At 31.3% G+C, this 1,153,433-nt stretch overlaps 1 protein-coding gene and 1 long non-coding RNA gene across 6 annotated transcripts; both read left to right on the top strand.

Annotated features, from left to right (window-relative positions):
• Positions 1-45,230: 45,230 nt before the first annotated feature.
• LOC142325841 (uncharacterized) lies at positions 45,231-60,841 on the top strand. Of its 2 annotated transcripts, none has more exons than XR_012756603.1 (3): positions 45,231-45,656; positions 51,206-51,322; positions 60,430-60,841. It is a non-coding gene; the product is annotated as an uncharacterized LOC142325841 (long non-coding RNA). The 2 variants fall into 2 exon arrangements; XR_012756602.1 differs by lacking the exon at positions 45,231-45,656 and adding an exon at positions 46,781-46,876.
• A 161,532-nt stretch (positions 60,842-222,373) lies between these two features.
• tinc (transmembrane protein tincar) lies at positions 222,374-1,129,896 on the top strand. 4 transcript variants are annotated; one of them, XM_075365746.1, is made up of 16 exons: positions 222,374-222,560; positions 336,783-336,818; positions 486,863-486,929; positions 887,996-888,060; positions 927,819-928,001; positions 937,241-937,576; positions 1,083,641-1,083,841; positions 1,088,560-1,088,750; positions 1,091,117-1,091,292; positions 1,092,902-1,093,169; positions 1,094,581-1,094,809; positions 1,096,869-1,097,040; positions 1,097,246-1,097,375; positions 1,115,996-1,116,205; positions 1,121,193-1,121,411; positions 1,128,934-1,129,896. In XM_075365746.1, exons 5-16 carry the CDS (start codon positions 927,824-927,826, stop codon positions 1,129,474-1,129,476), a joined length of 2,853 nt encoding a protein of 950 aa, XP_075221861.1. In that variant the 5' UTR covers positions 222,374-222,560; positions 336,783-336,818; positions 486,863-486,929; positions 887,996-888,060; positions 927,819-927,823; the 3' UTR covers positions 1,129,477-1,129,896. The 4 variants fall into 4 exon arrangements, with proteins under 4 accessions (XP_075221861.1, XP_075221860.1, XP_075221862.1 ...); XM_075365745.1 differs by lacking the exon at positions 336,783-336,818; XM_075365747.1 differs by lacking the exons at positions 222,374-222,560; positions 336,783-336,818 and adding an exon at positions 486,569-486,674.
• The last annotated feature ends 23,537 nt before the right edge of the window (positions 1,129,897-1,153,433 follow it).

The following is a 1,153,433-nucleotide window of genomic DNA, read 5'->3' as shown; positions in this document are numbered from 1 at the left end:
AATTGTGGAAGGGAGGTTCTTATTATATAAGGGGGAGATTGTAAGTTCGTAGAGTGGGGTTAGTTGTTTTGCCCAGGTGGCTAGCAAATTACCATAAAGGGGAAGTTTAGAGTTGTAGTCTATATTTTACTGTAACTTGGCACTCTGTTAATTCAGATGTAGATTTCTGTTTTTTTCTCATTTTATACTTGTTTATTATTAAGTCTTGAGCTAAGAATATTAGAAATTCAATTTCACTTTTATTCAAAACCCTGTAGTACTTAAATATTTTTCATTATAAAATTAATGCAGTAAATATGGGTAATAAGTTATTAAAGTCTTAAGTTTTTTGGGTGGGCTTAAGTTTCTTATTGTTAAAGAAAACAATTTTCCTTATTTTTATTTAGTAACTAGAAAAAGGGGGGCCTACAGCCCACCGCAAAAATGTTACATGGTTTATTATGATTCATTATTCAAGATTTTGGAAATTTTTTTGCCAATTGTAACTAAATAATGTTCATGAATTTAACTTACTAACAACAAAAAAACTTTTACCATGAAAAGCTTCTATAATTTAAAAAAAATTTCAACAGCAATGGAAAAATAATTAAAAGAATTGCAATAAATTTGCTTTATTTTTTCAACACAAAAATGGAGATTTCCAAAAAATATAGCAAGTAAATGCAGTTTTGCATCACAATGCTTCATTCTGAATGATTTGGAAACCTCGCTTTATTCAAAATAAAAATGTGAGCACATACAGCAAACAAACCAATGCCACCATCCTTCTTCATCTGGTTGATTTTCTAATGAATTATTATTACTATAGGTTTTCAGTACAACTATACATGATATGTGTATGAACCTCAATTACTAATGAAGTCTGGTGTATTAACCAACAGACTAGACATTTCATCTACATTCAAATCAGACATTAATTGATAATTTGCTTAAGATTCATAATGTAAAAATGAAGTTGTAAATACAGATTTTGATTGTACAATAATTTTCAATATGAATAATGGAATTGTAAATAAATAATCATTAAATAAAAAACAAAACATAAAAACAATCTTACGGCTATGCAAAGAATGTTTACCTATATTTTTTAAGTATATAAAAAGTGTAACCCATCTGTGATTAGACAAATCAGAAAAAAAAGTTAGTTTTTAATGTAAATTTCACCATTAAAACTCTTCAATCACCATTGCTCTCCTTCCTTTATTAGACTTAGCTTTTAAAATTTATCTCAAAATCCGGCAATAAATTACATAACTTTCCCAGCTACACCATTCAAGTTATGCAATTCATTTTATTGTTTAAAAAACTCAAATATAACTATAATTTTAAATAGGCAAAGTTGTAATTTTCTAGGAAGGGGGATGGACATTTTTGACTAATTTTTTTTCAAGAACTACTAAAGAGTAAAGCTAACAAGAAATTAAGATTTTACATTTTAAATGCAGTGGGGTAGCTTGTGAGATGAATTTAAATTAAAAATAAATTAAAAAAAAATTATTATTAATTAAAAAGTTATTTTTTACTACCAACCATTGGAGTAGGATGTGGGAAAAATTTTACAGTGTTTTGAAGAGTCTTATTGATGTAGAAAATATAAATGTAAAACACTTCCATCAACTGGAAACTTCCTTTTCTGAAGCAAGATAGCTAAAAAAAAATTGTCATTCTTTGAGGAGGGGTTGAAATATTAAAATAAAATATTTGATTGTTTTATATGATTAATAAAATCAAAGGTAGTAACTCGGGTGGTGAAAGGAGGCTGAATACACGCATCTTTCGCTGCAGAATCTGCCCTCTCATTACCAAGAATCCCAACGTGGCTAGGGATCCAGCAAAAACCTACCCTCTTGTTTCGTTTTTCTAACTCGGCGATTTTATCATAAATGCCAACGACGACAGGATGTCCGGAATAAAGGTTTTCCAACACCTGGAGAGCATTGTACGAGTCACTGCAAATAAGAATGTTCCTATATTTAGGGCCAACGATACTTAGAGCCCTATCCACAGGGAGTAGTTCCGCGGTGAACACACTCGTAACACCGGGTAGGCCAAACATATAAGTCTGTTCATTGAAAACAAAAGCACAACCAACGTTAACGTCATGCTTCGACCCATCAGTGTATACCACCACGTCTGGGTTCGACTTTGTGAGGAGAAACTGGAACACCTGCTGGTAAACAATAGGTGGCGTTGATTGTTTATCATACGTTGTAAGATCAAACGTAAAATTTACGTGGTTTATTCTCCACGGGGGATTCGAGCACGGACATGATGGAAAGAACGAGGGAGTGCCAACATTCAATTGCTGCAGCAGACGTCGTGTACGGACACCCACAGGCGCAGTACAACGTGGACGGTTCTCATACTTCCTCAAATTAGGATTCTTCATCTTCCTCAAAGTTGGGTAATTCGGCTGTCCGCTGAGACGGGCAAAATAAGATAACAAAAGCTGGTCTCGTCTATCCCAAAGTGATGGCTCGCCACTGTCTACAAGTAAGCTTGCGATAGGGCTCGATCTAAACGCACCTGTGGCAAGCCGAAGAAAAGAATGATGCACACCGTCCAGCATCTTAAGTACGGTTTGACGAGCTGAAGAATAGGCGACACAACCATAATCCAAACGGGAACGAACAAGGGAGTAGTAAAAACGTAACATACACGACCGATCGGTCCCCCAGTTGGTTATTTAGGACCCGCATCATAACCAAAAGTTTGGAACACTTTGTCCTCAAATCCCTCATATGTGTGATCCAAGTAAGACGTCTATCAAAAAGCAAACCCAGAAACCTGACGTAAGTAGAGACAGCAATAAGCTCCCTGTTCAGAAAACCCGCGGATTAGAAGGGTCCCGTAGCCGAGAAAAGACTACACATTTCGTCTTGTCGGGTGAAAATGTGAAACCAGTAGTCCCTGACCAAGCCTCAAGGCGAAATATAGTGTTCTGCATCAGTCGTTTCGCATTGGGTGTAGAGCGGCTCGCAACGTAAATAAAAAAATCATCAACGAAAAGACAACAAGAGACAGGAGCCTGTACACAATTGGTAACGCTGTTTATGGCCACAGAAAACAAGGTGGCACTTAATACACTACCTTGCGGTACCCCATTTTCTGACGACACTGTCTGAAAGTGAATCGTCTACACGAACACGAAACGTCCGGTGATTCAAGAATCCCCGGTTAAAAGCAAACATGTTGCCAGTGATCCCCACCTCCTAAGGGTGTTAAGAATGCCACGTCGCCAGGCCGTGTCGTACGCCTTTTTTATGTCGAAAAAGATAGCAACGAGGTGTTGGCGGTTCAGGAAGGCGTTTTGTATGGCTGTCTCCATCGACACCAAATGGTCAATGGAAGATCTCCCATGTCGGAAACCACACTGTTCCGAAGAAAGAAAGCCATGTTTCTCTAAGTACCACGCAAGCCTGTGGTTCACCATCCTCTCCATTACTTTACACAACACGCTTGTTAAAGAAATAGAGCGGTAGCTTAAGGGATCGGTTTTCTCTTTGCCAGGCTTTAGTACTGGTATAATAAATGCCTCCGACCAGTCGGGCGGAAAGACTTGTCCGGAGAATAAACCATTGTAAATACTCAAAAGATGTTGTAGTGCTGAGTCAGGAAGGTGCGAAAGCATACAAAGGCGAACATTATCCGGTCCAGGGGAAATGTCACGTGAGTTCCTAAGTGCGTGCAACAATTCTTTAAGTAAGAATGGAGTGTTCAATTCACCATCCGAAACACCAATATTGAACCCCAATACTTCCATCCGTGCTTTGTACCTCTGAAAGTCGTTACTATATGACGAGGTGAGAGACACCGAACGGAAAGATTTCGCTAAAGTATTTGCTACAGCCGAAGATGATGTAAGGAGTTCCCCTTCCCCCTCATCGACGAGACCTAGAATAGATTGCCCTGGCGACCTGAAAATTGCATGGATTTTTCTCCACACAGTAGATGTGGGAGTAGTAACGTGAGCTGGAGTTCACATACTTCGTCCATGAATTCCTCTTAGCGGTCAAGAAGACCCGACGGCACACCGCCCTAGCCCTGCGGTACATATCTAGATGTTCAGTTGTAGGTCTATTATTGAATTTGCGCAGTGCACGCCGTCGATTCCGAATAGCACACTTGCAATCATCATTCCACCACGGAACGGAAGGACGTTTAGGATTGCCCGATATTTGCGGGACATATCTGCTGGCAGTTTCAAAAAGTTGCTCAAGGGTGCTCGCACCGACGTCACACTGCGACACACTGAGGCTGTATGATATCCATCCCAATCCGCCTTTTCAACAATCCACCTCCTTGGCCTTCTCCGAATCTGTGGTCCACACCGAAACGAAGAACAATTGGTTTATGGTCGCTGCCATGAAAATCATCACAAACAGACCAACCAAAATGAGGGAGTAAAGCCAGCGAGCATATGGAGAGATCGATATTAGACGTAGTACCAGATGATGAAAACATGAATGTATGAGATCCATCATTCAGCAAACAAAGGTCCAAGTCCTGTCTTACATTGTGTACTATATTTCCCCGAGTGGAACAGAAAGTCGAGCCCCAAGAAACATGGTGGGCATTGAAGTCTCCTACTATTAATGATGGAGGCGGTATTTGTGCAAGGAGGTTTGAGATATCCAGAGCACTGAACTGAGTGTTCGGCGAGAGATATAGATTGCAGATATGCAACTTGAAGGGGATAGAGATCCTCACTGCAACAGCAGGAACGAGAGTAGTCAGCTGAATCCTTGTAGCTGATACCTCATCCCTCATCCCTCATGAAAATAGCTACTCCATCACTCTCTCTACCGTCCACCACACAGTCGATTCTCTCACAAAAGTATCCCCTGAGTGCGATTGGATCATATCGCAGAATATGAGTCTCCAGGAAACACATGACAATCGGATCATGTTGCTGCGCCAGTACTCCAATGTCTGCAATGCGGGACCGTACATCCCGAACATTCCACTGAATAATGTTCATAAAATTAGGAGAAAGTAAAAAATACAAGTATAATAACAATAAATAATAATAAATATAATAAATAATAAATATACTCAGGAAACCACATAGAATTCAGTTGTACGTGATTCTATTCTTCTTTTTTGTGTTCTTCAACTTAGATAACTCCGATGCCTTAGGGTCGGGAGGTTCCTTAACCATATCCTCCAGTATATGGGGTGACGGCGGAGGAGATTTATGAGAACGGGACGTCGCTACTGACATCCCAGAGGGGGCGGTCATGCGGGTTATTTTTATGGGGGCCTTGTTAGATGGCTTACCGCCGTCTGTGGTAGCCTCTGCCCTTACCGGCAGCACGCTGGAAGCAGGAACTGTTGTATGGACGACATTGTTGGATTCAGCTATTGCGACACAGGACTTTTCACTCACCCTCGTCAGCCCGGAAATAGTGGCTGTCGGCAGCACTTTGAGAGAAGGGGCTTTTGTACGGACCACACTGCTGGGTTCAGTTGTTGCAACACAGGACTTTTCACTCATCCTTGTCAGACCGGAAATAGTGGCCGTAAGCGAAGAAACCTGATCAGAAAGCATCTGAACGAGTTTCTTAAGTTCCGTGCAGGATCCGCACTGCGGAGTATGAACAGGTGAAGCAGTCTGTTTTGACGCAGCAGTGGCGAAGGACACATCAGGTTGAACGAGGTTCCGTGAGTTAACTATCTTCCTATACTTCCTGCGTGCAGCCGGGAAAGATAGTTTCTGTTCAGTACAGATCTTGAGAATCGCCTTCTCTTCCTTAAAGGTTGGGCAATCTCGGGAGCGAGCCGTATGCGAACCATTGCAGTTCGCACATTTTTCTCTTTCCTCGCAGTTAGCGTCACTGTTGCCTTCGGTAGCACATCGAGCACAGACCTCCGACCTCGAGCAAGATGTTGTAGTGTGACCGTACTTTTGGCACCTGAAACACCGCCGTGGGTTGGGAATGAACTGGCGCACCCGAACGGAGAGGTAACCCACTGTAATCCTCTCTGGTGGGACAGGAAGACTGAACGTCAGTATAAGGGACGGCGTCGGTTCTTCTGTCCCGTTTTGCCGTTTCATCATACGTTTCACCTCTTCAACACCTTGAGTACTAAGTTCATCAGCAATTTCCCTCAAATTCATTTCTAGGTCACGACAAAAAATCACTCCTGGGCTGGTATTCAGGGTCTTGTGGCATGCCGTACTTACAATTACGCCGCCCATATTGGTCAGACGTAACAAAGATCGACTCTGCTCGTCGTTATATGTCTCTACCAGTATTGTCCCGTCACGCAATTTTTTAATGTTCTTCGGAGAACTAATACATCCCGTGATGTATTTACTAATCAAGAAAGGTGAAACCTTTTGAAGGGAGCCACCCTCCTGATTATTCTTAACAACAACAAACCGAACATTCTTGCACCTAACACCACTTGTATCGGCTGTAGCAAAACTATCCTCGTCAGACGAAGCTGACCGAGGCTTTTTCACCAGACTCAAAGTAGTGGTTTTTTCAAATGGACCACCAACCATCATAGAATTGGTTGTAGGAACTGAAATTTTGGTCCCACGAGAACCGGCGATAAAGTAGACCACTCCAGCAGAGGGCACGCGTACTGGAGCTAGAGCTAAATACAACTGGGTTTGCTCTGGTGCCCAGAGGACATCGTTCGAGACTCACTACGTAGAGCCATTCACCCATCGGCACGATAGTTCCCACCTTGGGTTACGGTTGCATTTCGTACGATGTCGCAACACCACCAAGTGTAAGTGAAAGAGAAAATTGTGTCGGATGTTGATGTGTAGTCGAGTAAATGTATATGTTGTAATTCATGTAGTGTACCTGGTGTAGTATACGTGTATAGTGAAAGGTATTCTGCAGCTAAGTGTGTAGTGGGAAGAAAAGCTGCAGAGGCTAGGCGCGTGGGGACGCCAACCCCCAAAGTCTTAAAGAATAAAACTCTCCTTCGGGGAGTGGCTGGACGGCTGCCGTCGATAATAAACTTCGACGGATTAAGGATTCAGTGTTGCCGTGGGGCTCCTCTTGCAGGAACTCTCGTCGTGAGGAAGTGGTCCTCTGCCGGTTACGGTTGGGGGCAAACGAGGATCACACACGAATATCTAATGTCAGGAGGAGACCCACCCCTGTGCACACGATGCAACTGCCGCATGACTGTGCACCACATTCTCGTGGACTGCGTATGTCATGCGGCGTTGCGTCGTCAGTTTAATATACCCAGCAGCATTCGTGATGTCTTGGGCAATGATGGCAGGGTTTTGAAGCGAATGTTTCTCTTTTTGCATAGTACTGGGTTACTGCAAAGGATTTAATATACTCATATATGTTTTTCTGTAAGGAGAGTTTTTTAATAATTTTAACCTTTATTTTCGATTTGATTTTTTAGTTCTATGTGTTTAATTTTACTATCCGGGGGGGGGGGGGGGTTAGGCACAACCCATCAGAATTAGGTAAGTTTTTATACTTTCTTTATTCTATTATGTTATCTTTAATAATTTATCAACTTTGTCAGTGATATTAGTTTTGGGATTTATTTTGCCTTCTTGGCTTGTTTTAGTAGATTTTTATTATATGATTAATATTACATTTACACCTTGTATAGCTTATTATTTTGGAGTCATATTACCCTTTTAATAATAACTACCGGGCGATGATAATGCCCAGGCGTTTTTCGCCCACAAACAACAAAAAAAAAAAATATATATATATATATATTTGAAATATTAATTAAATAAAATATTTGATAATTTGTGATCTTAATAAGAAAAAAAGTTTCAACTTTTGTAAGAAAAATGTTTTGCTAAAATGTCCCAATAATGATTTAAAATTTTATTTTGGCAGTAACACCAATCCCTTATACTTTTTTCCAATTTTTGCAAAGATTTAATATATTCTTTCCCCCCTGAAGGTAGTATCTGTCTGCAAAGTTTGAAGAAAATTTATCAATGAGGGTCCAGAGTTATAAGACCGAATATAGGCCGAGATACCTACATGCATAAGCACAAATTTCCATCTGACCAAAATAGATTTTGGACTTGAGCATTGGATAAAAATTTTTTTTATAGATTATTTACAATATACATTTTTTTAATTAATAAATAGATTACATAATATATTTAAATTCTTTTTTTTTAATGTCTCATTAAGGCACAAAACTTTAAAAAAAGATAAATTTGTTTTAGACATTATTTTATTCAACTGATAACTATTTATTCAACTATATTCTTTTCCATTATTAACCAGGAAAGTAAAAATCCAGTCTGACGAACAGGCAAACTCTATTTCTTCTTGCTATTTTCAAAGTTTTTTTTTCATGAATATCTCATTTCTTTATTAATTGAAATGGCATAATGTTAAATGTTTATAGAATATTTTAATAAATTATGTAGGTAGATATAATTTGGTTTCCTCCTATAATTTAACAGTACATTTTCCTTATCACTGGTAATAAAACTGTATTATCAACTATCTAATCTTTGTCATTTTTTTATATTTCATAAATTTATTTTTAGACAACTCTCCAAATAATGTTGGGTAGTGGATGATTTCTCTGAGATTCTACGTACAGAATAAGCTGTATGTCATGGATATCAATTTCCTTGTAATATTCCAGGTCAAATGGCATTTGTTTTGTCCTGAAAATCATCATCTGAAGGTTTTCATATAGTATAAAAAGAATCTGTAACACATATATATCAATATACATAATTTCTTGATAAACATAAAATGTGATTTATTTTACAAATTAATAACAAAATAAAAAAATTATCTTCAACAAAAAAGACTATCGTCAGCTCTTTTGTTGAAAGTTATTCCATGTATGGATTCAAAGCACAGACTCTCTTCTGCAAGACTTAAAAATTGAATGAACATTATTTTGGAGAAATTGTCATCTGACTTATCTTAGCCAAAGTAAGAAATGGCGATATTCTAAAGAAGACAGACAGAAAATCATTTTTAGTGGTAAATTGGAAGAAAGGGAACCTAAGTAATTAAGTCCTGGAGTCCTGCTAGAAAGAAAAAGAAGAGGTTGGGTGAATGATGTTGTGACTGCTGTGGGGAAGTGAGGACTGTTAAAGACACAACAAAGGAAAGACACTGTACTACAAACTGCTAAAGAAAAAAAAAGGTAATATTTAATTATTCTTAATTCTATATGTAAACTAAATACTATATGTAATACTATGTGTATACTATATGTAATACTATATTCTATATGTAAACTACTACTGATAATTTTTTAAAAATTGAAATTTGCATTTTAGTTTTTTTTTTAAATTAATTTGAATGTTATTTAGAATATTTATAATTTTTATTGTGACTGTTTAAGCTGATTTTCTGTATGAATTGCGATTATTTAATCACTTTTAGTCTACTTTGAAATGCTGTGATTCTACCCAAGTGTAGAATGTATCATTTATCACAAGAATTCTATAAGTAGTTTTTGTTAAATGTAAGTTCATGCACCTAGCCAGCTTATCTCAGACTTCCCAGGATATCATTTGGATATCCTGGGTTCGAATCCTGGTCAAGCATGGCATTTTCACATACCTGCCATTACCTCTGAAGCAGTACATCATGATGGTCCTGGATGCTAGAAGAAAAAACTCATGCACCTAGATTTACCTGGGTTTTATGTCTTGTGAAATTCTATAATTGAACTTTAGTTTATTTTTATGTTCATCATCCTTTTAAAATTAAAAGATAAACAAAATTATACAAACCATTTCTTAGAAAGATCAGAGCACTCTCCCTGGAGGGATAAAAAATATGTATTCCAGTAGCCACAGTGAATAAATTATCTGTTTAAATTGTATTTATAAATATTTCAACATTTTTAAAATAAAATTGTGTTTTGTTCAAACTTGAATTCTCTCCATTGCACGAATGATTGTTACAATGGCAAAAGACTTTTGTTGACTGGTACTTACTGATCCATCTAAACATTAAGCTTTTTAACAGGAACTGTAGATAATTATTACCTAATAATGGCTTTTACGTTATGTTTATACATGTGGTTGGGTAAAGATACTACTACAACTTCTTTTGTGCGATTTTTTTATTTTAACAGGAGAGTATCTTATGATTGTTTTGCTAAATTTCCCTAAATTATGATTCCTATAAATATTGTATGTAGTACACAGAGAAATGTATTGAGCTTAACATATATTGTCTGTACTTGTTCTTCAAATTATGTTATGTTTTTCATCAGAGTAATGTTTCTACTTGATAACTTCCCATACTATGTTTTCACCTTGAGTTTCTGGAAAATAAGTATGATCACCTAATATTCTGACAAGAGCCTTCTTATATTTGCCAAGTAAATTTGGATATGTGATTTATGCTGGTGGTAATTTATATATATATAGGTGGTGGTTCAATTGTTTGTTATTTTGTATTCAGTAAGGGAACTTATATGTTCATTCTCCTTCAGGAAATCAGTTTAACCCACAACCATAGTTTTATAGCATTGTAAATGGGTACCATGATATTCTTGTATACTGGGACTCAGCAAATGCAATAAAAGGATTATTAGGCACATTTACTACACCTATTGAATTATTCTGGTTAAAATAGAGAGAAGTAAATAATATAATTTTTTTTTCAACTGTAAAAACAAAAATTACTCTCTCAAATATTTCATTTTTAAGGTTGCATAAAACTTAGACAATGCACAAAAAACTAGACTTTTTATTTTAAAAGATTAAGAATTAATGAAAATGAGAAATAAAAGAAGTATCCTTTTTATGTCAGAAAAAGTTGCAAAACAGTAAAAAAAATTAATCTCTCATTTAGTAAATTGGTTGTTAGATTAATTTATCTTTATTTTATGGTTTCAGAAAACTGCACTTTTTGGAGGCTGCCAATCAACTTGTTATACATTGTATTGCCTTGAAAGTCTTCAATGCAAGTTGTAATTATCAGAAAGATATCCTATATTTTTGGTGCTAAAAGTATGCTAGGTAACATGTGATCAGATAATGCTTAAGTATCCTCTGAAATTACTACCATCCTATAGTTAAACACATTATTTTTGGTGGTGAATTTTATTGTGATTTCAAATTTAAATTAGCATTCCGAATTTATGTTATTTAGATTACGTTATGGTTTTTAAATTGTAAGATGTTTAAATTTAGTTACTAACATTGAACTCTTTCGTTTCTTTTTTGTATTTCTTGCAAAATAAAATTTTTATACCCTAATCTGTGAAAGAACCAGGGAAGAATCCCCATTTTTTAAGTGAGTGTAGTCATCTCGCTCGCTCAAGTGACTAGCAACACCGTCTTTAGTTACCAAGTTGTCTTGTGATATAATTCTCTGTGTTTTATTTTGTGCTCGGATTTTTCAAGACAAATATTCAGTGAGAATTAATTCTTTCATATAAAGAGTTTAATATTGTCTAATAACACCTAAAGATTCAGTCGTCCAATTCACATTGACTCAAATAACCTCAATTCATTATTTTCTTTAAGTGTGTGCTGTGATTTGTGATTGTTAAATTATTGAACTTTGTTGAAATAAGTATGTAAACTTTAAATTAATGGTCTGCATGTTCAACTCTTCGTATACATACAACTATGTGAGTATTACAATTTTTATTTTTGTTTCTAACCTGCTAGTTAGAAATATTTACATTATACTATACGGTCAATTTTATAAGCAATAACCAATATCTTTGTATCTATACTAATTATATTAGGATATAGCAGTAATTCAATGTATAGTAAATCTGAATAGTGAATATTATAATCTGACTTTTATTCACAATTACATATTCATTTTTTTATAAAAAATAACTGGTCAGTTATGTAATTATATAATTTAAAACCACAAATTTGTTAATAGTTACGTAATTTTGAAAAGCCTAGTTTGTAGTGTAAATACAGTCACTGATTTACAATCAAGATTAATTATTCATTTATTTGCAGCTTTTGACTATCTACTGCTTTGCCCAAGCTTTACTTAATTAAAGTAAAGAACTCAGAAGAGGTAAAACTGAAGTAAATCAAAAGAGGTAAAAGAGGTAAGACTGTAAAATTTTTTCATTAATTTATAAAAAAATTAAAATAAGTAAAAAATAATATTGGTTAGGATACAAAGCAATACATGAAAAAGTATTTTAGCAGGAAATATATAACTTTATCGAGATGGTTTGTATCAATTAAATATTATATTATGTAACTATAAAATTTACAAATCGCCGGCCTCCGTGGCGCGATAGGTAGCGTCTCAGCCTTTTATTCCGGAGGTCACGGGTTCGAATCCCGGTCAGGCATGGCATTTTCATACACGCTAAAAATCATATATTTCATCCCCTGAAGGAATATCTAACGTGGTTCCAGAAATTAAACCAAAAAAAACTTTACAGATCATTTAATCGATTTATAAATCAATTGTTTTTGCGTTTATCAAAGTCTTGCTATTTAAATAAAAAATCTGATGTGGACACCACGTGACTTCCTTGTAAGCCTGTTAAATTACATATACATTTTTTTTTTTTTTTTTTTAATGAAAAGTACATCAAATTTCATTAATAACTTATGATATTTTTTTATTTATTGTTATTATTGAATTATTACTTATTGTACATTTTTTTTACAGTCAGAGGTTAATAATTATTAATAAATCAGTATATTTAAATTAAAAAGAAATTTAAAAAAAAGGAGATGAAGTCGGATTCGAACCGATGTGCCTTCCCCTTGTAAGATCCAAATATTTCATTAATTGAAGTTTTATTTGGATATAACTCTGGAACTAATGAAAATAAGTATGACTTATGACTTACCGTTGAAAAGTTCACAATGAGGGCTTATTACTGCAGTTAAAAAAAAATTCAAAATCCTGATCTTTTGGATTTTGGGCTTTTTTGGACACTTTTGGTCCAGTCGGTTGCAATCAAAAGGGGAAGTGCACAACTAGATATTACAACAGTTCTAAATCCAAAATTTCAATATCCTACGGCTAATCGTTTTTGAGTTATGCGAGATACATTCGTACGTACATACAGACGTCACGCCAAAACTAGTTTAAATGGGTTCAGGGATGGTCAAAATGGATATTCCGTTGAAATTTGAAAACTGAAATTTTTTACGATCACAATCTTCCTTTACTTCATACAAGGAGGTAAAAATGAGAGCGTTTTGCATTCCAATATTAATCAAAAATATTGTATTATAAATAAGAAAGATGTAGTTAAAAAATTTACAAACATCATACATGAATTAATGAACCAAAACTGGCTTGTATTGAAATCTTTGAAAAACTATAAGCTAAAGAAAAAAATAATGTATATTATAATAAAAAATTAGATTAGTAGAATAGAGTAAAAAAAAAAAGATAACGTGATAGTAGCGCGCGCGCGTGTGTGTTATTTACCGTTCTACCACTAGATTACATTTTACACAAATAGATTTGCATTTGTAATAGCAAAGCTAATTTCAATACTATATTAACAATAATGACATTAGAGGTTACATATTAATGAAATGTGTAAATATATTAAGTTACATAATATATACCTAACCTACAGAAACATCTTGTATTACAGATAAAAAATAATAATAATTTTACAAATAAATTTAAAAATAGTAATAATTTAAATTTTTACTGAGGCAAGTAACATACATAATGAAGGGTCACAAAGAAAAATTATGTATTAGTTTGGTAATTCATAATTCTGAAAATCAAATGGATTCATGATGATGATCTTTCATTTCTTTTTATTTTCTTTTGAAAGAATCAATTTTTATTGTATAAGTATGTTTTTGATAAAAAAGCCTTTGTTATCAATTGGTGTTAAATTCACACACTGTATTTTTTAAACAAAAGAAAATTGTGGAAAAATCGTTTAAGAGGACATGATATAGCAATATTTTTTTAATACAAAAATCTACGATAATCGATTAAAAAAATAATAATCGAGATAGTGGAAAAAATCGTTGATACCGGAATATTTTCTATAAAGACGTTACTAAAATTACGTCACGAAACCACATACTGTACTCATTCCAAGAATGTGGATTACACAGGTAATAAAAACAGGCGACCGCGGGTGATTATTTCGCGGAACAAATATTTTGTAGAATCCACAAACCTGTTGAAACGTCATATTACGTCGTTTAACTGAACACGTCGTTTCGTATTAGGTTAAAGAGTTAATTTCCTGGATTTGAGGTAACATTAGGGTTAACTTATTGAAAAGCAGCATATTTATGAGGAATAATAGTTTTTAGTATTTAAATTAATTGTACAAATTAATATTCAATTTTGACTGGTTACTGGTTATTAATTATAAAGGCACGTGCTTTAGTTTGTGTAATAATAAAAAATTAGAAAATCTATTTTTATGAAATAGATAATTCGTTTAAATTGTATTTAATATAATATTTATTTCTTGCTCTGACATTTGTATGTTAATAAAATTTGCCATTTTTTTTAAATAAAAAATGATTTCAATGCGTCTTCTGTCCATGCTTTTTCATGGCAACATTTTGGTTTTTATAAACTGAAAAGTCTAATAATTTTTAATTTGTTTAATGTATTGCTGTTCGCTCTTTAAGATAGATATGATTGATATTTTTTAAAAATAAAATGAATTCTTACAATTAATAAAATAAAAGATGATGCAATCAGTTGAAATTTCCTACAGCCTAAAATAGGTGAAGATTATGCAATATAGTCTATTGAAAAATAGCTCATTAATATTAATTTATTGGTAAAAAGTTTATCAATTTATTTATTAAATAACTGATAACAGAAAAATGCTGAGAGTGTCTGCTTGATGATGTTTATTAGTCTTCGGTCGGTCCAAAATTGTTTAAGAATGTCAAACAATTTTTTTTGATCAGTTGAATTATAGGCCATTTTAAAATCTACAAAGTTGATCACTATTCTCTTGTTTGCCACGGTGTATTTCTGATGACTGTTTTCAGGCAAAAAATCTGTTCTGTATTAGATCTCTCTTTCCTGAATCCACTTCTGTTCTTCCAATTTTTCAAGGATAACTTTAGAAAGAATTTTGTTTGTAATTGGCAGAAGAGATATTTCTTGACAATTGTTGACATCCATTATGTCCCCTTTTTTGTGAAGTGGATGAATTAGAGCCCCTCTGTGGTTCTTCTTTTTCCCAAATCCCTGTAAGCACTCTATGTAGCGAGCAGATTGTACTCTCCTCTTGGCATATTTCCACATTTCTGCTCTGATTGAGACTTCACTGACTCTGAGATCCATTGTTCTGGTTCTACTTCTGAGAATCTTTCCTCTATTTCTTCACAATTGAGTAATTTTCAAAATATTGCGCCAGAATTTCACTTAGTTTTTATTCTAGATTTAACTAATTCATTAATACAGTATTACTGACTCAGGACATAAATTCAATTTAAATATAATTTTTGATGGCATTCTTATCCAACAAGTGTTACATAAAAGTTTGTTTCTCTTAAGTAATTCTTTTGTCACATCTTAAATAACTATAATTTCAACTTATCTCTTTCTTTTTTATTATTATTATATGGCCAAATAAAGTAATAGATTTTTATTTTTCATGAATGTCATTTTTTTTTTAGTAATCCAGTTTTGTGTTTTATTGTACTATTTATTTGTACTTATAAGCCCTTCCTGTAAGTTAAATTTTACAAATTATAAGTAATTTAAAAATATTGCTTAATATTTTTATTGTCTTTTTCCACAATTAAATGTTAATTGCCTTCTATTTATAATTTTGGTTTGAACCAACATTCTCAGATTATGTAATTGACTATATATATATATATATATATATATATATATATATATATACACATTTATAAAATAATAATAATTTTAACCCCTCAATGGGATTAAATTTTTAACTTCTTTGGAGAAAAGTTGTTAACTGATATTTTCTCTGTGTTAATGTTTAAAACAATTTTCTTTGCTTAACTATGGTGACATTAATATATGCATAAAAAAAAATCTGTATCTTAACAGCTTAATCTGTCTCTTAACCTTATCTATGTCTCTTTTATCTGTCTTAATAACTAATCAATTAACCATTAACATTAACAATTACTTTGGGTACTATAATAGTTTATAAGCAAATTAACTGGTAGTGGATTTTTATGTATATTATTTATGTTGCTATAATATATTTAAATCTAGATCATTAAGTTTAAACATAACCGCTGGTGAATTTATATGTTGATCAACAAAGTATTCAAAGAATTAACTAAAATCTAATTGTTTAAGGTTAAGATAAATAGCTATTAATTATATGAGAAACAGCTTTAGGGGTGTTTTCTCTTTTCTCTTATTTGGATCATATTTTTTTATTTGTTCAAGACATTCGTAGTAGAATTCTTGTAAGAACAAGAAGATCTTGTTCTTAGTGACTGACTTCTTTATATATTCTTCTTTTATATTCTGACTTCTTTATATATTTAAATTTTTAAACTTTTTTGATTTTTCTATATTTTGAATCAAATTTTTGTTATTGGTCATGAATTCTGCCTTAGTGAAGGAAATTTTTAGCTCTACTTTATCTGTAATTTCTTTTATTTGGTTTACTTGTTCTGCTAGTGTGTGAGATTTTTCGAAAAAATTGCAGGGTCATTAGCAAAGGCTTGGCAGTTAATTCAAATAACTTTCAATTTCAGACCTAGTTTTATTTCATGGTGTACTCCAATTTTTTTCATCTTCTACTTCCATTCTCTTACTTTTTCTAAGACACAGTTAAAAAGAATTGGTGATAAACTATCCCTTTGTTTTACCCCTGTATTAATTTTTTAATTCTTTTGAGAATTCTCCCATGAACTTTTTTGTTATTATGATTCTATTTGTTATAATTTTATAAATTAAATGGTTGTATTTATTTCAGAATAATTATATGATATTTGAAACTATTTTGACCCAGTTCTTATTATTGAACGTGTTACATCGTATAGGAAAACAATTCTTTCAAATATATTGCTCAAGTACTCTAATCTACTAATATATTTCAATATATCTGGTGTTATCAACCCCCAATGCAACAGTATTCGTTTGTTTACTTCTATTCTGATAAGGTGAATGATTTATTTCTACTGATATTATTATAAAAATATTTTTGCTTCTGTTAATAAACTTTATTTTTTTGTCTTCATAATTAAATTGTGATTTAATATATGTTACTTTTCACTGAGAATCACCTTCAGCCTATTGTTGTAGCTCAAACGTTTTACCCTTCATTCCTTTTTACAGTCAATTTAATGTATTTATGTTCTGGAATTGATCGATTCCAAATCTTTAGGAAAGAGTTTTCCAAAAATGTTTCTCCTGTTTACATCATGTTGATTTGTTTTTTATTCAGAGTGTAAATTCGGTAATCTTTTATTATCTTTTAAAATATTTTCCTGTTTCATGCCATTTTATTACTACATTATCATTTACTGTTCCCCTTTTATCACAAATTGTGTATGGGTTTTATCTTTTTTTAGGTATTAAAATAATGACATTGAGCTACAACTGTTGTAACACAGTAAATTGACTGTCCGTGAAACATTATATTGCCCTTTATCTTTACTCACCTAATAATTTTCTGAAGAGAATATTCTTTCATTCTTATATTATTACAGTTTTCTTATCTTAGCTTATATAGATAAATTATGTTCTAATAAAAATTCAATTGTTCTTAAAATATAATGTTGAGATTTTTCTTTGATGACAGGGTTGAAATGGTTTGGGAAGTGAAGCATGAAGCAGTATGTGAAAGCTTCTAGAATGACTGGAAATGTTGAAACGTATAAACATAAATTTATTTTTGATTAGGAACTCTGTGTAATATATTCTTATGAGTGCCATATTTTCATAGTATAACATGTTACAATAATAATAAAAATAATAATATCTTCTTCTCTTTATTGTAATGAATTTGATAAATACTATGGCATTAAATTTAATTAACTTATTTATAACTCAGCATTTTTCAGTATGAAAGCATTCATTCATATCTTCCATATAAAAATGTAAATATTGTTCTGGTCTTATGCTCCAGTTAGAATAAGATTGCAATTCAGTGTTGCATTAACAGTAACCAGGATAAATTTTTGTTACTTGAGTATGTAACAAACATATTCACATGTATGTATGTATGTATATATCATGTATGTAACTTGTATGTATCTGTGCTCTGCTTTGCAGCGTACAGTGTATAATCTCAATGGATTTCCTTTGCTGGGAATAGTACATATCAGCAAAAACAAATGTGCTCTGATTACAGAATACAAATTAATTTCATCAGCTGATACGTAATAAGCATAAATATGCTGTAATATTTCAATAAGTGAGCGTGTTTTAAAATTAGCGTAATTAATGAAAATTATTTAATTTTTTTTATCTTTTACAATATAGTCATTAAGGTGGTGTAGTCTAACCTGGCCCTTATTTTCCTTTCAGCGATCTTCAGTCATCATCTACATACTTCTGTAACATTATTATGTGTTTTGTTTGAATCAGGGCAAGCTCAAAATTGGTGAATTAAATTTGTAAATAAGATATTAAAATGTATTTAATATGTATAAAAAATTTTTTTGTAATTTTCTTTTTCTTTAAATAAGATTATTATGAATATGAAATAATTTTAATTTAAAATTAATATATTTGGAATAAATCTGTAATGTTTTGTACATGTCTGTAATGTACATTTTTTTTTTTATTATAAAAATACTTTAGTGTTATCAATATTATTAAAAGTATTTATAAAAAAAAAAAATACTCAGAATATAAAGAACCAAATTAATTAATTTATTTAACAATTTGTCATAAACTATATTTATTCAGTGCGTTGTAATAAGACAATAGTTTTTATTTTTTTCTTTATGTGCCGCCAAATTTCGAAATCGTTTAAAATGTGCTGCAGCAGAAAAAAGGTTGAGAACCACTGCTCTATAGTGACGTGTTAGAACCTACTGTAAGTGAATCATCATGCAAATGCAGCTGTTGCCTTCATAATATTATATTTGTATCCACCCTCAATTAGAAAACATTTTTTAAATATTCTTTTATGTAGATAAGTGTCTAAAAAAAATACACAGATTTCCACTTAAAAATATGTAGAAATATATTTATAAGTACATAAAAAATATACTTCAAAAAATGTTATCACATATGGATGATGCAAAAATTCTGATTGCATTTTATTAATTCGGCATAAAAAGTTTAATCAGAAAAACAATAAAATTTTCATGTAATGAAAACTGTATTTATTAGTGTAATTAGATCATGATAAACTTAATGAAATATTTGATTTTTTTATTAATCATTCTGGCAAACCTTCTTAAACCATACAACTTGCTACTACATTACTGTATAAGTTGTCAACATATTTATCCTATGATGCACATCTCATACCTTCTGTATGGAGAGATATCATTAACCATATGCACCGCTCTGGCACATTATTTAATTCTAATCCACTTTTACTTGGAATTCATGGGCTGCTTATAAATCTCTCTGATAGTTCTTAGTGAGCAAATGTAAACTTTTATGTTAAAATTTACTCGCCAATTTTGCCAGTAAGTTAGTCCGAATTATTTATATAATGAATTTCTTGAACTGTTAAGTTACGTTTTAACTATTAGTTCTATTATAATGATTAACAGTGTTCTTTTTAATTACGTATTTTGGATAAATGGTCTTGTTTTCTTAGATCAATAAATAAGTAGATACAAAGGCTCTTTTATCTTTTATGTCATTCTTTTCCACTCTTTTAAATCATAAAATTGAATTATAACATTGTTATAGAATAGCTGTCAGTTAGATAGTATGGTTTTTCCTAATGCTACTAAATAAATTTTTGTTACCAACAGTACATATATGATACTAACATTGTTCTTTTTATCTTTTGTTGCAGGTATGACAACGATTACTTACATAGGTTAAGAGTGAACAGTGTTAATGTGGCTTAACTAATTAGTTTTATAATAATAATAATTAAAAGGAGGACTACTTACTTTGTAACTGGTGCTCCTTTTCCAGTAGGATTAAGTTTATTTTTCAGTTAATTATATATTTCTGTTTTGTTTTGTAAACATGTGCCAGTTACAGTAAATTAGCATGTTAGAAAAATCACGTTTCCCCACTAGGACCCTCAGTAGGTTGTAATTGTTTTTTTAAATATGTTATATGTGTGGTTTTTTTACAGGTTAATGATGTATTTTATGTTAGAATTACTTATGATAAGTCATGTTTGCATTCCATACCCCCATCCACAGTAGGCCTATCAGTAGGTTGTAATTGTTTTATAATTATGTAATATATTTTGTGTTTTTTACAGGTTCATTGTATTTTAAGTTAGAATTAATTATGTTAAGTTGCGTTTGTGTTCCATACCCATATTCTCATTAGGCCCAATTATGAATTTATATATTATTTTAAAAATGTTTTTTTTACATTTATTTAAGATTTGATTAAGTGCATGCTGTTAAGCCATGTTAACCTGATGGGAAATTTTCCTAAGTACTGTTTTGTCTATTATGTACTTAAATTGCAAGTACACAAAACTGTATTTATATCAATGCCTTTATATTTTTATTAATTTTGTTTCAGAATATTTAAGTTTGTTTCAGGTATAGATTGATGGTAATATTTCAACTAATCAATGATGAAAAAAATGGTATGATGAAGAATAAAAAAGGATAAATGGATGCCAAAAGAATTTAAATATTAATAACTTGTTAATTTGTATTAATTTATTTTACTATTTTTATACTAATTTCTCTCCAGAGTGTTTCAAGTTTGTTTCAGGTACAGAAAATTGCACTATTTTAATTAATTAATGCTGGAACAACACACTAAAGTGGTGCTTAGAAAATTGTACATGTGATGAGAATGTATAACAAAAAATAAGATGAAAAGGCCAATTTGAAAAGAGTGAAAATGATGATCAGTTTAAGATTAACACAATCAACATCTAGATGACATGAGTGAGTATCATTTTAAATTTAGATTATAGGAAAACAGTGTAAAACCTCATGATCAGATTTATTTTACAAAATAAGTGAAGAGTTTTTTTTGTAAAAGACAGTTTTAATTTTTGACATCATAAATGATGAAACATTTCATGGAATGCTGCATTTGAGTTTAAGTAGTTATAAGTAAAAATAAACAAGTATAATTAATTAGTCTGCATTTACTATAGACACATTATAAGCATTATAAATATGCATTTGCCGTAGTCTAGTATAAGTGTTATTTTACGTCGCATTAAATATGGGCTCTCTCTTTTTCTGTTTAGCTTACGGAACCACTGTAAGGTATTACTTCAGAAGATGAATGAGGATGATATGTATGAATGTGAATGAAATGTAGTCTTGTACAGTCTCATGTCGACCATTCCTGAGATGTGGGGTTAGTTGAGACCCAACCACCAAAGAACACCCGTATTCACAATCTAGTATTCAAATTTCCTAGGATTTGAACCTTAGAAGTTTTAACTTTGAAGTCAGCTGATTCGTGACGACAAGTTAACCACTAGACCAGCCCAGTGGGCTATTAAAGATGGGATCCTTTTCACCAACAGCATTTCTAACCTGGTAAGTTAATTTTTATTTAGCAAAGTCACTGGACCCCCTCTTGTATGTAATCGATCTCTGTTTACTTTATGTTACATGAGTTTTGTTTATATGGCATTAAAAATTGCTAATCTGAACAGAAGGCTGAGCAAATACTTTGGACACTGTAACAAATTTATATCAGTAGTTGTTAATGAGGTAAAGCAAAAAGAAAAATAACATTGGCCCCCTTGTTATTAATTTTTGATTGACATAATTTAAAATGAACTTAGGAAATCAAAAAATAAATGTGGGCTTTACAGAAAATTTTATACAATAATACAAAGAGTACACTGTAATATAGTTATTCTTTCATCTATACCGTTTGATATTCGAATGGTATAGGTGAAAAACAAAATCATTTCAATTTTTTGTTTGCAAAATATCTGTAGTTAAAAAAAAGATGTTATTCATTTCATTAATCTGCCATTGACATCAAGATCTGTGCTTCATGGACAGGGTACTTCTATTTCAAGACTTCAATCTGTGTTACCAGACAATAAAATTTCATCCCCCTAGCATATAGAAAAAGTTGATACAATTTCTTCACTGGCCATCAAAGATTAGAATCTATAGCGATCCAAAGATGAAGGATTTTGTTAACAATTTGGATGTTATTAAAGAAATTAATAAAGTTTTTAGGATCAATATTGAATGGAAAAATTTCTAGTTTCTGGATGAAATTTTACTGAATAGAGACAACAGAAAAAATTCTAATTGTTCACAGATCCTTGTCTTGATCTGTCAGTCATCTAGACATACATAACTTGTGATCAACACTCTATGTTTGTTTATTGACTAAAAGTAGTCTAAAAGATATTCTCTCGATGGAAACAGACTTATTTCAGTATCAACTGTGCATACAATATCCATTAATGAAATGTTTCTTAACTGTCTTATCCCACATTGACTTAGAAAATCTACCTGGTTGTTGAATTCCCCTGGCAATGTCAAAAATTAATTTTGTATTTTCCTCTCTCCCAAAATACATGAAGCAATTTTTTTTTACTAAATTAGTTCAAATTCGCTGAAACAAAATAATAATAATAATAATAATTAATAACAAACTTTGAATTTTACATTGATTATTTATTACTGTATTTATTTTTTTTAAAATAATCTAAATATATCTAAATATAAGTGTTCTTAGTTGAGGTCAGGTGGGATATATTGGCCGGTTCTTCAATGGGATCGTAGTCAGTGGATGGTTCGCATGTGACCAGTGGGTATTTTGCAGTGAAATGTCACAGGATGATGGCTTTAGGCCTCATACAAGCCTCTCTAGATCCCCCATTTGTGGTCAGGCATCAGTCACCAGCTGAGGAGGGTTCTCATTGAATCGGGAGTCAGCGCCTGGGGAAGAAGATGGTAGAGTCTATGGGGTATAGATCTGACACTGAGTTGAAGGCAGTCAGAGTGGTTGATGTGTGGGGGAGTGGCTACAAGATAGTGATAAGAAGTTTGTTCATTCCCTCCCCATTCTGCCAAGAGAGCGCCTGATGGATTGTTTGGAAAAACTATTCTCAAAGGCTGGTTGGGTGCATTGGCAGGAAATCACTCTGGAAGGTACAGTGTCTCTGTTTAACTGGGGTGAAATAACAGCTACCGCTACGCGCATTAGCCCAAGGAACAGCCTTGGACTGGATAGTATCGCTGGTGTTGCAGTGCAGCTCCTGGCCCACGTGGGTCGGTGAAACTGATATTGAGACCTCCACCAAAGCTAAGTACCTTGGTGTTTTGTTAGACAGGTGGAGTACTTTTCTTGAGCACATTCAAGAGGCGGTAAGCAAGGCTAGGAGGACAGTTGGTGCCCTAGCCAAGCTAATAAGGAATCATGGCAGCCCATCTACCAGCAAGAGGAGACTCCTCACCTCTGTGGCGTGGTTAGTCAGTCTGTACGGGGCTCTGGTATGGATTAGAGTTGTTAGCACCAGGCAAGCCAGGGAACTCTTAGATGAGCTGCAGAGAATGCTTGCCTTGTGAATTGCTTGTGTGTGCAGGACTGTATCCAGTGAGGCAGTGAGCATGGCAAATAAGCAGGCTATGAGACAGCAGGGTACAGTGGCCATGATTAGCATACATGGCTTATAAACCAGTGGCAGGAGAGATGGAGAGAGTCGAGAACAGGAGAATAGACCAGATCCCTCATCCCATAAATTAATGTCTGAATTAGGAGGAAGTTCAGAAACCTGTCTTATGAGCTGACACAGTTTTTGAATGACCATGTTGCTTTGGGGTATATCTTCATAGGATTGGGAAGAGGGCTTCTCCACTATGCCAGTATTGTGGGGTTGTTGACTTCCCAGAGCATTTTGTGCTGTGGTGTGGGTAATGGCATGATGTAAGGCAGCCGCCCAGCAGTGGATTAGTTTGGGGTGTTAGGGTCGGGAATGTAGTTCCTAAGATGCTTGCCTCAGAAGCAGCATGGCAGGGCATAACTGCCATGGTTGAAGCTATTATGCGTGGAAGAGAGACAGAGGATGGCGAGTAGGAGTACCTTGCAAGAGTCACAGTTGATGAAGTGCTCTTTTTTGGTTGGGGCTTGTGTTTTATTGTTGTGGATTTCATTATATTGTACGTATTGTATTGAATTTTATGTATATAGGTGATGTTGCATTGTTGGTATTTTGTGTATTTTATTATTCATGTCTTCATGTACTTTGTAGAGGAATATTAGGGTCAAGGCTTATTTGTATTGTGAATTTTATTGTTGCATATTATGTGTTTGTCATAGTAGTTTTCAATACTATTATGTACAATTTTCTAAAAGGGTATTTCTGGTCTTTTATGTAAGAAAATATATTTGGGCATAAGTTGTTATATTTAAAAAAAAAAAAACGTTTGTGTATGTGTACACACACACTACTTCAGTATATGAAATTGGACAGAGCCACTAATTGCTATTGTGTGGTCGATAATGTCAGTATGGCCATTTTGCGGATGTGGCAACCTCTTGCTGGGTGGGGACTGAGTAATGCTTCAAAAGTGGTCCTCAGTCAGTACATTTGCAAATAATAAAAAAAAAAGTAGGAAGCATCTGTATAAATGGTTAAATCTGTGAATAATAAATACTGTTTTATATGTATAAAACTCTCATAATTATTCAATATGTATTCTTGAAAAGTACATTTTAGAATAAAAAATTTAAAGAAACAAAAATGTTTTAAAGGGTGTAAAACCACCTATAATTTATTACCACCTTAATAATTAAGTAATAGAGTTATTAATCGTGCAAATTTTTACAAGCGAGTTTAACAGTTTGAAAGTGCCCAAAATTTTAATAATAAATATTTAAAGTTAGAAGTGGCTGAAAGAATGATCAATCAAAGTTTCAGCTGTAATTCTGGAATCATAAATTTATGAAATTATTCAAAGAGACAGACAAGTTGTAGAAAAATGTTTTGATGTTATTAGTAAGATAAGAGTACCAGCTGATGTTTAGAATAAAAATGGATCAAAAGAGTAATTTTTATTTGAGCGTAAAATAAAATGCAAAAATTCATTCAAGAATACATTGAACTACCATTGTAAAACACAAATGAGATTTCATTACAGATTACCAATAGACTTTAATAAACCAGATTTCATATATGGAGGGAAATTAAACAATACTATTCGATTGACAAAGGTTTATTATTTGTATTAATTTTATAATAAACAAAAGGAAAATTAGTCAAGATAGTATGAGCTAGATTAAAAAAATTAAAGTACTGAACCTTCAGTATTTTTAGTAGTCAACTGGTGATAGCAAGAGAGCTTGCTGCTTCACTGCTGTTGGTAGGCTTGACACAGATAATCTGCTGGAGATAATGTTGACCGGCGAAACATCATGATGATAAGTGGCCACCTAGGCAGAGGGTATCCTCGAACCAAGATTGCAGAGGAATTATTGCACAAGGGCTAACCTTCACATAGTGAGTGGTGAGAGGACAGCCTGTACAAGGAGGTTGTTGCAGGCCCCTTTGGGGTGATCACTACTGTTGAGGTGTGCAGGACTCTCCAACCCATCAGCTTGGGGCCGACGATGACCTCTGCTTGTTTCCAGTGGATCTGTAGCGTTGCTGATATTGGATGTAGACAGCAGCACCCCCCTCATTGTGGTGGTGTAGATCAAACCGCGGATCCCTACTGCACCAGTTACTCCATTGGTGAATAGACATAGAGAGGAAGAAGTTCCACTGTGAATGAAGGCTCCATCGACCATGTGTTTTGGCAGAGCATGGTGGTTGGGCGGGATAGGGATAGCCTACGCATGGAGGTGGTTAGTGGCCCTTGAGTTGCAGCCACAGGTGATATGTGTAGGCCTCCCAACACCGCCCCGTGTGTCCTGCAGGAGAAACAGCATGCCCTGATATTGCCAACAGGCGGGTATCAGGGCATGTTGTCTTAGTGGGAGGTTGTTTAGCGAGTCTTCATCTCTGATGGGAAAACTCACACAACCAGTGATGCGAGCTTGCTGCCTGTCACCACCACCATCACCACCACCACCACCACTACCACCAATGGGCAGCAAACGCACCCGGATCTTGTTCTTAGTCAGCCAAGCTAAGAAGAAAAATTAAGCATTAAGTTTCTCCAGGCTTCTAGATCTTCTGGGCATAGCATACTCTTACTTGAGATTAAAACAGTGAAATGTATAAAATTTTAAGAGAGGCAAGCTTCCCTAGATGGAATTTTAAAAAAGCTAAATGGGAGGAATACATACGACAATCTGATGTGGACATAACTGAGAAAGGTAGTGTGTAAACCGCATATATAAAAAAAATAAAAGACAAATTATCAGATGCGCCACAAAATTCATACCGAGAGGTCAAATCAAAAGGTATACCCCTTTCTGAACAGATGAACTTTAAAAACTTAGGGTGGAAAGAGATACTCTAAAAATTGCATAGCTCACTAATATTTAGAAATTATATCACGTATTTGAAATAAAAATCTGTTTAAAATTAAAAAAAACCCATGATAATTAAACAATCCTTTACTAGCCTTTATTATTTTATAATTAGTTGTGTTGTTTTTTTTTTTCGCTACTCTGATTAAGGTTTTACTATGGTTTTCCTTGATCCATCCAGGCATATTCTGGGACATTTTCTTTTTTTAATCCCTGTAATATTACATCTACCTATACATAATATGATCTATATATTATTACGTACTGAAGAGAATAATATTTTTTTTTAATATTAAGTATATTATTGTACTAGTGAGATCAATTGTTGTTTTTAGTTTTTTATCTTTAACTTAATATTTAATCTTAAAATTATTAAAATCTTTTTCTAAGTTCAATATTTATTTAGAAAAAAAAATTGAAGCATAAAAATGTGTGTGCGCGCGTGTGTGTGTGAGAAAAAGAATGATAATGAGAAGAATATATGGGTGGTATTATGTGTCACTATATATTTTCTTCATGTCAGGTTTTAAAATTGTGTCATTTGAATGGGAAATTTGTTGAAAATTTATTAAAATTTATGTGCATATTTTATGCGTATATACTACTATACTGGTGGTATATATTGTTTATGTTTTATTTACGTTGATGCTGAAATATTTCTTCTCTTCCTGTTGTTTTAAAACAGAATTCTTTCTTTTATATAATAAAGAAAAGGTACTGGATAAACATGTAAGATTAAACAATTTTATTATTGCGCTCGTAATTCTTTCTTTTGCGATTTAAATTTATCATTTTTAAAAAATCTTTTGAATAATATTTTTTCCTGTCATGAAAATAATATATGTATGTTTGTCATGAATATTTATACGTGCAGTTTTTATCTATAATACTGATATTTTGATAAATTAATAATCAATAACATACTCTTTCAGTATTAGGGCTAATCCGCACAATCGCGTTATAATATAAGGATTTACACAACCGGTTATTAAAATATACTTGCTAGCTATATTATTTAACTAATCGTGCAGTTAAGCAACCGTGAATTAATTTATTTTAATAGATAATATAAATCCCGGTGTAATTAGTGTTTGTGTATATTATCAAAAGCTAATTGAGAGATCAGTAGGGTATAATTCGTTCGCTTTGATTCAGGAAACTGTTTAGTGGCTATAATGATTCTTTATCTGTAATTTATTGAAGTTTGAAAAATACTATTTACATATATAATAATTTATTCATTATAGAGAATCTTCATAAAAGAATGGTGCGGTTTTTTTAACGTGGATTAAATGAAAACAAAATACTTACAGTTGATATTATTTATTTATCAAATTTGTCATCTCAAACAGTCTTTGCATAACAAACAAATTTCAATATGTCATACTCGGTTTCTGTCCATACCCGATTAACACATGTTCTGTTATGGGTTAAAATCGCTTCATTAATCCTTTCCTTTAAGCGACGTAGGTCGCGTATTTTTTGCTAATAAACCATGTTTTTATATAACACCCAAAAGAAAAAATCGCAAGGGGTCACGTCTGAACTCCTTGGAAGCCAAGGTGTAGGTCCCCTTGCCGGCCTATCCATCGATTCGGGGTGCGCTATCATGTTGGAAATAAATTCGTTGTATGTTTTTTAGTTGATCCAGTCTAAGAAAACAGTAATTTTTTAACATAACGAGATAAAAATTTCCATTAATACTCTTTTCAGGAAAGAAAATAAGCCCGATAACACGATTTTTCATCACACCGAACATTAATTTTAAGTGTATCGCGTCGTTTCTCAAAAATTATATGTGGGTTTTCAGTTCCCCATATTCGTGAATTTGTCTGTTAACACACCCATTAATATGAAATGTATCATCATACGTAAAAATTATATCTTCTAAAATTAATTCGTTTTAATTAATTTTGTGGAAATTTCAACAGCAAAATTGGAATGTTTTTCTCCATAACCAGGTTTCAATTCCTGCAGTAGCTGGATTTCACATGCGTGTAATTTCAATCTTTTGTGGTAACTTTGTAAACTGTTGCTTTTGAAATAACTAACTCGATGCTTCGACAAAAAATGTATTTGTTAGGACTCCTGATCGCAGGTTGTCTAATTCGTTCAATAGTTACGTCTGATACTCGTTATCTGGCGGTTGATTTTTCCTTGAAAACAGATCCGGTATCTTCAGACCGTTTGAATCAACGTTGTATATTATTTTCCTTCGTTGTATAAAACACTCCTTGCTTTTTCTTGAACAGAGAATAGTAACTAACGAAACACATCTCAGCAACAGTAAAAAACATCGGGTGGGGCTGTGTCGGGGCGCAAGTTCGTTGGTTTAACGTGAAACGTTACAGACCTTGGATGAAGTTCCTCCGAGCTACAGACCGACCAACTTATCTGTAGAGTTAAATTGGAGAGCCACCATCGTATTTTTTTTTAACAAAACTGAAAGTCTCCAGTGGAAAATTTTAGTTTCTTCATTTGGCCAACTCTACAGATAAATTGGTCTCTCTGTATGTCAGTAAATCACTTTTAGTGTATCGGATTGAAATAAAAACGAGACATTGACTGCGTACTAAATTAAATTTTAACATAAAACAGACACTAAATTGTACGTAATATATCAGTCGGCAATGTCAGGAAGTATGTTAAATTAAGGATGCAAGATTTTAAAGAAAATCAAGTAAAAACATTAAACAGTCGTCTTTCAATACCTTTTAAAATGATGTGTCACTTTCCATTAAAATCTTTGAGTTGCTCCTCCCCTATGGGGGCCTCTTGGATATTTAGTATGTGGCAGTCTCAGGCGGAAAAATAAATAGTTTTGAGTTAAAAACATTTGCTAAGTGTCTTTTTTCATCTTTTTTCCTAACCGTCGGAAGGTTATTTAATGGTTTCCATACTTTCTTAACACCCGATATATTACTTCTTCTTACATTCAGAAAACTTTGAAATCCTTCAAAATTTTCTGAAAACTGTGAAAAACTAAATAAAAGAAAAGTAATTTTTGATAATTTATCTTAATGTTTACAAAACGATAAGATTGTTTAACTGTGTAACAGAAGTTCTCTTAGTAATTTAAAGGATAGGTTTTTCTTAATTTTTATTAGTAACTCCGTGAAAAAATTCTAAAATAGTCACGGTACAATACACAAACTAAAAATTCAACGATGTCTAGTAATTTGTCACAAAGGCCCCTGATCCCACAAATAATAGAGCATTAAAAAATCCAGTTATACACGGCTATTAATAAAGTTAGATTGTTCTGCATTTCATTTTTTCTCCTTGATTATTTAGCTTATATTATTAAACTCTGGAAATCTTAATATTAGAGGAAAAAAGGAGTCGTAATTTTAATTGTGGAATTAAAAATATTTTAATTAGTTTAGAAACACGGAATAATTTATTATTTTAAAAATTATATAATTTACTGCTTTTCTTCTACGGTTAAATCTCTGTGCGGGTGTATAACTTCAGTCATAATAAAAAAAAAAGAAAAAAATGTAGACAGAATAAATTACCCTGCTTTAGTCGTTGGACGTACAAAAGTGTTGTGTTTTTATTATAAAAAGTAATTCATCACCTAAAATAAGTATTAAAAAAAAACTGGCTTATTAGCATAATTACATTTTTCTAAAGAAAGGGGAATAAAAGGGGAAAAACAATTTTACTTCGCAAAACCAACAGTACAACGAGTTTGCATTAAGGACAAAATAAAGGAAATATTTTAAAATTTACATTTCATTACACACATTTTTAATAGTATTTTAAATTTAAAAAGATTATTTTTGAATAATAGAAGTAGTTTATTTTATTTTTCATTTTTTTTTATTTATAATTACATCAACAATTTAAGTCATCAGCGATTTGTTAGTTTAATGTAACTGTACCGATAAATGTAGTCTTGAACAAACTCAGGCCGATCACTCCTGATACGTATGGTTAATTTAAATCCAGGTACTTTTTCATTTTACACCCCACCCCAATTTTTTTGCATTTTTACTTTCTTGTACGAAGTATTGTGATTGCGAAAAATTTCGGTTTTCAACGAAATAAAAATGAAATTTATATTTTAATATACATTATACGTTGAAATGTATATTTCAACGGAAATATACATTGTGATCATCCCTAAATCCATTTTGACTAATTTTGGGTGACGTATGTAACTAGCATAACTCAAAAACCATTAGCCTTAAGAGGTTGAAATGTTGGATTTACACTGTTGTAACATCTAATTGTGCACCTCCCTTTTTGATTGCAATCGATTGAACCAAAATCCCAGAACATTTGGAATTTGGAGTTTTTCTTAACTACAGTAATAAGCCCCCTCCGAGAGTTTTTCAACGGTATATCATAAATGGTAATTATTTTCATTGATTCCAGAGTTATAGCCAAACAAAATTTTAATTAATGAAATATTTGGATCGAATAAAGTCACATCGGATCGAATCAGATTTCATCTCCTTTTTTATAACTTTTTTAATTTATCTTTTTGACTTTTTTTAAAAATTTAAATGCATTGATTTATTACTTAACTAGTGTAAATGACGCTACGTTTTAAAATAATTTTATTGCATCATTCGGTAAGAAATTATCTATTCCATTTAGTTATATTTCTCCAGTTTGTTTGTTTACTAATGCATTTTATTACTTAATTTTGTTTTAAAATGATGGTTTAGGTAGTTCTAATTAACATAATTATATAACATAAGGTAAATCAATTTGATTTACGTATTTTAATTTATTGTTTTTATTCTTTAACATTTAAAAGGTACAAGAGAAAAAAGAATTTAGTCACATTTTATTAATTATGCAGGAAAGTTCTTTTTCTTATAAAATCTATAATTTATTTAGTTAGGTTATTATATACAATTAAGAACTCGCCTCCGATTTTGATGAAATTTCCAATATATCTTATGTAGGACTTAAGTTGTTATTACAATTAAAATTATTCGTTGGAAACGCCTTTCACTCGAGTTACGTCTTTCGTAAGTGAAAGTACAGTCATCAAAAAATTTATAATTCAGCTTTATACCAGTGTAATATACATTATTTTCGGACTAACATATGGTTATTGTATGTAATTATGGGATCAGCCTAATTGGCTAATTTAATATTTAAGGTTAATTAGGCACGTTAGTGTTAGGTTATGTTAGTTTATGTCGCGCCAACCACCGGATTGGCCTAGTGGTGAACGCGTCTTCCAAAATCAGCTGACTTGGAAGTCGAGAGTTCCAGCGTTCAAGTCCTACTAAAGTCAGTTATTTTTATACAGATTGAATACTAGATCATGGATACCGGTGTTCTTTGATGGCTGTGTTTCAATTAACCACACATCCAGGAATGGTCGAACTGGGACTGCACAAGACTACACTTCATTTACACTCATACATATCATCCTCATTTATCTTCTGAAGTATTATCTGAAAGGTAATTATCGGAGGCTAAACAAAAAAACAGAAAAAGTTATGACGCGCCACCCACCTGGTTGGTCTAGTGGTGAACGCATCTTCCCAAATCAGCTGATTTGGAATTCGAGAGTTCCAACATTCAATTCCTGATAAAGGCAAGTTGCTTTTATATGAATTTGAATACTAGCTCATGGATACCGGTATTCTTTGGTGGTTGGGTTTCGATTAACTACACATCTCAGGAATGGTCGAACTGAGACTATACAAGACTACACTTCATTTACTTTCATCTTTTTCATACACATCATCCTCATTCATCCTCCGAAGTAATACTTGATGGTGATTCCGGAGGCTAAACAGAAAAAGAAAGGTTATTTTGATATCGTACTAAGTTCAGTGTACGGAATCGTTAGTTACCTAACCTAACATTGATTTAGACCTAAACTAAATGTAACTAAGCGAAGTTTTTTACTCGATAATACTATATGTATTTACGGAGGTTTTGATGAAATTTGGAATATACCTTATTTAGGACCTAAGTTATTCGTTGCAACTGAAATTATTCTTCGGAGACACCTTTCACCCGAGTTACGTACCTCGTAAGTTACATTGTACCCTCACTAAAACTGGAATTCAACACTATATAAGTTTGATATTCGTTATGTTCGGACTAAATAGATTGGTTAAGGTTTATGTAAGTTAAGAATGAGATTAAATTTAGTTAAGACTAAATTAAGTTATGTTAGTCTGTGTAAGTTAGACTCCCCGCTCCTGTGTCCGATAGTGACCCATGAGTATACTATAATGTTCGATTGTCTATGAGATGTTTGTTTATGTGATTGGATGTGACTGGCTTTGATGTTATGTGGGGAGTGTGCGGCGAGAGGTATGTTTTCTGAGTGATGATTGGATGTTGTGGAGTGTGTGGTGAGATTTAGTCTGATGTTTGGTATCTTGTAGGTGTGAGGTCCGTGTCTGTTGACTGTGGTGGTCTGAATGTATGTGAGGGCGTATTTCCCCCTTATATGAAGTAATGCACACCAGCTGTATCAGGAAGGGTAGGTAGCCAGGACGGATGGGAGATCTAGTCGGTAGTGCGGAGGAATACATACGCATTTAATAATATCTTGCGGAACCTGTTAGCGAGCTCGACACTGCCTACGCGCCCGTAAATGTGGTTCCTCCACCTCTTGTGCAAGTTAGATGCAAGTGCAAGTGCAAGTTAGATTACGTTAAGTGAAATATATAATATACATACAGTATTTACGAAGTAAATAACTTTGTCTAAATTAAATTTGAGTTAGATCAAGATTAAGGTTAGGTTACGTAACTAACGATTCCGTGTACTAAACTTTATCAACGTAACCTTTTTTTTCTGTTTAGCCTCCGGAACCACCGTAAGGTATTAGTTCAGAGGATGAAATGTATGAATGTGAATGAAGTGTAGTCTTGCACAGTCTCAGGTCGATCACTCCTGAGAAGTGTGATTAATTGCAACCCAACCATCAAATAACACCGATATCTATGTTCTAGTATTCATTTCCGTACAACAGAGTTACTGTTGTACGGAGTTACTAGTAAAGGCAGTTAGTTGCCTTTACTAGGATTTGAACCTTAGAATCTCGACTTCGAAATCAGCTGATTTGTGTAGAGTTAACCACTAGACCATCCCGGTGGGCTTATCAACGTAATCTTTATTTTTTAACTTCTAGTATCACCCTTAGGTATTGCTTCAGAAGATGAGATGAATGATTTTTAGCGTGTGAAATGCCATGCCAGACCGGAATTCTCCGGATGAAAGGCCGAGACGTTACCACTTGCGCCACGGAGGCTGGCTAACAACGTAATCTTTTTTTTTTTAACTTCCGGGGCCATCGTTAGGTATTTACTTCAGATGATGAGATGAATAACAATTTTTGTAGCGTATGAAAATGTTTTGCCTGACCGGAATTCGAACCCGGACCTCCAGATGAAGGGCCGAGACGCTACCCAATACAACCGAACGTTCACTATTCTCGTCTGATTAACTTTAAATATTAAATTTGCCGATTAGTAGGCTGCATCCATAATTATTTACAATAACCAATTATTTAGTTCGAAAATAATAATAATATATAATACTCTTGTACAGTACTGAATTACGAAATTTTTGGTGACTGTATTTTGTAACTTAGAGGAACGTAGCTCGGGTCAAAGGCGTTTCCGACGAATAAATTGAATTGTAACGAATAACTTAAGCCTTAAACAAGGTCTATTCCTGAAAATCAGAGATGACTCCTTAATTGGTTATTGTACATTTTTTTTTAATGGGAACCTATTAATAAATAATCCTTTCTAAAAATATCATTCCGACAGAAATGTAAATCTGACATAAGAAATCTATATCTATTCTATTCTATTATATAATGAGGAAGAGGGTTTCTGTTTGTTCGGGATAAAAAAAAAACTACTCGACCAATCGCAACCAAATTTTTAACCATATTTCTTAGCATAACTGAGAAGATTTTTAGATATATTTCATTTCGAAAAAAAAAAATGAAATTTGCCGGTTGAAGCACAAACTTTAATGAATTGAATTAATGAACTGAAAAGTGTGAGTCTCTCACTGAATTTGAACTGAATGATTCGAATCAATGAAAATAATAATATTACACAAATAATAGAATTAAATTTACGTTAAATAAAATATTATTAAATAGAATTTTGAAAAAATTCTGTATAACAATGATAGGCTTCCCGTGGGAACGGCGTGTGAGACTAGAATGGTTAGGTATGCGAGCACCTGGTGAGAGGTTAACCCGATCACCATCAACTAAAGTTAATTAGACGAGGATAGTTGCTTCTTAGCTTGTACGAGGTTTTAGAGTACGTCTGCATATTTGTGAATGAACTAAGATTTCATTACAATAAATCATCAGGAGGATTGTGGATCATCATAAGATTTTTTTACGGTAGAGTAAAACGAAAATCAGAAAAAATGGACTTTCTCCCCGGTACTCTTTGTTTGTAATTCAGCAAATGTTTGTAAACTAGGTGGATGAATGGAATGATTAATTATTTATTTACGTTGTTATATAAATATTACTGATTATAACACAATTGTTTAAGCTTAACTTATTTTTTTTCTGGTGAGTCGGTGGAACCCCATTTACGGGCGAAGTGTCGGGCTCGCTAACAGGTTTCGCTAGATGTTATTAAGAGCGTATGTGTGCCTGCGCCCTACTGACTAAACCTCCTATCTCACCAACTCCACTCCCGAGGCTTGACTCGCAATTAAGCATTACTTAGCACCAGGAGGTGCCTTTGAGCTCAGGAGTTCCAGAGTTCCCGTGCATCATCACCGCCGCCTATCCACGCAAGCGCGGATTAACGACGGCTCCGCGGGGGGCTGTCCTTCATCTCCGCGCTCACCGATCATTTTCTTCACCTAGGCTATTCAATACTCTTGAAAGCCTAGATCTTCTTCTCGATTATCCAACAGTCCTCGTTTCTGCCTCTTTGTTGCTGATAATGTTGCAAATCAGAGCGGAAATAGTGTTCCATGTACTCTTGTCCTGTAATATCTTTGGAATGTTCTCTGGGGTCAGATTTCTAAGTGCCGATAGTTATTCCGCATAGTCTCCCATCTTGGACAGTGAAATATTACGTGTTTCACGTGGTCGGGTTTGCCGCAGTACGTGCAGGTATTAACCTCAGTTCTCCTGAACCGAAACAAGTACCAGTGAAAGCAGCAGTGGCCCGTCAGGAACTATGTGAGCTCGTAATTGAGCTCATCAAATCCCCTCATCACCCACGGCTTAATCTTTCTGATCATACGACGGTCCATGTTTAAGCTTAACTTCCCTTCTTTTTCCTGTTTAGCCTCCGGTAACTACCGTTTAGATAATTCTTAAGAGGATGAATGAGGATGATATGTATGAGTGTAAATGAAGTGTAGTCTTGTACATTCTCAGTTCGACCTTCCTGAGATGTGTGGTTAATTGAAACGCAACTACCAAAGAACACCGGTATCCATGATCTAGTATTCAAATCTGTGTAAAAATAAATGACTTTACTAGGACTTGAACGCTGCAACTCTCTACTTCCAAATCAGCTGATTTGGGAAGTCGCGTTCACCACTAGACCAACCCGGTGGGTTTAAGCTTAAATTGAATTTTCGTAACTACACGTTTACAGAATTTAGCCAAATTATGCGTTCTAAATCAGCTGATTTCAAAGTCGAAGAGTTCTCAGGTACAAATTCTAATAAAGTTAGTTGCTTGTATACGAATTTGAACACTAGATCGTGGATACCGATGTTCTTTGGTATTTAGGTTTCAGTTAACCACACGTCTCAGGAATGGTCGGCCTGAATTTGTTCAAAACTACACATTTAGTGGTAAAGTTACATTATACTGATAAGTCGCTAATGTCTTTAATCGTTGATGCGACTATAAATAAATAAAATGTATAAAAAAAAATATGCTATGTGAATACAAAATAGAACATTTTCTCAATATTCTATATATATATATAGAAGCCGCTCAGTGGCTGTTCAGTTTACGAAAAATTTGGATTATTGAGAGTTCAACTAAAAGGTAAGTATGGACTGGTCGAAGTGAGTTTTTGAAGTCGAAATAACTGTTGAAACTCTTTCTTTTAGTATAAAAGAAACGCTTTTATTACTGTATTGATATTTACATTCTAAATATGGATTTTATTATTGTTTCTTTAAAAAATTTGCAATTTTTGTCCGTTTCATTGAAATTAGTGATATTTTACTGCGGCTTTTCGTATTTGAGCTAATAGATGTAGTTGGAATGTTCTCTGTTGCCCACTGATTACAGATAATATTAAAACATTTTACTGTTTTTTCATGCTTTAGACTCTGCCACTACTTCAGTTTCATCGTCACTATTTTCAAAATTTTCATCTAACCCTTGTCGAACTGCTTCAATAATATCATCGTCGGATTTAAATCGGAAACATTCTTTTGCGTCTACGTTAATCCAGTTCGTAATATCTCATTTTGTTATTTTCGGTTTAAGGTTAACAGTTTTAGTCACTTCCACCATGATTTCTATTTGCTTATTTAGACTAGTGCCTATATTTTCATAGCCTTTAATCATAAAAGGTAAAAATTCCATGGTGCTCGAATTATCAATGGAATCCCAAGCAGCAGAAAAAGAAATCACAACATTTTTCAGATTTATTTTTTAAGCAAGCTGTACGTCATCATTTTGAGAAATGACCTGTAAAAGAAGGTCTTTTCTTTATTTAATTGATTTCTTACTTCCTTGTACGAAGTAAAGGAAGTATAGTAATCGCGAAAAATTTCGGTTTCCAGATTTCAATGGAAATATACATTTTGACCATCCCTGAATCCATCTACACTAGTTTCGGCGTCGATATGACGTTTTTACGTACGTATGTATGTATGTACGTACGTACTTATCTCGAATAAGTCAAAAACGATTAGCCGTAGGATGTTGAAATTTTGGATTCAGGACTGTTGTAACATCTAGTTGTGCACCTTCCCTTTTGATTGCAATCGACTGGGCCAAAAGTGTCCAAAAAAGCCCAAAATTCTTTGGATTTTGGACTTTTTTTAACTGCAGTAATAAGCTCTCATTGAGAGCTTTTCAACAATGTATCATAAGTGGTATTCATTTTCATTGGTTCCAGAGTTACAGCCAAATCAAATTTTAATTAATGAAATAATTGGATCTTACAAGAGGCAGGCACATCGGTTGGAATCTCGACTTCAACTCCTTTTTTAACATTTTTTCTTTTTTTTAATTTAAATATATTGATCTATTATTAAACACTGTAAAAAAAATTACAATAAATAATAATTCAATAACAACAAAAAAAAAGAAAAAATATCAGAGGTTATTACTTAAATTAAATTTCATATTCTTTTCATTTACAAAAGATGTGTATATCTAATTTAAGAGGCGTACAAGGAAGTCATGCGGTTCCACATCAGAACTTTTAATTCTATTAAAAAATCAATCTAGAGAGGGAGTGAAAAACACACGGCCAACTTACTGTTTCTTGTGGATTTAGAAAATACCAAATGTAAAATTAATTTTTTTACATTTTTTCGTTTTGAGTTCGGATTACCCGGTATTGGAAATTAGTCGGGGTTCGGATTATTCAGGCAGGGGCTTCTGTGTATATATTAGAAGTGTATTAATTTGATGGAGCAAATGATTGTTTTATTTATACAGTTATAAATAATTAATCTTAAAAAACTTTTTTAATGAATTGCTATCGTGTTTGTTATGATGCATTTAAATGAGAAAAACGTTTTATTTAGTTATATGAAGTGCGACTTCCTTTAAAAAAAGTGAAGTTGAACGTTTAAAAGTAACAATAAGGAAGTGTCTTGTTTGTTGTTAACTGCGGCATGTCCCTAAACAGCAGTAATGTTGTCGACACAGTAGTACTGGTTTTTTGTTGTATAAATGTATTTAACCTCGTTTATACATTTCACTTATTATTTTTTCCATTAATGTTTAAATTATGTACTTCATTCAGTTTTTTATTTGTAATTTGATACTCCTTGTTTGTTTGTTGGTTCTTTTGTCTTGTCATAATTATCACTATGTATATATTCAAATAAATGAAGACAGATATCATTCATACAGACGTATCGAATATCTTGTGTACATTGTATGTAATAATATATTGGATGATAATTTTTTTTGTAATTAAGAAAAGTAATGTAATCTTATTTCTTAATAGCCTTTATGATGATTGTTAACTTTAATAAAATCTCGCATTTATTTCTGTTTTGAACTTAATTAAAAAAAAAAAATGTATCCAAAAGATAATAAGTTTTTTATAAAAAAGGAAAAGAAGTACATTCCTTGTTCAACCGATATTTTATTTTCTTCATTAATTATTTTAGCTTTTATAATAAAAATATTAGAATATTTATATAAATTAAACAGTATTTTGAAGTTTGAATACTAGGCGGAAATGCACCAGTAGCGAAATAATTCTAAGCAGTTTTTTTGTTGGTGACTAAACAAAAGGGAAAAATACCGTAATTGTTATTAATTTGTACGTATTTTTACAAAATTGTTTTATTTTATTGTTTTTATTAAATGACTAATTGTGAATGTAACAAAAAAGGTATGTCGTCAATATAATAAATATACTGAATGATCAACTTAAAAACGAACGGCTACAGCTAAACAGAATTGTGACATGTAACGCTTTATAAATGAAATGAAATTTCAATGCCGATTAAAAATAGTAGTGTTAATACTTTTTAATATTATATTGTACCACCTTATGGTATTTAAATAGAACTGCTACGTGTTAAATTCTTACTTTGGCAGTCGTCTCTGTATTTGTCTATATACAACATTTGTTCCTAAACGAAACGATTGGTATTTTCAACCGCTACAATTTTTTTTTATCTCACCCTATTTTTGACTGATATAAACCACCATCGAGAATTGGCCTGATTAATAATAAAATAATTTGTATTCTTTAAGAAACTTAACGGCCGAATTTAATAAATTTTAACATTGTTAATATTGCTTACTTCAATCTTCCTGCTTACAATTACAGATTTATTTAATTTTGTCTCTTTAAATTTCTGAAATTATTAAACTATTTCGTGTACCTATATTTTATTTCCATATTATATTTTCACCTTTCGGTGAGTCTTTTCAAACATTATAGTAAATTTATATATATATATATATATATATATATATATATATATATATATATAAACTAATATATATATATATTATATAGAAGTAACTGTGAAATAATTTTAAATCTTAAATTATGAAAAAAATCTGAAGGTATGTGTATTTCTTCCAAAATCATCTTAATAAGAGTTTTTCGTTAACAAATTACTTGCTTTAATTATTATAACGGTTTACCTAAAATATAATCTCAGACAACAATATCAGCTAATAATGTGCAACAGTTTTGAAAAACAAGATTATCACCCCTGTTGAAAACATCTCTCAATTTTGTAATAGTAATAGAAGGTTGGAAAACCTAATAAATTAATTACGTTCCGGTTATAAAAAACAGAAATTACATACTAAAATCTGATGTTATTTCTCGATTATCATTGTCAACTAGATTTATCGTAGATGATATCATCTTGGAAATATCTTATGATAAACATTGTTTTAATTAAAATTTTTATTTAAGTGCTTTTACACATATATCTATTCTTTACTGAATATTAAGGTGTAATTATTTTTGGTAAATATTGTGCGAGTCAAGGTTTATTTCTAATAAAGGAGAAATTAATCAGAATTTATACACAAACGTTCTTTAAATCCTTAGAACTATGTTTCCAATCTCTTCAACTGCTGAAACTTTTATCAGTTTGTCGGAAAATCTTTAGTATTTTCTAAAAATACATCTGAATTTGTAAACGGAGAGACGTCTATAATTAATGACGAGAATTGTGTGAATAAGTTCATAAAATTAAAAGGTATGGTATTATTTTTTCTAACTTAGAAAGGCTTTTTTACAACACTGGGTTTGAAAGTTTATATAAATCGGTTACGACATCCTCTTAGGTTTAATGAGTTTCATATAGGTGAGAAGATGCTGTTGTTTTATTTGAAATGTAAAACGGTGTAAGTTTTTTATCGCTACTCCTGTTTCGCTCAAAAAAAAAAAATATATATATATATTTTGTAATTATACCAATTGATAGGACCTACTATGAATTTTTATCTCACGTGGTATTCCGGGGCAACAGTGATAAAAATAAAAGAATTTATTTATTCTTCACTCAGTATCTCTCTTTATTATCTATTCTTTGAAGTTCCATGGACAGCAAAAAAAAAAAACTCCAGAAGTTACTTTGAAAGATTCAGGTAAACGCTGGGAAAATCTTGACCGGAGTAGAATTACGAAATAAAAACGAGAAAGTTTAAATTTCATATTATTACTGAAAAATATCATACATCGTATGATCCTATGTGAGTATAAGTAAATAAATAAATTTGTCACTGGATAAAATAAAAATAATGAAGCCATCAATTATTTATATTGTTTAACGAGTTCAACAGCACTTTAAAACTAGCAGTCGGCAAATTCAGCTTAATTCGATTAGTATATTTATAAAAACGCTAAAAATATTTTATTAAAAGAAATAATTTTAAGAAAACAAATTTTATATGCGGCTGTTGTATAACGTAACGCAGTACATTAATATTATAAAGTTATGCTTAGTTAGGTACTTAATATAGATGGAGTATTACACTATTCTTAATAAAAATTACAAATATGTGTGTAAGAGTTTTGCGTGATTTATCGTGTCAAGAAACTATTATTAACGTACATGCAGAATGTCATTAGTAGGAAATAACCGACAAAAGATAGACTAAACAAGATATAAAGAAGTACGTTGTCTTTTACACTAAAACAAAAACGCTGCAGATAATAGTTATACATCTTTTCTTTTTTTTTTCTTATTGGAGCAGTTATCATCTATCCGCCTGAAAAAAAAAATTCGAAATCGAGTTCTTACATTATATAGAATAGAATAAAACAAGCCGATAATGCTTAAAATAAATTTCGGTTAACATAAGCAATATTTTATAAACTCGCGCAGTTTATTTTATAGTTACTGAAACAATAAATTGATACTGTACATACAGCAAATAATGGTTGATAAAATGTTAACTTTTTAACAAATTTTCAGAGTAGAATTTTTTTTTTAAATATATTTTATACTTTACCTTCTCGTTCATTTATTTTTTGTTACGTATATTAAATTAACTGGAAAGCTTTTATATGATAAATGATTTGTGATTATTTTATTATAATAATTAAGAAGTAATTTGATTTTCGATAAGTTTCTTTTTCATACAGTTTTTTTTTTAACGAATTTAAAACGTAATGAAATTAAGATTATGAACATAAACCAGCTAATAAATGACGCTAGTAAGCGATGTGTTAGTAATGAATGTTCATTTATCAGGAAGTTCCTGAGTTCGAGTTCAGTTACTTTTTTCATAACTGTAGAATTTTTATTCTACATTCCCACTTACAAGCTTCAAACTTTTATGTAAAATTAATCATTTAAAAAAAAAAAAAAATGAAAATAAAAAATATTTTGAAAGAACAAAAAGAAAGCTAAATTAAAGTTGGTAGGCGAATCTTTAGCAGGCCAAAGTCGAAGTAAGAAATAAATGACAGTCCGGTGGGGAAATGCACGATAATTTTAAATCGTTACACAACTGATCTAATTGTTTATTACTTATTATCAGGTTACTAAAATATAATAACTGCTAGGTATATTAAAAAGCACGGAATGATTTAAGCGTTGTCGGAAAAATGGGATAATACTTTTGTTGAAAGGTTTACTCCATCACCTGATTTTATCCGTTTATTATATATTATTTAAAAGAAAAATGTTCATGGAGGACCGTTTGTTGAAACGGGTATTTTACAGAATACGGATAATTCAATCTTCGGTTTGGGAAAATTATTGTTATTATTTAATTTCAGTCATTAAGGAGAGAACTTTGAAAATAATGCCTGCTAGCAATTTTGGTTAATTTAGAAGTGGAGGATTTGCATAAGAGATCGCGGTTGAATATTTCAGTATGTTCCCGCAGAAATATACAGGCTGTTTCTAAAACGGTCGGCTGGCTATACTTTTTTGGATTCTACTTATAAAACTAAACAAAACATTACCTTAGGAAAAATGGCAATTTCTTCTTCATTCTCTTCCCTTATTCCGTCATTTTGTTATTTTTATTTTAAAGTTTATATCTCAAGTTCGGATTAACAAATCACATTAATATTTGATAAACGTCATTGTAATAAAGTTTTAAAATTAGCAAAAAATCAGGACTTAAATACCTTTGCAAATTACAAAATTGCGCCCATGTTTATTTTTCTATTCGTTATATTTCCGTAAATATTAGTTTTATAAAAATTTATATTATTTTCTAAAATATTAACTCTTTTATTTTGAGCAAAATGACATTTTCTTTTTTTTAAATCGGTTAACAAATAGTGAGAGTTATAGAAAAAATTGATGTTGTAATTTTATGTCTGTTTTCATGTCCACCACTTTTTCGTTCAATTCAGTTAAATATTGTTTTTATTTACTGTTAATTCTAGCATTGTAAATTAGTATCAGATTAAGAAATTATTTTCTCAGAATAATAGAGCTAATAATTGACACAAAGTTACAATATAAATTTTCTGCCGTAATTTGATTATTTGTAAACCGATTTTAAAAACAAAAATGTCAGTTTGTTCAAAATAAAAGGCTTAATATTTTAGCAAATAACATAAATTTTGATAAAATTAATATTTTCGGAAATATAACGGATTGAAAAATTTGTAATTTGCGAAGGTATTTAAGTCCTGATTTTTTGCTAATTTTAAAACTTTATTACAAAGACGTTTATCAAATATTAATGTGATTTGTTAATCCGAACTTGAGATATAAACTTTAAAATAAAAATAACAAAATGATGGACGGGGAGAGAACGAAGGAGAAATTGCCATTTTTCCTAAGGATATTTTTTGTTTAGTTTTACAAGTAGAATCCGAAAAAGTATTAATTACAAAGGATAGTTTAATTTACCAGAAAGAAATGAATTTGTTATATTGATTATATTTTATGAGATGATAAATGGAACTCATACTCATACTTCAGCAATATTTCCATTGTTCTGCCTTATACGAATGAGTTTGAGTTACTAAATATTTTGATTTGATAAGATAGGAAGTGGTGGGGCTACTGCTGTCGATATATATTACTTCTTATCGATAGATAGATAGATTAGACCTTCTTCGGATTATAGACGGATCTTTTGTTACATCGCAACTTTCTATTTATCTGCAGGTGTGTATGCGTGACTGTATTTATTATAAAAGAATTCAGAGGCGATAATACTGAAACACTGCATAGAACTCTATCAATCTTTAGAATTTCAACTTTACGTCGATTTATTATATCTATATGTTACACGCCACAATCAAAAAGGTTGTAAGCGAACTGACATGAGATACAAGACACCCAGAACTGGAATAGCCGTTACAAAGATAACTATCATTCCATGCTTGGCTTACTACGAAAAATAATGAGTGAAGTGGTTTCCCGTTGCTTTCTCTACTGAGCTATATCGGCTTGCTAATACCTTTGAAATAAAAGGGATGTTCAGCTGTACAATAAACACTACTCGTTCATTAAAAAATTGAAGAACATAGTTACTTTCATAGAAAGCAATTCGACTCGTAGAAAGCAACTCAACTAATGGCTCTTTTCCTTTAGATGTTTTACATGCATCACAATCGTAAGAAAAACGCTGACAACACAGCTGCAGTTGTCGTGACGCGGCCTACACACAAAATTTAATTTAGCATGTCATTGCTACATGTGCCTAAGAAAAATAAGAACATAATTACACGAAATCTAGAGATACTTTGTTCTACAGCCTCACCTTCGTGACCTTTTAACTTCAAAATTTAACGGCATCAATGCCCCATACATAGAATTAATCTGACCAAGTTTTGTCAAAATCGGCTAAGTAGTTCTGAAGTTAGTATTTCTGAAGATAGGTGATTTAAAAGTGCGATACCGAACACACACACGTACATACGAAAATCAGGAAAATTTCCATCCGGCTTTTTTTGGATTCTTTACGTCAAAATGTCATCCGATGAAAACCGCCAATTTCCAAACTGGACTGATTTCAATACTTTCCCTTCTAAAGCTATATAGCTCTGCTGCAGCGTTAAACGGTAAAGTAAAATTGATATAGATAGTGCAAAGCGACAAATTAATGTCGACATACTATATACAAAATATTTTTTTTATATATAATACAATAATTTTTAAAGTAAATTAAACTATATTTTTAATTAGTTTACTTTCCAAAAGAGGTATGGATTTTATATATGCATCCATAATTTTTTGTGTTACCTCTAAGCGTACGCTCTGGTCAAACCCTTGTCTGTTTCTCTGTGTTAATATATATATTCAAATATATATATATATATATATATATATGTGTGTGTGTGTGTGTGTGTGTGTGTGTGTGTGTGTGTGTATGTGTGTGTGTGTGTGTGTGTGTGTGTGTGTATGTGTAAGAGTTATATGTTTGAAAGTGTGTGCTTGTGCGTAAGGGATGAAAAAGGCAAATCTACTATATTTTATTTAAAAAGTAGTTAAAAAAACAATAGCTAAAGAAATAAGTAAGTCATAACAGACTGAAACAAAAAATGCTCTTTAGTTAATTTTCAAGGACAAAAAGTATGTTATATAAGATGTACGTGCAATGAGTGATGAGGAGAAATGGAGTGAAGCGGTACATGATGAAATGAATAAAGAGATGGAAAGGGGTGGCAAGACGATATTGTTGTGTATTGAAGGTTTAACTTCTTTTAACTGTTTTAAAGTAGCAATTCTGCAACGATATAGAGTAGGACTTTTTATTACACAGTTTTAAAAGTTTAACACACACACACACACAATCCTTAAGAAAAAGTAACTATAACAATTTGTATATTTTATCAATGCATTTTTAAATATTATTAAGAATTCAAGATTAAGTTGTACGGATGACAGCGATTAAATTTTTTTAACCTAGAAAAACACATTGTTTTTATTAACATTGTTATTGAACTGCAATTTAGTGAGTGAAATTCAGAAATTTATTTTAATGAGTGAAATTCAGAAATTTATTTAACTTCATGATTATAAATCATAAATTTACACGTTCTTTTACCTATTACTGTACTACTAAATATTTGTTATATAACTGACCAAGCTGCAACAGATATCTACATAATGGTAAGTACATAGTCAATAATTAAAACTTGCACAAGTATTATTTAATGTTACCTTGATTGTATAAATTATGTTACCGTAATTCATGAGAACATATGCTATACTATACTGTTAATTTATTTTGGTACCCCCACTCTAGTCAAAATTTCTTACTAATAGTTTTTCTTTTCATTTAACATCGGTAAATTTTCTCGAAATTAAACATGAAATTTTAACTACTTACCATTTGTATTTTGTCTTTAGAAAAATATACTGTGATCAATATAATATGCTGTAATTACATTTAAAATATGATTAAAAAATAAAAATTTTGGTATAGTTGGGATCGTAATGGAAAACACTGTGAATATAAGAATAGTTTAACATCTAAAATCACAGTAACAATTGTGTTAAAACATGCATTAGTTCTAAACAAATGATATACATCAAAGCGATTGTTCGATATTATTATTCGTTTAAACATAATGAGATTTCCATTATTCAATGAACTGTCGGGTTTATTAAAATATATTGATAGAACGGCTCAACTTTTGGGTCGTAAAATTTGAAGCTATAAAAATGAAAACAATCCGTATTTTAAAAATGCATAGTCATACCGTATAAATAAAACAAGTGAAATAAAATTACCTCGTAAAATTAGTCTGTAGTAACATAGACGTACCTAGAAAATAGAGATAATTACCATAAATAGAACAAGTAACTTTACAGGTTAACTAAGTTTAAATAAAATATCTTTTACGCGCAAATTCAACGATATTTTTAATTAAATGACAACTAATACATTATTACTTATCGATCTTGTTTTTGTTTGATATTAATAAATTTTAGCTAACTTAAAATAATCTTAATTCAACGAATAATTTGTTGTAAACGCATCATAATTAAAAATTTATATAAATTTCTCAATCTGTTAATAAGATTTAGAAACCATTTTATTCTGTTTATTTATCAATTATCATAAATATTTTTTGAACAAACAGTGGAAAAACCTGTGTTTCAAGCTATATAATTTTTTTTATTACTATTAAATTTCTTATATGTAAAATGATGAATAATCTTTTTTTAAGTATTTAAATATAATGAATTATGACGCCATCGACCAATCTCAATTTCAGTTTTCTCGTTACCGTTATGGTGTGTGTACGTGGGCTTTACTGTTAAACCTTTTTTAGAGAATATTCTAGAAAAATAACTGTTGAACACAATTTAGGACATTATTTAAAGTAAGAAATTACTATATTACTCTTATATATATATATGCAAGATAGATTTGTTAAGTTTTGTAAGCTAATAATATTTAATTAAAGATGAGTTATTAAATTTTAGTTAAGTTGAAAATGTAATCGGGTAATTTTATAAAACTTATTATCAGGATTCTTAAAACGTTATATTTTGTAAGAATTACAGATAAGTAGGATGATTTTTATATTTTATTAAGGTCTATTCTAACATTTAGTTTTATTTAATAATAATTTTCAGACATACATTTTATTTAATATAAAAATGATGCAATTTTATATTAGTTTGAACAAAACAATATGGCGGCGTTATTTTTATAAAATTAATTAAATTCTATGTAGGAGTTGAAATGAGTTTTATTAGAACTAAAAACCAAAAGACTTTATTCTTTTAAATGACCCTATGAGAATTGTTTTTATTTTATGTTTTGTATCAATACATATATAATAGGTACTGAATAGCAAATCTGAATATTATATATTGACAAGAAAAAACTTGTCTAGACATATTTTGCCTACTTTTTAAAGGCTGCTCTACTAATGAAGCACAGAATACAGTTATGCTCTACTATACTATTTTATAGGCACTAAAATTGATGAATGTAAATGAAAATATTAATAATTATACTAAAACTATTTTCTGGTACAAAATTATAATGAAAAATTCTTCAATTTAATTTAACTTGAAAATTACAAATCCATATGCAAATACTTGAAAATTTCAATTTGATTATTTTTATGGCTGCTGAAATAAAATGTACTTTAGGAAACAATTGCATTCATAACTTTTTTATGAATTTAATTTAAAGTCTACATTGCATAGTACTTTATCAGAATTATTCTGAAAATGTACAATTAATTTCACCATAAGAAGAATGGTACTTAAATGAAAAAAAAAAAAATACTAAACCAGAGCAATAAGACCAGTGGAGAGTTGCCAGGTGAAGTTGCCATAAATTTCATTTATAAATGATTTTATTACATTAAACTTTTACATGCAGTTTTGTCTAATCTTTGGTTTTCATTCTGTATAATTGAGCATAAAACTGCAATCTTCCTTTCCAGATTAACACCCTTAATTTTGTAAATATCTTTATTACTTTTAAATTTGTAAATTTCATCTTCATAGTTTGATCCTTGAATTTTTCTTAAGATTTTTTTTTCTACTTTTACTATTTCTTGTTCTAAAAAAAATGCATACATTCTGCCCCATAGAGTGCTTCTAGTAGAACTGTAATTTTTTAGTGCCCCAATTTGCAGTTATATGACAGGGAATTTTCATGATAAATTTTCTTTATGAGATGATAGGCAGTTTCCAATTTTTGTACTCTATTCCTCATTCCACATTTTTCAAATATTTATGATTTTTCCAAATATTTACTTTTTTGAACTCTACTTACTTTTTTGATGTCGGAAATTTTAAGGATTTGACTTCTGTTTTCTTTGTCATTGGAAAACCAATTAGTTTTTTTTTCATAAGAAATTTGAAGACCAATTTTACTTGCAAATTTGCTTAGTTTTTGAATTCTTATTTTAGCGTGAATAGTTCTGAAAGTTCCCTTAAGAATTTCACTTTTGATTTTTTGTTTGTTACTGTTTTTTTACAATATTTATTGCCCTGAGATCTATTTTAAATTTAAGGATTTTAATTAGAGATTCCCTGAGGATGGAGTACATAGGCTTTCATAAAATCTTTAAAAATTGTAACTAATTTTGGGTTTTTAATTTCTTGGTGTTGTAAAATTTGTTTTAGATTACAGATTTTCTCTGCACAATTTCTTCCAGGTCTAAATTCACCTTAATATTCTATGATTCTTTTTCTATTGTTAGTGGTATTTTACTTGATAATATTTTAGACAAAACTTTGTACAGGGCAACATAATAAAAGTTACTTTTTTATTATATGATACAACAAAAATTTGCTATTCTGGTATGCTTAATTCACTGTTTAAACAACTCTTGAGTATTAATTTTATTGGGTATTAATTTTAGTGTAAAGTACATGAATTATATTAAATACGGTTTCCTATAAAATTTTTAGTTGCTTGATGATTTTTCAAATGTGATAGTGACACTGCATAGTTATTGAGTATTACATAAGTTTTTGTCAAACAACCAACAATATGATATGCTTTGACATATCGTATGAAAGGTGTAAAATTTTGATCTTTTCCAATCTCTAGGAAATATGATATGTTCTGACACAATGCAGTGTGTACTATATATCATATAAGAAGAATGTTTTTTGCTGACTAAGCAGCAAATATGACTGGTGTTCCTGACCAAATATAAATAATATTATTTTGGTTTCTACTGAACAAGCAGGAAATGTGATACTTAAGAGCTTGAGTTCTGTTTTCTTTGTCGTTGGAAAACCAGTTAGTTTTTCACAGTGCAGGGTTATTATGTAGGGTTTTATTAAACAAGTTACAAATGTCTTGTGGTCATTTTATATATCATGCAAAGTATATTACTAACATTTTTTGGTAACCAACATGTTATATTTTGACACAGTGGAAAGAAAAACTAAATAGTATTTAGTCTTTAGAAGTAGGAAGTATGGTATGGTCTGGTAAATTACAGGGTGTACTCTTTCAAATCTTGCAGTTCAATCAGCAAGTACTTTATTAATAAAAAGTACTTTATTTTCTGACATATTGCAGAGGGTATTATTTATATTTTTACAAAAAAAGTAAGAAATGTAATAAGCTTGCTTAGGCTTGGTACAGAGTATATTATTTATATGAGTTTTATTATGCAGGCCCATTGGTGTTGATATATAAATAATAGTTTCCACTTACCAACAAATTTTAATAGTAATGTTCCAGCGCTTTCAGATTATTAATCCATTCTCATGAACAATGATGTGTTATGGATTATAATTATTTACTTTACATGTCATTAATTATACTAAATTAAATGTTATAAATAAATATAAAAATTGATCGTCAAAAGGTAAAATAAAGTTAATGTTATCCTAGTATGAAGGTCTCAATTGTTATGTTTATTAGTATGAAGCAGTATTACCAACCTGAGAATTAAAATTATTGTTTAATATTTGTTTGAATAATATTATTCAAACAAATATTCAAAGTTTTATAAAATTCAATTTAGTATAATTAATGATATGTGAAGTAAATAATTATACTGTATAACACATCATTGTTCCTGAGGATGGATTAATAATCTGAAAGCGCTGGAACATTACTATTAAAATTTGTTGGTAAGTGGAAACTATTATTTATATATCAACACCAACGGGCCTGCTTAATAAAATTCATATAAATAAGCTTATTACATATATTCAGCTTATTCATATAAATAAGCTTATTACATTTCTTACTTTTTTTGTAAAAATATTACTTTTTTTGTAAAAATATAAAAAATACCCTCTGCAATAATGTGAAAGCGCTGGGACATTACTATTAAAGATTGTTGGTAAGTGGAAACTATTATGTAAATAATTTATATATTATTCATGTTTTGCCTGACCGAGAGAAAATGTTGTATTGCTCTCACGTAGTACAGGGTGTACTAACTACTTTTATTGATGAGACAGCAAATGCGATATACTTTGACACAGTTATGGGTGCATTATACTTTGACATAGTTATGGGTGCATTATACTTTGACACAGCTATGGGTGCATTATCAAGCTTCTTGTTGATTTAGCAGCATATCTTTTAAGCTATCATATTGCATGCTATATTTAATTTTTTGTTGAGCAAGTAGGATTTAGGCAAGGAATTGAGGAAGTAGTAATACATCCAGAATGTATTATTTATTTTTGCTGAAAAATTAGAAAATCTAATATGCTATGACATAGTGAAGGCTGTGTTATTCAGGTTTTTACTGAGCGATTAGGGAATATGATTATTAAGTACAGGGTATAAGTTAGAAATTAAATATGTTGTGACAGTGGAGAGCACATTGAAGGTACAGACATAGTGTGTAGGTTCTTGTTAAAATTTTGGTCAGTATGTTAGGTTAAGGCAATATTGTGAGGTATTATTATTATAATAAAACAGTTTACTATGCAACCAATGCAAATGTTTTAATAATTTAGTTTAAAATTTATAATATGTAAAAACTATTAAACTTACTTAGTATTTTAAAAAAAATTATCAATAAATATTGCTGAAAATTAATTGATGATAATGTGAGTGTGTAAATAAATTGTTTGTGTCAACTGTTTCATGTTACCATTATTATTTCCTCAATTTTATTAATCAGGATGTGATTGGGGATCTGTATTTAGTGAAAGTGCTTTATTTTTTATGTTTGATTTCATATTTTCTGTATTTTCTCTTTCAGATTATTACATCTCAACCAATGGCTGCAGACTCTTCTCTTCTTGGAAAATATTTTAATTAATTTTAGCAGTTTTTAGGGCACTTTAAACTAAACATTTTTAAGTTATATGAAAGATTAGTAAGAATTTTTGTCATTTTTTTAAAGTTATTTTGTTCATGTAATTTAATAAATTCTGAGTTATTCGTTTGATTTAATACTAATATGAGAAATAATATATTGTTCATAAATAGTTTTGGGAAGAATCATGATTTTTTTTTGATTGATATCACCACATAAGTTTTAGCTTTTGTGTGGGATGTGGAAATTGAATTTTGTAGCATATGAAAAATGTCATGCCTGATCAGGACTCAAACCTGGGATCTCCAGATGAAAGGTTGAGATGCTAGTACTTATGCCATGGAGTTATTTGAAGGCAGGATATTATAAATATAAAAATTTTGTTTACATTTTTTCATACAAAGTAAATTTTAAATATTTAAAAAAAATTCTATTTGTTATTTTATAATTTTTTTAAAACTATATTTTAATTAATAATTTTTCCTTCTATCTTTTAAATTGATAACCATAGTAGTACTTCTATTAACAATAAAATGTCAAACAGATCTTTTGTTAATTTGAACATAGGCACAGTTTTTTGTCAATTATTTAAAAATAATTTTAACTGACTGATTGTCTTATTCCTCTCACCACAGCTTTCAGCCTTAAGCTAAAAAGCTTCAGGCTAAGAAGATGCATGCTGCATGTTTATTTTAATTTATTTTATATCTGATCACGTGATTATAGAGAGATTCCATAAATGTTACTTATAAAGTTAATTTATTTTTATTAAAAAACATATCTTGTAGGCAACTTATTATATTTTTATTAATGAAACTATATAAGAAAGATTATATGATAAAGTGCATCTAGCATAACAAAAATTTCTTTAAAATTTGATAAGTTTATTGGAATGATAATTGACTATTTTGCCTTAAAAGTAAAAGGCAGAAGCTGATCCTGGTCAATTTTTGTAATATGCTATTTTTTCCAAATTTAGTTCAGCATTATTTTATCCGTATTTTCCTTTCTTCTTTTACTATTACTACTACAACTACAACCATTACTACTCATTGATCAGTTCTCTTTATAATTAAAAAACTGTTCAAATAACAAATTCCATGTTATTAAAAACCAATGTAAAAATATAAAAACTGCGTTGCTATAAAAGTGTAGTATTTATCTAACACAGTTGATGTGTACCTGTTTATTTTCAATTGCTCAATGTCTTTCCTCTTGGTATCTCATCTCTTATGCTGGTGTGACTTCATCATGGATATATCAGCATTACGGTAAAATTAAGGTACTACTTAGAGTACCTACCTTAGAGTACTTATCTTAGAGTTGGGGGAGGGGAGAGAGAGAGAGAGAGAGAGAGAGAGAGAGAGAGAGAGCTCTTCTGCAATGAAAGATTATGAAGTGTCTCATATTATACACCTGATGGGGGGTAGGTGTAGTCATTTTTTTTTTGTCTTCAGTGATTTGACTGGTTTGATGCAGGGCTCCAAGATTCCCTATATCGTGCTAGTCGTTTCATTTCAGTATACCCCCTACATCCTACGTCCCTAACAATTTGTTTTACATATTCCAAACGTAGCCTGCCTACACAATTTTTTCCTTCTACCTGTCCTTCCAATATTAAAGCGACTATTCCAGGATGCCTTAATATGTGGCCTATAAGTTTGTCTCTTCGTTTAGCTATATTTTTCCAAATGCTTCTTTCTTCATCTATTTGCCGCAACACCTCTTCATTTGTCACTTTATCCACCCATCTGATTTTTAACATTTTCCTATAGCACCACATTTCAAAAGCTTCTAATCTTTTCTTCTCAGATACCCCGATTGTCCAAGTTTTACTTCCATATAAAGCGACACTTCAAACATATACTTTCAAAAATCTTTTCCTGACATTTAAATTAATTTTTGATGTAAACAAATTATATTACTGACTGAAGGCTCGTTTCGCCTGTGCTATTCGGCATTTTATATCGCTCCTGCTTCGTCCATCTTTAGTAATTCAACTTCCCAAATAACAAAATTCTTCTACCTCCATAATCTTTTCTCCTTCTATTTTCACATTCAGTGGTCCATAATTGTTATTTCTACTACATTTCATTATTTTCGTTTTGTTCTTGTTTATTTTCATGCCATAGTTCTTGCATAGGACTTCATGCATGCCATTCATTGTTTCTCCTAAATCCTTTTTACTCTCAGCTAGAATTACTATATCATCAGCAAATCGTAGCATCTTTATCTTTTTCACCTTGTACTGTTGCTCCGAATCTAAATTGTTCTTTAACATCATTAACTGCTAGTTCCATGTAAAGATTAAAAAGTAAAGGGGATAGGCAACATCCTTGTCAGACTCCCTTTCTTATTATGGCTTCTTTCTTATGTTCTTCAATTATTACTGTTGCTGTTTGGTTCCTGTAAATGTTAGCAATTGTTCTTCTGTCTCTGTATTTGAACCCTAATTTTTTTAAAATGCTGAACATTTTATTCCAGTCTACATTATTGAATGCCTTTTGTAGGTCTATAAATGCCAAGTGTGTTGGTTTGTTTTTCTTTAATCTTCCTTCTACTATTAATCTGAGGCCTAAAATTGCTTCCCTTGTCCCTATACCTTTCCTGAAACCAAATTGGTCTTCTAACACTTCTTCCACTCTCTCCTCTGAATTCTTCTGTATAGAATTCTAGTTAAGATATTTAACATTCTCTCATTCTTCTTCTACATTTTCTACCTTATCTTTTATACTCAGACCTCTTGCGATGTCCTCCTCAAAAATCTTCTTTACCTCCTCTTCCTTAAGCTTCTCTAAATTCTACCGATTCATCTGACACCTTTTCTTCAAGTTTTTAAACCCCAATCTACATTTCATTATCACCAAATTATGGTCGCTATCAATATCTGCTCCAGGGTAAGTTTTGCAGTCAACGAGTTGATTTCTAAATCTTTGCTTAACCATGATATAATCTATCTGATACCTTGCAGTATCGCCTGGCTTTTTCCAAGTGTATATTCTTCTATTATGATTTTTAAATTGGGTGTTGGCAATTATTAAATTATATTTCGTGCAAAATTCTATAAGTTGGTCCCCTCTTTCATTCCTTTTGCCCAGTCCGTACTCACCCACTATATTTCTTTCCTTGCCTTTTCCAGTGCTTGCATTCCAATTTCCAACTATTATTAAATTGTCATCTCCTTTTACGTGTTTAATTGCTTCATCAATTTCTTCATATACACACTTTACCTCATCATCATCATGGGCACTTGTAGGCATATAGATGTTAACAATCATTGTTGGTTTAGGTTTTAATTTTATCCTTATTACAATGATTCTATCGCTATGCATTTTGAAATACTCTACGCTCTTCCCTATCTTATTGTTCATTACGAAACCTACTCCTGCCTGCCCATTATTTGAAGCAGAGTTAATTATACTAAAATCACCTGACCAAAAGTCGCCTTCCTCTTCCCACCGAACCTCACTAATTCCTACTACATCTACATTTATCCTATCCATTTCCCTTTTTAAATTTTCTAACCTACCAACCTTTTTTAAACTTCTAACATTCCACGCTCCAACTCGTAGAATGTTATAATTTTCTGGTGACCCCTTCCTTAGTAGTCTCCACCTGGAGGTCGGGTGGGGACTCCGGAATAGTAGTTTACCTTCGGAATATTTTACCAAGGAAGGCGCCTCCAACATAGCTATATGAAAATGCAGAGAGCTACATTTTCTTGGAAAAAAGCAGCTGTAGTTTTCCTGCTCTATTTGGTTAGTGTGCATTTGCATGTGTTGGAGAGTTTGGATGTATACTGTTTCGGTTCTAATTTGTCTGGGCTTCGTCTGGACCGCGCGAGAGTGTTGTGAGTAGCCTGAGCGCGTCCAATTGCATGATTGGAATATGTCAGAATTGGTATGCAGGCCAAGTGATTCTGATGAGACGGTGTAGTTGTGACGGACAGTGATGTGGACAGAGGATGAAGTGGAGGAAAAATTTGGGTGAATTGAGGCGGAAAGTGCTGCTGCTGGTTGTTCAGTTGCGCAGGATGGCCGCCACACTTGGATTGGCTAGCCGTTTCTCGAGGGTGGTTTTCTGCAGCTGACCGTTTTTTGTGCCAATAGCGGTGGGAGTCTTATATCCCTCAAACTGCTAATGCCGGTTGAGCGGGGAGGTGGCATCGGAAAGCTATAGCATGTTCCCACAGTGCGGCTCACGCCACGTTGACTCGCCGCTTGTGAGAGGCCGGTTTTCCTTTTGACCTCCGGGATGGATTGGGTTCTTCACCCCGGAGAGCTGGGCGGTCGAGTGGCGTGTGTTCGTTCGCCTGGACCTACCCGAGGACGTGCGGGTCGTCGGCTGCCGGGTGGGACCGTAGCAGGTATTGGTTCAAGTTCGCGTGGTTGGAGAGTGCTAAGGGTTCCCAATACCCTTGAAGGCAACCTGGAGGCGTGCCATCCCCCCAAGTTCTGTGTGTGTCTATACGGGGACCTACCCTTGCGGTCGTGAGCTGCGCGGCTAGCTGTTGGGGGAAGGTCGTCGGCGGCGTCCGGGTTGTGGCCCTTTCTGGGGTGTCAGTACCAGAGGTCCGTCGGGTGCCGGGTTCCGCAGCGGAGGACCGGGGGCGGAGCCTTGCGGGCTTCACCTGTTGACGGACGTTTCCACGGCCTGGTGCGCATCTCTGAGCAAAGCGGTGCGGTTGGTTACGCACTGCGGCCTGCGGGGCTGCAGGAGCATTGTGGCCTTCCAACTCATAGAGGATGTAACTACAACGCAGGGAGGTAAATGTTGCCTCTATGTCAGAAAAAGTTGCCAAACATATTTGCAGTCGGCGCCTTCCACCTCGGCATGAACTTTTGAGATACAATCCTCAGTGCTAGCTAACTCTTTTCATGAGGCCATGTGGCCTCAATTTGGAGGACGGTTCGTGTCGATGCATTTCCGGAGCTGTTCCACGGCCAGCCTCTCGGGCGGCTTGTCGATGGCTATTTGGAGGCTGATGGGCTAATGACTGTCGACCTAACTAGAGTCCTACCCTGGTTTTGGGAGCACCCTCTCCAAAGCCACCTTCCGGCAAGTCGGATAGCAGCCCTGGCTGGGGCGCCCTGAGGGCTGCCTGCCAAGCGGCTCTCTTGTGATGGGCGGCGGGTGGTGGAGGGTGTCCGGGTCACGTTGGTCAGTGCCCGGTCCTTTCTCGGTGCCATTCGGGAGGGCACTCTGTCTGCAGTCGCAAGATCCACGGCCCGCGCGCCGGGGATGGGGTCTCGCAAGCCCTGGCCCAGACTACTGCTTTATCCTCCGGAGTCTCTGGAGGCAGATTGTCCGGGAGCGCCTGGTGGGTCGCCACGGATGTTGGCGTGTGGTTACGAACGCCTGGCCTGCACCGAGGGCTGGACGGTGCGTGCAATGGCTTGAGCTTGGCGGCTGCGTAACAGGGGTTGGAATTGCGCATGGAGCATAGTGAGCAGGTGGAATTGATGGCTGAAAAATTCAGCTGGGCCATCAAGACTGGCTGCGATTGGGTCCTACGGCGGCCAAGGCCAATGGACGGACCCTTGAGTAGTGGTCAGTCCGCTGATCAGAGAGTGCCTGGAGCCGTCATGATCTCTGCTTTTTTTGGGAGGCCATCTGTTGATCGCAGACGGCGGCCCGGGAAAAGGTGGTGGTCCTCTGACCTGAGCGTGCTGGGCGCAAGGGTAGATCGTAGAATGCACAAGCGTTGCCCCCTAACGGGGATTATCGTTGATGACGTGCACGCTGAGAGCCTACGTATCTACCGGCGTGTCCGCAATGAATATGTACACGCCATCAAGGAAACCACACTTGTGTTTTGGCAAACTCCATGCGCGAGTTGCAGCGCAACCCCTGGCAGCTCGCGAAATCTTGTTACGGACCCAAGCCATTGCACATGCTGTCCGGTGTTCGGTGCGGGTTTGGTGGACGGAACCACTCGTTGACGTCTGTGGCGACTTCCTGGGCGTTTCTGGATGCTCTGTTTCCGGATGCTCGGGAGGATGAGGTGGTGGTCGGCGTCGGGGCAGGTGGGGCGCTGTCCCTGGTGTGCGAGCTGTGGATCCTGTGATTGTTGACCGAGTGTTTTCGCGAATGGTGCTGGGGGGGCCGGGTATTGGCTGGCCTGACCCGGATGTCTTTTGTCGCCTGCTGCCTGTCATGGGAGGGCCTCTTGGCGGGCGGTTCACGGGGTGCTTTGGTTGGGGTTTCTTTCCGCTTGTTGTGGGTGGCTTTGGTGAGGGTGCTGTTGGGGCCGGGATGGGATTCTGGTTCGGTCGGCGGTTGTCGGCCCGTCGGCCTCTTGATGGTTGTCGGCGGGTTGCTTGGGGGACTGTTTGTGGAGTGGCTCTGGGAATGTATCGATATGAGCTGTCTTTTGAGTCGAGGCCAGTATGGCTTCATGAAGGGTAGGCACCGAGGATTGCATCTTGAATGCACTTACCGAAGTGGAAGGCGTCGACTGTGGATGTGTTTGGCAGTTTTTATTGACACGGAGGCGGCATTTCCTTCTTTGTGTTGGAGTTCTATCCTCTATTGGTTGGAGCGCCGCAATGTTCCTGTGACCCTGCAGGCCGTAGTGCGAGACTATTTGTCTAACCGTGAGGCTCTGTTTGGAGATGCGCTCCTGGCTGTGAGGGGGTCCGTCACCGGTGGAAGCCCGCAGGGTTACGTTCTCGGTCCTCTGCTCTGTAGTCCGGTGTTTGACGGATTTCTGGGGCTGACATTCCCGGAAGAGATCGCGGCTCGAGCTTTAGTCGATGACTGTCTCCTGTTGGTTCGCTGCCGCGGCTGGGGGACCGGGCGCGAGCGGCTTTGTCGACCGCGGAGGGCTGGATGGATGTGCAGAATTTTGGGATTTCTGTGCCCAAAATGAAGTTTGTGCTTCTCGGATGCGCGGACGGCTTGTGCAGTCGTGGCCTCAACATTAAATGTAAGGGCTGTATGATCGGCTGAGCTGGGGATCATGGGTGCCTGGGTTTTTGTTTGACGGGAGGTTGTTATTTGGCAGCCACATTGGTCGGGTGGCGTCGGACGCCGTCTCTGTGGTGCGGAGGCTTGGGAGGGTTGCTCTGGTGATTTCGAGCTGTCAAGCCGTTGTTTGTGCTTGGTGTACCGGGGTGTCTTGTGCTTCGTCCATTTGGGCGCATATTTTGAGGGGCAATCGAGTGCTTGTTCGGAGTTTTGGAAGTGCCCGGCGCGGAGCCTCAATCGTATGCACTGGTGAGTGTGTTTAAACAACCTCTTACAAGGCTGCCGCCGTGTTGGGGGGGCTCTCCCGGTCAATTTGGTAGTGGGGTTTTCGGGCGGCCTTGAGCAAGTTCTGAGGTGAAGCGGAGGCCGACGGGATTGGGGCCGGCTTGTGCGGGATCGGATCGGTGATCAGAATGCGCTGGTTCTAGTTTTTTCGCAGGGTTATTATGTAGGGTTTTATTAAACAAGTTACAAATGTCTTGTGGTCATTTTATATATCATGCAAAGTATATTACTAACATTTTTTGGTAACCGACATGTTATATTTTGACACAGTGGAAAGAAAAACTAAATAGTATTTAGTCTTTAGAAGTAGGAAGTATGGTATGGTCTGGCAAATTATAGGGTGTACTCTTTCAAATCTTGCAGTTCAATCAGCAAGTACTTTATTAATAAAAAGTAATGTATTTTCTGACATATTGCAGAGGGTATTATTTATATTTTTACAAAAAAAGTAAGAAATGTAATAAGCTTGCTTAGGCTTGGTACAGAGTATATTATTTATATGAATTTTATTATGCAGGCCCGTTGGTGTTGATATATAAATAATAGTTTCCACTTACCAACAAATTTTAATAGTAATGTTCCAGCGCTTTCAGATTATTAATCCATTCTCATGAACAATGATGTGTTATGCATTATAATTATTTACTTTACATGTCATTAATTATACTAAATTAAATGTTATAAATAAATATAAAAATTGATCGTCAAAAGGTAAAATAAAGTTAATGTTATCCCAGTATGAAGGTCTCAATTGTTATGTTTATTAGTATGAAGCAGTATTACCAACCTGAGAATTAAAATTATTGTTTAATATTTGTTTGAATAATATTATTCAAACAAATATTCAAAGTTTTATAAAATTCAATTTAGTATAATTAATGGATATGTGAAGTAAATAATTATACTGTATAACACATCATTGTTCCTGAGGATGGATTAATAATCTGAAATCATTTCTTACTTTTTTGTAAAAATATAACTTTTTTTTGTAAAAATATAAAAAATACCCTCTGCAATAATGTGAAAGCACTGGGACATTACTATTAAAGATTGTTGGTAAGTGGAAACTATTATATAAATAATTTATATATTATTCATGTTTTGCCTGACCGAGAGAAAATGTTGTATTGCTCTCACGTAGTACAGGGTGTACTAACTACTTTTATTGATGAGACAGCAAATGCGATATACTTTGACACAGTTATGGGTGCATTATACTTTGACACAGTTATGGATGCATTATCAAGCTTCTTGTTGATTTAGCAGCATATCTTTTAAGCTATCATATTGCATGCTATATTTAATTTTTTGTTGAGCAAGTAGGATTTGGGCAAGGAATTGAGCAAGTAGTAATACATCCAGAATGTATTATTTATTTTTGCTGAAAAATTAGAAAATCTAATATGCTATGACATAGTGAAGTGTTATTCAGGTTTTTACTGAGCGATTAGGGAATATGATCCTCTGATGTAGTACAGGGTATATTATTAAGTACAGGGTATAAGTTAGAAATTAAATATGTTGTGACAGTGGAGAGCACATTGAAGGTACAGACATAGTGTAGGTTCTTGTTAAAACTTTGGTCAGTATGTTAGGTTAAGGCAATATTGTGAGGTATTATTATTATAATAAAACAGTTTACTATGCAACCAATGCAATAATTTAGTTTAAAATTTATAATATGTAAAAACTATTAAACTTATAGTATTTTTTAAAAAAATTATCAATAAATATTGCTGAAAATTAATTGATGATAATGTGAGTGTGTAAATAAATTGTTCGTGTCAACTGTTTCATGTTACCATTATTATTTCCTCAATTTTATTAATCAGGATGTGATTGGGGATCTGTATTTAGTGAAAGTGCTTTATTTTTTATGTTTGATTTCATATTTTCTGTATTTTCTCTTTCAGATTATCACATCTCAACCAATGGCTGCAGACTCTTCTCTTCTTGGAAAATATTTTAATTAATTTTAGCAGTTTTTAGGGCACTTTAAACTAAACATTTTTAAGTTATATGAAAGATTCGTAAGAATTTTTGTCATTTTTTTAAAGTTATTTTGTTCATGTAATTTAATAAATTCTGAGTTATTCGTTTGATTTAATACTAATATGAGAAATAATATATTGTTCATAAATAGTTTTGGGAAGAATCATGATTTTTTTTGGGTTGATATCACCAAATAAGATTTAGCTTTTGCGTGGGATGTGGAAATTGAATTTTGTAGCATATGAAAAATGTCATGCCTGATCAGGACTCAAACCTGGGATCTCCAGATGAAAGGTTGAGATGCTAGTACTTATGCCATGGAGTTATTTGAAGGCAGGATATTATAAATATAAAAATTTTGTTTACATTTTTTCATACAAAGTAAATTTTAAATATTTAAAAAAAATTCTATTTGTTATTTTATAATTTTTTTAAAACTATATTTTAATTAATAATTTTTCCTTCTATCTTTTAAATTGATAACCATAGTAGTACTTCTATTAACAATAAAATGTCAAACAGACCTTTTGTTAATTTGAACATAGGCACAGTTTTTTGTCAATTATTTAAAAATAATTTTAACTGACTGATTGTCTTATTCCTCTTACCACAGCTTTCAGCCTTAAGCTAAAAAGCTTCAGGCTAAGAAGATGCATGTTGCATGTTTATTTTAAATTATTTTATATCTGATCACGTGATTATAGAGAGATTCCATAAATGGCAACTTATTATATTTTTATTAATGAAACTATATAAGAAAGATTATATGATAAAGTGCATCTAGCATAACAAAAATTTCTTTAAAATTTGATAAGTTTATTGGAATGATAATTGACTATTTTGCCTTAAAAGTAAAAGGCAGAAGCTGATCCCGGTCAATTTTTGTAATATGCTATTTTTTCCAAATTTAGTTCAGCATTATTTTATTTGTATTTTCCTTTCTTCTTTTACTATTACTACTACAACTACAACCATTACTACTCATTGATCAGTTCTCTTTATAATTAAAAAACTGTTCAAAATAACAAATTCCATGTTATTAAAAACCAATGTAAAAATATAAAAACTGCGTTGCTATAAAAGTGTAGTATTTATCTAACACAGTTGATGTGTACCTGTTTATTTTCAGTTGCTCAATGTCTTTCCTCTTGGTATCTCATCTCTTATGCTGGTGTGACTTCATCATGGATATATCAGCATAATGGTAAAATTAAGGTACTACTTAGAGTACCTACCTTAGAGTACTTATCTTAGAGTTGGGGGAGGGGAGAGAGAGAGAGTGAGAGAGTGAGAGAGAGAGAGAGAGAGAGAGAGAGAGAGAACTCTTCTGGTTCCTCATCTGCAATGAAAGATTATGAAGTGTCTCATATTATACACCTGATGGGGGCTAGGTGTAGTTATTTTTTTTTTGTCTTCAGTGATTTGACTGGTTTGATGCAGGGCTCCAAGATTCCCTATATAGTGCTACTCGTTTCATTTCAGTATACCCCCTACATCCTACGTCCCTAACAATTTGTTTTACATATTCCAAACGTAGCCTGCCTACACAATTTTTTCCTTCTACCTGTCCTTCCAATATTAAAGCGACTATTCCAGGATGCCTTAATATGTGGCCTATAAGTTTGTCTCTTCGTTTAGCTATATTTTTCCAAATGCTTCTTTCTTCATCTATTTGCCGCAACACCTCTTCATTTGTCACTTTATCCACCCATCTGATTTTTAACATTTTCCTATAGGAAAATGTTAAAAATGTGGTGCTATGGCACCACATTTCAAAAGCTTCTAATCTTTTCTTCTCAGATACCCCGATTGTCCAAGTTTCACTTCCATATAAAGCGACACTTCAAACATATACTTTCAAAAATCTTTTCCTGACATTTAAATTAATTTTTGATGTAAACAAATTATATTACTGACTGAAGGCTCGTTTTGCCTGTGCTATTTGGCATTTTATATCGCTCCTGCTTCGTCCATCTTTAGTAATTCTACTTCCCAAATAACAAAATTCTTCTACCTCCATAATCTTTTCTCCTCCTATTTTCACATTCAGTGGTCCATAATTGTTATTTCTACTACATTTCATTATTTTCGTTTTGTTCTTGTTTATTTTCATGCCATAGTTCTTGCATAGGACTTCATGCATGCCATTCATTGTTTCTCCTAAATCCTTTTTACTCTCAGCTAGAATTACTATATCATCAGCAAATCGTAGCATCTTTATCTTTTTCACCTTGTACTGTTGCTCCGAATCTAAATTGTTCTTTAACATCATTAACTGCTAGTTCCATGTAAAGATTAAAAAGTAAAGGGGATAGGCAACATCCTTTTCGGACTCCCTTTCTTATTATGGCTTCTTTCTTATGTTCTTCAATTATTACTGTTGCTGTTTGGTTCCTGTAAATGTTAGCAATTGTTCTTCTATCTCTGTATTTGAACCCTAATTTTTTTAAAATGCTAAATATTTTATTCCAGTCTACGTTATCGAATGCCTTTTGTAGGTCTATAAATGCCAAGTGTGTTGGTTTGTTTTTCTTTAATCTTCCTTCTACTATTAATCTGAGGCCTAAAATTGCTTCCCTTGACCCTATACCTTTCCTGAAACCAAATTGGTCTTTTAACACTTCTTCCACTCTCCTCTCAATTCTTCTGTATAGAAATCTAGTTAAGATATTTAACATTCTCTCATTCTTCTTCTACATTTTCTACCTTATCTTTTATACTCAGACCTCTTGCGATGTCCTCCTCAAAAATCTTCTTTACCTCCTCTTCCTTAAGCTTCTCTAAATTCTACCGATTCATCTGACACTTTTTCTTCAAGTTTTTAAACCCCAATCTACATTTCATTATCACCAAATTATGGTCGCTATCAATGTCTGCTCCAGGGTAAGTTTTGCAGTCAGCGAGTTGATTTCTAAATCTTTGCTTAACCATGATATAATCTATCTGATACCTTGCAGTATCGCCTGGCTTTTTCCAAGTGTATATTGTTCTATTATGATTTTTAAATTGGGTTTTTTATTTTGTGCAAAATTCTATAAGTTGGTCCCCTCTTTCATTCCTTTTGCCCAGTCCGTACTCACCCACTACATATCTTTCCTTGACTTTTCCAGTGCTTGCATTCCAATTTCCAGCTATTATTAAATTGTCATCTCCTTTTACGTGTTTAATTGCTTCATCAATTTCTTCATATACACACTTTACCTCATCATCATCATGGGCACTTGTAGGCATATAGATGTTAACAATCATTGTTGGTTTTGGTTTTAATTTTATCCTTATTACAATGATTCTATCGCTATGCATTTTGAAATACTCTACGCTCTTCCCTATCTTCTTGTTCATTACGAAACCTACTCCTGCCTGCCCATTATTTGAAGCTGAGTTAATTATACTAAAATCACCTGACCAAAAGTCGCCTTCCTCTTCCCACCGAACCTTACTAATTCCTACTACATCTACATTTATCCTATCCATTTCCCTTTTTAAATTTTCTAACCTACCAACCTTTTTTAAACTTCTAACATTCCATGCTCCAACTCGTAGAATGTTATTTTTTAATTTTCTGGTGACCCCTTCCTTAGTAGTCTCCACCTGGAGGTCGGTTGGGGACTCCGGATTAGTAGTTTACCTTAGGAATATTTTACCAAGGAAGGCGCCTCCAACATAGCTATATGAAAATGCAGAGAGCTGCATTTTCTTGGAAAAAAGTAGCTGTAGTTTTCCATTGCTTTCAGCTGCGCAGTACTCAGAGGACTGAGTGATGTTGATATGGCCATTTAAGTCGTCCTGACTTACACCATTAACAACTACTGAAAGAGCTGCTGCCCTCTTTCAGGAATTATTCCTTAGTCTGGCTCTCATCAGATACCTCTCCGATATGGTTGCACCTTCGATCCAGTTACTCTGTGTCACTGAGCACTCAAGCCCCTTCACCAACGGCAAGGTCTCATGATTCATAGAGGGGGAGGTGTAGTTAATCTGAACAATATAATCAGTTATTACCAAGGGGAAAACATGATGTTTGCAAGAATGTTTTATTTTGTTAATGCACCAAGTATATTAGTTGGTAGTTTATGCTTCTAAATAAATAAATAACAAAAGTAGTTTCACAGAGAGTATCAAATTAGGTCTGAAAATAAATTTGGAAAGCATCAACGTAATGAAAAATAATTTTGTGGATAGTAGAAGTAAAAGATCAAGAATTCAAATACGTGGAAGGTTACTTAAAACAAAATACGGACCATTCAATACTTTTTTTCTCGGGGAGGGTGAAAGTAGATGCTGGGATATTGAGATACTTATGTTTGACAGATTTACATTATTTGCTATATTCTACTGCTTAGTGTACTCCCCTATAGAGTGTTAAAGTGAATAAGACAATTGACATTGCCATTGCTGATGCAATGTTAATTGCCAAAAAATGTGTACATTTTTTGACTTTAAAAAGTGATACCAGGTTAAAATTCATTGAAAACCGATTGCTGTGTGCAATGTTAATGTGATGAATAAAAAGATCAGTACAAGAATGTTGTGAAATGTTTCAGAATGATAGAAAAAATATTACCCAATACACAATCTTTACTTCAATCAATTGCATTCTGTATAAAAAGTTAAACGAGCTTATATATGTTGAACAAGAGATCAGAATAGATAAAAAGGCAATATTTTAAAGATAAAACTGAGATTATTTTCATTCCATAATATCTTTGTATTATTATTATTATAGTCGAAGTCGTGGTTGTAGCTACTAGATGTAATATTCAGCAGTAATGTTCATTTATTCTAAATAATATTGGGTGAAATTTTCTGTATTGTATGCTGTTTTATTGTTGTTCTACCCGTTTCATAGGATGTCTACAGTATGTTGATATTGAGGCTTAAAAAACTTAGAAATTCATAGATAACAATTCTCCGTCCAATCTATAACTTTCTTCATATTGAACAAGTTTCTAATGGGGTTAAAGTTATTCAATCCTGGACATACTTTGTTATGTTACTTTTATTGTTGAAATAAGTGCAGCCAGTGCCTTGTTTCAAAAATCTCTTTTCATTCATTATAATTCTTAAATTAATGTCTAACACTTCCATAGAATAAGATAGGTACATATACTGCTTTGAAATAGCTTATAAGATTTGTTGGATGCTTTATTTTTATATCGTCCTTCATATTATACAAATAATAAAATTTTCCTTATCTTATTTAATCCGCTTCAGCATTTGGAGTAATATTCCAAAGTGAAGGTAAAATTCAAATTCTTATATCATTATTTTTTCCTATGACTATTAATCTGAGGTATGGAAATTAATCGCTTACTGAAAAACTTCAAAGTTGCTTGAAACTTTACTGATTGGAAGCATAATGAAATGATTTGTAATCTACCAAAAGTTAGTCGTAAAGAAAACAAAATTTTAGGACTAGCCGTGCAATGAAATCTAATGATAAATGTTCATTTCTTAATAAACATTTTCAATCAGAAGTTACTTACACCTAATCATTACTATAAGAATGAAGTGAAAAAGAAGCAGAAACAACTTAGGAATTTCAGGAGTGAACAGCACCGTCAAGAACAGTGTAGATTACTTGTATTAGGAGAGGCCATGTCATTTAAGAGGTCAGAACATGCCGATTAAAACAAAGAAATTATTTATTTTAACTTATTATATAAAATGTATAATTAATTAACTGATCAACAAATGTTCTTTATTATTCAGGCAGGACTGCTTAAAAAAATGACTTTAAAAACTTTTACTTTACTGACTAGAGTTGCCACATTGTATATCAGGTTGTTGGGAGAGGTATGGGGGATTGTAGTAGGGTAAGTGTGTGCTTGCCGGGCCATTGCAAAGTGTGTGCCTTGAAACTTTGATTTTTTGTTTGAGTGTGAAAAAACTCAGAATTTACATCTAATTTTTCCCCGACGGGGAGTCTTATTCTTTAAGACTTTGGGGGTTGGCGTCTCCACGGGCCTAGCCTCTGCAGCTTTTCTTCCCACTATACAGTGAGCTGCAGAACACATTACTCAATACACATATACTACACCAAGAACACTACATAAATTACAACATACACACTTACACAACTACACAACAACATCCTACACTGATATTTCTTACATTTACACTCAGCGGTGTTGCGACATATTATGAAACACAACCGTAACCCAAGGTGGGAACAAATAGTGCCGATGGGTGAATGGCTCTACATAGTGAGTCTCGAACGATGTCCTCTGGGCACCTTGGCGGGGCCAGTTGTATTTAGCTCCATTACGCATGCGCTCTACTGGAGTGGTCCAATTTTCGCCGATACTCGTGGGACCAAAATTTCAGTACCAATAATAAATACTAATAAAAAAATAAAAACATCTAATTTTTGGAATGTATTCAGAAATCGCAAAATTGAAATACATAATATACACTTATATCGTGAAAGGACTAACTTCAAAATTTTGTGGTGGGGCAAATTAATGCACAAGTGATGAGTTTCTTGTTGGTCCATCTGGTAGAGTCCTTAGGTTCTTGTTGTGGAGTTGGTTGTTTTTACAGGTATAGGAAGTTGGATTGCCGATGTTGGTTTGAAAATTAAACCAATATTGTATTTTATCTTAATATGTTCTGAGTTAGAGACTTCTTTAGAATTACTACTTGTTTCATTGTTGCTTGTGGAAGGAGTGTTGTGAGAGATATTCATTGGGATATTTAAAAAGGGCATTTTGGGATCTTTTTACTCTTGACTGGTGATATAATGTCATTATGGTGGGTTTTCTGTATGGATTTTATTAAGCATGATTGGACCTGCACTGCTCGCACGGACTACAGTTGTGATCCGGTTGTTTTCTTTTGCACACGGTTGGGTCTTATTGGGGGGGTGTGGGCGGAGCATCAGTGCCTTCAAGCAATTTCCTGCTCTATTTGGTTAGTGTGCATTTGCATGTGTTGGAGAGTTTGGATGTATACTGTTTCGGTTCTAATTTGTCTGGGCTTCGTCTGGACCGCGCGAGAGTGTTGTGAGTAGCCTGAGCGCGTCCAATTGCATGATTGTAATATGTCAGAATTGGTATGCAGGCCAAGTGATTCTGATGAGACGGTGTAGTTGTGACGGACAGTGATGTGGACAGAGGATGAAGCGGAGGAAAAAATTTGGGTGAATTGAGGCGGAAAGTGCTGCTGCTGGTTGTTCAGTTGCGCAGGATGACCGCCACACTTGGATTGGCTAGCCGTTTCTTGAGGGTGGTTTTCTGCAGCTGACCGTTTTTTGCGCCAATAGCGGTGGGAGTCTTATATCCCTTAAACTGCTAATGCCGGTTGAGCGGGGAGGTGGCATCGGAAAGCTATAGCATGTTCACACAGTGCGGCTCACGCCACGTTGACTCGCCGCTTGTGAGAGGCCGGTTTTCCTTTTGACCTCCGGGATGGATTGGGTTCTTCACCCCGGAGAGCTGGGCGGTCGAGTGGCGTGTGTTCGTTCGCCTGGACCTACCCGAGGACGTGCGGGTCGTCGGCTGCCGGGTGGGACCGTAGCAGGTATTGGTTCAAGTTCGCGTGGTTGGAGAGTGCTAAGGGTTCCCAATACCCTTGAAGGCAACCTGGAGGCGTGCCATCCCCCCAAGTTCTGTGTGTGTCTATACGGGGACCTACCCTTGCGGTCGTGAGCTGCGCGGCTAGCTGTTGGGGGAAGGTCGTCGGCGGCGTCCGGGTTGTGGCCCTTTCTGGGGTGTCAGTACCAGAGGTCCGTCGGGTGCCGGGTTCCGCAGCGGAGGACCGGGGGCGGAGCCTTGCGGGCTTCACCTGTTGACGGACGTTTCCACGGCCTGGTGCGCATCTCTGAGCAAAGCGGTGCGGTTGGTTACGCACTGCGGCCTGCGGGGCTGCAGGAGCATTGTGGCTTTCCAACTCATAGAGGATGTAACTACAACGCAGGGAGGTAAATGTTGCCTCTATGTCAGAAAAAGTTGCCAAACATATTTGCAGTCGGCGCCTTCCACCTCGGCATGAACTTTTGAGATACAATCCTCAGTGCTAGCTAACTCTTTTCATGAGGCCATGTGGCCTCAATTTGGAGGACGGTTCGTGTCGATGCATTTCCGGAGCTGTTCCACGGCCAGCCTCTCGGGCGGCTTGTCGATGGCTATTTGGAGGCTGATGGGCTAATGACTGTCGACCTAACTAGAGTCCTACCCTGGTTTTGGGAGCACCCTCTCCAAAGCCACCTTCCGGCAAGTCGGATAGCAGCCCTGGCTGGGGCGCCCTGAGGGCTGCCTGCCAAGCGGCTCTCTTGTGATGGGCGGCGGGTGGTGGAGGGTGTCCGGGTCACGTTGGTCAGTGCCCGGTCCTTTCTCGGTGCCATTCGGGAGGGCACTCTGTCTGCAGTCGCAAGATCCACGGCCCGCGCGCCGGGGATGGGGTCTCGCAAGCCCTGGCCCAGACTACTGCTTTATCCTCCGGAGTCTCTGGAGGCAGATTGTCCGGGAGCGCCTGGTGGGTCGCCACGGATGTTGGCGTGTGGTTACGAACGTCTGGCCTGCACCGAGGGCTGGACGGTGCGTGCAATGGCTTGAGCTTGGCGGCTGCGTAACAGGGGTTGGAATTGCGCATGGAGCATAGTGAGCAGGTGGAATTGATGGCTGAAAAATTCAGCTGGGCCATCAAGACTGGCTGCGATTGGGTCCTACGGCGGCCAAGGCCAATGGACGGACCCTTGAGTAGTGGTCAGTCCGCTGATCAGAGAGTGCCTGGAGCCGTCATGATCTCTGCTTTTTTTGGGAGGCCATCTGTTGATCGCAGACGGCGGCCCGGGAAAAGGTGGTGGTCCTCTGACCTGAGCGTGCTGGGCGCAAGGGTAGATCGTAGAATGCACAAGCGTTGCCCCCTAACGGGGATTATCGTTGATGACGTGCACGCTGAGAGCCTACGTATCTACCGGCGTGTCCGCAATGAATATGTACACGCCATCAAGGAAACCACACTTGTGTTTTGGCAAACTCCATGCGCGAGTTGCAGCGCAACCCCTGGCAGCTCGCGAAATCTTGTTACGGACCCAAGCCATTGCACATGCTGTCCGGTGTTCGGTGCGGGTTTGGTGGACGGAACCACTCGTTGACGTCTGTGGCGACTTCCTGGGCGTTTCTGGATGCTCTGTTTCCGGATGCTCGGGAGGATGAGGTGGTGGTCGGCGTCGGGGCAGGTGGGGCGCTGTCCCTGGTGTGCGAGCTGTGGATCCTGTGATTGTTGACCGAGTGTTTTCGCGAATGGTGCTGGGGGGGCCGGGTATTGGCTGGCCTGACCCGGATGTCTTTTGTCGCCTGCTGCCTGTCATGGGAGGGCCTCTTGGCGGGCGGTTCACGGGGTGCTTTGGTTGGGGTTTCTTTCCGCTTGTTGTGGGTGGCTTTGGTGAGGGTGCTGTTGGGGCCGGGATGGGATTCTGGTTCGGTCGGCGGTTGTCGGCCCGTCGGCCTCTTGATGGTTGTCGGCGGGTTGCTTGGGGGACTGATTGTGGAGTGGCTCTGGGAATGTATCGATATGAGCTGTCTTTTGAGTCGAGGCCAGTATGGCTTCATGAAGGGTAGGCACCGAGGATTGCATCTTGAATGCACTTACCGAAGTGGAAGGCGTCGACTGTGGATGTGTTTGGCAGTTTTTATTGACACGGAGGCGGCATTTCCTTCTTTGTGTTGGAGTTCTATCCTCTATTGGTTGGAGCGCCGCAATGTTCCTGTGACCCTGCAGGCCGTAGTGCGAGACTATTTGTCTAACCGTGAGGCTCTGTTTGGAGATGCGCTCCTGGCTGTGAGGGGGTCCGTCACCGGTGGAAGCCCGCAGGGTTACGTTCTCGGTCCTCTGCTCTGTAGTCCGGTGTTTGACGGATTTCTGGGGCTGACATTCCCGGAAGAGATCGCGGCTCGAGCTTTAGTCGATGACTGTCTCCTGTTGGTTCGCTGCCGCGGCTGGGGGACCGGGCGCGAGCGGCTTTGTCGACCGCGGAGGGCTGGATGGATGTGCAGAATTTTGGGATTTCTGTGCCCAAAATGAAGTTTGTGCTTCTCGGATGCGCGGACGGCTTGTGCAGTCGTGGCCTCAACATTAAATGTAAGGGCTGTATGATCGGCTGAGCTGGGGATCATGGGTGCCTGGGTTTTTGTTTGACGGGAGGTTGTTATTTGGCAGCCACATTGGTCGGGTGGCGTCGGACGCCGTCTCTGTGGTGCGGAGGCTTGCTCTGGTGATTTCGAGCTGTCAAGCCGTTGTTTGTGCTTGGTGTACCGGGGTGTCTTGTGCTTCGTCCATTTGGGCGCATATTTTGAGGGGCAATCGAGTGCTTGTTCGGAGTTTTGGAAGTGCCCGGCGCGGAGCCTCAATCGTATGCACTGGTGAGTGTGTTTAAACAACCTCTTACAAGGCTGCCGCCGTGTTGGGGGGGCTCTCCCGGTCAATTTGGTAGTGGGGTTTTCGGGCGGCCTTGAGCAAGTTCTGAGGTGAAGCGGAGGCCGACGGGATTGGGGCCGGCTTGTGCGGGATCGGATCGGATCGGTGATCAGAATGCGCTGGTTCTAGTTTTTGGGCAGTTACCCATCACTCGTCTGAGGGGGAGGTTTTGCTGCCTCGAAATGGATGCATTGGGGCGAGGCTGACAAGCCTCTGGTGGGGGTGGGTCCTTTCTATGGATTTGTGCGGGATTTGGAGGTATGGTACGCCTCTGGCTTATTTGGGGGGCATTGGGGGCCAGAGTGCTCTCCAATCGCGTGAGTTTTGGCATGTGTTTTTTCCGGTCTCCCCTGGTGACTTGTGCATCTGTGGGGGTATCCGGTGGAGCGGGCACGTGCTTTTCGGCTGCCCGGCTCTTGGGGGGGCGGAGGCCGTACTGTCGGTACCGCTTGGAGGTCGGGAGGAGGATTGGCCGCTCGTGAGCGACGGGTCTGTGTGGCTTGGGTCGCGTTGTCGGGCCGTGTGTGAGTTCCTTGATGCCGTTGCTTTTTTCAACCGGCATTGGTAGTCTAGAGATATAGGGACTCCTACCGCTATTGGTATATAGGGCGGCTAGCGGTGCGGGGCTGCTCTCGAGAAATGGCTGGTCGTCGGTCAAGTGTGGCTTGTTTCATTGTTGGTTGTGGAAGGAGTGTTGTGAGAGACTTATTAATGCATTAGAATATATTGAAAGGGCATAAACTTTTTTGACTCTTGGCTGTTCGTATAGTGTCATTGGAGCTTTCTGAATGGATTTTATTAAGCGTGATTGGACCTGCACTGCTCGCGCGGGTTGGTGGTCGTTTTCTTTTGCACACGGTTGGGCCTTATTGTGGGGGTGTGGGCGGAGCTTCAGTGCCTTCAAGCAATTTCCTGCTTTATTTGGTTAGTGTGCATTTGCATGTCTTGGAGAGTTTGAGTGTATAGTGTTTCGGTTTTAATTTGTCTGGGCTTCGTCTCTGTACCGCGCCAGTGTGTTGTGAGTAGCCTGAGCGCGTCCGTTTGCATGATTGAAATATGTTAGAGATGTTGTGCAGCCATGTGGTACTGATGAGACGGTGTAGTTGTGTTGATGAGACGGACTGTGACGGTTGACAGAGGATGGAGTGGAGGAAAAAATTCGGGTGAATTTAGGCGGAAAGTGCTGCTGCTGGTTGTTCAGGTGCATAGGATGGGCGCCTCACTTGTCAGACGCTGGTGGCACTGATGATTCTCCATTAGCGAACATATTTTTTTCTGGACGGAAATCTTAGTGAAATGGAAGACATCTCTCCCTGGGCCTGCTGGCGTCCAAGCTGGATCGTGCAATGTTGTGGTGTGTGCCCGGGCCTAAAGGCCCGAAATATGGAAGCTGAGTTTTTTTTTATGAACCAATGTCGCTTGGAGGTATGTTCGATCGATGGCTTCCTGCCGCTGACCGTTTTTTGTGCCAATAGCGGTGGGAGTCTTATATCCCTTAAACTGCTAATGCCGGTTGAGCGGAGCGGCGGCATCGGGAAGCTATCGCATGTTCCGACACGATGACTCGCAGTTTTAGAGTGGCCGGTTTTCCATTTTACCTCGGAGTTTCGGGATTGAGGTGGTTCTGCCCCCCGGAGAGCTGGGCGGTCCAGCGGCGTGTGTTCGGCTGGACCTCCCCGCAGACGTGCGGGTCGTCGGCTGCAGGGTGGAACCGTAGCAGGTGTTGGTTCGAGTTCGCGTGGTTGGAGAGCGCTTGGGTTCCCAATACCCTTGAAGGCACGCTAGAGGCGTGCCATCCCCCCAAGTCCTGTGTGTGTCTATACGGGGACCTGCCCTTGCTTGAGGTGTGCTGCTCTCGTTGCCGTGCATCGGTCGCAAGGCATTGGGGCCTCTTACTGAGACGGGTGATGGGCGACTGTTCCGATGTTTGGAATCGGTGCTTTACGATCACCGTTCCGCTCGGGTGCGGACCCGGCTCGAGGCCTCATTTCGGGTACCTCGGCCTTCCTACCTCTTCGCAACTTCCGCGTATCCGCCACAGTTTTCATTACTGGATCGTTTAGGAGTGCCTTTCCCGGCGCGGTGGTGGCCTGGTGGGAGGTTGTTTTGAGCGCACCAGTGCATGCGATTAAGGATCTCCGCTGGGTACTCCTTGAAAAGGAGTTCTCCAGAAAAATCTGTATTTTTTCAATTTACAGATTTTGTATGTTTGTTCTAATCGATCTTATAATAGAAGAGATAAGCATGAAAAGAAATAAAATAGGCTTAGTTCATCATATTCGTGGAGAACCGCAGCACTGTTCTTTTGTTTGGCTATAGACAGAGATGGATATAAAATAACACAGTACAATCTGGGCTTAGTCCTTTTGAACAAAGCGACATTGCTTGTCAGTCTAAACAAGAAATCTTTTTCTCTTTAAATAAAGGTTTGCATTTTTTGTAACCTATAATTTCTTTCTGATTACACAGCAATAACAAATTAAAAATATTAGTTTGCATTACTTTATTCATAAATGAAATAAATTTAACCTGCAGTTAATAACAATTTTATTAAGTAAACGATTTCACTAAATCGTGTAGTGCACTCCAAGCTGTACTGTAGTTATCGTGTCGTCACCGAAATTCATAATGCAATCGCCGAGTTGAATCGTCACAACACACAACTGAATTTCTGCTGGATCCCTAGCCGTAAAATGTAAAAAAGGAACCAATACTAAAATTTACCTTTTTTGTTAATTTAATCGTATCAAAAATTAGTTATAATATAAGATCAAATACAGGGAGGTTTTAAGAAGTTTACCAAGACATCAGATTTTAAAAAATCCGATGTACTTTTATTTTTTAACAAACTTATAATGAATGCGATATGCGCAGTTAGAAAAATCTGATCATATTTATCATTCATTCTTCTAATAAGTATTTTCTTTTGCGCGAAGTAGGTTGTTTTTTAGTGTAAAAAGAAATTTAGTGTATCGCTATCAGAACTAAAGTTCAAAACTTTTAGATCAAGGAAGTAAGATGTGGAGAGCTTCTACATCTTATATATGTTTAAACTTTGAGACAAGTTGAATAAAACGCATCCACTTCTTAAAGAATCGCTCTTTTTTTTTACTTTTCTTTCAATACCTACAGCCGATCAAAATTGTAAATCTCTTTGAAAAAAATCTGTTGTAAAGTAAAAAAAAGAGAGATTCTTTAAGAAGTGGATGCGTTTTATTCATTTACAATTGTGATCGGCTGTAGGTATTTTATTCAACATGTCCATACAACCGGAATAATAAAAAGGAATTTAAAAGAAGGGATATAAAAAGGAACGATTGTAGAAATTTATAAGGAAGCTACTTAAATTGCTGGCTACCTTAATTATTGTTTTGTCCGTAACTTGATCGGAAGGACTGCTTCGCCAAAATGTTAATGTTAAATATATGCATTTATGGGTTGTCTTGACTTGATACACTAAAATTGCCAATTATTCTAAAGGGAATGGCATATAACTTATTATAGAAATAATTCTGGTATGGGTTGTCTTGATACACTAAAATTGCCAATTATTCTAAAGGGAATGGCATATAACTTATAGAAATAATTCTGGAAAACTGAAAAACCTTTTCTCCGATGACTTCTTCAGCCTTATGATTAAATGTTTCTTCAAATAAAAATTCACAAACGGTCAAATCTAATAAGTAATAAAATACGGACAGTCGATCAAAAGTGTAAAATCTATAAAAATAATTATATATGTATTGTAAGAATAGATTTATTTAAAGACTAGTTTTGTAACTACATTGATCCCGAGTTGTGCGGTATCAGAGAAGACTTGAAATAATTTTTGAGCACATATAATTTTTGAGCACATATTTCTCTATTCCACTCTATATAATTTCTTTTAATTACATTTCTCTATTCTACTCTATATAATTTCTTTTAATTACTTTTCAAGCTATGATATGAAACAACACTTAAAAATTTTATTACAAATTCTTTCGATCTTTCGAAATACGTACTACATTTTCTAATTTGTACATACTTCCAGTTGTTTCAGTTATTTATAAATAAAACATTCCTTAAAATTACTTTTTTTAAATGCAGTACGAAATTTTCTTGAAAATCCACACATTAATTTTTTAAATAATTTTGAAGTAAAAACTGGGTTAGGGTCAATAGGTGAGGGTTTCTTCTTTTCTTCTGCCGATATTGAGTCAAAAATAAAATTCCCAAATTTTATCACGATTCTGTGCATGTCTTCATCGTGATCGTACTTCTGCGCCGAAGACGTAAAATTCAACAAGCTTTTTGTCATGCACAGGACAATGCATGAGCCTCCATGCCTCCAGCATGGAGGCCCTTAGGGCGTTGTAAAAAGTGGGGTTGTAGCAGTAAAAAGTGGGGCAAATGACGTGACCTCGCACCTCAGCGTCCGGTGTCGCGGGGCTTGGCCACATTCTCATTCATATCCACAGCGGACGTTGTGATGCGAGGTCACGTCACGCCACGTATGTTTTTTTTTGTTATACGTAGTTTTTTGTTTTTGCCCCACTTTTTAGTGCTACCTCTTCAAACGCGCTAAGGGGCTATTTTTTATTGTTGGCTTTCGATGTTTACTGCGTGCATCAGGAAGACCTGCTTGCTTCAGCCGGGACGATATTCTTTCGCTAACGTTTTCGTATTGTCGCTTATTTTTACACGGTCGCCTAATTTGAAGTTCATCGTTGCAGCCGAACTTTTCAACTTACTGGAAATGTTCCTGTGACGAAGCGTGTTGCTTTTTTTTATGTCTTCGGCGCAGAACAATGTACGATCACGAGATAAAATCACAGAGATATGATCACCTTTGAACGTGACTCTAACCCGACCATGAATTTTAAAAAGTGATTATAATTTTTTTTTTTAATTTTATTGTTTTATTTTTTTTATTTTTTGTAAATCTTTTACTCCTATTTTACTATTATGGGGATAAAATTAATAATCATCAATATATTGTATACTACTTAACTACTTAAGATTATCCGAACGTTCAAATGATCAGTCATTAAAATAAAGACAATTTACATTCAAATTAGAAATTAATTATAAATTAAAAGCTTGCTTGTTCACTCGTTGAGGTATTGAATAAAGTTGGCTTTTTATTTGTATAGGAATACCACTGCAGTAACCTCTATTAACAGAAAAAAGAAGTTTATATTATTATAGTTTTACTATTATACATAAATATAACTAGTACCGATTTAAAAATAAAAATAATTTTGTGTTTTTCTAAGTAAACTTAGCAAATGTGCACATTTAGCAACTTAGCAAATGTGCAGAAGGAAATAGAGAATTTTAAAAATACGAGGTTAAGTCAATTATTATCCGCAATGCAGTTATACATTTTATTGCAATACAAATAGGAAACTTATATGTACATCATTTTTCAAAATAGTCCGCTTTCTGTTCAACGCACTTGGTTGCACAACTTGATGCCCTCATAAAATAAGGTCGGTTGAGCTGCGAGCCAGGAATGCATCGCTTCTTTCACTGTTTCGTCCGGGGTAAATCGACGGCCCCTTAATACCTCTTTGAGTGGACCAAACAAGTGGTAGTCAGAAGGGGCAAGATCAGGACTATACGGAGGATGAGCCGGTACTTCAAAGTTGAGTTTCTGTGGAGCGTTTCAGCAGTGTGGGCAGCAGTATGTGGACATTGTCGTGCAACAGCAGAACACCTTTCGACAACAGTCCTCGCGTTTGCTTGAATTGCAGGCTTCAGCTTGGCAGTAAGCATCTCACTGTAACGTGCACTGTTTATTGCCCTTTCCTCGCAATGTTCCAGTACTGGGCCTTGTGAGTCCCAAAAACCGTAAGCATCAGTTTTCCTGCGGACGGTTGGGTCTTGAACTTTTTTTGCTGGGCGTATTTGGATGTTTCCATTTCATACTCTGCCGTTTACTCTCCGGCTTGTAATGATGGATCCGTGTTTCGTCACCGGTGATGATTCTGTCTAAGAAGATGTTCGGTTCGTTATCATAGCGATCCAAATATTTTTGGCAGATATCCAAACGCGTTTGTTTATGCGACTGTTTTTGGGACCCATCTTGCATAGACTTTATGAAACCCAAGGTTCATCCACAACACGGTTCGTATGCAGAACCGTGACTAATTTGCAGACGATATGCCAGTTCATAGATAGTTACTAAGAAAACCATGTCAAGTGCACGCTCAATGTTTTCCTCATTTGTGGCGGTAAACGGTCGTCCGGCTCCTTCGTCGTGCGTAACACTTGTGCGACCGTTTTTGAATTTTTCACTCCGTTGCGGCAACACACTGTTCCCGTACTGTACCGAAAGTCTTCGATGAATTTCGGCCCCTGATACACCTTCCGACTACAAAAAAACGGATCGCTGAACGTTGCTCTTTCTTTGGTGCCAACAGAAAGTGGAGCAGCCATGGTAGGGCAGCGATAATGGAACTAACCTAGCAGCATCAAATCTGCACACAGACGTTACAACAATTAAACCACGCATTAAATCTACGCAACACGACAGTACTACCAAATATAACTAAATTGCGGGTAATAAGTGACTTGCCCTCGTAACTTCAATGTAAAGCAGCGTTGGGGTGTAAAAGAAAGGTTTTAGAAGCGAAAAAGCTAACCACCGAAAAACGTTCTCATATAAATAAAGTAAGTTGTTTTATTTTTGTTGCAATGCTTTATTTACAGTCCGTTTCTTTTGTTTGCATCCACAAGTAAATCGAATAATAATAATATCAATAATTATATCAATGAATAATAATAATAATAATAATAATAATAATAATAATATCAATGAGATATTATTCGAATAATATTCGAATAATATAATATTATCTGAATAATAATCAATGAGGACCTCGAAGGAACAACTGCATTAATACGCATTACATATCTCGAAAGTGTAATAGAATAAAATATAGATAAATAAATTAAAACAAAGTAATTGGAAAATCTGTCCCTTGTAGAGGAACATAACCGCTTTGTGACGATTCCAGTTGCCACAACCCCCTCCGTTCTTAGCCATGATGGGCTTTACCAGAAGTCGTCTTTTAGACACTCTAAAGCCTGATACCACTTCACAATCAGTTTTGCCCCTCTCAGGATGCCACCGTTGCAGAAAGCCCCCTCTGATATTTCCATCAGTGTATTTACACAACTTACTATCGATTTACAAATAGGTATATTTAGTAATAGATAACCATCAAATATTGTAAACGCATGAGGTTTTCAAAACTTTCAAATGATTAATCATTAAAATAAAAGATACAATTTAAATTCAATGGAAATTAATTATAAATTAAACGTGTACTTGTTCATTTTTTGAGATCTGAGTGAAGCAGACGTTTTTACAGCTTTTGGAATTCCACTGTGCAAACCTCTATTAGCATCTAATACCTGAAAAACAAGTTTATATTATTACAATTTTGCTATTTATACATTTCAACTACTAATACATAAATATAAATAATACCGACTTAAAAATAATATTGTGTTTTCCTAAGTAATCTTAGTTGAAGGAAGTGGAGAATTTTAACAATAATTTCAACGTAAAGCAGGATTGGGTGTAAAAGAGGGGTTTTAGATGCGTGTATTCAAAGCCAACCACAAATAAATGTTATCATATAAATAAAGGAAATCCATATTATTTTTATTGTAATGCTTTTTTTATAATCAGTTTCTCTTATGTTAAACCATAAGTAAATCGAATACCAAATAATAAACAATTACATAAAAGAGGTAAATCCTCGAGGTATATTCCTCGAAGGAACTCTTCATATGCATTATATCTCCAAAGTGTTTATATCTCATAAAGAATTAATGTATTAATAAATAAAATACAATAAATACGATAAAATAATTGGAAAATACATTCCGACCCCAGTAGGGAAAGAATCTGCATTTACAACTTCCTCCAACACCGAAGATTTCACACAGAAATTCTTCTGTTATCTACTTTCAATTAGACTATGCACTCAGGTCGTTACTTAATTTAGTCTTTTAAACACCAAAAATAATATTCTTGTATGAAGCAAACAATTCTTGATCGCAATAACAATTTTGTCCTACTATTCCATTAACTCTAAGACCTCATGATTTATTCAAAGATCAAGAAACACATTCACAATTTTAATAAGTTTATGATGAAAACATATCCTCACTCTCTGCTGTGGTCCAATTTGGAAAGCGAGGTCAGTGCCCACAACCTTCCACACCACAGCTCCATCACAGATCTTAACATATCCATTTAATCCTAACAGCGAATATCTCAGCTAACCTTGGCTTGATACCAAAACGTCTATCTTGGCAAGCGGGCCCCTTGCCACCTGGTTTGCTATTCTATTTACACATCCATATATCATCAGATCCCCCAGTAATCCTCCGCAGGTCTAAGAATCTCAGGAAATTAGCAACTGTATTCCATTCCCTTTTCAGTTTACAATTGGAAAATACAATACTAATGAATGAGCATACGCTTACTTACACATTTCGAGTTTTAGTCTTGTAATCTCCTCACGAGCTTATGGAATCACCAGATAGTCGTCGATTTCATTATTCATCACGAACCACAGTGATTGTGTTGTGGTCCGAAATTTGTTGTCCTGAACTGCTGAGATTGCATCCTTATTCAACCTTTTCTTTTTTCTGTTTAGCCTCCGGTAACTACCTTTCAGATAATACTTCGACGGATGATATGTATAAATGAAGTGTAGTCTTGTACAGTCTCAGTTCGACCATTTCTGAGGTGTGGTTAATTGAAACCCAACCACGAAAGAACACCGGTATTCACGATCTAGTATTCAAATCCGTGTTAAAATAACTGACTGGAATTCTCGACTTCCAAATCAGCTGATTTAGGAAGAAGCGTTCACCACTAGACCAACCCGGTGGAACTGCTGGATGTCCTCGATGTTACTATTACATGTTATACCTAACAGTTCAATGCCGTAGATCCATATCGGTTTCATACCTTATATAACATAACAATACTCTGATAAAGACAACTGAGATCCCCTGTCCAGGAACCAGTGCATCTACTTAATCCTAATGTTTGGTTGCTTTCTTCAGGAAACTTCTTTTTAAGTACATATCAAACTAGGATTACTGAAGAATCGTCAAGGCCATGGACAATACTCCTGGTTTCTTGTACTTAAAAAGAATATAGATACACAATGTAGATACACATTTTTAAGCAATGGGTCATTTCACATTTTTCTGTTCATGAGTGAATCACATTTAGGCCATTCTTTTCTAATGAAATGGTTTTTTCCGTCTCTACTATCCCATTCACACAAAAAACAACAGTACCTTGTGTAACCAAGCTGCAGACCAAGCATAAGTGCAATTACCTTCAAATCAACACAAATATTCTAATCATTCCCTTTTATTGAAGCTTTTTCAATGTAAATTTAAAGTTTTCATATTTTCTTTCATACTAATAGAGTGAGCCAAAGGTACTGTTGGGAATTTATTGCCATTATGAAGAAACACAGCTTTTAAACTAAGTTTATAGGAATCTATGAACAAACACCATTCTGTTGGGTTATGTTCATCACAAAGTGTCTTCGTAAGAGAAGAAATGTCATTACAACATTAAGCCATTTTCTTCAGAAAAATAATATTTAAATTCAGAATGACGATTACAATAACTACACATATTTGTATTTTTTTGAAGTAGATTCCATCCTTTAGCCGGGAAGCAAACATTTCAAACCGTTTTTTTTTTTTGGATAACTTAATCTCGTATGAATTCGTTAAGATTTTCTTCAGTCAGTCAATGAGGATCAGACGAACTGTTTTGTTCAAAAGTTGTATCCCCAGAATCTGTTTCTTTTTCTTCCGTACTTCCATCAGACTCTGAGCTCTCTTCATCTAATGTCACATGTTCTGCAGGATTTGGTATGGGCAATTCTTTGCAGTATAGAACTAATCTCATTGCAGATTGCAAGTTAGGGGTGCACCACTATATGTTTTGATTTTGATGTAATCACTTGTTTGTTAATGTTTGTTAAACAGAAGTAACAGTCAGAAGAGTGATCATTGGGTTCCCTCCAAATTATAGGGTTAGTAAATGGCATGTGGTGTGTGCCATTTTTCCATGCAGTGATAAGCCTAGAACACGATAATCAAAATATATGTGGGGCACAGGCCCTTGTTTGGTCTCCGACTTTACACCCAAAATAAAGTTCATAACACTTTGTTACTTATGGAATAAGGTTTCGCCTTTGGAACTTGAGCGTCACATCACATAACAAAAATTGTTAGGATGATTTAAACAAACTAGACATTTTGTAACTAACGACTAATTAAAAGAAATAAAGTTGTAAATATGTAATACACAATAATTCAGACACTCAAAGCACTCACAATTATTTGTTTACTGGTTTACTACTCTCTCACAACTATACACGTCTAAACCTGCACAACAGTAGCAACGCTACCCTTTGAGTTAGCTGATTTGGTTGCATCATATTTATAATCTAGGAGCTTTTACTTGACGATGGACAAATGGATGAAAAACTGTTTTAAAATATAACAAAAAAAAGCTGTGGGTGATTGAAACGTTGATGCTTTTTATGGAATCTGTAGAGTCATTCATCCCGATTGGGGGTTGAATTACCGTACCACGCGTGCCCATTACAAAGGTGTCAGTGAGGCTATTATTCTATATGTCTGGCTCACCGCTAGGCTTTTTAAGTATTACGCGGACATTTTGCTGCGGGCCCAACGATTCCGGCTGTTATAGACGGGTGATGGAGAAATTTTGAATACATATTTGAAAACAGGATAAAAAACTGCATTAAGTACACCTATTGGTACTCGTGAGACAAAAATCATGTTGACCAGTGTTATTACCGGATTTTACATCCGTGTTAAACCTGGAATTTATATTCGAACATCGAGATAAAGCAGCATTAGGCACGATGGCTGCATTTATCATCTCCTAAACCGAAGACCCGCCGGGTTATTCTAGTAGTTAAACTCGTCATTGCAGAGTCAGCTGATTTTCGAAGTCGAGAGTTCTAAGGTTCTAGTCCTTGTAAAGGGAATTGCTTTTATATGGATTTGAATACTAGACTGTGGATACCGGTGTTCTTTGGTCGTTGGGTTTCAATTAACCACATTGGGAAGGCAGTGACAAACCACCCGTAAAACTTGCTAAGGGTCGAACACGACTGAATGGCTAAATTTATTTATTTTTTCCGAAGATGTTTAAACAAGAATATTCGGTAAAGAAGTTTATGGCTACTGTATTTTGGGGGCAAAAAGGGTGTCCTGTGTTTCGAATTTTGTGATCGCGGAACTACTGTGAATGCCGATAGGTCTTCGAAACTGTAAAAAATTTAGAAAAGTTATTTTTAAAAAACACGTCGTGTGATGCTACCCCCGGAATTTTGTTTTTGCATGACAATGACCGGCCATACACACACAGACAGTTAGAAAATTAGAAAAAATTCCTTGATAATCTTTAATTATGAATTCTATACCTCTGACTTAGCTTCCAGCGATTTATTTTCTTTTCTTCATCGTAAACAGTAGCTTGTGTCACAAAGGTTTGACGATAACGATAAATTGAAGAATGGCATTAATGGGTGGTTTATGTCACTGGGAATTTCTTGAAGAGAGGGTTAAGAAACTGGTGAAATGCTATGAAAAATTTGTTAAAATTGTATAAAAGTAGTAATTTTATGCGTGCATAATTAAGATTGTTTATATTTCTCAGTTTTGTTTTTGTTTCAACAGACCTTTAAAAACATGCCTCGTAACTACAAAATAAATTTTTTCTCGAGAAAATAATTTTTTCCCCCAGTCGATTAAAAGTATATTTTAATATTATCTTTCATAAGATAATTTTGTATAATTGTTTCGTTTTTCGTAATTTGTTGAAAAAAATAAAGAAATGGGAAGGGTATGTTTTGAAGTCAGTAAATTATTTTTGACAAACATCTCTGTCGAAACGAAATTTCGAAATTTAATACATACTTAATCTTTGTCTTAAGACATTAAACTAATAAATTTTCTACCTCATAGAGTTGTTCGCCTTGTCTTCCTGTAATCGATAAGAAAATCCCGTCTTCTAAACCGGAGCTATAAATTTATACTTTACCGTATTCCGTTGCACTCGGTTATCGTGTAACAATATGAAGAAATTACAAACCGGAATTTTTGTTATATATTTTCAGTATTTATGAAAGTATTATTCGGTATGTTTTGTTGCTTAAACATTTTTTTTAACTGCATTTTTTGTATTGGACGTAATATTGTTTTTCATGAATTTATTGAATTATATTGTAGAAAAAAATTTCTTTGTTTTAAAGATTTATAAATATCTGTTTACAGATAGTATATACGTCTTTAACCTCTAATTTATGTTCTTTGTAAATATCTTATAAAAGAGTACAATCTTTTTTAAAATATTATAGCGTATACTAGATGGTTTATCCATGATTTTCTATCTATTCGGATGAGTTTAAAGGTTAGGAAAGTCTCATAAAATTGTAAAACATCGAGGTTTGTTGTATTTTCTTTCCTAGTCATTATGCTGTAAAAATTATGCAATTACATCTCATTATGCGATTTGTATTTTGCTGTAAAAATTATGCAATTACATCTCATTATGCGATTTGTATTTTTAAAAAATGTAAAGGAAAACTAAAAAAGAATTCTTAATTCTTACAACTTTTAACATAACTAATTTACACCCGTGTGAAATGCACAAATAATACCCAAAGCTGTATTCTATTAATTAATAGTATTGCACAGTACTACTAGACTGCTCTCTTGAGCTAATTTTGGTGTTTGTTTAGACACTGGCTTCATTATTTAAGTAAAAACTATTTCAATCAGGAATGATTATTTTTTTTAAATTAAAGAAGGTGGTGTACTAATATTGTTTAGTTGAGTAAGAAAACTGGTGTACGTATGAATATATATACAATTTTTTTTTAATAATCATGAACCTAAATAAATCAGCCGTTACTTAAAAATGATGGCCGATAACCGCAAAAAACCTGCTGGTAAAACCGTGTGTCATAACGTCAAGATCCGGTGAAAACCGCATATGCACAAATTGATTACAATACTTCCCTTCTAGAGAAGGGAAAGAATTGAGCTAAAGAATTCCCTTCTGTAGCTCTGCTACAGCGCTAGCTAGAGAGGTAAGTAAAAATAGAAGCCGTTAAAGTCTTTAGTTATAATTAATAACATAAGTACATAGTAGTATATGTCCACAGTAGTATAATATGTCCAAACACGGCATCAATTCGACCTTTGACCCCATCATCAGAAAGCTGGTACATTCAAGGGAGACCACTCCTCCACAATTGTTTCTTGTTTTTAGTTAAATTTTCACGCTGAAAGAGTGCATTTACAATTCATAGTAAAAAAAAACACGGGTTTGAGATGACCCCAAAAATTAAAACAAAGATCCAATAAATTTTGTCAAGGGGTCAAAAGTCAAAGTGATGTATGAATGTGGACGTATTTTTCACGGGTTTATTCGAATACATTAAATAACGGCTACTTTCAGTGATGAATGTGTATTTACGTTAAATTTACACGTTGAAAGAGTTGATCTACTGAAAAATTCATAGTAAAACATATATTTTAACTGCAAACAGCATGATTAATTTTAAATTTATGATGTAGGTCATCATTACTTTTTAGCGATATTGGTGTTATATCATTAATCATTATTTAATGTATACAATGATCATTATTTACTTAAAAACTAAACTTAAAAATCATTGTTGGTTTTTGTAATCTCTCTCTTTTCCCTGTTTAGCCTCCGGTAACTACCGTTTAGATAATTCTAAATGAGGATGATATGTATGAGTGTAAATGAAGTGTAGTCTTGTACATTCTCAGTTCGACCGTTCCTGAGGTGTGTGGTTAATTGAAACACAACCACCAAAGAACACCGGTATCCACGATCTAGTAGTATTCAAGTCCGTGTAAAAATAACTGGTTTTACTAGGACTTGAACGCTGGAACTCTCGGCTTCCAAATCAGCTGATTTGGGAAGACGCGTTCACCACTAGACCAACCCGGTGGGTTGGTTTTTGTAATCTAACAGCTACTCAGTTAACGCTGTAATTTTATAATAATGTTCTGCATCAATCAGTCATTACTTTTAGCGAAAGCGAGTTTTGTGGATTTTTAATTTTTTATAGATTTGATAGCTAATTATTGACAGCTGTTATTATTTTATTTATATTTTAGTAAGAAACGGGATTTTTCTGACATATCTTTAATTAAATAAAAAAAAGGCGTTTCTCATAAACGTTGCGCCCTTGGCGAATTCTGATGCGATTTTGAAAGGATTAACTGAAAGGATACTTTGCGATCAACCGGAACGATAGGTCCTAGTCTCATGCGTCTAGCGGCCACCGTTCTAGAGATACTAGCGCGAGCGAAATTCGCATATGTCAATTCACCTCAAACCTACTTTTCACTATTTTTATACAAAATTTAAAAAAAATTGGAGGTGGGTAATTTCGCCATTTAAAATTTTTTACTTTATGTATATCGGTTGTAGAAAATTGAACTTTAGTGAGGTAAAAGCACTTAAGTTATTTAACATTCCAAAGTTTAGGTCAATCGGATTAAGGAGCGGGGGATATTTAATATTACTTTTGCATATGTTTTGCCTCATACCTCGAAAAGTCAGTAACCGAAAAAGTGGAAATGACTGAATTTTAAGCAAATAATTTATTAATCCTCAAAAAATAAGAAAGCGGAATGGGATTCGTATTTAAAATATCAATTTTTTCAACTTTTAATTTTCATTATTGAAAATTCACCTACATCTAGGATTAATGTAGATGATATAGGATAGTAAGGTTTTTTAAAAGATGAAGGTTCCTGGGACCCGAACGTTTAAACTTTTTTAATTTTTTGTAATTTCTTATCCTTTATCTGTTTTCGGAAATTAATAACAACATTATTAATGTCAGAGGGTCAAATGGAATCCAAATTTTTTAACTAAAATTTATTATTTTTTAGCAATTTACTCTAAATACAACGTAATTTTGATGAAAAAACTTCATTTGGTTGACAGGATTAACTAGAATCAAATATTTTTTATTAAAAATTTAGATTTTTTGTCAATTATATTTTTATACAGTATAATTTTTGAGGTAAAAACTCACTTGATCAAGAAGGTTAAATCGATGAAAAATTTATTTACTAAACATGCAGATGTTTTTCGAAGTTAGTAATCTAATTGTTATATAATTAAGTCGATAATATTTAAAAACCCTATGGCGTACTTGAAATTAAAAAAAAAAATTCTATCAAGCTAAAGCCGAAAATATTACGAAGTCCTTTGCAACCTTTTTTAAATTTATTATTATCTAAAAAATCGTTTACCGATATATTTCTCTGAAAGAAGGTCTTTTAATTTTATTTTAAATAAATGTGTTGGAAGATCACTTAGGTGTATTGGTAATTTATCAAACATGTAAACCGAAGTGTTGTATTTTCTCCTTTCTGCTATTTATTTATCGTGTTGAATTAGAAGAAATCAGTTTCTTTGTTTTAACTGAGCCGGATGTTTTTTTTTTCTCAGCGCCAAACAACGATCTGACAACCAATTTTTGTGTGCTGAAAACCAGCTGATTTTGACTTTTTGAGAAATTTTAAAATTTAATAATTATTACGTTTATTTATTTTTTATTTATTGGTTATTTATTAGATATTTATATAATTAATTTTTTTACTTTTCAGTGCATTTTTATACTTGTTAATATATTGTATTTTTTGGTTTAAAATTCTCAATTTGATTTAATTCTTATTTTTTACTTTTTAGAGGGGTTTTCTAATTTGTTTCCTTTTTTTATTAATGTTAATATTAGTTAAATAAAAGCTTTTTTAAAAATAAATTTTTATATGTAATCAAATATATTTTTGTAATTTTTTTTTTAAGACTAATAAAAAGTAAAAATATTTATTTTTCACATCGTAGTTACATACGTGTACCAAATTTCAATAATTTTCATACGATAGTTCATGAGAAATGAAACTTTTCAACTAAACGCATGAATGTAGCACGGTGGCGCGGGGTGGGTCATATCAAATTCCGACACCGTAGTGCTGTATTGCCATCGAAGTTACATACGTGTACCAAATTTCATTGATTTTTATACGATAGATCAAAAGATATAGCAGTTGCAAGATTTGACTATTCCTAAAGCGAGTTAAATAAAAGCTTTTAATAAAATCGATTTAATCATCCTAGGATATTTCTTCATTTAACTATAAAACTTTTGCGTTATGATAAACAGAAATACTCTCGTTATCATAAATGAAATTTCCGTTCATACGATTAACAATGGGTGCAGTACCTGGGAAACAAAACACAATGCTCGGTTTTATTCATATTTAAGGTTAGGTGGTTACAATCCATCCAGGGACTAACTTTTTAAAATTCTAATTTATAATTTTCTAGTACACTAAAACAAAGTCTAGGTAATATTGTCGTATGTTTGCGGCTCGATATTCTGATCGAACCGCAAACGTATACTGAGAGACTAACAGTTAAAAATGTTTACATAGTACAATTTATTAGTTTAAGAATACAGAAAATAAGACAAATCAATAATAATAATGACAATAACAACAATAATAATAATCATAGTAAATTCAATAATAATCAATAAATTAGATAAAAATACAATTTCAAATAAGGACAGGATTTATTTAAAGGTAGTTAAATCATAAAAACCTGAATTCAAGCCAAGTGACAAACGTTATAATGACCACTAACATAACACCTTTAACAACTAGTATTATATTAACTACCAGATAATATTCGTCCAGTCAAAGGTTCATACAATTCCATTCCCTTCAGATACCTTTCCTGTTTAAAATAGTACTACCCTAACAATTTATGAATTAATTTATTACTTTATCTCTTTCACTAATTGTCTATCAGTAACTCACCGAACAACCTCCTGCACTCACCCCTGTCCACACTGGAATCCCTGTGACGTCACTAAGTATTGTTACTGCACGCCGTTTCACAATCGCGTCAAACGCACCTCACCGAGCAACTCTCGCTTATCCTCGCTTCATACTCCTCGCTTCATACTCCTCGCTTAATAATGAATTTATCCCTTCTCCGAGCAGTCTTATAAACCCTGACTTGCAGAACAGCCCACATTCCTTAGCTGTTGAAGCGTCAGAATTATCGTCCTCGCCCTTACATTTTCCCATAAATTCCAACTCTGATCCGGTAACCCTTCTCATCGAACAACAGCTGTTGGAGGTGTGCCACTGACCGTATTACAAAGAATGATTGTTAAACGGACTTGTTTTCCGGAGAAAAGAATCCTTTGTGGATTCCTTTGATTGTTATTTTCTCATATTTCTTCTTAATTGGCAGGAATCCGTTACCCAGGTTAGGTGTACTAACCCACCGGGTTGGTCTGGTGGTAAACGCGTCTTCCCAAATCAGCTGATTCGGAAGCCGAGAGTTCCAGCGTTCAAGTCCTAGTAAAGCCAGTTATTTTTACATGGATCGTGGATACCGGTGTTCTTTGGTGGTTGGGTTTCAATTAACCACACATCTCAGGAACGGTCGAACTGAGAATGTACAAGACTACACTTCATTTACACTCATACATATCATCCTCATTCATCCTCTGAAGGATTATCTAAACGGTAGTTACCGGAGGCTAAACGGGAAAAAAAAGAAAGAAAAGGTTCGTTGTACTGGTCTTGTTACAATGTATATAAGGCTTTATCGGAGTCTCTTCCTTAAAAAATATCTGATATTCCTAGGGTGTGTAAGTTTACTAAAACAAAGTATCAAATAACTATATTTATAATTATTTTTTTTAATAAGTTTATTTGATGTATTTGGTTGCCATATCTGGCCGACTCCCAACATATGTAACCTGTAAACAATAACGTCTTCGCAATATTTTATTCAAATAGTTTGAAGTGCCATTAATCGGGTTGATTTTATTTCGTTTAAAAAGTATTTTTAAAATAAGGATTTTTAGATTAAAAAACCGATAATAATAAAGTTAACTATACTATATAAACCATAAAAACAGTGTATGCGGTTAAGAATAGTGTTCTGCAATGAGTATGTGATATAAACATAAAATTAAATAACGTAAAATGAACAACTTCAAAGTCTTCTTAAGTTGTGTTTTCCTCCTAGCTACTTTGGTAGTTGTTTTCTGTTCAACGTAAAATCAAATGGAGCCATTTCTCTACAAGCACTTCTCTTTTAGCCGCTACACCAGGTGATTTACTCTTATTATCTGTAGGTAATCGCGGTTCCATTTCAAAGAACATTAGAAAAGCAACTACAAAGGTTAATACAGTAGCTCGAAGAATTACACGTGTTTAGATTAATTTTAATTTCAAGAACACGTGGCAGTAATTATATTTCTCGAAATCCCCAAAACTTAAAATAATTTTTTTTTAATTACTTAATTTTTAACTTTTGCCAAAGTTAGTAACAAATTTAAAAATACGATGTGAACACCATATGATTTATTTGTACGTCTATTAGAATACATATGCACATTTGTTTAAAATGAAAAGTACATAAAAGTTAACTTCATTAATAACTTCTGATATTTTTTCATAATTTTTTTTTTTATAGTTATTATTGAATTATTATTTATAGTAAAACCTTTTTTACAATCAAGAGGTTAATAATTATTATAATTATTAATAAATCAATATAATTAAATAAAAAATTAAAAAAGTTTAAAGAAAAAAGGAGATGAAGTCAAAACGATGTAAGGTCAAAATATTTCATTAATTAAACTTTCATTTGGTTATAACTCTAGAACCAATGAAAATAAGTACCACTTATGATATATTGTTTTAAAAAAGCTCTCAATGACGGCTTCTTACTATAGTTAAGAAAAATACTAAATCCAAATGTTCTGGAAGTTGATCTTTTTTGGACACTTTTGGTCCAGTCGATTGCAATCAAAAGGATAAGTTCACTAGATGTTACAACAGTCCAACATCAAAATTTAAACATCCTACGGCTAATCGTTTTTTGAGGTATGCGAAATATATATACAGACGTTACGCCTAAACTAGTCAATATGGATTCAGGGATGATCAAAATGGATATTTTCGTTGAAATCTGAAAACCGAAATTTTTCACCTTCGCAATACTTGCATTACTTCGTACAAGGAAGTAAAAACTGAACTTTTCGTTCTTCTTTAAATTTTGACAGCCTGAAATCTGTGTTAAATTAAAAGTCTTTAAGTTATTAATAATATTTTTCAGTTTGGCGTTAAAAAGTTGAAAATTAATGAAGAATTAAAAACGTATTACTTCTTTTGCTTTTTTCTATGTTTATTTAAATACGGTTTTATTATTTTTTAAAGCTAATTTATATATATATATATATATATATATACGAGATCTGTTCAGAAAAAGAATAGGAATTTATTTTCTTAATCTTATTAATTTTACAGATTTTTGGTTCTTGTCCCCTTCACATTACTTCTGCCCTCTATTCACACACATTTTACAGCGATGTTTCAATTTCGCAAAACAGTCCTGGATAACTTCATTTGAAATGGCTTTTAAGATCCGAGAAGAATTTGCTTTAACCATCTGACTATTTGCTGTCATCAATAGTCTCAAAACCGCGTCCTTTCATCACCGATTTTAATTTCGGAAATAAGAAAAAATCGCAAGAAGACAGGTATGACGAGCAAGGAGGCTGAGGGAGGACAGTCATATGATTTTTGGCACAAAACTGATGAATTGACAAAGCTGAGTGTGCGAGCGCATCGTCATGATGAAAGAACAATGAGTTTTCTCACCACTACTCTTGTCTCTTTTTACGAACTTTATCACGTAACCGTTGTACGCCTTGATAGTAAGCACAGTTTACTATTTCACTTGAAACAAGAATTTAAAATGCACAATTCTATTAAAATCGGAAAAAACAAAGAGCATCAGTTTGACATTGGATCCAGACTGACGTGCTTTCTTGGAGCATAGAGATCCTTTGTCAATCAATCCACTGTGATGATTGAATTTTTGTCTTGATGTCGTAGCCATAAACCCAGCTTTTAATATTTCATCGTCATCGGCTTGTTCAAGAAGTTGTCGACAAATGTCCACTCGATGTTCTTTCTGCTATTCGGTCATCAAACGAGGAACAAACTTAGCTGCAACTCGATGCGTGCTCAATTTTTCAGTCAAAATGTCACGGCAGATCCAGTCAAGATACTAACCCCTCTGCAAGTTTGCTGACAGTCAATCGGCGATTTGGATTCACCAGATCGTTGATTTTCTGAACACGGGTGTCATCAGTTGAAGTCGAAGGCCTTCCTGGTCGATGGTCATCTTCAATTGACGACCACTTTTAAATCGTGAAAACGATTCGTAATATTGCGTCCGACCCCGAGCATCATTTACGAAAGGTTGTTTCATAAGTTAAATCGTTTCTGTGAAATTTCCCCCCAGTTTTACGCAAAATTTTACGTTGTATCGTTGCTCCCAAAAATCGCTATTACACTTAATAAAAATAACAGAATTTAAATGAGATATCAAAAATCCAAAAGAATGTCGTTACAGAGGAGATTATAAGGAACGAATTCTGCCAACCGCATGTCATTAAATATCTCCGTTGCGGTTTAATTATAAATGTTCCGTTATTTTTTTGACAGACTTCGTAAATGTAATTAAGCTGTAATAATTCTACAGTAAAACAAATATGACGGCAATAAATAAGATATCTTCAAACCTTTCATGTAGATCGTTTAATTTTCTGTATAAAAATATCTGTAATTTAATTGGAATAGACTTAATTAACAGATCTACAGGAATTCCCCTGAAGAAATTAGTCTTCTAAATTGGTGCATTTGACTAATCAAATGTAAAGGAAAGCTTTAACAAATATATACACAAGATAAGGTTAAACTGAGAAGTTTTTTCTTAAGTTTGTTAAGTTTCTTAAGTTTGTTTCTTAATTTTTAAGTTTGTTAAAAATTAATGTGATTTCGTTTGTTTGTGTTTGATATTTATAAAAAAGAAATTCTAAAGCTTATAAAATAATTTATTATTAATTTTTAAACACATTCTAATGAAAATTTGTATATTAATTAGAAAGATAAAATTCTATTTAAAAATTAAAAAAAAAAAAAAACATATTCTAATGATTTTAGAGCAGTTAGTAAAATATATATTTATGTATTTTGTTCATATGTACAAGTTTTCTTAAAAAGCTTACAACAATTTGTAGAACCCTCTTTAGTTTTTGTTGAGGGTACTTCAGACTAATGTGAGGAAACATAGAAAGCCTGGACATTTTTTCCATAAGGGTGCGACTGTTAATTTGTCTACAACTTTTTTATACGTTCGTATGTTAAATTCCTGACATACTTTGTCTTCCCATTACTATTTAAAAGGAACAGTTGATTCTACGTTAAAGTTAGGTCTTTAGTTTATACATCTGTAAAAGAGAGAACAAAAGGAAGAAAGAGAACAAAAGGGAGTAAGAGAGACGTACTCTGGAACTCCCTTATTTTATACATTTCGTACTTCCTACTTAAAAGATAGAAACTCGCGTACGTACATACGAACTTATATACGTGCATTGTTATTATTTTGATTTGTTTTTTGTTTTGAGATCTATGATAGTTTTTGTTAAATATTGTGAAACGTTCAGTACTAAAGAACTAGTTTATTATTTCTGATTAAGATGTAATGAAAAAAATGTTTATTAAAATTAAAAAAAAAAAAAATATTAAATTCATGAAACAAATTTAAAATATTCAAAAAATTGACTTATTTCTTTTTGCTGCTCTTCCACCCTCAAAATTACCTCCCAAGAAAATGTTTAGATTTGTCTAAGTTTACTGTGTTAAATGGAAGAAACTAAGCAACAAAAAGATTCCACTAAAAAAAGATCAACCATAAAAAGTTCTCCAAATTTAATTTTTGGGGGTGGGGGTAAATTATTATTTTTTTGTCTTCAGTCATTTGACTGGTTTGATGCAGCTCTCCAAGATTCCCTATCTAGTGCTAGTCGTTTCATTTCAGTATACCTTCTAGATCCTACATCCCTAGCAATTTGTTTTACATATTCCAAACGTGGCCTGCCTACACAATTTTTCCCTTCTACCTGTCCTTCCAATATTAAAGCGACTATTCCAGGATGCCTTAGTATATGGCCTATAAGTCTGTCTCTTCTTTTAACTACATTTATCCAAATGCTTCTTTCTTCATCTATTTGCCGCAATACCTCTTCATTTGTCACTTTATCCACCCATCTGATTTTTAACATTCTCCTATAGCACCGCATTTCAAAAGCTTCTAATCTTTTCTTCTCAGATACTCCGATTGTCCAAGTTTCACTTCCATATAAAGCGACGCTCCAAACATACACTTTCAAAAATCTTACATTCCAACATTTCCTGACATTTAAATTAATTTTTGATGTAAACAAATTATATTTCTTACTGAAGGCTCGTTTCGCTTGTGCTATTCGGCATTTTATATCGCTCCTGCTTCGTCCATCTTTAGTAATTCTACTTCCCAAATAACAAAATTCTTCTATATCCAATAATCTTTTCTCCTCCTATTTTCACATTCAGTGGTCTATCTTTGTTATTTCTACTACATTTCATTACTTTTGTTTTGTTCTTGTTTATTTTCATGCGATAGTTCTTGCGTAGGACTTCATCTATGGCGTTCATTGTTTCTCCTAAATCCTTTTTACTCTCAGCTAGAATTACTATATCATCAGCAAATCGTAGCATCTTTATCTTTTCACCTTGTACTGTTACTCCGAATCTAAATTGTTCTTTAACATCATTAACTGCTAGTTCCATGTAAAGATTAAAAAGTAACGGAGATAGGGAACATCCTTGTCAGACTCCCTTTCTTATTACGGCTTCTTTCTTATGTTCTTCAATTGTTACTGTTGCTGTTTGGTTCCTGTACATGTTAGCAATTGTTCTTCTATCTCTGTATTTGAACCCTAATTTTTTTAAAATGCTGAATATTTTATTCCAGTCTACATTATTGAATGCCTTTTGTAGGTCTATAAATGCCAAGTGTGTTGGTTTTTTTTTCTTTAATTTTCCTTCTACTATTAATCTGAGGCCTAAAATTGCTTCCCTTGTTTCTATACTTTTCCTGAAACCAAATTGGCCTTCTCCTAACACTTCTTCCACTCTCCTCTCTTCTATTCTTCTGTATAGAATTCTAGTTAAGATTTTTGATGCATGACTAGTTAAACTAATTGTTCTGTATTCTTCACATTTATCTGCCCCTGCTTTCTTTGGTTTCATGACTATAACACTTTTTTTGAAATCTGACGGAAATTCTCCTTTTTTATAAATATTACACACCAGTTTGTATAATCTCTCAATCGCTTCCTCACCTGCACTGCGCAGTAATTCTACAGGTATTCCGTCTATTCCAGGAGCCTTTCTGCCATTTAAATCTTTTAATGCTCTCTTAAATTCAGATCTCAGTATTGTTTCTCCCATTTCATCCTCCTCAACTTCCTCTTCTTCCTCTATAACTTCATTTTCTAATTCATTTCCTTCGTATAACTCTTCAATATGTACCATCCATCTATCGACTTTACCTTTCGTATTATATATTGGTGTACCATCTTTGTTTAACACATTATTAGATTTTAATTTATGTACCCCAAAATTTTCCTTAACTTTCCTGTATGCTCCGTCTATTTTACCAATGTTCATTTCTCTTTCCACTTCTGAACACTTTTCTTTTATCCACTCTTCTTTCGCCAGTTTGCATTTCCTGTTTATAGCATTTCTTAATTGCCGATAGTTCCTTTTACTTTCTTCATCACTAATATAAGAATAAGCATTCTTATATTTTCTACGTTCATCCATCAGCTGCAATATATCGTCTGAAACCCAAGGTTTTCTACTAGTTCTCTTTATTCCGCCTAAGTTTGCTTCTGCAAGAATTTCCTTTTTAACATTCTCCCATTCTTCTTCTACATTTTCTACCTTATCTTTTTTACTCAGACCTCTTGCGATGTCCTCCTCAAAAATCTTCTTTACCTCCTCTTCCTCAAGCTTCTCTAAATTCAACCGATTCATCTGACACCTTTTCTTCAGGTTTTTAAACCCCAATCTACATTTCATTATCACCAAATTATGGTCGCTATCAATGTCTGCTCCAGGGTAAGTTTTGCAGTCAACGAGTTGATTTCTAAATCTTTGCTTAACCATGATATAATCTATCTGATACCTTGCAGTATCGCCTGGCTTTTTCCAAGTGTATATTGTTCTATTATGATTTTTAAATTGGGTGTTGGCAATTAATAAATTATACTTCGTGCAAAACTCTATAAGTTGGTCCCCTCTTTGATTCCTTTTGCCCAGCCCGCATTCACTTACTATATTTCCTTCCTTGCCTTTTCCAATGCTTGCATTCCAATCTCCAACTATTATTAATTTTTCATCTCCTTTTACGTGTTTAATTACTTCTTCAATCTCTTCGTATACACACTCTACCTCATCATCATCATGGGCGCTTGTAGGCATATAGACGTTAACAATCGTTGTCGGTTTAGGTTTTGATTTTATCCTTATTACAATGATTCTATCGCTATGCGTTTTGAAATACTCTACTCTCTTCTCTATCTTCTTGTTCATTATGAAACCTACTCCTGCCTGCTCATTACAGGGTAAATTATAATGAAATTCTAATATTATTATTAAAAGTTTAAATAAAGCAAAAAAGTTTTAAATTCAAAAAATTAAAATTAAAATTTATTCCAATAATAATTTAACAAATAGATATATACAAAGTTACATTTCTGGAATACTATTTTTTTAAGAGGTGGAGGAACCCATTTACGGGAGCCGAAGCAGTGTCGGATTCGCTAACAGGTTCCGCAAGATAGTAAAAAAAGGCGTGTGTATTCCTGCGCACTACCGACTAAACCTCCATCCCTGGCGACCCACCCCTAAATCTAAATCCTAAAAGCCTAATCTAAATATAATTAATCTAAAGTTTGTACATGGATTCTAGTTTATCTTACTAATCGTTACATATAAAGCGGTGTGCGGTTCAATTCAACAGTAGTACAAAACCTTGATCATATTGTAAATTTTGAACACTATTTTAATTTTATTCGTTCTATGTTATTTTATTCATTCTAATTTAGAAAACAAAACACGGTGTCCCGAATACTTTTTTCCTGTTTAGCCTCCGGTAATTATCTTTCAGATATACTTCTGAGGATGATATGTATGAGTGTAAATGAAGTGTAGTCTTGTACAGGTTCAGTTCGACCATTCCTGAGAGGTGCGGTTAATTTAAACTCAACCACCAAAAAACATCGGTATTTACGATCTAGTATTCAAATCCGTGTAAAAATAACTTACTTTACTAGGACTTGAATGCTGGAACGCTTGACTTCCAAATCAGCTGATTTGGGAAGACGCGTTCACTACTAGACCAATCCGGTGGGTTGGTGTCCTCAATACTAGCAATCCTTTTCTTCACCTCTTTAATGAAGATATTTTCAACAGTTATACGCTTTATACTATTGTCTAAACGTGTTATAAATATTAGATCCTAAATAGACAAATGATTTTCGAAACCGTTCTTTAAATAAGCCCGGATTTGTGTATTTTATAGAATCTTAATCAAGTAATATTAATTTCTAATTATTCTTTTATTTTGTCTATTCTTTACTTTTGTTTTTCAATTTTTGACTGTTATTATAAATCTTATTTGAGGTAGCTGTCGAGCAAGGATGCAACTAGGATCAAAAACCTTTTACAAAAAATTTTATTTTTTTTCTTTCTTATACTTTTAATATTGCATATATTTTTAAGTAAAAACGATATTTGATGAAATAGGTCAAATAGAACTTAATTTGTTTTATTCACATTTTGTTCCTTTTCATAATGTACTCTGCAGATTGCATAATTAAGTCATTACTACTAAATAAACTATGGCGTATTTGAAATATATATTTCTCTAAACATCCTAGAAAAGTTATAACCTTTTGATTACTGTTGAATATTTAAATTATTGTTGGGCAGAAATAAAAATTTTACGCCCCCCCATTATTTTCACATTGTTTCACATAAAAATTAAGTAATTTTTATATGATGTAGCATGTTTATAGTAACTGATGAATTAACATATTAACATATTTTGCATATAGTCAACGTTAGCGAGCGAAGCGAGGGTAGGTTAATGTCAATGAAGCAACAAAGGATTGGAATATGTGTCTGAGAGAAGTTTGTTAGATTTCATAAGAAAGCTATCTAGTGTAATGGGTACCATTACAATATGATTCAACTTCCCGAAAATTTCGACATATTTTCGCGTTTCACATCCTCCAGACCCCAAAACCACCGTCAGTTAAAAAATTTATATAACCATTTATGTGTATATATATATTACTTTACCATGGACACGATAAATGTCGTAATTTTGCGCCAATCAGTTTCAAATTGATACATAAAATATAACGACCAAAATCTCGGCCGAGTTCTTCAATAGGCAAAATCGGACCACAGGGGTGGAAAACGGGAGCTTTTTCGAAAAAGAAAATATCGCTATTACTTTCTGATTAAGTAAAATATCGAATTCGTTTAAATTTCGTACTATTCTTTGGATAAGGGCCTAAAACGTATCTAAGTAACGTTTTTTGATATCACCAACCGTTGGCCCACGGAGTGGAAAAAATAAAATTTCGAAAACAAAAATAATGTGTGCGACTAAATGACCTTGGCAAATTAACAGTAATGTTTTGATTATTTAAATAATAAATTCAGTAATTATTGCAATTATTTATTTAATTTTTACCTCCCTTAATAGACAGAGTAGCGAATCGATTTAAAGTGGTTGTTAGTCCTCTAAACATTACTTAAAAGTTTTGTCTGAAAATTTTTTTGATATGACCAACTCTTACAGCAAGGGGTAACCAAAATGTTGATGGAATTGTAAGAAGATGCAGCTTGTCATATGCTAAATATGTGAAACTTTTTTTCACATGCAGCCATTGTCGTATTGAGTAAAAATGAAGTTTATCTTAACTTTAAGGTGGAAATATTTCTTATCCCATACTTAGCACCGGTGAAATCTACCTCTAAGATGGGTGGTCCAGGAATGACGGTAAAAATAGGGGAGTCCTCATTTTCAAAGAGAAAATATAATAGATGCAGAATTCTTCCAAATCGGTGGGCATTTGTAGAGAAATGTATATATAATCTAACAACACTTAACTTCTTGCTAACCTTGGCAGATTAATAGTAATGTTTTGATTAGTTAAATAATAAATTCAATAATTATTGCAAATATTTATTTATTTTTTAATCTCCGGGACCACCGTTATGTATTGCTGCAGAGGAAGAGATGAATGGCAATTTTTGTAGCGTGTGAAAATACCATGCCTGACCGGGATTCGAATCCGGGACCTCTGGATGAAAGGCCGATTTATTTGTTGTTTAAATAATAAAAAAAGGACTGTTAATTAGTCCTTAGTTAACTAGTCCTAAGTTAGCGAGCGAAACGTACGTAGTTTAAATTTGGTTAGATTATATTTATAATTATACGCAATAATGTTTACATTTTTAGTATGTAAAATATGATAATATGGAGAATGTCTAAAATAACCAGTATAAAACAGCATGTTAATGTGTTTTCTCTAATGTATTATTGAGTTATTTTTACTGGGTTATAGGATTACTAATATTTCTGTAATGTTTTATTCATCAGTTATTCCTGTATGTACATACTTTGTCATTTTAGAAAATTAATTCATTCTTATCCTTCCGTTTTTAATAATTTTAAGCATCTATCTCATACCAAACGGTTAGAAGAAACTTATATTATCTTAAAAATGACAATGGTACATTCCTTGTTTTTAAAATATTATTATTTATGTATCTCTGATGTTCGTAGTCTCCTAGGAAACGTCGTTTCTTTGTCAATTTAGTTCCTTTACCTTAAACTTGAAGCAGCACAATGTTATAAGATCTTGTAATCGCGTTACTAACGTGCTTGTTTTGGATCATTTCTTTAAATTTCTTTGTTGTTTTACAATATATATGTATTTCTTTTTTTAAATATACTATTAATACTTTATTTACTTTACCAAGACACGCGAAAATTCTTAACTAAATTGATTCCGGTTCAGATATGGTAATGATTTTTTTTTAATATTAAATATCCTTTGTATATCTATAAAAAAAGTAGTAAATTTTGAAGACTGATTTACAAAAAGGAAGTAATTTTTTTATTTCCGTAATGTGTACGTTGCAATAATCTGTTCAACTAGTGAACAATAACCCCCTCCCACGGGCTCAATCAGATGAAATCTTTTACAGACTCAAGCCGACCATTCCTGAGATGTGAGGTTAATTGAACGATCCCCAACCACCGATGTACACTGGCATCAACTAGCTAGTATTCAAATCCGTATAAAAGCAACTAACTTTTATTAGGATTATAACTAATAGGAAGGTTATTTTACTTTAGAAATTAAGTAAAAATCAACAAATACATAATAAATTCTTTTAAAAAAAAATTACTGGAAGTCCAAAACAACAGTTACTAGCATTAAATGTAAGAGAAATTTTCCAAATGTTTGTACATAATAGTGTAAACAGAAGTGGATTGTAAAACCACCACAAAACAGTAAGATTAAAGTTAACTTAAAAATCCATCGCTCGGAAAATTTTAAAATAGATATTTAACTATTACTTGATCTACATTAAATCCAAAAGATGACTTGTTAAAGCCGATTATTCGACAAAACAGTTGTAAGACTTTCCTGTCACGCGGCTAGAGCCGCGTTTGAGCCTTACAACTGTGAGTTGTTTCTGATGCACGGCTTACACATACAACTTAATTTAAAATACTTGTAATTTTATTTAAATGTAATATTTTTTTCGTTTATTTAATTCAACGGTTCTAAGTAAAGCGGGCGCGCATACCGTACTTATTTCCCGCGGATGTGGCGGTACTAGCGGCGATGGTCGGAACTAACTAAACCAATGTAATTTCACAACTTACATAGAAAAAATTACGCTTGTATGGTCGGCAGACTGGTGTAGCAGCGAGTTTTAACGCACCAGGTACCCACTCGACCGGGCGATCGAGTTCAAGACCCAGTCAGATCAAGACTATTATTTTTTTACACTTTAGTTATTATTATGTTATTTATTCTCCTCTCATCTGTGACGTCAAAATATAGTAAACGATTACTACGGCATTTTTTGGGATAGGGGTGCGATTTTGCAAAACTTTTTTTGCAAATATTATTATTTTTTAATCCTTAACAAATGTGCCTAAGAAAAATATTGCCTGAACTAGACCAAATCTCGAGATGCTGAGGATGACCTTGCTCTACCTCAGCTCCTCACCACCTTACCCCCTTGACCTCTTAAGTCGAAACTTTAATGGCATCAATCATCAATCATATGTAGTATTAATCTGACCGTGTTTGGTAAAAATCGGTCCAGTAGTTCTGGAGATATTAGGTGATTTAGGTGAACATATTAGGATATTAGGTGAATACCGAACACATATATGTTCATATACATTAACATCCGGAAGTATTCCATCCGGTTTTATGGGCTTTTAGGTGTCAAAACTTCAAGATCCGATGGAAACCGCATATGCCCAAATTTGACCGACTATATTGCTTTCCCTTCTAGAGCTATAGCGCTGTTTAGACGGAAAAGCAAAAAGAAGATTATAAATAAAAATGTTTTTGAAAATTTACCTTAAAAGATTAAGGTAAAATAAATACATAATCTTGAAAGTACAGATTTTACGGTTCGAAAATTAAAAAAAAAACTTTAAATATAAATATACGAGTACTAGACTAATATAAGATTTATAAAATGTAGTTGTTATTAGAAGAGAAAGGGCAAAAAATTATTTTATGATGTAAAGTTTTAATAAACAAAAATTTTGTCATTTTAATGACAATCTAAATCGACAAACCTGAAACATAATTTTACATTATATTATTTATTGATTATTTGTTTTAAATACTGTTATTATTTATACTGTGAACAAGTTTATCTGTTAATACAGGTTTAATTTAACCCATGTTAAATTAACCTGGTTAAACTTCAGGTTTAACTCCGATTTATTTAGATTAAAATATAACTTAACATGATTTATCAAAATATGACGTCATCATTTCTTGCAGGACTGATTTTTATGCGGGTAAAATATTTTAGGATTCAAAATTTGAGGAGTATGATTTTGTTTAATTGTATATCCTACACGTAATTAATTCATTTGTATTTTATATCCATTCATGGAATTTTGACGCGTAGTATTACTTTGAATATAGAAAATGAAAACAAGTGTGAGTTTTCATTTGGAGAGTTGATAATGTATATGTCGTAATGTATAACGCTTCTGAAGTATATTTCTACATTGATTTCTTGTTATGTACAACGGTAAAATATCGGTCTTTATTTCAGGATAATTGGTAGGGATATTTTTTGGAAAAAACTTGGAAGTTGTGGTTATTGTACACAGCACCACAAAAAAATTCTCAACAAGTAATGATATCTGATATTTTAACATTTGAGATGTGAACCACATTCAATTCCATACAAAAATTACGTTTAGTAGAGAGATTGTTAAAAGAAATTATCTTAACGTTTTTGAAAATAATTTATTTTTTAACTTTTTTTAGTCATAAAAGGTAATTAAACAATTTTATTAGCATCTAAAATTCCGGAGTCTTTTCTGTTTATCTCCCCCACAATGTTTTTTTTTGCTTCCTTGTACGAAGTAAATGAAGTGTTGTGATCGCGAAAAATTTGGGTTTTCAGATATCAACAGAAATATACATTTTGACCAGCCCTGAAACCATTTTAACTAGTTTAGGCGTGACGTCTGTACGAACGTACGTACGTATCTTGCATAACTCAAGAACGGTTGCCGTAGGATGTTGAAATTTTGGATTTAGGATTGTTGTAACATCTAGCTATGCACTTCCCCTTTTGATTGCAATCAACTAAACCTAAAGTGTCCAAAAAACCCAAAATTAAAAAAAAAGATTTCGGACTTTTCCTTAACTGCAGTAATAAGACCTCATCGAGAGCTTTTTAACGATGTATCATAAGTGGTTCTTATTTTCATTGGTTTCAGAGTTATAGCCAAATAAAAGTTTAATTAATCAAATATTTGGATCTTACAAGGGGATGGTACATCGGTTCGAATTCGACTTCATTTCCTTTTTTTTTTTACTTATTTTCAATTTTAATATATTGATTTATTAATAATTATTAACCTTTTATTATAAAAACATTTTTGCAATAAATAATAACAATAAAAAAAATATAAGATTAATGAAATAAATAACAAATAATATTAAATATTAATATTAATGAAAAAAAATTTTCTGTACTTTTAAAAATATGTACGAGTATATGTAATTTAATAGGCATTATTACATATGTTTATATGTAATAGATTTGGTGAAACATGGTATTATTTTTGGGTTTTCTTTGTAAAATCTTCTAAAAATTGTACATTTATTTTTAAAAAAGTAATTTTATTTAATTATTTGACAGAAAAATAAAATTGGTACTATGTATCTTTGTACATTTTTGAATCGTATTCAATTTAAAGTGATTGTTGAAAATTTGTTTTCACTTGTGTGTAATGTACTTCTTAAAACTTGTTAAGACTCAGATTTCATTTCTTCCCTTAAATTTTATTAAAAAGAGGAAATTTAGATTTTATTAAAAGAACATTTAAATCTTTACTTACCGTTTATAAATTTTCATTTTTTTTATTACTCTCTTATTATATGAATCTTTCTAATATTATTTTTTTTTTTTTTTTTTTAGTTTAAATATACTGATTTATTAATAACTATTAACATCCAACTGTAAGAAAAAGTTTACAATAAATAATAACATTTACAATAATAACATTAAAAAAAAAATATTAGAAAAAATCAGAAGTTATCAGTGAAATAAAATTTTATGTACTTTTAAAAACGTATATATATAATTTAATAAGCGTACATACAGGGAAGTCATGTGATGTCCACATCAGTTTGTTTAAGAATAACTATTAAACTCATTAAGCAAATTATAACTGTTATCAATTTTTTCCATCTTCCTGTCCCTCCATTATCAAAGCGACTGTTCCAGGATGCTTTAAGATGTAGCCTATAAATCTGTCTCTTCCTTTAACTATATTTTTACAAATGGTTCTTTCTTCACCAGTTTGCCGCTACACCTCTTCATTTGTCACTTTATCCAACCATCTGATTTTTAACATTCTCCTACAACACTGCATTCAAAAGCTTCTAATCTTTTCTTCTCAGGTACTCCGATCGTCCAAGTTTCACTTCCATATGAAGCTACGCTCCAAACATATACTTTCAAAAATGCTTTCCTGTTGTTTAAATTAATTTTTGATGTAAGCAAATTATATTTCTGACTGAAAGCTCGTTTCGCTTATGGTATTCGCTATTCTATATCGCTCCTGCTTCATCATCTTTAGTAATTCTTCTTCCCAAATAACAAAATTCTTCAACCTCCATAGTTTTTTCTCGTCCTATTTTTATATTCAGTGGACGATCTACTTTATTTGTACTAAATTTTATTACTTTCATTTTGTTCTTGATTATTTTCATGCGGTAGTTCTTGCGAAGGACTTCATCCATGGCATTCATTGTTTCTTCTGAATTTTTCTACTCTCTGCTAGAATTCCTACATCAGCAAATCTTAGCATCTTTATCTTTTCACCTTGAACCGTTACTCCAGATCTAAATTGATCTTTAACAACATTAACTGCCAGTTCTATCTAAAGATTAAAAAGTAGCGGTGATGGAGAACATCTCCCTAGATGTAAATCTAGGGGGGGAGATTAGAAAAATCTCCTAATTGTATTGATAACTAGTGTAATATTTTTATTTAAGATCTCCGAAATGGAAGTTACTTCTTTTTAACACAATCATTTGACATTACTCGATTACATAATTCTATACTATTTAGGATTTTAAATTAGAATAAACACATTATAAAAATTTTAGTAAGATATAAGAAAAAAAAAGCAAAATTAAAATTAGAAATAGATTTGTGTTCTAGAAATATGAAAATGTATTTTTGTATGAATGGACAGTGTATTGATTTTATTCTTGTTAAATTGAATGAGGTATTTTTAAACGTGTTTATGCTACATGACGGAAGGGATACCGAAAGTAATTTATTTTTTAACATTAAATTTAGTTTAAAAAACAAGTAGAAATTAACTGGAACTAATTTAAGTAGTTTTTAAGTTTTAAAGGGAGGGAAACAAATTCCGTCAACCGCTAATAAATTTACGATCAATAAATCTAAGGAAAATAAGTAAACAATAACACATTATGTTTAGTTTATGGCTTTTTAAACTTTAAAAAATATAAATAGTGTAGCGGCATTAAAGAACGTAATAGCATGTAATCCTTTTAAGGGACAAGAACCTAAATGTAGAATAGGGAATACTGTAAAAGTCACGTACCAGACTATACAAAACAAGAACCGCATTTATAAACTCTTCCATCAACTGTAACTTATTGGAAAAGAATTAATGTTTCCTATTATTTTTGTATTTTTTGTCTCATATAATGTACCATTATTCATTTTCGGTTTATTTTACCACAAAGTATCTAAAATTTTATATGACTTTTTCTAGATTTAACCACGAAAAAAATAATAAAAAATTTAAATTGAAATCTAAAAGCAAAGTTTTATTTACAACCATCTCTATACTCGTTCTTCACTGCGGACCTCCCAACTCCAGAGGACATCACACACTTGCATCGTTTGCGGATAACACGGCGATCCTGGCTGTTGATGCTGACCTATCGTAGCTTCTGCTTAAACTGCAAATTATATTGGGTTAACATTAATTTCAGGGAGATGTACTGATTGTTAGGCAGGAGGTCGCAACTATCATTATCTTTCTTTCTTTTTCCGTTAACATCCGGAACCGCCGTAAGGTACTACTTCAGAGGATGAATGACGATATGTATGAATGATTAAATGAAGAGTAATGTGGTGTAGTCTGAGGTCGACCGTTTCTAACCTACCGGGTTGGTCTAGTGGTAAATTTGTCATCGCAAATCAGCTGATTTCAAAGTCGATAGTTCTAATGTTCTAATCCTAGTAAAGGCAGTTACTTTTATACGGAATTGAATACTAGATACCGGTGGTGGTTGGGTTTTATTTAACCGCACATCTCAGGAATGGTCGACCTGAGACTGTAGAAGAGTACACTTCATTTAAATTCATACAAACCATCCTTAATTATCCTCTATTGTTATACCTTACGGTGATTCGGTATGCTAAAAAGAAAAAATCGACGAGAGATCGACCGTTCCTGAGATGTGCGGTTAATTGAAACCCAACCACCAAAGAACAAACAATTTCTGAATATAACGGTCCTAAATCGATTTGCACTTATGGAAAAGTGAAAGTAATATCGAAGTCGTATGCCGAAAATACTGAATTACACGATTATCTGGGATTACTAATCGTTCAAGAGGAAATAAGAGTATTCGGTACAAGGTACAAAATGGGACTGAATAAACATGTGAACTGGTTCGCGGTTAACTTCCTGGATAAACTGAAGACGGTAGGCGCAAGTGACTGCATATATTAGATCTGTAAGTTCTCCAAGATTTGAGGTGAATGAACTACCCTAGGGTATTGTCATCGTCAAAATTCTTCATTTGTTTCGCCACTTGCTTTTGTTGGTTCTTTGATTTGTTTCACTGTTTCTTTGTTTGATTAGTTAATATTGTGCGATTGTTAAAATTGTTTTTTGTGTTTCCTATGCTTCTTATGTTCTGAAATAGATCAATGTTCCTTGGACTCATCTTTGTATGTACTTACTTATGTTTTATCATAATTAATAGAGATATTCAAACGAGTATTTATTTTTAAAAATTCACCACCTCAGAAGGTTTTACAGATACTTTTAACCTACGGATCGTCCTAACGAGATGCTAAGATGCTACCTACTCAGCCATGCAGGTCGGCCACCGGGCTGATCTGTTGGTAGATTCGTCATCGCAAATCACTTATTTAACAGCGCTGATTTTTCGAAGGCGAATGGTCTAAAGTTCAAATCCTAGTAAACGTTAGTTATGAATTTGAGTACTAGTCGGTGAATACCAACCCTCCGGATTAGTCTAGTAGTGGACTGGTCGTCGCAGATCAGCTGATTTCGAACTCAAGAGTTCTAACATTCAAATCCTTGTAAAGGCAGTTACTTTTATACGGATTTGAATACTAGATCGTGGATACCGGTGTTCTTTGGTGGTTGGGTTTCAATTAACCACATTCATCCTCTGAAGTAATGCATTACGGTGATTCTGGAGGCTAAACAGAAAAAAGAGAGACAACGGATACCGGTACACTGTGGAGATTTTCTTCTTTCTTTTCCTGTTAGCATCCGGGAATTACCGTTCAGGTATTACTTCAGAGGATGAATGAGGATAATATCTTGTACATTCTCAGTTCCATTCGTGAGATGTGTGGTTAATTGAAACCCACCACCAAAGAACACCGGTACGACGATCTAGTATTCAAATCCGTATAAAGTAACTGCCTTTACTAGGACTTGAACGGTGGAAATCTCGACTTCCAAATCAGCTGATTTGGGAAGACTAGACCAATTCGGTGGGTTGTACTGTGGAGGTTGGGTTCAATTAACCCATCACCTCAGGAATGGTCGGCCTGAGTTTGTACAAGACCACACCTCATTTACACGTCATACATATCATCCTCATCTCCTTGGTCCATGGGGGGCGGAGAGGGTAGAGCTTATTGTTTACTAGTTGAACAGATTGCAATATACACATTAGGAAAATGGTTCTTGCTTTTTAGGTATACGTAGGCAAAGGGAAACAAAATAAGCCGCTAAAAATGTGATTATGAAAAAAATTTAAATATTTGATGAAAATGTAAATTTTTCTTGTTATCAGCGTAAGAAAATATTGAATATCCATTTTTTTATAATATTATCTCATGAAGCCAGCCGCCTGTGGTTGTGGACCGTATTCTTTTGGTCTGCTGCAATAAAAAATAAAACGTTCCGGTACTGAAATATTTATGATCGAGCGCCTGAGAACGGCGTAATCATACGAAGAACATTTTTTTATAAATCATAAATATTTTAATTAGAATTAAAATAAAAAAAAATAAATAAAATAACTTAGAAGTAATAAAACTGATTCAAAAAAAAAATCTCCTTCAAAATCTTTTTTACTATGTATCTTTTCAATACGTGGGCAATGAGAAGCCTTATAAACATAGTTTCGATCTATTATTATTAATGAAGAAAAAAGAAAGAAACCTTCGTTCCCCCGAAGAAAGTTTACTAATTAGCAGCATTTTATCGTTAAATGCATGCAAAGATTCTATCGCTCAAGTACATTCTAATATAAATATTGATCAGACTGATTTTAAAACTTTTGAGTTTATCATTATTATAATATATTTTAGAAGCTGAGTATATAAGTATAAAATATGAACATGATAAAAATCGACTTGTTGGTCATTCAAAAATAAATTCTTGTTTGACCTATCACCTCCAGCGACAACATAATACTTTTATTTTCAGTCGTAAACAACAGCAAACAGCATTGTTCAACGAACAATGCTTATTTGAAGCTACTCTTCTTTGAATAACCTGTCAGAATATTGTCAACACACCCTCATCAGAGTCACCTATTTACATCTTATGAATTTTGTACAGACAGAGAAAAAAAGAAGTGGGAGAGAATGACAAGAGCTTATGTTCTTAACATTGACTTCTATCTGTTCTTATGTTGACAACTCTGTATCTTTTAAAGCAGGAAAATTTATTGTTTGTTTATTTGATATATCTGTATATGTAAAAGAATGTTCTGAATGTCTGTGTGTGTGACCACACACACACACACACACACACACACACACACACACACACACACACACACACACACACACACACACACACACACATATATATATATATATATATATATATATATATATATGCACACACACATACACATGCGCGCGCACGTACACGCACACACATGCACACACACACACACACACCGTATTCGCCAAACTTCAGGAACTGATTTAGGACACTAAAGTGAGCAAAAATGTCCATTTCCTTTCTTTTTTTTCTTCTAGACGCCATTTTGTGATTTTCAACAAAAAAGATTATTTCTTATGAACGGGTAAACCTACATTCATTAAATTTGGTTTATCTGAGACTAGTGTCTTATTCCAAAATAAAGAATTTTGAAAACGTCACCCCTTCAAAAATGTCAAAATTGCGGCCATAGTAATTCTTTTTAATCTTCAATATCTTTGTAATTATTTGTTTGATCAAATTTTTACTTATAACAAAATCTATTAAGCATTCTATTTTGAACTAAATGACACATTCATTTGTAAAAATCCGTAGACAAAGAATTGTGTTATTGTCGACAACTTATCCGGCAGTACGCTTGCGCACCGTAATGCAAGCTGATAATTTTTATTAATTTAATATTAATAGTTTTTATTACATTTAGTGGAGAAAGTAAAAACAGGCAAAAAATTATCAATTAAATAATTATAAACTTATTGAAGATTAAAAAATTAACATGGCCGCCAGTTTGAATTTTTTGAAGGTGACGATTTCAAAATTTTTTATTTTATAGCCTTAGAACTGCCTAATTTAATTAAAGTAGGTTTACCTGTACCTGAGAAATAATTTCTTTGTTATAAATCATAAAATGGCTTCCAGAAGGGAAACAAAGCAGAATAGAACTTATGTTGAAATAAACGTCTTTTTCTCATTTTGGTGTCCTGAATCAGGTCCGAAGTTCGGAGAATACGTCCTGGAACACTCTTTATATAACGTAAGTTGTCCTGACTTTCTTTTTTTTTCCTGTTTAGCCTACGGTAACCACCGTTTTAGATAATACTTCAGAGGATGAATGAGGATGATATGTATGAGTGTGAATGAAGTGTAGTCTTGTATATTCTCAGTTCGGCCATACCTGAGATGTGTGGTTAATTGAAACCCAACCACCAAAGAACACCGGTATCCACGATCTAGTATTCAAGTCCGTGTAAAAATAGCTGGCTTTACTAGGACTTGAACGCTGGAACTCTCGACTTCCAAATCAGCTGATTTGGGAAGACGCGTTCACCACTTGACCAACCCGGTGGGTTAAGTTGTCCTGACTGACTGACTGATTTATCAACGCCCAATAAAATTTAATGAAAATGAATTGATAAAAATATGTATTCATGTTGTTCTTCCGGTGTAAATGCAGAATAAAAGATTTTTTGAAAATCCGAGTTAAAACCGTTAAAATAATGAAATTTACTATTATTTTTTTATTTTTTTGGTAACAAATGAAGATGTCGTCTTGATTTTTGGTGTGTGTAATCTTCATATGAATTTCTAAAAAAATATTTTCTAGATTTCTAACATTTTTATAGGATAGAAGGATTTTTAATTTTTTATGAAATCCGGCTATTTTTGTTTTTTTAATTTCTTGGTAATAAATGAAGATAAAAATTGATTTTTGGCGTGTGTAATTTTCATGTAAATATCTAAAAATAAATTTCTAGATTTTTCGAAATTCTATCTTGAAAGGGGAGAAGAGAGGTAAACAAAATTTGAACAATTCTTGCAAATTTTCCTCATTTCTGACTACACTAAAGAAGATATTCACTAGATTAAGGCTTGCAATTATTCCTTAGATAAATGTCTAAAAACCATTTTCGTTTTTGCTTGAACGATGTAAAGGAAGTATTATGATCGCTAAAAATTTCGGTATTCAGATTTCAACGGAAATATCCATTTTTACCATCGTTGAATCCATTTTGAATAGTTTCGGCGCGAAGTCTATACGTACGTACGTATCTCACATAACTTAAAAAAGATTTGCTGTAGAATGTTGAAATTTTGGATTTAGGACTGTTATAACATCAAGTTGTGAACCTTCCCTTTTGATTACAATCAACTGAACTAAAAGTGTCCAAAGAAGCCCAAAATCCAAACAAATTTGGATTTTGAACTATTTCTTAACTAGCTTTTCAACGATATATCATAAGTGGTACTTTCATTGGTTCCAAAGTTATAGCAAAATAAAATTTAATTAATGTTATATTATGATCTTACAACGCGAAGGCATATTGGTTTGAATTCGTCTTCATTTCCTTTTTTTATACCTTTTTTTAATTTAAATATATTGATTTCTTAATAATTATTAACTTGTTTTTGTAAAAATATGTTGCAAAAACATTTTGTAAAAAAAGGTTTTATGTACTTTTATAAATGTGTATATCTAATTTAGTAGACTTACAAGGAAGTCATGTGGTATCCGCATCAGATTTTATTTTTAATTTTTAAGGAGTGCGACAGTGTACGGTGGTTCAGCCAATACAACCACTATTTCTGTATCTATGATGCGACTTGCTGAATCTGCCTCCGATTACTTGAGTAAAAAAAAATAAAATTCAAGCATTAAAAAAAAAAGAATGTGAATCGAAGTACGGTTACTTCCTAGTGGTATTTGTTGGGTAACGATCAGAACGGGGCTAAATACATTTTTACCCGTACACAAGAATGGTAACCAGTTATAACTAATATTTTTAATATGGAGACCAACTTTTATGAAACCTATATTCTTAGATCGCTCAGTTAAGTACTGGCCAAACTGTTGCTGTGAAGAAATTCAATACATTTTTTTTTTTTTTTTATAATTTCAAGAGGCTTTCTTATTTTATTATTATTTTCACAATCATGAGTTTAATGAACACAAAGGGGTTTTATTGTTTAATAAAACATAGAAATCCCCTGAACGCGACGGGAAACCAAGTAACCATATAGAGCAGGCGAAGCTGCGACATTTTTTGTAAATAATGGCACAAAAGAAATATGTTCTCAAAATTTCTTTTTAATTATTCCCATTATTTTCCAAAATATTGTGCGTAAGTAATAAAAGTTTAAAAAAATTGAGATGAAGTCGGATTTGAACCGATATGCCTTCCCCTTGCGGGATACAAATATTTCATTAATTAAACTTTTATTTGACTATAACTCTAGAACCAAGTGCAATTTGTGATATATTGTTGAGTCGCTCTCAATGAGGTCTTATTTATTACAGTAAAAAAAGTCCAAAATCCAAATTTTTTTTGGATTTTGGGCTCTTTTGAACATTTTTGGTCCAGTCGATTGCAATCAAAAGGGGAGATGCACAACTAGATGTTGCAACAGTCCTAAATAAAAGAGTTCAACAATCTACAAACACAAAATTTTTTTAATTACCTTAAAATGTATCAATATGAGCTTTGTTGGTCACTCTGCAAACATCCAGCCGATAATCGACTTCTGCCCAAGTCCGCTGGATCATCGCAGGCAATAACTGTGGCAATAGCAGTGGTGATCCGTTGTCTTAAATGTTGTAAATCTCTGATATTTTAACTCAGACAATGTTAAGTATCCCCATAGAAAACGGTCTTGGGATGTCAAATCTGAGCTACTCGAAGGCCAAAGTACGGCCCAAAATGAGTGACGAAGTAGTTCAGCATATACGTCAAAGTTGTTTAAGAAGTTCAAAAAAATTTATTTCTAGGCAACGATTACAGTTAGGAGTTACAAAAACAACTATTAAAAATATGTTGCACAAGCATAAACATCTTCAAGCTTACAACTTTCAGTTTAAACATCAAGTTAAACCTATGGATCATTCTAAACGTGTTGAATTCGCAAGTAAAATGTTTAATAACCTTGACGGTGAAGAAACATTTTTAAAACGTGTTATGCTTATCGAGTTTAAAAATCATAATAGAAGAATATACACTTGGAAAAAGCCAGGCGATACTGCAAGATATCAGATTATATCATGGTTAAGCAAAGATTTAGAAATCAACTCGTTGACAGCAAAACTTACCCTGAAGAAGAAGAATTGAGAGGAGAGTGGAAGAAGTGTTAGGAGAAGACCAATTTGGTTTCAGGAAAAGTATAGGGACAAGGGAAGAAATTTTAGGCCTCAGATTAATAGTAGAAAGAAGATTAAAGAAAAACAAACCAACATACTTGGCATTTATAGACCTAGAAAAGGCATCCGATAACAATAAAATATTCAGAATTTTTAAAAAATTAGGGTTCAAATACAGAGATAAAAGAACAATTGCTAACATTTACAGGAACCAAACAGTAACAGTAATAATTGAAGAACATAAGAAAGAAGCCGTAAGAAGAAAGGGAGTCCAACAAGGATGTTCCCTATCCCTGTTACTTTTTAATCTTTACATAGAACTAGCAGTTAATGATGTTAAAGGACAATTTAGATTCAGAGTAACAGTACAAGGTGAAAAGATAAAGATGGTACGATTTGATGATATAGTACTTCCAGCTGAGAGTAAAAATAATTTAGAAGAAACAATGAATAGCGTAGGATGAAGTCCTACGCAAGAACTATCGCATGAAAATAAACAAAAACAAAATGAAAGTAATAAAATGTAGTACAAATAAAGTAGATGGTCCACTGAATGTGAAAATAGGAGGAGAAAAGATTATGGAGGTAGAAATATTTTGTTATTTGGGAAGTAGAATTACTAAAGATGGACGAAGCAGGAGCGATATAAAATGCCGAATAGCACAGACGAAACGAGCCACAGTTACGCCTGCGACGATCCAGCGGACCTGGGCAGAAGTCGATTATCGGCTGAATGTTTGCACTCGACCTACGGAACCCATATTGAAACATTCTAAAGTATGTAATAAAAACTTTAAGTTAGTGAATTTTCTAAGAAAATTCTCGTTTGATTATCACTAGTTGTTCCTGAAATATGATTTTTTTAAATCGCTGGAACCTATTTCGATGACTGTTTTTTATATTTTATCTTATAATTACACGATCAATATAATGTAATATTATTTATCGATGGGAATAAAAAGTGTATTTATTTATTTTACTTATTAATATAAACAGAAGTTTTATTTTAGCAATTATCATAGTAAATTATTTACAGGTAAACTAATTTACTATTTAGGGAATATTTTACTTTTTATGGAAAAAAAGAAAAATATCCCCTTCCAGTAATGGTACAGCCTCAAGAAGAATTCATAGTTTAATAACCTTTTTTGATACGATTAATTTTTAAGATAAGTGAAATTTTATTTCAGATAAAATTTATTTATTTTTTAATTAAAATTTTTAAAACTTATTGTTAATATAAATACGCTTTCTAAAAAAAAAAATCGATGAATTATAAATCACAGTATCAGGTCATTTTGAAGTCGGTGGAGGAGATGTGGAACCAGTTTTATTAGTATAGATTTTTGAGAGGGGGGAAGAAGATATGCAAACGGCAGGTGCTATAAACCAGGTGGTCAACAGCTGCGGATGTTGAGCTTTCTGCTGTGATTTCACATCATTTTGTATACAACATTATATTTTCCCTCTCGGCATAATATAACCCTATTTTGCGTGTTTTAATATTATTAGTAGAATTTTAACGGTTTATACTTAATTCGTATGTACGTATTCCGTATGTATATAGAGTAAATTACAAATCTGTTGCATAAAAATATTTTTGTGCAAAACTTTTGGCACTGATGAACTGATCTAAACGATCTTTTACTCGTAGTATAATCTAAATTAGATTACGGTATTAACTTCTACTTACAGACGAAGTTAAATCTTTAAAAAATTCTGTTTTTTGATACAATTTCAGGTATCGATTTTGCATTTAAAACCATTAATTCACATAGATATGGGTATAAGAATACATTTCCGTAGTCTTGGTCGATCCACGACTACAAAATACGTATATGCTCGAAATTTAAGACAGCGTTACCAGATGATTCGCATTAAATGAACTGAACCATCCATAACTTTCTTAATCAGTTTATTTATTCGGTAAAATTTCATTCTTGTATTAATTTTCCTTTAAGTAAACTAATGAATAATTTTCTAACAGTAAAATTATTAATAACATAATTCAGCCGTGAAATACAATCATTTTAATACAATTTATTGATTCTTTTTTTACGAAAGAATGGTACAGATCATTGAAAAAGGTTGCATACAACAATTTAAAAAAATCTGATGTGGGCATTACATGACTTCCTTGTACACCTAATAAATTTTACATATACACACTTCTAAAAGTACATAAAATTTTATTTCATTAATAACTTCTGATATTTTTTTCATTTTTTTTATTGCTATTATTGAATTATTATTTATACTAAAACTTTTTTTTTTTACAATGAGAGGTTAATAATTATTAATAAATCAATAAATTTAAATTAAGAAAAGGAGATGAAGTCGGATTTGAACCCTTCTAAGATCCAAATATTTCATTAATTCATATTTCATTTGGCTATAACACTGGAACCAGTGAAAATAAGTACCGCTTATGATATATCGTTGAAAAGTTCTCAATCAGGGCTTATTGCTACAATTAAGAAAAAAGTTTAAGTTAAATTTGTTTTTGATTTTGGATTTTTTTTGACACTTTTGGTTCAGTCGACTGCAATCAAAAGGGAGGTGCGCAACTATTTGTTACAACAATCCTAAATCCAAAATTCCAACATCCTATGGCTAATCGTTTTTTAACGATAAAAAACGATAAAAAACGTTTTTTAACGTATGTATCTCGCTCTGCGAGCGAGATACATACGTACGTACGTACGTATGTACGTACTGTACGTACGTACAGACATCACTAGACATCAACTAGTCAAAATGGACTCAAGGATGGCTAAAATGGGTATTTCTGTTGAAATCTGAAGACCTAAATTTTTTGCGATCACAATACTTGCTTTACGTCGTACAAGGAAGAAACAAACAAAAAATCGAAATTTTTAACGAAAAATCGATAAAAAACCCTCATTAATCATAGAAATTTATTACCTTGTTTGATGCTAATTAGTAAAATATATTTTTTTATCATTAATGAGGTCTTAATAAAAAATAATCTTAATAATAATATAGTTTTATTAAGATCAAGCTGATTCAACGCAGTCTAAATACGGATAAGTTTTTTACGGGCTAAAGAAGAAAGAAAAGAGTTTTTAACTACGGATATGATTATTAAGAAAATGAGGTAATCTAAAATATTACATGTAACAAATAAGCCCTATTTTTGTACATACATATTACAACACCTGTTTCTAAAGGATGAATAATAACACTTTCATATAAGAGTATAACGGTTTAACTTTCGTTTTTCAAAACGAAACATTTTAAACTTCTTCACGCTCATTAAATGAGTTTTAATATTAACGTCAAGATAAAATATTTTATCGATTATATTAAACATAAATATTCATAAATCATTTTCTATAAACAACAAAAATTAATTACTCTACACGCTCAACAGTATATGAATTTTATTATTATTTAGATATTCATCTAGTAAATTAATATTTATTGAAAAGAGGATGGATATATTTGACTAAAGAACTTGTCTTCACAGATGAAATTCAATTTAACCTCAATGTAAATTTATATATAAATAATAATGTTCACATATCTGACGCTTATTGTCTACCGTGTAATTTTTAATAAAATTATTTTATACTACATATGTATATATCGATAGTATATCAAGAGTGTAATAGAAAACAATAGCAAGAATCATAAAAATGGCAGATTGATGAAGCACTTAGGAAAGAAAAAGTAAACAAAAAAACTAGAAAAAAAAATAAAATGAAAACAGAAAGAAAGGAAGGGAATGAAGGATTGATTACTGCACAACACTCAGCGGGTATAATTACTTTGTAGAATTACTAAGGTCCAATTAAGCGGTGTATCCGCTTAAGTCTTCTAACATCACCGCCATTGTCGAGGAGGTTTACGGCCAAGCGGTTAACGTGTTCATTCAGCCGAAGATCATCTTTCAAACTGAAACGTTATATTTCTTTCTTGATGTACCGGAAGCCCAAATATTCTTGGATTTCGCTTTTTTTAGCAAACCACAGCGCCTCAGCTATACACCCTCTAGATTGTTCTGAAACCCCTGTACGATCTTAACATTTGACTTGCTTGCCGTGTCCCATAGTTGGACGCAATACGTCCATATTGATTTCAGAATTGCTGAGTATAAAAGTAGCTTATTAAACAAAGATAACTCAGACCTCCTACCCAGTAATCAGTACATTTCCTTGAACTTAATGTTAAGTTGCTTTCTTCTCTCCGTCGCATGAATCTTCCACGATAAACGATGATCCAGGTGAAGACCCGCTTACCTTACCCTTTCATACCCTTTCAGTATGCGGTATTAAAATGCTATCGAGGTAGACCCGTGGGCAGTCTTCTCTCCTCGTTGCGAATTCACGCGGCTCGACTTAGCTTGACCTTATATATATATATTAATTTTTTACACATAAATATTGTCCAAAATACACTTATTATTTTAATCGATCTATCTCGAGACACTCTAAAAATAAACACACGAATCACCGCGCTATCACGTCTAAGTCGTGAGCGACACTGAATGGAAATGAGCGAGAGCGCCAGTTTTGGCCGATCTCCACTGTGCCCCTTCCCCGTCAACCTGCTCGCCTGTGACGCAAACTCAAAGTCGTATCGGCGAGCTCACCATGTAACTTATAAAATCAGACCGCATTTACGTCTCCTGAGACTAATAGTTAGGGAGTTATTAAGGCAGGACGATATAGTCCTTTTCGTTACGCTAACATTTCTGTTCATCTACCCGTAAGTTTCGGTGTGATTTTAAAGACGTTTCACGTCAAAAACCCTTAATTCTAAATAGGGACTATTTGTACAATTAATATCATTACTCTTAGTGAGATAAATCCTGGTTAATATTAATTTGTACCTTAACTGTTTATATATAAATGCTTTAATTATATCTAGGAAAATCTGAGACCAGAAAAGTAAAATAAATTTATGTACTAATTGCTTTTTATACAGATCTTTTACCCATTTATGGAAAGTTATAAATAATGAAAAAATGAAAATTCCTCATAATATTTGAAAGATTTTTTTAGAAAATCTTTTAATTTTGGCTCACCTCTTAAACTGTTTTTTTTTTTTTTTACATTTACTTATTTAGAGTAAATGCTTTAATAAAATCAGAGAGCAGTTACTGATCTCTATAAATGTGGAATAAATATTTTATCAGAAACTTAATTTTACAAAGATATAGGTTTTTTTTTTTTATTTACCAGCACTGGTTACATTTTAATATGTATGTGTTTCAATGTATAATAATTATCGACGGTCCTGTTATAAATTTATGATGCTATAAAATTTTACTTTACTACTAAACTGTACTACATATCATTGGATTATATCTATTCTTAAATTTAATATACTCTTAAGTTTTTATAGGGTGATACAGGCAGTGTCTGTAGCTGATATCAATAAAGTTTTTTAAAAATTTCAAATCTGTAGGATTTACGTCAACTTTATTTTCATATTATACGCTTTTATAAATCAAATGATAGATATTCAGTAATGATAAAAATTTTTTTTATAAAACTGTATTAAATGTCAGCTTATCAGTTTCAAAGAAAACCTTTAAAACTTACATTCTTTTACATCGATAGGAATCATTTAAGGAAATTTCCTTATAAAAATGGTTTGAGGTATTACTTTAATATTCTGGAAATTTATATAAACTGAGAACTTTTTCAACAGTCTTTTTTTTCATAGTTTTATAAGTATTAAATATAGTTTATCAAATATAAGATTCTATATTCCGGGTGCAGTGGCCGCTCGCAGCTAAAAATTAGTGGCGTGCTGCTCCAAAACATTTTTTCTGGGCCTTTTCAAGGCCATCGTTAAAGTTTTCTGTAAAATAAAAGAACCGGAAAAAATGAATCAAATAGAATAGCTGGAAGCAGGATAATAATCTAATTTTACACTTTCACATTCAAGAGTATGGTACACGGTTTGTAAGCACATTGTGCTTAAAGTACAAGTAAAGTTGTATTATTTATTTGGTTTAACCGAATAAATAATAACATGTCAATACAGATAATATTTTTTTAGTATTATTGGATAATAACTTAATAAAATGTCCGCTTAAAAACACTATAGTCCACCGGTGTTTAATTTAAATTTCTATGTACACAGAAACAAATAAATAATTAATTTTTGCTAATTATCATATCTTTCGCCCTTCCAGCGTGTTTTTGGACAGATTTGGCAATAAAAGAGCCCTTGCTTTCCGCCATCTTCTGATCGCTACCGAAAAAACAACTAAAATCGCTTTCATATTTCTTCCACCGACTAAACTAGAAAAGGGAACGAACAAGAAACGTTTTGATACACACGCGGAGTAAAAAAAAAAGACAACCTTCTTCCAGCACACCAGGGTCGGCACTGGAGGAGCGACACTGCTCTATTTCTCCCTCGCAGCCTCGCGTGCATTTTTCTATGTGCGCTTGCGCACAACAGCCAAACACCACGCTGCTGGAACTGTGAAGCGCACAGTTCTATACAAAAAGTTTTTGTTTTTCATAAACTGGGGGATGGCTACTGACATTAAGCTTAAGGATTATATGTTAAACAAGTATAAGGAAAGGATTAAATTAAAAAAAAAAATCATTATATTCAATGTTACCAATAATAGCAAGTGAAAATAGGGTGTGCTGCAATTCCACAGTGCCTATGCGCGAACCGCCATTGACCGGATGTCCAAAATCACTCGTCCATCTCTTTTAAAACGAAAAAACTGTTTTTTTTTTCGAAAAACTCATGGTCCATGTTAAGTAAATTGGATATGCACTATCGATTCTGATAATTAAAACTTCCGATTCCCACCGGAAGTGAGTTATCCATACCTGAAGTCAAGTTTTTTAAATAGTACATGCATATTATAACCACGGATTTTGATTCTATGTTAGAAAATACGTAAGTATTGTTTGAAACATTTTTTTATAAAAAATACGATATTTGGCCTCTAACTGACCTTTGAAATTGAGTTGGTCTTGTCAAAAATGAACTTCTGATATGGATAACCTATTTCCGTTAGGACCAGCAAGTTTAAAATATCGCTATTTGAAACAACGATTTTGCTTTAAGGTTAGACATCGTTGCTGTTATCCTAAATATTCGTTTTTAAAATTTGAAAGAACTTTTATAGTGACTTGGCATGAGGTTCACTTCAAAGGTCATTTAGAAATCAAAAATCGAATTTTGATAAAAATGATCAAACAAAACTTACTACCATAGAATTCAAATCCTGGTTATAATATGCATGTTCTGTTCCATATAAACAAATGAACTTCCGGTCTGGATAACCCACCATCCGGTGGGAATAGAAGGTGTAAATATAAGCAATCGATAGAGCATACCCAATTTACTTAAAATGAAGACATGATTTTTTCGAGAAAAAAATGTTTTAAAGATGGTGGACAGATGGTTTTGGATACCCAATATATTGTTTTATAAGGGAGGAATTTTAAACTGAGTAAAGTTTAAGTTTTAATTAAGTCTATAGTGACACTTAATAACCTTGTAATAGCCATGAGAAGGGATTTTGTTGTCGTCGATTGGCTTCGACGGCTCGTACTAATAACCTTGTGGTAGTCCTGATACCTCTACCAGGTAGTCCTGGTAGACCGGGCTTCCCCTCAGAAGCTGTTGGGTCCCCACTACAGCGTGGCAGTGGTGGCCCACAGAGCACCGCAGTGTCGGGTCGGCGTCGGTCGTCTTTCGCCGGCGCGGTTCTTCCCCAGTGATCCCACGTTGGGCCGGCTCCTGCTGCTGAGTCCACCGGCCAGGGCGATTGAAGCCTGGCGAGCTGGACCGGAAGGTAGCGTCCGCGTCTAGCGGCTCCCGCGGCAGGCCAGCCAGGTATGCTACTCCGGCGGGGATGTTGGCATCCGTCGGGAGGTTCCACGTGAGGTGGCCAGGAAACTTCTTCTGTCTTCTCCCATCTTTTTCTTCTTCTTGGTCTTCTTCAGGTGGTGGTCAATGAGGAATTAAAAATCCACTATCGTGCACGCTTTTTTATTGAAGCCTAAGAGTGGTGGGGCCACAGTGCCGCTATGGTGAGAGAACTGCGCTGTAATCAGCGCGGCGGGAGTGATGCTTGTACCAGCTGACACCTGAGCTGCTACCGTTGTCGTCCGCCGATATTAAATTAGACATATATGTGGTAACATTATAAATTTAAATTTATTAAAATTTTTAATTAGCCCACAGGACTGGTCAAGTGGTTAACTCATCGTCGTTAATCACTTGTTTAACAGCTGATTTTCGAAATCTAAGGTTCTAAGATTCAAATTGTAGTAAAGGTTAGTTGCTTTTATACGGATTTGAGTACTAGATACCACTGTAATTTTGTGGTTGGGGTTCAATTAACCACACGTATTAGGAATGGTCGGCCTGAATGTACAGAACTACACCTCACTTTCATGTCATACAAATCATCCTCACTTCAATAGTTCCATTTTCTTAGAAAAAACTGAAATCTTATATCTTTTTTAAGCATTTTCCCTTAGCATTATTCAATGTCTTCATGCATTTTCCTGATACCTTTGTTGCATTATTACTTTAAACCTTTTCTCGCTAAATTCCATCCCACGCATTCGAATTTCTTCATTAAACCGATTTAATTTATATTGACTCCCTCTTTTTCAGACAATTAATTAATTTATAAACAACAAACTACCTGTGATTATGTTTCTATTTTTATCTATTTCTGTATCCTACCCGTTGTAAAAATGAAAAAAATAACGGATAATAGCTTCTCCAATGAATCACCTTTTACCAACCAAACTATGATTTTCCAAACTTGTTTTGACACTGACTATCTTCATGAGTTCATTTACCATTTTGGTCACAGCTTGTCTTCTCTAATTGATGTATAGATTAAATATAAATAAATAGTTATAAAATATTTTTATATTTACAATAGTAGTATTATATTTTCATTAAAGCAGGATTATAAACGGAATTCAAACATGAGCCCTTTTATTTAAAAACTCTCTTAAGGTATCCACTCTTTTTTCATTTGCTTAGAATATATTCAAGAAAAGATCTTAATCAAAAGCTATAGGGCATATACTTTTTTAAGTTCTTTTCTTCCACGTGTTTGGTAAAGAAGGCGTCATGTACGAAAAATACTAAGTAAATACATAAACAAGATGCTAAATTAGAACAATTTATTTTTCGATAGCAAAAGTGGGCTAAAAATTTAAGAGTAAAGAATTTCATATTTCAGTGGTACAATTATATTTTTGAATTTAAAATTTGCAAATCAATAGATTTTACGCAAGGTTATATATATATATATATATATATATTTTTTTTTTTTTTTTTTGCTTAATATTACATCATTTAGAAGCAAATATGTATAGTATACTTTGAATAAAATATATGTATACACACCTAACAAAAGAACTGTCCAATTTTGTTCAGTTTTATAAATTCTAATCGAAATAAGAAAAGAATATAGAATAAATGAATAAAAAATCTATCCTTTCTCCTTGACAGTTTTTTTTTGCCCGGCAAAAAAAGGTTAGCCAAAAGTAAATGTTAGAAAAGGGGCGTTCTCCAGATAACTTATGCTGACGGTGATGGCCATAGCGGTAGGCGGAAATGACGAGGGAGGAAAAGAGAGAAAAAGATTGAATGTGAAGAAAAGCACAAATGAGAGAGTAATAGAAAAAAAAGGGCGCAATGCTACCTGGAATTTTTGGTTAAACAAATAATGAAAATCATGGTAAATGTAAATGTTATAATGAGTTGTATTAAGTATTTTTTTTTTTCACCCCATAATTTAAGTTCTTTTTCCTTTATAAATTATTCTTAGGAGGATTTTAACAAATATTTAACATTATTTAAAATAAGGAAATTTTTTCACTAATATTTAAAATATAACTCACCTTAGGTCTAGTGATTAACTTGTTCCAAATCAGTTTTTAACAGCGCAAAAAAAGGTTAGCCAAAAGTAAATGTTAGAAAAGGGGCGTTCTCCAGATAACTTATGCTGACGGTGATGGCCATAGCGGTAGGCGGAAATGACGAGGGAGGAAAAGAGAGAAAAAGATTGAATGAGAAGAAAAGCACAAATGAGAGAGTAATAGAAAAAAAAGGGCGCAATGCTACCTGGAATTTTTGGTTAAACAAATAATGAAAATCATGGTAAATGTAAATGTTATAATGAGTTGTATTAAGTATTTTTTTTTTTTCACCCCATAATTTAAGTTCTTTTTCCTTTATAAATTATTCTTAGGAGGATTTTAACAAATATTTAACATTATTTAAAATAAGGAAATTTTTTCACTAATATTTAAAATATAACTCACCTTAGGTCTAGTGATTAACTTGTTCCAAATCAGTTTTTAACAGCGGATTTTTAGTCAAAGATTCTGAGGTTCAAATCCTAGTAAAGTTTAGTTGTTTTTATACATACTGAATTCTAGAAGTGAATAACGGTGTACTTTGGTGGTAGTCTTTGGTCTTTAGGCTTTGGTGGTAGGCTTCAATTAATCATACGTCTCAGGAATGGTCAGCCTAAGTCTGTACAAGATTACATGTCATAAAGTTATCCTCATATCATTGGGTCGTGGGGGGTTGTTTGGGTGGATCGTGGTTGTTCACTAGTTGCACAGACTACAACGTACACAGGAAAAAATAAATTACTTAAAAAAAAAAAAACATTTTATCGAGAGCTGTACTTCTCTCTTACTGTGACTTTAAAAAAATTTCTCTTACTTCTAAATAAATCTATAACTTTCATTAAAATAATGCGAGTACAACATAAAAATTGTGTACATGTTTGTTCTCCTCTGAATTACGTAACTAAATACTTAAATTTTATAAAATAATGAGGCGTATTAATGAAGTTTATACGAGTAAAATTGTAACAAAATAATATTACGTAATTATTTCATTATCTTCTTCATTGTTATTCTTATGAATTTAAGTCGATAAAAAAACAAACAGAAAAACAGATAAAGCTGTGAAAGTTTTATTGATAAATTCGGACGTTTAAAAAATGTATTCACATTGCATGTTAAGTTCTGTACAAGTAACTATCACGTAGAATACTGCTATAAAATTTCTGCCAATAAATTGTATGTCTTTCCTAACTACGGCGATCAAGTCAAACAACACTTCAGGTTCTTCATAGTAAAACCTTTCCAGTGTCGCCGGAAAAAAAATTTCCAAATGTTTAAAAAATTTTGGTTCCCCGTATCAATGGGACTTTTTTTACTGATTAAAATGATTACCAAAAAAAATAGATTTAAACATCAAAATTTCCAAATTTCAAATAAAAATAATTTTGATTTTGAGGGCTCCCTTTCTTTATGGAGACAATTTAGTAAAATTTTTATATAAATTTGTAATATTTACTGTCAATTGAAAAATACGTATATAATTTTATTCAACATATTTATCCTTGACGCAGCTAGTATATAAACCTTGAGCGTTAGTCGCGAGTTCATATCAACATAACAGAGTGATTAATAAAAGAAATAATTAAAAATACAATATTTAACTAAATAAAAATACATGATACATAAATATAAAAAATAAATAAAAATTTAAAATGAAAAATTAAGTTAAATAAATTTGACTAAAAGAAAAAATACATAGAACCAGAACGTAAAATTATTTAAATTTACATTGAAATCAAATAAAATAAAATTCAATAAATTCATAATCTAAAAAATGAGGAAAAAAATTCGTAATGGAGAAAAAACAAAAAAATACCTAAGATAAGACAAAAAGAAATATTCATAAGATAAGACAACAGAATAATATTATGAATTTATAAATTTTTAGTATTCACTTAAACATTCATAGTTTTATATATGTAGATTTTTTAATGTTAAGTAGTATATTAATTTATTTTGTTGTATGCTATTTATAATATGTTAAATTTATTGTTATTAGTGTTATTTCCGTATTTCAATTTTGTAATTTAAAATATATTTTGTGTTTCACCCATTCATTTATTTATTTCATTAGATTATTATTTATTATTTGGACGTTAAAATGATTAGGGACTTTGTTAGAAAATAAACTGGAGTAACACGAAAATTGACGTTTGCAAACAGTTAATTTTAAAAAGAATGTGGTATAAGTGTTTGTTCCTGCTGAACGAGTATTGTACGGTGAATTTTTAAATTCAAAATCATTCATATATTTGTGTATGTGTACTATTACTTTCTTGACATATATTTGTCTTTATATTTGACATATATTTGTCATATATTAGATAGGTACTTTAAATTCTCCAAACTAGCGTGTACCGGGATATAACCTTGGTCTACCAAGAACTGCTCTAATTAAATATTTCTGGTGCATAAATATTTTATTAAGATGGATATCATATGTTCCTCCTCATATCTCGATTCCATATTGAAAAAGTGAATGAGCACATGCAAAATATTATTATTTTAAGATATTTAATTTTATTTTGTTTAAAGTATGAATAAGGTGTTTTATTTAGTCTTGATGTTAAATAATTTTCATGGAAATTCCACTTCATATGATCGTCCAATATTATAAACAAGTGATCTTTAACAAAAATAAATAAATTTGAAAAAAAGAATTGTTTAAAAATATTTTTTTAAGTAAATTTTTCTAAAAATCTAACACCTGTTCCAATAAAGTCTAAAACAAGGATGTAAAATTTTTCATGAAAATCAGTGTTTATGGTATCCAAGGTTTATAATTTTGGAAAATTATAGATATTTCTGATAGCCCTATATATGATGAACAAAATACCTAAAAAGATTTTTTTAAATATTAATAAAAGGGAAATAGAGCAAAAAAACCATATATTTTAATATTAAGGGGTGGGTATTGATTTTTTGAATTTTACTTTGATACATGCCATGTAGGAAAAAATTTGCCAAAGTTTTTTTCTAAGAAGCCTCTGAACAAAATCAAAATTGTTTTTTTCGCTATAACCCCCTGAATGAATTTTGAAAAAAAAAAGGTTAATATGATTGTGCTCCGTATATTTGAACCAAGAAAATCAATCCTGAAATTCATACTAATTAAAGCCAAAATCAGTGCGTCACACCTAAGTACATACGTATGTTTTATGTTCTAGATGAACTATTTTTATGACACTATTACGTAAAGATTTGCAAAAAACCTATTTCTCCATTTTTGAAGCGATCACCAAAATTTCGCCGGAAAGTAAAACCGAGAAATGTAAAATTACATTATTATTCCTATATCTTATATTTTAAAATAATAACCTGCTTTCACGTTTAGCAATTAATTTTTTGTTTAATTTATTCAAGAAATCGTTAAAATGTATGTATTAATATTGTGGTTAAGGTACATTTACTTACGCCAATAACAAACAACGATAATAAATGTAAAATTATTATTATTATGTAAAATATATTAAAAATTATATAATAAAAAATGGATTATTAACTTCGTTTTTATATGAAAAAAGGGTAATCTCTATTTATGAGAACATCATGAAAAGCAACAGTTGGAAAAATCCGATAATCTTCTAAACTTTACATTACAGCAAAATTGTTTGTAGTCTGAAAGCTTCATCACGTTCAAATCTAAAAAAAAATACACATAAAACAAAAAAAAAATCAGATGTGGACACCAGATGACTTACTTGTACGCCTATTAAATTACGTATACACATTTTTAAAAGGACATAAAATTTTAATTCACTAATAACTTCAGATTATATTTCATATCTGTTTTTTGTTCTGCTATTATTGAATTATTATTTATTGTAAAACTCTTTTCACAATCAGAGGTTAATAATTATTAATAAATCAATATATTTAGATCAAAAGAAAAAAAGGAGATGAAGTCTGATTCGAACCGAAGTGCCTTTCCTTGTAAAATTCAAATATTTCACTAATTAAAGTTTTATATAGCTGTAACCCTGGAACCAATGCAAATAAGTACCACTTATGATATATATTTGAAAAGCTCTCAATGAGGGCTTATTACTACAGGTAAGAAGACGTCCTTTTGAATTTTGGGCTTTTTTGAAGACTTTTGGTTCAGTCGATTGCAATCAAAAGGGAAGGTGCACAACTAGATGTTACGGCAGTCCTAAATCCAAAATTTCAAGATCTTACGGCAAATAGTTTTTGAGTTATGCGAAATACGTAAGTACGTATAAACATCAAGCAGAAATTACTCGAAATGGATTCAGGGATCATCAAAATGGATATCTCCGTTGAAATCTGAAAACCGAAATTTTTCGCGATCACAATACTTCCTACTTCGTACAAGGAAGTAAAATACAATAAAAATATATACAAGATAATAATAAGAGAAAAAAGTAAAATACTATGTACTTTTCACTGTTCATTATCACAGAGATGGGTACTAAAGTTTTAGATTCAAAATGGCTGAAGAATCCCCAAAACATCTTCTTTAAAGGATGCTTATAACTTGTTTGATGTGTTTTGGCGAAACCCGCTCATCATCGCTTCTTCGCACATGTGACACACTTACGCTCTGAATTAGAAAATAACTCTCGTCAGAGTAAAGGACTTTTTTCCAAGTCTTCAGTTAATTTTTTGGCCCAATGACGTCTTTTCTTCATCATGACAGCTATAAGAAGTTATTTTCTTATAGGTCTTCATGCTTTGCGACCGCTTTCCAGAAGTTTTCTGCGTACAATAGAATCGTGCATTTTCGTATCAGCTGATTTTAAGTCTTTTTATAACTCTTACTTAATTAATTTTACTTATTCTACGTAAAATAGTATCATCTTTTAAGGTGGTTTTACGTTTTCTTCCAAAGAAAAATTTTCGTTGGGATGAAGTTGTACCCGTCTTAATATTTTGTCTAATTACCTTATTAACTACACCTAAAACTAACCTTATACTCTGCTGCTATCTGTCTTTGAGAGATACGAATTTGTCCATTGAGTGTTATTATCTTGTTTTTTTTTCTTAAGAGTTAAATCCATATTCTTACTTTTCTAAATTAATTAACGAAATCACAAGATCACTTACACTAGAAGAAACGTACACATTAATTCTAAAACAAACAAGATATTTACAGGCAATACTTGAAATGGAGGAAAACAGCTGTACTAAATCTTGAATTAGTGATTCAACATAACTAACTAAAAAATTACCGATTCTTCACATTAATTTGCGCTAGACTGTAATTTGGGATAAATTCTAACTCCATAGAAAAAATAAAAAAATATATACTGCTCTTCATTCCGATATTAATTTGTGAAATAGAAACGTAAACAAATAAAAGAAAGATGAAGAATTAGAAACTGAAATAAAAAAATAAGAGCATTATTTTGAGAAAAACATACAAATAGGATAAGGAATAATCTAATAAGAGAAGGTTTTTATCAATAGAGAGCTCTGGTGGAGAGAATCGGCAACAAGACAGTCTGGTCATATAAACATATTATAGGGGAGAAATAATAAAATGTTACATTCAGAAAAAGAAGTTAGAAGACCAAGGTTCGAGTGAGATAAAATAGACGAGTGTACTGATGGAAGAAGGAAACGAAAAAAAAATGTTATTTGACTTTCACAAAATTTTAAATTTATATTTTTCTTCTTTTTGTTATAATGGATTTTCTTCAAGTAACCGCTTCATCCATCGATTATTTATGATGATGGAAACTGAAGAAGAGGTGCAATATGGGAGAACAGTGGATTGAAGATTGTTTAATGAACTAGAGTGAGAAAGAGTGTAGTAAAAGGTCGATCTGCGGAAGCTGGGAAAGGGAATCAGAAATTTATGATAAATGAATGAATAAATAGACTGTATTATTAATTTTATCCTGAAATGGTTGATAATATATATATATATATATATATGTATATATATATATATATATTTTTTTTTAATAGTTAATTAAAAAAAAAATTAAAAAAAGTTTTGGCTGGTTGGAAACTTTGTTGGGTATAGTACGAAGAGTTAGCATCTGTATATTGCCTATTAATAATTGTCTACTCGAGTAATCATTATTTAATTATTTGGACAATTTTTTACGTAGTTTGTTCAGTAAGAATTCGAGATTGTATTAATATAAAACTCTACCAATATTTCTAAAATGTTAGTAATTTGAGACAAAACAAATGTTTTTTATTTTTTAAATTCTTGACATATTTCTTAAACGTTGCCAAAAATGTATTATTTGTACGTAGAGTAAATTTTAAAAAAAATCTGACGACACAGTTACAGGAGGACTTTCCCGTCACGGGACTAAAGCCGCGTTCCGGGCTGTTTCTGTCGTTGTTTCTGATGCACGGCTTACATACACAACTTAATTAAAAATATTTATCATTTTACTTACATATAATATTTTTTTCGATTATTTAATTCAATGATTCTAACAAAAGTTCGCCCGCATACAGAATTTAATTCGCGCAGGTATGGTAGTGCTTGGCGAAAATTTTGAAAAATTATTTAATTGTGGAAAATTAAGCGAAATCTTTAAATAGTGAGGTGACCTTGCTCCTCAGCCTCATTTCCTTGACCTTTTAAGTTGAAAATTTAATGGCATCAATGCCCCATATATAGAAGTAATCTGATCAAGTTTGATCAAAATCGGTCCAGAAATTCTGGTGATTTAGAGGCCAACACCGAACACCTACACACACGTGCACGCGCGCGCCTACATATGAACATTAATATCCCGACAACTTCTATCCGGTGAAATCCGCATATGCCCAAATTGATTACAATACTTTCCCTTTTAGAGCTATAATTCTGCTACAGCGCTAGATAGGAGGGAAAGTAAACATGAATATATTTAAAATCAACTTTTTTTTTTGTTTTACAGTAAGTCTCTTTGGTAATTCGTTGTAAGTTTTTTCACATAACTAAGGCCGGAAAATATTTCAACGAAAGACCAATTTTCTACGGGCGATTTAAAAATAATATTCTTCATATAATTACCTGGAGTTCTGCCTGGCGGAAGGTCCCTTACGCCACCGCCGTCTCCATAAATTTCTGTCTCAAGCCTTCTTTGTTCCCTTTTAGCTCTTTCGAAATCCGAATGAGAAGCTATCTTAACTCCGAAACATTTAACAGAAGAATCCAGCGTCATAGCGTAATGCAAGGAATTATCACTAGAATCTTTAATACAGTCGTTTTCTGTTGTTTTCTGATGTCTTCTAACCGTTGACTTCCTGAAGTAGTTCCTTGGCTTTTTTGTCCCACACCCAAGTTCATAGAGTGTTCTGTATTCACTACTGCTTATCCGGTCTCTGAAGAAACCGTTAACACTTGTTATGTGGCGGGAAATTCTTATTCCGGAAGCAATAAAATGCATTCATTCGTTAAAATAAAATAAACCAAAATTTTATATGTACATAACAATTGATTATCATTGTATTAAAAGCATAGTAAGTTATACGTTAAAGTATAAACATGTCCTGACAGTAAAAGAATCTCAATTGTTTTAGTATTTTAAAATGAACCCACAGGGTTGGTCTAGTGGTTAACGCGTCTTCCCAAATCAGCTGATTTGGAAGTCGAAAGTTACAGCGTTCAAGTCCTAGTAAAGCCAGATATTTTTACATGGATTTGAATACTAGATCGTGGATACCGGTGTTCTTTGGTGGTTGGGTTTCAATTAACCACACATCTCAGGATTGGTCGAACTGAGAATGTACAAGACTAACACTTCATTTACACTCATACATATCATCCTCATTCATCCTCTGAAGAATTATCTAAACGGTAGTTACCGGAGGCTAAACAAGAAAAAGAAAGAAAGAAAGAGAGTATTTTAAAATGAAAACAGTTTGGTCAACCTAATAATCATTAATTATTGTTTATAATTTGTTTAAATGAATGACGTTTTCGAATTTAGTTTATTCGTTCATCAATTTGTTATTGTTTAAATAAATGTAAAATTTCTCTAAAATATAATTTTATAAAAATCAGTAATGTATTCTAATATATCAGTAAAATCGTTTGTAGTATAAATATATTTGTATTCAAAAATATGATTGGCGAATTAGAACGGTCTTTATTTTCTTTATTTATACAGTTAATATGTTCTTTGATTCTAACTGAAAATGATCGATTAATATACCAATATATTTTAATTCACAGTTTTCGCATTTTAAGCTATATATACTAGGTCCGGTCAATGTACGAGCTTCTGACGTCACGAGCAGACTGCATATTACTATTCGGCCTGAAAACACCAACCTCGCGTATGAAATCGAAGTATTACTTGTTATCATATTGTACGCTGTAATAACTATCATACTTACATTTAATAATTATAAACATTACGTAATTAATTTTTTTATTACCTTTATTTGTATTAAATTATTAATTTTTAATAATAAACAAAAGCTTACTTGAATTTTCTTTATGCATCTAATTCAAACTCAAGTTCCTCGCATGCGAGGAACTCAGGTTCCTCGCTAAACGAAACACTGTCACTTTCGCTATCACAGTCTACACGTATCATAACGTTCTATCATTTCATCTATCAGTCGTTTCAATTTTTCATAATCTTTTTCAATATTTTTTTATTTTTTCACAATAGGATTTTCAGTCATCTTCATTCATGGAATTAATTTTCTCTGCCGTTAATTTATCAACATTTCCGAAAGAAAATGTTATGTTATGACTCGCCACATGTCTTTTTATGGCTGACCATACCATCTCGATCGGATTCATATCAGGATGGTACGATGCGAGTCTAAGCACACGATGCCCATGTTTTTTCAAAAGTTCATCCAAGTGATATTTTTTTACTTTAATTTTATGTAACTTTATTAATTCATAGTTTCAGCATTTTTGAACTATACGGAATATGGGGTTTTTCCAGCTAATCGGTCATATCTTTTCTTCTGGAGTTAGAATTTGGGGCTTTATCAATCAATACCTGTATTGTGATAAGGGGCGTTATTAGTAACTACTACTGATATTGGTGGAAGATTTGGAATCAATTTTTCACGCGCCCATTTCATGAATTTTTTGTATTCATGCTGTCATGGTAGTCACCGCATTTTGAATTGGCTTTCCAAGTTAATAATGCGTTCGAAATAAAACCGATTTCTCCTTAGTTATTATTCTCTATATTACTATTCTCCGCTTAATTACTATTAAGCGGTCACCTTTATTAATCGGCACATGAAGTCCCTCAACAATACCATCAGACCACGATTTTGTCGAACAATGCGAACTTAAAACGTACGTTTCATCCAAATAAAAAATTGTAGCATTGCTTTGTCCTTACTTAACCATTGCCTGCAAATATTTAATTCTCTTCCACCTGATATCGAATTTCTCAATTAAACGTTTTATGTTATTTTCAGTTTTTCACCATTTGAAACCTAATTCTTTCAAAATAACAGCTCAAGTTGATTCACTGCCTTTAAAATCAATAGATGACTGAAGTTCTTGCCTTGTCTTTTTTAAAGTAGATCTGAAAGAACACAATTTTGGATGTTGATTTAAGAATCATATCTTTTTTTTCTCTTCTGAGTTTTTGAACGTGTGTTCTTGATATCCCACAAGCAGCAGCCGCACTTCTTTCTTCACATTTATGAATGCCAATTAGATGTTTGTCGTCAGTTAATTAATTTACCTACTTTTAGATCTTTTCTTTTTCATAAAATTATTGATAATTTCACGTGCTTAACTCCTAACTTATTTTCTTAACTTCGTATTTAAATTCTGCCATAACAAACCGCACTAATAACAAACGAACAAAAATAAAACAAAAAATAATATATTAAAAAAATTTGCTAAAAACAATGAGTAATTATAAAATAATATCACCGCACAAAAACGCTATCCGAATACCTTCACTGAACACGATATAAAGTGGATTAAAGTTTATTTCTTTATACACACACACTGTGTACTTCGAATGACGGATCTAAATATAATCGTGACGAAAGATATCATTTCTAACTTCATGTAAAAATTTTTATAGGCCTGTACATAATACCAGTCATAGCATTAGTCTCTGATTAAGGAATTGTTATTTTTTACAATATTGAGTCATTAAGCCTTTTTATACATGTAATCAACTAAAGTAGAAAGAACTGAACACACAACAACATAAATGTATGTTTGGGCGCGAAATAAAAAACGAAATAAAATAATAATTACACGGAAAAATGTTTTGGAAAACAATAATATAATGAGATGTCAGCACGTGACGTCACAAGCTCGTAGATTCGCTGGGCCAACTGTACTTCTTGTTTGTCTAGACTATATTTGTTATTATGTTTTATTGATTTAGAAGGATCTTTATTTTTTTATTTTATTTATTATTGGTTATATAAGATGTTTTTATTTCAAAGATTTAAATATTTTATTAAATTTTCTATAATTTATATTCTGTTCAATTTTAACATATTCTTTTCCAATAATATTATTTGTTAGTTTTATTTTATCTTTTATATATATTTTATTTTTTAGTTTGTTGTATAACTTGTTTACTAAATTTGCATTACATCCATTTGTTACAGCAACATATTTAATGTTATCTAATTCGTTATTTAGTTTTATAATATTATTATGTTTTAAACATTTTATTGCTGTATAAATTAAAGAATTAAAAGTTATTATTTTTTTATTCCAAGGATGAAAAAAATTAAAATGTATGATAGTATCTTGTTTAGTTGGTTTTCTGTATATATCTACGTCAAATTTATTATTATTAAAATTTTTATATCCGTGTAATAAATACTATTGTTATTGTTAATATTAAGTAAATTTAATATTATCATCTAAAGAGTTCATTTCTTTAATTACGGTATCCTCTTCATTATTAGGTTGCTGATAATAAATAATTAATATATCGTCTACATGTCTTTTGTATAATATAATTTGGTGTTTGTTAATTATATCAGATAGAATAGTGTTTTCTAATTCAACCATAAAGATGTTAGTCGTAATAGCAGAAAGGGGTGATCCCATAGCGAGAGCTTTTTCTTGTTGATAATATTTATTATTAAGTTTAAAATAATGTTTAATACATAATTTTAGTAAATTTATTATTTCATATATTATATTATTATTATCTATTTTTAAATTGGTCAAAGTATTAATTATATTTATAGTATTATTAGTTTCAATATTTTTATATATATATTTTATGTCAAATGTTATAAGTTTAGTTGTATTATTTATGTTCATATTATCAATTATATTTATTAATTCACAGCTATTTTTTATATTGTATTTGTTCTCAATTTTAATGTATTTTATAGGAATTTATTTAACTGATAATTGGGTGAGTCAATATAATTTATAAGTAGTCTTACGGGTATGTCTATTTTATAAATCTTAGATAGTGCTCTCAATACTGGGGCATTGGTATTAGTTTGAAACTTTGTTTAGTATATTCTTCCTTGAAAATATATTTACATTTTTACTTCCTTGTTCGAAGTAAAGGAAGTATTGTGATCCCAAAACAAATCGGTTTTCAGATTTCAACGAAAATATCAATTTTGATCATCCCTGAATTCATTTTGACTAGTTTCGGCGTGACGTTTGTATCGGTTGTTTCGGCGTACGTATGTATCTCGCATAACTCAAAAACGATTAGTCGTAGGATGTTGAAATTTTGGATGTAGGACTGTTGCAACATCTAGTTGTGCACCTCCCCTTTTTATTGCAATCAACTGGACCAAAAGTGTCCAAAAGAGCCCAAAATCCAAAACAAATTGGATTTTGTACTTTTTCTTAACTGCAGTAATAAGCCCTTATCGAGAGCTTTTTAACGATATTCGTAAGTAGTACTTATAATCATTGCTTCCAGAGTTATAGCCAAATAGAATTTTAATTGAGATATTTTGATTTTAGAAGGGCAAGGCACATTAGTTCGAATCCGACTTTTTTTTAATTTAAACATATTGATTTATTAATAATAATTAATTTCTGATTGTAAAAAAAAAATTACAATAAATAATAATTCAATAATAGCAACAACAAAAAATATGAAAAATATTCCAAAGTTATTAGTGGAAAAAAAATTTCTGTACTTTTAAAAATGTGGATTGTAATTTAATAGGCGTACGGTGTAGGTAAGTAAGTCCACATCAGATTTGGTGAAACATCTGATTATTCGTTTTTGTTGATGTTTGCTTCATATTAATTTAAAAAAAAAAACAGTATTAAATAGATATAAGATTTACATTTATTTAAAGAGTAATAAAGGAACTTTTACTCAATCCTAATATTTCAGGTAAAATTGTTGAATTAATAACTGATGTATAAATATTTGATGTTAATAAAAACTAATATTTTAGCAATTGTGTAACTGTCCACTTTTATTAAAGAATTGGAGGATCGTATCTAATTTTCAAATGAAATAAGTTTAAATGAAGTGCAGCAAAAATGTGTATGTAATTTAATAGACTTACAAGGAAGTCATGTGGTATCCATACCAGCTTTTTTACATTGGGCTACCTGTAACATGTGTATTAAAAATCTTACTAATGTTTGCATATAAAAAAAAAGAAACAACAAAAATAAATGAATTTTATTTGCTTTAAATATTTATTATTATTTATACAGTAGTTTCTTTTGTAGAATACAATAAATAATAATAATAATAATAATAACAGCAATACAATATTATTATTTGAAAACAGTTGTTTCTTGACTTCTAGCATTGTACTAGATGATCAGAAAGCAAATCCAGAGATCTTTTTTATCGGTAGGTTTTACTTAATCATTGAACGTAATATACAAAGTGGGAAACGGTGTTTTTATACGTATGTATAGATTTAAACTCGAGAGGAGAATCTCAGTTCAGCTGTCGGCAGAACACCTGCCGCAGATGTCTTAGACTTCATTCTATCTGGTTTTCGTTATTTCAATTCTTTTTTTTTATTATCTTTATTATTATTATTACAATCAGTTACTTAAAAACCGGAGTTATGCTGTTGTTTCTTTTTTTTGTTATCGCTTGTTTTCGTTAATATTCTTTAATATTGAACTTGACTATTCTTTTCAAGATCTCTTATTATTTATTCATCCCAGTTTTAATGTAGGTCTTATTTGTTCAAAGGTTACATTACAAAAAATAGATTAAATTATTTTCAATTGTAACTAACTTTATATAATATATATTTATGTAGAATTTATAAATTAATATAACTTAAAGATAAATTGTAATGAAATTTATTTTCATAAAGACATAATACTGATTTCATAAAAGAAATTGAAACTGAGAAAACGTGTGACGATATTAGTTTGTCGTTTATAACTTTTTATAATGAATTTTTCTTTAAAGAGAATTTTAAAATATAAATTTTTTACTTTCCTGTATAGAAAGTACTATAGGTGTAAAAGGGAAAGTATTGTAATCGGTCCATTTTGGGCATATGCAGTTTTCACCGGATCTTGTTGTTTTGACACCTAAGAAACTCAAAAATCCAAACAACAAAATGGATGGAAATTTTCCGGATGTTAATGTTCGTATATATACTTGTGTTTTCGGTGTTGGCCACTAAATCACTTTATATCTCCAAAACTACTGGACCGATTTTGACCAATTTTTTTCAGAATACTTCTATGTGTATAGGGCATTGATGACATTAAATTTTCAACTTAAAAGATCAAGGGGGTGAGGATGTAGAGCAAGGTCACCCTCAGTATCTGAAAATTTCACCTAATTAAGGTTTTATTTTCCTTAGGCAGATTTATTAACAATTAAAAAATAACAGTATTTACAAAAAATTGAAAAATCACACCCCCTCCCACTCCAAAAAAAATACTGTTGTAGTCGTCTGCTATGTTATGACGTGATAGGTAGAATTAAATAAATGAATAATATTTAAAGTGTATAAAAGCAACCTTAACTCGGTATGGCTGGGTCACGAACTCGATAGCTCGGTTGACTAGGTACTTTGTGCGTTAACCCTCGCGGCTGTACAGTTTGTCGATCGTACAAACCAAAATTTATTCTATCTATGTTATGAAATTACATTAGTTAGTGCCGACCGTCGCCGCTAGTATCTCCAAACCCGCGCAACATAAATACGGTATGCGCGCGCACGCTTTAGTTGCAATCATTGAATTATATAAATGAAAAAATATTTAAAAAAAATAAAAAAAAATATTTAAATAAAATGATAAATATTTTAAATTAAGTTGTGTGCGTAAGCCGTGCATCAGAAACAACCCGTCACGCGGCTAAAGCCGCGTTCTAATAAAGTCTTACAACGGTGTTGTCTGCTTTTTATAAAGATAAACCGAATCAGATTTTATAATAAAGTGTACGTTTTTAATGAGATATTTCAAAATATTTTTACTCATCTTTGCATCCATTTTTGGTGACTAGTGCTGTTGTCTTTTCTTAGTTTTGGTTGAAATTTCTGCTGGCAGGTTTTTTAAATATGTAAACACGTATTTACAATGTAATCATAAAATTAGTTGTATTTGATTTGTACGAGTACCGTTCAATAATTAAAAAGATAAAATGCTCTGCAGCTAAACGATTGATTTAATCAGTGTTACAATTTTTTCACTTTTCAATAAAATTTCCAGCAAGATTAATAAACTTATCCCATCTCCGAATCAGCGAATTTACACCTAATTTAAAAAATCTTTACCTTGTTGGGGGAGTCAATTTAGCACATTTTTTTTTGAAGTAATTAAACTTAAGTCATTAAACTTCTTACCGTGTAGCGCCTGCTCGATTGGATCAAACAAGTGAAAATCTGATAGGGTCAAGACAAGACAGTATGGGGATGTATTTATTTCACGATGGAAATTTTTCGATCGTTTTTCTCGAGTTATTTGAGCCGAATGAGGCCGGGCGTTATCGTGAAGGAGAATGAGGTCATTGCGCTGACTTCCACGGCGGTTTTTCAGCACTGGTGCTTCACGTTGTTGATAATGAATGTGTAATGCAAATTAAGACATTAATATACATAAACGCTCTATGGCGTATATAAAAAGAAAATTTGTCAAGGGCAAAGCTGGGAAAGTAATACTACCCAAAGCGGGTTTCTAAAATATTATTTTAATTGTAAACTACTAAATACAAGCCTTATTTTAATGAATCTAATATATATGTATGTTAGATGCCATAACTGTTTAAGATGATCTGTCGTGAATGTTATCCTGAAAATCTTTCATATGAATTCTCAAGAAAATCAGTATCCCATGTCAGACTTTAAAAGGAAAAATGAGGAGTGAAGTAGTTTACCGTTGCCTTCTTCACTAAGCTAAACATATTGTTGCAGATTAGCTTGATAAGCCCACCAAAATGCAAATGTTTAGGTTTACAAGAAATAAATGACACCTTAATTCTGTCCACTGGAAATAATTTTTCTAAGAAAAAGCAACTTTTGGCTTTGGTAACTTGTTACTGGCAATTTATTACTGAACAGTCCGGTAAACTGAAAAGATCGATTCCTCAAATTCGGGAAAGTTATTCAATTTACTTTTTTTATTTATTTATTTTTTTATTAAGATATAGAGGATTCTCATCTTTTATGTTTCTTTCGGTTTTATTTCATACAGGAAACGTTTTTCATTGGCCTACTCGTATTACTTTCCCGGAATATATAGCTATTCCATAGCTCGAATAGCTATATATTCAAGGTGAAAATATGGTGATCGAGTTAAAAACTGGGTATCGGGTTTTTTTTTATAAATCTTTACGTTTTAGGGTTAAACTAGTTACCTAGACCAAAAAACATATGTAGTGTGCACGTATGTGTGACGCACTGTCTTGGCCTTTTATCTGAGGATTGACCGAACTGATTTTCTTAAAATTTGCCTGATATATTTCTATACATAAAGCATTGATAATATTAATTTTTATTCAAAATTCGTTAAGTCGGTGGGAGGGATAACACGAAAAAAACAATTTCGATATTTTTCTTCAGAGCCATTTTAAAGAAAATTTTATTAAAGCAAATTTATTAGCTACATAGTGCGGGGGAAGCCCACAGGAAGTCGATTAGCTTTAAGTGATATTTCTCAAGAACCCCATTAGCTTTATATAATACTTTTAATGTGATCATAGACTAAATATCGTTGAAGGTGTTACTCCTGTCGCCTACGCATATGATTTGGCCTTGCTAGTGGTGGCGAAGACCGAGGAGGAAACTCGAACTCCGAACGTCGCCATTGCTGTGGTTGGTAAGTGGATGACGGAGGTCGGACTTCAGCTGTCGCGTGATAAATCCCTGTTCGTCCCAATGGCGGGGAGATGGCAGTTGACGCCCCTCCCAATTACGATAGAGGAAGTGGTGGTCCAGTCGCGGGAAACTGCCAGTTATCAAGGAATATAGCTGGACCACAGATGATCGTTCACTTATCATGTCTAGGAGATAAGAAAAGCTGTGAGGAACGATAAGAACCTGCTCAAATTGCTTACAAATTTCGGAGGACCTCGTGCATCTCAAAGGAAGCTATACGCACATGTGGTGAACTCGGCTCTCCTTTATGGCTTACCAGTGTGGAAGAGAGCCATAGCAGTGGGACGCAATAGGAAGCTCCTGGAAGGCAGCATTGTATGGCTCTCAAAGTAGTGTCAGCATATCCATAGCGTTGCGCACGATATTTGGAGCACCGTGGTTCGTCAGAAACGCCACTCTTCGCTACGGTGCGGGACTACACACCGTATCCGAGATGGGGGTGGCACAGACACGCAGACTGTTCGGGAGAGCGGCCGTGTCCGAACACGGCCATCTTCGGGACATCTGCCCAGAGGACCGTATTCCACAGGGTATAAGAAAACGGCCTCATGCCGTATTAAACGAACCACCGTGAAGAGGTACGAGAGTCAAAAAATGACAAACCAGGCTTAGGAGCCTCTATATCGCGTAACCTATAAATGGAAACCATACGAAATTTCCGGCCGCGAAAGTGACCGTTTTCCCAATTCAATTTTTTTTAACTATAAAAAGCTAGACAACACGCCACACCGTCCCACGAAGAGATCAAAATTTCATTTAATCAGAATATGCGACTCCCTCCGAAGAACGGGGCGCATTTCTCCCTTCAAATAACTAGAGCTCCAGTAGGCGCACTCCTACTAGCCCATAGGTGCTGGAACAGAAAGGACTTCAGCGGATGGACTGAAGGGGAATCACGCCGGGATTACTAGGCTTCTTTCTTTCTTTCTTTTTCCTGTTTAGCCTCCGGTAACTACCGTTTAGATAATACTTCAGAGGATGAATGAGAATGATATGTATGAGTGTGAATGAAGTGTTGTAGTCTTGTACATTCTCAGTTTGACCATACCTGAGATATGTGGTTAATTGAAACCCAACCACCAAAGAACGCCGGTATCCACGCATCTAGTATTCAAGTCCGTGTAAAAATAGCTGGCTTTACTAGGACTTGAACGGTGGAACTTTCGACTTCCAAATCAGCTGATTTGGGAAGACGCGTTCACCACTAGACCAACCCGGTGGGTTGGGATTACTAGGCTTAAAAGCTTAGTCTCTCACGGTCAGAATCAGTAAATAAATTTCACGATGGTCCATACGGATAAGAACGCAAATTACCAAATCCGTCCATAAATAAAACCTAAAATTTATAACAGACACTAAAAAAGCGATGAAATCCGCCGGATAATAGAAAGATACAGCAGCAAGGGACATTTTCCAGGCTCTGCGATCTATAGGGAGAAATATTGAAATTCCCGCCATTCTTGCGTTCCGTTCCGTTCAGCATATCCCTCGGTGTCGACAGATGTGTTGCTGGCGATAACAGGGATGCCACCTCTCCAGCAGTTGGCGACGGCTCGTACGTTGAGTTACCGGGAGGTATCCAAAGAGGACGCTAATGTGACTGTCTTCCGGGACTGGCAGGCCAGATGGAATGAGTCTACAGAGGGAAGGTGGACGCATCGTTTGATTATACACATCGAGCCGTGGGCCGGGAGGGGATTTGGAGAGCTGAGCATCTGCCTCACGTAATTTCTGACCTACCACAGAGTGGTAGGTCAGGAATTCCGTACTTACCTATGAAAGGGGGAAAGACGGGGACACCTACTGTCCGTACTGTCGTGACCTCGACACTTCGACACTCCAGAACACGTTGTATTCCTGTGCCGCGATGGGAAACGGTACGCTGTGGCTTTGCTGCTGTCACTGAGCACCTCAACATTGAAACCATCATAAATACAATGCTCGGAAGTCTGGTACATTTCGAAACTGCTGCAAGATTCGTAGCGGGGATCCTACAAACAAAAGATCGGATAGCGAGGGGGTGAGGTACATTCGTGTGGAGCTGCCATTTGTCCGTGCTACCGCGAGTGGGCGGTAATGATGAAGCGGAAGGACTTCCGAGCTTCAAAACTGAAAACACTTAGTCCCGGCGGGGACGCCTGTTTGGGAGTGTCTCTGTTAGAGGCGAGGCACAGAGGACTTAGTCCCGGTTGATGGATAGGAGTGGCTGGGAACGGCATAACCGGACCTGGCTGCTCCCATTTGGCGACTTGAGGCGCAGACACCTCCCGGAACCGTGTTGATGCTTAATTTCAGGTCCGGTTTCGGGATGGCCTGGTGGCGCTCTATCGCCATCAGGCGCAACAAATAGAGACTGGCGAGGACGCACAGGTGTGTGCTCCTAGGTGTTGTGTCCACATACAGGACAGTGTCCTATGCCGCCCTGTGCGTGTTATCGGGTACACCTCCTATTGACCTAATCGCAAAAAAGAGGGTGGAGAGGGCACAAGGCAAGCCAGAACAAGAGGTCAGGGATGCCGTTTATAATATCTGGCAGGAAAGATGGTCGCAGGAAGCTGTGGGTCGATGGACGAGAACCCTCATCCCCAACATCAAGCCGTGGTTGTCGAGAAGATTTGGTGAGGTTGATCATCACCTATCGCAGTTTTTACAGGACATGGTTCCTTCAATAACTACCTGCACAAAATAGGCAAGAGAGAAGAGCCAATTTGCAACGAGACAGATGATGCTGAGCACACCTTTTTTGAGTGCAATAGGTGAGACACACTTAGACATAGTAAGGCACTCACAGTTATAACTCCAGAGACAACAATAGACTACATGCTAAGAAGCGAGTCAAACTGGAATAATTTTGCTAGTTTTGTTAGACAAGTTGTTCTACAGAAATACTCCGATGAGAGAAGACAAGGTGTTGGCTAGAATAGGACTGGGTGGACAGCCTTGCTGGTGAGGTCCAGCATGCTGCGGTGTGTTGACACTGATGAGCCACCAAGGACTCCACGGGTAACAGTCAGGCAACAGCACACTGAATACTGAAGGGACCCGGCGCCGAGTCGCGGCGAACTAGGTCTGGCGTGGTGTATTAATATTGCCCTTTTGGGTCCCCAACGGGGCAATATTGATAAAGAACTCTCAAAAAGAGCTAACCCGTAGGCCGACCTGCCTTGCCGGTATATAGCCGGTAGGTAGGGAGGCCTATTTGAGTTTAAAGACACTCCCCTGGGCGGCGTAATACCAACAAGTCGGTCCGGCTCAGGGGAGCTGAGAGAAAAAAAAAAAGGTCCGGTTTCGGGAGGCAGGGGGAAAAATATCGTTGAATCCTGACTAAGTAAAACTTCTTAATTAGTAGATTTTGAAGATGTGATAATTTTTCAGTGACGTTTGATGATTGAATTTATCATTTTCCAGTAAATCATGATTATAAAATTGATAAAAGGAACTGGCTTCTAACCTTCCTTTGGCTTAGTACGAAAATTTACGTTCCTACAATATTTGAGTTTTCATCGCTGTCAGCTGCTTTTAACCGATTTTTAACCAACCTCATACCTGTTAACCGCTTATATATAATAAATAATTTGATAATAGGAAAAAAACGTCTAGTTGTAAATTGGGAAATTATTCAGTACTTTTTTAAAGTAAGTACAGATAATATACTGTTTGTTAGGTTAACAAATAAAATATTAAGTTCATTAAATACATTACATACCAGTTTCTTACAAGTAGATGACCTTGACCAATAAAACTTGGGCATTGTTTTATTTACACTCACATAATTGTATTTTACGCTATAAAACAAGACCTCACTGCCAACATAGGTGATTTTATTCAATGCTTTTCAACAATTCTTGCTTATTTTAAAAAATAGAATGTTTTAAACTTTTTATAGCCCAACAAAGCCTGAATAAAAAAAAAGAAGAAACAGTTTTCATAATAAAATTTTATTTTATTTATTTATTTTAATTTTAATTGATTTATTTAGCTTACTCGTCATACATAATAAAACATAAATAATTCAGCGTGAGTAAAAATTGAAACGTGATATCACAATTAAAATAACATATACTTAAGTGATACATCATATGAATTAAATATAATTCAAATAAAAATTATTAATCTGAGATCTTGAAGTATAAATCCACCGGCAAAATACAAAAACGCGAAACATGCACATACAAAGGGAAGTTGAGATAAAAAACAATTCTTACCATATAAAGAGTGAATTGCCTACCATTGTAGGTAATGAATTTACTTTTTCTATGTTTTAAATCTAATGTAACACAATATTTTTATTTAATCGTAACATAAAGGGAGAATTAAAACATTCAAAATAAATTACATTACGAATGATTTAATCTAGTTTTTTTACACGCAATGAGATAAATTATTGGTAACGCGTTTTTCACGAAAAAAGTTAACTTTTTTTAAAAAATAGATATTTTTAATTAAGAATGAATCAAAATGCTCTGATTTAGTAACGTTCCTTCCTCTTATCGTCTCGTTATAATTTTATTGCAATTGATATTAATAGAAAATTCCTTGATTTAAATATTTCTTCGTTTCTTAGAAAATTATTTTTTGTTTGTGTCTATTCCTATTTATTGGTAATCGATAACCAATCCATTAATTTATCGTTGATTCGCCAACCCATCAAATATTTTTCTATGATGAAACTTTTGATTACTATTAGACAGTATTTAAGCCTTTACCGAGCCGTAGACAAAATTTAAATTTGGGATCTCATTTATATAAGTTGTGGACACTTCAAAAAAAAAATTGAAGGGTAGTCGGGAAATTCCCTTTTTGGCATCAGAGAAGACAAAAAGATCGCCCTCTCATACTTTTGTATTAAAAAAAAAAAACAGAATTATTTTTTTACATTTCTTAAATTAGTCTGTTAACCTCCGAATTGTAACTGAAGTATAACGGGGGATAACACCCCCTATTAATCGCAGAACCTGGACAAAGGTCCCTTGTTGCTGGGTGTTTTTTGTTATCGGTCGGTATTTGTTTATTTAATGTCGTTATGTATTTGTTTTGTTTATAACAGAATTGTGGATTGCGTTCCGATCCTGACAGATCAAATTGTTGACCTCCAGAGGGCACTAATTCGATTTTATTATTTTTTAAATTATTTCGATGATTTTATTTCTATTATTTATAAATATTAACATAATATTCTATATTATTAAAGACAACATACAAAATATATATATATATTTTTTTAATCAATTATTTATTTTTTTGCACCCAAGTCAGGTTCCTTCGAATTATGGGCTCTATACATTTGTCTTATTTGTCTATTGGTTAATCCGGCCCGATGTTGTTTATTAGTACGGAATTTGGCCACCAGCGCTGTCACCAGTTTTGTTAAAAATAAACACGTTTAATGTCGCGGAAGGGGTTGCTGTGTGTATTGTTTGTGTGTGTGTGTGTGTGTGTGTGTGTGTGTGTGTGTGTGTGTGTGTGTGTGTGTGTGTGTGTGTGTGTGTGTGTGTGTGTGTGAGTGAGGGAGTGAGTGAGTGTGTGTGAATTTATATATAACACATAACTATATAATATTATATTAATTTCCAGGTAAATATAGTTTAGAATAGCTATATATAATGGGAAACTTCATGTAAAAAAATGGGGTATCAAGTTTTTTAAACCTTTATGTTTTAGGGTCCAACTAGTTCATCTAAACCATTGATTCCCAAAGTGGTCCAGGTGGACCCCCAGGGATCCAAGGGAGACTCGACGGGGGTCTACGTTGGCGTGACAAAAAAATGGTTACATATTTGAATAAATGCAACACAAAAAATATACTATTTTTCTTTTGCTTTTTACCACTCTGAATGGGAAGTTTTCTAAATAAAATACGTGAGAATTGATTGCTTTCTTGTGCTGTGAGTAGATGTCAAAAATGTTAAGTTGGATGGAAGCATTTTTTTTTTGATTGGCCAACTTTTTTGACATCCACTCACAGCACAGTCAATCAAAAATTAACCAATCAATTCTCACTTTTTCGGAAGCTGTTAGTTCGTGGAACGCAGCCGTAACGCAAATTTTCATAGTTAGATCTAATCTTCACATTTTCCGTCGACTGGAAATATGGTAGAAATGTAGCTGCAGGGGGACCACCGGAACCAGCAAAATTTTGAAAGTGGTCTATGAGAAAAATAAGTTTGGGAACCTCTGAAACCATAAAATCACATGTATGCGCGCGCGCGCGTGTGTGTGTCACACAGTTTTTGGTCTTATATCTCATACCGATTTTCTTCAAATTTGGCTTAATTATTTTTATATATGGAGCATTGATCAAATTAATTTTTTTTTTTCAAAATTCAATGAGGGTGTATGGCAAATAAACCAATTTCGATTTTCTTCAGAGGTATTTTAGAGAAAATTTTATTAAAGTAAATTTTTACCAATAGCGCATATGTAAATAATCCAAAAAACCAACCCCTACTTCTTAAAACAGAAATATATGTTTCTTGTTCTTTCGCTCAATCTCCCTTCGGTTTAAATGATTTCAAAAAATGTTTGATAGTTTATACTTCATACAAAAAACTATCAAGAAATGTTTATATGTTTTGTAAAATAAAAACCCCGCGTCTAAAATGTAGAAAAAAGATTTTACAATGAAAAAACTTTGCCAGATATTATATGACTTGACCAGCGTAGCAGGGAATGCCAACTGTTTTTAAACCCAAATAAAACAAAAAAAGCTGACAACTGTGGGTCGATTCTGATGCACGGCTTACACACACAGTCTAATTTAAAATATTTATCATTTTATTTAAATGTAATATTTTTTTGTTGTTTATTTAATTCAATGATTCTAACTAAAGAGCGCGCTCTTACCGTCTTTAATTCGCGTGGGTGTGGCGGTACCAGGGCGACAGTCGGCATTAACTAATGTAATTTCGCAACTTACATAGAACAAATTTCGCTTGTACGATCGATAGACTGATGCAGTAGCGAGGCATAACGCACCAGATTCCGAGGCAACCGGGCGCTCGAGTTCGAGACCCAGCCAGAGACCGAGTTCCTTTTTTAGATTTTAAATATTATTCATTTATTTAATTCTACCGCTCACCTGTGACGTCACAACATAGCAGTAGCTTAGAACATTTTTTGGGGATATTGCAAAAATGTGTTTTTGCAAATATTGTTATTTTTCAATCGATAACAAATGCGCCTAAGAAAAATATGACCTTAGGCGAAATCTTGTGATACTGAGGATGACCTTGCTCTGCAGCCTCACCCCCCTTGACTTTTTAAGTTGAAAATTTAATGGCATCAATGCCCTATATATAGGATTAATCTGACCACGTATTGTGAAAATCGGTCCAGTAGTTCTGGAGATATAAGAAGGGCAAGACCGAACACACATGCGTACATATGAACATTAACATCCTGAAAATTTCCATTCAGTTTTTAGGTATTCATGTTCCTTAGGTGTTAAAGTGTCAACATCCGGTTTTCACTAACCGTAACTCAATAGGATATGTTTGTATGAGATTTTTTCTAAGCTCTAGAATCAGTTACCAGATTATATCCCTTTCTTAATAAATCATCTGTAAGTAATCAAAGAGTAATATTCCACATTTACCCAATTAGTAATCAAAAGATAAAAAGTAAAATAATTAATATTTATTAGTAATTAATATTACAACAATAAAAATTATAAAGTTAGTTTTCATAGCAACCATGTTAAAAATTATATTTAAATTTATTAGGAAGGATAGAAGAAGTGTGACTTGACACGTATTTAAAGCTGACTATTTGGTTGACGAGGAAATTTATTTTATATAAATAAATATATATATCTATGTATATATATTAATTAAAAGGTATTTTTTTATTGTATAAATGTGTTTTAAATGACTTAATTTCTGTTAAGATAAGTTTAAGCTATTATTTAAATACTGAGTATAATTTAAAAGATACTGTTTGTAAATGATATGAAATATATCAATTTTATAAGTGAAACATAAAGTGTGATAACCATGAACTAAATACTTAATAATAGAATGACAAAATTGAAATCTAATAGAGGTATTAAAAATATAATATGTAAATTAAACTCTACATATAATTAAAATATAAATATGTATTATGTAAACATCCAAATATAATTTTTAATTTAAATATAAAAATTGTATAATATTTTTAACAATAAAAGTTAAATTTTTTTTGTGTATACTTCTTGCTAACTTCAGGCTATTTGTTTTCAGGATTTCTTTTCAGGTGTTATATTAAATGAAAATGAAAAGGTGTCTTTCCAGTACTAACTACACTGAGTACATTGCAAAGAAAGAGCTAGACGATATTAATTAATTATTGCTCAAAGTAATTGTACAAAACTTCAATTCGGTGACAATGAAAGTAATAAAAAATATAAACTGGTAAAGTTATTAAAAAAAGGTGAGAGTCCTCTTTTATATATAACATTAATAGTATAAAATTGTTTTCTAGTTAATAACAACTTACTTTCAGACATAAAGAATGAATATAATATCAAACAAATAACTAATTATTCTGTATAAAATAATTATTCAAAGTGATGGTAGGAGATTAAAAATGATTGCATAAGCTATATACAACTTATGTTTTTTAACAAAATCTATTATTTTCAGGGTATTAACAATTTTCTTTCAGGTATATGTAAAAATGAATATATCAAAATAAAAAATAAATTATTATTCATAATGATGGTAAGATCTTCAACAATATATTTGTATTAGCAATATAGGACTTATGTTTTTTAACAAAATGTAATATTTTCAGGGTATAATAATTTTATTTCAGGTATATGTAAAATGAATGTACTATCAAAATAAAAAAAAAATATTATTTATTATAAAATGATTATGATAAGATGTTCAACAATATATTTGTATTAGCAATATAGAACTTATGTTTTTTAAACAAAATGTATTCTTTTCAGGGCATTAACAATTTTCTTTCAGGTACAGATAAAATGAATATAATATCAAAATAAAAACTTAATTATTCATTATAGGATTATTATTTAAAATGATGGTAAAGGATTCAATATTTTATTTGTATTAGAAATATAGGACTCATTTTTTTTAACAAAATGTATCTATTTTTAGGGTACTAACAATTTTCTTTCAGGTTCATATCAAATGAATGTAATATGAAATAAAAACTAAATTATTCATTACAGAATTATTATTGAAAATGTTGGTAAGAGATTCAATATATTTTTTGTATTAACAATATAGGAAATATGTTTTTAACAAAATGTATTCTTTTCAGGGTACTAACAATTTTCATTCAGGAACATATAAAATGAATATAATATCAAAATAAAAACTAAATTGTTCATTATACAATTATTATTGAAAATGTTGGCAAGAGATTCAATATATTATTTGTATTAACAATATAGGAGTGATGTATTAAACAAAATGTATTCTTTTCAGGGTATTAACAATTTTCTTTCAGGTACATATATAATGAATATAATATAAAAATAAAAACAAAATTGTTCATTATAAAATTATTATTGAAAATGTTGGTAAGAGATTTAATATATTATTCAATATATTATTTAAACTAGCAATATAGGACATATATTTTTAACAAAATGTATTCTTTTCAGGGTATTAACAATTTTCTTTCAGGTACATATAAAATGAATATAATATCAAAATAAAAACTAAATTGTTCATTATAAAATTATTATTGAAAATGTTGGTAAGAGATTTAATATATTATTCAATATATTATTTAAACTAGCAATATAGGACATATATTTTTAACAAAATGTATTCTTTTCAGGGTATTAACAATTTTCTATCAGGTACATATAAAATGAATATAATATCAAAATAAGAACTAAATTGTTCATTATAAAATTATTATTGAAAATGTTGGTAAGAGATTTAATATATTATTCAATATATTATTTAAACTAGCAATATAGGACATATATTTTTAACAAAATGTATTCTTTTCAGGGTATTAACAATTTTCTTTCAGGTACATATAAAATGAATATAATATCAAAATAAAAACTAAATTGTTCATTATAAAATTATTATTGAAAATGTTGGTAAGAGATTTAATATATTATTCAATATATTATTTAAACTAGCAATATAGGACATATATTTTTAACAAAATGTATTCTTTTCAGGGTATTATAGAATTTTCTTTCAGGTACATATAAAATGAATATAATATCAAAATAAGAACTAAATTGTTCATTATAAAATTATTATTGAAAATGTTGGTAAGAGATTTAATATATTATTCAATATATTATTTAAACTAGCAATATAGGACATATATTTTTAACAAAATGTATTCTTTTCAGGGTATTAACAATTTTCTTTCAGGTACATATAAAATGAATATAATATCAAAATAAGAACTAAATTGTTCATTATAAAATTATTATTGAAAATGTTGGTAAGAGATTTAATATATTATTCAATATATTATTTAAACTAGCAATATAGGACATATATTTTTAACAAAATGTATTCTTTTCAGGGTATTAACAATTTTCTTTCAGGTACATATAAAATGAATATAATATCAAAATAAGAACTAAATTGTTCATTATAAAATTATTATTGAAAATGTTGGTAAGAGATTTAATATATTATTCAATATATTATTTAAACTAGCAATATAGGACATATATTTTTAACAAAATGTATTCTTTTCAGGGTATTAACAATTTTCTTTCAGGTACATATAAAATGAATATAATATCAAAATAAGAACTAAATTGTTCATTATAAAATTATTATAGAAAATGTTGGTAAGAGATTTAATATATTATTCAATATATTATTTAAACTAGCAATATAGGACATATATTTTTAACAAAATGTATTCTTTTCAGGGTATTAACAATTTTCTTTCAGGTACATATAAAATGAATATAATATCAAAATAAGAACTAAATTGTTCATTATAAAATTATTATTGAAAATGTTGGTAAGAGATTTAATATATTATTCAATATATTATTTAAACTAGCAATATAGGTCATATATTTTTAACAAAATGTATTCTTTTCAGGGTATTAACAATTTTCTTTCAGGTACATATAAAATGAATATAATATCAAAATAAAAACTAAATTGTTCATTATAAAATTGTTATTTCAAATGTTGGTAAGGGATTTAATATATTATTCAATATATTATTTGTACTAGCAATATAGGACATATATTTTTAACAAAATATATTCTTTTCAGGGTATTAACAATTTTCTTTCAGGTACATATAAAATGAGTATTTATCAAAATAAAAACTAAATTGTTAATTATAAAATTGTTATTTCAAATGTTGGTGAGAGATTTAATATATTATTCAACATATTATTTGTATTAGCAATATAGGATTTATATTTTTAACAAAATGTATTCTTTTCAGGGTATTAACAATTTTCTTTCAGGTACATATAAAATGAATATAATATCAAAATAAAAACTAAATTTTTCATTATAAAATTGTTATTTCAAATGTTGGTGAGAGATTTAATATATTATTCAATATATTATTTGTATTAGCAATATAGGATATATATTTTTAACAAAATGTATTCTTTTCAGGGTATTAACAATTTTCCTTCAGGTACATATAAAATGAATAAATTATCAAAATAAAAACTAAATTGTTCATTATAAAATTGTTATTGAAAATGTTGGTAAGAGATTTAATATATTGTTCAATATATTATTTTTACTAGCAATATAGGACATATATTTTTAACAAAATGTATTCTTTTCAGGGTATTAACAATTTTCTTTCAGGTTCATATAAAATGAATATAATATCAAAATAAAAACTAAATTGTTCATTATAAAATTATTGAAAATGTTGGTAAGAGATTTAATATATTATACAATATATTATTTGTATTAGCAATATAGGACATATATTTTTAACAAAATGTATTCTTTTCAGGGTATTAACCATTTTCTTTCAGGTACATATAAACTGAATATAATATCAAAATAAAAACTAAATTGTTCATTATAAAATTATTACTGAAAATGTTGGTAAGAGATTTAATATATTATTCAATATATTATTTGTATTAGCAATATAGGACATATATTTTTAACAAAATGTATTCTTTTCAGGGTATTAACAATTTTCTTTCAGGTACATATAAATTGAGTATAATATCAAAATAAAAACTAAATTGTTCATTATAAAATTATTATTGAAAATGTTGGTAACAGATTTAATATATTATTCAATATATTATTTGTACTAGCAATATAGGACATATATTTTTAACAAAATATATTCTTTTCAGGGTATTAACAATTTTCTTTCAGGTACATATAAAATGAATATAATATCAAAATAAAAACTAAATTGTTCATTATAAAATTGTTATTTCAAATGTTGGTAAGAGATTTAATATATTATTCAATATATTATTTGTATTAGCAATATAGGATATATATTTTTAACAAAATGTATTCTTTTCAGGGTATTAACAATTTTCTTTCAGGTACATATAAAATGAATATAATATCAAAATTAAACTAAATTGTTCATTATAAAATTGTTATTTCAAATGTTGGTAAGAGATTTAATATATTATTCAATATATTATTTGTATTAGCAATATAGGATATATATTTTTAACAAAATGTATTCTTTTCAGGGTATTAACAATTTTCTTTCAGGTACATATAAAATGAATATAATATCAAAATTAAACTAAATTGTTCATTATAAAATTGTTATTTCAAATGTTGGTAAGAGATTTAATATATTATTCAATATATTATTTGTATTAGCAATATAGGATATATATTTTTAACAAAATGTATTCTTTTCAGGGTATTAACAATTTTCTTTCAGGTACATATAAAATGAATATAATATCAAAATAAAAACTAAATTGTTCATTATAAAATTGTTATTTCAAATGTTGGTAAGGGATTTAATATATTATTCAATATATTATTTGTATTAGCAATATAGGACATATATTTTTAACAAAATGTATTCTTTTCAGGGTATTAACAATTTTCTTTCAGGTACATATAAAATGAATATAATATCAAAATAAATACTAAATTGTTCATTATAAAATTATTATTGAAAATGTTGGTAAGAGGACTTGTTGGTTCAAATGTTGGTTCAATATAGGACTTGTGTTTTTTAACAAAATGTATCTATTTTTAGGGTACCAACAATTTTCTTTCAGGTACTTATGTAATGAATATAATATCAGAATAATAATAATTATTTAGTTTAATATTATTATTCTAATTGATGGTAAGAGATTCTATACAGTATTTTTTTATTTATTTGGATTATAGCACCAAGAAAAACACCATCCACTTTGATCATCTAACAGTTTAATATAAGCTACTGATTCTGGACTCACCTGTTGTTTGTATATTGGTTTGATTTTCACATTACTTGTAAGTGGTTGTAGGTATGTTTCCTGATTTATCCAGGAAAGTCGCCCCACCATTCTGAGTTTGTCTTCTGTTTAACATTGACTAAGTGTTACGCGGGAAGTGGTGGTTTTGAAAAATACATGGAATCTTGTTTATTCTGCATTTAACTCCTTTCTTAATGCAAGGCGACACAAGTTTGAATTTTTTCTTTTCTGGCAGCAATTGCTGTTTTTTTTTTTTATAGATGGCTTCCTAAATCATAGGTGATCATGATTGGCATACTCAATGTCTTCATGTATTGGTGGGTTTTCACAGATTCTTCATTAGTATGTGGCCACTATGCTGGCAGCCATTCCAAAGGAGTAGATCTGATAACCCCGGCAATCATTCTCATAGCGTTATTAGGTTGAGCATCAATTCTATGAACATAAGGGCTGTTAACCCACATTGGGTCACAATATTCTGCTGCCAAGAAGACGAGGTTCAGACCCGATGTGTACAAAGTGTAAGGCAATGTTCAGCATGTTATTCCACAGATCTTATGTATAATATTGTTTCTTTTCTTCAATTTCTCAGAATTTTTATTCCTGTTCTCCTTAAATGAAAGCATTCTATTTAGTGTCATGCGTAGGTATTTTGATAACTTATGGTCTATGTGCTATCAAATACAATTTTAAGCTCCCTATTAGGAATCATATTATTTGGATGGAAGTATGAAACCCCTGGTTTACTAGCATCTAATTGAGATAGTAATTGTGAAATCATTAAAATAGATAACTTGATTAATTAATTAAATGAAAAGGATTATGATTTATATTAGGTTTTTACAATTTTTTCTGGTTAACAATTTAATTTCAGGTACATACGATATGAATAAAATAACTAATTACAGTAAAATGTTATTATTGAAAATTTTGATGTCAGATTCAGTATATTTGAGTAACCAATAAAAAAATTAACAAGATATACAAATAAAATCCAAGGTTAATGACAAATTAAATTAAAATTTTTAACAAGTTTCTTTCTTTCAGGGTAATAAATTTTTTTTTCAAATATATAAAATGAATATAATACCCAAATAATAACTAACTGTTCAGTATAAAAGTAATAGTCAAAGAGATTGTGAAATATTGGATATAGAATAAATGACAACTTGTATTAGGTTTAAAAACTTAATTTTTTCAGCGTATTAACATTTTTTTTTTTTCAGCTACATATGAAATGAATATAATATCAAAATAATTAAATCAGTATGCAATTATTATTCAAAGTAATAGTAAGAGATTCAGAATAGTATTTGTGTAGGCAATATAGTACTTTCATTATGCTTATTAACAAAATGCTTTCTTTGTAGGGCATTAACGATTCACTTTCACGTACATTTAAAATGAATATAATATCAGAATAAAAAGTAAATTGTTCATTATAAAATTATTATTGAAAATGTTGGTTAAGAGATTCAATATATTATTTGTATTAGCAATATAGGACATATGTTTTTAACAAAATGTATTATTTTCAGGGTATTAACAATTTTCTTTCGGGTACATATAAAATGAATATAATATCAAAATAAATCTAAATTGTTCATTATAAAATTATTATTGAAAATGTTGGTAAGAGATTCAATATATTATTTGTATTAGCAATATAGGACATATGTTTTTAACAAAATGTATTATTTTCAGGGTATTAACAATTTTCTTTCAGGTACATATAAAATGAATATAATATCAAAATAAATCTAAATTGTTCATTATAAAATTATTATTGAAAATGTTGGTAAGAGATTTAATATATTATTTGTATTAGGAATATAGGACATGTTTTTAACAAAATGTATTCTTTTTAGGGTATTAACAATTTTCTTTCAGGTACATATAAAATGAATATAATATCAAAATAAATCTAAATTGTTCATTATAAAATTATTATTGAAAATAGTGGTAAGAGATTTAATATATTATTTGTATTAGGAATATAGGACATATGTTTTTAACAAAATGTATTCTTTTCAGGGTATTAACAATTTTCTTTCAGGTACATATAAAATGAATGTAATATCAAAATAAATACTAAATTATTCATTATACAATTATTATTGAAAATGTTGGTAAGAGATTCAATATATTATTTGTATTAGCAATATAGGACATATGTTTTTAACAAAATGTATTCTTTTCTGGGTATTAACAATTTTCTTTCAGGTACATATAAAATGAATATAATATCAAAATAAATCTAAATTATTCATTGTAAAATTATTATTGAAAATAGTGGTAAGAGATTTAATATATTATTTGTATTAGGAATATAGGACATATGTTTTTAACAAAATGTATTCTTTTCAGGGTATTAACAATTTTCTTTCAGGTACATATAAAATGAATGTAATATCAAAATAAATACTAAATTATTCATTATACAATTATTATTGAAAATGTTGGTAAGAGATTCAATATATTATTTGTATTAGCAATATAGGACATATGTTTTTAACAAAATGTATTATTTTCAGGGTATTAACAATTTTCTTTCAGGTACATATAAAATGAATATAATATCAAAATAAATCTAAATTGTTCATTATAAAATTATTATTGAAAATGTTGGTAAGAGATTTAATATATTATTTGTATTAGGAATATAGGACATGTTTTTAACAAAATGTATTCTTTTTAGGGTATTAACAATTTTCTTTCAGGTACATATAAAATGAATATAATATCAAAATAAATCTAAATTGTTCATTATAAAATTATTATTGAAAATAGTGGTAAGAGATTTAATATATTATTTGTATTAGGAATATAGGACATATGTTTTTAACAAAATGTATTCTTTTCAGGGTATTAACAATTTTCTTTCAGGTACATATAAAATGAATGTAATATCAAAATAAATACTAAATTATTCATTATACAATTATTATTGAAAATGTTGGTAAGAGATTCAATATATTATTTGTATTAGCAATATAGGACATATGTTTTTAACAAAATGTATTCTTTTCTGGGTATTAACAATTTTCTTTCAGGTACATATAAAATGAATGTAATATCAAAGTAAATACTAAATTATTCATTATACAATTATTATTGAAAATGTTGGTAAGAGATTCAATATATTATTTGTATTAGCAATATAGGACATATGTTTTTAACAAAATGCATTCTTTTCAGGGTATTAACAATTTTCTTTCAGGTACATATTAAATGAATGTAATATCAAAATAAATACTAAATTATTCATTATACAATTATTATTGAAAATGTTGGTAAGAGATTCAATATATTATTTGAATTAGCAATATAGGACATATGTTTTTAACAAAATGTATTCTTTTCAGGGTATTAACAATTTTCTTTCAGGTACATATAAAATGTATGTAATATCAAAATAAATACTAAATTATTCATTATACAATTATTATTGAAAATGTTGTTAAGAGATTCAATATATTATTTGTATTAGCAATATAGGACATATGTTTTTAACAAAATGTATTATTTTCAGGGTATTAACAATTTTCTTTCAGGTACATATAAAATGAATGTAATATCAAAATAAATACTAAATTATTCATTATACAATTATTATTGAAAATGTTGGTAAGAGATTCAATATATTATTTGTATTAGCAATATAGGACATATATTTTTAACAAAATGTATTCTTTTTAGGGTATTAACAATTTTCTTTCAGGTACATATAAAATGAATGTAATATCAAAATAAAAAATTAATTGTTCTTTATAGAATTATTATTGAAAATGTTGGTAAGAAATTCAATATATTATTTGTATTAGCAATATAGGACATATATTTTTAACAAAATGTATTCTTTTCAGGGTATTAACAATTTTCTTTCAGGTACATATAAAATGAATATAATATAAAAATAAAAACTAAATTGTTCATTATAAAATTGTCATTGAAAATGTTGGTAAGAGATTTAATATATTATTTGTATTAGGAATATTGGACATGTTTTTAACAAAATGTATTCTTTTCAGGGTATTAACAATTTTCTTTCAGGTACATATAAAATGAATATAATATAAAAATAAAAACTAAATTGTTCTTTATAAAATTATTATTGAAAATGTTGGTAAGAGAATCAATATATTATTTATATTAGCAATGTAGGACATATGTTTTTAACAAAATTTATTCTTTTCAGGGTATTAACAATTTTCTTTCAGGTACATATAAAATGAATATAATATCAAAATAAAAACTAAATTGTTCATTATAAAATTATTATTGAAAATGTTGGTAAGAAATTAAATATATTATTTCTATTAGCAATATAGGCCATATGTTTTTAACAAAATGTTTTCTTTTCAGGATATTAACAATTTTCTTTCAGGTACATATAAAATGAATGAATATCAAAATAAAAAATTAATTGTTCTTTATAGAATTATTATTGAAAATGTTGGTGAGAGAATCATTATATTATTTATATTAGCAATATAGGATTTATGTTTTTTAACAAAATGTATTCTTTTTATGGTATTGACAATTTTCTTTCAGGTTCATATCAAATGAATATAATATCAAATTAGTAAATAATTTATTAGTATAAAATTATTATTTAAAATGTTGGTAAGGGATTCAATATAGTATTTGTTTAAGCAATATAGTATATGTATTATGTGTTTTAACAAAATGTATTCTTTTCATAGTATTAGAAACCTGTTAACATGAATAAAAGGAAGGATTCAGTACCGTATTTGTGAAAGCAAACAAATTATTAATTCTGTAGATGCCTTATATTTTTGCGTAAAGAAATTATTTATTTCAACATAACTTAACTTTTTTTCATGTTAACATTTTTCTTCCAGATATCCTATGAAACGTAAATTGTGAAATATTCTTATATTATTTTTATATTACTTTTTTTATAGCCTAAATTTTTATTGGCTTCTACTGCACTTCTTTAAGTACTTGGATCATCAAGAACCCAGAGATGTCTGATGAGTGCTGCCTTCATTACAATGTCTTCATTACAACGTCTTCATTACAACGTCTTCAATTTTCAATCTCCAATCAAAGAAGAGAGGATTGCTTACTCCTTATTTATACGCTGAGACGAATTCTCTTCTATTCCCATGGTGCCCCCAAGATAAGATATCTCCAGTTGCATCAAATTTGAGTGGGATCCCAAAAAAATAATGTAAGTGTATATGTTTCCTTGTATTTTATGTTTCTCATATATTGCAGATGTGTGCGCACGCGCGTGTGTGTGTGAACTACAAATATGTTATAATTCCACATTTTCATTCATGTTTGTATACATACTATGGAAATAAATAAAATGTGTTATATCATACATGTAAGCAGGAAGAAACATTAGAGCACAAATAAAAACAATAAACATATTTCAACTAATTATGTCTGGTTAAAAAATCAAGATTTATTATCGACCGACCACATATAACATGCAAATGAGAACTGCTTTGAATCTAGTTTTTTACAGTATTTTTGTACATACATTTTTGTACATGTATTTTTTACATTTCTCAATAATTTGTATGTTTCAAATTGCTAGAAAAGAATTCAATGCTGCAGAGGCCTACTACCATTTCCCAGAAATAAATCCTAACTGTACAAATATTTCATTTTGATGATCATCCAACTTTGTTATCCCATCGCTGATATTATTAGACATTCTAAACTTATTCTCTGAATATTTATTTTCAGGTTTAATATCGGTTACACCACTCTTATAAAGTACAGATTTTGTTCCTTTTGAGACTGATATAGATGCTGTATTTCAGTATAGATTTTAAGTAATATTTTAATATATCTATTGAGCTAGTAACTGGGTAAGTAGGTTACTAATTAGTAAATAGGCACTTGGAAATATAATCTAGGTTTCCCCACAAGCTCTTTTATATATTCAGTTTACAAATATCTTCTTTTGAAAAAAATAGAAAATAATATTCCATTCTTTAAAGTTAGTGTTTAAAGACGTGTTAAAGTTGAATAGTACTGGATTTGAATATACCAAAATTCTATCAATACATCAGGACAAATAACTGTGTTCTAAATAGTAATTTGTTGCAAAAATATGATATGTAATATCAACATAAACAACAATAACATAACTTTTTAATAGATTATATCATATAGACATACCAGGTTGGGCTAGTGTGAACTTATCACAAATCAGCGGGTTTCAAAGTCAAGGGTTCTGAGGTTAAAATCCTAATAAAGGCGCAGATACTTTTATACCAATTTAAATAATAGTTCATGGATACCAGTATTCTTTGGTGGTTCACTTACAATTAACCACACTTCTCAGGAATGATCGACCTGAGACTATACAAGACTACACTTCATTTATGAGTACAATTTATACATATCATCCTCACTCATACTCTGAAGTAATACCTTATGGTGGTTCCAGAGGTTAAAAGAGAAAAAGAAAGAAGGTTGTCATATAAAAATTATAGTATGGCTATATAAAACTTCTTACTTAGTTTTGATCATTCATCCAGGAAATATTTTCCTTCAAGAAGCTGTAAAAATTATAAAAATACGTTCTCTTTCTTTTATTTGGCTACCTGCTACCATGATACATAATTTTATCGGTTTGTGTAGTGCCATAAATCTTGAATAAATTTTCTTTTACGGTGTTTAGAACTCAAAATTACTTGATTTCTTTTCTAGTTTAAGAAGTGAAGTCAGCAGTAATAAGAAAATTTATTAAGTGCCAGATGATTAATTTACTTAACTAAATAGCAGGAAAATACAATTAAATACTGTTGTGTAGCTTCTAATAGCTAATAGTTGAAAAAAGCAATAATTTTTTTATATCAATAAACTTGTTTTATTTTTATAATGTAACACAAAAAATATCTTTTGTCAAAGTAGATTCACCAAATACATGAAGTTTTGATACATTCACCCAATTTATAAAAACATATTGCTTTTTTTTGTAACAAAAATTTAAAATTATTCTCCGATGTGAAAAGAAGTATACACTAAGATACCCTTTATTGCAATAAAAAAAAAGTGAAAATAGAATAAGACTTATACTAAGTATGAGCATATAATAGCAGAAGTAACCCTCAGTTAACAAAAAAATAAATAAAAGGCGATTAAAAATTGTTTATTAAACAGATTTGCAGCAAGAAATTCTTTAAACTAGATTAATAGTTAGTAACTGGAGATATGTGTAAATACTTAAATAGGAAATAAGGAAAAAAGCAGAGCTCTTACTTTTAGATGATTAACAGGAACAAAGGAAGAAAAGAGGAACTTGTAGGTTCTTGTTTATAGTAAAGAATTTACAATATTAAAAAAGGGCAACTACTATAACATGAAATTACTTGGAATGGATGGCAGAAGAAAGTCAGTGGTTTTATTTGTGTGAAGGGGGTGGTGTAGCAAATTGAAAATTAGAAGATAAAAATTATGAAAATCAAGGGAGAGAAATCACAATTATACTAATGAATAAAGAACAACATTGTATACTAACACTGATAAACACATTTTTTTATGTCTGCCAACCACCTCCATGTCAGTGGTAGAATCTTGGCCTTTCAACTGGAGTTCCTGGGTTCAAGTCCCAGTCTGGTATGGCATTTTTACACGATGCAAAATTCATCTAGTAATTATATCAGAGTGTAAAATCTGTTTATTTAAAATAAATAAATGTTATACTTGAAACCGATCTATTTTTGAAAGCTAAAAAAACCTGTTCAAGAAGTGAACAATAAGCAACCTCCTCTGTGGCCCATCGAGATGAGGATGATATGTATAACATGTAAATGTGTACTCTTGTACAGATTCAGGTCGAACATTCCTGAGACGTGGGGTTAATTGAATCCCAATCACCGAAGTAGACCGCTATTTTAGTAAAAGAAACTAACTAAAATTAGCTAAAATTTTATCTAAAATTCGTATAAAAGAAACTAACTTTTACTAGGATTTGAACCTCAGTATCATCAGCTTAAATTTTTTGGAAGAAAATGAATTTGAAATAAGAATTTTTCCATAACTCATGTTTTTGAAAATTATTATATGGTGCGTGATTATACATGCACGTTTTTTAATTTTATATGATTGTGCTCAGTATATATTTTTAACCCTATTAATCAGTTGTTAACCATGAAATAATAATTTAAGCCATATAACGTAGTTATGACATAATTCCATCTTAACTTAATATCAATCTAGGATTAAAAAAAAAGGCAGAAATTTCCAAAAGTAAAGCAAAGATTACAGGGATATTTGACTTATCAAGAAAATCTTTACATTTGTCTTCTAAGCAGTGAGTTCTACAACGTTCAACACAGTTGTACATTTCATCTCTGACCGGTTCCTTTATTTGTGTGTCAACAAATATCCCTGTAATCTTTGCTTTACTTTTGGAAATTTCTGCCTTTTTTTTTTAATCCTAGATTGATATTAAGTTAAGATGGAATTATGTCATAAGTCACAAAATTACGAGAATATTGTATTAGTAGATAGACTGTTAAACTGATATAGAACTATGCAATGTAATATGTACATAATGTTTCAATATTTCACTTAAAGTATGTTTTCTGTATTTCCATATAGATCTATTTGCGGAAAACCTTTCCACGAAGAAATTTCAGTATTTTAATTCGAGATGTACCTGAGGATACGTTCAAATGAACACCTAAGTTTTAATGTAAGTATATACATTTCGTTACATTAGTTATATTAAAATTTATATACCTTTAATGTGACATTTCTATTATAATGAAGGTAATAGAGATTCTATTTACAAATTTGTAATCTGTAAAAAAAATAAACAATGGAGAGAAAGGAATCACACGTATAAATAACCGGTTTTAAAAAAATCTGATCTTTTTGTATTTGAAAACTACTCTTCCATAATCATGTTTTGATAAAATTGGCATTTGGCACTTAATTACCTTGTCGGTAAGCGTTGAAATAATTATATAATTTGTTTATAACCGGTTATTTATACGTGTGATATATAATAAATAATTATATAATTATTTAAACGCGAACAGACAAGGTAATTAAATAACAATTTCATCAAAGCATGATTATGGGAGAGTAGTTTTCAAATATATAAAAAAAAGTCAGATTTTTTTGACAAAGAAATCAATAAAAAAAACAGAGTATTACTAGCTACTTGATTTTCTATTACGTATCTATAATCGATATCGGTGGGTGAGAATACAATGTAGTATACATTATTTATTACGTTAACGAAAAGTAATTATTTGAAAAAAAAAATTATTTTAAAAGTAATGAATTTCGACGTTCTACTGTGTAATACTTAAATTACTATAAATTTTAAAGTAACTTTTCTTTTATTTTGGGAGAAAACACCTAATTTCAGAATAACTAACATTACTATATATTAATATCTAAGAAATTTTTTCAGATTTTCCACTTCAGACTTATAATTTTAAGAAGAAGAAGGAAGAACAGGTTACCTTATAAAAAATTGACTTAAGTGGAAGATGATTAAATGAAATACTGTGTTTTTTAAAAATAAAAACTGTTATTTTTTCATTTTTATTCGTCATCATTTCTTAATATTGGATAATAATCGTAAAATAATGTTTAGCCTAAGACCATTTAATAAATATTCATAGTATTTTTCAAGAAAATTTACTTAGAAAACTTAAAGTAAAGAAATACATATTCCCGGAAAGGTCTTAGCCTATATTTAGTAATAATCTCTCTACATTCACTTTTCTTATTTTATCAAAATGCAGTTTTTAGATTAAAAGTTTGTAAACTGTTTTTTCGTGGTGTTTATTTGAAGCGTAAAAAAATGCTGAATAAAAAATTAAAAAAAAAAAAAAACAATTTAAATGAAATACAATAAATAAACTAAACGTTAAAATGTAAAGATTTTAATTTTTACTTTAATTTGCCAAGCTCCATGGCGGTGTAGTAGCATCTCTGTCTTTCATCCGGATCTTGTGAACTTTAGTCCTGGTCAGATATTATATTTTTTTCATACGCTACAAAAAACTTCATTACAAGTCGGCGCCAAGTCGAAATGAAAACAATATTTATAGGACCGTTTTTTATATCGTTTATATCATCGGTGGATTATCTTAAATAAAATAAATTTAATTTGAATTTTGTTTCCTTTTCTGCCAGTACTTTTTCATTTTTTTGAGTGACATATTTCGGTCCAAAATCACTTCTTTAATAATTTAATCAAAATTTTTTCGATTTCTTGAAACAGTTTGTTTTTAGTTTTTATTTAAAAAATTAATTTAATTTAAAAAAAAATTAAATTAGAAAATATTTTCTCAAATCTCTTGTACTCCATTCTTTTTAAGCATCAGGAAAAGGTTAAACTTCTTTTTCCTATAGTCCTTTGTTTTTTCAAATTTCCAGTAAATTTAACTTTATAAAGTTAAAGTATTTAAAGGACCGTATTTAAAGTTCTGTAAATATTGGGTCATTTATTATCAAAATATAATGTATAGTAAAAATTTCAGATTCGATTATTGTAAAAGTAAAAAAATAAAATTACTCTAAAATTTACTGTTATATTTTTATAAGTGGTCTTATGTAAACGTTAATTTCAAGATGTCAGATTAAACAAATGAAAAAATAACTAACAAAAATGAAATAAAAATTTTATACGTAGTCTGGTTGACTTGTTACTTGTTAACAGTGACAAAAAAAAAAAAATTGTAACAATTTTATCATAAATTCTATTCGGTATTTAGTTGTGGAAAAACCTGGAAATATTACTTAAACACAAAGCAAAGTTTTCATTTGTATGTTACATCAGTGTTATCAGCAATGACAGTAATAATAATAAAAATAATAATAATAAAATAAACAGATTGCAAATGCAAATAAAATAATTTAGTTTTAAATTTTTAATAAATTAGCTTAGTAAACATTCTCCTTGTAGGTGGGCTGGTACCAGCCAGCTATCGAACGTCACAACCATAAGAACAATAAGCATTTCATTTCAGGCTTACTATGGACAGAAGAGAATGTGAAATGGCATGATTACTCGTTACCTTTTTTCATTGATCTAAATATAAAATTACATATACCATTTTCTGTAGTGAAATAATAATGAAAGTTGAAAATTAGCTTAAATGATAATATTTTCTGTTAAAATTTTAAAATGTACTTTGCTACAGAAGTTGGCAGAAGAGCATGAATGTGGAATATGGAAATGGATTTGTTTTTAGCTATGAAAAATGCCGAGCATGGGATTCGAACCCGGGACTCCAAAATGAAAGAACGAGACGCTACCACTCCGCCACGGAGATCGGCAGTTAAAGAAATAAATTAAAAAGAAATTTCAAATTGTTAGGTTGGAAAATTAAAAAATAAATCTCACTTCTAAATAGGTATTTCGTTCGATATGTTGAAACAAGAAAAGTTCACGAAAGAAATTATAAATGCAGGGGTACTTAAACGGATTTAAATTACACGTTCACAAATTATATTATATTCTTGTATACAAACCTCCTTAAAAATAAGCACTCCCTCTAAATATCGTTCCATCTTTAAACAAACTTTTTAACTTTTTTTCAATCCACTTAACACTTAGATCACCTTGTAAGATTTTATGAATTAAGATAGATCCCGTTGACCGATTTTTTTCTACAGGTACTACTTTGGAAAAATTGGAAAAAGGAGGGAAGTTGTTTTGGCTGAAATAAAATTTAAAATCTTTACTGGTGCGCTTTAGCAAACAACCTTTCTTACAAAAGCTGAAGTATTTTTATAGAGATCACTACCAAAAACGGGATTTAATATTCTCTCCCCAAAAAAAAGGCTTATATATGGAAAAACTTTGTATAAATTCGTTTTCAGTAAATTACAGGTAAAGATTTACTTATCCAATCATTTATTTTCATGGAAAAGTGATGAAAATCGTCTCTATGGATGCACTAACAGTAGTCTGCAATCATGTTCACATTCCACCTTCCCTGATATTTGCCTTCTATTAACTTTATAGCTTGGTGAAATCTATCACCCTGTTTTTCACTTACAGCACCAAGATGTTAGGGAAAGTAGTCAATATGAAAATGCAACAAATGTACCTTCAAGCTCATCGAACAACCCAAGTCTTGGAATTTCATTAGCATGTTTTCCACTTTTCACTTAAAATTTGGGTCCTTATTATTCCCAAGAAACTTCTTTAAATGCTTTCCATGATTGTTTTTCAATATCCTCCATTTTGGTTTGAAAAACTTCATCTTTAAAACGTTTACAAATATCTGAACCAGTAAAATCACCTTCTTTCACTTTGCCTTCTTGTGGAAACTTATCGCATATATATTTAAAACTCTCTTCCTTTAGATAAGAACCTTTATAAACAATCCCAATTTGATGTGAAGTGGTTATAGGAGAATTTTTTGTGGATCAACCAAACTTTTCCGTATTACATTTTTGCTCCCAGGTTCTAATAATATCCTACGTGGTCCTTCTTTTCTGGTCCTTCTTGTCTTTCTTATAATAGTCTTTCTTCTTCCGGATGTCTTATTCACACAAGAAGCAGGGATATTTGGTGTATCTTAACTGCTGCCCAAGAAGCATAGAAATTACATTTAGGTCACCACATATTATCCATTCATGATCGCAGTATTTCAGTTTAGATAGAACTTAGATACACGGAGTGTCGTTCCGGCACTGAATCATGTTTATTGCCATTATGAAGAATAACAGCTTTGGGGCTTCTTTTGGGGGAATCAATAAACAGCCTCCATTCATTCACATCATACTTTATGTTCAACTATTCCATTACACCAGCAACATTGTTAGAATAAATTTATTAATCTTCCATCTGGAAGATTAATAAATTTATTCTTCAGAAAAGTACAAAGTAAATACTTTTTATCTGTTCAGATTAAAAGAAAAAACTTACAAAACAGATTTCAAGTTTTTTCTTTTAATCTGTATTCTAAAAGTTTTCCTTAATTTTTAGAATTAAATCTCTGACCAAGTTACTCAGTTCATGCTGTAAAAAAAGTTGTTCAGTTCTAGTTTACCTGGAACTGAAGGTATAGGTACACCAAGGCTGTAAGGTACAGAGCGTATTGCTGAGTAACAATTTGGATACACAATTTCTTTCTTATTTTTTAGATTGAACCTTTGTACATTACAAGAACAGAAGTGTAGAGCAATCATCACTGTGGTTCTCTCCCGGTCATTGGTACTCTAAACCAAAAAACGTTTTATTACCTTTTGTCCATTTGCTTAGCTCTTCCACATAAGTACAACAAACTGTATAGGGGACCATGTTTTATCTTGGTTACCAAGTTTTACCCCAAAATAGTTTGTAAAATTTCTAAGCTGTTTCTTCACCACAAACTCCCTACAAATGTAACAGAAGTTATTAAGTGAATAAATACAACCCCTTTAAGCCATTTTGAAATATAAAAACACCAGGGTAGCACAAATAAAATAACTTCAAAAAATGAAAGAAAACTAAAACACAGGTTTAGAAAACTATTTAACATTTCAATACAACTTTCTTCATTCATAGAATGAAGGAACGATGAATGAGCGAGTCATCAAATTAGCTAATAGCTTGACAAAAATGACTCATGAAGTCATTCTAATTAATTATATTACATCATCCTGGTAGTCACTCGTTTTTCTGTATCAAACCAAAATTATGAACACAACAGTATTTATTCTGTATAATCAAACTAACGATGAAGTATCAAAAAACTTAATATAGGCCTATTTTTTTATTCAACATTTTATAAATAAAATTACTGATTATAAATTTTTAGAATATTAAAACAATTGATTGAGTGAAAAAATGGTAGGTGATGGAATTTTTTGACTATTTTTCTTGAAACCAGCACACATAAATCTATAAGAATCAGTTATAACTTTTCAATTTTTGACCTTTTCAATTTAATCAAAAGGTTTTTAAGGGTAGGAATAATGAATTTTCAAAAAGAATTATTTTTATTACTATACGTAAAACATATAAAAGGGAATTGTTTTTTCATCTAGAAGTAATCTGAATTGCCTTAAAGGGGTTATTGAATAGATAACTGTTTGTAGGAATTTAAGTTAATCGTCTAAGTAAAAAATAATATAAAAAAAACTCTTCGTAACTCTTATAAGCTCTAAGTATAGAATAAAATAAAAGAGAAATCAAACTGAATCAGTGGAAAAGTTTTCCTCATTTTGTTTTATACATTTTTCATTACACTTTTCTTTTAAAATTGCATGATGGAAGCTAGAATGATACCACCGCTAATACATTTTTCTGATATTTCTTTTTGTAATTTAAAGTGTTATTTTTTTGTGTTAAACCTCTAATTATTTATATAGAAGAACGGAATTTACAATTGAGTAAAAATAAGAAAATAATGCTTTGTGTTTATTAACCTTACCTTGAGATTGTTTATATTTATTTGTTTGTTAAGACTGGATTTTTTTTTTAAATTAGCGAATCGTAGTTTTATTTTAGTCTATTAGAAATATATGCTGTTTAAGATGTTCACAACTATTTCAGGGTCGTCTTTTGGTTAAAACACAGTAATGTGCATACCAATGTTTCAGGTTAACATCACCACCGTCGTCGTCGCCATTGTCTCGCACCATATTATTGCTTTTATTAAATTTTTTCTTTGTTAGTTTTTTAGTTTACTTTTATCTGTTTTAAAACAACTTCTTTTCTTTTTTGTTCTATTTGAAGATTGAAAAAATAGTGTTAGAAAAACAGTAAAATATTTCGCTATTATTATCGATACTATTATACAGAGTGTCCCATATAAAACGCAACCCAACCTTATATTGGTAGGTATTGAAATAATAAAAAGGCAAGGTGTAAGTTTTCGTTTATTATAATGCACTAAAATATTAGTGCAACGTGTTTAAGTGTTAGTAGCGATTTTTGTAATGTGCGATTTTCGGTAGGAACTATACAACGCAAAATTTTGCATCAAACTAGGGAAAATTTTCATAGAAACGTTCAAGTTTTGAAACAAGCTTACGGAAATGATGCTCTGAGTCGTACGCAATGTTACGATTGGTTCAAACGATTTAAAAGTAGTCGTCGTCGATCGAAGATGACTCACGAGTAGAAAGTCCTTCGACTTCAACTGATAACACCCGCGTTCAGAGGTGCGTGCAAATCTCCAATCGACTGTCAGGAAACTTACAGAAGTGGTTAGCATCTTGATTAGATCATACCGTGACATTTCGACTTAAAATTTGAACGTGCATCGAGTTGCAGCTAAGTTTGTTAAAAGAACAAGTTGGCAAAAAGAACATCGAGTGGACGTTTGTCGGCAACTTCTTGAACAAGCCGATGACAATGAAATATTCATATAAAGGATCATAACGGGAGACGAAAACTGGGTTTACGATTACGACATCGAGTTCAGTGATGACTGAACTTTTTTCTTTGTAAATTTTTTTTTAAAATTAAAAGTACATAAAATTTTATTTCATTAATAACTTCTGATATTTTTTTATTGTTATTGAATTATTACTTATCGTACATTTTTTTTTACAATCCAAGGTTAATAATTATAAATAAATCAATATATTTAAATTTAAAAAAAAGTTAGAAAAAACAAAAGGTGAAGTCTGATTCGAACTCATGTGCCTTCCACCCCTAAGATCCAAATATTTAATTAATTAATATTTTATGTGGTCATAATTCTGGATACAATGAAAATAAGTACCACTGATGAAATATTGTTGAAAAGCTCTCAATGAGGGCTTATTACTACAGGTAAATAGTCCAAAAAATAGTCCTATATTAATATTTTTGGGATTTTGGGCTTTTTTTAGACACTTTTGGTTCAGTCGATTACAATCAAAAGGGGAGGTGCACAACTAGATGTTACTACAGTTCTAACTCCAAAATTTCAACATGTTACGGCTAATCGTTTTTCAGTTATGGGAGATAGGTACGTTCATACATGCAAAACATACGTGCGTACATCCCAACCCCGTAGGAGAAGACACTCGCCTTGTGATGCTTCAGGTCGCTACACCACCCCCGTTCCTAGCCCTGATAGGCTTTAACGGGAGCCTATCGTACGTACGTACTGTACATATTGTACGTACGTACGTACAGACGTCACGCTGTGAAACTAGTCAAAATGGATTCAGGGATAGTCAAAATGCATATTTCCGTTGATATCTGAAAACCTAAATTTTTCGCGATCACAATATTTCCTTTACTTCGTACAAATAAGTAAATTGACGACTTTCTTTAAATCTTTTTATCTCGGAATAATTTGGTTTTTATTAACATTCAAAATCGGATAGCCTGTTATTATCTGTCTGCGAGTTAATTTTGAGGTAGTGCCATTAATTGAAATTAATTAAAATACACCTGAAAAGTATTTAAATTATAATTAAAATTAATTAAATTTTTTTATTTAGATCTGAATTTGGGTCCTTCACTATCAGAAAAATTTTCTAGTTCCTTAGCGTAGTCATGGGGTCTCTGCCTAACATCCGGTTTGTGAATTCCGTGGTCGTTGAGGCTTATTATTTTTTAACATGTCAAAAATAAAAATGCAGTTTTTAACAAAAAAGAAAAGCCGGTAGATATAATTGGTCGCGAACCAAAAAAAAAAAACATTTTAAAGTAACATCGTTAACCATCAAATAAAAATGTTTTTCTTGTAATTTAAAACAAACTATATTACGAAAGTCGTGAAGAAAAAACTACATCTCTTTCTCTCTCAGTATCCTTTAGAAAGAACTTATTATTCGCAGCTGCATCTATTCGAAAGCATTTATCAATCAAGACCCTAATTTAAAAAAAATATCCCACTGAATTTTGAAATTGGAATATTTGATTTCTCTCAGTTTTTTTTTTACTGAATTTTTTCTCAACACAGCTGAATATTTTATGGTAGATACATTGCTATCAACTACACAACTCAAATTGTTTAAATTGTAAAGAATTCAAAAATGTTTTCAATATAAATACAGTAAAAATCGTTTATAGTGACCTCCAAGTGACCGACGATTTTAGGTCATTATAATCGATAGTCACAATAACTACCGACATTTAGGTAGCTTAGTGGTACTTCTTTAATATGTCATCTATACGGATATTGTAAGATAGTAAAAATACTAATAATTTATTTCCGAAATAATAAAAAAAAGCGCAATAATAAATACAAATACGGTAGAATAAAACCGGATAGAGAAAAATTCTAAAAATTACTTTTTCTGTAAAAAGTCGACTATTTTACTTTTTTCGACATTCTGTGTTGTAATACAGTCTTTGAAGGTTGTTTTTTAAATCAAAACAAACATTCTTTGACTATTCATTTTATTTTAGAAATTTCTCTTCAGTCTTTCTATTTCAGTTTTAGAAATTTCTGTAAAACTAAGAAACCTATGCCGAAGCGATGACCTTTCGCCATTCTCTAACCTCCTGATAATGTATGCTTTTTCCCTTCTATCGTGAATGTTTTAATTAAACCACTATTGAATGAAATTACACAGGATACGTAAAATAAAATACCGTACCTGCACGATATGATACGCTCACATAAAAGATTAATAACAACTGAATGTGACTGCTTCAGTTTACAATAATCTGGTACACAAAAAAGTTTAAAAAAAACTATAATACATATATAAGAAAAAAGGAAGCGTCAAAATATTTCTGTAGCTACAATGTACTTGTGCATCTTTCTATAATATCCTATTTAGCCTCAGGAATTACCGTTCAGGTATTACTTCAGAGGATGATGTATGAGTGTAAATAAAGTGTAGTCTTGTACAGTCTCAGTTCGACCGTTCCTGAAAGTTTAAAATTATTAAAAAGTCATTTTAAGTACGCTTTACTTAATTACTTAATAGGGTCATATGGCCTGGTCTCAGAATGGTCCTATTATCTGGAATCTGCTGTATTTCAATTTTGAAATCTTGAACAAAATAAAATAAAATATTTGTTGTATTTTGTTGAAAGTTTTACTGTATCCTTATTTTGTATACACGTATGTATTTGTAAAATCAATCGGTGTATTAAATCATTACTAAGTAAGAAATTACACATTAAGGTTAGTGTTGTATTACAATAGGGAATTAATAATAATTTCGTTTGTCATCACCGTTGAATTAATCATTAAATAATGAAGTCATCTATGAAGCTTATACTGTAATTATGATATATGAATTTATAGTTGATGTTGAATAAGCGTAGAACGTACTTTAAATTTTAATTAGTATCTGACAATATCCTACTCATCAACGAATATATATATTATTAATTTATTCATATATTTTGTCGCTTGTATACTAAATTAATAATGTTAATATTTCTTTTTAAAATTTTCATGCGATTGTTTTTTTTAAATATTTAACCGATGTTAATTTATATAGTGTACCTTCGATATAAATTGATTTTTGTTCATTATAATAGCTGCTAAGGCCTGTTTTATGAATGCAACTTTTTTTCTGTTCCCATTAAACAGAATTTTATCGTAGAGTTTATCAGGATATCGGATTGACTTGTTGCTTTTATGTACTACGACAATTTACCCCATTGTATTTTTTTTATCGTCATATTTTAGCTGGTTTTTTATCGTTTTGTAAATGATATTATAATATTTCATAGTACGATAAGGAAGATATTGTATTCATAAACCAAGTCTAAAAATTATAATGTTTCAACATCATTTTTTGTTCTAGGCACAATTCTTATTTCCGTACGGAAATTTTGTGATTTCGGATTTAATCTTTATCGTATCAGATCAAAAGAAATATTTTACTTAAAAAATTTGAGAAAACTACTAAATTAACTTTGAAAGCAAAAGATAAATGACATTAAAAATCAGTGAAGGCGTTATTAATTCCCTTTAAAGTTGTTCGAAGTGACCCACGTTTGTGTTTTACGTAAGATATCTTTAAAACTAATGGAGGTACACTTCTGAGACCCATTTTTTAAAATATTTTTTGATCAGAAACGATAATTTATCTTCCCAGAATTTTAGGAAGTTTCCATTTCTCGGGGGTATCTGTAATCCGACCGAAATCTTTCGCCAGCCGTATTTCGCTAACGAAGTGTTTTCGAGCCTATAGAATCACCCCAGTTTTATTCAACATTGACTTAGAAAAAGTAATTAGAGAATTGAATAAAAAAATGGTGAAACATCGAATCTCAGCATCTATATATTTAGGAATACGCAAAAAGAAAATTAGTCATTAATCATTTAGACTTTGCAGATGACGTAGTTATTCTAGCAACAGATATAGAAGAAGCAAAATTAAAAATACATCTATTGACAGAAAATATCAAAAAGAATAGTATAAAAAAAAAAGAAAATTAAAAATTGGTATTTTTAACCCATCGGGTTAGTCTAGTGGTAAACTGTAATGGTAAATCAGCTGATTTTAAAGTCGACAGTTTTCAGGTTCATATCCTAATAAAGATAGTTGCTTTTATTCGAATTTGAATAACTAGATCGTGAATACCGGTGTTCTTTGGTGGTCTTTCTTTTTTCCTGTTTAGTCTCCGGTAATTACCGATCAGATAATACTTCAAAGGATGAATGAGGATGATATGTATGATTGTAAATGAAGTGTAGTCTTGTATAGATTCAGTTCGACCATTCCTGAGATATGTGGTTAATTGAAATCCAAACACCAAAGAACACCGGTATCCACGATCTAGTATTCAAATCCGTGTAAAAATAACTGGCTTTACTAGGACTTGAACGCTGGAACTCTCGACTTCCAAATCAGCTGATTTGGGAAGACGCGTTCACCACTAGACCAACCCGGTGGATCATTCTTTGGTGGTTGGGTTTCAATTAACAACACGTCTCAGGTCTCAGGAATGGTCGATCTGTGTCTGTTCAAGACTATACGTTTACCGGTTAATTGTTAATGCGACTATAAATAAAAACATTAAAAAAAAGAAAATATTTTTATTCCGAATTTTAGAATAAATAATAAAAATTAAAAGCCAAAAAAAAGTTTAATACAAATAATTTTTTTGCTACTGGCAATTCCAATAGAAAGCATAAATTTAGTTAAAAAATCTGATGTGAGCAACACATGACTTCCTTGTACGTCATTTAAATTACATTAAATTTTTTTTTAAATGAGAGGTTAATAATTGTTAATAAATCAATAATATGGAATATATAATATGGAACGTATAAATTATATCGTCCAAAATGAATTCGTTTTCATTCAAAATTCATTCATTCATTCATTCAATTCATTGGAAATTTGAATGTTTTTCTCCATCAGGTTTCAATTCCTGCAGTAGCTGGATTTTACAGCGTGTAATTTCAATTTTTTGTGTAAAACTGTAAATTGTTGTTTTTGAAATATGTAACTCGATGCTTCGACAAGGATGGATTTGCTAGGACTTCTGATCTCAGATTGTCTCATTTTTTCAACCACTTCTTCTGATACTCATGGTCTACCGGTTGATTTTTCATTGAGAACAGAACCAGTTTCTTCGAACCGTTTGAACCAACGTCGTAATTATTTTAATGTGGTGGCTCTTTTCCATATTCACTCGAAATGCACGTTGAACTAAAATTACGGACTTTAATTCAGCCTGCCACAAAACACGCTTTGCATTTTCTTGAACAGTTAGAACATTTGGTGAACATACTACCAAACTTCAGCAACAGTACAAAAACTGGAATGATGTTTTGAACTGCTGTTACACAAACGATTAAGTTGGAGGCTATCATGGCTAGCAACATAACTTCTCAAAATTTTCCTACTGTTTGATCTTTTTTTTCCTTTTTTCTTCCCCCATGAGCCACACCCATAGGTAAGTGTAACTCAGCCTAGAGGAGTGTCCTTTAACTCCTGAGGGCATGGCCTTCCCGCCCACCAGCTGTACGTCCGGCAAGGCAGTTCGGCTCGCCGGTTGGTTTTTTTTTTGGTTTGCTTGGCATTTCTCCCGTCACCAACCCATTCGGTCGCCCTAAAGCATACGACCAAATGTCAGTGCCACAAACGGCTACTGAGCCTCGAACAGTTTAGCGACCAGTATCCTAAAAATCTCCTAGAGCTTACCTAACAGCGTGAGCGGACTAAGCGCGGTGCCATACGCCGCCGGCTTACATGTCCCAATCGTTCACTTGTCATATATTTGCTAAAATGGGTTGGCGTACCCCGTTAACTACTAAAAATATGTATGACATCCATAAATTAAAATTTATTTCGTCGAGACAGCAATTCGCTAACACGCCTAGGTCGCTGAATGCCAGCAAGTACCTGTCCACCACATAAAAGCGCTTGGAGCCTTGATTGGCTGGTGGTCAGCCAATTAAGGTGGCCCGCCTGTTGGATCGATTTAGCTCCTCATCATTCTTAGCTCAAAGCACCGTCCGGGAAAAGAAGCTGAACGCATCCCAACGAGCGCAGAAGCAATTATGTGAGTCAGTAAGGATGCAGTCGAGGTCACCAAACTTTCTTAAACACCACAGGCGCAGGATGAAGATGTGACATTATAGATCACATCCAGAATCAAGTCAGTCGATATTCCAGCATACCTGTCCTTCCTCTCCTTAAACAGTGGATCTACTGTTTGATTTGAAACCCCACCGTTCTTTTATGTAGACCCTTATATACTCTTAATTCCTACTGATTACGTACACATTTTAAATTAGTTTTCCGGCCCTAGTCTGCTGGACTACAACTTTTTTTTTTAATTTGTGATGTTTATAATATGTTGTATATTTGTGTATTTACTAGCAATCTTTAATATTCCAAGTTTAGTTCCATTTGTAGAAGACAATAAGTTACCATCATAGATAGTTATATTTAGATTTGAATACGCTACTTATTTAAGTACTTTTGTTATTAGTATTTAATTAAAAGCATTACTCGTATCAGTCTGAGTTTTCAGATCATTACATTTCAGAAAAGTGTGGTCTATGCCAATGGGTATTTTATGCAATCTATGATGAAGGCGGTGAAAATGAAAGAAAATTCCTTCTCCTAAGATCCAAATCCAGAAACCCAGAATCCAAAAAGTTTGAAAAATCGCATCCCCACCCCAAAAAATGCTGTTGTAGTCGTCTGCTATGTTGTGACGTCACACGTGAGCGGAAGAATTAAATAAATGAATAATATTTAAAGAGTAAAAAAATAACTCGGTATGGTTGGGTCTGGAACTCGATCGTCCGGTTGGCTTGGTACCTGGTGCATTAAGCCTCGCCGCTAAATCAGTCTGGCGACCGTACGAGCAAAATTTAAGTTGTGAAATCACACTAGTTATTGCCGAACGTCGCCCTTGTACCGCCACACCTACGTGAATTAAATACCATATGAGTGCGCGCTTTAGTAGAATTAAATAAACGGAAAAATATTATATTTAAAAAAACGATAAATATTTTTAATTAAGTTGTATGTAAGCCGTCCATCAGAAACAAGCCATAGTTGATTTTTGGGTTAGCAATACAATTGTGTTGTTAGCTTTTAATTCGTGTTTAATTTTTTAATTCTTGTTTCATAATTAATTAAATTATCCGGAGATCATGTGGTGATAGCAACAACCAAAAAAAAAAAAAAAAATAAATAAAATTTATAAGGTAGCTGAAATAAAAATCTGCAAACTAAACATATCTTCTTGTAAGTTAATCAGTTTATATTATACTTGTTTCATTCGTTTGTGAGAAACGTTCCAACCGAATTCAACCAAACAAAAGATCAAAAGACAAAATGCAATAAATATTTGAAATTTTAAAAATTTTCTTCCAAAATTAACAATGAGATAATATTGTATTCAATTTTACATTTGTTTTTTTTTTAATGTTTTACTATCTCATCTCTGATAGTGATACTTAACATGATTATTTCATTATGTTTCCTTTACAATGAGAACAAAAAAATTATAAAAGAAATGGGCTGTATATTTGTGCACGCACGTGTATGTGTTCAATATGAAATTCAATGTAATAGTTCTGTCATTTAAAATATAAATACAATAACCGTAAAACGATTTTTATAATTATCGTGAGATTTGGAAAATGTATCGTACTAGACGGCGACTTATTTGTTGTGTTATAACGTTTAGATTATTTTTAGTGTAATTTTTATTGAATTATTATACGTTGAAATTCTCATTCAGTATGCTGTCCGTGCGACGATAAACGTAAGTACTCGCGTGCATAATATGATTTCTCAAAAAGTCTGTATAGTAGACTATATTTTTACATGTTTTGTGCGCACTTTATTTTTTGTTTTAAATAGATGTAGCCCGTTTATTACTATTTTTTTTTAATTTAAGATTTTTTCACAATTACTACTATTACTTTAAATCAAAGCGGTATGAAATTAAGACAGTAAAATAAAGGGTTGTTTAGCGATAAAAATATTTTTGTCGTTTCTAACTAAATTATAATTAAGAATTTTTGTGCATATTTTGTTACAGTAAAGAGATGGGAGATAATTTTTTATTACTGCAATAAATGCAAACTCTGCATTAATTCTTCGAAAACGGTTGAACTCCTTCAGCTACTATTAGTTACCTTTTCACTTAAAGCTAATATATATACTAGATGAGTGTAAATCCCCGCTATGTTCGTTATCCCCATGATTGTAGGAATAATACTGATAAGTAGCAATTAATGCCTGAAAAGCATGTTTTCCTCTACTGACATAGAAGCTCTGATAAGCTTCTGCAGTAGACGAAGCTACATCTCAAGTCTGGGCCGAGGCGCTGTCGGTCAGCAGTGGCAAAGTGGGTATTGCCACTTGGAGCAGTGTTTTAGGGTGGGAATGTGATTTTGCAAAAAAAACTTTTTGGAATTTTATTATTTTTTAATTGTTAACAAATGTACCTAAGAAGAATGAGATCTTAATTAGGCGAATTATCGAGATACTGAGGGTGATATTGTTCTACAGCCTCATTCCCTTGACTTTTTAAGTTGAAAATGTAATGGAATCAATGCCTCATATATAGAAGTTTAGACAAAATCGTAGTAGTTCTAGAGATATAAGGTGATTTCGTATGCGACACCGAACACCCACACACGTACATACGAACATCCGGAAAATTTCCATCCGCTTTTTGGGTTCCTTAGGTGTCAAAACGTCAAGATCCGGTGAAAACTGCATACGCCCAAACTTGACAGATTATAGTATTTTACCATCTAAAGCTGAAGCTCTGCTATAGAACTACCCGGAAAAATAATAGCTATAAACAATGAAAATTGCACTGAAGTTTTCATAAGAACCTTTTCCGTTTAAGGGAAGATCTAATAGTTATAACGAAAAGAAACAGTTATTTCTGTCTACAAACAACTAAATACGTATCTAACTCAGTAAGACCTCCAGTTTAAAAAAAAAAAAAAAAAACACTTATATAAATAATTTCATACAATGTTTCTCCTGCTATGTTAAAGCAGTATAAATGAACTCATCGTTTTACAACAGTAGAAGTTGATATTAATGCACTATCTGTTTCACTCTTTGTTATGGGTATGACCCATGTAAAACACTTGAGGTATAAGAGGTACCAATCTGAGTTGCCGTCTCTGAAATTGATGATGTTTATTTAGCGATTAGTCCTTACGACAAACAGAGTCAAGGACTGAATACCACTTGCCTTTTCGGTTTACTTAGAATATTGATATACAATTTTATATTTAGGTTAGCAAAGAGATCAACAGGAAACCAGCTTATTATTTAATTTCTTTAATAAGATTGTTCTTTAATAATTGGATGTCCATTATTCTTGTAAATGTTGGTCTTTTTTAGGTGTGACACCTGGCTCACGTTGTTTAGGCCATTTGATGATGTGACATCTAACATACATCGTATGTTTGTATATTGTAAATTCAATATATATATTTTTCTTAAAGATTCAACAGAGAATTAATTTTTTTATATAGAATTCTAAACTACTTAAAAAAAATTCATCTGTTCGTATTTTAGTCATCATTATGTTGATTGGTGCTAAAGATACATTTTCATCATCTTTTTACGTTTTGAAAAGAATATTGGATCGGCTAATGATGTTGTTTTGTGCTTATCATAACAATTGTTTTTTTTTAAGATTTACAGATGTACCGTACAAAAAAATATTATATATTACACATAAAGAAATTATAATTTCGTTATTTTATTAATTTTGTCGTTTCTCTCATATTTGTTTTTGTTATCATAAAGTAAGGAGTAACTGTTCTTCATATCATGTTTAAATTAGTTATTATAGATAAGTTTTCAGTAAAAAAAAGCTTGTCATGCTGCTTTTATAATAGATATCCTTTTCTTATGTATACCGCATTTCGGTTTTATTTCGTTATCATACATATACACTCATCAAATGATTTTTTTTTGTTTTTTTTTTTGGGATGGGGGTGTGGAAACACCATGTAATTTCAAAGAATATATGTCGTACTATGTCATATAATCCAGATCCACCTGAAGATCAATTTATCTTGTTTTTTTTTTTTACAACAGATGGAAGTTTTAATTTAAAAAATGCAATAGTCTTACAAACCGTTATTTTCGTATTAAAACAAAAAGAAAAGAAAAGAAAAACATCTGTAATTCTAGTTTTTTATTTTAATGTACGTTTAACTTCTGTTGAATTATAAAGAAAGCTAATATATTAACTGTTATTAAAACAACAACGTAAATAGAAACCCTCAAAAACAGTTTGTCTTGTTTAACACTGTTTAAACAATTTTTTTTAGCCTTTCTCTTAAAATCTTTGTTGTAGCGTTTTACTTTATCAATAATCTAAATTCTGGTCGCTTAGTAAATTTATCTTACAATTAGGTTTAAAATGTTAATAAATTAAAAATTACTAAATAATCTAAGCTTTCTGAAGATAAACAAATCAAAGAAATAAAAACAAAAATATATAACTAATCCTATTCGTTTCTTATTCCATTCTATTAGGAAAAAAGGAAGAATAAGTCATTTTTTATTATTACATGCTTCTCTTTAATTTACAACGATTCAACCGTGTCCTCAAATGTTGTAACCTTAATCAAACTCATTTTCCGAGTTTATACAATGGTGAAATTTTATAGAGCGTCCTTGGGTGACAATACAATATTCAGTTATTATATTATATATATATATATATATATATATATATTTATTTATATAGAGTATTTCTAAAATGGTGGGCTGACTATACTTTTTCGGATTCTAATTGTAAAACTAAACAAAAAATATCCTTAGGAAAAATAGTAATTTTTTCTTCGTTCGCCCACTGTTGCCATTTTGTTATTTTTATATAAAAAACTACATCTCAAGTTTGGATAGAGAAATCACATTAATATTTGGTAAGAGTCTTTGTATAAAGTCTTAAAGCTAGCAAAAAATCAGAACTTAAATATCTTCACAAATAACAAAATGGTGGCCCTGTTTAATATTCAATCCGCTATATCTCCATAAACATAAGTTTTATAAAAATATATGTTTTTGCAAAATTATAGTGTTTTATTTTAAAGAAAATGAAATTTTATTTTTTTAAATTGGTTAACAAATAGCCGAGGTAGAAAATTGATGTAATTTTGTGTCTGTTTTTATGTCCTCCACTTTACGTTCAATTGTTCTATATATTGTTAATTGTGGTATTGTAAATTAGTATCAAATTAAGTAATAATTTTCTCACAATAACAAACCTAATAATTGAAAAAAATAAAACAACTACCAAAACTACAAAATCTACAAAAAATAAACAACTAATATGTCATTTAATAGGCGTATAAGGAAGTCATGTGGTGTCCACATCAGATTTTTATCTTATAATATTTGGTTTTACACTTATAATTTATCTCATAATGACGCGAAATAAATAATTTATTATTATATACTGATATATTTATTTATTTTTTAGAAGTAAAGAGTTGATTAAATAGCATTCAAAATGTATTATAATAGAATTCCATTATACAAATGTTATTTCACATAAAATATATTAATTTTTGTAAAAGTGAAAGTTTTAATTATTATTTTTTTCATTAGCTTCCCTTTCTTTGGTTTGGTAGGTTATCGATCTACTGTCATTAAAATAAACGTAAGACGTGTTATGTTAGTTATTAATAGAATTCAAGATACGGTCGGTTTTTAAATAATGTACACCTATTGATAATAATGGGCCAACCCGTTTATCTTGGAATATTGATTATACACAAAGAAAAATAAATCGTTTTGTTGTTTCTGGTTACTGGCATTTCGTCCTGTATAATATTATTTTTAGTCTTGTAAACATATTTAACTTATACTTTTTATTATATGACTATTTATTTATTTTTATTTATCATCGAATCAATAATTGAAGTCATTAATGAATAATCAATATTATATAACTGTACCGGTAAATGTAACAAATCTTGAACAAACACAGACCGAGTGGTTAATTGTAGACGTGTGTTTAATTGTAGTAACCCAACCACCAAAGAACTATCTAGTATTAATATCCGAATAAAAGAATAACCTTTATTAGGACTTGAACCTGAAAACTCTCTACTTTGAAATCAGCTGATTTATGACACCGAGTTAACCCGGATTAGCCCGACCCGAATGGTTAATTGTTTTTTTACATATAATTAATATGGACTACAATCTAAATCTTAAAAATGGAGAATAGATACGATTTTCTTTTAGGTTGTTAAATAAAATATTGTTGTGACATGTTCATTGATGTTTACTTCCTTGTACGAAGCAAAGGAAGTATTGTGATCGCGAAAAATTTCGGTTTTCAGATTTCAACGGTAATATCCATTTTGACCATCCTTGAATCCATTTTGACTAGTTTCGGCGCGACGTCTGTACGTACGTATGTATCTTGCATAACTCAAAAACGATTAGCCGTAGGATGTTGAAATTTTGGATTTAGGATTGTTGTATCATCTAGTTGTGTATCTCCTCTTTTATTTACAATTGACTGGACCAAAAGTGTCCAAAAAATCTCAAAATCCAATTCTTACCTGCAGTAATAAGCCCTCATTGAAAGCTTTTCGACGATATCATAAGTGGTACCTACGTTCATTGGTTCCAGAGTTATAGCAAAATAAAATGTTAATTTGGTTCTTAAAAGGGGAAGGTACATCGTTTCAAATCCGACTTCATCCTCTTTTTTTCTTTATTTTAACTTTTTTTTTAATTTAAATATATTGATTTATTAATCGGAGGTAATCAATCAGAGGTTTTAAAAACATTTTACAATAAATAATAATTCAATAATAACAATAAATATATATATATATATATACGAAAGAATATCAAAAGTTATTAATGAAATAAAGTTTTATATACTTTTCATTTAAAAAAAAATGTTTATATGTAATTTAATAGGCGTACAAGGAAGTCATGTGGTGTCCACATCAGATTTACATTGTTAAATAAAATATTTACGCAAAATTCATTGATTTTTTACTGTCTAATTTTCAAGCTGCTACACTAATTTAACACTGCACGTTTTCATTTAAATTCAGGATACATAAATTTATGTACAGTTCGGATAGTGGTACTTTTTCGTTTTACACCCCTCCACGTTTTACGCATTTTTTCACGTAAAAATTACTTAATGTACCTTATTTTATAATAATTGATAAATAAATATTAGACAAAATACATTACTGAGGACGGCGTAACATTACGCGGCCCGCAATGGCACTACACTACGCGGACAATGGCGCACATGTGTTCTATAGCGTGCAAATTGCGTGCGAGATAGACCGATAGGACGGGTGGAACAGTTAAGATTCTTTACGTAAACATCTCGTATAGCTTCGTGTATTTACATATTATGCATTGTCAGAATTGTTTAGAATAGTTAATAGCGCGGTAAGCCAGCCGTCGGCCTACGTGCATAACAATACGCCGCCCGCTGTAACATGCTATTTTACTCGTATATCGGTCATTTTAAACATAAAATATTAACATATTTTACATACTAGACAAGGTTACATTCAGTCAAGGTTGTCTGATCATTTATTAAAAACCCCCAAAAAAGTAGATGGTCCAGGAATTATGGTAGAAATAGACGAATCCTCAATTTCAAAAGGAAAGACAATAGAGCCAGAATTTCTTCCAAATTAGTGGTTACTTGGAGAGAAATTATAAATAAATTTAACCAAACTTAACCTACGCTGGCTTCTCGCTAGCGTTGATTAATTAATAGTAATGTATTGATTATTTAAATAATAAATTCAGTAATTATTGCCATTACTTAAATAATCAAAACGTTACTGTTAATTAGTCAAGGTTAGTGAACGTAGGTTTAAGTTTGGTTAGATTATATTTATATTTGATATTTAATTATTGTAAGCAGTAATGCTTATATTTTTAATTACGTAAAGTATGTTAATATAGAGAATATTTAAAATGACCGGTATAAAACAGCATTTTAGTGTTCTCTCTAATGTATTATTGGGTTATTTATATTGAGTTGTAGGGTTACGACAATATTTCTCTAATGTTTTATTCATAAATTATTATAAAAAAGGATCCCTTTCGGCACGCCGGAAGTAGATTTCACCTGTGCTAAGTAGGGGATAAAAAATATATCTACCTTACAGTTCAGAAAAACTTAAAATTTACTCAATACAAAAATGGTTGCAGGAAAATGAGGAAAAGTGTTTCACATATTTAGCAAATGACAAACCCCCATCTTGTTACAATTTCATCAATATTTTGGTATCCCTTGCGGTAAGGGTTGGTCATATCAAAACTTCTTTAAGACAAAAGTTTTAGGTAATATATAGAGGACTAACGACCACATTAAACCGATTTGATACTGTGTGTAAGAGTGTTATGATTTTTTGTCTTCAAAAACCCATTTTTCCTTATCCAAAGGCCCTTATCCAAAGAATAGTAGGAACTTAAACGAATTCGATATTTTCTTAATAAGAAAGTTATAGTGATATTTTGATTTTTCAAAAAATCCCCCGCCATTTCCAAACCCACGGTCCGATATTTCCCATTAACAAAAGCGACCGAGATTTTGGATCGTTATATTTTATGTATCAATCTGAAAGTGATTGGCGAAAAATTACGGTAGTTATCGTGTCCACAAGAAAGTGAAATATGTATATTGATATATTAATTATTTATACTTTAAGAAATACATTGTACACACAAGTATAAAAAAATAACACTGATCTCACCTTTAAGTGTTATAATCCTTTTTTTATTCAATAAGTCCTTTTCGGACCCTCTGGATTTATCATCATCAGTTGTTAGCATAAGTAATAAATATTAGGTAATCGGTCGCGAAGATAAACAATTAATTATGATTTGACACACGACTCAACGTGTTTAAAAAACTGATATAATATATATAATTTTATGTAAACTTTTGAATTAACTGTGGTTTTAGGGTCTGCGGGATGTGAAACGCGAAGATATGTCGAAATTTTCCGGAAGTCGAATCATGGCACCCATTACAATAGATAGCTCCTTATGAAATCTACCTAATACGTTATATTAATCTTCAAGCGTTCGCGTAGGTATCAGATTGGCAGCCTTTTAATACTTTTTTTAATTTTTTTAGTAAAAAGTTTTATAAGCCAGTTAAGCCTTTAGTTATTTTCAAATGAACTATTCAGAGACAACGTTCTATTATAATGTTGACTGTTGACCGTCTGAGGGAGTAAGAAATAAAGCTAAATTCCCAAGAGTCTGCGGGCGGCCAACCTGCCGCCTACGCAATCCCTTGTGTTATAAAACGAGTGGTCACTCTGACCAGTGTGGTTTCTTGTCTTCTATTGTGTGTTTGTTTGTTAAACTAAAATGTAAGTAAATATTTCTACTTTTTTTATTTTTTAATAATGTGTTCATAGTTTTATTTATTAATTTTTTTAAACATATTTGTTTTTTATTCTATTAGAACCAGGAAATTTTTAAATCAAAAATAGCTTTTCTGCTATTTTTAGGGAAAGATTCCATATACCAGAAAAAGTCTTTCAAGTTATCGATGACCTGGAAGTCGTTGAAAACGAAAACGAACCGTGTGATATTGACAGTGAGAGTGATGTATATTTTAGCTGCAAAATATCGAAATAGATGAACATGACAGTGTTTCTGAAATCAATTTGAACATTGACGATAATGAAGATGTCTACAAAACGTCTGACATTCGCTTCATCATAGGTAAAGACGGCTACTCATTATAGACCTCTGATCCTGTTGCAACAGTGTCAAAAAAAAAAAAAAAAATTAGTAACAGTTTTTCCTGGACCTAAACGACCTTATCGACAAAGTAAACAGAACTGGATTGTTTCTTTCGAATAGTGAACACTGATATGATTGATAATATTTTAAAATTCACAAAAATGTTAATGACAAAAAAATATCTATTTCTCATAGTCGCGAAAGAAACTATCAAAAAACTACAAGAAAAAACTAGCTGCAAATGTTACAATATTGTTGTTGGCTGTAAAACGAGGCGATCCAACTAACTTGTCATAATGTTACTGATAACGGTTAGGCTAACAAATCTTCGTGCAGACTTCAGTGAAATTCGTTTTCGATTTTTATCGAGAAAGCTCAGAGTCGATGATATAAGTACTAGAGTTCAACGGTCTAACACCGATAAACTAGTCCCAATTAGGAAGTGTTTTCATAATTTTATATCAAATTGTCAAATTTCATATAACTCAGGGGAATATGCTAACTCAGGACAAAATTCTAATTGGATTTCAAGTCTGTTTGTACAATGTATGACAAAGAAACCTGAAAAATATGCAGTAAACATATATGCTTTTGTGATTCTCACACATTTTACACACACAACATTTGTCTTGGTTGAAACATTGATTGGCTCAATCAGAAATACAAATAGAAATGTAACAGCTGATCATTTTTTTAGTAGTTGTCCGCTTGCAGATTACTACTTACTGGCATATGCTTTGAAATTTTAGTATTTCTAAATAAGAAGTTTGTCTAAAAAACTGTTGCTGAAAATATTCATTTGATTCCCTGAAAATACCAGTTTTTGTATCGAACAGACAAAACTTTGTTTTTTATAGTTATTAAAGAAACCATACTAGTTACATATTTACTAATCATTTCTATGGTTAGTAAAGAAAAAAAAGGTTGTGTTGGTTTCGTCAACAATGCGTGCTGTTGATGAAATAAATGTGTAAACTACGAAGCAGTTGCATGTAATGTATTATAATTCCACAAAACTAGGTGTGGATTCTATCGATCTAATGAGTTCAAGAAATACAACCACTAGAAGAACTCAACGGTGGCCGATGGCTAATTTTTTTCGCTTACTAATTATCGCCGGAATAAATTCGTTGGAAATTTTTCATGCAAACAACACTGATCAAAAAAACCTCTTAGAATAAAATAAAATTCAAATTGGAGATGAAACTAACGGAATGATACATGCAAGAAAGGGTAAGAATGATGACCAAAAAGTTATTCAGATTTTTTTATAAAAGTACAGCGAGAAACAAGAACAAATGTTAGTATCAAACTAACGACAAATTCGTTATATATGTGGATCGTAAAAACAATTGCAGTAAATTAGCTTGTCATAACTGCCCAAAATGTGTATAAAACACATTCTGTGCAACAAATTACTTTCTCAAATTGTAAACAGAAGTGCAGGAAATGTAAGTATGGCTTAGTTAGGTGGAAGAAACTTTACGAATTTTTTTTTTTTTTTTGGTAAACAGTTTTAATTGCCACTGTTTTATAAGGTTGATTTCATAAGTAAGCTACCTATTGTAATGGGTACCATGATTCGACTTCCGGAAAATTTCGACATATCTTCGCGTTTCACATCCCCAGATCCCAAAACCACCGTCAGTTCAAAATATAAATATGTTTCACTTTCTTGTACACATGATAACTACGCTAATCACTTTCAAATTGATACATAAAATATAACGACCCAATATCTCGCTCTAGTTTTTTTAATGGGCAAAATCCGATCATGGAGGTGGAAATGGGGGGCTTTAAAAAAAAAAAAAAATATCGCTATAAATTTCTTATTACATAAAATATCGAATTCATTTAAAGTTCTTACTATCTTTTGGATTAGTAAAACGTGGATTAGCCTAAAACGTATCTCAGTAAAGCTTTTTGATATCACTAATCATTGGCTCAGGGGATGGAAAAAATTGGGTTTCGAAGACAAAAAAAATCATACCTCCCTTAATAGGCACAGCATCCAATCTGTTTAAATTGGTCGTTATTCCTGTAAACAATACCTAAAATTTTGTCTTAAAGAATTTTTGATATGACCAACCCTTATGGCAAGGGATTACCAAAATGTTGCTGGAATTATAAAAAGATGGGGCTTGTCGTATACAAAACTTGTGAAACTTTTTTCAGATGCAACCATTGTCGTATTGAGTAAATTTGAAATTTTTCTTAGCTTTAAGGCGGAAATCTTTTTTATTCCCTACTTAGTCCTGGTAAAATCTATCTCCGCCTTCCGGCGTGCCAAAGGGAGTTTTTTTTATTACGTTTTACTGTATCTAGATTATTTCCTCATTTATGTGGCATTTATTATCTTTCATATGTTGCCATCATTTATTTAGGATTAATCATTTATTAGTTTGAAAACAAATATCATTGATCTATTTCTATTAAAGATTTTTAATTAAAATATTAGTGAATAAAGATTTTAATTTAAATTTCAGTTATTCATTATGAAAAAAATGTGTAAAACGTGAAATCTAAGCTGGAATTTGTGGGCAGCCAAATTGCCGCCACGCGAGCGCTTGGTGGTTAAGTCATTTTTATGTAAAAACCTCGGAAAAAGTGAAACTTGGGCGTAAAACGAAAAATTATCCGGAATGTTGCTCTGTACCGAATTATCGAATGTAATCGTGAACCTTTCTTAATTATTACTTTGTATTTTTATGTCATTATTTTATAGAAACGGATATTACAATAACTGAAATAGTTTTTAAAAGGGTTGAAAATGACCTCCTCCAACATCGATACAAGAGTGCACGCGTTTCAATCTGTATTTAAACACTTTAATAAACTGATGTATTGGAATGTCTCGAACGTATGTTGTTATTTCGGGTTTTAGTTTGTCAATCGCACGTGGTCTGTTGCGTTACACTGCTTGTTTTGCTGCCTCCCATAAAAAGTAATCTGGGGGAGTCAGATCGAACGATCGTCCAGGCCACAAACTACTCAAAATTACTAAAGATTTTTGTAAAAAAACCACAGCTTTATCTGGAGTAAGAAGTCGGATATCTTGCTGCTACGCTAACTTACGCGTTGACATTGATTTTCTTGTAACGGCATTGGCCGTTACATCAGGAATACCAAGCTTTTGTTTGTTTAGTTTTCGTGGTCTTCTACTTCGATCATTGTCTTTAACAGAGTCTGTTGCCTGAAATTTTTCGATAAGACTTCGAATTGCAGTACGGTGTTGAACAGAAGTATCTGGAAACTATTCAAAAAAAAATTGTGCTTAATAACTCAGTATACTTGTCACCTTCACGAAAGTCGTGTTCAAAGAGAAAAAAGCGTTCCTCTACCGAGAGAACCATTACGTTTCTTGCTACTGTTGATTCCAATAAACGAAACGAAGCACATTCAATCACAATTCAACAATTGGCGTCTTGGTTTGTTAGCGAGAAACGCCCAACGAACCCACAGGTCCTTCAACCTAACGCAGAAAGAACAGATCGCACCATGTACTTTTAAAGCATACTGCATAGTGATTTTCCAAACGTTTTAATTAATTTTTATATTCTTTTAAGAATCTTGTATTTTATTATTCGATTACTAATCAAGGGACCTCTTACTAGTAAAACGACTGTAATAGTTTTTAAAATAATTAAATGCGTATTATTTGATCCCAATTATTTTTACGTTTCCAAAAAAAAGGAATTATTGTAATAAAAATAATTGAATAAAATAATAATAATAATAATAATTAATAATAAATAATAATAATAATAGTATAAAATGTAATAAAAATAATTGTAAAAAATGTTATACAGTGTAATAAAAATGCATAATGATATTTCTTTATTGGTTGTTGTGTGTAAATATGCAAATCACCAGGTGTGAGATGTAGAATATTTTTAAAGTAGATTTTCGTTTAATTTATTTGACGATACAGAAAATATCCCCTATGGCAATACTAAAGCTGGTATTGAGAGAATGTTAAAACATTCTTGATTGTATCATCCCTATTAATACAATGTTGTTTAAAATTATTTTAAAAAAAGCAATATAATATTGAGATTAATTTTTTTTGAGGTTTGTAGATTATGTAGAATGGTATATATATTAAATTTCTACTTACCGATAATTTAAAAAAAGTGTAAATCCCAGTACTTTCGGAGTTACTACTCCATCTTCAGGGATTTTCAGGAATGTTAATTTAAATTCAGATCAATAATCGTTTTTAAATTAAACTGTTATGTTAATAATAGTCGGTCGTCAAGAGTAAAATAAATTTGTACGTCTCTAAGACAGTAACGTCATGTCTGTAAGATGTTTGAGAATATTATCTATAGAACTATTGATTCGACTATTATTATGTAGAATGGTAAAAATATTTTAATTTTTATAAGGCTCAGTTATAATCTTAGAATTAATGAAAATACAGTTGATAAATTAATTGTTTTTTTTTAATTTTTATTTATTTATTGTTATTACTTCCCCATCTAGGTAGCGCTGTAGCAGTTCTGTAGCTGTAGAAGGGAAAGTATTGTATCGACCCAATTTGATCATATACAGTTTTTACCGGTTCTTAACCTTTTGACACCTAAGGAACCCAAAAAATCGGATGGAAATTTTCCGAATGTTAATGTTCGTATGTAAGTGTCGTATAACGTTCGTATGTTCACGCTTACATACGAACATTAACAAATTCGGTGTTGGTCTTTAAATCACTTTATATCTCTAGAAATTTTTTTTTTGTCTTCAGTCATTTGACTGGTTTGATGCAGCTCTCCAAGATTCCCTATCTAGTGCTAGTCGTTTCATTTCAGTATACCCTCTATATCCTACATCCCTAAAAATTTGTTTTACATATTCCAAACGTGGCCTGCCTACACAATTTTTTCCTTCTACCTGTCCTTCCAATATTAAAGCGACTATTCCAGGATGCCTTAGTATATGGCCTATAAGACTGTCTCTTCTTTTAACTACATTTTTCCAAATGCTTCTTTCTTCATCTATTTGCCGCGATACCTCTTCATTTGTCACTTTATCCACCAGTCTGATTTTTAACATTCTCCTATAGCACTGCATTTCAAAAGCTTCTAATCTTTTCTTCTCAGATACTCCGATTGTCCAAGTTTCACTTCCATATAAAGCGACACTCCATCTTCGTCCATCTTTAGTAATTCTACTTCCCAAATAACAAAATTCTTCTACCTCCATAATCTTTTCTCCTCCTATTTTCACATTCAGTGGTCCATCTTTATTATTTCTACTACATTTCATTACTTTTGTTTTGTTCTTGTTTATTTGCATGCGATAGTTCTTGCGTAGGACTTCATCTATGCCGTTCATTATTTCTTCTAAATCCTTTTTACTCTCAGCTAGAATTACTATATCATCAGCAAATCGTAGCATCTTTATCTTTTCACCTTGTACTGTTACCCCGAATCTAAATTGTTCTTTAACATCATTAACTGTTAGTTCCATGTAAAGATTAAAAAGTAACGGAGACAGAGAATATCCTTGTCGGACTCCGTTTCTTATTACGGATTCTTTCTTATGTTCTTCAATTGTTACTATTGCTGTTTGGTTCCTGTACATGTTAGCAATTGTTCTTTTATCTCTGTATTGAACCCTGATTTTTTTAAACTGCTGAACATTTTATTCCGGTCTACGTTATCGAATGCCTTTTCTAGGTCTATAAACGCCAAGTATGTTGGTTTGTTTTTCTTTAATCTTCCTTCTACTATTAATCTGAGGCCTAAAATTGCTTCCTTGTCCCTATACTTTTCCTGAAACCAAACTGGTCTTCTCCTAGCACTTCCTCCACTCTCCTCTCAATTCTTCTGTATAGAATTCTAGTTAAGATTTTTGATGCATGACTAGTTAAACTAATTGTTCTGTATTCTTCTGCCCCTGCTTTCTTTGGTATCATGACTATAAAACTTTTTTTGAAGTCTGACGGAAATTTCTATTTTTCATAAATATTACACACCAGTTTGTATAATCTATCAAATCGCTTCCTCACCTGCACTGCGCAGTAATTCTACAGGTATTCCGTCTATTCCAGGAGCCTTTCTGCCATTTAAATCTTTTAATGCTCTCTTAAATTCAGATCTCAGTATTGTTTCTCCCATTTCATCCTCCTGAACTTCCTCTATAACATAATTTTCTAATTCATTTCCTCCGTATAACTCCTCAATATATTCCACCCATCTATCGACTTTACCTTTCGTATTATATATTGGTGTACCATCTTTGTTTAACACATTATTAGATTTTAATTTATGTACCCCAAAATTTTCCTTAACTTTCCTGTATGCTCCGTCTATTTTACCAATGTTCATTTCTCTTTCCACTTCTGAACACTTTTCTTTAATCCACTCTTCTTTCGCCAGTTTGCACTTCCTGTTTATAGCATTTCTTAATTGCCGATAGTTCCTTTTACTTTCTTCTTCACTAGCATTCTTATATTTTCTACGTTCATCCATCAGCTGCGATATATCGTCTGAAACCCAAGGTTTTCTACCAGTTCTCTTTATTCCGCCTTTATTCCTCTAGAATTACTCGACGAATTTTGACCAAACTTGGTCAGATTACTTCTATATATGGGGCATTGATGCCATTATATTTTCAACTTAAAAGGTCAAGGGGGTGAGGCTGTAGGACAAGATCACCTTTAGTATTTCGAGATTTCGTCTAATTAAAGTCTTATTTTTCTTAGGCACATTTGTCAACGATTAAACAATAACAATAATGGAAAAATAAGTTTTTATAAAATCGCATCCCCATCCCAAAAATTATTGTTGTAGTCTTCTACTATGTTTTGACGTCACAGGTGAGTGGTAGAATTAAATAAACCCACCGGGATGGTCTAGTGGTGATCGCGTCTTCCCAAATCAGCTGATTTGGAAGTCGAGAGCTCCAGCGTTCGTGTCCTAGTTATTTTTTCACAAATTTGAATACTAGATCGTAGATATCGGTGTTCTTTGATGGTTGAGTTTCAATTAACCGCACATGTCAGAAATGGTCGAACTGATACTGTACAAGACTACACTTCATTTATGCTCATACATACCATTCTCTAGTAATACCTGAACGATAATTCTCGAAGGCTAAACAGGAAAAAGAAAGAAAAGTTAGTTCCGACCGTTGCCGCTAGTACCGCCTCACCCGCGCGAATTAAATACGGTATGCGCTCGCGCTTTTGTGAGAATCATTGAATTAAATGAACGAAAAAGTATTATATTTAAATAAAATTATATATATTTTTAATTAAGTTTTGTGTGTGTGTGTGTGTGTGTGTGTGTGTGTGTGTATTCGTGCGTGCGTGCGTGAGTGCGCGAGGGCGAGCGAGCGCGTAAGCCGTGCATCAGAAACAACCCATAGGTATACGATTTTCCCGGAACGCAGCTTTATCCTCGTGACGGAAAAGTCCTAAAACTATGTTGTCAGCTTTTTTTTTATACAGAACTTCACGTATAACATTTATATTTACTACTAATACATGTGCATGCTTGCAGAGTAATTAAACATTTCATTTCTTTTGTTGCAGTATAAATTCGTCCTCGTTAACAGGTTTTCTTTCATTATTAAAAATTAATAATTAATAAAACATTGTAAGACTTTTTTCATTTATAATCCAGTATTTTTCTTCCTTACTTTGAATAAAGAATTGTTTAAGAAGAGTAAGTAATGATAAAGTTGACTCGGTTAATAACACAACAGTTGGCAGATACCGTGTATTATTTTTTGATAGTACAACCGGCGTTCATTTCCTTATACAGAGTTGGCTGCGTTCCATTTGTCTTATATATCTCATTAAAATTTGCGTCTGTAATAACTCTAGGTAGTTTTTGTTTTTACCGAATTTATACAGTTCAAATTTTAAAATTAATTAAAAATGCATATTTAAAAAAAGTAATAATAATACTAATACAGAGCAGGTGTTTATTGTTGTAACGGGACAATTGGAATATGTGGTACCTTGTAAAAAAGAATACTTAAGCAAAATGAGTCTAATTGTTATTAATTTAAACATGAATATTTATCCTTAGTTTTTAATTTTATGGTATAGATTTATGACGAGTGAGACGCTAGTTGCAGTAAGTTTTCATAAGTTTATAATATCCACAACTAATTTAAAAAGATTAAAAAGAATTAAGATGCTATTTATAACTTATAAATCAATTCAGCTTCACTCAAACTCTGGTTCAGTTATATATAAAGATGTGTCAGTCTCACACTCTACGTATATCTTATTCAGTTATCTTATAGAGTTTCAAGTAAACAAATGCGCGTATGAGTGTTCAGGCGGCCGATTCACAAACATCTATAACCCTGATACGTATAAAAGAAACAGCGCTACATTAATATTCAGTAACCACGCGATATTACATTTTAAGTTATTATATACATATATAAATTTTAAATTTAAATAAATTAAGATATTTTAGGTTTGAGTTTTTAAGAGTTATGAAATTGTCAATTGTCCACAAACAGTAAAATTTCACTAATATCTTAGATTAAATTTCTACGATAATAAACAAATAATAAATTCGGTTTTCGTCATCTGATTACGAGAAATTCGTAGTGCTGTTATTATTAAGATATACAACGGGAGGCTCAATTTTGTTTTCTGTTGTATTATCCAATTCCCAATAATTTGGTTCAATAATATCCGTTACATATTTTATACAGTTTTTCTATTCCTGCTGGCCCGTTTTACCAGGGGTTTTTAAGTATAACATTTTAAAATCAGATATTTTATAAAGTAGAATTTTCTTATACCACGTAATTTTTGATTTGTCACCAAATTAACTCAATCGGGTTAAGTACAAAATGATAGGGTGGTAATGGAAGCACGGTTTTGCCAATGGATTTTGTTAATTCATCAATTTTAAACACGTTAAAATGACTTTTAATACGCGAAACGTTTTGCAATAATTGGATCATCTCATTCTCTTCAAAAATCACTCCTTTTAAACTAAGCCTCTTTTGATTCTTTTTCCAAGGCACAGCTGGAATTCTTTCCTTTTTACATTAATGAAAAGGGACGTTGTAAAAGAGAATAACCGAATTATTTTCCGGAGAAGGTAAAACAACGCTAAACCATTTCACACAAAACCGTTGATTAGTAGTATGTTTATTTTCCATTGTAAAGATATTGCGATATCCCAAGAGATTTTGAATAGGATAAGCGGTCAATACCGGGTAAGACTGAGGTAACTTCATCGGGTGACGTAAACTGGAATAAAATGTTCAACATTTTAAAAAGTTAGGGTTCAAGTACAGAGGTAGAATAACGAGTGCTAACGTTTACCGGAACTAAACAGCAAAAGCAATAATTGAAGAACATAACAAAGAAGCCATAATAGAAATCGAGTCCGACAAGGATGTTCCCTATTCCCGTTACTTTTTAATCTTTACATAGAACTAGCAGTTAATGATGTTAAAGAACAATATAGATCCGGAGTAACAGTACAAGGTGAAAAGATAAAGATGCTACGACTTGCTGATGATATAATAATTCTAGCTGAGAGTATAAAAGATTTAGAAGAAACGATGAACGGCATGGATGAAGTCCTACGCAAAAACTACCGTGTGAAAATAAACAAGAACAAAACGAAAGTATTGAAATGTTGTAGAAATAACGAAGATAGACCACTGAATGTAAAAATAGGAAGAGAAAAGATTATGGAGGTAGAAGAATTTTATTATTTGGGAAGTAGAATTACTAGACGAAGAAAGAGCGATATAAAATGCCGAATAGCACAGGCGAAACGAGCCTTCAGTCAGAAATATAATTTATTTACATCAAAATTAATTTAAATGTCAGGAAAACATTTTTGAAAGTGTATCTTTCGAGCGTAGCTTTACATGGAATTGAAACTTGGACGATCGGAGTACCTGAGAAGAAAAGATTAGAAGCTTTTGAAATGCGGTGCTGTAGGAGAAGGTTAAAAATCAAATGTTTCAAATGAAGAGGTGACGCGGCAAATAGATGAAAGAAGCATTTGTAAAAATATAGTTAAAAGAAGAGACAGACTTACAGGCCTCATATTAAAGGATGCTGGAATAGTTGCTTTAATATTGGAGGGACAGGTAGAAGGGAAAAAGCGTTCAGGCAGGCAACGTTTGGAATATGTAAAACAAATTATTATTGTTGAATTTGGCAGATGAATGAAATGTTTGTCGAATATGGCATACGGCTGATTTAAAAGTTCGCAGAGAATTTAATTGTGAGAAATCACACTTTGCCAATTCAATTTTTGTGTTTTTTTTTTTATTAAAATTAAACTTCTCAAATTTGTGTTTAATTTTAATAGATGTTATTTATATTAATTCTCTCATAATTAAATTCTTTACAAATTTAACTAGACATTTCTGTTTGTTTATTGGTAAAGTAACACACTTTTATTAGACTGTTATTGGTAATACACTTTTCTAAAAAAGTGTATTTTTCGAGAATCGTGTTTTATCCCGTTATTCTTAAAACCTGAGAAAATTGGAGTTCTGGAATCACTTTTATTCAATTTCTTAAATCAAAATCTGCAAGGAATTACCAAATTTATCCCTCGGTTTGTGCCCCAAGAATTTTAGGACGGTTAAATTTTACATAGAGAGTAGAAAGTAGGGAAAAATATTTCGCAAGCCGAAATACGCTAACGAACAATTTTGTGACCTATGTTTATCTGTACTTTTCCTTATTTTTGGCTATAGAATTATCTCCCGAGAGATTACCGTGCAATTTGGAATCGGTTTATATAAATCACAAAATTAAAAATTACTTAATATTAAATGACTTAATTTTAAAATAATAGTAATTTCTTTCAAAAAGCGTTCGTGAAACTAAGTGATAGCAACTTAAGTTATTAACTCGCATCACATCTACTAGATATGATATGAGTTAATTTCTCTGTTTGTTTAAAAAGTTTATGAAACCGCTTAACTATATAACTGAATAATAAATTTGATCAATGAAACCCGACCACCAAAGAACACCGGTATCCACGATCTAGTATTCAAATCCGTGTAAAAATAGCTGGCTTTACTAGGACTTGAACGCTGGAACTCTCGACTTCCAAATCTGCTGATTTGGGAAGAATTTCGCGTTCACCACTAGACCAACCCGGTGGCTAGCTGTGGGCGGTCTGGCTCCATCCTGCGTGAACCACTCGTGTTCTAATCGAAACTCTTTTGCAAGAAGCCGAGGAACAAAATTATTAAGCAGCATGTTTAGATAACATTCACTGTCTGTTCAAAAAAGAATGGTCTTTTACCCCGTAACTTGAGATAGCGGCCCGTACCGTAATTCATAGAGCGTGATGCACCTCTTCATGAAGCACATGTAGATTTTCAGAAGACCAAAAACGCACATTTTATTTATTAATAACCCAGTCTAGGTGAAAATGTGCCTGATCTGAAAACCAAAGAAACAATACGTCTTGGTTCAGCGAATGCCATTCTTTGATGTTTGTTGTCAACTGTTAATTTTGGCATCACTGTTATTTTGTACAGATACAAATACAAATCGGTTTTTAAAATTCGCTGCACAGATCGCCTAAAAATCCCAAGTTGTGCTGCTGCTTTTCTTGTTGATTTGCCCGGGCTCCTCAGCAACGCTGCTCTGTCAGCTTCGACATTCTGTGGAGAACGAACGTCGGCAGGCCGTTCGCGCTTACTCTCAAACACTGAACCATCACTTTTACATTTTTCGTACAGTCTACGTATTGTTTTAAATGAGGACGACCACCGAGTTTCAAAATGTGCACGAAACCGTCTTTATGTAAGCATCACAGTTTTTGTTTATTAAAAAAATTGGATTTGGACACCACATGACTTCCTTGAACGCCTATTAAATAACATATACACATTTTTTAAATACGTAAAATTCTATTTCACTAATAACTTCTGATTTTTTAATTTTTTTTTTATTATTGAGTTATTTATTGTAAAAAATATTTTACAATCGCAGGTTAATAATTACTAATAAATCAATATATTTTAATTAAAAATAAAAGTTAGTAAAAAGAAAGGAAGTTGGTTGCCTTCCCCTTGTAAGATCCAAATATTTCATTTGTTAATATTTTATTTGGCTATAACTCTGGAAGTAATGAAAATAAGTACCACTTATGATATATCGTTGAAAAGCATTCAATGAGGGCTTATTACTGCAGTTAACAAAATTCCAAAATCCAAATTTTTCGGATTTTGGGCTTTTTTGAACACTTTTAGTCCAATCGATTGCAATCAAAAGGGGAGGTGCACAATTAGATGTGACAACAGTCCTAAATAAAATATTTTTCAACTTGCTACGGCTAATTGTTTTTGTTATGTATGATACATACGTGCGGACATACGTACGTACAGACGTCATGCCGAAACTAGTCAAAATGGATTAATGGATGTTCAAAATGGATATTTTTGTTGAAATCCGAAAACCGAAGTTTTTAGCAATTACAATACTTCCTTGTACGTATACAAGGAAGTAAAAACAACACGGTCTTTACGCGCTGTTCAACTGTCAGTCTTTCTCTGTCAGCCATCTTGGAACGATATACAAACAACGCACTCGGAAAGAGAAGAACTAATATTCATGAACTGTTGACACTTCTGCCATCATATAACACATTAATATTAACCTAAATATTTAATGCAAAAACAAACAATTGTTAGATCATTTCGTGCGCCACCCTGTAAATATGTTTTAAATTTATGTAAAATTTAAAAAAAATATATTTAAAAAAAATGTTTCCTTATGATATCCTGTTTACGGCAGACGGGTAGATTACATTTTTATTATTCATTGTTATCATGAAGTTTTATATGTAATTAACGTTGTCATTCGGTTTGTTTTGATCGATAGACTGTTTGCTGTATAGTTATACTTGTTAAACAATAATTATTATTTTTATTTTTTTTTTTTTTATTTGAAATGAATATTAGTAATTTTGTTTGAACAGTTATAATATTAAATTTATCTTCCGTTAAAATACGTTAGAAAAATTATACATTAATTATATCACTTGTTTTTGAGGACAAGACGTGACCGAATAATTCCAATAATATGGTTAATTAATTCAATAGAAATAGTTACTAACGTACATTTCGTATTAAAGAAAAAAAATAGTTGCCACCAATTTTCCTATTTAATTATTATGTAATCTTCTTTAAATAATTATTATACTTGGCATAAATTATACGTTGAATCAATAAAATGTTACGTTAATATATTCTATTACTATTCTTGTTTTACAATCCTTGCCAGCTATTGTTTGTTGGCTTAAATACAAAGACGGTCCTTGGAATGAGTCCCTTACTGGTAATAGGGGCAATGATTTCTCTGTGGTTTTTTTTTTACGAGACCATTCTAAACAATAAGTAAAATAATTATTTTTAAAATTAACCAAATTAAAAATTTCACTAACAAGCTAATAAAATTACTAGATTAAAAAATACTAGGGTGGTTTTGTATACTTTCTATGCTATAGCGATATCTGTTGCAACAGCACCTGTAGATATAATGAGAAAATCTACAGGTAAAAAAAAGGTTTTGATACATTTTTGAAGTTTTGTGCCTTAAGGAGACATTTAAAAAACTTGATTTTAATAAAAAATGCTGACAACTCATTTAAGGACTTTCCTAGAATGCAGCATCAGCCGCATTCATACAACTTAATTTAAAACATTTATCATTTCATTTAAATAAAATATTTTTTTCGTTTGTTTAATTCAATGATTCTAACTAAAGCGAGCGCGCGCATACAGTATTTAATTCGCGCTTATATGGCGGTACTAGCGGTAACGGTCGATACTAACTAAACTAATGTAATTTCTCAACTTTCATAGAACAGATTTCGGTTGTACGGTCAGCAGACTGGTGTAGCCGCGAAGCTTAACGCACCAGGAACCCAGTCGACCGGGCGATCGAGTTCGAAACCCAGCCAGACCGAGTAATTTTTTTAAACTTTTTAATATTGCTTGCTCATTTATTTAATTTTACCGTTCACCTATAACGTCAAAACATAGGAAACGACTATAACAGCTGTAAGTCAGTTCTATCAAGTTTTGAAATATAAAATAAATAAAATAAAATGAATAATTAATATTTAAGGTGTAAATTGGTTGGCAAACTTGTAGAATTTCAAATTTCCCGGTCCAAGGGGAGGAGGAAATGGAAATTTTCCACAGAGTAAAAGGGAAATTACAAGATGGAAGAATGCGAATCTACCTTTCCTTGTGGTGAAAGAAAGTACTATTGACGGAGTTCCACTTAGTCACTAATTTAGAGCATTTTTTGGAGTGGGGCTGCAATTTTACAAAAACCTTTTTTTGGAAATATTGTTATTTTTTAATTGTTAACAAATGCGCCGAAAAATATGACCTTAATCAGGGGAAATCTCGAGATACTGAGGCTTGCTCTACAGCCTCACCCGCTTGACCTTTTAAGTTGAAATTTAATGGCCTCAATGCCCTACATACAGAAGTAAAAAATTGATCCAGTAGTTCTGGAGATATAATGTGATTTAAATGCCAACACATACGAACAATAACAACCGGAAAATTTCCAACCCGTTTTTTGGTTCCTTAGGTGTCAAAACGTCAAGATTCGGTAAAAACTGAGTACAAAATTGGACCGATAACAACATTTTCCCTAGCTATAGCTCTACTATAGCGCTATCTAGACGGGAAAGTTGAAATAAATTAAAATTCATTGTAAATAATCAGTGAAAGAATTTATTCCGATGCTCTAAGTCCAAAAAATTTATTTTTGTCAGACGGACTTTCATGCGTGTGCGTATGTATGTTGGCTTGTACTTGATTTTCCAACTCTAGACCTCGTAGATCAATTTTCTTCTAACTTGGAAGACAAGTACTAGCTTCTAGGGAAAGAATGTTTTAATTTTTTAAAAATGGAAAAAGGAAGTAAAAAAGATTCATGTGGTCAATTTTGTATCTATTTTCACCTCCTTCACCAATTGAATTTCACAGTTAACAATTTGTCATTAACAATTTCAGTCAAATTTCCACGTTTTATTACCCGATTAACAACAACAACAACAAATAAATTGTTGTTCGCAATAAAAGGCTTTACATTATGTATAATAAAAAAATACGATACAACCAATAATATTAATAATTAAAAAATTTAAATGAGTCATTTTGGAATTCAGAAAGGTAAAATTATTATGTTTTGTTGGAGATTGTTGGGTGCATACGGAAGTCGTCTTTTAAGTTTTTACAAACGACCAATAGATAGTGCTATTGAGATGCGATATTATTGTTTTAAATTTTTTTGTTATCGTTACAACACTGGCAGCTCAGAAATCGGCCGAGTTGTTTATTTATAGTGAGCGATTAAAAAATGTAATATTTTTGTAAAAAAACGGAAATTTCACATAAAGGTTTTCGGTGGATGATTTTTTACGATTTTAGTAAGAACCTAACTCAACAATAACGCCTCGAATCCCTTCGTTCATCTTTTGCTAATAAATCATCGTATGAAAATACTATTTGCAATTGGTTTCCAGAATTTCTTTATGGTCGTGCTTCCTCAGCGATGAATTTTGTGAAGATCGATAAAATCGGTTGTTAAATGTAAAAATCCTTTTTAAAAATCGCGTTTAAATATACTGCTCGTTCTGTGATGTTAGAAATTTCCATTTTTATGGTATAAAATTTAGAAGAAACAGCTGACGAATGATTTTAATTTAACAGTTTAGGACATGTTTGGTACGTTTTTGTTTTATGCTACCCAAAATTCTTGCCCAAATCAACTCAACATCAGTCAAAAATAATTATTATGTAGAAAAAACATCACTTCCTTGTACACATATTAAATTGCATATACACATTTTTTTAATTTTTTTTATAAAAGTACATAAAGTTTCACTTCATTAATAACTTCTGATTTTTTCATTTTTTTATTTTAACTGTAATTGAATTATTATTTATTGTAAATTTTTTTTACAATCAGAGATTAATAATTATTTATAAATCAATGTATTTAAATTAAAATATAAAGGAGAAGAAGGAGGATTCGAACCGATGTTCTTTCCCCTTGTAAGATCCAAATATTTCATTAATTAAACTTTTATTTGGCTATAACTCTGGAACCAGTGAAAATAAGTACCACTTATGATATATTGTTGAAAAGGTCTCAATAAGAGCTTATTACAGAACTTAAGAAAAGGTCCAAAATCCAAATATTTTGGATTGCCGATTGCAATCAAAATGGGAGGTGGAGATGTTACAACAGTCCTAAATCCAAAATTTCAACATCCTACAGCTAATGGTTTTTTATTTATGCTGATCCGTTTGAGTTATACGGCTAATCGTTTTTAAGATACGTACGTACAGACGTCACGCCGAAACTAGAAAAAATGGATTCAGAGATGGTCCAAACGCCGGCCTCCGTGGCGTGAGTGGGGTGAAAGTCTCTGCCTTTCACCCGGAGGTCCTGGGTTTGAATCCCGGTCAGGCATGACATTTTTCACACACGCTACAAAACACTCATCTTATCCTCTGCGGGAAGAATTGCTTGACTGCGGACCCGGAGGTTAAAAAAAAAAAGGATGGTCAAAATTGGATATTTCCGTAGAAATCTGTAAACTGACATTTTTCGCGGACTCAGTACTTCATTTTTACTTCGTACAAGGAAGTAAAAAAAACAGTTTTTAGACAAGAAAAAAGGTAAACAAAATATTTTTGTTGAACAATAATGTTTTGAGTAATTAAATAATAAATTCAATAATTATTGCAATTATTTATTATTTAAATAATCAAAACATTACTATTAATTAGTCGAGGTTAGCGAGTGTAGGTTTTTGTTAATTTATATCTATATTTATAAGAAATAATGCTTATTGCATTATTTGCCAAAAACTTTTATTGACATTAATTAACAAAATTTTACCTACGCTACCTTTGCTCGCTAACCTTGACTAATAAACACAGTAATGTTTTGAGTAATTTTTTTACCTTTTTCTTGCCTATAAATTGTTTTATTCAACATAATAATTATTTTTGAGTTGATTTGGGCAATAAGTTTTGGGTGACATAACACGAAAAAGTACTCAGTTTTGTTGTTGATTTAATTAAATGATTTTACCAACAAAAATCAGATTTTTCGTACAATTTCTATCTAAGAAATTTATTTTTTACAGGTTCATAATTTTGAGTTTTTACTGCTTATAAAAGGTGTAAAAATGTGTATATTAATGCTGGTGCGTATAGAAGTTGTTTACAACATAGAAATATACATAAATATAATATTACATTTGTTTCAGTAATAATGGTGTAAAGATTATTTTCATTTTACACAATAATGTTGAAAGAAAACATGTTATTCCTACTTTAGTATAATGATACCATTAAATACGTGAATTACGTGCGATAGATTTTAGCATCTGGCTGCTACCCAAACATTCGGCGTTATTCTGGCAAGTCATCGGTTCATTGATCTTTGTATTAAATGTACAATCCTTTACGCATTCAAATTACAAACATTAGCAATTTACTTACTCAATCGTTATATAAAAACGTTTTTACAGCGTTTTTAAACGCAAAGCAATAAAATGCTTTAGAAACCTTTTTTAGTATTAGCTTACAATTTACATAATTGATACATGAAATTGTTGAATTAAAAGAATACGTTTTAAAATCTTATTCCTTTGTACATTAAATAATGATCGTTTTGCTAATGCGAGATATTTTATTTAAATGGTGGTTTCATATAAAGATTGAATTAAGACGTAAAACGTGTCCGGTTGCGTATTCGTCAATGTTTCGTTTTGGTCTATAGATGGAACATAGATACTTTCCGATACGAAATTCCACAAAATCTGCAAAAAGAAACAAAATAAGAAACTATTTTGGTAGGATTCCTCTAAAAATAGATATATTTATTATTTTTTTAATAAGCCTAGGGTATAGGTTGTTGCAGGCCTCCGTGGCGCGAATGGTAGCGTCTCGGTCTTTCATCTAGAGGTCCCGGGTTCGAATCCCAGTCAGGCATAGCATTTTTCACACGCTACAAAAATTTTCATTCATCTCATCCTCTGAAGCAGTACCTGAACGGTGCTCCGGAGGTTAAAAAAAATAAATAAATAAATAAGATTAGATTATATAGGTTGTGTGTCTGAATGAATTCCGCTACTTAATAGGAAACGTTTTACCTTTATTAGAAGTCTTTAGGAAAAATCTCACATGGTTTTTTTTTTCTGTAATTATGATAATATGCAGTTGTATCTTGAAGTTCTCCCGGGACTTTCGTAACCCATTCTACTTCTGAAAATAATGGAATAATATTACAAAAATTTTTCAAAATTTTTAAAAACTTGCTTTATTCTTTTTAATCATACTTTAATGAAATTATTATCGAACATTGCATGAGTTTAATTAGTAGGTTAATTTGAATTTCAAAAGATATCATATATTGAAATATGACTGACGACGAAATGTTGTCAAATTCGAAACCACAAAAACTCTCGAACCAATTTTTTTTTATTTTTTATGCAACGGCTATCGGATTTGTCATCTGCGACCCCAAAAACCCCGCATAGCCGTTGATTTTGCAAATTTTTTTACACACGCACCCTTAATTTACCTCCCGTACGGGGGGATATTTGTAAAAGTAATGGTTGTCACCTGACCTTAGTAACTGTGCAAAATTTCATCAATCGGCAATGTCAGGAAGTATGTTAAATTAAGAATGCAAGATTTGAAGACAATCATGAAAACAATCATTGTGAGTTAAATAAAAGCAAATAAAAAGTATATATAAGCATATGTCCCAAACCCTTCGTTTAGTTACGACTAGCGAAATATTTCGCTCAGATTTCAGTGATCCGGTGAAATTAAATCGTACTGAAATTTTAGGACGTTAATTAAGGTACATAATTAGTGGTTTCTTTGGTTTTTGACCTGAAAAATCGAATAAAATAAGTCCCAAAACTAAAATTGCATTAGTTTTTGAGAAATCTGGGATAAAAACCAATAAATTTTGATAAAAAACTTTTTTATATGTTTGACGTACAATAAATTTGTTTATTGGGTAATAAACATATAAATTTTTAAACAAAACTTGTAGAGAATTTAATTGTGAACAAATTGAAAACAAAAAAAAAAATTAGCAAAATTCTAATTTTTTTACATTAAATAAGAACTTTTCTGACAAATGTAGTAATGCACTATTTCTAAATAAAATTCTAATTTTTCTAACCTTTGTTTGCTTTATTCAGTTTATCACACACCATTTTGTTCAGCATTATAATCTCTACACTTTTGTTTGGTACTGAAACTCGGGTTCATAACTGTTTGGCCTGTGCAACTCAGAGTAAAGGCTTATAGCCTATGAATTCAAGTATATAATACAGCGCTATCCTGTGGATAATATGTAAACTAAAATTTAATTGTTGTCGTTTCAAGATTACTAATAAAACAATAATGAATCCGGCAAATAAAAAATATTCGAATTTGAAACCCCGGAGTCGTCCTTTCTCAGACACTCGGTAATGCATTTTATTAATGTCGCCTAAATTTTATCATATTTGTAAGAATCCAACCAGACTTTAAGGAAAAGATGTGTATTTAATTTTTTTTAACAACTTATGCATTTTGAAGTTTAATGAATTGAATTAAATTTTTAACCTTAAAAAATTTTGTTTCATCGAGTTAATTTTTGTTTTTTAACAAAACGAGAGTTACAATTTTTTTTTATTTGATAAATAAAATATGAACGTTTTTTGAAATTACTTAATTTATTTATTTGAGAAACTTTATAATCAATCAGTTGTAATTTCAAGTCAAAATTTACCTTAGTTTTAATAAATTATTCATTTATTATTAGTCTATAGTCTACTGATTTTTTTTGTTGAAATCTTTGGCAAGATATGGAGAATAGCGGCAAGATTAGTGTTTTTATAGAGACATAAAACTACGCCTTTTGTAAAAGCAGATGTCATTTTGTGGTAGGAAATTGCGTGAGTGCCAATTATTGAATGTGAGTGAGTGTTTTTTTATCTTTTATTTCGATTTTATGATGCTCGTTCAGTGACCTTTTAATTAAAATAGACTTAATGATGTTATTATTTTTTTTTTATTGTTTGAAAGTTTTTTTAATTTATTTTTTATTACTGTTTATTATAATTAAACTATCACTAAAAATAATTAAATGAAATGAATAGTAACAAATTTATAATAAATTTCGTAATTAAAATTTATTAAGAAGGGGGTCTTTCTTTTTCTAAACGTATTCTAAATCGTTGATTAATAATTTAAACCATAGTACCACGACTGATCTCAAGATCACAGGGGCAGAGTGGTAGCGCCTCGACCTTTCGTCTGGAGACCCCGTCTTAGAGTTTTCGGAATGCCCGGTCAGGCAAGACATTTTTTCATACGTTAAAATTTTCATATTTCTACGTACAACGTTCTTTGTAAGATTCTGTGGTGAATTAATTCATCACTTAAAAAAAATATTCTTTCTCCAAGCTGGCAGTGAATTAATTATCTATTGGAAATCTTTGTTATTTATATTTTTATTTTCCCGTCTAGATAGCGCTATAACTGTAAAAGGGAAAGTCTTGTTATCGGTCCAATTTGGACGTATGTTGTTTTCACCAGATCTTGACTTTTTGACAACTAAGGTACCCAAAAAAACGGATGGAAATGTTCCAGAATGTTCGTATATACGCGCGCGCGTATATATATATATATATGTGTGTGTGTGTGTGTGTGTGTGTGTGTGTGTGTGTGTGTGTGAAAGTGTTCGGTGTTGGCCTTTAAATCACCTTATATCTCCAGAACTACTCGATCGATTTTGATCAAACTTGGTCAAATTACTTCTATAAATGGGGCATTGATGCTATTAAATTTTCAACTTAAAAGATCGAAGGCGGTGAGGCTGTAGAGCAAGTTCACCCTAAGTATCTCGAGATTTCGCCTATGTGAGTCATACTTATCTTAAGCGCATTTGTTAACGATTAAAAAATTATAATATTTGCAAAAATACATTTTTCAAAATCACACCCCCACCCCAAAAATGCTATTGTCGTCGTCTGCTATGTTGTGACGTCACAGGTGAGCAGTAGAATAAAATAAATGAATACTATCTTAAGTGTAAAAACTTAACTTGGTCAAGATGGGTCTCGAACTCGATCGCCCGTTGAATCGGCACTTGGTACGTTAAGCCTCGCAGCTACACCAGTCTGCCGACCGTACAAACGAAATTTATTCTATGTAGGTTGTGAAATTACATTAGTTTAGTTAGTGTCGACCATCACCTCTAGTACCGCCACAACCGCGCGAATTATATACTGTATGCGCGCTCTTTAGTTAGAATCATTGAATTAAATAAACTAAAAAATGTTGTATTTAAATAAAATGATAAATATTTTAAATTTTGTGTGTAAGGCGTGCATCAGAAACAACCCACAGTTGTAGGATTTTTCCGGAACTCGACTTTAGCCGCGCTACGGGAAAGTCCAACAACTGTGTTGTCAGCTTTTTTTCAAAAAATAATTTTTTTAGAAATTGTAATAAATTTGAATTTAGTTCAATTAAATAACTTCTAAAAACGATTAAACCATTTAAAACGAAATTTTCTAAAACCAATTTACATTAGTCAAGTGAGCTACTATTTTTTTTTCTTTTTTTTTTCTCGAGTTTAATATTTCATGATTAACGTGGATCTGTCTAAAGGCAAGTTTCAGTAAACTGTCGACTTCATTTAAACTCGTCCTGAATCTCTTCCTTCATGTTAAATACATTCTTTTTTATTTTGGGGCTGTAAGCAAATCTCCTTTCTCTCTTTTCTTTCCCGATTATATTTTTCTTCAAAAACTACTTTCTGCAAACTGTTTTCTACTTTCCATATAAAAACAACCCGAAATCATCCATATTTTTTATAACATTTCAAAAATCACACTTCAATAACGTTTTGCAACAAAAATCTAAAAGTAAACGTCAAATGAAGACAATTTGGATAATCGATCATCCAAATAAAACAGCATTAATAGAATGGCCTACAACTGACGATATCTTTTATTTCTGCAATTAATTATTAAATCATAAAAAATAAAATTACACACAGTTGACATTTATTAATACATAATGAAGTAAAGTTTCTTTAATTTAAGTTACCAGGTTAGATAAATAGTCCACCGAGCTGGTCTAGTGGTTAACTCGTCGTCGTAAATCAGTTGTTTAACTGCTGATTTTTGAAGTCGAAGGTTCTGAGGTTCAAATCCCTACTAAAGGTTAGTTGCTTTTATACGAATTTGAGTACTAGACCGCGGATTCCGATGTAATTTTCAGGTTGGGATTCAATTAACTACGCGACTCAGAAATGGTCGGCCTGAATCTGTACAAGACTACACCTCATTTACGTCATACTTATCATCCTAACCTCATTGGGCTGTCGGGAGGTTGCTTATTCTTCAGTAGTTGAACAGATTGCAACTTACATATTAGGAAAAAATAAAAGCAAAGAAAGTTAGATAAATAATTAAATGAATATGATTAAATATGTGTAGCTTACATGAAAGTATTTATACACAGCAGTTATTTATCGTACGACAAAAAAAAATGTGCTTACATATTTGTCATCACATCGTATTTCGGTTATTTACTTTGTTAATATTCATTCCGGAGTTAAATTTTTATTAAAATATTATTTTAATAAAGAAAGTGATAAAATATAAAACATGAAAAAGATTTTCTTTTAAAATTAAGTATGAAATTTTAATTGTTGAATATAAAATTTCGATCTCTGTCATAACTAATGGATCCAGTTGTTTATAAGTCCCGTTGGAAAAACGAAGATTTTAATTAAAAGATTGAAGAATATATTTTATCTTAAAACAATAGGAAAAGGAAAGTACAGTGCAAATATTTAAAGAAATTGATAGGCCATGAACCAATAGATCAATAAAATCTCAGGAGCATAGATTACATACAGTTTTGTGCAAATTAATGTGAATAATAGTGTATTTTCAAAAAATAATTAAATTTATTACATATAGAATTACATTATTTTTTTACTATTTAATATGTCCTTCTCGCTGTTTAATAACCATTTCAATTCTTTTAGGCATTGAATTTGTAAGTTTTTCATATTTCTTTAATTTCTTGATCGTGAAACAACAACACAAATCATCTTCTCTTAGGTAGTGCAGTCCATTTTTCTCAGTCATTTCTTCACAATTGCTCACAAATTTTCAATCCGGTTCAGATCTGGTGAATTTCCAGGCCAGTTCAAACACTGAATCCCTTTTTGAGACATAAATAGATTAATTTTCTTTGATTAGTGGCATGGGACCAAAGCTTGTTGAAAAACAGCGTTTTCTACTCCAAGTAAATCTGCAAGTTTTTGAAGTTCTAGTATAGTCCTATTTTCCAAGGTTGGAATGTACTTTTCACTGTTTATCGATCCAGAGATGGGTACTAAAATTTTAGGTCTAAAGTAACTGAAGCGTCCCCAACATATCTTCTTTAAAGGATGCTTTACGACTTGTTTGATGTGTTTTGGCAAAACCCGCTTATCATCAGTTCTTCGCTCATATAGCCCTCTTACGCCCTGAACTAGAAAATGACGTCGTCAGAGAAAAGGTCATTTCTCTAAGTGTCACATTCCAGTTTTTGTATTTTTTTTTTTTGGCGAAAGAAGCCTTTTCTTCTTCTAAGCATCCGTAAGTAGTTGTTTTCTTATAGACTTTTGTGCCTTGCGACCACTTTACAGAAAGTCTTCTTCGTACAGTAGAATCGTGAATTTTCATACCAGCTGATTCTAAGTATTTTGACATTCAAAACAATTTTCTGAGGATTAATTTTACTTATTTTACGTAAAATAGCATCATCTTTTAAGGTGGATATACGTTTTCTTCCACAGCGACCTTTTCGTTGGGGTGAAATTCTACTCATCTCAAGATTTTGTCTAATTATCCTATTAATTATACCTTTTACTTTTTTCCTGTTTAGCCTCCGGGAATCACCATCAGATATTACTTCAGAGGATGAATGAGGATGATATATATGAATGTAAGTGAAGTGTAGCCTTGTACACTCTCAGGTCGATCATTTCTGAAATGTGTGGTTAATTGAAATCCAGCCACCAAAGAACAACGGTATTCAAATCCATATAAAAGTAACTACTATCTTTACTAGGATTTGAACGTTGGAACCCTCGACTTCGAAATCAGGTGATTTGCGAAGACGTGTTCACTAGACCAACACGGTGGATTGTATTAATTACATCTAGACTAATCTTACTCTTTTCGGCTATCTGACTTTGAGTCATACGAGTATCTTCATCGAGTATTATTATTGATGGATAAGTCTTATCAAATATAGCTTCCTAACTTTTCTTCACATTGCAACACATCAGCATGCAATCTGGCTGAAATTCCAGAAGATTGCTCTCCGGAAAGATAAAATAAAATAAAATATATAACTTTTATTATTTGGAATGTACAATAGTTTATAAATTAAATAAAATTAATTTTACGATGTTAACCGTATTATTAAATGATACTTTAATAAATCATTCTGTACTGCTAACGTTTGCGGAATTCTACTGAAGCGCGCAGAAAAACATATCTAACTGGTCACTGTTAGAATAGGTCAAGATTAATAAGTTATTGCTGCATAATAAGTAAATATATATATATAAAGAGTGTTTCTAAAATGGTGAGCTGCCTATACTTTTTCGGTTCTACCTGTAAAACTAAACAAAAAATATCCTTAGGAAAAATGCCAATTTCTCTGTCGTTCTCCCCCTGTCCGTCATTTTGTTATTTTCATATAAAAATCTATATCTCATGTACGGATAGAGCAATTACATTAATATTTGGTAAGCGTCTTGGTAATGAACTTTTAAAATTAGCATAAACTTAGGACTTAAATACCATCGCAAATTACAAAATGGCGGCCATATTTATTTTCCAATCCAATATTTATCTCCATAAATATTAGTTTTATAAAAATGCATGTTATTTGCTAATATTAAAACTATTATTTTGAACAAAATAGCATTTTATTTTTTTTAAATCTGTTAAAAAATAGCCGAGTTACGGCAAAAGATTGTTGTAATGTTGTGTCTGTTTTCATATCCTTTACTTTATGTTCAATTCCATTAAATATTAAATGTTTTTATTTATTGTTAATTGTAGTATTTAATTTAATATTAAATTTTATTGTGAGAAAATTATTACTTAATTTTGTAATTCTAATTTTAATTTTTGGAAATCTGTAGCTTATGAAAAATACCGTGTTTGATCTGGATTCGAACCCGGTACCTCCGGATGAAAGGTAGAGCCAGAATTATTTTATTTTTTTTTATTATTTATTTTGTTTTGCAGGCCTCTTCATTCTCTTCATCGGATGGCTACATCATTTCTTTCTCCATCTTCGTCGCTATCTTCCAGTGATTTTCGTTATCTTCTCTCATAGGATAGAGGTTCAGGATGAAACTACACACGCGCGCGCGCGCACAACACACATATATATATAAAGAAAAATAACATTTTAACTCAAACCCATTTTTTAATTCTAGCATTATATTTACGTCATGTTCACACAGAAGTGGAATACAGTAATAAAAAAAGGCTTTAATAACTGAAACATTTAAATTAGAAATAAAGAAGTTTAACTCCAAGTGGGTAATTTCATTTGTTTTCATTTTATAATTTTAAAATTACGAGAGCTTCATCCGGTAAAGAGTTTAGAAATAGCTTGTTGGAAATTGTTTGAATATTATAGACTAATAAGTGAAACTTTTTCAAGAACAATTTTTAAATTTTATAACTTGAGTCTCTTTGAAAACTTTTAATTGTATCTGAACAAAATTTCAAGAATTATAATTGAATGAATAAATTAGTACTTCACAAAATTAAAAAAAAAATGAAATGTATTTTTAACATTTCATTTAATTGTTTTTTTCCAACATTTTAATATTAACAATCAATCCAGTGTTTTATTTTTATTTTTTTAATAATAATTAGAAACATATGTATATATTACTTAATCTGGGATTTCAATTATTTATGAGAAAATATTAAGATCCAGTCTGCTATTAAAGTGAGTTAAAATACATATAATATTCCGTATAGTTTAGATTAAAAACTGTAACTTACGGAAATAAAAAAATATTTAGGGGAGAGGTTTTCAAAGATGTATCAAGTGGCGTCTATTTTCATTGGTTCCAGAGTTATAGGCAAATAAAATTTTAATTAAGGAAATATTTGGATCCTACAAGGGGAAGGCACATCGGTTCGAATCCGACTTCATTTCCTCCGTTTTTTTAACTTCTTTTTTTAATTTAAATATATTAATTTATTAATAATTATTAACCTCTGATTGTAAAAAAAGTTTACAATAAGTAAAAATTTCATAATAAAAACAAAAAAGAAAAAATAACAGAAGTTATTAATGAAATAAAATTTTATCTACTTTTCATTTTAAAAAAAATGTGTGTATGTAATTCAACAGGCGTACAAGGAAGTCACGTGGTGTCCACATCAAATTTGCTTCTTTAGCAAGTCAGTTGTTTAACAGCTGATTTTCAAATTCGAAGGTCCTGAAGTTCAAATCCTAATGAAAGTTAATTGCTTTTTTACATATTTGAATACTAGACAGTGGATACCAGTATGTACTTTAGTTGCTAGAGTTCAATTAACTACATGTCTCAGGACTACACCTCTCATTTTACTTGCAATACTTATCATCCTCATCTGAGTTGGCCGTGGGGGATGGTTGATTATTGTTCACTTGTTGAACAGATTGCAACGTATAGATTAGGAAAAAAGGTCTTTTTAAGACACAAAACTTAAAAAAGACCAAATTTTTTAGATTTTTTTGACCGATCTACGAGTATATACTATCCCGTTATAGCTGCACCGGCATATATCGGTATACCAGGTAAAGTAATAAATCGTTATTTGTTAACGAATTGGCCGATCACCGTGGTGAAGTGGTAGTACCTCTGCCTTTCATCCGGAAGTTCTGGGTTCGAGTCTCGATCAAACATGTTTTTGTTTTAAAGCTATAAGAAATTTATTTGATTATTATTCATCGGTAGCTGTTGCAGGATATCAGCTAGAATAAAAAGGAATATAGAAAATTTAATTGCTGTTAATCTTTCATTCCTTCCCTTCAATTGTAAACATTCAATACATATATTCATTGTTATATGAGAACAGATTGTACATATTTAGTTATATAAAAAAAAAGCTGATAACAGCTGTAGGACTTCCTGTCATGTAGGTTGTTTCTGATGCACGGCTTACACGCAAAACTGAATTTAAAATATTTATCATTTTATTTAAATATAATATTTTTTCGTTTATTTAATTCAATAATTCGACTTAAGTGCGCGCGTACATACCGTATTTAATTCACGCGGGTGTGGCGGTACTAGCGGCGACGGTGGACACTAACTAAACTAATGAAATTTCACAACCTACAAAGAACAAATTTCGCTTTTACGCTCGATAGACTGGTTAGCCGCGAGGCTTTAATCACCAGATACTGGGAGATCGATTTCGAGATCCAGCCAGACCAAAACTTTTTTACACTTTATATATTATACGTTTATTTAATTCTACCGCTCACTTGTGACGTCACAACATAGCAGATGACTACAGCAGAATGTTTTGGGGTGGTTGTGGGATTTTGCAAAATTTTTTTTTTTGCAAATATTGCTATTTGTAACTGTTCACAAATGTTCCTTAGAAAAAAAAGACCTTTATTAGGCGAAATCTCGAGATACTGCGAGTTACCTTGCTCTACAGCCTCACCCCCTTGACCTTTTAACTTGAAAATTTATCTGAACAAATTTGGTTTAGTAGTTCTGGAGATATAAGGTGATTTTTGGTCAATACCGAACACACACACGTACATACGAACGTTAACATCCGGAAAATTTCCATCCGGTTTTTCGGATTCCTTAGGTGTTCAAAACGTCAAGATCCGGTGTAAACCGCATATATTCAAATTGGCACGATTACAAAACTTTCCGTTCTAGAGCTATAGCTCTGCTATAACGCTTTCTAGACGATAAAGTTAAAATTATCGATTTGGATTAACTGGAAAGAAACTAATTTAGTATCTAGATACAGAGTAACGTTTAAACTCAAAACTTAACACCAGATATATTTGGGAATTTTTGCTATCTTTCTAGTAAAAATATGGAAAATTCCGATGTAATATGAGTTTACTCGAAATACAGCACATTTTGATGTACGCTATACACGCATATAAATGAATTTTAATGTGTTTAGCACTTTATTAACCGTTACTTTATTCGATGCTATCTCTAATCAGTTTAGAATTTTTTACGGTATTAACTCACGTATAATTCTTTCAGAACATTGAATTAATACATCTGATTTACTTTGTTAAAATATTTTTTTCGCATGTAAATGTGAATAACTGATATGATTCAACTGGTGATTACAATAAATTAATAAAAGTCAATTTAAAAAATTTGAATATCTTTATATTTGAACATTGCGTGCTTGAAAATAAATAGTTGTTTCAACCCTTCTATTGCGTGGTTTTATCAGTTCTAGTTCTTCCCTTATCTTAGATTGTTTTCCTTTTTTAAATCCAAAAACAGAATCCAATAAAAATTATTTGACTGAAAAAGAAAGGAACAAGTTAATAACTTAATAGTTAAAAAGAAAAAACAGATCTTTCAAAGTAATACAATTGAAACCTAATTATTACTTCTACCTAAACTAAATAAAAGTGAACTTTAATAAAACGATTTAGAAAGAAACATTGTTGTACAGAATAATTTTGTGTTATATAAAGTCTTAAGAATACAAGTTTAATTATTAAATAATAAAACTTGAATTTTTCTTAATAAATATCTTTCTTTTTTTCTTTTTATATATACAATTTATAAATAATTATATATGTATTTTATATATTATTATTTATTATTTATATCTTCTTTTATTTGAAGTAGATTGTTAAATCTGATGAGAAGAGGTTTTATAACTTTTTATTCGTTATTTTAATTTTTAAATGTCTTAAACTCTTTCATTAGTTCTAAATTAATATAAAAAAATTATTACAAATAAAATCATGGAAAAATTTTTTTTCTCGTCAATCCTTGATTTTTACTTTTATAATTCTTTATTCTTTATTTTATTGTACATATTTCAATTGATTTTTAAACATCTATCTTCAATCTAAAATGGGGAGGAGATGCGTATCTTAAGGGAACATCCTCCATCGAAGGGGGCCACCCCATACCGTATCTAGCCTTCTGGTAATAAAAATAGCAGACTGTTTTTTTGAAACATTTTATCTCCTTATAGTGTTAAGTCATGCAATAAATAGACTTTTCAACAAATAAACAAAATTAAATTTGAAATTAATGACTATAAATCAGAAAAAAACAGGAATGTATCCAGTAATGGTGACAACAGGATTAAAAATTGATGCAGGCAACAATAGAATAATAAAAATATATAAAAAAAACTTTTTAAAAACCACTCTTTATTAAATGTACTGAAAAGTAGAAAATAAAAAATATGTAAAAAAAAAATTAAAATGCTACTCTTAAATTAAACGCACTAAAAGGAAAAATAATTTTAGAACGGTACAAAATGGATTTGACAACAAGCTTTGATGGCAATATGTAAGATTATGTGAAAGTCATAGCTTCAAATTAAAAATTTGATGTTTTTGCCAATTTTTTCATATGAGTGATGAATGGCCTAAGGAGTGGGGAGCTCATGTCAAAGTACAAATCTTTGCTTCCCACTCTTTAGACCATATCACGCATATGAAAAAAATTGCCAAAAAACATCAAATTTTTAATTTGAAACTATGACTTTCAAATATTACATATCATTATCAAATCCATTCTGAGATACCGTTATAAAATTATTTTTTACCTTTTAGTGTGTTTAATTTAAGAATGGTGTTTTAAAACATATTTTTAGATATTTTTTATTTTCTACTTTTCCATTATTACTTATTTTTACCATTGGAAAAATGATAATCTTGTTGATCTGTAGCGGGCGCTAATGTAGTTATGTAAGATTTTCTGTCACCAAAAACGAAAATTTTGTTTATTAATAAATGCATTAATAATAATGCATTTATTAATGTATTAATAAATGCATTAAGATGAAAATAAGCTTCATCCGACAACCACAGTTTGTTTATTAAATCATGTCCTCATTTATTTTTACAATCATTATACGTTAACAGAACTGATGGCGCAATATGCGATCGTTTGGTTTCATTCCTAGACGATGTGTAACTAGTACTGATAGTAACTAAGCCCTGGAATAATATTCTTCAAACACTTGAATAATGCATGTAAAGGTGACAAATTGAACGGTTTGAGCTTATTTATGACAGCAGCTTGAACGTCTCGACATTGTCTGACGTATGAACTATACGCATACTGCCTGGACGTTTCTTCTTCATTGCTAAACCTGTTTCCTCAGAATTACGTATCCATGTTGTTAACTGCATATGATAACGTTACATGTTATATTATATTAATAATTAATTATATACATATAATTAATTATATACAATACTGCCACTATGTTCTGTGAGGATATCCACTACGGTGAAAGCTGGAAGAAAACCTGTTGATTCATGGGTAGAGTGTGGTTGTATGCTATAACGTTCGAAAAAACTCATACCACAATTTACTGTCACGTATGCCATATACGATCGAGTTCCACATTTATTGATAGTTTTACATCGCATATTGCTCATTTTTTACTCGGAAACCGAAAAAGCAGCGGAATATTCCACGGTTACTCAAGAAATTAGCTAAATGATATGTATGGAGTGTCTTGTTGTATGAAAGGGAAGTATGGACGATGATAAAGAGGTAGAGGAACTGGATTGAGGCGTTTGAGATGCGGGTATGGAGAAGGATGGAGAAAGGAAGATGAACGGATAAAGTAATGAATTAAGAAGTAATGAACAGATTAAAGAAGAAAGACTGCTAGTACGGGAAGTACACAAAAGAAAAGTAAACTGATTAGAGGAAATGAAATCTTGACAGTTGCATCTTAAGGGTCAATAGAAGAAGAAAGTAAACGAGGAAGAAGAATTAAGTTAATGGATGTGGTGAAGATTGAAAACTATAAGGGGATGAAAGAGAAACAAATATTTCTTGGGACAAGAAACAGATAGAGACAGCAGTGGTGTAAGGAATTTGCCACCAGGCAGTACACCAGATGATGATGATATTGTAGTTTGCAAACTTTGATGTACATTTCCATCCAAATTTTTGATAATATCTGAAAAATTGGTGGAATGAAGTGATTAGTAAATCACTTTATATAAGAGCAATATCCCATATTTATAATATTGGTGGATATCCCATAATATTGGTGGAATGAAGTGATTAGTAAATCACTTTATATAAGAGCAATATCCCATATTTTCTTCTATTATTTCTTGTAATATTTTGAGATCCACGCTTCTAAAGAAAAAAAAAATGATTGACAAAGAATTATGAATTGAAATAATATCGAAATTATTATTTGTTAATTATAAAATATTTTTTAAAAATTTTGCAACAACTTGACATCTCGTAAACTTATCTTTAAATTCCATTTGTTTATTTTTAAAAATAAATTTTTGGACTAAAATGTTTGAAATTCTATAAAAAGTTGAGGGATGCAATCTTCTAATTTAGTTATATATTTTTTTTAAATTGTAATTCTATTTTTTATAGTAAGAGTTTTTTTCTTTTTTTTGTACGAATAGAATTTTTTTTTAATATATTTCTTCTCATAATTTCTTCATCTGTTCTGATTTGGCCATTATTCTTCAGCCCATTTCCTACAAATCGACTGTATGTAATATTGAGTGTATATACTTTTTCCTCATGTATGTTCTAATTGTACAAGAACTTTCTAGAGTCATGTCTGAGTACAAGAAACTTCCCATAGTAAGATTGAATTTCTGTTTTAGAACTTATGGAATTTTTACATTTCTGTTTTCATTTGTTTTATGTAACTTTGACGGTTTTTCTACTTAAAACTTTTATCAGAAATTTATTTGTTCGATCTAGGTTCATTCATTTTCATTGTACATCCAAGAAATCTTAGTCATCTTTTTCTTAATTTATGAGTACTAAAAAAAAGGCCGGCCAACAGTCCGCTGCAAAAATGTTGCATGGTTTATGTTTCATTACACATGATTTTGTTAAATGTCTTGGCCAATTGTAGCTAAATATGAATTTAGTATTTATTATTAGTTCATAAATTTAGCGTATACAAAAACAAAATTTAACAACAAAAGCTTTTACAATGAAATATTGATAACAGGGAGTTGGCTTGGGGATGCCGTCTTCTTCGTTTAGTTTTGTGAGTGTTTGTATGAGGTTGTTTTAGTTGCCGGGTCAGCTGCCGCTTCTTGCTCTGCTGCTATTGGCGCAGAGAGTACATGTGGGGGCGGCTGCGCGTATCTGACACTCTCCCGCTCCCTGTGCTTCTTAGTTTTTCTTTCCCACAGTTCGTTTGACGTTCTTTTAAATAATCCATTAAATGAAGAATCCTTTTTTTTTACTGCTAAATATTAACTAGTAATTCCTTTCTTTTATTAATCACTTTGAAGAATAATCATAAAAATAATTAATTAAAATATTAATAAGAATTGTTAATGTTTGTTTTAAATTTAATAATAAATTATAAATAAATAAATAATCACCTAATAAATTTTAATTCATTCGGTATAAATAAAATAATAAATTTATTATAAATTAATTAAATAAATTTAATAAATAAATAAAAATACAAATATAAAATATAATTCAAAATATTTTATATTAGAAATTAAATTAATTTACAACGGATTGCTTCTAGCCTATAAAAATTAGCTATTTCTTGACTTTTGTTTTTTTATGAAACACTTCATTCAAAATAAAAGGCGCAGGGAGCGGGAGAGAGTCGGCTGCGCGCAGCCACCCGGCACACCATGCGGTCAGCTCTGCTCCAATATCTGCTAAAATAAAAATACGAGCACATACAGCTAACAAACAAACCACCGCACCATGCTTTTTTAATTATTGGAGAGATTTTGTTCCTTTTTAGATCCATGTATTTTTCAGAGGACTCCCCTTTTTATCTTTTAAAAAATTTTTAAATAAACTGATTCCGTATCATAATGAATAACAGGTTTAATTACTGTATTGTAATCTCTAATTTTGGCATTAATGTATCAGTTTTTTTATTATAAATATGTTTAGTTAAAAACGCTAGTTTATTTCATTTTTTCAGTTTACTTGTAAGAACTTTCTTCTATTCCATTATTGTTGATTATATTTCATAAACATTTAAAGGTTTTCGTTGTTTTTACATTTCCAAAGTTGGTATGGATTATTTTTTTTGTTGAAATTTGTAATGTTTGGCATAATTTCACTTTTGAAAAATAAATGACCATCTATCTATCTTAATTCCGTTTTGATTTGGAATGGTATGCTGGTTTCTCCCCAGAATTTAACTTCGGAGATTGCATCAGTAAGTTTAAAAAGATTAGCTGTCTTGATCAATTTACTATTCTTCTAAACCTTTTAATGAATGGTTTCTCTATCGACAGAGTAATATGCATTTTGAAAATTCCATAAATGAAATCTATATATTGGTTTGCTTTGTAACTTGTCAGTTTTAATTATTAATTTTAAACTGAGAATTAGTTCTTGTCATCGTCCTTGATATTTATAATGTAATATAATATTATTTTATTTATATTAACAATTTAAAAGGAAAAAGGGAAAAGCAGGATTCATTCAGGGAAAGGCTAATTTGGAATACTATTCCGGATTAGCCGTATCGGTGAGAATAACCTCTTTATTTTAAAGCTTAGTTTTAGCTTTATTCTATCTTAAATATTCATGCTTAAAGCTTGTAAGAAGGAATATTGTATGGAAACTAATATATAAAACAGGTCATGCCTAACCGTAATTTGACCACAGAATCTTCCAGTTGTAAATCAGTGATTCTATGTCGGCTACGAGGGGGGTTAGCTGAAAATTAAATCCATCTTTTAAATAAAGAATCAACATGATTTTCATCATTAAATCATATATATTCGATTCTTTTTCTTCCTGATAGTCAGTCATTTAATTTTTTTTTAAACTAAATAACATCACGTTTCCATATCTTTTTAATTTTTTAAAACATATATTCTTTTAAAAATTTATGAATATCGTTCTTATTTAATTGATAACATTCTTAATTAAAGATCATCATTAAATTAAGAAATACATGAGGTAAATTTGAATTTTTTATACAGTTAAATGAAATAGCTTGAATTTTAATTGAGGTTTTATACTGCACAAATACTTAAATTAAAAAAAAAATACATATATATATATATATATATATATATACAAAAAAAACCAGTAAACCTGCAAAGTTAGCTTAATAAGGAAAATTAAAAAAAAAAAAATGTTTGTGTGTGTGTGTGTGAGTGTGTACACGCGTGCGCGTGATAGAGAGAGAGCGCACGCGCGTGTGTGTTTGAGTGTCATACGCTTCACAAATATATACGTATGATACTTATGATACTGCTGGCAACGTAAGGATTCCCACACGGGGTCATACATCAAAATCGCTTCAGCCGTTGAACTACTACGGTGGAATAAACATAAACACACCCTAAATAATTTACATTAAACTCCTTTTTGGGCAGTCGTGTAATAAATTATTAGAGTATAAACCATAATGAGTATTTTTTAAAAGTAAATTAAAAATATTTTAATTTTATTAGTCCTAAATTTATTAGGTTCAAATTTATAAGATCTAAACTTATTGTAATAAAAATAGATATTTTTATTTTTTTTAAATTCATAACATTTTACTATCTCGTCTAGACAGCTATAGCTCAAGAAGGGAATGTGTTATAATCGGTCTAGTTTGGACATATTTGGTTTTAACCGGTTCTTTACACTAAAGGAACACAAAAAACCGGATTGAAATTTTCCGGATGTTAATGTTCGTATGTACGGTATTGACCTCTAAATCACTATATATCTCCAGAACTACTGAACCAATTTTGACCAGACTTGATCAGAGTACTTCATATATGAGGCATTGCTGGCGTTAAAAAAAAAGTAAAAGTCAAGGGTCTCGGTCGTTGTTTTTTTCCTTAAAGTAACTCCTCCCACTTCTTGTAATCCACAACCTTTGCTCGTGTGACCTCAGCCACGAATCTCTCTATTGTTAGCCATTCCGCTTTACTTCTCAACATATACTTTGTTGTTATCTCCGGGGCAATCTTTTGTATGTTATATCTTGGTTTTAGATCCTCCCAACGTGGACATTCAAAAAATATGCGGCAGGGAATGTCCTCTTGACCGCAGTACACACAATTTGAGAGCTCCCTTCTTCTAAACCTGTGTGAGTATACTCTCTGACCGAAGAGGAAATGTGACAGGTAGTCCCCCACGTCAACGTGTTTCCTTCCCAGCCACAGTCCTATCTCAGGAATAAGTTTCTTTGTCCACGACCCATTTGTAGCGGCGTTTCATTTCTTTTGCCATTCTTATAGCAAGAGATTAGTGGCATCTCCCCTGTCCATGCCCTAATAAATCCGTTTCATTTGGGTAGCTCGTATCTGGATCGGCGGTACCCCGGCCAGGACTCCCGCCGCATCCACTGATACCGTTCGATACGCTGCCACGATCCTTAAATTCATTCGCCTCTGCAGTGATGTCATCATTTTCATATTCCTCTTGCTTTTCAGTGCCGAGAAACAGGGAGTGCTGAAAACTACTGCTATGTTATGATGTCATAAGTAAATAGTAGAATTGAATAATATTTAAAGCGTAAAAAAGTAACTCGGTCTGGCTGGGCCTCAAACTCGATCGCCCGGCCAACTCGGTACCTGGTGCGTTAAGTCTCACAGCTACACCAGTCTTCCGATCGTAGAAACAAAATCTGTTGTATGTAAGTTGTTAAATTATATTAGTTAGTGCCGACCTTCGCCCCTAGTACCGCCACACCCGCGCGAATTAAATACAGCATGTGTGCTCGTTTTAGATAGAGTCATTGAATTAAATAAACGAAAAAATATTATATTTAAATAAAATGATAAATGTCTTAAATTAAGTTGTGCTTGTATATGTGTGTAATATGTGAATCAGATACAACCTACAGTTGTAGGACTTTCCCAGAAAGCGGGTTGCCTTCCGGGGTTGTCAACTTTTTTTGTTAGGTTTGTTACTAATAAAAGTTGATTTTTTTTTGTTTTCCATAGACTTTATTGAATCAATTTTCTCAGAATAAAATTTTATACACGTTTTGATTATAAAATTTGCGATTTATTAGTCATTTAACAATGTTATTTTACTTCAAACCTATAAAAGCTTTTCGTCATCGAATTTTTCAGTTTTACGTTGGATATCATGAAAAATACGGGAAATATAATTCTAAAACCTGTTTTATTAGATTTTTCAGGTCAAAAAACATACGAAACCATCAAGTTTACATCTGTTATACTAAAATTTCACTGGGGGAACTGAAATCCGTGCGAAGTGTTTCGCTAGCCGAAACTCGATAACAAAACGTTTTCGGACATATGTTTGAATGAACATTTTTCAGTATTTCAAGTTCTAAAATCAGTTTCCAGAATATTTCCCTTTCCTTTTGAATTATGTGCGTATATATGACACTCCCGGTGACGGAATGGATTCCAATGCGGGTTCATACATCTAAATCGGTTCAGCCATTGAGCTGCTACGTGGAAAAAATATATTACATATACCCTAAATAAATTACACTCGAATAGTCGAAAATTTAAATTCTCTGAAAGAATTTCAGAGAAAGTTTTATATTTATGTTATAAATAAGATTATCTGTTTGAAAAGTTTTTAAAATATCGATATTAGAAATTATATTTTAAGTGTAAAATAATAATAGAACTACTTTAATAATTTTACTTTTCTTCTTTTAATTAATAAATTATTTTTTATCTGACTGCAAATGAATGTAAATGACAATCTATTTGTATGTACATGTAGTGTATATGTTGTTGACAAGGAAACTCCATAACAGATGTACAGTTTTTGTTAATAGAATATTGAATTTTACAATTCAATTCTGTGATATTAGTACACGATATTAGAAAAGTAATTTTAATAAGTAATTATTTAAAAAAATTGTAATTATTTCTGGTTAAGAAAACTTCGTCATCAGAAATTATACTGATTACTGTTTCTTTTACTTTTATAGAATTACTATTTTATTTACTTTATTAATAAATGGAAATATTGTTAAGTGTTAAGCTATATTGGTTGTAGGTGACTTGACGTGACTCAAAAATCACTCATAATAATGCAGAATTATCAAATGAATTGTGCATGCGGATGATGTATCACTCTTAGCAATTAATCAGGAGGACTTACAAAATCAAGTAACTGAATGGGCCAGTACTTTTGAACAAAGCGGTCTAGAGATGGACCCTCAGGAGAGTAACGTAATGTGTGGGACGAAACCGAAGGGTAAACCGGGTTTAACTACAGGGAGGAACGGAATACATCTGGAACGGGTGAATAGTTTTGAATAACTAGGAATAGTGATTTCTTCAGACGGAAAAATTAAAAGTAAGGCTATTCTTTCTTTTGCTGTTTAACCTCCCGGAATTACCGTTCAAGTATTACTTCAGAGGATGAATAAGTATGATATGTATGAATGTAAATGAAGTGTAGTCTCATTTATGATTCATGAAGTGTAGAATCTCATTTCGACCATTCCTGAGATGTGTGGTTAATTGAAACCCAACCACCAAAGAATACCGGTATCCACATCTAATATTCAAATCCGTATAAAAGTAACTGCCTTTACTAGGAGTTGAATGCTGGAACTCTCGACTTCTAAATCATCTAATTTGGGAAGACGCGCTCACCACTAGACCAACTCTATGGGCGGCTAATTAAGTAAGGCTATCCAGGTATATTAAAACCGGCTGAGTAACACACTAGCAGGTAAAAGAAATTCAGCTGGGAAACCAAGATGAAAATTTACATCGCGATATTTTCCCTGGTTTTAATATTCTACAGAAATTCTACACTGCTGGAAAAACATAAGATTAGGGCAGACATTAGCGGAAGTTAAATATGTGAAGCAACAAGCTTCTCATGCTAGGATTTATAGGGTAAATGAGGATTGAATTTGCCTTCATTAAGCCAAATGTACTGTTGCGTAACAACATACCATACCAGTCGAATTGCAAATGATATTTATCGGACTTTACTAAAAAGACTCCAGACTGTAAACTAAAAGGGCTCTAAATTAGTGTGCTATATTAGAGTTTTGAACGAATCAAAATTTGAAATAAACTGATTGTGAGATTTCAGTCGTGAAAGCGTTTCATATTGAGGAGAAAAATTAACTGAACGTAATTTGTTTGCTTCATTTGCGTTCTTATTAACATGATTTTTACACGTCAAACCAGAATCAATTTAGACACCAATATATCTAATTATAATTTTTTTAATGAGATGTGCGGGCATCGACTGCTTTGATCATTTAGCCCGAATAGAAATTTGTAGCGTATGAGAGATACCATGTCTTTTTTTTTCTTTTTTGTGTGTGTTAAAGAGGTGGGGAATCCCATTTACGGACGCTTAAGCAGTGTGTTTGCTAACAGGTGCAGCAAGATGTTATTAATATGCGTATGGAAACCTGCGCACTACCGACTAAACCACCACCTCTGGCTACCACCCTTCCTGAAGCATTCCTTCTGGAAGGGAGGTTGTAGCCCCACTCGTACGTCATACGTCACACTCTCACATCCATCATAATAGGAATATCAACAAAAACAAATCAGTCACAGCAAACATGATACATCACCATACATCACGATACATAAAACGGATTATGAAACTACATACAAATAAGAATATCGCACAATATGTACAAATACAAGAGAAGAAAAACTCAAGAAAATAAGTCTCACAAGAATATAAACATCATACAAAAAAAAAAAAAATCATCTAAACCAACACATAAAAAAACAATTCCTGAAACGAGACATTCATTAATATTACACGATATGCATACCTCAGACATCAGTAAAAATCTGCAGTCAAACAACTAATCCTCACGGAATGCAGTAAATACAAAATACTACATAGTACAATAAGTCCCCAAGAAACAAGAGAATTAGCCCAAGATCAGATAGACATCGTAAAGACATAATATACATCAAAAGCAAAATACTCAAAAACATAAGTAAAGAAAAAAAAATTATAAATAAAAAACGTTACATCATAATATCCGTGCAGCAAACTTACATCAAAAACTAACGAGGTACACATACATATCCCTTATACTTACTACCTGCGGGCGTCATCAGATACGGAAGCGGAGTGAGATGCCATGCCTGACCGGGATTCGAACCCAGGACCTCCGTGTGAAAGGCGGAGACGCTACCACTCACGCCACGGAGGCCGGCAAAAATTAATAATAAATATAAGATTACTAATTACTCTCAATGTATAAAAATAGGATTTACCTGATTATTTTTAAACAAAAAATAATTCAAATTATTATTTAATATTAACTGATTTCAATTTAATTTAAAATAAATGTAAATTTAATTGGTTTGCGATAATTTGCAGTCGATTAGGAATATCTGATGTTTTATGTATAAATAAAATTTATTGTACGTGATAAAACGATAAGGTATGAGCAGGGAGGTCATTAGGAATAAAATCAGTTTTTACGTGAAAGAACGTTATGACACTTCTGATAGCGAATGTGCAACGGTCAAGCCGTGCGCTATGCTTGTTAATAATGAAGCGAGTTAAAACGGTAGACAGCGCTTCAGGCGTTGAATTCATCAACTATAATACGGCGCTGGTCTAGCGCCGCGTTTCTTTCATAGAGGGGAGACGGAGCTGGCAACCGCGTGTGACTCAGTCGGTCGCGTGCCGGTTGACTGTTTGTGATGTTTGTAGTGATTGTTACCGCCCGGCATTGTGTAATTTTTTAAGTTTTTGTAAATGTACCGTAATGAATTTTGTGACTGATTTAAAAGAGAATATAAGTATTTAATTTTATTGAAGAACTGTTTACATTGTCTATAAGGTAATATTTTTTGTTTGTCTTAAAAGAAAAAAAAAAACAAAACACATGACATGTTTTTAAATTTTGATGTTTGAGAGTTATTTATTAACGTAAGCGTTCAGAGTTTATGATGACGTTCCTAAGTTTAAACTTGTAGATCCACCGATCTCCGTGATAACGGTTAAATCATATGGTAGGTCTCGGGTTCGAATGCCGGTCAATCTTCCCATTTTTCTTAAGTTACTTAATAATTTTCCAAGCTTAATCACATCACACAATCCAAATATCTGTCATGAATAATATCTGTCACTAAAACAATAAAATTAAAAAAAAAATAATAATTATCAAAGTATCTGAAATCAGACGTTTGGTATAACCAAATATAAATTATAATAAGTAATCGATTTGCACTGAAAGCTATTTCAAATTTTTCTTCTCAACAGTCTGTTATCAAAGATAAAAAAGATAGTTTTTTTTGAAGTTGCTTTTCATTTGTATTTGATTTAATTAATGAGACGCGAACAGAATGATTCTTCAGTCCATATCATTATCGTGTTGTTTCACCAAATCCATTCAACTGTCATATCTGTAATAGATTACTTATGATCTTTCTGTTAAAATAATTTTAAAACTGGTATCATTCATAAATAAATGATTAGAAAAGATACAGATTTGTAAATCATTCAGTATTGTTAGCTACAAGAGAGGGAGATAAATAAAACAAACAAACAACAAACCTGTTATGTACATGGACAGATAGAAATGGAGAGAATTCACATTTTTATGTTTCATAGTTGTATCACATTGTTTATGATTTTTTTATTGTAAGCATTGAAACAGGTTGATAATACTACTCGTTTACGTGTAAATAAATTAGAACGATTTGAGTTAATAAAATGATCTGTAAAGGTCCTTCGAGACGATGTTAAGAATTTTATTCTTTGTTATTACAGATTTATTTATTTTAAAAAATGTATACGATACTATTCGGAAATATATTTTTAAAGAGCAGTCCTTTATAATTAGTGGCGCGTGTAGTCTAGTAATACTATTTTAAATACTGATCCTTTCATTCTTGTTTACTACACCAGTTCAGTTTGTTGTTTATTAACAGCGTAACTATACACATCTAATAGCATTTAGTATGTATTAATACGGTGTTACTGTACAGTTTCGTTTACATCGTACCGCAGTTAGGTTAGTGTTTTTTTTTGTGCGTGTGTACGCGCGCGCGCACGTATGAATTGAAACATTCACTATTAAAAGGTTAATAAATTAAATTAAGTAAACCTTAATTTTTTTTATTTCTTATAAAAATTCCATGAAAAGAATTTAAAACTTGTAACAAAAATACCGGAATACTGTAAATGTCAAACAAATTATTTAAAAGAAATAAACAATTTACAGGTTAATTTCATTTTAAAACTATGTTGGCTATGCTATATGAATGATGTAAAAACATCTCATCTTTCCTTTTTTTTTGTTGTTATCTAGTTAATTGTTATGGACAGAAACCTCTATATTTTTGTAGCAATTTAAAATTTTCACCTGAACAGTTCTGATAATTGTGTAATATAAATATCGAAAAAAATACTATAAAGTGTTTTTCCGTTTCACAGTTTTTTCACATAAATATTGCTTAATTTAGCGTGTTTTAATAATTTAGGAATAAAACATTAGAGAAAATGCACTAACATGCGTTTTCGCAGTAACCGGTCATTTTAAACATTTCCCATATTAACATATTTTACAAATTAAAAAAAGAAGTATCATTGCTTATAATTATAGATATAATGTAATCACCCTTAACGTACGCTCACCAACCTTGACTAATTAACTGTAATGTTTTGATTATTTAAATAATAAATAATTACTGAATTTATTATTTAAATAATAAAAACATTACTGTTAATTAGTCAAGGTTAGCGAGCGTAGATTATGTTTGCTTATTTATATTTATAATTTTTCTGCAAATACCTCCAAATGCCCATTGACTAGGAAAAAGAAATCTGCCTCTTTTGTAGTTTTTTTTTGAAAGACTCTTCTATTTCTACCGTAATTGCCGGATCTCCTACCATTTTAGGGTTTTTTAATAAATAATCAGCATACACACCTCTCTCAGATACATTTTCCAACCCACCGGGTTGGTCTAGTGGTTAACGCGTCTTCCCAAATCAGCTGATTTTGAAGTCGAGAGTTACAGCGTTCAAGCCCTAGTAAAGCCAGTTATTTTTACACGGATTTGAATACTAGATCGTGGATACCGGTGTTCTTTGGTGGTTGGGTTTCAATTAACCAACATCTTAGGTCGAACTGAGAATGTACAAGACTACACTTCATTTACACTCATACATATCATCCTCATTCATCCTCTGAAGAATTATCTAAACGGTAGTTACCGTAGGCTAAACAGGAAAATGAAAGAAAGATACATTTTCCAATCCGTTATTACTTCACATGACATTAATGTACGGTCGCTTCGCTCGATAACCTTGACTAACATGTTCATATGTAAAATAAGTTTAAAATGACCAGTATAAAACAGCATGTTAATGTGTTTTCTCTAATGTTTTATTCATCAATTATTATAGAACACCCTAAATTAAGCAATATTTATGTGAAAAAATGCGAAAAGGGGGTTGTAAAAAAGTACCTACTACAGATCTCAGAATAACAGTTTTATTCATTCTTGGACAGTATTTAGTTTTCTTATGATAAACTTTGTTTTTGTTGGAGCTTAATCTTAGCTATTTAAATGTGATTTATTTTTGTTAAATCAAAATATTTTTTAAGATTGTTTTCATTTCTGTTTTTATTTGGTACAAATTATAAATTCACTTTGCGTGGTTCGTTTTTTCGGGAACAATATTTATTAAAAAATAATGAGTTTACAGAATTCTAAAAGGTCCTATAACAATGAAATTTACTTACACTCATTTCATAAATAAACGTGTAATGTTTAATATTTTAATTACGAAGATGTACATTTGATATCATTATAATGTTTAAATATTTATCATTTACGGTTAATAGTTGTTAAAATAAGTTCAGGTTATAGTCATTTCACTCGTTTGGTTATATTTCATTGCTGTCAAGATGGATAACATCTGGTTTTTTGTGGTTTTCTTTCATATGTAGTGTTGAATTGTTATATAGTATTTCTTTGTGAATTATACGTTTGTAACTATGGATTTTAGATATGAACCAGAATAAGTTCGTAATGCATCAAAGTATTTTTTTTTTTTTTTATTAAATTTTCCTTAAAAAAATCTCAAATTAAAGTATTTCAATGTTGTTTGACTATCCAAGAGACTATATAGCATTTGTCCAGACGGGTTTAAGAATTATTTCTATCGAAATTTGTTATTCAGTGACGATTTTGATTTTTACTTCCTTGTACGAAATAAATGAAGTATTGTGATCAAGAAAAATTTCGGTTTTCAGATTTCATCGGAAATATACATTTTGACCATCCCTGAATCCATTATGACTAGTTTCGGCGTGACTTCGGTACGCGTACGTATGTATGTACGTACAAAATAAAATTCAGTTTATTTTTAAGCCACAGTTTAGTTTTTAAGTTGGTTTTATCTTTTAAACATAGTTTAATTAACAATTATTAATTCTACTTTTACTTAAAATGTGGAAAGACCAAAACATAAACGTTCTCTGTCGTGGTAAATCAGCTGATTTCGAAGTCGAAGTTCTCAGGTTCAAATCCTAATAAAAGTAGTTGATTCTATTGGGATTTGAATACCAGATTGTGGATACCGGTGTTCTTTGGTGGTTGGGTTTCAATTAACCACACGTCTGAGGAATGGTCGGCCTGAGCTTGTTTTTTTTTGTCTTCAGTCATTTGACTGGTTTGATGTAGCTCTCCAAAATTCCCTATCTAGTGCTAGTCGTTTCATTTTAGTATACCCCCTGCATCCTACATCCCTAACAATTTGTTTTACATATTCCAAACGTGGCATGCCTGACAATTTTTTCCTTCTACCTGACCCTCCAATATTAAAGCGACTATTCCAGGATGCCTAATATGTTGCCTATAAGTCTGTCTCTTCCTTTAACTATATTTTTCCGAATGCTTCTTTCTTCACCGATTTGCCGCAGCACCTCCTCATTTGTCCTTTTATCCACCCATCTGATTTTTAACATTCTCCTGTATCACAACATTTCAGAAGCTTCTAATCTTTCTTCTCAGGTACTCCGATCCACTTCCATATAAAGCTACGCTCCACACATGTACTTTCAAAAATGGTTTTCCTGACTTTTAAATTAATCTTTGATGTAAACAAATTAATTTCTGACTGAAGGCTCGTTTCGGTTGTGCTATTCGGCATTTCTAATCGCTCCTGCTTCGTCCATCTTTAGTAATTCTACTTCCCAAATAATAAAAATCTTCTACCTCCATATTCTTTTCTCTACCTATTTTTACATTCAGTGGTCAATCTTCGTTATTTGTTTGTTCAAGACTACACATTTACCTGTACAGTTACAATACACTGAAAGTCGCTAATGACTAATTGTTGATGCGACAACAAATATAAGCATTAAAAAAAAAGTTTAATAACTCTTTTAATTAAAATTTTTTCGCATTTTTACAATTATTGGTAGATTTTTTCTTTTAATTTTACGCCGACATCGGACCTTAAAATTTATTGAAGAACTTAAAAAATATTGTTATTTTTAGATTTTAGTATGGTTTTTATACTATAAAAACCTGTTCATTGTAGTATATAATATGTTATATATACGTAATAGGTCATTCAATTAATATTATTTAAGATTTTATCTATAATATTTAAATTTATTGATGAAATTAGATCGATTTGTATTTTTAATAAATTATTTTTTAATAATATAAACTTAAAATAGTAGTTAAAATATTATGTATGAATACATATTTAAAAATTTTAACTAGATGTAAGCAATCAAATCATTAATTAATAAAAGGTAATCAGTTTCAAAACATTATAAACGGCCATGAATTATAACTAGATTTATTATTGACAGTTTTTGTAATTGATTTTGTTTTAATGTCTTTAGTAATGAAATGTCAGTGTAAGTGATGAGTCACGTCGTCGTCTTATAACTATACTTTTTTTTCTTTCTTTTTCTAGACATGTATTTAGACAGAGACTGCACATGAAGATATATATATATATATATATATATATATATATATATATATATATATATATATATATATATGTACGCGTTGTATGTACACACTATTATTTCTTTTTTTGTATTCCGTTATTCTCTTTTTATATATATATATATATATCTCTTTATATATATATGTATATATATATATATATATATATATATATATCTTTATATATATACATGTATATATATATATATATATATATATCTCTTTATATATATATATGTATATATATATATATATATATATATATATATATATGTATATGCTTGGATAGGATTCTACTGGGAAACTCGATATAGTTATTGATTTTATAGAAACAAAATTAGGACGCTACACAACACCATACACCCAAATATAAGGGTGTAGGAGCGTCCATATGAATAGGAGGGGGGGCTATCAAAAGGGTTTTTGACCCTACCCCTAACGAATAAGTTTGGCTCCATCTGTATGTATAAATGAAAGGTTTATGTGGGTGAGTAAGTTAATGTATTTGTTTATTACTGTGCGTATATAACATATACATATTTTTCAGTAACTCTATCTTGTTTGTTTTTTTCACTTTCCCGCGTAGATAGCGCTATAGCTGTAGAAGTGAAAGTATTTTAATCGTACCAATTTGAACATATGCGGTTTTCACTGGATCTTGACGTGTTTTACACATAAGGAATCCAAAAAACCGGATGGAAATTTTCCGGCTGATAATGTTCGTATGTACGTGTTGTGTGTGTGTGTTCGGTGTTTGCCTTATATTTCCGCAACTGCTGGACCGATTTTGACCAAACTTGGTCAGATTACTTCTATATATGGAGCATTGATGCCATTAAATTTTGAACTTAAAAGGTCGTGGGGGTTAGGCTGTAGAGCAAAGTTACCCTCAGTATCTTGAGATTTCGCGTGATTAAGGTCATATTTTTCTTAGGCGCGTTTGTTAAAGATTAAAAAAAAATTTGTAAAATCGCATCCCGATCCTAAAATATGGTGTATAATACTGCTATGTTGTGACGTCACAGGTGAGCGGTAGAATTAAATACATTAATAATATTTAAAGTGTAAAACAGTAACTCGGTCTGGCTAGGTCTCGAACTCGAAAGAATCGGTACCTGGTGCGTTAAGGCTTGCTGGTTCACCTGTCTTCTGACCGTACAAGGGAAATTAGTTCTATGTAAGTTGTGAAATTACATTAGTTTAGTTAGTTCTGACCGTCGCTGCTAGTACCAAAACACCCGGGCGAATTAAATGCGATATGCGCGCGCGCGCTTTAGAATCACTGAATTAAATAAACAAAAAAAAATATTGTATTTAAAAAGATAAATATTTTGAATTAAGTTGTGTGTGTATGTGCATGTAAGCCGTAAAAGTAAAGCCGTAAAGCCGTAAAAGTTGACAAACAGATGTATTTGTCAACTTTTTTAACTTGGCAATGAAATCTTTCATATTTTAGTTTTTAATTTATTGTTTGTCATTACATAGTAATCATGTACAATTTTGAAAAAAAAGTGGATAGTAAAATATTAATTTAAAAAAGGTTGACTAAGTTATGAAATCTATGGCTTTTTTCTTTTCAAGTCTGCTTTGTTAAAAATCTGTGTTACGTTTTACTAATTTAATGAAACAGATTGGTCACAATTGAGTATTGTTTATTTTATCATTGTAGCTTAATTTTTGTGTTCATTGATTTTCTTATCAAAACAAATTTGTTTTATGTTTGCACTGTGTACATATTATATTGATAATAAACATTTTGAAGATGTTACTCTAAAATTAAGTAAAACGAAAATTGGAGTATTAAAAGATTAGACATTGGTACGGTGAAACCTGTATAGGTGATAATATGCGATTACGTTCTACTTTTTACTTTAAGGGAAGGAGGTTATAGTTCTTTGGTCTTTTAAAGGGGAAAAAGAAGGATAAGGATCTTTTTATTTTCATAGATTATTCTTTGTGGTATAATTTTGTTTGTGTTTATTACTTTATCTACGCGTCCTTTGTTTTGAATTTTCTCTTTATACATATCTAAATGAGTTTAGTTGATATAATTTTCAATAATCTACCGTCAAATCTCTAAAGTTTGTTTCTTTATATCTTAGTATTTTTAAAGTAAAATAAAATTCGATAAAAAATTTGTTTTTTAATTACATTTTTACTTTCCCTGCGAATATAACTTTTTTTTTCTTCCTGTTTAGCCTCCGGATCTACCGTTCAGAACTTCAGAGGATGAATGAAGATGATATGTATGATTGTAAATGAAGTGTAATCTTGTATAGTCTCAGGTCGACCACTCCCGAGATGTATGGTTAATTGAAACCCAACCACCAAAGAACACTAGTATCCACGTTCTAGGATTCAAATCCGTATAAAAGTAACTGCCTTTACTAGGATTTGAACGCTGGAACTCTCGACTTTCAAATCAGCTGATTTGGGAAGACGCGTTCACCACTAGACCAACCCGGTGGGTTCGGCCGAATATAACTAATATCTGTTTGCTTTACGTTGAGGTCTGAAGTAAACAAAACTGAAGCGGAAATGAAACATAATGCCTATCTAGGCACTATGATAAGTGCGCCTGGTTTAGTTTCTAATAGTATTTAGTTACCTAGTTAGTATTTAGTTTCTAATAGTTGCCTATTACTCAGTATATTCTAACATATTAATTTAATGTTTATTAAATTAAGAAAAGATTATAAATTGTTAAATATACTAAAGTTATCTTGGATCGTAATTTTGTTTTACGGTTACTTCAGTAGTTGTTTATGTAATAGAATATTTGTTATATTAAAGACAAAAGGATGTTATATTGAAAATCTTCATATTTTATGATCCAACTAGTTCATCTAGACCATTGATTCTCAAACTTCTTCGCCCTTCTCCCACATTGAAAATCAAACATTTTCTAGCGTCCCCAAAATTTTTAAACTTACCATCTGCTAAAAATAATAATTTCAACTGCTGTTTTTTAGATGTGCTCTTAAAACAGCAATTACAATTATTGTCTTTAAAAATGACATATCCTATTTTTGAGTTGAAACTTACATTTTAAATGAGAGCAATTTCTCACTAATGGTTTTTTTTAATTTGATGATTTTTTAAATCTGAAGTATACTGCCAAAAAGTAGAGTACTCAAGCTTTATTTTTTATTTTTTTTATTCGCCTCGTAATCTTTTGGTTGCAAAATTTAAAGTAGTTTGAATACAATCATTTTTTATCGTAAAATATTGTTCCTTTAATTTTTTGTACTAGTTATTAAATTTTAGTTAAATATCAGGAAAACATAACGTAAGGCGATCGTCTCCTAGACCGCCTGAACGCTCCCAATTTTTATGGGCCTTCTACCGCCCACTCCCACCCACTGAAAGCCTCCGGAGCCCATAAGGGAGCGTTATCGCCCACTTTGAGAACGAACGATATAGATAAAAAAATAAAATTTATGTATGTGTGTTCGTATGTACGTCTATATGTCGCACTGTGTTTGGCCTTCTATCTCGGGATTGACCAAACCAATTTTGTTCAAATTTAACTCAAATATTTCCATTTATGGGGGCATTGATTTTTTTTTTTAGTACATGCTAGAAAACACTTTATTAAATCAAAGTTTTTACCTATAAAGCGTATATAATAAATAATTATTTTTTCAAGAAATCAACTTCCACGTTTTAAATATGTTTTTCTGTTTTTTTTTATTTTTGCTCTATCTCCCTCCCGTTTAAGTATTTGGTACTTGTTAGTTTTACACCCACCACTTTTTTCGAAATTTTTCATACAAAATATTACTTAATATAGCATGTTTTATAATAATAGATGAATAAAACATTAAAGAAAACACTAACATGCTGTTTTATACCGCTCGATTTAAACATTTTCCTTAACACATTTTACAAATTAAAAATATAAGTACTATTGCTTATAATTATAAATTTATCAATATAATATAATCAAACTTAACTAAACAATCAAAAATTTTTTGATTATTTAGGAAATAAATTCAGTTATTTGCAATTATTTAATATATAAATTCAGTAATTATTGCGATTACTCATTATCTTTTCTTTTTCCTGTTTAGCCTCCGGTAACTACCGTTTAGATAATTCTTCAGAGGATGAATGAGGATGATATGTATGAGTGTAAATGAAGTGTAGTCTTGTACATTCTCAGTTCGACTATTCCTGAGATGTGTGGTTAATTGAAACCCAACCACCAAAGAACACCGGTATCCACGATCTAGTATTCAAGTCCGTGTAAAAATAGCTGGCTTTACTAGGACTTGAACGCTGTAACTCTCGACTTCCAAATCAGTTAATTTGGGAAGACGTGTTAACCACTAGACCAACCCGGTGGGTTGATTACTCATTATCTAAATAATCAAATATTACTGTTAATTAGTCAAGGTTAGCGAGCGTTAAGTTTGGTTAGATTATATTTAACCCACCGGGTTGGTCTAGTGGTAAACGCGTCTTCTCAAATCAGCTGATTTGGAAGTCGAGAGTTCCAGCGTTCAAGTCCTAGTAAAGTCAGTTATTTTTATACGGAATTGAATACTAGATCGTGGATACCGGTGTTCTTTGGTTGTTTTTTATTTTTTTGATCCCATCCCCCTAGGCCCGGACCCGCCGCAGAACCACACTCGGTCCTAGGGTTGCCATTGCCTCTAACCTTCCGGGTGACCATGCCGAAGCCGGATATTATGCCGTCCCCGGCACGGGGTACCACCCGGTCAGCCGGGATTATATCTTCTTAATTGCCTGCCTCAAATCAGGGGTCCCCCAAGGAGGTTCCCTAAACGGTCTCGGTCTTTATTTGCCTGCCTCAAATCAGAGGTACCCCACAGGGGACCTCCGATTGGGACTCGGTCTTTATACTTCCCTTCCTACTCACACCAGGAGTCCCCGCTCACTCATCGGAAGTGCAACACCTCAGCATCGCACTCCTCATGAACGGTGCTACCCAGCCACACCCTACACTACCCCACTAGGTACCATTCTCTTCCTCTTCAACTTCCTCCATCGCCTTCCTTTTCAAAATGTTGCTCACCATCCTACCAGTTAGTTTAAAGTTTCTAGGGCTATGCAACATTGCCTCTCTCACATTATCTGGTGTTGTGGCACTAACAATAGCCAGCAATTCTCTCCTAGCCTAATCCCATGTAAAACAGTTAAACACGTGTGTTCAACCGTATCGCATTACCTACAATACCTACACTCCGGCGACTTCCTCCTCTTCCTATCACAGAGGAACTTATTAAAACAGCCATGGCCAGTCAAGAATTGCATCAATTCATAGTTGACTTCACCATGTTTCCTGACCAGCCATGGCTTAACTTGCGGTATTAGCCTCTTCGTCCAGTTACCCATCTGACTCCTTGACCACCTCTGCTGCCACTTATCCAATATTTCCTCTTTCGCCTGACTCTTCGGTTGCCCTTCTGCTCTTTCCACCATTTCGTCCGCTACAAGATCCCACGGCGGCATCCCGGCTATCGCCAACGCTGCCTCGGTCGAGACTGTACGATACGCCTTAATTGCCCCAATAGCCAAGGGCTTCTGAAGGCTTAACAATTGGTTCCGGGCCTTCTACTTCTTCGATGCATGTTTCCATGCCGGAACCGCATACATGATGACGGACCGAGCCACCGATGGCAATAGCCTCCTTTTCGCCAAACTAGGTCCGCCAATCCTGCTCATTAGCGTACACACCGCAGCCACTGTTTGTTTACTTTTCTGTACAGCCTCGACCTCATGAGGCTGAAAAGATCTCTTATTATCGAGTCAGGCTCCAAGGTACTTTGCTTTGGCTACCGGCACTCTTTGATGGTTGGGTTTCAATTAACCGCACATCTCAGAAATGGTCGAACTGAGACTGTACAAGACTTCACTTCATTTACACTCATATATATCATCCTCTGAAGTATTATCTCAAAGGTAATTACCGGAAGCTAAACAGGAAAAAAGAAAGAAAGATTATATTTTTAATTTCTCTGCAAATACGCACTGTTTTGAACAATTTGCTTCATTACATACATACCTCTCTCAGTTACATTTTCTAATCCCTTATTGCATCATTTGACATTAACCTTGATTAATATGTTAAATATGTTTAAAACGACCGGTATAAAACAGCATTTTAATGTATTTTATCTAATATTTTATTCATCAATTATTATAAAATGTGCTATATTAAGAAATTTTTAAGTGAAAAAATGCGAAAATGTGGGGAGCATAAAACGAAAAAGTTCTAAATATGTTTCAAAAAATTTTTTTGAGTTGTAGAACTGTCTATAATTTTTAAATGTATAGAATTCGGAAATAAAATTCAGAAAATGTATTTTTGACTTGTTTTTCTTATTTTAGCCTTTATTAAAGGAGTTGTTACGTTAGATTTAAAGAAAAATTTTATTTAAGCAAATTTGTTAAGCTTAACTTATTTATGAGTATTTTCTGAAAAGATTTTCTTAAATTTTATTCCACTCTTCTAAAAAATATATATTGTCTGTTCATCATAATGAAAGATTTTTTGTAGGACAAAAAAATGCCATGTTTGACTGGGAATCGAACTCATAACCTCCAGAGGGAAAGTAGAGACGCTACTACTCCGCTACGGAGATGGACCATGTGTCATAGCATAGAACATTTTTTATTTAAATTAGATCATTCTAAATTTTGTTTGGAAGTCTTTGTCAGTTAATAGCGGTGCTGTTATTGCTTACGAATTCAGCTGAGATTATTGATTGTGATTATTTTTGTTGGAAGATATGTATTTAGGATTTATTTTAAAAAAAATTATAATGAAATCTAATCTGATGTCCACTTATCATACTTGTGCATTTTTGCGTTTCGTGTTGTTCAAGTGTAATTAGAATCTAGGTTGCTAATTTTATTGTTTCCTTTTGTTTTTTTTTTTTTTAATATGGTTGTTGAATGCCAAGTCTATGATATTGTGCAGTTCTTTTTTGTGTTCATTGTATCTTTGTTTGAAGCTGCGTTCTGTTTATTCAACGTATAACTTTGTGCTGTGAATATCTCAAATGTTCTTACATGTTCAATATTATACATAATATATTTTTTTTTAAATATCTGTCTCCATCCGGAGAAGCAAAAATAAAAATACATAAACAACATGAAACAGAAACTCAAAAATAGTATTATGCAATTTATAATTTTCTAAACAGAAAAAAAATAGATTTGTTATAAGTATGTACGCAATAAATTTCAAATTAGATCCATACGCGTGAAAATATTTTTTAAACGTAAAGGGATTTACATTCTACGATAAATTAATTAATATGTTGAATTTATTCAAGTATTAAATATGAATTATTTCTTGTTAAAAATTCTCTGAAATGAAATTATTGAGCAGCAAGTTCTTTTAAGAATCATTGAAAAAAAAAGCTGGCAACACAGGTGTAGGACTTTCTCGTCACATACATACACTCATTCTGACCCTACAGGGGAAAACACCCGCCACGTGACGGTTACGGTCGCAACGTCACCCCTTCCGTTCATAGCCCTGATGGGCTTCACTGGAGGTCAGCTTCAAAACCTTGGCAAAAGGATCTCTCAGCCTTTTTCATTCTTCAGTCAGGATGCCACCGAGTCGAATGCCACATGTGACATTCTCATCGGTGTACTACTATCTAAGGAACTCATAAAAACGAAACATCCCATCAAGTTTTTAACAAGACTGATTTGACAATACCCGAAGGAACTGACCTACTACCCGAGAGTACATATGGTGAGTTCAATACGCAACAATAAACTACTGAAAAAAAACAAAAACAAGAACAGAAACGTAGAACAAAACATAAAACGAAAATAAATAAAAAAAAAAACATAAAACAAAGAAATACTAAGACAACAGGGAAAACCCTGGCAAAACCCTTGATCCCTTCCGCAATCCACTCCTTTACCAAGTAAACAAGAACATTTTCCACGATCTCCCATTCAGCCATTTCCTTTCTTTTCCTGTTTAGCCTCCGGGAATTACCGTTCAGATATTACTTCAGAGGATGAATGAGTATGATATGTATGAATGTTTGACTGTATATGTAAATGTACAGTCTCGGTCCGACCAATCCGGAGATGTGTGGTTAATTGAAACCCAACCACCAAAGAATACTGGTATCCCTGATCTAGTATTGAAATTCGTATAAAAGTAACTTAACTGCCTTTACTACGATTTGAACGTTGCAACTCTCGACTTCCATACCCGAATCCACCTGGCCGAATCGCTGCAGTCTATCCTTGAAGAAACCATGCCCAGGAAAGAAATTGCGTCACATACTTGTTCGGGTTTATCCCAGAGACGCACCGCAAACCAACAACATCTGGAAAACGATCGTGTGTATAATGCCCACTTTCCGCCTCATCCCATCTAGCCTGTCATAAAGCACTGCCATGTTCAGTTTCCCGAACTTTATCTGATCTCAACTCTCCTGACCTGTTAGCAAGCAACATATAGTTGCCTCTCAGACGCAGTCAAATCAATATGATAATATTGGCCTTATATTACGAGTATCAGGTCAATATTATCATCAATTTTATAGCACTGTTTAAAGTTCGTTATTGTATGCATTATGAATATAAAATGCAATAAAATTGTTCATGCAGCACGTTTTACCTCGTTTTTATGTTAACGTGATTTTTCCGTAATTCCAACTTTGAATGCTTATAACTCTATAACGTAGACATAAACAAAAAACCGGATTTCACCGTTGTTTTTCTTGTAAAATTTTAAATCTAAATCACATATCATATATCCACCTTCCTATTTAAAAAAAATAAATTTGATTCTATATAGCGGATCCAAGATGGCGGACAAAAATTAAAAATCTACCATAATACAGGTTTTTTTAACGTATGTAGAACCCCGTTTCTTTCTGACTCCAAGTACTTCTCAGCTATGCCGTATATAGCTGTTTCCATTCTTAACTATCACTCTGTATATTTAGTTATTTAAAATTGTTTTAACTAGATATATACATATTTTTTTTATAGAAGATGACCACATAAGTTCAAAATAATAAAAAAATAAACAATTTGAAGTTTAGTGATTTGAAAAATTTGTGAACTTCCTATTTATTATTTAATTAAAACTATACTGTCACTATTATTGAGTGAAACGCAGTTCACCGTGTTATTTTCGGAACTACACATATTTTTTTTTTTTGTTTCACTCTATCGAAAACGAATGAGTAAAATTTACCATATGTGCGTTTACTTTTTTCTTTTTTTTTTTAATCAGTAAATGCGGTGAAAAAAGTTTTTTTTTCAGAGAAAAAAACTTTTTTTTTTCTTCTCTGAAAATACGTTTTACGTTTCCTGACTGCATATTGAAAAAGATTGTAGAATTGTGATAGTTTACATTTAAGGAGAGGGAAAGGGTAAGCCACGGAAGACCTTCGTTTGGCACTCTTCCCTTTTTTTTTATTATTACTATTTTTTTTTTTTTTTTTTTTTTTTTTTTTAACAAAATATACGACTGTTATTTGAAGCCGAGCGTATCACACATAATATATGTCAAGTTAACTTACGTTTGCCTTTTAAACAGACTGATATATATATGTTGAATTTTATGCATAAAGTAAATATCCTAATTTAATGGTTAATCCAATAGGTTAGAATATGTACTGCATATGATTAGTATTAAAAATTTCACTGCCGTACAAATTTGTTTAATACTAACCACTCATTTATCTGCCTTATTAAATATAAAAATTATGTATTCGAATAATTAAATGATTTATTTATGATGTACATTAATGGGTGTGTTGCTTTCAATCAAAAATTATATGTTTGTCGAATTTCTTGAAATTTTTTGGGTATTAACTTATTACAAAATGTTTTTCCTGTAAAAATAATTGATTTGTTTGATATTATATACAGATCTCATGTGCAATCTTGTTGGATAATCTGCATTTATTTGTCTCAAAAATTTATTTTATTTATTTAACCTACTTGAAAAGAAGGAGGAAATTCTGTGTGATTCAAATAGCTTTTTTAATGCTTCTTCAAATCCATTGGGTCCGTCTAGTGGTAAAATTGCTAAATTTTATCGTCGTTAAAATTCAGCTGTTTAACAGCTGATTTACGAAGTTGAAGGTTTTGAGATTCAAATCTAAGGAAAGTACCTTTGTACGGATTTGCTTAGTAGACAATGGATACCGGCGTACTTTGGTGGGTTAATTAACTATACATTTCAGGAATAGTCAATATGAGGCAGTATACAAGACCACATCTCACTAACATCATCCTCATCACGTTGTGTCATGGGGTGCAGCGTGTATACTTTAGTTACCATAATTACTACTATTTTGTCTTTTATAATTTTAGTTTTTTTTTCAACTTTCTATAAAGCCTGATTACTTTAATTGTTTTTTATTAGCATTATTTTCACTAGCATGAGGGTAACGATCCCTGCGGGAGTCCAGGGGGTGGAGTCCTCTGGCTAGACGGGAATGGCGAGAAAAACGAGCACTGCGATAGTCTAGGAGCCGAAACCCCTAGCAAGATGGTAATAGCGAGCAAGGAAAGCTTAGCAGTCCTTGGGCAAGCCTCATGAACCTGGAGAGCACCAGACGTTCGTGTAGTAGTGTATACTTACTGCTAGTAAGTATATTATATTCCTTTAAAGGTGAAACCAAACTCTAAAAAGTGATTCTACTTAATATACAGAAGAAAAAATATCCAGTAAACATAAAATTTGGTTTGCTTGGAATTTCTCCCGCCACCACTCCATTCGGTCGCCCTAAAGCATAAGACCGAATGTCTTAGCCACAAACGGCTATTGAGCCTCGAAAAGTTTAGAGACTATTGTCCTAATATGCTCCTAGAGCTAATCTAAAAGCGTAAGACTAGTGGTATCATATATCACTCGCTTGTGTGTCTCACCGCTCACTTGTCATATATCACAAAATGTGTAGGCTCACCCCGACAACTACTAAAACATATATGTCTATCAATAATTATATTTATCTCGTCAAAGACAGCAATTCTCTGCCATGCCTAGGCCGCTGAATGCCAGCAAGTACGTGTCCACCATTAAAGCGTGTGGAGCCTTAATCTCTAGCTGGTAGCCAGCCATATCTCTCGTTTAGCTTTCTACAGCAGCGCAGTAGGAGTCTTTTCCCTTAGGCAAACTACTGATGTCAGTTGAACAAAGCAACCACATCAAGGAACTCCCACACGGTCCGACAATGCGGCTCTCGCCACATTGACTCACCGTTTGTGAGTGGCCAATTTTTCCCTTGACCTTTAAGTTCTAGGGGGGCCTGATTTCTGGCCCCCCCTAAAAGCTGAGCAGTCGAACATCATGTGTTCGTTCGACTGGACCTTCCCGCTGAAGGTCAGTCCGCGGGAAGCTGTACCCCTGACAGCTCATCAGCTGCCAGGGGGACATGCCAATGAACTTAACTCCGAAAACGCATATTTTTCTTTCTATCTGTCATTTAGTGTTTTTTAATTAAAAAAATTATTTTTCAATAACGATTAGAGATTTTAATAACATTTTCTAATAGGGGGAAAAAATAACGATACTCTTCATTGATTTTTTCAATCTTAATTATCTTAGGAATTATTAAGGATTATCAAATCATGTTATAAAAACTATGAAGCATTTCTTTGTGAACAAAACTATACCTTACTCGTAAAAATCCGACAAAAAACAACAGAGTTTTTGTAAATAGTATGCCTATACCGATATGGCGGCTATCTTCATTATTTTATTATCATGACTCACTTGATAACTAAATCAAATTTTCTGATTAAAATTAATTTTAATCAGAAATAACGATAATAAAAAAAAAACAAGATATATATATATATATATTTATATATATCTTGTTTTATGCATTTGAGCTGCATAAAACCAGTCAAATGACTGAAATAACATATTATTCTCGCCAAATATTATATATATATATTTGTAGATTACAAACTGTGATAAACGATTAACTTTACACTTTTTTTTTATTAACTTTTTATTAACAACCCAACCACAATTTTTCTAATGCAGGCTATTAACATTTTTAAAACTTCCTTATTTCATATAAAGATGTTTTCTTACTTTAAAAAAAAGTTTTTTTTTAATGTTTATTATAAATAAGGTTCTATGAAAAAGTACGGCTAGAGACGCAGGATGTTTATTAATGTTTAAATTTGTCTGAATTAAAAGTTTATTTTTATTATAATATCTAAGAAATTGGAAAACAGCTGTATATATGCTCCTTAGCCTTCCTTTATTTGTATAAAGCTTAAAATTTAATCCTTGCCCTAAACATTTTAGTACTCTTATTGCGTTACTTATTTTCTTAATTAAAAAATTTCTCCTTTAATTTGATACTATGTTTTAAGATTATCATAAAATAAATAATTAGTTAAAAAAATGTATTACTTACATTTTTGAATATTTAAAAATTTTAAAACGTATAAAAATTTATTCTGTACCTTTATTTAATAAAAAATCTGATGACATCTACATTGACACCAAATGACTTCCTTGTACGCCTATTAAATTATATATATATATACACTTTTTGCTGTACTTCATTTAAACTTATTTCATTTGAAAGTGAGATACGATCCTCCAATTCTTTAATAAAGTGGACAGTTACACAGTTGCTAAAATATTAGTTTTTATTAAGATTAAATATTTATACAATTATTAATTCAGCAATCTTACCTGAAATATTAGGTTAGAGTAAAAGTCCCTTTATTACTCTTTAAATAATGTAAACTTTATATGTATCTTATACTATATTTTTTAAATTATGTTGTAACCATCAACAAAATGAAAACAAACACGAATAATCAGATATTTCACCAAATCTGATGTGGAAACTACATGACTTACTTGTACGTCTATTAAATTACATATACATATTTTTTTTAAATGAAAAGTACATAAAATTTTATTTAATTAATAATTTCTGACCTTTTTGTATTGTTATTATTGAATTATTATTTTCGTAAAAGTTTTTTACAATCAGAGGTAATATATAAATAAATCAATATATTTAAATTGAAAAAAAAGGAGATGAAGTCTAATTCGAGCCGTTGTGCCTTCCCCTTGTAAGATCCAAATATTTCATTAATTAAAATATTATTTGGCTATGAATTTGGAATTAATGGAAATATGAACTACTTATGACATATCATTGAAAAGCTGTCAATAAGAGCTTATTACTGCAGTTAAGAAAAAGTCCAAAATCCAAATCTTTTTGGATTTTGGGCTTTTTTTGGACACTTTTGGTTCAGTCGATTGCAACCAAAAGGGGAAGGTGCAGAACTAGGTATTACAACAGTCCTAAATCCAAAATTTCAACATCCTATGGCTAATCATTTTTGATTTATGCGCGATACATTCGTACGTACAGACTTCACGCCGAAACTAGTCAAAATAGATTCAGAAATGGTTAAATGGATATTTCCGTTGAAATCTGAATACCGAAATTTTTCGCGGTCTTCGTACAAGGAAGTAAAAAAAAACAAAAAACAATCTTCTACGTATAATTAAAGTACCTTTAAATATGTAAATACTTTGAGGACGGTTTGATTATTAATTTTAATTGGATGTCTTCTAAGAGAACTCTTTTCTAAAAAAAAAATCAAATTACTTGCATTGTACAAAAAATAGAATGAAATATAAAAGAAGTTAAGAAAAAAAAAGAGTCTATTGGTTACTTCTGATGAGAAGTAAAATTTACTTTTATTTGTTATCAGAAGGAGAAATCTTGTGTGCATTGAATCATTAAAGTTTGTTAGTAGTTGTTTACTTTTTTTTAATTGAATTTTCCCGATGTTACCAAACCAGCAAGTATTTTTATTACGGTTCATTGAATTTTTATTTTTCAACGTTTCACTCGTGAAACTTTCTTTACTAATCTAGGATAAAATAATTACGATAATTATCTCTCAAATCAAAAGAATAAAGTAAAAGATAGAGTGAAATTGCAGTTAATTACACAGAATAAAGGGAAGATACTTATTCGTTATACGGACACGCTCCATTCAGTTCTTTTTTTATCTGTTTGAAAGCAACGAAACTTCTTAAGGATATATTCTAATGTATACAGCCCTGAGTTGTAAATTTTCAAGTTGTATACTACGTGAGAGAATCCTTAACTTTATTTGTCAGATCCAGGAAAGAGAGAGGGAAAGTCAGGGCAAAATACGGATGTACTTACTAAAATACCTGTTAACTTGTTTTACGTATTTTTAAAATATTTTCTTTAGCATTACACTAATGTGTTATCTCTTTATCAGTTAATTTGAAACTTAATAATACGTGTCAAAATAATGGAAAAAATCTGATGTGGACGGTACATGAGTTCCTTGTTGACCTATTAAATTACCTAAAACATTTTTAAAACTACGTGTAAAATGCTTTTCATTACTAACTTCTGATATTTTTTATTTTATTTTTTACTGTATATTTATTTAGCGTATCGCATCAAGACACAAAATCAATTACAATAAAAAATTACAACCAAACATCTAACAAATTAATATAATTATTGATTCTGGAGTCGCCATCAGGAAATCTTCAGGAGTCCCTTCATAAACTGTTTTAGGGCAAACTTCAGTCATGTGTTTAACAGTTTGATTTTCACCACACTCACAAAGGGGGGCGTCGCTGGTTTACCCCATTTGTACAGGAAATGGCGCATTTTTATTGTTATTTTTGGGTTATTTTTATCGTAATTTTTTTTTACAGAGGTTAATAATTATTAATAAATCAATATATATTAATTAAAAAAAAGTTAAACAAAAAAAAAAAAAGGAAATGAAGTCTGATTTGAACCGATGTGCCTTCCCTTGTAAGATCCAAATATTTCATTAATTAAAATTTAATTTGGTTATAACTCTGGAACTAATAAAAATGAGTACCACTTATGATATATCGTTGAAAAGCTCTCAATAAGGGCTTATTACTGCAGTTAAGAAAAAGTCGCATCATAGATACAGAAATAGTGGTTGTATTGGCTGAACCGCCGTACACTGTCGCACTCCTTAAAAATTAAAAATAAAATCTGATGTGGATACCACATGACTTCCTTGTACGCCTACTAAATTAGATATACACATTTATAAAAGTACATAAAACCTTTTTTTACAAAATGTTTTTGCAACATTTTTTACAAAAACAAAATAAATTACAAAGACAAAATCCAAAATATTTTTGGAAGTTCTAAATCCAAAATTTTATGATTCTATCGTTTTTGAATTATGTGAGATACATACGTACGTACATCAACGTATTTCCGTTGAAATCTGAAAACCGAAATTTTTCGCGATCACAATATTTCCTTTATTTCGCACAAGGAAGTAAAAACTACAAGTATAAACGACCGTTTTTTAATTGTTAAATTATTTTTTCTTAATTTATGTGGTTTCATTTCATTCATGGAATTTCGCTGAAACAAGACTCCAGAAAACAAATCAAAATTATTTTATTTTGAAAACATTTAGGAGTCCAATAAAATCCAATTTAGCAGCCAATGCAAAATTGGCATTTTCACTCCACGGAAAACGTAAAATCATTTTTTACTTTCCAGGCGAATATAGCTAGAATTGCTATATTAAAGGGGAAAGTATGGTGATCATGTCAAAAATGAGGTATCAGGTATTTTGCAAATCTTTACCTTTAAGGGTCCAAATAATTCATCAAACCAAACAACGTATTTATTTGCATACAAATGTATGTGTGCCCGTACTGATTTTGGCCTTATATCTCTGGGTTAACGTAACCGATTTTCTTCAAATTTGGCTTATATATATATATGAGGTATTAATCGTATTAATTTTTTTTTCAAAATTCGTTAAGGGATTATAGAGATAACTCGAAAAAAAGCAATTTCTATTATCTTCAGAGGCGTTTTAGAGAAATCTTTATTAAAGCAAATTTGTTACCTACAGTGCGTACATAAAAAACACAAAAATCAACCGCCGCCTCTTAAAATTTAAATATATGTTTTTTGTTCTATATGATTTAGGTGATTAATAATTTACCGAGTTGCTCTAGTGGTGAACTCATCATCGCAAATCAGCTGATTTCGAAGTCGAAAGTTTAAAGTTCAAATCCTAGTAAAGGCAGTTACTTTTATACGGATTTGAATACTAGATCGTGGATACCTGTGTTTTTTGGTGGTTGGGTTTCAATTAACTGTACATCTCAGGAATGGTTGACCTGAGACTGTACAAGACTACACATTCATACATATCCTTATTAATCCTCTGAAGTAATACCTTATGGTGGTTTCGATGGCTATACTGAAAAAGATACTACTGTTCTGTCTTTGTTGTTTAGTTTAGTTTCTTTTTCAGGTATAAAAGATCTACATACTTTAATTATTATATGTCATTATTATTCTTATAACCATAACGATAACGAACACAATGGGGGTCCAGGGGAAGGAGTTCCTGGATAAACGGGAGGATTCGCTTAGCTTGCACTGACCAGCTCGTTGTTATATTTCGTCCACTTTTTTTTATCTTCAGTCCTTTGACTGGTTTGATGCAGATCCAAGATTCCCTATATCTAGTGTCAGTGGTTTTATTTCGGTATACTCCTTACATTTCTACATCCCTAACAATTTGTTTTACATATTCCAAACTTACCTGTCTGCACAATTTTTCCCATTTACCTGCCCCTCCAATATCAAAGCGACTATTCCAGGATGCCTTAATATGTGGCCTATAAGTCTGTCTCTTCTTTTAACTATACCTTCCCAAATGCTTCTTTCTTCACCAATTTGCCGCAATACCTCTTCATTTGTCACTTTATCCATGCATCTGATTTTTAACATTCTCCTATAGCACCGCATATCAAATGCTTTTAATCTCTTCTTCTCAGGTACTCCGATCGTCCAAGTCTCACTTCCATATAAAGCTAAGCTCCAAACATATACTTTCAAAAATGTTTCCGTGATGTTTAAATTCATTTTTAATGTAAGCAAATTATATTACTGACTGAAACATTTCGGCTGTTCTATTCAGAATTTTATATCGCTCCTGCTTCGTCCATCTTTACTTTCCAAATAACGAAATTCTTCCACCTTCATAATCTTTTCTCTTCCTACTTTTATATTCAGTGGTCCATTTAATTATTTCTACTACATTTCATTACTTTCGTTTTGTTCTTGTTTACTTTCATACGGTAGTTCTTGCGTAGGACTTCATCCATGCCGTTCATTGTTTCTTCCAAATCCTTTTTACTCTCAGCTAGAATTACTATATCATCAGCAAATCTTATCATCTTTATCTTTTCACCTTGCACTGATACTCCGGATCTAAATTGTTCTTTAACATCATTAACTGCTAGTTCTATACAAAAATTAAAAAGTAACGAGGATACGGAACATCCTTGTCGGACTCCCTTTCTTATTATGGCTTCTTTCTTATGCTCTTCGACTATTACTGTTGCAGTTTGGTTCCTGTAAATGTTAGCAGCTGTTCTTGTATCTCTATACTTGAACGGTAAATTTTTTCAAAATGCTGAACATTTTATTCCAGTGTACGTTATCAAATGTCTTTTCTAATTCTATAAATTTCATATATGTTGGTCTGTTTTTCTTTAATCTGAGCACTAAAATTGCTTCCCTTGTCTCTATCCCTTTCCTGAAACCAGACTGGTCTTCTCCTAAATCAACTCTCCCCTCAATTCTTCTTCAGAATTTCTTCAGAATTCTAGTTAAGATTTTTTATGCTTGAGTTCTAATTCTGTGCTCTTCACATTTATCTGCTTCTGCTTTCAGTATCTGGTCCTGCATGTACTAATTCGGTACATATTTTTAATTGTATCCTAAGCGATATGTACGTACATATATTTAAGATGTATTTGAAAATGAACACTTAAATTATCTTATTACCATTAGAAATAATCCCCCTTAGGATTAAAAATAATCAATAGTATTTTCAGTACATTTATGTAAACGTTTTGGTAAATTATCCACGTCTTTTCATGTCAAGTTAGGGCTTCTATCAAGCGACTCAAATTTTTTCCACGACGGCCTATCTATTCTGAAAAGTGAATGTGTAGCCTGTCCCGAACAGAAAGAGAAAGGTGTTGATATGAACTGTCCTGTTTAAGTATGAGCTCTGCATTATTATTCTATCGAGTAATGATAGGCAACATAACGTTTATCCAAGTAGAATTCACTGTTCATTACGTCGGTCGATATCATTCCCAATCACAGAATGACTGCATTATGGACATAACTGCATTTTTTTCATTTGTGGCATTTGGATTAGTATTACTTTAATAGTAACAGTTACGCTTTTTAATAAAATCACCTTTTTGGAAAATTGCTTCATCAGCCCATTAAATATTAAACAAATTATCTTCCTTCTTTTCTTACGTGATTTCTGATAAAAATCCATCCCCCCATTCGTCGGTCGCAGTTCTAAGTAAAGAGCTACTGAATGTAAATGAGGCATTATGGGATGGAAATTAAAATCTTTATTTAAAACTATGTGAAGCCTGATTTCTTTGAATGCCTGACGGATGGACTTTGTAGGGTTTCTTTCAAGTAGTTCGTATTTGAGTAACATTTTCTTAAAACCATAAAGGTCGACAAGAACATGGTAAATCCAATACAGAACCTATTGTAATTAATTTATGGTGGCAGATTCTAATAGTTTTTGGATTAAGTGTTACAGTTCTCAGCTTTCCACCAAAATTGGACTTGGAACTCGATTTCTATCCTTCTTACGTTACTGCGATATTTGTTCTTTTAACTTTGCTACATTCTCAGTTACCTGAAGCGTAAATAGTATGAAATAAGCTTGTTTTTTGTATGATACTTATTCTTAAAATAATAATCTAACATTATATATTATTATCTTAAAAATAGGCATTGACTTATCACATACACTACTTATAGTAAGGTAAAATGGTAGTTTACTACTAAAAAAGACAATTTAATATCAGTTTTTAGAGAACAAAATTATGCTCGTTTTCATATTTTTGGTGTAATTATGATTTTTTTTTAGGCGATTAACGTAACTGTGGAGTATTAACGTAATGCCATATTATAAATAAAAGATAATTTCTAAGTTTTTAACTATATTATTTTACTATTATCCGTATATTCAATTTAGTCTAAAGCATATAATTACTATCATATTTATATATACGTAATAAAGGAAAAATTTATTATTTTAAAAGTACGCTTATTTTACGATGTACGGATGTTTGTTTATCAGAATATTTATATGTTAATTGATTAAACCAACTATTTCATGTTCTGCGCGGCTTTTATTAAAGAAAGGATATGATTTAAAAAAATATAAAATTATGGTATTTTTATATCAGTATTAAAAATAATTATTCTCGGGCATAAAATTTTCAGTGGATGTTTAGTTTAATAAAACTTTACGTGTAATAAAGTTTCAAATAGATTTATATTTTAATTTTCTTCATGAAATCGTGAGTACGTGTATCTATGCATGTATGTTTGCTGAATAAAATCAATGAATTACTTTCTAAGTTACGAGTTATGTTTAGTTAAGTTACGTAATTATGTAACATTTGCTTACATAACGATAAGGTGTCCCGGGAGATGTTTGCTAAACTTGAGCGACTGATTCATCATAATAAACCAAAAATTTCATGTGAACAAATGCCCTATTCCGCTTCGTTTTCTCTCTATTCGTCATTTTCTTTTTCTGTGTTTTGGAGAGAAAAACGAAGATTCGTTTAGTTCAACATCACTAACACTAAGTTTAACAGAGATATCAACTAAATAACAGTAATATAAAAAATTATATTAACAGTCAAAACGCACAGTAACACAGGAAAAATATACAAAAACTAAAACACATTAAACACTAAAAAAACATGAAAATATTCGAATACGGATGCTCGGATTTAAGAAACAAAAATAAACGTTCGGTAACATCGTCATATTGTTTCCTTGAATATTTCGGATGTTAGTCCCTAATTTAAATGTCTGCGAAATGCCGCGTAACAGACACAGTTCACAAGGATGTTGTGTATCCTTAGTTGGCAGTTACAGCGAACACGAACGGGTACATTTGTCTGATTCAAGAGGTATCCATGTTAAGTTTAATGTGCCCTATTTGGTAACGACAAATAATAATCTCCTCTTGACGGCTATTCCTGCATGAAGAGCTCCACGGTGACGCAGAATTCTTAACTGTACGACATTTATTGTTGATGATAGCATTCAATTCGCTTTGCCACTCATCGCAAACCACTCTCTTTAGAAAACAGACAAGATCGTTTGATACAACGCGATTTGTGAAAGGAAGCTAATAACAAGCCTCTTTTGTCGCACTCTCAACGCACTCATTGCCTGAAATTCTAATATGGCTGGGGATCCAGCAGAAACTCGTACTTGTATTAGGTAATCATTTCGAAATAGGGTTCTGAAGTATATGTCTCTAATCGCCTATAAAGTTCTCATGGAATATGAACAGATACGTTTGTGTCGGAATATTTCATTTCGGCCTTATTAATTGCATCTATCTCTGCGATAAAGACGCTAGCGTTTCTGTGAATACCAAACATGTGTGTTCTGTTACCAACTAAAAAACCACAACCAACAGAATTATCGTGTTTAGAGACGTCTCTTAAATTATAACATCGGGATTCACGTAATTTACAATATTATAAAATCTTTCATTTTAAGATAAATGGATTCTATTACTTTTCATGATATTGACAAAGACTAAAGCCATAATTTACGAAAGAAGGCCGACAAGGAGGTAATAACATTAAGTAACAGGAGCAACTGGAGATAATTTTATATTTAGAGATAAAAAAAGGCGATGAGCTCTGATACCTAGCGGGACACTAGATTTTGGCCGTTCCTGATGTAGTTTAAGATGCTGGTTGGAGTACACCGCGTTTAAGGTCAGATAATTTGATTGCGTTTTAATTCGAACAGCATAGGAGTAGATAATTTAGTTTCATCTATACCGAAGAGATATCTCACCATTGTCTGCTAGTAGTTACTATGGGGCTTGAACGAAACGCACCTGTAGCAAGACGCATACATGAATGATGGGCTTAAGCGAGCATCCTAATAGCGGTGGTCCGTGCCGACGAATAAACCACGTAGCCGTAGCCCAAGCGGGAATGGACCTGATCTCGGTAGAAGCGCAAAACGCGTACTTGATCAGGTCCTCAACGAGTATTAGATAGAACTTTCAGTACATCTAAAATTTTTAACCATTTTACTTTCAGATTTAAAAGTATCATTCACGTTAGTCGTTAGTTGAACCGCAATTCTAAAAATTTTATCCGCGTGCAGTTGGTTCAACTGGTTTACCATGTAAAAACAGTTGAGGGTACATGTTCCTTCAAGCAAGCAAAGCAAAAGTATTTCGTTTTTTCTGGGAAAACGATGAAATTTATCGTCTTAAACAATGATTCTAAGCGGATACTGTATTTTATAGCAGCCTCTGACTAGTAGCTGAAGTTTTAGATACAAAGTAAATTGAAAAATAATTTACAAATATCGAACACATAACGGGGTTTCGCACGCAGTTTGTTATAGTATTTATGGCAAGGGCAAACAAAATAACACTAAGGGCACTTCCCTGTGGTATTCCATTTTCTAGTTTAAAAGTTTCGGATACCATAGTTCCCATTCGAACTCGAAATAACTACTGAGGAAACCTCTGATGAATGCAAGGAGATTTCCTTGTATACCCTATTCATGTAGTGTAGTGTATTCAGGATTCCTCTCCTCCAAGCCGTGTCGAACATCTTTTGCATATCAAAATATAAAGCGGCGAGGTGTTTGCGAAGTAGGAAGGCGTTTTAAATGAATGACAACTTCATGTTCTACGTGCATAATTTCAACAACCGCATTATTCTCCTTTTAGTTTTCCTTGCCGATTGTTTGCGTTGTTCTAAGTCGGTAACGAATGAAAAGAAGTTAGGAAATATTGTTGCAATTATAAATAAGAATTTATTTATTAATTTAGTTATTATCGTATTAATAAAAGCAATGGCGGCTCGTAGCTAAAATTAGTGGGGTGGTGTTCTAGAAAATCTTTTTCTAGGACTTTTCAAAGCCATAGTTAAAGTTTTCTGTAGAATAAAAGAACCGAAAAAAAATGAATCAAATAGAATACCTGGAAGGATGGAAGGAGGATAATAATCTAATTCTACACTTTATCACATTCAAGAATATGATACACAGTTTTTAAGCGCATTGTGCTTAAAATCCGTATTCGGTTTCACCGAATAAATAATAAAATGTTAATACAGATAATATTTTTTAGTATTATTAGATAACTTATAAAATGTTCGCATAAAAACACTATAGTCCAATGGTGCTTAATTTAAATTTCTATGTACACAAAACAAATACATTAATTAATTTTTACTAATTACCTTTTCTGTCACCCTTCCACCGTGTTTTTGGACAGATTTGGCAGTCAAAGAGTCCTTACCTTCCGCCATCTTGTGATTACTAGTGAAAAAACAACTAAACCATTTTGATACTCCTTTCACCGACTAAACTAGAAAAGGGAACGAATAAGTAACGTTCTGTACAAACGTGAAGTGAAAGTGAAAAAAAAGCACCTTTCACCAGCTCGCCAGGGTCGGCACTGCGGGAGCGACAGGGCTCTCTCTCCGTCGCAACCTCGCGTGCAGCTTCCTATGTACGCATACGCACAACATCCGAACAACACGCAGCTGGAACTGTGAAGCGCACAGTTCCATACAAAGATCTTTTCCATAAACTGGGGGATGGCTGTTGACATTAAGCTTAAGGATTATATATTGTAGAAGTAAAAAGGAAAAATTAAAGAAAAGAGTCATTACATTAAATTTTATCGATGATATCAAGTGGAAATAGGGGGAGCTGAAGTTCCACAGTGCCTATACGCGAGCCGCCACTGAATAGAGGTTAATATTTCCTTTTTGTATTGTAAGTAATTATTTCTGTTTAGCTTTTTCCAAATTTTGTTTTTTAAAATGTTGCCACTCCTGAGACGAAGTGTTGCGTCTAACATTCAAATCTATTTTATAGTATTGTAGGTGATTTGTATTCTTCAATAAAGACACTTTTTTACAAAACATCCAAGTCCCTTAGTATGAATTGTTTTTTTCTTTTTCTTTTTTTTTACGAAAGAGAAAAAGACATGAAAAACTTTAGAAACAACACAGACACAATAAATAATAGGACACTTTCTAGGCAGGTATTTCATAAAGCAGGTTTTCAGGAATGGAAAAAATTACCCACTGGAAGTAGTCATTAGAAGAGAAAGTACGACTTTCTCGAAGGATGAAAACCACTAAAAGGGATATTCGAAAAAATATACTTTAATTAATATTATTTTATTATTATCATTATACGTAATTCGGTTGTTAGAAATGTGAAGAATTTTTTTAAATCTGTTATTCTTATAAACTTAAAATTTACAACGCTTTTAATTTAAAAGCTATATCCACTAAAAAAAAAATTCTGATGTGGGCACCTCAAGAGTTCCTTCTACGCCTATTAAATTACATATACTCGTACACAATTTTAAAAGTACATGATTATTTTTCATATTTTTTTTTTTATTTGTACGAAATAAAGGAAGTATTGTGAGCATCGCGAAAAATTTCGGTTTTCAGATTTCAACGAAAGTATCCATTTTGACTAGTTTCGACGTGACCTCTGTACACATGTATCTCGCATAACTCAAAAAACGATAAGCCGTAGGATGTTGAAATTTTGGATTTAGGACTGTTGTAACATCTAGTTGTGCAGCTTCCCTTTTGATTGCAAACAACTGTAACCAAAAGTGTCTAAAAAGCCTAAAATCCAAACAATTTGGATTTTAGACATTTTCTAAGCTGCAGTAATAAGCCCTCATTGTGAGCTTTTCAACGATATATCATGAGTGGTGCTTATTTTCATTGGTTTTAGAGTTATAGCCAAATAAAATATTAATTAATGAAATATTTGGATCTTAAAAGGGGATGGCACATCGATTCGAATCAGACTTCAACTCATTTTTTTAACTTATTTTTATAATTTAAATATATTGATTGATTAATCATTATTCTCAGATTATAAAAGAATTTTTACAGTAAATAATAATTCAATAATAACAATAAAATATATATATATATATATATATATATATATATATATATGAAAAAATATCAGAAGTTATTAATGAAATAAAATTTTATGACCTTTTCATTTTATAAAAATGTGTATGTGTAATTTAATAGGCGTACAAGGAAGTCATATAGTGTCCACATCAGATTTTTTTTGTTAACATATACGTAAATCGGTTGTTAGAAATGTAAAGAATTCTTTTAAATATGTATTCTTATAAACTTGAAATTTACAAAGCTTTTTATTTAAAAGCAATATCCACTAAAAAAAATATAAGAATTTTTCTGAAAAACAACTCGGTTAAATATTGTTTCTGTTGATAAAAAATTTGTTTACTTAGATGGTATGATAATGTTTAAAATTTTACAAGATTTATTTTTAAGTTAAATCTGCTGCATAGAATTGTAAACGATTTTAATATTTTACCGTGTGCTTTTATTTTTATTTTTTTGTTTTAACGGTAACTTCTTTTTCTTTTCTCCTAACATTGGAAAAAAGATTTTCCATCTTATCTGATGAGACATTATATAATTTTTATATATTGATTGTTTTCATACAAACAGTTTGTGGGTAGTAGAATGCTAAGTCTGTTTCTTCAAGCAAACTTATTCGTAAGCAGAATTATTGTCCTTTTCTGAACATTGTAACCTTATACAGGTATGTATAACTTTAAAATTTATGGTTTTCATTTATAGATTTATTATATGTTTCCCCTTAAAGTTCTCTTTCCTGTTTTGACAACTGCGGTCGAAAATAAAGGAGGGGTTATGAACTCATTTTAACTGTAATAAGGGAGAAACAAATACGGATGGGGTTGGTAACAGATTTGTAGTTGTTGAGAGAGAACAGCTATCTCTTTTACATCCATTTGTTAAAAGTTTCCAATAACGTTCCTTTGTTACATATACTTTATGGGAGGGTGTTGTTAAACTAACAGCGTTAGAATGTAACATATTTCTTTTAGATGGTTTTTCAAGACTCACTGAATCTTGTGTCTTGATCAGTAACTATCTTCGTTACGCCCCTTCTGTTCTTTTCTCATTCATTTTCTTTTGACACGTAAAAAAACCTCGCTACGGACAGCTGACGCATCTTTCTCTTTCTTTGGTTTCAAACCTCAGGCGTTTTTCAACCCTTCTCATCATTTTCACAGATGTGAACGTTAATCTAGCGTGTTCCGCCTTCTTTACTACCCCTTCTGTTGTCTCGCTTTCCGATCCTATGTAATGTCCACATGAGAGATCTTTACGTGCATAATTTCAACAATGGATTGACTCATCTGTATGCGTTTCAAAGCTTTTAATCGGATTTGAAATATGGTTTTAATTAATTAAAAGTGTGCGAAAGTAATACTTCAGTTGTTTTTTTTTTTAAACTACTCCCATCAACGACTTAAATTATATAAAAGTTTTTTCTGTATTGTGTCAGAACTTTATTAACTTTATAATCGTATTACATTTTCATTAAAAAAACGTATTTTAAAGGGTTGATACAACTGATTATTAAAGATATCAGTAATACACAGTAACACTCAAATTCTGATATCACATTACTATCGTATAATTGCTAAATAGAAACGAAAATTTATTATTTTTTTTTTAAATGGCAGCGATTAATTTAATTTAAAAAAACCGTTTAATATTTTAATTCTTTATTATCTGATTCTTCTTTTATTTTCCCGATTAGATAACAATGTAACAGCTTAGCTCTAGAAAGTAAAGTTTTGTAATCGGTCCAATATGGACATACGGGTCTCTCACCGGCTCTTGACGCTTTAACACTTAAGGAACCCAAAAATCTGGTTGAAAATTTTCTAGATTTTAATATTCTTATATAAAGTATGTGTTCGGTGTTGGCCTACAAATCACCTTATATATCAAGAACTACTGGACCGATTATGATAAAACTTGCTCAGATTACTTCTTTATATGGGGAATGGATGCCATTAAATTTTCAAATTAAAATGACAAGAGAGTGAGGCTGTAGAGCAAGATCACTCTAATATCTCAAGATTTCCCCTAATTAGGGTTTACTTCGGAAAATTTGTTAACGATTAAAAAATAACGAATATTTCCAAAAAAAAAGGTGTTTGAAAAATTGCACCTCCACCTCTTGTAGTCGCCTGCTATGTTGTTACGTCACATGTGAGCGGTAGAATTAAATAAATGAATAGGTTTTAAAGTGTAAAAAAATAACTCGGTCTGGCTGGCGATCGAACTTAATCGCCCGGTTGATTCGTACCTGGTGGTGCGTTAAGCCTCCAGGCTACACCAGTTTTCCGACAGTACCAGTGAAATTTTTTCTATGTAAGTTGTGAAATTACATTAGTTTAGTTAGAGCCGACCGTCACCGCTAGTCCCGCCACAACCGAGCGAATTAAATACGCTATGTGCCCGTGCTTTAGTTAGAATCATTGAACTAAATAAACGAAAAAATATTATATTTAAATAAAATTATAAATATTTTTAATTAAGTTGTGTGTATGTGTTAATTACGCCGTGCATCAGAAACAACTCGTAGTTGTAGAGATTCCCGGAACGCGGCCTATAGCCGCAAGCTATCAGCTTTTTTTAAACTATAAATCTGTAACCAGCACCTTTTCTAATGCAATAAGATATAACAAAATCATGAAATTACGAGCTGTAAATTAATTCTTAAAAACATTATTGAGTTGGATGTAATTAAGAGAATTAAATATATACAATAATTATTAGTATACAATAATTAATTGCAATAATAATTTGTATCAATTATTAATTTATGATACATAATTTAAAAAATTAATGGCGAAATAAATTGTTAGTTATAATATGCGCGTGTGCGTGCGTGTGTCACGAGAGCTAAATTCATTCTATAGTCCACAAAGGAATATAATAAGATCCTTTTACAGAATTGAAATCCTTTTATTACCCGTGTCGTACAGGAAATCAATTATAGCTCAGGATTTATTACATATTACGTACGTATTTATTTACATTTAAAAATCAATAAATTGTATTAGAATTTCATTCTGGGTTAACTACTTTTTCTATTTAAAAATTAAACTTGTGTTCACATATGTCTTTTATTTTTTTAAATTTTATTAGTCGATTACTACTTGGAAAGTTTTATTTCATTGGACTAGAATGTAATTTTATTGTGTATTTTGTCCCAAATGTATTTAGAACGTATTTTATCATTCAGTTAGTGTATAGTTAATCAGTATTTGAACAATTGCAAGTCGCAATGCGACTGTCTGGTGCCAGGGACCTTGTTTTAACAGTATAGACTGTACATTGAGTTTAACTTGTTTTATGCTTCTGTTACATTCTATCTCAAAAATCTACAACGAAGATGAGCGCGCGCGCACACACACACACCATTCACATTTTTATTAACTAGCCAACTTATATTTCAGTCACTGAAATAATAAAATTTTTTACTTTGTAGTTCGTTTCCAAATTCGGAATTGTAGTTGCAGGTTAGACTGAAGAGGTACAATAATGTTTCCTTTTACAGCAACGTAAAAGTATTAATGTGGCTCAGGAAATAATCAAACCGTAAATTGTAAGACATTATTGATGCATTTATTCTTAGTTGTTATGGTAAGAGAATATTCATGTGTATAGCCTATTTGTCCTGAACGAATTAACAAATTTATAAAAAAATATTACTTAGATAATTTATGTTTAATATTTCGTATAAACTTCCCTAAACACGTTCGTGATTATAGTGTATTTAAAACGATCCAGGTAATCATATATACTCATCCTCTGTACAGTAATGCTTAACTGCGGCCCCGGAGGTAAAAAAAAAAAAAAAGGTAATCATATATACTTATATTTTTTTATTAATTTTCTTGTTTATTTACTTATTATGATTGTGATTATTAGTTTTTTTTTTTTTATTATTTTATTTATTCGCAAATGATATCGCAATATTTGCTAAATACATGGACGAGGCTGAAATTAAAGTAAGAAATTAAACAAATGTGCTAATAAAATAGGCTTACAAATTTCTATAAACAGTACATTTGACCAAAGTGGTCAAAAATTAATACGTACAGTTTATAATATATTTTAAAAATGGCTAAAATGGCCTGCCATTTCAACATATTTTTTGATCTAGTGTACTGTTTCTAAGTAAAATTTGAATTTTTGTAACTTATCTTATGCCATTTTGTTTATAATTGAATTATCTGCAAGTTTTGTTTAAAAGTTTTACGTCTTTATTACCATTTAACAAAGTTATTTCAAACATAAAAAACAGGTTTTTTTTACCCCAATTTATTGGTCTTCATCCTACATTTCTCAAAACCTACTGCAAATATGGTTTTGGGATCTATTTTATTCGATTCTTCAGTTTATAAATCATAAGAAATCGCTAATTCTGCCTCTTAATTAACGTCCTAAAAATTTCAGTACGACCTCATTTCACCGGGGTAGTTGAAGTACAAGCGAAATCTTTCACTGACCGTAACTCGTAAACGAAGCATTTTAGGACATATGTTTCCATGTGTTTTTACCATTATTTTCACGAGTAGAATAGGTTATGAAAGTCCCGGAAGAAGTAAGTGATACAGCCTGTATATGCATCATTTTTGTTGTGTTCTTATGAATGGTACAAATAATGTAGAATATTTTTTTAAATACGATCATTTATAAATATATTATTTTTTAAATAATACAAAAAGAAGACATTAAATGCCAAGAAACAAAGCATTAACTCTTTTCAATAGCGGGGATCGGTTTGGTTAAATTAGTCTAAACATTTTTTCCCTACCCCACGGTAGGGTGAAAAAAAATATTCTACAGTAAAAACTTGTCTTGTGTACAGGTTTTCCCAATTCGGTGGAAACAATAGTTCATGAATTTATCGTAGTTCACTGACGTCAAATAAATTACAAAATTTTAGATAATTTTTCAACATTATTTTGAAGCCGTTTTATTTTTGTTCAAAAAGGGTCTAACGAAATGACTGTAACAACGAAACTATTATAGGTGTCCTGTCACGAGGTGCAAGTCACATCTGATAATCGTATAGATATTTTTAAGGCATCTAATACCAAGCTTTCTAAATAAAATGTTGGTTGAAGTGATTTTCCTTTACTTTCTTCATTTAGCTGTAAAATATGTTTATTGCCCTACATCATACCAGAGAAATGATGCAGATCTTCAGCTAAACAAGTTCCTTCAGTCTTTTCACTGCATTTACTTACTAACCCACCGGGTTGGTGTAGTGGTGAACGCGTCTTCCCAATTCAGCTGAGTTAGAAGTCAAGAGTTCCAGCGTTCAAGTCGTATTACTTTTATACGGGTTTGAATACTAGATCGTGGATACCGGTGTTCTTTGGTAGTTGGGTTTCAATTAATTACACATCTCAGGAATGATCATCCTGAGACTGTACAAGACTACACTTCATTTACACTCATACATATCACCCTCATTCATTCTCTGAAGTAATACCTGAACGGTAATTCCTGAAGACTAAACAGGAAAAAGAAAGAAAAGAAAAGATAATATATGCATTTATTTACTATATAGTGAACATCATTATTCTAAAGAAAGCAACTTTGATTAGGTTTTTGACCTCAGGTTTTTTACATCTGTTCACAGCAATAAAAACGTACGGAACATATAATGCAAAGCAGCATTTCTCAACCTGGGAGTCGCTACCTCCAGATTGAGAAATATGGTGATATAAAAGGGAAGTCACGAAATTATGTTACTACTTTACTATTAAACAATAATGAAATAATTGTATGAGAAAAAATCATTTATTTTCTTCGTAAAGAAGACGCTCTCACAACGAATATTATGCAAGCAGACCAAATTACAAGGAGTTCTTACATCAAGTTGGAACCTGTAATGGTTGCTCACGTTTGTAAATTTCATCCATACATGTTCATATATGTCGGTATTAACGCAGCTAAATATTTTTAAGTAAGTGTCAATGGATTGGGGTTTGGGGGAGTCGCGAGATATTCAGTATATTTTATTTTTACTTCTTGGCGGTTGTGAAGCTAAAAAAGCTGAGAATCAGTGATGTAAACAGAATAATTTATTGTATACCTTCTGTCAGGAAATAATGCTTTATATATGTTGTCCATACTCATTAGAAAAGAAACAGTCTGAAACCTCGTTTCAGACTGTTTTGATAGTAATTTACGTAATTTTGAGAGATTTTTACAAACTATCAATTTCTTTTTTGGTCAGTCGTCCGGATCACTAAGGATCACCTTTGCATAATAGTTTAGAACTCCTTCTGTTTTCCCAATATTTTTTTATCGTGTTGTTTCTTTTCATTGGTCCTATACTTCCCTTATTTTTCCTCTCTAGAAACTTAGATTCTTTGATTAATTTTCTAAGTCGGTCTCTATTTAAACAGGTTTCTTTGGTAATTTTTAAAGTTTTACGATCGTTTTCTACTTCTTTAAACCGGCTAGTTTTAATAGTTCTACTATTATAATAGTTAAATATCTGTTTTGTTAATCTGTTTTTGCTTATTCTATATAAATTCCCAAAAATTGTAATTTTCTCCGAATGACATCTTCTATTTTATTTTTATTTTTATAAATTTCTGATGCATTTTTTAATTTATAAATCCCGTCCTAGTAATCGGGTCCATATATGTTACTTAAAATTCTTCTTTCCATTTTAAAAAACATCTTTATCCGAAACATTTTGCAAACAATCAGCGCCATATAACGCCTTCCGAAGAATACTTGTTTTGTAATGTCGGAGTTTATTATGATTATGCAAAATCGAATTTTTACTTCCTTGTACGAAGTATAAGGAGGTATTGCGATAGCGAAAAATTTCGGTTTTCAGATTTCAACGGAAATATCCATTTTGACCATCTCTGAACCCATTTTGACTAGTTTCGGCGTGACGTCTGTACGTACGTATGTATCTCGCAAAACTCAAAAACGATTAGCCATACGATGTTGAAATTTTAGAATAAGGACTGTTATAACATCTAGTTGTGCGCCTCCCATTTTGATTGTAATCGACCGGACCAAAAGTATCCAAACCAGTCTATTACAGGTACTTCTTAATTACAGTAATAAGATCTTATTAAGAGGTTTTCATCGGTATATCATAAGTGGTACTTATTTTCATCGGTTCCAGTGTTATAGCCAAATAATATTTTAATTAATGAACTATTTGGGTGTTACAAGGGGAAGACCCATCGGTTCAAATCCTACTTCATTTCTCTTTTTTAACAATTTTTTATTTATTTAAATATATTGATTTATTAATAATAATTAACCTCTGATTGTAAAAAATGTTACATTAAATAATAATAATAAATAATAAAAAAATGAAAAAATCGGAAGGTATTAGTGAAATAAAATTTTATGTACTTTTAAAAATATGCATATGTAATTTAATAGACTTACAAGGAAGTCATGTGGTGTCCACATCAGATTTACACTACTTAAATTTCGTGTTAAGTTGAACGCTAACGCCGTTTCTTATTACATATTTTTTCTTTTTTCCTGATGATTTGATTCCACACATAAGCTTTAAGCTTTTCCATATTGTAGCCTATGAAAAATGCCGTTTCTGACCGGGATTCGAACCCGGGACCTCCGGATCAAAGACCGAGACGCTGCCACTCCGCCATGGAAATCGGTAATTTTAAAATACATTTTTCAACAGCAATGTCATTATCAGTTTAAACAATATATATATATATTAAATTAAACATATAAATGATTAAAACAGTTATATTATTTAAACAGATAAATAATATTAAGTGTCAAGAAACAAATTATTTTACCTTTACTAGTGTGGTTGGTTTGGTTAAAAAAAATATATATTCTTCAGTGAAAACTTATTGTCTCGTGTACGGGTTTCCCGTACGGATTTAGCTAGAATTTCCTTATTTTTTCAAGCTATTATTTTAAATTTATTTCAGTTATATTATTCTTGTCTCTTTTTACCTTTATAGTTTGTTTTTTTGTATGCTTTTCTCCGTTTTTCATATTTCTGGGTATTTCTTTACGTTCATTAAATTGAAATAGAGCGGAAATAAGATTTTATAAAATTTCTTTTTACAAACGTACATTAATATTCTAAAAAACACGTACATTCCAGAAGGCGTTTGTGCGTACGTATTTATTTATTCTTTCCTGTAAGCATACCGTCTACTGGAGAGAACAATAATATTCCAAACGTTTCCTACATTATTACAGCTTCAATCTTTTGTCCCCTCCCCCCTTTTTCTTATTGAGCCGGTCACGTACGTACGATACTTATGTAGAAGGGCGCTGCTAGCTAACCTTCTTCTTCTTCTTCTTCGTTTTCTTATTATTCTTCGTTTAAAAGACGGGGGTGCTAAGATGAGAGAGAAAGATTGGAGATCTTCCGATCGAATGGTCAGGTGGGATTTCGATCTTTAAGTCGTCGTACGATAAAACATTTTGACTTCCATCCAATATCCGTTCCTCCGAATCGCTTTACGTTGTTGTATTGTTATTGCCTACTAGTAAGTTTACGTATTTTTTTCCTTCACTTTTAACTTGAAATATATCTTTAACAATGGACAGTACATTACTCTTTTTTGTTCTTTTTTATATCATAAAACGTATGAATGAAGTCTGTATTGCTTTTGTTTTTATAAAGCATTAAAACAAAGCCATATTTCCTGCGATTTTATGGCTATAAATATTTTAGTAATGTTTTAAAATTACCACTTACCGGGTTTTATTTTTATTGGATTTAACGGTTATTATTTAATAGATTCTACTGAAGTATTATAATAATAATAATAATATTTGTAATATGTCATTTATATTCATAATAGTATGAAAATATATCGATCTTTTTATATGATTCACCATTCATGATAAAAAATTATTTTCAAGGCGTTATTGTTAGCTTTTTCTATAAATTAATATCATCTACAAAACATTATCGTAAAATTGCATTTTTTTATTTTCTGGTAATGTTAAAGTTAGGTAATTTTTTTTAATGATTCGTACCAGTAGTTTAGCTACCAATCTTTTTTGTATTTATCTTAATATTATTGATGTAATTAATTTATTTATGAATTTTTTTAAAGAATTCGTGAACGAAAATTTTTTATTATGTCGAAATTATATTGTAACAAATTTTAAAACTATTAAAAAACATTAAACACAACCGCAAAAAGAAAATTAAAAAAAAATTAGGATGTCCGGCCAGTGCAGATAATTACACGACAGTGTAATGTAGAAGTGCGGCGCCTGTAAATTTCGGACCGTTGTTATTAGATCTATGAAGGCTTTATGCCAGTATGACTTTTTTTAAATATTTAACTTGGTTAAAATGCCCACGTATTATAAAGTTCCCGTTGCCTATATCATAGAAACGACATTGTTCAATAGTTAACACCAAATAAGAAAAAGTAACTCCAACGAATAAGAGCAAGAAGAAATAACATGCATACATGATCGAACATACCGCCCGTCAAAGTCATATGATTTTTTAAACATATATAAAAATATACACAAACCGGCCCGTCTAGCCAGAACTTGGATCCTCGTGGCTCAGGGGTCAGCCCAGGCGAATCCCGTAGCCAACTCAGGGCCTCCCGAGGCCAAGGGGCCTACCCCTTGCTTCGCTCGCCATTCCCAATTTTCCAGGGGGACCGGCGTCCTGGACACCGCAGAGCTTGCTTCGGTCGCCATTTCTATCTACCCTGAGGGCTCCACCCCTAGACCCCGGACTGTACGTTATCTTCACGGTTGAGAGAATGATACTGATAAATAATAATTATAGTATTCACGGTTAATAGAACCAGAAAAAGAATCGAAATTACAAAAGATAGAATTAATAGTAACTGTGGTAACTAAATTGCACCCGCCATTGACGAAGAATAATTCATAACTTATTTCTTTTCCACGGTGGCAGAAATATAATAATGAAGCAAAAGGATTATTTTGTTTTTCTTTAATATTCGCCCCCTCCTTGGGGGTGAAGAAATCTATAACTTATCTTATCTATACAGCTATCGGGCGGTTGGTTCTCGTGTGATGCAATAAAAAAGCCAAACAGAAAAACCTAAAAACAATTTCCGAATAACCGTGATCTGTTAGATCGAGAGTGTACCTGATTCATGCAAAAGTTAGCAAATGTTACCTACTAACAAATACACCGTTTGAGTTTTGAAAATCGGATTATTATTTGCAATGACATTATAAGAGCATCCCCATTGCAATTCCCAAAACAGCGCCCACGGGCACCGCGTTTCTTAACAGTTGATAATGATGATTGGTCTAGCCTCCCACGAGGTGCTCGCATATTTCACTTCTAGTTCTAGCCTCACACGCAGCCCACACGAGAAGCCCATTATTGTTGGAACAGAAATTTATTTAATATTATTTAATTTAATGTAAATTTAATTGTATTATTTTAAAAATATTATTCATTCAGTTCAAACCCGGCTCACAGTGATAGAGACTGACAGTTCATTAATTAAACTTATTAAAGTTTGTGCTTCAGCCTGCAAATCTCCACTACTATATATATATTATATATATTTTCGAGATGCAGTACATCTAAAAACCTTAGTTATTCCAAAAAACATGGGTAAAAATTTGGTTACGATTCGTGTAGTTTTTATTGTTTTTCCCGAAAAAACAGAAACCCTCTATCCTCTTTATGTAATCTTATATATATATTTAGTAGTGGGGGTTTTTGGTTTTTATTAAGTTTGGTGGTGGGTATTTATTAGTGTTTGCTGGTGTTGTTTTTTGTCATTTGTGGTTTGTCTTGCTTGATAAAGTCCTACATCTTGGACGAACCGTCGAGGTTTTCTGCTTTTGTTTTTGTTATCATGCTTGTTTGGTTTTTGACCTAATGAATTGCATTAGAAAATTTTCTATTAATTTGGATAATTTTCTAACTTATTTAGTTTTTTTATTTTTTCTAACCATATATATATATATATATATATATATATATTGCCTATGAAACTCCCGGTAACGTAAAGATTCCAACGCTGTGGTCATAAATGTAAATCGGTTTAGCTGTTGAGTTGCTACGGTGGAACAATCATACACACATACACTAATTATAGTACACTCCTTTTTGAGTAGTCGTGTAGAAACTCAAAAATTATAATAATTACTGCGGACGTATTGCGAAAACGAAGTTTTTGCAATAAATAATTAAAAAACTTCGTTTTTTATTTACTAAATAATTATTTAAAAACCCTTTTATGTTATATTAAATATTCCTTATTTATTTATTTAACGAAAATAATAATATTATTTAATTTTTTTAAAGAAAAATACAGCACATATTAAATTTATAAATAGAAATTATCGTCAAATTATAAATAAATCATTATTATTATCCATTAATTTTTAAGCTAATTTCATAAAGTTAAAGTTTCAAGAAAATATAGAAAAAATATTTTTTTAGTCCATTATTTAAGTAAACTTTATCGTTTTTAATTTTAATTTTTAATATAATTGCATAAAAAATTAAAGACATTATATGACTCATCAATATCTGTGTACACGTACCGAAAAATATGTGAGTCTTGAACAAACTCTGGCCGACCATTCCTGAAATGTATATTTAATTGAAATCTAACCATCAAAGAACACCGGTATCCACGATATAGTATTCAAATCTGAATAATAGCAATTACCTTTGTTAGGATTTGAACCTTAGAATTCTCAACATCAAAAATCAGCTGATTTATGACAATGAGTTTTACCACTAGACCAACCCGGTTGGTTATTTCTGTTTTAATTTATTTTTATTAAAATATTGATTAAAAAAACCCCAGCCCGTATGTAACAAAGAAAACCCCTTAATAAAAATAAGTGGGGAGAAATTTACTTCTTGAAAAATAAAAATAGAAAAAGGAATATACAGATTCGACGTAGCCTATATTAAAAAAGTTACGATTCTTCTGTGCAAAGCAGAAAATGTACAGCAAGACCAAGTTAACACTGCGTAAGGAAAATAAAAGATTAAACATTTCTAAACCACTAGTTGACTCGACAGTCTTACGCTTACAAGTAGTGATGGGTTAAAAGTATCTATTAGACCTATTTATTTTCTAGATGTTCGAAAAATAAGTCCGCGGTTTTAAATTACATTTACTTTATTCAATTTTTAATTAAAAATGTATCTGTTTTAATACTTAAAAGGACAAAATCTAAAGTGTTTTTTTTTTTTTTTTTTTTTTTTAATTTTCTTATGCAACTCAATAAGAGCACCGTTTACAGCCCTGAAGACTCAAACCGATTATTCACCTCATTCTGGTGAGCATATCTGCAGGAATCGAAATTGGATTTTTTTCTTGGTATATGATGTCTTTTACCCTAGCTCCAAAAGAAGAAATCGATTAAGGTCAAATGGTGACATCGCATTGGTTGAACGATGGGAACTTCTCTGCCTATCTGGCCTTCTGGGAACCTGTCATTGAACCCAGTCCGTACAACTTTATGGAAAAGCTCCATCCTATTGCAGAATTACGCCCTCTGTTTTATCTGTAGAAACACAAAGTTTTCTAACGTGTCCAAGTATCTGCATAATAAAAAAACTCACGAAAAAAAGGCCCAAAAATTCGATTATACATGGTACTATATCAAATATTCAATTTTTAGAAAGTTATGGACAAATTCCATCGATTCGTGTGGATTTTAAGAGATCCATATTCAAGAGTTATGCTGATTTACGACTCCATAAACGTTAAATGTCGCTTGATCAGAAAAAAATGCGTTGTTGGTAGTTTTCCACAGAAATGAATTTGATCGTTTATAGATTTTATTTTCGATAATTAATTCATATAAGCTTAAAGCTTGTGCATCGGAATATGAAATCGAAATATTGTAGCCTATGAAAAAAGTATTTGACCGGGATTCGAACTCGGGATCTCCGGATGAAAGACCATTCCTCCATGGAGATCGGCGGGGAACTCACTGTGGCTTAATATTAGATGTAATTTCATATAGCAGCTGCATTTAATAAGCAGAAGGTTTCAATCCCTTGCGAACATCTTCATGGACAGTGCTTTAGGAATGTGTAGTCGATGACTACAATGAACTTTTTGGACTTTGTTGGAAAGAAGTGGAATTCTTTCTGTATTTTTAGCTTGTTTTAGAACTCAGAACGTTCCGGTTTACAAAACTGTTTTACGTATGCTTTTGTCTTGCGGAAGATTTCTACGATATATCCGCGTATAATCTCGTTGTACAACAGTCGCTGATTTTCTTTTTACGAATCAGTACACGCATTTTATTTTTTTTTTGTAATGACGTCATAGTATTGAGTTCGAGCTCATAACAACAGTATACCGCAGCTGCTCTTTTTTTTTTTTTGTTTAGCCTCCGGTAATTACCGTTCAGATAATACTTCAGCGGATGAATGAGGATGATATGTATGAGTGTAAATGAAGTCTTGTACAGTCTCAGTTCGACCATTCCTTAGATGCGTGGTTAATTGAAACCCAACCACCAAAGAACAACGGTATCCACGATCTAGTATTCAAATCCATGTAAAAATAACTGACTTTACTAGGACTTCAACGCTGGAATTCTCGACTTCCAAATCAGCTTATTTGGGAAGACGCGTTCATCACTAGACCAATCCGGTGGATCACAAACATCCGTCATAGCAGCTGCTATCTGATGGAGAATGTGTTAACTAAAACTTAATAATCATTTCAAGATAACGCATAAAGCACAATTGCGTGCTGTAAAATAAAAATGAAATTCGTTCCTGAAACCCTGGAGTTTTTTTATCAGACACATGATATTGTATATTAAGCATTTTTTTTTTTTAATATTATCATTACAACTAATAAATATAACCAATCCGCACGATTAAGAAAATTCTTCATTTTCTGGATTCGAGTAAAATGTAAGGTCTGTTACAAGACAATACTTTAATAATCAATCAACAAAAGAAACAACCAGATAATGAGATTCATTACCTTATTTTTTAATAAAAAATATTGGATAAACATTTTTTTCTTAATAAATATAAGTAAAAAGAAAAAAATTACGTTTGTAATAGATATATTTTATAGATTTTGACAGTCCTTCAGTGTTAAGTGTAATGTTTGACTTGAATATTATTATTCCTTTTTTCAACGTAACCTATACACGATGCGGAAATTTTTGTGAGCGTATATGTGGGCTCAAATCTTTCAACAATAAAAAAAAAAAAAAAACAATGGAGTAAATTGAGACTATTACCAACATCGATTGGAAGCAAATACGTTTGATGTTGTACTTATTAAAAAAAAAAAAAAAAAAATGTTAATGAAAATTCGTTCGAGAACAATTAATTCCTCTGTGTGATCTACGTCAGCGACCTTCTCTATAACAAGTAGCCCTACTCTGTAAACAAGAGATAAATATTAAAAATTAAAAAACACGACTGCCAAAAAAAACAAAAAAATAAAAATAAAAACTGCTCTTTAATATAGGATAATTATTACTAATGTAGAATAATTAAAGAGCGTGCTAGTGACAAATTTTTATAGTCTTTAATTTGTTATTTTTTATTTTAAACACACACACACACACACACACACACACACACACATATATATATATATATGTGTACATATATATTATGCGCTCTCAGTAACATAACGACTCTAACGCGGGGTCATACATCTAAATCGGTTTAGCCATTGAGTTGATACGGTAGAACAAACGTACATACACCCAAAATACATTACACTTCTTTCTGGCAAAAAATATTTTTAAACACACATGCGGTTTTATTAATGTAACTGACATAAATACAACAAATGCTTCCGAATAACCGTGATCTCTTAGATCAAGAATGTACCTGATGCATGCAAATGTTTGCCTGAACTAAGTTTTCAAGAAACTATTGGACCAATTGTAATCAAACTTAATGAGTTTACTTCTATATATGGGGCATTGATGCCATTAAATTTTCAACTTAAAAAGTGATGGGGTGAGGCTGTAGAACTAGGTCACCCCCAGTATCTCAAAATTTCGCCTAATTAATGTCATATTTTTCTTAGGCACATTTGTTAACGATTAAAAAATAACAGTTTTGCAAAAAAAGGTTTTTGCAAAATCCCACTCCACCCCAAAAAAATGCTATAAATTACTGCTATGTTGTAACGTCACAGGTGTGCGGAAAATTAAATAAATGAATTTAGAGCGTAAAGAAGTAACAGTCTGGCTGGGTCTAGAACTCGATCGCCCGGTTGACTAGGTAATACTTTAGTAGTAGTGCGTTAAGCCTCGCGACTACACCTGTCTCCCGACGTACAAGCGAAATTTGTTCTATGTAAGCTGTGAAATTACATAATTTAGTGCCCACCGTCGCTGCTAGTACAGCCACATCCACGCGAATTAAATACGGTATCCGAGCGCGCTTTAATTATAATCATTTAATTGCATAAACGAAAAAAAATATTATATGTTAAATAAAATGATAAATGTTTTAATTATGTTGCGCGCGCGCGCGCGCGTGTCCGTCTGTCTCCCACTCATTCCCCTCTCCCTCACATCAACCCCTCTCCCTTCCTCCCACTCAATCCCACCCTCTCACTCTCTCTCTCTCTCTCTCTCTCTCTCTCTCTCTCTCTCTCTCTCTCTCTCTCTCTCTCACTCTCTCTCTCTCTCTCTGTGTGTGTGTGTGTGTGTGTGTGTGTGTGTGTATGTGTATGTGTATGTGTTGACTCTTTTATCATTTTATGTTTTAAAATCGGTTACCAAATAGCTGAGTTATGGTAAAACATTTATCTAATTTTGTGTCTGTTTTCATGTCCTCCACTTTACGTTCAATTTGATTATTTATTAATTCTAGTATTGTAAATTAGTATCTAATTAAGTAAAAATTTTCTCAGAATAATAAACCCAATAATTATTATACAAAATATTAATTTGATTGGTTTACCAAATAATTATGTGATTCATTAGTCCGAACTTGACATATAAATTTTTATATAAAAATAACAAAATGGCGGATAGGGGGAGAAATTGTCATTTTTCCTAACAGTATTTTTTGTTTAGTTTTATAACTAGGATCCGAAAAAGTATATCCAGCCCACAACTTATTCATATATATATATATATATATATACATTTTTAAATAAATGTTAAACATTCGAAAAAAAGTAATGACTTTTTTCTGATTTAATTCTAATCGAACAAATCGTGTAGTTGTTTATTTATTTGTTATTTTTCAATTTTTTTCTTGTAATACACGTTACCTTTATATTTATATTATTGATGAATTTATTATTATTATTACATACTGAACTAATTATATAGTATTGAAACTGGAACGGTAACTTATAAACGATACAAGTGTGAAATTAATTTTTTTTTTTTGTTTTTTATTAAAGCAAGAATATTTTTAAAAGCAGATACTGAATTGACTGATGAAAAAAATCAAAACAAAATAAAAAACAAGTGTTACGAACAGGTTCTATAGGCTCAGTTTTTATATCTAGTATAATATATTATGCACCACAAACCACTTCTTGATCGTGTAATTGAGCAGTATATGTCAGTAAATATGTAAAAAAAAAATAGAATAATATATTAAAAAAAATTATGTATCCTGTAACTTAACATGATTTTCGTGATTTTTATCGTAATCTATGAAACTATACTCTGTATGCTTTAAAACATTTTATATTACTGCGTCTTTTGGTTTATTTTATTTTTTATTTTTTGAATAATTTATTTATACGAATAGTATAATAGTACGAAGAGTATACCACTTATGTCCTCAAAAATTGCTTTGATCTAAATTGAATGCTTTATTTAGTTATTTAGATCCTTTGGAACACTGTAGTTGCATAATAAGCTTATAAAAACTCGCTAGATAATTTCTAGTTCTTCTTTTTTACTTTCCCTTTTAGATAGTGATATAGCAGAGCTATAGGTCTGAAAGGGAAAGTATTGTAATCGGTCCAATTTGGGCATATGCGGTTTTCATCAGATCTTGACGTTTCAACAGGAACCCAAAAAACCGGATGGAAATTTTCCGGAATTTAGTGTTCGTATTTAAGTGTGTTGGCCTCTAAATCACCTTATATATCTAAAACTACTGGACCGATTTTTATTAAACTTTATTAGATTATTTATATATATGGGGCATTGATGCAATTAAATTTTCAACTTAAATGATCAAGGGGATGAGGCTGTAGAGCAAGGTCATCGTCAGTATCTCAATGTGTCACCTAATTAATGTCATATGTTTATTACACACATTTGTTAACGATTGACAAATAACAAATTGCAAAAAAATTTTCAAAATCGCATGAACACCCCAAAAAATGCTCTAAACTACCGCTATGTTGTGATGTCACAAACGAGCGGTAGAATTAAATAAATTAATAATATTTAAAGCGTAAAAAAGTAACTAGGTCTGGTTGGGTCTCGGAACTCGATCGTTCGGTCGACTCGGTACCTGGTGTGTTAAGCCTCGCTGCTACATCAGTCTGCCGACCTTACGAGTGAAATTTGTTCTATGTAAGTTGAGAAATTACATTAGTTTAGTTAGTGCCGACCGTCGCCGCTAGTACTGCCACACCCGCACGAATTAAATACGTTATGCTCTCGCGCTTAAATAGAGTCATTGAATTAAACAAATGAAAAAATATATTTAAATAAAATGATAAATATTTTAAATTGTGTTTGTACGTGTGTGTAAACTGTGCATCCTACAACTGTGTTGTCAGCTTTTTTTTATATATATTCCTCGAAAACAATCGGTTGCGTTTTTTTGTACAAGAATTATTATGATTAATAGATTAAAAAAAATTATGTACATTTTATTTTTAAAGAGTATTTTTTTCTTTTTTTTATTGATGTAAAGGGAAAAAATGTTAGGCTTCTTTGTATCCATTGCAATTTAGCCAATATACTCGTGTAGACACCGAAAACTGAATAGTTTTCTAGTCTACAGGTTGGCCTTCTCCACATCGTAGCTCTTATCAATTCCTGAGGTCTCCGTTCAATGTTAGATCTGTTTTACATCTATCAACTCGAATCGGACAGAATACCATCAAATATAACGAAAGTGAAAATTATAGCAGAAAGGTGTTGTCTACTGATGATTGAACCGTGGCAAGTTGAACTAAAGGGTTAGTCGATTTATCAGTTTAACCTTTAACCTATATCTTATTCAGTTACATTATAGAGTTGAAGTAAATAAATTTTGCGTACGAGTGTTTGGACGATTCACAAGCTTCTTCTGTAAATCCTCATGCATATAACAGAAACTGCGCGACTTTAATGTTCAGTTACCACGCACCATTATATTTTAAATTATGATATATATTTTTAATTCAAATAAATTAAGATATTTTATTTGAGCTTTGAAGAGTTGCGAAATTGTCAATTGCCCCAAACAGAAAAATTTCCCTAATATATTAGATTAAATTTCTATGATAATAAACATATAATAAATTCAATTCAGTTTCGTCATCTGATGGCGAGAAATCCGTAATGCTGTCAGTATTAAGAGATAAAACGGGAGCTTCAATTTTGTTTTTTATTATATTATCCATTTCAAAATAATTTTGTTCGATAGTATCCGTTACATATTCTATACAGTTTTTCCATTACTGTCGACCTGTTTTATCAATGGCTTTTAAGCATAGATTTTTAACATCATTTATTTTAAAAGTAGTATTCTCTGACTACGTAACTTTTCATTTATCCCCAAATTAACTTTCTTTCTTTTTCCTGTTTAGCCTCCGGTAACTATCGTTTAGATAATTCTTCAGAGGATGAATGAGGATGATATGTATGAGTGTAAATGAAGTGTAGTCTTGAACAAGCTCAGTTTGACCGTTCCTGAGATGTGTGTGGTTAATTGAAACCCAACCACCAAAGAACACCGGTATCCACGATCTAGTAATCAAATCCATGTAAAAATATCTGGCTTTACTAGGACTTGAACGCTGTAACTCTCGACTTCCAAATCAGCTGATTTGGGAAGACGCGTTAACCACTGGACCAACCCGTTGGGTTATCCCCAAATTAACTAAATCGAGTTAAGTACACAATGATCGGGAAATAATCCAAACACGATTTTTCCACTGGATCTTGTTAACTCATCAATTTTATACACATTAAAATTACTTTTAACACGCGAAACCCTTTACAATAATTGAACCTTAAGATCATCATCTTACAAAATCACTCCTTTTGAACTAAGCCACGTTTTAATATCATTCTTTTTCCAAGACACGGCTGGAATTCTTTCCTTTTTAAATGAATGATAAGGTGTGTTGTCTGAAACAGTAACGGAATTATATTTCCAGAGGAGGACACACATCACTAAACCATTTCTCAATAAATAAAATTCATGTACTTTTTACGAATCGCGATTTTATCGATCAACTTTTTCTTCAACTGACCTGCAGGGTTTTTTTTTTAGGAAACTGTAGTTCATTAGTAGATTCACTTGCGAATCACATGTACACTGAAGTAGCACAACCTCCACTTATTTTATAAGTGTTATTAACGACATCCGAAATCAACACCGTTAGATTACTCTGTAATTCGCTTTTTTAACCATTTACAATGATGTGTTATTCCTCACAACTTACGTGCTTTTTTCGTGGCCTTTTTTTCGGAGGGGATATCAATAATCGTGCACCATTTATAGTTGAATCTGTGTCAGACATGGTGTTAAAATAATAATATAATTCAAGTCGTACAGTTACAAATCTAGGAATACATTTCACTTATATTCCAGTCAACTTAAAAAAATTCCATTATACTAACTTTAAAAAAAACATTAGAGTGAATAAATAAGTAATAGAAACACAAAAATTGAACGCTAGAAAATAAGAGTGATCATATGAAAAAATCAAGTGTTTTAATAAAACTGAGAAGACGTAAAGTTAATAAATTTTTGAATAAATTGACTAATATATGACAGATTAATTATTCGGTGACCAATATGTGAGGAATGATTATAGTGCTGTAGCCTTTATAGGTATGGCCGCGTTGCGAATCGGTACTGATACAAGGGACGTTACTCAGCAGAATCATGACGAACTCATTTACACAAACGCAACGTTTATTTATTCTTCACTCTATAAGCTAACTGAATACAGTATAGAGAAAGAGTAATGGTTCAATCCAACCACTCCTTGAGAGATGATGGTATTTTTATTCTGGATAGGAATAACTCATTGCCGGCCTCCGTGGCGCGAGCGGTAGCGTCTCGGCCTTTTATCCGGAGGTTCCGGGTTCGAATCCAGGTCAGGCATGGCATTTTCACGCGCTACAAAATCTTTCATCTAATCTTCTGCAGCAATACCTAACGGTAGTCCTGGAGGTTAAAAAAAAAGGAACAGCACATTACTAATCAACGATATTATCACGATAGCTTAAATGCATACATCAACAGAATTATTTTACACCAGATATCAAAGAACATAGCGAAACAGATTTAGGATTTTCAAAAACAGTATCTCTCTTTCTCGGAATTTTATGTTTAGCGAAATTATCTAATAGAAGTATAAATCTTGCATTAAGATTCCCATTAGAGGAAATAAATTTCAACTTTGACGTCATATCAATGTAAGAGCATATTCTGGGTTTTTTCCTTTGCTTAAGTAACCTACAGTGTTAATTTCGGTTATGATCCATTTTCATTTCATATCCCGGCTATTAGAAATTTTACTAAACAATTTTGAGCATTTACTATTTATTGTTTGATTTTTCCTTATAACTTTTTTAATTTTTGATTTTGTAGGTATCGATTTCAAAACGTTGTTCTCATCACGTTTCTCTTTCGTTTTGTTTTGGTCTTTCCGTAAAACCGAGGAATTTTTTATAAACTGTACAGTGAAAAACTCCATACATTCAATATGTAATATAGTGACCCTCATACGTAGAAAATATACCTTTGGGGGTTTTACCCTTGGGATAGAACGAGGGTGTGAACTGATATGTAGACGGAAGTGAACAATGTTGATTTCTAGAATGTACAGTATTCATAAATTTTGCGACTAATAGATGAGATTAATTCCGTTATATATTTGTCTAAAAAATTTTAATTAATTTATTTATTGCCTAAGAAATTTCCTAAAACTAAACTCTATATTGTTATTTTTAATAACTAGAAATTTAAATATATTTGGGTTATTTCAATTAGTTTTTTCTTATGAAGAATATAAGAAACAAATTATGTTTAACATGTCTCAACCTTTTGCCAAAGAGTCATTTTATTTAAAGAAAAAAATTATGGCAAAGGGTTGCATAATTTTCCCAGGTTTGTCTTGAGAGATTTGTTTTATTTTATATACTCTACAGAGTTTATAAATATTACTAGTAGTAGTAGTAGTAGTAGTTTCAGTGTTCTACTAGTTAGCAGGTCCTTACAGAGCAGCCTACTGGGTTGGTCTAGTGGTGAACTCGTCATCACAAATCAGCTGATTTCGAAATCACGTGTCATAAGGTTCAAATACTAGTAAAGGCAGTTTATTTTATACGGATTTGAATACCAGATCGTGGATACCGGTGTTCTTTGATGGTTTTTTTTTTACCTCCGAGACCACCGTTAGGTATTGCTTTAGAGGGTGAGATGAATGACAAGTAACGTGTGAAAATGTCATGCCTAACCAGGATTCGAACCCGGGACCTCCGGAAGAACGGCCGAGACGCTTGATGGTTGGGTTTCAGTTAACCCCACACATCTCAGGAATGGTCGACCTGAAGTTGTACAAGAATACACTTCATTTACATTCATACATATCATCTCTTGAAGTAATACCTTACGGTGGTTCCGGAGGCTGAACAGAAAAAGAAAGAAGGTCCTTACACAGCATTGGCTCTGCATTCTTTTATATTTTCAGCTAACTTTTTCGTATGAACATAACTTATTTCTACCTTAATATCACCGAGCAGTACCTATCTTCGTATTCCTCTCCTTATTTTACCATTCTGTTTACCCCATAACACAACCGTTAAGAAATAGTCCTCTTGTAACACATGTCCAGGCCAGTGTCTTTTTCTCTCTCTAAGCCTGCAGTAGAAATCTACCCTGGTCTACTCTCTAACATCTCATCATTACTAATTCTGTGTGTCGACTTAAACTTTTCCATCCTCCTCGATTCACGGTTCGAAAGTTTGTAGTCTTTTCTAATCTTCCTTGCATGAAGACCACGTCCCGCCCCGTATAATGCTACACGCCAAAAAAAAAAAAAATACATTTGGCCAGTTCTTTCCTCAGAAAGTTTTATTTCTCCTACCTGCCGAGTGTAGGATTAAGCTTAGCACAGTTCAGGAGGTTGTCCATTAACGGGCTTTCCTATCCGTCGGCAGTACGTCCGGTACAATATGTCAGCTCACCGGTTTGGATCTTTTATTTTTGCCTGCCTCTAACCTTTGAAATGGTTAGAGGCTTAGCCCGACTATGTCGTTCCTGGGCCTCACCCCAAAGGCCGGGTCTAGGTCTTTATGCCTCATGCCTCTACCACGTACGCTCCGTAGAGAGCGCCGGGGCGGGTCTAGGTCTTTTCTTTCCTACCAGGGATTTGATGAGTTGCCCTTCTTCTACAGTGTGTTACTGTGTTTTTAGGGCTATCCGTCACCATTTCGCCATTTCCCTCCTCATCATTTCATTTCCCCACTTATCCGTCCCCTCGTCATTTCGTCCTCCCTGGCCTTCTGCTGCAGGATTTGTATAGTAAGCGCTGCAGTGGCTTTAAAATTCTCCTCTTTGTTCAGCATGGTTTCAATTAAAGTATCAACTGTGAAAGATCCAGTTATTTGAGAGCACCGACGACACTTGTCTTTCCACTGTTGACAGTCGAACATAGCATGTTCAGGCGTATCTGTTTTTCCACAGTAACGGCAGAGGTTATTTTCTGCCCTTTGTTCTTCCGTATAGGTACGTCCTGAACACACCATGACCTGTCAGTAGTTGGTTCAACCAATAGTTGAGTTCTCCGAACTTATGGTTGACCCACGGGTCAATCTGCGTTATAAGGCGATGAGTCCATCGCTCTGTTGAAGATAGGTCCCATCGCCCTTGTCACTCCTGCAACATTCGTCTCCGTGTCTCAGTCTTGTCCATTCCTTTTCCCACACTCTTCCTCATGTGGGCGATCTGTTGAAGAGGAGGCATACCAGCCAAAACTAGTGTAGCCTCAGTCGAGGAGTACGCGGAGACTACTCGTAGAGCGATCCGTCGCTACACTCCTTCTAGTATACGCCTATGCTTACCTACCTCTAAGACCTTTCCCCATATTGATACCCCGTACAGTAGTATGGAGTTGACTACGTGGCCATAGAGCTTTTTTTTAATCGTTCTGAGGCTTGTGACATTTCCTAGTAGTCTGCTGGGAGCTCGCAGTCTCTCTCTAACTTTGTTTGACACTTGTTTCACATGTGACGAGAACGACCTTCTGTGATCCAGCCATATCCCCAGGTATTTAGCTGTTTCGACGTGGGTAATTAAGGCGTCGTCAGTCCTTATCGGTATGGCCTGTAGTGACCGTCTTCCAGCCAAGCAGACGAAAGTAGTTTTGGCCCCAGAGAGAGAGCTGATCCTTGTCCAACAACCGCATCTGTACTCGCCTTATGGCCTCGTAAGCCGTCCTTGTCACTTCTTCAACTGTTCTTTCCTAGACCACAAGAGCTACTGGAATCACCCTCAGGTAGTTGAAGGCGGAGGACATCGTTGAAGACGGCATTCCAGAGGGTGGGGCGTAAGACTGATCCTTGTGGCACCCCGCATGTGACGGGAATGCGGAGCCTCTCGTCAACGGTGTCGTACAACAAATACTTATCCTCCAGGTATCTTGTATGATGCCATTATCGATCCTTAAGGGTCTGGAATACGGCCTCCCAGCGCAGAGAGTTGAATGCATTTTTCACATCCAATAGTATGACCACTGGAATTTTCCTCGTGCGTCCTCAGAAAGCTTACTAAATAATAAGCTTCTCTCTCTATTGAAAGCTTCTTTTGCTTTTGGAATTCTAGTTTTCATTTCGTTTATGCATCCAGTATTTCATGTCGTATCATCATAGATAATGTTCCCAAAATATTTAAAGGATATTTAAATATTAATTACTTAATTATGCAATATTTAGAGAATGATTGTGAAAATATCAAAATCTTCACTAAAATTTTTGAGTCTAAGTTGACACCCTTGATCAAATTATGTTGCTATAATTAGAGTATTATTGATGAAAAAAATGTAAATTTGTAGTAAACAAATTTGGGTCCCATTTGACACCCTGTTCAATAGCAAATAACATTTTTAATGATAGCCACAACTTCGGAAACGTATAAAGTACCAGAAATTATAAAAAAATTAAAAGTTTTCTTAAATTCTTAAGTGAGTTTCTATGGGATCGCTTTTTTAAAAGATTTCCAATTGGATTTTAAATTTTGAAGAGTAAAGTTAAAAAAAAAAATGATAAAGTACGGGTCCCATTCAGCTACCTTATGTTTTGGGACTTATACGTTATTTATTGGGGTAATTATTTATTTCAATAAGTTGTCCCGATTTTGTGCAGTACCATTCAACAAAACTAAAATGAATTATAGTTCGATAAAAAAATATGAGTACCTTGTTCCCTCCATTTTCAATTGGTTGAAAATCCGTCCCAAGCTGGGCTACCAAACATCTGGTAGACAGATGGTTGTGAACATTTTCAACTTTTTTTGTCAATAGGTTTTCAAAATATTAGCACAAACTGTTTAAGAACTATTTTCAAACTCCCCTACTCTTAATAGTCCCGATCAATTTAAAAATTTGAGATTTTAAATAACCTAATATGTACAATTAAATAAGTAAAGCTTAATTACACGACTGCCTAAAAAGTGTAATGTATTTATGGTGTATATATGTATGTTTGTTCCACCGTAGTAGCTCAACAACTGAACCTATTTAGATATATAACCCGACATTGGAATCTTTACGTTACCGGAAATGTCATAGGCTATAAATAAATAAATATATATATACATTACAAAGGTGATTCAAAAGGAAAAGGAAATAATTTGGAAACTGATTCTACAGATTGAAAGGAAAAAGTTCACACAAACATATGTCCGAAAAAGGCTATGTTATCGAGTTAGTCTAACGTAAACTATTGAGCGGATTTCAGTATATTAGGAGTAAATTTAACGGATTCTTATGTTTTTTGGCGTGAATAATCAAATAAAACAGGTCCCAGAACTGTATTTCCTGTAGTTTTCATGATATCCAACGTAAAATAGAAAAATTTGGTGACGAAATGTTTTTAGGTTTGAAGTACAATAACTTTGTTAAGTGACTAATAGATGCGTAAATTTTGTTATCAAACCGTATAGAAAATTTTATTCTGATAAAATTGATTTAATAAAGTCTATGAAAAACAAAAAAAAATCAGCATTTATGAATAACAAACTTATTAATTTGTAAAAATTAATAACACATTTTTTTATTACAATAAATTTAGACCTTAAAAAATTTTCAATTTACTTTAAAAAAAATACTAACTCTGGTTTATACTGTAATTATAATTTTTTATACGACTGCCCAAAAAACGAATGTAATGTATTTAGGTTGTGTGTGTTTGTTCCATCGTAGCAGTTCAATGGCTGAACCGATTTAGATGTATGACCCCGCGTTGGAATCCTTACGTTATCGAAGGTGTTATGGACTATATGAATATATATATAATCGTATATATAAATATATATATATATATATATATATATATATTCTTGTTTTTTTAAATAAATTTTACAAATTTGAAACAAAATTATACTATATACAAAATTGTTCACTCGCACGCTCTTTATTTGTCTTATATTAGTAATTATCCTATATTAAAGATGAGTGATTGTCAGCAATGTTTATTTAGGCGGTTGTATTTTTTTAAATTTTAATATTTTATCTCTTGTTTTCTACGATCGCGCTATATAAAAGTAAAAAATTGAAAATGACAAATATTTCCCCTACATCAATTTTAATTTTATTTAAAATTTAATATCATCAATGTCTCACATATAGAAATGTTTTGAGTCATTCTTGAAGAATTTACGTTGTGGTAGTAATTTTTTTGGGCTTATGGACTAAGGAGATCTTGAAAAGTCGATATTTCCAAAAACTCCGACTTTCAAAATTCTGGTTGATCGCTGTACTTTCCCTTTATAGCTATGCTTCTGCAGCAGCAAAAGAGCTGAAGCCGGGGACTTAAAAATCATAAAGTTTTCTATTTTTGAAGCAATGATTCTTAACGGGGAGGCTTCGGGATGGAGAGTCAACTGAGAAAAAATGAGTGTCAGAAGCTGAATCGAGAATATGTAGCTATCGATCCGATTGATTTTTACTGTCGAATAAAGATTAAAATTGGTAGATCAAGTGACTATGAAGCGGATTTTAATATAACTATCTAAATTTACCTTCTAAAATTTATGCACGCTAATTTAGTTATAAAAAATCTGATGTGGACACTGCATGACTTCCTTGTACGCCTATTAAATTACATATATTTTTTTATATATTTAATTTTTTATTCTTTTTACATTTTTTTTTTTTTGTTGAATTATTATTTATTGTAAATTAGTTTTTTTATAATCAAAGGTTAATAAATCAATATATCCAAATTAAAAAAAAAGTTAAAAAAAATAAAGGAGAAGAAGTAGCATTCGAACCGATATGCTTTCCGCTTGTAAGATCCAAATATTTCATTAATTAAAATTTTATTTGGCTACAACTCTGGAATCATTGAAAATAAGTACCACTTGGAATGGAATGCAAAGTTGGCGGGAGTTTATTACTCCCTACTTTATCGCAGAACCTGGACAGAGTCCCTTGCTGCTGGATGATTCTAATCGGGCTTGGTTTTTTAAAAGGGTTATTTTTAATCTCTGATCTAATTTTTTTCAAGTTTTGTGTATTATTATTTTAGTGAATTTAAGACGGATTTAATTGCATTCCAATCCGTTGTTGAACCAGCGTTATCGAACCCATTTCATGGGCCGATCGCGGAAGGCTAGGCTTATAAAGCCTGTCCTCCCGACGTAATTCCCCTTCAGACCGTCCACTGAAGTCCTTTCGGTGCTAACTCTTAATAGGCTAGCAGGAATACGCCACAACGGGGCACTAGCTATAAGGAGGGAGCAATGCGTCCCCTTTTCCGGAGGAGTCGCAATTGCTGGGTTATTTTGTCTTACTGTAAGTTTTTGTACCACTTATGATATATCGTTGATAGCTCTCAACGGGAGCGAATTACTGCAATAAAAGTCCAAAATCGAGATTTGTTTGGATTTTGGGCTTTTTTGTCACTTTTGGTTCAATCGATTGCAATCAAAAGAGGAGATGTATCACTAGAAGTTACAACAGTCCTAAATCCAAAATTTCAACATTCTACGGCTAATCGTTGAGTTGTGCGAGATACATACATACGTATAGACGTCACGCCGAAACTAGTCAAAATTGATATTTCCGTTGAAATCTGAAAACTGATATTTTTCGTGATCACAACACTCCTTTACTTTGTACAAGGAAGTAAAGATGAGTGTCACGCGCTGAATCGAGAGTATGTTGCTATCGATCTGATTGATTTTTACTGTCGATTCAAGGAAGATCAGGTGACTATTGAAGCGGATTTTAATACAAATATTTAAATTTACCTTCTAAAATTTATGTACTCTAATTTAGTTATAAAAACTAGTACCATTTATAACATTTATAATAAATGACAACTAATTTTCCAGTTTATATTATAAAATAAAAATGCATATAAATATATATTTTTTTGTTTGTTTATTAAAGAATAAAATATCTAAAAGTAAAAATTTACTTACAAGTTTAAATACTTATAACAATTAAAAAAAAGAAGAAAAAAGCTGACAACCTAATTGTAGGAGTTTCCCGTCAAGCGGCTTTTTTCTTATGCACGGCTGATACACACACACAACTTAATTTAAAATCTTTATCAATTTATTTAAATATAATATTTTTTGTTTAATTCAATGATTCTAACTAAAGCGCGCGCGCATACCGTATTTCATTCGCGCGGGTGTGGCGATATTAGCGGCCACTTTAAATACTTTTTTACACTTTAAATATTATTCATTTATTTAATTCTACAGCTCACCTGTGACGTCACAACATAGCAGTCGACAACAACAGTAATTTATGGGATGGGGTGCCATTTTACAAAAAAATGTTTTTTACAAAGATTGTTATTTTTAATTAATTAACATATGTGCGTAAGAAAAATTAGACCTTAATTAGGCGAAATCTGGAGATACTGGGAGTGACCTTGCCCTACAGCCTCACCCTGTTGACCTTTTAAGTTGAACATTTATTGGAATCAATCAATATGTAGAAGTAATTGACAAAGTTTGGTCAAAATCGGTCCAGTAGTTCTGGATACAAGTGATTTAGTGGCTACACACGTACACATTCATATGAGTGTACATCGGAAAATTTCCATCGCTTTTCTGTGTTTTTTGGGTTTCTTATGTGACAAAACGTCAAGATCCGGTGAAAACCGCATTTGGTCAATTGGACCAAATACTTTTCCTTTTACAGATACAGTGGTAAACGGAAAAGTAAAATAAAAAAAAAGAAAGTATATAGTGGTAAAATTAACCCGTTACAACAAAATTTTATAATTTAAGAGAATTTAATTTGTTCAAACATGATTTCAAACACAGTTGCGTGGAGGAAATAAAAAACGGAATATAATATGATGAAAAATAGAAAAAAAATAAAAAATAAAACATGCTTTTCTTCAAAACTAAAAATAAATGAAATCCCAAAAAAACGTTCAAAAATGAAAAAGTAATTTTGTTTTTAGGAAAATTACTTTTCTTTAAGTAATTTTTTTTTTTTTACTTTTCTCAACCAAATAGAATATTTTAGAAACTTTTATTACTGTTTCTAATACATTTTATTGTTGAAAAAAAATTTAATAGAGTACACATGTATCTGCGCTCTCTCTCTCTCTCTCTCTCTCTCTCTATCTATCTCTATCTCTCATTATAGTATAGCGTTCTCTCTTTATTATAATAGGTGTATTTCACTGTTAGTTCATATTTCTAATTAATAAAAAATTTCATCATTTATGTATATTGCGTATACGTTATTTTGCATTATTAATAATTCATGTAATATTGCCTAAGAAGCTTCCGCTTCCGTCAAGTGGTCCACGCAACGACGCACTCGTTTTTATTTTTTAACATTTATTATAACATACAACTTAAAATTATTCTGATTATTTAAAAAGTGAATTGTTTATTAATTTTTAATCTTTAAAATTTACCTTTCAACCTTTAAAATTTTTATTTTTTTTTTTAATTAATCTTTTATTCATTAAATAATTAATCAAAATTATATAAAATTTAAAATTACAAAAATTTGATAAAATAACTTTAACAGTATTATATAATAAATGTATTAACCTAATGATAGGAGCAAACTTTGTAATATTCTATTTAGATTTTAAAATAAATATGAAAATAGAATGGCTGTAATAATGTTGTGGTTGAATGTACTTGAGAGCGTATGTATATATGTAATTATTTTGGGATGCGTTCACAAAGAAATCTTTGTTTTTTGAAATGAGTTTTTAAACTGACCAACTAGCTAGCATGTACACAATCATTTGTTCTGTTTTTGTTAGTATATTTGTCTGTCCATCATGTTCAAATAGAAAAAAATCTGAAGTTTCATTTATAATAGGCTTTTTTTTATATTTTTTTATTTATTTATTAAACCTCCGGAACCACTCTTAGGTATTACTTCAGACGATGAGATGAATGATTTGTAGCGTGTGTAGGAATGCCATTTGACCGGGATTCGAACCCGGGACCTCCGGATGAAAGGCCCAGACGCTACCACTCCCGCCACGGAGGCCGGCTGGCTTTTACCTGTACGATTTAATAAGCAGTCATTGTTTCCGTCCAGTGATATTTTTGTCTTCACCTAATAATTTATAATGGTTAAATACCATTTTGATTTTAAAGTATTATGGCCTTTACTCAATTGGTTTAGAAAAAATATATGATTCTTCTTACTATCACTGTACGTTTGATTATTATAAAATAAATGTTACGTAATTATAACTCTTGTCGTATTACTGAATATATTTTAAGTGTAATCATTTTTAATATCTGATGTATTGATAAGTTGTCATTAGATTACTTATCAATACATCAGTACATCATAAACGATGAAATTTTTCTATCAGTTTATTCTTAAAATTTTATTTTAATCGCAGATTTATATCAGATAACGCAGGGCAAAGTTATTTTTATTTATATCGGATGATAGTTGCGTTTCGTTTGTACATAATTTTCGTAATTATTTAATCAGTAATAAATATGCAGATTTTATTATTCGATAGCAAAATTTTAAATATTTATTATTATTATTATTGTTGTTGTTGTTGTTGAAATAGTATTTAATTAGTTATTACTAGAAAAAAATCTGATGTGGATACGACATGACTTCCTTGTACTCCTATTAAATTACGTATACACATTTTTAAAAGTACATAAATTTTTTTTTCATTAATAACTTCTGATATTTCTTCTTTTTTTCTTTTATTGTTATTGAATTATTATTTATCGTAAACTTTTTTACAATCAGAGGTTCATAATTATTGATAAATCAATATATTTAATTAAAAAAAAAAGTTAAAAGTCTGATTCGAACCGTTGTCCATTCTCCTTGTAAGATCCAAATATTTCATTAATTAAAATTTTATTTGGCTATAACTCTGCAACCAATTAAAGTAAGTACCATTTATGCTATATCGTTGAAATGCTCTCAACGAGGGCGTATTACTGCAGTTAAGAAAAAGTTCAAAATCCAGATTTTGTTTAGATTTTGGGCTTTATCGGACACTTTTGATTCAGTCGATTGCAATCAAAAGAGGAGGTGCACAACTAGAAGTTACAACAGTCCTAAATCAAAAATTTCAACATCCTACGGATGTCATTTTTGAGCTATGCGTGATACATACGTTCTTACATACGTACAGACGTCACGCCGAAACTAGTCAGAATAGATATTTCTGTTGAAATCTTTAAACCGAAATTTTTCGCAATCACAATACCTCCTTTACTTCGTACAAGGAAGTAAAAAGGTGGGCCTATGGCTCACCGCGAAAATGTTACATGGTTTATGTTTCATAACAGATAATTTTTTTTAATTTTTTTGTCAATTGTAGCTAAATAACGTGTATGAATGTAGCGTACTCACAACAAAAACTTTTACAACGAAAAACTTTAAAATCCTGTTCATCTTTAGCTGTTATTTGAGTTGTGATTTTTTAACATAGCTCTAACCTCAATGGTTTCCTATTTTATCCCCAAAACACAAATATAATTTTAGAATAATCGTTCGTATTAAGAAGTATAAATCCTTCGTGCGCTGCGCGCAGCCTCCCGACGCACCACTGTTGGTCCGCTCAGAGCCAACAGCAGCTAAAATAAAAATACGAGCGCATACAACAAGCAAACAAAACCACTCACCTAGCGCTACTTACCTAGCGCTATAGGAGAGCTATAGCTTTAGAGGAAAAAGTATTGTAATCAGTCCAATTTGGGCATATGCGGTTTTTAGCGGATCTTGATGTTTTAACATCTAAGGAACCAAAAAAACCGGATGGAAATTTTCCGGATGTTGATGTTCGTATGTACGTGTGTGTGTTCTACGTCGCACTTTAAATCACCTTATATCTCCAAAACTACTGGACCGATTCTTACGAAACTTGATGACATTACTTTTATATATTGGGCATTGATACTATTAAATCTTCAACTTAAAAGGTCAAGGGGGTGAAGCTGTAGAGCAAGGTCACTCTCAGTATCTAGAGGATTCGCCTAATTAAGCTCTTATTTTTCTTAGGCACATTTGTTAGCAATTAAAACATAATATTTGCAAAATCGCACTCCTACCCCAAAAAAATGCTCTTAACCAGCTGCTAAGTTGGTATATTGCGTCAACAGTACCTCCTGTCACCACAAGGAGCACTAGTATAGCACTGACGTGCGATATTATGTTGTGTGTGTATGCGTGTGTAAGCCGCCTGACGGGAAAGTACTACAACTGTGTTGTTAGATTTTTTTATTAAGAGTAATAATAATTAAAATTAAGATTATTAATTACCGGTATTTCTTATCTTTTTACGTTTTAGCCACTAAATTTATTGTAATTAATTCACTTCTTCAGTTTTTTCTACCAAATCACTTTCATCATGTTCCAGTTTTTTCTTTTATTTCTTTAATAGTTTTTTTTTTATCTGTAATATATCCGCGATTTATTTCTCAGTGGTGAACTATTTCTTTATAAAAAAAAGATGTCATGCTTGACCGGGATCTTTGAACTAAATGCCGAGACGCTACCTATGCCGAAACATTTCTCCTTATATTATTTTCAGTCCTCCCATATGTCTTTCAGTTTCTGTGATCTAGTTACTGATTTTCTGGATTTGTGAAGTGTGTAAAAAACCTACGGGTGTTCAAAAAATGACGCAGCCGTATGAGAAAATGTGTAAGTTACAATAGTTATTGAAATACGGCCTCCATTATGCAATTCACATAATTTAATACGATGTTGCCTGCTCTTAAACACATGTAACGTTTTTTGAGCAATTGCAGCGACACATCGTTCAATTTTGCTTTGCAATTCGGGAATAGTATAAGGATGAGTTTTGTAAGCAACATTCTTAAGGTATCCCAATAAGAATAATCCAGGAGGGAGTAATTCAGGAGACCGAGGAGGCCATAATCCCCTTAAAATCACTTGTTCATGAAAACTCTGATCCAAGAAAGTCGCAGTGTTGTTGGTTGTCGCTCGTACTGTAGCCAGTCTGCAGATATAATGCTTACAAATTGTTGCATCATCTGTATGTAGCGAGCACTGTTCACTGTGCCATGAAAGAAAGTCGCGAAGATTTTCCTATGTGAAATTCCACACTAAACATCCACATTTAGTCCGTGCAGAGAACACTCGTGCAGATAATTTGGATTTCCGTACACCAAATGCGTGAATTTTATGCATTCATGTATTCATAAAGATGAAACCATGCCTCGTCAGACCAAGACGATTCATCGAGTTCTTCCCTATCTGGCGTTACAAATGACATGAACCGCTGACAAAAAGCTACACGTTTTCCATTCGCTGCAAGTAAAAACTCGTGAAAAACACGAATTCTGTTTAAACACACACGCGCGATGCCGTGTGGGTCACCACTGATGGAGAGACCAGATAGGCGTGACACCGACTTACTTGGGCTAACAGAATATGTTGCTTGCACGTCGATCAACTTTCTGATTTTAGCACTTTCGGTCGACCACTTTTGACTGCATCGGCAACATTCCCTGTCTCTTGGAACTTGTACAGCCTCTTGATCGAGGGCTTGTATGGTGCATCTATACCATACTTTTCTATGAAGGAATTCTGGTTCTGGGAAACTGGCACATATAATGTATTAGGAGACAATGAATATTCTCTGCTGCATTGTTCAACCCATTTTTCCTCAATTAAACCTGCAAAAAACAAAGAAGGAAACATTCTTCCATAAGGTTGTGTCACTTTTTGAACACTGTAGAATGAATAGAATCTTGCCTGAATGGATCAAGGGATAGCGTGATAAAATTATGAGCAGAATAGCATCTCAAAATGTACAATTAATAATTAACTATAAAATAAACATTTGGTGTGATTAAAGTTCATATTAATTATTTAAAATACAAACGCATGATATAATTTTGTGTGTTGTGTATATAATAAATGTTTTAAGCCAGTAACGTAACAATTGAGTTAAGGAAAACCATATCTAAGTAAACTGTTTATAATTTGCAGATGACCTAATGTTTTCTAGCTAATAACATCGCAAAAGCTAGGATCCAAGTAACTTCATAGGAAGAACTAGCAGGAAAAATAGGCCAAGAATATCATATGAAAAGACTAGATAATGGCTATAAATCCCCTGGTATTGAACCAGGTAATCATAAACGGACAAAGCCGAGCTAGTTGAACGGTTTAAATATTTAGGAGTAAATATCACACATGACCTCAAAGAAAAACTAAACTGGAAAGAAAGAACACAAAACCAAATCACAAAATATCTCACAAAAATACCACCAAAACAACAAAAACAATTTAAGCGAAAAATAACGCCAAAACAACATATAACAAAAGATTCATCTCAATAGATACCAAACTCAAACAGTACAAAACTGTAATCAGACCTGTTATATCATACGGAGACAAAACACTCTTCAAAATAAGATCCAACATTACCTACTCAGCAGAGATGCAAAGAGTAGAAAGAAGATTTTTAAGAACATACATAAATAAAAGACGACTTATCGATGGGGGAGAATGGAGACTCATACCAAACCAAAAGGTACATGAAGACGTAGAACCAGCTCTAGACTACTTTAGAAAGAAAAGAATCTCCTTTGGACACATAATAAGAACAGAACCGAACAGGCTCGTCAAGAAACCGGTCGAGAAATGCTGGAAAATGTCCAAAACATCGACCTGGATCACCGAAATTAAACAAGATATGCAAAAACTAGAAATCACAATAGAAGATTTACGAAACAAAACTGAAAGTATAAAAATACTAAAAGAAGCAAACTCCAGATTTAAAATTAAACAAAAGAAAACAACAACGAGGGTGTGTTCAGAAGAACTCAAAAAATCAAGATCTGACAGAATGAAGAAGTATTGGGAAGCAATCGAGAAGAAAAATAAAAAGAAAGACGAACCAGAGTTGACTAATGTGGTCCACTGTGACCTCAAAATCAAAAAATAAAAAATAAAACATGTTTTAAGTAAAGATCCTTTTAATTTTTAAACGTTTTTCTGATATAAAATTGAGCAGTTTTTGTCTTTATAAATATAATGAATTGTTTTTTTTGTAAAATACTACACGTTACGTAAAGTAATTTCTATTTACAAATTTGTATTGTCTGTAGCAACATATCTGCTGGAAATCTAATACTTTACTTTTTTTTCTGTAAAGTTAACTTATGAAACTTATATTTCTGGTTTTGATATAACGTGTCAATTGTGTAACTTATGTGACATATGGTAAGTTGCAAGTTACTGATATGCAATATAAACAATCATCGTTTAGGCTAATGTTGTTTACAGATATAATAGAAAGTAAATCAATCATTTCTTAAAAAATAATTTGTTCCACAGTGAGGAGTGAGGATATATATATATATATATACACGATTGTAAATTATGCACCTTTTGAAATTATGTTTTTTATTTCTTTTGATTATAACTCTTAATAATAACTATTGATTAATTTTCATATATTTTCACAATAATTTTAATAAAATTTTATCAGTTTAAAATATCGTCTTTTTTCTTTAAACTTGTATGCTATTACGATGGAAATAGTGTTATTGGATATTTTTTTGTATTATTAATTTACTTTTATCATTTTTTGATCATTAAATTTCAAGCAACGTGAATGAATGATCGTTTCTAATGTTGAAGCTATAACCTCCTGTGGTGTTCTCGAGGGGTTTTACGTTGTGCAGAAAACGCAATTAAATTTTGACAGATGTTGTTACTTAACATTATTAGTAGTAATACGATTGTTCACTGAATTGACGTATATAATTTTATTTTAGCATTATTTTTTATATTATTAATTAAATAGTAATATTACTATTATTGTATTTTAAAAGTTAAAGTAATCACATTAAATCTATTTTAATTTGAAATATAACAGAAGTAAATTAAATCGGCTTTAATCAGTATAATAAAATAATTTTTCTTCTTTCTACGACAGCCCAAAAAGGAGTGTATTTAGGGTGTATGTATGTTTTTTGCACCATTGCAACACAACAGCTGAACCGATTTAGATGTATGACCCGCGTTGGAATCCTTACGTTACCGGAAGTGTGATAGGCTATATATATATATATATATACAGTATTTCCGAAAAGTCCCTTTTCATGTTAATAGCATAGTACAGTTAGATATGTAGATAAACATTTGTTTTGAATATAAAAAACAGTATATTTCAACATTTATGTCTGGTTAAAAAGGTTCAAGGTTCATTTATTGGTTTGAAAAAAGTTCATTTAATCGTTTGCGGATACTCGCAGCAAAATATGGGGGAGCGCCGTATTGTTGAGGTGTAACATTGTCAGCTGTTCCTATTGCCGTTAATTGTGGAAGCAACCACGTGTCAGTAATGTGAAGATAGCTCTGCTGGTTACAGAACCATCAAAGAAATACGGTCCAAGCAGATGGTCTGCCTTCATCCCTGCCCAAATCATAACATGCAGCGGATTGCACTCGATTACCTCATAAAAGTTCGGAGTGTCTTTTGCCAAAAATAAACGTTACGATTTCGTGAGCTACGATAAATCGCACACTCGTTAGAGAACATATTGTTTTTTTATCATTTGCGTGTGGGAAGGGTGCGAGCAGCATTTCACATGCATCCACACGTTGTTCCAAGTCACGATTACACAACTCATTCACTGAGGATCGCCGAAAACATGAAACATTCAAGTCTTTCCGCATATGTTACAATGAATTGTGGGAAAGAAAGACTCACAGAACACAGGGAACGGAAGAGAATCGCTGCGCGCAGCCGCCCGGCGCATCACGTGGTCCACTCTGCACAAATAACAGCAGAGTAAGTAGCAGCAACTGGCCCGGCAACTAACACATCACACGAATATACACAAGACTAAACGAATAGTCGATCACGGGATATCTAATTCTGCAGAACACTTACGAGTTAACTACATTGGCGATCGTCCAATTGATTCCGCCACAGCAACACAAGTTTCGGTGCGAGTCGTAGGCCTTCCGCTACGTAGTGCTTCGCGAACACTTCCCGTCGCAAAGGTTTTCTTTTCCTATGTGAATAAAGTTGGTCGTGATGGTGGCGGTTTTTCAAACCGCACAGCGAAGTCCCTCAAAATCTCTCTCATTGTCTTCTGTCGTTCGTGAACCCACACAGAAGGCACCAAAAGTGAAAGCACTTGTATCCGCCATGGTTTAACTCGAGACTGTCACGTCCTTCCAACACTAACCGAAGTGATATGCGGTCTCAGCTTATGACGAGAAATAATAATAATTATAAAGAGTCAACCTGCTCAACAATAGTAAAAAATATACTGCTTTTTGTATTGTTTTGTATTCATAACAATGTTTATCAACATATCTAACTGTACTATGCTATCAACATGTAAAAGGACTTTTCGCCCATCTGTAAGTATACATTACGCAGATGATTGAAAAAGAAAAGGAAATAATCAGGAAACTGATTCTATAGATTGAAATAAGGAATAAAGTTTATACAGACATTTGTCCGAAAACCCTTTGTTATCGAGTTATGGCAAACGAAAAATTTCGCGCAGATTTCAGTTTCCCCGGTGAAATTTCAGTATATTAGGTGTAAATTTGATGGATCTTATCTTTCTTGACCTGAAAAATCAAGTAAAATAATTCTCAGATTTCCCGTAGTTTTCATGATATCCATATCCAACGTAAAACAGAAAAATTCAGAGACGAAAAATAATTTTTTAGGTTTATAGTATAATAACTTTGTTAAACGACTAATAAATGTATAATTCTTTTATAAAAATTTGTAGAAAATTTATTCTGAGAAAATTGATTTAATAAAATCTATGAAGAGAAAAGAAAATCAACTTTTATTAATAACAAGCAACAAAAAATTCTTATGAATTTATAAAAATTAAAAGTAGCTGTTTTTAGTAAAATAAATTTATATATTTTAATTATGAGATTGTATTTTACACTTTAAAATAATTTCTTTCACTTACAACATATCTATTTGTAGATTTTAAACGTACATAATTTTGAATGTTAACTTACATAACTATGAATGATTTTTTTTATAAAGTTAAATAACTGTGTACTGACGAATGAGCGTACTTACAAATAAATAATATACTAAAATTAATAATAAAACTAGATAAGTTGTATTATTTCATTAGAATTTATTTTTCAATTTATACACGATTATGTAAACTCGTAATAAAATTGTTGAAGTTTTACGTTATTATAAAACATAAATCAATAATTCAAATTGTCCACGAAAAAAAGTATAAAATGAGACAAAAACTAGATTTTTCAAGAACAAAAAAGTTCGTCGTGTGAATTTATTTAAATATATAAAATTAATGCTAATGAAGTTTTTAGTAATGTTCATTCCAGTTTAACTGTTAATTGGTTGGTTATTTAAGTGATATATAGTTATACTATATAATTTACCCGCATCATGTAAGCCTACACTCCCACATGTAAATCTTTGTTATGGGTAATTTTTTCCCTTTTTTTATTGTGTACATTATGAGCTAATAAATAAATATATATATATATATAGCCTTGAAAAGTGTCAGTTGTAAATAATAATTGCTTATTTTAATTTAATTCTAATTTTTTTTTTAAGGATGTTTTACTTTGAAAAATACTTGTTTTTATTTTCTTAACCAGTTTAAAGAAACAAATTGAATACATTCTTTTAATGAAATATATAAAAAGACAAAAAATAAATATAAAAAATTAAAAAAACAATGTCGAAAACAACATTGCTTTTTAATTTAAGATGGTTAAAGAGCCTGCGGGTGACAATTTTGTATGTAGTACTGATTTTATATAGTGTCATTTTTTTTTCAGATTATTTAAATTTATTTAAACATATATATATATATATATATATATATAGATCCTATGACACTCCCGATAACGTAAAGATTCCAACGCGGGGTCATCCATCTAAATCGGTTCAGCCGTTGAGCTGCTACGGTGGAACAAGCATACATACACTTAAACACACACCATATTACAGGCAATTTGTCATCAAAATAGGCTGCATTTGAAAATCCTTACCTACCGATTGATCTTTTGTCCATGCGTTAGGGTTGATGAGGGAAGCTTAACTCCAGATTTTTAACATCCCCTCCCATAGATTTTTGAAAAACTCAAAAAGTTTAAAATGCGTTTTTCTCTGAATCTATGCATTTTAGAGAAAAGTTTTCAAACAAAAAATGTAGAGGACTTTCTCCTCTACAATTAATGTCTTTGAAGTTATGCCGTATAATTTGAAATTGAAATACTAGGTGGCGAGGGGGATGTTAAAAATCTGGAGTTAAGCTTCCCTCATCACCCTAACATATGGAAAAAACATCAATCGGTAGTTAAGGATTTTCAAATAAAAATGCAAATTGACTGTACTAACACTCTTTTTAGTCTTTTAATAACCGTCATCTGTTAGTTTGAGATAAAGTAATCGCTGATTTATGCAAAAGATAGCCTTCAACCTACTAACAAATATCCTGTTTTAATTTTGAAAATCTGAGGATTGTTTTAATTTAATTCTAATTGGTTTTTTTTAATGGTTTAATAATTCTAATTATTCTCATTTAACTATGGTATATGATGTATATAGATTATTAACCTTATTTAGGTTCTATCTTGTTTAACGAAAATAACTTAATAATGTAGTTTAAAAATAGTTCTGTGTTATGTAAGGAAAAAATGTTGACTTAATAATATAGCTGTTATTCTAACGCAAAAAAAAAATTACATGTTAAAAAGTAGTGTGGAAAATTGGTTGTTGAAAAGTTTTATACGTAAGTATAAATGAATGAATTTAATTTTACATAGCGGTAGAATATGGCTTGTATAAAGATCAAAATATTTTAATTCAGTGCAGAAATTTGCAAGTCAAAAAAAAATGCACATTCGGAATTCAAAAAGAAATTAAGCTGTTTCATATCCTGAGCCCATAGGGGAAGACACTCTCCGCCACCCCTTCCATTCCGAGCCCTTACGGACTTTACCGGAGGTCATCTTCGAAAACTCGGCTTTTGACATATTCTAGGCCGCCTCGGCCAGGATGTCACCGATGCGAATGGCACGAGTGACATTCCCATCGGTGAACTAGTTAATGAACTCAAAACAAAACATATCTCACCGAGTCTTAAACAAGACTGAAAATACCTAACAAAAGAATTGAACTATCTATCAGTAGAAGATAGTTCTTGGGAAGTGTTGCTTGCTACATCCATATTACAGTGCCGATTTCTCACTATCAGATTTTTGTTTGTCATCTCAAATACTTGTTACGTGGTACCGAGTTCGACAATAATGAGTGGGTATAGAATATCGAATAAGAAAATTCACAGAAAGATGGGTCAAGTGCCTCATTGTAGCAGGGAATTATGTTGAAAAGTAGCGTTAGTTTCATTGTCATTGAATAAACAGTCAGTTGTCTCTTTAATTATTAAACCACCCTCATAATTCTTTAGTCCACATGACTTCCTTTCACGCATATTAAATTACCCATACACATTTTTTTTTTAATGAAAAGTTAATAAAATTTTATTTTATGAATAACCTCTGATAATTTTTCATATTTTTTTTATTTTATTGTTGTTAGTGAATTATTATTTATTGTAATTTTTTTTTTACAATCACAGGTTAATAATTGTTAATAAATCAATATATTTAAATTGAAAAAAAGTAAAAAAAAAAAAAAGGAAGATGAAGTCTGATTTGAACCGATGGGCATTTTTATTTCTTTAATTAAAATTTTATTTGGCTATAACTCTGGAACCAGTAAAATTAAGTATCATGATATATCGTTGAAAAACTCTCAATGAGGGTTTATTACTGCACTTAAGAAAAAGTCCAAAATCCTGATTTTTTGTATTTTCGGCGTTTTTGGACACTTTTGCTCCAGTCGATTTTAATCAAAAGGGGAGGTGCACAACTAGATGTTACAACAGTCCTAAATCCAAAATTTCAACGTCCTACGGCTAATCGTTTTTGGGTTTTGCGAGATACATACGTACGTACGTACAGATGTCACGCCGAAACTAATCAAAATGGATTCAGGGATGGTCAAAATGGATATTTTCGTTGAAACCTAAAAACCGAAATTTTTCGCAATCAATACTTAGGAAGTAAAAACATTGTATACGGAAGAATGTAATTTACTTTAGATTAAGTAATTAATGTCATATAATGTTATAATTCTTATTTATAGTAAGTTAAAATTAAAAATTTTCATATTTCATTATTAGTAATTATTACAATTCTTAAATGACAAACTTATTTAAATCATGAAAATATTATTTTACAGAAACACACACACTCACACACAAATACAAATATTCTTTTTAAATGTATTGTAATGTGTATTCTGTATTAGGTTTTTACTATCTTAATTGTTTTAAAAATTTCTGGTTTTTATAAATTAAAAAACACAAGGAAGAATATGATACTCTATATAGAATAACAAAACTGTAAACTTTTTTTTTTTACACTATATAGTAATTAATTAAGTTATTAATTAACTCACAAATAATATTAAAACATTTTACTATCATAAACATTCTTTTCTTAACTTCTTTTTTTTTAATTATGATTATTTACGTAAAGTAAAAACTTATAATTTAGAATTATGCAAACTGTTTTTTTTCTATATTGCAATTATTCTGTGCTTGTATTTAATATGAAGGTAAATAGGACAGGTTCAAGGTTAGATAATCTGTGAAGTTCCGTTGACTGATTTTAATAAAAACCGGTTCATTTTTAAATTACATTCACCAGTTTCCTTTTTTATTATCACTATTATTATTGTTATAATATCAATAAAAACTTCATAAATTATAATTTTATGTGTTACGCCTGTTTTGTAGGATATTTATGTTTGTTGCCAGATATGGTCGTATATTTTCTGTATCATTAGGCAAATAATATATTATATCTAACATTATTATTCCTATTTCTTTAATATATACTAATGAATAGATTTTAATTTATCAAGGTTATATTGTGTAGTATTTATAAATAAATAAATAAAAATTGGATTTTTTCCAGCGTTGTTCGTATAATAATGACCTTCGATTTAAATCGTACTTCTTTTTTCTGTTTATTTTGATTTACGTAATATGCAAGCAAAATTTAACACACATGTAAAATGAAATTTAGTCATTCAGTCGTATTCGATCCTTGGCGACTCCAACTCCTTTATAATTTTCCTGGCAGGTTTTATAGTAGTTTGCCATTGCCTTCCCACTGTTGTTAATTGAAACTCAACTACCGTAGAACACCGGTATTCACACAGTCTAGCATTCAAATCCATTTAAAAGAAACTGTCTTTACAAGGATTTGAACCTTAGAACTTTCGATTTCGAAAATCAGCTGATTTTGTGATGATGAGTTTAACCAGTAGACAACCCGGCGGGTTGTCTAGTATATGTATATATATATTTATTTATTTATTAAAACACCTTTTTAATCTTCTATATATATAAAAATGAATGTTTGTTTGTTTGTTCCGTATGCGTTCCTACACCAAACTTTGGTGAGTTGTTGTGCACACGCGTATGCCCACCAAGATTTCTGAATTAGTTTGGACCCGCTAAGGGTCCAAACCCTTAGTTTATTTAGTTAATTTCTCGAACATGGTACTGCTGATATGTTAAATAAATAATAACAATTAATGAAATCCACCTTACCGGCACATTGATATGAACTCAAGATCTTTCGGCGTACTTGAAAACCATCATCAGGAGACAAAATTATTCCATTAAAGTAAAAATTTAAAAGATCACAGTCAAAATGTAAAAGTCATGACTGTCCAGTCCTACCAGTATATTGAAGGAATATACATGTACTCTGGTGGATTAAAATGAAATCAAACGGAACCATGCTATCAAAGAGATAATTATTAGATTAAATGACTACTTCTTTATATTTATATTTAGTATGTATTTAAATAATACATAGTTTTTTAAAATTTTTGATCATTAATTAAATTTTATTTTTACAGAATTTTTCCATATTGGAAGTATTATAATACTGATAAGAAATATCTAAGATTTTCATGTATGACCGTATTCTATTATATGTTTGACAAAGTTGGAGTTTTCTGGTTTATTATTTTTAATGCTGTTAATGTACTCTTTTGCGCGTGTTGCGATTGGACATATTCACGTACATCATGTCGCTATCCTCACAAATAAGATTGTATACTCCCTGTTTATCAAATTTCGTATCATTATCATATGATTTTTTCTTTTAAATTACTAATATATTTAATTAATTTGTTATTAGTACAATATTCAGGTGTTAAGCTGTTTTTTTATTTATATTTTTTCTAATTTTTTTGATTAAACGATTATATTCATTTTTTATGTATCCTTTTTTATCAGGTAATAATTTTGTATTTTTAAAAAAAATAATTTTATTATATAATTTTTTTATAGCACCGACATTGTAACCTTTAGCAACAGCAATGTTTTTAATTATTTCTATTTCTTTATTTAAGGAAATTTTATCATGTATGAGGTATTTTAATGTGTCTTTTAAAATATATCTAATGTGTCTATATGTCTGTGTGTCTAATATCTATAATGTATCTATTTTAAACCAGCAAGGAACACCAGCATATTTAATTTAAAATGATTCTTTTACACTCGCATACGATTTCGTAGCAAAATATTGATCAAGAATGAAAACTCGTTCTATGGTTTTTTACCATAGAACTCTGTTCGTAACACGACAAAACAGCACAAAAGTTTTCACAGCTCAAGGAGAATCATCTGACACTGCCGTATCTATACCGGTTGAGTAGCGCTACCAACTTCGTGTCACAAAACAAAATTTCCCTTTCGTAGAAAAAAATTACCAGACATTAACAATTGGGTAAAAGGACTAAAAAATCACTCTGTATATTATAGATAAAAAGAAATAAAGGAAAAATTAGAAGACACACAATAGAAGTCGAATACAGGAATGTACAAAGAAACACTAACGTGTTGTTATAGAAATTTAATATAAATATCATTTATAATAATTTTGTTAAGTATGCCCCGTTGGTATAAGTATAAAATTAAAGTTATATACCAACAATTGAATTCGAAGCGTTCAAGCACTTTTGGAATTAAATTCCATCTTCAAGAACTCTCATATTCGTTCTATTTGAACAGTTGGGAACACCAAATTGACAGACGTTTACGTTTACATGATTTTATAACATACGGCGACCAACTGTAATGTTTTAAACAAGTATCATGATTTTTTATAATTCATATGAAGTTTTAATTACTATTTATTATAAACAGGATGAATTTTAGAGTTCCTGAAGATGGAATTTAATTCCGAAAGTACTTGAACGCTTCGAATTCAATTGTTTATGAGCGTTTGGACATTCATTTTAATTATAAATATAATTGTCTTTCTCTTTTATTCTACAGAATATTATTCTAACCAAAATATTATTATTACTGTATTTTTCATCTAATTTTAATCTAAGACTTGGTATATAAGTTATTCCTGTGTATTTTTTTTAATAATATTTCAATTCGGAAATGTCTCAACGAAGGTTGGGATATACATTATTAAACAAAAACATTCTTGTCTTCTACTTCGTTGAAGTTTGAAAAATCTTGATATAAGATTAATTAGTTATAATAATTAATACAAAGTTAAATAGTTAAATAAAATAATCGTTATCGCCTCCGTGGTATAGAAGTGTAGGTGTTAGTTACCTGTTACACGGAATGTACCGGGTTCGATTCCCGGCTACATCTGGATGATTTATAAATATATAACCGTAGTGTAGTAACATCCGTTATTGATACGAATTAAGAAAAATGTTTTAATTTTAAAGCAAATGATGTCGATTTTTTTTAAAGATATGGTTTTCTGTAAAAAAAAAGCTGATAACACAGTTGTACTAATAGCCGTCACACGGCTAAAGCCGCTTTATCAGGAAAGTCTTACAACTGTGGGTTGTTTATGATGCACGGCTTATTCACAAATACACATACATTACTTAATTAAAAATATTTATCATTTTATTTAAATATAATATTTTTTGTTTATTTAATTCAATAATTGTAACTAAATAGCGCACGCATGCCGTATGTAAACCGCGCGGGTGTGGTTGTCCTATCGGCGACGGTCGGCACTAACTAATATAATTTCACAACTTATGTACAATTTCGCTTGTGCTGTCGAATATTGGTGTAGCCGTGAGGCTTAATGCACCAGGTACCGAATCAACCAGACGATCGAGTTCGAGATCCATCCAGACCGAATTATTTTTTTACAGTTTAAATATTATTCATTTATTTAATTCTACTGTCATATGTGATGTCACAACATAGTAGTAGTTTACAGGATTTTTTTGGTGTGGGGTGCGATTTTGCAAAAAAACGTTTTTTTTGCAGATATTATTTTTTTGTTGTTAACTGTGTGCTTAAGAAAAATATGATCTTAATTTGGCGAAAACTCGAGATACTGAGGGTGATCTTGCTTTACAGTCTCAATCCCGTGACCCTTTAATTTGAAAATGAAATGCCATCAATGCCCCATATACAAAAGTTATCTGACAAAGTTTTGTCAAAATCGGTTCAGTAATTTTAGAGATATAATGTGATTTAGAGGCCAACACCGAACATACACGTACATACGAACATTAACATCCGGAAAATTTCAATCCGATTTTTTGATATTTTGGGTTGGTTAGGTGTCAGAACGTCATGATCCGGTGAAAACCGTTTATCTCCAAATTGGACCGATTACAATACTTTTACTTATAGAGATATAGCGCTATCTAGACGGGAAGAAAATTTAAACGTTGTAAATGGATAATTTTGTCTTAGTTAGCAAATTAGCTTCTCGAGAACAATACCTGATAATTATATGGTATTTTTCCACCTATAATTTTATACATCTCATCTTCCTCATTAAAATAGTTATTTTTAAAATAAATGTTCGCAATCGTAAACTCTTTTCGGTTGGCGATTTAATAAATCGTTCACATATACGTTGGCCCTGATATATTATTACATGTAATGTTTCTATTATGTTGGAAAAAATTGAAACTGTAATGGTTATGTGGTTCCTTTTTTAACCGGCTAGTACTTTTATAAACTTGTCCGTTGTATAATGTATTCATTAATTTTTTTTAACGATTGGAGATAAATTCTAAAATTTTTTCTTAAATTCTATTTTGATAAAAAAATGTACGTCAAATTTTATGATTTTTTCTATTCCTACTACAGTCTACGATTCATATTTTCCGTATAGTCGTAGAGTATTCAATTTTATGTAGATCCGTTTCAGATATTTTGATACATCAACACTCTTTGTATCGTACTAGTCTGTCTGTTGTAATCGATTTCAACCGTTTTGTATTATACATTGTTTTTACACAAGTTGTGTTCAAAGCAGTATTTAAGTGTCATATGTCAATATTCAATAGAGCTTACTCTAGCTTTGTTATTTATTCATTGTCAATTCAGTTATCCGTTTTTCAATTTTTATTGTAGTAGATAAGAGCGTTTGATATAATGTTACTGATTTTTTTTTTTATATGCTCACTCGTAAAATCATTACTACTTTACATTTCACTCTGGTGTCATGATATATTTCATATTAATTTCCTGTGATTCAACAAAATTATTATAATTATTTTGAAAAATCTTTTTACTTTCTTTTACGAAATAAAGGAAGTAGTATTGTAATCGCGAATAATTTCGGTTTTCAGATTTCATGGGAAATATCCATTTTGACAATCCCTGAATTCATTTTCACTAGTTTCGGCGTGACGTCTGCACGTACGTACGTATGTATCTCGCATAACTCAAAAACGGTTAGCCGTAGAATGTTGAAATTTTGGACTTAGGACTGTTGTAATATCTAGTTGTCCACCTTCTCTTTTAACTGCAGTCGACTGGAACAAAAGTGTCCAAAAAATGTTGGATTTTGGACTTTTTCTTAACTGCAGTAATAAGCCCTCATTGAGAGCTATTCAACGATGTACTATGAGTGGTTCTTATTTTCATTGGTTCCAGAGTTAGAGCCAAATAAAATTATAATTAATGAAATATTTGGGTCTTACAAGGGGATGGCACATCGGTTCGAATCCGACTTCATTTCCTTTTTTTTCTGTTTTTACTCTTTTTATTTGAAATATATTGATTTATTAATAATTAATAATTAATAATAATTAATTATTAATAATAACCTAAAAAAAACAATAAATAATAATTCGATAAAAAAAAATATCAGAAGTTATTAGTGAAATAAAATTGTATATATTTATCATTTCAAAAAAATGTGTATATGCAATTTAATAGGCCTAAAACGAAGTCATTTAGTGTCCACATCAGATTTTTTATTTTTGTATTATGAATATAGTTAATTAATACAATAAAGTTTTATTAGATCAGATGTCAAAATTATTCCTCCTATTTCCAGCGTTTTTTTTTTTTTTTTAGTGGTGTGTTTGCATACTTTTGAGGGATTCTTAAAAAAATATATTTTAGTAAGTAACAAAGAGTTAAAATCGTTCCGACTTTTACTAAACATTTAATATTAATTTTGGAAGTATTAAAGAAAATATTTTAATAATCCACATATTGTTTATAAGTACACATAATGATATGTTAATCCATTTTGTTTTCGCAGTTTAGACATGGCCATATGTTGACCCAATTATACCTGAGATAATCAGCCGTGTTCTGCATGTAAAAAAAGAACGCAATTCTTGTTTAGAGAAGAAATTATTTTTGCCAGTTGATAAAATATTTTCAACTAATCGGTATATTTATAAATGTGTAAAATTCATTTTCAGTCTTCCTTAAAATATAGTTAAATCATCTTGAAATCTATGAAAATTAAAAAAAAAATAACTTTTACCGGGAATATATCTTTTGATTTCTTCAAAGAAATTTTTTACTGTACTCGTATTTATACATTTTTTTTTTGCTGCTGTGTTTAATTTACTTACAATCAATTCTAATTTACTGGAACTATAAGTAAATTTGAATAAAAAAAATGACATGCAGAGAGGGGTTTCCATTGAAATCCCTGGAAGAACTGTATATGTAATACATATCTTATACAGTTTCCATTAATATATAATAAACATAAATAAGTATACATAAATGAATTTAGAGAACATTGTTTAATGTCCAAAGTTCAGAACTTAAAAAGAAAGAAAAAACCAAAAAAAGTATTATAAATCACAAAAAGAATAACTAATCAAATAAACAAATCAAAAAACCAATAAAAATAAGTAACAAAACAAAATGAAGAATTTTGATGGTACAGAACACCTAGGATTGGCAGTTGACCTAACAACACCTAGGATAGTTAACCTAAAATCTCGGAGAACTTACAAATGTAATATCTGGAGTCGCTTTAGGCGCCTAACATCCTCGCAGTTATCCAGGAGGTCGACCGCGAACCAGTTCACATGTTTGTTCTGTCCCATTTTGTATGCTATACGGAATCCCGGTATCTCCTCTGTTGGCAATATCAAGTAATCGTGCATTTCCATGTTTTTTTCGCAAACCACGGCGCTTCTGTTATATTTCTCAATAGTTTGTTCTAGAATCGCTGTACGACTTCGATGTTACTCTCGCTTGTCGTATCCCACAGTAGGATTCCGTAGGTCTAAATCGGTTTCAGGACCGTTGTTTACACCAATTATATTAGATAATGATAATTGCAACCCTCTGTCTAGTACCCATTAAATCTCCGTGAACTTAATGTTAAGTTGGACCCTTTTTTCCCTGACATGAACTTTGCATGTCAGACAGCGATCCAGATGAAGTCCTAGATATCATACGCTGTTAATATGCGGGATGAAAACGCTATTAAGTTGATAGGGGGATCCACAGCCAGGTTGTCGTATAAAATAATATGTATAAACTAAATTTTTCTTTAGAGAAATTAATGAATAGATTAAAAAAATAACAAATATAACATTTATAAGTAATATTATATTTATATTTCATAATGGTTAGAAATTTTTCAGCATGTAAATGATGACCATGATTTAAACCCGGAATTTTACGGGTGAAAGATTTTTAAGCACTTTAAAGAGTTAACATAAAAATTTTATTCAAATTTGAAAACAAATCTCATTGTGAGATTCAGTTTTGTCATGGAAGTTATGTTTTGGTTTTTATATGTTTCTCTGTTAATTTTTATTATCTTTAAGAATCTGTTAAAGAATCTGTTAAGAATCCTTTGTTTCTTTTATATCAAGTTATGCATTTATTACTATTATTATAATTTAATTATTTTTTTTAATAGATTGATTCAAATTATTATTATTAAAACAATAAAATGTCTTATTATTGTCGTCAATTTTCATCTTAGTAAATATAAAGAATAGCTAAATTAGACTGTGTCCCAGGTAATATAATTTTGTACGTTCGTTTATTTTTATGTAAGATATCGCTTTTTAACCCACCGTGTTGGTCTAGTGGTGAACGCGTCTTCCCAAATCAACTGATTTGGAAGCCGAGAGTTCCAGCGTTCAAGTCCTAGTAAAGCCAGTTATTTTTACACGGATTTGAATAATAGATCGTGGATACCGGTGTTCTTTGATGGTTGGGTTTCAATTAACCACACATCTCAGGAACGGTCGAACTGAGAATGTACAAGACTACACTTCATTAACACTCATTACATATCATCCTCGTTCATCCTCTGAAGAATTATCTTAACGGTAGTTACCGGAGGCTAAAAAGGAAAAAGAAAGGAAAAGATATCGCTTTAATATATTACATTACAACCACACTACTATGAATTGTACATATATATATATATATATATATATATATATATATATATATATACAGGGTGTCCTATATAAAACGCAACCCATCAATCATTTATCCATGAAATTTCAAAAGTCAAGCTAACTCCCCTACTCGTTACTGAAATGGACTCGTTCAACATCTGAACATCGCGGCGACGCAGTAGAACACTACCGATGGTAACAACAATGCAATCATAACAATTAGTGTATTGCTAGAGAGAAGATGGTATTTTCGCTAGATGAACGTGTTTTCATTGTTGAGGCGTACTTCAGTACGAAATCAGTGGTTGCAGTACAATAATTGTTTCGCCATAAGTACCCGGATAAACCAGCTCCTAACAAAACATCAGGATTAAGGTTAGTCGCAAAATTTAGAGAGACCGGTTCTGTTAATAACAAGGAACACAAAAGATCTGCGTCAGTGTTGAATACAGATACAGTCACTGAAATCAAAGACCGATTACTCGCCTCGCCAAATAAATCGATCAGACGTTTGTCTGCTGAAATTAATTTGTCTAAATCAACTGTTCATCGGGCGACCAAACAATTACAATTACGACCTTATCGCATTCAAACGGTTCATCGACTTCTTGAGCCCGACAAAAAAAAAACGGCAACAATATTGTCAACGGTTCCGTCGATTTCTGCGTGAGGGAATTAACGTTATGGATTCGTTATTTTTCACAGATGAAGCACGGTTTCATTTGGATGGCTACGTAAACAGCCAAAACAGTAGAATTTGGAGTGCTGAAAATCCCCACGTTTATCACGAAAAACAATAACACCCGCAGAAGTCGGGCGTGTGGTACGCGATATCGCGGAAGAAAATAAACGGTCCTATTTTTTTTCGAGTACACCATTAATGCCGAACGATATCGGGATATTTTATTTCAGTTCATTGCACTCTTGGAAGAGGAAGACAGACACTGCCGGCTACAACATGACGGTACGACATCGCACTACGTAGGTTCAACTTCTGATTTCGTTGAGGAATTCTTTGGTAATCGTGTTATCGGTCGAGGCTTTTGGCCACCAAGATCTCCAGATTTGACTGCGGCGGATTTTTTTCTACGGGGTTACCTCAAAGAAAAAGCCTACTGCAACAAACCACGAACACTTGAACAATTAAAAGTCAATATTGAACAAGCTGTATTAAATATCCAGCCACAAACTTTGAAAAAAGTTGCAAGAAACGCTGTAAAATGAATTGAAGCTTGTATTCAAGAGGATGGCGGCCACTTCCAACATTTACTTTAAATGTAAGGTAATGGATGGTAATAATAAAAATTACATTTACATTTACACATGCCTTTTTATTATTTCAATACCTATCAATGTAAGGTTGGGTTGCGTTTTATATGGAATATTCTGTATATATACAAATATGAAGTTGTTTATTATCCTTTTTTTTTATTATAACATATTTGATGAACTGAAGAGAATTGAATTATGATAAAGCAATTTGAAATGATAAATCTATCAACTTTCATAGACTTATTTATCATTGGTAGTACAATACACCATGCATTTATGAATTGGTAAAAATATACATTGTTTTTTTTACATAACTGCGTGAATAAAAGAGAAATTCAGTTAACAATGGTTTAATAAATGTAATTATGAAGTTAAATGCGCATTTCGATTGTTAAATAGTCATCGTTAGAGAACATGCAGAGAATTAATAAACATGCCGGCCTCCGTGGAGCGAGCGGTAGCGTCTCGGCCTTTCATCCGGAAATCCCGGGTTCGAATCCCAGTCAGGCATGGCATTTTTCACACACGCTACAAATCATAAATGTAGATATAAAATGAAAATTAAATAAATTAACGTTAAAGAAATGTTAACCTGAATAAATAATAAATAAACGATACCTACAAAATCCATTTAAAAACTTACTCTTACAAGTGATTATAAAATGTATTATTATTTGTTGTATGTAGACCGGAAGAAGTGGTTTTTTTTTTATGAATGAATAAAAGAATGTTTTTATATTTGATATATTTTTATTTACATTTTCTTTGATATCCATTTATTTATTTTAAGATTGTTTAATGTTTACATTTACCAATTCCTCTGTATCTGGTGATGATAATAGCTAAACGGATCTAGCAATTTTCGACTTTGTTTATCTTTAAAAAGCTAATACAAAAATTATTTATGTATAGTTTAAATTAAAATAAATTTCAAGATTATAAAAAAAAAAATTATAAATAAACAGTTTTACATATGATTAAATTAACACAACGGAAATATCCATTTTGACCATCCCTGAATCCATTTTGACTAGTTTCGGCGTGACATTTATACGTACGTATTTATTTCGCATAACTCAAAAACCATTAGATGTAGGATGTTGAAATTTTGAATTTAGAACTGTTGTAACATATAGTTGTGTACCTCCTCTTTTGATTGCAATCTACTTGACCAAAAGTATACAGAAAAGCCCAAAATCCAAACAAATTTGGATGTTTGTAATTTAAATTTGGAAATTTGTAATTAATCAAATATTTGGGTCTTACAAGGGAAAGACACATCAGTTCGAATCAGATTTCATCTCCTTTTTTTTAACTTTTTTTTTTTTTAATTTAAATAATTGATTTTATTGATAATAATTAACTATTAATTTCTGATTGTAAAACAAACTTTTACGATTAATTCTTCTATAATAACAATAAAAAAAAGAAATATGAAAAAATATCAGGAGTTGTAATGAAATAAAATTTTATATACTTTTCATTTTTAAAAAAAAAGGGTGTTTATATTTTAATAGGTAAGGAAGTCATGTGGATTTCACATCAGATTTTTTCAATTCGATTTTATCTAATACATCGTTTTTATGATCTTATGCATTTTTATTTATTATTCAGTACTCGTAATTTTAGAATATCGTATTGTGTGTGTGTTTTTATGTCTGTACTTTTATAATAATGTTATTTTACGCATCGGAATTCAGAAGTCATTAGATTTATTTGGAAATAAAATAAATTGAAAAAAAGAAAAGGAATCTGTGTAGGTCGAATAACACACGTGTTCTTGTCGGAACGGGATGTTAGTAAGAACCTTTGGACCAGGAAATCAGGTCTTACCTGGGCGACAGGTGTTAGTTAAATGGCAGGTGTGAGGCAGGTGCTCGCCGAGATTGCCCTCTCAACTCTCGGCTCCAGGTCGTGACGTCACGTGGACCATATAAATATCGACTTGGGTGGCGAGTATATAATTTAAAAAAATTGTTTGGTTATATTATTTGTAATTAAATGTTTGATTCAACATGTTTCAGCGTAGTTCAGAACTTTATTTCTATGTGCAATATTTTTTATTGGTCTATTTATCAAATTAATTTTTCTTAACCGAGATATTTTTATTTTAACAATTTAATGTTTATATAATCAAATTTATCCTTGAACTGTTGGTCTTGTCTTACCCATAAAAAAGTTTTCCAACTTATTTCTATCGTAATTTTACTAATGTAAAAATGTTGTATATTTTCATGCTACAAGAGGAATGAAAAGCTTTATTTGTGAAAGCTTTCTAAAATTGGAAACAGATAGAAACGAATTTAAATTCAAAATATACGTACCTTAAAATTCAAGAAATTTTATTTTAGCTTTTCATTTTTATATCTGATGAGTTTTAGTAAATGATGTCTTAATCAAGGCAGGTTATCTAATCAGCACTGTATTTTGAACTGTTTCTTTAGTGTAAAATTCCTTTAAAAAAATTTAGAATTTTTAAATTTTTTATCATATTTAAAAATGTTTCTTTATTTCAGTTAATAAAAATGCATTAAATAAAAAAATTACGATAAGAATCGTAATGGATTTCAGTTTTGCTTCTTTTTTTTTTTAATTTTTTTAATATCATGATAAATAAATGATTTTTTTTGGGTGTACTTTATTAAAATTAACATATGGTTTATGCGGGCCTCCATGGCGTGAGTGGTACATCCTGGCCTTTCATCAGGAGGTCCCAGGTTCAAATCCCGGTCAGCATGACATTATTACACACGCTGCAAATCATTCATCTCATCCTCTGAAGCAATACCTAACGTTGGTCTTGGAGATTAAAAAAAGAAAAGTCATATGGTTTAAACCCACCGGGTTGGTCTACTGGTGAAAGCGCCATCCCAAATCAGCTGTTTTCTAAGTCGAGAGTTCCAGCGTTCAAGTCCCAGTAAAGGCAGTAATTATTATACGTATTTGAATACTAGATGGTGGATACCGGTTTTCTTTGGTGGTTGGGTTTCAATTAACCACACATCTCAGGAATGGTCGAACTGAGACTGTACAAGACTACACTTCATTTACAATCATACATATCATCCTCATTCATTTTCTGAAGTAATACCTGAAGGGTAATTCCTGGTGGCTAAACAGAAAAAAGAAAACAATACACATGGTTTAATTATAAATTGTCATGAATAATCTAAACTATTATATAGAGAGGAAGAGAGTTTTGTTTGTTCAGGATAAAGAAAAAACTAATCGATCAATCGCAAACAAATTTTTACCCATATTACTTGGCATAACTTAGAAGGTTTTTAGATATATTTTATCTCGAAAATATTTTATGTACGTATATATATATATATATATATATATGTATATCGTATATATAAGTAGTAATGGATATCTGCCAGTTGAAGCACAACCTTTAATGATTTTTTTCTTTTTCTGTTTAGTCTCCGGAACTACCGTAAATTATTACTTCACAGGATAAATGAGGATGATATGTATGAATGTAAATGAAGTGTAGTCTTGTACAGTCTCAGGTCGACCGTTCCTGTGATGTGTAGTTAATTGAAATCCAACCACCAAAGAACGCTGTTATCCCCGATCTAGTATTCAAATCCATATAAAAGTAAGAGCCTTTACTAGGATTTGAAACTTAGAACCCTCGACTTCGAAATCAACTGATTTGCGATGACGAGTTCACCACTAGACCTACCTTGAATTAATAATTGAATTATTAATTCAATTCAGCTTTTAATGAATTGAATTAATATACTGTTGGTCTTCATCACTATGTGAGCTGTAATTGAACTGAATCATTCGAATGAGTAATATTACAAAAATGATAGAATTAAATCTACGGTAAAGTAATATTTAATAAATAAAAAAAAATTCTGTTTAACAATAATGGGCTTCCGGGCGAGAGGATAATGGGCTAAATGGCCTAATTCAGGCTAATCTCTGGGGAAGTGTGTGAGGTTAGAACGATGAGGTATGAGAGGTGAGGCTACCCCGATCATCACCATCAACTAAAAACAACGCGGTGCCCCTAGGACGCTGTTTTGAAGGTGCAATGGGGTGTTCTATAATAGCATTGCAAACAATCGTCCGATTTTAAAAAAACTCAAACGGGGTATTCGTTAGAAGGTTGACTAACTTTTGCATGCATCAGGTACATTCTCCATCTAACAGATCACCGTTGTTCGGAAATGTATATATATATAAAAATAAAGCTTGTCTGTTTGTTTGTTTGTTTGTTGTCGCATTACACGAGAACCAACCGACCGGTTACTTTCAAATTTTGAGGCTACATTTGTGTTATCCCAGAGATTGTTTTGAACCATCGACTGAGGCCCTAGCTCCCTTGAAGGTTAAGATATTAATGTATTCATTATTTCTTTGCTCCCAAGAAAGGTGAAATTGTGAATTAAAGATATTTATTGAGGAAAAAATATATTAATACTTTTAGTTTATTATTTTATTTCTGCCACCGTGGGAAAGGAGTCAGTTATGAAATTTTTGTCGTCAAAGGTGTGTGTGTACTTAAGTTACCATATATTTTATAATTTAGTTTCTTTTTCAGGTTTCTATAAAACCTGGCTATTATAATTATTATTTATCAGTATTATTCTCACAACCATGAGGATAACGTACAGTGTGGTGGTTTCGGGGTAACCCCTCTGGGTAGATGGGAATGGCGACCGAATCAAACTCTGCGGGTGTCCAGGGGACCGGTCCCCCGGCAAATTGGAAATGGAGAGCGAAGCGAGCTCTGTGGCCATGGGGGTAGGTTCCTTGGCTCCAAGGAACCCCTGAATTTAATATAAATTCTTATCCCTCTTATACGCGTGCACGTATGAGAGGGACATACGCGCGCGTGCGCACAAACACGTGCAAAGAGAGAGCGAGAGATACAGTGAACAAGGTAAACAAGAATAGAATACTTAGCGGTTTTGTTTAATGTTTCGTTAGATTTATATAAAAGATTAGTTAAGGCCACAATTACAAATAAGTGTTTACTCCAGAAAATACTCCTAAATTTTTAAAAAGGCATTAATTTATTACTTTGTAATCATTGTAGAGGGAAGCAATTTTAGGCCTCAGATTAATAGTAGAAGGAAGATTAAAGAAAAACAAACCAACATACTTGGCGTTTATAGACCTAGAAAAGGCATTCGATAACGTAGACTGGAATAAAATGTTCAGCATTTTAAAAAAATTAGGGTTCAAATACAGAGATAGAAGAACAATTGCTAACATGTACAGGAACCAAACAGCAACAGTAGCAATTGAAGAACATAAGAAAGAAGCCATAATAAGAAAGGGAGTCCGACAAGGATGTTCTCTATCTCCGTTACTTTTTAATCTTTACATGGAACTAGCAGTTAATGATGTTAAAGAACAATTTAGATTCGGAGTAACAGTACAAGGTGAAAAGATAAAGATGCTACGATTTGCTGATGATATAGTAATTCTAGCCGAGAATAAAAAGGATTTAGAAGAAACAATGAACGGCATAGATGAAGTCCTACGCAAGAACTATCGCTTGAAAATAAACAAGAACAAAACAAAAGTAATGAAATGTAGTAGAAATAACAAAGATGGACCACTGAATGTGAAAATAGGAGGAGAAAAGATTATGGAGGTAGAAGAATTTTGTTATTTGGGAAGTAGAATTACTAAAGATGGACGAAGCAGGAGCGATATAAAATGCCGAATAGCACAAGCTAAACGAGCCTTCAGTAAGAAATATAAGTTGTTTGCATCAAAAATTAATTTAAATGTCAGGAAAAGATTTTTGAAAGTGTATGTTTGGAGTGTCGCTTTATATGGAAGTGAAACTTGGACGATCGGAGTATCTGAGAAGAAAAGGTTAGAAGCTTTTGAAATTTGGTGCTATAGGAGAATGTTAAAAATCAGATGGGTGGATAAAGTGACAAATGAGGAGGTATTGCGGCAAATAGATGAAGAAAGAAGCATTTGGAAAAATATAGTTAAAAGAAGAGACAGACTTATAGGCCACATACTAAGGCATCCTGGAATAGTCGCTTTAATTTTGGAAGGACAGGTAGAAGGGAAAAATTGTGTAGGCAGGCCACGTTTGGAATATGTAAAACAAATTGTTAGGGATGTAGGATGTAGAGGGTATACTGAAATGAAACGACTAGCACTAGATAGGGAATCTTGGAGAGCTGCATCAAACCAGTCAAATGACTGAAGACAAAAAAAAAAAAAAAATCACTGTAGACTGTTCGACGTACGTATAAGAATTCAAATTTATGTCAGTCCTTGTAATTTTCGCCAATTCTGTATTTATTAATGATCTATATCACCTTTTATCTTTTGCAAAATGAATTATTCTTTTTTTTACTTTTTTTTCTATGTTTGTGTAAGCGCGTGTATAAATAACAATGAGTATGAATAAATAACGATTATAATGTATATATAAGATTCATTATATTGTACGTATTTGTATATTCTGGGAATGTTTTATTTAAAAACAAATTGTTCTAACTACAGTACTTTTTATTTCATCTGGTCTAACGTACTTGCTTTTCGTTATTATCCTTTATCAAACAGTTTTTCTAAAACCTTTTTCTTTTCCCATGGATTTATTTAAAATTTATTTGTTATAACTTTAACAAAAGGTATGCGCATATATGTATTGTATTTTTTTATTGTTTTAGTTATTCATTTATCTTTTTGTAAATATATATATATATATATATATATATTTTGGGTTTATAAAATATTTTTACAAATAAATAACATAATATTATTAATTGGATTATCTTTTAGCTTTTCTATTATTATTGTCATTTTTATCGTATTTCAGTTTACAAGTTCTTTGTACTCAACAGCCTTTGAGATTGAACTCGTTTCTTTCTTCTTTTTTTCATATTATTATTTTGTTACGAAAAGAATGGTAATATCATATTAAAAAGCTATAATCCCATAAAAAGAAGTTAAATATTATTTACGTTTATTGATTTAATGATTTTATTTTAAAATAAACTTTGAAAATGTTTGTTTAAAATATTGAGTTTATTATATTATATAACATTTGTTTTTTAGTTTCATTTTAAAGTTCATTGGTAATTCTACAAACAAAACGCTACTGTTTAATAAAAAGACATTACCCAAGAAGCATAAGGCCAGATGCACATAAAGTAGATAGACTATTACTGAACAATAAGGAAGGGTCAACAGTGATAGCAAATATATTATTTTTCTATCATAAGTTCACCGATCAAGTTTTCTTGAATTTTCCTGTAAAAATACTTTGAATATGATAATGATGTTGTATGTGATCATGGTATAGTGCGTTGAGAAAGTCGCTGTGAAATATTCTTCAGAATGATGTAGTGCATTCTGCTCTTTCGACTTGCCTGTGAGTTCATTGTATTACTCAGTAATACAAAAACCAAGACGCCTATTGTTAGGTTGTGATTGAAAGTGCTTCGTTCGTTTCGTTTATCGGAATTAATATTTGCGAGAATCGTAACGGTTCTTTCGGTAGAGGAATGCATTTTTTCGTTGAATGCGTCTTTCGTGAAGGTGATAAGTATACTGATTTAGTGCAGCACAAGTTTTCTGAAAAGTTTCCAAGTTCACTTGTTCGTCACCACAATGCTACTTGAATTCTTATCAAAAAATTTCGGGCAACAGGTTCTGTTAAAGACGCTGATCAAAGTGGAAGACCGCCTAAACTAAACGAATAGAAGACACTTGGTATTTCGGATGCTGTGGTCGAAGTCCATAAAAAGTCATTGCGTAAATTAGCACAGCCGGAAGATATCGGACTTGCTACTGCACATAAAGCTGTAAGAAAAGAACTGAAACTTTTTTCCTACAATTTAAGGTGTGTTTAAGAACTGAAACATACACCTCGTGCCAAAATACTATATTATTGTCAATAGTTTAGAGATTTTGTTGACTACAATTCCGTAGGTATTCTCGACATTACATCTTTTACAGATTAAGCGTAGTTTCAGGTAAATTTACAAAATACACGACTTTTTCTTTTTTCTTTTCCTGTTTAGCCTCCGGAACCACTGTAAGGTACTTCTTCAGAGGATGAATGAGGATGATATGTATGAATGTAAATGAAGTGTAGTTTTGTACAGTCGCAGATCAACCGTTCCTGAGATGTGTGATTAATTGAAACCCAACCACCAAAGAACACATCCCATTCCCGTAGGGAAAGACTCCCGCTTAGTGACGTTCCGGTCGCCACCCCCCCTCCATTCCATGCTCTGTTGGACTTTAACGGGAAAACCACCAAAGAACACTAGTATTCACGATCTAGTATTCAAATCCGTATAAAAGTAACTGACTTTACTATTTGAACCTTAGAACTCACAACTTTGAAATCAGCTGGTTTACGATGACGAGTTCACCACTAGACCAACCCGGTGAGTTGTATAGTTATCAACTAGCCCCCATGGGTTACACGAACAATCTTTACACGAAGCCAAAATTTGAGTATGGGTCGGTGTGAGTGGAACGCGCACTCTGGGTCCAAGGAAATCAATCACGATTGTGTCTAATTTCTCTAATGTGTTAATAATAAAGTCCATTTTCGTTATATAAAAAGTCTTTACGAAATCAAAAACAAAAGGCTTTACTAAAAAAAACAAAAAAACAGCACTATTACAAAACTGTATAATTTGGATAAATAAATCAGTCTATTACTAACAAGATGTCTAATGTAGAATTATCGATAGTTCAGTTTTTCCTGGTAAAATACTACACTGTAAGTTGAATAATTTGTTTTATTAGCTTATTGATTTCATCGTTAATTTCTGTAGAAAGTACTTATTTTATTGTATTAATTGCAGTTCTAAAATAAAATCGATTTATTTTATTGATACTTCTTTCTAAACGTTGTATTAGTTTCTTTTTTAACCTCCGGGTCTACCGTTAGGTATTGCTTCAGAGGATGAGATGAATGATTTGTAGCGTGTATGAAAATGCCATGCTTGACCGGGATTCAAACCCGGAACCTCCGGATGAAAGGCCGAGACACTACCACTCGCGCCACGGAGGCCGGCACTTTGTATTAGTTTCGACTCAATTTATTATATTTTGACTATGAATTTTTTACATTGTACCAAACCCCGTTGGGAGGGTGTAGTAAAATATAGTTTTTACTTTATAATTATTTTAATAAACTTCTTTATTTAATTTTAATGTTATAAAAGTATTGTACATAAATTATTATTACAGGAGATATTTCTTAATTATGGATTTTTTCCATGTTATTAATTAAATTTTACTAAACTTACATTTGTTCTATTTTTTATTATTGTTTTTATTTACCTGAAATTGACAGTTGAAAACTTAATTACTTGATATATTAACAATAATTACTTCTGTTTTAAACAACTTAACTTTATTAATTTATTTTTTAATTAGTTTTTACTAAATAACAAATGTTTTGTTAGATGCCGTATAATTTTTTTTATATAGTTTACGATTCATATATTCTATTGAAAATTTTTTCCATAATCATATACTTTTTAATTACATCCTTGAATCTAGTTAATTAATATATCTGCTTAATTTTTATTAAAATTATTTTCAACGAGTGAAATATATACGATTTTTTTACTATTATTTCAACGAAATGATCAATATGTGCATTGACCTTCATTAAAAAAAAAAAATGAATATTCTATAAGTATCTTTAAAGATAAACGGATTGAAACTTTTATATTTTAAAACTATCGTTTTAAATTTATACACAAACATTAATAAAGTATGATAACCTTCAAATAACTTTTCAGTTATAATAATAAGGTAAAATAAAAATTAGCAAATTTTCTTACAATAAAACGATTTATTTTTTGGATTACCACATTCCAGTCCCCAAGGGAGAAACTCAAATTGAAAGCGTAGGATTGTGGCAAATAAATTTTAAAGGGGATTGTAAAAAAAAAGCTTTAACGTAAAAAAAAAAATTCAGGCAGTCATAACTGTAATAAAAATGGCTTGGGGATACGATGGTGTCATACCAAAAACAAATCGTTTTAAGATAGGAATATTTGATAAATTTTATTTATATTTACCTATTTTTTTCGAGTTATTTACTGTTCAGTTATTTAAGAGGTACTATAAGCCATTTTTGGGACTTGTTTTGGAAAACATTTAATGGCCATGATTTTGGTTAGTATTGTAGCCGATGGGTTTTTTATGTCAACATTTTTTATTTTTTATTTTTTTTAAATATCACAATCCTACGCTTTTTGACCCATCGGGATGGACCAGTGATGAACTCGTCATCGCAAATTAGCTGATTTCGAAGTCAAGAGGTCTAAGGTTCAAATCCTAGTAAAAACTTTTATACGGATTTGAATACTAGATCGTGGATACCGGTGATCTTTGGTGGTTGGGTTTCAATTAACAACACATCTTAGAAATGTCGACCTGAGACCTGTACAAGACTATACTTCATTTACATTCATACATATCATCATCATTCATCCTATGAAGTAATACCTTACGGAGGTTCCGGAAACTAAACAAAAAAGAAAGAAATCCTACGCTTTCCATTTAAATGTTTTGAGTTGTTTCTCATACGTAGACTCCCTGTAGGGTTTGGGAAACAGTGATCTAATACCTGAAATTAGATAATTTTGAGGTTAAAGCATTTGGTAAGTTTATTTTTCTATAATTAACTTTTCTTTCTTTTTCCTGTTTAGCCTCCGGTAACTACCGTTTAGGCAATACTTAAGAGGATGATATGTATGAGTGTGAATGAAGTGTAGTCTTGTACATTCTCAGTTCGACCAATCCTGAGATGTGTGGTTAATTGAAACCCAACTACCAAAGAACACCGGTATCCACGATCTAGCATTCAAATCCATGTAAAAATAACTGGCTTTACTAGGACTTGAACGCTGGAACTCACGGCTTCCAAATGAGCTGTTTTGGGAAGACGCGTTCACCACTAGACCAAAACAGTTGAAAAGTTGTTTAAAATTTCCCATTTCTATCTTATTAATACTGTGCGCGCGTGTGTTTATTACGTTTTGTTTGAAATTAAATTAGAGTTAATTTTTTTAAAGGTCGCAAATGAAATACAAACAGAAGAAATAATTAAAAATTCATTACTTGTTTCCAGACATTTCGAAGGTAATACTGATAACGAAAACTCAACATAAAACAAAAATTAAAAACATAGGAAATGATGACAACAAAAACAAATAACAAAAGAAAGATCACGATGGGAGATTAATCTAAGATAATATAGTGGGAAACCGAGATGAATATAAATAATAATGCCACCAGACTAATTATCGATTTACTGTCAGTCAGTTCATATCACAGATATTCATGTTGTTAATGTTCTTAAGAGATATTACATCATTCTTTGAGCTGTTAAATTATATATTTTACGTGAAAAAGTCAAAAAGAATTATTTTTCATTAAACGTTTTGCAAATATTTTTACATTTAACACCAACCACTGTGGTGAAGGGAAAGCGTAAATGCATTTCATACGTTGCAAAATTCGTCCGTTATCATTTAACATACTTTTTTGAATCCTTCTTTAAATTCCGATTTAAAAAGCGGTGCCGACAAACATTATTATCTCAAAATTTGTTGTCTACTTTAAAAATGTCAAAATGAAAAAGTATAACATTTTTACTTCCTTTTATAAAGTCAAGAAAGTATTGTGATCGCGAAAGATTTCGGTTTTCATATTTCAACGGGAATATCAATTTTGACCATCCCTGAATCCATTTTGGTTAGTTTTGGCGTGACGTCTGAATGTACGTACGTGTGTATCTCGCATAACTTAAAAACTGTTAGCCGTAGAATTTTGAAATTTTGGATTTAGGACTTGTGTAACATCTAGTCCACCTTCCCTTTTGATTGCAATCGACTGGACCAAAAGTGTCCAAAAAAGCCTAAAATAAAAAAAAAAGAAGGATTTTTGACTCTTTCTTAACTGCAGCTATCAGCCTTCATTTAGAGCTTTTCAACTCTATGTCATATGTTGTACTTATTTTCATTGGTTCCAGAGTTATAGCCAAATAAAATTTTAATTAATGAAATATTTGGATCTTAAAAGATGAAGGCGCATCGGTTCTAATGCGATTTCATTTCCTTTTTTTTTTTTGTATTTAATTTATATTGAGTGATTTATTAATAATTATTAACCATTGACTGTAAAAACGGCTTTACAAATTCAATTATAAAATTAAAAAAAAAATATGAAAAAAATCAAAAGTTATTAGTGAAATAAAATTTTATGTACTTTTTAAAATGCGTATATGTAATTTAATAGGCGTAAAAGGAAGTCATGTATTGTCCACATCAGGTCTGGTGAAACATGTGATTATTTAATATTAACTGAAAATTGTAAGAAATTTAGAAACGTATTAAAATTTTATATAATTTTCATTTAAAAAATGTATATGTGTAATTTAATAGACGTACAAGAAAGTCATGTGGTGAACACATCAGATTTATACTATGTAAATTTCGTGTTAGGTTGAACGCTAACGCCGTTTCTTATTACATATTTTTTCTTTTTTCCTGATGATTTGATTCCACACATAAGCTTTAAGCTTTTACATATTGTATCATATCATATTTAAAAACTTGGGTTTTAAAAAAAAATTTAATTGGTTTTTATGTTTGTATAGGCCATCAAAAACAATTGTCTAGGAAACAATCGGCTAAAAAAGACGCTGATGACCTGCTTCTTGATAAAAAAAGAAAAAAAAAATGAAATAATTCACCTAAACATGCTGCTAATGAACATTACCAGTAAAAATCTGTAGAATGAGGCATGATGTATAATTTTTCTTTTACATTAAATTTTCCTTCATATTTTCTTTTCTTAATTTTCATACGTAAATACCATTCAATGCCAGTTAAGTATCAGGTTACGTATCATTACTCTTTACCAGTGATGACAAAAACAAATCATTTATAGTTCATATAAACTACACAATTTTTCGATAAAAAACTCTTGCACATTAATTATTAAATTAAATTTCATTTCAAAACCACTAAGCGATACCTGTATTTATAGAGCTAAACTGCTCTTGCATTTCAATCTTGATAAATCGGTGTACAAAATTATGTGTTGTCTCGATAAAGAAACCACCAGAAAATCAATCATTATTCCTCACTTTTCTCATAAACCTGGCGTAGGATCTTGTTTATGTTTAAAATGTTTGTGTTTAAAACATTTTTAGAAGTGAGTTATATCTCGTTTTAGAATCTAACTTATAAATTAGACTATTGTAGTCGATAAGTCTCATATTAAACCTTTTTGTAAGGCTCCTGGGTAGAAAAAAAAATCCTTGAGTACCTTCTTAGACAGTGTTTCTATAATTATATCACACAAATATGCAGATCATAATAAATGTTGAAAATTCTTAGATCCTTTACACGAGTCCAGAGGATCACCTAGTCAAAACCTAAAGAACATCATCAGGAAGAAACGGATCAGTGCTAAGCAAAATGCGTGTATAGTGAGAATGGGATGGTTTACAAAAATAAAACGCAAAATGAGATAACCCTACCTGGATTATTTCAGTCCACCCTTCTTGTGAGCTAGAAAAATCATCCAGTAGAACATTTTATCCTCGTAGAATTCTTTATTTATAATGAAAGAATTACATTACTATCGAAAACTTTCAGTCGATCAGTTGAAATATATTGTTTCTGAACAGATATTAAGTGCCAGGTTCCTTGACGAAGAAAATCTTCCCTACATGGAATAAATTAGTCTTTTCTTCTGATCGGTGCGTAATAATTCATTATGTATAGAGTACAGTGTGTCCCACGAATAGGTTGGTATACGCTTTTGATTTAGTACCACTCGCCCATTCCTCCAGCTGGTAAAATAATCAAAAATAGATGATGCTTTGTTAAACAGCTGTTTAAATTGAATAAAAGAAATTAATCAGTGGTCATAACCATGTAACTGTATTTAATTATTCTACTATTGTGATCGCGAAAAATTTCGGTTTTCAGATTTCAACGGAAATATCCGTTTTGACAATCCCTGAATCCATTTTGACTAGAATCGGCGTGACATCTGTACGTACGGATGTATCTCGCATAACTCAAAAACGATTAGCCGTAGGATGTTGACATTTTGGATTTAGAACTGTTGTAGCATCTAGTTGTGCACTTCCCCCCCCCCCTTTTTGATTGCAATCTCCTCAACAAAAGTGTACCAAAAAAGTCCAAAATCAAAAAAAAAAAAAATGGATTTTGGATTTTTTCTTAACTGCAGCAAGCCCGCATTGAGAGCTTTTCAACGATATATCATAACTGGTACTTTTTTTCATTAGTTTCAGAGTTATAGCAAATAAAATTTTAATTCATGAAATGTTTGGAACTTACGATGGGAAGGCACATCGGTTCGAATCATTCCCTTTTATTTCCTTTCCTTTTTTTTTTTTTTGATTTAAATATATTGATTTATTAATCATTATTAACCTCTGATTATAAAAATATTTGTACGATATTAAAATAATTCAATAATAACAATAAAAAAAAACATTAGAAGTTATTAATGAAATAAAATTTTATGTTACTTTTCGTTAAAAAAAAACTTGTATTTATGTAATTTAATGGGCGTAAAAGCAAGTCATGTGGTGTCCAAATCAGATTTTTTTTTTAATATTTAGAATTGATATATAGAAAACATAATTATATCACACAAAAAGCAGATTTTAAAGAATCAATTAATAGAAATTTTTTTTTAGTCAAAATTTCTGTTCTGTTTCCCTTAATAAAATTAGTTTTTATTTTGTAAGTTATTACATAAATTGGTATCGATCGCTGTTTTAGAAATTCAATGGTAACTAAGTTTACTAACATAGAAAGTTATTTTGATCTATGTACTAGGGGCTGCAACTATAATCTAATATTGATGGACACTTAAAGGAAACCGTCCGTAAAATAGATTAGGTATAGTCGGGGATATTTTTTCCAGTATAACGTTGTAGAAAAAACGAAAGAGATTTCGGTAAGGCGGATAGACCATAGAAGATGTTGGATAAAGACAAGAGTTTGGTTAGAAGGAGTGTAGATATATGTCGTCGTTGGAAAGAGGTAGAGCAGGTAATAGAAGCGCCCCGAGCAGCAGATGGTGTTCTTTCACAACGCATGCGATGATGCGAAGAGTGCTGTTACTGTTGTATTATGTGATGGGAAGGGAGAAGTAGATTCTAACTGCGGGTGTTAGATGAGTCTAATATGATGCGACAGCCTCTTAAAAATGGGGCTTATTTTGTTGCTACACTATGGTATTATGGGATGTGGGTACGAATTTCAAACCCTCTTTTCTCTTTTTATCTTATGGTAGTAAATTTGCACTAACTTTATTGTTCTTGTTTTTCTCTATCGCCGTTTCTTTCTGTCGCTCTTTCTTTTGTAATGCAATTTTCACTTAACCTATGTTAAAAGGGTAAAAATAAATTAAATTTAACTACATTTTAGCAGAATGTTCTGTTTAATCACTTATCTTTATAAAATATATTGAACGTTTACCGGTTTATCAATCAAGCTGTTCGGAATTTTACATAAGTGTATTTATCAACACGTACTGTTTGATATTTTGCTCCTATAAGAAAATTCAAAAAATTGTGAAGAAAAAAATTAGAAAGAGAAGCTAGGAACGAATAAAGGAAAGTACTGAATTTATCTTCATGGATTAAACGACCAGAGGTTAATTTTGTTCTTAAGTAGTGATTATCTCTTCGCATTCTGAGAGAATTATGAAGCTTTTCTACCTTGTACAACATTTTAGTTACCGACTTAAACTCTTACAATTAAACATCTGTAAATCATTATCTAATCTTCTATGAAATATCAGTTTTATCCAATTTAAAGCATCTTATAGATTGTATCACACCATTTAACAATTTTTTTTATTGATATTTATTATTTATTTTTTCGTACGTGTATAATTTCGCAGGTAATACTGTACCATTATTAACATAATCATAATGACAAGATTTTGAAAAGAAAAAAGATAACGCCAAATCAAAAATTGAAATTTAGTGATTTATGTAGTTATGTACAGTATGTTAAAAAATTCACATTTTTTAATTTTTTTTATTCGCTCTGATCGGAATACAGATAATGTATCATATTATCCTTTGAAATTTAAAAGCCCCATATTTTCTATGTTTCAGCTAAAATTATTTTATTTTATATTACATAAAGTGAGGTCATTTAATAATTAAAACATACCAATAACTGTAGAAAAATTATTATTTATTCGGTTGCAATAAACTAAAGCTGTTTTTTAACATAACCTTCGGCTACATTTAGGCATCTTTCTGTGAGTTTTCAAATTCATTCGCTGATTGCTTCCGAATTCGGTGCCACATTAAAATCACAAAGAACCAAACAATAAAATAATCTGATGGTACGAGGTGGAGATTGTAAGGTAAATTTGGCAACATCAAACACTCCAGATTTTAAATAGTTTCCCGTGTCTATTGAGGGGTATGTGAGCGGTTATCTTAGAGAATAATTACGCCTTTTAAGAGAGAACCAAAACGGTATCATCTTATAACAGATTTCACTATATTTTCTAGCATGTCGCAGTAGTACTCACTGTTGAGTGTACCTTGTTCTTCCAAATAATCGCAATAAGTTGGACCTTTAAGTCCCTTAAACCAATCGGCTATAGCAGCTCCACGGACCTTTAAGCCCCAAACTTCGTTAACATCACTTTAACCATTGAAGCAAAGGTATTGAATTTTACTTTCCCGTTTAGATACTGCTACATCTCTAGAAGGGAAAGTATTGTAATCGATCCAATTTGGACATATGCGGTTTTCACCGGTTCTTGACGTTTTAACACCTAAGGAATTCAAAAACCAAATGGAAATTTGCTGGATGTTAATGACTCTATGTACGTGTGTGATTTCGGTGTTGGCCTCTAAATCATCTTAAATCTTGAGAAGTACCGGACCGATTTTGACCAAAATTGGTCAGATTACTTCTATATATAGGACATTCATGCCATTAAATTTTCAACTTAAAAGGTCAAGGGGGTGAGGCTATAGAGCAAGGTCACTCTCAGTATCTCGAGATTTTGCCTCGAGATATAACTGAATCTATAAATGCATCTATAATATAACTGAATCTGTAAATGCAAATATTCCTGTGATTGTTCAGGTTGTTTTTCCAAACATGTTGAAACGCTTTCTGGGTAAAATTGCGAGCCTTATTGAGCATTTCCTATATATACAAAATTTATTGTTGTAAGTATTAATGCTGTGTTTCGTTTTCTCCCCCTCTTCCGTCAGGTGCTGAAACCTAGCAGTAGTTAGGGTGCCCACAATAAACTATGGACACCAGACAATCACGCCACTCTATGTCACTAGCTGCTTCCTCGAGCACTGTACTTAGCGTCTTATACCAGTCTGCACTCATAAGTGACCCAAGGCGGTCGTGTCCGGATGGATATTACTTTAAGTTTTATTTAATTTATGTTTGCTATTTTTAACATTAAGTTATAAGTACAAGTGTTATGTTACAAAATTATTTTAAACCTCCAAGACGGTGTACAATTTAACAGTACTTCAGTAATCAACAAGGTGTCTTTCATTCATCACCTATGAACATGTACAGTCCACCCTCGCTCTAAAATCTATCGTAACGCTGTTGACCAAGGGCGTCCCGTCAACGACGCAACATCCTGTTTCTATTATTTCTATTTGAAAAAGTAAATTAAAGTTTTATAAACATTGGTACTCAGTTTTATTTGACAGACCCGGATTATTTAAGAATTCCAACAAATATCGAGTAAAAGTAATACTTCAGTAGCTATTTATTAGAGGCTTAAAAGATATTCTTTACAGCATTCAATTTGAGGTAAATTATCTTCATAGGATATAATCTTCGACTTAGATTTTTTATTTTAAAAGGAAGAAGAGATTGCTCGTACCCTGTTGGTTTTAATAAAGGTATTAGAATATTGTGTATTCATTTCAGTATGCTACGAATGTACTTCTTAACCTGTATTATTTTGAAACTCCAGGATTAAATTATGTTCTTGCTACGGTTTTTGTTTAATCTGTTATAAACGAAAATAAGCGAATTTAAAAATTCAAGTAAATAAAAGATTTCTAAAGTAATCAAAATTTCTTAGAAATCTAATCATTGTTTTAACTTATTTCGTAATTAATGATGAATTAATAAAATGTACTTTGATATGAATTGTTAAATATAAATTCCTGGGAAAATCAGGATTTTCCTTCCTTGTTATCACAGTGTTATTCATTCGGTTATTTATTCTCTTACAGAACGTATTCCTTTGTTCATTTTAAGCTTTCTATTGTTTTATTTCATACCCCATTTGATTTCATCTTCTCTTTTTTAAACTTATCTGTTAATATTTTATACCTACAAACACTTTATTGTTCTTCAACGCTTTTGTTTTCTTTATAAAGCTCTGACAAGATGTAATTATTTAAGTTGTCAAAAAATTAATATTTCAATTGTTAAACTCGGCGCTCTTTAGTTTTCTTAATTTTACAATGAAAAATTAAGAACAAAGAAAAAAATGTTGTCACGTTTTAAATATTAGTCATTTGTTAAATTATTTTGCTACGTTGTCCATTTACGCCCGCCATTTTTTCTCATAAAATTTTTTTATAGCATGTTTTATAATAATTGATGAATAAAAAATTAGAGAACACAATAACATGCTGTTTTATACCGGTCATATTAAATATTCTCCATATTAGCATATTTTACATATTAAAAATATAAGCATTATTGCTTATAATTGTAAATATAATCTTTCTTTTTTCTGCTTAGTATTGTTAAGACAATACTTCACAGGATGATAGGATGATATGTATGAGTGTAAATGAAGTGTAGTTTTGTACAATCTCAGTTCGACCGTTACTGAGAAGTGTGGTTAATTGAAACCCAACCATCAAAGAACACCGGTATCCGCGATCTAGCTTTCAAATCCCTGTAAAATTAACTGACTTTATTAGGACTTGAACACTGGAACTCTCGACCTCCAAATCAGCTGATTTGGGAAGATGCGTTTACCACTGCACCAACCCGGTGCAGTGGTAAACTGTGGTAAAGAGTGTGTGTGTGGTAAGCAGTGGTATAATATATAGATCGTAAAAAGATTGGTATTGAACGTGAACTAAGGAAGAATAAGTATGTCGTGTATTTTCCCCAAGTTTTCTATTTTCTATTTTTTGAAACACTCTTAATGTTAGAATTTTATTTGGTTTTAGACTGTATAATTTCTCAAAAGATTCAATTCAAACCAATAATGAACTAAAAAGTCCCTTTAAAATCGCCCAGTTATATAAGCAATATTTATTTAAAAAAAATATTTTTCTTAAGTTTTGTGGAATAAATTTATTATTAGATTAATTTATTTTTTAATATTGGAATAAAGGATATTTCCTCTAAAAATAAAAATAAGAATCACTGAAATTGGACCCAATGATAAAAAGTAAACTTGAGTATTAGAAAGAAGATAGATTAAATACGGGTCGAACTTTTACCTTACTTTATTTTTTGTTAAATAAAAAATAAAAACAGTGCAGTTTAAAAGATTAAAGTAATCAACCCAACAGATTTATAGATTTCTTTTCATTTTATTTCTCTTAACCGTTATATATATATATATATATATATATATATATATATATTTATTAATTAGCTTAAAAAATTAATATTAATTCTTAAATGACGCGATACCATATTGAATGTTTTTGTATTCCTCCGTTCCACTATGTGTTGTAATTTACTCCCAAGTTTTGTAATGGTAATTTAAAATTTCAGGCTGTATACATAGTACAGTTAGAATATTTTTATACATTTAAAAGTTAAAAAATGCGGTTTCTTGTTAGTAAAGCAGAAAACAATACTTCTTTAAAAAAATAGTCATTATTAGTAAAATTTAATGATGTTTTATCACCGCTTCTCTTTAATTGTGTGTTGGAAAAAATAGTAAGAATTTGGAATGATAAACTAAAAGTATGCAAAATTTAAAAAAAAAAAAATTGAGGAAAAGAATAAATCTATTGAAATAAACTAGCAGACGATTTTGCCATACTTTACGAAAATCTAACAGACGCGACAACACAGATTAATCTTTTAGAAGAAATAGATAGTAAAACAGGTTTAAGAATTTCTGTAGAAAAAACTAAATTCATGTCCAACATTAATAGTAGAGCAAGGATTTCTGTTAACAAATATCGGTCACATAGAAAAGGATAACAGTTTAAATATTTACGGGAGACAGTTCAAAAAAATGGAAAGAGAAATCCGCATAGATGATACGAGTTTATGGTCTAACTGAGAATATCTATAATAGAAAAATAACGCATTAAACACTGTAATTAAAACAGTATTTTTTTGTTCCTGTTGAATGATTATCGATCTATCTATCGATTTATCTACGGGTAATGGTCAATTGTAATAAAATTACACAAGTCATACCTTAAAGTAAAATACGTCTTGAAAATAAAGTAATAATAAATTAGACAATTGTTTTTGAAGGCCTATATAAACTTAGAAACCATATAATTTTTTTTTAAAACACATCTTTAAATATGATGTGAAAAATTTGATGTGTACACCAGATGACTTGCTTGTATGCCCATATACACATTTTTAAAAGAACATAAAATTTTTTTTCATTAATAACTTCTGATAATTTATCATATTTATTTATTTTTTATTGTTATTATTGAGTTATTTTATTTATTGTAAAAACAGTTTTACAATCAGAGGTTCATAATTATTAATAATCAATATGCTGAAATTAAAAAAAAAAAAAAATGAAATGAAGTCTGATTTGAACCGATGTGCATTTGTAAGATCCAAATAATTCATTAATTAAAATTTTATTTGGTTATAACTCTGGAACCCATGAATATAAGTACCACTTATATCATTGAAAAGCTCTCAATGAGGGTTTATTACTGCAGTTAAGAAAAAGTCCAAAATACAAATTGTTTGGATTTTTGGCTTTTTTTGGACACTTTTGGTTCAGTCGATTACATTCAAAAAGGGAGATGGACAACTAGATGTTACAACAGTCCCAAATCCAAAATTTCAACATCCTACGGCTAATCGTTTTTGAGTTATGTGAGATAGTGCGTACGTACGTACAGGCTTGTTTCCTTCGTTCAAAGAAGTAGAAACGAAAATTTAGTAGCATAATTTTTATAATGTATTTTTTAAAATTCATATTAATCTATATACTACGATAAAACGGTAGCAGTTGTATTAATAATTCTGAAACAAGTCTTATTGCTTATTGTACTAAGTTATGACTCATTGATAGTAGGTCTATATAAGTAATTTAATATTTAGGGTCGGTTGGATGTCTCATGTTAGTTGGCTGACTCAGCTTCAAGGTCTTTTTAGTTCCTGTAGGGTTGTGATCAATTTAAGGATATGTATGTATTAAAAAAAAAAAAAAAGTAATAACGACCATGTTTTAATCCACCCCAGGTGGTTCATGTGGGAAAAAATTTACTTTGTTGGCCTAGTCATACGATGAGTGACTACTGTAATTAATTAGAACATGATAAAAATCATTTTTTGTTTTTCAATAAAGGAAATCATTTTTAATCTTAATGACATTATTTAAACATTCAAAATAAATTAAAAATGTTTTATTTGAAAAAAAATACGTTAAATAAATTTAACGTATTAGACCTTTGAATAATTAAGTAAAATTATTATAAGAATAAAATTCTTATATGTTTAGGCACTCTAGACAAAAATATATATGGGTAATAAACACATAAAAATTAAACAAAACTTGTAGAAAATTTAATTCTAAACTAAATGGTATTAGAAAAATTGAATAAAACAAAGAAATGATTTTTTGCAACTGTACATTGCTACTGGCCGCTATTACTGCCACACCCGCGCAAATTAAATACGGGTTGTACGCACGCTTTAGTTAGAATCATAGAATTAAATAAACGAAAGAATATAATATTAAATAAAATTATAAATATATTAAATTAAGTTGTTGTATGTGAATGTGAAAGTCGTGCAACAGAAACAACCGTTTTAACTTTTTTTTTTTCATTTTATTCATAAAAATTTGACATTTCGCAAGTGTCCTTAATCTACAGCAGTTTTAAGTGGCTTACTCGGTATAATACGTACTAAAATATATTTACTGTTCTCAATTATGTGGAGTTGTAAAATAAATACCTAAAATTTACTTAAATTTTTAATATCTTAGTTTACTATTTTAATGGAAATACATATATATTATTTTTCTACTTGTATGAGTATTTTACCTTGTACGAAGTAAAAGAATTATTGTGATCGCGAAAAATTTCGGTTTTCAGATTTCAACGGAAATATCCATTTTGACCATCCTTTAATCCATTTTGACTAGTTTCGGCATGACGTCTGTACGTACGTACGTTTGTATTTCGCATAACTCAAAAACGATTAGCCGTATGACGTTGAAATTTTGGATTTAGGACTGTTATAAAATTTAGTTGTGCACCTCCCCTTTTGATTGCAATCGACCTAACCAAAAGTGTCCAAAAAAGCCCATGATCCAAATAAAAATTGGATTATGAACTTCTTAAATGCAGTAATAAGCCCTCATTGGGAAGTTTCAACGATATATCATGAGTGGTATTTATTCTCATTGGTTCCAGAGTTATAGCCAAAACAAAATTTTAATTAATGAAATATTTGGATCTTACAAGAGGACGGCACATCGTTTCGAATCAGACTTCATCACCCTTTTAATTTTAACTTTTTTTAAAAAATTTATATGTAATGATTATTACATAATAATCATAATCATTATGCTAATAATTATTAAATTATTAGCCTCAGATTGTTAAAAATCTTTTACGATAAATTAATAATTCAATAATAATAATAATAATAATAATAATAATAATACAAAAAAAAAATGAAAAAATATCAGAAGTTATTAATGAAATAAAATTTTATGTACTTTTCATTTAAAAAAAAGTGTGTATGAGTAATTTAATAGGCGTACAAGGAAGTCATGTGATGTCCACCATCAGATTTTTTTTAGGTAGATTTCATAAGAAAGCTACCTATCGTAATGGGTACCATGATTCGACTTTCGGAAAATTTTGACATCTTCGCATTTCATATCCCCCTAGACCACAAAACCACCGTCAGCTCAAACGTTTATGTATATATATATATATATATACATACATACATAATACATATTTCACTTGTGGACACAATAACTGTCGTAATTTTGCGCCAATCACTTTCAAATTGTTCCTTATATAACTCGACCCAAAATCTTGGTCGAGTTCGTCAACGGCCAAAATCGTACCTTGGGTGTGGAAATGGGAGGGCTTTTAAAAATTAAAATTATCGTTAACTTTCTTATTAAGTAAAGTATCGAATTTGTTTAAAGTTCCTACTATTCTTTAGATAAGGGCCTAAAACATATTTAAGTAAAGTTTTTTTATATCACCAACCATTAGCTCTGGGGTGGAAAAATACCAAAAAAAATAATATCTCCCTTAATCGGCACAATATCGCATCAGTTTAAAGTGGTCGTTAGTCCTCTAAACATTACCTAAAACTTTTGTCTGAAGCAATTTTTGATGTGACCCACCGTCACGGCAAGGGATGACCAAAATATTGCTGGAATTGTAAGAAGATTGGGCTTGTCGTATGCTAATCATGTGAATCTTTTTTTCACATGCAACCATTGTGGTATTGAATAAATTTGAATTGAATAAGTTTTTCTTACTTTTAAGTTTGCAATTTTTTTTATTCCCTTCTTAGCACCGGTGAAATCTTTTTTTTCAATTTTTTTTTTATTTTTATTATTTTGATTTATTAATAATCGTTAACCTCTGATTCTAAAAAATGCTTTACAATAAATAATTCAGTAATAACAATAAAAAAATTAAAACAAATCAGAAGTTATTAATGAAATAAAACGTTTAGGTACTTTTCATTTAAAAAAAAGAAGGAAATGAAGTCTGATTCGAACCGATGTACCTTCCCTTGTAAGAACCAAATATTTCATTATTTAAAATTTTATTTGGCTATAACTCTGGAAAAAAGTCCAGATGATATATCGTTGAAAAGCTCTCAATTACTGCAGTCAAGAAAAACTCCAGAATCCAAATTTTTTTGGATTTTGGGCTTTTTTTGGTCACTTCTGGTCAAGTCGATTGCAATCAAAAAGGGAGGTGCACAACTAGATGATACAACAGTCCTAAATCCATAATTTGAACATTCTACGCCTAATCGTTTTCGAGTTATGCGAGATACATACGCACGTACTTATAGACGTCAACCCGAAAATAGTGAAAATGGAATCAGGGATGGTCAAATAGAAATTTCCGTTGAAATTTGAAAACCGAAATTTTTCGCGATACAGTGCTTCCTTTACTTCGTACAAGGATGTAGAAATCGATTTTTATGAATAACAGTTAATTACTTTAATTGGTCCCAAATTATTTTTATTGGTAACTCGACCCTGGTTATTGAATTCACTGCTGTAAGTATTCGATTTCGCAGCTCTTGAAGAGTAGCAGGTTAGTTGATATACACATCGGGTTGGTCTAGTGGTTAACTCGTCATCACAAATCAGCTGATTTCGAAGTCAAGCGTTCTAAGGTTCAAATGAAAATCAAAATTAATTATGAAATATAATATATATAAATATAATGCAAAATAAAATAATATTAAAATATAATATTTAATTATATAAATATAATATAATTAAAAAACAAATAAATTTTTTGAACATGGTATAACATCAATAAAGGACAGTTTAATGTTTACAGATTCTAATTGATATTAGACTGTAATTAAACATTTTATTCGTTCGACTATAACTAATAATGTATTTGTATAAAAATAATTTTTATATATATATATATATATATATAGTTAATGATCTTTACACAGTCAGATTTGAATGAAATTAATCTTTATATTCGTTTATAAAGTTATTGATGTTCCGTATTTATTAAATGTAGATTTATAGAATTGTCACATATTTGCATTGTGATAGAAAAAATAAAATAAGATATGGTAGTTTAAATAACATAAAGTTTTTTAGTTTTTCCGCAATGACTTTTTAAAAAGATTTATTAAATAGACACTCTTTTTTGCTTACTTGGTCCGAGTACGTAGAACCGACATGAAAATACATCTGTTGTAAATAAGGTGAACAATTGTAATGATGATATGATATTGCTTAAACATACGTCCGCTAATAATTTTAGTTCATTCGTCTTTATTATCATCTTTAACCTCATAAAAAGCCCAGGCTGGGATTCCAGCTTCGGATTTATTATTGTAAAATTCTATTAATTATTTTGATTCTTTTCTTTATTACGGTACCATACTTTAAATTATTTTCAACCTTTTTGACATAATTTTGTAGAGTTAAAAAACCCGTATTTGTATCGATAATTAGCTTAAAATCTGTGAAAATACCATGTGAATAGTTAGTTATATTTTATTTGTTCGTAACGTACATCGATTAATATGCTACTGCGCATTCGTAGAAAAACTGTAATTTACATTATGTAGAGAGATCAATGTTATTGCAATGCCTTAACCAATAAAAAAAAGAACTAATTTAATGAATGAGTGACAGCTGCTACGGGGAATTCCCTGACGTCATAGACAGTCTGTAGTATGTTGTAATAAAATACATTTATAACTAACATTAATGAATAATGATGTAGGTGTTTTATCCATAAATTTATTGTATTTTGCGGCTTTATTTTAGTCTCGCAAATCTGAAGGAACATATACAATAAAACAATCATTAACTTGAAAAATGATGTTACACTCCGTTTTCGGTGAAAGTGGTGATGACCGATTGATGCAGAACCTCATCATATTTTTTCTTAAATTTACAAGATGAAAAAGTAGATTTATTGAAAAATTGATAGTTAAAAGAGGGTTTGAGGTGAATTGACATATGCGAATTTCGCTCGCGCTATTATCTCGAGAACGGTGGCCGTTAGACTCATGGGACTAGGACTTATCCTACATACCTACATACCTACATACATACATACATATGTTCATGTTTCACTTTCTTGTGAACATGATAACTGCCGTAATTTTGTGCCAATCACTTTCAAATTGTTCCCTAAAAAACTCGACCCAAAATCTCGGTCGAGTTCGTTAACAGCCAAAATCGGACGATGGATGTGGAAATGGGAGGGCTTTTACAAAAAAAATCTTAACTTTAATCTTAACAAATCTTAACTTTCTTATTAACTAAAATATCGAATTCGTTTAAAGTTCCTACTATTCTTTAGATAAGGGCTTAAAACTTATACAAATAAAGCTTTTTAATATCACCAACCACTGGCCCAGGAGGTGGAAAAAATGGGGTTTCGAAGACAAAAAACATCCAATCTCCCTTAATAGGTACAGTATCGCATCGGTTTAAATTGGTCGTTAGTCCTCTAAACATTCGTCTTTCTCACACTTAAATTATTCTGTATTAATAATTAACTTATATTAAACGGCATTTTTTGTCAGCATGTTTTTTAATTTTTAATATTTATCTCTTGTTGTCTTTCTTGGCTCAAAGTCATATTGTTGTACTAATTAAATGGATTAATTTCAGTAGTATATCACTTTGATTATTTGTTTGAACAATCTCATTAAGTGGTGGGGAAAAATATGTCTAATTTGTAGATTTTTTCAATTAACGTTTGGTTGAAATCTTCACATTCTATTTTATGAAATATCTCTGAATATGAGTTATTAATGAAATTTAATTTTGCTACAATTGTTCAAAGATATTGGGAGATACAGTCATTAAGGACCCCGAAAAAAATCAAACTTTTCCTTCTAAATAGTCTGTACTTTCCGGCTTCTCCTGGAAAGTTATCCGACTCTTTGCCAGCTTTTTTAATAATAATTTTCGTTCATTATTAATACACAAGAACCTGACAAACCCAGACACTTCTACGTATTTGTAAAAGTTATGTCATTGCAGCTGAATTACTGTTTAATTAAATATTTCTTTTTTTAAGCTGAATACATAATTAGCGCTCAGAAAATATTAGATTTTTTATTTAACTGTGGTATCGTATTATAGACATTCAATGGATTTTAGCTGCAGAATTAAAAGTTTTTTTTTTTTTTTTTTTTCCAAAGCGAGTTAAGTCTAAATAAATTGCCGACAAGGTTTAAGTCAGAGAGTTTTATGCTGTCGAAAGCAAAGCTAATAAGCTGTGTGCTGAACTAACTCAGACCACACAGCATTAGGTACAGTCCATCCATTAGTAAGTGGTTTTGTATTATCTTTCTCTCTTACAGACTTTTTCATTCAGTCTTCTTCCCGTTTTTCTACCAATAACTAAACATCACGTTGATGAAAACCGTAAAGCAGCCGTAGGTAACTTACCTCCTCGCCACTGCTTCATTTCAACCCCTTTATATTATACCACTTCACGTTAGGGATACCTTATCTTTTTTCCCATTCGCTCCTGTTTACAAAAAAAAAAATTTCCTTATAAAAAGAATTAACATAAACTCTTAGTATAATGAATAATTTATTGATCCATCATGAATTTGAAAGATTGGTGTTTGCATTCAGTATGTATTGATTTTATTGAAATTACTGTCGTGGATTTATTTTTAGCTAATTTACTTATGTAATCCTGCACCTCACTTATCGGATAATCTTAGAAGTTCTTGCTATAGTAATCTCATTTTACTTGAAAAATAAAATGAGTTTTTTTTTTATAGTTTTTTAACCAATCAAGTCTAACAATGATAGACGGTTTAGCTGGTGTGTTTGTTGGTGTATTATGACAGTTACATTTTTTACTGCATACTCCCAAGTTGAAATACTATCGTGTTGCAAAATACGAAGATGAACTCGACCTCTTACATCCTCACTCTACACCTATCTCTAGATTTATTACTACGTCATACATGTCGAATAATTTGCCACTTTGGTTTAATACCTCGGTTGGGTTTAAATTATTCTCAATATTTGTTATTCGCCGGTTCATACTAATAAAAGTCTTGACTTCGAATGTAATATAAATTAATTTTATTATAATCTTTAACTTGTAAATCATATATATAAAATATTATTGTATTTATTAATTATACGTTTTTAATAAATACAAGCTGAGTTGGAGGATGAAACTAGACTGAAGACAAGAGCGTAAGACTTTATTTAAAAATTCAATTAAACAAGTAACAAAAACTCAGAATTTGGCAGGGTTGCCAACCTGAGTTAACGAGTAACAAAAAAAGTAAGAATTTTTCAGGGATACCAACCTTCATTTAAAAATTAAATAACTCATTTAAATACGGAGAAGGCTTTACAACCTTGCGATGGAAGGATGGCAGCAAGAATGGCACGCCATGACTAAGGGACGGGACGGTCCTTGTATAGATTTATACAGGAATCTGTAGGGGTGTTGGGGGGTGGATGGTATGCCTCTCCTTCGTTTTTAAGGGCGACGGGAGCTCGAATGCTCTCCAAACATGTAAATTTAAACCAATATTTGTTACGGTTCCACCTGGCAGCTGATGAACTGTGCGTCTGCTGAGAAGTCCAGTCGAACGAAAACATGATGTTCGATTGTCCAGCTCTTGGTGGGCCAGAACTCAGGCCATCCTGGAACTTAGAGGTCAAGAGGAAAATTGGCCACTTACAAGCGGCGAGTGAATGTGGCGAGAGCCACATTGCATTCTCGGATCGTGTGAAAGTTCCTTGATGCGGTTGCATTTTTCAATCGACATTAGTAGTTCACCTAAGGGAAAAGACTCCTACTGCGCTGCTGTAGGAAGCTAATCGAGAGATACGGCTGGATATCAGTCAGATTAAGGCTCCAAGCGCTTTAATGATGAATGCAGCGGCCTAAGCGTGGCAGCGAATTGGTTTCTTGGACAAGATAAATTAATTATTGATAGTCTTATATGCTTTAGTAGTTGACGGAGTGCGCCAACCCATTTTAGTGATATATGACAAGTTGGCGGTGGAACACGCAAGCGAGTGTTGTACGGTACCACGCTTTTAGGTTTGCTCTAGAAGCTAGTTAGGACACTGGTCGCTATACTGTTTCGAGGCTCAGTAGCCGTTTGTGGCTCAGACATTCGGTCTTATGCTTTAGGGTGACCGAATGGGGTGGTGGCGGGAGAAATGCCAAGGAAACCAACCTCATTTAAATACCTAATTTAAATAACGCTGCTTGTTAACATTATGTACGCGGTAATCCTAATTGGCACACAGCAATAATCTGCTTATCGTTGACTGAGAACGCTCGTATCTAGTAGATATTCTCTGCTGATTGCAACAAATTTCCGTGGTTGACAACAAGCTACCCTCGTGCTACTACCATTTACGAGGAAGTAATCGTAGTACTCTGGAACAAGATTAACTACTGTGTTATTCATTCACCGGCATTCAAGCTGTTAATCGTCAAAGTCCAGCACATTTCAGCATGTTCCATGGACGTTTAATCTACTGTCCTAGCATTCTACAGTGCCAAGATTTTATCAAACGAATATTATTGGTGAGGAAACTGGTTCTGGGTCAAGTGTAATAAACCCACCGGGTTGGTCTAGTGGTTAACGCGTCTTCCCAAATCAGCTGATTTGGGAGTCGAGAGTTACAGCGTTCAAGACCTAGTAAAGCCAGTTATTTTTACACGGATTTGAATACTAGATCGTGGATACCGGTGTTCTTTGGTGGTTGGGTTTCAATTAATCACACATCTCAGGAATGGTCGAACTGAGAATGTACAAGGCTTACACTTCATTTACACTCATACATATCATTCTCATTCATCCTCTGAAGAATTATCTAAACGGTAGTTACCGGAGGCTAAACAGGAAAAAGAAAGGGTCAAGTGTAATAATAGGAACTGCCAACTCGTCAATATGTTCAGTCAGATTCAGCCAGGCCTACAATGAGAAGTAACTAATCTGGCGGGAGTAACAAATATATTGATTTCTACTCTCTTTGAATCGCCTGTTAACTGCAGCGTAGAAATTGAAAACTGATCGATTGTTGTGCAAGAAATATCCAACCTACAACAGTTCAAAAACTAATCGATCTAAATAAAGTAGAGCCACTTACTTCATTGTTTCCGTGTATTTCAAAATGAAATAAGAGTTTTAAATCTATGCGATATTTTTCACGTTTCACATACATTGATTAATCTTCTATATAAAAATGAATGTTTGTTTGTCCCGTATGCGTTCCTATACCATTCATCCAGTTGTGATGAAACTTTGGTGCCTTGTTGTTTATGCGTCCGCGGAGGTTTCTGTATTAGTTTAAATCCACTAGGTGGCAGTAGGGTCGAGCTATTTCGAAAAATTATATTTATAGTCCGATTTGGTTCGTATTCAGAATATGTCTTAATTCTTTGGAAAGAAATACCTCTGCAAAAAAAATGCACCCGCTAGATGGCGCTGGGGTTGAGATACTTGGAAAAATTGGATTTATGGTTCGATTTGGTGTGTCGACATATGAACTCTCTATCGGCTTGATATATTTCATGTGATGAATGATGCTCACATTGAACACGTATAAGAAAAAGTGTTTGAGCTATTCTTTCATTTTATATATAATTTATTAGTGTTAGTAAAACTTAATAAATATTACAATAATTTAAAACACCGATATTCATTTTGAAACACACAGTACAATATTCTTGCCTGGTATAAGCTACAAAGGCTATTTAAAGACTTTATTAGTTTCCACTTCACTCGACTAAGACAATGATCGTTTTGTTGTTTCCTCCATGATTCTGTAAAGCTAATAGGCGTTTAACTGGTATTTTTGTCAGGTTAAGCAACGTATCAAGTCAAACTTTGCGCTCAGTTTGTTTGCGTCTCTTCACAGATCCGTACATCGGGGGTCGGTCTTCAGACTGAAGGACTGATTCCGAAAGAAAAACATTCTTTCAAATGTTTTATTCTGTTATATTTCTGTTTTTTAGTTATATGAAATTCCATTTAAATTCTGTGTCTAGAAAAAAGTGGCAATTATACTTGTTTTTTGAAACAGAGATCTTTATTTTAATAATATAATTTAAAAATTTCAAAACAAATATTTGATGATTTTAAAATTTACTATTATAGCTCGTTATGCAAACGTAACAAGACGTATTGTAAAGTATATCTATCGTAACAGGCGGTTCTTTTCTGTTTGTTGTGATTAACTGTCAAGTTTATTTTAATAGTTTAAAAAATAACAGTTATTTGTCATGATCTATTTTATTTGTTTATAGTTAAAAAAAAGAAGAAGAACAATATGTATTTTTACCGTTTTTTTTTATATAAGCTATAATTTCATTGTGTAGTTCACATTCCGTTTGTAATTTGTACGAATTTGTTTGTGTTTACAAACTTTTTGGCAGTTCCCTATTTTGTATTGGTGTATTATGCAATCTCTTTAAATTGCTTAAATGTCTTATTGATTTAAATGCCTCCGTTACTAAGAAAAGAATATAAAATTTAAAATCCACCTACATTAAAATAAAAATTTCACTTTTTTATTAAACAATTTTTTTCGCGATTTTTATTTTATGAATGTTTTTTGACTGTATATATATATATATATATATATATATATATATATATATACGTAGAATGTATTTATTTGTTAAAAATAGAATTAAAAGGTTTTTAAAATTGTAATTCGATTTTTATTTTGTTAAGTTACAATCTGATGTAGAAGAATCAAATACATCAAAATTTGTTGTTCAATTTAAACATTTAAAGCTTTTGTTCGTATTATTTAAATGTATTGGAGTTTTTCAATAAAAATGTAAATAAAATATGTAATGGAGTCCGAATAGTCGGAACAATTCACAGCCTATTAACAATACGGCCTATTAAACGGCTGGCCCTATTTATTAACGAATAATAACGAATTATACACCAATTAATTAATCAGGGATTAAACGTTTTATTATTAAGAATTTTATTTCTAAACAGTATTAGAGTTATCTAAACCCCAGTATTAAATTACAAAATTGTTTTATAGTCTTACATTATTAATAAAAAACAACGGCTTGAAAAGCAAAATGTGGCACAAGTCAAAATAATGAGTGTTTTTTATACTCAGCAGTGGCGGCTCGTAGCTAAAATAGTGAGTGCTGTTCCAAAAAAACTTTTTCTGGGGCTTTTCAAGGCCATAGTTAAAGTTTTCTGTAAAATAAAAGAATCGAAAAAAAATAATCAAATAGAATAGCTGGAAGCAGGGTAATAATATAATTTTACAATTTATCACATTCAAGAACATGCTACTCGGATTTTAAGTACATTGCGCTTAAAAACCGTCTTCGGTTTAACCGAAAAAAAAAATAAAAAAATGTCAATACAGATAATATTTTTTTAGTATTATTAGATAATAACTTAATAAAATCTCCGCTTAAAAACACTATAGTCCAATGGTGCTTAATTTAAATTTCTATGTACATGTACACAGAAACAAATACATAATTAATTTTTTACTAATTACCTTCTCTTTCGCCCTTCCATCGTGTTTTTAGACAGATTTGGCAATCATAGAGCCCTTGCTTTTTGTCATCTTCTGATCGCTACTGAAAAAATAACTAAACACTTTCATATTCTTTCCACCGACTAAACTAGAAAAGGGAACGAACAAGGAACGTTCAGTACACACGCAAGTAAAAAAAATCTACGTTCCACCAGCACGCCAGGGTAGGCACTACGGAAGCGACAGCTCTCTCTCCCTCGCAGCCTCGTGTGCAGCTTTCTATGTGGGCATGCGCACAACAGCCAAACACCACGCTGCTGGAACTGTGAAGCGCGCAGTTCTATACAAAGATTTATGTATCTATTTCATAAACTGGGGGATGGCTAGTGATATTAACCTTAAGGATTATATATTGTACAAGTATAAAGAAAGAATTAAAGAAAAAAGAACTCATAATATTAAATGTTATCGATAATATCAAGTGGAAATAGGATATGCTGCAGTTCCACAGTGCTCATACATGTACCGCTACTGATGTTCAGTAAAATACTAAATATGTGTATTTAAATGTCTCTTGAAAAAATTCTTCTAAAATTTCTGTTCTCTCCCTTTCATTACATGAAGTTCTATAAATTTGGCACAGACTCGCAGCTCTAATTGTGGTCTTTATTCACTACTTTCTCGCATATAATACTGCTGATGTTCGTCAGTGGATTTTGTTTTATTTTGTATAGACATGCGTTTAACTTCGGGTTCCTCACCGCCAGTGCATGCGTCTCCCTCCGGAAAGCGAAGCGCCTTGCATCCTCGAAACAATAGGGCCCCCGAAAGGCGCATTCCTGTTATACCGGAAGGCTCTAGCACCGAAGGAACATCAGGGAATGATCTGAAGAGGAATCACATCAAGAAAACGAAGCTCACACGCTGCTGCTAGTCTCCCAAGGTCGGCCTCGATCAAACAGTTTCTTCCCGGTTTAAAGGATCGGACTGCAGCTGAAAATTTCGTCCATAAATAAATTAAGAGTAACCGCCATTAAATAAATAATTACTTGTCCGATAAAAGATAGACACAGCAGCAAGGGACTTTTTTCAGATTCTGCAATTAGTAGGGAGATAAAATTTACCCGCTATCGATGCGTTCCGTTCTGTTCCAAATTCGGGTTCGCTTTCATCTTCATTTTCATCCAATTTTTGAGTAACTTCTTTTATTATTTCATTACTCCCACGGAAGTTCAAGAAATTACGTACTGTGCCGACCAGCACTAACAAATTCTTCTCCTAGTAGTTAAAGAAAATTTACCTTGCTGCCTATAGTGTTTAAGCAACGGTTAAACTATTTTAACCGTAAATAATAAAATTGTCTTATTTTAAAAGTAAAATAGAGAAACAAAGGAACTAGTGGACCTTATAAAGTGGCATTTTTAAACGGGCGTAACTTTACATCAATTATACCAATATGTTACTGTTTTAATGAAATTGCCTCAATTAAACGGTCATCCTGAATACCGGTGATCCTGTTAACTGGAATTCACTGTAATTCACTTGCTCTGATGTCTTTATTTTGTAACCATAAACTATTTAATAGTTTAAATTTATGATTATAAATAAATAAGGAAAACGTTCTTATGTGCAAGGAGAAACGGTTAAATTGAATGTTTCGACTATGAATTTTGATAAAATAATTATTTTGTTAATAATTTATTTCTCTTTTTTGTTACAGGTATTGAGGATTGATTGTTTCGATTAGTTAATGAAGGTAAAAACAATATTTTTATTATAATTTTGTAAATTCTGTTTTCCCGGTTTTAGCTGTGTTGTTGCTGCAACAGCATAGATATAATAAAGGAAAACTATAGCGATCTTCCAAAATTTTAGGTGTCTGGATTTTTGCAAATATCGGTGTTTCAAAACCCACATAATCCAAAAATTGCTGGCACCATGGAAGTTGAGATCTAAGTTTAGACAAAATATAAAAGGAGGAAAGTTGTTTTACATTTAAAAATTTTTTACTTTTTATATAACGGTAGTAGATAATTGAGCTTTTGAACGAACGACAAAAATATTACTCAAGTTATTTAAAATTCCAAACTTTTAAGTTGATTGAATTTAGGGCAGGGGGATATTCAACATTATTTGTAAATAGTTTTGCCTGATATCTTAAATATCCGTTTACCCGTGGACACTTCTCTATGCGGATGATATTGCGCGAAATAGTGTCCGCCGTAGCCTTGATCAACCGATGCAGCAATGGAATAAACATCTCAGCAATTATGGCCTATGTTTCAACACCAAGAAGACCTAATACATAGTCTGTGGGGATATTAAACTGACTTATCTATAACCGTCAATGGACAGTTGCTTAACAAAGTCACCAAATTCAAGTACCTGGGATCGCAGCTGTCATCAGAGGGTGGCACATTTCAAAGGGGTGTTCCAGCAAGATTTTGCGCCATACCATACTGCCAGAAAAGTGAAAAAGCCATTGAAAAACGAATTATAAAAGTGCTCCTGTGGCAAGGAAAATCCGTAGACTTAAACCCAATTGAAAATCTATGGGCAGTAATCGAAAAAGTATCCTAAAAAATTAATTGTAACAAAAGTTGACCTCATTAAAGCAATAATATCGGTATGGTTTCATGATGAAGAAATAAAAAAAAATGTGTAGTAACTTGTGACACGTTGCCAATCGTGTATTTGAAGTGATATTAAGAATAAACGAGGAGATATTAATTACTATATATTCACAAATTGTATAGGTATGATTTTAATTCTAAATTAAGTTACTTTTTATTTTATAACATCTTTATTCGGATTAATTTGTACGCTACTGCAATTTGGAAATTTGTTTTATGTACGGTCCGTGATGGAAATTATATTAATTTGTTATTTTTAAGACAAAGAAACCAAATTTCTTTTTATTATAACAAAGGTTCTTTCTACATTTAAAAATTTTCAGTTATAGACGAATAGTTTTTATAAAAATTACAACTTTATTTTATTTTGAATGAAACTGAATTTAGTAATGATTTGTTTTTGTTTTTTTTTTGCATTGGAAGGACAAATATTTCTGAATGTGGTCATAACATATATTTATTATTATTTGTTTATTAACATAAATAAATAAATTACGTAAATACATTAGTGTTATAAAATTAAACGACAAAAATATGCTATTTATTTTAAAATACATACCGTAATTTAATAAAATTACCGTAAATTATTTCTTCCTCTTCTGAACTCAGTGTAACATTATTAGAAGTGATTCGTCAATGATTTGGGCTACCTCCATCTGGAAAAAAAAAAATGGAAATAAAAAAAAATTAAAATTAATTTATTTTAAATAATTATTTTATTTTTAACGAACATATTTTTCAATTTTTAAAAAATATATTTCTTCTGTAAACAAACATAGAGTTTATCAGTGATATAATATAACATAATTATGATTTTTAAAAACTATTGATAATTATAAACTTATTATAGAACTAGTCGGAGAGGCATACCCTCTGCAGCTAGGCCCTCCGTGCAGGTTGTCTTGGCAGTCGGCTTCTCGGAATGGGATTATTAGGTGTCCAAAATCGATTACCACATGTGTAAACATTTTTTTTTTTTAATAATGAAAATTGATTAACGAAAGTTAAATTAGAAATTGATACTAACGAATCGGGATTTTCCGCTAGTGATCGGTACAATCCAGTGCCTATCTTTTGGTTATAGTTTATAATTTTATGGGGAAAAAAAACAATCAAATAAATAAAAGAAATATATTATTAATATATATTTTGCATATATATTGATGATATATAATAATATAACAAATAAACACCTGACCACCACGAGACATGTACTACAGAATCTAGATTTTCCGTTTGTGATTGGTGCATTCCGGTGCTGAGCTAACGGAGACACACACAGACAGACACAAATACAAATACCCTTTAGTAGGGTAGGATATGTATAATCTAAAGGCGGGTCCTCCCTACGTGGTTCCTCTACTTGCCTTGTCTATAACACTCCTACAACTCGGCATTCGGAACACGCTACTGGTTGCCACAAAAGTGAGACCTACAAGTGATACAGTGTTCTGATTATTATTATTTTTATTTTTAATCATAAAATTATAATTTTATTTTTTAAGAAAATCATAGCATTATAGCCCTTTCCTTTTTTTCCTGTTTAGCCTCCGGTAACTACCGTTTAGATAATACTTCAGAGGATGAATGAGGATGATATGTATGAGTGCGAATGAAGTGTAGTCTTGTACATTCTCAGTTCGACCACACCTGAGATGTGTGGTTAATTGAAACCCAACCACCAAAGAACACCGGTATCCACGATCTAGTATTCAAGTCCGTGTATAGCATTATAGCCCATAATAAATAAACAACACTTTTGTACTAGGGAATTGTTACTGTTTATTTATACAAAACTTAGTTTAACATACTTGAAAAAAAAGCATACACTTTTATAAGAGAGATGAATAAATTTCTTCATGAACAAAATATTTGGCATAAATAATCTTATTTGTTTCAACAGAGTACCAGAACATATTTCGTTACTACAATAGTGACGTCATAATTAGATATTGCGCAAGTCATTGCAGATAATTGATATAACTTTTGGAATACACTGCTTTGCCTGCTGGTGTGTGAAGAAGACGCAGAATGATGTTAAGAGTAGTGGAGGGATGCCATAGAGTATTCCGGACCCGCCCCCAGATATTGCATACACTATAAATGCGAGAACATTTTTGATTTCATTTAAAGATGTCATAACAATTTTCGAAGATGTAAAATATCGTAAACACTACGCCGACTTTCATTGTGGAGTATTAGTGTTAATCGTTTAATCTGGAAGCACCCGGGTTCGAATCCCGATTAGGGTTAATATTTTTCATTACCTATAAAATTCCCATATAAATGTTTCACGCTCATTATATTAAATTAATTCAGGAAAAATATAAACGGTTTTTTAAAGGATTTAAAAATTAAAAACTTTAAATTAATTTATTCCCTATAAAATTATGAATTTCATCTTTAATATTTTACAAACCGTATTCCAGGTCATTAAGTAAACTTCAAGTACTCACATTCATCTTTTAAGATCTTTATGATATACTACCCTAAGATAATTATTATAGCTTATAAGAGTTTCATGATTTTATTTGGGGTTTCATTTATAGAAGATAAATTTATTTATAGCATACTAATTAAATTAAATAACCTACATAATCAAAAAGAATTTTTAAAATTATAATATACACAGTACAAGCTTTCCGTTTAGATAATTTTTATAATTTATTTTGTTTCTTCTCTTTTTTAATTATAAGTGTTTTTATATGAACCACTTTTTTTCTTAGAAAAAAAGATGTTGCATAATGATGTTTTTAAGAGAGCTTGAAAAACGGTAGAGCTCGAAGGCACAACTGAAGTAGGTACTCAAGTCATCTCGGCTTTCTGCCTATATACTATAGCTATATCCACCCCCGGTATACCTGTTGCAAAGTTTGTTACTTTGTAATATATTATATTACTCATCAAATTTCTACTACACTTATTTTTCTAATCATAATAATAATGTAAAATAACATCGGTTATTAAATATGTTACTTCAGTCGTGAGTAACCTGTAACCCTTTATTATTTAGCTTCGTTATTAGATAAACCCTAATCTCAATATCACTAGTTTGTGGTTTTCCTAAACCAAATTCCAATTAACCGTTATGTTTTACACAGCAATAACATTGTAATGATATTGTTATTACGTAAACTGTTAAATAGCTTTAAACGAGAATTAACGAAATTTGGTACTTAACAATTTATCTGCTGATGTTAACGGTTAAAAGTAATGTAATAGGCCTATCATGGTTATTTTGCCTAATTTTCAACATAAAGGGAGAGAAAATTAATTAAGTGCGTTAAAGCAAAGCATGTGTTTACTTAAAATTTTAATTCTGTATAAATGTTATTTGATATTAGTTCCTTAAATGTTAAACAGTGTTTTTGTTTTGTAAACTCAATTAACATCTTCTCTATTCTTGTTTATAATTTATTACTTTCCCGTTTATATTACGCTACAGCTCTAGAAGAGAACGTATTGTAATCGATCTAATTTGGTCATATGTGGTTGTTACTGGACGTTGACGTTTTGACAACTAAGGAACCCAAAACACCAGATGAAAATTTTCCGGATGTTAATGTTCGTATGTACTTGTGTCTTAGGTGTTGGCCTCTAAATCACCTTATATCTCCAGAACTACTGGACCGATTTTCAACAAACTTGGTCAGATTACTTCTACATATGGGGCATTGATACCATTCAATTTTCAAAAAGTCAAGGGGGGTGAAGCTGTAGAGCAAGGTCATCCTCAGTATCTCGATGTTGCGCCTAATTAAGGTCATTTTTTTTAAGCACATTGGTTAACAACAAAAAAATAACAATATTTGCAAAATAACTTTTGCAAAATCGCACCCGCACGCTTTTTCTTTTTCCTGTTTAGCCTCCGGGGATTACCCCTTCAGGTATTACTTCAGAGGATGAATGAGGATGATATGTATTAGTGTAAATGAAGTGTAGACTTGTACAGTCTCAGTTCGACCATTCCTGAGATGTGTGGTTAATTGAAACCCAACCACCAAAGAACACCGATATCCACGATCTAGTATTGAAATCCGTATAAAAATAACTGACTTTACTAGGACTTGAACGCTGGAACTCTCGACTTATTTTAAGGGTTATTTTTCTCTTAAATAACTTATCATCTTCACATTCTTATTCGTGTTCTTTTTTGCAGCTTGGTTTCAAGAGATCTCTATCTTTTCTGATCTCCAGCCATTTGACTCACTTTACTCCAGTCATCTCCCCGTCTTTCAAAACTGTCTATAACCTCATCCTCCCACCATTTCCTGGGCTTACCCCGAGTTCGTTATCCGTCTGTTTTGCATTCCCACACCCTTTAGGATAGCTTGTCTTCACTTATTCTCAAGACATATCCCAGCCATCTTAATTTCAGGATATTGGATTTTATGTTGTCGGCCGCTATTAAGTTATTCTTTCCAATGCCATCGCGTCTAATTTTACCCAAACTCTTCTGAGACATTTCATTTCCTGAGTTTTTACTTTATTTCTGCTCCTCTCTGACACTATCCAAGACAGCTCACATATTGTAAAGTAGGAACGTATGAGGAATTAGAGATAGCTGTTTTAGCTACCATATTCGTTTCCCTTATATACAAAATGATTTTGGATAGTAAGTAATAGACCCTGCAACCAGCAGTAGTCCTGTTATCAACTTTTGGCTCCATCCTAACATTCTAACCAATATTTGCTCTTAGATATTTGAAGCCGGAAACTTGTTCGAGAACTTGTCCTTTGATAGATATTCTCATATTTTTGGACTCGGGAGAGACGTGCATTAACTTAGACTTGTTTAGGATTTAGAACTTAAGAAAAACCGTTAAATTGAGTTCTTCATCCCACTATCACAGAGAAACTGCAACAATCTTTTGAGACACATCTTCCAATCGAGGAAACCCTTCACATCTGAACCCAGGTTTAATTGTCATTGAATAGACCTAAACATTCAGCAATCTATGAGTAAGTGATTTACGGACTACTTAACATTGGCCGCTTCACAGTTCTACTGAGGAGTGCCAAAAAGATGGACGGTGATTAGCTTTGTGTGCCCAATCCTCAGCCGCGTTAGGGTAACGTGTTCTCTTGTGTTGTTTGGAATTGAAAGTTTTTTCAAGACGCTCCCTTGGATACCATGTAAGGCCGTAGGAGGACTAGCAGCCAGAACTTATTCCGTTTAGTACATAGTTCTACATGGACTGTCTTCATAAAGTAGCACTCACACGTTAATTACAATCAGAGGCCATTTGTTGCCGCTCTCTTGGAAGCCTCATCAACCCGTTCCTTCCCGAGGATCCCACTATACCACCCGGGACCTATACATATACCGCTGTTTCATTTTCTCATGAGCAGGTGTCATAGATGTTTTGATTGATGGGTTCAGATTGTCTGCTGTTCAAATGCTCAAGTATATTCCTAGAATCAGTTATTCCTCCTTAGAGGAAGCTGTCGTCACTACAGGCCTCAATACCTCTCAAGACGAGGTGTAGGTCTTACAAAAGAACGGAGAGGAACAGGTACTAAGCTTATATATTATCTCGTTTGGGAGTATTATTAAACAGCCACTCCCGTCGGCCGAGACAGAGCCGTCTGTAAAGATTTCTTTAACTGTTGTACTTCTTAGTCATCTCGGTAAATTGAACTCTAGCATCTCGGTAATGTGGGTCCTGTTTCGTCATCCAGACGGTAAATATTCAATCTTAAGATGTCCGCGCTGCCTACGAGCGTCGTATCCTATTTCCTTTCTGAGAATCCACGGAACAGACAAGTCTAGTTACTGGAGATAGCGAAGCAATCTGAGTTCGTGATGGGGGTTATTATTTATTTTCAACTTCGCGTATTTATTTATTATTAATCATTAATAATTTTTTTTAGTTTTTATTCGATTTAAGATTTCATCTTTTGATTAAAATCTTTTTCATTTTTTGGAAGTATAGGTCTTGTGAACGAGAACGAGATTTCAAGTACGAATTCGTTATTGGGGCGTAAAGACATACATAAAAATCAGTGCATCTGCTATTTTTGTCATAAATGTGTGTCTGTTGTATGTGGTATCTACGGTTGTTGAGAGAAAGTGAAGAGAGGTTGGATTTTATTCAGTATCTTCCCCTCAATTTTCTCTTGTTCCGATAATCTCCAGCTATAGACTTCATTCTTGTTAAGACAAACTGTACTCGTAACTTTTGTTTTTAATTTAAGATTTCCGCTATTATTTTTTGCTAGTAATTGCTTTTTATCGTAATTGCATGATATTTTTATGAATTTTTTTAATGTTTGTTAGTTCTTATTTTCTTAATTTATTTAGTTTAATTTATTTTTAATAATGTAAAATTTCTTTTAATACTTATAAAACAATTAATTTTATGTAAATTAGGAAAATTACAACTGTAATGGATATAATTATAATACGGTTTGTACAGTTATTATAAATGAAATGAAAGAAGGAATGTTGAGGCGTAGCTGGATAAATGGTTGGTAGTTTATGTCTGAAACCGGATTAAATGCTTAATTTTGATATATGAGTTTATGGTGGAATAATGAAAACGATCCGTGATCCACGTAAAGCCCTGTCATGCCCCTTTCTCCTAGTATTAAATTATTCAAGCACATCAGAATACAGCCTGAATTAATGTTAATTCGGTTGCGACGGGCAGTAGCTGCGACTAATAATACTATTGTGGGTGTTTGTGTATGTGCAAGTATCGACCAGCGAGCATGCAAACAAGGGAGTACTAGCAATTTGCATCTGTAAGGTTGGCAGTTCTGACATTCACGCTTGTATTTTGTTACGTTCTCTTAAACTTTATATTATACACGCAACTTATTATATATCTCTTATAATAAAATTAACTGTAAACATGTTTCTGGTTGCATGTTTGTTTCACTTTTATAGTAGAGGAACGGACGGTAAAAAAAATATAATCCGGTATTTTTTTTTTTTTTTTTTAATATTTGTAAATATTTTATTTTTATTAACGTGAATATAATTACGAAATCTTATTAAAAATATCCTTATGTTGAGAAAATAGGACATGACCTACACTGTTCCTTATTATGCTACAGTCATTTTTGAAAAATCAATCGTTTTCTTGCAAATAAGATGCTGATTTGAATATTTTTTGAGATTTCTAATAAAGGATTTTATATATTATATTAAATATTTTGTACAGATATATATATATATATATATATAGAGAGAGAGAGAGAGAGAGAGAGAAAGAGTTTGTTAATCGGTTTTTGAAATGAATTGTAAGAAAAGATTACGTTAAAGGTTCCAATATTTTTTTTTTAATTTAAAATCCAAACTACGACATTTCGGTTGTTATAAAATCATCATCAATAGATACTACCGAAAAATTATTAATTAAAAAAAAATAAATACATAAAATAATAATAATAATAATGATATTAGCCTATAAAAACTAAAGAGAGTCTTCGGGAAAACCCACATTTACAAAAAAAATGCTTGTTTTTACACGCAAAAATCAGGTACTACAACTAGATAATCAAGCCTGAAGCTGTATACGCCAATGAAATCCTCACACGCCACAGAAAAATCGACCTTGAAAGAAAAATGCAAAATTATGAGAAAGATTCTCTGCCAAGAAAGATCAGAAAACAACCGAAAAGTTATCCAACCTTGCATCCGAAGAAGAAGAAAATTACAGTTTTACGTAAACTTCCACAGACTCCGGATAACAAGGCTCACCCACAAAATTCTGACCTGTACAGAACAACTGAAATACTTCCCCTGGATCCAACAAAACAAAGAAGACCTAGAAAAAGCTCAGATAAATTCGTTGAAAATTTTAGGCAGAAAATTAAATAGTTTTTTTTTTGTCTTCAGTCTAACCGGTTTAATGCAGCTCTCCAAGATTCCCTATCTAGTGCTAGTCGTTTCATTTCGGTATACCTCCTACATCCTGCATCCCTAAGAATTTGTTCTACATATTTCAAACGTCGCCTGCCTGACAATTTTTTCCTTCTACCTATCCCTCTAATATTAAAGTGATTATTCCAGGATGTCTTAATATGTGGTCTATAAATCTGTCTCTTCTTTTAACTATATTTTTCCAAATGCTTATATCTTCATTGATTTACCGCAACACATCGTCATTTGTCATTTTATCCACCCATCTGATTTTTAACATTCTCCTATAGATAGCTACACATTTCAAAAGCTTATAATCTTTTCTACTCAGGTACTCCGATCGTCCAAGTTTCACTTCCATATAAAGTTCCGCTCCAAACCTATACTTTCAAAAATCTTTTCCTGACGTTTAAATTAATTTTTGATGTAAACAAATTATATTTCCGACTGAAGACTCGTTTCGCCTGTCTAGTCGCATTTTATATCGCGTTCCTGCTTCGTCCGTCTTTAGTAATTCTACTTCTCATATAACAAAATTCTTCTACCTCCGTAATCTTTTCTCTACCTATTTTTACATTCAGTGGTCCATCTTCATTATTTCTACTACATTTCATTATTTTCGTTTTATTCTTCTTTATTTTCATGCGGTAGTTCTAGCGTAGGACTTCATCCATATCGTTCATTGTTTCTACTAAATCTTTTTTACTCTCAGCTGGAATTAAATAGTACGAACTTGAAATTGTGAAATGGGAAGTACAGTCAAACAATGAAATCCAGAAGACACCAGGAACCAAGTCGATTGGAGAAAAAATTAGAGCCGCATGGAAACATAGAAAATTGAATCATAATAGCTTTCCGTGATCAAACAATCGGAAATAATAATAATAATAAAACAAATATTAATCTATAAACAATAAAATAATTGAAAAAAATTGGGAATTAATATATACTGTATTTTTTTTTAATTTTTATTATTATTATTTCTTGTCTCACTTATGTATTTATTTATTCTGTATTTATGACATTAATTTATTTTTGCTGTTAAAGCCATTAGTCTTGAATTCTTATTTTACACACATATATATATATGTGTGTGTATATAGGCGTATCACGAAGTTCTTCCGGGACTTTCATAACCTATTCTACTCGTGAAAATAATGGAAAAGGTTTATATACTTTATTACCAAGACGCTTACCAAGTATTAGTGTGATTAATCTATCTGAACTTGAGATATAAAAATAACGAAATGGCGGACAGTAGGAGAACGAAAGAGAAATTGTCATTTTTCCTAAGTATGGTTTTTGTTTAGTTTTACAAGTAGAAACCGAAAAAGTATAGCCAGCCGACCATTTTAGTAACACCATTTTAGCTAAACATTTTAGAAACATATATATATATATATATATATATATATGTATAAAACCACATACGTGATCAATTGACCATGGAGACAACTCTAATCACCCAAGCATTAATTACGTTTCTGAACAGAAACGTACAAACTGCCAAGAGTTTCCTTTTAGTCTCGTCTTACGACTGGCAGAATAAACAGCAGAGGAGCATTTCACCATCAATTTTGTCGTGGCTAGCTAATTTATTATAATTATTGTTATTTTATTTATACTTTTTCCGTAGTTTCTATTAATAATGTTTGATTAACAGTTGACATTGCAAATTATGTTTTAATTTTAAGGAAAAAAAAATAATTACAAAAAGTTATTTCTATATTCCAATTCATTTGAACAGCAATTACAGCTAATTAAAAATATTCTTTTCTAACTTACATCCTTACACAGAAAAAAATTTTAAAATTGTTTATAATAAATTCAAATATTTTTGCAGTGTAAATAATCCTAATATTCTCTCATATATCGTTAGATAATCTACTTTAACGGAAAAAAGTTTGTGAACATACACAACAACGCTCTTCAACATTGGGATTGTGTTTTAATCTGAACTTTATTATACAAAAAATAATAAATAAATTATACAGCTGCTAGCTACTGTGTAATTTAAAAAAAAAAAAATATTGTACAGAACTTTTCGCTGCCGATTATTCAGGTCAGATGTTTATAAAGTACTTGGGGAGTTTAATATTGAACTTCACGTTTACAAACCCTCTTCATATTTTCAAACACACGTTCACTGAACTTTTCCAGAGTGCATCTTAATAATATGATAATTCGCGTAACTTTTTATATAGTATAAAGTTTATTTATTTATGAATTATTGCTGAAAGTTGTTATTTTCAAAATCAAATATTTTTTCAATTTTATTTTAGTATTTATTATTTTAGTACCGGCTGTCGACGCTAGTATCGCCACATTCACGTGAATTAAGTACTGTATGTGCGCAGGCTTTGGTTAGAATCATTGAATTAAATAAATGAAAAAAATATAATAATTAAATAAAATGATAATTGTTTTAAATTAAGTTGTGTGTAAGCAGTGCATCTGACACGACCCACAGTCGTAAGACTTAAACAACTGTGTTAGGCTAACTCAGTTCTACAACTGTGTTGTCAACAGTTTTTACTAATAATTTGGAGTTTTTCTCAATTATACTTTCAATACTTGATAATTTTAAAAGTAAAAACGTCATTTGATCAAGGGGATTAAATCGGACGCAATTTTTTTTTTACTGAACATTTTGATCTATTTTGCATATTATACTCTAATTAAAACAAACCTACGATATATTATAAATAAAAATATGTGAAGGGAAAAGCTAGGAAAGTTAAGCAATTCTTTGCCGACTTATTTAATCTTTAAATCAATTTTAATTTTTCAAAAAGGTAAAAGGTTTTTAATATTTATTTAATAATATCTATTTGGATTCTTAATTAAATCTGGTGATACTTGCCGGATGATGTCTTTACTAAATTTTTACTTTTCTAGCATCGTAGATCTAGAGCAGCAATCTCCAAACTTTTTTGATCGCGTACCCCTAAGACGAAATGAATTTAAGTTTTACCCCATATAATTTAATGTGTGTGTGTGTGTGCGCGCGCGCGTGTGTATAGTGAAAAATCTTATTTATACTATTTTGGCGTACTCCACTTAGGAGACCACTCCTGTAGAGCTATGCTGCAAGAAGGAAAGGATGATAATCAGCCAAAAAAATTGGGCGTTTAATGACTCAGGGACCCCAATAAACAAAAAAAGAATTTGGGGTAATATTCGTACCAAGGTATGTATGTGTGTTGGCGTCTTTGAAATTTAATAAATTTTGGCTGTATAAACCAATTTTGATGAAATTTTGTACAGAGACTCGGGAATATTTTAACTTTATGGTAAGGGTTTGGAGGTCAATATCTCCAGGGGGTGGGGCAAATAGTTTCTTTGAGTTTAATTTTCTTAAAATGTTGCAAACATAACATTATATAACGTATATATTTATACGTATATAAATTATAATTATACGTATATTTATACGGTATATATTTACCTTATTTTTAAAAAAATGTTGCCACCAAATTCTTCTCTTTTCAAAAAAAAAGAAAACAATTTTTTTATTTATTGCGTTTTTTAAACATCTTTTTTTACGTCTTCCTAAGCATAAAAGTGAAAACCATCCATTTGGTCTAGTAGTGAACTCGTCTTCACGAATCAGCTGATTTCGAAGTCGAAGGTTCTAAGGTTCAAATCCTAGTAAGTGGAATTACGTTTATACGGATCTGAATACTAGATCGTGGATAGCGGTGTTCTTTGGTGGTCGGGTTTGAATTAACCAGACAACTCAGCGATGATCGATCTGAGACTGTATTCATTCATTCTTTGAAGTTATATCTTATTTCCAGAGGATAAATAGAAAAAGAGAGAGAGAGACATAGTAGTGAAAGTGGACCAAAAAAAAAAAATACTTTGCGGGCAATATTAGGGAATCGAGTCAATCAAAATTTAAAAATATTAATTTTTTGAATTTCTTAGAAATGTTTTTAGTTAATTTATAATTTTAATAATAATATTACAACAAAATTTCATCATAATTCATCCCCCACCCCAAAAAAGAATTCTTTGGTAATTTCTTATTGTTCATAAGTTTTTCAGTGGAATTTTTTTTAGTTTCTTCCGTTTAACATAGTAAAGTTAAATAAGACAAAAACTTTTCTTGGGAGTGGGGAAGCAGTTAAATGTAAAAATAATATTAAATAACCAATGCCAGGAGAGTATAACAACTTTACGTCAGTTTCGTACTTCCTTGTACTAACTGAAGGAAGTATGTAATCACGAAATAATTCAGTTTTCAGATTTCAACGGAAATATCTATTTTGACCATCCGTGAATCCATTTTGACTTGTTTCGGTGTGACATCTGTACGTACTTACGTATGTATCTCGCATAACTCAAAGACGATTAGCCGTAGGTTGTTGAAATTTTGGATTAAGAACTGTTGTAACATTTAGTTGTGCATCTCCCCTCTTGGTTGCAATCAACAAAACCAAAAGTGTCCGAAGAAATCCAAAATCCAAAAACTTTGAATTTTGAAGTTTTTCTTAACTGCAGTAATAAGCCCTCATTGAGAACCTTTCAACGATATATAATAAGTGGTATTTATTCTCATTGGTTCCAGAGTTATAGCTAAATAAAATTTTAATTAATGAAATATTTGGATCTTACAAGGGAAAGGCACATCGGTTCGAATCAGACTTCATCTCCTTTTTTTTTTAATTTTAATATATTTATTTATTAATATTTATTAACCTCTATAAAAAAATTTTAAAAATAAACAATAATTCAATAACAATTAAAAAAAAACAAAAAACGAAAGAATATCAGAAGTTATTAATGAAATCACATTTTACGTACTTTTAAAAATGTGTAAATATAATTTAATAGGTGTACAAGGAAGTCATGTGGTGTCCACATCAGATTTTTCTTTTTCATTTTATAAAAAGGGTAAGATCGATGTATAGTGATGAAATTATTATTTTTATTCATTATAACACCATACATCGTTATGAACATTCATCAGAATTGTACTATTGATGTGTGATTCTCGTATTACTCGTAGAGCACGATCATTAAAGTTTTTTAATAACAACGGAGCTCGTTGTTAATATGTTCTGTATTTTATGAAATAATGAAGATGTATGAGAGTATATAATTTACTAAATTTTTACAGTAATATTGTGTAATAAAAAACCAGGTTTATGTGTTTTGTGGTTTTTAAGAAATTTAAAAAATCAAAGTAAGTTTAATCAGTCTCATTTTTACAATCTTGATATGTTGATTTTAAACTGTACAATGAAAGTTCATATTAAGGTATAAAATTACGTAAACCTCATCAGCAGAATTAAAGAAAAATCTTTCTTTACATTTTGTGAATGCGCAACTGAAAAAGATCTTTGAGAACGAATTAATATATCATTCCCTCAATTTTTTAAAATTCTTGTTTTCCCTCAATTTATTTATTTTTATTTTTTAATTAATTACGAGGGATTAAATTAAAATTATTTTTAACCCTTATTGATATAACGATGACAGTGTTTGAATCAAGTTTTGCAAACATGGTACCGTAGGTAAAATGTAATATAATTTTAATATAACATTAATATCAATTTACCAATAGATTAGTTATTTCTCGCAAACGTTTTTGGCTATTCCGTCATCTTCAGGAGGATTGATCTTATAATAATTTTAAATTAAAATACAAAGATATATAAAATTTACAATACAAAATTGTTAGAATCGTAACAATTGATTGTCATAAGTTAAAAATTGTAAATTTAAAGTAAAATTGAGTATTTCCGATTTGTAAGAAATACTAATTGCCATCGCAATTACCATCAATTGCCATCTTAACTAATTTAGTAATAACTAATCTTTTGGTAAGCTGATTATAATATTATGTTTAAATTAAATGTGTGAATCATTTCATTGTGTCTCAGAAAGAAACTAAATAATTTTTAAACCTAAAATTCCTTGAACTAAAAAAAATAATCCCCCCACACATACGCACGTGCGCACATTCTATAATATCTCTCTCACTCACCCCCCTATCACTGTCTGTCTGTCTGTCGTGTGCGTGTGTGTGTGTATGTATGAATGATAAAAAATAAAAAACAGAAAGACACACACACAACCAAAACCCACAAGTACAGTAAAAATTGTTTTTTTTTTTAAGTTGGAAATCACAGATCATGAACTTTGAAGTTGTCAGTGTAAAAATTGATCTTAATACGATTTCTTAATTTCTATATTTACACCTGCAATGTGTAAAATTAATTTTTATGATTCACATTCTATTTTACTTTTTCAGAAAAAGCTGACAGCACAGTTGTACCATCACGCGGCATAAGCCGCGTTTAGGGAAAGTCCTACAACTGTGGGTTGTTTCTGATATGCGGCTTACACACACAACTTAATGTAAAATATTTATCATTTTATTTATATATATATTATTTTATTTAATTCATTGATTCTAACTAAAGTGTGTGCGCATACCGTATTTAATTCGCTCTGATGTGGCGGTACTAGCGGCGACTGTCGACACTAAATAAACTAATATAATCACAACTTACATAGAACAAATTTCGCTTTTACGGTCAGAAGGCCGGTATAACATCGAGGCTTAACGCACCAGGTACCTAGTCAACTGGACGATCGAGTTACTTTTTTATACTTTAATAATTATTCATTTATTTAATTCTACAGATCACCTGTGATGTTATATCATAGCAGATTACTATAACAGCATTTTTTGTGGTGGAGGATTCTCCAAAAATATATTTCGAAAGTAGTAATGTTTTAATCGTTAACAAATGTGGCTAAGAAAAATATGGCCTTGATTAGGCGAAATCTCGAGATACTGAGGGTGACCTTACTCTGCAGCCTCACCACTTCAACTTTTTAGTTGAAAATTTAATGGCATCAATGCCGCATACGTAGAAGTAATCTGACTAAGTTTGGTCAAAATTAAAATTATACTATGCTTTTGGTGGGATTGGAAGGTAAATCGTGCATCACGAGCTATTGCTAGGCAGAGTGCTAGATTCAGACCTTACTGTTGACAATTAGCGCGATTGCACCTAGCATTACAAATAAAACAGTTTGGACTGGTCGACAGAAAGGATGTCTTATACCACGCTGATAATGCCTGACCGCATATATATTGAATGACCAGTCAGAAATATAGTAAAAAACTTGACTGATAGGTTTTAATGCATCCACATAGAGCCCGGATCTTGCATTATCAGACTGTTGTGTTTTGATCTCTGCAGAATTTTCTGAATAGCGTTAAGTTAATTTCAAAAGAGATCTGTGAAAACCAAATGTTAAACATTTTTCATCAGAAACCACAGAAGTTCTATAGCGACAGGATTATGCTGTTTCCAGAAAAATGGTAGAAAATCATAGAAGATGATGTTGCTAATGTGGTCTCGTAACGTTATTTTCCAAGAACAATAAATGTATTCTCAATTTTGGCTTCCAAAGTGTCAATATTTTTTTGACAACCTGATGTAATAATAATGTTTTATTTACATCCTTATTTAGAACAAAGCCTTTTATTTGAGAGGATATTGAGTCGCTATACATATTTTTTAGAGTATTTTTTAGAGTGTAAAAGAACAAATACCATTAGAATCCAAAAATAAAAGATATAATAAATCCAATGAAAACAAGAAAGGTTTTAATTTCATAGTCACCACACAACCATATTATATAAACAGTTGATATAACCCTTTTTTTTTAAAATGTTGACCAAGTCATTCTGTCTCTCCTCTGTGAATGCCATAACACACCCATCCTTTCTTCGGTTCCATGCATTCTTCTAAGAGCAGGTCGTCCTTTTTTTGTCTTTTCCCTTTTCGTCATTACCAGCCCATTTCCCCTTTAGAAGACCTGCTTCTCTTACAAAATTCCCCATTCTAAAAGTCCTACTTCTTTCCCTGTCATTCCTTCTGACACCACTACTTTTATTCTGTTTAGTCTTCCGGAACCATTGTAAGGTATTATTTTAAAGGAAGAATGAGGATGATTTGTATGAATGCAAAGGAAGTGTAGTCTTGTGCAGTCTCAGGTCGACCATACCTAAGATGTCTGGTTAATTGAAACTCAACCGCCAAAGAACACCAGTATCCACGAGCTGGTATTCAAATTCGTATAAAGTAACTGCCTTTACTAGGATTTGAACCTTTGAACTCTTGACGTCTGACATCAATGATACTTCTAATTATCCTGTGTTGTGGTCTATCTATCCCGGTTGTAAGTACCCTAAGTTTGGTATTCGTATAAAATTGTTGGTTATATAAAACTAAGTATCAGTTAAGTCTTTAATTCTCTTGAGAAATTTCCCTTTAATTTTCATGAGAAACTAGTACTTGCTTTCCATATTTAATCTACTGTTCACTTCTTTATTACTTGTTTGTTGAAATGATACATTCTGGTCTAAAAAAATAACTTAAATTACTTTAATAACTTTTTACTTTTACTTACTTAAATTACTTTAATAACTTACTTTAATAACTTAAATTACTGATGGAGTTAAATTTTACTGTATGATTCAGTTTTTTAAGAAAAGAATATAGAAATTATTAAATTTAATAATTCAGTTATTTAACCGTTGATTTTAATTATATTTGTATGATATTGAAATAAAATATTATTATAACACCAAATATTATTTTTATAAATGGAGATTTTTAAAAATCTTCGTTAAAGAGAAAATGAAAAAAGTTCTAAGTGTTAGCCAGATTATGAATTTGATGTTTTACAGGTACGTAGTATATTGAATCTTATAAAGAAGGGAGCTGAGATGTAAACCATGCCTCCAGTTTTTATGTCTATGTCGATGGTTGTGGGTGAGTTAGTGTCTGTTTATATGTATAGAAATATATATATATATATATATACACACGCTACATAATAACATGTTTTATTTTAGAACTAGGGAGATAACTAAAAAGATATAATGAATTGGTTTCCTTTTTTATTTTTATTCTTTAGTATTATATAATGAAGTGGTATTCTGAAAATAGACCTACATGTGAGTTCTGCGTAACGTACAAAAATATAAGTATAATCGTGACGGTTACACGCAGTTCAACCCCCTTTTCATTTATTTATTCAAATTTGCATCGTACAACTGAAAGTAGGATTTTACGGATCGATATTTTAACAAATTTACAAATAACCAAGCTAGTCAGTTATTATATTTAGATTTTTATTGTTATTAGTTTAGCTTATGAAAAATATCTGATTTTTTTTTTTTAAATGAAAAGTACATACAATTTTATTTCATTACTAACTTCTGATAATTTTTTTGCATATATATTTTTTTTTATTGTTATTATTGAATTATTATTTATCGTAAATATTTTTTTACAATCAGAGGTTAATAATTATAAAAAATCAATATATTTAAATTTTAAAAAAATAAAAAAATAAAGTTTGATTTGAACCTCTATGTGGATTCCCCTTGTGCCTTGACGTTTCTTCTTGTAAGAACCAAATATTTCATTAATTAAAATTTCATCTGGCTATAACTCTGAAACCAACGAAAATAAGTACCACTTACGATATATCGTTGAGAAACTCTCAGTGAGGGCTTATTACTGTAGTTAAGTAAAAGTCCAAAATCCAAATTGTTTTGGGTTTTGGGCTTTTTTGGACACTTGGTTTAGTCGATTGTAATCAAAAGGAGATGTGCACAACTAGATGTTACTATAGTCCTAAATCAAACATTTCAACATCCTACGGCTAATCGTTTTTGAGTTATGCGTGATACATAGGGTAAGTACAGACGTCACACCGAAACTAGTCAAAATGGATTCTGGCATGGTCAAAATGGCTATTTCCGTTGAAATCTGGAAACCGAAATTTTTCGCCATCACAATACTTCCTTTACTTCACATAAGGAAGTAAAAATAAGTGTAATATTATCCTTTCATTGAGTTTAATCCTACTGTTTTTAACTAATTTTCTCTACATAATTTTTATTTGTCTATATAAGTTATATGAACATCGACTAATTTATCGTCAGTAGACTTTCGGAGTGGTAGATAATTCTACCACTCTTTTTTTTATGTTTGTTTTTCATGAAATGGTTGATGAAGGTCCAATCGAACCAGTTAAAATTTAGTGTTTTATCAGAAAAGTGCCTGCATTAACGATTCAATTATTTGAGTTTGATTAACAACATATTCTAGCCTGGCAATCCGTAGATAAGTTACTAATACAATTGTTATGACAAGAGAAGTAATGCAGCAGCCTACAAGTTCCAAATCAGTAAAGCCACCATAGATAACTGGAAAATTTCAGAATGACATACAAATCGATCAGCCAACAAAATTCTTGTCGGTGATACTATTAGTTGTAACTAAAATGAATACCTATATTACTGAAGCGTAATAATTCAATAATTATATGTACGTGTCTTTTTCCTTTCTTGGTCTGACGAATATAAAGACTGATTCACGTAGTTTTACCGGTTTTCTGAGATCAGGGAAAATAATAAAAAAGTTCCTATAAACACGGGTCTGGAAACGTTCCGATAGCGAGCTACTAGTAGCGAAAGATTTCGCCCTGATTCCTTGACAAAGATTTAAATTAAACCATACAGAAATTAAGGAGTGAACTTAGTGATTTCTTATGGTTTTTGACTTGAAAAATTCAATGAAACAGGTTCCAGAAACATTTCTCTAGTAGTTTTTATAATATCCGACGTAAAACAGAAAATCTGTTGTGTAAAAACACGTTTTTTTTATGTTTGTAATACAAAAACTTTGTTAAATAACTTATAAATTTAAAATTAAGCCAAAATTTTAAAGTAACTAATAATTTTATTACTAAAACTTGCACAGAATTTATTTTTGAGAAAATTGATGTAAAATAATTCAATAAAAACAAATAAAAGTACAATAAATTTGATTTTATTACTAACAATTATAGTATGAAAGCTTTTTAAATCCTGACCCCGTAGGGGAAGACACCCGCTCATTTCGAGCTTTTATGGGGTTTAACGGTGGTCATCTTCGAAACCTCGGCTTTTGACATATTACCGTCCACCTCGGCAAGGGTGTCACCGATGCAATGCCACGAGCGACATTCCCATCGGTGTATTACTGGTTAATGAACTCAAAACAAAACACATCTCACCTAGTCTTAAGCAAGACTGAAAATACCTAACTAACAAATAAATTGAACTATGTACCCGTTAAAGGTAAAAGTGAGTTCAACACACAACACGAAACATAGAAATGTTACACGGAACAATAACAACACAGTAACAGTGAAAAAAAAAAACAAAACAAAGTACAAGAACAACAAAAAAAAACATAATTTATAAAAACAAATCAACAAAAATAGAATAAAAGAGAAATCCAAGGAGAGCTCTAGATCCCGTCAGCAATCCTTTCCTAAAAATCCTAAGTACACTAAAAAAACTCTCCACTATTGTTCATTCGGCCTGGCTCCTCCAGTTTACACGGAGATCCAAAGACGACCTGATAAGATCAAGCCGACAGATGGTCTCCGTACGCATTAACTCGTATTTCGAGCACTCATAAAGAACATGATAGGTGTCGTGTTATCAACTGCAGGAAATGACGTTAATATACAATTAATTGTTACAATGTGAAAAAAAATAAAAAAATAAAAAGCCAGTCAGTCAGTCAGCCAGCCAGCCGGTGCCCAGTCCACTGACCAGTGCTAAGATAAGCGTATATTAATGTTAATCTAATTATGTTTAAATGGAGTGATTGGAGCATACGTTTTAATATACAAATGTTGTGTCGTATATTATTTTACTGTAAAATTCTACGGGGTTATAGTTTTGATGTATTATATATTAGGTAAATATAAACTTGCACGTAGCCTACTCGTTTGTGTTTCGTTTAAGTTGACAAAATTCTGTAATAATCATAATAAACGTAATATTTAAGATTGGTCTTTTAAACGTCTCTCCAAAATAAAATTTTTAACAAATGTCAGATCGATCCTGCACGAGGTGCGACTGGATATAACCAGAACAAATTGGAGAAATTTTTCCGGCAAACTGAATCCAACAAAAACTTCAGAATTTCATCTATCAACATGTCATACCTCGCTATCACGTCATTAGATCACATCTAGAGTGGTAACTCGGAACCTAGTCCTACCACAGCTGACCCCTTAAGAGTCATCCATGAAAGGTTTATTAGGAACACTCCACCGGTTGAACCAAGGAGCACCAGAGTTCAGAGAAGGCAGCACCCGGATACGGTTGCCTTCCATTTACCATATATCATTCGATCGAAAGCATCGGAATGCTCTAACACCGTACACACGGACAAGAACAATACAAAATCCAAAATTAAACCGAAGCAGACCACCTACATTTCTACACACAATGTAAACTCACTCGTGAAGACTGGTAAACTAAAAATAATAACAGACCTAATAGACCCACAAAATTCTCATCATGGAATTTCAGGAAATAAGAAACACCGACCAGTATACGCTGTGGAATTCCAGGATATAGGCTGTACAAAGGTGTACTTGAGAAGAAAGTGATGAAGTGTCAAAAATTTTGGAACAGGCTTTTTCGACAACCTCAAAAAAATAAACTCCGTACAAGTATTCAAGTTACAATCCACAAAGATCTCAACACTGATCTTTAAACATCTAATAAAATCTACAACATTATAAACGCCTACGCCTCCACTAATAATAAAAACACATCTCCAAAAGACCGTAAAGAGACAGAAAAGTTCTGGGATCTACTCGATCAAACCATAAATAACTTTTAATAGTATTTAAAATTAATTTAAATAAAAATTTCTATAAATTTTTAAATATTTTTTTACTTTCTTAACCATTTGATTTAAATAATTTTTAATTATTTTTTTAAACTAGGTGTAATCATAACGGAATTATCTTTTAACAAGTTTTAAAAAAAATTAAAAGCAGTTTTATAATTTTTTCTTTATTTAAATTCATAGTAAATAAAATTAATAGTTAACAACTACTATATTTACAATCGGCTCCTTAAGAGGAACCATACGTAAATCGTTTGGTAATAAGCACATGATAGGGGGGGGTTCTTAAGGAACTTCCATAAGTCAATCTATATAATAAGTTATCAATAAGAAATAATGTTAAAGTTCATTAGTAAAAGAATATCTGCCAACAGTTCATAGACCATAAAAACAAATAATTAACAAATAGTCAGTAAAATTAATTAATCAAAACGTTAGCGAGTTGATACGATACCTTTTGGTATCTATCATTATCTTATCAAAGTAGAAATTGATAAGAGAATTACAACTTGTAACTATAAATACAAAATCCGATGAGGACGCTACATGACTTAATTGTGCGCCTATTAAATTACATATACACATTTAAAAAATACATAAAATATTATTTTATTAATAACTTCTGATATTTTTTCATATTTTTTTAAAAACTTTTATTGCTATTATTGAATTATTATTTATCGTAAAACTTTTTTTACGATAAGAGGTTAATAATTATTAATAGATCAATATATTTATATTAAAAAAAGAAAAAGGAGATGAAGTCAAATTTGAACCGATGTGCTTTCCCCTTGTAAGATCCAAATATTTCATTAATTAAAATTTTATTTCGCGTTAACTCTGGTATCAATGAAAATAAGTACTACTTATGATGTATCGTGAAAAAGCTCTCAATGAGAGATTACTACAGTTAAGAAAAAGTTAAAAATCCAAATTGTTTGGATTTTGAGCTTTTTTGGACCTTTTGTGGTCCAGTCGTTTTCAATCCAAAAGGAAGGTGCACAACTACAGAGTGTCCCATATAAAACGCAACCCATCAATCAATCATCCATGAAATTTCAAAAGTCAAGCTTACTCCCCTACTCGTTACTGAAATGGACTCGTCCAACATCTGAACATCGCGGCGACGCAGTAGAACATTACCGATAGAAACAACAACGCAATCATAACGTTCAGTGTATTGCTAGAGACAAGATGGTGTTTTCGCTAGATGAACGTGTCTTCATTGTCGAGTCGTACTTCAGTACGAAATCAGCGGTTGCAGTGTAAGATTTGTTTCGTCATAAATAGCTCCTAACAAAACATCAGTATTAAGGTTAGTTGCAAAATTTAGAGAGACCGGTTCTGTTAATAACAAGGAACACAAAAGATCTGCGTCCGTGTTGAATACAGATACAGTCGCTGAAATCAAAGACCGATTACTCGCCTCGCAAAATAAATCGATCAGACGTTTGTCTGCTGAAATTAATTTGTCTAAATCGACTGTTCAGCGGGCGACCAAACAATTACAATTACGACCTTATCGCATTCAAACGGTTCATCGACTTCTTGAGCCCGACAAAAAAAACCGGCTACAATATTGTCAACGGTTCCGTCGATTTCTGCGTGACGGATTTAATGTTATGGATTCGTTATTTTTCACAGATGAAGCACGGTTTCATTTGGATGGCTATGTAAACAGCCAAAACAGTAGAATTTGGAGTGATGAAAATCCCCGCGTTTATCACGAAAAACAATTACACCCGCAGAAGTTGGGCGTGTGGTGCGCGATATCGCTGAAGAAAATAATCGTTCCTATTTTTTTCAAGTACACCATTAATGCAGAACAATATCAGGATATTTTATTTCAGTTCATTGCACTCTTGGAAGAGGAAGAGAGACACTGCCGGCTACAACATGACGGTGCGACATCGCACTACGCAGGTTCAACTTCTGATTTCGTTGAGGAATTCTTTGGTAATCGTGTTATCGGTCGAGGCTTGTGGCCACGAAGATCTCCAGATTTGACTGCGGCGGATTTTTTTTTACGGGGTTACCTCAAAGAAAAAGCCTACAGCAACAAATCACGAACACTTGAACAATTGAAAGTCAATATTGAACAAGCTGTATTAAATATCCAGCCACAACTTTGAAACAAGTTGCAAGAAACGCTGTAAAAAGAATTGAAGCTTGTATTCAAGAAGATGGCGGCCATTTCCAACATTTACTCTAAATGTAAGGTAATGGATGGTAATAATAAAAATTACATTTACATTTACACATCCCTTTTTATTATTTCAATACCTACCAATATGAGGTTGGGTTGTGTTTTATATGGGACACCCTTCAGTACTAAATCGAAAATTTCAAAATCCTACGGATTTTTTTGAGTTATGCGAGATACATACGTATGTAAAAACGTCACACCGAAACTAATCAAAATGGATTCAGGGATGATCAAACTGGATATTTCGGTTGAAAACTGAAAACCGAAATTTTTTACGATCGCAGTACTTCCTTTATGTCTTGTAAGGAAGTAAAAAGTAAAGAAGTAAATAAAAATAACATCGCTAATTTTGGCGATAGTAACTGCAAACCGTCATTCAGTATTGAATAAAATAAACGAAAAAAGTATTATATTTAAATAAAATTATAATTATTTTATTTAAATGAAGTTATGGGTGTAAACCGTGCATCAGAAAAAAATCCTTAGTTGTGAATTTTCCCAACTTTGGAACAGTCTAACAACTGTGTTGGTAGCTTTTTTGAAAGCTGTTGAAGTAATAATGGGAATGGCTTTCAATCATATTATCTCTTAACTAATTTAAAGAAAAATAATCTAAAAAACATTTCTATAATGTTTTGTTTATTTAAGTTAGTAGTAAATAGAATTAATAGTTGAACTTAGAAATCAAGTAAGGTCATTAAAATGCATATAATTTTAAAATTTTTTATTGGAGGAAAAGATAAACTTTAAGGTATAAACAAATACCTTATAATACAGTCTGCCGACCTCCATGAATGAGTTAACTAGCATCGGTAATTCATGCGTAGGTTCCGGGTTCGAGTCCCGATCAGGCATAGCATGATTTTATACGCTACCAATTTCTACCGGGCTATTGACCATAGCTATTCATGCCCGTAATCTTTTTCTTTATTAATTTTCTATATTTTATATTGAATCAGCTACGTGTAAAATTTATTTTAATAATAACAGTAATAGTATTCAATAAGTGAATAAAAATTTCAATTATTTGATTACCATCTTTTATAGCATTTTTAAAATTATCCATTTAATTCTACAACCGACGATTACCATTTTATAGCTTCATATTAAAATTTACTGTATTGAATAAATTTATATGATCTGATTTAAAATTTTTATTACTTTTGATTTTACCCAAAGTTTACGTCTTTTTAAACTTATCGACCGACCATCCGGTTTTTAATTTTATTTTTATATACTTTTATGGATATTATTTTATATTCTTCTTTTTCTTTACGTTTACTCTCTCAAGAGAATGCATTAAATATGTTAAAGAGAAAATTTAATGGTTGTATCGTGTAAGAATTTAATTTTAATTTTTTTTAACTAAAAAATAAGTTATTGTTGGTTCTAATTATCAAAAACTGAAGGAAAATCTTAATAAAAAAATCAGCAAAATCGTTTGCAATTTTTTTATGTTTTATATTAAACCCATTTTTAAGTTTTTTTTTAGTTTTTCGTAGATTTTTATTTTTAATTTTATCAAGCAACTATAGGTTATTGTTTGTAATAAAAGTTGATGCGTGTAAAGTAATATTTAAACATTTAAATTAAGCAAAAAAATTTATAAAATCATAATATTGGTATTTATCACCATTCTATGTTGTTTTGTTATTCTTAATACACCATAACTATTTCCAACACATAAATCTATTAGAATATCTTAATTAATCGGATTTTTAAATAGCTCGCGATACCTTGTGTCCACACTGCATTCAGTTAGCTTATAAAGAATAAGTATCAGTGCCGATTCACAACGCGGCCATATCTATGTACAACAATAGTGATCGGATTTCTTAATGGTGGTCTCTGGATTTTTAAATCTAAATCTATATGAAACTATCATAACGAGATGAAGGGACACGTCTTTTGAGAAATGGTTTAGCGATGTGTTACCTCTTCTGGAAAATAATTCGGTTATTGTCTTTGACAACGCCCCTTATCATTCATGTAAAAAGGAAAAAATTCCTGCCCTATGTTGGAAGAAGAATGATATCAAATTATAATATCTACAAAAGGTTTCACTTATTAAAAATAATTTTAATGTTTATAAAAATTGATAAGTTAGCAAGATCCAATGGTAAATCTGTGCTTCGATTACCTTCCTATCATTGTAAATTCAACTCAATTGAGTTAGTTTGGGAATTATCAAAAGTTACCTAGTATCAAAAAGTATTAGTTTTAAAATATTTGTTGTTAAAAATTTACGCCTAAAAGCCGTCGATAAAACGGGCCAGAAGGAATAGAAAAACTGTATAAAACATGAAACGTATACTGTTGAACCAAATTATTTGAAATTGGATAATTTAATATAAAAACCAAAATTGAGCCTCTCATTGTATTTCCTAATACTGACAGCATTACGAATTTCTCGTAAGCAGATGACGAAAACTGAATTGAATTTATTATTTTCTTATTATCAAAGAAATTTAATCTAAAATATCAATGAACTTTTACTGTTAGTGGACATTTGACAATTTCATAAGTCTTAAAAAACTTAACGAAACTACGAAGCAATAAATAACTTTAATCGATAAAATACTCACAGGTTATCAGATGTTCCGAACAAGGTAAAAAAATATTTATTGATAATTTAATATGTTTTAATTTATTTAACTTTAAAATATATGTATAAATTTTGTAAAATGTAATAGCGCGTGATTAATGAATATTAATGTTGCGTAGTTTCTTTTGTGTGCATCAGGATGTGCAGAAGTTGCTTGCTGTGGCGGCTCGGGTATAGGCACTATGGAACTGCAGCACCCCCTATTTTCACTTGTTATCGATAACATTTAATATAATGAATCCTTTTTTCTTTAATTCTTTCTTTATACTCGAACAACATGTAATCGTTATATTATATAGTTGATATATATGCATACATATGCAGTTCTTTAAAGAATTTCAGTGGAAACCCCTCTCTGGATATCATTTTTTTTTTTTTTATTCAAATTTATGTATGAAACCAATTGTAAAATAAACACTGCGGCAGAAAACACAGTATTCTCTTCAAATGATGAAAGAATTCTGTAAATTGAATTAACAATTTTACTATCTAAATTTAATTAATTAATATTCCTATGACATGCTTAATTCTTTATTAAATGATTTTTTAACATCCAGACAGGATTAATTAAAATTTCCTGAAATTTATTGACTGTGTTACACACACGCGCGCGCGCGCGCACAAACACAAACATGGCATCGTTGGTAAAACGTAATTATTATAAATATAATATTAAAAATAGCTTACCAATGTATTATTTGATTTCCTAAAACGTTTTTGGCTATTCTGCCATCATCAGGAGGAATTTATAATAATTTAGAATTAAAATATATTAAAGATATATAAAATTCATGTGATAAAATTAGAGACATAACTATTGATCGTCATAAGATAAATTTAAACGTTGTGGGATAATAATTGTTAAACGATTGTGACACTCTTACAAAATGAACGTAATTATTTAAATTTAACTTATGACTTTAACATTTACAAAATTTATCTTACGACGATCAATTGCTGTCTCCAATTTTATAATGTGAATTTTATATATTTATTTATTTAATTCTTGTTTATAGAGAACGTCATTTTCAAAAATTTCAGTTGTTTTAGTTTAGTTTATAAATTAAGTTACAATAATTTTTCCCAAATTTATAATATGGAATTTATTATTTAAAAAATGTAATACTTTGTAACTGCTGACAAGATTAATTCTATGCCCTCATACTACTGCTATAAAATATATATTTTCTAATAATATATATATATATATATATATATATATATATATATATATATATATATATATATATATATATATATATATATAAATATAAATATATATATTAATATATATATATATATATATATATATATATTTATATTTATATATATATATATATATATATATAAATATAAATATATATATTAATATATATATATATATATATATATTAAAATTATATAATATATATTAGAATTAAGGAATTAATATATATTAATATAAAATAATTTATATATATTAATATATTAATTAATTAATATATATTAGAATTATCACACCGAAATTAAGCTATATTAGAATTCTATAATATATATATATATATATTTCTAATAAATAGTTTTTACAGTATATAAATAATACCCCCAAATATACAGCAGTTGCATTGCAGGTTATATGTTTTAGTACAACGTTGTGTGAAAGATCAAGTTCATTCATTGTTAACGCAGCTAATTTGACCTGTCCTTCTACCTGTCCTTCCAATATTAAAGCGACTATTCCAGGATGCCTTAGTATGTGGCCTTAGTCTGTCTCTTCTTTTAACTATATTTTTCCAAATGCTTCTTTCATCTATTTGCCGCAATACCTCTTCATTTGTCACTTTATCCACCCATCTGATTTTTAACATTCTCCTATAGCACCCCATTTCAAAAGCTTCTAATCTTTTCTTCTCAGATACTCCGATCGTCCAAGTTTCACTTCCGTATAAAGCGACAATCCAAACATACACTTTGAAAAATATTTTTCTGACATTTAAATTAATTTTTGATGTAAACAAATTATATTTCTGACTGAAGGCTCGTTTCGTCTGTGCTATTCGGCATTTTATATCGCTCCTGCTTCGTGCATCTTTAGTAATTCTACTTCCCAAATAACAAATTTCTTCTACCTCCATAATCTTTTCTCCTCCTATTTTCACATTCAGTGGTCCATCTTTGTTATTTCTACTACATTTCATTACTTTTGTTTTGTTCTTGTTTATTTTCATGCGATAGTTCTTGCGTAGGACTTCATCTATGCCGTTCATTGTTTCTTCTAAATCCTTTTTACTCTCGGCTAGAAGTACTATATCATCAGCAAATCGTAGCATCTTTATCTTTTCACCTTGTACTGTTACTCCGAATCTAAATTGTCCTTTAACATCATTAACTGCTAGTTCCATGTAAAGATTAAAAAGTAACGGAGATAGGGAACATCCTTGTCGGACTCATTTGGTAGTTATGATAGGTGGTCGTGGTTGGAAGAGGTCATACGAAGGCGGTAGTAGGATGTCTAAATAAACTGATGGAAATGGCTCATGAGGCATTTGCATCGGTGGCATCCTAACTGAGGCCAAACTGATGACTGTGTTTTGTTATCAGGTTTAGAGAGCCTAAAAGACGCTCTCCGGTAAAGCCCATCAGGGCTAAGAACGGAGGGGGTGTCTTCCTTTTGGGGAGTGAGGTGGTAAGAAGCTTTTTAAAATTATTAAATTTTTCATATTAATTACATAAATAGATTATAAACCTTTATATTTATTCTTCTTCTTCTAGTAATCAATCCTAGGAATGGACTTCCTCCTCCTGGCAGTTTTATATTTTGTTAATCTCTTTGTTTGTATGTACATTTTTCATCCTGTATGGTTTGTTCAACGCACCTTAGTCTTGTCTGCCTCTTACATTGTTTCGTTCACTTGTGTCCTCTGTTATGGTGTGCAATAAACTGTAATGCCGTAATACGTATGCTATCCACAGTAATATCGTGTGTCTCGCAGTTTCTTACTAAGCTTCGTAAAGATGTCTTCATCAATCCTTATTTCTTAATTTTCTTTTTATTGTCTCTTTTCATGTAATCTTCAAGATCGGTCGGTTATAACCACAGCTCAAATGCATCTATTCGCCTTTTTCTTTCTGCCTCTATGGTCCATGTTTCACTGCCATATCGATTATTGTTGACCATTTTATATATGTGTGATAAAAATTTATTATTCAGGAACAATTATTTAGTAAGATTTACCAACATTTACATCTGTCAATTAATCATTAACAATTATTAGGCGAATTGGTTGCATAAAAATTTCTATCGGCTGGTTTTACTGCCAAATTAAATTTAGCGAATGTCATTTTCATATTAAATATGAGTGTATGCATGTGTTTTGTTAATAAAATTTCATTTTTATATCGTTTTTTCCATACAGAGGGCAGAATAGCTTTTTGTGGTATTTTCTTTTAACTATGGACCAGAAAAATTTGTTTTGGCACCCCTTACTCTATTATGCAACTGGCCTTAGGCGATAGCCTTAACAAGATATTTCTTTAAAGCAGGTAAAAATACAAAATATATACTTTCCATTCATTGTACATGCATTGTACTGTATTATTAGCTCTATAAATCTACACAGTTTTAAGATCTAACTTAAAAAGTCTCATGCTTCAGAATTTATTAATTATGTGATTTCTAAAAGGTATTGTTTTATAAAAAAATAATCTAGAATATTCTTTAAATAATAAGTAAATTTTAAATGTAAAAAATAAATTTACAGCGTGTGAAATATTCAAAGTCTAACCAGGATTTGAATCCTCAGTCTTACGATAAAAGGAAAAGGACGAGTCCTTATCACCTCACTTATGTAGAAGAGAGGTAAAGGTACTTCCGCTCCACTTTTCTATGTTTCCAACTTTTTCAGATCCCTGAATATAACAAATTCATTCAAAATTATTAATTATTTGTGTCACTTTTGTTTTACTTTAAATATTTTCTAAAAACGGTTTAACCTAGAATCATGAAATTTATTTTAATATCTTGAATTTAAAAAAAGAAAGCAATCAGATGAGAGGTGGGTAAATATTTGGGAAATGTTAATAACTAACAGTCGAAAACTTTACTTGTACGTATATTGCTTTTACATTTAAAAAAAAAATATTTTATCAGAAATATGGGAATTAATACAATAAAAAAACTTTTGGAAAAACAAAAAAAAACTCTACCCAAAATTTTTAGCCAGTTAATATAAATTTTAAAAGTGATTTCTTTCTCATAAAAAAGGATGATGCGTGGGTGTGTTTGATGTATGTGCTCACATTTTTGTTTTAGCTGCTGCTGGCACAGAACGGACCATTAGTAGTGCGCGGTGCGCACGAACGATTTATATTTCTTGATACGAACGATTTATCTAAAATAATATTTGTGTTTTGGGGATGAAAAAAGGAAAATATTGGGGTTGGAGCTGTGTTACTAAATGACAACTCAAGACAACTGTTGAGAATTTTGAAGCTTTTCGTTGTAAAGGTTTTTGTTGTTAGTACACTACACTCATGAACGTTATTTAATTACAATAGGCAAAAAAATTTAACAAAATCATGTGTAATGAAACATAAACCATGTAACATTTTTGTGACGGGCCGTCGGCTCGCCATTTTCCTAGTTTCTCTGAATAATCCCTGGTCGAAGTCTGAAAAATAACTGAAACATGTTATGGCGGTAGGAAGGAATAACATATCCCCAATTCTATGAACATGATATCTACAATAAGTTAAAATTCAGGAATTTAAACTGAATTAATTTTTTATTTTCACTTGAAAAGTCTTTAAAATCACATCGAAACAATACGGGTACCAGAACAGAAATATGTAGCGTAACGAAAACGTCTATATCGTTCTGCCTTAACAACTATTAGTCTCAGAGATGTAAATACGGTGTCATTTTATAACTTACACGATCAGCTCGCCGATACGACGTTGAGTGTGCGTCACTGGCGAGCGGGATGGCGGGAGGGGCACAGCGCAGATCGGCCAAAACTGGCTCTCTCGCTCATTTCCATTCAGTATAACTCACGACTTAGAAGTGAAAGAACGGTGATTCGTTTGTTTGTGTTTAGAGTATGTCGAAATAGACCGATTTAAGAAACAATAAGTGCATTTTGGACAATATTTATGTGTAAAAAATTAAAGTAAACATGCAAAAATGTATAAAAATTCAAGATGTCATTCTCAGCCCGCGCAAAAACCAGCCGGAAATATAAATTACGCATATCGTTGGAAAGGGGAGGTTATGAACCACACACAGGTACCGCAGAGCGTCGCGAAGCTGGCACGGCGCGCTCGGTGAACGACCCCGACGGCGCGAGCACCTTTACCTCTGCTTATGACTTATGCCTCTTACTTACCATATCACAAACCAGTATTACACAGAATTGTCGTCGAATATTAATCGAAATAAATATCATGTACCATTTAGTGTTTGTTTTATGTTAAAATTAAATTTAGTACGCAGTCGATGTCTCGTTTTTATTTCAGTCCAACGCACTAAAAGTGACTCGCTGACATATAGACCAATTTGACCAATTTATTTGTAGAGTTGACCAAATGAAGGAACTAAAATTTTCCATTGGAGACTTTCATTTTTGTTAAAACAAAATACAATGGTTGCTCTCCCATTTAACTCTACGGATAAGTAGGTCGGTTTTTAGTTCAGAGGAACTTCATCCAAGGTTTGTAACGTTTCACGTTAAAACAACGGCCGTGTCCCCCGGCACAGCTCATACCGATTTTTCTTAAATAATTTTCTTGCAGAGACCAGAGTATGTACAAAATTTATCAAAATATTAAAATTTTTATAATAGTATAATATTAAAATGTTATAATAAATCTACAAACTATTTTTCAGTCTTTAAATTTTATAAAACAGTGTAGTGTAACTAATTTTATTATTTTATAAAATGATTTAAATGAAATTTAGTTTTTGAGATAAATGAAGATGTATTCGAATGCAAGATGTATAGGATTTGATGCTAGACTTTGGATACGGTGTTCATTGGTGGTTTTTTTGTTTTTAACTCCGGGGCCACCGTTAGTTATTGCTTCAGAGGATGAGATGAATGATTTGTAGCGTGTGAAAATGTCATGCCTGACCGGGATTGGAACCCGGGACCTCCGAATGAAAGGCCGAGACGCTACCACGTTCTTTGGTGGTTTTTTCTTCCCCGTGCTTCCCGGAGCTGGATACGCATTAATGCATCACACAGCTCCGGGAAGTGATTGGTTCTTGGTTCTTTGGTGGTTGGTTTCAATTAACCACACGTTTCAGGAGTGGTTAATCGTTATACCCGAGTCTGTTCCAGACTACATGTTTAGCGTTCATTTACCCTTACACTTCAGCAACGTCAGGCCTGGCAAGCTGGTAGCGGTAATTGTATTTGTCTATACATACATTTATACTCAGACCTGGCAGTAGCTGGAAAACTGGTTGGGGAAAACAACATAGTGAATTAGAATATTTTTAACTCCGAGGAGGTTTGCATTTCGATCAATTGATTTATCTATTTATCCAAACATAACTTATCACCAATGCACAAATTGAAATGAACAATTTTTTTAAATAATATAAGTTGATCCCACGCTTTTCTCACACCATTATCTATTGGTACTTGACCATTAAAAAAATACTGAGCGAAAACTCCGTTCTAGGAATAAAACTTATGTTGTTTTTCGAAACTCTCCTGCATTGAATACTTTACTAATATTACTCGATACTTGTCGCATGCTCTGTAAACGAGTACGTCTTTCATCGACTACTTTTCGCAATTTTTTTCGTTAACCTTCTCTTATTAGTCAATCAATGTGAACAGTTTTTTAGACGTTTAATTACAAATACGTTTACGAATTAACAAAAATTGGTATTATCTTTATTCTTGAATCTCAAATAAGACTCAAAGATTTACGGCTAAAATTGTATCGACATTATCTTTAAATCTGAATCGAAAACCAACTAATCAAAAATTATTTTCTCCTTTTCAGTGCAGTATTTTTTTTTAATTTTTAGTTTTTAAAAATTGTTTTCTTAATAATACTAAATAAATACTTGTTATATTTTTTAAATGAATATCTTTATATTAATTATCCGTAAGTCATGACTCTTAGATTTTTTTTTATAATCGGTATAGATTTTTTATATAAATGTCAGGAAAACATTTTTGAAAGTGTATGTTTGGAGTGTCGCTTTATATGGAAGTGAAACTTGGACAATCGGAGTATCTGAGAAGAAAAGGTTAGAAGCTTTTGAAATGTGGTGCTATAGGAGAATGTTAAAAATCAGATGGGTGGATAAAGTGACAAATGAGGAGGTATTGCGGCAAATAGATGAAGAAAGAAGCATTTGGAAAAATATAGTTAAAAGAAGAGACAGACTTATAGGCCACATACTAAGGCATCCTGGAATAGTCGCTTTAATTTTGGAAGGACAGGTAGGAGGGAAAAATTGTGTAGGCAGGCCACGTTTGGAATATGTAAAACAAATTGTTAGGGATGTAGGATGTAGAGGGTATACTGAAATGAAACGACTAGACAGGGAATCTTGGAGAGCTGCATCAAACCAGTCAAATGACTGAAGACAAAAAAAAAAAAAAATTGGTATAGGATAAAAGTTTGCTTCTACATTTAATAAGATTGATGCAGTTTGGGAGTACCAACGTATCAAATGAACTTGGATAAGATATTTCATTAAAAATGAAATATACATTTTATTAATAAGCAAATAAACCAGCTTTGTTGAATAATCAAAATAATATTACCATTTCTGTTATGAAAATATGAGAGAGATTTTCTTTTAGTTATTTTTGTTATGTTGTTTTAAACAAAAATAAAAATAATGGACGCAAACGTAATACTCTTTAATGCAGCCTTATTCGTGTATTTCCACGGATGTTGCTTTTACATTAATAAAACTATGTAGGTTAAAAAATTCACTCATAAATCCTTACTTGAATGAATTCTGATTTAAATCAAGACAGAATTTTGATTTAATGGAACCAGGAATTCTGGTTAATCAATCATTTGAATGAGTTAGTACATTAATATATATTGAATCAATATACTGAATAAATATTATATATATATATATAATATTTAATATTTATTCAGTATTTTTATCCTGAATAATTTAATGATTGAACGTGTCTTGAAATGGAGGGAAACAATCTGATTGGCAGGTATTATGAATACCAAATTAAAATAAAAATTGGCTTCTTAATTGCATGTTCTGAAATTTAAATGCATTTAATCTGGTTAACTCAACCAGATGAAATGCATCAGAAGAATGTTGTGGTTTCTCTGTAATAGTGAAATGAAGAGCTCAGTTTAGCGGTTTTGCTTGGATGAAATCCCTTACAAAGTATTGTGTGTGCAGTCTAATGGGCTAGTAGTTCCTATTTCGATAATTTTTATCCAATGTTTGGTGTTTATTGTCTAATTATTTATCCGCACTTAGTTTAATCTAAATTTCTAATCACTGTTATCGTTAATGCACCTATAAAAAAACAAATAATGAAAAAAAAACTAAGCATGTTTGGCAAAAATTCCCTAAATAATAAAAGTTTAAAGCTAACATCCAAACCGAATATTTTTATTTATTTATTTTTTTTTTATGGCGAAACTCTTAAAATAAGAATATGTATTCTTATCTAAGGAGTTCATTTTTCTAACTAGTTTTTGACTCTATCGATTTTGAAAACGAATCTATGATTTAAATGTTCCACTCTCAGAACATATTCTAATTTTGAATTTCCCAGGATCATATTAATGGATATATTTATTAATGTTTTTAGGATGTGGGTTCCATTATAAACTGTTAAAAAATCTATTTAGACTGTATTTTCCTCATTGTGTAATATTTTATCGAAGACTATTTCGTATGAACTATAAACAATAAAGTTATTTTAAAGACTAGAGTAGAAAGGGCTAATTTTTTGAACAGATGAGATTAAAATCAGAACGGTCCGAGATGTAGTTTGTGTGCTGATGTAAAAATTGTTTAATAATAGTAATAATACAAAATAATTCATTAAATTATTAAAAATTACATTGGAGAATTGTTACATTTAGGATTAATATACTACTATTTAATTATAGACATATTTACAGTTCTCTTTTCATATACTAATGAACTCCAAATAAACGAAACTGTTCCATTCATGAATTGTATCAACCATGCGATTTTGCATGTTTGATAAAAAACATTTAGATCGAATAAATTAGTTTTAAATTTACTTTTATCTTTAACTTAATTTGATTTAAATCGAAAATAACTATGCTAGTCGGTCGTGCAAATAATAACTAAAAAAATATTAATATGGTGTCAGAAGATTGGTGTTACGGAAATTTTTATTTATTTAATTTTTCAAATAAAATTTATACGTGACAGTGATATAAGGGAATATAATGTAAAATTATATGAAAAATCTGTACAATTATTTAAAAATATAATTAGGTAACAGTTTACGGTTTTAATATTTTAAAGAAGGGATACTCGACTAAGACTTCTACTCAACTTCATCTCTTTTTTTTTAACTTTTTGTTTTTTTTTAAGTATATTGATTTATTAATAATTATTAACCCCTGATTGTAAAATCAATTTTACGATAAATAATAATTCAATACCAATAGGAAAAAAAATATGAAAAAATATCAAAAGTTATAAATGAAATAAAATTCCATGTACTTCTCATTTTAATATGTATATGTAATTTAAAAGGCGTTCAAGAAAGTCATGCGGTTCCTACATCAGTTTTTTTTATAAATTTTTATATGCTTTTAAAGTTGTGAAGTCCTTTTTGAATCACTCAGTATTGTATTTTATATATGCTAATTTCTTTGAAACAGTTAAAAATTTAATTGTTGGAAATTTTAAAACGGTTGTTCACGGCAAAATCTCGAATTTATGGTACCAACAAACGTGCCATTTATAAAACAAACATCGTTATTGTCTAGTTCATTCGATTTCTTTTTGAACTTATTAATTTAAATCTAGTTTTATTAATTTTAATCTATAAGATTTTCTAAGTGTAAAAGACTTGTTAAATATACAACTTGCATGCTTCATATACGAAGAATATTCCAATAAATTTGTTGTTTCTTATTACGAATTATAAATAAAACGTTAATTAAGTCCAAACAAGTCGAGTGAGAAAAAAAATAACATGGCTTCAAAAATTCGGTTTACATTTTTATATCGGTAATTTACGTTGTGACTTAATTGAACGGACAAGTGCCGTATAAAATTGATCTTTTATTGATATTAGTATCAAATTAAGATACCATTGATTTTTTAAGGTAGGAGTAAGAAGTAACTCGTCCTTAACTGATTAATTTGTTTTTTATTTCGTTTCTTTCGTAATAACCTTAACAATTAATGAATTCAGATTAGTTCATTGAATTAAGTTTTTTCTATGTGCTTTTTATTAATAAATTAAGAGAAGTTTTTCAAGTATTGGAATATACCTCATTACTTGTTTTTTTGTATATGTATTTCTCCAACCAGTTTTCCAGCTACTGCCGGATCTGGATGTGCGTGTATAGGCAAATGCAGTTATTGCAACCGACTTGCCAGGTCTGATGTAGCTGCAGTGTAAGTATAAATGTATCAGTACATGGTGATTAGCTATTTTCTAATCTAATAAAATTATAATTTGGAGAATATTTAGATCATACTGCTTGCAATGGGATCTCATAACATGTACGTTTACGATATAAATATAAATACGCGCGCTTGCGCCCACACACACACACACACACACACAGAGAGAGAGAGAGAGAGAGAGAGAGAGAGAGAGAGAGAGAGAGAGAGAGAGAGAGAGAGAGAGAGAGAGAGAGTGAGAGAGTAGAGAGCATTTTTTTAAACTTATTTCGATTTACTTAAATAAATAATAAGTAATGGGTTTTACAAAAGGAATTGATTTGGATTGCCCTCTTAATACTATCTTAAATCTTTTGGGTCAATGGAGGATTACCGTACCTAAGAACAGTTCTGTTGGCGCCATTCAGATCCGGGTTTGTCTCACTTTTGTTATCTGGACCATTTTGATGGTCTCGACCGACGCTCACTTTTGGATTAGACTGGTAGATTATGGAGATTCGTATTACCGACCCTCTAATCTTTAAAACGTACAGTCAAGTGCCTCATTCTCAAAAATACTCCACTATTTTTTGATTAACATAAAATAATTATAATTCTAGTAATAACTCTAAATAAAAAAAAAAGTAGAAGGTAATGTGAATATACAGAGTTTTTAAAAATGAATATTAGAGTTTTAAAGTTATTTAATATTTCTTAAGTTTTACGTACATTGATTAATTAACACGAGATGAAAAAGTAACTTAAATAGTTTTAGCTGTGTGCATACCACTGATCTCTAAGAATTATATTATTTCTGTAAATGAGATATGTATTACAAATAAATGAAATCGTGCCGGTAAGAGTTTTGTAACATTTTTTTCTATTTTTTGCGTATTAAATGGAACGCTAAAACAATTGTTTATTATCTATTATTGTATATCTGTTGTCTATTACATATATTTAAAATGTATTTTTAAAAAACAAAATTCGAAATAACAGATTTTGAAAATAGAAATTTAGTATCTTACCTTTTTTGATAACAGTATCATTTTGTTAAAAACAGTTTTATTTATATTACAGAAAGTTTTGTTTTTTGAGCGGAAGTTATGAATATCTGCGAGACTCTTACGTACGGTTTACAATTTCATTTTATATTTTTGGATATCATTGCGTTTTGTTGGATTATTATTTTAATTTTTTTTTATGAATTACTGATTGTTACCTTATGAATTTATTATTAAAATTGATTGCCTTTCGAGAACAAACAAATATACATTTTTTGAATTTCTTAACCAATTTTTTTATTGATAAGTCATATTCACTTTCATACCATATTTTTCCTTTTTTTTTTAATAAAATTAGTGTAATGACCTTCACGAATCGAAGATTTCTGATGTAATGTTGCACTTATTACCTTGTAAGTGTAACTCTCGATTTTTATAATATCTGTGAACACACTATTTATATTATTAATAAATGAACTTTTTTTTTATTTCTCCATCAGTTAGTTCAAATAGTTCTAAATATATAATAAAAATTTTACCAATCGAATTTATTTCTGTTTTATGTAAAAAATCTTTGTTGCCACATTTACAATTCTTTCCTACTGTTATTGTTTTTGTTTTTTATTAGCAGCTGTAATCTCTTGTAAAGTAATACTTTTGTTTTTTTTTTTTAATGAATCGATGGGAATTAAAAAAAGTTTCACCATCAATACTTTCATTTATATAAGAGTATTTACGATTAAAACAAGCTGTATTATATTTTCTTTTAAATTTTATTATTTCAAGTACATTATCAAGTTCTTGTACGAGATCATTCGTAATTTCAAAGTCACCTTTAAGTACAGCTTCCTTTCTTTCTTTCTTTTTCTGTTTAGCCTTCAGGAATTACCGTTCAGTTGTTACTTACGAGGATGATATGTATGAGTGCAAATGAAGTTTAATCTGATACACTCTCAGTTCAACCATTCCTGAGATGTGTGGTTAATTGAAACCCAACCACCAAAGAACACCGGTATCCACGATCTAGTATTCAAATCTGCATAAAATTAACTGACTTTACTAGTACTTGAAAGCTGGAACTCTCGGCTTCCAAATCAACTTTTGGAAAGGACGTGTTCACCACTAGACCAACCCGGTAGGTTAAGTACTGCTACCTACCGGCGTGATTCGTAAACCCACTTTTTGAGAAAAAAATGACATCAATTGTTCATCAAATAGAAGAAAAAAACGTTATCTAACAAAATTCGAGGTATTTTTTGATAGTATTCTTTATTACAAATCTAATTGAACTGAAATATAATGTTTTCATGCTTATTTTTATTTTTTTTTTCCCCCCATTTTTATTTCACTTTTAGGTTAGGTCATGTTTAGAATTGTAAACATAGTTCGTTGACTTCGCCGTGCCGTCCAGTTATGCGGACTCTTACCAGCGAAGTTCTAACGAACTTCTTGATTATATTGATATCTTGTATCAACTTAATTTTTGTTACTAATATAAAAATAAAGTTGTTTTGCATTTATACTGTTTACGATCATTTCTTTCAGGTAAATGGATCTCGGTTTAATGAATGGATTAAAAATAAAATTAATTATTACCAGCGTTCAATTTACTTTATAATTCTATTATTAATATTAATTTACCTACATTTTAACCAAAGCTAATTTTTTTACTATAAATTAAACTATCAATTTGGATAAATAAAGTTAAAGTGTTACTTTGTATGGCTGAGTATTACCTGAGTTTTGGCGGGCTTGTGGCATGCTGATGTGTATTTCATCGTATATTTATTCAATAAAGAAGGTAACGGGCAAGCACTTCAATCCTCAATTTTCTTAGTAATTTGGTGTGGGATGCTTGTTATTCTTGGAGGTATTTGTAATTAACTTGTGACATACAGCTCGTACAGCCGTTACGGTTGTAAAATTTGATGTATATATAGTATATGGCTGATGATTAAAATTTGAATAAAATTTAATGTTACATTATTGAATATTATTTTTTTAATAAGATTTTACACAATTTCTATCTATTATTTATTTTTCTTCATAGCACTTAATATTTTATTGTACTTTACTTATAAATAATGAAAGAAATATTAATTAAAGCTTCCTTTTACATCATCATCTTACGTTATTAAACTGATAATATAAGTTAAAAGCTGTTGATAAAGGTGTAGATACTTAGGTCATGGATTCTTGTTATCGAAGAAGTGTTTTGGTCTATATGTACTTGTATGTAGCTATTATGCGATACGAATAGCCGCCTAACGATTCTGGGTAGTTCACGCAAGCATTGTTAAACGACAATAGATACGATGTCAGAATGGCACTGGTGGTCTGCCTTTGGCTGCTATTAAACAAAGACCCTGCGGGTCCAAATACAGCACACAAACGCCTAGTTTGTTGTGAATAGCGTTGTAAAATGTAAAGATACACTAGTGTCAGTATTCGCTCTTTCTCTTTATCTTCTCCTTGTCGTCCATAATTTTTTAACTGTTTTTAATATTAAACAACTTTATCTTAAAAGCCATTACGTTTTGTTATTTTAATGTAATCCTTTTTGTCGATTATAAGGTCATACTTTCCAAACAAATGTTCTTATGAATATCTTATATACACGAGCATATGCAAGAGTATATTTTGGTTCTCATTTTCTATTTAAATGGTAATTTACTTATTATGTAAGAGAAAGTTATGATAAATAAACGGTCTTTTTTTAATCATCGGTTCTATGGAAAATGGAGTTGTAATTATACCCACATGTTTTAGACAAGCTGTTAAATTAATTTCTTCTAATGTAATAGACGTTAATCATTTCTTAAAACGTTACATACGCGCTACATTTTAATAAAATTATAAAATATAATTTACTTGATCGAGAGTAAGATAATTATGAAATCGGTACACCGATTTCATAATATTTTTTTTCCTATTTTGAACGCGTAACTGATAATTCAAAAATATTTAATTTTACCAATATGTAAATAAATAATTTTTTATTGAACGGAAAATGGAGTGCATAATGCCTTTTTTACATACAACGAGGGGTATATTAAATTGTTGCTGATCATTGGTATCGTGATGAATTTTTTTTCATCATTAAGTCTATTATGTTTTTTAATAAATTTCAATTTCAATTTTCTGTATTCGGTTTTTTCTTAAGTAATTTGCATGAATCTTTTCAGAATTAAATTTTCAACATTTCTACTATTTAATACAGTTTTCTTACGTTAAACTTAAAAACGAGTTATTTTTTACCACTAACTTTTGTGATTTACGTCAGATGTCTTTAAAACTGAGGGAGGAACAATTTTTGTACTCTTTTTTTAAAAATATTTTTAGCCCAAAAACCATAAGAAACCACTACATTACCTCAGAGGAACCGAAATCCGGGTGAAATGTTATGCTAGCCGACACTCACTAACGAAGCGTTTTCGGGTCTATGTTTATATGAACTTTTTTCCTACTTTTTAGCTATATAATCGGCTTCCAAGAGATACAAAACTATATGTTTTGAGATACAAAACATATGTGTTTACAAAACATATATGTTTTGTTTATATCAAAACATATAGTTTTGTATCACTCTGTTTAAATATATATACGTACATATTTATATAGCCTATGACACTCTCGGTAACGTAAGGATTCAAACGCGGGGTCATACATCCAAATCGGTTCAGCCGTAGAGCTGCTGCGGTAAAACAAACAAACATACATACATACATACATACAGATTACTTCAGGACGTATTAGCCTAACTCTAGGACACCAAAATTAGCAAAAAGGTTCATATCGACATTAGTCCTATCTTGCTTTGTATGCCTTTTGGACACCATTTTGTGATTTTCAATAAAAAAAATTTTTCGCAACGGGTAAATCTACTTTAATTAAATTTGGCAAATGTAAAACTAGTGTCTTTAAGTGACTAAAAATTTTGAAAACGTCACCTTTAAAATTTTCAAAATAGCTGCCACCTTAAATTTTTAATCTCCAATATCTTTGTAATTATTTTTTTGATCAAATTTTTATTTACTACAAAGTGTATTAAGCATTTTATTTTGAACAAAATGACACCTCATTTGTAAAATTCGTTGACAAACTATCGAGTTATTGCAAACAATTAACACGGCAGTACACTCGCGCACTGTAATGCAGGCTGTTAATTTTTTGCCTGTTTTTATTTCCTCCAATAAATGTAATAAAAATTATTAATAATAACTAATAATAGTAAATTAATAAAAGTTATATAAGTTAATAAAATTAATATAAATTAATTATAAATGGTTCGAGATCCAGGCTGGGTTTCGAACTAGATTGCTCGATTCACTTGGTACCTGGTGCGTTAAGCCTCGCGGCTAAACCAGTTGCCGACCGTACAAGCGAAATTCTTTTTATGCAAGTTGTGAAATTACATTAGTTTAGTTAATGCCGACCGTCGTGGCTAGTACAGCCACACCCGTACGAATTAAATACGGTATATGCGCGCGCTTTAGTTAGAATCATTGAATTAAATAAAAGAAAAAATATTATATTTATTATTTTCATACGGCTAAAGCCGCGTTCCAGGAAAATCCTACAATTGTGTTGGTCAGTCTTTTTTTTATTAATTAAATTTTAAATAAAAAAATTTTAGAAATAAGGAATTGTAAAATACTTTTAAAAATAAAGAAATTATTAGTTTGATTCTTTCAGATTGAAAATCATTAAAAAAAAAGATTGAAAATCATTTATACTCTAAAATTCGTTTGCTACAGTAATGTATACTTTGAAAATCAGAATAACAAAAAAGAAATAAATAGCAGGGAGGTTATATTGGCCATTTGATACTTGACAACGCACGACGTGACAGCTGCGATTTCCCTAGAATAAAATCGAATTCGTCATCTGAAATAAACTTGTTATAACTATTCAAGGTCAAAAAAAAGAGAAAAGGGGTTTGTCTTATAACATGATAAATGTTTCAAGAGATACAAAAGAAAAAGTTTATATAAAATGTATATCTTGTAAGTTAACAAGGGCGAATAAATTTTGTCTTTTGATTTATTGAAGAACATTCTTGATTTCTTTATATAAGAATCTTTGTGACATATTTCAGAAAAACTGATTTTGAATGCTTATATCGTTTTCTGTTCAATTTTTTAGGCCTACTGTAACTGAATATTTTACTGAAATACCTTACAGTTACGAACAAGAAATCTTCTTTTTTTTAAAGAAAGAAATATTTATGAATTTTATTTTGTCTTTTTTTTGTTTTTTTTTTTTTTTAAATCTCCACGCAAATCGAAAATAATTTTAAAAAAAACAGAGGATGACTTAATAAAAAACTTTGATCTGAACTTTTTTAAATTTATATACGGGGTTCCGAGACGTATTCCCCGAACTTCAGTTATGATTCAGGTCACCAAAATGAGCAAAAAGTTTCATATTCATTTGGTTTGTTTTCCTTCTGAAAGCCATTTTTTGATTTTCAACAAAAACATTATTTCTCAGGAACGGGTAAACCCACCTTATTTAAATTTGGCTAATCAAGGTCTAGTGACTTGTTCTACAAAATAAAAACTTTTGAAAACCATCAAGGAAATTTAATTAGAACAGGGTGTATATGTTTATGAATGAACAATAACCGACGTACGGTTCACTAGTACTAATCGATTCATCCGTAAATATTCAGTCAGGTTTAGCCCGTATTTGGACTTTTGTTTCAGACGGTAAGAATAATTTTAATATTTAAAAATAGTACACAATACAATAGGCTAATGGTTTAATATAAATAAATTTATCATTAATAAATTATCATAAAAGGTTTTACTAAATGAAAAACGGTAGTTGAATTTTAATTGTCTATTTGTGTGTATTTTAATTAATGCTTATCATATGCTCTGTTGATTTTTGAATTATTCATGTGAACTTAACCATAATGTGTCTATATTATGCTTTTTAGGCGCCGTTTTATAATATACTGTAAAATTGAATTTACACTATGCACTGATAATTTTACATTATCTTTTTTTTCACAACAGTGTGCATGCCAGACCATTTTATTTACACGCACGTGCGCTAAATATAAACAACAAACGGGTTTACTTGCGCGTAATTGTAGATGATATTATGGAAAAATATTCATGTATAGGTTATAGAATTGTTTATAAAAATATCTGATGTATACACCACAACACTTCCTTGTACCCCTATTAAATTACATATACAGATTTTTTAAAAAGTACATAAAATTTTATTTCAGAAATAATAACTTCTGATTTTTTTTTTCATTTTTTTAAATTGTTATTGACTTATTATTTATGGCATTTTTTTTTAGAATCACAGGTTAATCATTTTTAATAAATCAATATATTTAAATTAAAAAATGGTTAAAAAAGAAAAAGGAAAGTCGAATTCAAACCGACGTGCCTCCCCTTGTAAGATCAAAATATTCCATTGATAAAAGTTTTATTTGGCTATAACTCTGGAACCAATGAAAATAAAAGTATCACCTATGATATATCGTTGAAAAGCTCTCAATGAGAGCTTATTACTGCAGTTAAGAAGAAGTCAAAAATCCAAATTTTTGGATTTTTTTGGACACTTTTGGTCAAGTCGATTGCTATCAAAAGGAGAGGTGCACAACTAGATGTTACAACAGTCCTACATCCAAAATTTCAACATCCTACGGCTAATCGTTTATGAGTTATGCGAGATACATACGTATGTACGTACAGCCCTGAAGCCGAATCTAGTGAAAATTGATCCGCGTATGGTCAAAATGGATATTTCCGTTGAAATCTAAATACTGAAATTTTTTGCGATCACAATACTTGTTTTAGGTCGTACAAGGAAGTAAAAACTAACATAATTTTAATATATATATTTCAAAATCTTTTTTATTTAATAATTTTTACATATATTAATGGAAAGGGCGATTTCAGTAAAATATTTCATTTCATAGTTATATTTGCAAATGCATATTTTTACTAGGTTTTTATCTTTTTCCGGGTATGAAAAGAAAGTTTTCTTTTTTATTAAATAATCTTAAAATAACAAAAGCTATTAACAGTAACAAAAATTGATAAACTTTTAGAAAATTTAGTTATAATTTATTTATTTTTATTGATGAAAAATTATTAAAAAACTAATATTTATTTATTTATGAAAGAGCGGGCGTCAAACAGCTATAATTCTTTAGCTAGGATCATTAGCCCGGTAGAAATTGGTAGCGTATAAAAAGATTCTATGCCTTGACCGGGATTTGAACCCAAAACCTCTAAACGAAATGCCGAGACGCTACCTACTTAGCCAAGGATGTTAATGGTTAGATTATGAAGTAATAATTAATAAAAATAACAATTTTCTGCTTCTCTGGTTTGAGGACTTAAAAACGTATTTTGAAAATCATTTAATTATTTTATTTTTGGCTTTTTGAACAAATTGAATTTGGGTACTTTTTCGTTTTACGCACCCCCCACCTTTTTCGCATTTTTCACAAGTAAAGCAATAACGGATTGGAAAGTGTACTTGAGAGAGGTGTGTGTGCTGACCGTTTATTAAAAAGGTGGTCCAGGAATGACGGTAGAAATAGGCGCATCCTCATTTTCTAGCACAACAGTGGCAGAATTCTTCCAAATCAGTGGGTACTTGGAGGTCTTTGTAGAGAAATTATAAATATAATCTAACCAAATTTAACTTACCCTCGTTTTGGTCGCTAATCTTGACTAATTAACAGTAACGATTTGATTATTTAAATAATAAATTCAGTAATTATTTTTTATTTAAATAATCAAAAAATTACTTTTAATTTGATAAGGTTAGAGAGAAAAGCGAGCTAGGTTAAGTTTGCTTAGATTATATTTATTTGCCGGCCTCCGTGGCGCATGTGGTAGCGTCTCGGCCTTTCATCCGGAGGTCCCGGGTTCGAATCCCGGTCAGGCATGGCATTTTCACACGTGCTACAAATCATTCATTCTCATTCTCTGAAGCAATAAGGTGGTCCGGGAGGTTAAAAAAAAATTATATTTATTTCAGGCGGGTTGGATTTCAAGTAACCGCACATCTCAGGAATGGTCGATCCAAGCCTGTACAAAACTAAACTTCATTTATCTTCATACATATCATCCTCATTCATTGTCTAAAGTAATTCCTTACGGTGGTTCTAGAGGCTAACAGAAAAAGAAAGAAAAGATTATATTTATAATTTATAATTATAATTAAAACATCATGTAAATATGTTTTTTATAATGTATATTGGGTTATTTTATTGAGTTATACAGTTACTACGGTATTTCTCTTATGTTTTATTCATCAATTATTATAAAATATGCTATATTAGTTAATTTTTATGCAAAAAAAATGTAGGAGGGTGTAAAACGAAAAAGTACTTGATTTTTAATGAAATTTCATAATTTATCCTAATCCTTTGGTAAAGGTATTAAAAGGAAATATAAATGGTATTGTTTTTATACTTAAAAAAGTAATGGAATGATTATTCTCATAAAATTTCACGTAAAAGAAAATTATTTTTCGTTTTTTTTTATATGCTTGGTCTTCGAGTAAGAATACTTGTTTAATAAAAACTGTAATTTACATAAAAAATTACGTTGTGGTTGGTTTTTTTTTTATATCTAATTAAAATTTTTAAATGTGCAACCTACCTTTATTTACATATAACTGCTCAATTAAAGTAAACATCTCCATCTAGTCACAACATCGCATGACCTACTGAGGAACACCTAAATTTGCAAATCAGAATTTTATATTACATTATATTTTATATATATATATATATATATATATATATATATATATATATGTGTGTGTGTGTGTGTGTGTGTGTGTGTGTGTGTGTGTGTGTGTGTGTGTGTGTGTGTATAAAAACCTGTTTAAATTACATTATTACTTAGATCAATACCAAATATTTTGTCTTTAAACAAAGTTAATGATAAATTAAAACTTCTTAGAAGATAAATTAAAAGACTTCTCTCAAATTAAGTTTCAAAGTTTTAAAATAGCTTTTTCCTACTTAAATTTCTACTTTTTAACTGTACTTATTGTGTCTAAATTGAACCAGTGAGAGATGTAAAGAAAAGTTGTTTAGACCGGGGTGAAAATCTGTTAAAAGGAAGGGAAGATTACTACTGTGTGTTGTCCTCAAATACTCCGTTAACTTTTACTACAGAAGTCCAATCATCCCTTATAAAAAAAAAATGAAAAGAAAAAATCTTCAACCAAGAAAACTTTTAAAGTTGGTAGTAGACATTTACCAAAATTTCCGCGTTTTCTAACTTTAAGCTGGTCGTTTTCTTTCAACTTAGTTAAGTTTGAAGGAGGTAAAATGAGAAAGGCACAAGAGATGAGTTATATAAGGAAATAAATGACCTGTAAACTTGTCATACAGTATTTACTTTTCCCTCTTAACTTCATTAGAAACCATATTTTGCCGTCGTTATAGCACATGAACTGTTAAATCATTGCTGGTGTTTATAATAAAGTGTTAATTTCAGTTTTCTTTAATTAAAAAAAAAAATTGATGTGGATACTACATGAGTTCCTTGTACATAAAATTACATATACACATTATTTTTAAAATGAAATTACATAAAATTTTATTTAATTAATAACTCCTGATATTTTTTCATTTTATTTTTTATTATTATTGAATTATTATTTATCATAATTTTTTTTCAGTCAGAGGTTAATAATTGTTAATAAATAAATATATTTAAATTAAAAAAAAGAGATAAAGTCTGATTTGAATCGATATGCCTTCCCCTTGTAAGATCCAAATATTTTATTTATTAAAATTTCATTTGGCTATAACTCTGTAACAAATGAAAATAAATACCACTTACCATATATAGTTGAAAAGCTCTCAGTGGGGGCTTATTACTGCAGTTAAGAAAAAGTCAAAAATCCAAATTGGATTTTGGACATTTTTGGTTCAGTTTATTGCATTCAAATGGGCAGGTGCACAACCAGATGTAACTACAGTCCTAAATCCAAAATTTCAACATTCTAAAGCTAATCGTGTTTTAGTTATGCGAGATATATACGTACAGACGTCACGCCGAAACTAGTGAAAATGAATTCAGGGATGATCAAAATGGATATTTCCGTTGAAATCTGAAAACCAAAAGTTTTCGCCATCACAATTCTTCCTTTACTTCGTACAAGGAAGTAAAAAGCTGTAATAAAAATAGGTAACTGAGCAACGAAATTAAATCTTTTTTTCTACTCAAAGGATATAGATGCAAATAGAAATAGAAAATTTTTTTATCTATTGTAACGGTGAAAAATTCAGACTATTCGTGCCACAATCCTTTTATACAGCGTGTTCAAATAGTAACCTTATGGAAATTTTCTTTTTTTTGTTGCTTATTTAATTGAGGAAAATTGAGAAAAATTTGGTTACATAATCCACCAGAGAATATTGTTTCCCAATACATTAGATGTGCCAGTTTTTACCCGGACCCATAATGCCTTCACAGGAAGGTATGGCGTGTATGCACCAAATTAAGTCCTCCATCAAGCGCCTGTACAAGTTCCAAGAGACAGGGAATGTGACAGGTCAAAAGTGGTCGACGAGGGTGCTAACACCAGAAAAGCTGATCGACGTGCAGGACGCACGCAAATATTCTGTTAGTCCCAAGAAGTTTATGCCAATCTATCTAGCCAGTCTCCGTAAGTAGTGCCTACATAGCATCTACAGAATTCGTGTTCACGAATTGCTACTTGCAGACACTGGTAAACATGTAGCTTTCTTTCAGCGGTACATGTCATCTATAACACCAAATGGGGAAAAATTTGATGATCGGTTTAAGTCTGACGAGGTACGGTTCCACTTTGATGGATTCTGAATGCATAGAATTCACGCAAATGCTATACAGAAAATCCACATTAGTTGCACGGACAAAAAGTAGGTATTTGGTGTGAAATGTCACGTAAGACTACTTTCAACAACTATTGTAGCTTACTCATTTTCCCAGAAGGTTGCGTCACTTTTTGAACACCCGTTGTTATTATTAGGAAAATAAAGCTCTGAATTTTCAAAGTACGAACCTAGAAATTTTATTTTACCCGTAAATGAAGAATTTACAAATACAGACATGTCAACCAATGTTCTATGGTCTTTCTTATATCCATCCGTTTCCAAAATGCTTGTACCGATATTTTTTTGTAAAAATTATTTTTCCTATCTCGGCAGTAGTTGTACAGCTACAACAGTAGGAATAGAGTTACAAGTGATATGATCATCGGTCAAACTTTTGAGTCAGTAGAGTTTTTTTGCAAATGTCAACATTTCATGGCACTTTCTAACCGAAAAACACAAACAACTCTTAGAAAATTCCGGAAAGATGTGTATGTACGTTGGCCTTCTTTTCTTTTTTTTTTGATAAATAACTCATGACTGCCTGAATATTATAATTTGAAACTTTTCTCAAATATTTCTATATGTGGGTATCGATATCATTAAATTTTGAATTTAATTCTACAAGGAATCATGTCATCTACTGTAATTTTAAAATTTCAACTATTTTTTGGGCATTGTTGGAGCTTTAAATTCTGTACAGTAGCAGAACTGTATGAGTTGTTTACAGTAATGAAATTTTAAGTTAATCGTAGAGAGGGGTATATTTAGCTTAATTCTTTGAAGATGTTTGTTACAAAAAACATCTCCAAAACTTACCAATAAATAGTTTTGAAATTTTTATAAAATATTCGTCTACGTATGTTCTAACTTCTGTTGAATTTTGGCCCAAATTCAACAAGGAACAATTATTTTGCATACCGCACATAATTTGCATACGCAAATAACTCTTTTTTTAAAGTTTTCGTAAAATTTTTAAACCGGTTAAACCATTAAACACCAAATTAGGCCGAAGTATTTTTGTGCATGAGATCTTAAGATCTCATATATCTGGCTTCTATAAATCAACAGGTAAGACGGCCCCGATTTCATATTTTATTAATTTACGTAAAATATCATAAACAGATTTTATATTACAACGCAAAATTTAATTAAAGTGTTTCCTTTTAAGGAAATTACATCATGGAATGGTTATTTTTATATTGAAGGAAACATTTCTGCATTCGTCATTCACTACCATCAAGTGAAATATCGCCAGATTATTTAGAAACGCTCCGTAAAAACCACTATCCAAAATCATTTCCTATTTTTATTTTATAATTAATTTAATGATTTTAAGTTATAATAATAAAGTAATAAATATTTAAAAATTCAACGCCGTATTTGAAATATAGATCAGTCATGGGTGAAGTTGGGATTTTTATACAACCTTTACTCTTTTTACAACATACACTTTTATTATGATAGTTGAATCATGTTACATGAGAGGTGTAAGCGGTCACATAAATATTACATAATAAGAATGGATGGATTGTAATTTTTAAATGATATGTAATCAGTATAAAAATTGTTATTCTTAAGATAATTATTATTATTACATTTTCTGCTAATAACACTATGATTTCTACGTTCAGTACTCTTCCTTTCTTAGCTTCATCCTTTTATTATATGTTGACGCGTTTCGAAATAATTCCATTGTCAAATCTTATTTTACTGAGACTTCTGAATTTCTGGTGTTTTTATATAACGTTTAGTCAACTCTTCCTTTATTTGACGTTATGCCATTCAGGCCTTCTTCTTGTATATTTGTTGTTAACGGTCAGTGGTGGATCGTAATGGGGATACTTACCAGAAGTTTTTTTTGGGCCTTTTCAGGCCGTGGTTAAAGTTTTCTATAATATAAAAGAACAGTTAAAACATAAAAGAACGGTTTTTAAGCACATTGTGCTTAATAACCGTATTCTGTTTAACCGAATAAATAATAAAATGTCAATACAGATAATATTGTTTAGTATTTTTAGATAATAACTTAATAAAATGTCCACTTAAAAAAACTATAGTCCAAATGGTACTTAATTTAAATTTCTGTATACACAGAAACAAATACGTAATTAGTTTTTATTAATTACTTTCTCTTTCGCCCTTCTAGCGTGTTTTTAGACATATTTGGCAATCAAAGAACCCTTGCTTTCCGTCATCTTCTGATCGCTACTGTAAAAACAATTAAACCACTTTCATATTCCTTCCACCGACTAAACTAGAAAAGGGAACGAACAAGGAAGGTTCCATACACACACGGAGTAAAAAACAAAATACCTTGAACTAGCACGCCAGGGTCGGCAATGTGAAAACGTGTTCTCCCTCCCTCGCAGCCTCGCGTGCAACTTCCTATGTGCGCATGCGCATAACATTCAAACGCAGCTGGAACTGTGAAGCACACAGTCCCATACAAAGACTTTTATATATTTTTCATAAACTGGAGGATGGCTACTGACAATAAGTTTAAGGATTATATATTATACAAGTATAATGAAAGGATTGAAGAAAAAAGGATTCATATTAAATATTATCGATAATATCAAGTGGAAATAGGGGGTGCTGCAGTTCCCTAATGCCTACACGCAAGCCGCCAATGTTAACGGCTATACTTATCTTTTGATTTTTATTTAACCATTTCCTGTTTTTAGAAACTCAATATTTCCTGTTTTCAAGAACCTCAATTTATTGAAAACGGGAAATAGAAAAATACAAATAAAAAGATAAGTTTTACCTTTAATAACGAATAAACAAGAAGGCCAGATAAGACATGACGTCAAATAAAGGGAGGGGCGTTGACTAAAAGTTATATAAAGACTAATAGAAATTTAAAAGGATCAGTACAATAAGTTTTGACAATGGAGTTATTCCAAAACGCGTCAAAATATAATAAAAGAATGAAGCTGAGTAAGGTAAATAGTACTCAGTGTAGCAATCAATATATATAAATATTATTTTCCTAATGTTCAAACAAATCTGTTCAACTAGTGAACAATTAACAGCCCCCTACAGTACCCCAATGAGATGAGGATGATATGTAAATGAGGTGTAATCTTGTATTGATTCAAGCCAACCATTTCTGAGATGTGTGGTTAATTGAACCCCAATCATCAAAGTTCACCGGTATCCAATGTTTAGTGTTCAAACTCGTATAAATATAACTTTTACTAGGATTTGAACCTCAGAATCTTTGACTTTGAAAATCAGCAGTTAAACAATGCGTTTGCGATGACAATTTAACCACTAGACTGGCCTGGTGGCTATATATATATTTGTTATATTTTCAAGTTTAAATATATTAATTTTAATTAAAAATTTCAAAGAAATTGTGTTTTTTTTTTTCATTAGAGAATAGGAAAAAAATATTTTTTAATTTTTAGTTCAAATTTTATTCACGGTAATCCGATTTCAACAGAACATAATGAATGTGTTCTCCAGGTTATTAAATCTGACCCACCGGGTTGGTGTAGTGGTGAACGCGTCTTCCCAAATCAGCTGATTTGGAAGTCGAGAGTTCCAGCGTTCAAGTCCTAGTAAAGTCAGTTAATTTTACACGGATTTGAATACTAGATCGTGGATAGTGGTGTTCTTTGGTGGTTGGGTTTCAATTAACCACACATCTCAGGAACGGTCGAACTGAGACTGTACAAGACTACACTTTAATTACACTCATACATATCATCCTCATTCATCCTCTGAAGTATTATCTAAACGGTAGTTACCGGAGGGTAAACAGGAAAAGAAAAAAGGTTATTAAATCTAATTAGTATCGATCAAATCCGGATTTCAACCTTAATCTCCTGTATCAACCAATTAATCGAATATTTTGACTCGAATTTTAACTGCTCTATAACAACTTTTATGATTTTTTTTAATTATTTGACATAAAAACGTGTTATGTAAAAAGATAGTTTTATTGCTATTTTTTCTCGTAATTTTTTAAGTTAATTAAATACCTGATTTATTAAATTATTCTTATTTAATAAATTACGTTTAATTTTTTCATGTTTCACATTTATTTGTTTATATTTACGTTTAATTTATTAGGTTAATTATATATAGATATTTTACTGCAAGGTGATCTCGTATAGTATTTGTGTGTCGGCAATGTATTACCGATTCGCTGTTATTGAACAAGTACCCTTGTCTTTAGTGCTTTTAGATTTATGTTAACCATATATTATTCTCGCTTAAACGAATTTTCTCCTCCCCCCACTTTCCCTACCGTGTAAAACAGTTAATCAATATTAAGTCATTTTTATTGCTGTTCAAAAAACTTTTTACCTTACTCAAGTTACTAGTACTTAAGTAGCGTAGCAAGAACACTTTATTTACAACGCCGATACTTCTTTATTATTACTTATTTTCTCGCTCTTTCTCTTTCCTTGTTGTATATTTCTTTTTATTATGAATATATAGCCTATATTCTACATGCTTTATACACTACAGGTACCTTTTATCTTCATTTTCACGGAACATTACCGTTCACTGCTTATTCTACTTTTATAATATAGCTTTCGGTGATATACATGAAAAGTGCTAAAACACCTGCAACCTGCTGATAGTATTCATAAAATCCATTTAGAAATAAAAATTTCAAGCCCTACGAGTACTTCTAATGATTTTTAATATTTTTATTATCTATTAATGTAGTTTAAATTTAAATTAATAGATCATTTATAAAGTATCAACTATATTAAGAAGTCAAACACCTTCATTCCAAAATGAAAATATTAAATCTTGAAATTATTATTATTAATCCTAATGTGTACGTTTCCGGCCTCCGTGGCGTAAGTGGTAGCGTATCGGCCTTTCATTTGGAGGTCCCGGGTTCGAATCCCGGTCGAGCATGGCATTTTCTCACGCTAAAAAAATGTTATTCATCTAATCCTCCGAAGCAATACTTGACGGCAGTCCCAGAGATTAAAATAAGGTGTACGTTGCAATCTGTTCAACTAGTGAACACTCTTTTTCTGTTTAGTATCCGAAACCACCGTAACGTATTACTTCAGAGAATGAATGAGGATGATAAGTATGAATATAAATGAAGTGAAATCTTTTACAGTCTCGGGTCGATCAATCCTGTGATGTGTGATATATTTAGACCCAACCACCAAAAAACACCATTGTGGTGTTCTTTGCACGATCTAAAACACAACCACACGATCTAGTATTCAAATCCGTTTAAAAAAGTGACTTAATAATCAATATAAAAGTGACCTTTACTAGAATTTCAACTTTAGTCTCTAGACTTCGAAATCAGCTGATTGCGATGACGAGTTCACCACTATTCGCAGCGAGGATGATATCTATAACATGTAAATGAGGTGTGGTCTTGTACAGACTCAGGCCGACCATTCTTGAGACGTTGAACTTGCTTTGTTCAACCGGCATCCATAGTTTGCTTAAGGGAAAGACTTACCGTATTGTTGTGGGGAGCTAACCCTGAGTATGGCTGACCACCAGCCAATTATTATGACTCCAAGCGCTATAAAATGGTGGACAGGTACTCACTGCCATTCAGCGACCTAAGCGTAGCAGCGAATTGCTGTCTAGATGAAATAAATTTTATTATGAATGTCATATATATTTTTAGTAATTGACAGGGTACATCTACACTTTCTAGCAAATATATGGTAAGTGAGCGGTCGGGACACGTAAGCCGATGGTGTATGGCACTACGCTTAGCCCGCTCACGCTGTTAGGTAAGCTCTAGGAGCTGTTGCCATACTGGTCGCTCACTGTTCGAGGCTTAGTTGCCGTTTCTGGCACAGACATTCGGTCTTATGCTTTAGGGCGACTGAATAGTGTGGTGGCGGGAGTAATGCCAAGCAAACCAATTCCTGAGACGTTCGGTTAATTGAACTCGGACCACTAAAGTACACCGGTATCCACTGTTTGTATTGAAATCCGTATAAAAGCAATTGATCATTACTAGCATTTGAATCTCAGAACCTTCTACTTCGAAAATCAGCTATTAAAAAACTGAATTGCGACAACGAATTAACCACTAGACTAGCCCGGTTTGGTCTTATTTTGAAATTATGGAGAGAATTTTTAGATTATTTAAAATAAAAAATTACCAAAATTGATTTTTGAAGCGAAGCTTTTTTACGCAGGCTCTCAACTGAGAAAAAATGAGCGTCACAAAAAGGCGTCACGCGTTAGCTGATTCCTCCATTTTACTACCGTGTGCTATATGTAGATAATAACCCGCGTGTTCGGTAAGCACGCTCTCTCTTTCTCACTTTTATACACAGCTTATGAATATACGGCGTTCTCTCGGTCTCCCTCACCAGCAGTCTATGCTACAATGTGATGCAATATAGCTAATCATATATTATTCAAAACACGTGCTCCAACTCACAACATCTCTTAATTTAAATTTGACTTATAAGAAAATTATTATCAATACGTGACAGTGTTTTTATTAATAAGAGACAGTAACAGGTTAGTAATTTATTATTAATTTTAGTATCAACTAGTGATAGTGATGAATCACCACGTTCTGATCCATCTACTAATACCCATTTGGTTAATAAAAACCAAACAAGTACTGTAACAAATGTGATTGAATTACAAAGGTAATTTTAATTGAATTGTACTTTTTTCACTGTTAGTTCATATTTCTTATTAATAAAAATTTTTATCATTTATGTACATTGCGTATCCGTTGTTTTACACCATTAATAATCTATATAATACTGCGTAAGAAGCTTTGCTTCCGTCGTGTCCATGCATCGACGCACGATTTTTTTTAATGATTTCTATCTCGAAACTGTTGTGCGTGGATGTAAATATATGTCGTATTGATTTAAATAGATATAAATGTAAACAATTTTCTGCAAATGGAAAATATTAGTTCAGCTATATTTTAAGTCTGATGAAAAAACTGATTAAATGTTATATCTTCTTTGTGTTGTTATATGCTATTAAATTTGTTTTTTTATCAGAATTATCGTTGAAGAAAGTTGAGGATTTTAGAGATGTAAATCTATCAACGGTTCCATAAGATCTCGAATGAGGACGTGCTCAAAACACTGAGTGTTAGCATAGAGATAGTTAAAATTGTTCAAAAGGGAAAAAACTTAAGAGGAAAAACGTCCTTTCCTATGGGGTAGAGAATCACAGATGTACCTGGTTCTTATCTTGTAGTTAAACGAAAAACCGACCTCCACATCGTAAAGAATTTAACGGTTGAAAAATCTAAGACAATGGTTTTGCAGATCAATCTAAAATAAGCCAAAATACATATTTCTTGGTTTTTTTTACCTGTATAAGAAACAATCTCAAATAAGTCCATTGACAGATCCGTTTGTCATTCCATAAAACAAATAACGTTGATTTAGTTAGTATAAAAGTTTCTACATTCGTAATACAGATCTAAAGTTGGTTTCAAACTTGATCAATTAATGAATAATAAAAGAAATGAATTATTTGCTGCCTAAAAGTTGCTCTATCTACAAATGAAATAAGACAAATCATCTGAAGTTTCTTCATTTTAACAGCTTCCTCGAGCAGTAGTCGTCATCCATTCCGCTCATATTTACTCAACTAATTTAGCTACGTTTTCCTTAATTAAAAAACCTTTTCCTTGAATGGTAAAAGGATATTACTCATCAACGAATTCTCATTGACTTGTTTAGATATATACACGTATTATTAATTTGTTCAATGGTAAACGAAAAATAAGTAATTGGGTAAACAATAATAATAAATTACTGAAAATTATAATTCACTCAACAACGGTAAAAGTACTTTTTCTCAAATTCAAACGATATAAAGTCATGCTAATTCAAGATTTAGCCGAAGTTTAATTAAACTTATATTACTTATTACTTATATGTATTTCTTCCTTTGATGATTTTAATTGTTACATTATTACCCGTTAAATAATGTAAGTTTCGTATTTGATGAAACTTTCATTATATCAAGTTTACTTATATAATCTGAAGTAGAGTTTGAAATTTCTGTCTTAAGTACTAACTATAAGTTAAATGTTCAACATTAAACTTTAGGAAGTGAAGTGTTAAACATAGAGAGTATGTTGATATGCACGTGTTTTAGAATAGGTAGTGACAGTTAGACTTGTTATATAACTACTTCAAGCTTCATACGTGATAGAATCTTAAGTTTTGTAATTACTTCATTCATTCACTTATTTATATTAAATAAATAAATGTATTAACATGTTTTTACAAATATTGTAACTATATATATTTTTATTTACATTTATTGTAAAAAAAAATAAATCCGGCACAAGGTTGTATAACTTTCCTTGCTCTATCCTTTACAGACTTTTCTTTTCAAATTCAACATAAGGTTTTTGAATATTCACATTATAACAATTATCCAATATTTACAATACAATTTCGAAAAAGTTAAAATGTTCAGTAAAAAAATTAGGGTCTTATTTGACCCCATTGATCAATGACATTGTGTACCTAAAAATGGTGGGAGCACCACCATTTTTAGGTACATGGTGGGGGCACCAGTCACGTGCCCCTCCCACGTGGTGGGAGGGGCACGTGACTGGTGTCTGACGTTTCCTTTGTTCATAGCATTTACATTTTAGTCGTTGAGATGGAGGTGTGGACGCTAGACCAACGCCTGTACGCGTATGACAGTTTTATACGAAATGACGAATCCGTAACTGCTGTTCAGCGAGATTTCCGCCGTCAGTTAAATATCCATCGTAATGCAAGTGTCCCTTCTCGTAACACAATATTGCGACGGGTAAACAACCTTCGAACAAGCGGTTCAATATTGAAGAAAAAACCACCGGGTCCCGGACGAACTGCTAGCACTCCGGAGAACATCGAACGAGTAAGGGAAGCCATTGTCAGAAGCCCACGCCGCTCTATTCAGCGGCATTCAGCAGCGCTTCAAATGAGCACAAGTACGGTAAGACGAATTCTGCATACAAACCTGCATTTCCATCCTTACAAGATAGTAGTCGTGCAGCAGTTAAACGAGCAAGATTTCACGCAGCGATTACAATTTTGTCGACAAATGCTTACCATTTTTGAAGAAAATGAAAATTTGTTATTGTTAATAAGTGACGAAGCCCATTTTCATCTGAATTGCCGGTATTGGGCAGAAAGAAACTCACATCAGCTTCACGAGAGACCGCTTCATAGCCCAAAGGTCTGGTGTGCAATAGGAAAGGTCGGTGTTATTGGACCATATTTTTTTGAAGAAAATGAAGGTGCCGTAACTGTAACAGCTGATAGTTATATTGCGATGTTGAATATTTTTTTATCTCTGAGTTACGAAACCGGGAAATCGATTTTCAAAATGTGTTATTCCAGCAGGATGGAGCTACAGCGCACACAGCGAGGGCAACGATGGCTGTTCTACGTAACTTGTTTCCGGGACGGATCGTTTCCAGATTCGGCGACATTCCTTGGCCCCCTCGGTCCCCCGACTTGAGTAGTTGTGATTTTTTTCTGCGGGGGTTTCTGAAATCACGTGTGTACGGCAATAAACCGCGTACGTTGGAGGACCTAAAGATCGCAATTCGTCATCACGTCACCCAGATTGATGTAGACATGCTGCAAAGAATTGAGGCCAGTTACCGTGAATGGCTACAACAATGTATTGCCCAAAATGGACATCACTTGCCGGACATAATTTTTCGTTCATGAGTAAGTAACAAATGTTTTGATTTAACAAGTGTTTCAGTACCAATAAAACTTTTTTAAAGTAAATATTCAATTTTTATGATTATCTAAAAAACATCCGGTTCCCGTGAATGACCCTGTATTACGTGAAAAAAATTTAATTCTTAATCAAAGATTGACTAGAGGAACCCAGGGAAGATAATTGATCCAAGGCATGCCCAACCGTCTCTCCGCCCGCATCTTCGGTCATATTAACTGTCATCGCTTCATGGAAATTCATATTCTATGATTTTTATGGTAGATGGTCTACGTAAAAACCCTTGTCAACAGAGTCGTTGTCTTCACAAGCGAAGCGAAGCGAAGGAAGAGCTTTGAGTTTAGAGAGTTGAAAAGAAGGATCAAACTAAGTTTCGCCTCAAGTATAGTAAAGGACTGCCAAGATGTTTGGTGATAAGGAGGAAACAAGGAGATTTTACTGAGATAAATCCTTTTCTGATTGCTCAAGTGATTACAGAAGCTGCAAGAGAACCTGCTAAGATTACAAGAAAGAGTGCTATGGAATATTATTGAAATCGTTAACGATCTTAGTACCGTCACAGTACTCAAAGCCAAGAAGATTGGACTTTTAAAATTTAAGGTTTAACGACAATTTACTCTCGGTACATCTGATGCAAGAAGCAAAACAAACTCTGTGATTTACTGCACAGAATCGGAAGATTCCATCTCCGAAACCTCAGACACTGGAAAGAGAGATACAGGTCGTCAGGTGGATGGAAATAAGAAAGAGAAGAGAATACCTTAAGCGTAAACCTAGGCAATAGATGGTGTAATTTTAGTTTTTATAAGTTTTTGACGAATTTTCATTAACAACGAGGTTTTAGAATTACGGGATTATTACACTCGTTTTTTTCAGAAATTACAACTTTTCTTTAGAAACGGGTGTATGTTTTTAAATGGCAAGGATCCTTACGTCTTTGTAATTTTGTATTTTTTGGGGAGTTTTAATATCCTACGACATATTTATTTCTGGATAATTTGACAAGACTAGTCTTCTGACTAGGTATTTTATTAGGAAGGAAAAGATTTTTTTGTTATTCTTTGTACGAAGTAAAGGAAGTATTGTGATCACAAAAAATTTATATTTTTAGATTTCAACGGAAATATTCATTTTGACTAGTTTCGGCGTGACGTCTGTACGTACGTATCTCGCATAACTAAAAAAAAATTAGCCGTAGGATGATACACCAAAAGTGTCTCAAAAAGCCCTAAATCCAAAATATTTGGATTTTGAACTTTTTCTTAACTGCAGTAGTAAGCCCTCATTAAGAGCTTTTCAACGACATATCATAAGTGGTACTTATTTTCATTGGTTCCAGAGTTATAGCCAAATATAATTAATGAAATATTTGGATCTTACAAGGGCACATCGATTCGAATCCGACTTCATTTCCTTTTTTTAAGTTTTTTTTTTTAATTTAAATATATTGATAATTAATAATTATTAACCTCTGATTGTAAATAGAATTTTATAATAAATAATAATTCAGTAATCATAAAAAAAAAAATATCAGAATTTATTAATGAAATAAAATTCTATGTAATTTTCATTTTAAAAGAATGTGTATATGTAATCTAATAGGCGTACAAGGTACCACATCTCATGTGGTGTCCAGATCAGATTTTTTTTTTTTTTTAGGAAAAGGGCTAGTAATGATTTCATAAACTTAAGAGGGTTATTCGATAACTTCCTAACGCCGTCTCGGATTTAGAATATCTGTGATCAAATTTTCTAATTCATATTTTTTTTTTTGTTTTTATACAAATTATTATTCTTTGAGTAAATTTACTGTTGTAGTTTTTTTTAAAATATCTAAGCAATGTACGGGGGGGGGGTTGTTAATGTTAACAATCTAAATATTATAGATTATCTTTTTTGAGAATTATCCAACTTTATTATTACTTAATATTATCTAATTAAAATTAATTACGGTTGTCGTTAATTACTAATCGTGAGTAATACGTGTTACAAACTTGGTAACGTTAAATAAAAATAGAATTCCATATTGTTCAGTAGTTGAATAATAATAACATATATACACTAAAATAAAGGTTTTAACCAAATCGTGACAAGTGTATAGATTATATTATAATAACCTTTATTGAGAGTTCGTATGTTTGTCACGCATTATATGTATGCATCGCATCACACTTTTACTTTAATCCTCAAAGGACAAGATATCGACAAACAAATATTATTAGTTTTTCGTTGTTTATATTTATATATTCTCTCTCATTTTTTGTGTTATTCTTTTTCTATAATAATATTTGACTTTGGATTAAGGTATTTTAGAATTTTATTATGGAAATAACATATAATAAAATTTTATAGTGAAGTCATTTAAAATTTTATCTTTAAATATGTTTCTATCTTCTCCTAGGTAATATTATTTAAATTCAAATATAGAAAATATTAGATGTGAAAAAATCGAAAGGAATTTTTTTATTTTATTTATTTTTTAGTAACACGTGTGTTGGAGAAGTGGAATGAAGCAAAAAAAAGGAATTAAATAAAGTATAAAAAATACAATTTCTAATTTTTTATATTATTTTTCAGTTTATATCTAATGATAAATTACAACATAGTGTGTAATTTTTACGTCCCCATCTATATAGCGCTGTAGCAGAGTAATAGCTGTAGAAGGAATAGTATTGTAATCAATCCAATTTCGGCATATGCGGTTTTCATCGGATCTTGACATTTTGACAACTAAGGATCCCAAAAAAACAAAAGGAATTTTTCCGGATGTTTATGTTCGTATATACATGTGTGTGTGTTTGGTATTGGCTTCTAAATCACCTTATTTTTCCAGAACCACTGGAGAACTGAACCAATTTTGACAAAACTTGGTTAGATTACTTCTATATGTGGGGCATTGATGCTATCAAATTTTTAACTACCTAACGGTGAAGGGGATAAGGTTGTAAGAGCAAGGTGACCCTCAGTATCTCGAGATTTCGCTTGATTAAGGTTATATTTTTCGTAGGCACATTTGTTAACGATTAAAAAATAACAATATTTGCAATAAAGAAAAACTATTACAAAATCATACCCGTACCCCAGAAAGAATGCTGTAAACTACTGGTACTTTTTTTTTTTTGTTTTTCTTTCCGTAGGGGGAGGAAAAAGCTCTGCCAGCCTCCGTCAGGCCCGCACTGACGGCAGTGCGGGGCTCTCACCCGCTAAAAAAGCTTCCCTCCTATCGTGCAGGGGTCGGATCTAAGCCATATGGTATGTACAGCCCCTGCATGATCACCCAGGCACTCTACTATCCGAATCCATATGACCGGAAGGCATCCCCAGGGGGTGATGCCTAACTAACGACGACTACGAGGATCCCCCGCCGCCCACCTGGTGCGTTAAGCCTGGCGGCGACAGCAGTCTGTCGGCTCAAACGAAATTTATTCCATGTAAGTTGTGAAATTACATTACTTTAGTCAGTGCCGATTGTCGCCACTAGTACCACCGCGAAATTAATTCGCGCGCTACTAGCTCGCACAAATTAAATACGGTATGCTCGCGTCCTTTAGTTAGAATCATTGAATCAAATAAACGAAAAAATATTATATTTAAATAAAATGATAAATATTTTAAATTAAATTGCGTGTGTATGTGTATGTAAACCGTACATCAAAAACTATCCACAGTTGTAGGACTTTTCTGGAATATGGCTTTAGTCGCGGGACGGGAAAGTCTTAGATCTGTGTAGTCAGAATGATGTTTAAATCTCTTAAATCAAGTATAAAATAAAAGAAAATCTTCCAACCTTTTTTTTAATATGTTTTTAACTTACAACTTTGAAAAAACTCTATATGTTAAATAAATGCCTAGTAGAATAAAATAAACTTTTATTCATTCAGCAGGAGTAAGTCTAGAATGTTGATACGTCTTTCCGTAATATTTACTGATGATTGTTTAGAAAAAAAACCTTTAATTTTTTTTTAAGTAAATATTTTTTGTAAACGGATTTTTGGAGTGTAACTTTGTTTCCCTTCTTTCTGCATTATCCTTTTAGCATAGTTCGTTATTTGTATTTGTAGGCTATATTTTGTATTTCGATAATGGTGATTGTATATAAGATTATATAAATATACATTAAGGTAAAAGTGAACTAAACTGGCATTTTGATTGTTAATCAATTTCGTTATTAGATTAGGAAAATGATTAAAAAGTAGTTTTCATATATAAAGTTGGAAGTTATTTAATGTTTGCCATACTTTAATAGCTGAATTATATAATGCATTGTATGTAATACTTTGAAATTTGATAGGCTGATTAATTTCGCTTTGTATGTATATCATCTGATTCAGAGAAAAGGATCTTCTTTTCATAGTATTCATTTTTTTTACATTTTAAAAAAATGTAAAAAAGTGTAAGTTTATTTTTATTAATAAACTGACTGCGTAATTTCTGTTTTGTATATTTTATTTCTCTAAAGATTAACATAAATACTAAGATTCGATAGTCAGCACTGTAAGAAAAAGAAATGGTAAATATTAAAATTTAAAAAACATGACTGCCAAAAACAAAACATTGCTCTTTAATATAAGATAATTATAAATATAGGATAATTAAACAGCGTGCGGGTAACAATTTTGTAAATAATACTAGCAGACCCGGCAATGTTTTGCTATTGCTAGATTTGAGTGTATATATATATATATATATATATATAATTTTTTTTTTTCGTTATGGTCTCTTTGGACCGCGTTGAACTTTTTGCACAACAGATGTCTTCCGTCTATTTTCCCAGTACAATTTCATTTCGTCTCGTTTAACTTGTTTTTGTTCATCAGCCCAATGCCTCCCAGTTCTTGTCTTATCTGTAAGTTTCCGGAAAATGTGTTTATTAATTTTATCTCTAAACTCAGTTCTGTTACACTCATCGCCTTCGTTGAGTTGTAGTTCGCTGAGATCCTTCTTAACTTCGACGACCCAACCGTAGACGCTTTCATATTTGTTAAAAAACTAAAGACGCGCTTCGTGAACCTATCATCCGTCATCCTGAGTATATGACCGTAGAACTTCACCCTTCGTTTTCTCATCGTCGACGTCAGCGGTTCGTTGTTCCCTTTATAAAGTTCTTCGTTACTTCTTACTCTGTAAGATCCGTCTTCTAGTTTTTTTGATCCCAAAATTTTCCTCAAGATTCTTCTTCTTTCACGTATTTCCATCTCCTTTAGTTCATTCTTCTTCCTGAGTATCAAACATTCTGATGCGTAAAGTGCCTCTAGTTTGAGCACGGTAGTGTAGTGTCTTATTTTTTATCCGTATGATATACTCTTTTTGTTGTAGATATTCTTTGTTATCCCGTATGCTCTTTCTAATTTCCTGGTCCTTTCCCTGTTAGCTGTCTCATCGAGTCCATTAGCTTGAATAATTTCTCCAAGATATTTGAAACGATCGAGTCTCCTGATGTTCCCTCCTTTTGTTTTTATTTCTTTCTCCTTGTGATGTCGATATTCCATGTATTCCGTCTTCTCGTAAGATATCTGTAGTCTTGTCCTTACGGCTATTTCCTCTAGTAACTCTATCGATTCTCTAGCCTCTTCAACATTTTTTTGTAATTATTGCTATATCATCTGCAAAGGCCAAACAATCCACTTTTATTTGGTTTTTACCAGCTTCTAGTCGTATTTCTTTTAATTCGTTTTCCTCTTTCTTCTTCCGCCATTCCCTTATTATTTTCTCGAGGATTAGATTAAACAATATTGGCGACAGGCCATCTCCCTGCCTCAGTCCCGTTTTAACTTCAAAGGGCTCTGATATTTCTTCCATAAATTTTATTTAGGACTCCGTATTTGTCAACGTTTGTCCTATTAACGTTTGCGTCTTCCTGTCTACTTCGAATTCCTTGAGCGTTTCCATCATTGACTGTCTGTCTATCGAATCGTATGCCTTCTTGAAATCTACAAATTTTACTACGGTGTTAATAGCTCTTATATATTTTTTTAAATTGAAGATTTGTTCCACGCACGATCTTCCTTTTCTGAACCGTCCTTGACATTCTCCTATTTCATTGTCGACTTGTTCTTCGAGTCGAGAAAGTAATGCCTTCGAAAATATTTTATAAGCTACAGGAAGCAGTGAAATTCCGCTGTAGTTGTTTGTGTTGGATGTATCACCTTTCTTATGTAGTGGGTGTATCAGCGTCGTCTTCCATTCAGCTGGTAGTGTTTCTGTTATCCAGATTTCTTCAACCTTTTTTTGAATTTTCTCAGCCATAATCTGTCACTGTTTTATCATTTCGGTCATTATTCCATTTTCTCCTGGTGCTTTGTTCTTCTTTAATCGCTTTATCAGTGTAATTATATATTGAGTATATATATATACTAATTTTTATATATATATATATATATATATATATATATATATATATATACATATATTTAATATATACAATTTAAAGTTTTGTAAAACATTAAAAAACTGAACATTACGGAACTTCACAAAATTTAACCTTTCACTTTATAAAAGTCAGAATGTAAATAAATCCAATTGTCAAAACAACAGCATTACCTATCCGATTTAATTCAAACCACTCTCTAAACACAGTAGTCTGTAGAACATAACTTTTTAATGAAAAGAGATATGGCTGGAAAATCATCACAGTTAATATTAACAATAAGAAACTTACAAAACATTATGGAACTACACAGATTTAACCTTTCACTTTACAAAAATCAGAATGTTAATAAATACAAATGTCAGAACAGCACTACCTACCGGTGTTAATTCAAAGTACTCCCTAAACGCAGTCAGTAGTCTGTTCAAAATACCCTTAGCTTTCTTGCTATTGGTTAGATCGTGGATTTCAATAGCTTTAAACCTTCTCCGGACAACGCGAACCATTTTGCAATCACCAGCGCGTAAATCGGTCCAGTAGTTTTTTAGTCTATAGCGGACAAACATTCGAACGTTGCCTTTTGTGTACATAGAAGAAGAAAGTCTGTTTGTTTGTTTTCTAAATATCTCGACACCGGCTCTACCTTTCGGATACAGTCTTTGAAAAAAATTTTCTTTCACGTAATTGATATATATTCTGAATATGTGCCGAATCGGACCACAAATACAATTTTTCGAATTATCTCGACCCCAGCGCCACCTAGCGGGTACAAACTAATTCAGAAACCTTCGCGGGTGTGCGCACAACAACTTAACAAAGTTTCATCGCAATCGGATGAATAATTTTTTTTCTAACTACTTAAATTTATTTAAACATATATATATATATAGAGAGCCAATGACACTCGTGGTAAAGTAAGGATTCCAACGCAAGGTCATACATCTAAATAGGTTCAGCTGTTGAACTGCTATGATGGAACAAATATACATACGTACACTCTAAATACATTCACTCCTTTTTTAGGCAAAAATATTTGAAGAACATATGCAGTTTTATTAATATCATTAACGTAAGTAAAAATATACAATTCACATTAATAAATGAAATCTTTTAAATAGTAAAAGATGCCATCACCGCGGCGCGAGTTGTAGCGTCTCGGTCTTTCATCCGGAGGTATCGGATTCAAATCCCAGTCAGTCATGGCATTTTCACACACGCTATAAATCATTCATCTCATTCTTTGAAGTATTACCTAACGGTGGACCCGGAGGTTAAAAAAAAAAAAAAAAATTAAAAGATGCCTCGCACGAGGCAAATCGCTTCATTCGCAATCAATACGGGTAGCCAATTATTATTTAAACAATTTTTTTAAAAATTTATTTAATATTTTATTTTATTTTACGTAAATTTAACTATATTATTTTTATAATATTAGTTATTCGAATCATTAAATTCAAACCTAGTTCACACAGTGATGTAGGCTCACAGTTCATTAAAGTTTCTTCTTTAGCCAGCAAACTCCAGTACTACTGCTGCTTCTGCCGCCGCCGCTGCTGCTACCTACTACTTACTACTTCTGCACACACACACACACACACACACACACACACACACACACACACACACACACACACACACACACACACACACACACACACACACACACACACACACACACACACACACACACACACACACACACACACACACACACACACACACACACGGAGAGAGAGAGAGAGAGAGAGAGAAAGAGAGTGTGAGAGATTGTGAGAGAAACAGACTACTGATATGTGTGTCTTCTTATAGATATATATATGTAGCCTATGACACTCCTGGCAACGTAAGGATTCCAACACGGAGTCATACATTCATACATCTCAATCGGTTCAGGCTTTGAGCTGATACGGTGGAACATGCATACATATCCCTAAATACATTACACTTCTTTTTGGGCAGTCGTGTAATAATGTATGAGTATTACCTATTGATTTTCAATAACTCGAATATTATAAACTATCGTGAAATTATAACTACAATCGATATTTTTAAACTGTACTATCGATTTTAGTAATTTGATTTATTGTTGTATTTTGAAGCATTGTTATGTTGTGTTTTTTTTAAATTCTATAATTATTATTTCCTAATACGTACATTGCATCTGTTAAGCAAACAATAAGCAACCCCGTGGTCCAATGAGATGCGGATGATATGTATGACATGTAGTCTGTGCAAGATTCAAGCCGACCAACCTGAGACGTATAATTAATTGAACTCCAACTACCAAAGTACACCGGTATCGTCTGTGTAGTATTCAAATTCGTATAAAAGCTTTTACTAGGTTCGGGCCTCAGTTACACTGTTGGTAAATGTTTATTTGAAACAATATGTTGTAGTTAGTATGTTGCCTGTGTTGGATTGTACGATTTCAATTTATAATAGTGATTAGTTTTATCATTATGTAAATTTTAATTACTTTATAACGAATCTGGTAACCGAACAAAACGGGTGTTGATAAAGTAAATTTCATTCTCTTTGTAAACCACGAATAATTTAAAACAGATTGCTTTATTTACATTTACAACTATTACGAGTCATTTATGAATTAAAATTATTTTTATTTTAATTGAAGTTAAGATTGAAAGCCACCGTAAGTGTGAATATATATCACATAATTATTAAATTGAGATACGTCTAAACTTATATTTCTAATTAAGAAATTCTTTAACTGACTTTATGAAGAAGTTTTAAAAGAATTATAAATAAAAAATGAATTCTTACCATAAATCATTGTAAAGTTAATGGAATCCTTAAGTACCAATGCCGTATAGGCATTGTGGAACTGCAGCACCCTTATTACCATTTGATATTATCGATAATATTTATCGATAATATCCCTTTTTCTTTAATTATTTCATTATACTTGTACAATATATAATCCTTAAGCTTAGTGTGAGTAGCCATTCCCCAGTTTATGAATACAAAAATCTTTGAATGGAACTGTGCGTTTCACAGTTCCAACGGCGTGATGTTTGGCTGCTGTGCGCATGCCCACATAGGAAGCTGCAATCGAGGCTGTGAGGAGAGGAAGAGAGAGAGAGAGCACTGTCGCTCCCCCAGTGGCGACCCTGGCGAGCTGATGAAAGATAGCTTTTTTTTTACTCCGCGTGTATTAGGAACGTTTCTTGTTCGTTCCCTTTTATAATTTAGTCGGTGGAAGGAATATGAAAATGGTTTAGTTGTTTTTTTCAGTAGTGACTAGAAGATGGCGGAAAGCAAGGGCTCTTTGATCGTCAAATTTGTCCAAAAACACGATGGCAGAGCGAAAGAGAATGTAATTAGTAAAAACTATTTATGTATTTGTTTCTGTGTACATGTACATAGAAATTTAAATTGAGCACCGTTGGATTATAGTGTTTTTAAGCGGACATTTTATTAAGTTATTATCTAATAACACTAAAAAAATATTATCTGTATTGACAAATTATTATTTATTCAGTTAAACTGAATACGGTTTTTAAGGACAATGCGCTTAAAAACCGTGTAGCCTATTCATGAATGTGATAAAGTGTAGAATTGAATTATTATCTTGCTTCCAGCTATTCTATTTGATTCAGTTTTTCGGTTGTTTTTTTTTATAGAAAACTTTAACCACGGCCTTGAAAAAGCCCAGTAAAAAGTTTCTGGAGCAGCACCACCACTAACATTAGCTACGAGCCGCCACCGAAACCTAAATGTATCATGGTACACCGACTTACATAGTTATATTGGAAACAGAATGGTTCAATTAAAGTTTAAAGACCTGCTACGTATGTAATCTTCAGCGTAATTGAAAAAAAACATTATTTGTGAGTTATAATAAAAACAAATTTAATCCAACTTTTTTTGTACGTATGCTATTTACTTTTAGAATCAGTTAAGAAGGTGATGATGTAAAAAAATTCGAAACACAGTTTACATATATATATATATATATATATATATATATATATATATATTTTATCTTTGGTAATATATATGTATTATATATATATACTAGTCGACCCGTCTAAGCCAGAACCTGGACCCTCGGGGCTCAGGTCAGCCCAAGCGAATCTCGGAGCCAACTCAGGTGCTCCTCGGGACTTGCCCGAACCAAGGGGTCTACCCCATGCCGCAGAGGTCGCTTCGCTCATCATTCCCAATTTTCCATGGAGGGCTAGCGCCCTGGGCACCCGCAGAGCTTACGTCGGTCATCATTCCCAGCCACCCAGACGGCTCCGCTCCCTGGGCCCCCGCACTGTACGTTATCCTCATGGTGTTGAGAATAATAGTTATAAATAATCTAAATTACAAAACATAAAATAATAATAATTGCGGTAACTTAAGTACACACATTTTTGACGACGGAAAATTCATAACTTATTTATTTGCCATGGTGTCAGAAATATAATACTGAAGTCAAAGGATTAATCTATTTTTCTTCCTTAATGAATATCTTTCATTCATGACTTCATCCTCCTTGGGGCAAGAAAATAATGAATAATTTTAATATCGTAACCATCAAGGGAGCTAGGGCCTCGGTCGATAACCCACCGGGTTGGTCAAGTGATAAACGCGTCTTCCCAAAGCAGCTGATTTGGAAGTCGAGTTCCAGCGTTCAAGTCCTAGTAAAGTCAGTAATTCTTACATGGATTTGAATACTATATCGTGGATACCGGGTTCTTTGGTGGTTGGGTTTCAATTAACCACACATCTCAGGAATGGTCGACCTGTGACTGTACAAGATTACACTTCATTTACACTCATACATATCATCCTCATTCATCCTCTGAAGTAATACCTTACGATGGTTCCAGAGGCTAAACAGGAAAAAGAAAGGGCCTCGGTCTATGGCTTAAAACCATCCCTGGGTTAACACGAATTTATGTTGCAAATTTGAAAGTAATCGCTCGGTTGGTTCTCGCGTGATGCCATAGCAAACAAACAGACAAACTCTTTATATATATATATTTTTTTTCGATTAACCGTGATTTGTTAGATAAAGAGAGAGTATGCATGCAAAAGCTAGCCTTCAACCTACTAACAATACTTCGTTTGAATTTTGAAAATCGGATGATATTTTGCAGAGATATTATAAGAGCACCCCATTGCACCTCCCAAAAAAATTTCATCGCCCCAGTGGCACCCCGTTTGTTACCAGTTGATGGTGTAGCCTATCAACGATGTAGCCTATGTACGAGGTGTTCGCGGCTCGACCGGCTAGTTTACAAATAAAATTACACATTAAAAAAAATATATTGAATTTAAAAGCTTAACTCCTGCTTACGCTAATGAACGCTTATAGAATTTCATTATTTGAATTTTATTAAAATAGTCCTTAGAAAAAACTATAAAATTTAAAAAAGAAAAATAACCTTACCGCAAAAGCAACTACATTGACAAAACGATGTTTGTCACACTCAAAAAAGAAATTTTAAAACTAAAACCCACATTGAAAACAAAGTTCTACATAAGAAAGAGCAGTTCAAATCTTATATTTCTACATTTTTTCAAAAGAATACATCCGGATTGAAAGTAGGAAATACTTTTCTCAGTGTCTGCTACCATTCGTTTGCGGTACAAGGGTTGTTTACTACCCTTCGAAACCGGCAGCCAAAGTGCTAATAATGAACTTCTTTGAAAGAGAGATTTAGAAGTTTAAGGGGATTCATTCAACTAATTATAAATTAGGCTGTCAAAAGATTCACATTTTATGATGTCTGGCAGTGTCATGTGGTTGCTATTTCGGCATAACATGAAAGGAGTAGTTTGTGTAAAAGATATTTGGCCTTTTTTTTTCTTCAAACTTCTTATCTTTTTCTAACATTCCATATTTTTTTGTAGTGTATGGGATACCCGGATTGGTTTTAATTATGAATAAAATATTTTTAATCTTAATTTTTATTTTTAATCTTGGTAAGAAAAATTAAATAGTGTTTAAAATTTTAAATACACTCTTTTGTAGTTTTTATTTTAATTTCATTTGTGCATTTAATTATTTTTTTTATTTTTATTTTTTATTTTATTGTAATAGTAATTTATGATTATTAATATATTTTTTAAATTTATTATTTCAAACGTTAAACAAATATTACATCCCCTTTCTTTAAGAAAGGCACGTACCTATTTTAAAAATTACGTAAAACTTATCCTAAATTAAACTTGAATACCTGGAGGGATAAATAGAAACTGATTTACTGATAATTGATTTGTAAAACATTCATTTTTGTGACTGGCTTCTTCATAGGCGCTTCCCGATTGGACAAAAAAAAAATAGATAATTTGTTTTAATTTCTTCTATTGAATTTTGGGTATAATTAGAGAAACGACTGTTATTCGATATGTTATTGACGATTCTGTTTATGTTATTACTTTGCTGTCTGGATACCGCTATAGCTCTAGAAGGGAATGTATTGTCATCGTTCCAACTTGGGGATATGCAGTTTTCCCCGGATCTTGACTTTTTTACAACCTAAGGAACCCAAAAAACCGATTGGAAATTTTCCGGATGTTAATGTTCGACTGTGTGTTCGGTATTGGCCTCTAAATCACCTTATATTTCTAGAACTACTGAACCTATTGTGACCAAATTTAATCAGTGTACTTCTGTATATGGGGCATTGATGCCATTAAATTATCAACTTAATTGATAATGGGGATGGGGTGTGGCTGTAGAACAAGGTCACCGTAATATTTCGAGATTTCACCTAATTAATGAAATATTTTTCTTAGGTAAATTTGATATCGATTAACAAATAACAATATTTGCAAAAAAAAAGTTTTTTGCAAAATCCCACTTTACCCCAAAAAATGCTGTTGTAGTCGTCTGTTATGTTGTGACGTCTCAGGTGTGCGGTAAAATTAAATCAATGAATTATATTTAAAGCGTAAAGAAGTAACTCAGTCTGGCTGGGTCACAAACTCGATCGCCCAGTCTACTTGGTACTTTAATAGTGATGCGTTAAGCCTCGCGGCTACACCAGCTAGCAAGGTACAAGCGAAATTTGTTCTATGTTAAGTTGTGAAATTACATTAGTTTAGTGCCCACCGTCCCCGCCAATATCGCTACACCCACACGAATTAAATACGGTATGCGCGCGCGCTTTAATTATAATTATTGAATTACACAAACGAAAAACTATTACATTTAAATAAACTGATAAATATTTTAAATTAAGTTGTGTGTGTGTGTTTGTGTGTGTGTATTGATTCTTTTATTTTGAAAATTACATCAATTTTCAGCCATAACTCGGCTATTTGTTAACCGATTTTAAAAAATAAAATTTCATTTTGTTAAAAATAAAAGGCTTAATATTTTAGCAATAACATACATTTGATAAAACTTATATTTGTGGAGATATAACGGATTTAAAAATAAATGACCGCCATTTTGTAATTTGTGAAGTTATTTAAGTCCTGATTTTTTATTAATTTTAAAACTTTATTAAAAAGACGCTTACAAAATATTAATGTTATTCCTCTATCCGAACTTGAGATATAATTTTTTATATAAAAATTACAAAATGGTGGCGAGGGAGAGAACGAAGGAGAAAGTGCAATTTTTCCGAAGGATATTTTTTGTTTAGTTTTACAAGTAAAATCTGAAAAAGTATAGCCAGCTCCAGCCCAACATTTTAGAAGCACTCTGTGTGTGTGTGTGTGTATATATATATATATTTAGAAATGATCATTTTATTGATATATGGTATAATATGAATTATTTCTCAAACATAATTTGTTTCTTTCTTTAAAAATTTGAATATGTCCGTTTGAAATGAAATAAATTGAAGCTACTCTAACAATTAAATAGCTGCAGCCAGCCGCTAGAGGTGGAATCTGTTTTCCTAAACTAAACTAACTCATTAATTCAGAGTTGTAACTTATTACTAAAAGTTATCATTTTCATGGTTACTTATCGTGTTCTTTCGTGATACAGCTACTTTTAATACTTTAAGTTTGTTTTGTTGTAATTTAATTAAAACTTAACGCATTTTCCTTTATTATTTTAATTTAGTTCTACTCTTAGAACTTATGTGGGTATATTACATTAAAATGAAAGCTTAGATTTATTTAAGGTTTTATCACGTTTTCATTAAATATATTTTTGTTTTGTTTCTTTTATATATAAATTTTTGTTGGTTAACCGATGAAAACAGTTTACTTTTATTTTATACTATAAAAAATATGCTGTGAATTAATTAAAAAAATTAAAAATTTACGATTAAAAAGTAAAAGTAATTTTTTTTTTTTGAAAACGGGCATCGACTGCTTTGGTTATTTTTCCCTTTGAAAGTGAAAATTCGTAGCGTATGAAAAATTCCGTGCTTGACGGGGATTCGAACCCAGGACCTCCGGATAAAAGGCTGAGACGCTACCACTCCGCCACGGAAATTGGCACTTTATTTTTGGGGCTTCCTAACTTAAGTGATAAAACAATTTGTTAAAATAACTTTAATCCGACATTTATATTATATTTTTTGAATTTAATGTCTCATGTTGTAAAAATAAGAAATATTATGTTTGTCTGGTTTATATTCCTCCGTTAAAATAGAGTTTAAGAGAAGAAAAGAGTGTTTAGGATACAAACTTAAAACCATACATTAAAGATACAAAACCTAATCTAATAAAAAAAATCTTGAAATAAAAATATTCACCAAGTAAAATTTTTCTTTGGATTTAAGTTTTTAAATATGGATATGAAGGCGAATGGAAAAATTAAGATGAACAGATAAATTGAGGAATTAGGAAGTAGTGCACAGGATTAAAAGTAAAGAGTACTTATGCGGGAAGTATTAAAAAGAAAAAGAAACCTGTGGTTAGGACATGTGATTTGATGAAGTGGATTCTTGACAATTGCATGTTAGGGTCAGTAGAAGGAGAAAGAAAGCAATGAAAAAAAATTAAGGAAATTACATGGAGGTGAAAGAGAAGGATTGGGACGGAAACGGATGAAGACAAAAGTGACATAAGGGACTACCGCCAAGATGATCCTGATGACGATGTAAAAATATAACAAATTAAAATGTTTCCTCCGCGTTTTGTTTGTTGATTATTTAAATCTGTGTTTCAGCTTTCATTGGACAACTAAAAAAAAACGTTCCAAGGTTGAGGAACCTAGTATTATACCTTTACTTTGAGAAGATTCAGTCTATTATTCTAACAAAGGCACTATTTTTCGTTCCTGAATCTGAAAATTTCTTCAATTTTTATTTTTCATTCTTTGACTTTCTTGAATAGTACCACCTCTTTTCAATTTTAAGATTGTTATTTTTTATGGGCGTTATATTTTCCTGATTTATTTTTAGCTTATTTTTTAGAAAGAATTAGGCAATCAAGCTTATTCGATCGACTTTCAGCCTGTCATCTGATCACACTAAAGGCAGATATATTAAACGTAGATTTATTAAACTGCTTACAACTCATCGGATATTTAGGTACAACGCAAATTATTGTATTGCTATCTAGGATGAATATTAGTGAATTATTCTTGTTTATTAAATAAAAACTATTCTTAAAATTACATTTCAGATTAAATTAATGCTACAAAAAAATGATTTTTTCTCGAAATTTAGAAGCCAAAAGAAAGCAAAGCTTAATAATGGAATACCCACAACTTTTGTTGCATAGAAGTATCTAGGTGGGCTACATGATCTCTAGCACGGGAGAATTAACAGTTCCATGTTTCATTATGTTTTAAAAATTTTGACTTGTAAATAAAAAGTTTACAAGATTGCGTCATATATCAAATTATCTTTATTAATTATTAATTAATTTTGAAAGTTGTGTTGGTAGCCGTGGGCGATTGGTACCACTTGATAAGTGGCGCCAGCCTCTCTAACCTAACCTGCCATTTAGTTGTCATGGATCCTTGGAGTGGTGCGCAACATGCATTTGCTATCAAAGCGTTTTACAAAAGCAATGACAGTGTGGAGGGAACGCGTACAGAATTTCGCCGTCACTTTAATCTGGGACGGCACGACCGTGTTCCATCAGCACGTGCAATTAAAACGTGGATATCTAATTTTGAGGAAACCGGTTCGGCAATGAAAAAGAAACCTCCAGGCTGTGAGGCAAACCGTCCGTACACCACAGAATGTTCAAGCTTTACAAGATGCTGTCACACGAAGTCCACATCACTCAATCTGTCGTCTCTCAGCATCTTTACAATTTCATAGTTCAAGTGTTCGAAGAATGTTAGTGAACGACTTGCAATTCCATCCGTACAAGTTGCAAATCGTCCAGGAACTGAAACCGAACGATGCAGTGGTGCGAGCACAATTCTGTAATGTAATGCTTCAGAAGATAAATGATAACGAAGAGTTTGTTCACGAACTGTGGATGTCAGACGAAGCGCATTTCCACCTCAGTGGATTTGTTAACAAGCAAAATTTCAGATACCGGGCTCAAGAAAATCCTACGCAGCTACACCAGCGTCCGTTACACAGCCAGAAAGCGACCGTGTGGTGTACTATGTCATCTTACGGTGTTATAGGCCCTTATTTTTTTGAGGATGAAAACGGTCTTGCGATTACAGTGACGTCGGCTCGTTACGTAGCCATGCTTGAAACCTTTGTTGTGGAACAACAAAAGAGATTTCCACCGATTCTTAACACAGCCTGGTTTCAACAAGACGGAGCAACGTCACATACTGCACGAATATCGATGGTAGCTGTACGCCGTTTGTTTGGACAACGTGTCATTTCACGAAATGGTGACATTGATGGCCTCCCAGATCGCCGGATCTCTCAGCTTGCGATTACTATCTGTAGGGCCACCTTAAAAGCAAAGTGTTCCACAGTAGATCTGCTACAACGGAAGAATTGAAGGCAAAGATCCGAGAAGCAATTGCGGAAATTCCAGTTGAGATGTTACGCAAACCATGAACAATTTAACGAAGAGACTTCGTGAGTGTTTACGTAGAAGAGGGGTCACCTGCAAGATGTCATCTTTAAAAAATAAACTAAAATGTATGTATCCTAAAATGGCAACATTTGTACAATTACGTGAAATAAAATTCATTTTCTAAAAAAAATTTTTCATTAACGTTATTTAATTTTTTATATTTCCCGTTTCTTTGAATCACGCTGTACAAAAAAATTGCGCCACACTTTTATTTAACTAAATATTTTCATTACTTTTAATTTTAAAATGTAATAATTATTACGTTTATTTATTTATTGATTATTTATTAGATATTTATACAATTTATTTTTTAGTTTTCAGTTCATTTTTATATTTGTTAATATATTATATTTTTTTGTTTAAAATTCTCAATTTGATTAAATTCGTATTTTTTACTATTTAGAGGGGTTTTCTAATTTGTTTCGTTTTTTTATTAATGTTAATATTAATATTAGTTAAGTAAAAGCTTTTTGTAAAAAATCATTTTTTATTTGTAATCAAATATATTTTTGTTGAAAATTTATTATAAACTGGTAAGTTGGTCTAGTGTACTATTTTTAAATAAAATTCTAATTTTTTTAACTTTTCTTTGTTTTATTCAACTTATCTTACACAATTTTATTCAAAATTAAATTAAAAACAGGGTTTTTACCATGTAACATTTGTTTTCACCCTAGATTTCTCAAAACGTACTGCAGATACGGTTCTGTGACCTATTTTATTCGATCTTTCAGACGAAACCCATAAGAAATCACTAATTATGCTACTTAATTAACGTCGTAAAAAGTTCAATACAATCTCATTTCGTCAGGGTAGCTGAAATCCAAACAAAATGTTTCATTAACTCCCGGACGAATCATTTTAGGACATATGTTTATATGAACTTTTTCAATTATTTTTAGGAGTAGAATAGGTTACTAAAGTCCTTAGAGAACTTTGTGATACACTCTTTATATGTGTAAAAATATTCTTTATTTTGTTATAAATCAAGTACTTAAAGAAAATAATGTAAGAAACGATAACGGATGTTATTTATTTATATTACGCTTCAGTATGTTTAAATATTATCTGAACTTCCTGGCAAAGAATTCAGGAAGAAAAATATTACGAAATATCCTGCGTACAAAAGATTTAATGTATAAATTTATTTTATAATAAAAAAGTTTTAAGTTTTGTTCACATCATATATTTTACATTTTTATAGTATTTATTTTTATATTTAATATTTTATAACATACCGTTAAATTTCTTCTCACACAAAAAAAAATGTCAATGTAATACAAGAAAACTTGTAAAAAAATTGTGTACAATTTAAAAATATTACTGATATAATTTAGCTGGTATATAATTTAAAATGTATGTCAACAAATATTGTGAAAGATTTTTTTTGTTGCCATCTGATAATAATAATAAAAATAATAACGGAATACAGGAAACATAAATCTAAAAGAGAGATATGTAAAAACATTTTCTTTTTTTTTACCATATTGTAAAGCTGGACACTCATTTACATTTACTATTCAGAAGAGGGAAAAATACTTATTATCTTACCACATGCAAAATGATGTCTTATCTAAGTACAGCTAAAAATAAAAGGGGAAAAATTACGGTCATTTATGTTGTCTTAATGTGTACGCCTTTTTTTAAACTGCGTTATCGAAAAAATTAATGTTTTTTTCTTGCTTTCTTTGAATAATTTAAAATGAAATATAACTATAAAATACGAAATATTACTATTTCGTAACTTTAGTTGCAATTCAAATATTTTATTTTTAATGTACATTTTATTTATAAAATGATAATTAAGTTTTGCTATTTTTTATTTTACATTTGTGTTTTAACATTTTAGATTTTGTATTTTAATAATATTTTTAAAAACTGACTAAATTTGTTGGTAATTTAATATAATTGAATATTTTTTTGATTACGACTAGAATATCGTTTTTATTTACAGGTAAAAGATTTTTTTTTTTTAAACTTATTAATATTATAAACTGTTTTAACGGGAAGTTTATAATATAATATTGCAGCTTTTATAAGATTTATTATTCTCCTCTATCGTACATACTAAGAAGTAGATTAAAAAATGAACTTTATGGAACTTAATTATTTTATAACAAATATTTTTATTTCATGTTATTCATAGAATACACTTTAAAGATTGAATATTTAGAGTTCAAGAAGAGACGCAACCTTATGGAATAATGTTTCCTTCTTTTGTTGATGGTTTAATTGAGGGAAAATTGGGTTACACAATGCAACCCACAGGGTTGGTCTAGTGGTGAACGCGTCTTCCCAAATCAGCTGATTTGGAAGTCAAGAGTTTCAGCGTTCAAGTCCTAGTAAAGGCACTTACTTTTATACGTATTTGAATACTAGATCGTGGCTATCAGTGTTCATTTCTGGTTGGTTTCAATTAACCACACTTCTCAGTAATGGTCGAACTGAGACTATACAAAACTTCATTTACTCATACATATCATCTTAATTCATCCTCTGAAGTAATACCTAAACGGTAATTCCAGGAAGCTAAACAGGAAAATAGTTACACAGTACAGCATAGAATATTAATTTTCTCCTCATACGTCAGACGTGCTAGTTATGTTCAGACCCAGAATGGCTTCATAGTAAAGTATGGAGTGGATGCATCAAACTTCTCCATGAAGCGGCTTTACGACAGGTTCCAAGAGACAGGGTATGTGGCATATGCAGCCAAAAGTGGTCAACCGAAAGTGCTAACACTAGAAAAGTTGATCAACGTGCAAAATTCACATTTTGTTAGTCTCTAGACGTCTGTGCGACGAATACCTAATCAGTTTAGGTTCTCCATTGGTAGTGCCCACACGGCATTGCGCAAAGGTTTAAAGATACATCCTGACAGAATTCGTGTGATTCACAAAGTTTTATCTGCAGCCATTGGAAACCTTGTAGCTTTCTGTCAGCGATTCATGTCATTTACGGAGATGAACTCTGTGATTGGTTTTCGTCTGACGAGGCACGTTTCCACCTCGATGGATACGTGAATGTACAGAATTCACCGATTTAGTGTACGGAAAATCCACATTATCTGCACGGACAAAAGTTTAGGTGTGCAATTACGTATACGAATCTTCATGACACAGTAAACAGTGACCGCTACATACAGATAGAGAAACAGTTTGTAAACACTATATCTGTAGACTATGTAAAGTACACGTGGTTTCAGCAGAACAATGCTACGGCTGATGCAGCCAACAACACGTGGATCAGTGTTTTCGAAGGGGCTCGGTCTCCTGATTTACCACTTTCTGTCTTTTTCTTGTGGGGATACCTTAAGGATCCCGCTTACAAAACTTATCCTCACACCGTTCCCGAATTGCAGAGCGAAATTGGACGATGTGTCGCTGCAGTTCCTTAACAAATGTTATAATATATGTTTAACAACATGCAATGTCGTATTTATTTATGTGAATTGCATAATGGAGGCCATTTTCAACTACTATTGGAACTTACTTATTTACCTATAAGGTTGCGTCACTTTTTGAACACTCTATTTTCTGTATTATTAGCATATTACATTGTATTATGTTTCCTGTGTTTATTAGCAGCTAACGATTTCTTTAAAACTTCCGTTAAAAAGTGAATAAATTTTGATTTATTCAAAGTTTATTTTCTTTTTTAACGGAGTGCAAAATTAAATTTAATATTCCGATAAATTTAATATTTATTTACTTTTTTTTAACGGAAATCAAATAAATAGTTCGGCATTCTTAGAAAAACATCCTGTTTCATGTATTAGGTAAATTTTTGCCAAGATTTTCGACTGAATAGTGATTTGTAAGAATATAACCTCCAATACAAAACATTATTTACGAACCTTTCTAAATAAAATACTTTAAATTTATTTTACATAATTATTGAAATGGATAATAATTATTATAGATGTAAGTTACATCCTTCATTTGAGAGTGATGTATTTTTTTAGCGTGTTCCACATATTTTATGTATATTTTAATATTATTAATTTAATAATTATTATTGTGTTAAAATTCTGGATTCAAATTACGGTGATGCTTGGCATTTTTTTCACTCGCTACAAAATCCCTTCTCATAAAAAAAAGACAGTGGGTGAGGAAACTATAATTCCGATGTAAGCCTGTTGTTATTTTTTTTAATATTTGTAAGATAGGTTTGTTGTTTTTTCTTACCGTAGGAAATTAAAACATATTAAAACCGTCAGTTTGTATTTATTTCCGGAAGGTAAGCTTAAAGGTAACGTTCTAAACCCAGAACGCTATGCTTTTAAATGAAATTTTTGAAATGATTTTCCAGCCCTTATTTATTCTTTATTTTATTTAATAGAAGCCATGTTTATTTATTTTTTATTTTCATAGATGGTCTTAGTTACAGCTTTCTTTTTTTTTCGCTTCCGGAACTACCGTTAGGTATTCCCTTTTTTGCTCCACTTAAGAATATTAAATTTTAAAGATTGCAAAAAGTGTTATGTTCATTTTTTATTAGATATATAATAATAATAATTTACGAACGAAAGGGTTTTTTCCAATGTATTTGTTTTCTGGTGAATGCCAAGTAAATCATCCAGTTAATGATGAACATCGTGTGATTTAGCATATTCACCGTAGCCCAGGCACTATTACACGGCGAATTTCATGTCACACTGGTTTATCAAAAAATAAAGTACTGGTTATCCTACGGAAAGAAAATTTTTATCCTTTCCTTGTGCAGAAGGTTCAAAATTTGCAGCCATCAGATTACCTCCAGAAATTAAACTTGTGTCATTGGCTTTTAGACAACGCTGATAAGGTAAATTCAATATTATTTAGTGACGAAGACATTTATATGAGAAACTCCGTTTCTTATAAATTTCTGAAAATAATCATTAATGGAACGAAGACAATCCAAATCTTCAATGGAAATTACTGTAAAAAAATAAATTATTATCAATGCCCCATTACTAAAATTTTTTGAGCCATTTTTGAAGAATTAATATTGAGTTAACCGGAGATTTAACCAAAATAGGGACAAAACACGTACGTACGTACATCACCAAGAAATTTCTATAACCTTTTTTTTTTGCGTTTTTTAGTAAGGGGGTCTGGAAACGTTGTCATATGCAAAATCTCGATATCAAAAAGTTGGTCAGACGCTATACTTTTCCTTCATAGCTACGCAGCTTCAATAGAGATTTAGCTGATAAAGTAAACATTGATACAAGACAATTCTTAGTGAAATATTATTTTATAATACCGTAAATCACTGATATAAACAAAAACAAGTTCCTTCTCATAAAAAATGTAGAACATGAACTTTGCAAAAGGTTTTTGCAAAGTGTAATAATTTTTGCAAAATGTAATAATTACTTATATTAAAATTGAAATAACTAGAAAAGTATTAATTTAGAAAACTTTTTTGTAAGTTTTGAGTACATCCGCTAAACAGAATGTTAACAGCTAATGTTTAAATCGATTTCTATGGTAAAGTAGGATTTTTTTGAAAATAAAAAAAATTGTAACAAGTCAGCTGGTGTTTAATGCATACCGTGCAATAAAACAAACCCATGTTATTATGAAAATTCCCACAGGATAACAGATGGAGAGTATAAATTCACATGGTATAACATTAAATAATTTATTTAAATATTTCATTCTTATATAATCTAAATATGATTTAGATAAATATGAAACATTTTACTTATAGATAAAGAAAGACTACTGAAAACTTCATAAACTCTAGGGAAAACGTTAATGATTATAATTCAAAAATTAATACTCTGTATGAAAAAATTAAAAAACCTTATTTTATACCGAAATGAATTAATAAAAAAAGGGAAGAAAATAACGAAAAGCTCAGTTACAAAATTTTCATAGTCTGAACCGAACTAGGGGATGTATAATAAATCGGATTATGAAGGATTATTAAAGTAGACAAGACGGGGAAGGAAGGGCTGGAATTCATAATTCAATTTCAAACGCTACTGCCCTTTTAAATGTAGAATACGGTCGTTTCTGTGGGACAGTATGTTTAACAACGCATATTATATTTGTACAGGATAACCTGTATGATGGATATGCGGTCGTATACTATATATATTTTATTAATTACAAGATTACAATATACGAATTAATAATGAAAAAAAGAATTGTGATTAATATTAACCATTAATGCTAATAATTAATACTTCACAAGGGATAAATATTAAAAAGTTAAAAAACACGAAAAAAAATACGGCACAACACGACTAAGGGTAGATCCTTTTATAGATTTATTCAAGACTTGTGAGGATGGTACGCTTCTGGTTCGTTTTTAAGGGAAACGGGAGCCCAAGTGCTCTCCAACCACGATAATTTGAACCAATATTTGTTTCGGTACCGCCTGGGACCTGATGAGCTGTGCGTCTGCGGGGAAGTCCAGTCGAACGAACCCCCCTGACGGGCGATGGTGGTGAGGGGGTTTTTGGTTTAGTCGGTAGGGCGCAGGAACAAATACGCACTTTAATTAATACGTTGCGGAACCTGTGGGAAGTCCGACACTGCCCCTTAAGGGGCCTACGTAACTGATATTCCCCACCATCACCAACAAAAAAAACTTTCATTCTAAAATTCAGAATGTAAATAAATCCAATCGGCAAAACATCACTACTTATCTCTTCTTTATTTTTTCCTGTTTAGCCTCCGGTAATTACCGTTCAGATAATACTTCAGAGGATGAATGAGGATGATATATATGAGTGTAAATGAAGTGTAGTCTTGTACAGTCTCAATTCGACCATTCCTGAGATGTGTGGTTAATTGAAACCCAACCAATAAAGAACACCGGTATCCACGATCTAGTATTCAAATCCGTATAAAAGTTTATCTGTATAAACCTTTACTAGGACTTGAACGCTGGAACTCTCGACTTCTAACCCTCAGCTGATTTGGGAAGACGCGTTCACCACTAGACCAACCCGGTGGGTTAACAGCACTACCTATCAGATTTAATTCAAACTACTCTCATAATACAGTAATCGGTTCAAAATACCCCTAACTTCCTTTCTACTGATCAGATCGAGGATTTCAATAGCTTTAAGCCTTATCCAGACAACGCGGATTATTTTGCAAAACCCGTCCGTAAATCGGTCCAGTAGTTTTTTAGTCTATAGCGGATATACATACAAACGTTGCCTTTATATATATATATATATATATAGAAGAAGAAAGTCTGTTTGTTGTATATTTGTTTCGTAAATATCTCGACACCGACGCTACCTAGCGGGTGTAGTTTTTGCAAAAATATTTCTTTTACTTAATATATATTCTAAATATGGGCCAAATCGGACCATAAATGCAATTTTTCCAAATAGCTTAAACCCATCGCCACCTAGCCAGTCATTTTTTTCAGAGGTATTTCTCTCCATGTAACACATATTCTGAATATCAACCAAATCGAACCATAAATACAATTTTTCGAAATATCTCGACCCCAGTGCCACCTAGCGGTCCAAGCTAACTCAGAAACTTTTGCGTGAGTGTGCATAACAACTCACCAAAGTTTCGTCGCAATCGGATGAATGGTACAAGAATTAATACTGACTAACAAATTAACAAAAATTAATTTTTATATATTATATTTCAATATTTATTTTTAAATTTTAAATAAATGTTTTTGTTCGTAAATTTCTAAAAAAATAAATTTTGAAAGAATACCGTTTTACAATAAATGTTCAAAATGCTTCCCCTCAACAGCTTAGCAGTGTGCTAACCTTAAGTAATATCCGTTTGTAACTTGTATCATGTCTTTTGGCAAGTAGATTCGTCAATTTTTCTTCTCTTCAATTCGTCAATGTCTACAATTTTTGTGGTTTTGTTTTGTACCCCCAAAAATGTTTCATATACCCCAAAAAAAAGTAATCCAGAGGAGACAGGTCTGGGGAACTGGGAGACCATTCTATGATTCCTCTACGACCTATCCGTTATGGAAATTGTTCATTTAAAATTTTCCGTTCTCTTAGATAATAATTAGGTGTGCTCCATCTTGGTAAACCATACATTATTATTTAATTCTTGTCCAACATTTTCCCAGATATTTGGTAAAATCCTATGGGCTAACAAGTTAAATTTGACACACTAGTCTACAACTTAATTTTTACTAGCGCTATTAATTTTTACCATTACAAGTATGTCGAAGTATAAAGGTGAAATGAGTAGTTAAGAAGTCGCATGTGCTTCAACGTAATACAAAGTGCATTGTTGTAAATTAACAGCCGATTTACCGTTCAGATAATACTTCAGGGGATAAATGAGGATGATATGTATGGGTGTAAGTGAAGTGTAGTCTCAGTTCGACCATTCCTGAGATGTGTGGTTAATTGAAACCCAGCCATTAAAGAACACCGGTATCCACGATCTAGTATTCGAATCCGTTCACCCACCGGGTTGGTCTAGCAGTGAACGCGTCTTCCCAAATCAGCTGATTTGGAACCCGAGAGTTCCAGCGTTCAAGTCCTAGTAAAGCCAATTATTTTTTCACGGATTTGAATGCTAGATCGTGGATACCGGTGTTCTTTGGTGGTTGGGTTTCAATTAACCACACATCTCAGGATTGGTCGAACTGAGAATGTACAAGACTACACTTCATTTACACTCATATATATCATCCTCATTCATCCTCTGAAGTATTATCTAAACGGTAGTTACCGGAGGCTAAACAGGAAAAAGAAAGTATTCAAATCCGTGTAAAAATAACTCACTTAACTAGGACTTGAACGCTGGAATTCTCGACTACCAAATCAGCTGATTTGGGAAGACGCGTTCACCACTGGACGAAGCCGGTGGGTCATACAGCACGTTTTACCTTGTTTTATTTTTAACAAGATCTTCCATCGTTGCAGATTTGAATGCTCGATAACGAAGGTATTAGCAGAAAAACGGGTTTCACCATTTTATTTCTCGTAAAATTTTAAATCGAAATCATGTATCATATGATTTCCTGTTAACTTCCTATTTAAAAAAAATTAAGTTTGATTCAATTCGGCGGATCCAAGATGGTGGACAATAATTAAAAACCCACTATAATGTGGATTTTTTTTTTTAACTATGTAAAACCCTATTTATTTCTGCCTCCAAATAAATATCAGATATGTTATATAGAATATTGTTATATTTTAGGATTATAGGATATTAAAATTATTATTCAAAATATCTCCAAAAAAATAAACCGTATATAATTTAAATTCAAATACAGTATTTCTTATAAAAGGTTATTTTGATAAAGTTAAAGTTGTGTATAGCTGAGAAATATTGTTGGATCGTGCCGTGACTTGTGTGGTTAGTCGGGTAGTAACAAGGAGGACTTTACTCCGTGGGGGTTGAGGAGTCAAGTTTTATGTATGTTATTTGTGTACTGTTGAAGCTAACAGTTTTGTTTCACAGATCATTTATTCTGATCTGTTACTATTGTAGTTACGTTGTTTGGTGTTCACTTCCTGTTCAATTTATATTTCAAAAAGAAAAGAAAAATATATTTAGGATGTTTATACATTTATCTTCTTTTGTATCTATGTAAACTTTATTGTTTAATTTTTTTTTGTTTCTTCAATAAACAAGTTTGAAATATTTATATTACCTAATAAAATTTGTTATTTTATTCAGTTTCTCATCACGTATGAATTTATTTCTGGTTAAAAGTTTTTATACCTGAAAATATATTACAAAGTTTTTTTCAATAGAATTAACCGCATAAAAGTATGAAATATTTGTAAGATATCTTTCTTGTTCCGTACTTATATATTGTTTTAATATTACTTTATTTCAATCTTTTAATTTATAATTTCTAAACAGTGTGGCATGACATACAGGAAGTAAGAAAATTTTCGTATATGTTATTGCTTATAACCCGTATACAGCTGAAGTTCTTTCTTTTTCTTGTTTAGTGTACGGTAATTAAATTTCAGATACTTCAGAGTATGAATGAGGATGATATGTATGAATGTAAATGTAGTCTTGTACAGTCTCAGTTCGACCATTCCTGAGATGTGTGGTTAACTGAAACCCAACTACCAAAGAACACCGGTATCCGCGATCTAGTATTCAAATCCGTAAAAAGGCTTTAGTAGGACTTGGAACTCTCGACTTCCAAATCAGCTGATTTGGGAAGACGCGTTCACCACTACACCAACCCGGTGGCTTGTATGCAGCTGGAGTTGCGATACGCAACTTGTTTTGTGTTATTACATGAAATAATATTTGCTTACTGTTTTAAGTAGCCTGCTTTAATAACAGTCTTGCATATTATTAAATAATACTGAAAACCTTTTTCTTGGTAATAAGTATTTTATGTTATTGTCCACAAAATTTATTCATTTTTTGCTTCTTCTGAGATGATTTATATAATAAAGTAATTTATAATATAATAATGTGATTTTATAATAATGACCTATAATAAATAAAGAATAAACAACGGTGTATGGAACTAAAGAGCCGCAGCTTCACATCCAAAGAGCCGCATGTGGCTCGCGAGCCGCAGGTTGCCGACCCTGGTACTAGACCAACGCGGTGGGTTAATATTTTGAGATATTTGATCGATTGAAGATAATATTGAATGTAGAGTATTGTATAATGATAAAAACTCAATGTTTTTTAAATGCCATATCTGACCGAGATTCGAACCCGGGACATTCGGATAAAAGTTCGAGACGCTACCACTCGCGCCACGGAGGCCTTTCTTTTTTCCTGTTTAGCCTCCGGGAATTACCGTCAGGTATTACTTCAGAGAGTGAAGTGTATGAGTGTAAGTGAAGTGTAGTCTTGTGCAGTCGCAGGTCGATCATTTTTCAGATGTGTAGTTAATTGAAACCCAATCACCAAAAATCACCGGTATCCACGATCTAGTATTCAAATCCGTATAAAAGTAACTCCCTTTACAAGGACTTGAACGTTGGAACTCTCGATTTCCACCACGGAGGCCGGAAATTATTAATTGTTGTATTGGAAGATCAAGTGTGCGCTTTTAATATTAGCAATTTTTAATATTTATTTTGTGTTTAAAATTCTTCCCAGTAGATTGCATGTCAAATTATAATTTAAAATTTGATCTTAACAATTCCCAGACCAATAATTTCTTAATCCATCTATTAATTCAGTCCCTAAAAACATATTTATTTCAACCATGTTTTATCAAATAAAATTTTATATTCTGAAATTTCTTATATCTGTGTCGAACATGATTATAATTTAAAAATGAGTAAATTAAAAAAAAAAAATATTTACATTGGCATAAAATCGTAATACATTTTCTAATTTAAAGGTATTTGCTTTTTACATCTATTTTTATTTAATCGTGTAGATTTTTACAAATTTATTTTGGGAACAGTCTTTTAGTACATTTTAAAACCACCTCTCATTAAACTTTGCTAATCTATCTATGTTATTTATTCGTAAATTGAAGGCAGTCGTATTTTACTGCATTCAGTGCTTTAATTAAGCCACGTTTGTGTTCTGTAATTGTACTGCAAGGTTTTTTTTATAGGAATTTATCCGTTTTAATGAATAAATAGTTTGTTTAAAAAACCATTTAGTAGATTCTTTTATAAGTTTTAAAAAAAATCTAATAAAGTATACATTCATTAATTTTCTTAATTTACTTTTTGTTTTAAATTATGAAAATGAGAAATTAATTAATTAAATATTGGTACGAGAACAAATTGAAAATTGTACATTTTGTTATTCAGCATTTTTTAATTTTATTGTTTCAAGTAAAATTTTATTTTTCCTTGTATAATTTTTTGTAAAGGAATTTTTTTAGTGAATGATTTTACTTTCTCGGCGAATAAAGCTAGAATAACAATATTAAAGGGAAAAGTACGGTGATCATGTCAAAAGTGGGATATCGGATTTTTTACAAATCAATTTTTTTTTTTGACAATCTAATAATCGATAGCTTGCTAAAGTAATAAATTAGAAATAATATATTTTTTAATTTTCTCAAATTACATGCAACCCCAATAGGCCATTTTATTGAAAACAGAAAAATATTTCTACTTTGCATCACCCAAAAATTAAAATGGTTAGAGCAAAATAACGAAAAATTAGAATATACGAGTATATTTTTTAGAAGCCTAAATAAAGATCCACAACTGTAGACCGCAAAGTATGGTGGTAATGAGTAGTTGAGTTGATGCTATGAGGTACTAGGTTCACAGACTGTTCTCATCTATCCTTTTTTGGAAAATTTATTTTTATAAAATGAAGAAATGAATTAGATAAAAAATTTTAGTGTCACCTTAGTGTGAAAGTTAACAAAATTAAAAATAGTACAGAAATTGTTTTACAAATCGGAAGGGATCGAATTGCTTTGGACGCTGTTCGTTGAACTGAATTCTACAAAGTAATTGTTACTATTAACATATAATATTATAGATCATTCGTTCTCAAAATGAGCGATAACTCCCCTTGTGGGCGCTAGAGGCCTTCAGAGGGTTGGTAGAAAGCCCACAGAAAATTGGGGATGATCATCAGGCGGTCTAGGAAGGCGATGGCTGATTAAAATGCTAAAATTACGTTTTCCTTTATTTCAAATACCTACTACACTAGTACAAAAAATTAAAGGGATACCTGTATTTTATGATAAAAAATGATTTTATTCAAACTAGTTTAACTTTGTAATCAAGAGGCTTAGAGAAACGAATAAAAAAAAACAAATTAAATCTTGAATACTCTACCTTTTGACGGTATACTTCAGATTTCAAAAATCATCAAATTAAAAAAAAAATTAGTGACAAGAATGGTTTAAAAAATTTGAAAGCATTTCTTCGTGTTTGATCGAGCACATGAAGGAAACGATTTTTTTTGTAAACTACATTAAAAACGTTTAAAAGCTTAAGACTTTAGTTATAATTTCTTTTTTTTTGTATGTTTCTCTACGATTTTTCTGAACCGAAATATTCCGCTTTAAAGAGAAATTGCCACTTTTGTTTTTAATGCTGCGTATCTCCCGATCTAAGCAACGTATTGATTCAAATAAATATGGTAATTAATGGGTTCTGATTTAGCTTTAATGTCAGATTGTGTGGTCTTTTATATAGCGTTGAAATTTTTGGCTTCTGTTTATTTTGTGCCGAGGTATTGAAATCTTTAAAGATTGAGACCTGCAACCCGCTCTCAGCTTAACCCAAGATCATGTTGCAGTGTGGCCGCTGGAGTCAATGTTGTTGATGGTTTAAGTATCAATATGAAAATTGAATGTGCATGCTTTAGTTTCCCTGACGAAGTAAAGGATTTTTATGGGTTGTGGCTCATTGAAATTATATTAAAAATTATTTAAAGAGAAAGCTACGTGAGAAATATTTTAAGAGAATTCAAAGTCAGAAAATAAAAAATATTCCAAATCATCAACCTTACTACTAGTACGTATGGGTATCACACTGCTCATGCTATATCGCACTATCCAATTTGGGCTTATGTGGTTTTCACCGGATCTTTAGGTTTTAACACCTAAGGAACCCCAAAAAATCGGTAAAACATTTACGTTTCGTATGTAAGTTGTGGAAGTTCGGTCTTGCCTTATAATTATCTTACAACTTCAGAACTACTTGACCGATTTTGACCAAACTTCGTCAAATTACTTATATATACTCTTGTATATATATCGCATTGATTCCATTAAATTTTTAACTTCAAAGATCAAGGAGGTGAGGCTGTAGAACAAGCTTACCCTCAATATCTCGAAATTTCGCCTAATTAAAGTTTTATTTTTCTTGAGCATATTTGTTAACAGTTAAAAAGTAATAATATTTCCAAAAAAAAAAGTTTTTGCATAATCACACCCCCATTCGAAAAAAATACTTTAAATAAATTAGTGGCTAAGTGGGAATACTGAGTCAGTAGTACCATCTCTTACCACAAGGAACGCTAGTGTAACACCGACGTACATCCAGCTGGTTTAGTTGTCTCTTTTTCTGTTTGGCCTCTGGAACCACCGAATTACTTTAGAGGATGATATGTGCGAATGTAAATGTAGTCTTAGGTTAACCATTCCTGAGATGTGTGGTTAATTGAAACCCAACCCAACCACCAAAGAAGTCTATATGCTGTAACGGTTACAGATGAGCGGTAGAATTAAATAAACGAATAATATTTAAATTGTAAAAAAGTATATTTAAAGTAATTGTTAGTACTGCCATACCCACGCGAATGAAATACGGTATGCGCGCGCGCTTTATTTGGAATCATTGAATTAAATTTAAAAAAAAGAAGATATTAAGTTTAAATAAAATTTTTAATTAAGTTGTGTGTGTAGGTCGTGCATCAGAAAAAAGCGACGTGGCGAGAAATTCCTATACTGTTGTCAGCTTTTTTTTGTTCTTTTGCTTTATCTCCTTTCGGTTCAAATAATTTTCAAAATTTTTTGAAAGTTTTTGATCCATTTATAGAGTTATCAAGAAATGTCTAGGGTTTTTTAAAATTATACACCTCAGACCTTTCTTTCTTTTTCCTGTTTAGCCTCCGGTAACTACCGTGTAGATAATACTTCAGAGGAAGAATGAGGATGATATGTATGAGTGTAAATGAAGTGTAGTCTTGTACAATCTCAGTTCGACCATACCTGAGATGTGTGGTTAATTAAAAACCCAACCACCAAAGAACACCGGTATCCACGATCTAGAATTCAAGTCCGTGTAAAAATAGCTGGCTTTACAAGGACTTGAACGCTGGAACTCTCGGCTTCCAAATCAGCTGATTTGGGAAGACGCGTTGATCACTAGACCAACCCGGTGGGTTATAGACCTCAGACCTAAAATGCTGAAAACGTTCTTTGAAATTCGTTTTTTCTTACTTTAGCCTTTATTGAAGGGAGTGTTACGTTTCATTTAAAGAAAACTTTATTTAAGCAAATTTGTTAAACTTACCCTGTATAAGAATATTTTTGGAAAAATTTTTCTTGGAATTTATTTCCCACCTCAAAAACTATGTTTTTTTTTGTGTGTTTTTTCCGCTCTATTTCAATCTTTTTGTGGTGGAAAATAGAAATATTGTTCTGTCTTCAATAAAATGGCTATTGGTGTTAAATTAATTAATTTCATAAGTTAAAAAATATGTGTTTCCTAATTTACTTTAAAAAGGTATCGATTTTTAAATTGAAAAAAAAAAATGATAAAATAAAACAGCTATCATGGATTTTGTACGTATATTAATTAACAAACAAAATTGTTTCAGTAAATTGTTTAAAATCCTTGTAGTGTAAGTAATTTGTTTTCATTTATCACACTTTTGTTTTATCTTTGTTCATTGAAAACTACGCGATTTTCTACTGTTAGTAAGCGTATTAATTAATTAAAATGTTTCGTAACTTGTAAGATAATTATAGAGTGAGAAAAGTGACGGCGGCTTAAGATCTTAAATCAGAGTTTATGATAGGATCGCTTATTTTACTTAACAAGCGTTACTGTGTTCCCTTTGTTTGCGGATTTGAGATTAATACTAAAACATTCTCTCTCTGTTTCTTACTGATATCTATACATTATAACATCTTCATTATTTACTTGCACTAGTTCAAACGAAAATTTATTTTGTTTATTTCGGTAATGTTTTACAGACGAGTGTAAAAAATTACGACCAAATTAATTTTGTTGGTTGTTTAATACATTTTCTGCACATAGAATATTAATTTCATATCATCGTCAGTGGAAGTTAAACGTAAAAAAAAATAATACCATTGTAATCTTATCTTTATTTTCCCGTCTCTTTCTCATAATAATCCTTAAAAAAGCGTCTAACTAGACTACGGGACAGAACTAGTTCTGTTTACGATAAACCTGATTGATAGAGGGTAAGAGAGATAAAAGAGACTGCAAACACGCGCGCACACACAGACAGAGAGAGAGAGAGAGAGAGAAAGAGAGAGAGAGAGAGAGAGAGAGAGAGAGAGAGAGAGAGAGAGAGAGTTATTAAGAGTAGTACAGTCATTTTTAATGTAAGTTTACGATTAAATTAGGTCTTAGTCGTTATAATATTCTACAACTACCAAAATTTTTGCAACATGAAAAATCTTACGTGAGTATCAAATCGATTTATATGTTGCTATACGAACATGTTACTTTTTATTTAATTGAATTGATTTATTAAAATTTAATAATTTGCTGTTATTTTATAATAACAACAATGTATATTTATAGAGAATGATTCAGGAAGAAAGGGAAGTAATTTGGGAATACTTTTTCGTTTTATGTCACCCAAATTTTTCTCGCCTAAAAATTGTTTTTTTTTTGTAAATATAATAATTATTTTTGAGTGATTTTGAGGTTAACGAGCGAATCGAGCGTAGGTTAAGTTTTATTCATTTATATCTATAATTGTAAGTAATAACGCTTATTGCATTATTTGCGTAAGATTTCCATAGATAAGAATTGACAAAACTTAACCTACCCCTTGCTTCCCTCGCTAAACTTGACTACTTAACACAGTAATTTTGAGTTGAATGTTTATTGTCAAAATTTTTAAACTTGTAAAAATACAATTTAACTTTTTTACAAACTTTTTTAAACTTTTTTACAATTAAACTTGTAAAAAAACTTTTACAATAAATAATAATTCAATAATAAAAAAAGAAAAAAGTATTACAAAATATTAATATATAAGAAATATATGTAATTTAGTAGGCGTACAAGGAAGTCAGTAGTGTTCACATCAAATTTTTTCATTGGAAAAGTTAAAAGTAATTATCTTTTATTACACCGTTAACAGATAACTTTACAGCAGAGTTGAAAAAACTTATGCACATTTCGTTTAATTTTCAAGAAAAACCGCCTGAATATGTATGATCTATTTATTACTTTTTTAAATTATTAAAAAAGGATCATTTTTGAGAGCTGCTTTTCCAATAGGTTAATAATATTTATCGTTTATTAAATTTGAAGTTAAAATATATGATTATATTTTTAAGATTTTTTTTATTTTATTCAAAAATAGTTTAACAAATTGTATTCTTGCAGCAGAATACATAATTTTTATAAAATTATATTTCTCTTTTTTCACATATTACATTTGTTTTTTCTTCTTTTTCTAGTAGTTTATCTTGAATGTCTGTTTTATTACAACATATTTTTTCTGTTGATTGGAGAGATATTGCATTTCATTTCATTGTTTTCTTTAGAAAGGGAAACAAATGAATTAGTTAATTAATTAAAAAATCACACTTTTCTTTACTAGTTTTAAATATTCAGAAGGACGATCTGTTTTTTGTTTGTAATTTTAGTCTGGCCATTACGGAAGTATTTTAATTTTATACGATTATTCTTTTTTGGTGTTTTCTATTTATTTTTTTTAATCATTATGAGTATTATTATAATATACGGGAACGGAAACGCATACGACTAGATTAATTTGTAATTTTGTTTTACATATATACTATATAGGCTTACTTAAATAAGCTGCAAATAAATTTTAGATTCCATATTTATAATACGAAATACCCTAAAGCAAAGGGATAAACGAAGAGAGATGTTTTTGTAGACAAAAGCAACGTTGTTGAGTGTCAAAACAATGTTTTGTTTAACAAACAGATGGAGGGGATTTACATGGGATGTACTCCAGTGTAACAAGGCCTTGTTCTGAAATGGAATAGGTTTATTTCGTGGCGGTACAAGTGTTGAACCGACTCGTTCCTTTTACATAAAAGATGTCTCAGATTGTAATTCAAAAACTAAATTTTCTCTCAAATTAAAATTGTTTTAATTTTATGTAGTAAAAATAATAAAATGTATTGAAGTAAAAGAAATTATAATTGCATAAATCTCAACAAGGTAACAATAAAATTACGCAATTGCAGCTCGTTTAGACAAAATTATGTGTATAATTGTACTCTACTAAGCGATATTACGTTATATTCTATTGAATAAACATATTTAAAACAATTAATTTACTTTATGATTCATTAAATTAATTATTAAAAATAAACTCGTGATACTTATATAAAAAAATTCTTTTTTACAACATAACATTAAAAATTGTCAGAATTACGTTTAACTATTAAATTAAATTAACAAAACTTTTTTTTAACCTCCGGGTCCACCGTTAGGTATTGCTTCAGAGGATGAGATAAATGATTTGTGGCGTGTTCGAAAATGCCATGCCTGACCGGGATTCGAACCCGGGACCTCCGGATGAAAGGCCGAGACGTTACCACTCTCGTCACGGAGGCCGGCAATTATAACTTCGTTTGTTTATTTCACAACGTCAGATCCGCTTAAAATGTGTACCGAGGAATATCTGTAAGGTTTGATAAGATTTTTATTTTCTGACGGTCTAAAGTCGACCGAAAATCACTTATCGATGTTAAAAAACTACGGTAAAAAAGTATTAAAATCATAAAAATTTGGTAAAATTGGATCGAACAGTTTAAAGTAGGCAAAACTAGTATCACTGAATTTATTGTAGCGGAAAACCGGTGAAAGTTTCGACTAACGTACAGCAAAAACATATTACTGATTATTTACAAGGACAGACGCATAATAATTTTGAAAATTCTTAGTAGTGGCAGTATTGTTATTGTCCATTCCATTATCCATGGTAAATTGAATTACTGAGAAAGATGTTCTAAGTTGGTTTCGAGACGATCGACTCAAACCATAAAGAATTCTTATTTGTTTGGATCTTAAACAAATAGTTTTTAGCGGAAGGTAATTCTTTTAATTAGATCGTAAAATAAATTGTGATGAAAATTTTATTCATCTTTACGCCTTAGCCGGTAAAGTGATACTAACGCTGTTTTGGTATTAAAAAGATCCAATTTAATGCGATTATTTGGAAGAACAACTTACAATCAAGGTCTGTTGAACGCGGTAAAAAGGGAAACCTGCAATAAGGAGCAAACGTTCTTTCTCCTTTCTCAAAAGGAGTATTTCTTCTGCATGATAACGCCAGTTCCGAACAGCTCAAAAAAATAAGGAAAGCTATTCAGAAGTCGGGTCAGAAGGTTTTGCTTCAACCCCTTACAATTCCGACCTTTAGCCACCATAATTTTTTTCAGTCCTCTCAAAACATTTTTACGTGGCACCTAGATCGGCAACAACGAGGGGGTCCATAATACGGTGCAAAAATGACTCGGATACCGAGGTAAACAAGTCTTTACTACTGGAATAAAAACGATGGAACAGTTGTCTAAATCTAGCTGTAAATTATGTTGAAAAGTAAAGTTAGTTTCGTTATAATTGAATGAATAGTGATTTTTCTACAGTCATTTGTCTCTTTAATTATTTAATGTCTCTTGTGGTTTGTATACAATATACACGGAAATCGCCTTTTAAGTTTCAGATTTCTATTGAGATATGACATTATTATTGTTGTAAAATTTGATTTTTTTTTTATTATTACAACTTGACAGCTCAGAAATTGGCCGAGTAATTTGTTTAAAGTGAGCGTTAAAAAAACAGTTTTGTGAAAAAATAATTTCACGTGAAGGTTTTCGTTGGATGATTTTTTACGATTTTATTAAGGGCCTAACTCAACAAAAATGTCTCGAATCGCTTTATTCAACTTTTGTTAATGAATCAGCATCAAAAAAACTAATTACAATTGGTTTGTAGAATTTTGTCGCGGTTAAGTATGTGAAGGTCGTCGACCAGCATAGATGCTGTCCGCAACGTGATTGAAGCGGCTCGGCGTGTGACCACTGAAATATAGAAATACTGGAATGGGCACTGCCTATGTCCAAAGTGAGCGGAAAACGAACGTGAGACAGAGTGATTTAGAGGTGTAGTTGTCATTGTCTCACAGTGCAGCGCATGCGCATTGCACCTAACGTACCGTCCCTTCAGAAAGTGATTCCATAAAACTTAATTGTATTGTTCACGATTTTAATAAATTTTATTTTTACAGTGAATGAAACATTTACTATCATAGCAACATGATTATGTGTATGTAAATACAGCACTTACTCATTGACTCTGTTTGTTTGTTTATGTTATTAAATAACCGTATTAAAAATATCCGTCAATAATTTTTATAAAATTTACTCTTAAATCACTATTTATTGGTTGCTTATTTAGTTAATATTAAGTGATACAATCTCATAATTCTATTTAATTAATAGAAAAATTTCAATGCTTATGAATATTAAATAAATGCCCATACCAGTATTTCTATATTTCAGTGCGTGTGACTTACCGTGAGGGAGAACCATCTTTAGGCGTATTGAAGACTACAGTCCAATAGATTTTACATTTAGCTATGAAAAAGGTTTCTTCTGGATGGATTCCGCGTAATTTGACCCAAGCTCAAAAAAAGTTCTTATCAATCGGTGTAAGGAAATGATAAAAAAATTCGACCAAGGAAATACAAAATCTATATACAACATCGTAACAGGAGACGAAACTTGGATATATTCGTGCGAGCACGAAACTAAGTAACGATCAACTGTTTGGGTGTTCCAATATGAACCGAATCAAACAAAAGTGGTTCGTTCACGAAGCACTTCGAAAAAAAAATGATCGCTTGTTTCTTCTGTTATACTAGATATGTAGCAACCATTACTTTAGAAGATCAAAAAACAGTTAATTCTGAACGTTATACAACAATCTGTTTACCAGGAATCATCAATTAAATCAGGATAAACAACCGGAAACTTCACACATGTTATACAATTGACAACGATTTCGTTTTGTTCCCGAATGTCAAAGAAAAAATTTTCGTCACCTCAACAAGCTATTGAATCCTTCCAAAATCATGTTTTTGAAGTACCAATTTCAGAGTGAAAAAAATATTTCGCGAATTGGTTCGAACGCATGCAAAAGTATATAAACCTTAAAAGCAAATATTTTGGGAAAAAATAAAACGATTTGTACCAAAATATATTTTTTTTCACTGCTTTTATAAAAACCTGTAAGGTTATCCTCGTATCCGAATTGTTTATCATTAATAACATTGTGCATTGTAGATAATTTGATCTGAAAAATTACAGGTTGATTTCGTTCGTCTCGTCAAGGAAAAAACTTAACTACTCTGTTGATTGAATTGTTTTTTGTCTCCATTCATGGTATATTTGTGGGCATTATTTTCTTGTTGACCACCTGTTTCTTTTATGTTACATCACGTTTTCCTTTAGAATTTTCTATGGATTTGGCTAGGTAAATAACAACTATATTAGCAGCGGGAATATGTTTAAACGAATATACATTCTTCGTAATTGTAGAGTACAAGTGGATCTACTAAAGTGAACTACAAAGAGACTTATTTCCTGCCTAGTACCTGGTTAACACTACCATGTTAATTTGAATAAATATCTTTTTCGGTTCCGCCAGGCATCTGTGCGTCTGCGGGGAGGTCCAGTCAAATGAACACCCGATGTTTGACTGCCCTGCTCTTGGGGGAGGCCAGAGACCGGGTCACCCTGGAACTTAGAGGTCAAGGGGAGAATTGGCCACTCACAAGCGGCGAGTCAGTGTGGCGAGAACCGCATTGTCGGACCGTGTGGGAGTTCCTTGATGCGATTGCTATGTTCAACCGACAGTAGTTTACTTAAGTAAAGTCAAGGTTAGCTTCCCACTACTGTGGGAAGCTAACCTTGACATGTATGGCTGACCACCAGCCAATTAGGGCTTCAAGCGTTTTAATGGGGTGAACTTGTTGGCATTCAGCGACCTAGAAGTGGCAGTGAATTGCTGTCTTGACAAAATAAATTTTAATTTATCGATGTCATATATATTTTTAGTAGTTGATGGGGTGCGCCTACCCATTTTAGTAAATATATGACAAGTAAGCGGTTGGGACACGTAAACCGGTGGTGTATGGTACCATGCTTATTACGCTTTTAGGTTAGCTCTAGAAACTATTTAGGACACTGGTCGCTAAACTGTTTTGAGGCTCAGTAGCCGTTTGTGGCACAGACATTCATTCAGTATTATGCTTTACGGAGACCGAATGGAGTGGTGGCGGGAGAAATGCCAAGCAAATATTTGGAGAAATGCCTGCCTAGTGATCTTTAAATCTCAACCTGGGTTACGTGGTGCATATCATATAACTTAATCTCTTTTAATACAAACATTTATATGCTCAATCCTAATTAAGAATTTTATAATAAAATTTTATGTCTCTGAGTAGTTTAATGCCTTTTATAAATCAATATCCTAAGTTCCCAGAATGATATTCCCAACCCTTAGTGAAGAATGGTGGATTTTTAGAAATAAAGTATAATTGTTATTTGTTTTAATCTTTACGTGAATCGGGTAAAAAAAAGACTGACTTGAAAGATGAATCCTTAAAAGAATTATTTATTTATTTCTATATATAATGAAATATTTTTTATTGTCCTTATTCATGTAATGTGAACATAAAAGATTTTAATTGTGAATATTGAACATTGTACTGATGAAGTTTAATGGCTTTGTAGTATAGAATGCTAAAGGTAAATGAGAGTGGGTTTATTGTGCTCTGTTTCGGATAATTACTGGTGTTCATTGTCTGTTGTAACAGAAGTCAAGAACGAGACAGATCAGTCTCGTATACAGCATCTAAATCTATGAAGACGTATATGTATAACTGAACAATCATTCACCATGGTAATCATGCTAAACTTTTATGTTCTTGTTTTTAACCGATTCTCATCATTCTGTCTCTGTTTTGTTCATTCTTTCTTTTATCTTTTTGTTAAAGTCCTCTTTTGCAATTGTTTTTTTAGTTGATCCATTTATTTTTTATATCTTATTTACAATAATAAAAGAATGAGAATAATTCTAATGAATATCAAGATTGTAGATTACAGTTTTTCTAATCTTTACTGAAAGTCAATCATTAGTTATGCTGTTCGATTTTTTGGAATCTATGTTACTTAATAATGAATAAATTAATTTTTCCTAAATTAAAGTAACTATCATTCTAAGATTGTTGTCCTATATAATAAAAATTTGCTTGTATTTTTGTAGTAGTTTTATTTATTTCACTTCGACAAAATTTTCATATCGTTTATGTAATTCATATATTTTTTTCTTTGAAATATATTAAGTTGTATGTTAAGAACTTACAAAAGAGCAAGAGTGGAAATCAATCTACATTAAAAAAAAAATATTTTTTATTTACAGAAAAGTTTTTATATATACATCTATTTAAATTAACAAGATATACGCTCAAGAGTTTCAGAGATAAAATAAAAATTATAAGATAGAATTCAATAAAAAAAAAAACTTATTATGAAATCATTATTAGTAATTTTTAAATAATCTAAAAATTCTGTCCATAATTTCAAAATAAGTCTATCGAGCTGGTCTAGTGGTTAAATCGTCAACGCAAATAAGTTGGTTAATTTCGAAGTCGAAGGTTTTGAGGTTGAAATCCTACTAAAGGTTAGTTGTATTTACACGGATTTGAATACTAAACAGTGGATACCAGTATGTACTTTATTGGTTGGGGTTCAATTAACCATTTGTCTGGGGAATGGTCGGCCTTCTGTAGAATACTAAACCACATTTCATACATCTCATTCGGCTGTATGTTGGAGGGGTTGCTTAGTGTTTACTAGTTAACAGATTACAATCTACTCGTTAGGGAAAAAAAATTCCTAACTAATTTACCGTTTACATTTTTTTTTATCAGACATCTAATCTTTAATTAATTTATTATTAAAATTGCAATTCACTGCTGTAATTTTTGTTATGGCCTTGTGGAAAGGATAGATTTTTTCAACGTTCCTCTTTTTATTGTATAGACTGCTCTGAATTATTAGAGTATTTAAATGAATTCTCTCAATAGGGGACAAGGTATTATGACCATGAAAATTGTAAAATAAATTTAATCTTTTAACTGAAGGATTTAACAAAATTATATTTCTTTAAAAAATGTATAATATTTCTATTGTATTTTATATTTTGATGTATTCTGTTGGCAATGAATAAATAAATAATTGTTTAAAATTTTATTTAAAATTTGAGTTTTTTGAAGTAAAAGTAAAAAGTTCCTCCTAAATTTTAATTTGGGAAAGTTAATAAGTGTTAATATGTGTATTTTAGCGCGCCTACTGTTAAGCACAGCACACTGTACTACTACGCAGATATTACCATTTCTTATTGACTATGCTTATACTTGCAACTTGCAACCAAGCTTTCCTATTCATGTCTGTTCTATACAAATCTTCACATCTGACATTCCATCAGTAGTTTGATATCATCCAAGTATTCCTTTGATTTCCTTTGCATTCAAAAACGTTTCTCTTTCTATGTTTTCTGAAAAGTCGTTGCATCTCAGAAGTTATCCAAACAATTTTATTTTGCTTTCCTTTTTTACATCTCTTTTCTGACTTTCTTTAGAATCATCACGTTGCTTTTCTTTTCTATTTAACTACTTTTTATCCTACTATTCCATATCTACATTTCTAAAGCTTTTATATGGGATTCTTAGTTTACTTTCCACTATCTAGAATTCATCTCTTTAGACTAACGTATTTCAGACAGATGTTTTATCGGATGATTTTCTTTTTTCTTTCTTCTTCTGTTTATTTCCAAATCTTATTTTCGTCTACCTGATCTATTACTAAAATCTTTTCATTTTAATGATTATTATTCGTTTTTGATAATATATATTATATATTTTGTTTTTTTAATTTATTTATAAGCGAATTTTACATTAGAGAATTTAAAAAAATAATTTTATATATGCTTTTCTTTAACTTACAATGGTTCAATCGTGTTCTCAAATCATGCAACCTTAATTAAACTCATTTTCCGATGTCATACAATAATTAAATTTTACGCGATGCAAGTCCGGTGACGGTAAAATATTCCATTGTTAATTTTATACATACATATATATATGAATGTAAATAAAATAATGGAAGAGGAACAATTTGAGACAGGTAGGTGAATCCAACAAATTATTGTACCTCATTGTTTCATTAATTTAATCATATTAGCTTCACAAATTGAACTAAGAAAATAGATTTTATTAGTTTTTACGTAAGGTCATATCGTACTCATTTTATTGAGTCCTGTTTTTATTATTAATTTAATTCAAAATCAGTACATCGTTATTTTAACGGTTTTTAAATCACATTTCTTTTTAAGTTCATTAACGAAGTTATTTTTGTTTTCCTTTCTCTTGCTATTAATTAATTAATTAATTAATTTTATCCAACTCAGATTTGATAAACCTTCTAATTTCGACCTTATCTGCTTCACCAGTGTGTTTAATACTAGTTTCAACATCCACCAAAAGTTCTTTGAAGTCTGCATTAGCATTAACTAAGCGGAACTTCAGACTATTAGGCGCAAATCCATTTCATCATTAGTAAAGTGGATAGTAGGTAGATTTTGAATCAATATTTGTTTTTGATTAAAACCACTTTCAATGTTGAGTTAATTTGGGTCTGTTTAAATTTCAAAATCTTAAACTCTATTGATTTTAAAATATTTGTTTTTCTATTTATGAAACTCAGCTTCTAGAATGTAAGAAGTTTTATCACAAAAAGGCATCTGAAACTAATCAGTCGAGTTTGATGTGCTTTAAAACGTACACGTCTTTTTTTGTAAGCATGGATTTCAGTAATAGTTTTATTTACGAAAAGTGATTTTATCTCAAAATTTAATACATTAACTTGGAAATTCGAAACTAATTTTTCGATCGTCAGATTCTTTAGAAAGGAATATTAACTTTTAAAACGGTCATAAATTTTAAAAGATTTTTTTCTTTTTTAAATTTATTTCTAAAAAATCTAATGTGGACACCACATGACATCCTGGTACGCCTATTAAAATACATGTGCACAATTTTTTAAATGGAAAGTACATAAAATTTTATTAATATCATCTGATTTTTTTCATATTTTTTTTTATTGTTATTGAATTATTTATTGTAATTTTTTTATACAATCGGGGGTTAATGATATTGATAATTCAATATATTTAAATAAAAAAAAGTTAAAAAAAAGGAATTGAAGTCGGATTCGTACCGATGTACCTTTCCCTTGTAAAATCATGTCAAAAAGAAAAATTTTATTTGGTTAAACTCTGTAATCAATGAAAATAAAAGTACCATTTAAGATATATTATTGAAAAGAGGGCTTATTACTACAGTTAAGAAAAAGCTCAAAATCAAATTTTTTTTGATTTTGAGGTTTTTGGACACTTTTGGTCCAGTCGATTGCAGTCAAAGGAGAGGCGCACAACTAGATGTTACAACAATCCTAAATCCAAAATTTCAACATTGTACGACTAATCGTTTTTGAGTTATGCGAGATACATACCTACGCACAGACGTCAAGCCGAAAATAGTCAAAATTTATTCAGGGATGGTTAGAATGTATATTTCCGTTGAAATTTGAAAACCGAAATTTTTCGCCAACACAATACTTCCTTTACTTCGAACAAGGAAGTAATAATGATTCAGTTGTAATTACACAGCGATTACTCCGTCTGGATTTCAATATTTCACGTCATGGTGAATGATAATAACTAAATATGTATAAATTTAAAATGAAATATTTTAAAGCATTAGTCTCGTTATTTAATAGCCACACCTCGTAGGTGTCGATAAATTTTTAAAATATTGCAGATTATACCAGTTCGCTGATGATGTTGCTCTAATCATAGCAAATGCGTCTTATGAACGTGCTGTATTTCACATGCAGAAAGATCTTGATGTCCTGTTACGCTGGGCTCATGATCAACGATTAATTAATAATCAAAAAAAGACGGCTGTAATGCACATTATGCTTAAAATCAGGAATTAAAGAAAGAATATTTATAAAAACACATGCTTGTATTTGTTTGCAAAATTCTTCACCTTCCTGCAATTGCCATGTTCTAGCTTATAAATCCGAGGTTAAATATTTAGGCATTATTACTGATGAATTTTTTACTTGAGCTAAGGAAATTAGTGCTATTTTTTTCTCGATTGCGTTGAATACAATGAAAATCATCATCTACAGTTTAGTTTCCCTAATTATGTTTGCATAATACAAAGATTGTACATTACACTTTATTTGATTAAATCTCAAGATGTATTATTAATGCTTGGGGAAATGTTGAAAATTTTTATTTAAATGTAATTCATTCCATTTAAAAACAAGTAATTAAAACTACTCCAAAACCCGATAATAATAGACATATTCCAACAAATATCCAAGATTTTCATAGTTAGCAGACTTATCAAAGTATTATTATTGATAACTTTTTCTCATCAAACTTTATAAAAATAAAAAAATATGAAACTCGTAACACACCTTATTTTATACACCGGCTTCATAACATGTTTGACTATCGTACGTTGTCATTTCTTGTCCCAAAGGTTTTCTCAAATTTTTTTATACATTAAATTTCATTTCTAGGAGGAAATTGAAGGCTGACATTCTTAATTGATTGTTTATCTATTTTAATTAATTTTAAACAACATGAAGGAGAGAACTGGAGAGCAGAATATTAATGAATATGAGGAGGAGATTTTTCGTTTTGTTTATATTAATTTATCATAAATTATAAGTCTTGTTTTATGTTTTATTTTTCAGTAGAATTATTTCTGTTTTTTTATTTTAACTCTGTATTTGTTATTTATATGGAAACCCCTGACAAACTACTGTTTCACTTTGGGAGATCCTATAAAAATGTAAATTAAATGAAATAAATATAAAAAACAAACTATAATATTATCATAACAATCACTTTTATATTATAAGTCTGAAAAGTAGCTGTTTATATGAGAAATAAATATTATTTTGAAAATGTTTATTAAACGTTAAAAGCTGTTCAGGTATTTCAATATAATTTATTTGTTTTATGCAAATATTGACGTAATGAATTTTTGGATTGGACAGAAGGATGTGATGATAAATTTGCATATAATGTCCGGTTTTCGACAATACTGACCACTTGTTGCAGTCATATTATACGTAGAGCCAAATGAAAATATTAAAATGTTAATATGCTAAAATTCTAATAATTTAATATATTTTATAAATTTTCATATTTTTCTAGTTTACTGTTGGTCTATTTATTTTTTTTTTTAGATTTATTATTGAAAATTACTTATTAAATATCCTCGTAAATACCTGTATTATTTACCAATTTTATTTGCAATTGCGTAAATCTATAATAAGCTTACTGATGTTTGTTCCTTTTTAATAGGTTTATTTTTTATTATATATTTATTAGGTTTTTAGCATTCTTCTGTATCATTACACTTTAAACTTCTGTACTACTTGATCGTTGTGTTTTTTATTCTTACTAAAAAGTATTTTGTTTGTTAATCTTTCGCAATGTTAATCTAAATTCAAACTAATTTTAACAAAATTCCTTTTTTATTTTACAATGCCTTAATTTAAATTCTTTACACTCGTAAATTTCTTAATTATAGAAAATTTTCTTGAGCGTACGCAGGCAAGAAAAAGTTCTTTAGGATATTTTTTCTCTATTTCTTACTTTAACTTACCTTTGCAATTTATCCAACAGAAAAGAAAGCTGACAACACAGTTGCAGGATTTTCCCGTGAAGCATTTGAAGCCGCGTGGCGGTACTAGAGGCGACGGTCGGCACTAACTAACCTAATAGAATTTTACAACTTACATAGAAAAAAATTTCGCTTATAAGGTCGGCAGACTGGTGTAGCTGCGGGAATTAACGCACCAGGTACCGAGTCACCCTGGCGATCAAGTTTGAAACCCAGCCAGATTGCATTACATTTTTTACGCTTTAAATATTATTCATTTATTTAATTCTTCCGCTTACCTATGACGTCACAACATACAGACGATTACAACAGCATTTCATGGGGTGGGGGTTATTAAAAAATAACAATATTTGCGAAATATTTTGTGTAGATATTGTTATTTTTTAATTGGTAACAAATGTGTCTAAGAAAAATATGATCTTGATTAGGCGAAATCTCGAAATATTGAAGGTGACCTTGCTCTGCAGCCTCACTCCTTGGACCTTTAACGTTGAAAATTTAATTGGATCATTGCCTCATGTATAGAAGTAATCTGACTTAGTTTGATCAAAATCGATCAGTAGTTCTGGAGATATAAGGTGATTTAGAGGCCAACACCGAACACACACGCGCGCGCGTACATAAGAACATTAACACTCGGAAAATTTCCTTCCGGTTTTTTGGGTTCCTTACGTGTGAAAAATTCAAGATCCGGGGAAAACCACACAACCCCAAATTGTACCGATTACAATACTTTCCCTTCCAGAGTTATAACTCTTCTTTTTTCTCTTTTTTTTGAGGTGGAGGAACCCCATTTACGTGCGCCGAAGCAGTGCCTGACTCGCTAACAGCTTCCGCAAGCTGTTACAGAAAATGTGTTTGTATACCTGCGCACTACCGACTAAACTTCCACCCCTGGCGATCCCAGCTCCTAGGAAACCGCTAATAAAACATTACTTCAGGCTGGAACCAACGAACCACACACACATTAGGTCTATACAAGCAAACATCATCTATACCAGATCACTACACGCAAGTTTAATAAACTGCACACTCAACAGTTAATTAAACTTCCACAATCTCACCCACAATACACAAACACACACAACCCCCATCTAACACACTCGCACAACTTAACTACTTGCCAACTTATTACTTACACGACCGTCAGCCACAATCACTAAAAACGTGAGCAACATTTTTCCTCAGGCACCAGGAGCTGATTGTCCACGGCCTCATCCGCACCAAAGCTGAATTTTTGTTTTTCCTCACAAATCGTGTTCGAGCCACATGAATTCTTTATTTTACACTAAATTAACGGATTTCAGTAATCTTTTTTTATTTTTTAGACAAAGTTCCCCTGATGGTTCCGAATTGTAATTCTTTCTTGGTTAATTTAAACTGACGATTATTGAACATAATAATTTATTTTTTACATTAATAATTAACCAATAACGAGTTTAACCAGTAGACTAACCCGTACGGGTTAGTCCAAACTCGTCAGCGCAAAATAAGGTGATTTTCGAAGTTGAAGGTTTCAAGGTTCGAGTCCTTGCAAAAGCAGTTTCTTTTTGAATGGTAGACTCAGGATACCGGTATTCCTTAGTGGTTAGTTTTCAATTAATTACCAATCAGAAGTGGTCGACATGGTCTATTCCAGACTACTTGTTAACCGGTACATTTACATTTACACTACAGTTACGTCAGGTCTGGCGAGACCCGGTAGCAGTAATTATACTTGCCTATACAGACACAACCAGATCCTTCCCGGCACCAGCTGGAAACCTGGTTGGTGAAAACAAACAAACATTGATAATTTAAAAGTCTTTTTTTTTATTTTTTGTCATCTTACCCATCTTTTTTACTTCGTTGTACTAAGTAAAGAAAGTATTGTGATCGCGAAAAATTTAAGTTTTCAGATTTCAACGGAAATATTCATTTTGACGATCCCTGAATCCATTTTGACTAGTTTCGGCGTGACGTCTGTACGTACGTATCTCGCATAACTCAAAAATGATTAGCCGTATGATGTTAAAATTTTAGATTTAGGACTGTTGTAACATCTAGGTGTGCATCTCTCCTTTTGATTGTAATCGACTGAACCAAAAGTGTCCAAAAAATTCCAAAATAAAAAAAAAATGGATTTTGGACTTTTTGTTAATTGCAGTATTAAGTTCTCATTGAGAGCTTTTCAACGATATATAAGTGGTACTTACTTTCATTGGTTCCAGAGTTGTAGCCAAATAAAATTTTAATTAATGAAATATTTGAACGTACAAGTGGATGGCACTTCGGTTAGAATCGGACTCCTTTGTTTTTAGTTTGTTTTTTTTTTAATTTAAATATATTGATTTATTAATAATTATTAACCTCTGATACTAAGCAAAGTTTTACGAGAAATAATAATTCAATAATAACAATAAAAATAATAAATAATAAAAAAAAAAATGAAATAGAATTTTGTGTACTTTTCATTAAAAAAAAAAAAAAAAAAAAAAGAAAGTGTTTATGTTATATAATAGGCGTACAAGGAAGTCATTTGTGTCCACATCAGATTTTTTGTCATATATTCATTATTATTATTATTATTATTATCTGTTTTTTTTTTTTTTTTATATAATTCATGTTGATTGTTATTATTTATTTATTTTGTTTTTGATGTTTTTATAATAATCAATTGTATTTATAAGAAATTTTTAGTTTGTTAGTCTCTTAATAAATAATCCTTGTCGATCCTGGAACACGCGACAATAAATTAGTACCGTTATTTTCCTATTTCTTAGATTACGATTTATGTCCGTTGTTAATTATAAAAAAAAAAAAAAAAAAAAAAACATGAAAAAACATTTTTATAACGCACTTCCAGTAGAGAATTATTGATAAATATTAAATTACTTGTTAAGATTGAGTTATTATTAATCTGTTATAAAATCACTTTTACTTATAAAAAGTGAAAAATAGAAAGTGAGAATGTAGTTTAAATTTTTTTTCTTTTAACTGCAGCTTTTCAAGAATATTGCCTCAGAGCTCTTTAGTTTTGACTACGAACTAAAACCTATTTATTTTACCCTCTATATACTCTAAGATTAAATACATTGACAGGAGCAGGTGTCCTGAGGTATCATTTATCAGGGCGTGAAGTTGCAGTGTAATATTACTGCCGCCTCAAGTAGCTTTTTGGTCGGCAGGTGTTTCTTACTATTATATTCGAAAAAAACCTCGCCTGACATGTATTGTTGTAATTAAATTAATTTTTATAAATCATTATTTATTATAATATAATCTATTCGTATAAATTTCTGTAGGCGTGTAATATTCATATGTTTTAATTATGTAGAATATCTTTCTACTTAGGTAGGTGTTGTTAATATTTCCGTTTTATTATACTTCATAATTATGAATAATATTTAAATAATAATTTTTAGATAAAATTAGTTTAAGTAAGTATCATCAATATTTTATGGTCATTTTCGTTTACCGGATTTAAAAAAAAATGGAATGAGGATTTTAACTGTTAAATTAATCCTTATCGTTAAAATTTTATTCATCTGAATTGATTTGCCGGTTTACTGTGCGCCACATACTTGTGGATTGCATATGTTATGCAGCCTTATGTCGTAAATTTAGATTACAAAGAAACATTCCTAAAATTCTGGGCAATAATAAAGAAGTTTTAGACCGGGTGTTGATATTTTTACGAGGTGTTAATAATATTTTACACAAAATCTAAAATTGTTATTTTTTTTTGTTCTAGTTTTGAAAAATTATTTTAATTTTTTTTTTTTTTTTCATTTACTTGTAATGATTTTTTTATTTTATTATTCTGTATCCGATAAGAGACCTTTTATACCTCTCTCGGATTTCGTTAAATTTATTGATGTTTTATTTAAATTTTATATTTTATTATGTAAAATTTTATCTTATGAAGTTTCCCACTGTGATATTAGTTATACTTTTTTTGTTGTTGTGATATTAGTCTTAAGCTTTTAGTGATATTTTATCTGTGTTATTAGTTGTAAGCTTTAGTTTTTTTTTCTAAATTTTAGTTTTTAACCTAGTTTTATTTTTTTTTAGTATTTCCGTTATCCGAGAAAAGCCTTTTACTCCCCTCTTGGACTTTATTAATTTCTATTTATTTTTAGTTAAATTTTATTTTACTCTATTTTATTTTATTTTTACGCTTATTTTTATTTCGAACTTTACGGCTGTGATATTAGTTTTAAATATATTTTTATATTTTAGCTATGATTTTAGATGTTAATTTTTTATTTTTTTACTAGTTCTGTTTTTTATGTTACAAAATTGTACCCTAGGCGTTGATAACCCCAAAGCGTTTTTCGCCCCCCCCCCACCAGAAAAAAAACCAATAAAATACCTGAATTGAAAAATTAAATTTTTTTACTGTATAAGTTTTAAAAATAATTTCATACTTAATAATTTGGTATTTTTTGTCTATTATTATTTTTTTTTTGTAGTTTCTAAATTGGCACTTATTTATAGCATCAGAGGTCGATTGTAGTCATTCCATTCCGTCTTGCCTTTCTTGTACATCTTCATTAACTGGATTTTTTAAATATTGATGATATATTATGCTTTTTACGATATTCTGGAACCCGTTTTAATTTCTTCACTTCTTTATTTCCTTAGAAAAAAAATATTTTTGCCTATTGCATCTTTTTCAATTTATATTATTTTTTTTTTTAGAAGAGAAACCACTAATAAAAATGTTGATTTTAATATTTCAAGTATGCTTGAGATTAAATACTTCATTACTGAAATCGTAGATTTCCCAGTTATAAATAGCTTGAGGTTTCAGAGATTCCAAAGTCCAAAAATTTTCCTTAGGTTTCTTCTTTTATTTAAACCTCAGTCTGTAAGTATAGATGTAGACAAGATCCTTGAATATGTTTCTCATTCAAGAAAAAAAACACTTTACCACGTTACATTCTTTTTTCCTTAGTGGGTTTGTACATTAATATATGAATTGCGTTACTCTTGAGCATATTTTTTGTTTTAGTGGATAACTTTTTCTAATTTAGCCTAAACCTGTGACAAAATATGATAACAGAGCATAAATTATTATTATAATTTCTTTAATAGTATGTTATACAACGAACTTATAATTATAATGATAGCCATTAATGCACGAGTTTGAAGTAAGTTACGACACGAGCTTTGGCGAGTATTGTGAACTTCCCAAGAGTGCATTAATGACCATTATAGAGAGTTGCATACCTTATTTTTTCTACGGCTGAGAAAATATTGGGGTTATTAATTTACATCAATGATAGAATACATTGTTTTATTTTTAAATCTTTCAAAAATATATTAAAAAGTATATTTCTATGGCAATTTGTCATAAATTCTGCCTTTCGTTTAATATCGATGAGTGCCAAAGGCATTTCTTCGTTTCAATATAGAACCATAGTTTACCTATTGGTGTACTTTTAAATTAACCTCTGCTTACTAACTATTAAACAGGACTAAAATCAAAGTAAAGAAACAGCTGATACATTAAATATTACCCGCTTTTGATTGGTCAGTGGTTGAAAAGAGTAGGTATTTTACCTGTTAAACGCTTGTATCGTAATGAAAATCTGATTGATAATGACCGTCATTATGATATGCGTTCCAATCCTGTAATTCAAAAGTTATAATACAGCTGTAGAAAAAAAATTTTATGTAACGTCAGAAGATCGGGCTTCTTATTTATTATTTATGACCCTAACTAAATACACTCGGTTTCAGTTTTAAAGTTTCAAAAAATATTGGGTTTTTTCTCATCAGATATAAATACTTGTGTTGAATGTGAATGCTCATTATGCTGCCCGTTTCTCCGAGTTGTTCATCGACGAATTTTATTTTTATGTGATAGATTTTCGTTCACTTACGATGGTATTGCGTCTATCAAGTCAACAACCGAATCAAATTTATCAAGCCACAATACAGAATGAATTTTCCTCTCATCCATAATCGTGGTGACTAATGAGTTTAATGGGCTAAAATGAGAAACAGTTTCAATGAAAACGCAATAAAATTGTTTCTGCTGCTGTTTTCATTAACAGGAACAAAATTTGATGTTGGAACGTTGCTTCTCAAAGTTTGACAATCACCGGGAGTTTGGGAGTGGCTTCAGAAAACTTCACTCAATCCGCTATAATGATTCTTCATGAATGCTTCCTGGACAACTGAGCAGAGAGGGTTTCTAGTAATTGTACTTAGCAGGAAAGGGCAGCACTACCAATCCACTTGCCAACAGAAAATTTAACTCGTTTTTTTGGGTATAACCCCCCTCCGAATTTCGAAACGTTAGACAGTTTTTCTTCATTCGGATGTATACTTCATTTCTCTGTCGTATCTTATTTCAAAACTATGACTGTTTGAAACCCCGTCATTATTCTGATGTCACACTGTATTCTAATAAAGATGTACATATGTAAATTAATATATTATACATGAAGGTTCCACGGAACCTTCATAAAATCACGATTTTATTGAAGCATTTCTTGGGACTTGTTATGGTAACCTATTTTGATAGAATATTTGGCATATAAATTTCTGTAATATACCGCATCTTATTTTGGAACCGTTTATACCTGTGTTTCAAAATGAATATTGAGGTTTTAAAGGTATGTAATATTTCTCAAGTTTCACATACATTTATTAATTATACATGAAATAAAACAGAAACTCAAGTAGTTTTAGCTGTGGCACAAGCTCACAAAACTGTTTCCAGTACCCTCCGCTTGAAAGCGCTTGTAGCAAAGATGGCGCCCCCCAACAGAAAGCGTTCTGTGTTTTGCAGTTTCTAAGTGTGAATCTGTAATTACCGTTCAACGTGCGTTTCATTTGATATTCCGTTTTTATCCCTGAATGACAAGATTTGTAGGTGGTATAAACAATTGTATTTATAAAGGGAAGAGTACAGAACAACCGAGTATGTCCGAAGACCGTTCTTTTCTGCAGAAGCAAGTGAGTCTGATATGAACTATCTTAATGCGAGTACTACAATTATACAGTATACTATCTACAGTTATATAGTACAATACTACAATTATATAGTATATTATCGTATACCATAATTATGAAACTTTCCCAATGGCGGCTCGTATTTAGGCACTTTAGGCATTAGGTTTAACTGCAGCACCCCTATTTCCACTTGATATTATCGATAACATTTAATATGAGTCCTTTTTTCTTTATTTTCTTTCTTTATTCTTATAAAATATATAATCCTTAAGCGTAATGTCACTAGCCGTCCCCAGTTTATGAAAAAGATGCAAATATTTCTGTACGGAACTGTGCACTTCACAGTTCCGTAAAACCACGCTGCTGGCGGCGTGATGTTTGTCTGTTGCGCGCATGCGCATATAGGAAGCTGCACGCGAGGCTGGAACAGAGAGAGATCACTGTCGCTCCCGCAGTGCCGACTCTGGCGTGCTGGTGGAAGGTAGTTTGTTTTTTACTCCGCGTGTGTATGGAACGTACATTGTTCGTTCCTTTTTTATTTTAGGAAGGAATATGAAAGCGGTTTAGTTGTTTTTTCAGTTTTGACCAGAAGGCGGTAAGCAAGGCATTTGATTGTCAAATCTGTCCAAAAACACGCTGGAAGGGCGAAAGAGAAGGTAATTAGTAAAAACTATTTTTTTTTTTCTGTGTACATAGAAATTTAAATCAAGTACTATTGGACTGTAGTGTTTTTAAGAGGACATTTTAAGTGTACCATATTTTTGAATGTGATAAAGTGTAGAATTAGATTATTATCCTCCAGCTGTTGTATTTGATTCATTATTTTTTCGGTTCTTTTATTTTACAGATAACTTTTACCGTGGCCTTGAAAAGGCCCAGAAAAAAAATTTCTGGAGCAGCACCTCCACTAATTTTAGTTACGAGCTGCCACTGCTCTTTCCTCAACCACAATACGAACCACAGTTTTATTTGATAGCAAGATTGTGTCTCCTTGCTAGAATAACGCTGTACAGATTGATTGAATGAAATTCTCCCTGACCGCTGGATCGGTCGCCGGAGGCCAGTTGACAGGGCTTGTTTGCCGTGGCCTTCACGTTCGCCCGATCTGACCACGTGCGATTTTTTTCTTTGGGGTTTTATAAAGGATCAAGTGTATGTACCACCATTATGGGCTGACCTATACAACTTGTGACATACGATTGAACCAGCTGTCGCATCAGTTACGCTAGACTTGCTGATTAAAATATGGGATGAACTCTCCTATTGGCTGTATATGTGTCGTGTAACGAATGGTGCTTTGGACACATAGGAAATACTGTTTGAGTTGCTCTTTCATTTTATGTATAATTTATTCACGTAAGTGAAACTTAATAAACGTTACACGACTTTAAAACCCCTTAAAACTATCATATTTGCGTTTCAATAGTTTATCTATTAATTTTTTTGTATTTGTATATATCTATAGTTATATAAAAATAGTGCGTTGGATCAAAAGTGAAATAAATTTCTAAATATTTGTTTAAAAATGTACTATTCATTTATTTAAATTCTTATATTCTATGATCATATTTTATTATACAGTAGTGAATTAAATTACGCAGTCTTCAAGACCCTCGGTTGCGTAGTGTAAAATATACTCAGTAGGGTGTGTACCATTCCCTTTCTACGTTTTGCTAACTTTAATGCTTATTTATAGCAAACTCACATTATTATAGAAAGCAAGATAATGGAACATTAGCGACACATTTTTATTCTGAACAGTATATTTACTTTTTCTCCCGAAGAGCTATAAAATTTATTATCTTTTTATATTGTTAAGGTCTTTTAAAAGTATAAATGTCTCTATAATATTCATGTACATTTATATTATATAAATAATAGTCTCTTTAATTATTTTGTTTTAAGTTGTAAAGCAAACAAAAAGTTATGTAATTAAATTTTTTTTATGAAGCTTTATTTTTTTTTATTACTTTGTTCTAATTATAATTTATAAAGTAATCAATTTTATAATTGTTACGCATGGATGACGTAATATTTCACAAGTTTTGTAATATTTTTTTTTGTTTTTGTCCTTTATAACACTTATAATATGCTGGCTACGTACATTTTATTTTTTATCTACAAATCTTGAAAGGTTTTTAATTATGGGCAATTTTTCACGTACCATCTTATAAATCTAAATTTTACCGGATAAATTTAATGTTTTGAACGCAATTTTAAAATTGGAATAAGAAAATTATAATATTAAGTAGTTATTATTACCTCATAAAAATATGAATACATTATTTAAAAAAATAAAAATAAAAAAATATTAGATTAAATTATTACTTTCCCGTCTAGCAGTATAGCAGAGTCTTAGCTGTAGAAGGGAAAGTATTGTAATCGGTCCAGTTTGGGCGTATGTAGTTTTCACCGGATCCTGACGTTTTGACACCTAAGGAACCCAAAAAACCGGATTGAAATTTTCCGGATGTTAATGTCCGTATGTATGTGTGTTCGGTGTTGGCCTCTAAATCCCCTTATATGTCTAGAACAACTGGACCGATTTTGACCAAACTAGGTCATATTACTTCTATATAAGGGGCATTGATGCCATTAAATTTTCAACTTATTAAGGTCAAGAGGGTGAGGCAAGATCACCCTCAGTATTTCGAAATTTCGCCTAATTTTTATAAGATTTTGTCTTATTTTTGTTAGGAATATTTGTTAACAATTAAAAAATACTATTTGAAAAAAATGTTTTTGCAAATTCGCATCCACACCCCAAAAATTGCTCTAAATAAACTAGTGTCTAAATGGGGATACGGCGTCAATAGTACCCCCTCTCACCACAAGGAGCGTTAGTAAAGCACTTACATCAGCTGTTATATTTAGACAAAATGATTAATATTTTAATTTAAATTGTGCATGTAACGCGTGCATCAGAAAAAAGCAGCTTGTCGTGAATCCTACAACTATGTTGACAGCAAAAAAATTATTATTCTTTTTTTAATTTGGTAGAATATAACTTATTTTAATGAAGAAATGTATTGAAATGTTAGTTATTTTTTTAAAAATATATCAAATTGTGATGCAGATTGTTGAAACCAGTTTTTAATCTAAATCTATTTGGATGCAAACACACAGACACAACAATGTATATAACTTTGCTGTGTTGGGCTGGTAGAAATAATTATATTATATTTTTTTGTGCAGAAGTTTGTAAATTCCCAGTTCTTTCAGATAATTTATATTTTATCATTATCTTATATGTTATAAATTAACAACATATTTTCTGGTGTGGCGATCTATGATTATAACAAGTAACAGGTATACCCAATCTGTGGTCAATGGTGGCAACTGCTTATCAGTTCTGATTTAACAAAGCTGAACTAAAAATTCTCTTTTTAGTTTTCTAACAAAAAGATCTTCAATGTGTTATAAATATAATTGCCAATGAATATTTGCCTGTGTTAGATAAATTTTTCTTTAGCATTGCTTTTTTTATTTAACTGTACTAAACTAGATGTTGGCTGCGGCTTTGTTGATTTTTAATTTGTATTTAGAAAAACTTTTCAAAAGAAAGATAAGAGATTTTTTGTTAAAATTATATCATAGTATAAAGGTTGACGTTTTAGTGGGTTTATTGGGAAATCTAAGGAGGGATATCTGTAAAGTACAGACCGCTGGGAATTCTCTCTCCTTAATATTGACGAACCGGTGTCGTTCACGGCTACTCTAGTAATATACACACTGCATTGTTGTGTGTAAGTTGTCGCGCTGTAGTATATTTGATTAAGTGTGAGATATTACATTGTAAAATTAATAGGGTAATCGATGTTGCCGCCGACTGTGAAATACGTGGCGTCATACGTTTTTAAACCATCAAAACGTTAAGCTGGCTGAAATTCGTAGGCAGTTGGTTACTGTGTACGGTAATAATGTAATGAATGAAAGAAACGTCCGAAATTAATGTAAAAAGTTTAGAAATACAGAATTAATGTGGGTGATTAAGAACGTTCGGGGAGGCCCTCAATAATCACCAAGGACTTATTGAAACGCGTCGATGATGAAGTCAAAAAAGATCGTCTCTCAACGATTTCTGACCTGGCCCTTCTTTTTGTTGATATTTCAAGTTCTGTTATTGGTTGCACTGTTCATAACCATTTAGGCTTCAGAAAGGTTTGTGCACGTTGGATGCCCACGTCTTAACGGAACGTCTAAAAATATCCGAATGGAATCCGCTTTGAAAGTTTTGATGAGCTACACAGAAAAAGGTGATAAATTCCTTAATTCAATCGTTACCGGCGATGAAACATGGATATCGAATTATACGCCAGAGAGAAAACGGCAGTCAAGTGAATGGCGTCATCCTCAATCACCAACCAGACCGACAAAGATCAATCCACCGCCATTTGGACGCAAACTATGGCCACAGTCTTTTAGGATTGGTTTGGCATACTGCTGATTGATTTCATGCCACGTGGAACGACTATAAATGCAGAAGCCTACTGCGAAACTCTATGTAGGTTACGGCGCGCTATTCAAAATCGGCGACGTGGGCGGCTGACCGACGGCGTTGTCCGGCTGCACGACAATGCACGTCCACATGCTGCGGGACCGACACGTGATTTACTGAAAACATTTGGATGGGAAATTTACGATCACCCACCATATGGTCCGAACATAGCTCCTTCTGATTACCATTTATTTGGGAAATCTATAGAATTTTTGAGCGGTAAGCAATTCGTGGTTGACGATGAACTTAAAAATGCTGTTAATCAGTGGTTAAATGACTGGCGGCATAAAAATACAAGGGTATAGAAGCTGGTATATCGCTACGATAAGTGCCTTAATTCACGTGGAGATTATATAGGAAATTAGTACCAAGTTTGTAGTTTAAGAGAAATAAAAAATATTTATAAAGTTTTCAGAATAAATTTTTTTTACAGTGAAACGGTCTTTAGAGATAACCTCTGGTATTTACTTTGGCAAGAATTTTGTTCTTATCACATTGTTTCTAGATTTGATAGGCGTATGATTAACAAAATGGAGAATAAAAGTGAATCAGACTAAGTAAGTCATATTATAATTGCGATGAGGTGACTATGACTGGGTCCACGGAGACGGCATTTTCATCGCACACTCTGACCACGTACGATACCTTTGGCTCCAGTTTGATCGTTGTTTGTCGTGGAAGTATTACGTGGGAGAAAGAAGGAAAAACGAGATAAAGGTGTTTTATTGATTTATACGCAGGAATTCATACTTGTTGCTGTCCATCGAACTTTTAATATACACGGTGATTCTAAAACCGATCTGGAATAGAGCTATGGGATATAAGAGCAAAAGTATCATTGAAATTTACAATTTACAATTTCCAGTATAAGTTGGCGAGATCGATTGCAGAGGCACCGTGGTTCGCACAAAACAAAGAAATACACGATTATCTTGAATTGTCTTATGTTTATGAAAAGGTCAAACGGTTCGGTTCAAATAATCATGTGAACTTTCTAGCAGTTAATCTCCTAGACAACAGTGAAGATTTCCGGCGACTGAAACGCCAACACGTGTTGGACTTGAGATATTTGAGTGACAGTTGAACGGGTTCCGTATGAGACATGAGAAAAAAGTCTTTCCTATGCCTTAGTGAGAAGCCTAGCCCACTTCTGTTTCTTTCCGTGAACTCGTTGTGCTACTATTTTATTTATCTGTATCTATTCTTTTTTGGTTTGTTTTTACACTAGAATATTGTGATCTGTTAAATCTTAGTAATCCTAATTAATCCGTGTGTTTATTTTTATAGACTTTTTATGTACATATAGTATATATATGTTTATTTATGTATGCAACTTTATTGAGGGTGTTCGTTGGAATTCCTTCTTCACGTGCCTTTTGTAATGCAATTTACTTGTGTTCCCTCAATTGGAAACGATTCTAAAAACACAATTTTTGAAATAAAAAAATCCAATTGGAAGATAACAGTGCGAACATACAAATATCCATCCGGAAAAGGGTTTGTGTTTTTTTTTCATTTTTAGAATGTGAAATGTCGAGATTTTTTAAAAAACTGCTAGAGTATCTTTTTACTAATCCCATATTTACTCTTATTTATAGTTATGTAGCCAGAAATTTAAAAATATAAAATAAAACAAATGAAGGTTTTTTTTTAAAAATCCGCCAAAAGTTACAAAATACTCAGTTTTAAATATCTTCGGTTCCCGAGATGTAGAATTTTCATTAAAAAAACACTTTGCCTTTTTCTGAATCCCCGTAATTGATTTTTGAAAAATGGTGAAACGTGTGTCAATTTTTTTTAAAGAAAATACTAATTTTTATGACATAAAACCTTCAGTTACTGAGATATAGAATTTTTATAAAACATTTTTCCTCCCTTTGTTACCTGCCAAAATAGATTCTTTAAAATGGTGTAACACGTATTAATTTGTTTTTAAAGTATACGATTTCTTACCAGTATAACACCTTCGGTTCCTGAGCTATGAATTTTTCATTAAAAAATGTACCTTTCTCCTTTTTACCTGCTTATAAATGGAGTGTTCCATAAACCTTCTTTAGTGGGTCCTATATTATAAAAACAATTGATTTCCAAGATTTATCTAACATAAATGATTTGAGCTGTGCTTTGATAAGTCAGTCAGTCAGGATATCTGTTTTTTATATCTATAGATTATCATTTTTACCAGTAATGGAGGGGAAATACCTGATTTCGTTAAGATACCTGCTCGATTCACGACCTCCGTAGTGGAACAGTGATGTACTGTATTTTATCTAGAAGGTTGTGGATTTTAATCCTGGTCATGCTTGTAATTTAGTTAAAAAATTTGTCTCATTATTATAAAAAATAAAAATACTGCATCTATATATGGGGGTCAGCGTTTTATTTATTTGATTAAACTTTCCGAAACGTGTTTATTCATATTATATTTGATTTAATATGATATCATTACATGTATATATTGTTATATATAATATGTTACGTCATGATGTTACATGATATTTTTAACATATATATCATCATGTCATGTTACAAGAATTTTTACATATTAATGAAATAAAATATTCATATTGTTATAATTGGTAATATATTTTGTGTTTTTTAACACCGTGATATTATTTCATTATTAGTTGTTATTACGTAACGAGTATTAGAACATGTGTAAGCGTTTGTTAACGGTTCCGATATCGAATATAAAATAGATATTAATGATAATAATAATAATATTGTTACATCGTAAAATATGATTACTACAAGTAAATATGGTTCTTTGAATATTACTTATTCATATGTCTCGTGTGTTATTTGTTGGTCGAGGTGTGTTTTATTTGTAGGGTGATGTTCTCATCTCTTGAGGCAAGCAGGTGCAGGTTTAGTATAGAGGGAGGTTTATCTCGGTCTTTAATATTCAGCAGGTCTCTAGTGTCTACTCTTAAACTCAATCCTCTATCAAGTCTTTGTGTGATAAACTGCTTTTAACAAACTAGCTAAAATTTATGCTGCTCTGCGTCCGTTCATCTTACCTCTTAAAATAGTTCCTGGTATGTAATTAATGTTGTTCTCCTTCCTTTATAATATGCTAGTAAAATATTGCAAAACGGTAATAAATTTTACTTACCGTTGTATTTTATAATCTGTCTTTTTTTTTGTTGAATAGTTATACTTTTATTTTACTTATATATTACTGGAGTATATATTTTATTTAACAGAATATAGTCTACTTTAAAACTAAGTTATCAATGTGGATTTTAAACGAAATAGAGTCAATTATGTGTTTTCGATGTACAATGTTTCTTACTTAAAGAATAAATATATCATTTCAAAAAAAAAAAATTAAAAATTGGTTATTCCTTATACCCATAAAGATAAAAATAAAAAAAAAGATGACAACACAGTTGTAAGACTTCCCGTCACGCGGTCAGACATAATATTTTTCATACGATACAAATTTAAATTTCATATTCCATGCACAAGCCTCGAAAGCTTATATGGAGAATTAATCATAAAAATAAAAAAAAATAATAAGCATAAAAATAAACATTGCACCTAATATGTTAGGGTTTGTCCTAATATTTGGTAAATGATAGAAAATTAAACCAGCTGACAACACAGTTATAGGACTTTCCCATCACTCGGCTAAAGCCGAGTTCCGGGAAAGTCCTACAACTGTGGGTTGTTTCTGATTCACGGCTTACTCACACATACACAATTTAATTAAAAATATTTATAATTTTATTTAAATATAATATTTTTTCGTTTATGTAATTCATTGACTCTTAACTAAAGCGCGCATACCGCACTTAATTCGCACGGGTATGGCGGTACTAACGGCGGCAGTCGGCACTAAATAAACTATTGTAATTTCACAACTTACATAGATAAAATTTTGTTTGTACGATCAGCAGTCTTGTGTAGCCGCGAGGCTGAACGATCAAATTCAAGACCCATCCAGACCGACTTCCTTTATTACACTTTAAATATTATTAATTTATTTAATTCTACTGTTTCACCTGATTTCACACCATAATAGTAGTTTAGAACACTTTTTGGGATGCGAGTGCGATTTTGCAAAAAAGGTTTTTTTTTCAAATATTGCTATTTTTTAATTAACAAATCTACCTAAGAAAAATATGACCTTAATTTGGCTAAATTTCGAGATAATGAGGGTGACCTTGTTCTACAGCCTCACCTCCTTGACTTTATTAAGTTGAACATTTAATGGCATCAATGCCCCATATATATATAAGTAATAGTTTTGACCAAGTTTAGTAAAAATCAGTCCACTAGTTCTGGAGATATAAGGTGATTTAGAGGCCAACACCGAACACACATACGTACGAACATTAATATACAGTAATTTCCATCTGGTTTTTTGGTATCCTTAGATGAAAAAGCGTTAAGATCCGGTGAAAATCTCATATGCCCAAATTGGAGCGATTACATTACTTTCCCTTCTAGAACTATAGCTCTGCTATAGCACTATCTAGACGAGAAGTAATATTTTATTTAAAACTAGAGAAAAGACCCAATAGATTTTATAGAAAATCATCTGAGTTATTAATTTCTTCGCTATAGGTCTGTTGCTGCTGCAGTTGTATAACTATAAAGAGAAAATTTATTGATTGGACAGAATTTTGGGTATCAGATATTTCTTTTCTACAAATATCGAAGTTTCAAACATCGGTATCAGAAAAACAGCAAAAAAGGTTACAGAGATTTCCAGATTATATATGTACATACGTGTATTATTGGCCTGTATTTTTGTTAATATCCGAACTGTCTCAACATAAATTCTTTGAAATCTTCTATTATAGGTCAAAAAAATTCTGTTTATGAGGGTTTGATGGCATTAATTTTGGACAAAGTTAAAAAAGAGGAATGGTTATTTTTTTCGTAATTCTTAATTTTTGTATTATGATATTAAATAACTGAGCTTTAGAATGAAAAAATACTTATCAAGTCATTTAAAATTCCATAGTTTTCAGTAGGATTTAGGAACATTATTTCTAAACAGTTATCTCATATCTCATACCTCAAAGCATTGCTCGCTAGTGTTAATACTGTAAACGAATAACTAATTGAAAACAAAACGTATAAGAGATAAGAATAAATTCACTTTAGTTGTTAATCAGTTAGTTGTTTACCGAACAAGTTAAATAACTTATATATACGCCAACCTCCGCCTAGAGGTGACGTCGATCAAAACTCCCCGCCGGCAACAGTACAACCAACACCGTCGACGTCATCTAGTGAAGTTCGGTTATATGTCATCAGCAAATACTGCTAATCAAGAAGGGCTTGCAAAACAGACTTGTGGTAGCGTCAGTTGACCACAGAAGTTGAAATTTGTCAGACATTTAGCTTTATTTATCTCAATATTATTCTGATTTTTTACCACTCCCTCCCCAGTTAGAGGGGAGGATACGGTATGTATTTTTTTTTTCAATAAACTAATCTTCTTTTTCTTTTTCCTGTCTAGACTCCGATAATCCCCGTTCAGATATTACTTCAGAGGAAGAATGAGAATGATATGTATGAGTGTAAATGAAGTGTAGTCTTGTACAGTCTCAGTTCGACCATTCCTGAGATGTGTGGTTAATTGAAATCAACTACCAAAGAACACCGGAATTCACGATCTAGAATTCAAATCCGTGTAAAAATTACTGACTTTACTAGGAACGCTAGAACTCTGGACTTCCAATTCAGCTGATTTGGGAAGACGCGTTCACCACTAGACCAACCCGGTGGGTTAAACTAATGTTCTTGTCAGTTTTGTTAAATAACAAAAGTTATTGAACTAAATAATTACTCAATAAATAAATAAACTTGTAAACTTTAAAAATAATAAGGAGCCTGAAGAAAACCAATACGTATATTTATTAATATATATATATATATATATATTAATATTTAATTATTTGCTGGTTCATTTACATAAATACAAAGCCTTACTTCAATTATCATATAAAATATATTTATCTTGTTCTTATAATTCATATATACGAGGTGTGATAAAAAAATACGGTGAATGAATTTTTATAGCGGCAACTGCCAACGCTACATCCATATGCTGTAATTTGTCCAATAGCGTGATCAACTGAGACAGGCAGGGACAAGTTGTAACACGTTCGAGCTTGCCAGTCAGCTGCCAGAGCCACTAGAGTTAGGTTGTGTTTATCGTGTCTGTCGCGCAACATAGATATTGAAAACTGTGTGTCAATTTGCACGGAGTTGAAGGGTCGTCTTCATGCAGATACGGACTTCAGGGCCAAAATTGTAAGTGGAGATGAAAGTTGGGTCTATGGCTATGACCCTGAGACCAAAATGCAGAGTTCCCAGTGGAAAACCAGTTCATCTCCTTGCCCTAAAAAGGCACGTCAGTCAAAATCCAACATCAAGGTCATGCTCGTTTTTTTCGATAGTGAGGGCATAGTGCGATCAGAGTTCGTTCCAAGGAGAACAACTGTAAACTCTGAATTTTATAAGGGTGTACTGCAACGTTTGCGAAACGTCGTACGAAGAAAGCGACCAGAAAAATGCACCAATGGCTTCCTTCTTCATCACGACAACTCGCCGTGTCACATCTCGCTTCTCATTCGCGAGTTTTTGGCCGAAAAAAGTGTTCCCGTCTGTCCACATCCGCCATACTCACCGGATTTAGCACCATGCGACTTTTGGCTCTTCCCAAAAATTAAAACTATGCTTAAAGGAAAACGTTTTGACACCATTGCTGACATTTAGAGGGCCACGACCGAGCAGCTGAAAGCCCTTCCGAAAGACGCCTTCCAGAAATGCCTCCAGTCATGGAGTCAACGTTGGGATAAGTGCATTGCTGCTAGCCAAGGACAGTACTTTGAAGGAGATTAAATCGAATTCTATGTAACCTTATTACTTTTTTTAATAAAAAATTATTCACCGTATTTTTTGATCACACCTCGTATATATCATTATTAATTTGTAACAAACACAAATGAATCTTCGAAGGATGGGCAGAGACTTATTCTAATGCGGAACCAGCTTTTATAGCGTGGATGGAGCCGAGTGAACCGTCAGGAGCTGCGTCTCAACACTATTAAATACGAGTATATATAAATATACAGTTCTAAGAGGGATTTCAGTGAAAATTGCTCTCTGGATGCCATTCTTTTTTTTTATTCATGTTTACTTATGGTTCCGGTAAACTGGAACCGATTGAAAATTGAACACTGCTGCAATAAAAAATCTAGTATTATAGTAGATGATATGGGAACTTGTTAAAAAAAGGGATTGCATGGGATCCGATTCTACAATTTAGAAAAGACTAATTTTTTTATAATTTCCGATACTTCTATTTTTTAAATTACGGTTGTAATTAAAAATCTTATATAGAAGTTATTTTTCAATTAAGAGGCTCTAATGGGTCCCAACATACTCGTACTTTTCTAACAATTTTCATTCTTTTTTTTTGTTTTTTTTTCACTTATAAGGGTGTTCATAAAGTCTTTTCATGATTATAAAAAATTATTACAGATAACCATTACAATTACAGCTGTGCGGTGGGTATTTTTAATACTAATATAGAAAAAAGGCGCGAAAATGTTACATGGTTTATGTTTTTGCTAAATTGTAACCAAATAACATTGATGAATTTAGTGTTTAGTTTACTAACAACAAAAACTTCAAAATCCTGAATATTTTTAGCTGTTTCTTGAGTTGTGATTTTTTAACACAGCTCTAACCCCAGTGTTTTCCGTTTTTATTCCAAAAATACAAATATAATTTTAGATAAATCGTTCATATCAACAATTATAAATCATTCTAACGAATGAATCGTTGGTGTGCTGCGCAGAGCCGCGCGGCGCGCTACCATTGGATCGCTCTGTGCCAATCGCAGCGAAAATAAAAATACGAGCACATACAAAAAAACCCAAGCACCATCCTTTTTTTTATGGAGAGGGACATGTTTAAATCGGACTCATTATTTTGAAGTGAACAAAAGAAGATGGAAATTCTTTCTAAATAGGTTATATTTTCAATGTTTCAGGTACTTACTTGAACGTCAGCCAGTTACAGTTTGTTCTATTAAATTGTTTATCGAGTGTTGGCATTTGTATTTTTAACTATTATTATAGGAAAAGATATTTGTTTTAGCATACATTTGAGGAGATAAGAGTTAAATTTCTAGGCTTCTTACTGAAACCCCCGAGTTGGTCTAGTGGTGAACGCGTTTTCCCAAATCAGCTGATTTGGAATTCGAGAGTTCCAGAGTTCAATTTCAAGTAAAGACATTTACTTTTAAATGGGTTTGAATACTAGATCGTGGATATCGGTGTTTTTTGTTGGTTGGGTTTCAGTTAACCACACATCTCAGGAATGGTGGACCTTAGACTGTACAAGACTGCACTACATTTACACTCATATATATTATCCTCATTCATCCTCTGAAGTAATATCTGAACGGTAATTCCTGCAGGCTAAACAGGAAAAGAATAGAAGTCTTTTTACTGAAAAAAATTCCTTTCAGCACACCGGAAGGCGGAGGTAGATTTCACCGGTGCTAAGTAGGGGATAAAAAAGATTTCCACCTTAAAGTTAAGAAAAACTTCAAATTTACTCAATACGACAATGGTTGCATGTGAAAAAATTGTACATGTTTAGCATACGACAAGCCCCATCTTCTTACAATTCCAGCAAGTCATCCCTTGCCGTAAGGGTTGCTCATATCAAAAATCGTTTCAGATAAAAGTTTTACGTAATGTTTAGAAAACTAACGACCACTTTAAACCGATTCGATACTGTGCCTATTAAGGAAGGTATGATTTTTTTTGTCTTCAAAACCCCATTTTTTCCACCCGCTGGGCCAATGGTTGGTGATATCAAGAAAATTTAGTTAAATAAGTTTTAGGCTCTTATCCAAAGAAGAGTAGGAACTTTAAACGAGTTCGATATTTCACTTAAGAAATAAGAAATAGCGATATTTTGTTTTCTTGAAAAAAGCCCCCATTTTCCACCCCCCCATGGTACCCGATTTTGACCATTAATCAACTCGATTGAGATTTTGAGTCGTTATATTCTATTTATCAATTTGAAAGTGATTGGCACAAAATTACAGCAGTTACCGTGTCTACAAGAAAGAGAAATATATATATATAAGCTTTTCAGCCGACGGTGGTTTTAGAGTCTGGGGGATGTTAAACGCGAAGATATGTCGAAATTTTCCGGAAGTCGAATCATGGTACCCATTACAATAGGTAGCTTTCTTATCAAATCTATTTAATATACACTGAACTCCAAGGAATTGGGAACGAGTTTGGTGCTCTTTATTAGCAGTGGCATCTGAACCTCTTCTTGATTATTTGTCACTTTGCGATTCTCAGTTAATTAATCGTCCTATTCTCATTTATCCTTGCTCAGTTTCATTAAAAATTTAAGGTTTCAATTTTATATTCAGAAATTTTACCTGATGACCGTTTCATTCCACGGTTGGATTATTGTAGTCAACGGAGAGGAAACTAGAAGCGCGAAAGGAAACTGGAGAGTCCCCAGAAAGCTCCATAAACAGGCCGCCACAATTAAATTTCGAAAATTTCTGGGATATAATAGCTGTAAAGATGGTTATTATAAGGTAATTTTTATAAAGCTTGTTAATATTTTCCACTACGAACATATATTACAACTTTCTTTTTCAGTTGAATTCGGTTACAATTTCTCGGTTTTTTACTGTTAAAGTTGTTATAAACTTAAATGTATTGTCGATGTTTAAATTTTAGAGGTATATTTTGATTATTATATTAATATTCACAATACTTAATTTCTGAACTTAAGAAAGATGTCTGTGGATAGCGAGATAGGTTCTTAAATCATAGATTTTGGGCTTTATAATTTTATAAAATATTATAGGTAAAGAATGTTAAAAAAAATAATTTTTGTGCTTGTGTGAAGAAATATTTAAAAGACCAAGATTTTATATTAATTTATCCCTTATAAATTTTAGGTTGTTTCAGAATTTTCAACCCGTAAAAGAACATTAGCTTATAAGTTCATTTATTATTTGTATTCAAATAATGATTCATTCATCCAAATCAATGGGAAAACTAATTTTCTAAGAAATTAAAATATATGTAGCTTTTGAGAAAATTATTTCTGTTCTATAAAAAGATAAAAGATATTTTTGGTTACGCATGAACATTTATTTGCATTGCATTCAGACATCTGGTTTGTTCAACTGCGACTTCTGCAAAAAGTTATTTGTAGAAAGTTATTATTGTTATTTTTTTATTACCATTAACTGTAATGACTTATTATTATACAAAAAAATGAATAAAATATAATTTTCTTTTATATCTGTAATTAATTAGCTAATTCATTTGGTTTTCCTAAGTACAAATAACAAAAGCAATGGACAATGGAGGGGCGGATAAGATAAAAAAACTTTTTCCTTCTTGAAGGAGTCATCCTGGCGTTCTTTCCAAGACATTTAGCAGTTCAAGTTGAAATTGTTATTCCAGTTGTGTCGAGGTAGGTGCAGCTGAGAGGAAATTTGAAAGTGAAATTAGAACGCACTCCTTCTACCCCTCTCTTGATCTTCTCTCCTTCCAACAATCCCGCAACATTCACCGTCTACCCTCTTTGTTCTTTTGCTCTATGGGGCCAACCCCTAGTCTTCCCATTATGAAAGCATCCCCAGAATACTGACTATTATATATATATAGCTAAGACATTAATATACATGCATACGACACCTTTCGTCGTTTTAAATAATGACGATTATGTACACAAATATATATGTGCCATGTAAACACGACATACATACTGGTATCCGTGTTCGTATGCGCGCTAACACTTAGAGACTAACCCCATATGCATTTGAAATCGTTGTATAATGTGTCATTAATAAACAATTTGAATAAGAGGTAGGTACGTTAATGTAAGTTCTATGGCATCATTTATAAGTTATATGAATACGCATGCTAATCGCCATTGAAAATTTAATGGTGGGTAAAAAGAGGGGAAAAATTCTTAAAAAAAAAGTTCAAAAATTATATTCAAAGAAAAAACTGAGATAATTATTATTCAAATAACCTTCCTGGTGCCTTTTCTTGTGTTATATTATTCAGAATGATTATAATATTGTTTTTTTTCTTTTAAAAAAATTTTAAAACACGATAAAAATATTTTTTATTCATTATTTGTATTTAAAAAAAATACCTTTAAACATTAAAATGTAATTATAAATTTAAAAAAAGTATTTCTTTTGCAGATTAAATCTTTCTAGGTTATATCATTTTGTGTTTGTGTATGTGTGTGCGTGTGTGCGCGTGTGCACACACACACACACACACACACACACACACAAATAATCTATTATGACTAAAAATTATTAAGCTCCATTTTTATTTCATATTTTCTTCTTTTTTTTACCTCTTCATAAGAGAATAACAATTTTTACTAATTACATGAAGATAAAACAAACATATTAAATGAAACAGGAAATTCAGTTTTGATTCAGATTGTAACAAAATGAATATTCATTTTTTATTTTTTATTTAGATAGTAGAATTACAAAGAGTTGACGGATTAAAGAAAATATCAAAAAGAATGCTTGTACCCAGTGATTGCTTGCTAAAAAACTGTTCCGCTTTGCATTGTAAGTTGACCTGACCCGGTTGAATGCACCGGGACAGTTGCCTTACTTGTAACCAATCAACAAAAATTCGTTGCTCTCGGGGGTTAATCGCACTTGAACCAGACAGGATTAATCTAACCCACCGGGTTGGTCTAGTGGTGAAAGCGTCTTCCCAAATCAGCTGATTTGGAAGTCGAGAATTCCAGCGTTCAAGTCCTAGTAAAGGCAGTTACTTTTATACGGATTTGAATACTAGATCGTGGATACCGTTGTTCTTTGGTGGTTGGGTTTCAATTAACCACACATCTCAGGAATGGTCGAACTGAGACTGTACAAGACTACACTCAGACATATCATCCTCATTTATCCTCTGAAATAATACATCAAAACGGTAATTCCCGGGAGAAAAAAGAAGGAAGAGAGAATTAGTTTACGAGTTTCTCGAGTAAGCATACTGAGTTCGTTCTGGACTATTGGATACTGGGAATGATGATTGGTAAACATTATCGAATGTTTTGGTGACAGATCATGCCGCTTTCACCAGCTACTATTCCAGGTGTCTATACTGAAAGATTTACAGATTATTGTATTGTTCCAGTCAAGGTGAATCCGGTGGCATGAGATGTGAAAGATTCCCGAATAAGTAGTTCCATTCGCAAAAACATATACAGTTATTTCTATAATTTGTTTGTCGTACTGTTGTCCACACGGGGAAGAAAGGTGATCTTTTTGTACTTTGTTTGTTGTCGTTGAAAGATTTATTACAAAATCGGAAAGAAAGAACGGTTTTTTTCTCTTCAAGAAACGTTGCAATTTAATGAAATATTCTTATATATTTTCTTTTCCGGAGTTTAAATTATTATATGCACATGGTTGGGCTGGGGGGTTTTGTAGCTATTTAGATTATTATGATGACGTAAAGCCTCGCATTTTGTATATCATTTCATTGGACTCATTCAATACATCTTTAATGATGGATAATTTTGCCACCATCTTTTCTTCGTTCGATCAAAATCTTACTTCGAAATTTTATATTGAAATGGTAATGTTTTATGACCCTTGTCATTCATTTGTTTTTCATTGGCCAGTCGTCGTCTTGATTTCTTAGCAGTTTAGGATGCGGTTGATCTACAACTGTTATTCTATATCTTCTTTGTAGATAACGCTAGTCTACTTGATTTTTGGAACAAATACGTTAATGATTGATTGTTTTATAATATATTTTCCATTCTGAAACAGAAAGTGTAATCAGAAATTCTCTATCTTGTTACGTTTTTAAATTATCTTCACTTAAATATTCCTGTTATGTAATTTTTGACGTATAGTAAAAACGATCTGGTTCACGCTTAAAGGAGTGGAATTTATTGACTAAGGATAGTAAAATTTCATATTTTAGAAACAGGAATAAAGAATTGATGAAATATTTCACAATGAAAGAATTCAGAAATTCATATTATTTAGCAATTTCTGAAAGGTGTATAACAAAAATGTGATGTGATCTCTTTTTTTCTTCTTCGATCAACCAAATGCATAGTTCCATATTGACATGCCCAGCTCATCAAAATGTAGTTGTTATTCAGTCCTGCAACAAAGTATTTATTTTGTATACTTCTGTGACTACCTACACTGATAAACATCATTTTCTCAAAGAAAACAGCACAGTTTAAATCCACCACATACAGAAAAATTTCTCAGCTAGGAAAGTTTATTGTTGTACACTGTGATAATATTCGTATATGCAGAGTAAAAAAAAAAATAATACAAAAAAGGAATTTCATAGTAATATTAAATAATTTTTTTTCTACGGTTATTTATAATGTTTGAATTACGCAGCTGGAATCTGTATCATAATGAGGGTTGCTATGAAACAGATTTTCATTATGATACAGATGTTCAACCGATCAAAAACCTACTCTTCAACCACTACTCGCTTGTCATTAATCACAAGCGAGTATTGTATTATTTTTTTACTTTGATATTAATCCGATTTAATAGTTGCCGAACAGAAGTTAATTTGAAAGTTTACCGATAGGTAACTAAGTTTCTATTTTACATTGTTTATCCTTTTGTTGATTATGTCGGATTTTGAGGAAAAAATGTCTTTAACACCGATTGATGCTAAAGAAAAGGCAGAACTTATGACCTTTAAACTATTGCAGCAGAAACGTATTGTATTAAATTTTTTTTAAATTAAAAAAAGAATAATTCGTAAACAGTGTATTCTATCATTAATCCCAATATTTTCTTAGCCATAGAAAAAATACGGTATGCAACTCTATTATTACCATTAATGAACTCTTGCGAAGTTTACGACACTCGCCAAGGCTCGTGTCGTATCTTACTACGCACTCGTGCATTAATGGCTATCATTATAAGCTCAGTGGATAATGTACCATTTTTTTACGTTATTTTATTTTTTTTTTAATCATTTACCGACGTACATTGTTATATGGAATAAACATTGAAACTGAAACATTTTCTTAGTTCCAAATTTCTTTGTATTATTAGGAAGTATCATTTCTTTCAACACGATTTTTACCTCTTCTTCATCCTTTAAAAATCGGTTGAAGATCTAAAATTGGGCGTAAAATCGTGTTACAAGAAATGGTAATATTTATCAATGTGATTTGCAAGTTAAATTGAAAATTTACTAACTGTGTAAAATTACTTTCAAATAAAAAATTTTAACAAAAAGTACAGAGTGTCCCATATAAAACGCACCCAACCTTATATTGGTAGGTATTGAAATAATAAAAAGGCATGTGTAAATTTAAATGTAATTTTTATTATTACCATCCATTACCTTACATTTAGAGTAAATGTTCGAAGTGGCCGCCATCTTCTTGAATACACGCTTCAATTCTTTTTACAGCGTTTCTTGCAACTTTTTTCAAAGTTTGTGGCTGGATATTTAATACAGCTTGTTCAATATTGACTTTCAATTGTTCGTGTTCGCGGTTTGTTGCTGTAGGCTTTTCCTTTGATGTAACCCCATAGAAAAAAATCCACTGCAGTCAAATCTGGAGATCTTTGTGGCCACAAGCCTCGACCGATAACACGATTACCAAAGAATTCCTCGAGGAAATCAGAAGTTGAACCTGCGTAGTGCGATGTCGCACCGTCATGTTGTAGCCAGCAGTGTCTGTCTTTCTCTTCCAAGAGTGCAATGAACTGAAATAAAATATCCTGATATCGTTCTGCATTAATGGTGTACTCGAAAAAAATAGGACCGATTATTTTCTTCCGCGATATCGCGCACCACACGCCCGACTTCTGCGGGTGTAATTGTTTTTCGTGATAAACGTGGGAATTTTCAACATTCCAAATTCTACTGTTTTGGCTGTTTGCGTAGCCATCCAATTGATACCGTGCTTCATCTGTGAAAAATAACGAATCCATAACATTAATTCCCTCACGCAGAAATCGACGGAACCGTTGAAAATATTGTAGCCGTTTTTCTTTGTCGGGCTCAAGAAGTCGATGAACCGTTTGTATGCGATAAGATGGTAATTGTAATCGTTTGGTCGCCCGATGAACAGTTGATTTAGACAAATTAATTTCAGCAGACAAACGTCTGATCGATTTATTTGGCGAGGCGAGTAATCGGTCTTTGATTTCAGCGACTTTATCTGTATTCAACACTGACGCAGATCTTTTGTGTTCCTTGTTTTTAACAGAACCGGTCTCTCTAAATTTTGCGACTAACCTTAATACTGATGTTTTGTTAGGAGCTGGTTTATCTGGGTACTTATGGCGAAACAAATCTTGCACTTCAACTACTGATTTCGTACTGAAGTACGACTCAACAATGAAAACTCGTTCATCTAGCGAAAACACCATCTTGTCTCTAGCAATAAACTGAACGTTATGATTGCATTGTTGTTACTATCGGTAGTGTTCTACTGCGTCGCCGCGATACTCAGATGTTGAACGAGTCCATTTCAGTAACGAGTAAGGGAGTAAGCTTGACTTTTGAAATTTCATGGATGAGTGATTGATGGGTTGCGTTTTATATGGGACATCCTTTATTTAGTAGGTAAGATGATCAAATTTAATCTCTATTTTGGCTATTTTCCTAGAAGCTCCGCAGATTAATTGGCTTGTTTGTATAAAAAGATTTTCCTAATACTTGTTGACCGGCGTAAGATCAACAAAAATTTACATTAATTAATTTATTTCATTTGACTACTTGTTGATCGAAGTTTGACGCGCAGGTCCTTGTAAGGGAAAAGATAAAACAACTCGAAATTAAGTTTTAAGGAAATGGAACGGAACGGAACGCAAGTATAACGGGAAATTTATGTAACTGCCTACAAATCGCAGAACGTGGACAGTAGTCCCTTGTCAATTCTCAATCTTTCAATATCCTGATCGAACCGCGGACACGCGACAATATTGTAACCGATTGTAATTTTTTTTTGAGACAAAAAAAGGTTTGGATGGTTGTAAATTTTTATATTCATTATTATTTATTTTTATATTCATGGTATTTCAATATTGAAATTTTATTTTATATGTTTAGTATATACTTAAAAAAAAAGATTAAGTTTAAAACGACTATCATTGTGTGTTGTTTTAATATGCAAAGCACTTACCTCTTTTGTTGTATATTTTTCTATATATAAATAGCACCTACCTTGCATGTGTTCACCATATACAATTCAATGTGTGGCTATACAATTCACTATACAAAGTCACGTGGCTTTTAAAAGATTATATATTTATATATATATTTTTTTCTTTATTTTTTTCTTTACATTTTTATTTTATTTTATAACAAAAAAAAAAAAATACAGTACAATTCTATCACAACAAAGTTGTAATGACAGATGTGCATAATAATAGTTAGATTGTTGTTTTAACGAGCCACTTGTAAAGTATCTCTATGTATCGACGAATAAATTTCTCTTTGTTTTTTTGTCTCATTGTTATGTTATTATCCATTATACATATGCCGATATGTCCTTATGAAAAGAATTACTATGAGCCTGCGTTTTCTTTTTATTAGTATATGCGTACGTCAGTTTATTTTACCCGTATTGTTCGGCAATCAGGTCTTTTCTTATCGCATTTCACGAAAAAAATTTTCTTGTACTGCTACATCTGTTAAGTAATATTACTTTTGTATTATTAAAATATTATTCTTTACGTAGAATCTTTTATTAGTATCGATTTTCTTTTTCTGTAATTTCTACTCCTGTATATATATTTTTCTCTAGCATTTTATAATTACAGCGTACATGTAACAAGTACATTATTAGTATACAAATAACAGGGTTTAGTAATTCAACCGAAGAAAATTTATACTTAGCTGCGCATATCAAAATAAAATAAAAATTTGCCACACCTGGACCCACATACAGCTAATTAATTAATATTCTATACGAATGTTAGTACTGTATTAAAAAATTCAGCTTTTGTTTTGAAATATTGGCGTAAATTCAAAAACCGTGATATATTAGATTTTTATTTTTTTACTTTTTATTCCATTGTAATTATATTACGTGCGGGTTTGTTTTCTTCTCTTTTCTTTTAGAGTGGTTTTTAATGTATAAAGAATTAAAATAATGTAAAGTGTTTTAAAAATAATCCCGATGTTTTAAAGAAAAATAATGTTAAATGAATTAATAGTTGTCAATATGAAAAAATTGTAAAAAATACTTTCGTAAGAGTCCCACACAAAACGTTATTTATATAAACTGCGTGATAAAATTTATATTACGGAATTTAAAGTTGAATTAATAAGAAAAATAATATTTACAGATATTGTTTTCCTTCGGAGAAAAATTTACTGTTAGTTCAGTTTACTTCAGTTGTTAAGATATATTATTTTTGCCTAAATTTTGGAAAAAGCGACAAATATTAAAAATTAAAAAAACGACTTTCAAAAAAAACTTGCTTTTTAATACAGGATAATTAAAGAGCTTACGGGTGACAATTCTGTTGTAGCATAATTTTTTAATCAAATTTTTTAAACTAAGATTGATTGTGAAGATACAATATTACCGAATAACTGTTAGATCGAGATTATATCTGATGTATACAGAAGTCAGCCTTCAACCTACTAACAAATACCCCGTTTAAATTTTGAAAACCGGATGATTATTTGCTGAGGTATTATAACAGCACCCCATTGCACCCCCCAAAACAGCCCCCCAGAAGCACTTGTTTGTTAGTTTGTTCCCAGTTGATGGTGATCAACAATCCATGTAAAAGCAAATACTTTTTTCCGGATGTGAGTACTAGATCGTGGATCCGGTGTTCATTGGTAGTTGGATTTCAATTAACCACACTTCTCAGGAATCGTCGACGAGTGGTCGACCTGAGACTTTACAAGAATACACTTCATTTACATTCATAAATATCATCTTCATTCATCTTCTGAAGTAATACCTTACGGAGGTTCCGGAGGCTAAACAGAGAAAGAGAGAGCTAGAGAGTTGATGGGATGATTTATCTAGTTTCTCACGAGGTGCTCGAATCATCTCATCACTCTAACCTCATATGCAGTTCCCACGGGAAGCCATTATTATTATTATTAATTTTTTTTTTTATTATTTATTATTTAATAATTCAGTTTAAACCTACCGGGTTGGTCTACTGGTGAACGCGTCTTCCAAAATCAGCTGATTTGGAAGTCGAGAATTTCAGCGTTCAAGTCCTAGTAAAGTCAGTTATTTTTACACGGATTTGAATACTAGATCGTGGGTACCGGTGTTCTTTGGTGGTTGGGTTTTAATTAACCACACACATCTCAGAAATGGTCGAACTGAAACTGTACAAGACAACACTTCATTTACAATCATACATATCATCCTCATTCATCCTCTGAAGTATTATCTGAACGGTAATTACAGGAGGCTAAACAGGAAAAAGAAAGTTCAAATCCAGCTCACACATTAATAGTGGCTCACATTTCATAGTTCATTAATTCAATTCATTTAAGTTTGTGCTTCAGCCGACAAACCTCCACTATTATATATATATATATATATATATATATATATATATATATTTATTTATTAGCCTATGACACTTCCGGTAACGTATGGCTCCAACGCGGGGTCACTCAACTAAATCAGTTCAGCCGTTTAGCTGCTACTTACATACGTACATACACCCTACATACATTACACTTCTTTTTGGGCAGTCGTGTATAAAGAATTATTCTACAATATATATAGTGAACTAATAAGAATTTTAGGTTAAATTTTCAATATTTTTATAGGTATAAAATATAATGGAATTCTGTTAACCAGAAGTAAAGATTAATACAGCTTTCATATTGTTTCTATATTTAATTTCACGTGTTAATTTACAGTTTAATAAAACTGGAATAGAAACAGAAAACATTAAATCAAACTTCCAACGTGAATAATGATAATGATATTATTATGTAATCATTTCATGGTTATCTGTAATATCAGAAATCATTACAGATTTTATTTTTACAGAAAAATTACAATTTTAATAATTTTTTTCTACAACTTTTTTTGTTATTTGAACATAAGAAAAGATTTAGTTGAAAGATTACTTTTATGGTCTTATCACTTAGTTTTTATATTTTTAAAATGTTAGAAATTATACATTAAATATTAAATTACAATCAAAGTAAAAGAATTAACGGTAAGTATAAAAATCTTTTTCCAAAAGGTAATTGTGAGGAAATTAAATGTAACCAATCAAAAATCTAAGTTACTTGCTTATCCCTTCGTTAAACGTTTTCCTCAGATTTGTATTAACGAAACAAAATTAAATCATTATTTTTATATGAATTTTGATGGAAGTCAATAAAATATTTTAACAATTTCAATAAATTATTACTTGCTTTATTTGTTATTTGAAATCGTTTATTGGTTATATGGAAGTTCGTCGGGCTTGATCGACATTCATTTTAAATCCATTGAGTTCATAAAAACAGTTTAAAAACACAATAGATGAATTTAACGCAGTTTAGCTTTAGGAATTTTAGGTAAATTAACAAATTTTAAAAAAATATATAAAATAACAGTATCAGTAGTCACGGTTTGGTTTACCAGCCTCTTCAATTTACCATTCCATCCTTTTATACACTTTTAAACAAACAAACAAAAATTCAAAGAAAGTAATTATTATTTATTTAAAAATGATGGGAAGTAATTTTTTTCCGTTATTAATTATTACCAATTAATTATTCTGTGATGTAGAAGGTTGCAATTGACCCATCGACCGTAAAATTTTTTGTATTTCGATATAAGTGAATGCTGAATTTTAAACTTCGTAAATTAAGTCTATTTCGGGATGAATACTTTTCTTGGAAAGTTAATGAAATCGTGGTTTTATGAAAAATAAAAAAACAGGCAAATAAGATTTCTAGTTTTAAATTAACGTACTATTTATTAACAGTTCATTTTATTTTATTTTTAGAAAGTAATTTGAAAAAAATATACTGATATAAAACATATTAGTACAATGTAATATAAAGTAATACATTACAAAAATCCAGTGAGTAGAAATTTCATAATAAAAAATCAAAATATGTAAAAATAAAAAAAAATAAAATAACAAAATTTATTACACTACTATTATAAAAAACTGAAAAAAATGTATGAAGAGAAACTGAGTTAAGACACTGTATGTTATAAAAAATATATAATTTATTAAACTTGAAAAAATCTAAAAAAAAATACAGCACGTTTAATAAAATCAAACTTAGTTACACAATAATCAAACGTAACTTTATAGAGTATTAATTCTTAAAATAAAGTCTATAATTTGTATTTGCTATAACGTTGATCATTTATGAACTATAAAAAAACTATGATGTGCACACCACACGACTTACTTGTTCGCCTATTAAATTACATATACACTTTTTTTTTTTAAATAAAAAGTACAAAAAATTTTATTTCATTAATCTTCTGATATTTTTTCATAATTTTTTTAGAGGTTAATAATTATTAATAAATCAATATATTTAAATTTAAAAAGAGGTAACAAAGGAGATGAAGTCTGATTCGAACCGATATTGCCTTACCCTTTTAAGATCCAAATATTTCATTAATTAAAATTTTATTTGACTATAACTCTGGAACCAATGAAAATAAGTACTAGTTATTATATATTGTTGAAAAGTTCTCAATGAGGGCTTATTAATGTAATTAAGAAAAAATCAAAAATCCAATTTTTTTGGATTTTTAGTTTTTTTGGACACTTCTGTTTCAGTCAATTGCAATCAAAAAGGGAGGTGCACAACTAGATGTTACAACAGTCCTAAATCTAAAATTTCAACATCCTATGATAATCGTTTTTGAGTTATGCGAGATACATACGTACGTACAGACTTCACGCCGAAACTAGTCAAAATGGATTCAGGGATGGTCAAAATGGATATTTCTGTTGAAATCTGAAAACCTAAATTTTTCAAGATTTTTTACTTCGTACATTGAAGTAAAATTGAATGTTTGTTTGTCCCATATGCATTCCTATACCATTCATCGATTGCGATGAAACTTCGGTGAGTTGTGCGCCCGCCCGAAGCTTTCTGAATTAGTTTGAATCCGCTAGGTGGCGCTGGTGTCGAGATATTTCCAAAAACTGTATTTATGTCCTGATTTGGCTCATATTCAGAATATATGTTATTTACATTGAAAGAAATAACTGCTCAAAAAATGGACCCGCTAGATGGCGCTGGGGTTGAGATATTTGCAAAAATTTCATTTATGGTTTGATTTGGTTCATTTTCAGAATATATATTTTAGTTAAAAGAAAATTTTTGCAAAAATTATACCCGCTAGGCGGCGCCGGTGTCTAGATATTTACGAAACAAACAAACAAATAACCATACAGATTTTCTTTTTCTATATATATGAAATGTTTGTATGTGTTCCACTATAGACTAAAAAACTACTGGACCGATCTCTGAATATTTAGAAACGAAATATCATGTGTGTGTACGAAAACGTTCAGGGAGAAATTTGGAAAGGAAGCACGAGTGAAAAGTCTTATTCAGAAGTTAATTAAAAAATTTTGTGAAGCAGGTTCGATGTTAAACCAGAAACGTGCCCTATTCAGATCAATTTTAACGACTCAGGTTGTACCTGACGTTAAAGCGGCAGTCACAAAATCTCATAAAGTTTTGTGGAGGCTGAGCCGTAGAATATTTCACTATGTTCAGCTCACACTGCATTGATGTGAATGCTAGAATGTTACCCGTTTCGAATGCAGGTTTTCCTTAACTAATGCTGATTATGATAAAAGCGTTCAAAGGTTCAAGAACTTCATTAGAGGTAACCTTGGCATTTTAGGTCAAGTATTTTTCATAGATGCGTTATTTTACCTTGGTGGGTATGTTAATAATCAGAATTACCGGACCTGGGGTTCTGAAAACCCGCAAATTTTCTTTGAATTTCCACTAGACCCACAAAAAATAGACGTTTGTTGTGCGGTTTCAAGGCGACGAATAATAGGACTCTTTTTTTTTTAAAAAAAACTGCTGTCTACTAAGAAATTATCCAACAGTTTATAATCTTATTGCAAAAGTATGAGCGTGACTGCTTGTTGCAACAGGATAGCGCCACCTAGCCCTCCGGGCTGATCTAGTGGTTAATTCATCATCGTAAATCAACTGATTTCGATGTCGAGAGTTCTGAGGTTCAAATCCTAGTAAAGGCTTTTATATATGGATTTGTATACTAGATCTTTGGTGGTTGGGTTTCAATTAACCACACATCTCAGGACTCATCAACCTGATACTGTACAAGACAACACTTCATTTACATTCATAAATATCATCCTCATTCATTCTCTGAAGTAATACCTTACGGTGGTTCCGGAGGCTAAACAGAAAAAGAAAGAAGGAAAATGCCACTTGCTGTACAGCTTGTTTTACTATGGAGGTTCTACAGGATTTTTTCGGTGGAAGAGTCATTTCTAAATGATTTTAACCACTAAGATCCCTCGTTCTGATTAGCCCAGATTTCTTTTTGTGGAGTTATTTAAAAGAGATTGTTTATAGGAAAAATCCATACACCCCACAGGAATTTGAGAGCAAACATTAACAATGCTATCTAGAATATAGACAGGGTACAACTGGTAAGAATAGCCAGGAATGTGATCAGACGTGTTGATAAGAGCATAGAAATGATGGCCACAAAATTCAACATCTTCTATAAATTATTATTTAAGTTTCTGCCAATTAAGTATTATTTATGTACTAAACTAAGTTATGAAGCCTCTTTTAAGTTAAACGTTCTGTAGAATTGCATTGTTTTTGTCACTCCAACCAATCCATAGCGATAGACAACATTCATGAATTTCTTCGTCTGACGGTCTGGATGCAAGTCATTGTTACATCATTACGGGTACATTATAGTTCATGCTCGGCCAATTAATCCATTTCCATTGATTTTCAGGAGTTAATTTTATAATTAGTTTAACATAGGGCTATGTTTTGTGTTATACGAATCGTATAAAAGTAAATAAAAAAAACCGCGGTAAAAACAAAGATCATAAAAATACATTTCCTGTTAAATCAAAGCTTTATTTAAATAAGAATATTTAGTGTATTAAACTTTTAAAAATTGCTTAGCCGGAATGTAAGCAGTCCGGATAGTTGAACATCTGGAAAATCGATGTCCAATAATAGATAATAAAAGTGAAACCTAATTTTGGTCTGATAAAATAAATTATTTATTATCACAAACTAAAAATCTGTTATAATTTTCTTTTGAATTATAAAATGTAAAAAACTGTAGAGTAGAGTAAAACATTTTTCTGAAATGACTTTACGAACTCTATTAAAAATGTTCTATGAATACAGGATTAATTTATTACGAGCTTCCATTTATGATATCCCGAATATTTCATCTATATTCCAAGTTGGCGCACGGTTCCCGATCCAAGTGTTAGAAATTTTGTAAAGCCTATAATATTCAGAGCACGTTCTTGAATTAGCAGATAAACGATCATTTCAATAATAGTTTTAAAAGCCATTAATTTTTATTTTTACTCGACTATTTGTTTTTAATTTTTAAATGGCTTCTATTGTTATAATAATTAACCAAATAAATAAAGGTAATTATTGGACCTGTACGAAAAAACTTTTTTTTTCAATAAAATATTGTTGAAAATATGTGTTATTTCTTTTTAAAAGTCATTTAAATTTTATTAAGAAAATGTTATTGCGTGCTAAGTCAACTCAATGGAGCAAAAAAAGGGAAACCTAATTCGTGTTTCACTAACAACGACCTGTGTTTTGTTGAGCGTACTAAACTGAAAATAAACAGAATTCTAGAGGGGTTAATTGAGTCATTGGTGTTCGAGGGATGGCAACATTGCAGAAGATTTTTTTTAGGTAAGGAAGATTTTAGAGAGGTCTTCTTTTAAGAATGCTGTTCCTTTATTTCTTACGGAGGATACGTTTAGTTGTATATATATATATATATATATATATTAGTGAGTTTAGTAAATTTTCTGACTAGAAAATTATATTTTGTTCTTCATCGTTTTTTTTTTAAATATATCGTTAGACTTTATAAATATAATATATTAAATTATTATTGTGTGAATCAAACAATAATCCTTTATTTAATTTATAATTAATGGAATCAGTTAGTTAATAAAAATTATTTATGTCAAAATCATTACTATGTCTAACCCACTTTCTATAATAAAAAAATTGATAATAAAATCCGTAATTTTTCAGTTGTTTTGGTCATTTAAATATTAAAATTGTCCACTTTCCTTCCTTGTACGAATTAAAGGAAGTATTGTGATCGCGAAAATATTCGGATTCCAGATTTCAACGGAAATATCCATTTCGACCATCCCTGAATCCATTTTGACTAGTTTCGGCATGAGGTCTGTACGTACGTATATATATATATATATATCTCGCATAACTCAAAAATGATTAGCCGCAGTATGTTGAAATTTTGGACTTAGGACTGCAGTAACATCTAGTTGTGCACCTCCCTTTTTCATTGCAATCGACTGAACCAAAAGTGTTCAAAAAAGCCCACAATCCAAAAGAATTTGGATTGTCCAAAACATTCAAAAGAATTTGGAGTTTGGACTTTTTCTTAACTGCAATAATAAGTCCTCACTGAGTGCTTTTCAACGATATATCATAAGTGGTATTTATTTTCATTGGTTCCAAAGTTATAGCCAAATAAAATCTTAATTAATGAAATATTTGGATCTTAGGAAAAGGTACATCGGTTCGAGTCAGACTTCATCTTCTTTTTTCTTTTAACTTTTTTTTTAATTTAAATTTATTGATTTATTAATAATTATTAACCTTTCATTGTAAATAAATTTTTACGATGAATGATAATTCAATAATAAAAAAAATTGAAAAAATATCAGATGCTTTTAATTAAATAAAAGTTTAAGTACTTTCATTTTAAAAATATGTGTATAGGAGGTCATGTTGTCCACATCAGATTTTTTTTGTCGTTATGTATTGTATTATCATTAAATATTAAATTGGGTTGCTATTTAAATAAAAGTAAACACTTAAAAAATAAATAAAAATAATTTTTTACATTTGTTTCATAAATTTCTTAATTGAGTTTGTAAATGAATGTTATTCATTAGAGTTTAAGATTTATCATAAAATGGTACTATAAAATATTTCTCTATTTATTTAATAAAATATATTTTTTTAATCTTTACGCTGTTTGCATTCTGTGAAGATCAGTGGAAAATCTGCATTTGCTAAATTTGGTTCTTAGTACAAGAATATCGTACATTAAATTTTTGTAAAGCTAAATCTGTTAAATAAATTGTTTTCTATAAAACATTATTATTATTATATTACATTATATGATTATTTATAATTATCAACCAGTTATTTTACTTTTTATTGTACTATTTTGCTTTTGTGAACGAGAACAGAAACACTACAAAATATTATTTTTTATTTTTTAGTTTGTTTTATTGAAATAATTTTTTTTTTATTATTTGGAATTCAGTTATATTTTGATTTAAAATATAAAAATAAAACTACAACCGGTTGTCCTTATGAAAAACAAAAACCGTCAAAAAATGCAAAAGATAGGAAACGTCGATTAATTTAAAATACTATAAAAATGCAAAGGCCATAAAGAGGCTTAGCTCACTGATTGTGAGCTAAGTCTCTTTGGAATTTGGGAATACAAATTTATTACATTTTTTCTTAAATTCGTAAACTCTTAATTTTCTTATTTAATGAATCTTTATTTCGACAAGATCAATTTAATAAATCTTTCTTTCCATTGCCTCATAAGTTCCTTTTCTAATATTCCTCCTTTACTTCCTTTTCTAATGTTTATAAACATCTCAGCTCTTTTTTCCTTTCTTTTCCTTCCATGATTTTTTGCTAGACAATTTTGTTTCTTTTCGTATCATCTTTATGAAACATTCTTCTTTTTAATACTTAGTCGTGTTTCATTTTGTGTACACAATTTTGTTTCTGTATTTTGGAGAGGTATGTCGTTGTGGAGATTACCATATTTCATTATTTTAAATACTTTTGTTCACATAAAATATAAAGTCAGACCTACTTTTCACATTTATGGTACATTGAAACAGATTTTAAGGTATTCTCTTGCAGGGCAGAGGTATCTACTCGGGGCAACACTGCAGTTGAAGCAGAGAGATTGGCTAATGCATAAAGGTCTGCATCTCACGGCCGAGACGATTATCTTGACGGGCAGGAGGAACCTCCACTGTTTAAAATTGATGAGGTGATGTTCGTTCCTTGTCCAGTTGTCAAATATGTGGGTATTTGGCTAGATCACCGCAGATCTTTCCATTATCACATCACAAGTTTGCAAAAAAGGTCGAGAGAATGATAGTCGTGTAGAGTTGCCTACTTGCGAATGTTAGTGGACTCAGATCCTCCAAGCTGAAGCTGTACGTTCATGGTGTGTATTTAGTCTTGTTATATAAAGCAAGGATTAGGGCATTTCAAGCCCAAGGTAACAGGGCGACGATGATCCAGATTTTACAAAGAAAGATGTGATTAAGAGTATGCTCTGGATACAGAACAGTGTCGTCCGATGCGGCTTATGTAGTTGTGGGCACGCCTTCATTGATTTTCTGGCCGAACGCTACAGTGATAACGAGGGCTGGAAACGCACGACAACCTCCAAACCCGATGGCAGTTTGGCTGGGAAGAGTCTAAGAAGGGACCTTCAAACTGATTCTGAAAATTAAACCATGGCTGGAACGGAGATTCGGTGAAATTATTTATAAATTCCATCCATTTCCTGACTGGTCATGACTGTTTCAGGTCATATCTATTCAGGTTCAGGTGCAATGAGAATGAGTGGTGTCCTTGATGGCGTCGAAAATGTGATTTTCACATGTTTTAGGTAGACTGATTGGAGGGCGCGCTTACTGCGGGTAACGGGCTTTCTTGACGCCAACAATATAGTTGACATCATGCTCGAATCCGCTGAAAAGTGGATGCGGTCTCTGTAATGGTGAGGAGCATCATCTCCGGGAAGGAGCCCGAAGAATAGGATAGGAGAATAACCTGTGAGAGTAGAGGGTGCATGTTCTTGGATCGACGTAGGTGTCAATTTTCCGTTGAGGCCCATGGGACTCCTCCCTCTACCTCCTGCATCCTTCTGTTAGGGTATCATGCTCTTCGCATCGTAGGAATGAGCATCATCGCGAGGGGAGACAAGCGTGCGATGGAGGGACAGCCTACGTTGTGGAGGGGACGTTAGTTCGCGACCGTCGTGTATGAGCGTTTAATGTTTGTTGATCCTCGTGGGACTCCACCATTCCGCCATCTTCTTCTGGCTGGCGATCTGAAAGTCCCACCGGAGACTGAGTTTAGTGAGTCCGGTCTTCGCTTGTTGCTGAAGGGAAGAATTTTTAGTCTAACACTCTGAACAAAATTTATTTATAAAATCGTTTACTAAATTCGTTATCTAAAACCGGTTTCCTAAATATTTTTCATATTGAATTTTATAATTGATTTGACTAATTGAAAGTAATAATAAGAAAGTCACTGATATTTAAAAACTTTTCATGAAGCCGGGAAATTTATTCAACCATTTTGCAGGTTTATTTTGTTTTTAGAAGTTTACAAAAACTCATACTGCTAGTTTCAGATTTTATTTTTTTTAATTATATATTAATGAAGAGAAAGTTGTACGATTTTTTTTATCTATTTTTTTTTTAATCTCTTTAGTGAAAAGGACTTGCATCGATTGCGCAAAAATAGAATTGTTGTTTAATCTATAAATATTCAAAATTTTCATCGACTTTATATTTTTATCCTTTCCATTTTAGTTTTGGAAAAAAGATAAATATCAATAAAAGTATATATATATATATATATATATATATATATATATATAGATGTACGCGTCTATTTGTAAATAAACATGTAAACATGTCGTTAAAGATACATCTAATTAACGTCCGGCAATGACTAGTGAATATAAATTGATGAAAATTTGAATAGACCTTCTTCTTACCAGGTAAGTGTATACTAAGAAAGGATTTTTGAAATTACGAGTTTAAAGAGTTAAATGGTGCAACAGTGAAATTTACTATAATTTTTTTTTTTAATTTCTCGGTAGCAACTGAAGATATCAACTTGATTTTAATGTGAGTATCTAAAACCGATTAAAAATTCTGAGTTTAAAGGTTAAAATTAATTTTTATTAAGGCCCGGCTACTATTTTTTTTTTGTGACAAACGGAAGATATCAAATTGATTTCTGGTGTCTTTAATAGTCATGTAAATATCTAAAGACCAATCTCTAGATTTTTTGAATTTCCACCTTGAAAGGAATGAAAAAAGGTAAAAATTCTGAACAATGATTGCTAATATTTTTCGTTCCTGACTATACTGAACGAGATATTCACTAGATTGAGACTTACAAATATTCTTCAGACAAATATCTAAAAACTATTTTTTTGTTATTTTGAATTTCGATATTTTAAGGGTTGCGACGGTTTACAGCGCGGAGGTTCAACCAACGCAACTGTCTGGACCTGCCTCCGGTTACTTGATTAAAAAGCATAAAATTTTAAAAAAATTGACCGCTACGAGAAATACAAGTAACCGTATAGCGCATGTGTGAAGCCGTGAAGGGCATGCTAGTATATATATATATATATATATACACACACTTGGTAACACTCGTGTAATATGTTATTAAAGTATTGTTTAGATTTAATTTACTATGAATTTGGAACCGTTGCTATCAATACAATTGTATAAGTTAAAGTTCCACTTACCAACAATTTTAAAAGTATATAACCGAGTATTTTTGGAGCCGTTACTCCATCATCAGGGATTTCCCAAAAGATGTTAATTCAAATAATCATAATTGTCGCAAACATCTAACGAACACGACATTACGGTCTGATTGACGTACAATTTAATTTAATTTCTTGACGACCGATTATTATGAGCGTAACAATTTTAATTTCAATACAATTATACATTTGAATTGAATTAACATCTTTTGGGAAATCCCTGATGATGGAATTACGGCTTCGAAATATATACTTTAAAAATAGTTGATAAATGGTACTTTATATTAAAGTATACTGAAATTTTTATTTTATTTCATTGATTTGTAATATTGTTTTAATTTAATAATTAGGCTGATAAAATGTATTTATTAATGTTGAAAAAAAAATTGTAAGTGTATTGTAAGCTACTATAGAAATAGTGTTACTTTGGAGATGGTTTAATAAAAGGAGATACGGCACGACATTTTTCTTTCGTAGTGTGTATGGAAGCCACATGTGGTCCTAAAAGAACAGGAGGGTTTGTGAAGGTTCGTTGCGGTTGCTATGGGTTAGAGAGTGAAAAGCACAAAAGCAGAAGATTGTATATGTTCTGTAGGGTAGAGTGCTTCGGGTGGATATTCTGTATTAAGAAGAAAAAAGAATATATATATATATATATATATATATTATCTCAGCATGTGATAAATTATTATATCATATAGATTCAGATATTTTCATGTATAAAAAAATATATATAAATACACGCAGGCTACAATAAACATATGCTACATTTGATATTTACTTTTTTTTTATTAGTATTCTAAAAAATTATATCTACAATTATTAAGAGTTTGAAGTGACAGAAGCGTCACATCTCATTTATTTGAACAGTTTTTAGTAACCGGATGTACTACCTAATCTAAAATCCCTCAACAAATGAGAGCTTGGTTAAAGGGTTGTAACCATAGCGGTTAGCACGCTTGCCTAGCATTCTAGTGGTTGCATGTTCGAATTTTAGTCTCAACCGCATTCTCTAAATTGGGTTTCTGTGGTTTTCTATTCGTTAAGATAAATACCTGAGCAATCTATTCTTTAGACCACATTTTAACTAAGTATGTTTAATTGATTGATATTTAATTTTAAAGTTTTATAATAAGTTATCTATTAATTTATTTTCAAATATAGATCATTACGATATAATTTAAAAAAATATTTACCACTTTTACCTTGAACTTAAAATTAATCCTTAAACGATAACTTAATCATGTTAAAGTATAAATTTCCAAGGGCTTTTTTTAATAGGTTTTTAACTACAAACTCTTTTTTACTTCCTTGTACGAAGTAAAGGGAGTATAGTGATCGCAAAAAAATTCGGTTATCGGATTCCTACGGAAATATCCATTTTGACTATCCTTGAATCCATTTTGACTAGTTTTGGCCTGACGTCTGTACGTACGTATGTATCTCGCATAACTCAAAGACGATTAGCCATAGGATGTTGAAATTTTGTATTTAGGACTGCTGTAACATCTAGTTGTACACCTCCTCTTTTGATTGCAATCGATTGGACCAAAAGTTCCAAAAAAACCCAAAATCCAAAAAAATTGAATTTTGGACTTTTTCTTAACTGCTGTACCAAGGCAATCAATTTTTCAACATGTTGCCAGAGAAGAAGTAGGTACCTTATTACTGTATTTTCGTATGTTTAACTGATGTTATAATGCTGTATTTACTGGTATGGTTTTTCTATGCTGGAGAAACCTAAAACTCATATTTTTAACAAGAACGGACGATTTCAGACCTAATTTTTGGGTCAGTAACACTATATCCCAACATAACGTTTATAAACCACATTTGTAATCATAATTTCAATACCAGCGAACCAATTTTTATTTTATTTGTACCAAATTAGTTGTCTTCCAATGAGGTGTTACAAGCTAGCATCGTCTCGTTTAAAAAATAAATTTTCAATCCTTGAAAATTTAGAAAATATTTAAGGGTGAAATTTTGTATTGGTAATTAAAAAAATTATTTTCACAGTTTTAATCCACAGATTATGATTATTTCAAACGGTTTAAGAAGTAATATCACGTAATTTTATAGTTATTTTTGTTGTACTGAAATTTAAAAAAATACTAACCCTAAAGGTTTATCGCACCTACCGAGCGAAGTGGTGGTCAGATTTTAATTTTATTTTCACCAAAATTCATTATTTTTTTCCGGTTGTCAATTAATGTAATTAAATTTTATCATTGCCATTTAAGATTTTTGAGTTGGGGTAGGTGTAGTGAAGTGGGTGGGTTCCACCCCTTTTAAAACAATTGTTTAAAACAATTGTAAAACTGTTCCCCCCGAGAATAGTATACATGCCTGAAAACAGAAATACGATAGGACTAATAGCTGTAGAATAATAAATGTGGTAACTTCAAATGATCACCGTTATAGAAGATCTTCGAAACTCTTTACTCTGATTGTAAAATTTCTGAGGAACAAGAGGGAACAATTGCTATCTCATAGAATAATAATGTTATAATTTTATTATACGATACTACTGGATGTCACAAAAATAAATCTAATTTATTTTTTTATTAGTAAGGGATTAAGTGAAGTATTTATCTAAAGAATATCACTTTTACATTCCCGTCTAGATAGTACAGATTTAGTGCTATAGCATTGAAATCGGTCTAATTTGGGCATACGCGGTTTTCACCGGATCTTGACGTTTTGACACCTAAGGAACTTAAAAAAACCGGATGGAAATTTTCCGGATGGTAATGTGCGTGTGTTCGGGGTTGGCCTCTAAATTACCTTATCTCCAGAACTACTGGACCGATTTTGACTAAACTTGGTCAGATGATTACTTCTATATATGGTGCATTGATGCCATTAAATTTTCAACTTAAAAGGTCAAGGGGATGAGGCTGTTGAACAAGATCACCCTCAATATCTCAAGATTTCGGCTGATTGCTAATATTTTTCTGAGGCATATTTGTTAACGATTAAAATATAAGAATATTTGGAAAAATAAACTTTTCAAAAACACCTCCAACCCTAAAAAATTCTCTAAACTCTGAAGATTTTTTGTGATTGCTGTCAAGTTTGTTTTTCATTTTAGTTTCTTCTATTGTTGTCTAATTACGCATATGAATTAATAATTACTAAATTGGGAACTTAAAACCCCACCAAGGGTCGCTTGGTGGGTTTTTGGGCAGGTCCCGACCGGACCTGCCCAAAAATTATGCATTTTTTAATAATTTTCTTTTTTCCCTTTTTTATTGTAATCAAGATTGCTTTAAAAAAATATTACTCTCACTTTGCTATAACTATTACTCCCACTTTGGGGTTCACGAAAAAAGTAGCAAATATGCTTGTATGAGGTATCAATTTATTCATTTTCAAGAGTGTTGAAAATTATTTTAGTATTTAAAGTTGTTGAAATATAATTTTTTTTTAGTAATACCAGATTTGAAATTGCCTTTAACTTCAAACCAATATTATTATCTTGTAATTATAACGTGGATTTTTTCAATATGTCATATATATATATTTTTTTTTTTTAATTATATTTTATTTATAAATAGCCACGTAACGGGAAGTCCTACAACTGCGTTTCAGCGTTTTTTAATAAATATTACTTATCTGGAATTTCTTCCAGTATAATGAAAAAAATTAAATGATGTTTTCACCTTTTTGTTTATAACGTATATAGCGTTATACAATATTAACGGTTTTATAACATGTATAATATGTGTATGATGCTAGTTTACACCTTGTTTAACTTATATAACAATACCTGGTTTTAATATTTATATGTGTATATATATATATATATATATTGCTTTAAATATTAAAACACGATTTAAACAGAAATGATTAACATGAGTGTTAACAGAGATGTGTAATGTTTAATATGGTTTCAGTATATGTAAATACATTTACAATATATGTAAATATAACGTATTTTACTATAAATTAGCGTAAAACATTGAAATACGTGATGCAATAATTATATGCACTGTTAGATGTATTGTGGTAATTATTAAAGAAATTTCTGTTGCAAATTCTAATATTTGTTTTTAACTTGTCCCCTCAACTATCGACTGGACCAAAAGTGTTCAAAAAAACCCAAAATCCAAAACATTTGGATTTTGGATTTTTTTCTTAACTGCAGTATTAAGCCCTCATTGAGAGCGTTTCAACGTTATGTCATGAGTCGTACTTATTTACTTGAATGGTTCTAGAGTTATAGCCAAATAAAATTTTAATTGATAAATATTTGGATCTTACAAGGGAAAGGCATATCGGTTCGAATCAGTCTTAATTTCCTTTTTTTAACTTTTTTTTTAATTTAAGAATATTGATTATTAATAATTATTAATCTCTGATTGTAAAATATGTTAACGATAAATAATAATTTAATAATAACATTTTAAAAAATGAATAAATATCAAAAGTTATTAATGAATATGCAATTTTCATTTAAAAAAAAACTATGTATATGTAATTTAATAGGCATACAAGGAAGTCATGTGATGTCCAAATCACATTTTTTGATCGATAATTTCTGTTCTTATTTACTATAACAATAGGAGGAAAATAATAACCGTTCATGAATATAAATTGTTCCCATTAAAAATTCTGTTCCTCTGTCAAGCCTTGTTTTCAGGTTACACCACTCACAATTGGTTTATATCTCATTCATAGTTAAGTTCATGTAAAATCTTTAACACTTTCCGGGTTTTATTAATGGATTTATTTCAGTGGATAAGTTTCATGTATTGATTGAAGAAATTACGAATTTTATCTCTTGAATTTTAAGAACTAATGTATATTTTTGTGTCGTTCGTATAAAAAGATTTTAATTTATAAAATTAAGTCGTGAAATTTGTGTTTACGAGCGTAATCTGAAAACTGAATTCGTGATACGAATACTTGTAATTTCTATCACTAAATGATAACACTATCATAAGTTTACAAATTAAAAATTTTAATTTTACATATTTAAAAATTTTTCAGTTACTAATAAAAAATAAATTATTTTAAAAAACAGTAAATATTCATTTCATTATAAAAACTTTTTTTATATTAAATAATGACAAATTTATATTGTTGTGGTTACATTAAATTAAAATAATGCAGATGTAGCAAAGACTTGTATATTACATTACGTGCATGTAAATTTACTATTCTGACGTAGTTTGTATACGAGTACTCGCAGTGACAGTATTCGGAAAAGCCATCGTAATTGCAATTTATAACCAACATTTGCAAGTACGCTTACACGCATGCGCGCGTGTATATATATATAAACACACATACACACACTTCCATTGACAGTTACTGTTAATTGTGCTATGCTGAATATTCTCTGTTTTTGTTGTACTGTGTATGGTTGTTGATTTGCTCTGCTGAGTTGCAAATTCAACCTGGAAGTTCAATTTAGTGTAATGGAATTGTATGTAAATGCAATATGTTATAGCTTTAAGTTTATCTTTCTATTTTATTTTTTTGTAGGTTTTTCAATTTTTATTCTATTTAAAAATAAAATAAATTGTATTTATATGAAATTAATAATTTAAATATACGCTGAAATTTAAATATATTTCTTAATAGAAATTTTATATAATTTAATTTTTGTTACAGAACGAATATTTTCATCGAAAACGAAGATAAATAAACGATGGAGGCATTTTAATCGATAAATAATAAGGTAATGAATAATTTTTTCAAAAAGTACATTTTTTTCGTAAATTTTAATATTTTTGTATTTCTGGCTTTTTTTGTTATATTGTAAATATTTATTTCTATGTTGAGTACTGTTTACCGTTCTTAACTTCATTCTTTCATTACATGTTGACGTGTTTCGAAACCACTCCATTGTCGAAACTTAATGTATTAAAGGAAGAAGAATGAACATTTTAGAAAACTTAGAAATCTTTAAATTAAAAAGTAACAGTAAAACGATCATAATTGAAGAGATCAACAATCAATTGGATTTCTTTTTCAAGAATCTCAACTTATTGAAAACAGGAAATAGATACATTTAAAAGATAAGAATAACCATTAATAACAAAAAAAAACAAAAAACGATAAGGCCAGATAAGGTATAACGTCAAATATAGGGAGGGGCGTTGATTAAACGCTGTATAAAGATTAACAGAAATTTAAACGTACCAGTGCAATATGTTTAGACAAGGAGTGGTTCTGAAAGCGTCAGCTTAATTATAATAAAAGAATGAAGCTACTCCTAAGAAAGGTAAAAATAGTACTAAACATAGAAATCATAGTGTTCTTTTGAGAAAATATAATAATAATTATTACCTTAATAACAATTTTAAATATTTATTATTATTTAACGTTTAATATTTGTGGCTTAAAGAACAAAAATAATTTGTGATTTAAATAAAATATGTAATCATCGCTGATCCATTTTAGAAACTAATTTGTTTTTATCATTTTTATTTTAATAAAGTAATCATTTTATTAATGTTCCTGTAAGCAAGCTACGAAAACATTAAGAAATCTGATAACTTTAAATACCTTGGAGAAAACAGTAATGTTAAAAATGAAAAAGAGGTTCTTAACATAAGAACAGAAAAATAGAAAAACAATTTATGTAAATGAGAATTCATGTAACAAAACTTTTTTTATCTAAAAACGTTAAATTAAAAACCTACAGTATCGAGCTTTTTATGGCACGGAAATATTACTTTTATTAGGATGTAAAGATACAATAGAAAAGTTAGAAAAAAGAATTTTTAGGAAAATATTGGTTCTAATCATTAAGCAATAGGAAAGTTACGTCATAACATCAAACTCTGAACTGTACAATTTTGTCCAAAAAAAAAAAAAACACAGAGAACTTAGGAAAAAAGCGGTACTCTTTTAATGTTCCTCTTCAGAAAATCGATAAAGAAAGATAAACTTAAATAAATACATAATTTTTTTTGGAAGATAGGAAACTGATCAAGATAAAGATTGGGGAAGACAAACTAGAAAAGATCTAGAAGTAGGAATTAAATAAGCATAGATGACTGGCAGCGGAAAAAGTAATCATTTTCCATTTAGGCATAGCAGTTTTCATATGCTAAAAATTTCCATTTTCACATTCCCACTTACTAGCTTCTTTGTAAGCTTGTGTGGTGAATTAGTTAATCAGTAAAAAAAATCATAATAATTTGATTATATAAACGTTTATATGAAGGATTAAGCTTACTAAAAAAAAAAAAAAAAACAAAACTATGATATTATTATTTTAGACATTTTTTTGTATTAGATTTAAATACAATGTGTTCAAAAAGTGACGCAACCTTAATGGAAAACGAGTAAGTTACAATAGTTGTTGTAAGTGGCCTTCATAATGCGATTCACATAATTGAATACGACGTTGCACTCTCTTAAATACATGTAACGTTTGTTGGGGAATTGCAGGATACATCGTTTCAATTTCCTGCAATTCGGGAATGGTGTGAAAAATTTTGTAAATAGCATCCTTAAGTTATCCCCCCCCCAAGAAAAGATCAGGAGTGGGTAAATCAGGAGACCGAGGGAACCACAACCTCGACGAAATCACTTGTCCATGAAAACATTGATCCAAGAAAATCATAGTGTTGTTGGCTATATGAGTCATAGCATTTTCCTGCTGAAACCACATGTATTTTAGCCAGTCTGCAGGCATAGTGTTTACAGATTGATTCACCATCTGTATGTAGCGCTCACTGCTCACTCTGCCGTGAAAGAATATCATGAAGATTCGTCTACGTGACACTGCACATCAAACACCCACTTTTTGTACGTTCAGAGGACACTCGTGCAGCTGATATGGAATTTTCATATACCAAATGCGTGAATTCTGTACATTCATCCGTATCCATCAAGGTGGAATCGTACCTTGTCAGATCAAAACCAATCATTGAGTTTTTCTCCATCTGGTGTTACAAATGACATGAGTCGCTGACAGAAAACTACACATTTTTTGCAGTGTTTGCAGATAACAACTCGTGAACAACACAATTTCTGTAAGGATGCATCTTTAAATACTTGCGCGATGTGTATGGGCACTACCATCAGAGAGAACAGACTGGCTAAATAGGCGTCGCACCTACTTTCTTTGGAGTAACAGAATATGTAGCTTGCACATCGATCAACTTTTCTGGTGTTAGGACTTTTGGTCGACCACTATTAGCTGTATGTGCCGCATTTACTGTCTCTTGGAACTTGTACAGCCGCTTGATGGAGGACTGGTACATTCACACCAGAATTTTCCCTGAAGGAATTCTAGGTCTCGGCATAACTGATACATATTATATACTATGAGATAATGAATATTCTCTGCTGCATTGTATATCCCATTTTTCCTCAGTTAAACCTGTAGAAAAAGAAGGAAACTTTCTTCCATAAGTTTGCGTCCCTTTTTGAACATTCTGTAGGTAAACCTATCGAGGTACTTTCTGAATTTCTTTTTGAATTCCTTTTTTCTATTTTCACCTGGCCAGTTAGTATTCGCTTCGATATTCTTTTCTCAGTCAATCTTTTTATAGCGTTAATCAATTTGTCTTTTTTCCAATGGACTTACTGGAAAATTTCCCATTCTCCCTGTGCTCATGTTATTTTGTAACTTGTATACGCTATTCTACGGAAGGTTTAGATGAGCTTTGGAAGCGGCACTTATGGCCATATGTTCAACAGGTTAACAGGTTGATAATTCTGAGGAAAACCTTTGATAATCTACAGGAAGTATGTTCTTTTTCTACTATAAATATTTTCCATTCTCTTCACACTTAGATATTATGAATATACATCACTCTCTCGCCTTGAAAAATAAAGTTTTTTGTGCTGTATTTTCTGAATCTTTGATTACTCAAAATTTATTTTTGATGCCCTTAACAGATGGTTTGTGTTATTCCAAGTGCAACTATAACATCCACCGGGTGGTCTAGTGGCGAACGCGTCTTCATAAGTCAGCTGAATTTGATGTCGAGACTTAACAACATTCAAATCCTAGTTAATTTTATACGTATTTGAATACTAGATCGTGGATACCGGTGCTCTTTGCGGTTGAATTTCATTTAACCACACATTTCAGTACAAGACTACACTTCATTTATACTCATACTTATCATCCTCTGAAGTAATACCTGACGGTTATTCCCGGTGGCAAAACAGAAAAAAAAGTACAACTATAACAAAGAATTTGTTTATTAATTTACTTAATGTTGTTATAATAGAGATTTAGATTTCCTTTTTTGTATTGCATTAACTTATTTTACATTTATCTTCTTTTTTTTATTTTCATTTATTGTATTATTGCTGTCACTCCTCAGGCCAGTAATATGATCATGATTTATAGTATAGTATGTGATTTGTATTCAGGAGGACATATTTATTATTATTAACTGAATTATAAATTGTTCAGCCAAAAAACTTTACTGTATTATGTTTTGTTTACGTTTAATTATTAACGAACCAACATTTTTATACAGATTTCATTATTTTATATAATCTAAATTACCTAATATTGTATTGTATTTCTTTTGTTAGCTTACTTATTTACAAAATAATAATACGTTTCTGTTTTTATTATGTTATTATTATTAATTTATTGTACTGAATTCATCAGTAATTTTATTGGATGAATATTTTGAATTTTACTTATTGTTATTCTCTCTATGGATATTTGTAATTTAATTTTATTATTTTGAGGTACATCATTTTTTCATACATTTTTTTTGTATTATATTTTCTGTACACAAAAGTGATGGATAATTCAATTATTTGTTTAAAGGGTATTTACATTATTGTACTGTATAAGCCCCCTCCTTCATGCATTAAGCTAACACGACATGCTAAATTAGAGAACAACATAACAACATATGGGAATAATTTTATTTAGGAATATATACTTGTCACATAAATAAATTTGTGCGTGCGTATAATCGCTTATATGTGGACGAGTGCTTGTATGCGTTTATTTAGGAATATTCGTGGATTTAAATGCTGGAGTGTTAAATAACAAATTGAAACCCTATTGAAATTGTAACGTTATTTGCCGTCAATCCTACTCTCCTTTATCAGGATCTGTTAATCATATTCCGTACTAGTATAATATGCTATGAAATTGGAATATTACGTATTACGTCAGTATTACGTATTACTGATAGCCAGGGATAATGTAAAGCTTCACGTTATTAGATCTAACATTACGCTTGCGTTCAGTGCATTAACCGTGAAAGTGCTCGAAGCATAGTAACGTATCTCTGGTAGTAATATACTACTGGTCTAGATAATTTAAATTATACCGTACGTAGTAAATTGTTGAAATACCTATTATTTATTTATATTTTAATTAAAATTAAGCTATTGTATAACAGGCTCCAAATATTATGTTCATTTTAATAAAATGTGTTCTAACTTCTTAAATCTAAATTATTTTTATGTTTTCATTAAAGCAAAAGAAGTTATAAGTTACCCCTTCCATAAAGGAGAGATAGCGTTTCAATCTTTCATCCAGAAATACCTACTTTTGAATCCCAGTCAAGGATGTCATATTTTATGTTCTTCAAATCTCCATACTTCATTCTCTCTGAAAGTGATTTTAAAAGAAAATTCGGCTAAAATATTTTAATTTCTCTTTATAAAATTTCAGCATTGAAACCTTTTTAAGTTGTTTAATTTTAAAGGAAATTAGAAATTATGGTATTTTCTTGTTTTATACTATATAAACGACATAAACTATCCGATGAAACTTATAAATTTAAGAAAAAATAATGTTGAACGATATAAAATATTTGCATTTAAAAATAATTGGAAATTTCTTTTAATATTTTAAAAATATGTTAAATTTTTAAAATATTAATTTTGATTTTATGCGTAGAGTGTATAACCATTACATTTTTTTTAATCCATTATTTTTTAAAAGATTCAAAGAAAAGAGAAAACTCATTCTCCGGTTAGTATTCTTACTTCCTTGTACGAAGTAAAGCAAGTATTGTGATCACGAAAAATTTTGGTTTTCTGATTTCAACGGAAATATCCATTTTCACCACCCTCTGAATCCATTTTGACTAGTTTCGGCGTGACGTCTGTACGTACGTAGGTATGTATCATCTTCATTTATCCTCTGAAGTATTATCTGAACGGTAGTTACCGGAGGCTAAACAGGAAAAAGATAAGATAAGGTATGTATAACTCAAAAACGATTAGCCGTAGGGTGTTGAAATTTTGGATTTAGTACTGTTATAACATCTAGTTGTGTACCTTCCCATTTGATTGCAATCGACTGAACCGAAATATCCAAAAAAGCCCAAAATCCCCCAAAAATTGTATTTTAGATTTTTCCTTAACTGCAGTAATAAGCTCTCATTGAGTGCTTTTCAAGGATATATCACTGGTTATATATCAAGGTTATTTTCACTGGTTCCCGAGTTATAGCCAAATAAAACTTTAATTAATGAAATATTTGGATATTTGGAAATGCACATCAGTTCGAATCAGACTTCATCTCCTTTTTTTTAGCTTTTTTTTCAATTTAAATATATTGATTTATTAATAATTAACTTCTGATTGTAAAAAAATTTTACCATAAATGATAATTCAATAACAATAAAATATATATATATGAAAAAATATGAGACGTTATTAATAAAGTAAAATTTTATGTACTTTTCATTTTAAAAAAAAGAAAAGTAATTTAATAGGCGTACAAAGAAGTCATGCGATGTCCACATCAGATTTTTTTTGGGGTGGGAAAGTACCTCATAGCGCTTTAGGAAATTTCTTTTAGATAAATAAAAGCTTTATTAACGTAAAAAATAAGTAATCTATCTCTCAGTTTGAACATTTAAAAAAATAATAAAAATGTTAAAAAACCAACGATGAAAATGCTTAAAAAAATGTGAAATAAATAAATAACTGTATTTTTACCTTATAATCCTCTGTGACATTGTTTTTAAAACAATAAAATTTATGATTTTTATTAACCATCGTGCGTGACTACGATGATAACTAAACCTTATCTATGCAGTCTACGGGTCACGCACGACGGTTAATCAAAATTTTAGATTTTATTGTCTTAAAAACAATATCACAATGTCACAGAGGATTATAAGGTAAAAATTTAGAGTTATTTAATTATTTAACTTTTAAGATTTTTTTGTTGTAGGTTTTTTAAATTTAATTTTTTATTTATTACTATTTAAGGATTAGTAAGGCCTGTGCCTAACAATGGGACGTTTATAGGTTGACGGTGATGATGAAAGTTTATTATACTTGACCAGCGCAAATTATTTAATAATCAACACAATAATGTAGCCTTGCTGGAGTTAGAAAGACTTTGTGTAACCTAGCTTTGCGCGTTACATTAGCGATACATTGAAAAGCCGTTTTGAAGAAATATATCTACTGCAGCGCCCCCTGGTGGCTAATAACCGTAAAACTAATCTAAGAATCTGCTTTGAGATGATACCTACGTAATGGAGAAACCGCATAGAAATCGATCCAGCAGTTTTTGAGGAAAACGGTATCAGACATACACACAACCTCTTCCCCAAACGCATATACCGTCTTCGTTCCGTCGTGGCTAAATAATAAAACTCGTTATTATTGCTCACTGATAAATTGTTATTGCAAATAAAGTACGATTATAGCTTAAGTTAATGTAATTTTAATATTCAAAGTACTTTCACATGAAAATTCGCCATAAAAAAAGGGTAAAATAATAATAATAATTGTGATAACACGTTTCTGTACTCAAGAGAGAGCGTTAGCTTTTGTCCAACTGTAATACAGTGCGGTCGCAAGTTACTGTGCACTGTAATTATGGATGTATAATGACGAAACTTTCTGAATTATTCCTTTGTATTTCTATATCATTATTTTATACAATCAGATATTAAAATAACTGGTAATAGTTTATAAAGAAGATGTTGAAAATAACCTTCATAATATCAATACTATATTGCACACGTTTCAATTTGTTTTCAAACACTTTAACCATCTTCTGTATTGGAATGTCTCGTATGTATGCCATTATTGCATATTTTAGTTCGTTAATCGTGAGTGGTCACGTCATACTGCTGGTTTGGTTACGATACACTGCTTGTTTCACTGCCTTCCATTGAAAATAATCAGGGAGTCAGATTGGGCGATCGTGTATGCCACAAACTCCTCGAAATGATTCGTTCACAAAAGCCATTTCTTGAGAAAGTAATTGACTTGTTATCTATGTGCGCTGTGGCGTCATCTTATTGTAACCAATCGTGATTGATTTCCACTTCTGTTAACTAACTAATAAAGTTTGTTTAAAGCAGCATAATAACGATCAGTATCAACTGTACTTTAAAAAAATATTGGACTAACAATGTGCGTTCGATTAACACCGACCCAAACTCTAATTTTAGTATCATGTGAAAATTTTTTATAATTAATGGGGTTAATTGTTGATCGCAGTCGAGTATTTCTGAATTAATATACCATCCTAGATGAAACTACGCTTCATCTCTAAAAAACATAATTTGAGGATATCTATGGATTTTTGGTAAATAGAACGTTTAAAGTGTTGACAATATTTAGCCTTTGGTATGATCTGTTGGTTTCAGTTCTTGAAAACACATTTCTTTCTAGCGGAAAAGTTTCAGTTCTTTTCTTACAGCTTTATGTGCGGTAACAAGTCACGTATCGTACTCTTATAACGAACCCACAGGGCAACCAACTTAATCCAGAAGGAACAGAATGCACATCATAATTCTAAAGTATACTACACAGCGACTTTCCGACCGCGCTGTATTATTATCTTTACTTTTTTGTAATTATTATGAATACCTTTTTTATTATAGACGCTGCTGTACTTCTTTCTTTTTTCCTGTTTAGCCTCCGGGAATTAACGTTTTTAGCTGTTACTTCAGAGGATGAATGAGGATGATATGTATGACTGTAAATGAAGTGTAAGTGTAGTCTTGTACAATCTCAGTTCGACTGTTCCTGAGATGTGTGGTTAATTGAAACCCATCACCAAAGAACACCGGTATCCACGATCTACTATTTAAATCCATATAAAAGTATTTATATCCATATAAACTGCCTTTACTAGTACTTGAACGCTGTAACTCTCGACTTCTAAATCAGCTGATTTGGGAAGACGCGTTCACCACTAGACCAACCCGGTGGGTTACGTAGCTGTACTTAAAAAAAATTAAATTAACGATTTTTTTTCTTTAAATATGCATTAAAAACTAAAAATATACTATGCTCTCAGTCTTTTTTTAGTTTCGATTTTATGTATTTTTCAAGTTTATTTTATTATTTATCAATATAAAACCTTTAAAAAAATACATTAATTTATATTCAACTTTGATTGGGGGTCAGTTTCTTCACTTAATATAAAAAATAAATAAAAATATAAAACTATAATTCCAAAGAAAAATTTAAGAAAAACTTCTGCCGTAAATAAAAAGGACATTTTTATCGAGGAATCAGCACAATATATATCGTAACTAAAAATAATCTTCTTATCGATTACGATGTGATAAATATTGTTACAAATTTTCAAATATTTTTGAATTATTTGGGATCAAATTTCATGTTTTATATTCTTACCTTCTTGGTTTTTATCAGGGACGGATCCAGGGGGTCATGCTCCGCCCCTCCAAGGCCCGAAGGAATTTTGTAAACCCAGATGGAAAGAATTGAAATATTTTACAAAACAAGCAGTTGCAAGTTGCAACCCTGTAATTAAGGTGAATAATATATATTTTTAGTTACGTGTACGAAGTAAAGGAAGTATTGTGATCGCGAAAAATTTTGATTTTCAGATTTTAACGAAAATATCCATTTTGACCAGTTTCGACGTGACGTCTGTACGTACGTAGATGTGTATCTTGCATAATACATAAACGATTACCCATGATGTTGAAATTTTGAATTTAGGATTGTTGTAACATCTAGTTATGTACCTCCTCTTTTGGTTGTAATCGACCTAACCAAATGTGTACAATAAGCCCAAAATCCAAAAAACATTTGGATTTTGGATTTCTTCTTAACTGCATTAATAAGCCCTGAGAGATTTTCAACGATATATCATAAGTGGTACTTATTTTCACTGGTTCCAGAGCCAAATAAACCTTTGCCAATTAATGAAATATTTGGATCTTGCAAGTGGAGACACATCGGTTCGATTCAGACTTCATCTCCTTTTTTAACTTTTTTTAAATTTAAATATGTTTATTTATTTATTATTAACATCTGATTATAAAAAAGGTTTTACGATAAATAATAATTCAATAATAACAATAAAAAAAAAATATGAAAAAATATCAGAAGTTGTTAATGAAATAAAATTTTATGTACTTCTCATTTTTTAAATATGTCTACATGTAATTTAATAGGCGTACAAGGAAGTTATGTGATATCCACATCAGATTTTTGTTAATGAGCAATTAAGTGAGGCTGACGTTTTTTTCTCTAAGTCAGTTATTCCCAAACTTTTCCGTGTCGCGGTATCCTTTTTTTATTAAAATTTTTCAATGGCGCCGCACTCTAAGTAAAACGTATGACTACTCGTAAGTACGAGATAAAAAAAAAATAAAACTCGTATATCTTCATTATTTTTTTATTTTATTGACATTATATAAATAATTATAAAACTATTGGTTCAACTAATTATGAAGCTTTTACAATATTTCGCGGCGCCCCTGTGAAGAGGCAATGGCTCCCCGGGATCGCGGCGCGCATCCTTTGGGAATCACTGCTTTAATTCATATTTCTAACGACATGCAAATTGATATAAATCGCTTTATCGATTAGTATGCAAAGATCATCGGGATGAATTTATTTTGTAAAAAAATTATTGTATAAAATAAAATGTGTAAAATTTTGGATAGTAATGGATTAATAATAAATGCTGAAATGAATGAACAAATAAATCTCAGCTTAATTTAAATCTTCATCTTATTAATTTTTATCCCATCTTATACAGGGTCATTCACGGGAACCGGATGTTTTTAAAATAATCATAAAAAATTGAATATTTACTTTAAAAAAGTTTTATTGGTACTGTAAAACTTGTTAAATCAAAGCATTTGTTACTTACTCATGTACGAAAAATTATGTCCAGCAGGTGATGTCCATTTTGGGCAATACATTGTTGTAGCCTTTCGCGGTAACTGGCCTCAATTCTTTGCAGCATGTCTACATCAATCTGGGTGACGTGATGACGAATTGCGATCTTCAGGTCCTCCATTGTACGCGGTTTATTGCCATACACGCGCGATTTCAGAAACCCCCACAGAAAAAATCACAACTACTCAAGTCGGGGGACCGAGGGGCCAAGAAATGTCGCCCAAGAAATAAACAAGTTACGTAGAACAGCAATCGTTGCCCTCGCTGTGTGCGCCGTAGCTCCATCCTGCTGGAACACATTTTGAAAATCGATTCCCCGGTTTCGTAACTCAGGGATGAAAAACGTATTCAACATCGCAATGTAACGATCAGCTGTTACAGTTACGGTAGCGTCATTTTCTTCAAAAAAATACGGTCCAATAACACCGACCTTTCCTGTTGCACACCAGACAGTCACCTTTGGGTTATGAAGTGGTCTGTCGTGAAGCTGATGTGGGTTTCTTTTTGTCCAATACCGGCAATTCTGTTTGTTGACGAAGCCATTCAGATGAAAATGGGCTTCGTCACTCATTAACAATAACAAATTTTCATTTTCTTCAAAAATGGTAAGCATTTGTCGACATAATTGTAATCGCTGCGTGAAATCTTGCTCGTTTAACTGCTGCACGACGGCTATCTTGTAAGGATGGAAATGCAGGTCTGTACACAGAATTCGTCTTACCGTACTTGTGCTCATTTAAAGCGTAGCTGAATGCCTCTGAATAGAGCGGCGTGGGCTTCTGACAATGGCTTCCCTTACTCGCTCGATGTTCTCCGGAGTGCTAGCAGTTCGTCGGGGAGCCGGTAGTTTTTTCTTCAATATTGAACCACTTGTTCGAAGGTTGTTTACCCATCGCAATATTGTGTTACGAGAAGGGACACTTGCATTACTATGGATATTAAACTGACGGCGGAAATCTCGCTGAACAGCAGTTACGGATTTGTCATTTCGTACAAAACTGTCATACGCGTACAGGCGTTGGTCTAGCGTCCACACCTCCATCTCAACGACTAAAATGTAAATGCTATGAACAAAGGAAACGTCAGACACCAGCCACGTGCCCCTCCCACTACGAACGCCCGAGTACAATCCACTTCAAAAACATCCGGTTCCCGTGAATGATCCAGTATTATATAATTTTCATTATTTGAGTAGCAGTTTTGAGTAAAGTTGTTAGGACTATACAGTCCGAACTTAAAGTTAATTTAGCTTCTGGAGTCCCCGTAAGGGTCACTTGGAATAACTTACAGCTAAAATTTTATAAATCGAATTAAAATTGAAGAATCTTAAGCAGTTTTTTGGTTTTTCCGAAACCGTCCCTTTTTACCTCCTTTACAAAAATATTAATGACTGGTTAAACGATTTTTCGTGTTTAAAAATAATTCAGAATTTTAAATATATCCAGTAAGACTGTATGAAATATATATCCAACGCAGTTAGAAGGGAGTAGGAAAATTTGATCCCTTACCCCTAGTGCCCCCCCCCCCAAATTGAGTTTCTGGATCCGTCCGTGGTTCTTATACAATTTATTCGTATATATGACGATATCAAATAAGCGGTTAATAAATGCTGATTAAAAATGACGTAACGGGTTTCTTTGCAAATCTTTACGTTTTAGGATCCAAGTACTTCACATAGTACAAAAATCTTATATACGTACGTGTATCAAACTCCCTTTGGGCTTATATCTCAGGATTGATTGAACCGATTTTCTTCAAATCTGGCTTAAATATTTTTCTATATATGGCGCATTGATCATATTAATTTTTTTTCAAAATTCGTTAATGGGGTGGTGGAATTTTGGGAAAAAATCAATTTCGACTTTCATCAGAAGCAATTTAGAGAAAACTTTATTAAAGCAGATTTTTTAACTACAATGGATTAAAAAATAATAACATTAATTTTTTTTTTAATTCGACCCCCACCTCTTAAAATTGAAATACATGTTTTTTGTTCTTTTGTTCTATCTTCGGTTTAAATATTTTTCAAAGTTTATATTTCATATATAGAGCTACCAAGAATGTCTAAAAATTGTAAAATTATATACCCCCGTATCTAAAATGCAAAAAAAAAGGTTTTTGAAAATTCTATTTTTAACCTTAATTGAAGTGGGTGTTAGATTTAGAGAAAATTTTACTTATTCAAATTGGTTAAGCGCGTAATCTTTATTCTTTATATGAATATTTCTAGAAAACTTTTTCTTAAAATTTATTTTGTTCTTTTTTTTTTTTTTTTTTTTATTAATAATTGTGTATTTTATTTTTGTTATAAGTATAAATTTTTAGTTTTATATTATTTAAGACTATGTCATGTTAAGAACATTTACATAAAAAATATGTAAAAAAGAAAATATTTTAAAAGCTACTCTTATATTAAATGCAATAAAAGTAGAAAATAAAAAAATATGTAAAAAATGTTTAAAACCAAAAAATTAAACGCATTAAAAGGTTTAAACATTTTTAAAACCACTCTTAAATTAAATGCAATAAAAGGTAAAAAATAATTTTAGGACGATATCTCAGCATGAATTTGTCAATAACCTTTGATAGTGTGTGTAAGATTATGTAAAAGTCAAAGCTTCAAATTAAATTTTATGTTTTGCCAATTTTTTTCATATGCGTGATGAATGGTTTAAAGAGTGGGGGTGCTTTGATCTGAGCACCCCCACTCTTTAGGTAGAAATTTGTTTTTCGATGTAAAACGAAGAAACTGGGTTTGGGAGCTGTAGAATGTTTTTTTTGGGTGGCAGGAGTCGGATGACGGTCACCCCAATTTTTCAAAAATTTGGGGGGTTGGATTTTGGGTTTGGTTTGCGGTGGTAGCCGCGTTGGAAGAGGGCCCAAAACGGATACAATACAAAACAGATCCGGGATTGGTCGTTCCCGAGATATAGCACAAAATATGCATGTAAACGAGGTTACGTAAGTTCAAGGGGAGTTTTTTTTCACTTAGCAACTTAGGGGTATCTTAGCAACTTGAAAATTTTGCTAAAATGTGTTGTCATCAAGAGCAAACCTGTATGCAAAATTTCAGAGCGAATGGATAAGCGGAAGTGCTTCAAAATTTGACTGAAAGGTTCCGTACTATGAATCTTACATACATAGTCCATTGGGGAGTTAATAGAAGAGTAGTAAAAATTTGGTTAACGAAACTGTTTCTGTTTGTGTTAGTACATTTTTTCGTTGTTTTATGAACAAAAGAAGAGGTTAGTTTATTATAAACATATTATAAGTCAGACCCTTCATGTTTGAGTTGTAAAACAATGAAAACGTTGTACGAGCTACTGTATGAATTGACCGACTTATCCGGGAAAATCGTGCAATACTTTGCCAGATTTTTTTTAAAGTGGCAAGGAACTGACATCTTCTCCTCTTCTTTTACATATTTATTTAAACTTCAATACTGCTTAGGCTTTGTATAACTTTTAAACTAATATTTTTTCAGGTTTAGAACAGCTGTTATCGGATTCAAAACTTGTTAATTATTAAATAGTAATATAATCGTTTTGTTATATCTCGTACATCTCTTGTAAATTATCATTAGGATTAATGAAATTAATTGAACTGAGTCAAGATAGCTCAATAAAAGAGCGCTGAATTTTTTATCGATTTGTTCGATATTTCTTTTTGACACTGTATTTTCAGCACGTACTAGTAGTTTACTGTTAGAAAATACATTTATCAAAACGGAACAATCTGAAGTGACGTATGGAGGTAACCCTCAATAGATACATCTTTTTCTAAACAGATAAAAAGAGGAAAGTTCTTCCTGTTACTAAATCTTACATAGAAACAATAAAACACTAATAAATACAATGAAAAAACTTTATTGACTGTCTTATAATCTAAATAGGACTCCTAATTCTATCTTCTAATGTCTTTGCTTTTATAAAATATTTATGGCCGGATGATTAGTATTATAATTTTTTTCAGAATTAAACAAAAAAATTCTAAATTGTAAAATTTTCTTTAGTTTTCTTCATTTTCCTTAAACTGGTGAGGACCATAACAGCGATGGTTTTTTAGGGGTGGAGAAATTCATTACTATTTAGGATTATTTTATTTTTATGAAGAGATCACGATACAAACATATAAATTATCTGGCAGTAAATCTATTGGACAACAGCGATGATATCAGGCGACTGAAATGTTTCTATGCGCTGGATCTGGGAGATGTAATCCCGGAGGAGTGTTATCTCATTCCCAGGATCCACGCTCGATCTCATGTCAAGATTCAACCTGAAAGTCAGAAACCTTTCCCAAGGTTCCTTCTTGGGTTCCTTCTTGGGAGAAGGAACCTTGGAGTGGAAACCCTGGATGAGTGTGTCACTTGCATGAGAACATCTCTTTGATAGTCTACGAATCATAATTACTTCTATTTACTGCCAAATATTTATTTTATTTATAGTATTGTTTTCATGCATTGGTATTGATGACATTGTTTTTATTACTTACCCATCTAGATAGCGTTATAACAGAGCTATAGCTCTAGAAGGGAAAGTATTGTAATCGGACAAATTTGGACATATGCGGTTTTCACCGGATCTTGACGTTCCCATACCTGAGGAACCCAAAAATAACCAAAAAACTGGATGAAAATTTTCCTAATATTAATGTTCGTATGTACAAGTTTATGTTCGATTTTGGCCTCTAAATCACCTTCAATCTCCAGAACTACTGGACCGATTTGACCAAATTGACCAAACCTGGTCAATTCCTTTTATACATGGAGCATTGATGCAATTAAATTTTCAACTTAAAACGTCAAGGAGGTGAGACTGTAAAACAAGGTCATCCTCAGTATCTCGAAATTTCGCCTAATTAAGGTCATATTTTTCTTAGACTTATTTGTTAACAATTAAAACATAACAATATTTGCAATAGAGTTTTTTTTGCAAAATCGCACCGCCACCCGCAAAAATGCAGTAGAATTAAACAAATGAATAATATTTAAATTATAAAAAAGTAACTTGGTCTGGAAGGTTCTCGAGATCACCCCCGTCGACTCGGTACCTGGTGCGTTAAGCCTTGCGTCTGCCGACGGTATAAACGAAATTTGTTCTATGTAAGTTGTGAAAATGCAATAGTTTAGTTAGTGCCGAACATCGCCGCTAGTACCGTCATACCTCACGAATTAAATACACTATGCGCGCGTGCTTTAGTTAGAATCATTGAATTAAATAAACGAAAAGATATTATATTTAAATAAAATGATAAATATTTTAAATTACGTTGTGTGTAAGTTGTGCATCACAAACAACCTACAGTTGTCAGCTTTGTTGTCTTCCTGTGACTTATTTCTAGTGCTATGTTAAGTATTGAAATTTACTTGGACCACTTGTTTAAGTGCTTTTTCAGATTTTTAAGTACTTTTATTATACGGGAGGTGTTGAACCTTTTATGCTTTAATGAGGGGTTTCGTCGGGGAACCCTCTTCACGTGATTATCGTGACTAAAAGTTACTTATTGTTTCCTATGAGATACCGATTGTATCAAAAAAAGATTTCATTAAAATTTTTTTTAAAGATTAAATTAAAAATTAATTTTTATAATTTTTAATTTTATATATTAATTGTATCATGTTATTTAGGTGGAAGTTTTTACTACATAAAATAATGGATAGATTTTATTTATTCTAAAGTATCTATTCATAGATTTTAGATACTTATTAAAAAATGTAGTTAATGAAGATTGATTGAAATTTTAGTAAAAAACTGAGAGATCCATTTACATAATATATATTAATCTACTGGAATATTTTATAAAGTGAAAACTTGTAATTTTTTTTTGTTTTTTATTAGGTTTTTCTTAACTCGTTTTATTATTTACCATTTTTAAATTTCCTGCTATCAGATTAATGTTTATTTAAAAATATAACGTTGGGTTTAATTACTGCAGAACGTAATTACCTTTACTCCATTACGGAAAATATGATCGTAAAAAGACCTGTTAATTTATTAATTTTAAAAGTTTTTATTACCTTTTATAAACTAAGTTTAATTAATAGAAAAATATGTTTGCCTAATTCTACATAGCCATATATTTTATTATCAAATATAATTAAATTTTATTTTAAACTTCCGTTTTAATATTGTATAAAGGAAGTGTTATTCTTGACATGCAAACTAATTTATTAAATATTCTTAATGTTATACTGTTTGTAATTAAGGATTAAATTTATTTATTAATAATTTTTTTATCAGAATTTATATTTTATATCATTTTTAAGCTTATTTTGATAATTGTTAAGTAAAATAAACTTTATGTATTTATATCGTGCTAGTCTTCTGGTCAAACATTTTTAACAAAAATTCAAAAAACACTAAATTTTTACAATACCCTCTCTGTTTTCTGTTTACCCTCCGAAACCACCGTAAGGTATTACTTCAGAGGATGAATTAAGATGATATGTATGAAGTGAGTCTTCTACAGTCTCAGGTCGACCATTCCTGAGATGTGTAGTTAATTGAAACCCAACTACCAAATAACACCGGTAACCATGATCATAGTAACATACCCTCGATCATTTAATACCCCGATCTTAGTTTACAACACCCTCATAATTTTTCTTTAAATTAATATAAAAAATTGACAGAGTATTGCATGACTTTCTCGGCTATTAATAATAAAAATTAAAACAACCATAAACCAAGAAACAGAATATATATTTTTTTAAAGGCGGGGAATAAATTTTAAGAGAGATTTTTATAAAAATATTCATATGTATAAGTTAAGCTTAACAAATTTGCTTATTTATAATTTTCTCTTAATCAACGTCCTTTCTAATAAGGCAACAAGAAGAAACATTTCCAAAAACTTTCTTTATTTTAGGTTCGTGGTTTATAATTTTTTTAAATGTATATATTTCTTGATAGTTCTATACATGATGTATAGAACATGTATACATATATGTATAATAAATACTGAGGACCTATTTAAACAGAACTTCATTCTTAGTTTTTAATAGTATTCTACGTTCGTAATAATGGTTTTTGTGTGTATGTATTTTTAGTACTAGGAATTATTATAATTGCGAAAAATCTCGGTCTTCAGACTTCAACGGAAATATCCATTTTGACCATCCCTGAATCCATTTTGACTAGTTTCGGTGAGACGTCTGTACATACATACCTATGAATCTCGTATAACTCAAAAACGATTAGCCGTAGAATGTTGAAGTTACGGATTTAGGACTATTTTAACATCTAGTTGTGCACCTCCCCTTTTGATTGCAATCGGCTGAAATAAAAGTGTCCAAAAAAGTACAAAATCCCAAAAATTTAGATTTTTTACTTTTCTTAACTGCAGTAATAAGCCTTCATTGAGAGAAAATCAGCGATTTATCATAATTTATACTTATTTTCATTGGTTCCAGATAGCCAAATAAAATTTTATTTAATGGAATATTTGGATCTTACAAGAGGAAGGCATATCGGTTCAAATGCGACTTCATTTTATTATTATTATTATTTTTTAATTTAATGTATTGATTTATTAATAATTAACTTCTGATTGTAAAATGATTTTTACAATAAATAATAATTCAATAACAAAAAAAAAACTTTTTTAAATGTAATAAAAATATAAATGTAAGTAATCTAATAGGCGTATAGAGAAGTCATTTAGTGTCCACACCAGATTATTTTTATTTCAAGAAAATGCATTTCATTATTTAAACTAAAATCTGCTGGAAGATTTTTATAAAAAATTAATAAATGAAAAAACAATCTTATTTGTAAAGAAAAATGTCCTTCTATGTAAAGAGTATCATCAAAAACGCTATGACGTAGAAATTAAGCTCTATTTATAGTATAAGGAAGAATGTTATATCTAAAACTTTGTCTCGGTATACATATTCATAATCTTGTAAAGATTTGAACGTAGAACATTTCATATAAAGGCCTATAATACTATTGAACTATCATTCGCATATTGCTGCGCAGCATAACTATAAAGGGAAAATTTAGCGATTCGTCATAACTTTGGGAATCGAGTTTTTTTTTTGCAAATTTCGACGTTTTAAAACCCCGTTTAGTTTAAGAAACAAAAATAAATGTATAAAACTTCCGGAAAATGTATGTATGTACGTACGTTTGTTTTGGTTCCTTGTCCTGGCATCGAAAATTAGGCCAAAGCTGGGATATATATATATGTAGTTATTTGTTCATTGTGCCGAACGAAAATACAAACTTGGCTGTGAGAGCAAGCACTTGTTTTGAATACACATTATTATTCTTTCTGTACTTGTACTCTTTACATCAACAGTGTGTTTTTCATGAATCATTGTTTTTAGTAATAAATAAAGATATTTTAATACGTGAAGATAACTTTATTGATCAACTTTTTATTGTATCATTAGTGAATAAGTAATTCTTTACCAAGTTTACTGTAAATTTATTTTGTTTATATATTTTTACAGAGTTATTTTGAATAACAGTAATCAAAAGCGTTTATATTAAAAGTTATCGTTATAAATTCAATTAATATATTATAAAATTTTATTCTTTTTTGTAAATATATTTTATGTTTACTGGTTTCTGCTTCTTGGAACATAAAATAGCTTGAATCAAATTGAATAGCTGGAAGCAGGATAATAATCTTATTGAATACTTTATCACATTCAAGAATATGGTACACAGTTTTTAAAGCACATTATGCTTACAAACCGAATTTGGTTTACCAAATAAATAATAAAATATCAATAAAGATAATATTTTTAGTATAAATAATGATAATTTAATAAAATGTCCACTTAAAAACACTATAGTCCAATGGTGCTTAATTTAAATTTCTACGTACACAGAAACAAATACATAATTAGATTTTACTAATTACCTTCTCTTTCGCCCTTCAAGCGTGTTTTTAGACAGATTTGTAATCAAAAAGACCTTGCTTTCCGCCATCTTCTGATCACTACTCAAAAAATGACTAAACCGCTTTCACATTCCTTCCACCGACTAAACTAGAAAAGGGAACGAACATGGAACGCTCCATACACACGCGGAGTAAAAAAACAAACTACCTTCAACCAGCACGGTTAAAGGTCGCTTCCACTGCGGGAGCGACAGTGCTGTCTCTTCCTCGTAGCCTGGCGTGTAGCTTCCTATGTGCGGATGCGCACAACAGCCAAACACCACGCCGCTGGAACTGTGAAGCGTACAGTTCCATTCAAAGATTTTTGTATCTTTTTATAAATTGGGGAATGGCTACTGACATTAACCTTAAGGACATAATGCTTAAGGATTTATTGTACAAGTATAAAGAGAGAATTATAGAAAAAAGGACTCTTTATATTAAATTTTATCGATAATATCAAGTGGTAATAGGGGGGGTGCTGCTGTTCCGCAGTGCCTATACGCGAGCCGCCACTGGGTGAGTTCCTACGTTTGAGTTCCTTCTTGTGCGTTACTATGTTTCACCAATAAATAAGCTGTGTACGATACTCACCCATCTCGCGAGTCTATGATACTTTAGTGTAACTCAGGATTTTTTTGTAATGTGAAACGGAACGGAACGTAAAGATAGCGGGAGATTTATGTATCTCCCGGAGATTTATCTCCTACTAATCGCAGAACCTGGAAAAATGTCCCTTTCTTTTATCGGGTGGATAATTATTTATTTAACGGCGCTTATATTTATTTTGTTCTATTTATGAACGAAATTATTTCCTGTGTTCCAATTCTTTAGACCAAGAAGAAATTGTTTGACCGGAGCTGACTTTGGGAGACTAGCCGCGTATGCGCTTCGTTTTCCCGGCATGATTCTCCTTCAGTCCGTCTACTGAAGCCCTTTTGGTGCTAAAGCCTTCCGACCTAGCAGGAATGCGTCTCTTGTGGGCCTTTGTTGTTGGGCTTGCAATGCACTGCCTTAGCCGGAAGAAGTCGTATCTGCTGGCAGTGACATAATTGTAAGAGTCAGAAAGGAGTATGGTTGGTTGGTGGTTGAAAGTTGGGAAGGTTTCTTCTCTCGGGCTGTGTTCGTCACCGCGTATCAGCTGGATTTGGGCCGGGCCTAGTTCAGTCCATAGTAGTTGGTCGATCTTCATTATTCTTTTCTTTTCTCACCTGACTATCCGTAAACCGGCTGTAAATAATTTACAAACCGTAAACTTAAATTGTCCTGTGGCACTGAAAAGAGTGACACAGGAGAAAGTGCAATGTTAAATGATGCATTAATTTTTTTTAACATTAGAAAACAATTTTTCTTTGGTTTCATTGTTTTGTGAAATAAGTATTTATTTATGATATTGGTAATAATTTATCTAACCATGCCCTATTCTTTTGCTCTATTATTTTTAGTCAGTTGTAAATTATATTGTACACACAATTTTGATTCATTATATTTTCTACTCGTGTATATGAATTTCTTTTTGGTAAGACGTACAGCCAGGTAAACAGAACCTGAAATATTTAAGTTTGTTCACTGTATATTTTTTCTTCAGTTTGAAGAATATATAAATACAACATACATGATCTTTTGTAAACATTCTCGCTCAACATTCAGTTAGCTCACCTTTAGACGTGTTAGCGCGGTGGTTCGTGTGTTTGTGTTAGAGTTTGTCAAGATAGATAGATCGATTTAAGTAATAATAAGTCTATTTTGGACAATATTTACGTGTAAAAAATTAAAGTAAAAGTGTAAAAAAATATAAAAATTCAATATGTTAGCCACAGCCCGCACAAAAGCCAGCCGGAAATAAAAATTACGGATATCGTTGGAAAGGGGAGGTTATGGGCCACACACGGGTACCTCAATGTCCGGTGCCGAGCAAGCGAGATTGTTTCGGGAGCGTCGCAAAGCTGGCACGGCGCGTTCAGTGAACGACGCCGACGGGGCGAGCACCTCTACCGCTCTTTGTTATGCCTTACGTCTTTTACTTCTCATATCACAGACCGACGTTGAACAAAATTGTCGTGGAATATTAGTGGAAATAAGTATCATGTACCATTTAGTGTCTATTTTTTGTTAAAATTAAATTTAGTACGCAGTTAGTGTCTTTTTATTTCAATTCAATACACTAAAAGTGACTCGCTGACATACAGACTGACCAATTTATCTGTAGAATTGGCCTAAAACTAAAACTAAAATTTTCCATAGGAAACTTTCAGTTTTGTTTAAAAAAAATACGATGGTGGCTCTCCGATATAAGTTGGTCGGTCTGTAGCTCGGAAGAACTTCATCCTAGGTCTGTAACGTTTCACGTTAAGCCAACCACCGTGCGCCTCGACACAGCGCCACACGATTTTTTATTCAAGATTAAACTGCATAAAATATTTTGTAATAACAAATAATCTTTTTTTTTTAATGTTATAGATAGAAAATTACTTTTAAAAACATAAGATTTTTATCAGTGTTTGGTAATATTTCATTATATTTGTGTGGTTCAATAGAGATATCGAACATTGTGAATCAATATTTCTGAAATTCCTGTTTACGTGAAATCGTAACACATTCCATATAAATGTATATTATATGTAATTTAATATTTTATGTGCTGTTTTATCACAATTTCAGCAAACAGTTTGTAAATCTGCTTATCTTTAAAGCGTTGCAAAAGAAAACAAAGTAAATTTATAATCCAATTTGCTAAAAACTATTATCGAAATCGATTTTATGTTTCATTATTAATATTGAAAGAATTTATATTCATGTCATGTCAGTTATTTTCATTTTCTACACGTGTTATGAAATACGTAGTATACAACGTTACAAACAAAACTCTCGATTTACCCTTCTAACCTTTTAAATTTTTTATGAGAGGCGAAGGGCATAATTTTCGAATTGCTTTATTGATGGCATTTTATAAATGGATGATATTTTTTTCTATTGTAAATGTAAATTATAATTTCTCATGGAAGTGATAGCCTGTCTATAAAAATACCCGTCATAACTTTTTTATGATTCATTAATTTATTTTTTAACAAACTTAAAAAGATTTTTCACTCTTATTAATGTTTCTTAATGTTTACTTTTTATTAACCTAACCATGTTTAGTACTCTTGATTTTAAATTCTCTAATACGTGTTAAAATGTGGTATTATTTCGAATAACAAAAACAAAAACTTGAACATAATTTGAAATAATACTAGGTAAGACAAAAGTTCTGATTAAATTCTTTACATTAGATAATTCTCAAATTTTATTATCATTAAAAAAATGTTGAATATTTAGTTTTGTGTTTATAATGATTAGAAATAGAGAGGAATAATATATCTTGTAAAATCAATAATTTAAAAAAAAAGTTGCTAACACAGTTGTTTCTGATAAACTGTTTACACACAACCTAATTTAAAATATTTATCATTTTATTTAAATAAAATATTTTTTTCGTTTAATTCAATGATTCTATCTAAAGCGCGCGCGCATACCGTATTTAATTCATGAAGTATGGTTGTACTAGCGGCGACGTTCGGCCCTAACTAAGCTAATGTAACTTCACAACTTACATAAACCAAATTAAGCAGCGAGGCTTAACGACCAGATATCGAGTCGACCGGGCGATCGAGTTAGAGACCCAGTCAGACCGAGTTACTCTTTTACACTTTAAATATTATAATTTACTTAATTCTACCCGTCACCTCTTTCTTTTTTTCCTGTTTAGCCTTCGGTAACTACCGTTTAGATAATACTTGAGAGGATGAATGAGGATGATATGTATGAGTGTAAATGAAGTGTAGTCTTGTACATTCTCAGTTCGACCATACCTGAGATGTGTGGTTAATTAAAACCCAACCACCAAGTCACCTGTGACGTCCTAACATAACAGATGACTACAGCAAATTTTTTTGGATTGGGGTGCGATTTTAGAGAAACTATTTTTTTGCAAATATTGCTACTTTTTAATTTTTAACAAATGTGTCGTAGAAAAGTATGATCTTGATTAGGTAAAATCTTTAAATATTGAGGTGACCTTGCTCTACAGCCTCACTCTCTTGACCTTTTATATTGAAAATTGAATGGCATCAATATCACATATATAGAAGTAATCTGACCATGTTTCGTCAAAATCAGTCTAGTAGTTCTGGTGATATAAGGTGATTTAGAGGCCAATACCGACCACACACATACGAACATTGACAACCGGAAAATTTCCATCCGGTTTTTTGAGTTCCTAGATGTCAAACCGACAAGATCAGGTGAAAACTGCATATGCCCAAACTGGACCGATTACAATACTATCCCTTATAAAGCTTAGATGAGAAGATAAAAGTAAATTTAATAGGTTTTACATTTACGATAAAGTATCTTGAATGAAGAAATTTTCTGTAGTACGGAAATTTTATCCGATTTTCTGCGTTCCCATGCAAGTAAAAGGGTGATTGTCCTTATAGACGCAGAATTTTGAAGTAAAAACTTCTTTAGGCGCATTGTGTCAGAATTTTGTGTACGTACGAATTACATGGGAACATGAGGAAAAAATTGCTGACTCGTAATCAAAATCTGTAACGTAATAGAAGACGCTAAGTATATATATATATATATATATGAAAGAGGAAAAGGCATAGAGCGAGAATATACACACACAAATGAGTGTGTAGTATAATATGTCGTAGCAGAGGATGGGAGGTGGGAGAAATAACTGCCACTAAATAATTTTCCTTCTCTATCACTCTATTTCTCTCTTTCAGTATACATGCCCATACACGCGTATACGTATAGATTAGTATACGGTAAAGAGATTGAGAATTATAGTTAGGCGTACCACGTTGCATCTCGGTTGTGCTTGTATACTTATGTACATTGAAATGTTTGTTTATTATATGTCGAAGCGTTTGTTTGTATGAAATATTTCTATACGCCCTCACAATAATAAAAAAAAATTCTTTAAATTCAGTGTAAATGTAACATATTATAATTTTTGTGAAAAATACAAATATTATATTTTATATAAACATGAAATATATTTTTGATATACTCACTTTTTTATTAACATGTAAATGTTTTGTTAGTGTTACCAATAATTAATTTTTTTTTTTATCTTCAATCATTTGACTGATTTGATGCAGCTCTCCAAGATTCTCTATCTAGTTCTAGTCGTTTCATTTCGATATACACCCTACATCCGACATCCCTAACAATTTGTTTTACACATACCAAACGTTGCCTGCCTACACAATTTTTTTCTTCTACCTGTCCCTCCAATATTAAAGCGACTATTCCAGGATGCCTTAATATGTGGCCTATAAGTCCGTCTCTTCTTTTAGCTATATTTTTCCAAATGCTTGTTTCTTCATCTATTTGCCGCAACACCTCTTCATTTGTCACTTTATCCACCCATCTGATTTTTAACATTCTCCTATACCACCACATTTCAAAAGCTTATAATCTTTTCTTGTCAGATACTCCAATCATGCAAGTTTCACTTCCATATAAACTACGCTCCAAACATACACTTTCAAAAATGTTTTCCTGACATTTAAATTAATTTTTGATGTAAACAAATTATATTTCTTACTGAAGGCTCGTTTAGCTTGTGCTATTCGGCATTTTATATCGCTCCTGCTTCGTCCATTTTTAGTAATTCTACTTCCCAAATAACAAAATTCTTCTACCTCCATAATCTTTTTTCCTCCTATTTTCACAGTCAGTGGTTCATCTTCGTTATTTCTACTACATTTCATTACTTTCGTTTTGTTCTTGTTTATTTTCATGCGGTAGTTCTTGCGTAGGACTTCATCTATGCCGTTCATTGTTTCTTCTAAATCCTTTTTACTCTCGGCTAGAATTACTATATCATCAGCAAATCGTAGCATCTTTATCTTTTCACCTTGTACTGTTACTCCGAATCTAAATTGTTTTTTAATATCATTAACTTCTAGTTCTCTGTAAAAATTAAAAAGTAACGGGGATAGGGAACATCCTTGTCGGACTTCTTTCTTATTACGGCTTCTTTCTTATGTTCTTCAATTATTACTATTGTTGTTTGGTTCCTGTAAATGTTAGCAATTGTTCTTCTATCTCTGTATTTGAACCCTAATTTTTTTAAATGCTGAACATTTTATTCCAGTTTACGTTATCGAATGCCTTTACTACGTCTATAAATGCGAAGTATGTTGGTTTGTTTTTCTTTAATATTCCTTCTACTATTAATCTGAGGCCTAAAATTGCTTCCCTTGTCCCAATAATTAATAAATAAAATTAATTTAAATTTTGTTGTTAATATTTTTCAATTCATTATACAATCATTTAAATATATGTTTTAATAAAATTAGCACAAGGTAGTAATAGTAATATAATCAAATATATTTATAAACCACTAATCGGTATTCATTATTTGAAGTTTTCACTTCCGTCGGCTTGTCCTGTGACTGCAATTTTTTCTTTCATTAGGGAATTTATTTATAATTTATTAAAATCAAATGTTCGTATAGAAAAGGCTCTTGTTAACGTTTGCGTAAGGCTGTCGGGAGTAGCCACAACGGATGCGAATAAAATTGATCATTTTTCGTTCGGCCAGACTCATCCGTTTATTTCGTATTATGGCTTTACATTAGAAGTCAATAGATTGGATAAAAAATTAAAAATGACTGAACAAATGGCTGCAAATAAGATATGGTATGACGAATATAGCGTAGCTGATAACGACATTAAGTTATTAAATACATTCTCAATAGTAAAATTATTCCGTGTGCTGTCTTTGGCAGTTATTGGGTAAAATCTGGGTACGTAGAAAATTTAGAAAAGGTATTTTTATCGACAAATAGAATAATTAGATAAATAAAATTAATTATAGAAGGACAACCTTTCTGCTTAATAAATCGTTCAAAAATTGGTGTGATGCAGTTACAAACTTTAAGAAATGTTGTTATGAATGGATAGTAGATGATGAGGATTCAGATTTATTTTTAAGTTTTTTATTTATTTATTTATTTGTTAGAAAACAATACAGTTTTATCGACCGAATTTAATAATATTTCGGTTTTTTATTTTTAACTCGGTCTATATGGACGAACTTCTTTCTTAACTTTTTATTAGTGGCAAATTATGTTATACACGTTGTTTAGTTTATCGATTTCAAAAGAAATCTGTTCGAGCCGGTTTGACGGTTATAGAATATATTTTTTAAGACATAAAAATATGTTTTAAAAAGAACATTCTTGTTTTGAAGAATGGAGATTGTTTGAACACAAAGCTCTTTAAAGGCATAAAATCCGTTCATAAAACCGTAACGTTTTACGCATATATAGGAGGAAACAGAGTAGTGTTGTAAAAATACATCTTTTTAGGAGCACGTTCATCTCAACTCGCTTGTAAATTATGTTTAGTTAGTCCCTGCAATGTTTTCCGCCATTCTTGACAAAGACCCGTTCGTAAATCTCCCCCCAAGCCGTCATTCAGCCCTATGTTTAATATCGAGGAAATTCGCAATTTTAAAACCTCCCCTACATAAAGGCCGTGTCAATGCCTTAAGTAGCTTCTTCGTTTACCCTCCGTTGTACAGTCACATTTTCTGTCCTTGTCTCTCTTGATCCTGCTTATTTTACGCCTTGCTCGTCAGAGGAAAACTTGTCTAGATGCTCCGTTTTACCTTACCTGTAAGGGTGGACTAATGAAATTGCAAAAGGGAATTTCTGCCTGTTAAGGAGTTCATAATAAGATTTATCATAAATTTTCTTTTCTTTGTGAAATAGACTGACTCAAGCAAATAGCCGTAAGCAGCCTAATATTATACACGTTTTGCTGTTGGTCCTGTCATGTAATAAACCCTTTCTATCCTTAATTTTATAAAATAACTTCATTATTTGTGCTTATAAAACTACCTTGCGTATATCGTATCATATAAAAACACTTGCATATACAAAAAAAAAAAAAAAACAAATTTGAGATAAATATTATGACCAAAAATTAAAGAAAAAAAAATATATATATATATATATATAAATGTAAAGGTCTAACTTATGGATTAATTTTGCTTATCAAGAGTAAAATTTATAACTTAAGTAAAAAAATTTGATGTGTACATCACATGACTTACTTGTACGCTTGTACGCCTATTAAATTACATATACATATTTTTTTTTTAATGAAAAGTACATAAAATTTTGTTTCATTAATACCTTCTGATTTTTTTCATATTTTTTTTTATTCTTATTATTTATTGTATATATACTTTTTATAATCAGAGATTAATGATTATTAATAAGTCAATATATTTAAATTAAAAAGTTAATAAAAAAAAAAATTGTTTGATTCGAACCGATGTGTCTTCCCCTAAGATCCAAATATTTCATTTATTAAAATTTTATCTGCCTAAACTCTCGAACAATGAAAATTAGTACCACTTATGATACAACATTGAAAATATTTTAATAAGAACTTATTACTGCAGTTAAGAAAAAGTCCAGAATCCAAATTGATTAGTTTTTGGTTTTTGTTTTGGACACTTTTGGTTCAGTTGATTGCAATCAAAAGGGAAGGTGCAGAAGTAGATGTTACAACAGTCTTAAATCCAAAATTTCAATATCCTATGGCTAATTGTTTTTAAGTTATGCGAGATACATACGTACGTACAGACGTCCCGCCGAAATTAGTCAAAATGGATATTTCCGTTGAAATCTTAAAATCCATTTTATCTTCTCCATCCTTCTCCAGATCCATATCTCAAAAGCCTCGATCTTATCTTTTTACCCAGTATTCATGTTTCACTGCCGCACTAAAGTGTACTCCAGACATAATATTTTACTAGTCTCTTTCTCAGGTTCCAGATCCAAGTTGCTGCAGAGTAGGTTTGTCTTTCTAAAAAAGACTTCCTTTTCCAATGAAATTCTCGTCTTTTTATCTCCTCATTACTCCTCCAGCCTTTAATTAGTTCTGTCTTGTGGTATCTTTTAACTCGTTCAATTTTTCTTTCTGCTGTTACAATATCCATGCCGTCCCTGTATGGATACCATACCTTCATAACTTTTGTTTTCGTCACATTTATTTTCATCCCATATTCCTTCAACCCTACTTCCGTGTAATGTCTGTAATGTCATTCCTTGTAATGTCTGAGTGTCTTAGCTGCAATCAGCAGATCGTCAGCAAATTTGACACAATTTATATTTCTTCCGGCTATGCTTACTCCTTTTTGACTATTCCTTTCAACAATTCCTCGATATAAAGGATGAACAGTGTTGGTGATAAGAAGCAGCTTTTCTTCACTCTTCTGTCTAATTCTAATCAATTTCTGAGATTCTCATTTATTTTCACAGCTGTTTTTTGCTTCATATACATTTCAGTCTCCTATCCTTCCTGTCAACTCTCTTTTCTTTCGGAATCTCAAATAAATTTTCCCATTGTACTATGTTGAATACCTTTACCATATCTGTAAAACAAAAGTTCAATCCTGTTCTCTTTCAAAACATTTTCCCCCAATCATTCTGATCATTGTCTTGTTCCTTTTCCTTTTCGTGAATCTAACCTCTTTTTCCCAGCATTCTCCTCCTTTTTTTGTGATCAACCTTCTATTCATAACTTTCAGCATGTGATTTTAAGTTGAAGTGGTATTCTCAGCTTTCTTGAGATGGTATTCTATGTTATTCACATTTTTTGGTTCGAACATTTCTAGGTATCGTTAAGTGTTATCATTATTGTTTTAACATCTTCTTATTGTGAATAAAAATATATATACGAGTATATAAAATATGAATATATATATATATATTCATATATGTGTGTGTGTGTGCGCGCGCGTTTAAATTGGAGGAATTTTACTGGAATTATTGTTTATTTTTATTTTACGCTGAAAACTATTAAAAAACGTTCATTGCACTTTGATTTTATCCGTGTCATTTTAAGTGTTAAGCTTGTTATTTATTAATTTCATTCTAACATTTTCGCTTCGTTTTTCACAAGAGTTCGCTTAAACTTGGCTTACGTCCACTAATTCAAAAATCTTAAGACTTTTGGCTTGCTAGCTTGATGGTTGGCATATTGCCCATTCTAAATAAATAATTCTTCTCCATAATACTTTTCCTTAATGAATGTTTTAATGTTTCATTAGTGATTTTAAAATTATTTATATATTTATTTTTTTTAATTTTATACATTTGTACTTTAAATAGTTCCCTCAAATTATATTTTATTATACATTAAATTTTAATTTACGGTCATTATTAAGAAATATGTTTGGTTCTTATTAAATATATTTTGTTTTACCACCTCACCTCCCCGCCATTCAATCCTTCCTGTATTACTGGTTCAGCTGTACGTTCATTAATTTGCCTAACGTCATTCAACTAATAAAATAACGTAAAAATAATTTTCTCTATTATTATCAAAATAATGCTGACTATGATGTACGCCTATGTGTACATTTTCTGATTGCATATATTTATGTTTGCCCCTAGTACACAAAATGTGTGTAGAGCCGGTGTATTATCGTATTGTGCTTTAACATTGTTTACTGACTTTACTAATTGCTTGTCTAACAATTTATTTGTGTTTGTTAAATTAAACAATTATTAGTGTTAGATGATTGTAGACCGTTAAATTCACCTTTAACGTGTTTATACATATTTTACTCTACTCTACTAATCGGTTTATCTTTATAAGAACTAAACAAAAAATTATCCTTACACTCTCTCCCCACAAATAAAAATAACAATACATTACATTAATTTATTATTAAATTATGCTGGAGAACGTTTTTTTTTCTTTTATTGTGAAATAGTGAGAACAACCTGAAGAATATTGAAGATACTGAATCAAGTAGTTTCTATATTTCTTTAATTTATTTTTTCTTCACTTAAGTAAACATTTAAAATTGACGATAAATCCCCAATTATGAGGAATAGTGGTGGAAAAGAGGTCCATGGATAATAAAGTAATTCTGAATAATTGAAAAAACGAGTAAAAGTGCAATGCAATAAACAACTGTAATAAATTATTTATGTACGTAGTGTAACATTTATTAAATAATGTACATTGCCGTAGACCTTTTAAGTAACATTGCACCGAATTACGGGGACTTATTGAACTACTAATTACTTTCGTAAATTAAAAATTTAAGCCACAAAACCCGCAATTAAATTGTCAATTTTTGAAACGTTAATTTTCAAGCTCGAAAATCAAACTGTATCAAGTATTTAGACGATTCAGAAATTTTTTAATGTAATCGAAAAAGGATACAACTAACAGTTTAAAAGTTTTTTGAATTTTTGATAACTTTTGAACTGTATGTCTTTTTTTTTTAATTTGTAGCTATTAGATAAAATATTATATGAGGTAGTTTTCCAGCAACGGTGTAAAATTGGACTTAAATTTGTTTACTTAAATATTTTGATTTTTTCCCTTTAATAATTTAAGTTCCCCAAATGAATACTTATGCAGAAAAACAACGATGAGAGGAGACTAGGATTTTAAACTTTAGCATAGGGCAGGGTGGACAGCCTCAGTGGTGAGGGCTGACATGCCTAGGTGTGTCGGTTCCAATGATCCACTGGGGACTCCTAAGGGTTTTTCGTTAGGTTAATATCATGACCTGAAAAGACCCAATCGCCACGTTACGACGATACATGGTAGATATACGGATATACGTGGCGATATACGGATGGGCAAAAGAACTCAGAAGAACTGACCGGTAGGCCGACCTGCCACGCCGGACTTATAGCCGGTAGGTGGGAAGGCCCATTAGAGTAGAACAGGCACTCCCTTGGGTGGCGCAATACCAACCAGTCGGACCAGCCCAGGGGAGTAGAGTTCAAAAAAAAAAAAAGGTTGTAGGGCGTATACCGAAACGAAACGACTGGCACTAGATAGGGAATCTTGGAGACCAGCATCAAACCAGTCAGATGACTGAAGACAAAAAAAATCATTTATAGTAATCATCCTTACTGTTTAATCTTTAAAAATTTAATATTTTCGTTGATCTAATCACTACAACAACTTCAGTTGACCAAAATTTATAGTTTTATCATAAATTATGTAAAGACGAGTAAAATATTTATATTTCAGTTTTCTATTTGATTTTGTTCCAATTAAGAGTTTGAGTTTTTGAAGAAATTATTTCTTGGTTAATAAATTCTTTAATTAAAATTTATATCCAGAAAAATGGGCTAGACAAAGAAGTCTAAAAATAAAAATATCTGATGTGAACATCACATAACTTCCTTGAACGCCTATTAAATTAATATACATAATTTTTTTAATAAACAGTAGAAAAAATTGTATTTCATTAATAACTTCTGATATTTTTTCATAATATTTTTATTGTTATTATTGAATTATTATTTATCGTGATTTTTTTTTTTACAATCGGAGGTTAATAATTATTAATAAATCGATATATTTAATTAAAAAAAAAATTAAAACAAGAAAAAAAAGATGAAGTCTGATTCGAACCTATGTGCTTTTCCCTTATAAGTTACAAATATTTCATTAATTAAAATTTCATTTGGCTATAACTCTGGGAAAATAAGTACCACTTATGATATATCGTTGCAGAACTTTTAATGAGAGCTTATTACTGCAGTTAAGAAAAAATTAAAATCTAAATTCTTTTGAATTTTTTGCTTTTTGTGGACACTTTTGGTTCAGTCGATTACAATCAAAAGGAGAGGTGTTCAACTAGATGTTACAACAGTCGAAAATCCAAAATTTCAACATCCTACGGCTAAACGTTTTTGAGTTATGCGAGATAAATACGTACGTATGTACAGACGTTATGCCGAAGCTAGTCAAAATGGATTCAGAGATGGTGAAAATGGATATTTCCGTTGAAATCTGGAAACTGAAATTTTTCACGATCACAATACTTTCTTTACTTCGTACAAGGAAGTAAAAATTAGTGTAAATTTATTTGTATAGAATAATTAAGTTACTATAGCAAAACAATTAATATTTAATTGTTAATAAACAAGTAATATTTAATTTCTTTATGAGATAAATATTAAAAAAGAGGATTGTCAAAAAACATTGCCTTAATTTTGAATATATATATATATATATATATATATATGTGACACTATCACACTCCCGGTAACTTAGAGATTTTCCAATGCGAGGTACGCCGTACATCTAAATCGGTTCAACCGTTAACCTGCTACGATGAAACAAGAAAATATACATACAACCTAAATAAGTTACACTCCTTTTTGGGCAGTCGTGCAACAAGCGAGATCTGTTAGATTGAGAATATACCTGATGCGTGCAAAAGTTATCGTATAACCTTCTGATAAATATCCCGTTTGAATTTTGAAAATCGGACGATTGTTTGCAGAAGTATTATAAGCGAACCCTGTTGGTTTGTTTGGCATTTATCCCGCCACCACCCGATTCGGTCGTCCTAAAGCATAAGACCGAATGTCTATGCCACAAACGGCTACTGTGCTTCGAAACAGTTGAGCGACCAGTGTTCTAAATAGCTCCTAGAGCTTACCTAACAGTGTGAGCGGACTAAGCGCGGTGCCACACACCACCGTCTTACGTGTCGTAACTGCTCACTTGTCATATAAGCATACCTTATAGCACCTCCCAAAACATCGCCCCAGGCGCTTACCGTTTGTTACCAGTTGATAGTGATGATTGGTCTAGCCTTGCACGAGGTGTTCGCATCATCTCTCCACTCCTAGCCTTATACGCAGTTCCCAAGGAAAGCCCATTATTATTAAACAGAAATTTTTTTAATCTTTTTAATATTATTTTTTTTTAACGTGAATTTAATTCTATTATTTTTGTAGTATTTATTTCATTGATTTGAATCATTCAGTTCAAACCCACGTACCACAGTGACAGAGGTTCACAGTTCAGAATTCATTAATGTTTGTGCTTCAACCGTCAAATCTCCACTACTACATACGTATGTGTTTGTATGTATACGTGTATATATATATATATATATATATATATATATATATATATATATACACACACACACACACACACACACAAACACATTTATATTATCTATGACACTCCCGGTAACGTAAGGATTCCAACGCGGGATCATACATATAAATCGGTTCAGTCGTTAAGCTACTACAGTGGAACAGACATACCATGCATACGTCACATAACCTATAAAAAATATATAATATTTCGTTTTCGCTTTTGAATATGCTCAAAACCGGTTAAATTGTCCCGCTAAATGAGGTATTTACTTACTATACTTTGATTAAAAATGAATCAGTTACACTTTGATTCTTTTTTACATTAAAGTTTAAAAAAAACATTTATTTTCTTGTATTTTAAAGTAGGAATTTATGTGTAATATTTTTTTTTTTGTTTACATTTTTATATTATCATCATTTGTTCTGTTTATTTAAATTTGCGTATCTTATTTTTTGTAATTTATTTGTTACGACAGCTGTGACGGCTGATGTGGTAGATAGAATATAAAAAGGTATTTACATACGTTTTGTAGTAAAAACTATGTACCGTATATACTTTTATTATATAAAAGTTACATACGTTGTAAGAAATAAAACTGAATGAAAAAAGACCAAAAAAAAAGCAGTGAAAGAAATGTTTTTAGGACTAGTAAAAAAAGAATATAAGACTCAAATCTATCCCCTTGTATGTTCATCAACCAGACGTCCAAGTGACATATAGCCGTACATTTTGATAGATCCTATCTCAATACGTCATGAAATTTATATGCATTAGAGTCTTTGAAAAATCTCCATTTAATGCACCACCTGGTTTGGACAGTCTTTTATTGTATTATTCATCTGAAAACTCCTGCAACCTTTTTCTCCTGTTATAGCTTCTTCAATACGTTTGATATTTGTATTATACGCGTATAAAAAAAATACTTTGTGATCCATTTGCAGGTTACTAAATATTTACATGAGATTATTATCTTTTTTTTCTAAAAACACAAACAAAAGAAAAAATTTTTTTTTGAGTTTTACAGACATCAATTGCTGTCGTCATTAACCAATGGAAATTTATGGGGTATAAAAAATACTATGCCTGACCGGAATTCGAATCCGGGACTTTCGGTTGAAAGTCCGAGACCCCAAAACTCCGCTACAAAAATAATTATTTTTTAAACTATTTAACGTTTAAAGAATAATTAAATTTCTCTTGAATTTTAATCATACTAATTAAAAAATTACGTAAGAGATGTATTAGAGTCTTTTTACTTTAGTTCCCCCGTACAAAAAAAAAGAAGAAAATCAGATTACTGCCAGCATTCGATTTTCTGTAATTGTATAGTACTTGGTAAGATTTGGAAATCCGTTTTTATTCTAAAAGTACCCCAATTAAACAAGAGATTTTATTTTTTGTAAATAAATGAAATAGTTTAGAACATGCGTACGTACGTACGAATGTATCTCGCATAACTCAAAAATGATTAGTCGTAGAACGTTGAAATTTTGGATTTAGAACTGTTGTAACATCACCTCTTTTTATTGCAATCAACTTGATCAAAGTGTCCAAAAAAGCCCAAATTCCCAAAAAATTGGATTTTGGACTTAACTGCAGTAATAAGACCTCATTGAGAGCTTTTCAACGATATATATCATAAGTGGTACTTATTTTCACTGATTCCAAAGTTATAGCCAAATAAAATTTTAATTAATGGAATGCTTGGATCTTACAAGGGGAAGGCACATCGGTTCGAATCCGACTTCATTTCCTTTTTTTTTAATTAAAAATATTGATTCATTAATAATTATTAACCTCTGATTGTAAAAAAACTATTACGATAAATAATTCAAATTATTTTTAAAAAAAGTTTTAAATGAAATAAAACTTTATGTACTTTTTATTTTTTACATATGTGTATATGTATGTAATTTAATAGGCGTACAAGGAAGGCATTTGATATCCACATCAGGTTTTTTTTATATCCGTCAAGGCTAAACCTTTTAAAACAAAATGTTTGATAACAGTCAAATTTCAAATTTATCAATTTTTCAGAAAATGTGAAAACCTGTTTGCTTTACTCGGTTGCTACAAACAAGCATTTAAATTCTCGCGTCTGAAACTTCCCAACACATGGTCTAAAGAATCATAATTTACAAACAAATATAATAGTAATTTTTTCATGCTTGAGTCATCACTGCGTCAGAACGAAAACTTTCCGAACGACCGTAGTAGATGATCTTTAAATATTTATGAAAAAATTAGATATTTGTCCTACGTAGAATTTATTATAATTTGCACCCTCCTGTAAATGAAATGTTGAGGTATAAATTATTTGAATTTTTGTCTACTGATGTCTTAATTTTTTTGTTGTCATATATGCAATGTTTTTTTCTTTAATTTGTGTACAATAGTTTTCAGTATTGTGAATCTTAACTCCTGAGATTCGTGTAGAAGTTTTATCTCTGTTAAATATTTAATTGCATGTATTTATCCTGGTTGTACTGTGAAAGTGCAATATTTTGTAGTTGTTACATCGTTCTGAAAGTTGTCATTGAAATTCTACAGTTGACATTGTATGAGGTTTTATATGACTGATAGTTGTAGGTTTTCAGTAGATTTTGAATATTTATCTGTTTTGATGTTTAGTGATTTTACGGCCTAAAACGTTTTCTTATATTCTTCATATTAGATAGCGAGGTTTGAAATGAAAAAGGTTTCTTATTAGAAGTTTATATTTTATGACATTTTTTGATGTTTCTACTGATCTTTAATTCTGATAAAATTTTGAGCTCTGATTCTTTGATGCTGAGCTGTTGATTAGATTATTTAAGTTGGAATTCAAAATAATGACTTCATTACTAGCTTTTTTCCTAATGAACTAGTGTTTTTCTACTTCCTTGTATGAAGTAAAGGAATTACGTACGTATGTATGTAATTTTAATTAATGAAATATTTGGATCTTACAAGGAGAAGGCACTTCGGTTCGAATCCGAATTCATATACAAATTTTTTTTTTTTTTAACTTTTTTTTTAAATTTATATATACTCATTTATGAATAATTAATAACCTCTGATTAAAAAAAAATCAAAAAGTTATTAGTAAAATAACATTTTATATACTTTTCATTTTAATTCAAAAATTTTTCAGAGGTTAATAATTAGTAATAAATCAATATATTTAAATTAAAAAAATAAAAATATAAAGATATTCATTTATGAAGTCGGATTTCAACCGACGTGTTCATGGTTACGGTTCTGATACGTTTTCACTTACACCACATAACTACTTTAGCGACGTAAAACAAAATTAACATATAAACTAATTTAAAATGCTGAGACGAACACCACAAAAAAAAAATGTGATGCAAGGTGGTGTCTATCACAACGCAATTTTGTAACTGTCCACTTTATTAAAGTATTGGTGGATCGTATCTTACTTTCAAATGAAATAAGTTTAAAAGAAGTGCGGCGAAAAATGTGTGATGTAACTTAATAGGCGTACAAGGAAGATTTTGCATCCACATCAGATTTTTTTTGAAAATTTTATCGATTTTTATCAGATAAAATAAAAATATTGAGAACTAATTATTATGAACTGTTTTTACTGTTCATTTGAATATGTTGTTTATAATTAATAACTTTACTATATCAACTGGTGTGTGTGTGTGTGTGTGTGTGTGTATATATATATGTGTGTGTATATGTACATGTATATTTGTCCCAGCTACCATCTGTTGGTTTGGTTTAGTACATTGTAGAAAGGGGTAGTTTTTATTTTATGTTATGTTAACCCAATCTACGTATTGTGCTTGTATACCTACTCTTATACCAAAAGCAAGCCTTGTGTACGTGTGCTAGGTCTGTCTGTGCTCAGCAGCTGTTGGAGAACACTAGTTGACCTCTCCCGCCCTCTGATGCGTGTGATGCCTGTCGAAATGACCAACCCTAAACCACATTTGACACATGACCTAGCAGTCCCTCTCCTACATCGCCCACCCACTCAACCATACTAGTAAAAACCTTTTCCCATCATATTCACCCGTCTCGCAATTACTCTTCTCAGTAAAATAAATAAAACTATTAATAAAATTAGTAATCATTTATAATTAAAAGAATTTATTTGAAATGTATTTTAAAAGATTTAAAATTATATATTTTTTTTTAATTTTAATTTTATATATATATATATATATATATTTTTTTTTTAAAGAATATATCTTAGTCAGGGAAGTTAAAAAGTCGATGTAAATAACCATTCTCAGTGACAGGAGATTAATGACCAACCAGTATAGTGCTTCCGTTCTGCCATCCATCATTATGGTTTCTGCTTCACTCTGGTGCTCTGCTCTTGCCTACCAGATCGTGGAATATAGCATACCCTTTCATATAGTATATATAAACTCACACACACACACACAAATGCATACTATATTCTGCCTATGAAAATAAAATAAACAGTGGAACGTAGCTATGGCCAACCAACCCCAATACGAACCAACTCAACAATATTAAAAACTGCAGTCATGTTGATTTAAAACTTTCACGATGACTGTAATTGCCTACTTGTCTATCTACGCTAGGGCCATACTTTTTTTGCTTATTTATTTTATTTTTTATTTTTTTTTTACTTTTTTTTTACATCTCCCCCATAACATTTAATTTTATGTACAGATTTGCTCTTGTTCAAGACTTAACAATTTTGGTAATAATTTCCTTGTTTGGAATTTCGTATAACTATTATTTTTAAACAGCCCTCCAAATTGTAAATAATAAATGTGTATATGTATCCCTTTCTGAAAATCTACTTTCAAATAATTTCAATTTAATAACGTTTTAAAGGATTTATTTCTTTAATTTTAATTATACATAATTAATTTTCCTATTACTAATCAATATTTACTGATATCTATTTAATATATTTAAAAAAAAGTAAATTCATTAATATGTTCGTTAATTATCTATTTATATTTATCTCATATTAAACCATAAAAAAAAACTTTTTTTTTATTGATTAAAATTGTAGATCATGGATATCAGTGTTTTTAATGGTTGTTTTTTTTATATATATATTTTTTTTTTTTTTTACCTTCTCACCCGGGCCGGATCCTGGAGTTAAGTATTACACAGCCCAGGAGAGTGTCCTTTACTCTAACGGGCCTCCATGTCTCGGCCCTCCGGACGGATCTCACTTTGCGCCCGTCTCAAACCCCCAGAGTAGGATCCACCAGTCCCGGCTATGCTGTCCCTTGGTCCCCACTCCGGGAACCGGGACTCGGGCTTTATACCAATGCCTTTAACGGACCAATGCTACACCCCGAGTGAGGTATCCCCGACGGGATTCGGTCTTCTTCACTCGGAGCTGCGAAAGTCCCCGTGACTAATCGCTACCGCACTCTCGTGCAAATAGGTGCGAATGGATGCTCCGCCGAGTGCTATTCCTCATCACTGAGCCCCCCGATCCTTCTCCTGAACAACCCTCGCCACGAACCCTGTGATCGTATCAAAACTCTTGGAGCTCCGCAACATGGTGACGATGATGATGTTTCCTACGCTGAGTGGTCCGGTAATCGCCGAGCAAGCTAGGTGGTATTTATCCCATAAAGAACACTAGAACACCACGTGTTCCGGCGTATCCGGGTCGCCACAGTATAAGGGCAGTAGGGGTCATCCGCTCACCTCCTACCACACGGGTAGGCGCGGAAGACCCCATGGCCGGTCAGAAATTCGTGAGCCAGTAGTTCAGCTCACCAAACCTCCGACCGGCCCACGGCTTTATATCCGCGATAAGGCGGTGCTTCCACCTACCCTTGGTGGACTCTCACTTAGCTTGCCTATCTTGGAACAGAGCCGCATTTATGTCTCCTTGGACATTCCCCGGTGGCCCAACACTTGAGCCTCTAAATATTGTATTACTTTTTCTTTTTTTTTTCTTTAATGATTGGGATTAAATTAACCACACGTCTCAGGATTGGTTGGCCTGAGCCTGTTCAAGACTACACATTTATCGTTACATTTACAATTATCTATTTCTGTCACTACAGAATTTTATTGTTATTGAACTATAAATAAAAATAAAATAATAATAATATAAATTAATTATAAAGTAAATTTAATTATTTAAGTAGTATTAATTATTAAGTAAATTAAAAAATTACATTTGTGAGTTATAAGAAAGCAAAAATGACGTATTGATCTATTGAATTTCTTGAAGCTTTATCGTTATAAAGTTAAATGATAATATATCAATATCACAACTTAGTTGAAATCTCATTTTTACCAATATATTTTACATTTTTCCGGAGTATTCGGGATGTATTTTCCGAACTTCAGGTACTGATTCAGGAGATTAAAATGAAAAAAAGGTTTCATATCGATATATGTCCTACTTTGTTTTATTTTCCTTCTGGACGCCATTTCGTGATTTTTAACAAAAAATGTATTTCTCTGGTACGGGTAAACCTACTTTAATTAAATTTGCCAAATCTAAAACTAGTATCTTATTCTACAAAATTAAACATTTTGAAAACGTTACCTTTAAAATTTTCATAATGGCGGCCATATTAATTTTTTAATCTTAAGATCTTTGTAATTATTTATTTGATCGAATTATTCTTATTGAAAAATTTATTAAGTATTTTATTTTGAACAAATTGACACCTTTTTTGTAAAGATTCGTTGATAAATAATTGAGTTATTGCAGTTAGTTAACCCGGCAGTACGCTTGCGCACCGTAATGAAGCTGATAATATTTTGCCTGATTTTATTTCCTCCACTAAATGAAATAAAAATTATTAATAATAGATAATAATGGTAAATTAATAAAAATTATTAATTAGATACAAAATTATTATTATGACTCTATTCTTAGATTTGCCAGATTTAATTATAGTAGGTTTACCCGTTCCTGAGAAATAACGTTTTTGTTGAAAATCACATAATGGCGTCCAGAAAGAAAACAAAGGAAAATAGGACCTATGTCGATATGATCATTTTGGTGTCCTGAATCAGTACCTGAATTTCGGGAAATGCATCCCGGAACACTCTATAGGACGTTGATGTATTAAATATTTTGAAAAAGTAGATGAGTGAGTAGAAAATTATTAAGTAATATAGTACAGGAATCTAATTTATTAATTTTACTTAAGCGCTTTTTTTATTTTACAAAGCATACGTTAGGTGTTGTTAAGAATAATTCTCGGAGAATACCTTACAATTTGAGGATGATATGGTGATGCTTATTGGGTAGATGTTTCGAAGATGTCGGTGAACTGATGAAAGAATTATTGGAGGAGTCTAAAAATTTCCTTTATGGTGAACTTAAGGAATACAATAATTATACATTTTACTTGTCATGGAGAAGGAAACGTTAAGTGAAGGGTGGAGAAACAGAAAATGTTTCGTCTACTTAGACGAAACTAGCTACATCGTCTTAGGACAGAGATGGGCAGATATTAATAGTCAGTAGAGAGGTTGGGATGTGTGGAAAACATTTAACAAATACGGCATTTATTTAGATATGATTTCTGGTAGAAATGGAAAATAAAACAATATTGTTCAATATGTATGTGTGTTGTTAGTTATGATTTATGGTTATCAAACTTGTACTTTATCAAAGAAATATTTATAAAAATTAAGAATAAGTTGTAAGATCAATGGGCAGAAGTACGATAAGAATTACTATACAAAATTAAAATAGTAAGAGATGGATTGCTGGAGAAACAGAACTGGATAAAATAGGAAGACATGGATAAAATAATACTTGATAGAAAATGAAATCGGGTTGGACATACAACAAAATCTAAAGGTAAAAGGTCAAAGCAAAAAAAATTAAATTGTCATCCGAAACGGCTGAAGAGGAGTGAGATGAAGACCGCACGCCATACAGTTGGGAGCAGTGACGGCTCGTACCTAAAATTAGTGGGGGTGCTGCTCCAGAAGCAAAGTTTTCTGTAAAATAAAAGAACCGAAAAAAATGTATCAAATAGAATAGCTGGAAACAGAATAATAATATAATTCTACACTTTATCACATTCAAGAATATAGTACACGATTTTGAAGTACAATGTGCTTAAAAACCTTACTCTGTTTAACCGAATAAAATGTAAAATACAGATAATATTTTTTAGTATTATTATGTAATAACTTAATAAAATGTCCGCTTAGAAACACTATAGTCCAACGATGCTGCATTTAAATTTCTATATACAAAGAAACAAATACATAATTAGTTTTTACTAATTACCTTCTCTTTAGCTTTGCCAGGATGTTTTTGGACAAATTTGTCAATCAAAGAGCCCTTGTTTCCGCCATATTCTAATAAGTACTGAAAAAACGAGTAAACCGCTTTCATATGCCTTCTACCAACTAAAATAGAAAAGGGAACAACCAAGGAACGTTCCTTACACACGCGAAGTAAAAAAAAACTACCTTCCACTAGTACGGGTGCCGAAGATTCGGCACTGCGGGAGCGAAAGTTCCTCGCAGCCTTTCGTGCAGCTTCCTATGTGCACCTGTGCACAACACCCAAACTTCACTGGAATTGTGAAGCGCACAGTTCCATGCAATGATTTTTGTCTCGTTTTCATAAACTGGAGGGATGGCTACTGACATTAAGCTTAAGGATTATATATTTTACATGTTTAAAAAAAGAATTAAAGAAAAAAGTACTCGTTATATTAATTGTTATTAATAATATCAAGTGGAAATAGGGGGTGCTGCAGATCCACAGTTCCTATTCGCGAGCCGCCACTGGTTGGGAGAAAGAATTTAGGAAAGTATGTCAAGGGAGCCGCGTCCTGGTAGGAGTTAGGAGAAAATCGGAAAGTATAAAAAGAGCGTTTGTCAGTAAACGGGTCTATCGGGGTATGTGGTATCGAAAATAAAAGGAATTGAATTAGATTCAAAAATCTTTTTTGATTTATTATTTTATTTTTAAACATGAAGTATTACTGTTTAACCTTTCAATGTTACCACTGAATATAGTTGCTATGTATGAATATATTTATTAAGTTTGAAAGGTATTGTATGAGTATAAGAACGAATAAACAATAATGTTTTTTTTTTAAATTTATTAAAACACATTCACTGTTTCATCTGTGTATTATCACTCCGTGCTGAATTTTAGTTTTTTGTTTTTATACTGGTTATCAACATTTACATGTATAAATGTAATGTATAAAATGTCTTGTAGTATAAAACGTTTGAAAAGCTCGCAAAACATGACCACGCGCTATCGCGTGGTGTGTACCTGAGACGAAAAGCACTGGATTTATACCGTCTTTGCTGAACACTCATTCCCGCGTGTTTGAGCGTATTAGTAAATATTTTACTTGTTCATGCAGGCAATTTATGTTATCTAATTTTGTAATTTATACAATATAATAACATAATTACTTATGTAATGTACATCTTATGTATATGCAAGCTGACAATGCTTCGCCATTGCTAGATTTGAGTACATATATACATATAGAGTAAATGAACAAAAATAAAAGTTTGATAAAACATTTAAAAAATTGAACATTACGGAACTTCACAAAATTTAACCTTTCCCTTTTTGTATTTTTCGCAAAATTAATTATTTTTACGTAACTAATATATATTCTGAATATGAACAAAATCGGACCATAAATATAATTTTCCTAAATGTCTCAACCCTAGCGCCACCTTACGGGTTCAAGCTAATTTAGAAACCTTCGCGAGCATGCGCACAACAACTCACAAAGTTTCATCGCATTCGAATGAATGGTATAGGAACACATACGGGACAAACAAACAAATAAACTTTCATATATATATATATATATAGATTAAATGAACAAAATTGAAAATTTGATAAAACATTAAAAAAACTGAAAATTACGGAAGTCACAAATTTTAATCTTTCATTTTATCCCTTTTTCCTTTTTCACTCTTTACCCTTTTTCCCTTTCCCCCTTTTCAACATTCCCTTATTTCCCTTTACTCCTATTTTCCCCTTCCCTAATTCCCTCTTTTCCATATTTTCTTTCTGTTTTTTCTTTTTCCTCTTTTTCCCTATTTCCTTTTTTATTTTTTCCCTTTCTTCCTTTTTCCCCACGCGTAAATCGGTCCAGTAGTTTTTTAGTCTATAGCGGACAGACATACGAACATTGCTTATATATATATATATATATATATATATATATATATATATATATAGAAGAAGAAAGTCTGTATATTTATTTGTTAGTTTCGTAAAATATCTCGAACCCAGCACCAACTAGCAGGTCCATATTTTGCAAATATATTTCATTTCACGTAACTGATATATATTCTGAATATGAACCAAATCGGATCATAAAAGAAATTTTTCGAAATAGCTCTTTTTTCTGTTTAACTCCTGGATTCACTGTAAGGTATTACTTCAGAGGATGAATGAGGATTATATGTATGAATGTAAATGAAGTTTAACCTTTTACATTCTTAAATTGATCATTCCTGAGATGAATAGTTAATTGAAATCCAATCACCACAGAACACCGGTATCCACGATCTAGTATTTAAATCCGTATAAAATTAACCGCCTTTACTAGGATTTGAACCTTAGAACTCACCACTTCGAAATCAGCTAATTTGCAATGACGAGTTCACCACTAGAACCGGTTGACCTACCCGACCTGAGATAGGCTTGAAGCAGCTGTCGCATCAGCTACTGTAGATATGCTGATTAAAGTATGGAATAAACTCTCCTATCGGCAGAATGTGTGTCGTCTGACGAATGGCACTGACATTGAACACTTACAGGAAACACTGTTTGAGGTGCTCTTTCATTTCATGTATAATTTATCAATTCATATAAAACTTATTAAATATTAAGTTACTTTAAAACCCCGATATTCATTTTGAAATACACAAAATAATAGTTTTTTTTTTGCATTTACGATCTCATACGATCACTTCAGATCAATTTCTGGGCCAGTCCATTTTGTAATCGGTTCTTCTTATTTCCGAATTGAGTGAGTTGTTTTATTCTTGCTTCTTTTCTTTTTGCCCACATCTTTTTTAGGCGTTCTGATCTCTGGCGCCTGTCCTCGTCTGAATACAGCCTGTTGGTTTTTTGTATTTCATTTTAGGTTCAAATTTTATCATATTTGTTTTAATTAGTTTGTCGTATTTTCCAGATTTTATGATTAGATCTTCTTTGGAGATTCTCAACTCTTCCATATCTTTTAGTTTATTTATATATCATAAAATCTCTAAAATAATTTAATATTCCTCTCCTAGCCGAGAAAGTTATTATGCAATTTATTGCCGACTTTTTTCTATTATATATTTTTATTTTTTTATCTTGATTTATAGTTTCTATTTATATATCAAATTATAAGCTTTTGCGGATATAAATGAATTGGTAGACATTATGGCGGGTGTGATAAAATATGTTCAGCTTCGATCGGTAAGCTTCACATACTGTTGTGGTTCTATGTCCATTGAAATGCCATGCCCATTCAAAAATGAAGAAAAAATCTTTACTTGCCATATAAAACATAATCGAGCTTTATCTGTCAAGTTGTTGTAAAAAATTATTTTACTTGCAATGGTTTGTGTTCGTCTTGACTACGGTTAATTCTATCAAGGATTCTTCTACATTTTCTGGCTTCAGATGAGGTAAAGCGAATGATACATGAAAAAATAGTATAGTTTTTGACGTTCCTTTTTAATAATAATTAACACTTAAAGCCAGTGATTTATTTTGCTAAGCTAGGTTTTAGCTTCGGTAAAAGTTCTACAATGTCAATTTATTCTCCAGGACGACAGTGATCGGGAATTGCTTCATCTGTTTCTTTAGATTCCATTTGTTATATTTTTCGTTTTGAACCCATTTCATTTTCAATTGGTGCCCCAACCTAGTGCCAGCTTATTTGTTTACTTTAACGCAATTTTTCAAAGTGATTTTAAAAAATAATCTTTATTAATATAACTCTTACTTGAAAAATTACCGATGAATTAAAAACTGTTAGTCGAAAACCTCCCTATTTTGAGACCTGAGAGGTTTATTAAATAGATTTATTTATTTTTTAGCAATTTATTTATTACATAGTACATTTTTATAGGATTTTAATTTTTTTGACAGATTTAATCATTTTAAAAGAATTATTTTATTAAATAATATGATTTTTTTTCTTTTCGTTCCGACCACTACGGGATCATGTTTGAATAGTTTTGACTATTTTTTTCCCTAAAGGTTTTTATCCTTTTGCTCGTTTGTTGTCAGGTTTCCTCCGTCCATCTATTCAGATTTATACCCTGCTTTTTCTTTCTCTCTTGAAAACTTAGATTCTCAAATCACTTTTCAAGATATACCTTTTCTTTTACAGATCCTCAGAAATGTTTAATGTTTTTAGATTTGTTTCTATTTCTTTAAAACAGTCGGTCTTTGTGTCTCTGATTCATGTATAAATTAAATATTTGTTTTGTCAATCTTTCTTTTTTCATAATTTTTTTCTTTATTTTTTGCATAATTGCCTATAAAACTGTAATCTTCTTTTCCAGATTAAGTCTTCTATTTTTTCTGTATATTTGTAAATTTCTTTTTCACTTTTCAATTTATATTTCTTTCATATTTTGGTCCATAACATTTACTTAAAATTCTTTTTTCTACTTTTACAATTTCTTGTTTTGAAAAATTGCAGACACTCTTACCCATCTAGTTCTGGTAGGACTACAGTTTTGTTGTACCTAAATTTGGAGTTATATGCCAGAATTTTTTTTTCTTCGTTAGATGATGGCCAGTTTTCATTTTTCGTATTGTATTCTTCTTCCCATTTTTTTCATTTATATTCTGTGTTATGATTTCTACTAAATATTAAAATTTTTGAACTACTTATTTCTTTTTTGTGGAAATTTTAGGGGTTTGAGTTCTGTTTTTATTGTTATTGGAAAACCAGTTAGTTTTTCACTAGAAAGTTGAAAAAACATTTGGTTTGCACATTCGCTTAGTTTTTGAATTTTTATTTTTGCCTCATCTATATCTCTTGCTAAAATTTCAATGCTATCTGTGAAGGCCAGAATATTTGTATTTATGAATTTAGTTTTAGTGACCATTTTCAGGTTTTCGCGTATGTTTAACTTTTTAAGCTCTTTCGCCCATTCTCTTGTAACTTTCTCAAGAATACAATTAAATAATGTGACTTATTATTAAAGTCATATTTTATTTTTTTATGTTTTTCACTGTCATAAAGACTAATGAGTAAAGTAGTAAAAAAAACTATTCTGTTGTTGTTCTTCAGTTTTTGAAGAAAAATGTCAATAATAATGTAAGTTTGTTTGGAAAATAAAATAAGTAATCATTGATTTATGATTAATAAGTCGGAAATAATTAAGCTTAAAACTATGTAGTTTTTTTATTGAGAAAACAAAAATTAGTTTTCATGATATTATATTAAAATTTTGCATTATCAAGACTATTATAAATATTACACGTATGTCATATTTAAAAATATATATAATATCATATTTAAAATAAGATATATTGTTATCTTTTTCCTTAATATATATTAATAAAGACATTCATAAACTTAATGAGAAATAGACAGCTCAATTTTAGATTGTAAATAATATATATATATCCTCGTACTGTTAGTAAGAGAAGAAAGTCCTTTACTATGATAAATTATATTTTATGATTGCGTAAGAAGTCAAAGTGAGGAAATTGTCGCCGACGATGGGTGTGAAATGAGGTCTTGGAAAGACTATAGGGTGAGACAGCAGGTAGGCGGTGCGACATTACATAAAAAACGAATACTCAAGAGTAAATTTAAAGAGGAAAAAAGAGGAGAAATTTCTCGTAGTGCATGAGGAGTTTGAGTGAGTGGGAGGATGTCTGTAGAAAGCAGCCGTCTTGGCCTGGCGTTGGCTGATGATTTTTCCAAAGAAAAAGTATTGTGTAATCTCGCTTAGACTTCGATGTACATCACCCCTCCTAACCCTTCAACTTCTTTATCACTCACTCCCTTATTCTTTCTCTCTCTATCTATTTATATATATATATATATTATTCCTTAGAGGTCATTGGCCTTCATTTTATTTCCCAAACTACGTCATTTTGTGTTTACTGCAGCTTCACCCTACAACGCTATGCACTAACTCATAACAGCACGTACAAATTCACCAAGTCAACACACACACACACACACACACACACACACACACACACACACACCAATCTTTATTTTGCGCGCTCCATGCCTTCTAATTTGTGAGCTTGTTATTCTCATATTTTTCAAATTTATTTCCATATTTTTGTTTTGTATTCGTTAATGATGAAAATTTACGGCTCACGTTATTCTTTGCTCTGACTATGCTAATTTGATTTATATAAGTTTTCTCTTTTTTTTATTATACATATAATATTTTTTTATATAATTCACTCAAAAGAAATATTTAATATTTTTCCTTCATTTACAGTAGTATCATTTTCTAAAAAATAAATTCCTGCTTGTGTGTGTGTGTGTGTGTGTGTGTGTGTGTGTGTGTGTGTGTGTGTGTGTGTGTGTGTGTGTGTGTGTGTGTGTGTGTGTGTGTGTGTGTGTGTGCGCGCGTCTGTGTGTGTATATAAAGTACCGGTTGATTCAAAAAGTACTTCACAAGTTTAAAAGCATATAAAAATTTATTAAGATAACTTGAAGATTCGACTGAGGTCTCATTTCATAGAAAATACATCATGTTTGTCACCCAACATTCACTTTGGTTCGATATTGCTTCCATTTGTAATGCGACATACATCGCACCTAAAGTCGATTTCAATCCAGACTGTAGGACGTTACCTTTGCAGCTGCGACGTTAATTGGAAGTATTAGCTCGACAAGATCAGCAGGCAAAGATGGTATATATAACTGATCTTTAATGAAACCCCGCAAGAAAAAATCTAGCAGGGTTAAATCTGAGGACCCAGGATGGCTTGAAATTGGATCTTCACGGCTGATCCACGTACTTGGTAATCGAGTGTCAAGAAAATTTCGGAATTCTAGACGGTAGTTAGGTGGTGCCTCGTCTTGCTGATAGTAATGGCATCCATCCTCTAACTGAGGAATTAGAAAATTTTGATGCACGAGAAGATGAACAATACCGTTTACGGTTGCTTCCTGGTAGAAGAACGTAAGTCTTTGTTTGCGTAAGGCACATAAAATATTGACCTTTGGGTTATCACAGATGTGCTGCAAAGTTTCATGAGGGTTTTCGCTACCACATCTTCGGCAGTTATGGATGTTCAACTTGCCATTCATGTGAAACGTTGACTCATCATTAAAAAGTAAATCGTCTAAAAATATATCGTTGTCTGCAATCCAGTTCATCATTTCCACACAAAATCTGTAGCCGAGCAACTTTATCGCCATCTATAATGTGTTGAACCAGATTGGTTGTATGGGTTCAAGCGCAGTCCTTAACGTAGCACGCACCAAACAATCGTTTGTGAAATGTCAGTCTCACGTGATGCACGTCGAATTAATTTCTTCGCACTACGTGCAAAGCTTTCTCCAAGTTGTTCCACAGCAATTTCAGGGATGCGTGGGTGCATCCCATAAAAAATCCTGGTGATTTTGTATGTTTAGCAGAACAACCTGTCTCAACGAAAATTTGGTACCAAGAGTAAATTGTATGCCTACTGGGAGGCTCCCTACTGTACTCTCTACGAAAATTACGTTGAACTGCAGTTGCTTATTGTAAATCGTGAAACCAAAACATACAGCGAGCACGTATCGCACCAGTAAATTTTTAACAATACTGGTGGCCCAATTCGGTACTAATGAACTATGCGAGTCAAAGTTGAAGCGCTTTGTTGTGAAACGAGTTCTCAACCGAATCTGTAAGTTATCTAAATAATTTTTTATATGTTTTTAAATTTGTGATGTCCTCTTTGAATCACTCGGTATATATATATTTTCACGAGTTCGAAAGTTATAAGATCTTATTTTTGTTATTTTACATCTTTTCTCGTACTTTCTATACTACTAGTAAATGAATCTACTCTTTTCTTTGTCTCTGATAAGACTTGTGTTTGTGAAAAATTTGGTGGTAAGATTGGATGGTAAAATAGTATAGATGAGTTCGTGGTAGTTGGGAGTTGTGGTGTTAATGTTTGAAAATGAACAAAAAACCAAAACTATTGAAAACAGAAATATGATCCTTTTGAATTATTTTGTTACACAAACAATTTTTTCTGTTTCTTTTTATAATAAAATTTAATGTAATACAAAAGAAATTGTTTCTTATTATTTTATCTCATTTATTAATTAATTAATTTCTATCGCAAACTTTACATAAGTTCATCTATATTAATAAATTAAAATTCTTTCGTTATGCGTCATTGCAGAGCAATAATAGTGCATTTTAAATTTATAGCACTGTAATATATAGATATCAGAGAAGATATAGGGATCAGCTTTTTTTTATACTTACCGAATTGGCAAATAGTGAGCTATGCATTCCTTTTAACCTGGAATTCAGCTTTATTTAGGCTCGGTCTGTTACTTGGACCTATATTTAAAGAATTTATATTTATAGAAAAAAGAATACACACACATGTATTATTCACGTACTTCAGTAATGGACAGTTTACAATCCAGGTTAAGTGCTTCGGTTAATTAATGATAAATAATAATCTAAAATTAACGAAAATTAACCGACTTAACAAAAAGGTTGAGGTTCTTTGTTCGACCCCTATTTCTATTTTTTTGTGAATATTCAACTCTTCTCTTTATTATATATTTTAATTATTAACAATTCTTCTGACGGTCGTTTTCTTGAAGACTGATGACTGAAATTACGTTATCTAAATAGATATTTTGAAGGGGTTTTCTTTTTTTAATCTTCATCACGACTTTATGCTGATTTGTTTCACTGTAATAATATACGAGTATAACTTGATATCATTCTGATATTCAAAGTAAATTCACGGGATAGTAATTCAAGAAAAATAAATAATGAGATATAAATAAATCATTATTTTATTTTAGAATGCGGAAATTGTTAATATTATTCCCGCATTCTAAAGGATCTTAATTTACGCTCGATAGTAGTCTCTTACGTCGTTTATCTTCAGTCTCTTATTTTTACCAAGAAAGAGATTTATTTCTAGTGAATTACATTTTTCGCAGGGGAAACTTTTTTTTTATACGCCTTCCCTTATTTTAAATAACAAAACTAAAATATTTTAGATATACTTAAAAAAAATTAATATAAAATTGACTTAACAAAAATTAATAAAAAAGTTTTTATTTACTTTCTATTGATTAATTTTCTCAGAATTAATTCTCTACAAGTATTTTTAGTAAATCATCCGTTAAATCATTTCGTTAGCTGTAACTCGAAAACAAAGCGTTTCCAGACTTATTTTTATATAAACTTTTTTTCATTATTTTCATCAGCAGAATGTGTCCTGAAAGTTTCTTTGTTGAACACTGTATGTTTAAACTGTATTGCACCTCAATTCAGACTTAATTTAAAATTTATTTTATTAAGAAGTTACAAGTAATAAAAAATTCACTAAGGACTATTGATGAAACTTTTTATTAATTATGTTGTACGTATTAAACATTAATATTATTTAATTAACACACCTATACGTTAATAATAATTGTTGGTTTAAAATATAAAGCTACAGAAAAGAAATCGTCACTAAAAAAAAAATAATTATTTTAGTTAAATTTAATAAAAAAGGTAATAAAATAATTTTGTATTTATTACTCTTCAGTTTTTGTCTTACGGCTACGTTATTAAAAGTTGAGGTATTAAAATCTTAACTTTTAAACTTCATTTTTATTAAAGATTTTTCAATCATTATTAAACATTTTACATACTTTTTTTAATAAATTATTCTATTATATTCATTTATTACGTGTAATATTAATAATAAAAAAGTAAATATATATATAAATAAAGTAAAATGTTTTAAAAAATTTTAAATAAATGTTAATAAAATAAAAAAGTTATAAACTTAGAGGCAGATATCCTAAGTTGACTTTTCTTTGTTCCTTAGAGTATTTTTTTTTAATATAAAATAAAGTTGGAAGTAATAGCACCTTTAATTTAAAATTGGTTCACTTTGACTAAATTGCTTTTCATCAAATAGGCCTACATTATGACGTTTTAGAAAAATGAGTCAATACTATTTCCCCTTTCTATATATTTTTTTTGTTTTCTTTTTTTTACAATAATGAAATTTTACTGAGATTTTTTTTTTTAAAGAGAAAATAGAAAATAACAAACTTAACACTCTTTTTTTTTCTTTGTTAACTGCTTTTCATTTATCAAAGCTAAAGTTAAAATTACAGTTGAGGTTTTCCTTTTCCTTTGTTTGTAGTTATAATCAGGTTTTTAAGTTAAAAAGAATTGTTTTTTTTTTTTTTTATACAAAGTTTAATAAAGGATAATAAGGCAAAGGTTAATAAATGGTTATGGCTTTCTTTACAAAATATTTTAAAAAGTTAAAAGTTACATAACAATATTTAAGTACAATTGCAGATGTTAATTAGCTGTTAAAAATATTTTAATTTTATGATTTTGTTACATATGATTTAAAAACATATTCTTCTTTTTTTTTTTTTGACAATTAATAATTTTTCTAATGGAACAATGGATAGATTTGTTGAGCGTTTATAACTGAATTGAAAGATAGAAAAGTCAATAGTAATTAATTTCATTTATATTATGATTTATTCTGGCTAGTACTCTGTAACAACTGCCAATGAATGATAAATGAATTTTTGTAGCGTGTAAAAAATGCCATACCTGACCGAGACTTGAACTCAAAATTTCCGGATGAAAGGATGAGACTCTATCTGTCTACCACGATATCGTACTAATATTTTTAAACCAACATATATTGTGTTTTATTATCTCGGTACAATCTATCTATTTTTAATTCTCTTTCTGATAATTTCTTTACATAACAGGAGCAATATAACAAACCAGGGTAATGGATTAATTCCAAATAAGAAGAAAGAAAGAGAAAATACAAATGAAAAGAAGAATCTAGAAGGAACTATAAAAGGATTCTTCTTTTCTCAGACTGACAGATTCGTTTAACAATCTATTCGTTGCAATACAGAAAAAGGCACCTCCATAAGCTGTTGTTCGACCAGGAGGATTACCGTACCGGAATAAGAATTTTTTAGGAAAACGTATGGGCGCGGACGATGAAAATTATTACGCATCAACAGTTAAGGGATGGGACGGGTACTGGTTCTGCAGGCCAGAGGATATAAATACCGGCAAGGAACAGTCAATAGTTCTTCGAGCCGTGTTCGGCGTAGTCGTGATAACAAGCGATGACAGAGTAGTTTTGCAATCCCAAATTCAACGCGGTGACGGCGATATCAGTCAACGGGTGGTAACAACGAGTGAAGAATACGTCACGAGCATTCCATTGAAGACAGTGGGTGAATGCAGGAAGTTGTTCGGTGAGTTATTGGTTAATATTAGTTTGCCAATTGAAAACTACAGTTACGATTATATTATATTTATATTTTATTATATTACCATTGTAATGTTTGCAGAAATTGAGTTGTGTGAACATTAAAGTTTTCTAGTGTTATCTTGTTGGTAATACACTATCTGATTCTGGCGGTCATTATAACATTTTTACAGTGAATTAGATTGTATTCTGGTTTTTATAATTCAACTGTCTTTACAAACTGTCCTTTTATATTTCGATTACGATTTTGTGTATCGTATATTTATTGTAATTATTATTTTTATTATCTATTATTTTTTTATATGTCTCTAAGGAATTTAATTGTACTTATAAGAAATTTTTAGTCTCTTAGTCTCTCAATATCCTGGTCGAATCGCGAACACATGACGATACAAAAAACTGGATTTTAAGTAGCTGATTTTTTACAGATTTTATAATCACGTGTTTCTCGATTATTCGTGTAATTTTTGGTTTCTAACGGCCAGGTAATCTGTAATTATAAGTTAATGTTAAAAATTAATACATGCATAATTATAAAGAAAAAAAGAAGAATAAGAAATTTAACCATTCAGTCGTGTCCGACCCTTGGCGATTTCACTGGAATTTTCCTGGTACGTTTTACGGGTGGTTTGTCGTCCGTTGCCTTCCCAGTGTGGTTAATTGAAACACAACCACCAAAGAACACTGGTATCCACTGTCTAGTACTCAAATCCATATAAAAGCCTTTACAAGGAGTCGAACTTTAGAATTCTCGACTTCGAAAATCAACTGATTTTGCAATGACGAGTTTAACCACTACAATAATAATCTCCCGGCGGATTATAATTATAAAAGAACTTCTAATTATAAAAGTTTTGTAAAAGAAAAAAAAAAATAATCTTCTGTTTTTCAGTACAAATAAATTAGTTAATGAAGAAGTAAAGTTTCAATATAAGAATTCATTGGATAAATAAAAGCAATTCTTTTTAAATATATTTTATTTAAAAATATAAAAATAAATTGAATCGTAAGGAGGTAAGTTGTTCTTTTTTTTAAAAACAAAAAAAAGCGATCTTGTAGTAGGTAAAATTTAGATGAGATTTTGAATATTAAAACGGAAAATAAAATAAAAAAGTTGTTGCAGGAAAAAGGTAAAAAAAAAGAATGAATTAAAGTCCACCCTTAGTAGTGTTTAACTTGTAGGCTCTACTGTACTTTGTAGTCTACCATCCTCATGAATACGACGAATCTGTTGTATTCATCAGTTCAGTGTAACAAGACAAAATGAGCAAAACTCTTCTCTTTTTGTTATAAATATCAGCGGAGATCCTGCTATAAATAAAACAGAAATAAAAGTTAACGTTTTTGTTGTTTTTTTTAATTTATTTTACTAATTGACTATTTTAAAAAGTTTTTATATATAAAGTTTGATATAAATATTCTATTATTTGTATATGTTTTCTTCTGTTTACAATAATAATTTCATAAAATAGTAATGATGTATAGTCGAGTGGTCTTTTATTATCATCAAATAAAATATATGTGTACTATTTTAACGTCCTTGTATTGTATTCAAGAAAAATTTCGGTTTTCAGATTTCCACGGAACTATCCAATTTCATCATCCCTGAATCCACTTTGACTAGTTTCGGAATGATGTCTCTACGTACGTACGTATCTCGCATAACTCAAAAACGATTGATATCCGTAGGATGTTGAAATTTTGGATTTAGGACTGTTGTAATATCTAGTTGTGCACTTCCCTTTTTGATTGCAATCGACTGGACCAAAAGTGTCCAAAAAAGCCCAAAATCCTCCCCCCAAAAATTGGGTTTTTGACGTTTTCTTAACTGCAGTATTAAGTTCTCATTGAGAGCTTTTCAACGATATATCATAAGTGGTATTTACTTTCATTGGTTCCAGAGTAATAGCCAAATAAAATTTTAATTAATGAAATATTTGTATCTTAGGAGAAGCCATATTGGTTCGAATCAGACTTCATCTTCTTTTGTTTTTTTTTTAACTTTTTTTATTTAAATATATTGATTTATTAATAATTATGAACCTCACTTTGTAAATAAAAATCTTATGATGAATAATAATTCAATAAAAAAAAAGTATCAGAAGTTATTAATGAAATAAAATTTTATGTACTTTTCATTTGAAAAAAATGTGTATATGTAATTTAATATGCGTACATGCAGGTCATGTGGTGTCCACATAAGGTTTTTTTTTTATTAAAAGTTTTGGAGGTAATTTTACTTTCTTGTTTTGCTATTTTTCCTGTTGAGTACGGATAGTGTAAGTTTAAAAAATTAACCGAGTTTCTCATAAAATAGTAGAATACGTTTACATGTTGCTTTGAACTATCTTTCAATCTCTTAACGATGTACATAAACCACCGAAAAATATTAGTCACTTGCTTTTTTAAAAGTTATGTTTTTTTTTCTTCAGTAATTTCACTGGTGTAATGCAGCACCTACATCCCTAACAATTTGTTATACATATTCCAAACGTTGCCTGTTTGCACAATTTTTCCCATCTACCTGTCCCTCCAATATCAAACCCACTATTATAGGATATCTTAATACTTGGCCTATAAGTCTGTTTCTTCATTTAACTATGTTTTTCCAAATGCTTTTTTCTTTATCAATTGCCGCATCACCTCTTCATTTGTCACATCCACCCACCTGATTTTTAACATTTTCCTATAGCACCACATTTCAAAAGCTTCTAATCTTTTCTTCTCAGGTACTCCGATCGTCCCAAGTTTCACTTCCATATAAAGCTACGCTCTAACCATATATTTTCAAAAATGTTTTCCTGACGTTTAAATTAATTTTGCATGTTAGCGAATTATATTTCTGACTGAAGCTCGTTTTGCTTGTGCTATTCGGCATTTTATATCGCTACTGCTTCGTCCATCTTTAGTAATTCTATTTCCAAAATAGCAAATTTCTTCTACCTCCATAATCGTTTCTCTTCCTATTTTTATATTCAGTGATCTATCTACATTATTTCTGTTACATTTCATTACTTTCGTTTTGTTCTTGTTTTTTTTTTTCATGCGGTATTTCTTGCGTAGGACTTACATTCATTGTTTCTTCAAAATCTTTTTTACTTTCAGAAAGGATTATTATATCATCGGAAAATCGTAGCATCTTTATCTTTTCACCTTGCACAGTTACTCCGGATCTAAATCTTTTTTTATCATTAACTGCTAATTCTATGTAAAGATTAAAAAGTAACGGGGATAGGGAATATCCTTGTCGGATTCCCTTTTTTATTACGGTCTCTTTCTTACGCTCTTCGATTATTACTGTTGCAGTTTGGTTCCTGTAATTGTTAGCAATTGTTCTTTAGTATAGAATAATTAAAGAGCATCCGGGTGATAATTTTTATATAGTACAATTTTTTTTCTAATTTCACTTTCCCGCCTATTGCGATAGCTATAGCTACAGAAGGTAAGGTAAGGTTATCGGTCCAGTTTGGGCATATGTGGTTTTCACCGGATCTTTACGTTTTGACACCTAAGAACCCAAAAAACCGGATAGAAATTTTCCGGATTTTTTATGTACGTGTATGTGTTAGGAGTGTTGATCTCTAAATCTCTTTAAGTGTCCAGAATTACTCGACCGATTTTGACCAAACTTGGTCAGATTACTTCTCTGTATGGGGCATTGATGCCATTAAACATTCAAATTAAAAGGTCAGGGGGTGAGGCTGTACAGCAAGATCACCCTCAGTATCCAGAGATTTCACCTAATTAAAATCTTATTTTTCTTATACACATTTATTAACAATAAAAAAGTAGTATTTAAAAAAAAAAAATTGCCAAATTGCACCCTCACCCCGAGAAATGCTCTAAAATATAAATATCTATAAATATCTAAATGCTCTAAATAAACTAGTGGCTAAGTGGGTACGTGTGCTATTAGTACCCCCTCTCATTACAAGGAGCGCTAGTGTAGCACTGACATATAACTGCCGCAGTAATCTTTTTTTCTTTTTTTGTTTAGCCTCTGGCACCAGCTGTGTTGTAACGTCATAGGTGAGCGGTGGTAGAATTAAATAAATGACATATTTAAAGTGTAAAAACGTTTTTAAAGTGGCCGCTAGTACCGCCACACCCGCGCGAATGAAATACGGTATGCGCGCGCGCTTTAGTTAGAATCATTGAATTTAAACAAAAAATATATTTAAATAAAATTAAAAATAGTTGTGCATCAGAAAAAAAAGCGTGGCGGGAAAATTCTACAACTGTCTTGTCAGCTTCTTTTAAAAATATTTAAACATACATACACACCACACACATTTATGTACACTTCCGGCAACGTGAGGATTCCAACGCGGGGTCATACATCTAATCGGTTGAGTTGTTTAGTTGCTACGGTGAATTAAACATATGTAATTATATTAAGGGTATATACCTTAAATACATTATACTCCGTTTTTGACAGTCGTGTAAGAAATCTGTGGGTATAGTCTCATCTAAGAATATGCTTTCACATTAATTTCTAATAAGAGATGTAGCTTTGTTAACCATGCATTCGTATGCTATGCAGCGGTTAATAAAGTCCGTTTCTGAGTATAACAGTTAATTTTTGTTCTGGTTCGGTTCCATAATGATTTCGTATTATACTTGCAAATACTCCGTTTGAATTTTGAAAATCTGAAGCTCCATTGCGAAGCTATAACATTTCCGAATAACCGTAATGTATCAGATCGAGAGTGTCCCTGATGCATGAAAACGTTCGCCTTCAATCTATTAACAAATACTCCGTTTTAATTTTGAAAATCGGAACATTGTTTGCAGTTATACAAGTATTATATCCCATTACACCTTCCAAAACAGCGTCTCAGGGGCACCCGTTTGTACCCGGTTGATGATGATGATTGGTCTAGCTTCGCACGCGGTGCTCATATCATCTAACCATTCTAGCCTTACATGCTAGTCCCCACGGGAAGCCCATTTTTGTTAATTTTTTAATTTCTTTAATATTATTTTATTTTATTTAACGTAAATTTAATTCTATTATTGTTGTAATATTATTCATTCGATTGATTCGAATCTTTCAATTTAAATCCAGCTCACACAGTAATAGAGACTCACAGTTTAGAGTTCATTAATTCAATTCAATTAAAGTTTGTACTTTAACCGGAAAATCTCCTTTACTACATATATCCTATGACACTCCCGGTAACGTGAGACTTCAAGCGGGATCAGATATTTAAATCGGTTCGGTCTTTGATCTGCTACGGTGGAACGAACATACATACATACATTAAATATATTACACTCCTTTTTGGACAGTCGTGTAATAAAAATAATCTTGGATAAGGAATCATTTAACAAAATGTTATCACTTAACAAGGTGGAGTTAAAAGTTGAAAAGAATTTTATGAAGCGTTATTTTATACGGATAAGAAATACAAAAAATAAAAAAAAGAGGAAAAATGCTTGAGGCGTTTGAAATGTAGGGTTGAACGAGAATAGAGAAGATTAAACGGACAGACAAAATAAAAACTAAAGAAGTAATGAGAAGAACAAACGAAAATTAAAGTTTGATCAGAACAATAGAAAATTAGAAAGCTAACTGTCTGGGACATATCTTAAGTGAAGGATTGATTAAAACAGTGTTTTAAGGATCAATAAAAGGTAAAAATAAATGAGACAAAAAAAGAACAGAAATTATAGGCGATTTACAAAGGAGTAGAAGCTATTAGGAATTCCTAATCTAGAAATAAAAAATAATTACGACAGACATGATCCAACGGCCCTGCCTTAGGGCAGATAATCCTACGGTGTTGGTAAATTTTACGATAATGAAAAAGGCTCCTATCAAGTATGAGTTTTTCTTAACTTATTTTATTTAAAAATTATTACAATTACGTTTTTTATCAATTTTAAGAAAATTCATTTCATTTAAATTATTTAGTGAATTCAGTATTTAAATCTTTTTTTTTAATATTAGTAAATGTTTAACATGTACTAAATTTAAATGAATGTATTAGTTTTTTTAAAACGAAAGATAAAGGACACAAATTGCGTAGGTAATTAAAAGTTAGCTGGTCTCAACTCGAGTACGTATTGGTTCGTAAACTTCATTACAGTACATTACAGAATTGTGTCTGGTAGTGACATAACAATTATTCCTAGAAAACCATATCGTCTACCACCGTACTAGTTATCCGATATCATCTTTATTTTCCGCTCTGTATTATTATTAATAGATGCCCGTACTTATTAAAATAGTTGATAGCATTTGTCTACTTGAAATCCATTTTTTCCTCTCTCGTTCCGCTTTAGCTACCTCTTACTTTTGTATTTTATTTAGTCGTACCAATTGAGGGTTAAAAGTGGTGTTTGAATCGTAATTTAAATTAAATTCTGTTATTGATTAATTTAGAAGAATTGAAGTATAATCCGTTCAGCTTTGAAGATTCAATTTTTAAAATTATTTCCGTTTAGGGATATCCTAAGAGGTAAATTAAATTTAAAAAACTGTTTGTCTTTGAAATATTATTTTAAATATATGCTTAATTAATTTTTATTGTAATTTCAAGCTTTTTCATTATTTTCCAGTGATTGGTGTATTATTTATCAACTGCTTTATCGTCGTACTTATAGATAATTAGGTTAATTATTTCTTTAATATTACAGTATGTAATACACATTACGTATCAACTAGAATGACACGATTTGAAACAAACTTATTTCATAATAAAAATTTGTAACAAGACAAATACTATTCAAAAATATTTAAAATTTCTTTTATCAAGTTATTCGTTTTTTATATGCCCTCCATTTCTGCACGGATGTCATCAAGACGATAGATAAATTCTTCAGCAGCGCATTTCAGACAGTCTTATGTAAAAGAAATTACTGCAACTGTGATCCTGATTTTCAGCTACTCTAAATCAGTAGATTATGGTGGAAAATAAATATTCTATTTCATGTGTCCCTATAAGAAAAAATCACATGGTGTAATGACTGTGGATTTTGGGGGCCAAGAATGTAGGTCCAAATCTTGAGCTTCCGTACGCTCTATCCAGCGTCTAGACGGTGTTTCATTACGAAACCGGCCAACTCTGTTGTATTGATATGGTACAGTCGTGTTTGTCAATTGAAAATTCTTTAGAATCTTCATTAACTGTGGAAAAAGCGAGTCCTGCATGATCTCAAGATAAAAATGGTCGTCTGTTATTGTGTTTGCTTCAAAAAAGAAAGGGCTATAAATTCTTATACTACCGTCTAGATAGCGCTACAGTACCAGAAGGGAAAGTATTGTAATCGGTCAAATGTGGCCATATGCGGTTTTTACCGCATATTTTGACACTTTACTTTCTTTTCATGTTTAGCTTCCGGTAATTATCTATCAGATAATACTTCAGAGGATGATATGTATGAGTGTAAATGAAGTGTAGTCTTGCACAGTTCGACCATTTCTGAGATGTGTGGTTAATTGAAACCCAACCATCAAAGAACACCGGTATCCACGATTTAGTATTCAAATCCGTGTAAAAATAACTGACTTAACTAGGACTTGAACGCTGGAACTTCTCGACTTCCAAATCAGCTGATTTGGGAAGACGCGTTCACCACTAGACTAAACTCGGTGGGTTGATTTTTTGACACCTAATTAACCCAAAAAACCGGATGGAAATTTTCCGAATTTTAATGTTCGTATATACATGTATGTGTACGATGTTGACCTCTAAATCATTTTATATTTCCAAAACTACTGGACTGATTTTGATCAAACAGGGTCAGATTGCTTCTATATATGGAGCATCGATACCATTAAATTTTTTAATTAAAAGGTCAAAGGGGTGAAGCTGTAAATCAAGGTCACCCTCAATACTTCGAGATTTCGTCATATTTTTTTAAGACACGTTTCTCAACAATTAAAAAACAGCAGTATTTGCAACAACAATAAAAAATTTTAAGTCGCACCCCATCCCAAAAAAAAATGCTTTTGTAATGGTCTTCTATATTGTAACATCACAGGTAGAATTAAATAAAGGAAAATATTTAAAGTGTAAAAACGCAACCCTAACTCGGTCTGGCTGGATCACGAACTCGATCGCTCGGTTAACTCGGTACGTTGTGCGTTAAGCCTTTTGGCTACACTAGTCTGCCGACCGAATAAGCGGTATTTATTCTCAGTGCGGATTATCAAATCCCCGTATACGAATATCGTATCTAAACTTTACGGCATAAATGAAATTCTGGTTCATCACTAAAAATTAACTGCGGTAAGAACCTATCGTCTTTCAAATCATGTCACAGAAATCTTAACGTTTTATTTTGTCACTTACACGACGAACTTTTGCTGGTTGTAATCGGTATGGCCAGAATGCAAGGGTTGTCTAAAGACAGGCCAAACAATCATATGATGGATCGAAAGTTCTCGGCTAGCGCGATGAGTGAACTTTTTTGGGGTTCGCTGATAAGCCCCTCTAACTCGTTGTACTTTTCTCTCTAAAGTGGAAATGCCTGGAAAATGGAACTGTAAAGTGGAAATGTCCACCCAGTCCTGGATGGAATTCTCCCACCCAGGACTTTTACATAAACGCCTCATTTCTCTAAATTGTCTATACTAGGAACGAATGTTCTTTGCCGATGATGGATCAATCCTGAAACTCAAGCTGAACCGTTATTACGGACTTTGTCTTGCTGAATTTTACAACACCTTCAGTATTATAGATGCCGTATTGTTTACGACTGAGGTTATTGTATGTTTGAGAGCTAGTATTTCCATCTGGAGGCCGGTATTTGAAACTCTAGAAGGTCACTTTCAAATGGTACAAATTACATTCATTGACTATGTCTCATTGCACAAGTGAATGATTTTAAAATAGGGTCATTCTTTTTGATACACGCTGCATTTTTTTAAATTTATTTTTTTAACCAAACTAGCTAGACTTGGTTCAGAATAATGGCGCGCGCGCGTGTGCGTTCACACACATACACATGTATAAATATATATATGTATACCTTCTGTAATGTTTGATGAATTTAAAAATATATTCCTATTACAAATTTGAATCGTTTAGAATTCTAAAAACCACTTTTCCCTTGCTCACATGAAAGTATAATGAACGAAAATGTTTGAATTAGCCACCATTCGCTATCCACATGTATTTGGTAACAGCTGTGTAGGGAATAAACAATTTTAACGTTGCTGGTTTTTTCGAGAGGAAACCAATTTACTTTAAAAATAATATTACCTGTAAAAATAATTTACATTCTTTTCTTTCGTAAGAACATGATCAATATCCATTGCAGAAAATAATCGTTGAAATGGTTCAGGAAACGTTAAATAAATCTTCTAAAAATATTAGCGTAATGTATATATAAAAATTAAATCTATATTAAAATTATCAATGCTTTATAGCGAAATATAAAACCAACAAAAATTAATATAAAAGTTATAAGATAATTTCTTTTTTTTGTGTTATTGAAAAATCTCCATTATTTTTAGACTAAATGTATCTGTTAACCTTAGGAATGAATCTTGATTTGTTGGAAGATGAATGTGTTTCCCTGTTAACTGTTGAATGTAAACTGGTCGGTCAGCAATGAGCTATTAGCATTACAATTCAAGCAGCACAATTCATCACATTATGGTAAGTCCTCTTGTCACTCTTGCTGTTTAGGCGATTGTATGTACGAGTATATATATATATATATATATATATATATATATATATATATATATATATTCTAGAATTTGTGGTCGAACCTTGTACTTATAGAAGTGAACTACATTTACTAAGAAATTCAGGTACACTCGTAATTGATTAATTTAGTAATAGAGGGGAAAATTGGGCACAGATTGTCCTACAAAGATATCATCTCATCATCCTCTAATCAAAATAATGAAAAAAGTTTACATAGAATTAGAACTGCAAACGCTGCGTTAGCGAGTTATGGCTAGCGAAAGATTTCGCTCGGAATTCAGCTCCTCCGGTGAAAATCATTTACGAAAGTTATTGTATTTCAAACGTAAAAAATCTGATGTGGACACTTCATAACTTCCTTATACGCATTTTTTAAAATGAAAAGTACATAAAATTTTATTTCATTAATAACTTCTGCTGATATATTTTTTTTATCGTTACTATTGCATTATTATTTATTATAAAAATCTTTTTACAATCACAGGATAATAATTATTAATAAATCGATTTATTTAAATTAAAAAGAAAGGAAATGAAGTCGAATTCGAACCGATGTGTCTTTCCCTAAGATCCAAATATTTCATTCATTAAAATTTCATTTGTCTTTAACTCTGGAACCAATGAAATTAGGTATCACTTATGATATTTCGTAAACCTCTCAATGAAAACTTATTACTGCAGTTAAGAAAAAGTCCATATTCAATTTTTTTTTGTTTTGGGCTTTTTTTGGACACTTTTTGTTCAATTGAAATCATAAAGGAAGAGTACAAATAGATGTTACAGCAGCCCTAAATCCAAAATTTTAACATCCTACGTTTTTGAGTTATGCGTGATACATACGTACATACATACATACGAATGTAAACGTCACGCCCAAACTAGTCAAAATTGATTTGGGAATGGTCAAAATTGATATTTCCGTTGAAATATCCATAAATTTCCGTTGGCAGTCAATAAACGAAGTCAAGTCAATAAAATATCTCAGAATAATATTGGACGATCATATGAAGTGGAATGTCCAAGTACAGTATTTAACATCAAGACTAAAATACCTTATTCATACTTTTTACAAAATTAAATATCTTGACATAATAAGAATTATGTATTTTGCATACGTTCATTTACTTTTTCAATATGGAATCGAGATACGGGGAGGAACATATGATACCCATCTTAATAAAATATTTATACTCCAGAAATATTTAATTAGAGCAGCTCTTGTTAGATTAAGGTTATATCCCGGTACACGCTTATTTGAAGAATTTAAAGTACCTACCTTGAGGTACACATAAACAAATATATGAATTGAATTTGAATTTAAAAATACACCGTACAATACTCGTTCAGCAGGAACAAATATACCACATTCTTTTCAAAATTAACTGTTTGCAAACGTCAATTTTCGTATTACTCCAGTATATTTTCTAAGAAAGTCCCCAATCATTTAACGTCCAGTAAAATAAATAGTAATGAATGGGTGAAACACAATATACATTTTAAATTACCAAATTGAAAGACAAAAATAATTCACACTAATAACAATAAATTTAATATATTATTATAATAAATAACATACAACAAAATAAATTAATATACTACTTAACATATAAAACTGTGAATGTTTAAGTGAATGCTAAGGCAGTATAAATTCATAATAGTATTCAGTTGTCTTATGAATATTTTTTGTTGTATTATCATACGTTATCGTATAATGTATTTTTTTTTTTATTCCTCCATAATAAAATTATTTTTTTTATCTTTTTTTTGGATTATGAATTTACAGTATTATATTTTAATTGATTTCAATGTAAACTTAAATAACTTCTGATTCTATGTATTATTTTAACTTAATTTTTCAATTTAGATTATTATGTTTTTTTTATTTTTATATATCATGCTACCATACATATATATATATGATGTAGGATGTAGTAAATGTAACCGAGATTAAGAGATTAGTAGAGAAAAGAAAGGAATAGAGAAAATCATATGGTAGTCAATATTGAAGGGATTAATGCGTTCGCCAAAAAAGTAGATGATGGGAGAGTAGTAAGATGATTGACAGATTTGTTATTAGTGCACGTTCCGGCACCTTCGATATAGCTATTTCCGGCTCTTTTCTCCTTCCACCGTTTATATCTTAATAGTGTAGTGTGTAAATGATGCGTTTATTAAACACGTGGAATAATAATTCTATTTTAAAAATTAAAATTCTATAAAATATTTATTTAAAAAAAAATAATAATAAATTTTCTTTTTTATCGTGGCGAAATATTTCTTTTAACGATTTACATTGAAAACATAAATGAAATTAATTTTAAGACCCGAATGAAAAAATAAAAAATATTCTTCAATTTTCAATTATATTTCAATATTTTTCATAAATTTTTGTATTTCTAAAGTCGGCTCGTACGTAGAACAATTCGAAATTTAAAATCTGATAAGACATTTTTAAAGTTTTATTTTCTTTTATTATTATTTTCGTTTAAAATGTTATTTAGCGTATAAAATGCTGCTAATGTGAAAAATCTATTTGCGAGAAACGCAATAAATATGAAGAATTCTGCAAATAAATAAAACTAGGTAAGGAATACAGAGAAATGGAAACGAAAAATAGACAGAAAATCATATTATTCTTTTTGTACGTAATAAACATTATTCCCTAATACAGCAAAACAAAAATTAAAATACATGGAATGATAAGCGGTAAAAAAATAACAAACCTCATTTGCGTAAATTTTTTTAGCGCGTGAAAAATGCCAGTCTGACCAGGACTCGAACCAAGAACCTTCGGATGAAAAGTAGAGACCCCCACTACTCCGAAATAGAGATCGGCATCTAACTACTTTAATTATTTTTTTTTACGTATTAATGTTTGTATGCCAAATGATCTCTCGATCACTCTGGTTCTTTGTCATTATACTCTACAAATGAATGACGTAACAGATTTTATTAAACTTTAGGTACAGAAAGAATAATACGATTTTCCATGTATTTTTCATCTGTTTTGCTTCAATTAAAAACCGATTTAAAAAATGTCATTTACTTTTTATTGGCTGTATTTTTTACATTACTTTTCTCAGAATTTAATTTTCTACAAGTGTATTTCTAAATCTTTTGCATTTATGAGTCATTTAACAAAGCTATTGTACTTGAAACCTAAAAAAAAAAAAAAAAATTGTTTTTGACAACGAATTTTGTGTTTTACGTCAGGTATCTTAAAAATTACCTGAGTTACAGGTTCTGGGACCTGTTTTATCCTATTCCCAGCTCAAATTACGTAAGAAACCTCCCACCTTACTCCTTAATTTGGGTCTCAAAAATTACAGTAGGGCTTCTTTTTATTAAAAGAGCAGAAATCCGGGCGAAATCTTTCGCTACCCGTAACTTGAAAACAAATCGTTTTCATACCTATGTTTATATAAACTACTAGTATTTTAATTATATTCACCAGTAGAAAATGTCCTGAAAGTTTCTTCGTGGGGACACTGTATAAATAAAATTTTTACATATAAAATAACAACGTTAAATGCGTAATTGAAAATATTTAAGAATTTAAATATAATTAAGACGAATTATCCAAAAAATTCAAGTTTATCCAATTAGTACCTTTTTACAAAAAATGATTCTAGATTATAATATTGTTGTTTTAATTGAAAAAAGTTTTTAACATAATTTTAAATAAATAAATGCATTGGAATGTGAAAATTTTTAATTTACTAAAAACCGATTAAAAAATATTTAAACGTGACTGATATTTAATGATACCAAAGATCTACAATTTATTTTTGTATCCTGAAAACTCGTTCTGACAATTTAAAGTAAATCCTAAATGTAATCTCATATTTTAAACCGTTGATTCTCAAACTTTTACGCCCACCGCCTGCATTGAAAATCAAAAATTTTTTAGCGCCTTCCAAAATCTAAATTAAAACCCTTTAATTTCTATATTTATTTGTATCAATACGTTGCTTAGGTCGGGAGATATGCAGTATTAAAGACAAAAGGGGCCTTTTTTTTAAAGTGGATATTTCGGTTCAGAAAAATCGTAGAGACATCAAAAAAATAAATTAAAGCTAAAGTCTTAAGCTTTTAATCGATTTTAATGCAGTTTACTAAAAACATTTCGTTTTTCCCATGCGCTCGATCAAAAACGAAGAAACAGTTTTCTTCCCACTGATTTTTTTTATTTGAATTCTGAAGTATACTGTGAAAAAGTAGAGTATACAAGCTTTAATTTTTTTTTATTCGTCTCTCTAAGCCTCTTGGTTGCAGAGTTAATGTAGTTTGAATACAATCATTTTTTTATCATAAAATATGTCCCTTTAATTGTTTGTACTAGTGTAGTTGGTATTTAATTTTATTTTTAAATACCAGGAAAACGTAATTTTTTTTATTTTTTTTAATCAGCCATCGCCTTTCTAGACCGCCTGAACGCCCCTAATTTTCTGTGGGCCTTCTACCGCCTCCCCTGAAGGCACTAGCGCTCACAAGGGGGCGTTATCGCCCACTTTGAGGACGAATGTTTAAAACGGAAATATATGCAAGTATAATAAATATCTATTAGTAATGCCAAGATTAGCTACTGGTTAAAATGCTTCAATGTGAAAAATTAAGGATTACTAACGAAATTAATTTGGTCATTTATCATCTAATAAAACGCCCCAGAAATTTTAAACTATGGACGATATATACTACTTTTATGTAATATGTATTCTAAATAAGTAGCGTGCCGATCTCCTTGGTGAAGTGGTAGCGTCTCAGCTTTTCATTTGGGGACCCCGGCTTCGAATCCCGATCAGGCATGTTATTTTTCATACGTTAAAAAATTTCCATTTCATATTCCCGTGCACAAGCTTCAAGCTTATATAGTAAATTATCACCCCCCCAATAAAAAAGTGAATAAATAAGTGAATGAATCTCTACTGAAATTTGCCATCATCACCTGGTGTTCTGTCTGGCGGCAGATCCCTTATACCAAGTATGTTTTCAACCATTTCTTTCTCAACTTTCATCTTCATCCGTTAGTAGTTACCAATCTACACCTCATTGATTAATTTCATCCTTCTTTCTCCCTTCCTTTCTCCTTTTACAAACCTTTAATGCAATACACCGGGTTGGTGTAGTGGTGAACGCGTCTTCGCAAATTAGCTGATTTTGAAGTCGAGAGTTCTAAGGTTCAAATCATCGTAAAGGCAGTCACTTTTATACGGATTTAAATACTAGGTCGTGGATACCGATGTTCTTTGGTGGTTAGGTTTCAATTAATAACACATCTAAGAAATGGTGGACCTAAGACTGTAAAGACTACACTTCATTTATATTCATACATATCATCCTCAGAAATAATATTTGCCGGTGTTTCCGGAAGCTAAAATACAAAGAAAGAAAGAAAGAAACCTTCCAATGTAGTTTTCAAGATTCCACTTCCTCTAACTACGTGTCCTGACCAGTTTCCTTTTCTTATGTGTACATTCTGTATAAGTACTCTTTCTTATTTAGTCCTGTTCAGTACTTTCTCATTCAATACTTTATCCGTCCATCTTATTTGTTCATCCCTTTCCATATAACAGTGCACCATATCCTTGTGGATTGTATCTGTTATGCGACATTGCGTCACAAATTTAAACTAGGGACTAACATGGGAACTATCCTAGGAAATAAGGAAACGGAGTTTTCTTATGTTTTACGATTCCTCAGGGTCGTCCGTGTGTATTAAAATTTGAATTACTTTACTATGTTTCAGTTATTTATGCCATTTGCCGTAAAACAGATAGTAATGTTATTATCTTAATCAGATATATAGCGTGATATATCTTTGCATTTTATTTTAATCGTGATATACGTTACAGGTTTTTTCATTTTAATTGTTTTAAAGATGATTTTTTTAAATTAATTTTTAACATTTAGTCTTTTAAAACACATACACGCGTGTTCGGGCGATGATAATGCCGAAGCAATTTTCGTTCAGAAAAAACCGAACAAAAATAAATCCTCCATATCCACGTTCCAAAAGCCTCAATCCGGTCCCTCCTTTATCGTCCATGCTTCAATTCCATATAACGTGACAGTAAATATCTGCAATTTTTTACTTTTTTCACTTGTCTTTACCATAAAATCCGCTTTGTTGTTTATTTCCATTATTTCAGGTTTTTCTCTATCTATTCTCATTTCATTCCTTCCTCTATTGCGTATAATCTTTGAAGTGCGTGTATCCCATCAATTAGAATTACAAATTATCAACTTACTGCGTCTTATTTTTCGTTCAACTAGTTATTCCTTTCTTTTTTTACTACCTTGTACGAAGTAAAGAAAGTATTGTGATCGCGAAAAATTTCGGTTTACAGATTTCAACCGAAGTATCAATTTTGACCATCCCTAAATCCATTTTGACTAGTTTCGGCGTAACGTCTTTACGTGTGTGTTTCGCATAACTCAAAAAATATTACCCGTAGGATGTTGAATTTTGGATTTAAGACTGTGTTAACATCTAGTTGTGCATCTCTTCTTTTTGTTGCAATCGACTGAACCAAAAGTATCCAAAAAAAACCTGGATTTTGGACTGTTTCTTAACTGTAATAAGAAGTCTTCATTGAGAGTTTTTCCACGATATATCATAAGTGGTATTATTTTCATTGGATCCAGAGTTATACCAAAATGAAATTTTAATTAGTGAAATATTTGGATCTTACAAGGGGAAGGTACATCGGTTCGAATTCGACGTCATTTTATAATTTTTTTTTCATTTAAATATATTGAATTATTAATAATTATTAACCTCTGATTGTAAAAAAAAATTATAATAAATAATAATTCAATAAAAAAAGTAAGTTATTAGAGAAATAAAATTTCACGTACCTTTAAAAATGTGTGTATGTAATTTAACAGGGGTACAAGGAAGTCATGTGTGTCCACATGAGATTTGGTGAAACATCTGATTATTTAATATTAATTAATGATCATAATTTATAAACGTATTATTTTTTTGTATGCTTTTATTTCAGCCTGTTTGATAATAAATATCGCTGTAAAATTTTATAACCTTCTCCTGTTTTCATTTTGTTGATGGTTACATCATAATAATTTAAAAACATAGTATTAGGTAGATAGACTTAGATTTATTTAAAGAGTAATAAAGGAACTTTTACTCTAACCTGATATATCAGGTAAGAATAATTTTTAATAAATAATTATATAAATATTTGATGTTAATAAAAACTAAATTTTAGCAATCGTACAACTGACCACTTTTATTAAAGAATTGGAGGATCTTATCTCAGTTTCAAAAAAAAAAAAAGTTTAAATGAATTGTAGCAAAAACATGTATGTGTAATTTAATAGGCTTTCACGAAAGTCCACATCAGATTTTTTTCTTCTAATATATTCCTTACCAAAAGTTTTAACGCTTTTTTAAATTTCGTCTTAAATTTATAATTATTCAAGTAACAAAGAAGTTTATGCTTAAAGAATTATAGAATCTAATATTTAAATTTCAAAATTTCAAAACTATGTTTTTTGTATTATCTGATATATTTATTTTTTTTTTGAGAAATTTAAAAATTTGGCGAGAATTAGTTTTATATTGTTTTTTTTATATTTTTAAATTGAGATTATTTTGCATCGATAATTCGTATTGACAGTACTTAATGTTCATATTTTGAAACATAATTAATTTTTGATTAGTTGTATTTTTTCACTCTAAGTATAAAATGTATGCTTTCATATTAACATTTTATTATAGTCTAATGTGAAGCATGCAAACTACTCGTATATAAAGATAGTTGAAGGAAGATATATATAAAATTTATGTATATCACTACTATAAAGTTAGGTTTTCTTTTTTGCTGTAATATTTTAAAAGAATATTTTCTTTCTTCTACTATACACATTTATGTTAACGTAAAATGAGTTGAATACATGCATGTAACTCAACAGTACAAAATACGAAGGCTTATTCCTGTAAAAGGAATTCTATCCTCTTGAATAATGTAAACAATAATGTTTACAAAACTGAATCTTCTATAAGCTATCTCCTACGTCTGGTTTTCTGTATACATATACTGCATTTTTTGAAAAAGAAAGACATGTTTTATAAGTATGTTTATTTTCAACTTACATTGTTTCCTTTTATTTTTAATTGTTTTTCTGTTTATTGAAAAAATGTGATCGATTTTGTTATCATCAGCATTTCTTTTTATACTATACGAGTAATTTTAGTTCTTAGAACCACGCGTAAAGTATTACGCGTGCTTAGTATTATTTTTATGATTTATTCCTTCTGTACCATTTAAATTATGATTTTAAAAGTCTTTTTACATACAACAAAGATTCGTTGTAAGTTTAGACAATCAAGCGGTAAAGAGGTACGTCAAGTACGGAAATGATATGTATTAGCTTAATTAGTTAACATAAATATAAACATGTCGTTAAAAACTATAAAGCATTTTGTTATTAATATATTAAGCCACATGTAATATGAAAGATACATCATTATTCTTATTTTCTTCCCATAAAATGTCATATTGGAATGTACGAAAGGATCATTTTATACATTGGTAATTTTGAGTCGTACCATCATATCAACACTATTATTTTTACACTCTCGTTTAGATAGCGCTATAGCGAAGCTATAGCTGAAGAAGGGAAAGAATTGTAATCAGTCAAATTTGGGCATAAGCTGTTTTCGCCAGGACTTGACGTTTTGACACCTAAGGAACCCAAAAAACTGGATGGAAATTTTCCGGATGTTTGTATGTACGTGTGTGTGTGTGTGTTGGCCTCTAAATCACCTTATATTTCTAGAACTACTAGACCGACTTTGACCAAAATTGGTCATATTACTTCTATGTATAGGGCATTGATTCCATTAAATTTTCAATTTAAAAGGTCAAGGGAGTGAGGCTGTAGAGCAAGGTCACCCTCAATATCATGAGATGTCCTCTAATTAAGGGTACACTTTTCTTTGGCACAATTTGTTAACAATAAAAAGATAACAATATCTGCAAAAAAACTTTTTTGAAAATCGCATCTTCATCCTAAAAAATTATCTAAATTACCCTGGGCCGGACCGACTTGTTGGTATTACGCCGCCCAGGGGAGTGTCTTTAAACTCAAATAGGCCTCCCCACCTACCGGCTATATACCGGCATGGCAGGTTGGCCTACCGGTTAGCTCTTTTTGAGAGTTCTGTATTAATATTGCCCTTTTGGACACCACGCCAGACCCAGTTCGCCGCGACGCGGCGCCGGGTCCCTTCAGTATTCAGTGTGCTGTTAGCTGACTGTTACCCGTGGAGTCCTTGGTGGCTCATCAGTGCCAACACACCGCAGCATGCTGGACCTCACCATAAACCCATACTGGTTAGGACTGATTCCGGCTCCCTCTTCTAGTTCTTTGATGATGCGGCCAGCCAGCATCTTTTCTACTAGCTTCCCCATCATGTTAAGGAGGCTCAGGGGTCTATAGGTTATATCTTCCTCCGAAGAGGTGTCTTTAGGTAGGAATACCACTCTGGCCTCCTTCCAGCAGTCGGGGAAGTCTCCGTTCTCCGTGCCGTGGCTGGCAATCTCGAGCATCTCCCAGGGAGCCTTCTGAACCAACCCCTTGATCACTGCCGCGGGAATCTTGTCCGGGCCAGGGCTCTTTTTGGTTGCCAAGCTCCTCGCCGCAAGTTGTAGCTCTTCCATGGTGAATCTTCTATTGTCGCAAGGTGTGGATCTCACGATATCAGGCACTGTATGCGGGAACAACCTGGCTACCTCCCTTGCAACACTGGTCTTATTGAGGATAGGCATACGTCTCCCGAACTTTTTGGTCACAATACGATATGCCTGGCTCCAAATTACTGCTATGTAGTAATGTCACGGTGAGCGGTAGAATTAAATAAATGTATAATAATTTAAGTGTAAAAGTAACATCGTCTGGGTGACCGGCTCTCAAACTCGATCACCCGATCGATTCAGTACTTAGTGTGTTAAGCCTCGCGGCTACACCAGTCTGCCGACCGTACGACCGAATTACATTAGTTTAGTTAGTGCCGACTATCGCCACTAGTACCGCCACACCACGCGAATTAAATACGGTACGCGCGTGCTTTACTTTGAATCATGGAATTAAGTAAATGAAAAAATACTATATTTAAATAGAATATAAATAATTTTAATTAACTTTTCTGTGTAAAGAGTGCATCGGAAACGACTGTGCTGTAACGTTTTTTTACTGCTTTCGTATTTATGACAGAGTTTTTGTTTATTGTTATAAATTTTATTCTATAATAGAGCGAATTACTTTAAAATAAAAGTTTATAATAATTAAAAAATTTTTTTTTTCTTTATTGTAAAGAAAATATAAAAATATTATTAAAGTAAAAACGAGTTATATTGTCCTGTTTAATTTTCCTTGTGAATTCAACATATTTTAAATGATTATTATTAATACTGGTTAAGAGTATCATATAAAGTCATACTTCAATATTTACTTGGAAAAGATGACCAATAAAATGTCATGTTGTGTTATTTTTTCTTTCTTTCGTGCTCTTTCTTTAATACTTAAATGCAATATAAGTATTTAATACTCTGTGCAATACTTACATTGCACAGAGTGAGCAACATAAAACCGAACCCATAATGAAACCGCTGCCCAACACAATTTATGAAAGACACAACTAGCGCGACTAGTAGATATATATGTTTCAATTGAGTGGTGCTGCCATTTCTCAAGTGGTTACATGGCTGGGTAATCCCGGCCTACTGGGTGAACGACCCTCAGTAGGTTAGAGGCAAAGGCAGCCTCTGAAGGTGTGCAATGCATTCAGTTCAGTATACGTTTTCTTGCAGTGCAGTATAGTTGTGTTTATGAAAAATGCCTTAATCAATCCAGCAGAGGATAGCTATAGTTGATGCCTATATTCGTTCTGGATCGTTTGAAGAATCACGTCAAGTATTCATAGAAAAATGTCCAAATGCCTCTATCCCAGCGAAGAGTAGCATTCACGATTTAGTTAAAAAAATGGGGTACAACAGGTTTGGTTTTAAATGGGAAACGAAATAGACAACCATCCGTTAGAACTCCGCAGGCCATTGCCGTTACTGAAAGGAGAATTACTCCTGGTCCAAAAATATCAGTACACAAGTTATCCCAACAGTCTGCTGTTAAGTGGATAGCATGTAAAATTCTTCATGAATTAAAATTGAAACCGTAGCACGTTACAACTAAAGCAAACAGACAAACCGAAACGACTTGATTATTGCAACTGGCTTCTCGAAATTATTGTTATTGGACAGATAGACCCGATGACGTATTTCACGTCAAACAAGGCACAGTTTCATTTATTCGGCCATGTTAATTCGTAGAACACCAGGTATTAGATGGTGGGGAATCCTCACGAGGTATTTAAGCTTCCACTTCACGATGAGAAAATTTGTATTTGGTGTTGCCGTTTCTGATAATCGTATAGTGGGACTAATATTTTTTAACCGGACTGTCAATACAAACGTTTACCTCACAATTTTCGAAGAATTCTATGCACAATTAATTGACAATGAAAAAGAATACAGCTTCTTCTAATTAGACGGAGCAATGTGTCGCAAATCAAACGTTTCACTGAATCGCGTTCTTACAACTTTCACAAATTAATGAGCTATTAGCAGGGGATGCTGGCTTCTACGTTCCCCAGAGTTATGTACTTGCGATTTTTTCCTTTGAGACTACTTAAAGGAAAGAATTTATGTATCTAATCCCTACAATATTGATGAACTGAAGGTGAACATTCAACGAGAAATCAACGCAATTGACTACAAAATTTGCGTCAGACGACTCTCAATATGATCAGTCGAGCACAAAAGTGCATTAATGCCCAGGGTGGTCATTTTGAACATCTTTTGTAACAATAAGTTAAATAAATGCAACATTTAAATTAAGTTTTATGTTTTTCTTATTTAATTTATCCGTATCATTCATAGAATCTCATTTCACCATAACCTACCGACTCTGCAGTGGTTACATTATGGTTTCGGTTTTGTGTTGCTCACCCTTTTTTGTTCTTTTTTTTGTAGAGGTAGGGAATCCATTTTACAGACGCCATATTGCAGTGTCGGGGTCGCTAACAGCTTTCTCAAAATGTTGTTAAATGCGTATGTGTACCTGCGCACTACCGGCTAAACCTACATCCCTGGCTTCTCGCCCTTCTTGGAATTGCTTAAAGAAGCATTACTTCAGGAAAGGGGGTGATGCGCCCACATACACATTCATACACCACAATGCAATACATCACCGTCCAAACAATACAAAGCAATAGCATTACGCCAAGAAAATGCATCCAACGACAGACAATATAAATGGTAAAAGAAAATCAAATCAAAACACAACATATATACATACATACAACAAAGCTAATAAAGAAAACTCAGACTAGAAATAAATTTAAAATTATTTAAATAAATAAAACTGACATCAAACACCACATGAGTAAAGAACATAACTGCAGACAGTACATCAAAACTTATCAAATCAACCCATATGTACAAAGTCCCACGATCATCCAGATAGATCACAACAAGGTTCTAGAACAAAGAAAAAAAAAGATAACATAATACATCAAAATAACATAATACACTAGCATAATACATCAACATAATACATAAAAAGGGCATGTCAATCAGATAAATCAATCATATAAACAACAGAGATAGCAAAATTATACAGAAGACATCTCAAAGTCACAAAACAAAGGACAGCAAGATTATAATAAAATGTTATGTTGCTCACTCTGTATTAAACCTTTTAACGCATTTAAAATACCAGCATTTAATTTTTTTTTCTTAATTTAAAATATTGTTACAACTGTATTATTCAAGTGGTATTATGAGTATGTAATCTTCGAATTTATGATATTAGAAAAGTAGTTAAATATTCACTAACTTTTTCTTTTCAAAATTTGAAAAATTTTGTACGTACTGTTTCACGTATTTACGCAAGTACACACTGCTTCAGTAATTATGCCCGAATATATATGTTTTGTGGTGTGCAATATTTCAAAGGTCTTGATAATATTTTTAATATTACGTTGACTTAAATGAATGAGTAACGTGCTTGGTATACTTTTATTTTTTTTAACATATTGTTAATTTGCAGTAATTTTAATTAAGTAGATATTAATTAATTTATTTCTGTGAAGTTTTTCTATAGCGCATTTAGAATAATTACTATGCGTTCTGTAAAGGTGATATTTTAACTAAACTTACTTTCCACCACTGTTTTTAATTACAACATTTTATACCAGATTTAAATTTAAATAAATAAAAATCTAAAATATATTTTTGGTTAAAAATTTAATACATTAAATAAATTTAAGTACTAAATATTTTAATAGCTTAAATTACTTATCATTCCTTTGATTAAACAATTATCGAATTTAATCTTTTTTTTAAATCTTTATTTGTGTGCTATTCGGTCACAGTCCCAGATAAGGACCAAACAGGGTGTTGAAAGTCACAACGGTAGCATCATCCATCCAGCTTTGTTTCATCTAATAGCGTCATTATTAAAGGCTTGGTTAGTTTAGAACAACAACGGCATCAGAAATTTATTGCAGGCAGTCGGAAGCAAATCTCATTATTCAGAGTGACAGTTTGTGTCAAACCAACCTATGCATAATAGTCTAAGGTGTCAAAGGTGTTTAAATAATACATAAGTGTATTGTACAGTTTCTATTAAAGCAATTTGTAATATCCATCCGCTTCCTTTACTATAATTATAATAATAATATTAATGGCGATAATGGTGTAAATGATTTCAAAGGAAGTAGAATTATCGGTTAAATCAGTTTATTAGTTTGTTTATAATGTTTAAAAAAATTTCTAATCGTAGGAATTGTTTTGAGAATATGGGAAATATTAATAACACTTTTTAGGCATCTTAGAATCACCTATTTTCCAATAAAACTATTTTTATCATACAAAAAAACAAAATAAGTCGTCCTTGGTAAAAATTACTTAAAAATAATCTTCAGATAGTTGCAAACTTATCGATTCTGTTGTTTATTAATTGCTACTTTACGTAATAATAGTTACAAACTTCACTTTTGTTTAAAACATATCAAATTAGTTATGATACTGTTACAATGATTTTATCTTTAATTCGTTACTCGATTGAGATTACAAAATTTAAAAAAAAAAATTGGCTCGGCTTAATTCATAAAAATCCCAATTTAATCCAACATATTATACTCTAACGGTTTTCAATCTATAAATTCTCCGAAAAACAGTGTTTTACTGTGAACCGTAAAAATAATCAAAGTAAGTATGAACGTTTTAAATACAGCAACAACTTCAAAAATCATCTTTGAAGTTATGGGGTTGTAGACTTCATAACTGGATAACCTTGGGGTTGTGGATAACCCCAACCCTAGAGCGCGATAAATCTAAGCGCGAGTGAAATACCGACTTACCCATTCTATATAACGTACACGCTTGAAGACACATAATTTAGAACAAACTTTTATTGGATTTTTAAGAAATTCTTTTTGTTTGATTAATTTTGCTTATCTGCCAAATATTTTTATAAATTTAAATGAAATAAATTCATCATTGCAAATAAATAATATATCATATTTAATACAAAAGATAAAATTGCATCTTTTAATAAATTGCAAATTTTGGGTTTTCTCCGTTGAATAATTTCTCCGTTGAATTATTTTACTTATTTCATTCGTGAATTATTTACAAAAAAATTTTAAAGTAGATGAAATAATTATTTCTAACTTAATTTTAGAACAATTGTTTATCAATATTTTCCAAAATCTAATGAGATAACTGCTGGGTTTAGGATCTATTAACAGTGACAGCCAAGCATCAGGCTTTAGCGCAAGTGATTATAGAAATCTAATTTAGTTAAGATTATAAAAATCTGGTTTAAAGATTCAAGAAACTGTAAAGATATTTATTTATAAAGATTTAAGGAACTGTTGTTATTAAATTATTCTGTTCAAATTGAACGGAAGGATACTCGAGCGTGAAAACCTGGTATTTATTCTTTATTATACTACTTTTTACGACATATATAGAAGGCAAGGTTTTAATATTATGCTACAACCAAATCAAAGTCCAGAAAAGATTCCAACGCTACATTAGATATGAGAGTTCAACTTGCTAAGATTGTGTGCGATATTAAAAAAGTTTATAATTGAAAGCTCTAAGAACATCGAAATCATTAAGAACATAATTTTACAATATATATAGAATGCGTTATTAGTTATTTTTACTACTTTTTTGTAAATAGAATAAATTTTTATTATTTAGTAATAAAAGTTACTCATTTATTTTATTTATTACTAGTTGCAAGGCGTGCCTAAGTTACGCCTCCGCAGCTAGGCCCTCGGGGCGGGTTGCCCTAGCGGGCGACGTAGCGAAGTGGGATTATTAGGTGTCCAAAACCGTTGCGCTGTAATTTAATTCCTTAGGTGGTTAGGTTCGGTCAATAAAATGCCCAGAATGCTTATGTAGTCCAGGTTGAATTAGGTGAGATTGTAGAGGGACAGAGCCTCGATGTTCTCCTTCTGCAGCACCCATATATAATTAGGGGTGATCTGCCAGGCTTTCACAGCTGGAAAAATTATTGTGTAGGGCATCCCTGTATGTCTGCTATTCTGTGCAGGAAGTCGCTTGATAGTGTCTGTATACGACAGGTTTCTCACGCACATCATGTTGTGTTGAGACTTGCCATTCGCGGACAGAACCTTACATTTGTTATTTCATATTTCCAATATAAAGATCCCACTGAGGAACACCTAGCGAAATGGAATAGGATCCTTCGTATAGTGGGTAATGGTCCAATCCTAATTGGTGCCGATGTTAATGCAAAGTCGCTTTTCTGGCACATGGGATCACTGGTCATGGCGGTAGCCTAATTGACAGTTTAATCGCGCAGCACAATTTTGAGGTCTTTGATGTTGCAGACCAGTTGGCCACTTACGTCGGTACGGTTAACGGACTAAGGGCCTTTTCAGGTACAAATATTGTCCAAAACTGATTACCTCTTGTATAGAAATAATTTTTTTTGAATGATGAAAATTGATATAAAGAAAGTTATATTATAAATTATCTCTAGAAATTGATACTAAAGAATCGTGATTTTCCGCTAGTGATCGGTATCTTCCGGTGCCTACTTTTTGGTTACAGTTCATTATTTTATGAAGAAAAACAATCACATAAATAAATAAAAATATGTAAAAAAAAATTTAAACCACTCTTAAATTAAACGCACTGAAAGGTAAAAAGTAATTTTAGAAAGGTATCTCAGAATGGATTTGACAACACGCTGTGATGTTCATATGTAAGATTATGTGAAAGTCATAGCTTCAAATTAAAATTATGATGTTTTTGCCAATTTTTTCTTATGCGTGTTTGTACCCCACTCTTTAGGCCATTGATCACGCGTAAGAAAAAATTGGGAAAAAGAAAAATTTTTAATTTGAGCTATGACTTTGCATAATCTTATACATCACTATAAAATCTTGTTATCAAATCCATTCTGAGATACCGTCCTAAAATTATGTTTTACATTTTAGTGCGTTTAATTTAAGAGTGATGTTTTAAATTTTTTTTTTAAATATTTTTATTTTCTACTAATTAGTGCAATTAATGAGTGCTTTTAAAAAGCTTTTATTATATATTCTTAATTTTCTATTTTTTAGTCTTCATAATTTATACTTTACAGCTGCGCTAGCGCACAGGTTTGAGCGTATTTATTGAAAGATCAAATCAGTACTTTAAACGATGAGTGAGTCCAATCAAAACATAGGGCTAAACGATTTAATTTCCGGATAACCAAGATTCAGTCGATCAAGAGTGTACCCGATGGGTTTAAAAGTTAGCGCTCGACCTGCTGGTACAGACGCCGTATGAATCGTGAAATTCGGACGAGCGGTTGCCGAGATATTACGGTGGCACTCCATCGCACCCCCTCGCCAGTTTCCGAACGGCGTACCGGAGGCACTTGAAAATATTATCATCCGACGGGTACCACTGGGAGTGGATGATTCGTGTGACGGCGGGTCGAAAAATTTTTTCAGGGCGCTAGGACTAACCGTTTTTGAGATATTTGCAATTTTAATCCGAAAATTCGGATCCGGTTAAAAAGTACTATATTTTCCCAAAACGTATACGATATAATATATATATACGCTTTATCGATGTATAATAATGTAATAAGTATACATCTAACCAAAACAAGACATGTACTAACGAATCGGGAATTTCCGCTAGTGATCGGTACATTCCGGTGCTAAGCTTATAGGGACGCGCGCGCGCACACACTCACTTTCTTACTCACTCATTCATAATTGCAGTTCAGTAGGGTAGGATTATAATTATATCTATCAACTGCATAAAATAACGAACGTGTTCCGTTAAAATTCCAGGATGTATTAAATTTTCCGTCGAAGGGTAAGTCTAGGAAACCCTGCTATATCCGATGCACTAAAAATAAATCCGATCTGAAAATTTCATATAGACCTACTATAAGAAATTACGCGCGTTTAGGAATACTTTTAACATTTTAATAAAAGCCGAACATACAGTTTTCCATGAATAAATTCTAAATCGTTTAACTGCAAGTAGTGTTTACCAAATAATATAAAATAAAATAAGCACTTATACTCTAGAGACAAGCTTCGACCCAGACACTATATAATCAAGCAAAAACGTATAATTAGTTTTTATTATTATTTTTAATATTCGTGAAACTGGTACTTTATATTTTAATTTCTAATTAAAGTTATATCTATTTATTTCTATCTTATTTATGTAATTCTCGTAGTATTTCACGGTTCGGCGTTCAACATTCTTTTGCGGAATTAGTTTGAAAACCGCTAGGGTATAATATGTTGGATTAAGTTAGGATTTATAAGAATTAAGACGTGACAATTTTTTTTTTAAATCGGTGAACACCGTATTAATAAATTACATTTAACGTGTATTATTTCTAAATGAAATCACCATAAGAAATCTTAACTGAACTGTTATTGCTTATTTGGATAATTTCACATACCATTTCACTTTCTGGATGAACGAGGATGATATGTATGAGGGTAAATGATGTGCAGTCTTGTACATTCTCAGTTCGACCATTCCTGAGATGTGTGGTTAATTGAATGAAACCCAACCACCAAAGAACACCGGTATCCACGATCTAGTATTCAAATCCGTGTAAAAATAACTGGCTTTACTAGGACTTGAACGCTGGAACTCTAGACTTCCAAATCAGCTGATTTGGGAAGACGCGTTTACCACTAGACCAACCCGGTGGGTTGAACACTTATTAACTGAAATTGTCTTAAAACACTCTTTTGAGGAGGAATTTAATTGTCTCGTTCAGTTTTAATTTACCTTGTTATTCTCACTTTTCATTTTTATTCCTTAGTCCTGAAACATTTCCAGTCGTTTGGCTAGATGACACTGGCGGCTCGTGTATAAGCACTGTGGAACTGCAGCACCCCCTATTTCCACTTGATATTACCGATAACGTTTAATATATATATATATTTTTTTTTTCTTTGACTCCTTTTTCTTTAATTCTTTCTTTATACTTATACAATATACAATCCTTAAGCTTAATCTCAGTAGCCATCCCTCCAGTTTATGATAAATATACAAAAATCTTTCTATGGAACTGTGCGCTTCACAGTTCCAGCGGCGAAGTGTTTGGCTGTTGTGCGCTGCGCACATAGGAAGCAGCACGTGAGGCTGCGAGGGAGAGAGACACTGTCGCTCCCGCAGTTACAACCCTGGCGTATTGGTGGAAGGTAGGTTTTTTTTTACTCCGCGTGTATATGGAACGTTCCCTTTTCTAGTTTAGTCGGTGGAAGGAATATGAAAACCCTTTATTTGTTTTTCCAGTTGTGATCAGAAGATGGCGGAAAGCAAGGGTTTTTTGATTGCCAAATTTGTTCAAAAACACGGCAGAAGGGCGAAGGAGAAGGTAATTCATAAAAACTAATTATGTATTTGTTTCTGTGTACATAGAAATTTAAATTAAGGACTATTGGACTGTAGTGTTTTTAAGCGGACATTTTATTAAGTTATTATCTAATAATACTAAAAAATATTATTTGTATTGACATTTTATTATTTATTCGGTTAAACTGAATTTTGAAGCCCATTGTGCTTCAAACCCGTGTACCATATTTTTGAATGCGGTAAAGTGTAAAATTAGATTATTATTCTGCTTCCATTTATTCCATTCGATTGATTTTTACGGTTCTTTTATTTTACATAAAAAGTTAACCACGGCCTTGAAAAAGCCCAGAAAAAATTTTCTGTAGCAGTACCCCCACTAATTTTAGCTACGAGCCACCACTGTTAGATGATCACTTAATCTATGCTACAGATGGAGCGATTTGCTGAGTTGATATTTATTTAGTTGGATGAGGTAGCTGTATATATGGACGAATACAAGGACACTATTTCTTATCCGGTGATTGTTTAAAAGCTCAAATTTGGGCTAAGGAGGTTCTTTACGTATAAAACCAAGAATTCTATTCGATTCATTTTTATCTTACATCTTAATATATTACTTGCATATAATAAGTGGAAGCTACTGACTGTTAAAGAATCAATTTGACAACAAGGAAAAGATTCCTCAAGATTTATACAGTATATGGGGTATAGTACTATATGGCTTTGAGACCTAGAAAATAAGAGCAGAAAGCTAAAAAGAACGCAAGAGACATTTGAAAATTTTGAAAATATAATTTGTCGAAGAATCAGCAACGAGGAAGTTCTTACTAGAAAAGATGAGGAAAGAAGCTTTAGGAAGAACATCAGAAAAAGAAGGGGGATGAAGTTATTGGTCACTTTATGCGCCTTGAGGGAATCGTAAAAACTATAATAGAAGGCTACATTGAGGAGAAATGAGAGAGGTTTCTCAAGACTCCAGTATACAGAAAATAATTAATGATGTACATTACAACTCAAACTTAGACATGGAACGGGAAGCACAAAGTCGATCAATGTGGAAAACTGCTACAAATTAATCTTTGGATTATGTTCGAAGAAGAATGTATTTCTCATTCAGAGTTTAATTTATAATGAAAATTTACAATTAATTGTATATTAATAACTGGGTGTTTTAATCTTAGTACAGGGTTTAATTATAGACGTATAGGGTGTGAACTGGATGGTCACATACAGATTTAAACATATTATTATCTTGATAATTTTTTAATTCTTTGGATTTTTTTAGGTTAGTGATAAAGTAACCTTGTGTAATCTACGAGTGAAGGTTGTATTTTTAGCATCTGTCAGGGTATAATTTCATAGCTTATTTTTTCTGAATACTTGATTCCTGAATACCGTGTCTATCAATAGACACGATATATGAGTTTAGTATAGCTCAATTAATATATTTATATAAACTACCATTTATTTAAATAAATTTTTTATACTTTTTTGAATTGAAAAAATATCTTAACTCTAAATTTATTATTTCTGTGTGAAAAACACTATACTATATTTTTTAATAAATAAAACACTTTGTTATAACATTTATAAATAACAGTTTACTTCATTTCTTTCAAAAACTTAAAGCCTGTAATTTTTTAAATTAGGATTTGTAATTATTAAGCGTAATATTACTTACGGTAGTGTGCAAATTAATCCGAAAACGGAATTTTTTGTTTATTTTTACGTTATGGCTATACTGCTAGATCATATCTACTCTTCAAGCTGGCTATGTAATGTGAGGTTATTGTTCTTTGGTTATTTGTAAATTTTCATGTTATAAATAGTGTTTTGTGAAAGTTTATTTAATTTTTTATTACAAAAAAATCATATCTTTGTATTTATTGTTCTACGTGTCTTTAATAACTAATAATGGACATAATTCCAAGAAAGCGTTCGAAATTTATTTTCTCTTTCTGAGCTTACCAATACGACACAGTGACAAACAGCTTCTGAATGAGGTGTTGGAGTAGGGACAGTGAATGTTATTTTAAAATAATTTAAAGAAACTGATTCCTTTTCATATCAAAGGAAAGGCAAATGAAGCCGTAAATGAAAAATTACTCCAATACAGGATCGGTTTATTAGTATGAAAAAGTAAACTTGATCCAAAATTATCTGTTGCAGTCTTAAATCGAGAATCATCATCCAATGGAACAGATTTACACTAAACGACTCTTAGACGCTTATAGCTGGACGAAGCTAAAATGCAGCTTTTAACCAGCAATGTACAATAAAGGTTCTTGTGGGCCAAAGATACTTGGACCAAAGAAGACTGGAAAAAATTATGTTTTTTGATGACTCACATTTTTATGTTTAGGGGCAAAGGGTTCCATACGTTAGAAAGATAAAAATACATCACCGAATCGTACCCTGCAGTCGATCAAAAATCGCTAGAAAAAAAATTTTTGGGATAGTTTTACATTTGAAGGCACTTGATCATTACTTTCAGTAGATGTTATGTTGAAAAGTGACGGATATATATCAAGATTCTTGAAAAGACGATTAAGATACAACTTCAAAACGATTTCCAAAAGGTTGCAGTGTGTTCTAACAAGATTTAGCGCCATGCCGTATTGCCAAATAGGTGGAAAAATTTTCCGAAGAACCAAACATTAATGAACCAGTGGCCAGGAAACAACGTAGACTTAAACCGAAATTAAAACGTTTGGGTAAGAGTCAAAAAGACTTAAAAATTGAATTTACCGCAAAAACTGGGCTCATTAAAGTAAAAATATCGGTAAGGTTTCATTTTTAAAAATCAAAAACGTGTGTAGTACACTTGTTGAATCGATGCGAAATCATTGAATTGAAGTGATTAAGAATATTAACTATATTAACTATTAATTAATAATATTAACTATTAAATATTCAGAAATTGTATGGGTATGATTTTTTTCTAAATAAAGTTACTTTTTATTAAATAATATCTTTGTTCGAATTTATTTCACGCTGTTGTAACAAATTAATTGCTTAATTTTAAAGAATATACTCTCATTTACATATGGAAATTTGTTAGGGCTTTTAAAACATCAACAGAACATTTTAACTGAAAAGGTTCATTTTTATTTCCTTGTACGAAGTAAAGGAAGTTTTGTGATAGCGAAAATTTTCGGTTCTCAGATTTCAACGGAAATATCCATTTTGATCATCCCTGTATCCATTTTGACTAGTTTTGTACGTACGTATGTATCTCAAAACTCAAAACTATTAGCCGTAGGATGTTGAAATTTTGGATTTAGGACTGTTGTAACATCTTGTTGTGCACCTCCCATTTTTATTGCAACAGGTTGAACCAAAAGTGCCCAAAAAAGCCCAAAATGAAAAAAAAGTTGGATTTTGTCTTAACTAGAGTAATAAGCCTCATTGAGAGCTTTTCAACGATATTTCATAAGTGGTACTTCTTTTCATTGGTTCCAGAGTTATAGCCAAAAAAAAATTTTAATTAATGTAATATTCGGGTCTAAGGGAATGGCACATCAGTTCGAATCAGACTTCATCTCCTTTCTTTTTACCTTTATTTAAATTTAAATATATTGATTTATTAATAATTATTAAACTCTAAAAAAAAATTATGAAGAAATATCAGAAGTTATTAATGAAATAAAATTTTATGTATAAAACATTTTGTTTTCGTGAAGCATGCCGTTTTGTTGGTCCCATATTATAATTTACTTTATTCACTAATAAACTAATCAAATAAAAATTATAACTAATGTAAATGAAAAAGAAGAAAAGCAAATCTTTGTACCCATAACAATACATAACATATGACCAAATACATAACCTAAATACTATAATCACATGTTAACAATGTTTAAGAACGGTATATTATTTATCCCAAACTACTACACAAAATAAAATCAAAAAAAATAATAATATGACACTATGTAAATAATTTACGTCACAAATCCAAAGAGTTGAAAAATCTAAAACTATTTGTCAAAATATTACACAGTAAATAAACGTGCACGATAACAAAAAATAACAATACTTCTCCAATTATAGTGCTGCTATCAGATGGAAAAGATTTTCTAAACGAAGAAAAAATAAGCGTTAAAATTAGTCCTAAATGAACAAATTATCATTATTGAAACACAAGAAATAAATTTTTTAACATTTTTCGTGTTACACGAATTTTTCGCTATTACAATACTTCTTTAATTCATTTCGTTTAAGGATGTATTGTGATCGCAAAATATTTCGGTTCCCAGATTTCGATATAAACGATTAGTCGTAGGATGTTGAAATTTTGGATTTAGGACTGTTGTAACATCTAGTTGTGCATCTCCCCTTTTGATTGCAATAGACTGGACCAAAAGTGTCGAAAAAAGCTGAAAATCCAAAAACATTGAATTTTCGAATTTTTCTTAACTGAAGTAATAATCCCTCACTGAGAGCTTTTCAACGATATAAGTGATACTTATTTTAATTGGTTCCAAAATTATAGCCAAATAAGATTTTAATAATTGAAACATTTGAATCTTACATGAGTAAGACCCACGGTTCGAATCCGAATTCATTTCCTTTTTTTTTTAACTTTTCTTTTTTAATTTAAATGTATTGATTTATTAATAATTATTAACTATTGATTGTAAGAACGTTTTTACATTAAATAATAATTCAATAATAACGATAAGAAAAATAGAAGTTATGAGTATAATAAATTTTTTGTACTTCTAAAAATGTTTATGTGTAATGTAACAGGCATACAAGGAAGTCATGTGGTGTACACATCAGATTTTTAAAAATAATTTTAATAAACGAAGAAATCATTAAGAAATAAAGTTTTTAACTTTTTTCGCGATCACAATATATCTTTATTTCATTTCGTGTAAGGATGTATTGTGATCGCAAAATATTTCGGTTCCCAGATTTCAACGAAACTATCCATTTTGACCATCCCTGGATTCATTTTGACTAGTTACGGCGTGATGTCTTTACGTACGTATATGCGTGTATGTATGTATCTCGCATAAATCAAAAACGATTAGCCGTAGGATGTTGAAATTTTTTATTTAGGATTGTTGTAACATCTACTTGTGTACCCCCCCCCCTTTTTATTATAATCGACTGGAACAAACGTGTCCAAAAAAGCCCTCATTTCTTTTTCTGCAGTAATAAGTCATCATTGAGAGCTTTTCAACGATATATCAAAAGTGGTACTTATTTTCACTTGTTCCAGAGTTATAGCCAAATAAAACTTTAATTAATGAAATATTTGGATTTTAAAAGGGGATGGTACATCGGTTCGAATCCTATGTACCATCTCCTTTTTTTAACTTTTTTTTTTAATTTAAATATACTGATTTAATAAATTATTAACCGCCGATTGTAAAAAAAAATTACAAGTTATGAGTATAATAAATTTTATGTACTTCTAAAAATGTTTATATGTAATGTAACAGGCATACAAGGAAGTCATGTGGTGTACACATCAGATTTTTAAAAATAATTTTAATAATTGTTGAAGGAGGAATAATGATTACTTCGTTATTTCATATTTGAAATATTATTATATCTGTTTTTTAGAAAACGTTCCTTTTTCCCTTTTCAACTTGTAACATATTTAGTAAAAATACTTTACTCCGTAATTTTTTACGACTTCTTTTTATATTTATTTGAAACAGTAAAACGGGAAAATCGTACAATGAAATCGTTCTTTAGGACAAACGCTGTTTACACAAAAAGACATCTTCCTTTCGTTCACGCACCAGAATACTAAACAGCGTATGACTCCCGCATTGCTGTATATTGGAAGTACGCACATCCTAGAGAAAAAAAAACTATTATTGAGTCATGACTCGCTACGCTGCTGTACCTTCCGTTTTATGTATCATCTTCCGGCGTTTCAACTGTAATACGTTATGAATTTTTATGCTGTGTCTTATTTAGAATCGGTAGTGAAAGATTTTTTTTTTAACTTCAATTGCAGTATCAATAAATGAGCCAAAAAATTAATATGTGCCTTGTTTTATAAGATTATATATGTTTGAAAAATTCAAAACGAATTTCATAGTTTAGTGATAAATTTCTAAAGAAAATATCACTTGTAAACAACGTATTCTACAATTAGACAAATTAATATAAAAAATTTATTATTTACTCAATGATAGTGAAACTTAACACTATTTATCAACATAATCCCAGACTTCATTTAGGCACTTGTCAAGGACAAATGCCACTTTTGGCAACTTAATTATCTTATACAGAATGTCCCACAAAGAAACGGAGAAATTTTCAGGACATGTTTTACTGGTGAATATAATGAAAGTTCATTTATAAACAATGGTCTGGAAAACGCTTAGTTTTCGATTTACGATTACCGAAATATTTAAGCCGGATTTCAGCTCTACTAATAAAACGAAACCCTACTGTAATTTTCTGTAGTTTCTTATGTAGTTTGAGCTGTTAAACAGGATAAAACAGGTCCCATAACTATAACACCAGTAGTTTTAATCATATCCGACGTAAAATACAAACTTCGGTGTCGAAAAACAGGTTTTTTTTAGGTAATAAATGCTGAAGATTTAGTAACAAAACTTGTTTTTTTTTTGTCTTCAGTCATTTGACTGGTTTGATGCAGCTCTCCAAGACTCCCTATCTAGTGCTAGTCGTTTCATTTCGGTATACCCCGTACATCCTACATCCCTAACAATTTGTTTTACATATTCCAAACGTGGCCTCCTTACACAATTTTTTCCTTCTACCTGTCCTTCAAATATTAAAGCGACTATTCCAGGGTGCCTTAGTATGTGGCCTATAAGTCTGTCTCTTCTTTTACTTATATTTTTCCAAATGCTTTTTTCTTTATCTATTTGCCGCAACACCTCTTCATTTGTCACTTTATCCACCCATCTGATTTTTAACATTCTCCTATAGCACCGCATTTCAAAAGCTTCTAATCTTATCTTCTCAGATACTCCGATCGTCCAAGTTTCACTTTCATATAAAGCGACACTCCAAACATACACTTTCAAAACTCTTTTCCTGACTTTTAAATTAATTTTGACTGAAGGCTCGTTTCGCTTGTGCTATTCGGCATTTTATTACGCTCCTGCTTCGTCCATCTTTAGTATTTCTACTTTCCAAATAACAAAATTCTTCTATCTCCATAATCTTTTCTCCTCCTATTTTCACATTCAGTGGTCCATCTTTGTTATTTCTACTACATTTTATTACTTTCGTTTTGTTCTTGTGGTAGTACTTGCGTAGGACTTCATCTATGCTATTCATTGCTTCTAAATCCTTTTAACTCTCAGGTAGAAATTCTATATCATCAGCAAATCGTAGCAACTTTATCTTTTCACCTTGTACTGTTACTCCGAATCTAAATTGTTCTTTAACATCATTAACTGCTAGTTCTATGTAAAGATTAAAAAGTAACAGGGATAGGGAACATTTTTGTTGGACTCCCTTTCTTCTTACGGCTTCTTTCTTATGTTCTTCAATTATTACTGTTGCTGTTTGGTTCCTGTAAATGTTAGCAATTGTTTTTCTATCTCTGTATTTGAACACTATTTTTTTAAAAATGCTGAACATTTTATTCCAGTCTACGTTATTGAATGCCTTTTCTAGATCTGTAAATGCAACAAAACTTGTAGAGAAATTAATTGTGAGAAAATTAATGTAAATACAGCCAATAAAAAGAAAAACTTTTAGAAATCGGTTTTTTATTGAAGCAGAACAGACGAAGAAAGAGGCAGAAAATCGTATTATTCTGTAACTAATAAACACTGTTCTTAATATAGCAAAACAAAAAAAATATCTATGGATGATAAATGGTAACAGAATAACAAATCTCAGTTACAGTAATTGATCGAGTCTTTCCTTCACAATGTGTTTATACAGCTCTCTGCTTGACGTAAAATATTTCCGGTGGCTTTCTGTATCATCTGAGTTTCGTTTCGTATGAATTCAATAGCATTTCGCATTTTAATGAGTAACTCTTCTTTAGTATTAACGTTTTGTTGCTGTACTGTGGTTTTCATATAGCCCTTACTTCAAATGAAGTAATCTAGTGGCGTTAAATCAAGTGAACAATGGGGCCAACAGAAAACGAACACGTTGGGAATGATCCTTTCATGTTTTCGTATTTGGAATCCGCCTTCCAGGAAACCTCTCCTAATATTCACGTCGAGCAGCTTCAGAATTTCCGTTACAAAATCCATAAATACTAATTATATCGTCATATTCCATGTTAGAAACTTTAAACAGAATTTTTACTCTATGATATGATAACTCTTTCTATATCTTTATGATAATTTATACGAGGCATGTTTTTAATGTAAGTACCGTTTTGAAATAAAAAAAAACACAATATTCTTACAAATTGTATTTTTAAGTGATACTTTAACTTACATTTCTACATAATTAACACCAATACTAAGGCACTTGTCGTATCGTGCAACCAGCTTTTGGACACCGTCGTCATAGAAGGCTGTCGCCTGACTTAATAACCACGGCAAACGGGCGTAATTTTCTATAATTTTAACGTTCGGTCATAATTTCATAGACAACACTTCTTGGAACTTGAGGAAACTCTTCAGATAGCGAAGAAATCGTAAAGCGTCTGTTCTCTTTCACTTTTTCGTCGACTTTCTGCACCAAATCTTTAGTAATGACAGAAGGTCGTCCATTCCGTTCCTCATCATGAACATTCTGTCGGCCATCTTTAAAAGCTCTAATCCATTTTTGTACCATTCCATCGCTCATAATCTTTTCTCCATACACTTCACTGATCTGACAATAAATTTCAGCCGCTTTCACGCCTTTAGCACTAAGAAAAGGAATCACACCACGTATTTTACAGTCGGCGGGATTCTCGATCAGCGGAGGCATTTTAAATACTCACAATGAAACGTAAATAGAGTAGAATATTTCCGTAATGGCGTCTGTAGCTTGCCAATAAATGCGGGTACATAGTGCGTATGTGTGGAATGTCGACCGCAGCGTAGCAGCGGCGGAATTTCAAAACAGTACTTACTTTAAAAACGTGCCTCGTAACAACAGATTCAAAGGAAGTACATAATTTTCATTGTTGACCAACTGTTAGTATTGCCACCCTATATAATAAATTTTATTTAAATATTTCTAAAGTTACATACATTTCAATTTAGTTTTTTACCTGATTAGATTCGTTTTTACTCGTTTAGATTATAGAATATACACAAGTAAAATAATTTTGTGTTTCTTTTAAAGTTATTCTCAGTAATTAGCGTTTGAGTTTTTAAAAAGAATGTTTATTAGGTACACAAAGAATAGTACGATTTTCTGTGTGTTTTGCTTCGATAATAAACCGGCTTATAAGAGTTTTTATTTATTTATTTTTGGTTGCATTTACATTAATTTTCTTAGATTTAAATTCTTTACAAGTTATTAATTTTACATCTTCTATATCAGTTATTTGACAAAGCTATTGCATTACAATTTTTAAAAAAAGTTGTTTTTTGACACCGAATTTTGTTTTTTTTTCTTCGGATATCATAAAAACTACTACAGTTTAGGGACCTATTTCATCCTAGTTTCCAGATCAAATAACATAAAAGAATCACCAATGTTACTTCTTAATTTGGGTATCAAAAATTGCAGTAGGGCTTCTTTTTGTTAGAAGAGCTGAAATCAGGGTGAAATATTTCGTTAGAAGTAAATCAAAAACAAAGCGTTTCCAGACCTATGTCTACTTTTATATGAACTTTTTTCATTATTTTCACCAGTAAAACATTTTCTGAAAGTTTCTTCGTTTCTTCACTATATATATAAGGAATCAAAGGGTAAAAGTAAAATACAAAATAAATAAATTAATCAATCATTCATAAGATTCATAAAGATTCATAAGATTAAAAGCTCTCTCTGTGGCTTTTTATTTCAGAAGTAACCAATTTTTCACCTCTGTCCAATCTAATATTTTTTTACAAGTATAAACCATTCTTGTACCGCATTCTTGAGCCACTCATAGTTGGCGAACTTGGGGATATATAAAAACTTTTTGAAAAGTCAAAAAAATATTCTGGTGGTATGAGATCTAGACAAAATATTACGTAGTATATATTTCCAGACCATACGATACCAATAACAGATGCATTACCTACTCCAACCTGAACATTTTTCTTATTTAGATCCACGTATTATGCTAAAAATGGAAAGATTATAACTATTATTACTTTAAAAGGAGTTAAAAATTTAAATATTTAGATCTAAATGACAAAAATATTCCCCAATTTGAGAAAATAAAATATTTTACTTCCTCTATAGTAGACTTTTCACAAAGCATATGAATGAAACGAAGCGTTTCATTCGTTATTCGTTCTTATAATTTAGGGCGACCGAATGGGGTGGTGGCGGGAGAAATTCCAAGCAAACCAACTTGAGTGCAACGTGTTTAAATGTTAGTAGCAGTTTTTGTAATGTGCGATGTTTTGATGATAGAACATTTGTCTCGATGTCGTAGCCGTGGAACCGGCTTTCATCTCCCGTTATGACCCTTTGCGTGAACATTTCATCGTCACCGGCTTGTTCAAGAAGTTGCCGACAAATGACCATTCGATATTCTTTTTGCTATTCGGTCATCAAACGAGGAACAAATTTTTCTGCAATTCAATGCATCTTCAATTTGAACATGTAAAATGTCATTCAAAATACCATGCCATGATCCAAGTAAGATTCTAACCTCTTTTTCAAGTTCTCTGACAGTCAATCGGCGATTTGCACGCACCAGATTATTTATTTTCTGAACGCGGGTGTCATCAGTTAAAGTCGAAGAGCTTCCTGGTCGATGGTCATTTCGATTACCGGATGACCCCTTTTAAATCGTGAAAACCATTCGTTACATTGCGTACGATCCAAAGGATCATTTTTGTAAGCTTTTTTCAAAAGTTGAGACGTTTCTGTGAAAGTTTTCCCCAGTTTCACGCAAAATTTACGTTTTACCGTTGCTCCCGAAATTCGCACATTACAAAAATTTCTACTAACACTTAAACACGTTGCACTCAAATAACAATACACGAAAACTAAAGGAGATATCAACAATCCAAAATATGTGGTTACATAGGAGGTTATGCGGAACACAATGCTGCCAACCGCACCTCACTAAATATCTCCCTTGGCGCATAATAAAAATGTTCGGTTATTCTCTGAACAGACCTCGTTTTCTGTATTCGTTTTAGTTTGAACAGAAGTCAACATATATGCAAATTATAATCTAATTTTTCTACAATTGGAAACTTAAGAAAATATACTACATACTTAGAACAACCAAATTTTAATCAATATTTAAATTCTCTAATATTTTCTAATTTTGGTCCAATGGTAGTTGATTAACATATTTGAAAATCTTCTCTATTTCATTAAATAACTCTGTAGTTGATATAATACGTTCCTAATTTACAAAACCAATTTTCAATCTCTTGAACTAAACTTTACATCAAAAAAAATTGCAACAATTTAAAAAAAAAATCGTAATTCAGAAACTACTAAAGATAATCAACTGAGTATTTTATTTAAAAATTCTCCAATTAAAAATATTTTTTACGTACCGTAGAATGTTTCAATATGAGCTCCGTTGATGGCTCTACAAACATCCAGCCGTTATTCGACTTCTGCCCAGGTCCGCTGGATCATCTTACGCGTAACTGTGGCAATAGCAGCGGTGATCCGTTGTCTAAATGTTTTGGCATGATTGTAGGACATGGGGATCTCAGCAAATAAATGAAATTATTCATTATGTCAGAGATTCCCTAAAGATAAACGTGTGGTACGTTTTGATGTCCGATCGTGTTATCAGCCAATTCTTTTTTCATGAGATACTATCACAGGGAATATTTATTTAGATATGCTACAACTACGTTTTCCTGTAAGTTTTCCAATTCGAACAAGAGTGTAATGTTGCTGTAATGTTTTATAAAGATGATACGCCGCCATACTTTAGCCTATCGTTAGACGCGCTTTCAATGAAATATTCCCTGATCGTTGGATTTATAGGGCCGGTCTTGTGCTTTGACCTCTGAGAAGCCAAGATTTGTCACCTCTTTCTTTTTCTGTTTAGCCTCCGGAACGTCCGAATAGTATAATTATGAGGATGAATGTGGAAGATATTTATGGGGGTAAATGAAGTGTAGTCTAGTACAATCTTAGGTCGACTATTCCTGAGATGTGTGGTTAATTGAAACCCAACCACTAGAGAACACCGGTATCCACGATCTAGTATTCAAATCCATATAAAATTTACTACCTTTACTAGGATTTGACATCTCTACACTTTTTTTTATTGGGGATACGTTAAAAACATTGTCCTCAGAAAAAAAATCAGGCATGTACAACATTTATTTCAAAGTATCACCGCTGTTATTGCAACAGTTACGCTTGCGATGATCCATCAGACCTGGGAAGAAGTCGATTATCGGCTGGATGTTTGCAGAGTGACCAACTAAGCTTATATTGAAACTTCTAAGGTATGTAAAAAAACGTTTCGAGTTGGTGAATTTTTAAAAAAATACTCATTTAATTATCTCAAGTAATTTCTGAGATAGGTGTTTTTTTTTTTTAAATTGCTGCAACCTTTGTCGATGACTGTATTACACAATATATTTAATTGATTAAAAAGATCTCTTAATTTTTCCAGTTCAATAAAATAATTTCATTATCTTTCATTATTAACAACTTATTACTTAATTCTTTAAAATTATGTTCAATTATCCTAATTACCAGAATACCGATTATTAATTTGACTTATAATTATTATCTTGTCTATATTTTATTTGTTCCAACAATTTTTCTCCATCATATGAATCTAATTTACCAGTAAATAATCTAACAATTGAGCCGAGGCCATAAAAAATTCCTTTTTGGTTTTTTTTTTATTTTACTATTTAACAAAACTACTTCTAATTCTTCGTTTATTAATATTTCCGTACGATTAATAAATTTAAAATAAATTATTTACGTCTGTAAACTTATGACTATTACCGAATACAAATATTTATTGTATTTCCTCAATTGTTTTAAAAATTAACATATTCCAAAATAGTATTTCTGTTAAAACAAAATTTAAAAAAAAATTGCTACGAGCCTCCTCCCATTTTTTTTATTTTTTATTTCAACATATTGTTGAAATGTAATGACTTATGTATTAAGTAAATAAAGGTTAGTATATAAAGTTTAAAACTTTCGTTTGAAACGAATTAAAATAATAAATAATTGAATAGTAAATTATAGGTTACATTAATTTTTTTTGCATTAAAAAAAAATTCAATTTTTTGGTTGTAAATTTAACGATAGTATATTTAATGCGGGGAAGTATTTTTACGTTACATGGGTATTATTATACAAAATTATTTTAAAAGCTCATGTGTTCTTCCAGCTGTTGGTTATCGATTGTAATACCATCATTAAACGACCATAGAATAGAAGTTTCAGAATAAAATATTAAAAAAACGTACTACATATTTCCATGTTTTCCAAAAACAGTAAGTTCATTGTATCTTGAAATAACTTTATAAAATACGACGTTTCTGTGTCAAGGTCATTAAAACAGATGTATTACATCTAAATTTACTTGATTACGCAAAGATGTAAAAAAAATGAAGTTATAGGTTGTAAAATAAATTATTTTTTTAAAAATTGTAAACAATAAGCTAAATTAATATTAGAAATCTTTGTGCAATGATGTTAAAAATCTATGTAGTACTAGATAATGTAAATATTTTTAATTCATATTTCACTGTAAATTAATATTAAAACATTTGTTAATGTCTATAATGAAAATATTTAACAAATTTTATCGTACAAAAATAGAATTAAAAAGTTGAGTGTTCTTTTGGTCAATCTTATAATTATTATATTAAAGAAATATATATATATATATATTGTTGTCGAAATGCTCCAACAGCACGAGCACCTCAGAATCTTGTGGTAGCACTGAAAAGGTCTGTTTGGGTTTTGGAGAAAAAAGGGTTTGATTTTTTCGCCCTGAAAAGGGCCGTTTGTGTGTTTGATGAGGTAGCCGTAAGAAAGGCTGTTGAGTCCGATCGCTGGTCTCTGAAATACGTTGACTTAGTTGTACTCTGGGAGTTACCGCTCGTCCATTGGAACCGGACCAAGCTTCCCCTCAGCGGCAATTGTGTCCCTCACTACAGTGTGGTAGTGTTGGCCCAGACCCGCAGTGTCGGATCAGCGTCGGTCGTCTTTCGCCGGCGCGGCCGAAGCAGTTCTCCTCGAACTAGCGGGAAGCATGCGTCCGCGCCCAGCGGCTCCCTTGGCGGGCCGGCCAGGCCTGCTGCTTCGGCGGAGATGTTGATATCCGCACGGAGGTTCCACGTTGAGCCGGCCGGGGAATTTCTTCTTTCTTCTTAGTCTTCAGCTAGTGTTGATCCACGGGTGAATGCCCTCGCAGTACTAGGCGCCTGTTTATAAAGTCGGTCAGCGCTTGGTGGGGCCGCAGCGCCGATGTAAAGACGTTACGCGATCAGCTGGCTTGGCGGAAGGAACGCTTGCAGGCGCGTGGTGGACTGCAAATTCCTCAGACATCTAGCGGCTAACGTCGCGTTTGCCGATAACACCACGTGGCAACAATATGAACCAAGGAATTCAGAAAAGTTATCGGAATTAGTTTATTTTTCAAAACCATGTTACTAAATATTGCTAACTGTAAAGTTAGAAATATTGGAACCCATTTTGAGATATCTTTCTTAGCTGCTTCGACATTGGATGTTACTTCATTGACGTTCTTCCACCTTTTACTCTTCAGAGCATTTTTATATCGAGGAAACAAGTAAATTGCTCGGCTGGTGCCTAGTCGGAAGAATATAATGGGTGCTCCAGATTTATTATATTGTACTTCCAATATAACTTTTCCTTTGCTCCTATCCAAATGAGATTTCTGTGACCGCAGAGATGATGTTGATTTTCACTCTGACGACAATCTTTTTGTCTATGGACAAAATGAGACAACCGGGACTCATTTTCTGTTATATATTGAAAATTAAAATTTTTATCACTCATAATAATGAGGATTGCTACTGACGTCATGCGAGTTTTTTTCTGATCTGCAGACAAAATTTTTGGAACGATGTGTTGGCAAACGCGATGCTCGTTCAAATTATTATGGAAAATTATACTGTGGCAATTTCCGACTTGTAATCTAACTATTGACGCTATTTATTTGATAGTATTTCTTGTATCACTTCGAACACCATTTTTAACGATGTCATTATTTTTCTCGAGGTAGACGGGCATCCACTACAAATGTCATCTTAAACACTAATACAACCATCAGTGAAACGCTTATGTCGATCGTAAATTTCGGTTTTCTTCATTTCCTATTTTTCATGTGCTTATTCAATCACTATTAATTTCTTTGAGGGATTTTATAAGCAAACTGCATAATTTGGTATTTGTACTTCAATTAGTTACAGTTTGTATTACGACTTACACTATATGAAAGAAACAGCTTTAGTTTAGTATTTCTCTTTTTCTGTTTAGCCTACGGAACCACCATAAGGTATTGTATCGAAACAGGAACGGAACCCAAGGATAGGGGGAAATTTATGTATCTCCGTACTAATCGCAGAGCCTGAAAAAAGTTTCTTGCTGCTGTATCTTTCTTTTTTCGGAGATATAATTATTTATTTAAAAGCGGTTATATTTATTTTGTTTTTATTTACGGACGGAATTATTTGTTACGTTCTGCTTCTTTAGACCGGGAAGGAATTTATTGACTGGGGCTGACCTTGGGAAACTAGCCGCGTGTGAGCTTCGTTCTCCCGGCGGGATGCCCCTGAATTTTTTTCGGTGTTAGAGTCTTCCGGCCTATCAGGAATGCATCTTTCGCGGGCCCTACTGTTTGGAGGATTCAATTCGTTCCCCTTTCTGAAAGGAGTCGCATGTGATGGCGGTGCCGTAATTGTAAGATTTTGGAGGGAGGTGGGTGATTGGTGAGATAGAGTAGGAAATTTTCTTCACTCGAGCTGTCTTCTTCACTTCATATCGGATGGATTCATGTCGCGTCGGATTCCAGCCGTAGTAGTGGGTCAATCATCATTATTCTTTCTACTTTCCTTCTTTAGACAACCTTTCTGTAAAGCCGGTTGTAAATAAGTTACAAACCGTAACCTTGATTTGTTCCGTGGCTCCGAAAAGGGCAACAGAGGAAAAGTCGAGACCTCTTCTCTCTTCCGTCGGATGACTGCTGGGCTTTCCTTCCTCATTCGTCGCTGTCCGTCTGAGATCTTCTTCGTCTTAATGAGGTGACAAAGTATATTTGGATCTTATTCTTCACTTAGCAAATTTCATTTTTGCGAGTGTAGCGGCGATCGTCGTTTATTTATTCCATATAAAAAGACTCTGTAAATTTTTGACAACAATTTTAATTTTAAAATCATTTAGATACACGTGCATCTAGAAAGGGTTTGCAGGACCGCAAGGCCGAAAATGGTGTCCTTCTGATCTGTATCGATCCGCATAATCTGTAACAGATTTAAAACAAACAAGAATATCCTTATACTGGAGGAGAGATACAGAGATTTTTAAACCGATAGAATTTTTATAAACAGTATCTCTGTTTTAACTTTAATTTCGTGCATCAACCCATTTATAAAGTTAAATTACGTAAAAGGTTTTCAGAGCAACGGCGTTAGTCGAAGTTAATCGTTATAAAAACATATTGTTTAAATAACAATAGGGGATCTGGAAGAAAGAATACAAACTTACCCTAGTACTTTTTGTCCTACAGTATTTTTCTCTTCTCAGCATAGTCCATTGAAGATTTTTGGGCCAGGAAAAGTTAAGCCCTCGAAACAGGAAACATGACTCTAATGAGCCTACCGGCAGTACGACCGGCATGGCAGATCGGCTCACCGGTTCCGAATCTTTTCCTTATTTTTCATCTTGCCGCTGCCTCTAACCGCTAAAGGCAGGAACACCGGGCCCGACTATGCCGTTCTCGGGCCCTGTTCCAGCAGCCGGGTCTCGATTGTTTTATTATTTTTTTTAAAGTAACTCCTTCCACTTCTTAAAATTACGATTACTATTATAAACTGAATGAACCAATTTCCAAAATTTTTTACTTCATTGTACGAAGTAAAAGAAGTATCGTGATTGCGAAAAATCTCAATTCTCAGATTTCAACAGAACTATCCCTTTTGACTAGTTTCGGCGTGACGTTTGTATGTACGAATATATCTCGCATAACACAAAAACGATTAGCCTAAGGATTTTGAAATTTCGGATTTATGACTGTTGTAACATCTAGTTATGTACCTTCCCTTCTGATTGCAATTAGACTGGACCAAAAGTGTCAAAAAAGCCCAAAAAAATCCAAAAACTTTGGATTTTGGACTTTTTCTTAACTGCAGTAATAAGCGCTCATTGAGAGCTTTTTAACGATATATCATAAGTGGTACTTATTTTAATTGATTTCAGAGTTATAGGCAAATAAAACTTTAATTAATGGAATATTTCGTTCTTACAACGAGAAGGCACATCGGTTCGAATCCGACTTCATCTCATTTTTTTTTTAACTTTTTATTTAATTTTAATGTATTGATTTATTATAATTATTAACTTGTGATTGTAAAAAGAGATTTTACAAAAAATAATAATTTAAAAATAAAAAAATGAAAAAATATCAGACGTTATTAATGAAATAAAATTTTATGTACTTTTAAAAATGTGTATATGTAATTTAATAGGCGTAGAAGGAAGTCATGTGGTGTCCACATCAGATATTTGAATCCTGGTGTTAGGTTATGGACCTTGGTATTAGGACCACTTTTCCAATTCGTTTAGTTCATTATCAAATGAAAATGATTCGTTTTGTTTTAAAAATTGAATTTACTTTATAACGTAGTGAATTTTTAAACTCATTTTGGAAAATAATTGATAAATTATTGTTTTACTCTTACTAATTATCGCTTTATTTATTAATAATAATTTATTACATTACTCTTAGTTTATGATACACTTTATCATTTATTCTATTAAATTATTTTATATCGTTATTGTAGTGTAAATATTATTATTATTTATGATAAAATTATTTTAATATATAATTATTATAATTAATAGTAAAAGAGCTACAGTAAATTATTCATAAGTTTATAAGTGTATAATTTGGTATTATTACAGTTAGAAGATATTTATTATCATTACATACACAATATTATAGTATTAAAATTAACATCAACTGCAGTGAGTGACTGGGAAAGGAAATTTAGTAGATTCATTATACTTAAATAATATTAAAAGAACTACTAGTTATACAAATCATTTTAATTGCTGTATTCAGCAAAATATGTAATTAAAATTATATAATATTGTAAATAATATTTAGTAATCAGATATAGTGTTACTGGTATATTTATGATTGAATATGTATGGAATATTGTAAGTAGGTTAAACGTACATATGCATGACAGTTCTCATTTGTTATTGTTTATAATTTAATTAATTCTATTTATGTGTATTTTATAAATAAATTCATAAATTAGATTGTAATTTAAAGTAATAATTTTAACAGAAATTTACTGATTACATTATTATGTGCTTACTTACAAACCATCATTTAATTTTAATTCATATATCCTAATATTTTTTTACAATATAACATAAGATTTTTTTTTTTTTTTTACAATATTATCACAATAATAATATAAGATTTGGCAACATTTCTTGTTATATTATAGTAATAAAAAAAAATAACAGCTAGATTTCTGTTTATATTTTGAAACAAAATATGAAATTTGTTTTTAGAAAGTCAATCTTGGCAAGATCATTTATTTCGATGGTGTATGGTTGGAAGGTATGATACCATATTGAATTTCTACGGAAAAACACCTTCAGGGTGAATAATTCACCCTTTTGTGTAAAAATATGGGGTAGAGAAATCAACCCAAGAAGGGTGAGAGGGCAAAAAGTCTTGGGGTTGGTTAATAACTAATGGCATTCGAGAGGTGAGAAATGTTAGGGGTGTATTTGAATTTTATGTGTGTAATAATATCTTAACGCTTTATTCATAGTTACTAAAGAAAAAATTTGATGTGAACACCACATAACTTCCTTGTACGTCTATTAAATTACATATACATGTTTTTTTTAAATTAAAAATACATAAAAGTTTATTTGATTAATAACTTCTGATATTTTTTCATATTATTTTTTTTATGATTTTATTTACAGTCGCATCAACAATTACAGTCATTAGCGGACTAAAGTGATCATAAACAATAAAGAAACAGGAACAATAAAAAATAAACACAGACAACTAACAACAGCAAATACAAACTAAAATCAGACAAAAACCACTAAATCATATTCTTCATCCCACTGTAGGAGAGGACCGCAACAGACGTTTTATACCTTCTTTCCGGTTTAGTAGAAATTTCATGTCTGAACCCAGGTCTAATTTTTGTCGGATGGTTCCAAAGATTAGGAAATCAATGAGAAGATATTGCACGGACCATTTGACCTTACAAGCCTCACAGATCTTCTGAAGAGAGCCAAATAAATGAGCGTGGGCAAGCCTGGTGTGTCCAATCCTTAGCCGAGTTAAGATGACTTGGTCTCTTCTGCTGCTCCGGGAAAGAGGGTTATCGAGCACATTCTCTCGGATGTTATGTAATGCCGTGGGAGGACTCAGCAGCCAGAACCTATCCCACTGAGCCCGTAATTTTACACGTACTGATCTCATGAAGTCTCTCTCACATGTCGATTGTAGTCGGATGTCATTTATTGCAGCTCTCTTGGCAGCCTTATCTGGTTCGTTCCCGAGTTTAATTTAATTCAATAATAATAATTATTATTTATTGTAATTTTTTTTTACAATCGGCGGTTAATAATTTATTAAATCAGTATATTTAAATTTAAAAAAAAGTTAAAAAAAGGAGATGGTACATAGGATTCGAACCGATGTACCATCCCCTTTTAAAATCCAAATATTTCATTAATTAAAGTTTTATTTGGCTATAACTCTGGAACAAGTGAAAATAAGTACCACTTTTGATATATCGTTGAAAAGCTCTCAATGATGACTTATTACTGCAGAAAAAGAAAATGAGGGCTTTTTTGGACACGTTTGTTCCAGTCGATTATAATAAAAGGGGGGGGGGGTACACAAGTAGATGTTACAACAATCCTAAATAAAAACTTTCAACATCCTACGGCTAATCGTTTTTGATTTATGCGAGATACATACATACACGCATATACGTACGTAAAGACATCACGCCGTAACTAGTCAAAATGAATCCAGGGATGGTCAAAATGGATAGTTTCGTTGAAATCTGGGAACCGAAATATTTTGCGATCACAATACATCCTTACACGAAATGAAATAAAGATATATTGTGATCGCGAAAAAAGTTAAAAACTTTATTTCTTAATGATTTCTTCGTTTATTAAAATTATTTTTAAAAATCTGATGTGTACACCACATGACTTCCTTGTATGCCTGTTACATTACACATAAACATTTTTAGAAGTACAAAAAATTTATTATACTCATAACTTCTATTTTTCTTATCGTTATTATTGAATTATTATTTAATGTAAAAACGTTCTTACAATCAATAGTTAATAATTATTAATAAATCAATACATTTAAATTAAAAAAGAAAAGTTTAAAAAAAAAGGAAATGAATTCGGATTCGAACCGTGGGTCTTACTCATGTAAGATTCAAATGTTTCAATTATTAAAATCTTATTTGGCTATAATTTTGGAACCAATGAAAATACGTATAACTTATATCGTTGAAAAGCTCTCAGTGAGGGATTATTACTTCAGTTAAGAAAAATTCGAAAATTCAATGTTTTTGGATTTTCAGCTTTTTTTCGACACTTTTGGTCCAGTCGATTGCAATCAAAAGGGGAGATGCACAACTAGATGTTACAACAGTCAGTCCTAAATCCAAAAATTCAACATCCTACGACTAATCGTTTAAATCGAAATCTGGGAACCGAAATATTTTGCGATCACAATACATCCTTAAACGAAATGAATTAAAGAAGTATTGTAATCCCGAAAAATTCGTGTAACACGAAAAATGTTAAAAAATTTATTTCTTGTGTTTCAATAATGATAATTTGTTCATTTAGGACTCATTTTAACGCTTATTTTTTCTTCGTTTAGAAAATCTTTTCCATCTGATAGCAGTACTATAATTGGAGAAGTATAGTTTTTTTTTGTTATCGTGCACGTTTATTTACTGTGTAATATTTTGACAAATAGTTTTAGATTTTTCAACTTTTTGGATTTGTGACGTAAATTATTTACATAGTGTCATATTATTATTTTTTTTGATTTTATTTTGTGTAGTAATTTGGGATAAATAATATACCGTTCTTAAACATTGTTAACATGTGATTATAGTATTTAGGTTATTTATTTGGTCATATGTTATGTTGTTATGGGTACAGAGATTTGCTTTTCTTCTTTTTTTATTTACATTTGTTATAATTTTTATTTGATTAGTTTATTAGTGAATAAAGTAAATTATAATATGGGACCGATAAAACGGCATGCTTCACGAAAACAAAATGTTTTATACATAAAATTTTATTTCATTAATAACTTCTGATATTTTTTCATAATTTTTTTTTAGAGGTTAATAATTATTAATAAATCAATATATTTAAATTTAAAAAAAGGTAAAAAGAAAGGAGATGAAGTCTGATTCAAACCGATTTGCCTTTCCCTTAGTCCCGAATATTACATTAATTAAAATTTTATTTGCTTATAACTGGAATCATTGAAAATAAGTACCTTTTATTACATATCGTTGAAAAGCTCTCAACGAGGCTTATTACTCTAGTTAAGAAAAATCCAACTTTTTTTTTCATTTTGGGCTTTTTTGGACACTTTTGGTTCAACCTATTGCAATCAAAATGGGAGGTGCACAACTAGATGTTACAATAGTCCTAAATCAAAAATTTCAACATCTTACGGCTAATATTTTTGAGTTTTGAGATACATACGTACGTACAAACGTCACGTCTAAACTTGTGAAAATGGATTCAGGGATGGTCAAAAGGGATATTTCCGTTGAAATCTGGAAACGGAAATTTTTCGTGATCACAATACTTCCTTTATTTCGTACAAGGAGGTAAAAAATCATATTATGAACGATAAACGTTTGGTAAAAATCTAGTCTCGTGATAGCTCCTGCGATTCAAAATAATGAACCAAAGGCTTGCCCTTCGCATGTAAGTACAGGTATCATTAGCGCAGAAAATGTTAATATACGACTGCCTGATTTTCAATAATCATAACTTTCAGAAACTCATGATGACCAGATCTTATTTTATCAATTAATTGTATACTAAAATTGGTTTTACATTTTCCGTAAACTTTTTTCCAGGACTTTAAAACGCTAGAACCGTTATAACTAAACTTGTATGGATGATATTTTGATGAATTTTTACTTCCGTGTTCGAAATAAAGGAAATATTGTGATCACGAAAAATTTCGGTTTTCAGATTTCAACGGAAATATCCATTTTGGCCATCCCGTAGAATGTTGAATGTTGTATTTACGATTGCTGTAACATCTAGTTTTTCACCTCCCCTTTTGATTGCAATCGACTGAAACGAAAGTGCCCAAAAAAGCCCAATATCCAAAAACAAATTGGATTTTGGACTTTTTCTTAATTGCAGTAATAAGCCGTCATTGAGAGCTTTTCAACGATATATCATAAGTGGTACTTTGTTTCATTGGTTCCAGAGTTATAGCCGAATAAAAGTTTAGTTAATGAAATTTTTTTTTTAATTGTAAAAGGAGAAGTTACATCGGTTAGAATCCGAGTTCTTTTCCTTGTTTTTAACCTTTTTTTTTTTTTTTTAATTTAAATATATTGATTTATTAATAACTATTGACCTCTGATTGTAAAAAAATGTTTATATGTAATTTAAAAGGCGTGCAAAGAAGTCATGTGGTGTAGACATCAGATTTTTTTTTTAAATGACACGTAAAATCTGTGTCTGTGATGTATAGAGAGGTTATATTTAAATAATTCACATGAAATTAAATAAAAAATAAAATATCTTGAAAGCGTTATAATTTTTGATAATTTTCATAAAAATATTTTTTCTGACACAGTGAAAGCAAGCAAACAAAAACTATCTTTACACGTCACAGAGCAAAACTTTCTGTTTATTTAGGTTTAAGTGTTAGGTTTCAAAAATAAAACATATGTGAGATAAAGCGTTTCTGATAAATGACGATTATTTACCCCATCCTCAATTTTAGGGGTTATATATGATTTTACAATTTAATATGCATATGATATTTTGTAGCATATTTCCATTTAGACACTAATTGATTTTACTTTAGACTGTATTTTATTGTTGAATAACTATTTATGAGTTTAGGGTCGTTTAGAAACGAAATTCGTTTTTTTTTTATCTTGTTATCGACTAGAACAACAAAATAATCCGAAAAACTGGAAAAAATTTGGGTTGACTGGCCCCTTAAAATATTTAAAACCGTATGAGACCATAATTGTGAAATAATATAAGTAGTCTACTGGAATTTGATATCATAATACTGGAGATAAAATAAAATATTAATTCCCATCTGATCTAACCGCTCAACATTTACGATTGATTTTCATTTCAGTAGGATATTTCATACCTTGAATTTTATTAGTGTTCATACCTCGATTAGTGTCAATTGGAATAAAATGTTAAGCGCCTGAGTATGAAAATACTTACTTATCCCATAAACTGTCATTTTTATGTTTAAAGGTTTTCATTGAAAAAAGAGTTGTAGGTGATATACATAAATAGATAAATTTGAAAGAAAATAGTAAATTACTTTTTAAATTGCATTTTGTTCTTTTATAACTAAATTTCTTTTACGACTAAATTTATTGTTAATAACTAAATTCAACTTAATAATTTATTCTCAAAATACGGGTAGTTTTTGTAGGTTTTATGTTGTTAACAATAAAAATAATAATTATATATATATATATATATATATATATATATATATAGAGAGAGAGAGAGAGAGAGATAGTGTGAGAGAGATGAGAGAAAGAGAGGTAGGAGAATAATCGTGCTTCCCTCTAGATTTAATTTTTGGATATTGCTTAGAGAATTTATTATACCGCGAAGAAGATGCTTAATAGTTTGGAAAAGATTTCCTAGAGGCACCGTTGCATTTGTTTAAAAAGTGCATCGTTTTTTTTTAAATTTGATTTTAATAAAAAGTTCACATATCTCTCCCAATTGATTTATTAATTACACTTTGAAAGCATATATTACCATTTTCTCTCTCTCACTCTCCCTCCCTCACACCATACCACACACACTCCCCCTCACCACCTTTCACTCGCTCACTCTCTCAAACTATATCTCTATCGCCCTCTCTCTCTCTCTCTAACACACACCCACCCACACACACACACACACACACACACACACCCACACACACACACACACACACACACACACACACACACACACACACACACACACACACACACACACACACACACACACCATTTCCTACTTTAGAATACAAATCAATATATTATATAATTTTTTTTTATAGAGATTCAAAATTTATTGAAAAAAAAAATTCTTCCGACTCCAAAAAAAGCTGATACCATAGATGTTTCTAATGCACTCCTTACATACAGCTGAATTTAAAATATTTATAATTTTATTTAAATATAATATTTTTTCGTTTATTTATATTCAGTGATTCTAACGAAGGCACGCGAGCATACCGTATTTAATTCGCACGGGTTTGGCGGTATAGCGGCAACGGTCGACACTAACGAAATTAATGTAATTTCATAACTTACATAGAACTTACATAGAATAAATTTCGCTTGTACGGTCGGAAGACTGGTGTAGCCACGAGGCTTAACGCACCAGGTACCGAATCAACCGGGCGATCAAGTTCAAGACCCAGCCAGACCGAGTTATTTTTTTACAATTTAAATATTAATTTATTTAACTGTACCGCTCAGCTGTGACGTTATAACATAGCAGACCACAACAGCATTTTTTGGGATGGGCTGCGATTTTGCAATTTTTTTTGTTGTAAATATTACTATTTTTTAATTGTTGAGAAATATGACCACCTTAATCAGGAGAAATCTCGAGGTACTGAAGGTGACCTTGCTTTACAGCTTCACTACTTTGACCTTTTAATTTGAAAATTTATTGGTATCGATGCTCCATAATTAGAAGTAATCTGACAAAGTTTGGTTAAAATCGGTCCAGTAGTTCTGAATATATAAAATTATTTAGATGCCAACACCGAACACACGTACAATACGAACATTAACATCCCGAAAATTTCCATTCGGTGTTTTGGGTTATTTAGCGGTCAAAACATCAAGATCCGGTGAAAACTGCATATGGCCAAATTGGACCGGTTACAAAACTTTCCCTTCTAGAGATATAGCTCTGCTGTAGCGCTATCTAGATGGAAAAGTAAAAATATATCTTATATTGAAATAAAAGCTTCTTTGTTTGTTGTGATATTTTGTTGAAGTTTTAATTTATTTTAAATTAGATATTTTTGATTGTAATAGATTTTATCTTGCGTTTCATTTTTATCAATATTTACGATCGCGTGAAGTAACAAACTACTTAAATTATTGCTAATAAAGAATTAAATTATACATTTATATGTTTTGCATCGGTGTATGTTAAAAAATATATAGATTATTTTTTTTTTATTTTAAATAATTATTTAATGTTTACTTTTTATCGACAGCATTAAATTAAATTGATGACGAAGCCTTTTGTACAATTAACTTCCGGCTAGTCACGGACAGGACTTCTTTTAGCCGAGTCCGGAACATCTGTTTCCGTTAAAGACAGGTTCTTCCGGCGGTCAGAAGAGATTGAAGAATGGTGTAAGGAGTGAATGAGTAGTGAGTATCGGGAAGGCTGTGGTGTTAGTGGGGTGAGTGCATATATATTGATCCCCTCGTAGTAGAGTCCGGGGATGAGCGTATAGTGTACGAGTGAGATAGATTGACGATGAAACGGTCAGGAATACGTTGGGGTTGGGGGAAGCCTCAGGCCTTAGGGTTCCACCTGCCCGATACGTCCCTGTGCTCCCTATACGTTGTGTTCTCCAACTTTAGTAACCACCACTACTGCATAGACTCCTTGATTGGATCGTATCTCCGTTACCGCAGACAGTCTGTCCTTTCTATAAAATAAATTCTTTTTTAGTTTTCCTATTCTTTATCTTATAGAAAAAAAATATGTTTTTTAGAAGACAAAAAAATTATGTATTCTTATACCTCTGTTTATCTCTTTTTTTTCATTTCATTTAGCATCGTTTTTTAACCATTAGTATAAATATTCATTTTTAAAAATTCCTTTACTATAATTTTTTCCGTATTGATAAAACTGAAAAATTTTTATATGAAAAAAAAAAAATTAATATGATTTTGTACAAATATTTTAGAGTTCGTACTTAAAAAAATTACCATTATAGTAATATTGTATTGAGTAATTCAATTCATCAATCACTTTATGAACTGGCAAATTAAAGGGTTTGTATATAAATATCTTAATTTTTATTATAAGATTGAAATGTTATTTATTTGAAACAATTCAGAAAATTATATATTTATTTTAATTTTACAGTACTAGACAAAAATGATTTTCGATAACGACCATTCATAACTCGAATATTTTTCGTTTTCCTTGAGAAAACCTGCCTTTCTCGGAAAAAAACCGTGATAAACTGGAAAAAATTATTATAAGAAATTGAACCTCTACAAGTCGAAGTGGTTAAATGATTACCTCTGTAACTGAAAAAACCATGTCTAAATCGAAACCTTACACAACATTAGCTCAAATATTCGAACGCATCTCTATATCTTGAAGTTCTTGCCGTCGAGGTTGGTTAACTTGAATCCCTTTCTGGTAAATAAGCAAATTGTAACTTTTCGATTTTGTCATTAACTATCAGTGTAGATTGTACTCATTTGTGCGTATTCATTGTCCTTGTGATTGGCTTATTAACTTTATTTGAAATAGTTGTAGTGTAGTGTTCATGTAATGTACAGCTTATTGAAGTTAAGTAAAAAGTGCATTGTATGCTAAAAGAAGGTTGACCTCTTTTTTGCTTTTTTTAACTTCCGGTTCTACGGTAAAGCACTGCTTTAGCGTGTGTGAAAGTGTGAAAATGCCATGCCTGACCGGGATTCATTAGGAGGTCTCGAATTCGAATCCCGGTCAGGCATGGCATTTTCACACACGCTAAAAATCATTCATCTCATCCTCTGAAGCAATGCCTAACGGTAGACCCGGATGTTAAAAAAAAGGAAAAAATTGACTGACTTAGAAGAAACAATGAGTAAAAAGGAGAGAAAGAAAGTTTTCTTTATTACAATTGTAGTACTCGTAATACCTTCTCTCATATCCTTCTCTCATTAAGTCAAAGTATAAATTTTACCGGCTAATACGACATCAAAACTGCAGCCTCTGAACCAGGGTACATTTAAGAACTTCAAAATATTGCATGAAAATAAATTTAAAGCATTGAAAATATAGAGTATATATATATAGTTTTAGTATACTATAGTACTGAGTATAGTATACTCTTTAGTTTTAGAGTATAGTATTAACTTAAAGATAAAATATTAAATAGGATATGATCGGGTAGAATAGTAAAATTTAATGAACTCTCGCTGTAATATTTAATTAATCATTTATTCATAGAGGAAACAACAGCTTGACACTCAATAATAGTAAATATGATGATGGATGATAATGAATTTTGCAGCTTATGAAAAATATCCGTGCCTGACCGGGACTGGAATCCGGAATACTAAAGATATAATAAAAAATTAATAAATGTGAGGTAATTCATTACACTTAATATTTAAAAAAAAAAAATATTGTGAAATCTAAAAATTAAACATTGTATATAACAGGAAAAAACTAGCAGTTTATGGATTTGCATTATTTCTGTTCATTCTTCCTTAAAAAAAAGCTAACACAGTTGTTTGTGATACACGGCTTACATACACAAAACTTAATTTAAAATATTTATCAGTTTATATAAATATATATATATATTTATATAAATTTTTTTTCATTTATTTAATTCAATGATTTTAACTAAAGCCCACTAGCTTACGGTAATAAATTCGTGCAGGTGTGGCGGTACTAGCGGTGACGGTCGGCACTAACTAAACTAATGTAATTTTACAACTTACATGCACCAAATTTCGCTTGTACGGTCGGCATAGGTATGTACCACGAGCCTTAACGCACTAGGTACCTAGTCAGTCGGGCGATCGAGACTCAGCCAGACCGAGTTACTTTTCTACACTTTAAATATTACTCATTTATTTTTTTTTCTGCTTAGTCAACGGAGCCACCGTAAAGTATTACTTCAGAAGATGATATGTATGAATATAAATAAAGTGTAGTCTTGTACAGTCTCAGGTCGACCGTTCCTGAGATGCGTGGTTAATTGAAACCCAACCACCCAAAGAACATCGGTATCCACGATCTAGTATTAAAATATGTATAAAAGTAACTAACTACCTTTACTAGGATTTGAACCTTAGAACTCTCGACTTCGAAATCAGCTGATTTGCGATAACGAGTTCATAACTGGAACAATCCGGTGAGTTATTATTCATATATTTAATTCTACCGATTACCTGTCATGTGACAAAATAACAAACGACTGACTACAACAGTATTTTTTGGGGTGGCGGTGCAATTTAAAAAAAAAATATTTTGCAAATATTGTTATTTTTTAATCGTTAACAAATGTGCCTAAGAAAAATATGACCTTAATTAGGTGAAATATAGAAATACTGAAGGTTACCTTACTCTACAGCCTCACTCCCTTGATCTTTTAAGTTGAAAATTTAATGACATCACTGCTTCATATATAGAAGAAGTAATCTGACCAAGTTTGATCGAAATCGATCCAGTAGTTCTGGAGATGTATGGTGATTTAGAGGACAACACCGAACACACACTCGTACATTCGAACATTAACATTCGAAAAAAAATTACGTCCGGTTTTTTGGATTCCATAGGTGTTAAAACGTCAAGATCCGGTGAAAACCTTATAAGCCCAATTGAACCGATTATAATACTTTCCCTTCTAGAGCTATAGCTCTCCTATTGCACTACGTAGACGGAAAAGTTAAATATAAATTGTGATATAATCGCTTTTTTTTGTTGAGGTCACAGTGGACCACATTAGTCAACTCTGGTTCGTCTTTCTTTTTATTTTTCTTCTCGATTGCTTCCCAATACTTCTTCATTCTGTCAGATCTTGATTTTTTGAGTTCTTCTGAACAAACTCTCGTTGTTGTTTTCTTTTTTTTAATTTTAAATCTTTGTATTTTTATATTATCAGTTTTATTTCGTAAATCTTCTATTGTGATTTCTAGTTATTGCACATCTTTTTAAAATTCGGTTATCCAGGTTGGTGTTTTGGACATTTTCCAGTATTTCTAGACCAGTTTCTTGACGAGCCTGTTCGGTTCTGTTTTATTATGTCTCTAAAGAAGATTCTTTTCTTTCTAAAGTAGTCTAGAGCTGGTTGTACTTCTTTTGATAAGTCTCCATTCTCCCCCATCACTAAGTCATCTTTTATTTATGGATCTTCTTATAATTCTTCTTTCTGTTCTTTTCATCTCTGCTGAGTAGGAAATGTTGGATCTTAGTTTGAAGAGTGTTTCGTTTCCATATGATATTATAGGTCTGATTGCAGTTTTGTAATGTCTGAGTTTGATTTCTGTTGAGATGCATCTTTTGTTATATGTTGTTTTGTGGCATTTTGTGCATAATTGAACTTTTGTGTTCTTTCTTTCCAGTTTATTATTTTTTTTGAGGTCATATGTGATATTTTCTTCTAAATATTTAAACCGTTCAAATATGTCCGTTTATGTGTCGTTAATGTGTCCGTTTATGATAACGTGGTTCAATACAAGGGGATTATTCTAGTCTTTTCATATGATATTCTTAGGCCTATTTTGCCTGCTAATTCTTCTAATGAAGTAACTTGGATTCTAGTTTCTGCGATGTTTTTGGCTAAACGCTAGGCCATCTGCAATTCCTAGACGGTTTACTTTGATATGGTTTACATGTTTCCTTGCTTCAATTGTTACATGTGTTGAGTCTTTTTTTGTACCATTCTCATTACATATTTTAGGGCGCAGTTAAAGAGCAGTGGAGATAGTCTATCTCCTTGTCTTAAACCTTTTTTGATTAGGAATGATTCTAATATTTCTCCTCTGAATTTTATTTTGGAGTATATGTCAGTTAACATTAGTTCTATCATTTTTACTAGTTTCAGGTGTAATCCTAGGTTTATTAGTATTTCAGCATTGATGTTCTGTGAATACTGTCGTAGGTTTTTTGGAAATCTATGAATGATATTACTAGTTGTCTTAGTTTCATTTTGTGTACATCCATTATTAATTTGAGAGTGATTATTTGCTCAATACAGTTTCTCTATGATCTAAATCCCCCCTGATATTCTCTCAGTTCATTTTCGAGTTGATCTTTTATTTTATTCAGTATTATCTTGAAAGTATTTTATATGTGCAATCTAATAATGAAATTCGTCAGTAGTTTTCGGGGTTGATTTTGTCTCCTTTCTTGTGTAGTGGGTGTATGAATGCAGTATTCCAGTGTTTTGGTCATTTTTCTTCTTTCCAAATTTTTTGTAGATTTTCTATAAGTTACTGTTTAGTCTCCTTGGAGGACTATTTCCAAAGTTCTACCACTGTCTGGTCTTCCTCGCTTGCTTTGTGATTTTTCAATTCGTTTAATGCTTGGTTTAGTTCTTTTAGTGTAGGTGGGTTTATTTACCCACCGGGTTGGTCTAGTGGTGAACGCGTCTTCCCAAATCAGCTGATTTGGAAGTCGAGAGTTCCAGCGTTCATGTCCTAGTAAAGCCAGCTATTTTTACACGGACTTGAATACTAGATCGTGGATACCGGTGTTCTTTGGTGGTTGGGTTTCAATTAACCACACATCTCAGGTATGGTGGAACTGAGAACGTACAAGACTACACTTCATTCACACTCATACATATCATCCTCAATCATCCTCTGAAGTATTAACTAAACGGTAGTTACCGGAGGCTAAACAGGAAAAAGAAAAGGTGGGTTTATTTAGTTTCGGTTTGATTTGAAGAGTGTGTTTGTGTCAATTTGGAAGAATTCCTGTGGGTTCTTAACGATTTAGTAGTTTTTTGAACGATTTAACTAATATTTCTGCTTTTTTTTTATTATTGTGTAAGGGGAAATAGTCGTTTTTAATGTATTTATATGATCATTTTTCAATTACCTTCTTGTATCTTTTACAGATTACCAGTTTTCTGACATTTATAGAAATATTTATTATAAAATTTAGATATATTGCAGTGTACATGTTATTTGATTAATTAGTTATATTAATGATTAATAAATTATAACTCGCATAAAATCGTTAAACGTAAACAAAATTTGAATTTCATAATAGTAATATGACACTTTATTTTAAAATAATTCAATTTATATATAAAAAATTAGAATAAAACAAACTAAACATAATGTAATTAACACGTTTTGTTTCTGGTAATATCAATATTTATTGTACAATGAATATTTAATTTACAAACTACAGAATATTATTGAAAAAAAAATCACGTATTAAAAATTCTAGTTTTTAGTAATCATTTGTATTACTAACGTTATTCGTAGTTTATAGTTAAGATCACTCAACTGTTTTTTTTTTTCGGTTAGCTTTACCGTGCACTACGTAAATCTTACTGACAAATTAATATATTCGACAACAAATTTAAGCCAGGTGATAATCATCTTTTTTGTACATACATACTGGTTTTGGCATTTTAACACGTAATTACAGGTTTTAATATTTAATATTATGCAGCAGGAAAAGACTGCGTCTTTTTTTTTTCTTTCAAAGCCCAGATGATATTATCGATTACGTTGAATGTTTAATTATACACAGGCGGTGGTTCTGCTGAAAATTATTTCCACCCTTTATAATTTTAAATAACAAAGAAATTAAAAAATAATACAATAAAAATAGTAGATTTCATAATCTGCAATTTTGAACTTTTGCCAAAATTATAGGAACAAGCTGAAAAAAATACATTAATTAATTTGCTTTACTTGTAATATTATCGAATATTAATATAAACCATGTGGGTACAGGTGACGAAATTCACCTTCAATTTTTTTTTTTGTTGTAATGAATTGCTAATTGAACAAACGGATTAGGTTGAAATAAATCAGTAATAACAGAAATAAAATAAAAGAATTATTTGATTTAACGATTCTATCGATTTTTTTTTTTATATCTTTTGATAATATTAATTTATAGTAAATTTTTGTGTGAAACGTTTTTGCTGTAAAAATTTCATTTTGACGTTTTATACATTGTTTAAAAGTATTTTTAATGAGAAATATTTACTAAAACAAAAAAAAAAATTACTTATATTTTTTTTTTTAAAAACAGGTACTTGAGAAATGTTGAACGACTAAAAAATAAATGTATAGATGATATATGTATATGTATAATTATATTTTTTTCTTCCATTATGCCCTTAATACAATTTTTAAAACGTATTTTTGAAGTCGGAGTCAAATTTTAAATTAATTTATGAGAGCATACAACCGATTTATTTGAATTAAGGTTTCAGGCAAATTCTAAAATTTACGGCAAAAAAAATGAATTTCAAAGATTATATTCAGGGCTAAATGGAAAAATTATTTTCTTTCCAATATTTTCTTTTTTGAGTCTGTTCAATATTGTTAATTATTTTTTTTCTTTTAATTTCTTCGAAGAGAAAATCACTTATAAGATAATTACATCACTTGAAAAAGAACTGATCTGATACGCAAGCGTCTTTCAAATGAGACCCAGAAACAAAGACCCTAGCATATTTCGTTAATTCATAAACTATTTTTAATGAAACGGTTGAAGAATGTTTAGATCGATTGACTTTTGTGAGAGAGCGTCAAAGGGAAAAATTGTAAAACGAAGAGAAGTTGAAAGACATATACTTGTTTACAGAGAAAGTATCATGTTATGGAAGACGCTTATTCGATGCAGAACCTTATCGAAAATAAATGAATGCGTTCAGTGTTCTAAATCGAAGCTTTTCGCCCAATACTTTTTTTAATTGTTCATTACATTCTGTAATAGTATGGGACCATCGTGAAGTCATCTTGTATTATTTAAAAAAGAATTTATCCAAATTGAAACACTTGGTGAAATTTTATGCGTGGACAAACAGAAAAAGAAAGAAATATATATATTATATACTAGCCGGCTAGTCTAGCCAGAACTTGAACCGTCAGGGCTCAGGTTAGCCCAGGCGAATCCCGGAGCCGTCTCATGAGCTCCTCGGGACCTGCAGGTGCCAAGGGGACCTATCCCATGGCCGCAGAGCTCACTTCGCTCCCCATACAAAATTTGCCTGGGAGACCGGCGTCCTGGACACCCGCAGACCTTACTTCGGTCGCCATTTCCAGCTATTCAGAGGGCTCCACCCACTGGACCCCCTCAATGTACGTTATTCCCATGGTTTTGAGAATAATACTGATAAATAATATAAACTACAAAAGACAGAATAACAGTAAATATGGTAAGTAAAGTAAACACACCTTTGACAACAAAAAATTCATAACTTATTTCTTTGCCATGGTGGCAGAAATTTAATAATGATGTAAAAAGATTCATATATTTTTTCCTGAATGAATATCTTTTATTCATAACTTTATCCTCCTTGGAAGTGAGAAATAATGAATATTTATAATAATTTAACGGTTAAAGTTTAACCTTCAAGGTAGCTATGGCCTCGATCTATGACAACTTTCACCGATAAAAACACAAATGTAACTTGCGAATTGGAAAGCAATCGGTTTGTTGGTTCAAAAAATAGACATTGTTGTAATGTTTTTTCAAGATTTTTTTGTGATGAAATACATCTATAAACCTTCTCAGTTATGCCAAGAAAAATGGGTAAAAATTAAAAATTTGCTAGCAATTGATCGAGTAATATTTTGTTTAGCCCGAACAAACAAACACCCTCTTCCTCTTTATATAATAATATATGTATATATATATATATTTTTTTTTTTCTAAATTCTCAATTCCACCCATATATGGGTGGAATTGAGAACCTCCTCCTTTTTGTAACTGGTTAAAAAATATATATAAATTTTCAAAACAACCAATAATGTTAATCAAAATAAACTAATTTTTAGCTTAATATATATTTCATTCTTTTTCAGAAATGTTTCCACGTAACGTGGAAAAATGTATATCTCATATCAAATTATCATATTTTAAACAATCTTAAAAAAAATACAAATAAGTCTAAAATATTAGTATTATGTGTTGGGCTTTCAATTATAAATTTGAACTTAATTTAATTTTAACATGACAAGATTGCAACCTCCTCCCCCACCAGTTTATTTGTTAGAAACCTAAAATTGGAAGATCATAATGAATTTCACCCATTTCGTAATTTTTAAATTTCGAATAATTATATATTTTCGATATTTTAGGTAAATTTCATAAGAAAGTTACCTATTAAAATGGGTACCATGATTCGACCTCCGGAAAATTTCGACGTATCTTGCGTTTCACATCCCCCAGATCTCACAACCACCGTCAGTTCAAAAGTTTATATATACATTTATATATATATATATATATATATATATATATATATATATATATATATTTCACTTTCGTGTGAACACGACAACTGCCGTAATTTTGCGCCAACCACTTTCAAATTGATACAATAACGACCCAAAATCTCGGTCGAACTCGGTAATGCAAAAAATCGGACCATAGGGGTGGAAATGGGGGGCTTTTTCGAAAAAGTAAAATATCGCTATAACTTTCTTATTAAGTAAAGTATCGGATTCGTTTAAAGTTCCTGCTATTCTTTTGATAAGGGCCAATAACTTATATACGTAAAGTTTTTCGATATCACCAACCGTTGGCTCAGGGGATGAGAAAAATGGGGTTTCGAAGAGAAAAAAAATCATACTTCCCTTAATAAGTCTAGTAAGGTCTAAGCGGTCGTTAGTCCTCTAAACTTTACCTAAAACTTTTGTCTGAAATAATTTTTGATATGACTAATCCTTGCGGCAAGGGATGATCAAAATATTGCTGGAATTGTAAGAAGGTGGGGGCTTGTCGTATGCTAAACATTTGAAATGTTTTTCACATGCAACTATTGGGTTGAGTAAATTTAATTTTTTTCTTAAATGTAAGGTGGAAATGTTTTTTATCTCCTACTTAGCACTGGTGAAATCTACCTCCCGGCGTGCCGAAGGGATTTTTTTTTCTTTTGTATTAAGTTGGTGTTTTGTGCGTCACGTAGTAAAAATGATCATGCATTTATTGATTCACAGTGAAAGTCTTTTTTGTATTTAATAATAATATTAAGGATTAAATTAGATAACCAAATTATCTTTAATTAATTAAAACCATATAATTTTGTCGATTTTTTTTTTTTTTTAAAGAAAATTATTGTCTGCATTATATTAATGTATTTTAGTACAGAAGGAAGGAAGTTTTTGAATGAATGCATTATTTTGCGGGATCATTTCAGGGAAATGAAATGGAATTATAATTTAGGGACGGGAACGGTTAAGCCGTGGATGGGATAGAGAAGTGAAGTGGGACAGAAAGAGGGTTGATGATAGAGAAGGAGTATTTCGTGCGTAATTCGATTTCGGTCGAATCTGATCTTCGTAATTGAAGGAACTGAATTTAGAGGAGGCAGTAGCATACGATACCCCAGTCAGTTTCTACTCCTCCTCGCGCAATCGCTCCTTTCCTACGAATTCTGTAGCGTACTGGTCGAACAATCCTTCTTAAATATTATAAGCTCCGTTGTAGAATTCATGTCAGTACTTGGAAATTGTTATCTAAAGTGCTATTGTTCCGTCTGTTGTCCGTCCAGACATGAATTGTTTCCTTTCAATAATGTAATGCTGTACAATAAAGATAAACTTACCCTTTCTGTTGAATACGGGGTGTCCGGCTAACGTCTACTATTTAATTAACCTGTTAAACATCCAGACCTTATAGGAAATTACGATATTAGAAACTACAATTCCTAAACGTCTAGTTTGGTAAATTAGAATTATTTCTGGTATCTTTGTTTTTAGTTATTATCATTTCTCCTTATGATTAATAATGTTGTGATAATGCACCGAAAAAGTCCCTAAATTAGGTCGTCAAATTTAATCTTTGAAAAGTAAGTGACGTCATATCTTTCTTACAGTAAGCTAGTAATTTAAAAAGTATGCATCACGACTGAGATTATCGTTATTTAATGTAGCAATTTTTTTACATTAATTAAATTACGTATCCTAAAATAAGTATCTAAGTATCCTAATATAAGTAATAAGTAAAATAAGCCAATCAATGTATAGCAATAATTTTTCACTGTTCTTTGTCTTTTCTAGGCAATTTTATATAGAAATCCTTGAATGGAACGAATCCTTCTATTAACGGAATCTTTATTACATTCCACATCAATTATCGATAGAAACCTTTATATTTACTGCATTTATAAATATTTAATTATAATACCTACTTACAGAAAATGTGTGTGTGTGTGTGTGTGTGTGTGTGTGTGTGTGTGTGTGTGTGTGTGTGTGTGTGTGTGTGTGTATGTGTGTGTGTAACAGGCGCACGACTTGTTCTTTTGGTTTAAAAAAGCTACAACACAGTTGTTTCTGTTGCACAGCTCACACACATACACACACGCACAACTTAACTAAAAATTTATCATTTTATTTAATTATAATATTTTTTTCGTTTATTTCATTTAATGATTCTAACTAAAACGTACACGAGGCTTAACGCACCAAGTCCGAGTCAACTGAGTCATCGAGTTTGAGACCCAGCCAGACCGAATTACTTTTTTACACTTTAAATATTATTTATTTATTTAATTCTACCTCTCTCCTGTGAGAGGTAGAATTAAATTAAATTAAGAGGAAGTCTACCTCTCACCTGTGAGAGGTACGCCTATTAAATTACATCTACACATTTAAAAAAAAAAATTAAAATTACGTAAAATTCTATTTCATTAAAATCTTATGATATTTTTTCATAATAATATTGATATTGATATTGAATAATATTGATATTTTTTTTGTTATTGTTGGATTATTATTCATCGTAATTTTTTTTTTAAATGAAAGGTTAATAATTATTATAAATCAATACATTTAATATAAAAAAAGGAAATGAATTCTGATTCGAACTGTTGTGCTTTCTCCCTAAGATGCAAATGTTTCATTAATTAAAATTTTATTTGGCTATAACTCTGGAACCAAAGAAAATAAGTACTACTTATGAAATATCGTAGAAAAGCTCTCAATGAGGGATTATTAGTGCCATTAACAGAAAGTCCAAAATCAAGATGTTTTTCGATTTTGGGCGGACACTTTTAGTTCAGTTGATTACAATTAAAAGGGGAGGTGCACAATTAGTTGTTGTGCACCTAATGTTGTTGTGTCCAGTCCTAAATCCAAAATTTCAACATCCTACGGCTAATCGTTTTTTGAGTTATCCGAGATACATTCGTACAGATGTCACGCCGAAACTAGTCAAAATGGACTCAGGAATGGTCAAAAAGGATATTTCCATTGAAATCTGAAAACCGAAATTATTTGTGATCACAATACTTGGTTTACTTCATACAAGGACGTAAAAATAACTTTTATTGACGCATATTAGAATAACATTTATATATATATATATATTTTTATTTTTTTTTTATTTCAGTATAAATATAACATTGAATAAAAATACATCAGTGCAATAAATAAAACACGTGATAAAAGTCATGAAAAATAATATTTATACTTTTTTTTTTGTTTGTTTGTTTCTTTGCAAAGAAGAGACAAGGTATCAGATTGTACTGATATGATATAAATTAAGAAAGATGGTGAAAATAATTAAATAGCATTTGATTTTTAATAAAAATAATATTAAAAAATATTAATCTATAACTTTATCTCGGTTTTAGGTAGATTTCATAAGAAAGCTACTTATTGTAATAGGTACCATGATTCGACTTTCGGAAAACTCAACATATCTTCGCGTTTCACATCCCCAGACCCCAAAACCACCGTTTTGGGGTTTTGAAAACCCCAAACTGTTTTGAAAACTTTTGAACTGAAATATATATATATATTTCACTTTCTTGTGAACACGATAACTGCCGTAATTTTGCGCCAGTCACTTTCAGGTTGATACATGACGCTTAACGGCCCAAAATCTCATTCGAGTTCGTCAATCGGCAAAATCGGACTATGGGAGCTTATTCGAAAAAACTAAATATCGCTGTAACTTTCGTATTAAGTAAAGTATCGAATTCGGTTAAAGTTCCTACTATTGACTGCATAAGGCCCAAAAAACTTATCTAAGTAAAGTTTTTTGATATCACCAACCATAGGCCCAGGTGCCTAAAACCTTTTAGGCCCCTGCGTTTGCCTAAACGTTTTTATCTGAAACAATTTTTGATATGCGGGTGTCCAAGGCGCCATCCCCCTACAACACGGAAATGGCGAGCGAAGCAAACTCTGCGGCCTTGGGTAGGTCCCGTGGCCCCGGGAGGCCTCGAGGATCCCCTGAGTTAGCTCCGGGGTTCTTCTAGGCCGACCTGGGTCTTGAGTGTCCAGGTTCTAGCTATACGGTTCTATACAGGTACAGGTACAGGTACAGGTTCTATATATACTAGTATATATATATGTAAAGTTGTCTGTTTATGTCTTCAAAGTATCTGTAGGTAAAAATAAATCTATGTAGCTAATCTTTGATTGGCATTTCCCAGCCTAATGTTAATAACACATTTATAAGTGAGTAAATACAAAATTTTCTGTACAGCAGTTTGTTTTTCAGTAATAACATTTTAATATATTTTTTCTAATTTAAATTTTCTGTTTTAATTATTGAAGTTTACATTTCTTAAATTAAATTTTATAATAAATTATTCTTTTTTTCTACAAAATTTTTGTATTATTTGAAAAAAAAAACTATTTACTCTTTTATATGCGGATGGTTATTATAAAACAAATATTTAATATATTTACTTTATCAAATCTGCAGTCAGAATATTTAAATATTGACCTATTTCGAAAGATTGAAATCAATAAAAGAATGGTAAAACGCAGTATAGTATTCAATAATAGACGATTTTATTTTATAAAATATTAAAAAGATATCCCACGTTTATTACAAAAATAATCCAACGATTTGAAAATAATGTTTGCTGCTTTGTTGGCAAAAAATTTAATTGAATTTCTATTGCACAATATATTGTCAATTCATTTTCCATTAAATCAGAATGAAAAGAACATATTTTTACTTTATGAAAAATACGAAAAAGTATTTATTCATATCCGAATTGTTTATTTTTTATTTTTTTCATAAATGTGTAAAAGAATAGTTTAATCTTGCCTATTTTTTGGATTTATTAAAAAAATAGTTTTAATAGTTTTAATATTCTTATAGAATTTAACTCGTTGCAAAATCAAACCGTAACCTTTTATTGTTTTGGCCGCAGTGTTTAATTTACAATCGGTCCCAATTTACCGAAACCTTACGTAAATTTGAAAAATAAAAACAACGATATGCCGAAAGGATTTCCATTGAAGTCCCTCAAACAACTGAGTATATGTATGAATATCTTATGTTCATAATTCATAAATATATAATAAACAGAAATAAGTACATACAAAGATGAGTTCAAGAAACATTGATATAGGTCGAACTTAAAAACCAAAGAAAATACCAAAAAATACACTTATCAATCATACAAATAACTAATCAAACATAGAAACATTGAATGAATTAAAAAAAACGAACAAAAGTAAGTGGCGAAACGAAGTGAAGTATATTGACGATGCATAAAATCCTAGGATAACACCAGATTCACCTCAGATCTCGGAGAACTTACAGATCTTATATATGGAGTCGCTTTAGGCGTTTTCAGTCCTCGATGTTATCAGGGAGGTTAAGGGTAAACACGCACTATGCAGCTACGGTCAGCAAGATGGTGGCGGCGCCTCAGCCGTCCAGTCATAAGATGGATGTCACCGAGATAACTGCAGTTGTGTATTTATACAATTGCTTGAAACGGCAAAGAAAAGAGTATTGAATACATCCCATTTTACGAAGTCGTTTTTCAAAAGGCATGTTTTATCATTTTTTTATCATTGCATCAACGTGAAAAAAATTTTCAATTTCACAAGAATGTCAGTCAGGAGTTTTGATGGGGTTTATTAAATAATACTCCATGCAATATAAGAGTTCTGCAGTTTTATAACCGGCAACATAAGAGATCACATACACATCATTGCGTCTGTGCATAGGAAAATTTTTTTGAAATATTCATCGGAAAACTGAGCCCATAAACCTGGTCTTTCTTTAACTGTAGAAAGAGTTTTCCAACAATAAATCAGTTTTTAAAAAAGAGTCAAAAAACGAATTATAAATAGAGACTTTGTAATTTTAGCAAAAAAGTAAATTACAAATTACAATTAATACAATTTTGCACACGTTTGCACAAAACTGAATAGGTCGCTGTTTGATTGCATACTGGTCGTCTGACGTGCACGTTGGCTCATTACAATTAATATAAATTTTGGCCTCAAAATTTTGATTGGTCATGGAGGCCAATAGGACGCACCGGCCATATGTGCGTTCATTCATACGAATTACAGACAAATTGGCTGTTTGCGGCCAGCTGCTTTTCTGGCCGTGGCCGCAGCCGCGTAAGTGGGCGTTTGCCCTAACCGCGAGCCAGTTCAGCTGTTTGTTCAGTCTCGTTTTGCATCTTGAACCGATCTGCCGTATCTCCTCTCGAACGATTGGCAATCCCATATTATCATGTATTTCGCTTTTTTTTGCTAACCACGGTGCTCTGTTATATTTCTTTACTAACTGTAGAGGAGTACTGTAGGCACGTCCTTCGCAGCTAGGCTCTCCAGGCGGGCAGCGACTTGGAATGGGATTATTAGGTGTCGAAAACTGATTCCTCTTTTCTAAAAATATTTTTTTTTTAAATGATTAAAATTGATATAACGAAAGTTAAATTAGAAATTTAACTCTACAAATTAATACTAACGAATCGGGATTTTCTGCTAGTGATTATCAGTACATTCCGGTGCCTACGTTTTGGTTATAGTTCATTATTTTATGAAGAAAAACAATCATATAAATTAAAAAAATATATTATTAATATATATGTCGCATATATCGTATATATATAATAATGTAACAAGTATATACTTGGCCACAACAAGACATGTACTAACGAAACGGGATTTTCCGCTAGTGAAGCTAAATGAGACGGACACATACAAATGCCATTAAATAGGCAACTTCTTTTTAAATAATCAACTTCTTTTTAGGTTATTTATATTTTTTCATTTGATTGTGAAAAGTAAGAATATTTTTTTAACTATATATACTTGTAATATTTTGCAATATCATAATTCATTAAAACTGCATATATGATTGAAATCATTATTACAATTACTTATATAAATACAATCCTTATTTTATTAAATGATAATCATTCTACCGGATGAAACCTACTCATGTGTTGAAGTATCAAACTAAACAAATCTTCCTCATCCGTACGTCGATGACGCCATATAAATTAACATAACTTAGAAGAATACAACAAATTCTATTATCCATTTTTAAGATTGCATCATTGTTGTGTATAATTTGTATATTTAACATTATTTATACAAGGTTGCCGAGCGTAGGTTATGTTTCGTTAGGGTATGTTGATACCCTACGTTTCGTCATATATCGTTGAAAAAAATAGAAAATTTTGGGTAGGATAATTCTGAAAGTGTACCAAAATTTTTCTTTTTTTTTTCTTTATTAGTCTTTGTTTATCACTTCCTTGTACGAATTAAAGGAAGTATTGTGATCGCGAAAAATTTCGGTTTTCAAATTTCAACGGAAATTTCAATCATCCCTGAATCCATTCTGACTAGATTCGGCGTGATGTACGTAGGTATGTATCCCGCACAACTCAAAAACGATTAGCCGTAGGATGTTGAAATTTTGGATTTCGGACCGTTGTAATACCTAATTGTGCACCTCCCTTTTTTATTGCAATCGACTGAACCAAAAGTGTCCAAAAATGCCCAAAATCAAAAAATATTTGGATTTTGGACTTTTTCTTAACTGCAGTAATCAGACCTCATTGAGAGCTTTTCAAGAAGATATCATAAGTGGTACTTATTTTTATTGGTTCCAGAGTTATAGCCAAATGAAATTTTTATTAATGAAATATTTGGATCTAAGAAGAGCACATCCGTTCGAATCACACTTAATCTCCATTTTTTCCCTTTTTTTTGTTTAAATATATTGATTTATTAATAATTATTAAATTCTGATTGTAAAAAAAAATTTACGATTTATAATAATTCAGTAACAATAAAAAAATATATAAAAAATATCAGAAGTTACTAATGAAATAAAATTTTATCTACTTTCCATTTTAAAAAAATGTATGCATTTTAATAGGCGTACAAGGAAGTCATGTGGTGTCCACATCAGATTTTTTAACATTAGATTCTAAGAACTCTTGACTTCAAAATGAGGTGATTTACGATGACGAGTTTATTACTAGGCCAATCGCATGGGTATTTTTTTAAATGCACTTTATTTCGTGAAGGTGCTTGTGTAAGTAAAGGTAAACGTACCTTTTTATCTGTATACCTATAGTTTTGTAAATATTTTCAACTTTTTTATTCTGATATCGACGTTAGTTTCTCTGATCGGGATGATAGAGAAGAAGAAATTAAATAAATGTATAAATTTGTAGATTTATAAGATTATTATATTTAAGTTCCATATTAGTAAAAATTTCAGTTTAAATAAAATATAATATTGTTAACACTAATATATATTTTTTTTTATTGGAATTAGATGATTGTACTGGACAATAACGATTGAACTTATAGAATAAAACTGTTCATTATATTTTTAATCAGCAAATTTAAATTACATTTTTTTATTTTTTATTTATAGAATATACTGCCACTATATTGATGTTTATCAGATACATCAATTTTGAGTTTGGATTTTTTTTATTAGTTATACGTGAATGTTAGGATTTTTCTAGTAATGTGATGTGCCCACCTGCCTTTTTCAGGTAGATAGATCTTTTTTTTTTGTTACCTGTATTTTGACCAAATGTTATAAGTTCTGATTGATAGGACATATGGTTGAGTTTTATTTCCTCCTCCAAAATATAACTTATCTATATTCTATAATCAATTTATTCTGTTTCTTTTTTAATTAATTTCTATGTTTGGTTAATTAAATATTTATAAACATTTTAAATTACTTAACTATAATTAATATAGCAAATAAGTTAGATACTATTAATGTAGTTACATCAGTTAAGTTTAGGTCATTTAGCTTAATATATAGGCTTAAGCTTGACATCCCTTTACTTACTTTGTAAACAACAGCCATTAGCATTTCAACAAACTTCCTTGTAAACTACGTTACATTGATTTACGTGAATCTATATGATTCATTAATTTCTTTTATATTTTATATTATATTTTATATTACAAAGGCAGGAAATATTATTTTTTAAATCAACGTGACGTATTACAGTTGATATTTATTTAAATACATCAACTTATTTATTGAAGCGTAAACATTTTTTTTATTATGAAGAAAGGAGGAATAAGAAAACGATGTAATTCTTGACGGTGGAATTCTTTACATAGGAAATGGTTCCAGGGAAATATAGAATACTAACAATATTAATATTAAAATTTGTTGTTTTTTCAATTTGCATTTACACATCATTTTTGTTGTGATGTAGAAGAAAAGTTTACCTTACACATGGATTTTTTTTTAACTTTGAAAAAGATCATATAGAATTATTTCTTTACTAGCCGACGCATCTAGCCAGAACCTGGGCCCTCGTGGTTCAGTTTAGCCGAGGTGAATTTCACAGCCAACTCAGGGGCTCCTCCGGGCTTTCCGGGCCTACCCTATGGCCAAAAAACCTCGCTTCAATCACCATTCCCAATTTTCTAGGGGGAACGGCACCCGGGACATCTACAGCGCTTTCTTCGGTCGCCATCCCCAACTACCCAAGGACTCCGCTCCTGGATCTCCGCATTGTACGTTATCGTTATGGCTGTGAGAACGGTACTGATAAATAATAATTATACTATTTAGGCTTTGTAGAAACCTGAAAAACAAAACTAAATTACAAAAGATAGAATAATAGTAACTACGGTAATTAAAGTACACACCTTTGACGACGAAAAATTCATAACTTATTTCTTTGCCATGGTGGCAGAAATATAATAATGAAGTAAAAGGATTAATCTACTTCTTCCTTAATGATTATATTTAATTCACAACTTCATCCTCCTTGGGGGTGCAGAAGTAATGAATATTTTTAATATCTTAACCTTCTAGGTCGATGGCTTAAAACTGCCCTAGGATAACGAATGTATCCTGCAAATGTGAAAGTGATCGGTCGATTTTTTCTCACTTGATGGGATAAAAAACCAATGAACAAACTTACGTATGTGTGTATATAAATATATATATATATATATATTTCCGAATAACCGTGATCTCTTAAATCGAGAGTGTACTGATGCAAGTAAAAGTTAACCTTCAACATATTAACAAATACTCCGTTTGAATTATGAAAATCGGACGATTGTTTACAGAGATATTATAAGAACACCCCCAAAAATCTTCCAAAACAGCGCCCCAGGAGCACCCCGCTTGTTACCAGATGATTGTGATGATTGGTCTAGCCTCCCACGAGGTTATCACATACCTCATCACTCTAACTTCACGGGATATCCATTATTGTTAAACAGAAGATTTAAAAATGTTTGTAATATTATTTTAACGTAAATTTAATTCTATTATTTTTGTAATATTATTCATTCGATTGATTCAAATCATTCAGTTCAAACCTAGTTCACATAGTGATAGAGAATGTTTACTACTACATACATTTTTTTTTTCCATGAAATATATCTAAAAATCTTTTCAAAAAACATGGATAAAAATTTGTTTGTGATTGATCGAGTCGTTTGTTTGTTTATCCGGAACAAACAAAAAAAAAACCTCGTTCTCTTTATGTAATATATAGATTATTTTTTCTCTCGTCACCAGCCACTATTTGACCACGTTTAATAGTTTACTCCTGACTGACTTCCTTTTGTTCTACATCTTCATTTTCAAACTATGTTGTTTCTTCCATTCTTTCAACTATTTTTTACTACTACACTCTCTGGTTCCTCTCTGAAATTCTTTCCAAACTTGAATCGTTTTCTTAAATGTATCTGTATGTGTCTTTGTATCTACTGGATTTACTCGGTCTTCTTTCACCTGTCTGTACCACTTAATGTTGTTTTAGCTGTACTGTTGTTCTTCTCGAAAATCCTGTGCATCTTTTCAAAAATAACAATGCACCAAATCGGGTGCATTATTATTAATGAAGTTATAATTACTCCAATAAATACATTTTTAAGCTCATAAAAAGAACAGTAAGGCTGAACATAAAATACCAGTTTTTTTATACTTTAATTTTCAAGATTGGAATACCGATTGTATCTAGTTTTAATAGTTTTAATGTAGGTTGCATAAGAAATTTTTTCAAAAAAAATCTGATGTTGACAACATATGACATCCTTGTACGCCTATTAAACTACACATACACATTTTTAGGTAGATTTCATGTGCCATCCTCTGTGGCGCGAATGGTAGCGACTCGGCCTTTCTCCCGGAGGTCCTGGATTTGAATCCCGGTCAGGCATGGCATTTTTGACACACGCTACAAAACACTCATCTCATCCTCTGTGAAAAGAATTTCTTGACTGCGGATCCGGTGGATATAAAAAAAAGTCGATTTCATAAGAAAGCTACATATTGTAATGGGTACTATGAATCGACTTCCGGAAAATTTTGACATATCATCGGGTTTCACATCCCCCAGACCCCAAAACCACCGTCAGTTCAAAAGATTATATATATGTATACACACAAATACATTTCACTTTTTGTGTATACGATAATTGCCGTAATTTTGAACCCATCACTTTCAGATTGATACATATAATACAACGACCCAAAATCTCGGTCGATGGGAAAAATCGGGCCATGGGGGTGAAAATGGGAGGGCTTTTTCAAAAAACATACTTTCTTATCAGATAATATAATTTTATATTTTAATACAACTTATATATAATTTTAACACAACTTTCTTATTAAGTAAATTATCGAATTCATTTAAAGTTCCTACTAGTCTTTGGGTAAGGGCCAAAAACTTATATAAGTAAAGTTTTTTGATATCATCAACCATTGGTCCAGGGGCCTAAATTTACCTAAATTTTTTGTTTGAAACAATTCTATATATGACCAACCCTTATGGCAAGGGATGACAAAATTGTTGAAATTATAAGAAGATGGGGGCTTGTCGTATGCTAGACATACGAAACTATTTTCACATGCAACTATTGTCGTTATTATTGAGTAATTATTAAGTAATTATTAAGTTTTTCTTAACTTTAACGTAAAAAAAACTTTTTTATTCCCTACTTATCACCGTTAAATTCTACCTCCGCCTTCCGCGTGCCGAAAGGGATTTTTTTTTAAATGAAAAGGATATAAAATTTTATTTTATTAATAACTTCTGATATTTTTTCATATTATTTTTTTTATTATTATTGAATTATTATTTATCGTGAAAGTTTTTTTTTTTTACAATCAGAGATTATTATTAATAAATCAATATATTTAAATTAAAAACAATTTAAACAAAAGGAAATGAAGTCTGATTCGAACCGATGTGCCTTACCCTAGTAAGATCTAAATATTTCATTAATTAAAATTTTATTTGGCTATAACTCTGGAACCAATGAAAATAAGTACCACTTATGATATATCCTTGAAAAGCTCTCAATGAGGGGTTATTATTGCCGCTAAGAAAAATTCAAATTATTTTAAATTTTGGGCTTTTTTGGACACATTTGGTTTAGTCGATTGCAATCAAAAGAAGAGGTGCACATTTAAACTTACAACAGTCATAAATCCAAAATTTCAACATCCTACGGCTAATCGTTTTTGAGTTATGCGAGATGCGTACGTACGTACAGACGTAGATGTCACGCCGAAACTAGTCAAAATGGGTTCTGGGATGTTTTCAAAATTGATTTCCATTGAAATCTGAAAACCGAACTTTTCCGCAATCATAATACTTACTTCGTACAAGGAAGTAAAAAAGAGGTGACGTAAGAATTTTAAAAAAACTTTGAACTTCTTTTTGCACAATTTACTATTCTTGTCAAATAAGTAGAACGTCATTCATATTACGCTGCGAAGAAGTCAGGTGAACTGGCTGCGCAGCATATACGGGAAATACAGGAGGAAAGTTTTGGTATTTTGCAGGACAGGTGGGATGAGACGGCAGTTGGGCGGTATACGCACATTCTCTTTCCTGACGTAAGGGCATTGAGAGTCGTCTCGTGGATCTACGTCCCCGAATCGTTAAGTGACTCAGTTCCTTTCGGAGCATGGCGCATTTCGGGACAGGCTAGCTTTCGATTTGGCTTGAGTGAAACAGCTCAGTATCCTCAATGCTTAGTATAAATGATGCACATTATGTGCTGTACGTCTGCTCAAAGTATGAATTTAGCCGTGCTGAGAGGTCAGAGAGCTTGAGTATATTTGTTTGGGTGTGAATCTGGTTGCTGACGGGAAAATTAGAAATTAGTGGTGCATTGTTGAAGATTTTTAAGGTCTTTGGCTCTCGAAAGGACTGCAGAGACTGTAGAATAGTAGCCTGGTTGGTTAATAATCCGTTTGGGTGCTTTTCCATCTGTGTTTGCGCATTTGGCAACTGTGTCCGGTTGTTCTTTGGTATGTTTGTGAGTTGATTGGTGATTTTAGTTACTTTAATATGAAAGGTGAAAGTTGAGATATTGGGAACAATTTTTGTGGGTATGAAATTAATGTTTTGTTATAGCTCAATTTGTAAATTTTTATTGGTTATCATTTTTTTGATTCGTTTTAGGTGAGTTTGGAAAAATCTTTTGTTAGTTGATGGGCTTTAACACTGATGGAAATGTTTTTCGAGCTATTTTCATCGGTGCCATCCTGATAGAGGCTCCTGATGACTGCAGTATGTAATCAGGTATTGAGGGCCTGGAAGATGCCATCTGGTAAAGCCCATCAAGGCTAGGAGTATTGTGGCGTCGGGATCTTCACAAGGCTGGTGTCTTCCCTGCGGGTTCAGGATGTCAAATAAGTTAGACAAATAGGACCCAATCTTTTTATTCGAAATTTTGATGTTTTTTTTAAATTTTATTTTTACTATTATATTCTATTTTGATTTATAATATTATAATTATTACCCTCCCAATAAAGAATATTTTTGAAAATATAAACATCATTTGGTGATGGAGACCAACTGGTACCCAAAAGGTTTCACTAAGAATTTTAGTTTTTCTCAATTATATTTGTAATGCTTAAATATTTTTAAGATAAATCATTTAATTAAGGGGTCAAATCGGACCCAATTTTTTTTTTTTTACTTAACATCCTGATCTATTATGTAGTTTAAATGTAAATGTAGAATAATTATATCATTAATAATTAAAACCCCTATTGAATATTTTAAATAAAAATCTGTCAAGGGGAAAGCCGTAAAAGTTGTTGAACCGTTCGCCGGGTTTTTATGTTTAAGAAGTAATAATGTGTATTACTTAAAAAAAAATAGATTAAAAAATGTATTGGATTAAAGCAGGATTAGATTATGTATAATATTTGAAATTTCTTTCGATTAATTCTTAAAGAATAATCTTTATTTCTCCGTAACTTATGATAAAAAAAAATGATACATGTGTGATCAAATATTGATAGAAACCGTATACTTTAGAATATATTAATGTAACGTTGCTGACGATAGAATTTAGAAAAAAAATTAGAATATCTTAGTTAATTTAAAATTGACCTTTAATTTTTTCTTCTTTTACGCGCCTTCTCCTTAGCGAAGTTGACGGTCCAAGTAGCCAGCTCCGAAACAGAACCATGCCATGTGAACTCAAAGGGATATCCTTCATCGTCTTTAATGCAGTCATTTCCTGTTGTCTTCTGCATCCTAATACCGTTGGCCAGTTTTGGCTCTTCGGCATTTTGGGGCCATTTTAGCCCCAAAAACAATAGAGCGCTCTAACCTGTACTCGCTCATTCACCCTGAAAGAGGCTTTTGGCATTTGTTAGATGAGATCTTTTTATCCCGGAAGATACTCGATTTTTTCATTCGTTTGCCTCCTTTACATAACATATTATAAACAGTCGTTACCCCTTCTTTATCATTTGGAGGTGATTTTCGAGATGTCACCATCATTGAAACTGATACCATAGAGACATTTCCCAGCTTCTCTGGATCTCTAGAGAGGTTCTAGAGTTGTTTAGACATTAGTAATTTATAAAAAAGTATATTGCCGACCTCCGTGGTGCGATTTGTAGCAAAGGTCTTGACCTTTCATCCAGAGGTCTTGGGTTCGAATCCCGGTCAGGCATGGCATTTTCACACACGTTACAAATCATCCATGTCATCCTCTGAAGCAATACATAACGGCGGTCGTGGAGGTTAAAAAAACAGTATATTATGTTATTAAATACTTACCATACGGGGAATATCTTAATGTTTGCCCACTTCTATTACATTAATTTGTAAAAAAAACTTTCTGAATTTTAATTTTATAAAGGTAATGCGTGTATGACCCCCGTATTATATACCTATGGACAAATTTCCTTAAATTTTCAGTTTCATATTTTATTAACATATAATACTTAATATAGATCCACCAACGAGCGAGGTTGACATTACCAAAATATTCTAAGTTGCTTAACCTAAATCAAATTAATGATTTAATTAAAATCTTTTACACATTGTCTACATAGTAAATTGGTAAAATATCCTATATATTGAATTATTTAACTAACCTCCCTTCTTCCAATATTACACCCACTAATAACTCTTAATTTGAATTCAGCGATGCGGTTTAGAGAAGGAATGCTTGATTTCAATTTAAACTTTAGTTAAGTTTAGACAAGTAGTCGTTTAGGATTGGAGAACTTTGAATCGATCGAAAGTTAATTGTTCATTAACTGTGTTGATCTGTGGGTTGTTGATACCACACAGTTTCTTGATAGTAACTTTTCCTTTTAACAATTTTAAAGAGATTCTTTTAAATCACTTTACGATAACATTTTTTCTTCTTTTTTTTGGTGTAATTTAATTTAGTTTTATAGCCTGCTTTCGGTCGAATAGAATAAAATCCTAATTTTATAACATTTTAAGAACGATCATTTACTACTGGCAAAATGATTCCTTAATAAAAAATGGATTTATAAAATAACTATATAAACTGTAATTTTCTCCTTATAAATATTTAAATGTACTTCATTTTTATAAAAGTCTTCATTACGTTCAAACGTAAAAATTAACAGTTATAAGTTTTTTCTACATCACTTTAACAGTTTTGTTTAGTCTGATATTACAAAAAAATGGTTCGTTACAAAGTCATTTTGAAATCGCTTATGTTACTTAAAAGTTGGGTAAAAAATTAAAAGTGTTATTTATTTCTTTTGTCACAAATTTAATGAATTACTATACCTGGGACGTGCGATACCTAGAACTGCATGTGCATCGCCGTCCGACATGGTAGACTCATTTCAGGGAGTACAGGACTCAGCTTAACATTAAATTTAGGAAGATATAATGTTTCCTTGGCAAGGGATCTCGGACTATTATTATCTAACAAACAATTGCTGTACTCAGCGATCATGATACCGATTTGGACCGACAAAATCAAACTGTGAGAGTACGATAAATGAGAGTAACATTAAAGTCGTAACAAACTATTGAGAAATATAACAGAAGCGCCGTAGTTTGCGAAAAAACACTGAAATACACGATCATCTGGGATTGCCCCAAACGTTCGAGAGAAGTTATGGCGATTCGGTACGAGATACAAAACGAGACATCAGACATGTAAATTGGATCGCGGTTAATACCCTGGATACAGCGACATTGTTAGGCGCCTAAAGCGACTGTATATTAGATATGTAAGTTTTCCGAGATTTGAGGTGAATCAGCTACCCTAGGGTATTATGCATCGTCAAAATTCTTCATTTCATTTCGATATTTACTTCTGCTGGTTTTTGATTTTTTTCACTGCTTCTTTGTTTGATTAGTTATTCTTAGGTAAATGATAATACTACTTTTTGGTGTTTCCTTTCCTTTTTATGTTCTAAACTTTATCAATGTTTTTTGGACTCTTCTTTATATCTTCTTATTTATACATATTAGGTATTTATGTATACACACAGTTCTGTGAATGAAATCTCTCACAGGGATTTACTCTCTGTATGTCAAGTACTCTTTTCACTCACATTTACTTATGTTTCCAGAAGTTGTAACCGACTCTAAATTAATCACTACGGCAAATAATAAAAGTTGTTAATTTTTTGTGATAAAACATAAAACAACCAAAAGGGGAAATATTATATAATATTACTTGAATTTTCTTATACTGGTAACTTCAGTAATTCCTTCAATTAATTTAAATAAGTTATAGATAAAAATTTAAGTATAATTAGTTTTTATTAATATATATGATATACATTTTAGTTAAATAATTAAAACAGTATCTGTACAGCAGTTTTGTTTTTTTCTTTTCTTTTAACGTAATACAATCTGTCGGCAGATTTGGAAGACTTCTTCAGGCTTCACAACGATATTGTTTTACAAGATATTGTTTTTTTTTTTTTTTGTTTTTTTCACTGTGCCTAAAATCATATTATGTTATACCTCCTCTAGGTTAGTTTACATCTTCGTTTATCGAGGTACTCAACTGTTAAATGAACACCCTTTTTTTAACGTCACGTGTTTCACGTATTAGTATTTTTAATATTATAAAAGAAAATTAAAATTTTATTTTATGTATAAAATTATTCTCAGATTCTTTTTTATAAAAAAAATTAAGAATCGTTTAAAAAAACAATTTTTAAAAAACGAATTTAAATCATTTTATACCAACTTTTAACAAAAATTGCTTACGATATGTTTTTTTTTTAAATTTGTTTATAAAAAAATGTAAAACTTCGAAAAAATTTGATAAATATTAGTTCTAAAGTTGTTATTATGTTTGAATATTAAATAACTTCCATTTTTCTTTTAGCAAAAACTAAATAAAAGAAATATTGAATAATTTCGATTTATTGATTACACATAAATTTTATATAAAAATAAATAATATTTAAAAACAGATAATAAAGTATGAAAAATGATCATGATGGAAGAAATAAGATAGCAGATGTCCAATGTCCAAATTGATAATTATTGTCCATAATTTTGAAAAATAACGACTGTTACCAATCTAGATATATAGTGGTGAAGCTTGGATGAGCAGGAAGAAAGATGACAATATCATTCAGGCAGCGGAAACAAAATTTATTCGATCAATAAAAGTTTGTACGAGATCAGATACGTTGTGAAATGAAAGATACTTGAATGGAGTTGCAGATTTTCCCCTAGATCATTCGTTCTAAAGGTGGGCAATAACGCCCTCTTGTGAGCACTGGAGGCCTTCAGGAGAAGCGGCAGAAGGCCCACAGAAAATTGGGGGCGTTCAGGCGTTCTAGGAAGGCGATGGCTGATTAAAAAAAATGGCAAAAATCATGGTTTTATGATATTTCAAACTAAAATTAAATATCTACTACATTACTACAAAAAATTAAAGGGATATTTTATGATAAAAAATTATTGTATTCAAACTACTTTAACTTTACAACAAAAAGGCTTAGAGACGAATAAAACAAAATTAAAGCTTGAATACTCTACTTTTTGATAGTATACTACAGATTTGAAAAACCAACAAAACAAAAAAAGTCGGTGAGTAGAAAAGTTTTAAAAATTTGAATATTTAAAATGTTTAAATGTTAAATAGTTTAATGATGTTAATCTCCAGTTTCAAGACAACGACTTGAACTTGATTAAAATAAAAGATGTCGTTGCGCTTTGGTAGCTAAACTGCTATTACACAAGAGAAATATTGGCAGACGGGAATTTATTAACTTCCCTAATTTATCAGTAGTATCCATCAACAACAACGACTTCCTTGATTACTGCCAACACTTGGGGAACCTCTACGGTGATTTCAAAGAACGATTCCAGGACATTTTAAATATGGACATAGCAAACACGGTGTTGGATCCTTTTCAAATGTCAACACCGCAGGATCATCCCAGTTAAAAGAACGACTTATAGAATTGACAACAAACGAAGAAATAAAAATAAAATTCAATGGCTACCAAGAATTTTGGCTGCAAAAGTCAATCCCGCAACTGTACCCTGGATCATGGTCGATTGTTCAACGATTTTTGATAGCATTCCCATCGTTGTATTTATCTGAACGTGGATTAGCAACGTTGCTAACCAAAAAGAGAAATTAGCTGCATGTAACCGAAGGCGGTGACTGTTTTTAAGTAAATTCGGGTCTGATATTAAACTCGTTAAAACTTATCAGATTCATCCTGCACATAAATATTAGTGTAATTTTTCAGTGAAAGCTTTGTTTTAATTATTGTATTGTTATATTGAGTATGCTTTCACTATTGTTGACATAACTATATAGATAAAATTGTATTTTTTTTTTGAAAGCAATTTTAATGAAAATGCTTCCAAATATGATTAAATATGCGTTTTAACTGCTCTCATTTAAAATGTAAGTTTCAACTCAGAAATAGGATAAGCCACGTTTAAAAATAATGATTGCAATTGCCGATTTTAATTGGGCATCTTAAAAACAGTAATTGTAAATATTATTTTTAATAGATGGTAAGTTTAAAAATTTTGGGGCGCTAGAAAATTTTTAATTCACAATATGGGGTGGGTGAAAAAATTAAAAAATTAATGCCTTAGATGAACGAGTAAAATCATATAGAGTGAAGGATGTTGGAAGGCCAAAGAAAAGATGGCCTAATCCATGAAATGAAGAATTTCTTAAATAAATTGGATGAAAATTACGTTTCGTATTTTTATCGGCAAAAATATTTATGAAATTCTATTTTAATGTTTTTATTTCTTATACATTTTGTTTTTAAAAAAATTAAATAAATAAAACATAAAATGATTGTTTATTCATTGCTGTTTTTAAACTTTTTAAATATGCGTGGTTTTATTTCTAAAAATGTTTCATTTTTCTCTTTCTAGTTACGGTAAGATACAATGTAATCATAATATTTAGGGCCAGTAGAAAATCAGAAAATTTTCCCAGAGTTGAATCACCCTATCCAGTTTTCCATTTTACCCTCATATAAAAGATTTAACTTTTTTTATTTTAACTTCATTTCCATTTCACCAAATGGTTTTTTTTTTTTTTTATAGGGGCATTTATTTTAAATATAATACTTGCAAATAAGGGTAATATTTTTGTTTCTTTTTTTGTATTATATAATTATTTTATTACTTTATAAAGATTACCTAATTTTTTTAATGACGTATTTTTAAATTCGTCTATTTTAACGTTTATTTATTTTATTAGTACAAATCTAAAATTCTTTACTAACATAATTTTTAACAAGAAAGTTAAATGTAGGTGGAAAAATTAATAGTAATAATAATAATTATATGGTTAATTCCAGAAGAATTGATAAATAATTTTCCTTGTTAGTTGTAAATTACATAAAATGATTCATGCTCCGCAATTTATGTTTAATAGACAAAAAATGTGTTTGTTAAGATTACATTATAAAAAAATATAGCTTGTATAGTGGTCTTAGAAGTTTTTTTTTTGTATTAATGATTAATATTTTTAATCAGATAATTTAATTACATAAACATAAAACGTTTTAACCTAGTAATAGTATCGTAATTCCGAGAGAAGTTATAAACAAAAGGTTTTTGATTTTATGTATATTATATTATTAGATAAAGCGCGTGAAGTCCATATATATATATATATATTAATCCGGTGAAATGCATCATTACCGGTGAATTTGGAATTTGATTAATCGCCTCTATTATTGGAGAATTTAATAAACATATAGCAATTTATCAAATATACCGGTCATTTTATATATTCTCCATATTAACATACTTAACATATTAGAATAACAACTCGACTATAAGCAGTAATTACAGAATTTATTATTTAAATAATCAAAACATTACTGTTAATTAGTCGAGGTCAGCGAGCGAAGCGAGTTTAGGTTATGTTTAGTTAGATTGTCGTAACCTAGGAAAGGCTATAAACCTAGTCCCCTAGTAAAGTTACTTTTATACGAATTTGAAGACTAGATCGTGAATACTGGTGTTCTTTTTTTTCTCTCTTTTTCTTCTTCTTCTCCCCCGTGCCTGCAGTTAACTATTACACAACCCAGGAGAGTGTCCTTTTCTCTTACGGGCCTATACGTCTCGGCCCGCCGGTTGGATCTCACATTGCGCCCGCCTCAAAACCGCAGAGTAGGATCCACCAGGCCCGGCTTTGCCGTCCCTGGGTCCCACTCCGGTAGCGGGGACTCGGTCTTTCTCGGATCCAAACGTGAACGGTAGCGATGAGTCGCTACCGTTCACTCGTGCAAGCACGTGCGAAAGGCAGCTCCGCAGAGGGCTGTTGCTCATCCCCGAGTCCACTTTCTTCACCTGAAGAGCCATCGTCACGAACTTTGCAATGTTATCAAAACTCTTGGGGTTCCGCAAAATGGTGGCAATGACGCTGAGCGGTCCGGTAATCGCCGAGCAAGCTAGGCGGTATTCATCCCACTGCGGGCACCAGAACACCACGTGTTCTGGGGTATCCGGGTCGCCACTGTAAGGGCAGTAGGGGTCATCCGCCCTTCTCCTACCACACAGGTAGGCGCGGAAGATCCCATGGCCGGTCAGGAATTGCGTGAGCCAGTAGTTTAGCTCACCAAACCTCCGACTGGCCCACGGCTTTATATCCGCGATAAGACGGTGCGTCCACCTGCCCTTGATGGACGTATCCCATCTAGCTTGCCAATCTCGGATCAGGGCCGCATGTATGTCCCCCTTGGGAACTCCCCGGTGGCCCAACACTCAAGCCTCTTTGGTGGCTGAGTTTTGATTACCCACACATCTCAGGAATGGTCGACCTGAGACTGTATGACTATACTTCATTTGCATTCATACGTATTATCCTCATTCGTCCTGTGAAGTAACACCTTAAGGTGGTTCAGGAGGCTAAACAGAAAAAAAGAAAGATTATCATAATCCATCCAAACAAAACTTTCGCTCGCTTCGCTCCCTAACCTCGTCGAATTAACCTCTAATTCTTCAAAATTTGAGGTGATTAATCAAATTTACCGGTAATTAAGCGTAATCACCGGAATAATCAAATTTACCGTAACATATTTACGGTATTTATTAGCAAAATATTATATGGTGATTGCATTTTGTTGTAGTTTATGATTTTTAAATTCAATAAAAACTATATCGTCTTTATGTTGCTAAGGCTACTTACTTAATTTTCTTTTGTTTTCACTAATTAGTCATTAGACTGATTTGTTGTTGCTTCATTCCTTCTGTTTTCTCAAATATTTTAACCCCCAACATTTTTACTATATCGTACGACCTTATTGATCCATTTTCTCTATTATCTTCCTGTACAGTACAGGTTAATATACACTGATCACAGTACAGGTTAATCTACACTGATAAATTTAATCTTTATTATAAATCGAGTTAAACCTAAATATATCAGTATACGAGCTTAGTCTATTAACCTAGTTCGAATTTAGAAAATTCAGTTACAAAAGTTCTCATTTTGAACTTTATCGACTTTATTTTCCGACACCGGTCACTGTACGACCACATAGAATAGCTAACCTCTGGCTAGTTTTTTAGCTCTCTAATACGCCTTCATTCTTTCCCTGTGCCGCTTCCTTCTTTCTTCCGACCACTTTAGATTAGCGCTTTTTTTCTTCTCCTTTTGAATCCCTTTGAATTTTAAGATTTTTTTAAAATCCGTCTTTAAATCTGTCTTTAAAATCCGTCTCGTTTATTTTTGCTACCTTTAAGTCCTCTATAACTTGCTTGAACTGTTTAAGGTTCGTTTTGTCACCGTTATACTAGTTCCTTCGTAAACTTGTTTAAATCCATTTTTATCAGATGTCCGTAGAATTCGCTTACGTACTGCTTCTGTGATTCTATCTAACTCGGTAAAGTTCCTCATTCTTCCTTAATTTCCAACCATCGTTAGTTTTACTGGGCCCTAGGATTTTTCTTAGTATCCCTCTTTCTGCAAGTTCCGGTTTATCTATTTCCCGTTGGTTCAGAGTTACGTATTTTGGCGCATATAAAACTCCTGGCCGGATTACCGTTGTATAATTCCTGATTTTTTTCCGTGAGAACCGTTTCTTATTGTACACGTCCTTAATTAGGCCATAGGATTTTACAGTCTTATTGATACTGACGATGTTCACTTCTTTATCCATTCTATTTGGTTGGATAACTTCACCTTTCATTCTTTCTTTTCACCTTTCTCTTCTTTCACCTTTCTATTCTTTTTCCTGTTTAGCCTCCGGTAACTACCGTTTAGATAATACTTCAGAGGATGAATGAGGATGATATGTATGAGTGTGAGTGAAATGTAGTCTTGTACATTCTCAGTTCGACCATTCCTGAGATGTGTGGTTAATTGAAACCCAACCGCCAAGGAACACCGGTATCCACGATCTAGTATTCAAATCCGTGTAAAAATAGCTGGCTTTACTAGGACTTGAACGCTGGAACTCTCGACTTCCAAATCAGCTGATTTGGGAAGACGCGCGTTCACCACTAGACCAACCCGGTGGATTGGATAACTTCACCTAAGTACCTGAATTTGTACGTCACTTTATTCTTCTGAGCTCTTCCGGAAAACTTTGGTGGACTCTTTTTTGTTTGTGTTTTATGATCTTGTTGTACTTTTTACAAAGTAAATCTGTTGAAGTACATTTATACAAATGAACTATTATTATCTTATGTATTTATATTTTGTCTTATATTTATATCATATTTGAGTTATTGTCTTATGTATGTATGTTTTATTCAGGGAATTCATTGGATACTCCTCATCAAGCGCTTATTGCAATTCTATTTGGTTATGAATCGTAAATAAACGAATTGTGATACAAAAAAGAAATTGTATTTTGTTCAGACTTAGCAATTCTAGGTAGATGGCATAACGTTAAAGGTTTTCTCTCTAACCGTACTCTTTTTGGAACTAAACTGTACTTCATTTAATCTAGTTTTTATTTATCATAAAATATTGAAATGAGTATTTTTAGAAAACTGGAACGTTAAGTTGAAGATGGAATCGTCTCAAATATATTATGATGTTTCTTTAATTGATTATGTCTTATAATAAATGAACATTAAAATTCTTTTTTTGGGATATGTATTTTTTTTTTAAATTCTAAATAAATGTCATAACAGATGAAGAATTTTCATAGATGAATAGAAAAGTTCTATATTTATAAAAAATATAGAATATATACAAAAATAAAATAATTAAATGTAAAATGTGGAGGTTAAATTTATAAAGGAGAATTTTGTATCCTACTATCAATAAACAATTAAAATTTTAAAGTTTGAATTTTGATATCCTTGCCTTATGATGCTTTAATAATTATATTTTTTTTATTTAGTCGTCTACATTTCATTTTATTTTAGGTGAAAATTAATTTTTTTTTTTTTTTTTTTTTTAAATAGCTATTCTGTAAGTTAGAATTCTTTAGAGACCACTCCTGGAGAGGCGCTAATTGTTATGGTCCTGTTGGATGTGCATTAAATTTAGAAAATACATTTTTGTTTATGACTTGTTCAAAGAGTGTGTGCAATTCAAATTCTTTTTTAATTTAGAATTTTTTTTAAAGTTTTGTGGGTTTATTTATACTTTTAAGGTTGTTTTTAATTTCAGTTAATTAAAATTCAGTATAATTTTAATTATAATAATGTGTTAATGTTATATACAGTATTGTACAATTTTTTAAATGATATATTACTGCAATCAATTGTACAGTAAAAGAGGGTTCAAATTTTAATTAATTAAGGAATATCCAAGTGAGTAGTAGTGCCAATAATATTTTCTTTTTTTATATTATTATTATTGTTTTGTATTATAACAATTTGTGTGGTGTGTCCGCCCGTTCGAATGTGTATATTGCATTCAACGAAATTATTTCTTTAATGAACGAATATTTTATCTGATGTTTCTTTTAACTATTTGCCATTTCTTTTGTATATGTTTTGAAGTAAAAGAGATTGGTTTTCGCTTTTTGTTTTTTTCCATTATACTTTCAGATATTTCTTTTTTTATATTCGGTTTTTTCATATTAAATTCAGCTTATAAAAACAACCTTTTGAACGTTTGAGTATTAAGATACTTTTTATCTATTACTTTGTGTTTTAATTTAATTTATTTTTTTTTTTCTGTAACTAAATTTGGATTTAAACCAGGATTAGACCCAGTTATTTAAAATCAAATTTATTTCTCTAAGGTAGTATAATTTTTAATAGATTATTTTATATATATATATATATATATATATATATATATATATATATATATATTTAAGGCGGATCTAATTAATAACTTTATCATATGAGATAATCCATGATCACTATATTTAAAGATTATTTGCGATGACGTGTTCACCATTAGATCAGTCCGGAGGATTTTATATATATATATATATATATATATATATATATATATATATATATATATATATATATACGTAAGCTAATGCGGTATGGTCTCGGTTGCTTATGAGGTGGGCTAGGAAGCACTTTCAGTCCAAACAAGCACACAAAGAGAGCCAATCAAACCGCGTATATATATATATATACAAATACTACGAGTATATACAAAATTGTCACCCGCACGCTCATTAATTATCATGTTAGTAATTATCCTACATTAAAGACCAATGTTTGTCAACAATGTTTTTTTGTAGTCGTGTTTTTTAATTTTTAATATTTTTCTCTTGTTGTGATTTCGTTATATAAAAAATATAAATAATTTTTGTAATTTGAAAAATGTTAAATATGGATAGGATTTAAAACTTTTCGGATTGGAGGAGATACTACCGCTAAGCTTAGAAGATATAACAATTATTTTATGATGCTTCAGGACCCACGTTCAAGTCTACGAAACAGCAAATTTTTATTAGATTAGATTTTTTTATTTTATCGGTGTTTTTTCTTGCACTACTATTTAAATTAATGGCACTATCTTAAACCTACTAGGAAGCAGTTAAATATTTAAATTATTTTATTTATCTCATACAGTTGTTATCATAGCTGTTATCGATAATTCCATTATATGTAAGCAATAATGTCTATTTCATCATATTTCTGCTTGGTATGAGGTTCCTTGCGCCATTTCTGTCTCAACCGTTCGCCTTCAATCTCTTGTAGCTTACAATCTCTCTCTCTCTAACTCATGTATGAAATTATCCCTTTTTCTTCCTCGTTTCCTTTCTCTTTCTAATGATTCGTACAATGCAACTGTTAAGATTCCATTTCCTCTAATCATATATCCTAACCAGTTTCCTTTCTTTTTACTTTTTCCCGTCCCGCGCTACAGTAGACCTATAGCTCTAGAAGGGAAAGTATTGTAACCAGTCCAATTTTTTGCATATGCGGTTTTCACCGGACTTGATGTTTTGACATCTAAGAAACCCAAAAAAAACCGGATGGAAATTTTCTGATGTTAATATTGGTATGTACGCGCGCGCGCGCGCGCCTGTTGGATATGAGCCTCTAAATCATCTTATATCTCTAGAACTACTGGACCGATTTTGGCGCAACGTGATCATATTACTTCTATATATGGGGGTATTGTGCCATTAAATTTTCAACTTAAAAGGTCAAGGGGGTGAGACTGTAGAGAAAGGTCACTCTCAGTATCTCTATATTTCGCCTAATTAAGGTAATGTTTTTCTTAGGCATATTAGTTAAAGATTAAAAGTAACAATATTTGCAAAAAAAAATTTTGCAAAATCCCACTTTCACCCTAAAAAATACTGTTGTAGACGGCTGATGTTATGACGTCATAGGCGAGCAGTAGAATTAAATAAATGATTGATATATAAAGTATAAAAAAAGTAACTCGGTCAGGCTGGGTCTCGAACTCGATCCGCGCTTGATTCGATACCTAGTAAGTTAAATCTTACGGTTACACCAGTGTGCCGACCGTACAAGCGAAATCTGTTTTATGTGAGTTGCAAAATTACATTAGTTTTGTTAGTGCCGACAGTTGTCGCTAGTACCGCCACATCCACGCAAATTAAATTCGATATGTGCGCGCGCTTTAGTTAGAATCATTGAATTAAATAAACGAAAAATATTATATTTAAATAAAATGATAAATATTTTTAATTAATTTCACACAACTTAATTTAAAACATTTATTATTGCATGTGTATATAAGCCGTGCATCAGAAACGATTGTGTTTTTATACTCCACATAAATGCGCTTTCTTCTTTAATTCTTACTATATTCATCCATCTTATTTTCTCCATATTCTCCATCCATTTTCTATAATTACATATCTCCAGTCCTCTTCATCATAACCTACGTTTCATTTCCATACAAAAATCATTTCATACACAGCATTTGGCTAACCTCTTCCTTAACTCTAAGTCTGGACACTCTTTACTGCATAATAATTCCCTCTTTTTACTGAAGGCTTGCTTTGCCATTGTTATCCTTCCTAGCCTTTTACCAATCTCCGGTTTAGGACTCTTAACAATATTTTAACAGCTCTCGCTATTAAACATGTTTTTTAGTGTCTGTTCATTTTCTGGTACCAGTTTTCTTCCAAAATTTGCATCTGTACTGTTTTCGCAAAACCTTCGGGTTTTGCGAAAACCGGGTATAAATCGGGTACTTTATTACAAAGTTTAACTCTCTTTTCTCATTTAAGCATTTATAAAATTCTTTATCGATTATTCTTTATCCTTTTCAACTATCTCTTATTCTTTTTTATGTTTTTTCCTTAGGTATCAACGTTTATGTTTGTTATAATTTTTTTGATAGGCCTGTAATTATGCTTTATTAAACTCTATTCATTTCTTTAAAAGAAAAACCGTGTTTTATATGTAAAGTAATACTTGAGATTCAAAACGATTTAAAATATCATATATAAAAAAAATTCATTTATTTTATCGACATAAAAAATAAAGGTATACAATTGTATTTACTGGAAGAGGGGTAGATTTTGTAAAGGGGTGCATTGCTGATAGGTTGTAGCTTGATGATATTGGAATTCCGTCAGTGACAGATCAGAAGGAGGTAAGTGGATTTGAGAGATATTATCAAGGGATAGAAGGACAGAATGACATTTAGATAGAGATAGAATAACTAGAGGAGTAGACTGAACGCTTTGTACTGGAACAATGCAAGTGTCTTGGATTGTTGTCGCAGCTGTCCGATCTCAACCCCTACCTTTCACCCCTATTTATAATAGTTATACAAGACAGAAGGAAACAATAAAGTTCAACATCTCTAACCATCATTGGATTTTTTGTTATAAGATCTTGTTTTGTTGGCATTTATTTCATTTTCTAACAGTAATGTTGTATTTCATTTCACATTACTGGTGCTATTGATGATTATACGTAATTTAAAACTCCCACTTTGTAATTCGATATCATATTTTATTTAAATAGTTTAGTTTTATATCTCGTTCAACAAAAATTAAATCTCTTATAAACACTGTTAGTTTTCCCCAATTTAAGTAAATGTATTTTATTCATTTTTCTCGTACAATATTAACAGTTGCATCGATTTAAAAACAAATATTTTTACTTATATAAACTATTCCAGCAGATTTAAAATATTGTCTTTATCTAAAATATCATAATGTTAAAAATCAATTATTTGTTAAATAATTTTTTAATTGTCCTTTTTAAATATTAAAACTATTTTTTATTTTACATATATATATTCATTGCAATATATTTATTTTTAAATTAAATATTTCCTCGTTACAAGTAATAATTATTTTCAACAATTGATTAATTTAACTAAGCTAAGGGATTGAAAAATTCAATTAACAATTATATAAACTACTATCGATTGAATAACTCATTGATATGTGCAGTAAAAAAGGCTCTAAAAACGTTTTGTATTAAGATTTTAAATAATTTCCATAACACATTATACACTTTTCCACTCCTCGAAACAAATCTTCAAAGAAACCTTGCCATGTTTCGTCGGAAATCTAGACCCACTCATCATCCCAAACCCTTAGGATAAGTCTCGTAAAATACCTCCCTTTTAGTCTGTTCTTCACCTGGAGAAACAATGCGAAGTCACATGGAGTGAGGTCAGAATTGTAGGGAGGGTGTTCTAACAGTTTTATTTCAGTGCTGGTCAAATACTCAGATAAAATTTTAGAGGGGTGATCTGGAGCGTTTTCGTACCACTTCCCTTTATCACTTCCCACCACTTCCATGTAACTGTTTTCTGAATTCTGTTTCTGTTTTCTGAACATAACTCGTTCTAAAACTCCTGACATAATAAAAAATAATGTCATCATTTTCTTTAATCGTTTTGATCTTTGAACAGCCACAGTGGTCTCCTCAACATTTAACATCCACACTTTGTTCTCTTACTTAATCGGGTTGTCGTAATATTACAGGCAAGTTTTGTTACCTATCGTAATACTTTTCACGTAAGGAGATTTTTCATTTTTAAACGTTTTCACCATTTCATGGCACTATGAAATATTTCGTGCCATCTGTACGTCGATCAAGTTATACGCCACCCAAAGAGTACAAAGCTTCCTAACATGAAGATCTTGCAGAATAACACGAATAATTTATTTCTTTTTTTTGTGTTTAACCTCCGGGATCACCGGTAGGTATTGCTTCAGAGGATGAGATGAACGATTTGTAGCGTGTATGAAAATGCATGCCTGGCCGGGATTCGAACCCGGGACCTCCGGATGAAATGCTGAGACGCTACCACAGAATAGCACGAACTGCTAGTACATTAATGCCCAAGCATACCTCTCTTTGGTGGTAAGTCACACGCCTGTCTCAAGCATGAGACGTCTGTCATGAGTGATGTCTGACTCGAACATTTTTCATACTGTAGCAATCTTTCCCTCAGCTCCAGACAAAGATGGTCGAGCTGAACTTAAATCGTTCTTAAGGCCACGACTGCTACTTTCAAACTCTCAGTGCCTTTTAAATGTTTGTTTTACGGTGAGTACAATCTTCCCCAAGCACAGGAGTTATTTCCTGTAAACAATAATCAACATTTTATTCACGTGTGAAAATTACCCGGCAGTCAGTTTTCGACCGTAATATCATTTATCTCTTTTCATTAATACATCTCAAAAGCAGATGAGACTGAGACAGTTATTATAACTGCTACGGTGTAGGTTAGGACCTTTCTAAACACGCGCTAAATTGTTGTAAATGTTTTTATGAGAATTCTATACCTCAGGAACAAAATATATCACTAACGTGAAAATTGGTCTCTTAACAAGGCCCACTTTTTAATAAATAGTTTATAATCTTTAAAAAAATCTATACATATTTATCAAAAATCCAATTTAGGGTTAGCAAAATGTTTTATGATAATTCTATATCTCAGAAACCGAAGGTGTTATAGTCGTGAAAAACAGTATTTAGACTCTTTTTTTAAAATCAAATTTATGTGTTTCACTCAGTGGCGGCTCCCGTATATTCACTATAGAACTGCAGCACCCCCTATTTCCACATGATATTATCGATAAAATTTAATATAATGAATCATTTTTTCTTTAATTCTTTCTTTATACTTGTACAATATGTAATCCTTAAGCTTAATGTCAGTAGCCATTCCCCAGTTTATGAAAAAGATACAAAAATCTTTGTATGGAAATGTGCGCTTTACAGTTCCAGCTATATAGTGTTTGGCTGTTGTGGGCATGCACACATACGAAGCTGCACGCAAGGCTGCGAGGGAGAGAGAGCACTGTCGTTCATGCAGTTCCGACCCTGACGAACTGGTGGAAGGTAGTTGTTTTTTCCATAGTAATCAGAAGATGACGGTAAGCAAGGGCTCTTTGATTGCCAAACCTGTCCAAAAATACGCTGGAAGAGCAAAAAAAACATCATTAGTAAAAACTAATTATGTATGTGTTTCTGTGTACATAGAAATTTAAATTAACCATCACTGGACTATAGTGTTTTTAAGCGGATATTTTATTAAGTTAATAATCTAATAATACTAAAAAATATTGTTATCTGTATTGACATTTTATTCGGTTAAACCGAATGTGGTTTTTAAGAACAATGTGCTTAAAAACCGTGCGCCATATTCTTGAATATGATAAAGAGTAGAATTAGATTATTATCCTGTTTCTAGCTGTTTTATTTGATTTTTTGTTCGGTTCTTTTATTTTACAGAAAACTTTAACCATGGCCTTGAAAAGGCCCAGAAAAATTTTCTGGAGCAGCACCCTCACTAATTTTAGCTACGAGCCGCCACTGGTTTCACCATTTTTTAAAATTCCAATTTGCTGGTGACAAAGGAGCCAAAATGTTTCATAACAATTGTATATCTCAAAAACCTATGTTGTTTACAGTCATGAAAATTATTATTTAAACTTTTCTATGAAAAAAGAAAGGTGTACTTCAAGTCACATGTTTCACTATTTTTCAAACATCCACTTTTAAGGCAAGGGGCGGACCAAACATTTGCATAAAAATTCTAAATTTCAACAATATGTGTTATGAATAATGATTGTATTCTAAGTCACTTTCTCCATCTTTTTATCGTTAAAATTAGATGCGAAATATTATTTTACCTCTCAACTAAGATTTAGACCAATTTAAACGTATGTAGACCAATTTACAATATATCCATTAAAACATTAACTTTTACGGTAAGCTTATCGTGATGGTATAGTGGTTAACTCGTCGCAAATAAGTTGTTTAATAGCTAATTTTCGTAGTTGATGGTTCTGAAGTTCAAATCCCAGTAAAAGTTTTTTTTTTTGTACTTTTATACAGATTTGAATCGACAGTGGATACGGGTGTACTTTGGTTTTGGGGTTTAATTAACCACAGTTCTCAGGAACGGTCGGCCTGAGTCAGTGAAGACTGTATCTCACTTGATATGTCATACATATCATCCTCATTTCATTGTCCGTGGGCGGGGGATTGTGTATTGTTCACTGGCTGAACAGATTGCCACGTATACATTAGAAAAAAAAATATGGTAGAAATTTAACAAAAATTTAATCTTTCTTATAAAACCTCATTATAGGTACATATCGAAAATTCATGCGAGCGAAACCACGAACAACAGCTAATATTTGGATAAAACTTTAATGAACCTATAAGAAGTATTTGAATTAATGAATATAGAAAATTAAAAATGTTTATAATAATAATTTTGTTAAACATGGCCCGTTGGTATTAGTATATTAACTATAATTTTTTTTTATGTACATCCATATTTATTTAGTAAATATTAAGATTCAAATTTCAAAAAAAGTGTTAAATAAAATCCTTACTCAGTGTTAACGTTGATGATTTCAACGATTAACAACAAATAATTTTAATGGTTTAACACAGAAATAATTAAATTCCAATTTTATTTTTTTCATTGCTTGTTTTTATTTTTATTTATAAATAATACGGTTTTTAAATTCACATGTCATCAGTTCGTAAAGGTACCAGTTTTTTTTTTATACTCACAAATCATTTAAATTAGATGACAACATTTTTTTCTGTTGCCTTAAGTTATTTTATATATTCGTGACTCACATCATTTTTGCATCATAATTAAAAAATCATTATTGAGGTAAATAACTGCTTAATTATTTGTATTTAAATATTTATGTAATTAAAATTGATTCTTTTTTATTTATTTTTTTAACAAATTTATTTTTTTCTCTACTAGGTGAGATGGTGTTTTGATTGATGCATGTAATATCAATACCGCGCTGAAAAAATCAATTTGCAAGGTAAATATTATAATATGATTTCACATTTTCATAATTTATTAAAAAAAATACTTTGTTAATTAACCTCCAATTAGTTTTTCAGATATGTTTAGCTTAAAATTGGTTTTAAGTTATATTTTATTATTTTTTTCCGATTAGACCTTTTTAAATCTCGTTACATTACCTTTTCCCATTGTTTCCAATACTTTTCCATTCTTTCCGAGAGTGCTTGTTGCTCTTCTGTAAATATTCTGTAGCTGTTCTTCAGTTTTTCTTTATTATCTAGTTTGAAATTTTCAATTGTTTTTATTCTCTATTCTATCTGTTATTATTTTTTTACAAATTTTATTTAGTTTTTCTACGTTTTGGTTTACTTCCCGGTGCCATCCTATTTTTGTTTTTTTTATCTTTGTAGAAGTTAAGTAATTGTTTTGTAAGTTTATTGTCACTTATTTTATAAATATTGCCAAAAACCATCATTCTACATTTCCGAATTTCCGTTTCTAAATCTTTTATTTATTAGTTAGATCTCTTTAGTAGATTTTACCCTGTAATTTTCCTCGTTCTTTCGGGTCCAAAAATCTTGCTTAAGATTCTTTTTTAAAAGATTTCTTACACGAAATTCTCCGAAACACTCTTTTGCATATAAGGCTTGTGGGCAAATTGCTGTTTTGTACTGTCGTAATTTATCTTTGTAGGTTAAGAATTTCTTATTATATACATCCGCTGTCAGTCCATCCATAAGCTATTTCCATTTTGCGAACCTTAATTCTTTTTTTTTCGAGTGTAGTTGGTTTTATCTCCAGAAGATAATTAAATTTGCCTAGTTGTGTTTTTTTGTCCCTTTTCAAAGATTATTTCTTCTAAGCAGTTCTTATCAATGGTTATAAATTTTGTTTTTTCATAGGACATCCTGACCCCGTAGGAGAAGACGGTTTAGGTCACAACGTCACCCCCTCCGTACCCAGCCTTTTCAGCCTTTACCGGAGGTCATCTTCAGTACTTCGGTAATGACATCTTTCAGTCAAGCCTCAGGCAGGAATGCCACCGATACGAATGCCACAAGCTACATTCCCATCGGTGTAGTACTAACTAACATAAACTCCAAACAAAACACGACTAGCCAAGTCTCAAACTGAATTAATTTCGAAGAACGAAGGAACTGAACTCTATCTACCCGAACGTTAAAAATGAGTTCGATATACAACGAATCATAAAAGATAACACAAAAACAGTAAAAACATAACAATAACAATAAATAATTTCACGTAACAGTAATGTAAAACATAAACAACGAAAAACAAAAAAAAAATCTGTAACCAAACAGAAACAAAAATAGCAACAAATAACAAGTCCAAGCGAACATCACACACTTTCAGCGATCCTTTCTTTCGCCAAATATGTAATAAAACTTTCTACGATCACCCACTCGGCCCGGATTTTCCACTTAACACGGAGATCAAGTGACCCGATAATATCAAGCCGACAAATGGCCGGTTTTTTATAGACAATTTCAAAACCTATTTTTTTTCTGTTTTATGCCAATAGATGTACTTTTAATTTTGCTTCTACTAAATTTATAGATAGGATAATTACACCTTCTGCAAAGGCGTAATGATTAATGCCTAAATATAATAATTTATTATTGTATAAGTTATCCTAAATTTTAATATTTATCCGTGAATGAAATTAATTTATTATACGTTATGAAATTGTATTTTTTATTTAATTTATCCATTTAAAATTTTCTTTTTGAATCAAATAGTTTTCAGTGTTAATAGATCATATTTAAATATAAAAAGTACTCTTTTAATATAGCGTAAGTTATGATTAACTTTATAAATTAATTACACATTATATCATTTTAATTTTTTTTCCTCTTAATGTATAAAAAAAAAAAAATTAATTATTATAAAATTTTATTATTATTTGCGAATTACGACTGAACTCATATTTTATAACATTTTACGAGTAGAATATATTTTTTCATTTATAAAACGATTACCTATTGTATTTTCTTATTTATATTAAAACATTTTATCATCTATTATTGTTAGTTGTTTAATGATAAAACTTAATGTTGTTTTGTTTTTCTGATTTTTTTTTTTTTTTTTTGAAAGGGGAAAAATGTGATGAACACCTTTATTCTCTTATTTGAACTTCTATTCCCCGTCCTAGACCGAAAGTAACTTAATGTCAATCAAGTGAGAATAAAAAATGTTACTACAGGAGACTGCACTATCACTCTCATGTGTATCTACAATATAAACCAATCCCCATTGGGGATTGACCGTTCATTCTCGTTGAATAAGAGCTAGGGGTCCATATAGGCTTGCTGACTTCACTAGACTTGTATTTCCTTGCTTTTGATCAGGCTTTTGCTTAACTAGATTCACGGCTGGATGACTAACCCTATCCTTTGATCAGCCTTTATTACTTATAGGTATACTACACCACACTATATATATACATATATATGTATATATATGTGTGTATATTATAGGAGGCTATAGTGCTTCATTCAAATTACCATTCAAAGTTGTTCGTTTGGAAAATTTAACTTTCATACCTTCTTCTACGAAATTCTGTAAGGTAAAAATTACAAAAATAAACGATGATCAGTTCTAATATAATTTAAAAATCTAAGATGGCGTAACATATTTTTTTTTTTAATTTAAGTTAACAATAAATTATAGATTAAAAATTAGTGTACTTCATTTATTATATATTTATATAATTTTTAATGATTTATTAAAATTTATTCTAAGTTCTAATTTTTTTTTTAAATTAAATTTTATTTATTTATTTTTCTCAAAAATCGAATCTTATTGTTCATATTATTGAAAGTAAAGTATTTCCTTGTTCAAATAAAATTATGATTTTACCATTGTGAATCAACTACAACATCAGCCATCTTTGTCAATTCAAGCTATTTCATTAAAATGTAACAGAAAAAAATTTGATTTGGACACCATATGACTTCCTTGTAGGCCTATTAAATTACATATATACATACTTTTAAATGAAAAGTACATCAAATTTTATTACATTAATAACTTCGGATATTTTTATTTTTATTTTTGGTGTTATTAAATTATTATACAACGTAAATTTTTTTACAACAGGGGTTAATAATTATTAATAAATAAATATATTTAAATTTAAAAAAAAAAGTAAAAAACATCAGATGAAGTCTGATTCGAACCGATGTGCATTCCCCTACTAAGATACAAATAATTCATTAATTAAAATTTTATTTGCCTGTAACTCTAGAATCAATAAAAATAAGTACCACTTATGACATGTCGTTAAAAAGCTCTCAATTAAGGCTTATTATTGTAGGTAAGTTATAATCCAAAATCCAATTTAAAATATTATATATTTTAATGAGATGAAATTTGCTTTATAATTATTTTTTAGGTCTAGTTACGATAAAATAGAAATTACTTTGTGACAGTTGTCTTGAAATCTGTGATCTATGCAGAAAGTCTTTAGGTAGTAAATTTTTAAAACCTAATGTAAATGATACAAGTAAAAATTTTCTTTACGAAGTTGTACTGTGACACAAATCGATGTAATTTGAAATTCGTATATTTAATGAGCTACAGGCGACGTTGAACTCGACGAATTGCGGCCGGCTCTTCATTGACACGACGTTCTTGTTGTTATACAGATATGAATATGATAGCAAAAGAATCAGTTTTGCTTAAATAATGAAATATTGAAGCAAAGATTTTGAATCGTTCTTCGTATTATGCGCGATGTGCAGCTAGCGTTTTTCCATTACAATGCTAGAAAATAAAAATTACGTCTTCATATTCTTCATTTGAAAACTGAAAGGTCATTTTTAGAAAATGATACATAAGGATTGTAATTTGCTTTAATTTTGAAACCATACAATATACGAATTTCAATTCTTGATTAGCTACTAATACTGCCAACTTAATAAAATAAAAAAAATTGAATTTTTTTTCCATAACTATTTCAAAATAATGATTAATTTCTATTTTATTGTAATTTTAACCCAACATTAAATAATTCTGTTAAATTCCGTCTTATAATTTTTCATTTTATTTATATTGGGTTTAATAATTTAAAAAATCCACTTACCAACAATTCTTTTATATATGCGTTCAAGCGCTTTCGAAATAGAATTCCATCATCAGAAACTTAAAAAATGTATATTATATCCTTAATAAAACTAATACTTCGTTTTCATGTAAAGTTGTTTGTGTATCATAATAAAATATACAATTTTTAAGTTCCTTATGATGGAATTCTCTTCCGAAAGCGCTTGAACGCATATATAAAAGAATTTTTTGGTAAGTGGGTTTTTTAATTATAATTATATAATCTTACCAACGGGCCATGATGATAAAATTATTATATTGGTTTTGTTTCTAGATATATTCCAGTTATGATATCATTCGTGTTTTGATTTAAAATTTTAATACAGTGTTCATCTGCCCTGTCTCGGTTTGTTTTAAAAAAAAAAATTGCATACCTTAAACTCATTTCAGCTGAAGTTACTTACGTAATTTTTTTTAGGATTAATTCTCTATAAATTTTATTTTTTTATTGGCAATCTATCGTTGTTATTATACGTAAAGTTAAAAATTAAATTGTATTTTCCGACAGCTATGTATTTTTTTTTTTTGTATTTTACTACAATTTTCTCAAAAATTTGACCTGTTTTATCAGTTTTTCAAGTTATAAGATTATAAAACTCCCAAATTTTTCCCTTAATTTAAGTTGAATTTCGTTGTTTTCATTTTATCCTAGCAAAAGATATCACGGCGAAAATTGTCGTTAGTTGCAACACGAAAATGAAGAGATCTATGTTAATATAAATATTTTTTTTTTAATTTTCTTATAGAACATGCCTTTAAATTCATCCCGGTTTTACTTGAGACATTCATTACATTTTACTTATAAATAATTAACATACTTCCTACTTTACATACTAAATAAAATATCCCTAAAATTGATTCGAATTTTACCAAGCTACAGTTGTCATACAAAACACTTACATCCTGACCCGCGTAGGGGAAGACACCCCTACACCCCTGTAAAGATCCCGGTCGCCACACCTTCACCTCCTGCATTTCTAGCCTTCATTACCGGAGGTCGTCTTTTAAACCCTTTAAACCTGATAAGGGCGATAAGATTGCAGGCGTATAAAACATGACGAACATTATCAATGGCTCTACACTCCGGACAAAAGCCTAAATTAATCAAACCAAATCTGGCCAACCTATCTCGAAAAGATCCATGTCCAGAAAGAAACTACCTAATATGCCGATCGGGGAAAATCCACCTAACTACCTGCATACTTCTCCCATCAGGAAAATTCCATGCGTGTAACGGCCATCGGGCGATTCAGTCCACTTGACCTGTCATAAATGGAAACCCTGGTCGTCTATTTCGTTTACACACTCAGAGGTAAGTTGGACTATCTTTTTAAGTTATCAGTTTGGCTTCTGTCAAAATGTCACCGATGCAAATGTCTCGCAGACATTTCCACCAGTGTATTTACACAATCTACTATCGCCTTCGTATGGCCTTCTCTAACCACGGTCACCTACTATAACTTACAACCCTCAACTATCAAATTAACCGATTCGCGGAAGCGCGATCCTCACGTCTTCCTCTAAAACCGAAGGTTTCACACAAAACGTTTTCCTAAATCTAACTTCAGTTAGACTGTGTACTCAGATCATTTCTTGACTGAGAGTTTAAACATCAAAAACATTATCTTCATACCAACAAATATTGATCACAACAACGACAATTTTGTCCTAAAATACGATTTACTCAATGTCCTCTTGATTTTCTTAAAAATCAAGATACAGATTTACAAATTTAATAAGCCTCTAATAAAAACATATCCTTTCTCTCTCTGCTCTGGTCTGCTTTCGGCAGCAAGGTCAATGCTACACCCTCCCACACCATAGCTCTGTCACAGAGTTCACATGTCCATTGCATCCTGAAGGGGAATATCTCACCTAACCGGGACTCGATGCGAAAACGCCTTTATTGGCAAAGTAAGCATCCAGGTGGGCCACTAGTCACCCGGGTTGCTAATCTATCTATACATCTCTAACAGCATAAGTCCCCTTGAGACATCCTCGCAGGGTTAAGAATCTAAGAAAGCCAGCAACCATGTTTCAATCCCTTTTGGTTTTCAAATTAACTTGCAGATCAAAACCAGAATTGATCCTCGCAAGCTCTAACTATTTTGGTACGCCGTAATCTCTGATATATTTATCTTATGTGGCTTGGCTACTCGTTGCGAGGCGGGGTCATTCCCCCTGTCGGGGGATAAGATCCGATCCGAACAAGTGACCAGATCGCGGCTGCTGCGTTTCCGCCAATTTTATTATTGGCGGGTGGAAGGTGAGATATGGCGGGAGAAACCATTTAAAGCACAACACTCAAATCCGAGACCGGCAGTTTGTTTATGAATTTTCCGGGACACAACTACCTCGGTCCTGGAAACCCGATTGATAACGGGCCCCCGGTTGATATCGATGATCAGATTGTGCTTGAGCACGACCTCGCCTACGAATCAGCCGCAGAGTACCATCTGGTGCAGGCGTATAAGACATGGCGCACATTATCAGTAGCCCTACACTCCGGATACAAACCTGAATTAATCAAACCAAATCTGGCCAACCTATCTCGAAAAGATCTACGTCCAGAAAGAAACTATCTAATTTGCCGGTCGGGGGAAATAACCCTAACTACCTGCACATTAGGAAAAATTCCATGCCTGTAACGGCCATTGAGCGATTCAATCCACCTGACCTGCCATAAATGAAAATCCTGGTCGTCTATTTCGTTTATGCGCTCAGAGGTAAGTTGGCCTACCTTTTTAACATCATAACGTAATTGGTGCTCTGTCGTAAGGATGTCAATTGACTTAATAAAAGCTTCCTAACACCGATAAAAAATATTAGTCCTTTATTAATACCCAGTTCATACCCGGCTGGTGTATAGGGATTGTCCAATGATACAATAGACAGATAAAAATTACGAAATAAAAATGGCGTTATTTTCTCGGACATTAATAATTTATTTATTAAATTCCCGAGTGCTGTTTGAGGACATCGTATTATTAAATAGATAAAATAAACATCGATAGCAAACGTTATTTTTAGAAGAAAATGTATTTCTATATTGGAAAAAAAAAAGTATTGTTCATTCATATACAAAATTTTTAATCTCTTATAAAGTGGAATAAAAATACACGGTAATATTGTAATGTGAATATCAGATACAGTAAAATGAACTTAGAAGTCAATTAATTGATACGGGCGCTTTTCATATATAGTCTATCCTCATATTTGACCAACATTAATATTTACATTTAGCTTTCATATCTCTCTACGTATATATTGTTCGTTAAAATATAAAACCGTAATTTTAATTAAGGTCATTGATGTATCTTTTATATTTGTTTATTATCTCAACATAAAAGTATTAATCCTGTATATAAACATTTTTTTCTTTTTTTTATGAATAAATGGTAGAAAAATTAACTTGATATGTAAATAAGTTAAATAGGTTTTTTGTTTAAAATAAATTTTAAAAACTTCTGATTGTTTACGTTACAAAAGTAATTCCTTCCATTATTTGAATATTTGGTATTAAAAAAATAATAAAAATAACATTGTGTGATTTAAAATTATTTGCATGAATTAATATTCCTGTTTTTTTTTTTTAAATTGAGTATAGTTTATTTAATAAATTTTACATCATTTCATTTATGTAAATAATCAGTTGACTTTAAATCTTAAATACGGTTTAATTTTTAATCTATTTTTAATTTCAGTGTGGAAATTGAGGGTAGCTATTTATTTATTTTTTTTTTTGTCTTCAGTCATTTGACTGGTTTAATGCAGCTCTCCAAGATTCCCTATCTAGTGCTAGTCGTTTCATTTCAGTATACCCTCTACATCCTACATTCCTAACAATTTGTTTTACATATTCCAAACGTGGCCTGCCTACACAATTTTTCCCTTCTACCTGTCCTTCCAATATTAAAGCGACTATTCCAGGATGCCTTAGTATGTGGCCTATAAGTCTGTCTCTTCTTTTAACTATATTTTTCCAAATGCTTCTTTCTTCATCTATTTGCCGCAATACCTCTTCATTTGTCACTTTATCCACCCATCTGATTTTTAACATTCTCCTATATCACCGCATTTCAAAAGCTTCTAATCTTTTCTTCTCAGATACTCCGATCGTCCAAGTTTCACTTCCATATAAAGCGACACTCCAAACATATACTTTCAAAAATCTTTTCCTGACATTTAAATTAATATTTGATGTAAAAAAATTATATTTCTTACTGAAGTCTCGTTTCGCTTGTGCTATTCGGCATTTTATATCGCTCCTGCTTCGTCCATCTTTAGTAATTCTACTTCCCAAATAACAAAATTCTTCTACCTCCGTAATCTTTTTTCCTCCTATTTTCACATTCAGCGGTCCATCTTTGTTATTTCTACTACATTTCATTACTTTTTTTTGTTCTTGTTTATTTTCACGCGATAGTTCTTGCGTAGGACTTCATATATGCCGTTCATTGTTTCTTCTAAATCCTTTTTACTCTCGGCTAGAATTACTATTTATTATCAGTATTATATAATTAACAATTTTATCTACTCTGTTATGATGATTTTGGTACTTATATATATAAGTACCAAGTTCTTTCTCAGTATCAACTGAGTGAACTGTACTGGATAGCATAACCTATTTCCATAGCTCGTTGCTATGAAACGGGCTAAAGTATGTTTATTCAAAAATTGTCATTCATCTCATCCTGTGAAGCAATACCTAACGGTGGTCCCGGAGTAAAAAAAAAAAAAAGTTTTTTTAATTAACATGGATGTTTACTGTTATAATCATTTATTAAATAAAATTTAATCAAGGAATAACTAAAATTACTCCTCGTAGGCAGAATGTTCATCAGATCATAAAAAATTATTTAATTCGTTTATTACAAAATAGCTTTTTTCTAAATAAGTTTTAAAATTATTTTGTTTTTTTTTTTACTTTCCCATCTAAATAGCGCTATAGCAAAGCTGTAGCTCTAGAAAGGAAAGTATTGTTATCGGTCCAATTTGAATATATGCGGTTTTCACCAGATCTTGACGTTTTGACACCTAAGAAACCCAAAAAAACCGGTTGGAAATTTTCCCGATGTTAATATTCGAATGTACGCGTGTGTGTGTGTGTGTGTGTGTGTGTGTGTGTTCAGTGTTGACCTTTAAATCACGTTATATTTCAAGAACTACTGGACCGATTTTGACCAAACTTGGTTAGATTACTTCTATGCATGGGGCATTGATGACATTATATTTCCAATTTAAAAAGTCAAGGGACTCAGTAACTCGATATTTTGCCTAATCAAGTTCATATTTTTCTTAAGCACATTCGTTAATAATTATAATATTTGCAAAAAAAATTTTTCCAAAATCGCACTCCTCCCCAAAAAACTCTCTAAACTGAAGATTTTCTGTGATCGCTATGATGGTTGTTTTTCGTATCGGTTTCTTCTATTGTCCTCTAATTACGCAATTTTTTTTATCTTCAGTCATTTGACCGGTTTGATGCAGCTCTCGTGCATTCCCTATCTCGTGCCAGTCGTCTCATTTCGGTATAACCGCTACATCCACCTCCCTAACAATTTGTTTTACATATTCCAAACGTTGCCTGCCTGGAAAATTTTTTCCTTCTACCTGACCCTCTAATATTAAAGCATCTATTCCAGGTTGCTTTAATATGTGGCCTATAAGTCTGTCTCTTCTTTTAACTACAGTTTACCAAATGCTTCTTTCTTCATCGATTTGCCGCAACACCTCTTCATTTGTTACTTTATCCACCCAATTACGTATACAAATAATTTTTTACTAAATTAGGAGTCTCAAACCCCACCAAATGGCAAGACCTGAGCAAAAAGTCATGCATTTTTAACATTTTTCTTCTTTCCCTTTTTTATTGTAAATTAATCAAGACTTTAAAAAAAAAAAATTATAAAACTGAACTTTGACTCCCACTTTGTGGTTCGCGGAAAAAATATGAAATATGGTCGTATGAGATATCAATTTATACATTCTCAAGTGCGCTGAAAACTATTGTAATATTTAAAGTTGAAATAGAATCTTTTTTTTAGTAACACCAGATTTGAAATATACGGTTCTAACCTCAAGCCAATATCTTGTAATTATAATTTGTTTTTTTTTTTTTTTCAGTGTGTCATTAGTATATAATTACATTTTTTTTTTAATAAATAGTCGCGTGACAGAAAAGTCCTACAACTGTGTTGCCAGTTTTTTTAAATTATTAATTCCTTTTATAAAGTTTAGTTCTAAAGTACAGTATGTTCAAGAAACACTTATAATTTACCCATTTTGTTTTACAAAAGAAAGGCGCTAACAACCCTTCACTTCAAAGTTATTTTAAGGGCTAGGAGCCAGAGTAGCATATCCAACAAATTTGCAAAAATGAGAGTTTTACATTTCTTTTTCGCTTTCTCTATATTCTACTTCAGATCCAATCCTCTTGATTTGTAATACGTAATGTTTATATTGCTCATTTTTCATTTTGCATTTTTAATCCACGAAGTTACTTACGATTTAATTAATTTGTATTATTAAATTATACCATGAAAATTTAAAGTATCATTAAATTTAATTATATATAGAAAAAATTTAAACTTTGTTGGCATTTTAATTTTCTGTATTATGGCTTGTTAAACGATCTGTACATCAGGTTTAAGTTCTATTAAATCATATTTAAAAATTAGGTAAAAAAACGTTTAAATTCAGTCTAGCGAGTTTCTATGATGAAACAAGCCGAGGTCATATCACCACGAATTTAAAAGTCCAATCCTTGTTGGTCAGTTTGTAATTAAAATGCAAAACTGTTATAATAAAGAAAGACCGTTCTAATGATGATTGCTTGAAGTCACAAAAAACAGTGAGTGATTTGCTTACATTTAAAAAATTACAATTTTTTTTTATTTTCATACTTTTATTTATATATTCAGCACAGTTAATTATAGATGTAACAATGAGCTTTTTTTTGTCCACCATTTTATGGTTTTTAAGAAAAAAACTATTTTTCAAGAACGGTTGGAGATAACGCAATAAAATTTTGTACTTCAGGTTTAACTAACATTTTTTAATTGGAAAAAAAATAACGATACTCTTCATTGACAAATTTAAAAATAGGGGTAGTTTCAATTTGTCAATGTTAAATATCTTAGGAATTATTTGATTTGTCAAATTGTGTTATATATAAATATTATGAAGCATTTCTTTGTGAAAAAACGACACCATAGTCGTAAAAATGCAACGACAACAGAGTTTTTGTAAAAAAAATAGGCCTAAATCGATATGGCGGCCATCTTGTTACTTTATTATCGTGTTTTTGGGAAAATTTGATTTAGTTATCAAGTGATTCAAGATAATAAAAAAACAAGATGGCCGCCATATCGATTTAGGCCTACGTTTTGAAATAACTCTGTTGTTTGTCGTCGGATTTTTACGACAAAGGTATCGTTTTGTTCACAAAAAAATGCTTCATAATTTTTACAGTACAACATAATTTGATAAATCTAATAATTCCTAAGATATTTAAGATTGAAAAATTGAAACGTCCGCCATTTTGTCAACGAAGAGTATCATTATTTTTTTTTCCTACTAAAAAAATAGTTTAAAATATAATACAAAATTTTATTGCGTTATCTCCAACCGTTCTTGAAAAATAGTTTTTTTCTTAAAAACCATAAAATGGCGGACAGACAGAAAATTATGCTTTTTCGGACCTACGTTCACTGGATATTTATTCTACAGCATGTTAAGTAGAATCACTTCCTAGAGTATGGTCTCGCCTTTAAAGGACACTCTGATATATAGTACCCAAAATAATACCAATGTGGAGTAATATCAGTCTATTATCGACAATTATGGTGATTTACATTGTGATTTAAAAATACGTAGCCTCATCACTAAAAAATGTTGTTTAATAAATTAGGATCTGTACAAATATTATTCACCATAATTTTGGAGAACTCACGTCTTTGATCGTAGTCATCTTCATTAAGTTCTTGCACCGGACGAATATTGAAGGATTTGAAATTTTCTGTTTTTCAAATCGTTGAACTTTGGCTAATATGTTCTTGTGCTGATGTTCGAGTCGAGAAATGAGGGTTCTCAATAATTTCGCGCATAATCTCAACAATTTGTTATTATTTGTTTCAGATTTAGGCCTCCCTGGTTTTCCCCTATTATTAATACTTCGTGTTTTTTCAAATAGTTTGATGGGTTTTGACTCTGTGCCTTTTGAAATAGGTTAACGATTATTAAATGTTGCATTGAATAACTCACAAACTTCACTACACTAACTCTTTATCACCGAAAATCCCTTCATCGTTAAAAATGTGACTTTCGTCTGTTCACTGAGTGACGTATTGATAGTTCGCAGGTAGCACAAAAAAAATTAATTCAGTAAAAAAACAATTACAGAAGAGGTAAAAAAGATGTAACTAACAAAAGTGATTTTCAGATGTGGTAAAGGTAGACAGGATCAATCAGTCAACCGATCACAATAAATTCTCGTAAGAAACTTACAATGTAGTAATGAAACATTTACTAGTAGTAATAGTATTTATATCACTTTTCTTGTCTTAAAGAGACTTTTAAAATTATGTTTATTACATAAAGAGTATTACGATTTAAAACATTTGTGTTAAAACCATTTAATCACCCCACAAGAAGGGTTTGAAATTCTTGGGTTTTGATAGGAATCTTGTTTCTTTATTTTTTAATTTCTCATAGTTTCCGGTTTTCCTTTTTAGGTTTTCACGGGTTATGTCTAATTCCTCCATGCCTTTCTGTACTTCGTATAACCAGTTCGGTCTGCTTTTCTTGTTCCAGAAAAGTTTGATTATCCGTCTGATAAGTCTGGTCTCTTCCATTCTGAAAATATGTCCTAGAAATGAAATTCTCTTCTTTCTAAATTTATTAGTTATCGGGGTGATCGTTTTGTAAATCTCTTCGTTTGTAATAATTTTCCAAATCCCGTCTTTTTTAATGTTTTTCCCGATGCATCGTCGTAGAATCTGTCTTTCAATCTTTTCCAGTTTGTCGGTAAACCTTGTCTGGTACGGTCCAAATATTGTTTCGCATCCGTAAAGTATTTCTGGTCGGATAACTGAGTTATAATGTCTTATATTTGTGTTTATGGACATGCATTTTTTGTTATAGATGTTTTGTGATTTTATTGTGGCTTTGATGAGTTTATTTATTCTTTCATTCCAGTTTGGATTTTCTTGGAGGTTGTCTGTGATGTTTTCCCCCAAATATTTAAAGTTTTCTACTAGTTCTATGTCGTTATTGCTTATTTTTACTTTGCTTATGCGTAGTGGGTGTCTCACCATAATTTTGGTTTTTTCGTATGAAATTTTTAGACCAATTTTCCCTGCAATCTCTTCCAATGTTGACCGTTGGTATCTGGCCTCTTCTAAATAGAGCTAAATGGGAGAGTAGAGCTAAATCGTCCGCAAAGCGTAGGCAATTTACTGAGATACCTTTTCCTATTTTAACGTTGTCTTTATTTAATATTTTCCAATCCCGTATTATAAATTCAAGGGTACAGTTGAATAAAAGCGGTGACAGTCCATCTCCTTGTCTCAGTCCTGTTTTGATGTCGAATGGATCAGATATTTCCCCCCTGAATTTAACCTTGGATTTGGTATCCGTTAGTGTTAGTCCGATGATTTTGACTGGTTTTGGGTGAAGCCCTAAATTTCTCAGGATTTTTAGCAGGGATTCTCGATGTACACAATCATATGCTTTCTTGAAATCAATAAAAGTCACTACCAGTTGTTTATTCCTTAGTTTATGATACCTTATAATTAATTTTAAATTTATATTAGCTTTTAATATATTACCTTTTCCTGAAGTTACAGTATTCTATCTGGAACGGTTTTAAAGTTGTTGAGAGATTTCCACACTTTTGACTCAATCTGTACACACACACACACACACACACACACACACACACACACACACACACACACACACACACACACACACACACACACACACACACACACACACACACACACACACACACACACACACACACACACACACACACACACACACACACACACACACACACACACACACACACACACACACACACACACACACACACACACACACACACACACACACACACACACACACACACACACACACACACATTAGAATTACACGGAAAATAATTTTCCGTTTACTTACGATGAAAGAAATCTTTTCTGTATTTTTCTCATTTTTCTTTCACGATTGACAAAATATGATATTTGATTCCTTTTTTTATTAATCCTAATTCAAAAATTCCTATTTTAACGTTTTTCCTTTTAAATATAATAAATCATATATGAAATATTTCATAAAAATTTTTTAAGATAATTCTTGAGTTCGATTATATCGGTACTAAAGAAAGTTGTTTCCTATCAAATATGAATTTTCTTTAAGTACGTGGTGGAAAAAGTGGTGTCGTATTGAGTTTCATAAATAATAAAATATTTGTACACATTTATTGAAGTGGAATAAGAGAGAGTACTAAGGGTAAAGTTGAAGATGGTGGGGCAAGGAACTTCTTTAGGGGTGAAAATGGTGAGTCATGCAACCTCGTCCCTCCAACTCTTTCCATCTTTTCTATACACTCATAGTCGCTAAGGAATGACGATTTGTCGGGAAGGACATACCCTTCCTTTTCTCTTTCTACTATTGAAATGCCTCCATTTACGACACTGATAAACTGTTCCTCTATTCTTTATTGAATTTCTGAACCTATATCACTGCTTCATAAATTATATTTTTGCAGTGTTATATTACATATATGTATGTATGGTGGGGTATGTATCTATTCTCAGTAATTGAACTTCTGAGTTGTCGGTATGACGCACAAAGCAGTAAATCTTATGATTTTACTTTATTGTTAATTAAATATTAGTCGATTGAAAACAACAATATTCAGTGCGTATAAATTTGTAAAATACTTATGTGAATTTATATTACTAGTCTTCATCTATTAACTTGTTGGAGACTATATATATATATATATATATATAAAGATATACTTTTTTGTAAATTATATTTCTTTAACATAAATTTATTTAATAATATTGAGAAAATATAACTTACCTCAAATCAATAAATGTAAGTTTGGTGCTGTATTTTAGTTAGCTATTACAGCTAATAATTAAAATATAAATATTACAGGCATTGATGTTATTGAATATTCTTGGTATTTAGATAAAATGTAAAATTTAACAAATTTAACGTCTCCCTTCTAATAAAATAAAATATTATTTTTACACAATCCACCTTACTTAGAATGAAAACAATTCTTTGTAAAAGTAGTTAAGTTAAAACCTGTTTTTGGTAATATTGTTATTAAAAAAATAAAATAATAAATAAATAATAATATTTCAACACAAATTTTGATTTTTTTTAGGCGTTTGTTTTTTTCCAAAAAATATTCATACCAAATGGTATATTTTATAATACTACTTTCCAGGGTGTTGTACAAAATAGGCGATAAATGTTACCTGTACTATAAGTTCAACCCCTTCGAATCTTCGAGATATAGCACCCAATACCCTCCTTCAGATTCTTATTGGATTTATAAAAAAGCCGACAACACAGTTATAGAACTTTCCCGTCCCGCGACTATTTATAAATAAAATATAATTAATATATTAATGACGTTGGAAAAATCCCATGTTATAATTACAAGATAATAATATTGGCTTAAGGTTAAAACCGCAGATTACAAATCTGGTATTACTAAAAAATAACTTCTATTTCAACAACTACAAATATCGAAATCGTTTTCAACACTCTTGAAAATGTATAAATTGATACCTCACACGACCATGTTTATTTTTTGCGCGAACCCCAAAGTGGGAGTCAAAGTTCAATTTTATAAAAAATCTTTTACTAAAGTAGTTCTGATAACAATAAAAAGGGAAGAAGAAAATTTTTTTAAATGTATTACTTTTGGTCGGGACCGTCCGCTTGGTGGGGTTTGGGGCTCCCGATTTAATAATTAATTCGGGTAATTAGACGACAATAGAAGAAACCACAATGAAAAACGACCATCATAGCGATCACATCAAAGCTTCAAAGTTTAGAGAATTTTTTTGGTAGGGGTTTGATTTTGCAATAATCTTTTTTTCAAATATTTTTACTCTTTAATAATTAACAAATATGCCTAAAAAATATGACCTTGATTAAGTGAAATCTCCAAATACACCCCCTTGACCTTTTAAATTGAAAATTTAATGCCATCAATCCCCCGCTTACGGATTGTTCCGGGACGTATTAGCCGAACTTTAGAAACTGATTTATGAGCCAAAATGTGCAAAAAAAGTTCATATCGACCTGTCATATTTTGTTTTTTTTTCCTTCTGGACGCCATATGCAAACGCATCGTAATACAAGCTGATAATTTTTTGCCTGCTTTAATTTCCTCCACTAACTGTAATAAAAATTATTAATAATAGTAAATTAATAAAAATTATCACCTTGTATTACGGTGCGCAAGCGTACTGCCGAGTTAATTGTCTGCAATAACTCAATTGTTTGTCAAGCGATTTTTAGAAATAAGGTGTCATTTTGTTCAAAATTAAATGCTAAATAAATTTTGTAAAAGTAACAGTTTGATCAAACAAATAATTACAACGATATTGAAGATAAAAAAATTAATATAGCCGCCATTTAAAAATTTTTGGCGATGATGTTTTCAAAATTTTTTATTTTGAAGAACAAGATACTAGTCTTAGTTTTTCCAAATTTAATTAAAGTAGGTTTACCCGTTTCTGAGAAATATTTTATTTTTTTGAAAATCACGAAATGGTGACCTGAAGGAAAATAAAGCAAAGTAGGACTTATTGCTCATTTTTGTGTCCTGAATCAGTTCCTGAAGTTTGGCTAATACGTTCCGGAACACTCTGTATAGAAGTAATCTGAGCAAGTTTGGTCAAAATCGGTCCTACAGTTCCGGAGATGTAAGGTGATTTACAGGCCAACACCGAACATACACACATACATACGAATATTAACATCCGGAAAATTTTCATCCGGTTTGGGTTCCTTAGATGTCGAAACGTCAGAGTTCCGGTAAAAACAGTTTATGCATAAACTGGACCGATTACAATACTTTTCCTTCTAGAGCTACAGCTCTGCTATAGCGCTATTTAGACGGGAAAGTAACAAATAGAATAATTTTCTTAATACATGAGCTATATATATCATGTAAATTGATTAAAAAATTTGTATAATATTTTTCATAATTTTATTTTTATGATTTTTTTGTATTTTTTTATAAGAAAACTTAGAAGTTAAAAAATTAAAAGGTTTTTTCTTCGCCTAGAGCAGTACTTTCTTTCATTTACATATATATTACAACACTTGGAAAAGTAGCATTCTACGGATTTTTTTTTTACGTTGAATATTTTTAAAAGTTATTCTAATTTTATATTAATGTTTGGTTTTTATTTTCAATCCTGAAATATTATATTCACAAATTTACCGATTTATTTAGTAAAATATGCAATAAATATTAATGAACATTTATGAATATTTTTCTTTATTTTTTAATCTTAATTTAAACGAGGTGAAAAATTAACTTGAAGTATAAAAATTGTACAACACTAATAAAGAAATTTTATTTTATGAATAAATTTTTGTAATAAAATTTAATTAATGTTGAAATATCTGTTTTTACCTTGTTCATTTTGGTTTATTTTATTTGAAATTATATTGCTTTATAGAAGTCCTATTTAAGTTCAATTATAAAAGAATATAGTTCAGTAATAATTTAGAAGTTATAATATAAAAACAATTTATTAAACATCAGTATTTTATTTTATTTATTTACTTTTTTTTTGATGAATTAATTCACCATAGAAACTTAAATCTTGTTCATGGGTATATATGGAAAATTTGTGGAAATGGAAATTTGTAGCATATGAAAAATGCCATATTCCACTGGGATCTTCTGATGAAAGACCCGAGACGCCACCATTCCACCACGGAGATTGGTGGATTTCAGTCTTATCTATTCTTTGGCCGAGTAATCTAGTTATAACGCTGTAATTTAACCCTAACGACCAAATTAAGCGGATTTGAGACTTATGTTAAATTTAAAATAACTAAATACGTTTAGTTACATATGAATCTGTTTCCTTCATCATTACACCACATCTGATTGGTCATATTTGTTATCATTTATACTATTACCAGAATTTTTTTTTCTTATTCTGTGTACAATATATATCTGTAGTTTCCCCGCTCCCCGGACCGGACCTGCAATTAAGCATAAACTCAACTCCGTGGGGGCTTTCGCCTCAAACTACCTAGGAAGGACGCAAGACCCCGCTCAGGTAGCCGGGACTCGGTCTTTTTGCACGCCATGCCTCAAATGAGGTGTTCCCAGAAGGCATTTCCTCACCGGGACTCCGGTCTTTACGCCTCGCCTCTAATGGGGAACACCAACCGGGACTAAAGTCTTACATTCCCCCAATGGTTCTCAAAGAAGTCCCTATCCGATCATTAAAGGTGGAATACCGAAGCCTCCCATCCCTCGCGGGTGGAGCTGTTCGTCAAGCACACTACGACGTTACTGTGAAGATACAACTCCTGACGCAGATGGACCAGTCTCGCATCTTCGACCTCCGGGCGCTTGACCGTACAACTTGCAGGATGTACATCGAGGCTTCTGCTTACCATCTTTACGTATATGGCTGGCCTTACCACACGTAAAACAATGGCCACTTCTATCTGCGCCATTACAGAACATGGCCCTGTGGCCAAGACTCTGGTATCTAAAGCAGAGGTCGTCGGAGGCACGCCGCGTTGACGTTAGTCAATCTCAACCGACTTAGTTAATCAAATACTGGCTCAGATCGGCCGTATAATCAAAATAATTATTTTTTGATTTATAGTAAAAAAACGCATCCAAAAAACCTATTGATACACTGCCGGGATACTAAATTTATTAAAAAAATTTTTTTGTAAACAATAACCGCTATTTTTATTTTTTTCTCAAATTGAATTATAAATATTTTGAAAATGAACTTAGAAAGTCTTTTATTTAGACCGGTACTTCCAACTTTTTCAGCACTACATTTTTGAAGCATCGTGTTTGTTTTTTGACATCATGTCACATTGCATATTACCATTTCTCATTGTTAAAAAAAATTGCGTCCCTCGAATAATCAAAAAAGTGACTACTTCATTTGAAAAAGTCTCTACCTAAGCAAAAACGACTCCAGGATTACTTTTAAATTTACATATGTTTCAAAGGTGTCTAGAACCCTTTCCCCTCGTCGAAAAGTAGAATATATATATATATATGGATTAAATTTTATAAAAATTATATGTGTATATAGCTTTCGTATAGCTGTGATAACATTAATGATCGATCAGTTGAGAAACACACCCTAATCTGCAGATGCAATTAAGCCTAATACCCTAATAAAATATGCGGAATTTGACACTCAGTAAAAACATCCGATTGCTAATCTACTGATTTTATTAATATGTTTTTAGTTCATTATATTGTGGGACAAAACAAAATTTAGCATTATGAGGAATTCCAGAATCGGAGACACTAACCTCCAATCGTATCCCACGTAAAAGCGAATTTAAGAATGAGGAAAAGGCATTTCAAAAATTACTGGAACTTTTCCTACCCACCATAAATAACAAATTTGTTATTTATTTTTTTGGGCACTGTCAGGGAGGAAAATTATCTTGGTCAGTTTAAGTAAATAATTCTCGGATATAAATTATAATAATATTACCGTACTGGGGTTAAATTGCGGAAAAGTGAAATACTTGTAATCTTACTTTTCCTGTTTCAAAATTTCGAGTTCAACATTATTGTTTTTTTTTTAAATTCCAAATCATGAGTTGTATAATTGTTTTTTTTCCAGTTTGGGTTTTTATTTGCCATCTTTTGCTATAAATAATTAAAATATAAAACCCACTTACCAACAATTTTTTAATGCGTCCTATCGCTTTCGGTAACGAATTCCATCTTCAGGAACTTAATTTTGTTTCTTTTTAATAAACTAAAACTTGGTCATCATGAGTAGAATTGTTATGCAAAGTGTGTAAAATATATAAAGGTAGTCGTCATATGTTAAAATTGCGTCAAATTAACGTCCTGTGTCTCCACCGTTATCATATATTGATAACGGTAGAGACATGCATTATGACAGGACGTTAATTCGACGTAATTTTAATACACATGACAACCACCTTTATATATTTTACACACTTTACATAACAATTCTTTTAATGATGACAAAGTTTTAGTTTATTAAAAAGAAAAAATTAATTTCCTGAAGATTAAATTCGTTTCCGAAAGCGTTAGGACGCATTAAAAAATTACTGGTAAATGAGTTTTATATTTTAATTATTTATTATATAATCATACCAACAGGCCATGTTTAATAAAAGAATTATATCTTTTGTTATCATTAGTTAATAATAATCTTATCAGGTAGAATTTTAATATATAAAACAAATCTATACTTCTATTCGCACACGTAATTTTACTTACCTTTTTAATTCACCTCGTTACCAAAAATTAGAAATTTTAAAAAAGCTTAGTGACTTTAAACAAGTACGTCAAAAAAATTAAAACGAAATATGTAAGTAAGGCAAGTGTGCCTACTAAGTGCTTAATTCATCCCAAAATGCCGAATTCCGTGTAGGATGAGTAATAAAGAGTAATGCAAAGTGTATACTCTTATCCTACACAAACAAATTACGTAATTTTATACTCAGATATAAAATTATTCGTAAGTTATAAAATGTGCATTCTGTATTCCCTTGCACAATCTTCAAGCGAATGTAATAAAAAAAATTATTAAAAAAAGAACAATTTTAAAACTCGCATAGGGTTGTAAATACAGAAAAAATATTAGAAATAAAAGTTAAAAAAAAGTTTATTAGATAGATTACAAATGCTTCCTGATAAGCCGATGAATCACGAAATAAAATATATGTTCCTTTTTCCTTCCTCTACTCAGATCAGTTGACATTTTATTACGTACTGTTCAATATTTATCTCATGTCCGTGCATATCGTGTACACGTGTTTTTAATGTTTTACTTTCCTTTTCTTTTTCTATTTAGCCTCCGGAACTACCGTAAGGTATTATTTTAGAGGATGAGTGACGATGATGTATAGGAATGTAAATCAAGTCTTTTACTGTCTCAGATCGACCATTCCTGAGATGTGTGGTTAATTGATACCCATCCACCGAAGAACACTAATATCCACGACCTAGTATTCAAATCCGTATAAAAGTAACTGCCTTTACTAGGATTTGAACCTTAGAACTCTCGACTTCGGAATCTGCTGATTTGTGATGACGAGTTCACCACTAGATCAACCCGTTGGGTTTTTCGTGTTTCACTATAAGAATTGTGTCACCATTATAACAAATCGCCACCTGCAAACACAAACACAATTGCCTAGTTTGCCGAATTAAGTACTGCAGATGTATAACCGTTACATCCTCACGCGTATACCTTATATGTTACGAGGGACGATCAGAAAGAAAGTTGCACCCTTTCTATGAAACAAACACGTATTTATAAGACAATTTTTTTTTTTATTGAACAGAAAACTACATTTTTTTTCTATTTTTGACATAATCACCAAATTTTTCTAAACACTTTTCATACCTCGTGACAAGTTTTTCAATTCCACTGTCATAAAAATTTCGTCCAATTTCCTTCAACCATTTAAGGACCGCTTCCTTCATTTCATCATCACTAAAGAAACGCTCCCCTCCCATGTCTCGCTTGAGAGGACCAAAGGTGGTAGTTGCAGGGTACTAGGTCAGGACTGTAAGGGGGATGAGACCACACTTCCTATATGAATTTTTTTAGTAACTCCTTTGTCACATCAGCTGAATGAGGAGTAGCATTGTTGTGAAGAAAAACAACCCCATTACTCAATCTTCGGGGTCTTCGATCTGTAATGGCTTAACGCAGTTTTTTGTAAAGTCTCACAGTATTATTCAGCATTGAATAATACTGTTGAATAATACTTGAATAATACTGTTCCTCAGGGCATAAATTCACTATAAACGACTCTCCTAGAATCGAATAAGACTGTCAGCATAACCTTTCGAACATGTGGGGATGTTTTTACTTTTTTTTGGCCGCGGCGAATTTTTGTGTCACCATTTATGTGACACAAAAATGGTTTTGTCTCGTTTTGTCTCAGGAGTGTAATAAAGAACCCAGCTGTCATTCTCTGTGATTATTTTTTTCAAAAACTGTGGACTAGTACTGGAATAACGTAGAAGAGAAGAAAGAACAGACGCAAAACGTTGATGTTTGTGGTTGTCGGTCAACAGATGTAGCACCCATCGTGCACACATGTTACGGTAACTAAGCTGGTTGTGAATAATCGTAAACACACTACCATAACTGATTTAAAGTTTGCTTGCAATCTCTCTAATTTTAATGCGTCGATTACTCAAGATTATTTCTTTCTCGCGTTCCGAGTTACTCGTCGTGTTTTCAGTTGAAAGACGTCCAGTACGCAATTCGTCACTCACATTTGTTCTTCCGTTTCTGAACATTTAGCACCATGCTGTGATCATAGGGCTTGATATTGTATTCACCGTATACCTCAACAATTTGGCGATGAATTTCACAACAATTACATTTTTTGCCCACAAAAATCGGACTACTGAACACACTTCTATGGTGGACGAAACCTCTAGAGGACACGCCATATTGACGACACTGTACACGTACTGAATGTCGTACAGAATTGCTGCTGAGGGAGCGTAAAGACAAGAACACAACCAGTGCTGCCACCACAAGACATTAATATATTCCGTTCAGTTTAAGAACACGGCAAGGGCGTAACGTATTGTTTGATCCACCTCTCGTACGTCCTGGAAACTCGAGTTTGCTAGATGTTATTATTTTTATGACATTATTACAATTTTTTAAAAAGATTAGCTTTCAGTACCATAAGCCTACAATATATGTTATAGAATTCGACGACTCAACTATTAAATATATTTAATTTAACTTTATATTTATCACATACGCATACCCATATAACCTCCTACATGTATATACATACAAACGCACGCATATACACAGATGCATACACGCTATAAAATAAATAGTACACGGATGTTTCAATAAGGTCTCAACCCGAAGATTAAGAAGGTAGACGACACACATAGGTAAATTTTATTTCTCATTACATATCAGTTGGCAACACTATACTCAAGGTTAGCAGCTTGTAACAGCTGAAATGTCCTTTTATGCACTAGTGCTATATCAGTATAAATTCGTCTCCATTCTGTTAACTATGTCGTTTTTCAAGGACGAAAGTGTGTTTATTATTGAGACTCATTGCACGTACGAACGAGTGAAAGACGAGTTTTGGATAAAATTTCACAATTCTTCAGTTTCTTATAAGTCGAAAATATCGCTTTATTAATAAATTTCTTGAGACCGGGAGTGTACGTGATCGGAAAAGCACAGGTCGACTGTCACTGTTAACTGTAGAAGTTCTGAAGGATGTGAAAGAACGTTTGAATCGCTCACCCAGAAAATCGCTCAGAAAGCTCGGCTGGCTTTCACTATCTACTTTCAGGGTTACTAAAAAATTTCAATCACATGGTTATTGCATCGGTGCCGTTCAAGAACTGAAAGACATAGACCACGGAAAACGTTTACAGTATTGTCGTCGGTTTCGTTGTCTTGTTGATGACAACGGTATTGAAATTTTGGGTTCGTGTTTATTTCAGCAATAAAGCACAGTTTACTCGGATGGCTACATTAACAGCCAAAACTGCTGAATATGGAGCGCTAAAAAACGTCATGCGTTTCACGAAAGACCTTTGCACACATGTGAAATTGGTGTTTAGACGCCGGGATATCGCCCGGCGATATCCCGGCGTCTTGTAAAATAGGGCTTTTATTTTTTGAAAAATCTGTATTCGTGTAGTTTATCGCAGCTTAATCAAACAGCAACAGTAATAATTGAAAAACATAAGAAAGAAGCCGTAATAAAAGGACAAGGATGTTCTCTATTCCCGTTACTTTTTAATCTTTACATAGAAATAGCAGTTAATGATGTTAAGTAACAATTTAGGTCCGGAGTAACAGTAGAAGATGAAAAGATAAAGATGCTACGATTTGCTGATGATATAGTAATTCTAGCTGAGAGTAAAAAGGATTTAGAAGAAATAATGAACGGCATGGATGAAGTCCTACGCAAAAACTACCGTGTGAAAATAAACAAGAACAAAACGAAAGTATTGAAATGTTGTAGAAATAACGAAGATAGACCACTGAATGTAAAAATAGGAAGAGAAAAGATTATGAAGGTAGAAGAATTTTATTATTTGGGAAGTAGAATTACTAGACGAAGAAAGAGCGATATAAAATGCCGAATAGCACAGGCGAAACGAGCCTTCAGTCAGAAATATAATTTATTTACATCAAAATTAATTTAAACGTCAGGAAAACATTTTTGAAAGTATATCTTTCGAGCGTAGCTTTACATGGAATTGAAACTTGGACGATCGGAGTACCTGAGAAGAAATGATTAGAAGCTTTTGAAATATGGTGGTATAAAAGAATGCTAAAAGTCAAATTGGTGGATAAAATGACAAATGAAGAGGTGTTGCGGTAAATTTATGAAGAAATAAGCATTTAGCAAAATATAGTTAAAACAATAGACAGACTTATAGACCACATATTAAGGCATCCTGGAATAGTCGCTTTAATATTGGAAGGACAGGTAGAAGGAAAAAATTGAGCAGGCAGGCGTCATTTGGAATATGTAAAACAAATTGTTAGGGATGTAGGATGAGGGAGTATAACAATATGAAACGACTAGCCCTAGATAGAGAATCTTGGAGAGCTGCATCAAACCAGTAAAATGACTGATGACACAAAAAATCGAACAGTTTGATTGCCTTAATCGAACAGTTTAAGGTATACTCAAACGAGAATTTTGGTTCCAGCAGGATAAGGCAATATGTCATACTGCTAATGAAATACTGGATACGTTACGCCAACTTTTTGGCCGTCGTTAATATCAAAAGGGTTGTCAGCTCCAAGATCCCCAGATCTTACACCAGCAGACAGACCTTTTCCTTTGGGAGTATTTAAAAACTGTAGTTTTTAAAAACAATCCTCGCACACTTGACGAATTGAAGGCTAATATTGATACTGAGATTTTAAACATTACTGAGCAAACATTACAAAAAGTGGCTGCAAATGTTATAAAGCGTGTACGAACCTGGATCGGGATCATAGGAAATCATTTTGAACATCTACTGTAAAGTTCACGAACGACGAAGTTATTAAAGGTTATTTGAATATTATTGTATAAGTATTTTATTAACATTAATATGGTCGGCCATATTAACTCAGGAATGGTCGGCCTGAATTCGTTCAAGACTACACATTTACCGGTACAGTTTTATTATACTGTTAAGTCGCTAATGACTTTAATTGTTGATGCGACTACAAATAAAAATATAAATAAATAAAAAAAGTTTATTAGAAAAACAATTATGCCTTTTATTTTATAATAGGTAGGAATGACAATAAAATAAATTAAACATATATTTAATTTTTAAACCATTGTTTCAAAATATTAAATGAATTTGTTTTTAGAATTTGCTTTCTGTTTTATTTCCATGGTATTTCACGCATATAAAGTAGAATATATAGTTCGTAATTATACTGCAGCAAATAGGACAATCCAAGTTAAAAAAAAAAAATGAACGTAATCTAACACCTTTTGTGCGTTTAGTTTTTAAATTTATGAGAACAATTAAGAGATTAAATGGCTTGTCAGTAGCATTCTATTCAACAGCATTTTAACTATTCATCAGTAATCCTTTATTTTTTATTTAAACGTGATTTTTTTTTATAAAAAAAATTACGCGTGTTTTATTATATGTATATTTTTTTTAATTGACACTAATTTGCGAGTATGGAATTTTATTCTATGAGCTACCTTTAAAAATATATGGTTTTTTAAAATTTCATATTCCTAAGCTGTACATCTTTTACTATTAAAAAAATAAAATAAATAACACGTAAAACATGAGTTGTAAAAGTGATATTGAAGAAAATTAGTTCTCTTAACTTATAGACTACTATTTTGAGACGTATAACTGCCTCGATTTTTACGCTTAACGTTTTATGTGCTTCCTAGTTTCATAATTTTTACATTTTATTATTTGCATCAATTTTTGCGTTATTATTTTACTGTTTATTCACCAGATCATCCATCGGTCTTCACTACAATAGTATTTATTGATTTAAAAATATTATAATGCTTAGCGTATTTTTTTATAAATCTTAATAAAAGTTGTTCCAAAGTTACGCACGTGGTAATAAAAATACAAATTGATAAGGTTATTTTTGGCCGCTTTAAAAAAATGTTTTATAAAATTTTTTAATGAGATTAGTTTTAATATTTATAAAAACGTCTCATCTTTCATGTATGAGTTCAGCTTACTTTCTGTAAAATTATTTTTCATATACAGAGTGTATCACGAAGTTCTTCCATTATTACGAAGGTTTTTTATAAACTCGTGAAAATAATGGAAAAAGTTCATATAAACAAACATATGTCCTAAAATGTTTTCTTTACGGGTTACGGCTAGGGAAAGTTTTCACTCGGATTTCAGCTACCCTGATGAAATGAGGTTGTAAGGAAATTTTTTGAATGTTAATTAAGGGGCAGAATTAGTAATATCTTATGGCGTTTGACCTAAAAAAATCGAATAAAATAAGTCCCATAACGGTATCTGCAGTATTTTTTTTGAAAAACCTGGGATGAAAATCAATAAAGTGGGGGAAAAACCCTTTTACGTTTTTTTTTTTTTTGACGTACAATAAAATTGTTAATAAATACATCAAACTTTTTAAAAGAATTTGTAGAGAATTTAATTCTGAACAAAATAGTGTAACATAAATTGAATAAAACAAAGAAAAGTTAGAATAATTCGAATAATTTTATTTAGAAACACTTCATTGCTTCATTTATGAGAAAAGAACTTATTTAATGTAAAAAAAAAACAATTTTCTTTTGGTGATGTGAAAAATTTGTAAAAACAAGATTTACTGTTTAAACTTTTGTGGTGAAATCTTTTTTGAATCTTCCGATATTAAAGTGATCCAAAGGTCACAGAAAAAGATATTGAGGAAAATGATCCAACCGCCTTGGTTCGTCAGGAATTCTGAAATATATGAATACCTGGGTATCCAGTTTGTTCGAGATGAGATTGATTGTTTTATTTCTAAAAACATGGTAAGGGTAAATATACATATAAATTCCCTTGCTTTGAACATGCTAGACAACGGTGATGACATTAGACAATTGAAAAGGGTTCATGTGCTGGACCTTAGCGATGGTCGTTGAAGATATTTTGTTTTCCTGGTTTTTTTTATTCTTTTTATTTCCTTGTACGAAGTAAAATAATGTACTGTAATCGCGAAAAATTAAGGTTTTAAGATTTCAATGGAAATATCCATTTTGGCCATCCCTGAATCCATTTTGACTAGTTTCGGCGTGACATCTGTACGTACGTAGGTACCTCACATAACTCAAAAACGATTAGTTGTAGGATGTTGAAATTTCGGATTTAGGACTGTTGGAACATCTCTATTTATGCACCTCCCCTTTTGATTGCAATCGACTGAACCAAATGTGTTCAAAAAAGTCCAAAATCCAAAACATTTGGATTTTGGACTTTTTCTTAACTATAGTAATAAGCTCTTAATCAGAGCTTTTCAACGGTATATCATGAGCGGTTCTCATTTTCATTAGTTCCAGAGTATAGCCAAATGAAATTTTAATTAATGAAATGTTTATATCTTACAAGGGGAAAAAGGTTCGTATCAGATATCTCTTTTTTTTAATTTAAATATATTGATTTGTTAATAATTAGTAACCTCTGATAGTAAAAAGATTTTTACGGTAAATAATAATTCAATAATAACAATAAAAGATATGAAAAAATATCCGAAGTTATTAATGAAATAACATTTTATGTATTTTTCATTTTAAAAAACATGTGTATATGTAATTTAATAAGCGAACAAGAAAGTTATGTGGTGTCCACATATATTTTTATATCTTGTATCTGTTTCTGTTACTATTTTTTTTATCTTGGTTGCTACCTATTTACTATTGTTGTTTTACGACATTCATGGTTTTTCGTATTCTTGCTTTGTATTCGCATATTTTTGTCAGTCTTTTATTCATCGTTGTGTTTAATTTTTATTCGTTCGTTAATCTGCCTATGTTCATCTTCTCATAAAAGACTTAAAAAAAAAGTCTATAAAAAGTCTATAAAAGACTTCGCATGTGAACTGAATTGCACAAATTCTAGAACCCAGTGATTGATAGTCCTTTTGATTCTCACACAATGAGAATTTATTGGATCTTAGTCGTTACTATAAGTAAACATGGACGTTTCCTGTTATTATAATCATTTACTGTTTGCTTTCGTGGATCCCATTATTGGATGCCCCTCTCACCAGTGATATTTTAACATATTATTTATCTATGGTTTCGTCATTAGAAACCGTTTGTAAATTTTGCTTGTACAGCAAAAAAAAAAAAGAAGAAAAGTCAAACAATAATATTCATTTATATCGTTGTACCGATCTCTTGGAATCCTTAACGGAGGGCTTAAAAATTGTTTAAATTCAAGAAAATGAAAATTCCATTTTTATGTAACAAAATTTTCTTAATGTTATTCTTATACACATGCCTTCATGTTCACTGCTAAATTAATTACAAAATAGTCTGATGTGGACATTACATGACTTCCTTGTACGCCTATTAAATTGCATATCGTATTTTATTTATCGTAAAACATTTTTTACAGAATTTAATAATTATTAATAAATAAATATTTTTAAATTAAAAAAAATAATAAAATAAGATAAAGTCTTTTATCTTTATCGATGTGCCTTTCTCTTGTAAGATACATATATTTCATTAATTAAAATTTTATTTGGGTACACTCTGGAACCAATGAAAATAAGTACCACTTATGATATATCGTTGAAAAGCTCTCAATGAGGGTTTATTACTGTTGTTAAGAAAAAGCCCAATATCCAAAAAAATTGGATTTTGGGATATTTGGACACTTTGGTCCAGTTGATTGCAAAAGTGCACAACTAGATGTTACAACAGTCCTAAATCAAAAATTTCAACATCCTACGGCTAATTGTTTTTTTAGTTATGCGAGATACTTACGTACGTACAGAAATCATGTCGAATCTAATCAAGATGGATTCAGGAATGGTCAAAATGGATATATCCGTTGAAATCTGAAAACCGAAATTTTTCGCGATCACAATACTTCCTTTACTTTGTAAAAGGAAATAAAAAATAAAAAATGTAACGAAATAGGTCTAATTACAACACATTTAATTATAAAGTTCATTTCAGACATTTAAAATTATAGTTGAAGGCTATTTATATGTATTCAATTCATTTATTTTGTTTGAAGGCTGTTCATTTTTTCATTTTGAAGATTAATAAATCTAAAATGGAAATTTAATTAGTGATGACAGGATATATATACATAATACAATTAGAAAATATTATATTTAAAAAAGCAGTTAAAAAAAATCTTGTAGCCTATATATCTTTGTTTAATGCGTTGACCGCTATTATATTTAAAATACCTTCAAGCAGTGCGCATAGTTAGAGCACTGTGTATTGTATAATAAGACAGGCAGGCGAGTCTCGACTTGTCGCTCAGTCAGGTGTTGTCGTTATTAAGAGGGTGGGGATACCACTACTCTACCTGCACTGGGTGAACAATCGACGCAGTGAGAGAGCTTCCCAGTCTTTCGTCTGATTTGTGATTACGCTGACCTAGAGCTTGTTCGTGCGTCGTCGGTTTTAAAATGTGTAGTGCAGTAAACGTTGTCTGTTGTTCGAATTAAACTGATTTTATTTTTTTAAAGTTATTTAAAATAATTATGTTAAATGTGTTTATTTGAATATTATTTTATATAAAATATTTATCGGATGTTATTTAGTGCGTTAAAATTTGTTGAAATAAATTAATAACTTAGCATGTGAGATCTGATGTGTTTTGTTCACCAGTGTTTTTTTATTAAAAAAAAAAATACAATTCTTTTACTTAGTATTAGAATTTGTGATAACTACCGTTTTCTTTTACGCATAAATTTTTATATTTATTAAAAAAGTTTTCGTAACTGAAAATAAAGTGCATTTCAATACACCTCATCTTATGGCTGATTAATTAACACAAGCAGGTATTTATTAAGTTATTATTTACTTTCAGTGTGTGATTGTTTTCGTTTACGCTTAATAATTTATGAAATTCTTTTTATTGATATTTATTTTAAATGTAATTTGTTTTATTTATAAAGAAAATTGAAGATTTATTTTATATTTTAATTCTTCATTTTAAATTACCACATTAAGAAAAATATACAATTGCATGTTCAGTTACTGTAATTTGACAACGATTGATTAGTTAGATCTTTAGAATGCAACGCCTACTTTCGTGGCGGAGTGGTAGCGTCTCGGCCTTTCATCCGGAGGTCCAGGGTTTGAATCCCCGTCAGGCATGGTATTTTTTTACGCTACAAAATTTCATTTCCATATCCCACGCACAAGGTTCAAGCTTATGTGGCGATATCATCAACCAAAAAAAAAAATTGACCAAAGTTTTTCATAATTAAAATAAATGAACTATGTTTATATTGTTTTATAATTCTTTTTACTTTTACTAAATTACTTTTTTATTTGTTTCAACACCAATATATCATAATATTTAAATTACTTTTATTTGTAATCTTTCAAAAAAGTATCATTTCTGATATTTGTTATTATCTTTTAAGGTAATTTTTTTTTTGTTGTGTTTTATTGTGTGTGAAGGTGTTTAATTTCTTATTTATATTTTTATAATTAACGAACGTCTTAAAAATATTTGTTAAATCTCTCCTTGTACTTTTTAATAAAAAACGGGCAGGTGGATTGACAATTGATGTCCACAACATTGATGTTCGTCGATTTTTTTTTTCAAATAATTTTATTTTTCTCTTTTGTTAATTTATTATACAGGTCATGTGAACCATAATCGGTTCATTACCTCACACTTTAGACTTCTCCACACCTGTCTATCCCCCCTAAAGGTTATAATCTCCTTACAATCACTGCAGATGGTTTCTCACATCATCCCCCATCTAATATTTGGGCGTCCTAACGGTCTCGGCATTCTTCCTTTCATACACTTTGTTTATTTTTTCTCTGTACAAACCACTTATTGCTTCTGTTGTTTACGAATATTATTATTATTTATGTTTTATAAGAAAAATACTCTACAAAAATCTTCTTTTAATATGAAAATTTTAATATTTTCACTTTTTATTTAAAAAAATGAAAAAGTTTCTAATTGTAAAATGAAAAAAATAAATAAATAAAAAAACTCTTTACTTTTTAACAAGGATTAAATCAGAAAAACTGAAAAGAATTTTTAAGTTTTATTAGTTGTATTACTTTTTATTAATTTTTTGATTCATAGATCATCCATCCACTAGATTAATGGGTACTTACGTATTAACGCCACCGCAGCCACAGCTTTATTTAAAAAAGTCGATTGGATTTCGGTGGGAAATGGGTCGATATAGAGTTTAACATAAATAAATAAATATTTATTTTATAAATATATTTTTAACCAAACTTAACCTATAGTAACTACAATTTAAATAATCAAACTGCAATAATTACTGAATTTATTAAATAAATACTCAAAAAATTAGTGTTAATTAGTCAAGGTTAGCGAGCGTAGGTTAAGTTTGGTTAAATTTTATTTATAAAATAAGTAAATATAAATACCCATTTATATTTTGTTTTCAATCTGTTTCGGCCCATTTTCCACCGAAATCCGATTGACTACTTTGGCGTTAATACGTAAGTACCGATTAATGTTAATATTTTCTCATAATGGTTAGTTTTTAAAAATTATTACGGTCCTGAGGGTTTCTACTGTTTTTAAAAATAATAATAAAAAATATATATTGTTTTTATATTATTAAAATGTTTATTAATTATTTTGTTTTTCGCCCCCAAACATCACTGTTGAACATGATAGACATTTATTTATTTGTAGTTGTTTCTTATTTTCTATTTTTATATCTGCCCAGTACCTTTTTATTCTTTTTGATATCTCTTTCCTTCGTTCCTCAGAAAATTCAGCTCTGTTGTTCTTACGTTTTGGCGCTTTTTGGAACCTTTTATTTTAATTTTTTAATATTTTCTTTAAACATTCTCTTTATGTTATAATTTTTTTCAGATATCTTCAGTTCTTTTAGCTCTTGTTGGGATCTTTTGGTTTTAGTTTCTTTACCTTGGAAAACTTCTATTAAAATATATTTTATTAAATAATTACAATCTGAAAATTTACAAATAAACTTTTCTTAAGAGAATTAACACAGTTTTAAAATATTTTATTCAATCTTAAATTTATTTAAACTATTTAAGGATCATAATAAAAAATGTATTCTGTTCATTTACATAATCCTTTAGCTCTAGTATTTATATTTTTAGATATAAAGTAAAGGAAATATTATAGTTTCAAGGGTAGTAAAGAAATAAAACGAAATATGAATATGGTTGTTGTTTAGTATTCGACATTGACCTTGTATAGGAAAGAGGATGTGATTTGCTTCTTTTTTTTATGAGGGTGGGTGTTCGTAAGTTGAACGAAGTGGTACGCATGCTAACGGAAAAAAACATATATATATATATATAAAACACCATCAGACAAAGCAAGCTGTATAATATTAGACTGAAAATCAATATTGTATAAATAGTTTATCTCTAATTATTTATAGATCTGTTGGTACTTATTTTTTACCCCGTCGACCAATAAATTGTAAACTTTTGTGTTATTGTTAATATCACCCGATATAACTATTATGTTACATTTTTATATCCATTTATATTTATTTATTTTATAAATATATATATATATATTTTTAACCTAACCTTGACTAATTAACACAGTAATGTTTTGAGTATTTAAACTATGCAAATATTTTTTTTAACCTCTGGGTCCACCGTTATGCATGCTTCAGAGTATGAGATGAATGATTTGTAGCGTGTGTAAAAATGCCATGCCTGACCGGGATTCGAATCCGGGACCTCCGGTTGAAAGGCCGAGACGCTACCACTCACGCCACGGAGGTCGGTAATTATTTATTATTCAAATTAAAACATTATTGTTTGTCAAGGTGAAGATATTAAATTACTGTAAAATGTCGAATAATATGCCGCCATGGTTTAATGCCTCGATTAGGTTTAATTATTCTAAATCATTTTTAATATGATCTTTGAACTTGTAATTAATTCACACACACACACACACACACACATATATATATATATATATATATATATATATATATATATATATATATGATTATTATATAAATTAATTATTCCTTCGTAACAAACCCAAGTTGGGTCTTTGGAAAATGGAACTGGACTAAAAGGCTTGAATACTGGATGGCGGGGTAAATTCTATTTGGTAATTAACAAATCATTGGAATTGAGTAATGACATGTGACCTAATTCTAAATATTCCTGAATGAAAGCGGAATAGTCCATTTTAAATTTGGCATTGTTGATTACTTTTCTTTCTAAAGATAACAATATATTTTTACCGTTATCAAAATAATCACCTTGTTGAATGTTATTAAATTTCCATGGTAACGACACGACAAATTTGCCTTGATCGAGCAGTGTTGGACTGAAAATGTTTTTCACATTAGAGATTCCATTAACTGAAGCATCAGTAATAATTTCTTCAGTTTTCCAGAAATTCTCCAGTGTAGTCGAGAGATTTTTATGAGTTTAACAAACAAGAAAAGATAATTTAACCAAACTTTAATCTACGCTCGCTTTGTTCGCTAATCTTGACAACTTAACACAGTAATGTTTTGAGTATTTAAATAATAAACTCTGTAATTGCAATTATTTATTATTTAAATAATCAATACTGTTAATTAGTCAAGGTTAGCGAGCGATGTGAGCGTAGGTTAAGTTTAGTTAGATTATGTTTATAATTATAAGCAATAATACTTATATTTTTGCTGCGTAAAGTATGTTAATATGGAGAATGTTTAAAATGACCGGTATAATAATGTAGTATTTGCTTATTTTTATTGAGTTATAGGGTTACAAAAAAAAAAGTGGGAGGCGTAATACAAAAAAAAAGTACCAATATTTTTATTTCTAATGTTTTTATTTGTAATAATATTTAATTAAAAACATATGTTTTTCTTAAGAAAGGAATTCTGTATCTTCTTATAACTTATGGGTTAATTAAAGAGTATCGTTTGTATGATATAATGTACCTCTGCCGGGTAGACTGAAAATCAGTTGAATTTAGTTCATCTATCATATACAAAGATATGCTGGAACATGGTAAAGTTATTGAAAAACCTATTTGTTATAAGTACCGATTAATTGTAACCTATTAATTGTACCGATTCCTTTAGCAGTTCTTTTGGATAACGTGTATTAATAATCGATACCTTGTAATGAGGTAAGTTTATCTTACCGCATAACAATCAAGTTGTCCAGTGATCTCTTTCTAAAGGTGAACATGAACCGGCCACACCACTGTTACTTTTAATAGGCTAAGATAGATTCAAACCTGTCTTCTATCGAATAATAAATATTTACATACTCTTAACTGGAAGTTTATTTTATAATAGAATTATTTTCATCTTCAAACTTCATGAATTAAATTTTCACATATTCAGTAATTAATTGAGAGTTTTCTGTTAGATCTTTATTTTAAATTATTGATTATTTTTTGTTATATGTTTTATACGGCTTATTAAAGTATTTGGAAAGATTTCTTTGTTGATCTTGTAACATGTACAGTTGTTTTATGGGATTGATTTATACTTCGTTTGGAATGCTTCTATTTTTTCATTATTTAAAAAGTTTTTTTTCAAAAAAAAAGCTAATAAAAAATTGAAGGTCTCTTTTGCAGTGAACTTTCAAATTTGTTTTAATTTAGAAATTGTTGCTCAACCATTTAGCGTTTATTTTTTAAATAGTTATTTTTTGGGGGGGGATTAAAATTTTGCATATTTTTCACCCAACTGCACTTAAGCTTTACTATCAGTTTAGCCTGAAAATACTTCTTAAATTTTATTACAAATTTAAGATTAAAGTGTTTTTTTTTTTTTTTTTTTTTTTTTTTTTTTTGTATAGTTAATAAACAAAAATAGATAATTTAAAATTCAGTAAGGTTTCCTGGAAATTATGATGTCTCGGTTTTTTATTGTGGACAGCTTTATATAATTTTGTTGGCACCAACATTTTAACAGTTAAAAATAGCAATAGACATTTCATAATGAACATACCACCAATGTAAACTTGCGGACATATGGAAAGCTATTTACAACATTTCTCGTTTTATACTAGTACATTTACAAAACATTTATACGTTTGTATAAATATATATATCTATCTATATATTTTAAATAACATGTCGTGACTCCTTCGTAATCAATTCACAGCAAAAAGTACTGAAGATAAGTTGATGAAAATTTGTATATAACTTCTTCTTAGTGCACACTAAGAAAGGATTTTTTGTAATTCCCCTGTTAAAAGGTTTAAAATAGATTAACGATGAAATATACAATTTTTTTTTTTTTTTAATTTCTCCATAACAAACGTTGATATCAACTTGATATTTGGTTGTTTAATTTTGTGAATAACCAAAAACCAATTTCTAGATTATTTTTAAATTCCGAGTTTAAAGGGCTAAAATGGATGTTTATATCTTTTTTTAAACCCGACTATTTTTTTTTAACAAATGAAGATATCAGTTCGATATTTGGTGTACGTAAATTTCATGTGAATATCTAAAACGAATTAAAACATTTTCTGGATTTCGACCTTGAAAGAAGTGAAAAATAAATAAATGTTGAACAATGATGAATTTTCCCTATTTTCGATTATATTAAATCGGGGCTTGTAAATCTCTAGATAAATATCTAAAAATCATTTTCGGGTTTTTTTTAATTTTGATTTTTTTAAGGGGTACAATAGTGCCCAGCGCGGCAGCTCAACCAACACAGCCACTATTATTGTATGATTCATCTACATGCGGTTACATGACAAAAAACATGAAATAAAAAAAATTGCCCGCGACGGGAAACGCAATAACCATTTAAAGCGGCGAACTTTTGACGGGGATGCTTGTGCGCGTGCGTGTTTATATTTAAATAGAACAAAGTATCTTGTATGCTATTTCTTAAGTCGCCAGAATTCTTTATTCTTATTTAAAGTGTTGTTAATTGTCTTCTGTTATTTATTTATTTATAGTTTAGTACGCTATTGTGCTGTTTTTACGCAATGTTTATCTAGTGTAAATTCGTTTGATGCTGATGTAAAGTTTCTCCATCCGCATTTTTGAAATTATAACTTTCCATTGTGAATCGTTGCGATATTTTAACGGTTTCTTTTATCTGTTAATAATTATTTATTTAAACGAGACTCAAACAATATTATTTATATATACTGTTGTAATCATTTAACTTTTTTAATTTAATTCTTTATTTCTTTTGTATTTTTTGTCTTGAAGTTTTGACTCATCATATTTAACCTTATCCAACACTTTCTTTTATTATCTCTTGTTAAAAAATATTCTTATATTTGAAACATCACCCTTTATTCTTTATTTTTCCCATCATTACGGAATTAACTAACTTTGGTTGATTAAAAAAGATTACTCAAAAATACTTCCTACGTTTTTAAATCATTTATTTAAATTTAAAAAATAAAATTATTTTAAGGCATATTTTATTTTACCATTATTAAAGTAGTACTTCCATACATTTTGTTATTTTTAATTTGATTAATTTTATTTTATAAGTTTATTTTTTATGCCTGATCTTGAAATATTATATCCAAAATATAGTTAACATAAATGCAAATTAATTAATAATTAAGTTAATCGTACACAACCTTACAAAGTAATTACCAACTCGATCACTGTACAACATCTCAATTAATTGATAGTTTCTAATGTTGCAGTAATTAGGCCAGTTAAAAAACCGTATAAAAATGTTGTTACTTCTAATTGTTCATATTATCAGATTAGAGGTAATTAGCATATACAGAAAATATATTATCAGATTTAATCTTTAGGTGTGAGCCCGCCCACCAAAAGAACATTATACAGAGTGTTCATTGAAGTAATGCAACCTTATGGTAGAATGTTGCCTCCTTTGTTGCTAGTTTAATTCAGGAAAATGGGTTACCCACCCATCTAGTGGTTAACGCGTCTTCCCAAATCAGCTGATTTGGAAGTCGAGAGTTACAGCGTTCAAGTCCTAGTAAAGCCAGTTATTTTTACACGGATTTTGAATACTAGATCGTGGATACCGGTGTTCTTTGGTGGTTGGGTTCCAATTAACCACACATCTCAGGAATGGTCGAACTGAGAATGTACAAGACTACACTTCATTTACACTCATACATATCATCCTCATTCATCCTCTGAAGTATTATCTATACGGTAGTTACCGGAGGCTAAACAGGAAAAAAAAAGAAAGAAAAAGGAAAATGGGTTACACAATGCAGCAGAGAATATTCCTTGTTTTCCAATACATATTACTGGGCATAAATGGCATATTACATGTGCCTGTTATGCCCACAACCAGAATATCATCACAGGAAAGTATGGTATGAATGCACCAAACAACTCCTTCATCAAGCGGCTGTACGAAAAGTTTCAAGAGACAGGGAATGTGGCAGATGCAGCCAAAAGTGTTAACACCAGAAAAGTTGATCGACGTGCAAGCTGCATATTCTGTTAGTCACAAGAAGTCTGTGCGACGCCTGTCTAGCCAGTTTGGTCTCTCGGTTGGTACTGCCCACACGGTATAGTATTAGTGTCTAAAGATACATCCGTACAGAATTCGTGTTGTTCACGAATTACTTGCAGGCACTGTAAAAAGAGTAGCTTTCTGTCAGCGGTTCATGTTATCTATAACTCCAGACGGGGAAGAACTCGATGATCGGTTTTGGTCTGAAGAGGCATGATTCCACCTTGATGGATGCGTGAATGAACAGAATTCACGCATTTCGTGTACAGAAAATTTACATCAGCTGCACGAGTCTCCTTTGCGTGGACAAAAACTGGGTGTTTAGTGTTCAATTTCTCGTAGACGAATTTTCTTGACATTCTTTCACGGCAGAGTGAACAGTGAGCGCTACATTCAGATGGATTAACAATTTCTAAAAACTGTACCTGCAAACCGACTAGAGTACACGTGGTTTCAGCAGAACAGTGCTACGGCTCATACAGCCAACAACACTATGACTTTCTTGGATCACTGTTTTCATGAACAAGTGATTTTGAAGGAGTAGTGGTCCCCTCGGTCTCCTGATTTATCTCCTCCTGATTTTTCTTGTGGATATATTTTAAGGATGCTGCTTACAAAAACTCATCCTCACACCATTCACGAAATGCAAAGCGAAATAGAACGATGTGTCGCAGCAATTTCTCAACAAACATTACATTTTGTTTAAGAGCATGCAATATCGTATTTAGTTGTGTGAATTGCATAATAGAAGCCACTTTCAATAACTTTTGTAACTTACACATTTTCCCAAAAGGTTGAGTCACTTTTTGAACAATTTAAAAACCTGTTCACTATAACGAAAAATATTATTAAAAATTAAAATAGGTTTGGAACCTATGTTATATTCCGAGAAACAAATGAGAAGCAATTTTTTTCCCTTTATTTCATTAAAAATAAACTTTATTTTTTAAATATTTAAAAAACACTTTTAAATTTATTTTAAAAAATGTTTAAGTTAAAATCAGACCCTTAGTGGTTGAGCTGTAAAACCTTTCCAGATTTTTCGATGAAAAAGCTGTGCAGTGACTTTACCGCCATAGCGAAAAAGTCATGCTATACTTTGCCAGCTTTATAAAACTATTATTTATTAATTTAGTCAATATAAAAAAACTATGATTACGAGTTACATAACTTTTCCTGCTGACAGATTTTTATTTCAAATACGTCATAATGATTTTAAATATTAATGATTTAATTATTCAATATTTATAGTATTATTACGAAAAGATAAAACATGTTCAGTAAAGAAATCTGGTTCCGTACAAGATTAAAAAAAGTTATAGGAACAATGGCCCGTGTATAGATAGAAGTAGTTATCCTATCAAATTTCATATATCTACATCAAGTACTTCCTGAGATATAAGGTGAAACAGAGGCCAACACACACATATATTTTTGTAAGCGGTTTTATGACGAAACTCGATATTTCAAGGCCCTGTGAGTCATAAAACATCTCGGTCGATCATTACTGACACGATAATAATCTTTCTCCTTTGTATCTCCCGAGGAAGTAAAATCCTAACTAATCAATTCTTTGTTTTTGTATATATACTTTAGTATATTTATTATACAATATTCAGAATTTATCTCGAAGTTCTCCCGAGACTTAGAAACTGATATGTATAATGGACTTTGATCAATGTATTGCTTCTAAATAAAATTTGTTATATTTCGTTGCCCCTTTCATAGGACACTATGTACAACGCAACATTAACCCAGACTGAATATTTGTTAATCCTTAGTGAACAATTTTTAAATAAAACTAAAATTTTTACTTCTGTACGAAGTAAAGGAAGAATTGTGAACGCAGATTACAACGGAAGTATAAATTTCGACCATCCTTGGTCGAATACGTATACGTATCTCCATCATACGTATACGTATCTCGTGATTGTACAAGATACGTACGTATGCATCGCATAACTCAAAAACGAACAGTCGTAGAATGTTGAAATTTTGGATTTAGGTCTGTTGTAACAACTACTTATGCACCTCCCCATTTGATTGCAATCGACTTGACCAAAAATGCTCAAAATCCAAAAAAAATTGATTTTTGATTTTTTCTTAACTGTAGTAATCAGCCCTCATTGAAAAATTTTCAGCGTTATATCATAAGTGGTACATATTTTCATTGGTTCCAAAGTTATAACCAAATTTTGACCATCCTGAATCCATTTTGACTAGTTTCGGTGTGACGTCTGTACGTACATATGTGTGTACGTATGTATGTCGTAACTCGAAAACGATTAGCCGTAGGATGTTAAAATTTCGGATTTAGGACTGTTGTAACATCTAGTTATGCATCTCCTTTTTTGATTGCAATCGACTGAACCAAAAGTGTCCAAAAAACACAAAATCTAAGAAATTTGGATTTTGGACTTTTTCTTAACTACAATAATAAGCCCTCAACGAGAGATTTTCAATGGTATATCATAAATGGTATTTAGTTTCATTGGTTCCAGAGTTATAGCCAGATAATATTTTAATTAATGAATTATTTGGATCGTACAATGGGAAGGAACATCGGTTCGAATCCGACTTAATTTCCTTTTTTTTTTTTAAATTTAAATTGTTTGATTTATTAATAATTATGAACCTCTGATTTTAAAAATATGTGTATATGTAATTAAATAGGCGTACAAGGAAGTCACGTGATATCCACATCAGATTTTTTTACTGAAAAAATTAATTGAAATCACGTTTGATTAACAAAGAAGTTATTAGTATAAAAAAAAACTTTTTCCGTTACTTTTAAATTACCAGCAGGTTCAGATTAATTAGAGACCACCATGTATGTGTAATAATGCACCGTGTTATATAAGCATAATTGTATATGCAAAGCCTTTGATGTATTAATGATTTAATTGCATCGTTAAGTGCAAGTATTAATTACGCCCTAACCAGCGTATTAGATACAGAATTAAATGTTTAATATCAAACATTTTATTGTAAAATACATATATGTTGTTGAAATAAGTGTGAGCAGCCTCAACACCATTATTAAACTGCCTTTTATCGTATAAATTTGCCTCTCATTTCCATTATAATCGAAGAAAATTTCAGCATTGAAATTTCTTTGGAAGTAGACCTAACATTCCTAATCGCGTGGATAGAATTCCTTTAATGATGACGATAGTAGTTCTGTTACTTACAGTACAAAATTCCAGGGTGTTTTGTTTAATAATAATTCTTGCGAGATGATCAAATTGATTTAGTTTGCAACAAAATCAGACTATATTCTTTTACTTTAAAACATTTTAATAGAACTTTTAAGTTTATAATCATTATTAAAGATTTATTATACCTAAGTATATTTTCGTGTTAAGTAAAATATTATGTCTTAATTTTCTTTCAAACATTGGAACGTGTTTCAAGTTACAAAAACGGGCTGTCAGATCACGTTTGATACCCCTAAACGTGAATCATGTAAGCCGATAGTCAGTAAATTAAATATTTTCTTTTATACTTGTATTTTTTTGCTGAAAATAATAGTACAAAAATAATATTCCACTTTTATCAAACCAGACAATAGCATTGTCTTCGTGTAATGCAACATAATACTTCATCTTACGAAAAAGGCTGATGATACAGAGTGGCGCGCAATAAGTTGACACATTTGTAAAGTCGATTATAAAAAACGTTTTTTACATGTTGTTTCATATTGTACGTACATGCGTTATCCCTAGTTCATGAAAATACCGATAGACGTCACCTAGTCTTTTGTCTTCACTTTTATTCCGCAACACGTCAGTTATTGTTGGACTTTGACCGATTATGGGCGTTTGCCTAGTTCAGAGTGCGCTAATGTTTTGTTTCTTTATGTTGAATCAAAAAGTGTTACGGTGAACAAACATTATTTTCCGTTTGTATCGTAAATTTTAAGAAGAAGGCAGCATAAAAGATGAGAAACTACCGAAAGAAGCTCCCGTTTGGTCTTCGGGAAATATCTAAGCACTTCGAATTGCTATTCAATGTAGCCCGGTAAAGTTTACCCGGTGAGCTTCACAAGAAATTGGAATATCGCGTCGTACTGAATAAAGAATGTTATACAGTGATCTCGAGCTGTTTTTATACAAACTGACTGTCCTGCATAAGTTGACACAAGCTAACAAGCAAAAAAGATTGGAGTTTGCACAGCGCTCGGAAGGGAAAGATGATTTTCTGCTCAACACTTGGTTTTCAGACGAAGCCTATTTTTACATAAATGGTACTGTTAACAAGCAAAATCGTGTTTGATAAACAACAAAATAGGACTGAAGTAACCATTTGGGCAGTTTTATCCAGACACGGATCGATAGGGCCAGTTTTTTCGACGGTAGTTAATTTTCAACGCTATTTGGATATGTTAAGAAATGATTTTTTACTCAAGTTGCTTGCGACTGAATTGTTTATAGATACTCAATGAATTAAGAAAAATGATACAACCCCTCACGCCGCTAATTTTGTATTGGATTTTTTAAATTCAGTTTTTGGTAATCGTTTAATTTTAAATCGCTCCTCGGGCCGTTACAATTGAGGTTTCTTTTGACCAACTTAGAGCCCGTATTTAAATCCTTGTGATTTGTTTTTATGGAGATGTGTAAAACGAAAATTTTCCGCTTAAGACTTGCAAATCTTAAGGAAATGCGTACGCGGATAGTTCAGTTGTATGAAGAGATTCATAAGGACTTGTGTCACAGGATCATCAGAACTGTACACACTCGCCTTGAAGAGGTTGTTAGGCGAAAAGGCGGCCATATTGGACATGTCATACAGTAAAATAACTTTCCAAAAACACTGAATTCGGTATGTAAAGTTGTAATCAAATTAAAATTAAAAATAAATATTAGACCCACAAGTCAAATGTGTCAGCATGTTTTGCTCCACTCTATATTTTAGTTGTTGATTTTTTTATTAATTATCCAAACATTTAAAAGATGTTACTTACCCCCCCCCCCTATTTATTTAAAATAAGATTTATTTTACAGAAATCATTTTTTAAATCATATTTATAGGTGAAATTCAACTTTTTGCATCAGGTTCAAGGTGAACGTAATTATTTGCTCAAATTGTTTCAGTGACATTTGCTGAATTGTAATTTATTCTGTAGTTATTTTATTTATTTAGCATCTTTACATATTTAATTTCCTACTATTTCATGCATTTATATTTTAAATTGTTAGTTAGTTTCTTTTCCCATTTTTAGTTTTTTTATCTTATAATTTTTTATTAATTTTATCTCATAAATGTTTATTGTACGATGCTTCTCTGATGAAGATTTGTCAAATTCTGGGAAAGTTCTTTTTTATTTATTAAAAGTAAAGAAATAAAGGTCGTTACACACTAAACAAGCAGTTGTCGGCGACCAGTTGATTATCTAGTGCCCACCGGAATGGTGTAGTGGTTAATTCGTAATCGTAAATCAGCTTATTCCGAAGTCGAGAGTTCTAAGGTTCAAATTCTAATAAAGTCAATTACTTTTATACGGATTTGAATACTAGTCACGGACACCGGTGTTCTTTGGTGGTTGTATTTCAATTACCGCACTTCTCAGGAGTGGTCGACCTGAGACTGTGCAGGAATACACTTCATTCACATTCGTAGATATCATCCGTATTCATCCTCTGAAGTAATACCTTAGGGTGGTTCCGAAGACTAACAAGACAAAAAGAGAGAGTTGTTTGTCTAGTGCATCCAGTTTAATTTTGGAGTTCAGAGTGTAGAATAAAATTTTTCTTTTTTTTACAAGAAAGACAATATTTTATTTTTCTAAGGTGTACGTTTCAATCGTTGAAATGTGAACAATAAAAGACTCTCCCATGGCGGCCCAATGAGATGAGGATGATATGTATGAATTTAAATGACATGCAGTTTTGTACAGACTCAGGCCGACTACTCCTGAGACGTGTAGTTAATTGAACCCTAACCACCGTGTAGCATTGAAACCTTAAAAAAGCAATTAACGTTTATTAGGATTTGAACCTTAGAACCGTCGACTTCAAAAATCAGCTGTTAAGCAACTGATTTGCGTCGACAAGTTAACCACTAGAACAAACCGATGGAAAAGACAGTATGAAAATATTTTTTTTTAAATTTCTAACAATGATTTACAAAGTATTTGATGATCTGTTAAATACGTACGAGATCATCAATAGATGGCAAGGATACTAATGTTACATCTTGCCTTTCTCCTGAAAAGAATAAACGATGCAACCAGCTGATCGTACATGTTGTCTTGGTTGCCGGAAACATGTTGGATGCTGCGACCAATGCGCGTACACTTAAATATTTAGTGTTTGCTGTCAAGTTGGATCACCAACCACTGATAATCTGTTACGAAAAGAGGCAAATATTAACTATTTAAAATTCCGGTTATTAGGAGTGTTGTCATGCAGAAACATGATGTTGCTCTGAATTATAGAGTAAATAATCATGATATTCCTAACACGTATCAATTTAACTGTTATTCAAATAAGAAAATCATATTTAACACAGTTCATTCTATGAAACGTTTCCGAAAAGGTAATAAGATAAACCGCAAACATCAGCCATCAATTTGAGCATAATGTATCATTAATAATAATAATAATATTATCATTACATGAAAGGTTATTCATTATATAAGGATTTGTGTATTATCCTATAACATTTTTGTTAGTATTTGAATTATTAATCACACTGATATTATGTTTGTTTCCTATCATGCGATACATGATTTAAATCTGTTTTTTGGTGCTGAAAACGAATATGAACTCAAAATCTTTCTATCACCCACCATTTTTGAAAAATTTTTTAAATTTTAATTAAATGATTTTTTTCTCTTTCAACTTATAGTTAGCATTATAAGCTCCTATATTGTACTTTGTCATTTTTTATTGTTGAACTTTGTTAACGTAATTTGTAAGCTACAAATAAGCAATACTAGATAAAGAATTAAATCATATCATAGTCACATATGACATATGTACGTATGGTTTGGTGTGAACAAAAGTATCATGTAACCGATTGTTACTTTTGTTTAACAAATGTATCTGAAATTTCTAAAAAATATAAACATACTGTAAAATATCCTTCATTACAATCTGCAATCAGGTTTGTACCTGAAGTAAAATTATTCCAGTTCCTGAGCCACCTGTGAATGCATTTTCGAAAGCAGCGATGGAGAATCACGCAGTACTGAAGAAGACAACATGATTTTGATTTTGAATTGCCTTCCAATAAGCCACATCTTGTATCACAAGGTGACTTGGTTAGAGATTTAAATTTATCAAAAAATCAAGCTAAACTATTAAGATCAAGACTGCAAGTTGGAATTTACTTCAAGAAAATACAACATTTCGGGCTTTCGAAGCCGACAAAAAAACTTTCTCAGTACTTTATTGGTGAAAATAATTTGGTTTATTGCACAAATATTGATGAGCTTATGTCGCACTTACGACAAGTTCATTCCTGAGGACTGACGCCTTTTCATAGATTCGTCCAAGTATAGTTTAAAAGTGGTTTTACTGCACAACGGTAACAAATATGCTTCGTCACCAATCCCTTACGGTATTAATTTGAAAGAGACCTACGACGTGATGAAAGACGTTCTTGAAAAAATAAACTATAAAAAACATAGCTGGAACATGTGTGGTGATTTGAAAGTTATAGCTATTTTGTTAGGCATGCAGCTAGGCTGTACTAAGTACATGTATTTTCTTTGCGAGTGGGACAACCGTGCTGGGGATAAACATTATGTTACCAAAGAGTGGAAGAAACGAGAAAACTTAACTCCAAATGGGAAAAATGATTATTTATGAGACCTTAGTTGAACCCAAAAATATATTTTTACCCCCTCATCATATCAAGCTAGGACTAATGAAACATTTTGTAAAAGCAAAGAAGAATGATAGTCCCGAATTTTTGTACATCAGGAAGAAATTTCCGAATGTAAGTGAAGGAAAAATTAAAGAAGGAATATTTTTTGGTCCTCAAATAAGAGAGTTGGTCAAAAATGATGTACTTAAGCTCACTATTAAATAATGTAGAAAGTGCAGCTTGGGCTGGCTTCATTTAAAGACGTTTGCAAAATGTTTCTTGGCAAACAAAAAACTCGACAATTGACACGATATTTTTAATCAACTTCTTACTTCATACAGAGCTATGGGATGAAATATGTCTTTGAAAATACATTTCCTCCACTCACATCTGAATTTTTCCTGGACAACCTCGGAGATACAAGTGACGAAGACGGTGAACTAACATGCTAGCCGATTACTGTCGGACGTTAATTCGAGATGTGCCTGAGGCTATTTATAAAAGAAAAGCATCAGCGAAGTCATTTTACCACAGGTATGGCCGTGCACAATTATAAATTTTACTGATTTTAACTATATTTTCCCTTAATTTTTTTTTGAAGCGTAATTTATTTAAAACTAGGGGTGATAGAAAAATTGTATTTACAGATCTGTAATGTACGCAAAAAAACAATTCAAGAAATAGTATAACACTTAGAGAAACACTAAAAAATGTTCTTTTGTCTATGTGTCATCAAATAAAGAAAAAATTATTCAAATTACACCACCATATCAGTTACAATTCTCCATGCTTGAAAGAGTTAAATAGTTGGAAAATTGGTTCTTTCCGTAGGAGAATCGTTGTATGGAAATGGTAAGAAACTTATTTTAAAAGTTAACTTCCTTAATTATTCAAATGATTTACGCAAAGCGTTCAATTTCAGTCATATGAAACGGTTTTAATCATTGTTATATTAAAATATTCTGTTATTGCTCAATATTTTTGATTATTCCGGTTATGTAAATGTATTTACGCTGATTATTATCCAAATCAGACATTTATACAGTTATTTATCCTTCTCTTGAGAGCTTAATTAATTTCTGTATAGCCTACCTCTCATGTACGTAATACGAAGAACATAAATTTCCAAACCGGGCTTATTTCCCTTCTCTTCCTTTCCTTCCTCGTTCCTTATACCCTTTACACTCTCTGTTTCACTTTTACATCAGTTTCGTATCGCGTGACCTCCCATCACTGTTTACTTAAACACTGCGTTCCGCTTGGAAAACTACATTTGATATCTCCCTTGTGATTTCAAAAAGTTTTAGTATAATTAGCATGCAATGGGTCTCATTGTTGTTGTTTTATCTAACTGTAAAGAAAAATATTAATAAAAGGAAGTTGTAAGGATGATTGATTTCATTTTTTCTGCTTTTTACTTTTCCGACTGTAGCGAAAATTCTGTTATAGTTATAGATATATAACGGGAAAGTATATAGATCAGTAAAAAAAAGAATCTGACGTGGACACAATATAAATTCCTTGTACGCCTGTTAAATTAAATATAAACTTTTTTTTTTAATGAAAACTACTTAAAATTTTATTTAATAACTTGGGATATTTTTTTTCTTTTTGTTATTATTATTGAATTATTATTTATTATAAAAATCTTTTTACAATCAGAGGTTAATAATATAAATATATATAATAAATAAATAAAAAATAAAATATATTTAATTAAAAATAAAAAAAAAGAGATGAAATCGGTTTGAACGGATATACCTCCTCTTGCAAGATCCAAATATTTCATTAATTAAAATTTTATTTGGCTATAAATCTGGAACCAGTGAAAAAAGTACCACTTATGATATATCGTTGAAAAGCTCTCAATGAGGACTTATTACTGCAATTAAGAAAGGGTCCAAAATCCAAATTGTTTTGAATTTTGGGCTTTTTGTTGAGTCGATTGCAGTCAAAAGACTAGGTGTTACCACAGTCCTAAATCCAAAATTTCAATATCCTACGACTAATCGTTTTTGAGTTATGCAAGATACATATGCACATACGTACGTACAGAACTGAATCCCTGAATTTTGACATTCAGGGTTGTCAAAATGGATATCTCCGTTGAAATCTGAAAATCGTTATTTGTCGCGATCGCAGTACTTCCTTTACTTTGTACAAGGAAGTAAAAATTAGTGTTTTTTTTTTTTTTAAGTTTTGTGCTTCAACATTAAAGAAAATTAATCTTAGTAAATTGTAATAATGTGAGAAAAAAATGTTATACTTATGCTTCTATTTCCAAAAAATCAATTTTTGTCAGAAGGGGTTTTGGGGCATCTTTACGTATTAAGTTAGCCTGTACTTACTTTTATAACTCTGTACCCTGTTGACCGATTTTTAAAAAAATTGGTAGATAGGTACTATCTTCCGGAGTGAATGAATGTATTAAATTTTTGCAAAAATTTGGAAAAAGGGGTGGGGATGTTTTGGTCGAAATAAAATTATTTTTAGTAACGGTATTATCTTTGTATTTTTTAAGCAATTATAAAAAGGTTTTCGTTTTTGATTTATTCATTACGACACTTAGAAATTATTTTCTTAAAAATTTATTTTACCTGAAGGCTCCCCCTTAAATACGGGACCCCAAAAATGCAGAAATACATTTTTCGCAATTTCAAACTTATATGTTACTTTCTATATTTACGGGGGCACCTTAGAAAAGAAGTTTTTAACAAAATTAAGTTTTTTTTAATCAAAATTGCAAATTTCAAAAAAATGTTTAGTTAATTCACCTCTCTCACCAAAAAAATAAATGTATATTTTTCTTTTTTTGATTATATTTAGCTTCAGAAAAGGAATTAATGGGAACATTTTGCTTCTGTACTCTTGTCATCGATAGGTCTTCAAATCACTATAAATTTTTTTTGCCCGACCCTCTCCAGTGGTTTGTGGTAACAAAAAATTATTTTTTTCATTTAAAAAAATTGATATATTGTAATTTTAAATCTATCTCCCAAGTTACCCATTGCACTTATAATGTGAACATTTTAATACTCCACAATCTATAATAGTTCTTGAAAAAAAAAATTTGCCAACAATTTTCATCCCTTTTCTAGAAAATTATTTTGAATAATGGTTTATTTGAATAAACCAGTTTATTTTGAATAATGGTTCTTTATCTTTGAATTTTTTTAACAAATTAATTTTTTTTTTTTGAAATTTATTATCACTAAATGGGATTTATTATCACTAAAGACTTATTTACTTAAAAATTAATTTTACTCCAATTCTCCTTAAGGTATGGGATTCCCAAAATGAAAAAAATAAATTTTTTCGCAATTTAAAATTTGTAACGTTCAAAACGTATTTTGTTGAACTGCAGTCACTGAATTAACTGAATACCTCTTTCCTCATGTGGAGCTCCCAAATTAAAAAAAAAAAAAATTCATAATTTTTTTAAATTTTGACTAATTTATTTAAAATCAATTTAATTGAGTATATTAATCATTAAAAAAAGTCCCCTGATGCATGAGTCCCCAAGGTTTTATTCAAAATCACAATTTTTTAATATTTTTTTTATTTTTGCATTATTTTATTGAACATACTAGCTTCAAAAATATAAATAACAATAATATTTAATTGAAAAATAATATTTAAAGATTTAAATATAATCAAAATCAATTTAAACTTATATTCAATTCATTGAAATTTAAATTTTAAACTTATATCCAAAAATGAATTTTATTTCTTGCCAGTTGTAGCCGGAAAAATTATGCAATTCATTACCGGATTTTTTCAGAATTTTACCGCTATTTAAATTTTAAATTTTAATTCTATGACTTTTTTTAAACCTATTTATTATTTTTAGATGTTGAATTAAAATAAAAATCAATATATAAAATGTATATATAAGAATGTAGTTGATTGATTTATGTTCAGATTCGTCTGTTTTCTTCATACCCTAGATACATGTAAACATCCTGTCATTTTCTTATTTATTATATTTTAATAATGAATCAGCTGAGATTAAGTATTATTAAGAAAATTATTAACTTGTAACAACCGCTTTCCTTTCAAATGTGAAATAAACAACATTACTAATTTTATATCTGTTCTAACTAGACAGCAATGTTTGAACTATAATAAAAAAAAAAACAAAAAAACGTGTATTTAACTAAAGTATGAAATTGTTGTGATTTAATGATTAATTAATTCAATGAAAATTTATAGGTAAATAAAGGAAGTGTAAATTACCCATAGTTTATTTATCCGCCAATTACTTAGTGTATGCTCTTACCACAACCAACGTATTACATCGCGGCTGGAATGGCATTACATTTGTATCCTCAGATATAACATAATGATTTTTTTTTTAAGATAAAAATCCTATTATTTTTTCAGCTAAGATTACTCTAATTTCTATGGTTAATATTGCTTACCATTGTAACTTCATTCTTTTATCTCTTGTTGAAGCTTTTAGGAACCACTCCATTGTCAAAACTTAATTGTACTGATACTGTAAATTTCTGTTAATATTTTTTTTTTTGTTTAACCTCCGGGACCACCGTTAGATATTACTTCAGAGTATGAGATGAATGATTTGTAGCTTGTAAAAATGCCATGCCTGACCGGGATTCGAACCTGGGACCTCCGGATGAAAAGCCGAGACGCTACCAATCGCGCTACGGAGGCCAGCTCTGTTAATCTTTATATATCATTTAGTCCACGCTCTTCCCTATATTTGACGTATGCCTTATCCTGGCATACTTCTCGTTTGTTATTTTTGGTGTTAAGTGTAACACCAAAAATAACAAATCTTTCAATTTCAATAAATTTGAAAGCAAGTAATATAATCTTATAAATTGCCAATTTTTGTAAAACTAATAATAACTAATAAATATTAATAAATACCATGCTCAGTAATCAAGTCTAATCAGATCCGATTTTTATTAAAACAAAAAATGAGTAATTTTTTAGACTTCCTATTTTTTAAATTCCTATTTTTCTTCGTTTTAAGGATTTAGTAAGCCCGTTATAGTGGTGTGATCTTATTTTAGTTATACATATTTTTTCCATTGCTCATATAATATGTATGACATCAGATACGCCGATGTATTTATTGGCATACATTCATTGTTTAAGATTTATATTTATAGTATTAATTACATTAAAGGAAATTGCTATTATTAACTTGACCTACATTATTCCTTTGTGATAATTTATTTCTGTTTTACATTCCTTTGAAATATTGTTTGATTATTGTTTATACACAGATAGGGTCGAGCAAATAATTATACAGATACTATTTTTAACGTCAAAGAATTTCTTTTTTAATCTTAAATTTTATTTAAAACGTTGACTACATTCTACTGAACTTCCTGGAGTTGTATATAGCTTTAAAATCTCTTCCAGTATGATCATAATTACTTCTATCCTTAAAATCCTGGCTAATTTTCTTATCTAACTAATAATTTTCAATGAATGTTTCTTAATACGATATTAAACCATTAAAAGCTTTGAAAAATAACTTTGTTTTAGGAACTTCGGAACTTTTCCTTTGGTAGCATAAAATGTTATCTAAAATAATTCAAATGATGTCGTTTTCGGTTATTTAATCAAAATTAAATTCGAATGCCTCGGTGGAACAAATGGTAATGCAGTTACGTGATACTCTGATACTTCGTCATTTGATTACCGGGTATTTCTGAAAAACCTATTAGTCAATCCTAACTAGTTATTTGAACTTACTATGTGCAAAATACATTTTATATTTAAAAGAAATTTTGTGATTTTCAACAAAACAATTGTCAGGAACGAATAAACTTTAATTAAATTTGGCAAATCCAAGAATACTGTCTTATTTTACAAAATAAAAATTTTGAAAACGTTACCTTCAAAAATTTCAAAATAGCAGCCATCTTAATTTTTTAATCTTCAATATCTTTGTTTGATCAAATTTTTGCTTAGTACAAAATTTATTAAAAATTTTATTTTGAACAAATGACACCTCATTCGTAAAAATCCGTTGACAAACAATCGAATTATTGCAGACAATTAACCCGGCAGTACGATTGCACAAGCTGATAATTTTTTGCCTTTCTTTTCCTGTTTAGCCTCCAGGAATTACCGTTCATGTATTACTTCAGAGGATGATATGTATGATTGTAAATGAAGTGTAGTCTTGTACAGTCTTAGTTCTACCATAACTGAGATGTGTGGTTAATTGAAACTCAATCACCAAAGAACACCGGTATCTACGATTAGGATTCAAATCTGTATAAAAGTATCTGACTTTACTAGGACGAACGCTGGAACTCTTGAATTCTAAATCAGCTGATTTGGGAAGACGCGTTCACTACTAGACCAATTTTTTGGGTTATACAATTTTTTTGCCTATTTTTATTTTCTCCACTAAATTTAATAAAAATTAATAATAATAAATTAATAAAAATCATCAGCTTGCATTACGGTTCGCCATCGTAATGTTGGTTTATTTCTGTAATAATTCGATTGTTTGTCAACGAATTTTTACAAATGAGGTGTCATTTTGTTCAAAATAACAGGAAATAGTCCCCAGTCGAGCCATAAGTAAAACCGTCCCCGACAAATTACTCAGTTACCAAGATGCAGTACTTACAGTTTTGATAATTACTCAAAATGTATCTTAAAAATAAATCCTAAAGTGAAGAAAGAATCAAGTCAAAAGAAAATGAATGAATGAAGATAAAAGCGATTATATATCTAAAAAGAGATCGCTAGATATGACTTTCAAAGTAGTAAGTACTTAAGCTCTTCAACTGCTGGGAATTTCTGTTCACAATCCCTTGGAAAATTAGGATGTTTTTACTCGAGTTGGAACGGATCGTTACTAAACGATTTTGTCTTGACCAAATTATATACTCCAACAGATTTCTTCTAGTTATTAAAAAACCACTTAAGATGAAGTTCCTTAAAGGTCTAGCGTTCGACCCTTCATCCGGAGGTCCCGGGTTCCCGGTTAGGCATGGCATTTTCACAAGATACAAATCATTCATCTCATCCTCTGAATCAATAGCTAACGTTGCTCCTGGAGGGTAAAAAAAAAAAAACGTTTACCAATTCATGGAATTTTATGTCAAGTGGTAAAGTATCCAACTCTAGTATTTAATCCATTCAGTCAGCAGATCTTCTCCACTAGAAAGAAATGAACTTTTATTAATTATTGATTCATCATCACTCTTTATGGCTTTATAATAGGTTTTAAAGTAATCTAATTTTTCAGATATCATTGTGATTTAATAAAGGAAGTAATTTTTGAAGATTTATGAACTCAGTTTATTATACGTTTTACGTTATTGTAAATCTGTTTTTCAATTTTATCAGCATTTCAAAAGTTTAAACGGTGCAATTTTTATGGTTAATTCATTCATTGTAATCTTATTTTTTTATTATTGTTATATTAAGGGAAACTTCCTGCTCTTATTTTTTTTGTTTTTTTATTATATTCATTTAGTGTGTTACTATTCTTCTAATTTTGCTTCTTTCATCCTATAATTATATGATAAGATCATATTTTATTTTTTTTATTTAAAGTAAGAAATACGTTAATATATTTATTTAAAAAAAAAAAAAAAATGGATTTATTAATTATACTTAATTACACTTTGTAATTACAATTTTAATTGAATTATAAATTCGAATATACGTATTGTTAATTCTATTAAAATTACAGTCAAAAATAATTTGATAGTAATCTATAGTAATATTATATGAATAATATTTTTATGAGATTATTTTTATTAGTTTTATTTTATAATTTTTTTTTTTTGTACAGTACATTCCATATTAATTTAATTTTTGCATTTATTTATAACCTTTGTTGGAAAAATATTAAATGGCTTCCATTTAATAAGATAACGTTGTCATTACCCAAAGTTTTTCATGTTTCAGCGTTGTTTAAAACTGTATATGTCAAAATCCTATCCTTTCCTTTTAAACCTTTTTAGAACCCCCCCCCCCCCACCACCGGGTGTAACTAATGTTATTATAGTAGTCGCATACCGGAAAATAAATCGTTTTGAGCTTGGAAATTTGCAAAATTTCATTTTTCTATGTTTAACGATTGGAAAAATATTGTAAGTCATATTTTTTTAAATTCCGTAATAGATATTTATTTACACGTGTCCCTAAAAATAAGCATCCGATTTAAAAATTTCATAATTATTCAGCATTTAATCTATTCTGATCGAACTAAATACTTTTAGAAAGAGGGAACTTTCGAGTTTCACGCAGTTGTCGCTAGGTAGCATTAGAGCTTCATTCGCTGGAGAAAATGGCAGTTTTACAACTGAAATCATTTTTTGTTCTACGCTTCGCGCATTGTGAGTCCGTAATTACTGTTTAGTGTGATTTCCGAAGTGAATACGGCACTGAATCTTCTACCATTCAGAGCATTAGGCGATGGTATAGACATTTTAAAAACACGGGTTTTCTGTTAAAGGGGAAATCAAGTGGTTGACCCCGTGTGTCAGACAAAGTTGTGGAGCGCATCCGTCAAATTTTCTCAAGTAGCCCCCCAAAAACAGCCGATAGAGAACTAAACATTCCCAGAATGTCTATCTGGCGTTTTTTGCGTCGACGTTTGCTTATGAAACCGTACAGAAATCATTTATTGCAAGTTCTTTATGAAAATGACAAAACAACAACGTGTAGATTTTGTGAATTTGTCCTTAACAAGGTGGCAGAAGATGACAATTTTGTAACACGCTTAGTGTTTAGTGACGAGACTAATTTTCATTTAATTGGAAAGGTAAACCGCCACAATCTAAGAATATGAGGTACGCAGAAGCCACATGAATTTCTACAGCATTAAAGAGACTCTCCCAATGTTAATTTTTCTTGTGCAATTTCTCGGGAAAATATCTATGGTCCCTTTTTTTCTTAGAAAACACTATTACGGAACAACATATCTCGCTATTCTTGAAAAGTGCTTTTCACTGGGTTAGAGGTCGATTCGGAAAATTTCATTTTCCAGCAGGACGGAGCATTACCTCACAGGAGTCTACATTCAAGCAATTTTGAACGATAAGATTCCTCAACGATGGATCGGCCGTTTAGAAACTAACGATTCAGCATTACATCACTGGCCGTAAGATCGCCAGACCTCATAGTGTGCGATTTTTACTTGTGGGTTTTTGTAGAAGATTCCGTTTATGCACCTCCCCTTCCAGCTACACTGGTCAAACTGTAGTATAACAGCAGCTGTGGGAGCAGTGAATAAAACGCTTAAGTGTGGAACGAATTCCAGTACAGTGTGCTGTGCATCCAAAGTAGAACATATTGAGCTCTTATGACCTGGTATGTAAAAAGCCGTCATAAATAAACTTTAATACAGAATTAATCTTAAATTTATATATTCAGTGGTTTATAAACAATTCAAAACTGATGATTTTTTTTGGGGACACGTTTTATATACGGTCTCCATTCAGTAATATTTTATAACTTCGAAGAGGAGTAATTATTGATATTTATCACCAGAGTTCTTCGGGTACGCTGTTTTCATGAGCAAGTAGTAGCGATTTATTTTTTCCAAAAGATACCGGGTTCGAATCCTTTTCAGGTATGATAATTTTTTTATTTTCTACAAAACTTTTCATTATACATTTCCACAAATGAACTTAAAACTTGTGTGATAATGTATCACGTAATCTTCTACCAAAAAATTCTTGATATTATTAGTTTTATTCAAATAATTAATTATAAACATTTTAAATAAAAGAATGTTAAAAATCTTTTTGAATTCAAAATATTTGATTGGATTGCATAATCTTTGTAAATTATAAGAATATAACCTCGTAAAGGTGTATATACATACTTAAAAAATTAGTACAGTTTTTTCCCATTTGGACAGTGATTTATTTGCCCAGAATAAATTATTTGTATGCGTCTTCTCAGGTTAAGATACCTTTCTCTCTCAAAAATAAGAAATTATATGACCTGTTTTTAATCAACAGTAGTTTCACCTAAAGTAAAAAATAGATATTTTTTTTTACTATTTTATTTTGCTTGTTATTGTATAATTCTGCTTTGTTATTTGATTAATATCGAAACTGAAATTATATAATTAAACCAATATAATTGAGGTTTAATATAAAATTAATTACAATTTAGAATATGTAATTAACGAGCTTAGGAGTTATTTTAATTAGAAATTTAATCAGCTTTTGTACATGTAATCTCATGCTAATATTATAATATCGTTGGTTTTAAATATTGTTAAATAATAGTGTTATTCTTTTTATTTTATCAATCTGTATTTTATTTTTTTATTGTTACTAAATCGCTGAACTTTATCGTTTAATTGTTTTTATTTTATGGAGAAAATATGATTTATTATAATTTTTTTTACTTTCCCGTCAAACGCTATATACAACTATAGCTGTAGAAGGGAAAGTACTGTAATTGATCCAGTTTGGGCATATGCGGTTTTCACCGGATCTTGACGTTTTGACACCTAAGAAATCCAAAAAACCGGATGGAAATTTTCCGGATGTTAATGTTTGTGTTATGTGTGTTTTCGATGTCGCATTCTAAATCACCTTATATTTCCAGAACTATTTGACCTATTTTGACCAAACTTGGTCAGATTACTTCTGCATATGAGACACTAATACCATTAAATTTTCAACTTAAATGACCGAGGGAGTGAGGTTGTAGAGCAAGGTCACCCTCAGTATCTTGAGATTTCACCTAATTAAGGTTTTATTTTTCTTAGGCACATTTTTTAAAAATTTGAAAATAATAATATTTGTAAAATCGCACCCCCACCCCAAAAAAATGTTCTAAACAAGTGGCTAAGTTGGTATACTGCGTCAATAGTCACTAAAAGGAGCGCAAAAGGTAGCAAAAGAAATGGCTCGACACAGAGCAGAGAAAGCACATGATGCTGCAGATAACATTAATAATAAGAAGAGAACAAAATTTGACTGTGGGTGAGATATGTTTGAAAGAGTGGATATCTAAACAGTTCATTGCAATTTTCTTGTCCCAAGAGAAGCAGGATCAAGATGGATGTACGAAAAAACAATGCTATTACTTTTTCCAAAACTTTTTAAAAACTTAAAAAAATCATGTAAATTAAAATGTGTAAAATAGTGATTGAGAAGTATAATCATGTATGGATAAGAAACGTGGACAGTTTCAGTGAATTATGAGCATTATTTGTAGAAATGAGAGAGAAAGTTTTTAAATAAAATATATGACGTAGTAAAATAGGGAAATAAATGGAGAATCTGAATTAATTTAGAGTTAAACCAGCAAATTAGAGGACTTGATATTTTCACAAGGATAAAGCAAAAGATAATTAAATGGGTCGGATATCCCAAATAATGCTGGAGAGCAATTACAAAATTATTTGCTGGAAAACTGACTGGAAGAAGAAAGAGAGGATGACCAAGAGGGAGATGGTTAGAAAATGGGAGGATAATTTGTTGTGGATGGAAGTTAGGAAATGGAGTCGGGATTTAGGCCAGGGTTCTCCATAGACTGTAGCTTCGACAAATTTTAAATATATATAAATAAATGAGTGTATTCGCACGCGCGCAAGTGTGTGTAAAAGTTGTATTATAATTTTAATAATATTTAATTCAGTAATCTGAAGTTTTTCTTTCTTATACGATTTAAATTTCCTTGTTTTTAGATAATAATGCCTTGGTTGGCTTTTCAATGATTAAAATCGTGTTATAAAATAAAGTCTTTGTATTAATATGCTATTTTTATGTGATTTAATATTGCGTGCCCGAGATAAATAAAAGGGCCTTCAGTAAATTGCCACTACTTTAAAAAAATTATTAACCGGTTATAATTAAATCAACAGTTCACCGCGTGATACACCGATCTGAATATTTTTAGCAAATCGTCTGTTTATAATATACATCTTTTTGTGCCAGAATTTTTAAAAATATTTTATATAGCAATTCACTGAAGTAATTTTCCAGCTAAGACTATTAAAAATATAATTGAGTACATTTATTTACGACAAAGAATTTATAAAACGTGGTGTTTGTGTTTGTATGTGTGTGTGTGTGTGTGTGTGTGTGTGTGTGTGTGTGTGTGTGTGTGTGTGTGTGTGTGTGTGTGTTTGGAGAGAGAGAATAGTAAGGGTGATGATTTGCAGTAGCCACCTTATTTCCAAAAATATTGCTTATTTCCAATTTAAGCACCCCACTTCATTTCTTATATCCAATTTAAGCTCGCCCTCCATATCATCAACCGGTTTTCCATCTAAGCAGACAAACCCAATCTCATTTTCAATTGACCACAGACCATTAATATCCTTACGTTACTAAACCGTGCAAATTCAATTTCTGTTGCACACCATTACATCGGTGCTTAAATCGATTATAATATTTTATGTTAGTTTATAAAATTCATTTCTTTTATCCACATCTAAAATAATATTTTCATTACCTACCAGAAAAACAATTTTAGTATCATTTTTTAACCTAAAACTTCAGTATTGAAATTGTTTGTACAACAAACCCTTTCAATAAATCCACGTCTTCTTTATTATTCAAAAGAAAATTTCTAGAAAATGATAGATGAGAATAGTTTGTAAACCTAGTACCGATGTACCAACTCAACTATTTCTTGGCAGAGACACCACTCATTACGATCACACTTTCCGTGTTTAGCTGTGGATCTTTATTTTTTGAACTGCACGACTCTACCATCTAAGTAGAGGAATGAGTATTAATTGTTCGGGTGAATAAGAATTGTCCGGAGGAAGAGGAAGGTTTGAGGAAAAGTCCTTAGGTAGCCTCACGCCTTTACACCAGTAATCCCATTGTCATATATGTATGGCTACACGCTATAAGACTTAAGTGATCTGTTGCCATCGAACGTGTTATTAATAAAAAAAAGCAAGTTGTTCATAAGCAGAAGGAAATAATAATAAATTCTTCGTTATTTCTTATTATTTAAAAACGTTAACTGTGAGAGGGTTTGGTTGAAAAAGAATTTGTTTTAATAATAATATATATAAAATCTATATATATCGAAAAAAATAAAATTATAAAAATTTATAAAATAAAATTAAAAAATAAAATTAAAATTTATATATACAGAGTGTCCTTAAAAGTTGGGTCCAAACTCTAGGGAGTGATTCTATTAAACATACTGAAGAAAAAATGTCTAGTGAACATAGGTCCGAAAAGCATATTTTTTTGTCTGTCCGCCATTTTGTATTTTTTAAGAAATAAAAATTATATTTTAAGAACGGTTGGAGGTAACGCATTAAAATTTTGTACTTTAATTTTAAACTAACATTTTTTAACAGGAAAAAAATAACGGTACTCTTCGTTGACAAATTTCAAAATAGCGGTCCTCTCAATTTTTCAATCTTAAATATCATAGAAATTATTATATTTATCATATTGTGTTATATTATAAAAATTATAACATTTTTTTTGTGAATAAAACGACACCTTTTTCGTAAAAATCTGACGACAAATAACAGAGTTATTACAAAACATAGTCCTATACCGATATGGCTGCCATCTTGTTTTTTTTATTATCGTGGTTATTATTGGAAAATTTTATTTAGTGATCTAGTCTATTCTAGTTTATTTTATTGTGCGTATTTATGGATTTTATTGGTGGTCATATTTAGGAATTACAATAAATTGTTGTTCACAACGTATTTAGTCCATACGAGAATTTCATCAGCATCTCTGACGATTTGTGATCACAGCCTTCATAATCATCATGAGACTGCATTTCTTGTAAAACCAAATTTTCTATCGGTTTTCGTGTAGGGTGAAAACTGGAGACGTACGATTTTACTTAATCAATACTCTGTTAATCTTAAAATTAAATTATGTTAATTGACACGAAATTAAAGCTCAATTGAATGTAATTATGTACTTCTTATTTATGAAAAGTAACGTGCTTCAGGTGACGTTATCAGTTTTAATGCAGTTTACAAGTCTCTTCTCGAAATCCTTCATCAGATAAGCCAATATCTCTGGAGAAATACTAGCAATTTCTTAAATTATGGCATTCTTTAAATCCTCAAAATTGCCGGGTTCGCGATTGTTAACACGGCTTTTTCTTTTTGATACCTCTACAGAAAATAGTCGCAAACTGATTTTAGTTGGGAGATTTTAGAGAAGGTTTGGAGATTTTAGAGGCCGTGGATCATCGCCTAAACCTGAGATGATGTGTCTAGGAAACATGCATCGAAGAACTGTCTTTGAATCATTTGCGGAATTTGCTGTAACATCATCCTGCTGGAACCGAACATCTTTTAAAGTGATTCTTCGTCTTGGGGAGTTCTGGCCTGAACGACGTATTAAACATGTGAGTGTATCGAGACGAATTATTGAAATTTCACAGGGTTGCCAACCAAATAATTTTTTACAGTTTGAATATGAATTATTTAATATAGTTAATATTTCAAAAGTTGGTAACACTGACGTACAGCTTTTATAACCGTTTCCTATGTTATGACGTCACAGGCGAATGGTAGAATTAAATAAATGAATAATATTTAAAGTGTATAAAATTAAATCCGCCCGGTTGACTCGGTACCTGGTGGGTTAAGCCTCGCGGCTACACCAGTTTGCTGACCGTACAAGCGAAATTAGTTCTATGTATATTGTGAAATTACATTAGTTTAGTCACCGACCATCGCGGCTTTAGCCGCGTGACGGGAAAATATTACAACTGTTGTCGGTTTTTTTTTTTTTTTTTAATTTACCCACTCAAATTGGAAGTTAATTAGTGGGCCTAATTTTTGGCCCACTTCATTAAAAAATCTGATGTGGACACCACAAGACGTCCTTGTACCCCTATTAAATTACATATACACATTTTTTTTTTATAAAATTTAAAGTACATAAAATTTTATTTCATTAATAACTTCTGTTATTTTTTCATATCTTTTTTTATTGAATTATTATTATTCATCGTAAATTTTTTTTTTACAATTAGAGGTTAATAAATTAATAAATCAATATATTTAAACTAAACAAAAGGAGATGAAGTCTGATTTGAAAGGATTTGCCTTCCCCTTGAATGATCCAAAATTCTATTTTGCTGTAACTGAAACCATGAAAATAAGTACTTGTTGTACTTATTTATTGAAAAGCTCTCAATGAGGACTTATTACTGCATTTAAGAAAAAGTTTAAAATCCAAATTTATTTATATTTTGGGTTCTTTTGGACGCTTATGGTTCAGTCGATTGCAATCAAAAGGGGAGGTTTACAATTTGATGTTACAATAGTCCTAAATCCAAAATTTCAACGTCCTATGACTAATTATTTTTAAGTTATGCGAGATACAAACGTACGTACGTACAGACGTCACGTTGAAAGTAGTCAAAATGAATTCAGGGATGAATATTTTCGTTGAAATCTGAAAACCGACATTTTTCCCGATCACAATACTTTACTTCGATTGAGGAAGTAAAAAGAACGATTACAATTTAAGATTTTTAAAAATATTTAAATCACTGGGATTATTTTAATCCCATAACTCAAATGAAAATCTATTTCCTTTTATAATATTTTTTTAAAATTTAAATTAGATTTAGTTCAAAATTTTTTGTTCTTCACAGCTAACAAATGTATGTACTTACAGAATTCAAATAATAATTTAAATTAGTATTTTAAATTAGTATATATAAATAAGTATATTAATAAGAAAATTAATATAGAAATTAAATATAAATTTAAATTAGAATTTTAATATAAGCACTTCATTATTTTTTAAAATAATCTTTATATGCATAAATAAAAAGTGAATTTACATTATTTTGTGAAATTTAAAAAAAAATTTTAATACAAATTATTCTGTATTATCCTTTTCAAACTTACCATAAAAATAATGAACTGCAAAAATAATAAAGGATTTTTTTCCCAAATGTTACCATATATTATTGCTACACGAAAATCGTATTACTTCGTAATTTATTGAGTCACTTTTATCATTTCTTATAGAAAAAAAAGTTATTTATAACAGTATATGCTATAAAATAATATTTTTAATTCATGAATATAAATTTTTGCTTGGCTATTTAAAATTTTTGCTCTTTTTATGAAACTAAAAAGAAAAACGTATTTTTATTATGAAATAAGAGGGAGGTCTATGAACTGAATCTTACGTAATTGTAATTTAAGGAGGGAGGATTAATGATGTTTGTGGTATAGTTACATAAAGGGGTGGAAAGTCTTAAATAACTAAAAAATTTGCTTACGTAGCGTGTGACTGACCTCTAGAAGTAAGATGGTTTTTTTTAGCTCACTTTAGTATTTCAAAAACCATTGTCTTTTTTAGCATGTACCTGTTACTCCCTAAATTAATGTTACTTTAGTGAAATTACTGTTGTCATTTAATATTCAGTAGAATTATAGCCTTAACAACAGATCCTGCAAAGAAAAAACCATGATTAACTTCACACACTCTTCATTTGCTCGCACTTATGTAATATGAACATCTATTTACGAAACCAAAGCATGGAAAAGTCTTAAAATTGTTAAATTTATAAATTGAGAACAATTTTATAATTTTCAAATATTAAAACTGTATCTGAAACAATATTCTGAAAACTTTAGGCTTTCAGATTTCAACAGAAGTATCTATTTTAACCATCCCTGAATCCATTTTGGCTAGTTTAGGTGTGATTTCTGTACGTAAACTAATTACCGTCTGTACGTCGTCTAATCGTAAGACAATAGCCGTAGGATGTTGAAATTTTGAATTTAGGACTGTTGTAACATCTACTTGTGCACCTCCCCTTTTGATTGCAATCGACTGGACCAAAAGTGTCCAAAAAAGCCCAAAATCCAAAATATTTGGATTTTTTACTTTTTCTTAACTACAGTAATAGCAATCACTGAGAGATTTTCAACGATATATCATAACTGGTGCTTATTTTCATTAGCTCCAGAGTTATAGCCAGATAAAATTTTAATTAGTCAAATATTTGGATCTTACAACGGGAAGGCACATTGGTTCGAATCAGACTTCAAACATCGGTGAATCAAACAATAATCTTTTTAATTAATTTATAATTAACGGAATCAGTTAGTTAATAAACTTTCTATAATAAAAAAAATTGGATAATAAAATCCGTAATTTTTCAGCCGTTTTGTTCATTTAAATAATTAAAGTTGTCTACTTTCCTTCCTTGTACGAATTAAAGAAAGTATTGTGATCACGAAAATATTCGGTTTCCAGATTTCAACGGAAATATACATTTTGACCATTCCTGAATCCATTTTGACTAGTTTCGGCGTGACGTCTGTACGTACATACGTATATATGTATCTCGCATATCTCAAAAACGATTAGCAGCAGGGTGTTGAAAGTTTGGATTTAGGACTGCAGTAACATCTAGTTGTGCACCTCCCTTTTTTATTGCAATCGACTGAACCAAAAGTGTATAAAAAAAGCCCACAATCCAGAAGAATTTGGATTATCCAAAAAATCCAAAAGAATTTGGATGTTGGACTTTTTCTTAACTGCAATAATAAGCCCTCACTGATTGCTTTTCAACGATATATCATAAGTGGTATTTATTTTCATTGGTTCCAGAGTTGTAGCCAAATAAATTCTTAATTAATTAAATATTTGAATCTGATGGCACATCGGTTCGAATCAGACTTCATCTTCTATTTTACTTCTTTTTTTTTTCAATTTATATATATTCATTTATTAATAATAACCTCTTATTGTAAAAAAAGTTTTACAATAAATAATAATTTAATAATTAAAAAAAAAAATGAAAAGTATCAGAAGTTATTAATGTAATAAAATTTTATGTACTTTAATTTTTTTTTAAATCTGTACATGTAATTCAATAGCCGTGCAAGGAAGTTATGTAGCGTCCACATGAAATTTTTTTCATAGTGTAGTTGAAAAAACCTAATTTTGACGAGGATCAACTTGGATCCAACATTTTTCACTAACAATTTTAGTTATTTATTTTTTTTAATCAGAATTTAAGACTGCATAATTTTTAAGGTGAAAAATAATTTAATCAGTGGAGTCAAAACATACTCAAATTTTTTTACTGAGCATTTTTATTTTTTCGAAATTACTGGTAAGAATTGCTTCCTGTACCCAATTAGTTAATAAAAACACTTATAATTAGCGTTGTATTATTAATTAGTGTTTCAACACTAATAATAATTATAATAATTCAAAGTTATATTTAATAAAATTATCAAGTTTATGGCACTAAATATTATTAACTTTCTTTGCAATCCGAAAAGCCAAATAATATTATTTATACAAAAATGGAGTATCCACTTGCCAACAATTGAGTATTAATTATCCAAGCGCTTTCGGATTGTTTGTCCATCATCTGGGATTACTGATTAATTATGAATTTTATAGTTGTGCATATAAAATTTTAAAAAATTGGAATTAAAATAAAAATAAAATTTTAAATTATCATGTTTGTAAGAGTTGATTGTCAATCGTTAAAAGGACAACGTCTAGTCAGTAAGATGTTTATAATTGTTATCTAATGTTAAGAAAATTTAACGAAAAATAATATTATTATGTACAATTTTTATTTAAAATTGAATAAATTTTACTTAGTTTAATTTTTTTACATTATTTTATTGAATGTATAAGATGAAGTAGAGAGAGAGGATGGTTACTAAAACAAGACATGTACTCTTACGATAATTTACTTTCGTCATGTACTCTTATCACGTCATGTGCACCGGCACAAGAACACGTCTTCCTGATTTTTAAAGCTCTTTGAGATACGTAGAACAAAAAGAGTAATCATTTTAACTGTAATATCTTTTAAGGCATCGAAATTCACTTCTTGGCAGCTCTTTGCATAGACTACATTTTTTTCGATGAAGTATTTTGAATGAATTTTTTTTTTTATAAATTATTAATTCATTAAAAAAAACACGTGACCATCCTCTTAAATCAGATATCTTGGTGAAAAAAAAAATGAAATGTAGAATATTTAATCAATATCTATGCTGTTATATAAAGAGGAAGAAGATTTTTGTTTGTTCAGGATAACCAAAAAAACTACTCGATCAATCTCAACAAAATTTTTACCCATGTTTCTTGGCATAACTGAGAAGGTTTTTAGATATATTTCATGTCAAAAAATCTTGAAAAAGTTATGTTTGTAGTAGTGGAGATTTGCTGGTTGAAGCACAAAGTTTAATGAATTGAATTAATGAACTGTGAGTCTCTAACACTATGTGAGCTGGGTTTAAATTAAATGATTCCAATCAATCGAATGAATAATATTACAAAAATAATAGAAATAAATTTACGTTAAACAGAACAATATTAAATAAATTTAAATAAATTCTGTTTAACAATAATAGGCTTGTCGTGGAGACTGCGTATGAGACTAGAGTGGTGAGGTGTGCGACCACCTCGTGGGAGGCTAACTTATCATCACAATCAACTGGTAACAAACGGTATACCCTTGGGCCGCTGTTTTGGAAGGTAGAATGGGTTACTCTTATAATATCTCTGCAAAAAATTGTCCTATTTTCAAAATTAAAACGGGGTATTGGTTTGTAAGTTGAAGGCTTATTTTTGCATGAGTTAGATATACTGTCGATCTAACAGATCATGTTTATTCGCAAATGTATATACTCTTATGTATAAAGTTTGTCTGTTTTTGTGGTCGCATCACGCTAGAACCAACCGTTGATTACTTTCGAATTTGCAGGATACTTGTGTTATCCCAGGGAAGGTTTTAAGCCAAAGTGGAAATGGCGAGGGAAGCGACCTATGCGGCCATGTGGTAGGTTCCTTGGCCCCGTGAGGCCCCGAGGAGCCCTTGAATTGGCTCTGGTATTCGCCTGGGCTAACCTGAATTCCGTGGGTCCACGTTCTGGCTAGACGGGCCGGCTAGTTATAGTATATGCATACATAAAAATAAAATAGTTCAGGTAGATTAGCTCAAAGCAGTACCCTTTTTTACAAAAAAAATAGTTACAGGTAGTGCCTACGAGTAAGGCTCTCATGGCTAGAAACGGAGGGGGCGGTGTGGCGACCAGACACGTCACGAGGCGAGTTTTCTTCTTCCTCGGGGGGAAATTGAGGTAGTGACTAGAGGTGTAACGTTAAAGCAATAATAGAGAATGACAAACTACATTATGTTTTCCACTCGAGATTTTCGTTAGTTTGTTGTTTCCAAATGTTTAAAGTTGAAAAAATTAATTTTCAGCAGTTTTTCGCGTCTGTAATGACTATTTAGATTCATATCGAAAACCGTTTTTATGAAAAGTTGTAGATCATTAAAAAATCTACAATATGAGCTGTGGTAGATGACAATTCAATAAGTTTTTGCTGAAATAATTACAAAAAACGCCCAAATCACCTTATTTTTCAATAAATAATAACTTTGTTGTTGCAAAAATTATAACTTTTGCTGGATTAACTAAAATATAACTTTAATTTTGCTGGAGAATGTGAGTTCTGATGCTCTAAATAAAGTGGTCTACATTTCAGCTCGAAAGGATTTTTACTCCGAGGCGGTCATTTTACAGCTTTCTGATATTTCTTGATAACATAAAAACAACGTTTTATCTGATTCGTTTCAATATATCAATTGACGTAAGGTAAAATTTATTATGTGGGATAATCTTTGCATTTAGTGGAAATAAACATCTTTCCTACACTAAAAACGATGCTATCCTTTCAAAGTTATAAAAAAATAATAAAAAAGAATTCCTCGTTAAGTAAATAAACTATTGTGATTTATCACTTTACGGGTTTTTTCGTGCTTAAAAGAAGTCGAATGAGAATTGTAAAAAAGTAAATGGTGTCAATAATAAAAAAATGATTTTTTTTTTTAAGTTGATGGATGGTATTTTGTTGGTAGGTTACGTTTGATATTTTTTTCATAACGTTCTAAGCATAGAGGTCAGTCCGATAAGTGAATTTCAGCGTACTTTGCTCTTTCTAACCTAATAAAAATTTGCGGCATTCCTGTAGAATATTGATTCTTGGTTAAATGATATTCCAGAAACGCTAAACATTTAAAAAAAAAAAAACTTTTTATATAGTCTAAAAGTTTTATTGGAGTTTGTTTTTCCTTGCTGTGTAATTCAAATATTAACTATAATTTCACGTCATTACGTTTTATATTATAAAATCCATACAGAAATACCTGACAAAGATTTTTTCACATTTTTTATTATTATGATCTTGGATACATTTTTCTCTGCTTACGTACATATTTTAATTTAACAAATGAAGTTGGTAATAAGTGAAAAAATTCTTACACAGTTCTGCACAAGAAGACCAACTTTCTTTTCCGACGCCCTCATTATTTTGCAGTCAGAAACGCACTGAATTTTCCGAATTCAACTCACTATATACGTTCGATTAACGAGAAAACATACACACAATCAAATTTAAACTTACAACTATAACACTGCATAAGCGCTTATGAAAAATATAAAACAATGTCAACATACCTCAAATTGAGGCTATGTCGTTTGTTGTGATTTTGAATTGAACGTAACTCAAGAACGACTAAACCAGTCTATCAAATTTTCAAATGCACAACTTCAGATACACTACTGCAGTATAAATTTCAGTGGAATTGATGTAATAAGTTTTGGAAACGTTTGAGTCAAAAACTTCTTTACGTGAATGGTATTTTCGAAATTCTCATACCTCAAAACGTAAAGAAAATTCAGTTTCACCCTCAATCCAACCGAAAGTAATAACGTTTTTTTCTTAAAATTGTCAAGTCCATCCATGGGAATCAAAGCAGAGACCAGCTGGTTTAAAAACAATATGTAATGTAGTTCAGCATAATTTGTATTACATAATAAAAAAACCACTATTTTTACCTGCAATAGTTTAACATTTTTTTTAGTAATATAAATTATTTATTATTAATTTTTAAAATACCAGTTCTTTTCTTTTAATAGTGTATAATTATACATTAAAAATTCATTTGTTACTTTTTTAAATTCAGGTTATTAAAGTTCATCTGCAAGTTATATTTTTTCTTACATTGAATTCCACTTTTTTCCTTAGGTTTTGTTTAAATTACATCGTATAATACTGTAACTATATATTACACCCTATGATGTACAATGGAATTTTATATCGAAATTTTTATGTGGCATTTTACAATGGAATATTATATCGGGTGATTCCAAAAAGAACTTCACAAATTTAAAAGCATATAAAGATTTATTTAGATGACTTACAGAATCGGTTAAAGTCTCATTTCATAGCGGAACACATCAAATTTTGACTCGCGTAGTTCATCAGTGCAACATTTGACCACCAGTGCTGTCACCAGTTAGTTAAAAATGGATACATTTACTGGTGTGGAACATGCGCACTGTGTGTTTTGGTTTTACGATTTGCAGACAACAACTGCAGTTTAACGTAATTTTCGTAAAGAGTACGAGAGGTAGTAGACGTACTATTTACTCTTGGCAACAAACCTTCGTTGAGAAAGGTAGTTCTTCCAAGAAGCAACCGTAAGTGGTACGGTTTATATGGACACGCTTCAAAATTTTCTAATTTCTCAGACGATGATGACCAACATGAACACCATTACCAAGACAAGGCACCACTTCACTACTTCCGAGAAATCCGAGATTCTCTTGATACTCGATTATCAGGTCGGTGGGTTGGTCGTGAAGGTCCAATCGCATGGCCACCTCGCTCCTCAGATTTCACCCCGCTAGATTTTTTCTTGCGGGGTTTCATAAAAAATACCACCATTGCCTGCTGATCTTGTTGAACTAAGACTTCGAATTAACGCCGCGGCTGCAGAGGTAACGCCCTACTTGCTGGCTACAGTCTGGAATGAAATCGACTTCGAGTGGGATGTATGGCTTATTACAAATGGAAACCATATGGAACCAAAGTGAATATTGGTTGACAAACTTGATGCATTTTTCTATAAAATGAGACATCAACCGAATTTGTAAAATATCTCAATAAATATTTATCTGTTTTTAAAGTTGTGAAGTACTTTATGAATCACCCGGTGCAATAGGAGTACAACTTCTTAAATGGTATACCTTAGAGGACAATAATACATTCAGTGTTATCACCTTCCAGTTACAATCATTGAGAGAAATTTCAGATTCTAAATTAGGATTTATTTATATCTCAACAGCTGAAATTCTTTTACCCAAATGTCCAGCAATCAAAACGTTAATAAAAAATAATTTTAAAAATGATTATGACAAAATAGAAATTTCTAATTTAAATTTCAAAGTGGATTAAAACAAAAAAACTAATCCTGGTAAAATTATCAGATCAGCCAATAATTTTTTTTTTTATTTTTGACACTAAAAATAAAAAAAAAAAAAAAAACAGCGTAATCTAATCTGTAAATAAATAAAAACTAATAGAGAAAATTCAGCAAATTTTGCGCCCTATCGTAAATATTAGATGCTATTTGAATCAATTATAATAATATAGAAGCAACAAATGTTGCACCATTTATGTTCTTGCAATTTTTCATTGAAGAAGAATTTTTAGAAGATTTTAATCCTAATTATTTGTTGTGTAGACTTGTATATAAAGCGTAGCGGGAAGCATTGAGTATAGTTGTAAAACCGAACTATTTGGTAAAACAGAATGAGTATTTTTAAAGCGTGAAAAATCTTTGCTATCAAATAGTATAACTAGTATTGATTGTGCACTGAATGAATTACGTTTTGTTTTACTACTATATTTTTAAGTTACGATATAACACTTTGTTTTCTTTCTCTCTTCCATTTTATTTTTTACATCTACATAAATATTGTATACATATAAGCAGTTTAATATTGGTATTACTTGGTTGATATAACTTGTCTATTGAATCCGTGGTTGGATCTTGTCCGTGTAATGGTTTGAGCTTGTCTGTCATCTTAAACAAAAAAGTTTTGATCGAGGTAAAGAAAGGATCACGAAAGTCAAGGCATCGATCCTTCAAGGATAAATATAAAACAGCCAGTCTTCTTAGGTATAAAAACCCTCACCTATGTTTGATTTGGTTGTTATGTAAAAGAAAAATAATGTTATTATTTAACTTCTTTTCTTTACTTTATTGTGATTTTTCGCTGAAAACATTACAGGAGTGATCGCGAAAAATTTCGGTTTTCAGGTTTCAACGAAATCTATCCATCCTTAAATTCATTTTGACTAGTTTCGGTGTGACGTCTGTACGTACATACGTATTTATCTCGCAATACTCAAAATCGATTAGTAGGTTGTTGAAATTTTAGATTTAGTTCTACTGTAACATCTAGTTGTGCACCTTCCCTTTTGATTGCAATCGACTGAACCAAAAGTGTCCAAAAAAGTCCAAAATCCAAAAAAAAATTGGATTTTGGATCTTTTCTTAACTGCAGTAATAAGCCCTCATCGAGAGCTTTTCAACGATACATCGTAAGTGGTACTTATTTTCATTGGTCCCAGAGTTGTAGTCAAATAAAATTTTAACTTATAAAATATTTGGATCTTACAAGGGAAGGAACGTCTGTTCGAATCGGACTTCATCTTCTTTTTGTTTTTTTTTTTAACTACAAAAAAATGTCAATAAATGATTATTCAATAATAATTTTTAAAAAAATGAAAAAAAAATCATAAGTTATTAGTGTAAAAAAATTTTATGCACTTCTAAAAATGTGTATACTTAATTTAATAGGCATTATTAAATAATGTATATATGTAATAGATTTAGAACCATATTACTTTCGGATTTTCTAGTTTAATTTCTGTTTAATTTTATTTAATTATTCTGGAATTTCTGTTTAATTGTATCTACATTAAAGTTAACTACAGAGTAACTGAAAAATACATCCTCACAAGAACAACATATACACTGAGGCAAACATGCCCGATCTTTAATAAATTGCAAGAAATTCTTATGTTTTAGTACAGTACGCCTCTGATAAGTCGAAGTTGATTATCACTTCTTTTATTTTTCATTTAATCGCACTTTGGTTTGATATAATTCTTCTGATCTAATTTGTGTACGCGTTTTCTAGTTTTCAAATTTTCTCTTTCTTTATATTCATCATCCTCTCTTAATTCTTTTATTCTTTCCTTGGTTTTAACGATTTCTTCCACTTTATATTTATCATCTTCTGTTAATTTTTTTATTCTTCCCTTGTTCTTGTCGTTTTTTGAGATATATTTCAAGTTATCATTTTTTTTTACTGTATGATTGTTTCTTTTTCATTTTTGATTATTCACCAAATATTCCATTAATAAAATCTGAATATTTTACGCACGAGAAATCTGAAAATTTTGTTAATCAGTAACTCGATACGAATAATACAGATCTAATAATATGATTATTAAAGAAACTTTAACTCTATCTTATTATTTCATGTAAAATTGTTGATGTAATAATTTTATAGATATTTGATGTTAATGAAAACTAATATTTCAGCAGTTGTGTAACTGTCCACTTTTATTAAAGAATTAATCGAATTAGAATTAAAGAATTAAGGAGGATCGTATCTCACGTTCAAATGAAGTAACTTTAAATGAAGTGCAGCAAAAATGTGTATATATAATTTAATAGGCGTACAAGGAATTCATGCAGTGCCCACATCAGATTTTTTTTTTTATTAAAAATTAAACTTTTGATTAATTTTTTTTAACTGATTAATTTTCAGATTTTTAATTTTCCATTAGTTTCCTTCAATTTATAATTCCTCTTTTGTTTCATTAACTGTACTTTTCTCTGATATGTAGAATATTTAATTTTAACGACAAATTTATTTTATACTGTTCTATTGGGTCAGATAAAATACAACTTCTATTTTTTACAATAAATGTACTGGAATATGACTTGAGATATTTGTGCAGCCATTTAAATGTAGTCACGTGCATGAACTGTGAATATGAAGCTAATACAATTTAACCTTTTGGTCTCTATTTAAGCTACCGTATGTTAGATTAGATTATTGATCTTTGACAGTATTTCTTTTAATGGACAACTATGTCTCAATTGACATTTTATTAATATTATTATTATATATATCTTAGTGAATTGATATATCATTCTATATCTGTCGATTTTTTTTTTTTATTAGTTATCTTTTTTTATTGATTTTTATTCATATTTGGGAGATATAAACTGTTATGAAACTTATTAGAACAAATGTTATTATAGGCATTTTTCGTTTAAAATTGTTATTTTATTCGTCCTATAAAAGTAAATAATAATTAAAACCACCTTTAAAAAACTATAACAATAAATCTCCATCGCTTTCGCCCCTTCACGCCATCATCAGGTAAAAAAATATTTTCCGTCTTCCCAAATCAGCTGATTTGGAAGTCGAGAGTTACAGCATTCAATTACTAGTAAAGTCAATTATTTTTATAAGGATTTGAATTCTAGATCGTGGATACTAATGTTCTTTGGTGGTGGGTTTCAATTAATCATGAGTGGTCGAACTGAGACTGTACAAGGCTACACTTCATTTACTCATACATATTATCCTCATTCATCCTTTGAAGTAATACCTAAACCGTGATTCCCGTTTATTTCCCGTTTCATTTACGAAACATAATGTTTTAAATATTTTGACTATATTAACACAAACGTTTACTAATTATGCTAATTAATATCTGAACCCTTCTTATATATCCTTAACAGCCGAAATCGCCGGAGAGTTGATTTTTTATTATATTTTGTTAATAAAAGCAAATCTTTAATTATTATTAACACTTTTATATTAATTAGTGAATAAATAATAAGTAAGGCTGTGTTTGATAATTTTATCTTGTTTTTTTTTTTTTTTATTGAAGTTAAACACTTCATGAATTGATTGATTGATTTTCGAGTTATAATTACGAGAAAGGGCTTTATTATGCCTCCATTGTCATTTTTAATAATTAATCTAACCATTCAAAAGATTTACCCATCATTTTATTTTAAATACGAAAACAACGGTTTTTTTTGTAGAAACAATTATTTAATAAAATTAATAAAATCTGAAATTTTTGCATCACGTTCAAGGTGTGTGTGTGCTCAATTAATATTCGATAATGCCTTCTGGACTGTGAATTACTTTTTACATTTACCATATTAATTTATTTACGTTAACATTATTTCATGCATTTAAATAATTATTTTTTTTTAAATTTTATTTTATAATTAATTGTGTATTGTGTGATGCTGGTCTACTTGGTTTTACCAAGGTTTGCTTCATTTATCCAAGTAAATGTTGGAGCTGCTTCTCTTTTTATTTATGGAATTTTCCTGATGTGATATATAATCATCGATGAAAACTTCACGGTTGGATGTTATAATAACAGTAACACAAAATATTTAGATCTAAAGTCAATATGTAGACATTAGAAACAAATATAAATACACAGAGAAAATCCTTCGATCACAAATATTTTATTTTGTAAATCTTAAGGTAAAAAAATCATTTTATAATGACACAATATTATTATATAAAACAAAAATAAACTTAATAACACAATGTTCCGCGTTAAATGCAGCTTTATCAACTGCAACTAAAAAAACATCACCTGCTTAATAATATGATCAACAATATTGGACTGATGTTTTTATTATGATACACTAGTTAATACACTTCACTTATCCTAAACAAAACTGGAAATTTTGTGACAAAAAAATTATAAATCATATACCTAAATAGCCATTATTTTATAAAGGAGGAAAATAATTAAGAAAAATAAATATTTTATCAAAAAATAATTCCCACAGATTTTTACTTTAACGTTAATTTAATAAAAATTTTCATTTTACATAAATGAGGTATATATTCCTGATCTATATCCAATAGTACTGGTACAATCTAGTAAAGGTTTAAGAAATACCCTAAAAATAATATTTTTGTAAAAACTATTGCAAATTTAACGGACAGTTGTAACATTAACTGGCGTCACATAAAAAATTTTACATTTGAAGAATTGAAAAAATATATTATTTTTAAGAGAGTTTTCCTCTACAAAAGAAGCATTTTGTAATAAGCTTAAGGCAAATTCCATTTTCATAAGAACAAGAAAAAGAATTTTAATCAATTATATAAAGAGAACTGCTATCAATCATGAACTAAGTTCTTTAAAATACTACTTCTATACATCTATTTTTTTTTTCTTTTCGAGTAATTTAGTTGAAAAATCGTGTTAAAATTCTTTGAACATTAGAATCACATCAAGTTATTTTTGATTATATTAAAATAATCCGTTAATAAGTTATGATGAAAAAAGAACACTTTTATCTTTTCAAATCGTCTTTAAAAAATATTATAATTTTTTTGTATTTAAAATCCTTCATTTTATCTAAAAAACATTATCACTAAAGAAACTAAATTTATAAAATAAATAAAAAATTAAACTGGAATAAAATGTTCAGAATTTTAAAAACATTATGGTTGAAGTATGCTCCCTCCGAATATAAGGGTCTAAATTAGGGATCAGCCTCCTTGTCCATGCCCTCCTTTGTCGAGTCATCCCATGCCACCTGCCATTCTTGGCTGCTTGTTGGCTGCATCTTTTGGAATTCCGTCATAAAATCTCGACAGTTGTTTCGCCATAGGCGTATCGGAAGGGTGATGACAATAACTTCATCTGCATCAGAGGACACTGTGTGGAAGGCGGACGACACATTCAGTACTCGCCGTTGAAGAGAGGAAAACTTTCTGATATTCTTCCTCCTGTTTATGCCATTACGGGTAAAAGTAGCTTCTTCCGAAATTAGTTTGGATGGAATTAAGTGGTAATTACTGTTAATCCATTGATACAACTGCAGTCGTCTGGCACGGTTACCAAGCTGGAGGTGTAGAACTTTCTGGATATGATAACCACGTAGTCCGTGAGCATGTAATGTCCTCAATATTGTACTTTATGGAATGTTGAGTCGTGTAGAAATTCTTCGCGTTCTCGTTGCAGAATAAAGCTGTATCACCTAAAGAACGTTATTCCTTTCATCACCATATACCGGTTAACGCTCAGATAGGACATGAATCCTGGAATGTATACCATTCTCACGAAGATTTTTATAAATAGAACAAACTACTTTAGGGTTATACTAAAAGCAACTGTTTATATTTTTTTATAAATTCATAAAATTCTTCAGTTAATTTTTGTTCTGTTTTGTTTTTAATAATAAATGATCTTTTTTGTGTTTCATTGACAAAAAAAAAACAATTATCTGATTTTTTCAGGAATTAAATTTTCTACAAGTTTTGATAATAAAATGTACGCATTTATTTACTATTTAACAAAGTTATTGTATTTCAAACCTAAAAAAAAACCTGTTTTCCTCACCGAATTTGTCTGTTTTATGTTGGATATCGTGAAAACTGCGAGAGATACAGTTCTGGTACCTGTTTTGTTCAATTTTTCAAGTCAAGAAACATAAGAAATCATAATGTATACCCCTTATATAACGCCTTAAAAATTTCTGTGTGACTTCTTTTCACCGGAAGAACTGAAATTCGAGTGAAATTTTTCGCTAGCCGTAACTAGATAACAAAGCGTTTTCGGACAAATATTTGTATGAGTTTTTTTTCCTTTTTTCTAGCTCTAGAATCAGTTTCCAAATTATTTTTCTTTCATTCTTTACATATGTATATATATATTTATATATCGACAGATTTTATAAAAATGATTGTAACATATGTTACTTTCGTAATTTGTTTTTTTCTTTTTATTAATTTTTAACTTTGTACATATACACTTTATATTACGTTTTTGATCAACGTGACACAGCATCGAGAACACGTAACGACATTTAAAGTTTCGTGAAAATATGCTTGTAAAAGATCTGTGCAAAGCTACGAGTATATAAACTTTTCATCTTAAACAAACAAATGTAACAATTTTACTAACGAAGGAACTATATTTAATTAATTCTGAAAATGTCTTCTGAAGAAAATTTGCGTCTAATTTTGAAAGTAAATCGTTGAAATGTTATTTATTGCTTTAAAGTTTTTAAATTTATAATAATTTGAATTTATTTTAAATTTCAACTGTATGATGATTTATTAAATGAATTTTAATTTTAATTTTGTTGATAACGATAATAATAAGTTTGAGTGTAAATGAATGTATGAATTTTACTCTTAATTAATAATTAAGAGTAAAATCAATGATTTCGCTGTATGTTTGTTGTCATTCAACGCTGGATGTTGAAGATAAATTGTCATTCATTAATTTCAAATTAACGAACGAACTATTTGTTACGAGTTTCACTTATTCTGTTAATGAATATTTTATCATTCTATAAAATCATCGTTTTCCATTTGTTGTTTAATTGTTTACAATTCTAACAATATATTGTAAAAAGATATTACTGTTCTTTTATTTTTATTTTCGTGAAAGCACAGTCATTTGTTTTTAACAATCATTTGTTGAAGGATCTGTCTGTTATCAACTTCAAATCCTGTACTGTGTATTATTTAATGATGATCATTTAATTTTTTAATAATATCTAAAAACTTGAAAAATCTTTTAATTTTTAATGTATATTCAATTTTTATAATAGAAAGACGTAAATAGATTTACTATTTTACATTATTTGTTCCAGTTTTTTTTATGGCTGTAACACGTATTATGTTCCTGTATTATATTAAACCAATCATATTTGCTTTCTCTTAGTGTAATGATGTTCATTACAAAGTTAGTAATTGTTCCGTTCCACGTCGAGCCGTCCGGTGCTGCGATCTAGTGGATGCTAGCATCCACCGGAGAGTTGAGCGCGTACTAGCATTCTACGTTAGAATCCCGCGTAGTGCGGTCCCATTTTTCATTTCATTCGGTTGGACAATCAGTGTTACTCGTAGTTACTATCATTCGGCGTTTGAATCTGATCCAAGGCGGTCACGTCATACTCTTAGTCCGGATGGACTCCATTCTTTGTTCGGATGAACGTTAGCTTTAATGTTTTATCTAATTTTATATGTTTTATTTTTATAAGTCAAGTTATACGTAGTTATGCCAGTTATACAAGACAATAATTCATTAAACCATTATTCAGCAAGCTACAAGGCGTTGTCTTCATTCATCACCTACGAACATACAGTCCAACCTCACTCTAAAATCTACCAGTAATCTTGTATTAAATCCTGTTCTTTTAGACATCGTTTAATATCTACGATGTTTTGATGAGGTGTATAATCTGATGTGTGTTGCTTGATCCTTCTAGGAAAATCTTTAGCATTGTTATTTTTTTCAGGGGAATAATTTATTTTTCATTCCTTTCGTAATCTACATAATATATGATTTGGTTCTGAATTGTATTTATTTCCCTTGTAAGCCTTCACATTAGACACTCATTATCCTTGAAATAGTGTTATGTAACTAAATACTTATAGAAGTATTTAGTTACTATTGATCTGATAAATTTCAGGCAATAGAATTACAACTATCAACCTAACGCGCGCGCGCGTGTTTACGTGCGTGTACATGTGTAAATATACAGAATTTCCCACGAAGAAAGAGAGAAACTTTCAGGACGTGTTCTACTGATAAAAATAATGAAAAACGTTAATATAAACTTAGGCAAGGAAATGTTTTGTTTTCGAATTACGGCTAGCGAAAGACTTCGCTTGGATTTCAGCTCTTCTAATAAAGGGAATACGATTTTCTATTTTTTGTCGGTTTTGCTTAAAAAAAAAAAAAATTTTTTTAAGTTTTTATTTTTTATTTTGACTGTATTTACATTAATTTTGTGAGAATGAAATTCTCAAGTTTCATCACTAAATCTTCCGCATTTATTAGTCATTTAACAAAGCTATTGTACTACAAACCTAAAATTTTTTTTGGGATTTTTTTTTGTTTTACGTCGTATATTTTGAAAAATAATGCAGTTACAGTTCTGGAATCTATTTTATCCTATTTCCCAGCTCAAATTACATAACAAACCACCAACTTTATTCCTTAATTTTGGTCCCAAAAGTTACAGCAGGGCTTCTTTTTATTAGAAGAGCTGAATTCCGGGCGAAATCTTTCGCTTGCCGTAACTTGAAAACAAAGAGTTTCTAGACCTATGTTTATGTGACCTTTTTTCATTATTTTCACCACTAGAACGTGTCCTGAAAGTTTCTCTGTTTCTTCGTGGGACACCTGTAAATATATATATATATTGTTATCACATATATGCTTAATTTAATATCGGCGGGCGATAACGGTAGCAACGATGTGAACGAGGCACACAGTATACGGACGCGTTTATACAAGCATCACTCCCACCGCGTAGTTCTCCGAACATAGCGGTGCTGCAGCTCCACCACTCTCAGGCACCAATAAAAGAGCGTTCATCACGAGAGTGAACGCAATTCAACGTCGATCACCGCCTGAAGAAGAATTTCCCTGGCCGGCTCAACGTGGGACCTCCCGGTGAATGCCAACATCCCCGCCGGAGCAGCAGACGTGGCCGACCCTCCGAGGGAGCCGCTGGACGCAAACGCTACATTCCCGCTCCAGCTCGCCGGGGTCAGCAACAAGAGCCGGCCCAGCATGGGATCGCTGGGGGAGAACCGCCTCGGCCGCGCCAGCGAAGGACGACCGACGCCGACCCGATACTGCGGGGCGCTGGGGGCCACCACTGCCACGCTGTAGTGGGGAACAAACTGCCGCTGAGGGAAAGCCCGGTCGGACTTCAATGGACAAGTTGCGACTCCCCGACTTCGCCGGAGACCAGCTTCCGGAACCAACAGCTCTTCTCAGAGCTAGCGCTAAAAACACAGCCCTTTTCAGTGCCGCCGCAAGGTTATGAATTACGTGCCGTCGAAGCCATTCGGAAAGATATATATAACATTTATTTATTTCAAATTAAATACTTTTCATTTATTGAGCTGAATTAATAATCCAATACTATCAAAAGCAAAAAAAATTACATCTCCAGAACTTATTGTACATTTTTTTTTTTTAATTTTATTTCATTATTGTTTGTTAATTAACTACTTTATAGAATAACAAACAAATTACAGTTATTAGCTACAACAAACCATTATATTCTCTTCAGTAATTAGCGTCTTTGATGAATACAACATCAAAGCAATATAGACCAATACAATTTAGTTTAAGAGATTAAAGAAATATTGAAATTTTTATTACTTAATTCTATTAAAATGTAACTCAAAATCAGTTGAAAAAAAATTCTTTCCAAGTGAATAAATTATACTCAAACGTATGTAGATTCTGAGTGAAATCATATCTGAATACAAAAAAAGTTTTGTTTTTAATTTAAAATTTTCTAGAGTTACGCAGCGCACACCATAGAAATAGATACATCTGTAGAGTAGCTTTTGTTCCCCTTCTTCACTTTGCCTTTTGTTTTTAACAAGGATTTTCTCTATATTAAATGTTAATTATCTTAAACAACATTGGATAGGAATTAATTAAGGTGTGTCTCGATTCCAAACAGAAAAAAGAATTGTTATTGTTGAAATTTCAAAAACTGTGATCAAACAATTTGCCAAATTCATCGATTTCTTGGTCATCCAACATAACGCTCAGTTTTCAGTGTATGGTTAAAAGGTTTTTGAGATTCCAAGAAAAGTTGGTACAACTAACAACTTCGGTGTGATTTACATTTTATTTATGAATAGAGATGATCTCTTTACAATGGTAAGAGAACATCAATGATCGGCTGACAAGCATGATTAGGTGGCAATATTTTTATTTATTTACTCATTAAATTAAATCAGAAACAGTTTTTAGACTAGTTTCGGCGTAACTTCTGTATTATACGTACGTGTATGTACGTATCTCGCATTACTGAAAAATGATTATCCGTAGGATGTTGAAATTTTAGATTTAGGATTTTTGTAAGATCTACTTGTGCACTTCCCCTTTTAATTACAATCGACTGGACCAAAAGTGTCCAATAAAAGCATGTCCAAAATCCCAAAACATTTGGATTTTCGACGTTTTATTAACTGCATTAATAAGCCCTCATTGAGAGCTTTTCAACGATGTATCATAAGTGGTACTTATTTTCATTGGTTCCAGAGTTAAAGCCACGTAAAATTTTAATTAATGAAATATTTGGATCTTACAAGGGGGAAGGCTCATCGGTTCGAATCAGACTTCATTTCCGGACGTTTTTTTAATTTTTTTTTTTTTTTGTTACGGCCCGGAAGGACCAATTAGTCATTTATGTTTAGTCTTTCTTATCTTCCAAAACTGTTTCATTTTCCTGGAAAAATCCCTTTTCCGTTTCTCTGTCCAAACCGTCCCCGTTTTCTTTTTAGGCTTTTTTGCAAATTTAACACCGGGCAAGTTGTGATAATTTCCAGATCCTGTTCTGAGATCTTGAAGTGCAATGCCTGCTTCTTTGATGTCTTGAAGCACCTCAGTGAGCCACACCGGTTGCGTTTTTAGCTTTAGAAATCTTTCCAAGAGTCATTTACTTTTCCTTGATTCCTCCAAACGCAAGAGTTGGCCAAAGAATTTTATTCTCTTCTTTCTTATTTCTTCTGTAATTGGTGTAACGACCTCATAGATTTTATGGTTTGGGAGTAATCTCCACTTTCCTTCCACCAAGTTTACCCCGCCAATTCAGGTCCTTACGATCCTTTTTTCTATTTTTTTTTTTTTTTTAATTTAAATATATTAATTAATAATTATTAACCTTAGATTGTAAAAAAGAAGTACAATAAATCATAATTCAATAATGGGAATAAAAAAACAATATGAAAAAAAATCAGAAGGTATTAGTGAAACAAAATCTTATGTACTTTTAAAAATGTGTGTATGTAATTTAATAGGCGTACCAGGAAGTCATGTGGTGTCCACATCAGATTTTTTAAAAATAAATTTTAATTTGATTCAGTTTAATTTCTTTTTATTTAATTTTATTATTTAAACTTAGTAAATTTAGTAATTTTCAAAATCCAAAATTTATCCCGCCGCCATTTTGAGTACAGACATCATACCAACTATGTATTTATACCATTTTTCTTGTCTTAAAGACTTTTAAAATCATTTATCACATAAAGGGTGTTATCAAAAAAATATTTGATGTACAACCCTTGGGCCATTCTGCAAGAAAGGTATTGAAATTCCATTTCTCGTCAAAAGGTAAAGTAGTTTACCTTATCCTGAAAGTTGCATTATTCTAGCTGGAACAGTTTTGAAGTTTGTAATGGCTTTCCATACTTTTGACTAGCTGTATATTACTTACATACTAAAATTAGAAGGAATTTCTAATCACCAGGTAGATATTGAGAAAAAATTATTACAAAGAAAAAAGTTATAATAAAATGCAAATTGACAAATTGTTTTTACTAGTACTATTTGTTACTTTCGATTAATTTTTTTATGTATACTGTTCATCAGTTACTGATTATTTATTAGCGTGCTCGTAAATGACCGTTTTTGTTTAGATTCTAAGTTTCTGTTAAATAAACGATTCGATTTCAAAATTGTCTTAATTACCTTTTAGCAAAACTCATTGTTTATTGATAGAATATTTTACGGAAATAAAACTTAGAAATTGATTAATTCTAAACAATTTGTTTTAATAATATTAAATAACTAACAATGATGACATATTGTTCAGAAAAACGTCTAGTAATTTAACTTCTATGAAAAGGTAATTTAATTAATTTTTTGGGAATTATTCACAGTTACTATTTATTTAAAATTTAAAACAATAGAACTAAGTAATCAACTGATAAATTGGCTGGGGTATTGTATTTATTACAGAAGTAGAGTTTAGCGGGCCTAGTGTTTATTTATTTTCTTAGTTTACCCCAACGGTAATTTAACGTTTTCCTTGAGGTCATAGGGACAACACTCCAAAACGTACGCTTTATTTTCTTACTAAAAGCAATTAGGTATTTTGTCTTTTAAATGTTCTAACGGATAGATTTATACATCTTCAGACATTTAAGTGTCTAAATAATCAATAACACATAAAATTCTCGAATATTTACCATATGTAAGCGTTAATTTTATATTTTCTGATATATCTACGAGCATATCATTATAAAATGAGCAAGAAGAGATATATTTGTTTGAGATAAACAAAAAAACTACTCGATCAGTCGCAACCAAATTTTTACCCATGTTTCTTGGCTTAACTGAGAAAGTTTATAGTTAAATTTCTTCTCAAAAAATCTCTAAATATGTATATATATATATATATATATATATATATATATAGTAGTGGAGATATGCCGGTTGAAGCGCAAACTTTAATGAACTGTAAGTCTCTTATCACTGTGTGAGCCGGGTTTGAACAATCGACCGATTTTCAAAATTCAAACGGGGTATTTGTTAGTACAAAAGGCTAACTTTTGTATGCATCAGGTACACTCACGACCTAACTGGTTATTTTTGAAATGTGTGTATATATATATATATATATATATATAATGTGTGTATATATATACATATATACACACACACACACACACAAATTTGTTTGCTTGTTTGTTATCGCATCACTCCAGAACCAACCGACCGATTACTTTCAAATTTTCAGGATACATTCGTGTTGTTCCAGGGAAAGTTTTAAGCCATCGAACGAGGCCCTAGCTGCCTTCAAGATTAAGATATTAAAAATATTAATTATTTTTCATCACCAAGGAGGGTGAAGTTGTGAATTAAAGATATTCATTAAGGAACAAATAGATTAATCCTGTTAATTCATTATTATATTTCAGCCACCATGGAAAATAAAATAAGTTATGAGGTTTTCGTCGTCAAAGATGTGTGCACTTTAATTACCATAGATACTATTATTTTAACCCTCAGGTTGGTCTAGTGGTGAATGCGACTTCCCAAATCAGCTGAGTTGGAAGTCGAGAGTCCAGCGTTCAAGTACTAGTAAAGGGAGTTATTTTTATTCGTATTTGAATACTAGATCGTGGATACCGGTGTTCTTTAGTGGTTTGGTTTCAATTAACCACACATCTTAGGAATGGTCGAACTGAGACTGTACAAGACTATACTTCATTTACATTCATACATATCATCCTCTTTCATCCTCTGAAGTAATACCTGAACGGAAAGTAATTCCCGGAAGCTAAATAGGAAAGAGAAAAGTACTATTATTTTATCTTTTGTAATTTAATTCCTTTTCCAGGTTTTTATAAAACCTGAATACTATAATTATTATTCTTACAATCATGATGATGACGACCTACAGTACGGAGGTCCAGGGGGTGGAGCCTTCTGGGTAAATGGGAAAGGCAACCGAAGCAAGCTCTGCGGGTGTCCAGGTAGTTGTTCCCCCTGGCAAATTGGGAATAGCGAACGAAGCGAGCTCTGCGGCCATGGGGTAGGCCCCTTGGTTCTCGGAAGTCCTTGAGTTGGCTATAGGATTCATGTGGCTATATATATATATATATATATATATATTTTTTTTATCTTTCTTTGTTTATTAATAATTTTTGCTATATATTTTTCCCAACTAATAATGTTACCCAAGTTTTTTTTTATAACTTTATTAAAAATTGATTTCCTGTTCAACATCTGCCGTCTTATGGTGCGAAGGTCGTATCTAATGACTCTCTAAAAAGTTTAATGAAATTTTGTTCGTTACAGTTCGGAAATCAATCTTGTTTAATATCAGTCCAATCGTTCCAGTAACTTTGAAGTTAATATAATCCTATTATGCAATAAATTGATGAAGTGATTATTATAAATTTACATAGTTAATGACTATGTATTTTATAATTATATAGAAAAATATCTCTTTTTATTTGTAGTGATATAAATTGATTGTCTTCTTTCGGAATGAATTTTAAACAATAAAATGAAACAGTTAATGAATAAAAAAAAAATTATAATAATTTTGTTTCTACTTTTTATTATTTATTTTTTTCAAGTCATTTTTTCTTCGAAAAAATTTTGTATTCCTATAAATTTTTTTTTAGGTTTATCATTTGGAATTTAATCAAAATGTTTGTATAATGTGGATGTTGTGTAAAATTAATTTTGAATTGATTTTGTTCAAAAACAGTATTTATTTAGTATTTTAAAATAAATTTATAACCAGGGAAATTTTCTAAGTTTTAGACAGATATGATAAATTATGGAGTAAAAAACCAAAATGATAATTTTTTTTTGTTGGAAATAACGAATTTGATTGTTTTGTTTAAAATTATCAGAAAATAGTTCATGTTATATGACTGTAAAAGAATTATCTATAATTAAGTTATGTATATATTTGTATATTTTTCAGTATACATAAAAGTGACGTGTATACTTATAATTTCATATCTTCTATTTGTAAAAATATCCATTTTCTTGATGAATTTGTACGTATGTTCTATGTAACAAATGAAGTTTTGTTTCGTGAATAGAAAAAATTTTTTATTCCTTTTCTGGAAATTTTCTTTTCTTTAATTTTTCTTTCTTACTTAATGAATTTTTTTTCATTTAATGTAAAATGTAATGTATACATCGTGTTTTTTCTTTAATTTCTATTTTTTAATAAGAAGAACTTTGATATATATTATATTAATTTTTTATTTTAAGTGATAATATTTTATAATACAGTTTAGGATTATTTTAAACCTCATGTATAATAAAAATAAATTTAAATCAGTCGTGTTCGACCCTTGGAGATTCCTTGGAATTTTCCTGACATGTTTTACGAGTGGTTTACCATTGCCTTCCCAATATGGTTAATGGTAACCATTAACCATAATGTTTAATGGGTTGTGGTAAACCGACCACCAAAGAACACTGGTTTCCATAGTCTAGTATTCAAATCCATATAAAAACCATTTCCTTTACAAGGACTCGAACCTTGGAACTGTCGACTTCGAAAATCAGCGGATTTTGCGATGACGATTTTACTAGACTAACCCGGCGGATTAGTCTGTATTTTAATAAGAACTTAATAATTATAATAATATCGATCTTTCTGGCGGTATGCTTACATCTCAGCCTTTTGTCTAGAAGTGTCGGGTTCAGATCTCGATCAGGGATGATGTTTTTCATACGCTACATAATTTCAGTCTCATATTCCCATGGACAAACTTCGATTTTATGTGTTTAATAAATAATAAAAAAAATTATAGTAATTATTTATTTCACCAAGAAACGTAAAATTATATTTTCATAAAAACAAAATATATTAAAAAAAAAATTAATAAAATTTAAAACTATAGTATTAACCCCTTCTTGATGAAACATTTTATCACTGCTTTCAATAAGATATTATTAAATCTATACTAAGTAAATCATTTATTTTTTAAATTATGGGCTGGAAAAGCTAAATATTGTGCATCGGCACAGAATTCCCTCAGTTGTTGTCTTGAGTAAGTAACTTTTAACCCTTAGTAAGGGTTAATTAACCCTTACTATTGCTTAATCTGATATTTCAATTATTTTTAACTGATTTTGCAGTTAATCAATTCATAACAAAACAAATATTTTTTCAGTCAGTTTTCCAGCTACGGCGGTATGTGTGTGCCTACGTGTGTGTGTGTGTGTGTATGCGCGCGCGCGTGTGTAGGCAAATGCAAATACTGCTACCGGCTTGCCAGGCATGATGTAGTTGAACATATAGTGCAGTGTAAGTGTAAATATACTGGTAAACAAGTTCTAGAACAAACTCCGGTCGACCGCTCCTAAGAGGTGTGGTTAATTGAAACCCAACCACCAAAGAACACCGCTAGCCAGATTTTTTGTTATGAGAGTACTTTGGCTCAACTGCTATGATCATTAGCCCAAACGGACATTTGTATTGTATCAAAAATGTCATGCCTTACCTAGATTCAAACCCGGGACCTCCTGGAAAGAAAGGATGAAAGGTCGAGACGCTAACAATCCGCCTCGAAGATCGGCATCCACAGTTTAGCATTCAAATCCATATAAAAGGAACTGCCTTTACAAGGAATCGAATCTTAGAACTCTCGACTTTGAAAATTAGCTGATTTTGGGATGACGAGTTTAACCACTAGACTAACCCGGGGGTTAGTCTAACAACTAAATGTAAAGTTAAAAAACAAATCCATTCAACCAATTGTTTATAATAACGAAGTAATTGTTAAAACAAAGAATAATGCTTATTAAACTCCAGATAAGTTATTTGAAATAATACAATTATTATATCACTGGAAACTAGACGGTAGAACGATTTATAACAATAGTTCTTTTACACGTGTACAGGATGACGAAATTATCGTTTTATGAAAAAGATTTTATTGAATAGCTATAATACATATTTATGTAGTTTAATTTTTTTAAAGCTGAAGCTAAAAATGAGACTGAACAGCATTTTTCTATCTTTACGCTTAGTTGAGAATCTTTGTACAGTTAGTATTTTATTCCGTATTTTTCTCCGTAAGTATAAAATGAAAGATTTTATTTACTGCTGACGGAATGGAATCGTAGAAACCTTCTATTTACCAAAGGGTTAGGATCATTTTATGTGTATTTGGGGATGTGTTCGTTTATTTGTTTGTTTATTTGTATGTTTATTTTGGGAGTTGGAATGATTTGGGATAAAAGGTATACGTCCTTTTACCTCAAAGTTTTCTGCTACGAATTTTTTCTTTAATCTTTTTCTTTTTATAAATCAAAATTTTTTTTTTGTAATCAAATATTTTTTTTAACGCATTGCTTACAAATTTGTGAATAATTTAATGATAAATGTTAAACTGTTTATTATAATTTAAAGTAATTTAAATAATGCATAGTTTACATTTTGTTGGACTTTTGTATTAATATTATTATTCATAATAAATAAATATTTTATTTATATTAGAAAAAAAAACCTTTTCCAGATCGATCATATCAAAACTACGCATGGAATTTATACTGTAATGTGCAATGAAATATTTTAGCTATTAATCTCATTAAATGCTTATAAAATTATATATTAGTGTTTGTCAATCTGTTTTATGAAATAATAAATCCTTTTTTACTTTCTCATTTAAATAGCGCTATAGCTTTAGAAGGGAACGTATTGTAATCGGTCCACCTTCGCCATATGCGGTATCTTGAAGTTTTTATACCTAATAAACCCAAAAAACCGGATGAAAATTTCCGGATGTTAATATTCGTATGTAAATGTCTGTGTTCGGTGTTGGCCTGTACATTACCTCATATTGGACCGATTTTGACCAAACTTTGTCAGATTACTTCTATATATGAGGCATTGATGTCATTAAATTTTCAACTTAAAAGGTCAAGGGGGTGAGCTTGAAGAGCAAGGTTACCCTCACTGAGTATCTCGAGATTTCGCCTAATTAAGGTCATATTTATTTTTAGGCACGTTTAACAATCAAAAAATAACAATATTTACAAAAAAAAATGTTTTTTTCAAAATCGTACTCCATCCTAAAAAAATGTTGTAAACTGGTGGCTAAATAGGCATACTACATCAATAGTTACTCCTGTCACCACAAGGGACACTAGTATCGCAGTTCACCATGTTGGAAGTTTCCTTTTTTTCTGTGGGAAACTCCCTTTTCTCTCCTCCTCTTGGACTGGGAAATTTGAAATTCCACAGGGTTGCCAACCAAATTATTTTTTACACTTTAAATATTACTTATTTATTTTATTTAATTTAGTTAATATTTCAAAGGTTGGTAGCACTGACGTACAACTGTTTTATTCGTCTGCTATTTTGTGACGTCATAGATGAGTGGTAGAATTAAATAAATGAATAATATTCAAAGTGTAACTTGGTATGGCTGGGTCACGAACTCGATCACCCGGTCGACCAAGTACCTGGTGCGTTAAGCCTCGCGGCTACACCCTCTGCCGACCGTACAAACGAAAGTTGTTGTATGTAAATTGTAAAATTACATTAGTTTAGTTAGTGGCGACCATCACCGTTAGTACCGTCACGCTCGTGCGAATTAAATACGGTATGCGCGCGCGGTTTAGTTAGAATCATTGAATTAAATAAACGAAAAAATATTATATTTAAATAAAATGATAAATATTTAAAATTAACTTTTGTGTGTGTATGTGCATCAAAAGCAAACCACAGTTGTAGGATTTTTCCGAAACGCAGCTTCAGCCGCGTGAGGAGTAAGTCCTAAAACTGTATTGATAGTTTTTTATACCGTTAGGTTATTTTACATACATCATAGTTTTTTTTTAAGAATAAGTTAGGTAGAAGATACTCCTTTTAATACTCCTAATTTAATACTCCTTTTTTCTGTTAAACAAACAGTGGAGTAGATGTAGTAATGTGTTGTTTTTCAACAGATAAACTATTATTTCTAGCCAATAAGGGGAATGTTATACAGAATATAATATTATAGAAGAAAGAGAATTCTCCAGTTAATGTTATGAAATAAATACAGAGTGTGTAAAAAAGAAAAACAAACTTGTAATGGGTGAGGATAATTTGAAAATAATATTACAAAACTAGTCATAGACTTCGTTCTTAATGTAAGAAATATACAAACAAAACAGAATATGTGTATATATATAAAAATACACTTTATGTATATAATTTCAATTTTTGTACAATTTTAATAAGAAATAGAGAATTTTTATTTTGACGAAAGTGTTTTTACAGTCTTTTTTTCGTTATTTTTTTGTGTGTTTATTATTACTATGTAGTAGCGTTCTGCTTGTAAATGGAAGATGAGGGTAATCATAATAAATAAAGACTGTGATGAATACTTTTGTTAGGTGTAAGAAAAATCTTATCCATTATACAAAATAATGTCGCTGATAAATATGTAAAAGCGGTATCATTTTACTCAACATCACGTTAAATATGAGGGAAAAAATATTACAAGAAATATATTTTTTAGGAAGAAATTTTATCGTTCACTTATTTCATTTTTAAAAATTTCATCACTGAAATTACAAATTACCAAGATATGTAATAATTGAATGAGGTTTTTTCTATCGAGACATAACAAAATTTTATAAAGTATACCTATTATTATTTTTATAAAACAGACATATATCTTCTTTCTGGTTTAATAGAAATTTCATATCTGAACCCAAGTCTAAATTTTGTCGGATGGTTCCAAAAATTGGGCAATCAAAGAGCAGATGGTGTACGGACCAATTGACCTTGCAAACCTCACAGATCTTCAGAGTAGAACCAAATAGATGAGCATGGGTAAGCTTGGTGTGTTCCTTAGCCGAGTTAGGATGACTTGGTCTCTTCTGTTGCTCGGGGAAAGAGATTTCTCGTGCACATTCTCCCGGATGTTATGTAATGCCGTGGGAGGACTCAGTAGCCAGAACCTATTCCACTGAGCCTGCAATTTTACACGGACTGATCTCATGAAGTCTGTCTCACATGTCGATTGTACTCGGATGCCATTTATTGCAGCTCTCTTGGCAACCTCATCGGCCCGTTCGTTACCGAGGATGCCACAATGGCCAGGAACCCATACCAGCACCACAGTCTTATTTTTTTAAGACAAAAATTAAATTAAATATTTGGAAAATGAAATGAAATAATAATGAACTTTAATAAATATTAATAAAATATTAGAATTAAATAATTTATTTGTAGACTTTCATCCTAATAACGACAAAGATTATCGATAGAATACTTTTATTCCCTTGAAATTTATTAAAAATAAATTAAATAAGCTAAGATAACATATAATTGTTTTAATAAAATTTTAATTAGGCAGATTGATAATAAATTAGTTCATAGACAAGAAAAAAAAAAATTTTTGATGAGCCCATAATAAATACAATAATGTAATGTGTTAAGTGTAAACCTACACACGCGCGCGCGCTTACACATAACGGTGATAGTGTGCATATTAACAATACACTACATGTTTTAATTATTTATGTATGAAAATGATTAGATACTAGAAAAAAGGGCGGGCCAATGGCCCGCCGCAAAAATGTTACATAGTTTGTTTCAGTAGACATGATTTTGTTAAATGTTTGCCAACTGTAACGAAATAACGTTTATGAATATAGCGTATCAAAAACAACACAAGTTTTTACAACCTAAAGCTTAAAAAAAATCGCAACAGCAATGAAAAAATAATATAAAAAAATTACAATTAATTTACTTTGTTTTTTCAAAAAAAAAAGAAATTTTCAAAAAAAAAATAACCAAGCAAATGCAGTTTGCCACTTGTTTCATTTTGCCAATAAGCGGTTTCATTCAAAATAAAAATGTGACCACATACAGCAAACAAAAATCTTTTTATCAGATGTATGAATCGTTTTTGAATAACTCGCATCTCAGCGCTTCATTCTAAACGATTCGGAAACCTACCTTTGTTCAATACAAAAACTTCAGCAAATACAGTGAACAAACCAACGCACCATGCTTCTTCATTAATAGATGCTAAACATGTTAACATTGAAAATTTTTCATATATTATTTTGGATTATGTCACTACAATTTTATCACGCATAGATAGCTTATAGGTTTTAATTAAAAAATAATTTAAATTTCGATTTTTTAGGTTATGATAAGGGAGGATTTAATTTATTACAAATCAATATATTTTCCGTAAAATATTCTGAAGAAACCTTTTAATTAATTTTTGATTAAGACTTAAATTACGACATAATTTTAGATGAATTGAGGCCGCTAGTTAATAACTGATATAGTTTTATGTTTGAAAAGATAAATTATTTGTTTCTATATTTTCTTCTTTAAAATCGATTAAAAAGCATTTAGGCATAATAAGATTTTATTTGAATACGATCAACGTTGATTATATCACATTTATTAACAAACCACGCCTACCACGTAGTTTTGGGTGACAAGTTTGAAATGTAATTGATCATAATTTTTTTTTTTTTATTTACGAAAAAAGATTATATCTTTAAATTTTTTTGCAGTTATTACTTCCTTGTACGAAGTAAAGAATGTATTGTGTTCGCGAAAAGTTTTGGTTTCCAGATTTCAACAGAAATCCATTTTGATCATCTATGAATCCATTTTGACTAGTTTCGGCGTGACGTATGTACGTACGTATTTATGTATGTACGTATGTATCTCGCATAACTTAAAAACGATATATAGCCAAATGAAATTTTAATTAATGAAATATTTGGATGTTAGAAGGGGGAAGGCACATCGGTTCGAAACATACTTTACAAAAATTAAATATATTGCTTTATTAATAATTATTACCCTGATTGTAAAAAAAAAAATTACGATGAATAATAACTCAATAACAAAAAAAAAATCTTAAAATTTTATTTCAATAAAAACTTATGTATTTTCACTTTCAAAAATTTGATGTGGACAACACACGACTTCCTTGTACGCCTATTAAATTACACTTACACGTATTTTAAATTGAAAAATATTAAATTTTATTCCATTAAAAACGCCTGATATTTTTTCTTTCTTTTTTTTTGTTATTGAATTATTATTATGAGATGTTAATAATAATTACTAAATCAATATATTTAATTTAAAGAAAAAAAAAATTAAATAAGAAAAAAAGGAGATGAAGTCTGATTCGAACCGATGTACCTTCCCTAAAATCCAAATATTTCATTAATTAAAGTTTTATTTGGCTATAACTCTCGAACCAATGAAATTAAGTACCATTTATATGATATATCGTTGAAAAGCTCTCAATGAAGGCTTATTAAAACCGTTTAGAAAAAGTTCAAAATTTAACGTTTTGTCGATTTTGGGCTTTTTTGGTTCAGTCGATTGCAATAAAAAAGGGAGGTGCACAACTAGATTTTACAGCAGTCCTAAATCCAACATTTCAACATTCTATAGGTAATCGTTTTTGAGTTATGCGAGATACATACGTACGTACAGACGTCACGCCAAAACAGTCATAATGGATATTTCCGTTGAAATCTGGAAACCGAAATTTTTCACCATCACAATACTTCCTTTACTTCGTACAAGGAAGTAATAAATGTGTAAATGTAATTTAATAGTCGTACATGTGTTTTCCTCATCAGATTATATATTGTTTCAGAAATTTTATTTGTTTCAAAAATATTGGATGATGCGAACTGCATTAATCTAATGTGTAAAATTATAATATCGCAATAAGTATTAAAAATTTTCGTACTTTTTCAAATCTCGTGTTTGTATTAAATCTGATGTAGATAGTTACATTTTTTTTTCGATTAATAAGGTAAATATTTATTTTACCTTATTTCTCTTTTATTTATATAATATATGAAAATATAAATTACACATGTTTAAATAAATTATTTTCATATATTTTCAAAATATCCTGACGTCAATTTACCAAAAAATATTTATTAATATTATAAATTTTTTATAGTAATTATTAAAGAAATTATAATTTTAAAAATATTTCCGTGTAATATTTCGTTTACCATTAGAACTTTACTAAATGACCATAGAGCTTAACGAACAGTATTATACGATATTGGCTGTATGATATTACGTAACACGGTACGTAGGTATTAAATGATGTGTAACTGACGGGATCAATTTTGTAAAATGTCAGATGCAGACGGTACAGTTTTAAACTCGTTCTCCCTTGTATTCTAAATAGGAGTGAAACAGTGTGAGGGGATTCGTTGGGGGGATATGTTGGAAATATGAAGGGAGTACAGAGAGAATTAAACGAATATTTGATACGTTACGTTACATTCGATTCTGTCGCTTGTTGCATTAGTACGTACGTTCAGTGTACCTATGTAGAATATAAAATTCAGTCGCTCTTACTAAGCACATATGACGTATTGTACTCTATGTACATCTGCAGACCAGTTGTATTCTAACATCGATTAAATACTATATTGCACTATATTTAACAGATAACGATAGAACATAGTTATTTTCGTACGGTTGAAGTTATAATAACAATTAGTCTTAATGTGGTGTTAAATAATTAACAAAGAGAAAAGCTTACAACAAAGTTGTAATACTTTCCTGCCTTGGTTCATATTCTTTTATAGTGGAAAAATTATGATACATGAAAAAAAGTTACCTAAGATTTCTTCTTTTGGGTGGGGGGGGGGAGTAATTTATGATGAAGTTTTATTGTAAAATAATCATTATATGTTTAAATAAACCAAAAAACAATTTTTAAATCGTTATTTTTTCTGCTCCCTACCTCTAAAGTCACCTTCCAAGTAATTTATTTTTTGTACGCTTTTTAAATGCAAGAAACAAAAAAAAAACTGAAAGATTTATAAGCAATAAATTGGTACCTAAGATTTATTTTTTTGGGTGGGGGGGGAGGTTAAATTACGATGAAATTTTTATGTAATAATATTATTAAAAATTAAAAAATAACAATATTTTCAAAAAACATTTTGCAAAATCGCATCTCTACCCCAAAAAATGCTATTATAGTCGTTTGTTATGTTGTGACGTCACAGGTGAGCGGTAGAGTATATTGAGTATTAGAGTATAAGGACACTTTCTCGGGCTGAGTTCTACTTAGTTGTAAATCCGGCTCGGGGGAGTAGGGTTTAAAAAAAAAAAAGGTGAGCGGTAAAACCCACCGGGTTGGTCTAGTGGTGAACGTATCATCATCTCAAATCAGCTGATTTGGAAGTCGAGGGTTCCAGCGTTTAAGTCCTAGTAAAGGTAGTTATTTTTATACGGATCTGAATACTAGGTCGTGGATACCGGTGTTCTTTGGTGGTTAGGTTTCAAATAACCAATCACCTCAGGATGGTCTACCTGAGACTGTACAAGACTACACTTCATTTACACTGATACATATCATTCTCTGAAGTAATACCTGAACGGTAATTCCCAGAGGCTAAACAGGAAAAAAGAAATAAGTGGTGATGAGTAGAATTAAATAGGTGAATAATATTTAAAGTGTAAAAAAAAGTAACTCGGTTTGGATGGGTCTCGAACTCGATCGCCCTATTGACCCGGTACTTGGTGCGTTAAGCCTCTGTAGCTACACCAGCCTACCAGCTTTACAAGCGAAAATTGTTTTATGTAAGTTGGGAAATTACATTAGTTAGTGCTGACCGTCACCACTATTACCTCCACACCCGCGCGAATTAAATACGGTATGCGCGCGCGCTTTAGTTATAATCATTGAATTAAATAAACGAAAAAAATATTATATTTAAATAAAATGATAAATATTTTAATTAATTTGTATTGTAAGCTGAGCATCAGAAACAAACCGCAGCTGTCGAACAACTTGTGTTGTTACCTTTTTTTTAATTTTTTCAGGTTTTGAATAAATGATCGAGCAAATAACATTTAATTTTAAGGAATAGTAAAGGTTTCTGGTTGGCCATTCTTTCGCACATTGCAGATAGATCCAGTCCGATGAAATTTATCACGTATTCTGTAAATGGTTAGCCTAGTTGGTGGGGGTATATCAGATTGTTCTCGCTATTTCTCTGGAACCTTTCAAAATTCTCTCTCTTCCATTACTTTTTCAAAATCCTTTGTAAAATAATAACAAGTGATAAAATTAAAAATTAAAAAACCACGAAACCGTTTTGAAGAAATATATCTACTGCAGCGCTTTCTGGCGGCTTATAACCGTAAAACTAATCTAAGAACTTGCTCTGAGGTGACACCTCAGAAAAATTGTAACACACACACACACACAAAACCTCTTACACCAAACGCATTTACCGTCATCATTCCGTCGCGGGTAAAAAACACAACTTTATACCCACTTTTGCAACGTCTTCACAAGTATAATATACTTTTTTAAATATTATTTTTAGTTTTATCAATGAATATTATACATCAAATATTTTATTCAAGTTATACATTTTATTTAGAATTTGGATGTATAACTGATAAAATGTGTAGATATAATGATAAATATGTAGATATAAAATTGTAGTTTATTAATTTAGGATTAATCTTCGTTATTCCTTTACCCGCTTTTTTTTTCTTGCGGTGTATTTAATTTCTTCTTTTTTTTTATAAAAAGAAAGAATTAAGATGCTTTATTCTGCTCATAAAAGTTACTTTTATTATTATTATATTATCTTTCTAGTTATTTTTTTGTAAGCGATTACACGTACAAAGAGTGCAGTATTTTAAATTGGTCTAAATTATTGTGTAAGTTTGAAATTAGTTAAAAGAAGGATTACTTCTATGCATGCACGCGTGTCAGGCAATTAGACTGCGAGCAAGCATGCATGCATATGGACGCAATACGTGTTTATATTTGATCTTTTTTTTTAATGATGAGAACTGTACAAAGAACGTATATATTTTTAACATTTTAATGTACTGGAGAAACTCTTTTAACTGTCTTCTTAGAAGACTAAAATAATCATTTCTGTTTCTTTATTTAGATTTTGGAAAGTCCCAAAGTTAACCTTGAGTCAATCTACTGACAGATATTAATATAACATATTTATTAAGTAGGTTTTTAAACTTATTTTTAAGTTTTAATTTACTTTTAAATTTTGCATTATTATCCTTACTATCTTATTATTTATATTATTCTTATTACTTGTGTTAACGTGTTACTTAATTACGGCTTAATTTCAGTTCATTCATTTTGTTGTTTTAAAAATAAATTAGGATGTACATTATTTATTTAATTGAAATACGAGTGTTTCTTTCAAATTTATTTGTAACCAGATTCTGTCACTGCGTACTTAGTCAAAATTATAGATGAAGCATAATGAACAATTTTTTAAGGACTTTCATCGCATAGAACCTTTCAAAGAATCGATGCAATTCTGTTTTCAAATTAATTCGTTTGAAAAAAAGCTTTTATTTTAAATTAATAAACTCTTTTAAATTGATGAAATATTTACTTAGGTATTTATTTTTTTTTATTTCTACATTTGGCTTTATAGTTTAAAAAAAACCCCTTTGTTTTAAGAAATATATTGTACATTAAAATTTAAATATATTATATATTTATTTAAAACATACATATACTACGTTAAAATCCCCCATGCTATTAAAAAAATTTTGATGTGGACACCACATGACTTCCTTGTACGCCTATTATATTATATATACACATTTTTAAAAGTACATACAATTTTATTTCACATTTATAACATTATTTTTTTTTTTACAATCAGGTTAAAAATTATTAATAAATAAGTATATTTAAATTTTAAAAAAAGTTAAAAAAAAGGAAATGAAGTCGAATTCTAACCTATGTACCTCCTTTTAAGATCAAAATATTTCATTAATTAAAATTTTGTTTGGTTATAACTCTGGAACCAATGAAAATAAGTACCACTTGTGATATATCATTGAAAAGCTCCCAATTAGGGCTTATTACTGCAGCTAAGAAAAAGTACAAAATACAATTTTTTTTTTATTTTGGGTTTTTTTGGACATTTTTGATGACGTAAATTGTAATCAAAAGGGGAGGTGTACACAAGATATTACAACAGTCCAAAATCCAAAATTTCATCCTACGGCTAATCCTTTTGAGTTATATGCGCACATGCATAAGTACGTCACGCTGAAACTAGTCAATATGGATTCAGGGATGACAAAATGGGTATTTCCGTTGAAATTTGAAAACCTAAATTTTTCGCGATCACAATACTTCTTCCTTTACTTCGTATAAGGAAGTAAAAATTAATTCACGTTAGAACTTTTAAATTTAAAAATTACTATTAGAAAACTACGAGAATTTATACCAATTCCTTGGTAAGTTAAATGAAATGATAGAACTTGATTGAATAAACTCCTTTTTTTCCACCAATCACGGATGCTTATAATAGATTACGGAATAGAGTAGAGTATGCGTAGTAAGTTAACAAAAACAGAATAATTAATGGTAGCGGTTACGTATAATTGATTGGACACTCCAAGTTTTATATCTATATATATATATATATATACAGATTATATCACGTAGTTCTCCCGGGACTTGACTGTCATTACGTATTCTACTCGTGGAAATATTGGAAAAAGTTCATATAACCTTATGTCCTAAAATGTTTCGTTTGCAATTTACGGCTAGTGAAAGGTTTCACTTGAATTTCAACTAACCCGGTGAAATGAGGTCGTACTGAAAATTTTAGGACGTTAATTAAAGACAGAGTTAGTAATTTCTTACGTTTTTTTATCCAAACTGGGTGTTACTAATATCTTCTTCCAGTTTATTTTATATTTTTTTGTGGATGACTTTGAAGAATGCTTTTAGTATATGACTCATCAGGCTAATTGTTCGGTAATACATTCAAATGAATTTGATAAATTTGTTGTGGTGTTTAAAATAGATTAGAAAAATTGATCATTTGATATTGTGATATTAGTTATTCAATTTTTAGTGATATTAGTTTTAATTCCCTTTTAGTATTTTAATTTTTTTTTAATTATTGTTTTTTAGTCTTTCTGTTATCCGAGAAGTTGCCTTTTACACACCCTTTTCGGACTTTGTTAAATTCTATTTATTATTAGTTAAATTTTAGTTTTTAGCTGTGACATTAGATGTAAGTTTTAGACTAGTAGTTTTGTTTTATTTTTTTTTTTTTTCTAAAAAAAAAATTGTACCGGACGAAAATAACGCGAAAGCGATTTTCGCCCTCCACAAAAAAAAAAAAATTGATACTCGCAATGATACTTTTGTTTACTTTTACTTTTAATTATCATTTATTATTAATCTTGTTATGCAATAGCAAAAATAACGAAACATCTTATAAACGAAAAATAAATACTGAATTACTATTTAAAATGATTTAGATTCTTGTCCAGAACTGTTTTTAGAATCATTAATATTAAAGGTAGTTTCAATAAAAAAGTTAAAAGTTCGTAAATATTTAACGGAATAGTTAGTTGTACACTGTGGTGCTCGTTCTTTACCTATAATGTCTGTTACAGTCCCTTCCACACACCCACATTTATTTCTCTAAGACTTTTTTTTGACCGACTGGAGCTTGTGCGTTCACTTGGCAGATAGCCAGTTTTCCGCTCCAACGATTTAATTTTGTTTAGACATACGTACTACACCGCTACGATACTCTTAAGTTTTAAATTTAAATTACGGTCCTGAGAAAAATGAACCCGAAATTGGATTTTTTTGACCTTCTTGCGTCTTGTTTGTTGTTTTCTTTTCTTCTTTTAATCAAATTGTAGCTTGTTCAAATATTAGTTTAATTTTTTCAGGAAAAAGTTATGTTTTTAATATTTTCTCTTTTATGCTTTTCTTAATAAAAAAAAACAAAAACTTCTTATTTTTATTTATTACATTATATTATTATTATTATTATTGTTATTGTTGGTATTATTATTTTTTTATACATTATATTTAGCTTTGTCAACATTAGATTAATATTAATTGAATTTATAAACATATTTATTACTGGTTATGTAATTTATATAGTATTGGATTACATGAAACAGCACTTACTCGAGATAATATTCGAATATTAAGTATAACTACTATAATACAGTATAAAAATGGTAGCAAAACCGTAAAAATAAGCTTTACTTTACATGTTTTTTTTTAACTTAGAATGGTTCAACCGTTTCCTAAAATCTTGCAACTTTAATTAAAGTCCCGACATTATACAATGGTGAAATTTTACACAACTACTTAAGTCGGGACAATACAATATTCCATTGTTAACTTTGTATATATTTTTACGGGACTACTCAAAAAGGAGTGTAATGTATTTAGGGCGCACTGTAGCAACTAAACAGCTGAACCGATTTAGATGTATGACCCCGCGTTGGAATCGTTAAGTCATCGAGAATGTCATAGGATATGTATATATATATATATGGTAATTATTCAGTTGAGGTGCCTCAACGAAATCACAAAACAAAGTCCACAACAAAGTCTTTTGACTTTTATGTTCAAATTTTATTTAATTTACAATATATATTTTTTTCAATTTATTCTATTTCTACTATTTTAAATGAATTTTTACACATCTTATAATTAATTGGATATTCCTGAAGATTAATAATAATCCGAAAGCGCTCGAATAATTTAAACTTTTATATCTTGGTAAGATGAGCTTTATTATTTATATATTAGATTAAAAGGTTTTTAATTTTTTAACGAAATTTTATAGAATCTTGTTTTGTAACAGAATTGTATCATTTTCATGTCTGTTATAAGAGTTGAACCCTTATAAAATTTTTAAAATGGGATATCTTTTAAAATTACAAAAAAAAAATTAATTCGCGGTATTATTTCTAATGAAATTTGCGATGTTAATATAAAGCTTGTACGAATAAAATTTTATTAATTCTAACCCTGTAAGTTTTACATCTTAACCCCGTGGGGAAGACACTCGCATTGTGACGCCTCCAGTCGCCACACCAACCCCCCTCCCCGCGGTTCACTCCTCCCGTTAACCCTGATGGGCTTTAACGGGATCGTACAATGTACAGTACCCCCTTAATATCTTTCTTATCTATCGTCGGATCTTTCTGTAAGTATTGAACTAGAAGATACAGTAGCTAATAGCTCCAGCCGTAGCCTAATTACCTCCACCGCATCTAACCAACTGACTATTAATGGTAATCTTCTTTCTTCCTTGGAATATCCCTTTTTGCAATGTTAACCCATATGGACGGGTTATATATAGATAGTTTTCTCCAACCGCCGCAAGATGCAAGCTTAAAGTTCATTGATATGAATTTATTTATGGCTAAAAGAACCCGGGAATGAATGCAGTTAGAGAATCAATGAGATTCCCAAATCAAAAACTGTTAGAAGAGAAATAAAACTCATTATTTCTGGATAATTATGCTATGTCGTACTCTTCTTTATAATTAGATGCTACAAGAGCTACAATGTGGGCGAAAAATCTCTTTACATGTTGATAGCATAGTACAGTTAGATATGTCGATAAACATTGTGATGAATACAAAAAAATACAAAAAATGGTATATTTTTTTTACATTATTGAGCAGATTGACTCTTTATTATTATTTCCCGCCATAAGCTGAGTTCTGAACATGTCATTTGGGTTAGTGTGGGAAAGATGTAACAGTCTCGAGTTAAACCATGGCAGATATAAGTGTTTTCACTGTTGAGGAGCGTTTGGTGGCTTCTGTGTGAGTTGACGAACGTCATAACCAAAGCAGACAATGACAGACATTTTGAGGGACTTCGCTGTGCGGTTTGCAAAACCGCCGTCATCACAATCCAACGTTACTCACGTGGGAGAAGAAAACCTTTGCAGCGGGAAGTGTTCTCGATACAACACGTAGCGGAAGGCCTACGACTCGTACCGAAACTTGTGTTGATGTGGCGGAATCAATTGAACGATCGCCGATGAAGTCAACCCGTAAGCGGTTTGCAGAATTATGCATCCCGTGATCGACTATGCGAAAGCACATGCGGAAAGACTTGAATGTTTCATGTTTTCGGCCATCCTCAGTAAATGAGTTGAGTATTCGTGACTTAGAACATCGTGTGCATGCATGTGAAATGTTACTTGCACGCTTCCTACATGCAAATGATAATTGGTTAACTGGCATTTCTCTCGCCACCAGCCCATTCGGTCGCCCTAGAGCATAGACCAAATGTCAGTGCCAAGATACGGCTACTGTGCCTCTAAAACAGTTTAGCGACCTCGTTACCTAAACGCTCCTAGTGACTACCTATCAGCGTGAGCGGATTAAGCAGGGTGCTATTCACCACCCGCTTATGTGTCCCAACCGCTCACTTGTCAAACTAAATCTAGATCGGGGAGGCGCACCCCTTGTTACTAATTACTAAAAGTCATTAACGTTAATAAAATAAAAGACAGCAATTTAGGCTGTCACGCCTCGGTCGCTGTATGCCAGCTCGTGCCTGTCCACCACTTAAAGCGCTTGGAGCTTGTATCTGGCTGGTGGGTGGCCAGCCATTATTTCAGATTAAACTTCCCACAGAGGCGCTATAGGAATCAGTATAACCCAGATGAATTAAAAAACTCTAGCGATGACGGTTGAACTTCGCAACCTCATCGAGGAACTCCCACACGGTCCGACAATGCGGCTTTCACCACGCTGACTCGCCGTTTATGAGCGGCAAGTTTTCCCCCTGACCTGACCTGTAAGTTCCATGGTGGCCCGGTCTCTGCCCCCCCCCCCCCCCCCAAGAGCAGGGCAGTCGAACATCATATGCTCGTTCGACTGGACCTTCCCGCAGACACACAACTCATCAGCCGCTGGCGAAACCGAAACAGAAAATACAAATGATAAAACAAACGTTATGTTCTCTGACGAGTATACGAGTATCGTTGCTCACGAAATCGTAACGTCTTTTTTTTGGACAAAAGATAAGCCGCATTTTTATGAGGAAATAGAGTGCAACCCGTCGCATGTTATGATTTGGACAGGGATAACGTCAGACTATCTGCTTGGAACATATTTATTTGGTGGTTCTCTGAACCAGCACAGCTATCCTCACGTGATTATGTGGTTGCTTACAGAATTAACGGCAAGAGGAATACCTGACATCGTTACCCTTCAATAAGATGGTACTCCACTACATTTTGTTATGAGTGTCCTCACACGGGGAAGTTAATCGTTTCCAAACAATAAATGAACCTTGAACCTTTGTAAAAATGTATTCACAATAAATTTTAATGTTATCTACATGTTAATGTCATTGTTATCATTCATAACAATGTTTATCTACATATCTAACTGTACTATGCTATTAACATGTTAAGGAACTTATCGCCCACACTATATCTAACCAGAGATGTAAAAAGAAGTCTAAAATTCATAGGATTTTATTAGTTTAGTGTATATCAATTCCTTTAATATACTATTCAAGTTACCACATCAGATTGCACGATTATACTTTGCATGATTTAAAGAAAAATAGGTATCATTGATCTATAAAAAAATTTACGTATACACAATTTTTAAGCATGTTTCTTTCTTTTTTTTGAAACTGACAATACTGCATTCCCTCTGTTATGTATTATAAAAGATGGAAAAGTAAAAAGAACTAAAAGGATTTCGTGTTTGGTTACTGCTTTTAAAACGTGACTTTTTCTGTAAAATTTATTTCAATTTTTTTAAATAAATGATATTTTTAGTATTATTGAGGTTTATTTTTAATGGCTTCATTTTTTTATAATATACCTTTATAAATTTTATATTTGATATTTTTCTTTTCATTCAATAATGTTACTCGCTGTAGATTATGTTTTGTTTGAAAAATATATTCTATCACAGGGGATCAGAGTTGAATTTCATATTCATTGTTTGCTTTACTAAACCTCTATTTCTCTAGTTTGTCGTATCAGCGTTTGCTAGGAGGGTTAGGTTAGTTGTATGACTATCAGCGTGACATTTTCATCGCCGTGAAGGGACATTGTTGCCTACTATATGCACTCTCGTATCTATAACGGCCTAATATTGGCCCCTGTTCCGCTTCATTTAACAACTGATGCAGTCTCTGTCCCTCTTCCCCTAACGACCTATTCTGTCCAGTACCATTTAATTCGGTCTTTGATTCTCTAACTGATGGTACAATTTTTCCTGTGAACCCAACCGATAGTTTTTTTTTAAACTACAACCTTTATTGTTTCGTCTTTTTCCGAATGACTTTCGTTTGTTTCAGTTTATAAAAGCTGTGCTTAAAAAACAAAAATGAATGAGAAATATAGTTATGTTTTAATTTACGTCATTATAGGTTAAAAAAATTGCTTTTTAAAATTACTATAAACATAAATTTGGCGCGCGCGTGCACACATACACGATATATATATATATATATATATATATATATATATATAACCCGCCAGATTAGTCTAGTGGTTAAACTCATCGCAAAATCAGCTGATTTTCGAAGTCGAAATGGTTCTTTCTTCATCGATTAGCCGCAACACCTCTTCATTCGTCACTTTAGTTGGAAGCTACGTTCCAAATATATACTTTCAAATTTGTTTTCTTGACGTTTAAGTTAATTTTTGATGTAATCAAATTATATTTCTGACTGAAAGCTTGTTTCGTCTGTGCTATTCGGCATTTTATTTCTCTCCTGTTTCGTCCATCTTTAGTAATTCTACTTCTCAAATAACATAATTCTTCTACCTCCATAATTTTTTCTCTTCCTATTTTTATATCCAGTGATCAATCTACATTATTTCTACTACTTCTCATTACTTTCGTTTTGTTATTATTTATTTTCATGCGGTAGTTCTTGCGTAGAACTTCATCCATGCAGTTCACTGTTTCTTCTAAATTTTTTTTTACTCTCAGCTAGCATTACTATATCATCTGGAAATCACAGCATCTTTATATTTTCACCTTGTATTGTTACTCCGGATCTAAATTGTTCTTTAACATGATTAACTGCTGGTTCTATGTAAAGATTAAAAAGTAAGGGTGATAGGGAACATCCTTATCAGACTACCTTTTTTATTACAAGTTCTTTCTTATGTTCTTCAATTATTATTGTTGCTGTTTGGTTCTTGTAAATGTTAGCGTTCTATTATCTCTGTAATTGAACCCTATATTTTTTTACAATTCTGAACATTTTATTCCTACTTTATCAAATGCCTTTTCTATGTCTATAAATACCATGCATGTTGGATTGGTTTTCTTTAATCTTCCTTCTACTATTAATCTGAGCGCTAAAATTGCTTTCCTTCTCCATATATTTTTCCTGAAACCAAATTGGTCTTCTCTTTAACTTTTCTTTCTTTCTCCTCTCGATTCTTCTGTACGGAATTCTTATATAAAGTGCCCAAAAGTAACGCAGCATTTAAATTTGCAAAATCGAATTCTTTGTTTATGCATTAATTGGTGAAGTTGTGACACATTGAAAGAGTAAGCACTTCGATTAAATATGAAAAATAATATTCGGCAAATGTCCACGTCTTTACGACACTCGCGCAGTCTTTTGACAAAATATTCAACAAAATTTTCGCAGACTTGCAAGTAAAATGTTGCGATATTGCGTTGGATTTCTTATTTAAGCTCAGGAATGGTTGATGTGCATTGCTGTATACCTTCAACTTTAAAAATTTCTAGAGATAAAAGTCACACGATGTAAGTTCGTATGAGCTTGGTGGCGAATTGTGATCACTGTTGTGTGAAATCAGACTCCCATGAAAATTTTTGCCCTAACAACTTAATAGTTTCGCGCGTCGCATGACACGTGGTGCCATCCTGCTGGAAATAAATCTCATCAATATCACAACCAAAGTCCATGGCTTCCAAATGAGGACATGGAATCCGTTATCATACCGCGATAACGTACACCGTTGACAATTACTGCACTTCTGGATTCAGCGCTCGCGACGGTGATGTTTCCGGCCTGCAAACCGGTACGAGGGCGTTTTTTTTTTTATTTTTACTTGTTAAATATGTCCTAAAGTTTTTTCTGTTTCATCCTGAGAAATCTAGTGTGTGTGTGTGTGTGCACGCGCGCGCGCAGCCGCTACAACGGCGATGATCAGCCCGTACGTCACGGTTATACTGTTTTTCTCATACATTGATACACCTCTCTTAGTGGCATAAACAGATGTATCCATGATACGTTGGGTAGTAATCGTCGCCACTCCAAGCTCACCGTTACTTGGCGGCTACTATATACATGATTTATATGTATATGTAGTAAATATGTATGTGTATTCCTTACCGCTCATTATTAAGAAAATTTTGATATTATATAATTTAAAAGAACATTATATAATTCTAATTGTTCATTTAATTATATACTCGTATAATATCCTTAATTTGTACTTTATACAATTCAAAAATTGTGAAATCCTGAAGAATTTTTTATATATTATGAAATTCTACTTACTAGGATTTAATTTGAAAATGTAATAATCAGTATTTTGTGTTTTTTAATCACGTAAACTGCTGGATAACAAAATATTTTAATGATTCTAATTCGGTCTTCAGTTTTTTCTTTTTTTTAATTCGACGAATTGTTCATGTAAAAAGAATAAATCATATAACTTTAAGGAGTTGTTCGTTCTATTGTTTTTTTCTTTTTCTTCTTTTTTGTTGCTTTGTTATGTAAATTTTGTTGGAATGTTTTTTTTATATTGTTGAATTTCACGTTTATATCATGCGCTATGAATTTATAAATACAGTATTTTATTAATAAAATAACATTTCGTATTATATTACTAAGAACTACGTATTTTTTTTATTATTTTAATTATTATTATTATTATTTATAGGTATGTGCAACATAAATGATAACATATACAGCATGATATTTTAAGCGTGAATTTTATCATTTTTGTTTTACATATATTTTAATTGGTATATTTCATATTTCGGATGTCGTTGGTTGTAAATTGATTTATTGAATTATACATATGTCATATTTAATTGATTTATCCATCGGTTTAGTTCCTGTTCTAAATTTTACAAAGCAAGTTGGAGATTTTTTTTTTTAATGCGTATTATTATACTTTTTAGGTGTATTTCACCCATAAACGTGGAATTTTCCTCTCTTTCCTACATCTAGCTGTATAGCAACGTCAGTCGTTTTTACCTTGCCCATTGAATTACATCCATTATTTCACAATAAAAGGGGAAGTATTTCCATATTTATTCCTTTTTTTTGTAGAGAATCATTGGCTGAATTTAGATGGTAGGAATGTTTAAACATTATCAATAAAAAAAAGTTTATTTAAATAATTTATATATATATGGATTTTCTTGTGTGTCTGTATGTTATTCAAGGATAGTTTTAACTTGTTCATATGTCGATATACAGAGTGATTCCATTGTGTAGCAATCTCTTGAGAGGTGATTCATAATCCAAAAATAAGGAAAAAGTTAATATTTCATTAAATGTAGTTCAAAAAACTTAACTATTGATCAGCTGTTTTTGCCAGCTTATGAAAAAATACAAATTTTTCACCATTTGTACGTAAATTTTTCTGTTTAAAATCGTATCTCTATCCCGATCCAGTTAGTATGTTTTGTTTATTACTAAAATTGAACTTATTAAATTTTTGTTTAAAGTTTTAATAGACGATTTATTTTTTTATTAAAATTTTATTTCATTTTATTTACATCAGTTTTTTATAATTAAATTCTGTACAAAATTAACTAGAATTTTTATTTGTTTATTGATAAATTAGTTTTCGTCTTTTATAGCATTTTTCTTGAGACGTAAGTAAGATAGAGGTCTGGGACCATTTTTATTCAATTTCTTGGATCAAAAACTTTGAGAAAGAACCAGATATACTCCTGGATTTATACCCCAAGAATTTTAGTACGGTTTAATTTCTCAGAGGAAGCAAACATTTTCAGGGTTAAATGCTTTGCGAGCCGAAATTCGCAAACGTACCTTTTTCTGACCTATGTTTTTATGAATTTTTTTTTCTTATTTTTGGCTATAGAGTCATCTACCGAGAGATTGCTGTGCAATTTGGAATTATCTTTTGTATGTATAAATAAAATGTTAATGCGTAAGGGATAGACAGTATAAAGAGATGTTGTTCCTTTTAACCTTTTAAATATATTAAAAAAATGTTCTTTTGGACACTGGTTGGTATTTATTTTATTTATGGCAAAAGTAATAAATCGATACTTAGATCATCTTTCCTGATGTAAACTGTTTTTTTTCGTTTTTTTTTATCTTAAGTAATAAAATTTTCTTTTAGCTAATTATCTACAAATTCACCTATTTTTTACCGACTTTAAAACTAGCTTTAACTTTCCCGTTTATAGCTGCTACAGTAACAAAGCTATAAAGAGAAAGTATAACGATTAGCTAAAATTTTTGTATTGGAGTTTTTGAAAATTTCAAAGTTCCTCTGAACCAAAAAAAGTTATAGATACGTACGTACGTGTGTTAGACTGTATTTTAATTAATATATCTTTATTATTAACGCAACATAAATTCTTTGAAAATGTCTCAAGCATTTCCACATGCAGGATATTGCTGGCACTAAATTTTTAATAAAATTAAAAAAGGGAAATCAGTAGTTTTTGCAAATTTTAATTTTTGATTTTTTGAATAGTGGCCGTAGAAAATAGAACTGTGATAATGTGAAGCAACTTAAATTATTTAAATTTTAAAGTTTTAAGTCGATCATATTTGCAAGTGTGGTTGTTCAATATTGTTTCTTAACAGTTTTTGTCTCGCATCTCAAAAACTCAAAATGTTGAACATAAATTTTGATATCAATCATAAGTATTAGGCTACACACACACGCACGCGTGCGATGGTAAAAACGATTAAAAACAAATGATGTATCGTTAAAGAGCTGTTCAAATTGAATAAAACAAGTTAATAACAATTAGTCATAACCATGACTAATTATTTGACTTTTTTTAATTATTCTGCTTCTAATTATCGTCTGTTTTTTAATAATTTTTTACAGCTATTTTGTAATGAATAAAAAATATGGTTTATTTGAAATTGATGTTTTTATTTGAAAGCCGCCATTTTGTTTCTATTAATCCTAGAATGTTAAATTTTTCACAGAATATTTTTAGAATCTTAGTTAAAATATCTGTATCGTTTCAGTATAATCAGTGGGGGAATGGACGAGTGATACTAAATAAAAAGCGTGTACTTCTTCGTGGGACACTCTGTATATATCCAGCTTCGGTCTGATTTACGACCCCATCGGAGAAAAGGGTATTACATTACAATATTCATATTATTGTGTTTTTTTGTTTTTTTTTTTTTAGAAAATTATAATTATTTTCTTTTAACCTTGTTGAATAACATTCCACCAAATCTGATAACTTATTAAAATAAATATTTACCTAATTAATTTTATTAAATGAATTTTCATTGTAGGCAGGCTCGGCTGATAAATTTTGCACACTAGCGTGCTACACGGAGACAAAAGGTACTATCAAGTTGGGCGTGGCAGAACATGATAGCTAAAATACCCCCACTACAAACCTGCGATAATGCGCTGAAATCCGTTTACCGATTTGTTTACAGTAGCAGTTAAAATGGAGTCGAGTACTGCCAGTGTATCAACAGAGTTAAAACAGCGTGCAGTGATTGAATTTTTAACAGCAGAAAATGTGAATCCTACAATATTTTTCATCGTTTAAAAACGACTTGCGGTAGTGAAACTGTTGACCAGTACACTGTGAATAGGTGGGCGTTGAAATTTCGCAAATGTGAAGCTTGTAAAGCTACAATTGAGGACTCACCTCGCAGCGGAGGATTAGTTTCTGTGACTGACGAGAAACACTGAAAGGAAGTGGACGATTTGCTTCAAAGTGACCGGCGAATCACTCAGCAACGCATCGCTATTCAATTAGGCATATCTAAAGAACGAGTAGGCCATATTAACGAGCAATTGGATTACCGTATCATTTGTGAACGATAGATCCCGCGCAAACTCTCTGATGGCTCTCCGTTAGCTAAAGTTTGAGCCTTTCGGACTCGTCATATTCGGCGGATTTGGCTCAGTGTGACTTCCACTTCTACCCTCATCTCAAGAGGGATCTCAAAGGTAATGATTACACCACCGACGATGAGGTGAAAGAAGCTGCCCACTTGGATCCGAGAAGGACTTACAGAATTTTTTAGTGAAGAATGCAAAAACTTGTCAGTCGTTGGGAATTATGTATCAGTGTAAACGGGGATAATATTGAAAAATAAATATTACATTTTGTAGCTAAGGTATTGTAATTTTATTTCATTTCAATTTCTCTTTTCATTCCCATGCTACGTGTGTAGGTGCAAAATTTATCAGCCGAGCCTTGTAGTATACTTTGATTTTTCCTTAGTTAATAAAATAACTGAAGAGTTTTTCTAATCCTTATTTAATTTGTTCTGCAGTAAGTTTTAGCGATTTCGTTTTCTTATTTCCACCAACCTTTTTTGGGTTATTAACTTTATCAAATTTTTATATTTATATAGAAATTTTTAAATCCTCATTTTGTTAGATACTAACAGGATTACTTTATTTTTTGGGGGTTTTCTTTTTAATTACGAAGAAGAAAAAATATTTCAGTTATACAAAATTGGGTTCGTAAAGATTTTGACTTAAAAGGAAGTTTACCGGATTTCAATTAAAGCTAGAAGAGTAGAACTAGTTAATGGTTCAATTTAAAGGGAATAAGGTGATAAGGAGGGTGGGTGTGGCTTTAGGCTAGCGGATAATTTGTCAGAGGGTGTCATTTGGTGCTTGTAATAAACGCAGGGATGCGAACTGGCCCGGGGCTAGTGCAATATCTTGCACCACCCTTCTCCCTTCTTTACACTACACTCTTTCATCTAAGTAGTTCAATCAATTATTTCTTTAACTAGAGAAGCTTTTTAAGTACCTTTCTGTTTGAAATACGTTTCGTTAAAATATTTTTCTTTAATTTGTTAAATGGTAGAGTTAAGCCGCTTCAAGTAATTCCTAACAATAGTTAATAAACATGTTATTGTATAAAAATAAAAAATATATACTAAAAGATTATTGAGTAAAACCGTAAATAAAAAACGTGAAAAATGGTAATAAAAAAGAAAGTAAATCGTGATTGGTATTTCGATTATTAAACAATCCTCATCAGTAGATGTAGGGGAGTTGTATAAACATCAAAAAAAAAAAAAACGAAGATGAATAAAAAAAATATCAACAGTTATTGAAAAAGTAAATGTAATAATAATTACTATTTATTTATTCAATGCTTCAGTGTCATTAGATTTCTGACCTTAACCCGCCGGGTTGGTGTAGAGGTGAACGCTTCTACCCAAATCAGCTGATTTGGAAGTGGAGAGTTCCAGCGTTCAAGTCCTAGTAAAGTCAGTTATTTTTATACGGATTTGAATACTAGATCGTGGATACCGGTGTTCTTTGGTGGTTGGGTTTCAATTAACCACACATCTCAAGAATGGTCGAACTGAGAATGTACAAGACGACACTTCATTTACCCTCATACATATCATTCTCATTCATCCTCTGAAGTATTATCTGAACGGTAATTACCAAAAGCTAAACAGGAAGAAGAAAGATTCCTTACCTTTCCAGAACAATGTTATATCAGATATGTTTCTATAATCAATCAGTTCTTTACATACTCTTTAATATCATCAATTAATAACAGATCCTTCACTTCCACACATAACACATACACAGAATGCGAAGATTTTCATTCTGAAAAAATCTTCAAGATATGCATGACCCGTAATCATCCTGAAGACTGCCACAGGTACCGTTCAAGGATTGTCAGAAATTATATTCTCGTCATTAATTAGAACTATATACTGTTTAAATCCGTCTGAGTTGTTAAATAATTCAGGAGCTTTCGTTTAAACCTTCGGTTTATAACATTTTTAATGAAGTGGTTAGATAGCTACTTGTTCTTTTCATTATTATTCGGGTTCCTCGATTCGCCAACGAGTAAGCCTTTTCATTTCCTTCGATTTCAATGTAATATGGTATCCATCGAAAGACAACTGAAACGTTAATTTCACCTAATCTACCAACAGACTGCCTAATTTAGATATTCTTGATATTATTGGGAGACGAAACGACTAGATCTCTTGGAGGTAAGATTTATAATCGCAAAACAATTCTACTTTTTTGGAAATTTCATATCTTGGCCAACAGCTGTTTTAAAAGCGATGTCAATTACCTCTAGCTCTCCATCAATGAGTTTGATGTTGTCCTATAGATAAATGAAAATTAAAAAGAGAACCATAGAAACGAATTCCATCAATCGTCAATGGTCATATAAATATAAGGCCATTCTGGCTTGGGAAGTGATCTTGTATAAATCTTTGCGCGATGACGTTCAATGTTATCCTTTCAACATCCTATTTCCTCAACGGATGAACTATGTTCAGCCATATTATTTAATAATTTATTTATGTGTTTTTATTGTGTATAATAGAACAGCAAAGCCTTGGTATATCGCACAATAAAGACAAGTGATACAAATTATATCGATTAATAATAATCAAGAAAGTGATTTCAAATGATGAATGGTATTATGGAAAAATGAAAATATGCTAAAACAAAGAGGTTAGCAAAGGATTGAATAAGATGGAGAACAGCAGCCGTGACAGGACCTGTCTTAATAGCAGAATACTATATGAGTGAATGAATATTTACGAAGCGTACAGAAACAATATTTTTATGCATACTTTTCTACAATTACTTTTCTGAATGACTTTTACAGTAATTTTTTGAATACTGAATGATCCTCGTTAGTTATCTTTTATTTTTATTGTTTTATCTCAGCTTTTTGAAGTATATTGGTATAATTGCAATAAAATCGTATTTATTAATCAATGCTTAATTATTAATTATAAACTTATCAAACTTATTCTCACTCTCCAACCAGTATTTTTATCAAACTTTTATTTTTGATGAATTTAATTAATTACTTTCAATTTTTAATGTTTTACCAATGGTATATACTATACAGGTTTAATCTAATAGTAGCTTTTGATTTAGAAAGGTAATAAAATTAGAACTAAAAAGATTTCTAATCTGATCGATTAGATGTGAGATCTTCCGAACGATTTCATACATAACTATTTTTGAAGTAGATCTTCCATAAATTTAAAATTGACATACATACATATCCTATTACCATAATTTTGATAAAAGAAAACATTACAATAAGTCCAAAACATTCATACTGAAATTTAGTTGAGAATATATACTAAAATATTTGAACTAATGTAGTTATTGCTGTAAAAGAATTTTTTGTAGTTACAGATTTTAGATAATCAGTATTTTCTTCTTACTTATTCGATATACATTACATAATCACTTTGAGACATCGGCCTCCATCAATAAGTATAATACAAATTTTTAAGAATAACAAACAAAATATGTTCACCCTATTTGGAAAGTTTGGAATAAAGTGATTTTCCGTTACGTTTTGTGTATTGATATGGAATTTCTGATGAAGATCAGTTAATATTCATTCCGACACGTGGTATCTATATGTTGTGTTTTTTTTTTTGTAGGTACTAAATAAATTTAAGTACAGAGAAGTATGCGTGAAAAACAGGCAAATATTGTTAAAACTGCATCCTTTTTGCAACTCACATTAACAATTTCAGCCACATCTTTGCTCTTATCTATCGATTTGAACAAATGAGATATCAATTTTATTTACAGTATAAGGCTTCACATTCATCTAATGAAAAATAATTTGATAAAACTTTTTTTTTTTTACTTTTCTGCTTTATGATATCGCCACATAAGCTTGTATGTATCATATATAGATGATATTTTGTAAATATCATGCCATGCCTGACGGGATTCGAACCCGGTACCTCCGGATGAAAGACCGAGATGCTACTACTTCGCCACGGAAACAGGCGAAGTTATTAATTTATGGAGCTATTAATGATTAAACGATTTAAAGAGTAGCTGTTTTAGAATTTTCATTGTTATTTTTTAAATGTTGTTCGATACATGTACATCAAATTTCATTGAAATATCTCTATCCGTTTTTAATAAATGAATTTTGATTGAAAAAATACAAAATTACGGATATAGGGAGAATGAAGAGATAGTACATTTATCCACTTGAACCTTTTTGTTTATTGTTATGTTTGATGCGGTTGAATCAAACTAAATAAATTTAATTCACTTCTGACGCGCCCTTAATTTTTTTCCAATACTATCTGGGAACCTCTGTATGATACTACTTTTATTTTCAGAGAAATGAACTTAAAGTCTTGATTGTAGCTCGGGTCCTTTGTATACATCATAGCTGTAAGAGATAATGGGACAGATATCGTAAAGCCAGATATGAACGGAATCCTTTTGATGAATTATAATCATATTGTTTGCAGTCAGACGGGTAAACTATTTTCTTTCTTATTCTGTACGCAAAGGATTAGATTCTTGCCTTTCGATTCTCAAGAAATCATCGTTTCTTTGGAACATTCCAATCGCTTTAGTTTAAATCTTTCTAACATTTTTGGTGTTCTGTCGTCCTCCGTATACAGATACCAATTTTGTTTTCATTCTTCAAATATTGTAATAATGGATTATACGTTCAAAATACAAAGTTTTCAAAAAGTGACGCAACATTATAGAAGAATATTTCCTTCTTTTGTTGCTGGTTTAATGGAAGAAAATTGAGGAAAAATGGGTTACACAATGCAACAGAGAATATTCTTTGTATCCCAATATATTATATGTGCCAATTATGCTCAGACCTAGAATGCCTTCACAGAAAAATATGTTGTGGATTCACCAAACGAGTCCTCCATTAAGAGACTGTAAGAGAAGTTTCAAAAGACCGGGAATTGCATATTCTGTTAGTCCCAAGAAGTCTGTGTAACGCCTATCTAGTCAGTTTGTTCTATCCGTTAGTACTACCTGCACAGCATTACACAAGTGTTCAAAAATGCATCCGTACAGAATTTGTATTGTTCACGAGATGTTGCCTGCAGTCACTGGAAAACTTGCCTGCAGTCACTGGTAGCTTTCTGTCACTAATTCATGTCATCTGTAACGCCAGATGGGGAAGAACTCGATGATTAGTTTCGGTCTGACGAGGCGTGGTTCCATCTTGATGGATACGTGAATGCACAAAATTCACGTATTCGGTGTACGAAAAATCCAAATCAGCTGTACGAGTCTCCTCTACACGGACAAAAAGTGGGTGTTTAGTGTGAAATTTCACGAAGGCAATCTTTATGACATTGTTTTACGGCACAGCGAATAGTGAGCAATAAATACAGATGGTACAACAATTTGTAAATTCTATACCTGCAGACCGTATAGAGTAGACGTAGTTACAACAGGGCAATGCTACGATTCATAAGCCATGACTTTCTTGGATCAGTGTTTTCATGGACATGTGATTTTGAAGTGGTTGTGGTCCCCTCGGTCGCCTGATTTATCCCCTCCTGACTTTTGGGATACCTTAAGGATGCTGCTTATGAAACTCATTCTTACACCATTCTCGAATTGCAGAGCGAAATTGGACGCTGTTTCGCTGCAGTTCCTCAACAAACGTTACAATATTTGTTTAAAAGCATGCAACTTCGTATTTAGTTATGTGAATCACGTTATGGAGATCACTTTCAAGAACTATTGTAACTTACTCATTTTCCCATAAGATTACGTCACTTTCTGAACACTCTGTGTAAAGACGTCTGAAAAACTAATTCTGTTTCTTCATTGATGTGGTTTTTCTTCCTAATTATATCTATTATAATTTATTAATCTTATAGATTTGATTAGTGATAGCCATTTTATGCAGTGCAATACTGATGTATCTCTCACCCGTTCAGAATCTCTTGCTTTAGTATTATTCAACTATTCATTTCTGTTGTATTAATTTTTAAAAATTCTGTTATTACTGGGATTATTCTTCTTTTTTTCCCAAATAAAAATTAATATTGTTTATATTTAAATTGTGCATTTTGAGCCAAAAAATTGTTGTCGGTTATCTAATGAAGAAAAAATCGAACGAAATTTAGCTGATATATGACATTTATATTTCGTAGACTCGTATCTTGTTTTTTTTTTTTTTTTTTTTTTTTTTTTTGAGTCAATGACTGAATTTAATGATTTTGTGTTTTGTGTGTGTGTATGTGAGAGAATTCTATTTCTGTTTGTGGTTTTCTTGTTAGTCGTGGTAATCCCGCATTAACGCTGGCTCTCGGCCAGAATTCGTTAAAGTTCCACCTCCGCTTCCGGAAGCTGGAAAATATCTTCTAATCCGTCTCTATCCTTTATTTTATCAACCTACGACTCGGAAACTGACCAATAATCACTAAAATTAAACGTAGCCTTGTTCTAATATTATTTACTTAAAGATAATAAATTTTTCTGGAACTTGATGTGTATATATCATACGATGAGGGGAATATATACTCTACGGAAGAGTTATTTTTATTACCTATTTCATCAGCTAAATTTATTTAAGTTATTTTTAAGAGTATTGACCTAAATTTACTTACGGTTTTTTTTAAATCCTCCTTACTAAAAGTTATTTATCCTTAGTTATAGACACTTATTTTTATAAATATAGGGTGTGTTTGCCGTTTTCCTTTGTCTTATATGTTCATTGTTGTATTTAACCCGTGATAACGAAAAGGGGCACTGGAAAAGAAGTAAATGATTAGGGGAAGTGGAAGATTGGGATCAGTGGCTGTGTATCCGATGTAACTACTTGAAATGCAATTAATTATTTTTAATTTAATGTTTTGAATACTTACAATTAAATCAATAAACAACTTAGATTTCATCTTACAACCATTACTTTAAAAAAAAAAAAAAAACATTCGAAGATTCCAACATTTATCAAAGAATAGTTGTTTAAATTGAAAAAGAAAAATTAACTCTGTATTTTTCTTTCTTGAGTAAAAGATAAACGTATGTTCGATGAATTCTATTCTTCTAATTAAAAGAGTAAGTAGCACCTACTTTTTGGTAGATTTCATAAGAAAGCTACCTATTGCAATTGGTACCACGATTCGACTTCCGGAAAATTTGGACATATCTTCGCGTTTCACATTCCCCAGACCCCAAACCACCGTCAGTTCAAAATTATATATATATATATTTTTTTTTTTTTCACTTTCTTGTGAACACGATAACTGCCATAATTTTGCGTCAATCACTTTCAAATTGATACACAAAATATAACGATCCAAAATTTCAGTCGAGTTCGTTAATGGGCAAAATCGGACCATGGGGGTGGAAATGGGTTTTTTTAAAAACAAAATACACTATAGTTTTCTTATTAAATAAAATATCGAATTCGTTTAAAGTTCCTACCATTTTTTTTGATAAGGGCCTAAAACTTATCTGGGTAAATTTTTTGATAAATCAGACCGTTGGCTAAGGGATGGAAAACATGGGGTTTTGAAGACAAAAATATCGTACCTCCCTTAATGGGAATAGCATCGAATCGATTTAAAGTGGTAGTTAGTCTTCTAAACATTACCTAAAACTTTTTTTACATGTAATCATTGTCGTATTGAGTAAATTTGAAGTTTTTCTTAACTTTAAGGTGGATATCGTTTTTATTCTCTGCTTAGCACCGGTGAAATCTACCTTCCTCTTCCGGCGTGCCGAAAGGGATTTTTTTTTATTTAAAAATAAATTTTTAATAATAATTTTATCTCGTTACTAATTATACTATTTATTAAGGGGCACTAATGAAATATTTGCTCTAAAAGGGAACATTTCTTAGAAAACGTTGAAAAACATCAGAATTTCACAATTAAATTTACAAAAAATTAATACTCTATATTAACGTTAATATTTAACTATTTTTTTTTTCGTGAATGCTTGTAATAAAGTGCCCAAATCTGAAATAAAGATAAGAGCAATTTTTTTTGCAATCAAAGGGCATATCAGAAGTGAATTAAATTTGCATAATTTGATTCAATAAATCAAACATAAAAATAAATAAAAAAAATTTCAATTGGAAAATGTACCATCTCGCTTCATTCTCCGACTGTCCGCCATTTTGTTTTTTCAATCGACATTTATTTATTAAAAAGGGAAATGAAAATTTCAAAACGGAGACTATTTAAGTCGTTTAATAATTAATAGCCCTATAAATTAATAACTCCGTCTATCTCCGAGACGGAGTAGTAGCATCTTGGTCATTCATCCGGAGGTCCCCGGTTCGAATCGCGGTCAGGCATGGAATATTTTTTACGCTACAAAATTCCATACGTAAAAGCTTACGTACAAGCTTATGTGACTATATATATCATCAAGGAAATAAAAGAAAAGTTTTATCGAATTATTTTTCATTAGATATATGTTAAGCCTTCTGTTGTAAACAATATGATATCTCATTTGTTCAAATCGATAGATAAGACCAAAGCTATCGCAGAAATTGTTAAAGTTAGTTGCAAAAAGGATGTAGTCTTAATAATTTTTGCGTACGCTTTTAACACTGTATACTTAAATCTAGTTAGTTACACGAGTCAGGGATGTCAAGTGTCGGGATGAATATTAACTGAATTTTGTCTCAACTGGCACATCGATACACAAAAGTAACAGCAATCACTTGTTTCCAAACTTTCCCAAATAAACTGAAAATGTATTATTTTTTATTCTAAATAACTTGTACACCACTTATGAATGGCAGTAAAAAGTATTGTGTATATCTACTAAATATGCTAAAAATAATTACTGATTACGAAAAACTGTAACTACAAAACGTTTTTTACAGAAATAACTATATTAATTAAAATATTTTAGTATATTCTCAATTAAATTCTGGAATGAATATTTAGGACTTATTTAAAAGATTTTAATTTAATGTACGAAGTAAAGGAATTATTATAATCGCCAAGAATTTCGGTTTTCATATTTCAACGGAAATATCTATTTTGACCATCTCTGAATCTAATTTGACTAATTTCGGCGTGACGTCTGTACGTATGTACGTACGTATCTTGCATAACTCAAAAACGATTAGCCGTAGAATGTTAAAATATTGGATTTAGGACTGTTGTAACATCTAGTTGTCCACCTCCTCTTTTAATTGCAATGAAAATAACCAAAAATGTCCAAAACAGCCCAAAATCCAAAATAATTTGGATTTTGGACATTTTCTTAACAGCCCTCATTGAGAGCTTTTCAAGGATGTCTCATAAGTGGTACTTATTTTCATTGGTTCCGGAGTTATAGCCAAATAAAAGTTTAATTAACGAAATATTTAGATCTTATAAAGGGAAGGCGCATTGGTTCGAATTCGCATCATTTCATTTTTTTTTTTAATAACAGTAAATAATATAATTAAACGTAATAACACTAATATAATAATAATAATAATTAAATAATAACAATAAAAAAAGATCAGAAATTATTAGTGAAATAAAATTTTATGTACTCTACATTTAAAAAAAAAATATGTATATGCAATTTAATAGGCGTACAAGGAAGTACGTGGTGTCCAAATCAGATTATTTTATGAAATTATCATGGTGGGATATATATGTCTATTATAATTTTTATAATAGATCTACTTCCAACTAGTTATACATGAAATCGTTTGTAAGATATCTCGTCTCATCTAATCGATTAGACGAATGATCTTTTCTTTTTAATTCTAGTTTAATTATCTTTCTAGATCAAAATCTACTACGAAACTAAACCGAAATTCTATTGGTAAAAAAAATACACTTATATTTGTTTATAAATTAAACAGGCTTTAATTTTTATTTAGCATTAATATTATCACAAGCGTGAATTTAATGAACACAGCGGGGTCCAGTGGCAGAGCCCGTTGTTAGACGGAAACGGCTAGCGAAGATGAGCCTCGACCTGCTATTAATTTCCTAACCGCGACGGAAAATACAAGTATATAACGGGCGAAGCCGCGATTGGAATGCAAGTATCTATATATGTATTGATATATGGTATTGTTCCGTGAATGATTTTAGTTTAATTATCTGTTAAAGCTATTAATCTCCGTTGTGATATTACAGTCTGCTTCAATATTAATGATATTGATAGGTTATCTAATATATTACGTGGAGTATTATTATGTTTTGAGTCGCTTGTGTATAATTATATGGTCTCTAATGTACTTTCTCATTCATTCGGAATACCGTATTTGTGCTTGCCGTATATCTCTATATTTAAAGTATATAAAAAATGTAACGTCGATAATATTTTAATGTTTTGTTATAAATGTACATATACGTGTTTAACTTGTATTTTTTTAAATTATTGTATTAGTACCCATTGTTGTCAAATGTAAATACAGTTAGTGATCCTCTTTTAAACTCTTTTCTTTAAATTTTTACTCTTTAAACTGTAAACTCTAACCTTTTAAACTCTTTATGTGCATGTCTATATATACTTGAACAAAGTAACCAGTAACAATATTAAAGTAATTTGATTGAAAATTATTTCAATCATATCTTTCTCATCATCCGATTAGATGCGTTAAAAATTGCTTAAATGATTTCATAAATTTTTATTTTAAACGAAAATACAAAAGAAAAGTCATGATTTTCTTTTCTTAAAGGATGACTTATAGCAAATTCATTTGAGAACTTGTAATAGAATGTTAAACTCATTTAATGTTTTAAAAGACTGGAAAATCTGTGTAAAATGATATTTTTAAGCCGATTCTTTGATAAAAGTAATAACGTTTTTTAAAAGTTTTTTCCGGCAGTATTTACTTTCACTTTCAATTCAATTTTCTTATTATTAATTTATTTTGATCTTTTATTGAAAGTAATTTTCCTTCAATATTCTCTATTTTATGCTTTGTCGTGATTTAATATCATTTTATTTTTTTCTGGTATTATATAATTATTTATAATATCTATTTTTATAAAAATTGAAAAATTTATTTTCGATATAATTTCTCTGAAGTCACCATACGTACTTTGGGGTTTACGTACTAGCCTCCTAGGGGGTGAAGTTGTGAATTAAAGATATTCATTAAAGAAAAAAAACAGAAGATAAATCCTTTTACTTCATTATTATATTTCTGTAACCATGGGAACTGAAATGTATAAATTGTAGATTCCGCTTACAACCAGTGTAATTAATTATGTTCTAGCGCTTTCGGAAATAATTTTTCCATCTTCAGGAACATCTGATAAACTTATATATAAGTATTTTCTTCACATAATAATTTGATATAATTAAAATAAAATAAATTTCCATAAATATAACAATCGATGGTCAAGTTATAAAATAATTCATACATTTCTACAAGTCGATAAAAGCGTCAGAATCGTTATGTCTATGATACGTATAAAAGCAGTTTGGCCAACATACCAATCAATAATTATTGTTTAAAAGTTGTTTGAATAAAATATCGTTTTCAGAATCTTCAGAATTTGTTCATTTATCAGTTTGTTGTTATTTAAGTAGATGTGGAATTTTTCTAAGATATGTTGAACTAAAATATGTTGTGAAGTTTTCCTCGTCAAAAGTCTGTGTTTTCAGTTACCATAGTTGAAAAGACAGCTACTACTCTGTCTTTTGTAATTTCCTATTCAGGTCTCTATAAATCCAGAATGAATGTCTTAATTGTTATTTATCAATAATACTCGTATCTTACAACCATGAGGGTAACGAACACTGCGGGAGTCCAGGCTAGACGGGAACGGCGAACTCTACGGCCATGGGTTCGGTCCCGTGGCCCCGGAGTCGTCTCCGGCTATTATAACAATAAAATATTAAAATATGGACATAACTGTTTTTCTTGCCACTGTTTTCAGTTTGTGGGCTGATATTTAAAACAGCTTGTTCAATATTGACCTTCAGCTGTTCAGGTGTTATGGTTTTTTGCTGTAGTTTCTTTCTTTGAGGAAATCTCAAAGAAAAAAATTTGGCGCAGTCAAATCTGGAGATTTTGGTGGCCTTAAGCCATGACCAATAATGTGATCATCAAAGAATTCGTTAAAGAAATCAGAAGTTGGATGTGCGTAGAGTGGTGCTGCTACGCCGTCATGTTAAAACCAGCAAAATCGATCTTCCTCCTCCAAGAATGCAATAAATTGCAATAAAATATTTTGATATCGTTTTGCAGTAACGATATACTCGAAGAAAAGAGGATCCATAATATTTTTTTCATGATATCACACATTATACGCCCATATTTTACGGGTGCAATTGTTTTTCATGTTAAACGTGGGGATTTTCAGCCCTTCGAACCCTTCGGTTGTTTACGTAATCCACATGAAACCACACCTTGCCTGTGAAAAAATCGGGTCCATAACATGAATACCCTCACGCACGAATCGACGAAACCGATGAAAATAGTGTAACAAGACCGGTATAGCGACCCTGAGTAACGGATTCCTATCAATTGAGAAGAAAGTAGTAGAAAATATAATAATGGGAGGAATCAAGAAAGGGTTAAAAGAAACCCTTTTAGTAAAGGTAAAAGGTCCGTTAACTAATCGTCTTTTGCAATACTGCCCACTGAACACCTATACAGATGTTCTTTCGTGAAAAAACTTACCGGACCCAGGTTAGGAATGGGTGGGAAAGAAAGGGCTCGGTCAATCGATCTCACGCTTCGAGTTGCGTCCAGTCCGGCAAGTATAGAGGATAAGAGTATAAATACTTCGGAGAAGTCCAGTTAAAAATCAGTTCCGCGAGGAGAGTCTGCGAGATGAAGTCTTTTGTTTGTTTCTTTTGTTATAAATTTGTGCTGTTATATGACAGGCATTTTGCATTTTTTGTACTTTGCTTTCGTGATTTCTACTTCTAGAACAATAGGAATGATTACTTCTCCAAACTATTTAAATTTAGATGTTCAGTTAATCATTTTATTAGGAGATATTTTAATTACACTGATAGAGCTTTTTGTGTTAGAAATCCATTCCGTTTTTGTGGTTTTTGTAATCCTATTTTACTTGCACGTTTTTACAGTAATATTTTTATTAATTTATTTTATATTACTTTCTCGTCTAGATAGCGTTATAACTGAGCTATTGCTCTAGACGGGAAAGTATGTAATTAGTCCAATTTGGGCATATGCGGTTTTCACCGGATCTTGACGTTTTGACACCTAAGATAACCAACAAACCCAAAAAACCGGATGGAAATTTCCGGGATGTTAATGTTCATTGTACGCGCGTGTGTTCGGTGTTGCTCTCTAAATTACCTTATATCTCTGTAAGTACTGGACCGATTTTGACCAAAGTTGGTTAGATTACTTCTATAAATGGGGGCATTGATGCTATTAAATTGGTCAACATATAAATTGATGCAACTTAAAAGGTCAAGAGGTGAGGTTGTAGAGCAATATCACCCTCAGTATCTCAAGATTTCGCCAAATCATATTTTTCTTAGGCACATTTGTTAACTATTAAAAATTAACAATATTTGTAAATTTTTTTTTTCAAAATCGCACCCCCACCCCAAAAAATGCTCTAAACTACTGATATATTGTGATGTCACAGGTTAACGGTACAATTAAATAAACGAATAATATTTAAGGTGTAAAAACGTAACTCGGTCAAGCTAGGTCTCGAACTCGATCGCTCGGTCAAGTCGGTACTTGGTGCTTAAGCCTCGCGGCTACACCAGCCTATCGACCGTACAAGCGAAATTTGTTCTATGTAGGTTGTGAAATTACATTAGTTTATTTAGTGCCGACCGTCACCGCTAGTATCGCCACACCCGCGCGAATTAAATATGATATGCGCGTGTGCTTTATGTGGAATCATTGAATTAAATAAACGAAAAAATGTTATATTTAAATAAAATGATAAACATTTTAAATTAAATTTTGTGTGTCAGAAACAACCCACAGTTGTAGGACTTTCCCGGAATGCGGCTAAGCCGCATTCCGGGAAAGTTGTACATCTGTGTAAGTTTTTTTTTCGTAAAATGTTAATGGAAATTTAATGTCCTAATGATTTTCTAAAGACTAAAACCTAACGCATTCTTCCATACTGTGCATATTAAATATTAAATAGTAAATATACTAACGCATATTTTTCCAGACAATTTTTTAATTATTTTTTATACTGAGAGAATAACTTGGTCGCTGCTTAAATCTCTGAACAGGATTTTAATTTCGATTTGATTAATAATTTTACGTATTTGCAAGATGACAACGACAGCACAAGTTACTGTAAGTGAATATTTTGAAAATATGTTCGATAAATCGTTATGCAATAGTCTGATAGGAACCTTTATGAGTGAGGTGTTACTATAGCAACCTAATTTTACAGGTCGTTTGTTTCATTTGATAAATTTGACTCGAGACTTATTACCTCTAGTTACGGACGAGTTATTTTCCGGGTGAAGCGTATTACAGGAAGTATTTATTTATAAAATTACTACAGTTCTATTTGTTGTTGAATTTATTTTAATATGTATTTAATTAAAATTGAAATGTTTATTTAATAACTTAAATTAATTCCCGTTTATTATTCTGGATTATACTAATAATTTTTAGTTGAAACGATTACACTGAGCGTTTGTTTAGTCTGCTTTATTGTAATAGTTATTTTAAGTGCATTTTATTACTGCTGTTTGAAATAATGAGCATCGTTGCTATAGTAACAGAAACTATACTACGCGACTTATATATACGTTAGTTCAGTTATAGCAGTAATAGATTCTGCTGAACAGTCGTATTTATCAGTGTAGAGTGGACCGACCTTACAGTATTATTGCAATTCTACACGTACATACACAACTACACAAAAACACACTCACGCGCTCACGTACGCAGGAACTTCTTAAATCTCATCGTCTTCGCTAACCCCATTTCTGTTCTCGGCACAGCTGATGTAGCGTTGTCTCAAATCTTCCCACTTCTAATTTATAAACTCTATTCTTTCTATTGAAATAAAAAATGAGAAATAAACTTTATCTAAAATTCACACCCTTTTCTAATGTTATACTCATTTTTATCCCATTTCTTATTTCTAAAGTTTTTTGTAGCTTTCAAATATATTTATTTTATTAAAAAAAAAAATTACTGTAATTTAAAGAAAAATAGTTTTTATTTGTTTTATCTTCCATTAATATTATCGTATGAAAGTTTATCCTAATACAACAGATAGAAATTATTTTCTCATTACATTTATATGCGACATACGTATTATGTATTATTCAACTTCAAATCAAAATATTAAAAGTATTTTTAATTTTCAAACAGTTGTGACATTTTTTTAAAATAGCCCATGATTCTCATACCATGGAGTTATATAGAATTCTCATTTGAATTTATAAAATGAATTGCGAGGTAGTTTATTTGCAATCATTTATTTTACGTAATAATGTAGCAAACAATTCAGATTAAAAATGAATTTTTAAGTGAGGCTAACGCCTCATCCTATTATGTTTAGGATCCTTTAATTGAGGAAATTGGTTATTGTATTTTATAATTGGATTAACAGTAGTATAAAATATTTTAAAAAAACTTTGGGATAAAATTCTCCTTGTAAAGCGGTTTAATTGGGTGGCATGTATTTCAACAATACAGCGGCCGCTTGATCGCTTTTTTCTGTAAATACCTGTTTACTTGGAATGAAACGCAATGATAGCGGGTAATTTATATCACCCTACTAATCGCAGAGCCTGAAAAAAAGTCCCTTGCTGCTGTATCTTTCTTTTATCGGGCGGATAAATTTATTTAATGACAATTATATTTGTTTTATTTTTTTTTATGGACGGAATTATTTTCTGCGTTCCGATCCATTAGACCGGGTAGAATTTGTTTGACCAGGGCTGACCTTGGGACTAGCTGCGCATGAGCTTCATTCTCCCGGCATGACTCCCCTTCAGTTCGTCTCCTGAAGTCCTTTCGGTACTAGAGCCTTACGGCCTACCAGGAACGCGTCTTTAAGGGGCCCTCGTGTTTGGAGGATGCAATACGCTCCCCTTTCCGGAGCGAGTCGCATGTACTAGAGGTGACGTAATTGTAAGATTTCGAAGGGAGGTGGGTGGTTGGTGAGACAGAGTTAGGAAACTTTCTTCGGTCGAATGTGTTCATTAGTGCATGTCGGATCAGATCCAGTCCGTGGTAGTGAGTCGATCATCATTGTACTTTCTTCTTGTTTTCTTTAGCCCGCCTTCCCGTAAAACCGGCTGTAAATAATTCATAAACCGATAACCTTGAATAGTCCCGTGGCTCTGAAAAGGGCGACTCAAGGGAAAGAGCAGGACTCTTCTCTCTTCCGTCGGACGACTGCTGGACTTTTCTTCCTTATTCGTTGCTGTCCGTCTGCTATTTTCTTCACCTTCTTCAGTTGGAAAAGAGGGTGTTTGGACCTTACAAGTTATTTAGCAAAATTTTCATTCGTGAGTGGGGGCGGCGATCTCCTTATTTAATTTATTCCATGCAGTAAGAAGCGTCTGGAGAATTTTGAAGAAAAAATGCATTTTTATCTCTTCTAGAGACACGTGCATCTAGAAAGGAGTTTGTAGGGTCGTGAGGCCGAAATTAGTCTCCTTCTGAGCTGTATCGCTGTTATCGATCTCCATCATCTGTAACAGCTGGGAGAACGAAGCACGGTCGTATACTAGAGGGGTGATATAACAAACATATCATCTCGTAAAATCGCAGCGCAGTAAAAATACGACCGCTATGCGTCTACGGAAACATTTCTCAAGGCCACGAATTATGATTTTTAACGGGCTGAAAAATTATTTCTAGATGGAAATTCCCAAAAATATCAACGATTTCCCTTGTGATTTTCTACCTGATTAAATATATAGATATCTATAAATTGATTATTAAACATTTTTAAACATTACATATTTGTAAATGTTTTAGGACCACGGATTGAGTCAAGGTTAACGATTTTAAAAACGGCTCAATTTCGCAAAATTAACGTTGGATTCCGAATTTAATTTTGTACTTTTACCTATTTATGTGGTAAAATTTCGTAAACATATATTTTTTTTTTTAGTTTTTTTTTTTTAATTACCAATTTGGAAGTTTTCAGGGCCACGGATTGAGTCGAGGTTAACGATTTCTAAACAGTCTTAATTTTCGTAAAAGCTTTCTCGGTTTTCACTTAATTCCATAATTCAGCCCACGTATAAGGAAAAATTACGTAAAAATCTATTTTTTTAAATTTTAAAACATTACATATTTCTAAATATCTCGGGTTACAGCACGGGTTGAAGTTAACCATTATAAAAACTCAAATTGACAGGGTTATTTGGAACACTGACTACAAACTTAGCTTCGTACTTTTGGTCGTTCGACATTTTTCTCTTCTTAACATAGCTCATTGAACTTTTTAGAGTTACGGAAAGTTCAAGGTCATTGTTTAATTCCGTTGGTTCTCATGTTTTATGATTTAAATACCTTATCAAAAAACTCACACTTCAGCTAATAATGTGATTCATTCCAAAAAGCCTAATTTTTTCCGAGACCTTGAAGTTCTACGATAATATATCCCTACATTTTCATTTTTTTTTTTTACATATTTTTAAAGTAGTTTATTATATCCTTTATAACAGGTGACCAAAAAGGGTACTGGCACTTTGTTTGACTAATTACTGCGAAATGTGGTAACAGCGGCAGTCACGGTGCGGGGGGGGGGCGGTCGAATTGTAAAATGATACAAGGAATTTTAGTTGCAATGAAACCGTTTATAGGAGAGTAACGCTTTTTGCATATGAGCATTTTACCAAAACAATAATTCTATCGTGAGAGCACGCCGCAGTATAGCGCTCATTACCAGTTGCAAAACATTAACTTATCATCTAGTCCTGATGTTATTAGAAAATTGATCCCAGTGTTTCAAGCTACTGGTTCTACAGTGGTTTTTCCACTGCGCAGCCCCAAGGTGGTCGTATGGGCTGCTATATCTTCTAATGGCATCGTTGGACTGAAGATCAAAATGAACGAGCACTTACCGTTAATACCCAGCGATATTGTGCAATGTTGCGAGATTCTCTTACTTCAGCTCTACAACAGTTTCAAGGGTTTAATTTAGAAACGGTCTCAGCAAGATGGTACCATATATCACACATCAAATCAAACAATCTTAAGTTGTTCAGCAATTATTTCCCATTAAAGTGATTTCAAGAAGAAGCAATATTAACTGGCTCTCTCCCCGACTTATCGTCTCCTTATTATTTTTTATGGGGTTACCTTAAATTTAAGCTCTTCGAAAATAATCCAGCTGATACAAATCAATTAAATGCAAATATCCAGGCGCAAATAAGTTTGATCCCGAGGGAAATGTGTGGACGCGTTATGAATAATCTTCGTTTTTGATTTGAAGAATCCATACAGTGAAACGGACATTATGTAGACAGTATTGTTTTCGGGTCACAAATCTCTATTGTCTGTACATTATCTTTCATAAATAAATGAATACAGAAATTTTAGGTTTTTTATTTATACACAAATCATAGTGCCAATACTCTTATTGGTCATCTTGTATAAGAGCTTAGGATGACCGAGAAAAAAGTTATGTCAATAATTATAGCTTTTAATGTACCATCTGCTAGAACGAAATGTTTGTAGAATTTGCTCTACACAATTGAGCTAGTAAGAAGATTTTTAAAGCTAGTCAAATTATATGGTTGACTTACTGATATTCATAGTGACGAATTTAGCTCCACCATTAATCCCACTCACTCTGTTTCCTGTCGCTCATTAGAATTCAAAGTGGAATTCCATTCTTCCTTAATACTCTGTTAACACTTTATTAATGTAGGAATGTTAGTGTATAACTTATTTCGTATTTTACATAATTCACTATTGATTGAATTAATAATTATAAGATTTATGTTGATTAATCTTTGATTAGCTATTCTTTTGTTCAATAACGTACAAATAACATATCTTATTATTTACATTAATTGAATACAATGTTTCTTAAACTTTCTGAGTGAATAAAAATGCTGTGTTTTTGGTTTTATTTACCTAATTATTGATCCGGATTCTTTAGTTTTTAGCAGTCATAGCGTTATGCTGTTATAGTTTTAATTTTAACTTGTAACAATGCAATGGAGGTGTTACTCGTATATATTAAAAACATAGTATTAATAAATTGTAGAATTAGGGTTTGAGAATCTTCAAATCATAAAGATTTAGGGTTTATTACACCTGCAAGTTCGTTCTTAACTGAACGTAAAACTGGAGTATATTTTAGTTGGGGGATTCTTGTTTGCAATTATCAATTTGTGACCGAGGGTTTTCGTCAAATTATAGTCAACCGATTTGTCGGATATAAGAGCTCTTCAGAAAGCGTTGAAGTGTATCCACTTGTTTTGAGTGTTGTTATCTTTGTATTTTTTTCCTTTTTTGTGCAGCGGCGGTTTTCATTTGGACGTGGCGTTATTCCATTGAACTAAGTAGAGAAGGCTCGAATGCTTATGGTGTACGCATTATTGAATTAAGACTAACATGTTAGATGTGCATTAGGGGGGACTCTGGCAAAATGTCAGTCGTGTTCGCTGTCGCTTGGCAACGGCGTAAATAACCGTAGACTGCTTGGCGCCTCTCATCTCACCCTTCGTGGTATTGCTTTCCCGCCTGCGGGAGATAACACACGAGATGGTCGACGTAGTCTGTTTCTCTCTCTGTCTCTCATTACTGAACTCTTTCTCGCTCTCTCTTATTTTCTCCCCAACGCCTTATTTCCATACGCCTCATTTCACTCAACTTTGACCTAATTACATGTATCATTAATACACATTCATTTATATAAATTCTATGCTTTCATGTATGTATTCTCATACCCTTGAATTACTTTACGTAAATTCTCTTTATAAAGCATAAAGAGTCTGATAAAGATGTTACAGATTTTGAATATCCTTTTCTACTTCCGACCTAACTATGTTAAATCATATTTAGATAACTGTGAGATGATTTATTTAATAAATATATTCGTAATTTAAAACAAGTCAGAACATAAATTAAAATAACATTCTCTTATAAATAAACATAATTCTTTTAACACTTTATCTTTCTAATTTATACTCATTATCTTACGCGTGTAAATAAATTCTCGTCAGTTAAATGGTTTATAAAAATAAGGTGTGAGGTAATCGATCTTAATTGTAAGCCGTAGATCGAGGATATAAATGTACGAAATTCCTTATATAATACAGAAAAGCAAGAGGATATTTTTCATTTTGTTGCTCGCTGCCCTGTCCTTTCACCGAGTGGAGACGTCGCCAGCTAGGATCAGTCTAGCTGTACGTAATTTATTTGTAGATTTTTGAACGGAAGGACTGGGATAAGCCATCGGTCTACGAGTATTGTAGAAATGTATGGAATTATAAATTGGAACTACAGGATGTTCAAAAAGTGACGCAAACTTATAGGAAAATGAGTAAGTCACAATAGTAGTTGAAAGTGGTTTCCATTATACGACTCACATAATTGAATATGACGTTGCGTGTTCTTAAACACATATTGTAATGTTTGCAGAGGAATCGCAGGGAAACATCGTTCGATTTTTTTTCTGCAATTCGGGAATACTGTGAAAATGAATTTTGTAAGCAGCAACCTTAAGGTATCCTCACAAGAAAATGTAAGAAGAGATAAATCAGAAGACCGTGGGGGGGGGCACAGCCCCTTCGAAACCACTTCTCCACGAAAACACTGATCCAAGAAAGTCATATTGTTGTTGATTGCAATAGCCGGTCTGCAGATATAATGTTTACAAATCGTTGCACCATCTGTATGTAGCGCTCACTGTTCACTGTGCCATGAAAGATTGTCAAGAAGATTCGCCTACGTAAAATTACACACCAAACACACACTTTTTGTCCGTGCAGAGAAGACTCGTGCAATGATGGGAATTTTCCGCACACCAAATGCGTGAATTCTGTTAATTTACGTATCCATGCCCCGTCAGACCGAACCCAATCATCGAGTGCTTCCCAATCTGACGTTACACCATTCTTTTCTGTTAATGCTTTCAGGGTTTGGGTATAACTAACATATCTAATGTATTGGGAGGCAGTGAATATTCTCTGCTTCATTGTGTAACCCGTTTTTAATCAATTAAACCAGCAACAAAAGAAAGAAACATTCTTTCATAAGGTTGCGCCACTTTTTGAACCTGTAGTTCGAAAGTTCAATTATTAACTCCTTACCTTTTCAACTGATAATTATTATAATTTTATCTATGCTGATGTAGTAATATTTCATTTGTTTAGTTTTAATATCGATATTGATTCGCTTTACTATCCGCCTGACGTCCGGTTGTTTTAAGGTGGATGAAATTGAATATATTGAACGTTGAATGATTAAAACGTAAATGTAATTTGTAAATTGCGAATGAAAAGTAAAATTAAATGTAATCTCTTAATTTTGTTATACACTCTTTTCTTTTTCCTGTTAGCCTCCGGTAACTACCGTTTAGATAATATACTTCAGAGGATGAATGAGGATGAGATATGTATGAGTGTAAATGAAGTGTATAGTCTTGTACAGTCTCAGTTCGACCATTTCTGAGATGTATGGTTAATTGAAACCCAACCACCAAAGAACACCGGTGTCCACGATCTAGTATTCAAATCTGTGTAAAAATAACTGGCTTTACTAGGACTTGAACGCTGGAACTCTCGAGTTCCTGATTTGGGTAGAGACGCGTTCACCACTAGACCAACCCGGTGGGTTTGTTATACACTCAGTTTAAAGTTAAATTATGTTATATATGAATACTTGTTAAGTAAATTTGCATTTACAACACATCATGCTACATCTTAAAATATATTCTAATTTTGTTTTTTTAAATTCCATTGTTTTATTTATTAACAAAAATTCAAATTATTTTGAATATTGCATTTATTAATATTTAACCTGTTTATTAATACTATTATTTTATCTTACCGTATACTCCAACTCTCCAGCTAACGATTTTTAAATTAAGCTGTAGAGTGTGTATTTATTATATGTTGTGAATTTTATATTGTAATTATTTGTTGTATATAATGTATTGTAAAACGAAATATTGAAATATAGAGTTTTATTATTATTATTATTACTACTATATATATTTACAAATTATTATTTGTAATTATTTGTAAATTTCATCACCTTATTTGTATAAAAAAGTGCAAAGAGACTGAAAAATTCTTTTAAGAATTAAGTTTCTTTGAAGAATCATCCAGTAATTTATCCCAAGGATTGTGTTTCTTTACGTAGTTTTATTAATTATTCATAATAAGTATTAAATTCTAATCACGTTTCTACAAAACAGAGGAAACACTATGCTGATGCCACCTGATAGATACCAAACACTTCTCTTTCGTCGACCCTAATTGTTGACTGACGAAACGGCGGATAGCGAATCTGTCGGCTCGTGGACAAACGTGCATATTAAAATATATCTTACGTGTGAAAATGTTTACATTGTTCTTTTACCTGCATTGTTCATTTGTCTGCCTAAAAAATCTAGCGTTGTTTATAGCACCAGATTCTTATCGTAGATGCCGGTGAATTACCGCGTTAGCTCGTAAATAGAGATACATAAAAAAATTATGTATTACTGTTTATCTGATAAATTTTAAGAAACTGTAAACTGCAAAAAAACTGTTATGAACATAAAGAAGGATTTAAACAAGAAGAACAGTGATAGTTGTCTGAAAACTGCTTTGATAGAATACAGTTTTATAGTATCACTATTTTATCTCTAGGATCGATATTTCTAATTTTAGCTAATACGCTGAAAAAACTGAAATTGAAAACAATGATGTTTTTTTCTTACTTTTTTTTTAGAAAACTACTTTCAAATTTAAAAATACATATATGTTACCGTGAAAGACCAGTATCTGGGAAATGAAATTCTCCGGTGAATGTCGACACATATCAAACACGTCGGTGAATGACCCAAGTATTTGCTTATTCCGATCTTCGCCGCTATTTGTCGAAAAAACACAGGTAAGTTCTGGTGGGGATCTAAATGATAGCTAAAAATTAAAAAAAATTCATGCAATACTAATCTCCAAGATAAAAAGATTACTAGAAACCGACGTAAAAAAATGCAGTTCAAATTTAAACCAAACATACCTGTGTTCGCTTCGCTCGGTAACCTCGTCTAATTATAGTTAATAAATCGTCTAATTATATTATTATTATGTTAAATACACATATTTTATTCTCAAACAATGGAAGCGATTAATCAAATTCACTGCACTTATAAAAAAATTTAATAAAATTTTCATCATATGGGAAATTTCAAATTCCCTGGGAACAGTACTTCCTTCGTCTGATCCATTCTATATTTTTTTGTTCTGAAATTCCCATGTTACTAAATAGTTACACGAAGAAGAATCAACATGTAAAATTTTTTTACGAAATTTTATCAATGTTCTTAAACAATACTTCATTTTTTCTTCAGGAAAATATTTCAGGATATGTTTTCCAATTATATTACAATTAAAAAACTGCGAATCTATTATTATCATTATCATTATTATTATTATTAAACTAGATTTATTACTTTTATATTGTTGTATGGGCATTTACCAGTTATTATTAATATCATCTATCTCGACATTAATTTCTTTGTTAAGATACGTTTTGGAAAACTTCCTCTCAGCTCCTGCTGAGAGGAATGGCTTAACTAGTCATATATAAAAAATCTTAACTAGAATTCTGTACAGAAGAATTGAAAGGAGAGTGAAAGAAGTATTAGAAGAAGACCAATTTGATTTGAGGAAAAGTATATGGACAAGGGAAGCAATTTTAGCGCTCAGATTAATAGTAGAAGGAAGATTAAAGAAAAACAAACCAACATACTTGGCATTTATAGACTTAGAAAAGGCATTCGATAACTTAGACTGAAATAAAATGTTGAGCATTTTAAAAAATGTTAGCGTTCATATACAGAGATAGAAGAACAATTACTAACATTTACAGGACCAAACAGCAACAGTAATAATTGAAGAACACAAGAAAGAACTTGTAATAAAAAAGGGGGTCCGACAAGGATGTTCCCTATTCTCCTTACTTTTTAATCTTTAAATAGAACTAGAAATTAATGATGTTAAAGAACAATTTAGATCCGGAGTAACAGTACTAGGTGAAAAGATAAAGATTCTGCGATTTGCTGATGATATAGTAATGCTAGCTGAGAGTAAACAAATTTAGAAGAAACAGTGAACGGCATGGATGAAGTTCTACGCAAGAATTATCGCATAAAATAAATAATAACAAAACGAAAGTAATGAGATGTAGTAGAAATAATGTAGATAGATCACTGAATATAAAAACAGGAAGAGAAAAAATTATGGAGGTAGAAGAATTCTGTTATTTGAGAAGTAGAATTACTAAAAATGGACGAAGCAGGAGATATAAAACGCCGAATAGCACAGGCGAAACGAGCGTTTAGTCAGAAATATAATTTGTTTACATCGAAAATTAATTTAAACGTCAGGAAAATATTTTTGAAAGTATATGTTTCAAGCGTAGCCTTATATGGAAGTGAAACTTGGACGATCGAAGTACCTGAGAAGAAAAGATTAAAGGTTTTTGTAATGTGGTGCTATAGGAGAATGTTAAAAAACTGATGTGTAGATAAAGTGACAAATGAAGAGGTTTTGCGGCAAATTGATGAAGATAGAAGCATTTGGAAAGATGTAGTTAAAAAAAGAGACAGACTTGTAGGCCATATATTAAGGCATCCTGGAATAATCGCTTTTATATTGGAGGGGCAGGTAGAAGGAAAAAATTGAGCAGGCAGGCGTCATTTGGAATATGTAAAAGAAACTGTTAGAGATGTAGGATGTAGAGGGTATACTGAAATGAAACGATTAGCACTAGATAGGGAATCTTGGAGAGCTGTATGAAACCAGTTAATGACTGAAAACAAAAAAATGTCCTACTCACAACATTTTGAAAGGTCCTAGACACCTCAAATTATATATTTTTTAAAAATATTTTGTCATATTTATTGACGAAAATGTATCAATATTAATGATATGTGAATGTAGAACACAGTAATGCTTCATCAGCTATCAAGCTCAAAATTTCATTTGCAGGACGTTGATCTCCTCTGTTAACTTAATTCTTTTTTTATTTTTTTTTATTTAAAAGTTACCTTCTTTCAAACTCTTTGGTAAATCATACATACTAGAAAAAAGGTGGGCCGTGAAAATGTTACTTGGTTTATAATTCATTACACAAGATTTTATTAAATGTTTTTGCTAATTGAACTAAATAACATTCATGATTTAGCGTACTAACAACAACAAAAACTTTTACAACGAAAGCTTCAAATTGCTGAACATTTTTAGCTATTTCTTGTATTATGATTTGAACACAGCTGTAATTCACTGTTTTCCTTATTTATCCCCAAAATATAAATATAATTTTAGATAAATCGTTCGCATCGACAAGTAAAAATCGTTCGTGCGCTGCGCGCAGCCGCCCGGCGCACTAGCATTGGTCCGCTCTACGCCAGTAGCAGCTAAATAAAAGTGTGAGCACATACAACAAACCCACGTACCATCTTTTTTTTTATGGAGACTGAAGATTTCACTCATCTCTTATCTTATAAAATAACTTGTAAATAACTTGACTTGTCAATGTGGATTTAGGAAACTGTTCTTCATATAACCGATTTTTACTACTTCATTATTATATTTGTTTATTCATTTACTTTATTTTATTTTTTATCATCAGCACTGTAAAATAAACATAAAATGTTCTTCTGGAAGTCATAGCCTATTTTCCATTCAATAAATGCTTGACATTACTTTAAAATGAGATTTACAAAAAATAAAAACTATTTTACTTTTGAAATCATCTGGTTGTTAATCTAAAATATTCAGATTTTCAAAACTACGTATGTCCGATACGGAAACTCATATTGTATCTCTTTATTAACAAATTTCATTTTATTTTTTAGAATTTAATTTATGCAATATTGGTTTTTATTAAAACAAAAAAGAACGTACTTTGTATTTGGTTTAATTTTTAGAGAGGTACGCTGTTGGCGTTTTAAAATGAATATTTAACAGGTCGTTGTCCTTTCGTATTAGAGTATTGAGATTCAGTTTTTTTTTTAATTCCTTTTTTAGTTCTGTAATTTGTTGTTTATCTTTTTTTTATTCTGCTTTGTTTTGCTTGCAAATTAGATAAGCGTTTGTTGTAGATTGTTATTCATGAATATGGTTAGTATATAATATGCCAGTAAATATTGTAGTGGCTAGTTAAATGCAAATTAGTACAAATACCTTTATTGAAGAACATTATAACTTAACGATTGGTAAAGACCTATAACAGATTCTAATTCAGTATTGTCTTAAATAATTCATATAAATAGTGCCTTATTATTATTCTTAACTTACGCAGAATTTTATGTAATTAGTGTTTTTAACAAAATCTTTTTTTATTTTATATATATATATATATCCAAGAGTGGTTATTCTGATTAATGATTAGTTATGATAATCTAAAAAAATATGAATTAATTTAAATTTAAATAACCTAAAATTGTGCCATACGAATTTAAAAATTAACATTTCTACCTCTTTTAAATCTATTTTCCATATCTGCTGGAACAGCAACCAAAACAGTCGTATCATTACTCCAATAATAATTATTAGATTATCTCAAATTCATAAAAGAAAGATTGTATAAGAGATGATTTCAAATCCTTTTAATTAAAAAAAAAGTAACAAATAAAAAAAAATTAAAACACGCATTTCTTCAAAATAAATAACCAAAACAAAACAATTCGTACCAAAAAGTAAAAATAATTTTTTTTTCAAGAAAATTACTTTTAAAAAAATTACATTCAAGAAAAATACTTTTAAAAAATTTTCTATTTATCATGACTAAAAAAAAAAATCGTGGGACACGTTCTAATCGTAAAGTGGTTCTATATTAAAGCGCACTCCAAGTAATATATTTTTTTTTTAAACGATTTTCTTGAAAACTAAATTATGTTTACCTTTTATTTGTTTTTGTTATTTTTTTATTTTTTGGAGATATGCATTTTTTAATTTTTATTTTATTTTGTATTTTTTAGTTATTGTTAAACGAAATTGCTATCATATTTTATATTTTACAAAAAAATATTTATTTGCAGTTTTACTCTATATCATAACCTGAAGTATTAGTTTTCAATATTATAAATGACACCAGTTTTTTGTAATTAAATCAGATGATTAGTATTCAAAAATTTATAAAAAAAAATTTACATTATTTATTACATGACTGCCCAAAAAGGAGTACAATGTATTTAGGTTGTGTATATGTTTGTTCTACCGTAGTAGTTCAACGGCTGAACCGATTTAGATGTATGACCTAGCGTTGGAATCCTTAGCGGGATTGTCATCGGCTAAATAAATAAATATATATATATGTTTAAATAAATTTAAAAAAATATGAGAAAAACATTACACTATATATAAAATTGTCACTTATTAAAGAACATTTTGGCTGTCGTTTTTTGTTAAATTAATATTTTTCTCTTGTTCCTCTACTTCATAAGTTATTTATTGATTTATGTGTACTTTGTGTGCATTTTTAGTTATATTTTTTACTCGTTGTACTTTTAATTATATTAATCTTTGTTCAAATTTTTATCGTATTGACTTGGGAGAATCACTGGATACCTCATTTTCACGTCATTATTGCTTTATACGATTTACTTAGGGGGTCGTTATTTGGGGAACTGATTGTAAAAACAGTATAAAAAAAATGTTTCATTCGAAAAGTTCAGGATTCAACTCTGTTTAGATTGATATTATTTTAGATAGTATAAATTTTCTCAACGTTTTTTTTTATTAATTAGAACACTTTTTTAGAATTTAAGATTAAAAATAACATTAGGTTAACAAAATCCCAGTAAAATCCATCTATGTAACCCTAAAATAACTTATTTAAATGAAACCTCATTATTACATACAGAAAAAGTATTTTTATATATGTTGTTGCAATTGTATTTAATTTTTTTTTTAACATAATTAATGAATTTTATTGTGTTATTTTTAAATATTAAATCTCATATAAAGTAAAGTAATAAAATTGCTTTGGAGACTCTAAGATTATTAGTCATAACTATCACATGACCTTATAAGTTATGTTCAGTAGTTTAAATTTAAATGTATTTTAATGATGTGTATAATTAAACATAATTTGGAAAATAAATAACTTTCTTCTTCCGTGCTTTTTATAATACATTTTTCTTGTATTATATAGGTTTAAGTTTTTCTGTTGACTGAATCGTACAAGACCTTGGTTAAATGAAAAATTATGAATGTGAAGGCTAACGAATTTATGCTGTATAGTTTTCGTGTGAGAATCATTAATTTTTATGATCGATTTTTATATAACAATTAATCATACGTGATGTTAAATGAGTCGCTGTGTGAACCGAATGGTATTATTTAAAGCGTATAATTTGTTATAATATTTTTACTTAATTTAAAACGTCTGTTTAATGTAGATTTAAAAAAAATTTGACAGGAGTCAAAGTGCTTGTATATTTAATATTTAAAGGGCTTTCAATTTATCGTACCGATATACGTTAACTATTAAGGGAAAGGCTTTTTATAGGCGGAGTCGAGTTTGTAAGTAATATAGTTTATGGGACGATCGTCGTAGTTTTAACAGTACCAAACGGTGTTTTGTCGTGTCAGAAAGGGTTAGTCTGTCGGTCGGCGGGTTAGTTGTTGCGGTGCGGTAGTAGTGAGTGATGAAAGGGTAAGTGGTAAGGGTAAATACGTAAAGTTGATGTCAGGCGGCGGTCTGGTCGAAAGGACGGTGATGATAAAGAGGGTAGACGAGGAATATGGACTATCAGACCAGAGAGTACATTGAACTTGTTTTAAGCAATTGGGAGGATCGCTTCAATTTCATTTCATTTCATTCCACTCCGACTAACTTAAAACATAACATAACGTTATACTTACCAGACGTGAATAACAAGTAGTGGATTATTACTTTAAAATGCTAGTCGTTTTTAGATAATAATCTGTAGCGGTCTGGTACTTATCTATAATGTGAATCGTATAATAACGCTTTTTTTTAATAATATTGTGTTCGCTACTTCACAAAATTTTAACCATTTAAAGTTTAAAATAAATAAACTGTCTTAAATTACTTTCAAACTCACAATTATTTTAGTGTTAAAAAACCATATTAGATTTTTACTTTCCCGTCTAGATAGCGCTATAGCTGTATAAGGGAAAGTACTGTAATCGGGCCGATTTTGGAATATGCAGTTTTCACCGGATCTTGACGTTTTGACCAGTAAGGAACCTAAAAACCGGATATAAATTTTTCCGGTAATTAATGTTTGAGTGTGTGTGTATTCGGTGTTGGCCTCTAAATCACTTCATAGAACTACTGGACCTATTTTGACCAGATTTGGTCAGATTACTTCTAAATATGGGGCTTTGATGCCATTAAATTTTCAGCTGAAAAGGTAAGTTAAGGGGATGAGGCTGTAGAGCAAGGTTACCTTCAGTATCTCGAGATTTCATATAATAAGGTCATATTTTCTTAGGCAAATTTGAAAATGATTAAAAATAACAATATTTACCAAAAAATATTTAAAAAATCGTACCCCATCCCAAAAAATGGTCTAAACTTTGAAGCTTTATTGTGGTCGCTATGTTGCTTGTTTTTCATTGTGGTTTATTCTGTTGTCGTCTAATTACTCACATAAATTAATCTTTACCAAATTGGGAGCCCCAAACCCCACCAAGCTGCCGGATTCAACTAAAAGTCATGCATTATGTTTAACTTTTTTCTTCTTTCCTTTTATAATGAAGAAAAATTAAAAAATATATATATTTATAAAATTGAACTTTGACTCCCAATTCTAGGTTCGCGTAAAAAGAAACAAACATGGTCGTGTAAGGTATCAGTTTATACATTTTCAAGGGCTCCGAAAATCATTTTAATATTTAAATTTGTTGAAATAGAAGCCTATTTTAATAGTAATACCCCAGTTGAAATTTGCGGTTTTAACCTCAAGCCAACATTATCTTGTAATTATAATGTGGGAGTTTTTTCAATAAGTCATTAATATATTAATTAAATTTTATTTATAAATAGTCGCGTGACAGGAATATCTTACAACTGTGTAGTCAACTTTTTAATTTTTCAAATAATCATACATCAAATAAATTCATCAAGACGGTTAATGTTTATAAGGCATTGTATCTTTACCGATGATTTTGAAGCTTAATAACACGCTTTAAAACCATAGAAAGAAAAATATCAAGGCTTTTTTTATTCCTTGTATGAAGTAAGACGAAAATTTCGGTTTTAAAATTTCAACAGAAATATCGATTTTGACCATCTCAGAATCCATTTGACTAGTGACGTCTGTACGTACGTACGTATATATGTACGAACGTGTGTATCTCGAATAACTAAAAAAACGATTAGCCATACGATGTTGAAATTTTGGATTTAGGACAGTTATAACATCTAGTTATGCACCTCCCCTTTTGATTGCAATCGACTGAGCAAAAAGTGTTCAAAAATGCCCAAAATCAAAAAGATTAGGATTTTGGACTTTTCTTAACTGGAGTAATAAGCCGTCATTGAGAGCTTTTCGATGATATCATAAGTGGTACTTATTTTTATTGGTTCCAGAGTTACAGCTAAATGAAATTTTAATTAATGAAATATTTGGATCTTATTATGGGAAGGTTTTTAAATATATTGCTTTATAATTATTAACCTCTGATTGTCTTACTTGTCTCTATATTTTACGATAAATTATAATTCAATAATAGCAATAAAAAAAAAAAAATGAAAATATCAAAGTTATTAGTAAAATAAACTTTTATGTACTTTTAAAAATGTGTGTATGCAGTTTAATAGGCGTATTAGGAAGTCATGTGGTGTCTACATCAGATTTGGTGAAATATCTTATTAATATATTAATTGAAAAATATAATTTAGTATCGCATTATTTATATTTATGCATTTGTTTCATTCTACTTGATAATAAATATCGCTGTAAAATTTAGTAACCTTCTCCCGTTTTGTTTTTGTTTTCAATTTTGTTGATGGTTACATCATAAAAATTAAAAAAAACATTATATTAGATGCATATACGACTTAGATTTATTTAAAGAGTAATAAAGGGACTTTACTCTAATCTATTATTTCAGGTTAGATTGTTGAATTAATAATTGTAAAAATATTTGGTGTTAATAAAAACCAATATTTTAGCAATTGTGTAACTGTCCACTTTATTAATGTGTTAGAGGATCGTATCTCTCATTCAAATGAAATAAGTTTAAATGAAGTGCAGTAGAAAACGTGTATATATAATTTAATAGGCGTACAAGGAAGATATGTAGTTTCCACATCAGAATTTTTAATTAACAATCTTTGAATTCGAAATACTAAATGAAACGTACAAAATTTAATGATTCTAAAATAAAATAGCAGTCCCTAATTACATATTATTATTAGTTAGATCATATTATTCAAATTCTGTTGCAAAAACCTGGTAGACTTGGAAAATGATAAAAACTGAAAAAAATTATGGTGTTATTCCAAAACAATTATAAAAAACTTATTGGCTATGAAACATTGAATGTCAATAAGAGTTTATCAATATCAGATTTAAAAAATGAATATCGGGGTTTTAATTTGTTATAATATCTCTTAGATTAGGTATACAATATTGGTTTAATACTAAAATCAAAGAGAAAAAAATACAGTTTTAGTTACGCGCGTGGTCGTAAATTGATTCCCTATTTTTACGAACTTGCAATTCCGGTGATGACAATGTGGAATATTTTAAGGAAAAGGCTTATTTATACACCCGTACCGTTTACAGTTGTTACAGGCTTTGAAGCTCGTACTGTGTTCAGAGTAAGAGCTACCCTAGCTGTTATTTGTAGTAGTGAAATTTTACTGCATCGCCTGCGATAGTATAGGTTCAGTAATGTACCGGGTAACTCAATTTGTTAGTCCTCACCAGTGTTTATAACAGTTTATCGTACATCGTGTTTTTATCGTCTACTGTGTTTATAACTCTATAAATAGCTACCATCTAATTAATTCGTAAATAACACGAATCAGTCGATTCCAAAGGAAACATCAAATTATAAATTAACCATTCTTACATTATTTACTTATACGAGTAACTTTCGAGATCAGTTTATTACAACTTCGCGTGGTATGTTTACAACAGGATAGCTTTTTAACCACCGGATTGGTCTAGTGGTGAACTCGTCATCGCAAATCAGCTGAATTCGAAGTTGAGAGTTCCAACGTTCAAATCCTAGTAATGGCAGTTACGGAATTGAATACTAGAGCGTGGATCGGCCTTTGTTTCAGTTAACCACACATCCACACCAGGAATGGTCGACCTGAGATTGTACAAGACTATACTTCATTCGTACATATCATCCTCTGAATTTAATACCTTATTGTGGTTCCGGAGTCTAAACATAAAGGAAAACCTCTTAAAGTGAATCGAGTATACGGTGTTGTGCTTGCCGATTTCGTGATCAAAATGTTGCAGCTTGAAGATGACGAAATTTTTAATTGTATTGTGTTTATAATGAGTCAGAATTTCATCTTAGTGTAAAGATTTAACATAGATAATGTACGTATTTGTGGATCAGAAATTTCTTATCGGTCTTACAATGAGAAAGGGCTCTCCAAAATTAAATTTTTCTCGATAAGTTTACAAACAGCTCTTTTTCGCTGGAACAAGCGTATCAAAAGTTGGATTATTTGCTGCGTATTCGACTCTTTTCTCAACTACAAGATGGACCAGAGGATTTTATTTCTGGCAATAAAACGTCTTCGTAGTGGTAAAACTTTGTACTGGGTTGGTTGATTGACGTTTTTTCCGACCGTTGTTTGGGATTTTATAAAGGAACTTTTGTGTGTGTCTTCGTGTGCGCGCACGCGTGCCTCCGCTACCTACTGATCCACCGGATCTGAGGTACATGATTGAAGTAGCTGTCGTTTCCATTACTCCAGATATGCTGGTTAAAATATGGAATAAACTCTCCTATGAGGTTGGGTGTGTGCCGTTTGACGAAAGCTGCTTATATTGAACACTTGTAGAGAAGAAATGTAAGTGTTACTCTTTAGTTTTGTTTTAGATTCATCGTAATTCACTGTAAGTAAAAGTTAAGATATATTAGAAGAACTTTCAAACTCAAATATTCCTTTTTGTACGCCTTGGATTATTATGCATCGATCAAAATTAAAGATTTATTTATTTTAAAAAAATTTCCCAAATTGAATGAAACCTTCATCTATTTATTTTATATGAAATTTAAAAGTACCAGTAAAATAAGTTTTGACAATGGAGTGGTTCCGAAACGCGTCAACATATAATAAAAGAATGAAGCTATGAACGGTGAACAGTACTTAACATAGAAATCATACTATTCTTAGTAGAAAATATAACTGTAATTATTATCTTAATAATAACAACTTTAGAATATCTTATAAAGATATTATTTTATAAAATATAATTATATTTTATCTTAAAAAATATAATTTAAAAAAAACTAATACATGTGGAGTTACTAATGATTAGAAGAAACTTTAATGGTCGCTATTTTGAAAATTTTAAAGGTGAAATTTTCAAAACTATTTTGCAGAAGAAAATTATCTCAGTTTGTTCTTAAAATAAATTTTATTAAAAAAAAAAAAAAAAACGAAGTTGAATAAAGGGAAAATAAAGCTAAATAGAGAATTTGATCACATGAATTTTTTTGTTTATTTTCATGTCCTGAATCAGTCCCTGAAGTTTGACCAACGCCTCTCGGGATACTCTATATGTATAATGTTCCCTTTTTTTGTTTATGTTTGGTTGATGGTGGTTAAAGACGGTGGTTAAAGTTACCAATTAAAATTGGTTCAACCGTTATAGAGACAATTTTTATTGTTCCTGGTGTGTTTGTGCGATTTGTTCAACTAGTTAACAATAAGGAACCCCTCAAGCTCCAATGAGATTGAAAATGATATATGACGAAAAAATGAGGTATAGTCTTGACCAGACTCAGTCCGACCATTCTTGAGATGTGTATTTCATTGAACTCCTACCTCCAAAGTTCATCGATATCTGCTGTCTACTATTCAAATCCGTATAAAATTAAACTAACTTTTTCAGGTATTTGAACCTCAGAACTTTCGACTTCAAAGGTTTACGATGACGAATTTTACTCTGTATCAGCCCGGTGGGCATTTGAGACAATTATCACATAAAAATAAACAGATAAATTATTCTACGAGTATTTGAATTAATTTAATGTAATAATAACTTATATCTAAATAATGTAGTAACAAAAAGATAGTTGTTTATTCTATTATACTCTCTTTTTTCTGTTTAGCCTACTGAACCACCGTAAGGTATTACTTAAGAGTATGATATATGTATGAGTATGTAAATGAAGATTTAATCTTGTACAATCTCAGGTCGACCATTTCTGAGATGTGTGGTTAATTGAAACCCAATTACCAAAGAACACCGGTATCCACGATCTAATATTCAAATCCGTATAAAAATTAATTGCCTTTACTAGGATTTGAACCTTAGTACTCTCGACTTTGTATTCTATTATACTAGTAAACTCTACCTGTATACATTGCCTACCTAATACACAATAGGGGCAAAAATATTCTAACAGTACAGGTGTATATATATATATATGCCTGTACTATATACATACCTGTAAAATACAGGTATGCATTATATATATACCTGTAAAATACTATTATATATATATAATAGTATTTAGTAACGTATGATTTCCTTAATTTTTGCCACGTCATATTTTACAGTCTCAATTTAATTGCCAGCCTCCTTGGCGCGAGTGGTGACGTCTCATCCTTTCATCCGGAGGTCCTGCGTTCAAATAGCGGTCTGACAGGGGAATTTTCCACGCTTCAAAATTGCCATTTCATCTCATCTTCTGAAACAATACCTAACGATAGTCCGGAAAGTTAAAAAAAAAACACTCAATATAATTAATTATTTATATTTTTATTAACTTTAATTCAAAAGGATGTTATAAATTTAAAAAAATACATTACTTTAATATTTTTTGAAGATATGCTAGGGAGATATTTGTAAAAAAAATGACTACATTTATTTTTATATAATCAGGGAAATATTTGATTATATTTTCAAAACTTAAAGATTTTCAAACATCGGGAAATATGTTTCGATACGATACAGCAACTTATGGTGTATTTTATAAATATTTCAAAGACATCTAAGGATTAATTTTGAAAAATTTTACATAGTTGTTTGTAAGGAAATTGCCATAAAGCTTTTATGTTATGTTTCAATAATAGGTATATGGTGTTAATAAAATTGAAATAAAAATAATTTCGATGTATTTTATTTGAGTTTTTGCACGCTTCGACTTTTAATTAAAAATCAAATTATGTATTTAATTATATGCAGTATTTTCTTTTTTTAAATATTCAGTTTAAAACAAAAGAACAATGTATTGTGATAAATCTTTTATACTACTGCTCGAAAAATAAATTTAAGATTGGTTTGTTTGTAAAACAGTTGTCATTCAACTTGATACTTGTATTTCCTTGAGTTAAAAGTCTCTAGGGACGAAACAGAAACTTCTGTCAAATCAAATGAACTTGTCTTGTTTTCCATTATATCTTTTTACTTTTAAATTAGGTTGCTGAGTACTTTTCCTTTTAAATTTTAAATAGATATTAGAATTTTATTATTAATTAGTTTAATTTTTAATTAAGTAATTAGTATTTTATCATCTAATTGCTACATACATATATATTTATACACGTTTTAAACAAAACAAAAAATAATAAATATCCCAGTTCGTTATAACTGAATTTTAACGACGTAAATCCAATTAACAAATTTGGCATATTACTCAATTCATTACATTAAAAATGTTTTTCTGACATTTCATTTTATCGGTTTTTTTTACTAGGTATATTATATTTGATTGGTTAAATTTGATTCTAGTTCATAAGTTTTTGCTAATGCATACATTATTTTATTTCTGTCAGATGAGATATTTATTACCTTTTTTTTTATAAGCTTATTTCAGATATTTAGAATTACTAAATTCATTTAAAAAAGCATTAAAAATTATCAAAACCCATTATTTCATACGTGAAATGAAGGTTCTGTAGTGATTTATTAATTTTACTTTCCCGCCTAGATAGCGCAATAGCAGGGTGGAAGCTCTAGAAGGAATAATATTGTAATCGGTCCAATTTGGCATATACGGTTTTCGCCGGATATTTTTAATATCTAAGGAACCCAAAACACCGGTTGAAAATTTTTCCGGTTGTTAATGTTCGTCTGTGTGTTCAATAGTGGCCTTTAAATCACTTTATACCTCCATAACTACCAGGCTGATTTTTACCAAACTTGGTCATATTACTTCTACGTATGGGGCATTGATACCATTAAATTTTCAACTTAAAAGGTGAAGGGGATGAGGCTGTAGAGCAAAGTCACCCTCAATATCTTGAGGATTCGCCTGATTAAAGTCATATTTTCTTAGGCACATTTATTAACGATTAAAAAATAAAAATATTTGCAAAAAACGTTTTGAAAAATCGCACCTTCACCTCAAAAAATGATGTTGTAATCGTGCTATGTTGTCACTCACATGTAAGCGGTCGAATTAAATAAATGAATAATATTTAAAGTATTAAAAAATAACTTGGTATGGCTGGATCTCGAACACGATCATCTGGTTGATTCTGTACCTTATACCTTTTTAGACCTCGCGGCTACACCGGTCTGCCTACAGTACAAGCAAAATTTGTTCTATGTAAGTTGTCAAATTATATTAGTCTAGTTAGTGCCAACAGTCGTCGCTAGTACCGCCACATCCGCGCAAATTAAATACGGTATGCGTGCACGCTTTAGTTAAAATCATTGAATTAGGTAAATGAAAAAATATTATATTTAAATAAAATGATATATATTTAAATGACGTCCTGTGTGTAAGCAGTGCGTCAGAAACGACCCACAGTTGTAGGACTTTTCTGGAACGCGGCTTCAGCCCCGTAACGGGAAAGTCCTACAACAGTGAAGTCATTTTTCTTTACTAACTGTTAGTATTTATTTCGGTACCTCGTAGGGAAGCATAAATAAATTTGATTAATGTTAATCACATGAAGAGAGGTTCCTGACGAAACTTCTCATAAAAGCATACAGAGGTTCAATACCTCATATATAAGAAAAGCGCTTGTACAGATGTTCCAAGTAAAACTAAATACTTAAAATAGCACTAGAAATAAATCACAAATTACAGGAAGAAAAGAAAAAAATAAGTAAATAAAAACAATGTCATCAATACCAAGATATGAAAATAATGTTATAGATAAAACAAATATTCGTCGGTAATAGGAGTAGCTGTAATTTGTACACGTTTAAAGTGACGTTCACTGCACAGTGACAGACTCATCCTGTGTTTCCACTCCTAGGTTCCATCTCCCGGTCACTCCTGTGCTTATATCTCCCAATTCCAGCACATGAAAACGTTTTCATCGCCTGACGTCATCGTTGTTGTCCATAGATTTACTGCTAGATTATTTGCATGTTTGTCTAGTCTCTGTTTATACTGTGAGCTAAATTTTTAGATCTCTTCTTAAGCAGAAGGTAATCCTTGAATGAATATCTCTACCCCTGATAAACCCCGGTGTTAATTTAATCTATATGTACTTATTAACATTTTCTACAAAATAGATAAATTAAAAAATTTCAGTGGCTATTTAGATTTTTTAGCTCTTTAAATATTAATTTTATCGAATTTTTTTTTGATAGAATGTTTATGCCTTTTATTATAAATAAAATTTAAGTATTATGACATTTTTGTGCTTATTCCCTCTCTAATGAATTAAAAATAGTTAACAAAAAACTGGATCGTTAAATAGCAGTTGTAGAATATGTTTTTAATTAGATTTTAATGATTGAAACTTTGTAAGGAAACATTACGAATACGTATTGAAAATACGATAACATTAAAATATAACTGATCCGGCTAGGTCTCAACCCTCTCTTCATTTCTTACTATTTTAAGAAGATAAATTTGATTTCGTATACTGCAAATAGTATCATATTATTTATTTTGTGAAATTGGTTTTTATTAACAGAAACCGGCATTATTAAAAATATTATTTGTAGGTTTAATAAATTTCAGAATTATATAAACTTACAAACAAACCAAGTGATTTGACTTAAATTACATAAAAAAAATTACAAAAACAAATTACATGAATTAGTTGTAATAGTGCGCGACTTTGTATTATGCAAATATTTATTTTTTTATCATTAAAAAAATAGAAAGATCTAAAAAAAAGTGAATTAAAAACTTCCTGTTTCAATAAAGTAATTGAAAAACTATTTCTTTACTTATATATAACGTATAAATTTCTAATTTAACTTCATCCTACGTTCTGTTGCCAAGAATGGATAAAAAAATAGGTATATATATATATATATATATATATATATATATATATATATGATTCATAAATTTTAGTAATGTCTGTACCCTTTTACAATTTATAGTTTCCTATAAATTTTCCAATATACGTGCAAATATTTTGACTTGCTTAATGGAACCGAGTTGGCCTTATAGTGAATGTACTAGTTCCCGTCATATTTTCAGTCGAAATATATTTTATCTCTCTATTCTATTGTACACCACAATTTCTCAGTAAAAGTTTTACTTTTATTATGTGGAAAATATATTTTAAATATATATTAATAATTAATAAATTTAATTATTATTTTTATATACACTTTTCAACATTTTTCTTTAATTAATAATAATTTCTCATTTTGTTAATATATTTTATTTTCTATTTACTTTATAAGTAAATAGTTATACGTCTATTTGATTATAAGTAAAGATCAAGAACTGTTAAAAAATCTAAAATGGTGCACAAATTCATTATTAAACAATCATCAATATCAGTAGATGTGTAAGATATTACAAATAAATGTGAATATAAAAATAAATGAATAAAATCATAGTACAAGAAAAATCAATTCATATGAAACATTGTGTATCATATATATATATAACGTACAATGTTTCATATAAGATGGTAGACGTTCATAGTAAAGAAAAAAAGACCCACCACACGTAACAATTGAAGCCAGGAAGCATGTAAACTATACCAAAGTAAACTATCTAGGATTTGCAGATGACCTAGCGTTTCTAGCCAATAACATCGCAGCTAGAATCCAAGTAACTCCATTGGAAGAACTAGAAGAAAAAATAGGCCTAAGAGTATCATATGAAAAGACTAGAAGAATATTGACCATAAATCTCCTGGTATTGAACCACGTAATCATAAACGGACACAAAGTCGAGCTAGTTGAACGGTTTAAATATTTCGGAAAAAATATCACACATGACCTCAAAGAAACAATAAACTGAAAAGAAAGAACACAAAAGCTGAATTATGCACAAAGTACCACCAAAACAACATATAAAAAAATATGCATCTCAATAGGTACCAAACAGTACAATACTGTAATCAGACCTATAATATCATATGGAAGCGAAACGCTCTTCAAACTAAGATCCAACATTTTCTACTCAGCAGAGATGCAAAGAATAGAAAGAAGAATTCTAAGAACATGCATAAATAAAATACGACTTACTGATGGGGAAGAATGGAGACTCGTACCAAACCAAGAGGTACATAAAGACGTAGAACCAGCCGTTGACTACTTTAGAAATAAAAGAATCACCTTCTTTGGACACATAATAAGAACTGAACCGAACAGGCTTGTCAGGAAACTGGTCGAGAAATACTGGAAAATGTCCAAAACACCGACCTGGATAACCGAAATTAAACAAGATATGCAAGAATTACAAATCACAATAGAAGATTTACGAAAAAAAATTGACAATATAAAAAAAATTAAAGAAGCTAACTCTAGATTTAAAATTAAAGAAAACAACAACGAGGATTTGTTCAGAAGAACTCAAAAAAGCAAAATCTGACAGAATGAAGAAGTATTGGGAAGCAATCAAGGAAAAAAAAGAAAAGACGAACCAGAGTTGACTAACGTGGTCCGCTGTGATCTCAAAATCCTCGAAAAGAAGAAAAATATACAATCGCGTATAAACCGGTGAATAAAATTTCAAGAAAATTCTTTAGTTATAAATCAACTTACATCTTCGAGAAATTCAACTTGAGCGGCATATATAGTATTAAGTGCACAAACTGTGATGCCATATATATTGGAAAAGCCGATAGTACGTTCAAAATAAAATTCTCAGAATATCTGAGGGCATTCAAGAATAAGACGAATATTTTTCAAACATGGCGGATCACTTGATTTCAAATAGACACAAAATTTCAAGCTTAGCAGATAATCTTGAGATAGAAAGAAAAAGATTAATAAATTTAGAAAAATATTAGATATATAAATATAAGAACTTCAATTTAGTGAAATCAAAAACACATTTCGAAAACTACGATCTATTTAAGTTGGCTAATCGTAATCAAATGTTTTTAACAATCTCATTACAATTAGCCAACTAATGAACACACATATGATTAAATGAACACAATTGAAAGTTTGATAAAACATTAACAAAATGAACATTACGGAACTTCAAAAAATTTAACCTTTCTTTTACCCTTTCATCCCTTTTCCCTTCCCCCTTCTATTTTCCCATTTTTTCCCGTTATAATGTTTACCATATTCCCTTTTCCCCTTTTCATTTCAACACTTTTTTTCGTTTTCCTCTCCTTTCCATTTTCTTCCCCCATTTCTCTTTCCCTTATTTTATGTCCTCTTTCCCCCTTCCCGTTTCCTTTCCCCTTTCCATTTACTTTTCCCCGTATCCCACCTTTTCTTTTTCCATTTTCCCCTTCTTCCCTTTTATTTTTAAAAAATTTTCCCTTTTTCCAATTTTTCCCTTTCTCCCTTTTTTCCCGCGCGTAAATCTATAGTTTTTTAGTCTATAGCTGACACACATATCGGAAACATTGAAATGGCATCGTAAAATATTTAAGATAGCGTGTGCTGCTTTTACGTCCAACGGATAGCTCTGTTTTAAAAAAAAAAACATGTGTTTACCTGTCTTAGGTGTGACATTTTAGCTATATACGTAGTAGTTTTATAAAACCACCCACGTATTCGACGCAATGCAACGTTGTATCAAAATTTCAAAGCAATCGGTGAAGATCGGAAATTTAAAATTTTGAACTTACGAATATTTATATAGATTTATATTTTTATCTATGTGATTGTTTTTCTTCATAAAATAATGAACTATAACCAGAAAGTAGGCACCGGAATGTACCGATCACTAGCGGAAAATCCCGATTCGTTAGTGTCAATTTTTAGTTAGATTTCTAATTTAACTTTTGTTATATTAATTTTCATCATTCAAAAAAAATATATATTTTTACAAAAGAGGTAATACATTTTTGGACAACTAATATACATACATAGACACATACACTTTATTTTACAACTTACGTTAAAGTTGTTAATCTTACTTGTAAAGAAACATTATGATATAAGGTTTCTTCACAAGTAAGGTTTCGTGAAACTGATTTACATACATACACTCTCGTATTTATTTGTGTGTGTAAAACTTTCTTTTTTTATTTATATAAAATACTTAAAAACAAAAATGTTTAAGTTAAAAACTTAACTACTATTTAAGTAGTTTTTTATTCGAATTTTAACTTGAAATATTCAAAGCAAGATTGTATTTTTTTTTTTTTTCATTTGTTTTTAATTGTTAAGTAATTAAAATAAAGGTCTGTTAGTATTCATGATGTAATTTTTGTATCTGTACTTTTTATTGGGTTCAAATTCCTGTATAGCTTGGCATTTCTCACGTACTAAAGAATTAATCTTAAAAAAATAGGTATTTTGCAGCAGCTTGTAATTAATAATTATACATGTAAAAAATATTAAACATTTTTTGTGCAAGGTGAGTTTGTTTGTAGGGTAGTTTATATGTAAAGAAGTAATTCCTGTAAAAAAAAAAACTAAATTTAAAAGAGAATTGTCTAAAAATAATTAAAGAGTATAATTTTTATGAAAGTAATAAAAAAGATTGCTTCTCATCTTTGGTCCGGAATAAAATATACTTGACCTAGCTACTTTAATTTTAATAGCTCTTTAAGTAATAAAGAAAAATACGAAAAATTTTTTTTAATAAAATTAAAAGAGATCCATCAAAAACAGAAAATGTATTTTTTTAGAGGTGGGATAAATTTTAAGAAATATTTTTCTAGAAATGCTCACTTGTAAATTAAGCATAACAAATCTGTTAATAAAGTAAGTAAAATGCTAGTAAGTAAAGTTTTCTCTAAATCTAACACCCCTTCAATAAAAACTTTAAAAATATGAAGAAACTTCTCTGTATTTTAGGTCCGGAGACTATAAATTTAAAAAAATTGCAAACATTTCTTGATAGCTCTATATGTGACGTAAACTTTCAAAACGTTTTTAGAAAATATTTAAAACGAAGCGAGATAGAGCAAAGTAATAAAAAAAAAAAACATATATTTCAATTTTAAGAGGCGGATTTGATATTTTTATTTTTTTGGATTATTTATATATGAATTGTAGGTAATAAATTTGGTTTAATAAATTTTTTTAAAAATTGAGATTGGTATTTTTTGGATATCTCTCCTTCCCTTAATGAATTATGAAAAGAAATGTAATATGATCAGTGCTCCACATATAGAAATATTTGAATCAAACTGGAAGAAAATCGGCTTGGTCAATACTGAAATAAAAGTCCAAAAGAAGTACTGATATACATACATACATACGAAGAAACATTCTTAACATGATTTTTGGTCTAGATGAACTAGTTGGATCCTAAAACGTAAAGATTTGCAAAAAACGTGATACTCCATTTTTGACATGATCACCATACTTTCCCCTTCAGTATAGTTATTCTATCTATATTCATCGGGAAAGTAAAATATATATATAGCATGTGTGTGTGTGTGTTTATTCAATTTTATTTATAAGTCTATTTCATTTATATTAAACATAACACTTATTTTTTTTTTTTTTTTTTTTTTTTGTTGCAGGTATGCTCGCTTTTCCTACTATCTTTGAAATAATTATAATCTACTTCGATAATTCTATCTAAGGCAAGTAAATAATTACATAATTAATTAATTCATGGAAATAACTACTTGCATTTTAAAAATTTTTGTTTTAAATTACAGAGAAAGAAAATATTAGTTTTCAGTTTGTTTAGTAATAGCTAGATTAAAAAAAAAAAAAATAGGAAACAAAATTTCTACATATCATCCTCTGAAGTAATACCTTACGGTGGTTTCGGATGCTAATCAGAAAAAAAAAGAGAGTGGTTAACTCGTTGTCGCAAGTCAGTTGTTTAATAGCCGATTTTCTTAGTCGAAGGTTGTGAGGTTCGAATCCTAGTAAAGATTACTCTTATTAGAATTTGAATACTAGGCAATGGATACCGGTGTACTTTGGTGGTTGGGGTTCAATAAACCACACATCTCAGGAATTGTCAGTCTGAGTCTGTACAAGACTATACCTCATTTATGTATCAACCTCATATCATTTGGACCATGGAGAGGGTTGCTTATTGTTCACTAGTTGAACAGATTACAGATTAGGAATAATAAAACATAATAGGTATTTACGTATTAGCCCGTCGACCAATAATTGCAAACTTATGGTTATTGTTAATATCACCCGATATAACCATTATATTACCAATTATATTTATTTGTTATATAAATATAATTTAACCAAACTTAACCTACGCTCGCTAACCTTCACTAATTAATACAGGAATATTTTGAATATTTATAAATAATGAATTCAGTAATTATTGCGATTATTTATTATTTAAATAATCTTGACATTACCGTTAATTAGTCGAGGTTAGCGAGCGTAGGTTAATTTAAATCTATAATTATAAGCAATAAAGCATATATTTTTAAACTATGTTAATGATCCCGTAATTTTGAAAATACTTCAAAGTTACGGAATCATTATGTTTATGGTCGACGAGCTAATAAGTAAGTACTAAATAATATTATAGGGTTTTCTTTTAAAAAAATAAACCAAGATAACTTTTAAAATGACCTTGAAAATTACGCCAAAGTTTTTAATTTTTTAACATTAATACCACATTCTCAAAGTTTATTCTGAAATGTTTTTTGCAAAAATATTTTTTTTTCTTTAATTTGTGAGGCGTATGAAAAAAATTTCGTAGTGTAATAATTGTAATAGTATTACAATATTATAAATTATGAAATCAATAATTATAATAATTTAATTACATCGTTAACGATAAAAATGTTAAATAATTAAATATATTATTAAATTTTGTAACACTTTATTATAACAGCTACATTAAATTACTCGTATAATTTTTGTGATTTCAGCATTTCCTTGGTTAAAGTACTATATGTTTTTTTTTTCTTTTAATTTTAAATGTTTGATTTAGAATAAAAAAAAGCTGACAATACAGTTTTCCTGATGTAAGGCTCGCACACACACACACACACACACACACAAAACTTAATTTAAAATATTTATAATTTTATTTAAATATAATTTGTTTATCTAATTCAATGATTCTAGCTAAAGCACACACGCATACCGTATTTAATTTGCGTGGGTGTGGCAGTACTAGCGGCAACGGTCGGCACTAACTAAACTATGTAATATCACAACTTACATACAACAAATTTCGTTTGTACGGTCAGCAGACTGGTGTAGCTGCGAGGCTTAACGCACCAGGAACCGAATCAACCGGGCGATTGAGTTCGAGACCCAGCCAAACCGAGTTACATTTACTCTTTAAATATTATTAATTTATTTAAATCTACCGCTCACCTGTGACGTTACAACATAACAGACGACTACAACACCACCGGGTTGGTCTAGTGGTGAACGCGTCTTCCCAAATCAGCTGATTTAGAAGTTGAGAGTTCCAGCGTTCAAGTCCTAGTAAAGCCAGCCATTTTTATACGTATTTGAATACTAGATCGTGGATACCGGTGTTCTTTGGTGGTTGGGTTTCAATTAACCACACATCTCAGGTACGGTCAAACTGATAATGTACAAGACTACACTTCATTTACACTCATACATATAATCCTCATTCATCCTCTGAAGTATTATCTAAATGGTAGTTACCGGAGGCTAAAAACAGGAAAAAGAAAGAAAGAAGACGACAACAACATTCTTTTGGGGTGAGGGTGCGATTTTGCAAAAGTTTTCTCAGCAAATATTGTTATTTTTTAATCTTTAACAAATGTGCCTAAGAAAATGTGACTTTAATCAGGCGAATTTTGAAGATATTGAGGGTGACTTCGCTCTACAGCCTCATGCCCTTACACTATTAAGTAGAAAATCTAATGGCATCAATGTTCCATATATAGAAGTAATATGACCAAGTTTGGTCAAAATCGGTCCAGTAGTTCTAGAGATATATGGTAATTTATAATCCAACACCGAACATACATACATACATACGAACGTTAACAACCGTAAAATTTTCATTTGGTTTTTTAGGTCCCTTAGGTGTCGAAACTTCAAGATCTGGTGAATACTGCATATGCACAAATTGGACCGATTACAATACTTTCCCTTCTAGAGTTATAACTCTACTGTAGTGCTATCTAGATGGGAAAGTAACAACTAAAATACTTAAGATTTATTTTATTAATATTTATTTCTGTACTGTTAATTAGTAGAGTTTATTAAGTTTAAGTGATTTACTCACTTTCATTATATGTTTATACAACATAGATTATAAAGTAAAAAAGTACACTTATTATTAAACATAACGAATTAAAAAACATTTTTTTTTTTTGAATTCCGTCAATTTTGTGTTTTTGCTTTTCAAATTTAAGCATAAAGTGGAATTAAATTCCTCTGCAGTTAACTTTTATATAGATTCAGTTTAAAATAAATTATAATATTTTAATTTATTTTAACTATTTCTCCAGTTTCATTATTTCGTATCGGGTAAATGACACCTTTATATTTAATTATTATAATATATCAGTCATACTTATAAATAAATAATACAGTTTATTTGCAATTACAAAATAATTAATAATATATATATATATAATTTATATATATATATATATATTTAGTTTAGGAGGGATTTATTAGCTCTTTGTTTCAAAACAGTGTACAATACATGTAATTGAAACAATACCACCGGCTAAATAATATATTTACTTTATACGTATTTGCATTGTACCTTTTCAATAAACGTGACGTTGACCTTTGAAACTTAATAGGTTTGCGATTGACTGTTCGATTGAATCATATGTTATATTATTGAACGATGTTATATTATTATTTCATATTACATTATTGACTGACAAAAATTATATGAGTATTAGATTAGATTTATAAAAAATATAAATATAAAAATTCCATATTAAAATTCGTTAAAAAAAAAAAAGCTGACAACTGTGATTTGTTTCTGATATACGGCTTACACACACGTACATACACAACGTTATTAAAAATATTTATAATTTTATTTAAATATAATATTTTTTCGTTTATTTAATTCAGTGATTTTAACTAAAGTGCGCGCGCATACCGTATTTAATTCGCGCGGGTGTGGCGGTACTAGGGGCGGAGTACGGCACTAACCAAACTAATGTAATATCACAACTTACATAGAACAAATTTCGTTTGTACGGTTGACATACCGGTGTAGCTGCGAGGCTTAACGCACGAAGTACCGAATCGACCGGGCGATCAAGGTCGAGACCCGGCTAGACGGAATTACTTTTTTACACTTTAAATATTCATTTATTTAATTTTACCGCTCATCTGTGACATCACAATATAGCGGACGACTACAACAGCGGTATGTGCTACCAACCTTTGAAATACTATTTAAATTGTAAAACATAATTCTGTTGGCAGCGCTTTGGAATATTCAAATTTTCCGGTCCAAGAAGACGAGGGAAAATAAAATTTTCAACAGGGAAAAAAGGTAAATTCCGAGATGGTGGGCTGCAACACTAACGCTCCGTATGGTGACAGGGAATACTGTTAACCCAGTATTGCCCACTTAGCCACTAGTTTAGAGCATTTTTTGGGATGAGGGTGTGATTTTGCAAAAAAAATAAGTTTTTTTTGGAAATAATTGTCAACAAATGTGCCTAAGAAAAATATGACATTAATTAGGTGAAATTTCAAGATACTGAAGGTGACCTTGGTCTACAGCCTCACCCCCTTGATCTTTTAAGTTGAAAATTCTATGGCGTCAATGCCCCAAATATTGAAATCTGACGAAGTTTGGTCAAAATCGGTCCAGTAGTTTTGGAGAGATAATGTAATTCAGAGGCAATTTATTTTATTGTCAAATGAAGTTCACCATTTATATTTTAAATGTTAAAACAATATTACTACTCTTTTGTGACAATTGTATAAGAGTGTCTAAATTTTTAATGAATATGTCTACGTATTTCTATATTTTTCGTTTGTTAAATCATGTAGGATAAAAACACTTTTTAATTATTTCTTTACTTTCTTTATAATAAATTTAATATATGTAAGTTTTGGTACATTTTTAGTACCATTCCGGTCTACCAGTAGAAAATAATATATATTTTATTCTCTTGGTATGGGACATGGAAAAACAAACAAATTAATAATAGTGGTTGGTGATTTTTTATTATTTTTGGTATTATAAATAATGGTGTGGTATGTACATATTTTAAGGGCTATATTGAAATTAATTAACGAGATAAACCATTTTCAGTTATATGTAAATGGATTTTCGTTAGTTATATCCCATTATCTTAAAATGTTTGCTGAAAGCACCGTATCCATAGATGGAATGACTCGTCCAATTTTACCCTTACTGATGATTTGAATACATTTGCACCCTTTGAAAGACTGTATATAATAATGAATCTACATGAATTGCTTTTATTTCTTTACAATTATGATTATTCGTAGTTTGAATAATTTAAAAATTATATAAGAAATATTAAAAATACTTATTTTGATTATTTTATGTTTACTTATTATGTTTTGCATTATTCGGGTGATATTACAAACAACGGTTAGGAAATAATGTGAACTACCTAACGTTGAATCTCCTGAGGATGTCCGGCGATTCAAACGGCTTCACGTGCTGGACCTATGGAAATTTGAGTGACCCTCGGGCTGGGATGACATCGCTTAAATGATGAGAATCTTTCTATGCCTTGATGAAGAGATTATTTTCCTTCATAAGCTAATCACATTACTATTTCGTTTGTCCTTTAATATTATTTGATATTTGTTTGGGTTTTACAAACTTTTGTATTTTTTATAAAGTGAATTTGTTTAAGTATATTCAAGCAAATGAATTATTGTCTTATGTATGTATGTTTTATTGAGGTGATTCATTGGAAACCCCTCAAAAAGTACTTGTTAGGTAATTTTATTTTTCGTTTTTATGTTTAGCCTCCAGAACCACCGCACCCACCGTAAGGTGGAATGAGGATGATATGTATGAATATAAATGAAGTATAATCGACCATTCCGAAGATGTGTGGTTAATTGAAACCCAACCACCAAAGAACACCGGTACCCACGATCTAGTATTCAAATACGTATAAAAGTAACTGCCTTTACTAAGATTTGAACCTTAGAACTATGGACTTCGAAATCAGCTGACTTGCGATGAAGAGTTCACCACTAGACCAACCCGATGGGTTGGCAGTTACTTTTATACGGATTTGAATCCTAGATCGTGGATACCGGTGTTCTTTGGTGGTTGGGTTTCAATTAACTACACATCTCAGGAATGCTCGATTTGAGACTGTACATGACTACACTTTATTTACATTTATATACATCATCCTTATTCATTCTCCGAAGTAATACCTTACGGTGTTACCGGAGGCTAAACAGAAAAAGAAAGAAAGGTAATTTTATTTACTTATCATTCCTTCTTGGAACCGATAAACAAATAGACGAATAATAATACAAAAGAAATAATAATAATAATAATGTTTGATGAATATAAATTAAGTTGTTTCCTGTAATCATAAAAGTAATTTTATAATAGTTGTAATATTTTTATTTGTTTACATCTATTCCTGTTTAAAATATATACGAATATTGTGTATATAATAGTTTCTTTAAATACACATTTTCGTGTGCGGTAATATGTTTATATACTTTTATTTAATGAAAATTTTTGTTAATGTATTTTCACGTTATATGTTTTCTATGTGTGCTTATATATTTTCATATCGTGTGCTTATATGCAAGGTAATTTTGGTTTTTTACATTTATGTTATCAATAAAATATTTTACTACTGAAATTAAACTTGCACGCAATCTTGTTGTTATCTTATTCTCATTTTTTATGTCAGTTTGGTTTACATTGCACTATAACTCGCTCAATTGCAAATTGTAGTAAAATATTAATTTTATTACTACTTATTTTTAAATTAGAATAGTTAAATTATAATAATACGACGTGACCGAAAAATCTCATTTCCCTTATTTCTGTTTACTAAAAAAATATCTATTTTATATTCGTTAAAAAAACATTAAATTATAATAAATACTTTTTACGATTTTAATTAATATTGAATTTTTCAGATCGGATTTATTCCTGTATTGTATTCTAAATTTATTATTTATTTAATAATTTTCACAAATAAATATATATATATATATATATATATATATATACATTTTTTTTCTGTAAAATGTTTCTTTTTGATTTTTTTTTACACGACTACCAAAAAAGTGTTTCAAGTGTCGCTTTATATGGAAGTGAAACTTGGACAATCGGAGTATCTGAGAAGAAAAGATTAGAAGCTTTTGAAATGTGGTGCTATAGGAGAATGTTAAAAATCAGATGGGTGGATAAAGTGACAAATGAAGAGGTATTGCGGCAAATAGATGAAGAAAGAAGCATTTGGAAAAATATAGTTAAAAGAAGAGACAGACTTATAGGCCACATACTAAGGCATCCTGGAATAGTCGCTTTAATATTGGAAGGACAGGTAGAAGGGAAAAATTGTGTAGGCAGGCCACGTTTGGAGTATGTAAAACAAATTGTTGGGGATGTAGGATGTAGAGGGTATACTGAAATGAAACGACTAGCACTAGATAGGGAATCTTGGAGAGCTGCATCAAACCAGTCAAATGACTGAAGACAAAAAAAAAACAAAAAAGAAGTGTAATGTATTTAGTGTGTATAGTATATATGTTTTTTCCACCGTAGCAGCTCAATGGCTGAACCGATTTATATGTATGACCCCGCGTTGGAACCCGTACCTTACCGGGAGTGACATAGGCTATATATATTTTGTAATGGAGATTTGTCTGTTGAAGCACAAACTTTAACGAATTGAATTAATGAACTATGAACTGTGAGCCTGTATCAGTGTGAGTGCTGGATTTGAACTGAATGATTCGAATCAGTCGAATGTATAATATTACAGAAATAATAATAATAATAATTAACTTCCCTTTGGGACTACGTGTGAGGCTAGAGTGGTGAGGTGATGCGAGCACCTCATGCGAGTCGAGACCAATAATCACCAAGTGGTAACAAACGGGATGCCCCGGGGCACTGTTTTGGGAGGTGCAATGGGATATTTTTATAATATCTTTGCATACAATCGTCCGATTTTCAAAATTCAAACGGTTTATTAGTAAGTTGAAGTCTAACTTTTGTATGCATCAGGTACACTTTCTATCTAACAGATTATGGTTATTACACGACTGCCCAAAAAGGAGTGTAATATATTTAGGTATTATGTATATTTGTTCTACCGTAGCAGCTAAACGACTGAATCGATTAAGACGTATGACCCCGCATTGGAATCCCTACGATATCGGTGTCGTAGACTGTATAAATATGTCAAAATTATCACTCGAATGCTAATTATTCTTTATTAAAGAGGAATTTTTTTTCAGCAATGTTTTTTTATCACTTTCTTTGGTTTCTGATGTGGATTGATGGTGTCTGAAACTATTACAATGTTTTAACGCCTTATAATAATTAATTTTTAAATTTTAGAACATTTATTTAACTAATTTATAGTTTTATCCTGAATTATTTAAATCAAATAAATTGCTGTGGGCTTATATTAAAAGAAAGCTGACAAAGGAATTGTATAACTTAAGAAAGTAATTATATCTTTATTTTAAATATTAATGATTTAATTATGCAATGTTTAGCCTACAATTCCGGAAAAAATCAAAGTGTTATTTAAAGATTTTGGGTCCGACTTGACCCTGTTGATCAATGACATTTTTATTTTAAAAATTATGCAATGTTAAAAGTATAATCAAGGGAAAAAATTCTTTAAAAACGATTTTTTGTTTCTCTTTATCTCTCCATTACCAAATTATATCTTTTATCAAAAAATTATACTGTATTAAGAATCCATTAGACCATCCATTTTTTTAAGCTTTCATATACTGTAGAGTTGGATTTTAATCTTCAAAATTTAATTTAAAAAATTCAATTGTTGAAATCGTCTGTATTATTGCCAACTTAGAAATAAATTATTTTAAATAAATAAAATTAGGAAATTTTATCTATATTTATATACGAGATAAAATCTCGTATTTTTCTAACTTTAAAGATGTCTAATAAATTATTTTATTTCTGTTTTTAAATTTTATTGTTTTTTTTTTTTTAAATATTTAATAATTTTGTTTTGTAATGCTGATCATTTTTATTTAATACCTACTTTTTTTTAACCTCCGGGACCACCGTTAGGTATTGCTTCAGAGAATGACATGAATGATTTGTAGCGTGTGTGAAAATGCCATCTATGCCTGACCGGGACTAAAACCCGGGACCTCCGGATGAAAGGCCGAGGCGCTACCACTCGCGCCGTTTTATTTAATACCTAGTTAAAAATTTGCCACACTTTGACATGTTTTGTTTTAATAAACTTCAAAATTCTTACGTTTGTGTTTAGTTTCTGTTAACATTATTCATACCAGTTTACTCAGAATGAAATTCTCTTCAGTTTTTTTTTTTTTAAATCTTCATGTGTTTTTATCCCATTTAACAAAGTTATTTTACGCCAAACAAACAATAGTGTGTTTTTCAACCCAATCTTGTCTTTTACATCAGATTTCTTGAAAACTACTAAAAATACAATTCTAGAACGTATTTTTTTTTAAAATAATTTTGCAAGTAGATTTAATATAAAACCACTAAATTAATCCTTTAATTTTGGTTTCAAGAATTACCGTCTGGCTTAACTTTACTGAAGGGGCAGAAATCAGGGCGAAATCTTTCACCAGTCACTCGCTGACAAAGCGTTTCCGAACCTATTTTAATATAAACTTTCCTCTTTATTTTCCCCAGTTAAGTGTACCTAAATGTTTTTTACATTTTTCTTGAATAATTCTGAATGTAGCCAAATATTTGGCTAAATTTAAATATTATGTTGCTCAACGGGTTTTCGAAAAACAGTTTAGAGAGTATTTAAGAAATAAGATTGAATATCTTCACTTCTAAATCCGATTTACTTAAAATATTAGAATTTCAAATAAATAACAGCCTCCGATTACAATTAACGTGTGAGATCGATTTCACAAAGGCAGTCCGTGTCAAACTACATCCACAGTGGAATAAGTTCTGGCTTCTGAGTCCTCCCACGGCCTTATGGCATCCGGGAGACGTCTTTGAGAAACCTTTTATTACAAACAACAGAAGAGACCATTTCATCTGAATGCGGTTGAAGATTGAACACACAAAGCTTTCACACGCCCATCTATTTGGCTCGCTTCAGCAGAACTGTGTGAGGCATGTAATACAAATTGCTCTGTTAACTACTTACTCATAGACTGCCCAATGTTCGGGACTATTCGTCGATAATTAAACTTCGGTTCAGATGTGAAGTGTTTGCTCAACCGGAAGAAATACATCAAAAGAATGTTGCGGTTTCTCTGTGATAGTGAGATGAAGAACTCAATTTAGCAGTTTTACTTACGTGAGATCCCTTACGGAGTAATAACGTGTGCGCAGTGAAAGTAGTGTAGCGGTATGTTTCTGTTTCGGTTGATACCGAACATAAATACCAAACATTGCTAACCAATGTTTGGTATTTATTGTCTCATTATTTATGAACACTTAGTTTTATTTAAGTCACTAATGACTTTTGTCGTTGGTGCGACTGTAAAAAATAATGAAAAAAAATCTAGATTTTTTTAAATAAAATTAAACGTAAGCGTGAAAATTTTAAAACCTTATTTTTATCTGAATGGGGGATTGGCTGGGTTTTTCCTGCATATTTTTGTATTGCAACAAAACCTAAATTTCAAATTGAGTTAAAATCAAATCAGTTTCAATTAAAACATTCAAATAAATTCAGGGAATGCCGGTTTAAAAAACAAATAAATGTAATTTTTATGTACGATAAGCAAGTTACATTTATTGATTAATTTTCCAATATTTTTATTTGAATAAGTTAAAAATGAAATTATACGATGCTAATAATCCTCACTGATGAACTGAACCGAATAAATAATTTTTTTTTATTCAAAATTAAAGTTTATTAAATGTTAAATTGAATCTAAACGTTTACCAATTTACTATAAATATTGTGCTAAATCACTTCTACAATTTTTTTGACAATAAAAGGTTTATTTTACCTTTTAGTATATTCTTTTTTTTTACCTTTCCATGCAACTATCATCTGTTACATTAAGCCTACGTAGTACTTTTGGGTATCTCTGATTTAAAGTTATGTTGTAAGTAGCCAGTTACTGAATCCATTTAGTCGTTTACATAATTTAGGAGTTTTTGAGATATTTAGACAGAAATACATAATGCAGAATTAATATACCTCACTCTTGTTGTAAATAACATAAAAATTGTCTACCACGATCCTAACTGGAAATAAGTATAAAGAAGCAAAAATTAAACAGCCAAATATATGTTACTGTATATAAATATTTTCCATCTTTTTTTTGCGTCAAATTTTTTATGATTCTTATTTCCCTCCCTTTTGAATGAGAAGATCGTATATATATTCAACTGTTTTCTCACAGAAAGGGGTTATTATTTTTTTTTATTTACACTGACTGCACAGGTGTTTATTATGGCTGAGACTAGCGGAAAGTTTTTTAAGTGTAGTAGGCAATGTTAAAAATTGCTTTCTCTGAAAGTAATTATGTTCATTATACAGTTTAAACCCTGTGATGAAGGTTTAATTTGTTATTATATTTCCTAAAATTTCATGAAAGCAACGGAAAATCTTATCTTTCCTCACTCTCATCTACTAAGTCTGTCATACTATACTTATTCTTCAGAATGGCTTTACCATTTTTAAAAAGTAATTGATGTTGTTTGTTAAGTCGTCTATAACGGTTGCAATTATAGCCTCTAACATACATCCGTTATATTTGATTAATTTATGAACTAATTAAATAATTAAACGATGTTACATTTTTTATTCGTTATTTTTAAGCTTAAAAATTTTATAAAAACAAAAAACAGTAATATTTTAGTATTTTCATTAACTTTAATATACTTATTATGGGAATATGTTATTATTTTTATGGTGTTTAATAATTAATTTTTATTATTAAATTATTATACTGTGGGAAGTTTCACAAAAAAAAGTAAAAAAATTGAACGATATCTTAAAAAGTAATTTGTTGTAAAGTTATTTTCTAGTTATATGTAAAAGAAGTGTAATGCCTCTTTGTTAGCGTACACTTTTGGAACATCGCCAGTTAAACATGTCTTATTTTGTTAATAATCTTCATGCATGGTAGATTTTAAGTATGCGGTATGTATTATGTTTAAACTTGTTATAGGAAGTAATTACTTAAAGGTAACAAGGGACGTACAACTTATTATCAGTATAGTGGCTTAATTCTGTTTTACATGTTCGTTACTTTTATTAGATGCTTTTATAAAAGCTATGAGATACTTTTTATTACACCGTATAATCAGTAATATTTTTAATTAAAGTTTTAACTTTAATTAACAATAATATAATATAGTTATATTATTATTTAATCCTACTCAATTAAAAAGTTCGGGAACACTAAGTTGAAATAGAAAATTTTCCATTTAAGTTAATTTGCTTTTCCCGTTTTGATTTAAATGTATTGATTTATATTTGTCCTGTAGGTAATCTCATTTTGATAATTATTTGAGCAGGTTCTCTATAATGGTTTCAGCTATACAACTTATAAAAATACATATATATATATATATATATATATATATATATATATATATATATATATACACATACACACACACACACACACATTTACACTTATCTACAGTACGTCCCCATATCCCATATTCCTCCCTATAATACAAAATGTAACTGTTTAACAACGCTTGGTTTACGGTTCTTAAGGAATAATTTCTTTTCGATCAACAATGAATCATCATATTAAAAAATCTGCTGTGGTCACGATATGACTTTCTTGTACGCCTATTAAATTACATATAGACATTATTTTAAATGAAAAGTACATAAAACTTTATTTCATTAATAACTTCTGATATTCTTTCTTATTTTTTTATTGTTATTACTGAAGTATTATTTATTTTAAACATATTTTTACAATCAGAGGTTAATAATTATTAATAAATCAATGTATTTAAATTTAAAAAAACGGAGATGAAGTCTGATTTGAATCCATTTTGACTAGTTTCGGTTTGACGTCTGTACGTACGTATGTCTCTCGCATAACTCAAAAACGATTAGCCATAAAATGTTGAAATTTTGGATTTAGGGCTGTTGTAACATTTAGCTGTGCACCTACCTTTTTGATTGCAATCGACTGAACCAAAAGTGTCCATAAAAGCCAAAAACCAACAAAATTTAAATTTTGGATTTTATCTTTTAAGTGCAATAATAAGCACTCATTCAGAGATTTTCAACGATATATCATAAGTGGTACTTATTTTCATTGGTGCCAGAGTTATAGCCAAATCAAATTTTTATTAATGAAATATTTGATCTTACAAGGATATCGGTTCGAATCAGACTTCATCTCCTTTTTTTAACTTTTTTTTAATTTAAATATATTGATTTATTAATAATTATTAACCTCTGATTGTAAAAAAAATTTTTACGATAAATAATAATTCAATAATAACAATAAAAAAAATATCAGAAGTTATTAATGAAATAAAATTTTATGTACTTTTCATTTAAAAAAAATGTGTATGTGTAATTTAATAGGCATACAAGGAAATCATATGGTGTCCACATCAGATTTTTTTATTATTAATTCTAATTGAACATACAGGTTATATAAATTCAATAATATATCAAAGTAGTATATACAGAAAGGAAATATATATATATATATACGAAAGAATAATACGATTTTCTGTCTATTTTTCGTTCGTATTATTTTAATAAACAACCGATTTTTAAAAGTTTTTATTTACTTTTTATTGGCTGTTTTTACATTAATTTTCTCAGGATTAAATTCTGTACAATTTTTCTTACTAAAGCTTTCGTATTTATGCGGAAGTCATTTAACAATTTTTTAGTCATTTAACAATAGCTTTGTTAAATGACTAAAAAACATAAAAACTTGTTTTAAACCTTAAAAGTAATTGTTTTACGACACCGAACTTTGTTTTTTACATCGGATAACTAAAACCTATGTAGTTACAGTTCTGGCACCTGTTTTATCCTATTCTGCAGATCAAATTATATAAGACACCACCAACTTTATTCCTTATTGTGGGTCCCAAAAATTACAGCAGCGCTTCTTTTTATTAGAAGTGGAAATTTTTTGCTAACCGTAACTCAAAAACAAAGCGTTTCCAAATATGACCTTTTTTCATTATTTTCACCAATAGAACATGTCCTGAAAGTTTCTTTGTTTCTTCGTGAGACTGTAAATATGTTTGTGTGTGTGCGCGTGTGCATATATTTTTCTGGAAAACATCTACATTTTATATATATTAAAGTGTGTTTTAGTATTATTTTTTTTAATAGACATTATGTAAAAAATTACAATATATTTCGTACGGGGATATTACATTAATGCAAACTTACATGGTTTCAAAAAAAAGAAGAACGTTTACACCAAGGTATTTTAAAGGGTCATTAATTTTATGCGTTTTTCTTTATTAACAATGTAATTTTTTGTCGTCAGACTACTTTTTTCTTCTATTTACAACGACGTTTATGCTCATAAAGAGAGGATGAAGTAAAATTTACTTCCTTTTCCCCCTTTACAATTATCCGTTCTCATGCTGTGTCCTTTATTGATGTGCCCTTTAGCATATTTTGGTAATATACAAAACGCTAAATGTTTAGTCCTGCAAGGGAGTTTGTAATATCGCTAATCATTACAAACATCGGCCTGTGAATATTACTATATGGATATGCTTACCCACGCGCACTCGCAAATCATTTCCTGGTGACTCACTATACTGATCAGTCACCCCCTTGTTTGCTCCTACGTATACTATCTCTTTCTCTCTATATTTCATATTACTGTGAATTATAGCACCTGATATAGATCACCGATTCTACGTTCGTAACCTCAAATGTATACATAAGCTACAATCAACACCCTATTTATAACATTGTCCTCACCCTTAATGGTTTGTTGCAATAATATTATTGGCTTAATATATCCTGTTGTTTTTATAGTTTTTAATTATCTTTTTTATTTCCATTAAATTTTATTTCGTCATGATAGTTTTTGCAACGGTGCTTGAACTCGATTTCGGGATTTGAATATATTTAAGCGTTCTAAAAAAATTCGAATTTGAAGAATTATGATATCAGAAAATTAGAGATAGTAACTACTATCTCTCTCTTTTACATCTGCTTGCTAACTAGCAAGCAGATGTTAATTTAAAAGTACACAAATAGAAAACTAAATTTATATATTATTCGCTTTTTTCTTTTGTTAAATAAGTAGGATTTTAAGAAAAAAATTTCTCTAATACAAATAGATATTAAAGAAAGGGAAAAACTTATGATTTATTGTTTAATGTATTAAACAATAAATGTATTGCTTAAAAAATGTATTGTTTAATGTATTTTTGAAAAATTAGAAAAATAATAGTCCGTAAACAATGTATTCTATCATTGATTTAAATCAATAATCCCAATATTTTCTGAGCCGTAGAAAAAATATGGTATGTAGCACTATAATAGCCATTAATTCACCCTTGCATAAATAGCTATCATTACAGATTCCTTGTATAACGTACAGTTTTTAAATTACACATTTTTGACTAATAGGCTATCTATTTTTTATGATTACTAAGGCGATTCTGTAATATTTGGAAGATTTTTTTCAGAATATTCTTTTATTTTAAATTGTCTATAAATGTAAAAAAGAATATTTCATAATTTTTTATGTATTATTTTTTGTGATAGTTTCTTTTGACTAATAAATACGAATTATGAAGTGCTCCGGTCTTCACAAATATTTGACTATTTAGTAGAAAAATTTCAAGTGACTTTTAAATTGCTACTCTGTCTTTTTTTCTATTCTCTTAGACTGTTCAGAAAATAACAGACTATTCTCTGTGTATAGAATAAAACGTAGTACAATACATAAATTTAAAGGAAGGAAACAATGAAATGCTTAAGGATCTCTTGTGTTGCGACGTTTCTTTCTTTAAATTTAGTGTCTCGCTTGGGTAATAACGGTACATTTTAACCATGCAGTCTTTTGTCTTTTCTTTATGATTAGGTTTATGAACTATCTCGTATTTACATAGTATGTATTTATTGTGTCCTTCTATGTAATTTTTTGTACGTCTATTATTGTAGCAAAGATACATATTTTATTATTATGAATTTTTTATTAAATTATAAAGTATGAACTATCTGTGACGTATGATAAACACTAAATGTTTTTTTACCATGAGTTTGTTTTTTTTTGTATTTTTGTAAAATTTATGACAAAGATAAGTCATAGGCAAGGCAAGTTGTAGAAGATAAAATATTTTGTATTTCTAAAAAATTGATATATACTTTTTGTGGTAAAAAGCGATTAATAAGGATACATCGTATTAAAGTAAACAATCCAACTTTATTTGGGTAATGTTTCCTTGTATAAGTCAAAGAATGATCGATTAATTTTGGTATAAAAACCTTTTACTATAAATTTATACACTTTTACGTATTGCTACTAACTGTTTTACTATATTGTAATACAAAAGTAAAATATATAATTCCTGGAAAAAATGTAAAAGACATATTCAAATTTACAGAAAGCACATGAATTTACATTTAAATTTTCTTTATTAAATTTTTCGTTAACAGAATTAAAACCGATATGACTAAAAACAAAAGCTAACTTTTTAAAAAGAAAGGGTTTTGCACTGAAATTTTTCTAAGACTTTCTATATTTGTCTCTTCTGTTATTAAGAAAATGCTATTGCAATTACTGTATTCGTAAAAAAAAAAAAAATATATTTAAAAGAATATATATTTTTTTAATTGTAACTATTTTTTTTAAATTTTAGTTTTGGTCGGCTGAAAATTTTGAATTAAATCGATGAAATTGATGCAATATATGTTTATAAATGGAACATAATTACAAAAAGTTAATTTAAATAAATAAGATATGTAAATTTTTTTGTAATACAAAATAAATATTTACAATCTGTTCTTTCGGAACAATGAATCAATGTAGTGGATGTTCATAATTGTCCTGAAGGAGGAAATCCTAACAGCAATTAACTTCTATATTCTATTTCATTCTGACATATTCCTGTAGCAACTGTTGATCAGTGGATGATATTTCATTTCTTTTTTTTTACGTAGTACAGAGATTTGCAATCAGTTTCTCCTGACTAAACCATAAGTAAATATTACATTAAATTATCACGGGAGAAAGGGCTTCTCCCAAGAAAAACAAACAGTTAATGATTATAATAACAGTAAACATAATAGACTCATTATGTCATTAGCAATATCATCTAAATTCTATAACTTGTTCAAACTTGACCAAATGAGTCCAGCACATTCAGTTCGCCCATAACATTTTTTATTAAATAGAAGATCCTTATACATATATGAACATAGGTAAAGATAAACGAATGAAAAATTAAATAGACATAAATAAAAGAATGATAAAATAAGCGAATATAGGTAAATGCAAAGCAAGAATACGACAAACGATAATAAAATTAAAATAATAACAGTAAATCCGAAGCAACAGTGGAAACAAAATAATAGTAAGAGAAACAGGAAAATGCACAAGGTAAAAAAGTGCTGAAAGAAAAGATTGAAAATCGAGTATCTTCAACGAACATCATTAAGGTCGAGTTAATGAACTGTTTTCAACGTCTAATGTAGGCAGATTCAAAGCAAGGGGATTTACGTGTCTATTTAGCCTAAAACGGTCAATCTCATCCCGAACAAACTGGATTCCCAGGTATTCCTGTCATTTCAGAATTTCAGAACGAACCAGGGCGGTTGGAACAATCTCCTTATACTAGACTTTTGGATCGCTTTAATATTGTTGTCACTGATCGTTACCGAGAGGTGAATCCCATACGTCAATCAGATTCAAGAAAATCTTATATAAAAGTTAGATCATTTTATCTTGCATGCTATATAATACATTATAACTCCATTGTGGACTATAATGCAGAGATACTAACATTTGATTTGATCCGTGGAATTTAGTTTTGCACTGCTGGTAATATCTTACAGCAAGTGTTGGAAATGTCCACCACAATTTTTCAGATGAATTCCAATAGCTCTGATCCTATGTAGGGTGTCAAATATATATATATATATATATATATATATATATATATATATATATATACACGCACACATGTACACAATTCTTATGTTTTTTACGGAATTTTCATTAGCAGATGAAAAAAATGGTTAATTGCCTTTGTAATTTTTTTTCTAAATTTTAGTATTTATTAAAAGATAAATTTTTTGTGATTAAATTTTTGCTGCTTGCTTGATAAAGTTTAAAATTAAAACTTAAATAAACTTTAACGCTAATATTTAAATATTTATCAGGCTCGGTTGATAAATTTTGCACATTCGCGTGCTACACGGAGACAAAAGGTACTATCGAGGTGGGCGTGGCAGCACATGATAGCTAAAAATCCCCTCTACAAACCTGCGATAATGCGATGAAATCCGTTTACCGGTTTGTTTTCAGTGGCAGTTACAATAGTGCCGAGTACGACCAGTATAACAACACGGTTAAAACCGCGCGGGGTTTTAAATTTTAACAGTAAAAAATTTGAATCCTACGAATATTTTTCATCGTTTAAAAGCGGTTTACGGTAGTGAAACTGTTCACAGAAGTACTGTGAATATGTGGGCGATGAAATTTCGCGAATGTGAATCTGGTAAAGCGACAATTGAGGACGCACCTTGCAGCGGACGACCAGTTCTGTGACTGACGAAAAACATCGAAAGGAGGAGGACGATTTGCTTCAAAGTGACCGGTGAATCACCCAGCAACGCATCGCTATTCAGTTAGGCATATCTAAAGAACGTGTATAGACCATATTATCGAGAAATTGAGTTACCGTAAAATTTGTGAACGATGGGTACCGCGCAAACTCTCTAATGGCTCTCCGCAAGCTGAAATTTGAGCCAATACCGCATCCGCCATAATCGCGGGATTTGGCTCCGTGCGACTTCCACTTCTTCCCTTATATCAAGAAGGATCTCAGAGGTAATCATTACACCACCGACGATGAGATGAAGGAAGCTATGGCTACTTGGATCCGAGAAAGACCGCCAGATATTTTCAGTGACTGAATGTAAACACTTGTCACAATTTGGGAAAGTTGTATCCCTGTAAATGGAAGTTATATTGGAAAATAAATACTGAATTTTGTAGCTAAGATATTTTATTTTTATTCATTTTTTACTTCATTCCAATATCTCTTTTCATTCCCATGCTACGCATATATGTGCAAAATTTATCAGCCGAGCCTCGTAATAGGATTAATACAAATTTAGAAAATTGTTTAAATTTAATGTCTTTATTTATAATGAATTATTCATTATATCAGTATTAATGAAACAAATATATGTTGGTAATCAATAAAAGTATTTAAAAAGTCATTAAAATTTGTAAAAATGTTATGTTCATGTATTTTAGTTTTATTTATGTGTAATTATTATTTTATTATATTAATGTATTCTTTTAAATATCGAAACATGTTAATAAATAAAAATTATTATTTTGTTCGTAAATTTAAAGTTTAAAAGTCTTTAAGTTTAAAGTACAATTTTTTATTATTATTTTTACTTTTCTGTCAAAAAAATGGTTATCATTTATAATGAAACCGTTAATTATTATTGAAGATACGTGGCTATGACTTGAGAAGTAAATAAAAATGATTTATTCTGAAATGATGAATGTTGTTAATTATTTTTAATAAAGTAAAAACCAAAATTCAACCCCTAATGTAAAATTTTGGTTTGAGCGGTAGAATATTATTTTGAACACCATATGTTTTTGTTGTTCCAAACGTTTACGGGTTAATTAATCAAGCTGTGGCAACAGATGAGGTGTGAGTTCGGCCTCGCAAGATTCATGTCGGTAATATTGAAGCCGGGTTTTAGCGTTACTGCGCTACCCCTAATAGCACGCCCTATTCCTGATACCGTAGTCCGGCGACGAATACTATCATGACCGGATGAAAATTCCCTCATCCCGGGGGAAACCCTGACCGAGGCATTAACTAATGACGCATCCCTCGACCCGTGCTGTATTTCAAGCCACCTAAAAACATTGATAATTTTCACGTGTTGTTAGTAGTTACGGTGCGGTGATTTGTGTGCCCCTAGCTGCTTTCCCCCTTTACTTCGTATAAATTAGCTAATTAAGGGTTGATGTATAATTTATGTTTTGTTTTTATCATTTTTTATCAGAAGTAGATTGATTTAAAAATAGAAATTATTTAATTTGTCTTATTTTGATGTTACCGTACTGATGGTTTGATATTGATTGTAAAATTAACAAAGGACGTTCAAATTCTGTAGTATATTTTATATTTTGCGCATTATATTTTAATCCATAAATTATACTTATCCTTAGTACATGCTTAACCTCTTCTTACAAAGGAAAGAATAGTAGTGATTAAATGTTCATTGTTAATTTTTTTTTTTTTGAGTTACAAAAATGTTTGCTTATATGGTGTTCAATAAAAAAATTCTTGTTTTCTATGTTTTTATGTGCGTGCGCTCACTTATGTGTGTTCTTCTTATGTTTTAAATACACAAGAGTAATTTCTACTAAAGACGATATATGTTTTAAATTATGAACATTTATGCCTGTCAATAAATTAAAATTAAATTTTTAATTTTATAAAAAAGCTGACAACACTATTGTTTCTGATGCACGGCTTATACACACAATTTAAAGTAAAATATTCATCATTTCATTTAAATATAATGTTTTTTTCGTTTATTTAATTCAATGATTCTAACTAAAGCGCGTACGCATACCGTATTTAATTCGCGCGGGTGTGGTGCGAATAAAATAAATTAATGTAATTTCACAACTTTCATAAAACAAATTTTGCTTGTACGGTCAGCAGAATCGTTTAGCCGCGAGGCTTAACACATCAGGTACCAAGTCCACCGGGCGATCGAGTTTGAGACCCAGCCAGATCGAGTTACTTTTTTACGCTTTAAATATTATTCATTTATTTAATCCTACAGATCACCTGTGATGTCAGAACATAGTAGTAGTAATTTCTAAGCATGATAATATTGCAAATTGATATTTTATTGACGGTGACATTAAATTTAATGAATAACATTATAATTGTCTGATGAAGTCGATATTGACATAGACGGTGATCGATATAGACAATATCTGTCGTTATAAAAAGTGACTTATATTACTATAAGTAATTCTGTTTATTTATTTAAATATATTTTTTTAATTTATATGTATTTAAAATGAGTTTTCCAAACGTAATTTTTATATTTTCATAATTACATTAATGAAATATTTTTTTATAAATTACTTAACATAATTTATAAAATATTTTTAAACATAACTATCGTTGAAGTATGGTTAGTTTAATTTTTTTGGTTTTGTTTATAACCATTTCTTTTATTAAAAGGTTTGTGAGTGTTGATTGTACTGTAGATTATTGATTAACGCTACGTTGCTGTTTATTTTATCCTAACTGTAATAATTAGATCCCTTTTTATAAATTTAAAACTGTTTTAACAATTTTAATTTTAACGAAATATCGATTTCTTTTTTTTCAATAGTTTAATCCGTCATATTTGTTTAATGTACATTGAATTTAATAAAAAAATAATCATTTTCTAGTTATAAATAATAAGTACTATTTGATTATTTGTCTGTTGTACGAGTGTTTACTATTAATTTTCGAAGGGATAGGATCGGTCCATATACTAAAAAGATTTTTTTTTTTTAATATTTCATTTTTTTCTGTTATTGACTGTAGATATTCACATCGGCATAATTGCATTATTACATGAATGAAGCTTACAATGTTTGTTATATTATTTAATTTCCAATTTTACTGCAATGATAAAGAATAAATAATAATTTTAGAGTAACAACTAACAAATAAAATTTAATTACTCAAAACAAAAAAAAACCACCTGTGATGAATTCATATTTAATAACTTTATTTCATTTAATTTGTTTATTGATTCTAAAAATATAATAATCTATCTAGAGTGCATCAAATATTATAGAGTGAATTTAATAATTAATAATCCACATCATGGTTCCATGTACAATATATTACTATAGTCTGGCTAAATTAAAGATGACACTAAGTTCAAATTATCATTTTGAAATTAATTTTTATTATTTTTCTAATTTGTACGTTGCAATCTGTTCAAGTAGTAAACAATAAGCAGCCTCCTCCGTCCCAGTGAGATGAGGATGATAATGTAATCTTGTACGGAATCGGGTCGACCATTCCTGAGACATGTGGTTAATTGAACTCCAGCCACCATAGTACACCGATATCCACTATTTAGTATTCAAATCCGTATGAAAACAATTAACTTTTACTAAGATTTGAACCTCAGAACCTTTGACTTCGAAAATCAGCTGTTAGACAAGTAATTTTCGACGACGAGTTAACCACTAGACCAACCCGGTAGGCTAACTAATATTTACTAGAAAAAAAGAGTGTAATAAGTAAACTTTTAAGTTATAAAGTTTTGCAATTTAAGAACTAAAAGGGTGTAAATTCTATCTTTTTCCGCAGTCTGTTTCTGAAAAGGTAATAGAACATGTTCTATTTATTAAAAATATATATATATTTGTTACCGTGAAAGACCGAAATTAGAGAATATCTCTCCGGTGAATATAGACACGCACCAAAAATGTCGGTGAAAGACCAAAATATTTACCTATTCGGACTTTCGCCGGTATACATCGACAAACACAGATAAGCACTGGTGGGGGTCGAAACGATAAGTAGAATTAAAAAAAAATCACCCAGTACCAACCTCTAAGGTAAATATATTACAAGAAACTCTCGTAAAAAAAAGAAAGTTTAAATTTAAGCCAAACATAATCTACGCTCGCTGAGTATTTAATTGGTTAGTAAAATTAATATTTTTTTTTAGTGTATTTATTATTATAATGTTTCTTGTCTAATTAACCTTAAATATAGAAATTATATATTCTATTCTTTAACACTGGAGGCGATTAATAAAAATCACCGCATTTTTAAAAGAATTTAATCAAATTTTCAGCATTTTATAGAGGGAAAGGAACAATCAGAATTTTTTTTTTCAACTTTCACCATCAGTGCATTGCTGAATGCGGTGAATTTAATTAATCGCCTGCAACGTTGGAGAATAACATATAATATTAATATAAAATAATTACTATTCAGTGCTCTTTAATATAGGTCAGTTACTATTCAGATCCCCCCGACTGCGTTTAAATATTTTCGTCGAAGGAAAAAATTTTATTATCGATATAAGACCAGGTGTGAACTTAATCATTAGCTACCCTTAAATTCTTGCTATTTCTACAACATGAAAAATACTCTACCCTACTAAAGGGCATTTATATGTGTCTCTATCATTTGTATGTGCGTCCCTCTTAGCTTAGCACCGTAATGTATCGATCATTAGTGGAAAATCCCGATTCGTTAGTATAAATTTCTACAGTTAAATTTCTAATTTAACTTTCGTTATATCAATTTTCATCATTCAAAAAAAAAATTTTATACAAGAGGTAATCAATTTTGGATACCTAATAGTCCCATTACGAGACGTCACCCGCCCGGAAGGCCTGGCTGTGACGCTGGGCTGAGCAGCTAGTATTTAAACAAATTAAAACCTTTTGAAAGTTAGTTGGTTACCCATTATTTTATTTAATTAAATACTGCATAACGATATTTAGTCCTTTATTTCCATAACTTGTTTTTTTTTTTGGTTCGATTTATTGTCGTTATTTTAGTTCAATTTATTTATATATTTTTTATCTTTTAGCAGTCGTATTTTTTTTATAATTGTTTTTATTAATTGTCAACCCATCTAACTAAAAAAATGTGATAAAAATTATTTCTAACAAAAGAATAACTTTATTTATTTTTCCTTATTTTCTGATTAAAAAAAATAATTATAACCTTAACTCTAATTACGGTATAAAACTCGATGAAAGTCGATTGTTATTCCGTTGTCATCTTATAAATTTATATCGTTTTAAATAATTCAAACATTAGTTAATTGCAGACTGCATAACGTATTTGTTGAATGAATTTTATGGTTTATTATATGATGAATCGCTCTCGTTTTACCCTTGACTTATATCATTGTTTCCTTGAAGTTGTGCATACCGTATTCCTTTAAGTTATGGATTCATTAAATTTGCATGAGTTTAAGGAGAGATAACTATAAAAGGGGACAGAGACATTATTGTAATATCTGAATTGATCCTCGTAGACATTAAGTGGTTCGTTATAAGTACGTGAAGTTACGTGGTGTACGAGCTTGGAAAATTATAGGATGGGGGTAAGGACGGTTATGACAGAAACCGGTAATCTGTGTAAATCTTGAAAGAGCACCTGGGATTAAACCCTCTGTGACATTAAATCTTAATAAAATCTCCCTCCGATCGGATCCCTCCCCGCCCTTAAGAGTAGAAGCTTTCCGGGTCGGTGAGTCTTATACCATCCTAGCTTCTTCCCCCTTTTGCACGTTTGTTCGTTTGTGGAATTCCCTGTTTTCTCTTTTAGCATCTTGTAATATATTTTGTTCGACGAATCGATTCATCGATTCCACGGTACAGACGTTGTACCTTTATAGATAGTTATAAATCATAACGCTTAGAAAATCTTTTCTTTCTTTTTTTTTATTTTTGTTTGAAACAAGAATTTCTTCATCGATGTATTTTTCCGAGCGGCAATTTTTATTAAACGACGTAATAATAAAAATATATCGCATTCTCTATTGCTCGCTATTTTCTTTTCTTATTAAAAAGCAGAATATTCTCCTTTATAAAGAGCATTATTTTTTACGATAACTTTTTGAAATTTTCCTACTTATAGATACCATTAACAGGGTTGTCGTTAATGGTTTGAAATTGTTACTTTTCTCTATCGTAATATCACTATTAACAAGTGAAATCTGCATCGACTAATAATTTTTGTCAGATTCGTTTTCATATTATTATCTTTTAGTTTTTGTAACTTTGATTAAATCTGGAAAATTGTATCCGTTTAACAAAAGAAGAAAAGAAACTTTTGTGATTTTGCATCATAAATGCAACTGTTCCCTGTTTCTTAGAGAAAGATTAAAGTAATAATTAATTATGACTTCTTTGTCGCAGTTTTTACTTCGTAAACGTGTACTACATACACCCTTTACAAAAGTTTTTCTTTCTTTGTTCTATATTAGATCTTAAAAAATAAAAGTGTACCCACCTTAATATTTTAACTTTATTTTTGCGGTTTTTTTTTTTTTATTGAAGTTAGTCTTTTTTACTTCCTTGTACGAAGTAAAGGAAGTATTGTAATCGCGAAATATTTGGGTTTTTAGATTTCAACGTAAATATCCATTTTGATCATCCCTGAATCCGTTTTTTCTAGTTTCAGCGTGATGTTTGTACGTACGTACGTATTTATCTCGCATAACTCAAAAACGATTAGTCGTATAATGTTGAAATTCTGTATATAGAACTGTTGTAACATCTAGTTGTGCACCTCCCCTTTTGATTGCAATCGGCTGGGCCATAAATGTGTATAGAGTCAGACCTCTAAATAAAGCAGGGTTTCAATTTTGAAACATTTAAATTTTGGAATTTTTCTTAACTGCAGTAATAAGCCCTCTTTGAGAGATTTCAACGACATATCATAAGTGGTATTTATTTTTATTGGTTCCTGAGTTATAGCGAAATAAAATTTTAATTAACGAAATATTTGGATCTTACATGGGAAAGGCACATCGGTTCGAATCCGACTTCATATGCATTTTTTTTAAACTTTTTTTTTTTAATTTAAATATATTAATTTATTATTAACCTCTGATTGCAAAACATTTTTAACAATAAATAAAATTCAATAAAAACAATAAAAAAATTAAAAAAATGAAGTTAGAAGTTATTAGTGAAATAAAATTTTATGTAATTTTCATTTTAATTCAAAAAAAATTACAATCATAGGTTTATAATGATTAATAAATAAATGTAAAGCATGTAAATTAAAAAAGTTAAAAAAAAGTATGTATATGAAGTCGTATTCGAAGCGATGTTAGCATGGTTACGGATCCGACACGTTCTCTTACACCACTACTTGAGCGACGTGAAACAAAATTAATATACAAACTAATATAAAATTCTAAGGAAATTTTTAAGGCCATTTTTCTTTCGTATAATTGAATATTGCGTGTTACTATTTTGTGATGACACGTAAACAGTGAACTATTCACACACGCAAATCGGTGTTCCAAAGCCCATGTCTTCCCCTTATTAGCTACAGTAATATGGATTTTAGGTGCCTTATACTGATTTAACTTTTTATAGAAAAAAGTCACTACAGTTATCTTCTTTCAGAATTTGAAATAATTTGCTGACGAAAAACAGTTTTTTTTTAACATTAACCAAAGTATAGACGAGATGTGAGACCTACTGAAAATTCACAAACTGTAGTAACAAGTGTTATAAATATATAAAGACAGCCAGAACTGTATTTTTAATCATTTTCGAGAAATCTGGGGTAAAAAATAAATTATTGTGTCATAAAGTACACTATTTTATGTTTGGTGTCGAATAACTTTGTTGATTGGGTTATAAACTCATAAAAGTGAACAAAACATGAATTTAAAAATTTGATTCTAAGGAGAATGGTATTGTCGCGTTTTCGCGGATCGACCAGGATATTGAGAGAATAACAATTTAAGAATGTATATATAATTACAATATATCAGTTTAAGAATATAGAACATAAATAAAATGGTACAAATCAATAATGATAATAATAATAAACGACAATAATAATAGTAATCACAACCAAAAAAATAATAGTAATAAATGTCAATAATAATAAAAAACAATGATTACATACAAATTATAATTTCAAGTAAGGACACGATACATTTACAGGTACTTAAACATAAAAACCAGAATTCAAGCTCATTAACAAAAGACATTAAAATTACGCTAATATTTACACATATAACAACTGGTATTAATTATAATTATAATTATAATTAGTCTAAATTTCTTCAATTCTGTTCTTTGCACATATCTTTGCATTTCAGAAATAAAACTATCCTGTAGTTTATGAATGAATTTAATACTTTATTCCTTTCACTTGTTGTCTATAGTAATTCACCAAACAACTTCCTGCATTCCCCTACTATTCTCACTGGAATTACCTGTGACGTCACCTTAATCGCGTCGAACTTGTACGCACTAGATATTCTCTCCTTCTCTGACTCACATAATAACACCTCGCAGAATACTCACTTGATACTCTTCGTTTAAACTCTTCCCGTAATACTCGCTTCATCAAAACCGAAACTCAACTCGTCTTCCCTGGAGTCCTTTCCTCTTTATCTCAAAAACCAAACCCAAGCTGAAGCGTAAAAATGATCTTCAGAGAGATTTTCCCGTATATTCCTACTCTGGTCAGGTATTTCTTCTCATTGAACAACATCTTTTGAGGCGTGTCAGGGGCAGTATTACAAAAAACGATTGTTAAATAGACCTGTTATCCTTACTAAAAGAATTCCTTTTAGCCCTTTCTGGATATATACCATTATTATATTTTCTACCACTTTCTACTGAAATAGCAGGAATCCGTTACTCAGGTCTGTTATACCGGTCTTGTTGTAGTAAGAATAAAGATAACAGAAGCTACATACAAACGTTAGAATTTCGAAATTTATTAAAAACTAAATGTCAAAATGTGGGAGATTTTAACTAGACATAAATCGAAATAAAATTTTCAATATAATAAAACAATTTCGTAGAAAATGTACGTTAAAATCATCAGTCTTACATTTTTTAGTTGTGACTCATGTAAGGCATTGTAAATACAATTGACCGTAATCAGATTTGTTTTCTCTGAAATTAGTAATGTTCGTTATTTATCCAGTCCGTTTAGTAAAATGATGGTAGTATGGTTGAGTATTATCTAAACTTCAGTGGAATAGATTTGTCACGAAACAAGAATGTATATATAATTACAATTATTAACCTTTCTTTTTTAAACTTAAAGACAAAAGGATTGAAAACCCTTTTCTTTTTAATCTAATAAGCCTGGCATAGAATCATGTTAATCTTGAATAGTTATTTTATCGTGAATTATTTGTGTTACGTGCTAAGTCGCCTATAACTGTTTGATTAACATTCTCTGTACATATAATTTAATTGTATTTGAATATTTTCCAGATGTGTGTGTGTGTGTGTGTGCCCCGTACATCCGTTTAAGTTAAAAATGATATTAATGAATTTAAAACTTCTAAATGATTAAGGTAGAATAAATTCATTAATGATAGCAGCTCAAAAAGTAACCAAAAGAAATTTTAATGTACTCACGACGTATAAATTCACAATAGACCAAATATATTGTCTTTTGTTTCTAAATCTTTTTCATTTTAAGACTTCATCTTAATCGTATTTAAATGTTACATTATACTCATTTTGTAAATAATTAATTTCCCATTTTACATTCAGATCTATATTCTATTCAACAAGTGATATTACAGAATATCAAAATGTAATTTGCTTAATTGCGTTATAAATTGTAACGTAATATTGTCATGCGTGTCTACGTCTTCAACTGTTGACAGATCTTATGCAAAGAGCGAACCCAAGGGAGATCTTTGGTTAAATTTACGGTTGTTTGTAATGCGATGTTGAAATCCATTGGGATTTCAATTTTCAGTCACTAGTTTAGCAAAACATTCTATTCTATCATCCTTTGTTTCTGTACGGTAGTGTAGTCATGTGAGAAATTGATTTGTGAAGAGATGTAAATCTTGTAAATGTTTTGAAGGAGCGTAACACTATTTGTTCTTACATGCATATATCTCCCTATCTCCCTCTCTGTCTCACTGTGTGTGTGTGTACTATTATAAAATAAAGAAGAAGAGGGTTTGTTCGGGATAAACAAAAAAAGTATCAATCAGTCATAACCAAATTTTTACCTATGGACTTGGAAAAACTGAGATGATTTTTACATTTCATGTACATTTTACATACATTTCATCTCGAAAAATCGTGAATAAACATTAAAAAAAAAAAAAAAAAAAAAAAAAAAACGTTAAAAAAGATATTGCTTTAATGCGTGCTTACGTAGTATGCTAGAGGTCGTACGCTGCCGATATCTGTTAAATAATCCGTTACGGTGCTGCACTTCATATTCAGGACGCTTCTTTATTACATTGAGCCACTCTCAAGATTTTCTTCAATAGAAGTCTTATTGAAATTGAAGAAAAGGTTAAAAAGTTTTGCTGAAACGTATTTATGTGATTTCGGTTTACCATCGCCAATTCGTGATGAACAGGATAATGAAAAACCCTTATGAAACAATGTTTAGAATTTTTTTTAATATCAATGAACTTCAAGAATATATAAATATTAATTAATCTTTCTAAATTAGAACGAGATCAGCCCCAAGCTTATGATTCCATCACTCACAATAGGCAAACCGAAAGAAAAAAAGTATTTATTTTCAGATGCTCCTGGAGGCACTGGAAGAACCTTTTTGATTAATCTACTTCTCGGTTATATTCGATGGACAGGTAGCTTGGCTTTCGGTGTAGCATCGTCAGGCATCGCTGCAACGCTTCTAGGTTGGGGTAGGACTGCTCATTGAAGTTCTAAACTGCCGTTAAATGTATGTATCATGTCGACAAGTGTCAGTTTGTTGTAGCGTAAAAATGGTTCTCTTGGTAAAATTTTCCAAGATAAGTGACTTATTTATTGCATGGTATGAATGCGCTATGATTCATCGAGCCCATGTTGAAGCGATTGATCCTATTCTTAGAGACCTTACGTTATAAGATGAGTTAATGGAAGGAATAACTTTTATCTTTGCTGAGATTTTCGGCAAAATTTACTAGTGCTTGCAAAGCCGCGACGGGCGATGCTAGTATATATATATATATATATATATATATATATATAAAATAATAACTAAACCCTATTCTTTGCTTAGACAAAAATAAATAAGTTAGAAAATTATCCAAATTAATAGAAAATTTTCTAATACAATTCATTAGGTCAATAACCAAACAAACAAAACAACAAAAACAAAAGCAAAAAACCTCGACGTATTTTGGTTATTTGTTGGTTTCAGTTTTATTTTGTGTAGTTTAGATTTTTTAATTTAGGATTAGTATTTTTTGTTGGGTTGAAACTTAATGTTATCATTGGAATGGTAGTGGGAGTATCTATGAAAATGATAAAAGTTTTAGTAGTGTGGGGGTTTTTGGTTTTTATTAGTTTAGTTTGTGGGGGGGGGGTTATAAGTGTTTGTTGTTTTTTGTCATTTGTGGTTTTCCTACATCTTGGACGAAACGTCGAGAGTTTCTGCTTTTGTTTTTGTTGTTTTGTTTGTTTGATTGTTGATCTAATAAAGTGTATTAGAAAATTTTCTATTAATTTGGATAATTTTCTAACTTATTTAGTTTATATATATATATATATATGTGTGTGTGTGTGTGTGTGTGTGTGTGTGTGTGTGCACGCATTTCTTCATATTGCAAAGGAAAGAGATGAATTATTATAAATGGAAGTTTTTTATTTAAATTCCTAAAATATGATCGATAATGTTGTAAAATATCGATCTTCCGTAAAATTGAATAATTCTACTATTGGTAGTAGAATTGTTGTAATTAATGTAATAGTTTCAAATCTATTGGTACTTTTATAGTATATCAATAATGTTGTGGCGTAAAGTAGACCACAACAATTCTTCAGAAGAACTGTAATCGGTAGCTAATTATTAATTATTTCAGGGTTATCATATCAGTAAAAACTGATTTAATAACTTTTGCTACCTGCTAAAGTAATCGCTAATCGATAGTAGGTGCCCAGTCGCTAGTAGGGGATATCAGTCGGTAGTACTGCCCACTAAAGTATACATTTAATAACTATTCAAATACATGATATTCTAGAAATATTTTTTATGCTGTAATTAAACAATGATGCTGATACTGTTTTAGACAGATGAAGTATTCGCGTTACCTATTAATATGATAAAGATTGATTGGTTAGAAAAGTGATGCTGATGTATAATTTATAAATTATTCGTACAGACAACACTCCATCATCCCCGAATGATTTAATTTTGTTACGGCTCAACAATGATAACTCTTCGAAAATTATTCATCGAGCTAAAAATGGTGAGATAATGTATTTTATTTGCAATATATGTATAAAATATTTAATTTTTTTTTTTTTTTTTTTTACTTTTAATCATCCTTTAATAAAAATCGGAATCTATTAAATTAACAATAAATTTTTTATACATAATAAAAGTTATTATATAGTTTTTTTAAAATCTTACAATAGTTGCTTAAAATGCTGCAAGTGTACTTCAATACGTTTTTCACAGCGGTTTTTTAAACAAAACTTTGTTTGCGTTTAAACCTTCAAATTCATCTTCGATTATTTGTCTTAACCGTTACGAATCTCTAGGCTTATGAGAGAAACATTACTTTTCAAAATTCTTCAAACTGAAAAGTCCAACGATGTAAGATCACATGATCTTGGTGGTCATTCTAACCTCATAGGGGAAATCACCCTCCAAATGACGGTTTCGGTCGCCACGCTACCCCTTCATACCTACCTTTGTGGGCTTTACCAGTGGTCATCTTCAGCACGTCTGGAATGACTTCTTTCAGTCTAGTCTCAGCCAGGATTCTATCGATGCGAATGCCATAAGCGACATTCCCATCGTTGGGCTACTAACTAACATAAACTCCAAACAAAACGTATCTAACCAAGTCTCAAACAAGACTAAATGACTTTCTAAGAACGAAGGAAAAGAACTCTACCTACCCGAAAGTTAAAAATGAGTTCGAAACACAACGAATCATAAAAACCCAACACAAAAACACTAACATAACATAATATAACTAGAACAATAGATAATGTAACATAAAACATAACTAACGAAAATCAAACAAATCTATAACCAAAACACAATCAGCAACAGTTTAGCAAACCATAAAACTGAATAACAATATTTATTGTTGTTTTGTTTTATAGTCTGCTAAATTGTTGCTGTTTTAGACAACAAAGCAAGACTCTTACACACAAAAACAGATCCACACATAACTAAAAACCAGCACAAAACAACACCAAACATACCAACACGAATACACCACCCGCGCACAGATACATGCATACCAACAACTCTTGCAACACTAATACTTACCATACGCATACTTACATGCCATTAGCTTTAGCTCGGAAGTGGGGGAAGCCCCCGGGACCCCAGCCGGTGGAGTGATCACGGCTGCATTGCATCCAGCCGACCCCCACAAGATTGGGAGCCCTCTGGACACTAGTCCGCGGCCCTGTCCCCCGCACTGGTAACCCAGGGCTTTAACTTGTAACTTGCGGCTTTCTTCGGCAGAACTTAATTTCTTCATAACTGCTTTAGCATATCAGGCAACAGCCGTAAGTTAATTATGTTAACCCGTTATGGTTAACATAATTTCCTGGAGGTCCTCAGGTTCAAACATTTGTTCTCTACTAATAGCATCCACGATCTCCTCACGCTCTACCACAAATCTAGAATAACGAAAAATACGTGATTTTATTAGTCTAATGATATTTAATCGACGAGAATTTCCATAATATTTTTTAGATGTAAAAATTTAATAATGAATATTTCTATCTAAATAAATAAAATATTTGATATATTTTGAAATTGCATCATTACATCTAAGAATTAGCTATCTACAATTTTCGATTAATTAAAACTCCAACAAATACTTAACTGCCTAATTAATATATCAGGTACAATATATATTAGTATTAAAGGTTTATTGAACTATGTGGGAAATTGTAGCAACATGTATGTGTGTGTGTTTGACTTTGTTTGTATGTGTGTGACCCCACATGCATGTGCATAGTAAAACTGTTAACAGTTTTATAATACTGTATCAACAACAACAAAAAACCAATAAAATTTACACAAGTGATGTTTGTTTTACTAAGAACTTATGTTTACGTTTTCTTTGAACGTTTAGATAAAATATATAGAACCAGTCATCGTTATTATACTCACCAGTAAGAGTTAAAAAATTGTGGATTGGTTTGCTCCTTTCTTTTTATGTATGGGTAGACCATCTTGAATTTAGTTGTCGAACTCCGTTTTTTTATGTTTATACGCACATATTTTAATTTCATTACCTTTTAAATTTTTTTTTACAAAATTAAAAATCTACAATCTTTTCACTCGAAATAATGAATAGATGTGTTGAATGTCTATAACGACTTGTAGAGGGGGGAAATCTCAACAGCGATTAAATCCTCTATATTCATTTTATGCTGGCTGTCATTCTATAACAGCTGCCATAACATGATACAAAATTAATTGGTTGTAGCTTGTAAAAAAATCCCATATCTGATCGGAATCCAAACCAAAAACTTGTGGATGAAAAACAAAAACGCTACCATTCCACCACGGAGATCGGCAGTTACTTTATTAAAATTAGTAACCTAACAGCTAAACAATTTTTTTTTTACATCATATTTATATTAATTTTAGTATTAATAGATGGGGCTGTGGTGTATGTAAAAGACGTAAAAAAGTTTTTAAAAATGTACATTATATTTTATGTATTGCAAGACTGCCATAAAATTCCTAAAGGGAATACTTATGTTAGCGAAGGAAAAATGAAAATCACCATAAATTAAGTGTCGATAGCGCAAAATAAATAATGAATTAATAGTCCTCAGAATATGACTCAACTGTTAAGACAACTGTTTTTTGAGGTAAGAAGTTTTTGAGTCTTTCTTGACTCAGCTATAAGGTGATTCTCTGACGTACAAATGACTAATATTTCCATGCATGTAGAGGCTTCAGAGCCTCGCAATGGAAGCACGGCAGTTAGAATGGCACACCACGCCTAAGGAAAGATCCTTGTATAAACCTATACAGGATCTGGGTGGATGGCGTGCCTCGAGTTCGTTTTTAAGGGCGACGGGTTCCCGGGTGCTCACCGACCACGTCAATTTGAACCAATATCTGTCCCGCCTGGTAGCTGATGAGCTGTGCGTCTACGGGGAGGTCCAATCAAACGAAACCTGATGTTTGACTGCCCTGCTCTTGGGGAAGCCAGAGACCGGGCTACCCTGGAACATAGAGGTCAAGGGGAAAATTGGCCACTCACAAGCGTCGAGTCAATGTGGCCAGAGCCGCATTGACGGATCGTGTGGGAGTTCTTGATCCGGTTGCGTTGTTCAATCGGCATCATTAGTTTAATTAAGGGAAAGATTCTTACCCCACTGCTGTGGGAAGCTAACCCTGAATATGGCTTACCAACAGCCAATTATTATGGTTCCAAGCGCTATAAAATGGTGAACAGGTACTTGTTGGCATTCAGCAACCTAGGCGAGGCAGCGAATTGCTGCCTCGACGAAATAAATTTTAAATTTATTGATGTTATATAACTTTACTAGTTGACGGGGTGCACCTACCCATTTTAGTAAAATAAAAAGCGAGCGGTGGGATACGCAAGCTACTGGTATACGGTACCACGCTTTTAGGTAAGTTCTAAGAGCTAAGTAGGATACTGGTCGCTAAACAGTTCCGAGGCTCAGTTGCCGTTTGTGGTACAAGCATTCGATCTTATGCTTTAGGGTGACCGAATGGGATAGTGGCGGGAGAAATACCAGACAAACTAACACGTTGGTACTTTACTCCTTTCTCCACGTTCTTTACGTGCTAATCACGTAAAGAACGGATGAGCATCTGAACAGGTCTCCATAATTCGAAAAACTGATTGTTAATCGACTTAACTGAATGCTTATTGACTAAAGTACTTATAACACGTCGCAAATTTTAACATTGTACGGGTTATCCGGTGTCTAAACTACTTTTCGACATTTTTTTTTAAGATTTTGAGTTGGAGTTTTCCCGATGCTAAGCATACCTACTATGGTGTAACCCAGCGGGTTGATCTAGTGATGAACTCGTCATCACAAATCAACCGATGTAGAAGTCGAAAGTCGAAAGTCGAAAGTTTCAAATCCTAGTAAAGGTACCTTTACTAGTATTTGAATATTAGATCGTATATACTGGTGTTCTTCGGCAGTTGGGTTTCAATTAATCACACATCTCAGGAATGTTCGATCTGAGACTGTTCAAGATTGCACTTCATTTACATTCACACATATCATTCTCATTCATCCTCGGAAATAATACCTTCGGAGGTTCCGGAAGCTAAAGAGAAAAAGAAAATACCTACTATGGTATATTAAAATGTTAAAAAATTGAAGTTTACTTAGTTTCAGCGTGACGTCTGTACGTACGTATCTCGCATAACTCAAAAAGATTAGCTGCAGAATGTTGAAATTTTGGATTTAAGACTGTTGTAACATCTAAATGTGCACCTCTCCTTTTGATTGCGATCGACTGAATCGAATTGTAAAAAATCCAAAAACATTGGATTTTTTACTTTTTCTTAACTACAATAGCCAAATTTTAATTAATGAAATATTTGGATCGGTTCGAATCCGACTTCTTTTCTTTTTTTAACTTTCTTTTTAATTTAAATATATTGATTTATTAATAATTATTAACCTCTGATTGTAAACACATTTTATAATAAATAAGAATTCAATAATAATATTAAAAAAAAATATGATAAGATATTAGAAGTTATTAATGAAATAAAATTTTATGTACTTTTCATTTAAAAAAAAGGTGTATATGTAGTTTAATTAGCGTGCAAGGAAGTCGTGGTGCTCACGTCAAATTTTTTTACAACTCTATCTTTAAAAATTATCCTTAAGAGCATGTGTACAATTCGTTGCTAGGATTAAACTGCAAGAAAGCATGCATTAAAAATTAAAAATTTGATAAATTTGTTTATCAGATCTTTTTTTGATAAAAATTTGATAAACTAAAAAAACGTATTTAATTTATTGTTAAACTTATGTATTAATACTGTGTTATTAAGTATTATCTTTTTTTCTTTGTGCTGTTTGCATTTATGATAAAGAAGATTAGGACAGGTGTATGACAGGAGGTATACGGCATTATTATATTTAGGTGTGTAGTGAGGTGTATTTTTTATTCAGATCGCGGCTGCGTAGGGTTTCTTTTGTATCTTTTGGAAAAGTTAGGTAAATTATAGAACCCTTGTTGAGCATTGAAAGTACTTGATCATCTTTCTCTCTTTCTATGTTTGAATTCTCCTTTGAATTCTTTGGCGTGTGTATGTGTGTCTGTGTGTGTGTTTCAGTCTGTTTATTTGTACTCTAGTATGAGAAATGTTTTCAACAATTCCATAGCAACGACGTTACACCGCTATACCCAAAGTAAACAGTCTGTCTTTCTGTATAGAACCACCTTCGTCTTCGATTACTTTTGTGTTTGTAGAGGAGTGAGTGCGTGCATTTGTAGTATCTTTTAGTATCTTCCTAACTATTCACAATCCTTCTTTACAGAGACTATCTTCGTTGTTGATTTTATTTCATTACGATTTTTTCTTCTTTTTTTTTGAGAAAGATCTCATTATGTAATTCTATGCTTAGTCTCCTTTAGAAAATGCCTTTTTATCTTTTTTTTTTTTGAATCCACGTTTCTGAGTTAAAAAACTGTCTTTTAATTTCATCTTTATATTAAGCGTCGGCGTGCTAATTTATTTCTATCTTAAAAGGTTGTTATGAACAACTTTTGTAATGTTATGTAGTCTTCTTACTATTTAAAAAATATAAAAATTATTTTTTAATGAAAACGTATTTAATAAAAAAACAAATATGTGTGTGTGCGTGAAATATTAATAACCGAGTAGTAAAAGAAGAAAAAAGTGATTTACTAAGAATTTAATTAGTCATGAATTATTTATATTCAGGACTTATCTCTAACATAAATATGACTGTTTAAATCTATATTTTTTTCATACGGATTTGAATACTAATCAGTGGATACCGGTATACTTTGGTGGTTGAGATTTAATTAACCACACATCTCAGGAATGGTCGGCCTTAGTATACAAGACTCAGGCTAACCGTTAATAATTAATCATTTCATGTCATACGTATCGTTCTCATCTCATTGGGCCCGTGGCTGCGGGATTGTTTATTGTTCACAGTTTGAACAGATTGCATCGTTCAAATTAGGAAAAAAGATCTACATCTAAAAGTAATTAAGTTAAAAAAAAATCCGCATACAAAACTTTTAAATTATAATAAATGACATTATTTAAATTTTGCTTATAGGGACCCAGTATATTACATTTTTACGATTTGCTAATAATAACCTTTTTTTTTTTCAAAAAAAAAAAAAACAAAATATCGCTGTAACTTTGTTATTAAGTAAAACATCGAATTCGTTTGAGTTCCTATTATTCTTTGGATAAGAGCCTAAAACTTATCAAAGTAAAGTTCTTTGATATCACCAACAATTGGCCCAGGGAGTGTAAAAAATGGGGTTTCGAAGATAACAAAAATGGTACTCCCTTAATAGGCACAGTATCGCATCGATTTAAAGTGGTCGTTAGTCGTCTAAACATTCCTTAAAAATTTTGTCTGAAACAATTTTTGATATGTCCAACCCTAACCGCAAGGGATGACCAAAATGTTGCTGGAATTGTAAGAAGATGGGGCTAAAACTTTTTTCACATGCAACCATTATCGCACTGAGTAGATTTGAAGTTTTTCTTAACTTTGAGGTGGAAATCTTTTTTATCCCCTACTTAGCACCGGTGAAATCTACCTCCGCCATTTTGGGCTTTTATGGACACTTTTTAAGTTCAGTCGATTGTAATCGAAAAGGGAGGTACACAATTTGATGTTACAATAGTTCTAAATCCAAAATTTCTACATCCTACGGCTAATCGTTTTTGAGTTATGCGAGATACGTACGTACAGATGTCACGTCAAAACTAGTCAAAATGGATTCAGGGATGATCAAAATGGATATTTTTGTTGAAATTTGAAAAATGAAACTTTTTGCGATCACAATACTTCCTTTACTTCGTACAAGGAAGTAAAAAATATATACTTTCAATAATAAATAAATAATTTCATATTTTGAACAAAATAATCTTGATTAAAAATTATACTCAATATAAAAAGAAGTGGGACTGTCAAAAAATAAAATGTTTATCTGGTAAACGGACATGGTGCAAGGAACCTGCCTGAAGTCAGATAATCATATAACTATATTGATGAAGATTAAAAGTTATATAGTTATTTTTTTTTCTAAATTAATTTTAATTTTATGATTGATATATATATATATATATATATATATATATTGTTCATGTATTTATTAAAGGTTCAATCTGTATAAATGCCATTGAAAACAAGAAGTTGCAAGCGCATTTAATTTTAGATATTTATATTTTGTTTTATTTATTGAAACCACCCGGAGAACTTTAAAAATGAAAAATAGTACATATTCAAGCAGATTACATCAACATAAAAAATTCATTTTTGTTGTATATTTTATTAGGCACCAATTTATCACAATTTGGAAGATATTTAAGTGCATTGAACAAAATGTTTTTAATAATAATTAATGTCGTTTTAATCAAATCTAAATTTATCTATCATTATAAATGGTTACATAATGTTATACATTTTTTATATATTTTGAAGTTACTATCTTTTTACTTGTTAAAAAGTGTAATTTATTGTACATTGTATATCTGTTGTACAACCCTTTTGATTATTGTGTGCTTATTTTAAGAGTTGTTAGGGTTGTTTCAAGTGAGCGGTAACGAAGCGAAGAATGAGTACCATTAGGGAATGCGAAACAGAGAAAGATATATTCTGAGAAGAGAGATAGTGAGCATTAGTCGGAGACGAAATGAGTAAGAATATCATTGTTGATTTCTGTTCTGGTAACATGAGATAACTTAATGCCTTTATGTATATTATGCAGGAAAGCGCTTACTCTTAGTTAGTTTGCTCGACATCGTTATTGTTATTGTTAAAGTTTAATTTCAGTTATTATAATTACGTAATTAGTTCATGAATCTAGCAGTACTATTGATGTTATTAAAATTACAATTTCTTTGTATATGTTAGTTAATAGATAGGACACATGCGTTCATCATGTTTGTATATTTAATCCAGTTATTATGTCTTGTTTTTTTTAAACAAATAAAAAATTGATGTGGACACCAGATGACTTCCTTGTACGTTTATTAAATTACATACACACATTTTTTTTTTTAAATGAAGAGTATATAAAATTTTATTTCATTAATAACTTCTGATATTTTTTCTATTTTTTTTTTTTATTATTATAGAATTATTATTTATCGTAAAACTTTTTTTATAATCATGGGTTAATAATATTAAACCAATATATTTAAATTTAAAAAAAAATTAAACCGATGTGCCTTCCCCTTCTAAGATCCAACCTTCCCCTTCTAAGATCCAAATAGTTCATTAATTAAAATTTTATTTTATTGTAACTCTGAAACCAATGAAAATTATATATCGTTGAAAAGCACTCAATGAGAGCTTATTATTGCAGTTAAGAAAAATTCAAAAATCCGCATTTTTTTGATTTTGGACACTTTTGGTTCAATCGATTGCAATCAAAAGGGGAGGTGAAAACTAGATGTTACAACAATCCTAAATCCAAAATTTCAACACCCTACGGCTAATCGTTTTTAACTTATGCGAGATACATGGATACGTACAGACGTCACGCCGAAACTAATCAAAATGGATATTTCCGTTAAAATTTGAAAACCGAAATTTTTTGTGATCACAATATTTCCTTTTTTTCGTACAAGGTAGTAAAAAACAATATTTGTACTTTTTTCATCTACAGAAAAAAAGTGTAATATAATTTGTTTCATTTTTATCTCCGACGCCGATCCCCAAAACAGGGTTTTGCTTTTCAATTAGAAACTACGTCAATTTCAATCCGTTTTTTTAAGTAATTCGTTTTACTGTAAAGAAGGTTTTTAGATATTTAAAAATATAAAATTATTTATTGCTTTTAAATTATTTTTTTCCATGATGAGAGTTAGCCAGCCGAGTTGTCAGCGCAGTCATTAATAGCCATGATTTTGTACTTGTTCGTAAACCGATTCAAATATACGATTATTACATTTTTCTTGTTTTAAAGAAAAATAATATTAAAATATAAATCGCTATCAAATTTCATCTGGATATTATTTTTAGGGTCCTCTCTTTTTTACCATTCTTACATTAAATCGCTCTTAGACTATGTATGTGAGATTCATGGTACGGAACCTTTCAATCGAACTTTGAAGCACTTCCGCTTATCCATTCGCTCTGAAATTTGGCATACAGGATTACTCCTGATGACAACACATTTTAGCAACATATTCAAATCGCTAAGATGTGTTAATTAGCTTCTTTTTTTATTAACCTCTGGGATCACCGTTAGGTATTTCTTTAAAAGATGAGATGAATGATTTGTAACTGCCATATCTGATCGGAATTCGAACCCGGGCGTTAATTAACTAGTCGTTTTTTTTTTTTTTTGTTTAACCTCCGGGACCACCGTTAAGTATTGCTTCAGAGGATGAGATAAATGTCAGTTTTTGTAGCGTGTGAAAATGCTATGCCTGACCAGGATACGTACCGGGGACCTCCGGATGAAATGTCAAGACGCTACGAGTCGCGCCACGGGGGCGGCAAAAATTAACGTAACTAATTAATTTTTTTTTTCTGTTTAGCCTCCGGAACCACCGTAAATTATTACTTACGGTAATATGAGGATGATATGTAATAATGTAAATGAAGTGTAGTCTTGTACAGTCTCAGATCGAACATTCCTGAGATGTGTGATTAATTGAAACCCAACTGCCGAAGAACACTAGTATATACGATCTAATATTCAAATCCTAGTAAAGGTACCTTTACTAGGATTTGAAATTTAGGACTTTCGACTTCGAAATCAGTTGAACGATGAAACAAGACTGACAAAAAATAGGATATAAACCAATTCAATTGATAAGAATAACAAAAGAAGTGAGAATTTTTGTTTTAAAATTTAAAAGTCCTCCTTTTAACAGAAAAAAAAAATTAAACGTGAGTCTTAATAGTAATGCAATCATTATGTTTATATAAACTTTTTTCATGTATAAAATACATATATTTGATTCCTGAATTTGATTATTTTTCAAGTACTGTTTTTTCCCTCTATCATTCATGTTAAAAACTAAAAACTGCTTCTATTACACGTTGTATAAAATAAAATGGTATTTTGTAAATTCTTTATCATTTTGTAATTGAATTATTCAATAGAATTTATCCCGTGAAGATACTTTATTAAGTATATCTGATCCCGCGAAAGAAATACATATAAATTGGTTTATTAAAACATCAAGTGCAATTAATTATAAAATAAAAATTTTAATAACAAAGAAATGATTTGCCATAATATCATTTAAATCATTATCATGTATTTTTGTATTTATTTCCACATTCAAAGTAATCTTTAAAAGTCTTAGGTCATTTTAATAAAAAATCTCACTCAAATTTCTTACATAAATTTTTATTTAAAACGTTGGGGGTCCATGTCCCATTGATTGTGTATAATAAATTTTAATAAAAATAGTCAATTGCTGTCTTCTACAAATCTTTTTTTAATACTAAATAATGTTAAAATTGAGAAAAATACATTTAACTATTAACTCTCTTTTTACTTTCAAATTAATAATTTTAATCAAAACGGTTAACTAGCAAAATCAGCTGATTTTCGAAGTCGAGAGTTCTAAAGTTCGAATCATTCTAAAGGTTTTTATAACGACTTGAATGCTAGATTATGGATATCGATATTTTTTGGTGATTGGGTTTCAATTAACCTCACGTCTCAGTAGTGGTCGACCTGAGCCTGTTCCAGGTTACATATTTACCGGTACATTTACACTTGCATTGTAGCTACATCAAGCCTGGCAAGCTGATAGAATTAACTTCATTTCCCTGTACACGTGCGCACGCACAAACACACACACACACTTTCAATCCCAACAGTATATGGAAAACTGATTGTAGAAAACAATATTTTTTTTTTATAATAAGCTTATAAAAATATTAGAAAATTTTTTGGTTATTATTTTGGTTGATTTTCTTTAAAATAAACCTACACACCAACAAGCGACAGTTAATAGCTCGAAATTTATGGATGTTCCCAGATGTACAGTTATAAAATTGTTTTTATAATATTAAAACAAGAAAGAATTTATATTAATTATAATTTATGTTGCCTTTTCATTTCCATTATACCTTAATATTAAAGTTAGAAGAGAAAAAAAATTTTTGTGGTAGTACGAAATATTTTTTATTATATGAAGAAGAAGAAGTTTTTAGTGTGGTAAGTTTAGAAATATGCACGGGTTGGGTTGTTACTTAAGGAAGCTAACTAACTGGGAAAACTGCCAGAACATGATCGTAATGTATCCGATCTGTAACATCAGATTAAATAAATGATATATAAAAAACTTTTTAATCCATTTTTCTAACTAAACTCATTCTGTTAGCAACGGAAAACTATGTTCAAACATCCGAATGTAAACTCTGAGTAAGTTATTTGATTTTTTCATGTTCTTCTTTTCTTACTCGTGTTTTCCATGATGTAATATTTTTTTAAGTAAGTATTTTTTTGTTTGCTCTGTTCGAGTAATAGGAGATGACCGAGTTATTGGTTGTCTCCTACAGAATTCACACTATATATATATAATAATTATTTAGCAAAAAGTAAGGGTGGAATAATTTTCGGGTATACATCAAGGATATTTAACATTTAACCCACGGCTCGTTTCAAAGGTTTTTGTGGCCAAGTAGGACAAAAAATTAGTTACAGAAATTTATCTTTTTTTTATCAAATAATTATAAATGTGTAAAATAACTTTCAAGCAGTTAAGTTATAAAACACTGAATATTAATTTTAATTTAGTATACAAAACAGTTTAAAACTCCCGTAATTCTAAAGGGCTTATCTCAGTTTTTCCTTAAGTACAAGTAATAACAACCAATGTATTAAGTAAATTATATAAAAGTTAATAAATTAAAAAATCTGACAACACAGTTACTGACTGACACAGTTAAGGTGTATTTACGCATTTAGTACTGTGCGCGTACTGCACCGCTACCAACTCGTAACTGTTTTCGACCGTCTTAAGTACGCATTTCGTTCTGCGTTTGTACTGAACTCCGATTACTGTTATTGAAACACTGTGCGCATATTCCTTCCATCTTGATTTTCTTTTAGTTCATTAGTACTCTCACTCGCTTGTAGACGGAAATATAGTGTCATGAATCAGACAAAGAGGACATAATTATTGCCAGCTGCCTATATGAGCTCCTACAAGATTAATAACGGAAGAAATGAAAAAAAAAAAGAAAAACTTATTTGGTTCATAATTTATTCCTAAAATTGTAGAAGAATTTAGCTATTTAAATTGCATTGTTGCGATTGACGGAACGTAGTGATACAAGCACCTCCAAATAGGTTTTCATTGTATTTTTGTTACAAACCATGTTCAAAAGTGTTTTTGGCTGTAGTTTTTGGTATAGTTGGCTATAGGTGCGGCTAAAACCGCATTCCGGGAAAGTCCTACAATTCTGGGTTGTCTCTGATATACGGCTTACACACACACATACACACATAGCTTAATTTCAAATATTAATCGTTTTATTTAAGTATAATATTTTTACGTTTATTTAATTCAATGATTCTAACTAAAGCGCATGAGCATACCGATTTAATTCGCGCGGGTGTGGCGGTAGTAACAGTGACGGTCGGCACTAACTAAAATAGTGTAAATTCACAACTTACATAGAACAAATTTCGCTTGTACGGTTGGCAGAATGATTAGCCGTGAGGCTTAACGCACCAGGTACCCAGTCATCCGAGAGATCGAGTTCGAGATCCAGCTAGACCGAGTTACTTTTTACGCATTAAATATTTCTTATTTATTTAATTCTACCGCTCATCTATGACGTCACAACCTAGCAGTCGACTACAACAGCTTTTTTCGGGAGGGGTGCGATTTTGTCACTTTTTTCCAAATATTGTTTTTTTTTTATTGTTAACACGGATGTGCCTAAGAAAAATATAACCTTAATTAGCCGAAATCTCGAGATACTGAGGGCCACCTTGCTCTACAGCCTCACCACCTTGACCTTTTAAGTTGAAAATTTAATGGCATCAATGCTCTATACATAGAAGTAATCTGACCAAATTTGGTCATTATCGGTCCAATAGTTCTAGAGATATAAGGTGATTTAGAGTACCGAACAGACGAACATACCAACATTAACATCCGGTTTTTGGGTTCCTTAAATGTTAAAACGTTAAGTTCCGGTGAAAACAGAACAAGCCCAAATTCGACCGATTATTCGAACGATTTTTTTTCCTTCTTGAGCTATAGCTGTGCTATAACGCTATCTAGACGGGAAAGGAAAACAAATTAAAATAAAAATATCATAAGAAAGATGCCATAAAAAAAATTTAGAAATCTTTCATAATTCAAAAATAGTATATATTCGTTCTTTTTGCTTAAGATAGCAGTGTAGGCCTATCAAATCTAGATAAATGTTTTTATAATGGATCAAATATTGTTTATTACTTCCTTGTACGAAGTAAAGGAAGTATAGCGATCGCGAAAAATTTTGGTTTTCAGATTTCTATGCAAATACCCATTTTGACCATCCCTGAATACAAATAACCAAATAACGTCAAGCATATGAATTTTTTTTTTTCTTTCTAGTAATAGAAAATTATTTTTGTTAATAAAAGTATCAGGTACTTTTTTTATCACCAGAAAAAGCTATTTAAAAAGCAAAAGATTTGAAATTTTATCAAAGACATTATGATAATTTTTAGGTTAATTAATGAAGAAATTTCAAGAATATTTGGTAGAAAACGTTTTTGCTTTCTTACCATCGTTTATTAAATTTATTATTATGTATATACGCGTATATTTTTAATTATTGTTAATCTCTTTCTTTACAGGTTATCATAATTTAATTTATGGCTGATTGTTTTTACAAAGTGCCGTTAATTTAATTCCAAATAACAAAATATTCTGTAACGTATACATTTAAATACAAATAGACGTAATTTATGTCTTATTCATAATTACCATAATTTTTATTGTTTTTAATCTTGGGTTACTCTGTAATAATATTATTTTACTGCTGTCACTAAAAGTGATAAGTGAAGTCATATGTTCTTCACCCGCTAGAACTTGAATTATAAATGCTTGTAGACGTCTCATTTCATTAAAAATAAATTTCGTTCGTTTTAAACGAACGAAATTTATTACAGATACAGAGAACTGTATCTTAAAATCATATTGCTTTCTTATCGAGATTCATTTTAACAGTAATAATAATTATTTTTTTAAACTCAAACAAGTTCTTTCATAACTTAAAACGTACCATATGTCTGGTTTAACATCATGTGTCAAGCTATACATCTCTTGACTATATTTTTTCAACTTGACAAAACAGTGTTGACGACATGTTATATATTTGATGTTATTTGTCATGATTTTACACACTTTATACACCTCTGAGTTAAATAAATATAGTGTTCCTTTTTTTCTAGCCATTAACTTTTCATCTGTTTTCTCTCTCTTTGAAATATTTTTTGTCTATTTATGGAGAGATTCTTTAAATGGATTTAGGCGAGTGTTTCCTATGTTTTTATAATATTTTTACTCAATATATGTTTTCCTTGTTTGAATTATTTTGTTGAATGGGTTATGGTAGATATTGTTTTCTTGTTCTACACTATTATTGCATTATTTTTGTTATTTCGTAAATTTAAACTTTAATTTTATACAATAATTATTATATTTTAGATTTAGAATTTTACTAATTCTAATCATTATATATATATATATATATATATATATATATATATATATATATATATATATATATATATACAACCATTATATATATATATATATATAATGGTTGTATATATATATATATATATATATATATATATATATATATATATATATATATATATTTTATAGTTTTTTGAAATTATTGTGAATGTTTAATGGTCCGCCTATTTAAGCTCCCTTATTCTTAAACTGCTTAACATCATCGATAAGCATTTTTACAATCTTCTAGATGGCCTTTTTTAAATATATGTCCATTGAAAATGGACATATATTTATGTCCTATCATATCATATCGTATCATAACTTCATCCGTCCCCTGCTAAATCCTAATCATATCAATATCTAGCGGTTGCTTTGACATAAATCATTAATTCCTCATCTACTCCAAAACTTCAAAATTTTCCAGGCTATTAATCTTTACCCCAAGAACTAGGCAAAACTGTTAGACCCTTATTTGACTGTATTCTGTTATCTTCAAGGGTTGTACATCAGCCTATACAGCCGTATAATTTCAATAGGCGCCTGATACTAAGGAAAACTAGACTTCTTGATTATTATTATTATAGAATTCATGACACATTTTCTTTTTATCTCTTTTCTTTAAGAAGCACAGTTTTGAGGAAAAAATGTTAGTCCTCTAAAAAATCTGAAATGAAGTTAACAATTTTATTATATTTTTTTTATATTGGAGAATGTTACATAGAAAAATTTAAATAAGGTATTAGTGTAATTCAAAAACTAATAAAATAAAATAAATAAATTTACGAATAACATACTAAATTTTCAGTTTATATTTTCACGAATGATACATAAATTTTAATTTTTTTACTTCCTTCTACGAAATAAATGACATATTGTAATCGCGAAAAATTTCGGTTTTGAGATTTCAACGGCAATATCCATTTTGTCTATTCCTGAATCCATTTTGACTAGTATCGGTGTGACGTCTGTACGTATATATGTATAGCATAACTCAAGAACAATTACCCGTAGCGTAGTATATTGAAATTTTGGATTTAGGACTGTTGTAACATCTAGTTGTGCACTTCCCCTTTTCGTTGCAATCGACTGGACGAAAAGTGTCTAAAAAGACCAAATTCAAAAAATTTGGATTTTGGACTTGTTCTTAACTGCAGTAATAAGTCCTCATTGAGAGCTTTTCAACGATAAAAAATAAGTGGTACTTATTTTATATTGGGTCCACAGTTATAGCCAAATGAAATTTTAATTAATGAAATTTTTGGATCTTACAAGGGGAAGGCACATCGGTTCGAATCCAACTTCATCTTCTTTTTTTTAACTTCCTTTTTAATTTAAAATATATTGATTTATTAATAATTTTTAACCCCTGATTGTAAAAAAAGTTTTACAATAAATAATAATTCAATAATAATAATAAAAGAATGAAAAAATCAGAAGTTATTAATGAAATAAGATTTTTATGTACTTTTCATTTAAAAAAATAAAATGTGTGTATGTAATTTAAGAGGCGTACAAGGAAGTAATGTGGTGTCCTCATCATATTTTTTTGAATTTATGTATTTTTTTTGTAATGAAATCGATGATGAATGATAAAGAAAGCGCAGCTGAAAATTGATCCTTTGATTTTCAGTGCGTCCGTTGATACGTACTACATTATCTATGAGACTTTTTTAACACTCGATGTGATAACAGTTATTTCATAATATTTATCTAATTTTGTTTAATATGTTCAGAGTCATTTATAAAAAATGTAATAAACGTTCAAGACTTAATCTACTGGTGTAAATGTAAAGAAGAAAGTTCATTTAAATATACGTTCGGAAACGCTTCGTTAACGAGTATCATTTGGCAAAAGAGTTTTCTCTGATTTCTACGCCTTCGTAAAATTAAGCCATACCATTGTTGTTTGGTGGTTGAGTTTCAATTAATCACACATCTCAGGAATGATCTATCTGAGACTGTACAAGACTACACTTCATTTACATTTATACAATCGTATCATCCTCTGAAGTAATACCTTACGGTGGATGTGGAAGCTAAACAGAAAAAGTGAGATTATAATTCTTTTAATTCTAATTAAGGGGTAAATTTTATGGTTTTATAATCTGAAAACTTTTAAAAATTAGGTCCCAGAAGTGTGTTTTTAATGGTTTTTGAGAAATCTCGGGTAAAAGATTGGGGTCAAAAAACTCATTACTGTATGTTTGACGTAAAGTAAGTTTGTTAAATGGGTATTAAACACGTAAAAGTTTTAAAATAAAACTTGAATTTGAGAATTTGATTGTATGTGGTATAAATAAAGTCTACATAAACTATATACAGACGTAAGAATTTTGAGGTTTACTAAAAATAAAACATACCAAATTGTGGCCGATTTTTACCAGGTATTTTAGTTTTATTTATTCTTGTACTTTTGCTATCAAAATTGAGATCGTATGTAGGCCTATAGTTTAATTGTTAGAAATTACCCTACGGGATTTTGATTATTTAAAAATTATTAAAATCAACTTTTTTTTAGTGTTACGTGAAAATATAAAATTTACTAAATATGATACCAAGCACTCTCTGAATGTATACGTTTTTTGATTTATTTACTTCAAAATCACTTTAAACGTTTACAATCAACAAAAAAAAAAAAAAAAATTAATTATAGAAATTTTGGTCGATAAATATTTTTAATCACTATTTATATTGCATATCGTAGGATAAAAATATTCAACAAGTTTACAAAATTTAGTTTAGAAATCATTTTTAAATATGTATATAATTTCTTTTTGTTTTGGAAGGTTTTACATATAGTCAGAAACTAGAATTTTCGGATCATATCATCCATTCATTCAAATGCTGATTGAGGTGTACACTTCATTGACCTCTACTGTTTAGTGTCTTGCTTTTTAACAGAAGATTTTGGGTTCAAATAAAAAACCTAGTCTTTGCACTTTTTGTGGGCTGAAAAATTCATTTCATATCTTAAAAAGTGGCAGTTGGGTTGCATAGTCCCTTTAATTATTGAAAATAATAATTATGCCTATATGTAGCAAAGGGTTTATTAATTTTATTTTGTCCATGAACAGTTATTGAGCATATTATTCCAGCGGTTTACAAGGTAGTTGCTTGCATACAGCTTCTCTCATGCTCTCTCTCTCTCTCCCTCCCCCTCTCTTCTCACTCACATCTCTCTCTCTCTCTCTCCCTCCCCCTCTCTTCTCTCTCACCCCTCACTCTCTCTCTCAATCTCTGGGTGTGTGTGTGTGTGTGTGTGTGTGTGTGTGTGTGCGTTTGTGCGTATGTGCGTGTTCGTGTGTACGCGAGCCAGAGAAAGAGAGCGCGCATGTGTTTTATAAAAGAAAATTTTCTCTAAAAGGCCTCTGCTTTATTCTTACTACAATTAATCTTAGAACTTCACGATCTGTAAGTTAGAACAAGCGTAAAATTAGCGTGAAATACTTTAAAAGTTAACTAGATCTTACATTATTCTTGGAAAAAATCCCCTGGGGAATTACTACAACTACTGAACTCCACCCGCAGCTGATTTGTTATATTCTTTACACAAGTCACGCGCGCACGCGCACACACACACATACATGTACATATAATCTTAAAGTTCATGTTATGTTTGCAATGTATGTATTTTATTCTCATTACTTATCAATGGACCTACATCATTTCCTTTGGTAAAATAGATTTTATTACAAATTAAGGATTTTTTTTTTTAGAAAGATTGAACGGAGAAATTGATTTATGTTAAGACTAAACATACTTGATTGCAGTTATAATTGTTTCCATTAAATCAACAGAAAGTTGAGGTATAAAAAGAGTATTGTTTTTAAACTCTATAATCAAAACGTTGGATAGTGTTAATCTCAGCAATCGAGATGACCACTGTATTATAACACCTCATCGTTGTCATCTGTGTATTCCATCCAACGTTATAGCAAATGCATTGAATTATCGATCCATTTAGGGTTGTGGTAACGTAACTGAATGCTTGTTGTTAGTAAATAAATCATCTTGCTTTCGATATTTCATCGTCCTTTATTAACATGTCGAATAATTACCCAACATGCCCAAGTACTTCATTTTGCGATAGTTTTCTTAATAAAGAAAAGTATTGCGTGTGCATTGATCTTTGAATTATCACAAAACAAACAACACATGTTCAGTAACCACACCTGGATTCACAGTCTCATATACATTGATTAAGATGAATGATTCCGCTAAAGTATCTCTTCATACTTCTAAAATGAACTTCACATTTCATTTTAATACAGTAATGAAGACGTATAAATACTGAGAACTTGAATTTAAAGCTTTGACGATTTAATTTTCATTCTTTTATGAATTTAACAAATTTTTGTTAGCGAATTTTGAGTTATAAGCTTTCACATCTCATAGAATTACAGAGGTTACGCATATGGACTTGCTTATGAAAATCATACTTTTCTCCAACTGGTCTTGGATATTTAGCTGTAAAACTATAAATAGGCAGATTTCATTCCAAAATACTTCATTATATTATTGCATCTTAGATAAATATTTCTGGGATTCTGTTCCAAAACATCTCTGCACAGACATAACAGATGTAGTTTTCGCTTATTCTATCGTATACAATACTTTCTCACATTGACTGAGTTCCATATGCATTATATACAAATGACACTTCAGTTAAGTCTGATAATAATTAAAGAGCATGGGTATTTTTTTTAGTGAGTTTACACTTAATGTAATGTAGTAAAATTTTGTATTTTTTTAATTATAATTTTAACTTTTTCGTCTAGCGCTATAGCTGTAGAAGGGAGAAAGTATTGTAATCGATCCAATTTGAGCATATGCGGTTTTCACCGGATCTTGACGTTTTGACACCTAAGGAATCGAAGAAACCGGATGGAAATTTTCCGAATGTTCGTGTGTGTGTGTGTGTACGTACGGTGTCGCATTCTTAATCACCTTATATCTCCAGAACTACTTGAACGATTTTCACCTATCTTGGTCAGATTACTTCTATATATTAGGCATTGATGCCATTAAATTTTCAACTTAAAAAAGATCAAGTGGGTGAGACTGTAGAGCAAGACACACTCTTACACACCTTGCTCTTACTGAGGGTGACCACCCTCAGTATTTCGAGATCTTTCGAGATTAAGGTCTTATTTTTCTTAGGCACATTTGTTAACTATAATTAAAAAATAATAATGTTTGTAAAAAAATTTTCGAAATCGCAACCACACGCCAAAAAATTCTCTAAACAAGTGGATAAGTGGTTGTACTGCGTTAATAGTACCTTGTATTACCACAGGGAGCACTAGAGTAGCACTGACGTATTTTAAATTAAGTTGTCCGTTTAATTCGTGCATCACGAAAAAGCCGCCTGACGGGCAAGTCCTACAAGTATGTTGTCAGCTTTTTTTAATGGTAAATGTTTATTATTTTAAATATTTTCTATTTAAAAAATAATTAATTAATAACTTGATATTATCCCTTTTCTACGATATATAGTCAAAATTAAGTTCATATTTTGCTTTCCTTTCAATCTGTCTACTTTTAACTAAAACAGTAGTAATACCAAAATTGTGTTTAAACTATCATTGTGTCAGGCTCTTTATAATTAGTGATCTAATATGCTACGTAGAATTATAAATTACTTTAAATCGGGTACAAGTATTAATTTTTTCTTTTCATTTCAATCGTTAGGGTTCAATTAATTCTCGGCTAATTAAGATCATATTTTTCTTAAGCACATTTGTTAATTATAAATTAATAATGTTTGCAAAAAAATAATTTCAAAGTCGCACTCCCGACCCAAAAAAATGCTCTAAACAAGTGGATAAGTGGTTATACTGCGTCAATAGTACCACCACAAGGAGGAGTTGAATCTCGGTATTAATTTGTTGGTATGAGGCGGTAAGACCAACTTTTGAATTGATTTCGGCTGACTTATTGTAAATCATTTATTTTAAAAAAATAATAATAAAAACAATTCTATTAATGAATATATTAATGAAAATTATAATGTTTACGTCATTTCTAAAGGCATATTTTTTTATTTGAAGAATTAACTCTAGCGTTTTATAATTTCAAATATTCTAAAGTAATCCAAGTTGTTATGAGATTATGTGTTTGCTTTGTTTTTATCACATTAGTATAGTTCTGTCTTACGATAATTTCTTGAAAGATTTTATTTTTATTGTTTAAGAGAAATGTGATTTATTCTTTTCTATAAAATACATAAGATAAAATGTATTGTCAGGCTTTTGAGAACTCCTTTTTACTGATCGTCGGATATAGTGGTGAAGATTAAGAAAAGAGACTTAAATAAGCTTTCCTTAAGACGACAGTCGTATTTTTATCTCCTTAGCTGAAAATTGGACCTAGACGATAGAATATTGGTTTTCTGTTGAACGTAAAAAAAAGCAGCAGGAAACTTTTCTGCGTTTTCAGTTGTATGACCTATAAGGTTACTATATTCCATTCAAAAGTAGTTATATTTGAGCACGTGTGGTGTGATTGTGTATGCATATATCTGGTTCTAAATTATTTATTTGATTTTGTATTTAAATCTAAAAGAATATTTAAAATTAAATTGTTTTTTTTTATTAATAATTTATGTTTTTTTTAAGTATCATAGAAAATCAATTTTTAATAATTCCTTAATGATAAAAAATATATATCTTTATATTTATCTGAAATAAAAGAGATGAAATAATCTTAAGTTTTGTGTATTTTGGTTTGTAATTAAATATAATACCTGACAGCTCTCTAGAAATCACCGTTATTGGGCCCTTAAGGTAAATGGCAACAGCATGTATTTGAAAACCAATAAATAAGCTAATTATATTCTAATGGATTTGAATCCAGTTAAATTATACTAGTTCTTCAGTCAGGTAATCTAAATTCAGTAGTTTTAGTTACCACTTGAATAATCGATAAATTACAAATTCTGTCAATTATAAAAAATTTAAATTATAATTATTAGTATAAAAAAATAACCAAAAAGAAAAAAGTGAATAGAGAATTTTTTGTTTGTTTCTGATTTAAATACCCCTAAGGAAACCAGTCCGACTATTAAGAATCATTCGGTCACCTCAGGGTATCGTAGCAGCAGCCTGCCCTCCCTCTCTAGCCCCCTGTAGAGGCATCCCACCGGGGTCTCCCTAGCGTCATCAGGACACGGCGACTTCCTCTTCTGGACAGCCAGTCCATCCCTCAGCTGGAGAGCTACCCTTCCCCTCTCTAACCTTTCTTTTTCCTATTTAGCCTCCGGTAACTACCGTTTAGATAATTCTTCAGAGGATGAATGAGGATGATATGTATGAGTGTAAATGAAGTGTAGTCTTGTACATTCTCAGTTCGTCCGTTCCTGAGATGTGTGGTTAATTGAAACCCAACCACCAAAGAACACCGGTATCCACGATCTAGTGTTCAAATCCGTGTAAAAATAACTGGCTTTACTAGGACTTGAACGCTGTAACTCTTGACTTCCAAATCAGCTGATTTGGGAAGACGCGTTAACCACTAGACCAACCCGGCGGGTTTCCCCTCCATAACCTACAAAGCACCAGGTGTACGTTTCTCACATCTGGTGTTTACCCCACGCGAACCGTCCTCTCACACTTTCGAGGGTCCCCCAAACCATCATCAGGTAAGTCTGACCCCCCACTCTTGCATGTGGGTGGACCAGAACACCCTAGGTATGGGAGCTACCTCCCTAGGCCTAGACTCCCCATGCTTCATCATTTTAGTAGATCCCCTCAAGAAAGGAATAGATCCCCTAACCACAAGACTACACAACAGTCAGCCTGCACCCCACACTCTGTACTCTGACTCCTTCTTCCGCAGGATTACAGCAACTATTCCCGCAATCGGCCTCAATTGCTTAGCACCTCGTTGCATGTAGACTACTGTGTCCTTCGCCGTGATCCGTCCTAGGCCCGCTCGTGCCATGATCTTGTCCCATCTTGGGTACTCATAAAATGTGTGCTCCGTAGTATCTGCTAGTCCACAATATGTACAATCAGGGAATTGCCTTCTCTAAAACCTGTACAGGTAGGATCCGAATCCTCCGACACCAGAAAGGAGCTGGCAGACGTAGTAATCAACGTCCCCTTGCTTCCTCCCCAACCACTCCTTCAACCTTGGAATCATTCGTCGTGTCCAAGCTCCCGTATTCGCGGTATCCCACCTCTCCTGCCGCTCCTGAAGTAGGACGGCCGCGGAATCAGGCTGCAACATTCCCTCATAGACTCGCTTCAAGGTAGAGCCCTCAGTCGAACTGCCGGGACACCCGCCAGGACTCCCGCAGACTCCCCTGACACCGTTCTGTATGCCGCGATGATTTCGATGACGGCCCTTCTCTGAAGCGAGGCCAGCCTTCCTTCATTCCTTTTGACGTCTAGCCCCTCACACCACACCGGTACCGTGTAGAATACCACGGAGATCGACGCCGCCATTAAAAGCCTTCGTTTCGTCATTCTCGTTCCTTTCTTGGTACCCATCAGTTTGCTCAAGGTTGATATGACCTTCTCTGCCTTTGCAGCGACCTCAGCTGTATTTTTGCCGTACCGGCCAGACCTATCTAACCATAGCCCCAAGTATTTCACTTGCGGTGACTCCATTATACTGAGTAAAATAGAGAATTGAATAAAATATAGATAATATTATTTCATGTTCTCATGATTTTACAGTTCATTTCCAGGAAAAAATGTTGTTATTGTTGTTTTTATATCTATAAAATTCATACAAAATTTGATCGAAATAAATTTTTTTTTAAATTTATTTTTGTGTTTTGTAATAAATTTGTATGATCCTTAGCCGATAATAAATTCTAGTAGTGTGCAGGAAATGTATTCACTACAGCAAACATATTTAAGTGATAAACCGGTTTACCAAACCTGTCTTTAATTGTTTGCATGTTATACTTCAAACCCTGAAATTTCAAGGATATTATTTTCTGGGACAATCCAGGTAAAATTAAATCATCTAGTTATAGGAATGATTTTACCCATAAAACTGGTATATTAATCGACTTCATAAACGATGAAGTTATCAATTCGTCCTGATCTATATATATATATATATTAGCCGGCTCGTCTAGCCGGAACCTGGACCCTTGGGGCTCGGGTCAGCCCAGGCAAATCCCGGAGCCAACTCTCGGCTTTTCGGGGCCTCCCGGGATCAAGGGACCTGCCCCATAACTGCAGATCTCGCTTCACTTGCCATTCCCAATTTTCCAGGGAAACTGGCGCCCTGGACAATCGTAGAGCTTGCTTCGGTCGCCATTCCCATCTACCCAAAGGGCTCCATCCCCTGGACCCCCGCACTGTACGTTACCCTCATGGTTGTGAAAATAATACTGATAAATAATAATTATAGTATTCATACTTTTCAGAAACTTAAAAACGAAACTAAATTACCGAAGATAGAATAATATCAACTATAGTAACTAACGTACACACACCTTTTACGACGAACATTTCCTGTCATTTCTTTACTATGGTGTAGAAAACATATTAATAAAGTAAAAAGATTAATTTATTCTTTCTTTAATGAATATATTAATTCACATCTTCACCCTTCTTCGAGGCGAAAAAATAATGAATATTTTTTTAATATCTTAACGTTCACGGGAACTAGGTTCTCGGTTGACTTAAAACCTTCCCTGGGATAACACGAATGTATCTGCAAATTTGAAAGTAATCGATTGGTTGGTTCTCGCGTGATGCGATAATAAGCAGACAAACTTTATATAGAGTGTTTCTAAAATGGTGGGCTGGCTATTCTTTTTCGGATTCTACTTGTAAAACTAAACAAAAAAATGGCATCCTTCGTTCTCTCCCTCTTCACCAGTTTTTTATTATTTGTATAAAAAATTATATCTCAAGTTCGGATAGAGGAATAACTTTAATATTTTTAAGCGTCTTTTTAATAAAGTTTAAAACTAACAAAAAATCAGGACTTAAATACCTTCGCAAATTTCAAAATGTCGGCCATTTTTATTTTTTAATCCGTTATATCTCCATAAATAAAATAACAATGAAGATTCTCGTCGCTCCAGATAAGCTACTTGTGATGATTTTGAACACCATTCCTGTTGAAAGAAGCTTCATTTTTACATTGTTATCATGATCATCAGTAATAGTCGCTGTGTAAAATTATTAAAAAGTGAAAAATTAATATTAATTATTTTTTATTATTATGTAATGTTAAATTTTATTGTCAGAAAATTATTACTTAATTTGATACTAATTTACAGTATTAAAATTATCAATAAATAAAAATAATTAATATTTAATCGAATTGAACGTAAAGTGGAGGTCATGAAAACAGACACATAATTATATCAATTTTCTGCCATAACTGGACTATTTGCTCACCGATCTAAAAAAATAAAATGTCATTTTGTTCAAAATAAGAGCCTTAATATTATAACAAATTAATAATTGTTTGAAAAATAAAAATGGCCACCATTTTGTAATTTGTGAAGATATTTAAGTCCTATTTTTTCTAATTTTAAAATTTTATTACAAAGACGCTTACAAAATATTAATGTTATTCCTCTATTCGATCTTGAGATATAAAGTTTTATATAAAAATAATAAAATGGCGGACAGAGGGAGACGAAGGAGAAAGTGCCATTTTTCTTAAGGATGATTTTTCTTTAGTTTTACAAGTAGAATCTGAAAAAGTATAGCTAACCCACCATATTAGAAACACTATGTATAATAGTATAGATTTCCGAGTAACCGTGATCTTTCTTTCTTTCTTTTTCCTGTTTAGCCTCCGGGAATTACCTTTCAGAGGATGAATGAAGATGATATATATGAGTGTAAATAAAGTGTAGTCTTGTACAGTCTCAGTTGAACCAATCCTGAGATTTTCGGTTAACTGAAACCCAACCACCAAAAACACCGGTATCCACGATCTAGTATTCAAATCCATATAAAACTGCCATTGCTAGGATTTGAACGCTGGAACTCTCGACTTCCAAATCAGCTGATTTGGGAAGACGCGTTCGCCACTAGACCAACCCAGTGGGTTAAGGTAACTGTTATCTGTTAGGTGGAAAGTGTACCTGATGCATGCAAAAGTTATTCTTCAACCTACTAACAAATACCCTGTATGAATTTTGAAAATTGGACGATTTTTTGGAGAGATAAAGAGCATTCCATTGCACCTCCCAAAACAGCGCCCCACTTACACCCCGTTTGTTACTAGTTAGTGGTGATTATCGGTGTAGCCTCCCACGAATTGCTCGCATACGTCACGACTCTAGCCTTACACGCAGTGCCCACGGGAAGCCCATTATTATTAAACAGAAATCTATTTAATATTATTTTATTTAACGTAAATTATTTTGTAATATTATTCATTCCATTGATTCGAATCATTCAGTTCAACACCAACTCGTACAGTGATAGAAGTTCACAGTTTAATAATTCAGTTCATTAAATTTTGTGCTTCAACAGGCAAATCTCCACTATTACGTATATTTTTTTTTTCGAGAATTTTCGAGCAAAATGTATTTAAGAACCTTTCTAGTTATGCAGAGAAACATTGGTAGAAATTTGGTTGCCATTGACAGAGCAGTTTTTTTGTGTATCTGAACAAACAAAAACCTCCTACCTCCCTCTTCCTCTTTATATAATAATATAGATATATGTACATTTTTTTTTTTTGCCTGGACGTAATTTTTCACAAAGTGTACCAGTTTGGATGAACATTTTTTAAAACAATACGAGATGATCTCACGGTGGTTTTAAACCATTACCAAATGGCTATTAAAAAAAAGCACTGGTCGTTATTTTTAGTACTTACAGTTATTACTGCTTAGACAATTTTGTCGTTTTATTTATTAAGTTATTTTACATACTGTGTGAGGTATGTCTACGTAAATATTTAGTATTCTTCGAATAGCTTCTGCATTGAATACGAGCGTTAGATTACTTGATGCATTTTATGTAAACAAGTATGTATTTCACTGGATCTTTCGTTTTGCAGTTTTTCATTTTTATGTTTTCTTATAATAGTCGATCGATGTGAATGTCTTCAGGCGTTTCATTTACAAATATGTTTATGAATCAACGAAAAAAAAACGCTGTATATTTGTTCTTGAGTCTCATTTAAACGCGCTTGGGTATCAAATCACCTTGACGGTCTCTTTCAGACTGCGTTTATTTTAATTTACATTTTATATATTGCCGCATTTTTTACAACCTTTGCTAATGTACGATATCATACTTTTGACTCCGAATCCTAAGCACCCTTTCCTTTTAATGTTTAAATCGTTTTGTACGAGCCTGTTTTATTTCAAGAGATCGTTAATTCTCTTTCGAGCAATCTCTTTTTCAAGCCTTCTCATATCTCCACTTTGTCGAAATTAGAAAACTAAATGGAATAAAATTAAAAATGTTTGAAAAAATTTAACTTACTTCAAAAAGAAAAAAAAAATACTCTGAAAAGGGAAAGATGCAATATAATTGAAACTTATTTTTTGAAGTCAGCGCCAAATTTTTAAGCTAATAGATTAAAAAAGCCAGTTAACTTGTGCAGTCGTAAGTAATTTAAAATGTTGTTTCGGCAAACCTCCCTTAATTATATTCCTCCAGTGGAGAAATCTTTTTGAAATACGTACAATTAAAAAAAAAAAATTATTCTAAATTTTCTTGATGTTTATTAAAAAGTGATAAAATATATGGAAAACTTAAGCCTTAAATTCGTCGTTAATAGTATATATATATATATATATATATATATATGTGTGTGTGTGTGTAAAATTTGTCGGACAATAAGAAAGAAATAATTTACATCAGCATTATGAGTAAAAAAAAAATAGTGTTAAAATATATATAAAACAAATTTTTCCACTTACTACTTTGTTTTTTCACGTTCTTAAACGTGCAGTTTACTAATTATTAATTACATATTTTTAAGTATTACAATTCTTAATAAATAACTCTAATAATAAATTGATATTCCCTTCAATTACATTTTAACAAGACCGGAATAACGGAGTTTAGTAACGGATTCCTGCCAATTAAGAAGAAAGAAGTAGAATAAATAATAATTGGAGAATCCAGAAAGGGGTTAAAAGAAACCCTTTTAGTAAGGGTAGCAAGTTTATTTAACAATCGTCCTTTGTAATACTGCCCACTGACACACCTAAACAAATGTTGTTCCGTTAAAAGAGTTACGGGATCAGGGTAGGAATTTCATGGGAATGTGGAAGAGCGAACGATCATTCTTACGCTTCGAGTTTGGTCCGGTCCGGCAGGTAAAGAGGATAGGAGTATAAATACTCCGGGAAAGACCAGTTGACAATCAGCCTAAGCGAGACGTTATGATGTCAGTCTGGGAAATGTGAGCCTGCGAGGTGAGTCTACGACAGAGTGCTACGATAAAGGAGTTATGGGAGTTTAAAGCAAGAATGTTCTGCGAGGAGGTCAATGAAGGAGCGAATTTCTACTGCAGGTTCGATGCGATTAAGGTGACGTCAAAAGTAATTATACAGTACATAAAACAAGAAATGGTTCGGTGAATTACAATTAGACTATGAGTGTAAGAGATATTATACTAAATTTCATTTATAAAATGTTAGCGTTGTTTTATATGTGAATAGCAAAGGTGTTTGTAGTTAAAGAACTTTATGCTAGTCACCTATTGTACTATTGTTGTTAATAAAGACTACCGGTTAAAAGTGTTAAGACTAGCTAGCGGTCGTGCTACTGTCTTTCGTCAATGGGACTGAATTATATTTAACTGGTTGTTAATAAATCTTAACGATTACTTTAAATTCTGTTTTGTATGTAATCACTGTCCGTAATTATTATTACTGTTATTGATTTATATTGTTTTACTTATGTTTTTAAACTAATAAATTGTTAATTATATAAACATTTTCAATTGTCAATCTCTCAATATCCTGATCGAGCCGCGAACACGCGGCAATATTATAGGAGATTTGTAAGGAATCGGTTCACAACAAATTTTAACCAATCATGCTAGGGTTGCATTATGAGGCATTAATCTGGTCGGTTGAATTTATCAAATGATTCAGTATAACGTGAGTCACCAATCACAATTTCACTATTAACTAACCATTTGAAATTTATAATTGTTTTCACCTGTGAAAATTAATTGTATTTTTACGAATTAAATTTTTCTATAATTAGAATAAAAGATCTTTTTGAAAATCTTTAAACTTTTGATGGTAAATAAATTATGGAAAAGATATATGAATTGTGTGGAATTTCTGCTGTTCAGCTAACAGGAAATTGGTAACTTGTAACCTAAATTAGTTAAATTATGTGTTTCTATTATTTTTATTTATTACAAAGACTGGAATACCATGGAAACATTTATGAAAAATGTTATCTCCAGTTGATATATAATATATATATTTCTTTCAGTTCCTTTTCTTATAAAATATTCTATGAACGAATAAAATAAAATAATAATAAAAAATAAATCGTCAGAAATTGGAAATTTAAATATTCTTTATATAATCCCACCTTGAAATAGTATGTACTTGGAATAAAATTTATGTTTACCAACTTCATTCATAAAAATCTGGTGTATACTTCTTTCTCTCTTTCTCCTGTTTAGCCTCCGGCAATCACCGTTCAGTTATTACTTCAGAGAATGAATGAGGATGATATGTGTGTAAATGAAGTGTAGTCTTGTACAGTCTCAGTCCGACTGTTCCTGAGATGTGTGGTTAATTGATACCCAACCACCAAATAACACCGGTATCCATTATCTAGTATTCAAATCCGTATAAAAAAACTGACTTTACTAGGAATTGAACGCTGGAACTCTCGGACTTCCAAATCATACGATTTGGGAAGATGCGTTCATTACTAGACCAACCCGGCGTGTTACCACATGACTTGTACGCCTATTAAATTACATAATTTTTTTTATATATTTATTATATATATTTTTTTTTTCATTTTTTTTGTTATTGAATTATTTTTTGTAAAAATCCAAAATCCAATTTTTTGGGATTTAGGCTTTTTTGGACACTTTTGGTTTAGTCGATTGCAATCAAAAGGAGAGGTTCATAACTAGATGTTACAACAGTCCTAAATCCAAAATTTCAACATTCTGCGGCTAATAATTTTTGAGTTATGCGAGATACAATCGCACGTACAGACATCACGCCGAAACAAGACAAAATGGATTCAGGAATGATCAAAATGAATATATTCGTTGAAATCTAAAAACCGAAATTTTTCGTGATTACAATATTTCCTTGTACTTCGTACAAGGAAGTAAAAATGAGAAATGTTTAAAATTAGAAAATTCAGGTAGTCTATATATATATTTTAGAATTTAGTTAAAGTTACTATATTAAATCTGTTTCATGCTTATCGTACATAGTGACACCGGATTGGTCAATTTTAGACCATGTTAATCTGTCGCTAATTTCCACTGACTTAATCGTGACGTAGAATAGTTAAAGAGGGAGTTAGTCAAAGTTCAACACTAATAAGAACCCTCATCCCTTTTGTATGTTTTCGTCCCTAAACAACCGCAAGAAACTCAATCCACTTGTGACCGACCTACGTCGGTACAATACCTTCCTTGTGTCCTGAGCTCTGTCCTTATCACCCTGCTTACAACCATCTCGTACCGGCCCCCATCCCTTTCTCACGTCGACCCACCACCTCCTCTATTCGTCTTGCCTTCACTGATTTAGCTGATTACAGGACTACAGTTCATTACCCAAACGCTCTTCACCCCACTGTTTCGTTTACGCTATAGTAAATTTACTTGTGATCGTATCACCAGTATTTCTGTCATAAATTACTTTAAGGAAAAACTTAACTACAAACTTTGTACCTCATTAACTTTTATTTGTGCTATCACTTTTAGGTGATAACGATTACGGTAGATGTTTAATTAGCCGTAAATATTCCATAAGATTTATTTATTACTACCATATTTTCCACTTTATATAAGTCATTATCTTAATTTTTTTGAAGGGTATATAAATTCAAACATTTTAATTATTTGGACGAGATGTAACGCTAACAAAATTTATTTTGTAAAACTTTCTCACCTATCACACATATCTTTAGTTTTCCATCCAGTTTTTTTATAGACAACAGATGAAAATTTTTACCGGTTTGATTGCATTTAATAAGAATGTGAATGAATATGAATGTCATTTGTTAGTCATTGCTTTTTATCTTCCTTTCAGATTTATATGTAATCTTTTTTCATCGTATCTTAAACAGTAAATGTAAGTGAATAATAATTCATCCGGTTCATAAATTAGTTAAATTTGTACGAAATATGTTCTTAAATAGTTTTAATTAAAGCTGATGTAAATTTTTATGAAGTATATGTTTATATAAAAGCATGTAAATCTACGTGTTGTGTGTACGCAGTATATAATAAAAGTAAAGACCGTATTTCTTAATAATACTGTTCTGTAAAACGTTTACTTTTAAAGCTATTTATAATTATAATTTCGTACATATTATTCACGTATTTCATAATAAAAACCTATAAATTAGTCGGCTCATTTAAATATTCTCATCCTTTATTGTGGTTATAATGCATGTGAAGTACCAGAGGTAGAAATCAGAGTTTCTTCCTCTAAGAAAATTGATGTTCTTTACAGGGTCGTGCCCTGTACATTACAAGAGTTAAGCTGTTAATAATAGAACCTAATATCAATTAAACATCAGTGATTTTATCGTTCTTATATGGAACACTTTTTATGTTGCTGAGTAATGAAGATAACCAGAAACACTGAACTACTAATTTTGTTTTATTATGTCTATAATGGGTTACTTGTTGTTCTTGAGAATAACTTAAGAAGGAGGCATTCATTTTCAGGATTGACGGATTATTTGTTAAATCGCCTAAAACCAGTTTAGTTCTGCGACTTAAAAAAAAATCTGACAACATGATTGTAGGACTTTCCCGTCATGCGGCTAAAGCCGCGTTCCGGGCTTTAAAAAGTCCCACAACTGTGGGGTTTTTCTGATGCACAGCTTAAACACACAACTAAATTAAAAATATTAATCATTTTATTTAAATATAATATTTTTTCGTTTACTTTAGTCAATGAGTTGTAAAGCGCGCGTGCATACCGTATTTAATTCGCAGGAGTGTGGCGGTACTAGAGACGACGGTCGGCACTAACTAAAATAATGTAATTTCACAACTTACATTAAACAAATTTCGCTTGTACGGTTGACAGACTGGGACGAGACTTAACGCTCCAGGTACCTAATCGACCGATCGATCGAGTTCGAGACGCAGCCAGACCGAGTTTCTTTCTTACACTTTAAATATTATTTATTAATTTAATCCTACCGCTCACCTGTGACGTCACAACACAGCAGATGACTACAGAAACTGTACATCAGTGCTACCAACCTTTGAAGTATTAACTAAAATTAAATAAAATAAATAATTAATATTTAAAGTGTACAAAAATAATTTGGTCGGCAACCCTGTGGAAGTTTTAATTTCCCGGCCCAAGAGGACGAGGAAAAAGAGAATTTGTCACAGGGAAAATGGGAAATTTAAGATGGCTGATTGCGACACTTGTGGTGACAGGAAGTACTATTAACGCCGTATGCCTACTTAGCTACTAATTTAGAGTATTTTTTTGGGATGTGGTGCGATTTTGCAAAATTATTTTTTGCAAATATGGCTATTTTATAATCGTTAACAAATGTGGTTAAGAAAAATATGACCTTAATTAGGCGAAATCTCTAGTTACTGAAGGTGGCCTTGCTCTACAGATTCTCCTCCTTGACCTATTATGTTGAAAATTTCATCGCATCAATTCCCCATTAACAGAAATAATCTGACCAAGTTTGGTCAAAATAGGTCCTGTAGTTCTAGAGATATAAGGTGATTAATGACAACACCAAACACATTTACAGACGAACATTAACATCCGGAAAATTTCCATCCGGTTTTTTGGGTTCCTTACGTGTCAATACGTCAAGAGTCAATGAATATCGTATATGCCCAAATTGTACGGATTACCTTCGACAGCTATATAGACGAAAAAGTAAAAATAAATGGTCTATTAAAATCAAACGAATTTCGTTATTTCATTTTATGCGTTCTAATTTGAAAGTATCACCAATAACATGTGTTTTTTTATTTTAGTTTATATATAATGTATCATCATCATCTTTTTTTCAAATTTCCTTTGAAGTGTATTTAAAAACAAAGAACAAGGTTAAACATTTTTTTTTAAAGCATTGATTATAAAAAATAAATTATAATACATTTTTTAAATTTCAAACAAACTGTTAAATTTAACTAATTTTTAAGTGCTTTTATGATAAAGTTTGTTCCACAAATTTTGTGTAGATCGAGCAGGCAGAACATTCGATGAGTTTCGTACTCTAAGGGAAAGAAATTGAAATTACTCTAAGGGTAATAAGGGTAACTACTCTAAGGGTACTAAGGTAGTTCTGTAAGGGGAAGAAATTAAGGGAAATTAAATTTCAGTAGTTAAAAATTTCTTTAAGTACATCGATAATCACTTTATTGCTTTGATATTGAAATATCTATGATTATGATAGGTAAAAGATATCAAAACATGTAATTGAAATGTGTAATTAACTAATAAAAACATTTTTTGATTTAACATGTGGTTTAAACTTTAGATTAGACGTCTAATTATTAAGAAAATACATATAATATGTATACAAAGTCTTGTTTTTCTGGATAGATTAAATATTTTATGATTTTAGAATGAATTTAAGAGATTAAAGTTACATTTTAAAAAGGGAAATAGTTCCTAAAGAGATAGTAAAAAAAAAATCAGATACGTGTGTTTGTGGATGAGAAAAAACTATGGACCACCTGTTAACTATATCCTTTAATGGGAAACATATGCGCTCCTGTAGGTTCGATTTTACTTTGTGATATAGTAGTCTAAGCACCATCTGCTGAAATAAAATAAACGGTATGTAAATATATTCTTGTAACATTTTTTGTTTTTTTTTTTTGTTTTGAACAGTTGTTACAAAAAGGAATCATAAAATAAAGTAAAATTTAATTATTTAATAACTTTCGACTAAAATATAATTTTATTTACCTTTTAAAAATGGGATTAAATGTCTTGCTTTATACATTAATAAGCAACGAATACGGTAATTAATGTATGTGAAGACTGAAAAGAATGTTCCTGTTTTGTTTTTCTTTTTTACTTTAAACATTGAAATTAAAACTTATTCTGTGTTAAGTGACACTAAAAAATTATATTATTTTTAAATAGTGATGTTTTTACAGTTGAATCGATGAGGTTATGAGCCATCTCTAATTACGTAATTTAAAAAATTTCTGTAAATAATTCCTGCTTTATAAAAAGGAATAGATTATAAAGGAATAGAATACATTATATAAAGGAATAGTCTGAAAAAAGATTATTTCTTTAAACCGAACTGTTTTTATTGTACTGAATTTCAGTATCGACTTATTTCTAACTACAGTATTTTCATCATAACTGGATCGTTTAAAAACATATTTAAATCAATAATGCAATATTTCGTTTACAATAAAATACTCGTAAATAGGTTTCTCTAATAATTAATAATATTAGCAGAATAATTATTTCCAAAAATAATAATTAAAAAATTAGGATAGCCATTATATTGAAATTTGATGTCAAACTTTTATATTTGTTTCATAGGTAATAACGATTTAAATATGAGTTCCCAATTTTATTAAGTTATTGTACGTTTTTAACGTATAAATTTCTATTCCGAAAAAATGGACAGAGTACTACCCGATCCGAGTGTTTATATATTTCGTTTTTTCCTTATAAGTTGATGTACACTGGAATTATGTGTTCTGGTGTAATGACGAAACTTTCTAACTTATTCATTTTTATTTTTATTTCATTATTATACAGAAACTGATATTACAATAACTAGAATAGTTTATAGAAGGTGTTGAAAATGACCTCCTCCTACATCATTATAACACTGCACACGTTTCAATGTTTTTCCAAACACTTTTACCAGTTGATGTAATACCTCTTACGTATGCCGTTATTGTGGTTTATTGTTCATCAATCATGCGTGGTCTGTTGCCATACACAGCGTGTTTCGCTGTCCCCCACAGAAAGTAATCTGGGGAAGTCAGATCGGGCGATTGTGCAGGCCAAAAATCCCTAGAAATGGTTAGTTCACCAAAGAAATTTTGTAAAAAAAAAGTCATTGACCTGTTAGTTGTGAGCGTTGTGGGGCCAACCGTGATTGATTTCTACATATTGTGGCTGCTAAGTATGTTAAAACAGTACAATAACGATCATTATTAACTGTATTTTCGGACCCATAATATGCGTTCTACTCACACCGACCCAGACTCCAATTTTTGCTTCTTGTAAAAATCGTTCGTGGAATTCACGGGGATTATTTGTCGACTACAGTCGTGTATTTTATGAATTAATATATCCTTCCAAATGAAACCACGCTTCGTCTGTAAGAAAACGTAATGTCGAGGATACGGAATTTTTATCAATAAAACGTTTAAACCATTCCCAATAATTTTGTCTTTTGGCATAATCTGTAGGTTTCAGTTCTTAAACACACATTACTTTGTGGGGAAAAAATCAGTTCTTTTCTTACAGCTTTATGTGTGGTAGCAAGTCCGATATCTAGCTGCCGTACTAACTTACGCGTTGACTTTGATGGACTTTCAGCCATAGCATCCGAAATATCAAACAGCTTGTGTTCGTTTAATTTAGGTGGTCTCCACTTCGATAAGCGTCTTCAACAGAGCCTGTTGCCGAAAATTTTCGATAAGAACTCGAACTGCATTGTGGTGAGGAACAGGTGTATTTGGAATCTTTTCAAAAAACGTGTGATTCACTAAATCAGTATAATTTTCAGCTTCACGAGACGTACTCAACAAGAAAAATACGTTCCTCTACCGAAAGAATCATTTCGTTTGCAATTATTGCTTCCCAGAAACGGAACGAAACGAAGTACGTTCAATCACAACTCAACGACTGACGTCTTGGTTTACTGAGCAACGCCCAACGAACACGCAGGACAACCAACCTCCTGCCGAAAGAACAGAATGCACCACATAATTCTAAAGGATACTGCACTGTACTTTTGTGAAGAATATACTACGAAAGTACTGAATAACCTAATTTAAATATTGAATTATGTACATTATCAGTACATAGTAAAGACAAGGATATAAAACATTGTGTTATTAAACGGTTTAATTGTGTTTGAGTGTTTCTTAATTACGTGGTTATACCATGAAAAGTAACCTAAATTCCGTTTATTTATTCGATATAATTGTATCTGTATATTCAATTTAGATAATGGGCGTTGGTAGAAAGTAGAGTAATGACGAATTAATTGTTAGATAGCGTAAGTCAGACGTCAGACTTGTTGAGGGGGAAATTCTGTTATTTAGATAGTATAATTACAGTGGTAGAACGAAGTAATACAAATATTAAAGATAGACTGCAAGGAGAGTTCGACCCCCACCCAGTTCTTATTTGTGTTTGTCGATATGTATCGGCGAAGGCCCGAATAAGCAAATATTTCGGTCTTTCACCGACGTATTTGGGGTGTGTCGATATTTACCGAAGAATATCGACATTTTCCAGATATCGGTTCTTAACGGTAACACATATTCTACAAAGGGTGGATGAAGTAAGGGGCAGAGTCGTTCAGTTAAGGATCAAATTCTAATTTAGTTCTACGGATTTGCAAAACTTCTTTTTCCGTTCCGTTTTTACTTACTTGTATGAAGTAAAGGAATTATTGTGATCGCGAAAAATTTCAATTGCAGATTTCAACGAAAATATCCAATTTTATCATCCCTGAATCCATTTTGAGTAGTTTCTGCGTGATGTCTGTTCGTACGTATGTATCAAAACTCAAAAACGATTAGACGTAGGATGTTGAAATTTTGGATTTAGGACTGTTGTAACATCTAGTTGTGCACCTCTCCTTTTGATTGCAATCGCTGGACCAAAATTGTCCCAAGAAAAGCCCAAAATCCAAATTTTTGGATTTTGGAATTTTTCTTAACTCCAGTAATAAATCCTCATTGAGAGGTTTTCACCGATATTCATAAGTAGTATTTTTTTTTCATTGGTTCCAAAGTTATACCCAAATAAAATGTTAATTAATGAAATATTTGGATCTTAAATGGAGAAGGCACATCCCATTTGAATAAGACCTAATCTCCTTTCCTTTTTAACTTTTTTTTTAATCTAAATATATTGATTTATTAATAATTATTAACGTCTGATTGTTAAAAAAAATACGATAAATAATAATTCAATAATAACAGTAAAAAAAAAATATATATATATATGAAAAAATATCAGAAGTTATTAATGAAATAAAATTTCATGTATGTTTCATTTTAAAATAAATTTGTTTATGTAATTTAATGGGCGTACAAGGAAGTCATGTGGTGTCCACATCAGATTTTTTCTGATTATTTTTCCAGAATATTATGTTATTGAATTATTTATTTACTTCGAAAGACCTCGTGATAAGTATTTTTATCTTGTCTATCGTTTTATTTTTTGGGATCGTTTTTTTTGCTGAGGTCAGATTTTGTTACAAAAATATTCATTTAAGTAGACAAAAATGATCTAAACAAATTTTATCCCAATAAAAAGTTTTAATATTTTTTTGTAATAAAATTAAGAGGATACGATGTGGAATGTTAGTTACAAAAGGGGGATATCAGATGATGATAACAACTCTTAAAGGAAAGCTTAAAGAATGACTTGAGTTCTGAATGGAAGGAAGGTTGTACTTTCTTCCTCGATCTCTCTCTCTGAAATGTGAATTACCTCCGTAGACGCTTTGTATGGTGCTTACTAAACAGATTGAATCGTGTATGTATGAATACGTGATCAAATCTACATGATACGCGCCATTTAATTTCCTGTAGCAATTAAACTTCTCCTGAGCATGATTAATTTTACCTCTTCCGTAGGCCGAGTACAGTTGAGTTAGAACATTACGTTGTAGACAACGTGTTGAAATATTTCCACAGAACTAAATATTTTATATGCCTGAAGGGTTGCATTTTATAATTATCTGACTCAGAACAATTTATTATTTACTTAGGGTAGGTAAGGAAGGTAAAATACTGTAATAATTATTAAATTCCCGTTTTATTTATCATGTCTAATTATTTCATTAAATTTTTCAAGTATATAATTATTACTGTTATTTATTTATTTATTATTATCATCAAAATCAAGATATTATTATTAATAATTCAATTTTAATTAAATTATTCTTGTATAATTCTTCATTACAGAAGTATAAGGACAATTTTCTATTTCTGTAATTTCATAATGAGACATTATTTTCTTTATTTATCAAAATATTTTCGGAAAACTATCAAATTATGTTAATAAATACTTAATTATTAATTATGTTAATAAGTATTTAAATATTATTTTTGTGTAAATAAAATTATTGTTCCCGTTAAAATCGTTCCTATTATTTCAGACTTAGAAAGAAAGAAAAATGTATACAGTGTCCCACGAAAAACGTAGAAACTTTCAGGACATATTTTACTAGTGTAAATAATGAAATAGGTACATATAAACATAGGTCTGGAAACGCTTTGTTTTAGAGTTACGGATAGTGAAAGATTTCGCTTGAATTTCAGCTCTTCTAATAAAAAGAAGCCCTACTGTAATTTTTATTGGTAAAATAAAATTTAATAATTTTTTTTTATTAATTCATAATAATTAAAGAACGTCTTCGTACGAGTGAAGTAAGAAATAAAAATAATTCTGTAAATTAAAAAAGAGTTTTTATAAAAGGCTATTTAAATTCTTAAAGAAGTATTTTATGTTTACAGAAGCGTGTATTTTATTGTTTATTATAATTAAAAAAACAAAAATTCTGTATATTTTTTTTACATACTACGAGTAAATAAAATATGTTTTCATTTATTTGTTTAATTTGTAGATATTTTAATTAATACATAACATTTGATTTCTTGTTAGTAAAAATGTTACACTATTATTATCCTTTTATTATCTTTTTATGTGAAAATATTAATAAATCTTATTTTATATTATGGTTTTTTTACTTGTTTTATCACTTTTTAGTTAATATATTTTTTCCTTAACTGGATTTGGCTGTATTTTAATCGATTTTGCAGTGAATATAAATTGAGAGAAAGGAATGTAGTCTGTGGTATGTGATGCAATTTGTTAGGAGCCTCATTAAAACTTTGTTCATATCTTTAACGTATTCTACTATATTTCTGAAATAAACCACGTTATTTCATTACAAGTTACATTTTACTTTAGATGAAATACCGTTTTTGTTTGCTTTATGATTTTTTTAAATACATTTCTATGCTAGTAGTTTTAATTTATTTTAACGTTTCATTTTCTTTTGTATGTATTTTTTTAATCTTTTATTCAGTCCCTTTAGTAATGTTTACTGATATGTTAGTTGATGTTTCTTTTATATTATTTCTTTAAAAAAATATTTCAATTTTTCATGATTTTTTTCTTTTTTAAAAATTTCTGCTGTATTCTTAAAAACTTTATGAGAAAGTTTTATTTTTGCATTCATTTGATAAACTTACTTTCATATTTAATCTCGTACGTAAAGTACACACTCTTACTTCCATAAAGTTACATGAGTATTTATAACACTGGTTATATACTGCGGATCGGGAATGAAAAGAGCCCTGACTTTGCAGGATTGATTGAACTGCGTTTATGTGGTATCATTTCTCTTTGCAGGCTAAAAGCGACATAAATAATACGCGTACAAAATGGTATACACATTTAATAAAATAAAATTCGCCAGAACCAAATATCATTTCATTCATTATTGTATTATCAATTTGAGCATTATTTATGTTAAAGTATTTTGAATTCAAAATGTTTTAAAAACATAATTAAAAGTATTTAATAAAATAAATTACCGTTGTTATTATTATATCAATTACCCGTTACACTATTAGTACTATTGTTGTACATGATATTATCGCGGTCAAACTAAAACGGTTTGGATTTCTAATGTGTTTGAGTATTAGGTAAAAAATTTGTTTTTTCAAATTTGGCAATAAATATTTCCATGAAGACCATAAAATATAAAGTAAATGGTAAAAAATAATCCAAGTTGACAAAAATTATGTTTTTCAACAAAACGTTGTGAGCGATGGTAGATTATTTATATCAGAGTTTGCATCGTACAGGAATTATATATATAATATTTCGTAATAGTTTTAAAATAGATTTTGAATTTGAATTATGGATATTGAATAATTTATACCAAGAAAATAATTATAAAAATATTTAAACAATAATAATGAAATTAGAAATTTTAAAAAACGCACGAAGGCGTTTTGAAGAAACATATCTACTTCAGCGTCCTCTGGCGGCTTACAACCGTAAAACTAATCTAAGAACCTGCTCTGAGGTGATACCTATATAATGCGAAAAACTGCATCAATATCGGCCCAGCCGTTTTAGAGTAACACGTCTACTGCAGCGCTCCCTGGTGGCCTATAACCGTAAAATATGTCTAAGAACCTGCTCTGAAGTGATACCTATGTAATGCAAAAAATCTCATCGAAATTGTTCGGCAGTTTTTTAGGAAAATGGTAACAGACACATACACGAAATATTAAGATCTCGGGATCTCAGTAGCTACATGTGCTTTGAAATAAGTTCACGCAGAAAATTTAGCGAAACATTGTTGATGTGCGGCGTCGGAAGTTATCTTGTTGGAAATTCGATCCGGCATTTCTTCCTTCTCATCCTTCTTTCACTGCAGTGACGTATTGAGTTTACTATGTTCTGGAAAAATTGATGATGTAATGCAGCACACCAAACCTGAAAGTTTTCGTCATGTAATGGTCATTCAAAAATCTCATCAGGATTTTTCACATGCCACACCCAATTATTCTGATAATTGACATGAACTGATAAATGACTTCACATTTCATCTTAAGTAAAAGTTGTTACATCGATAATACCTTCTTCTTTTTCATTTATAATACCCAAAAACCATTATCAGTAATCAACACACGTTTAGGAAATCAGTATTTTTTAACTGATGCTCTGCAGTTATTTTGTACGGGTGTAATTTAAATTTTTAGATATTGCTCTGTAATCCACCGGATTGGTCTACTGTTGAACGCGTCTTCGCAAATCAGCTGATTTGGAAGTGGAGAGTTCCAGCGTTCAAGTCCTAGTAAAGGCAGTTACTTTTATACGGATTTGAATTCTAGATGGCGGATACCGGTGTTCTTTGGTAGTTGGGTTTCAATTAACTACAAATCTCAGAAATGGTCGTCTTGAGACTGTACAAGTCTACACTTCATTTGCTCGTATATATCATCCTCATTCATACTCTGAAGTAATACGTGACGGTAATTCCCGGAGGCTAAACAGGAAAAAGGAAGGAAGATATTACTCTATGCGTGTTACATCTTGAGATTTCTGCTTAACTTATTAATTTTTTGATAGTTCTTTTTTCTACTTAGAGCTACGCAACATCAAAAACATAATCAAACTTTTCTTGTTTTAAGGTAGATGTTCTTCCTAACTCGAACGCGTCTTTGAGAGACCGAGTTTCTTTGACTTATTGATAAAGCTTTGCTTAGCATTCCAATGTGGAAAATCGATATTTGAAACTTTTTGATGAAACATTTCTTTTACGTATCTGTGCACTCTTTACCACAACAAAATACATTTTTAATCAAGGAAATTCGAGTTTCAAATGTTACTATTGTCACAGACTGGTTTTTTTTTTTTGTCTTCAGTCATTTGACTGGTTTGATGCAGCTCTCCAAGATTCCCTATCTAGTGCTAGTCGTTTCATTTCAGTATACCCTCTACATTCTACATCCCCAACAATTTGTTTTACATACTCCAAACGTGGCCTGCCTACACAATTTTTCCCTTCTACCTGTCCTTCCAATATTAAAGCGACTATTCCAGGATGCCTTAGTATGTGGCCTATAAGTCTGTCTCTTCTTTTAACTATATTTTTCCAAATGCTTCTTTCTTCATCTATTTGCCGCAATACCTCTTCATTTGTCACTTTATCCACCCATCTGATTTTTAACATTCTCCTATAGCACCACAGACTGGTAAAAGAATGAATAAAGAAAAATTTCAATTTTTATGAGAATAAAAAGTATAGTTAACAATCAAACAAGGAAATCAGATACGAAAAAAGGCAGCTGTTAACTTCACTACGGATAATATAAAAAAAGGTTAAATGGTACTTTACTGCTAAAGATCCAGATGTTTGTGTTTAGGTGCAGGTGTTATATTTAGGATTCTCTGTATATAGATGCATTAATTAATTACTGTATCTTTTGAAGAAGTATTAATCTTTTTTTCCAAGCAACTTCTTATCTTTTTTTAAGCACTTTTGGGCAAAAAGGAATTTTCAACGAATGAACATTTTGTTATTCAATATGTATGTGTGAATACTGTTTGTCTCGGATTTTGATTCTGGGTACAGATTAAGCTTCGTTAGAGGATTAAATAAATATAAAAATGCTTGCGTTGGTTGTTGGGTTCACCTCAAAATGGCCCGAAAATTAAAGGTTTGTTATAATCATTACACAATAATGGTGTAAACTACCGACTTGGTTTAAACGCACAAATGTAAGGTTTACTAAAATGTATAAAATTTATAAATATCAGTTTTATAAATCAAGTGTAAGATCCCGAAAGGGTGGAAAATTAATTTTTTAATAATTTAAAAAAATATATATTTCATAAAATCGCAAAAACACAAGATAAATAAATTATATTAATTAGCGTTTACATTAGATTCTAACAAAGATTTATTAAAGTGATAAACTCATTTTTCCTACCTGCAGATTTTAAAAATTTTAAATTAGAAAAATTGTAATGTTTTCATTTTAATAGTTACTTAAAAGAAAACAACAGCATATAAGACTATAAATTATGCTTTTTTTTTTTTTTGTCTTCAGTCATTTGACTGGTTTGATGCAGCTCTCCAAGATTCCCTATCTAGTGCTAGTCGTTTCATTTCAGTATACCCTCTACATCCTACATCCCCAACAATTTGTTTTACATACTCCAAACGTGGCCTGCCTACACAATTTTTCCCTTCTACCTGTCCTTCCAATATTAAAGCGACTATTCCAGGATGCCTTAGTATGTGGCCTATAAGTCTGTCTCTTCTTTTAACTATATTTTTCCAAATGCTACTTTCTTCATCTATTTGCCGCAATACCTCTTCATTTGTCACTTTATCCACCCATCTGATTTTTAACATTCTCCTATAGCACCACATTTCAAAAGCTTCTAAGCTTTTCTTCTCAGATACTCCGATCGTCCAAGTTTCACTTCCATATAAAGCGACACTCCAAACATACACTTTCAAAAATCTTTTCCTGACATTTAAATTCATTTTTGATGTAAACAAATTATATTTCTTACTGAAGGCTCGTTTAGCTTGTGCTATTCGGCATTTTATATCGCTCCTGCTTCGTCCATCTTTAGTAATTTTACTTCCCAAAAAACAAAATTCTTCTACCTCTATAATCTTTTCTCCTCCTATTTTCACACTCAGCGGTCCATCTTTGTTATTTCTACTACATTTCATTACTTTTGTTTTGTTCTTGTTTATTTTCATGCGATAGTTCTTGCGTAGGACTTCATCTATGCCGTTCATTGTTTCTTCTAAATCCTTTTTACTCTCGGCTAGAATTACTATATCATCAGCAAATCGTAGCATCTTTATCTTTTCACCTTGTACTGTTACTCCGAATCTAAATTGTTCTTTAACATCATTAACTGCTAGTTCCATGTAAAGATTAAAAAGTAACGGCGATAGGGAACATCCTTGTCGGACTCCCTTTCTTATTAGGGCTTCTTTCTTATGTTCTTCAATTGTTATTGTTGCTGTTTGGTTCCTGTACATGTTAGCAATTGTTCTTCTATCTCTGTATTTGAACCCTAATTTTTTTAAAATGCTGAACATTTTATTCCAGTCTACGTTATCGACAGCCTTTTCTAGGTCTATAAACGCCAAGTATGTGGGTTTGTTTTTCTTTAATCTTCCTTCTACTATTAATCTGAGGCCTAAAATTGCTTCCCTTGTCCCTATACTTTTCCTGAAACCAAATTGGTCTTCTCCTAACACTTCTTCCACTCTCCTCTCAATTCTTCTGTATAAAATTATGCTTAACATAATATATGAGTACTGATTTGATCGGCCAACAAGTAATGGTAATGTGACCTAACGAACTCGAGAAAATAAAAATTATCTCTTAAAGATCATGTAACCATGATGTACAATAATCAGCTTATAAAATATTGAAAATTATTTATTTTATTGAAGTCCTGTTCACACATTTTAATCTCAGATACGTGGTCTGCAAATAAATTAATGAGACTGTTTCAGAAAAACGTTATATTTACAATTAAATTATATATGGACTCTATCACCTTCGAAATAGTTCCCTTGGGAAGCCACGCAACGCTTCAAGTAATTTTTCCACTCTTCATAGTGAGTTGGAACTCAGAAACCGGAATATCATTCAGATGGTCGGTTACATTTTTTTTACATTTCCTACTGTTTCAAAATGGTGTCCATTTTTAAAGTCGGGAACAGGAAAAAGTCGTAGAGAAAGTCAGGTGAATAAGGCGGTTGAGGAATTGCAGGATTGTTTTTCTTTGCCAAAAATTCATTAATTGAGTGCAATGTGACAAGGTGGATTGTCATGATGCAGCATTCAGTTGCCTTTGATGACTGGTCTCACGCGGGCAACTCTTTTCCGCAGTCTTTCAAGAATTTCTCGGTAAACATATTGATTTACAGTCTGTCCTGTAGATAAAAATTCTAAAAGTCTCTGATTCGCTCAACATTGTCACTTGTTAACGTTAACGGCCTTCCAGAGCGTGGATCGTCCGCAACTGATTTCCGGCCATTTGAAAATGCTTTAAACCACCTAAAAAGTTGGACTTATGACGGGGTCATCATCATACGCCCTTTCCAATTTTGAAAAAGTTTCAGTAATATTCTCACCAAGTTTAACGCAAAACTTGATTGCACAACGTTGCTCATAATTAGTATCACTCATTTTTGTAACGCACAACAAAAACTCATTTCAAGAAAAGTTTGTTTACGTCTCACGTGGCAACAATAGACTAAAAATATTAATACCTAATATAAATCAGCTGTTTAAATAACCATATGTTTTTAGTAATTTTACAATGTTGCCACTATGGCTGCTAAAAAACTAGTCTCATTACGTTATTTATAGACCTCGTATGTTAGATCACAACCTTAAAAATGGATTAACAAGTTATAACTGTTCTAAGTTAAATTACAAGAACAAGTTTTAAATCTGTTAAAAATTAAAAAAATATGACTCCCAACAAAAAAACTAAAAAAAACATAGGATGTCCGGGCAATGCAATATAGAAGTGCGGAGCCCCTAAATTTCGGACCATTGTCATTAGATCCGTGAAGGCTTTATGCCAACTTGGTTAAAATACTTAACTTTGTTAAAACGCCCACCTACTATAGACTTCCCGTTGCCTATATCTTGGAAATGACATAGCTCAATACGTTCGCCGTATTTATTTTGCTTCGTAATTTATATCTAAGTTATAATCTTTTCTATTTTTTTCTTTCTTTTTTAATTTATTTATGTATATCTACATACATTATTATATATGTATATCTACATATTTTTACAGTTATGAATTCCCGTGAATTTTTTTTTATAGTTAAGGATTCTAACGTGGGGCCACAAATCTAAATCGGTTCAGCCGTTGCTACGGTGGAACAAACATACATAGGTACATACATACATTCACCCTAAACATATTACACTCGTATTGATTTTGCTGCGATATTTGTATATAGTATTATTTTTTCCTTTTTCTTTTATTTTATTTTGTGAAAGAGCGGGTATCAACAGTTATGGTCATTAACCAGTGACCAAAATTGGTAGATTATGAAGATATGCCATGCTTAACCGGGATTCGTACCCGGGACTTCCACATGAGATACCGAGCCGCTATCTACTCAGCGAAGGAGGTTGGCTTTTTTTTATCTCTTAAAAACATTACCGGTTAACAAGAGATAAATGTTAAAAATTAAAAAAACATTATTCCCCCCAAAAAAAAAACATTGCTGACAAACATTGCCGTTTACATAGGATAATTACTAATACGGGATAATTAAAGAGCGTGTGGGTGACAATTTTGTATACAGTATAATTTTTTTTGTAAATCTTTTAATTTATTTATAAAATGTCATATATATGTCATATATACGAGGTGTGTGAGAAAAGTTATGAGATTGGTAACACTGCGAGCGATCTGGTAACGCTGTGTCTACCGGTCTGTGTTAGACCGGTTTGTTCATCCCTTCCACATGCTCAGTACAAGTTTCAACTCCGTTCAGCCAACACATTATTTTTGACAACGCCATCAGTGAAGCTGTGTTACGAAAATGGAGCATCGGAATTTAGAACAACATTGTGCAATCAAGAAAAACCTCAACGGAACAAAGGGACAATCGAAGAAACGTGTGCGTTGATCTTCTTGAGAGGATTGACAATGACCAAGAATTCTTCAATCGTGTGATCAGAGGTGATGAATCCTGGATATTTGAGTACGATCCTGAAACAAAGCGGCAAAACGAAGTCATCTCCTCGACCGAAAAAATGTCGAAAAAAAATCGAAGATCAAACCATGCTGATTTGCTTTTTTGACAGTAGGGGTATCGTGAATAAAGAATTTGTTCCTCCAGGACAAACTGTAACCAAGTGTTTTACAAAGGTGTCCTTGAAAGGCTAAGAAAAGAGCTATTCGCGTGAGACCAGACACTGCAGACAAGCGGATGCTTCATCATGACAATGCCCCGTATCACACGACCATTTCCATCAGGTAAATTTTGACCTCAAAACGCATTCCTACGGTTCCTCAATCCCTCCTATTCAACTGATTTGAGTCCTTGTGACTTTTTCCTTTTCCCGAATTTGAAACATGTCTTAAAAGGACGTCATTTTGGAACAATGAAGAACATTAAAAAGATTGTGACCGACCAATTAAAACCCCTACCAGTTGAAGCCTTCCAGCGCTGCTATCAGGAGTGGGAACAACGACTCCGCCGGTGTATAACTGCCCAAGGGAACTTCTTTGAAGGGGATAATATTGTTGTTTGAAAAAAAATAAAAACTTTGGTAAGTAAAAAGTCAGTCTCATTACTTTTCTCACACACCTCGTATATACATCTATATATACAAACATAAATATTTATATAGTCTGTGGACCTCTCTCGGTAACGTAAGGATTTCAACGCGGGGTCATTCATCTAAATCGGTTCAGTCGTTGAGGTGAGGCGGTAGAACAAACATGCATACATACACCCTAAATACTATTACACTCCTTTTTGGGCAGTCGTGTAAAAAATACAACGTTAACAAAAATTATTTATGGGGTTTATATCTCTTATCTTTTAAACTTGGGAGGCAAAATTAATGTTATTAATTAAAAATGTTACAATTGTAAAAAAATGAATAATAATTTTTTGAGGTAAAATGTTATAAATTATTATTTCAGTTACATGTGTTTTATTTACTCTAAGGTTATTTTTTATACGCGATCGACGAATTTAAAAAAAAAAGCATACAATAAAAATTGGTTTTCATAATTAAATGGTTTTTTAATTGTGTTATAAATTCTGTACGCCTAAATTAAATAACTTAATTTACTTTTCAATTTTATTTATTAGAATGAAACTGTTAATTATTTTTTTGTTGTTATTTAATTAAAATCTTGGTAAACGCGAACGTGGTATGTTCGCTTTATATTTCTGTTATGTCATATTGCTAATCGTTCTCTCATATATGATTACTGTAATTGTACGCGGGATGTAGCCTGTCTGTTAAAAAAAAAACAAATTAACATTTGCACGTAAATCTAAATAATATTTTCAAATCTTTACTGGATTATATTATTAGATTCTTTTTTACTTTAAAAAACTAATTACTCGTAATTATTAAATTTTTTTAATTTAACTTATTATATCTTTATTATATTTTATGTTGTGTATATTCTTGTTTAAAATAACATTAAAAATTCCATTTTTAAAATCACATTATTTGAAATTCCTTCTAAGTTATCAAAATATAAAGCCTTATTTCTCAACTCAAGTATTTCATTAATTTATTACTTTCTATTAACTATTCCAGTTTTTCTTAAGACAGCAATGTACATAAATAAATCCGTGTTAATCTATATCAATTTAAATCAGTTGCTTTCTCTGAAAATAATGATGTTTACTCTACAGCTTTATACACTGAACAGAGTGAATTTAAAACTTAACTTCTGTCTACAGGCAGGTTTAAATGCTAGTATACAACAGTAGGTTTGGCTCAGTGAATTAAGAAAACGGAAAACTATTTTAAACCTTTCTATTTGTAGTAAGTCCTTCTTATAGCTGTAGCGTTTAAAGTGCCTGAGGTAATTTATCCATTTAGTCAGAAAAAATGTCGCTTGTAGACCTCAAACATTTCCTGTTGAAGTGTTTAAAAATGGCTGTGTTAATTTCGGGAGTGACTTACATCTCGTCAGGTAGCTTACAATCTAGTAAGTCCTAGTAAAGTCAGTTATTTTTCCATGGATTTGAATATTAGTCGTGGATACCGCTGGTGGTTGGGTTTCAATTAACCATACATCTCAGAAATGGTCGACTGAGACTGTACAAGACTACACTTCATTTACACTTATACATATCATCCTCATTCATCCTCTGAAGTATTACCTGAAAGGTACGGGAAGCTAAATAGGCAAAAGAAAGGTAGCTTACAATCTGTTTACGAGTAGCACTTAAAACAAAATTCAAACATATACGAGGATCGACTGATAAATGTTGCATACTAGCGTGCTACTCGGAGAAAAAAGGTACTATCGAGTTGGGCGTTGTTGTACATGATAGCTAAAATCCCCTTCTACAAACCTGCAATAATGCGTTGAAATCTGTTCACCGGTTTGTTTTCAGTAACAGTTAAAATGGAATCGATTACGGCCAATATGTCAACACGGTATAAACAGCGTGCAGTGATAGAATTTTTAACAGCAGAAAATGTGAATCCTACGAATATTTTTCATCGTTTACGGTAGTGAAACTGTTGATAGGAGTACTGTGAATAAGTGGGCGTTGAAATTTCGCGAATGGGAAGCTGGTAAAGCAACAATTGAGGACGCATCTTGCAGCGGACGACCAGTTATGTGACTGACGAGAAACATCGAAAGGAGGTGAATGGTTTGCTTCAAAGTGACAGGCGAATCCCCCAGTAATGCATCGCTATTCAGTTAGGCATATCTAAAGAACGAGTAGGCCATATTATCGAGCAATTGGGTTACCGTAAAATCTGTGAACAATGGTTACCGTGCAAACTCTCTGATAGCTCTCCGCATGATGAAGTTTCCATCCGCCATACTCGCCGGATTTGGCTCCGTGCGACTTCCACTTCTTCCCTTATCTCAAGACGAGAAAATCCGCCAGAATTTTTCAGTGACGGAATGCAAAAACTTGACACTCGTTGGGAAAAGTGCATCAGTGTAATCGAGGATTACATCGAAAAATAATACTGCATTTTGTAGCTAAAGTATTTTACTTTTATTTCATTCCCATGATACGCATATATGTACAAAGTTTATCAGCCGAACCTCGTATAAATTGAAGTATGGTTCAATGATGAAACTGTTTGGTAGGTTTTTTTTTTTGCCGTGGTGTTTAATTTGCTATCGGTTCTAGTTTACCGGAATCGTAAATAAATTTGAATTCAAAAAAATTACATGCCGAGAGGGGTTTATATGGAAATTCCTCGAAGAACTGTATACATATCTTATACAGAATACATAAGTATATAATAAACATGAATAGGTGCATACAAAGATGAGTCCAAGGAACATTGATAAAGTTAAGAACATAAGTCAAGAAAACACCAAATAATAAGTCTTATCAATCATACAAATAATAAAAGATCAAACAAAGAAGCAGTGAAACAAACCAAAAAATGATTAAATGTAAGTGGCGAAAAGAAATGAAGAATTTTGACGATGCATAATACGTTGGAGTACCTTATTCACCTCATATCTCTGAGAACTTACAGATAATATATAGTCGCTTTAGCCGGTTAACGTTCTCGCTGTTATCCAGAAGGTTAACCGCGAGCCAATTCATATGTTTCTTCAGTTTCATTTTGTATCTTGTACCGAATCGCTGAGTCTCCACTTGAAGGGTTGGTAATTCCAGATAATTGTGTATTTCAGTTTTTTCCCAAACCCAAGCTGCTTCTGTTATATTTCTCAATAGTTTGTTCTGGAATCGTTTTACGACTTCGATGTTACTCTCACTTGTATAATTAATGAAATTAATTATTTACTCTCAATAAATTATTAATGAAATTTTCAGTTTTTTTCGTCTTCTAATTCTAAATAATTAAAATTAATTTTTTTTTTATATTTTGTAGTAAATCTATTTAACTTTAATATTTTGTATCATTATGCAATCTATCTGTCTATCTATGATGATGTTTAACTCGATACAATGGGCTGCTGCCACATCATATTTGGTCGATCCACCTGTCATAATTCTTGACCACCCAGCGTCACGGAAATTTTATGATTATTTAACATTTTGTATAATTATAAACATACCATAGCAAAATAAAATATTTACTTTCTTAAAATAGAAACGCTGATATTTAATTAAACATTTAAATTTAATTACAATTTTTAATTAAATCTCAGATAAATTATTAAAATTAAATATTATTAACAATTAATGAAATCCACTTACCTGCACATTGATGTGAGCTCAAGATCTTTCTGCTTACTTGAAAGCCATCATTAGAAGAAAAAATTATTGCATTAAAGTTAAAAATTTAAAAGATTATGAATTTTAACTTTGCGTTGATGAATGAAGATCAAAATTTTAACTTTAATACAATAATTTTATCTCCTGATGATGGCTTTTATGTATGCCAAAAGATCTTGACTTCATATCAGTGTGCTGATAAGGTGGATTTCATTCATTGTTAATATTATTTATCTAACATATCAGCGGTATCATATTCGAGAAATTAATTATTAAAATTAAATTAATCTTAATTTTGAGTTTCAAAAATTAGTGGTTTGGTCTTTCGTCATCAGGTAATCATTAAATTTGAATTAAATTCTAGAATAACTTAAAAAATATAACATTTTATATTATTTTAATCTGTTTAAAGAGGGGGTTTAAAAAAGATTTATTCGCTACGGACTTAATGGACCTCTAAGTATCAGTCTATTTCTTTTTCAACCTCTTTCTCTTTTCTTTCCAGTACTTCATCATATTCTTGAACGTTTTTAGGCTTTTGTTTTGTTCTTCTGACTAGATGTTCATTTTCGATTTCTTTCTCTTTGCGCAGTCTTGGAACCATTAATACTTTGGACCATTTCTCTGAACTTTTGTCAGTTGATCACTTCCGTTTGTAGTGTTCTTTTATCTCAACTATCTCCTTGCACGGTTTATTTGTGTCTATTTTCTATGTCTTCCAGAACTCTCAGGCTTCGATCTAGGTATGGACAAACTGTGCAATTGCCCAGAACAGCAGATTTGCGGATGGGGTGATTGGCAAAAATAGATGTAGAAAAAAATAACTTTTATAAAAACAAATAAAAAATTGTAAACCGTAAATGTGTCATACATTTTCAACACTTTTCAGGTACTTAAGAAGTTAGGCGACCCTTCAATGTGTTAAATGAAAGCACGTGGGGCGCCGTGTATTCTGAGAACTTCAATAGGATCCCCGAAATGGATAATAAAGGTACTGGACGGCTGAAAGCATATCTTTGCCGGCAAACATTGACGCTTTAAATTGTAATTCCGCAAATTAAATATATGTTTAGAATTATATTATATATATATTAAACTATATTTAGTTCCGCAAATATGTATTGTGCTTGAACTTAGTCCGTTTTGAGAAAAAATTATTTTTATGGACTACTGACGAAAATGTAGTTAGACATAAAAAAATTACGACAAATCTGTCACTATTAATTTTGATGATTTACAATATAGATTCTTCAAATTTTTGACTACTCTCATTTGAAGTAAATACGAGCAACTGCCTGCAAGTGAACTGTTCTGAATGTTTGCGATGGATGATTTATTCTTACTTTTTCCCCTCACGAGTGACAATGAGGTAAGGTTTCGAAAGGGAACGTCGTAAAACGCTTAATAATATTTTGTATAACAGTGAACCCTATTGTTATTTACGGATTTGATTAATTTGAGCTCAACAATAGAATTTTGTATCTATGAAGCTGAAAAGTGACATAAACTTGAAGAGAGGGCTTTGTATTCCCAAGAAATACGGCATATGTTTTCATATTATTCTTATTCATATTTGTTTAACGTATTTTAACTTGTTTCGGGTTTAAAATCGTTCCTGTTGGACAAGTAGTTTTGTCAGTGGATAAATACACTACTACGCCGTCCTCCGTGGCGCGAGTGGTAGCTTCTCAGGCGTTCATCCGGAGACCCAGGTTCGAATCCCGGTCAGTCATGGCATTTTCACATGCTACATTGTCATCCCTCTCATCCTCTGAAGGAATACCTAGAGGTGGTCTCGGAGGTTAAACAAAATAAAAAAAGATTTTTTTAAATTACTACTACGCCAGTTTTATTATTAGAAAAGAATTTCCTCAAGGGCGATGTTAAAATTCATTGCATCATTATATTTCGGGCCGAAATTAATATTGCCCTTAGAATTATATACTAACTTTGCCAATATCCTTAGCAAATGGTGGAAGAAGTTTTTTAAACTACAAATAACTATAACTATTTCAGATAGAGAATGACTCAAGAACTGAATTGGCTATGTGAGATATCGACCATGACTTAATGTGATGCGTTATATTTCAAAGAACTTATAAGAGATTTTATAGAAAAAAAAGTGAGAAGAAGATTTGTTAATATTAAATTCAATTAAAAAAATCTTTTTTTATTATTGTTAAATGCATATTTTTATTATTATTAATTGTAAATTTTACTTTCCTGTCTAGATAGCGCTATAGCAGAGCTATAGCTTTAGAAGGGAAATTATTATAATCGGTCCATTTTAGTCATTGTGGTTTTTACAGGATCTTTACGTTTTTACACCTAAGGAACCCAAAACACCGAATGAAAATTTTCTGGATGTTAATGTTCGTATGTACATGTGTTCGGTATTGGCCTCTAAATCACCTTATATCTCCTGAACTACTGAACCGATTTTGATCAAACTTGGTCAGATTACTATGGTGCATTGATTCCATTAAATTTTCAACTTAAATGGTCAAGGGGATGAGGCTCTAGAACAAGGTCACCCCCAGTATCTCGAGATTTCGCCCGATTAAGATCTTATTTTTCTTAATCGCACTACCACCCCAAAAATAATGCTCTAAATAAAATAGTGGGTATACTGCGTCATTAGTTGAACCCTTCTAACCACAAGGAGCGCTAGTGTAGCATTGACGTACAGCTGCTGTACTCGTCTGCTATGTTGTAACGTCACAGGAAAGCGGTATTCTACCCTACTAAAGGGTATTTGTATGTGTGTGTGTGTGTGTTCATCCCTCTTAGCTTAGCACCAAAATGTGCCGATCGTTAGCGGAAAATCCCGATTCGTTAGTACATGTTTCGTGGTGATCAGGTGTGAACTTGTTATATTTTTATATATCGATATATATATTATTATCTGTGTAATTGTTTTTCTTTTTTTCATAAAATAACGAACTATAACCAAATAGTTGGCACCGGAATATACCGATCACTGGCAGAAAATCATAATTCCTTAGTATCAATTTGTAGAGTTACATTTGTAATTTAACTTCGTTGTAATTTTCATCATTCAAAAAAAGATATTTTTACCCAAGTGGTAATCAATTTTGGACACCTAATAATCCCATTCCGAGACGCTGCTCATCAGGGCAACCCGCCCAGAGTGCCTAGTTGCGGAGGACGTGCCTAAGGCACGCCTCTGCAGCTAGTATTTAAATAACATTATAAATATTTTAAATTATGTTATGTGGGTATGTGCGTGTAAGCCGTGCATCAGAAAAAAGCAGCGTGATGGAATAGTCCTACAACTGTGTTGTTAACTATTTTAAAAATCAAACTATTTTCTTTCATGTTTTAATTATGTATATTGTCAGTTGTACTTTTGTGAAGTGAAAATTTTCAATATGCCTTGTATTTTTTGATATTATTTTTTATAAATATTTTTTTTTTTAAAGATACCTACAAAAATTGGCTGTCAAAAATTATGTTTCAAAATAATAATATGTAAAGGACAGTAAAAAAGCTGGATCGGGGTTGGAGGACTTATTGTTACCCTCTCCGTGGGTATCCTCTTTATGCGTTGATATAACGCGTAGTATTCTTTTTCTAAAGGTGGTTGTGAGTTCTTTTATTGTCTGGTATTGGTTCATAATTTGTATTCTTTCTGATCTCATGTTGGGCCTAGGAATTTTCTGATGTTTCCAATTTTTCTACCAGACTTTTACTGTTTAGAGATATACATTTTACTGCGTACAGGTTTACTGATTCGACCAGTGTCTATAAGATCTTTTTAAGAGTTTATCGAAATAGATTTCTTGCTGTATGTAACATGACATACACATATAATTTGTATCCCAATTCCGTCTTCGTTGTTTTTTACTTCCATGTATACAGTAAAGAAAGTATTGTTATCGTGAAAAGTTTCGGTTTTCAGATTTCAACGGAAATATCTATTTTGATCATCCCTGAATCCATTTTGATTAGTTTCGGCGTGACGTCTGTACGTACGTACATATCTACGTATGTATCTTGCATAACTGAAAAACGAATAGCCGTAGAATGTAGAAATTTTTGATTTAGGACTGTTATAACATCTAGTTGCGCACCTCCCCTTTTGATAGCAATCGACTTGACCAAAAGTGTCCAAAAAAGCCAAAAATTTGGATTTTGGAATTTATGTTAACTGCAGTAATAAGCCCTCATTGAGAGCGTTTCAACGACGTCATAAGTGGTATTTGCTCGTATTTTCATTGTTTCCAAAGTTACAGCCAAATAAAATTTTAATTAATATAATATTTCGATTTTACAAGAGGAAGGCACATCGGTTCAAATCCGACTTCATTTCTTTTTTTTTAACTTTTTTTTAATTTAAATATATTGATTTATTAATAGTTGTTAACCTCTGATTGCAACAATTTTTTTACGGTAAATAATAATTCAATAATAACAATAAAAAAAGAAATAAAATTTTATGTACTTTTCATTTTAAAAAAAAAGGTGTATATGTAATTTAATAGGCGTTCACGGAAGTCATAATGTATCCACATCATATTTTTCTTTCAGTGATGCTTTCGACAAGCCTGTTGGTTACAGTACTTCGTCTAAATATCGGAACGTCTGGACTCTATGACCTTACCATATTTGCACCTGTATCAGATCTGTCTCTCTTTTTTTTGTAAGATATCTTTTTTGGATACTTCTACTTCATGTAGTGTTTCTATTTATTTTTTGGCTGTTCCTATATCTTGTACCAAGATCACCACCATACCATCAGATAAAGCTAGGCAGTCCACTTCACTTCCCGGTTCTCTTCCACTTTTGATCCTTTTCTCCATTAGTTACTTCATCCACTCTCTAACCATAATATATATTTTTTTTTAAATTTAAACTTAAAAACTACTAAATTCATAATTTAAAAATTTACATGAAATTGTTACCAATGGTCGCCGTCTTTTGGGTAAAAAAAAAATAATTTAATTCATATTTTCTTGGGAGTAGAAAAAGCAAGAAAAATATGAAATTCAAGGTAATGTAATTGTTGTTGGGCAGGAGTTCTGAGTTATCTTTGTTTAATACTTTTATACTCAGAAATTTTGAAACCAATATGGAAATATAACGTCCAATTATGGGGCATAGTAAGCAAGTTAGATTTTGAAATCGTACAGCGGTTTCAAAAAAAATTAGCGAGGATATAGTTGAGGCGCCGTGGTTTGCTAGAAAAAGTGAAATCTACGAATATTTCAGTCTACAGTACGTCAAGGAAGAAATATAACAATTAAGTTTGAAATATGAACTTCGGCTAAATCACCAAGTTAACCGCTTGGCCGTAAACCTCCTAGACAATGGCGGTGATGTTAGAAGAATTAAGCGGCTACACCGCTTAATTGGACCTTAGTAATTCTATAAAGTAATTACATCCGCTGAGTGTTGTGCATTAATCAATCCTTCATTCCCTTACTCTCTGCTTCTGTTTTCAATTTCATTTTTTGGATTATTCCTTATTTATTAAATGATTCATCAATCTGTTATTTTTTTATTCTTATTATTGTTTTCTGTTATATTACTGATAAAACCGTTCTTTAGAACTCGCTTGTGTACCTACTACGTTCTACCCTCAGAAGTTCTGTATAGTACTTGTATATAATGTTTCAAGAATTTCAGTTGGGTTTTTTTTAATTTGTATACGTGATATAATTTACTAAAAATTCTACCAGAACGTAACGATTGTACATTAAAATTAGAAAAAAAAAATGTTTTGTGTATAATTTACATCGGCATTTAGTTTATGAGAAATTTTTCTTTCACTAATAATAATAATTCTACACTGTGCATAATATAATGAAAAAAATGTGATATGTATTTATTATATTGCACTAATTTAAATATCTTAATATTATTTAATAAATCAATCATATACTAACTTATTTATAATATTTACTGTAGTGTTAATAATAAGATAAAAAGTTTTGAAGAATCACAAAATAGGAAGCGACAGACAAAATTCCCCTTTCCTTTCAGTTCTGTTTGGAAAGTTATTATTCAAACCGAAAGGGGGAAAACAGAAAAGGTCAAGAATTGGAACTCCCTTACTGGTGGTCACAGTGCTCGTTACTGAGTGGGAAGTCATGTCGACCCGGATGGTCCATCAAAAATTCAGAAGGGCTGAACCGTCTGCTTTTCTTGTTTATACTTTCTTGTCGGTATTAAAGTTACATCTTTCTATCTGTCTGCGTGTCTAATATTTTATATAGTATAGCATATTTCGAACTTCTGGTAAGAATTAACGATTTTCCTTCATAAAATTTATACGTCTTGTTTTTCCAAAATATATAATAAAAAGTGTTAAATGACAGGAATGATTATTGGTATTCATTTTTTATTATTATTCTTTGTAATTAATTTTGTTTTAGTTATCAATACTTTCCTTTAATAAAAATTTGATGTGTACATCACATGACTTTCTTGCACGCCTATTAAATTACATATTTCTAAACGTACATAAAATTTTATTTTATTAATAAGTTCTCATATTATTTTTTCATAAAACTTTTTTTACTATCATTGGTTAATAATTATTAATAAATCAATTATTTAAATAAAAAAAAAAGAAAGTAAAACAAAAATAAAATAAAATGAAGTCGAATTCGAACCGATGTGCATTCCCCTTGTAAGATCCAAATATTTCTTTAATTAAACTTTTGTTTAGCTATAATTCTAGAAAAAATGATGATAAGTACCACTTATGATATATCTTGAAAAGCTCTCAATGAGGGTTTATTACTGCAGTTAAGAAAAAGTTCAAAATCCAAAAACTTTGGATTTTAATCTTTTATGGACACTTTTGGTCCAATCGATTTCAGTCACAAGGAGAAATGCACAACTTGATGTTATAACAGTCGAAAATCCAACATTTCAACATCCTACGACTAATTGTTTTTGAGTTATGCAAGATACGTATGTACAGACGTCACATCGAAACTAGTCAAAATGGATATGTCTGTTGAAATATGAAAACCAAAATTTTTCGAGATCATAATACGTTCTTTATTTCGTACAAGGAAGGAAAAAGGTGATGAATATGTATTAGAAAATCAATATTACTTACAAAACATTGTAAAAAGAGTATTTATTACAGTTAGTATTTTTTATTATTTTCCATTAATTTATTTACTTACTTTTTAGATGATAAGCAATCAAAGTTGTTATATAGTTTTAAATTTTAAGAATAACCTTTTGTAAACTGTTTTAATTTGTTTCCGATTTAATATAAAATAAGATTAGTTGTTGGGAAATAGGAATAATTCAATTTATTATATGCATTTCCAAAGAGTATATATTTTTTTGCACATTTAATTAGTTTGGTATGATTATTAATTGGTTATAATACGCTGTTTTTGTAATTTTCTGTATATATTATTATCATTCAATGCTTAAAGTAGATTTTAAATTAAAAACACTAATCTCGACGCTTATAATACTTTCTCAACTATTATAAGAAGAAAAATATGACTATGAATATGGTGACGAATTTCTCGTCCTCTCAGTTAAGTTTTTAATTTCTATTTTTTTTAAATTTCTCATATTTTTTACGTCCACTGACTCCAAAAGTGAACTTAAAATTTTCTGTTTGTATTGTACAATATGTACTTGGTGTGTTTACCACTTTTGATACTTATTACTTTGGAACCACTTCAGAAAAAAATGTCTGTAAATTTATTAAATTATTACTGTATACAGATTAATTTTACTACAGTGCGTTTGAAAAGTCGCTGTGCAGTATGTTTTATAATTATGTAGTGTATGCTGTTCTTTCGACGTCAGATTGCTTGCCCTGTAGGTTCGTTAAGCGTTACTCAATAATAAACCAAGACGTCACTTGAATTTTGATTGAACGTATTTCGTTTCGTTCGTGTTGTTTGGTTTATCCGAACCACCACACCACTTTTTCTGTTTAACCTCCGAAACCACCGTAAGGTATTACTTCAGAAAATGAATGAAGATGATATATATGAATGTAAATTAAATGTAGTCTTGTACAGTCTCAGGTCGACCATTCCTGAGATGTGTGGTTAATTGAAACCCAACCACCAAAGAACACCGGTATCCACGATTTAGTATTTAAATCCGTATAAAATTAACTCCCTTTACTAGGATTTGAGCCTTAGAACTCTCGACTTCTAAAAAAGCTGATTTGAGGTGACGAGTTCATCACTAGACCAACCCGATGGGTTTCGTTTATCGGAATGACCTAAACTAAACGAACAAAAGCTGTTTGATATTACGGATGGTATGGCTGTAAGTCCATCATAATCAATGTTTAAATGGGCACAGCAGCAAGATATCGGACTTGCTGAAAACTGAAACCTTTCTCATACAAAGAAATGTGTGTTCAAGAACTGAAATCTACAGATCATACCAAAATACTAAATTATTTTGAATCTTTTAAACGTTTTATTGACCAATGTATTCTTGATATTACGTTTTTTTTACAGATGAGGCGTGGTTTCGTCTGGGAAGGTACATTAATTCACAAAATACATGAATGTGATAGACAAATAACCCCCATGAATTACACGAATATTTTTTTATACGAAGTGAAAATTGGAGTCTAGTTCGGTATGAGTAGAATGCGCATTGTAGGTCCAATCTTTTTTGAAAATATATTTTATAGAAATCGTTATTGTGCTGTTTTAACAAGCTACATTACTCAATTTACAGAAGTGAAAATCAATCACGATTAGTTCCAACAAGTTGACGCCACATCGCACACAGCTCAGTGACTTTTTTTATGAAATATCTTTGGTGAATGAATCATTTGGAGGGGTTTCTGGCCTGCACGATCAGCCGATCTGACTTCCTCACATTATTTTCTTTGGGTGGCAGCGAAACAGGCAGTGTATCGCAAAAGACCACGCACGATTGACGAACTAAAACCTCAATAACGGCAAATATACGAGATATTCCATTATATCAGCTGGTTAAATTGTTTGAAAACAAATTTAAACATGTGCAATACATTGATGTCGGTATAGGTCATTTTCCACACCTTTTATAAACCTTTTATAAATTATTTTAGTAATTGTAATATCGTTTCTATAAATAATGAAACAAAAATACAAAGTAATATAATTAATAAAGTTTGGTCATTACAATTCCATAATTCCAGTGTACCGAAACTTTACGAACGCACTGTATTTAATTTTGATCGGATCAGATTAATAATTGAAAAATTATGGCGTGGAAGTTATTATATCTGGAAGATGATTCACTTTATGAAAATTTTTATTCTTAAACAACTTAAACGAATATTTTCAAATTTATTTTCTGAACTTTAAAATTATTAAATAGATTTAGAATTTTATTTATTTATTAATCTGGATTAACGATTTTATTAAGAAGAAATTAATCCTTATTTACTCGAATATTTTTCGAATTGTTGAAAAATTATAATTAAAAAGTAATTTAAAAAAAACAATTGAAATAATAGAAAATAGATATTTTATTAGTTATATTTTGTTGATCTCTCTGAATACCTTCAAAAATATATCACCCTTCCATCCGAAAGTTCCGAATTTCACTTTCAGTCAGGCATGGTATTTTTTTTAACATGCTACAAAAAATTTATTTCATTACCGTCTATCGACAATTGTTACAGGATGCCAACCATAATAAATTGAATATAGAGGAATTAATTGCTGGTGAGATTTCTCTTCTTCAAGCCAATTATAAACATTCAACACATTTATTCATTGTTCCGAGAGAACAGATTGTAGAAATTTAATTGTGTAAACAAAAAATGTATATTTTAATTCAAATTTTCAAATAATTATTTATTTTATAAAAACTTATTAAAGAATTGTTCTTCTCCTGAGTACATATATCAGAAATTAATCGAGTTAATTTAATAGAATTCAGGAAACCTCGGTCTTCCAATCTTTCGCCTTCCTCTTGGAATGTAGTCCTCTCTTTTTCTCTTTAGCCTCCAGAACCACTGTAAGGTATTACTTCTGAATGAGGATGATATGCATGAATGTGAATGAAGTGTACTCGTCTTGTACATTCTCAGGTCGACCACTCCTGAGAAACGTAGTTAATTGAAACCCAACCACCAAAGAACACCCGTATGCACGACCTAGTATTCAAATCCGTATAAAAGTAACTGCCTTTACTAGGATCTGAACCTTAGAACCCTTGAGTTTGAAATCAGCTGATTTGAGATGAGGATGCAACCGTTAGACCAGCCCGGCGGGCTTGGAATCTAGTCCTATGCATATTTAGGTAACCTTCTATCTTCCATTCTCTGGACTTGCACCAGCCAGTTATCTCTGCGATGTTTAATTGTTTCATTGTTGGCCATCACCCGGATTTCGTCCCCAATCTGTCATTCCAGTATCTTTCAAATCTAGTCACTCCTTTCACTCTCCTTAAAACTCTTATTTAAGGTGTCTGAACACGTATTTTTTAAAAATATATTTTTAAATCCAACTCCTTACTCTAAAGATTTTTGTCTTTTTTTTTGTAAAATTTAATCGTTTTTACTGATAAAAATGTGGTGGTTAATCACAAAATTTAATTATTGGGTGATTCCGGTTTTACTAAACAGCTGATAATATGTTTTAACCGTTCCAGAAATTGATTGTATTTATTTATTAAGTACACACCTATAACTGTATCGTGGTAGAGAATGCATAAAAGAAATGCTTCATCTCTTTAAATGTATCTTCACATAAAAATCTGTTTATGAATTGCCTTTAAGTCATTATAACTCATCCTCTGTTACTTTAAAGCGAGATAACTTCATTAAAATTCTTCCTTTATAAAGAAATTCTTGTTTAGAGAAAACGTCATTAAAATTGGCTCTTTTGATCTTTAATTAGTAGGTTGAACGTAACCAACCTCCATACTTTAAACTTATATTTATTTATATATTTCTCATCATTTTTGTTAACTATTAAAAAAAAAAAAAACAATAAATTTTCTTTTTGAGTATTTTTAAGTAATATAAATTTATAAGTTTATTACCAAAATTTCATATATAAAAATAATTTAACAGAAATATTCATTTAAAAAAAACCGTTGAAAAATTTTTATTTCACGCCGTAGGGTTTTTAAATACTTTGACTTAGTTATGAAATATTTATAATAAAATTGCGAAAAATATCAAAATGACTAGTAAAAATTTTTGGTTTTTATTTCATCCTCTCGATCGAATGACGTTGAACAATTATACCCTAATAAAAGCAAAATTTAGAAAAAAATAAAAATTCTTAATAAAACTTTTGAGCCCCAAAAAAGCGATAGTTTTAGTAAAAACATTCTTGGGTCCCCATTTGACACCCTTGCTCGACAGCTATCTCGTGCAACATTTTAAATAACAGCCATAACTTGAAAAAACAGGTAATATATCAGAAATGGTCAAAAATTCCAAAAAAAATCTTTGCACGACCGCTGAAAAAGGAGTGTAGTGTATTTAGGATATATGTTACACTGGATTTAGGATATATATGATATATATATGTTACACTGTAGCAGCTCAACGGCTGAACCAATTTTATATATATATATATATATATATATATATATATATATATATATGTGTGTGTGTGTATGTGTGTGTTTTTCTCCTTTTCCTGTTTAACCACCGTAAGGTATTACTTCAGAGGATTGTATGTAATGAAGTGTAGTCTTATACAGTCTCAGCTTGACCATTCCTGAGATGTATAGTTAACTGAAATCGAATCACCAAAAAACACCGTTATCCACGATCTAGTATTCAAATTATGGTCGACCTGAGACTGTACAAGACTACACTTCGTTTACATTAATACATATCCTCACTCATCCTCTGAAGTAATACCTTACGGTGGTTCCGGAGACTAAGAAGACAAAAAGACCATAATATTTAAATAAATTTAAAAAATTGAAACAATCTTATCCGATGGACGAGTCGGTTTTAATAACTTGCATCTCAGCGCCACATTCTGGACGATTCGGAAACCTCGTCGCTCAAACGTGTGAAGTTGTCTTACTAGTGTTTTTACACATCTGTACAAAAAAGGAGTGTAATATATAAGGATGTATGTATGTTTTTTCAACCGTAGAGGCTTAACGACTGAACCGATTTAGAGTTATGACCCCGCGTTGGATTCCTTACGTTACTGGGAGTATTATAGGCTATGTGTGTATGTGTGGGCGCGCGCGTGTTTAAATAAATGTAAAAAAATTGAAATAATCTTTTCAGATGAATGAGTTTTTTAATAACTCTCTTCTCAACACCTCATTCTGAACGATTCAGAAAACTCGTAATATGTGTAAAGGTGTCTTTTTTTTTTTACCCGACTGCCCAAAAAGGAGTGGATGTATTTAGAGAGTATGTATATTTGTCCCACCGCAGTAGCTCAACGACTGAACCGATTTATATACTTGTTTGAATACATTTTAAAAAATTGAAATAAAATTGTACTATATATAAATATAATATACAAAATTGTCACCCGCATACTCTTTAATTATCCTACATTAAAGCGCAATGTTTTTTTATTGCAATAGTGTTAATTAATATTTATCTCTTAGAAATTCTTAAGTCTGCTTCCATGGGACTTCTTTTTAAAAAAATCCCATGTCGTCTACATTAATATTAGTTAAAGTTTGATTTTTTCAATCTAGATAATTAAAGTTTAAAAAAATTGTTATTTTAAGTAAAGGGTCTCATTCTGTCGCTTGATTTTAAGGGTATTAATCCTTTATTTATAGGAATAAGTAAATTTAAAGATTTACTTTAAATAAGCCCAATTTTTTACAATATTATTCAACAAGACTAAAATAAATTAACCTCATTGCCCCTTGTCCGATTTAGTAAAAAATCAGACCAAAACTAGGATATATCTCTTAACCCACCGGGTTAGTCAAGTGGTAAACTCGACATCGCACATCAGCTGATTTCGAAGTCGAGAGTTCTAAAGTTCAAATCCTATTAAAGGCAGTTACTTTTATACGAATGAACTAATATATATATATATATATATATATATATATATATATATATATATATATATAGACACATAATACGCAGTGTAAAAAAAAGAGAAAATTATTAAAGTTAGAAAATAGCATATACTCGAAAATTTTATATTTTACCATCTTCTTTCTGTCTCTCATCCATCACCTTCTGCTTCAGAATTGCCCTGCTCATATCTACAAAAACGAAGAAACCTGGAACTTCTTCGTTGCAAAGAAATACATCGACCAAATTGTCAGTAGCTAACCTTCTAGTAACCTCTGTACACCGCTGTCTGTCCTCTGCCCACCTGACGTATTCGAAAAAGGTATGCCTAACTGCATCATCCAGGCCACAGTATATATACCTGGCGTCTTCTCTTCTTTTCTTGCTCCCCAGGTAGGTATTGAACGCTTCTTGGCCTGTCAGCAGCTGGGTGATCCAAAAGTTGACCTCCGCGTACCTCCGAAAGGTCCATCTACGTACATCTGGGATGATCCCATACGTCCAGCGGCTAGATGTAGCGTGATCCCATTTCTTTTGACACCTTTCTAGTATTGCATCCCAGGTTTGCTTCTTTGGGCTGCTCATCCATCTCTTTACTTTCCATATATTTTTAGATTCATCGAAGGTTCACCTGCAACCACGAAGACCTCCTCGCTGGACATTGTTCTATACTCGTAACGCCATTCTTCTTTGGATCCCATTTAAAGTTATTTTATTGCTCGAGATGTCCAGTGCTGCATGCCAAATCGGGGCTGCTTATGCGAGCACTGACTCGATTACTGTAGCCAAGATCCTCCTTTTAGATAACCTTGGCCTCCTCACCTTCCGCATGAATTTTGAGAGAGCTATTGTCATCTTTTCTGTCTTTTCCGAAGTTTCGGGGACATGGGTCGAAATTCCATACTACGGTCCAGCCATACACTTTTGTATTTGTGTGAAAAATTTGTGTTTGTATGTATGTATAATTATGGGTTTTATTTTATTTTATACTTTAATAACGGCTAAACATAAAGTTGTATACTTAAATAACGGCTAGACTTAAAAATTATCATATTTAGCATGCTAGCTTACGTGTTTGAGGGGATGATTTTATTAAATTAAAAAAAAAACGAAATATCGCATTTAAGCGATAGAGAGGTATAAAATTTTTAAGATATTTAATTAAATTGAATGCAACAAAATTGCAATTGTATAAAACTTTAAATACTGCATAGTGAAACCATCAATCATTAAAAACCCTGTGGCGTATTTAAATTAAAAGGAAAGGCCTGCTTTTTATCATTGCCTGCTTTTGTCATTTTAATAGTAATTAATTATGAATAATTTGTGCTTTATTAATTTCTGTATGTTTAACACTTGACTCATAAATTTTTACACGACTGTCCGAAAAGTGGTGTATTGTATTTATGGTATGTGTATGAATGTATGTTTGTTGCACCGTAGCAGATCAACGGCTGAACCGATTTAAATGTATGAACCCGTGTTGCAATCCTTACGTTAACAGGAGTGTCATAGGATATATATATATAAATTTAAAAAAATACTATATACAGAATTATCCCTGCACGCTCTTTAATTATCCTATATTGGTAATTATCCTATATTTAAAGAGCAGTATTTGTTAGCAATGGTTTTTCGTGTATTTGTTTTTAATTTTTAATGTTTATCTCTTGTTAAAATAATTGGTATTAAAATTTGAAACATTTAAAAAAATATTATCAGTGGTGAGTGGAGATTAAAATTTAAGCTCTACTCAAATTTCATGAAAGTTCAACTAAATTGTTGACAGTTTTTATAAAAATTAAATTTTTTTTTTTTTTTCCTGAGTAATCACCATTACTATTATTATTTAAACTTTCATTTTTTTATGAAAAACAAAATTCCTTATTTTTTTAATATGATATTTCAATATATTATTATTTTTAATAATTCAAATAAACCTTATACATCATCAAAAAGCTATTTCTGTATGAAAATAAAACGTTCACAATATTTTTTATTAAGTTTTATAAGAAGGATTCGTAATTAAACCTCTTTCTTAATACAATGTTTTCCTCCTTCAGTTGATCTGCTTTCATGCTTGTTAAAATGAATTGTTTGACTCGGCTTAGTGAGTTAATTAAAAAAGTGAATGCAATTACTTTAATAACTTCTAGTATTTACATTTTCATTTTTATTATTATTATTATTGAACTGTTTTAATTGTAAAATTTTACATTTAATTTATTATTAGTTTTAGTAAAAATTAAATTAATTACATTTTTTCTAACTCTGTATTTTAATTGTATGGAAATTTATTATCATGAAATTTTATAACTGCGTTTAAGTTTTTACAAAAGCAATGAAAGAAAAAATTTAGGTACAAATCATTTTATTGTTTCTCAAAATATTCGCCTTTAATATTTATACACTTTTGAATGTGTGTCGAACCAATTTCCGAAACATTTTTTCCACTCTGAAGTTGGCATCTCAAAAACACAGTTGTGGAAGGATTCAGCAATTTCTTGAGGTGATGAAAATTTCTACCCACGCATTTTTTTTTTCACATTCGAGAATAAAAAGAAGTCGTTAGGTGATAAATCAGATAAATACGGCCAATAAAGCATTAATTCAATGTTTTTCTCCGTCAAATAATAGATTGTTTGACGTGCCATGTGAGAGCTGGCATTGTCATGATGAAGAATGTTGCGATGTCTTTCCTGATTTCATTAATGACTTCTGGCAAAGATTGTTGTTGACAGATTGTTGTATACCACTTTGTATTAACTGTTCTTCGATCCCCTAAAGCATTGGTTCCTATATGTCCAGTATAACCGAAGAAACAAGCGATCATTTTCTTGGAAGTACTTCGCGAACGAACCATCTTTGTTGGATTCGGTTCATCTTGGTACAGTCAAACAGTTGGTTTTTGCTTAGAATCCGGATCGTACGAATATATCCAAGTTTCGTCTTCTGTTAAGATGTTATATACAGATTTTTCATTTCCTCAGTCGAATTTTTTGAGCATTTCCTTTCACCGATTGACACGAGCCTGCTTTTGAGCTTCGGTCAAATTATGCGGGATCCATCGGGAACAGATCTTTTTCGCAGCTAAATGTTCATGCAAAATCGAATATACTGTAGTCTTCGATATGTTTAAGAATGTTTCTATTCCACGATAAGTAACATGCTGATCCTATTCAGTCGTGTTGCTTATAGTATCGATCTTTTTTTGGAAAACAATCGATTTTACTCTACCTTCACGAAATTTATGGTTGATAGAAGCACAACCATGACAAAATTTTACAAACTAATTGTAAAGTGTCTTTTCTGATGGTGATTCATTACCAAAAGTTGAGCGAAGCGATTTGAGGCATTGTTGTTCACCCCATCAACGTTACATAGTCGCAAGTGGGAGATTATTTTCTTTGATTATGTCAAAAAAAAATGATAATATTAAGTTATCAGAGGTTTTTATGTTTGGACTTTCAGGCGACAACTGAGTTTCGGAGCCTCTACCAATCCACCGCCTTTCAGAACGTTAATTTAAAAGTTCCATATCACTGAGCATAAAGAGTGGGAAATCCATCTTGTTGTAAAATTGCAGTTGATTCCATATTGAAGCGGAGGAATAAAATAATTTTTAATCATGTAATGATATGAAATACTTTCTTAAATAAATAAAAAAATTGGTTCTAACAGATGCGATTTAGACATCGCTGCTCATATCATTACGTGTAGTGGGTAGTGTTTGATTTGCTCATAAAAACGGGGATTTTCTTTACACTAAAGATACACTTTTCGAAATATATTACTCAGATAAATGGCAAATTCATCTGAAAATAAAACTGATTTTAAGATTAAACAACGATAAAATGCCTTAAAAGAGCTTTTCAATAAGTTTACTTTAGTGCGTTGGCTGTGGTACTGGTTACGCGGCACCTGTATGAGCATTAAAAGTGAGGGATCCTATTCTTCCCTCGCATGCGCACAACAACCAAACACCACACCGTTGGAACTCTGAAGCGCACAGTTCCATCCAAAAGTTTGTATCTTTTTCATAAAATGGGGAATGGTTACTGACATTAAGCTTAAGGATTATATATTGAACAAGTATAAAGAAAGAATTAAAAAGAAAAGGGCTCATTATATTAAATGTTATCGATAATATGTAGAGGAAATGGGAGGTGCTGCAGTTCCACAGTGCCTAAACGCGAGCCACCGCTGGTATTATATAAACTCTGTTAAAGCTATTTCCTGCTCAGAAAGCTCATTAACATGATTAGAAGTAAAGGGTTTTTCACCCTAGCTCTTTTTTTTATTACTTTCGGTAGTATTGAACTGGTGGAAATAGCTTTTACTCGTTTTCGGAGTATTACTACTGATGGAACTAAATTCTGAACGAGAATATCTCTTATATTTTCATAATCTCTATTTGCGTTTGTACGCTCATGCATCCAAACAGTAGCAACAAGTCTTTCTTCAAATGAATACTCGCGTAAGTCTGTCATTTTAATTTAACACTGCACGGATCAAAATTATCATTAAACGCTTTAAATAAAAAATTTTCAAAAATCTGATACTTAATTGAGTTAACAAAAAACAGCTGATAAACTTTTACCATCACATGATGACACTCAGTGTTAATAACCTGTATGTCATATCATAGAAAGGTACTTTGTGGTCACACCATATAGATATAGAATGGTTCTAATTTCAACCAAATCTTCGTATGATTTTCAAATGCCTTATGAAATCTTATTCTGTGCTTAATAAATTAACGAATAGATATATGAATGATATATTACGATTTAAAAGAAAACAGGAGGTACCAGAATATTAAAATTTAGCTGGATGTAGGGAAGAATGGAAACGGAACGGTGCGAGAGATCTATCTTATGGCAGATAAGCACATAATAATAATAATGATTATAAAAAAGGCTTCATTAAATTATTGATTTTAAATTCTACGACTAATTTAAACAAAGAGAAGTAATTACATTAAAATGAAACAATGTAGTCTGTATAAACTCGAAAACAGTGATTGTTTATAATACAATGGGTACAAAAGAAAAGTAAACGATTGTTGTTGATTATTTTGGGAGTTGGACGTTCAATCACAATAAACATTACAAAAGCTTCCTACCAAGTTTCGTAAAATTTCCTGTTTTCATTCTTTACAGGTTTTTCTAGTCTAGTTTTCCTTCATTTCATCTTATTGTTCATTTCTTTCATATATTGTGTTTTTATAAGGAAATAAGAACGATGTAGAGAAAATGAAAAAAGGAAGAAAAAACCGACTTCTTAGCTTTTTTTTTTATTTTACTCGATTACATTGAGTTACTTTGTTATCATTTTTCCCAAGAATATCATTTACGGCTTTACTACTACCCTTATTAATGTTTGCCGTAATAGTATTAAGAGAAGCGGTTGTAGCTATTTCTCGTATAACAGATTAAAATTTCCTTCATTTCAATTATGGTTTAATCTTCTTAACAAAATTTATTTCTGTTATCAAGGGAATAAATTTAGTTATTGTCTCTTTACATAATAGCTTACATAAAGTTACAACCGTTACTATCTTTATCTAATATTTCATTTAAGGTTTTTATTTATATTATTTTTTATTTTAAATAAGTTAAAATAATTTAATTTTATAACTACGGTCCGAATTTTATGTTAAATTTTTTTTTTAAGTTAAAGTTAAATAATATTTTACAATAAAAAAGCTAACAACTATGTTACGGGAAAGTCCTACATCTGTGGGTTGTTTCTGATGTACGGCTTACATACATAACATAATTCAAAATATTTATCACTTTATTTAGATATAATATTACTTCTTTTATTTAATTCAATGATTCTAACTAAGGCGCGCTTTATTTAATTCGTGTGGGTGTGGCGGTACTAGCGGCGACGATCGGCAACTTACATAGAACAAATTTTGCTTGTACAGTCGACAGACTGGTGTAGCCGCGAGGCTTAACGCACCAGGTACCGAGTCAACCGGGAGATTAAATTCGTGAGACAGCCAGACCGAGTTTACCTTTTAACACTTTAAATATTATTAATTTATTAAATTCTACCGCTCACGTTACAACATAGTAGTAGTTTAGAGTATATTTTGGAGTGGAGTGCGATTTTGCTACAATAAAATACGTAATACTACTATATGGAAAGGAAAAAATATATCTGTGTTATATTTATTAGCAATTACTAGTTTTCCTAAAAAATATTTATACATTTTCTGTGTGCGCACACGCGCGCGAGTGTGTGGATGGGTGTGTGTGTGTCTTTTCTAAGTTCCTATTCTTTCCGTGTGGAAAATCTTTCCAGGATTATTATTAACATCCTTTCTAAACCACGTTGATGGTTCCGAAAAGTGATTAGTTTCTAACTCTGTCATTGATTACATTCAAGATTATAAATACATGTTAGATAAGTTTTAGAAATTTCAAAATCTGATAGTTGTACTTTTCCACTCTCATATTTCTGTAGACTAATTCAACTCTTCTTCCTGCGATGAAATCGAAAATACTATATTTATTCTTACGATCTTATTTATTATATTTATTTATTTTTTAACAAATGAAAAATAATAAAAGTTCAATAAAAATTTCTATGTTGAGTCCTATTTACTTTTCTTAACTTCATTCTTTTATCACTACGGATTTCAGAACCACTCCATTGTCAAAACTTATTGTACTGGTACTTTTAAATTTCTGTTAATCGTTATATAGCGTTTAGTTAACGTCCCACCCTATGTTTGACGTCATGCCTTATCTGGCCTTCTTCTTGTTTATTTGCTATAATGTTTATACTTATCTTTTAATTTTATTTATCTATTTCCTGTTTTAAAAAATTGAGGTTCTTAAAAAAGACATCCGCTTGATTGTTAATTTGTTCATTTATGATCGTTTTATTGTTACTTTTTAATTTAAAGATTTCTAGATTCTCTTTCGCCATTTCTTACGTTTATGAAAACGGTTTTTTTTCTATGGTGCTAAAAACTAAATATAATTCATCACTTTGCGTCGCATCCAAATTTGAAATGGAAACATCCGGGTTCTCCTGCCAGGAAAAAATTCAAAACTTATGAGTTACCCGATAAAGTAACCCAATAGTGTTTTAGCACTATTAATACTCAATTTATTGCGATTATCTGAAAGTACAATGAAGTCAATAGCGAGTAGTATTGTAACATTCTAGAAAATAAAATGAAACCCCAATCACGGTTTTACCTCAAAAAGCGTAATTTGTCTCCTTGATTAAAAAAAAAACCCACTTCCATACCGCTCAAGATACGGGAAGCTATTCAAAATTCGGGTTGGTAGGTATTGCACTGAATTTATAGGTCAAACATTTTAGGAGTAATATATGAAAATACAAGTATCATGCATGATTCTGATCTTATTATCATGATTTTACTATTTAACTTTAGTAAACCTGAAGATGTTAAAAAATACTAAAATTTTTTTGCGGGTAGAGTTATGTATTTTTTTTTTTATAGTTTCCATGTTATTATATATAGTTAAATTAACAAATAAAAGTATATTTAGTGAATTTACTGTGTTAAAATATTGATGATTAATTATAAACTTTTATTTTTTTTTACAGGCTATTTTGATGTAATTTATTGTTAGAAGTTGGAAGTAATAATAATGCAACCGACGTAGAATAAGGTAATTAAATAACCGTTAATTAAAATTAATATTTTATACGATAAATTTTGATTAATAAAGTTGCTTTTATTAGAGATAGATTAGTGAAGTTGCTTTTTTATGATATTATTTGTATTTAGGTAATCATAATTTCATAATTAATTTTAGGCAGTTAAATTGTATTCCTAATAAATCCATTTTAAAATAAATAATACTTAAATATTCGTGTTAATGATTTAATGATTCTTTTAAGTTACCGAGAATCTCCGTTTGTTATCAGTGTTTCGTTTTTGTATATTTTCTTTGATAGAATTTACCTTATTTATTTATACTACCTTGGAATCCATTTAGATGAAGGTTCCATCCCGCGAGCTGAAAGTTTACGGTATTTATATATTCACCTAGATCATCGTCTAACATGGAAGGTTCATACTAAGGAAAAAACTGGATATGAGATTTAAGGATGGATACTGGTTATTAGGCAGGAAATCGCAACAATCCCTATTTAATGAGCTACTTCTGAATAAATTGATTCTAAAACTAATTTAGACCTGCGAAATTCAACTCTGGGATACGGTAAGTAACACCAATACAGAATCCATCTATGGGGTACGGCGAAAACCAGTAATACAGAAATTATTCAGCGTTTCCAGAGTAAATCTGTGATATACATTACAGGGGCGGCAACATGGTTCATAAGGAACAAAGAAATCCATGAGTACTTTTAGGGCTACCATGTGCTCGAGAGGAAGTCGATCAATTTGCAGTTAAATACAAAGTAAGACTTAACGACCACGTAAACTGTCTAGCTGTTAACCTTTTACAGAATGGGAAAGATGTAAAGCGGTTAAAGAGGATTCATGGTTTGGATCTTGAAACCTAACAGTGTTACTCAACGAGGCCTCTCTTCTTAAGTTGTGTATTATCAAAGTATTTATGTTTATAATGTTATTTGTTCCTATTTGACTATTGTTATTTTTATGTTATGGTTTTATTCGTAGTATTGGACATTATTGTAATTTCTAGTTTATTACTTGCTGGAGTTTATCATTTCTTATTCTATCTTTGAATTTACTATTAATATATTGTCTACAATGTATTTAATTAAGGTATTTCAAGAGAAACTTCTTTATAACTTGATAATTATCATGAAATTTACTTACGGTTTCTAATCTACGAAACCATTGTACATGTAATTTGAGATAAAATATATATATTTTATATATATATATATAAAACAATATATATATATATACAATATATATATATATATATATATATATATATATATGTACAATTTAATTTAATTGAAGAAAAGAATTTATTTTTTTCGCATAATCCGTAGGGATTTATTTCTTTCCCATATAAAAAGAGAATCCTACAAGGATGTTCCCTAACCCCGTTACTTTTTAACATTTACATAGAACTCGCAATTAAAAATGTTAAAGAACAAGTTAGATCCGGAGTAACAGTACAAGGTGAAAAGATAAAGATGCTACGATTTGGTGATGATATAGTAACTGTAGCTGAGAGTAAAAAAGATTTAGAAGAAACAATGAACGGCATGAATGAAGTCCTACGCAAGAACTACCGCATGAAAATAAACAAGAACAAAACGAAAGTAATGAAATGTAATAGAAATAACGAAGATGGACCACTGAATGTAAAAATAGGAAGAGAAAAGATTATGGAGGTAGAAGAATTTTGTTATTTGGGAAGTAGAATTACTAAAGATGGATGAAGCAGGAGCGATATAAATTGCCGAACGAGGCTTCAGTCAGAAATATAATTTATTTACATCAAAAATTAATTTAAGCATCAAGAATTTGAAAGTATATGTTTGGAGTGTAACTTTATATGGAAGTGAAACTTGGACGAACGGAGTACCTGAGAAGAAAAGATTAGAAGCTTTTGAAATGTGGTGCTACAGGAGAATGTTAAAAATCAGATGAGTGGATAAAGTGACAAATAAAGAGTTCTTGCGGCAAATCGATGAAAAGCATTTGGAAAAATATAGTTAAAAGAAGAGATATACATAGGCTACATATTAAGGCATCCTGGAATAGTCGCTTTGATATTGGAGGGACAGGTAGAAGGAAAAGATTGTGCAGGCAGACAACGTTTGGAATATGTAAAACAAATTGTTAGGGATGTAGGATTTTGGGAGTATACTGAAATGAAACGACTAGCACTAGAAAGGGAATCTTGGAAAACTGCATCAAACCAGTCAAATGACTGAAGACCAACAAAAAAAAATTGTAGAATGTTGTAATAAAATATATTACCTATATTACTTACTACATATTAAATATATTACTTACCTATATGATCAATTATCACTTGTCATGACAAGTTCACTTTATTAGTAGTACTTGGTCATGAGTGTTAGAGATATCACATCCGATAGTTGTTTAATTCTGTTCGTCCTAGGGAAAAAATTATATCAATAGAACATTTAAAAAACATTGTTGAATGTTTTTATCCATTCATGGAACAGATTCAGTGGATTCAGATACCGTAAGATCGTTTTCAACAATCACAGTGTATTATATTCAATTTCATTTTTTGCAAGATTCACTGCCTGGGTTCAGGGAAAACTTAATATTCGATTTTAAATAATGATCGAATTTTAAATAATAGCATCGATTGCTAACAGATAAACGAAGACAATCCGAAAAAAAAATTTCACCGCTCTTATTCGCACACATGAATGTAAAATGTATTGTAAATTTTAGTTAAAATTTGTACATATATACCGTAAATAGATCCTTGTTTTCTGTTGATGATTTATTTTTTTTTACTTTCTTGTGTGAAATAAAGGAAGTATTGTGATCGCGAAAAATTTCGGTTTTCAGATTTCAACGGAAATATCCATTTTGTCCATCCCTGAATTCATTTTGACTAGTTCCAGTGTAACGTCTGTACGTACGTACATACTATGTATCTCGTGTAACTCAAAAACAATTAGCCGTAGGATATTGGAATTTTGAAGTGTTGTAACATCTAGTTGTGTACCTCTTCTTTTGATTGCAATCGACTAACCAAAAGTGTCCAAAAAAGCCCAATTTCAAGAAAAACTATATTTATGACTCTTTCTTAACTGCAGTAATAAGCTCTCATTGAGAGCGTTTCAACGGTATATCATAAGTGGTACTTATTTTCATTGGTTCCAGAGGTATAGCCAAATTAAATTTTAATTAATGATATACTTGGATCTTATAAGGGGAAGGTACATCGGTTCGAATCAGACACCTCCTTTTTTTAAATTTAAATATATTGATTTATTAATAATTATTAACTCATCATTGTAAAAAAAAATTACGATACATAATAATTCAATAATAACAATAAAAAAAATATAAGAAGTTACTAATGAAATAAAATTTTATGAACTTTTCATTTTAAAAAAATGTGAATAAGTAATTCAATAGGCGTAGAAGGAAGTTATGTTGTGTCCACATCAGATTTTTTACGTTTCAGTCAGTTCACTGGTTTGATATTTTTCTCAGTTTCATGCTTAATCATTTATATTTTACGTACATATGTATACATTTTCATTAATATAAATTAATTTTTTTTTTGTTACAAAAATAATATTGAAATATGCTTTTGTTTTTTTAAAAGATGTGTATTAAAATGTTTGTGGTCTATATTACATCTGAGCGTAGAAAATTTATTCCTGTGTTTTTATTTATTTACTGTTTTTTGAGGGATTATACAGCTTTTACAGTAACAAACTGAATCCAAGCAGTCTGGTAAAAACAGATGAAATGGTTTTTTATACCCTTTAGAAAATTATTGCTGTCAGTCCTGTATAATTAAACTGAGGCAACTGTTGTTTTTCCTCATACTGGAACCGCATTTATATAAAACACGCGATTATTCGTATAATATATACGTTTAAATCATTAAAAATTTATCTTTATAAATAAACTAGATTACAGTACTTATTAATATTTTTTTAAACAATTTTTTTTTTTTAATTTTGAATTCCGTACCAAATAATAAGAAGTTGAGTAAATTATAAAAATTATTTGTACCTCCTTTAAAATGAAAAAAGTCGTGTTAACAAAGAAAGATCTCTAATTAATTTAAAAACAAATTAATTGGTTTACGTTAAAAAATAAATTTATTTAAAATTCGACGAAGTGATTTGTTTTGTTACGGGTATAATAGATATAATATTATATTACAAGGCTGTATTGATTACTGCAATATTTCGGAAGGTCTCCAAATTTTTATTGCATATTTTTTTAATCATAGGCAGCTGGATCTCTTGTTCGGGTAGTGAGTTTTTATGTACTTAAGAGTTTTAAAATAAAAAACACAAAGGTGTTTTTATTTATTCATATTGATCAGACCTAAGCCCAATTACAGTCGCTATATATTTTTACTTTCCCGTCTAGATAGCGCTGTAGCCGATCTATAACTCTAGAAGGGAAAGTATTGTAATCGGTCCAATTTTGATACATTTTGATACTTAAGAACCCAAAAAACCGGATGTTAATGTTAATGTTCGTATGTACGTGTGTATGTTCGGTGTTGGTCACTAAATCACCTTATATATCTCCATAACTACTGGACTTTAAATTATCAACCAAAAAGGTCAAGGGAATTAATAAAAAAAATGAAATGAAGTCGGATTCGAACTGATGTGCCTTCCTCTTCTACGATTCAAATATTTCATTAATTAAATTATTAATTAAATATTTGGCTATAACTCTGGAAGCAATGAAAATAAGTACCACTTATGATATCTTCTTGAAAAGCTCTCAATGAGGTCTGATTACTGCAGTTAAGAAAAAGTCCAAAATCCAATTTTTGGGGGATTTTGGGCTTTTTTGGATCAGTTAAATGCAATCAAAAGGGGAGGTGCACAACTAGTTTTTACAACAGTCCAAAATCCTAAATTTCAACTTACCACGGCTAATAGTTTTTGAGTTTTGCGAGATACATACGTACATACGTCATGCCGAAACTAGTCAAAATAAATTTAGGGATGGTCAAATTGGATACTTGCGTTGAAATCTGATACCAAAATTTTTCGCGTTCACAATACTTCCTTTACTTAGTACAAGAAAGTAAAAACAACATTTCTACAAAAAAAATTTTCTAAATCGCACCCTCACCCCCAAAAATGTTCTAAACTACTGCTATGTCGTGACGTCACAGGTGAGCAGTCGAATTAAATTATTGAATAATATTTAAACTGTAAAAATAAGTAATTTGGCTGGATCTCGATGTCGATCACCCGTTTGACTTGGTTTTGGTGTGTTAAGCCTCGCGGCTACACCAGCTGTAGAAAAAAGTAACTCGGCCTGACTGGATTTCGAACTCGATCTCCCGGTTGACTTGGTACCTGGTGCGTTTAACCTTGCGATTACACCAGTCTGCCGACCGTAGAAACGAAATTTGTTCTATACAAGTTTTGAAATTACATTATGTTAGTTTAGTTAGTGCCGACAGTTGTCGGTAGTACCACCACATCCGCCGGAATTAAATGCAGTATGCGCGAGCGCTTTAGTTAGAATCACTGGATGAAATAAACGAAAAAATATTATATTTAAATAAAATGATAAATGTTTTAAATTAGATTGTGTGTGTAAGCCGTGCATCAGAAATACTCCGTAGTTGTAGAACTTTCTGGGAACGCTGCTTTAGCCGCCTGACGGGAAATTCTTACAACTGTGTGGTCACCTTTTTTTATGATGCATTTATTGATTATTTTAATTTCTTGTCATTTCTAATTAGATAGAAACACCTTTTCTTTCTTTTTCCTGTTTAGCCTCCGGTAACTACCGTTTAGATAATACTTCAGAGGATGATATGTATGAGTGTGAATGAAGTGTAGTCTTGTACATTCTCAGTTCGACCATACCTGAGATGTGTGGTTAATTGAAACCCAACCACCAAAGAACACCGGTATCCACGATCTAGTATTCAAGTCCGTGTAAAAATAGCTGGCTTTACTAGGACTTGAACGCTGGAACTCTCGACTTCCAAATCAGCTGATTTCGGAAGACGCGATCACCACTAGACGAACCCGGTGGGTCTAGATAGAAACACCTAGAGATATATATATACACATGTATAATTTCGGTTGTTATCTCTTGGGAAAGTATACATATTTTTAATTAAAACAATAAAGGAAAGTGGTCGTTAGAAGTAAATATCGAGAAATGAATAGATTTAAACAATGCTGATTTAATTTAATTTTGAATTATTAACGTTCAGCACGAGAAAGTCGTAATACTCTAAAACCTGGCATTTATAGAAGCGAATTATGGAATACATTATTTAAGATCAGAAATATACTGCTTTATACTGTCTATTTCATTTTTCGTATACGTATGATGCGCAGTTGTGGTGCTAGAGGCAAAGCTGGAAGTGCTCTTTTCTGAAAGTAATGATGTTAACTATTTAGTAAGCTTACGTGATGATTAAAGTATACATATTATTTCAATATCATCCTAACGCTTAGCGATGTGCAGAAGTAAATTCAGCTTAATAAAGAATCCAACGGGAAACCACTTCACTCTTCATTTTCCTATTAAGGTTCATTATATTGAAATTGGTGTTCTATTTTTTATCGATTCAACTCGCTTATAATCTAACAGGCGTATATTTACAGCCCCTAATAATTTTTGTTTTGTCAAAATACATTGTCGACGAGGAAAAGTAAGTTTTAGTTTGAGAGAGATGTACGATTTTTTTTATTGCTTATAATTTAAGTATTGAAAAAGAATTAAAGAAGTATTTAAAACTGAAGTAACAATTTAAAGACAAAAAAACGGGAATGTTACGAATTGTTTATTAATCTTTCTTTTGATTGAAATAAAAAATTAGTTTAACTCTGTAAAGTAGTAAGAATGAATTTGAGTCACTGTTAATGAAAGAATTAAATTTATAAGTAAACAAGAGTAAAACAAAGGTAATGAAATGTAACAAAGAGAAATAATGAGTAGCTAGATATTAAGATAGAACATAGTATATCAGAAGTATTTTCTTGTTAAGGTTGCAGAATTACAAAGCACGGAATAATGAAGAAGATATCAAAGCAGACTTGAACAATTTAGGAGAGCTTTCAAACAAAAAAGATATTCACAATCATCAATATTTGTTTGGATGATTAATTACCATATAAGCTTGAAGCGTGTTCTTGGGAATATGAAATGGAAATTTTGTATGAAAAGAGACGTGCCTGACCGGATATTCGGTCAGGCATAGTTTTTACTGCTTCATAACTGTTGGCAAAAGAAAATTATTTTTACAAATCAGAAAAGAAGCTTTTGAAGTTTTTTTACATCAAAATATTTTAATTTATATTGATGATTATATTTAAAATGAAAAGATTTGAAAATAAACTGGTAAAGAGAAATTTTTTTTAGAAAGAACCATATCGATAAGCCACTGACAATTAAAGCAGCTAGGTTAGTTATTTTAGTTTGCAACGAGAAGTATTTTTATAAAAAGCCGGTGAGTTCCATGACTTTTTCGGCAGATTTTTATTTGAAATATACACAGAATTTTTAAATATTAAAAATTTAATGATGCTATATTTAGAGTATAATTGCGAAAATATAAAAATGTTTGATGAAAAAAGTTTGGGTTCGATTTGACACTCTTCCTGAAAGTACGTTTTTACTTGAAAAATTATGCAATAGTTAAAGTATAATTAAGGAAAAAAAGGGTTTATTAGAAAATGTGGGTCCATTAGAACACTTCGCTTGACTGCTACCTCATATAATATTTTTAATAACAGCCAAAACCCGAAAAACAGATAAATACTATGACACATAAATATTTGTAATTCTTAACCCAGGTCCCATCTAACTCCTCTTCTAAAAAACGTTTCCATATCGTTTACATTAATATTAGATATAGTTTGATTATAAATCTTGAAAATTAAAGTTAAAAAAAAAATCTAATATGGACAGCACATGACTTCCTTGTACGCCTATTAAATTACATATACACATTTTTAAAAGTATATAAAAGTTTATTTATTAGTGAAATAAAATTTTATTATGATCAAATTTCATTAGATATTTTAATGATATTCATTCATTCATTCATTCATTCATTTTTAAAGACGCTCAAGTAAATACACTTATTTTTATTTTATATCTTGAGAAAGAAGAATACTGAAGTAAAGCGAAAATCTGATTTCCTTTTGATAAATTTTCTGTTAAATAATTCATAATGAATCCATCTATTAAAAAATAATACAGAAAAGTATTACAAATCAAATTTTTGATTTTATATTATTAAAAAAAACCTACTGACGACACGTCATTTTTTTTTTTTTTTAAATCCTGTCCATAAATGTATAGAAATTCTGTAATTTGCTGTCGTGTAGAAGCTATTCAAATATTTCTTGTCATGCAAAAATCCTTTCACTTTTATTCTGTAGAAAATAGGTTAAAAATGAAGACCGAATAACTGTCAACGAACACGAAATTTTATTTAAAAAAGAAAGTCTTGCCCATTTTTCATATTTTAAATTAAATTTTGCACGCACGTTTTTTTACCTAATTTAATATTTTTAAGTTCGCGTTTCTTTTCGCTTTATAGTTTATAAATATTAATTTTGTTGATATTAATTTAAATAAATAATAAATTAAAAATAAACACCTACACATAAATTAATAAATTAAAAATATTATTACTCTTAGTATTTAAAAGGTTAATTTTTAAAATACTATTATTATACTCTAATACTCTATTATACTCTTATTACTCTATTATTTTAATTTTTAAATACTATTGGGTCTATTTTTTTTTAAATTTTAATTTTACATTCCATAAGGATTACAACCATAAGTAAATTTTTTGGCTAAGAGTAACGTATCAGAGGCTATCCGAAGATAGCCCACCTCAAGTACAATATTAACAACTTCCATTACCCGCCATAACACAAAATAAGCAATTAGTTAATAAGCAATTAAACAAAGATTACAGATAACAAATAATAAAAAAACATTAAAAAAATCCTTAAAAAAGGATTTTTTTTTAAAAAATCCTTTTTTAGAAAAAAACATTAAAAAAAACATTAGATCGATCCTTAAAAAACATTAAAGTCAATCCTTTTTTCTTTCTTTTTTTCCTGTTTAGCTCCGGGAATCACAGTCAGGTATTACTTCAGAGGATGAATGAGGATGATACATATAAGTGTAAGTGAAGTGTAGTCTTATACAGTGTCAGGTTGAACATTCCTGAAACTTGTGGTTAATTGAAACCCAACCAACAAAGAACACCGGTATCCACGATCTAGTATTCAAATCCATATAAAAGGCCTTTACAAGGATTTGAACCTTAGAACTCTCGACTTCGAAATCAGCTGATTTGCGATATCGAGTTCACCACTAGACTAACCCGGTGGATTATTAGAGTCAACCAAGTTAAATCACAAATAATAAAGTCAGATAAAAACTAGAACCACAAAACAATAAAGACACCGAATTCTCAACAGAAAATCAGACCACCGATTCAGAGTCAATCACCATCTTCAACATTGTCAAATTCAAGTAAAGATCCTTAACGTTTAACTATCTTTAATATAATAACTACTGTATCATTCCACGGGTTATGCGCTCCAGTGATCATCCATTCTCGCAAAGATCTGCGAGGTCCAGTACGTGCAACCTGCTCAATCGTCTTACTTCCTTACCATTGTCAAATAGATTTTGTCTAAGTTGTAAATGTAATCCCTACTGGTTCTTCGTGTTCTTCACGAACACGAGGCACTTCAAGATACTTGTGCACCTCATCTTTCCTAGTTAACCACGGAGCCACTGATACCATTCCGAGGACGTTGTTTTGAAACCTTTGGATGATTTCAATGTTTTTATTTCAACTAGTCTCCCATATTTGTGCACCATACCATATTGGTTTCAGGAAAGAATCTTATACAGAAATAATTTATTTTCATTTTTCCTTCAACAAAAGTAAAAATAATCGTTGAAATTAGTGGATTTATTCGTAAAAAAAAAGAAGATTTTAACGTCTGCAAAACCATTGAATTATAAACTTTATAATGGTGATGATGTAAGACGCTTCCTCATCATTTTCAAGTAGATTGAGCGCCAGATGATTCGTATGCTTGTCCAGCTGAGTTATGTAATCATTGGGTCTAATTAAAATTGTAATTCTATGTTTTAAAATTAATGTGTTTATAATATAATTTTAATGTGGTTCATCACAGGAAATCTATGACAAAATTATTATGATGTGAGCGTGACAACCGAAAAAAAAGGAAAGATTGTTACTCACGTAACAATTCATCACGATTGTGTACATTTTTGATTCAGAGTTACTTGTGAGTTTTCAAGTTTTTATTGTAGAAAGTTGTAAGAACGTTTACCTACCTTAGTAATATTTCATTTTTATTTTTAGCTTTTTTGTTTGTTTTTTTTTTCATATTAATGGTCGCTAATTTCTAAATATTACAGGGTTTTAATTATATACTAGGTCAGTAAAATATAAAACGATTTATGTTTTTAATATTTATTAGTACTACATAAAAATAAAAAAAAACATTTAATTTTTTTCTGTAGTCTTCCTGAAGTTCTTCATACTTTTCCCAATACGTGTAGAGCTTATATATTCCTTCTTCCTAAACGTTTGAGGACTTTTTTTGCTTTCAGTTTAGCCTTCGGAAACACCGTAAGGTATTACTTCAGAGGATGAATTAGGATGATATGCATGAATGTGAATGAACAGTCTTGTACAGTGTCGGGTCGATCACTCCTGAGAAATGTGGTTAATTGAAACCCAACCACCAAAGAACACCGGTATCCACGATCTAATATTCAAATCCGTATAAAATTAACTGCCTTTATTAGGATTTGAACCTTAGATCTCCCAATTTTGTAATCAACTGATTTGCGATGACGAGTTCACCACTAGATCAACCCGGTGGTTTAAACGTTTGAGAACTTGTCCTAAGCCAATTGCTTACGAACTTCTCTACTTCTTTATCGTTCTGGATTCTATATCCTGTCAGTGCCTTCTTCAATGGCCAAAACAATCGAGCGGGATAAATCCGAACAGTACGGAAATATTCTAAAGTTTCCCTGTATATTTCGTCCAGTTAATCCCGAATGCTAACAGTTTTTTGAGACCTGATCGACTGACCTTTGTTGTTCCTGCAGACGGATTTCACTTAGTTCTAAAGGTGGTAGAAATAAGCAGCTTCTATAATGCGATATTCCTGGAGAAAATCGATGAGCAATATACCTTTCCGGTCCCAAAATACGGTTACGAAGACTTTCCAGCTGATACGCGTTTTTGTCTCTCCATTCCTACACCACTTCCTACTCGAAAGTGTAGTGATAACACTTGTCTCAACACATGTCTCACATTTGATGCAAAAAATTACTTCCCTCTCGGTGAAATAGATTCAGGAGCTTTCGGCATATTTCCCGTCGACCCTATTTTTAACTTTGGATTTAGTCTTAAAACCCATTCGCACAGACTTTTCAGAACCCAAAGTGTTATTTAAAAAACTTTCCATGATGATACGCACTTTTAAAGCGATTTCATCAATCGTAAGGTGCTGATTGTCTTCGGTGAGGTCACGGATCTACCTAATATTGTCCTCAATCATCTATCGAACATCCTTCTGCCTATTGTAACTATCACTTTCTATAGCTTCACTTCTTCCTTCATTTTTTTTTTCTATATTTGCTGGCCCAGTCGAAGACTTAGGTAAGTGACAACGTCATATACCCGAAACGCGCACGTAGTGTAGTTCAAATTTTTGAGGGTTTGACCCCCTAATTTGTGAGAAAATACTACGGTTTCGCAATCGATGATGAAACTTCTTACTCTGATATGACGATGTTGACCAGTGAGAGGGAATGCCGAGCCGGCCGTAGCGTCTATCCCCTCCCAAAATTCCATGAATATCACTGCGCGTCAACCCACTTACGTTAGTACCCGATCAAACCTTCATAATATGTAGTGAGAACTGATGCAATTGTAAAATTTAAATGTATATACGGTTGAGTTGGTTTATTGTGCGACCTGGCGAGCTACAAATCATTCCCAAAAACGGTACAGCGATTCCTAAAAAGAATGAATAACAAGTATCTCAGATCAGGTTTAACAGAAAAGATAAGGAATATCAGTAATTTTTGTTGAATAATAGCATGCCAGACAAAATTCGACCCTGCAAGTGTCACCTTTACTCTGTTCACCACATAGTGATTGATTTTATAATAAACATCCTTTTTCTCGGAAAAAGCAACACTGACTATTGTCATTTTTACATCAAATTCTTTAAGTACGTCACAGTCAATAGTGAATAGGATAGATTTATTAAACAACAAATAAATTCACCACTTCACACACACACATCATATCATCGCTATCATTTCAGCCGTTATCGATCCACTGCAGGATTAAGGACTTTTCAGCACATTTCCAACTAAAACAGTCTTGTGCGATCTTCTGCCAATTCGATCCGATCTACTTGATAATATCATTAATCCAATGATCCTGTGATCTTTTTCGTTTGCGTTTAACATCTAGTGATATCCATTCAAGTGCTAATTTAGTCAACCTGCCATCAATTCTTCGTGCTACGTGGACTGCCCACCGTTTTTAATTCTTTAACTTTCATGATGATGTCATGTATTTTCTTGGGTTCTCTGATCCATTCAGAGTCTTTCTATCCCGTCTGGTAACTCCAAGCATATATCAATCCGTATTTCTTCTTGCTACCCGCAGCTTCAGTAATCATTGAACGGTTAATATCCAAGCTTCGCTTCTATAGGTAAGATCTGACAGAATATATTGATCGAAAACTTTCTTTTCAAGGCAAAACGAAAGTTTGTTTTTGAAAACGCTGTTAAACCTCCCAGATCTCTGCCATCCAAGCTTAAGTCGCTGTACGTTATTATATATATATATATTTATGTATGTTTTTGACAAGAAGATAATATATGTACATATAAGATAAACTATATTTAATTTATTATGCATGTTTGAAATTTGCGATAAAAGTAAGTATTTATAGTACTATTATTTATTTTTTGAAAGACTATTAAAATATATTTTTTGTTGGTTTCTTTTGGTTAAAAGAAAGGAAAAAAATTAGGCAATTTTAACTAAAATGATCTGCAGTTGTAGTGTAAATCTAATGCATTAAAAACGTCTGTTTCCGGTAAGTCGCGCTTTTCTGCACGTGTTATTTCTTCTCTAGGGGTTACAGTTAAGGGTTGTTTTAAGGTAGGGGTGCGTAGAAATGTATGCTTTCCAACCATGAAACCCGTAAAAAGTTACTTTTACCCTAAAGAGAAACACGTGTGCTAATATAAACATTCTATTTTTTTTTTTACGAAATTTAATTTTCATACATAATTGTTTACTTGGTATATATAAAATATATATATATATATATTTTTTTTTTTTTTAAAAAAAAGCTAATCTACATAAGTATTTTGTCCATTTGCCTTTTTTTTATTTGTTTAAGTTTGTGGATTTATTATTGGGAATAAAAACTTTTATTCAGCTGCTGGTTTGGTATAAAAAATGCATCGTTACGTTTCATAAGAATGCATTATTTATGCCCTCTGCATCGTATATCCCCCATCGTTGTCCGTTACACCTCTCCGCTTAATAATATGTTATACTATGTATTTTCTATTTTTTGAGTATCACCGTACTTTTTAACAATCGAATTATGTAAAAGTTTTCGATTACCTTTTTCTGTTTAATATGGGTTTTTCATAATTTTTTTTTTTTTTTTGAATCTTGAATAGAGAAGTAATGAACGCCTATGAAACGTAATTATGTTTTCTTATTTAATCTTTATTTTTAAGAAAAAGAATAATTTTCGTTCTATTAATTATGTATCATTATTTAGTCGTTGTTATTCAATAGTTTGATTACACTTTTTTGTTTACTATTTTCTTATTAAAAAAACCAATGAGAAAATAAAATTAAAAAAAAAAATCCCTTTCGGCACGCCGGAAGGCGGAGATAGATTTCACCGGTGCTAAGTAGGGAATTAAAAGATTTCCACCTTAAAGTTATGAAAAACTTCAAATTTACTCAATACGACAATGGTTGCATGTGAAAAAAAAGTTTCACATGCTTAGCATACGACAAGTCCCATTTTCTTAAAATTCCAGCAACATTTTGGTAATCCCTTGCCATAAGGGTTGGTCATATCAAAAATTGTTACAGACAAACCTTTTTTAGGTAATGTTTAGAGGACTAACTGCTACTTTAAACCGATTCGATACTCTGACTATTATAGTAGGTATGATTTTTTTTTGTCTTCGAAATCCCACTTTTTACATCCCCTGGGCCAGTGGTTGGTGATATCAAAAAACTTTACTTTCTAAGTTTTAGGCCCTTGTCCAAGGAATAGTAGGAACTTTAAACGAATTCAATATTTTACTTAGTAAGAAAGTTAGAGTGATATTTGTTTTTTCTAAAAAGCCCCCCCATTTCCACCCCCGTGGTCCGATTTTGCCCATTAAGGAATTCGACGGAGATTTTAGGTAGTTATATCTTATGTGTCAATTTGAAAGTAGCGCAAAATTACGGCTGATTTTCGTGCCCACAAGAAAGTGAAATATATATGTATATAAACCTTTGAACTGACGGTGGTTTTGGTATCTGGGGGATGTGAAACGCAAAGATATGTCGAAATTTTCCGGAAGTCGAATCATGGTACCCATTACAATAGATAGTAGTTGTTTTTGTACTTCGTACAACGAAGTAAAATAGATGTATAAAAACCATTTCTTAAATTTATCTTTAATATCAATTGATTTTTTCCTGCATAAATGCTCACTTAGCTTGTGCTGTCTACTTTTATAATCTTGTTTAATTAGATTATCTTTTATTAGGTTTATACATAATTAATTAATGTAACTTTTAGTTTATTGTTTTCTTCTACCTTGATGTTTAACGCTCATTTTTTTTTCTTTCTGTCATATTTTATTGTATTTTTTAAATTTTTACTAATTATTTTTATAAACATCAACGTTTCCTTAATAATCAAAGTATTGTTTTTTTTTTTAAGGACACCTGGTACCCTGTATCTCGGTAATGATATTTTTTCTAACTTTAAAACCCATTGTATCAGGACACTAGAGGATTTTAGCAGGGAAATTTTGCACAGTTGTTTTAAGATCTTTCTTTTAACTATTGAGTTTTTTTCATACATTTACTACAAAAACTTTTTCACTTACAATTTTTATTCATTTTTCCTATTTTTGTAGCTAATTTTTTGCACAAAATTTACGTATCGTAGAAAACACAGATCATTAAATCCTAAAAAAAACCGCAGTAGTTGTGTATTGCATACTAAAACATACTGTAAAAATTTCATTTTCCTATTTTAAGGGGTTCATGAAATAATGGGTCTTATAGTTAAAAAACATGCACTTTTCGAAAAACGATTAAAAACATTATTTACCACAGGTCAATACATCCCAGGAACACATTCTGAATTGTCTGGGTTTTCTTCCTCATTCTTCTTTTATTCTGGTCGAGTACTTTTTCTGTTTTTCTTTATTTCATATAAATAAACTACTTTTGCTTTCTTATCAGCACTTTTTATTCAATAATAGTCCGTTAATTTTTAACGCGCACAACATGTTTTCCATCTGGTTCCATTTCAAACTTTTGCATAACTTTAACACGTCCTGCATTCTCGTCATTATAAGTTAAGGCAGCATCATAAACATAATATAAAGCATTCAGCCCAACAAAAACACGTTTTGGTACTCTGGACTATAAAAAGTTGTTATAAGTTTCATTGGGGTTCTGAGTGATACCATGCAAACATTTTCTTGGGGGAGTAACGTCAACAAGACTTTGAAAATTTGTTTTTATTACTGTGGTAATCGTTTTAGGTATGGTTGATTTATGTGAATATTGTTTTTTATTTATTTTATCTATGTTATATTTACACCTGTGTGCATTGAATATAATGTATCACTATTACTACGTATTTCGATGTATTGTAATATGATGTATTAATTGTAGTATCCACATTGAGGAAGTATTTGAATTTTGCGTTATAAGTATGACAATATTAATTCCTATTGTGCCTTATATTGTATTTGTTGTTTTATTGTATATGTATTATGTACATTTTTGTGGTATGAATGTGGTGTTCGACTGTGTGTGTGGGCGACTCCTCCCTTCCAGATGAAATGCAACGCTAGCTGTACCAGGAAGGGGGGCAGCCAGGGGTGGAGGTTTAGTCGGTAGTGCGCAGGTATATACAAGCACCTAATAGCACCTTGCAGGACCTGTTACCGACCCCGACACTGTGTCGGCGTCTGTAAAATGGATTCCTGCACCTCTCAAAAAAATAAAAAATAAAAAAAGGTTATATTTACACCCCGTATTTTCGTTATTCAGAAAAAAGCCCGTGTGAAGGGTTTTCATCTCCCCGTATTACACACTTCATATTTTCATATTCATATTTTCTACAATGTGTGCATTTTCCCTTATAGCAACACGACAGAAGCCCTGAATTTCATGATAAGTTTATCTGTCAGTCGACCCTTTCGTGGAAATTTTTTACCGTTATCCAACACAACATTCTTCAAATAAAATTCTCCGCGTAGTTTCCACAATCGTGAGCCCAACGAATTGAAATAACTAAAATGTTTCATGGACAATGTAGTGGACATATAAGTTAAAAAATTGCCCTATACAAACCCTAAATTTCCCTTACATAATAACAATGACAGTGCCAACAAAAAACAAATACTCTTAACAAATAATTTACAAAAAAAATCTAATGTGGACACACATGATTTCCTTTTGCGACTTTTAAATTATTTATACACATTTTTAAAAGTACATAAAATTTTATTTCATTAATACTTCTTATATTTTTTCATTTTTTTTTTTATTGTTATCTAATTATTATTTATCGTAAACATTTTTACAATCAGAGATTGATTGATAGTTTTAATAAATCAATATATTTAAATTAAAAAAATATATATGTATATGAAGTTGGATTCGAACAGATGTGCCTTCTCCTTGTAAGATCCAAATATTTCACTAATTAACATTTTATTTGACTATAACTCTGGAAACAATGAAAATAAATACACTTGTGACATGTCTTTGAAAAGCTCTCAATGAGGACTTATTACTGCAATTAAGTAGTGCAAAATCCAAATTTTTTTTGATTTTGGGCTTTTTTTGGACACTTTTGGTCCAGTTGATTACAATCAAAAAGTGAGGTGCATATCTAGATGTTACAGTACTAAATCGAAAATTTCAACATCCTACGGCTAATCGTTTTTGAGTTATGCGAGATACATACGTATGTATGTACAGACGTCACGCTGACGCTAGTCAAAATGGATTCACGGATGGTCAAAATGGATATTTCCGTTGAAATATGAAAACCGTGATTATTCGCGATCACAATATTTCCTTTATTTTGTACGAGGAAGTAAAAATCAAAATTACTTATAATTTTTTTTTGCTATTTTATTTTTTTATACGCATAAAATAACATTTGAAATAACCAAAAATGCAAAAACATCGAATTAAAAAAAATCAGGTTTCCGGGTACCCTTATTTCTTTTTTGTTTTTAGGTGAATTTTTATTTCAATTTATTCTTTAATTTTCGATTTCAATAAACCGTTAAAAACAAATCATTCTGTTTGCATTTAAATGAATCTCATTTCAGTTGACTAGATGAAAAATAAACAGCATAAATATTTTTTTTTTGTCTTCAGTCATTTGATTGGTTTGATGCAGCTCTCCAAGATTCCTTATCTAGTGTCAGTCGTTTCATTTCGATATACCCCCTACATCCTAAATCCCTAACAATTTGTTTTACATATTCCAAACGTTGTCTGCCTGCACAATTTTTCCCATCTATCTGTCCCTTCAATACCAAAGCGACTATTCCAGGATGCTTTCATGTATGACCTATAAGTCTGTCTCTTCTTTTAATTATATTTTTCCAAATGCTTCTTTCTTTATCAATTTGCCACAATGCCTCTTCATTTGTCACTTTATCCATCGATCTGATTTTTAACATTCTCCTATAGCACCGCAAATTCAAATGCTTCTAATCTTTTCTTCTCAGGTACTCTGATCGTCCAAGTGTCACTTCCATATAAAGCTATACTCTAAACATATACTTTCAAAAACGTTTTCTGGACGTTTAAATTAATTTTTGATGTAAAAAAATTATATTTCTGACTGAAGGCTCGTTTCGCCTGTGCTATTCGTCATTTTACATCGCTCCTGCTATAAATATTATATATATAATTCATTACGATATGTTTACAATTTTTTTTTTTTTTTTTTATGTCATCAGTCAATTTTCTTATTTGATGCCATTCTCCTTTTCATTTTGTGCCCACCTGTTAATCTTAATATATTTATTATGTATATCTTCCACAATTTGTTTTATATATTTCAGTTTTTCTCTTTCCGTACAGTAAAATTTACTTTACACGTCCCATCATCACCAAAGTTAATTAATCCTATATAGTTTAGTATATGGTACACCAATCTTGTACATCAAAGTTGTAATTACGGTTGAACCTTGTAAAGGAATGAACTAGGTTGTTTTTAAACCTATATTGTTTTATATATATTTACCGAACTTGGGCTAACCTAAAATTTGCGGTTGAGCCGTTCTGTTTGGATTGTTAATCAGTGTCTCCATTTTATGTGATAAATATTTTCTTTATTATATGATTGAAAATACTTCCTTTTTTCTCTTAGTTTAATTTTTTTTTTTATATCGCCACATAACTTTGAAGCTTGTGCGTGGGATATGGAAATGTGGCCTATGAAAAATGCCGTGCCTATCCGGGATTCGAACCCAGGACCTTCAGATGAAAGGCCAAGACGCTACCACTCGCGCCACGGATGCCGGCAAATTTTCTGATTAATTTTGTTTGTGGAGCAACTTTTACTATGTTTTTTTGATTGTTAGATTTTTATTTAAATTATACGATTATATATTCCAGTTTTTATTATTATGATGTATCCTACATGATTTGTACTCGAATATTGGTAAGATTTTAATTTTTTATTTCCAGTTAGATTAGATTAAGTTTATTGAATTAGTTATACTGGAAGTATTTAATTTAAACAAATCTCTTCAGATTTTTTTGTTTAATTTTAATAGATTAATTTGTTTATTTAATTATGATCAATGCATATCATAAATTCTTATATTTTATTAGAGCTATAATTTTCTTTTATTATTATTATTTAGTGTAATTTTGTGTTGTTTTTTTGTGAGATAATATATGTGTATTTTGATTTTACATCTTTCAAATTTAACATATTGATCGTGGTGTAGGATATTATATTTTACATAAATATTATTTTTATTATTATTTTATTCTGATTAAAAGGTATTTTAATTTAAAATTTTAATTAATTTTTGTGGTTTTATTGTGGTTAATTAAAAAAAAAATGAAGGAAATAGAATATGCGAGTAAATAAATATACTGTGCAATTTTAGTAACGCTGTTACTGGTTGGTTACATAGCGTAGCCATGTAATAGTGGGTGGATTGGGGAGGGCTTATGGTCTGTATATATGAGGACATTGTATACAATGGTGATGGGGCTTGTTATTTTGTTAATCATTCTATTATCGGTCCCAACAAAATATTCTTTCATCTTTTTTCATTAGTTCATAATGAGTATATATATCTACTCCATCATACATTTTTTTTTTGTTTAGCATCTATGATAAACAAAAATTGATTTTTAAATTATTGATGGTTAGCGTAATAAAATGTGGTTGGTTTTCTAATATTTTGGCAGTTTTATATATATTTTTTTCATTTTTTTATGTATTTTTTTTTTTTGCTAATTGAGCTTAAAATTATGTAATTTCATTTAAAGAAATTTATTTATATAAAAGTTTTCACTTACCAATAATATTTAATAGTATGTTCGAGCGCTTTCGGATAAGTAATCCATCCTCAGGAACATTGATGTGTTATAATTATGATAATTTACTCTACAAATCATAACTTGAATTTTAAAAACAAAAATTATAAATATAACAATTGATCCTCGAAAGGTAAAATAATATCAACATAATCCGTCATGTCAGTATGAAGGTCTCGATTGTTATCTATACTGACATGTATGTATTTATACATACATATTATATCTATGTATTTATGCATACTGACATGACGGGTAAAGTTAAAAGTATTTTACCTTTCGCCGATCAATTTTTACATTTTTAATCTTTGTTTTTAATTTTTTTAAAATTCAAATTAGTATATTTAATGATTTGTGGAGTAAATTGTTATAATTATAACACATCAATGTTCCTGAGGATGGATTACTAATCCGAAAGTGCTCGAATATACTATTAAATATCGTTAGTAAGTGGAAACTATTACATAAATAAATTATATATCAATACCAACTAACCATAATTAATAAAATTAATTTAAAGAAATACATCAAAAAATAATTTTTAGTTTTTAAAAATGGTTTTGTGTTCTGTTCACTTATAACTTATAATAGATTCATTATATTATAGGATGGTGAATTTAAGGAGATTAATAACTCATTTATAATTACAGTAAAATAATTCATAACATTCTTATATTTTCTCCGATAAATTTTCTGTCAATTTATTCATTCCATTTTATTATTGAATTTAAAAAAAGGCCTGAAAGAAAAGTTTTAAAAATTACTTTTTTTTGTATTACTTTTTAACTTTTTTTTTTTTTTTGTTAAAGAGGTGGGGCGCATCCCATTTATGGACGCCTAAGCAATGTCGGGCTCGCTAATAGGTTCCGCAAGATGTTATTAATATGCGTATGTAAACCTGCGCACTACCGATTACCGCCACCCCTGGCTACCACCCTTTCTGGAACAGCTGGATTCCTTCTGGTAGGGGGGTTACACGCCCAGTCACACACTCATTCGTCATAATGCAATCGCTTCATAATAGGAATATCAACAAAAACACATCAGTCACAGTAAAACAACACAAAATAAGATACACCACCATACATCAAGATACAGAAAACAGATTATGAAACTATATACAAAGAAAAAAGCCACACAATGTATATAAACTCAAGAAAACAAGTCTGACAACAATATAATAACCAATACAGCAAGAACATAAAAATACGCCTGAAAAGAGACATTCATTAATATTACACGATCAGTGCAACAACACAATACCAAAAATGGATTATACCATACCATACCATATTAATACCAAAATGGATTATACCATATTAATACCAAAAATTGCATCGGACAGCAGTAAAAATCTTTAGCCAAACAACTAATCCTCACGGAATGCAATAAATTCAAAATACTTCATACTGCAATAAGGCCCCAAGAAATAGGGAATTAGGCAAAGATCAGAAAGACATTATAAAGACATAATATATATCAAAAGCAAAATACTCAAATATATACGTAAAAAAAAAATTACATCCTAATGTCTGTACAGCAAACTTACACCATAATCTAACCAGGCACACATACATATCCCTTATACTTACTACCTGCGGACGCCATCAGATACGGGAGCGGAGTGTCCGCGGCCTCTTCACGTCAAGGCGACCCCCACATGCACGTGGGAACCCGCTAGTCGCTCACTCGCGGACCTGTCTGTCCCCGCACCCTCCAACGCCGCCTTTTGTTTCGTGACTTCTTTCATGCTTGGAGGTCTCTCATCATGATTTTCACATACGTAGTGATCGCCTTCCAGTTTTCTTTCTTTTCTATCATTATATCCATCAGCTCCTCAAGCTGGAACATCACTTCCCTGCCTAGTATATCAAGTAGCTCTGTCCTAGGTCCTTCGTATCTTGGACAGTGGAAGACACGTTGTATGTTGATTCCTCCTCCTCGCATACCGGACAATTCTGTTCATCGTCGAGGCCGTACTTATGAAGGTATGCTCTGTACTCCCCATGCCCCACCATAAACCGGGTAAGGCAGTAAATCCAGTAAAGGTAATCCAGCGAGCCGTGGCTCTCTCTCACCAGCGCCTACATTTCTCACCAGGCGGTGTTTTCTATCTGCCTTTTGAGCTGCCGTCCCACCGTTCTCTTGCCACTTGTTCTCCATCTCCTCCGTCAGTGTGCGTGTCCATCTTCTTCTGTCTGCGGGAGAGAGGGCTCCAAGCTCACGTAATCTTATCCGTATTTCGATTACCAGATCAGTACTTCTATTTATTTTTTAACCTTACTCGGTTTTATCCTCGTGTAAAAAGAAAACTCTTATTAGACTACTTAATAAATAATTTTGACTCATTGACAGTCCAGTTTCCATGTTTCTAAATTCATTATGATATTATTTTGTTATCGGCTACATTTCAGCCGACAACTGTTCTATAAGGAATACTTATTTAACAAGAGATAAATATTAAAAACTTAAAAACATCACTGCCAAAAAAAAAACAAAAAAACTACTCTTTAATATAGAGTAATTTTTTTTTAAAGTAGAAAGGCTGAGACGCTACCACTCGCGCCTCGGAGGCCGGCAAATAGCAGTTATTTAGATTCCGTTGAGGTTTCATTTCATAGCAAAACACATCAAGTTTTGACTCACATAGTTCATTAGTACCGAATTCGGCCACCAGCGCTTCACCAGTGTTAAAAAAGTATATATTTACTAGTACGGAAAATGCTCGCTGTGTGTTTTGATTTCACGATTTGCAATCAGCAACTGCAGTTCAACGTAATTTTCATAGAGTGTACTGCAAGTAGCCTCCTAGAAGACGTACAATTTACACTTGGTACCAGATCTTCGTTGTAACAGGTTCTGTTAAACATTAAACATACAAATTCCCCATGACGCCCATGCGTCCCTTAAGTTGCTGTGGAACAACTCGGAGTAAACTTTGCACGTAGTCTGAAGAAATCAATTCGACGTGCATATACGTGAGACTGGCATTCTACAAACGACTGTTTGGCGCATATTACGTAAACGATTGCACTTGAAGCCATAACCATTAACTACAGTCGTGGTTATGGCAAACATGGTTCAGCACATTACAGATGACGACAAAGTTGCTGCAGTTCTCTGTGGAAATGACGGATAGAATTGCGGATGCGATACGTTTTAAGACAATATAATTTTTAGTGATGAGTCAGTGTTTCACATCAGTGCCAAGATGTTTTTTTTTCATAACTGCTGAATATGGGGTAGCGAAATCTGTGATGAAACTTTACAGCACATTCGTAATAGCTGTAAGGTCAGTGTTTTACCCGTAAATGGTATCGTTTTTCTGTATTGCTTCCAAATTTTCTGTTTTCCTCACTTATGATAACCAAGATGCACTCCATTATTATCAGCAAGACGGAGGACCACCTCACTACCGCCTAGAAATCCGAGATTTTCTTGAAACTCGATTCCCAGGTCGGTAGATTGATAATGAAGACCCAATCGCATGGCCACCTCGCTCCCCAGATTTGAATCCGCTAAATTTTTTCTTGTAGGGTTTCATTAAAGATCGTATTTATGTACTACAATTGCTTGCTGATCTTGTTGAGCTGTCTTCAAATTAACGCCTCAGCTACAAAGGTAAAATCTAATTTGCCGGTTACAGTCTGGAATGAAATCGACATCAGATGGGATTATGTCGCATTAAAAATGAAAGCCATATCGAACGAAAGTGATTGTTGGGTGACAGACTTTATGTATTTTTCTATGAAATTAGATCTCAAACAATGTGCACATTATCTCAATAGATTTTTGTACGCGTTTAAAGTTGTGAAGTCCTTTAGAATCTCCAGGGTAGATTAAATATTAAAATTAGTTTACGTGACGCAGTAATTTGACTTCATTTTCTATTCTATAATCTTAGTTGATAGTACAATTGTTATAATAATTTCCAACCCTTTTTCTTTCATTATCTAAGTTAATCTTTGAACGTTTTATCTTCGAACATGGTGTATACAAATAATTTTTTTTATTGTTAAATTTTAGTACGTTTTTATATTCTTAGAGTATTTTTTTTTTTTATGCATTTCTTTGATGTATATTGTTTACCTTACAAAAAAAAAATGTACAAGAAAGAAAACACAATATTGTAATGCGTTTATAAAGTTGTAATATTACACCATCTTCTCTGTATTTTCTTGTATCCGTTTTTACTGAAATACTTTTTCTTTTAAAGTATAAGAAATGAAGATAACGTTTCTACCATTCAGAATTGAATGAAAAAGAAAATTCTAACTGTACGCATTTCATCAGAGCTCAGGTTGCAAGAAAAACTTATTTGAAACGGTAAATGTTTCATGGGTTTTGAAGTGCATTGAGCTCCTGTATTATTTAAGAAGAAAAAGAAAAAAAGACTGTTGAATAAAGAGAATGTAAAAGAGGAGAAGAAGAAGAGTTTTGAAAAGAGTAAATGGTAAAAGTGAATGAAAGCTCTTTCTGATGTTAGCTTGTTTTCTTTCGTTTTTCGTACGTGGGTTCAATATATATTTTATATTACACCAATAATTTTATGAAAAAATATCTATATCATATAATGTATGTAATTGATCTAAACCTTTTAAAAGACATCTTTTTAAACGTTTATCTATATTTTGTTGAACAAATTCAAATTTTTTGGTATTATATTTAGTTTCATAAAGAAATGTAAAACGCTTTTCTTTTTTGTTATGAATAATAAATGAACTGCTTTTGCCTCTGTAGTCTGTGCGATTCTTTCTGTGATTTTAAATATTAAAACTCGATTCAAAGAAACTTTTCTTTTACCAACGTTTTCATGTTAATAAGTGGTAGTATAAGAAGAATAAATTTTACCTTACTTAGAAAGTAACAAACAAAAATAAAACTGCTAACGGAGTTTTTATTTCTTATATGAACTAAATTAGTTTTTTCCGACCTCTGTGGCTGAGTATGTAGAGTGTCGGCATTTCGGGTTTGAATCCCGATCAGGTACGGCATCTTTCATTAGGCTATCAATGTCCACCGGGCTAGTAATCATAGTTGTTGATGCTAGCTCTTTCAAAACAAAACAAAAAATAGTTTGTTTTTTTTAATTTTATTACTTTTCTGTAAACTTTCTTACATATTTAAAATTTTTATTTTATTAATATGTTATTAGATACCTCATTTTGTGATGTTGAAAAATCAAAAAATGAATTAACATTTCATTCAGATCAGATATATAATTATATATTATATAATTATATTAAATCTTGTCAAGTAGACAGATTATTATATTACATGAAGAAAAATAATTTTGTTTGATTTTATTAGAAAGAATTTGAAGGAAGGTTGCAAAAATTTTAATCAAAGCTACAATGTTTAAAATTGTAAACAAAAAAAAATGTTAATTTTTGTTAATTTATTTATTCACAACAATGGGCCAAGACCAAATGGTCTCAGTTGTTCTGTTAGAGCTGTACGAAATTTCCTAACCTACTCTGACACGTTTGATTTTGCATGTGTATAATGAATAAAAAAAAAATTGAAAATTCCGCCGACTATGAGGTCATTTTGAATGCGCAAGATGATCGTCCTGTGGAAATTATCGTCAAATTACTGCGGGTATTATATGGTAGCAGTATAATGAATGAAGGAAACAAGGAAATGGTGTCATTTATTTACGGCAGGATAAACATTAGTTCATGACAAGAAACGTACAGTACTCCCTGCTCTCATTACTGAACGGCTCAAAGAGCAGGTCGACAGTCTTGTTAAAGAGAACCGGCGTTTCACGTTAGACAAATTATAAATTTACTGTGTGTTTACGGTCTCTGTTACATGAAATTCACTATAATTACCGTAAAATTTGTGCCCGATAGGTCCAAAAATGTTAACCCACCGGGTTGGTCTAGTGGTTAATCAGCTGATTTGGAAGTCGAGAGTTCCAGCGTTCAAGTCCTAGTAAAGCCAGTTATTTTTACACGGATTTGAATACTAGATCGTGGATACCGGTGTTCTTTGGTGGTTGGGTTTCAATTAATCACACATCTCAGGAACGGTCGAACTGAGAATGTACAAGACTAACACTTCATTTACACTCATACATATCATTCTCATTCATCCTCTGAAGAATTATCTAAACGGTAGTTACCGGAGGCTAAACAGGAAAAAGAAAGAAAGGTCCAAAAATGTTGACAGATAATCACAAAAAATACGCATATATGTCGTTTTTTTCATTCTTGAGTCGGTATGTTAATGGCAATGAGATATTGGATCACATATGACTGGTGATCTCAGTGGCGGCTCACGTATAAGAACTGTGGAACTGCAGCACCCCCTATTTCCACTTGATATTATCGATAACATTTAATATAATGAGTCCTTTTTTCTTTCTTTATACTTGTACAGTATATAATCCTTAAGTTTAATGCCAGTAGCCATTCCCCACTTTATGAAAAAGATCTAAAAGTCTTTGTATGAAACTGTGCGCTTCACAGTACCAGCGGCGTGGTGTTTGGCTGTTGTGCACATAGGAAGCTACACGCTAGGCTACAAGGGAGAGAGAGCACTGTCGCTTCCACAGTGCCGACACTGGCGTGCTGGTGGAAGGTGGTTTTTCTTTACTCCGTGTGTGTATGGAACGTTCCTTGTTCGTTCCCTTTTCTAGTTTAGTCGGTGGAAGAAATATGAAAATGGTGTGGTTGTTTTTTCAATAGTGATCAGAAGATTGCGGAAAGCAAGAGCTCTTTAATTGCCAATCCGCTCAAAAATTCGCTGGAAGGGCAAAAGAGAAGGTAATTAGTAAAAACTAATTATGAATTTGTTTCTGTGTACGTAGAAATTTAAATTAGGCACCATTGGACTATAGTATTTTTTAACGGACATTTTATTAAGTTATTATCTATTAATACTAAATACGAACTAACTAATACTAAACCGAATACGGTTTTTAAGCACATTGTGCTTAAAAATCGTGTACCATATTCTTGAATGTGATAAAAGTGTAGAATTAGATTATTATCCTGCTTCTAGCTATTCTATTTGATTCATTTTTTCGGTTCTTTTACTTTACAGAAAACTTTAAATATGGCCTTGAAAAGGTTCAGAAAAAAATTTTGTGGAGCAGCACCCCCCACTAATTGTAACTAAGAGCCGGCACTGCTGGTGATAAAACGTAGGTTTCGCACTACACACCAGTGAGTAAACGTTAACCACATCGGTGGTATCGTTCTCGATTACCTTCAAAAACCAAAAAAAAAATTCAAACAAAATTTTCAAAACGCAGTCATATAAATTTTGGGATCCCCACGGAGTAGTACTATGTGAGTTTATGCCTCGTGGAGGGACAATTAAAGCTGATTCTTATTTGAAAATTTTTATGAAACTTCGTCCCGCAATTCAAAATCGTCGGCCTGATCTTATGACTTGTGGATTGTGCTTCTTTCGTGAAAATGCATGTCCACTGCCTGAAAGAAAGCATGTGAACTTTTCATAGGTTCCGAATGAGATGTTTTTGATCATCTGCCATACAGTCTAGATCTTGCTTCTAGCGATTTCCACCTGTTCACAAAATTGACAGAGTTCTGGGCGGGAATCGCTGTGAAAGTGATGACGACGTAAAGACAAACTATTCGTGAATAGCTTAATGGACTGGTGTCAGTTCTCTTTGACGACAGCCTACAAAAACTAGTACCACAATTTGACAAATACTTGAAACTTAGATGATGATTTTGTGAAAAAATTGCTTAAAAACGTAGATTATTATATATATATATATATATATTAAATTTAAAATAAATACAATAATTTGTTATAAAACAAAAACGAATTTTGCATTCTGGATGACCCTAGTATATTGTATAATTTACCGAAGTTTTATTTAATGCGGCTTTATTAATTCAAGGCCAATAGGCAAGTGCATGTTTTGATCACCTAATGAATTTACTGATTTATCATGGTTTTCTAGGCCAGGATGTGTTGTTAATAAGAACCAAAAAGCTGAATCGTAGCTAGAAGACGTTTTACATTAAAATGTATAACTGGTTTGATCGAATCTTGACATGTCTTATCTTCTGCCGTACGCTAACCATTTTTTGTTATCTCCGTGGCGGAGTGGTATCATCTGAGTCTATCAACCGGAGGTTCCGGGTTCGAATCCCGATTAGGCATGGTGTTTTTCATACGCTACAAAATTTTATTTACATCACCCACGCACAAAAAATAAATGATTAAAGTACATTTTTTGGGAGTTATTCTTAATGAAATAAAAAAATAATTAATGGAGTTAAAATAAATGTAAAAAAAGTTTAATTTTGACAAAATGAAAAAAAGGTAGATGTAATAAAACCATGTTGATAAAAAAAATAAAGAACTTATGACATAAGATGGCGAGTTGAATTTTGTAATTTAAGATTTCTTTTTTAATTTAAAAAGCACACTTATACTTTCAGTGGCAATTAATGTAACCTGTTTACAGAAAAGATTCAACAAAATTTCATTTTACGTAAGTTTTCCACAAAAAACAAACAAAACAATTTAAAAACATAGAAAACAGAAAAATAAAACCGTAAATCTGCTCCTAGTGAATATTCTCTTAAGTGCTAAACTAAAAAGTTTTGTTCTAATTCGTAAATTGGAAATTGCTATTATTAGATTTCGTTTTTTTTTATCGTAAAACTTTTAGTAAAAGTAGTTTTATGAAACTTTCCTGCTTGAAATTACCAAAATTCTTAATTCTAATAACTAACTCTCCGCCTTAATGCACCATGCTTCCTTAACACATTATATATTATCATTATTATAAATACCACATCGTTATTTTTATCTTCTGGTTATATTAGGTACATTTCATAAGAAAGCTACCTATTGTAATGGGTACCATGACTGGACTTCCGGAAAATTTCGACATATCTTCGCGTTTCACATCCCCAGACCTCAAAACCAGTCAGTTCAAAAGTTTATATATATATATATATATATATATATATATATATATATATATATACATTTCACTTTCTTGTGACAACTGCCGTAATTTTGCACCAATCATTTGAAATTGATACACAAAATATAACGACCCAGATCCAGTTTGTTATTGGGCAACATCGGACCATGGCGGGTGGAAATGGAACGGCTTTTTCGAAAAAAATATCGCTATAACTTTGTTATTAAGTAAAATATCGAATTCGTTTAAAGTTTCTACTATTCTTTGGGTAAGGGCCTAATACGAATCTAAGTAAAGTTTCTTGTAATCACCAACATTGGCCCAGGGGGTGGAAAAAATGGGGGTTTGAAGACAAAAAAAAAATCATACTTTGGTTTAGTAGGCGTAGTATCGAATCGGCTTAAAGTAGTCGTTAGCTCTCTAAACAATACCTAAAACCTTTGTCCAAACAATTTTTGTTATGACCAATCCTTACGGCAAGGGATGACCAAAATGTAGCTGAAATTGTAAGAAGATGGAGCTTGTCGTATGCTAAACATGTGAAACTTTTTTCACGTGCAACCATTGTCGTATTGAGTAAATTTAAAGTTCTTTTTTAACTTTAAGGTGGAAATCTTTTTTATCTTCTACTTAGCACCGGTGAAATCTACTTCCGCCTTCCGACATTCCAAAAGGGATTTTTTTATACAGAGTATTCCGGGACGTATTCCCCGAACTACAGACACTCATTCAAGATACGAAAATGAGCAAAAACGTTCATATCGACATAAGTCTTATTATTTAGTTTTGTTTTCCTTCTGGACGCCATTTTGTGATTTTAAATGAAAAAATTATTTATCTGGAACGGATAAACCTACTTTAATTAAATTTGGCAGATCTAAGACTAGAGTCTTATTCTACAAAATAAAAAGTTTGAAAACCACATCTTCAAAAATTTCAAAATTGTGGCGATTTTAATTCTCTTATCTTCAATATCATTGTAATTATTTGTTTGATCAAATTTTTACTTATTACAAAATTCATTAAACATTTTATTTTGAAATAAATGACACCTCATTCGTAAAAATCTGTTGACAAATATTCGAGTTATTACAAACAATTAACCCTTACTTACTTTCTCCTGTTTAGCCTCCGGGAATCACCGTTCAGATTTTACTTTAAAGGATGAATGAGGATGATATGTATGAGTGTAAATGAAGTGTAGTTTTGTACAGTCTCAGTTCGACCGTTCCTGAGATGTGTGGTTAATTGAAACCCAACCACCAAAGAACCCCGGTATTCACGATCTAGACTTCAAATCCGTATAAAAATAACTGACTTTACTAGGACTTGAACGCTGGAACTCTCGACTTCCAAATCAGCTGATTTGGAAAGACGCGTTCCCAAATCATCTGATGTGGAAGTCGAGACAATTAACGCAGCAGTACGCTTTCGCACCGTAATGCAAGCTGATAATTTTTTGCCTATTTTTCTTTTAATCACTAAATGTAATAAAAAATATTATTAATAATAGTAAATTAATAAAAATTATCAGCTTGCATACGGTGAGAACCGTAATGTACACACGTACAGTATATACATATATATATATATATATACATATATATATATATATATATATATATATATATATATATACACATAAATAAATCTAGAAAGTCTGAAAAATCTGTCAGAGGAATGAGTCGTTTCTGAATAACCCTTCATTCCGAACGATTCGGAAACCTCCTATCTCATACGTGTGAAGTTTTCTTACTATTTTTTTATCCACGACTGCCCAAAAATGAGTGTAATGTACTTAGGGTGTATGTCCATCGTAGCAGTTTACCTGCTGAACCGATTTAAATGTGTGACTCCGTGTTGGAATCCTTACGTTACTGGAAATCGGTTTGCTTGACATTTCTCCCGCCACCACCCCATTCGGTGGCCCTAAAGCGTATGACCGAATGTCTGTGTCACAAACGGCAACTGAGCCTCGAACAGTTTAGCGACTAGAAACCTAACATAGCTCCTAGTGCTTACCTAGGAGTCCTAGTCCAGCGTGACTGGACTAAGCGTGGTACCATACACCACTGACTTACGTATACCAACCGCTCACTTGTCATATATTTGCTAAAATGGGTACGCGCACCCCGTCAACTACTTAAAATATATATGACATCCATAATAAAATTTATTTTGTCTAGACAGCAATTCGCTGCCACACCTAGGTCGCTGAATGTCAGCAAGTACCTGTCCACCATTTTATAGCGCTTGGATCCATAATAATTGGGTGGTGGTCAACCATACTCAGGGTTAGCGTCCCACGGCAATGCGGTAAGAGTCTTTCCCTTAAGTAAACTACAGATGCCGGTTTAACAAAGCAACCGCAATTAGGAACTACCACACGGTCCAACAATGCGGTTCTCGCCACATTGACTCGCCGTTTGTGAGTGGCCAATTTTCCCCTTGACCTCTAAATTCCAGTGTTGTCCGGTCTCTGGCCCCCCAAGAGCGCGTTACCAGGAATGTTGTAGGCTATGTAAATAAATGTATATGTTAAAAATAAATTTTAAAAATTAGAAAAAAAATTATACTGTACAAAATTGTCACTCGCGCACTCTTTAATTATCCTAAATTAGTAATTATCATATATTAAAGAGTAATGCTTTTTTTTTTGAAGTCGTGTTTCTTAATTTTTAGTATTTGTCTCTGTTTAGTTCAATGAATATTCACCTCCAAGAGGGCTAGGGCCTGTGGATTAAATAAAACCTTTCCTGAGATAACACGAATGAATCTTGCTAATTTTAAAGCAATCGGTTTGTTAGTTCTCGCGCGATGCGAAAAAAAACAAACAGAGAAAACACTTTCAGTTTTATATTTTATAAAATATAAATATATAATTTTTCTCATAATTATATTTTGGTAAAGGTTAACAGTATTTTCTATAACAGGTGACTTTCCGATTCTCTTTTTCTTATTCATGTGTTTCTAACAAAAATTATTTCCTTTAATTTTTTAAAAGTGAATATTGACTAACGTAGAAAAAATAAACAAATGGACAATTTTAGTTTATTATTTCTTTTAGTTTATTCCGTAAGAAATAGTGTAATAAGTATAAAACATATTAAAAAATCAGATTCAAACAAATATAGCTTTGTTTAATAATAGTTTTCATTTTTCTAACTTTTTTTTTCACTTATTTTATTCTGTTTGTTATTTCTTTTTTGTTATTTTTTTTAAAAAGAATCTTTTAAAGGATTGTTTGTCGATAATCCTTTATATCCTTTTACTCTTATAAAAGAGAAGAAAAACTGAATTTTCGCTTTGGGATTTAACCGACTGAGAAAGTATTTTTTTATTTTTCCGTGACCATCGTATTTTATTTCTTTGGTCTCATTTTATACCAGCAATAAAACATTTTTTCAAAAAAATACTTACCATAATGCAGCCTTGTGAAGTTTATGATAAATGTTCCTGTTGTTATATTTACCGTTTATTAATTTTCTTTTCTATTTGTTTTATTTTGTTATATATATATTTATACTAGAATAGAATTGTTATCATTATTATTACAAGCATTATTTGTCTCATTTTGAACGAAAGAAAGAATTTAATATTAATCTTACAAGTAACTTCTTGCCCATCTGTACGTAAATATCTAGTGCATATATGTATATATATATATATATATATATATATATATATATATATATATATATATACACACTAGATATTATCAAATACTATAAAGATTCTTGTTTTAGTTTAAAATAATAATTTTATACACAAATATAGTTAATGTACAAAAAATACCGCTTATCAGCAATTAAATTCGACCCCTTCAAGCACTTTCGGAAATAAATTCCATCTTCAGGAACTCTCATATTCGTCCTATTTATGACATTAATTATAACTTCACATGTAATTTATAAGAAAATCGTGATAAGCGTAAAAACGTAATAGTTGGTCGTCATATCTTTTAAAATTATGTCAACGTAAACGTCCTGTCAATTTGGTGTCTCATTGTCGAGTACTTGAACGCGTAGAATTCAATTGTTGGTAAGCGCTTTTCGTATATTAACTATTATTATATACTTATACCAACGAGCCATTCTTAACAAATTTATAATATATAATTATTCTGTCATATTTTAATCTGTTTTGTTTTTAATGAAAGGGAAATCCTTTCTTCAGATTCATTTCTTATTATTTTCATAGATATTTCAGAATTAAATACTTTTCAAATTTGGTTGGAAAATGATATTTATTAATTGGATATTTAACCAAGTTATTGTAAGTCAAACTTAAAAAAAAGTTTTGTGACAGCAGTATTTTGTTTTTTATAATAATTTTCTCCAAAATTATTGTAGATAAAATTGTAGGTCATATCATATATTATTCATTTTCCATGTAAAAAATATACGTCAATATATTCTTTAATTTATGTTCCAAGAATTTCATTATTGTTTCTGTTTACCCTTTAAAGGCGAGATCAACTGTACTCGTAAACAAAGCGTTTCCAGACCCTTGTTTACAACGCTACCGGGTTGGTCTAGTGGTGAACCCGTCCTCCCAAATCAGCTGATTTGGAAGTCGAGAGTCCCAGCGTTCAAGTCCTAGTAAAGTTAGTTATTTTAACACGGATTTGAATACTAGATCGTGGATACCGGTGTTCTCTGGTAGTTGGGTTTCAATTCACCACATATCTCAGGAATGGTCGAACTGAGCTGTACAAAACGACTACACCTCATTTACATTTACACCCTCATTCATCCTCTGAAGTATTATCTGAACGGTAGTTACCGGAGGCTAAACAGGAAAAAGAAAGATCCTTGTTTATATGAACGTTTTTCTTTGTGTACACTTGTACATGTCCTAAAAATATAATATATACGATATAATATGTATTATAATATAGATATTACAAAAATATACATATATACAGACTGTCCCACGAAGAAACGGAGAAACTTTCACAACATGTTCTATTGATAAAAATAATGAAGTTCATATATACACAATCAGGTAACGCTTTTTTTCGAGTTACCGAAAGATTTCGCCCGGATTTCAGCTCCTCTAATAAAAAGAAACTCTACGTAATCTTTGGGACCCAAATTAAGGAGTAAAGTCGGCGGTTTCTTATGTAATTTGAGCTGAGAAATAAGATAAAACAGGCTCCAGAACTGTAACCCTGGTACAGGGTTTTTTTTTAATTTTATTGTTATTATTGAATTATTATTTACCGTAAATTTCTTTTTACAATCAAAGGTTTAATTATTAATAAATCAATATATTGAAATTAAAAAAAAAAAGTTAAACAAAAAAGGAGATGAAGTTGGATTTAAACCAATGTGTTTTCCCCATATAAGATCTAATATTTCATTAATTAAAATTTTATTTGGTTATAACTCTGGAACCAATTAAAATAAGTACCAGTTATGATAACAACGTTGAAAATCTCTCAGTGAAGGTTATTACTGCAATTAAGAAAAAGTCGAAAAAACAAATTTTTTGGATTGTAGGCTTTTTGGACACTTTTGGTTCAATGGATTGCATTAAAAAAAAGGGTCCACAACCAGATGTTACAACCGTCCTAAATCCAAAATTTCAATATCCTACAGCTAATGGTTTTTGAATTATGCGAGATACATCCGTACGTACAGACGTCACGTCAAAACTAGTCAAAATGGATTCAGGGGATGGTCAAAATCGATATTTCCGTTGAAATCAGAAAACCGAAATTTTTCGCGATTACAGTACTTCCTTGTAAAAATCAATCGATTTCTTTTAGTTTATTTATTTTATGATTTCAATTGTTAACCTAATCTTACATTGTATAATTTTTATTATTGTGACTTTGCTATTCATTTTGTAATTGTTGCTTATGAGTCCAGCGTTCTCAATTATATTTCGAAAATATTTTTTAATTTAAATTTATTTATTAAAATTTCTTTACAAAAGAGACTGTTTATATTTTTATTTAAATATGTTAAAAAATTAATTTTTCGGTTATTTCACTCGTATTTATATCGTTCCCGATGGTTCTGAATTAATAATCTTAACATTTTTAAATTTATTTTTATTGTAATATTTTTTTTTAATGATAGACCAATATATTTACGTAATTTTTTGATCTAATTTTTTTAAAATTGTGTATTATTTATTTTTAATATTTATTATATCTATACTGTCATAATTACGAGTTTAAAAACTATATATGTACACACACACACACACACACACACACACACAGTTTAGAGATGTGTTAGAGTACAACTTAGATTTAAAGCTGATCTTGTTAGGTAATTTTCCTTATAAGTAATAGAGTGTTCGATTTTAATATGCACTCTTTTTCTGTGAAATGATTACAAAAAAAGGGTATAGGCTTTTTAAAAGAATGCTTTTAAATTCTCTCCATTGCGTACGCTTTCAGATCAGTAAAAAAAAATGTCAAGTAACTCAAATGGTACTTTTCTATTGATTTTAAATGTATTTCAACAGAAATAGGCTACATTTGACTGGTACTAAAAGTTTCTCGAGATACATTTTATTTTTTTTATTTTTATCGTTATAATTGTCCCATTATTGAAAAAAAAAATCACTCAGAATATTTGTATTAAAGTAAGCGACAGAGAATTTATATGTGAAGTTAAAATAACAGTAATTTATGTAAATTATATATTTTAATTTTTTTCTGTTATTTCATATTTTGGAGAGTTAGATTGCTGTATTTATTTGACCTTCTTCTATTTTGCAATTATTTATATAATGTTTATTTTACAACAGTTTTAGAATGATTGAAATTATCTCACTGAAGCTTAATACTCCTAGAATTCTTTCTGAAACTTTGAAGGAAGTAAATCCGTTTAGGATCTATTGATAAAGGAATTGCAGAAGAAAATGAATTTCTAATTTCTAAATTAGTTTATCTAGCTACTAAAAAAATAAATATATTTTTATACTGTTGAAAAATTCTGTCATTTTATATAAAAAAGCCGTATTTTCTCCTTTTACTATAGATTAAAAGATCTTACAATGCAGTGAGATTTCTTTAAGACATCACTTCCTATTAAAATTGTATTTTTATATATTGTTTATTACTTTATACTTTATTTCACCTAAGATTACAGTTGACGAAAACAAATTGTGCCAATTAAATTACATGATTGATGCTTGCGCAAAAATATATATGGCAAAATAAGCATATATATTTCGAAGTAATTCTTTCTACCGTGTGATATTTACGTATAGTTTACATCTTGGTAAACGCTTTGGAAACAATCTGAACGTTTCATTTTTTAGTAATGGTTTCAATTTTAACCTGAATATCGTAGTTCGACCGGCATCGCGTTCTTTCATCGGGAACAAGAAGTAATCTTCCCGAATCAAATCTGGAAAACATCCGGTGGGAAAATCCCCAACGGATTGGTCTAGTGGTGAACTCGTTATCGAAAATCAGCTGATTTCGAAGTCGAGATTTGTACGGTTCAAATCTCTTTAAAGGTAGTTACTTTTATAAGGATTTGAATACTAGATCGTGGATACCTCTGAACTAATACCTTACGGTGGTTTCGAAGGCTAAACAGAAAAAGAAAGAATGGCAGATATATTTCCATGAATAAACAACCTAATTTTGGACTCAAACATTTTGTGTTTCAACCGATGAACTCGATTTACAGCCTCTCTAACCGCTCCAAATCGAACTGATTCATGATCGTAATCCTTTTGATACAGGAATCTTCATTGAGTAATTCTTTTGATATAAAACGATACTATCAATTTGGTTTTCTCTCGGGATTATTCCAATCGCCTCTTTTTTCTGACGAGAAAAGGATGTTGAATACCGTTGTTAACTTCTCCACTTTTTCGTGTTCCTTTAAAACATCCAATACATCACCAATGACTATTCCACCTAAAGTATTCTTCTTTTTCCTGTTTAGCCTCCGCTGTTAGCCTTTTAGATTAATTGAATCCGCTGAATTACCTTTTAGATAATACTTCAGAGGATGAATGAAGATGATATATATGAGTGTAGTCTTGTACAGTCTCAGTTTGACCATTCTTAAGATGTGTGGTTAATTGAAACCCAACCACCAAAGAACACCGGTATCCACGAATTCAAATCCGTGTAAAAATAACTGACTTTACTAAGATTTGAACGCTGGAACTCTCGACTTCCAAAAGTAGATTTGGAAGACGCGTTCATCACTAGACCAACCCGGTGGGTTTCCACCTAGTATTAAATTATTAAGTATTAAATTATTGTTAACATACGCCATCAAATCGATCCAAAAGTGACTTTTTCTCGTTGTTAGAATCTCAACTAATCCAATGGAGAACGGGAACAAAATTACTTCTACTAATTCTTTATTATTATTTACCGTTTCGGCAAGGAACTTTGTTGAAATTATCAACAACTTCTGATGTTTGGATGAACATCGGTCGGCTAGATCTCCTAGCCATTTTCTGATGATCGTATTCCTCCTAAAACCAAAGATCAATAGTCGAACATAAAATTACCATAGACCTTTTTTAATCTATAAAATAGTTTGCATTGGTTTTGAAAAACTCTTTCGTAACATAAATGTTATCACCGTTCATTGCTTCATTTTTAATTTCTCCTTGAAAATCACACGTTTTGATTTACACTTACTGGAAAGAGCACTTTAATAAATCAGACTATACAATATTTTGTCTTACATGTCAACATCAAACGCAGTCTCATTTTTTATTTGATATATTGTGTAGGAAAAGAATTATTGTTATGTCAATAATAAACTTGCCAAAAACTGACCTCATCATATCCGTTACTGATATTTTCTGGTAGCTTTTCAGTGCTACAGTAAAATTAAAATATGATTAGTACAAAGGGTTTGGAAAGTTGCTGTGCACTCAAATTAAGGAAATGTAATGAGGAAACTTTCTTAATTATTACTTTGTATTTTTATTTCATTATTTTATATAAACGGATATTACAGCAACTGTTTTATAAAAACAGTAAAATAGTTTATAAAAGATGTTGAAAATAACCTCCTCCAACATCAGTACAAACTGAACACTTTTCAGTTCGTTTTTAAACACTTTAACCAGGTGATGTACTGGATTGTCTCGTACGTATGCCGTTATTCCGGTTTTTAGTTCGAAAGTCGTGCGTGGTCTGTTGCGATTCACTGGTTGTTTTGCTTCCCCCCATAGAAAGTTATCTGGGGGTGTCAGATCGGGCAATCGTGCAGACACCACAAACCCTCTAAATGATTAGTTCATCAGACATTTCGTAAAAAAAATCATTGACCTCCTGTATGCGCTGTGGCGCCATCTTGTTGGGACCAACCGTGATTGATGTCTAGTTGTGTTAACTAACTAACGAAGTTTGTTAAAACAGCACAATAACGATCACTATTAGTTGTATTTTTAAAAAAAAAATTGATCTCACAATGCGCATTGTACTTGTATCGATCCAGACTCCAATTTTCTCTTCATATAAAGATTGTTTGTGTAATTCATGGAAGTTAGTTGACCCACAGTCGTGTATTTTGTGAATTAATATACCCTCCCAGATGAAGCCACGCTTTATCTGTAAAAAAAAACGTAATGTCGAGGATATCTACGGAATTTTGGTCAATATAACATTTATATTATTAACAATAACTTAGTATTTGTCATGATCTGTAGGTTTCAGTTTTTTTAAAACCCATTACTTTGTAAGAGTTTCAGTTCTTTTTCTTTTCTTACAGCTTTATGTGCGGTAGCGACTCCGATATTTTTCTACTGTGCTAAGTTACGCATTGGCTTTCATGGACTTTTGGCCGTAGCATCCAAAATATCAAGCAGCTTCTATTCTTTTAGTTTACGTGGTCTTCCATTTCGATTAGCGTCATCAACAGAGCCTTTTGCACGAAATATTTCGATATGATTTCGAACTAGATTACGGTGAGGAACATGAGTATTTGAAAATCTTTCAGAAAACTTGTGTTTCACTAAATCAGTATGCTGTCATCTTCACGAAAGACGTGATCAACGAGAAAAATGCATTTCTCTTTTGAAAGAACCATTTCTCGCAGCTATCGATTCCAATAAATGAAACAACATAACAACTCAACAACTGACGTCTTGGCTTATTACTGAAGAACGCCCAACGAACCCACAGGTCAACCAATTTAAGGCCGAAAGAACAGAATGCACCACATAATTCTAAAGCATAGTGCACAGTGACTTTCCGAATGCACTTTATTAGATAATATTGTTGTTTTCAAATAAAATTTTAATGACTTCTAAAATCTGTAGAATGTTTTAAGATAAATATTTCTAAGTTTGTAATTCCCATCTTGAAAAGGAAGAATCTCTCCCTTATCACGCTAATTGTACTGGCTTAACCCAATTCTGTATATTTATTTACAAGCTGTGTAAATTATACTAAGATCTAATATTATAGTCACTGTTTTTATTTTCCTTTGCCCACGCACTATTACCTACCCCTCATATCGAACTCTTTAGATGTAAAATAAATTATTGCGAAATAAAGTTCAGAAGAAGAATTGAACTCTTCGATGAGTAAGTATATAAATTGAGTGAATGAGAGGCCTAGCTTGCGCGCATATGTGAGTAAATGAGTGCGTTCGTGGTGAAAAGGAAATACATAAAGAAGGAAATAACGAAAGTAATAAATTTACTGGAAGGATTTATGGCTTAGGCGTGACGAACAGGAAACAGACCGACTTAAGTGAATGGTAGTCTAACTGTTGGTAGTCTATAAATTCTTATTTTCATACAGATAGTATTAAATTATTTGCAAGAAAACAGATTATAGAATTGAGTAAGAAATAACAAAATCAAGTTGTACGTACTTTTTAACGGCTTATTCGTTTTTATATTTGAATGAATTAATTTTGATGATTCATTTGGTTAGATGTTTATTCTATTTTTTATTAAAATTTGTTTATTTCTTTTTCAGGTGGGATGTCTCTGCGCGGCAGCTTAGTGACAACGGAGGCTAAGCCCTTGGGGGCACCTAGTCACGCCTCCAAGTCCTCCTGCCTGCGGGCTCATCTCAATGGTCTTTGGTCTATATGGTATGGATTAGCAGCTGGAGGTTTGCAGGCCTATATTGCCGTCCAAGCTGCCTACAGGTTTTTAGGTAATTTATTTCAATACGTACACAAATGATTTTTTTTTCTTTTGTTAACTGTAATTTAGTACTACTTGTATAAAGATAAGGTTTATCTTCAGTCATTTTATAATTGTAAGAATGTATTTTTATATTCAGAATTCCAATTGTTACATTTTAAACTTTATTAGTGTAATGTAGATTCTTGACAATAACAAAACATCCCAGTGTGTCGCTATTCAAGAACCTATAATAACTATCCAGTTTTGCTAATCACAGTAATTTTTAAGTTATAATCTATCGAGTTCGCTTGAATAAATTCATCTTGCATTGTTTATAAAATTATTTTTATAGGAAAAAACTGTCTTGTAGATGAAGAAAATACTCGAATAATATTGTGAAAAAACTGTAGCGTGTAAATTATTTATACTGAAACGATTTCAAGCCAAATGTTGACACTTTTTGGCATTAAATTAATTTATACATAGGTTTATATATTCAGTGTTAACAGGCTGATGCCAAGTTACCGTATTATTTTACTTTTACTTTCCCTTATAGATAGCACTATAGCAGATTTATAGCTGTATAAGGGAAAGTATTGTAATCGGTCCAGTTTGGGCATACGCAATTTTTACAGGATCTTGATGTTTTGACTCCTAAGGAACCCAAAAAACCGAGAATTTTCCAGATGTTAATGTACGTATGTAAGTGTGTTAAATGTTGGCCTCTAAATAACGCTACATCTCCAGAACTACTGGACCGATTTTGGCTAAACTTGATCAGATTACTTATATGTACGGGGCATTGATGAGATTAAATTTTCAAGTTAAAAAGTCAAGGGAGTGAGGCTGTAGAGCAAGGTCACCCTCAGTATCACGATAATTCGCCTAATTAAGGTTATATTTTTCTTAGACACATTTGTTACCAATTAAAAAATAACAATATTTGCAAAAAAAATTGTAAAATCGCATCCCCACCCCAAAAAATGCTCTAAACTACTTCTATGTTATGATGTCACAGGTGAGCGGTAAAATTAAATAAATGAATAATATTTAAAGTGTAAAAAAGTAACTCGGTCTTGCTGGCTCTCTAACTCGATTGCCCGGTTGACTCGGTACCTAGTATGTTAAGTCTTGCGGCTAGACCATTCTGCCTTTATTTATAAAGTTTTAAAATTAGTTTAGTTAGTTGCGACCGCCGCCGTTAGTATCCTCACACCCGCGCGAATTAAATACGGTATGCGTGCAAATCATTGCATTAAATAAACGAAAAACTATTATATTTAAATAAAATGATAGCTATCTTAAATTAAGTTTGGTGTATATGTGTGTGAAAGCCGTGCATCACAAACATCCCACGGTTATATGACTTTCCCAGATGCAGCTTTAGCCGCGTGACAGAAAGCCACTGCAACTGTGTTGTTAGTTTTTTAATAGTGCAAAACGAATTTTTTACTGTGTAAAAATGTCAATCCTGACCTAAATTTAAACCGAGAACGCTACCATAAAATGTTTTCATTTCCCCACGGAATCTGGCTTCACATGTTTGCCCGTGCGCGCGCGTATGTGTAATTTTTATTAAACTTTATTTTTAAGTCTATTCTTTTCTTACCTCCCTCCCACCGTTGTTTCTCTTCCGCATATCTTAGAATAAATATTGGAACTTTATGTACTTTCATGATTGTAATATGTTACGTTTGGGAGCCAACCTAAGCATTTTCATCGACAGGATAGAATAAAGAATAGTCTACGTTTTCTTTCGTTTCTCTAAAGACTAGTTATGAAGTTATATGAATGTTTACATCAGCTAGCTCTTGATTTAAAAATGTCTTGAAAACGAAAAACAAATTTTAATTCTGCTTTTAGATAGAATTCTTCGTTTAAAATTTAACATTATGAAAATAATTTTTAACATGTGAAAATATTCAAATTGTTTTGGGATTCGAACCTAGTATTAGTTGAAAAGAAGTCAAGAAGCTCTCTGTTACATACTTTGGTCGACAAAAATATCCACTAGAAATGGTTTGAAATGCAGTCTGATTGTTAACAGAAATTTTAAGAAAATATTATATTTAATTATATTCCTACATGTAAAGTTTTACAAAAATGTATTCATACAAATCCTTGGATCAGTTAAAAAAAGAAAATAAATTTATTTTAAGTTGGGTGCTCTGTGAAATCCTTAGGATCGTAGATTAAGGGGATAAAGCATCAGATACTAAAATTTACTTATGAAGAACATATATATATATATATATATATATATATATGCTACTACAATTAATACTTTAAAATTACGTAAATTTTATTTATGCCTATTAAATTGTTGTATTTTCATTACATTATTCTGTTTATAATATCGATTTATCATCTAAATATCTATCAAAATTGTACATTGAATAGCACCTACGCTTGAAATACTGATATGCAGTAATACATTTGTCTCAATGGAGAAGGCAAGAGGAAACCACCTGATTCCTCATTTTCTCCAGTAAGCCTGATTGGTATGAGTTCTTGTTATTCCTGGAAACAGCTATATCATTTCTGCTCGCTAATAACCTTTTAGTTATATGGCACCAAACATACTTACATTTGTATACTGCATATGATGAAAATAAAAACTTTCTTGTACGAGACAAACAGTCACTGTGCAGGGCATTATATTACTCTTTTTTCGCAACATTATTAAGAAATCGAGTATTCTGCAATACATTGCTCAGTGTTAACTATTTTTATAAATAACAAAAATTCTTTCCACAATTAAAATTCATTGTCGTTTTGTTTAATTACAGGCAATATAGTTTCTTTAAAAATATTTAGCGTACTTATAAATATTTCTTACTATGTTTATAACAAAACGAATAGTTTATACTATTATTTATTATATTCCCTCCATCAAATGAGTCATAAATGAATGTCCACTTTATACGAATAAAGTTTATCAAAATATTCATTTGATTTATATTTATATGTACTTGTAAGGGGTATTAATATTGTTGATGATGATGTTTATGACTATAAACATCATCATCATAATAATAAGAAACGTTTGATTGAGAACGAAGACATCCGGTGTAAGAGGATAGAATATTTAAGAAAAATTTCCGATTTTAGAAAAGAAAATTCTTCGATTGTTTAATTGAATGAAACGTATATTTTAACTTCCCATTCGACGACAAAATCGTGGTTGGATAATAGTGATGCCGGAGTAAAAGTACCGATTAATAAAGGTGGAGAAATGGGGTTCAACCTGAACGCTATGTTAACTTGGAAAACGAGTTCAAAAAGAGGTGACTATGAGGACAATTTCATGAAGTGGGCATCTGAAAAATTAATTCTTGGTCACCCCCCCCCCTCCAATAAATGGTTGTTATCGATAATGCGCCATATCACAATCCACTTCAAGAGAAGCCTCCAAATTCAAATGATAGGAAAAGTTGCATGATTAATTGGTTACAAAAGAATAATATTCCGTTCAATAAAGTAAAGTTAAAACCAAAATTGTATGACATTTAAATCGCATATAAATTCAAAAATAAAGTACCATTTTGATGAACTATTAAAAAAAAAATACGGGCATCAGGTTCTGTGACTTTCACCTTACTATCCCGATTTAATTCCGATCGAGAAGGTATGTTCGGCTGTGAAAAGATAAATGATGATAGTGGTAACACGACATTTTTTATGTCAGATATTTAAAAAAATTAGCTGAGGAAAAAATGAATAAGGATGATTGGAAACCATGTTGCAAACGTGTACAAAAAAAGATAAAATTGATTATAAGAAAATGGAACTACTAATCGAGACCAAATGACACATAAATTTATTATACATCTAGACAGTGGTTGTGAAAATGACTGTTCCAATGAATACAAAGACGATAGTGAGCTTACACAGTTACTGGACATATAATGGAAATTTCAAGTAAGTGTTAATAATAATAGTATAATCAACAATGAAAAAACAATCGTACAGAAAAGGAATTTGAAAATTCTAACTAAATATTGAATAAAAAAGAATTGTATAATAATAATCTTGTACATCTAATTTAGTGTAATTACGGATACAATATATTACATTCAAGCACTAGTTAAGATTTTTTTAGTTTAAAAATACATCTAAATTAAAATTCTTGTTTGCAATATTTATTTATTGGATTATTAATACTAATTACGCAATAATGAATTTTAACTAATAAAATATGAAAACTTGAAAAATAAAAGTACAACGATTATTATTGTTGTCCTATTAGATTGTTATAAATGTTTTCAGGTTCAATAGTAATGCAGTCTTGACCTTCTCCAACACACGCTTTTATTTTCATTAAACGCACTGTACTTTATATAATATTACATCCATAGCCCGTATATTTTTTTTTATTGTAATGAAATGCATTATAAAATGTTTGAAACTTTAATTTATACCAGGTGAGCGCAAAATTATACAAGGCTGAATTCACTGATTCTCTGAAGTGGAAAATTTGTTTTTAGGTTAGCGCTAATGAATCGGTGGATAATTTTTGACCTCAAAGCAAAACAGTCCAGTAATCTATTCCTATTTTGTCTGTCAGTAGCAGATGTGGTATAAAAAAAATCATATGAATAATCTCAACGAGCATTTTTTCTTGATAGATTTTTTAAATCTCATCGTTTTTAAAGTGCCAGGAAAACCTTTCTGTAGCATTTCCTCGAAGTACTCATTAAGTCAACAATTTTACGCTTAGATACTCGTTTTAGAGAAATCTGTAATTTAAATGAACGAAAACGGTCCAGCCGGCTAACATTTTTAAATGATAATTCATTAGAACATATCCGTGCATCTTTTAAGTGATCATCTCGATAACAAGGCTAACATGAATATTACAAAAGTTTTTCAAAATGTTTAAAAACTTGCTTTATGCTTTTTAGTCATACTTTAATCAAATTATTATCATACATTACATGAATTTAATTAATAAGTTAATTTTGATTTCAAAAGATAACATCATATACTGAAATGTCTAATAAGTCAATTATTATCCGCAATTTAGTTATATTTTTGTTTATGTTGGTAGTACTGTCGTTTTGCGTAGATGACGCATGCGTGGTTTAATTGTTGTTATGTCGGTGCAGGTTTGATACTGCTAGGTTAGTTCCATTATCGCTGCTCTGCCGTTAACCATGGCTGCTTCGCTTTCTATTTGCACCAAAGAAGAGCAACGTTCAGCGATCCGTTTTTTGTGGTCGGAAGGTGTATCAGGGGCCGAAATTCATCGAAGACTTTCGGTACAGTACGGGAACAGTGTGAAAAATTCAAAAACGGTCGCACAACTGTTACGCACGACGAAGGAGCCGGACGACCGTTTACCGCCACAAATGAGGAAAACATTGAGCGTGCACGTGACATGGTTTTCTTAGACAGACGCGTAACTATCGATGAAGCGGCACATTATCTGCAAATTAGTCACGGTTCTGCCTATGAAATAATCCACAACAGACTTGGGTTTCATAAAGTCTGTGCAAGACGGGTCCCAAAACAACTCACAAAGTTGCATAAACAAACGCGCTTGGAGTTTCTTGTTAGAGACTAATGGGTGCAATATTTTTCAAGGAAAAAAATAATATCTGAAAACTACCAGCAGATTATAACTGACTTCATAGTGCTGCTAAAAGTTGGTGAAACAGCCCACACAGCGTGTGATGTAATAATGTTGCTACGTGAGTTTTTTGAAATGATGGTCATTTCCTGTGAAGGTCACCAGATTTATTTCCCATAGAGATTTTTTATTTAGAGTTATTTAAAAAAAAAAATTCAGGAATAATCCTTGCACAGTTGATAGATTCAAACGGAACATTGATGTTGAAACACGACATATCTTCTCTGCATTCATTAAAAAAGTTTGCTAACATGAAGAAAAATATGTTGCCTGTATAACTACAAATAAAGGACATTTCAAATATTTATTTTAATAAAATTACTGTTTATTCTTTAAAATTTATTTAAGTATTTTTATGTATTGGTTTCCAAATGTTTTTTTTTTTCGATATGGGCTGCGTAACTTTTAGTTCACGTGTGTGAGTTAAGTGTAGAATATCATTTACTTGTACTGTACATAGTATTTTCACTTTATTATTACTTTAAACAGTTTGTAGAAGCTATTTCATTGTTTTTCCCCCAAGATTTTTTTTTATATAAAAGCACCTCATTTATTCTCTTTAATAGTGTTTTAGAAATGAAAGTTATTTAAAAAGATTTTTCGTTTAAAATACAGAGCGTGAATTGATTAGTCATTTTGAAAGCCTGGGTTTGACGAGTATTGTTTCTAATAACCCTCCTGTGTATCAGATTCAAACATGTTTTTTTTTTCTTTGAAAGAAGAAAAAATAATAAAAGCTTCCAAAGCAGAACAAAACAAGGTAGTTTAATTTATGATTCTTCTGGTTTTAACCTCTCATTATTCTATGTAACTGATATTGAAAATTAAAAAAGAAAAAAAGAGAAATCAGGTTATTAAATATACAAAGTGATATTAAAATATGTAAACAGTTCCTACTTCGAATTTGAGGGCAATAAGAGGTAGAAAAAACTGTGGATCTACATAGTTAAAAAATACTGCTTTATAGGGTGTTTACAATTTTTGTCCGTCATCTTGGATCCATTACATTGAATATTTTTTTTTTAAGAGGAAGCTGGATATATCATATGATTTTAATGTAAAGTTTAACGAGAAAAACTACGGCGAAAATCATTTCTCGATTAACTCGTTCGTGTTCAATTTATAAACAAAGTTGCAAAAACCCGAAAAGTCGCTGTAGTAATAAAACGAGGTAATATGACCAGTAGTAACTTTTTTTATATCTTATTACTTTCAGAATTACATCCAACAATAAACTTTAAACAGTGATTGTTGGAATTAATAGCCCAAAGACTCTCCCTTTTTTCTGTTTAGCCTCCCGAACAGTGGCGGCTCTTAGCTAAAATTAGTGGGGTGCTGCTCCAGAAAATCTTTTTTTGGGCCTTTTCAAGGCCATGGTTAAAGTTTTCTGTAAAATAAAAGAACCGAAAAAATGAATTAAATAGAATACCTGGAAGCAGGATAATAATCAAATTCTATACTTTATCACATTCAAGAATATTGTACACGATTTTAAAGCACATTGTGTTTAAAAACCGTATTCGGTTTAACCGAATAAATAATAAATTGTCAGTACAGATAATATTTTTTAGTATTATTAGATAATAACTTAATAAAATCTCCGCTTAAAAACACTATAGTCCAATGGTGCTTAATTTAAATTTCTATGTACACATAAACAAATACATAATCAGTTTTTTACTAATTACCTTCTCTTTCGCCTTTCCAGCGTATTTTTGGACAGATTTGGTGATCAAAGAGCCCTTGCTTTCTGCCTTCTACTGATCACTACTGAAAAAACAAGTAAACCACTTTCATATTCCTTTCACCGACTAAACTAGAAAAGGGAACAAACAAGGAACGTTCCATATAGAAGCGGAGTAAAAAAAAAATAATTTCGATAAATTATGAAAAAATTTAAACAGATTTAAAAATCTTGAAATTAAAAAAAAAACGTATTACAAATTAGTAGTAGGAAACCAGCAGTTACTTTTTAAGAATGTAATTTTTTAATTTCTCATTTTGGCTTCTTATTTCAATATTCAAGTACAGTGTTTGGTCGTCTCTAAATTAGTTACAAGAATTAAGAGAAGAAAATGTTCGTTTTTCTGGTAAAATTTTAAATTAAAATCATGTATCACCTGTCCACTTACTATAAAAAACGTTTGATCAATATGGTGGATCCAAGATGGCGTTAATGCATAATTTATACTGAAACTACTGTTAGATACCGTCATGAACATAGGTTAGATACCTATTTGATACCGTTATGAAATTGCTTTCATTAAAGATAGTAATTAATTGAGGTGTCGGTTTTTTAGTGTGTGGTCAAACGGTGTAACTGTTTATTTTATTTATTTTTTTCAATTAGATTATGCAAAATGGATAAATTTGTGAAAAAAAAAAACAAAGTGAATCATCTACATCCAGTGAATCGATTGGTAAAAATACAAAATTGTACAATGACAGTTATTTAAATTATGGTTTTACTTCATTGAATGGAAAGCCACATTGCGTTGATTTCTCGAAGAGAAGGGTACTGAATCCATTTAGTGAAAATGTTGCAGTTGTTAAGTTACCGGTTGAGATTCATGAGACCAGTTTATCAGAATGTCTGCCGATAAAACGTTATAACTATAATTCATTCGTCGAAGTGAATATGGAAATTTAGTCACAAAATTATTCTCTTTCGCCACACCTTACCTCGTTGAATAGGGGTTTTCGTTTATACTCGTAGTTGCGCTAAAAACTAAATATCGTAATCGTCTTTTATCACTTGAAAACAATTTGTTTTTCTTACATTTGTTTCTGACACAGATCGACGTGTTGAGAGATGTTTAACTGAAAAACAAACGCAACCATCTCATTAATTTATTTTCTTTACGTACTTTTAATAAGTAAAATATTTATAATTAATGATATTTTTCTCATAAAATGATTTCATTATTGTTTATGTGTAAAGTTGTAGGCTAATTTTATTGCCTCCTTTTCATATCATCGCGATCCGCAGGTTGAGAAACGCTGATCTAAAGAAAACCATTTCTTTGCTTTTCATTTTAATCCAAAGCAGATTTCTAAAAATATTATGTACACTAAAAATGATTAATAATTACATCATCTAACTGAAATAATTCTGTAGTAAAGGACACATTTAAATAGGGTGACTGTTAATCTTGGTCAAGCTCACTTTCATTCGGATAATAAAATATTTTTTTCTGTGTTTCTTAAAAAATGGACATTTTGCTTAAAATTAAATACGTTTCCTTCAGTGATTATAAAGGCACAAACAGCAAAACTGGCAAAGAGCACAACTAACTCAGTTCCGGTTTGAAAGATTTTTAATTTAAATTAAAAAAATTGTGCGTTTAAAGTTGACTTTATATCATTTTTTCAGTATTCATAAATATTTTGAGAGCATGACCTGAGTTTGTTTTCTGAATGTTATATTTACCACACCACATTGAAGACAGCGCGTTCTTATAACGCGATATTTGGATTTTATACACGTTTATTGGCGTTACTATTGAGGTCTCAAATTACTACTATTCTTAATTACACAACGAAAATTATTTTATTGATTTTATTGATTATATAAAATTTAAAACCCCCTAATCATTTTTTTTTAGTTTAAAATTATATTGTAATATTTGTTTCAGATTATTTGGAAGTTGGTTGGCCTGCTAAGACACCGCCGCGTATGGAATTGCATGCTTATGTTGTATTAGTAGGTACAGCCGTCTTATTAATGCCTATATTTTTAGCGGCGGCTGTTTTTAAAGTGGGTAACTTAGCAAACGATGGCTTTAAATTGGGTCGCAGTTGGAGTACGTGTGCTGCTGATCCATCCGGTACAGGTGTTGGTGGCGTAAAATCACTCTGGAGACACTCAGGGCCTACTGCTCCTTTATTACATCTCACTGCCGCTCTTTGCCTCCTTTTACCAAGGCTTCTTATGGAGGCGAAACTAATTCAAGCCGAATTCCTTCCTAAAGGTAAGACAAAAAAATATATATGTATTTTTAAATGTTTCTTAAATTGTAAAATTTTGATGATATTTTTTTTGAAAGATGAAACACATATTTTTCATAATTGAAAAGCGAACACTGTTATCTTTTATTTAGGTTATTATAAGTATTTATTTTTTAATGTTTTCTTTTTTGTTTTTTACGTATTACACGACTGCCAAAAGAGGAGTGTAATGTATATAGGGTACGAGATATGTGAGAAAAGTAATGAGACTGTAAAAAGTCAGTCTTAGCAAAGTTTTTATTTTTTCAAACAACATTATTATTCCCCTCAAAGTAGTTCCCTTGGGCAGCTATACACCGGCGGAGTCGTTGTTCCCACTCATGGTAGCAGTACTGGAAGGCTTCAAGTGGTAAGTCTTTTAACTGGTCGGTCACAGTCTTTTGAATGCTCTCCTGATTTTTAAAATGACGTAATTTTAAGACATGTTTCAATTTCGGGAAAAGGAAAAAGTCACAAGTACTCAAATCAGGTGAATAGGGTGTTGAGGAACCGTAGGAATGCGTTTTGAAGTAAAAAATTCCGTGATGCAAATGGCCGTTTGACACGGGGCATTGTCATGATGAAGCATCATCCACTTGTCTGCAGTGTCTGGTCTCACGCGAATCACACTTTTCCTGAGCCTTTCAAGGACACCTTCGTAAAACACTTGGTTGTTGACAGTTTGTCCTGGAGGAACAAATTCTTTATGCACGATACCCCTACTGTCAAAAAAGCAAATCAGCACGGTTTTGATCTTTAATTTGCTCATTCGACATTTTTTCGGTCGAGGATATCACGGAGTTTGCCACTCTTCGCTTTGTCGCTCTTTTTCAGGATCGTACTCAAATATCCAGGATTCATCACCTGTGATCACACGATTGAAGAATTCTTTGTCATTGTCAGTCCTCTCAAGATCAACGCACACGTTTCATCGATTGTCCTTCTGCTCCGTTGTGAGGTTTTTCCGCACCAATTTCGCACAAACCTTTCGCATATCCAAATCGTCTGTCAAAATTTTATGTACGGTGAAACTGTTTAAATTTAACTGTTCGCTCATCATCCTTATTGTTAAAGGACGGTCTATCTCACAAGAACCCTTACACGCTCAACGTTTTCGTTAGATTTTGAAGTTGAAGGTCTCCCTGAGCGAGGTTGATCTCGTGTTGATCTCGAACGTGTTCTCGGCCTTCCAAAAATGATTTGTGCCAGCGGAAAACTTGTGCTCTTGATAAGCAATGTTCCCCATATACCTGTTTCAACTTTTCAAAGTTCACACTCGCCGATTACCCAAGTTTAACACAAAACTTGATTGCACAACGTCGCTCTAAATTCCGATGCTCCATCTTCGTAACATACAACAAAAACACAACTTCACTGATGGCGCTGTCAATAATAATGTGTTGGCTGAACAGTGTTGAAATTCGTACTGAGCATGTGGAAGGGATGAACAAATCGGTCTATCTCAGACCGGGAAACCGCGTTGCCAGTTCGCTCGCAGTTTTATCAATCTCATTACTTTTTTCACACACCTCGTATATGTTTTTTCACCGTAGCAGCTCAGTGACTGAGCCGATGTAGATCTGTTACCCCGCGTTGGAATCCTTACGTTACCAGGAGAGTTATAGGCTATATAAATATAATGTAGTACTGGAGATTTGCCGGTAGAAGCACAAACTTTAATGAATTGAACTGAATGATTCAAATCAAATTAATGAATAATATTACAAAACTAATAGAATTAAATTTACTTTTAAAAAAAATAGTTTTAAATTTAAAAAAAAAAATCTTTTTAACTATAACGGATTTCCTTTGGGGACGACTGCATGTGAGGTTAGAGTGGCAAGATATGCAAGCACCTCGTGGGAGGCTAGACCGATCATCACTAACTGGTAACAAAGGGGGTGCCCTTGGGGCGCTGTTTTGGGAGAGCAATGGTATGTTCTTATAATATCTCTGCAAACAGTCGTCCGATATTCAAAATTCAAACGTGGTGTTGCTAGAATAATACAAAATTACCATGGAACCAAACCAGAACAAAAATTAATTGATATACTCAGAAAAATCTAGTGGCCTGCGCTACCCCGAGACCAGCTTGAGCCCAGTAAGCTTCACCAAACGGTCTTTGTAGAGTTTGATGACAGTACGATTATAGCTAATGCTATCGACATCGGATTAAGGATCGAGCCCACTATTGTCGAATTTAATGTTTTAGAGGGACAGGGCGAAGTGAAACAACGTATGATGCCACTAATATTGTCCTGGGCTGTGACGGTGCATAAACTACAAGGGACAATCGTAAATAGTGCTATCTTAGATCTGAGCACTCGCATCTTTGCCATGGGCCAGGCCTACGTAGCACTGAGTCGCGTGAGACAATTGAAGGGTTTAGCCATTAGTTGTTTGTTTGGTTCCCAGAAAATTGTATCATTCGCACGTTAAAAAGTCTTTCGAGGAACTCAATCGCTTGAGAAATCTGTAAGTTAAGATTGATATACGAGAAACAAATAAATAAATTTTTTTACCGTTTCCTTATTTAGGTCAGTACGTTAAATACCTTAATCCATAAGTATTCGATTATGAATATTTGATGATCACTAAAAAGTATTAAATAATAAAAACAATTATAAAAATTAAAAAAAAAGCACGACTGCCAAAATATATTAATAAATTGAACTAAAAAAAAACGACAATAAATCAAACTAAAAAAATGAAAAAACAAGGTATAAAAAAAAAAGAAAAACAAAACAAAAAAAAACAAGGAAAAATGAAAACAAGGTATAGAAATAAAGGACTAAACATCGTTATGCAGTATTTAATTAAGTAAAATAAAGGGTGACCAACTTAAAACAGTTTTAATTTGTTTAAATTTATTTTTCATGTTTTAGAAATAGAAGGCATTTAAGGTTGTCTAACAATTAAGTTCTCACTAGGTCTTATATTGATAAGAAAACTTTTTCCTTCAACGAAAATATTTAAATGCAGTCCGACGGGCTCTTTAATATAGGAAAATTACTATTCACCGCTCCCCGACGTACTCGTATATAGTTACAACTTTTACTTGTGTAATGTCGATGTTCAATTTTAATCATTATTATCGATATCTTAATTAATCGATATAGCTGCGTGAGAGTAGGCTGGTGGTCAAGACCCACCGGGTTGGTCTAGTGGTGAACGCATCTTTCCAAATCAGCTGATTTGGAAGTCGAGAGTTCCAGCGTTCAAGTCCTAGTAAAGCCAGTTATTTTTACACGGATTTGAATACTAGATCGTGGATACCGGTGTTCTTTGGTGATGGGTTTTAATTAACCACACATCTCAGGAATGGTCGAACTGAGAATGTACAAGACTACACTTCATTTACACTCATACATATCATCCTCATTCATCTTCGTTTAGAATTATCTAAACGGTAGTTACCGGAGACTAAACAGGAAAAGAAAGAAAGAAAGGTCTTGTAACGATAAGAAAACTTTTGTCCTTCAACGAAAATATTAAAATGCAGTCCGGAGGGCTCTTTAATATAGGATGATTACTATTCAGAGCTCTTTAATATAGGAAAATTACTATTCACAGCTCCCCGACTGTACTCGTATATAGTTACAAGTCTTACTTGTGTAATGTCGATGTTCAAATTTAATAATTACGAGTATTATCGATATCTTAACTAATCGATATGGCTGGGTGAGGGTAGGATGGTGGTCAAATCAACACATCGGTCATCGAGTTACAAGTTGTAAATTTATATCAATTGCTTGTAAAATCATTCTAATAAATGTTTTTGTTGTTTATTAACTCTGCCATGTTTTATTACAATACATAATATATTATTTATTGATACATTTTTTTTTCAAGTTTTTATAATGGTACTTAATGAAAATAAATAAATATAATTTCTTAATTTAAAGATTTATATTTGAATGCTCAAGTTAAGTAACTTTGGAAACATATTATGTAAGTAGATTTGAATTGTTCCTTTACAACGCGCGCTACTAGCAACTTTTGTTAGTTATAAAGCTGTGTTGGGGGCAGACTAACTGGGTTGGGATGGTAGACCACCCATCTTGCCGATCAGTGTAAGATTATACGTACATACAATTCATTGCTTGCTCCATCTAAAATATTAAATTTTTATAATTATCTATATTTATAAAAATTATTGTGTAAAATCATAATGTAGTAAATTAGATCTATCTATCTACCCATATTAGCCAGTTTTTTTTTTAATTCGTTTAGAATTTTAACTATATAAAAAAGTTTATCGTTTAATAATTAATACGTAGAATCACAGAAGATTAAGCTTTTCCCTTAATTTTGTTGGATTTGTCGCATTTCGTTCTGCAGTATCTTGACTGTCATTGTGCATTAAAGGTTTGCCCGTGGAGGCCTTCAAAAGTAATTTTTTTATAATATTTACGTCATTAATCAGTTTTTCTTTCATTTCATGTATTTTGTAGAAGACATAATTTTAAATCGCAATTTTATAATAAAATTACGTAATAATAATAATAACAATAAAGAAGTTATTTCTCTTTTACTCTTTCTGTATAAAATATCATTTAAAGCCCTCTTAAATAGAATACAACTTAAAATAGAAAATGAACTGGACGAATAACAGAGCGGATTTTGACCAGGAAAAAATTTCACGGGAAAAAACTTGAAACAAATAAAAACAAAATGAAAAGATAATGATTTAATATTAATCTTTGTTGACTTGAAAAAATCATACGACTCAATCAACCATGAATCTATCTTTGAAGAATTTTAAATTGTTAATAAAACAATAAATATAATTAAAGAAATATTGATAGAAACATTTTCAAAAGTCAAACTTCAAGTTCAATTATCAAATCAGATAAAAAACAGATCTAAGGCAAGACATTTTATTTTTCTCGATACTATTCAACAACGCCATTAGAAAGGTAATAAAAAAACGTACAAAAGAAATGGAAAACCCAATCATTACAAAAAACAATAAAACGAAGAACAAAATCAAAAGTATATGGAATTATGGAATTTTATTTATTTTTTATTTTTTTAGCCTCCAGCACTATCGGTAGGTATTTTTTTAGAGGATAAGATGAAATGACAGTTTTGTAGCCTGTGTAAATGCCATGTCTGACCGGGATTTGAACCCGGGATCTCCAGATGAAAGACCAAGATTTTACCACCCGAAAAAAAAAGCAAAATAAAAATTCCAAATCTTAGGAAATCAAGAAAATAAAATAGGTTTACAAATTTAATTTGATAAAATAGAACGGCTGTCCAACATTCAAATTAAAAAATTTGTTCTTTGACTGGTTTTTTAAATCTTCTGCTAGAATTACGAAATCATTACTTTTTCAATTTTCTTTTCTTCAAATGTTTTCTCCATTCTGTAATCTCTTTTTTTGATACTGTATTAAACAAAATTTGCAATAATCCGTGCACTTGTCCTACTTCCGTTTGGATTTTTAACGTTTCTGGCAGTTCTCAATTATTCTTTTATATTTCTTTCCTTTATTTATATATATATATATATATATATATATATATGATTTGCTTATTTTGTTTGCCTTTGATGATTCCTAATTCTATTTATTGTTAAATAATCGAAATGAATAGTTAATTTTATATTTTTATCTCTTTGTAAACGACTTTTGAGAATTTTCAATTTATTAATTTATTTTAGTATCGTATAAGCATAACTGTTGCTTTTTATTTAAAAATATAAACTTTTTTTAATAAAAAATATAACTAATAATTTAAATACACTGCGTATTTCCAAATTATGTAGTAAACTTACAAATTGAATAATTTTTAAAGGAAAATTGAATTATTCTCGTTTGACCTACTTTACGGTGAATTTCATTTTAGTTACAATTTCTAAAACAATCAATACGAGTATAAGTGAGCAATTTAATTCAGTTAAAAGCAGGAAAGCCTATTTTAGATTAAAAAAAAAAAAATAATAATAATAATAATAATAATATTGAATATATCTTATCAATCCCAAGAAAAAAAGAGTAATTTTTAAAAGATGAAGTTTTTAGGATATAAAATTTAACATTATTGATGTTAGAAAACGATTTAATAGTAGTATTTTTAAGATAAAATGTTTTTATTCATTCTTATTATTATTTCTTATTCGTTTTACTGAATTCTCACCCCAACTCTCTCTCTCTCTCATTCTCTCTCACTCACTCACTCTCTCTCTCTCTCTCACACACACTCTCTCTCTCTCTCTATCTCTCTCTCTCTCTCTCTCTCTCTCTCTCTCTCTCTCTCTCTCTCTCTCTCTCTCTCTCTCTCTCTCTCTCTCTCTCTCTCTCTCTCTCTCTCTCTCTCTCTCTCTCTCTCTCTCTCTCTCTCTGTGTGTGTGTGTGTGTGTGTGTGTGTGTGTGTGTGTGTGTGTGTGTGTGTGTGTGTGTGTGTGTGTGTGTGTGTGTGTGTGTGTGTGTGTGTGTGTGTGTGTGTGTGTGTGTGTGTGTGTGTGTGTGTGTGTGTGTGTGTGTGTGTGTGTGTGTGTGTGTGTGTGTGTGTGTGTGATCGAATAGAAACAAAGAAAAATTAATTACAAAATATTCTGAAATTATTTTAGATTGAATATTAAAGGTACAGTTTAATTTAGTGTATTTAATTCTAAATTGATGGTTGATTGAGTATTGAGGTTTGTGGGGATTGGTGAAAAATTATATAAAATTCTAGGTGAGCTTATTTTATAAAAAATCTAATGTGGACAACACATGACTTCCTTGTACGCCTATTAAATTACATATAAACATTTTTTTTTAAATGAAAAGCACGTAAAATTTTATTTCATTAAAAACTTATGATTTCTTTTCTTTCTTTTTTTTTTATTATTGTTGAATTATTATTCATTATATTTTTTTTTTTACAGTAAGAGGTTAATAATAATTATTAGTAATTCAATATATTTAAATTAAAAAAAAAAGTTAAAACAGAAAAAGAGATGAATTTCTGATTCGAACCGATGTGCCTTCCCCTTGTAAGATCCAAATATTTCATTAATTAAAATTTTATTTATCTATAACTCTGGAACCAATGAAAATAAATACCACTTATGATATATCGTTGAAAAGCTATCAATCAGGGCTTATTACTCCAGTTAAGAAAGTCCAAAATCCAATTTTTTTTACTTTTGGGCTTTTTTGTCCAGTCGATTGCAGTCAAAATGAGAGTTGCACAACTAGATGTTATAAGAGTCCTACATCCAGAATTTCAACATCCTAAGGCTAATTGTTTTTGAGGTATGAGAAATACATACATACATAGATACTTACTTAGAGACGTCACGCCGAAACTAGTTAAAATGGATTCGGGGATGATCAAAATGGATATTTCCATTGAAATCTGAAAACCGAAATTTTTCGCGATCACAATATTTCCTTTACTTCGTACAAGGAAGAATATGTATACTACAATGGTTAAATCATTCGTGAATTTAGACGTATCCCTTGCTTGACTATTATTCTTTAATATCATTTTAGCAATGCACTTCACATCAATATTAATAATTAAATTCCAGTGGTTAAACTCGTCATCGCAAAATCAGCTGATTTTCCAAGTCGAGAGTTCTACGGTTCGAGTCCTTGGAAAAACAGTTGTTTTTATATGGATTTGAATGCCGGACTGTGATACCGGTGTTCTTTAATGGTTGAGCTTCAATTAACCAACGTCTCAGGAGTGGTCGGCCTGAATCTGTTCAAGACTACACATTTACCGGTACATCTGCACTTACACGCCAGACTGCGCATAGATGCCTTGGCATTTCTGCAGAGTACTGACATCATATTACTCCTGTTATATGTATATAACTTTAGAAGTAACTATTTTTATAGAAATTCAGAAATTTTGAAATTTTTTTTTCAAAACTCGAAGTATTTATTCTTGTATATATTTTAAAATGAGCTCAAAGTAGAATAATATTTTTGACTTCTTTTTATGGCTTTTTGACAGTCCGCAAATTTTTTTTATGGTGTTTTAGTGATTATATATAGTTAATTCATATATCCACTGTTTTTGTTTTCATTTGGATTTTAAATGGTTACACATGTTGACCTCTTTAAATTTGTCAATCAGCGCTTCTTTTCAATTCAAATGATAAAACAAAATGCGTTTAATTACTAATCCGTCATCTCAGATATAGACATACATCTCTGTTACATATCAATACAAGTTCGTATATACTAAATAATTTATTTTTTCTTTTATTTTATATACATGTATTTATATAACAGTCTATAAGCGTCAGCTTAACTATGGATAATTATTAAAAACAATTTATCTTAAAGAAATAAATTTTATTCAAGATATAACTGAATTCAATAGTAGTAAACTATTGACAACATATAGAAAAGAATTTCTTTGAAAAGTTATTTAATTCAGAAAAACAACAAACTTAGTTCAAAATAACAGAGAAGGATTGAAAAAATCGTGAACCAAGATTGAATAATATCAAAGTAAAAAAGCTGACAACTCAGTTGTTTCTGATACACAGCTTATACACACAACTTAATTTAAAATATTTTTCATTTTATTTAAATATAATATTTTTTCGATTATCAATTTAATGACTCTAACTGAAGCACGCGCGCATACCGTATTTAATTCCCGCGGGTGTGACGGTACTAGTGGCGACAGTCGGCACTAGTACCTTATATATAAGGTACTGTCGGCGACAGTCGGCAAACAAATGTAATTTCACAATTTACATAGAACAAATTTCGCTTGTACGGTCGGCAGACTGGTGCAGCCGCGAGGCTTAACGGACTAAGTACCGAGTCAACCGGGTGATCGAGTTCGAGACTTAGCCAGACCAAGTTACTTTAAATATTATTCATTTATTTAATTCTACCGCTCATTTGTGACGTCGCAACATAACAAATGATTACAACAGCATTTTTTGGGGTGGGAGTGCGATTTTCCAAAAAACTCTTTTTGCAAATATTGTTATTTTTTATTTGTTAACAAATGTTCTAAGAAAAATATGACCTTAATCGGACGAAATCTCCAGGTACTGAGAGTGCCGGCCTCCGTGGAGCGAGTGGTTGCGTCTAAGCCTTTCATCCGGAGGTCCCGGGTACGAATCCCAGTCAGGCATGGAATTTTCACACACTCTACAAATCAATCATTTATCTTATCCTCTACCTAATGGTGGTCCCCGGAGGTTATACAAATTAAAAAAAAAGTACTGAGATCTTGAGAGTCCTTTCCTGAGAGATCTCAGAAAGGAACTGAGAGTGACCTTGCTCTACAGCTTCAACGCCTTGACCTTTTAAGTTGAACTTTTATTGGTATCAATGTTCCATATATAAGTAATCTGACCAAGTTTGGTCAAAATCGGTGCAATAAGTTTTTGAGGTGTAAGATAATTACACACACACACACAACATCTGGAATATTTCCATTCGGTTTTTGTGTTCCTTAAGTGTCAAAAGACCAATATCCGGTGAAAACCTCATATGCCGAAATTGGACTGATTATAATACATTCCCTTCTAGAGCTATAACGTTATCCAAACGGGAAAGTAAAAGGCTAGACATTCATATTAGAAAATGACATACCGACTTTACAGTTTAGCGCCAATATTTTATTCTTTCTTTTTTTATTAAAATAAAATTAAAATAAAAAAATTAAATAAATAATATTTTCTTTCATTTTAAAATAAAACCGAACAAAAATTAATTTTCCTTTAGTCTTAATAAGGTTGAAGGAGCTTTTAGTTGAATTTAGGATTAAAAACAGAATCGTATCCGATGTACTTCCTCAAACTATTATTAAATAGAAATTTTTTTAAATTTTATTTTTGGCTTATTACTAAATTTATTCATTGACTATAGACAACCGTAGCTCTCACAATCTGTACTTGTTAGCCCCTATTAAACTTTGATTTAATTACAGAATTTTAATAATTATTTCATTTTACACTAAATTCACCTAATATTAATTAATAAAAGTAAATCGAAATTTTTAATTAATTAATTTTAATTTCTGTTATCAAAATCTGTTGATTACATGTTAATGATTTTAATTAGGTTAAGTTGAAATTACTGTAGTGAGGTAAATGTGTTGATAATGAAGTCGGTACGAAGCGTGCACTGAACGAATACATATATCCTCTGTGAAATTTGTGAATATGTATATGCAAATGTGTGTGTGTATGTTTCGTGGTACTGTACGTCGGTAGACTGGTGAGGTAGGTTGTGACTGGTGGAATATTGGATGGAGGTTAGACATTTTCTGGTATGAGTAGGTACGAGGATGGGGCAGCCGGCGTGGCGCGGACTGTTTTGCGGGGGGGATTGTGGAGGAAAGTACCACGTGGAAGGGGGTACCTAATGCTTTCCACAATCAATACGGCTCCGTCTTTGCTACGCTACGTTGGAGTCGTTATATATAATGTACTCTCCAGTTACCAGACAACTACCTTCAGTTTTTTTGTTTTTTTTTGTACTTTTATGGGAGTGGAAGTGTGCTTGTGCACGTACGTGTCTGTGTGTGTTAAAATTGTTACACTGTCTTCAATAAATTTTCAACTTTGCCTTTCTGAATCATTATATTTTATCAAACTACAATTCAAATGATACTATACAACATTTTTAAGTAAATAATTGCATTTTCGTGCTCTTTATAAAAATACATTTTCATTATTAATTTTTTAACAACGAATATTTCAATTTTTTTTCTTTTTATTATGTATTTTGTAAAATAAATTACCTTTAAACAATCTGTCATAAATATTCACAGATTTTTTTTTTACACTAATGGTAAATACGAAGTTGCATGTTATGGATTAGAACTGAAAAAAATATTTACTGTATTTCTTATATGGTCTGTTATCTGACTTCTGTAATCTTTATTATTAACATTAAAATAAAATTGTTGTAACATATAACTTATGTTATTCAATTTTTGAGATATTTATTATCCTCCAAAACTTTATGCATGTGGGATTCAAGAGAATAACATTCATTCCTTCACTTGGATCTCTGCTTGATTTTTTTATTAATTTTATAATATAATATACATATATATGTTTATGAATTTGCAATAAGCATCATAGAAGTATACTCTTATCAATAATAATGAAAATTGTTATAGCGCTTTCGTAGTGATCACTACTTCATCAGATATCTCAAACATTTTATGTTAAAATAGTAAAATAAAAAGGAAGGATGTTTCATCTTTTTTGCCAATCGTTGACTTAGAGATATCTGATAAAGTAGTGATCACTACGAAAGCGCATATGTAGGATGAAAAATTACTAACAATAAATGTTACAGTTTTTGCTATATTATTGATTATACTCGTATGTGTATATAAAATCAATATTATTATATTAATATAAATTTAATATATATAAATTTATTTATATATATTACAGATGTGCTGCAAGAAGGAAAGTATGGCAATCAAAAGATTGTCAAAAAATAGGGTATATATTCATTTCTCGATGTTTCAATACCTAGGGACCCTCAAAAAACATAAAAAAGTGGGAGGTAACGTTCGTACGTACGTAATGTACACTATGTGCTGGCGTGTTTGAAGCTTAATAACTTTTCACTGGATAAACCGACTTTGATGAAATTTGGTACAGAAACTTGTGTATTTAGCGGCAGTTTATCGCTAAACATTTGTGGTCAATATCTCCAGGAGATAGGGTAGAAACTCTCTTTGGGGGCAATTTTCTCAGAGTTTAGCAAATATAACCCTACTTTAAGTAGGGTTATAAGTATGTACATGCGTACATACTTATTTTACTCGTACCATTTTAAAAAAAAATATCGCCCAAATTGTTCTCCTACCACAAAAACTTAAAAAGCTATCTTTTTATTTAATGCTTACTGTTTGAAATTTTTTCCTCCTTATATAAGTTCTTTCGTAGTGATTACTACTTCATCAGATATCTCAAACTTTCTATGTTAAAATACTAAAATAGAAAGGAAGGATGTTTCATCTTTTTGGTCAATCGTTGACCTAAAGATATCATATTTTATAACCGAATTTTTATTCTTTCTAAGCATAGTAGTAATGTTGGGCGCCTCTTTCGAGAGTGCCGTTTGTGCTTGGAGTTTCTCTCCATTTGAGTATGTGTCTGTGTCTGTGCGTTAGCAGGGTCTGTACCCGTGTGTGTGGGCGTGTAGGAGTGTTTGTGCTTGGTTGGAACTGTGTTTGATATCCTTTTAAGATGTGCTGTGTTTGGTGATGCGCATGATGATATGGCTTTGATATTTCCTTGTGGTGACCAGCTGTGTGTGTGGGGGCGTTAACCCCCCCCCCCTCGAAGTAATATTCTACTACCTGTTCCTGGGGGGAGGGTTGCCAGGGGTGGAGGTTTAGTCGGTAGTGCGCAGGTATATTTACGCACTTAATAACATCCTGCGGAACCTGATAGTAAGCTCGGCACTGCTTAGACGCCCCGTAAATGGGGTTCTCCATCTCTAAAAAATAGTAGTAATGTAAGTGGCTCAATAAATACTTTGAGGGCAATGTTGGGAACGGAAGAGCCGATCTAAGTTTAAAAATATCGATTTTTTTTTAAACTTTTAATAATAATATTGCAATAAAATTTCATCATAATCACATTCACCCTGAAAAAAATAAATCTTAGGTAAATTTTTATTGGTTGACATTTATCAGTGGAATTTTCTTTTCGTTTCTTCCGTTTAACGTAGTAAACATGGACAAATCAAAAAAAAAATTTGAAGGTGATAATCAACTAAAATAATTATAAATTCAAAATTAAACCTTAGAAGTAATAGAAAAGATATATATATCTTAAATATCATAATGGTATCGGTTGCAGGCGACGTGACATGTCATAAAACTTTCCCGAAAATGACATAATCCTTCTGAAGATTAACAAGCATCCCATGCCAACCAATATGTGTCGACATTCACTGAAGAATATCGAAATTTTTCAGATATCGGTCTTTCATGGTAACATATATATTTATACAAAATTCATCTTTTGTTTTTTGATTTCACGAAATTTCAAAACATCGAGAAAACAAAGGTCTGACGGGATTGTATTTTTACCGTAGACGCAATACGTTTACGAATATAAGACAAATCTTATTAATTTTGTACGTTTAGACAATATATTGGTTAGTAACCGTAAATTAAAAACGTACATAATATTTGTTAATTCTTTAAATAGTTTATATTTCATTAACGACTTTTCGGAATTACATTATTTAATAAAAATTAATTGATGTCGAGAGTTTGTTCTCTAGATTCGATCTTACATAATTTTTTAATAATTTTAATATCTTCAGTGCTTCACTGTAAAAGATCCCAAGTAATTATTTTGTAGTAAAATTAAAAGTTAAATTTTTAAATATATTACTTATTTGTTTTTGATATTATTACCTTAATTATGAAAATTTTAAAAAGTATATATATTTTCGCAGAATGATTTATGATAAATTTTAAAAATGCACAAAAGAAAAATACAAGACTTATTGAGGTGATGCTTTTATAGATCAAACTGAAAACTTTTAATGTTGCCAAAGCTTTTCAGCTGTTACGAATATAACTTTGTGCTTTCATTAAACCAAGCGAGGAGTGTGCTTGAGACTCGCATCCTTTCTCCAACTCCTTTGAAAGTTTCGGCCACCCTGACAGTTTAGGTTTTCTAACTCCTCTCTCAGCTTTCCCACCTCTTCTTCTTCTTCTTCGTATTCCTAACCCCCATCATCTTTCTCAATCTTGACTAATTATACACGTGGATTGTTTCGTAACTCGTACGTTACGTTAGTTCTTTGAGACGACCACGTTAATAATTACTTTATTTATTGCATCTTAACAACTTATTTATTGCTTATACAATTTTCAATTTAAACTTCCATCTCTCTATTATGCAAGCTTGTTATTAATTATCGTAAGTGTATTTAAAAGTTTAATTGAAGCATAGTACAAAAAAGAAACTTCGATAAATCGTATAATATAAAGTTTATTTAGATATAAAATAAATTTGTACGGAATTTCCCTTTATATTATATTTGGTACTAAGCGTATACATTTTTTTTTAAACTGTGATTATCAAAATCAGTTTTAGTAATTCACTGACAATCATTCAATTGACAGCAACGTTCAGTGGTGGCTCGTAACCTGTGGCGGTGCTGCTCCAGAAACCTTTTCCGGGCCTTTTCAAGGCCATGGTTAAAGTATTCTGTAAAATAAAGGAACCGAGAAAAAAGATGAATAGCTGGAAGCAGGATAATAATCTAATTTATCACATTATCTTTAATGACATTTTATCACATTGAAGAATATGGTACACGGTTTTTAAGCACATTGTGCTTAAAACCCGTATTCGATTTAACCGAATAAATAATTAAATGTCAATACAGATAATATTATTTAGTATTATTAGATAATAACTTAATAATGTCCGCTAAAAACACTGTAGTCCAACGGTGATTAATTTAAATTTCTATGTACACAGAATCAAATACATAATTAGTTTTTACTAATTACCTTCTCTTTCGCCTTTCCAGCGTTTTTTGAACAAATTTGGCAATCAAACAACCCATGCTTTCCGTCATCTTCTTTCTGATCACTACTGAAAAAACTACTAAACCGCTTTCATATTCCTTCCACCGACTAATCTAGAAAAGGGAACGAACAAGGAACGTTCCGTACACACGCGAAGTAAAAAAAAACTACCTTTCACCAGCACACCAGTGTCGGCACTGCGGGAGCGACAGTGCCTCAACCTTGCGGCACTTACTTGAAACCTTGCGTGCAGCTTCGTATGTACGCATGCGCACAGTAGCCAATCATCACATAGCTGGAACTGTAAACCGCACATTTCCATACAAAGATTTTTGTACCTTTTTCATAAACTGGGGGATGTCTACTGACACTAAATTTAAGGATTATATATTGTGCTAGTATGAAGAATGAAATTAAGAAAAATGGACTCGTTATATTAATTGGTATCGACAATATCAAGTGGTAATAGGGGATGCTGCAGTTTCACATGCCTATACGCGAGCCGTCACTGGCAATATTGTTGTTACTTTTATAGTGAAATAGTAGTAACTCTAACGAGGGTACTTTCTTAAGTAATTTAAGATAAATTTAGAATTTTAACTTTTTTAAAGTACGGATAATTTTTAAGTAAAATCCATTTTAAACTACTTTTCGACATAATCCCTGTTCACATCGAAATATTTTTGAGATCAGGAGATAACCTTGACAGTCCCCTCATTGAAAAATTTTGCCCCCCTTCCTTGAATCAGTCAATGATATTTTAATTTTGACATATTTTTCGGTTTCCTCGCATGTTCAGTTCCAAAAAATACTTTAATTTCAGAAAAAGATGAAAATCAAATAGTTCAAATTCGGAAAATTTGGAGGGTTACATCGAAAAATTTATAAACCTGCCGGGATTTGAACAACATAAAGAAACATATTATCATAAAGCAAACGCACCCTCTTAGTGATCAGACCAAACCGACGGTTTTGTATAGTAAGTTATTTTGTGTTTTATCTTCTGCTTTGAACATTTTTTCGGCAGATAGACAATCAGGAAAAGATCCATCCGATTCCAAGTAAATGTTACTGTTGTATTCATTATTGAAGGTGCCTATTTAAAAATGTAGGTTTAGTCGGAGAATGTGAGTGATGCCATTTAGGAGAAATCGTCTAATTTCGGGACTAATAATTCAGTAGCGTCTCATATACCGTCAATATGGGATCCTAAAATTTATTACCTTTAGTATTCCAAAAAATGATGTGGACAACATATGATTTCCTTGTGCTCCTATTAAATTGCATGTACACATTTTTTAAATATAAAAAGTACGTAAAATTTTATTTCATTAATAACTTCTGATATTTTTTCATATCTTTTTTTTATTGTTATTATTTAATTTTTATTTATTGTAATCTTTAAATCGAAGGTTAATAATTATTAATAAATCAATTTATTTATATTAAAAAATATATATATGTATATGAAGTCGGATTCGAACCGATATCCCTCCCCTTGTAAGATCCAAATATTTCATTAATTAAAATTTTATTTTGCTATAACTCTGGAACCAATGAAAATAAGTACCACGTATGATATATAGTTGAAAAGCTCTCAGTTAGGGCTTATTACTGCAGTTAAGTAAAAGTCCAAAATGCAAATTTTTTGTATTTTTAATCCAATCGATTGCAAACAAAATGAGAGGTGCACAACAAGATGTTACAACAGTCCTAAATCTAAAATTTCAACATCCTACGGCTAATCGTTTAGGTTATGCGAATACTACGTACGTACAGACGTCACGCCGAAACTAGTCAAGTAGATTCAGGGATGGTCAAAATGGATATTTCCGTTGAAATATGGAAGCCGAAATTTTTCGCGATCACCTTACTTCCTTTACTTCGTACAAGGAAGTAAAAAGTGAATCACTTCGCAATCCATATATTTAATGAACTTGTGTTAACAAGTTTCTTCAAGTTGTGTAAAAAACTTGTTTAGGCAAACGGTTCTTAACATCTTCCGGAGATAGTGTAAATTATTATGTTATTGTTTCTTGAAGCCTCTGTAAACGGTTAGTAGATGACGCGACAATATTTTATAGATTTTTTTAGTAATTTCTCGAATTTTCTGGTATTTTGTGTTCGTATATAATTAAATGTCGGTTTCGCACGGTTTTAATGTTAGATTAGTTAAGGAGACTGTATCAACTGAAAATTGTTATGATCTACTCAAGTGAAGTCCAACGAAATCCAATGAAATTGATTTCTCTCAAGACACGAAATCCATTTTTGAAAAACATTTACCACAGCTGATAGAAATATCTTAAAAATATTGATAAATTTGCATGGATTCAATATCCATTTAGTTTCACTGCTTTGTCTGAATTTACTGCTGCAGATTGTGTTGTCTTCTGATAATACGTTGAAAACAAAATTTAATAGTATGGAACTAATTTTCACTGTTGCGATCAACACTTGTTTTGTTGGTATAAGGATAGTACTGTCGGTGTTTAAAGACTCAATCAAGTAATGATCTGAGTGCGTAGTCTAATTGAAGTTAGATATAGGAAGAGTTTTTGTTGAAACCTTCGGTGTTAGAAGAAGGCGCAGGAACCGCGATTCCGCGAATCAGTTAATTTGATATTTATGTGTTGTAAGTTATTGTAGGTGGTCGTTTTGGAAGAGACCACATGAAGGCGATAGTAGGTTGTGTAAATACACTGCTGGAAATGTCAGCCGAGGTATTTGCATCGGTGACATCCTGACAAAGGTTAAACTGATGACAGTGTTGTGTTACCAGTACACAGGGTTTAAAAGACCATCCGGGCTAGGAACGGAGGAGGTGGTGAGACGCTCGGGATCGCCACAAGACGAGTATCTTCCCCTACGGAAGTCAAGATGAGTTTGGAATTAACTGAAATTTTGGATTTCAGTAAATGGTAAATATCCATTTCTAAATAGTAAAACTCAGAGAATTTTAATTTTATTTGCGACTTCTTATTTGTGTTTTTGGTAGTTGCTGTGATAAGATCTCAAGTATCACGCGAGGCGCCAAGAATTGAAAAACTTGGGAACCATTGCTGTACTCACACTTTTAACATAAAAATAAAAAAAAAATGGCTAAACTCTTGTCGGGAATCAAACCTGATATCAATACATATGGGAATAGAACCCAGCAAAAATGTGAGATATTTACATGTTCGAATTTACATATATAACCTTAGATGTATGCATGATTAATCTTGGTAGAATATGTCTTACGCAAAATGAACTTTAAATTGAATTTTATAACATTATTTTGACTTTAAGTTAATTGAAGCATGAAGGAAATAAATGATCTATATTTGAATTTAGTTGTAATAATTGAGCGTTGATAAGGTTTCCCCGGTAAACTATAAAAATGAAAATATTAAAATGATTGTAATAATAATAAAAATCAAATGGTTTTGATACGTTCAGTAAAGTTTAATTGAATATAAATTATGATCTACGTGTAGATATAATTATAACATCCTTTTAATATCTATAATGAAAGTTTCTTAAAGTTACTTTTTTCGGTTAGATAAAAAACAATGAATTGATCTGAAAAGTTTTATTCGTTTTATACTTCAAAAGATTTCAGATAAAGAAGTTTATGTCAAAAGTTTTAAGTTATAAATAATAAATCATAAAGTAATTTTAAAGTAAAAGTTTTTATTTTTATTTTTTTTTTTTAGGAATAATTTTTGGCGTTAACGATTTATAACTTCTGGTTAAAGGATTATAAAAATATTTTTGTTTATCGTTTTACTTTTAGTAGTGATATATTTCTTTTAAAAGTACTCAGCATTACAAAAAATAAGAAATTTATACAAATTAGTTAAAGGGGATATTTTTTTAAAAAAATTGATAAAATGGAAATTCAGAGATTTCATTTCTTATATTACGTGTAAGATGGATTTATCCATCCGGATGGATAGGTAGGTAGATTTATCAAACTTATCAATAAAAAACAAAAAAAGCTTTTTTTGTTATATATTAATGTATTAACTTAAATTAAATAAAAACTAATATTGAAAAATTAAGTACTACCTATAGAAGTTGGCGTTGTATCTTTGAAGATGAGTTTTAGGTATATTAACTCACTTCCTCTACGACCATAAAAAACCGGCAAAACTTGCATAACTTTCCCAGTTTTGCCGTTGAGAAAATTTTATTTCAAAAATGCCATATTATTTATTCTACGTTTAGGATTTGCAAAAAAAAAAAAATACCAAAATGTTTAGAAAAAACAATTTGAGTAACATTTGATTTCTTTGATCGTTAAGTTATTATCTTTAACTTTTCAACTTCTTCAGGAATAAATAAATACATATCTGATGTTCCACAAAAGAGAAAAAAGATGTATAAATATATCACAAATAATAAACATACACGTAAGGAAAAAGCAAACATAAAAAGAACATAATAATTAAAAAACACGATTCTTTAATTTAAAATCATTAGACATCTGATCTAGAATTAACGCTCGACATAATCTCCAAAGTAAAGATTTACATAAAAGAAAAGCAATTTATTAGCCACTCCTTACTCAATAGATTAAGAGTGATAAAACATAAAGATAGAGCTATCATAGGGCGGCCTCCGTGACGCGAGTGGTAGCGTCTCGGCCTTTCATCTCCCGGTCAGGCATGGCATTTTCATTCGCTACAAAAATTGTTATTCATCTCATCTTCTGAATCAATAATTGTAGCGGTGGTCTAGGAGGTTAAAAAAAAGTCAACATAGAAAATGGTGGGAATCCAATAGCTCAGATAAAGGTATTAGGACCATTTAAAGAAATTATAGAATCACCACCCTATAAGTTTTTGTAATAGCCGTTTTAAGTAATGCATTAGTATTGTTGCTGAAATGTGTTTTTTGTTGACTATGATTTCTGTTTAAGAAATGTACAATGTACTTTATGGCATACCATACTGTAGTCAATAATTTTAGTTCAAGATATGCCGTGTTGGCAAATTAATGTGAACATTAAATCTATTAAAGTTTAGATATTAAATTTATTACATATAAAGAATTCACGGTGTTTTTTAGTATTTAATACGCCCTTCTCGCTCTTTAATAACCATTTCAATTCTTTTAGGCATTGAATTTGTAAGTTTTTTATATATTTCTTTAATTTCTTGATGGTGAAACCACACACTTATCATAGCACAAATCCTCTTCTCTTTGGTACTAAAGTTCATTTTCTCAGCCTTTTCTTCATAATTGCCCACAAATTTTCAATTGGGATCAGATCTGGTGAATTTCCAAGCCGATCCAAACACTAAATCCCTTTTTGAAACGTGAAAACTTAACTTTCTTTGATGAGTGGGAGGGGGCCAGGTTTTTTGAAAAACAGCGTTTTCGGCTCCAAGTAAATCTTCAATTTTTTGAAGTTCTATTAGACCCCTATTTTCCAATAATGGGATGAACTTTTCACTGTTCATCATTCCAGAAATTGGTACCAAAGTTTTAAGTCCAAATTAGCTGAAGAATCCCCAAAACATCTTTAAAGGATGCTTTACAACTTGTTTGATGTGTTTTGGGCGAAAGCTCCTCATTATTGCTTCTTGAACACTTACACCCTTGAACTAGAAATGTCTCTCATCAGAGTCAAGGACTTTTCTCCAAGGTTCAGCAGTCCAGTTTTTGTATTTTTTGGCCCAAAGAAGACTTTTTTTCACGGCGTCCGTAAGAAGTTGTTTTCTTATAGGCCTTTATGCCTTGCGACCGATTCTACGTACAGTAGAATCGTAAATTTTCACATTAGCTGATTCTAAGTCTTTTTGTAACTCACAACTATATTTCTGAAGATTAATTTTACTAATTCTATGTAAAATAGCATCATCTTTTAAGGTATTTTTACGTTTTTTTTCTTCAGCGACTTTTCGTCGGGTAAAAAAATTGTACCCATTTCAAGATTTTGTCTAGTTATCTTATTAACTACACCTTTCTTTTTATTTTCCTGTTTAGCCTCCGGTAATTACCTTTCAGGTAATACATTAGAGGATGATATGTATGAGTGTAAATAAAGTGTAGTCTTGTACAGTCTCAGTTCAACCATTCCTGAGATGTGTGGTTAATTGATGAAACCCAACCACCAAAGAACACCGGTATCCACGATCTATTATTCAAATCCGTGTAAAAATAATTAACTTTACTAGTACATGAACGCTGGAACTCTCGACTTCCAAATCAGCTGATTCGGGAAGACGGGGGGAAGTCACACCACTAGACCAACGCGGTGGGTTATTTATTAGTCTACTAAATGCAGACTAATCTTATATTCTGTTGCTATCTGTCTTTGACTCCTACGAGTATGTTCATCGAGTGTTATTGTCTAGATTCTTTTCTTAGGAGTTAAATCTATATTGCTACTTTTCTAAATCTATTAACGAAATCACACATTACCTCTCAAAACAAACAAAATATTTTCAGGCAATACTTGAAATGGAGGGAAACAACTGTCCTATATCTGGAATCAGTGATAAAACATAACTAAAAATGACCTATTGTTCACATTACTTTGCACAGGACTGTGTATGATGTAAAGGAACCTCCACGGGAAAACAATATACTATCTCGGTTTAATCATTTAAAAAAAACAGGATTTTTTCTCAAACATAAATCGCCTGGAAGGCCACCGGAATCAGAAGAAAATATTGAACGAATTGGACATTCGGGGTTGTAATACATCTATCGCTGTAGAAATATCAAATTAAAAATTAAAAAAACAACGATTCATAAAATTCTACATAAAAAGTTGCATTTGTGTGCATCTAAACTTCAGTTACTGCAAGAAATAAAACCATCAGAAATAGAAAAGCGTTTCTGTTTCGTCGTCAAAGTTTTAGACAAAATTATAGAAATTTTTTTTTTTTTAAATGGTGTAATTTTTACGGATGAAGCTAATTTATACCTTAATGTATATGTTGATAGATACAATTTACGTATATGGAGATATGAACACAGAAATATAATTTTTGAGAAACGACACACTGTAAGTTTATATTTGGTGAGGGTTAATAGAAAATCGATCCTTTTTTTCTTTGTTGAAAAAACTATTAATGGAAATGTTTATCTTGATATATTAAATGATCATCGATTTTAGATGACCGGATAAACTCGAAAATGTACAATGAATTTATTTCTGACAAAATGTTGTACCCTTTTAGTCTTACAATAGAGGTTAAATAATATATTTAACCGATCGTGACCAGTATATTGTGTAGACAAATTCTCTCCACAACTTTGGTGTCACGTTTGAAAAATAAATGAGATCTAAAGTCCCATGTAACAGAGTGAGCAAGGAACCCGTACACTCGTATGTTAGTACACAAAACAAATTTTGTACGGTGTAGATTTTTGTATATTACCTTAGTTTAAAAATTACGCTATATTATAAACGCAGAATAAATATCGTCGTCAAATCAATGAACGACAAATAATTTTTATTAAATATTAATTTCAACTCAAAAGCAAAAATAAAAGTAAAAAGATAGTGAAAAATGTGAAATAAAACGTTATACATTACGCCGAGTAAAATGAAATCACATTGTTCGATGCTATTTTTTCTTAGTATTTAAATAATCGTTGGGGGAGATAAATGGTTCCTTCAAATCCTGTGAGTTCATCTCACTTCCGTTAATCGATGTTATTGTTTGTATCATTCGTCAGATATTTTCGATATTATATCTACACCGCTATGCATAAATAAAAATAATACAGTATTAAGTTTAATTTTTATTTGCTATATCGCATAATTTATTTATTAACGTTTACAAACTTTATTTATTTCATTAATTTATTTATTTTAGTACAAACGTTGCGTTTGTAGTACAGTAGAAGCCCAACAGTCCGGAATGCCCGATAGTCCGGCATCGCTCCGGAAAATTGTAAAAATTTTGGATTTCTCCAAAAGTGTGTCTTTAAAGCAAATAAAAACGCTCGAGAGCTTTTCGGAAGTTTTCGGGGTAGTTCGGGATCATCCGGAAGCGCTCGGTGTTGTTCGGAAACAATTAGCGGCCGGCTAGTCTCAGCTGTCACAACAAATTCAGGTGCAGTTCAGCTCCGTTAATCAATCACGAAGCGTCTTCGCCATTTTTTTGTGCGTTTTTGTTTTGTGTCCTTTCACATCGCAGTAAACGTAACTTTTGAAACTGTTTATAAAAAAAAAGTGATTTTCGTTCTAACTGTACAGTGACCGTGTTTTCAAAACCTAAGCCTTCGAGTTCAAAAGGAGAGAAACGAAAACACGTAACACTGACTCTCAATCAGAAACTAGAAATCATCAAACGGCTAGAAAAAGGCAAGAATAGAAATGTTTTAATGAATGAGTTTAATATTGGCTCATCAACTATTTATGACATTAAAAAACAAAAAGATGAACTAATGAAGTTTGCTTCTCAATCGGTAACAACTGAAAAATTGGCTTCTAGACAAACATTAAAAAAACCAAAACTGGAACAGCTAGATAGTGTATTGTTCAAACGGTTTAGTGCAGTACGTTCTGAAGGAAAGCCGGTAACAGGGCCGATGATTGTTGAAAAGGCAAAGAAATTCGGCCAAGATTTAGGAGTTGCTGAAAGTGAATGTAATTATTCTGATGGTTGGCTCAGAAACTTTAAGTTTCGGCATGGAATTCGAAGACTTGATATAACTGGAGAAACACTTTCAGCAAACCAAAACTCTGCAGAAAAATACAAAGACGAGTTTGAGAAAATCGTAGCTGTTAATGATTTAACACCTGAACAGATTTACAATGCTGATGAAACAGGGCTATTGTGGCGATGTTTACCAACATCTACACTAGCTGGTGGAGGAGAAAAAGCAGCCAAGGGTTTTAAAAAAAACAAAGACAGATTAACCGTTTTGCTATGTGCTAATGCGTCTGGAAACCACCGAGTGACCCCTTTTGTGATAGGTAAATCTGCAAAACCCAGGGCCTTTAAGAATGTTACACACTTGCCTGTCCAATACGATGCTCAATCAAATGCGTGGATGACTGCCGCCCTCTTTAAAGACTGATTTTTTCACCACTTTGTGCCTGAGGTCAAGGAATCCTTCAAAAGCCTTGGTCTACCAGAAGATACTAAAGCCATCCTTCTTTTGGACTGTTGCAAAGCCCACCCGTCAGTAGATGAGTTAGTTTCTGGAAATATTGTTGCTACTCTGCTCTCACCTAACCCTAATGGGTTGAATCTTTGATTCAACTCATGGGGTTATTCAACCAAGGGGTTATTCAAAATTTTAAATGCTTTTATAGAAGGTCTTTTATTCAAGGCCTGTTAAATGCCGACTGTGACGTGACTGATTTTCAAAAAAAGTTTACAGTAAAAGATGCTGTCTAGCATAGACAGCTTCTGTCTTGGAACCAGGTAAAAAATACAACACTCCAAAAATGCTGGAGAAAATTTTGGCCAGCTGCAAACCCTGCATCTGACCTAACTCTACAGACTGATGAGGAAGAAAACCATCAAGACAATCTGACCAAAGTTTTGGATGTCGTTAGAAGTGCTGACAATCCCTTGAAAAACCTGCCTGAAGATGAGGTAGAGGAGTGGCTTCTAATCGACGAGAATGAGCCTGTTGAACAAGAACTAGCCTACTCAAAATCTTGAAGAAAGTGACTCAGATGCCGAAACGGAAGAAAAGGAAAAAATCAGCTGGGCAGAAGCTGCAGAATCACTAAATAATTTTATCTCTTTTGCTGAGGCTAGTACTAGCTACAGTGCTTCAGAAATTACTGATTTCCATATCATTAGAAATAAATTTTATACTAAACGCCAAAAGTCAAGAAAACAAAAAGACATTCGTGACTTTTTTAAATCTAAGTGAAATATGTTTTACAGTACGTATACATACATTATATGAAATGTAAAATAAACTTTGTTGTATGCATTTGCATACTGTATTTGTAGTTTAATTATTAACCTAATTGTTCTTATAATTACCGCCCGATAGACCGGAATTTTCGGTAGTCCGGCACCGATCCGGTCCCGAACGCGCCGGATTATCGGACTTCTACTGTATTGATTTCGTTATGTTTCTTATGAGTCACGTCCCGTGTATCTGTGTCGATTAACAACGCGGCCGTAGCTACATATAACACAACAATCATTACTCATGTTAGCCACCGTATAATTTATTTATTTAAATTAAAAATTTATCTATATTTTTTTGTAAAATATAATAGCGCGTGGTTACTAAATGCTAGCGTCGAGTAGTTTCTTTTATTCGCATCAGGATTTACAGGAGATGCTTTTGAATCAGTCGCCTCAAAAATTGTACTTCATTTCTATAATCTAACTGAATTCTGTATAATGCAATTTTGAAGTCTTACACGGAGATTTTCTGATTTAATTAATTACCTCACACAAAAATATCAAGGAAAGTAAATTTTTTAACTAATAATTTTCTTCCAATAAATTTAGGTTTCTTTTAAAATTCAGTATTTTAAAAGAGTTTTGTAGTAATAAAATTATATTAATACAACTTTAATCGTTTAAAACAAATCAAGAAATGAAAAACCTTTTTTCAAACCCTTTGAAAATAGTTAAGAAAAATCATATTTAAAAAAAAAGAAGAAAACTGTACAGAAAATATCTCGTATATAAATTTTATAATTAGTCATTATTTATCGTAAAAAAATCTTTGTATGACCAGAAAGTAAACTGATTATTTTAATTAAATTTATTTTATTTTATTATTTTATATATCAAAACTATTGAAAAATATTTGGTCGTCCTTCGTTGCCCTGTTCACATTTATTCTGTGTGTATTTCTGATAGAAAATTGCTCATACATTTCGGGGAAATATTTAAAATAATAAAGCTGAAACTTAGATAATATTTAAAAAATTGAACTCTTACATATGAAAAATTTTCTTTTTTTTAAATTATTAAAAACATCCTTTTTTAAAAAAAAAAAAAAGAAAAGATAAATCTGTTTTCAAGAAAATTACTTTTAAAAAATGTTCTATTTATGCATGAGTAAGAGAAAAAGCGTAGCCGGCCTCCTTGACGTGAGCGGTAGCATTTAGGCCTTTCATCCGGAGATTCCGGGTTCGAATCTCGGTTAGGCATGATATTTTGACACACGTTACAAATTATTCATCTCATCTTCTGAAGCAATACATAACGGTGATCCCAGAGATTAAAGAAAAAAAAAAGCTTGTGGCGCGCTCTCATGTTGAAACACCCTATAATTACAGCGCACCTCACGCATTTTTACTTATACATAAATAGAACATTTTTTAAAAGTAATTTTGTTGAAAGTAATTTTTTTTAAAGTAAATTTCTGGAAAAACAAGGTTTTTTATTTTTTAGTACGATTTTTTTTTTTTTTTTAAAGAAAAGCATAAGTAATAATTAAATTAACAAAAATTTTTACTTTTAGTTATTTTAATTCTTTAACAAACAGAAAAATATTTATATGCAATTTATACTATATCGTAATCTGGAATGGAATGCAAAAGTGGCGGGAGTTTCACAAATTCTCCCTTCGAATCGCAGAGCCTGGACAGTGTCCCTTGCTGCTGTATGATTCTGTAATCGGGCGTGTTTAAGGGTTTATTTTTTAATGACGGGTTTAAGTTTTAAGTTTTATTGTATTTTATGGACGGATTTATTAGCATTCCATATCCGTTATTGTTTGTACCATTCGTCAGATATTTTCAATATTATATCTACACCGCTATGCATAAATAAAAATAATACAGTATTACGTTTAATTTTTATTTGCTATATCGCATAATTTATTTATTTTAACAAACGTAATTTATTTATTAACGTTTGTACCAGCGTTCCCAAACCCATTTCTGGGTCCGACCGCGGGAGACTAGGCTTTTAAAACCTGTTCTCCCGACGTAATTCCCCTTCAGACCGTCCACTGAAGTCCTTTCGGTGCTAACGCTTCATAGGCTAGCAGGAATACGCCACAACGGAGCACTAGTTGTTTGGAGGGAGCAATGCACCCCCTTCTCCGGAGGGAGTCGCAATTGCTGATTTAATTTAATTAATTGTAAGTTTTAAGATATTTAAGGAATGGATAAGGAGAAGATCTTCACCCCCTTATTCAATGGCTGCCCTTCACGGTGCTTCTCTGCTGGGCATCGTAACCTGGAAAATTAGTTTCCATCTTTTATCGTCTTTTTTCCCACAAAAAGGATGAAATTGTTTATTTGTTTGTTGTATATGCTCACATTTTTATTTTAGCAGCTATTGGCGAAAAGCGGACCCAATGGTGGGGCGCCCGGGCGCACTACCAGACGAACGATTTATACTTCTCGAACGATTCATGCTTTTTGATACGAACAATTTATTTAAAATTATATTTGTATTTTGGAGAAAAAAAGAAAAACATTGGGGTTAGAAGTATTTTAAACAAATTATAACTCAAGAAACAGCTAAAAATGATAAGGATTTTGAAGCTTTTCGTTTTAAAGGTTTTTGTTGTTGTTAGTACGCTAAATTCATGAAAGTTATTTAGTTACAATTGGCAAAAATATTTAACAAAATCATGTGTAATGAAACATAAACCGTGAAACATTTTTGCCGGGCCATAGGCTCGCTTTTTTCCAAGTTATTATTATAAATGATACCAGTTATTTATAACTAAATGAGATGATTAGCGTACATAAATTTTAGAAAGTATATTTACACTAGTTATATTAAATTCGCTTCAACAGCCACCTCTGATCTACTCATACTGAATCGACAGTTAAAATCAATCAGATCAGTAGCTACATCTTATCGATTTAGTTCCCTATTTCAAATTGTTTCCCTTGTATCTCCGACATCTTATATATAAATGTTCTATATGCAGTATATACAGAGGGTGTTTCTAAAATGGGAAACTGGCTATGTTTTTTCGGATTCCATTTGCAAAACTAAACAAAAATATCCTTAGGAAAAATGGCAATTTCTCCTTCATTCTCCCGCTGTCCCCCATTTTATAATTTTTATATAAAAATTGATATCTCAAGTTCGGATAGAGGAATCACATTAATATTTGGTAAGCGTTTTAGTAATGAACTTTTAAAATTAGCAAAAACTTAGTACTTAAATACCTTTGCAAATTACAAAATGACGACCGTGTCTATTTTTCAATCCTTTATATCTTCATAAATATTAATTTTATCAAAATTTATGTTACTATTAAGCCTTTTAGTTTGAACAAAATGATATTTTATTTTTTTAAATCGGTTAAAAAATAGCCGAATTATGACAAAAACTTGATGTAATTTTTTGTCTTTTTGTAACTTTACGTTCAATTCGATTAAATATCAATTTTTTTATTTATTATTAATTCTAGTGTTGTAAATTAATTTTAAATTAAGTAATAATTTTCTCAAAATAAAATTTAATATTAATTAATAAATAAATTAATAAAATAAATATTGAAATTAATAATAAATTAATACTAATTGAATGATTCTCTCACAATAAAATTTAACATTAAATAATTTGATACTAATTTTCAATACTAGAATTAATAATAAGTAAAAACAATTAATATTTAATCGAATTGAACGTAAAGTGGAGAACTTGAAAACAGACAAAACTACAACATAAATTTTCTGCCATAACTCGGCTATTTCTTAACTGATTTTAAAAAATAAAGTATTTTGTAAAAAAATAAAATGCTTACTATTTTAGCAGTAACATAAATTTTGATAAAACTAATATTTATGAAAATATAACCGATTGAAAAATAAACATGGTCGCCATTTTGTAATTTGCGAAGATATTTAAGTCCTAATTTTTTGCTAATCTTAAATTTTATTACCAAGACGCTTACCAAATATTAATGTGATTTCTCTATCCGAACTTGAGATATAAGTTTTTATATGAAAATAGCAAAATGCGAGACAGAAAGAGAACGAATGAAAATTTCCATTTTTCCTAAGGATATTTTTTGTTTAGTTTTACAACAAACAACTTGTACATATGAAATTAACGATGGAATATTGTATTATCACCCAACATTCATCGCTGTGTAAACTTTCACCATTTACGATGTCAGTAAATGAGTTTAATAAAGATTGTAAGATTTGAGGACACGGACCATTGAACCATTATAAATTAAAGAAAATCGTGTAATAAATATTTATTGCGTAGGCCAAAAAAAGCGGTAATAATTTGTAGAATTATTTGAAACATATTTTGATCATCTGTTTTCCGCCATAAGAACTCGCGTATGTAGCTGTCCAGAAAATTCTCTTTCTACAACTATTTTACGGTTAAATTTACTTTTGGCTCCCACGGAGTTATAGGCGTACAATTTTTAAAAAAATATTAAACAATGGAAATAATAGCACCCGCAGAACGATGATGTAATCAGACAAATAGGAACATGCTTGCTAAAGTTTAACGTAATAATTATATCAGTACTATCCTCTTGTTGGGGACAATCGTATACCTAAGAAGACTGGAACGAACCTAAACTTGCGTTACAAATTTTGTTAATACAGTGTTTTATATGTGCATCAATTTATAATTAATCGTGGAGTAATGTTGTTTGACAGAATGGAGAGAGGATAACGAAGGACGATCAAGTTTTATAATATTTATTTAAGATTTACATAAAATGAACAAATTTTTATTTAAAATAAGTGTATTTACTTTATGTGTTAAAGCAGTGGTTCCCAAACTTTTCTGAGTCGCGGCGTTCTTTTTCAATTAAAATTTTCCATGGCGCCTTACCCTAAGTAAAAGTATAACTACTCGTAAGTAAGAGATAAACATAAATAAAACTTGTGTATCTTCATTATTTTTTTTTACTTTATTAACATTTAATTAATTAATATAAATATCTTTGTTCAATAATTATGAACCTTTTACAATATTTCGCGGCTCCCCGCGGCGCACAGTTTGGGAATCACCGTGTTAAAGTATAGAAATATAGAAAAAGAAACAATGTATGCAGATTTATAAAAATACTTAGATATACAGACGTCAGGTAAACGTTCAAATAATAGCAGATAAGATTTAATTTTAGATCATTTTGTAAGTAAAAGATTACGAATCACGTTACTATATTACACAATGCAAAATGTTATACATACTGTAACCGTAAGCTATATTGATGTTCACTAAATATTATATTATATTAAAAAAAAATTAAATAAAAAAAACTGAGGAGCATCGTTTTAAATCTATATAAAGAAATAAATAATTAATTTATATAGAAATGTTGAACATATTCTGATTAATCTGACTTCAAAGAAACATTTTGTAGCTATCAAAAGTCACACGTGTATTATTAATACGCGTAACATTTTAAATTAACAAGATATATAAACGCAAAACCTGATATATTCCCAATCCACGTTTGGAATACATCTCAGTTTTCGTTATCGGATTCTTTCAGTGAGTAATGATCCAATTATACTTTTATCACTCGCCCTTTCTCTCAACCTATTTCGAATCGAACGAACAGATACTGTGCAGAATGTTACATTACAGTAGTAAATGCCTATACCAATGTTCTAAAAGGGAAAGTACAGTTACAAAATTGGGATTAATCCGAACATTTGAATACTGCTTCATTAATTTAAAGCAGAATGTTTTTTTATTTTATTTTAAAGAGAAAAAATGTTTGTTCTAACTAAACTGAAATATAACTGAAGTATAATTGAGTATAATTTTATTAGTAACTGAATATTATACGATAGAGCATTTTTACATATATATATATATATATATATATATGTATATGTATGTATGCATTTTTACATATATATATATATTGTCGCCGAATGGCTTCGACAGCACGTGGCACTTACTAACCTTATGGTAGCCCTGAAAACAACCGTTTTTGTCGTCGATTGGCTTCGACAGTTCGTTGTAATTGCTAACCTTATGGTAGCCCTAAGAAGAGCTGTTGCATTGGCTTCGACGGTTTGTAATTCATAACCTTGTGGTGGCCCTGAAAAGGGCCGTTTTTGTGTTAGCTCTGAGAAGAGCTGTTGGATCCGGAAGCTGGTCTCCGACGAAGTCGGGAAGTTGCGGCTCGTCCATTGAAGTCCGACCAAGCTCCCTCAGCGGCGGTTGGATCCCCACTACAGCGTGGCAGTGGTGGTCCCCAGAGCCCCGCAGTGTCGGTCGTCCTTCGCCGGCGCGACCGAGGCGGTTCTCCCCGAGCGATCTCTCGCTGGGCCGGCTCCTGCTGCTGTCCGCGGCCCAGGGCGATTGAAGTCCGGCGAGGTGAAGTTGGAGCTGGAGCGGTAAGGTTGCGTTGGCATCCAACGGCTACCTCGGCGGGCCGCCCAGGCCTGCTGCTCTGGCGGAGATGTATGCATTTGCCGGGAGGTCCCACGTTGAGGTGGCCAGGAAACTTCTTCTTCTTCTTCTTGGTCTTCTCGAGCTGGTAGTCGACGATGAATTGAAAATTCACTCTCGTGCACGCTCTTTTATTGGAGCCTGAGAGTGGTGGGGCTGCAGCGCCGCTGTGGTGGGAGTGATGCTTGTATCAGCGCGTCCGTATATTGTGACGGCAGATCACATCGTTGCTATCGTTATTGCTCGCCGATATTAAATTAGCCCCATATGTGTGATAATATATATATGTATATACATATATGTATATGTATATACATGTTTTTGCTTCAACATACTTGTAATGGTAAAATTACTTTTATTATTAGTTTCCTCGTTCATTTATTTAGTTTTATTAAATATTAAATCTACTTATATTTAATATTAATATTAAATATGTTTTGAAAACATATTTCATATTAAGCATATTATACGCATTCTACCAAGGCACTATCTGTTCACACACAGAATAAATACCTAAAAAAAAGTATAAATTAAATTTGATAGTACGATTTGTTTAGACAACAAATAATTTGATTTATGGAATTTCAACCCCCTCTCTCTTTTTACGGATTTCTTATTAGTATTTATTTCATTTCCTAAAATGTACGTTGCAATCTATTCAAATAGTGAACTATAAACAACTCTTTCTACGATCCAATCAAATGAGGATTTTATGTGTGAAATGTAAATGAGGTATAATCTTATACAGACTCAGGGCAACCATTCCTGTGTCTTGTAGTTAATTAAACCCCAATCGCCAAATTATACCGGTATCCATTGTCTAGTATTCAAATCCGTACAAAAGCAACTAAGTTTTATTGAGATTTGAACCTGAAAACCTTCGACATCGAAAATTCTGAGATTCAAATCCTAGTAAAAGTTAATTCTGTCAATATTATATGGATTTATTTTTTTATTTAGCGTATGGCACCAATACACAACACCAACTACAGTCAAAAATTACAAAAAAACATTTAACAAATTAATATTAACTACTGATTCTGGAGTCGCCATCAGGAAATCTTCAGGAGTCCCTTCATAAGCTGTCCTAGGGCAAACTTCAATGATGTATTTAACAGTTTGATTTTCACAACACTCGCAAAAGGGAGTCGGTGTTTTACCCCATTTATACAGGAAATAGGCTGAGTTCGTATTCTGTTTAGCGTTGACCATGTCTTACATGGCAAATCAAAACCCGGCGGCTTTTGAGTAATACATGGGATTTGGTTATTCTGCTTTGTGGTCCATTCTTGATGCCAAGCGTCAATTAAGTTAAATCCTTCCTCAGTGGCAGCAATTGCTGTTTTGATAGGTGGCTTTCTAGATCGAAGGCGACCATGATTGGCATTCTCAATGACCTCGTGTATCGGTAGGTTTCGATTGTCTATAATCTTCTTGTATTCTCTTATAAGAGCGTTCATACGGCGCAGGTTTGGGGGTGGTATGTGGCTCAATACTGGGAGCCATTCCACAGGAGTAGACCTGATACCCCGGCAATCATTCTCATAGTGTTATTAAGTTGAGCATCAATTCTATGAACATAAGGGCTGTTAAGCCACTCTGGCGCACAATATTCTGCAGCCGAGAAGACGAGGTTCAAAGCCGATGTGAACAAAGTGGAAGCCGATGCTCCCCACGTTGTTCCACAGAGCTTATGTATGTTGTTTCTCGCTTTCAATTTCTCTGCAGTTTTCATCAGGTGATTATATTAATAAATATAATCTCTTAATATAATATTTATCAATATTATATTGATAAATATTTTCTAATATAAAATTCTGTTAAAATTATTGCGTGTACTTCGGACCTTAAAAGCAAAAATTAAGTTTTTGTGTAGAATAACGCTTCTACAAAGTTAAATTTCAGTTGATGAAGGAAAATGTTTGCTTATACAAGCTTATCTTGGTACCATTCTTTAGATTATAGCAGTGTGCAGTGCTGCGGTACGGCGGGTAGTTGTTTTAAATAGGGGAAGCTGGTGTATATATATATATATATATATATATTAGTCGGAAATCGGATGGGGATGCTTGGTAGAGTGTAGAGCGTGTGGTGCCCCGCGGTCTGATCCGGAATGCAATATAACCCTCTTGCCCGTCTTTCCCTTACTATTCCTACATATAATACTACTTCTACCCTTAATACCGCTTGCCCTTTGCCCTTCTTGTGCTTTGCTCTCCCTTTTTCTATATTCCATTTCTCAGATGTTACACTTCTATTTTATAAATATTATCTTCTATAGAATTTTCATCCAATTTATGTTGTAGATTGCCTTATAAGAGTAAGTTACAAGTAAGATTTAAATTGAATTCAAACTTTATTTTCATTTTTCTTCCCTTCTTTTTTAGTGCTGTGCGTATTGTATTCTTATGTTGCATCTTTACCCATTTACTTTATTTGATATATAGAAGAGAGAGAGAAATAAATAAACGAAAATAAAGTCAAGAATATATATATATATATATATATATATATATATATATATATATAATGTTACTCTCTTGTTATTCATATTTATATTAGTAAATAATCCAGTTCAGAGGAACTACTTATGTTAACATTACAGTAATTTCTGTTTTCCTTATTCACTTCTTTATTTCCTTATTTTTTAATTTTATATGAATAAGTTATTTTTCCTTATTACTTTTTTTTGTAACGTACATTCCGAAATTAATGAAAATGTTCAAATAAAAATAATTTTTCTGTTTTTGTAATTGAAATAGAAATAAACTAAACATAACGAATACATGAATAAGTGGGGTCGGTTGTTCTATGATGTAACTGAACACTATTTCAAATCTACTCTTAAAATTTAATTTAATTGGAAATTTCAACTTTCTTGTTATCTGTATATTTTCATCGTTAGGTTTTAATAAATGATACTGTTTCGTCAATACCGATAAGACAATAGATTGTTATAAGACAGTACAATATATATATCTTTTTTTTTATTTTATAGATTTTTTATTTTTTACTTTCTCTTCTATATTTATATTACTATTGTTGTAGCATAACTATAAAGAAAAGTTATAATGGTCGGCCAAAAATTTGGGTATCGGAAATTTACAAATATCGATCCTCTTAGTCCACAAAACAAAACAAAAAATTATAGAAATTTCCGGAAGTTAAGTGTGCGTATTTAGAACTATCGGCACGTAAGTTGGCACAAAAAACTCCTACCATTCAGCAAACATTTGGTATGGTACTAGGCCGACTGAAAACATTGTCAGTTTAATATCGATGATATTTATAACAAAAAATACTTACGATGCTATTTAATTAAAACTAGTTTAATATCCCAATTAATATTATTATTTTAAAGTAGTTTAAATAATTTTTTTCTACTCATTTTATTGGTGTAGCTTGCAAATTCCGAAGTCGCTGTCGTCGGTAAATTCTAAAGAGCTCGTGTCCGATTCTGAATTTAGATCTATCACAAAATTGTTGACGTACACATCATATAAATGTTCATCTTCAATGTATTTTTTTTTCAAGTTGACAACATGTTCGCAGACATTGGTCACTCAGCTTCAGACACTTTATGAAATTCCTCTTCAGCTAACTTAAGAACGTCCGACATGTTAAAAGTTGTACTTATTTTAGTTACTTGCCCTTTCACTCGACTCTAAATCATTTCAATGGCATTCAAGTAAGAGTGATAAGGAACTGTGTGACCATAAGTTTCTAAAATATCAACTATTACAAATTGCTTTTGATTTTCTTTGTTTAATTTCATTATATCATATAATTCAGTCTTCGTCATAGCTGGAGAACAGTTAATTCATTGTTCGGTTAACCATTTTATCATATCGGTTTTAAAAGAGTAAGAATTTGGTGGCTTTTGTTGTGATACGATGCATTATCTAGTACAATGACCGACCGAGGTGGCAAGTTGGGAATACACTTCTCCCGTAACCATTTCGTGTACTTTTCGGAATCCATCGATTTGTGATAATCTCCTTTCTTATTTGACTCATACACAAGTAAAACATTTTTAATGAATCCTTTATTAAAGCTGGGAAAAATAATTATTAATAGTGAGCCCTTGGATACTGTGTTTTCAGTTCCTCATAAAGATTTGTTGTATCTACGTACGATTTTGGTGTCGCATGACTACTGTGAATGTACGTTTTATCTGTGTTTAAAATCGGTCTTCCTTCTTCGCGAAACAGGGAAATTTGTAGTAGAAATTTCATACTTGCATTTTAATCATGCCGTTTTATCAGTATTTTCCGGTTGTCTTTTGTTTTTTCCATCTAAATCCCTTTTTCTGTAATATTCTCTTTAAAGATCTTTCACTCCTTTGAAATTATTTTCACTTTCGCAGGCTTTTTGCATAATTCTGTTTACAATAGGAAAGCTTTTTTCGGTTACGTAAAATTTATTTATTAAACGCCTCAAAGCATCCGTGTCAAATGAATCTAAATTGGGCACAGCACTGAGGCGATTTATACGTTTTCTCGGCGGAACGAACATGATGGTTTCTCAGTTTCATTTGATTTCCATTCTGCTATAATTCTTTGGACCGTTCGTTTTGATAGTTTTGTCGCTCGAAAAACCGTATTCAGCACTTCAGTTTTCCTCGCTATTCCAGTTCCGACATTGTTTTGTAAAATGAAACTGTTAATCGAGAATACAATTTCCCTCACCTGACTGTACCTTTTCGTCCTAATTGGTCATTTTAAAAGAAAATAACTATTGAAATATTAAAAATTTAAATGAACGAGTTTATGACAAAGCCTTAAATGAAAACAACACAATAAATAGTAAAAATAAATCACTAACAACTGTTCATTTCATTAAGTAAAAAATATACATGCAATAAATGTTTCTATAATAACCACTGATTATGTTCAGTGGTATTTGAACCCTAATTTTTTTTAAATGCTTAACATTTTATTCCAGTCTACGTTATCGAATGCCTTTTCTAGGTCTATAAACGCCAAGTATGTCGGTTTGTTTTTTCTTTAATCTTCCTTCTACTATTAATCTGAGGCCTAAAATTGCTTCCCTTGTCCCTATACTTTTCCTGAAACCAAATTGGTCTTCTCCTAACACTTCCTCCACTCTCCTCTCAATTCTTCTGTATAGAATTCTATCTAGTTAAGATTTTTTATGCATGACTAGTTAAACTAATTGTTCTGTATTCTTCACATTTATCTGCCCCTGCTTTCTTTGGTATCATGACTATAACACTTTTTTTGAAGTCTGACGGAAATTCCTCTTTTTCATAAATATTACACACCAGTTTGTATAATCTATCAATCGCTTCCTCACCTGCACTGCGCAGTAATTCTACAGGTATTCCTTCTATTCCAGGAGCCTTTCTGCCATTTAAATCTGCTTATGATTTATTCTAAACTAAATATTGTAATACTCATTTTATATTCTCGGTTTTTTATTTCTTTTCTATTTTTAATTTCTTAAACTTCAAACCTATTATAACTAATTCTAAGTTGCTTATTATAACTTATTTAGAAGCGCCATATTCCCACCACTTTTGTTTCTGAATAAATTTTACAACTTATAATTTTGTTTCGAAATAAGTGCCTAGATAATATTAAATGAGTGATTTAAAAGTATCTGATTTGCTTGTGGTAATAGCTCGTTCAGTTACTCAATTCACAAATAACTTAATATATATTTGTTTACATCAATTCTAAAACATAAGGGGATGTTATATATTTACGCTGTATATCTATATAAATGATTTTTCTTTATCGTAAGAGAAGTTTTTTTTATTATCAAAACCAATCTTTAAAAATAGTCACGTATATTAGGATACAAAATGGTTTAATTTATTTGAGGATAAGAAAGAAAATCATTTCTTTTATCTTCATTTTTTACTTAAAATATTGAAATGTTATCTTTTATACAGAAGGTTTTTTATTGATAGAAAAAAATAGTAATAAGTATGAGGATAAGGAAGAAGAAGTTAAGATAAAATAAAAAATAAACTTTCGATCGAGAAGATGATGAGGAAGTAGATTTGCTTGCGTAGCCTTTTCAGATCGGCTTCCCTTTTCAAGCTTACGATCCATAATCCTGTGATTGGATTATTCAGTAAAGTATAAGCCTTTTATTTATTTTGTTTTCATTTTTTGTTTATAATAAAAAACAAAAATTGGAAATTTTGTAAGCTAGTATATTTAATGTAATGTATTTATTGTATATTCGTATCTGTGCGTATATTTATAGCACTATAATCCACAACAGCTGAACTTATTACCATATATAAGATATCAAATTCCTCTGCTGCATCACTCAGTATGTACGAATAACGAATTTTTTCTTGCAGAAAAGGGAATATTATCCTTTGCACTATTTTCCCCCAAATTTTAATTTTGTGGCTCTCATGAATGTAAAATATTTAAGCTATAACCCGTAGAAATCAGCGGTTACTTTCTTTGAAAATAGTGTTTTAACGTCACTTACAAGTAAATTTGTCACTTATAGGACTGAATTATTATATAAATTTTGAATAGTTTAGCTTTTTAGTACACAACAGGTCACCTCAGTGAAGTAAATAATGGGTAAAACCGCTTCACTCCTCATATTTCACAACAAGCATATGATTTTTAGGATGACCAATGAAAAAACCAAAAAACCAAATCTTTCCTTTTTTGGCCTTTTTGCTAATGAGTTGTATTATTTATGTAGACTGATATTTAGAAATTGTTAACTATAAATGTATAATCTTTAAAAAAAAAAAATAGTTTACCTATTATTAAAAAATAAAAATATCCACCTCTGTAAAACCAGATAACAAAACTATTTTCTTATAACTCAATACAATACTTCCACTTACGAGAAAGGATCTTATTATACTTTCATTGCAATTTTTAATAAATCAATGAAACTATTTAAAAAATCTTCTTACCAGTTTATTTAAAATAAAGTTTAAATTTCTTTTTCAGAAATAATAATACTTTTTTAATGAATCTTTTAATAATACAGTGCGTTCGGAAAGTTGTGTACTATAATTATTGAAGTGTAATGACGAAACCTTGTTAATTATTATTTTGCATTTTTATTTCATTATTTTATAGAAACGGATATTATAACTGGAATAGTTTATAAAAGATGTTGAAAATGACCTGCTGAAACGTCAATAGAACACTGAACTCATTTCAACTTTTTTCAAACACGTTACCCAGCTAATATACTGGAATGTTTCATTCGTATTTCCATTATTGCTACTTTTATTTCCTCAATCGTGCGTGTTCTGTTGCGATACACTGCTTGTTTCGCTGCTCCTCGTAGAAAGTAATCTGGGGGAGTCAGATTGGGCGATCGTGTAAGTCACAAATCAGTTGAAAGATTCGTTCACCAAAGACATTTCGTAATAAAGTCATTGACCTGTTAGCTATATGCGTTTGACGCCATCTTGTTGGAACCAACCGTGATTGATTTTCACTTCTGTAAAATGACTAATGAAGTTTGTTAAAACAGCACAATAACGATCACTATTAACTGTATTTTCGTAAAAGGATTGAGCCCACAGTACGCGTTTAGTCACACCGACCCAGACTTCAATTTTCGCTTCGTGTAAAGATTGATCATATAATTCATGGGGGTTAGTTGTTGACCACGTCATTTATTTGTAAATTAATATATCCTTCCAGCTGAAACCATACTTCATCTGTAAAAAAAAATTGTCGACGATACGTATCGATCATTAAAATGTCTAAACCATTGACAAAAATTTAGTCTTTTGGTATTATTTGTAGATTTCAGTTCTTGAACACACATTAGTTTGTAGGGGAAAATTTTCAGCTTTTTTCCTGCAGCTTTATGTGCGGTTCCGATATATTGCTGCTGTGCTGAATTACGCATTAACTTTGATGGACTTTTGGCTATAGCATCCGAAATATCAAGTAGCTTCTATTCTTTTAGTTTCGGTGGTCTTCCACTTCGATCAGCGTCTTCAACAGAGCCTTTTGCCCGAAATTTTTTGGGAAACAGATAAGAATTCGGCTGCATTGCGGTGAAACAGGATTGGAAACTTCATAAAACTTGTGCTTCAGTAAATCAGTATACTTGTCACCTTCACGATAGACATATTCTACGAGAAAAATACGTTCCTCTACCGAAAGAACCATTAATTTTCTCGCAACTATTGATTCCGATAAACGAAACGAAGCACGTTCAATCTCAACTCAACAACTGGCGTCTTGGTTTATTACTGAGCAGACCCACTGACCCAACGGACCCACAGATCCAACTGGATCCACTGGGCAACCAGCCTAATGCTGGAAGAACAGAATTCACCCCATAATTCAAAAGCATACTGCACAGCGACTTTACGAACGCAGTGTATTAATTAAAAGATTTTAAAAAGCGTCTTCATTCAAGTATAATAAATATAGCTCAAATACTTTCCATTAATGCCTTCTTAATTAGGAATTATTTTCTAATTTTTCTTTTCTTTTATTTATTTATTTTTATTTTTTTATTTATTATCTTCATGCATTCACCTTAACTATATTTTTAAATAACTTATGTAGAATTTTATTTTATCATATGAAGTCATTGATGTTATAATAAATAATTATAATTAATTTTTTGATTTTATTTTAATCAAAGATTTATCACACGTTTTTCTTGATCCGTTTGCGTAAATGCTGAAAGCAATTTCGTTTTTTATGGGTAGAATACTATAAAAATTTTAATTTATTGATTAATTAATAATTATTAACCTTTGATTGTAAAAAAAATGTGTATATATAATTTAATAGGAGTACAAGGAAGTCATACGGTGTCCAATCAGGTTTTTAAAAAAATAAAATAAAATTTGGGACCATTTATCGAAAAACCGAATTGAGTAACTTAGTCGGGAAAAATATAGTAAGGAATACTTTCCTTACGCGCTTGGATTGAAAACGTAAAATCTCTATTTTTTTTTTTTTTTTTTTTTTGTCTTCAGTCATTTGACTGGTTTGATGCAGCTCCCCAAGATTCCCTATCTAGTGCTAGTCGTTTCATTTCAGTATACCCTCTACATCCTACATCCCCAACAATTTGTTTTACATACTCCAAACGTGGCCTGCCTACACAATTTTTCCCTTCTACCTGTCCTTCCAATATTAAAGCGACTATTCCAGGATGCCTTAGTATGTGGCCTATAACTCTGTCTCTTCTTTTAACTATATTCTTCCAAATGCTTCTTTCTTCATCTATTTGCCGCAATACCTCTTCATTTGTCACTTTATCCACCCATCTGATTTTTAACATTCTCCTATAGCACCACATTTCAAAAGCTTCTAATCTTTTCTTCTCAGATACTCCGATTGTCCAAGTTTCACTTCCATATAAAGCGACACTCCAAACATACACTTTCAAAAATCTTTTCCTGAGATTTAAATTAATTTTTGATGTAAACAAATTATATTTCTTACTGAAGGCTCGTTTAGCTTGTGCTATTCGGCATTTTATATCGCTCCTGCTTCGTCCATCTTTAGTAATTCTACTTCCCAAATAACAAAATTCTTCTACCTCCATAATCTTTTCTCCTCCTATTTTCACATTCAGTGGTCCATCTTTGTTATTTCTACTACATTTCATTACTTTTGTTTTGTTCTTGTTTATTTTCATGCAATAGTTCTTGCGTAGGACTTCATCTATGCCGTTCATTGTTTCTTCTAAATCCTTTTTACTCTCGGCTAGAATTACTATATCATCAGCAAATCGTAGCATCTTTATCTTTTCACCTTGTACTGTTACTCCGAATCTAAATTGTTCTTTAACATCATTAACTGCTAGTTCCATGTAAAGATTAAAAAGTAACGGAGATAGGGAACATCCTTGTCGGACTCCCTTTCTTATTAGGGCTTCTTTCTTATGTTCTTCAATTGTTATTGTTGCTGTTTGGTTCCTGTACATGTTAGCAATTGTTCTTCTATCTCTGTATTTGAACCCTAATTTTTTTAAAATGCTGAACATTTTATTCCAATCTACGTTATCGAAAGCCTTTTCTAGGTCTATAAACGCCAAGTATGTTGGTTTGTTTTTCTTTAATCTTCCTTCTACTATTAATCTGAGGCCTAAAATTGCTTCCCTTGTCCCTATACTTTTCCTGAAACCAAATTGGTCTTCTCCTAACACTTCTTCCACTCTCCTCTCAATTCTTCTGTATAAAATTCTAGTTAAGATTTTTGATGCATGACTAGTTAAACTAATTGTTCTGTATTCTTCACATTTATCTGCCCCTGCTTTCTTTGGTATCATAACTATACACTTTTTTTGAAGTCTGACGGAAATTCCCCTTTTTCATAAATATTACACACCAGTTTGTATAATCTATCAATCGCTTCCTCACCTGCACTGCGCAGTAATTCTACAGGTATTCCGTCTATTCCAGGAGCCTTTCTGCCATTTAAATCTTTTAATGCTCTCTTAAATTCAGATCTCAGTATTGTTTCTCCCATTTCATCCTCCTCAACTTCCTCTTCTTCCTCTATAACACCATTTTCTAATTCATTTCCTCCGTATAACTCTTCAATATATTCCACCCATCTATCGACTTTACCTTTCGTATTATATATTGGTGTACCATCTTTGTTTAACACATTATTAGATTTTAATTTATGTACCCCAAAATTTTCCTTAACTTTCCTGTATGCTCCGTCAATTTTACCAATGTTCATTTCTCTTTCCACTTCTGAACACTTTTCTTTAATCCACTCTTCTTTCGCCAGTTTGCATTTCCTATTTATAGCATTTCTTAATTGCCGATAGTTCCTTTTACTTTCTTCATCATTAGCATTCTTATATTTTCTACGTTCATCCATCAGCTGCAATATATCGTCTGAAACCCAAGGTTTTCTACCAGTTCTCTTTATTCCGCCTAAGTTTGCTTCTGCTGATTTAAGAATTTCCTTTTTAACATTCTCCCATTCTTCTTCTACATTTTCTACCATATCTTTTTTACTCAGACCTCTTACGATGTCCTCCTCAAAAATCTTCTTTACCTCCTCTTCCTCAAGCTTCTCTATATGTAAAATCTCTATATGTAAAGAATATTTGTTTGTCCGTTTTTCTTATGTACTGATTATCGTCTTTTATACAGGACCTAGTTTTATTCATTTAAATGAATTTTGCACACTAACAGTTTCAAACAAGAGGAAAATCATTATTTACATTTTATTTTGAAAAAGCTACCACCACCTTAAACAGACTTTTAAAGCGCAGTTTTGCGGTTTTTCGCAAGTATGTCGAAACCTTCATAGTGGAGGTCATTTTCTGAAATCCCATAAAATTTGCTACATTATTAATTCTTTCCGGTTCTGATAGTGTTAGTTCGAATTTATTAAAAATTAGTATACAAGGGTTATGAGTGCGAGTCATCATTTCATATGTTATCTCCTTCTCACCCGTTTTCAGCCTCATTGTCGATCTCACTCGCGTAATTTTAGGCTAAAAAAAAACCCACAAACTGAACTTCAAGCAGCTTCCAGAGCTGTTGAAGCTGAAGATCAAACGAGCGTCGAAAATCTCAAACAAACTACGCGTGTAAAGCGGCAGGTAGGTGCTAGTATATTATAAAGCATAATACCTAATTAAATAAGTATAAAACTTTACTTATCTGTTACTGTTACCTTAAAAAAATTAACTTTTTTTTAACGCAAAGGAAAATTATTTATTTATCCATATGATAAAAAAAACCCATTAAATAAATAACAATGGTAGTTTTATAACTATTAAATGAATGTTTTCATGAGATAAAAACATATGTCTTATTTGTTTCACATTTCAAGTGTTTCTTATTGGGGGAAATTTAACCGGATAAGAAATAAAAAAGAGAAGATACAAATATCCTTTTTACACGCAACAACGATAAAGTTATAGAGTATAATATGTGTAAATCAACTCTATCGTGTGGATACTGTTAACGGTATTTGTTACAAAAGATGTTTATACTTTTATATAACATATATTTATTAGGTTCCCTTGCTTTGTTTGCTGTAGTGACTTAATAATCAAGAAGGCTTTGTGTTTTCTCAAAAGGGATTTGAATTAAAATCTTACGGTTTCCCTTCTTAGTCATAATAACAATTATCATGTTAATGAATAACGATAATAATAATAATTATTATCATTTCATGACAAGTATAATGATAATGATTATACGTAATCTTATTTTATATCAAGAAATGGCGATATTGATTTTCCAGAAATATTTGTTCTAGGCTTAAAGGAGAGAAATTTGAGTCATAAATAAACAGTAGCCGTTAATTGGAACGCAATAACACCGAAGTTTTGGTCGGTTTGTTAGGAAATGGTTGCAGGAAGATAAGAGGAAGGAAAAGTAAACAATCAACCTCGCTTATCCACCGGTATAATTGTTCCGACAGAACAACTTGGTGTAGGCCTAACCTTTGAAAACAGTGCTTAGATTGCTAAATCTTTGCAAGAAGAAAGAAATGATGGAAGACATCTAAATTACGGATAGGGGAAAATCCGTTACAAAAGGATGAATAAAAAAATAGTAATAATAATAATAACGGGATTCATGATTCATATATATATATATATATATATATATATATATATATACTTTTATTGTCACTCGAATATATATAAATACATGCTTTATATTTTAGTATTCAATCGAGCAAAAATTTATAAAACCATACTCATTGTAACTGTTCCATGACGTGAATTAATCTAATGTATAAAGTATTTTTCCTTTTTTTTTTTATTAAAAAAAAAGATTCCTTCCCAAAATAATAAAAAATAAAATCCAGTAAATCTTGTGGTTAAATCAAATGAGATTATTTTTGGGAAAAGAAGGTATCTTTAAACCGAATTCTTTTAGTACACAAAATCTTTCTACATTCACTTACATAAAATCGTGAATGCTTCAGTAATCTTCATAAAAGCCCGCTAGTTTAAATCTGTTTAGAAATAACAATTTATTCCTTTAAAAAAAAAAGAACCTTCTTGCGTATTTATAAAGTCATTTATCTTCTTTTATCTCCAATTCCCAATTTTTTTTTCTTTAATTTTTTTTACAAATAATGAAATACTTTTTAACAATTGTTTTGTATAGAACTTTTTTTTACTTATTTTTGTTATATATGTTTCTCAATGTTTTGTGTATATATATATATATATAGAAAGAGAGAGAGAGAGAGAGAGCAATAATTTGTTTATTCATCGGGCTTAAAGTTATATAATAAATCTTCTTTTTAATAATAAAACGGCCTTTGAAGTAAAAACTTCAATAAGGGTTAATTAAAATTAACCCTTAATTTTAAATAGGCTTCAAAATATTGAAATGAAAATTATTGTTATTTTACTTGTATACGATATATCATAAGTCGTACTTATTTTCATTGATTTCAGAGTTACAGCCAAATAAAATTTTAATGAAATATTTGGATATTACAAGGGGAAGGCACATCGGTTCAAATCCGACTGCATCTCCTTTTTTTAAATTTAAATAATTTGCGTTATTAATAATTATTAACCTTTAATTATAAAAAAACTTTTACGATAAATTATAATTCAATAATAACAATAAAAAAATATGGAAAACTATCAGAAGTTATTAATGAAATAAAATGTTATGTACTTTTCACCTTTTTTTTTTAAATAGGTGGAGAAACCCCATTTACGGGCGCCTAAGCAGTGTCGGGTTCGCTAACAGGTTCCGACACTTATAATCAAGGGCGTATGTATTCCTGCGCACTACCGACTAAACCTCCACCTCTGGCTTCCGCCTTCCTGGGACTGCTTATAAAAACATTTCATCAAAAGAAGGGAGAATTGTCCTCTCACACACATACACACACAGAGAGAGAGAGAGAGAGAGAGAGAGAGAGAGAGAGAGAGAGTGAGAGTCGTAAAAAACCAACAAATGTCACACACCACAACACCGCTGGAAGCAGCACATACAGCACGTCAAATACGAACACGGACATCACACAAGAACCCTGCAGAAAACAGGACAAAGCTTCTAACATCCATAACACCCACGTGTTACACACCCATATAGCAAAATGTACTTTTCACTTTAAAATAATGTGTATGTGTAATTTAATAGGAGTACAAGGAAGTCATGTGGTATTCACGTCAGATTTTTTAGATTTGATTATAATAATTTCTTTACATTTATACTAAACAAATAAAATTTAATTTTTTTGAAAAAGCTTGTTAAGAATTTAATTGTGAAAAAAATTATGTTACATTAATAACATCAAATAAACATGAAGAGTTTAAAAAAATAGTTATAAAAACATTTTTATAACTATAAAAATATAGTTAAATTATAGTTATAACTATAAAAATATATATCATCTCCGGGGAGATGATTTAATTTTAGTCCACGATACCTCGTAAAGCCGATTGATTCAATTAGCGTAAATTTTATTATCAAAACCGTAAGTTAAATTTTGATCTCAGGACGTTAATAATGAATGGTTTACAGTACAAAATAATTTATAAAATTAATTAGAATTTATATTTTTATTTTTTGTTGATAAGATATATAGTTACTTAAATTCATATTAAAAATTTTAAGATTATAATATTTACTTCTACAATTTAAACTAAATAATTTTTTAATTTTATTTTTTCAAAAATATTAATGAAGAGAAAAAACCCTGTTTCTTTTATGTGATATTGAAACATACACACTTATTTATAAACGCATATGCATTCTCTCGCACGGGCATACACACGCTATTGGTTATATTTCATGTATTTACATTTTGTAATGAGGTAGAATTCATTTTTTTCGTTTTCAAAAAATGTATATATAATTACACGAAAAAAATATTTGTATATAGGAATTCACTTAAAAGATTCAATATTTGGATGGAAATTCTAAATATTATGTTGCATTGTAAGAAATATATTTCTTTTTAACGACTGAACTGAAAGTTATTTTCATTTTGTATGCTTTTCTTCAAAGTTTTTGTTAAATGTTAAGAATTGAGTACTTGAGTGAACAGAAGTAGAACCAAAGTAATTTCATATCTATGTTTATGTAACATACTGTTATACTTTTCATTCTCGTGAAAATGAAATGTCAGTCAAAGTATGTATAAGTTACGGTGGTAAGTATATTAAAAAGGAATTCTCCAATGTATCTTACTTTTATATTTAACTTGCTAATGGACCGCTGAGTTTAATTTGTTGAATTTTATATTTATGTACTAGAGGAAGGACCTAATTTTTCTTTTCTCGTTATTTTGAATAAATTTTCAGTAATATAAAGTTTTTTATGCGATTATATTTTCTTTTTTATTGAAAAAAAGAATTGAAATGTTTTCTTTATTCAAAAAATGAGAAATTTACTTATTTCAAATAAAAAAACACTCATCGTGCAACTGCTTGTGACAATCGTTTCAAAATGCCATTTGCACTTTAAATATATAACAATTTGTATGTATGTATGTGTAGGTGTGTGTGTAAATAATTAAAAGATCTTTTTAACGCGCACGCACACATATATATGCGCGTGCGCGTGTGTGTAAAATAATAAAAAAAAAGAATAAAAGGAAAAGTCGGTTTATGATTTACATGAGTATTTAAAATTAGGCAGCATATGAGAATCTATTCGCCACATAGTTTTAAGTTTGGGCGAAGGATTTTTAATAAAAGGAACCCTACAAGCCTATTCCCAGGTAATTCTTTAGAATACGATAAAAGATCATCAATTTATCATACGAGGTATGTTTTTTTTAAATAAGTACCGTTTTGATAAATGCCCGCTACGGGTTGCGCGAAACGGCTGTCGCCGTTTCGCGCATGTCCACTAACTATACCTATTCACTTTTTACGGACGCCATTATTGTTTACAATTTCCTATGCGTGTTTAAAGTGCTTATGAATGTAGACATTGCCAATGATTGTGAAATACGTGCTATAATTCGTTTCTTAAACGCGAGAGTTATATGAAAGCGGCCGAAATTCATCGACAGATTAGTGAAGGGTACGAGTATAACATTACGTATGATGAGAAATTGGGTTGGGTTAGGGCATTTAAAGATGGCCGTACAAACGTTCTCGATTCGTATGTCTGTGGAAAAATCAAAGATCGTGGGATTTGTATAGGAGTACTGATCACTTATTAATTTGTATCCTTTGTGGAGGGGCGGTGACATGGCCTATATTTAAGATTGTCCGTTTTGTATTCTGTAACTGCCCAAGGTTACCAAAGGTTCCAAGGTAAATTCTTATTAAGTTCAGATCTTCTAATCCATGTCAATATAAAAAAAAAGGGAGACTTTTCTAAAAATGATTAGTAGTTCTGATTTAAAAAAGTAAAAAGAGCTTTTCAAGATAAAACCCTAACTTCAGCTTCAAGAAAAGATAATTGAGTGATCGAATTCGTGACCGATCAGCTATTTTTTCGTTTAATTCTGATACTTTCTTTTACAGTAAAATTAGTTGCGTTTTATATTTTTTATCTATAGTTTCTGATTAAAATATTCAAATTTTTTTGGATATTATAATTATTAATATTAATATTATATTATATAATTTAAAAAATAATATATATATATATATATATATATATAAGTGACACCATTTAATTATAGATAATTTTATAAATTTTCTTTTAAAATCAAAAAAATATCTACATGGCCGTCAGCCAGGTTGGCAAAACTACACAAAACTTTAAACAAACAAATATAAATAGGGATCTACTGCAGTAGACCCCCCATTTTCTTTAAAAAAAAAATGAATTCATTTCACCTAAGTTTTCAATTAAAAAAAAAAATAATAATTTTCACTTCCTTGTACGAAGTAAAGGAAGTATTGTATCGTGAAAAATTTCGGTGTTCAGATTTAAATGGAAATATCCATTTTAATCATCCCTGAATCCATTTTGACTAGTTTCGGCATGACGTTTGTACGTATGTATTTCGCATAATTCGAAAACTATTAGCTGTAGGATGTTGAAATTTTAGATTTAGGATTGTTGTAACATCTTGTTGTGCACCTCTCCTTTTGATTGCAATCGACTAGATCAAAAGTATCCTTAAAAAAGCCCAAAATCGCAAAAATGTTTTTGGACTTTTTTTTAACTGCAGTAATAAGCTGTTATTGAGAGCTTTTCAATGATATATCGTAAGTGGTTCTTATTTTCATTGGTTCCAGAGTTATAACCTAATGAAATATTTATATCTTATAGGGGGAAGGAACATCGGTTCGAATCAGACTTCATATCCTGGTTTTTTTTTAACTTTTTTTTAATTTAAATAAATTGATTTATTAATAATTATTAACCGCTGATTGTAAAAAAAATTTACGATAAATAATTCAATAACAATTTTTAAAAAATATGAAAAAATTTCAGAAGTTATTAATGAAATAAAATTTTATGTACTTTTAAAAATGTGTATATGTAATTTAATAGGCGTACAGGGAAGTCATGTAGGGTTCACATCAGATTTTTTTCAATAAAGTGGAACAAAACTTTTCAGTTCTTTTTGAAATATTATCTCGTGAAAATTCTATTTACTATTTGATAAGGAACTTCAATATTATTATTGTACACTCAAAATGTTTTCTTGAGAAAAAAATCTCTTAAGAAAATTGAATTGAAAACTAAGTTTACTTCGGGGTAAACTTAGTTGTAATGGAACTTTTGCATATATTTCGAGAATGCGTTTCCTTCTTTATCTCGTTACATTGTTTTTTTTTTTTAATAAATTATTTAACTCAATTTTATTATGCTAATCATTTTATTTTATATTATAAAATATAGAATTTTTTATATATGTCGGTAAATATTTTTAGATAATAACAATTAATTATATAATTAAAAAGTTTTTTTAAAAAATTATGTGTTAATTATCAAGATTTTGTTTACAAATTAAAAATATTTTTACATATTACAGCATAATTAAGCTAAATTTAACACAATTTAGCTTTAGTTTGTGATGTTTAACACAATTTTACATTTAGTTTTTTGACCAATTGTAGGCTATTGAATGTATCACCACTTATGAATTCTGACAAATACGAATTTAACATTTCCTATTGCCTTCGCATTCCACCTTATTACATGGTGTTTACATAAATCCCACGTACTCTCTATGTTGTAGATAACATATATATGGACTTCCGTTTGTAACTGAAACATCACATACTATTTGTATTGTAGACTACATATGGACTTCCGTTTGTAAATGTATAGCATGGTTCACTATTTGATAAAGATTGACTATTGGCTATATATTTTTTTTCCTGCCATATGTCAAATATTATGGTAGAGCTTAACATTTTTAACATCCGTAAATGGTATCGGTGTTTTGACATTGCTACATATATATTTTTTTTTTTCTGAGATTACGGTCATCAACTGCTTTAGTCATTTTGCCTTACAAAAACTGAATTTTGTAGGATATGAAAAATGGCATGACTGACCGGGATTTGAACCCAGGACCTCCGGATAAAAGGCTGAGATGATACGACTCCGCCAGGGAAATCGGCACTGCTATTTTTAATGGATTAGTTAAGGAAATAGTGTTTTTTAAACATTAGAAATAAAACTTTAAACATTAAAATTCACTTTGATACTCCTGGTATTCACTTGATTTAACCAACCTGGTATTGTTTAAGAGAAGACAGATTCGTATCAATTTCATTATTTATTCTTTGTATCCTCATCATTATTTTATTTTTAATACTAGCTGCTCAGCCAGGCCGTCCAGGTGGGTTGCCCTAGCGGGCGGTGTCTCGGAATGGGATTATTAGTTGTCCAAAATTGATTATCTCTTTTGTAAAAATATTGTTTTTTGAATGTTGAAAATTGATATAACGAAAGTTAAATTAGAAATTTAACTCTACAAATTAATACTAACGAATCGGGATTTTCCGCTAGCGATCGGTACATTCCGGTTTCAAGTTTTTGCTTATAATTTATTATTTTATGAACAAAAATAATCACATAAATAAAAAAATGTATTATTAATATATATTTCGCAAATATATGCGATATATAATAATATAACAAGTATACACCTGACCACCGCGAGACATGTACTAACGAATCGGGATTTTCCGCTAGTGATCGGTACATTCCGGTGCTAAGCTAAGGAGTACGAACAGACACACATACAAATGTTCTTTAGTAGGGTAAGATAATATTCCTAATAAAATAAAAACTTCACACAGTAATCTTCTGCTATGTTGTGACGTCACAGGTGAGCGGTAGAGTTAAATAAATGAAAAATATTTAATGTGTAAAAAATAATTCGGTCTGGTTGGGTCTCGAATTCGATCACCCGGTCGACTCGGTAACTGGTGTGTTAAGCTTCGAGACTACACTAGTCTACCGAAATCGAACAAGCGAAATTTGTTCAATCTAAGTTGCGAAATTACATTAATTTAGTTGGTGCCGACCGTCGCCGCTGGTACCGCCATACCAGCTCGAATTAAATACGGTATGCTCCCGCTTTAGTTACAATCATTTAATTAAATAAACGAAAAAATACTATATTTAAATTAAATGATAAATATTTTAAATTGTGTGTGTGAGCCGAGCATCAGTAATCACTCACAGTTGTAGGACTTTCCCGGAACGCTGCTTTAGCAGCGTGATAGGAAAGTCCTACAATTATGTTGTCAGCTTTTTTTTTACTGGAACGCAAAATCTAATTATATGAACTACCTTCTGCAGTTTCCATTGCACTAAAAGTTTGAAGGAGTGCACTTCTATTTTATTTGTACATACAATTAAATGAATACCAGGTAGTATAATTGTTGAACTACTGGAAGAAATACTGTATTGTATGAGGGCAACCTGTTTTTTGCTATCTAGATTGTTTGTTGTTAATAGCCTCTATAAAAATAGATGGAGTAGCTTTACAGTTTACTGAATGACCAGTACTTCCCTTTAGTTTTCTAGTCTACGTTGAGTGTTAAATATTCTGATACGGTGTGCGTGTGTACATGTGTGTTATATGCTATTTAGTAAACGCAAGTTCACTGATAAGGCAGCCAGTGGATGTTCGTTACTCGTTTTCATTCTCTTGCTCTGTATTGGTATTGCGATAGCACCGCTCCCGTTTATATGATTACATAACCCTTTCACTATTCCCTCTGCCGCGCTTTATCCTTTCTCTCATTTCATCCACCTAGCTCTATTTTTATTTCAAAATTCTTCTCGTACTGACATTGCTTCTTTTCTCATTTTAAATTACTTTTATCTTTACTTGTCAGTATTTTTCTGCAGTTGTTTTATCAGTAATTTTTTTTCACTGTTTATTGTTTACTTCTAATTTAGTTTAAGGGCATAAAACTTATGTGAGTAAAGTTTTTTTATATCACCAACCATTGGCCCAGGGGGTTTTGAAGACAAAAAAATCATACCTCCCTTAATAAGCACAGTATCGAATCGGTTTAAAATGGTCGTTAGTCCTCTAAACACCTAAGACTTACGTCTGAAAAAGTTTTTATATGACTGACCCTTACGGCAAGGTATGACCAAAAAGTTGCTGGAATTGTAAGAAGATGAAGCTTATCGTATGCTAAACATGTGAAACTTTTTTCACATGCAACTTTTGTCGTATTGAGTAAATTTGAAGTTTTTCTTAACTGTGTGATGGAAATCTTTTTTATCCCCTACTTAGCACCGGTGAAATCTACCTCCACCTTCCGGTGTGCCAAAAGGGATTTTTTTTATTGGACCGCATCAAAATCCTACAGTAACTGAAAATATTCAGACTTCAGACTTGCGAGTGGTCCGACCGATCAGCTGATCAGATGATATATGTATTATATAAGAGAGATAAAAAAAAGTTCAAAATCTAGGTGTTAACAGCTGTATTTAAAATTCTATTAATAGCTGTGTTTATTTCCATAGTATTTGATTTCATTTTTATTTGCTTTTCTTTAAGTCACAATGTTTTTTTTTTTTTTTTTATGTTTGTCCTCAAATCTTACATCCTTATTTCACATATTTCCTGATATTGCCGATTGATGAAATTTTGTATAGTTACTAAGTTCGGATGACAATACAATATTCCACTGTTACTTTTGCAAACATCCCCCCTTACAGGGATAAATTAAGGGTGCGGGTGTAAAAAATTGCAAAACGGCTAAGCGGGATTTCAATATATGACATCTTTTGAAATCGAGATTAAACCTACTAATTAAACTCATGAAATGTATAATAATAATTTTATTAAACTATGATTAAAAAGTATAAAGCAAGTTTTTAAAAAATTGGAAAACTTTTTGTAATATTATTTCCATAGAATTGAAGATGTATATAGTGTTAAAATTTATCTCGCTGAAAAAAAATGAAACTATTTAGAAGAAAGTTGATCGAATGAAAGTTTAATCCATAAAGTAGTTTTGTAAAAAAAAAAAAAAATAAATAATCACTAATTTTGGAAGTAAATTCGGTGACAAATTTCTCTTTTGTAAAAGCTTGGTTGTATGCATGAACATTGTTCAGTATAAATATTAAATAAATTTAAGTAAATTTCATGATAATCAAGATATAAAGGAGTTTCCATTGTTTTGAAATACCTTAATTAAACACACATCAACGGTAATAAACGGTATTAAACTACACATCAACGGTAAATCAAAGATAGCATAAGCATTGATGAAGTCCATTTAGAATTCATAATAATGCCCAGTACTTCGAATTAAACGACAACATAAAAAGAGTAATAGTAATGTAGGAATAGCATTAGAAACATAAATACTTTGATGATGCACAACTCAAGAAGAGAGATCTCGTCCTGAATATCATTGTTAAGTTCTTAGGTCCAGTAAGTACATGTACCCGCTTTAATCGTCTTACATCTTCCACATTGCCTAAGAAGTTAATAGCTAGATAGTTTACTTGGTCATTAAATCTTGTTTTGTACTTAGTTGCAAATCGATCGACTTTCTCTGGAATACACGGTACCCTAAGTTCTTGCAAATTTCGTTGTTCCGTACGAACCATGGTGATTGTGTAATGTATTTCACAAATTTATTCTGAAAGTTCTGAATAATCTCTGTATTACTCTTACTTGCCGTACTCCATAGTTGGATTCCCTTTATCCAACCCGGTTTTAGAATCACTTTGTACAAAATTATCTTGTTAGATAGGGATAGTTGGCGATTTTCTGCCTAATAACCAGTATAGGTCCTTAAATTTGATATTATTCTGTTTCCTTTTTTCCTTAATGTGGACTTTCCACGTTAGACGACGAGTTAGGTGAATACCTAAATACCGTACAATTACAGCTTGCGGGATGTAACCTCCATGTAAATGGATTCCTGGGAAGTCACCTTTTCTCATAGAGAATGTCATGTGAGTGATATATAACTCTTAGATTATTAATGTAATAATTTTGAATACACCTCTTAGGAAGTTCTTTAAAAATAAAATAAGATTTAAATTATAAATTTAGTTATGAAAAATTTAGTATTGCATGCAAAAGCAAAATAATTTATTAAGCGCAATTAATTTTCTTGAAAAAAAAATTAAATAGTATATAAAAATATACTATACTCTTTTAAAAGGCTGCGTGCTTCGAAATTAAAAAGTAAACAAACAGAAATAAAAAACGTAATTAAAAGATGTGGTTTAGTTAGAGACATCAGAAGCAAATGCAATCTCGATGAGTAAACAAGTTCCCGTTCACTCCGGTTTCGGATGGATATAGGGGTAAACTTGCTGCTTGTTTATTCATTCGTTGAACATAAGTACATAAACTATACAACAAACTTAAACAATTCACGCAGACCGTAATGAAATATTCTACATCCCACAATTTCTGATCAAAATACATTCTCTAGTTTCAGTTATTTAAACTGTAATAAAATTTTGTTTGTATAAAATAATAAAAATGAACTGAAATTTGACGATTTTTGCTTTTAAATAATGTATTTGTCGTAGGCAAATTATAAAAAATCGGGTTATTTCAATGCGGCCCGCTGATTGGATAATTACCGGCTAATTGGAAATTATAAATATAATCTAAGAAACTTAACCTTCGCTCACTAGTTAGGTTAGCGAGCGCAGGTTTAGTTTGGTTAGATGATATTTATAATTGTAAGAAATAATGCAAGTATAATATATTTCATTTTCCAATTATCTGGGTGCATTGCAATAAGCCTGATTTTTCAATTCGCTTACGACATATTCAATATTAATTTTTCAAAAATCTATTTCAAATTTCTTTGCCAAAAAAATGTATATGTATTTATTTATAGACGATAATTTTATCGTTATTACATTTTCCAATCTTTTGAACCTTAATTTTTAAAAGAAATTTTCACAAAATAAATAACAATTCTAGTTTTAAAAGTTAATGACGAAACATAAGCTATAAAGAAAATATGACTAGTAAATGTTAATGTTTATGATCGATTAAAATGAAGAATATCAAATTTAAAATAATTAAATTTATGTAAGTTTCTGCTTTCAACATGAAAGATTCACTATTTTTAAGGTTAATTTGTATTAATTTTATGTTTAAGTTAATCAAAAAAAAGTGTTAGGAGAAGACCAATTTGGTTTCAGGAAAAGTATAGGGACAAGGGAAGCAATTTTAGGCCTATATTAATAGTAGAAGGAAGATTAAAGAAAAACAAACCAATATACTTGACGTTTATAGACCTAGAAAAGGCATTCGATAACGTAGACTGGAATAAAATGTTCAGCATTTTAAAAAAATTAGGGTTCAAATACAGAGATAGAAGAACAATTGTTAACATGTACAGGAACCAAACAGCAACAGTAACAATTGAAGAACATAAGAAAGAAGCCGTAATAAGAAAGGGAGTCCGACAAGGATGTTCCCTATCTCCGTTACTTTTTAATCTTTACATGGAACTAGCGGTTAATGATGTTAAAGAACAATTTAGATTCGGAGTAACAGTACAAGGTGAAAAGATAAAGATGCTACGATTTGCTGATGATATAGTAATTCTAGCCGAGAGTAAAAAGGATTTAGAAGAAACAATGAACGGCATAGATGAAGTCCTACGCAAGAACTATCGCATGAAAATAAACAAGAACAAAACAAAAGTAATGAAATGTAGTAGAAATAACAAAGATGGACCACTGAATGTGAAAATAGGAGGAGCAAAGATTATGGAGGTAGAAGAATTTTGTTATTTGGGAAGTAGAATTACTAAAGATGGACGAAGCAGGAGCGATATAAAATGCCGAATAACACAAGCTAAACGAGCCTTCAGTCAGAAATATAATTTGTTTACATCAAAAATTAATTTAAATGTTAGGAAAACATTTTTGAAAGTGTATGTTTGGAGTGTCGCTTTATATGGAAGTGAAACTTGGACGATCAGAGTATCTGAGAAGAAAAGATTAGAAGCTTTTGAAATGCGGTGTTATAGGAGAATGTTAAAAATCAGACGGGTGGATAAAGTGACAAATGAAGAGGTATTGCGGCAAATAGATGAAGAAAGAAGCATTTGGAAAAATATAGTTAAAAGAAGAGACAGACTTATAGGCCACATACTAAGGCATGCTGGAATAGTTGCTTTGGTATTGAAGGGACAGATAGATGGGAAAAATTGTGCAGGCAGACAACGTTTGGAATATGTAAAACAAATTGTTAGGGATTTACGATGTAGGGGGTATATCGAAATGAAACGACTAGCACTAGATAGGGAATCTTGGAGAGCTGCATCAAACCAGTCAAATGACTGAAGACAAAAAAAAATCAAAAAACAATTAACGGCGACACCTAACGAAATATTTAAAGCTTATTCATATAATATAAATTCATTTTAGTTTTAAATAAATATTTTTAAAATGCCAATTTCTATTAACACATTAATTAATAAAAAACAACGAGTATGATCTTTTTCTTATCTCAGTTCTAATATGTAGAGTAATATCTTACACTGACGAAATCTTCAAGAATTAATAACTTAGTTCGAAAAAATCTTTGCAATGGTTGCAAGTGTTTTTCCACAATGACTAATATCTAGTCTAGCAACTTTCCAGTATCATATATGACAAATTTTCCGAAAAACTGGTTTCATTTTTTTTTTTTAATTATCAATAATATTAATATTTTCATTATTATTTTTAATTAATTACATTCATTATAACGAACTCTTTTTGTCTTCAGTCATTTGACTGGTTTGATGCAGCTCTCCAAGATTCCCTACTTAGTGTTAGTCGTTTCGATTCAGTATACATTTTACATCCCTATCAATGTTTTACATATTCCAAACGTTCCCTCCTGCACAATTTTTCCCTTTTACCTGTCCCTTCAATATTAAAGAAACTATTCCAGGATGCCTTAATACGTAGCCTATAAGTCTCTCTTCTTTTAACTATATTTTTCCAAATGCTTCTTTCTTCATCGATTTGCCGCATCAACTCTTCAATTGTCACTTTATCCACCCATCTGATTTTTAATGTTCTCCTGTAGCACCACATTTCAAAAGCTTCTAATCTTTTCTTGTCAGATACTCCAATCATGCAAGTTTCACTTCCATATAAACTACGCTCCAAACATACACTTTCAAAAATCTTTTCCTGACATTTAAATTAATTTTTGATGTAAACAAATTATATTTCTGACTGAAGGCTCGTTTAGCTTGTGTTATTCGGCATTTTATATCGCTCCTGCTTCGTCCATCTTTAGTAATTCTACTTCCCAAATAACAAAATTCTTCTACCTCCATAATCTTTGCTCCTCCTATTTTCACATTCAGTGGTCCATCTTTGTTATTTCTACTACATTTCAGTACTTGCGTTTTGTCCTTGTATATTTTCATGCGGTAGTTCTTGCGTAGGACTTCATCCATGCCGTTCATTGTTCCTTCTAAATCTTTTTTACTCTCAGCTAGAATTACTATTTCAGCAGAAAAGTGTAGCATCTTTATTTTTTCACCTTGTACTCTTACTCCGGATTTAAATTGCTCTTTAACATTATTAACTGCTGAAAATAACTTTAATAAAAGTTAAAAGATTTATTTTTAATATACCGTGTACCCCACTAAGTGGTATACGGTTTTGATTTAGTATCACTCACCGATTCCCCCAGCGATTCTACTGAAACTTTACAGAACTTTTAACAAAGTTTCTAAAAATGTTCTATGAAAATTTCAACATTCTAGGATTTATAGAAACAAAATGGCAGCTTTCAAATAATATCATTAATTTCAGATAAACACTGGATTTATTAAACGATGTTATTAGTGTGTCACTGTTGATGAATTTCAGTTTGAGTAAAGTATTTTCTTTATAAATTCGAGAAATTTGAAAATTTCTCGTAATTTTAGGAGTTGTTTTCATTTTATAATTCATCTGTTTTTTTTTTGTTTTTTTTTTCTAATATAGAATAAAAAAAAAGAAGTAAATTTTTTTGTAATACAGTTTGTTTCTTCCGGGCGATGATAACGCGACAGCGTTTTCGCCCTTCCAATAAAAATAAAAATTTCTGCGAAAGGCTTTTTTATACGCCTGATTTTTGGTGCTATATATATTTTTTAAGTTATATTTTATAAAAGAGTAAAGCTAAAAAAAATAGTTTTGAAAATATAAAAAACAACTTCAAAAGACCTGATGTTTTCAACTCTTTTTTAAATTTCTGCTTTTTGAAGTCGGCGGCAAAGAAAACGAGTGCATAATCTGCTAGTTAGTTTCCTTAAAACCTTTATTTACGTATTACCCTTTATCTTGATTGAGGTGAATCGTTTGATATCTGTTTAATGAAAATCGGTGGAAAAGTTCTGGAATCCCTGGAGCACAAACAAACCAACATAATATACCACCCAAACGTATTATATCCCTGTTGAAGTAGTCTGTTAAAAATTCATCTGCTATGTGTTTGGGAATAAATAGCGGTTTTAATGTAGAATATTAAAAGCATTCTACCGAATATTTAATTTCTTCTCAGAAAGAAATCTTCATTTCTTTGTAAGGAGCCATCATCGATCTCATTTTAAATTGAAGAAAAAGATCAGAGAACTCTATTTTAGCATTATAAATAAAATCAATCACTCACACCATTCATTATTAATTCTTATAAACACAAACCATTCACAACACCACACAAGCAGTTGCGTGCACGCGCAACTGTTCACTGTTCTTTTTACTTTAAATAGACTTTATTTTCATTCAATATTTCTACTCTTACTGTACAACTCCCTTAACCAGATTATCCACTCTCCTTCAAAACATAGCTAAAGAATGAATCAGATAACACATTGAAAATTATTCTCCATCTAAACCGATCACAAAATTTAACTTTTATTATTTTAAATATAATGATGAAATAATTTTCTTTTATTTTTGTGCATTACGAGTTAATAAATTAGCTTAATTAATTTTTACGAAACGTTATATATATTAAACGTAATCATTGATGATCACCAAGGTTAAAGAATCTATTTACATAATTTGTAATAAATTATCGATTTTGTATGTCAAAGAGAAGAATTAATTTTAATTTATCAATGTCTTACTTAATTTTAATAATTTTGTACACATTAATTTGGGACAAATTTTAAAATTTATTTTTGAATTGCGAAGTACTTATATTTCCTATGAATATTTTTATTTTTTTATACTGGGTGATTCAAAAAGGACTTCACAAATTTAAAAGTATATAAATATTTATTGAGTTGACTTACATATTCGGTTGAGGTAGCATTCTTTATAGAAAAACACATCAGTTTTTATCCAACAACACCCGACATTCACTTTGGTCCGATATAAGTTCCATTTGTATTGCGACATGCATCCTACCTGAAGCTGATTTTATTTCCGAGTGTAGACAATCGGTCGGGCGTTACCTTTACAGCTGTTTCGTTTTTATGTTTCGTGTTGTGTGTTGAACTCGCTTTTCCTTCTACGGGTAGTTGGTTTAGTCCCTTTGTTTAGTTACGTCCTTTCAGTCTTATTTAAGACTCGGTGAGATATGTTTTGTTTTGAGTTCATTAAATACTAGTACACCGATGGGAATGTCACTCGTGGTATCCTGGCCGAGGCAGATTGAAATATGTCAAACGCTGAGGTTTCGAAGATGACCTCCGGTAAAGCCCATAAGGGCTAGGAACGGAAGGGTTGGCGGAGGGTGTCTTCGACTATGGAGGTCAGGATGCGGCGTTAATTCGAAGGCAGAAAAGGTGGCACATAAACCCGATCTTTAATGAAACCCCGCAAGAAAAAATGTAGCAGGGTCGAATCTGGGGAACGAGGTGTGGTCATCCAATTGGACCTTCATGACCGATCCACCGACTTGGGAATCAAGTATCAAGAAAATTTCGGACTTCTACAAGATAGTAAAGTAGCGACCCGTCCTGCTTATAGTAATACGTCCATCTTCATTATCATCGTTTAATTGAGAAATTAGAAAATTTTGAAGCATGTCTAGATAAACGATACCATTTACGGTTATCTCCTGGAAGAAGAACGGGCCGTCCAAGCTTTGTTTGCTTATGACACAAAAAGCATTGATCTTACGGCTGTATTCGCTACTCCTTATTTGGCAGTTATGGGTGTTCTCCCTACCGCTGATGTTAAACATTAACTCATTACTAAAAATTACATAGTCTAAAAATGTACCACAATTTTGCGGTACTTGATGGATTGAATTGCAGACAAATGTCTGCAATTCAATCATCATCATTTCCACACAATTGCAGCCGAGCAACTTTGTCGTCATCTGTAATGTGTTGAACCACGGTTAGTTTTTATGACTTAAATTTAGTTTTTATGACTAAATGCAATCGTTTACGTAATACAGTCGTTAATGAATGCCACTCTCACGAGTCGCACATCGAGTTGATTTTTTTCGGACTGCGTGCAAAGGTTTCTCTGAATTGTTCTACAGCAGCTTCAGGGACGCTTAGGCGTCCTGAAGATTTTGTATGTTTAACAACCTGCCTCAACGAAGTTTTGGTGCCAAGAGTAAATTTTACGCCTAGTAGGAAGCTTCCTAAAGTACTCTACGAAAATTACGTTAAACTAGTTGCTGGTTACAAATTATGAAACCAAAACACACAGCGAACAGGTTCCACACCAGTAAATATATCCATTTTTAACAACACTGGTGGCCAAATTTGGTTCTAATGAAAAACGTGAATCAAAATTTGATGTGTTTTGCTATGAAATTAACTCTCACCGAATCTGTAAATTAACTAAATAAATTTTTATATATTTTTAAAGTTGTGAAGTCCTTTTTGAATTACCTTAAGTATGGTATACCTAAGTCAATGTTCAAAATATTTTCAATTACAAAACTTATTTTCAACAACAAAACATATATATATATATATACCGGTATAAAAAACTAATTTTCCTTAACAGCGTAATAATTTTTGAATTTAGTTTTTGTGAATCTGTTTTTTAAATTTATTCTTTCTATTAAACAACGTTCTTATTTTATGTATAACTTTAACACTTAAATATTACAGCTTTTAGTTCAGTTGTAATTTCATATGAAGTGTTTATAAAGAGACTGTACATAAAATTATATTATTGACAACGCTGTTATGAAGTAACTCTGCTTCCTGAAACCCTGTTATTGTTTTACCCTTAGCGAATAAAATACAAAAAGAAAAAGAAGTAGAATACTGCTTGAAATTAAAATAAAATAAGAATAATCTATAAAGAAATTTAGTATTAAAGACTTGAAAGATTTTAATTCCTTATTTATCTTTTTTTACTTTAATTACATCAAAACAAGAAAAATTCATATGTTTGTCTCTAAAATACTTAATTTCTACGAAAGATGAAAAACTCAACTTCAGAAAAAAACATATACAGGTTATTTATAAATTCATATAATTAATTTTTGTTTAATTGTTCAGGATGTCTCAAGGAAACGGGAAATATTGGAGTATAATTTTTTTAATGAAGATAAAATTTTATAATAAATTTATTCTTAATTTAATAGTATAAAATATGTTATTAAAGACTGACATAATTCAATTTTACTTCTTGAAGATTAAATATTGCAAATGAGCTCCATTTCGTATGCAAATATTCAAGTAATCTCTTAAAAGATATTGTCGTTTGTTCCCTGTTCAACCAGGATATTGAGAGATTTAACGAACTGGAAATTTCTCATAGCTACAATTTATTACCCTAAAACCGTAAAAAATAAAATAAATAATAATAAGTTTGTGTGTGTGTATATATATATATATATATATATATATATATATATATATATACATATACATATATAAAACATACAAAATAATATTTCAAATAAAAAGCACAATACAAGATTTTTTTATTGAGTTATTAAAACCAGAAAGCATCTAATTTATTAAAAACATTACAATGACTACTAGAACCTAATGTTGCATTAACAACAAGATAACACTAGGAAGTTCTAAAGTTCGTACAATTAAATTTTCTGGAAATATTATTATTTTTGCTGTTTACAGTAGAACTACTCTAAACTTTATGAATGAGTAGAACACTGTCACTTTACTATTTACCAATAACTCACCGAAGAACTTCCTGTATTCACCCACTGACCACAATTAAATGCTCGTGACGTACTCTTCAACCGTTGTTACCACCCGCTTACTTATATCGCCGTCACCGCAACCGCGTTGAACTCGGGCTATCGTTTAACTACTCTGTTATCGCTTGTTATCACGACTACGCCGAACACGTCCTCGCAGAACTACTGATTGTTATCCGCTGGTCTATGGCATTATTTATATCCCCTGGCCTGCAGAACCAGTACTAGCCTCATTCTTTTAACTGTTGAAGGGTAATAATTTTCATGGTCCGCGTCCTTACGTCGTTCTATAAATTCTTATTCCGGTCCGGTAATCCTTCTGGTCGAAGAACAGCTTTTGGAGGTGCCGTTGTTTGTATTACAAAGAACGGATTTTTAAACGGATCTGTTAATCTGAAAAAAGAATCCCTTTTAGTTCCTTCTGGATTCTTCTGTTCATTATTATGTTTTCTTTTTTTCTTTCTGCTTAATTGGAAGAAATTCTTTACCCTGGTCCATTATTCTGGTCTTGTTAAAATATTTTGCATGATTTCATGTTTACGGAATTGTTATTAGCTTAGATAATTATTGAATTTGAGTTCTTTAACGATCGGCAAGTTGTATTGATAATCTCGTAAATCCTGCAATAACAGTTTTTGAATAATTCAAACGATTCAACTGCACGGACATTGATTGAGATTAAATTAAACGATGTTTCTTCTGATAACAGATCGAAGAGTCTTGATATTGTTTATCGTACAAGCGAACAAAAAATCAGACACACCTGTAAAGGTGTACCCTTTTTTCTTTTCTTAATTCCCATATGTAGGTGAAACATGATCGTGACGTCGGATCAAAAGTAAATCAAAGTAACAACGAAATTCTTTATGCACTCCATACTAATTTTGCTTTTGCGAAACGCTTTAATGCAAAAGCATGTTACTCATCAATCCAGTGATCCATGTAAACGTAATGGTAAGATAATTCTTAAGCTGGGTTCATTATTTTACTCAGTGATAACAATCGCTAATGGTTGCCAATATAATTTTCGAAATTTCCCGTTTTCTTGAGACAACCTGTAGATCTTTACAACTTAATATTGAAATTATACTGTATAACGTTTTTTTTCTAAATCGTATTTTTATTTAATCTGATCTCTGTATACTTAGAGATTTCATTATTTTATTTATTTTTTTCAGGTGAGTTCGAAAGAAATTACCCACAATTCTCAAATTATAATACGTACCGTAAGTAAATATTTTATTTCATTTTACCTTACAAATATGTTTTTGTTTATTTATGTATTTGTATGTTCGTTTTTGTCTGTCATTCTTTAGTTCTTCTTTAAGGATAGAGTTTATTATTCACATTTATTTATCAAATAATTCCACATAAAAATATTTGTAATTTATTTCGTATAAATTATTAAAATATTTTCATTTATTTAAATCATTTATCCATAATGCTATTATTTGATTACTATCTGTTCAACTTAAATTGAATCACGTTATAATTTCATTTAAAAAACAATTTTCGTAATCGCATGTAACATTTACTTTTAAAAATTAATGTAACATGTAAAAATTTAATTAAAATAGGATAATTGACTTCAACAATAACAAATTTAGGTAATATTATAAATTGATCAATAGAATTTTATTATAGTTTATATGACACATCTTTTACTTAAGAATAAGAAGACTTTTCAAAATTATCCGTTCGTTTATCAACTGAGCGAATACAGCGCGTTTAATTTTATTAAATATCATTTAATAAAAGACATTTATAAAAGAAGGTATTTTTATAAAAAGGCATTTATAAAAAAGGCAAGATTTATTTATGTAATAATTATTTTATTTTTATATATATATATATAGTATTAATTTTATATTTATTTATAAAAGAAGATTATATTTAATAAAAGAAGGGCATACCCAAATGATAATGGAAGAATCAACGAAATTAATTCACAGTTGTACTAAATGAAGTGAATGAACATTTTAGAAAATCTAAAAATCTTTAAATTAAAAAGTAACAATAAATGTACAGATCAATAATCAAGTGGATGTCCTTTTCAAGAACCTCAATTTATTGAAAGCAGGAAATAGATAAACAAAATTAAAAGAAAAGTATAACCATTAATAACAAGTAAACAAGAAGAAGGCCAGATAAGGCATGACGTCGAATATAGGGAGGGGCGTTGACTAAATTCTATATAAAGATTAACAGAAATTTAAAATATCAGCACAATAAGTTTTGACAATGGAGTAGCTCCGAAACGCGTTAACAAGAGATAATGCAATGAAGCTAAGAAAGATGGGCAGAATTAAACATAGAAACTACAATGATCTTGCAGAAAAAATAATAATAGTAAATATTATCCTAACAATTTTTACTTCTAATTTTTTTTTAAATTAAATTAAATTCACAATTATGAGAATTTGACACAAAAAAAAACTTTCTCGTAAATGATGCTAGCCGATCTCCGTGGCGGAATGGTAATAATGTCTGGCTTTCATCCGAAAGTTCTGAGTCGAGTTGGAATATTTTTATACACTACAAAAAATTAATTTCATTAACATCCATCGGCAGGATGTTATAATGTACCAACCTGAATAAAACTGAATGTAGGAGTTAATTTGTAAATTGGACTTTCTCTTCTTCGAGTCAATTGTAGACATTCAAACACATATACCGATTGTTCTGAGGAAACAGATTGCAGATATTTAATTATTAAAAAAAAAAAAACGAATTTAGAAATATACTTAAAGATAAATTCAAGTAAAATAATTTATTTGGTAGCTTGTATTTTTAAGGTTCTGTTTAAATTATGTCCCTTCAACGTCGTATTTTTTATTATAAAAGTGATCGATAAAAAAGTGTGAAAAGTTTTACAGTTGTGTTTATTATGATAGGTAGTTTTTTTAGTTGAAATATATTTACTTTATATTCTAAGCTGTACACAGTATTCTGTCTTCCTGTCACTAGGACTGACTAGGATCGATTTACAAAAGGTCTGAACTTTGTCCGGTTGCTCATTAATCTGTATATACAGTGTAAGTTTGTGCCTCGTGTACAGCAACGGTTTGGTCGGTTGGTCAGCGTCGGCCATTCATGAAGCTGTTTTATGTATTATTCGTAATCCTTCTGAATTCTACCTTGTACGAACGTACCTACCGACAACCAACCGCCTTCATTCTCTCTAATATCTCTCTTACGTTGAATAATTGCTCGCTTTATACTCAGCTTAGAAGTTACTATGTTGTTTTAGTCCATTTTATCAAATAGCATTTCAACATTTTGAATTATCATTTCTCATGAAACAAAAAATATTTTCACCTATTTATGTATAAGCTCATTTTGATTAATTGTGTACTTAACTGTTAAAATAAGTTTTTACAGACGTAATTAATTCAAAATGTACACATTTACCTTAAAATTTCGCCGTTATATTCTCATAAATGAGGTTGTGTTTTTAATTAATTATAAATACAAATAATTCTACCCTACTAAACAGCATTTGTAGGTTTGTCTGTGTATGCATTCCCCTTAGCTCAGCCCTACAAAGTAATGTGTGTTGAAGAACTGAAACCTACAAATCATAACAAAATACTAAATTATTATCGACGGTTTAAATGTTTTATCGACCAAAACTTCATAGATATCCTCCACATTACGTTTTTTAAAGATGAAGCCTGATTTCATCTGGAAGGGTATATTTTCATAAGATACACGACTGTGATCGACAACTAACCCCTATATATTACACGAAGGATCTTACACAAAGCAAAAATTCGAGTATGAATTGGTGTAACAAGAATGCGTATTGTGGGTCCAATCTTTTTTTGGCAATACAGTTAATAGTGATCGTTACTGTGCTGTTTTTAACAAACTTAATTAGTCAATTAACAGAAGTGGAAATCAGTCACGGTTGATGCCAACAAGATAGCGCAACAACCATACAACTAATAGATCAATGACATTTTTACGAAATATCTTTGGCGAACGAATCATTTCGAAAGGTTTGTGGCTTGCATGATCGTCCAATCTGATTACTTTCTATGAGAGGCAGCGAAACAAGCAGTGGATCGCATCAGACCTCGCACGATTGATAAACTAAAACCCGCAATAACGGCATCCGTACGAGACATTCTAGTACTTCACCTGGTTGAAGTGTTTGAAAACAAACTGAAACGTGTGTAGTATTGCATTGATGTTTGAGGAGGTCATTTTCAACATCTTCTATAAACTATTCTAATTATTATATTACCGTTTCTATAAAATAATGAAATAAAAATACAAAGTAATAATAAAGAAAGTTTCGTCATGATAGTTCCACAATTCCAGTGCACAGCAACTTTCGGAATGCTCTGTGGAATAGAACATGCTCCGTGTTTAAAAGAGCAACCTTCGGTAAGTGAACAACCATCGCTGCCTTCATGATTCCAAAGCTTAGTTGCTTGTCTCGGTGAACATTTTTACGTTATCTCTACGTCAGTAAAAGCTAACGACCACCAGTTCTACTAAGAGATTTAGTTTTCCTATACAATTCTCCAACCGCCCGCTTGCTCTCCGAATGTAGCCCATTACCGGAGAGGATTTTAAGTTTGTTTAAAATGTCGGCGTACAGAATCATCGTGACCTGGTTCATTAAAAAAAAAAAATAATATTTGATTGGGTTACATTAATTTAGTAATTAGATAAAAAATTCTAATTTTTGAATGTAATTCTTTTGCGGTCGTGGAACTAACTGTTAAATATATCTCTGTTTTAAAATGCAAATACTTTAGGATCGGTAGTATTATTATTTAACCAACCTCTCTTAAAATTGTTGAATTTATTCGGCATTTATTAGAATACCAATATCTAAAAAAAGACTCAGAAAATATTATACCAATATCAAGAAAATCCAAATTGAATAATCTTCATTAATTTTTTGTTTTTTAGAAAATTAGTTAAGTAATACTACAGATAGTTTTCGTAACCACTATTGCTGAACATTACGAAGCCAATCATAAGATTATTCTTTTTTTTTCTAAATATTTTTTTCATGTGTAGAAGTAAGGTTTCAGAACAAAAGAAGCAACCTGCATAACAATCACCGCAATGTGTATAGAGTGATGAATCGTTTTTCCACACCTGCCTTGCGTACAATATTTACCAGGAGCTGATGATATATCACATCAAGACGTATAACGATAGTTCTTGTTGATAAAATAAACCCCTTTCATATTATATTTATATCTATATTTGTACGTTAATATTTTTTTAATGAATAACTAGTTATTTATTTAGTTCATATATATATGAACTAAATAATAACACAAATAATAACTTGTGTGTGAAAACAATATTTGCTATTTATATTACGTACTTGTTTCATTAGAAACTGCATCGCGTGTTTGTATTCCTATTCATTTTTATCGAGTTGTGCACGTCATGTTTGTATTTTTTTCTTTATATATATATATATTTAAGGTCAAGGACGTAATAGAGTCGTTATTCTGGTTAAGAAGGTGTTAGTATGGTTTTATCAATAATTTTTACGAACTTAGTATTTCTCTCCATAATTAAAACTTCGTTTCTTTTTGTTGTTTTCTATTAATTTGGTTCGTAAGTATGTACTTTTTTATTCTAAACAAATAAATAATAATTTATATACAAGGAAATAAAAGTAATAATAAATCATATTAGAAAGATAACGAATAAATTGTAAAATTAAAACATCGTTTTTAATTTTTTTTTACAATCAAAATTTAGTTATTTTTTGCTTTCTCTATTCACATATACAGGATCTGTCTTGAAAGTAAGGAGAGTGAGTATAAAAAACACATTTTATTTGACTAAATCTTTCAATACACCTAATTTTCTTTAAAATAAGAAGAACCTTGGGCATCTCCCGTTTTCCACTTTTCGTAGGCGTCTTAGAGGACCTTTTCTGGAAACTCGTTGAGCACCTTCCTCGCAGCCCTTTCAACATCTTCCACGGTGTCGGATCGGTTTTCTCGCAAATAGGAAGAAGTAACAAAGAGAGAGGTCGGGACTGTAATGTGGCACCTTATTCGTAAAAATCCGACTACAACCAACAGAGGTATTGCAAAAAGATATGGCGGCCATCTTGTTTTTTTTAATTATCGTGGTTTATTATTATGGAAAATTTTATTTAGTTATCAAGTGAGTCACGATAATAAAAAAAAAACAATATAGCCGCCATATCGATTTAGGCCTAGTTTTGCAATAACTCTGTTTGTCGTCGGATTTTTCGAATAAAATGTCTTTTTGTTAAAACAAAATGCTTCATAATTTTTATAATACAAAACAAATTTTTATAATACAACACAAATTTTTATAATACAAAAATCTAGTAATTCCTAAGATATGTAAGATTGAAAAATTGAAACAAACATCATTTTGAAATTTGTCAACGAATTTATCGTAATTTTTTTTCCAATCAAAAAAAAGTTAGTTTAAAATAAAGTAAAAAATTTTATGCGTTATCCAACCGTTCTTGAAAAATATTTTTTTTCTTAAAAAACATAAAATGATGTACAAACAGAAAAATATGCGTTTTCAGACCTACGAGGTGTGTAAGAAAAGTAATGAGACTGACTTTTTACTTAGCAAAGTTTTTATTTTTTTCTAACAATAATATTATCTTCTTCAAAGTAGTTCTCTTGGGCAGGTATACACCGGCGGAGTCGTTGTTCTCACTCCTGGTAGCAGCGCTGGAAGGCTTCAGCTGGTAGGCTTTTAACTGGTCGGTCACAATCTTTTGAATGTTCTCCAGAGTTCCAAAATGACGTCCTTTTAAGACATGTTTCAATTTCGGGAAAAGGAAAGAGTCGCATGGACTCAAATCAGGTGAATAGGGGGTTGAGGAACCGTAGGAATGTGTTTTGAGGTCAAGAACTCCGTGATGGAAATGGTCGTGTGACACGGGGCATTGTCACGATGAACTGCAGTAATAAACGCGGGGCTTATTACTGCAGTTAAGAAAAAGTCCAAAATCCAATTTTTTCTGAATTTTTGGACAAAAAATTTAGGTGCACAACTAGATGTTACAACAGTCCTAAATCCAAAATTTCATCATTCTAGGCCTAATCGTTTTTGAGTTATGCGAGAATCATACGTACAGACGTCATGCCGAAAATAGTCAAAATGGATTCAGGGATGGTCAAATGGAAATTTCCGTTGAAATCTGAAAACCGAAATTTTTCGCGATCACAATACTCCCTTTACTTCATACAAGGATGTAAAAATCGAGATTTATAAGAGTTAATTATTTTAATTGGTTCCAAATTATTTTTATTGGTAACTGGTCCCTGGTTATTGAATTCACTGCTGTAACAATTTGATTTCGCAGATATTGAAGTGTTGCAGGCTTAATTACTAAACCCACCGGGTTGTTCTAGTGGTTAACTCGTGATCACAAATCAGCTGATTTGGAAGTCGAGAGTTACAGCGTTCAAGTCCTTGTAAAGCCAGTTATTTTTACATGGATTTGAATACTAGAACGTGGATACCGGTGTTCTTTGGTGGTTGGGTTTCAATTAACCACACATCTCAGGAATGGTCGAACTGAGAATGTACATGACTACACTTCATTTACACTCATACAAATCATCCTCATTCATCCTCTGAAGAATTATCTGAACGGTAGTTACCGGAGGCTAAACAGGAAAAAGGAAAAAGAAAGAAATAAAAGAAAGTTCCGGAGGCTAAACAGAAAATAAAGATAATAACTCTAAATTAAAGGTTACATATATATATATATTTGTTATTTATATTCTAATGTTGACATATTACAAAATAGGATTATAAACGAGTGTTCCGATGTAAATTAATTAAAAATATTATTATATTTGCTATTTAAAAATTAAACTATCGATTGAAAAATTAAAGAGATAAAACATTTCATTTAATAGATCGAAATAATATTAAAAATGCCTGTCTTATAAAAACAAAATTTTCCTACTATTTTTTGAATAAAAGCCTAGAACTTATGTCAGTCAAGTTTTTTATATCACCAACCAAAATGCAGTTTCGAAGACAAAATAAATCATACATCCGTTAATAGGTACAGTATCGCTTTTCCTTAATAGTCACGAGTATCGAATCGGTTTAAAGTAGTCGTTATTCCTCCAAAAATTGCCTAAAAATTTTGTCTGAAACAATTTTTGATATGACCAACTCTTACGGCAAAGGATGACCAAAATTTTGTTGGAATTTTAAGAAGATGGGCTTGTCGTATGCTAAACATGAGAAAATTTTTTTCACATGCAACCATTGTATTGAATAAATTTTAAGTTTTTCTTCATTTTTAGGTGGAATTTTTTTTTATCCCCTACTTAGCAAGGAGGTGAAATCTAGCTCCGCGTTCCGGCGTGCCGAAAGGGATTTTTTTTCTTTGTAATGAAAAAAGTTATTCTTCATGGAGATGTATATTATATTTATAGTTCTAAAAACTGTCTGTTAAAATCTTTAGTGTGTAATGATTTTAACCAAAATACTGATGTTAGAATTCATGTTAGGCTTGCGAATACAATCGATAGTTCATCAGAAAACTATTGTTCGATTTTTGTCTAGTCGATGTCATCTGGTTGAGTGGATTATTGCAATTCATTAGGATGATTTTATATGGCATAAAATTCCCGGATAAGTAAAATTGTTCCTCCAAAGAGCCTGTTTATTTTTTTGGGTAGCTGTTTTAATTTTTGAAAAAGGTAACTTTTTTCAATATTTATTTAGGGTATTCAACGTAAAATTATTGTTTATCAATATATTGTTCCCGTTTGGGTAAAATTACCCTGATATTTCCCGAAACTATAGGAGGGATAGACGCGTACTATCTAGAGGGAGCTTTGATCTATCTCTGAGTGAAGTGGTTTATTTTGTACATAGGTTCCTCCGTTCGTCCTTACTCATCCCCATTTCCTTTTTCTTATCTTTTATATCTTTTTCTCCAATTTTTTTGTGTTGCCTCGATCTGATCTTCCTAGATCATATTCAAAATAAGGGGATTTGTGCAGCCAATTCATGCTTGTTTCGATTTGGTATGTAGCTGCTTTCATACTGAAAGTAGTTTTTCTTATTCTGTAGCCGTGCAGTAAGTGTTGTAACTAAAGTCTCAGTCGGATAAAAACCTAATCTTATAAGACAAATACAAAATAATTTTTTTATCAGGGAAAAGAATCTATATAATCTATTGCACAGTGTATGTAAAGGAAATAATATTAAATGAAAAAAAAAAATTAATAGATCAAGAATATAATGGGAGTTCACACAATTTATATAAATTAGAAATTGACTATCTCACTACACCGATAAAATAATACAGAAAAATTGAAATTCAATAGATAAAGTAATAATATCTATATTTAATATTCGTTGTTGTTGCTAAGTATCTTAGCAACCACCAAATTGATTTTTTTTAACAAGAAATTGTGTAGAAAAAACGGTTTCTTGATTAAATGTTTACATATATGTATTTTTTTTATCAAAGTAAATTGATCTCCATTCCATAAATGTATAATTAAAAAATTGATTAGTAGCGCTTTGCTACGTTTAATGAATCAGTAGATTACAAGCTACAAATATGTAGATTTTTACATCTCTGGATCATCATTAGGTTGTTGTGATAATTGAAATCTAACAACAGAGTTAATAGTATTGAAGAGCCGTTAAAATTAAATTTTTAATGTTCTGATCAGGCCTGAAACTGTCCATTTTCCAAAAAAGAAAGTAGACAGTTTCATTTTTGTTAAAATACCTAAATTTCAGTCGACCTCTAAATTAAATTATTTAAACATGACTGTCGGAAAATTAAAAATATATTTTTTATTTGCAAAAGAGATAAAAATCATATAATTTTCTGATGGTAGAATTCTTCAATTATAAAAGACTATGCAGTTAAAAATAATAATATACGTATATATAATAATATATGTATATATTTATACTGCGGACTAAATTATTTCCTGTAACAACAAAACATTTGGCTTACGAAGACGAACTTTGCATCTTCTATCATTTTTAATAAATTGGCGAACCACATAAAAAAACTTTCCAACAATTTATTTAACATACAATTAAAATATTTTCGTTTTACACGACTGCTCAAAAAGGAGTGTAATGTATTTAGCATGTTGTTATTTATTCCATCGTAGCAGCTCAACGGCTGAACAGACTTAGATGTATGACTCTGCATTGAAATTCTTACGTTACCGGGATCGTTATAGATTATATGTATATATATTAGTGGATATTTGCTGGTTAAAGAAAAATCGTAATGAATTCTGAATAGTGAGTCTCTATCATTGTGCGTTGTGTTTGAACTGAATAATTCGAATCAATCTAATAAATAATATTACAAAATAAAAGAAAATAATAATAGAATTAAATTTACATTACATAGTATAATGTTAAATAATTTTTTTTTTTAAATGTTAATAATGGGCTTCCCGTGGGAACTGTGTGTGAGGCTAGAGAGGTGAGGTGATGCGAACACCTTGTGCGAGGCTAGACCAATCATCTCTATTAACTGATAACAAACGGGGTGCCCTCGGGGCGCTGTTTTGGGAGTTGCAATGGGGTGCTCTTATAATATCTCTGCAAACAATCATCCGATTTTCAAAATTCAATTTGTTAGTAAGTTAAAGGCTAACTTTTGCATACATTAGATATATTCCCGATCTAACAGATTACTGTTATTCGGAAATGTTGTTATATCTTCGCAACCAATCTTTTGATTTAAAAAATTAAAACTGTGTATTTGCTAGTATAATACAAAATCACAATGAAACCACACCAGAACAAAAATTAACTGATATACTCAGAAATGGACCTTATTTATACGACTACCCAAAAAGGAGTGTAAGTATTTAGGATATATATATGTTTATTCCATTCTCGCAGCCTAACGCCTGAACTGATTTGTATGACCCCGCGTTGGAATCCTTACTTTAGCGAGAGTGTCATAACCTATATATATATAATGAGTGTTTTTTTCTTAGAGTGATAGAACTTTTAATAGAGATAGCTGTCATTTGTTTTGTTTTGATGACATCTTGTTTTGTCATTTAAAATCGGTGATCATTGACAAATGATCATGGAAAAACTGATGCCGCAACAACGTTTACAAATTGTGGAAATATATTTCTAAAATCAATGTTCTGTACGCCAAACGTATAGAGCACTTCCTAATTTTTATGGTGCATATAATCGTCCATCAGAGCAACTTATTCATTGAACTATTGATAAATTAAAATTAAAAAAAAAAACATTTACTTTACTCAATGAAAAACCAACAACAAGACAAAAATCTGTACGTGCAGATGAAAATATCGGTGCTGTCAGTGATAGTGCTGAAGAAGATCTGAATGTGTCTATCCATCGCTGATCTCAACAACTTGGACTTTTTCCATCCACTACATGTAAAACATTAAATAAAGATCTTGGTCTACACCCATACAAGATGCAATCGGTTCAAGAACTGAAGCCGTAAGACCATAAAAAGCATCGTTTGTTTGGTGAATGGTGCCTAAATCAATTTGAAACCGGTCCATTTTTTTATCGAAAACTTTTGTTTAGTGACGAAGCTCATTTCTGGTTAAACGGTTATGCCAACAAGCACAGTTACCATATATGTAGTTAGACCAATCCTCAGGAAATTTATGAGTCTCCATTACATCCTGAAATATGCACTGTATGGTGTGGGTTACATGCTGGAGCATCGTCGGTCCTTATTTCTTTAAAAATCAGGCCAGAGCGCATATTACAGTCAATGGTGATCATTAGAGATCAATGATCAGTGATTATTTGTTTCCAAATTTGCATGACATCGACCTGCAACAGTTTTGGTTTTTCAACAGGATGGTTCCACACCTCATACTGCTGCTGAAAAAAATCGATTTATTGAAAAAACAATTTAGCGACAAAATTATTTCACGAAATGGTACAGTGAATTGGCCTCCAGGATCATGTGACTTAACGCCAGTGGATTATTTTCTTTGGGTATATGTAAATTTCTCTGGTTTGTGCTGATAAACCAGCAACAATTGATGCTTTGGAAGCAAACATAACTCGTCTTATTAAAAAAATACGTCCTCAATTACTTAAAAAGTGGTTAAAAATTGGATTGATCGAATCCGGTTCACCAAAGCTAGTTGATGGATAAATGTCGCAAGGTTATTTTTAATTTCACTAATAAAACAAAGAACAACCACTCAATAAAGGATTTCCTGCCCCTAGTAAATAAATGAAGCTACCCCAAACTCCAAAACTATTAATTAATACTTTAAAAAAAAAAAAGGTTCAAATGAACAAAGCAAAATAATTATAAAACAATGAATAACCACTCAATAAAGGATTTCCTGCCTTAGTGAATAAATGAAGCTACCCCAAACTCCAAAACACCACTTTTTTTTCTTTTTTTCGGTTTGATTTAGTTTAATTGTTAAATTATTTTTAGATAAAAATAAAATTGGCTTCAAACTTATTTTTTTATGTGTTTTATTTCAATTCAAAGTTCTATCACTCTAAAAAAAAACATCCATTAATATATATTTAAATAATTTTTTTTAATTGAAAAAAAATTATACTATATAGAAATATATACAAATTGTCACCCGTACGGTCTTCAATTATCCTCTCTGGATAATTAATATTAATTACCATGTATTAAAGACCAATGATTTTTTTTGTTGTTTTGTCTTAATTTTTAATATTTATCTCTTTTATAAAAGTAATATAACTTGGTTGAATTTTTATATACTAGTAAAAGTTTCTTGTAAAAAACCGGATTTTTCATAAATACAGGCTCAAATAATTTTCATTAACGCATTCGAAATTGTCGTTTGTTCTGTAGTTATTTTTTATATTTGTATTTTATGTATTTACCTTAATATTTATTAATTTGGAAATGTAAACAAAGGAAAACCAATCAGTTCAATGCAAGATGGCCGCTGTCAAACACAACGACCAAATTTCTTTGAATTATATTTAACAGCTAAAACATCTGTATTTTATTAAAAAAAAAAAAAACAAAAAAAAACACCAAAACAAAAAGAAAAGCCACAAAGAAGGATGACTTATAGTAAATAAATTAAAACACCCAACGTTCTTATAGCCCAGATAAGACTAAAGACTGTACAAACAAAAAAAGTCGAAATAACCAAATACACAGAAAAATAATATCCCTACATAATGACCAAAAAATCCTTTGTTAGGTTATTTTTTTACATATATATGACCAAACAATCGTTTTTTGGTCATTTAGCGTTCTTTGCTATGTAAAAGCAAAGAACAAAATTCACAAATAGTAACACTGAAACCACACAACTAAGTATTCGTTTTTTTTTTGTTTTTTCTAACCTCCGAAACCACCGTTATGCATTGCTTCAGATGATGATATGAATGATTTATAGCGTATGAAAATGCCATGCCTGACCGGGATTCCAACTCGGAACCAACGGATTAAAGTCCGAGACGTTACCACTCGCGCCACGGAGGCCGGTAAACATATTCGTTAGGAGCCGAATAAAAACACGACTTACCAATATGGCGTTGTGTGACAAACCAATTTTATACGGACTATAATTACTTTTAATACGCGAAACCCTTTGCAATGATTGAACATTAACTTAAACCTCTTCAAAAATTATTCCTTTTGAACTAAGCCACATTTTGATATCATTGTTTTTCTATAACACGCCTGGAATTCTTTTCGTTTAATGATAAGAATCGTTGTCGAAGACAATAACCGAATTCTCTTCCAAAGGACATAATACACCGCTAAACTATTTCTAAATAATTCAAATTCGTGTAATTTTTTTACGAATCGCGTTTTTATCAAAATCTCACCTTTTTCTCAATTGACCTGCGGGGTTTTGTTTTCTTTGGAGACCGTAATTCATTAGTAGATTCATACTCGAGAATCACGTTGTACATTGAAACAGCACAACTTACTATTATGTAACAGTATTACTTATGTTAGCAGTTTATTAACATCTGAAATCAACGCCGTTTGATTATTCTGTAATTTGTAAGCATACTCTGCTTTTGTAAGCATTTAAAATGATATGTTTTTTCGTACGACTTAAGGGCTTTTTTCGCAGCCCACAAATCTTCTTTATATATAAAAATGTTAAGTTCGTTTGTGTACGCTTCAGAAATTCAAAATGTTCTGCACCGATTGAGCTCAAATTTTAGCACGATATATAACCCGCATCAAAGATTGTTTTTATCTATTTTTCGCAAATGAAATCAACAATCTGAATTAAATATTCACTTTAATCGAGGTAATTTTGTGTGATCGTGTCGTGATTGAGCTGCACCTTTCACCAACCTCTGAATTTATTAGAAAACGACCAACAGTGGGATATATGTATTAATGACGCGTGCAACACTGCACATCCAAACCAAATTCGCGCATTATTCGCAATTATATAGACCGCAATTCATCTCCCACAGAGTTATAGGAAAGATATCGATCGCATATGGCTGAGGATATTTTGCATAGAGTACGCCTAGAAATATGACCATGGAATTTACAGAAGGCATTTACAACGAAGCATTAATAAATATTGAAGACAAGTGCTTAGTTATTGCAAATAAAGTTCTTAGTCAATTGGCAATGCCAGCACCCACCCGAGCTGCGATTGCTTCATTTGATGTGGATTTACGCCGTGAACAGAGTTACAACATTGGTGATCTTCAGTCATATGTCCAATCAAACATTCCCAAATTAACGCGTGAACAGAAAGGCATTTATGATCGCATAATGCAAATGATAAATGACGGAGTTGGGGGACCTTCTTCTTGGACGCCCCAGGAGGAACTGGGAAAAAAATCCTCATTAGATTGATTCTAGCAACGGTTCGATCAAAAAATGACAATTATGCTGTTGCGGAATATTAATCAGCCAAAACTCTGCAACGGCACGCGACTTGCAGTTAAGAAATTGATGAATAACGTAGTGGAAGCAACGATTTTAACGGGGCCTTTCAAAGGTGAAAATGTCCTCATTCCTCGAATACCCATAATCCCGACCGATACACCATTTTAATTTAAAAGATTGCAATTCCCAATTCGATTGGCATTTGCAATCACAATCCATAAAGCTCAAGGTCAATCTTTAGAATTGTGTGGTTTAGATTTAGATGCGGATTGCTTCTCACATGGGCAATTGTATGTTGCATGTTCCCGAGTCGGCAAACCAGATAGCCTTTATATCTACGCAGACAGTGGAAAAACAAAAAATATTGTATATCTACAAGTATTGCAAAATTAAACTTCTATGAAACGTATGCTTTGTTTTGTTTCTCATTTCTCATCCATGCAACCGCAATGTGCCACAGCGAAGCGTGGCGGGTAGAGCGAGTTTTAAATAATAATTAAAATGAACTTTAATGAAATCTCTTTTTTATCTTATTAGTTGTATTTCCTTTGATAATTCTCCGATGAAAGTTTTACTACGGTTTTCCTTGATCCATCCAGATAAATGTTGGAACAGTTTATTTTTTTATCCATAGAGTATATGTACCCATAAGATACGTCATTTACGTAATGTATTATTACTGTTATTTACTGATCAGCGTGAAAAATACAATTATTTATTTTGGAAAAATAAGAGAAAGGATTTTATAACATATTCACGATGTATTTGTTAATTTTATGAAACTAAAATTCAAACTATGTTATTTTTCATTTATAACATTTTACCTTTTTTTATATGTATTGTTTTTTTAGCGCTAATTCAAGATCTTTTTCTCTAAATAATTTCCATTTCTTTTTTTAATGATTATTTCTAATAAATATTTTTTTATAGGGAACTAAAGAAAATGTTTTTTTTTTTTTTAAATCTGATTTTCAATCAATTAATTCAACACACTTACTAGATTAGTTTAAAATTTGTTTTTTTTTTTCTTAGAGAAGATGTTTTTTTTTTGCAATCCGTCATTTTACTACCTTCAAACTGTCATATACCCGTTGTCATCAGGTGCAATTTAGATTAATCATATAATATCTATTTCATGAATATCTGTTATGGAGAAAGCAAACAATTTAAAAAATGAAAAACAATTTATTCCATGTTTTGTGTTGTAATAAATAATTACATTATTTTAAAAATTAACCGAAAAAAATAATTTATAATCTAAATGAAGAATATTTTCTAATTTAAAGCCGCTTAGAAATTTAAATAGTGTATTTATGTAGTTTATTAGAGGTTTATTAAAGTTTAAAATTAGTTTATATATTCAATGTCAGCCACAGTAATTTAGTTCTCTGTTTGACCGTATGTTTACCATCTAGTTAGTTTGAGGGTACTTCATGCTTGTAGCTTGTAGTGCATTGTACGCCATTTACAGGTGTACAAAATTTAGATTCACGTCAAATCATTACACTTCATTTCATCTCTACGGTACTCTGTTTTACTAATGTAATAATAACAATATTACAAGTGTTTTGAGAGTGAATTTCGTGGTTAAATTTACATAAGTGAAATTTTATTTTTTTAATTTTTATTTAAACAAATTATTATTAATATATTTATATAAATGGAAATTATATCTACATTTATATCTATAATCTATTTATATTAATTTAGCGCTCAGATTAATAGTAGAAGGGAGATTAAAGAAAAACAAACCAACTTAGGAGGCATTTATAGACTTAAAAAAAGGCATTTGATAACGTAGACTGGAATAAAATGTTAAAAAGTTTAGGGTTCAAGTATAGAAATAGAAGAAGAATTGCTAACATTTGCAGGAACCAAACAGCAACAGTAATAATTGAAGAACATAAGAAAGAAGCCGTAATAAGAAAGGGAGTCCAACAAAGATGTTCCCTATCCCCGTTACATTTTAATCTTTACATAGAACTAGCAGTTAATGATGTTAAAAAGCAATTGAGATCCGGAGTAACAGTACAACGTGAAAATACAAAGATGCTACGATTTGCTGATGATATAGTAATTTTTGTTGAGAATAAAAAAGATTTAGAAGAAACAATGAATGCCATGGATGAAGTCCTTCACAAGAACTACCACGTGAAAATAAACAAGAACAGAACAAAAGTAGTGAAATGTAATAGAAGTAAAGTAGATAGACCACTGATTGAATATAAAAATAGGACGGGAAAAGATTATGGAGTTAGAAAAATTTTATTATTTGGGAAGTAGAATTACTAAAGATGGACGACGCAGGAGCGATATAAGATGCCGAATAGCACAGGCGAAACGAGCTTAAATTCAGAAATGCGATTTGATTACATCAAAAATTAATTTAATCAGGAAAGCATTTTTAAAAGTATATTTGGAGTGTAGCTTTATAGAGAAGTGAAATTTGGACGATCGGAGAAGAAAAGATTAGAAACTTTTGAAATGCGGTGCTATAGGAGAATGTTAAAAATCACACGGGTGGATAAAGTGACGAAGAGATATTTCGACAAATTGATGAAGAAAGAATCAGTTGGAAAAATATAGCTAAAAGAAGAAACAGACTTATAGGCCACATCTTAAGGCGTTCTGGTACAGTCCCTTTGATATTGAAAGGACAGGTAGATAGGAAAAATTGTGAGGTAGGCAACGTTTGGAATAATTAAAACAAATTGTTAGGGATGTAGGATGTAGGGATATACCGAAATGAAACGATTGGCACTAGATAGGGATTCTTGGAGAGCTGCATCAAACCAGTCAGCTGACTGAACACAAAAAAAATTGAATTATTTTTATTGTAATTTTTTTTACAATTGCAGGTTAATAATTATTAATAAATCAATAAATTTAAATTAAAAAAAAGGAGACGAAATCTGATTGGAACCGATGTGTCTTCCCCTTATAAGATCCAAATATTTCATAATTAAAATTTTATTTGGTTATAACTACGGAACTGATGAAAATAAGTACCACTTATGATACCGTTGAAAAGCTGTCAATGAGAGCTTATTACTGCAGGTAAGAAAAACTCCAAAATCCAATTTTTTTCTGGATTTTTGGACACTTTTGATTAAGTCGATTGCAATCAAGGAGAGGTGCACAACTAGATGTTACAACAGTTCTAAATAAAAAAAATGTAAACGTCGTATGGGTAATCGTTTTTGAGTTATGCGAGATACATACGTACGTACTATGTAAAGACGTCACGCTGAAGCTAGTGAAAATGGATTCAGGAATGGTCAAAATGAATATTTCCGTTGAAATCTGGAAACCTAATTTTTTCGCCTAACCTAATTTCTTTAATCAGAATACTTCTTTACTTCGTACGAGGAAGTAAAAAACAATGAAACAAATCAAAGAACCGACAAAATAAATGCCGAAACGAAATGAAAAACCTCCGAAGTACACCGATATCCACTGTATAATTATTCAAATCAGTATAAAAGCTACTAATCCACTAGGATTTCAACCTTTTACTAGGATTTAATACTAGGTCGTGGATACAATTGTTCTTTGGTGTTGGGTTTCAATTAACTATACATCTCAGGAACGGTCGACTAGAGACTGTACAAGACTACACTTTATTTACATTCTTACATATCATTCTCTGAAGTAATACCTTATGGTGGTTCCGGAGGCTAAACAGAAAAAGAGAAAGAGGATTTGAACCTCAGAACCTTCGACTTAGAAAATCAGCTGTTGAACAGCTGATTTACGACGACGAGTTAAACAAGTTTTCAAAATATATGTCACAAAAATAGTAATTGAATTTATCTATGAAAAAACATATAGTAATTTGTATAATTGTAATATATTATACACTTATTAAATATTGAACCACATTAAAAAAGTATTTTTATGACTTTCCTAATTGAGTTATCATTGCTTTATAAATGTGTGCTATTTCATAAATTTTATATATTTTTTTTTATTAATATTTTTATTTATGTTTTATTTACCACCTTTGAAGATAATTTATTATGCATATTACAGCTACATCATCTCCTGAAAATAGTAAATATTTTCATAAAAGATTTGTTGCTGTTACTTTGGTTCCTGTAATTTTATTAAATGCACCTCGACATGTAAAATATCTTCTATAGATTACTTAAAATATGATATTTAGTAGAAATATTTTATTACTCTGAAGTAATAAATAAATAAATTTATGTAGAATATTATGAAAAAATAAATTGTGATTGGTTGACACAAGGTAAGAAGAGGAAAGGGAAGATAATGTAATAAAGGAGAATACGATAAGCACAGAAAATCTTCGGTTGACAGATTGAATAGAAAGCAAGGGGACAACGCAGCAGCAACCAAGTGATTATGTTTGTTCAAATTTACATAAGTAAACTTTACAGTACGTTTGTGAAAGCACGAATTTCAGTATCTATAGAACATGTTTGCCTGTACATGAGAGATCACGTGGCTATACATTGTTTTCCCTAATATAATCCGTTATATAGTTTAATAAATAATACGCGTAAATAATACTGCTATTAAGGATTATTATCGATTTGCTAGGGTGTTTTTTTGCAACCAATATTTTTGAACAGACCCAGCCGACCGTTAGTAATTGGATAAATAAATTCAATTCGATTATGAAAAGAACGGATGACTCAGTTAACGTTATGAAGTTATTTGATACATTTTCCTTTTTTTCATACATTATTATTTTAAGGCCTATTTGTATATACTGGAAACAATACATTTCATAGAAAAATTGTTTATAAATATAAAAAAATCTGATGTGGACACCACATGACTTCCTTGTACGCTTATTAAATTACAATTCACATTTCAGTGTATATGTCACGCATAAGTAAGTTCCAAACTCAACGAGGTCTGTTTAAAAAAAAAAAAACATGAAATTTATTCGTACTATTAACACTTATACAATTAGTATACATTAACTGTAAATCATTCATTGTTAACATCATTTTGCGTACATGTTAATGATGAATTAAATAGGATGATGAAGTTCATCGAACGAGTACTGCAATAGAACTTTACCCACACACCAGAAATCTGTTAACGTTTGTTAATCAGCAACTCACGAATAAACGAATAATACTGTTCTAGAATAGTATATTACGTAGTGAAAAAAAATGTCAACAGTCACTTTAAATTGAATACAATTCAGAAAAGTATTTTATTAAAATAAATATACAGCTTTTAGAACATCTTGCTAAGAAAATCCAAAACTAATAGGATTATTCAAAATTATAATTTTCAATTGATATAAGTAATCAGTTTTTTCACAAAATCTACTACATATCCACATATGTAATAATGCCTATTAAATTATATATACACATTTTTAGAAGTACGTAAAATTTTATTTCATTAATAACTTCTGATGTTTCATGTATTTTTTTTTTTTTTTTTTGTTATTATTGAATATTATTTATTGTAATTTTTTTTACAATCGGAGGTTACTATTTTTTAATAACTCAATATATTTAAATAAAAGAAAGGAGATGAAGTCAGATTTGAACCGATGTGCCTTCCCCGTATAAGATCCAAATATTTCTCATTAATTAAAATTTTATTTTATTTAATCATAAATAAAATAATTATTTAATCTCATTAATTTTATTATTTATTATTATAATTTTATATTATATTTTTATTTTATATTTATATTTATTTATTTATATTTTATTAAATTTTATTTTTATTTATATTATAATTTTATTATTTTATTTAATCTCATTAATCTTATTTGGCTATAACTCTGGAACCAATGAAAATATGTATAACTTATATCGTTGAAAAGCTCTCAATATGAGTTTATTTACTGCAGTTAAGAAAAATCCATTTTTGTTTTTTTGGATTTTGCGCTTTTGTTGGGCACTTTTGATCCAGTCGGTTGCAATCAAAAGGGGAGATGCAGAACTAGATGTTACAACAGTCCTAATTCAAAATTACCACATTCTTCGGCTAATCATTTTTTAATTATGCGAGACACGTACGACCATACATACGTACGTACAGACTTCATGCCGAAACTAGTCAAAGTGGATTCAGGGATGATCAAAATGGATATTTCCGTTGAAATCTGAAAACCGAGATTTTTCGCGATCACAATACTTCCTTTACTTCGTACAACGAAGTAAATATATAAAAAAATATAATTATAACATTTAGTTATTTTTAATTAATTTAATAATCTGTTACAAGATAAAATATCCTCAAACGTGGTTTACTCATCCGTAAGAATAAATAACCCATGTCAGTTTTACTAAGAAGTATGTAAAAGGAAGTGGTTTTCCGTTGTCACCTTCATCAAATTATATACAGAGTGATTCAAAACTAAACGATAATCTCTCGGGAGCTGATTCTATATCTAAAAAAGTCGAATAGTTTATATAAAGATAGGCCCGAAAACGCTTCGTTAGCGAGTTACGGCTAGCGAAATATTTCGCCCGGATTTCGGTCCCCCGAAATCAAATGAAGACTTCGTAAAATTCTGGGAAGGATAAATTAAGGGGCGAATTTAGTTTTTCTTATGGTTTTTGACTTGAAAATATTTAGAAAATGGGTCTACCTTCATTAGTTTTAAAGATATTGCAATTCAGTTTGGTTTGTACCAGATTCATGTAAATTACTAAGAAAAAATTGAAGAGAGGATATTGAAATTTATTAAAAAAAAATAAAACAGACTTAATTGTACTACATCTGTAGATCTAATGGAGGTACAGTTCTGGGATCCATTTTTTAAAACTATTTTCAGGTCAAAACCCATAAGAAACAACTAAATTTGCCTATTAATTTATCTTATTTATATGAACATTTCTTTTTATTTTTATCTATGGAATAGGCTCCCGAGAAATCGGCGTATATTTTTGACTCACCTGTGTGTGTGTGTGTGTGTGTGTGTGTGTGTGTGTGTGTGTGTGTGTGAGTGAGTGAGTGTGTGTGCGTGTGTGTGTGTGTGTGTGTGTGTGTGTGTGTGTGTGTGTGTGTGTGTGTGTGTGTGTGTTCGGCTTAAATTTATACTTACTTTTTTAAGGAAGTTTAAAAAATTCATCTTTTTATAAAGATATTTTTGTAAAATATATATATATTTTGTTACCACATATATGCCTACTAATATTAGCGAACGACTACGGTAGCAGCTCAGATGTCAGTGAAACACAGGATACATACAAGCGTCAGGTTACAAGCGTCATTGCCGCGGCGCAGATGACCGCGCAGGTTTCCCACCATAGCGGTGCTGCGTCCCTTTTATTGCGCCGGCTCCAATAAAAGAGCGTGCACGAGAGTGAATTTTTAATTCCTCGTCGAGCACCACCTGGAGAAGACCAAAAAGAAGAAGACAGAAGTTCCCTGGCCGCCTCAACGTGGGACCTCCCAGCGGATGCCAACATCCCCGCCGGAGCAGCAGGCCTGGCCGAGGGAGCCGCTGGACGCGAACGCTACCTTCCCGTTCCAGCTCGTCGGCTTCACCTGACGGCTGCTGCTGAGTCCGCCGATTCAGCAGCCGCCCCAGCGTGAAATCGTTCGGGGTAAACCGCCTCGGCCGCGCCGGCGAAAAATTACCGATGCCGACCTGACACTGCGAGGCTGTGGGGGCCGCCAGGGGACCCAACTGCCGCTGAGGGGAAGCCCGGTCTGATTTCAATGGACGAGCCGCAACTCCCCGACTTCGCCGGAGACCAGCTTCCGGACCCAACAGCTCTTCTCAGAGCTAACGCAAAAAACAGCCCTTTTCAGAGCTACCACAAGGTTATAAATTACAACGAGCCGTCGCAAGCCGATCGACTACAAAAACGCGGCCCTTCTCAAGACTTCTACGAGGTTATGAAGCGCCACGTGCCATCGAAGCCATTCCGCGACAATATATATAATATATATATATATATATTACGTTCAAATAATTTATGTTTTATTATACAAATTGTTAATGTTGCTTTTCTCCCAAATTATATTATTAAATAACGTATTAAGTAGCTATAACAAATAGCTATAAAATTTTAATTTATAAATAAGTATTTTATATGGATTAAATTCAGTATTTGTAACCGTAAAAAAAGAATATCGAGAGAACTTCGATAACTGGAGTTATCTATTTAAAAACGAATTGGATATGTATGAATAAAATTTTAATTTACAATTTTTCCTTTTACAACTGTAAAATTTAATCCGCTTATATTCGTTTTATATAATGGCAATATGCATTAGTATTATTAAAAACTATTTCCATTTGACTAATGTTTCATTGTTATAAGTAATATATTATCATTAAGTAGTATTTAATTATTGTAAGTGATCTATAGTGGTTTTTTTTCATCAATAAATTATTTGTTGTTTTCTATACATCTGACTGTATCACATTTTATCAATTTAAATAAAAAATCTAATTTAATTTATGATAAAATCTATATTTTCTAATAGGTTTTATGCTAATTAATTTGAATTAAAAATATAAGTATTACACTCGTATAAAAAGACTCAAATTTCATTACATTTTATTATATATGAAAATAGTTTATCATTTTTTAAATTATTAAAATAAAAAATATATAATCTAGGGTTTTAAAAGATTAATCTATATTGAAATATGTCTTTTTTTAGCATGTAAAAATAAAATGATCGATTGCAACCTCTCAAAGCTACATAATTTTCCTCCTTTTCATACTGTTATATAATAGTACATTTTACAAAGGGAGTCAATGGCATTTAACACTTATATTCAAATTACTTTTTAAACACCAATAGCTTACAATAAAATGAATTCCTTACATAGCTTTATGAATAATATTCTATCTCAGGTTATTAATTTTATGTACGATGACACGTACGCCTATTTTTATGATTACTGGTTATTACTGTATTCATTTCTGCACATTTGTTTTCAAACTGTAATATGTGGTTTTTCATTATAAGCAATTTCAAATAATTTAAATATTACTTTATTATATGAACATTTTTCTTTTTCTTATTAGTTTTTTTTTTATTGTTTTAACATAATTTGATTCTTTAAGAGTGAAATGTAGATGGAAAAATAATAGATAAAAATAAAATATATGAAACATACGAGTGTATTAAAGAATTTTATGTGTAAGAAATATGTTGAGATTAAGAGTTTGTAAGAGAAAAGAATGAAGTAGAGAATTGCATCAAACCAATCTCAAACGATTGATGAACCAAAAAAAATCTTAACATTTTCATAACTGTTATTGTAGATGACTTAAGTTGTTAAATATTAATTACTTCCTTGTATGAAGTAAAGGAATTATTTTGATCGCGAAAAATTTCGGTTTTCAGATTTCAACGAAAATATCAGTTCTGACCATCTTTGAATCCATTTTGACTAGTTTCGGCATGACGTCTGTACGATTACCCATAAAATATTGAAATTTTGAATTTGGACTGTTGTATTACCTAGTTGTGCACCTCTCCTTTTGAATGCCATCAACTGGACCAAAAGTGTGCAAAATAGCCCAAAATCCAAAAAAAATTTAAATTTTGGACTTTTTCTTAACTGCAGTAATAAGCCCATTTATTGAGAGCTTTTCAACGATATATCATAAAAGGTACTTATTTTCATTGGTTCTAGAGTTATAAGCAAATAAAAGTTTAATTAATGAAATATTTGGATATTACAAGGGGAAGGCAGAACAGTTAGAATCAGATTTCATCTCTTTTTTTTACTTTTTTTAAATTTAAATATATTGTTTTATTAATAATTATTAACCTCTGATTGTAAAAAAAAAAATTTACGATAAATAATAATTCCAACGATTTCTTTTGAGGTTTTAATATGTCTGTCTTTCTTCGTGTTTTCAAGTGATTTGTCGTTAGATAAAGTTCTTCCTATAGATTGAATAGTTATTTTCAAGAACAATAAACATGTTAAGATAAATGAGGAGTGAAGTAGTTTTCCATAACCTTCTTTAGTGATCTGAAATGTATTATTATTACATATAAAACCCACCAAAATTCAGCTGGTGATAACAAAATTCTACCCAAAAAGTGATATTTTCAACTTTGCTTTCTACGTTTGCCTGTTTAGAAAAGTACTAAATTACAATTATTTTGAAAATTAAAATTTCTTTAACTGGTCTCTCTTGTACTTCAAATATATCCTTCAAAGCAAAAATATGGGGGGGGGGTGATAAAAATAGCTACTAAAAGACTGAATGATATTAAAAAAAAAATTATTTTACAAACTCGTGTGATTTTAAATTCATTTATTATTTTATCTGGAGATATAATTAATGAATTTTTTTCAGTATTATATGTGAAAAACGTAAAACATTTGTCAACGTAAAATCAGCTGATTTCGAACCCGAGAGTTCTAAGTTTCAAATCCTTGTAAAGGCAATGGTTTTAGATTTGAATACTACACTGTGGATACCGGTGTTCTTTGGTGGTTAGGTTTCAATTAATCAGGCATCTCAGGAGTGGTCGACCTGAGTATGTTCAGGACTACATGTTTACCGGTACATTTTCATTTGCAGCTGCAGGCCTGGCATGCCGGTACCAGTAATAGCATTTGCGTACATACAGCTGCAGCAATCTGAAACAAGCGATCTGGCAGCAAGCTGGAAAAACTTGCTGCCAGAAATGTATAAATGTATAAGTTTCCAACTTGCATTGGAAATATATATGTGTGAAAAACAACATCTTTCAAGTGACCATCATTTTCCTGTTCACAAGTACAGGTTCTTTCCACAGCATTTTTCCGTGACTATATGCGAGATTTCAGGTCCTAAACATCAGTTTTCGGTTCGTATTTTCTCCTTAAGTTCTTGAATTGTTCGAGGTTTATTTAAGTAAGCCGGTTCCGTCAAGCGTCCCACAAATAGAAGTTTGGTATCTTCAAATCAAGTGAACGCTAAGCCAAACAAATTCAGCATTTTTTGAGATTATTCGTTCAACCGAAATTCGACTTCATTCATCCTGTGAAGTAATATTTTACGGTGGTTCCGGAGGCTAAAGAGAAAAAGAAAAAGGTAGAGGAAGATGGATCCTCAAGGACAATCTGTCGTAAAGATCCCATCGCTGCGGCAGTGCACACAGTGCGGTTAGGACCTCTTCCTGGTAGTTCGCCGACTGATCCAGTTCTTTCAAACCGGGAGATTAGGTTCCGAATCATGTTTTCGCTAGAAGGCACACTGATATTAAAATTTTACCACTATTTTCTCTGAAACGAATAATCGATCTTTCACTGGATTATAAATTTTAAATTAATTTAAACGACTGTTAATTGGTTCTTTTACCGTTACAATAAACTAAATGTTTAATGGAAAAAGTAGTATATAATTTGTAGAATTTTTAATTGGACTTTAGAATTTTTTAAATTATTAAAATATTATAATAAAATAAAATGTCTGTTTACATAAATAAATAAAAAATTAATCAACAATCATATTAAAACTAATCTAGGTTCAATTATTTTAGCATGTATATAGGGTGAGTAGATAAAACATTACAAATAGTGTAGAAAAACGAGGACTTTATAATTCTTAATAACAGGATTTTCAATACTACATAATTTTTCATGATTAGCAAAATATTAAAATCAATTTTATTTTACTTTTTTTTAATTAAAAGTAAAATTAAATTATCCTAGGTCACTCCAAGGATGACATTAGACTTCACTGGTTATGATCAATTTACCTGTTTACATTATAGGGGGACAATATACATATATATATATATATATATATATATACTAAGTAAACGTTCCCCTCTTGGTATTCCATTGGTGTATTAACAGTAGTGTAAACAAATATGTGGGTCTAAATTGAGATCATCATTTATAATCGACGTATATTGTCATTTTAGACAAATTAGACTATTTAATTCATATGAATCATTTTAGGAACTGATTTGTATGTTATTCCTATATAATTTATATAGGAAACATTTTATTTAGATGGAATTACAGTTTTATAATCATATACGTATTAATATTGCTGGTTAATCAGGTGATTTTGGTTAATAATACCAAATCCAGTGGATCTGTTGTCAGAAACATCTTCATAATATATAGTGACCGAAAAATCTGGAAACGTGTTTTAATGATAGAAATCTGAGTGTGACTACGCTACCAGAATAAATATAGTAGATTACTGTATAAAAGAAACTAATCCGATTTGTGTTTGAAATTATTGTCGACCATCTTTGATTTGCCGTATTGAATTCAAATTTATTTTATTACACATGATTTCAATGTAGATTTGAACGCGAAAAACTTTAGTGAAAATCTCGCTTCAATAACTTCATCCGTGATTTAGATATTGACGTTAAAGTGTCCAGATCGAGGTAAAACGGCTGCCCCATTCAAGATAAATATTTTCGGAAAAAGGGGAATAATTGCACATTGTGCAACATAAATTGATGCTGGTAACAATTTTGCAAATCGATTTTGAAAATCTCTTTTCGTTACTTAATTATATGAAATTTATCATTACGATATCGATAACAATGAATCAGCTGTTTCTAGTTTTGTTAGAAATTTGTTATTTAAATCAGATCTATGAAATTATGTGTAACATGACTATCAAGCCATTTAAATAAAATCTCGTGTGGACGCCATATGATTTCCTTTTACGGCTATAAAATTACACATAAATATTTTTTACTGCACTTCATTTAAACTTATTTCATTTGAAAGTGAAATACGATCCTCTAATTCTTTAATTAAGTGGACAGTTACACAATCGCATTGTGGTGAATACCACATAGCATCACATTTTTTTTGTGGTGTCCGTATCAGCATTTTACATTAGTTTACTTATTAATTTTGTTTCACGTCGCTGAAATAGTTGGTGTAAATGAGACGTGTTGGATCCGTAACCATACACACATCAGTTCGAATCCGACTTCATATACATATATATTTTTTAACTTTTTTTTAAAATTTAAATATATTGATTTATTAATAAATTATTAACTTCTGTAAAAATTTTTGAATTAAAGTGAAAAGTACATAAAATTTTATTTCACTAATAGTTTCTGATTTTTTTCAATTTTTTTTTTATTATTTGTTGGCAAAACTTTTTACAATTGCAGGTTAATAATTATTATTAATAAATCAATTGATTTAAATTTAAAAAAAAAATGAAATGAAGTCGAATTCGAACCGATATGTCTTCCTCGTGTAAGATCCAAATATTTCATTAATTAAAATTTTATTTGGCTATAATTCTGGAACCAATGAAAATAAGTACCACTTATGATATGTCGTTGAAAAGCTGTAAATGAGGGCTTATTACTGAAATTAAGAAAAAGTCCAAAATCCAAATTTGTTGGATTTTGGACTTTTTTTGGACATTTTTTGTCAAGTTGATTGCAATCAAGAGGGGTGGTGCACAATTAGATGTTACAACAATCCTTAATCCAAAATTTCAACATCCTACGTCTACTCGATATTGAGTTATGCGAGATATATATATGTACGTACAGACGTCACGCCGAAACTAGTCAAAAAATCTGAAAACCGAAATTTTTCGTTATCCCAATACTTCATTTACTTTGTGCAAGGAAGTAAAAATAAAGTTGAATTGTATATGGTGGGTTCAAGATGGCCGAAAATAATTTCAAACAGAACTCTGTAGTTTCTTTATACAGTAATCAACTACATTTATTCTGGTAGCAGAGTCACACTCAGTTTTCTATAGTTTCCAGACCTTCCGGACATTCTGTAATATGTAAAAGATTATCTTTCTTCAAAGAATTAATTTTTAAATCCGTTGAAATTGTAATAAACTATTTTTATTTTTTCTTGGTGATCATTTATAATGCAAAATTTTTATTTCAAGATATTCTCGTTTCCTCTGATACATTTTTTTTTTTAGCTTCGATCACTTTAGGACCACGCAGAATAGTTAACTTCTGGCTAGTACTTTTATTCTCCAATACGCCATCATTCTATCACTGTGCCATTTCCTTCTTTCTTCTCCTTCTGGATTCGTTTGAATTCTAAAATCTTTTTCCTAAGCACTTCTCCCTCTTTTATATCCGTCACGTTTATATATGTTACCCTTACGTCTTCTTTAACTTGCTTGAACCGTCCAACTATCGTCTTTTCACCATTACAACTTGTTAAAAATTCTTTTCGTAGGTGTTTTTGAATCCATTCTTGTCAAATTTCCGTAGAATGCCAGTCTTCGCTTACGTATTGCTTCTGTGATTCTATCTAACTCATTCAAAAGTTCCTCATTCTTCCTTAATTTCCAACCATCGTTGATTTTTTTAGGCTCTAGAATTTTCCTTAGTATCCGTCTTTCAGCGTGTTCCAGTTTATCTATTTCACCTTGGTTCAGAGTTATGCCTTTTGCCGCTTATCAAAACTGGTGGAATTACCGTTGTATAGCGCCTTCGATGTTTATTCGTAGTAAAAAAACAGTTTCATTTTAATTACTTTGAAAAATGAAGACATTCCCATTCCAAAATTTACAATTTCTTTTTGTTAGGTAGCTGTTTCTTTTTTTTTTTGTTGTCTTCCCATATCATCAGTACAGGTTAAATAGACTACAATAAAAATTATCTGTTTTTTTGAAAAAAGTATTGAAGCTATAAGTCGTATGATAGACTGTCACTTGAAGTAGGATCTTCCAATGATAATCCTCAGCGAGTACCAAAACAATATGAATAAATACAATGAAATAGCATAATATTTGATAGTGTGTTTGAATATAGTTAAATATCTTCGCACCATTAATCAAGTCGGTTACGTAAATAGAACAGACATAAATAAAACATTAACACTTTAAAATAACAACCATAGATAAATAATAAACATAAGCATCCGTAAATTTGAATAACCGAAAATAAAATAAAAATAATTATAAGAAGTGATATCTCCAACAAACAGGATTATCATAACAACGGTCCATTAACCCGATCAAGCACATTCAAAGCTATATGATTAACATGCTTCTCCAACCTGCACATGTATCTCGAAGCTATGCGTTCAATTTCTCGAACGTAAGACATGCGTATGTACTCACCGGGTTGGTCTAGTGGTGAACGCGTCTTCCCAAATCAGCTGATTCGGAAGTCAAGAGTTCCACCGTTCGAGTTCTAGTAAAATCAGTTATTTTTACACGGATTTGAATACTGTATCGTGGATACCTGTGTTCTTTTTGATAATTGGGTTTCAATTAACCACACGTCTCAGGAATGGTAGACCTGAGACTGTACAAGACTACACTTCATTTACACTCATGCATATCATCCTCATTCATCCTCTGAAGTATTATCTGATAGGTATTAATTACCTGAGGCTAAACAGGAAAAAGAAAGAAGAAATGCCTATATAATTGTGGATCTCGGTCATATTTTTATGTGTATATAGTGTCCCGGGAATTGTCATCCAAACTTAAGAGACCGATTTAAGATATCAAAACAAACAAAAAAGGGTTATTTAGAAAATTTCTCTATCTAACTTCATTTTCCTTCTGTCGCTATTTTATTTTTTTAAATCAAATCTGTACCTTAAAAACGGATTGAAATATTTCAATAAAATTTGGTGTTCATTTAGCCAACAATGTTTTTTACTAAATACGTAAATTTTAAAATTTTACCCTTAAAGATTGAATTAAAAATAATTATAACTTAAATTATTATTATTAAGTTGAAAATAAGCACAAGATGATCAAACTTATATAATTTTTGCATTTTACTTTAATAACTTCAGTCATAACTGTTCGAATCGGTTGATTCGAACAAACGAGGTATCTTTTTGTTTACAAAAAAAAAGGGTTTCATATTTAATAAACCGTAATTTTATTAAACTAATATTTACAGAGTATTTGTTATTAAATGATTTTAATGGTCATCATTTTGGAATTTTCAAATTTATTAAAACGATTTTTGGGTACGTGTACATCCAGTTTCAGTGAAATGTTATATCCGTTCAAATATATAAATTTAATAAGATCTGTTCTTAAAATATAAATTTATTGAAAAAAAAAAATGGTGACAGCGAGAAAAAATGAAACGTTTTGTCATGATTTTTTTTAACTTTCCCGTCTGGACAGCGCTATAGCTATAGAATGGAAAGTATTGAAATCGGTCCAATTTTTTTACCGAATCTTGACGGTTTGATACCTAAGGAACCAAAAAACCGGTTGGAAATTTTCTGAATCTACGTGCGCGCGCGCGTTTTTGGTGTCGGCCTCTAAATCACCTTATATCTCCAGAACTACTGAACTGATTGTAATGTGACCAAACCTGGCCACATTACTTCTGTATATGGTGCATTCAGGCCATTACATTATCAACTTAAAAGCGGGTGAGGCTGTAGAGCAAGGTTACCCTCAGGTATTTCAAGATATCACTTAATTAAGGTCATATTTTTCTTAGATGAATTTGTTAACGATTAAAATATAACAATATTTGAAGAAAAAATAATTTTTGCAAAATCGCATCACCACCGTTACAAATACTCCAAATTACTGCTATGTTGTGACGCCTTTAAATAAATGAATAATATATAAAGTGTAAAAAGGTAATTCAGTCGGTTGATTTGGTACCTGGTGCGTTAAGACTCGCGGCTACACCAGTCTGCAAATCGTACAAGCGAATTTTGTTCTGTGAAAGTTGTGAAATTACATTTTTTTAGTTAGTGCCGACCGTCGCCGCTCGTACCACCACACCAACGCGAATTAAATACGGTATGCGCGCGCGCGCGCTTTAGTTAGAATCATTCAATTAAATAAACCAAAAAATATTTTAAATAAAATTATAAATAATTTAAATTAAGCTGTGTGTGTATGTTTTTTATGAGCCGTACATCGGAAACAACCTACAACTCTGTTGTCAGCTTTTTTTTGTTTTATTTTGATGTTCTAAATCAGTTGCTCGAGACAAGTACGTAGATACATACGTATATATATATATATATATATATATATATATATATATATATTCCCTGTATTACAATGTATGGAAATAAGCCTTTAATCTTGTTTATGATTTTTTTAACAACTTACAGTAAAAATAATCGGTTATCTTTAACTTCTGTATAAGTTTGATATTTGATTATAATATTCATTGTTTATGTTAGACTTTTTAATTTAATTGCATTCAGTTTAGTCTTCACACAATGAATTAATTAAAAATCGGTTTAATTTAGGGGCTTTTTAAAAGTGATGCTGGAGTTTTCGGTTGTACGTCCTTGATACGGTAAGCAATTTAAGGTTTGGTTGATAGGGATACCCTTCACTACTACGAATTGCCTGCTATAGAGAAGGGGAAAAAGGGAGGTCAACAGAATTCCCGGCTGAAGGGCACTACGGGCAGCCCTCCTGGGACAACAATTTACGAGGGGGTGTTAGCCTAAGCGAGGGGTGACTTGAAAAACTGGTACCGCGGAAAAAACCCGATATATAACGGAAAACAAAACATGAAAAAAAATAATCGGGAATGTTGGATATTTTTTTAAAATCCCTATGTGATCTGTTCTACAAGCGTAAATCAATTTATTTTTATAAAACTGCTTTTCTCTTCTCTAATAGGACAATTTTACATTGTTTAGCTATTTCTTATCTTTATCATTGTTTGTTTTACTGCTATATTCCGTTGTATTGTTTCTCTGTCTTTTTTTTAATATCGATTTTATTGTCATATGTCAGTAGTACAAATTACTAAATATCTACTCGTAATAAGATTACATTCAACGTTCTTTCACTTCAATGACCAATGGAAACCACTTAATTAATTTTTTATTTATTTATTGTTTTATTGTATCTTATACCTTGAATCTCCAGGATCTAATCCTTGAAATATTCCAGGTGTTGCAGATCTATCAAGTTGTAAAGGAAAAGGTTTACAGTGTTATTCTAGATCCTAATTTAGCTTCCCATCAATCAGAGAAAATTTCATAAAAAATATTCTTTTATTTTTTTCAAGTTGTATAAATTCCTAATTTATTTTTTTATTATAATTAAAACTGTGTAGTTTACACATAGTAGATAACCTAGCTTTAGACCACAAAATAGCCCCTATTTCTATCTTCAGGTAGTGAATTTTTTTTTAAGGACTTTTGAGAGGTTCAGTAGAATCTTAAATTGAACAACCTACCTCCGTAAAATTAAAATTTCTTATAACGTACGGGTTTCAAAAATAATATTATGAATGTATGAAAAAGTAGCGAGTAATATTTTAGATTTAATAATTTTTAGGAAAATTTCCTAACTACATTTCCAGTCTTCATTTAATGAAACTGGTTTTTTAATCTAGACGCGAGACATTCGGCGCATCCTAGAAAATGATAAGAATGTACTAGACCGAGTATTGTTACTTCTAAGAAGATAATCAACCATTTATTTCATTTTGTTATTCGCGTTACATATTTTATCCTGATGGTAACGTTTCTTTTATTATTTTAGTGTTCGTCTTAGTTTTAACCTTACTTTATTAATATTTTAATATCCAGGCTTTTTGCTACTTTTGACCCGGACGATGATAACGCGAAAGCGTTTATCTCCCAAAAAAAAAAGTTGTATCGATTTATTGAAATTGATTTTTAATTTTCATTGAGAATATTACACTAAAAATTTTTTTTTTTTTCTCCGCAAGAGAAGAAATTTGCTGTCAGAAGCCCAGCAGCCCGTACTGATGGGTATGTGAGGTTTCCCGCCAAAAACTCACTAAGCGGGGACTCACTAAAAAACCTCCCCCTAAAAAAAAATTATGCCCCGGTACCGGCCATGAAGGCATTACTCGTGACATGCTGCTGTCATCACGGGACACAGTAATGGACCCGTAAAAAGACCGGGTAAGGACAGACCTTAAGTAGACCCGGACGCCTCCACCGAATGAACGACAATCCGCAAGTGCGGACTGCCGCCTGCTCCGCTTACGAGCGGTCCACCAACCTACGCCCCCGATGTCTTGCGACGGATAATTTTGCCCACAAGGGGGAGATGATGTTCCATGTCCGCTCATCCTCGAAATGATGTTCTCAGGCGTGAAGAGGTTTAACTGAGCGTAGTCGCTCCGCATGTCCTCTCATCTATGGCAGTGGAACGTCAGATACTCTGCATCATCCAGTTCCTCGCGATAAGGACACAAGCTGTCATCCGCTCTTCTGCAGCAAAACAAGTACTGTCGGAAGCAGCCATGGTCGGTCAAAAACTGCGTGAGTTCATATTTGAGTTTGCCAAACCTCCTGGTGATCCAAGGACCCACTTCCGGAATCAATCGTCGAGATGATTCACACCACTACAGTGCCCGTCGTAGTGGTGTTCCATCGTGTCTGCCACTTTTCCAGAAGAATATTACATACAGCCTACCTGTCTGTTCCTGCGAATATTTCTCATCTAATCTGTGCTAGCAACCCGACAAGTATGGCGTCCCAGCGACAAGGAAGGCCGCTTCAGCGGGGACGGTCCTGTACGCAGCACAGATCCTTAACGTCATCCGCCTCTGCACACTCTGTAGCACACTAAAAGTTTAGTAATTCTCAAATTATTATTTTAAAAGTAGCATTAGCGTAATTTTATGACATATCCTGTTAATTAAAATACTGGATTTTGTCATATAAATTATTTATTATATTTAAAGTGACATTTATTTTTCCCCTCCGTTGTTTCTAAAAGCAGAACTTCATAAATTAAAGTAAGTCTGTTTGGTAGTATGGAATTATGATTTTTATTTTTTTTATATAAACAATATATTTTGACGAGTTGTATAAATTTGAGTAAATGAAAATTTACTCTAAAATAACTTTCTACTCCTTTTAATTAGAGCTACTGTCTGACTGAATATCAGGGTAGTATTTTTTTTTTTTTTTTTTTTTTTTTTTTACTAATGAAAAAATTTATAAATGTGTTAACTTCCACTTATTAACTGTCATATTTTTTTTTATTTATAAAGACAGTTAATATTATGTATAAATTATTTTAATTTATTAATATAAATTCTTTTGTTTTGTTGTTTATGATTTATGAATGGTTTATTGGTTTCGACTTGTTTCTTATAAGCCACCAGTATTAATTTTTTATAAATTATGTCTTCTTTGTTTGTCATATTACACTTGTGACAATTTTTCTTATACTCAATTGCTTTCTCTCTTTTGTTAACTATTTATCTAAGGAGGGACACCCTTTAACAATATAGACGGAAAAATAAAAATTGACTTCCGACTTCCGTGGCTAAGTAGGTTTCGGTATTTAGGTGCAGAGGTCCCGTGTTCGAATCCCTTTCAGGCATGGCATCATTTCATACTTTTCCAATTTCCACCGGGCTAATGATAGTAGATCTTGATGCCCGCTTTTTCGTAAAAAAAAAAAAAAAAATTGACTTAATTTTTATTAATTGTTAATTTTATTGTTCTAATAAAAAATAGCTAATAATAACTTAACTTAATAATAAAAATTAAGTCAATTGTTAATTTATTGTTCTCAATACCTATTTTATGTTATCATTTAACCTTTTGTTAAACAACAACTAATTGCTGAATTGTGTGTGCTTTGTTACGCTTTGTTATATTTTTATTCGTTATACTTTCTTTGTACTGTACTTTGTTTAATGAAAGGTTTTCGTTGAAAACAAATGATGCCAGAATTTTGTTATAAATAATTTCTTCTTCTTTTTATTAGAAATGCTGAAATCCGGGCAAAATTTTTCGCTAGCCGTAAATCTTAAACTAAGCGTTTCCAGACCTAAGTTTATATGAACTCATTATTTTCACAGTAGAAAATTTCCTGAAAGTTTCCCGTTTCTTTAAGGGACACCCTATAGTTATACAGTATAACTATATAAACCGAAAAGTAAAAATTGACTGCCGACCTCCGTGGCTGAGTAGATTTTATCGTTTTGTACAGAAGTCCCGGGTTCGAATACCGGTCAGGCATGGCATCATTTCATACGCAACCAATTTCCACGGGACTAATGACAATAGCTGTTGATGTCCGCTTTTTCGTAAAAAAATTTATTTAAAAAAATTCCCATAAAAATTAGAAAATTATATTTTTCAATTGTTTATAATTTCACATTTTTGAAGTCATTTTGAAATTAATAATAATAATAATGTGTTCTGGCCAAAGGCAGGTTTTCACATGGCTGCCCCCGATTCTGTGCCATCCGTTTCATTTTAATGTAACTCCTTTTTATATTGTCTATCATTTTCATTCGTCTTCGACCTCTTGCTTTCCTCCCCGTTTTAAATTAAGGGTTAACAATTTATTGATGGTTAATTTTAATTTTGTGTCAAATTTTAAAACGTTGAAATTTTTATTTCGTAACTTTTAATGGATTTTTAAAAAAGGATTAACTTTGTTGTGTATATTTTAATTTTATACTTTTATTATAATTCGGATAAAAAAGTTTAATTTTAATAAATATTATTTTATTAAAGTTGAACATATTTTTTTTTTTTTTAATTTATGCAATATTTAATAATAAAACAAGTTTATTTTTGGGGCCCTTTAAAAACACATACTGTATAATTAATAATCGGTATTTTATGAACTGTCTTAAAAAAAAATTATAATTCCCATAGTTATAAAACCAATACAGCACTGTATGTCTTGTTTTCTAAAGACTTTACCTTGTTTTTTAATCTTTAAAATCCAATCTTTTCATTTTATTTGAACCGGATCGACCGAACATTAAATGTAAACTGATAATTGAGGTACAATACCCAGAATGACGTACGGATGTTAAGTTTATTACTTTAATTAATTTATTAACGTGCTTAATTGGACTTGAGGGAGTTGTTTTAATTTGGGAAAAGGGTGTAAGGTGGCATTAGAAGAGAAGAGAGTGAAGTCCCCGCCCATGATATCACCAACCCTTATAAGGGCAGCAGTAGCATCACTTGTCAGTTTCCTCACGCGTTGGATTAGCAACACCGTTGCTACGATACGACCATCCGTACGGTACTCCCAGCTATTCCTTTCCCTTTTTACTCCCTCATCACGGTTACCAAAACATAGTAAATTTCTCTCTCTCTCTCTCTCTCTCTCTCTCTCTCTCTCTCTCTCTCTCTCTCTCTCTCTCTCTCTCTCTCTCTCTCTCTCTCTCTCTCTCTCTCTTTTTTTCTCTTGCCCAATTCTTCAGGAATTTCTGTAAGCAAACAATCTGACCCTTCCTTTTTTTACTTCCTGAAAGGATTTTTTTTCAAACATACGAGTACGTCGTCAGTGGCACTATTGTGAATTTATTTTTTCGAGAACCTAAAGTATAATAAAATTACACGTTATTTTCATTAAAAAAAAGTACTTCAGAAATAATGTTTATATGCTGTTCATGGATATCTTTTGTACTTTATTGTAGCTTCCCTTTTTACTGAACAGTTACAGCCAGTGAAAGGATAACACGTTAAGGCAAACTATAAAATGCTGTTTTTTAAGTGCAGAACTAACGTATTAAACACAAAGATTATACCGTCAGAATCTTCTTAGCCTTTTTTCCTACAGCAGTTTTATTATATGAGTCGTGGTTTTAGGTAACCTGAATTTAAAAATATTTTGCAAATAAATTAGTTAAAATAATAGTGTTTAATATATGTGGAAGTGTTCATTTTTATATTATTCTTTATATTTAAGGAACGGTTTAATCTGCAATTATGAAATTTGTTATTTTATGTTGCATAATAAGCCTGGAAAAATTTATTTTTAAATTGGATTGAGAATTGGGGATATATTAACGGGATTTATATCTCCCCTTACGGAGTAGAACTTTATGAAAACTTATCCAGTTTGTATGTACGCAAGCGAACTTACTATTAAAAAAAATAAATAAGTTTGAAAATACTATTCATTGGAAATTATATCTGTGGAAATGTCTTTGAAAAATATGAAAAGTTCACTGTAATTTAAAAATTTGATTTGTAAACATTTTTTAATGTTTTTTCCATCATCTTGAAATTTTGATTATTTTTAAAGTGTGACTATAAAGAATGGTACAATTTCCAATCGCTGTCATAAGGATAAGATAAGATTTTATCGTAAGTTTATTACACCGTTATCCTTAATTAGAGACGTTTTTTTAAATTTTAAATTATGGTCATAAATTTTTGTTTAAATTCCATATTTATAAATCAATCGTTATAAATGTGAAAATAATTTCACATTTATACTTTTATATCAGAGATAGGAAGTAAGTTTGTTTCTTTACTTTCCTTACGATTTAATAATAATTCTGTTAAACTATAAGGAAAATTCGCAATTTTAATATCCCATAAAGTAATTATGAGTAAATATTAAAATTAAACTTCAATATATTTATGATGTGATATTCAAATTACGCATTAAAAATAACATTATTTTTAAAACAAATATTTTTAAACAACATATAAGTAGTAATATATGTATAATTATAAAAATTAAACTATATAATTTACAAATATTGACAAGAGATTAATAGGATGTGAAAAAAATTTATATATAATTATTAAAAAGGTTTTATTTGTTCAACGATAGATATTGTTTAAATGTGGGGATTTTCTGAACATTGTAAATTATCCTTATAGACTCATGCTTGAACTGATTTATCTAATCTCGACACCGCAGATTTAACCAGTAATTTATCTTGCAACTATCTCTTCACTTAAACATCCTTATATAATAAAGTATTAGTTACACACACACGCTTTAACTCATTTATTGAAGAGTCTCAATTTCACCAGTGTGTTCATTAACTTCCGTGTAAGAAAAACCAGTTTTATCAAATTTTCATTAATAAAATGGAAATTGTTTTTTTTTTTTAATTATTAAATATTTTGTAAAGACTGTTTTTATTTAAATAGTTGGAAGACGCGAATATAATCAGGAGCCGTTTATGGAAAATATTTTTACTTCCTTGTACGAAGTAAAGGAAGTAAAAATATTTTTCATAAACGGCTAAGGAAGTAAAGGAAGTATTGTGATAGCAAAAAATTTTGGTTTTCAAATTTCAACGGAAATATTCATTTTGACGAACCCTGAATTAATTTTGACTAGTTTTGGCGTGACGTCTTTACGTACGTATGTATCTTGCATAACTTTTTTTTTCTGTTTAACCTCCGGGGCTGCAGTTAAGCATTACTGTACAGAGGATGAGATGAACGATTTGTAGCGTGTGTGAAAAATGCCATGCCTGACCGCGATTCGAACCCGGGACCTCCGGGTGAAAGGCCGAGACGCTACCACTCGCGCCACGGAGGCCGGCATCTTGCATAACTTAAAAATGATTAGCCCTACGATTTGAAATTTCGAGTTTAGGACTATTGTAACATCTAGTTGTGCACCTACTTTTTTGATTGCAATCGATTGGACGGTAAAGAGTCCAAAAGAAAATCCAAATTTTTTTGATATTGGACGTTTTCGTAACTCCAGTTAAAAGCCCTAATTGAGAGCTTTTCAACGATATATCGTAAGTGGTACTTATTTTCATTGGTTCCAGAGTTATAGCAAAATAAAATTTTAATTAATGAAATATTTGGATCTTACAAGGGGAAGGCACATCGGTTCGAATCAGACTTTATCTCCTTTTTTTTAGCTTTTCTTTTTTTAATTTAAATATATTGATTTATTTATTAATAATTATTAACCTCTGATTGTAAAGAAAAAATGTATGGTAAATAATATTCAATAACAACAATAAAATTAAAAAAATATGAAAAAATATCAGAAGTCATTAATGAAATAAAATTTTATCTACTTTTCATTTAAAAAAAGGCGTGTATATGTAATTTAATAGGCGTACAAGGAAGTCATGTGGTGTACACATCAGATTTTTTTAAATACTAAAAATATTATTGGAAATACTTATTTTGCGATTATTGTTTATTTCTAAATTAATAGATTAGAATATTAGTCATTTTTTCATTTGTTAACTTCTGGCTAGAATTTTTAGCACTCCAATATTCCTTCATGCTTTCACTATGCCGCTTTCTTCTTTTTTCCGACCACTTTGTTAATATTCTTTATTCTCCTTCTGGATCCCTTTGAATTCTATGATTTTTTTCCTAAGCACCGTTATTATGCTTTTTATGTTTAGATCCGTCATTATTTATGCTTGCTACCTTTATGTCCTCTTTAACTTGCTTGAACCATTTAACGTTCTTCTTCCATCATTACAAATTGTCAAAACTTTTCTTCGTAAGCCTGTTTGATTTCATTCTTGTCAGATATCCGTAGAATGCCAGTCTTTACGTTAAATATTGTTTCCATAATTCTATCTAACTTCCAGTAAAGTTCCTCGTTCTTCCTTAATTTACTGCCACCGTTAGTTTTTCTGGGCCGTAGGATTTTCCTTGGTATTCATCTTTTCAGCAAGTTTATCCCCCTTGTTTCAGAGCTACGTATTCTGGCTCGCATAAAATTCCTGGTCGGATTACCGTTGTATAGCGCCTGATCTTGCCCAACCTTGAGGTTCGTTTTTTATTGTACACTCCCTTCGTTAGGCCATAGGATTTTAAAATCTTATTGATCCTAACGACGTTTGCTTCCTTGTCCACTCCGTTTGGTTGGGTAACTTCACCCAAATACCTAAATTTGCTCGTCTTAATTCTTCCGAGCTCTGCCCATAACAATTTTGGTGGGTTCTTAATATTTGCCTTATACTCTGTTTTTTCTAAGGAAATTTATTTATGAAGCTGCCTTTTTGGCCATTCTGAGTAGAACATTTAGTTGTTTTTTGACGTTTCTATATCTTGCTAAGCGGGCGAGGTCTTCTGCAAAGGCCAGACAATCAGTGTTCAGATTCTCCCTCCTATTTATCACTTTGACTTGTTTCAAGCCTTATCTTGCCAAGCTTTCTTCCATTATCTTATTACCTTTTACAAGATTACACTAAAGAGAAGAGGAGATAGTTCGTCTCCCTGTCTGATTCCTGTCTTGATTAAAAAAGAATAAGATATTTTTAATTTAATTTTGGACTTTTATGAGAATTTGCTTTACTTTATTTTTTTTTATTTTATTTATTTAATTTTATTTTATGAATATCTTGGTATACAACTGTACATTTGACCCAGTAAAGAAGACAATCCGAAAAATGTTTCATTCTTTTCTGTAGTACTGTAGTAAAACTTGGATTATGGAATGTGTTTTTTTTTTTATTCTTGATTATGGTTGCGTAATTATTGAGTGACTGGCTCATATCAAATCGCCTACCCCCAGTACGCATGTGGTAATTAACGTACATACATACATTTTGTTTTATACATAAAATTTACCGTAATGTCTTCTAATGATAACTATTTAACAATCGAAATAGCCATCTGTTTTAGATTTAAGTAAAAATGTTTTGTAAAGACGTTTTCAGTGTTTTCTTGAGTTTCAACTTGTCCGAATTTAATAGAATAGCAATCGGTTTAGATCATCAAAAGTCCGGATAAATTTTCTTTAATGTCTCAAGTTTTATTTACAGTTATACCGGGTGTTCGAGAATTATCTGAACAACTTTGATATCGTATTAGAATAAAATGAATGGTTCAAGTTTCTTTAAGAGATAACTTAAAAAGGTTCAATCGGCAAATACTAGATAGCAATGTGATTGCATACGTAACCTCTTATGTTCAGTCACCATGAATCCACGGATAATCAACAATGCGTAGAGTGGTTTATTGAAATAAAATCAGATACAGAAGTTCGACGCGATTTTAAACTCTGTATAACTTACGGCAACCCTCTAGAACAAGAATTCATTCATGGTGTGATAAATTAAAGAAACTGGTAGTGCTGAACATAAGAAGGGAGGCCTAGAACATCAAATGAAAAAAATGGAAATCATTCGTCAGTCTTTTGTTCGCAACCCTGGGAAGTCGAGCCGGTGTGCAGCGTGCGAGTTAAATCTTTCGAGATCTACCGTTCATGACGTTTTGAGGAAACAATTAAAATTGCATCCTTATAAATTACAAAAATTCCAGCACACTACACCACAAGATCATATTGTTAGAAAGGAATTTTCTGCGGAAATAATTGAAAGAATTGAACATGATGAGTGTTACCTGGAAAAAAGCTATGTTCTCAATCGAAGCTACATTTCGCGTGTCTTGGTAAGTAACTCCTTAGAAAGTTCGATTGTGGGGATCAGAAAACTCACATATTACACTTGACCAAATTAGAGATAGCCCAAAAATTGATGTTTGGTAAGGACTGCTTCACGATCGTGTGATTGGGTCTTTTTTCTTTGTGGAAACGGCAGTTATCGCATATATTTATCTGAACTTAGAAGGCATTGTTTTCTCTCAGCTTAAATAGTTACAACTCGAAATCGTATTCCAACAAAATGGATTGCCCACACACTCGAGTTTATTAGTGCGTGAATCCCTCAACAACACGTTCCCAAATCGCTGGATTGGAGTGATGGACGATTGCTTAGGTACCTTGATCACCGGATATAACTCCATGTAATTTTTTCGTATGGAGTTTCATCAAGGATAATTAATTTATAAAAAACTCGTGTAGGGAATATTGATTGATGATCTTAAGGAGAGGATATTTAACGCATTCGAACTCATAGATGTGGATATATTAACAATGAACATGGCATGAAATTGATGACCGATTGGGTATTTTTACGAATTACTAACGGTGCACACATTAAATGTCTTTGATTACAAGTAAAATATAAATTCGATTTTAATGTTTCTTTATTCATCTAACCCGTTTTTGTATCTTAATAAATAAATTATTTACTCAATATCAAAGTTGCTCAGATAATACTCGGACTCTTTTATATCCGAGCCTTTAACTTGATTGGTTTCTTTATTGAATTATTCAAATATAATTTGAAAGAAAAATTATAATAATTTATAAAATAAAATAATCAATCATTATTATAAATAGAATGATATTTCAAAAGAAAAATAGCGAATCTTTTATACTCTTATTTCCTAAAATGTCTGGTCATCATTTTTAGTACGAAAGTTATCGATTACTTCACGCTCCCAATCGGATACAGCTTGTTCTGTCATTTCTAATTCGAGTGTTGTTTTATAAAATTTCTCCTTTATCAGTATAAATGTACGTGTTTAGTTCTTTTTTTTCTGTGGTAATAATAGTTTTTATTTTGTTAGTTATTTGTTAACAAATACTAGGCACGCGTGTGAAAATAATACGTAAATATTTATATATATTCATATTCAAAAATAAACTAAAGATTTTTAACCGGAATTTAAAAAATGCATTAAATTATTTGTTGTTTTATTAAAACAATTTTGATTTGTGTCGTCCTATAAAAATTGTAACAGCCGATTTTTCAGTACTGTTGTTGCTTTTATACACAACGGTATAATTGTCGTTATGAATAACTCCAATAATTATCCCAAAAGTACTTAACTTATAAACCATTCAACAAAAAAATAGTTGTATGCATAAAACATTTGTAAAAACTGAAGTGCTCTACAGTACGTGTGACATAGTAAAATTTACCCTACAGTAATACTTTTTTATTATAAATCATATCAATACAAAAATTTATGAATAGTCTACATTTTAAAATTATTTTAACAACTCAAAATAGAAATTGGAAGATGTAGTGACGCTTTTACATTATAGTTACGAGCTAGATAATACTAGAAATCAGATACTAAGTGTAGTTAGTGTACATTGAATTTTTTCAAAATTTTTTGGGGTGGGGGTACGATTTAGCAAACTTTTTTTGCAGGTATGTTATGACCTTTAATCGTTAACAAATGTGCCTAAGAAAAATATGACTTTAATTAGGCGAAATCTCGGGATACTGAAGGTGACCTTGCTCTTTATAGCCTCATCCCTTTGACCTTTTAAGTTGCCTCATCATTACTCTGAAAGTAATGATGTTCCTTTTGGAGAAGATAAAAAAGCCACACCTAAACGGTTTTATATATATATATAATCAGCTGAACTTTACTGGTCTTACAATACTAACAGATAACAGTATTTCTCACTAATCCTGGCTTGAAAATGGTTATGCTGTATTCAGGAATGACTTTTAACTTGTGTTAGATCACCCATAACAGTTTCCTTATGACATCTTATAGACATAAATAAGTAGGTATTATTTCGTCATATAATATTTCATTTCTGTCCTTCTGGATTAATATTGTTCCAAGTACAAATTGAAACGTACCGAAAAGTAAGTTTTCAGAAAATGTGTTATCTACAGTTTGACAACGTGGTATAGAAATTCAAAATACTACTGTATTGGACTTTAATAATTAAATTGAAGATATAGAATTCCTGAGGAAATTACTAATGTTGTATCCTTTACATATTTTATATCTTAAATATTTTTGTTAGAAATTTTATACAAACAACACTGAATCAACCGAATTCTGGATTCCTAAAGATCAGATTAATATGTTTATACTTCAAAATATATTATTATTAGTATATGTTATTGGATTTCAGATTTTGAGCGAAAATATTTATTTAAAAAAAATCAATTGTTTAAATTTTGTTTACTTTCCCGTCTAAATAGGGGTATATTAAATTAAATACGGTATGCGCGCGCGTTTTAGTTAAAATCATTGAATTAACGAAAAAAATATTATATTCAAATAAAATGATAAATATTTTAAATTAAGTTGTGTGTATATGTGTGTGTAAGACGTACATCAGAAACAACCTACAATCACTTTTCCAGAACGCGGCCTTAGCCACGTGACGGGAAAGTCCTATAACTGTGTTATCAGCTTTTTTTTTTATCTCAGCGATTAACTATTATAAGTCGATCATTATATTACGAATTTATATTAATCTATTAAATTATGTACTTATATTTTCATAATTTATATATTGAACTTAATATTACTAATAAAATCGTATGTTCATTTAACCGCTCGGCTTAAAAGTTTATAAAATATAAATTTAAAAATATGTTATTTAATGAGTATATTTATAAATTTCTTTGGCTTATACAGTTTTTTTAAATTTTAAAATAAAGTGTTTAATTTAAAGATAAGCGGTGTAAAAGTTAGCGAAAGACATGATTGAACTTCAGAAGGTCAAGCGACGGATAAATAGATTGTGTGCTGTTAGGGTGGTAAAAAACTAATTAAAAAGGATTTTAGGTTTAAAATGTTAGCTCTTCAATTCCAATGATATCAGGCAGTTGTGTTTTAATTACAATTAAAAGGATTTATAAAAAGATATTAAGTTCTCTTCAAACATTTATTTAAAAATTTTAATTTTAAGATAAAAAAAATAATCAAGAAAAAGTACAGTATTTAAGTACATTTCTTTTCTTTTTTATTAAAACTTTTTTAATTGTTTAGCCTTTTTTTTTGTATAACAGTAGATATGCAAAAGAAACCCTACTTTGTGACAATATAAAAATGTTATTTGACAGAAATATCTTCTTTCAGCCTTAAATTGTGTAGATTAATATTTTTTTTTAAATAATAAAAAAATTCTTATCAAAAAATGCAAAAATAACGCATTATAGCGCTGTAATTAAAACAGAATGTTTACATAATTTTGAATGCCTATCAATTAATTAGAAATTAGAATTGTTAGAGAAAAGAATTTATTAGGAAATATCGGTTCAACTAAAATCCAATGAAACTAAGAATTAATTATTACAATCAAATTCACCGCATTTATAAAAACATTTAATCAAATTTTCATTATTTTATAAATTAAAAGGACCACTCTGGATATAAAGAATATGTTAACTGCACGGACGAACGATAAAGATAAATGGTTAGATGGTTTGGTTTGCTTGGCATTTCTCCCGCCACCACCCCATTCTGTCGCCTTAAAGCATACGACCAAATGTCTGTGCCGCAAACGGTTACTGAACCTCGAACAGTTTAGCGACCTAAGTAGCTCCTAGAGCTTACCTAACAGCGTGAGCGGAATAAGCGCGGTGCCATACACCACCGGCTTACGTGTCTCAACCGCTCACTTGTCATATATCTGCTAAAATGGGTAGGCGCAACCCGTCAACGACTAAAAATATATATGACATCGATAAATTAAAATTTATTTCGTCGAGACAGTGATTCGCTGCCACGCCTAAGTCGCTGAATGCCAACAAGTACCTGTTCAACATATTAAAGCGCTTGGAGTCTTAATTAGCTGGTGGTCAGCCGTACATATATCTAGGTTAGCTTCCCTTGAGATAAACAACTGATGTCGGTTGAACATAGCAACCGCATCAAGGAACTCCCACACGGTCCGACAATGCGGCTCTCGCCTCATTGAGTCACCGCTTGTGAGTTGCCAATTTTCCCCCACAGACCTACAGGTCAGATGGTTTGCCATTTTGTTCAGTTCTTTTTGTAAAAATATTTTTACCCAACTCTCACCATCAGTGATTGCTGAAAGCGGTGAATTTGATTAATCGTCTTCATTTTTGGAGAATAACATGGAATGGAATGGAATGCAAAGTTGGCAGGAGTCTATTACTCCCTACTTTATCGCAGAACCTGGACAGAGTCCCTTGCTGCTGGATCTTTCTAATCGGGCTTGTTTTTAAAAGGGTTATTTTTTTTAATCTCGGATCTAATTTTTCAAGTTTTGTCTATTATTATTTTAGTGAATTTAAGACGGATTTAATTGCATTCCAATCCGTTGTTAAACCAGCGTTATCGAACCCATTTCATGGGCCGACCGCGGAAGGCTAGGCTTATAAAGCCTGTCCTCCCGACGTAATTCCCCTTCAGACCGTCCACTGAAGTCCTTTCGGTGCTAACTCTTTAATAGGCTAGCAGGAATACGCCACAACGGGGCACTAGCTATAAGGAGGGAGCAATGTGTCCCCTTTTCCGGAGGAGTCGCAATTGCTGGGTTATTTTATCTTACTGTAAGTTTAACTTACAGATGGTGATACCTATTCGCGATCGCGGTTTTGGGGCGGCGATTTTCTGGAAAGAAGTAAACAGTAATTATTCTTTCCACGTAATTATTAACCTTCAGACACGCGTGTGTCTGAGAAGGGGTTGGGGGGACCGCGTGGCCGCAGTGAAGAAACCATTTGTTTTTGTGGTGGCTGTTGGCATCTGCAACAAAAGAAGCAGAACACACACACGAGAAAAAAAAAAAAAAAAATTTAATTTTTACTTTCCTTTCGACTGGCAGTATGAGACGGCACGACGCGTCGTTCCACATCCACGTTTCTCCCGTTTCTGAAACTAGAGAAACAGAACAAAACACACGCGAGAAAAAGAAAAAAAAAAAAAAAAAAAACCGCGTTTTTTCTTTTTTTTTCTTTTTTAGACCGCGTTTTTGTTTTGTGCGCGACTTACCGTATTTGAAGTCTTCAAACTATATAACTCGCGAAAAAAAAACTATTCACTCGCGACCCCGGAAACGCGTCTGACGCACTATTCCGTTTATGGCTCATGCGATATGGAGGCCCCTAAGCCTGGTTTGTCGATTTTCGGCTACCGCACCGCACCATCACGGTGGTTCGTCCAGTACGGCGTGAGGCCGCTTCCTTACAACTGTCGGAGTTGGGTCCTCTCTGCAGATGTCCCGAAGATGACTGTGTTCGGACACAGCCGCTCTCCCGAACAGTCTGCGCGCCTGCGCCACCCCCACCTCGGACACGGATTGAAATCTCGCATCAGATCGGAGAGTGGCGTTCCTGACAAACCACGGAGCTCCAAAGATCGTCCGCAACGCGATGTTTTGGACGGCCTCGATCTTCTTTTGAAGCGAGGAGCTCAACATTGCCCCCCATGCCGGGTAAGCATATGTTAGAATCGGCAGTACGTACAGCCGAAAAATGAGAAGCTTAGTTGCCAGTGGGTATGGGCTGGCACTGTTCAGCACTGGGTATAGTGAGGCTCTGGCGGCCTTAGCCCTCCGGGTCGCATAATTTACATGTTCGCCGAAGGTAAGCCGCCTGTCCAACACCACCCCCAGGTACTTAACTGTTTTCTCAAAAGGGATTTTCTCCCCTGAGATTTCCAGCTCTCTGGTCGGTTTTCGTGTCTTGCATGTGAACATCACGGCCACCGATTTTTCACCGTTGACCCTGATTCTCCACATGTCGAGCCACGGTTCCACTAAGTCCAGCTGCCTTTGGAGCCTCCGGACCGCGTAATCCACATTTGCGGATTCGTAGAAATATGCCGTGTCGTCTGCGTAAAGGGCCGTTTTGACCCCTTCCGACAGCGGCATATCGTTCACGTACAAAGTGTACAAGAACGGGGAAAGTACTGCTCCTTGGGGAACCCCAGCGGCTATTTCTCTGGTGGAGGAAATCGTTTCCCCTACGCGCACGACAAAATGTCGGTCTAGCAGATATGACCGCATCAGTCTGACATAGCGGTAGGGGATCGCCGATCGCGCTAGCTTATAAAGCAGCCCGCTATGCCAAACTTTGTCAAAGGCCTTGGCCACATCCAGAAAAACGGCTGCAGTCACCCGTTTCCTGTTCAGGCCTCCGACAAGGTCGTCTATTATTTTTACCAGTTGGAGGGTGGTTGAGTGACCCTCCCTGAACCCAAATTGCTCGGGCCGCACTTCTCCCTCCATGTATCGCCTCAGTTTTTCAAGAAAAATCCTTTCGAACAACTTAGACAATACCGGTAACAGGGAGATTGGCCTATAATTCCGTGGGAAAAGTAAACTTTTCCCCGGTTTGGGTAAACATACGACTTTGGCCGTTTTCCAACAATTCGGGAAATATCCAACGTACAAAATGGACGTGAATATCACCGAAATTGCTGTAATCACGGAGGCCGGTATGTTCCGGAATGCACGGGCGCTGATCCCGTCGACACCCGGGGCCTTGTCGGGGCTTGTGGCCTTAATGGCTGCGGAAACTTCCGCTTCAGTGACTTGGTCAATCTCTAGAGGGGCATCCTCCACCTGTGAGAAATAATCTACAAGAAAGGATTCCACCTCGGTTGTGTGCTCGTCGTTCGGGGAGGGAGGGGGGTTTGGAGTGAACTGCTCCTCCAAGGTATCGGCGAATACCTCGGCCCTCTCCGCCTCCGAGTATGCAAGAAAACCTCGCTGCCCCACAACCGGATGGCGAGGCTTCTTCCCTTCTCGCAGTCTCCTGTTCAACCTGAACACCGAGGAGATGTCGTCAGAGACCGAGGCGAGGTATTCGTTCCACGAATCCTCTCGATGGCTTGTCAGCAGTTGTTTTACCCTGTCCGTTTGATTATAAAAGGCCCGCTTATCAGCGGGGGACAGGGTGATTCGATATCTCCTCCTCAGTCGTCGTTTCTCCGTTATGGCTTCGGAGATATGAGGAGGGAGGTCGTTTCGAACAACTGCTCGAGTTTTGGCCGATGAGCTGCCTGCCAGGGCCTCAGTCATTGACGACGTGACGCGCCCGACAGTGTCGTCGATTTCCTCCGGGGTGTTCAGGAGCTCAGGATTTACCGGCCTGTACTCCCGCTGGAGGGTCTCGTAGAACCTTTTCCAGTTGACTGACCTTCGGGGTATAGGCGGGGGATCTCGGCCACCCCCTGCCTGACCTAGTTCCAACAGGACAGGGGAATGGTCCGAGCTGAGGTCTTCTATCGTTTCAATCATGAATGGGAGGGTACCCCCCTTCCTGACTGCGATTTCCAGCACGTCAGGCCTAGATCTGCCTGAGCGATGCACGAACGTGGGCACCTCAGGGCCTACGACGACCAAGCGGCGGGCTCTCGCCCTTTCGTACAGCAATCTGCCATTCGGATTTGTCAGAATGCTGTTCCATGACACGTGTTTGGCATTGAGGTCGCCCATGAGTATCATGGGCCCATCCCAATTTTCCAGCACGGCATCCAGATCTGCGCCGGTTACCGCGTCGTTCGGCTTGCTATAAGCCGAAACCAGCCGATACACCGTGCCCAGATGCTCCACATGCACACACGTTTGCTCCATCACGTTTGTATGAAGAACAACGCGCGTATGCATGTGGCGTCTGTGGACTAAAACCGCAGTTCCACCAGAGGTGCGAGATCCGGGTCGAACTGGCCTATCCGTCCTATATGTAAAATAGTTCCGAAGGGTCAGTTGCTTGGTTGGGTTCAACCACGTCTCAGACAACAGTATCACGTCTATCAGTAGATCCTCGGCCAGACGGCATAGTTCCTCCGTCCGGCCTACTACTGAGTTGGCGTTCCACTGCAAGAGTCTGAGGGTGGGCCTAACCATACCTGGACAGTACAGCCATGAGGCACTCTATTAAGGACTGAATACAGTCCTTGAGAGATTTTGCCTGGAGCAGGCGTGGCAAAACCATCATGATATGTGGCAGGATATCCTTCACTGTCATCTGCGACAGGAAGTCCATGCCAGTGGTCTCCAACGGGGTAGCCGGTTTCGGATTGCCGCTGGAGGTGCCTTTTGGCACGGCCGCCCTTTTAGTGGGGCGCGGGGTCACAGGGGCCGCGGTGTTTTTAACAGCCTGCTTGGCCTTCCCAACCGGAGCAGGCTTTGCCTTTCCCGTCGAGGAAGGCTTGGCCTTTCCCGTCGAGGAAGGCTTGGCCTTCTTCGCCGGGGCCGGCTTTGTCGCCGCCTTTTGTTTCACCACCTTCTTGGTGGTCGCCGCCGGTTTTGGCTTGGCGGGTGTTGGGGAGGGTTCCTCCCCTTTTTTCACTACCGCCTTGGCCACAGGTGCCGGCACCTCCGGTTTGGGGGCTGATTTTCCCCCACCGGCAACACGGGCCCAGCTGCGGCCGTCAACAGTCGCGGGCTTTTTAATGCCCTTGACCTTATTGACTTGCTCCTTATAATAGGGGCAACCCCGGTAATTAGCCGGATGAGGCCCCTTGCAGTTAACGCATGAGGCTGGTTCCTCACGCGGCTTAACGCATGTGGCAGTGTCGTGGTCCCCACCACACTTGACACATTGCTGGGCCCTCTGGCAGTAATTGGACGAGTGTCCAAATTTCTGGCATCTGTGGCACTGGGGTGGCCCCCCTCGTGACACAAACGCAGTCACTGCGACCTTGCAGTAAAAAATATTGCCAAGGTCATAAATGGTCCGGGCCGAAGGGGTCCTCTTAAGGGCCACTAGGCAGGTCGGGGTTTCCCGACCGTCCCTTGTGAGGAGCTTCTTAACCGAAACCACCTCATAGCCAAGGGAGGTCAGTTCCTCCCTTACTTCCTCCGGGGCAGCCCCATAGGGGATTCCCCGTATAACCACCTTCAGCTCCCTGTCCTTCGGGAGCTGAAAGGAGTGAAAGGCGATTCCCTTCGAGTGCAGAAAACTCTGCACCGCCCGGTAATCCGCCTCGCTGCCCAGCTGCAGCCTTATCGAGAGCCCGGTGCTTTTAGCCACCAGGCGCCCCCCGATCCGCGACTTAATGTCGCGCGCTAATGCTGGCCACTCCTTCGGGCAGTCCAGCATTATTGGCGGGATTTTCTCCCGCCTGACGGTAGCAGGCTGTGATGGGGCCCCATCATCAGCCTGCGGGTTGGCGGCTGCTGCAGCCTTGCTGCAGCCCGCTACGGGCTCCGTCTCCATAGGAGGCGCGGAGTCCCGGCGTTTCTGGCGCTTCCTAGCGCCAGACCCGCTTTCCTCTCCACCGACGGACAGTTCCGGGGTGGGAGAACGGGGCGGGGCAGGCCTTACTTTTCCTTCCATTGAGGAAAAATAAAGAATAAAATTTAAAAATTAAAATTAAACTTAATTAAACACTTCTTAATGTACACTTGCTGCAAAATAAAATCACTGACAAGAAAAATCAAAACAAGATATAACCTGTAGACCTAAATAGGTACAGATTATATCAAAACGGAGAATAACATAAATAATTTGTATATTTAACGTTAATTAGACGAGGATAATTAGCGAAGGTTATGTTTGACTTAAATTTAAACTTCCTTTTTTACGAGGGTTTCTCATAATCTATTTACTTTAGAGATTGGTATCGGATGAATTTTTTTTTTTCTTTTTTTTAATTTCTAGTTATCGTTAAGACCCCCACGGGAGCTTCTCTGTATTTGTTGACATATAACAGCCAGGGTCCGAATAAGCAAATATTTCAGTCGACATATTTTGTATGTGGTCGACATTCTCCGGAGAATATCGATATTTGCTAGATATCGGTCTTTCACGGTAACATTTATATTCATTATTTATTATATGAGTTCTTTACGTTTACTTAAGTATCATTAAACACGTTGAATCACGTGGAATTTTTATATATTAACCAAATGGCAATTCGTATAGTTTATCTTACTAGTATAAATAATAAAATAGGTTTTAAATATTGATATAACGAATGTAAAAGAATTGCAAATGAAAAACTTTGTATCGTTTATTATTTAAATTAAAAGATGATAATTCATGTTGACAGGTTAAAAATATACAACGATTTGATTTTTTTTTTGTTTTTTTTTTAAGAAACCTAATAACGAAGTACTTTTTCTTTTCAAGATGTACATTCTGTTTGGTTATGTTACCTTGATTCTACGTTACCAAACCCGTTCGTAACCTCAGAGAACCGTACGTATTTCATTTGCTACTCAAATGAGTAATAGCCTAGAGCTGTTGAAATCTAAAAGTATATATAATATAAAGAGAGGGTTAGTAGATATGGAGTTTAGAACAATGGTGGCAAATTTGTAGTCAGAAGGGCGGCTGTTGACAGAGAGGATGGAGTGTTGCATATTGATGATCTGTACCGGGTGAATGTTGGACTTTTCTCATCCGCATGAGGTGTCAATCAGTGTGTGCTTTATGTCGATGTAGTAGTGGATGGATAAATGGATGGATGCTGTGTATCGGTCGGTCGGAAAAGGGATGAAGGATATTGTGTTAGATGAGTCACACACATATCTCCCTTCTCCGCTTGTAGCACCACTGATGCGAATGTTGTAAGGGTGTTGTACGGCAACAAACGGGAATTTCTGTCTCACCCTCCTACGGAAGACCCCCATACTACCGTTATAGCTAACTACAAGCTAGATTCAGTTCTAGCGGCCGATGTGATGGTCCTTTCTTGTTTTCTTACTTTGCCTCCGGATGTGTAAGTTACTGTAGTATGGGTTCCTTCTTTCCATTCATTCTAAGAAAAAGATTATCGCCCCTTACTACTTCTTTCACAATAAAACGAATTAGAATTTCTTCCCTAGGCACCCATTCTGCTATAGGGAATACTACTACTGTAACAAACTTATTACTATTTGAGAAGCGTTATTTATTTTCATTTAGGTATAACTATAAACAGCGAAAACTACTTCCTGGTAAATTACAGATTCCTGTTTAATTTATTTCGTAGCAATAAAGTGAAAGAATGGTGTGAATTGTATATTAAAAATATACATTTTTAGTCCAAATCAATTGATCTTGCACAAACCTTAAAGGATAGTTCTAAATTAATTATCCTTTTTATGATTATACATAGTATTAAAAAAAGACGCAACTTTATGGGAAAATGAGTAAGTTACAATAGTTGTTGAAATTTGGCCTTCTTTATGAGATTCAAATAATTTAATACGACATTGTTGAAGAATTGCAGCGACACGAAGTTCAATTTCGCTCTGCAATTCGGGAATGGTGTGAAGATGAATTTTGTAAGCAACAACCTTAAGGTATCCCTACAAGAAAAAGTCACAAGGAGATAATCAGGAGACCAAGGAAGCTACAACCCCTTCGAAATTACTTGTCCAAGAAAGTCATAGTGTTGGCTATATGAGCCGTAGCATTATCCTGCTGAAACTACGTATGTTCTACCCTGTCTATAAATATAGTGTTCCCAAACACCATCTGTAACACTCACTATTCACTGTGCCATGAAAGAATGTCATGAAGATTCCCTACATGATATTGCACACCAAACGCCCACTTTTTATCCGTGTACAGGAGAATCGTGCATTTGATTTAGATTTTCCGTACATCAAATGCGTGAATTCTGTGCATTCATATACTCATCAAAGTGGAACCATGCCTCGTCAGACCGAAACCAATCATCGAGTTCTTTTCCATCTGGCGTTACAGATGACATGAACCGCTGACAAAAAGCTACACGTTTTCCAGTGTCTGCAGGTAACAACTCGTGGACAACACGAATTGTGTACGGATGCATCTCTAAACACTTACGCAATGCCGTGTGGGCACTACCAACGGAGAAACTAGACTGACTAGATAGGCGTTGCACAAACTACTTGGGACTAACAGAATACGCAGGTTGGACGTTTATCAACGTTTCTGGTCTTTTTCGGTCAACCACTTTTAGCTGCATCTGCCACATTCCTTGTCTCTTGGAACTTGTACCGTTTTATTGAGGACTTGTTTGGTGCATCCACAACATACTTTTCTGTGAAGGGATTCTGGGTTTGGGCATAACTGGCACATATAATGTATTGGGAGACAATGATTATTTTCTTCTGCATTGTTTAACCCAATTTTCCTCAATGCAACAAAAGAAGGAAACATTCTTCCATAAGATTGCATCACTTTTTGAACACTCTGTAGTTACTTCCTATGACCTTGCAAGAAGGAATTTATGTTTTTTTTATTTATTTCATTTAATTTTTTTTTCTTTGTTAGAAAATGAATTATATTGTGTGTATTTCCTCAAGGTACGGGATAAATTTACGTTTCGTTAAACTTTACTTAAGATAAAACCGTAAATACCTTAAAGTATTTTTTTTCTAAATGAAGAAAACTAATAAATTAAAAACTATAGTAAATTAAAAAGTTATAAACCGAAAATTAAAATAATAAATTTAAATTTATAGAGTTAAAAAAAATGATTAAAACGTTTTGTAACATCCAACTTATAGTATCATGCTGTTGTATACAGTTAGCTATAAATGTTAACTGAATTTTCCATTTACTCACGGTTCTGTTTATTAAACTTTAAAATTTAAATACTCTCCTCATTAAAAGTTGTCTGATAATAAATTTATTTATGGTGAATGATCATAAATTTAATTGTTCATTTAGTTAATACAAAGAATGAGCTACGATAAACATTCATTGAAATAAAATTAGAAAGTAAACAGTGAAATACCATTAAAAAAATTAAAAATATGCACAAATGCTCAACAAAATGCGCATTTTAATTGTTAAACATCCATCATCAGATGATAATGAGGAATTAATCATTCCTTAATTTATTTATTTATCTATTTATACCAAGGTACAGAGTAACAGCAGAGGTGACATGATGTCAACAGTACTATGCAAAATTCGCACACCCCCCCCCCCCCAAAAAAATTCTGTTGTAGCCGTCTGCTATGTTTTTGACGTTACAGGTGAGCGATAGAATTAAATAAATTAATGATATTTAAAGTGTAAAAAAGTAACTCGGTCTGCTGGCCAGGATGACTCGGTTCCTGGTGCGTTAAGCCTCACGGCTACACTAGTCTGCCGACTGTACAAGGGAAATTTGTTCTACGTAAGTTGTGAAATTATATTAGTTTAGTTAGTGCAGACCGACCCTGCTCGTACCGCCACCCGCGCGAATTAAATACGGTATGCGCTCACACTTTAATTAGAATCCCATTGAATTAAATAAACGAAAAGATATTATATTTAAATAAAATTATAAATACCTTATTTTAGGTTGTTTGTGTATGTGTGTTTAAGCCGTGAATTAGAAACAACCCACAGTTGTAGGACTTTCCCGGAATGCGGCTTTAGCCGCGTGACAGGAAACTAAGTTATTAAGTAAAAAAAAAAGTAAATAATTATTAACTTTATGTATTAGAATTTAACACAGTTCTGCATCGGATTAGTGGTTTACGAGACGCACGAAATTAAACTACTTCCCATAAAGCATTTACATATGGTGATAAATTTAAAATAACTTTCTTTAAAATTAAATTGAATTTTTATTGAAAATTTCTATTTTATTGAATCTTTAAAGTGAGGTAGCTTTTAAAATCCTTTAATCCATTACCGGTCAATAAGTAATGATCAGGAAAAAACTGAAAATATAACAATAAAAAATAAGCAGTTTAGGTTAACACCGACCGTAACTACCATCTTTGTACGAAACACAATGCCTATGGCATAAAAGACGTTGGTAGAAATTTCCCAAAGGGTGCCTACCTAAATCGATAACATTAGAGTGGTTTGCTGACGTGAAATCCAATTCGAAGCTCGACGTTTGCTTTATATGTTGTTGACGATTGTAACTTAAGATTAGTACATAAATAAAAACAATTTCTGAATTCTAATCAATTTTTTACGACTTAAATTATAAAATAAATAAATAATAATAACGGTCATGTGTATACACCAGCTTATTTTTTTATTTCTTTTCCCATGTATCTCTTGAACAAAGGTATAAGAATAATTATTTATTTTGCTGTATTATTTTTTTTAATTTATTTATTTTTATTAAATGACTAGCATTACAACGTGTAAGTTATGTAACATAATAAAAATTTACATTAGAAAGTTCGGCATAAAGAAATACATCAAAATTAACAGGCTGTCAAGAGTATTAAATTAAAAAAAAGTATGATTAATCAATAAATTAACTATCTGATAAAATATAAATATAGCTTACTGACAAATAATGATGACATGCGAGGATTATATTTCTGAATAAAAAATTACGGTTTATGTTATACAATCTACCTTAATAGTTTTAAAAAAACGTTTCATGTTTATGGCTAAAATATAACTGAATATACGATAAATAGTTATGACTATGCCCAAAAAAAATTACAATGAAATTGTAAACCGTACGGTAAGAATCTCACAGATATAATTTCTTCCACTCAAAAACAAAAATTTCTGTAATATAAATAAAACTGTTTCTAATAAAATGATACTGATATCAAAAAAGTAAGACACTACATTTCTATTATATCAAAATCTGTTATTAATTTAGAATTTTGTTTAAAAAAAAATACATGTTAAGTGTGCGTAATAGACAATACATATGAAATAATTTATTTTTTTAAATATCATATAATTTTTTCCAATAAAATATTTTTTTTACATTTATAATTTATCCTCTGAAATAATACTCGTACATTACGGTGGTTCCGAGACTAAACAGAAAAAGAGAGAGAAATATGTGGCTAGTCGCGTCACACATACAGTATTGGTTGAACCGTCCCACCGTACATTGTCGTACAACTTAAAAAACTGAAAATTGAAAAACCAACAAAAAAAATGGGTTTTAAATATTTATTTGAACAGTATGCGGAAGCCCAAATCTAATGAGTATCTCGTTTAATATAGTCAAAAATGGGGAAAATTTGCAGTATTGTTCAAAATATTTTCTCCTTTATTCATCCCTTTCAAATCGAATTCGGCAAAATCTAAAAATTGGTTTGTAGAAGATATTCTCATGAGGATTATACGCACCAAAAATCAAGTTGATATCTTCATTTTTTAAACTCAAAAAATAGCTGGATTTAAAAAAAATCCGAAAATCTATTTTAATTTTTTTTAAATTTAAATTAAAAAGAATTTCAAAAAATCTATAAATTGATTTTTAGAAATTCAAATTTATAATATTATACATATTAAACAAGTTGATATCTTGATTTGTTAGAGAGAAATTAAAAAAAAATAGTCGGGTTTCAAAAAATTCAAAAATCCATTTTAACCCTTTAAATTCGGAATTTAAAAAACTACAGATTGGTTGTTAGATTTTCACATGCAGATTACACACAACCAAAACCAATTTGATATATTTATTTGTTCCGGAAAAATTAAAAATATATTAGAGATTTCATTGGTCTTTCATTTTAATCCCTTTAAACTCGGAATTTCAAAAAACTAACTTTCTTAGTTTGCGTTTACACCTTGGCCTCGGGAGGCTCCGAGGGAGCCCCTGACTTAGCTCCGGAATTCGCCTGGGCTGACCTGAGCCCCGAGGGTCCAGGTTCTGGCTAGACGGGCCGACTAGTGGAAATATATACCTTTTGGTTCAAGATGCATAGTACATATTTTGTCAAACTCGCTGGTTCCTAACACGGATTTTTTCGTAACAGCTGTTAACAAAAGAGGTTATAGATATTTTAAATGAATTTGATATTTTACTTAATAAGAAAGTTATAGCGATATTTTGTTTTGTCGAAAAAGCCTCCCCATTTCCACCCCTTTGGTCCGATTTTTCCCATTAACGAACTCGAGATTTTGGGTCGTTATATTTTACGGATCGATTTGAAAGTAATTAGGTTTTGGAGTCTGGGGGATGTGAAATGAGAAGATAAATCGAAATTTTCCGGAAGTCGAATCATGGTGCCCATTACAGTAGGTAGCTTTCTTATGAAATCTAACGAAAAAAAACTGCAATTTTAAAAGGAAGAACCAAAGAAAAAATTCCAAAATTCACGTCTACTAATCATCTATAGTAGTACTAAATAATTTTATTCATACTACTATAGATGACTAGTAGTCTATAGTCTAATGTCTATAATAGTATTAAATAATTTTATTATACTACTATAGATGACTAGTAGACGTGAATTAAATCAATGATTGTCCAAAATATCTGCCTCAGTTCTTTACTTTAAGTTTCCATTAATCAGAAAACATTGTAAGATATAAATAATAAAGGACAAAATTTTTCTAAATCACGCAGTATTTTTCTTAGTTCTTTCACATATATTTTAAAATAAATTTGTTTCAAGTAACTTTAATGTATTTTATTTTTGTAATACTGTCATTTTTTTTGAAATTTAACAAAAGAAAAAACGTTAGTGATGTTTTAGATAAACAATACTTGCAAATATATCAACTGCTCCTGAAACTGTATTTATTTTTTTAAGGAGTCAATTTTTAAGCTAGAGAACAGTAAAATAAGTTTTTCACCATTCAAATTACTAATAATTATATTTTATTTACGAGTTTTCGCGTAAGGAACAGTTTTCTGAAAATCAAACTGGTTTCTAAATTGAGGTTAGGTTTAAATAAGTGTATTTTTTTATCTTTTTTTTAATAAATAAAAACATTTTTATTTCATAGAAATTATTAAAATTATATAAATTAAAGCAAACAATAAATAAAAATAGTTTCAAAACCTGTAAAATACTACTGTTTACTTTACAGTATAAATAAATAAAATTTAAAAGGAATAATGTCCCAGTATCAAAAAAGACCATATTTATTTTGTACTTAGGCCTAAACAAAGAGTTGGTGAGCTACTGTTATATTTCAACAAATATTTACTATGACAGATCTATATGCAAATAAACGCTTTGGTAATGTATTGAGTAAATTATATTCAGTGAATCAATTTTGTTACTTTGTAATGTTTGCTGTTTATTTATGGAATTTTGTAAAAAAAAAACCTGTGAAATTTCAAAAACTTTCCTGGCGCTGTCCCTTATGATCAACGCAATTTTAAAATGGAACTAATGCAATAAAATTAAGTAAAAGTTTTTAAAAAAATGGTAAATATCGTTAATATTTTTTCTTTGTTGGATACTGTTTACCTTTCTTTGCTTCATTGTATTATCTCTTGTAAACGTGTTTCGGAACCACTCCCTTGTCAAAACTTCTTGTGCTGATACTTTAAATTTCTGTTAATCTTTATATAGCGTTTTGTCAACGCCCCTCCCTATATTTGACGTCTTGCCTTATCTAGTCTTCTTCTTGTTTATTTGTTATTAATAGTATACTTATCTTTTAATTTTATTTATCTATCCTGTTTTCAATAAATTGTGGTTCTTGAAAAGGACATCCGCTTGAATATTGATCTGTTGATTTAAGATCGTTTTATTGTGACTTTTTAATTTAAGGATTTCTAACTTTCTAAAATGTTCATTCTTCTTCCTTTATTACAGATGTGAATTAATTTCATTGATTCATCCATTTTTATCGGAGTACGTCCTACTTTTATTAAATATATTGCGTAATTATTAGAATGTTGTTTTTGATTTTTAAAATATCTCATGTGTTCGTTACATCTTAATTTTAATTCTCTTCCCGTTTGTCCAATGTATGTTGCATTTCATATACATTTTATTCTGTATTTATCATTACTGTTTATATATTTTTCTTATGTTACTATTAAAAATATTTTTTAATACATTTTTAATTATTAATTTTTTCCTTTAATGAGTATCTTGAATTGACAACTTCATCCCCAAGGTGCTAGGGCCTCGGTCTATGGCCTCAATCTTTCCTTGGGATAACATGAATGTACCCTGAAAATTTGAAAGCAATCTATCGGTTGGTTCTCGCCTGCAGAACATACAGACAGACAAACAAAACTTTCGGCTTTATATATAAGAAGATAGTTAAATAAGTTCTGATTAAAAGTAAATGTCATAACTGTTAAAAATCATTTTCTTTTTAATTGTTTTGGTGTTTCCCTTATTTTGTTTTAGACTGTTTTTTATGTCATTTATGATAAGTGGAAACGCTGTAAACGTAAAAATACATTTAAAACTAAAATTTTTGATCGATATTAATTATGATGGCAACAGACGTCAATCTGTGGTAGTCAAAAAGTAGGATTTTTCAGTTTTAGACGGAATAAAGATAAAACAATTTTAATAAATCGTAAACTGTTCCATTTATGTTTCACTTTATCTTCTAAACGACTGGATTGATTCAATTAAATCTGATATCAGCCGTTTGTTAAATACTTAGGGTTGTTGGGATGGTATATGACAAATTATCATGGAATTTGCATGTACAATGTTTGAAGAGATATTTGTTTGTATGCATTAAAAACATTTATCATATAAGGAAGTTTTTCCCGGTAGATTTCTTCGTCAAATCTACCTTGCTCTAGTTCATTCGAAATTAAACTACGGGTTGCATTGCTGGGGATCAACCTATATCAGTTATCTTCAACCGATTATAATTTTGTAAAACACTATCTACAGGTAATGTGTGTGGAGTAGGATAATTCATTCTTTCCTTTTTTTCAGAAAACGACTGTGTTTCCCATTAGATTTCTTTTAGTTTATATACTTTCATTTTTTTAATTAAAGTGTTAATGCTGGGATGTTGACAGCTAAGAGTGAAAGCTAATTATATAACTAGGCTGACTTTTAAAGCAAATATTCTTGTTCCTGAGCCTTATGGTACAGTTTTTCAAAGAACTTATCTTTTTCTAACACCTAAGTTCTTTAATTGCCTGCCTGGTAGTGTAAGAAATGCCTGTGATCTGAACCAATTTAAATTTTACTTACAGGAGTCGATTTTCTCGTTGACATTGATATGGTGGAAGCACTCTGTATTCAGTGGTTATTTAGCCTATAAAAACAATTGTCAGTTTTGTTTAAATGGGATCTTAATGTTACTTGTATTCGTACCTGTTTAGTGACAATATTGTGTTATGTACGCGCGCGCGTGTGTGTGTACTGAGAACTACAGTGTTGATTTGATACTCCTACCTCTATGGTCAACATTTTGCTTTGTAAGTAGCATATTTTCATAGACAATTATAGTATTAGCTTTATCAATAACAGGGTGGTAAATTAATTGAAATAATAAATTGATTAAATATCAGTCCGTGCCAAATTTTTTTTTTCAGCCAGTTTTTCCAGCTGCTGCCAGATCTCGATGTATGTATACAATCCACCTAGATCAAAATGCAATTATTGCTACTGGATTCCCAGGCCTGCAGCTGCATATGTAAGTGTAAATGTACCGGTAAACAGACTCAGGTCGATCACTCCTGAAACGTGTGATTAATTGAAACCCAACCTCCAAAGAAAACCGGTATCAACAGTCTAGTATTCAAATCCATATAAAATAAACTGCCTTTAAAAGGACTCGACTTCGAAAATCAGCTGATTTTGCGATGACGAGTGTAACCGTGCTAAATATAATTAACCAATTCTTTATATTTTAAATAATGCATCATCGTATTGTATCACTTCTCAATTATTTGCATTTTTTTTTCATGTAGCATTTGAAAATAAAAAAATAAATAAAAATAAAATATCATCAGAACTTTTGAAATACCCGATAATAATAGTAAATAATAGTAAACTAAAAACTTTATGACGTATTTAATATAAAAAATTGTCAAAGGCGAGACCGGGAAAATTATTCAACCCTCTTGTCAACTTTTCAAATTTCAATATTTATTATTGAATTATATTTACTTAATAAATACTTTTAAAAAACTGTCATTAAAGTTATTTATGAATAAATAATTTAAGTTGTATTCGTTTATTTTACTCGTGTAGCAGACATCCATGTATTACCTATCATTACCCCTAATAATCAGAAGCTTACTGTAATTAATTATGATATGATGAATTATTGCAGAAGAGGTTATTAATATTTTCTAACCAGAGAATATTTTACTTCTTCTTTTTTTATTACAGTTAATTTTTTGTTATCTTTCAAAATATCAGATATAATGAAAGTTATTTCTTTTGTTCATTCACCCCTACATCTTTTCTTTTATTCCCTTCGATTGAAACGAACATCACATTCGATAATCGTTATTTACTTTTGGTTTTGAGGAGGAAGCTAATGGATAATTGTTGGAAACAAAAAAGAAAAAAGAGAGACAATGATGGAGAAAATTGATATACTCTTTCCTGCCGGTTGGCTGTCGCTGTCGTTTAGAATTTTCATCTTGCTTTTATTTTGCTTTTACTGTAATTTCGAACAGATAACTTTGAATTTTATTTAATAGGCTAAAACATTTTAAATTGAAAAGTTAAGTGAATAATTTTTTATTTTTTACATAAAAACACTTTTATCGTAAAAACATGTAAAGAGAAACTAATTTGTCTTATTCAAACTAACAGCCGATTATTTTGTTGTTTTTATTTTTTTAATTTGAGATTTCATATAAAATTCAATAGTACGCAATAAATTCACAATTTTTAATTTATATTTATTCTTCATTCCTTGGGACAATTGTTAACGTAGCAATTGGTTTAAATTTAATATTAATCTTTTTAATTTTTTAAAAATCTGTAAATTTATTTAATTAATTAAATAATAATTAGGAATTGGGTACAACTTAATTGGAACTTCGCCAGTAAGAATCCACAGAACTGGACGGCACGGCGAAGTCAACGAACTATGTTTACAGTTATAAACATGACCTAACCTACCTAAAAGTGAAATGAAAATGGGAAAATGTTTAAAAAAAGCATCAAAACATTATATTTCAGTGTAATTAGATTTGTAATAAAGAATACGTTCAAAAAATACCTCGAATTTAATTAGACAACGTTTTTTTCTTCCATTTGATGAACCACGGGATCCGAATATGTCACTTTTTTCTCAAAAAGGTGAGTTTACGAATCGCGCCGTGAGGTAGCAGTATTTGATAGTACTAGGTAGCGTACAAAAACTTGATAATATACTTGAAATAATAAAATTTAAAAGAAAATATACAAAGCCTGTTTTAAGAGTAAATATTCATATGTAAATGAAAGTACTGAATACGAAACAATTTTTTTTAATTTCCATCCCTTCATTAACAAAAATAAAAGAAATAATTTACAAGAAATTATAACTGCTAATAAAACACAAAAAATACTAACACTAAGAAAATGTGGCAACAAAGATTTGTTATATAAAACAGAAATAAAGTTGATTGGTAAAATTTTTATTTTACAGTTGAAACTATTTGAACTAATTAATGGAGAAATAAAAAAAGTTCATTTAATAATAATACAAGTTCCGGCATATAAATCTGACGATTTTGTAGTAATTGTTATGTTGGCACCGCTGTCAATGAGAAGGCGGGAGTGTTGTATATCGACAGGTCTATTTATGTTATTTCAGTAGCCAGTATGTCGTGGTCGGGTGAATAACGAGCGTTTGTGATTGAAGCCTATTTTAAAAATAATGACTCGGTTATTGTAACTCAGCGTTTATTTCGCAGACATTTCAATTTAAATCGACACGCATCTGTTCCTAGTAGGAATACGATATTGTTGCGGATGAAGAATTTTAGGAACACATAGTCTGCTTTAAAAATGAAACCAACAGGACGAAAACGGACTGCGAGAACGCCTGAAAACATTAACGCTGTAAGGTTAGCTGTTACGCGGTCTCCACGACGTTCAGCAGCGAGACATGCTGCTGCGCTAGCCATTTCTGATCGAAGTGTACGACGAATTCTTCACGCCGATCTGAAATTCCATCCGTATAAGATGATGTTAGTGCAGCAATTTAATGCAAATGATTGGGCAACTCGCAAAGCAGCTTGCGAGGTCATCCTCGAAAATGTCCACCAGGATTCCATTATTCTTTTAAGTGACGAGGCGCATTTTCATCTGTCAGGATTTGTGAATAAACAAAATTACCGTTATTGGGCTTCGCATAATCCACGGAAAATTCTTGAAAAACCACTTCACAGTCAATATGTTACAGTGTGGTGTGCGGTTTCAAAGTTCGACATAATCGGCCCGTATTTTTTTGAGAAGTTAAATCGCAGAGTAACAGTAACATCTCATCGATACGTAAACATGTCGAATGAATTTCTGCGACCGAAACCGAATGACTTTCAAGGACGTTAAATTTGGTTTCAACAGGATGGTACCACCGCCCATACGGCGAGAATCGCAATGGATGTTCTGCGAGAAACCTTTCCTGGATTTGATTTTCCGATTTGGCGACATTCTTTGGCCACCGCGTTCACCTGATCTGGCTGTTTGTGAGATTTTTCTGTGGGGGTATCTCAAACATAAAGTCTTCAGTAGTCGACCACAGTCAATTGCAGAACTCAAGGAGGCCATTCAACGAGAAATTGAAGAGGGTTCCACTAAGTGATGATTAAGTGAGGAATGTCAAATTTTAGAATGAGGTTAAGCGAGTGTGTGAGTAGTAATAGAAAACATTTGGGCGACATAATTTCAAATAAAAAAAAATCTATGTAAGTAATTCACTATAAATTGCAAAAATTGATCTTTAATTTGATATATTAAATGTTTTAATAGTACGAAACACAGTTTAATTATTATCCCTCAAAAATCGTCAGGTTTATATGCCGGACCCTTACAAAAAGTGTGTCCACGGAAACGATAAAAATCGAGGGTTACACTTACAAAATAATAAGTGTATATTTCATCACGAATCTTCGATTCATGAAGTTTATTATACTAGGTTCGTCAAAAAAGGAAAAATATGGTATGAAATGAATAATATGACTATTAAAAAAAAAAAAAATTGAAACCGAGAAATTTAAAAAATGTATATTTGTTTGTTCTAGAAAGGCAATAGGTCTTAAAAATAAAGCCATAAGATAACTATCAGTAATTGATTAAAAATGAAAACGAATAATCTAGCAAAACGCAGTGATATCCAAAAAAAATTACAATTAAATTGTGAACCGTTGATATCCAAAAAAAATTACAATTAAATTGTGAACCGTAGGTAAGTGTCGTAGATATTTCTTCCGCTCAAAAAACAAAAATTTCTATAATAAAACAGTTTTTAACAAAACAATACTGATATCAAAATAGGTAAGATACTACATTTTTATTATCAAAATCTGATATTAATTTAGAATTTTCTTTAAAAAAATATATATGTTTTAGACAACAGATATACAGTAATATAATAAAGTGTTTAAGCGTTCCATATAATAAGCAAAAAATAGAAGAATTTGTTACAAAACTCTTACCGGCCCGATTTCATTTATATGTAATACAAATCACATTTACAGAAATAATAAAATTCTTATGATTATTCGTTGTTTAATAAATGAAATCAGGCCGGTAAGAGTTTTGTATTTATAGAGTTATAGAGTTTTGTATTTATAAGAGTTTTGTACATATATTTAACATGTATTTTTTTAAACAAAATTCTAAATTAATAACAGATTTTGATAGAATATAAATGTAGTGTCTTATCAATATCATTATAAAAACAGTTTTATTTATATTACAGAAATTTTTGTTTTTGAGCGGAAGAATGATATCTGCGAGGCGCTTACCGTACGGTTTACAATTTCATTGTAAGTTTTCCAGATGTTATATTTATTTTATTCAGTTACATTGATGTGATTAGAATGAATTATTTCAGTATAAGCCTATTTTAATTTCCCGCCCATTTTGGTATAGAATATTATAATAAAGGTAAGTGTTATAGTATATCCAAATTGTTAGTACCGAGTTATTTGTACCGCTCGTTATTTTGAGATTCCCTGAATCTAGAAATTAAAAAAAAAGCTTGGAATACAGTTTTAGAACTTTCCCATCACGCGGCTAAAAAAACCGCGTGATGGGAAAGTCCTACAACTGTGGGTTATTTCTGATGCACGGGTTACACATACAACTTAATTTAAAATATTTATCATTTTATTTAAATATAATATTTTTTTCATTTATTTCATTCAATGGTTCTAACTAAAGTGCGCGCGCATGACGTATTTAATTCGAGTAGATGTGGCGATAGTAGCGGCGACGGTCGGCACAAACTAAACTAATGTAATTTCAAAACTTACATGAACAAATTGCGTTTGTACTGTCGGCAGACTGGTGTAGCCGCGAAGTTTAACGCACCAGGTAGTGAGTCTACTAGGAGATAAAGTTCGAGACCCAGTTACTTTTTTACACTTTAAATATTATACATTTATATAATTCTACCGCTCAGTTCTGACTTCACAATATAGCAGACGATTACAACAGCATTTTTTAGGATGGTGGTGCGATTTTAAAACACGTTTTTTCAAATATTGTTATGTTTTAATTGTTAACAACTGTGCCTATGAAAAATATGACAAAAAAAACCAGTGGAATAATAAATAATATGAACATTATTAATATGGTTGTTTCTTTGACACGTATATGTAGTCCTGACTTCTTACTTTTCCAAAATTCTTTCATTGTTTCCCTTAACGTATCTCTCCTTTCTTTAATCCGTGCATTGTGTTTCGTTCTTTATTTATCTAGAAATTTTATTTTCATCCATTAGTTTATTGAAATTTTGTGTGTCAAAACTTATCTCATTGGAAATATTTATTAATTTTCAATTTCTTTGAATCAGCTTATTATGATTTTCCTTTTTTCAAAAAAACTAAATATTTGTTTTGTTAATCTAGTTTCATCCATTCTGTGTAAATGACTATTAAATTTAAGTATTCGTTTTCTTATTTCATGGTTTACTTTTCAAAATTTGGTAAATTTCTCTTCTTATAAATTTATATCTTTGAGTTTCAGATCTGGATTTTTCAAAAAGAAATTCTTAAGATTCTTTTTTCAACTTTTACTAGATTTTTTCCTGTGAAATTCTTTAAGCCTTCTGCACTATATAAGTAATTCCGGTAAAACTACGGTTTTATGATGTCTTAATTTCGTATTTTTGGATAACGACTCATTTTTTTTTTATTATTACTTCCTTGTACGAAGTAAAGAAGGTATTGTGATCGCAAAAAATTTCGGTTTTCAGGTTTCAACAGAAATATCCATTTTGACCATCCCTGAATCCAATTTGACTAGTTTCGGCGTGACGTCTGTACGTACGTATGTATCTCGCATAACTCAATATCGAGTAGGCGTAGGATGTTGAAATATTGGATTTAGCACTGTTATTAACATCTAGTTCTGCACTTCCTCTTTTGATTGCAATCAACTGGACCAAAAATGTCCAAAAAAGCTCAAAATCCAAAAAAATTGTATTTTCCACTTCTTAATTACAGTAATAAGCCCTCATTGAGAGCTGTTTAACGATATATCATACGTGGTACTTATTTTCATTGGTTCCACAGTTGTAACCAAATAAAATTTTCATTAATGAAATATTTGGATATTACAAGGGGAAGACTCATCGGTTCGAATCAGACTTCATCTACTTTTTTTAAATATATTGATTTATTAATAATTATTAACCTCTGATTGTAAAAACATTTTTACGATAAATAATAATAATAAAAATATTAGAAGTTATTAATGAAATAAAATTATGTATATATAATACAAAAATTGTATATATATAAATTGTGTATATATAATTTAATAGGTTTAGTCATGTGGTGTCCACATCAGATTTTTTTTTGTTAGAGGAAGCCACTTCCATTTTTTTTTTCTGGCTTTTATTCCTTTTTTCCACTAAAATATTCGGTGTAATTATTTCACTTAAATTCTTGGACTTCGATTGTTTTATTTTCCGAAATTTTCAATTTTATATTAAATAAATTTTGTTTTTTTTTTTAAAACATTTAAAAATGTTAAGCTTATTAAGAAGCTACAAATAATATTGCTGTGGCAGATGAAAGAAAGTTGTTCTATATTTAGCAGGCCGTTGCATTTTTATATTTGTACAAACATTTTATTGCGGAAATACAACCGGAAATGTAGTAGACTTTTAAATCTATATAAAGGGTAAACGTATAATAACTATGAGAAAACAGAAAAACATAATATAAAGTACGAGTAGCATTTAAAAACTCATAAATAATACAAAATACTCTACAAATTTTTTGGTAATTTTTTTCCTAATTTAACGATTATTTTACGTCAAAGATAAAAAATTCTGCTTTGCGATACAAAGTTTTTGTATTTTATAATAACTTTCTCAGAAATTAGTAGATATAGTTCTGGAACTAGTTCTGAAACTATTCAATTTTTCAGGTCAAAAACCATCAAATTTATCTCCAAAAAAATTCAGTTTGTCCTTATTTTACTCTTGAAACAAAAATAATAATAAATTTTTCGCAAGCTCTAACTCGAAATGGTGTATTTCCAGGATTATCTTTATTATAATTTTTTTTCTGTATTTTCACTTTTAGATCACGCCCTGAAATTCTTACTGATATACTCTGTATGGCTGTCCTATGTGTTAAGATGTATTAAATGATATTTAAACGTATTCCGAATAATTTTTTTGAAAACGTATCGGACAATTTTGTTGTAATTATTGTAAAATATTTTTAAATTGATTTAGGGTTCGAACTTTATGTATATATATTTTTTCTCTTATAAAATATTATCAGGTCTCTTTTTTCTTTATCGCTTGTATTAATTTATAAGTATAAAGAAGAAAGGAGTAAGAAACACTTTAATTAAGCGCTTAAAAAGTCATATATTATGACACGTTTTTATAAAATATGAAATTCAGTGAAATTTCTTTGATGTGGGGAGAAATGCGTAATTATATTTCTCTTCAAACCCCGTTTACCACAGCCACTATAAGAATAAGAACGTTGACTTGGCCAGTAATTATTCATAATAGGGGGTGAATGTATAAAAGCAAGGGGGAAAACTCTTACTACTGCTTCGACTCTTATTATTTCTTGCATCCGTTACCAAAACATTATAGTCTTGATGGTTGCGTGTTACTTAACATATGTATGGTAGATTTTGTTTTTGCAACATTTTTTTTATCTTCTTTATTGTTATTCATTCGTGTAAAGCCGTACAAATGCTGTTAGTATAAATATATCTGAATGGGTGGGGCGGATCCAGTAACTGAATTTGGGTGGGGGCTCTCGGGGGCAAGGGTCACATTTTCCTAATTGAGAAACATATTTTCTAATTGGGCTGAGTATATAATATTTCATGTGGTTTTATTGGATAGAAATCATGTTTTTAATTCTTTTTAAACACGATAAATCGTTTAACCGATCATTAGTATTGCTGTAAAAGAGGCAAAAAGGGACAGTTTCGACAAAACCAAAGAAGTGCTTAAGTTTCTTCAATTTTATTTCGATTTATAGAAATTAAGATGCAAGTTATTCGAAGTGACCCTCACGGGGACTGCAGAAGCTAAATTATCTTTAAGCTCGGACTGTATAATCCTAACAACTTAATCAAAACTGCCATTCAAACAATCAAATTTACATAATGTAAGATGGGATAAAAAATAGAAAGATGCAGATTTAAATTAAGTTGACTTATTTGTTCATTCATTTTAGTATTTATAATTAATCCGTTACAATTCAAAATTTTACACATTTTATTTTTCATACAATAATAATAATTTATTTACAAAATAAATTCATCACGAATATTACGCATCTTAACATACCCATCGATAACAACACGATCTATATCAATTTGCAAGTCGTTATTAACATTAATTAGAGCAAGTGACGTCAGCCTCCTCTAATTATATATTAAGAAAAAAAAATTTTTTACGTTAATTATATCAGGCCGTACTAGCAAGGCACGTTTTCCTCTATTTACAGCCGTATATTTACTCCCCTCCCCAAACGGCTTGCTATAACTGTTCGGATATACAGAGTTGCAACTTGCAGATGTGTTTATTTTGACAATACATTATAGGTAAAATGTTTAAATTCTTAAAACTGGGTTTTCAAAATGCAAAGGCTTCGGGCCTTTGGGGGGCCATGGCTCCCTGGATCCGCCACTGCTGAATGGTTCCTACAGTGAAAGTTTTCGTAAATTATTTTTTCACCCCAATAATGAGACTTCATTACTCATTTTCCCTTTTTTGTTCGCTCTTTTCCCTCTCTCTCTCTCTCTCTCTCTCTATATATATATATATATATATACGAGGGTAAGTCTATTTGGTCCACAAACTTGGTTGCACAAGCTTCCTGATGCCCTCCTAAAAGAAGGTTTTCGGTTGAGCTGCGAGCCAGGAATACACCGCTTCTTTCACTGTTTGGTCCGAGGTAAATCGACGACCCCTTAATGTCTCTTTGAGTGGACCAAACAAGTGGTAGTAGTAAGAAAGGGCAAGATCAGGACTATACGGAGGATGAGCCGGTACTTCAAAGTTGAGTTTCTGGAGCGTTACAGCAGTGCGGGCAGCAGTATGTGGACGGGCATTATCGTGCAACAACACAACACCTTTCGACCACAGTCCTCGGCGTTTGCTTCGAATTGCAGGCTTCAGCATGGCAGTAAGCATCTCACTGTAACGCGCGCACTGTTTGTTATCGTGCCCCTTTCCTCGTAATGTCCCAGTACTGGACCTTGTGAGTCCCAAAAACCCGTAAGCATCAGTTTTTCTGCGGACGGTTAGGTCTTGAACTTTTTTTTGCAGGGCGAATTTGGATGTTTCCGTTCCATACTCTGTCGTTTACTCTCTGGCTCGTAAGGATGGATCCGTGTTTCGTCACCGGTGATCATTCTGTCCAAGAAGATGTCCCGTTCGTTACCATAGCGATCCAAATGTTTTTGGCAGATATCCAAGCGCGTTTGTTTATGCAACTGTGTGACTTGTTTTGGAACCCATCTTGCACAGACTTTATGAAACCCGAGTCTGTTGTGGATGATTTCGTAGGCAGAACCGTGACTAATTTGCAGTCGATGTGCCGCTTCATCGATAGTTACTTGTCTGTCTAAGAAAACCATGTCACGTGCACGCTCAATTTTTTTCTCATTTGTAGCGGTAAACGGTCGTCCGGCTCCTTCGTCGTGCACTTTTGCGACCATTTTTGAATTTTTCAATCCGTTCGTAGACACTCCGTTGCGGCAACACACTGTACCCGTTCTGTACCGAAAGTCTTCGATGAATTTCGGCCCCTGATACACCTTCCGACCACAAAAAATGGATCGCTGAACGTTGCTCTTCTTTGATGCAAACAGAAAGCGGAGCAGCCATGATTACTGGCAAGGCAGCGATAATGGAACTTTCTTTCTTTTTCCTGTTTAGCCTCCGGTAACTACCGTTTAGATAATACTTCAGAGGATGAATGAGGATGATATGTATGAGTGTAAATGAGGTGTAGTCTTGTACATTCTCAGTTCGACCATTCCTGAGATGTGTGGTTAATTGAAACCCAACCACCAAAGAACACCGGTATCCACCATCTAGTATTTAAATCCATGTAAAAATAACTGGCTTTACTTGGACTTGAACGCTGGAACTCTCGGCTTCCAAATCAGCTGATTTGGGAAGACGCGTTCACCACTAGACCAACCCGGTGGGTAGCGATAATGGAACTAACCTAGCAGCATCGAACGTGCACAGACATAATAACAATTAAACCACGCGTGAGTCCTCTACGCAACACCACAGTACTACCAACATAAAAAAGTATAACTAAATTGCGGATAATAATTGACTTACCCTCGTATGTTTTATGACCTGAAACATCGAATAAATAAGGTCCCAGAACTGTATTTTCCGTAGTTTTATGAGATATCCAACGTAAAACAGAAAAAATTCGGGGATGAAAAACGTTTTTTAGGTTTGAAATACAATAACCTTTTTAAATGAATAATAAATGAGTAAATTTTATTACCAAAACGTGTAGAAAATTTTATTCTGAAAAAATTAATTTTATAAAATCTACGAAAAACAAAAGTAATCAGCTTTTATTAATAACAAACTTAACAAAAAAATCTTATGAATCTGTAAAAATTAAAAATAACTTTTTAGTATAATAAATTTTGAACTTTGAAAAATTAAAATTTTTAATTTATTTTTGAAAAATACTCACTGTGATTTAAACTTTAATAATTCTTTACACGACTGCCCAAAAAGGAGTGTTATTATTTAGGGTGTATGTATGTATGTTTGTTTCAATATATCAGCTCAACGGCTGAACCGATTTAGATATATGACTCCACGTTGGAATCCTTACGTTACCGGGAGTGCCGTAGGCTTTATAATATATATATATATATCTTTAATTTGAAAACAAAATATTACTATATACAAAATTGTCACCTGCACGCTATTTAATTATATTAGAGCAATGTTTAGCAGTCGTATTTTTTAATTTTTAATATTTATCTCATGTTTTTTAAATAATTCTGTTAAATAAAAAATTATACTATGTATAATAATGAGATTATTAATTAATCTTTAATGAATTATTGTACGTAGAAGATATGAATTGAGACAAAAACAAAACAGAATAATCCAGTCATTAAAAGCACATTTTCTTTATTCATTTCTTGTCATGGAACTTTCTATTTTCCGCATATTCTCTTCAAGTTCAGCTTAAAACTTTTCTTACAAAATCTTTCTAAAACTTTAGTGACGCTTACTTAAATATAGCATACACGCGCGCGCGCACACACACACAAATTCTCTTTCAAATACTTCATTATTATTTGGGGTCGCATATTACATGATAATACTCCCTCATACGAAGAAATTTATGTATACTGATGTATTTTGGATACTGTAATAGAAAACAATTTTTTAGAACATATTTTTCCTTAGAACATTTTTTTATATAAAACTTTTACCATAGGACTATAGATAAGCCTATAAATATTTTTTTGTGACAGGTTACGTTGTTTTTAAGGATTTTTTTTATACCACAGTTAATTTGTTTTTTTGTAGGTTTTGAAAAATATGCTTACTGTAACAAGATATATAAACTTTTTTTTTTCTTAAAAGTATTTAGAATATTGTACTATCTTCCGGAATTTCTATGTCTCGTCCTTATTTCATAAAAATGTTCAACATAATTGTGTTAGTAAAATTCTTGTGGTTGTCCGCTTTTAAACTAAGAGGTTGCTTATACGACATGACGTACATAACTTTATTTGAAAAGTTAGTTACCATGTAAATGAAACAGACATTTTATTGTGGTTAAAAATTCATAAAATACCTCTCAGTTAATATTTTAATTATTAAATATTAACAAACTATTTTCTTAACTTATACATATACAGAGTCTCCCACAAAAAAATGAAAAAAACTTTCAGTATGTGTTCTGCTGGTGAAAATAATGCAAAAAGTTCATTAAATATAAGTCTGAAATGCTTTATTTTCGAGTTACGTCTAGCGAAAGATTTCACCCGGATTTCAGCCCTCTTTATAAAGAGAAACGCTACTGTAATTTTTGGAATGAAATTAAGGATTAAAGTCGGTGATTTCTTATGTAATTTGAGCTGAGAAATAGGATAGAACAGATCTTAGAGCTGTAACTCCAGTAGTTTTTAAGATATCAGACGTAAAACACAATATTTGGTGTTGAGAAAAGTTTTTTTTTTAGATTTGCAGTATAATAGCTTTGTTAATTGATCAATAAATTCGGAAGATTTAGTAACAAAACTTGTAAAGAATTTAATTCTGAGAAAATTAATGTAAATACAACCAATAAAAAGTAAAATAAAAACATTTAAAAATCGGTTTTTTATTGAAACAAAATAGACAGAAAATCTTATTATTCTTTCTGTAATTAACAAACATTATTTTTAAACATTCTTCGGTGTGTGTGTGTGTGTGTGTGTGTGTGTGTGTGTGTGTGTGTGTGTGTGTGTGTGTGTGTGTGTGTGTGTGTGTGTGTGTGTATGTATGTATGTATGTATGTATGTATGTATGTATGTATGTATGTATGTATGTGTGTATGTATGTGTATTACAGAATGATTTATTGGTTTTATACCATCTATCCCAGTTCTCCATTACTGTAATTTATGTTAAGTGCCTTAGATATAACAAACACCAATCAAAGTTACTTTCTTTAAGATTAATGTTGTTTACTTTACAATCATTTTACTTTACGTGCATTTGATGAAGTGAAGGTGTCACTTGTGGTGCTAAATATTCCTAAATTATGATCGGCTTGGCATTTTATTATTATTGAACACTGTTTAATGCTCAGTGAATTAAGCAAGAGGAATCTAATTTATTCTACGTATATTTCCCCTAGTAAGCAAGTAGATTATACAGAGTGTTTAAAAAGTGATGCAACCTTATAAAAAAATGTTTCTTTCTTTTATTGCTGGTTTGATTGAGGAAAAATGGGTTACACAACGCAGCACACAATATTCATTGTCTCCCAATACATTAGATGTGCCAGTTATGCCCACACCTAGAATACCTTCATAGAAAAGTACGATGTGGATGCACCATACAAGCAAACCCTCGATCAAGCGGCTGTACGACAAGTTCTAAGAGACAGGGAATGTGGCAGATGCAACCAAAAGTGTCAACCGTTAGTGCTAACACCAGAAAGTTGATCGACGTGCAAGCTGCATATTTTTTTAGTCTCAAGAACTCTGTGCTAAGCCTATCTAGCCAGTCTGGTATCTCCGTTGGTAGTGCCCAACGCGCAAGTGTTTAAAGATGCATCCTTCGAAATTCGTGTTGTTATCTGCAGACATTAGAAAATGTGTAGCTTTCTATGAGTGGTTCATGTCATCTCTAATACCAGAATGGGAAGAATTCGATGATTGGTTACGGTCTGACGAGGCATGGTTACACTTTGATGAATATATGAATGCACAGAATTCACGCATTTAGTATAAGGAAAATCCACATCAGCTGCACGGACAAAATGTAGTTGTTTGGGGTGTAATGTCATGTAGGCGAATCTTTATAACATTTTTCACTTTACAATGAACAGTGAACGCCACATACAGGTAGTTCAACAATTTGTTATTATTTTACCTGCAGACCGGCTAGAATGGCTCTATAAAATGTAGAACTAGGCGTGGGGTTCGTGCTTCCGCGAACTCGGATAGCTAGTTCAGAGGCAAACGATGTAGGACATTCAAGATGTCCGGATGAGGCCTGCAGCGAAGGCAAAAGCTGAGTTTATAAATTACTGATGTAAATGTCTACCGAGGCATTTACATCAGTGGCATCCCAACGAGGCCTGGCTTATTACTATGAGATGTAAAAAGTACGAGGGCGAAAAACGACTCCTTTTAAAGCCCATCAGGGCTAGGAAAAGGGGGGGGGTGACCGGAAGCGTCACTAGGCGGGTGTCTTCCCCTACGGGGTTGGGTTAGACCGGTTAAAATATAGTGGTTTCAGCAGGATAATGCTACGGCTCATATAAACAACAACACTATGACTTTCTTGGATTAGTGTTTTCAACCAACGTTACAATATGTGTTTTAAGAGCGTACAACGTCGTATTCAATTATGTGAATCGCATTATGTAGGCCACTTTCAACAACTATTGTAACATACCCACTTTCCTATAAGGTTGCGTTATTTTTTGAACACTATACAATTAGATTATAATAGAACCCCATGTATCTCCAATATATAAAATAAATTCATGTTAATTTTTTTTTTTAATTTAATTTGAAATATTAAGTTTAATTCATGTGAACATTAGAGAAGTTACAAAAGGACTTTATCTTTTTTCTTTAACTTAACTTTTGCCTGCCAGGGTTAATCTAGAAGTCGTCAGAATCTTTTTTACCACAGAGAACATTTTTTATGTAATACTTTAACGGTTCCGTGCTAGTTTCAACAATAATTATTATTAATCATAATTTTACTTCTATTATTTTTTTTTAATTCATTATTATAATACATCATAAAATGTTAAATATAAAATGAAAATGAATATTACCGATTGTCAATTACTTTTATATTTTATGTATAATATAATATAATATTATTATTATTATATTAAATAATTTAATATTCTATATGTAATATAATATTTTATATTTTATTTTCTTTCCATTTGTTACATCGGAAATGGAGTAAAGTTGTTATGTGTGAAATCATCCATTATATACTGATTGAGTACTTGTGACAAGAAAATGTTATTATATCGGAATGGAGTCACCCTCGGTTAAACCATTACTAGGACAAACAACCGAAAATGGTTCGTGGTTTGTTTGCAATAGTGGTTGTGCCTATAGTATACGCCTACAAGTCTACAGTAATATTATGCTTCTTCATACTATCGATCAAGCTGTATCTGCCGAATGCGTGCGTACACCGCTAAGAAAACGACAAACGATGGTTCAGGGGGTTGTGAGAAAGTAGAAGACGTTGTAGAGAAGCGAGGAAATAAGAGATAACAATGAGGGTGAACCCGAGTGAATTAAGACAACGTTTAAGATATATTGCATGTTTCTTCTTGCGCTTGCCTTTCTTCATCGTGGTTGCAATACGTGTGTGTTGAATTAACGTTATATGAATGCGAATACGGCATTGTAACTGAAGGAAATACAGTATGCACAATTTTAATTGAAAACTGTAGAAATTTTGTTGGTTTACTCTTTTTTATTTAACTCATAAGTAGTACTTACTTTCATTGGTTCCAGAGTTATAACCAAATAAAATTTTAATTAATGAAATATTTGGATCTTACAAGGGGAAGGCATATCGGTTCGAATCAGACTTCATCTTCTATTTTTTTTTTAACTTTTGTTTTTAATTTAAATATATTGATTTATTAATAATTTTTAACCTGCTGTTGCAAAAAATAATTTACGATAATTAATAATTCAATAAAAAATAAAAAAATATTAAAAAATGTCAAGTTAGTAATTAAATAAAATTTTATGTACTTCTCATTTTACGAAATGGTTATATGTAATTTAATAAGCGTAGAAGGAAGTCGTGAGCGATCCACATAAAATTTTTAAATAAATACTAATTAAAATACCTGATTTATGTGAATTTTGTTGAACGAATACACCAAAGTGATTTTCAGTAACACCTAAATTGTAAATTTTATTTTTAATGTATTTACCTTAACCCTATTTTATGTGTTTGTATTTAAATAATTAACATGGACATTGATGAAATCTACTTTTTAATTAGTAATTCGTTTTTATAATTATAATTTATATTATAATGACATGAGCTGTATAATATATTATTACCTACAGATTAAAATAAAAAATTTATTTGTCATTTTATTGATTATTGATTATTTTTTTAATTAATTTATTTTTTGGCTTGATATCACCACGTAAGCTTGAAGCTTGTGCGTGAGATATGGAAATGTAATTTTTGTAGGATGTGAAAATGCCGTGCCTGACCGATATTCGAACCCGAGACTTTATCGCAACTTTAAAATTATATTTTCAGAAATAATATATATATATATATACACACGCTAGCCGCCACGTCTAACTACAATGTAGACTCTCGGGGCTCAGGTCAGCCCAGGCGATTCCCGGAGCCAACTCAGGGGCTCCTCGAGGCCTCCCGGGGTCAAGGAGCCTATCACATGGCCGCAGAGATCGCTTCGCTCGCGATTCCCAATTTTCCAGGAGTTCACCACTAGACCAACCCGGTGGGTTAGAATAATAGTAACTAAAGTACATGCACCTTTGATGATGAAAAATTCATAACTTATTTCTTTGCCATGGTGGTAGAAATACAATAATGAAGTAAAAGAATTAATGTATTTTTTCCTTAATGGATATTTTTAATTCATAAAAACCTTCCTTGGGTTTGAAGAAATAATAAATATGTTTTTTAATATCTTAACCTTCAAGGAAATTAGGGCCTCGGTCGATGGCTTAAAACCTTTCCTGGAATAACTCGAATGTATCCTGAAAATTTGAAAAAATCGGTCAGTTTGTTCTCGTGTAATGCAATAGCAAACAAACAGAAAAACTTTAAATAATAATTACACATTTCTGAATAACTGTGATCTGCTAGATAGATAATGTGCCTGATGCATGAAAAAGTTAGCCTTCAACTTACTAGCAAATACCCCGTTTGAATTTTTAAAATCAGATGATTGTTTGCCGATATATTATGAGAGCATCCCATTGCACCTCTCAAAACAGCACCCCAGGGTCACCCCATTTGTTACCAGTTAATGGTGATGATTGATCTAGCCTCCCATGAGGTGCTTGCATATATCACCATTCTAACCTCACACACAGTCCCCACAGGAAGCCCATTATTGTTAAACAGAAATTTTTTTAATTTATTTAATATTAGTTTATTTTATTTAACGTAAATTTAATTCTCTTATTTTTGTAATATTATTCATTTGATAGATTCGAATCATTCTGTTCAAACCCAGCTCACACAATGATAGAAATTCATGGTTCACAGTTCATTAATTCAATTCATTAAAATTACTTCAATTGACAAAACTCCACTGCTACATTTTTTTTTTTTAATTTTTCGAGATGAAATATATCTAAAAATCTTCTCAGTTATGCTAAGAAGTTATGGTAAAAATTTGGTTGTGATTGGTTGAGTAGTTTTTTTGTTTTTCCGAATAAACAAAAACCCTATGTAACACTATATAGTTGTATTATATAGTACACTATATAATAAAATGTGTAAGGTATATATTATTAATTTTTTTTTCAATATATTTTTATTAAGATAACCCATTACCTTTTATTTAACTGTACTAAAAAAGAAACTTATATGAGTACCACCGTGTAACTATTTTTTAGTCTTTGCATTGTATATTGCAATTAGAGAACTTATTAATCAAATATAGTTGACAAATTAGTAACTGGAATCTATTGTTTGATAACCACTGGTAATGCATTATAAATTTTAGTGCAACAATTTTCACTCGCTTCACAAATTTAACCTAAAAAAATAATAGTTATATAAAATCCATTTTGAAAGTATGTTGGTTATGAACAAACAGATTTGTGTGACAACTTTTTATTATTATACTTTTGAAGTGAATACTATGAGAGAGCTTCATTTGCTTTACTTGTTTAATAGGACGACACAATAGATAATGGAAAACCACTTAAATATTTCAATTGTATATTCATCAAGTATTCCTAACTAAGTGATAAATAAGTAAGATACGAATATCAAATTAAAAACCTTAAGCTCATTTTAACTATCAAACTCTGCAGCAGAGAGAAAGTGTTTCACCCTTTCATCCGAATGATTGAGGGTTCGAATCTCACTCAAACTTAGAACTGTTTATATGTTAAGAAATTTTCATTCGATTAGTCCATGAATAAGCTACATATAGTACACGAATAATTCATACATGGCATGAATTAGTTATTTCCTAATATTTTATAAATTTTCTAACTGAAATTTTTATAATGAATTTAATAAAGTATGCAATTTAATTAGAATTCATTATTTTTCCAACACCTTTACCAAAAATTGGAATGCAGAAATTTTTTTATCTTTAATTCGAGTAAATAACTAAACTTAGTCAAAGTTATAGAATATTCCTTTAGGCAAGGTTCAGTTTTAAAGAATGCGTAATGTAACCTATATCCATAACTCATTACCTTTTCAGTATATTTTACTAAAATAAATCCAATAAATTTGACTTTTTTTCGAGTTAGAACAAATAAATAAGTTCAATAACCACGAGATTAATGAACTTAATGTCCTAGTTTTTTTCTTTAGCTTAGTTAAAACTTTTTGTTTTTTTTAAATAATGCCAAATGCCAATAAAATATATATATATTTATTCTTAATCCATATCTTTCATTATTTCTATTATTATTTTTATTCAATTCTTATTATATTGAATTTATTAGAATAAATGAAATCACATTGAAGAATCTTCTGTATGTTTTTATACAATGTTTATGTTGTAAGCTTGGTTCAATAAAATCAACAAAATAAACTTTATACATATATATATATATATACATATATACAACTTGGGGAATACCAAGGGAGATTTAGGCCATGGAGAGATTGCCCGGAGCAAATAATATCCCTACAACTTATGATGGACTTATATAAAAGACGTGTATAAGCATAAAAAAAACCTGGGCCTTCACCCTAAACTCGTAAACATGATAAAATTAACTTTAACCAATACCCAGTCCAGAGTGAAATTCAGAGGTGAACTCTCTCAACCCTTCTACATAAAAACCGGATTGAGGCAAGGAGACGGCCTCTCACCACTCCTTTTTAACTGCGCCCTCGAATTTGTCATGAGAAAATGGTATGAAATAAATCCCAAAAATATAAAAATGGATACTAAGAAAAACTCCATCGCACTAAATTGCCTAGGATTTGCAGATGACCTCGCTCTTTTAGCAAATAATATTCAAGAAGCCAAAACACAAATCATGAGCCTTCAAAACCTAGCACAAAAGATAGGGTTTCATATCTCTTTCGAAAAAACTGAACTAATGGCCATAGATCCTCTGGTAATAGAGCACATTACGGTAAACAATCAGAAAATTAAAATAGTAAAACAATTTAAATATCTAGGGGAAATAATAACTTATAATTTAAATGAAAAAGTGACATGGCAAAACAGGACAAATAAAATGATTAAATCCCAAAAATTAACTTGGTCAACATATAACAAAAAATGCCTTTCTGCTAAAACAAAACTTAAACATTATAAAACTGTAGTACAGCCAGAAGTCACCTACGGAAGCGAGACCCTTTTCAAAATCACTCAGAAAAACCGAATTGAAAAAATTCTGAAAATAGAGAGGAGAATTGTCAGAACGTGTATCAATAAAAAACACCAAAAAGAAGGCCAATGGTGTTGTGCCAAATGAGGTGGTGTATCGAGAAATAGAGCCTGTTACTGATACTATGCGGAAAAAAAGAATCTCTTTCTTTGGTCATCTCATAAGGACACCGGAAACAAGACTGTCAAGAAATATCATTGAAAAGCTCTGGTTCCAAAAGCTAGAAGTAGGATGGATCAAAGAAATTAGAGAAGATATGAAAGAATTGGGAATTTTCCTGACTGACCTACAGAATAAAACTGGAAAAATTACAAAGCTAAAAGACAAAAGCATTAGATTTAAACAAAAGACAGACAAACGACAAAATACAACGAAGAGGGTGTTTACGGATGAAGAAATACTGGGCAGCTCGGAAGAGTAAAATAACACGCTTTTCTCAGAAAAGATCCAACTAAAATTGACTTAAGTGGTCCCATGTTGGCCGTAAAAGCATAATAATAATAATAATATATATATAATTGTAATTATATATGATTAATCAAGTAATTACACAAATATAATTACATATAAAGTATTGTTATATACAGTGTTATTTAAGTAAGAAAACAGCTTTATGCTGCATATGTGAGAGGTATTTGAAGGCAGAAAGAAATGGAATTCTACATAATTTTTTTAAAAATTCTTGCCAGCCTCCGTGGTGCAAGTGGTAGCATCTCGGCTTTTCATTCGGAGGTCCCGAATTCAAATCCCGGTCAGGAATGGCATTTTCACGCAGTACAAAACATTCATCTCATCCTTTGAAGCAGTACCTAATGGTGGTCACGAAGGTTAAAAAGAAAACTCTGCACATTCTGGTGGGTTTTTAATTTTTGTCTGCCATATTGAATCAAACTTAATTTTTTTAAATTTTAAGATGGACATATTATGATTTCAATTTAAAATTTTACAAGAAAAACAATGGTGAAACCCATTTTTCTGTTAATGCCTACGTTATCGAGTTATAAGCATCCAAAATTACAATGACAGAAAAGTCATGTTAACAATAAAACGAGGTAAAACACGCTGCATAAACAATTTTATTGTGTTTTATATTCATAATGCATACAATAACGAACTTTAAACACCGCTCTATTATTGATAATAATAAACAACAACAAGTAATTAACACAACAACAAATTAAACGGCTATATCAAATATTATTTACTTTAAATATTATAATATTTATTTTAAAATTTTAAATAAATGTTTCCAAACGTAAATTACTAATGAAATAAATTTTGAAAGCATACAATTCTACATTAAATGTTCAAAATGCTTCCCCTCTACAGCTTGGCAGTGTGCTAACTTCAAATAATATCCATTTATAACTTGTATCATGGCTGGTGGTACACAAGCGAATTAGTCAATTATTCTTCTTTTTAATTCGTCAATGTCTGCAGGTTTTGGTTTTTGTAAACATTATGTTTCATGTACCCCAAAAAAATTAATCCAGAGGAGACAGGTCTGGGGACCTGGTTGGCCATTCTATGGCTCCTCTATAACATATCCAACGATTTTTTCTTTCAAAGAAAACAATTATTCAATTATAAATTATAAAGAAAATGAAAATTATAAAGAACAATTATAACAATTATAAAGAAAACCATTATTCAATTAGACAAACTATTGTTTGTGTAAGCTCATAGATCTTTTTTTAGATACTTGAATAAACTGTTTTTGAAGTTGATTTAAATGTTTAAATATGCTGAAGGAGTTTCGTCGTTAATACAAGTAATGAGAATACTCTCTTGCAAGTAATGAGATTGCAAAAGTTAAAAGTATAAAAATTTTTTCTTCAACATGAATGGATTGAGATTACAATTCTATCTGTAATTATGGTAATTACAGCTACAGACAATAACGATTTTCTATATCAGCCAATGAAAGAATTTATCAAATTAAATGAAAATGGTCCTTAAGATCTATGTTAACATTTCCTGACACTTATTGTGACTACTTCACTAGTTATTTATAAGTGAAGCATCACCGGTTTATAACTGTCTTTTTAATTTAACAGAAAATTGTTATTTATATCTTTTTGGGTTTTGTGTGTAATAGATTCAGTTTTTATTCCTGTTTTGAAGACAGAAGTATTTATTTAATTAGTAAAGCAAGCAGACTTACTTAAATGTTCTGCTCAGTTATCTAGCCTGCTAATTATAATTATTTTACATAGTCATCAAATAAATAAAAAGGCAACAAAAAACTGTTTTTTTTGCAATTTTTCTGTTTCTTCAAATGAAATAGCATGTTACACCATCATGAAATAGCATGCTCAGTAACTGAAATGAAAAGTAATATCCTAGTTTTTTTTTTTTGTACTTTTTTCACAGATTGGTAATTGAATCATCCTACTTCCTGTACACAATTCATGCTTATCTAGGACTTATCCACAAAGAAAAAAAATCCATCCAACTAAGATTATTGCAGTTGACACAAGATTTCACCAAAGCCTTAAAAGATATTATCCTATACCATAAAATGAACTAATCTCACTGTGGAAATACATTTACCAAAGGATTATAATTAACAATATGTTCCAATGTGACCATACCAGAAAATTAATGGATAATCTGTCCACCTTTTTAAATATTTTTCCAATACGTTATTTTTCATTAAAATTTGTAGAAAATTAATCATACACAAATAAAGTTTACTTCCCTTAAAAACTGATATTGAATATTTTTGTTATATTATGAATGATGTAAGAGCTGTATCCAAAATAAATATACAAATTCCAATTTAAACTCACCATAAAGCTGTATTGAAAGATGCTACAACCAGAGGTGCTGACATGCATTAGAAGTGATACTAGAGAACACGTAATTTTTTTTTTTTATTAACACTAAGAATACTCTGTGTAATAGTTTCTCTGTGTAAGAATTCTCTGTGTAATAGTTGCTTCTAGTTTCTTGACTTCTTTATATGAATTAGATTTTATATGTATTACAGAGTAATCCAAAAGTTGCACATATAAAAGTAATAAATAAATTAAGACATTAAGTAATAATATTTAAAAATGTATTTATTTTTACAATATATGCTCAAAATGGCTGCTCCATTCAATAATGCATGTACAAATTCTTTTTAGCATGTTTGAAGCCACTTTGTGCCGCACGTGTATACTGATGTTGTTAATCTTCATTGTTATGTTCATTGTTAGTTCCTCCAGAATGTGGCCTGTTTTTATAGACTTTTCCTTTAAGATAACCCCACAGGAAGACATCTCAGGACGTCAAATTGGGTGAATGTGGGGGCGAGAGATATGCTCGCCAAAAAACTCATGCAAAAATGTATGATTTCATTAGATGTGTGACATGAGGCACTGTCCTACTGGAATCAACAATCTCATTCATCATCTTCAAGAAGCGCAGTAAAGTGTGTAATATTTTGGTACACACACTATTCACTGTACTTTCAAAAAAAAGGGGCCCACTGTTCAACAATGTGATACAGCACACCACACTCCCATTTTCTGAGAGTGTAACGGGTTTCATGTAACACATGTAGATTTTCAGCTGACCAAATTGTAGTGTTTCAACTGTTCACATAGGTGAAACCATGTCTCATCAGTGAAGTAAATACAGTCAGGCTATGCAATTCCAAGGTTGTCAACAGATGACCAAAACCATGTACAGTACACTGCACACTTTTCTTTATCTGGCTCCTTCAATTCCTGAACACTGTGAACATAATTTTCACAAAAGTGTAACCTCTTCATCGCTCTCTGAGAACTTCCATATGAAATATGAGAATGCACTGATAGTCTCCTCAAGCAGGTAATTAACTGTGTTATGGTCAAATTGTTAGACACTGCCACAACCGGATATTTTCCATGAAATTTTTCTACAATATTTGCATAAGAATAATTGGAAAAATAATGTTCAACAATGAAAACCCATTGCTCTTGGGAAAACGGCATATTTACCAAGCAATAAACAAAGCACTACTGCAAGCATTGTGTGATCAATGCACATACAATGGCATCTAGGTTTGTTGTTTTAATACCTACGATGCTATCCTGCAGTAGCCGATAGAATGTTTTCAGCTATATTAATATTAATAGACAGTTTAATTTTGACTGCGTGACTTTTGGATCTCTCTGTGCTTTTGGTTGTTTTAACTGTATTACTCCATATCTCACAAGTGATGTTGCTATTTTAATATTTTGTTTCAGAAATGATCTGGAGAACAGATCTCGATTTTTTATTAGGACAAAGGGATCGCCTTGTTGTCCTAAGTTTTATGACATCTCCGCCAGTTTTGGCCACAAATTCAACTTTTTTACCTACTCCTTTACCACAGGAACCTCACTCATTACAACCACAAAGTTTACCACTAAGTATTGGTCATCCAGGACATGAAGTTGCTATGAATGGTAATTAAAAGCTTTATTATTATTTTTGGTTATTAGTAATTTATTATATTAGTTGATTTATATACCTTTATATTCTACCCTGAGTAAAGTAAAGTTTGCGTTATCTTGCAGCCTAACTTCCTTCCCTTCACCAAACTTAACCCTTCTATTCTGCAAATCCTTTTACATCTTCCTTTACCTACTGTAATAATGTAAATTATCCTTTATCTTACTGTTCCTTCATATCTCACACCTTATAATAACTATTAACAAGTACTAAATAAACAAAACATGTGTAATGCTCATCGAACTAATTCAAGGAATACTATTATTTTCTGCTGTGTTATTAATATTACATAATTTTGTCTTAATGTAGAATGCTACCTTATTTTAAAGTATGATTATTTTTAGATTACATTTGTGTAATATGAATCAAGCCACCAATTACAAAACAAAAAGCAACTGATCATTAATACCAGAAATTAATGATTTAATTTCTGGAAAGAAGTGCTTTCATAGTTTAGTAACATTATAAACATTATTTGAGTTATAAACACCAAAAAGTATTGAAACTCTTTAAAAAAATAAAAATAAATGAGTAACTGTTTAAAAACTTTAGTAATTATGAATTCATTTATAAAAATTAATCAACGTAAAATGTACTGTTCATTTACAATAGAATTTGAAATTAAAAAATTATCATGTTTTAAAAAAGTTTCTTGTTTTAATTTTTCTTAAATACTGAATGAAGTTGAAACTCTATAATGATAGTTCCAGGCTGTATCAGCATGTAAATCTTTATGAATGGCTTAGTTATCAGAATTAGAGTTAAAATTATGTAGAATTTGAATTAATAATGTTATATGTGTATATAATAATTAGAAAAGATACAAAGAGAAAAAATTAAAATTATACATTTAAAAAAATAAGTTAGTGTTTCTTTTTATAGTTATTACCTACAGTAATAAATCCAAAACTAAGTTTAGTTTACAAATCTAGTAAACTAGAAACTAGTTTAGATAGCCTAAAATTCTGTGTTCATTTGCTGAAAATTAAAATCTTCATTCAGTTTCTGTAAACCATTCTGCATCTTCACATCCAGCAATGTTTAGTTATTGCTGTTTATATTTTATACATTTCTTCAATTAAATGGAACCATGTAATCATGGAAAAGATGTTTTATAATAATTTCAGTCTTTAAATATCAAGAATCAATTTCATTACAGGACATTATTCAGTCTTCACTTACACTCAATTTTCAAATCAATTTAACTGTTAATATCCCAGAAAGATAACTTAGCAAAAATATGAATCATCTGAATGATTGTTACTACTTACAGCATTAAAGTAGATACAGTGATTTATATGAATAATTACGCACATATGTTCAAATAAAAAGTAAATTTTAACTTTAATCTACCATAAACCATTTCCAAACATCTGCATTATACATGCTATTTCAAATGCCTGGCAGGACCAAGAAAAAGATGTATCAAGACTATTAGAACAATTTCCAATGTTTTGTAAAACAAAAAGGAAAGTTTTCTTTGTTTTTTCATGCTAGTCGATGATGGAAACTATTCTCAAATAACTGCTTCAAGAGCAACTAAAAACATTATGAAACATATTACAGAAACAATACATTTATTAAATTTGATTCTGTTGTTTACAGCATTAATAAAAAGAGGAAGATTACTGTGATATTTGTACTAAAAAAAAATTGGAAAAAAAGAAGTTTTTAATGAACCGATTGATAAAATTAAATAAATGATAAATTAATTATTTTCTTCCTTATTATTCAATGTTACTTATACTTGCTATCATTGTTTATTCATTTAACTGTGAAAATACTTCTTATTAGTGGTGAGTAATCTTGTACAAAAGTTAAGGAAACTGTTGTTAATAAAAAAATAATAATAATTAACTTTTTTATAAAAAATAAGACTTAAAAATAATAATTAATACTAATAAAACGTAAAAATATTGCAAAAAAGAAACCTAATTTTTCAGTTTTTTTTTAAATTTCAACTTTTGAAAGCTTGGTTCCAGATTAACAGTTAAAATAAGCAGCTATTAAAAACATACTAATCATTAATTTGGTAGAGATTTCAAAATGTTGAAATATAAAGAAGAATTGAGAAAGTTGTTACTTTAATTTTTACTACAATTTATTTTTTGTTAATTTTATTCTTTAAAGATAGCTTCATTAATTTAATCAATAGTATAATTACACAAAGTAAAAAAGAAAAGATTTGAGTGTCTCACAAATGAATACTACTACTGGAGAAAGATCTATTATATACATCGGATCATTAGCATACAGTTTGTTACCTGAAAACATGAGAATTTCTACTAGTACAAAAAATTATAAAATAAAAATATACAATTGGATCAAGAACTATGATATTACCATAAAACTATGACTTAGCGAAACTGAAATATATTAATGCTGCTATTGCAATGTTTTATAAATATATATATATATATATATATATATATATATATATATATATATAGAGGGAGAGAGAGAGAGACAGTTCACTGATAGGCTGCAACATTATAGGATAATGATAAATAAAATTTCATACAAAATTGTTAATAATAAAAAGTAAATAGGTGTATGTTACACTAAAAGTAAACAAAATTGTAATAAACACTAGGATAATGTGTAAAAGCTGTAGCTTCTGCATTATGCCTACATATAATCAACATATATATAATGGTATAACAATATTCAAATGTTTATAGTTAAAATATACATGTATTGTTAATGTACATGTACCATATTTGTTATTAATTAATAATAAATAATAATAGTAGTTTTTTTTAAATTAAAATTCCAGTAGCCTTTCAAAAAAATGTTATTTATTTGAAAAAACCTTTCTCAAGAAATCTGCATTTTGATAAAAATAAAAAGATTAATATAAAGAATCATAAAGAGACTGCTAAGGAATATAAGCTGAGGCACAATATAATGAAAGAATTACAGAAATCAGTCCATTTGGTAAAGCGTAAGGCTTGAAAAAAACATATGGGATGAGTCTCCTTATTGAAGTCTGTTAAAAACAATTGAAGAGGAATTTATATACAGTAAAACTTCCCTTAACGGACTTCCTAGTAACAGATTTCTCTTAATACCAGATACTTTTAGATTACCTGGCAGTTTTATATTGGTATTAATGGATAAAATACTTCTCAATAACAGACCTAAATAATGGACGCAGACAATTCAATCAGTTCTGAAACACAAACAGCAGGAATAAAAATTGTAATTTTTTTATGTTTTATTTTATACTCAGTGTGATTAATTTATATATCTGTTATTAATTGCATCACTTTCTGCGTAGACGCTGATGTTATGATTTCAATCAATTCTTCAATCAGCATGATTCACCATCAGTTATGTGTAAGTGTATACTGTATATTGAACACATGTAATATTTTTGTTGTGGTATAACAAAAATTACTGTAACAAAAGGTAAAATAGAAGTATTTCCAAGATGACAATCATTTTATTTTATCAATCATTGTATTTTGAATGATCCCTGATCAACTGCTTGATCGAGGGATCATTCAGAACTTTAAATTTCAGTGCAGGAAAAAGGTTTTCAGTACTTATTGTCAACAATGAATGAAGTTATGGTTGTTGATGAGCTTTCTAAAAGCATTAGCATGGTGGATACAATTTTATGGATTTATATGTCAGTAACCAGGTTACTACTGCGACAGTGAAAAATTGGTCCTTAAAAGCCAGTATTAAACCTCCACATGTAACTTCAATTCCAACATTGAAAATCTTACTGAATGTAATGGAAGTTTTTTAGAACAGAGTGAATTAGAAGAACTTATTGAACTGTTTGGAAACTACAAAGAGTATACAAATATTGGCAACGCATTTGACACAGAAGACGTATCGACTAACATCAATGATCTTATTACTGCCTGTCACTTGATTACTTCCAAAACAAATGACAATGAATCTTGATTAATCATCATGAGTAAGGAAGCAACAGAAGAGGTTAGAAAATTAAAGCAATATTTTTTACAACAATTACCAGAAGGCGTTATTTTAATATCAGAAGTTGTAGCTTATTGAAAAAAATATATACCAGGACTTAGTTCAAACTAAAATAGATAGCGAATTTAAACCAACTACATATAAATAAATTGTATGTACCCATATTTGATTGTTTATTTTTACATTATTTTTTGTACATGTTTTGATTAATATTCTTGTATACTGTAGCTTCTTTGATTAATATTTTTGTAGCATACATTGTTTTTTATTACATTTTAGTATATTACAGTAGTTTATTCTCTACTATCCATTAGAATCCGTATCCATTAGATTCTGGTCCATTACAGTAGCACAGTATTTTTTTTTTTTTTTAATTAAAGTAAACAAAGAGGACAGTGTTTTATTTTCAGAAAAACAAAAAAAAATTGAATTTTTGAAGTCACTGTAATTAGCAACTATTTTTTTTTTTCATTTTAATTTTTATGAAATAAATATACAACACTTTTGTTCCATTCAATTTTTTTTTTTCTATACAATAACTGAGCATAATATTATACTCGAATATTTCTGAACAGCGGACACACCTCTAAATAACGGATAGATTGTTGTTCCTAAGCCGTGTCCGATGTTGGAAAGTTATACTGTAGTTATTAATGTATTAAATTAAAATTTACTTATGTACTATTTCTTCTATGTTTTATTTGTTTATTTTTTGTTGCAGATGAAACACAATGGGGTCCAGTTTCAGCAGAAATTGTAAATTTTGCTTTAGCATTATTAGTTTATGCAGTTCGTTACCCTGCTGTTTTTTGGAACACTAATAAATGCTTTGGATTATTATTTTCACTTCAGCTACTTGTTAATAGCATACAGATATTACTTGTATACGCAGGAGTCTGCGTTGTGTATAAGGTATTAATATTCATAACGAAGTATAATGTATTGAGTAACTTATGGGAAACGGACAGTTTTCAAATGAGCAGTATAAAGTTAATTTACAAAATATTATTTTATTGTTACACAAATAAAGGTCAAAACATACTGTTTGATTAAAAATAGTCATTTTTGAAAATTATGTCACTCATGTGGTGGCCATCCATTTGAATTCAGGTTTCCAGTCTCTTTTGAAAATCATCCTCAACTCGGGTCAACATGTCTTGTTCAATCAAATTCACCTCTTCTGTAATTGCATCTTTCAAGTCTATTAAATTACGGGGTTTGTGAGCATAAACATGTTCTTTCAATATTCCCACAGGAAATAGTCACAGGAGTACAAATCCAGTGACCTTGGCGGCCATGGTACATCACCAAAACGCAAAATCAGCTGGCCAGGAAACATGTTTCTCACAACTGTCATCAATGTGCGGGCAGTGTGCACTGTGGCACCATCCTGTTGGAAATAAACATTTCTCATGTTTAATCCTCGCCTCTGAAGTTCTGGTCTAAGAAATGTATTCAATATGTGAACATAACGTTGTTCAATGTCACCATGACGCCATTTTTGTTGAAAAAATATAACCCAATTACTCCAAAACGGGAAACCACACACCAAACAGGAACTTTTCGAGAGTGGAGAGATTTTTCATGAATGTTACAAGGATTTCAAGGGACCCAGTAATGAAATTTTTGTTTGTTTATCAAACCATTTAGGTGAAAATGTGCTTCATTGCTCATTAACGTATTGTATTAGGGTTATCATTAAACAACACTTGAATACGCACTGCGAAGTCTTTTCTTTGTTCATATCCCCCATTTTGAGTTGCTGGACCACCTGCACTTTATATGGATGGAATTTCAAATCAAGTCGTAAAATCTTCCTCACACAATCACAGCTCATGTTCAGTTCTCGTGCATGTCTGCATGCAGGTTGACTCGGACTCCTGATTAATTCCGCTCTTACTCTGCCATTTTTTTTAGGTGTCCTTATGGTTCTTGTAGGGCCTCGTGGCTTTTTCTTGTTCCTGTTGTTCTGAAGACCTCAACTCATGTTAACAACATGTTTCGGCTTGGAACTGTGCCATTCCGACTGGTGTTGAAGTGGCGATGAAAGATCTGCTGTGTTGTGACAATAGACTCATTATTTCAAATAAAAGTATCGTATGTGAAAACACAATGTTGTATCATCCACTGCTCCATTGTAACTAAAATGTTAGGCTGCACTTAAGTGGCTTACCTAACCTCAATCTCCCCACCACCTGTAACAAAAATGCAATGGCTGTTCAAAAAACTCTGTTTCCCGTAAGTCACTCTATATATATAATATTTTACAAATTTAACTAGTGTAATAGTTATAAAATTAAAACCCAAATTATAATAATAATGTAAAAAATAATCAGAAATTAAAAATCCTCTTTTATTCTAAATGATACTTCAAACATTGATTGATCACAGTGCTGTATAATTTCAGTGTTTTTGTGTCAGTCTCCAACAAATTCTGTTCCACATTATATACTACACATGGATATGTAATTAATTCTAATTCAAAATATTTTTGTTTGATCTATTTCTTGCATTGACCAGTGCTGGGTTTTTTACTAACCATTAATGCTAAATATGAGACTATGCCTTTTCTATATTTGCTCTTACCTCTGAATTTAATTACTAATTGTTGTTGTGTATCAAATAACATGATTTTATATAATAGATTGTGATTATACTTTCAGTTTTGTAAGTTAAAAAAGAAAATCATTAAATGTTTTTATGATAAGTTTTTTATGAATTATAAAATAAAAATTTAATTATGTAGATGTTACTTATTTTTAGAGCACTAAAATGTATACAAAAGGGTTTTTTTAATAAATAAATTTCATTATTTTAGTATATAACTAAAAATAACCCATAAATTAATTATGAATTCAAAAAATTACAAAATCTAAATTGTTTAAATCTTGTTTAGTTGGGTACCAAATAAAATTTTGTCTTGCCAGAAGCTAGGTTTAAGTTTAGTAAAAAATTTAATGAATGTTTACTTGCTGCAAAATTTGTGTACACACACACACACACACACACATGAATATGTACTAAAAGGGCCTGTAAAATATAATATGTGTTGAGTAATTAAAAGTATGAAAACTGTAACATCTATAGTTGAAATAATCATGAAAATGAAATGTTAATATAAAGTTCTGGTTAATTTACAGAAATCTACCAAAATTTTCCTGAGCGTATCTTTTAGCCAATCTTTCATATATTTAATTTTTATGAAGTAGGTTTTATTAATTTTAAACATTGTATGTATATAGTATTTATTTGTTTTTTTTTTCTTTTTTTCTTTGAAGGTGCATGTTATTGGACCAACAGATGCCCTTCCATTACTTCATCATCGTAGTACTATGAATATGGGAATTCCTCAGCATTTTCTTCTAAATACTCATGTAACAATTGCTTTGTTCCTTCTGTCTACAATTTTAGTGATGCTCTCTAGTTTTGTATTGTACTTATATGGTTATGGAAGGTGAGTGTCCATATTAATTTTAAAAAATTATTTTATTTTTAGTTATATTTAATTCCTTTCTTATATTTCAAGAAACTACAACAAGTTTTGAATTGTAAAATAAAGTTTTTACAATCATTTTAATGTTTGTGAAAAGAGTAGATTACTGCTGATATTAATATACTTCATAATAATTTCATAATAGCCCCTTCGCATAAACTTTGTAAAAAATAAATTTTATTCAAATGTTGTTGTATTTGGAGGTAGTAAATCACCATTAGATAACTTATATGTCACCAAGGACATGGTATGCTATATAGATATAAAAATATGAATCAGAAATGTGATAATGCGTATGATGTCACTGTTTATGATAATTTCTATAATTTCATAATTTTTAAAAGCATTGAAATTACTAATCCAATAAAGCATTAACTACTTTAATTTATAACATTCATAAAAAACAACAATCAAAACACAATTAAAAAAACAACTACCTTACAACCAATACATAGTAAGAAACAAAAAAGTGAAAACATATACATAAAATATTTATACACTAATAGTATCACTGAAAACATTATTAAAGCTTGTAATAAAGAAACCAACAAACTTAATAACCACAAACTAGGGTGGAATGTGGAATTTATAAAATTAAATGTAATGTTATTGAAAAAAACAAATAGGTTCGTTAAAACTAAATTTCTTGGACATTATAGAAATTACTTAATATGGCAGACCATCTAACAAACAATAAACATTCTATTTTTAATATTAACACAAATTTAGAAATATTAGAAATGAATAAAGATGACATAGAATTAAATTTATTAGAAAAATATTACATATGAAAATACAAACAAAATTTCAATTGAGGATGCGGGATCCTGCAAAAGTACTTTCATTGTAAAATTAAGGTAAGATATTATTTCAAAATTCTGTACTAGGTACTTTATATTAATAAAATTTTAAATATATATATATATATCAGGTTGTCTAAAATGTATTGAGCCTTTGGAGGTCAAAATTGAGAATATATTTATTGTTACTGGAAAATTACATTACGAGACACATATGCACCATTTTTTTTTTTATGATCTGCTATTTCTCTGGCAACACCATAATCCTGTCGCTACAGAACTTCTGTGGTTTCTGGTCAAAAAATTGTGTCACATGGTTTTCACAGGGATCTCTTGAATCTTAACATAACACCGTTCAGGGAATTCTGCAGAGACTGAAACAAATGATAGTCTGATAGTGCCAGGTCTGGGCTACATGGTGGATGCATTAAAACCTCCCAGTCAAGTTCTCTCAATTTCTGATAGATCGTTAAAGATGTATGTGATCTGGTATTGTCACTGTGGTATATGACACCCTTTCTGTTGACCAGATGTTTATGTCATTAACGATGGCATCACTGCTTACGTGCTGGTCTTCCTTGACTTTTGCTAGAATTCACTAATGCTATCTTGTGTGCAAAAAGCTCACTACTTTTGAAACTACCTATTTTATATGTTTGTATATATAAAAACAAAAAAATTAAAAAGATATATTGATGTTCTCTCTTAAATATAAAAAATTTATGTAATCAATAAAATGAATTTTTTAATTCTATTTTCTATTATTTTAGGTTGAATGCTTTCATGAGTCGTCAGAGATCACGTCGTATTATAACTTTGCAAGATGGTGATGGCCATGGTTGGGGTTATTTCTCACATTGTGCTGCATTGTGTGTATTAATTGCAATGGCAGTATGTGAGGCACCTCTTTTATATGATTGTACTATCGTCTACAGAGGAAGTCTCAGTTGTGCTGTTCTTGCTTGCGTTGTTGGAGCTGTTATGCATTTATTCTTATGGGTGCTGCTTTGGTTAGCTCTTACATTGAAACAACATTGGGTAAGTTTAGTGATATCGGTTTTTTTAGTTACTAATTTATTACTGTTATTCTTTAATTGATACACTGCAAATTTTCTGCTTAATTGTTTTCAGTTATTTATGAATAACAGCAATAATAAATCCATCATAAATACCACTGTGTCATATATAGTTCAATATGTATGATAATTTTTAACTGCTCATTGTTTGCCTATGCTGCTTAATAAGTATAACAAGTACATGTAATAATGTTTCTTTAAAAAAGAAAAATTTCTTTATGTTACTAGGTTGCATAATTGTTATGTGATATAATATTAAATATCCTTGTAGCTTTTTTTGACGTAACCTGATATTTACAATATATTCATTAATAATTTTTTTTTAATTTTTTATTATTTTTAACCAAGATTGCTAAAAACATTTTAATACCAATACATTATTATTTTTTAATCAAAACTGGGTATGAGAAACTCATATAGAAGTTGATGCTAGTTAGTTATGTGCCAGGAAAATCAGACCAGTATGCAAAAAAGCACTTCTCTAAGAACAAGCAGTTAAAAAGATTTAAATATCTAGTAGTTTACCTTCCTAAGGTAATCCTTCTGGAGGATGAACTTGAAAACCTCATTGTTGATAGCAGTAACCACATGAAACTACTTTTTTTTATGAAAATATATTTTACAGTTAACTACATATCTTGACTTCAACTTTAAAACTTTAGTATAGTTGAATAGTAATCAACAATTTTGTTGTTGCTGCTTTTTGAAACATTATTCATTTAAGTGGAATGAGCTTCTATAATCATTAGGCACTTATAAAATTTCATTCAACATTATGTCTGGTGATCTATAAGAACAAATCATTAAACATTACTCATTAATCATTAATCATTTCAATTTCCATGATGCTACATTACTTGAAGATTTATTCTAGTGTTGTGGAGCTATCAGGTTGTAAGCAGATTTACCTTACCATCTTACCCTTTACTAAGGTTGTTCTATTTAATTATCTTGATAATTATAATCATAATAATTTAATTATTATAAAATGATCTGTATTTTCAATTATTAGAACTAAAATATATCTTATATTCCACCAGTACTGCTGTCTTATATTATGCAAAGCTTCAACAGTGCTGCAGAGACATATTATTTTGAAATTTACAGAATATTTATCAGGTCTTTTCTGCTGCCAAAACATAGATGTAAGAAATGATTAGATGAATTATTTTAACAATTATGTATTATAAAATTTTCCTTCACACCATACTGGTGTGTAGGAATCATTATTGAACTTTTGCCCATTACTTTATTGAACCTGCCCAAAGGACTTTTTTATTTTCGTATGATTTATATTATGAATAAATTATTTATTAATATAAAAATTGTAATTTATTCAATATTTATATATCTGTAATTTTTGTTATTGTTAGGTTTTCAAACTTCGGGTAACTGTTGGCCGAGCAGCTGTACGTTCAGCAAGATCTATAAGGCTTGTAACAGAAGTAGATCTCCTTTCAACAACTTCTAATGATGCTTCTGCTCCATTACTTATTGTTGGTAATGGAAGAACTTATACTGTGGCAGAGACATCCCCTAAAAAAGCTATAATGAGTGTTATACAAAAGGCTGCTGCCGAAAAGAAAGGAAGAACTGGTCAAGGTAAATAAATATTGATAAATATATTGTACATTACTTTTACATAGTATTTATATACAAGAGTCGTTTGGAAATTCCTTGACCTAACAAAGAAAACACAACACTTTCAGAATTTTTTAAATATTTTTCAACACATGTACCTTGCAGTTCAGTACAGTATGTTTAGACCACTTTCTCATACCCTCAGTATAATGTAGTTTTTCCAGCACTGCAAAGTAAATGATTGTCTCAGCTTTGACCTCATCCTTTGAAGATAATCTTTGTCCAGCGAGCCATTTCTACAGGTTTTTAAAAAGGAACTAATTACTGGGAGGCAAATCCACTGAGTATAGTGCAAGTAGAAGCACTTTGTAGCATAGGTCATGGAATTTTGCAGCAACAACCTGAGACATGAACATGTCCATTATCATGTTGAAAGAGCATTTTCTTTTTCCCCAGATGTGGACATTTAGCTTAAATAGCACCCACTCTTCATTTGGTTCATTAGTGAAGCATAATATTCCCCCTGATGTTCTACCTTTTATCAAATTGTTTATGAGCACCACATTAAGAGAATCCCAAAAAACTTGTCATGATTTTTCCTGTATATGGAACCATGGAACCATTTTCTTTGGTGCACTTTCACCTACCGTCTCTCACCCATTGTTTGGATTGTTGTTTGGTTTTTGGCATGTAAGGTGAATCCATGTTTCATCTACTGTAATAAAATGTTAAAGAAACTCAGCAGAATCATGTTTAATAAGTGTGAACACCCTTGAGAAGTTTTCACTTAAATACAATTTTGGTTGACTGTTAATGCATTACCCATCAAGGAGAAAGCTTTTTCATACCCAAAAACCATAGTTAAAATATAGTTAACATGGTTTATTGAAATATATGCATTATTAGTAAGCTTGCATACCCTCAGTAGGCGATTATTTATTATGGATTTATTGTAGATTTTTGCAATGATTTAATCGGTCATAGTTTGGGCATCCTCAGCATTCATTACCTAGCATGAATATAAAACCATATTTAAATTCAGCAGCTCACTTTTTTACCATGAAAAATGAAAAGGAGGAATCCTTAAAAGTGGAATCTTAACTTTTCTTGTATGTCTGTCAGAGTTAAACTTTTTAAAACAAAGTATTTTAACAGCTCGAACTTCAGTTTATCTATTTTTTAGAAAATATTAAAACTTATTTGCTTTGTGGTCATTACAACCAAGCAACTAAATGCATGTATTTGAAACTTCATAGCACACTAAGATGATCTAAAGAATCATCTTAGACAAACATCATAATCATTTGATCAAACTTGTGCCATCGATGTCAGGCTGAGAACTTTCCAAATGATCCTCATGTATTCGTTTTCATGTATTTGTTTCATGTTTTTTATAAATTTGATTTCTATTTGAATGACTATTTTATATCAAAATCAAATAAATGTCCTTATCAAATAAACAAGAGTACTGATAAAACATTTTAAAATAAATTCTAAATTTTGGATAACTGTAAATTAATTTGATAAAATTAAACACATTCAGCCTTGAGGATGTGTGTGCCTTGTACAAATGGCATTCAGCCTTGTACAAATGGTGTGTTTTCTCACCTCACATTCCAACCATTTCATAGATGCAGTCAATGTGTTATTGTAAATTCTGCTACATTATCTGTGATTTTTACACTTGTCCACTTTACCTCTCTCTCAAAGGTTTATTGTTGTTGTATAAAGAATGAAAATATTTGTTTTCAACCCTAAATTAGATAATTTACATTATAGACACATTTTTGTGCTTATAATGTAATATTCTTATATTAATATTCTGACTGACAACATAAATCCAGGTACTTTGCAATAAAAGACAACTAGTAAATATGAAGAAAATTATTTCAAATTAAGAATTCAAATAAATATATTTTTTTCTGTAAATTGTATTACTCGGTAAACTACTCCCTAGTTATACTCATTCAAAGATTATTATTATTAAGTTATTCTGAACTGCTATCTTGCTGATTTTTTTGTTTAACATTTTTAAGTAATATTCAAGTAGGTATTTAAACTGAAATTACTTTACTTGCAGGTCGATGTAATGGACAAGATTGGATGGAAAAAGAAGAAGAACAAATTTACTGGTTACGGCCTAAACCACGTTCACCAAAGAATTCACCTGATTCATCTACTTCAACTAGGATTGATTGGAATAAGAAACCAACTCATACAAAACATAAAGTTACATTTGACCCATCATCAAAGTAAGTAATTTTAAAATATTTTGTGCATAGATGCAGACATTTTGTAACTTTTAAGTTTCTGATGAATTTACTTACTTTTTGAACTAAATTAAATAAAAATATCTATTAATACAAATATTTGTCAGTTTTTGGATACTTTCTTTTATAATTAATTATGTATCATCATTATATGAGAGAATAAGTACATTTTATTTTTATTATATAGGAAGATTCTTGGTGAAAAAGATGGAGCAGATTCTGAAGATGATGGGGATTATGCAAGATTGCGTGAACTTCCTTTACTAAGCACAACTGTAGTAGATCCCAGTGATGATACCGCATCTGAAGATAACAAGGTACGTTTTTATAAAAATAAATTTCTGAATAGAAATGCTGTATAATTTTTTAATAATATTGCACATAACATTATTGCATGAATGGGATTATGGTTTAGGAATTGCTTATTAATATTTTTTTGAATCAATTTTTTATTCAGTTTTGTTTATAATTTTATGTTTTATTTTATCTAACTTACATTTTATTTATAAATAATTTTATCTTCATTGGTAATGTGGTCATATTAACAGTGTTATAACTGAATTATTGTATTATCACCAATTTATATTATTAAGGTATATTAAAATTAAAAATTGGAATGTGATATTGCAAATGCCAGTTGTTAAATTAAAACATATTTTTAGAAAAAATGAAATTGTATTTATATAATACAAAGGCAGTGCAGAAAGTAACTTCTGTTTGATGTAAATAAAAAATGTGCATAGATAAAAATATTTTATTATATACAACTTAAAACTCTACAGCTTTAATTATTTTTCAACCCAGTCGTCATTTAAATTCAAGAATTTTTCATAGCATTTTACTAATTTACAAATACATTCTTCATAAAATTCAGCCGCCTGGGTACCTAGCCAACTCTTCAAAGCATTTTTGGGATAGAGAGTTTTTCTACTTGATTTTACAGAACGTGACAGGACGATTACTTCAGCAGTCTACTGTGAGACTTTGAATACTCATCCTCACAGTGCTCGAAGAACTCAAGAATTTCTGAATCAATTCCAATGAGACTTTTTTGATCATCCTCCTTACAGCTTGAACTTGGCACTGAGTGATTTTTCATCTCTTCACTAACATGAAGAAATGGCTTGCACTGCAGCACTTCGATGTCAATAAACTTCAAAATGATGTGAAAGGCTGGCTAGGTTCTCAGGCTACTGAATTTTATGAAGAAGGTACTTGTAAATTAGTGAAACACTTTTAACAATGCTAATTTAACAAACACTAATTTAAATGGTGATTACGTTGAAAAATAGTTAAAAACTGTAGTTTTAAGTTGTGTGTAATAAAATATTTTTATCTAACCAGGGTTTCTTATTTAGTCAAACGGAGGTTACTTTCTGAACTGCCCTCATGTAATTAAACTTTCTAATTGTTTTAACATGTTACTTTTAGCAATTTGTTCAAAAATTATATATCAAGCTTCATTTTTTCCATGTACCTCTGTTTTACATTGATTTACGTACAAATACAATAAGATGTATTTCATTACTTCCAGTATTTTAATCTTTATTCACCATATTTAATTTGATCATTTTTTCTGGAAGAAAAGAATTTAATTTACCTATTTTTAGTACCTTTGTAGCTGAATGACCATCATACTGAAAAGTTCCATGATAAATTTATATTGCTGTGTGGATTAATATTTACAGCCATTTATTTGCTATTGTTATACATTAAGGTCATTTCTACTTTTATACACATTACTGATTACTAATCAATTTTCTTATTTTTTTTTAAATTTCATTCTCTAGTGTTTATTTTTTTATTTACATTATATCACTAATTAAATATATAACAAACTGTATTACATCTTTCATACTTTATGCTGTACGAATAACTAATTAAGCATCAGGTAGTTTTTATTTGATCTATATATATATATAATATATATGTAAAGATTAGTGTGTGTGTAAGTGCTTATTAATTCTTGTGTACATGGGGATTTTTACAAGAAGAATCATGTTTATAATTTTTCCACTTTATAATTATACACATCACAGTTTATACAGTTAAAAAAATTTACTTTTTAAGAACTCAGCTTGTAACCTTAATTCATAATGAAAGTGAATCTTTATCAATTCAGTGCTGTAAAGCAAGAATGGCCAACAATTCAACCAAAAATTGCTTCATGATCGACCAGTTGTGAGGTTATCTCGGCCAACAGGAGAAAATTTCAATACGTAACGCAACTTAGTTGCTCATTTCGTTCATCATTTTGCAACTCATAGAAAGAAATGTTAATGGCACCTTTAGTACTGTATGACAATGCATCTTCTGCATCAGCCATTGAGAGGGTGGGAAGTGGCATCTATATTGCCTGTCATGCTTGCTCACCAATAAACCATCTAGCAGGCTCCCTCGGCATGCCCTCTTTTAATCCTTAGTGGAACAATACATAATGGCATTCTGTGTTCCTGTTCATTTTCATGAAGAATAAGAACTTAATTACTTTTTTACAATGATAAATGTTAAATGTTGTTGTTTAATATGCAGTGCCTCTGTAGCTGTTACTAAAAAGGGTAATCTGGAGAGGCATTTTTTAACTTTACATAACAAATATCAAACAGATTATCCATAAAATAGTGACGTGAGAAAAATTAAAATTAGGAATCTTCAGGCTCATTTAAGAGCTCAACAAAATCTTTTTAAAATCCATGAGAAATCACATGCAGTGACTAATTGCATCATTAGAAGTAAGCCATATTTTAGCAAAAAAATGTAAACCATTTTCTGACAAGAAACTTATAGACGAAACTTTCTTGGAAATGTCAGATTCAGTTTTTAATGATTTTGTAAATAAGATTGAAATTATTGCTTCAATTAAAGATCTAAAATCGTCTCAAAATACTGTGATGTGGCGGATTGAGAAAATGAGTGAAAATGAAGAGGACAGTTGTATAATGGCATTTATAGATCTTGTTTTTCCCTTAAATTTGATGAATCCACAGACATATGTGACACAGCACAATTGCTTATTTTTTTTATTCATACGGTTTTTAAGGATTATATATCTAAAGAAGAATTGTTAGGTATAATTTCTCTGAAAGAAAGAACCAGAGATATTCAACTGTTTTAAAAACTTCCTCACTAATTTGAAATTACTACTTTTTTAATTGTTTTCAATAACAACACAAATGGAGCAGGAGAAATGTTAGTCTGCCCAAAATGGATTTATATCTCTTTGGCAAACTGATAACAAATTCCCAATTTTTTTGAGCTATCACAGCATAATTCACCAGCAAGTTCGCCAGCTAAAAATTGAATACAAAAGAAATAGTGGATGTGGTATTCAAAATCATTTATTACATTCAAGGAATCTCATCATTGGAATGTCATGTCTTCCAAGTACAGCCAAAATTATTATTATATACTGATGTAAGGTGGCTACGTAGAAGTAAATTTCTGCAATGATTTTGTGGTTTATTAACTGAAAAAAAATTTTTCCCAATGAGTAAGATCAAGAATGTGCAAATTTAAATACAAAAACCGATCTCTGATACAAAAGCAGATCTTGTGAATGTCCATGGCAGAGTGGCAGCGTCATGGTCTTTCATTCGGAGGTCCCGGGTTTACATCCTGGTCAGGCATGGCATTTTTCATAAGCTACAAAATTCCATTTTCCCATGCACAAGTTTCAAGCTTACGTGGTGATATCAAGTAAAAAAAAAAAGAATGATGAAACTTTGCTCAATGAAATAAACTTGCTAACTTGCAATGAACTTGAACTTTAATTTACACAAAAATAAAGTGATTTAGAATTGCAAGGGAGAATAAGGCAGTGGGGGATGTGAATAAACTATACTGAATACTGATCAGTAATTACGTATTCAGAAAAGTATTCTCTTCAAAAATTAGTGAGTAAACATTTTCTGTTTATAAGTAATTACTTTTAGTCTTAAAAGTTTGCTTGTAATTTACTTTATGTAAAAGTATTTCTTTCTCATAGGAAATTGCTTTTCTTTAAGAAATTGCTGACATTGCCTTGATATCAAACATAAGCCTGCATGTTTAAACTTGTTCATATAAAAATGGAAAAAGCCTGATGATTCATGTCTGTCTATGATGATGTCATTTCCATTAAAGTTAATCATTTCAGTATATCATGTAGTTCTTGCTAGTCAACTCTACTTTTCTACTGGATTGTTAAATATGTCATCGAGTGAAGAAGAAACAAAATTTTCACATGTTTTGGACGATACCAAAAATGTGGCTGATGGTAGGGCAACTTTAGTAAATGTATTAAAAAATCATAAGGTTATTTTAAATAAGTCTTTGGCCTTTAAATTTATATACGCTAAATAAAAAGCATGGGCAAACATTTTGAAAGAATTTGAACAGTGCACAGGAAAGAAAATGTTACAAGCAAAAATAAAGAAAATGCCTAACAATATGAAGCATGAAATTAAAAAGAAAACAGACAAGCAGAAAACAGGCAACAAGGCGATAAAATTATTAAATTGGGAGAAGGATTTGTTAAGCCTCCTAGAAGAATATGAAAATCCCAATTTCAAACAAGTTTCAGGGGCAGCAAGAGCTGGAATCAAAGATGGGAAAAATAAACATACTCCAGAATAATGTGAAACACTGGTACTTACTTTCTGTAACTGATGTGAATAATTGTAATGCCAAGTCAACTTTGAAACGAAAAACAGGTGACATTGATGAAACGGCTCCCATGTCAAATAGAAAATTACAGAGAATTGTAATTTTGAATGAACAATTACTACTCATCAGAACTCAAATAAAATGAAAATAAGTGAAAATGAAAAGAGAAGAAATAAAATTGCAGAGAGAATTATTGGCATTCAAAAATTCCAAAACGAAGCAGAACATGGCAAGGAAACTGACACCACTTTGTTTACATCCTCCAATGAACAAATTAATGATCAATTCAACGTTTCTTATTTCAATTTGTAATATTTTCCCTAACGTGTTGTAACTAGTTTGTTTTCTTTTATCCCATCCTATCTTAATGAAAAAAAATACATTCAAATAAATAAACAAAAAAAAAACCATGCACATTTAGTGGTCTTCACCAAATACGTATGAGGCACATACGTATATATGAATACATATAGGTACACACATATGTAACCCACCGGGTTGGTCTAGTGGTTAACGCGTCTTCCCAAATCAGCTGATTTGGAAGTCGAGAGTTACAGCGTTCAAGTCCTAGTAAAGCCAGTTATTTTTACATGGATTTGAGTACTAGATCGTGGATACCGGTATTCTTTGGTGGTTGGGTTTCAATTAACCACACATCTCAGGAATGGTCGAACTGAGAATGTACAAGACTACACTTCATTTACACTCATACGTATCATCCTCATTCATCCTCTGAAGAATTATCTAAACGGTAGTTACCGGAGGCTAAACAGGAAAAGAAAGAAAAAGGTACACACATATGTAACCCACAGGGTTGGTCTAGTGGTTAACACGTCTTCCCAAATCAGCTGATTTGGAAGTGGAGAGTTACAGCGTTCAAGTCCTAGTAAAGCCAGTTATTTTTACACGGATTTGAATACTAGATCGTGGATACCAGTGTTCTTTGGTGGTTGGGTTTGAATTAACCACACATCTCAAGAATGGTCGAACTGAGACTGTGCAAGATTACACTTCATTTACACTCATACATATCATCCTCATATATCCTCTGAAATATTATCTGAATGGTAATTTCTGGAGGCTAAACAGGAAAAAGAAAGGTACATACATATATACGTACATGTATACTTTCAAACGTACGTTTTAGCCCACATACGTAGCTTCTACCACTATATGCATTCATACGATCCTATATTTTTGTAATAATTATTTATTTATCTAATTGTTTTTTATTACAAATAATTTTTTAACTTTATTTACTTAGAATTTTTTTAGACACGATTAATTACATTCTTACATTGTAACATTAATTATTTATTTTAATCAAATGAAAAGAATAAATATAAATACACAGGACAAAAGGATTAAGAATTAGGATTTATATTTCAATTATTAATTAATTCCCAAAGTATCCCATTACTTCAGTTCTCTTCTGTTCTCTTCTTTTTATCTCTAACTCTTCCTCTACTTCATCATTTTCCAAAATTTCTTCATCATCAGTATGAATTCCTTCATCTGCTATTTCGTATATGTAAGTCATCAATTTTCCAAAATTGTGTAAAATGGCGCAAGCAAGAAAGATTTTTGGAATGTCTTCTAATTTTACTCAAACCAGGTTTTCCAACGATAGGAACGCTGCTTCATTTCCCCGAAAACTCTCTCAATAATTTCTCTTGTTTTGCTTAGTTGTTTATTGAAAGTTTTTTTTTCATTGCTATCAGGATTTTTAAATGGCATAAGCAGTCATGATGCAGTAGCATAACCACTATCTCCCAAAAGACATCCAATTCCATTAAATTGTGTCATTACCTCCAGTGTTTTACTGCGTCTCCAAATACGACTATCATGGGTGCTGTCTGGCCATGAAGCATCAATGCAAGTTACCTTCTCATGTGCATCACAAGTTGCCTGCACGTTAATACTCGCATAACTCTTGCAATTGATATAAGTCAGCAAACTGCGGCGGTCTTTTAATTTCAATATGAGTGCATTATACTGTGCCTTGCACACACAGCATTTTTGAGTGCACACACAGCACTCCTTATAAATTTGCCTTCATTAACCTCCTGTGCACTTTGCAGGAAATGAATCCAGTAATTTGATTTTGACATTATTTTGTCCAAAATATAATCGAATGTTTTACTTACTGTTATACAGTGAACATCAAAATCTTTTTCCATTCCAGTCTGAAAGCCTGAGTCTGCAAGATATTGAAGAAACATTTCCATTTTCTGCTTCGATGATAATGGTCCTCCCCTTGTCTCATTTAATTCATCAGTTAGGAAAATGTCACATAAACAATTAATTGATTCTTCTTCAAAATGTAGTAGCTCTTTGCATCAACTTGGACTGATATACCGTCTCTTTTTGTAATTTTTTCTATCACGAACATTCATAAATGCAGTCATAACTGTTATAAGGTTCATCTAAAGGTATCTTAAAGATCAATAAGTATTTTCTTGTCCTTTTTATTCACTCTTTTAAGAAATTACTTATGCAGGATCAGTATTTGTGTGTGGTTATTAGGAATTACTTATAAGGAAAAGAAATATCTGATGCGACAAAAGCATACAAATTTCTGTTATTTTATTCTCACATTCATAATCAATTTCTTAAAAGACAACCAAGAAAAGTAAGTACTGATTTTTATTCACATCACCCAGTAATTGAAATGATCAGTAGCATTAATGCATTCAAAAAAAAAATTATTATGCAAATAAAAGTTCTTCAATAAAACAATTTTAATCACTTTCCAAATAAATCCAATCACATACAGAAACATCATAATTATAATTATAACATTGAAAAATATGTTGCAGAAATTAAAAAGGTAATTGAAGACTTTAAGGTCAGATTTCATGATTTTGAAAAAGTTAAAGTTATTGTGCAGTGCCTTTCTTTTCCTTTTAAAAAGGATTTAAGCATAAAACATATTGCCGCAAAAATTTCTGACATATTTAATATTGAAAAAAAAATGTGTTAGAAAATTAAATGATTATTCTATAAACTGATCCAACCTTTCAGTTCAGAGAACATGAGGAATACTTTTGGAGATACCTCATTTGAGAAACATATCACAATATTACCAAATGTAGTGAATATGTATCTATTCTTGTTTATGATGTATATAGTTATGTGAATTGGCTTTTCATATTTAAAGTTCATGAAGACTAAACATCTCCCTACTTACTGATTCCCATGCTGAAAATTCATTATCATTATCTTTGTCTGGATACACACTAAATTATGAACACTTGGTTGGAGACATGCAGATGCAGGCTTCCCATTAATAATAAGATTATAAAATAAAATTTAATCTGTATTTTTTTCAGTTAATAAATATTATTAATAAAATATCATATTAGTTTAACACTCCCTCCTCCATTGTCCCTTTTTAGTACACAAGACACAAGTTTGAATTTATTTATTAATGTAAAGATTTTAGTAGGTAAATCATGACACATTTTTAAGAAAAAACAGCTGTACAGAAGTTGGCCATCCCTGCCATAAAGTTCTTACTCTATCTACCTTATTAGATTCTGTCACAAGCTCTATCTTATTAATACTGATACACAGCTAAGGTATATTATTGCTAATATCTATTTTTAGTTTTTGATGGAAGGCATACTTGGACCTCTGTTTTATACTATATACATATGGGAGCAATTTATTTAATTTTACAGAATATCAGACAGACCTAAATGACAGTTGCAAAATTCAGTAATGGATAATAATGAAGTAACTGTGACAAATTTATTGGTCAAATAAATCACATTACAGTACAATAATTTCTGAAGGGAAAATTTACAACTTATCTGAACAAAATATTTTCATTTATCCCTGGTTGAGCAAAATCAAAGAGTGTGATTGACAACTTCTCTTCTGAATTTCAAACTAATCAACCAAAAATCTATCTATTTCCATATAATACAGTTGTTTAAAACAGGGGTAGGATACTTTTACTCCTTACAAACAAAAATAAATAACTACTATGACAAAATGTTAGTATAACTTATCTGTGTAATAGCTTACTGTCTGTAATAAATACATTATTTATTATTTGTTATTAAAATGTGTGTGGGTTCTCCCATGCCATTTCATTTGTAAACTTATTACTTTAATAAAGATTTTAATCTTTATGTATTATGTTTTTTGCATAAGATTTAAGAAAACAGATGTATTCCAGCACCTAATATTCAAGAAAATTACCACTCATTACTACTTCTTTGTAGTAATCAGTTTTTTATGAATAATTCACATAAGCTCAAGACTTTTTACTTGGGAATACTAAATTAGAATTTTCTTGCTTATAAAAATTGCCATGTATAACTGAGATTTTAAAATGAAACCTTCTGCATGAAAACTAAGGTGCTACCACTTCACCAAATATACTAATGAAGTGGTAGTAAATCTACATATAATATATATCCACTGCTGGCAATTAAAAGGACATAACTTCAAATATGTTATGTTAGATGTATCTTTATTTTTTTTTAGGAAAAGATGTTATATAGCATTTCAAAATATTTTATGAGCGCTACAAAAAGAAAGTAATAAATCACTGATCATGGCCTATGCATTTTTAGATTTATTTTTGGGATTTTATTAACACTGAATTGATTTACAATAAATTACTAATGGTATTTAAATTGCAGTAATCAGTTCACTTTAATTTTACGAGGGTTATTTTTTTTTCAAGGTCTGATCGGTCGCGAAATATAACCTGCGCAAAAATTGGATGAATCTTTGCGCAGCGTCTCTAGTATGGCCTTCAATCACGCCGCATCACTTCGTTTAGTTCTGAACACGCAGCTAGCACGTAAACATGTCTACAACAATAGCATCTCCCGCCAAGTGTGAAGTGCGGGTGGTAATTCGATTTCTTCAGGCTGAGGGGTGTAATGCAGCTGAAATTCATAGACGAATAAGTAATGTGTACGCTGAAACTTCAATGAATGACAGCAAAGTGCAACAATGGTGCAGAAACTTTAAAGCAGGACGTGCAGATGTTCATGATGCAGGCAGTCAGGAAGCAAGTGTCAACCGATATCTCGTTGAGCGAGTGGATGAGGCAATTCAAGAGAATCGTCGGTTCACAATTTCTGTATTGAGTGATTAGTTTCCTGAAATTTCAAGGTCAGCTCTCTACACCATTGTGAGTGAGAAACTTCAGTATCGCAAACTGTGTGCGAGATGGGTTCCCAAGATGCTGTCTGACCATCCCAAAACAATGAGAATGGACGCCTCCCTAACGTTTCTCCAGCGCTACCACAATGAAGGAGAAGATTTTTTTAACAAAATTGTCACAGGGGACGAGACATGGCTCCATTTTGAAACTGAAGAAACAAAAGAACAATCCAAACAGTGGCTGCATTCTCATTCTCCCAGTAAACCAAAGAAGTTCAAGCGAACCTTCTCCAACAGAAAATGTACTGGGAAAATGTAATCTACTGTGTTCTGGGACCGGAATGGAGTTCTCTTGGTGGAATTCATGGAACGTGGCATGACCATCACTGCAGCCTCATACTGCCTACTGCGTGATTCTTCAACGTCTACGAAGGGCAATTCAGAATAAGCGAAGAGGAATGTTGTCATCAGGCATTGTCATTCTCCATGACAATGCTCGGCCGCACACTGCAGCTGTAACAAAGAAGTGCCTACAGCGTTTTCGTTGGGAAGTGTTTGATCACCCACCATAGAGCCCAGACTTGGCTCCATCCGATTTTCACCTCTTTGCTCACATGAAACGCTGGCTAGGAAGACAACATTTTGGCACAGACATCGAGCTGCAGACCAGTGTAGAAACATGGCTGAAAATACAGGCGGCTCCGTTCTATGACGAGGGTATTGCAAAGTTGGTACCACGCTATGACAAATGTCTAAATCGGAGTGGCGACTATGTAGAGAAATAACTATGTAAGTACTTGTTACAAATAGAAAATTTTTTTATTTTCACTGTGGTTTTAATTTCGTGACCGATCGGACCTTGAAAAAAAAATAACCCTTGTAATTTGAAATAATTTATCTAAATTAAAGACAGTAACAATAGTTAAAATTATTGATTTTTAAAAAATCATTATATACTCTATTTCATATAACATCATTCATTTTTAATGGAGCAGTGAAGTTCCATATATGTATGGGAATATTTTTTTAATGTTTCAATATAATTACTAAACCTATAAAATTATTTTTTTCTACTTAAAATGAAAATTTAATAATGAGTGTTGTGTGTATGTGTTAATTAATTATATATATTTTAAGACGTTTTTACTATTACAGTTAAATCACTATATTAAATGTCAAAAATACTTCATGTTATTTTATACTAATATGTATGTGCGTTGTATTTTCATGATGGTGAAGGAATTGCATGTTTTTTTTCCTTTTGTGGGTCAGCTTCTCGAGTGTGTCCAGATGGGAAATGTGACATATGCTAGCACTAATCGAGATCTACTGAACCCTGGTAGACCTGCTGGTGATTATGAAGATCCTAGTCCTTTGTTGACCCCAGAGCCTCAGGAGGAGGAAGAATTACCACCTCCTCCTCCACCTGGCTCGTCATCCCCACCACCTCCTCCACCAGTTGCTGCTGCCGTCCACAATGACCCTCCAGTAAGAAAAACGCACTTTTAAATATATATTTATTGATGTAATTTAACAGTTGTTGTGGATGAATATTATGCAGATTTATGATGTGTTGGTTACATACCGGAATACATGGTAGATGTTTTCAGACAAAAATGAATTTAATCTGGTTTATCAGTCAGAAAACCTTATTTATATATGTGAGTTCCTGTGAAAAAAATCATTCCTAAAATTTAATAGTTCAAGGTAAAGTTTACTAGATTGTCAATTATTAAAAACCAATATTTCTTTTCTTTTGAGAACTCATGAACTATTTTTAAACGTTTCTTGCAATGGCTAAAGTACTGTAGTTTCAATTAAGAGGTTTTCTTGAGTCTAGAAGGTTTTGATTTCCTCATGCTTAAAATGTTACATGAAAACTGAAAGGTCTGGATTTGAAATGTATCCTGCTTTAAAACAATTTCCTGTATAACCAATCATGTTATATTTTTATTGTCAATGAGAATATATTTTAACAAAATAATACTTAGTGTTATTTAGTATTATAAATATGTATATGACACAGCACAAATTAAATGCTTTATTCCCTTGATCTTCCAGCTTTTTTACTTTGTTAAATTAACATTTATAGTACAATTAAACCTTATTTTTTGTATTGATTAATTCCAAAATAAACCACCTTGTGGTGAAGTTCAAACCGTACTATTGCAGAAATTACCATCTTGGTTTTCATTTAGTAGTTATACAATTGGTCTAACTACAAGACAGTTTTCTTTAACTTTTTATTATCTGTTTTATTGAAACTAATATATAATAACACATAGATGGTTTCTAAAATTTGTGGAAAGATCTTTAAAAAATGGTTACATACAACCATTCTACCAGCAGGTTAAAATATGATTTCTTCTGAATATTAGAATTACTTTTTTATTGTTTTTATATGAAAGTGAATAAAAATATCTTACAAAATTAAATTTAGTTTTGCCTAAAAATCAAGTAAATTACTGTTCGTTTTAAGACAAAAGTTACAGACTTCGTCCATTTTATATCACTGCCTGACCTACCTTTCATTCAATACTAAGCTTCTTCAGAGAGGTAGAGCTTAACGAAAGTTTAAAAATATCATAGAGCAAAAGCTAGTTCAGACACAGAGTAAGAGTTTTATAATTTTTTACTTAAAATAAAATTTTCAGAAGTCAATTTTAAAACTACTATTTTTAAAACATGCAATTTCAAAGATATGAAAATTTAGTTCATGCATTAAATAATTAAGATTTATCTTCATCATAAAACAGACATTTCTTTAAAGAAATATTTTAATAAATATTAACCTGATACCAGTTAACTGAAAACCATTTGATAAGATCCTTCTTTTTAAATCACAGATATTTAATTCAGACTAATCTCAATTTTAATGTAATTTATTAAATTTCTTGCATATGAATCATCCACAACCAAACAATTTGTACATCAACTAGTTTTCAAAATTTTGAAACTCTTCTATGTCTGTAAAAAAAAAATCACTTATGTTTGTTGTCACTTGTACCTATGTTTCTTTTCTAAAAAACCTCTACTTCTTTCAAAAAAAATAATTGCATGTCAAACTGATTTTCTCATTGAAGACTGCATAAGAGTAATTAACTAAATTATGATTTATATTGTTGCTCAATTATCCTTATTATAATAGCTGTTAAATTGTCATTTAATAATAATTTACTGCTTTATTTTTGTCAAAATATAGATAATAAAAATGATATAATATATATAATTCTACAATTCTGTGAAAAAAAAGTTTATACATTTTATAAAGAGTTGTATCTTTTTTTCAATTTGATAGTAATTATAAGTTTTATAAATACTGAAAGGTATCAGAAAACTACAATAAATTGTTCATTATAATCAGTTTCTTGTTATAATCAGTTCATAGTTGGTTATTAACAATATACATAATTGACATACAGGAGTCTGCTAATATATGAAAGAAGAGATATTGTGCAGAAATAGTTACTACATCTCATTCACTTTGTGTTTGCAGGAGATGGAAACAACCAAGTATAAAGGTGTACAATATGGAGAACCAGTTCACAGTCTGTCATGAGTCAAGTTCGCTTACCCCCACACAGGCACCTTGCATATAACACACATCATATTTTGTGTTATGTCACTAAAACAATTTTATCTGCATTATTATTTATTATATAGGCTTTCTACTTGATGGATGTTTAAACAAAAATTATTATGTACATTTTCCACCACTGTACAAAAACTTTTTAACTAAATAACTAATGCAATGCATACAAACAATAAACATTTTTATGTATTTACAAACATCTTACTTGTTTTGTTTTTTTTTAATCAGATTATTAATTATTACCAGATGTTAATTACAAATTAAAGTAAAATATTGATAGAAATAAAAGTGACAAAATAATTAATAAATAAAAAACCAGTACATTTTTTTAATAATAAATTGTAAATATCTAGTTCTTCAAATGGGTTACCTTATCTAATCTAAGTATTCAGCTAGATCAGACCCAGAAGAAGATGAATCTTTATTTAAGTTTACAAATGACTAACTGAATATTTTCTATTACATCATCAAATTTCACATATTTGTTTTTTCTACACCAATGACATGCTTTACAAAATTCTTCCATATTTTAGTCATAATTGGAAAATTTCTTCAGTTAATACAGTTCAGTTGGGTTTATCTAAACTGATGAAACATTCTTAAAATAAAATAACTCCTTTTTTAGAATTTCATCAATAATAATGTATTTGTTTCAGTTTTGGTCTTGCAAAGAAACCGAATTCAGAAATTCCACTTTAAATATAGTCCTGTCAGTAGAAATTCTCTTATTAGTTATTATTTAACAATTTCTGGCTTTGCCCAGTTGCTAATAGGTAAAGCCTCCACTCTTATGGTTTGGTGTGGAGTATTGATCATAATTATTATACTGTTATTATCTAATTTTTCTAAAAATGAAGTAAACCATGCTTTAAAATTTTCATCATTCATTTCTATATGGTAATCATTGTACTAATTGGATTCAAATACTCATAAGACATCTTTTACAAAACCTTTTTTGCTTCAATTGAATGATAATGAATGTCCTAGGTGGACTTTTTATTCTGTATAAAAACCTTTTAAGAAAGCTTCTTTCCTGGAGATAACATATTTATTAACCAAAACCATGGGTTTCATATATTCAGCATAACAACCCGCGTTTTGTTTAAGTAATAAACTGTTCACCATTCCTTGAAAAACTGTTAACTTTGTCCTCAATAATTTCCTTCAGATAATATCTTCTCTACCTAATTGCATACTTTTAAATTTGAAATTAAGTCTCTAATACTTAAACAAAGTCATCTACTTCAAGTCAGGTAATTAGTCAACAGTATTTATAGTTTGTAATACTCGTATTTCATTTCTCAAAAACAATTTTCTTCATATTGCTGTCTTTACAAATTCATCCACAGTATGAAACAGTCTTCTTTTGTTTTTATTTTTAGCTGGAGACTTAACATTACCTGCTTCTTACTTTTGCTTAATAATGGAATACGCACTTTAAATAAAAACTCTCACTGAAATTGCTACTTTATTAACAATATTATCTTATCTGGCATTCAGAATTTTCTTCCTTATAGTTTTATAAATGTTTAAGACCATATTTTGATGATCAGTGTGTATATTATTTGTACTTTTTTTTTAAGGGAGATGACATGTTTAAATCCTATACATTTATAATTTATAATATGAACAACACTTATATACACATATAAATGTACACAAATACACTCAAAAAATTACAATTTCTATTGCACACAAAGTGAAAAATAAATAGATGTACACACACACACACACACACACACACACACACACACACACATATATATATATATATATATATATATATATATATATATATACATACATACATACATACATACAGTTAAAAGTAAAAAAAGATAACTAAAAATTATGTATTAGATAACACTAGGTTGCAACTGACTGATTGTGAACTGTTGTCAAGGATTAAAATGAAAGTATCTGATTATGAGAACAAGCAGCCAATAGGATTGCTGACAACAGTATGTCCATCTGCAAAATTTGTTTACATCTTCTGCAAAAACATTTAAATATAATATAGTATAATTTCCCACACATCAAATAAAAATTGGTTAGTAAAAAAAGTAAACTACAAGAAATTTTTTTAAATTATAAGGGTGGTTTGAAAAATCCTGTGCAAAAATAAAACCACTTAATTTTTCCAGATACATTTTTTATTTCTAAACATATTTTTTATCTCCTTTTAAGCTTATACATTTCATCCATTGCTGCTCCAATTTGTTGATCCCTTCTAAATAGTAGTGTTCCAACTGCAAAATAGTCATTTGCTTCTGCAATAACCTTGTTAGAATAAAATCTCCTTCCTGTCAGTCATTTTTTCATGTGGGGAACAAATAGTAGTACTAAGGAGCCAAATCTAGTGAATAGGGGGCATGCAGAATGAGCCCTAACTCTATCAATTTGACAGCCAAACCTGCACAGACTTGAGCAGGCACATTATCATAATGGAAAAGGACTTTTTTGTGGGCCAATCATGGATTATCACTTGTATTTGCAAGGGATAATCCTCAAAAAGACAGTCACCATAATCATCCCAGCCAAAGGAATGGCCTCCGCCTTCTTTGGTTACCAGTGTGGACTCCCCACTGGCAACCAATTGTTTTAATTGTTCCTAGGTCTCAGGTATGTAATGGTGTATCCATGTTTCGTCTACAGTGATGAAATGATGCTTAAAATCCTGTGGATTTCACGGAAATAGCTACAAACTGCTCATGGAATAACTCACGTCATTTTGTTTTTTGTCAACTGTGAGCAATTTTGACACCCATCTTACGGGTAGCTTTTTCATGTTCAAGTGTTGATGTAAAATATTATAGACCCATTCAGTTGAGATTCATACACTACTATCAATTTCAACCACCTTCACTCTTAAATCATCCAATACCATATCATGAATTTTTTCAATCCTTTCTGGAGTAATGACCTCAACAGGGTGTCCAAAACTTATGTTGTCACTTGTGCTCATATGACCACTTTGAAAATTTTGAAACTGCTTATAAAAAAACATTATAAATATTATGTTGAATCTGTGCCTCTAATTAGAAGAGGCACAGATTCAACATAATATTTTTTTTTTTTCTGCTGAGGCAATTTGTCCTGTGTAAAGTAATGTTTAATCAACATGTACAACTCTCATCCATATTTTAGAAATCCTTGTCTTTCTTGATTCAAATGAACACTGATAAATTCTGTGTGAATTTCCCTGTGAATTTTCAAGATCAGTTTGAGTCCTTGTGTGCATTCTTCCAAAAGATGCTTCTAACTGAAAATCCTCTTGATATGCACCAGTGGTGAAAACTCTCAGACTTTGCACAAATTTTCCAGACCACCCTTGTAAATTTCTGAAGTTTTAGAAGAAAATGTTTGCTTTTTTATTTATTCTATTATTACTTTTTGCAGCATGGCTCTCTAATCTCTCTTACTATTTCGCTTTTTCTTACAGTTTTGTGGTTACTTTCCTCTATGTACTGAAGTATGTTATTTTATGCATGTATCTTTATATTTGTGTGTGTTCATAAGCACATGCACATGTGCCAAAATATATGGAAGTGTGTATTAATAGAAACTACTTTGTGCTTGCAGTTATTAATTTTTTAGAGATTGATTTTTATAGATATTTTTAAAACAGAGCTTTTGATAAAACCATCTCCCAAAGATGAGTGACAAAATGACAATCAAATGTAGGTGGGGATCATGTTGGAATTTTTCATGGGCTATATTGAAGAAGGTGATAAATTTTTTTATTTAATTGCTAGTGGTGATGAAACAGGGTTGTTGTTTAGTGCTTCAAGAAAAAATGCTACATTTGGTTGCACCATCCTTGGAAACTGATAAGATTGTGAAAATATGAGTAAAATCAATAATAATAATAATTATTTTCCAAACTAAGAATACATTTTTTAAGACAAACAATATCATTTTACAATATACAACAGAGATACAAATTAGACATAGCGTACAAACTATATATATATATATATATATATATATACTTCTGTTGATCTACAATAGTTTGTACCTGTAGCTTCTAATTGAACTACAACAGGCTCACAAGTGTAACTATAGTTTTATAATTTAAAAACCCTGATGCAATAATTTATGATGAAATTATAATTTTTGTGATTAAATAATAGTTTGGAAAATTAGGTACTCCTTGAGGACAAGATTCCTGTTTTAAGAGTTACAATCAATTTATGATTAAAGCATTGAAGATTATTAAATGTATATAAATGAGGACAGAAGTGGCAGAGTAGAAATTTAACAGTTACTACAAATTTTAGAAATATTAAAAGAGAGGGAAAGTCATTCAGTTTGTCATTAGAAGTCAAAAGATAATTCACAAAAGTCATGATAAGCTTTATGCTTCGCTAGGATAATTTATCAATTTTAGTCACAATTGAATCAAAAAAGAACTGTGTTTTCTTACTGAATGAGCCAGCGCTCAAGAGAAATTCTGAACGAATTTAAACTTAGACTATCTTTCACACAATGTGGCAAAAAACATAAACCTTTGGTACCATATAAGTGAATAATGTATGAAAACACTACTTACAGAATCTAGGAAGTACAAAATTACCCTTGCTAAATTTGGTATACTATTCATCAATATCATGCCACAAAAAAAATAATCACTACATAAGTCTTCTGTGAAATTGCTCAATCCAAAGTCAGTGATGAGAGTGATTGACAAAATATGTTGTACTGTTGCACAATAATGTAAATGCCATTTTGTATCTGTGAGACAATTACTGTGAAAATTAGGAAGTATTTTCATTCACCTAAAATGGAATTAAGGGAGAAAATTACTTACCAAAAGTAAATTATAGCTGTTAAAAAGTTGAAGGAATATTTAGGTATCAAACAATTCACAAATGATAATGAATTAAAAACCTGTTCGACATTATTTAAATGGATTGATGGCAAAGGAATATGATAAAAGTATTTTGAAGCTAGTAAATTACTCTATTGAATTATTCAATGGCAATTATGTAGAGAAGTATGCTTATGTACATAAATGTATTTAAAAATATATTTAATTTTAATATTTTTATTCAAAAAATGTTTATAATCAGGTCATCTTTAAGATAACTTTTTCATTGCTAAAATGAACAAAATGATTTTACGGTGCTAAAAGATTTTTATTTTGTGTCAATATTGATATTTTAGCAAGTAAAATTGTGAGATTATTGAGTGTTACAGGCATCAAAAGAATGTTTTTATAATTATGTAGAAGAAAATTACAATTTCTTCAAGATTAAACTCAAAGACATAAAAATTGAGAAGGTGTCATATTTGCAGCAAGTAGAATTACAGGAAAATCAGAGTTTGATTTGTTTGATTAAAATATCTCATTTTATACCAATTTAGATAAGTGAGCACTGTTAGGTATTAAAATGTGCAATATAATATTGAATCTTTATGAGAAATAAGGAAAAACTCATTTTTTGATTTGATTGAAAAATATTATTTACAATTTTTTAAGTATCAGATATATATATATTTTTTTAATTGTTTGAGTCATCATTAATTAATGTTTTATTAATACATCAATTTTTTTACATAAATTGTTTTTAGGCTACACCGAGGTGTTTAAGAAGGGCAGATTCCGGTATGCCCCAAGAAGAACTTACTCCAAGGTCAGATTCAGTAAGTACTGAAGCTTCTGGAGGTTCTCCACCTGATAACAGTGAAACTTCAAGTGGTGTTCATTCAAATTCAAGTAGAGAATCTGCACAGAGACGATCAACAAGCGTTGATGATTTAGCTACTGATGCTGCTAACAAGGTGTGCCTCTTAGGCTTTAGTTATTATTCCCATTAGTTATGTTTTGAAACATCTGTTTCCTTATAAATTTAATGTGGATATATTGCACATTACTAATTTTAAATATGCATGTAGAGTAATGACTGAAAAAAGTTTTACATACTTCTGCTTTTAATGTGTCAAAGAGATTTATCTTAAAATTAATCACCTTCTCCTAATCAGCATAATAAATGCAAGGGCAAATGTAGGGAAGTTTTACAACTTACCAACAATACATAAATAAATTAACTTGTTATGAAAATAAAAGTAAATTTTAAAAATTAATATCAAATATATGCTAGTTTGATTGAGACCACCATTTTATTAAATCACATGTATTATACTATCTCAAAATATTTAATGTCATTCAATGATTTTATTGGATTGCTGAACTTCATCACAGCTAATCATTTTCAGTATGTTTTGTTTAACATAATGTTCTTTAACACAACTGGATTTAGATAGCAAACTTCCTGCCTATATAGTCTGTTCATCTTGTATATGAATGAATGACAAATTATATTTTTCTCTTATTTACTAAAATAATTTCAAAATAATTTTCCAAATTTAATGCATTCTCCTACATTTCATATAAAAATATTATTTCAGTGTAGATTTTTCTCAAATTAAAGAAAACCTTCAAAAAGCTTAATCCACATATCTACTATATGATTGTGAACACTGGTTGGTTGAAACATGTAATCTTATAATATGTCAAAATATTAAATGGTCTTTCCTATTATGTTACTAGTCTGATGGTTTTTGATTATGGTCAGTCATTTTGTATAGACTTGTTTATTATAGTTATTTTAAAATAACTGGATTAAGGTACAGAATTCTCTCCAGGTAGCCCACTAATCATCACTGTATCATTTTTTCAGTAAAATATTTATGTAACTCTATTCTAAATTTATACATTATCTCACTTGTATGAGAAAATATTTTTTGTAGTATACAATTTTTATTGAAATAAAAGTATACTTTAAATATACAAAGGTCATTAGTAATTAAAAACTTAAATAGTTGTGGAGGCAAAACAGTTTATAAGAAGGTAATGACACTTTAAGAACAAGTTGGTAAACCTGTGATGACTTTTGATCAGCTGTTTAATTAAAATACTTTTTTATAACCTCAAAATTTCATCTAATAATGGTGAGTCCTGATTGTTAATAAGGCAAAGAACCAGTTAAATTGACTTTTGTATGACGAACATTTTTATGAACTGCAGAAATTGTTACAAGTGGATAGAAAAATTTAAAGACAGTTGAACTTCAGTGACTTATGAGCATTGTTCTGGACATCCAATTGAAGTTTCATCTCCTGAGTATGAAACTCACATAGACTGTCTAATCCCATAAGATCAATGGATTTTAGTTAAGATTGTAGCTGAAAAATTACAAGTAACTGTTGGTACAGTTCAAGACAAGACTTCGCATTTGCATGGAGCTGAAACAGTGATATCAGTAAGAAGGTGATGCTTTTTCTTGCCCAGTATTCTGATCTGTGATGAGACATAGATTCATCATTATGAACCAGAATCAAAATGTTAGAACATGAAGTAAACTATGAGTTCAACTGTCAAGAAAAAATGCCAAACTCAACCATCAGCAGAAAAAATCATGATGGCAATCTTTTAGGGTGCTAAAAGGCTTGGTTTTTTTGATTTTCTAGAAGATCAGCAAATGATAAACAGTAGTGCTATTACTGTGACATACTAATCAACAAAATAAAGCCAGTAGTATTGAAAAAACTCCTTGGATTTAGCACAAATGCATCATTCTGCTTCACAATAATGCCCAGCCATACACAGCTCATGTAACTCAAGAAACCATCAATAGATTACATCAGGAAGTTCTACCTCTCCCCTCATTCGGTCCTGACTTTGCCACATTGGATTTTCACTTGTTTGCCCACCCAAGGAGGTGTTACTAGGTAAGAAGTTTAATGGTTATGAGTTAAGTTTAATGGTTATGTAAAAAAAATGGTTATAAATATTCCAAGTATTTGATATAAAATAGTGAAGGTTTTCTAAAATCGTTATTGTGTACTCAGTTGTATAATATTCTAATTATTTATGTAGTTTTCATTTAATCTGAATACAACATTCTCCCACTTTATCTGGTTATGTGATTTAATTATTACTTACAATTTGTGATTAACATTTTTCAAGTTAGAAAAGTTTTCTATTTTTTTTTTTTTTTTAATTTTTTAATGAACATTTGAATTAGAATAAAAATAATTTTGAAAAATTTATAACCAACCATACACTAATGGTCACAATTGTGATTATTTAATAATTATTCATAACATATCCTAAAATATAAAACTTAGTTGGTTTTGTTTAATACAATGTTTGTTCAAAAAATAACAGAACTTTATTTTTTTAACTTTATTAATTTTAGAGATTATTGGTCTGTCCTTCTCCCCTCCTCTATTCACATATTTTTCCCAGGAGTTTTTCCACTTCACAAAGCAGTCCTGGATAACTTCACTTGAAATGGTCTTTAAAGTCTGTGACAAACTTGGTTTAATGTCATAAATTGTCTCAAAATGGCATCCTTTCATCACTGATTTTAATTTTGGAAATAAGAAAAAATTGCAAGGAGCCTGATCTAGCAAGTAGGGAGGTTGAGGAAGGACAGTCATCTGGTTTTTGGCACAAAACTGACAAATTGACAAAGATGAGTGTGTGGGCGCATTGTTGTGGTGAAGGAACCATGAGTTATCTCGCCACAACTCTGGTCTCTTTTTGCAGATTTTTTCATGTACTGTGTAAAAAGCCTTGATAGTACATACGGTTCATTGTTTCACCTTGAGGCAAGAATTCAAAATGCACAATTTCATTAAAATCTAAAAACATACAGCATCACTTTGATTGCACAGAGCATCACTTTGGATCGAAACTGACGTGCTTTCTTGGGGCGTGGAGATTATTTTGCCAATCTATCTTTCTTTGCCAATCTATTATGATTACTGAACTTTGATCTTGGTATCTTAGCTGAAAACCCAGTTTTTACCTCCTGTTATGATCCTTTGTGTGAATGTTTCATTGTCATTGGCTTGTTCAAGAAGTTGCTGACAAATGTCCACTCGATGTACTTTCTACTGTTTGATCATCAAACAAGGAACAAACTTTGCTGCAACTAAATGCATGCTCAATTTTTCAGTCAAAAAATCCCTTTCAGCATGCCAGAAGGTAAAAGTAGATTTCATGTTTATCATATGACAAACATTTTGGTCATCCCTTGCCGTAAGGGTTGGTCATATCAAAAATTGTTTCAAAGGTTTTAGGTAATGTTTAGAGGCCCAACGACCACTTTAAAACGATTCAATTCTGTGCCTATTGAGAGAGGTATGATTTTTTTTTGTCTTCGAAACCCCATTTTTCCACTCCGTGGGCCAATGGTTTGTGATATCAAAAAACTCTACTTAGATAAAAGTTTTAGGCCCTTATATAAAGAATAGTAGGAAATTTAACAAATTCGATATTTTACTTAATAAGAAAGTTATAGCAATATTTTTTTTTTGTCAATAAACCTCCCCGTTTCCACCCCATTGGTCTGATTTTGCCCATTAACGAACTCAAGATTTTGGGATGTTATATTTTATGTATCAGTTTGAAAGTGATTGGCGCAAAATTATGGCAGTTATTGTGTCCACAACAAAGTGAAATATATATATATATATATATATATATAGATACATATATATAAATGTATATATAAACTTTTGAACTGACAGTCGTTTTGGAGTCTGGGGGATGTACAATGCAAAGATATGTCAAAATTTTCTGAAAGTCAAATCATGGTACCCATTATAATAGGTAGCTTTCTTATGAAATCTACCTAAATGTCATGCATGATTCAATTGAGATGCTCTTCTGCAAGTTCTCTGACAGTCAATCAGTGATTTGCGTGCACCAGATCATTGATTTTCTGAACATAGATGTCATGAGTTAAAGTTGAAGGCCTTCCTGGTCAACGGTCATCTTTGATTGACTGACAATCACTATTAAATCATGAAAACCATTCATAACATTGCGTACAACCCAGAGCATCATCTCTATAAGTGTTTCAAAAGTTGAAACGTTTCTGTGAAAGTTTTTTCCAGTTTCATGCAAAAGTTTATGTTGTATCATTGCTCTTGAAAATTGCACTTTACAAAAATCACTACTAACACTTAAACACATTGAACTCAAATAGCAATAACACAAAAACTAAATGAGATATCAACAATCCAAGAACATGTGATTACAGAGGAGGTTATGTGGAACACATGCTACCAATCACATGTCACTAAATATCTTATTGACATGTCATTAAAAATGTTCAGTTATTTTCTGAACAGACCTTGTACAATGTAATTTTATTTCATTGTTATTGCTTGGTTTTTTTTAATACTATATACTTACCTTATTCTTGGTAATCTAATAAATTTACCCATATATATATATAAAGCGTTGCTTTCAAAATAAAATCAATCTTTGCAAATTATTTCATAGATAGTGTATGTATGTGTAAAGTTATTAACATTAATTTTTAAGATATTAAACTTTAAAAATTTACATGTAGCACCTGAAAGTCATATACACATTACTCATAAACATTATAATATTAGTAGCACTCTAAATTTGACAAAAACAATATATTAAAACAACTATGATAGAAACTAAATATACTATTCAACCACATTCATATGATTTCCTAACTGCTTCAAGATGGTGTTTATAAACAACAATGCAACAACATCAACAAAAGAGCTTAGTTATTATTTACTGGAGGTATCCATCTTATAGTTGCATATTTCCAAGTATTAAAGTGAATAATTTTTTAATTTTAAGATTTTAAAATAATAAAATCTTTCAAGTGCTTTAAGTATTAAGGTGAGTTAATTTTGAACAGCAGCTTATATTCCTGTAAACTTTAGATCGAGTAGTTATATGTATATAAGTTGTTTTTTGTTCCATTAGATTCAGCCTCAGTGGAGAAGTTTTTCACTTCAGCGAGGTATGCAACCTCCACAACATGAACATGTTCAGTCGTTTAGTCCAATAAGGATTACAAATAACACTCCTGAACCAATTTATGCACCTTATCGTCCTCAGCAACATTTTCCAGTGGCTCTTAAGAGTCCACCAGTCATTAACGAAGTTGCTGAAGAAGATACAGTTGTCATCAGACGACGTCAGGTATAATAACTATTAAAATATCAGTTTATTTTTTTTCATGTGTTGTGTTCAACAAAAATAATTTTAGTTTTACAGTATCTGAGAAGTTAATAAAATAAGATTATTTTAAGAAAAATATAATTATAATTAGCTTTTTAGACAAAGGTTTTTCTTTTATGAAAAAATTCATGAACCAAAAAAGAGTCATTTACACTCAGATACAAACCTGAGTGACAGTAAGCTATATCATTTACAAGTTAATGATTCCACAAAACCCGAAACATAAAGTAATAGGATCCTTTAAACTGAAGGCTGTGAAGAATAAATAAAACAGAATTTAAAAAAAAAAAACATTTAAAAAGGTGTAAGATAATAATTTTTCAGTTATTTAAATCTCTATTTTTTAAGATTGGAACTAAATTAAAAACAATTCTCAGAACATTCCATTTTATGTTACAGTATTTGATTTGTAATTAACCTTTAATTTAACTCCAAAATCATAGATTCAAAATGTATAAAGAATTGAAATAGTGTTACAGTATTATTTCTTTTTTTTTTGTCTTCAGTCATTTGGCTGGTTTGATGCAGCTCTCCAAGATTCCATATCTAGTACTAGTCGTTTCATTTCAGTATACCCTCTACATCCTACATCCCTAACAATTTGTTTTACATATTTCAAACGTGGCCTGCCTACACAATTTTTTCCTTCTACCTGTCTCTCCGATATTAAAGCGGCTATTCCAGAATGCCTTAATATGTGGCCTATAAGTCTGTCTCTTCTTTTAACTATATTTTTCCAAATGCTTCTTTCTTCATCTATTTGCCGCAATACCTCTTCATTTGTCACTTTATCCACCCATCTGATTTTTAACATTCTCCTATAGCACCACATTTCAAAAGCTTCTAATCTTTTCTTCTCAGATACTCCGATCGTCCAAGTTTCATTTCCATATAAAGCGACACTCCAAACATATACTTTCAAAAATCTTTTCCTGACATTTAAATTAATTTTTGATGTAAACAAATTATATTTCTTACTGAAGGCTCGTTTTGCTTGTGCTATTCGGCATTTTATATCGCTCCTGTTTCGTCCATCTTTAGTAATTCTACTTCCCAAATAACAAAATTCTTCTACCTCCATAATCTTTTCTCCTCCTATTTTTACATTCAGTGGTCCAACTTTGTTATTTCTACTACATTTCATTACTTTCGTTTTGTTCTTGTTTATTTTCATGCGATAGTTCTTGCGTAAGACTACATCTATGCCGTTCATTGTTTCTTCTAAATCCTTTTTACTCTCGGCTAGAATTACTATATCATCAGCAAATCGTAGCATCTTTATCTTTTCACCTTGTACTGTTACTCCGAATCTAAATTGTTCTTTAACATCATTAACTGCTAGTTCCATGTAAAGATTAAAAAGTAACGGAGGTAGGGAACATCCTTGTCGAACTCCCTTTCTTATTACAGCTTCTTTCTTATGTTCTTCAATTATTACTGTTGCTGTTTGGTTCCTGTACATGTTAGCAATTGTTCTTCTATCTCTGTATTTGAACCCTAATTGTTTTAAAATGCTGAACATTTCATTCCAGTCTACGTTATCGAATGCCTTTTCTAGGTCTATAAACCCAAGTATGTTGGTTTGTTTTTCTTTAATCTTCCTTCTACTATTAATCTGAGGCCTAAAATTGCTTCCGTTGTCCCTACACTTTTCCTGTAACCAAATTGGTCTTCTCCTAACATTCTTCCATTCTCCTCTCAATTCTTCTGTATAGAATTCTAGTTAAGATTTTTGATGCATGACTAGTTAAACTAATTGTTCTGTATTCTTCACATTTATCTGCCCCTGCTTTCTTTGGTATCATGACTATAACACTTTTTTTGAAGTCTGACGGAAATTCCCCTTTTTCATAAATATTACACACCAGTTTGTATAATCTATCAATCGCTTCCTCACCTGCACTGCCCAGTAATTCTATGGTATTCCGTCTATTCCAGGACCCTTTCTGCCATTTAAATCTTTTAATGCTCTCTTAAATTCAGATCTCAGTATTGTTTCTCCCATTTCATCCTCCGCAATTTCCTCTTCTTGCTCTATAACACCATTTTCTAATTCATTTCCATTTCAAAAGTTCTTAATGTTACATTTTAATGTATATATATATATATACACACACAGTAGATCTAAAAAATTCCCAAACTAAATTTCTGTAGTCGATACAAGTAGCACCATCTCTCAGACAATCAAGGAATTATGTAGTACAATGTCTTGATGTGTATGTGTACAAAATTTCATCACTCCAGTCTCGAGTTATAATCAGCTGCATATGTTGTGTTGATCTGATCATGTGACCTTGTGCAAGTTCACGACGTGGAACAGAGAAGCACGATAAAATTTTGTATTCAACTTCAAAAATCTTTCGTCGAAACTTAATTTATGATACAGAAAATATTTGGTGGTGAAGCCGAACCTCGTACTACAACATACACCTGGTGGAAGTGATTTAAAGACGGTAGAGAGTCGTTGGATGACGACGAATGAAGCGGGAGGCCATCAGCAGCTGTTCATGACAAAAATGTTGTGGAAGTGCACGCACTCCTACCCGAACTACCTCATCTAACCCTTCAGGCCATAGTAGTAGAGTTAAACATCAGTAATGACATGATACATACAATTCTAACAGAAAAAATAAACTGCTGAAAGGTGTGCTCTCATTTCATTCCACACTTCTTCAAGACTTTGTTGAAACTGCCAATAGTGACCTGAAATTTTTACAAACAATTGTAACAGGGAATAAAAGCTGGTGCTTCATGTATGATTCGAGAAGAGTCAAACGAAGAGTCAATCCACTGCTTGGTTGAATCCTGTAGCACAAAGACCGGCAAAAGTCAGGCAGCAAAAATCAAGAGTGAAAACTATGTTGATTGCATTCTTCAACTCAAAGGGCCTGATTCATCATGAGTTTGTCTCAAGTGGTCAAACCATGAATTCTAAATTCTATTTGGAAGTAATGAAACGCCTGATGTGTCACATTCGTCAAATCTGGCCCAAGTACCGGGATCCGAGCAGTTGGACTTTCTTGCACAACTATGCCCCGGCACACATGGCAATAGTTTTAAAATATTATTACGCCGCAAATCAATCCACACTATTCACGCGACTTGGCTCCAGCAGACTACTTTTCTCTTCCCGAAACTAAAGTTGAAGATGATAGGCCCACTTTTTCAACGACATTTGGCCATTCAAAGGGCTTAAACCAAGCAGTTGAAGGCGATACCAAAAAGTAATTTCTCCAGAGCATTTGATGGGCTCTACCAGCGCTGCAACAAGTGTATAACTAGAGAAGGGGGTGAGTAAATTTGTTCATCTTAAATCTGTATTTTTAGTTAGGGAACTTTTCAGACATACTGTATGTGTGTGTGTGTGTGTGTGTGTGTGTGTATATATATTTTTTTTTTTTTAATTTATTTTCCTTAAATTTTCTATCTTTATTTTTATTTAAAGTGCATAAGTAACTGTACATAAATACTATTTGCATAAAAAAGCCAATTTACAAAAGATACAAACAAAAAACCAATGTTTTGATGAAAATAATAAAAGATGCTGAGAAATGACTCTTCTTGTAATACAAAATATATATCTGATATTTTTTACCATATATTTTCTAACCAATCTTCTCAAATTTTCATAAAAAGTGCTTTGATATCAGAATGATCAAGCTATGTATCATTACACTTTTAGAAAGCATTACACTCTGAGAAACAATGACGAGATAAAAGCTTCAAATCTTGAATATGTCATTTTTTGTTATAGAAAAACTTCCACATAAATTATATGGAAGAACTTTCACAAGACTACCAGAGAGATCCTCAACAAAATAAAAAAGACTGTGCGTGCGTGTACAACTATACAAAAATATATAACTAAAAGTTTATATATATATATATACATATCTATTTTTATTTTTTATTTTTTGTCTTGCAAATGATAATTATGTGTTTTGTTTTGATTTGGTTTTATTTATTAAATTAGTGTTGGTATCATGTATTTTGTGACATATTATGAGCCACACAGTTTAATATGAAGCACTTAGTATTTTAATCAGTCAAAATATTATTAAGTGCTTATCAGTCAAATTTAATTAGAGAAATTTTTTCTCTAATTAAATTTGGACTTAAACCAGATTTAATTTTAAGGAAATTTTTCATTAACTTATAACTAGCACTCATTTCAGTGATAAAACTGTTAATTAATGCTTTTTTACAGATATTACATTACCTAACCTACTTATTTTTTATTAATTTAAGCTAGGATTTCATTTTATTAATAAAAATTATGCTGCATAAGATTGTACACTATATAATAATAACCTAATGTTATTACTCTACCTTTTCTTTCCTACATAATATCTTTTTAGTAGTCAACATTTTAATAAACTATTGTTTTTCATAAATCAATGTTATTCTACTTAGAGAAAATGGAGTTTTTAGATATGTAAGTTACATGCTTACAGTGCTCAGAATCACTAGTTATAATAATCATAAAAACATTGACTGATAAATTTTATTCTTAATGATCCCATTAAAATAAGTAAAATCATGCAAAACATTGTTTATATCAAATGCACAGTAAAAAATTATACCTACTTTCTTAGAATGTAAATCAACCAAAAAGTGATACTGTGGTACTTTAGTACATATACTCGTATTTGTCCAATTTTTATATCAAAATTGAAATTATAAAAGTATATTAGAATATGGACAAAAACAAATCTTCATTTAATATTTATAAGCTGTGGTACTTATGTTACCACTTAAAATTTTATTTTCTATTATATGAGATTTTTTTATAAACAAATGCAGGTGTTTGTAAGATAAAATGATCCATTTTTTTTTTTGAAAGTATGAAAATAGTAAAACAATTGTTTTAAAATATTTACCTTAAAAAAAATGTTGTAAAAATTTTTTTTTAAATTTATTTTAAAAATTCCTATATATATTTATATGAGTAGCAGAACAACTATTAAATTATTCTAATTATTTGGAAGATACTAAAATTTCTATCAACTCAAATCTTCTGGGATTCGGATTCATGTACGTAATTGCTCGCTAATGTGCTCATCACTTAGCTTTTAATCTTTTTATAACTAAAATTTTATGTTTCATAATGTTAGGTAAATCACAGTACCATTTCTGTTATATTTTATGTTGAAAATTTGTTTATTATGATCAACATACATGTTTTTTTTTTTTAGTGTTTCTTAAATTGTTTAACTTTTAAAAAATAAGATTAAAAATAGGAATAATTATGAGAAAAAACCAATTTAAGTTATTTTGTGAATATTTTATTGACATAATTAATCATAAATTATTATTAGAAAAATATTTTTTCTGAACAATAAATTAAATTTCTGAACTATTCAAAAAACTTAAAAAGCTAAAATAGCTAAATTATTTTGTTATAATCACCAGTAATTCATTTTACTATGAATAATATTTTTTTTTTTTTTTTTTTTACATCAGAAGTGGGAAAATTTGCCTAAACCAAATGCCCAATAGCTCATATGTACTGGGTGTGTGGGGTTCACTGCCTACTGCAGTGAGACCCACTAAATAACCACTCTCTCACGCATGTGGTACTGGTACTGACATAAAGACACAACCTCAGCACCACGTGCGTCACAGGCACACCTCACATTCACGTCATATTTACAACTCAATATATACACTAGACATGTGGACTCTTCTTAACCCCACACAGTTGTGCCACCTCAGAGGCAGAAACACGTCCCATGGAAACCATTGATGACAACAATGCTGAGGCACCCCCACCACTTGCCCCTGAAGGCTGACGCCCAGCACCACCCTCAACCAACATCCTTGCTGTCCCCCTCATGTTCTTCCTCCACTAGCTTCTGGTGGAGCACTCTTCTAAACCACAAATTGTCCTCCCCTCACCGGACGAGAGCATCAGCTGCATGACTCTCTCTGGCAAGTCCAAACGGTCACATGGCAATTCTTCCTTTCACCTGAGACACACAAAAAAGGTGTGCTCCACCATGTCCATTTCTTCACAATACTGACGTTGAGCCACATCTCTCAGAAACAGAACTGCCAATGTTTCCTGGAGGTACATCTCAGGAAATCTGGGCAATGACCTTCCTAGCCTCTTTGTCACCAGCTTATACGCCATGCCCCAGGGATTCTTATCTAACTGGGCACAGACCTCCCTCCATCTATCCCACTTTTCTGTATTAATAGCCCTTCAGAGGATCCACGTAGAATTTCTCCATTCTACCATAGCTCTCTCAGACGCCTCTTGATCCTCTCTTCTTCGTAACCTAGTGAGGATATGCCTTTTGCAGACACAAATCCTTTGTAGCTTGGCAATCTCCTTCAGAAGCATTTGCACCATTCTTCTATTCAGAGCCAAAGTACATGCTTCCTGGATGACATTATCAGTATTAACTTCCTCCCCTCCTCTTGTGCCTGCACCAATTTCTCTATGAAGGTCATTTGTAAACGCTGGATGTCCAAGGGCCCATCCCGTTCTTCCTGGCATTCCAACCACTATAGATAATACCTACTCACAGTTAAGTCAGGTAGACCCCAGTTGGTAATCTTAGTAAAGATCCTAGTAAAGGCAGTTACTTTTATACGGATTTGAATACTAGATCGTAGATACCGGTGTTCTTTGTTTGTTGGATTTCAGTTAACCACACATCTCAGGAGCAGTCGACCTGAGACTGTACAAAACTACACTTCATTTACATTCATACATATCATCCTCATTCATCATCTGAAGTAACACCTTACAATGGTTCTGGAGGGTAAACAGAAAAAATAAAAAAGACCCCAATTCGTGCATAAAAAAATGAAAAATGCACCATGAGATTAAGTATAGTTGTGGTATTTGGTATTGAGATAATATAGCAAATAAAATCAATTGATCTTTCAAACGCCTGCATTATACATAATAATTAAAGTTTTAGATACCTAAAAACCCATTAACACTGGTATCTTTATAAACTGATTGCACTTGTAATTTTTAAATTTTTTACTTAGTTCAGTATGATGAAGCATTTGTTATCTTTGTACATTTTGTTACTGAAACCCTTATCCAAAATTCATTCAAAGCTCTCTTTTCCACTCATACCCAATCACTTTTTCTTTCTGTATTTCTCAGTATTTTGTACCAGTTCAGGTTTCATTCAAGTAGATGGTTTGGTTGTTATTCACCTTGATTAAGTATATTAAATTATTAGGTACATCATGGTTTATCAATACATTAATTTACATAATTATCATGGTAGTAATTCTAACTATAGATGATCTATAAATTTTCACTTTTTCCATAACTGAATAAAAAAAAATCTGGAAACTTATTGTTGAATATTAAAACACCTTTTTCAAGTTTAAAATATTCAATTAACTGAAAATCACTATAGTTTGAAGTATTGCCTCATAAATTATTTTTTACATGTATATTTATTATTGAACTGTGTGGTTATACGCTTTACTTTATGTTTGATGTGTAATGTAGATTAGTGTGATACCTGAAGAAGTGAAAACAAGACAAGATAATATAATAAACAGCTGCTACAACCACTATGTTCTATCACAGGGCCAACCTGAAGTTACTCCTACTCCTAGTCAACAACTACAAGAACCATTCGGACGATCGACAAATATGCGAATGACATCATTTACCGATCGACCTCAACAGTCCGCAACTTTACCACATTATCCAACGCAGCAAGTAGGTGCTGCGTATCCGCATTGTTCAACAATGCCTCTACCTGTTACTGGAGCGACTCCAGCACTCATGGGACCAGGAGCTACTAGCTGTCACTCATTCCCTAGACAACATACGACCATACCAACTCATCACAATGGAGTTCGTCTGTTTAATCCAAATCCCTATGCAAAAAGAATACAGTTTCCAGTTAAAGCTACAACTACTGCCAATGAACACCATTCATTCCCGCAAATAATGAATCTAGTTAAACATAAAACTGAAAGAGATTCAGCAAATTTTTCTCTAGCATCTAGTGGAGATTCTGACTCATGTATACCTCATACTTAAACATGATACATATCCGTGAACATAATCATTAAATGTTACTTCAAAAAGATTATGCATACCTTCAAATTTAAATATGAAAACGTTCATTACATTTTATCCAAAACTAAATATTATCTAAAATGTGATTTTGTAACAATACCTTTTTTCATAATTTTGTTTTTGAGAAAAAGAAAGTAGTTTTAATGTGCATACTTTAATTGGGAATTAAAAAACCCACAAAACTATAAGGTGCCGCATTAAAATTAGTTTTTTATTTGTAAAATTATGACAATAATTTTTATTACAGAAATTAGATTAGTTTTTCATAATTTTATACGGTAAGCAAATATTGCTTTAAAAAAAATAATAAGTAAATGAATTTTTCAAGATTAAAATAGTAATTAACATTTTTTATGAAAGATTTAAAAAATTTCTTTTCATTGCAGGAATTTTTATACATAATTTGTATGTATTGTATGTATAGTTGATAAAAATAAAAGGACATTTTTCTATTTAGTCATTTTTTAATTGGCAGATAAAATGTGTTTATATTATAAATAAAAAATGTGATGTATTTTATTAATATATGTGTAATATAATAATAATCTTTTTTTCATTAAACCTGAATAAAAACATAATTTCTGAAGCAGTTTAAAATATTATGTATGTTACTAGCAAAGCTCAATAATGCCACAATCCTTGGAATTGGTTAGGCAATCTGCAGATTGTACATGATTTTTGGCAAATTTAGAGGTTAACAGTCCTTTCTAAAGTTTCCTCAGACACCTATAATATATAAGTACTAACCGAATAACAGTGCTTAGTCAAATTATTAACATATTTGTTAGTTAGTATGTTGTGGTTGGAAAAATAAAATTAAAATTTTTAAATTTTATTCTTATAATTTTTATATTTTATTTCAGCTTGTTTCATGTAATTATATAATTTTATATATTTATATGGTAATTTTACACATGCAATTAATTTTTACTGATTCATGTAAATGACTGAACTGTTCTATGCGGATTAGGGAAACTTCAAAATTGTAGATTAAACAACCTAGGTACCTTATAAGTTTAAAAACTATAAAGTTTTAATTAAAACTTTAATCATCATCATCATCATCATCATTCACTAAAGGTTATGCCTTGTCTATTTAGCCATGTAACTCTCATCTCCGCCTCTCTTCAAGTCATTATATGAACCAAGACCCATCTCTTCTTTAATATTATTGATCATGGCTGCTCTCAGTCTACCTCTAGGTTTTTTACCCAAATCCTTGCCCTGAAATATATTCGTTAAGAACTAGTCATGTTGTAGTACATGTCCTATCAATTTCGCTCTTCTTCTTGGTATAACATTTAGCAAGGACCTTCTCTCACTCACTTCTGCTAACACTTGACCATTTCTTTTCCTATCCACCCAGCTTGTTCCTGTTATTCCCCTCCAAATCCATATTTCCATTGCTTCCAGTCTTCTTCTTTCTGCTTTCCCAACTGTCCATGTTTCACACCCATAAGTTAGAACACTCCAGACATAAGTTTTAGCAAATTGTTTCCTTATTTACATATTCATATGATTACCAATCAGTATATTCTTTTTATCCTGGAAAGCTCGTTTTGCCAGTGCTATTTTTCTTTTTTACTTCTCTAGCACATTTGCTATCCCTAGTGATGGTGCTTCCCAAATAACAAAAACTGTCAACCTTCTCTACAACAGTACCGTCTAATTTAATATCAACCTTTGTTTTTCCTACAATCATAATCTTTGTCTTCTCCTTATTAATTTTCAGTTTAAGTTTTGTTATTACTTTAGATAGTATTTCTAACATAATCTCCATTCCGCTTGCTGATTCCGCCAGTAACAAAATATCATCTGCAAAGCAGATACAACATAAGGATTTTCCATTAATTCTGATTCCTTTTGTTTTTTCTTTCATTTCTACAACAGGTTTTTCAATAAACAAATTAAACAGAAACAGTGACAGTGGGGAACCTTGCCTGACTTCCCTTCTTACTTTGGCCTCTTTCTTTAAGCTGTTGATCTCAATCTTTGTTTTCTGCATTTTATAGAATTAATCTTCTATCCCTCCATTCAAACTTCATTTCCCTCATTGTTTGAAATAGCAATTCCCAGTCCATCTTGTCAAAGGCTTTTTCTAAGTCTACAAAAGTCAAAAACGTCTTCCTATTAACCTCAACTCTTCTCTCTAATAATGCTCTCACCGTTAGTATCGCCTCTATAGTTTCCTTCCCAGATCTGAAACCAAACGTCTTCTCCCAAATTTGCCTCAACTTTAATGAAAACTATAAGATTGTTGCATAATAAGGTGCCAAGCAGTTAAATCTAAGTTTTATTAAAGATTCTGAAAATAATTTTTTGGTATAACAGTAAATAGAACATACCTGCAGTATAACAGAAATATTTATAAGGTTAGGTTAGTTTAGTTATTTTCAGATAATTTGTATAAATAATATAAGCATATTTTTTCATATTAGCTGAGGTTAATTACATTTAAGTTAGGTATGGTTGCATTAGGAATATCTAGTTAATATTATACATGTCTCATCAGAAAACTAATCTTGGATAATATGAAATGCTTACTTAGTGAGGAGGGTCCTCACATTTGTTCAAATAATTATTTTCTGTTATAATGCCTCTCGGAAAAAGAAAAGTTGAAAACTTATCATAAATCCTAAATAATGGTTATACCCAGCAAAATTCAAACTCATACTGAAGTAGCAGATTTCTCTCTAGCAGCATAGAAATTATTTAATTTTCTATACAAAATATATGATTCATGCTCTTTGGTACAGCTTTACAAGGTCCACTTATTTATGCACAATTATGAAGCAGTAAGTATGTATGAATTTCATGCATACAATTTTTACTTTTCCATCTATTTAGCAGCTTTAGTGAAGCTATAACTACATAAACAGTAAAGTATGGTGATTGGTAAAAATTAGGCATATCTGGTTTTCACCAAATCTTGACAAATTAACCCCAAGGACCTAAAAAACTGAAAAATGACATAAAAATTTCCACCAAAAAATGTGCATATGTATGTATGTTGGTGTGTAAATCACCTTATATTACCAGAATTAGAATTTTCATCAAACTTGGCTATAATATGTCTATAATAGGGGCATTGATGATATTAAACTTTCAGTGGGTAGGGGATACAGGGGGGAAATGAAATCGTCTCCAGATTTTGCATAATTAAGGTTACATGTACTTTTTTTAATTTGTGTCAATATTACTAAAGTGAAACAACTTTTGTAAAAAAATGTTTTTGCTAAATTTCACCCCCACCTTTAATAATGGTTTTAATTTTGAAGAGTTATAGAAAGCAGTACCAGGGGTGATTTTCATTGCATTTCTATTTTTTATATTTTTGTGAACAATTATTAAAAAAACATCTTTTATGTAAAGGTTTTTTGCTAAATTGCACCCCCACTCCAAAAATTAGTAACAATTTTGAAACATTGTAGAAGGCAGTACAGTGAATCTTTTTCATTGCAGTTTTTTCTATTACCATCTCGTATCCACAAATTTGTTACTCATCAAAGTGAGGTCTTAACCCAGTCACTTCCTCCTTATACATCCCACATCCCACTTAGCGGCCGGACTACTGCTGTAGTTGTCTGCTATGTTATAATGTCACAGGTGAGCGGTAGAATTAAATAAATGAATAATATTTTAAGTGGCCACTAATACTGCTACACCCATGTAAATGAAATACAGTATACACACGCGCTTTAGTTAAAATCATTGAATTAAATAAACAAAAAGTATTGTATTTAAATAAAATTCTAAATTATTTAAATTAAGTTTTATGGGTGTGTAAGCTGTGCATCGTAAAAAGACTGCATGATGGTAAAGTCCTACAACTGCATTGTCAGTTTTTTCCAATCTGCAGTAGCACTGGCAATCATACCAAACTTATCCAACCAAAATTTTGTGATATACTCTGTTGCTGAAGTTTATATAAATAAATTATCATCTCAGATCAAATCTTGATTTTTCTAGACACATAATTTGATTGTATTGGTTTTGTTTGTTACAACTCTTTAATGTTTTCAGATAACAGCACTGTCATTTCATGACTGCATTCATATTTCCTTATGTGATGTACGGACTAGTAGCTCTAGTCTGTAGTAATTCGACAGAACTAGGTTTCTCAGTAATGTAATGCATTAACATTAAGAAATGTTTATAACCAAATTTATAAAAATACAATATAACAAAATTCTTTGATCTGTATCTTTTTTTTATTTTTACCACCACTACACTGATTGTTAGCAAATAAAATAAAAACAATAAAGGATGGTATTGTTGCCCAAGAAGGTAAATTTTCTAGATAATTAATAGTAGTAAAGATGGTCTACAATATGTTAAAAATAAATTTTGTATTAAGCATAAATAGCATTTTTATAGTTCTAAAAAATGCCACTAATATAAAGGTGATCTTAGCCCTCCAATATAATATGAAAATCTACAATAAATATACTTCAAATAATCCAAATAAATTTGAACAAAGATTGAAATGAATAAATGCATCTATTTAACTTTCTCTAATATGCTGTCACAGATTGTCTTAGTAATCCTAATACTTCACTGTAAATGGGCTTTGTCAGTAACACATCCATTTTTTTATTAAGAAAATATTATTTTTCAGAAGTAGTAATTAACTAGTCATAGTATTTATATCTTATGTCACAACATAATATTTTATGTAAAAGAGCCTATGATCCAGAAATTGCTGTTATAAAAATAATATTTTAAGAATTTATAAAAATTAAAATATAGTCAAACGAAACTATTTTGACTTATTGTTGTATTTTATGAATTGAAAAAGTATTATATGTATGGTATATATATATATAAAACTGTATATATACATTTTTTTTGCATTATTTCTGAATAGAAGTACTTACTTTATTGCTTAACACTATCTATCCTATTCTTTCTTCTGGCTAAGATGCATGTAAAGTACCTGCGGTACAAGAGGTAATCAGGGTTTTTAAAAGTAATGATTCTCACTGCACAGCAGTTCTTGTGGTCACTGTGAAGGCATAAGTAAGGCTTAATTAAGCAGGCCATTTCAGCTAACTAATAATACATCCCAATTAATGAAGAAAGCAACAGAAAACCATTTCACTCCTCTCTTTCATTAATAAGCCAGACATGAGATGCTTACTCTCCAAAAATGTCTATGCAGTTTTAGCAATGACTTGTATGAGAGTTTTTGACAGGTTGCCACAACTCTTCTGTATAGAAAACTTTACATTCAATATTCTGTTAACTAATTAAACAGTAACAGATGTTAACTGGATTTTAATTATTTATTACAATTTTTTATTCAGTCAAGATCTAAAACTTTTTCATTTTATTTCTGTAATCCAACGTAAATGGTAGTAATCATTATCATATTGTAAGTCATTTTTTTTTAAATTTATCACCAACTTTATTCAGATTAATTTTTTTTAATTTATATTAACTATAAGAAAAACTAAATGTAATTAAAAGTAATTTTTATATTAAAAACAATAAATATGTTCTATAAAATTGAGGTAGTTGTAAAAAAAGAAAAAATACAAAGACTAAATTTCTGAAGAATAGCAGAAGAACGTATATACTCATGTATTTTCTATAACCTACAACCTTTCTACAACTTTTTTAACCTATGTACTTACTTTCTGTAATATTCATTTATGTAGGTTTTTTGGCTCAAAATTTTGTTTGGTTAATTTATTAACAAAAAAAAAAGAAATATATTATGTTTAGGTAATCAAAATAATAATTACATTTAAAAAAACAATAATAAAAAAAAATAGTTTATAAAGACAGTGTAGACATTACAAATGTTAAACAATAGAATTAGAGCCTTATCTCATTAGTACTTTTTGTTCATTTCTGAACAATTAGCTTCTGAACAATTATTAGCTTCTTTTTAAGTTGAATTGATGTTGCTTGATTAGCCCCTGATTATGTACTTGATATTTTGATAACACACTGTAAAGTTTGTTAACATTTTGAAACATTAAAAAACTAGTCTAAATTTCCAAAAAAATTATACATTAGTCAAATGAAGAGGACCATAACCCATCTTTATATCAAAACCAAATTCTTAGAGAAATTTGTTACACAGACACTCAGACCCAGACAAGTCTTAACACTGGATTGCATACGCCTCTTGGCCAGTCTGCTTATCATATGTATAATATTTAATTTTATAGCATATAGAAATCTAACATTCTAGAATTTCTCCCACTCCTTTCTATAATATAATATATAATTTAAATGATTGTGAGGTTCTTCATCTATTTCTCCCCTAATTTTTTATCTCATTCTTGCCTAGTCTATAATAACTTATATCACTTTGTTCCACATGCATTCACTCTTACTAAAATTAATATGGGGTCCACTGTCTAAAAAAGGAAATACCTTTTTAAAATTCACTAATGAGAACAGACAACAGTGGGATGAAATGTGGTTTAAACTTTATATGTAAACCTTATATTTAATATAACTGAGGTAAGAACTGCATCGTAGTTCAGAAAAAAAAATCTGTTTAAAGTTATTTTAAAATTCATTTATTTTTTTTAAATAAAATGCTTTAACATCAGATTTCTTTTCTGTTTATATTTGCCATTATCTGTACATCTACTCTGTACAGTTTTAGATTGCTATTTCTCAACATTGCCATTAACATCACAATTATAATTTTAATTATTAATTAGGATATTATTTCAAAAGTAGACATTTCCTAGATTGCTGTTATAATAGTTAAAAATAGGTCTTACGTATATTCACCGTTGTGAAGGCCAAAACAAGGCCTGTGAAATTTGATTTAAGGGTTCCTGTTGATGTTACATTGGCACTACATAAATTTGCAAAAATAGGAGTAGCATAGATCTTAATGTATCACATCCTTGTAATTTTGTCTTTTCGCTGCTGAGAATTCTCCACTGAGTTTGTATGCGCCCCAGTAACTGGATCTCAAAAGTTAACCAAGTGATTAATAGTTTGATATGTAAAATTGTAACCTTATAGCTTAGATATATTATAACTCTTACTAACTATCAGAAATTATATTTGTCTCAGGTCTAGTACACTTATTTATAATACTTAGTGTGTGTCTTATTTGACTGGGAACCGCATGTATTCTTTTGTTTCTTTGCAAATTCTCCACAAACATTCCTACATTATATTTTTGTCTTGAAAAAAGAAATTCTTGTATTTCCTCGTTCAAACTATTCCCTCCCTATTAGGTTAACATGTTCTCCGCACACACTTCCCTTACAAACCTTTTCCAGTCAGTTACAGCAGCACTACCCATACTAAATTCTTCGGTACAAACCTTAAAACTAGTATATTCTCTACTCTATGTGTACAGGGAATAAACAACAACTTCCACTTTCAGTTTGCTGTATTGCAGCCCTGTATTATTTATTGTTGTAAATAAGCAGAATTGCAATAACTTGCCTTTGCATAATGTCATTTATTTTCCCTGTAGCTTAAAGAAAGAGACATTTCATAAACTACTACACAAAACCTAGAATAAGTAAAATCCCTTCGGCTTGCAAAAATCAAACAGCATGTTGTTTATCTGGCACCTCACAGATTAAATCAATTAAACCCATGACGGATAAAAATAATTAATTTGAGAAACAGTACATGATTAAAATAATTGACTGCACTGAATAGAGCACAGCCAGTGGTATGACAGATAAGATAAACATTAGCAATTTAATATCACATATTATTAGTATCATAATCCATGAATAATTTGCATAATATTAGTAATTCAGAAAATGAAAATTAAGTAATGTGTCTGCTTTTGAAGTAAGACCCATTAATGATAATTTATTTAATTATAATTTTTTTATATAAAAAATACATTTTAACTGGAATTGTGATAAAAAGTAATCCATCCATAACCATGATCTAAATCAAAATAAAGTATAATAAAAAATGAAAGTAGAAGAAATGTTGTATTTAAGCTTCTAATAATGACATGCAAATAAATTTTGAACTATCAAAAGTTATAAAAAAAAGCTTATTTTTGAAAAATATTTGTATTTCTTATATCTTTATTTCCCATATGGCAAAAGAGTATAGTACAGTGGTACAACAGTAATATTTGAAAGGTTACTGCTTACTATCCAGCTTAGTTTTTGCTTATAGATTATTTCTGAGCTAATTCAACAATAACAATCTCATATTCACTGAGGAAAGAATTTAAGCTTTCAACAAATTTTTCAACTCTTAAATTATTTATGTTGTAAATTAGTACATACTCTTTATAATGCAATAATAAATATAATTATGATCGATCAATGGCATAAGTTTTGTAATAAATAGCAATGTCTTTCAATCAAATATGAGGTATTTTTTCATTTGTAAGTTTAAATAGTTAATCTGAGTGCAACAGAATGTAATATTGTAGACATAAATATTGCAGAATATTGTGTAAGGTACACGAATATTACAAATACAAAATGTATATCCCCCTAGACAGCTGCTAGAATTATATGCCTACAATGGCTGCAAACAGCCAAGTTTGTCAGTTTATTCTGACATATATATATATATATATATATATATATATATATATATATATATATATATATATATATATATATATATATATATATATATCATTTAAAACTTTTTTTAAATTATTGCAGCAGAATTGTAACACATGACTTTTTTCAGTATTTGTTAACAAGAAAGATGTTAGTTTTTCTAAGAAATATGTTTAGTCCAAAATTAGTATTGTGTATCCTTTTTTTTATTTGGTATTATTACAACAATAAATCTAATATACATGTATTACAAAAAAAAAATAAAATAAATCATTGAATATCGTAAAATATGGAGTATTTCTCATAAACCATGAGAAATATTTCAAATAAAATATATAATTATTTTGTGAAATTGGAAAAAATTACTATTTTTAGAAATATTAAAAAAAAATAATCCAATTAAAGAGTTCAACATTCAGCTTTGAATATTTGAAATGAATCTATTCTGCTAATGTTTATTTTTTGAAAAAAAAAAGAACTAACAAATGTCACTAAAAACATGTTCTCACAATAACTAACAAATTATTAAATATTCATATTATAGAGAAACATTATACAGTGGAGTGCAAAAGTAGGTATCTGTTATTGTTCTATTCTTTTGTTCTGTTATTGTTTTCTTTTCTTTTGTATGTCTTAATTATATTAATTAACTCGAATTACAATTTCTGTCATCCAGATTGTGACTTCATAAAGCTATTGTTTTTTTTTCATAATTAAACTTGCATACCTGCTGTACACCTACTTTTGCACCCCTCTACATTTATTAAAAATATATTTGTTTGTGGGAGGTAAAATACTATGACAGTCAATATACCTTGCTGAAAGGCGAAAGGTTAGATTTTTTAATTTCTAATATTGTAAAAATTATATAAAAATCTTTCTATATTACAACTTCACATTGCTTACTAAAATGATCAATATAAAACAATTGCATACATACATTAAATATGTACTTTATAAAAATATATTATTATATGTAAATGTTTTTTGAAAATGCTAAATAGTATTTATTTTATACAGCAAATGTAAATATTTTTAACCTTCCTGTACATATAAATATTCATAATATATTTTTTAAGAAGAAAAATATATCTACTAGTAAAAAATGCATGCATCATTCCATTTATTGAACTTTCATTGTCATTAATATCTTCAGTTTTATTTCTTAGTTGTTTTCATAATTCTTGAGTACTATGAGTTGAATATATTTTATATGTCTAGTAATGTCATATTTCTGGTTAGTTAAAAATGTAATTGATTTTGGGCTTTGTGTGACTTTCTGACAACGCATAAATTAACTGATGTATTTGTTGGAGAAACAAAATAATGTATTTGAGTGTACAGCATTATGCACACCTTTTGTGTTTTATGATTTTTTTTTAAGGAAAGCCATATAAAGTATTTTAAATTTTAATAACACATAGCAATTTCCTTTATTCATATAAACATCACAAAGCTTTGCTAGAAGCAGATGTTTTATTTATGTTTATTTTTTTACTATTCAAAGTAAAAGGTTTTAATTTAAATAATAGAATTTATTTTGTAATTAATTTAACAATTATTTTCCAATAATCTTATATATAAATGCAAAAATTTGTTTGTTTAAAACTGCATCATGCGAAAACCGACTGAGCAGCTTTCAAATTTTCAGGATACATTCATATTAACCCAGAGAAGGTTTTAAGCCATGCATTGAGTTCCTAGTCACCTTGGGGGTGAGGTTGTGAATTAAAGATACTCATTAAAGAAACCAAGATTAATCCTTTTACTCTATGAACAGAAATATAACAAAGTAAAATACTAATTCATTTTTCTTTAATAAATATCTATAAAATATTTTATATTCACACTACTATAGTTACTACTATTCTGTCTTTTGAAATTTAGTTTCTCCCCCCCCCCCCCACAAGTATTTGTAAAGTCTGTATACTTCCTTATTGTCACTTCCTATCCTCTTTTCTTTTGTACATAATCTCCCCTTTCATTATTCATTCTTCTTCCCTCCATGTAGTTTCTCAATCTTTTTCATAATGCTCTCTAAGAAGAGATAGAATTTAGGATGATCAAGTGCCACTACATGTAGCTGGGTTTCATAAGAACAATGTACCAAAGAAGAAAGTGATAGTTTCTCACAACCATGAGGATAACCAAATGCATCCAGGATCCAGCCTAGACTAGTTTTATAATGTTTTTAGTTTTTAATTGAAAACTTCTTGTTTTGGTGAATGGTGAAAAGTCAAAATAAGATTTCTTTTGCATAAAGTCACAGCAGAATTTTATAATCTTCATTTATAAAATAGTAATAGATAAATACACATCAGCGACAGAAAAAAATATGGTACCTTAAAATATTATTATCATATTTACTGCATTATTGATAAATATTCAAAAGACAAACCAGTGGAATAAACTGTTGGATGTTTTAATAATCAAAGTTTTAATAAATCTATCTTGCAGTATCACCTGGCTTTTTCCTTGTATATTCTATTATGATTTTGAAACTGGGTGTTGGCAATTACTAAATTATACTTCGTGCAAAACTCTATAAGCCAGTCCACTCTTTCATTCCTTTTCCCCAGCCCATATTCACCCACAATATTTCCTTCCTTGCCTTTTCCAATGCTTGCATTCCAATCTCCAACTATTATTAAATTTTCATCCCCTTTTATGTGTTTAATTGCTTCATCAATCTTCGTACATACACTCTACCTCATCATCATCATCATCATGGGCACTTGTAGGCATATAGACATTAACAATTGTTGTAGGCTTAGGTTTTGATTTTATCCTTATTACAATGATTTTATTGCTATGCATTTTGAAATACTCTACTCTTCTCCCTATCTTTTTGCTCATTACAAAATCTACTCCTGCTTGCCCTTTATTTGACCCTGAATACTCTTAAATCACCTGACCAAAAACGTTTTCCTCTTCCCACTGAACCTCGCTAATTCCTATTACATCTATATTTAATCTATCTATTTCCCTCTTTATATTTTCTAACCTAACAACCTGTTTTGGACTTCTAACATTCCATGCTCCAACTCATAGAATGTTATTTTTTAATTTTTAAGTGATCCCTTCCTTAGTAGTCCCCATCTGGAGATCCGAATGGGGGACTAGTTTACCTCCAGAATATTTTACCAAAGAAGACACCTCCATCTTTGTTACATGAAAATGCAGAGAGCTATATTTTCTTGTAAAAAAAAAGCATCTGTAGTTGCTTTCAGCTGCGCAGTACTCAGAAGATTGGGTGATGTTGATATAGCTGTTTAAGTCCTCCTGACTATGTTCTTAACAACTATTAAAAGAGCTGTTGCCTCTTTCAGAAATCATTCCTTAGTCTGGCTCTCAACAGATACCTCTTCAATGTGGTTGCACCTTCGGTCCAGCTACTCTGTATCACTGAACACACAAGCCTCCTCACAATCACCAAGGTTCGTGATTCATAGAGGGAGAAAGTGCATTTAATGATTTATTTTTATCTATTTCAATTTAAAAAATTTACCTTCTAAGAATTATATTTAAAACAAAATTAATAAAATATTAATTTTATTGGAATAAATATAGAATTTATTACTTAAAAATTGTATATGAGACACTAAAACCTTTTTATACATGTTTTCAATATGCATAGTACTCATGAACTTCTGGAGTGTATTCATCCATTCTATATGTAACTAGAAATTACAAGTTTGTAACTATTTTACTTTGTAGGCGGCATTCTACATTTATAAATTTTTCTTTTGTATAGATAACAAATTAATATTCTGTGAAATAACCTGAAATTTATGTTATTTATTATCCTTAAAATTAGTATAAAATCCCAGCAGTAAAATTTTTCATATTTTGCAAATAATTCACAATGTGCCTTTTTACAAGAACCATTAGAACCACAACTTAATTTTGGATGCAGTATATTGTTTTAGTCAAAAAAATTTGTGTAATTTTCTATTAAAATATGTATTGTTTTCATATAGCTGTTACGAACTGTTACTGAACAGCTATAACTGTAATCTAAATTACATATAAGCAAAACAAATATTTAAAATATTGTATACCACCTTAATAAAAATGGGCAGTGATAGATTTCATTACCTTAATAATGTAGAGCATTCACAAAATATTATATTTATAAATACAATTGAATTAATTTTCAACATTGTGAAAGATTAAACAGATACTTGAGGCAGCTCCATTTTATTTGTAGAAAGGAACAGGTTAGAAAGATCATTAAAGGATGATAAAGAAGCTTTTAGTCAAGAAAGGGATGGGTAAGAATGAAAAGAAAAGAAGACAAGAAATAAGGAATGGCAGATATGCTACCATTCTGGCACTAACAGTTAATTCTGCCATTGTACAGTTAATAATGATCAATTATTTTAAAATTAATTGTTTCATCATTTGAAAATAAACACTGATCTTTTTTAACAACTAAAGCATATTATAGTGGTCATATAATTTTTCATTTTATCTATTAGTTGTGATATCTTATGTCTGTATTATATTTTATCAATAAAATTGATTACTAAGAAAATTTTAGTGAGTTTTAAAAATCAATGAATTAAAATACAATAAATTATGTTCATAACTGCTAGCTCTTCTAGTTTAAAAACTAAAAATTGTAGCATTTATTGAGCACTATATATGAATTAAGTTCTGTTATCTTCCTTAAATGCCGCCTTAACCAGACTATATTATTTTATTTTATTTATTTTTTTTTTTTACATTTATTATTATTAATTTTAACGTTAATGATAAACATAATATTTTTTTTAAAAACAAAATGTGAAAATAAATAGTGGTGCCTATGAAAAATTTAAAAAAATTATGAATTAACCAATTTTGAAATATTTAAAATACGGTACTCAAAACTGTGTTCATAGTGATACCATTTTTAAGTATCATTTTAATATTGCATTATGTATTTAAAATTAAAAGACAAAGAAAAAACATGTATAATTTAACTTTGTTACCATAATAATTTTATTTGATCTCTTTAATTTTGTATATTTACGTAAACAATAATTAGTAGATACATTGTAAGTTTCTCTTAGAAAAACAATAAAGTTATGTAAGTATTTTAATAATAATGATCCCATACTTATTTATAAGGTGGTGTATTTAATATAATAATGTACAGATTATTTTTAAATTAAGTATAGTATTTATTATTTGTATTTCAGTGGTTTTAAAATAAAGTTATGTTAAAGTTGAGATATTTTTTTCTTATGATGTAATTATTGTTATTGTCATTATTACTATGATGCTGTAAAAGATATAAATATTGTCTATCAATTTAAATGCGAAGTAATGAACAATTTTTTTTCTGTTATAAATAAGATATAATTGCAGATGCTTGTTAAAAAAAATAATATAATTAATAATCAGTTGTTTCTCCCGTAGTGTTAATAAACTTTGATTGGTTTTAAAAAATGCATAATTAAATTTTTAATATCTATTTAAACTTAAACTAACAAAAATAACTTTAAAATTATTGATGCTTTTAAATCAGCTTTTATTTTAAAAAGCCTGGACAAAACAAGAGAAGTTAACTGATCTAACCACTTGGTATATGGATCAGTATTCTCCTTAAGAGGCTGTTACTTGATAATGATGAAAATTGGATAAGTAAGCTTATAAATGGATTAGTATACTTAAAAAAGTTTATAATTGTTAATCAAAGCTATTTAAAAAAACAACAAAAAAAACTGTTATTTATGTATTTATAGTAAAAGTACATTTAGAAAAGTTTAACTATTTTTCAAAGAATCTACTTTCTGTAATTTGACAAATATAGAAAAAATATGTAATATGCATAATACATTGTACTGTACATTCAGCAATCACAACTATTTTGTTTTTATAAAATTTAGCTGTCTATTTACTTTAAGAGCATTTAGCTTTTGCTTTAAGTGTTGGGTTGTAGTTTGAGTGATAACATTTTAAGAATACATTACCTCCAGGCACTTAAAAGAAATATAAGGTCTACGATCCCTGTAACAATCCAACATGACAAATCGTGGTGGAAAAAGATGTCTAATTGGTGATAAAAAGGTCATTGAAGGTCTTCCTCATTTGCTGGGAATCTTATAATATCATTATATTTTATATAATTATTTACACCTTTTTGCTCATTATATATGATCAAATTAAAAATGAAACAGGAAAAGCACAACTGTAGCATCTATGCATTGGTGTTAACTGGTTTTAATACTGTGACACTGAGACATGAATTTATTTCTTTTTTTAATTAAAAAAAGTTTATTATTCAACTAAAACATATATCTCTATTTTATAATATATATATATATATATATATATATATTATATATATATATATATATATGAGAGTATATATATATATATATATATATATATATATACTCTCATGCTTCTAAGAAATACAGACATGCCCAAATGTCTAGACATCATAATACAAAGGAATAGAAAATTGTGCATTATAAATTTGATAAATCATTGAAATAAAAATATATACTTTACTAAGTAAATAAGTGAACACATTTCATTACATACTATTTATTACTAAGAATAGATTAAAAAATAACTAAATAAAATAATATTTCTACTTTCTTTTTTAAAGTTTTACTTGTTTTTCATACTAATTTTGTATGAAATATTATTTTTGGTCACTGCATTTTCAACACACACATACTAACTCAGCTGAGAGAATAGATGCATGTTCAATTGGCATACTAATAAGATAGTAATTTTAAATGTTATTTTATGGTCACTTAAACAGTTTATGAATAATTTAATTAAATTTTAATTAGTATATAATGTGCATATATTATTTGTTGTGAAACATTATTCCCAAAATATGAAAACTGTAAACAAATAAATCTTATGTTGTAGGTCTGTTTAATTTTATAGAGAAGAAAAATTTAGTGAAAAATACACCTTTTTTTATCATTATTAGTGTATGCTAAAATTAAAACTATGGTTATTATATAATTAAAAATAATTCATAAAATTTGTTTACTTCATAAAACGCTTCAAATAAATATGCTCAGACTGTGCTTCTGGCTGATTAGATATTGAATTGATATTTAGTTTATTTACTTGAATCTTATTTGAAATAAATTTTTGTAAATCTTGGATTCATATTTAAAATTTTGGTAATAATATTTTTAAAAAATACCTATTTCATAAATTGTACTTGAATGTGGTGCTACTGATGTTTAAATGGTGTTTTATATCAGTGGTTTTTTTTCTTTTTGCATCGTTTACTTTATAAATAATATTAAATTTATTGTATAAACAATTATTATAATACTCATAATGATACAAGTATTAACAACAGCTATTTTATGTTACACCATAACTTATTCACAAAAATGTTTAATTTTTTTTAGTTTTGCCAATATTTATGTAATATTTTACCAAATATTTATAATTCACATATTTTGTTTTATTTTTTCATCCTTACTTATTTTTTAATGTAACTAATGTAATATTTTAACATACTATTTATGTTACTGTTATTATGTATTTTGAATTTGTATAAAGACTGATTAGTGTATATAATGTATTATATCGTTATTATTATTTTATTATTATAACATAAGTTGTTTTATTTGTACAAGAATTCTGCATATATGCATGTATCAATGTGAAAACTTATGATAAGTGGAAACAATAAATATTCATTAATATTGTATCTTCTTTATTTTAAGACTATAGTTATGGCTGTAGTCCGTGTTTATACACATTCTTATATGAATACTGGAGGGAGGACAGTCATATAATTTTTGGCTTAAAATTGACAAATTGACCAAGCTGATTGTGTGGGCACATTGTTGTGATGAAGAAACCATGAGTTATCTTTACCACAACTCTGGTCTCTTTTCGTGGATTTTTTCACATAACTGTTGGAAAATGCCTTGATGGTATGCACAGTTCCCTGATTCACCTTGAGGCAAGAATTCAAAATGCATAATTCCATTAAAATCAAAAAAACAGCATCTCTCAGACATCGGATTGAGACTGATGTGCTTTCTTGGAGCATGGAGATCCTTTATCAATCCATCGTGATGATTGAACTTTTGTCTCTATGTCGTAGCCATAAACTCAGCTTTCATCTCCCATTATGATCCTTTGCATGAATGTTTAATTGTCATTGGCTTGTCAAGAAGTTGTTGACAAATGTCCACTCAATGTTCTTTCTGCTTTCGGTCATCAAATGGGTAACAAACTTTGCTGCAATTCTATGCAAGTTCAATTTTTCAGTCAAATGTCATAGCATGCTCAATTTGAGATGCTTACCTGTTCTGCAAGTTTTTTTGACAGTCAATTGGCAGTTTGCACACACCAGTCGACTTTCTGAATGTGGGTGTCATCAGTTGAAATCAAAGGCCTTTCTGGTCGAGGATCATCCTTGATTGACTGACAATCACTATTAAATTAAGAAAATCATCTCTAATACTGCATGCGACCCAAAGCATCATCTCTGTAAACTTGTTTCAAAAGTTGAAATGTTTCTGTTAAAGTTTCGCCAGTTTCAAGTAAAATTTTATAATCAAATAACAATAACACAAAAATTAAACGAGATATCAACAATCCAAGAACATGTGGTTACAGAGGAGGTTATGTGAAACACAATGATCCTAGCCGCACGTAACTAAATATTCTCTGTTGATGCGTAATTAAAAATGTTTGATTATTTTATGAAAAGACCACATATGTGCTGCTGGTATAATCTAGAAGTCTGATAACTGTAGTTTGACTATAAATTTAAATCACTTTAAATTTCAGTATGGTAGTTATTTGATAAGTTCACTGAGGCTACTAGTTTTGGTGACTTTTTATATAGAAGTTGTATGAGTATGTGTATAAGATGAGTCACAGGAACCTAATGATTTTAAAAATTAAAAAGTACGAAGTATAATTTACCTAACAATATTTTAATATACAATAACAACAAATATAATGCCATTTATTAGCATAACTTCATTCTTTAAATAACATATTAGACTAATGCCCTCCACCATTTTCTATACACTGTTGTATCCTACTGTTTCCTACTTTTTCTTGTAGACACTGGAAAAATGTCTTCATCCATAATTAAAGAATAAATTTATCAATAATAATTAATTCAGTAGTTAAAATAGGAGCTAAGAGGAACCCTTTTTTTCTTTTTCCTGTTTAGTCTCTGGGAATTACCGTTCAGTTATTACTTCAGAAGATGAATGAGGATGATATGTATGAGTATAAATGACTTGTACAGTCTCAGTTCGGCCATTCCTGAGATGTGTAATTAATTGAAACCCAACAACCAAAGAACACTGGTATCCACAATCTAGTATTCAAATCTGTATAAAAGTAACTTCCTTTACTAGGACTTGAACGCTAGAACTCTCAACTTGCAAATCAGCTGATTTGGGAAGACATGTTCACCACTAGACCAATTTCATCATCATTTAATCACTGTTTGATTGATATAATTCTTCTTAATTCTAATCTTAATTTGTGTACACGTTCTCTAGTTTTCAAATTTTCTCTCTCTATATTCATCATCATTAAATTTTTATTCTTTCCTTGATCTTAACATTTTCTTCTTCTTTATATTTATATGCTTCTCTTAATCTTTTTATTCTCTCTTTGGTTTTAACATTTCCTTCCTCTTTATATTTCTCATCTTCTGTTTATTCTTTTATTCTTCCCTTGTTCTTAACATTTTCTTTCTTTTCATATTTATTTTCTTGTCGTTTTTCCTTCCTTGTACAAATTAAAGGAAGTATTGTGATCATGAAAAATGTTGGTTTTCAGATTTCAGTGGAAATATCCATTTTGACCATCCCTGAATCCATTTTGACTAGTTTCAGCGTAATGTCTGCACGTATGTATGTATGTGCATATGTATATATCTTGCATAACTCAAAAACAATTAGTCATAGGATGTTGAAATTTTGGATTTAGGACTGTTGTAACATCTAATTGTGTATCTCCCCTTTTAATTGCAATCGACTGGACTAAAAGTGTTCGAAAAACCCCAAAATCCAACTTTTTTGGATTTTGGATGTTTTCTTAACTGCAGTAATAAGCCCTCATTGAGTGCTTTTCAACAATATATCATAAGTGGTGCTTATTTTCATTGGTTCCAGAATTATAGCCAAATAAAATTTTAATTAATGAAATGTTTGGATCTTGCAAGGAGAAAGCATATCGGTACAAACTACATCTCTTTTTTTAACTTTTTTTCTTTAATTTTAATATATTGATTTATTTATAATTATTAACCACTGATTGCAGAAAAAAATTTACTTTAAATAATAATTCAATAATAACAATAAAAAAAGATATGAAAAAATATTAGAAGTTATTAGTGAAATAAAATTTTATGTATTTTTCATTTTAAAAAAATGTGTATATATAATCTAATAGGCATACAAGGAGGTCATATGGTGTCCAAATCAAATTTAAAAAAAAAAAAATTGTGTATTATTTTGTAGTAACAATTGAGGACAGCACATCAACAGGGCTTTATGAATTTTGATTGGTCCATCTAATTTTTTGTGCTTGATTCAATCAAGAGTACCAAGGATGCAATTATAGTTAAATTTTATTATAATTGTTTATTTGCTTTTATAAAATAAGTATTTGATTAATTTTGAAGTATTCCTTTCCATCCTGTTAAAATTCTGTTTAAAGGTTTTTAAATATTAATTAATTATACTATACTACAATATATATATACTAGTCATAACCATTTATTAGTTTCAGAAATACATTATTCAAAAGATCTAATTTCAGCATAGTTCACTGAATTGAATGAATCTAACTTCAGAAAGAAATTAAGTATATATTTTAAGTAACGATTTAATTTCAACTATGTATCCAACCGTTTAAATTTATACCCAACTATTCATTCAGTTCTTATTTAATACATTATTTTCAGTTTTGGCCACATCTTATCTAAATTGCATCAACAGTAACATAATCTTTGTCAATAAGTTGGATTTGGATTGATAATTTTTTTTTGTGAAGAGGCTTGCTTGTAGAACTTATTAATTTTAGAACCTTTTGCAACAGATAATACTTGTGTAATGGTTCACCTGCTTTAAATTTTAAAATTAAAGATTCTTAGCTAATTTTTTATTAGAAAATATTTAGGCAAGGGTTCATCTTTAATTGTACTTACCTTTTTATTTAATCGTTTTATATACCTTGGTTATTCATAATACTGTATGAAGCAAAAATTTATCACATCTATCTATCTTCTGCGTAATATATCAATACAGTAATTAAATTCTTTTATTTTAACAATCAAAAGCACAATTATAATAAAAAGATTTGAGACCTTAATGGCAAAGAAACGTTTTTTAGATCACATAAAATTACAGTTATTCCTATAATCACGTAGAAAATCTCACTTGATTCAACCAAATGACACTGGTATCTGTCTCCTGAAAAAAATTGGTCCAAATAGAGAGGAAGTCAGTCATTCTATTAAGCAGCCACAATTTTTAATCAAAAAATGAAATAGAAGTCTTAAACCTGCCAAAAGCACCACTATTACATTTTTCTGAAGTCTACTATACAACCTCATACTTAAATTAAAAAGTGCATTTTCATAAGATGTTTTTTAAAACATAATTAATTTTTATAATGAATTCTGCAATCATATACCTTTGACAAATCTGTAAACTTTAATATGTTTTTGAAATATTAAAATATTATAAAAATAATTAAAAAAATAAAGTAATAAATAATGATGGCAAGATTATTTGTAGCAATCACTGAAAACCTTTTTACAGGACTCTAATAGTCATTTTATGTCAAAACCTTTGATCATTTTCTTCTCTTGGAAACAACATTTAACTCTCACATGAATTACTACTCTAAGTACTCCACTAAAATTATTTTTTCAATAGGGAATTGCAATTTACTTCAATAGTTCATTTATGTTTATTAGTTCCATACCCTTACTCTTCAGACAGGTTTGCATTCCATTAGATATTTCAAAATACTACACAATGGAAGGAGTTGTTTTCCTCTTTTTTTTAGTTTCTGTAAAAGTACAGAAACAGTTTATAGATCTTGGAACTATTTTTAAGATGGCTCTTTAAATCACTGATCAATAAAAATGTCCCAACTTCTGAGAAATTACGGGAAGGAGATTTGGGAGTGGTAATCTTCTTCTTGGAGAGGACATTCAGCTACTTTGGGTTGGGCTGTTTGCCTCCCTCATACTGCATGTTCCTTTATGGGTAGACCACCCTCTCTCACTATCCACCTCTTTTCCCTAACCTTGATTCCTTTTTTTTTTTAGTTTCATTTCCTACTTTGAGTTCTGATGAGGAGGTCACATCTTAACAGTTTCATGTTGAGAATTCTATTGATCTGTAGAAATTGGATTCTGCTGATCTGCAGTATAACTTGGCAAGATCTGGGAGGGGTTGCTGTTTCGTGGCTTCAGAATAAGCCTTAATGGCTAAGGACTTATTTAATCCGAGCCTTCTACAGAACAACTAAAATATTGTTACTATGCTATTGGAGTGTTTTAATAGGAAATGATTCAGTTAATGGATTTGTGTGGAAGCTCTGTTTTCATCCTGGTGGTTGTACAAAAAGTTAAACATATGCCTGAGATAATTATCAGACAAATCTATGGCTCCTAATTCTTTCTAATGACTTTATATATATATATATATATATATATATATATAAATGTTAACTTCGTTTGTGTACGACTTCAAAAACTCAAAATGTTCTGCACCGATTGATCTCAAATTTTAGCACGATATATAATCCGCATCAAAGATTGTTTTCATCTACTTTTAATAAATCTATCTATTTTTAATTTGTACAGTTTTTTAATAAATAAGAGGCTAATAAATCAGATGGAAATGTAAACAAAGGAAAACCAATCAGATCAATGCAAGATGGCCGCTGTCAAAAACAACGACCAATCACAAAGAGCCCGTATGCCCGTTGCAAATGTAAACAAAATCACAACTGATTAAGTAAAAAATTTCTTTGAATTATATGTAACAGCTAAAACATCTGTATTTTATTAAAAAAAAACAAAAGAACACCAAAACAAAAAGAAAAGCCACCAAGAATGACAACCGCAGTTGGTGATGATATGAATGATTTATAGCGTATGAAAATGTCATGTCTGACCGGGATTCCAACTCGGAACCACCGGATTAAAGTCCGAGACGTTACCACTCGCGCCACGGAGGCCGGCAAACGTATTCGTTAGGAGCCGAATAAAAACACGACTTACCAATATGGCGTTGTGTGTCAAACCAATTTTATACGGACTATAATTACTTTTAATACGCGAAACCCTTTGCAATGATTGAACATTAACTTAAACCTCTTCAAAAATTATTCCTTTTGAACTAAGCCACATTTTGATACCATTGTTTTTCTATAACACGGCTGGAATTCTTTTCGTTTAATGATAAGAATCGTTGTCGAAGACAATAACCGAATTCTCTTCCAAAGGACATAATACACCGCTAAACTATTTAATTCAAATTCGTGTAATTTTTATACGAATCGCGTTTTTATCAAAATCTCACCTTTTTCTCAATTGACCTGCGGGGTTTTGTTTTCTTTGGAAATTAATTCATTAGTAGATTCATACACGAGAATCACGTTGTACACTGAAGCAGCACTTCTACTTACGTTAGCAGTTTATTAACATCTGAAATCAACGCCGTTTGATTATTCTGTAATTTGTAAGCATTACTTTGCTTTTGTAAGCATTTAAAATGATGTGTTTTTCGCACGACTTAGGGCTTTTTTCGCAGCCCACAAATCTTTATATATATAAAAATGTTAAGTTCGTTTGTGTACGCTTCAAAAACTCAAATTGTTCTGCACGGATTGAGCTCAAATTTTAGCACGATATATAACCCGCATCAAAGATTGTTTGTATCTATTTTTCGCATCAGTCACATACCCGCGACCGCGAGAAAACAGTTTTTTTAACGGTCAGCTGTGTACCAGTGACCGCGCCATCTGCCGGAAGCGAGGGGAACACTCGCCATACTGCTAACGACAACCGCAGTCACATGTGAAACAATACCTGTTCCCAATTACATTGTTTATTAACAACAAAAAAAACGTATCCATTTGCATCTGATTCAGATTATTATACAATCTGAATTAAATATTCATTTTAATCGAGGTACTTTTGTGTGATCGTGTCGTGATTGAGCTGCGCCTTTCACCAAGCTCTGAATTTATTAGAAAACGACCAAAAGTGGGATATATGTATTAATAACGCGTGCAACACTGCACATCCAAACCAAATTCGTGCATTATTCGCAATTATATTGACCGCTTGCTTCCCTTCATCTCCCACAGAGTTATGGGAAAGATATCGATCGCATATGGCTGAGGATATTTTGCATAGAGTACGCCTTGAAAATACCAATATGACCATGGAATTTACAGAAGGCATTTAAAACGATGTATTGATAAACATTGAAGACAAGTGCTTAGCTATTGCAAATAAAGTTCTTAGTCAATTGGCAATGCCAGCACCCACCCGAGCTGCGATTGCTTCATTTGATGTGGATTTACGCCGTGAACAGAGTTACAACATTGGTGATCTTCAGTCATATGTCCAATCAAACATTCCCAAATTAACGCGTGAACAGAAAGGCATTTATGATCGCATAATGCAAATGATAAATGACGGAGTTGGGGGGACCTTCTTCTTGGAGGCCCCAGGAGGAACTGCGAAAACATTCCTCATTAGATTGATTGTAGCAACGGTTCGATCAAAAAATGACAATTATGCTGTTGTGAAATATTAATCAGCCAAAACTCTGCAACGGCACGCGACTTGCAGTTAAGAAATTGATGAATAACGTAGTGGAAGCAACGATTTTAACGGGGCCTTTCAAAGGTGAAGATGTCCTCATTCCTCGAATACCCATGATCCCGACCGATACACCATTTTAATTTAAAAGATTGCAATTCCCAATTCGATTTTTCAAATTCATTAATGGCATTTGCAATCATAATTAATAAAGCTCAAGGTCAATCTTTAGAAATGTGTGGTTTAGATTTAGATGCGAATTTCTTCTCACATGGGCAACTGTATGTTGCGTGTTCCCACGCAACATACAGTTGCAAGATTAAAGAAAAACAAACAAACATACTTGGCATATATAGACCTTGTAAAGGCATTCGATAACGTAGACTGGAATAAAAGGTTCAGCATTTAAAAAAAAATTAGTGTACAAATACAGAGATAGAACAACATTGCTAGCATTTACAGGAACCAAACAGCAACAGTAATAATTGAAGAACATAAGAAAGAAGCCGTAATAAGAAAGGGAATCCTCCAATGATGTTCTCTATCCCCGTTACTTTTTAATCTTTACGTGAAACTAGCAGTTA

This window comes from Lycorma delicatula, chromosome 5, assembly GCF_047948215.1.
Source record: "Lycorma delicatula isolate Av1 chromosome 5, ASM4794821v1, whole genome shotgun sequence".
Taxonomy (NCBI): Eukaryota; Metazoa; Arthropoda; class Insecta; order Hemiptera; family Fulgoridae; genus Lycorma; species Lycorma delicatula.
The sequence above is the reverse complement of the archived record's forward strand: the minus strand, read 5'-3'. Positions and strand labels throughout refer to the sequence as shown.

Coding starts and splice junctions, on each gene's coding strand:
- tinc (XM_075365745.1), top strand. CDS start 927,824: ATGTCTCTGCGCGGCAGCTTAGTGACAACGGAGGCTAAGCCCTTGGGG. Junction 1,091,293..1,092,901: donor TACTTATATGGTTATGGAAG/GTGAGTGTCCAT, acceptor CTATTATTTTAG/GTTGAATGCTTTCATGAGTC. Junction 1,121,412..1,128,933: donor TTGTCATCAGACGACGTCAG/GTATAATAACTA, acceptor TGTGTAATGTAG/ATTAGTGTGATACCTGAAGA.